The 1,153,433-nt window shown below is 43.9% G+C and overlaps 3 protein-coding genes and 1 pseudogene across 13 annotated transcripts; 2 read left to right on the forward strand and 2 right to left on the reverse strand.

Annotated features, from left to right (window-relative positions):
• The first annotated feature begins 34,402 nt into the window (after positions 1-34,402).
• On the forward strand, positions 34,403-534,522 carry ARID1B (AT-rich interaction domain 1B). 9 transcript variants are annotated; one of them, XM_064292621.1, is made up of 22 exons: positions 34,403-36,013; positions 97,511-97,705; positions 178,454-178,603; positions 220,139-220,249; positions 338,997-339,038; positions 388,644-388,887; positions 419,666-419,755; positions 448,388-448,567; positions 468,809-469,136; positions 490,240-490,385; positions 499,017-499,120; positions 499,862-500,020; positions 506,063-506,272; positions 508,776-508,980; positions 512,493-512,567; positions 515,656-515,794; positions 516,050-516,222; positions 520,571-520,721; positions 524,648-524,744; positions 526,759-527,542; positions 529,731-529,861; positions 532,313-534,522. In XM_064292621.1, exons 1-22 carry the CDS (start codon positions 34,418-34,420, stop codon positions 534,035-534,037), a joined length of 7,035 nt encoding a protein of 2,344 aa, XP_064148691.1. In that variant the 5' UTR covers positions 34,403-34,417; the 3' UTR covers positions 534,038-534,522. The 9 variants fall into 9 exon arrangements, with proteins under 9 accessions (XP_064148691.1, XP_064148697.1, XP_064148708.1 ...); XM_064292627.1 differs by lacking the exon at positions 512,493-512,567; XM_064292638.1 differs by lacking the exon at positions 499,862-500,020.
• Positions 534,523-644,198: 109,676 nt separating this feature from the next.
• On the reverse strand, positions 644,199-685,093 carry TMEM242 (transmembrane protein 242). 2 transcript variants are annotated; one of them, XR_002787978.2, is made up of 5 exons: positions 684,964-685,093; positions 684,463-684,563; positions 675,925-676,062; positions 669,113-669,239; positions 649,081-649,192 (listed from the first exon to the last, which is right to left on the reverse strand). XR_002787978.2 is itself a non-coding variant. In XM_003419198.4 (4 exons), exons 1-4 carry the CDS (start codon positions 685,049-685,051, stop codon positions 649,094-649,096), a joined length of 426 nt encoding a protein of 141 aa, XP_003419246.2. In that variant the 5' UTR covers positions 685,052-685,093; the 3' UTR covers positions 644,199-649,093. The 2 variants fall into 2 exon arrangements, 1 of the variants encoding a protein (XP_003419246.2); XM_003419198.4 differs by lacking the exon at positions 669,113-669,239 and having other exon boundaries at positions 644,199-649,192.
• Positions 685,094-739,733: 54,640 nt separating this feature from the next.
• Positions 739,734-1,090,469, forward strand: ZDHHC14 (zinc finger DHHC-type palmitoyltransferase 14). Of its 2 annotated transcripts, none has more exons than XM_064292695.1 (9): positions 739,734-739,998; positions 940,332-940,492; positions 996,380-996,538; positions 1,029,059-1,029,196; positions 1,032,821-1,032,869; positions 1,056,217-1,056,319; positions 1,057,433-1,057,542; positions 1,064,893-1,064,995; positions 1,084,227-1,090,469. In XM_064292695.1, exons 1-9 carry the CDS (start codon positions 739,754-739,756, stop codon positions 1,084,626-1,084,628), a joined length of 1,470 nt encoding a protein of 489 aa, XP_064148765.1. In that variant the 5' UTR covers positions 739,734-739,753; the 3' UTR covers positions 1,084,629-1,090,469. The 2 variants fall into 2 exon arrangements, with proteins under 2 accessions (XP_064148765.1, XP_064148769.1); XM_064292699.1 differs by having other exon boundaries at positions 1,084,272-1,090,469.
• A 48,905-nt stretch (positions 1,090,470-1,139,374) lies between these two features.
• Positions 1,139,375-1,142,471, reverse strand: LOC100660328 (proteasome subunit beta type-5-like; annotated as a pseudogene).
• Between the last annotated feature and the right edge of the window lie 10,962 nt (positions 1,142,472-1,153,433).

The raw sequence follows: 1,153,433 nt of genomic DNA on the forward strand, positions 1-1,153,433 counted from the left end.
TAATCTAAGATGCATCAATTGGTCTCAACCCACCTGGATCAAAGGAGAATGAAGAACACCAAGGTCGCAAGATAATTATGAGCCCAAGAGACAGAAAGGGCCACATGAACTAAAGACTTACATCATCCTGAGACCAGAAGAACTAGATGGTGCCCGGCCACAACCAATGACTGCCCTGACAGGGAGCACAACAGAGAACCCCTGAGGGAGCAGAACGGTGGGATGCAGACCCCAAATTCTCAGAAAAAAGACCAGACTTAATGGTCTGACTGAGACTGGAAGAATCCCGGCGGTCATGGTCCCTAAACCTTCTGTTGGCCCAGAACAGGAACCATTCCCGAAGACAACTCATCAGACGTGGAAGGGACTGGTCAATGGGTTGGAGAGAGATGCTGATGAGGAGTGAGCTATTTGTATCAGGTGGACCCTTGAGACTGTGTTGGCATCTCTTGTCTGGAGGGGAGATGGGAGGGTAGAGAGGGTTAGAAACTGGCAAAACGGTCACGAAAGGAGAGACTGGAAGGAGGGAGCAGGCTGACTCATTAGGCAGAGAGTAAATGGGAGTGTGTCGTAAGGTGCATATAAGTTTATATGTGAGAGACTGGCTTGATTTGTAAACTTTTGCTTAAAGTGCAATAAAAATTATTTAAAAAAAAAAAAGATGGAAGAAGGAAAAGGCCAAAACGGCTATCAGAAGAGATCTGAAACTTGTGCATAAGCACAGAATATTACATATTAGCTACTAATCGTAATGACCTACTCCCTTATGGTTGCCATTGGCCTTTGCCATTTTTACATGCCAACTATTGAAGTAGTTTGGAATAAATCACATTTCCTGTAAAAAAAAAAAAAAAAAAAGGTGGCTAAATGAATTATGGTGGTTTACTGGGTAAATAAATTATGGTGCATTCAAACAATATTATACAGTTGTTAAAATGGTGATATAGACTTGCAGTTATTAACAGGGAAAGATATGCACAATATATTAGTAAGTGAAAAAAGCCGTTCATGAGATTGTTTTCATAGTATGAACCTACATCTCTTATTTGACTATCTACTTGCTCTTTCATATCCTTCATCTGTCTCTCTTTCTATTACCTGTTTGGAAGTGTTTTTTAATTTCTAAAATGACAGAATTTCTAAATTATCTTTCTGGTATTTAAAAAAAAATTCTGACTATATCGTTCAATGAACATACGCTCTGTATGTAATGGATACTTTTGATATTTGTTGTGGCTAAATTGTGGTCACTGTAATGAATCACGAGCACCTGAATGTATCTGTTTTCTTTAATTACTGGGGGCAGGATTCTGTACATGTCCATTACAAGCTTATTAATTGTGATGTTGAAGACATTTTAACTTTCCGAGTTGTATCTCGCTGTATTAGTTTCTAAGAGATGTATGTTAAAATTCTTACTGTGACTGGAGGATTTAAGAATTTATTTTAATATCTCTATCATTTTTTATCTTTATATAATTTTGGGGCTATGGTGTTCGCTGTATGCAAGCTCAGGATCATTATATTGTCTTGGTAAGTGTTCTTTTTGTCATTAAATAATGACCCTTTTTATACCTAGTGTCACTGCCTTAAGTGCTATCTCATATAATTAATATTGTCTTACCACTTTTATTTGTTTAGTATTTACCTGGAACATTTTTTCCATAAATTTACCTCAAAACTTTGGGGCTGTCATGGATTGAATTCTGTCCCCCCAAAAATGTATGCATTAACTTGGTTAGGCCGTGATTCTCAGTATTCAGTGGTTGTCCTCCATTTTGTGATTGTAATTTTACGTTAAGAGGATTAGGGTGGGACTGTAACACCACTCTTACCCAGGTCACCTCCCTGATCCAATGTAAAGGAAGTTTCCCTGCGGTGTGGCCTGCACCACTTTTTATCTCTCAAGAGATGGAAAGGGAAGTAAGCAGAGAGTTGGGGGCCTTATGCCACCAACAAAGCAGCACCAGGAGCAGAGCATGCCCTTTGGACCCAGGATTCCTGCACCTGAGAAGCTCCTCGACCAGGGGAAGATTGAGGACAAGAATCTTCCTCCAGAGCTGACAGAGAGAGAAAGCCTTCCCCTGGAGCCGACACCCAGAATTTGGACTTGTAACCTACTAGACTGTGAGAGAATAAATTTCTCTTTGTTAAAGCCATCCACTTGTGGTATTTCTGTTATAGCAAAGTGGTACTAGATGACTAAGACAGGCTATTGTGTTTTATGCTTGTAAAGAACATACAGATAGAATTTGTATTCCAATTCAGATAGTCTCTGCTTTGTAACAGGTAAATTTTATGTTTAAATTTATGAAGATGGCTGATGGTTAGATTTATTTCTATCATTTTACTTTATATTTTCTATTTTTATTTACAATGTATTTTTTTTCCTGCTCTCTCAGTTGAGTTTTTCTTCCTTTTTCCCCTTCAGTGTTATAGAAGGTACCTACTGTATTTCTTTTAGAGGTTAGAGCACTTTGCATGGACACTCCCAAAACTCTGATTTCAGGAGGAAGCAGTAGCCCCAGGAGAGTTGGAGGCATGGAATCCTGCCAGCCTGGAGGTCACTCTCCATGTCCTGAGGTGATCCTGGACCTGTGGGCTGCCAGCTCTACCTCCATGCCCACGCAGTCCCAGGTGACAACGTGCACTTGGTGGACCTCATTGAGCATCAGCATCTTCCCCAAGGAGTGGCTGAGACACTTCTCCACTCACAGCTTGAGAGCCATGTGGCTTGGCTTCTTGGTTACCTTAGCACAACCCTCTGCTGACAACAAACAGCTCTGCCAAGGAGACTAAGTGTGGTGAAACCCCACAGACTTCCAGATCACCCTGTGACAGTGAGATCAAAAGACTACAGATATCTGAAAACTGCCCCATTACCAATAATGATTATAAAGCTGAAATTAACTTTTCTAAACTATGATTAAAAAAAAAGAACAAATTTTGACCAACTGTGTTAAAAGACTGATTCCTCCTTGTATTTTCTTGGTAGAAGATGGTATTAAAAAGTCATAATCACATTAAGAAGTGATCAAAACATATGCAGACAAAATATAAGGATAAAGTGTGTATCAATTACAGTATAAATAATTAAACCTTATATTCATGGATTTTGTAGCATTTAACTACAACTCAAATTCTTATTTGTTGTAATTCTTATTCTCTTCTAAGAAAATGTAAACTTTTATACCTAATTTTCCTTTAATAATGTGGTATTCTTTTCTTAAAAAGATTCCCCCAAATTATAAAAGCTTTAGGTCCCACAAAATGTGGATCCTTCCCTGCTTTTTTTTTTAGCGTTACAAAACGTTTGCTAATTTCTTTGCTTACTGTCTTAGTTGCATAGTGCTGCCACAACAAAAAAATACCACAAGTGGGTGGCTTTAAAGAATAGAAATTTATTTTCTCACAGTTAAGGAGGCTAGAAGTCCAAATTCAGTGCATGGCTCCAGGGGAAAGTCCTTCCCTATTGGTAGCCCCATGAGGCTCTTGGCATCCCTGGGCATTCCTTGGTGTCTGTCCTTGGTGTATGTGTGTCTGTGTCTATTCTGCTTTTTATAAGACACCTCTCAGAAGTGATTAGGGTTAGGACCCATCCCACTGTGATATGACCTCATTAACATAACAAAATCCTATTTCCAAATGGGGTCATATTTATAGGTACGGGGCTAGGGCTTCAACACATATTTTGGGGACACAATTCAATTCATAGCACTTACCTTGCTTTTTGTACCCCATATCCTTCTTTTTGGAAACCCTGGTGGTGTAGTGGTTAAGAGTTCAGCTGCCAACCAAAAAGTTGGCAGGTCACATCTACCAGGCACTCCTTGGAAACCCTGTGGGGCAGTTCTACTCTGTCCTGTAGGGTTGCTATGAGTCAGAATCAACTCAATGGCAATGGGTTTGGTTTTTGGTATCCCTCTTATTGGTTCAATTTTCTTCTTAATAAAGTATATCTTTTAGTAACTACTTCACTTCCAGTGAAGGTCTGTTAATCATAAACTGATAGGGTCATTATTTAGTCCTCACTCTTCAATGAAAACTTAGCTGGGTGAAGAGTTGTATCCAGGTGTTTTTCCCCTTCAGCACTTAGAGTTATTTCACCTTTGGAGTATGTTATGGTTGTGGAGAAGTTTACTCACTCTTTTGGGGGCAATCTGCCTTTTCTCTGGGTCTTCTCTCTCTGTCTTTTGTGCTTCATGGTTTTGCTGTCATGTGTCTAGGTTTGAATTTGTTTCTGCTTATCCTGCGAGAGCCTAGGTATACTTCTACCATCTGAGGACTTAGGTCGTGTCTCGGTGTTGAGAAAGCCTCATTGTTAAGCACTCTATTTTTAAAATTGCCTTTAATAAATACTGTTGTTGTTGTTGTTAGGTCCCGTCTAGTTGGTTCCGACTCATGGCGACCCTGTGCACAACAGAATGAAACACTGCCCGGTCCTGCGCCATCCTTACAATCATTGTTACACTTGAGCTCATTGCTGCAGCCAATAAATACTGAGCAGATACAAAACTACAATTTAAAAAATATATAAGGTAATAAACAATAATCATTTAATAACAATAGTTTTTTTTAAATGCTTAAAAAAAAATAACGTACTCACCATCCAATGTAGGGAAAAGAGCAGCACTACTTTTGAATTCCCCTTGCCTTTCCCTAACTCCAACTATTTCTTCTCCCTTCAGAGGCCACCGTTATCCTGAACTTAATATCCATCATTTCTTTGCTTTTTGTAGTTTCACACAAAAAAAACACTGCTATGCATGTTTTTTCTAACTTTATGTAAATGAACTAATGTTTATAAGCTCTTCAATTTGTTTTTTCCATTCAAAATTATGACTATATAATTTATTTACACTCACTTATATATAATGTTCCATTGTATGATTGCCCACATTTTATCTACTCATTCTACTATAGGTGAACATTGGTTTGGTTCCAATTTTTTTTTTGCCAGTAGGAATAGTGTTGCTTTAACCATGCCTGTATATGCCTCCAGGAACAGGAGAGTGTCTCTAGATTTTACACCTAGGAATGCAAGTGCTAGGTCATAGGGTATAGACACCTTCATAAAACAAACTTAGTTTGCAAAGTGATTGACTAATTTACATTCCCTTCAGAGGTATGTGAGAGATTGCCTCGTTCCATATCCTCGCCAATACACAATAGTGTCAGGTTTTTTAATTTTTCTCAATCTGTGGGTATGTGACGGTATTTCAGCGAGAGAAAGAAGTGGAAGTCAGCTTCCAAGAAGATTTACAGCCTTGGAAACCCTGTGGGGCAGTTTTACTCTGTCGTATAGGTTTGCTATGAGTCCTAATCAGTGAGCTTTTATTGTTGTTGTTTTTAAATGGTACCTCATAGTAAAATTAATTTGTATTTTCATGATTGCTAATGATATTGAGGAAACTGGTAGCATAGTGGCTAAGACTTACAGCTGCTAACCAAAAGGTTAGCAGTTCAAATCCACAAGGCGCTCCTTGGAAACCCTGTGGGGCAGACATTGAGTGACTTTTTGTATATTTATTGGCAGTTTATGTTTTCTTTTCCACAAAATGCTTGTGCAAATCTTTTGCCTGTATTTTACTGGCTTGTCATTTTCTTATTGCTTTATTAGAATTTTTACCATATTCATCAATTTCTGTATGTACAATTCAGTAACATTTGTTACATTCTTCACTTTGTGTTGCCATTCTCGCTATCTCTACCCGTATTGTTTCACCAACTTTGACTTAGACTCACTACCCCTGAACTTCTCATCTCTGCTTTAGGGGTACTGTTGACAATTTGATCTTATATAGATAATTCTTTAAAAGAGTGCAATGCCCATGGTGAACATTCTTTACTAATTTAGCTATACAGTTGTTTACAGATGACTTCAGGGAATAATTCCCATTCATGGTTAAAGATTTGTCTCAGAGTAATAGATTCAGGTGCAGATATTCACCTCGAGTGGACCCAAGACCATGCCTTCTTTCTCCATCTTAGCTTACACTCCAGCCCCAATCTCTAGGGACTCGGTCTATCAGCCCAGCCCCATAACTCTGGGTACCTAAGGATTTCTTTTTCTTCATTCTTGGCTCAATTATCTGCTTTTATAAACACAATTTATTTGTGCATTAATAATTTTTGTTATATTTTATCTGAACTATGTGTTTATTGCAGGGGAGTGTCTGCTTTAGTCCACCTTGTTGCTGGACCAGAATTTCTAGAAAAAATCTTTATTTGAACCCAAATTTACATCCATATTTAAATAAATATTTTCCACTGGGTGGGATTACAGCTGATATTGATTTTCTGTTTACTATATTTTTACACAAATAGCTTGCACCTTCTACATTTGTTTGCCACCCATTCCCTCCCTCCTTGAGGTATTTTTGTAAGGGCCATTACATTTGCATATGTTGCTGTAGAAAATAATTAGCATAGCACACTTATGATAATACTTCTCAGGGAGAGGGAGCAGTTGACAAACAAACAGAAGGTGTCATGGATTGAATTGTGTCCCCCAAAAATATGTGTATCAATTTTGCTCTGCCATGATTCCCAGTATTGTGTGATCATCCACCCTTTTGTCATTTGATGTAATTTTCCTATGTGTTGTGAATCCTGACCTCTTCCTGTGGTTAATGAGGCAAGATTAGGTTATGTTAAAGAGGATTAGGATGGGATGTAACACCCTTGCTCAGGTCACATCCCTGATCCAATGTAAAGGGAGTTTCCCTGGGGTGTGATCTGAATCACCTTTTATCTTTCAAGAGATAAAAGGAACAGGAAGTGAGCAGAGGGGACCTTGTACCACCAACAAAGCAGTGCCAGGGGCAGAGCGCGTTCTTTGGACCCAAGGTTCCTGCCCGGAGAAGCTCCTAGTCCAGGGAAAGATTGATGACAAGGACCTTCCTCCAGAGGTGTCAGAGAAAGCCTTCCCCTAGAGCCAATTCTCTGAATTGGACTTCTAGCCTACAGGCTGTGAAAGAATAAACTTCTGTTTGTTAAAGCCATCCACTTGTAATATTTCTGTTATAATAGCGCTAGATAACCAAGACAGAAAGCATGCGTTATTTGTGTAAAAATGGTCATGCTTTACTTTCTTGTTTGGACTTTATGTAATGAATATGTAATATTTTCATTATTTGAAATGCTGTAAAAATTATTTTAATATTGAAAAGAAAATTTAATGAAAACTGGACTAGCATATTATATATTATCACCTAGTTCATGAATTAATTTACTCTTGATTATCTATGGTTAAGCAGTGGAGAGGTCAGGCAAAGTTCTAAAATTATTTTGTATTTGACTTTAGGAGGTATTGCTGTGAAACATCACCAGTTCAGACTAAATGAGGAAAATGACTCTAAGTTATTCTAAAGCCTGAATATTTGTAGTGGCTTTTTATTTCTTCAAGTAAATCCAATAATTGGAATGGCAAATGCTATCAACTAGGAAAGGTCCCTCATTCTATAATAAACAAATAGAACATATCGTTTTACGCTTCTAAATAGAGATAGTTGGACTGTTACATTATCTGATGTCTACTGTTGCAGTCTCCTAATGATATTTGGTATGTTGTTCCTGGGTGTATCCGAGGATCTGGGGTGTGTCTGAGGGAGGCTATGTATGTGTGTTTCAAGGGGGCTGGGAGCATCTGTGCCTAATAAGTTTTAGTTCTCTTCCATTCTTTCATTTAATGCATTTACTTGTAGCCTTGTCATTATTCAAATGATCATTACTTCTAAGTATTGGGGCTCAAATTAATAATGTGTTTTTCTAAATGATCTGCCAATGGGTATATTCCAGATTTTTTTTTTTTTAATTCAAGGATTTTAAAAAATCTAACCCTAGAGGAGGAGAAAAATATTCCCCAAAAATATCACACCAAAATATTGGCCAGTATATTATCTGAATATTTCCCTCATGGTCCCTGCTTCCCTCAAAAAGCCTTTACCATAAATTATTTTAAAACAAACTTTGTATATAACAAAAGATTGCCAGTATTCCACAGTTTCTGACAATAGCATTTGGATGGCATATAAACATCTCATTTCTAGATGATATAGCTTTCCTAAGACCTGAAGAGAATTTTTTTTTTTTTTTTTTAGTTTTTCTTATAGAAGAAAAGAGAAAGAAATTTAAAAAGGAAGAAATGGAGGAAAGAAGGAGGAGAGGGAGGGAGGGAGGAAGGAGGAAAAGGGAGGGAAGAATGAAACCTGATAAAGTCTTACCAAATATATTTCTTTACATATGTTCTTCGTATCTAGCATTTTTCATTCCAAATTATTGATAGTCCCTAGCTAGGAGAAGGATGGAGATTGTTCCTATGTGGTGGTTTGGGTGTGCGTGAAAGGACTAACTACAGTAGACTGGAACAGTTGGCCGGTGTCTGACCCTGGATATCTACCCATCTACTGAGTTGGGAAGAGCCCTGGTGGCGCAGCGGTTAAGAGCTCAGCTGTTAACCAAAAGGTCGGCAGTTCAAATCCACCAGCCACTCCTTGGAAACCCTATGGAGCAGTTCTACTCTGTCCTAAACGGTCACTGTGAGTCTGAATCGACTGGACAGCAACTGGTATTGAGTTGGGAAGATATACAAAGATTTCATTTTACTTGGATCCACAGTCAACACCCATGGAAACAACAGTCAAGAAATCAACGACATATTGCATTGGGCAAATTTGCTGCAAAAGACCTCTTCAATGTTTCCAAAAGCAAAGTTGTCACTTTCAGGACTAAGGTGTGCCTGACCCAAGCCATGGTATTTTCAGTTGCCTCATATGCATGCAAAAGCTGGACAATGAATAAGGAAGACTGAAGAAGAATTGATGCATTTGAATTATGGTGTTAATGAAGAATATTAAATGTACCATGGACTGCCAGAAGAATAAAATCATCTGTCTTGGAAGAAATACAGCCAGAATGCTCCTTAGAAGGGAGGATGGCGAGACTTCGTTTCAGGTACCTTGGACATATTATCAGGAATGACCAGTCCCCGGAAAAGGACATCATGCTTGGTGAAGTAGAGGGTCTGCAAAAAAGTGGAAGACCCTCAACGAGATGAATCGACACAGTGGCTTCATCAGTGGGCTCAAACATGGCAACAATTGTGAGGATGGTGTAGGACCAGGCAGAGTTTTGTTCTGTCATACACTGACGTCAGAACCGACTCAACAGCACCTAACAACAACAACATTGAGTTCAGAAGGAGCCCTCGTGGCACAACGGTTAAGAACTTGGTTGCTAACTGAAATGTTGGTGGTTCGAATTCATCCAGCGGCTCAAGAGGAGAAAGAGCTGGTGATTTGCTTCAGTAAAGGTTACAGCCTAGAAAACCCTAAGGGGCAATTCTACTCTCTCTCGCGGTCACTACAAGTCAGAATCAACCTGAGGGCACCCAACAAGAACAACATCGAGTTGGGGCAGAAACTACAGTAGCAATGGGGAGAGGTCTGGCAACACAGGCTTCACCTAGGGTCTGGAGAGTATGGCTGCTCGCCACAGGACTTCCCTGGCATGTGAACTATCTGGAGACTCTTCTGGCTTTGGAGTCAGACATACATGTGTCCAATTCCAGATTCTCAACACTAGTTGTGTGCCCTTGAGCAAGCTATTTTACTTGACATTTTTCAGTGTTCTTATCTGTCGCTGGGTGGTGCAAATGGTTAAGCGCTCAGCTGCTAACTGAAAGGTTGGCAATTCAAGTCCACTAGAGAAAGGCACCTCTGAAGAAAGACCTGGAGATCAACTTCTGAAAGTTCAGCCATTGAAAACCCTAGGGAGCACAGTTCTACTCTGACATACTTGGAGTTGCCATGAGTTGGGGGCCAACTCAACAGCAATTTATTATTTTTTTTAAATATCTGTAAAATAGATACCACCTACCACATAGGTTGTCCTGAAGGTCAAATGAGAAGGTGCACGTGGAGCCCTTTGCACCAGGCCCAGTCTCACAGCGTGCACTCAATAAACATGAATTCTCTGTTTTTAAAATCACTGTAGACAGTGAATACCAGGGATGTTCCACAAGGGGGAAGCTGATATTTGGAAATCCAGGCAGGCAGACCGGTAGTATCAAATACAGTCGGCAGTTGGTAACAATAGGCCAAAGCTATGATTCAAGAGTCGAGGGACCAAGCCCCAATCCCAAAGGATGGTGGAAGGATAAAACTGACATACCAGTAAGGGCAAAGCAGAGCCCCAGTCTTAGGAGGATCCAGGAATGTGCAGGATTCAAAGACCGGGAATCCATCCCAGGAAATAAGATAAGGATATTGTTAGCAAAACTGCTGGGCAAGACTGAGCCTCAACTTTAGGGCACAGCATGGAATTGGACAACTAGCAGCAAGGGAGTGATGTCCAGTCTCAAAGTGTCTGTCTGTAGCTTCAGAAACTCAGTGCACCCACACCACCGCACCCCAGTTAGCTGATGATTGGTCCTTGAGCCAGACAGGGCTAGTCCTGCTGGGGAAGATGAATGGAATTTTTTAGTTTTAGTCATTTTTTTAAATGTATATTTACATGATTCAAAAGTCAAGATGATATAGAAAAGTGTTGTGGATTGAATATGCCCCCCCCCCCCCCCCCCCCGGAAAATGAAGAAGTCCTAACTCCTGTACCTGTCAATATGACCCTGTTCGGAAATACAGGTTTCTTTTGCTACGTTTATGAGGTCATACCAGAGTAAGGTGGGTCCTAAACCTAATCACTTTTGAGGTGGTATCCTATAAAAAGAGTAGAATAGACACACAGACACACATCCAGGGGGATGGTGGGTGGAGGCAAATGAACCTACAATCCCAGAATTACTGACAGTTTCCAGAAACTAAGAGAGAGGCCCATGGAAAGAATCATCATGGCCAAGACCTTGATTTGGATTTTAGCCTCCGGAACTGTGAGAAAATAAATTTCTATTCCTTAAAGCCACCCACTTGTTGTGTGTGTGTGTTTTTTTTTTAACTGCAGCACTAGTTATTTAAGACAAAAGATTTACCCAGATCAAGTGACTAACAGACACATGAGGAAGTGCTCATGATCACTAGCAATTGGAGAACCACAAATCAAAACCACAATGAGATACCATCTCACCCCAGCATTACTGGCACTAATTAAAAAACAGAAAATAGCAAATGTTGGAGAGGTTGCGGGAAGATTGGAATTCTTATGCACTGCTGGTGGGAATGCAAAATGGTACAACCATTTTGGAAAATGATACAGCGCTTCCATAGAAAGCTAGAAATAGAAATACCATATGATCCAGCAATCCTACTCCTAGGAATATATTCTAGAGAAATAAGAGCCATCACATGATTAGACATATGCACACCCATGTTCATTGCACCATTTTTCACGCTAACAAAAAGATGGAAACAACCTAGATGCCCATCAACAGAAGAATGGATAAACAAACTATGGTACATACACACAATAGAGTAGTACACAGCAATAAAGAACAATGATGAGTCTGTGAAGCATCTCACAACATGGATGAATCTGGAGGACATTATGCTGAGTGAACTGAGTCAATCACAAAAGGACAAATATTGTAGGAGGCCAGTACTATAAAAAGTCATGAAAAGGTTTACACACAAAAAGAAACAATCTCTGCTGGTTATGAGGGAGGAGAGAGGTGGGGATGGAAAAACACTAAATAGACAATAGATAAGTGGTAACTCTGGTTGAAGGGTAAGACAGTACACAATACTAGGGAAGCCAGCACGACTCATCCAAGGCAAGCTCATGGAAGCTCTGTGGACACATCCAAACTCCCTGAGGGACTGAATTACTGAGCTGAGAGCTCAGGGAACATCTAGTTCAATTGGCATAACAGTTTATAAAGAAAATGTTCTACATTCTACTTTGGTGAGTAGCATCTGGGGTCTTACAAGCTTGTGAGCAGCCATCTAAGAAGCTCTACTGGTCTTGCCAAGTCTGGAGCAAAGGAGAATGAAGAAAACCAAAGACACAAGGGAAAGACTAGTCCAAAGGACTAATGGACAAGCACCACAGCCTTCACCAGACTGAGTCCAGCACAACTAGATGGTGCGTGGCTACCACCACTAACTGTTCTGACATGGATCACAGTAGAGGGTCCCAGACAGAGCTGGAGAAAAATGTAGAACAAAATTCTAACTTACAAAAACAGACCAGACTTACTGGCCTCACAGAGGCTGGAGAAACCCCAAGAGTATGGCCCCTGGACACCCTTTTAGCTCAGTAATGAAATCACTCCTGAGGCTTACCCTTCAGCCAAAGATTAGACAGGCCCATAAAGCAAAACGAGACTAAAGGGGTGCACCAGCACAGGGGCAAGGACTAAAAGGCAGGAAGGACAGGAAAGCTGGTAATAGGGAACCCACGGTCAAGAAGGGAGAGTGTTAACTTGTCATGCCGTTGGTAACCAATGTTACAAAACAATATGTATACTATTTGTTTAATGAGACGCTAGTTTGTTCTGTAAATGTTCATCTAAAGTACAACAATAAAAATAAAAAAATATACCCAGAAAGTCTTGCTTCCCCATCCTATCCATTCTGTTCTCCTCCATCTCCTAAACACATTTATCTGTTCAGTGTTTCTTTTTTAAAAAATAAGCAGATATGTACATATATTTTTGCTACCTGCTTGTTATACAAGAGATAGCATACTATATATGCCTTGATTTTTTTTTTTTACTTGACAATGTAGCTTGGCGATTTCTCCACATTAATAGATAGTTGTTAGGTGCCATGGAGTTGGTTCTGACTCTTAGAGACCCCATGTACAACAGAATGAAACTGCCTGGTCCTGTGCCCTAGATAGAAATCTTTTTTTTTTTTTATGGCTGTGTAGTGCTCCTTTGTGTGTGTGTGTGTGTGTATATATATCATGTAATTTTTAATAAGCTTCCTATTGCTGAACGCCTGAGTCGTTTCTTCTTTTGTTGTCACAAATAATGTCACATGGCATGGCATGTGTAATGGATTGAATTGTGTCTCAAAAATATACATCAATTTGTCTGGGACATGATTCCCAGAATTCTGTGGTTGTCCTTCATTTTGTGATTGTAATTTTATATTAAAAAGGATTAGGGTGGGATCATAACACCACCCTTACTCAGGTCACCTCCCTGATCCAAAGTAAAGGGAGTTTCCCTGGGGTGTGGCCTGCACCACCTTTTATCTCTCAAGAGATAAAAGGAAGGGAAGCAAGCAGAGAGTTGGGGACCTCATACCACCAAGAAAGCAGCACCAAGAGCAGAGCATGTCCTTTGGACACCGGGTCCCTGTGGCTGAGAAGCTCCTTGACCAAGGGAAGATTGAGGACAAGGACCTTCTTCAAGAGCTGACAGAGAGAGAAAGCCTTCCCCTGGAGCCGACGCTCTGAATTTAGACTTACAACCTACTAGACTGTGAAAAAATAAATTTCTCTTTGTTAAAGCCATCCACTTGTGGTATCTCTGTTATGGCAGCTCTAGATGACTAAGACAGCATGACCTTGGTTGTATGTCGTTTTGTACTTTCACAAGGCCTTGGTAGGATAGATGCATAGAAGTGGAGTGGCTGGGTCAAAGAATAAGTTTACTGGTAGTTTTATTTTCACCAAATCCCTCTCTGTAGGAACTGCATCATGTTTCACTTCCTTTAACAATATATGAAGGTGCGTATTTCCCACAGGCCCACCAACAAAGGTGTTGTCAGACTTTAAGATTGTTGCCAGCCTGATAAAAAGAAAAAAAATTTTTTTTTTCTTTTTAAATAGGAAGGTGATAATTTTGAAGTCTAAAAAAAGATGAGTTGTATTTTCTAAAAGCCCCTACTAAGTAATGCTTTATTATTTGGAATGGTCCTTTTTCCTTCCTCTTTTTCTTTTTAAACAGTATTATCGTTATTAGTTGCCTTCAAGTCCAGCTCCAACTCATGGGGACTCCCTGAGTGTCGTGAACGGTTAAGCTCTCAACTACTAACCGAAAGGTTGTCAGTTCAAACCCACCCACCAGCGCCTCAGAAGACAGGCATGACACTCTGCTTCTGAAGGGTCACAGCCTTGAAAGCCCTGTGGAGTGCAGATCTGCTGTGCACATATGGGGGTTGCTGTGAGTTCAGTGCCACAGCCCTACTTCCTGTTTAGTGATTTAGGCTTAGTTAATATCCCAGTTCTTGCCTTCCATGTGGGAGACCCAGGTTCATTCCGGCCACTGCGCCTCATATGCAGCCACCACCTGTCTGTTGTGGAGACGTGTGTTGCTATGACGCTGAACAGGTTTCACTGGACCTTCCAGACTAAGACTGACATCGAAGTAAGGCCTGGTGATTTATTTCCAAAAACCAGCCAGTGAAAACCCAATCACAACGGTCTGATCATCAGCTGATTACGAGGGTGTTGCAGGACCATGCGGCATTTCATTTTATTGCCTGGGGTTCCCGTTAGTAGGGGGCTGACTTGATGGCAGCTAACAACAATAATAACATGTATTCCAAAAGCTGAAGTGCTCTGGACACGAGGAATTAGACAGGCTGGGGTTGCCTGGCTGGTGCAGGTGAGAAAGAGGAGGTATTTAAAATCCTGACTGATGTCCTGGACCCTGAAAACAGCATGGACTTCTCCCTTCCCTTGGGATATCCTGATAAGGTTATGGCCCCTGGTCACCCTCCAGCTCTGGGTTACCAAAACGTGTTGGGTCCCCAGAGCACCAGGCTGACCTCCTGACCGTGACAGTCAACATCTTCCCCTCCACTCTCAGCAGCCTTCGCCACCTCACAGATACTTACCTAGGACATGTAGGATGTGATGGGGAGAATTTTTAAAGATAGAAGGAAGTACAATTAGCAGACTAAGATGAGAAAAGCCATGAGAGAGAGTTATTCAGGAGTCTTAGCCAGGGTGACTTAGGTCTCAAGAGAAGTGGCCCAGGTGCCTTATAATGAACCTATTAGTATTTGCACCTTAGATGGTGTTTGTGTTACCTGCCACAAGCTCAGAGAAATCTCTAAATCACATAATAGTAATAAAATATGCTCTTTTGCGGGGGGGGGGGTCATCACTCTACAGGAACTTGATTGCCAGAGAGATGTGTTTGGTTGATATCTTTATCAAGAGCTAGGAAATCCATACATTGAAGGTAAAATATTGTGATCTTCAAGGACTTTTTTTTTTGATAGTGGGGGGAATTTGGTGGAAGACATCTACAGGAGGGGAATTTGTATTTCCACTGATTGTTTTATCATGGAAGAGAATCATCACCTCTCTTAGTCTGTCCTCCAGTTAAGAGGATGGAATTCTAATACCTGCTAGACCCTGCTGTGTTTCTTATCTATGTTGTAGGTGTGTCGTGATTAAAACAATGCCATTGTTTCTCTAAAGCACTTCCTATGTTAAGCGTCTACATGCTTATTTTCAATAAATGTTAATATAAGCTCTGTCTTTTTATATTTCATTTGTACTCAGATCATTAAAAATGGCTTTGAGTCTAACCCCAGAGGAGCCATATAATGTGTTTATGAATAAACTGACATTCGCAGCCCTCCACATCATCTGTAGAAGAGTAGATTACATCAGAGAATCCTGGGTGTGCTGGGACTCCTGCCTCTCCACACTGGAGAGAACATTCTCGTTCACCACAAGCCTCTTGATGCTGGAATATGGACCACCTTCACAGTGGACTTTTCACGTGGAGGACACCAGAAGGCAAATTAACAAAAACATCCCTGAGAATATTAAAGATATACATTAAAAAAATTTTTTTTAATTAGGAAAAAAAAAAAAAAACCTGACAGATCCTGACAGAATAATACAATGCAAAGATTGCACGTCACGAAATAGCATCTTATGCTAGAAAAAAAAAAATTAAAGGAAAATACATCCGTACTCAGCTATGATTAATCTATTTTTAGATCAATCATGCTAATAATTTCATTTCTTTATAGTGCACAAAAGTACCTAATATCTAGATTTACTAACTGTAATAACCTGAAGCTCTTTGGACATGCAGTGAGAAACCTTTTGCAACAGCACCCTTCAGTTATAGCACCTTTGGGAAAAAAAATCCTAGCTGTATAAGGTAGCTGCAAAGTTATTTTGCATGCTAGTTCAATGCTACATATATGCTCCCCTCCACAAACATCTTAATTTCCCCCATGTTGTTCCAGACATTGTCCCCTAATCGGAGAGTGGGAAATCATTCAAGCAACCCATGAGAGGTGTTTTCAGGTGTTTGACTCTATGACATGGAGTAGAGAAATTTTCTTTTATAATGTCCCATGGCAAAATTTCACTTTGGTTGCAGGGGAGGCCTTGCTGTATGGGATGTTCTTATAACCCAAAGGGCAGACTGCTGGGCCACTTGCTACAGGAGAGCAGCTGTCCAGTTCTTAGTCCTGCACAAACCACGGTGGAGCATGCTCAGGTGAGCAGAGGGGCTGGCACAGGTCCTGCAAAAATATGGTGCTATCAAGTGATCTTGTGAAGTCACTGCTTGTGGCGTGGCATGAAAAGGATTCTGCTCAATTTCCCTATGATAATAGAGTAGTTACTAAGGACATATTCTCATGCATAGGCACCTTGTGGCCACACAGGATGTTCTGAGAAGTTCAAATATATCAGGCACATTGGTACCTCAGGGGAGGGGAGGGCAGGCCTAGAGGGGCTGTTGCTCTATTAGCACCTGGATTGGTTGCTGAGGTTATTTATTCATTCGACAAACACTAATGGAAAACCAGGCTCTACATCATTGTGGTTAGCTACCTTGCAGTTGGCCTTGACTCACGACAGTGCTATGCACAACAGAAGGAAAAGCTGCCTGGTCCCATGCCATTCTGTGATGTGTTGCATATCAGACGATTGTGCTCCATAGAGTTTTCACTGGCTGATTATTGGAAGTAGATTGCCAGGCCTTTCTTCCTAGTCTGTGTTAGTCTGGGCGCTCCACTGAAACCTGTTCAGCACCATAGCAACATACAAGCCTCCCCTGACAGATGGGTGGTGGCTGCACAAAAGGCGCCTTGGCGGGGAATCGAACCAGGTCTATCTAAATATACACCCCGTCTTTAATAAGCAGGCATAGAATTTTAAAAATCACCGAACACTATGCTTCAAATATCAATAAGTATTTCCAAAAGGTTGAAGCAGGGAAAGCCAAGAAAAGATAAGTTGGTTTCTCCTAGAAGAAAGAAGATGATTAGAAATCATAGTTGAAATTTTTCAGTGACCAGGTGAAGTTAGAAATCCAAATATGGCTGAGATTTTGAAATAAAACACAGGCTGGTAGACCCATTGTTCAAGGCATTTATCTATAGAAGGTCAGCAAGAAAGGCTATTCTGAAGCTTTAACCTTGAACTTAAAAATCTTCTTGCCTTCCAAGAATTACCTCATATTAGGAAGGTCTTGCCTAGTTAATGATAAGTGTATCAGAGAATGCGCTGTAATTTGCAACATTGTTTTTTTCTAGACTCCTTGAAGTTTAGTAACTGTGTGTCTGGCTGGCTGTCTGCAAATCTCCCCTCTTCTATTCCTCCCTCTTCTCCTCCCCCTTCCTCTTCCCTTCCACTTTCTCTCTTCCTTCCTTGTTTTCTCCTCAGCACCTCCCCTGGGTGAGGGGAATTCTCATCTCTGTGTACCAGTCTTTGTCAGTGCAGTGAAAGGACAGCAGGGCGCCCCACAGCAGGTTGGGGGCTCCAGAGGCCCCCCGGGAGCCACTTGCTCAGTGCGGGCATTCGATGGGTACAGGATTCACGGTGCTCCCTTATTACCCCCAAAGGAAAAATGCCCCACATCACCCACTGTCCTGTGGAGCCACAGAATTCACCTCAATCTGGAGAAGACCCCTAGACTGCACCCCTCCCTCTCCCTGGTCAGTCCCTATCCCGTCTACCAAGTTTCACCTGAAACACAGTTAAACCAATTGCCGAGGCCTTGACTCCGACTCCTGGCAACCCATGTGTGTCAGAGTAGAACTGTGCTGCACAGGGTTTTCAATGGCTGTAAGCTTTCAGAGGTAGATTGCCAAGTATTTCTTCTGAGGTGCCCCTGGATGGACTCCAACCCCTAACCTTTTGGTTAACAGCTGAGCGTATTAACTGTCTGCACCACCCGGGGACTCCAAAAAGTGATTAGCAGTGACAAATTCTAGGATCCCTGACTTTAGGAAATGGGTTGAGGATTCAGAAGACAGCACTGTTTGAATGGAGAGAAAAACATTTTCAACATGTAGGTATGCATTCCTTTTCGTAACTTCAGCCCATTAGTATAGGGCTGTTTCTGAGGGGACATTTTACAGCCGTGGGGTTTTCCCCAGCACCGCAGCTGCCCCACTCACTTCTGGTGACCCACTCCTTCTTCGAATGAATCTTCTCTCTGGTGCCCACACCCTCTTTCTCTCCTCTTCTTCGGCATCAAAGCAGGCCTTAGGGAATGGATCAGAAATATATATATATATTTTAAATTTTTATTGTGCTTTAAGTGAAAGTTTACAAATCAAGTCAGTCTGTCACATATAAGCTTATATACTTCCATTTACTCTCCCCCTAATGAGTCAGCCCGTTCCCTCCTTCCAGTCTCTCCTTTCGTGACCATTTTGCCAGCTTCTACGGCTCTGGGTTTTTTTTTTAAACCCTCTCTACCCTCCCATATCCCCTCCAGACAGGAGATGCCAACACCGTCTCAAGGGTCCACCTGATACACTTAGCTAACTCTTCATCAGCATCTCTCTCCAACTCATTGTCCAGTCCCTTCCACGTCTGATGAGTTGTCTTCGGGAATGGTTCCTGTCCTGGGCCAACAGAAGGTTTGGGGACCGTGACTGCTGGGATTCCTCTAGTCTCAGTCAGACCATTAAGTCTGGTCTTTTTAATGAGAATTTGGGGTCTGCATCCCACTGTTCCGCTCCCTCAGGGGTTCTCTGTTGTGCTCCCTGTCAGGGCAGTCATTGGTTGTGGCCAGGCACTATCTAGTTCTTCTGGCCTCAGGATGATGTAAGTCTTTAGTTCATGTGGCCCTTTCTGTCTTGGGCTCATAATTATCGTGTGACCTTGGTGTTCTTCATTCTCCTTTGATCCAGGTGGGTTGAGACCAATTGATGCATCTTAGATGGCCACTTGTTAGCATTTAAGACCCCAGATGCCACACTTCAAAGTGGGATGCAGAATGTTTTCATAATAGAATTTATTTTGCCAATTGACTTAGAAGTCCCCTTAAGCCATAGTCCCCAAACCCCCACCCTTGCTCTGCTGACCTTCAAAGCATTCAGTTTATCCCAGAAACTTCTTTGCTTTTGGTCCAGTCCAGTTGAGCTGACCTTCCCTGTATTGAGTATTGTCCTTCCCTTCACCTAAAGTAGTTCTTATCTACTAACTAATCAGTGAATAGCCCTCTCCCACCCACAGGTTGTTAATGAGTCTTCCTCCAATCCTGATGCCCTGTTCTTATAGTCCAGCTTCTCGGATTATTTGTTCAGCATACAGATTATATAAGTATGGTGAAAGAATACAACCCTGACGCACACCTTTCCTGACTTTAAACCAGCCAGTATCCCCTTGTTCTGTCCGAACAACTGCCTCTTGATCTAAGTAAAGGTTCCTCATGAGCACAATTAAGTGTTCTGGAATTCTCATCCTTCACAGTGTTATCCATAGTTTGTTATGATCCACACAGTCAAATGCCTTTGCATAGTCAATAAAACACAGATAAACATCCTTCTGGTATTCTCTGCTTTTAGCCAGGATCCATCTGACATCAGCAATGATATCCCTGGTTCCACGTCCTCTTCTGAAACCGGCCTGAATTTCTGGCAGTTCCCTGTCGATATACTGCTACAGCCGTTTTGAATGATCTTTGGCAAAATTTTGCTTGTGTGTGATATTAATGATATTGTTCTATAATTTCCACATTTGGTTGGATCACCTTTCGTGGGAATTGGCATAAATATGGATCTCTTCCAGTCAGTTGGCCAGGAAGCTGTCTTCCATATTTATTGGCATAGACAGACCAGTAAGCACCTCCGGCGCTGCATCTGTTTGTTGAAACATCTCAATTGATATTCCATCAATTCCTGGAGACTTGTTTTTCTCCAATGCCTTCAGAGCAGCTTGGACTTCTTCCTTCAGTACCATTGGTTCCTGATCATATGCCACCTCTTGAAATGGTTGAATGTCGACTAATTCTTTTTGGTATAATGACTCTGTGTATTCCTTCCATCTTTTTTTTGATGCTTCCTGCATCGTTTAATATTTTCCCCATGGAATCCTTCACTATTGCAACTCAAGGCTTGAATTTTTTCTTCAGTTCTTTCAGTGTGAGAAACGCCGAGCATGTTCTTCCCTTTTGGTTTTCCATCTCCAGCTCTCCGCACGTGTCATTATAGTACTTTACTTTGTCTTCTCGAGAGGCCCTTTGAAATCTTCTGTCCAGTTCTTTTACTTCATGAATTCTTCCTTTTGCTTTAGCTGCTTGATGCTCAAGAGCAAGTTTCAGAGTGTCCTCTGACATCCATCTTGGTCTTTTCTTTCTTTGCTGTCTTTTCAGTGACCTCTTGCTTTCTACATGGATGATGTCCTTGATGTCATTCCACAACTCGTCTGGTCTTCGGTCACTAGTGTCAATGTGTCAAATCTATTCTTGAGATGGTCTCTAAATTCAGGTGGGATATACTCAAGGTCATATTTTGGTTCTCATGGACTTGCTCTGATTTTCTACAGTTTTAGCTTGAACTTGCATATGAGCAATTGATGGTCTGTTCCACAGTCGGCCCCTGGCGTTGTTCTGACTGATGATATTGAGCTTTTCCATCATCTGTTTCCACAGATGTAGTCAGTTTGATTTCTGTGTGTTCCATCTGGTGAGGTCCATAGTTGCCGTTTATGTTGGTGAAAGAAGGTATTTGCAATGAAGAAGTCGTTGGTCTTGCAAAATTCTATCATTCGGTCTCCGGCATTGTTTCTATCACCAAGGCCATATTTCCAACTACTGATCCTTCTTTGTTTCCAGCTTTCGCATTCCCCCACGTGTCTGTCAGTTTGTCCTACTGTGGGGGCTTGTGTGTTGCTGTGATGCTGGAAGCTATGCCACCGGTATTCAGATACCAGCAGGGTCACCCATGGAGGACAGGTTTCAGCTGAGCTTCCAGACGAGGAAGAAGGACCCGGCAGTCTACTTCTGAAAAGCATTAGCCAGTGAAAACCTTATGAATAGCAGCGGAACATTGTCTGATATAGTGCTGGAAGATGAGCCCCCCAGGTTGGAAGGCACTCAAAAGATGACTGGGGAAGAGCTGCCTCCTCAAAGTAGAGTCAACCTTAATGATGTGGATAGAGTAAAGCTTTTGGGACCTTCATTTGCTGATGTGGCACAACTCAAAATGAGAAGAAACAGCTGCAAACATCCATTAATAATTGGAACCTGGAAAGTAGGAAGTATGAATCTAGGAAAATTGGAAATCATCGAAAATGAAATGGAACGCATAAACATTGATATCCTAGGCATTAGTGAGCTGAAATGGACTGGTAGTGGCCATTTTGAATCGGACAATCACATAGTCTGCTATGCTGGGAATGACAACTTGAAGAGGAATGGTGTTGCATTCATCGTCAAAAAGAACGTTTTAAGATCTATCCTGAAGTACGACGCTGTCAGTGATAGGATAATATCTATACGCCTACAAGGAAGACCAGTTAATACGACTCTTATTCAAATTTATGAACCAAACACCAGGGCCAAAGATGAAGAAATAGAAGGTTTTTATCAGCTGCTGCAGTCTGAGGCAGGATTAGAGGCAGTTATATTAAAGAGGCAGGACTCAATCTACAAGATTAGGTTGTACCTCGAGTCAGTCTCCTTTGAGATATAAAAGAGAAGTGAGTAGAGAAACAGAGAGGTCTGCCTACCACCAAGAAAGAAGAGCCAGGAGTGGAGCATGTACTTTGGACCCTGAGTCCCTGCGTTGAGAAGCTCCTAGACCAGGGGAAGACTGATGACAAGGACCTTCCCCCAGAGCTGACAGAGAGAGAAAGCCTTCCCCTGGAGCTGGTGCCTGGACTTCTAGCCTCTTAAACTGTGGGAGAATACATTTCTGTTTGTTAAAGCCATCTACTTGCGGTATTTCTGTTATAGCAGTACTAGCTAAGACAGTGTTTCATGTACATCCTGGTAGAAAACAAGGTTAACTAAATTGTCAAAACTTTCGCAGCCTGTAGGCATGGAGTTGGCATGTGAACCCAACTTCTCACCATCGTGATGCCACCGGTGGCAATGCTTTCCTCGTGTGGTGGGAAGCAGGTTTCCTGCTTACCTCCCAGGCTGCATAGTTAAGCAACATACAGAGCTTTAAAAATCTTTTCTCAGAATCCATCCTAGAAAGTCCCCTTAACCACCTTTGTTTTTTCTCTAATTCCCCAGAGTTTGTGTATGCCATCCTTGTAATGACATGCCCCAAATGAAACACAGTGTCCTGGTCTATTTTCATTTTTTGGTCTGTGTAGGCTGCAATAAATAAATAAATAAAATAAACAGCATATGGTGAAAAGTTAATGAGATTAAAAAAGTATAAATTCACTTAAAATAGTCCATGGGCTTCTACATGTGTTCCTGGCCTGGTTTCAGAAACCACAGGAGTTTTACTATGCTTTAGAAAAGGGTAGCTATTTTGCATTGTTTCTGTTGTGGTCAGTGGGAAACTAATCTTAACAGCAGTGATAATCATGTTGTTTATAAACAAGGGCCACACTAGACTAGTACACACCAAGACTTACTGTGAGGTGCTCGAGCATTAAACATGTTCAAAACAACTGCACAGCACTCTCCATAGGTACATGTCTCATGTGCACACGATGCTCCCACAGCTAGCAGAGATAATGAAGCGTCTCCCCTAAAGGGGCAATGAGAACTGACGTTTGAACGTACCTAGGAGCCCCTGCACGTACCTGAGAGTTTATCTTAGCATAATAGGTTGTTGTCGTTGCCGTCCAGTTGGCTCTGACTCATGATGACCTTATATATAATAGGACAAAATGTTGCCTGTTCCTGCACCATCCTCACTGGGTTTCCCTGTTTTTGCTGACCCTCTGCTTTACCAACTGTGATTCATAATAAGAAACTCTGGTGGCATAGTGGTTAAGAGTTAGGCTGCTAACCAAAAGGTCAGCAGTTCGAATCCACCAAGCACTCCTTGGAAACCCTATGGGGCAGTTCTACTCTGTCTTATAGGGTCACTAGGAGTCAGCATCGACTCAATGGCAATGGGTGGGTGCATAATAAGTTGGCGTGGTTGTCTTGTATGATCAGGTCGGTTCCGAGTCGTGGTGATCCCATGTGTTACAGAGTACAACTGCTCCAGAGGTTTTTTTTTTTTTGGTTGTAATCTTTACAGAGCAGGTTGCCAGGCCTTTTCTTCTGAGGTGCCATTGGACGGGTTGGAACCACCAACTTTTCAGTTAGGAACCTAGAGCAAACCATTTGAGTCACCCAGGTAGGCCTGACTTTTTAAAAAATTTCCTCCATTTTTTTGTAAATAATAGACTTTATTGTTTTTGGAATAGTTTTAGGTTAAAAAAAAATTGTGCAGAAGATACAGAGAATTCCCCTCAGCCCCCTTCTCCCTGCACATTCTTTCTTCTCTTTCTCCACCTTTTAAGTAAATAGAAACAAGTCAAGAATCCTGACTTTGCATTAAATGAGTAGTCTCAGGAAAATCATTGTTGCTGAAGTTACATTAGTTCTCCGCGTCTAAAGAAACAATTAATTTGAAAATACCTGTAATACTTTTGTGTGCATGTTTGTGTTCACCCACAAAGTTCTACCAACACTGAAGTGCTACACCGTGGGTCCAGGCCTGCTCTTGGTACTGTGCAAGACAAAAGAGAAATTAAAGAAAGGGACTGTGTCCTCAAGGAACTGATAATCCAGCTAGAGAGATGTAATGAAATAAAGGGGAGCTATAGGGAGCCCTGGTGGTACAGCGGTTAAGCACTCAGCTGTTAACCAAAAGGTTGTTGGTTGGAACCCACCAGCCGCTCCAGGGGAAGAAGATGTCGCAGTCTGCTTCCTTAATGATTTACAGCCTTGGAAACCCTATGGGGCAGTTCTTCTCTGTCCTGTAGGGTCACTAGGAGCTGGAATTGACTCAATGGCAATGGGTTACGTTTCTTTGGTTTACTGAACACTTCCTGTGTGCCAGGCACTGTGTTCAGAGCTTTACAGGGATTATGTCATTGAATCCTCAGAAGACTGGTCAGGTAAGTACTGTTATTTTCTGCATTTTATACAGGAGGAAATCAAGGCCTGAGAAGTTTACCTAATTCTCAAAGGGCTGTTGTGCGGATCATATGAAAATCATAATATACTTCAGTGAAACACGCGAGAGCCAGAACTTGATGGGAAAGCCCTGTTTTTCCAGGTCTCACAAGTTTTCCACCTTTGACAGGGTGTAGCCTTGCCACTTTTTGTTCACTCATTTTAGTGGAAAATATTTGAGTTTTCCTTAAGTTTCTGCCTTACACAGCTTCCAACTTTCACAGGTTTTATTGTGTATCAGTCAGGCTTAGATTTGATTTCATGCTAAAACAAAACAGAAAAAAAAAAGTCACTAGCTTAAACAACATAGAAGTTTACTTTTCTCTCTCATAAATGAAGTCCAGAGGCAGGCAGTAACCGAGCTGTCCACCCCAGATCCGCTGAAGCTCACGGACACATCTTCCTCCACGAGAATCTGGGAAATGTAGACTTTTTTTCTTTTTTCCCAGGTGGTCATGTTCCTTGCTAAAATTGGATGGCTGAACTGTCTAAGGTGCTGCATTCAGGTCGCAGTTCTCCCTGGAGGCGTAGGTTCGAATCCCACTTCTGAGAGCCCCTTGTTTGGAAACCCTGGTAGTGTAGTGGTTAAGAGTTTGGCTGCTTACTAAAAGGTCAGCAGTTCGAATCCACCAGGTGCTCCTTGGAAACCCTATGGGGCAGTTCTACTCTGTCCTATAGGGTCACTATGAGTCAGAATTGACTCGATGGCAATGGGTTAATGGGTTATTACTAAAGGTGAGGAGAACAGATGCTGGCTTAGGCAACCTGCTTCTCTGCCTTGTATATGCAAAGTGCTTGGCACAGGAAAGTCACAATAAATGTTAAGTAATAATCGTAAGTAATAATAAAGCTCAAGCAGGAAAGAAGTGCCTGAGTTTATTGATTAAATACAACTATTTCTGCCTGAGATTTCCCTTTTTCTAGACTTGTACCTAATCCCAGAGTAGGAAAGCAAGGGAAGTAAGAAGCAGGTTGCTGGGGCTAAGTGCCCCAAACACTGCACCCTGGGAGCATTGCCACCAGAGCTGGCCTCTCCTTTCCTTCTCCAGAGATGTGAGGTGCTTTGCTCCTCACCAAGGTTTTCCATGTGTGGAAAGGTGGCAGGAAGTCAGGTGATGGTGAAGAACAAGGATACTGCTCAGGTATGGGCACTTCCCAACCTGGGCTACTGCTTTCTTCCCAGGCCCCTTTCTGGGGCTGCAGGTGACAACTCTGCCTCTGCCAAATGGGGAAGGAACAGGGCAAGGCACATTGCCTAACTCCTGGGGACAAGCAGTCACACTGGGACAGAGTTGTCCTTTATATAAGTGACAACAAGCCTGATGGCCCTTGGAAGTTGGAGTAGTTGTAGCTCCCGGGCTGGGTGTCTTGACTCATTTATTTTGAAGGGCTTTCCATGGCATCACCCTTTCCATCTCAATCTTAAAATTCCTAGATAAGACAGAAGACTCTCAGGCCAAAAATATTTTCAGTGTAAGGATTTGAGGAGTGTATGTATGGACTCACCCTCAGCTTCTCAAACTTCTAAGGATTCTTTAGGTCTAAGGTTCTACCTTGAGCAGAGGTGGCTAATCATAGCTGTGTGTGTGTGGAGCGGGGCGCAATTAGAGGAAAACGAGCTGGACAGATGGATAAGGTGGAGAAAAAAAAAAAAGATAAAAGCTGCTTCGTACATTGGTTTGGGCCAGGGAGGGGTGGGGCGGTAAAGGAAGTGAGATGTAAGACCTTGATTTCCATTCCCTCACCTCTATATCTAATTTGTTAACCAGTTCTTCAATATTAGCTCCCAGTATCTACCCCATTCAGGGTCACTTCAAGCATACATAGTGCTTTATATAATTGGAAAAAGACATCCCACCCTCCCAGGGGACTCTGTCCTCCCCCAGGACTCAGTGAAAGTGGCAAGAAAGCTCTGGCTGAATGGAAGCCCCCACTGTCTCCTTGGCTGGGTGTACTCGAGCAGTGAATAGCCTGCATTATTCTTAAGAGGTGACCCTTTGGAGTCAGGTCACTTTTCTCCATCTTCCCTCCCTCCCCTCTCAAACTCTACCGTCATTCACTTGGATTCTGCCCTATCCTGACAGATAACCAGGAGAGCCATTTACAAATAGTCTTCAATTTAGACTTTGGTGTTGTTGTCAAGTAAGATTATACGTTTAGTCCTATATTAAAAGATGTTCATCATATTATTATTTTTTAAAACCTGTGATCTATTACCAGACTGCACTGTCTGCAGCAATTAAAAATAAGTTTTATTCTGTGAAAAGCACAATCATATTGAATTGTATTTTTGAGGTTGAATACATTGTTTTGTGAATGTAAGCATTAAAATAAATTAATTTCTATGATCCTCTTATTATTTCTTCATATTGTAACATCCTGGTTGTTGTTGGTTGCTGTTGAGTCGGCTCTGACTCATGGTGACGTTATGTATAACAGAACAAATTATTGCCCGGTCCTGTGCCCTCTTTGTGACCGCTGGTATGTTTGAGTCCAAACATACTGGGAGCCTCAATAAATGTAGGTGGCCAGGACTCCCTTGCTGGGACTCTGGGGACATGACCCCCATTCTAACTCCAATCCGATCTGGCTTCACCTCCAACGTGTTCTTCTCCCAGCAACCAGAGGGTTCTTTCCATAACCCCAATCTGATCACGTCAGCTCTCTGCTGAAATGCTCCAGTTACTTCCTACTGCTCTTAGATACCAGTAACCCATTGCTATCGAGTCAATTCTGACTCATGGCAACCCCGTGTGTTACAGAGTAGAGCTGCTCCATGGGGTTTTCTTGGCTGTAATTTTTATGGAAACAGATCGTCAGACCTTCCTTCCATGGTGCTACTGGGTGGGTCTGAAATGCCAACCTTTAGATCAGTACCTGATCGCAAACTGTTCATGCCCTCTAGAGACCTTGGGATACAAGCCCTGATTTAATGGGGCTGCTGGGCCCACATGATGGCCCCCAGGTCAGCAGCTGCTTCCTGCATGCCCACCCCACACTGCTGTCCAGCCCACTGGCCTTCTGCTGTCCAGGATGCTCTTTCCCTTCTGTACCTGGTTGACTTCTTGTTTCCATTTTCAGCTCAGATGTCATCTGCTCTGGGAATTCTTCCCAAAGGCCCGTTCTACGTCAGATTCCTTCATTATTCCCTCCATAGAGCCCTGCATCTTCCCTTCAGAGCATGTTATCACTGTGCTATTATACATTTAAGGAGCCCTGGTGGTGCAGTGGTTAAGCACTCGGCAGCTCCGTGGGAGAAAGATGTGGTGGTCTGCTCCCTTAAAGATTTTGTTTGGTAGATGCTGTCGAGTTGGGTTCCAACTCACAGCCACCCTATGTGCAACAGAACGAAACACTACCCAATCTTGTACTACCCTCACAATTGTTATCTGTGAGCCCATTGTTGCAGCCACTGTGTCAGTCCAGCTCAAGGGTCCTTCCTCTTTTTCGATGACCCTCTGCTTTATCAACCATGATGTCCTTCTCTAGAAACTGGTCCCTTCTGATAACATGTCCAAAGTAAGCAAAACCAAGTCTCAGTATTCTAGCTCTAAGGAGCATTCTGGCTGTACGTCTTCCAAGACACACTGAAAAGATAAAGATTACAGCCTTGGAAACCCTATGGGACAGTTCTGCTCCGTCCTATAGGGTTGCTATGAGTTGGAATCGATTCAATGGCAATGGTTCCCCCTCCCCTCTGCATTTGGTATTATACACGTATTAGTGTGATTATTTGATTAATGTTTAGCGAGTACACTCAATGGGTGAATTCTTTTTTTGCTCACTGTGGTGATTGTGGAGCCCAAGGCAGTGCCAAAAACAAAAACAAAAAACCCGTTGCCATTGAGTCAATTCTGACTCATAGTGACTCTAAAGGATAGAGTCATGCTGCCCTATAGGCAGCGCCTGGTGGATTGGAACTGTCGACCTTTTGGCTAGCAGCCATAGCTCTTAACCACTATGCCACCGGGTTTTCCAGTGCAGTGCCAGGTGCCGTTATTTGCTGAATAAATGAATGAAAGGGGTTGAACCAAGAGGTCACCTCCCTAACTGATTCTTGTGGGTTACGCTTTGGGAAGGAAATCTTGTAGCATGCGTGGACCTCCAGAAAACAGGTCACCAGCACCAGAGAGATGCAGCTTGTCAGAGTAGACATCTGAGTTGTCAGACTGTCAGGAGTAGCCTACTGAGCATTCAGCCTTACAGTAACACGTTTCCATGTGGAACATTTAAGTTAGGAGGAGAAAAACTTCACTTATGTTGAACGACCTGAACATTTTTGGGGGAATGCACTACTAAGCAAATTCCTCAATGAAGCTGTTGTGTAAGAAAAGCATATAACCAAGTTCTCGGGCTCTTAGCAGAGCAATTGATGACTCCTGGTGATGTACACTGAGAGGTGCCCACCGACTCTCCTAATAAGTTAGGGGTGAGGTACTTGAGTATAATGGGGTGAAATAAAAATCAGGAATGCATTGTTACATGTGTTATAGCTTTTTGGGATTTACTGTGCTTGAAGAGTAGTCTTATTCTAAAAGTCTACATGTACTATGAGACAATGAATCATATGTGTGAGAGACTCCCAAGTCCTTCAGGTAAGGCAGTGAAATATTCCAGAAAACTGAGGTGATCAGCACTCCAAATGACTTCCCTTTGGATACGTGATAATTTGTTGTTGTTGTTGTCAGCTGTCCCATGCACAACAGAACGAAATGTTGTCTTGTCCTGCTCTGTCTTCATGATGATTGGCTTTGGATCCCACATCCTGGCTAGTATACGATGTAATATCAAATATGTTTTGTTGTTCTCGTTAGCTGCCATCAAGTCATTTCCAACTCATGGTAAACTTATATACAACATAAAGAGACATTGCCTGGTCTTGGGTCATCCTCACAATCACCAACATGTTCAAGTCCATTGTTACAGCCACTACATCAATCCACCTTACTGAGGGTCTCCCTCACCCGCCTTGGCCTTCTATTTCACCAAACACTGTGTTTTCCTCTGCAATTGATCTCTCTTGATGTGTCCAAGGTCATTGAGTTGGACATTCAAATATGTTTACTATCCAAGTATTTATTTTTTAGAAGCTAGAGTGGAACTCTCTCTAAATGCCTTTATCCAAGCTTTAGATTATCACAGATAGGAGCTACTTACATGATGTATGACATGATCCAATATAGAACAGAATATTGAAAGGCACGAGTAGGTGCTCGATAAGTGACTTTTGATGATGGCAACACGAATGAGGACAATACTGGGAGTAAAATGAAAGAAATGTGATTGGACATACGATTCTAAAAGTTATAGAACATTTCTAAACATTCTAGGTTGTAGTGAAAAATATTTATTACCTGTCGTTCAAAATGTGGACAGTCCAGTAAAGATAAAATGTACAATGTTTTAAAATGTAATAAGGTATTTCTGCATTTATGTCAATGGTGTTACTATGAACCCACCAGTGGCTCCATGGGAGAAAAGACCTAGCGATCTGCTCCCATAAAGATTACAGCTTAGGGAAGAAACCCTATGAGACAGTTCTACTCTGTCCTATAGGGTCCCTGTGAGTCGGAATTGACTTGAGGGCACATAACGTTAAATTTAAGGTTTTGGAAGTCTACATCCAACACTTGGTAATACTCTGAATATACTTGGAATTGGCCCAATTGCTGGTGCTGACTAGCCTCATCAGGATCCAGTGGTGGGTTCCTGGCATCAAGTCTGGGATGTGCCAGATGCAGTCGGATTAGGCTGATGGCAGTCAACAGCAAGGCTCAGTTACAGGGATTGCTGACCTATGGGGAAGTCTGAGCTTGCTCTAAATTGGCCAAATCCTCCATGAGGTTCAAGGGCAGCCCTTAGTATATTTTAGTGCAATTGTTAATTGTTTATCTCCTTTATTAGACTCTGACGCCCTTCAAGACAGGAACCAGGTAATATTTATCTTTTTATTTTCAGGGCATGACAAAGCAGATTCTAAAGAAATTTGTTGAATGAGTAAGTGCTAGTTTATCCCCATCCAAGTTTACCGTCCTCATTATCATATTCTTAGTAAATATAATGATGCAACTGGTTTTCCTGGTTCCCAAATTTGTTAAAATTATTTTTTGCCTAGACTTTTCTCAAATGCTACAATTGCTTTGCATACTGAATTTATGGGCCCCTGTTAATTTGCATCGTTGTTCCAAATCAAAGGCTATATCCCATATCTTGCAATTACTCAGTGTTATTCACTGCTAATGTCTAAATCGGGGAAGTGAAAGGGACAATTGTTTAGTACTTTTTTAAGTCCGTGACCAAGATCAGTAGGGAAATCCCATCAGCTCCATTCATTGCATGTCTCATAAATCTAAAAGGGAAGCAAGTATCCAAAGCCTTATTCTTTAATAGTTCTTATTTGTAAATCTTGACAGGGCTTTATTCTAAATTGCTTCCAAATTATGCAAAGAATACTGAGAAATATGATGGGTAGTGAGTCGTGATAGTTTCAGTCACCGAAGAAATAAGTCGAACAGTAAAAGGGGGCTAATCTGAAAGCAAACAGCGTAGGATGGGCAACGAAGAGGTAAAAAGAATGGAATTGTGGAATTCTTAAACTACCATCTGGCTCAATCCTCTTTAAGTGGCCACGCTGAAGTGTCTTTTATTCATTGCCCCAAAACTTATTCACAAGGAGCAGTTATTTGAATATTAATATTTCCATATAATAAAAAACCCTTTTTGTAACCAAGAAGGAATGTTTAGCAAAATAATGGGTAATCCTCAGGCTAAACACGAAGGCGTGGGGAGCAATCTGTAGTTGGGAGGTTGCTGGAGGCGAGGCCTGGCCACTCGGCAGCTTTTGGGCCTGTACCACCGCGGGTCTTTGTGGTTAGAGTAACTTATTAAAGTTGTCATTATGGTTTGAAATTTAGGCAAGAGGTGTAAAAATAAGAAATTCACTGGGAAAAATGAACTCAGTGATTGCTAGTACCTTATTTCTTCCCAAAGAAACCCAAACAAACCAAAACCAAAGCCATTGCCTTCGAGTCAGTTCCGACTCCTAACGACAATATAGGACTGAGTAGAACTGCCCCATAGGGTTTCCAAGGCTGTAAATCTTTACAGAAGCGGAACGCCACATCTTTCTCCCAAGGGACAGCTGGTGGGTTCCAGCTGCCGACCTTTCGGTTAATAGCTGAGCACTTAACCACTGCACCACCAGGGCTCCTTCCAAAAGAAACAATAATGTAGAGTTGTCATATAGGATAATTGAGGCAAGTGACACCATACGAATGCTCATCACTAGCTGAAAGTGTGCTTTTGTGAGATCTGAAAGTATTTCATTACTTGATAGCAGACCTCTGACAAGCGCTGTTTTGTTTCTTAAGCCCTGTTTTTATTTTTATTAATGAAACTGTAAGAGGCTTTTATTTTGTCTTCCTGGAAAGGTGTTTGAAAAGTGTCAGTTGAGTAAAATATAAGGCCACTACTTATCTTCAGCAAAGATGCTAAAAAAGAGGTATTGGAACATTTTTCTGTGGTTTCAAAGACAAAACCCAGTCCTGCTGGCTTTGTGTTGTGCTTCTCTTCCAGGCTGCAGTGCCTTCTGTCTGCTTCAGGGCGTGGCATCTGCCACTGGGGAGGAAAAGCTGGCATGCGCTGCCTTTTATAGCAGACTGAGTTCATTGTGCTGAGGGCCTCTGTTTCAGAGCCTCTTGGTTCCAGTCTTCTAGTTGACTTGCTGGAGCAAATGGAATGAAAAGACACTTACCGACTTACATACCTAAATTTTTTTTCATTATTTTTGTACATAAAAAAATTTTTTCATGAAAAGGGTCAAAGCTGAACTTGTTGACTCATTTTCCCTTTTAAGATCAGTTGTGAAAACAAGCCACAAAATATGAATTGACTTTGATATATTTTATCAGTTGGAAGAAATGCAATTTTATGATTATATGTATATATTCAGTTTGATGATGAATGTCTAAAAGCATAAATATGTAACTGACTTTATAGGAATATACAAACACAAAACAGACATGCAGTTATATTTGCATATGAAAAACTTTCAAAATTCAACTTATGTGTATAATTAGTATGTATTTGAATGTATAAAAGGAGAAAATCCAGGAGAAAATGTCAAAAAGGCACACTAACAAAGATGTAGTAGTCTCCTGGCAAAACTGATGAATGGTTTGGCATGAATTCATCTTACAGTTCTGTTATCCTCTCTTACACACGATGATGTGACCCTGGTTTTCCAGCTGTTTGCGGAGAATTGCAATTTGTCGTTTCCATGCTGGATAATGACCCTTGGGTGTGCACCTGATCTCCCCCTCCCACCCACAATTAGCCCCCAGTTTTTTCCAGTCTATCCCTTTTTTTTAGGCATGTAACATATTTACTTACACTTGGTGAGGCAAACAAAAATAACCAGGGCAGTTGAAACAAACTAACCTACTTCTGACAAAAGTTGGAGAATGAAATGATTTCGCAAAACTACATTCTACCAAAATCATACAGATTATTTCAGCCAGCTTGACCTCTTGAAAGCTCTGGTTTCAAATGCTTTCTCTTGATGAAAACAGAGTGCACACCAGTAAAAGGTAACCACTGCTTGGGTTAAGAGGTCCTGCTGTCAAAGATATGTAAACTAGTACAGTGATAAATCGGCAAAACATTTAAAACATTGTGAAGTGATAATAGATATTTTTTAAAGAACAAAATATGAAAGGTTTCTACTTTAGGATTTGATGGGACCATTTTATATTATTGATCTTATATTTATATTTATTAAAGACAATGTCTACTATTTATTTTCGTTTTGTTTCCCATTACTCAACAATGAGCTCCTATCAGGAAGGTTGTTTACATTAACCTGTGAAACATGACGAAAGGTGCCACACGGATTTATGAAGACATGAGCTAAACATTAGCTGTTACTACGACGGCACTAGGAGTTAAGCTTTCGTCGGAAAGTTGTTTGGAGCATAACATACCACTCGACGTCTTTGAGGCTTTTTCCCTTTAAACAGAGGACATACACTTGTGGAGCAATTTTCATTGATAAGCCTAGAGGCAAATGCGAGGTGCCTTGAAAACTAGTTATATCAACAGTATCTTTGGGGCAGGTACAGCACAAGGAAAGCATTTATTGAGTACCTGCTGTGTACAGGGCACAGCGCTCCTGGAATTCACCGGAAACGTTTCCTCATTTTGCCGTTTGAAAAAGTTGTGGGAACTACGTGGAGGGACCAAAATCAAATCAGAGGGGCTAAGATTCTGAAAAATGACAGAACTACTGGAAGACACAGTGCTTTTGCACAGATTACCCAAATATTTTTCTTTTTTCCGTCGGTTCTTCGTAACCTTTGAGTTCGACAGACAACTTTGTTCCCGAGCCCTTTTCTCTCTTTTGTCTGCTCGTCAGACTCGTTTTCCACCTTTGTACCGTGCCTTCTCGATGGGAAAACAAACCGGCGAACGCCCGGTTGGCAAGGAGACCGAGGCCCGGGGAGCGTGCAGCCGCCCTCGGCCCGGCCGGCCAGCCCGGTGCCCGGCGACGAGCGCCCGGCGGGCGGCTGGTGGCGGCGGCGGCGCTGGCTGAGTCCAGTCCGCGTTTTGCGAGTGCGCGGAGTAATCAGAAGTGGATAATAGTTGCTCGGGCTCGCGCGGCTCCCTCGCGTGCCATGCTGGGCCCGATAGGCTCCGGCAGCCGTGTGTGTACCCATATCCGGGTTAGGGAGGAAAGGAGAAAAGTTTCATTTAAACCTGAACTCAAAACTTTCACCATGAGAGCCCACAGCAGGAACAGGCCCAGACCGTGAGGCTCGACCCGCAGCTCGTAAGGCGCCCGGCCGGGGGGGCTCGCCGGAGTCGGCGCGGGCGTGGGATGCGCGCAGGAGGGGCCGCGGCCTGAAGTCGGGTCCCCCCGCCCCGCCGCCAGCCTCGCGCGCCTCGCCGGCGATCATGGCCGCGCGGGCAGCGGCGGCGGCTCGGGCGCGGGCGGGCAGCAGCGAGCGGCGGGCGCCCCCCGGGCCGCGGCCGGCGGCGCTCGGGGCCCGGGACCCGGAGGCGGGCGCGCGCGGCGTGGCGGCGCCCGGGCCCATGCTGGGGGGCGGCGACGGCGGCGGCCTGAATAATGTGCACCACCACCCCCTGCACCCCCATAATGAACTGAACATGGCCCACAGCGCGAGCGCCGCCGCCGCCGCCGGCAGTAACGCCAAGAGCGGCGGCTCCGAGGCGGCTCTCAAGGAGAGTGCAAGCGCCGCCGCGCTGTCCTCCTCCTCCTCGGCGGCGGCGGCGTCCTCCTCTTCCTCCGCCTCGGTCCCGGGCTCAGCCATGGAGACGGGGCTGCTCCCCAACCACAAACTGAAAGCCGTTGGCGAGGCCCCCGCTGCACCGCCCCACCAGCAGCACCACCACCATCACCATGCCCACCACCACCACCACCACCATGCCCACCACCTCCACCACCACCACGCACTCCAGCAGCAGCTAAACCAGTTCCAGCAGCAGCAGCAGCAGCAGCAGCAGCAGCAACATCCCATTTCCAACAACAACAGCCTCGGCGGCGGCGGCGGCGGCGGCCACCACGGCGCGGGCGGCGGCGGCGCGGCTCAGCCGGGTCCCGACATGGAGCAGCCGCAACATGGAGGCGGCGGCGGCGGCAAGGACAGTGTCGTGGGCAGCCAGGCCGAAGCCCCGGGCCAGCCTCTGCTGAGCAAGCCGGGCGACGAGGACGACGCACCGCCCAAGATGGGGGAGCCGGCGGGCGGCCGCTACGAGCACCCGGGCCTGGGCGCCCTGGGCGCGCAGCCGCCGCCGCCGAGCGCCGTGTCCGGGGGCGCCGTGCCCGGGGGCGCCGTGTCCGGCGGCGCCGTGCCCGGGGGCGCCGGCGGCGGCGGCCCGGCGGCCGTCCCGGAGTTTAATAATTACTACGGCAGCGCTGCCCCTGCCAGCGGCGGCCCCGGCGGCCGCGCTGGGCCTTGCTTTGATCAACATGGCGGACAACAAAGCCCCGGGATGGGCATGATGCGCTCTGCCTCAGCCGCCGCCGGGGCCCCCAGCAGCATGGAGCCCCTGCAGAACTCGCACGAAGGGTACCCTAACAGCCAGTACAACCATTATCCGGGCTACAGCCGGCCCAGCGCGGGAGGCGGCGGCGGCGGCGGCGGAGGAGGAGGAGGCAGCGGAGGAGGAGGAGGAGGAGGAGGAGGAGCGGGAGCTGTGGCGGCGGCGGCCGCGGCGGCGGCGGCAGCAGCAGCAGGAGGCGGCGGCAGCGGCGGCGGCTATGGGGGCTCGGCCGCGGGGTACGGGGCGCTGAGCTCCCCCCGGCAGCAGGGCGGCGGCATGATGATGGGCCCCGGGGGCGGCGGGGCCGCGAGCCTCAGCAAGGCGGCCGCCGGCGCGGCGGCGGGGGGCTTCCAGCGCTTCGCCGGGCAGAACCAGCACCCGTCGGGGGCCACCCCGACCCTTAACCAGCTGCTCACCTCGCCCAGCCCCATGATGAGGAGCTACGGCGGCAGCTACCCCGACTACAGCAGCCCCAGCGCGCCGCCGCCGCCGCCGCCGCCGTCGCAGCCCCAGTCCCAGGCGGCGGCGGCGGCGGGGGCGGCGGCGGCGGGAGGCCAGCAGGCGGCCGCGGGCATGGGCTTGGGCAAGGACCTGGGCGCCCAGTACGCCGCCGCCAGCCCGGCCTGGGCGGCCGCGCAACAAAGGAGCCACCCGGCGATGAGCCCCGGCCACCCCGGACAGCCCATGGGCCGACCCCAGGTAACGCGCCGGCCGGGCCTGCTTCCGCCCGGCGGCCTCGCGCGCTCGCGGCCCTAGTTTCTTTCTTTCGGGTTTACTTTTTTTCCGTCTCCTCTCGGGGGGAGGTGGGGGCGAGATTCCGGAGCCATTTCGCTCGCGGCCGCCTCGCCCGGGAGGCCGGGGCGCGCACAATGTCCGCCTCGCGGTCCGGCGCTCGGCGGGGACGCGCGGGCGGGCCGGCGGCACCATGGAGGCGGCGCACCCCGCCCCAGCCCCCAGGCCTGCGCTCGGCCGCGGGGAGGCAGTTGGGGCGGCGGGGCCGGCTCGGGCGCTTTGGTGGGGCAGCCTGCCCCTCGCCAGTGGGTCCGAGGGGAACGGGGACCAGATTCCCTCGTTAGCGCTAGCGCTGCGCTTTAACTAGAAGGACGGAGAACTTTCTCCACCTCCAACCACGTCGCGTGGAACGGCAGGGGAGGTGAGCTAGCTTCCTGACCAGCCGAGTGTGCGGCTCCTGGTTGTGGAGAACCGCCTCTAACTAGAGCACTCGCGGATGTTCGGTGCGGCCTGCCGGCCTGAACGTTGAGGAGCGAAAATAATACCGAAACGTGCAACTGCGTGGAGGCAAAATACTCTAAAATATATCGATTCCTTCCTAAGGACAGCCAGTGAGATCCATCTTTCGGCTCAGGGGCAGCCCGAAAGGAGTCACCTTCACAGAGGCTGTGTTCAAGGACCACATTCCGAATAAATCGAACTTGTTTTGGTCGAGGATCCTGCAAACCTTTTATTAGGCAAATCCAGTAACATGCCAGACCCGTGGCAGTGAGCTATTTGGGTCGTATTTATTTGGATTTTCTGTGTTCCGCTGTCACCCCAGCCCCACGACGTTATTGGGAAGTGTCCTGCACTCTGGCTGTTTCTTGCTGGTAGGCTGAGCCTAAAGACTGACTCGATCTCCTTTGCGAGGTTTGGAATTTGAATTGTGGAGGTAAACTGGCTGTAAGAGTCTCCAGACAGCTGCCTCGGAGTTGACATCTAATCCGCCATCTGATTGGCTCCCCTCTCACCATTGGGCATTTAGCGCTGCTGATGTAAATAGACGTGCTCGGCAGTACAGTCACAAAAATCCTTGCCACAAATAATAACCCAGCTCTATTGCAAGCAGATGTAAGGTTGAATATGATTTAAAGCTTCATTTATTATGAGTCGGAGTTATTAATAAGAAGATTAAGTATATAAAAACATTATGCTGGTGTCTAGCGTTGAGCATTTGCAAAATTAAGTTCTTTGATGACAACCTTTCAGTATGAACATTGCATAGATCACGGACTTTAATTGTAGGGTGAGGATATGTTAATTGAAACATAAGGAAACCAGGAATTTTTAACCAATTTTTGGATTCAGAAAGCTTTTATGGGATTCGTAAAGCTTTTCTAAAAGCCTGCCCTTTACAGATTTGACCATGGGGGGGGGGGAACAATTGAGCCGTATTAGAACACATATTTAATATAAAATTAAAAATTTCAAGCTTCTGATAACGCAGCAGTATCATTTGGTGATGTTTATTTAGTTTTATAACAAGGTTAAAGTTATATTTCTATTGATTTGTGTTTTAACGTTTCTGACCATTTGTAGATGAAGAATATTAGTTAGAATTGACATTATATTTTAAAAAAATGAAATGAGAAAGCTAAGTAAATTTTGCAGTCGAAAGGAAAAGCGGATATTCCTTTGAAATACTAAAAATCATTTTTTGTTTGCCTCTGATTCGAAATGCCTCAAGAATCTGGTTTTTTTTCCTCTTGATTATTTTGTTAGATTAGGTAATGTGAGCCTCATTTGAATTGCTTATACAATGAATTAGGAAAAGCTCGATTAATAGCAAGTTGTACTGGGTATGTTTTTTCCAAATAATTTTTTTATTATTTATTATTTATAGCTATCTTAATGCTGTGGAAGTGTTAAGATGCTAATCTGTTAGAAGTAAATTTCAGTGGTTGTGTATATGTTTTTACCCAACCCATTTATTTTAGGAAGGTGTATTTTAATTATAATCATGTATTACAGGATAGTGAACATATCTTAAAGGAGAGACTTGTCAGAGAGAATCAAAGACTGAATTTAACAAATGCTGTGTGAATCCTAAGCTGAATATTTTTGTTCACTGTTTTCAAATCTTTAGTTATTGGAGTTTTACTTTTAACAATAATGTATTTTCCTATTCTTGGTAGAAAACTTGCAATTTCAATTTTCATTGTTGATTTGCCCAAGTGAAAACGTTATAGAGAGGGCTCATGTAAGGAAACTCCTGTAATAGATTTAAAAAAGATTTGTTTTCTCAACTGCTTTTAAAGGTGCAGTTTAAAAACTCATATCTTTGTAAACCAGAGACGAATGAAGTTAGAGGCAGATGTCAGTCTGTGTTACTTTGGAGTATTATTTTTTCGTGGTAGAAATCATTTCAGGTATTTTATTTTCTTGGAATGAGAGTAGATCCATTATATCTGCAGTGTGACCCTTGAGAATATTTTTTTTGTTGTTGTTTTTTGGGGTGGATAAAGTGATGGACATATGACCTAGATTCACAGATTTCTTCTGTGTATCGTATAACATGTGGGATGTGTCTTTTTCATACTTTTTTTTTTGAAGGCTAGTATTATTTAATATTCTTTATGATACCTATGCTAAGAAACAGTCACTTGTCCAAAATATTAAATCACTGCATAACTATAGGTCATAACAGACCATTAAATCACGCTGTTAAATGATGAAATTTTCTTGTGGCTTTTAATAGATGTTTTGGTTTCATTTTTGATTTTAGGAAATGGCTTATACTGGGTAGGAAATGTTTTTGTAATTGGGAACAAAACATACATTGTAGGAAGAGGGTCTTTTTTAAAAGTGAAATAAGGGAAATAAGCCAAACAAAACGATAGTTTCTTGGCGGATTTTTGTGAGATAAGGATTTGTATAGAGCAGTCTCAGAAGGAATGCTGAGGTCTGCTCCCGTAGATTTTGTAACGTCCACATTTGTACTGAATTCCGTTCATGCTATTTTAAACTTAGTTTCATAGAGTACATACAATGTAATGATAAAAAAAATTTAAATCACTTAGAAATAAATTATTGAAAGAAGAGTAATTTAATTGGCTTACAAAGCAGGCAGCTACACATTGGTTCCTGATTGTCTTAAAGCATGTATACAATACATTATACCACGGCTCCTCTCTGCCTCTCCCAGTGAACTCTTAGGCTATCTGATACTTTGAATTTTGTAAAGAAAAATTTGTGGCCTAAATTTATATATTTGCTAAGGTATAGAGATGGTTATTATGTAGTCAGATTGGTGGGCTTAGTAACTGGCTCATAGAAAAGGCCTATTGTTTAAAAAACATCAACAAAAAAGAAAACATAACAAAAATGTAATTTTCTGTTGTTCTAGGTTATATAGGAAGAAATGCGCGGTTTAAAATTGCTTGCGTTGGGGATCCTTATTTCTCTGCTACTTACTTTCGGCATTTAAAAAAAAATAGTAATCACTCTTTAAGACAGATATACTATAATGTATGCTTGTATTTACATAAAATTGATAAGAATATTCCATAGAACAACAGTCTTACCTTGGGTGTGTAGTGAGAAACGTTGATGCCTCTTTTTTCTGTGGTTTTGCTATTTATAAACATTTAGGAATGAACTTGGTAAGGCTTTTTATATGTGTTCCGTTTTCCCCAATGTCATGTGGTATCAAAAGTATCAGCAGTGTGCTGTGGATGTGGGAAAAACTCAGATCACACTTGAACACCTCCCCTCTGAATATGGTGTTCCTTTTTTAGAATCGAAGAGCGTAAGAATAGCATGAATTTTGGTTTGAGACACGATTTTAAAAATTTAAGACAACGTAGAATAAGACTCAATATAAACTCGTTTGACAGTTTCAGTAGACATAGGCACGCTTTAAAGAATATAGGTGTAATAGAATGGGGTTGAGTTTTCAGTTCTATTTCTTATTATTGGACTTTATCTCTTTATGATTTAGGGGAGGAGGTAGTCTGAAAAGATGACTTCTGATGTAATAGGAGCGTACTTATTTCCCTGGAATAAATACCAATTTATGACAGGCAGCCCGGAAAGATGGCGATTTATTTATTTAACCCTGTCGTCTCCTAGGAAGAGAGTAGTTTGATTTAAAATTTGTTAGGGTCTGTACAGTTCTGCTGCTTATCTTGAAGACTGATTTGGGAATGTAAATTTCAGATGTATTGGGATAGGAAACCGTCTTAGCTTTTTGCCCGGTGACCTAGATCTGGAGGCTTGTGTCGCTGCACTAGACTTTGACACTCCTGAGTTAATGCAGCTCTGTGCTTTGATCCATATTTGTGCAAAAGGGAACTAATACTTCACTCATGTCATTTTCATTTTGGGATGTGCATAGATTTATAAATTCAAGGTTGATATTTATGTTTTATAGAACTGGTGTGTTACTTAAAACAGCAGATTTATGGAGGCTAAAAATGAATATTAATAAAACTCGAGTTCCATGAACTTTTTTTTTGCACAATATTTAGATTTTTAAGATGACTGTTACAAAATCTTCATGGCATTTTGTAATGCTGTTTATGCGTCATCGTCACATCGTGGCCTCGGCCTTTTTGGAATTGGGTAGTGTTAAATCGTTTGCCTTGTCCGAGATGTCCTTTTATCAGGGGGTTTTTGCAGGTTCTGTGTGGCTCTGTGAAGTGGTGCTGCGCCCTGGCCGTGTCTGCTTGCTGCTAAGGGATTCTGGTCCTCATTCCCTGTGGTGTGGGGAGAAGTACCAGGCAAAACCGTATATATATAAATGTATCAGAGATGTCAGACTGCTCTAAAATACTGCTTTTTCCAACTAGAGGCTGTTTATACAAGACTAAGAGAACCTTTTTGTTTAATTGGGTGATTGAGTGGCTTAATTCTAATTTAAAACCTGGTATATACAGTAGTGACTTTTCCTTTTAGAAATCTTATCAAAGGAAAATGACTTGGGTTTCACTTTGGTGTCATTATCTAGATATTATTAAGTATCCACTTGTTTGGCCTTATGCTAACATCTGAATGAATGAAATCATTACTATACAGATACTGTGGTTTTAACTTAACAGTTCACTTTGAGTGACCCAGTGAATTTAACAAAATAGAGTATGTGTTTCCAAAGTAACTTTTTATCAAACATGTTCTATTTTCCAAGTCTTTAACTTGGGTTAATTGTAAGAAAACTATTTCCATAGATTTACTTACTTGAATTGGGTCTAGCAGGCAGTGTTCAAACCCATTTTTGTATGGATCAATGCCAAAAATATTAGAAAACTTGTGAGTTTGACAGATGAACTAATGATGAAATTAATTTGTTTCTCGAATGGTATTTATTGCTAGGAAAGAAAGCCCTGAAATCTTAATCGTATCCAGTTTACCAATTGCCAAAACCAAACCCACTGTAATCAAGTTGATTCTGACTCATAGCGACCCTATAGGACAGAGTATAACTGCCCGGTAGGGTTTCCAAGGCTGTAAATCTTTAGGGAAGCTACCACATCATTTTCTCCTGCGGAGCGGCTGGTGGATTCTAAATGCTGACCTTTGAGTTAGCCGACCTCTGGGTTAGCAACCTAGCGCTTAACCACTGCCCCATCAGGACTCTTAGTTTTCTCTTAGACCCTCCAGTTTTCATGATTAAAATTAGATGAAGGTAGATGACAGCAGAATTTGGAATAGATATGTCACAGCAAGACCAAAAACGAAACCTGTTGCTATCCAGTTGAGTCTGACTCATAGTGATCCTATGTAGCCTTTCCAGAGCTGTAATCGTTAGAAAGTGGAGTGGCTGGTGGGTTTGCACCGCCAGATTTTCGGTTAGCAGCCCAGTGTTTAACCACTGTGACACCAGGACTCTACCACAGCAAGAAAGTCCTTTTGAATTAAACTAGACGCCACTTCTGCTGACCATCTTCTGCAGAGTACACTTCTTATCGCCTCCTTTGGGCCTTGATGGCAGATGCATCTTGAGAACTAGACAGGAAGCCATTCCTTGTTAGGTGGCTCTGGAAGGGAAGCCGTATTTGATGAAATCTAGAAGAGAATCCTAGAGCATAATAATAATAATAAAAAGAAAAAACCAAGCCCGTTGCCATAGAGTCAATTCTGACTCATAGCGACCCTGTAGGACAGAGTAGAACTGTTCCACAGGGTTCCCAAGGATGTGAACTGCCAACTTTTCGATTAGCAGCTAAGCTGTTAACCACTGTGCCACCAGGGCACCAGAGCGTAATAGTACCACGTTATTTTTTTTGTAATGGCATGCTAAAAAAATGTACTTTTTCTTCATGTGAGACTTTAAAATTCAGTTATTTATGTATATTGTAAGCAAAATAACCTTAGTTTTATAACCACTTATCTTGCCACTTTGTGTATTAGTAAGTTCTCCCTCAAATGCTCCATAGGAATGTGAATGGCTTTTTGTTGTTTTTAAAGTCTGTAACTTCCAGTTTTAACTTTGGAGTAGTTGTCCCAGATTTCGCCTATTTGGAAATGTATATTGTGTTAGGTCAGTTGTTTCGTGGTCAGCTGCTATTAAAAGGTCAGAAGCAGGATTTTGGAGCCTTTCCCCTTAGCTGTTTGGAGTATGTTGATGTGGGGAACTTTGAACTTCCCTCTTCTTATTTCTTTCACCTTTTATGTTTTTAACTTCTTTTTTTTTAAATTGGTTTTATCTTTTTACTATTAGTGAAAATCATTTACAGTGGTAATTTTTTTCTGGTTTTCCTGTTTTTAAGTTGGGCACCTCCATCCCTACCATAACGCAGCCAGCCAATCCAGGTGATGCTGTTTGCTTTTTCGTAGTGCCCTCTGCCCCAGAATTTGTGCACCCCTCTCATGTTTTTAATATTTAATCTTCTGCAAAACTCCAGAAATTCCTTGTATGTGGAAAAATTAGTAAATTGAGATGACTGGCCTTTTAATGAGATTTTAGAGGGGGCTGCAAAAGGGACTTCTTAGATCCTAGTTAGTCTTCCTCAGAACAGGCTTTTTTGTGTAAAATATTGGAATTGTATTTTAGTCGCTATTGATGCTGGTATGTAGTCCCATCTTTACACCATCAGTTATATGCTTTAACCTTATCGCTGGATTCCACGGAGGGCCCAGAGAAAATGGACTGCTATCTAAGAGCTTGTACTGGGAAGCAATAATTATTTCCTTGAGGTGTAAACATTTAACGTGTGTGTGCTGAGAGGTTTATGCTGGATACATACCTACTCGAGACGATCAGCTGGCAAATATTTATCAAGCACCCCTTTTCTTAATCAGCCCGGTGCCGGATGCAGATGAGAGCTGGGGTTGGGATCGCTCTGCTCTGGGCGGCTGCACGTAGAGATCCCGCCAGCTGTTCTTCCCACTGTACCTGGGTCACGGTATTTTTGGCATCATTTGCTTAGAACGGGCTCATTTTAACACAGTGTAAATAGCAACCGTGTGGGTCAGCAGTCTGTTTGCATGCCTTTTTTGGGTGGGGGAGTAGATTTTGGCAAAACAAGTAATTGTAGATTGTTGTGATCCAGTTGATGTGATCCAGTGACTCTTTGCCATTTCTACAACTCAGTTACTGGCTTTGTGCCGGAGCAGAGGATAGATCCACTGCAGAGAGTAATAACTAAAAGAATGGAAATATAATCACTTTAAATTTATATACAACAGCTCTTTTCCCTTTTCTCAGTTTTCTACATTACATAGGCTCTTGGAAAAAAAGTTTAAACAGTCTGCTCAGATTTAGGAAGATACTTAGATGGCTGGAGTATTTTTGGTAACTGTTTAGATAATGTATGCTGGCTGAGGAGTAAATTCAGCTACTGCTTCTGGGTCCTGAAATAAACCTTTCAGAAAGCGAGGCATTGGTGATTAGTGGAGGCTGTTCCAGAATTCTCAGCATCGTCTGTTTCGCTCTCCACAGAGAAGTTAAACCACTCACCGTACTTCATAACCTTATTTTGAAATGATAGGTAAATCTAAATTTCATTGAGAATCTGGCATCTAATTTCTGAAAATTGAAGAACCAAACTTTAAGATTTGGTGAATCTGTATTTACACACATCAAGCGATAAACCTACCTTAACGTCCTTTAAATTTTCTGCTTCTAGTTTGTAGTTTTTATAATAAATTCCCTTACCAGCGAATTCACTTTACTGGATGAATTATAAATGAACTTGGAAACAAATGTAAAACATTGTTGCTTGCTGAGCAAGTATCTTTCTGAAGAAGCAAATGTATTTCTCAGGGAACCTGGTATGTTTGCTGTATACTAGTTTATTTCTGTAATTAGGAGGGTGAGGGTTTGTGTGAGGGTAAGAATGTATCACAAGGCATCCTGACCCTTGGGAAGGGCATGGGCTCGGCATTGGTCAGCTCTTGTTGGTTTGTAGACTTCTGCGCCCATTTTCTTTCTGCGGGTGGGCAGAGCCTCAGTTTCCTGACCTGTAATGTTGCTTGTGGGCAGTGTTGTGGAAAACATTCCATGAGGCAAGAGGTGAAAACCATGTGGTGTTTGACCATGGCACCTCTTTCTCCTCTCTCCTTCTGACTCTGGTCTCGTGAAGGGGCGTAGGCACTTGTTCTCTCCTGGCCCTGCCATCCTTCCTCCATCTAGAGATGATACCTAGGCCCTCCCAACTTCAAAATTCTGTGTTCCTTTGAAGCTTTTCTTTTGTATTTTTGAAATATATAGTGCCTAACCAGCTATGAAGCCCTGGTGGCGCAGTGGTTAAGAGCTACGGCTGCTAACCAAAAGGTTGGCAGTTTGAATCCACCAGCTGCTCCTTAGAGATTCTATGGGGCGGTTCTACCCTGTCTTTAGGGTCGCTGTGTTTCGGAATCCATGCGATGGGAACAAGCTTTTTTTTTTTAAACCAGCTATGAAGAGCCCTGGGGGTGTAGTGGTTAAGCTCTCGTCTGCTAACGGAAAGGTCCGCCATTCGAACCTACCAGCCGCTCTGCGAGAAAAAGATCTGGCAGTTTGCTTCCATAAAGATTTACAGCCTTGGAAACCCTATGGGGCAGTTCTGTTCTGCTCTCCAGGGTCGTTATGAGTGGAATTGACCCCATGGCAGTGGGTTTGGTTTGGAATCAGCTATGTACCATGCAGCAGCTTATTGAATTGCACTAGGTTCTGGATGGGTTCAGTGAATACAAAGTGAGACCTAGGCAAATATTATATAAGTTTTGTGATTTCCACTTTAATTTCCCTTACAAAATGCATTTTGGTATTGATTGGGACTTGATTCGGATTAAGTCACATGAGTTGGCTTTGGCTCACTTGGAGAGCATACGGTGAACTGATGTCATTGGACCCAAGCCACTGCCCAGTTCAGTATTCCATTCTTAATATTAATTAAGTGAATTCTGTTCTCCGGCCAAGAATCATTCTACTTCCATGATCTGCAATAATGACTGGCTTTTTAGGGGGACTACATTTTGCAAAGGAACAAAGTTTCAGAAATTTAAAAATAAGCTGCTTTGAGATTTTGGGCAGTGATTTTGGCTTCTCCCTAGCTAAGTGTCTTCCTCTGTGTGTTCTTCAACTTCACTGAATACATGATCAGATTGGTCCTTAGCAAGATTGTACTGTGGTACAATATCAGAGAGATTTTAGGGCTACTTTTACGTAGTCAAAACAGAATGTTAAACCTGAAAATTCTAAGAGCTTGCCTCAGATATGTAGAGAATAGTTTCTTTCTTTACATGTACTGAGATTTATAAACGCATCAGGGACAAAATTTAATTTTATTATGAACAAATTCTTACTGAGCACCACTTGGTGCTTAAGATACAGAAATATAACATGATTCATAATTTTCCCTGGTGAATTATCATAGACTCCTGGTGTTTTACAAAGTAGAAATTAAATGGTTACATTATTCTTCTGCAGTTCTTACGCAGAAAGACTGTCTCCCTCAAAGTGCATCATCTAAGAAGTACTTGAAGGGTAGTTGATAATGTGTCCAAATTGAAATTTTCCAGATGAATGTGTTACACGTTTCCAGTACTAATGTCAAGGAACCTTGCTCAGTCTGTGTTTCTTTCTTTCGTGTGGAAGGTCGGTGTATTTGAAGATTGACTGTAGGTGCTATGGCACTGATGAGGAAGTGATCCTAATTTGGATTTTATTTTTGGTGTTATACATAAGGTGATTTTTCTGCTAGAGAAGTGACTTTATTGTGTTATTAGCTTGAAGGATTTAATATTCAGTTCTTTTAACTTCACTGTATTGAATAGGCTTCTTTATGCCAGAGCTTTGGGACTGTAGATTTGTATCACTGTAGCAAGAGCTTGGGCATCAGGCTATCATGGGCACTGACGGGCACCAGGCAGATGATTATAGAGGGTGCTGTGTTGGATGGTGGGTACCTCGGTGACCTGGGCTTGGATAAGCTGACAGCTCAGTGACTAAGCACAGGTAAACAGGCTACGCAGTACAGAGCACAGGGGGTCAGGATGGGGTAGGGTTTGCAGCCACAGGAACACATAGGAGGGGCGCCTCGCGTTGACCAGATTGGGGGTCGGCAGGAATGGGAAGGCTCCTTGGAGTGAATGAGGTCTAGTAAGTTAAGCCTGATCCGTGAGCAGAAGTTAACTTGGTGAAGAGGAGTGGGGTGGGGATGGAAGCAGGGGTAAGGGTAAGAGGCAGTGGTGGATGGGTGGGAGAGCCCAGGAAGATTGGATAGTTACTAGCTGTGTGACCTCAGGCAAGTTACTTCACCTCTCATGAGGTTTGTACTTTGCTCATTTCTAAAGTGGTGGGAAAGAATAACCGACCCATGGAATTGTTGTGAGAAATAGACTTTATAAAGAAACCCTGGTGGTGTAGTGGCTAAGTGCTACAGCTGCTAACCAAAAGGTCGGCAGTTCAAATCCACCAGGTGCTCCTCGGAAATTCTATGGGGGCAGTTCTACTCTGTACTGTAGGGTTGCTGTGAGTTGGAATGGACTCGACGACAAGGGGTTTGGTTTTGTTTTGGTTTGCTGTGCTGCCTGGCAATGAAAGGGACATTTTAATAGAGTGATAAGGAGCCAGATGCACTAGTTAATTTAACAGTCTTTCATCTTAAATAGTTAATATTTGAAGCTTATTTATAATGTAGATAGCTTCAGTTTTTTATTGCCCTGTATGCCTACACCTTGCCAAGTGTTTGGGAAAAGTAAGTTATTGATCAATTGATCATATTTCTAAAATGACTGCTGTAGTTTTTCTACTTTTTTTTGAAATTGGTAAGGGAAAATAAATTCAGATCAGTATTTGGAGAATTTAATTTCACCCCCATTAACAAAGACTTACTGACTGGACGTAGGGACGTTACACTAGATAGAAAGATAGGGAAGATTTGTGAGCTGTTAAAAATTGTATTGCTCACTGTTTAGCGTAGAGCAGTGTCCTTAGATTATTTCTGTGATTAAAACAAGTAAGATGGTCTGTGGAATAATTTTATTTTACTTACTATTTTGTTTAATTAGAAATATGGCTTGAATAACTCTGGCCTTATAAGCAATCCTAAATTTTGATTTGAGACAAGCTGATGGTATATAGACAACTTTCCAATTGGTGAAATAGATCTTTTGGTTTGACTTGATTTCTCTATGTGTTAAAAGTAGTTTATGTATTGCTAACTGTCTGAGGTACACCTGACCCAGGCCACGGTGTTTTCAGTCACCCCATATGCATGCAAAAGCTGACAGTGAATAAGGAAGATGGAAGAATAATCGATACATTTGAATTGAATTGTGGTGTTGGTGAAGAATATCGAATATATCATGGACTGGAAGAGGTACAGCCAGAGTGCTTCTTAGAAGCAAGCACGGTGAGACTTCGTCTCATGTATTTTTGGACATGTTATCAGGAGGGATCAGTCCCTGGAGAAGGACATCATGCTTGGTGGTGAAGTAGAGGGTGAGTGAAAAAGAGGAAGACCCTCCATGAGATGGATTGACACAGTGGCTGCAATAATGGGCTCAAATACAGTAGCGATTGTGAGGATGGCACAGGACCAGGCAGTGTTTTGTTCTGTTGTGCGTAGGGTCGCTGTGGGTCAGAACCGACTGGACAGCACCTAACAACTGTCTAAACCGCCAACTTCCTGTATTCATTTGGCCAATAGAGAAAACACTTAGGCAGAGGCCTGCTTTGTGAAAGCCTGACTCTCCGTTTCGCCCGGTGTGCCTCGTGTGTGGCCGACTTGTCCTCCTTCTCCATTGTGACGTTCGTCAAGATATGAGCGCTTTAAAGCAGCAGTGGTTTACTTTTATTCTACAATTTGTGAAGATAGGACAGAAAGGCAGCCTTGTGTTTGGTATTTTATCATGCATTAAGTTCCTGTTATTTACCAGATTGCTATATTACTAATGAAGAGAGTGAGAAGAATGGAAGGAAATGGAGAAGGTGAAATTTTATATCAAAAAAGTGTGTTCAGACACCTTAAAAGAACATGCTTTTTGAGTCTAAATACCTTTTCTTGGTCTAAGTAGTTTCATGCTTCATTGAAAAACTAATGCAAAGAATTTGTAATCAGCTGTTAAGATATTTGTGCCAACTGGCTGTCAGTATGTTAAAGCTTTTCTTGGTGCATCTAGAAATTCTGTAGAAATGCATTTTATTAAGAAGGAGGTGTCCTAGCACTGGTTGAACTTGGTAAAGTGGAAATCTGGATTTGATTTGCATATGTAGTATTTTTTAGGGACTCTCAGAGTTTCGCACATGAAGTCAACTAGGTAGTGTGCACGGCATCACATGATCAAAATATTTTTCCCCTCGCTGCTGCCAGAAGCTATCTATTGCTTTTCAACAATCTTACTTGTTGGGCATCATGCCAAGATGTTTAAGACAACCCCTTACGTGAGCTGTTCCATTCTTAACCTCTTTGACTGAAGTGCCGTGACCTTCACATATGTAGATTAGCCATGTGCTCTGTGAATTGAAACTTGCTGCCTCAGGAAGAAAGGGTTTTTCTTTTTATTCTGCTGGGAATTTGACAGCCATTCATCCCTGACCTGGGCAGAGGTAATGCAAGGAAATTGGATTCAAATGGAACGCAGGCAGATAACATAGGGAAGCAGCGGGAACGGGGGGGGGGGGGGGGGTGCTTCCACTGCGCTGGGGATGAAAAGACTCCGTGGTGTGATACTGCGCTGATTTGAAGGACTTGAAAAGCAACGATGGATGAATGGATGAATTTTGAAACAGTGTCTTAAAAAAAACAAAATAAAATTCTTTAACAAGATTGTCATTTTGGGCATTTCTACTTAGTTTTGACTTGAATCTTTCTCTTCCTTTCCATGCTAGATTTTTTTAAATTTTTATTTATTAATACTACTACTTGAGAATTAAATAATTTTAATATCATGGGCAATCATGGGCTTGAATACATTTCATTTAGACGAGCCTGTCAGAGGTACAAGTTGTTAGTTGGAGAGGAATGCATGACCTGTATCTGGAAGGATCAGCATATTTCGCTGTCTTTGTTCTAATTTTGGCATGAAGTGATAGATTTTTTTTTTCATCATGTGTTCGTTCTTACTCAGTTTTAGAATGATTAATAAAAATAATTAACAAACCGAGCTTTGGGATTTTTGTTAGACAAGACTAGTTTTAAAGAATGTTTCTCTTTGCCTTGTTCATAAACATCATGTGTGAAATTAAAGTAAAAACTCACATATAAATAATTGTCATGATGCTTGACTAGGTTGACAGGACAGATTATTAAGAAGGAAAGTTCTCACTATGAGGGTGATGGGTCTGAAGTGGTGCTCCAACTAATTTCATAGGAAAAGGCGGGGCCGTGAGAGCAGTCAGAATTCATGAGCACTTTTTTGTGCTTTCCCTCGTACCTTAGGGTTTATGGAGTATTGTGGGTCACAGCACAGGCGCTGCGGAGGCACTGTAGATACCTAGCTCGCTCTGTGGGGTGCAAAGAGGTATTCCTCAGGACGTGTATGAGGGAACGTGTGCGGTAGATTAAGCAGGAAGTAAGATTATCCCCTGACTTGAAGACTTGTGTCCTTCCCACATGAGGACTAGTATCAAAGTTAGTATCAGACTAGTATCTGATCGTGACCGTGCAGAGAGGGGGGCTTTCCTGGGTTTCTGTTAACATGGCAGACATAAGGGGTATTGTCCCACAGATGACAGGGCTACTGTGTTGCCATCATCTTTATATGTAACTGGGAGCCGACAAAATTAAGGTAGTGAAAGGGTGGCAGCGAGGGGGCGTGGCCAGTGCCTGAGAAGACTGGACTGTAAATTCTGAGATTGGAGAAGTGGCTAAGCAGGCATGTAATGAAGGTCTGAATGGACGAGTGCAGGGTGGTCCTCCTGGGGGAAGAGGGTGTGCAGAGTGAAGAAGGGAGCACCTGTGTGTGCAGACAGGTAGGAAAACTGGCGGGGGCGGGGGGGAGCGAGTCAGCCCTGGACCTGATGTGATTTTTTTTTTTTGGTTTTTTAAAGGGTGGCCTGTATAGACCAGAAGGAGCTGTGGTGATGCAGTGGTTAAAAGTAGTGCTAGCCAAAAGGTCGATGATTTCAACCCACCAGCCACTCCGCAGGAGAAAGATGTGGCAGTCTGCTTCTGTAAAGATTACAGCCTCAGAAACCCTATGAGGAAGTTCTACTCTGTCCTGTAGGGTTCCTATGACTCGGAATTGACTTGACAGCAGTGGGTTTTGTTTTTGGCTTTATGTAGACCAGGATCCCTGAATGGTGCAGATGGTTAAGTGCTCGCCTGCTAACTGAAAGGTGGAGGTTTGAGTCCACCCAAAGGTGCCTCGGAAGAAAGGTGTGGTTATCTACTTCCCCAAAATCAGCCATTGAAAACCCTATGGAGCACAGTTGTATTCTGACATACATGGGGTCGCCATGAGTTGAAGCCAGCTTGAGGGCAACTGGTTTTATTGGTGTATAGGACATCATGTAGGAAGACATGAAATATTCTTCTGATTCGAGTGAGGAGTGATGGGCAAGACTTATAAACACACCTCTTCCCACTCTTGGGCTCTTAAATAAAGAAATGCGGGTCTAGATAGAGATTTTTAGAAGAGTCATAAATAATAGTGCTATAATAAAAAACAATAATGGTGATAGTTGCTTGTGTAATGAGCACCCGCTATGTGTGCCAGGCATACTGTGCACGCCAATTGCAAGCCCTTCAGCAGCCTTACAAGGCAGTCTTCACTATCCATTTTATAGATGAGTGAACTCGTAGAAGTGAGAAGTTTGTTTGAGGTTACTCAGGTTTGTCTGAGCTAAAAGCCTATTCTCTGCATTCAACTAGTGGTTCACAAACCTGGTTATACTTCAGACCCCCCTTCACCCCTCCCCCCCGCAAAAAAATAAAATGAAATAAAAGAACAGTTACTGTTAACTCCCGACTTTTCTCCATAGAGTTTCTGATGTGTTGATATTTGAGAGAAGTAGATTACGAGGCCTTTTTTTCTGAGGTACCTCTGGGAGGATTAGCTGCCATGTGCGTTGAACATTTGAACCACCTAAACCCAGTGCTGTCCATTCAATTCTGAAGGGGTTCCCAAAATCACCCACAGAGTTAGAAAGGTTCCCAAACCCCTCCCCCAGGGATTCTGATGGTGGTTTGTGCCTCACACTGAGATAATCGAAGAAGAGCTAGAGACAATATTTCTGGTCTGATTTTTATTACTTCCTTTCTTCTGGTGCCCATGGGCTTCTCTTGCTGCTCTCTTTCTATTTGTTCAAGTTGTAGGGTTAATATTTTGATTTTGGCCCTTTCTTTCCTTTGGATATGTGCATTTATTGCTATAAATTGACCTCTGAGCACTGCTTTTGCTGTGTCCCCAAGGTTCTGGTAGGATGTGTTTTCACTCTCATTTGATTCTGTGAATTTCTTTATTCTGTCCTTGATTTCTTTTAGAACTCAGTTGTTTTTGAGCAAGGTGTTGTTCAGTTTCCATGTCTTTTATTTATTTATTTTTTCCATGCCTATTCTGTTATTGATTTCTACTTTTAATGCCTTTATGGTCAGAAAAGATGCTTTGTAATATTTCAGTGTTTTGGATTCTTTTAAGGCTTGCTTTGTGGCCTAATATGTGGTCTATTCTGGAGAATGTTCCATGTGTGTTGGAAAAGAAAGTATACTTAGCTGCTGTTGGGTAGAGTGTTCTGTATATGTCTGTGAGCTCAAGTTGGCTGATTGTGACATTTAGATCTTCCACGTCTTTATTGAGGTTGTTTCTGGATGTTCTGTCCTTCATTGAAAGTGGTATGTTGAAGTCCCCTTCTATTATTGTGGAGCTGCTTCTCTTTTCAATGCTATTAGAGTTTATGTATTTTGGAGCCCTGTCGTTCGGTTCGTAAATATTATGGTTATGTCCTCCTAGTGTATTGACCCTTTAATCTTTATGTAGTGTCCTTCCTTATCCTTTGTGGTGGATTTTGCTTTAAAGTTTTTTTTTTTGTCAGAGATTAATATTGCTACTCCTGCTCTTTTTTGATTGATAATACTTTTTGCCACCCTTTGAGTTCTAGTTTGTGTCATTGAGTCTAAGGTGTGTGGCAGCATATAGACGGGTCATGTTTTTTTTAAATCTATTCTGCCATTCTCTGTCTCTTTATTGGTGCATTTAGTTCATTTACATTCAGCATAATTATTTTTTTATGAGCTTAGTGCTGTCATTTCGATGTCTTTTTTTTTGTGTGTGCTGTTGACAGTTTCTTTGTTCCACTTAATTTCTGTGCTGAGTTGTTTTTCTTTATGTATTTTCATTGTTGTTGATTTTGTATTTGCTGAGCCTTTATGTTTTTCTTGTTTTTTATTTTGATGTGTAGGATCGTTAGTTTCCTTGGTGATTACCTTAACATTTACCTCTATTTTTCTAAGTTTAAACCAGTCTTTTATTTCTTGATATCACCTTGACTTCCTCTCCATATGAAAGTTCTATGACTTCATTTTTTAGCCCCTCTTTTTTGTTTTAATGTTATCATCTTTTCATATGGATATTTCCCTTTCCCTATTTTCAGTGTTTTAGTTTGGTTTATTTTTGTGACTTCCCTATCTGGGTTGATATCTGGTTGTTCAGCCTGTGTTCTAGTCTTGGGTTGTTATTGGATGTTACCGATTTTCTAACCAGAGGACTCACTTTAATATGTCTTGTAATTCTGGTTTGGTTTTTGCAAATTCCTTTGATTTCTGTTTATCTGGAAATGCCTTAATTTCGTTATCGTATTTGAGAGACAGTTTTGCTGGATATGTAATTCTTGACTGGCAAGTTCTTTTTTTCCTTCCAGGCTTTGTATATGCCATCCCATTGCCTTTTTGCCTGCATGGTTTCTGCTGAGTAGTCAGAGTTTAGTCTTACTGACTTTCCTTTGTAGATGACTTTTTGTTTATCCCTAGCTACTCTTAAAATTCTCTCTTTATCTTTGGTCTTAGCAAGTTTGATTATGTCTCCGTGACTTTCTTTTGGGATCTACTCTATGTGGGGTTCAGTGAGCATCTTGGATAGATATCGTCTTGTCTTTCACGATATCAGGGAAGTTTTCAGCCAACAAATCTTCAACAATTCCCTTTGTATTTTCTGTTATTCCCCCCTGTTCTGGTACTCCAATCACTTGTAGGTTATTCCTCTTGATAGAGGCCCACATAATTCTTGTGATTTCTTTATTGTTTTAAATTCTTTTATCTGATTTTTCCTCAGATAAATTGCTGTCAAGTACTTTATCTTCAGTCTCACTAATTCTGTCTTCCATTGTCTCAATTCTGCTCCTATGACTTTCTATTGAGTTGTCTAGTTCTGAAATTTTATTGTTAACCTTTGGGATTTCTGTTTGCTGTCTCTCTCTGTCTCTCTGGATTCTTGCAGCCTGTTGAATTTGTCATTATGGTCTTGGATAACCTTCTTAAGTTCCTCCATTGTTTTGTCTGTGTGTTCCTTGGCTTGGTCTGCATTTTGCCTGATCTCCTTCCTGATCTCTTGAAGAGCACTGTATATTAATCTTTTGAGTTCTATGTCTGGTAATTCCAAGACCTTATCTTCCTCTGGGAGGTTTCTTTGTTCTTTGTTTTGGTCACTTGTTGAAGCTATCATGGTCTCCCTCTTTATGTGATTTGATACTGACTTTTGTCTCTGAGCCATCAATACCGAAAAACCAAACCCGTTGCCATCGAATCGATTCCGACTCATAGCAACCCTGTAGTGACCCTATAGGACAGAGTAGAACTGCCCCAGAGAGTTTCCGAGGAGGGTGTGGTGGATTCGAACCGCCGACCTTTTGGTTAGCAGCTGTAGCTCTAAACCACTATGCCACCGGTGTTTCCTGAGCCATCAATAAGTTGTTGTATTTATTTATTTTATGTTTGCTTACTTTGTCATAGCTTTTTGTTTCGATATGCCCAAATAGGCTGGTTGTGTGAGTTACTTTGATTGTTGACATCTTTGAAGCTCTCACATTATGTCACCAGGTGGTTAGAGCTGTTACTAGCTATGTGAGCCAAGGAATCTGTTTACTTTTCTTGTGTGGACTCAGTTCAGGTGTCCAAGTTGTTGGTCACTGTGTGGTGCAAGCTCTCACCTACAGTCCTAGATGGGCAGGGCTACATAGGGGTGATTGGAGTAGGCACAGGTGTCTGGCTGCAGTAGGGGGTTATGCGCTGAGCAAGGTAGGAGGCTGACCACTGCCCCTGAATGCCTGGGTGGGAGGCGTGTCCCTATTCCCTCGTGCATGGAGGTGGTGGGTTTTGTTAGCCAGACTTTGGGTACCTAATGCTGTCGGCTCTAAGAACTGGGAGGCACCACTTATTCTCAGGCCCTTGTCCTAGGTGGCTAAGTGGAGTAGTTGGAGCCACCACTCCTCAGGCCCCTGATGTGGGTAGGTGAGAACCCTGCCTAATTGGTAGGGCAGTGTCAAAGGTCACAAATATGCCACTTCCCCTTAGCTGTTACAGTTGAAAATAGGCTTCAGGTATATACCCTGTTGTGCTGTGCAAATGAGGGAGTAAGCTGTTGAAATGGACCCACACAAGTCTAGGTAGGGGTGAAAGGCATTCAGAGTCCACGGATCCCTTATGCCTGTGCCTAGGCAAAGGAGCTGTGCCTGCCCTGAGTTCCCGGCTTAGGGGAGCTGGCAGATTATTTTTTTCCTTTTTTTAACTTGTTCCCTCTCCAAAGTTGAGAGAATGGCTTGGGATGCATGACGGATCCCGCTTCTGGCCCAGGGGGCATGGCACTCTCGGAAGCCAGACCAGACCAGAGCAGAGCGGGAAGGGCGCGGGTAGATGAGGGAGAGTACTTCCCAGAGTGGGGAAGGGTTTTTTTTTTTTTTTTTTTTTTTGGGTCCCGTGTGGTAGGTTACATGCTTGCACATAACTTTTGCAGATTCAAGGCTGCTTTTCCCTGATTCTGGGGGCTTGAGCAGACTCTCCACGACTTGGTTTCTCCTGGTGTGAAAAATGTGTCCGGAGTGCTACTGCTTGCCTCAGTCTGCGTGCGCTGGCAGGTCCGGCCTGTAGGGTCCCGGCCAGGTCAGGCCCGGCAAATCCTGGCTGCTTCTGAGCTGTCTCTCCCTCCCCCTCCTTCTCAGTCTGATTCTTCAACTTTTCCTTTGATGTTCAGGGCTCTTAGGTTGTCATATATAATGATTTCACTTGTTTTTTTGGTTCTTTGTTTTAAGAGGGACCGCAGGAAGCCTCTGACTACTCTGCCATCTTGGCCTCCCTCCTGGAAACAATATATAAAGTTTTTTTTTTGTTGTTATTGTTAAGACTTGTACAAAAATTATGCTCTTATAATTGGGGAGCTCTTAGTGTACTTTGACCCTGTAGTCATTGCCAGACAGAGGCAGGAGTCTGTGCTACAAGGACATAGGGATTGTTCTGCTTTTTTTAGATGCCATTGAGTCGGTTCTGACCCATGGGATCCTATGTACAACAGAACGAAACATTGCCCGATCCTGCGCGATCCTCACAGTCACTGCTATGTTTGAGCCCATTGTTGGAGCCACTGTGTCAATCCATGTCGTTGAGGGTCTTCCTCTTTTTCATTCACCTTCTATTTTCCCAAGCATGATATCCTTCTCCAGGGACTGGTCCCTCCTGATAACGTGTCCAAAGTACACGAGACGAAGTCTTGCCATCCTTGCTTCTAAGGAGCATTCTGGCGGTTCTTCTTCCAAGACAAATTTGTTTGTTCTTCTGGCAGTCCATGGTATATTCAATATTCTTCGCCAACATCATAATTCAAATGTATCAATAATTCTTCCATCTTGCTTATTCACTGTCCAGCTTTCTCACGCATATGAGGCAAATGAAAATACCCTGGCTTGGATCAGGCGTACCTTAGTCCTCAAAGTGCTTTTCAACACTTTGGAGAGGTCTTTTGCAGCAGATTTGCCCAGTACAATACGTTGTTTGATTTCTTGACTCCTGGTTCCATGGGTGTTGATTGTGGATCCAAGTAAAATGAAATCTTGACAAGGTTAGTCTTTCCTTCGTTTATTATGATGTTGTTTGTTGATCCAGTTGTGAGAATTTTTGTTTTCTTTATTTTGAGGTATAATCCATACTGAAGGCTGTAGTCTTTGATCTTCATCAGTAAGTGCTTCAAGTCGTGTTCACTTTCAGCAGGCGAGGTTGTATCATCTGCATATTGTGGGTTGTTAATGAGTCTTCCTCCAATCCTGATGCCCCATTCTTCATATAGTCCAGCTTCTCAGATTTTTTGCTCAGCTTGCAGATTGAGCAGGTATGGCAAAAGGATACAACCCTGACACACACCTTTCCTGATTTTAAATCACGCGATAGTCCCTTGTTCTGTTTAAAGGACTGCCTCTTGGTCCAGGTACAGGTTTCACGTGATCACAATTAAGTGTTCTGGAATTCCTATTCTTCACAGGGTTATCCGTAGTTTGTTACGATCCACACAGTTGAATGCCTTTGGATAGTTAATAAAACACAAGTAAACATCTTTTTGGTATTCTCTGCCTTCTACCAAGATCCATCTGACATCAGCAATGATACCCCTTGTTCCACGTCCTCTTCCGAATCCAGCTTGAGTTTCTGGCGATTTCCTGTCAGTATACTGTTGCAGCCACTTTGATAATTTCCACATTCGGTGGGATCAACTTTCTTGGGAATAGGCATAAATATGGATCTCTTCCGGTTGGTTGGCCAGGTAGCTGTCTTCTAGATTTCTTGCATTGATGAGTGAGTACTTCCAGTGCTGCATCCTGGCACATAAGGGGCGCTTGATAAATGTTTTTGGATGAGCGAAACTAAATGAACGGACCAGACAGCATCTCGCAATCATTTGGTGTTTCGTGAGTCTCGAAATTTACAGTCAGAGGATAGATGAAGAGAGGATGAGGGAGGAAAGTACAGGGAGCCAACCAGGGGCTAGAAGATGGGAAAGGAGGACGAATATGGGTGTCCAAAGGAGAGAGTTGTAGAGTAAGAATGAACAAAATAAAAGGTGATGTTCATTTTATGCCCACAGTGAACTATTTGGTGGCAGAGGTTGTAATCTGCACACCAAAATGAGCATATATTGAATAATCAAGATATTAACGTATAGTTAAAAGAACAAACGGAAGGCAGAAAAATGCTCCAATTCTTGACGAGGTTGTTTTGTGACGTGCAGTCATGGTAATTTCTGTCTTCACTGTTGCCTTCTTGAAGCCAGGATTCAGTGACGTTTGGGAAGATACTGGAAGCACTAAATAACTGTATTAATGCCTTTTTTCACTTTCCTTCTTCCCCAGATGGGGACTTGAGAGGCAGATAGGCTTTGGGATGGGCCCTGAAACCCTTCAGTCTTTCTCTTCCTTGTTCTGTCTTATGGCTGAGATACAGTACTGGGGAAAAATGTCCCTCCACATCCTCCATTCTTCCCTCTTTTTTCTTTTTTAAAAATTGTCAATAAAACCAAATCTCACAGCTTAAAAAATCAATTTGGCTGATAACCTTGTCTTAGACAAGTAATGTAAGTTAAATTCCACTTAGCCAATACCACAGAAGTGTCTGAGCAGTCTGGGAGATCCGAATGTTGACTCTGTTCATGTCTCTTTTCTGGTGTCTCAGCTTGTGTTTTCCTCACTCTTGCTCGCCCCTTAATTTGAGGCTGAGAATATTTCCAAATGACGTGCCTCTACAGTGCTGTTTTTAGCTTAGAATTAAATGAAGGCTTCCCTGTCTCTTGTTTCCCATTTTATAAGAATATTTAATTTTGCTTTGTTATGTATAATAAAACATCACTACTAGAGTAATCATGGACTTACAGGTTTTGAAGTTAATGCTGACTACACCTCACCCGTCTCAGGCAAATGAGCTGACAAATCTATTTTTAAGAACCCACAGGAAGGAAAAAATAAACTCGTAACCTGTTTTTTAGGCCACTGCAGTGTGACGCAGGCCCCTTTCTCTAAGACGGGGCCTGTAATTTTGTTTGGTTGTTCCAGCTTGTGAAGGTAATGGGGATCTCCAGTTTCTTAGCCACATTTTAATCTTTTCCATAATAATAACAGGTATCTTTTGCCTAGAAAGCTAACACCTGTCTACCTGTGTTATTCCTTTCAGAGAATTTCTGTAGTAAGATATCAGTCATCTAGTGGTGAGATTTTTTTTCAGCAGTTTTAGCATTCTGAAACAGTGAGAAAGCCCTAAGAAAGTAATTGTCACAGTGCTCCTGAGCTTCACTTTGTTGGGTGACTAAAGCTATCCCCTCCCTTTCAGGCATTGATTGTGGTTATTTGGGTCCCCCTGATAGCTTTCTTTTTTTGCTGCATTCCAAGTCGACGTGGGGAAGTCAGTGGAAGAGCTGGGGCAGCAGGTCAGAGTGAGGGTTCGTAGGAGCAGACGGATGCTAGGATGCGGCGCACTCTGCTAAGCCACAGGGAAGATGAGGGGCAGTGCCATCCAGACTCCCATGGCCTTCTGAAGGAAGTTAGCGAGGTGCAAGGTAAGCCTTCCGAGCCTCAGCACCCCTGAGAGCCTGTCCACCTGGTAGAAACAGCAACATGGTACATTTTGATGGATACCTCCCATCCTCTGAAGACCCTGGGAGAGAAGAATAGGAAGCCAGGGTTCGGGATAGATGAGAGCCCTAATGGTTGCCAGCAATCGCCAGATACTGTATGGCTTTCTGTGCACACTTCAGTTATTCAGCACATAGCCCCTCTGCGCCTGCCGTGTGACACATAGTGTCCTAGGCACTGGAGCTATAGCAGTGAAGTCAAACCAAGTCCCTGCTTTCACAGTGCTTCCCTTCCAGGGCAGTTTAATCACTGAAATAGCAGAACTGCCCACCCACACGGGGTGGTACTTTTTGTTGTAGGGACAGAGAGCAGGACAGGGGGATTCAAAAGAATTGAACACTTTGACAAATGGGTTATTTAGGAATGGGGTTATATATAAATGTATGATAAAAATTAGTATGTAAAGGAACCATCACGGTTATTCCTGTAATCTCTCAGATGCGCAGTGTGTACCTCTTGTGTCACCAAACCTGGAGTCAGTTACCATCCCAGGTCCTGTCGTGGTTGAAATGGCAAATGGGAGCATGGTGCCCCCTTCCTTTCCTCAAGGCTGCGGGGAGGAGGTGGTATATGCACAGCGTTCTTGGTCTGTCACCACAGGAAAAAACCAAGTACTGTAGTACCTTTGTGAAGGTGTTCGTTGCTTTTCAGTCATCCTGTATCTTTAGTAACAGGCTGTGGTTTTGGACGTGTTGCGTTTGAGGTGTGTTGCAGACAGCTAAATGGAGATGCTCAAGGTGGCCTATAGGAAATAGGACCTGGAGTAGAGGAGAGTGATTTGGGCTCAGAATGTCCATTTGTGGTATTGGTATGAGGTGTTACTTGAAAACGTGGGGTTTATGAGAGTGCCCTTGGGGGCATGTATGTGAAGAAGATGGGTGCTGAGGGATCTTTGGGTACACCACCATTTAAGGGGTTGGAAGATAAACTAGACAAAGAGCCAGAAAAGGAGGTGGAAAGCCTGGGGATAATTTCACAGAAACCGTGGAGGACGGAAGTTTCTGCAAGGAAGACGTGGAACACTGTGATGAGCACCGAGGGAAGGTCCAGTACAAAGTGGGAGCTGACCTCTTGGTCATTGATGCCCTTTGGAAGAGTGGTCAGGAGCAAGGCCAGTTGCAATAGGCTGAGGAATAAATGGGAAACAAAAAAGAGGCTTTCAAGATGTTTGGAAAAGCAGCATTTTTTGTTTTTACTTTTTTGTGTAATTGAAAGAGGGATAGAAAACTGGCACTTACTTTGCTGCTGTCTTTGTACCCAGGTGCTATGCTATCTGCTTCATGTCACAGCCCCCTAAATGTCAGTTGACCTTTTCTTCCTCTCCTAATGGGCTGGGAGCTGGTTAGGTGGCGTTGGAGGAGTCCTTTTACTACTTCTTTGTACCCCCAGTGCCCGGTGTGTCATCTGGTACATACTGGGATTCAGTGCATGTTATGAGAGACCCACATACGTTATGTGAGTTCTCTTATTTAAACCTTGCAAAAATCCTGTGTGACAGGTTTTGCTATCCCCATTTTATAGATGCCAAGGACACATTGGACCAGGGACACGTGTGCTTTCTTTCACCAGGGTCGTGAAGTTATGGCACCAGGATGCAAACCTGGGTCTGAGTAACACCAGAGCCCATGCTGCCTTTTTTCTTGGTTGAGGATAGAGGATATTGCAGGAGAATTGTAGGCTCAGGGGAAGGAGCCACATCCACGTAAAGATGGTATACAAACATTTCCAGAAAATAAACTTTGTAATATATTGAACTACCAGTATATTTTAGGTGCTCATGATATTTTTGGTATGCTGATTGTCAATGTGAATTAGTGAATCAGCCGGTTTGGGGATGGAGGTGTCTCTGAATGTCTGGAGAAACCTCTTAAAAATGAGATTATTGCATTTGGGGCATCAGTTTTGATTATTGCCACATTGTGGCAACAGCTGTAGGCTAAGTCAGTGGTCAGAGGATGGAAGTTGCTCTTGTACATTTTCTCATTTTTTCTTCTGAAAACTTGTGTTTGAGACTAAAAACATGGCAGTGCTGAAACAGTTTATTCTGTGTATATAGGTTATTCTTTGATGTTAACTATTAATGTAAAATGGGTGTGTGTTTTCTACCATGTATTTATAATACCATTCTTTAAATTGCTGTATTTTTACACAAATAACGTGTGCGTTATATGTGTTTTGTTTACCATGCAACCCCCTCACACATTAATTTCCTATGTGCACTATGCATGTTATATGTGCGGGTGTGTTATTTGTGAAAAATATGGTTTAACTCACATACATGTCCCTGTTCAGGAATTACAGATCGTGGTCAGATTCTTTCATGGTACCAGGAGCCTCAAAAGGAAATCAATTGCTTCACCATTTTATTGGAATATTAAGTAATGAATAGTTAATAATGTAAAAGAATTTATTGAATGTTTACTAAGTGTCAAGCGCTGTGCTAAGCACTGTATATGCATTATCTATGAGGTAGGTACGAGTACTGTACCCATTTTACAAATGAGTAAGTGAAGGCATAGTCTAGATAAGCCCAAGACACATGTGTAGGAAGTGGCATTGGCACCGTATGAACCCTGGCACTCTGACTCCATGTTGTTGTTGTTAGGTGCCATCAAGTCGGCTCCGACTCATAGCGACCCTATGCACAGCAGAACGAAACACTGCCTGGTCCTGCGTCATCCTTAGAATCATTGTTATGCTTGAGCCCATTGTCGGAGCCACTGTGTCAATTCACCTCTTTTCCGCTGACCCTGTACTCTGCCAAGCATGATGTCCTTCTCCAGGGACTGATCCCGCCTGACAACATGTCCAAAGTATGTAAGACGCAGTCTCGCCATCCTTGCTTCTAAGGAGCATTCTGGTTGTACTTCTTCCAAGACAGATTTATTCGTTCTTCTGGCAGTCCATGGTATATTCAATATTCTTCGCCAACACCACAATTCAAAGCTGTCAGCTCTTCTTCGGTCTTCCTCATTCATTGTCCAGCTTTCACGTGCATCGGAGGCCATTGAAAAGACCATGGCTTGGGTCAGGCACACCTTAGTCTTCAGGGTGACATCTTTGCTCTTCAACACTTTGAAGAAGTCCTTTGCAGCAGATTTGCCCAGTGCAATACGTCTTTTGATTTCTTGACTGCTGCTTCCATGGCTATTGATTGTGGATCCAAGTAAAATGAAATCCTCGACAATTTCAGTCTTTTCTCCATTTATCATGGTGTTGCTCATTGTTCCAGTTGTGAGGATTTTTGTTTTCTTTATGTTGAGGTGAAATCTATACTGAAGGCTGTTGTCTTTGTTCTTCATTAATAAGACTCCATAGCCTTCTCAAATATTATGCTGTATTTTCTCTTAGGAGTGATTGGAATGAATAGAGTTAGACCAGTGTTTTGAGTTTTTAATATGAAAGTTGTCATTATAGAATTTTCTTTTCTTTTTTTGCTTACATTCACTTCATTTGATACTGTACGGGGCTGTTGGAAAGGTTGATGAAAAGTGATATTCCCCTCTCACCGTGAGGATGTCATTTGGTTTGAGAGAGATAGAAAACAGGATCATCTAAGAAGCTGTGGAGTAGTAAGACTCCTGGCCAACAGGTGAAAAAACAGGAGAGTGGTTTTCTTTGTTTCAGGGTCCTATGAGACATATGAGGAGCCCTGGTGGTGCAGTGGCTGAGTGCTCGGCTGTAACTGGAAGGTTGGTGGTTCAAACCCACCAGCTGCTCCACAGGAGAAGGATGTGGAAGTCTGCTCCCATAAAGGTTACAGCCTAGGAAACCCTATGGGACAGTTCTGCTGTCTACAGTGTCACTATGAGTTGGAATCTACTTGATGACAGTGGGTCTGGTTTTGGTTTTATGAAACATGTCTCTAAGATGCCACTGGGATGCCTGCTTCCCCATTGCCAACATCTTCATTACATATGTCCCTCCTCCCCTCACCAGTCAGGAAGCAGATTTGAACTAAAGTGTATTTCTTTATTTGTGAGAATGTGAAGGGGACCTTTATAATTGGTGTAGTTTTCATGACCGTTCCCCTTCCCTAAAGAAAGAGCTCAGCATTAGGACGGATGTAATGTGACTGGAGGATCTATTTTTAGCAGAAAGCCTTCTTAATATTAAGAGTACTCCCTAGAACTGCGCTGTCCAGGATGGTAGCCACCCAACACATGTGGCTATTTAAATTTAAGTTAATTAAAATGGAGTAAATTAAAAGTTCAGCTCCCCAGTTGTACTAGCCACGTTTTAGTGCTCAGTAGACCAGATAGAGCACAGATGGAGAACATTCCCATTGTTGCAGAAACTTCTCTTGGACAAGTGCGGCTCTGCAGACTCTTTGGTTGCATCTTGAAATATTTAAAACAATTAAAACATACTATTACAGAACACTGTTCTTATTAAGTGCAGAATGTGAGTTAATTTTGGGTGGAATAGGATCTTAATAATTATTATTTTTCCTTTTTTAATTTTATTGTGGTGAAAATACACACAACAAAACATGTCATCTCAACAATTTGTACATGTCCAATTCAGTGACATTGATTACATTCTTCAAGTTGTGCGACCACTCTCACCAGCCTTTTCCAAATCCATCTACCACCGTTAACATAACCTCAGTGATCCCTAAGCAGAGACTCCCCTTCTCCTCCTCCTTTCCACCCCTGGCGACCACTAATCATCTTTGGTTTACATATACTTGCTTGTGTTTATATAAATGAGATCATACAGTATTTGTCCTTTTGTGACTGACTCATTTCACTCAGCATGATGTTTTCAAGGTCCATCCATGTTGTGGCGTTCACCAGGATTTCATTTCTCTTCTTGGCTGAGTAGTGTTCCATTGTGTGTGTGTAGCACATTTTGCTTATCCATTCATCTGTTGATGGACATTTGGGTTGTTTCCACTTTTTGGCTATCTGAAAAGTGCTGCAGTGAACATTGGTGTACAGGTTTCTGTTTGTGTCCCGGCCTTCACCTCTTCAAGGTATACACATGGATTTCTGGGTCATACGGTGGTTCTATGTTCAGCTTTTTGAGGAACCGCCAAATTGTTCTCCACAGTGGCCGCACCATTTTACAGTCCCGTCAGCAGTGGTTGAGGGTTCTTAGAAATTATTTTTGACTTGAGCTTTGATGTTATCAATAGTACACAGGTATTGTGACAATCCAAAATAAAGAAAAGATCAAAAAAAATAATAAAACCGTATCATATGATGTGATTTCTCTATTTTAGGTGTTCTCTCCAAGGTTCTGTCAGGTTGTCTAAGGACAGTAGGAACAGGGTATCTGTGTTTGATGTTGTCTGGTGTTTGGAACCAAGCATGTGGAAGACTGTTTTCCTTGGTTTTGTTTTACATCCACGGAGAATAAATGTATGACTGGTTAGTATTTTTATTTTCTTCTCTGACATTTGAAGGAAAGTACTTGACTTCTCTCTGTGTCACAATCTGAACTTTAACCAGTGGCCTGGTAGTTGGAATAGGTTATGCATTTTGCCGTGGAAAAAATGAAATTGCTTTCTCAAGGTTGACCAAAATGTTTTACCTCTTCATAGCAAATGAGGCATGAAACAAGTTGACAAAAGGATGGAGACAAAATGACTGCAGCACCAAATGTTTAAACTGGCTGGTGTCCTACCAGAGGTGTGAGCCTCGCAGGTACATGTGTGAACGGCACCTTTCTCCTCTCTTAACCAGTTTTTCACAGCTTGTCTTCACTAGAGGACCAAAATCTCTGTCAGAAACATCATGCTGTCCTTCTCGGAGGGTTAGATTATAGTGTTGCTCAGAGGAGTAATTAAGAAGTACTGTAGGCTGTGGATTAGAAGAAATAAACTTCCTGTTTGCAAACATTTTGCTTCACATCATCACTAGATGAAACAAAAATAAATTTTTAGCGTTTTCTGAGAGCTTGATTATGTGTAAATATGTCATCGGCTCTTTATGCCCATGTCCCATTGCCGTCGAGTCTATTCCAACTCATAGCGACCCTACAGGACAGAGTAGAGCTGCGCCATAGTTTCCAAGGAGTGCCTGATGGATTCGAACTGCTGACCTCTTGGTTAGCAGCTGTAGCTCTTAACCACTATGCCACCAGGGTTTCCTATGCCTGTATACTTTTCTTTAATTCATTGTACATAGTTCCATCCAGAATAACATCTAGCGTTTTAGAGTTTAATAGTTTGAATAATAATGCTTGAACTGAAAGATAATGAACCATTTGAATCAAGGACTTTTAAATATCAAACATTAATTTAAAGAAAGGCTAGAGATTTAATAGGTGGCGCTTTGTATTTCTGGCTGCTTGTCCTTCACGTTTTATTTCGAAGCTTTTTTTATTTAGGTTCTTAGGTTAGAATTTATTAAGATGTTGCAAATAGATGGTTACAGTGCTCCTAGCCCACTGGGGCTTTTAATGTCAAACATAGGCCATAAAATGGCTAAAACTAGTGTTTCATGCAGAGTGTGAGGGGAGAAGTTTTAAATAAAGAGAAAGATTATATATTGGTCTTGTTTGTCAAGTATAAATTACGGGTTATTTTTGTATTTTTAAGTAATTTTAGCATCTAATAAGCAAAAAGATATACGAATGTGTGTACATATGTGTACATGTGTTTGAGCCTATATCTTGTGTGTATGTATATGTGTGCACATGTTTAATATAACTACAAATATGGGAAATAGAGAAAAGCATAACCCTGTTCCTATAGGGTCGCTATGAGTCGGAATCGACTCGACGGCACTGGGTTTTTTTTTTTTTAATCATTGTACTAATACAGCCTGGTTGTCTAGTTTCATTACTTTTGCACCTTTTTTCATCTAGTTTTTAACCCCTTGTGGGTGTATATATGTGAACGAACACTTTTTTTATCCTGCTTTTTTCACTTACTGCTGCAGTGGCAGGTATATGGAAGGAGGATATGTTGATTAGACAGCAACAGGGTTTTGTTTTTTTTTTTTAATACAGCTTCTGAGCAACTGTGTTTCCATTTTATTGTAGTGACTTACTCATTTTGTACATTTGTTAATAAGCCTTTTCAATGACGATGTAAGGGCGAGCATTTTGTTTATGAAAAGCAATGCACGTTTATAAAGTTATGTAGCAGCAATGCGTGGGTATTTCCTGTGAATTTTCCTGTTTAAAGGAGTAATGGGTCTTGCAAGGATTGTAGTGAGTGCTACTTAACATGCCTTTTTAAGAGGAAGCCGCAGTATTTTCCTTTCCTTCCCTTTTGATTTACTCTCATCTTCCAGTTACCTTTCTGTCTGTCTGTCTGTCGTCTTCCCTATGTGCGCATACCTGTCTCATATTTACCCGGAGTCCTGTTTATTTTTGTTTCTGTAATTACATACAATGTTTTAATTTTTAACTTTTCAAGTGAATTTTCTTTTTGCTTTCAAGGTATGCTCTTTTCTTGCTTTCGTTTTGTCTCTCCTTTTTCTTTCCTCGATCCCATTCTTTATGTCTCCTTAGCTGCTCACATTTAGTGAATCAGTTTGTGAGCTTCAAAGTCCATATCCTGCCCTGGGTGGATAGCCCTAGAAAGCCTTTTCTGTTTCTTTTGTTACCTTTTGCCAATACATGGTAAAAATCTAGCTCTTTTTATTTCTTAATGTCCCTGTTCTTTTCTCCTAAAACTGTAAGATGTAAATTTTAGGCAGTACTACTAATTGCCGGTATTTAGAAAGGTGACATATAATTAAAACAAGAGCTTAACAAACATCTTGCTAAAATTCAGTACTTTATTCACCAATCCTTGACTGTTTAACCAGTTATTGCTTATTAGAACTACATATTTTTTCGCCTCGACTACTCAGACTGGAACAAACCTCTCAGTCTAGCCCGAATCTTAATATCCTGCTTTGTCCTTGTTTGGTCGTGGCTCCTTTGGTTTGACTCTCAAGGCAAATTTATCATAAGTGCTTTGCTTCCACTCACCTCTTGCCAGGCAGTCTGCTGAGCAAGCATGGTGTGACGAGTAAAGGCTTCCCTTTACTGCCCGGTTCTGCCACTTACTCTTGGTAAAATGGGCATAATTATAGTTGCCTAAGTTCTGGGGTTGTTTTGAGGATTAAAAGAAGTGGTTTACGTAAAGCATAGAGAGTGTTACATAAGTGTCAGCTAGCATCGTCATCATTATCTTGAGCATTATTATTATTGAGGAAACTTCACAGGCTTAGCCTTGTATCAAGGGCAGGTGTTGGTTTGCAGATAGGACACCCATGCTGCTTTTAGAGCTTCTGCCAGAAACATTTTTTCTACTCCAGTGCTGCCTCTGCTTTATTTTCTTTCCCTTCCATACTGTGGATGGAAGAAAAAAGAAATAGAAAAAAAGTTATATACATTTTGCAACTTTAAAACCTTGTGCTCAAAAGACTAGCTTTTCCCCAATTAACTGACACTGGGCCTTTGTCAGATATCAGCTGCTCATATGTGGATGGGTTTATATCTGGGTTCTCAATTCTGTTCCATTGGTCTATGTGCCTGTTGTACCAGTACCAGGCTGTTTTGACTACTGTGGCTGTATAACAGGTTCTAAAATCAGGTGGAGTGAGGCCTCCCACTTTCTTCTTCTTTTTCAGTAATGCTTTACTTATCCGGGGCTCCTTTCCCTTCCATATGAAGTTGGTGATTTGTTTCTCCATCACATTAAAAAATGTTGTTGGAATTTGGATCGGAAGTGCATTGTATATATAGATGGCTTTTGGTAGAATAGACATTTTTACTATGTTAAGTCTTCCTATCCATGAGCAAGGTATGTTTTTCCACTTATGTAGGTCCCTTTTAGTTTCTTGCACTAGAACTTTGTAGTTTTCTTTGTATAGATCTTTTACATCTTTGGTGAGGAGTGAGCTACTTGGATCAGGTGGACACTTGAGACTATGTTGGCATCTCCTGTCTAGGGGGGAGATGGGAGGGTAGAGGGGATTAGAAACTGGCAAAACGTTCACGAAAGGAGAAACTGGAAGGGGGGAGCAGGCTGACTCATTAGGGGGGAGTACTTAGGGGGGAGTAAGTGGGAGTATGTAGTAAGGTATATGTAAGTTTATATGTGAGAGACTGACTTGATTTATAAACTTTCACTTAAAGCACAATAAAATTATTTAAAACAAAAAAAAAACCTTGTGATGTGTCTTTTTTTTTTTCCCCCACTTAAAACCAAAAACCCAGTGCCGTTGAGTCAGTTCTGACTCATAGCGACCCTATAGGACAGAGTAGAACTGCCCCATAGAGTTTCCAAGAAGCGCCTGGTGGATTCAAACTGCCAAACCTTTGGTTAGCAGCTGTAGCACTTAGCCACTACGCCACCAAGGTTTCCCCCCAGTTAAAAGAGAACCCTTATTCCTAATTTATGTCATAGTCACTTTGCCGCAATTAACTGTACAAAATTAGATTCAATCCTGAGCCCCCAAATCTTAACCATACACCTTGTTGAGCCCCTTCATTTATAAAACGAAGATAAATGAGCTGTCTTGGGGGTACGCTGCTTAGGTCCTCCATAAACTCACATGTGGCACCTTTAAACAAGCTATGAGACGGCGTTGAACTGATGGCAACGAATTTCTTTTTTTTTTTTTAAAGAAACTTTATAAACAAAGGTTTCTGGTCTTCAGAAAGTACTTTTAGTTTCTAAAGTTGGAAAACTACCTTAATATGTACCTCAGTTTTGACCTGTGGCTTTAATAATTTCATCAGAGCTGGTTGGAGGTGGAGCCTTTGGGTGGTGCAAACGGTTAAGCGCTCAGCTGTTAACTGAAAAGTTGGCAGTTCCAGTCACCCAGAGGCACCTCAGAAGAAAGGCCTGGTGATCTAATTCTGGAAAATCAGCTGTTGACAACCCTGCGGAGCGCAGTTCTGTGTTGCCACACCTGAGGGCCCGTGGCAGCTCCTGCTGGTTTGGTTGGGAGGTGTTCCTGCTCCTCGTATCCTTTCGCCTAAAACTACATTTCACACAAAAATACATTTCCCATGTGTTACCACAAAGGAGCACATTTTCAAACAAAGCGTAAATGTGGAGTGTGTGCTTTTACTTAGTAATAGTACTTTACAGTCATTTAGTAGTTTCCAGAGTGCTTTTCTCATGTTTCCTCACAATAATCTCGTGAGGTTTGGTTCAGATCCCTATTGTATATGTAGAAACTGAAACACTTGTTTAAAGACATGGTGTGGGGCTAAAGCAGGTCTTGGGATCAGAATCTGCTAAGATAGTTCTTCAACTTAGAGACGAGGTAGGCGTTTAGATCAGGGCTCAGCAAACTTTTTCGTAAAGGGCCAGAGAGTAGTTTAGGCTTTAGAGGCTAGATGGTCTCTGTTGCAGCTACTCAGCTCTGCCATTGTGTCACGAAAACAGCCAGACAATCCACATAATGAATGGGTGAGGCTGCGTCATGAAATATTCATGTGTCATGAAATGTTCTTCTTTTGATTCCCCCCCCCAACCATTGAAATATGTGAAACACATTCTTAGCTCCCCAGTTAAACCAGTTGCCATCGAGTCAACTACAAAAACATGTGGTAGACCAGATTAGGCTTGTGGGCCGTAGTTGCCAGACCTTGGTTTAGATCCTTGTATGGTGGATATGCAGACTCCCTGGGTGGCACAAACTGTTTAGCACTCGACTGCTAACTGAAAGATTGGCAGTTTGAAGCCACCCAGTGACTCCACGGGAGAAAAGACCTGGTGATCTGTTCCCATAAAGATTACAGGCTAGGAAACCTTATGGGGCAGTTCTGCTCTGTCCCTGGGGTCACTGTGAGTCGAAATTGACTTGACACCACCATCACCATGGAGGGGATATGGAGTCCTTGGATGGCGCACACTGTTTAGCGTTCAGCTACCAATGGAAAAGTTGGTGGTTTGAATTCACCCAGAAGCGCCTTTGGAAGAAAGTTCTCGTGATCTGCTTCCAAAAGATCCCAGCCGTTGAAAACCCTGTGGGTGCAGTTCTGCTCTGAAACAGGTGGGATCGCCGTAAACCCCATGGGGTGCAGTTCTGCTCTGAAACAGGTGGGATCGCCGTAAACCCCGTGGGGTGCAGTTCTGCCCTGAAACAGGTGGCATCGCCGTAAACCCCGTGGGGTGCAGTTCTGCCCTGAAACAGGTGGGATCGCCGTAAACCCCGTGGGGTGCAGTTCTGCCCTGAAACAGGTGGGATCGCCGTAAACCCCGTGGGGTGCAGTTCTGCTCTGAAACAGGTGGGATCGCCGTAAACCCCGTGGGGTGCAGTTCTGCCCTGAAACAGGTGGGACCGCCGTAAACCCCGTGGGGTGCAGTTCTGCTCTGAAACAGGTGGGATCGCCGTAAACCCCGTGGGGTGCAGTTCTGCCCTGAAACAGGTGGGATCGCCGTAAACCCCGTGGGGTGCAGTTCTGCCCTGAAACAGGTGGGATCGCCGTAAACCCCGTGGGGTGCAGTTCTGCCCTGAAACAGGTGGCATCGCCGTAAACCCCGTGGGGTGCAGTTCTGCCCTGAAACAGGTGGCATCGCCGTAAACCCCGTGGGGTGCAGTTCTGCCCTGAAACAGGTGGCATCGCCGTAAACCCCGTGGGGTGCAGTTCTGCCCTGAAACAGGTGGCATCGCCGTAAACCCCGTGGGGTGCAGTTCTGCCCTGAAACAGGTGGCATCGCCGTAAACCCCGTGGGGTGCAGTTCTGCCCTGAAACAGGTGGCATCGCCGTAAACCCCGTGGGGTGCAGTTCTGCCCTGAAACAGGTGGGATCGCCGTAAACCCCGTGGGGTGCAGTTCTGCCCTGAAACAGGTGGCATCGCCGTAAACCCCGTGGGGTGCAGTTCTACTCTGAAACAGGTGGGATCGCCGTAAACCCCGTGGGGTGCAGTTCTACTCTGAAACACGTGGGGTCGCCATGAGTCGGAATGCAGTCAATGGCAACTGGCCTGGATTTTTTTTTTTTTTTAATGGAGGGCATATACTTGTACATTTCAAGTTCCGCCTGTACCTTGTATCCTTGCCCCAGTTAGGCATATTTGTTTACACAATTCCATGTTTCTCTGGAAGGGAGCTGGGGGTGTTTTAGATCCATCAGGTGATGCACCTGGGGTTTAGATGGGTAAGTGAATTGCCCAAGGTTGAAAATCCCATAATAGAGCTTGTGCATATTAAACCAAGCTCTTTGTTTCTCTGTGCAGTGGTCTATTTTATTTTATTCTTTAATGGCTTCAGTTTATTTGAGTTTCTTCACATTCCAGGCAGCCTGTCAGTGCCTTTATTTTTTTTTTCTCCACAGTTTTGAGTTTTATTCTTAAACTTTCTTTTTTAATTACAGAGTGTAGTACACGAATACATTCTCACTATATAAAAGATTCAAACACTGGCAGAAACATGTACGTTGAATATTTAAACTCTACTGTGTCTGCTTCCCAGAAGCATCCTCTCTTAAGTGAATGTATTTTTTCCTAGTTTATTTTTTATTTTGAAATACTACGTATGAACATATACAATTAAATAGCCATTAAAACCCGTAAGTAAGATCATACTAGACATCCTCTTCAACTTACTTTTGCCCACTGAAGCCACTTTTGGCTAGATCATACTGGTTCTGTGTTTTTTTCCCCTTTGGGTAATTTTTTTTTCAGTGTGTGGGGAGGAGGGTTTCTCTTATTGTTGGGACATTCACCAAACAAACAAAGCAAAACACAAAAACAGTGCCATTTCTGAGTGGAGCATTGAACCCTTGCCGGGCATGCCACCCTCTGCTGAGCCACAGGGCAGGAGGAGTTGCCTGGGGGTTCATTTAAAAAAAAAAAAAAAAACCCAAAACAAAACAAACCAATTGCTGTCTGATTCACCGTGAGCTTATAGGACAGAGTAGAACTGCCTCATTGGGTTTCCAAGGCTGTAAATCTTCACTGAAGTAGACTGCCACATCTTTCTCCTGAGGAGCGGCTGTGGGGTTTAAACTGCCCACCTTTTAGTTGGCAGCCGAGCACTTAACCACTGCGCCACCAGGGCTCCTTCAGAAGGTTCGCTAGTAGGGTCTTCAGGCAGGAGCCGTGCATCACTTCCTTTTCAGATGCCCTCAGATGCACGCCCCGCTGTTGTGTGCTAGTCACAACGTTTCTTCCTGTGGAGTGTGTAATAAAAGTACAACATCCTCGTTGTGAAGATGTGTTACTGTTGACGCCTTAACCCGATTGTATCCCAGAGCAGAAGGAAAGGTGTACATTTCAAAGTCACTGACTTCAGTAATTGAAATTTTCAGAGTAAATGAGGGAAGGTCAGAGCATTTCCTCTTTGGAAGGCACCTGCTGAATTTTCTCCCTGAGGTTATATTTTCATTAACTTCAGAAATAAGAATGGAAAGAAGAGAAAGGAGAACATGTTGTGGTCTAATGTAGATCCTGAAGTGCTTCTTGAGGTCTCATTCTTCCTTAGGTGTGGTACTAAATAGGTATCATAGTCCAGCGCAGACTATAACTTTGTAAATAAAACCTCTTGGGGAAAAACAGGTACCTTAGCGCATTATTGGTGACGTCATGTGGCACTCCTGTGAGTGTGGGTCCTGGTTGACCATGAACCCAAACAGCCCACTTGCTTAAGTCAGTGCCTGTGAGCCTGTTATATTATCCATACCGTAGATGTCCTTGACGTCATACCCTTTCATTCTCTTTTATACCTGCATTTTTTTTTTCAGTTTCAGCTGGAAAACAAAAATTGAAATACATTCACTGCTTTCCATAGTTAAAGAAAAAAAACAAAAAACTCTTTTTCTAATTTGTGTGCCAAATATAATGAGCCCTGGTGGCTCAGTGGTTAAGCTCTCAGTTGATAACCAAAAGGTCATTGGTTTGAGCCCACCACCCACTCCATGGGTGAAAGACCTGGCAGTCTGCTTCCATAAAGATTACAGCCTGAGAAATTCGATGGGGGCAGTTCTACTCTGTCCTGTAGTCAGAATTGACTCGATAGCAATGAGTTTTTGTGCCAAACATGAAAACTGAAAATAAAAGCACTATCTACATTGCTTGTTGAGAAGAATTTCTTCATTACTTGTGTACATTATATGTCAGGCTGATTTTTCAATGTAAATACTTGTTCTCTTCTGCTCTTGTTTTTGTATGAAGAAAAGAAATTTAAAAAAGTAAACATTTAGAGGCACTAAAACCTTTAATTAAAAACAGCGTTAAGGATTTTTATTTCAAAGGGCTTTGGGGAGAAATAGCTTAAAGTTTGTACATATGAGTTTATCTGTGTGAGTCTAATTAAAGTTAATCAAAATCACATGGCTAAGTAAATTGCTGAAATACTATTTTTTGGAGATTTTTATTTCTGTTTTACTCAAGTGATTTGCTGCTGTTCTTTTAAAACACCAATAACTGAATTTAATAAACTATCAGCCGTCTTATTTTTGGTTTCCTTCATGTTGCTTATTTTGTGCATCCAGGCTGGCATATCAAGGCTAAATCTGTTTTAGCCCCAGGACTGTTGAGCGGCATCCTTCCCTGACTGACCTCCTGATTAAAACGGAATCAGCACGTGATGCCCACACCGAGCCTTCCGGCCTTTGCTCCATTCGCTTTGTGAATGATGGGGTCACTTTCTACACACGCTGTGATAATGGGATGTTGACATTTTACTCATCCAGAAACCTGTGTATAAATTAAGCAGCCTCTCTTTTCAGAAAGAAATTTTACAGTTGTAGGAATTTTAGTCCTATTTTAATTTTGAAACCTAAATGAGACATCATCCCCGGGGTGCTCTTTCACTGTTGCAGTATAATCTCTTCATATGATACCTGAGTTAGTTGGAAACAGATTAGTAGCTATGCATGCTTAAAGGAAGCAATCTCATAAACAGGATTTTAGAGAAACCTAATCAGAATTGTAAAATGATGCTAGTGAATCAATTGCATTATACGGAATTACTAGGTTAGATATAGCTTTTAGATAAGCAGGGCAGATCTGAGGCTTCTGTGCCCCCATTGTGCAGAGAACAGGAAGATTTGCCTTTCTCACTTAAAAAAAAGTGGAGTGGGGATGTGGGAACTCCTTGTCCGCTTCAATTTATTGGTTTGTTAAAAAGTGATTAAAATATAAACCAAAACCAGACCCGCTGCCATCCAGTTGATTCTAACTCATAGCGACTGAATAGGACCAAATAGGACAGGGTAGGACTTTCCCATAGGGTTTCCAAGGAGTGGCTGGTGGATTCAAACTCCTGACCTTTTGGTTGGCAGCTGAGCTCTTAACCACTGCGCCCCCAGGGCTCCTGTTTAAAAGTAGCCTTCTCAAATCACTTGGGCTGGGGACATGCAGTAAAGCTGGTGAAGCTGATATGGCCATGACCTGGTCTCTAAAGTGAAGTTCACCACTCCAGGCTAGGCCAGCCTTTGGGGATGAGCGGGTTTATGTTCAAGTAGGATGAAAAGGGCAAAGAGCACTCACCTAGGAGACCTTTAGGGCAGGTAGGATCCAAGAGTGCGATGAAGACTGGTAGGTACAACAGGCCAAGACTCCTCCTAGACCTTTTGTTGCCTTTGCAAGTGGAGGATATACTTATCTTTATGGAAGCAAAGAAGGCAGAGGAAAACAACTCCTATCTGAAATCCTTGGAATCCCTTGTCAGCATATGTGCATGTATTATTAAATAGTTGCAGTTAGTTTTAACCAGTTATTTTCAGTTCACAATTTTATACACATTTTCCTATGTGGCAGGGGGTGGGCGGTTGGGCAGCCCTGGTGGCACAAACTGCGCTTGACGATGAACCTAAAAGTTGGTGGTTCGAACATACCCAGTGGTACCACAGAAGAAAAGGCTTCTGTTAAGATTACAGACAAGAAAACCCTATGGAGAGGTTCTGTTCTGTAACGCGTGGGGACGCCGTGAGTTGGGATTGACTCTCGCAGTGGGTTTGCTTTTTTTGATTTTTCTTATGTTGGTTTCGTTGCTAGTACTCCTGCTGTTTTTATGAGTGAGAACTTAGGTTGACCTCACAAGGATATTTTAATTGTCACATTTATTCAATCTATAGACATATATTGTGCTAGGTTCTTGGTATAAAAAATAAATGGTAGTAACCGCCATGCCCACCTGAAAACTATGAGGAAATTGAGGCCTAGAGAAGTTGAGTAACTTGTCTCAGTGGGGGAGTGGTAAAGTTAGAATTGGATTCCTACCCCTGTTTTATTTCCATTACAAAGCACGGGGTGTTTTATCTTTTTAAAGTACATCTTGCTGTTCACCTTGGCTTCTGCTGTCAAGGGGAAAAGCGAACAGAAAATTATAACCAAACCTTCTAAATATTATAGCACAAGTTTCCTCAAAGGTATCTGAGACCATGGAAAAACCAAAAAATCAAACTTGTTGCTGTCGAGTTGATTCTGACTCATAGCGATCCTATAGGACAGAGCAGAACTGCCCCGTAGAGTTTCCAAGGAGCATCTGGTGGATTTAAACTGCAGACCTTTTGGTTAGCAGCCATAGCATTTAACTACTATGCCACCAGCTTTTCCGTGGAGGAGGTGATTTTTATTCTCTCTGGTGGTGTCAAGACAAAAAGGGTAGGTGAGTCAGGGTATGAAGGATGAGTACGGGTTTGCCAGGAAATGGGAAGAGTGCAGAACCCCCAATAACTCCTGGGTTTACGCCTTAAGGCTTCCTGCAGGTGGAAGTGTTTGGAAGTATCAGAGCACCAACACCAATATTTTGAGGAGTAGTAGGTCCTAAATGGGAGGTGGTCAGCAGCAGCAGTCTGGTTGGATGTGGGACTTGGAAAGCAGACTGTAACTTAAGTTGTTGATTAGTTTTCTTTTTTGCTGTAACAAATTACCACAAATTTAGTGGTTGAAAACAACACTCTTTTTGAAAATCTCAGTTTCTATGTGTCAAGAGTCCAGGCACAGCTGAGCTGGGTCCTCTGCTCGGGGCTTATAAGGCCGCACAGTCAAAAGGCCGGCCAGGCTGCGTTGTCATCTGGGGGCTTGACTAGGGAAGGGCTCCCTCAGGGTATGGGCAGAATTAATTTCCTTGTGGCTGTAGAATTTATAGCAGCTTGCTTCTTCAGTGCCACCAGTGGGTAAGGGTGAGGGGGTGAGAGACAGACAGAGACACAGACTCTGCTCTTTGGAGTCTCTAACTTCTGGGAAGATATGGCCCTCTTCTGAAGGACCCACGTGATTAGCTCAGGCCCACCCAGGTTAATCTCCATTTTGGTTAACTCGGCCAACTGATTAGTGACCTTAATTACATTTGTAGGATCCCTTTGCCATATTTTCTTGGCTAGATGCAACTCATTGGTCTTGGCCCCACTCAAGCGAAGGGGATTACACACAGGCATGGATACCAGGAGCAGGAATCACAGGGAGCCATCATAGAATTCTGCCTGCCACAGATTGTATGTATGTCACAAGTCAGTAAAAACAGCAGTGATTAAGAGAGTCTTCTATTGATATTTTTTGCACATCAGGGATATTTGTTGTAGATGTCTTCCTTAAAAAGCGTGGACTTTGGCATAAGTCGGAACTGTAGAAACCCTGACTCTACCATATCGTAGTACGAGTTTGGGCAAGTTACTTACTCTCTGTGAGATAGTTTCCTTTGGCGAGAATAAGAAATGGATACAAATAATACAAAATATAAATCAGCTTATAAATGCTGTTGTTAGGTGCTGTCGAGTTGGTTCTGACTCATAGCAGTCCTGTGTACAACAGAACCAAACACTGCCCTGTCCTACACCATCCTCACAGTCGTGCCTATGCTTAAACCCATTATTGCAGCCACTGTGTCCACCCGTCTCGTTGAGGGGCTCTCTCTTTTTCGCTGACTGTCTACTGAGCATGTTGTCCTTCTCCAGGGACTAGTCCCTCCTGGTCCAAAGTACAAGAGACAAAGTCTCCCCATCCTCGCTTCTAAGAAGCATTATGGCTGTACTTCTTCCACGGCAGATTTGTTTGTTCTTTAGGCAAACAAAACAAAACAAAAAAAACCAAACCTGTTGCTGTCAAGTTGATTTCAACCCATAGCTGCCCTGTAGGACAGAGTAGAACTGCCCCATAGAGTTTCCAAGGAGCGACTGGTAGATTCGAACTGCTGACCTTTTGGTTAGCAGCCACAGCTCTTATGCAGTCCATAGTATATTCAATATTCTTTGCCAACACCATGATTCAAAGGCCTCAATTCTTCTTTGGTCTTCTTATTCGTTGTCCAGCTTTTGCATGCGTATAAGGCAATTGAAAATACCATGGCTTGGGTCAGGTGCGCCTTAATCCTCAAAGTGACTTCTTTGCTTTTTAACACTTGAAAAGAGGCCTCTTGAAGCAGATTTGCCCAGTGCAATAAATCATTTGATTTCTTGACTGCCGCTTCCATGGACATTGATTGTGGATCCAAGGAAAATGAAATCCAAGTTAAGTGAAGTGCCATTGGGCAGAGGGAGGAAAATAAAGTCCTATGAGAACGATGACTTCTATTTGGAACACATGGAAGGATTCATGGGGAATTTGTCCTTTGCCATTTAAGGTGGATAATCAGAGATGAAAAAGATACACAGAAATATCAAGGATAATCAGAGATGAAAAAGATACACAGAAATATCAAAGCACAAACATAAAAATAACAGCCACCATTTAATGAGCGTCCCCAGTGAGTGTTGTGCTGGGGGCTTTACAAATGGCATGTCTAATCCTGACAAGAATCCTGCAAGCTCTACTTTCATGTGGTAGGTTTTTATAAACAACAGTTGCCCTACTTTTCCAAATAGAAAATTATAATTCTGAATATACATTTTTCAGCTGTACCCGCACACCACATCCCCATTTATATAACACCCTTCAATTTTAGCCTCTGGGAATTACTGCTCTGCACAAATTTCTGATGTCGTATAGAATTCTTTTATAGGTAGTAGTGAAGCTAGTGTTAAGTGTTAGGTCAAGTATTGGCTCTCCATCCCCCTTTGCAAAAGTATAAGAGAATTCTCTCTCTTCCCTTTATTAAGGTTATTTTGTGATGAAAGGTGTTAAATGGATACACGTTTGAATTTGTGAACCATTTTCTTTGAGCTGTCTGCAGAACTCAAAGCACTTTGTAGACAAACATTACCTTGTCAGTACTTCAGGCATCCCCATGAGCCACATATTGGGGACCATTTCTCCTACTAGGGAGTGTTTAACCTGGCAGAGAGGGTGGGCTTGCCCTCCAGAGCCCCCAAGAGGATGTGTGTGAGAGAGACTGCACCTTTGGGTTCACTTAACAACCATGAATTTGCCATGTTGGCTACGGTGTACCAATTAGTTCCCTTTACCGAGCTAGCAAACAAAACACCTTCGGTCTGAAAATAATAGAGCAAATTTATAAGATGATCTTTCTTTTAAAAGGAATTTTATGGCTGTACATCCCCAAAAAAACCTCATTGCCATCAAGTCAATTCTGACTCAGAGCGACCCTATAGGAATCAGAATTCAGTTCCCTGAAAGGAAGCCCAATTACATCTGTTCTCCAGAGGATGCTGCTTTTCGGTTCAAAGTGACCCATTTAAGAGAGGCCTTATTTGGAGTTGGAGTCCCTGGGTGGTGCACATGGTTAATGTGCTGTTCGCAGAAAGGCCGGAGGTTCTAGTCCACCCTTGAAGAAAGGCTTGGTGATCTTCTGAAAAATCATTTATTGTCACAGTTCTACTCTGACACACACAGGGTCGCCATTAGTTGAAATTGACTTGATGGCAGTGGGTTTTTTATTTGGAATTGGATTGTATTGTAAGAGGTTGTTTCCCCTGTACTCTGGAAATGGTTTTGAACCTTTGAAAACACCTTGGCTTTGTGTGGTCAACCTTTTTTTGGAATGTTGGGGATAGACCTTTTATAGAATTGGGCATCCTTTCTAAAAAGACAAATTAATGGTAAAGAAAAATGTAATCTTTGGCTGGTTTGATGCTTATGTGGGTCCATTTGAGCTACAATCATTTAGGTAATGCAGTCCCAGTTTTGGGAGAATGATACTCAATAACCTTAAAAAATCCCCTCTTTCCTCTCTTGTTCTGTACTCGTATTATTTTCTCTTACGTGAAAAGTACTTTTTAGCCTCATGTCTGTTAATTGATTGTTAATAATATTTTTTTAGGTGAAGGTGCATCAATTATCAAATGATTAAACCCAACCCACTGCCATCGAGTCGATTCCGACTCATAGCGACCCTAAGGACAAAGGAGAACTGCCCCATAGAGTTTCTAAGGAGTGCCTGGTGGATTTGAACTGCCGACCCTTTGGTTAGCACCCGTAGCACTTAACCACTACCCCACCAGGGTTTCTGTCAAATGACTGCTAAATGTTAAATAGTGAGCAAGAAATAAAATGTGAAAGTGTGTATATCTGGTAACAGCAGGTAGTAAAATATTTTTGAAAGGTGGAATGAATGCATGCTTATGTGTGCTTTGGGCATACTTTAAATGGATATTTTCAACTTCTAAAATAAACGTCTAACATTTCTGGCTATGAAGGGAGGAGCATGGGAAATGGAAATGGTTGGCAGCGGATGACTGGCCCACGAGTCTAGTACAGAGCTGCTCTTTATCCGATAAACTTTCTGTAACATAGGTTAAAATTTAACTCTGGTGGTAAATCTGTGCTTTTACATTCTAGACATTAGTTTAGATAGTAAAAATCCTGTACCCTGGATTTGTACATTGATTAAAAATTTAGTAGAACATTATTGCTATCAGAGTGTAATCAGCACGAAACACTTCCAACTTTCTATCAGACTGAAGGGGGTAATGTAACTCACTTGGCTTCCCTCCTTTCTTCCTTTCTTCTCTCACCCATTTTTAAAATAGCAGTGCCTTTCACACTGTCAGAATTTCATGTTGTGACACCCTGCTCAGAAGGTATGACAGCAGGGTAATGACAGCAACTGCCTCATGAGAATCAATCAGGCAATTAATTTTGTAAATGAAATGCTGATTATACAAAGCTTCACATGAGAGGCCCAGTGATTAAAATCAATTTAACAAATTGTTTCAGGTGGGACTTGATTAATAATTTGCTATAAGTGCTAAGGATATATGACCAGCATACTTTGTTGTTGCTGCTACTATCCAGCTATATTTAAAAATCTACAGGTGAGATGTGTGTGTGTGTGTACATACACACACACGTGTGCACAAACACACACGTTAGGTGGTGTTGAATCAGTTCTGACTCACAGCAGCCCTATGTACAATAGAATGAAACTCCGCCTAGTTCTGTGCCATTCTCACAGTCGTTGCTATTGTTGCAGCCACCATGTCAATCCATATCATTGAGGGCCTTCCTCTTTTTTGCTGACCCTCTACCTTACCAAGCATGATGTCCTTCTCCAGGGACTGGTCCCTCCTGATAATATGTCCAAAGTACGTGAGACGAAGTCTCGCCATTCTCACTTCCAAGGAGCACCCTGGCTGTACTTCTTCCAAGTCAGACTTGTTTGTTCTTCTGGCAGTCTGTGGTGTGTTCAGTATTCTTCACCAGGACCATAAATCAAAGGCATCAATTCTTCTTTGGTCTTCCTTACTCATTGTCCAGCTTTCACATGCATATAAGGCAATTGAAGATACCATGGCTTGGGTCAGGTGCACCTTAGTCCCCAAGATGACATCTTTGCTTTCCGAGGCTTTAAAGAGGTCTTTTGGAATGTATCTTATCTTTACAGATGTAAAAGGAGCCCTGGTGGTGCAGTAGTTAAGTACTGGGCTACTAACTGAGAGGTCTGTGGTTTGAACCCACGCAGTGCCTCTGAGGAAGAAATACCTGGCAGTCTGCTTCTGTAAAATTAAACCTTAGGAAACCCGATGGGGCAGTTCTGCTGTGTTACACGGGGCTGCTATGAGTTGAAAATCGACTCGACGGCACCTAGAAACAATAGCAGACATATGTGGGTGATCTTATATGTACAAATGTATGTGCGTGTGTCCCAGTTAGTGTGAGCGTGTGACTGCCTGTTTTTAAAGAGTCACACCACTCACTCTTTGGTTGTTTGTCTACCCAAATAGACATACTTAACAATGAAAATGGACTGCATCGTTACATTTTTATAACATCTGTGTTCATATTTTCCTGTGTTCTGCTTAAAAAAGAAAAAGAAAAGCTCCCCAGTTAGGTTTGGGTACAACCAAGATGAAGTCCCCCCCCCCATGCAGGATGGCCTTAGGAGCCTTGGTGGCGCAGTGGTGAAGCACTTAGCTGCTAACCAAAAGATTGGCTGTTTGAACCCACCAGCTGCTCCGTGCGAGAAAGACGTGGCAGTCTCCTTCCATAAAGATTTACAACCTTGGAAACCCTAGGAGTAGTTCTACCCTGACCCATGGGGCCATGATGAGTCAGAATGGACTTGTTGGCTATGGGTTTGGTTTGGGGTTACGCAGGATGCTTTAGACTTCTGTTATGCTAACACGTATTATGTGTCATCTTGAAGAGCGGAGTGCGGTTTACAGACATTTCTCATTCTTAATTACAATAACATCTATAAACATAGTTTGAGAAATGTTGCTTTAAGAATACTAGAAATAGCGACATTATAGCGTGGAAATCACAGATGCCTGTGTTTGGAGCATTATAATTTGAATCCAGGAGAGGATCCACTTGAGTTAGGAGACACAGCTGGATGTCTTGCTAGTCTGGGAATATTCGTATACCAGACATTAAATGCCTGGGACAAGTCAGACAATGTATCAGATGTCATCATCTTTGTCACTTATAATTGGCACATCTAGGGAAGTAGTGCAGTGTTATTTATAAGAGGACGGCTTGGAGAGGTAAGGGCTAAGGTGCACTTGGGTTTCTTTGATTCTGGTTTTTATGAAAGAACTAATCACAATAATAATTGTTCATGGTGTGTCAGAAGCTGGAGATACAAGGAAAAATAGGGTGAGAAACACACCATTCCTGCTGGAAAGGAACTCACTCTCTGATGACAGAGGCAGACGTATAAACAGAGCTGCAGTTGGTTGTGGTAAATGTTTAATATCTTTATTAAATGAGAGAATCAAGGTATATAGAAGTCTTGAGAAGGCAGAATCTTTTATGAGATTGGTACTTCGTAGGGTTAGGAAGAGTGTCATCAGTTCACAGGGTAGGTTTGTTGTGTGCAAGGGCATTATGGAATGGCGGTGCCATGGACAGTGGCCCAAAGGTGTGCAGGAGGGCTGCCCAGGTTCAGCTTGGTTTAATGCTTGGAGGGTGGGGCCAAGTGTGTCTCCTTAAGGTCAGCCTTCATTATTGGATGCCACACTTCTGGATTTTGAGTTCTTTCAACCCCTTTAGAGCCCACTCCCTACCTTTTGGCCTTCAGGACAGTTCATTGATAAGATTTCTGGTCAAAGAATGAGGCATAAAAGAGAAATATCTCTAACAGTTCACATTCCCTTTGATACTTGCCATGACACTTGGAAGGTCTGCTGGGGACGAGGAGTGATTCTAGAATTATAGACTGTTAGAACAGGTAGGGACATTAGAGTTCAGTTCATCTCTCCTAACCCCCTTGTCTTACGGATGCAGGAACATGCAAGGCTCAGAGGGGTAACATTACACAATCATAATATTGACTCCACAGCAACTGGCTTAATACGCTGTAATACTAGTTGAGCACCTACTATGTGCCAGACACTGTTCTAAGTGTTTTGTGTCTTCTATCTTAATAGTTTTTAACAATGTATGCGGTAGGGACTGCTATTATCCTGACTTTACAGAGGAGAAAACTTAAGTTAATGTGATCTGCCCAAGACCACATAGTTAGTGGCGAGCAAGGTGTGCGCTAGGCAGCCTTAATTCCACATGTCATGTGCTTAGGGCATTCTCTGTGCCAAAGCTGCGTGAGGTCATATGGCCACATAGTTGGAGAGTTAGGCCTGAAGGTCCCCTCGCTGTTAGCTCAGAGCTCCATCTACCATACCAGGCACCTAAACTGTCCATTTGTTGACAGATGGGTTCGCCATGAGTCAGAGTTGACTCGTTGGCAGCTGGGTTTTTAGTTTTTTTTAAATCTCTGAATTATCCCAGAGCTACTAACTTCCTCCAGCTGAAGTTTTGTGAACCAAAGCTTTGGGATAATTCACTTTTTTATTTATGTTGGGTTTTAAAAATCCTGGATACATTTCCATACGTATGGGTCATCACTTATGTTACTAAAACCAAAGAGGGGCACAGACCACCCCCGGTGCCATCACTGAAAGGTGTTTGTGTCCCGCACTTTCTATATACTGAAGGAGCAGGAAGCAGGGCCATGTGTGGAAAGGACTGGCGGTTATAAAAGTGTTTTTTTCAGACTTAAGAAAACAAATCGCGGAGAATTCTGAGTTAAATGATGGCCTATCTCACATTCTTAAGGGGTGGTTTGAGATTTTTTAAACAGCAAAGCAAAAAACCTTGAAAGTCTCGTCAGATCTTGACTCTGAGAACCTTAAAAAGGTGGTTTGTGGGAAAGGAGATGTGTTAGAGCAGAGGTGGAACCTTACTGGGGGGATATATATCTTGGTGGAAGTGGGAGCTTCCTCGGAACTGGAAAAAATGTATGACGGTGGGTATTCAGTACGTGTCTGACCAGCTGCGGGCCTACTTTAGGAAATGCTGCAACCTCCACCCTCCACCCCAGTCATACCTTCTCACGTGCATTCCTTTTTTCTGCCTGTGCTCTCTTGCCTCTAATTATTTGACTCTTCTCATTCTCTGTGTTACTTTTTCTGTTTTCTTCCATCCTCCCTTCTGTTTTAAACCTGCCAGAGGCACCTTTGAATGCTGCTCAGTCATCAGTGGCTCTCAGCTCTGAAGAAGTGTGAATGATTTGGTTTCCAGTTTATCCACGTCTTTCCTCTTTCTCCCTGTCTCTCCTTCCTTCCTTCCTCCCTCCTCCCTCCCTCTGTTTCTTTTTTACTGTACTTTAGGTCAACTCAAGTTAATTTCTCATACAAATACCTTTTTATTTTGAAATAAGTTCAAACCAACAGGACAGTTCCAAGAATGGTGTAGAGAGATCCAATATATTTTTTATTCTGCTACACCAGTTTTTGACATTTTTGCTACATTTGCTTAATTATCTCTATATATATCCATCATCTGTTCATCTCCCTGCCTACCATGTATTTTCTGTCCTGTTACTCTTTAATACTTAAAAGTGTATTTCCTAAGAGCACGAATATTCAGCGTAATTATCATTGTCAGGAAATTTAACTTTGATACCATACTTTAATCTCCAGTCCGTATTCTAATTTTGTTCATTGTCCTAATAATGTCCATCAGCCATTTTCTTTCCTTTAGCACAGATCCTGTCTAGGATTATACATGACACTTTGTGCCTTGTCTGTCTCAGTATATAAGATTGGACTTTTGTCGTGTTAACTTTTTTTTCTTTGAATGGCCAGATTACACTAAGAGTCAGTACATACTTTCACTTAATTATGGCTCCAGTAAAATAGAAGTTTAGTAGGGCCATGTCTCTGACAAGTCTTTTTGAACCAGGGGACAGTCACCTTGTATCAGCACAGCACACACTCTTTGTCCAAAGAAAGGCAAGTCAACTGGTAGTACTGTTTATGATTTTTTACTGGCATTTTTTAATGTAGTTTTAAAGTTGTTAATTAAAAATATTAATAAAGTGGTTTGAAAGAAGCTTGATGGCAACCTTGGAGACTACTGTTTTGTCTTTAGGCACTTCTCTGATAGATCTTTGGAATTATTGATTCCTGCACATCACACACACAGTGTCTTTAGAATGATTTTCTCTTTGAGAAAGGTATTAATAGCTTCACTTTAGCCACAGGGAAACTGAGCACTTGAATAACTTACCCAACATTTCACGGCTAGTCAGAAGCAGGAGAGGGCTATGAACCTAGGTCTACCTAATGACAGACTTCATGCTCTTTTCGTTGTACTACCAACCAAACCAACCAACCACTGCTGTCAAGTCCATTCTGATTCATAGTGACCCTATAGGACAGAGTAGAACTGCCCCATAGAGTTTCCAAGGATCGCCTGGTGGTTTCTCACTGCCGACTTTTTTTGGTTAGCAGCCGTAGCTGTTAACCACTATGCCATCAGGGTTTCCGTTTCCGTTGTACTAGACACAGCAAATTGGTTTCTGCTTGTTTTGTAAAATGTGGCTGTTGGTAGTGGCTGCCTGGAACTCCACAGGGTGAAAGATTGGCAGCTTACTGGACTTGTGGAAAACTGTAACAGTAGAATGGGTTAGCAGCCTCTGCTTTCAGTGCAGTGGTGCAGGGGCGGGGAGAATCCATGCCCCTGTTGATGATTCAGGAGATGTACCTCCATATAATGACAATAATAAAATCCACCCTTATTAAAAGCTGTTATGTGCCGAGAACATGAAATATCTTCTGTAGCTCAGTGACACCTCTGTAACGATCATGGTGGCGCTCTCAGTGCGTGGGCACAGAGAAGCTAAGTGGTGACTTGTTCACAGCTCAAAATGGTGGGGCTGAAACTTGAGATAATTCTCACAAAAGCTTCCTTTCTTAATATAAATCTGTATTTATATATGAAAAATACCATATTATTTTTCTTAAATAAGAGCCTGCTACTAGGCTGTCAGTAGTGACACGTGAATAGGAACAATATTGCATACTTGGAGGCGTAAATTTTAGAAAATGCTAAAGCCATGATGAAAGCTTTACAGTGTTTTTGGGTGGTGAGAATACCAAGTTTGAGGGAAGTATGTTCCATTACTATTTTGATTTTCCTTTTAGATCTGATTTACTCTAGGAATTGTGTGTATGTGTGTGTGTGTGTAGATACCCATGTACATATATACACTTTAGTTTGCTCATAAAATTACTACATTTGCTGAATTAAGTTTAAGAGTATAGTTGAGTCAGATAGTAAATTACTCATTAAATTGGTTTATAAACTGCTGAACTTTGGGGGATTAAGCAAATATTAGTTGTAGCAAATGTATAAAAACCAGGTAAGAGCTGGGGAACTAAAACAGTCTTATTCTCTGGACATATATCATATCACCCAGATGATAGCCTCAACTGGATCTTTCTAAACTTTGGACTATTTATCTTATATATTAGAAAAGATGGAGGAATTTGAAGCAAGACGCTGCCCTGCCCCTCAGAGGCCGACACCATTTTGTGGACGGAAGGGTGCTGTGGACCAGTGATAAGAATTTTCCTAAGGTCCTTAATAAAGATCTTCGTCCAAGAATGTTGATGTCTGGGTTTGTGTCAGCCTCTCTGGACATCTGTAGTGCTTAGCCTGAGGCTGTCTCCTCTGCCTTGACCTCATCCACATTTTTATCAGTGATAGGGAGGAAAGCATGAATGAAATGGTATGCTGATTTAATTGGTGGTTGACATCAAGTTAGGAGATGTCGTTAATATATTAGGTGTCAGAATCAGGGTCTGGAAGAAAATCTCACCAGACTACAATGGTGGCTTGAAATAAGCAAAATGAAAATAAGCAGAGATACACTTCTGCCCCAGGGTCAACTCACCGGCTGTAATGGGGGCTGGGGGAGGTGTGGTTTAATCACAGCTCATGTGGAGAGGAATCCGAAGCGGGATGTGGCTGCCCAAAAAGCAAATAGTTCTGAGGCTGCGTTAGTACTCACGTAGGTTCTGGTGGAAAAGAAGGAAGCACCTCACAGCATTACCTTTTGTGTTAAGGAGATTAAGAAGGGGCGTATTTCGTTCAGGAAGTGAAATTAAATGTAACGATCTTCAACAATTCTGCAAAAGAACAGAGGTGAAACCAATGGGTGTAAATGACAGGGAACAGATTTTTGTTAGGTAGGAGGAAGAAATTTGTAACATTCATGGTTGGAACCACTTTTAGGGAATTCGTACATACATCAGGTATGGACCTGTGAGGCTCTTTTCAGTTCTAAGACTCTGTGTTTCCTTGATGAACCCTTGATTCTGAATCCTTCATCACGGTTTCTTAAGACTTATGATCAAAGGAGAATCTTTCCAAGTGCTTTGGGTGTGCGTGGTGGATGGTGGTCATTATTTGATAATGCAGGTCACGGTCTTTGGATGCTTTCTAGAGGGTATTCCATGAACCCCTGATCCTATATGCTGTATTTGGGATATATATCAGGATCCTTCTCTCTTTTTGAGAGCATCCCAAACAGTTAAGAACAACTGCTCTAAGTTGTTAATTTTTATTGATAGTTTATGGAAGTTACTTAATACATATTATTGGACGCTGTCAAGTTGATTCCGACTCATAGCAACCCCACGTGACAGAGTAGAACTGTCCCATGGAGTTTTCTTGGCTGTAATCTTTACAGAAGCAGAATGCAGAATGCCAGGTCTTTCTCCACAGAGCTGCTGGGTGGGTTCAAACTGAGTGCTTAACTATTGCGCCACCAGGGGTCCTTACTTTATATATAACCAGGGGGGAAAAAAAAAAGAACGATTGCCATCGAGTCTATTCCCACTTCTACCAACCCTATAGGACAGAGTAGAACTGCCTCATAGGGTTTCCAAGGAGCAGCTGGTGGATTCGAACTGCTGACCTTTTGGCTAGCAGCTGAGCTCTTAACCAGTGCACCACCAGGGATCCATTTTAGACATAGGCAGCGACATGTTGATATTCAATGACTAATACTAATAATTCTGAAAAATTATCCCCCCCCCTTTTTTTTTTTTAAGATTTGGGATAAAAAGTAAAATGTAGTTAGGAAAGAATATTACCTGTCTTCTACTCCTGACCTGCTTAGTGATAATATATATGTGAAAAATAAGCAAACAGACATCTTTATATAAAATTACACATCAAAACATATTTATTTCAGATAAAATCTACACAAGGAAAATTTTGTATAATGCTGCCATTTTTAACAAAAAAGAATAAAAAGTAAGTCTTACCTTCTTCATGGTTCTTAGAACCATCCACACAAGAGCCTTCCCTGCTTTGTCTAATGTAGTACTCCGTTCCCTGAGCCTTCCTAGACCATTTATAGAATGTGGCATCTAGTCCTCGGTTGACAGAGGAAGAGTTTCTTACAGGGTGTTGATACCCAGATTTGAAGTTCCAGTGTTTTAATCCAACTCTTTACAGACAGGTAGTATTTTGTTATTAGTACAAGTAGAAAACACAATGGCTTTAGGTGTTGATTGCATTTTTTTCTTACCTCAGCCTGGTGACTCGAGAGGCAGTAGGAGGGACTGTGGCCACGAGTCAGACTCCGTTTCTAGCCTCAGCCCTGCCGCCAGCACTGTTACCCTGGGCGGGTCCCTGCCACTCTGAGCCTTCATGTGTCACTGTGATGAGAGAGAGCTTCTTTGATCATTGGGTTTGGTAGTAGGGATGACAGTGAGTGGTAACTGAGAATTTTGATATTTTCTGGCTTGAAAAGAATATGTTCTCTGTGTGAAATCAGGGAAGAATCTTTGATGCCCTGCTCATTTTTGACCCAAAACTGATGTTAATGCCATTAGGAGAAGAACTTGGCAAAAATGAGGCATTACATATTATCATCAACTTCACCTGTGTCTTCTGTTCGAATCCTCCAGGCGCTCCTTGGAAACTCTATGGGCCAGTTCTACTCTGTCCCGTAGGGTCACTGTGAGTCAGAATCAACTCGACGGCACTGGGTTTGGTTTTTTGTTTTTTTCTGCATGTATGTACAGAATCAATGTAGAAATCGATTGTTAATTTTTATCATCAGGAATGTTTTACTTTGTGTGGTCATTCAGCATTCCAGGAAATTACTGAGTGACCATAGTCACCCAGGTCGTTGTGCCGTATGCCATGTGAGACCTAAAAAAGTGTAAAGAAAGCATGAACGTTCCCGCCTTAGTCTCCTTGGGGGAGTAAGAAGTAACACACACAAAAAATGAAACAGTAGTGAAAACCAGTTGCTGTTGAGTCGATGGAGACTCCTGGTGACCTCGTGTGTCAGAGTAGAACTGTGCTCCACAGGGTTTCAGTGACTGGTTTTCAGTAGGCAGATTGCCAGGGCTTTCTTCCGAGGCACCTCTTTGTGGACTCAAACCTCCAACCTCTTGGTTAGCAGCAGACAGCACTACCATTGGTACCATCCAGGGACAAAGCAATAGTACAGGAGTTCAGGAACAATGCAAAACAACTTAGCAGTGTGTCACAAGACGCCCGTGAGGGGTTCTGGCGGAGCCCGTGGACAGCAGGTGCTGCTGGGGTGTGGTGAAGGGGGAAGCCCTGCAGTGATTACAGCAGGCCTTGAGAGCTTCGGCTGCAGGCAGGCAGAGGAGGGCTGGGAGCAGCTGCAGAAGGGGAGGAGCAGAAGATGAAGCCCTGGATCTTCCCTGCTTCTCTCGGTGCGTGCAGGGTTGTGTGGGTGCAGGGGTAGAGGAAGACGGTGCTGGACAGCTGCGCCCCAGCCACTCCTCCCCTCTGCATAAGCCCCAGTAGGAATCTTGGGGGAAAAAGGCACTTTAGAGCTATATTTAGACATCATCACAGGAAAGTAAACACAGATAGCTTCACAATACAACAGCAGTTATCTGCCGGTCCCTGTGGCTGCCCTGATCAATGTCACGTAGTTCTCACGTAGGCACAACTGGTGTGCATCACTGTTTTAAACATTTCATCTTATTTTGCATGTACTTTATGTATTTCACTGTGTTGATATGTTATGGCTTGTTCACATATTCCATACTTGTTGAATAGTTGAGTTGTTCCTATTTTTCTTCTTAGAACAATTAATAAGGGGCAGTTGTATTCTGTGTTATAGGGTCGCTCTGAGTGGGAATTGACTAGACGGCAACGGGTTTGGTTTTTTTTTTTTGGTACTGTGCTCCAGGTAGCAAGGTAGCTCCTTTGACTTCAGAGATCCCTTATAGTTCTAATTTAATTTTCACAATAATTGTGAGATGGGTATTCTGTCTCTCATTTAGTGAATGAGAAAAGTAAGATTTAGGGATAAGCAGCCTATTCCAGGTCACACGGTAGTAAGTGGTAGAAGAAAGACTTGAAGCCCTGAGTCACAAGCCCGTCTCTGTCCACTGTGCTTTCTAAATCACAGAGCTGTAGACAATTTTGAATCAATTACCCCCACCAGCCCCCCTCCTCCGTTTGCGATAGAGTATTACGGTTGGAACAAGGATTTTATAATTTTTAATACTTTTGTTTAAAGCTTAGTTTTTCCTTCAGAAAGAGTTTATACCACTGTTTTATTCCAGCACGGGCAACTAGTTTAAATACTCATTTACTCACACTGGGCTTGATTATTTTTTGCCAATTTTATAGGTATGAAGTATTACTGCAAAAGTTTACTTTAATTACTGGTAAGATGGAATATTTTCCCAAATAATAATTCAAAAGGGAAGGAATTATTTCCTTCTGTGAACTCCTGCTTAGTCCAGATGGATAGCTATGATTATAGATCCAGAGGGGGTGACAGTTCGTTCTGTGGGTTTTTGTAGAACCTTTCTCCAATTTGTGCTTTAAGGAGTTAGGCTGAAAAAAAAAATGCAGAATATTGTATTCAGAAATAACCCTTTAATAAATTATCTCCTTAACTTGACATTTAGGAGCCAATACAATTACAGAGATATTTTTACTATAAATACACGTACAGGTATACTGTAAGAGTGATGAGGAAGGAGTGTCTAAGGAAACCTGTTGCCGTCAAGTTGATTCCGACTCATAGCGACCTGGTCGGGTAGAGTAGAACTGCCCCATAGGGTTTCCAAGGAGCGGCTGGTGGATTTGAACTGCAGACCTTTTGGTTAGTAGCTGTAGCATACCATAGCTCTTAACCACTGCTCTACAAGGGTCTAAAGTACATGAAGAGTGGGAGTTCACTTGACAGCAACTGCTGCTGATAAAGTATATTAAAAGCTTGTAAGTTGTTTAACTTGGATAATCCTATAAAGGGTGGTTGGGTTCCTAGGCTGGCCTCTGGAAGTCTGTTTAACCCATATGACAATAGAGCCAAACTGTGCTATCTTAAATGTGTGGATTTACACACACACACAAACACACACACACACACACACACACACACACACAAAATATGTAGAGCCCCTTGCTGCTGCTGCCCAAAAGGAGATCCAGGAAAGGGGTGAGATGTAGAACTCATGCATACATATATGTCCAGAAACTTAGTTGAATAAGGAGAAATTACAAGAAAGTCTTAATCAGGTGATAAACTTGCATTACAAGTAGCATGGTTAAGCCTAGGCTAGTTAAGAGCTCTGTTGAAAGTAGTGGTATGTACTGTGGTCTTGAAGGCACTTGCTTTATTTTACAGAATCGAAACTCAAACTTCAGTTATGGAAGGCTGTCTAGGAAGGAAAAACATGCTTTGGAGTAACTCGATAAGAGAATTATTCTTAACGTGGATGGTATCTCTGATACAGTATAATTTCTGTATGAGAAATGAAAATGATGATGCTCTGGGATATATCAATAGAATGATGTTTGTTAGTTGTTGTTGAGTTGATTCTGACCCATGGTGGCTCCATCAGTTTGTTCAGCTTAATTAGCTGCAAAGAATGAATTACGTATAAGCAAAAACCGAAAAAAGCTACAGTGTCCCAAAGGCTTGGGCTTAAAAATATTAGAGATCTAGATTTTTTATCAGATCCATAAACAAAATAATTTTAAGAAGCAATCATAATATACAATAGCAGCTCCAAGTGACTTCTTCAGGTTTTATCTTCAGAAGTTGGCTCAAATCCATTTGGCTCACTCTTGGACGTCTCATCAAAATTCTCTCCACGAGGTCTGGAACTTCACCATCATCATCCTCTCCAGCAGCAAGTGGTGCTTTTCCATCCTCAGATTGTTCGGGCAGAGCTTCAGCCAGCCTTCTTAAGCTAGTCGGACTGTCTGCGCCAGGCTGGTTCAAGGTGCTGGGTAGCGTTTCTGTCAGAGCAGAACTGCCCCGTAGGGTTTTCAAGGCTGTGGCCTCTCGGGAGCACATCACTAGTCCTGTGTTCTGAGGACCTCCGGGAGGGTTTGAACAGCCAACCTTTCAGCCAGTAGGTGAGCGCTTAACTGTGTGGCCATCCAGGGACTCCCAGTAGAAGGGTTGTTACTGTTATTAGTTGTTGTACAGTGGATTCTGACTTATGGCGACCCCACGTGTGCAGAGTAGAACTGTTTCATAGGGTTTTAAAGAGCGTGACCTTTGGGAAGCACATCGCCAGGCCTTACTCCAAGGCATCTCTGGGGGCGGTGGGGGGAGCTTGAGTTAAAAACAACTTGGCCTTCATGTTTTCTGAAAAAATGTTAGATTCGATTTGGTCTTTAGTTTCTTTAAGGAGATAGTAGTAAAAAGCAGGGGTTGAGTTAGTGCAGTTGTAGATGTTTAATGTTAAAAATAGGAAGAGTACACAGTGGGAGGAATTTGGATTGTGGGTGAATATTTAATAATAGGCCATAAGGAGTTGTGCTGTTGCTGTTCTTAGGTGCCATAAGGTCAGTTTCAACTCATAGTGACCCTGTGTACAATAGAGTGAAACACTGCCCGGTCCTGCACCATCCTCATGATTGCTGTTACGCTTGAGCTCATGGTTCCAGCCACTGTGTAAGTCCATCTCATTGAAAGTCATCCTCTTTTTTGCTGACCCTCTACTTTACCAACCCTGACATCCTTCCCCAGAGATTGGTCCTTCCGGATAACATGTCCAAAGTACACGAGACAAGTCTCGCCGTCCTCACTTCTAAGGAACATTGTGGCTGTACTTTTTCCAAGGCAGACTTGTTTGTTCTTCTGGCAATCCATGGTATAGTCAGTATTTTTCGCCAGCACCGTGATTCAAATGCATTAATTCTTCTTAGGTCTCATTTTTTGTCCAGCTTTCGCATGCATATGAGCTGATTGAAAATACCATGGCGTGGGTCAGGCCCACCTTAGTCCTCAGAGTAACATCTTTGCTTTTGAACACTTTAAAGAGGTCTTTTACAGCAGATTTGTGCAATGCAATACATGGACAGAATTCAGAGAAGCTTCCAGACTGAGACAGACTAGGAAGAAGGACCTGGCAGTCTGCTTCTGAAAAACTGGCCAGTGAAAACCTTATGAATAGCAGTCCTAAGGAGAAAAGGTTAAAATTAAATAGTTGGCATTTTATAAGTATCTGTTTTCACATCTGAAGTCTCATTGGAAGGTATCTGATGCATTTTGAGAGGTACAGATACTCTGTGTGTTTCATGCTTTGATTTCCAGAAATCTCAGGGTTGAGCTAACGTTTTTGACATGGGTGCAAATGAACTGAATTTTAAGTAGGACTGTGAGAATTTATAGCAGTGATGAGGCAGATATTAGAAAACAGTTTTAGTCCCTGGTAAAATGAATTTGCTGCACTGTTATCTATTGTTATCTATAGCATTAAAATATAGACATTCCAGGCATTTTCCAATTTACAATTGCTGCCTTAATTAAGCCAGTTTTGGTAGTGCACTATTTAAAGAGAAGTAACTAGACCTTTCCTGTGCCCAGGGCTAATCCAGATTGAATGTAAAGATAGGGCTGCCTCAGGGCCTGTGTTGGGAATTTAGCCTGTAACCTGATTTACTCAGCCTGGGCCTCTGTGGGCCATGTACTCACTTTGGGGGATTCTGAAGTCACCCCCTCAGCCTTGATTTCCACACTTCCATAGAAAGTTTTGTTTTATCTTTTTTAAGAAAGCGTGGGCGGTAATTATGTTTTACTTTTCTCAGGCATAATTTCTAATTTAAATAATGCTCTGGAAACTATTTAATTCTTAGTCTTCGGTTTTAGGTTTATTACGGTCTATCAAGTGTTTATATGCTGAATTGGTATGACAGCACAGGTTCGTGTAACATCTGTATCGTTTGAACAAAACTCCATTTCTGTCACTGTAAGCCCAAATGCTTTCTTGGTTGGTTGAAGTAATATGGTTGTTAAAATTCCATGAGATTGTGAGTTTTGAGCACACCTGTTCTCTGGGGGGTGTGGGACCTGGGGCAAGCCCTCTCTTTCCTCCTGTAACACCTTGTTTCTCTTCACCTGACATCAGTTCCTGGCAGATTCCTAGGACTCCTTCCAGACCAAGCCTTTGTCACAGCCCCTCCAGGCCCAGGGAGATGCTGCCCCCCCGAAGATGCCTTGTCTGTCCACTCCTTGCAGTGTTGGCGTCCTTGTCTTGTGATACTCATTCAGTCTCCTTCCGTGATCTTTACATTTCTGCTGGACAGCCAGTGCCTGGCCCAGTGGGTGCTCAGAAAATGCAGACGAACGGAGTCGTTAAAATGGACACCAGGGTAGCTCTAAGAAGGAAGAGGGGGAAAAGACCACATGCACCTTGGGGTGGGAGTGATGTGGAAGGCAGACCTTGGTTCTCCCTAGGTTCCCCAGCTTGGACTGTGGGTCTGCACTCCTTGCTCCCTCCCTTTTCTTACCTCCCATCCAGGCCTCACTTCCTTGTTATTCCAGTTTCCGCCCTTGCCTCTGCTCAGCATTGACCTAGTCTCAAGGACAGCAGAAATGGTTATCCCTTATCTTAGTTATCTAGTGCTGCTATAACAGAAATACGACAAGTGGAAGGCTTTAATAAACAGAGATTTATTTTCTCACAGTTTAGGAAGCTAGCAGTCTGAATTCAGAGTGTCAGCTCAAAGGGAAGGCTTTCTTTCTGTCAGCTCTGGGGGAAGGTCCTTGTTTTTTGGTTACTTGGTGACCTTCATGTGGTGTGGCATCTATCTTCCCTCATCTCTGCTTGCTCTTCTTAATTAATCTGCTCTTTCTAAATCTCAAAGGTGATCTGCTTAAGACACACCCTACACTGTTATGGCCTCTTAACATAACAAAGAAAGTCCATTCCCAGGTGGGATTATAACCATAGGTATATCAAACCAAAACCAAATCCATTGCCTTTGATTCTGACTCATAGTGACCCTATAGGACAGAGTAAAACTGCCCTATAGCATTTCCAAGGAGCAGCTGGTGGGTTTGAACTGCTGAACTCCTAACCACTGTGCTACCAGTACCCCAACCACAGATTTACAGCTTATTTTGGGGGGACACAGTACAGTCAATGACAGCCCTTACCCTGTCGCGTGGTCATTCCTGTTTTTTTGGTACCCTTGACTCCCTTTTTCTCCAAAGCCCCATAGTTTCCAGAACCTCTAAGTACGTGGTCCGACCATCCTTTTGGCCTCCACGGTGGGCTCCTTTTTTCCTCTCCTTTAAGTGGTGGTGGTATCTCAGATTTTTTCTTTACCTTTTCATACGTTCTTCTTGGCTAGAGTTCGGGGGTTTCACTTGCTCCCTGTTGACGAATTCATAGTTATTGAGCACTTATTGTGTGCCAGGTGCACTGTTTGATTTATGCCCTGGGAGTGTAGTAGTGCTTCAGACAGAGTGCATGTGCTCTCTCTGTGCTGATGACTCCCTGTTTATTTTTCCAGGTCAGACTTTACTCCCCAAGCTGGCAAACTCAGTGTCCCCCTGTCTTCTGGAGGGTTTTTCTTCGTTTCCTATAGGAACCTACCATTTAGTCTAGAGCACTCACCGCTCCACCCTGGGCGGAGGGCTGCTTCTCCGCTGTGCTCTGCCTAGGTCAGTGCCTTGTGGTTGGCTGAGACCCCCGACTCCTGTCTTCGTCATTCAGTTGGGCCCAAGCCATGCTGCATTTCCACCTGACGTGTTTCTTGAGCCTGGGCCTCCCTTCTCCACCACGTTGGCCAGTTCAGGATTCCATCCAGCTGCCCAAGTGCTCAGTCCGTCTGAAAGGTGACAGCTCTCCCCTGTGAAAAGACCCACCCAGTTGTTCATCCACAAGACCACATCTTCAGCCTTTGAAATGAGCAGATGAGGCTACTCCTGTTCCGGCTTCCTTCGGCTTCCGTGTCTCTGCAGATTCCTGCTACGCACTCAGGTTCTCACACACACCAGGCAGTTCCTCTCCCTTGAGCCTTTGCTTTATGCTGTTTGTTTTGCCTTGTAATTCTCTACTTTCTGTCTCTCCCCCCTGAACCTGCTTGCCCCCATTCATCCCTGGTGATCCTCAGGCCTTCCTGGGAGCCCCATATACTTACCTCAGTGTTGACACGGAGCCTGGCACGTGGGAGGGATCAGGATGGAGCTCTGAGGGAAGGAAGGATGGGTCTGTTGAGTTGAGGCATTTGTAATGCCGCCAGGAGGACCTTTCTACTGTTCTGCTCTGCCCTGAGAAGCCCCGGGGCACGAAGACTCAGGCAGGTACCATTTCTGGCTTTGGAGATGGCGTTGGTCCTGAGGCACATGGGCTGATTCATGGAACCAAAAATAAAATTCAGAGTCTGGTTTTGAACTAGTTGTGTTTGGTAAGACGCTTACTTACGTAGGAAGGTGGCTTGAGACTCTAGTCGGGGTGCTTATTCGTGTGCACTGGTGCTCGGGAAAATTTCACCCTAGACTATCTGTCTTACCTGAGGTCTATCCTGTCACTTTCTAACGAGCACAAATGTTTGATCAGGACTTGCAGACTCAGGTTGACGATAAAGCAGTTGTTCTAAGAATACTTTGAAGTCAGAAAGTGTTGCTAATCTCCCTGCGTACTTTGCCCTTATTACTAGGAAGCTGAACGGAGCTCATTTTCTGTGTACATCAGAGAATTTTACATGCAAATGTTTTCTCTTTCTTTTTTTTCTAGCTTTTTAGTTTTATCGTGTTTTAGGTGAAAGCTTACAGTGCAAATGAGTTTCTCATTCAAAAATTGATACACAAATTGTTATTGTAACATTGGTTGCAATCCCCACAATGGGGACTTCCCCTTTCCACCCTGGGTTCTCTGTGTCCATTCATCCTGTTTTCCTGTCCCTTCCTGTCTTCTCATCTTTGCTTTTGGGCAGATGTTGCCCATTTGGTCTTGTATACTTGATTGAACTAAGAAGCAGTTCTTCATGTGTGCTACTGTTTGTTTTCTAGGCCTGTCTGATCTTTGGCTGAAAGGTGGACTTTGGGAGTGGCTTCAGTTCTCAGTTAGCGGGGTATCTGGGGGCCAGAGTCTTTGGGGTTCCACCAGTCTCTGTCAGACCAGTAAGTCTGGTATTTTTTTTGTGTGTATTTGAAATCCTGGTGGCGTAGTGGTTAAGTGCTATGGCTGCTAACCAAGGGGTTGGCAGTTTGAATCCACCAGGCGCTCATTGGAAACTCTGTGGGGCAGTTCTACTCTGTCCTATAGGGTTGCTATGAGTCAGAATCGACTCGACGGCACTGGGTTGGGTTTGGTTTTCTTCGTATTTGAGTTTTGTTCTACATTTTTCTCCCACTCTGTCTGGGACCCTCTATTGTGATCCCTGTCAGAGTGGTCAGTGGCGGTAGCCAGGCACTAGCTAGTTCTTCTGGGCTTTCTTTCTATCATTTACTCTGATCCTCTTAGTTGCTAAAACCTTCCTGAAAGCAGAAAGTAAAATGTCTTGTATCCATTCAGGTGTTTTACTTATGTTCTTCTGGGTTTTTGTCAGGTCGTTTGTGATTTTCGTAATTAAGGATAGTTGTGCTTTTAACGCATGTATACTTTTAATGCATATAAAAATGTAGTAAATACTGACATAATGAACCTGCTTCCTCTTTGTTTCTTCCCAGGGCAGTCCGATGGATCCAATGGTGATGAAGAGGCCGCAGTTGTATGGGATGGGCAGTAACCCTCACTCACAGCCCCAGCAGAGCAGCCCCTATCCTGGGGGGTCCTACGGCCCTCCCGGCCCCCAGCGGTATCCGATAAGCATCCAGGGTCGTACCCCAGGGGCTATGGCAGGAATGCAGTACCCTCAGCAGCAGGTTTGTGGAAGCTTTTACTTGCCTTTTTTGGGGTGATAGTTTCATCTTTGTCTTTTGTTTTACACCTAAGGTTGCTATTGAGAGAACGAGGGGGAATTTCACTCATTTTCTGCTTTCCTTTAATTTTCATTGCTTGCTAAAATAATCACAGTTATTTTTTAGTACAATTTTTCCCCCTTCTTTTAAAGAGGGGTAGACAAACATCTTAGAACAAAGTGAAAAAAATACTTGTTCGATAGAAGGCCAGTATTACTAGCCATATCTGAAAGATGCTGCTATAACTCTGCAGCAAATTATATGAATAAGCTATATAAGCTATGAAATAAACTTGGCTTTCTACCACTGCTGATGGCAGGCTGTGTCAGATCTGGGCTGGGAATAGCCTCTCTTAGAGGAAGAGTTCAAGTCATTTAAAGTTCTTGCCATGAAGAAGGCATCAACTTTTTTAAAGAGTTAATTTGCTTTCATTTCTTAATATGTTCTCGTGTACATTTTGAAAAAGGTTTAAAGGTTTCTGTATTTCATATCAGAGGATTTGCTATGTATCTGTTTTCTCAGATCTTGATGGATTTTGTGTTTTTATGTAAAACTAACAAAAAATGAGTTTTTGTATTCTTAAAAAGCAAAAAAAAAGACCCAATAATTTCCTACTGTTTCTCTAGAATCCAATAGTTGGAGTTAGCATGAATGACCGTTTACCTCCTGGCATTAGTAATCTGCAGGCTCCCAGATACTTGAGAGTATGTCCTTGTTATGGTGGCCTGAGGAAGCATGAAATTTGGAAAGACTAAATTGAATTCAGACTTGTCAAGTTAATAGGAATACCAGAAAGGCTTATTAATAAATGCTCATACTGTGTCTTAAACCCCACGGGTTTGCATCAGGCCAGTGTTGGTGTACGTTTTACTGTCTCCAAAATAGGCTATCACATAATACCGCCATGAACCCACCCCAGGGCTTAACAGTCCTTCCTGGATCGAACTTTTGTTCTCTTTAAAGTGGATATGGAAAATGGTTTATTGTACTTTACATGATGCTGCATAGCTGTGCACTAAACTTCATTAATAAGTTGCCTCTGAGCCTTTTCTTTTAGAAACTGAATAGTATCCTTCCTCTTCATCTTTGGCTCTATTTTTTGAAATTTTTATTTCAGGGTAGTTGTGGGAAAAGCTAGAAGTCGCTTGACCTTTGAATCCTAGCTGCTGTTTGCTTAGACAGCCCTCATTACTGTCAGAAGTTCCCACCCCTTACTCATTACAGATTGGCCACTCAGAATTTTGGCAGGCAGTTGCATAATTATTTGTGCTCCTATTTTTTTTTTCAACATTGCCTTTTCAATATTTTGCCACCATGACTGGAAATCTTTATTTGGGGATGCTAAATTGTAAATGAGAGAGGGAAATAATTTGTAAATGAATGAAAAGTAAGGTGAGAGTTATGAGTCATCCTCATTCATATATTCTCTCTCTCTTTCTTGTTTTTAGTTTTAGGGCAAATTCACCCTCACTTGAGGGCAAGAAGGCCCAGGGACCTAGGCGCTATAGCCCTGTCCCCCTGTCTAGTTGATTTAATCTGGAGGCTAAGAGCTCTGTACAATCCTCTGGCCCCAGGAAGAGAGCAGAAGGCAGAAAGTAGTCAGAAGTAGCAGGACCAGCGTAGAGAAGTGGATGCTGAGCACTCCTTGTCTCCCACCCTCCTTTCCACCACTTTTCTCTGATGGGAAATTTGAAAATCCTTTTCAAAAAGTCCTGTTCGTGGCAAACAACTGGATGCTCCTTTGATCTAGTTTTTCTCTGAATGGGCTAAAATCTTATTAGAAGTTTGAAACAGATGGAGAAGGTATGGGAAGAATTATTATGTAGGGAAAAATCTGTTCGTTATTTTCTCCCCAAAATATGTAAGGCCCAAAAGTGTAAGACATATACAGATACATTCAGTAATCTGTTTTCTTAGCTCCTGGGTTTTATTTAGTCCCTGTGGCCTCATAGATGTTAGAAATCCAGTAACTCCTAGATTTCTTTGAAGGGACCTTGTTGAAGAACACCTAACAATTATTTCAGCAAATTTTTAATGAAGGTGTCAGATAAAGTATTTTGCTGCTCATCAAAAGAAATGCCCAGTTCTTATTAAGCACAGGTCTTTCTGATAATGAAAACAAAATGGTTTATCTGCTAAAAAGGCTGAAAGCCCTGGCTATAAAAATGTCAAACTTTTGTACCAAGTTCATCGTAATCAAGGGTTCTAAATAATCTGTATTGCTTTTTTACCTTTCATTTAGTTATAATACTGCTTTGAGAAATACAGTATTTTGTTCTGAAATTTAAAAGGCTAAAAATAGTTGTGAATGTGTTTGAATATGTGTAATGTTGGTGTAGGTTAGTTGATACAGTTTTGAAGTGGGAAAAAAAGATAGTTAAGGTTCTGAGTAAAGGTTATTACAGCACATACATTTATTTTGTTAGCTTTAGTCTGTGTTCTTTGGTGGCTTTGTTTGCTAATTTTTGGATAATTATATATCTGCCCAGAGACAAAGCTCTGGCCCAGTGATTGGCTGCTAGCCCTGTCCGTCATCTCTTGGTACTAATGTGATTGGCTGAGCGTTGTAGTTACGGCTGCTAACGTTCTTCAGGGAAGAAGTTGGAAGATAATTATGACGTTGGGTTTCTATTGAGTGGACATCATCACCTAGGCGTGACTTTGCCTTGGGCGGCCTCCAAAGCTTTCTGTGTTTGGTTTGTGAACCTCTAATGAGCTGAATCCAGTTCGTTTAATATTGCTCATATATTTCAGCAAAGGATTAAAATGCAGGAATTCAAGTTTGTAAATTGAGTTGCCCACTTACCAGCTGAGTGGTAAGTTGTCTTTGGCTCAGAGGTCACAGTTTGATTCCTGGCTGGCATTCCACTCCTGTGACATGAATTTTAAATGAGCATTCTGTCCGCAGGAACTGCAGCGCTTGTAGGAAATTGCCAGGGGGAGTGTTACTGCTGACTTTTTGTCTCTGACAGTCAGAAGGAACTAGCTAGCCATTGAGTGTTTGATTTTAGTATTAGCCTGGTGATTCTTGCTTTGGATGGTGATAATTTTATTTTTGAAATATACTCATGGCTGGGTCTTTGAAGCATGACGTGATAATAGTACATCATTTCGGTATTTATTAACTGGAACAAGATTTGTGGTCTTTCACTTGATGATTCTCCCACGTCATCAGGCAAATACATGGCTAAACAGATTAGTTTTGCACGGTGCCCTAAAAACTAGTCTACTTGAGTTTCTATTGAACTGAGAGGGGAAATGAGTTTTCTATGCCTCTGTGGAGAATGTTCTGCCCCAGGCTCCTAGAATTCAGACCTGGGCATGTGAACAGAAGTGCCTTGGTTGATTTCATCTAGCACAGTGCTACACACAGGTTGCATAGTCTTTAAGGGTACTGGACTCTGACTCTTGAGTTTTTCGCTTTGTTTAAAACTTAAAGACACCAGGGTATCTCTTCCTGTGTCAGGGCCGTGGGTGAGCAAATGTGTTGTTTCATTTTTCCTGCCCTTTATGATCGTAAATGTACAGTGGACCTGTGCCAACTTGCTTAAAACAAGATTTTCATATAAAAGAAAGCTCACCCAGGGGAAAGAGGCTCTGGAAGCTAAGGTTATTTACTTGTGTCAGGCAGATTTCAGCTGTGTAGTCTGAAGTTTTTCCTGAGTTACTGGGTTATGGGGCTGATATTTTAACTTTCCTTGACGCAGATGTTTGTGTAATCTCATGCCTGTTGGCATTATAAAACTGGGGAAAGGGAAAGAAGGCAGAACGAGAGATTTGTAAGTTCATGGGTGCTTTACAACGGCAGTGCCTTCCTTTGTTAGATTTTAAAAATGCATCTGTATTACGAAGATCTTTACAACAAGAACAGGAAATGCTATCCTTGTTTTGAAAGATTCTGTGGCGTAAGTAGACAAAAGTTAGTTGTGTTAATGTGATCCATTTGGACTTATCGCTTTAGATCTAAGTAAACCAATTAAAAGCTGAGATTCTTTTGAAGAGGACTTTAAAAATCCACCGGTATTCTCATTCATGTCTTTAGTTTGTCTTTGGTACTCTTTTGACTGTGCCTATTTTGCTGTGTGCGTTTTGAGTTAAAATATTTATTTCAGAACATGAGCATTGTATTTGGTACCATCTTAGCAGCCAGAACACTTCTTCCAATGCAAATGTTTATTTTGGCAGCAGGTGTTTCTGAAAGGAGACAAACATTACAGTTGTTTGGCTAAAATAAATGTTTTCTTTGGGGTTATTAAGACACCAAGCAATTTCTAGGATTCCCACCTGTATTATCTTATATTGTCTGTCTATTCTGGAGAAAATATTTATTTCTTTTCAAAGTAGTTAAAATGCCATTTTGATATAGTTGAACAATACCTCTGAAAAGTAAGAGTAAGTGGGGGAGGGGGAAGGACTGGCTAAAGCTTAAAAATTCCGGAGTTCTCAGACATCAAGTGTGCCTGTTTAGACTCCACCTCTGAGCCTTAGGTGTGACTGCGTTAGTTAGGGCTTAAATTTGGTTTTATCCAAAAAGAACATGGATCTCCTATTTTTAAGGAGTATAATAGCATGTGGCGGGATGAGAAAGGAAAGCGAGGCTTCATGGAGAGAAATGATGGAGTCCTGGTGGTGCAGTGGTTAAGAGCTTGCCTGCTAACCAAAAGGTTGCCAGTTCAAATCTACCAGCCGCTCCTTGGAATCCCCATGGAGGTAGTTCTACTCTGTCCTATAGGGTCGCTATGAATTGGAATTGACTCACTGGCAACGGCTTTGGTTTTTTGGTTTTTATGACAGGATGTGACGGGATGAGAAAGGAAAGCATGAGACAAATGGGAGCCTAAGATCTGCTTTTCATTCAGACTCTTAATTTTTTAATAGTCTGTATGTTCACTCAGAGACACCCCCACAATACCTGTGTGTGTGCAAGTGCAGGCATGTGCGAATTTAAAGCCACATTTGTGTGCCAGTGGCATCCTAGTGTGATGTAACATATATCTGTATAACTCTGTGGGTCACTGTGGTCTGATCCCATCGTGCGTGGGGTTGCCGTAACCTGGGGCCAACTCAACAGCAGCTAACGACAACAAATAGATACTTAAAACACATTTAATGTGTATTTTATATATAGATAGAAATACATACAGAAAAATAAAATGAACATTTTTGTTAGTAAAATTGTGAAATGCTGTGTGATTTCTTTAAATATGTTATTTGCAGCATTTTCAAAGATTCATGTGTTCTGTACTAAGAGACCCAGAGCCAAGCTGCTTTGCCCGTACACCTGAAATGCTTGGAGTCCTTTTAGCAGATTGCAGATTTGTGTAAATAATAGCCTTTTGTTAGCCACATTTTGTCTTGAATTCTGCAGTTGTTCTCCATCAGTGAACACGAAGGTATTTAAGGTTTACTAACAGAATACATTTACGCCTCACATTTCTGCCTCCAAGTAGACAGCAGATGCTACTGGCTTTGATGCCAAAGTTCCCTGTAGGTGGAATTTTGTACCAAGAAAATATTTTTGAAAAGATTTGTAGATACGGTAATTTCTATTTGCTCCTTAAAATTTAAATTTCTGGAATACTTAACAGGCTTTACTTGCTTTTTATATTGTAGTTGGATTTAAACATCTTCTGACACATTCAGTGTGACATTCTTAGTCGTGTATTTCACATTAAATATAGATTTTTAATCTTTAGCCTTTTTCCTAAAAGTGAGATAAGACCAGATATGAAACTTGAAAGATTAATGTAAAAAGGTAAGATGCTTTCTCTTTTAATTTGGAGAGCTACTTTTACATTGATACATTGTTTTCTGTCTGAAGTTTACATTGTTCTAGGTATTCTAAAGATGATGTACCGTTTACAGTGCCTGTTCCCTGCTGGTAGCTTATACTGCTTTGTCACGCCCATGTGAATTCTATGTATTTCACATATACAGACTTTCAACATAACTGTTAAGCTTTTCTACTGTATTTTTATTTTTCAGATATACATCATTCATGTAAAACATTAGAATTCCTTGAGCATATTTTAAATAAATTTGGTTTATTTGCTTAAACCAAAGAAACATTAAGTGTAGCATTCACTTAACGTTTTTAATAATTCAAGTAAAGCTAACAGTTGACATCAGTAAAATCATTCAGCCACATTCCTTCAGTGATCCCTGAAAACAGACAGACAGACAAACGCTAGACACCATCACCACCAATAACAACAGCAGATATCCAATAAGATACATTGAAAGTTAAAGCGACAATGTGGCACATACCAGTGGTTCTCAAACTTTGCTGAATGTTAGAATCTGCTAAAACCAAAATGCTGTCAAGTCGATTCTGACTCATAGCAACCCTGTAGGACAGAGTAGAACTGCTCCACAGGGTTTTCTAGGCTGTAACCTTTCTCCAGTGGAACCGTGGACCTTTCGGTTACCAGTGAAATGCTTAACCACTGTGCTGCTAAGGTTCCTTAGAATCTCCTGAGATGCTTTAAAATCCCCAGTGAATGCCCAGGGATGCCCAAATCAATGCTAATATCTGAATCTAAAGGCTTTGGTCTTTTCCAGAGCTCCACAGGTGACTCCCCTGTGTAGCCAGGTGAAGACCAGCATGTTAGAGTTAGACCTCAGAGGTTCACCCCAGTCAATCAGAAACTCACCACTGCTCCCAAGGAATGAAATGTGCCTGGGACCAGGAGTTGGGAGAGTTTGGTCCTTGCTGATTAGTCTGTGTGATACTGGAATACCTGGACCTCACTGTGCTCGTCTGCCAAAGGAGAGCGTTTGACTATAAGACCTCCCGGTTTGATTTTTCATGCTGGGATTTGTTCCCTTTAAAGTTATAGTATGTTAATATCCTTTCTTTTCAATATTAGATTCTAGAGTTTTGTCATTGCAGAAGTCTTCTGAAATTTATAGGTTGATGTTTGACAAATTGCATTTCTTTCACCACTAATACAAATCCTTTAAAATTCTTTCTAAAGAGGAAAGAGCTGTTTCTTCTTCAGAGATTAACAAATTGTTGGGATGAGTACAATAAATTATTTTGTAATTTTAAATGGAATTAAATAGGTCCCTGTGTGGTGCAAATGATTACGTGCTTGACTACTAGCCAAAAAGCTGGTGGTTTGAACCCACCTGGAGGCACCTGGGAAGAGAGCCCGGGTGACCTGCTTCTGAAAGCTCACAGCCTTGAACACCCTGCAGTTCTACGCTGCACACACAGGGTTGCCGTGAGTTGGAATCCGCTCCACAGCAAATGACAGCAACAACAAATTTTTAAAATGGAAATTTGTCAGATAACATCTTTTCTTTCTGAATACCTGGCCTGTGCGGAATGTAGTCCCTCCCTGTTTTGTACATAGTAAATCTCAAGGTTGAGATGCAGCTTTACTTGGAGTCAAAAGAGAAAACAGAGAGATCCAATTATTACTCTTAAACACAATATTGCTTTCTAAATAGTTCTGAAAGTATGTACTGCATGACACTGGGATAAATTGTGTAAAATGAAGTTTGAATAGAAATAAAAAGTTTCAGAATTTACATTCAAAGCTGTCACCTCTGCTCCTCTTTAGCCTCTCCGGGGAGCTAGTCGGCTGTGCTAGTTTTGTGTGTTAAAACAGGTTTTTTCCTGAGGGTAGAAGAAAGTTTTTATTTTACGTTAATAGCTGATAGTTAAATTCTTTATGGTGGTTTGATTGTTTTTATGTGTAACAAATGTTTATTAAGGCAATTTGCTTTTAGAGCTTTGAAAATACAACTTCAAGAGTTAAATTTGTAATTGTGAATGAAATTAAGGAAATGCATTAGCAGAGAGGGGAAGGGAAGGAAGATGAGTGAGAGTGTGAAGGGAAGAAGGGAACCGTCAGTCATGGGAAGATGAAGACAAGGCAGCCCTGGCTTCGCTGGAATGACAGTGGAGCTCTCAGAGGAGCCTTGCTTGATTCCAGCTCCCTCAGGAGAAACTCCCCACGTGAGCCAGGTGCTAGAAGGCTCCCGGCAATTCTGGAGCTGAGATCTGAGTGAGGTGAGTATGTATGTCTAACATAGACACCTCTTGCCTACTGTGATGGTTAAGGTTGTATGTCAACTTGGCTAGATCATGATTCTCATGGTTTGGCAGTTGTACTGATATAGTCTGATGGTTCAGTAATGATGTAGTTGCCTTCCATTTTGTGATACAATGTAATCACCTCCATTATGTGATCTGATGTGACCAGCCAGTCAGTTGTAAGGGGAGTTTCCTTGGGGGTGTGGCCTGCATCTGGTATGTATGGATGTTCTGGTAAAGCTTGCTGGCTTTTGCTCACTCTGTATCCTGCAGCTGGCTTATCATCATCTGACCTCCAGTTCTTGGGAGTTGAGCCAGTGGCCAATCGCTCGTATTACCTGCCAATCTTGGGTTTGTCAGCCTCTGCAGCCTGTGAGCCAGAGGCCTGCCATGTGACCTGCACATCTTGGGTTCGTCAGCCCCTGCAGCTACCCACGGACTTGGGACTAGCCCACCTCTACAACTGTGTGAGCCATTTCATTGAGATAAATCTCTCTCACACTCTGTGTATATACACATACATATATGCTTCACTGGTTTTGCTTCTCTAGAGAACCCAGCCTAAGACACCCACTAAAATAGCCCTAAACCAAAATTTTGGTCACCAGGTTATTTTTTACAACAGCAGGAGTTACCCAGCTTCCTAATTCTTACAGAGAGGTGTGTGTTTAATTAATCCAGAAAGCTAACTGTATCCAAAGAAATTAACTAAATTAGCCTCCCTTTTTGATAGCCAATAAGAGATACCTTTTTTTTTTTAAACTAACCAATGAGCCGGAATTGGCTCTTCAGCCTTAGTCACAGGTCAAGTTGCACAAAAGATCAAGTATTTAGAAAAAAGACTAAAACGAGTACAGTGAAACCTGTGAGAGCTGGAACTCAACAGAACTGCCTTGTTTTTCTGTGTTTTACAAGTTTTCCGCCTTTGACACTGCCTCATTTTAGTGTTGGGTTTTCTGTCTCTGACAGTTTCTGCTTTGCACACGTTCTGGCTTTTGCAGGTATTATTGCATTCAAGAACAAAAAATTGCAATTTACTGCATTCAAGAACAAAAAATTGCAAGTATTGGAATTAAAATGCAGAATGTGTGATTCTCATGTCATTACAGTTTACTCAGTGGTCTGGAGATTAAGAAAAACTAGCTCCACCTGGACAGTCACAGTAGCTGATCCCAAGGGGGGCCAGGGAGGAAGGTCTGGTGGGAAGGGACTGCCAACCCCAGACGTAGCACAGAAAATGACCAGACAGGGACAGTTTCCCAGAGGGAGCCACTAAGGATAGCGAGAGCAAATCTGAGAACAATAGCTCCTAAGAGACTAAAGGATATTCCTTTATAATCAATATCGTCATTATCCTTGGATGTAGAGAGAACTGGGAAAAGGAAAGGGTGAGGATAATTGTTGGCCTATGGGCTCTATGACCTCAGGAATGCTTCCTTGCAAAAGCCAACCGAAAAGGGAATTTCACTTTTCTTTAATAAATATTCTTGTTGATGTTGTTATTATTGCCATTGAGTCAATTCTGACTCATTACTTTAAAATTTCCAATAAGAATTTCAGATATCCCAGTAATCAAGGAGAAATAAAGCCGTCTTTCTCTACTTTCTGTGAGACCTATGCCATTTGTTAAGGGTCAGGTGATGAGAGGATCTTACTGCCCACAGGTCGGTCATATTTCGATAATTGGGGAGAAAAGGAAAGACCAGAATTTCCTTCCATATTCAGCTGGGCTGCTGAGAGCAGTCTCTTCCTTCTCCACCAGCTGCCTGTGGTGGAGTTCTTCCCCATATATTCTTTGGCTTCAAAATTAATGTCTGGGAAGAGGGGTGACCTGGTGACATCAGTGGCCCTTAGTCTTCACAGCGTTTGATGCACCACAGTGCACCTCCAGTGAAGCACCCGTGTAAACTGTTGTGGTCCTTAACTTTAAGTGATGAACTTCACAGCTCTTGAAACCTTAAGCATTTTAATTTGTAATTATGTGCATTTGAACCTGGGAGCAATTTTTAAAGCTAAGGAAAAAAAAAAAAATCCCAAGGAATGTAACAGTTCTAATGGAAACTGTGTCAACCAGAATTCTAGGTGCCCCAGTATGATTATCTCATTTAGGAGAAGGAATGTAATAGGATATAATATACCCATTGCCATTGAGTCGATTCTGATTCATAGAGACCCTATAGGATAGAGTAGAACTGCCCCATACGGTTTCCAAGGAGCAGCTCATGGATTCAAACTGCCAACTTCTTGGTTAACAGCCAAGCTCTTAACCACTGTACCACCAGGGCTCCAGGATATAATATGTTGTTATTGTTGTCAGGTGCCATCCATTTGGTTCCAACTCATATCGATCCTAAGTACTACAGAATGAAACACTGCCTGGTCCTGTGCCATGCTCACAATCATTGTTATCCTTAAGCCCATTGTTCAAGTCTCTGGGTCAGTCCCTCTCATTGAGGGTCTTCCTCTTTTTCACCGACTCGGTACTTTACCAAGCCTGATGTTCTTCTCCAGGGACTGATCCCTCTTGATAACATGTTCAAAGTATGTGAGACGTAGTCTTGTCATCCTTGCTTCTAAGGAGCATTCTGGTTGTACTTCCTCGAAGACAGATTTGTTTGTTCTTTTGGCAGACCATGGTATATTCAATATTCTTTGCCAACACCACAGTTCAAAGGCATCAATTCTTTTTTGATCTTCCTTATTCATTGTCTAGCTTTCACATGCTATTTTCACATGAAAATACCATGGCTTTGGTTAGGTGCACCTTAGTCTTCAAGGTGACACCTTTGCTTTCTAACACTTTTAAGAGGTCTTTTGGAGCAGATTTGCCGAACGCAGTGCGTCTCTTGATTTCTCGAGCGCTGCTTCAATGGGTGTTGATTGTGGATCCAAGTAAAATGAAATCCTTGACAACTTCAATCTTTTCTCTGTTTATCATGATGTGGCTTATTGGTTCAGCTGTAAGGATTTTTGTTTTCTTTATGTTGAGGTGCAATCCATACTGAAGACTATGGTCCTTGATTTTCATCAGTAAGTGCTTCGCTTTCAGCAAGCAGGGTTGTGTCATCTGCATAACGCAGGTTGTTAATGAGTCTTCCTTGAATTCTGATGCCCCGTTCTTCTTCGTACAGTCCAGCCTCTTGGATTATCTACTCAGCATACAGATTGAACAGGTATGGCGAAAGGATACAACCCTGACACACACCTTTCCTGCCTTTAAATCACACAGCATCCCCTTGTTCTGTCCGAACGATTGCCTCTTGTATCTATGTACAGGTTCCTCATGAACGCAATTAAGTGTTCTGAAATTCCCATTGTTCACAGTATTATCCGTAATTTGTTATGATCTACACAATCGAATGCTTTTGGATATAATATAGTGCTCAAAAAAACAGTTGACCCTCGACTTGGTAGGTAGGTTCCCCAAGCTGTTAAGAGTGTTGTACAAGCTTGGTTATGTTCTTGCTCACACTTATATACTGCTTGTTCTCTCTTCTTCCACACATGTGCAAAACCCTCAAAATCTGTTTGATTCAGCAAAATTGAAGATGAGCAAGACTTTGTTTTTTGGGGAGGTGGGGACAGGGAGGGATAGTTTTAGATTTACAGAAGAGTTGCACAGATAATACAGAGAGTTCCTGTATACTCCTCACCTAGTTTCCCCCATTTAACATCTTACGTTACCATTGTGCATTGGTCAAAACTAAGAGACTGACATTGGTACATTGCAATTAACTGAACTCCAGGCTTTATTTGGATTTCCCCAGTTTTTTCCATCAGTGTCCTCCTTCTGTTCCAGGAGCCAACCCGGGCTGCCAGGTTGCATTTAGTTGTCATGGCACCCCAGTCTCTTCTGGTTTGTGACAGGTTTCCAGTCTTACCTTGTTTTTCATGACTGTGGCAGTCTTGAGCCAGGCATCCTGTAGCATGTCCCCCAGTTTGGGCTTGTTTTTCTTGTGATGAGACTGAAGGTATGGGCTTTTGGAAAAAATACGACAGAGGTGAAGTACCTTCTCTTCACAGCATATTGAGGGTACTTATATCCATATGACGTTACTGGTGATGGTAACCTTCTTCACGTGGTTGCCAAGTTTCTGCGATATAAAGTTACTACTATTTTTCTCTTTCCTTACTCTGTTTTTTGGAAATAAGTCACTAAGCAAGACTTAAAGAGTTTATGCATAAGTACAAAGAAAGCTAGTTAAGGGGAAGATAACGGTAGATAGACATAGATGCACACACACAGACACAAGTATTTTTATTTGTACAGCTCTTTTGCCTTTCATTCACTGTGACTAGATTGATGTTTTCACTTTGATTTTGTTTCTTTTGGAAGGGAATGAATCAGTCTTAGAAGAAACACAACCAGAATTCTCCTTGGAAGCAAGGATGGTGAGACTTTGCCTTGCTTACTTTGAACACATCATCAGAAAGACCAGTTGCTAGAAAAGGACATAATGCTTGGTAAAGTAGAGGGTCAGCAAAAATGAGGGAAGCCCTCTATGAGATGGATTGACACAGTAGCCAGGATGATGGTCTCAGACATCAATTATAACAAAGGTGTTCAGGGCCAGGTTAGATTTTGCTCTGTTACACATAAGGTTGCCACGAGTCAGTGCCGACTTGACAGCAACGGACAATAACAACAGCCGGCATAACATTTATAATTTTAATCAAGGAAATACCCAAGTCCAAGTAACCATTTAGGATTACTGTTATGAGAATTATAATAGCCAGTCTTCATGGCTAGCACCTGAGTTTTTTGTTACTAAGTCTTTGTAGAGAACACAGAATTATTCTTGACAATTCCAAAGTTTCTCTTGTCTCCCCTTTCCCCCTCAAACTTCTCTTCCTGCAGTCTTCCCTGTCTCAGTAAATGCAGTTCCATTCTCCTGGTTGCCTGGGCCAGAACCTCATAGCCATCCTTGACTCTTCTTTTTCTCATTGTTGCAGTCTGTCAGATAATCCTGTTGAATCTTTCTTCATAATATATCCAGAAACTCACTGCTTCACACCACCTTCCCTGCTACCACCCTGGCCAGGCCACTGCCCTCTTGTTTGGGTTAACACCATGGACTCTTATTGGTCTCCTTGCTGCACCCTGACCACCCCTCAACACAGCAGGCAGATGGGCTTTTTAAAGGGTGTGAGTTAGTCATGTTGCTCATCTTGTGGGACCCCCCTCCCCATTTCCCTCAGTCGAGACCAAAGCTCTGAGAGCCTCCCCCCTGGTGCCACCCTGTTCCTTCACGTCCTGTGTGCTCTGCCTGAGAGGCTCTCCCCAGGCCTCTGCTCAGCTGCGCTGTCATGTCTTTTCGGTTTCTGTTCAAATGCTGGTTTAGCAGAGATACCTTCTCTGACTGAGTTAAGTAAAGTCACACTGCCCTCCCACCCCCTTGCCCGGTTTTAATTTTTCCATATCACACACCACCAGCTGAGGCGTCTTTGTTGCTCCCATCAGAACATAAAGTCTGTGATGGCAGGAGCTTTGTTTTGGACCCTCTGTAGGCACGTCATGTAGAGCACATGTGGCACTGCACAAACATTTCAGACAAACAGTGGAAGAATTTGGTGAATTGTAGATGTGGGCAGTGAGATCTGTCCAGCCCAACAGGCGACGGTGCTTTAGCAGAGCACCTACCACCTGGGGTCAGCTGAGCAGTGGACGCCTTCATCGTGCTCTCGTGGTCTCCCCCTGGAATCTTCATCCTGTTCTACGGTGAACCACGTGGCCTGCTGACTGGCCACTGGGCAACTTGCTTAACCCTGCTCGTACATTCCTAAAGGAGCCCCAGTGGCACAGTGGTTAAAGTGCTCAGCTGCTGACCAGAGGTTGGAGGTTTGAACCCACTAGCTGCTCCGTGGGAGAAAGATGCGGCAGCCTGTCCGTAAAGATTACAGCCTTGGAAGCCCTCTGGGGCTGCTGTGCTCTGTTCTGTAAGGCGTGAGTCAGAATTGACTTGATGGCAATGCATTTAGATTCCTAAGGAGTTTTTATACCTGAGATTGTTACCGCAGAGTGGTTTCCTGTTGTTGCTTATTTATCTCCTTGTGCGCAATGTTTGTTGTTGTTAGGTGCTGTCAAGTTGATTCTGACTCATAGTGACCCCATGTGATAGAATAGAACAGCCTCATAGGGTTTCCTTGGCTGTAATCTTTACGGGAGCAGATTGCCAGGTCTTTCTCCTGCGGAGCCGTGGGTGGGTCTGAACTGCCAGGCTTTGGGTTCGCAGCCTAGAACTTAACCGTTGCTCCACCGGGGCTCTTTGTACAATATTTAGTGGCCTGTATTTCTTTCTCTCTGATACTAACTACCATGAAGTAGATTGAAGATGGCTTCTACTTTAATTCCTGGACAGTTATGTCTCTCAGAATTATCCCTCGCATTGAGTATAACACACTAGGTGTAGGAGAGGAGAGCAAAGATTTTAAGGAATAGCAGAACCAGGTTTGCTTTAAGTTAGGTGGTAGCTCAGATCATCTTAACTCTGGTCATGTGACAGTGCTTGTTATGGAAAATCCCCAAACCAGTTAGGATGACTTACTGTACAAAACAGACATTTTGCCAGTAGTCATCTGTTGCCAGAGGGAACCCTGGAGGCAGAGCTTTGCCGCATGTGGTGGAAGTATGGGGCTGTAAAGAGGGTTTAAAGCCCCCTGTGATGCGGGAGAGGAGCCCTGGTGGCACAGCAGTTAAAGTACCAGGCTGCTAGTCAAAAGGTCGGCAGTTCAAACCCATCACCTGCTCCGTGGGAAAAAGATGTGGCAGTCGGCTTCTGTGAAGATTTACAGCCTTGGAAACCCTATAGGGGCAGTTCTACTCTGTCCTATAGGGTCGCTATGGTTCAGAATCGATTCTACACCCAAGGCCATATGACCAGTAAGTGGAGACTCTACTTTTCTATTAGGTGTTGTTGTTAGGTGTCGCCTTGACTCATAGCGACCCCATGTGCCAGAATAGAACTGCCCAATAGGGTTTTCTAGACTGTAACCTTTATAGGAGCAGATTGCCAGGTCTTACTCCTGTGGAGCTGCTGAGTAGGTTCAAACCACTAACCTTTTGGCTGGGAACACTCAGCCTTAAAGATTACCCAGCTCAGTTTTTCTCGTGTGTGCGACACATTCGATTGTAGTAGACAAGATAGTTTGGGTGGCACCTAGGTACAGCGTTAGATAACAGCTCATTCTATGGTAAGAAAGTTATTGTCTCTTAAATAGTGTCTTTCTTACTAATTGAAGAATAAAGCCTCATTGATGTCAGTGCTCTCTGACCCTTCGGAGCCCCACTCCCGCTTTGACCTCCTTTGTTTCCCTAAAGAACAGCCCTCAGTCTGGGAGCCTTGGGCAAGCATCTGTATCCCCTTAGAATGTAATCACATTGTATTGTCTTCGTGGTGTCTATTTTTGTGATTACCTTCTATTTATGGCAAATGATAATGATTTTCTAGTTATAGTAGTAAATGCAAAGATTTCTTTTAAAACACAATTCTTTGAATTTATTCAATTTAGAGAAAAACAGTTCATGCTGTATGTTGAACTTATGTTTCGTTTAACTCCACACACTTGTGTTGAATGTCTGCTGTGTGTTCTCTAATGTAGCAGGCACTGGGGAATGTAAAGGTGGCTGTAACCAGCTCTTTCTTCCCAAGGACTTCGGAGAGACGGTCTGCAGAGAGATAAGGCGAGTAGTACATAGTGAGTTGTGTACTGTCGAGTTGATTCTGACTGTATTACAGAGTAGAACCGCCCAGGTGGCAACGTGAAGGGACAGACACAGGAAAGGGCCAGTGCGGGAAGGTGTTGGGCGGTGTGTGTGAATACAGAATGATTCTAATTATAAAAAGTTCCTACTGAATTAAAAAAATTGATCTTTTGGTTTCAGATAAATACCATTATCTTATACATCCATTTGATTTGCTATTATCTTTGGTTTATTGAATTCAGAGGCTATTGTTAAGGTCTTTAATGGTTTGTTCACTCAGTTGACATCAGAAGTTTATAGAGAGCCCTAAGGGAACAGGTACATTGGGGGAGCAGACGTGTAGGGGGTCCTTGGAATGTGGTGTGCTGGTGCTGTGGTAGAGAACTGTAGAACCTGCTCTGGGAACAGCTGACACTACCCGGGCCTTCCTGGGGTAGGTGACTTCAGACCTGGATCTCGGAGCCAGCATTTGCTGGGTCAGGGAGAGTGTGTCCCCCTGGGAGTGCTTCCAAGTTGGATTAGCCTTTCAAGGATTTTTGTGAATTTTACAGATTTTTTCACAGTTTAAGTTTGTGCAAGATTATTAGCATAGAATCTAGCCCTCCTCCCTCCTTGTGCCTCCGACTTTTCCTTTCTTCTTCCCCGTTCTGGTGCCTTGATGGGCCAGGTCAGGAAGTGACAGGGCTGCTGCCTAAAGGCGATGGGTCTGGTGTGGTGTTTCAGAGGCGAAACTATCTCTGCATCCGCAAAGCTGAGGTTTCCAGAATAGAGAAAGGTTGCTCTGTTCGTGTATCAAGAGAGGACAGAGATGGAGTGTGTTTAAAAGATCTGTTTTAATAAGTAGACTGTTTTTTTTTAATGGTATTAACCTTGTTTTCTTCTATCTGGATTATCAGTGTACAAAACTATGGCTGCATCATAAAATTAACGGTTAAGTTTATACATAAAGAATTAATTATTTGGCATTGTGGTCTAGATTGCTGGTGAGTTTTGCTTTTAGAAACAGAAATCTGTCAAAAATCTAAATTACTATTCAGGCAATATTATCAGTGCTCTAAATTTTTATTTTGGTGTGTTTAAGTAGGTCAATGGTGATGTGGAAATACATAAGGAAGCCACATTTTTAAAAAAAAAATAATTTTTATTGTGCTTTAAGTGAAAGTTTACAAATCAAGTCAGTCTGTCACATATAAGCTTATATACACCTTACTCCATACTCCCATTTACTCTCCCCCTAATGAGTCAGCCCGCTCCCTCCTTCCAGTCTCTCCTTTCGTGACCGTTTTGCCAGTTTCTAACCCTCTCTGCCCTCCCATCTCCCCTCCAGACAGGAGATGCCAACACAGTCTCAAGTGTCCACCTGATAAAAGTAGCTCACTCCTCATCAGCATCTCTCTCCAGCCCATTGTCCAGTCCCTTCCATGTCTGATGAGTTGTCTTCAGGAATGGTTCCTGTCCTGGGCCAACAGAAGGTTTGGGGACCATGACCGCCGGGATTCTTTTAGTCTCAGTCAGACCATTAAGTCTGGTCTTTTTCTGAGAATTTGGGGTCTTTATCCCACTGTTCTCCTGCTCCCTCAGGGGTTCTCTGTTGTGGAAGCCACATTTGGAATAAAACTTAAATGGGGTTTTCCTCCTTGTGTTGAGCTTCCTAGCTGATTTTTGTACTCCACCCTCTGATCTCAGCTTTTATAAACAGCAACGTAAAACAGTGGGGCTCTCATCGGTTTTTCTCATTGTTGCCACATTTATCTGTTATTGTTGTTGTTGATGACATGTTTCAGGGAATTTTTTTAATATACAAATTTGCATATCTTTCAAATTAAAAGGGAAAAATTAGTGTTAGAGTACTCCGTCATTTCTGTTAATCAGACCTGGGAAGTTGACTGTATGTGAATAAGATGTTTCTCTTTCCTTCACCATGCTTTTTTCTCTTGCATTATTTCATTTGTCCAAGCATTTATTACTATTTATTACATTGCTCTTACATTAAAGGCCAGATGGAAGATTGGCATGAATATCAGGGTTAAAAATTTCTTTGTTGAAATCCAGAACTGCACATGAGTCAGGTCAAATGATTTCTTTTAGAGTTGACCGGGTGAGGGGTAACTTGCCTTGTTTCAAGGTCTGCATTCACTTGTTATCCCAGTTCTGATATGAGAAAGTGAGGCTACAAATCCTGGTGAACCCAGAGGCTCACCAGCCTTTTGGAAAATGGAATATGAACTTATGTTTTAATTGCCTTACCAAAATATACACACTTTAAATACCTTTACAGGTCATGTTTTTGGGCAGTGGTAGAATTCTCGCTTTTCATGGGGAAACCCAGGTTTGATTCCCAGCCAGTGAACTTCCACCCATCTCATTAGAGGCCTGTGTGGTGCTGTGATGATGAACAGGTTTCAGTGGAGCTCCCAGATGAAGAGTAGGAAGAAAGGCCTGGTGTCCTACTTCTGAAACTCAGCCAGTGGAAACCCTGTGGACCACAATAATCCAACTGCTACCAATTATGGGGATTCTGCATGACCAGGCAGCATTTTATTCTGCTGTGCCTGGGGTCACCATGAGTCAGGGGCCTACACCATGGCAGCTAACTGCGCCAGCCCTGCTACGGTAAATTGCAATATTCATGAAATTAACTATAAAGATATATTTAAAAGGATGCCAGTGCTAAGTACTGTCATGTTTTCCCTTGTTGCTGTTGCTGTTACATACTTCGCTTCTTTTGGTACCGGTGCACATACTGTGGGGTCAGCCTGATTGCCTGGGCAGGGCAGTTTAGCCCAACAGTCTCTTTTCTTCTTGGTGAAATGTTACCTGATTCATCCTAAGGGATCTGTTGTTTTCCTGTTAAAAAAAGAAAAGAGTATATGTTTTAAGAAGTAATGTCTCATATATTTACTGTTGGTTGGACATTTGGCTACAGATGACCAGTGTTAAAGAGGATCCGTTGTATGTCCCTCACTCAGTACACAGGTTTTGCCACTGGGGAGCCTAGAGTCCATGGAAGGAGACACATGCATTCAGAAAGTTTTTAGAAAATAGTTTCCTATATAATTATGTGTCCTAGTTTAAAAAAAAAAAAAGTATTTCATTATAATGAAAAATTTTGATCCCTATCCCTTCTCTCCTTACCCATGAGTTCATTCCTTAGAGATACTCTTTTTCAACTCTTAATGGTTTATTCTAGGAGCACTGGTGGCACACTGGCTAAAGCGCTTGGCTCCTAACCGAAAGGCTGGCAGTTTGCACCCACTGTCTGCTCTGCGGGAGAAGAGACTGGGTGATCTGCTCCCATAGAGATTAGGAAACCCAATGGGGCAGTTCTACTCTGTCACATGGTGTCGCCATGAGTCGGGATTGACTTGATGGCAATGGGAGTGTTTTTTTCTGGTACTTAAATCCGTATTTCTAAATGATACACCTACGGTGCTATTGTTCTTATTTTTCAAGTTCAGCCTGTATCTATTGACTCCGCTATGTAAAAGTAGGCGCTTTCACACTGCCCCACCCTACAATTCCTTTCATTTCCTCAATCCTCCCATTATATCATAGCTTTCAGGTAAATCAACAGTCGGTGTTTACATTATCAGTATGACCCTGTAAAATAGCTGTCTGCAGTTGAGCCGTGAACTGTGAATGTGTTTCCTTAACATCCAACTTTATGTTATTCTGGAGTTGATCGTTGCCTCATTGTTTTACTTTCTATAAAATGTATGCATCGTTAATGTATCCGCAAACTCTGATTAAAAAAAAAAAAAAAACAGTTTCCACAGAGTTGAGTCTGACTCATGAGATCCCGTGTGTGTCAGAGTAGAACCGTACTCCATAGGGTTTTCAGAAGTACTTGACCAGGCCTTTCTTCTGAGATATCTCTGGATGGAACTGCCAACCTTTTGGTTAGCAGCCAAGCGTGTAAACCATTTATACTACCCATAGAACTGTGCACTTTTCTCAGAACGGTGGAACCCATCATTAATCAGTATAGTGAACATTTTCCATGTTTGTTGGTGCCCATTGTCTGGGTTTCTGTTCATATGTAACAGGTACTAAAAGTAATAGAAGGTACTGCGTCCACTGGTAGGCCTAGATGAGGAGGAGGATAGAAAGTACTGTGTCCACTGGTAGGCCTAGATGAGGAGGAGGGGACCAGACCATTTAGTTTCAGAACTCTCAAATGTTGGTGTCTATTACTCCACCGCAACAGCTCATCATTAACACTCGGAGAGCACAGAACGTTACCTGGAGGCCTGGAAGCTGAGTGGAGGGGAGGGGTCTGTTCAGAATATCGGCTTTCCTTTGATCTCCCCCTTTCTGTTGGCTGCTCTCTCATTCAACCTCTCATGATGGTAATCCTTGACTTCTGACAGGATTGAGGTGAGAATCAGGCAGAAGGACCCTGAACTACTCATTATGCATTTCCAACCAGCGCAACACTGTCTTCAGGGTGACCTGGTACCTCAGCTTCCTGATCCTTTGGGGTCCAGTGCTTTGATTGCTTGCTTCTTACCTGCTCACCTAGAATCATGTTGAAACTTTAATCCTCACTTGCTTTCACCTTCCAGAATTTTGTTGACCTCTCTTATCTGCTATCATCTCATACTCTCTTTGTCCTTGTGGGCTTATGCTTTTTTTTTCTCCTAATTCCTTTGCTATCATTTTAACGGGGTTCCATGAGGGAGTAATGAGCTATTTTTTTTATTTACTCTGCCCGACGTGCTTTACTGGAAAGCTGCATGAAGACAGCTTTAATAAAGCAGTTTTTTCTTACCAACCTCTTGTCTACTTCTGAGGTTATTACAGTGTACAGCCTAAAGGGTCACTATGAGTTTGGAATGGACTCGACAGCAATGGTTTGATTTTGGTTTGACCTGGTAATAAGCTAGACCTCTCAGTGGCCCAAGGAATTTGTCCACCAAGAATAAACCAAGAATGGACCAGCAAAACTGGAGTGTCCTCTGCTTGGCAGGGAGCCCGGCCTGAGCAATCTGCATGCAGGGGGTTGGGGGCCTTTGTTTAGATGAGCCAGGAAGAGCCTCATGGAACTCAGGAAGTGCTGCTGGGGAAAATGCTCTTGCCAGCTGTGTTTAGGGCAGAGTGAGGAGAGAGCTGAAGGAGGAATGCCATGGAGTCTCTTGCCATGCTGAGGAGAAGTCTGGCCAGCGTCTGCCCCAAGTTCCCAGTGAGGGGAAACTGAAAGTAGATTTCAGCTGAGAGAGAAGATAGGGAGGGAAGAATGTTTTGGAGGTTAATTGGATGTGAAAGCAGGTATTTTAAAGAAGTCATAGATGATTCTAGAGTTTTAAACTTTAAAGATATATCGGATGTGGATGCATTTTATAATAAAATAATTACTGCAAATTTGCAGGTAGATAATCTTTTCCTCTTTCCCCTGTGCTTTTAGGAGGGAAAAAAAGAGACTAAGTGAAATATTTTAAACTTATATGTAGTCAAAAAATTTTCTGGGTGTAGTCGTGGGCCTGTACAGATGTCTGCATGTTCTCTACAAATGGATTTAGAAATGCTAAGACTACCAGTCTTCCCCCCGCCACCCCCCAACACCTCTGCCCTGGAAGCCTCTGAAAGAATTCAGTAAATAAAATAGTAAAAGAGAAGTTGTGAAGAAACTCCACCTACTTGCCCTCCCCCTCGTCCCTTCTTTGGACAGTTCTGTTTTCACAACTGATCTTGAGGCTCACGACAGACTGCACGAATCTGTAGTCCTCAAAGAAAGATGAAACGAAAAAACCAAACTGGTTGCTGTCAGGTCGGTTCTGACTCATGGTGTTGTTCATTTAAAGTTGGAAATTTTTACTAGTATGTCTGTGTTAAAATGTAGTTTTTAACATTGACGAGTGAAACTAGAAGACCTTTCTGATTAATACGCCTTTACCCAGAAGTTCAGATTACGGCAGCACCCCTTGGAGCTTCCAGCGTTCAGGGGTGGCCGTCCTGTTTGAGCTACAGGAACAGCCTAACCGTATCTGTTGTGTGGCCCAGTGCCAAGACCAGTGTGAAACTAGAAACAACAGCAGCAAACTGTTAGCGTAATTATAACAAAAGTCAAGTCTGTAGCCTTATGTGTCAGGAATAAAAAATAAGAGTCCAATTTGTTTGGCCAGTGTTTGCTGTTCACATTGCTGTTTACATAACTCTGCATATGGTCTTTAAAAGTGATCGCACTCTTTGAAAATGCAGTATCTATCCACTCTTAGGCGCTTTTAATGTGTTCATCACTATCAGAATACCAGTTGGTGATGAGGACACCTCAAAAAGAAATCCTCTATGAAGACTCCTGATGTCAGATCAGAGGTGAATGGGAACCACTGCCTGGTTGGAGGTTACTCTTCTCTGCACTTCTGGGTGTCCTGGTGTTGCCCTGATCTTCAAGCCCCTTAAGTTAAAAATACCCAGTGTGTGGTCGTGCCAGCTGGCAAGAGGCCAGGCTTTTTATAGCTACGTCTGGCCTGGGAATGGAGCTTAGTCCTAGGGGGAGGTGCAGGCCAGGGTGGTGCTGGGAGGGTCCTCCCTGGCCTGGTAGACCCGCCTCCCCTGGAAGTCTTAGCACTGTCATCATAAATAAAACACAAGAGTGATCTGATGTCGACCCCTTCTCTAATATCCTTGGTAAGATGTTTGTTAAAATAACCACGGAGACAACTTTAAATCATTTTTCCCCATTATTTTTGAAGCCTGTTACACCATCTGCTAGGGAGAAACTTCGCTGCCTGAACACATATACTTTAGCTAATTAATTGAGCACCGGGCTCCTGGAGAAACATATTTATTAAATGTCAACAATTTGGGGACATTTCGTCTTCCTTTTTGGTCTTCTGTGTCCAGTAGCAGTTTTTCTGAAATGATGTCCAGAATTTCCTTGTGATTATGCACTCTACTTTTTATTTTTCTCAATTGTTGATAATTGCTTAGTTTCTTCCTAAGGCTGTGTTGCCGTTGATCTTCCCCTTGTACTCCAGCCACAACCTGGAACACAGTTCTTGTCTCCTGTTCTCCCTGCCCTCTCCCTGGATACTGTTTTGTATATGAAGACCTGTAGGGTTAAAGTCAAATTCTGTTGACACATTGTTTTGTTATTAAACGTTGTCAAGGAATTTGGTTAAATGAAGGGTGATGATACAGACTAATCTTTGCAAATAATTTTCAGGCTGTAGCCTTCAGTCAAGATGTGTGACCCGGTGCTAAGACTTGAGAGTATTAAATAGGAGAATATCAATTAACAGAGAGAAGCTACTGCTTGTATGTCACTGAAAAGAGTCAAAATTTAAACACCTCTCTGTGGAAACTGTTACCATCTTTGCATGCTTTTCTGTTCTGAAGAGTAGACAATGGCATTAATTTCTTCCCTCCTCTTTTACTCACCACTTGATCGACAGGGGAAAAATAAGAAAAGGACAAATATTCGTGGGTTTATTTTGTGGGAGGCAGGTTGTTTTGTTTATTTAAAAGCTCTTAAGGAGCATAGTTGCTAAGCCAATTGTAACAGCTTTATGTAGACCCCGAGGAAGGGAGACCGTGTCATCGGCCCTGACACTGATTATCGAAGGAAGGGTTGTTCACTTTCTCTTGTGGATTAAAAATGCAGGATATGCGCGCCTTTTCTGACACAGGTTTGCTGAAACATCACTGCTGTCATTTTTGAAATCCTTTTGTGAATGGTTTTGCACAAAGTGGTATCTGCTAGGGCTTGAAATATTCTTGCATGGCTCTCTTTGAACAGGTAGCACTGGACAAATTTTAGCAGAGTTACTTGACAGGGGGCCGCCTACCCCTGGGAGGGGCCGTCTTGCTTACATAGATCTGAGTTGATGGGCAAAGACTGTACCTGTTTACAAACTGCCCTGTAAACAATTGCCATACTTCCATTTTGAATCATGGCCTCCTTTTTTGAGAACAGAAAAGTTGGGACCCAGCGGTGGAGACCTTAAGAGTGCTGGAATCAATTTATGTTTAGATTGGAGACCTTTTTTTACCTGTCAGTATGAATCAGTGTATTTTTATTGTAGCATTTCTGGTGATTTTGGCCTCCAGCATTCTTGTTCAGGACTGCAGTCTCACAAGAAATTGCATAGTTTTCGCTGGGAGGGAATGTTTGTATAATTTAAGTGGCTTTTGTAAATATATATTGTGAACTCCTGATTTTGTAGCATGGTAAAACCTCAAAAAGTATTGTGTTTTGTAGGATTTTCCTTTAAATTCATGAGGAGTCTAATAGACTGCATGCTAATAGACTGCATGAATAGGGACTATTTTCAAATCTTGCTGCAAACGGTGTTTTTTAATAAATGAGGTGCAGCCTCAGACGATCTGTTTTATTTCCAAGTAAATGATAACATCACATTTTAGAGGTTTGGGAGGTAGTTCTAGTCCTCCCTCCCATTTTCTGAATCGGCAGTACTACTTGTAAGAGAATAAAAAATATTGAAATGTTCACTGCAGAAAGTGAAAGGCCAAAACCTCTGATATCCTGCTTCTCGGAGATTTACAGATCCGGGATATGTTCTTCTAATTTAAGTTTTAAAATGGTGTAATGTTACACATATTCTTTTATAACTGGTTTTTCTTAATATGTCTTAGGCATCTTTCTACCTTTCCACCATTTTACATTATCCATATTTTGCTAATGTGTGGCTGTATCATCATTTATTTAACCACATTTCTGATTAAGGGATATTTGGGTTGATTCTAAGACTTAACTGCTACAGATGAGCCTACAAAGAACCTTCTTGCACTATTGTACCCTCGTGAGAGTATTTCTTTAAGGTAAATTCCTAGAAGTAAAGTCGAAGGGTCACAAAGTCCAGATGACTTTTTTCATAATAGGAAAACAATAAAAGACCAAGAATTCAATTTTGGCTGGTTTTCTGCCTTTTAAAAAGTATGCTTTTCTTGTATCATCAAAAAATGTGAGTATAGGTAAACTGCAATTTTGAGGAAAATCTCTTGGGATTAATTTTTGTTTGGAAATAAAATGTTTGTCATTTAACTTTCTCGTTTAGCCTTTGATCTGCAGTTGAAAAGTCTTCCTTTATACACAAAAGGAGTTTTAAATTTTAATATGTCCTTGGATTTTGTGGTAGATGACTGATAAGCATGACCCGTTTGGTGTGAACATCATTGCCTCCTGACTTACAATCTGTGTTGTGTGCTGGAAATGTGAGAAAACTCCTTTCAGCTTGTTCTTTGCCTCTCAGAGTTCTTTTTGATTTTGCAGTCAAAACTGTGGCGAAGTTAAAATTTAGGAAGTGGATAAGATGCATCGGTCATTCATTTGTTATGTGCAAAGTGCTCAACAAAGTGTGAGGTCTCAGCCTTCAGGCAATGGTGGTTTGATTGGGAGTCGCCAAACACAGGTGTCTGAAAGGCAGAGCTGTGATAGGTAACATATGGTAGCACGAAGAAAGCGGGAGCCCTGGTGGTGCAGTGGTTAAGAGCTCCAGCTGTTAACCAAAAGGGCGGCAGTTCAAATCCACCAGCATCTCCTTGGAAATCCTATGGGGCAGTTCTACTCTTTCCTCTGAGGTCACTATGAGCCGAAATCGACTCAACAGCAACTGGTTTGTTTTGGTTTGATAATAATCTCTCACGCCAGGCTTAGAGTATAAAACGTACTGCCATCGAGTCCATTCTGACTCATAGCTACCCTATCCCAGTAAAAACAAAAAAATAGTGACCCTACAGAGTATAAAAACCTAAAACTGAACCCATTGCCATCCAGTCGATTCTGACTCATAGCCACCGTATAGGACAGAGTAGAACTGCTCCATAGGATTTCTAAGGAGTGCCTGGTGGATTTGAACTGCTGACCTTTTGGTTAGCAGCTGTAGCTCTTAATCACTATGCTACCAGGGTTTCCAACCTAGAGTACAGTGATTTTTAATCATCACAAAGTGGCTTCTCATTGTAATTAGTATCATTCCACAGATAAATATTTAATGCACAGGTAGTTTAAGTATTATTTCTCCTGAAAATTGAAATTATGCCTTATCCATTTCAGATTTTCTGCTGGATAGAAGAAATTAGATCCGTGAATTTTGCCAAGGTTACCTTTTTAAGGCGTGTGGTAGTTTTGCTGTGGTCATTGCAGCTGTTCTTTCTCTCTCTCTTTTTTTTTTTTAATGACCTAAAGCAAACAGGTCTGTTTGAAAGCCACCAAGCTGGTTAAAGATCATAAACTTATGTATCAACCTTCTTTGAAACCACATTGAATTAAAAAAAAAAGAAAGAAAACACTTAATTTTTTTTCCCCTGACAGGAGAAATAATAGGTGCTTTTTTTTTTTACTGTAAAATGCCCAAACAATATATAAAAGTTTAAAGATATAAAAATTCCCCTAAATCCCGCCACCCTGAGATAGCAATTGGTTAACAAGATGTATGAATCTCCAGAACTTGGCATATTTGTTGAACAAATTGTAAACAGTATCAGGCACTGTTTCATACACATTGTTTGTGGTCATTTATTGCCATGTTGGCTTGCACACAGAAAAGACATAAATGAAGAGGAGCCAGTAAGGCTGGGAGATATCTGTTACCTGGGATCTCTTGGGTGGGCTGGACTCCCCGTCAGCACTCAGGGCTGTTCCCAGGTCTTCACTAAGCCTGGGAAAGGGGTCCAACACCCCTGCGTTGAAGAAGGAAAGATGCCCTCTTTGTTTTCCCATCTTCCACTGTACCACCCAGCCACAATGGCTTTAACTCATTTCTTGTTATTTACCTTGCAGCTTCCCTTTTCTGGCTTGGGGAGTCCCTGTGTGGTACAAACAATTAATGTGCTTGGCTGCTAACCAAAAGTTTGGAGGTTTGAGTACACCCAGAGGTGCCTAGAAGGCTTGACAATCTACTTCTGAAAATTCAGTTGAAAACCTTACAGAACACTGTTCTACTCTGATGCACATGGGGTCGCCATGAGTTGAAATTGACTTGATGACAACTTTTTTTTTCCTGATTTTCTCCTGACACTCTGGTATTTACTCTATATTTAACCAAAAAAAAAAAAAAAAAACCAAACCCGTTGTCCTCAGGTCAAGTCTGACTCACAGCGACCCTACAGGACAGAATAGAACTGCCCCACAGAGTTTCCAAGAAGCGCCTGGTGGATTCAAACTGCTGACCTTTTGGTTAGCAGCTGTGGCACTTAACCACTACACCACCAGGGTTTCCTTACTCTGTATTTAGGAAATGATAATAGAGAATCTATTTTTTAAAGAAGAGCGTTTTTTGGGAGGGACTTTTTTCTCTTTTTGACCGTAAATTAGACTACTTCTGGAAGCCCTGGATGCAGGTTATTACTGGGCTCACCTTCCCAAAGCTGGAACTGTCCAACCGTTAGGCTATTTCAGAACCGGCCTCTTTCACTTTCAAGTGCCAGGGATAATTTATAGCTCTAAGGTGTCGGGAGTCGAACTGGGCCTGCAAAATGTAACATGGAATTTTGCAGTGATTGTTAAAAATTACTACTATAGCATTCAAATGACTAAGTACAGTAAACTTCTTACTGGCACAGTTAATTTATTTGAATATTAATTGGTGGTGTGCTTCACACAGAAGACTAAAAGAATGAAAAAGCCCAGCACGTGTTCAGAGCTGAATTTTGGCTTTTTAAAAAAAGTCTAGGCTGACATATAGCTAGTAAACAGTCTTCCTGCAAAATTGATGGGTGGTAATGGATCCCTGTGGACTGCCTTGACTCAGCCTCTTATTCGTTAAAGGTATTTTGGTGGCATTGTTATCTCTTAGTGTTAGCTTGGTCTAAAAAAGCAACACTTTTCAGTTTGCAAATGTGTGTTATTTATATATTTCCTTCCTAATTGGGGAAAATTATATTTCCACTCTGTATGTCTGGCATAAGCATATGGGGACTTTGGATTAAAATATTTTGTTCATTCAGTTTGCAGTAGCTTTCATAAATTTAGTTTGTTTCTTTGTTTAAGGTTCTTTTAACTTAAAAAAAAAAAAAAAACCCAAAAAACCAAGAGTCAGTGATTGTACCTTTATTAATATGATGTTTTTGCAAAAAGTAGTTTCTTGCTAATTTTCTTTTCCAACCAGAAGCATGCAATTTTAACCCCTCGGAACAAAAAAAAAAGTTACCGTTAGCAGATGTTTTTTCCAAAACTGACTACAAGGAAGCACGTATGTCAAGACTAACTCAGGATTATGCGGAAGATTAAACTATGACTTAATTACAACAATTGACTCTCTGGCTCTATTAATAGCTGATGACTTGTGTTGTGTTTTCCTGTGCCTGTGAGCTGTGCTGCGCTGTATCTTAGACCTTTCAGATGTAATCATTAGCTTTCTGAGAGACAAGACCGGGAGTGGTATCCTATCTTTCACTTATAGTGTAGTTTTTACAGTTAACGTTCCTCCGTCTCCATGTAATTGAGGGAGCAAAGGAAGAGAGATTTACTAGATAAAACTTAGGTTTGAAACCCCAAACTTTGTTACGCCTTTACAAGTTTGCCCCAAAATGCAGTAGAATCCTGTTAGAGTGCTGGCCAGAGGAATAACGCCCAGAAACTTCTAGTGTTACCTTGAGGCCTGCATCATCTGTGCAAAAGGCTCTCTGTTTGACTGACTGACTGACTGACTGACTGACTGCATTACCAGAACCATGGTATAGGGTGGTACTTTCTAATCTTGTAGTGTTTAAGAGGTCTGGATTAGGAATTAGAATTTCAGAATTGAAGGCTTAGCCCTCCGCTTAGATCTTAATTAACACATTGGGCTAATAGCGCTTAAGTTGGCCTGGGTGGTAATGTGTTCTGCAACTAGATGAAAGTCTTTGTGAAGGTGGTTTGAATTATTTTGATATGTTCTTTTAAAAAATCTTGCATTTTTTATTCAGAGTCCTAGGATTGTCCAAGGAATGAGATTTATTTCCTCTTGGGTACGAGAATGATTCGTCATGGTTGTACTGGAACCCCTGGGGTGTGCAAATGGTTAATGTGGTTGGCCGCTAACTGAAAGGTTGGAGGTTCGAGTGTACCCAGGGGTGCCTTGGAAGAAAGGCTTGATTTAATTCCAAAAAACCAGCCATTGAAAACCCTTGGGAGTACAGTTCTACTCTGACAGTGGAGAAGCTGGAATTGAACCCAGGCAGTGTGGCTCCAAACCTGTTATCCTAACCACTATGCTATGTTGCCTCCCCACCATTAAACATTTTATCTTGTTCTTATAAGAACACTCACATTTGTCTGATTTGCTTATATATGCTTGTGTATATATACCATGGCCTACTTAGTGTACTGTATGTGTATGTATATGTGTGTGTATGAACTTTCATACGCAAACATAGAAATGATTCCCACTTTAAATGCTTAGCTCTAGTAAACCTTATTGTTGACAAACACTTTGTTCTTGCCTAATTCTAAAATGCGTTAATTGTATTTTGTTGAAAGTCTAGCATGAAATATAAGGGGAAGAAACTTGGGGAAAAAGCTAGAGTAACGATCGATGCAGTATCTAAACTGTATAGTTGAGAGTACTGGTAATTAGAGGTTAGGTGGGGTCACTGAGACTTCACCAATGCGCTCCAAGGTTTTAATGGCCCAGAAAGGCCTATGGTTGGATTTATGCGTGTCCCTTGGTTGCGTCTGTGATTGAGTGAAATTTATCTTTCCTGCTGTGACTTGCTTGGAATATCACAACCGCTAGAACTTCAGCATAGTCAGATTTGTACAGTTTGCTAAGTGCTTTTCCATCAGCAATCTCAGGCGACCCTCATAACAGACCTGTTAAACAGAACCGGGAGTATACCGTTTTCCAGAAGAGGCTTAGGTTAAATGTCATTCCCAAGGTCATACAGTTTTGAAGTACCAACGCTGGACCTAGGTTTTCTGATGGCAATACCCACTTTCTTCCTGTTTACCACAGTTTTAGGCTTGTATGAGAACCCTCGGCTCCTCCCCACTTAGAGGCAGCATTTAGCCCCCGTGAAACTTAAATACTAGGCATAAGCCACTTGAAATTAAAGGACAGGTGTCCTAGTGGGTTGAGGCAGAGGCCGCGGTGTGGCCTTTGCCTGGGTCCAAGCTTTTGGTGCCAGGGTTCTGCCAAGCATGTTTCCTTGATCATGTTGGTATTTGTTGCTGTGAAGAAGGTTTTGCTGTTCTGAAACTTCTATTTGGATTGAAAATTCAAGATGGAGCTGGGTTGCGAGAGGGGCCATGGCCACCATGGCCAAAATGCTGGCCACCTGTCTTGGAATTGCTTTCATTTTTCTTTTTTAGTTTGGCTTGAGGAGACAAAGAGGCAGTAGCTTTCTATTCCTTCTGCAGTATAGTAGCTAGTCAGTTTTGAATATGAAATATACATGAATCAGAGTGTCTAATTTATTCTTTACCGTTATTCTGCAAAAACCAAAAGGGAAAAACCTGCTTGGCATTTCTCAAGCTGAAAGAACTGAAGAAAAAATTCAAGCCTCGAGTTACATTATTGAAGGGTTCTATGGGCAAAATGTTGAATGATGCAGGAAGCATCAAAAGAAGATTGAAGGAATACATAGAGTTACTGTACCAAAAAGGATTGGTCAGCGTTCAATCATTTTAGGAGGTAGCATATGATCAGGAACTGATGGTATTGAAAGAAGAAGTCCAAGCTGCACTGAAGGCATTGGCAAAAACAAGGCACCAGGAATTGACAGATCAAAAAACAGATGCAACACTGGAAGTGCTCACTTATCTATGCCAAGAAATTTGGAAGACAGCTACCTGGCCAACCGAATGGAAGAGATCCATATTTGTGCCCGTTTCAAAGAAAGGTGATTGAACAGAATGTGCGAATTATTGAACAATATCATTAATATCACATACAAGTAAAATTTTGCAGGAGATAATTCAAAAGCAGTTGTAGCAGTACATCAACAGGGAACTGCCAGAAGTTCAAGCCAGATTTAGAAGAGGATGTGGAATGAGGGATATCATCGCTGATGTCAGATGGATCTTGGCTGAAAGCAGAAAATACCAGGAAGATGTTTACCTGTGTTTTATTGACTATACAAAGGCGTTCGACTGTGTGGATCATAGCCAATTATTCATAACATTGTGAAGAATGGGAATTCCAGAACACCTAATTGTGCTCAGGCAAAACCTATACATACACCAAGAAGCAGTTGTTTGAACAGAACAAAGGGATACTGCATGGTTTAAAATCAGGAAAAGTGTGTGTCAGGATTGTATCCTTTCATGATACTTAGATTCAGTTCATATGCTGAATGTCATAGATTGAATTGTGTCCCCCTGAAAATATGTGTCAACTTGGTTAGGCCATGATTTCCAGTATTGTATGATTATCCACCATTTTGTCATCTGATGCAATTTCCCTATGTGTTGTAAATCCTTTCACTATGAGGTAATGAGATGGATTAGTGGCGGTTATATTGATGAGATCTACAAGATTAGATAATGTCTTAAGCCAATCACTTTTGAGATATAAAAGAGGCGAGCAGAGAGACATGGGGACATCATACACCGAAGAGAGCAGTGCAAGGAGCAGAGCGTGTCCTTTGGACCTGAGGTTCCTGGGAAGAGAAGCTCCTAGTCCAAGGGAAGATTGATGATATGGACCTTTCTCCAGAGCTGACAGAGAAAGCCTTCCCCTGGAGCTGACCACCTGAATTTGGACTTGTAGCCTACTAGACTGTAAAAGAATAAATTTCTCTTTGTTGAAGCCATCCACTTGTGGTATTTCTTTTATAGCAGCACTAGATGACTATGACACTGAGCAAATAATCTGAGAACCTGGACTATATGAAGAAGAATGGGGTATCAGGATTGCAGGAAGGCTCATTAACAACCTGAGTTATGCAGATGACACAACCTTGCTTGATGAACGTGAAGTGGACTTGAAGCAATTCCTGATGAAGATCAAAAACTACAGCCTTCAGTATGGATTACACCTCAATATAAAGAAAACAAAAATCCTCACAACTGGACCAGTGAGCAACATCATGATAACAGAGGAAAGATTGAAGTTGTCAAGGATTTCCTTTTGCTTAGATCCACAGTCAACGCCCCTGGAAGCAGCAGTCGCGAAATCAGATGATACATTACATTGGCGAAGTCTGCTGCAAAACACCTCTTTAAAGTGTTAAAAAGCAAAAATGTCACTTTGAGGACTAAGGTGCACCTGCCCAAGCCGTGGTATTTTCAGCTGCCTCATAATGCATGCAAAAGCTGGTTGGTGACTAAAGGAGACTGAAGAAGAATTGATGCATTTGAATTATAGCGTTGGCGAAGAATATTGAGTAAATCATGGACTGCCAAAAGAACGAACACATCTGTGTTGGAAGAAGTACAGCCAGAATAATCCTCAGAAGCGAGGATGGTGAGACCTTGTCTCATGTACATTGGACGTGTTATCAGGAGGGCCCAATCCCTGGAGAAGGGCATCATGCTTGGTAAGGTAGAGGGTCGGTGAAAAACAGGAAGACCCTCAATGAGGTGTATTGACACCATGGCTGCAGAACTGGGTTCAAACATAGCAATGACTGTGAGGGTGGTGCAGGACCGGGCAGTGTTTCATTCATAGGGTCACTATGAGTCAGAACTGACTTGACACACCTAGCAGCAATATTATCTTCTGAATTTTTGGCCCTAAACCTGATGTGATATTCTGGGAAGTAACACTGTATTGATGCCGTTGACATTGCCGCCCGTCAACCTGGTTTTGGGCCATAAAGGAATTGAAAATAGGGAGAGCTTTCCCTCCCTTATGAGTTAGTGTTCCTAGTTTGGTGACTTGAATAATATATATATATTTTTCCCAGCATTCCAATGTTTACTGGCATACAGTAGTGCAAATGTGAAAAGGAAACTGTTAAAAATGTAATTATTTTTATGGTTTATAAACTGACATTTTATATGGAGTGACGCTTATGGGAGCTTTTCCATTCGGGTTAACCATTTCTAGATTAAAACTGTAGGTTGCAAAACATGTGGTTTTGTGCATGTGCAGTTATTTCTTTATCACGGAGTTGTCCTTCCAAGCCTGGTCTAAATGTGCTCGAAAATTACCATCTGCTCCCTGCAGTTTGGAGAGGGCGCAGAAACACGAAGGTGAAAAGCTGTCACTTCTAATATTTTCATTCAAACTTTCACACCCTTCTTGTCTAGTTACATAATTGCGTGCAGCAGGAGTTATTTCAGCCATTTGGTCTTGTCCTTATTTTTAAAGAGAGCAAGAGAGAGAGAGAGAGAGAGCCAGCCTGTTTAATTTTAAGAGCTAGGGCACAGTACTGATGCAAATTTGAGAATCTGATAAACCGTGAAAGTGCTTAGAATTGAACCTTTCTGCTCAGGGAGTTAGTAGCTAAGTCTATCACGTAAGTGAGGTGAATAGGAATAAAGGCATGTATACCTAGGATATCCATTGCCTTTTGCAGAAATTGCTTTCATACAAACTTCTTAATACTTCAGTATTTAAAAGTTCGTTTTCTGAAGTTCGTATGACACAGATTAAATGATTGAATAGTTCCTTACAATTTCATTTGATGTTCAGAAATAATATCAGATGGGTTTTGAATTGCTTGATTTTTTTAGTGTCCCTTTTTTTTAACTTTAAAATTGACCGATTTTGGTTTCGATTGGAATGAGTGGCTACAGTACGATTGGAAATGAAACACGACGGAAACCTGTTAGTGTCAACTGCCAATAATTCCTGATAGTCAGGAACAAGAAGACCATTAAAAAGTGGAATTTATGCCAATAAAAAGGTAGTAAGATAAAATGATAGTATTGCTTTAGTCCAGAGCTGTAAATTTTGATCTTCCTGCAAGATAATTATCTAACACCCGTAACAAGCTGAAGAGAGCAGTCTTACCCTTTCATTTATGCTCTGATGATTGCAAGAGACGAAAAGACGTCAGTCTTCGCTTTTGTGCTGAGGTTGTTGAGTATCAAAACAACAACTTGAGTGCTTTTTTAAATAGCAAGTGACTTTCCCACTATTTAGGTAAAGTATAGAGTCATTTTCTTGGCAACTTTTCCATTAATGACTGAATAATAACATATCTAACTGAAAGTAGAATGAGTACAAACAAGGAATTTGAGTTAGAGATTCATGCTTATATTCATAATTAAGGGTAGTTAAAAAAATGAAAAACTTGTTCAGAAACATTCTGTTGAAAATTTAGAGATGTCATTTGCTTTGACAGTGTACGAAGAAGTTTTGCTGGGCCCGCCAAAGTTGAAGATTCATGCAGTTATATGAAGATGTGTTTTGGTTTTGCAGCTAGTAATGGCAGAATGACGACTCTGACTTCCGTTTGACCGGGACTTTAGTAAAACCCACAGAAGATTATTTCATTATGATGTCAATAATTGATTTTTGAGGAACGGCATCCTATACTTTCATAATTAGAACATAGAACTTAAGACAGAAGTATTCCGGTTTCAGTATTCCTTTTCTAGCCTGTGAACGTTTGGGTCTCTTTAGAAAAGTGTTTAGTCTATTTAAGCACCCCCTGTGGGTACTTGACTCTTGTTCAACCAACATTTTTAGAATTTCTCGAATATTAACAAAAACTTGGGTTAGAAAAAGATACGTTTTCTAGGCCCTCAGAGAACAATAGTAGAGCCAGGGAGCAGGTATGTCAACAACTGCACATAGTGTGGTAATTAGCTATGAGGACACAGGCGAGGGAGATCCTGATTCCACAAAAAGGCCAGTGGGAAGACGTTACGGGAGGGATAGGTAACACGTGAAGTGGGTTTTAATGAGGGAATAACAGAGCTCTGTGTGTGTGTGTGTGTGAGAGACAGAGACAGAGACAGACATAGAAACGTATTCCTGACACGGGAAACAGCATAGCCAGTGTTTTATAATCCTAAACTTGTATGATATGTCGATGAAGAGTTAGTAATCTGATGCTTATAGGGCCAACAGTGTTGGAGACTGTTGGGTAATGATGGAAGTTTGCATTAGGAAACTAAGCTGGGGAGAGGTTGTGAATGATAAATGACCCTATATACCATTTCAAGAAATTAGAACATTACCATGTCTAAATAGGAGCCATTTTGGTTTTTTTAAAAAAAGGTTTTTTTTTTCTCTTAAGTTGACTTAGTTTAAATAAAAGTTTTAAGCAGGAGAATAAGGATAAATGTGTGCTCTAGAAAGGTCATTTTGGGCAGGGCAGAGAGTAGACTGGCAGGGAGACACGAAGGAGTATAGCTGATAAAGCAGAAGCAGTGGGACCAGCCAGGAGGTGGACACTGATCTAAGGGGCATTTCATGGGCTCTCAATACACTGATCTCAGCAGCCAGCCAAGTATGAGGCAAGGCAGGGGAGAACTTGCAAGGCGCTTTTCAAGTGTTTACCTTGGGCACCTGGGTAGATGTCATTACAGAGATAACACGATACAAGAGGAAAGATAGGGACTTGACTTTTGAATTAATTTGTTTTATGGTGGAAACCTCTAGAAAATAGAAGTGTTCAGAGGGCAGTTGGAAATATGGGTTAGGGGAGTTGTGTGTGTTAGAGATAGAAATTTGAGGTTCTGTTCTAAAGTTGGAAACCCTGGTAGCGTAGTGGTTAAGAGCTATAGCTGCTAACCAAAAGGTTTGCAGTTTGAATCTACCAGATACTCCTTGGAAACTGTATGGGGGCAGTTCTTCTCTGTCCTGTAGGGCCGCTATGAGTCAGAATTGACTCAATGGCAATGGGTTTTTTTTTGTGTGTGTGGGGGTGGGTATTTGTCACGGATTGAATTATGTTCCCCCCCACCCCCCGAACGGGTGTATCAATTTGGTTAGGCCATGATTCCCAGTAGTCTGTGATTGTCCTCCATTTTGTGATTGTAATTTTATGTTAGAGAGGATTAGGGTGGGACTCTAACACCCTTATCAGGTCACATCCCTGATCCAGCGTAAAGGGAGTTTCTCTGGGGTGTGGCCTGCACCACCTTTTATCTCTCAAGAGATAGAAGGAAAGGGAAACAAACACAGAGTTGGGGGCCTCATACCACCAAGAAAGCACCTGGAGCAGAGCACCTCCTTTGGACCTGAGGTTCCTGCACTGAGATGAGATGCTCCCAGACCAAGGGAAGACTGATGCATCACAAGGACCTTCCTCAAGAGCCCAGAGAGGGAGAAAGCCTTCCTCTGGAGTTGGTGCCCTGAACTTGGACTTTTAGCCTACTGGATTGTGAGAGAATAAACTCTTTGTGAAAGCCATCCACTTGTGGTATTTCTGTTACAGCAGCACTAGGTGACTAAGACAGTATTCTGAAGTTATTGTGCAGTCCAGTGCTTCTGAGCCCTGGCTGCACTTTGGAAACTTGGGGAGCTTGAACAGGGGTCCATGGCATATCCTATTCCAAGAGTTTTTGTTTTAATTGATCTGGGGTGGGTCCTGGACATAAATTTTGTTTAAACTGCCTAGGTAATTCTCAGAAACCCTGGTGGTGTAGTGCTTAAGAGCTATGGCCGCTAATCAAAAGGTCAGCAGTTTGAATCCACCAGATGCTCCTTGGAAACCCTATGGGGCAGTTTTACTCTGTCCTTTAGGGTCACTATGAGTTAGAGTCAACTAGACGGCAGTGGGTCTGGGAGGTAATTCTCATGTGTAACTGGGGTTGAGAATCACAATCCTGGGTGTATAGTAAGAAGCCATGAGAAAGGATGCGCGTTGCCCAAGGAGTAGAAGAGAGAAGAATGCTGAGAACAAACCTCGGAACCCAGCACTTAAGGGGTGATGGGCAGAAGAGGAGACAGCGAGGAAGTGAGATAAAGAAAGCAGAGCGGTAAGGGGAGAATCAGGAAGGAGTTGGGTCCTGAGAGTTGAGTCTGGAGAGTGGCCAGTAATGACATATGCTGCAGACTGGGGAAGAAGAAATAAAGACTAAGAAATGGCCAGAGAGGCTTTTTGATGTGATTGAATAGTAAAAGCCAAATTGCAGTGGCTTGAGGAGTGAGCGAGAGAAGGAAAGGAAGTCAGTGAATATAGACTGTTTTCTGAGTCTGCGTGTTTTAATCTGTATTATTGAATGCTGGGAATGTTTTATTCTGCATTATTGAATGCCTGCTCTGTGCCTGGCTTGCTGTTGGCCTGGACAGTGTGAGGTTTTCACTGAATCACTGTCCCTGCCCTCAAGGAGCTTACGGTCTTGTGAGGAGACACACAGGTGACTGGGTGATGACTTTGTTCAACCTGATCTGAGTTTCATAAGATTAATACAAGTCATTAAAAAAAAAAAAGTGGAACTTGTGTTCTAGGCAGAAAGAATAGTGTGGGCAGGGGGTTGGGGGTGGCTGTGAGTCACCTTAAGTGTTTATAGGCACCTGCACTTAGTTGCATGAGGATGGCTCCTGACACAGTACTGGGGGAGGTGCCAGGTCATGGAGAACTGTGAACGCAGTGTTGGGAGTTTGGCTCCTGTAAGCAGTATGGAACCTTTATAGTTCTAACAAGAGAGGCGGTAGCCTTTTAAAACGAGCATTTTAGCTAGGTCACTTTCTGCTGGAGGAAGAAGGATTTAAAGGGAAAGAATGTGGAGACAGAGGAACACCTGGTCTGAGTGTAGGCAGAGACCAGAGTAAAGTAGGACGCTATCGTTGTAATCGATGGTATATTTAGTATTCTTCACCGACACCATAATTAGGCAGAGACCCCAGTGGATTAATGTAGTGACGTTGTTGTTGTTGTAATCCGTGGTACATCCAGTTTTCTTCACCAGCACCATAATTAGGGATGAAAAGGAAAGGGCCTGGCGATTTATTGGATCAGGGTAAGAAGGTGCAGGGTGGGAGTAGGAATCTTGGATTGCTCCCAGTTATCTGGTTTAGATGGTTGAGAAGATCATGCGTCTTTTAACCAAGAGCATGTTACGGATACGGAAAGAGGCAAGTTTGGAGGAAGATGGTGTTGACTTTGATTTGGATATATTGAGTTTCAGGTGATGGTGTTAGTTCTGTGTACTTGAGAATAATATTTTGTTATTTCTTTTTCCCTTTAAGAATCTGAGAGGAGCTTATTCACTCCATTCTCATCAAGTTTTCTGTGAGATATAGGATAGTTGCCTCTTTATTTTACAGATGGGGAATGGAAGCAAGTGAAATATTAAGTGAGTTACCTGAAGTATAGAACAGGAAGTGGAACGCAGGTTTATGAATACCCTAGCTTCATATTCTCATTACAAATCATAATTGCCCAAAACTGTGTTTTCACTTGTCGAATGGGTGATAAATGAGTTTTCTGATCTCCACGATGCTGCCCACAGCTCCTGAGCTTTTTGGTTGAGCACAGGATCTTTATGGGCCCAGTTTCTTCATCTGCAAAGTTGGAGGTGTGGGCACGTGCAGAGGGAAGGATAGATTCCATTACTTCTGTGGTCCTTTCCAGCTCAGACATTCTGTATCTAGACCTTCAGTGTCATCATCTTGAAATTGTTCTTTTAAGTAACTAAAAAATAGTGTTCAACCCCTAACAGATGATTTATTTGGTATGCCTTTTTTCTTCAAGTAAAAAATGGAAAAATTAAGTCTGTAGTACACAGTAGGCTGGAAATGGCTTGTGAGAACCGAGCAATTTTCTTAAAACTAATCTTCTCCCTCATAGCAAAGCCTCATGTACTTAAAATAATTGAATGGGCTGCAGGGTATACTGGGAATTGTAGTTTTCCACTTCATTGTGTTCTGAAGATTAATAATCTTTAAGCCCTCTGAGGGAGATAAGGAGAGGAGCTGTCTGACAAATTGTTATCTTGTCTTTCAGAAGTGTGCTCGGAGCAGTGAGTAGACCCTCAGCGCCTCCCTTGGGCTTTTACCTTGGCTCTAAGTAATGGTAGTATATAAAGTATGGCTTTAAAATTCTTTTTGGCCTATGATACTGTATTTCCTTTCCACTGGGCCATCTTGAATCTTTTCTTTTGGCCTATTTTTTAAAAAGTTTTAATTTGTTATCAAGGTTATATGTGTAAATGGTTTGCAAAGTCAGTGGTGCAACAAGGTTTGCAATAAAAAATGCTAGTTGCTGCCCTCCTTCCCCGCCAGCCTTTCTCAAGACATGACCACTTTCAATGCTTCAGCTTATACTTCGAGTAAATCCTCATATTTTTGAATACCATGTATTGCTACGTTCACTTTTGGCATTATCTCTTGATTTTCCCTCTGGAAGGTGATGATTTTCTTCTTCTTTCTCACCCTGACCTCATAACAAGCATAATCCCTCATCCTCCCTATCCTCCCAGTGTAAATTTGTTATAATTTTGGTTTGATCACTGTTCTGTTCACATTATTGTGACTGGGGAAATTCTGTTCGGAAATGAGCCATACAGAAAATTGTTATTTTCCTTTCTTACGTGACTGTTTTTCCTGGAGTCAGTAATTGATTAGTTTTTTCTTTGGTTTTCTGTATACACTTAAAACAATTTAGCCTTCATCAGTTGTAACAGCCTGTCTCTCCTTGTAAGATGTTCAGATGTGTCAGGTATGTTATCAGTCTGGGAGAAATTGCTCTTAGATCTCCCTTTACCAAAATCTTGGGAGTTTCCCTCCACCATTTTCTAGTATTGGATCTTTAGTTTCCTGGAGTCTATGTCTTTCTTCTTTCTCATTTTGGTGGAGCTCACCTTCCAGTAGTTTTCTCAGGAATGGTGCAGGGAAGTAAATTTTTAAAAATCTTACGTGTCTGGAAATATCTTTATTCTACCCTCATACATGATATGTACACTAATTGGGAATAGAATTCTAGAAATCATTTCCCTTCAGAATTTTGGAGCAGTTGCTCAACTGTCTTTTAGCCACCAGTGTTGCTGTTATGAAAAAGGATCCCTAGTGGCACAGTGGTTAAAGCACTCAACTGCCAACCAAACGGTTGGTGGTTCAAACCCACCAGCTGCTCCTGGGGAGAAAGATGGGGCAGTCTGCTTCCATAAGGATTATCAACCCTGTAGGGTGACAGTCGGAATGGACTCCAGGGCAATGGCTTGGGTTGCTGTTATGTAGTCTGAAGCCATTCTTGCTTCTTGCTTCTTCTCTCTAGATACCACCCCTTTCCTAAATGTTTGTAGGAGCTTCTTCTTTTCCCCAGTGTCCTTAAATTTCATCTTGGTCCATTTTTGTCCATTGCCCTGTGCCTGAATGTTTCTTTGATCTTTATCCTTGCCTCCCTCCATTTTTACTGTTCTTTCTTTCTAGAACACCTGTCTTCTGATATTGGACTTACTGGACTTTCTAATCTTTTCTACTATTTCCATGTCTTATTTTTAATTTCCAAGAGATTTTTCTGGTCCCCTGAAATTTTATCCCATTCTTCCTCCGTCTCTCCTTTTCTCCCTCACTCTTTCCCTTCTTTTTCCTTAATTCTTCTTTTTTTTTAAATTTGTTTAAGCAGAATCCTGTTTTATTTTGGGCTAGACCATTTTCTCTTACCTCTGAGGTATTAATGATTTTACTCCTTTTTGCTTAGCTTCCTTATGTTCTAATGTGCCCTTTTCTCTTTGTTTTGGTCTCTGTTTGCACATCTATCAGCTGCCTAGTAATCCTTGGTTGTCTGCTCTTACTTGAGAGTTCTGAGAGCCTGGGCAGGATGTGAAGGCCACAAAGTCAACTGGAGGATTTCCGGGTGGGCCCTTTATTGAGAGAATTTGTCCCTCCCCGCCCCCAGTATGTATTTAGATTTCTCCTGTCATGCTGGCCTGAGATTTAGCAGGCAAAGAGGGCTGTCAGCACCGCACAGGGGATCTCAGCATTTAGTATATATTGCTCTAGTACTTTGGCCCCCCTGGCCCCCCTGCAGCCTGGAGAACCACTGTCCCTCCACAGGGAGTAAATCCTCAGTCTTCTGCCAGGATGAGGGAGAGACTGCTTCTCAGTCCACTTAGTCAGCTTTTAACCAGTCTGCTGCAAGAGACCTCGTTAAAGTTAAAAAGCAAAGATGTCACCTTGAAGACTAAGGTGCGCCTGACCCAAGCCATGGTGTTTTCAGTCGCCTCCTATGCATGTGAAAGTTGGACAGTGAATAAGAAAGACCAAAGAAGAATTGACGCCTTTGAATTGTGGTGTTCGCAAAGAATATTGAATATACCATGGACTGCCAGAAGAATGAACAAAACTGTCTTGGAAGAAGTATAGCCAGAATGCTCCTTAGAAGCAAGGATGACGAGACTTCGTCTCACATGCTTTGGCCATGTTATCAGGAGGGATCAGTCCCTGAAGAAGGACATCATGCTTGGTAAAGTAGAGGGCCAGCGAAAAAGAAGACCCTCAACCTGATGGATTGACAGAGTGGCCACAACAGTGGGCTCAAGCAAAATAATGATTGTGAGGATGACACAGGACCAGGCAGCGTTTCTTTCTGTTGTACATGGGGTCGCTATGAGTTGGAACCAACTGGATGGAACCGACTGGATGGCACCTAACAACAACAGCAACACTTGGTGTAGGGAGCCCTGGCGGTGCAGTGGTTAAGTGCTCAGCTGCTAACCAAAAGGTCAGTAGTTTGAATCCACCAGCTGCATCTTGGAAACCCTATGGGGCAGGGTTCTGTTCTGTTCTATAGGGTTGCTATGAGTAGGAATTGACTCAACAGCAATGGGCTTGGTTTTTTGGCACTTGGGGTAGGATGGAGCCCTGGTGGTGCAGTGGTTAAGCTCTTGGCTGCTAACGGAAAGGTTGCTTTTTGAACCCACCAGCTGCTCTGTGGGAGAAAGATGTGGCAGTCTGCCTAGATTACAGCCTTAGAAATTCTAGGGGCAATTCTACTCTGCCCTGTAGGGTTGCCATGAGCTGGAATTGCTCAACAACAATGCGTTTGGTTTTGGTTCCTTGATGTAGGCACCTCTTCTCGCCCTCCTACCCTGCATACCCCCAACACATAAATCGCACCATTACCTCTGCTCTCACAAAACAAAACAAACCGAAACGAACTGAACCGAACCTGTTGCTGTTGAGTCGATTCTGACTCATAGCGACCCTATAGGTCATAGTAGAACTGCCCCATAGAGTTTCCAAGGAGCACCTGGTATATTCAAACTGCTGACCTTTTGGTTAGCCATAGCTCTTAACCACTATGCCACTGGGGTTTCTGCATGGGATATAGGACCTAGTCTTTTCAGGTCTGCTAAGTCAGCCACTAGTTCCTGGTGGTACAGTTGATTAACACACTTGGTGAACGTGGCACGCTGCTAACCTAAAGGTTGGAGGTTTAAGTCCACCCAGGAGCACCTTGAAAGAAAGGCCTGGTGGTCTGCTTCTGAAAAATCACCCATTGAAAATCCTAGGGAGCACAATTCTACTCTGACCCTCCTGGGGTCACTGTGAGTTGAAATAGACTCTACAGGAACTGGTTAAAACAATCTGTTACTACATGTCCATCTGTTTCTAGCTTCCAAAATTTTGTTGCTGATGTCTCCTCTGTTTTTTACTGTTCTCCTGGGTTTGTTTTACAAAAATAAACAAACAAAAAATCAAGCAAACTATCATTTAGTTTTTAGGAGGGAAATGAAACTCTAGAGGTAAGTGTTGAATCTACAGCCTTTATTCTGAAGTCTCTCTGGTTTAATTTTGAAAACTATAGGTTATAAATAATGCAAGTCATAAAATGGAAAACATTTGGCTACATTTGCATTGTAAGTCCAACCGATGTTGTGTGTTAATTTATAAATACCTTAGTACTTTCTGTGAGATGTATACAACTGTGGGTTATAGTATGTCCAGTGCATAAACGGAATTGTCACAGACATTAAAATGTACCTAATGGCTGCAAGAACTGTCTACACTCTGTAATTTCGTCTGAGTGGTATATGTTATTTGCAGCACTTTGAAATTCAGTCGATTTTGCAAGCATCATGGAAGTTTCTTCACTTAAATGGGATTTAGTGTGTTTTCCTTTCTGTTCAGGGATCTGAAAACTACTTGGCCAGTATGTCCTTGTATGTAAATACCTCATTTAACACTCACAGTGCTGATTTGTTAGAATGCTATTTGTTTCAGAAATATTTTCCCTGAAAAATGTGTACTCATGCATATTGTATATGTGCGCATATACATAGCAATCCAACTTGGTACTCAGGATGCTATTTTCCTTGCTCTGAGGGCCAAACATGCTCTTAGCTCATGAGAGGAGTGTCTCCCTCTACCCTACACTCTTCAGCAGCAAGCCCAGCCCACCGTCCTACAGATGTTCCCAGCCACCATGCGGTGATATCTTTTACACGCTTGGTAGAGTCCTCTGTGGCTTCTCTTTCAGCCATTTGTGCAGATTCTGATGAACAGCTTTGATCCTTGGTGGCTGACAAAAGGTATACAAATGGCATTTCTGGGCCTTCTACAGACTAACAAAGGTGATCATTTTGCTAGATGCAAGTTTTAAGGTGGTCTGAAGGGCCTTCGAGGAAAAATTGGGAAACTCAGTGTAATGATCAGTTGGCATTTAAGGCGTGCCCTGGTAGTTCTGTGGTAGAATTCTCACCTTCCTCTGGGAGACCCAGGTTTGATCCCTGGCGAGTGCATCTCATGTGCGGCCAGTACCTGTCTGTCCGTGGAGGCTTGTGTGTTGCTGTGATGCTGAACAGGTTTCAGTGGAGTTTCCAGACTAAAACAGACTAGGAAGAAAGGCCTGGTGATTTACGTCTGAAAATCAGTGAAGAAAGCCCTATGGGTCGAAGTAGTCCAATCCCATTGTGTATGGGGTTGCAATGGGTAGGGGGCTAACTTGACAACAGACAACAACAGGCAGGTAGGGACTGGCAGTTGTTTTCTACTGTACTAACAAGCCCTGCTGCCTGGAGTGACAGACCAGATAACCCCCAGGGTTGCCTCCTTGCTCGAGGTTGCTCTATGGGACTGGAAGAACATCAGTTGATTTTGCAAGCATCATGGAAGTTACTTCATTTAAATGGGATTTGTGCGTTTTCTTTTCTGTAAAGGCAGCTGAAAATTACTTGTTACCAGCCTGTCTCTGTATGCCCCATTTAACACTGCCTGGGTGTGGACTCTCCATAGGTGTGGACTAAGCGGCGAAGCACCTAAGCTTCCTCACCTAAATGGTGCAAGACGTATGAACACATTGCTTCCTGTGGAAAGCTGATCTACCTATTTTAGTAGAATATTTGATTCTTTAATTGAATATAATAAAATGTTACTGGGTGAGGTCCTTATTAGAAATATCATCTGATTAATAATTTTTTTTTTCATTTTGGTTATAAGGTATGAAAAGCATTTGAAAATGTTATTTTGAAGTTTTAAAATAATTCTTTGAAATTTTTTTCTTTAGGCCTTCTAAATATCTGTCTTTTTGGGTTAAAAATGAGAAAAGAGAATCTACTTTTGACATGACTTCTTATAAATAGCCTCTCATCTCCGGAGTATCCAGCAAATCTCCAACTCTTTTTTACATGCCCTCCCTTTAAATGACACTCTGTTCACTGAAAAGACAGATGGGAAAAACAAATGTTTGTTTCAGGAATTAATTATAGTAGTAGATAAACTGTTTACTTTTAATGTTGAGCATTGCTACTGGAGTTCCGAATTTTCACAGTATTTTACAGTCATAAGTATTCTTCGTAATAATTCAGGTTGATAAATCATTTTAATCCTAAGTCTCTTAGAAAATTATTGTAGAAAGCTGCCAAGTTGAATGGTTCTATCAACATCAAACAGTGTAATAATAGCTACTTTATTTTGCATCAGTTATTCTCAGGAATCAGTTATCCATGTTCTGTTCTCAAGAATGGAGATTATTCTATTCTCAAGAAAGGTCTGACACATTGAGCACTAATGACTGAAGACCAGACGAGTTATTGGATGACATCAAGGACATCATACACGAAGAAAGCAAAAGGTCATTAAAAAGACAGGAAAGAAAGGAAAGACCAAAATGATGTCAAAAGAGACTCTGGAACTTGCTTTAGAACATAGAGCAGCTAAAGCAGATGAAGTAAAAGGGCTGAACAGAAGATTTCACAGGGCGGCTCAAGAAGGCATTGACGGAATACCAGTTGAGATCTTTCAACAAATGGATGCAACCCTGAAGTGCTCACTTGGCTATGTCAAGAAATTTGCAAGACAGCTGCTTGGCCAGTTGACTGGAAGAGATCCATATTTGTGCCCATTCCAAAGAAGGGTGATCCAACAGAATGCAGAAGTTATTGAGCAATGTCATTAATATCACACACAGGCAAAATTTTGCTGAAGATCATTTAAAAACAGTTGCAGCAGTACATGGACAGGGAACTGCCAGAAATTCAAGCTGGATTCAGAAGAGGATGTAGAACGAGGGATGTCATTGCTCATGTCAGATGGATCCGGGCTGAAAGCAGAGAATACCGGAAAGATGTTTAACCAAAACCAAAACAAACCTGTTGCCGTCCCATCAGTTTGGACTCATAGCTACCGTATGGGACAGGGTAGAACTCTTCCATGGGGTTTCCAAGGAGTGGCTGGTATATTTGAACGGCTGACCATTTTTAGCAGCTGAACTGTTAACCATTGCACCACCAGGACTCCAGAAAGATGTTTACCTGTGTTTTAGTGACTCTGCAGAAGCATTTGACTGAGTGGATCATAACGAATTATGGATCACGTTGTGAAGAATGGGAATTCCAGAGAGCTTACTTGTGCTCATGAGGACCCTGTACATAGATCAAGAGGCAGTCTTTTGAACAGAGCAAGTGGATACTACCTGTTTTAAAGTCAGGAAAGGTGTGCGTCAGGGTTGTATTCTTTTACCATACTTATTCAATCTGTATGCTAAGCAAATACTCCAAGAAGGTGGACTGTATGAAGAAGAACGGGGCATCAGGTTTGGAGGAAGATTCATTAACAACCTGTGATAGCAGATGATACAACTTTACTTGCTAAAAGTGAGGAGGACTTGAAGCACTTACTGATGAAAGTCAGAAACCACAGCCTTCAGTATGGATTACATCTCAACGTAAAGAAAACAAAAATCCTCACAGCTGGACCAATAAAAAAAAAATAGTAAGTGATAAACAGAGAAAAGATTGATGTTGTGGAAGAATTCATTTTACTTGGCTCCACAATCAGTGTCTATGGAAGCAGCAGTCAAGAAATCAAATGATTTATTGCCTTGGGGAAATCTGCTGCAAAAGACCTCTTTCAGGTGTTCAAAAGCAAAGATGTCACTTTCAGGATTGTCAGGGATTGAATTGTGTCCCCCAAGATATGTGTCAACTTGGTTAGGCCATGATTTCCAGTACTGTGTGGTTGTCCTCCATTTTGTGATTGATATAATTTTCCTATGTGTTGTAAATCCTAATCCTAATCTCTGCCCGTGTTTAATGAGGCAAGATTAGATTGTGTTAAAGTGGATTAGGGTGGGATGTTACACCTTTGCTCAGGTCACATCCCTGATCCAGTGTAAAGGGACTTGCCCTGGGGTGTAGCCTGCATCACCTTTTATATTACGAGAGATGAAAGGGAAGGGCAGGGGGGCTCATACCACCAAGAAACCCATGCCAGGAGGAGAGTGTGTCCTTTGGACCTGAGGTTCCTACACAGAGAAAGAAACTCTTAGAGCAGGGCAAGATTGTTGACAAGGGCCTTTTTCCAAAACTGAGAGAGAGAAAAGTTGGGCAAAGAATAAGGAAGACCGAAGAATTGACACCTTTGAATTATGGTGGACTTCCAGAAGCAGGAGCAAGTCTGCCTTGGAGGAAGTACAGCCAGAGTGCTCCTTGGAAATGAGGATGATGAGACTTCGCCTCGCATACTTTGGACATGTTATCAGGAGGGACCAGTTCCTGGAGAAGGACATCATGCTTGGTAAAGTTGAATGAAGATGAGCAAAAAAGAGGAAGAGCCTCAGCCAGATGGATTGACACAGTGACTGCAACAATGGGCTCAAGCGTAGCAATGATTGTGAGAATGGCGCGGGACTGGGTAGCGTTTTTTTCTATCGTACATAGGGTTGCTAGGAGTTGGAACCGACTAGACGGCACAGTACAACAACAATATCCACATGGTCTTCACAATTTGTTGGATTACTTGGGTTAGCTGTTACTTAAAAAAAGTACTCAGACATTCTTCTCCCTCTCTGGAAGGAGAAGCTTTGGTAAGCTTTTTTTGTCATTCATGTACTTGGGTGCTTCTGTTGTATCATAACATTAGGATAAATGTTAAGGATCTAAATATGATAAAGAAATGGTGTTAGAAAACAGAGAGGCTGAAGGATTTAAGATAAAACGCAACAACTCTCCCCACCAAAAACTTCAACTAGAAACAAAACCACTCAGAAATGTAAATTGTGTTTCTTTAGAAATAGGAGGTAGAGATCATTCTGGTCAGTTTTTAATAACCTTTAATATATGGTATTTTCTGCTTTATGAATGTGAAATGGAAAGATTTTGAGGAGGAATTTGGCAACATTATTATAAAACAAAAGAAGGCAAGAGTGATGAGCAGAGGTGATCACTGGGGTGTCTGTAATTTCAGTGGTTGAGGGAAGGAGACATTCAGTGGTTTGCAAGACTTCTGGTATTTTAAGAAATATATTTAGTCTCTTTATTTCTAATATATTAAATTTGCTCCATTATCAATCGAAACTTGCTATTTTGTTTTAATTGGTATACCGTATGTGTATTTTTTTTTTAAGAGTAATTTAAAGATTTGGAAGTCTGTGTTTAAATTTCTGTATCAAAAGTGGCCAAATTCCCAGATTTAATAATTTTATTTGTTTTTCTTAATGGTAATTCTTTGGAATTCTTCCAAAGAATTACCATCACAAGAGACTTTTTTTTTTTGGTGTAGTTCACTCATCTTCCATTGCCTCAGCATCTGGCTGTAAAAAGTGAATAATAGTATTATTGGAAATTTTTACCTTTAAATTTTTGTATGAAAAAAATATTATTTGAATATTGACATTTGAAGAGTACATCTGTCTTATAAATATTACTAAAATTTCATATTCAGATTAATGAATTTATAAGCTATGAGTCTGTACAAATTTGATTTACCTGAAAATTGGGGATTAAAGAAGGAAAGTCTCAGTGATCTGTAGTAAGTATTCTGTCTAAGGGGTTGTGACATGTAAAGACTTAATTTTATTCTATTTTTCTTCACATGAATTTGGTAGGCATGCAGGTGTGCAGGACACCCCATTCAAGTAGTGGTTAAGTGCTATGGCTGCTAAGCAAAAGGTTGGGCATTTCAAATCTACCAGGCACTCCTTAGAAACCCTGTGGGGCAGCTCTACAGTGTCCTGTAGGGTCGCTGTAAGTGGGAATTGACAGCAGCAGGTTTGGTTTGGATTTTTTTTTTGGCAGGTGTACAAGTGAAAGGAGCCACCAAGAGTTAATACAGATGTCAGATAATATATGAAAAGATGGATTTGTCTAGAGTGAGCTATAATGTGAATTTTTTCAGTGCCCATTGAGAGTGTTTTAAAAAAACAAGAAAAGCAGATGCATCCCTATGGGAGAATTTGGTTCTGAGAGCTAAGAGTAGAATCACACTTAAAAAACCTAGACATCCCTTGAAAATGCATATTTAAAGATATCTTTTCCAATAACATTTTAATATTCATAGTAACAAGGCAGAGCAATTTGATAATTACATGGATTATTTCCATGGGAGCATGCTCCCTCTCGAGCAGGGAGTAATGCAGCAGGGGCTAGTACCTCTCTTGTCCCTTGAACTTGCTCCCTTCATTGCAGACAATTTTAGCTCTGTAACACCCTAATTCAAGCCCAATTCAGGAGAGGATGTGGAACCAGGGATATCATTGCTGATGCCACATGGATCCTGGCTGAAAGCAGAGAATACTAGAAAGATGTTTACCTGTGTTTTATTGACTATGCAAAGGCATTTGACTGTGTGGATCATAACAAATTATGGACAACATTGCAAAGAATGGGAATTCCAGAACACTTAATTGTGCTCAAGAGGAGCTCATAAGTAGATCAAGAGGCAGTCATTCAAACAGAACAAGGGGATACTGCATGGTTTAGTCAGAAAAGGTATGCATCAGGGTTGTATCCTTTCACCATACCCATTCAGCCTGTATGCTGAGCAAATAATTGGAGAAGATGGATTATATGAAGAAGAATGAGGCATCAGGATTGGAGGAAGAGTCGTTAACAACCTGGGTTATACAGATGACATAACCTTGCTTGCTGTATGTAAAGAGGACTTGAAGCACTTACTGATGAAGCTTGAAGACTACAGCCTTCAGTATGGATTATACCTCAACATAAAGAAAACAGAAATCCTCACAACTGAACCAGTAAGCAACATCATGATAAACAGAGAAAAGATTGAAGTTGTCAAGGATTTAATTTTACTTGGATCCACAACCAGCACCCATGGAAACAGCAGTCAAGAAATCATAAGACTCGCTGATTAGGCAAATCTGCTGCAAAAGACCTCTTTAAAAAAGCAAAGCTGTCACTTTGAAGACTGAGGTGCACCTGACCCAAGCCATGGTATTTCCAGTTGCCTCATATGCAGGTAAAACTGGATGATGAATAAGGAAGACTGAAGAAGGATTTACGCCTTTGAATCGTGGTGTTGGCAAAGAATATTGAGCATACCATGGACTGCCAAAAGAACGAACAAATCTGTCTTGGAAGAAGTACAGCCAGAGTGCTCATTAGAAGCAAGGATGGCGAGACTTCGTCTCACGTACTTTTGACATGTTGTCAGTAGGGATCAGTACCTGGAGAAGGACATCGTGCTTGGTAGAGGGTCATCAAAAAGAGGAATACCCTCAACGAGATGGATTGACACAGTGGCTGCAGCAACAGGTGCGAGCATAGCAATGATTGTGAGGATGGTGCAGGATCGGGCAGTGTTTTGTTATTTTGCACATAGGATTGCTATGAGTCGGAATTGACTTGATGGCACCTAACAACAATAACAGCACCATAGTTCAGTGTCTTTGAAAGCAAACCCAACAACTAAAAAGGCCCACTCCTGTCTCGGCCTTGTAATGGAAGTGGTCATCCTTTGTTCCTTTGGGTGACAACAGGAGAAGGTGGAGAAAGTTGCCCGTTTTGTTGGGAATTTCAGTAAATCTCTGCTGCCCCTCATCTGAGAGAGAGCTGCATTTGTAGCAAGTCCCACTTCTCAGCCCACTCCAGCTTCATTCTTTTGCCTGGGAAATTCAGTTTTCCCAGTACTATTTATTAAAGAAACTCTACTTTCCCCATTGAATGGACTTAACACCCGTTTCAAAATTATCTGACTATGGATGTATGGGTTTATTTCTAGACTCTCAATTTCATTCCACTGGCCTATATGTCCATCATTGTACTAGTACCAGGCTGTTTTGATTACTGTACCTTTATTACATGTTTTCAAATCAGGAAGCATGAGTCCTCTTGCTTTGTTCTTCTCTTTTCAAGGTTACTTTGGCTTTTGGGGCCCCTTGTCATTCCATATAAATTTGAGGATTGGCTTTTCCATTTCTGCCATGAAGGCTATTGGGATTTTGATGAGGATTGCATTGAATCTATAGATCGGGGAGTATTGACATGTTAGCAATATTAAGTCTTTCAGTCCATGAGCAATGAATGTCCTTCCATTTATTTAGGTCTTCTTTAATTTATTTTAGTAAAGGTTTATAGTTTTCAGTGTGCAAGTCTTTTGCCTTCCTGGTTAAATTTGTTCTTAGATATTTTTTTAGATGCGAATGTAAATGGAATCATTTCCTTAATTATAGGTCCTCTTTTGACAATCTCAGGCATTTGGTTAACTTTAGCTCTCTCCTTTAGGCCAGCCCTTCCTGGGTCTCCATCTCCACCCCAGCCTACCTCCCAGCTCCAGGCTCACCTTGTCAGCTGCCTGCTAAAGAATTTTTCACGTATCCAAAGCCTCCTCAGAAACATCTTGTCCTCCATTTATTTCTCCATGTCTCTTATTGGAACCACAGCACCCCCGTCCCATGGCCGCAGTGCCAGAGTGTCATATTTGATTTACCATCTTTTCCTGTATTGATTATCTTCTCTAATTTAGTTCATTTTATTGTGGTAGAATAGGGGTCCTGGACTCAAGTATTTCTGACTTCCATTCTGACTTATTTATTAGCTATGTGATGTGGAAATGACTTAACCAGGCAGCCTTGCCACCCACTCTCTAAAGTGAGGGTGATACTGCCTACTTCATGGAATTGTTGAGAAGACTCAGTGAAACACCAGGGTTCAAGGGTCCATTCTAGTGCAACATATGAAATAGAACAAAGACCAAACCTGTTGTTGTCAATTCCCACTTGTAGTGACCCTGTCAGACTAGAACTGCCTCGTAGAGTTCCCAAGGCTGTAATCTTTATGGAAGCACACTCCCGCAGAGTGGCTGATGAGTTCAAACCCTGATCTTCTGGTTAGCAGCTGAGCACTTAACCACCATGCCACCAGGGCTCCTTGTAGTAGACCTTATAAAAGGAGCTCTGGTGGCACAATGTTTAAGCACGTGGCTGCTGACTGAAAGGTTGGCGGTTCAGACCTACCCAGCGGCTCCGCAGGAGAAAAGACCTGGCGATCTGCTCCTGTAAAGATCACAGCCTAGGAAACCCTTATAGGGCAGTTAACTGTCACATGGGGTTGCTATGAGTCGAAATCAACTTGGTGGCACAAAAACAACAAACCTTCAAATTTAAATTCCATCTTCCCCCTCACCAAATATTAGGTAATTCTTTTAAAATTATAGTGCTCTGGTATTACACATTTCCCCCAACTAAGAATCCACAAGTAACCTTCCAGTGCCCTGTTCAGTGCCTCGTCTCCCTTGCATACGACCTCTTTGTGCTGGCCAGCCCTCCCCACCCTCCCTTCTATCCTTCTTGCTCTTTCCTTTGTTACATTTCTCTGCCTTCTTAAATATGTCCCGCATTTTTTTTTTTTTTTTTTTTATTGTACTGTTATGTGTGACTCAGAAGCCCTGATCTCTTTACCCAGTTCTCTCTGTCTGCTGACACCCCAGCCCCTCCTCACAGCTCAGCCTCATTTTCCTCCTTGGAGTGGCTTGTCTTGAGAGCTCTTCACTTGTGACCATGGCATTTAACCTTGACTTCCGGCACGTTGCACACTGGTTCTTGCTGCTTTGAAGTCCCTAAATTTTGACTTCATTGTGTGGCATAAAGTAGAACAGCCTGCCCATAGTCACGGACAGTTAACTATTTGAGTTTAATTGGCATATGATATCTACTTTACCTGCTAAAATTTGCAATATCGTTTGAAAGACCATCTTCAAGTCGCCTATTTGGGTATACCAAGGGCAGTGCCTAGAAAAATATTTCAGGCTGATGACTGCTGATATATTCAGTATTCACTCATTCCTTCTTTCAACTGGTGTTAAGTATCAATGCGTTACAGTATATGACCTGGCAGGAAACCACTGTGTGGAAGAAAGGCCTGTTCTGTAGTTTCTGAGGAAATGGTGGTGAGCATGGCCTGGATGAGTCAGGTGTCAGAGTTTTACAAATTGTTAATCTGCACTGTGAGCTTTCTTAGTATCTGTGTCCCTCTTTCAGTCCAGTCAGTTAGTGACATCTGTATTTCATTCCTAGGAAAGCATAGGGAAGCCTACCATTTATATAAAATTAATTACATCCATAATGCTCAATGATAAAAGCTGAGTGAGGTGAAAAAAAGATATACGACTGACTGAATTAGCTTCTGGTGGATGTTTTTTGTTATTTTTTTTTTATGCTAGATATTAAAAAAATTAGCATGAGTAAAATAGCATAATTGTTACAGTCTTTCTCCCTGCCAACTTCTCCTTACGAAGTAAAGGTGGCAGACTCTGCTCAGAGTTAAACGGTGTCATGCATTTGCCAGTGAGCTGTTGTTTAAAATGAGTTCCTTAGGAAAAAAAGTCACAAAGAGAGCTGTCCGTCAGTACGTTGTCTTTGTTTTCTTTTTCTTTTTTAAAATAGCGCGATGGCTTACTGCCATGTTCTGTTGTTGTTTAATATTATAGAGGTTTTACTGCAGCTCTGTTGGTGATTACAAGACTGCTACATTTTTGGCTAACGAATGTAGTAAATGTGATGAAAATCCCCTATGTTGTACATTTCTCTGAATAACATGTTTATATAACATGCTAAATACTTCTGTTGAAAGAATTGCTTTCCCGAAAGGAGGATGCAAATTTCCTTCTAGATTTTTAGTGTTACCAAACTGTTAAATAATTCCAAATTATATGGGTATTTTGAAAGCATCCTTAAAAATTTTATCTGCACAAACCAGCCTTTTTGATGTGAGGACTCTGAAAAGATTTAGGATTGTATCTCTGGATCAGACCTTTGGTTTTTTTTATTGTACCTCTTAGGGACAAAATGGAGTTGATTTGAAGAAACTTCCTAGGTTTTATGCTCCGGAGGAGATTGCACCGATGTACCATGCACAGACTAGTCCGTTTGTATTTGTATTTATAGCACGATGCTGTGGTTTTGTTCTGACTTTTTTGGCCTTGTTACGTCAGTGTCACCCCTTCTTCTGGCCCTGGGGACTTTATGTTGAGTCGTGGCTTTCTCTTTGTGGCCTTGGACCTGGATTGTGTCTTCTCAGCCCCAGATGTGTCTAGATGCCCTCTGCAGCCTCTACTGTTCCATCGTGGGTCCTATGCCTCCGCCCTGGACTGTGGCCTGCTCAGCCTGAGACCAATTTCTGCCTGCCCGCTGGGCGTCTCCACCTTGACGTGTTCCTGGACACTCAATTCTGAGCTGACCATTGGTTTTTCTTTCCCCCAGTCCATCATTTGCCCCATAAATTCATGGTGCTGCTGGGTCACTCAGGTCATCCATCTGGAAGTCATCCTTGGTGTTCCCTTCTCTTTACCCATGTCTGCCTGGTCACTAACTCCTGCAAATTTATGTCAGACATTTTCTGTTTTCTCCTTTTTCATAGCCTTTGCCTTAGTTTAGGCCCTTGCCGTTTCTGGTGTGGGCAGTTGCTGTGACCTCCCAACAAGTGTCTTTGATGGTCGTTTTTCTCCTATTTCTAGATCCTTCTCACTTTGAGGTCCACGGGCCCCTGAGTGTCCATGGATGAACTGCAGGGGGATATGAGCCCTTTGGAATTAAATATTAAGGTTTCTCTCGTATGTGCGAAGTACATTTTTCTGGCCATTTTATTCTCAAGGGTTGTATGCATCCTCAGCAGTTAAGAACCAGTTATTGTTTGATTATTCCTTCACATAGAGCTTTCATGGAAACCTTGCTGAAATGCAAATTGGATGCTGCTTTCCTGCTTAAATCTTTTGCTGAATTCCTACAGGAAAATAAAATGCAAACTTGTTAACCTGAGGGACCAGACCTTCTGAAATGACTCCTCTTTCTTTTCATCTGTATTTCCTCTACCTGGATCTTTCCTGAACCACCGCAGTCTGAGAATACACCATGTGTTTTTTCTCTCCATATTTTGCTAACTATTCCTTCTGTCTGAAATTCTCCACCACCCGCCCCCACCGCCCTCTGCCCTTACCTGTCCACTACCTGTTTGTGTCAGCTGTGACTTTGTGAAAGCTTCCTTGTCCACTGGCCACCACCTACCAGCAGTCAGCTTCTACCGCAGGTAGCATTTATGTCTCTATATTAAAATGACTTGTTTATAGTGAATGTGTCCCCTCCTCACCTTGCGATCTTCTTTCACCGTTGGCTTCAGTGAAGTTTAGGTCCAGGAAAGGAAGACTCCATTAGAACCGCCTGTCCCTGAAGTCTGGTTGCATACGCCCTGTGGACCTTCTCATAGAACCATGGTTATTCTTGATTTTTGATTGTTGGTATTTTGAGTTGCTGTTGAGTCAGTTTTCATTCATGGCGACCCATGTGTGTCAGAGTGGAACTGCCCTGTAGGGTTTTCAAGGCTGTGATCTTTCGGAAGCAGATTGCCAGGCCTGTCTTTGGAGGTGCCTCTGGGTAGGTTTGAACCCCCAACTTTTTGGCTGGTAGTTGAGACCTTAACCATTTGCGCCATCCAGGGAGGATTTGGCTCTTGTTTTCCCCTTCATCATGCCTCTGTTGTGGTGTACTGTCTTCTGTCTCCTGCTTTCACCACTCTGCAGTATGCACTTTAAAGTTCACCCGTAGTTTCTCTGCTTATTCCTCCCATTTCAGAAACTGCTTGTCTTAGCCAGGATTCTTTGTCACAAGCAATGAAAACCAGGCGTGGATAATTTAAGCTGAAGATGAATTACCGACAGGATACTGGGAAGCTCATAGACCTGCCAGGAAGGCTACCTACCTAGGCCAGCAAGAAGGGCAAGAAAGCACACTGACTGGGAGGGTGATGCCAGAACCGTGGCCCAGAGCAAGTGCTGCAGCTCGTTTCTCCATCGTGGCCCCTGCTGGCATCCTGGCCACATGGACGTGTGCACACACCTGAAGCTGGGTGTTACCGTTTGAACCACCAGGAACAGGTCCGCCTGTCCTTGTTGTGCTGTGTTGCTAGCTAGTGAGTCAAAGACCAGGGCTTCTGCATCTGATCGGCCCATTTTCCTAGGTCACTTGCCAATGCCCCAGTTGCCAGTGGGTTTGGGAAAACAAGTGTCTGGCATTTCAGCCTTGATGGTGGAGCACAGAGCCTACTTCCCATAAGACATGTATGGTGAGGAGTTACCCAAATAAAGGACGTGAGTTCATAGCCTGGGTGGCCAGACAGATTGCCAGATGTTCACCCCACTTCCTGTTTTATACTTGGGCTGAATGTGTTTTAGGAAGTTTTTATTGGTGAGAGATTAGTCTTATTATTGTGTGATTATTTGCATAGTGGTTGGCATGTAGGAAAGGTTTTCACATCAGTGTGTGCACTGCTGGTGTGCACTGTGGTGTGTGTGCACTGTGGTGTGTACTGCTATAGTGTGGACTGGTGTGTGCATTGCTGTAGTGTGTGGACTGCTATGGTGTGCACTGTGGCGTGTGCACTGCTGTGGTATGCACTGTGGTGTGTACTGCTGTAGTGTGCACTGGTGTGTGTGCACTGCCGTTGCGTGTGCACTGCCGTGTGTGCACTTCTGTGGTGCGTGCACTGGTGTGGGGTGCACTGGTATGTATGTACTGCTGTGGTGTGTGCACTGCTGTGGAGTGTGCACTGTCGTGGTATGTGCGCTACATGGTGTGTGCACTGCTGCGGTGCGGCCCCACAAGGGGTGGAGAGATTGTGTTCACAGCATACGCATTCACACAGACCCACTTCCAAAAGGACTTCCATGAACACTGGCTTATCTAGTTCTGTGTGTGTGCTAATTTGGCATTTTGTATTCTTGTTCGGTCTCCTTGTGTTGCTTAATGTTGTAACATCTCTCTGGCTGACTGAAACCATATGTCATTCAAATGGAACCTGTACTTTGGCACTGGCCTGACAATCACTCAGCTGTGGAGTAGAGCAATAAAAATTATGAAAACCGTGTCTGTTCATTAGACCAGTGGAATTTACAAGCCTTTTGGTAGCTGTGCTCCACGACTCTTCTATGCTCTGCCATCTGAGGGTTCAGTGGGTTAAGCCTTTCCCCTCTTCCCCCTCTGCGAATTGTCTGTTTGCTTCACACTTGCGGATTGCCCTGGAAACCAGGTAGGTGAGCACTTGAAAAGGTTATAACAGTGGGAGATGTGTTTGGGGAGTGAACTGGCTTAAAACGAGTAGTGTAAGAGGTGTCATAGTGGGTTCTTTTTTGTATCACAGTAAACACTTCTGCACACTCTTTCAGAATTTTATTTGAAGAATATTGAGTAGTTTTCCTGTCAGGGGGACAGAAAAGTATCACATCAACTTTTGACATGAATTAATTTAGATGGCCACACGTGATGCATGCATGCACACGTGCGTAGGAACGTGTGTGTGTGTGTGTGTGTACATGTGTAAAGCTAGTGTTTCTGTGTTTCAGACCAGTATCTCTGCATCTAGCAGGAAAAGTAAGAGCCAACTCTTTCATAATGGTGGCGGAAAAACAAAGCCAAAACCCCAACAACAAAAATCTCAAGCCCTTTCTGCAGCAGCAGATGGCAAACTGTAATCCGAGAAGAACCCTTCCAACGTTAGAAGATCGCAGAAGCCTGTTCAGTGGGGGCTGTAGGCTTCTGGCAGCTGAGCTGCTCCCCTGACAGTGAATTTGAGCTGTGAGGTGGGAGCCAGGTGGTCAGAGCATGCAGGTTAATGTCACGGAAAGGGCAGGAGAGGTGAGCAAGGGACGAGGCTGAGGGAAAGACGAGAAAGGTCTAACGTGGAAAGAGGTGTATTTTCTGGGGAAGGGAGATATCTTAGCAAGATTGGAGGCCTATTATTTGTGGGGATCCTCAAAAGGGACGAGGGTTGTGACGGGAGTGAGAAGGGAGATGGTGGAAATGGAATAGTGGTCGTGCACAGGGGAAACAAACCTGGGAGCGTGCCATACGACTGTGCCAGGCACTACAAGCATCTGTGGGGTAGTAGCTTAGTTGGTGTAGTAAAGTGTTGGACATATCACTTTAGCTAAAGTAAGATGTTTTATAATTATTTGAAAAAATTTTTGCATAAGGCTCGCATAAGGAAAAGATAGTTATAATTGAACGTTGATGGCTTTGGTGGATGGTAGTTATTAAGCTTTTATGATTTTAGAAAATGCTTGTTAAATTTGTATAGAAAAGAACAACTCACAAAAATTTTGAGTTGGAAGTAGTTTGCATAGTTATTTTCTCATGGTTCATAAGGTAGAGAAAGAGTAGGCTAAAGACAAGGGTTTAGAAGTATGCACTGCTCTTTTATGGTGGTATGTTAAGTGCTATGGCTGCTAACCAAAAGGTCGGCAGTTCGAATCCACTAGGCGCTCCTTGGAAACTCTGTCCTCTAGGGTCGCTGTGAGTCAGAATCAACTTGATGGCATTTTTTTTTTTTTACTGCTCTTGTAACTTGATAGTAGGTAAAAAGGGGATGTAACAAAGCAGTAGTCCTGGTGTCTACATGGTGTAATAAATTAGTATGTATTATTTTAAAACACAAACATATGGTGCACAGTTCTACTCTGATTGCCAGGGCTTTCTTCCGAGGTGCCTCTGGTTAGATTTGAACTGCTAACCTTCCGGTTAGTAGCCATGCTCTTAACCATTTGTACCACCCATGGATTCCTTCATATATTCAGGTTCTTTCTTACTATCTGCCAACACGGTGTGTTGTGTCCAGTTCTGCACGATTCACTTTTCAGGGAGTCTGAGTCTGCATGGGTTCCTGTACCACAGGACTTGTCTAGTTTCAACACCCATTACTGGAATTTTAGTCGAAGTGATACACAGAATTAGTATGCTCAATGTTTGTTTCTGTTCACAGGGGGAAACAATTGTATCAGTAATTCCAAATAGTAGGCATTCCTTAAAAAGTACCATATGGTTTTGATGTGCAGAGTTTGCCTTAAGGGGGCAGTTTGTTTACCTCCCTATTGTTAGTTGCCATCAAGTCGATCCTGACTCATGGGTGGCACAAATGGTGAAGCGCTCAACAATGAGATGAAGCCTTGGTGTTTGACCCCCCCCCCCAGAGGCACCCCTGAAGACCAGCCTGGTGATCTGCTGCTGAAAGGCCACAACCTTCAGCACCCTGTGCAGCAGTTCTACTCTGTATACATGGGGTCTCCATGAGTTACCTCCCTACGTATAACTTACTTGGGTTAATGTGAAAAAGATGTGCTCTTGGCCAGTAAAGTTAGGGGACATCTGAAGTGCGTTTGGTAGCGGGGAAAGCCCTAACGGTCTCAACGTTTTTCCATGGACAATCCATGGTTGACAGTTGAGAATTAACTATAACTTATCAACTTGGGTGTTAACTCATATGTTTGTGTTTTAAAATAATATATACTAATTTATTACAGAGTCAAACATTCACACAGCCAGTAGTTCTTTTTCAAGTGTCTGTTGTATGCAGAGTATGGCCTCTGGGACTGTATCAGCATTCTTCTCCACCAGTGCCTCCTTTCCTTATTGTGCCCCTTTCCTCCCGGAGTGGGTTGCCATAGCTTCATTGCGATTCTTCTTTCTCCCTTCTCTGCCAGCAGCAAGTCCAGTCCTGGCTCCATGTCTGGGTCCAACACTTCTCATCCTAGCAGCATTCTCCAATGTTCTAGGAGGCATTCCCCCAACTCTCCAAGCAGAATTTGCTGGTTCCGTTCTCTGCCTTGCTTCTCTCTCCCTCATCAGAATCCCCCCATGTTACTCAGAGTTGTAAACGTGCATTTGCTCTCTCTTGCTCGTAAGCTGCCAAAGGGCAAGGACTTGGTCTCATTCACATTTGTATCTTCTTAGGGCCTAGCATGATCCTGTTGACAATAACTATTGCTCAATAAATACATGTGATCTAATGGCAAATAGAGAGGCGTTTGAAAACCAAGCCTAGATGTAGATCCCAAATATAAATACTGTGGTCTGATTGAATCAGGGACCAGCCTGAGCACTGATTCGACACTAAAGGGCCACAGAATCTTAGATGATTAATGTTCTCTCTGAAATGGCACTCATTCTCTCCCCATTTGTACACTTACCATGGGATTTAGATCATCTGTGTGAAAGTGGTTTAGAAAGTTTAAAATCACTGTACAAATATAGAGTATTATTGTTGTCATGAATATTATTTTGGAGGGGGGCTGCTATCAGTGAAAACATTTTATTTTGAGGTCTGCCTGGTGGTTACTGTAATCTATCTTTTTGTAGAAGCGTGAGAGGTGATTGGCCTTATACTGCATTTTGGGGTGCAGGGGATTTAATTTTGAGGCCTCTGGACAGAGAGAAAAGTAAGGCAATGATAAAATAAATGTCCCGTGCTTTCAGCATCTCACCAAGTGGCTCTCTGGCTGTAGCGTTCTTTCTCATAAGCATTTAATTTCCCGATTATATATTAGCTGTCATTAAGCTTCTTAGTAGCATTATTGAGAATTTCAGGTAGTAGCTGTTACAATTTTTTTCCAAGTATTTCTCCCAGAGTGGTTATTTGCCTGAGTGCTCCTGTAAACCTGGCAAAGAACTCATCGCTAGGGAGACTGAGAATTACCCCGGGGACTTGGTGACCAGAATTTCTACAGAATGGGGTCCTCTGAACAACCCCCCTAGAAAAAATAGGTTGCCTTGTCCCTTAATGTTTTACTTTTCTCCTTCCTTTGGGACCATGTGGAAAATAAAAAAGCCATCACAGCCCATCCTTTTCACCCTGTTTTATTATTTCACTTCCACCCACTTTGCCTGGCTTCACCTCTTCTGGCACAGAGTTCACTCCCGGCTTGCGTTTCCCTCCTGGAGGGCTGATGCGCACCCTCCCTGGCCCGGGCTTCTTGCACAGCAGAGCCTGACCTCGCTCTTCCGGATTCTCAGCTCGAAGCCACCACCTGCCCCCACTCCGGTTCACCTTCCTCCTTCCCTCTTCCTTTCTTGCTCTGGTTCTTGATTCCTTCCGGGAGTTGCTGTCACCTATCTGACAGTTTATAGTGGGTCTGGGGGTGCCTTGCTACCCTGGTCACTTGGGGGAGTTTGCCTTCCCTCAGTTAGCTGGGCCTGTATCCTGTAGGACCGCCCCAGCTGCTGTTGCTCAAACCAGCAGGGGCTCAGCTTCGCTGGGGATGGCCTCCAGTATCAGCAGCAGCTGTAGGCCAGGAGAGAGGAATTTCCGGGACCAGAATCCATGGACCCTAGTTTATTCTGACAACAGTATCACTTGGAGCAGTTCTCGCTGAGATTCTCTGAAAGAATTATAATCTGATATGTTTTTTAAAATGTTGCTTCTGACCCATTAGTGGGATCATGAAAACAATGCATCAGGCTGCAGCCAGAAATTAAAAAAAAAAAAGAGAGAGAGAAGGAGTTTGAGTAGAACAGTAGAAAAATACGAATGTCTCACATGTAGTAAGGGTGTGTAGATGTATAACCCACAGGTATGCTCAGGGCTGTGATAGAAAATATATTTCTTCTTTTGAGCTGAAGTCAAAAAGTTTGAATGCTATTGCTCTAATTAACCTTCAGTATTTTTAATTGTTTAAACCATGCTTTTTTATTAGAATGATCATCATACATCTTAGATAAGCTGTTCTAGAATGGTTTTTTAAAATAATTTATTTTTGTTGTTCTTGAGTCCACAGGGGAACATACACCAATTCAACGGTTTCTACGTGTACAATTCAGTGACATTGATTTAACATTCTTTGAGTTACGCGGCCATTCTTACCCTCCTTTTCCTAATTGTTCCTCCTCCATTCACGTAAACTCACTGCCTTCTAATTTGATCCCATATAGATAGATCTTAAAAGAGCACAATGCTCAAGGCAGACATTGTTTACTGGTTAAGCTAAAGTGGTTTTAAGAAGACTTCAGGGGATAACCTTCAGTATTTTTAAGCTTATTTGACACCCCCTCCTTTTCCTCCTAGTGGTAATATGAGAAATTGTTTTCTTAGAATTAAGATAAAGTCGAATTACAATATGGTTTATTTTCAGGGCAACCTGATGGAACATTGAAACTACAGTTAAATGATTGACCAGTTGCAGGACAGGTTTCCTATATATTCCACGTTAGGACTTTGCCACCTAAACAGCGCTGCTTCCCAGCCAAGCTCCAGGAGGAGCCCGTAGCATGGCAGCCACCTGGAGGTTGGTGCAGGAGAAAGGCATCAAGGTCTTTCTGGAGACTATGAGCTCGAGCTGGGAGCTCCACCTGCAGGGATGGAACACCAAAATCCAAGCAGTTGGTGCGTCCTGGACTGGATACAGACACCACGGGCGGAATGACCATACTATGCTAAGGGGGTGGTGGGGCAGTCATTTCTTGTTTTCATTAGGCTATCACCAGTATAGGGCATGGAGCCATTGGAAAGAGGTTTTGAACTTTAACAACTGGGAAATGGCCAGATACAATGTTGCTAATATTTTTTTCTAGCAGGAGCTACTGGATGGTGAAATGATTAATCCCTCAACTACTAGCCAAAAGCTTGGCGGTTTGAACTGATTCAGAACCACCTTGGGAGACAGGCCTAGTGATCTGCTTCTGAAAACCTTATGGAGCAATTCTTCTCTACACGTATGGGGTCGCCTTGAGTCGGAATTGTCGCCTTGAGTCGGAATCGACTCATTGGTAACTAACAACAACAAAGAAATAGCTGAAGGTTTTAAGTAATTGTGGTCATTGACTGTAGTATCTCTGGTTAGAAAACATTATGATTCTTCAATTCATTATACCTTATCTTGAGCCCCGAGAAACTCTTCCTGACCTGTGTTATTTTAATCCCATCACTGCTCTGATAGGCTTTCTCCGTCCTTGAACAAAACATCTTGGAAAGAAAACTAAGTGAAATAAATAGTGGGAAACTAGGCTTCACCCTAACCCCAGTAACATGTACAAGTATCTTTAAAATTTAAAGGATTTATTAAAGTGAAAAATTTTGTGGGATGTTGTTTGAAACCTGGTCTTTTCCTTCTAATGGCAATAAATTGTCTTCTTATAGTTAAGATAAAGTGGAATTATAATATGGTCTAGTTTCAGGACTGACAAAAAATTTGGTCCATTTATCCTTATTTGTCATTGGATTGGAGGGCTGTGTCTTTGGACAGTTATTTTATATTTTTAACATACTAGCAAACGGTCAAATGGATTTGTATTTCACTAAGTCTATTGGCTTACCTGCTGATACGCTTAGAATGCATGAGATTGCGTCCATGGTGAAGTATAGAGTTGAGGGGGATAATTATGATTTTATGATTTTCAAAATGCCTTGTTTAGAATGCGTAATTTTAATGATTTGTTAATATAGAGGAGAGAGTGGAAACATTTAATTTATTGAAAATTTTACATTAAGTAAATCCTTCTCCCCATCCTTAGTTTCTTTCTGTTAATGGTTTTAAAATGCCAAGATCCTATATTTTTTCCTGACCCATCTTTTGAGAATATTTGGAACATGTTATTCCACCTGATGAAATAAGAAAAAATTACAATCCTCTTTCTGCAGGGAAATAATTACATTCCCTTTTTATATAAACATTTACTTTGAAATATATTTCAAGGACTTTGCTATTTTATCCAGAGTACTTTATATGGCCTCAATCTCAAAATGGAACAACTCCTGTTTAAACTATTACCAAATATCCCGAGTTTATCCTATGAATTACCTTTATGTACTAAATGACTCAAAGTGAAGAGGCACCTCCCTTCTTTTGTCTTGAGTGTATGCTGTATGTGTTGGTAGAAATTTCCTTCCCAATACTTTCTAAATTAATCTAAACCACACAGAATTCTAAAATATCAGTTTTTGAGACTGAAACATATTTGTGTTCATTTTTCATTATTAGCCTTGGTCCTTTTTACTCACCTGCCTCCAGGGATGGATTACCCAATAAGCTGGTGCATGTCGTGTTTACTGGGTAATCGTCCCTGCCTGTCTCCCTTTTCCAACCCTTCTTCTCCCTTGCTTCCCCCTGTGTTCTCTAGAACCCAGCACCACCGCATAGACCTCACGAGTTGCTGTCTAGTTGACGCTGGCTCAGGTGACCCCTGCATGTCAGAGTAGAACCGCACTTCACAGGGTCTCCAGTGGCTCAGGTGACCCCCTGCACGTCAGAGTAGAACCGCACTTCACAGGGTCTCCAGTGGCTCAGGTGACCCCTGCGTGTCAGAGGAGAACCGCACTTCCCAGGGTCTCCAGTGGCTCAGGTGACCTCTGCGTGTCAGAGGAGAACCGCACTTCCCAGGGTCTCCAGTGGCTCAGGTGACCCCTGTGTGTCAGAGGAGAACCGCACTTCCCAGGGTCTCCAGTGGCTGATCACACGAGTTGCCGTCTAGTTGACCTGGCTCAGGTGACCCCTGCGTGTCAGAGGAGAACCGCACTTCCCAGGGTCTCCAGTGGCTCAGGTGACCCCTGTGTGTCAGAGGAGAACCGCACTTCCCAGGGTCTCCAGTGGCTCAGGTGACCCCTGCGTGTCAGAGGAGAACCGCACTTCCCAGGGTCTCCAGTGGCTGATTTTTCCCAAGTAAATCATGAGGACTTTGTTTTGAGGCTCCTCTGGGTGGACCCAAACTTCCAACCTTTCAGTTAGCAGCCGAGCGCGTTAACTGTTTGCACTGGGATACCAGAGCTGAGCAACCCAAAAACCCAGACCCATTGCCGTCAATTCTGACTCACAGTGACAGAATGGCACAGAACAGAACTGCTCCATCAAGTTGCCAAGGCTTCAGTCTCTGTGGAAGCAGACTGCCACATCATTCCCTCGGAGGGCGGCTTGTAGGGTGGAGCCACTGACCTTTCGGTTAGCATCTCAGCGCTTAACCACTGTACCGCCAGGGCTCCAGAGCCAAGCAGGGTCTCCAGAATGTCCTTCCCTGTTGCTGCCCCAGCTGAAACGCCCATTTACCTTTTCCCCTCCATGCTTCCCCTGAGCTCCGATTCCTGAGTCCTCCAGGTAATGGCAGGGTCTGGTGGGGAGTGTGTGGGCCAGTGACTCGAGTTCCATTTGTGACTTTAGCCAGGTGGAAGGAAGCCTGTGGGTGTCCTCACCCTTCGCCCTAGTTGTTCCATCTTAAAGAGAGGGCTGCACAGACGCCTCTGAAGTCGCCACAGTCCCAGCGTCTGTGGTGGAGTCACCCCAGTGAGATGAGTTAGGCTTGGTCTTTTGAGGATGAGGGAAAGGATGTGTCTTTTCAGCTTAAAACAATCGCTTACTGATCCAAATGGTATGTGAACTGTGTATGCTGAGTGTTGGGTGCTCCCCCAACACGTATACATACCCCTCAAACTGTGATAAACAGAGAATAAAATGGCAGGAATCAGTTTTTCAACCACCAGTGTGAAGATGCATTTCCCCTGGCCTCGCCTTTGCATGTGGGATTCAGGGGAGGAATCACAGCTTAGTGCAAGAGGGTTGGTTTATGGTAGAAAAATCTATTATAAAAAGAGTCTTATTTATAAAATCACTCCTTCTCATTTGTTATAAGTACATTCTGGAAGTCAGGAGTCCCTGGGTGGTACAGATGGGTAAGCGCTTGGCCACTAGTCAAAAGGCTGGCAGTTGGAACCCACCTGGAGGCACCTTGGAAGACAAGCCTGGTGATCTGCTTTCCAGAGGTCACAGCCCTGAAGCCCCTGTGGAGCAGTTCTACTCTGCACGCATGGGGTCGCCACGAGCTGGAATCGACTCAGCGGCAGCTAACAACGAGAGCCGTCGTGGTTAATCTCTAGGTAGTGCAGGCGCTGCCTCTGCGGCCTCTCTCCTCTCTGAGTCCCTGTAATTGCCTCCACTCTGGGGGAGGCCTCCCCACCTCCAGGGATGAGGCCGGTAGGATGCCAGTACAAGGTCCTCTTACTAGTTTTCCCTGGGGACTGTCTATCCTTAGATCCTACGTTCTGCTGACTTCTTAGAGTCTCAGAGGAGGAGAGGAAGGGCCAGGTTTGGGTCTAGGCCGTAGTACCTGGAGAGGACCAGCCTGACTGGTGCTGCTGTTTTTCTGCTTTTTTACATGTTTCTCCATATTCGTCGTTTAAATTTACTGGTGGATAGATTAATGAGTACATGGCTCTTGTTTAAAAAAAATCATAAGGAACACTCAGACTGTATATTTTTGAGGGACATTTTAAAACTATATATTTTTTGAAATTTCCGTTTTTCAGGATGGTTGATGATTTTGTACTCTCGTTCTCATCAGCTCAGTTACCAAAATAATTTTTGTTTGCTTCTTTTATTTGTTTTTGGATGGGAGAGAAAAAAGATACAGAAGCAGCTACCCCCTCACCTTCAAAGGGTGAGTTTAAACTGTTGGTAGCAATAGCATTGTTTCCCCTTTAAATCTTTCATTAAAAAACAAAAACAGTTCCAAAGGCTGTATCTCACACATGCACGCGCGCGCGCACACGCACACACACGTAATTTACATACAGAGGAGGAATCAAATCTCCAAGGTGGAAAAAGGCCTTCAGGAACAGCCCTCCCCCGCCCCTCCACGGATGATGACACCAGTTGCTTGTCTGTCATTAGCTGTTTTAACATTCTAGTCTTGTTCTGGCAACCCCTGTTTCTCTGTTTCCCCCACTCTATAGTCCTCTAAATAGAACAGCCTTTCCAGTCTAGCATTCACTCCACACGTTCCCCTCACGTGGCTACAAAGTTGACATTGCAGCCTCAGCAAAGGTTATCTCTTTAAAATTCTCTGAAATTCCCCTTTGGCACATCCATTTTGGCAGCTGGGTTTATGTAGCAAAGTGGTAAAGCTCTTCCATCCTCTTACTGTGCTTTATAAAAATAGAAATCTCTGGCCAGCAGGGCAGGGAGGCAAGCAGCTCCTTCTAACTGCCCATCCGTCCCCCGTTCCTGTTTCCTCTCCACACTGTTCTTGGTGGTGTCCTCACCGTGTGCCGTGGACCAGGTGGGTGGTTTTTCAAACGTGAGCACACTGTAGCCAGACACTTCTTTAAAGTCTCATTAGAAAACTCTGCTGTCCTAACACCTGTGCGGAGTTCTGCCGTACTGTTTTGGCTTTTGATTTTGTAATCTTTTTATATGAATTTTTTTTCATTGAAACAACTCAGCGGTTATATTCACTGATTCAAAATTACCTGTTGTAGTTTGGGCAACAATGTAACAAGAAAGATGGAAATCCAAATGTCTTTTCAGTGAGAAGGCCTTGTTACTAAGTAAATGTCATCATGTGTGTGTTTCTTGGGAGGGCACTTTCTTGGATGGAGACAACTAGGTTCCTGCTAGGCAACACAGACCCTTTTTATTTCAAGTATCCTTCTATGAGTTGGAATCGACTTGACGGCACTGGATTTTGTTTTTATTTTTTTTCTGGGAAAATATTGCTTCTGTTAACAGAGCGGACCTAACTACTTATTAGCTACAGCTCGCCTCCTGAGCTCCGAGTTTCTTTTCTGTCCGTACTGTGACCTCCACGGCAGGGAGCCTTTGTGTATGTCATGTTGGTGCAGTTCCAGTCTTGCAAGTCTTGAGTTTAGAAATGACTGTGTATGCTTCGTGTGGAAAATACTTATTTCTGATTTTGTTTTTAAATGTAAATGCTGCTAACCTAGATATCATAGCTTCCATATCAGAAATGAGCATGGTGTCCTCAACCATCAAAATTTTTTCATGCTTAAATTATTACGGAAATAAAGCATTGTGAAAGCTCATAGATGAGTTTTTCTCCCCTGAGATGGTTTATGAAAAGATTGTAGACCATTTGTTTTTTGATGCTGGTTCTCTTGTCTTCAGGAATAAACCCAAACCAAACTAAAGCCGTTGCCATGGAGTCGACTCCGACTCATAGCGACCTTACAGGACTCAGTAGAACTGCCCCACAGGGTTTCTGAGGGTGTAAATCTTTATGGAAGCAGCCTGCCAGATCTTTTTCCTGCAGAGCGACTGGTAGGTTCAAACCACCAACCTTTCCTTTAGCAGGCGAGTGCTTAACCACGGTGCCGCCAGGGCTCCTTTTTTCAAGAATCACAACAATGAAACCCAAATGCATTGCCATTTAGTCAAGCCTGACTCATAGCAACCGTGTAGGACAGAATAGAACCACCCTGTAGGGTTTCCAGCGAGTACCTGGTGGATTCCAGCTGCCGACCCTTTGGTTAGCAGCCTGAGGTTTTAACCACTGTGCCGCCAGGGCTTCTCTTCAAGGATAGGCATTATGAATTAATAGTCTTTTTGTCTTTGGCACGCCCTCACCTACCCTCCGCCATACCAAATTTGTATACATCAGAAATACGCTATCTTTTTTTAGCTAAACATTTTAGAATCAGATTTATCACCTTGTGTGTTACACACATTTCTCTCTGAAGCTGCGAATTTTTTCCTGTTACGCTTCCGTTTTGTCAAAAAGCACACTGTAGAGTTTATAGGTCTATGGTATTGGATGCCCTCGATGGAGCCCAGGGAAGAAAGTGCTCTAAAGTGTGTAATGAGGGCACTTGAGCATAAAACTACAATTATACACTTGTGTGTTAATTTTGTGTACGGTAAGACTTTCGTTCAACACTGGTTGTAAATGAGAGGGATCATTTTACTGCCAGTGAATGCCTTCATTTTATGAATACTTAAACAAAGCCTCCTCTAATGGGCTGACCTGGAAAGAAAGGTGAGAACGTTTGTAGCTAGGTGGTAGAGGAGAATACAAAAAGTAACAAGAAAAATAATTTTACTGTTGTGTACAGCCTTGCTTGATGGGCTCTTGCAGTTGTTCATGCTATTTTGGCTGCTCTTAGCACAATAAAGTGAATGCAGTTTAGATAAGCCAGTGAAAATAACCAAGGGCAGAGTGGCGTATGAATAGCAGGTGGTAAGGAATCTTTGATCTGGTAGAATGAGGGCTTCGGGCTGATGTGATGAGCCTGCATTGGTTGACCATACACTCGTTAGCCTGTACTTTCGTTAATCAAATTCTACATACTACAGTTACGGGACACTCCTTGAAGCTTGAAGGAGTTACTTTATGACAACTGAAGAATGTACCACTTATAAAATGGATAATAATATTTTAGAACTTGTTAGCCTCAAGAGGTACTATGGGCTGCAAATATAAATTAATTTAAAAAGAATATAAATAAATGCATGGATAATAGATTCATAATGCTTCTTAAGAGGAAATAAAGGCTGTCCAGGACATAGCCCTGACTTTTAGAAATTGAGGTCACGAGAGGCACTACCATTTAGCTCTGCCTGCCATATAGAACATTCTCTCTGCAGAACATTGGTCTGACCTAATATTCTCTTAAGCTCTGATTTGCTAAATATAGAATGCTTGCATTTACTGTGAACTTAAATAAGCAGTAAAATTTTGTAGGCAATTACTAATTGCAGAGAAATCCAAGAGGTTATATGTGTATGATTTTGCTCTGTTACGTCTTTACGATCTTATATCATGTGTACCTATTAAAGAAGTTTTAGAAAACAAATTTGTCATGAAAAAGACTTATTACTGATGACAAGTGGGAACTTTTCAACATTGTTTTCACAAATCCAAAATAGTAAATTTATTTTCCAATGTGAATTAAAAAAAGATTTTTTTTTAATTAAAAGGAGAGGTTTAAATTAGCCGAGATATGCCTGCTAGTGGTTAGTCTATCAAGAAACAGCAGTGAGTCATTGCTTAGGGGGCACCGAGGTTCTGTTAAGGGCAGTGGAATAATTTGGGAGCAGATCTGGTGATGGTTGCACATGATGCTTACAACCGATATCACTGAATTGTGTAGGTGAAAAAGTTGAATCGGCAAATGTTTTGTTATATATATGTTTACCACAATAAGCCAGTTAAAAAAAAAAAGAAAGAAGTGGCGCAAAAGTTATATTATAAATGAGGGTGTGGAAAAAAATGGAAGTAGCCTCCATAGCCGCATGAGCTCCATGTATCTGGCTTGTTTGTGTAGCTACTCACCAAGCCTGTTCCTGAGTTGATGACACTCTTCTTAAATCTACTAGCTGCTGCTTGGGCAGTTTTCTGTCCTGCAGGGTTGCTGTGAGTTGGGGTGGGGTTTTTTTGTTGTTGTTCTTGATCCTGGAACGCTTTGCCAACTCCTTCTTCAACCTGGGTTGTTTTTTGCTGTTACTGAAGGGAAACTGATCAGACCCTGAAGGAACTTAGCTTCGGTGTACAATACATATAATAAGCACTCAATGTAAATTTGTTGACTGTTTCTCAACAAGGAGGAGTAATTTTAGGAAATTGTGGAGTATTTTGTTCCTTAGACAAGCCTAAGGACAAGATTTATTTTTCTTTTTAAAATAAAGTAGGAAAAAAAAAGTCCTAAATTGTTTGGAGTTCTCAATTGGGAACTTAGCTTAAAGGGATAATGTGGAGTGGTTGTAGGACCTCAACCTTATAAACTTTATTTATTACTTCCTAGTATATTATTTTTGACTGGACATGTTGACATAATAAAATTTCCTCACACAGTTGGTTCAACCAAGCATTGGCTTAGCATCTGAATTCCTTGCTGTGGGGCGTTTTCGGTCTGTCTCTTACACAAGAAAAATAAGTGTTTGATCTTGCTGTGAAATCGGAAGCCAGTAAATTTGCCACTGTGACAACTAAAATGTAGCTCTTGTGATCTTATGATTTTTCCAATCCTTTTTGCCTTCCCATTTTGTAGAATTTACCTGGAGGGGCTCAGATCTAGGATGAAAAACAAACAAAAATTAGGCAGCTTTCTGCTTGTGATTGCCATAATATACTTTCGGATGACTCTTAGAAAAACAGAAATAAATATTCCAAAATCAGTTGCATTGTGTTCTAGCTTCATGAAAAGCGCTGTGTTGTTTTAAAGAATACTAACATTTTGGTATATATTCTTGTAGGTTGTTAACTTTTTATACATGTACAAATTTTCATGTTAGAAATAGCATTATAGGGTATATATTCTTTTATAACCTGCTCCCCCTTGCTCCCCCACTTAGTAATCATTGGGCAGAACTTCTTGCTGTTAAATATATATTATCTATAACGAGGAGCCTTTTTAATGGTTATATAGTATTTATTGAATCTCCCCTTTACCAGTCTCCTCTTGATGAATATGTAGAATTTTAGGCTGTTTCCATATTTTTCAGTGTGAGTTCTATCATCGGGCTGCAGTGGATGCCTTGCTATGTTTATGTGGGTGTACTTGTTTGATATTTTTTCTTAAAATAAGTTTCCAAAAGTAGAATTCTGGGTTAAAGGAATGTTGTTTTATGTGTATATTATGACTTGCCTTTTTAAAAGTTCTTTGAATTTACACACTCACCATGATTATTTCAATATATCCAACCTCTTTGTAATATTTTGGGTTATGTAAAATGATGACTGTCTAGTTTACAAAGCATGACGTCCTTTTCCAAGGACTGGTCCCTCCTGATAACATGTCCAAAGTACATAAGACAAAGTCTTGCCATCCTCCCTTCTAAGAAACCTGGCTGTACTTCTTCCAAGATAGATTTGTTCATTCTTCTGGCAGCCCATGGTATATTCAGTATTCTTCACCAACACTATAACTCAAAAGCATCAGTTCTTCTTCTGTCTTCCTTATTCATTGTCCAGCTTTCGCATACATATGAGGCGATGGAACACACCGTGGCTTGGATCAAAAAAATAAATAAAACCCAAAACCAACCCCGTTGCTGTTGAGTCAATTCCTACTCATAGCAACACTTTAGGACACAGTAGAACCGTTCCATAGTTTCCAAGAAGCACCTGGTGGATTTGAACTGTTGACTTTCGGTTAGTAACCATAGCTCTTGACCACTATGCCACCAGAGTTTCCATGGCTTGGGTCAGATGCACCCTAATCCCCAAAGTGACATCTTCGCTCTTTAACAATTTAAAGAGGTCTTTTGCAGCAGATTTGCCCAATGCAATATGTCATTTGATATCTTGACTGCTGCTTCCGTGGGTATTGATTTTGGATCCAAGTAAAATGAATTCCTTGACAACCTCAATCTTCTGTTTATCATGATATTGCTTATTGGTCCAGTTGTGAGGATTTTTGTTTTTCTTTATGTTGAGCTATAATCCATACTGAAAGCTGTAGTCTCTGATCTTCATCAGTAAGTGCTTCACGTCCTGTTCACTTTCAGCAAGCAAGGTTGTGTCGTCTGCATATTGCAGGTTGTTAATGAGTCTTCCTCCAATCCTGATGCCTCATTCTTCTTTGTGTAGTCTAGCTTCTCATATCATATGCTCAGCATACAGATTGAGGAAGTGTGGTAAAAGGATAAAACCCTGATGCACACCTTTCCTGATTTTAAACCATGCAGTATCCCCTTGTTCTGTTTGAGTGACTGTACAGTTTTCTCATGAGCACAATTAAGTCTTCTGGAATTCCCATTCTCTGCAGTGTTATCCGTAATTTGTTATGATCCACACAGTTGAATGCCTTTGCATAGTCAGTAAAACTCAGGTAAACATCTTTGTGGTATTCTCTGTTTCCAGTCAAGATCTGTCTGATGTTAGCAATGATACCCCTTGTTCCATGTTCTCTTCTGAATCTGGCTTGAACTTCTGGCAGTTCCCTGTTCATGTACTGCTGCATCTGTTTTTGATTTATCTTCAGGAGAGTTTCACTTGTGTGTGATATTAATGATATTGTTCAACGATGTCCACATTCGTTTGAATACTTTTAACAACAAGAAAAAGTTTAGATACTTCCTTCTGTGTTAAATGTGTATATATGTTTTCTACCAGTATTTTTAAAGGTATGATTTGTATACAGTAAAATGCCCAGCTCTTATACAGTTTGAGGAGTTTTGACAAATATGTACATCCATGTAACCACTACCCTGATTCACATGTAGATGTCCGTCAACCCCAGGACATGCGCCAGGTCCTTTTCCAGCCAGTCCCCACCTGCATGACCATGGTTCTGATTTCTAGCACTGTAAATTCGTTCTGCCTGTTCTTGAACTTCAAATAAACAGAATCATACAGTATGTTGAATGTGTATACATTTATTATAGTTCTTGAGGGGTGGTGTAGATAGACACCTAAGCAAACTACTTCTTAGAACAAAAAAGGGCCTGAAGTTGATGGGAAAATTACGTAGAGTAAGAAAATAGGTCTTAAACCTGGAAAGTTGAAGATAATGGAGAAAAGTGCTCATTCTATAACATATCACAAAATTAGCATGCTAGAAATTCAAAAGTGGGGAGTTTTTTCCTCTACATTAAAGATATCTATGGTAGGTTTACGGGGCAGTGGTGGTTAAACAGTAGAACTGCCCCTTCCCTGTGGGAGGACCGGCTTTGGTGTCCGGCTGGTGCAGCTCCTGCACAGCCGCCACCGTCTGTCAATGATGGCTCGCTTGTTGCTGTGATGCTATGTGGGTTTCAGTGGAGCTCCCAGACTAAGACGGGCTAGGAAGAAAGGCCTGGTGATATTCTTCTGAAAATCAGCCAAAGAAAACCCAGTGGACCATCACAACTATCTAATTGACAACTGATCCTGGGGATGGCTCAGGACCATTCAGTGTTTCCTGTACATGGGGTCTCTGTGAGTTGGGGCAGCTAACAACATAGGTTTTGGATAATGCAAAGTATTCTTTTGTTCATGAGTGAGTTCCCTTCAGATGGAGGGACAAACTGATGTCTTATACAGATTTGGGTAATGCGTGGGAAACAGACCCATGATAGACACCAGGGTGTGTCTTAATATCATAACTTCAAAACTCTCATGAAAGACAGGTATAATATCTGTGCCAAGTGTGTTTCTGAGCTGTTGCAGAAAAGAACATTGGCCTGGACCATTGTGTAGCTCAAGGCGGAAGCTCTTATATTTAAATTGTCAGTAGACTGATTTATTGCATGTGATTTATTTACTCATTCCAGGAGGTCCAGTCAACAAATATTCATAGAGCTCTTGCTGTAGTTCAGGCACTCTGAATACGGTGATAAACTCAACTGACAAGGCCCTGTCTTCCATGGAATTTAATTCCAGTGGGTGTGGTGGTGTGTTTGTGGCCAGGTAAATTTGAGAAATCCCGGATTTCATGGTAGACAGATGTCTTAACTTTTTAAGGGTTTCACAAATGCTTTGATATGTTAATTTAAAAAAATCCATTGCTGTCCAGTTGATTCTGACTCATAGCAACCCTACAGGACAGAGTAGAACTGCCCCATAGGGTTTCCAGGGTGATCAGCTGGTGGATTCGAACTGCCAACCTTTTGGCTACCAGCCAAGCTCTTAACCACAGTGCCACCAGGGTTCATATGTGCCAATATATTGTGTTTTCTTTCTCAAATGTTGGAACTCACATCTGTAAGAAATCCTGCAGGTTAGTGTCCCGTGTAGGAGTCACAGGGAGGTACTGGTATAAGGTTGTTCCTGTCACATACTTACAGTCTGCCTGACAAAATCTGTCCCTTGGGAGGAAGGCTGTAATGAGTATTCTGCCTTATCCTGTCCTAGGTGAAAGACCTGGAAAAGATTAGGCCACCTGGCACAGTAGGCCAGGATTGGTTCTCAGAAGCAGAACTTTAGCTGGGCCCATTTGATTAAGTCCACAGGGGTGCTTTTCTCTCAGGCTCCTCTCAGGTGGCTTCTACTTACTTTGGGTGTATCCTTGAGCTCCTCCCCTGCCCTCTTCCTTTTTAGGGGGTGGGGTGGAAGTAAGATCTTTATTTTATAGTTTTCAATTATGAAATAATTTAGGCATACAGAAAAGTACAGAACATAACAGACAGATGTGTAGCTACACCAAGGTTGTAGGTGCTAGCATTTTGTTACATTCGTTCCCTATTTCTTTTCCCACCTTCTCCTCTCACTTCTCTCCAGAGAGTCAAGTATATCCCTGTAATTTGTGTTTTTGTGCTTTTAATGTTGTTGTTGGGTGCCATCGAGTAGGTTCCGACACATAGTGATCCTGTGTACAATACAACGAAACACTGCCCTATCCTCACAATCGTTGCTGTGCCTGAGCCCATTGTAGTGACTGTGTCAATCCCATCTTGCTGAGGTTGTTACCCTTTTTCGCTGACCCTCTACTTTACCAAGCATGATGTCCCTCTCCAGGGACTGGTCTCTCCTGATAACATGAACAAAGTATGAGACAAAGTCTCGTCATCCTCACTTCTGAGGCGTATTCTGGCTGTACTTCTTCCAAGACAGATTTTTTTAGTATATATGTATTCAAAAACAATATACACTACCATTTTATATATTAAAAGTTTATATAAATAATACCTCTCTACACTAGCCTTCTGTTATTTTCCTTTTTGACATACCATTGTATTTTTTTATATTTGACCCATTTTGTTATGAGGATCTTACGCGTTCCTTTTTATTGCTCTGGCTGAAGTGTACTTATTCATTTACCTGCTGTGCCAGAGTTACCCTGTGCCCTCTTTCTGACTATTGTAAGCAGTATTGTCGTGAATTTCCTTCCTGGTGCACATGTCACCGTCCCGTGGGTATATACTCACAAGTGGAATTGCTGGGTCATTGGGTCAATGCATCTTTAAACTTAATGGGGGAAACTGCTCTCTAAAACGTCTTTAGAAAGAAAAAGGAGATGAAGATAAACCTTGATCAGTTCATCAATTCTAGGGTGTGAGCAAAAAATTGAGGGTACGGTGAAAAAGGTGTCTAGAATTCTGTGCATGTAACATGGCACAGACGGGTAAGAGTTAATGTTCATGCCCTCTGCTGGGGTAGCTTCCTAAACAAAATGCTTAAAGCAAGAGAATCATTTTTAGCCATACTTTCCCTCTCTGGGAATGTTTGGAAGCATTCACATTTCTTAGAAAATTGGAAGAAATTTTCTGTGATTGTGTGTGCTCATGCTCCACGTTAAGGTCCTCTTTATTTAGAAACAAGTGAAATAAATTCTTGTTTTTCTTGTCCTTAAATAACAAACAGAGACGCTCTGATCCCAGACATTTTCTGCAGATTTCCATTTAGTTTAGCAGCTGTAGCTCTTAACCACAACACCACCAGGGTTTCCTAGTTTAGTTTGGTTGCATGATATTATTCTTTTTATTTATACTGTGTTCTAGAGGCACAGTCCAGTGCTTGGTTTATTGGGTTAAGCTGAACATTTGTGAATCAAAGATTTGGATGGTGCTAGTGATTTCAGTTTTACAAAGGGTTCCATAAGGAGTTTTAAAATTGTACATAATACATAGCCCACTTCAGTAATCCATTGACCACTCATTCACTCAGTAAATACTTGTGGAGGGCCAGGCCCTCTTCCGGAGGCACACGGTGACTGGGGGCTCACAGTCTGGTGATGAGAGACGGCAGTAAGCACATGGACACGTAATGAAGGGGCTAAATAACTACTGTTGGTGGGAAGGTAGGGTAATGGCTTGAGAATGCTGGCTGGGGCTGTACAGCTGTAGTTAGAAGGGCCAGCACTCAGCAGAGGCTCCTGGTGCTCAGTAATCACTGGATATGTTTTACTTGTAGTGAGTGTTGTTGCATGCTGTTGAGTCCGTTCTGACTCATAGTGACCCCATGTGACAGAGTAGAACTGCCCCATAGGGCTTTCTAGGCTGAAATCTTTATGGGAGCAAATTGCCAGGTCTTTCTCCTGAGAAGCCTCTAGGCGGGTTTAAACTGCCACCCTGTCTGTTAGCGGGTGAGTGCTTAAGTGTTGCACCACCATGGGTCGTTGTACCCAGTAAAAAACCAAAACCAAACCCAAACCCAGTGCCGTTGAGTCGATTCCGACTCATAGCGACCCTATAGGACAGAGTAGAAATGTCCCATAGTTTCCAGGGAGTGCCTGGCGGATTCAAACTGCTGACCCTTTGGTTAGCAGCTGTGGCACTTAACCACAACTACACCAGGGTTTCCTTGTACCCAATACCCCCACTCAAAAAACAAGAAAACCCAAACCCATTGCCCTTGAGTGGATTCAGACTCATAGCAACTCTGTAGAACAGAGTGGAACTGCCCCTTAGTGTTTCCAAGGAGTGGCTATGGGTTCAAACTGCTGACCTGTTTGGTTAGCAGCCGAGCTCTTAACCACTGCACCACCAGTCTAGTAATACTATTTATCCCAGTAGTCTAATAATATTATTTATCCCTGATATGATTAAGAACTAAGAGATGAACAAAAAGACATCTCAGTAGCCAAAATAGGCTTCACAAAGCTTGAGATAGTAAAGCCCGTGGGTGGGGCCAGGGGTTGAGGCAAGAGTGATGGGTAAAGGCCGAGTGATTGGATGGCCTGTGAGAAGATGGCAGGGCTAGACCAGGCAGGCGCAAGAACTCATAAAAGGTCATAGGAGCGATCTAGGGTTTGTGCAGTCTGCTTTCTGCAGAGAACTCTGAGGCCGTCAGTGATTGTGGCTCACCCTGTCGATTTATCATTTCACAGTAATCGTCATTTGGTTTAAGAAGTCAGAAAAGCATATATCCCTGACAGCCATGCATCTAAATTGATTAAAACAAAACCAGTATTGATCACTAGAGAACTAGGCTTCAGTTCCAGACAGCTGAGGTATTATATTTAGAAATTGAGTTTTAAAGACAAGAAATGATTAATATTTTAGAGTAGTACCACAACTTGTAGTGTAATGAGTTATAGTAGCATCTGTGCATAATTCCAGCCAGGATTATTGTATATCTGGTCATATTATTCATACGAAATTAATAGAGAAAGCAGCCCAGTTTTACAGATGGAGATGTAAGGCAAATAGAGTTATGTGGTTGACCATATTCACACAACTAAAGTATAATACCCGTTGGCATCGAGTTGATTGTGACTCATAGCGACCCTATAGGACAGAGTGGAACTGCCCCATAGGGTTTCCAAGGAGCAGCTGGTGGATTCGAACTGCTGACCTTTTGGTTAGCAGCCGAGCTCTTAACCACTGCGCCACCAGGGCTCCAAGTCACAATAGGACCTGGATTTACATTTCATACATGTCCAACCCAGCCAGTCTTTAGCTACACTAGACTTTAGTGGTCCGCTCTCTCTGTGGCTCCCGTGTGAGGACAGCAGACCAGATCCAGTGAGCGGCACTAGGCCCAGGCCTAACTGATGACCCAGCTGTCCTGTGGGAGAGGGGTCCCTATCCCAGGCTCACCGAGGGGGAGGTGCCAGTTAAGCTAGTCCCAAATCGGTGGTTTACACCGTGTGTCTAAATGGAGAGCAAATAGATTTCCCCCCCCTTCATTGTGGGCTGTTTTTAATTTTTTTTTAATCTTTTTTGTGGTAAAATATGTAAAACATAAACTTAACTTTTTTTGCTTTTTTTCCCCCCAAAGGAGTGGTATTGCTGGACGTTATGGTAGGTGTGTGTTTGGCTTTAGAAGAAGCTGCCAACTGTTTCACAAAGTGCCAGTACCATTTTCTATTTTTAAGTGTAAATTCAGTGGCGTTAATTATGTTCACGGTGTTGTGCAACCATCGCCACTGTCTGTTCCAGAACTTTTCGTCACCCCAAACAGAAACTGTACCCATTAAGCAATAACTCCCCATTCCCTTCTTCCCCAGCCTTTGGTGACCTTTAATCCACTTTTCCTTCTCTATGAGTTTGTTTTTCTGGCTCTTTCATATAAATAGGAAACCCTGGTGGCTTAGCGGTTAAGTGCTACAGCTGCTAACCAGAAGGTCGGCAGTTGGAATCCACCAGGGGCTCCTTGGAAACTCTACGTGGCAGTTCTGCTTTGTCCTTTAGGGTCGCTATGAGTCGGAATCGATTCGACGGCACTGGGTTTTGGGTTTTTTGTTTCATATAGATAGAACCATACAGTATTTGTCCTCTTGTGTCTGGCTTATTTCACTCAGCATAATATGGTCAAGGTCCGTCCATGTCGTAGCATGAACTTCATCCCTCTTTATGGGTGAATGATATCCCATTGCACAGAAACTTCGGAGCCCTCGTGGTGCAGTGCTTGAGAGCGTGGCTGCTAAGTGAAAGGTCAGCAGCTTGAATCTACCAGCCACTCCTTGGAAAACCTATGGGGGCAGTTCTACTCTGTCCTATAGGGTCACTGGGAGTCAGAATTGACTTGATGGCAATGGGTTCGGTTTGGTTTTGGGGTATGGAGATATCACATTTTGTTGATGCATTCATTTGTTGATGGACACTTGTTTCCACCTTGTGACTTGTGAATAATGCTGCAGTGAACATCGGTGTACAAGTATCTATATGAGTCATTGCTTTTAATCCTTTTGGGCATATATCTTGGAGTAGAATTGCTGGATCACATGGTAATAATCCGTGTTTAACTTTTTGAGGAACTGCCAAACTGTTTTCCGCAACGGCCGCACCACTTCACATTCTCACCAGCAACGCACGAGGGTTCTGGAAATGAATTGTGGAAAATGGTGATAAACTCGCCTAAGCAGATGTTTTTGGTAGTTTCCCCTCTGCAGTTTGCCTTGTTCTGCAGATTGTAAATATGACTCCACTGCAGATTTGCTTATGCGTAGCACCTCCCTGACCCCCACGGCTTGCTCCCAGACTTTTCAGAGCTGGAATATTACAGTACAGGACTCTTATGGCTGCTCCATGTTTATAGGTTCCTGCAATATGTCTTGTTGTCTTGCCTAGAAAATTGAGCCCCAATCCCCAAACAACACTTCCATATTGTGTGTAAGGGTTTATGTAAACCAAAAAGTCAACATATTAAAGTGCAACTCATAGGGGGATTGCTGGCTCTGTTGACTGAGCTTTACAGTGATTTTAACACTGGTAAAAGTGTTATCCTAACTGCTTCAAATCAGACTGCAGAGATGCTGGTGTGAAATATAGTATTAGATATCAGATCAAACATATGGGTGTTGGACGGGAAGGATATGTGTTGTGGTACTCTGTGGTATTCTAGCATGTGGAGTTGTATTTTATGGAAATTCTTTGGCTTGGCTTAAGGCAGGGACATACATTCATTATGAGATATCAAGCTGTAAAATAAATAAAAGCAAAGAATTCAACTGTGCTGTTAAATGGTTTTCAGTTGAGGCAGTGTGGGATGAGAGGTGTTTGTGAGCCATTGGGGCCTATTTTCTTCTGATCGTCACTAACAGATTTGGTCAAAAGGAATATGAATGTGAGTTTTGCATTTTTTCCTTTTACTCCGTTGTGTATGTTATGAATTAATGTGTGAATTCGTCTCAGAGGCAAAGTGTTTTCATGTTTTCCTCTTTTTACTGTTCCTTCTCTTCTCTATTCTGATTCAGTAGCCTATAGTGAATTTGATTTTTAAGTGTTTATCTGGAGTTGATCTCTGATTTCTTAGGTGTGTGGGTTTATGGGGCTGGTGTTCTCTGAGTTCCCGTGCAGACCATATTGTGGTATTAATAGAGTGAGGTCACTGTTCTCTCTTGAGTGCCTTTTGCTGCCCTGTTGTCTTGCTTTTTTCTTTCTCTCACTCTCTCTCCCAATTATAGAAAGCATCAGTAGATTTCTCATTAAAAATAAATAAATAAAAGTATTATTAATGTCACATATATTGTTTGAGGAAAGATTTTGCTTTGAACAATGATTTCAAGGATTTTTAAGATCATGTAAATTAGAAATGGAGAAAATGGATTTAGGTCATTTTTATCTAGTTTTCCCTGGTATTTGCAGCCCTGGTGGCTCAGTGGTTAAGTGCTGAGTTGCTAAATGCAAGGTCAAAGGTTCAAACCTCCCAGTAGCTCCATGAGAGAAGAGACCTGGCAATCTACTTCCTGTAAAGATTTCAGCGTAGGAAACCCTACGGGAGGCGGTTCTACTCTGTCATGTAGAGTCACTGTGTGTTGGAATTGACTTGACGGTACACAACAACAACAACAATGGCACTTTGCTTTACAGCATTACTGGTTTTATCAACTAGGACAGAACTGTCCTTCAGTAGATATGATGGATATCTTTCCTTCAAGAGCTCACACTGATGATTATATGATGTGATGCCCTTTTTTTCCTAAAAGGGTTTCACCTGGTTGTACAGGAATGTATTTCCCTTTTAGCAAAAATAATTACTAAATGGAGCTGCTGATGGAACTGGTGCGTATCTGCTACCAATGTGATTGGAAAGTTCTAGCTTAAACTGCTGTGTGAAATGAGAAGCAAACATGCACTGTTGTGTGCGCCCAAACTGCAAGCTTTCTGCAAAATGAAACCAAACCAAACCCGTTGCCAGTGAGTGGATTCCGACTCCCAGCGACCCTACAGGACAGAGCAGAACTGCCCCATAGGGTTTCCAAGGAGCGGCTGGTGGATTCGAACTGCTGACCTTTTGGTGAGCAGCCGAGCTCTTCCACACAGGAGACTGTTGAGGTTCATTTTAATTTTCAGTCCTGCACAAGAATGGGTTTAACGTAATGCTTCTTTGACCTCCTTAACGGAGGCTTTTTTTAAATGTCAGTATTAGGAGCTCTGTTTTTTTTTTTTTTTAATTCCACTGGATTTTTAAGACGTCATCAATGTTTAATATCTGATAAATATGTTGTGTTTTCAAGGCAAGGTCAGATTATCTTTTGCCTTTGTTGATAGTATGTGAATAGAAGGCAATATGTCGATTATCTAACAAAGAAAGGATTAAACGTACTGAATTCAGCTGCTTAGATGAGAACCCACTTCTCTTCACGTTGCTGAATTGAAACCATATTTAATTTCTTTCAGTTGTGTGTTTTGACTTTAGCTTGCTCTGCTTGACTTTTTGACAGATGCCACCTCAGTATGGACAGCAAGGTGTCAGTGGTTACTGCCAACAAGGCCAACAGCCATATTACAACCAGCAGCCGCAGCCTCCGCACCTCCCACCGCAGGCCCAGTATCTGCCGTCCCAGTCCCAGCAGAGGTACCAGCCGCAGCAGGTGAGTGCCCCAGCTCTCTGGGCTTCCTCCACATCGTGTTCAAGGATAGACAGAACTGCCTGAGAGACCTGCCTGTTCCGCTTTCAAAATCATGCTCTCAGGGGAACAAAATGTGGTTCTGGGAAAATGCAAAACTATACCCTAATCTCAATTTTTATTTAGTTATCTATTTTTGGATGTTTCAGATTGAAGGGTGAGAAGAATGACTAGTTTCATAGTTGCTTGCATTACTGGTTAGTGAGAGCAGAAAATGTCAGTCATTTCATGCTCAGTGTAATTTGTGTTTGAAATCTTGCAAGAAAGTGCCCTGCCATTTTATTGAGGCATATTTGGGAGAATGGTTTTATCGATCATTTCATCTTGCTAGTTGGCACATGCATGGTATTTATATCTTGAGCTTTTTTGGTTGTTTGTGTTTTAATGGCAAGTGCTGTTACATGAAACCATCATCATTGCCGTTGGCAGTGTTATTCTTCTTAAAGTACCTTGTAAACAGATAATCACTTCAATTACAATATATTAAAATACTAAAAAGAATCATGTACTTTAAGTATATTAAGCAGTTTCGGGTTTTTTTAGTTTAAATTAGCCTCATTAAATACTCTTTTAGGTTATTGGGCTATATATTTCAAGCTTACGTGATCTGTAGAGAAACAGTGCATATATGTACTTTGTGCAAGGATTCAGCTCCATCTTCTGTTTAAGGGACCCATTGATGAATGACGTTAAAAGGAGTCATGAGCGAGGGATTCTCACCCTGAATCCAGATAAAATTTTCATAGTGCTTCCCAACATCAGCATCAAAATGTAACTTCCCATTTTATGTTTTCCTTTCTCCTTTCTGTTTTGTGGGGGTGGCAGTCATAAGAAGAGGAAGAAGGTGACGTGACATTGGCTGCTCAGTTTTTAAAGTGCTTCTTATACATCTTGAATAGGTCGTGGGTGCTAAGCAAAATATATAAATACAGGGAGCTTAATTTTAATCAGTTCATCTGGTTCCTTAGGTATTTGCTCGGGCTTGTTGGAGTCTTGTGCCTTGAGACTTTTATTTAAGAGTCCTGAAAAGAGTTTATGACTTTAAATAAAACACGTTAAAACAACGGCTGAGATTTAGGATCCTGTAGAGCCTAGTTTTTGCATGTGTGTCTTCAGAATTTTGGTAATATATCTGGGGTTTGTTGAGGTAGGGATGTGCTTTGTTTTGGAGTTACCTAGTCTAGCCTGTTATTAAAATGTGGTGAATTTAAAAAGTTTCATATCAGTGTTTTTGAAGTAAGAGAGAGTGGTATCTGGGTTTTTAAGATATAAAATTATGGGCTTTTTCAGGGGCTTTCAGAACCTTGTTGAACTTCTCTGTACACACAGAATGGCTTGTCACGTCATCAAAATTTAGGACTCAATAGAGAGATTACATTACTCATTTTACTTCAGTGTGCTAAAATGAATCCCTGAATATAAAAACTGCTTGATCTAGGATTCTGGGTGTCTGTTATTTCCATCAGGACCAAGCTCAGACTTTCCTTCCTTTTTACAGGAAGTGGCCAGGGCATTCCCAGTCTTGACTGTTCCCTGTAAGAGATTTGGCAAGTTTCTTTCGGAAATGAGATCTAGGGTAGCATCCTGGTTCAGAGCTTGGCTGCTAACCTAAAAGGTCAGTGGTTTGAATCCACGAGCTGCTCCTTGCAAACTCTGTAGGGCAGTTTTACTCTGTCCTATAGCGTTGCTATGAGTTGGAGTTGACGGCAATGGGTTTGATTTTTTTTTGGTTATTCTTGCACCTTTGAAAGCAAAATAATCTCCCCAAATCCATCTCCAAACAAAGCAAAATTTACAAATAGAATATTTTCAAAATCAAGGCAAATTTTCGTAAGAATATGTAATACTGAATTCATAAAACCCAGAATTCATAGATATTCAAAAACCAAAAAGGCTCAACAGTATTAGATGGATTAAGCTAGTACTTTTTAGGAGCTCAAACATGCCCTTCTGCATACTCTCCTTTTATATCCAAAATAGCAAACATAATCTACTGATTTTATGTAAAAACCAAAACAACAACAACAAAAAAAAAACCAACCCCGTTGCCCTCAAGTCGATTCAGATTCACAGCAACCCTATAGAAACCCTATAGGACAGAGTAGAACTGCCCCCTAGGGTTGATTTTATATAAGGGAACCAGTAAATAATACTTTGTGTCTTTTGTTGATGTGATCGATACAAAAGATAATTCCAAGTTTCCATTAAGATACCTTACTTAGTGTCTTTAACTGTTTTTTTTTTTCAGTTACGTTTAATGTTTTGAATAATCAATACATTCATATATTTCAAAAATTAAAAAGTATAAGGAAAGAATAAGGAAAATCTGGCTCCTACCCTAGTCTTCCCTACTCAGTTCACCACCTCCCCCTCCTTTGCCAGGCAACCACTTTATTAGTTTATTTTATGTCTTTTTAGAGTTTATATATATGCATACAAAATACCGTATTTTAATTTTTACTGTTTTAAGGAAAATGATGGCATGTTTTAACATACTCTACACACTCTTCTTTGTCAAGCCTCCTTTCCGTTTCTGCCACTTAACCATATTGTCTGAAGAATTTTCCAAAGAAGTATGTAGAGAGATCCCTGATTATTTTTTTATAGCTTCATTCCATTTTACCCATTCTCTTTTGATGGGCATTTGGATTATTTCTAAACTTAAGCACTATAAAGGAACACTCTCCTTTTATTGTATAGTGTTTTTATAGATTCATTTTTACATTTAATTTATCCCAATCTGTGGAGAGAGGTATGATCTAAAAAAATTTTTTTTCCCTTCTAGATGGCTACGTATTTATTTAACACCTTTTCTTGTGTAGGCTGTCTTCCATACATTTTAGATACCACTTTTATCCCTTAAGTATAATACTTGGGGTTATTTCTGAGATTTTTTTTTTTCCTATTAGTCCTTAATGTATTAGTGCCATACTATTTTTTTTTTTTTTTATGTTTTAGTATCTGGTAAGGTTAGTATATACTCACAACTCTTCTTTTTCAGAGTTTTCTTGGGTACTTTTGTTTGCCTATTTTTTCATATAAATTTTCTTGTTTGTTTCTTACCATTGCTTTTTTCCTAATAATTTTGTCTTTTTTTTTTTTTTTTGTATGGAATCTTTTCTTTCATTCTTTCTTTTTCTGTGAAGTAGATGATACTTGCAAAAGAATAACGGTAAGACAAACAGAAGTAACTTACTTGAACAATTTTTGCCTCGTTGAGGCCTACTGAACAAATACCAGGAATGCACGTGTAGTAATAGCATCAGTAGAGGTAAGAGTCATAATAATAATAACTGGGTCTATTTAGCTTAGGTTCCTGCAGGCCAGGGAGAACGTACTCCTGGAACCTTGGGAGCATCGTGAACTGGGAAAGATAGGAGGGGGCCTCTTACGGGGCTGGGCCATGTGCTGGATGATTCCAGAAGGATTGGGGGAAGTGAGGTTCATTTCTAGATTGGTGGTTATCAAGAAGCTAGGGATGCTTTGTTGATTAATTGTTTTGGAGGATTCGAGTGGGGACAAGGAATGTCATTGGTAAAGAAGCCCTTTAGAGAAAGACAGAGTTAGGAGAAGGGCTGTTGAGTCATTTTCGTGGTCAGAAGTGGGCTTGTCCAGTCTTGTTTCGGACACTGTTGATATTCTGTGGGGGATGTTACAGTGCAGTTGTTCTCAGGACCATTTTTCATTTTCTGAATGTCTCACTGTCCAGCAGTTCCTTCTCTCCTCCTAATTGACAGATTTCTCTACTTTCTTCATTTGTTTAGGTAGTTTTAATCTCTTTTTATAACATTCTTTATAAAGAGCTACTGTATATTTTTTTGTTAGAATTATTTTTATATGCCTTATTTTTTGTTGCTATTGTAAATTATACCCTTTTAAAAATTACATTTTCCGATTGTTATTGCTATATCCAAAATGCATATTGTTTTTAACTCTTGTTAATTCTAATAGTTTGTAGATCCCCTTAGGTTTTCTTAGGTAAAAAAAGTATCTGCAATTAATATCAGTTTTCCTTAAAAAAAAAAAAAAAAAATACCCTCTACCCTCTTTCTGTCTTTTGGCAGACTAGCTTCTGCAAGGCAGTGTTTAAAAGGACTTACCATTCTTATATTATCCTTGATTAAAACGAATGCTTTTAGCGTTTCCTTATTAAATACTTACCACCTTCCACTGGTTGCTGTTGAGTTGACTCTGACTTAGGGGCCACCCCCACACATCAGAGCAGAGCTGTGCTCCGTAGGGGGTTTCACTGGCTGATTTTATTGGAAACAGATCTCCAGGCCTTTATTTTGAGGCGCCTCTGGGTGGACCTAAACCTCCAACCTTTGGTTAGTGACTGAGCACATTACCATTTATACCACTCAGGGACTCCTTACTAAATATAATGGCTATTTATTACTATTATTTTTGTAGCTGCCCTCTATTCAGTTCAGGAAGTTTCCCTCTGTTTCTAGTTTTCCAAGAGGTTTTATCATTAATAGATGCTGACTTATGTGTGTTTTGCATCTATCGAGACCATCACTTTCTTTTGTTCTTGTCATTGTGATAAAATATATTTTTTAAAAAAGTTTTAAAACCACGCTTGGATTCTGTAACAAACCACGCTGCATGTTATATTACTTTTTGATTAACATCATTGGATTTCTCTTACTAACCTTTGTTTAGGTTTCTTGAATTAATATTCATGAATGAAACTGGACTGACTAATGATGTGGACCATCTTTTCATGTGTTTTTTTAGCCATTCACATATTTTCTTTGGTGAAATGTCTATTCAGTCTTCTTCCCGCTTTTAACTGGATTTTTGGTTCCCTTATTATCGCAGTGTAAGAGTTCTTTTAAGAAGTGTAAATTCTGGACAAGCCCTTTATCAGATACATGATTTTCAAATGTTTTCTCCCAGTTCGTGGCTTATCTTTTCCTAATGTTGTCTATTGAATGGCAAAGGTTTTTTAATTTTGATGAAGTCCAGTTTATCAGCTTATTCTTTTATGGACCCTGCCTCTCATATATTACCTAAGAACTCCGCCCAAGCAGAGATCACGATGATTTTCTTCTAGCAGTTTTATAGTATTATCTTTTACATGTAGGTCTATGAATAGTGTTTTGTGTATGGTATGAGATAAGGGCCTATGTTCATCTCTTCCATGTAGCTGTACCCCAGCACCATTTGTTGAAAAGACTATCCTTTCCCCAATTCAGTGACTTGGCACCTTTGTTGAAAATCAGTTCTACTGATTTATATGCCCATCCTGTGCCAGTACCATACTGTCTTGAATTTTGTGGCCTTACGGTATGTTTTGAAATCAGGTAGTATATATTCTACCCCTATGTGTTCTACACCTTTGTCCTTCCTTTTCAAAATTATTTTGGCTATTCTAATAGGCCCATTACATTTCAATATAAATTGTAGAGTCAGCTTATCAATTTCTACAAAAAAGTGTGCTGAGGTTTGTTTCGTTTTAGGTTTTCATAGGGATTATGTTGATTTTATCGGTCTTTTGAGGGAGACTTGCCATCCTGACAAGAGGGAGCCTTCCAATTTGCTTGTTAGTCCCAGTAGGTTTTTGTGGGTTGCTTGGGATTTTCTACATACAGGTTCATGTCATCTGCGAATATAGACAGTTTTTCTCTTTCCAGTCTGGATGCCTTTAATGTCTTTCTTTTCTTTTACTTTTTCTCAGTGGTACATTCTAGACAGTTTTAGGTAGGGCTCTTTTCCAGTTTATTTTACCTGTGCTAATATGCTGTGAAATCTGTTTGTTGCGTTTTTGATTTGAATTACTTTATTTTTTAAAAGTGCTCTACAGTCATTTTGTTATCTTTTTTATATTTTGATTAACCTTTTTTCTATCTTTTGTAGTTTTTTTAAATTATATTTTCTGATTATTCTAATAGCTGATGATTTTGTGGGTTTTTTTTAAGCTCTCATTTTTTCTAGTTCTCAGTATTTTAAGATTTTTGTCTGTGAGTTGCTCATTTTTTGAAGTTTGATTGGTGCACATTTTTGGGGCCCAGGAGTAAGTTCGTTCCCTTCCCTCAGAAGGCTTGGTGTTTGCTTTTGCCCGTTGCTTCTGGGCACTAATCACTTGGAGTTACTTTTGTATTTTATTTTTTTAACTTCGTATTATAAAAACTCCTAATGTGTAGATAAGCAATGATATAATGAGCCCTCATATGCCATAACCTAGATTTAGTATTATTAATGTTTTGCCATATTTGCTTCCCTCCCTTCTTCTTTGTCTCCCTCCCTCCCTTTCTTCAAAATGTTTTAAGTAAGTCGCAGACGTAACATTTCACTGCTAAATAGTTTGATATATGTCTATAAAAAATAAGGGTATTTCTTGCATAATCACAGTTCTATCATGACATCTTACTAAATTAAGTATGATTTCTTTCATTTACTACCCCAGCCATATTCAGATATCCTCAGTTGGCCTCAGAATGTCTTCAGAGTTCCTTTGTCTCCAGCAGGATTCAAACAAGGTTATTAAATTGATTTGGTCATGAGGTCCTTTTATATAGAACAGTTCTCTCTTTCCACACCCCAGTTCGTGCCTTTGACATGTTGAAAAAACTGGGTCAGTTGTCCTGTGGAATGGCTTTGTCTGGTGGTTTTCTCTCCATGGGGTTTAACTTATTCACCTAGCCCCTCTCTATTTTCCTGCAAATTGCAAGTTAGTCCCAAAGGCTTAAACGTAAATATTTTTGTTTGTGATCATTAAAAATCATGTCCCCAACATTTCTGGCACTTCTTCTGTGCAAAGGTGGAGTCAGTGACTCTCCCCTGCATCTGGACAGGCTTGTGACTGCTTCAGAAATACATCACGATAGAAGGGACCTAGCAAAGTCCCAGACTTCATCAGAAAAGGCCAACAGCTTCTGCCAGCTTCTCTTGGAACATTCCATGATGGGACTCTCCCCGTTGGAACCCAGCTGCTGTGGCACGCGAAGCCCACACCGTGCGGTGAGATCCTGTGTCAGGGTTTTGGTCGACGTTTCCAGCAAACTCTGCCTTGGAGTCATCCCGGCCCAGGCCCTAGACGTGGGAGTGAAGAGCCCCCAGGTGATCCTGACCCCAGCTTTCCAGTCCCCTTGGCATTTGTCTTCCGAGCTGAGATGTCATGGTGTGGAGACAAGCCGTCCCCTTTCTTCCCTATCTGAATTCCTCAGCTGCAACATCTGAAAACCTGATAAGTGGTGGTGATTTTATGTCACTTAAGTGTCGGTGGTTTCTTACATACATCATTACTAATTGGCATGGTGTGTAATAGGTGACGCTGGGGCTGATCACCTCAGGTTGAACGGATCGTCTGGTTGGCCCACCAGTAGTGATGCCGAGATTGATTAGTGGGTTCAGGTGGTGATGGCCACTGGGACCACTTTAAATGAAATTCTCTTCTTGAGGTTTTGCAGACCACACTGGTAAGTGTTAATTTTGACCAGAAAGTCTGGTGATGGTTAGCTTGTGGTTACTAATTCGCAAGGGAGGCATTTTTTTTTCCTTCCACCTACCTTTTAGTGTCAGGTTCAGGAGAGGTAAAGTATTTCTCTCTCTTTAGTGGGTTTATACACCTCTAAATGAAAGAGATAGCCCTTCTTAGTGCCTAATTTATTTGAGAAACATTGTTTCAAAATTTGTTTCTTTTTGGCAGGCCCTAGGCTTTCTCTCCTGTTCCCTGTTTGCTTTATATTCATCAAATGGAAACTTAAAGTCTGTAACGAAAGTCAGTTTGTATTGCTCTCTTCCTGTGTTTTTTTTTTTTTTTTAATTTTTATTGTGCTTTAAGTGAAAGTTTACAAATCAGGTCAGTCTCTCATACAAAAATTTATATACACCTTGCTACATACTACTAGTTGCTCTCCCCCTAATGAGACAGCACACTCCTTCCCTCCACTCTCTATTTTCCTTTCCTTTTGGCCAGCTTCTGACCCACTCCATCCTCTCATCTCCCCTCCAGACAGGAGATGCCAACATAGTCTCATGTGTCTACTTGATCCAAGAAGCTCACTCTTCACCAGTATCATTTTCTGTCCCATAGTCCAGTCTAATCTCTGACTGAGGCTTTGGGAACGGTTGCTGTATTGGGCTAACAGAAGGTCTAGGGACCATGACCTCCGGGGTCCTTCTAGCCTTAGTCAGACCATAAAGTCTGGTATTTTTGTGAGAATTTGGAGTCTGCATCCTACTGCTCTCCTGTTCCCTCAGGAGTTCTCTGTTGTGTTTCCTGTCAGGGCAGTCATTGGTTGTAAGCCAGGCACCATCTAGTTCTTCCAGTCTCAGGCTGATATAGTCTCTGGTTTATGTTGTCCTTTCTGTCTCTTGGGCTCATAATTACCTTGTGTCTTTGGTGTTCTTCATTCTCCCTTGATCCAGGTGGGTTGAAACCAATTGATGCATCTTAGGTGACCGCTTGATAGCGTTTAAGACCCCACAAGCCACTCTCCAAAGTGGGTTGCAGAATGTTTTCATAGTAGGTTTTATTATGCCAGTTGACTTAGATGTCCCCTAAAACTGTGGTCCCCAAACCCCCGCCCCTGCTACGCTGGCCTTCAAAGCATTCAGTTTATTCAGGAAACGTCTTTGCTTTTTAGTTTAGTCTATTTGTGCTGACCTCGCATGTATTGTGTACTGTCTTTCCCTTCACCTAAAATAATTCTTACCTACTATATGATTAGTGAAAACCCCTCTCCTTCCTTCCCTCCCTCCCCCTTCTCGTAACCATCAAAGAATATTTTCTGCTCTGTTTAAACTATTTCTCAAGTTATTATAATAGTGGTCTTATACAATATTTTGTCCTTGCAGCTGACTAATTTCACTCAGTATAATGCCTTCCAGGTTCCTCCATGTTATCAAATGTTTCACGGATTCATCATTGTTCTTTATCGATGCATGGTATTCCATTGTGTGAATATACCATAGTTTATTTATCCATTCATCTGTTGATGGGCACCTTGGTTACTTCCATCTTTTTGCTCTTGTAAACACTGCTGCAGTGAACATGGGTGTGCATATATCTGTTCATATAAAGGCTCTTATTTCTCTAGGATATATTCCAAGGAGTGGGATTGCTGGATCATATGGTAGTTCTATTTCTAGCTTTTTAAGGAAGCGCCAAATCAATTTCCAAAGTGGTTGTACCATTTGACATTCCTACCCGCAGTGTATAAGTGTTCCAGTCTCTCCACAACTTCTCCAGCATTCATACATTCATTGTTTTGTGTTTTTTTGGATTAATGCCAGCTTTGCTGGAATGAGATGTAATCTCACTGTAGTTTTGATTTGCATTTCTCTAATGGCTAATGATCCTGAGCATTTCCTCATGTATCTGTTAGCTACCTGAATGCTTCTTTAGTGAAGTACCTGTTCATATCCTTTCCCCATTTGTTAAATGGGTTATTTGTCTTTTTGTTGTTGACTTTTTGCAGTATCATGTAGATATTAGAGATCAGACGCTGATCGGAAATGTCATAGCTAAAAACTTTTTCCCAGTCTGTAGGTAATCTTTTTACTCCTTTGGTGAAGTCTTTGGATGAGCATAGCTGTTTGATTTTTAGGAGCTCCCAGTTATCTAGTTTCTGTTCTGCATTGTTAGTAATGTTTTGTGTACTGTTTATACCATGTATTAGGGCTCCTAACATTGTCCCAATTTTTTCTTCCATGATCTTTATCATTTTAGGTTTTATATTTAGGTCTTTGATCCCATTTTGAGTGAGTTATTGTGCATGGTATGAGGTATGGGTCCTGTTTCATTTTTTTGCAGATGGATATCCAGCTATGCCAGCACCCTTTGTTAAAGAGACTGTCTTTTCCCTATTTAACTGACCTTGGGCCCTTGTCAAATATCAGCTGCTCATATGTGGATGGATTTATGTCTGGATTCTCAATTCTGTTCTGTTGGCCTGTATCTCTGTTGTTGTGCCAGTACCAGGCTGTTTTGACTACTGTGGCAGTATAATAAGTTCTAAAATCAGGTAGAGAGAGGCCTCCCACCTTGTTCTTCTTTTTCAGTAATGCTTTACTAATCTGGGGCCTCTTTCCCTTCCCTATGAAGTTGGTGATTTGTTTCTCCATCTCATTAAAAAATGTTGTTGGAATTTGGATTGGAATTGCATTGAATCTATAGATCACTTTTGGCAGAATAGACATTTTTACAATGTTGTCTTCCTATCCATGGGCAAGGTATGTTTTTCCCCTTATGTAGGTCTCTTTTGGTTTCTTACAGTAGTGTCTCGTAGTTTTCTTTGTATAGGTCTTTTACATCTCTGGTAAGATTTATTCCTAAGTATTTTATCTTCTTGGGGGCTACTGTAAGTGGCATTGATTTGGTGATTTCCTCCTCGATTTTCTTTTTGTTGGTGTAGAGGAACCCAACTGATTTTTGTATGTTTATCTTGTATCCTGACACTCTGCTGAACTCTTCTATTAGTTTCAGTCATTTTCTTGAGGATTCTTTAGGGTTTTCCATGTATAAGATCATGTCATCTACATATGGAGATACTTTTACTTCTTTCCTACCAATCTGGATGCCCTTTATTTCTTTATCTAGCCTAATCACTCTGGCTAGGACTTCCAGCACAGTGTTGAATAAGAGTGGTGATAAAGAGTATCCTTGTCTAGTTCTCCATCTCAAGGGGAATTCTTTCAGACTCTCTTCATTTAGGATAATGTTGGCTGTTGGCTTTGTAAAAATGCCCTTTATTATGTTGAGTAATTTTCCTTCTATTCCTATTTTGCTGAAAGTTTTCCTGAATGGGTGTTGAACCTTTTCAAATGCCTTTTCTGCATCAGTGGATAAGATGTGGTTTTTGTCTTTTGTTTCATTTATGTGGTGGATTACGTCAATTGTTTTTCTAATGTTGAATCATCCCTGGTAAGTTATTTTTTTTGATATGTTGTTGAATTTTATTGGCTAGAATTTTATTGAGGATTTTTGCATCTAATTTCATGAGGGATATAGGTCTGTAATTTTCTTTTTTTCTGGTGTCTTTACCTGGTTTTGGTATCAAGGATATGGTGGTTTCATAGAATGAGTTTTGTAGTATTCCATCCTTTTCTATGCTCTGAAATACCTTTAGTAGTAGTGGTATTAATTCTTCTCTGAAAGTTTGGTAGAACTCCGCAGTGAAGCCCTCTGGACCAGGGCTTTTTTGTTGTTGTTGTTGGGAGTTTTTTGATTACCTTTTCAATCTCTTCTTTTGTTGTGGGTCTTTTTAGTTGTTCTACCTCTGTTTGTGTTAGTTTACCTAGGTATTGTGTTTCTAGAATTAATCTGTTTCTTCTAAGTTTTCACATTTGTTAGAGTGCAATTTCTCGTAGTAATCTGATGTGATTCTTTTAATTTCAGTTGAGTCTGTTGTAGTATTGCCCATCTCATGTCTTCTTTGGGTTATTTGCTTCCTCACCTGTTTTTCCTTTGTCAGTTTGGCCAATGGTTTATCAATTTTATTAATTTTTTCAAGGAACCAGCTTTTGGTCTTGGTAACTCTTTTTTTTTTATTATTTCATTTAATTCTACTCTAATTTTTATTATTTGCTTCTGGTGCCTGAGGGTTTCTTTTGTTGCTCTCTTTCTATTTGTTCAAGTTGTAGGGATAATTCTTTGATTTTGGCCTTTCTTTTTGTATGCGTGCATTTATTGATATAAACTGACCTCTGAGCACTGCTTTTGCTGTGTTCCAAGGGCTCTGATAGGAAGTGTTTTCATTCTTATTGGATTCTATGAATTTCTTTATTCTGTCCTTAATGTCTTCTATGAGCCAGTCATTTTTGAGCAGGGTATTGCTCAGTTTCCAAGTGTTTGATTTCTTTTCCCTGGTTTTTGTTTTAGTGATTTCTACTTTTATGGCCTTCTGGTCAGAGAAGATGCTTTGTAATATTTCAGTGTTTTGGATTCTGCTAAGGTTTGTGTTATGACCTAATCTGTGGTTTATTCTAGAGAATGTTCCATATGCACTAGACAAGAAAGTATACTTGGCTGCTATTAGATGGAGTGTTCTGCGTATGTCTGTGAGGTCAACTTGGTTGATTGTGGCATTTAGATCTTCTGTATCTTCATTGAGCTTCTTTCTGGATGTCTGTGCTTCACTGAAAGTGGTGTGTTGAAGTCTCCTAATGTAATTGTGGAGCTGTCTGTCTCACTTTTCAGTGCTGTTAGCGTTTGTTTTATGTATCTTGCAGCCCTGTCACTGGGTGCATAAATATTTAACGTGTGATTCCGACTCATAGCGACCCTATACCTCCTGGTATATTGCCCCTTTAATCAGTATATAGTGTCCTTCCTTGTCCTTTGTGGTGGATTTAACTTTAAAGTGTGTTTTGCCAGAAATTAATACTACCTACTTCTGCCCTTTTTTATTGTTGTTTGCTTGATATATTTTTTTTTACCATCCTTTGAGTTTTAGTTTTTTTGTGTCTCTAAGACTAAGGTATGTCTCTTGTAGGCAGCATATAGACGGATCGTGTTTTTTAATGCATTCCACCAGTCTCTGTCTCTTTATTGGTGCATTTAGTCCATTTGCATTCAGCGTAATTATGGATAGGTATTTAAAAAAAATTCTTTTTAATGAGTTTAGTGCTGTCATTTTGATGTCTTTTTTTTTTTGTATGTTGTTCACAGTTTCTTTTTCCCACTTAATTTTTTGTGCTGAGTAGATTATATATTGTCTTTTCCTCTTCTTCATGGTTGTTGATTTTGTTTCTGCTGAGTCTCTGTTTTTTTCTTGTATTTTATCTTGCGTGTTGCTGTGATGCTGGAAGCTATGCCACCGGTATTCAGATACCAGCAGGGTCACCCATGGAGGACAGATTTCAGCTGAGCTTCCAGACTAAGACAGACTAGGAAGAAGGACCTGGCAGTCTACTTCTGAAAAGCATTAGCCAGTGAAAACCTTATGAATAGCAGCGGGACATTGTCTGATACAGTACTGGAAGATGAGCCCCCCAGGTTGGAAGGCACTCAAAAGATGACTGGGGAAGAGCTGCCTCCTCAAAGTAGAGTCGACCTTAAGGACATGGATGGAGTACAGCTTTCCAGACCTTCATTTGCTGATGTGGCACAACTTAAAATGAGAAGAAACAGCAGCAAACATCCATTAATAATCAGAACCTGGAATGTATGAAGTATGAATCTAGGAAAATTGGAAATCGTCAAAAATGAAATGGAACGGATAAACATCGATATCCTAGGCATTAGTGAGCTGAAATGGACTGGTATTGGCCATTTTGAATCGGACAATTGTATAGTCTACTATGCTGGGAATGACAACTCAAAGAGGAATGCTGTTGCATTCATCGTCAAAAAGAACGTTTCGAGATCAATCCTGAAGTACAGCACTGTCAGTGTTAGGATAATATCCATATGCGTACAAGGAAGACCAGTTTATACGACTGTTGTTCAAATTTACGCACCAACCACATGGGCCAAAGATGAAGAAATAGAAGATTTTTATCAGCTGCTACAGTCTGAAATCAAGATGCGTTGATAATTACTGGTGATTGGAATGCAAAAGTTGGAAACGAAGGATCAGTAGTTGGAAACTATGGCCTTGGTGGTAGAAACAATGCCAGAGATCGAATGATAGAATTTTGCAAGACCAAATACTTCTTCATTGCAAATACCTTCTTTCAGCAATATAAACAGAAACTATACACATAGACCTCGCCAGAAGGAACACACAGAAATCAAATTAACTACATCTGTGGAAAGAGACGATGGAAAAGCTCAATATCATCAGTCAGAACAAGGCCAGGGGCAGACTGTGGAAAAAAACAGACCATCAATTGCTCATATGCAAGTTCAAGCTAAAACTGAAGAAAATCAAAGCAAGTCCACGAGAGCCAAAATTTGACCTTGAGTATATCCCATCTGAATTTAGAGACCATCTGAAGAATAGATTTGACTCATTGAACACTAGTGACCGAAGACCAGACAGGTTGTGGAATGACATTAAGGTCATCATCCGTGAAGAAAGTAAGAGGTCATTGAAAAGACAGGAAAGAAAGAAAAGACCAAGGTGGATGTCAGAGGAGACTCTGAAACTTGCTCTTGAACGTCAAGCAGTTAAAGCAAAAGGAAGAATTGATGAAGTAAAAGAACTGAAGAGAAGTTTTGAAAGGGCGGCTCGAGAAGACAAAGTAAAGTATTATAATGACATGAGCAAAGAGCTGGAGATGGAAAACGAAAAGGGAAGAACACGCCCATGTTTCTCTAGCTGAAAGAACTGAAGACAAAATTCAAGCCTCGAGTTGGAATAGTGAAGGATTCTATGGAGAAAATATTAAATGACGTAGGAAGCATCAAAAGAAGATGGAAGGAATACACAGAGTCAGTATACCAAAAAGAATTAGTTGATGTCCAGCCATTTCAAGAGGTGGCATATGATCAGAAACCGATGGTACTGAAGGAAGAAGTCCAAGGGTCTATGAAGTCACTGGCGAAAAACAAGGCTCCAGGAATTGATGGACTGTCAACTGAGATGTTTCAACAAACAGATGCAGCCCTGGAGGTGCTTACTCGTCTGTCTATTCCAAGAAATACGGAAGACAGTTTCCTGGTTAACTGACTGGAAGAGATCCATATTTATGCCTATTCCCAAGAAAGGTGATCCAACCAAATGTGGAAATTACAGAATAATATCATTAATATCACACGCAAGCAAAATTTTGCTGAAGATCATTCAAAAACGGCTGCAGCAGTGTATCGACAGAGAACTGCCATTAATTCAGGCTGGTTCGTGAAGAGGGCACGGAACCAGAGATATCGTTGCTGATGTCAGATGGATCCTGGCTGAAAGCAGAGAATAACAGAAGTATTTTTACCTGTGTTTTATTGAATATGCAACAGCATTCCACTGTGTGGATCAACAGATTATGGATAACATTGCAAAGAATGGGAATTCCAGAACACTTAATTGTTCTCATGAGGAACCTTTACATAGATCAAGAGGCAGTTGTACGGACAGAACAAGGGGATACTGATTGGTTTAAAGTCAGGAAAGCTGTGCGTCAGGATTGTATTCTTTCACCATACTATTCAGTCTGTATGCTGAGCAAATAACCAGAGAAGCTGGACTATATGAAGAAGAACAGGGCATCAGCATTGGAGGAAGAGTCATGAACAACCTGCATTATGCAGATGACACAACCTTGCTTGCTGAAAGTGAAGAGGACTTGAAGCACTTACTAATGAAGATCAAAGACCACAGCCTTCAGTATGGATTACACCTCAACATAAAAAAAAAAAAAAATCGTCACAAATGGAGAAAAGATTGAAGATGTCAAGGATTTCATTTTACTTGGATCCACAATCAACAGCCATGGAAGCAGCAGTCAGGAAATTAAAAGACGCATTGTATTGGGCAAATCTGCTGCAAAGGACCTCTTCAAAGTGTTGAAGATCAAAGATGTCACCTTGAGGACTAAGGTGTGCCTGACCCAAGCCATGATATTTTCAATCACGTCATATGCATGTGAAAGCTGGACAATGAATAAGGAAGACCGAAGAAGAATGGATGCGTTTGAATTGTGGTATTGGCGAAGAACATTGAATATACCATGGACTGCCAAAAGAATAAACAGATATGTCTTGGAAGAAGTTCAACCAGTATGCTCCTTAGGAGCATGGATGGCGAGACCATGTCTTACATACTTTGGACATGTTGTCAGGAGAGATCAGTCCCTGGAGAAGGACATGATGGCAGAGTACAGGGTCAGCGGAAAAGAGGAAGACCCTCAACGAGGTGGATTGACACAGTGGCTGCAACAATGGGCTGAAGCATAACAACTATTGTAAGGATAGCTCAGGACCGGGCAGTGGCTTGTTCTGTTTTGCATAGGGTCGCAATGAGTCGGACCGAACTCTGCGACACCTAATAAGAACAACTAAGAACATTTTATCTTGATGAGTAGGATAGTTAATCTCTTTTGTGGTTACCTTAATATTTACCCCTATTTTTCTAAGTTTAAACCTAACTTTTGTTTCTTTATATTGTCTTTTCTTGCTCTCCACATGAATGATCTATGACTACATTTCTTAACATTTCTTAGTCCCTCTTTATTGTTTTAATATTGTCTTCTTTTACATAATGACATCACCATTTCCCTGTTTTGAGCACTTTTTTATCTTGATTTATTTTTGTGATTTCCCTATCTGTGTTTACATCTGATTGCTCTCTCTGTCCGGTGTTCGAGTCTTGGGTCGATACCTGGAATTATTGGTCTTTTAACCAAAGAACTCCCTTTAGCATTGCTTGTAGTTTTGGTTTGGTTTTCATGAATTCCCTAAACTTCTGTTTGTGTGGAAATGTCCTAATTTAACCATCATATTTGAGAGAGAGTTTTGCTGGGTGTATGATTCTTGGCTGGCTTCTTTTTTCCTTCAGGGCTTTATAAAAGTCCTCCCATTGCCTTCTTGCCGGCATGGTTTCTGTTGAGTAGTCCGAACTCATTCTTATTGACTCTCCTTTTTAGGTGACTTTTGTTTATCCCTAGCTGCTCTTAAAATTCTCTTTTTTCTTTGGTTTTGCCAAGTGTGATTATAATATGTCTTGGTGACTTTCTTTTAGAATCCACCTTACATGGAGTTTGATGAGCAACTTGGATAGGTATCTTTTCATCTTTCATGATATCAGGGAAGTTTTCTGCAGCAAATCTTCAACAATTCTCTCTGTATTTTCTGTTGTCCCTCCCTGCTTTGGTGCTGCAGTCACTTATAGCTTGTTTCCCTTGATATAGTTCCATTTGATTCTTAAGGTTTCTTCATTTTTTTTAAATCCTTTTATCTGGTTTTTCTTCAGATATATTGGTTCAAGTGCTTTATCTTCAAGGTCACCAATTCTGTCTTCCACTTGCTCAGTTCTCTTCCTCCTATCGCGGTGTCTAATACTGTAATTTTATTGTTAATCTTCTGAATTTCTGATTGCTGTCTCTGTATGGATTCTTGCACTTATTAAATTTTTCGTTATGTTCTTGAATAAGCTGTTTAATTTCTTTAACTATTTTATATGCGTGTTCCTTAGCCTGTTCTGCATATTGCCTGATTTCCTTCCTAATTTTGTTCCCGATGTCTTGAAAAGTTCTGTATATCAGTCATTTGAATTCTGGATCTAGTAATTCCAGTAAGGCACCTTCATCCAGAAGATTCATCGATTCTTTGTTTTGAGAGCTTGTTGAGGCAATCATGGTCTGTTTCTTTGGGTGATGTAATATTGACTGTTGTCTCTCAGCCATCTCTAAGTTATTGTATTAGTTTATGTTTGCTTAGTGTAGCCTAGCATCTCACTTTGTTTTGTTTTGATATGCCCAAATGGGTCGTTTGAGTGAGCTAGCTTGATTATTTTTCTTTTTGAGGCTCTGACGTCCTGTCCCCCGATAAAAAAAAAAGCTAGAGCTTTTATTAGGTATATGAGTCTTGGAGTCCATTCTCTTTTCTTGCATGAATTCAGCTCATTTTCCCAGGTAGCTGATCATCAAGTGTGTGGTACAGGCTCTATCCTACAGTCTTAGAGGGGCAGGGGTTATTGGTATAGGTCCCAGTATCTGGTTGCAGCAGGACCTGGTCATGCTCTGAATGAGTCAGAGGGCTGAGAACTGTCCCCAGAATGTCTGTGAGGAAAGCATGTCCCTGTTGCCTAAAGTTTGCAGGTGCGTGGGTGCTGTAGTCAGACCCTGGGCACCCAGTACTTTTGTTTGTAAGGACTGGGTGTTACCAGTTATCATTTGACCCATTGCAGATGGCTGGGTGACCCAAGTGGAGCCACCAGTCCTTATGCCCCTGATGTGGGTAGGTGAGGACCCTGTTTAATAGGCAAAGTGGTGTCAAATATCAAACACCCACCTCTTCACTGCACAGCTGGAAAGGCTGTAGTCTGCCAACAAGGGCCTATTTTTCAGAAATAGGCCCACAGAGGTCCATGCAGGGGAGAAAGTTATTCAAAGTCCATGGACCGTTTATGCCTGGACAGGAACTGCTTCTGTCCTGAGCTCTCCTGGTTTGTGGAGCTTCCAAATTATCTTTTTCCCCAATTGTGAATTTATTCCCACTCCAAGGCTGGGAGGATGGCTCCAGGTGCTCAGTGTAGACTATCTCAGCCCCAGGGAAATAACTGCCACCGAAGCCGGCTTCGGGGCTGGGTGCGCCGTAAAATACAGGCAAGTACTTAGCTTTTGCCGAGAGCACCATTCTTCTTTGGTTCCAGAGGTGTGATTAGGCTGTGCGGCTGGCTGCTTCTTCCTGTGGAATCTGCAGCCAAATGCTATCACTGGCCTGCCGTAGTCGCTTCCGGGAATGGTGCCTGAGGGATCCCAGCAATTCAGGTCTGGTAACTCCTCTTCACTTCTGAACCGTCTCTCCCTCCCCCTGCCACTCAGTCCATTTTCTGACTTTGCCTTTGATGTTCATGGCTCCTAGCTTGTCGTAAATATAATCATTTCCCTTGTTTTTTACGGGTCTTTGTTGTAGGAGGGATCGCTGGTAGCGTCTGGCTAGTCTGCCTCCTTGGCCCCTCCTCCTGTCTGTGTTCTTGATTTATGTTCTGCATGTTCTCGGTCTCACTGACATTCACAGCAAATAGTGATCCATTTGAAAAGGAATAAGAAAGATATTCATTATTACAGGTATTTCACTACATTCTGCCATACTGCTGGAAGTGGTAATTCCTTATATTTTCTAGTTGTTTATTTGATATCCTGTAAATGAGTTGCTATCTCGTTGAATCTTACTCATGGCGACCCCATGTGTGCCAGAGTAGAACCATGCTCCATGGAGGTTTCAATGGCCTTTCTTCCAGAACACCTCTGGGTGGACTTGAACCTCCAACCTTTTGGTTAGCTGCCAAGTGAGTTAACTTTTTGCACCACTCAGGGACTCCTGATATCCTTCACACAATTTCAAAATCTGTTGTAAACATTCTGTGTTCATAATAGGTTATTGAGAGCATATGGATATTTTTTTATAATGAAACTTTTCCTATGCCTACTTTATTCGTTTGAAATAAAATTCATAGATAATATGAGCTATTTATATAAAACTTCAAATGTATCAGTATAATGTACTAATTATATATGGAAAATGGAGAATAGCCTGTATTAGTGAAGTAATGCTCAGGCATGACCACATTAGAAGACTTGTGAATTAGACGCTTGCATGTGTATGTGGAATCACCGTGAACTTGACAGGTACAAAATGAAACTGATACGGGCGTGTCCTACACAGGGTTGTCAGTGGTTCTTGGTTAAAGCTCTGGACAAAACAGTATAACTGCCCTCATTATACATAGTTTTACCCTGGTAAAATCAGTATGTAATAAAATGATTTTATGAATTCTTTTTCCTTGTATGTAAAATGGAGCTGGGTTTTAGGCTCAGATAATTATTAACTTTTTGTGTTGTTTTTAAATCCACATGAATGTTGGGACTTTTGAAATTCAAACGGATGTGAGACAACTGTTTGTTGGGTCAGCCTGTCTCATACATCGAAGGGCAGTCTGGCATTCCTGCCCTCTACCCTAGTATCATTGTTTTTCCTTGTACTTGTGGTAACTAACCATCCCTTTGGTATCTTGTCATTACATATAACTTATATGCCTCTGTAATTTTGGTGAAATAAAATTTATACATAATATAAGCTGCCTTACAAATAAAATTTCAAACATCAGTATAGTGCCATAAGTATAATAGAAAGGAAACAAAGGAATTTATGATTAAAATATTGTGTTTTCCTCAATGAATGCTTAGGCAGGTCCACAGTAGAAGACTTCTTAAGTAGGTGTTGCTCTTATGTGTGGAATAACCAGGAACTCCACAGTCATTTCTTGAGAGCAGTGTGACTGGGTGGAATTAATTGCCGTATCAAACCACTGCCATCAAGTCGATTCTGACTCATAGCTACCCTATAGGACAGAGTAGAACTGCCCCATAGGGTTTCCAAGGAGCGGCTGGCGGATTCAAATTGCTAACCATTTGGTTAGCAGCCAAGCTCTTAACTCGTGCGCTGCCAGGGCTCCAATTACCATACAGCGGATATTGAATAAAATGGTAACGTAGAAGAACATTTTTAATAGTGGACCCATGTAGTCGTTAAACAGAAAATGTAAGTTACGCCAAAGCGTGAATGTATCCTAAATTTGTAAATAATATACAGACACATGTTAAAAACCAGTAAGAATGTTATCTGAAATATTAAGTCTTTCTTTTCTTTTGCCTTATTTATGTTTTCTAAATTACAATATAAACACGTAGTATGTATATTATTTTTTAAGTATTGTGTGAAGAATACCACACTCGTTAGAAAATATACGAGATTATCAGTTCTGTACTCTCAGAATACTGTCTTCTGTAGTAGGGAGAGCCTCCTTTAATGCCATGTATTTCATTTGTTTTGAAGTTTCCACCTGTCTTCCATGTCCTCACTTCTGGATCATAAGGATTGTGGGCAGGTTTGTTTCTTGGTTCCCTTTCCCTTCTCAGCTAACTCACATTGCCTTCCTCTGTCTGCCTAGTACCTTTACCTCTAATTCCTGCTCACTTCACGTGCACTCTGAGGAGATGTTGGAAGATAGGTCTCGTTGTCCAGTGGCACACACTTCTCAGGGACCTTCTGTCCACCGCACCCTAACATGTGCTTGTGAGGGACCCAGGGCACTGTTCCAGGGCTCGGGGAGCCTGAGGGAGGCGCCCTGTATGGAAAGCAGCTGCCTGCAGGCCTTCCTGTGACAGCCCTGTCTGCTGACTCAGCTCCACTCCTGGGACTTGACAGCCTGCAGCCACACAGAACCGGTGCTTTGTCTCCACGGCTTAAACCACGCCATTGCTTTAAGAGCCAGAGAAATATCCTTTCCCTTAGACCAGAAATGTAGATAGTAACTCCACTCAAGAAAGTCCCAATGTATTTAAAGACGATACATCAAGATGAATCTTTTATAAAAACCCTAGTGTAAAGTGAGGAGAGAATTTCACGTCCTGCTCTTTTTAGTGTAGTTTTTCTCCAGCTGTTGGAATCACCTCACATTCTTAGAGAAACATTGGCCACTATGAATGCATATTTCTCAAGGTATAGCTATATTTTCTGAGCCTCAGGTTTTTGGAAAAATTGCAGAAGACACTACCGTTACTAAAAGGAAAATAGGAACCATTTCTTGCATCCCCTTTGTGCTTGGGACTGTTTTGTGTGCTGGGAATCATTGATTCACAGGACATCGTGTCTGACCTGAAGGAGCTTCCAGTGGACTAGAAGGGTTGACATGGACAGATACGGACAGATAGGGGTGGTGCAGTGGGAGAGGGGTGTCCTTTAGAGGCCTGACCCCAGTGCAGTGGGCACAGGGAGAGAATGTGGGTAAGTCTCAGAGGAGGTCCTGAAGAACCAGTAAGTATTTCCCGGTGAAAGAAGAATCAGTGATCTGGATGTAGGACCAATTCTTTGTTAGACTGTGGGTATGCCCATCCCTGAATGATATTGAGCCAGACTAAAACTAAAAACCATTTGCCATTCAGTCGATTCTGACTCATGGTGACCCTGTGTGTTAGAACTCTACTCCATTGGGTTTTCATGGCTGTGATCTTATGGAAGCCGATTGCCAGGACTTTCTTCCAGGGTGCCTCTGGGTGAGTTTGCAACTAGACTATAGGTTAAATAGTCAAGGTCATTTAGAAGGAACCTATTAATTATACTTGGAACTAGTGACTTATATCGCTTTTTACTCAGTGATTAAAAGTAGAATAAAAGGTTGTTATTGCTCAGTAATTAAAAAAAAAAAACAAAATAATACTGGCTCAGCAGTTCACTTGTAACAGTGGATGGAACCAAGTGGTAGCCCAAGTCTACTTATATGAGTAGGTAGACAAAAGTTTTTAACTGTATTTGCTAAAATATCACTTTATTTCAATGTCTTGATGACCAGCATTTTTTCGGAGAAAGATACAGTGAATGTAAGATATTTGGCAAATGGACATCGTTTGGGAAAGGAGATATCATTGCAGCCCAAGGATAAAGTATTTTAGAATTGTTTAACATAAAGGGTCCATAATAAGCAACATAAATATGCAAAATTGGGTAAGGGATTAGTGAGTATAAATTAGAAAGAATACATCTTTACAAGCTGAAAATGCAGTGAAATATACATTTGAATTGAAACTTGTAACAACTTGTCACTCAAAATAAGTCACTAAAGAAGTTGAGAAGTTACATTAAACATATTGACTGTGAGCCAGTTTGATGTAAACATGTCTTTAATATTCTGAGTATTTATCGTAAACTATGTTTCTTATTATTTATATGACAAAAGGCTAATTTATAAACTGCTCCCTATTCTCCAGCTTTTGGGGAAAATTAACCTTTGAAGGCCTGTGTTAAATCGCTGAAGTGGTGATTTCCCTTGTTTTACAAGATTTTGCTTAGAGCAAAAATAAGTCATTTCTAGTTTGTTGCTATTAATTGCTTAGCATTTAGATATTAACACGGGAGTCTATTAATTAACTTGATAATAAGAACTATTGGAGTGTAGGTTGATAAAAGTAATTCTTTGTTTTAAGAGAGATAACCAGTACAGCCTTGGGTTGTGTTTGCATTTACAATCTCCTCTCTTCTTTCTGGCTTTATTTGTAGCTGCAGTGGGCCTTGAACCATCACTGGGGGAATGTTGTTTTACGTTTAAAGAGCTTGTGAGGAGCTAAGAAGAAAACTGTTACGTTAGTTTCAGGTCTGAGCAAGGACCACTTCTGGACTGATTCTGATTGTTTACTAGGTAACCATTTGACCGCCTCACAGGCTTTTCTCCAGTCAGTTCTGGGCACGCAGAGGTGTGTTCTAGGGTGTGTTGGAGCCATTGGCCTACCTGGCACTAGCCCTTGGCGGAAAGTGGCTGAAGGTCAGGAGGGGAATGAGGCAGGCTGCCTCTCCTCTCTGCTCCTTCTTTCTCCCATGGGAGACAGGCCAGTATTTTAAAGCTCAGGACTAATATTTGAATATAGTTATAATTTGGTGCCTTAACAGTTTCAGTTCATGTAGAACGGTCAGTCGTGTGTGTGTCTGTGTGTGGTGTACGTTGATTGTTATTCTGAAAGCTTGTGTTAACCTTTTTTTATTCCCTCTGTAGTTTCATTGTTTTTGTTAGTTGTCTTCGAGTAGATTCTGACTCATGGTAACCCCATGTGCTCAGAGTGGAGCTGTTTCATAGGGTTTTCAAGGCTGTGACCTTTCAGAAGCAGATTGCCAGGCCTATGTTTTGAGGTGCCTCTGGGTGGGCTTAAACCACCAGCCTTTTGGCTAGTAGTGGAGTGCAAACCATTTGTGCCACCCAGGGAACCTTCCTGAAAGCTCTTAAATAAGAAAATAGAAGGGGGGGTGGGGGGAACAAAAACAAAACTATTGAAGGATGAAGCAAGCAACATTTTGAGAATGTTAGGATGTCATGTCACGTGTGTACGTGTTTGTTGTGCTCTTTTTAATTGCGGTGGCAGCCGTCCTCCTGGGCCTTTCCATCCGCTTTAGAGCAGTGGAGAAGAGAAAAGAGTTTAGGTTTTATATAGATTTCTTCTAATATTGAAGCATTTTTGGCTCTTTCATAGAAATCTTTCAGTAGTTATTCTTTTTATGTTTTTTTTTTTGGATTATAGCTGGGAATCTAATTGCACTGGCTTGTAATTTGGTAATGCTATTCGTCTTCATGTTTAACATTTTTAGAATAATTTTTTCTTTCAAGTACCAGAATCAAAGAGAAGCAAAGCTGAGAAGTGAGGCATTCTGCAGTAGGACAGTGTTTTCAGTACTTAGTTCAGAAAGGTGATGGGCGTCTCTCCTGAGAGGAGCACCCTGGAGCAGCCGGCATGGCCCAGTCCAGGTTCCCACCAGCCTAGCGGAGGCCCAGGCGTGCTTAGAAATGTCCTGGGATCAGATCAGCTGGTCACACCCTCTACCCTGGTGACAGAAAAGGAGACTCTTACATTGTTTATGATATATTTTATTAAAGGCTGAAGAAAAACTTCAAACACACTGAGGTGGTGCAGGGTGTTGTCTAAAATTCAGTTAAGCTCTCCATGCTCACCTTGTTTCCAACAGCCATGATGGGGGAGGGGGCTTTAAAGTTCTCTCGCTTTTCCCCACCCCTTTCTCCCTCTCCCCCTCGTTCCTCCCCCTACCCCTCTCTCCTCTCCCCTACCTCTCTCTCCCCTCCCTCTTAACCCCCTCTACCTACCTGGTACTCCCTCCCTGTACCCTTCTCTCCTCTTCCTCATCCCTCTCTCCTTCCTCCCACCTCTCTCCCCTCCCCACTAACCCTTTCTCCCTCTACCCCTCCCCTCCACACTAACCCTCTCTCCCTCTCCCCGACCTCTCTCTCCCCTCCCCACTAACCCTCTCTCCCTCTACCCCTTACCCTCCACACTAACCCTCTCTCCCCCCCACCTTTTTATCCCTCCGCCAACCCTCTCTCCCTCCCCCCTCTTTCCCATACCTCTTTCTTCCTACCCCCAGCCCTCTCTCCCTCCTCCAACCCTCTCTCCCTTCCCCCGCCTCTCTCTCCCCTTCCCACAAACCCTCTCTCCCTTCCCCCCACCTCTTTCTCCCCCCCACTAACCCTCTCTCCCTCTACCCCCACCTTTTTCTCCCTCCCACCAACCCTCTCTCCCTTTCCCCCCACCTCTCTCTCCCCTCCCCACTAACCCTCTCCCTCTCTCCCCAACCTCTCTCTCCTCCCCCCAACCCTCTCTCCCTTCCCCCCAAACCCTCTCTCCCTTCCCACCACTTCTCTCTTCACTCCCCACTAACCCTCCCGCTCTCCCCCACCTCTCTCCCCTCCCCACTAACCCTCTCCCCCACCTCTCCCCTCTCTACTAGCCCCCCCTCTCCCCCACCCCTCTCCCCTCCCCACTAACCCTCTCTCCCTCTCCCCCACCTCTCGCCCCTCCCCCCAGCCCTTTCTCCCTCCGCCCTACCTGTCATGTCTCTCCCCATCTCCATCTCCACTCCACCAGTGGAGATGGATTTCTGGGCTGGAAGCAGATGCCCTGACACATGGGTGGACTTGTGGCTTGTTCTCTAGGTCCTAGTCCTGGTCCCCCAGGTGTAAGTGCTGGATGAAGAAGCCTCTCCCTTCCTCCACGGGCAGGTGTAGAAGTGGTGCTGTTACCTGACTGTGGTTCCCTTTGCACCCCTTTAATTCCTGTGCAGGCCTGGCCAGCTTGTCCGCTCTCCTCTTCTCCCCTCCTCCCCAGGGGTACTGAGGGTTGAAGGGGAGGAGAAAAGGGGCTATGCAATGAGAAGGGTCACCTAGGGGCATTGTATTTACTCCTAAATTCTCTCCTTTTTCCTTGATACATGTATTCCGACACAAGAGAGACTAGGCTAGGGGATTATTTTTTCCTGGATTGTTTTTTGGTACTCTCAACTGCCTTCATTTGTCTTTAAATTCCTCGCTTTGATTTGTTATGGGAAATAAAATGAAACAGTTTATACATACATTTAAGTTCTTCCATCAGTTCTTTTGATTTTAGAAAATTCTTGGAACAACAAATGATGTATATTGTATTCCAGACCTGCAGGTGTTTGAAGCGTAGCGTCACCTTTAGGGTTTGCACCTGTGGGCAATGACCGTGTTTTTTCCTGGAATCAGGAGGTCTTGGAGGCAGAAGCAGCTTCAATTCACTAACTGATTTTCTCCAGTACTGGGCTTTTGGGGAGAGCAGTGGGTTCATGTCTCTTGCATTAGCCTTGGGAGGTGGACGAGGGCTAGAGATCAAGGAATAAGAGAACATGAGCCACTGGATAAGTGTAGAACCTTGTTTTTCTTTAAAAAGGGGGAGGGTGCTAACTGCTCATATTCACCTGGGGTATTTGTCTAAGCAGCTTCCCTTACCCACCCCAAAACTGTTCTGGGGTCGGAGAGGGGAGCCTCGAGAATCTGCATTTAACTCTACAGGCTAGTCTGATCTCTACCAAAGTGTGAGAGCCAGTGGTGTGCAGAAATACTAGCCAAGGCTTTCCAAACTTTCATTCTAGCATGGTGCTCGTGCCTGTTGGCGTGTTCATTATGAATAATGCTGGAAGGTCATAGGGCAAGTAATACCTGAATGTGGTGGGTCTGGGTTAGATCCCAACTCTGTTAATCTGAAGGATTTGCTGTCATCCGTATTACTGTTTACAGTAGGATGCGTTTTGCTCCAGAGATGGTTGATTGTACAAGGCTTAAGGCCACGGGCATGGACCTTCTCATTGTCAGTTTGCTGAGTGTTTTTCAAACTTTAGGGTACACTAGAATCACGGAAAGCTGGACTCCTCTCCCAGTGTCTGATTCAGTAGTTGAGCGGGTGGCCCGATAGCTTTCATTTCTAACAAGTCCCCAGGCGATGTCAATGTTGCTGCTGGTGACCCTGGAACCATCCTTGATGTTAAACTATCCGGTGGTTTCACAGTTGTTCGGCAAATCACCCTGGCCCCAGCGCACTCAGAAGGCATCCAGAGAGGACTTCTTTCTCTCCTGGGACCCCCAGGGTTCTACAACAAGATGGTTAATGTCCTGCACAGCAGGGTACTCCAGAGCCCTGAGCCTTACTACTTGTCAAATATTTGGACTGTTATCCTTGCTTTACAGCAGTGGTTTTCAACCTTGCCTTTCCCCATACAAAAGCAGTGGGACGATTAATCTCAGAATGAATATACAGCTCACTGTCTGGAAACTTTGAGGTGTTCGTTTTAATATAAAATGGCTAAAGAATCTTTTTTAAAATAAATATATTATGCCTTATGGTGTTGTTGATGGTAACTCAAGTTTCTGGAATCTTCTTTTTTTTCCCAAATAGAAATTTAATTGACTCTTTAAGGGAAAACTTCTTCCTGTAACCATTGCAGCACTTAGCTGAAATAATATTTCTGAAAACTGTAAGGGAATCCCTGAAAAAGTCAGATTTTATGCTGTTTTCAAGAGAAGGGATGTGTATGGCCTGTGTACCTCCATTGGAGATTAGTAAAGGTGATTAGTAATTGTATGCTAGGAGTCTGGGTAACAGTTCAAATAATAAGAATTCCAGAACATGGAATTGTGCCCATGAAGAACCTGTACATAGATCAAGAGGCAGTCATCCAAACAGAACAAGGGGATACTGCATGGTTTCAAGTCAGGAAAGGTGTACGTCGCGGCTGTATCCTTTCACCATCCCTCTTCAATCTGTATGCTAAGCAAAGAATCCAAGAAGCTGGACTGACTGTATGAAGAAGAATGGAGCATCAGGATTTGGAGGAAGACTCAATAACAACCTGCTTTATGCAGATGACACAATCTTACTTTATTAGTACAGTGCAGAATAACGACAAAACTATAGCTCTAAAAAAAAAAATAGCTCTAGCCACTGTTTATTGTTTTTTGTTGTATTTCTTCTGTTACAGTTTTCTTCCATTTCTTTAGCTTTCACTCTATCAGCATTTCATGGAGAAATGAGACAACTTTTAAAAGTGATTCCCTCTCCCGCTTTAGGGATGAGCTGGCAAGAGAGGCTTGAGGCAGGATCTTTTTGGCACCTTCCTTCACTCTCTTTGGCAAAAACAAGCTCTGTACCTGTTTATGCAGCATATGGGTTTCATAAATTCCGTTTCAGCAGGGTGCTATCATGCCCCTTGCGTCCCTCTTGCTAGTCCTCTAATTAAAATGTGTATAATAAGGCAAGGTGTTCTGTTTAGATAACTTTTAGACTAGACTCACTTAGCCAGCCTGAGCTTTTATTGCTTATTTAATTCGGACAGTAACAGTGTATTTGGAAATTCTTCAGTAGTGCTGTCTTTATGTCAGTTATTTTTAAAAGGATGATAATGTTGAATGCAGTTATTTGTAGCAAATCTGATGTTTAAAATCTGAATAAAATTACTATTTTTTTAGTCCTGGTGAATCCCATTGTTGATATTTCCTCTGTTAAATTTTACCCTTGAGCCTTTTTGTGTCCTTGAGAATTTGGTGAAAGCTGTGGATCCTTGTCCAGAAAAGATATGTACACAAAGTTTGCCTATAATTTCAGGGGATTTCTCCAAGACCTCCCACTCTCAGTCAGGCACTCAGGCCCTCACTGTGAGTTCCAGCCCCAAGGATGGTAAGAAGAGTGGGTGGTTGGTTTCCCTGGTTATCAACCTGCCCTGTGCCTCCAGCTCTCTGGCCGGTGTACCTGCAGTGGTTGACTTCTTGGTCTAGGGAGTGAGGGGATTGGGTTTTGGCAGCAAGATCCAGCCCTCTGAGAGTGTGAGATTCCAGTGTTGGCATTAAGCTGCTGCTGCAACCCAGGTGGCAAAAAGAGGACCATCCCTGGCCTTAGTAGGAGAAATAAGGGTTGGCAGACTCATGTCTACCTACCTGTTTTACCACCATAAAAAAACCAAACCAAGCCCATTGCCATCGAGTCGATTCCAACCCATAGTGACCCTGTAGGACAGAATAGAACAGCCCCATAGGGTTTCCAAGGGGAGGCTGGTGGATTTGAACTGCATGTCTTTTGGTCAGCAGCTGAGGTCTTACTTAACCACTGTGGCACAGGTCCCCTTTACCACCTTAAAGGACCTTGTTAACGGTATAGCGTAGTTATACACTATGGGTACTAGTTAGTAGCATCGTATCAGAAGTCCCATGTTGTACCGATCTCTTTGTTGTCACACCTTAATGAAAATACTCCACTCTCTTTAGCCAACAATTCTCAAACTTTATAAGCAAATTTGGAGGATTTGTTAAAATTCAGACCCTGGACCCCAGCCCCAAGTCGAAATTTATCAACTCTGGGGTAGGTTCCAGAAATTAGTTCTTGTCTGGTGGGAGGCACAGCGGGAAGGTCGTTAGGTGCACAGACCCTGGAGCGAGGATATCTTGCCACAGCCAGCCTAGCCCCACCACTTGCTAGTGAGGGACCTGGGGCAAGTTACTCAACCTTTGTGCCTCAGTTTCTTCACCTGTAAAATAGTACTTATGTCCTGGGGTTGATGTGAAGATCAAGAGAGTTTATTAAATGAATAAAGCACTTAGAAAAGTACCTGACAAATAGTAAATGTGATGTAATTGTTCAGGACCCCTGGTGGTGCAGTGGTTAAGTGCTTGGCTGCTAATGGAAAGGTCAACAGTTTCAAATCCACCAGCCACTCCACAGAAGAAGGGTGTGGCAGTCTGCTTCTGTAAAGATTTACAGCCTTGGAAATCCTGTGGAGCAGTTCTGCTGTATCCTATAGGGTCACTATGAGTTCACTATGAGTTGGAATCAACTCGTCTGCAGTGGGTTTATATAATTGTAGCTGCCCTTGTCGTCGTCGTCATCATCATCGTCACCATTATTGCTGCAGAATTGAGTCCTAGTAGTTCAGCTAAAGTTTGAATTCTCATTCTAAATAACAATATTAATAATAAAGCTGGCATTTATTAAACACTTAAATTGTGCTAGGCACAGTGCTAATTGCTTAAAGGCAGGTCTCTGTGTCTTCGTTTTATGGAGGAGGAAAGTAATTCTTTTGGTAATAAGGCATGGAATTGAGATTCTTTTATGTTGTACAGTTATAGTTTTTTTTTTCTTTTTTTAACAAAAAAATTTTATTACGCATACCACTTTTTCCCTACAGAAGCAAAGATAGCTTTTTACCTCTGGCTCATTTAGCTTGGTGAATTTATTAAAATAAATCTGTTTACAATCTTAATTACCTTAGCCCATAGCTCTTAACTATCTTCATAATTTCTCTCTGGTATTTTAGGAGATGTGTTTTAGACAACGCTGTGGCTTCCCTTCTCACTACAGATCCACTGTTAGTTTAGGAAGGTGTTATTGCAAAAGCGGAAAGAGAACAAAATGAAAAGCTTTTCTCAAGTCTTCAGTGCCAAAGTAGCCGCCTCCAGGAACCAACCTTGATTAGCTGAGGGGAGACCACTGCACTTGGTGCTGTTCTTCTCTACTCTGGTCTCCCCTCAGGGTGAATCGTTACTGCAGGCCTGGGGTTACTGCCGCAGTCTCATTTATGCTAAGTCCTATGCTGTAGCAGTACTCTTGTTGATAGTAGACATTTTGTAGTGAGAAATCTGCTGTTGTTATTACTGAGATTCATCAGTAAGGAAATACCATAAATGAGCTTGCATAAGCCTGTTCTTTTTCTAGAATGGTTTAAAGAAATCTGGAAATAATTATCTCTTTGGATTGGTAGAAAATCAACAGTATTCTGAGTTTAGCCTCATCAGTATACATAGGGTATTGGAGGGAATATGGCCTTAATTTGAGCTTGGAGTCAGCCTAAGGGATTAGTAGCAGAAAAAGATTTGCATTTATTCATGTGATTTTTATCTACAATATAAGACTTTAAAGCAGGAGTAAAGAAAGGTGTGGGGAAGTGAAGATTATGATCTTGGGAGAATTAAAGTCATTTATCATTGTCCAAGGAAATCCTGGTGGTGTAGTGGTTAAGTGCTACAGCTGCTAACCAAAGGGTTGGCGGTTCGAATCCGCCAGGTGCATCTTGGAAACTCTGTGGGGCAGTTCTGCTCTGTCCTATATGGTCGCTATGAGTTGGAATCAACTTGACGGCACTGGGTTTGGTTTTTTGGTATCATTGTCCAAAATAGATAATGAGCAGCATTGTATTAGTTACGTAGTGCAGCTATAACAAAAAATACCACAGGTGGTGGGCTTTAAAGAACAGATGTTTATTGTCTTACAGTTTGGAAGGTAGAAGTCAAAATTGGGACATTGGTTCTAGGGGAGGGTCTTCCTTGTCGGTAGCTCGTGGGTGTTCCTGGATGTTCTTGGCTGCTTGTAGATAAGTCTTTACATGGTTTCTGTCCTTCTCCTGTGCATGTATCTCTGTGTCTAATCTGTACTTTTTGTAAGGTACCACTCAGAAATGATTAGGTTTAGGACCCACCCTGCTCCAGTATGACTTCATTAACCTAAAAAAGAAAACTCCATTTCCCAAGCAGGGTCACATTCACAGGTACAGGGGTTAGGACTTCAACATGTATTTTTAGGGGATACGGTTTGATCCATAACAAGTACTAATCATGATATATACAAAATACCTACCAGCTCCCTGTTCACTGAACATCATGTGCCCATGATACAACAGCGTAGAGGTAAAGGAGGGCATCATGTACTTTGCCTTCACAGGCTATCTCAACCAGACTTGGCTTCTGGGGTAGGGTGCTGAACTCAAGAAATTTGTCACATCGCTAATGAAGGGTGAGGTTGGAATCTGAGCCTGGGATTGTGTGATGAGAAGGTTCATGGTCTTCAAAGGGCTCTGTGGACAGAAAAGGCTTCTTGGAATCAGTGAAGCATGGAACTGGACCTTTATGAGGCTGGACTCAGATGAAGGTTAAAGTGTCAAATTTAGTCAAGGAGGACAGCTTGAGCTGAGATCAAGACAACTTGACCAATAGATGAGATTGAAAAAGGATCAGTGAGTCAGCAGTGAGGGGAAGTTTTTACTTTGGGGATCTAGGGAATAAGTGAAATTTGCAAGGATGATTTGGTTAAGACTCTTTAGTTATGGTTACTGTTGGTTTAACTGTAAACCAACCAGTTTTTATGCCTCTGAACCTCACAGGTAGTACCTTATTTTGGTTCTAGTGAATTTAGCATCAAGATGGGTCCCTTTGAAATGCGTGCAGCTCAGCAGACCTGAGCGGGAATCTCGTTGTTGCATAGGTTGAGCATTCTATTAGGTGAACCTGTTGTGTTGTAGTGGACTCTGACTCATAGCGACCCTATAACATTAGGTGATGCTTCCTGAATGTGTTTGTTTTGTAAACTTTAAGCCTTTTTTGCCTTTATTTCTGTGAGATAAGCCTTGCAAGCATAATTATGGCTTTCCTGTGTGAGAGTTGGGGAGCCCTAATGGGTTTGTTTTGGTTTTTCTGTATCATATTTAGAAAACCAGAAGTTCTCCATATAACCTAATGGAAGGGTGCCTGCAATAAATTATCTATTTAATTCTTATTGGTATAGTGTCATACCACAGATTGGTGGTACCAGACTGCTACTTGCCTTATTAGTGGCTTATATTCCAAAAACCCATTGCCTTCGAGTTGATTCTGACTCAGAGCAACCCTACAGGGCAGAGTAGAACTGCCCCAAAGGGTTTTCAAGGAGCTTTTAGTTAGCAGCTGCAGCTCTTAACCACTGTACCGCCAAGCTTGCATTACCAGATTGTATTTCTCAAAGTCCATATTATCAAAAATTTAAACACATTCTATTAGTAAGCATGTGTTGTGGTGCGGAAAACACATGCCAACAAATTAAAAAAATAAAAAATTGGTAACGAAAGAACTATACGAACACCTAAACATAAGACTTAAATAATGCAGCATACACTTTTGGTCTTCTCTTTCTTTCCTGTCTTTTAAATGACCTTTTGTTTTCTTCCTGTATGATGTCCTTGATGTTTTCCCACAGTTCGTCTGGTCTTTGGCCATTAGTGTTAAATGCATCAAATCTGTTCATGAGATGATCTCCAAATTCAGGTGGAATATAGTCAAGGTTGTATTTTGGCTCTCGTAAACTTGTTTTGGAAACCCTGTGGCATAGTGGTCAAGAGCTACGTCTGCTAACCAAAAGGTCGGTAGTTGGAATCCACCAGGCAATCCTTGGAAACTGTATGGGGCAGTTCTGTTCTCTCCTGTAAAATCACTATGAGTTGGAATCGACTTGATGACAGTGGATTTGGTTTTTGGTTTGGACTTGTTTTAATTTTTTCAGCCTTAGCTTGAACTTGCACATGAGTAATTGATGGTCTGTTCTGCAGCTGGCCCTGGCCTTGTTCTGACTGATGGTATTCAGCCTTTTCATCGTCTCTTGCCATAGATGTAGTTGATTTGATTTCTCTGTTTTCCATCCGGTGAGGTCCACATGTATAGTCGCAGTTTATGTTGTTGGAAAGGGTATTTGCAGTGAGTAAGTCATTGGTCTTGCAAAATTCTATTGCCAGCATCGTTTCTATCACCAAGGCCATATTTTCCAGCTACTGATCCTTCGTCTTTGTTTCCAACTTTCACATTCCAATCACCAATAATTTATCAGTGCATCTTGATTGTATGTTTGAACGATTTCAGACTGTAGAAGTTGGTAAAAATCTTCAATTTCCTCATCTTTGGCCTTAGTGGTTGGTGCGTACTTTTGAATAATAGTTCTATTTACTGGTCTTCTTCTCAGCATATGGATATTATTCTATCACTGATAGCATTGTACTTCAGGATTGATCTTGAAATGTTCTTTTTGATAATGAACGTGACACCATTCCTCTTCAGTTTGATATTCCCAGCATAGCAGACCATATGTTGTCTGATTCAAGATGGCCAGTACCAGTCCGTTTCAGCTCACTAATGCCTGGGATATTGATCTTCGTGCATTGTTTCATTTCTGATGACTTCCAGTTTTCCCAGATTCATGATTCATACATTCCACATTCAGATTATTAATGGATATTTGCAGCTGTTTTTTGTCATTGAGTTGTGTCACGTCAGGAAATGAAGCTCCTGAAAGCTTTAGTCCATCTACATTATTAAGGTTGACTCTGCTTTAAAGAGGCAGCTCTTCCCCAGTTTCATTTTGAGTGCCTTCTGACCTGAGGGGTCGTCTTCCGGCACTATATCAGACAGTGTTGCCCTGCTGTTCATAAGGTTTTCACTGGCCAATTTTTTCAGAAGTAGACTGCTAAGTCCTTCTTCCTAATCTGTCTTAGTCTGGGAGCTCTCTGAAGCTTGTCCACCAAGGGTGACTCTGCTGGTATTTGAAATGCTGGTGGCAAATCTTCCAGTATCCTAGCAACAGGCAAGCCATCACGGTAAGATAAACTGACAGGCGGGTGGTGGACTCCTGGTATTACTTTGAATCAAATCACAGACATCCTGTCCTTTCATCTGTAAATATCCCAGTGTGTATCTCTAAAGATCAAGGGCTTTTTTAAAGGAAACGGTAAGATTGTCATATTTAAATATAATTTTTTCATATCATTATATATCCAGTCTTCAAATTTCCAGGAGTCTCATAAATGGAATAATGTTTTGTTTGATTTACATTTTGGGATAATTTGAATCCAGGTCCAAATAAAGTCCACACATTACAATTGCTTAATCATCTTGTTAAATCTCCAGGATGGTCCTCCATCTCCTTTCTCTCTTTTCATTCATTTCTTCTTCTTCTTTTTTTTTTTGCAATTTATTTGTTGAAGAAACTAGGTCATTCTTCTAGTATAGATTTGTACAGTCTGGGTTTTAGTGATTGCTTCACTATTTTTTTTTTTTTTCACTATGGTTAAATACAGGTAGTTCTCGATTTTTACAATGTTCTGATGACTCTACCTTATATCTCTTCTATTGCAAGTCTAATACTTTTTTTTCCTATTATTATCGACTTTTATTATCAGTATCTTTGTAAGTCCAATCTTTGAACATCTGCAAATGAACATCTGAGAATGTTAACACCAGCAAATTGCACACTGCAACATTGTACGGAGTCTGTATTACTAAGGATAAAATGTACCAAAAAAAAAAAACACTGGAGACAGCCTTAAATGTGGTTCATTGTAATTTAGACGTGTCGTTTGTCAGAGACTACCTCGTATGTCCCTAGGCTCTTTTTATTTCCTGTAAATCGGTAGTGTGATCTGCCAATTGTTTGTTTTTGGCAACAATGTTTCATTACTGGCATGTGCTTGTTCCTTAGGACCTACAGAATGCCTTCATTGCCTCCCTTGGTGTTAGAACCGCGGATTCTCTCCATAGTCTCTTACCTCCCTCTTAATTTCTAGTAGAGTTTTTACTACGTTCTTCTGCAGTCACCTTTTTGCCTTAAGACTGCCAGTAACAAACAGGAACACGTGTTTTGTAGCACATCTCTGGTAGGCAGTGGAGCTGTTAACACGATAAATTGTCTTGGACATGAGCCCAAGTTTTGTTCAGTTTTAGGCTTTTGTCCTCATACATCTATTTTTGTGTTGCTGTGCCTAATTCTAAGTGTAAGCTTTTAGAAGGCATCCAGTCAGTCATTTGTCAGGCCTTGATTGAGAAGCTGTTGTGTACCAGGCTCTGGGAATCCACTTGTGAACAGTACAGGATCCTTCCCCTTAGAGCAGCCGAAAACTAGTTTGGGAGCTACACAAAGAGTTAAAATACAGCATCCTAAATTCTTTAAAAGGAGTACCTATGAATCATGAAGCTAAAAAGAGTGAGAACCATCCTGGTTTGAGGTAGTTGTGGAAGGCAGTTACTCTGGGGGATGGTGGAGTTAGTGGCTAGCAAGATCTTGAGGACAACTCCATGTTTTGCAGAGCCAGGAGAAGGAAGGGATCCATTCCTGACAGAGAGACGTGGGTGCAGTGCCTGTGTGGCCTGTGTGGGATATGTGAGGAGGCGCGGTGCTGAGGCTGAGAACTGAGGCGGGCTTTAGGGAACGGCCAGAGAGAAGCTGCAGTGACAGTTGGAGGGCATTCTAGGAGCTCTTAGGCACCAAACCAAGGATTGTGGACTTGATTCTTCAGGCACTGAGAGGCATCGTCTGAGCACCGTGACCAGTGTGTTTTGGAAAGCCTGTACTGGTGATATAGTGGTGATAGCTTCATTAAAGTAGCCCCAGAAAAGGCACTGGCAGTAAGCTAAAGAGGAAGCGGGTAGATCTTACAGTAATTTTGGATTTGGTGAGGGGTCAGGTCAGATTGTGAAAGAGAAAGGTGTCTTCTCAGGTGGCCGTGAGAAGTTTCATGGGGTTAGAGAGGCCTTTGACCAGGTGAGGACATGAAGAAGAAGGAGCAGGTGTGAGGAGGATGGTAGGGGAGTCATTTCCTGAGGCAATGACGCTGGGGGACTCCAGGGCCTACAGGTAGAGATATGGTAATAATGCAGTTCAGACTGTGGGCGTGAAGACTTAGGAATCATAGAGCACGTGGGTGCGTGTGCGCGCGCGTGTGTGTTGGGGGTGAGAGATAAAGATCTGAGGCATATTAATGGTTCAGAGGCAGGCAGCAGAGGGGAACCAGTAGAGGGGCCTTCAAAGGACGTGATCCGAGGGGCAGGATGGCCCTGTTCATCACGCTTGGCATCAGCCGGTAGACTTTAAGTAACTACTCTTTGATGCTAAGGAGAGTTGTCTGTATTCAACTTTGTGGAAGGGAATGTATTTTAGTATTTCTTACTTATTCATAAAAATAGAATTGAATGTTTCGGAAGCATCCACATGTAAAATACTTAAGTTAGTGATTTTTGAAAAGGGAGTTTAGGGGAATACATGGAAGGCTAGGATAATACCTAAAAAAGTTAATATTGCACTAACTCCCTTGTTTTGTAATAGTGCAGTTACATTAGAAATGAGGGTTTGTCTGTGCAGAGGCCCTACGGTAGCTCTGCAGCTTCTTGGCACGCCCCTCACGTTTTCATGTCCTCCTAAGTGTGACCCTCGTGGTAACGACAGGAGCTACTTCTCGGGTTTGTTGTAAGATGAGCTGCACACTGTGTCAGGGTCCGTGCTTGCAAATGTCAGCGCCCTTGTTGGTGATGTTTCTGCTGGGGCTTTCCTGAGATACCCAGGGGGTGATGATCCAGCCGTTTTCAAAGTGGATATATTGTAGATGGATAGGTACTGCTTTCCTTTTGGGAGGGATAGGTTAAGTTTATTTAGCTACAAACTAAAAGGAAGAGTAAACATAAAGCAGAGTAAACATCACACTGCGTTTCTCCAGCTTAGTGATGATTTCACGAGACCGTGACAGCTCTGTACGGCTACCAGCCATTTTCTCTGCAAAGGTGATTGCTCCACCTTCTCTCCCACTAAAATGCTTTATTGCCAGGATCATCGAACTGCTGGCCTTTTGCTTAGCTGCTGAGCTCTTAATCACTGCACCACCAGGGCTCCATTTTCCCCTTAGTAGTTAGAAACGATGATAACCAATTGTCGTCAAAGTTGACACCAACTCATGGCAAACCCCTGTGTGTCAGAGTAGAACTGTGTTCCATAGGATTTTCAGTGGCTGATTTTTTGGAAGTATATCACCAGGCCTTTCTGCCAGGGTGCCTCTGGGTGGACTTGAACCGCCAACCTTCAGTTAACAGCCAAGCACGTTAACCGTTTGTGCCTCCCAGGGACTGCTGAATTGTTGATGGATTTTCCAAAGCAAGGAGAGAAAAGGAGCAAGAAGTGATTCTGACCTACATAATGGCAGGGTTTATAAAATTACTCAAGTCCGCGTTATCTGGCTCTGGAGTATTGCAGTAATAATAAATGAGTAAATTTACTCTCTTGTTAGCACATCAGTACTTCACACAGTTGTTGGAAACACTTTCTTCAATAACATGTGAATCATCACGTTTTCTGGGTCCAGAAACCATGTGGGTCCCTGTTGCTTTTTGTTTCACACCTGAAGCTCTCTGCTGGAACATAAAAAACATCAGCTTTTGGTAGCTTCTGGACTTATTCTAACTGGACTCCTACTCAGTCTTATTGCCATTTCTTTGTCATGGACGGAGGTGTTCCTTCCCCTGTCTCTGCCTCCGTCTTCCTTTAATTTATATCCCATATGCTCTTAAATGATTTTTTCTTCTTGGTACTATCTGCCCAGTCTTCCCACCCTTCCCTCGCTCTAGGTTTTCTGCTTTTTAATGTGGTCAATAGTTTTTTGGTATTAACGTAAACATCTTTAGTAAAGCGCGTTCTTTTACAGATGTCTGGCCGGGAGTGTAAGTTGATGCTTCCTTCCTGAGAGCACTTTGCTAGAACCTGTCACAATTTTAAATGTACCAGCCCTTTGTGGTAGTAATTCCACTTGTAGAGCTTGATGCTACAGAAATATTTCACGTGAAGATACATGGTCAAGAGTGTTTATTATGGGGCTGTATGAGGTAGCGAAAGTCTAGAAACAACCTATGTATGTGTCCCTCAATAAGGGACTGGGGAAATAAGTTATAGCACAGCCAAATAATGACATATGTAGCGGTAAAGAAAGGATAAGTAGCCGTTTAAGTACGGATATGGAATGAGCTCTGAGGTACAGTATTAGGAGACAAACAAATCAAAAGAGAAAAACAATTTACAGAAAATGTGCTCCAGATGTGTTTAAAAGATAAAGGATTTAAATTGACACTTACAGTTGGTGACAGATTTAAAAATCTGGAAAGATAAAATACTATTTGCAGTTAGGAACCTTTATGGAAGGGGTCCTGAAGTGTCCTTGATGTTTTAGTTAATCCCCTTGCTTCAAAGTTTTATGCTGCCATTATCGTTTGATTCATTTTGTAAAGAAAAGAAAATGGAGTCATTTATACTCTTGGCCTTTTTACTAAGATCCATATCGTAGTTTTGATCTTATCTGTTCTTAAAATCTAAGTGGGACACTGGTGTCGTCTCCCTTGGTCACATTTCATACTGTAACATGTGGAAGTGCCCAGCAAAGAGCGTAGTACTTAGGCATCCTGTGAGTGTTCACTGCATTTGTTAAAAGAAATATCTAAGTGCAGACTTCTGAAATGAAGGCGTGCAGACTTCTGAAACGAAGGCATGCAGCCACGGCCCTAAGCTCTTTTCCCACTTCGCTTGTTTTTTGCATTTCTCACCTTCGACTCCTAACAGAAAGCAGAGTTAAAGCACAAACATTTGCGGATGAGATGAAGAGAAATAACACTGATAGAGTATTCTGAAGGGGCAAACCACATTTCCTGACGCTTGGTTCTTTTGCATTGAGGTATTATAACAACATTTGTATATGTGTGTCAGAAAAATGCAGTAGTTATTTGTGTGTACCAGTTTACGTACTAGTAGGTACTAGTTTATACCGTATGTATAACCAGAGGTGGCATCGCTGTTGTAAAATGCAAAACTATGCTTATTTGTTTATAAATGTGATGCCGAACATATTCTTTATTTTTGGATGCTGACATTGCCCTTGAATTATATATTGAATTACTTGTTCCTGTTTCCCTTCTTGAGACAAAAATACCAGAAAACACATACAGCTCTGAAGGTGAAAGGGCTCAAGTTAGTTATGGCATGTAACTTTTATGTCTTTATTGAAGTAGCTAAACACAGGCTTTATGGGCCCGCCGCGAGTTGCATAAGATGATGCTGTAGGCTGAACTTCGGTTCCTTTTCCATATGCCCTGGTAGTCAAGTTAATCCTGACATTCAGACTGCTTACATTGAGGCAGAACAAGTGACATTTTCAGAGCTTCTCACTAAATTTTGTTTTCGTTTTCATTCCAAATAAATATTTGGACTCGTGTTTTAGTAGTTGAAAGCCTCCCGAGGTTAGCAGTAGTGTTTGCAACTTTGGCGGAATCTAATTATTTTGAACTTTTAAAGCCTCGGGAAGTGAATGTGAAGCCGTAGTAAATTCTTCTGATGGTTTTCATAGTCTGTTAGTTCAGTGTTGCTTGTTTTAGAGGGGATGTTTCTAAACTGAAATGTGTATTCACTGTAGTTGTAATGGTCTTTTTCAACTCTTTAAAAAAGCAGCTTATTTGGCTACATAGAGAAAATAAAAAGAAATTTAAAAGGCTAATAAGCATAGGGCATGCCAGTTACTGTTTCCTAACTAAACTAAAGTTTACTAAAAAAGTGCCTGCGCCCCCCTGCGAGGTCTGTGTGCACACACGCGCGTCTGGAGGAGCGGCCTGCTCGTTTGTTTGCCATTGTGAAGCTGTCCTGCACCTTTGTGGGGTTTTGTTACAGGGTGAAGGCCACTGAATGGAGGCCTTGTGCCCTACTTGATGGGAAGTCCTTGCTGTTAATCTGTAGGGACCAGCAGGCCCGCAGCGGGAGTCCCCGTGACAACCCTGGGATCAGGAAGAAACGTACCGCTGGGGGGCAGACTGGGGTGGGGGAGTGTGCTCAGGATCATCCAGCCTCAGCTTTTGTCCCACCTCAGCCTGATTGTTGGAGCCCTGGTGGTGCTGGTGGTGTTCGGCTGCTAATCAAACCTCATGGGGCATTTCTCCTCTGCCCTGTAGGGTCGCTGTGAGTCGGAATCTACTCCACAGCAATGGGTTTTTTTTTCAGCCCGATTGTTACCCTCTGCTGGCAGCCAGATCGAAGTGCTCCCCTTTCAAGATGCCTTGATTCCATGTGCTTGGCGATGCCTCACCTTGTCATTTTAACAGAATTAAACCAGGACGACTGGGATGCCATTTTGTCACCAGAATCCAGTAGTGGTCATTAAACACTGCTATGAGATATTGTCTCCTGATTAATTATTTTGGAGGCGTGTTTAAAGGAAAGAAGGGCTGCTGGATTGTTGCCTTCCCTTTCCTCCAAGCCTGCTGACAGGCGCCCTGACGCTCGGCTGGTTACATCTAGTTTGCGCAGCCTGCGAGCTTTGCAGCACCTGCTCAGGTCCAAAGTTTCTTGGCATCGGAAGCAGTACAATTTTAAGTGTATACTGTGTGAGAAAGGGGTGGGGCAGGAGGAGCTTTTTATAGGGCTTCAACTAATAAACATTAATTTTTAAAATAATATTTTAGGGATTTTGCAGAAGAAGTAGCACTTGTATATAATGTTTCTTTAATCCAACACATATTTGAATGAGTGACAGGGAAAGCATTTTATTTTAAAGTGTATTTTCCATTCACTTTTTTTCTCTATAATCAGAAACTGGTTCTTCAACTTTCAGTGCCAGTTAGATGCTGTAATAGGCCTTTCACATTCTGTCCTGCTGCTCGACTTGGGGTGGCAGTGGGGGTAGAGCGTTAGTAGCTGGGCGGACGAAGTTCACCAGCTAGAGATCTGCATCGGGCAGGTTCTTGCTAGTATTCAGTGAGGTTGGTGTGGGGTAGCGTGTGAATTATGTAATATTTCAGCATAATACTGAAACCGCGGAGAATACTTTCAGAAACGGCGTGCGATAGATGTCAGAAAAACCCTGTTGTTATCAGTCTCCTGTACCTCAGCAGGGTTTGGGGTGTCTTTTGTTCCCCACTGTTGTTTTATTCTTTATCGTGGTTCTTTGCAAATGGTGCCATGTGGACAGATGGAGTTCCAGACATGAGTTTTCATGGTTTGGTAAAAACCCCAGGACACCGTGAGCTTCAGAACTATTTATGTTGTTTTGTGGGTTATTGAGAGGGCATATTAAAAATCAGTTGATAATAAAGTTTTGGTTAATCATTCTCATGTAATTAACATAGTATTTATCGTAATATTAAAGGCCGTTCAACCAAAATCAGGATTAAATAATAAAATGAGCTTTTGGTTTGTTCTGGTTAAAATGAAAGTTTGGCTGCAGTCAGGCTTCCTCCTCACCTTTTATTGACTTTATCTTTCTGCAGTACTAACACATATGATATGTAGTTTGTATGATCTTATAATAAATTCAGTTGTTAATTATACGAATCTTTGCTATTGATGATTCACTGCTTTGTTGTTTATGCTTTCGATGAAATGTTAAATGATAACTAAAACATTTATATGTCTGCTTAAATATAACCGTAGTTGATAGTTTGTGATGTCTTTGCTTCTTTTTGGCTACTGAAGAAGCTTCTAACTCATTGAAATATTGATGAAGTACTTTTTGTATTTGTGTTTGTGCAGGACATGTCTCAGGAAGGCTATGGAACTAGGTCTCAACCTCCTCTGGCTCCCGGAAAACCTAACCATGAAGACTTGAACTTAATACAACAAGAAAGACCATCAAGCTTACCAGTAAGACATTAACATGCTGCTTTGGAAATGGAATGAGTTAAATAATTTTTTAAGGAGTTCTTGTTTTTGTTTGTTCTATTTTGTATTAAGACTTGAGGGAGAGGTTTCCAGATTTCAGATATATTTGTGATTTGTTAATTTTTTAGGGCATAATTCTTGGGAGCAATACTACCCTAAGTCGGCGACTTCATTTGTAGGTGCTCTGTTTCAGAGTCCAGACACCAATGGAAAGCTTTTACTGGGCTGGTTGGTTTTGTGAGCAGGCAGTTATTGCTCTTATACAATTGAGCTTTCTTTAGCCGGTTGCTTTCTGGTAATGACACAGAGCAGAGGTGTCTGTATCAGAGTTGGAATTTAAAAGAAATTCCCACTTGGCAAAGGATATAAATGATGAGATTCAGCATCTGATAGTAGCTTGACTTTCTTTTGGGACATTATATTTAAGTAATGAGAAATCACCCAAGCTTTTGTCACCTAAAAGAAAATGTTTGAATTTAAAATTCAATAAGGCAGCTTGCAAAGTATTTTCACCAGCAAATAGTGTATGGTGTCTGGGGTATATATTGATAAGAGTAGTAGTTACATTATAGGGTATCAGGTTGATACTCAAATACTTCAGCTGTACTTAATTTGTATCTTATAGGGAACCTGGTGGCATAGTGGTTAAGTGCTATGGCTGCTAACCAAGTGGTTGGCAGTTGGAATTCGCCAGACGCCCCTTGGAAACTATCGGGCAGTTCTGCTCTGTCCTATAGGGTCACTATGAGTCGGAATCGACTCGACGGCATTGGGTTTAGGGAACCTAATTTAAATGAGATTTTCCTTATAAACTAAAAAAAAAAAAAAGAAAAATTAAATCATGCAAGTAGATATTTTTACATTTCTTGTTGAAATATTCTGACTTAAAGAATTGTTAATATTTAATCTCTATTACAAAGGTTTGTTTAAGATGAGAGTTCAGACTAAGCAAGATTTTAACATGAATTTTAAATATGGTTATGTTAAGATTTATGGTATTAGTTGTGAACATTTAAGAGCAAGCATTTGTAATGAATGTCATACATGACATTTGGCTTGCGCGCCGTACCCGTGTTTGGTGACATGTAGCCTTAGAGGGAAGGTATATGATGGCTACAGGATATACACTGTCTTTGAATCTAAAGTACTTTTTTTTTCCCTCGAAACCCTAATGTTTACAGCTTTTATTTCTTGGTGGAAGGGGGTAAACTTTTATTGTAGTCATTCAGTAGTCATACTGGAGTATTTATGACCTAGCTATTTGATTTTTGAAGACATGAAAAAGGTAACGATTCTGTGTTTTATGCTCAGAGTTTTTTTTCTTCAGTAGATAATTCACAGGTGGGTGAGCGTACACTGTGTGGGAATGTGTGTGTGCTGTTGATAAATGCAGCATTTGTGGAGTGTTTAGAAAGTGGCTTGCGGTGTTACGGAAAGCAGGTGGAGAGTGAATTTCACTTCTTTTTCACCAGCTATTTGTATTGTGGCCATACTGTTTTTTAGTGTTTTTAGAGAAACCCAGCTTTGTAGGTTTGTCACTGGCAGGTGATTTGTACTGTGATCCAGATTGGAAGAGTTGTCTCTGTGGATACAGATACTCTGTGTAGCTCTAAGAGTAGCTCGAAGTATACTGATTTCTTGGTCTCCACTGGAGACCTGTGGAGCGACTCACTGCTTGTATGCTTGTGTGCAGGTTGGGAGGATGGCTGACTTTCAGCTCACTCCACAGCATGATTAGTGATGGAAGGAACTGTTGTAGGCCCAGAAAGTTGACTGAAGCCTTCTGTTGTGGGTTGGGTGCTTTCTAAGTTGATTACTGAAAAAGAGAGTAGAAATATTTGGGAACATGAGCCACTATACTCATCAGTAGTTTAAATTTTTTCTGAATTGTTCTATTTGTATATGTATAATAACTTGCCACCTTCCTTAGTCTTTACCTTGCCTACTTTCCTAGAGAATTTTTAAGATTTCTTGTGGTGGTGTTTAAAAAAAAAAAAAATTCTTAATGGGTATTTTCTTTCTGTTTTTGTAACTTACAGATGAATGGGAGGCTGATTGACTCAATAATACTTTAAGCACATTTCAGTAGCCTCTTACAGAGCAAAATTTCTAGGTTTTATGGTGAGTATATAGAAGTGCCAGTTACTGGATAAAGGGCAAAGCAAAGCAAAGACCAGCCGGTGTACCTGAAACCCAGCCGTATGTTATTACGATGAAAACTGGCTTTATGTAAGTGTACTTTTTGCACAGGGCCTGGTATGCATGAGAAGTTTCTGCGTTGGGCTTACAGATACATTTATGTGGGTGCTGCATCGAGAAGTCGTTATACAAAATTAGGGTGATTACGGTTTTGTGGAAAGATTTGTTGCTATTCTGTTATCACGTTATTATCGTGTGTTTTCACAGCATTACTTTTATTAAATATTTTTGTTCTCTAAGTTGCCTAAGTTGACACCATAGGTACCATAAAGCTGTGTTTGTCGTCGCGTCTGAATTTGCTTGTGGATCCCTTATAGACTTACTTTATAGACTTTGTAGACTTACTCATGTTATGCTCTTCAAGTGTTGGTGAGGTAAATTTTGTCTTTTTATTTAACATTAGAGAAAATCTCTCATATTTGTAATTTCTAGTTTCATAATTTTGAAACTAAATAAATGGTGGCTCTTACGATTTGCAGCATCAGAAAAATGTGACATAGTGATTCTAATGTATAATTTATTATATAACAAAAATGCTTCTCCAGTAATTTCTTATATCTTATAAGAAATTATTGTAATTATTTTTATAACGTATCTCTTTGCTTATATTGAGATAGATTTTGTAATATTTTTCTGCATGTGTGATGTTTTCTTAAGCATATGCTTATTACATAGTTAACAACTTCCCATTACAAGAAATGAAGACATTTCCAGTATTCTCACGCTAGATCTATAATTTGAGCTCAGTAAGTTGTCCTCTCACCGTTGTTGGAAGTTATATTTGTCTGTATTTTCATGTCATTAAATTCCTGGTGATCTTCAGTAGCTAATGCAGGTATGCTTTCCAGCTGACTGGTGTAGATTGTCCAGTCATTCACACAAAGCAATGACTGATGAATTAATACTTGTCCTCTGTTGTCTTGGGGCCATGACCAGTCATATTTACTTTTTTGCTTAATGAACTCAGATGTAAGCTAAATGAGAGAGGACTAACCAAATCTTCCTCAGTAATGTTCGTGTATTCCTATACCTCTTAACCATGCTGCTTTCTCCCTGTTGAGATAAATTAGCTTATGTATCATTCATATTACCACTGTTAGTAAATCTTAGCATATAGCATATGATTCAAAAATTACCTCAAAGAGCTCTACTCCCTTAGAATATTATCACTTAAAGTTTTAACACATTCCGTAGATTTTACTACCTCTCATATTGGTATGAAATGAAGCCAGCATTCAAGCAAAAGACCCGGTGGAAGGCCTAAAGGGTGCCGTGGTTTATTAACTCCTTTACTTCATAAACAAGAAGCCCTGGTGACGCAGTGGTTAAGCGCCCTGCTGCTAAGTAAAAGGTTGGTGGCTTGAACCCACCCAGTGGTTCTGCGGAAGAAGGACCTGGAGATCTGCTTCCGTAAAGATTGCAGCCTGGAAAACCCTGTCGGGGTGGCTCTAGTCTGTCACGCGAGGTCTCTGTGAGTCGGACCTGACTGCACGGAACCTAACAACAACAACAAAACTGCTTCATAAACAGTGAGCGCACCTCATTTATGTTCTTTGATAACTATCCAAAATACGATTGACACATTTTTTGTTGGATCTTTTGTTACATTGACATCTGTTGTAGCATTTCCTGTTCCTTCTCTTATTACAGTTATTTGTATGATAACTGTCTTGCCTCCCCTGTTCAAGTAGGATCTTTTCAGAGTGTGTATTATGTTTTACTCAGTAAACATTTGTCAAATACAACTTATATAAAAACCTGTTTTTAAATACCTGTATCTCCCAGTTTTAGAACATTTTTTAAATTGTTGGAGCTGTTGACTTCAGGAGGCCCTGTGTTCTCCACGGGCTAGTGGTCAGGCTGGACTGGATGAGTGCCCTGTCTGTGTGGGCAGGCCACTGTTGTTCTGCTGGCCATTTTCTCTTACTGTACAGTGGCATTCGGGTTTTACCTGTGCAACCTTAAGCTTCAAGAAAAGAAGTAGCACTTTTAGATGATTAAGCAAAAATACTAAAAATAGTATGAAAGCAATCTTTTCTTGGTAACATATAGTTTTTAATTTTAAAGGTAAATAAATTGACAGTAATGGTTATTCAGAATTTCAGTAATTGTAGTACACAGATAGAATGTTGCTAATAAAATATTGATAAACATGTACGGAAGGATGTAAACAAAACAAAAAAGGTTTGATTTTTCTTCCTCATTCTAAGCGAAGTACTGCCTTTCCCTCCAGGGATCTGAAGAGTTGTTAATATTACTCAGTTTAGAAATTACTAACTTGGTGTGTTCTTCTGAGTAGCCAGCTCCTAGTTTTGTATTTGAGATAGCCAGGCCCATTGTTCTGTTTACCTAAGAATTGGAATTCCAGTGACTTGTGGTCACAGTCTAACAGCATTTGAGAATAGACTACTTTGTTTTGACTTTGTAGAAAATGTCTATAAATATTGGCTGTTCTGGAAAGCCCATCAGGTAATAAAAAACCTTTCTGCCCCTTTTTGCCTTAAATAGTAAATATCTAAAGAGGTTGACATGAAAAGAATTTGATCTTTTGAGTTAACTAAAATCCTAAATGTTGTGTGCAATGGTGCTTACGGCACTTTGGTTGAGTTTGCAATTAGAAGGAAATACTGGGCTTTAGACAAAACATATGTTTTTTGGTCCTTTGTGAAAGGAAGGAGGTAGTAAATGCTGGTTGTTCTTTGAAATAGCGGGTGTTAAACAGGATATTGGCAGCCTAGAAGAGAATGGCTGGAGAACTGTCATTACCAAGAATATTCTTTTGGGGGTTAGGTATTGGCAACAGGGCACATAGTGTTCTGCCTTTATTGAAAGAATATGCTTATTTGTTTGTTTACTTTTGTCTTTGTGTTTTTAATCTTTAATGACATTTATGTTGGCAAGGGGTAAAAGGTCATGTGTTTTTAAAGCATATATGAATATTGATGATACAGTTCCTGTGATTTATTGGAAAAAGCTAGGTAAAACAGCTTTTAAACTGGATTCTGCTTTCTATCAAGTCTTCAACCCAACTAGAAATGTAAGTTATGAAGACTGTCTTAACATGTTAGTTGGCAAGTTTTTGCAGAAGTTAAAATCTACCATGTAAGAATTAGGTGTATGGCTGCTGAATGAATTCTTCCCAAATTTTTTATTGTATCTTGGACTCAAGTGATTGTCACTGAAAGGTTAAGGATATGGCTGTCTTTCATGGATTGATCCTTCTCAAATTATAAGTTCATAATTATAAGTTAATGAAAGAGAAACCTAATCTACTCTCACCCTGAACTCTGTGCTCAGGCATGGATTATCCCTGTGTGCAACTGAACGTAGAGGCTGTTTATTGTTGGTATTGTCTAAACGTTATTGGTGTACGTTCAGTTTTGGAGTTTCAAAAGAAACATTTTGAAATATAAAACGGAAGCCATTAAACGCCAGCATCCTGTGTAAGGGAGGGTGGGAATAGACTCTCTGAGGATGGCGCCTTGTCTGGTAGACCATCTGCAGGTACATGGAATCACTCGCATGCTCTTATAATAAAGGCACAAAAACACTGTGAAACTGGTGGATTTTTAAAGGGAAGGTGCAGTGCTTCAGATACTTGCCCGGGATTTATCATGCTCTCTAATGGAATTTTAGTCACTGGCCCATTCTATACGGAGACACCAGTTCTTTTTGGATCCAGGCTGAGGGCAGCATGTGAGGGCCTTACTTGAAAGTCTTAATTTATAAAAAATGATAATGACTATCGGAAAGGTTTGTTTTCCAACATGGGTTATTTCTTTAAAATGTGATGTTCTGTGTTTTTATCCTCCAGTTTTTCTTCATTGTATTGGTAGTCATTTTGAAAACTGGATAATACTTGAACAAAGTAGGAAATAGGAGGAAGTGGGAAGGTTTGTTTCTCTGTCTTTCAAAACAATCTTCCGCTTAAGTATTTGTTCTGTGAATCGATATCCAGTAAAACCTCACCAGATTGGAATTCTTCAAGGTAAAACCGGACTAATTACATGGAAAGTCTGAGTAAGTTAAGTATTTAAAGAGAACTGAGTTTGCTTTTAAATAACTCATGTCTTTGTGTACAAAATGTTTCTAAATTGACGGTCTCTTATAATAAATGGATAATTGTAAATTCATTGTAGCCAGGATGTTTGCTTGGTGGCAATGTGTTGTTTTTAACAATTTGTTTATAGACACCATAAGCATGTCTCCTGCAAACTTTTGGATGCAGTTATCTGAAAAATTCCCTTTAAAATATAGGGGAAATGAATTCCAGCCCATTTTATATGACTGTCAGTTCCAAAAAATTAATGAAAGAGTAAAAGAAAAAAAACTAGACAAAATTAGAGAGTAAGAAAGGCCGGAACATAAGTGATTTGCAGGATATTGGTTTTGATAGTAGAAGGATAACTATGATCTATAGTTGATAAATGAGGCTCATTAACTAAGGGATGATGAATGTAGATATTCCCAGCTAATAGAAAAGGCAATGTCCAATTTTGCCCTAACAAATAGAGGACTGGACGGCTTTGACATAACTTGTGGCTCTTAAGATGACCCGTGTGAGGTCATGAAGCCCTTACTGCAGCCTCACTTGCTTGGCTGCTCGGAACTCCCAGGGCCACCTAAAAATAGCTGCAGAACCACGCCTGGGTCATAAGCCTTCAACCGGAGGTGTTATCTGTGCAGAAGGAGGAAGAGTAACGGGCGTTGAGCTCTTAGTATATTTCAAAAAGAACAAAAAGCAGTGTATGTTAGGAATGTGATGGGTACGGGGCTGGGGGAGCTCAGGGAGGAGAGTAGCTTAAAGTTTTTGTTTACTTAGATTTTAAAGTAGAAAGAAAGATTCAGTGATGTTCAGAGGTACCATTTCTCACCATATCCTTCCGTTTCTGTTTCTACCAACTGCAATGCCTGGCACAGAAAGCCTTCCTCCTTTCTTCTCACGCTCCCTAGAATGGGCAGCCTAACCTCTCCAGATTATGCAGGTATTGGCCATTGTAATGCGTGGACTATGTTTGACTTTCTGTTTTCTAAGTCAGGTGGGAAATAGATTTTAATTTACAGATTTTTCCTGTTGCAAGTAACTCTGGAGGAGCACATGTATGTGATATAATAAGGGATACATAACTGACAGGAGCTCATGGTAGCCTTTGTGGACTGGTGATTGGCTTTTATACCTTCTTTTGGACTGGAAGTAACTTTTTAATATTAACTGTCGGTTTAGGAGAGAAAGTAAATATACGGAGAGAAGGTCCTTCCCTGAGTGAAATTTTCTTTTCTTCCCCCAGAATGTAGGATTTGAGAGGTGTCTCTCTCTTCCTCATCTTTTCTTTTGCCTTCTCTAAATTGTTGTAAAATAACTGAATGGTCTTGTTTTCCTTTGTTTGGGTCAAGAAATTTTAGCTGAAAATTGTTACTGTGTGAAAGAAGATTATTGACTCAACAAGCCTTCAATTTTCCGTGAATAACATTCCCACCCTCCAGCTTCAGGAACACGCTGTGCAGCCTTCTATTTTAAAATACAGACTGTAATTTAAAACAGGCAGCTTGATGCCCCACTGAACTTTGTTTAAGCCTGGAATAAAAGAGGGAAAAAAAGCTTTAAGCCACAAAAAAGTGACTAAGCTTTCTCAACCACTTTTCTTCATAATGCATTCTGTTTGAAAAAAATTAAAAAAGCTTCCAGGTACTATTGTTGTCTCTTTCCACAGAACCTAAAATCCACCCACTTTTAGACTGTGGCTTATGCATCTTTTCATGTTGTTCCACGAGCGGGCTATCATTTGAGAGACTTGGTTTTCAGGTGCTCAGAGGAGTACTTGCTGTGGAATCTGTGCCTGTGTTTGTACGTGTTGTCCGGGTTCAGTGGCTGTGAGAACATTCTAAAATTAAATACGTGTTTTGTCACAGTCCTTTCCTGATAGCTAATTTTCTGGAGTTCTCTAGATTTAAATAGTACCTGATTATTTGACTGGAATGATATAAATGTTTAACTGCGATATTGTTTACTCTCTGATCACGGTAAAAATGATGTGAGTTGAAAGTGGTTTATCTCACTTGCCTTTTTTTCCTTTTCACAAAAAGGAAAATAAACAGCTCACAGTGATAATGTATGGAAGGAACAGTGACTTTATGTTTTGGTAAAATCACATTTTGGCAGGGAGCTCGGCTCCCCTGATGATCTGTGTGTCGCTAAAGCTCTGGTTGTGAGCAACTCGGGTCACCTCTCAGGTCCTCAGCTTCCTCCTCTGAAAAATAAGTTAGATTTAGGAATCTCCGGGCACCTTCCCAACTCCAGAATGTTATGTGGCAGGCCTTCTTTGTTAGTTTAAAACAACGATCACTGATAATAAGGAACCCTCTTCTCTCCTTTCAGGGAAGAGTTGTATGAACTGAGGGACCTGCAAGCTAACCAACCAACCTGTTGCCGTCCAGTTGATTTCAACTCACAGCAACCCTATAGGACAGAGCAGAACTACTCCATAGGGTTTCCAAGGAGCAGCTGGTGGGTTCGAACTGCCGACCTTTTGGTTAGCTGAGCTCTTAACCGCTGTGCCATCAGGGCACTCCAGGGATGTGCAGCCCCTTGAAATCTTCAGGCACAGCTCATGGGTGCCCCTTGATGGTCTTCTTCCCATTCTAGGATGCCATTTGTTTTTGTAGCATGAAAATTGAACAGATTTAGAGATTTGGGGGCTGTCTGACTGAGTTGTTGTTGTTGGTTGCCGTCAAATTGATTCTGACTCATAGCGACCCTATGTGACAGGATAGAAGTGCCCAGTGGGTTTTCTTGGCTATTATCTTTACGGAAGCAGGCCTTTCTCCCAAACTGAGTAGCCTTGTTGTGCAGATCATGGGAGAACCATGGACCTTGTCTGTGGAACTCTTTCTCCATCCCTAACATCTCAGAGATTGCAGAGGTCTCCCTGTTCCACCCTTCTGTGTTCAGTCTGCCCGTCTTGATGTGTTTGAGTATAGGGAAGTACAGGGAAAAGGAGAAAAACTCATATAAAAAAGTTGAAAATTGAGTACATGTACCAGGTCTACATGTCTTTATGACTGCTTGGTAAAGTGGTTGGTAGAAAAAATGTACAAAGAAGGAAGCTAAAGGAGAGGGAAGTCTTTACTTTGTAATGCAGAGCCTAATACCTTTTTCCGCTGGGCCCGAACCCACTAGAGACAGTCTCCTGAATAAGAGGGCCACATGGTGTTCAGTTCTAATTTCATGGTGGAGGAAAGAAGGCCTCTGAGGGTATGTACCTGAAGGTCTCCATTCATTTCTATACACTCCGGGTTTACACTTGTATACTACAAAGCGATTGGGTAAGCACTTTATGATTTTTAAACTGAGATCTAGCTAGAATGGAAACATTAGCAACCCACTGACATGAAAACCACGGTTTGTCCTTAATAGAACACAAGCCAGTTTCCTGGATAATGCCCCCTGCATTTCTAAGTTTTGTGTGTTTGTTTTACCTTTTTTTTTTTTTTTTCTTTCTTTTTGAGTTTTTGGAGCTCTGTGCTTCAACTTGGGTAGGGTGGTGTGGAACAAGTCTTATTTTTACTTTTTATCTTACTCCTCTTTCTTTCAAAGTACAAAATATGCAAAAGTACCCAATGGTATACATTGAGGCAGTGGTATAAGCTCCACAGGTAAACAGTGCCTTGAAAAGTAGGCCAGAAGGAATGAACCGGGTCACCGCTGGTGGCCAGGACTGCACAGCAGCGTCCTGCCCCATCTGGAATTTGTGCCCCGGTACTCTTGTTTTTCAAAAATTTCTGATGTGAGAGGAGATCTTTTTTTTTTTTTTTGGTTTCTTAATGGGCTTGGGTGGTTGAGGAGTGCAGTGTGAGGCAGTTAACACCTTCCAATGACCCTAAAAATACATGATTTATCTTTTCAGTTACCCTGTTATCTAGAGAAAAATTGTCTTAGAAATACTAGTATAATAACAGCTAATTGTAAAATGTTTTATTTTCTACAAAGGAAGATTTCAGTTAATTTAGCACTGGAAACTATTAGCAAAAGTCAGCTGTGCTCAGAGTGAGGGTCTTAGCAGATCCGCTGGCGTCAGGTGTGTGAGGTTGAAAGCCGGGGTCTCCTGATGGCTGTTTTGCCTGCTCAGAGCCAGGTAGCACCCCGTATTTCTATATTTTGGAAGTCTGGGGCTTTCAGGTGAGCAAGATAAGTGAGGTGTGCCTTTTATTTATACAAAGCTTTGATTTTCAAGATGCCTTTATTACGCTGGAGGCAACAAGACAACGTAGAGGCTGTTCAGTTGTCTCCGCATTGAGGTGGAAACGAACTGGTAAAAGTGGCCGCGATGAGAATGCGGGGGAAGAAAATTGTTGACACAAAGTGATGGGGAATGATAGATGCTTTTGAGGTTTTTAAGCTGAGTGACTAGGAGGCATGGTGGCAGTGTTGAAAAAGCAGGGAAATTGTGGTGGGGAGTTGGTTTAGAGGAAGAAAAGAATACCCAGGGATTTTATAAGATTAAAGCAAGTCTTGAATGACTTTGCTTGAATTCTAGAACTCCTAAAAGGAAGCAGTTCCTCTTTGTTCCTGAAGCCTTATTTTTTTTTTTTTATAATAGTTCCTTTATAAAGGAGGGTAAAACATTGTCATAAATAGGAATTGATGCTGAAAGAATGATAGCATTGGCTATAACTTTACATCGCATTTAAATTCTTGAAATGACTTGAAAATGGATGGAGGGATTTAAATATTTTTGTATCAGATTGTTTATAAACAACAGGGCTTACCGGAGTTGTTTCTAACCCTGCTTGGACTAAGACAAGAGCACAGTCTCAAGAAACAAATGAAACTAGTTGTTCAGTTGAGATTCATGGTTTTCTTTGCTTAGAGGATAGTACAGTAAGTTTATGTCCTAATACGCTCCTTGGGTGGATTTGGTAAACTTTTGAATGATCTAGACTATGTTTTATTGTACTAATTCATTTTGAAAGAACATTCCCTAGTTTAATTGATTTCATTATAATTTCTCCTTCTCTGAACCTTTTTAAGGTATGTGTATGTGTTTGTGAGCCTAGTATACAAATTTAGTGCCTTTACTTCTTTGTTTTTTTGAGGGTCTGTGAATATGTGGGGGTGGGAGGACCTGGTTTTAACAAGCTATTTTTGGAAAGACTATGCTGTCTTTTATTTTGTAAAAATGGTTAATCTTTTGACCACTTTAAGTTTCTCTGTGGTACAGTTGAATCCCCGCAGAAGAAATGGGCCCTCAGCAAGATTACTCTGGACTGTGTTGGAGCCCTGGTGGTATAGTGGTTAAGAGCTGTGGCCACCAACTCCTCGGAAATCCTATGGGGCAGTTCTGCTTTCCTTTAGGGTTGCTATTAGTCGGAATGGACTCGTTGGCAACAGATTTTTTTTTTCCCTTGTGAAGGGGTACTCTTTTTTTTTTTTAAATCAAGCCTCTCCCCGCTTTTTTCCTTTTAAACTTAATTTGTTAAATTAAACCCTTCTTTCTAGCTAAAGATAGAACATACCGTAGTATGGAAGGACAGTTAATAAAACAAGATAAAATTAATATTAATGAGTTTTTTTTAATGTGTATATTTTTACAGATTTAATTTGATCCGCTATCAAACTCAGATTTTTTAAAGCTCTAATTCCCAGATGTGAACATGGAGAGTCAGAACGGCAGGATACTTGCCTAAAAGTTGTAAAGTGGCGGAGTTGTGCTGGATCTGTAGCTCCTTCAAGGTTAGCAACTGCATTGACGCACCTGCCCCCACCTAGTACACGCACCTTCACACCCTGGTGAGCTTTGATTGTTGAAGCTAAGACTGCTCACCTTTTAAATAAAACTGCTTTTGCCAGTTTTACTTAAAACCGTGAGTGTTCTTGAATAAGTGGGAAAGTGTTCAGATTCCATCCAGTGTTTCTGCTCTTCATAGTGACTGCATTTTAGGTTTCTTTAGCCTAAATGTTGACATCCTCAATTCAGGTGCAAGATTTCACTTTACACAGAAAAAATTCAATCACATTTAATGGTTATTTATTGACTGCTTCCTGTGTCTGAGATGTTACATGACATGTAGGAAAAATAAACATTTTAATAATTTCACTAGCCTATTAGCGTTTGTCCTTTTCTGTAACACATTCAGCAAAAAGAAAGGAAGTCAGCAACAAAAAACCTATTTTTCAGGATTCCTGTTATTTAAAACTCTTTAGCATATTTTTTCATTTTATCCTCAGAGAACCGTCTACATATAGTTGCAGAATTTATACTTCAAACATATAATTTCACTGAAATATATTGCTGTTTTGTGGAAGTCGTGAATACTTGAAGGTATAAGAACAGCGGTGACTGTATCAAAATGTTTTGCTTAGCCTTTTGTGTGAGCTGCTCAGATCATGTCGAGTCTTGTTTCGGTGCTAGTGGTCTTAGGGGCAGGAGAACACCGCTTCCTGACACTTCCGTGAACATCTGGTGTGGTAGAGTAACAGTTGTGCTGGCTGTCTTGATTGGCTTCACGAGGGTTTTATTATTTTTACTGTTTTTTACATGGACTGGATTTCCATTTTATTTTTTTATAGGAATAAAAACAGAATATTAAAGTTCTAGCCATCTTTGATAAAATTCTGGCCTGTTTTTGGGTGTCAGATTTTAAAACCTGTATCTCAATAAGCCCGTTACGTTGATGAAACACATCCCCACGTTCCGTAAGTTTATGGTCTAGATACTTCGCCTTTAACCCTTTACATTTACATGGGAGCAACATATATGTGAAACCTCCCGTGTAGTGCTTGCCAGACATGTAGGTGCTCAATAAATGTCGATTTCTAACCCTTCCTTTGTCCTCCTTCCCTTTCTAAATTTGGTGTAGCTGCCAGGCCTGTTAAGGTTGCTAACCCGCCAATTTCAGAGACTCAGCACTCCCTGTCTGTGACTGAGGAGACGTGACAGAGAAGGACATCACAGTCAGGGAGGGTAAGCAGCTGACGCTTGGCTAGCACTTCACCTCGTTGACTGTTACTACATTGTTGAACCCCAACACTGAGGACCTCTGTGGACACAGGGTGTGCTGGTTGGAATGCCTCCAGGATTGTCCTGCATTCACTTTGATTTTATATTCTTCACTTTTTATTTACCATATAAACAGAGTAACATGAAAATGAGAAAAACACATTAACATAAATTGTAATTAAAAAAAAAATTCCCTATATCGTGCTACCATTTTTGGTTTCTTTTAAGCACCTCAGACTGAATTCTTGTGACAGGGTGGGAGTTGCTGGGATGAAGAGGCAAAATCCTCTAGCGTTTACCTTATGGTTAGCTAGTTGTGAATAATTATGGACATAGAGTTTAGATAATTGAAATACATTGACAGTTCAAAAATTTACCACTAGCCACTGGTTTTACACTTATTTACATCCGAATATAAAGAGCCCTAGTGGTGCAGTGGTTAAAGGTGCTCAGCTGCTAACCCTAAAGGTCGTGGTTTGAACCCACCAGCCGATCTGTGGGAGAAGGCAGTCTGCTTCCATAACAGTTAAACCAAAACCAAGCTCATTGTCGTTGAGTCGATTCTGACTCATGGCGACCCTACAGGATAGGTAGGGTGCTTGGTGGATTTGAACTGCCAACCCCTATTGGCAGTTCTGTCCTCTGGTGCTCGCTGTGTGTCTGAATTGACTCGAAGGCAAAAGGTTTACATGCCAATATTATTATCAGCGCTGCATGGGTAACAGAGTAGCAGGAGTGATTTGAGTGTACGTTTTCCTTTGCCCTTTCCAACTTGTGGTATTATCAATAAGTAGTAAAATCACCAAAAAGAAGACAGGGAGGGGAAAAAAAAAGGGCCCAAGCAAAAAGCTTGGATAGAAATCTGCTTTGTTTGCAGTGCCACTTTAGATAAACTTCTTTGATTTCTGTAAGGGTTTTCAGATTTCTGAGACAGATAACCATACAAACCATAGTTGTCTAGAGACAACCAAATGTGATTGATAACAAATGTTTAGTGGAAGACAGAAGGTGGTGAATTGGGTAATATAATTTAAGATATCCTTTGAGTCAAATCACTAATGTTTTTTATAAATCTAAAGATACAATATTATATATATTTAAAGATACAGTGGAAACCCTGGTGGCGTAGTGGTTAAGTGCTACAGCTGCTAACCAACGGGTCGTCAGTTCGAATCTGCCAGGCGCTCCTTGGAAACTCTTTGGGGCAGTTCTGCTCTGTCCTGTAGGGTCGCTATGAGTCGGAATCGACTCGACGGCACTGGGTTTGGTTTTGGGTAAAGATACCATATTATATATACATGTAAATCTAAAGATAGACAATATTTTGTATGTATATTTAACAAAACAAAAACCCTGTTGCTGCGGAGTTGATTCTCATTCAGAGTTTTCCAAGGAGCAGCTGGTGGTTTTGAACTGCCGGCCTTTTGGTTAGCAGCAGAGCTCCTCTGCGTGTGTGTGTGTGTGTGTGTGTGTGTATTAAAGAGAGAGGGCCGTGGTGGCACAGTGGTTAAATGCTCAGCTGCTAACCACGAGGTTGGTGGTTCACACCCACCAGGTGCTCCTCAGGAGAAAGACGGAGCAGTCTGCTCCTGTAAAGATTACAACCTTGGAAATCTCATAGGGTCGCCATGAGTTGGGATCAACTCGACGGCAACAGGGTTTTATGTACACACACGTGTGTGTGTATGGAGAGACATGCTTAAATAATTAAGACAGGGCATAACCTTTTTGAATTCTGCCTTTTTTATCCCAATTTGATTAGATGACATTAAGTAAAATATGTTGTGGGAATCAGGAGGTGTTCTGCACAGGAGAAAACACCTTGAAAGGTTCTTGTGCTGGGTTTTTTAATGTTGCTTTTTCAGTCAGGCCGTTGTATTTATTAATAATTAAATGATTCGTCAGAAGGCAGGTAGGAAACTTTTGCAAATGATTATTTAATAAGTGAACTGTGTAGCAAAAGTGGTAGCTCGTGAAGAGGTACCTGGGCAAACTCTGCAGGAGATGAGTGGGACTTCACAGTTGTAAATAGATTCATATATTTTACTTTTCCAACATTTTATTGCCTGTGCTATCATGTCTTTGTATAATCACACTCACCATCACCAGTTTCATCTTTCGAATGTGCCCACAAACCTAATTTCTCCTTAAAACAATAAAAACAAAACAAAAAAAGGCCCAAGCAGAAGCTTGGATAGAAATCTACTTTGTTTGCAGTGCCACTTTAGATAAACTTCTTTGATTTCTGTAAGGGTTTTCAGATTTCTGAAACAGATAACCATACAAACCATAATGTCTAGGGACAACCAAACGTGATTGATAACAAATCTTTGGTGGAAGACAGAAGGTGGTGAATTGGGTAATATAATTTAAGATATCCTTTGAGTCAAATCACTAATGTGGACCCTTTAGATACAATACTATGTAGGTATCTGAAGATATACTATTATTATTTTTATATATAAATCTAAAGATACGATATTATATATATCTAAAGAAAAAAAATTTTTTTTTAAAGATACAATGGAAACCCTGGTGGCGTAGTGGTTAAGTGCTACGGCTGCTAACCAAGAGGGTGGCAGTTCAGATCTACCAGGCGCTCCTTGGAAACCCTATGGGGCAGTTCTACTCTGTCCTGTAGGGTCGCTATGAGTCAGAATTGACCCGGCGGCAGTGGGTTTGGTTTTTGGTTTATATATGTATAAAGATACAATGTTATGTATTCGTAAATATACATCAGTATAATTAATGAATTTCTTAGCCTCCCTGACTAATTTTGTTTTATAGTGTGGCATTCTAAAGAAAAAAGAAAAAAAAAAAGTTTTTTTCTTTTTTTTTAATGTAAGTATGACCCAGATAGTCTATAACTTAATGATAAAAATTTAAGAATATCAGTTTTTTATCGGCAAAAAGGGAATTTACAAGTATGTTTATAAACAGCTTGGATGAGGTATTCATTGAGAATTATAAATAAGTGTGTTATTTTTAAGTATACCAATGGCCACTTTTAACTGAAGGTCCTATTGTGACAACATTTTTATATCGTATGACGTTTTTATATAGGATATATAACCCCTGGATTTCTAAAAAAGGATTTGAACTGGCTTACAGTAAAACATTTATATACACTAAGGTTCCGAAAAATAGAAGACATATATATATATATTTTTAAGTTTGAAAAGGGAGAAGCAAACAAGCCATGATAATGAAATTACAAGAATACCTATTAAAACTGAGGCTGTGTTCCTGACTACAAAGTCAAAGGGGGAAAATCGAGGTTGTGCAATTATCAATAGAAAACAAAACACATCCTTCCTTAAGGAAGGAATGTCACTTTTCTTCTTTTGTTTTGTAAAAGGAAATACTCTGTAAAGGAACATATGAAATGCCCCTGTGAAAATGATAAATTTGATGCCAAAGTCTATGATTCTGGTTTTTTCTCATGTTAGAGAAATTGTCCCGTGTCGTTTGGGATGATAATCCAGGACCTAAATTAGTCATCCTGTAACATGAGTGAATGAATGATTTTTTTTCTGTAACTTGTTTAACTGCCTTTTCAAAATTGTAAATCCAGCAGCTCTGTACACAGGAGTAGCTTATTGAGCCCTTTTTATTTCACAGTAATAATAAAAAATTTTATAAGCATAAAATATATAGCAGGATGAAAACTCATTTAGTGAAAAAAAAGTTGAATTATGAAAAGAGTATTGTTCATAAACTTATGTTTCTTTGTTTTGAGGGTTAGGTTGTAGGTAATGTTATATAATTTCATACTTTTCTATTTGTACCTTTTTACCAGAGAAGATTGCTAATCCTTGGGTCATAAAATTTGGGTTCAAGATTAATTGGTGAGGCAGGTGATAGTCTAAATTTTGTAATGCAGACATTCTACTGATCAGTTAATAGTTTGTAACCTTTCCATTTTATAGCAAAATCTATGTGATTTATTTCTCTTGAACTCCTTGACTCGAGTACATTATGTAATTGGAGATGTATTCCTGGGGAGAAAAAGAGAAATTCATAATTGATCCGTAGAGCTTGTCCAGCTCCTTCAGGATTTCAGTGGTGAGGACAGGAGAGTTGGCATGTCACCACCCAGGACTGGCCAGGTGACACAATTTTTAATTTCTGTGTTATCTACTTTACTAAGAGGGGGCTGTGGGCAGCAGGCTGGTGACCCAGCAGTGGGCAAGGTCCTTCATACCAGCTTGGGATCTGCAACTGTCTTTCCCTGTGGTAGCCTTTTAGCCATTCACCAACTTTTCAGGGGAGGGGGGTGGTTCTATATTGTGTTGCTTTTATTGTAAGGGAAAGAGTCTGTTTTTGAGCCCAGATTCTGTGACAGAATTCAAAAGAAAATTTAATATATGTTTAATTATCCTTACGAAAAATTAACATAGTAAAACTGCCTCAGCTCATTTGTAGGGAGTCTAGTCATTTCTGACTTCCTTCAAGTAAAAGAAAATTCTAGTAGTTTGAAAATTCTTCCTTATAGAGACTCTCGAAAAGAGATCTAACACCACTGTTGATGCTTTTGTGTGCTCTTACTGCTAGGAAGAATACCTGCTGGGGATTTGGTGGCTCCCCCTCAGCTAGGGGTGGCGCTTTTTTACAAACCCATCAGCCACAGAAGCATGGATGGCAACTGTCCGAATCGGCTTTATTTTTTCCATTTATGGTTGTTGTATTTTTGTTTGTTTTTAAGACACAAAAACTTGTAAACAGGCAAACTTAAAGGTTGGTGGTAAGCAACCACACTGGTTTTCAGCGTTTTCCCTTTGGAGCATTTAAAAAATATATATCTTATGGGTGTCGAGATGAGCTTGTGTGATTGGACAAAAAAGCTCCAGGACTTGGAATAACTCTCTCCTGTCGCTTCAGTGCACAAATCGGTTTTGCTCTCTTCGCTGGCTACTTGTGCTTAAAACAGTTTTTGACAAATACTGAAGTTTCACAAATACAGAAGTAGCAGTTAGAGAGGTGGCTTTGCAAGTCCCCTGAAACATTCATGCCCGTCCTCAGTCACTCTTAATTTGAATGAGAAAGAGGACGGCAGAAGCTGTTTTTATTTTTGCCTGGGAGGGAGAGAAAAGGGAGGCAGAACATTGTACTGTGTAATTTAAAAAAAAAAAAAAATTCAGATTCCATTGAGATTCTTTCTTGTTTACTTTCTGTTTTACTCTTGTTGTCTGTCCATGAGCTTGACGAATGTAAGCCTTCCCCCAGGAATGTGGAGAGATGTGGTACAGGCCGCCTTATAACCTTCCTGGATATTTTTATAATTTATCATCAGCTGACACTGCCTGGGTAGAATATTCTTACCACTCCCTCTGGCTGCTGGAAGTCTGAAATTACATCTTTGTCTTTGAAGTCAGGCATACTGTTAGCGTTGCCATGGCAACAGGGCGGGTAATGGCCTCCACAGACAGGAGATTGGTATTTAGCGTTTAAACGCTGCTGTACACAAGGCCTTGATTTTTAGAGTGGTTACCGAACTATCCCCTTTTAGTAAATGTTTAAAAATTACATTTTTACATGGTCTTACTAGATTAATAGTCATGGTTTATTTTGTTTTAACTGCAAGGATAAAAGCATTATTCCATTAAATGGGTAGCTTTTTTTCTCTTTTGGTTTATGCATTATTAACACAAGCTTTCCTGTTTTGCTTGTAACATTTTATAGGCTTTTTCAAACGTGAAGTCAGATTTGCTCTGTTGCTCCTTTATTTTTTGGACTTAACCCATTATCTGCCTGATCTTGCATGGTTTCAGAGGAGACAAAGTTCTAAAGTGCTGAGCTTAAAAGTATTAAAGGTGAATTTTTTTTAAAACTATGCATGTGATGATGTTAATCAGTTTTCCTCTGTGAATTTTGCTGCAGTAACTTTATTTTTAAAATTCTTCTTCTGTTTCCAGTTTCTGTGCAGCCCCTTTCTTGTACCCTCTCACCCGGTATAAAAGGAAAGCCTGTCTGCATTTGTGGGAAACGGGGACATTTTGAAAAGGTGTCAGTTGGTGGGATTTTTAGAAACAATATTCTCTCATTTAGTTAAATCAGTTTGGTCTGAGGCCAGTCATGTATGTATATACGTGGTTTTGCTTCTTGATTGTTTTTTCATTAGAATAGTGATGAGTCTTAGAAGTTCAGGTAGTATATACAGGTCCCTCCCTACCTGATGTAGGACGGCTTCTAAAATGTCTTTCTGAATGCCTCACCACTTCATGTAGTATTTTATTTCTGGTAATTTAAATGGTTAGTACATTCTTCCTTATATTAACTTGAAATGTTTTCTTAGTTCTGGGTTTTACTTCCACTTTCTTAAACCACACAAAACCACACCAAACCCGTTGCTCTCAACTCTATTCCAACTCATAACAATTATAAGACAGAGTAGAATTGCCCCATAGAGTTTCCAAGGAGTGGCTGATGGATTTGAACTGCTGACGTTTTGGTTAGCAGTCAAGCTCTTAACCACTCCGTCTTGCATATGGTGGCTGTTCATATACTTGAAGACAGTTTTTATTTTACCTGAGTTTTCTCTGGGTTAACAGTTTCTTGTTCCTTTAATTGTGGAGTCCTGGTAGGGCAGTGGTTAAGAATTTGGTTGTTAACCAAACGGTTGCGTAGCTCAAACTCACCAGCCGGTCCGTGGAAACCGAATGGGGCAGTTATACTCTGTTCCACAGGGTTGCTGTGAGTCAAAATTGACTCTGTAGCAGCGGATTTGTGTTTCATTTTTTTTGGAGGTTTAGTTGCTTTAATTACTCTTCCACCTGCTTGGTTTGAAGTGCCCGTCAGTCTTTCCGTACTTCTTAGCTAAACCCCCTATTTGCATATGCAGCTCCAGATGTGATCTCCACAGCAAACTGAGTCCTCCACAGGTATGGCTGGCATGGGGCCAGCCCGCCACCCCCCCCCCCCCCCCGTCCCGGGCTGTCGTGATGCCATTGTTAATGTAGTCAGGGAGCCTGCTGGGCTTGACAGCAACTGTATGACGCTCTGAGGGGAACTGCGTCTGTAGTGGATGTCGCATCCGTCCTGTACCTGTGGGGTTGGACCTGACCCCACATACAATTTTCATGTTTGTCCTTGTTGAATGCTGTTTTACTTGAAGCCGGCTAATACGTATTTGGATCCTGAATCTAATATCCAGTGTATTTAGTGTCATCCCTAGCTTTGTGACATCTGTGAATTTAAATCTCACAGTGGTTTTTAATTTAATGCAAAAAATTCGGTAGACCAAATGCAGAACTTTTTGACATTCTGGTTATTGCTGTTCATCCAGGTGTAATAAAGCTAGAGCAGCTGCATCTTCTAGACCATATATTACATGTTACCCACAACACTATCCTAAGAGACTTTGTCAGATGCTGCTGGGTGGGAATCCAGAATTAGAGCAATAGCCCTATTCTCTGGGTTATACTGCTTGTTTTCAAAATTATGCATTCTGGATTATACATCACTTTTCCAATGAAATAAAACATATAAAGGCTATATAACAACAGCTATGGAATTTTTTTTTTTTTTTTTTAATGGAAGCAGCAGTCAAGAAATCAAAAGACGCATTGCATTGGGTAAATCTGCTGCAAAGGACCTCTTCAAAGTGTTGAAGAGCAAAGATGTCACCTTGAAGACTAAGGTGCGCCTGACCCAAGTTGTGGTATTTTCAATCACATCATATGCATGTGAACGCTGGACAATGAATATGCCTTTGAACTGTGGTGTTGGCAAAGAATATTAAATATACCACGGACTGCCAGAAGAGCAAACAAATCTGTCTTGGAAGAAGTGCAGCCAGAATGCTCCTTAGAGGCAAGGATGGCGAGACTGCATCTTACATACTTTGGACATGTTGCCAGGGGGATCAGTCCCTGGAGAAGGACATCATGCTTGGCAGAGTACAGGGTCAGCGGAAAAGAGGAAGACCCTCAATGACGTGGATTGACACAGTGGCTTCAACAATGAGCTCAAGCATATCAAGGATTTTAAGGATGGCTCAGGACCGGGCATTGTTTCGTTCTGTTGTGCATGGGGTCGCTGTGAGTCGGAACCGACTTGACGGCACCCAACAACAACAGCAACAACAATTGAAAGTTACACATAATTTACTCCTAAGATACTTTTATCTTCAAGAAACTTAAGTTTTCTATACTAAGGGAAAAAAAAAATCTATTTTTTAAGCCAGTTTAAATTGTTGTGTCCAGTGATCAGCGTCGACTTCTTCCCTATATCCAGGAGGAATAGCCAAGGTGAACGTCAAGAAAAGGCTAAAGAAACTGCCTGGGAATAGCCAAGATAAACGTCAAGAAAAGGCTAAAGAAACTGTGCCCAACCCCAGAAGTGCGTTAGAAGTAGACCCTGAATGTCACGGGTTCAAAGCAGAGGGCATTCCCCTGCGGTCTTGGGATTCTAGAAGGAAGCAGTGCCATTTGTGGGGCCTGCGATTCCAGGGAAGGGGCCTGTTGGTCACAGAAGCCTGTGGCCTCTGCCACAGCAGGATGGTTAACTGAGATGGTAGGCGGTGGAGCCAAGGGCTCCTCTGTTCTTGCTGTGTCTCACCTTCATGTGGGCAACCGACAGATGCCCTAGCTTTTCTTCCCTTCACCACTGCCATGACAGCTGCCAGGACCGACGGTCCAAACCCAGGGAAGATGTGTACTGAGGCCTTGCACTGGGGGAAGGACAGTGCAGTGGCTTCTGCAACTCAGTGGGCTCTATCTGCTCACAGATAACCCTGGCGGAGGGGATGCAAACATGGGAGGAAACGGGAGGGTGAGCCAGGTGGGCGGGCCACTCACTAGAGGCATTCTTTCTTGAATGGTTCATGGGTCCTTTCCTGTATTTCTGCTGGAACCTCTAATAGGCTCTCTCTCCCCTCCCCTTTCACTCTGCAGAAGCCAAGGCTCTGGTTGTAGAGATAGGAACCTGGGAGTCAGAGTTGTTAACAAATAAAAAATTTGGCAATAAGGTTTATAAAAAACCTATTAAAGCTTAAAGCAGGGGAAAAAAAAAAAGCTTGTTCATGGAGTGGTAGGTGGGAAATTATCCTCTAGAGCTGGTCTCTGGGGTCAGGAGTCATTTCCTGGTTGATCATTTGGCCCTGTACAGTTCGTGACCGTGTGTTGTTGTTGCTGTCAGGTCGGCTCTGACCCCTGGTGACCTTGCGTATAACGGGAGGAGAGGCTGCCCGGTGCTGCGCCATCTTCACCATCTTTCATATATTTGAGTCCATTGTTGTGGTTATTTTGTGAGTCCATCTCATTGAGGGTTTCCCTCATGTTCACTGACCCTTTACTTTACCAAACATGACATTCTTTTCTAGTGATTGATTTTTCCCGTGACTTCCTGATGATGTGTCCAAAATAAGCAAGATGAAGCCTTACCTTCCTCGCCTCTAAGGAGCATTCCCGTTGTGTTTCTTCTAAGACGAATTTGACTATTGAAGATTCTCTAATTGACCCACAGCTTTGGGGTGGGGGTGGGCAGAGTCTCACCCCACTGAAACTCTTAATGGGATTTTCATTAAGTGAGCTTGTGTCCTCGTCCAAGGAGGGAAAATATATGAGTGAATTTAATTGCTGAGTATTGTCGTGTTTATAGCAGTTGGAGCAGAAAGTATGCTGCAGAGACTTTTGGATATTCTAGATTAGTCCTGTCCAGTTGAGCTTTCTGCAGCGATGGAAACATTCTATACCTGTGCCGTCTCGTATGTTAACCACAAAACTAAACCCATTGCCTTCGAGTCGATTCTGACTTATAGCGATAGAGCACTTAAAATACGGCTAGTGTAACCAAATAAATGGAATTTTAATTAATTTAAATTTAAGTAGTCACACATGGCTAATGGCTACAATATTCTATAGCGCAATTCTGGGTTATGGATCCTCTGCAGTCATTTTTTGTTTTTACAAAAAGTGGACTTTGGTGAAAACAGCGTTATGTTTTCCTTAAGGCCCTTCAGGTTGTTGGCATATAAATCACTGATTTGCAGAGCATTCTCTGAATGAGTATTTTAAACTTCATGTCATTCACACATGTGCACAGGAGATGGAAGGGACAAATGTATTTTAGACGTTGAGTTTCTTTGTTGCAGGGTTTTGGTGTATAAACCAAAAACCAGGATTTCAGGAATGTGAATAATTGCTCACTTGATCAATGCATGTTGAGTACAATTAAAGGTGAGAAGGCTAAAGTGTCTTTCTCCTTGGGTGTTCATCTGAATTTTCAGTTATCAGTTTTTTTTTTTTAGATAGTCTTTTGAAGTACTATGTGTAGCACAGTTAATGTTTGAAGGAGATGGTCCCAAACAGCTTCCCCCTCTGGGCACCTCTTTGCCTTATGTTGCTGCTGTTGTTGGGTACCATTGAGTCAGTTCCAACTCATGGTGACAGCATGTGTTAGAGTAGAACTGCTTCATCAGTTTTTCTAGGCTGTAATCTTTACGGAAGCACATCACCAGGCTTTTCTTCTGTGACACCCTTGGTTGGGTTCGAACTGCCAATCTTTAGGTTAGTAGACAAGTACAAGCCATTTATGCCAACTGGGGACCTACATAACCAGTTAGTGCAGTAGAAGCTGACCCTGCTATGGGCTTAGGTTAGAGCTGTGTGTTAAGTAAAAGAAAGTAGGCCTGGGGGAAGGGCAGAGGGTCTCTTTCATGCGTGGTGCTTGGTGCAGATACATTTCTTTCTCCAGTGCTGTTTTCAGTAACTTGCATGGACGCTGCTACAGGGTGGCTCACAGATGAGATGGTGCTATAATGTTAGTAAAAGAAAAAACAAACAAACAAACTCATTGCTGTTAAGTTGATTCTGACACATAGCAACCCTACAGGACAGAGCAGAAATGCCCCCTAGGATTTCCAGGGAGCAGCTGGTGGATTCAAACTGCTGATGTTTTGGTTAGCAGCTCTTAACAACTGTGCCACCAGGGCTCCATAATGTTAGTAGTAACAATTACTTTGCAGAGGTCACGTGTCATCTCAGACCGTTAGTCAGAAATGTGTACATCTTTAGAAAAAATTAGGAAAACAGAAGAAATAGTCGTTGGTTCTGTGTGCCCTAAATAAGATATAAATATCGAGAAGCCTGCTGTCATACTCTCTGCTCTCCCTAGCCCAGGAAAGCCACTTATTCTATGCCACTGTGGTACTTCGTAATTAAAAAAAAAAAAAAAAAGTAACATTTAACAAACAACTTATATACTTTCCCAATAAAATTATGATAAAGAGTAAATCAGGTGAAGAGTCAATGGCAGAAAGGAATGCAGTTTTTCCCGGCAGATACCGGACAAGAGACCAGGTTTATCACAGCCTTTAAAAGGAGGTGCTGCTTTGTTTGGTACCACTTGGTAATGAGGGGTAAATCATAGAATCACCCCATCTCCCCCCAAACCAAGCTCTATGCTATGTTCAGTGAAATATTTATCAGTCTGAAACACTGTGTGACTCATTGCTCTGTGAGGGTGCTCTGTTTTGCTGGCTTTACTTCTCACAGGCATCGCATCGAATGTCACAGCTGTTATGGCTCAGTGTTTGCCCTTGGTCCACAGAGGTACCACAGGGCACACGCAGCATACCGCATTGCACAGAATTCCGGAGCAGCGTAGGAATTTGCATGTCACTGACCTTTCCAGGTCGGTTTCCTCCTGTGCCAGACGAGGAGGGATCCTGCTGAGGGTCATGCTGATGCCAAGAAGACTCTGGGTGGTGTCCCTTTCGCTGCCCTTTCCAAATCCCCAACACCCGGAGTTCTGTGTTCTGCTAGGGCACCAGACGTGGCGCTGCCTTCCCTTAGGTTGTATGTAAGAGCAGCCACTTCATTCCCCCTTCAGTGCTCTGCGTGCTTAGAATTCTCATAAGAACTGTATCTGGATTCATAATAATGTAATTGGGTAGTTGGAATAATATGTTCCAGGATTTCCTGTTCAGTTGTCACCTGCCTTCAGAACTCAACTTTTGTTCGTTGTCTCCATTCACTTCACTAAATACCACGTTTTAACATTCATAGCACGGTTTGTTATTCTGTTGCCTGGTATCAAAGGGTTAATGAATACTGACTTATTTTTTTTTGTGGGCCCTGTCCCACACTTGGGAACGTAAAGCTGTTTATCTTATCATCACCACCACCCCCTCACCCCTTAAAGAGAAAGAAAGCACTAGAAATGAGTGATAATAGTTTCTCAATAGTTGTTTGATTCTGTGGCATACTGTACACTTCAGTATGAAAGCAGATGGCTGAGTTATTATTGCTGGTGGTTCTTACTCATTCAGTCTATAAACCTAATTCATTTTATTTATGATGGAAGAAGGGGAATTTATGAATTCATTTTGCTAAGCAATTTTTGAGCTTTGTAGTGTGCTATTATGATGGATACATTCCTTGTTTGAAGAAAGAAGTAGAGTCCCTGAGATCGTGAAGCACTTTTCGGCAAATACATTTTATTGTATGTTTACCCTGGTTAACATTCAGGAAGGGTGTGCATCAGGGTTGTATCCTTTCACCATACTTATTTAGCCTGTGTGCTGAGCAAATAATCTGTGTAGCCGGACTGTATGAAGAAGAAGACACATCAAAATTGGAGGAAGACTCACTAACAACCTGTGTTATGCAGATGACACAACCTTGCTTGCTGAAAGTGAAGAAGACTTGAAGCACTTATTGATGAAGATCAAAGACTACAACCCTTCAGTATGGATTACACCTCAACATAAAGAAAACAAAAATCCTTACAACTGGACCAGTGAGCAACATCATGATAAATAGAGAAAAGATTGAAGTTGTCAAGGATTTCATTTTACTTGGTTCCACAATCAACGCCCATGGAAGCAGCAGTCAAGAAATCAAATAATGTATTGCATTGGGCAAAATCTGCAACAAAAGACCTCTTTTAAGAGTTAAAAAGCAAAGCTACCACTTTAAGGACTAAGGTGTGCCTGACCCAGGCCATGGTGTTTTCAGTCCCCTCAAAACTTGTACAAAAGCTTAACAATGAATAAGGAAGAACTGAAGGAGAATTGATTCCTTTGAATTATGGTATTGGAAAAGAATATTGAGTATACCATGGATTGCCAGAAGAACAAACAAATCTGTCTTGGAAGAAGTACAGCCAGAATGTTCCTTAGAAGCAAGGATGGTGAGACTTCATCTCAAGTAGTTTGGGCATTTTATCAGGAGGGACCAGCCCTTGGAGAAGGACATCCTATTTGGGAAAGTAAATGGTCAGCAAAAAAGAAAAAGACCCTCAACAAGATGGATTGACACAGTGGTTGCGACAACAGGCTCAAGCATAACGATTGTGAGGATGGCGCAGGGCTAGGCAGCATTTCGTTCTGTTGTATATAATAGGGTCACAATGAGTCAGAACTGAGTCTACGGCACCTGACAACAACAACGTGTTTACTCATCTTGTTGAGGGATATTTACGTGTTCTCCAAATGTTTTCGGTATTTCTTTTGAATAATCATTTTTAACTACAGTCTGAATTTCTCTTTACTCTTTTTTTCTTACATAATAGATACCCTTCAGCCTCATTTTTTTTTTTTTTTTAGGAAAAGTCAGTAATCTGAGTAATTTCTGTTTAAAAAAAAAAAAGAGGCTCTGGTAAAACCAAGCAGTGATTATAGTCCAGTTAATGAAGCACAGCTCAGAAGAGGACAAGAGCGAATTACAGGCCTTAGTTCACTAATGAAGCTGAGTAGTTTTATAGGTAAAGGGGTGAAAAAAGCCTCCTGTCCGTTTCCTCCAACTCGATCATTTTCTGGGATTATCAGTCAAGTAAAATCATTAACTACTTACGTATGCCTCAACCTATACACCAAATCCTCAGGACTGTTTGATTATCATACTTTTGTTAATAACGTTATAGGGAAATTATTAAATGAGCCTATGGAACTTGTGTAGGAAAGATGCTATGGAAAAATGGGATTTCTTCTCTCAAAGTAAGAACGCTTGGCTTGTTTTCCTTTTGAATGGTTGAGTGTATCGTTCTGCTTTTTAGTCTGCATCTGTGAGGGGCGAAAGCGAGAAAATGACCCTTAATTCACTCTGCTGGAAAGATCTTGCTCAGCTTGAGTGGTTTGTTGTTACAGCGCGTAGTGTTTTGTTCTTGAAACCGCTTAGAAGCGTGGATGTAGTATCTCATTATCAGGTATTTTCAATAAAATTTTAGCAGTTTACTTAAAATTTTATGAGTTGTGTTTAGAAAGTGCAATGATTATAGAGTTGAATTTGTCTGACTACATCCTTTGACTTACCAAATCCTTTTTTTTTTTTAACACATCAGTAAATAAATAAGTAAAATAAAATAAAAAGCTTTAGATGTCTCCTACTATAGTTTTCTTTGTATTTAGTTGAGTGAAATTTGTAAGAGCACTGCTAGGCGAGGGAAGTGATTTGAGGCTTTTGGTCCTGAAGGTTTTGTTTCTGGCGAGGCAGAGCCTCAGGTATGAGCTCAGGAAGGGCTGGGGGAGGAGGGGGTCCAGTAATACTTTCTGTGATCTCAAAGGGCGTTTCAAGAGAGTTAGATCACTTAGCGTGGTTTTATGAAGAAACGAAGTTGTTTTCTCAATCTGATCGAAGTATTATACGGTAATACTTTTTTTTTCTGAATTGAGCTGAAATACCTTTCTTGCCCTCCCCCCACCCGCAGCCCTTCTTTAGTCCGTTTCTGGCAGATGAGAGAGAGGTCCGTACACCACAAATCTTTCTCTGATTTGCTGTGTGGCTACCCCGATTTCCTGGTTAAATTTTCATTCAGAATTGTCTTTGAAGATTGCCCACTTCTTGCTTTAGCCTTGTCTTGCTCCTGGGTACCTCCAGGGACCAAGGATGTTTTCTGCCCAGGAAGGTTTATTGGGAAGCTGCTGTACCAATGAGTGTGTGCTGCCGTGAGGCAGGGGCCTTTATGAAAGTTTGAAACCAAAGAAATGGGTGTGTGCTGCAATTTACTGTTTTTATAGGGTATGGTATGAGGTACCTGCATTTTGGGTAGGAAAATAGAAATTTTGAAAATTTTTATTTGTCATACCTAACAGCCCGGTAGGGACTCTGGGGGTATAATTAGTGATACTTCATATGTACAACGAAACACTTAACGTAGGCATTCAGACACACTCAATGGTTCAGCATGCTTCCATTAGCGAAAACACATGGTATCAACAAAAATTCAAAGCAGAAAATCATTTGTTCCCAAAAGGGTTAAACCAGAACCTTCCAAGCTGTATTTCATTTTCCTGTACAGTTCCTAAGTGTCTTTTCTTAAAAAACGAGACAACAGAAACTCCTGTTTGCTGATGGAGAACTGGGCTTTGTACACGTGTGATGTGGCATCTGTTTGTGTGACAGATGTCCTTGATTTGGCTCAGAGTCAGAGTCATGGTTGGTTCTTAAAACTGCTTACCCTAATTTATCGTAAACTAAAATTACATTTTTCGTTTGGTAATCTTGTTATTTCAACCAGCAAGAAATAATGTGCAGAACTTGGTTTATCGACAAAGCACTGCCTGTGTTTTTATTTACAAACAAGTGTCTTTAGTGAGCATGAGTTTGGATATGCCTTCCTTTGAGTCAGTTTTCATAGTGCAGTTACCTGCTAAAGCTTTAAAAATTACTGCAACCATTTTATTACTAGTCTTTACGTGTTGTTCAGGCAGTTGTCAAATGGGGAGAATCTCAAATCATTCTCTGGGGGGGAAAAACTGGTAAACTAGAATAGGATTTGGATTTAGCAAAATCGCAGGGTTTTACAATCATGGGCACTTCACACTTCCCTGTAATTTTTTAGGCATGAATTTAGATGATTTTGTTCAGTAAAGAGGCAGAATTATTCCCTGAAAATTTTATGAATTAGAGCGCCAAGAAGTAGAGTGAAGAGCTTGGCTGTGTTTTCCTATCTAGTTGAGTGCCAGTAAAAAAAAAAAAAAAAGCCAATTGCAACGTGTTCCACCTTTTTACTTCGTTAAAAAGGAAAAAAAGTAGTTATAAAACGGAATGTTGATCTCTAAACTTCAAGTTTTATGCGTTCTTGCAGAAAAGGAAAGAAATCACCCGCTCAGAAAACAAGCAAGCTAACAGAATGCCTCAGCTTTTATGGATCCATCTTTTCCTCACCACACTGAGAAAGTTGCAGCCCAGCATACTTAAATATCCTCTGTGCCTGGCTGGATGCCTGTACAGTGGGGCTACTTAATGGAAACCAAATACCGAAGTAATTTTTACATTTAATTGACTTTCTTTAATGTCCAGACAGCAACAGGCCTGCGCTGAAATCTTTCAGACTATATTTTGAAAAATGTGATGCTATGCCACATTTTCTGGGATGGGGACTTAGACTGTTGGGTATGGAGCTGGGTGGTGTTCCTGGGAACAGGACTTGGCCTGCCCATTGCTGCTTACCGGTTGGTAAGTTTTTAACCTCTCTGAGCCTCCTTTGCCCTCTGGGCCTTGCTGGTTAGCACCTGCATGGAGCTGTGAGCAGGTCATGTGCCTGGCTCTTCTCCATATCTCAGTCCCAACCTCAGAGTTACCACTTGGTGATCTCCTGGTAGAAGCCTGCCATGTAGTGCTACTAGGAACATTGGAACGTTAGGTGGGAAGGCCTTGTCTGGGTCATGGGCTATGGCTTTGATCTACACAGGCAGTCTGTGCTGACTTTTGCTGGAAATAGAAATAAATGGGTACGGGAGGCCGAGGAATAATTGTCTGATCTTATTTATGACAGCAACAGTGAGCTCAAGCATAACAATGATTGTAAGGATGGCACAGGACCGGGCAGTGTTTCGTTCTGTTGTGCATGGGGTCACTATGAGTCGGGACCGACTCGATGGCACCTAACAACAACAACAGTTTATGACTGAGGTTTTGTTTGCTGAGGAATATACAGTATTAAAACACTTCTGCATTTCCCTAATAGAGTAAAAAAAAATAGGAAACCTCATTTTGGAAATAGGAAGGGAGAGCAGTCTGCTAATTCTTCCTTCTTATAAACGATAAATAATCAATTCTGTCATACTCCTAGGTGTGTGTTCCTGGGGGTGCAGATGGTTAAGTACTGGGCTACTAACCAAAAGATTGGTAGTTCAGACACACTCAGAGGCACCTCGGAAGTAAGACCTGGTGATCTGCTTCTGAAAAGTCACAGCCTTGAAGAACCCTGTGGAGCAGTTCTGCTCTGCACACATGTGGTCCCCGTGAACCATCAGCTGGAACGGACTCGACAGCGACTGAACACAGCCGACCCCATCCTAAGGAGCCCGTAGTGACTGGGAAGAATGGCTGTACTGATGTATTTTATAGGATAATCTTGCATGTACAGATGTACTCTTTTAAAAATACTACAAAAGGGTACATGATAATTCAGCAATAAATTCAAATCTCCACTTTTGCCTTAATAATCATCTTTTATGCCATTGTTTCTGAAATTTCAAAATAAAACCAGAGAAAATGTATCTCTGTTTTTAAATTTTGTTGTAGTTTTTCATTTTAGAAGAGTTGTTTTCAGAAATCTCTTCCTATGCCTGCTCTTGGAGACCTATAATTGTCATAATTTATTTTGATAGGTTCTGTTTGTTTTAGTGGATTAAAAAAGTCGCTCTTCATTTTAACTACACTGTATTTAACTGTTTTGTGTTCTTGCATCAAATAAGGATTTTTTTTTTTTAATCAAATAAGGAATGTGGACTTAGATGAGGAAATAGGAAAGAAGTCCGCTGCTCAGTGAAAAAACTTTAATCTTTTTAAAATAGTTTTATTGATTATTCTAATGACATAAGAAATATATATTCATTGTGAAATTGAGAGGATTATCATTTTCTATATCTTAGATTTTTCTTCTCTGCACATGTTCATTGATAATCCACTTCTTTTAGAAAAACAGAATCATACCCTATGTCCTGTTTTAGAAGCTGGTTAGAAAACTTAACATAATCTCTTGTGAAATGTAGATATATACCATCATTTTAAATGATTGCGTAGCATACATGTAGAATAAGGCTGTTAAATTAATCTTTAGAGTTCAAAATTATACTTAGACATTAAAAAAAAACTCTGAGTAGTGCAGACAATGATCAAATGCTACTTAAAAAAGAAAAAACCATGCAAGAATTTGTAAGTTTGTTTATAAACAAACAGATCTCCTCAACGCAAAACAAATTTTTTTCACAGTATGTTTGTTTACAGAAATTGCATAATGTTTGTCTTGCAAAACAGAAATTTTTAATGTGCTTCTGAGGTAGAGCGGGGGCAGTGAGTACAATGGTCGCTAGCATGAACTCCGCATGGCCTGAGTCTGGGTTCCATCGGTTCTCTGCTCCCTTTTTCTTTAGCACAAATAAATGCTTGCCAGTCACAGGAGGAAGCTGGTTGATAGCACTTAAGGGAGAAACCCTTCCACACCACCCTTTTGTTTCAGTTTCACAGTCTCTTCTGTCCCTCTTGGAAGCAGGATTCTGCACCTTGCCCTACTTTGGGGGGATAGTGGCCCCAGCCTTCCCCACAGCCTGGTGTTGCCGTGAGCTCACCCCAAAGCCTGGTGTTGCCGTGAACTCAGCTGCATGCCTTATTAACTCATCTCGTGACCTTTGGCTCTCACGACTCGGAACTGTCAAGGCTTCCCGTGACATCAGAGTGGTTTGTGACTTGAATGGACCTACCACAGATGCTGAATCAGCTGTTCTTATCCCTTTCGACATCAGAAAAGCAGGTGCCAAGTCTCATTTTGAGAATTTATTGGTATCTGTTGGTGACACTTTAGAGGCCGCTCTGCTCATCCAACTAATAGCCAAGTGGAAGCCAATAGTCTGTTTTCGCCATTGAAGCCTAAAATCCTGCTAATTTCTTCCCCTGACAAAACGTCCCTTCATGATATGCGCCAAGACTACGACCAGGTTAATTTGATACTGTGTAGGGAAAATTAGGGTAGGATTATTTGAAAGATTTGTGGTTTAAAGTTCTTATTTAGCATAATTTTATGTGTATGCTCAAGCCATAGAATGTTGTGTGTGTGTGTGAAAATTGTAAAGTTTGGAATTATTATTGATTTTACAAGAAGGGATACGTTCTAAGCTGTCTCCCTTTTTACTTCTTTTTGACAATTTAACCTCTGTTGAAGTATGGATTCTCTTAATTGAAAAGGTTGTATTTTTCGTAAATATTTTAGGAAGATTTAATAAGATCGTATTTAAGTCTTGTGTATATGGTCTGTGAAGGTTTCGTTTCAGATAATTGGGGAGGATCATCTTTGATTTGTTTTTATTTTTGCTTGTAGGGAATGGGAAAATATATAAACAATCTAAGTATCAGTGTAGACAAGGTGCTAAATAAATTGTAATAAGCACCAGAGGACATAAGAATGTGTTAATCTCAGGGTTGCATGGTGATTTTCTATTGTGAAAGGTTAGCTTTTCAATTACAAGACTTAATTACTTTTCAAATGAATATTTCATAACAGTTGTTTTTCCATTGACTATACAGCTACATACTTATTCTATTCCCAATGTGGGTAGACATTGGTTATCAGCAGACTGAAATTCACTTATTTCTCCCGGGTTTTTTTTTTTTTTTTTTCCTTTTGCATAGAGCAGCTGGGATCAAGAGTTTCTTACTTTGATTAAAAAAAAATTTTTTTTATTTTTCCAGGTTCAAAGCAATAACATAACTACTTTGTTGATTCTCCTATTGAATGTGAATGCACGATTTATTTTATTTTCTAAATTTTATCTATGTTTGCAAGTGTTAAAAATACAAAACAGGTGTCCTTCACTTCTTTTCATCTAGATGTATGGAAAATCTGATGGCCCAGTGGTTAAGAGCTACGGCTACTAACCAAAAGGTTGGCAGTTCAAATCCATCAGGTTCTCCTTGGAAACTCTATGGGGCAGCTCTATTATGCCCTGTAGGCTCACTATGAGTCGGAATCAACTCCATGGCAATGGGTTTTTTTTTTTTGGTCATCTAGATGAGACTCCCCCTGGCCCCCTAAGCAGCTCCTTCTTGCTCAGTTTCCCTCTGCTTTGTCTTAACAGTATAGAAATGTAAGGATGTGGCATTTAAGAAAAATTACTGTTGGTTATTCTGTAGCTGTTACTCCCAGTTTAGCCAGGGTTAATGCAATAGGCTAAAAAGAAAAAAATTAAACTTATACTTAAATTCACAAATATGTATTAGAAGTTGTAGAAAGCTTAGAATAAACACATACTAAGTTTAAAATAAAAACTGAGTGGTTTCAATTTAGGGGAAAAGCTACCGTAGTGTAAAAATATAGGAGTCCCTGGATGGCGAAGAAGGTTAAGTGCTTGGCTATTAGCTGAAAGGTTGGTGGTTTGAACCCACCCAGAGCGGCCTTGGAAGACAAACCTGGCTATCTGCTTCTGAAAGGTCATGGCCTTGAAAACTCTATGGAGTGCAAGTGTAGGGTTGCCATGAGTCGGAATTGACTCGACAGCAACAAACAACAGTAATACAAATATAGATAACCTTTAATAGCCTTTTCTTCCAGTTTGGCAGTTTTGGAACTAAATGTAGAATTGTAGTTGGTAATTTTTTTTGGGGGGGGGGTGCTTTGTGAACAATAAAAAATTTTTGTTAGCTTGATTATCCAAAAGCCATGTTTGAGTATACATTATTGCAGATCCTAAAAATTATCTACTAATCTTTATTAAGTTCTGTAAATTTTCTTATCAGACTGATATAATTTTGTCTTTATGTTTAGGCACTGTATATGTTTGTTGTTTTAATTTCTAGGACGTTTTGTTTTACTTAACTGTTGCTACAGCCTCAGCTGACTGGATGAGCTTCCTCGTTGGCAGTCAGCACAGACGCCACCACTTCTCAAAGTATCTCTTAAGAAATTTGGGATGCACTGCTTCTTTTCTTTCCAGTAGTGTAAATGCTTGGAAGCAGTGGCTTCAATTTGGGGGAAAAGTTATTATAATGCAAACTGATAACTTTTAATAGACTCTTTTTCTAGCTACTTTAATAAACCAAAAACCAAACCCAGTGCCGTCAAGTCAATTCCGACTCATAGCGACCCTATAGGACAGAGTAGAACTGCCCACATAGAGTTTCCAAGGAGCGCCTGGTGGATTCGAACTGCCGACCCTTTGGTTAGCAGCTGTAACAGTTAACCACCATGCCATCAGGGTTTCCAGCTACTTTATAGGTTAGTTCATTTCCTTTTCATCTCTTTTGCCCTTTGTTACTGTGATAATGTTGTCTCATTTTTAATTACCTTTTAAGTAGAAATTATTTCTCAATCATCATTAGAGATATACAAACACAGTTTTGGGGGGGATTTTTAAGGGGCCATGGTATACTTACTAGCTCTCAAAAAATGTATCTTACGTTTGAACACGTGAAGATAGGTGTTTCTAGACACTAATTAGTTTTTTATACACACAAATGCGCGTGTGCGCGCGCCTCTACCTATCTGATTTCAAATTGGCTGCTAACCTGTAGGTTGGCAGTTCGTACCCACCCATTGGCTCCAGGGAAGAAAGACCTGGTAAACTGCTTTCGTATAGCTTACAGCCAAGAAAACCCTATGGAGCAATTCTGTTCTGTCATATGGGTTCACCACGAGTTGGGGTCCGAATCGACAACGGCTAGCAATAATAACACATATACACGCACACATGTATACACACGTGCACGCACACGTTCCCTTTAGATAACAGTATACACTAGTATTAAGACATGAATCGCCACACAAAATGCTATTAAATAAATATGAAAAAGTACTGAAGGTAAATCACCTGTCACCCATCAATTTAATGATTCATTTGGAAATGAGGTTTTCTCTCCTGATGCACCCCTCTTTTGACTGAGTCACTGCTACGTGAGTGATAAGAAAGAAAAAGAGAGAGAGGAGGGAGAAAATGTGTGCGTATTTGTGCATGTGGTACATAAAATCTGTTTCAGTGCTTTTAAAATATAGTAATCTTAATTTCTTGTTGTTGTTGTTAAGTGCTGTCAAGTCAGTTCTGACTCATAATGACCCTATGCACAGCAGAACGAAACACTGCTCAGTCCTGAGCTATCCTTACAATCCTTGTTATGCTTGAGCTCATTGTTGCAGCAACTGTGTCAGTCCATCTCGTTGAGGGTCTTCCTCTTTTCTGCTGACCTTGTACTCTGCCAAGCATATGTCCTTCACCAGGGACTGATGCCTCCTGACAGCATGTCCAAAGTACGTAAGATGCAGTCTCACCGTCCATGCTTCTAAGGAACATTCTGGTTGTACTTCTTCCAAGACAGATTTGTTCGTTCTTTTGGCAGTCCATGGTGTATTCAATGTTCTTCGTCAACACCACAATTCAAAGGCGTCAGTCCTTTTTCGGTCCTCCTTATTCATTGTCCAGCTTTCACTTGCATATGATGCGACTGAAAATACCATGGCTTGGGTCAGGCGCACCTTAGTCTTCAAGGTGACATCTTTGCTCTTCAACACTTTGAAGAGGTCCTTTGCAGCAGATTTACCCAATGCAACGCGTCTTTTGATTTCTTAACTGCTGCTTCCATGGCTATTGATTGTGGATCCAAGTAAAATGAAATCCTTGACAACTTCAATCTTTTCTCTGATTATCATGATGTTGCTCATTGGTCCAGTTGTGAGGATTTTTGTTTTCATTATGTTGAGGTGTAATCCATACTGAAGGCTGTGGTCTTTGATCTTCATTAGTAAGTGCTTCAAGTCCTCTTCACTTTCAGCAAGCAAGGTTGTGTCATCTGCATAACGCAGGTTGTTAATGAGTCTTCCTCCAATCCTGATGCCCTGTTCTTCTTCATATAGTCCAGCTCCTCGGATTATTTGCTCAGCATACAGATTGAATAGGTATGGTGAAACAATACAACCCTGATGCACACCTTTCCTGACTTAAAACCACTCAGTATCCCCGTGTTCTGTCCGAACAACTGCTTCTTAATCTATGTAAAGGTTCCTCATGAGCACAATTAAGTGTTCTGGAATTCCCATTCTTTACAATGTTATCCATAATTTGTTATTATCCACACAGTTGAATGCCTTTGCACAGTCAATAAAACACAGGTAAACATCCTTCTGGTATTCTTTGCTTTCAGCCAGAATCCATCTGATATCAGCAATGATATCATGTCCTCTTCTGAAACCAGCCTGAATTTCTGGCAGTTCCCTGTCGATATACTGCTGCAGCCATTTCTGAATGATCTTCAGCAAAATTTTGCTTGCATGTGATATTAATGGTATTGTTCTATAATTTCCACATTTGGTTGGATCACCTTTCTTGGGAATAGGCATAAATATGGATCTCTTCCAGTCAGTTGGCCAGGAAGCTGTCTTCCATATTTCTTGGCATAGACGAGCGAGCACCCCCAGCGCTGCATCTGTTTGTTGAAACATCTCAATTGATATTCCATCAATTCCTGGAGCCTTGTTTTTTGCCAATGCCTTCAGAGCAGCTTGGACTTTTTCCTTCAGTACCATCGATTCCTGATCATATGTCACCTCTTGAAATGGTTGAATATCGACTAATTCTTTTTGGTATAATGACTCTGTGTATTCATTCCATCTTCTTTTGATGCGTCCTGCATCATTTAATATTTTCCCCATAGAATCCTTCACTATTGCAACTTGAGGCTTGAATTTTTTTACAGTTCTTTCAGTTTGAGAAATGCTGAGCTTGTTCTTCCTTTTTGGTTTTCCATCTCCAGCTCTTTGCACATGTCATTATAATACTTTACTTTGTCTTCTTGAGATACCCTTTGAAATCTTCTGTTCAGTTCTTTTACTTCATCGATTCTTCCTTTTGATCTAGCTGCTCGATGTTCTAGAGTAAGTTCCAGAGTCTCCTCTGACATCCGTCTTGGTCTTTTCTCTTTCTTGTCTTTCCAATGACTTCTTTGCTTTCTTCATGTATGATGTCCTTCCACAACTCATCTGGTCTTCGGTCACTAGTGTTCAGTGCGTCAAATCTATTCTTCAGATGGTCTCTAAATTCAGGTGGGATATACTCAAGGTCAAATTTTGGCTCTCGTGGACTTGCTTTGATTTTCTTCAGTTTTAGCTTGAACTTGCATATGAGCAATTTATGGTCTGTTCCACAGTCGGCCCCTGGCCTTGTTCTGACTAATGATACTAAGCTTTTCCATCATCTCTTTCCACAGATGTAGTCAATCTGATTTCTGTGTGTTCCACCTGGCGAGGTCCATGTGTATAAAAAAAAAAAATTTTTTTTTTTTTTTTTTGTGTTTATAGTCGCCATTTATGTTGGAGAAAGAAGGTATTTGCAATGAAGAAGTCTTTGGTTAAGCAAAATTTTATCATTTGATTTCCAGCATTGTATCTATCACCAAGGCCATAGTTTCCAACTACTGATCCTTCTTCTTTGTTTCCAACTTTCGAATTCCAATTGCCATTAATTATCAATACATCTTGATTGCATGTTCGATCAATTTCAGACTGCAGCAGCTGATAAAAATCTTCTGTTTCTTCCTCTTTGGCCCTAGTGGCTGGTGCATAAATTTGAACAATAGTCATATTAACTGGTCTTCCTTGCAGGCGTATGGATATTATCCTATCACTGACAGCATTGTACTTCAGGATCGATCTTGAAACGTTCTTTTTGACGATGAATGCAACACCATTCCTCTTCAAGTTGTCATTCCCAGCATAGTAGACTATATGACTGTCGTATTCAAACTGGCCAATACCAGTCCATTTCAGCTCACTAATGCCTAGGATATCAATGTTTTGCATTCCATTTCATTTTTGATGATTGCCAATTTTCCTAGATTCATACTTTGTACATTCCAGGTTCTGATTATTAATGGATGTTTGCAGCTGTTTCTTCTCATTTTGAGTTGTGCCACATCAGCAAATGAAGGTCTGGAAAGCTTTACTCTATCCGTGTCATTAAGGCCGACTCTACTCTGAGGAGGCAGCTCTTCCCCAGTCATCTTTTGAGTGCCTTCCAACCTGGGGGACTCATCTTCCAGCACCATATCAGACAGTGTTCTGCTGCTATTCATGAGGTTTTCACTGGCTAATGTTTTTCAGAAGTGGACTGCTGGGTCCTTGTTCCTAGTCTGTCTTAGTCTGGAAACCAGCTGAAACCTGTCCTCCATGGGTGACCCTGCTGGTATCTGAATACCAGTGGCATAGCTTCCGTCATCACAGCAACGCGCAAGCCCCCACAGTACGACAGTATGACAGACACGTGGGGGAATCTTAATTTACCTTGTATATTTCTTTTGAAGTAAGAATCTCCAGTTGAGTGTTAACGGATTTAAGTGTAGGTCATTTTCATTATTACTATCATAGTGAAATTTTAATTTTTAGATTGTTATGAATGCATTCAACATTGTTTGAATTGAGAGGTGAGTTGAAGTCACTCTTTCTAATAACATTGTCTTATAACTGTTTTTGGAAACATAAATACTGTGTGAACCAGTTTGGGGGGTTGTGATTCTTTTGCAAGTGGAGATAAGATTCACAAGGAAATTCGATTCACCCAGCAGGAATCTAGATTACAGAGTGTATTACGACTTTTTTTAGTTTAGTAAACCTTTGAGTAGGTGTCTGTCAAGTTCAGATTTCCGTAGTGTTTTGGGCACTGAGTTTGTGGGCTGTTCATTATTTTCTGGGAAAAGGTTGGGCTTTTTGTCACCTTAGCTGGGCAGTGCCCTCCTCACGTCTGTGTCGTCTCCCTGTCTCTGTGCTGCTGGAATGGGGCGCAGGACATCCGGGACGGCAGAGGCACGCCTGCAGTTGCTCCTCTCTCCTCTCTTCCACTCAGCCAGCTTCTTTGTGTTGTTGGCTTAAACACCCGTCAACACCTTGTTTGACTTTCGCACAGTTGTAATCACTGGGAGAAGTGGGTATTTATTTTAACCTATTGTTCGGTAATGCTGCTTGGTAGGTAGTATTTTAATATTAGTTCTGACAACGGTAATTTTGCATATTTGAATATTTTTATTCATTTTGCATTTATTTTACAAAAGTGAGAGGAAATGGGTGTTCAAGAGTGACAGTGCTAGTGATGAGAAATCTGCGACTGAAAAATGTAGTACAAAGATGTGAAACAGTTGGGGAAGATGAATATAGAGAATCTTTTGCTTTAATTAGTTATTCATTGTCTTTTAGTAAAAAGTAAATCTTCACTGGAGATTATGTCTTAGAAAGCAGGATGTAAATTGTCTCTTCTCCTTTTCCTTCACCATCAGCATCATTGGCTTAGGCTGGGTTCTCTAGAGAAGCAAAACCAGTGAATTGTGTATATATACATATAGTGAAGTGGTTAAACATTCGACTGCTAACCAAAAGGTCGGCAGTTCAAATCCACCAGCCACACCTTGAAAACTCTTTGGGGCAGTTCTACTCTGTCCTGTGGGGTTGCTTGAATCAGAATTGACTCAACAGCAATGGGTTTGGTTTTGTGGTTTTTGAGAGAGAGATTGAGAGAGTGGTTGATTGATTTACCTATCTCAAGGAAATGGCTCACCTGACTGTAGAGGCTGGCAAGTCCCAAGTCTGTGGGTAAGGCATCAGGCTGGAGACTTCTCCTGACTCATGTACCTGGAGGGGCTGATGAACCCAAGAACGGCAGGTAAGACAGCAGGCTGTTGGCTTACAGGCTGTGGAGGGTCACGAATCCCAAGGTCAGCAGGCAGTATGGCAGGCCACTGGCTCAAGTTTAAAGAACTGGAGGTCAGATGCTGACGAGCCATTGCAGGACCCAGAGCGAGCAAAAGCCAGCAAGCTTTTCCAGAATGTCCGTATATATTGGATGCAGGTCATAGCCCCGAGGAAACCCCCTCACAACCAGCTGGCTGATCACATCAGATCACGTCATGGAGGTGATTACACAGTGATCACAAAATGGAGGACAACCACGTCATTACGTAACTGCCAAGCCACTGAGAATCATGGCCCAGCCCATCTGACACACAACCCTAGTCATCACAGTCATCCTCTCTGGTGGTTGTGTCGGTGTTAGGTGCCGTTGAGTTGATTTTTATGCATAGTGACCCTATGTGACAGAGTAGAACTGCCCCGTAGGACTTTCTAGAATTGTCTTTCGCTTTTGCTAATTTGGCTCTTGTACGTATTTTTAGGCTATCCTGTGTGAGACCGTCTTTTCTCAAAATTCTCACCACCTCTTTTGTTTCTAAGAAAATAGCCCACTGGGCTAGTTGGATCTGGGTTTGAATCCTAGCACCACCACTTCCTAGCTCTGTCACTAAGCAATTTATTTGACTTTTCTTTTCTCCTGTTTGCTTTGCTGAAAGTAGAAACAAAGGTTTCTTCCTCACAGGGCTATTGTCAGGACAACTTGAAGCCATGCCCATACTACAGCACCTCAGTGACTGGTGGGTCGTGCTCTGTAACAGTTGTGCTGGCTGGGGCGTCTGTGCTGGCTGCTTGGAGCTGAAGGGGTGGGGGCACGTCAGAGCTGATTTCTTACTGCTTATGAGTGAAGCCCGATTTCTGGGTACTCGAGATGGGGCTCGGTGCCTTTTGCTACTCGAGGGGAGCACTATTATAAAGGATAGTTTATTAGTGTCTGGTAGTATTAATTCTCTTTATGGGTTAAAATTTTTGTAGGATGAGAATTTAACCTCAGTTTAGTATAGTCTAGAAAATGCATTCTGAGTCCCGAACACAGATGAACTTGAGTAGTGTAACTTAATTTCTAAATTATTTCAAGAACGGACATATCCTTTTGTTTCCATCTCAGTGGATACTATTTGTGTGTCTGTGTGTGTGAATAAGATTATCCAGAAAATATTCAAGATGAATGCAAATCCCTATTCAGAATAAGTCCGTTAGTCTAGGCTAAAATCGTATCCCTTTCCAGCCTAAGGTGGTGGTGGGTGTTTCCTACCCACTTGATGTTAATGAATTTGTACTGTTGGTCCTCCCTATGTGTGCTGGTGTATGTTTTAAGACAACCAGGGAGAGAAATGAGTGTAGTCTGGCTTCAGAACATCCGGCAAAATTAACTTTATTTGAGCTACGGAACTCACATGGCAGGCATGGCAAGCTAGTTTTCTGCTGCATTTATTGAAAAGAGATGTCATGAAAAAATGTAAGGCTCAGAATTATAATAGAAGAATTGCATTACGTATAATAATTCAAAAAAATTCAAGCCAAGTTAATTAACCTTATTCAAATTTCATAATGGTACTGCTTATTTTATAACTATATTTATAGATGTGTGATTTAGTATATGCGAGCTTTTTGTGGCCTGGGGAATTCAACTCTAGAACATTTATTAAAATAGAACTTTAAACATACACTTCAGTATTATATTCTGATTTCCTAAAGAAAAGACACCGTCTAGGAACTTAGAAGGCTCAATAATTTCAGTTTAGTTTTATCCTGTCTTGTTTCTTTTTATACGATAATAACTTTTTGTGTTGACTGGTATCAGATAAACCAATTCCAGGGTAAAGCAGTTGAAACTTTGTAAAGAAAATTAATGTTCACCTTTTTGGTATCAATTAGTGAATTATAGAATATAGACATTATATGGAATTTAGTATTGTTAGAAATAAAAGCTTAGAATTTTCAGAACATTTTTTATTTAAAAAAAAATTGACATTTTACTCTAACACTTGAAATATGTTTTAACTGTTTTACTTAAGATTGCTCAGTAAGTCTGCTATGATGTTTTACATTTTGGAATATTAAACACAATTTGTTCTACACTATTTTAATCCTCTTTCATCATACAGCCAGTTTTTTTGTGATTAGTAAACAGCACTGAAAACAGATATCCTTTTAGGTTATACAACAGTTGTTTCCAGCTTATGGTAAAAATTTGCGGTGTCCAACATTCCTCCTATATTGTGATACCCCTCTCCTAGCCCCTATGTGCACCCACTGATCCATGGAATGCTTTGGGTGCCTTTTGCTTGCAGCTGCCTTGGTGGATTTTCCCTTCATCCCTGTCAAGTTGCACAGTGTGTTTGTGTCTTACTGAAGCTGAACTGTGGCGGTTGGTGTTTGTGGCTGGAGCGGGTGCCTGTCATCTGCTGAACCTGATTCTCATTCAGCCTTGCTTTGATCCACTCCTGCATCTCTGGGGGAGGAATGTACTTTTGCTGCTCATTTGTACTTTGTGTGAAAGTGTCGTTGTTGCTGTTAGGTGACGTTGAGTCAGTTCTGACACATAGCGACCCTGTGTACGACAGAACAAAACACTGCCAGGTCTGCGCCATCCTCACAGTCGTTGCTATGTTTGAGCCCAGTGTGGCAGCCACTGTGTCAGTCCATCTCATCGAGGGTCTTTTTCTTTTTTGCTGACCCTCTATTTTACTAAGCATGATGTCCTTCTCCAGGGACTGATCCTTCCTGATAACAAGTCCAAAGTATGTGAGACAAAGTCTTACCATCTTCACTTCTGAGGAGCATTCTGGCTGTACTTCTTCTAAGAGAGATTTGTTCATTCTTCTGGCAGTCCATGGTACATTCAATAATCTTTGCTGACACCGTAATTCAGAGACGTCAGTTCTTCTTCGGTCTTCCTTAGTGTAGCTTTCTGATTTTCCTTGGGTCTGATCTTTCTCTCTGCCACTGGCTCCCTTAACCGTGGAGCTCTCCTGCTAGGCGTACCTGTAAGAGGCAGGCTTCCTGGCTGCTTCCTGAAGATCCTCACCTGTTATGAAATGCAGTGTGAACGGAACCTTTGGAAAATTCTTTCTAATTGCAAGTACTTATCAGGAAATAAAACTTCAAAGATTGTTGGGTTGGAAAGAGTTTGGGCTTTGGTTTAGAACCAGGGCTTTGAACTGATTCATTCCAGTTTGACCGCCTGCGGAGATTTTGCCTTTCTACCCTGGATACATTGAGTCAGAATCTCAGTTTAACCAGATCCCCAGGTGATTTTCATGTATCCGTAAGAATTTTTACAAGATCCCCAGGTGATTCTTATGTATACACTGTAGATTCAGATTTAGTATATCTGGGGTGGAAATGTAAATTATCAGTAAGGAGTCAAACCGGAATGAACCAGTTCGAAGCCCTGATTAGAACAGACTCGAGTTCAACCATTCCTGTTTCTGCTATTTACTTGTTTGTGATCTTATAAAAATTATGTGACTTTTTTTAAATTGCAATGTTACCAGTAAAATGAGCCTCCTCTCCTTTATATTAATAGAAGTTTTACTTGAGCTAACTAATGCCAGGAGCTTAGCATAGTGCTTGACTGTAGTCAGTTTTTCTCCCGTACTATTTAGCCTTAACTTCCATGTCTTTGGAAATCCTGGTGGCGTGGCAGTTAAGAGCTATAGCTGCTAACCAAAAAGTGAGCAGTTCAAATCCACCAGGTGCTCACTGGAAACCATATGGGGCAGTCCTGCCCTGTCCTGTAGGGCTGCTATGAGTCGGAATCGACTTGACAGCATCATCTTTAAGATGGGGAGTATGTAACATGATGTAACAGGGAGTTTTTGAGAGACTGTGTGTGTTCAGAGTAAATATGTGAATGAGATATGTGAAATAGTAAACAGTGGATAAGTCTGGGAATGTCTTAGTTTTCTGTTGGTCATATAACAAGTTACTCCTTAATGTAACGGCTTAAAACAATACCCATTTCATAGGTCAGGAGTCTGAGCACAGCTTAGGTGGATCCTCTGCCCAGGTTCTCATAGGTTGAAATCAGGGTGGCAGCTGGGACTGTGGTCTCATCGCAGGCTTGGGGTTGTCTTCCAAGCTCATGTGGTTGTTGGCCTAATTAATTTCCTTGCCACTGTTGTACTCACGGCTGCTTGCTTTTGAAGGCCAGGGGGAGAGAGTGTCCTCTTTTGTAAGCTCTCCTGATTAGGCCCGGCCCACCCAGGACAATCTCCCTTTTGATTAATTCAACGCGGGCTGATAGGGACCTTGATGATACCTCCAGAATCCTTTGACCTTTGCCATATACTGTCACTTAATCATGGGCATGATATCTCATCATATCTATAGGTCCTGCCTATGCTCCATGGGAGGGGAGCGTGGGATCTTGGAGTCATCTTAGAACCCTTACCACTACAAAGTGGGAATGCGATAGGAAGGACTTACGTTCCTTAGTTCGTATAATAGGGTACACAAAAAGTCTATAATGCAGGGGTCATGGTAGCAGCTTGGTAAATATTGTATTCTTTCCTTTCTCTGTTGCCTTACCAGTGTGGATCTTATCTTACTGGTTTCAGAGAGAAAAGCTGTATAAATCCTCCACGCCCTGGTCTGCTGGAAAAACAGTAACCAGAAAGTGCTTACAAAAACTCTGGTAAAACCTGCTTTCCAGTAGGAGGGTTAGACTGCCCTGGTGTGCTTTGAAAGTTAATTTTCTGTGAGATTTATCTGTAAAATAGAAGTAATACCTTCTATGCCTTAAATAGGGTGACACTTTAAAACAAACCAAAGAAATAGTTTTACCTACATTATTTATAAAAAGCCTCTTAGAGTATGAAATTCATATTGCATTTTCAAAAAAATAGGTACTTATTTTATTCTCTTGATGTGAAGTTTCCCCCAGAATTCCTGAATAGAGAAAGTATAATAAGATCTAAATTCTAGAAGAAATTTTAGATACTCTATCTAGTGAACGATGACAGTTTTCAAATGGTTACTGAGCATTTACAATGTGCCAGAGGCTGACAGTCAGAAATAGGAAGCAAATGGCCTAGGCTGATCATTTTAATGGCATGTGGGGGTAGCAACTAGCAGCCCCTGGGGAAGTCTGGTGGTTTGCTTGATGTCCCCACACAGTGATGAGGGGTAGGGACAAGTGTCCCCTTCACACTCGTCCCTACCCCTCATCACCCGCTGCCTCAGCCTTTGCCTTCCCGGGTATAAAATTGTTCAAAACGTTTTTATTAAGGAGTATTTATTTTAATGAATTCACGTAGCCTCGATGAAGGCATTTTCCTCAGTAACCAAGGGCAGATTAACATTTTCAGTAGGCGTGCCAGCGTAAATTTGGATGTATTTTCAAATCAGCGCTCTAAGCAGGTGGTGCTGCTCTTGCCCATTATTCTTTAGGAAAAGAAGAGGCTCGCTCTTTAAAAATTCGCGTTGCGCATTAGGTGAAAGTTTACAGAGCAAATGAGCTTCCCATTCGATAGTTGGTACATAAAGTGTCCCATGACAATGAATTCATCTCCCCCAGTGTGCCAGCATGGCTCCCACCTCCCTGTTGCCATCCTAAGTTCCCCATTTCCTTTTGTTTTTTTCTCATCTTTGCTTTTGGACAGATGTTGCCCTCTTGATCTTGTATAATTGCTTGTTCTAAGGAGCACATTCCTCTCAGGCGTTACCGTTTATTTTATGGGCTTGTCTGTGTTTGGCTGAAAGGTGGTCTCTGGGAATGGCTTCAGTTCCAGGTCAGAAGGGGTGTCTTAGGGCCATAGCCTTAGGGGTTCTTCCAGTCCGTGCCAGACCATTAAGTCTGGTCTTTTCTGTGAATTTGATTTTTTGTTCTACATTTTTCTTCTGCTTGGTTCAGGGCCCTCTGTTGTGATCCCAGTCATAGTGGTTGGTAGTGGTTGCCAGGTACCATGTAGTCCTTCTGGTTCTCTCTCTCACCTTCTCAGTTAAACCCTCACTGTGTCTCTGGTAATATGTTGGGATTCATGTGGCTGCATTAATTACAGCAATTTCCTGCCGTGAACTGGATCTTGCCAGAGAAACTTGTAGAAATTGAAAGAGCGCTGGTTAAAATTCAGACGTTCTTATTTTTAAAACAAAAAACATCTTCTGACACACCACTCACAAAAAAGGTTAGTGTGGGAATCCTGGTAACAAATTTTCCATTAAAAAGGCATTTTAAACTTTCTGGAATTTCTTTGTGTTTTGATACACTTGAAAGGTATAAATAGAAAAATCATAGAAATAAATGATAACTGTATTTGTACTGCTATTGAGAATGAGTTATCAGTGGCACGTTATAAGCGAGAGGCGTTCGGCTAAGACTTGGCTGCGTCCTGTATGGGTGCTGCTAGCTACATGTGGTTGTTGGTCACTTGGACGTGCTCAGTAGCGCGATTGAGAAACTGCGTTTCAAATTTTATTTAATTTTAATTATTTAAATAGCTACTCGAAGCTATTGACAGAGTGGACAGAGCAAATTGTACCATATGTCTGTTGTCATAGCTAGTTCTTTGGTGTTTTGTAAGTTTTAGAAGTTCACGTAATCAAAAGCCAAAAGTTGAACTGAATGGTCTTTAAACATCCCTTCTGGTTCTCAGGCTCTGTGTTTTGTTGTTTACATGCATATTGCTGTCAACTGCTTTCAAATATATTCCGGTAGAATACGTACAATTATTTTATTAGTGAGTTTATAAGTTGCTCATCTTCCTGCATGTATCTTCTCACTTTCGTGCAGTGACAACAAGTTTTTTGATTGTTGTCTTGAAAGGAACTTAATTTTTTAAGCATCACAGAATTCCTACTACTAAGTGGAGTCAAGAAACACATGCAATTAATAGACAACTCCGCTCTAGTTCTATTTTTAACCCTCCCAAATTATTGCCACTGTCAGGAGAAGATCAGTTTATTTGTCTTGAATGATCATCTCCCATCCCCCCGTCTCTCCCAACACTTATGTTTAGCAATTCATTGACATGTTTTACGATTATGAATTAAAAAACAGAGGACATGTTGAGATAGACGTTTGTGATTGTGATGGAAGGTGTGTTGTGGTTTGTGTCTTCTGCTGTTTTTCCGACCCCGAAACTTCTTGAGTGTTCTAATAGTTTTTATATGACCCCAACAGAGGTTCTCTCTGTATCTGAGAGAAGCTTGTCCTTATGGAATTTTTTTTTTTTTTTAACAACATTTTGCTGGCCTAATTTAGATGTGATTTCCCAAAAGACACCTTACTTGAAAAACCATTTTATTGGGTTGACAAAGCTGAGCATTTTAGGAGAGAGAAAAAGAGATAATATTGGGGGAAAGGGGTTGAAAGCTATAATATAGTTTTTGTTTTTACTGCATATATATTTTAATTATATCTATGTTTTTTTTAAATAATCTGAATAATGATGCATAATATAAACAGATTGACCACAGTCCAGGATTTCAAAACATGTAAAATTTTCTGGGAGCTTTAAGTTTGTAAACCTTGTAATAACAAAGCCATGAGTCCTAGAATTACTATTCACACATCTTGGTTCCTCATGAGAAGTATTACAGACTCTTCTTTTTCCATTGTGCCTTGTTTTAAAACACAAATAGTTTTATAGTAAATAATCTTTTTTGGGTGATGTACACGGAAAGTTAATTGTGTGGCGGTAGAGAGGAAAGTGTTGTAATTTTGCCTGAGATTGCAGAGGAGAAAGGTTAAAATGTGCCCGGAAAACGTAACAATGCAGAACAAAAAACAACCCCAAATGCTGTTCACAGAAGGCACATGATTACTTCAGTGAAATTCAGATAATTAAAAAACCAAGTAAAACACATGTCAGATCGCCCATCCTGTAGCTTACCTTTTATTAGATATTGGGAGATTTGATTTCACTCAGCGGGTGGCATCTCCTGGAAAAATCGATGTTGTTTGTTGTGGTGTTTTAGCTTATCACAGTCTACCTTCAAATTTTATTATACCGCTTATATATTATGAGGCACATACATATGTGGTGTGTGTACCACACATATGTACAACATACACCACAAATATAAAATAATGTATATATTATCACCTCTATATATGTAGTGTAGATACACCACTTTATATTTAAAGTACATTTTTTAAATTGAATTGCATGTATATATGTGTGTGTATAGAAACACTGGTGACATAGTGGTTAAGTGCTACGGCAGACAACCAAAAGATCGCCAGTTCAAATCCACCAGGTGCTCCTTGGAAACTATGGGGGCAGTTCGGCTCTGTCCTATAGGGTTGCTATAAGTCGGAATCAACTCGATGGCAGCAGATTTGTTTTTTTTTTGGTTTGTGTGTGTGTGTGTGTGTGTGTACCACTTACACAAGTAATATAATAACTTTACCATTACCCATCGCCTTGAAGTCTATTCCAACTCATAGTGACCCTATAGGACAGAGTAGAACTGCCCCATAGGGTTTCCATGGAGCGGCTGGTGAATTTGAACTGCCGACCTTTTGGTTAGCAGCGGAGCTCTTAACCACTGTGCCACTGGGACTCCATATGAATTTTAGAGCAGTTTATTTCCATTTCTCAGTATATTATAAATCTCAGTCTGTAGAGTCGCCATGAGTCGGAATTGACTCAATGGCAGTGGGTTTGGTGTTTTATACATTGTTTTTATTTGTGTTTAAACGGCAATTGTCTTTCCAAAAGAAACAGTATTTTTCTTTTAGTACTTGAAAAATATTACTCTACCGTTAACAAAACAAGTTCTGTATATGTACTCATGTAGTTAGCATTTTTGCAACCTGTTAGAAGTCTAAAAAAGTGTTTTGTCTTCTATGTTTTTTAAACAAACTGACAGATGCATGCTGTTAGGTGCAGTTGAGTCGGCTCCGACTCATAGCGACCCTTACCACCACAGAAGGAAACACTGCCTGGTCCTGCGCCATGCAAGCATTCATTGTTATGCTTGAGCCCATTGTTGCAGCCACTGTGTCCACCCATCTTGCTGAGGGTCTTCCTCTTTTCTGCTGACCCTGAATGGGGAGGTGTAGTTTACATAACCATAAAACCCACTAATTTTATGTGTATCCTTCAGTTTTTTTAGTAAATTTATGGAGCTGTGCAGTCATCATCATAACTAGCTTCAGAATGCTTAGGGCCTCCTGCCTATTTGCTGTCATTCTCAGTTCCCATCCCCAACTCCAGGCAAGAACTAAACTACATTCTGTCTCTATACATTTGCCTTTCTGGACATTTTGTGGAGCCATGGTGGCTCAGTGGTTGAGAGTGCAACTGCCAACCAAAAGGTCGGCTGTTCGAATCTAGCAACTGCTCCTTGGAAACCCTGTGGGACAGTCCTCTGTCCTATAGGGTCGCTATGAATGTAAATGAAATCACACAATATGTGGTCTGTTGTGTATGACTTCTTTCACTTGGCAAGTTTTTGTAGTTTATCCATGTTCTAGCATGTATCCACCCAGTGCATTCTGTACTTCTTTTTTTTTCTGAGTAACATTCCACTGAATACGTACACCACATTTTGTTTATCTAATGATGGACATTTGTGTTGTTTCCACTTTTTGGCTGTTATAAATGTATCTGTCATTTACAGTTCTGTACAAGTCTTGTGTAGGCACATGTTTTAATTTCTGTTGGGTAGATAGCTAGGGAGTAGAATTGCTGGGTCATGTAGTAAAATTACGTCTTGTATTTTAAGTAACTGCTAAGTTGTTATCCAAATGGGCTGTACCATTTCACATTCCCACTAACAGTGAATGAGGATTTCATCCTCCCCACGTCCTCACTAACACTTACCTTCTTTTTTGTTACAACCATTCTTGTGGGTGTGGTTGAGATTTTAATTTGTGTTTCTCCAATAAGTTATACTGTTGAGCATCTTTTCATGTGTCTATTGGCTATTTGTGTATCTTCTTTGGTGAAATGTCTATTCAGATCTTTTGCCCATTTTTAAATTAGATTATTTGTCTTCTTATCATTTAAGAGGTTTTTTTTTTTTTTTCCCCTTTTTGTATGTATATATCCTGGATACAAGTTCTTCATCAGATACATGGTTTGCAGATATTTTCTCCCAGTCTGTGACTTATCTTTTCATTTTCTTGAAGGTGTGTTTTGAAGGCCAAAAGTTTCTAGTCTTTCTGAAGCCAGTTTGTCATTTTTTAAATCACTTGTACTTTTGGGGTGAAATACATGATCACTTTACTTTTGAAAGATATTTTCACTGGATATAGAATTTTAGAATGACAGCATTTTTCTTTCACTGCTTTAAAGGTATTGCTCCACTGTCTTCTAGCTTTCATTGTTTCTGACAAGAAGTCTGTCTTATTTTTGTTGTTCTTTATGTATACATCTTTTTTTTCTGGCTCCTTTTAAGATTTTTCTCTTTATCATTGGTTCTAAGAAATTTTGTTATGATATGCCTTGGTATAGTTTTCTTTATGTCTTTTACTTGAGTTTTTTTTGACCTTTTGGGATCCATGAATTTATCATTTTCATAAAATTTGGAAAATTTTCATCCACCTTCAAGTATTTTTCACGTCTAACCTTTCCTTTTTTCCTGCAATTCCAATTGCGTATATGCTAGACCTCTTGAAGTCTTTTTTTTTTTTTTTTTCTGTTTTCTTTCTGTGCTGTGTCATCAAATTCAGGTTTACAGTCTTCCTCATTGTTCATTTTGCTATTAATTCCATCCAGTATTTTTTTGCTAATAAATTATAGTTTGCATCTCTAGAAGTTCAATTTGGGTTATTTCATACAATTTCTGTATCTCTACTTAAGATGCTCATTCCTTTACCTTCTTGAACGTATAGGATACAGTTATAAAACACTTTTAATACGGTTGTCTACTAGTTACATCATCTTTGACATTTCTGTGTTTCTATTGATTGGTTTTTCTCTTTATTTTAGGTTATACTTTCCTACTTCTTTGCATGCCTGGTAATTTTCGATTGGGTGCCAGACATTGTAAATTTTGCTTTGTTGAGTGTTGGATACTTTGTATGCCTGTAAATAGCCTTGAGTTTTGTTATGGGACTTGGTTATGTTACTTGGAGAGAACGTGATCCTTTGGGTCTTGCTGCTGAGCTTTGTTCGGTGACACCAGGGCAGAGTTTAGTGTAAAGCTAACTTTGTCCCTCTTTTTAGGCAAAGTCCTTCTGAGTGCTCAGTGTAGTTTTCTCTCTGACTGGTGGGAACAAGAGCTCTTCTGTGTGAGTCCTGAGGATTACTCCCTCCAATTCTTTCAGGTGGTTCTTTACTGTCCCAACCCCTAACCCCCATACACAAATTATTTTCTCACACCTTTGGGCTGATTGTCACTCTTCTGAGTACTCAAAGGGGGGACCTCTACTAAACTTCGAATTGTTCTCTTTATGCAGCTTTCTCCCCTATTTTACTCTGCCCTGAGAACGCTGGCTGTCTTGGCCTCTTTGGACTCCCAGGTCCATCTCCTCAACTTAGATCTTCAGATGCCACCTGGTTTTCCCCTTCCTACACTGCAGCCTAGAAACTCACTTTAGGCAGTAAGCAATCATAGAGTTCATCTTAGCTGTTTCTTGTCTCCCAGGGTCCTTGTTGCCTGATGTTCAGTGTCTTGAAAATTGTTGTATTATATACTTAGTCTAAAAAAAAACTTAGTCTAGTTTCTTCTTTTTTTTAATTTAGGCTGGAGTAAATGCAGTCACTGTGACTTTCTCTTAGCCAGAAGTAAACATTGGAACAATAGATTTTAAAGATAATGAAGAGTGTAGATTTTTTAAATTATTGGTGTTGGGAGAACGTTGAGAGACTGATTCTCTTCTGTAAGTTTTGTTAATGCCTTTCAGTTTTATTGTGTAAACATGGTACTAGACATTGTTTAAGTGTAGCTTTTTACTAAGGAAATATGGGTGCCCAGTATATGGTATAGAATCCAGGTCATCCCCATGAAAAACCTTTGTTCTGTGTGATACAGATTATTAGAGGTTGTTGCATGTTACTGAGTAACAAGTTATTTTTACTGTTTTGGTTGTGTAGGCTTTCACTTAAAATTCCATTTAGTTCCATGGTAGCGGCATCTTCATTATTATACAAAACAGAATTTAATTTTTGGACTTTATTAATTAAAAAAAAAAACATCTCTTTTGGAGAATCATATCTTTTACCGTCCAGTAGAATATATTTAAATGTGATAGATTACTTTCTCTAGCTACATTTTTTCATACTTCCTTCTGCTGGCAGACACACACTGCTATTCTGTTTATACAAAATTTCTATCCAAATGGCAGAATTCTTAATTCTGACCTAATTCTACATGATCAAATACACTTAGACTTTTTTTTAAGTTAAAAGTAATTAACCCCTTTTAATGCTATTGAATTTTGAAATGAACGCAAGATGATTTAAATGTGCCTTCGGTGCTTATGTCTCAATTTGTGAAGTGAATAACCCTTAAAACAACAATAGTGTTGACGGTGTTAACTGATTGTGATTTTAAAATTTTACTCTTTTTTATATTGTAGTTTTGTCATTACTGTTTCCGTATTTATCAGTTGACAGAATCATAATAACATCGTCATTTGAAAATTCTCAATTTATATAAAAAAAAAAAATCCCAAATTTTGCAAAGACAATATGCATTGTTATCACATGGTAACAAAATACGAATCTGAAGCAACTGCTGAGCTGCCGAGTTGGAAACTTTTATCCTTTCTCGGTCAGGTTTGCCTGAATCTGTGTGCCTTATACGGGACCAGCAGCTCAGCACACTGACTCAACTTATAAACCCTCCATTTCCTCCGTGGGGAGAATTCACCTACCCCGATGACAGGTGCGGGAAGCTGGGAGGACAAGACGATGCTGCTCATTTTCTTTGCTGCCGAGGTATTGGAGATTAATACTTGTTCTGCCCGAATTGGAGCTTGGCAGTTGTCTAGCAACATCAGGGATTTGTATGGAATACATGCTTGGATTATCCCTCTTTGCCACGGTTTTGCAAAAGTTGTATTTTGTATGGTGTGAAGAAACAAGCTTTGATAAGGCTTTCTATACTTTTTTTCTTCATAGATAATTTTAAGCCAGTTGGGCCTTTTAAACATTGATTGCAGCATGGCTTTTCTTTTGTACCACCTAAGTTAAAAGACCCTAAAGGAAGTTTCTCTTAAGTTGGGTATTTCCCATTAAACATTCATCAACATTTTTTGTAATGCTTAGATCCATAATCATAGTGTTGTTACAATTTTTACATTTGGAAAAGAATTATGGGGACCCTTTGTGTGTACCATGCAGTGTGCTAGTTATTGGAGAAACCGGGATGAAGTACATGGTCCTTTCCTTTATGAGAGGTCTGATTAGTGGCAAAGGCAAACTACGAAAGAGTACGCTGGAGTAAGTGCTCTGCTCTCTTAGCTAAGATGCTGTAGGAGCCCCAGTGAGGATCACTGTGTTAAGGGAGAGGCCTTCAGGGCAGTGGAGATGGCACACACAGCCCCGGGGGGCCTGGCACATTGGAGAGAAGCAATGTTTTCAATGTACCAGCTTAGCATTTAGCAAGAAGCAGTGACGAGCCCTTGGCATATATGGGAATACAAAGACCATGGTTTAAGTTCTTAGAGAAAACCCTTTAGGGTGGATCTCAAAAATTAGATCATTTTCATTCATTGGAAGAAACAATTTTCATAGTAAGTCTTTTTAGTATTTATTTTGATACTTACATTTCGTGTTGACATCTGTGTCATCCTGGTAGCTAAGTGAAATTGCCGTTTTTGTTTGCTTGTTTTTGTTCATGACTTAGCATAAAACTGGAAAGGTACCTAGTTTCTTGAGCCTTCTAGCAAGCACCCTCCCTGTCTAATGTTGTGGGTGATGGCAGTGCTGTTCTTTTAGAAAGCCCTGAGTTAGTCTCCAGCTCTTAGATTGCCAACAGGTAGACATTACCTGGGCCATGACAGGTGTTTTTTGTTTTGTGGGTTTGTTTTTGAGGGGTGGTAATAAAGCATGAAATTGGGGGAGCATTTGAGGCCTAGTTAGCTGAATCAGTGAATGAACAAAGAGTCTCTGCCTTTCTTCATGTCTGGTATATGGAATCAAGCATTAGAAAACGAAATAGGAGTTGAAGGTGTATATGTTCTGTTTCTCCTAGGATAAATTGTAACCCAGATAATCTACCAGAAAAAAATTTGTAGAATTCTTTTATTTCTCAAGTTTTCAAAAATAAGCAAATGTAGAAACCTATACTAACTTCTAGGGGAACATAAAAGAATCAGTGCACTCATGCCAGTGACTGTGAAGAAGACGGCACGAGACCAGGCAGCGGTACTACAGAAGGTCGCCGTGAGTCAGCCAGCTCAGTGGCAGCTGACAACAACAGATTCAAAGGAAATCGTCTCCTTTTTATCCCTGTGTTTCTTTTGTAAATGTAGGTGCATGTAGATACAATCATCAGTGTACATTATCCTTAAATTCTTCAATTTGGCATCATTAGTGAGAATTACAGCTTTCTTTATATATATTTTATTGTTTTCATTATTGTGTCTTTTTAAGTATTGTTCACTACTAAGCTAAGTGGTGGACTGTATTTTTATGCAAAGAACGTGGTTGTTTGCCAGCCACCCCTCCCCACTGGGAGGTATTTTCATAAGCTCCGCTATGCTAATGGAGCCTTCTTGCCTGAGCCTTCTAGCAAGCATCCTCCCCTGTCTGATGTCGTGGTGCTGGTAGTGCTTTGTGTTAGAAAGCACCATTAAAAAAATGGCATGATGATGCTTATGTACCTTGAGGGGGGAGGGAGTGGTTGGCAAACAAAGGTAGAAGGCATGTGTTATTTGTGTAAAAATATGGTACTGTACTATAATTACATTTACTTTCTTGTATAACTTTTAGTTTTGCTTGGAGTTAATAATTGCCTCTTTTTTTTTTTTTTTTAAACATGCTTTGCTTTCTTTGAACATCTGACTGGGTCTTCCTATACCTTCCAGTAGTTTGGTGATACAGGTTTTCATACTGTCATAGTACTCAGGTTTTTTTGTTTTTTTTCTTAGTCCTCCCTCTCCCCCCTTTAAAACAATTTTTTTTTTTCTTGAGAGACATCCTTTCTGGATGTTCACATTTTCCTGCCCTAACTTGAAGTGGGTTGTTTCATTTACATCTGTACAGCTGTCTTCTGGGATACCCCTCCATTCTTTTTCTGGCTCTTCCCTTTACCTCTCATATACGAATGTCCTCTTTCCTAAATCACTTGTCATTTTGGTAACACACAGCCTTTACTAGCTTGCTGAGAAAATGTGAATGGGAGCCATTTTTCTGTGACTTTGTGTTTTTTTTTTAAATAATTTTTATTGTGCTTTAAGTGGAAGTTTACAAATCAAGTCAGTCTGTCACATATAAGCTTATATACACCGTACTACATACTCCCACTTACTCTCCCCCTAATGAGTCAGCCCTTCCAGTCTCTCCTTTCATGACAATTTTGCCAGCTTCCAACCCTCTCTACCCTCCCATCTCCCCTCCAGACAGGAGATGCCAACACAGTCTCAAGTGTCCACCTGATACAAATAGCTCACTCTTCATCAGCATCTCTCTCCTACCCACTGTCCAGTCCCTTCCATGTCTGATGAGTTGTCTTCGGGAATGGTTCCTGTCCTGGGCCACCAGAAGGTTTGGGGACCATGACTGCTGGGATTCTTCTAGTCTCAGTCAGACCATTAAGTCTGGTCTTTTTCTGAGAATTTGGGGTCTGCATCCCACTGTTCTGCTCCCTCAGGGGTTCTCTGTTGTGCTCCCTGTCAGGGCAGTCATCGGTTGTGGCCAGGCACCATCTAGTTCTTCTGGTCTCAGGATGATGTAAGTCTCTGGTTCATGTGGCCCTTTCTGTCTCTTGGGCTCATAGTTATCGTGTGACCTTGGTGTTCTTCATTCTCCTTTGATCCAGGTGGGTTGAGACCAATTGATAGACTTTGTGTTTTTAATAACACCTTTACTATACTGTCACATTTTAATTGATTGTTTGGCTAGATATAGGAATCTAGAATGGAAATAATTTTCCCTAAGAATTCTCAAAATAAAACTTCCTTACTTCTAAAGTTCCTGTCTTCAAGCATTTAATGTTGCTTTTGATATGTTAGATGCCACTTTTATGATTGACCTTTTTTTTTTTAATATGTGACCTACACCCCCATTCCCCCCGCTGGGAGCTCTTAGGATTTTCATCAGTGATGTTCTAAAATAATGATATGTCTTTCTGTGGATCTTTTTGCCCTTTGTTGTGCTAAACTTAAGTTTATACGGTTCTTCTATTCATGGCCAATTATCCTGTAATATTATTTGATACTTATTTTCTCTCCCTTTATCTCCTCACTCTAGAACTCCTATTGGTTGAACATTGGTTATACTGGATTGGTTGGTCTTTTCTTTACTAATTTTTCTATCCCTTTGTTGTTTTATGCCGCCTAGGAAATATCCTCAACTTTATCTTCCAACCTGGACTGTTATTTTATTTTTCCTTTTTATATTTTTTTACTTCCGAGTGTTTTTCTTTATACTTTGTTCCCTTTTATGACATCCTTTGTTTTATGGACTCAATATCTTCCTTTTTTTTTCCTCTCTGAAATGGAAAGTTATATTTTTTTAAAATGTTTCTTCTATTCCTTGCATTGTCTCTCTTTCATCAAAATTACTCTTTTTTGTGTTTATAATCTCTTGTATGTCTGAGGTTTACTTGGATGCGTGAGATTCTTATGAGTTTGCGCGTATTTAAGGCAGAGGGACTAACAGGTAGGCTGGAAGCTCTGAGTGAGGCAGGGTAGGATGGAGTAGGCACCTCTTTAGATTTGCCATGTCATCAGTAGGCTTTTTATCTGGGACTTCCATGTGTGGCTATGTGGAAGTCTTTTCTTTGGAGAAGTTTACCTTTTCTAGAGAAAGCACCTGTTGTCTTCAGCTTGGAGTGATGGTGGGTAAAGCTTAGGCCTGGTGCTACTAGCATTCTGAGCTGGACTGGGGAAGAGGGGGTTGAAGGTCTCAACATTTAGTACTGACAGCATGCCAGTTCAGCAAGCCCCCACCCTTGTGAGTCTCTGAGCATTCTGGTTCCTTGTCTACAGAGCCTCCCTCACGTGATAGGGAGAGGTGGGCGGTCTGATGCTTTGGTCCACAGACTTTCAGCTAATTCCTGTGTGTTTAGTCTGGTGATTCCAGGTTACACAGGCCATGTCGATGTGGGAGTGAGCCAGGGAGATGAGCCCATTGATAATCTTTGGAACTAATTTTCTTTTGGAAGGTCCCTTGGATCTTTTCAAATTTCAACTTAAATCTCATATCAAAATATAATTTCCAGATCCCTATTTTTGTGCTCTTCTACCTGTTTTTTTAAGGTCGCTGAAAACATTGCTGGAGAAAAAATGACATTCTGGTTAAGTGAGAGATGCCCCAAAGCAGCTGTTTTCTAAATGGGATTTGGATCTCCTTGAGACCTGTTTGGTGCCTACTGGTTTATTAGGAATTGAAGGTGACTTTTTTTTCTTTTTTTGGAATTTGGGGAAACCCTGGTGGCGTAGTGGTTAAGTGCTACGGCTGCTACCTAAAAAAAAAAGAGGTCGGCAATTCGAATCCACCAGGCGCTTCTTGGAAACTCTATGGGGCAGCTCTACTCTGTCCTACAGGGGCGCTATGAGTCGGAATCGACTCAACAGCAGTGGGTTTAGTTTTGGAATTTGGAGGGCTGTGTGGCAATGACTCGATGTTACTAGAAAACAAAAGTGAGGAAAAGCAGGTATACATGTAGACATGCCGTGGAAGAAAGCTGCAGGGTGTGAGGCGCAGTGGGTGCCAGCTGGGGCGGAGGCTCAGTAGAGGTCTGCAGACGAAGCTTCAGTATAGCCTTGAAAGAAATCAGGACTAAAAGGAGTGTGTTTCAGAAAGAGACCGTTTTCTTGCAAGTGAAGACTTTCTTTTCCTGTGTTGATGACACTCGATACTATTAAATACAGCTTTATTTATTTTTTAAAAGTTGCTTGTGGAAAGAAAGTTTCCATATGTTTTAGAACATTTTTTGAATTCTTTGGGGCTGTGGCTCTTAGGAGCAGCCCATAACATACATTTTTGTTTGTTTGTTTTTCCCTCCCACTCCTCCTCTCTCTTGTAACCATCAAAGATGGTTTCTTTTTTTGTGTAAACCTTTTCGTGAGTTTTTATGGTAGTGGTCTCATACAATATTTGTCCTTTTGCAACTGAGCAATTTCACTCAGCTTAATGCCCTCCAGATTGATCCATGCTGTAAAATGCTTTGCAGATTCATCATTGTTCTTTATTGTTCTGTAGTATTGCATTGTTGTGTGTGCGCCATAGTTTACCCATTCAGCTGTTGATGGGCGCTTTGGTTGTTTCCATCTCTTTGCTGCTGTGAACGGTGCTGCAGTGAAGATGGTCAGGCATATATCTATTCGTGTGATGGCTCTAATTTCTCTAGGATATATTCCTAGGAGTAGGATTGCTGGATCATTTGGTATTTCTATTTCTAGCTTTTTAAGGAAGCGCCATATCATTTTCCAAAAAGGTTGTACCATTTTGTATTCCCACCAGCAGTGCACAAGAGTTCAGTCTCTGCAGCCTCTCTGACTTTTACTATTTTCTGTTTTGATTCATGCCAGTAATGTCAGGGTAAGATGGTGTCTCATTGTGGCCATAACATGGATTTTTGACAGCAGGCCTTGAAGGGAAGAGAGAGGTCAAGAGCAGGAAGAACAATGGGGGTGTAGTTCTATAAAAATCACTCAAAGGATTTGAAAGTGATAATACTTTTTAGATTGTCCCTTTCTAAAATTAATCTTTGTATTTAGTATAAAAGTTTATAAAGAGAGTGTAAAGGAAAAGATTTAAATTCAGAGGAAGTATCTGTGTTTCGGAGATAATGTATGAACCTCGAAGAAGTAAATCTTTAAACTCTAATTGCAAGGCTGTCTGCCCGTATTTAATTGACACACTTTTAAACATTGGCTGTAATGGATCATTTGCCATTTAACTGACATTAACAACCTCAGTTAACTCATGTTTTTATATTGCTTTGGCTGTTTGTTTTTTGTTAATTTCCCTTTAGTATTTGGCATCCCATACCTTAAAAGTTTTTCTTTTCGTAGACATAAACAACTACCGTATCTTGAGTCTGTCTCTCTTTTTATTATTGACACTTTCACAGACATATTGGGTTTAATTGGATATACTTTTTATAGCCTAAAATGTGAACCATATTGATAATAAAACTTAAGCATCTGCACGTTGTGACAAAACTTAGTCCTATAAGAGGGCTCACACCGAAGTATCATGACACTGTTCAGATCATCTGCAGAGATTTGAGCCCTGCTTAGACCTCCCTGGGTGTCCAGATGACTAACACTCTTGGCTGCTAACCCAAAGGTTGGAAGTTGGAGTCCACCTAGAGGTGCCTGGGAAGAAAGTCCTGGTCCTCTACTTCCGAAAACCTAGCCACTGAAAATCTCCTAGCGCGTGGTTTTACCCCACCACACACAGGAGGGCACCCTAGAGCACGGTTTTACCCCACCACACACATGAGGGCGCCCTAGAGCACGGTTTTACCCCACCACACACAGGAGGGCGCCCTAGAGCACGGTTTTACCCCGGCACACACACAGGAGGGCGCCCTAGAGCACGGTTTTACCCCACCACACACACAGGAGGGCGCCACGAGTCAGGACTGACCTCACTGCAGCCGTCCTAGTTCACCTCGGATCTGACGGAGGCAACTGATAACAGTGTGGTTCACATTTTAGGCAAGTCATAAACGAAGCCTGAACGGCACCCCCACCACCTTAATTTTCAGATGAGATGTCCTGGTGCATTGGGCAGTTTTCAGAATTAGTATTCTTCCTATTTTTCTGTCATTTGAGGGGCCAGTTACTGCCATTTTTGTTTGTTGAATTGGGAGGCTTTTGTCTTTGATGTGTCAGGATTCATAGGAGAGGGGAGGAAATCTAGGGAAACTCTTCCCCTTCACTTAGGGACTTGCAGAATTTGAATTAGAATTGTTTATCAGTCTTCTCCTGGCAGGGCTTAAGGACTTGTTTTGTTGGTCACCCTGACCCCCCCGGCAGCCCCTGGACATGTTAAGTGTGTCACATCCATGTGGGGCAGTGCTGAGCAGGCCTCTAATCATTTGAGGGGCCTTGCCCTCCTCTCAGACAGGTTCATGACTAATTTTTATTAAATGCAAAATTTAATTTTAATTTAATAAAAATATTTTAAGTCTCCAAAGCTTGGTTGACTATTTCTAAGGATATTCAAAGCTTAAAACTCCTGTAGTGTAAAATCATCAACATAAGAGACAATGAAGACTGCTGGTTAAGTTCTTAGGCTCTGGAGTCACTTTACGTGGGTTCAAATCCTGGCTGTACCATTCACCTGTGCTTCAGTTTACTGGCCTGTAAAAGGGGACAATGATAATCTGTGTCTTAGGCTAAGAGTAACATGTAATGTGCTTAGGAGCATTGCCTGGCACGTGCCAATTACTCAGTAAACGCTAGCTGTTGGTGTTGCCCGTAAAAATGTTATTAATAGTCAAATCTTTTTACACAGACTACAGTATACTCACCTGAACCTAAGTTTTGTAAAGCCAGTCCTACCATTTTTTGAAGGAAATTCACTCTCAGCATATAATAACAGTACTAAAAAGGGATTAAACATGATTAAAACACAAACTGCCTACTCATTAAAGGAATTTGTAGACACTAAAAAGTATAAAGTGGGAAATACCTCCCTTTTTTCCATTCCAGAGAGACAGTCACAGCTAATATTTTTTATCTATTTCCTTCTAGCCAGTTTTCTAGATGTATGTGATAGTTTTGTGTATGTTTTTTGCTTTTTTTCACTTCATGTTATTTGTAAGCATTTCCTCAGCCTGAGAAATCTTAAGGTTTTCCTGTAAACTGAATAGTTTTCTCGTATTTGATAGAGTACTACACAGCGCTTCAGTCATTGAAAAGGCTCACGTTACCCTTCACTTACCCTTCAGACTACCTACCTGGAATCTAGAATTGTTTCCTGTTATAACGTCATCCCTTTGGGTTGAGTAATATCTGTTTTACTTTCTCTGATACAAGCTTTAAGCGCGCACACACACACACGCACAGTCAGTGTTCCTAGTTAATCTGTAGCAGATAATGAATGCCTGTATACGATGGTAGGGATGGGTTAATAAGATATTCCAGTAATTGGGTAAGAAATGGGAAATTTGCATAATCTGTCTGTTTATATGAACAGCCCTGTATAAGAAAATCTGACGTGTGGAAGATCCGGTCGTAGAAGGCTGGTAGGAGCTGATGGTGGGGGTGCGATTGCCCGAGGATTTAGGTGCGGATGCACTGGGTACAAACTGGGGGCCTGAGGAGCGAGAAGGGACCCTAGAGGGGAGGATAAAGGACTAACCAGCAGTATGCCAAATAATGACACTGTTGGGCCCTGAGTTAATTTACATATACCCTAATACTTCCTAGGCACCCTCTGCATTGAGTGAGGCACCACATGGATGCTGGCTTTGTGGCTGCATACCTGGCGTTGCCCAAATGCTCACTGGCTGCTGGGCGCTCTGCTCAGGGCATGTGGTCCACTGCAAACAGCAGAGGGGAGGAGGTGGGAGAACTGCAGACTCACCTGGGAGGCTCTCCTGGCCGCCCCCTGGCCTTTCATCCCTCTTATCTCCACCAGAAAGTGAGGAGCCACACCAGCAAGTCCTGGGTGCTGCCAGGGGAGCTCTCTGGCCCTCCTGCCCTGGGTGCTGCCAGGGGAGCTCTCTGGCCCTCCTGCCCTGGTGTTTCGGTCTCACCGGGGCCTGAATGCATTTGCAGGCTTGACAACTAGCTCCTGCGTCCAGTGCAACTGGTTTGTCTTTGTCTCAGTAGATTGGAGAAGCGGGCTTCGCGCACTCTTCATACATTTCAGCCTGCTGAGCCATCCGATGGGGGTGTATCTTGGTCACCTAGTGCTGCTATGACAGAAATACCACAAGTGAATGGCTTTAACAAACAAATTTATTTCGCACAGTCTAGTAGGCTGAAGTCTAGCTTCAGGGTGTCAGCTCCAGGGGAAAGCTTTCCCTCTGTGTCAGCTTTGGAAGAAGGTCCTTGTCATCAATCTTGCCCTGATCTAAGAGCTTCTCTGCGCAGGAACCCTGGGTCCAAAGGATGCACTCTGCTCCTAGAGCTGCTTTCTTGTTGGTATGAGGTCTCCCACTCTCTGCTTGCTTTCTTTTCCTTTTAACTTTTGTAAGACAAAAGATGATGTGGGCCTCTCCCCAGGGACACTCCCTTTACACTGGATCAGGGGTGTGATCTGAGTGAGGGTGTTACATCCTGCCCTAATCCTCTTTAACATAATCTAATCTTGTTCATTAACCACAGGCAGAGATCAGGATTTACAACACATAGAAAAATTGCATCATTCACAAAATGGAGGACAACCACACAGTACCAGGAATCATGGCTTAGCCAAGTTGAGACACACTTTTGGGGGACACAATTCAATCCACGACACTGGGTGAGCCTTTGCTACTGGACTCCTATGCCTTTGAAGCTGCTGTTACATTATCCTTCATGGACGGCGCTCAGACCTCACTCCACTAGAAAACAGCAGTCCATATTGAGGGCAGTTCCGCCTGTGCATTCTTGCAACCAGAGAAGAGCATGCCCTAGGAGGAGGGGGAACGTCTTCTTTTGGCGCTCACCTCTTCGGTCCCGCTCGCCAGGCCCTGCATGCCCTTCCAAGCTGTCGCAGCCATCTGCATATTTACTCTGTTCGCTCTCTCCTGCCACTGTGACGTGGGGACCTCTGCAGTGTTGCAGCCCCCTAACCCCGTTCTTCCAGCTCCCTTTGGGGTTTAGCTTCTTGGTCCTGGTTTATCATAATTTTTTTTTTTTTTTTTTTTTATCATCATTGCTCTTGGTTCTTTTATCCCTGAATCTGTCGCCCCCACTTGCTCTGCAAAGCCCTCTGAGTCAGGTCGGCCATTCTGTTCCTGTTCCTGCATGTCCTCTACTAAACACTGCTCGGCAAAATCCCACAGCTGTGGCCCTTTCTGCCACAGAGCACCATCCTTTGTCCTGGAGGTCATGGTCAAGTTCAGACTGAGTTTTTTTTTTTAAATAGTTATGAAGATCCCAAGCAAGAGAAAAGATAATGATGTGTTTTGACAGCCTCCAGATAATGCATGTTAATCCCGTTAATATTCACTGATGGAAAGTTGTGGGAGGCTATCATAGCCACACTGCACAACGCTGGTGCAGAAATTGAAGAAATTTTAAAGTTTTGCTCTTCGTAGATTAGCGTTAAGTAAGGACTCTGAGGTCACACACAGTTGAGTTTTCATCCCAGTTGGGCCACTTAATAGCTATGTGGCTATTGACAAATTAATTAACAACTCTAAACCTCTGTTTTCTCACCTGTAAAATGGGGATGATAACCCATTTCACAGAGCTGCTCAATGAGATAATGTTTTCTAATCCCTTATTAGCATGCTTACGGAATAAATACTCAGGAAAGGGTGGTGGAGGTAATAATAGTCTTTACGTTATTTCCCACGTGATGGGAATCTTCCCTGTTGCGACTCTGTAGGGTGATGATAAGGAACATCTAAATGTGTGGTTTATCCCTTTGGTATGATTCTTGCTGATTAAGTTGATTTTTAACCTTTACAATGAGTACTGTAGAATTTCTCCTACAAGAAGTATTTTCCCTATAGCTCACAGACTTGATGAGCTCCTGCTTGCTGTCTGCCTGCGCTGGGTTGCTGGTCTGAGAGTACAGGGGTGGATAGGGCGTGGTGTCTGTCCTTGGGGAACCTAGTGAATTCCCTCGTAGAGTCAAGAACTGGTTAGAGACCCAAGTGGATATTCTTAACTTTTTGTTTCATGTTTTTGCTCAATTGCACTTACAAACATAATCAGTTATCAGAAATATCTTTTCCTGGTTATAGGTGTGTTTCATAGCCAGGGTGATGAATAATGACAACTATCATGGTGATGACAACGGACATTGATTGAGGGCTTGCTTATGAGCCAGGCACTATAGCAAGCATTTTACATGTATTAACTCATTTAATTTTCACAACATTCCTATGAGGACTGTTGGCCCTATTTTATTATTAGGATGGAAACTTGCTTGCTCAAGGTTGCTCAGCTGATATAAATAGCAGAGACAGAATTTGGACCTTGGCAGTCTGGCCTTGCACAAGTTATACTAGCCTGTGATATGTATTAGAAAGCAGGGCTTGATCTGTATATTAATTTTGGATTGTTTACAGTACTGCACCAATTTAGAATCAGAGATGTGTTTTAGGGGAACAGTTCATTCTTGTGTATTTTTGAATTCCTTCTTGAGTTTCAAAAATGTAAAGGACATTTTTCATGAATACATTGTGAGGTTACTGTTTTTAAATTTATTTTAATTGGATGGGAATTTAACATGTTTTTATGAACATAGAACACAAATTATTTGAAATTTCCTGATTTTTTTTTCATGCATTTTCAGTACTTAGAAAGTTCTATTGGAATTAGATGCAGTATTTGTAAACTCCTCTTTATTTTGTAGCTTATTTTGATACTCAAGAGTATATTTGTTCGAGTACATACTTTTAAATTCTTAATCTTGAATACTGTCGAAAGATATGTAATGAATAAAACTTAATGCTAATTTAATAACAAAGAAAACAATGCTTTAAAAGCAGTCAAAGTTATAAAGATCTATCTCTTGTTATGAACAGTCACCTTGAACATAGACACTTGTTTTAAAGTTTAATTTTCTTTCCAGAATAGAAATATTTTATGGCCAAGATATAAATTGCAGTAAGCTTACACTGTGGCCTCTGGGTTTTTGTATTTTCCAATATAAATAATTAGTTACAGACACAAGCGTGCTTGTGTGTGTGGGTTTGTATAGTCCTTCATGTGGGAAAGCTGTTTGGTTCAATGGTAGTTCTGTTGTTACTTTGTAAGTTTGCAGGTTCACAAGAGAAACACACATGAGAAAAGTAAGCCAAGGTGAGACCTGTGAAAGCCGAAATTTGACGGGACTGCCTAGGTTTTCTAGGTCTCACAAGTTTTCCGTCTGTTGCTCCTTTTAGTGGAAAATATTTGCGTTTTCCTTCTCTGATAGGTCTCCACCATACCCAGGTTCCAGCTTTCACAGGTTTTCCCGTATTAGTGTCTCATCATGGCTTGAATGCCACTTCCAAGTTGTTGTTATTCATAACAGCCATTACTTGTATGTTATTTTTCACAGCCGTTCAGTTTATCGGATGGTTCACTTACTTGTTTTCAGTGATTCTCCAGTTGTTCTGGACTGGCTGTTTTCCATTTTCGTGTGCCCCTGGAGAGTTCTGTTTGTTTTCCTTATCAGAAAAGGAGCCCAGTGATCAGAAGACCCGCAACAGGGACTTTCCTCTGGAGCAGGTGTTCAAAATGGGCTCCCGTTGGTTGGGCCTGGGCGCTGATAAAATGTGAGACAGCCATCTTGGTTTCTAGATCCGAAGGTGGCCTGTTTCTGTTCAGAAGGCATTGGACCTTGGCGGGTTGACCTAGCTGTAGAAGGACTCGTTAGACTTCAAGCACTTACTGATGTGGTGGCTGAGAGGTAGAGACCAGGTGTAGGTCTTGAGCCCTCAGGTACAGAAAGTAATGTGAGAGCAGCCAAAAAGTATCATTCTGGTGGTGGCTAGGTTTATATTTTGGATTTAAAAATTTCAACTGTGATTATGAAAATAGTATTCAGTGAATTAAAAAGACCTTCAACTGGCATAATAAAAACTATTAAGAAAACATTCTGCATCCCAGTTTGGAGAGTGGTGTCTGGGGTCTTAACGCTAGCAAGCAGCTATCTAAGATGCATCAATTCGTCTCAACCCACCTGGAGCAAAGGTGAATGAAGAACATCAAAGACACAAGGTAAGTATGAGCCCAAGAGTCAGAATGGGCCACATAAATCAAAGACTACATCAGCCTGAGACCAGAAGAACTAGATGGTGCCCAGCTACAACCGATGACTGCCATGACAGGGAGCACACAGAGAACCCCTGAAGGAGCAGGAGAGCAGTGGGATGCAGACCCCAAATTCTAGTAAAAAGACCAGACTTACTGGTCTGACTGAGACCAGAGGGACCCCGGAGGTCATGGTCCCCAGACCTGTTAGCCCAAGATGGGAACCATTCTTGAAGCCAACTCTTCAGACAGGGGTTGGACTGGACTACAAGACAGAAAATGATACTGGTGAGGAGTGGGCTTCTTGGATCAAGTAGACACATGAAACCGTGTGGGCAGCTCCTGTCTGGAGGGGAGATATGAAGGCTGAGGGGGACAGAAGCTGGCTGAATGAATGTGGAAACACAGGGCACAGAGAAGGAATGTGCTGTCTCCCTGGGGGGACAGCAGCTAGGAGTATATAGCAAGGTGTACATAAGGTTTTGTATGGGAGATTGACTTGATTTGGAAACTTTCACTTAAAACACAATTAAAAAAAAAAAAAGACCTTTATTAATAGGTCTAAAATTCGAATGCTTATTTTCTAGAATAGAATCTTAGTGATTTAAGTTTAATGATTTTCGGTCACGGGATGACGGTGTAATGAGATATACTCAATGGTGGCTCTTCTCACTGTAATAAAAGTTAGGGAACATTTCTTCCTTGGTGGGGTTTTCAGCAGAAATATCATTTCACAGTCAATGTGATACTTCTGGTGCAGTAACAGGGGCCCTGGTGGGGCAGTGGTTAAGCATTTGGCTACTAATCATAAGGTCAGCAATTCAAATCCACCACCCTCTCCTTGGAAACCGTATGGGGCAGCTCTGCTCTGTCCTATAGGATTGCCATGGGTTGGAATCGACTCGACGGCAGTGGGTTTGGTTTGGTTTGATGCATTAACGGTTATTTCCTATTTTGCTAGATGTTTGTTTAAACTTTATTTTTTATTAGATTGCAGATAGCCATGATGCTTGGGTGTAAAATATTATAGATCTTTAAGACCCTAATAACATATTTTTAAAAAATTCTCTAAAATATTGATTCTTCAGAGTGGCTTCATGAAGTCATAACTTAAGGACAGGGCCAGAGCCACTTTAACATGAATTTCCCAACTTGGAAAACTTCCCGAATGCAATAGAATTTATTCTCTTAGCAAGCATAGCTGGGACCACTGCTTTTTAAGAAAACCCAGAAACAGAATAGACACATTTCTTTTTGAAATGGCCTGTTGACTTGTGACTGTTAACTATTGATATTCCCAGGCTGACCAGAGTCCATAGTCCCATAACAAAGAGGGCTGTGTAGGAACTTGACTTTTGTCGGGTAGACAGACGCTGAGATGCACTTGCTTTTGTTTTGGGGGATTTTTGTTTGTGGATTTGTGTATGTGCCTTTTCCAGAAGTATTTGACAATATTTGACACACTGACAGTGGAAGTACCGACTTTTAAAAAATATTATTTTTTCCCTTCACGAGTCTGTTGATGGACTGGACCATTCATTTGTAGTGATTGTTGACACCTCAGCTCTGCTCATTAAGTCTGTCCATCTATCTACTCTTTTTGTAGGAGGCTAACTTCAGTCAGATATGACTCAATGCGTACATAATAGGTAATCTTTTTTTATTGTGCCTTAGACAAACATATGTATTCATAAAATGGTATTCCCAAGTAAAAACCAGTCATCATTCACGCTGGAAGTGCTCACTCATCTGTGCAAAGAAATTTGGAAGTCAGCTTCCTGGCCAACCAGCTGGAAGAGATCCATATTTATGCCTATTCTGAACAAAGGTGATCCAACCGAATGTGGAAATTATTGCAAAATTTCATTGATATCACACGCAAGTAAAATTTTGCTGAAAATCATTCAAAAGCGGCTGCAACAGTATATCAACAGGGAACTGCCAGAAATTGAAACCGGATTCAGAAGAGAACGTGGAACCAGGGATATAATTGTTGCTATCAGATGGATCCTGGCTGAAAGCAGAGAATACAAGAAAGATGTTCACTTGTGTTGTATTGACTACACAAAGGCATTTGACTGTGAAGATCATAACATATTATGGATAACATAGTGAAGAATGGGAATTCCAGAACACTTAACCATGCTCATGAGGAACCTGTACTTAGACCAAGAGGCAGTTGTTCAGGTGGAACAAGGGGATACTGCGTGGCTTAAAGTCAGAAAAGATGTGCGTCAGGGTTGTATCCTCTCACCATACTTATTCAACCTGTATGCTGAGCAAATAATCCAAGGAACTGGGCTATGTGAAGGAGAACAGAGCATCAGATTGGAGGAAGACTCAATAACAACCTGCGTTATGCAGATGACGCAACTTTGCTTGCTGAAAATGAAGAGGGCTTGTAGCACTTACTGATGAAGCTCAAAGACCACAGCCTTCAGTATGGATTATACCTCAACATAAAACAAAAATCCTCGCTACTGGACTGATAAGCATTATCATGATAAACAGAGAAAAGATTGATGTTGTCAAGGATTTAATTTTACTTGGATCCACGTTCAACACCCATGGAAGCAGCAGTCAGGAATTCAAATGACACATTGCATTGGGCAAATCTGCTGCAAAAGACCTCTGAAGTGTGAAAAAGCAAAGATGTTACCTTGAGGACTAGGGTGCACCTGACCCAAGCCATGGTGTTTTCAATCACCTCATATGCATGTGAAAGCTAGACCATGAATGAGGAAGACTGAAGAAGAATTGATGCCTTTGAATTGTGGTGTTGGCAAAGAATATTGTATATACCATTAAAAAAAAAATTTTTTTTTTTTTTTACTGCCAAAAAAACAAATCTGTCTTGGAAGAAGTACAACCACAATGTTCCTTAGAAGCAAGGATGTTGAGATGACCTCTCACATACTTTGGACATGTTACCAGGAGAGATCAGTCCCTGGAGAAGGACATCATGCTAGGTAAAGTAGAGGGTCAGTGAAAAAGAAGACGACCCTGATGAGATGGATTGACAGTGGCTGCAACAATGGTCTCAAGCATAACAAGGATTGGAGGACTGGGCTGTGTTTTGGTCTGTTGTACATACGGTCACCATGAGTTGGAACCAACTCCACAGCACCTAACAACAACAACAACAACAACAACAACAACAACATTCTTGGACAGTCAGAAGCAGCTTTCTTTCTTTTTTTTTTCCTTTTTTAAATGTGAGCGGTAAGTACAAGGGATAGTTACATGCCCATTGCTTGTAACATCGGCCTTTAGTGGGTGCCACGTGGCGTGCTGTCTCTAATCTTCAAATCAGACCCTCAGGCTCAGTGACGGCTAGTAACTTGCCTGAGACCCCACAGCTTTGAAAAGGCAGAAGATTCCAGGCCAGGGCTGCATATGCTTTGTCCTCCACCTACTTCTCCCTGCCCTCCATCTCTGAGGTCCTGGTTTTTCTCTCTGTTGGCGAGCTTGTGGGGAGGTCCCTCTCCCAGTAGCCCGGAGGCCCTGCCTTTCCTGGTAGTGTAAGGTGCCTCCCAGCAGTGAGGTCTGGAGTTGTTCTAACTGCGCAGACCCTTTGTGGGAACACACCTGGTGACCAGAGAGGAGGGAAGTCGGGGTTCAACCCACAACTTAAGTGTCCTGGATGCAGTCAGCTGTGACCCTCCCTGTGTGGCCCTCAGCTCTGGAAGATTGTGGGCAGAGGGGGACCCTGGCCTTTCTCAATCGACTCCTTGTCTAAAGAGAATCATTTTTGGGAGCCCGAGAATTAAGGTCAGGAAGTACAGGGTGGGCCTCAGGGGCCCCACACTCCATTGATGAATGACGTATAGGAAACCTCCGTGGCTTGCAGGATGGGCTGAGGCGATTTACAAACAAGTGCCTGAAAAAGGAATTTCATTTTCCTTTCTCCATTACTTTCTTATCAAGAACAACCCTGGTTGCTTGTAAGGTACAAAAGGAGCCAAGGAAAAAGAAGAGATTTGACATGGCTGACCTGTACCTTGTTTACAACGTGACCTGTGCTGTGCCTACCTTAGGAACTAGCTGTTTTGCTTTTTGTGAGCGGAGCGGCCTCAGAGAGTTGCAGAGTGGAGGTGAGTGTTCAGAGCAGGCTGTGTGACAAGGACAAGGAGTCGTGTGTGAGAACTCCGTGGCACTGCGGTGTTGTGTACCAGCTTGAAGCCAAGCAGGTGGCCATGTACTAGGAAGTGAAAGACCTGAGTTGAAGTCCTCGAACCTGCCATTTCACGGTTCCTGAGCCGCGGTTCCCACAGATGTGGATAGTGCAACATGTGTGAAGATGTGCTCAGTGAGAGAGTGCCAGAGAATTGAATCACCCTTAATGCTGTGCTAGCTCCAATGAAGCGGTTGTTACTTGGCGTCAGTCGATTCTGAAGCATGGCGACCCCATGTGTTACAGAGTAGAACTGCTCTGTGCGGTTTTATTGGCTGTGATCTTAAAAAAGTAGATCGCCAGGCCTTTAATTCCATGGTGGAGGCCTGGTGGCACAGTGGTTAAGAGCTTGATTGCTAAGCAAAAGGTTGGCAGTTCAAATCCACCAGCCGTTCCTTGGAAATCCTATGGGGGCAGTTCTACACTGTCCTATAGGGTTGCTATGAGTCGGAATCAACTGGACAGCAATGGGTTTCATTCAGTGGTACCACTGGGTGTGTAGTCTGACTGTCGTCCTTGATGTTAGCAATTGAGCAGAGTTTGCGCCAATTATTCGGAGAATCTGCTTGCAGCCTACTAATGTGTTGCGGTGTCATTCGTGTGGAATAGAGTTGCTAGGTGAAATACACAATGCCTGGTTATATTTGAATTTCAAATAAATAATTTTTTTAGTATAAGTATGACCCAAATATTGTGTGAGACATACTGCATAGAACTTATGACTAAATCTGGCAATCCTGTATTGAAGAGAAGTTCACTTTGGCAGTGAGAAGAGGCTTCTCTCCCTATGAGATAAGCTGTGGGACTCCACATCCTATTGAAATTCTCATTTTTTCACTCCTCTACATCTTTCACTCCTCTTTAAAAGTCAGGGCTAAACCCCTTCACCCTGCAGCAAAGTCAAAAAAAAAAAAAAGGCACTGTGTAATTAATAGGAGTAGCTCTCATCCACAGAATCTTAATTTCCGTTGACTGTGTCGAGATGACGAGGTGTAATCTAAGCTGCAGTCTGGAGCTTTTACTGCCACCGCCGCAGGCGGTGCACAAACCAGCAGGGATACCTACAGAGCTGAGCTCTAGGCCGTCGGGGGATTTGTTTTCTCCCAGTAAGAGGGTATCTTCATGAGACCAGGGGCAACCAGAAGGGACTGTGTGTTCTAAGATTTCCCCAAAGTGCCTGAGGGGGAATCCTGCAAACCCCATCACCACAACCCACTGCCTTCGTGGTTCTTGTAGAAGCAGGATGATAAAATTGAGGGAAAGAGCCGAATTCACTCATTCACTGTGAGATCCAAGACTTCACTTTTCATTTCTCTGGACCTTAACATGTCTCTCTGTAAAATGGAGATAATATTTACCCTCAAAGGGTTGTTTTCGAAATCAAAATAAGTAGATAAAATATGTGTACAGTATTTTGTAAATTATGATGTATTTTAGAGATAGAAGATACCTTATAGGGTTACCAGTATCACTGCCCTTATGTTGCACCTTGCTTATTGAAAGTTTAATCAAGGTTGTTTTTTTGTTTGTTTTTAGCAACTGTGAATTTTAAGGCTCACCAGTGCCTCATACTAAATTAGATTTTTGCCTCTTGGCCGTTAATAAATTTTGGGACTTGGAATTGCGGTTTCACAATTACATTAATGTCCAAATCAAATCAGCCTCCTGATTGAGTGTAGTTTTTTTTTTCTTAATCACACTTTTGCTTGGAGTGGCCACATTAATAGACAACACTGGTAATCTATTACAGTGACTTGAAAATATGGTGATATACGATGTGGGAGAAAGAAAAGGAGAAGCATGTGTTATTAATAAAGACTATCTATTGCATGTGGTGAAGTTGTCCTGGTGGACTTGATTTTAACATTCCTTCAGACAGATGACGTCTCAGTAATCTCTGTCCCTGTGGAATTATTTGCGATCTGTTGTTTTCACAAGTGCACGTGAATTATGTAGTCTGTGAGAAACACCAGCACTGGCATCTACATTTGGCCCTCCATATCCACGGGTTGCACAGAACTCAACCTCAAATCGTAAATATTTGGGGGGGAAATAAGAAAGTTCCAAAAAGCAAAACTTGAATTCGCCCCGCAAGGAGCACCGCACTGAGTCCCTGGGAATGCAGTGACGTGTGTCATCCCCAGCTGTAGCCCCCGCCAGTGCACAGGTCTCTCTCCACTACTCAGTGTTGGAGCCTTGTTCGCCTTGCATCTTGTTTGTTCGCTACTTGTGTTGTGTACACTCTTTGTTTCTGTGAAAAAGTGGCTCCTGAACAGCAATGAAGTGGTCAAAGCAATCCCTCAAAGGCTAAGAGGGTGAAGTGTAAAGGGCCATCTCTCGGAGAAAATAAAAATCTTAGATCTTTTGAAAAGTGACATGTCACTTGCCAAAGTGGGCCATAAGCTCGGTAAGAACGAATCAAGTCAAGCATTCACACGACAAAGCAGAAAGAAGCTGAAATGCATGGAAGTGTTAGTCTTGCCCCTACAATGGCAAAAATGGTCTCTCTGGTTCCTGATAAGTGCTTGCAAAGACTGAGTGTTAAGTGTAAGCATGAACAACTATTTACATAGCATTTACATACATTATAAATAATCTAGAGATGATTTAAAGTACACGGGAGGATGTTCCTAGGTTGTATGCAAATACTACACCATTTAGTGTAAGGGACTTGAGCTTCTGGGGATTTTGGTGTCCACGTGGGTCCTGAAACCAGTCCCTCTTGGGTACAGAGGGACAACTGTAAAGTAAAACTGATGTTCTTAAAAGTTATGATTTACCATGCTTATTACACTTTCCCTCTTTGAGAAAACTGAGGGATTGAATCCTAGGTGCAACTAAAAACCACGGAGGTGTATGTTGGTGTTACACATTCCTCTTACATATGTCTGTTCTGCACGGGGGCCCTGCAGCCTGTGTCACAGCTCTCTGTCTCTTTCCTCTTCTGCACATCTCTAGGGGCCGCCATGCATTCCTTTGGCATGTCTTTGACTTTAGTGTCGAGATCCAATTCCTTATCATCACCATCGTCTAAGTCTTACTGTCAAATAGCACTTTAGAGCTTTGAGAACGTTTGCCTCATTGTCTTATTAAATATTTAACAATTACCATGAGATGAACGTGGCAGGCGTTTTTTATCATTATTCTATAGAAAACGTTACAGATGTAGAGAAATTCTTATTTACAAAGTTGAGGTGGCAAGTAATAGAGTTGAGATTTAAATGTGTATTTTAACTCCTTTTTCACTGGTGTTTTCAGTGTACCGCACTGCTTCCCACAGCTCCCCCCCATCACTTCTAAACCCCATCACTTCTAGAACTTTATATTTCAGTTTACATTAACATAAAGGAACACATTTGAATGTCTAAGAATTCTCTTATTGAAAATTGGTTTGAAGTTACTTTCCTCTAAATATACTGTTTCTGGGAGATTTAGTAGAAAACTGCAATTATACAAAATAAACCATAAATATAAAGACATTATTATGGCAGGAAACCATTTATCTGAAAATGTGAATACTGGGAAAGTCTTCATAAGTTTTAGTATAATGTGCGGGAATAAGTTCGTATTGGAAAATATTTTTGCGTACAGTCCTGCCCCTTTCAGTTTCGTGCCTAAGATTGGCCATGCCACCTTGGAGATGGTCACTTTGGTGGTCCTGTTGGTCACAGCATATTAGCGAGTGTGGACTGTGGACCCCAGTGCAGTGTGGTGATTTTTACCACCCTGCTTCTGGGTCACGGGCAGAAAACAGCGCTGAATATGCTTGTACTGTCAAAGTGTCATTTCCCCGATCTAGTGTGTCTGATTTATCACTCTCCCAACTTTCTCTTTTGAAGGAAGTTGAGAAAAGCTGGAGGAGTTGGAAGGGAGAGGGATGGTAGCTGTGTGAGGAGTGTGGGTGGCCAGCCGTCTCCGACCACGGTCAACCCTCACACCCGGCTTTACCGCATCCTTAGCTCAGGGTTCTCAGTTTTTGAATCAGGAACCATGACAGAAGCAACCCTCACTTGCTCCATTTGCATTCTTTATTCCTGTCTGAACTGGTCTGTTTAACGCTAGTAGGACAAGAACCATCTGCTGCATTTTCTCTGGTCTTCTGTTCTCTGATAAAATAGTAACTCACTGTATTTACTGGCCTGAAGCCAACTGTGGTGGACTATTGCTCCTGAGGAAGGATTGCTGTGGTACTCTATGAAGGCCTGAGCGGCGTGAGGGTGCGTTCCAAGCCATTGGATGGAGCAGTCGGGAGGGATTCGGGGTAGAAGAAGGGAGAATTTTTATATGTTCCTCTCTTCCGTGATGCTTTTAGCCCCTTGTGACATGTCCTGAAGTTCTCAGGCCAGTAACTTTCAACCCAGGGAGTCTCAGAGCACATACGTGTCTGGAGATAAAAGCATAATGAAAATGAACTGTGTCTTTAAATGTCCTGTGTGTTACCACTGTTCAAGTGTAGGTAGCTACTGTAATGATCAGTACATTAGGATTTAATTTAAAAGTGTCATATTAACCACATAGCCTTGGGATAATGTTAATAAAGAGCATATAATTTGTAGTCAGATAAATTATGTGACATTGGAGAAAGATTCCTAACTTCTCTGAGTCATAGTTTCCTCATCGATAAAATAAAGATAACCATAGCTCTCTGCTAGTGTTCTTGTGAGGGGCAGAGGAGCCTGGCTCCCAGGTGCTCAAGTGTTTTTTGTTATGTTGTGATTGTCATTGTCATCATCACTGTTGTCTCAATTGGCAAATACTAAAGAGAGTTGTCCTCGTGTGGAGGCTTCAAGACCTTGTTACTCTTTTTTACTCCTGCCTCTGGTTTCACCCTCTGATGCTAGAAAAGTTCAAGGACCGTAGACGGCAGGATTTTGGTTATGATGATGTCTGTGTATTTGTGGGAAGCCCTGGTGGTGTAGTGGTTAAGTGCTACGGCTGCTGACCAAAAGTTCATATCTACCAGGTGCTCCTTGGAAACTCTGGGGGGCGGTTCTGCTGTGTCCTATAGGGTCACTCCGAGCCAGATGACAACGGGAACGGGTGTATTTATATGTTTGTATTTCTCTCTCATTGTCTGTGTATGTGAGCATCCAAATGCCACTGGGGTATACCAGTGTCAACTCTTCTCAGCAAATATTTTGAAATTGCCTCCTAAGTGCCAGGCACACTTGAGGCTCAGGGAGCACAATGAAAAGACAGTCAGTCACAGCTCCTGCTCTCAGGAAGCTTATGTTCTAGGGAGGAAACCTGTGGAAGAACAAACAATAAAATGTCAGAAAGTGATCATTACCACGCATAGAATTAGATATGCCAGTGGGACAGTGAGTTACTGGTAAGTTATGTTGGGAGACCAGGGAAGACCTCTTAGGAAGTAACCTTTAAGCCAAAATCTGAAAGACAAGGAGTGCCTATGCAGAGGTCAGAGGTGAGAGCATTCTGGGCAGAGGTTAGAGCTAAGGAAAGGGCCTGACACTGGCAGGAGTGAATATACCCGGAGCCAGGTGCTCAGAGGCTGCAAAGAGAGGCAGCTACTTCTTCAGCAGTTTGAGAGTTTCTGAACGTTGTTGTCGAGTGCCATCCGTTCGATTCCAGCTCATAGCGACCCAATGTGACAGAGTAGAACTTACAGCGACCCCCATGTGACAGAGTAGAACTGCCCCATAGGGTTTTCTTGGCTGTAGTCTTTATGAAAGCACATTGCAAGGTCTTTATCCCTCGGAGCCTCTAGGTGGGTCCAAACCACCAACCTTTCAGTTAGCAGCTGAGCACTTAACTGTCTGCACCACCAGTGCTCCTTATGTTTCTTAATAGTACTCCAGAAAAATCACCGTGAACCAGATGCCAACGGTGGACTGCTTTGCCGCCTCTGGGGACCTTTCTTTTCCTAGTTATCAAACGGAGATTTTTTTTTTATCTCTTTATTTGTGATGGTGCTATGAGAACAGTAAAATGTGGGTATGAAAGTCCTGGACGTGTGAACAAAAGACACACTGAAAACAAGTACTTTATAACTTTCATAAGGTTAATGGAGCCTTGAGGATACAGTGGTTAAGAGCTCAGCTGCTAACCAAAAGGTCAGCAGTTCAAATCAACCAGCCGCTCCTTGGAAACCTTGTGGGGTGTTCTACTCTGTTCTAAAGGGTTGCTGTGAGTCGGAATTGACTCAGTGGCAACGGGTTTGCCTTTTTTTTTTTTTTTGTATAAGGTTAATAGTCATAAAATAATTTTAGGGGTTTTTTTTTTTTTTGGTCCTAATTTTCCTTTTACCTGTGCTTATTTGCTTGGTATTTAGCACACTGTGTAGATGTTGAATAATGGTCTTAAGTTTCCCCACCTTTAGAGCGTTATCTGTGAGTGGTTTCTGTCAGTAATGACCATGGAGTTGTGCCCTTTTCCTGCATCCACTCTAACAAGGCAGCAGGGGAAGAAGCCTCACGACAAGGTCCCATTGCATTTTAGATGCTCAAAAACACATCTTCATAGCTGTCTTTATGGGCCCTCACAACTTAGTACATGTTTACCCTCTGAAACTGTTTTCTTAATGCCATGAAACAAGAAAACAGAGGACAGAGTTTAAAACAATATGGCTTAGCACCTCCTGTGTTCCAGGTTCTTTTTTATAGGGTATCTTTGCAACAACCCAGCAAAGCAGACTGAAGCTGTCTCACTTTACAAATGAAGAAGCTTGCTCACACAGGCCGAGTGGCCTGGGCACACAGTTCCTTAGTAGCCGAGTCAGGGCTAACGCTCAGCTGTCTGAATTCAGACTCCAGGGTCTCTCTGTAGGCCCCTCCCAGTCTCCCAAACTGTACATCTGTAGAAGAGCAGGGCTTCGCCAGGTTGCAGTTGACCTTAACCGGTTGCAGGTGACTTTTTATCTCAGGTTACTGTGCTTCTCTAGAAAGAACGGGCCTCCTTTCTGGGGTGAACAGCCTGAGACACTGATTGAGAACTGGCTACTTCGTGATCACTTTGTTCTAAGTTCCAGAAGGCCCACGAAGAAGGCTGTTGAAATTTGAACTCCAGAGTATTTAAAATGCTACAGAACCTTTTTTGAGATTTTATGCAGTATTACATCTAAATTATTCCTGGGACTTCGTTTACATTGACCAAAACAAACCAACCAGGGAAAGTAGGAGTATTGTAATCCCAGGCTTTTCCTCAGCCCTTAAGAAGCCAGCTGTGAAAAGGGGGGTTTCCTCTGTCCCTGACTGGTTGACTCATTATTACTTTGGCTCTTATATTCTCAGACAGGTGAGATGACTGTTGGCTCCTATTGTCTCCCCGGAATGCTGTTTCAATGATAGCCCACGTACCCCGGGAACCTTGCCAGCTGTCTCCCATGATGTTGCAGGCTGCTGAACCGTTCGGGGGTGTTTGGGAAGGAGGGAGGCATTCCCCATAGCGTCTTTGGGGTGTTCATATGAGTGAGAATGTGTCCACATTGCTCCTACCCTGTCTGTCCCACGGGGTTGCTGTGTATTAAGGTGATGGTAGATTTCAAAGTATTGTAGAAATACTCACTTTTATTTAGTAACTGGATCTTAGAAACATTTCATTTTAGCTTCCTGACTCCCAAGTGAGGAGGAGAATTAGATTTTGTAACTTCATACCTTGAAGTGAATGTTTTACTTTGAAAGTTCAAAAAATGTTAACATGTGACTTTTTAAAATTTTCCGTTTTTAATATTTATTTTGTATATCTCTATATAATTTTTAAAAACAATTTCAGCCAAAACATTGTCATAGTAATCTAGTGCTGCTATAACAGAAATGCCACAAGTGTATAGCTCTAAAAAACAGAAAATTAATTTTCTCACAGTTTAGGAGGCTACAAGTCTGAATTTAGGGCATCGGCTCTAGGGGAAGGCTTTCTCTGTGTTGACTCTGGGGGAAGGTCCTTGTCCCTTTTCAGCTTCTGTGTCTTGGTTCCTTGGAGATCTCATGTGACTTGGCATCTGTCTTCCACCATCTCTGCTTGCTTACTTAGTTATTTGCTCAATCTGCTCTTTTTATATCTCAAAAGAGAATGATCTGTGATTTGAGGTATGCCCTATACTCACACTGCCTCATTTACATGATAAAGAAAGCCCATTCCCCAATGAGATTGTAGCCACAGGTAGAGGGTTTAGGATTTAATGCACCTTTTTGGGGGCAGGGCGGGCGGGGGGGCACAACTGAATCAGTAACAGGTATCTATGTATTCTTTAATCGGAAACCCTGGTGGCGTAGTGGTTAAGTGCTATGGCTGCTAACCACAAAGGGTCAGCAGTTCAAATCTGCTGGGTGCTCCTTGGAAACTCTATGGGGCAGTTCTACTCTGTCCTATAGGGTCGCTATGAGTCGGAATCGACTCAACAGCACTGGGTTTGGTTTGGTTTTATATATTCTTTATTGTAGTTTTTTTTTTTAATTAATGTTTTTAGGCTTTTCCTTTATCTTGTTGATTCTGAAAACCTTCTAATTTCTAAGAGGGTTAAAAAATTCCCTGTGTTAATTTTGTTGTTATAAATGTTGATCCTTCTAATACAAAAACAACTCACTTTACTTTTACAGGAAGAGTATAGACTTAACTGTGTATGTCCCCTGTATTGCTTTTCAAAAACACACTTTCTGCTAGCTCCTGAAGCCTCACCCTTGATGATACAATTTATGATTGTGTTAAATTCCTCTTTTGGAAATGCTTGAAAAATATTAAAATAGTTTCTTAAAATTGTTAAATACTGGCTAGAGTATTTTAATTTGGTCTGCATGGAATTAATCATTCATTCAGCTAATTTTTATTGCACACCGGCTGCGTGTAAGGTGGAGAAGCCAGAATAATGAACAAAAAGGATCTGCCCTGATGTTACTTTGTAATCTAGTGGAGGAGAGCATCTTGCAAGTAAAATACAGATTGATACAGTGTTATACTTGGGATACGGTATAGGTTTTTATGGAAGAAGGCTTTGATCTTAAATTGGAGAAAGCATGTAAGTGAGGTCTGAGACCTGAAGGACCAAGTCCCCAGGCACGACAGGGTAAGGGGCCTGTTAGGTGGAGGGCACAGCTGAGAACAGAAACAAGAGGGAGCATGGTATATTCCAGGAACTGCAAATACAGCCATGTCTACTGGGGAAAGACGCCTAGGAATTTAAGGGCCGGGAGGATGGTGGTGAGAAGGCTGGGGAAATGAGAGGGCCAGATCCCAAAGGGTCTTCTAAGGTATAGTGAGGAGTTTGATCTTGAGCCTGAGAGCAGTGGTGAGCCACTGAAGACAGATTTTATTTTAATCTGGAAAGTGACCGGAGTGCGCCTGAATTTAGAAGGATCCTTTAGACTGCAGTGTGGAGAATGGAAAGGAGGAAACAAGACAGGAGCCAGAGCTGCTCTTGGTAGGACAGCTGGTCTGGCCATTGGCCATGCAGGTTGTACATGGTAGGACTTGGTGAGCATCACATTAGTGTCGTGTTAATGTGTGTAGTGCGCAGCCTGGCAGTGTTACATGACAGCTCTGCCAGAAGTTGTATAAATTCAGCAGTCTGGATTTAGGCAGTGACAGTGAGGTTTGAGAAAAATAGCCAGGCTTCTTCTTTAGGAAGAAAAACCATAGGACTTTGGATGGATTGGGTGTAGAGAATGAGGGAAAGGAAAAATCAGGAAGATATCCAGTTTTCCACCTTGGGCTATCTGAGTGGATATGGTATCCAGGGAAGGAGCAAGTCCATTTTTTGTTTCTGCCTCTGTTCACTAAGGATTTGGCCGTCCTATGGTGAAGTGATAATTAATGGCTGTGAAATTAGGCAACATATTATGACTTCTCCTTTGACTCTACCTTTCGTCCATCCAAATCTAAGAGCTGTTGATCAACATTCGGTTGCATCCGTGATGTTTTCCATTGAAATGTCTCAAACGTTAGAAACTAGATACATACTGCAAAAAAGCTTGACCTCTAATAAAAAATACTGCCTTTAAATTACGTGTTTGCTAAATGCTTAGCAAGTGTGGTTATATTGCAGCTCCTAACATGTTAAACGAGCCCTTCTGTTACTCCTGTGAACACATATTAGAAACAGGTCTTAGTGATAAGGTCAGATACCATATTTCTGCTTGATTTTATGAAGTGCGATTTCCTGACAGAAAGGCTCGAATGAACACTCAGACCAAGTGAGAAGGAGATGAACTAAAGCCAAACCCATAGCTGACAAGTCGATTCTAACTTATAGCGACCCTATAAGACAGAGTAGAATTGCCCCGTAGGGTTTCAAAGGAGCAGTTGGTGGATTGGAACTGCCAACTTTTTGGTTAGCAGCTCTAACTAGCCGTAGCTCTTAATCACTGAGCCAGAAGGAGATGAAGGAGGTTAAATTTTCACTTCATTTCACAGATTTTGAGATTTTCAAACATAAATTACAATGTAGAAGATAAAAATATTCCCTTTTATAAACCTTAGAAAAATGATGGTTACCTTAATTTTAGAAATGTATTTTAAAAGAGTTGTGAAGTTGAGTCTGGCTTTGTGTACCAGGCACCTTTGTATTGATGAGACAGGACTTCTAGGTGGTTGAGATAAAAGCTCCTGAATACCTGAGTCTTGAGAAAGCACGCGCTTCTGTACTATCCTGTTAGTGATTCTGTTCGTTTCAGTGATGGGCATTAGGAAGAATCTAATTGGCTCTCAGAATGAAAGAACGATATCTATGAAACAATGAAATTATTCTTAACCATTTTTGTGTGTGTTTTAAAAATCTAGCAGTGCTTCTGACACAAAAGATTTGTTTTCACCAAATATTACAAGGACAAGTTTTTTATCCTCTTTGATACTCAGTTGCAAAGAATAATCGATAATTAGGTAACTTAAGGGAACAGAATTGGTAAAAATTATTTCTCCAGCTGACCTTTCATTACCAACTTATTCATAAACTCCAAAAGGGAGCAGTGTTTTCCCCCATTCTCTCTCTCTCCCTCCTCCTTCCTCTTATTTCCTCTGCCACCTCCATCCCGGCCCCACCATGGAAAGATCCAGAGAAAACAGAATTCCGTGCCCCTGGTATTCAATGGGCAGTTTCAGGGGTCTCTCGCCTTACTGCTGAAGAAACGCACAGCACATCGTAACTCAAAAAAGACCCTCAGCGTGGAGGACTGATTTTAAGGACGTATGACACTGTCTCTGGGCTCTACCATTGATGTCTCAAGGAGCAGCTCATTCAGGATGTCATATAAGAACCTCAGGGCATTGTAAGCTACTTGATTAAAACGCTGGTGGGGACAGTAACTCAGATGTCTTGTGGCTACTGTGGAATATTGTATAATATCCCCACCACCACGGGCATTAAAATTGCCATTCTGAAGATAAAAATATATTTAAAGAGCTGTAACCGGAGGCCAACATTATATTATTTTGTAAAAATACCACCATAGTACAGAGATACCATGTCATTGGAAAATACCAGTTTCAGGTCTAATCAAGCAGTCACGCTTTGGATATGCCTGGGGAAAACTAACTAGTAGCTAAACTAACTAAACAAAACGAACAGAAGCCCAAACCTGTTGTCTTCAAGTCGATCCCAACTCATAGCGATCCTGTAGATCAGAGGAGAACTGCCTATATGTTTTCCAAGGCTGTAATCTTCATGACAGGGCAAGGTTTCGTTCTGTCGTACGGAGGGTCAATATGAGTTGGAACCCACTCGGCAGCACCTAACAATACCAAATTATTATGGAAGCAGACTGTCACGTCTTTATTCTCTGGAGTGGCTGGTGAGTTCAAACAGCAGACCTTTCGGTTAGCAGTTGAGTGCTTAACCACTGTACCACCTGGGCTCCTCTGCCAAGCTAATTATTACCCAGTAAATACGCAGATTTTATTTCAGTTGTTGATGGTCAGGAAACTACTTTAGGTTTCTTCAGCATTGCAAGACGTCAACAAGAGATGTGCAGTCAGAAGGCGAGATGTTTGACTGTGTTCAGGTGACTCAGAGCTGTGTAGAGTATATAGACCAGCAAGGAGCCTGTGCTGTTAACTGCTTTCAGGCAGAGGCTTTCAGCACACATCTGCGGTTTCTAGATTGAATATTTTTATTTCAAAATGGAAAAAGAAGACAATTCACAAGAAAGTCTACTGACCAGAATTTTTGTTTGTTTATGTTGAATTGTCTTGGTGTGTGCCATTGAGTTGATTCCGACTTACAGCGACTCCATGTGACAGAGCAGAACTACCCCATAGGGTCTCCTAGGCTGTAATCTTTATGGAACAAATCGCTAGGTCTTTCCTTCCTCAGAGCTGCTGGGTGGGTTCAAGCTGCAGACCTTTCAGTTAGCAGGCAAGTGCTTAACCATTGTGCAACCAGGGCTCCTTATGTTGAAATAATCCTAAATTATTATTGCTTACAAGAAAATGTCATTAGTTATTTAAAAAATATGCTGTGCATTTTAGCTGCATGTGTGTGTACACAACTCACACACAAACACAGCATTCATCAGGCCTCATAGCAATGGCCATGTCCTTTAGCCTTGCAGTTCCACTGCTTTAGGGATAAGCCAAATGGGAGGATGGTTGGGGAGAGCTACGTGCATAAAAAGCTTACTTGGCATCTAATTTGGAGCCCTGGTGGCACAGTGGTTAAGAGCTCAACTGCTAACCAAAAGGCTGGCAGTTCAGATTCACCAGCCACTCCTTGGAAACCCTCTGGGGCAGTTCTCTTCTGTCCTGTAGGGTCACTGTGAGTTGGAATCAACTCAACGGCAGTGGGTTTGGTTTTTTTGTTTGTTTTGGTATCTGATTTAGACTAGAGAACTATAGGAGGGGCTGAGTTAAAGAATTTTTCACACATTCCCACAGGTGGAAATTTTGTATGACTAAAGATAATGGTTATTAAAATTTCAGGAACATGGAAAAATGTTTACCAATATTTAATGTTAAATTTAAGGTTGTAGTAATTTCACTCAGCTTTCTAAATTTTCTGTAATTGCTCTTATAACTTTCATAACAAAGAAAAGAGAATTCCAAAGTGTTTTTTTCTGCTTTAAAAATATTTATGTAAATATCGAAGATTACTGCTAGACTAATTAGGGTGAATGACTTTAGGCACCCTCATGCTTTTATTTTCTTTAAACACATCAGTGGTTTCAATACATCCTGGAAAATAGTTTGTTAATTTGAAATGAACTATTAAATTCTGTTAGAGATTTGGCACGTTGTGTGTGTGTGTGTATACACACTTTTTTTTTTTTTTTTTTTAGAGCTAGACAGGATCCCTAGAATGAAGTATAAAAATTTTAAAAAGAAGAGAATTATAAGGAATGAGTAATGGAGTTATTTTAAGTAGAGAAGTGCCAAGAAGAATTTCCGGAACATCAGTATTTTAGAAGTTCCAAAAGAATTGTTGCAACAATAGTTAAAGAGGCCCTATGTGGAGAGAGAGAATTTTGTTAAAGTTTTAATTAAGCAGAGAGCTCATAAGATTGAAATTTGGGAAATACGTTTTAGTAATAAGAGATTCGATACTTTCCTTCCTTTAAAAAACCAAACCCTGGTTTATGGTACAGGTGAATGGGTGGACACTCCAGTCACTTCCATGAGCCAAGGAGAACAGTCTTGTCCCTGGTCCATTTAGGAGGCTTCAGAACCTGGGTTTGCACCCTGATCTGTTGAGCTCAGATGGATTTTGCTGACTAGGTTGCCCAGTCATTGTGAGTGGGGTTTTTCATCACTGCAATTCCTAGTAGCTGGCAGGATTTTAAGGCTCGTGACTTTGGAATTGGGTGGTGGACTGTTCAAGGCCTCACGCTTACCTTGCTCAGCAGTGAGGGTGCCTCTTTCCCCGTGGAGGGTACCACAGCCACACGGAGGTGAGCATGTGGGCCCCTCGCTGTTATGCCTTAAGTGACTCACGAAGGCGCATGGAGTGCTGGAGCCCACTGGCTTCAGTTCCACTCTGGCCTCACCTTCCTGCTAAACTGCTCTTTACTGCTTCTAGGGTTAAGATGTTTGGGCATCCTCTGTTGTGTTGTGAAAACAGTTTAGTTACAGACTGTCTAGAAGAAGGTCAGGAATTCACTGAACAGGGTAATGATGAATTCAGGTTTATTTAGCTTTTAGGCTGACCTCACATATGATCAACTTACTACTGGTCACTCCTCTTTACGTGGGCTGGTAGTTGTTCTTCACACAGGGCTTATGAGGGAAACACACACCTGCTACTGAACTGAAGTAGCCGCTACATGCAGAGACTCTTAGGAAGCTACGGTGGTTATAAAGTAGGCAAGATTTGGTCGGCGACACAGGAGTTCTGTTTTGGCAGAAATAAAGGGAGCCTCATGGGGAGTAAAGGAGGATGGGTCAAGTAGATGGAGTGCCACTGAGTGTCTCTGAGCAGAGAGGTGGCGTGTACGGGATTGTGAGGTGTTAACAGTTGCCGTCAGGTCCACTCCATGTATGTCAGAGTAGAGCTGCACTCCACAGAGTTTTCAGTGTCTGTGACTTTTCAGAAGTAAATCACCAGGCCTTTCTTCCGAAGTGTGCCTGGGTGGATTTGAACCAATTAGTAGCTGAGCGTATAACTGTTGGCACCACCCAGGTGCTCCTTTTAGGTATTGGGAAATCTTATAATACCTAATAACATAAACTGGAATTAGATGGTTAGAGGCAGGGAGGCCAGTTAGGAAACAGATGCAGTAGCTAAAAAAATCGGTCCTAAAGTAGGTGATGGCAGTGGGTATGGGAAGTAGGTTTCCCTTAGGGGAAATAACTAATCAGAGACAATGTCGTTTCTAGAGTGGATTTTGTATATAGTCTCATCCAATAATTTATTGTGTACTACTACTTTGGGTATAGGAGCTTGGAGTTGGCCCTGCAAAATCTCAAACTTTTGGCTGTTAATAACAAACTGAAATGCTCATCACTTCAGATGTTAATTTTAATCGTTAATGATAGCATTGATGTTAACGTACTTTAAAAAAAGATTTTTTTTTCTTTTTGCATGTATTTGTTTAATCCTCATAACAGCTGTGTGATGTAGATACTTGTTCTATTAAATCTGCTTAAAACCAGCTGTTGTCCAGATGACTCAACTCGTGGCGACCCCATGTGTGTCAGAGAACTGTGCTCCACAGGGTTTTCAATGGCTGATTTTTTTTTTTTTTTTCAAAATTGCCAGGTTTTTCTTCTGAGGCACTTCTGGGTAGACTCGAACCTCCAGCCTTTCTGTTAGCAGCCGAGGGCATTAACCCTTTGCACTGTCCAGAGACTCCATCTCTAGGTGCTTTTGAATAGGGCAGAGCTATCTGTTAGCATTGACAAGTGTGGATTCTAGGCTTATAATTTCATAAATACTTATGTGCGTCAGCCTCCTTGGCTGTAAACATAACTGTATTTGTAGTACAGCAGGGCTTCCTGTCGATTTAGGCAAAGGAACCTGTGTAAATTTATCTAAACTGAGATAGTGCAAGTGTGGAAGTGAAAAATCTTTCCTCAGGATGTTTAATCCTTCATTATAAAGAAGTAGGTGGGACTTTTGTTTTTAGCAATGGAATTGCTATTTATTTTTGGTTCTGCAGGAAATCCATAGATTATGATCAGTAATATTGATGCCCTAGGGGATTTATTGGTTTATTAAAAAAAAAAAAGAAGAGGGAAGAGCCAGTGTGGTTAGTTGTACCTTGTTGCGTGACAGCCTGCAGCAAGCCTTAATGCCAGAACGCTTTCTCTGAGAGTACCAGAAATTCTTTTTCTGCATTGTGTGTTTATTTATTTTTTGGTTTTGCTTTGGGGGAGGGGTACATTGGGCAAAAGTGAATCAAGAAACCATTCCCCACTTTTTTTCACTCGTTCCCCCTTCCCTTACACCTTTTGTTTTTAGTGCAGATACAGTTAACTCTTGGCGACTTAGCAGAGTGGGAGATTTTGGTATTCTTACCGTTGAAGCTCGTAGTGACTCATGTCGCTATGAGTTGGAATCCACTTGACGGCAACAGGTTTGTGCGTGTGTGTGTGTGTGTTTTTTTTGTATCATTGAAGCATGTATATATTATTGATATTTAAAGAATTGAAATGAACATAAGTGTAGAGTGATTACATTGGTATTTGACTATTTTGCAATTCCTTAAACTCTGATTAACTGTGCAAAAATACTGTAGTTCTATCATAAATTTCCCTTCATATGAATTTTACACTTCTAAATTTTTTTTTTTTTTAGTTAGTAGCTAGAGCCAAGAAAAATTATGTCGTGGTTGTGATTTGACTAGTCGAGATGAACTAAGTAGAAAAAATTGAAGAGAAAGCTTAATAGGTGTGAAGGATTGCATTATTTTATGATATGAGAACTTTTACATGAAATTCATTTTGAGGTCTTTGAGGAAAGAATTCTCTGTCTTCAGAAAGTCCTGTAGCTTTTATGAACTGTGGTCCATGAACAACCATATCACAGTAGACACACAGTGGCCGTAGCTTAATTGTATATAGTTTAATTGTGTATCTGTTCTATTTATTTTTGTGTGACGTTAATATGGATGCTATCAGAAGATTTGGCTTTTATTACAAATGAATTTAAATGTGTAAGTACCACAAAATCTGTTACCGTTGTCTTTCTCTACTACCCTGCCTTGGTTGATACACGTGTTGCATTTTTCAAACGGTATGGTTATTTCCCAGAATACATGAAAGTGAGGAATCCACAGACCCAGGAAGCATAATGTGTTCCAAGTTTAAATAAGAAATCTATGCCTAGACTTAACTGTAGAACATCAAAGATACAGATACAGCCTTGAAAGCAGCCAGAGAAAAAGAACATGTGACTTCTAAAGAAATAGTATAACAGGAAACTTCTGTAGTACTATGGAATCCAGAAAACAGCAGAAAAATACCTTCAAAGTGTGGATTTAGCAAAACTATTTTCATATACTATCCTAGTATTAAGATAAAAACATTTAGAGAGAAACAAAATCTAAGAGAGTTTATCACTGAAAGACCTCTAAAGTTCCTCCAAAGGAACTTCTATAGGTTGCAGTACAAGAGAAAGACAAATGACCCAGCAGGAATGCCTGAGATGTAGGATGGAACTGGGAACAGAATGGCACAGATCAGTAAAGCCAAGCAAACATGGCAGAAAGTAATAATTGTACCTAATTAGTGGGATTCAAAGAAAAAGAACTGAAATATTATTCAAGAAGAGAATGTAAGCTGGAAGAGGGGAGATTGCAACTAAAGTCCCTGTACGGTCCAGAAAGGGAGATTTTGTTTAGTTAAATACGTATAATTAAAATTTCAAGGGGAATCAATGAAACCATTAAAAAGCAAAAAAATTCCAAACAGTAAAGAAGGGAGTAAGAAGACAATAGGGTGGGTCCTGCTAGTCTGATAGTAATCTTACAAATATCTCAACTGGAGTATCTCAGGGCTTTATTTATGGCATTAGACCTATTCTTAATTATGAAAACCTACAAATATAAATAATGCAGTCAAGTTTTTAATGTTAAGTAGGCTAACAAACTCTCTAAATTTAAATACAATATTGATTGGCTTAGGAAACCAATCTTTTGTGGGTAGTACAAAAGTAAGCATCTATCCAAGTTGCTGAGCCTTTACTATTCTATATGGGATTTATGGTTCTATGAGTCGGAATCGACTCGATCGCAGTGGGTTTTTATGGGTTAAAGGAATACCTGACATCCATGGGAGTGTTTGGTGCTCATCTTCTGAACTGGGTATTTTAGATGAAAATAGGCGTGTAGGCAGCATCTGTGTTACGGCACTGTCAGGGATGATGGTCACTGCAGGTGCGGCTTCTTCCCTTTCGCCCCCATCTCATTCTGTCCCCTGCTTTGAACATTTAATCGTGGCCATCATTTCTTATGCACTACTTTGGTCTGGGCATTTTGCTAGTTGTTTTACTTAAATTGTTGATAGTTCTCACAACAACTCTGCAAAGATAAGTGTTGCTTTGCCTATTTCATATATTAGCAAAAGATGTTGCTAGAGGTTAGCCTGACCAAGGTTCCGCAGCTGGCAAATGGCAGAGGCAGAATTCAAATCCATGTTTGCTTCACTTTAAAGTCACGGACTTTTTCTGCCACAGCAGGTGGTAGTGAAGAGCTCTTCAGCTCTTCCGGGTATTCTTTTTAAAAATGAATAGTAGGAATTTTTATTGTTGTTGTTAACCTATGGGCTGTCCATGTTTCTGAGAGGCAGTTTCTTTGTTGAAAAGAGAAATAGTTGAATGCCCTAAGGAGAGGTGTTTATTTTATGGCAGAACAGCCAAATAGTCTGAGAGCCACCAGAAATGGTGGCCCAGGTATCTTTCCATCAACGCCACTTGTGTTCAGATCTGAAGCATTTGTGAGATGCAGATACACCCCTGTAAATACAAGAAGGAGCTTTTACTCTGCCTCAGAAATACCCATGCAGGATTGGTTCTTCATCTAGGAGATGAAAACCTTGGGCGTCTGTATCCACTGCATCGCTATATTTGAAGGGGGACATTACTCACCAGAGTACTGGTTCACAAAGAGCTGGGATTCTTGTGGGGTTTGCATCTGGAATGTGGAAGTCCTGTAATCCAATCTGCTAAGTCTGAGGACATGGCAGTGTAAAGTCTGTGGCCTCAGAGTGCTCCTGGTTGCCCCTGGAGCCAGTCCTCCACTCAGAATGGACTGCTTTCCCTCCCCAAATATTTTTCTTTACTGATGCTCACACACATCCACCTTTCCTGGGAGGTTTAATTTCTTTTTTAAGAGCTCTCAGTAATTATAGGTCTGGGGATAGCATATAGGTAGGAAAAAAAGAATATAAAATATCACCTTAAACATATTGTTTATGCTGATTACATGTTGAAATGATATTTTGTGTATGTTGATTCAAATAAAATATATTATTAAAATTAATGTCACCTGTTTTCTTTTTACCCTTCTTAATGTGGCAACTAGAAAATATAAAATTACCTATGGTGGATTGTATTTATGGCTTAATGTTTCTATTGGATAGTGCAGGTCTAGAAACTTTGCCACCCAAAAATCTTTACTTTTGGCAGTATTTCCCTCCCTTAGTTGAAAATTATAAGTACCTGGGGAACTTTGAAAACCCCTGATACCCAAGTCACACCCCAGATTAATTACATTGGAATCTCTGAAGAGGGGACCCAGACATCAGGAAACAGACCGTGTGACTTTTAAGGCTCCTATAAAGCCATGTTCCCTCCCACAGATTTTTAGCTCCCTTACTTAGTTAAATTCGTTAATTAAACAACCCTTGCTGTTCTCATACTTACCCTAGCTTCCCTTTGTTGCAGTGTAACCTCATTCCTTTTTAGTGACACATTCTATAGAGTAATAATTAATGTATTCAAAAGAAATGAAGTATTTAATTTTCAGATGTGAAAGCTGAGGGGAGAGCCAGGATTTCAAATTATTCAGCGTCACATAGTTTGCAGGGAAAGGGTCGCAAGCTGAGCTACATCAGAGAGGAGGCCAGGGTAGTTAATTTAGCTTAGAGTTGGTCCCCCAAAATGATAATCCAGAAGTAAAATTTGAGTTTCCAAGAATGTGGGTGATTCCATGTTGTTGGGTGGGGTGTGCTACCAGCACTGTCTAGGCAGTGGTTTTCCTTGTCACCAGCTGGGACAATGTTTTGATTCCCAGGGTGAGTTGGTTCCGGTTGAAAACTGGAAATACTGGAGTGGCACACAAGGCAAGATGACCAGGGCTCTGTTCTAAGCAGACAAGTGGAGGAGAAACCAGCAACAGAGTCGCTTAGAGTGAGAACACATGATAGGGATTATGAATACTTGGTAGCACTACCGTTTGGTGGATTTGTAGCTGTACTGGAGGCTAACCAAGGACATCCTGGATGGACAGACTGCTGATAAACAACTGGCCTGGATTGTCACTGGTTGACTGTAACCTAACGAATCTTCAGTTTGTAGCCGGGCCTCGCCAGGCAAAGGTAGAGGATATTGGGATGGCATAATACAGTGCAGAGCAGAGACCTGCATTTTAGTGTCATTCTCTTGAATAACTATCTGCGTGACCTTAGACAAGTTATTTAACCTATTTGGCTTTCATTTTCCTCAACAATGGAATAAGAGGTCATACTCTTGTAACATCAAGTATTCCTTTTGGACCTGTGAATATCACTGCAAAATTACAGTGAAACCAATAAACGTACTCAGGTAACATATACGGTATAAAACCTTCAAGGATTGTGAGTATTTTTAACTGGGGTGTGACTTTTGAGCTGGTCCCCTTGTGTTCTAATACTGCACATGGCATACTGTAACACTGTAGAGGTAGTCAGTGTCTCCAAAGTGTGAGCTCAGCTTAAGTTACTTGTCTTCTGAGATGATCACAGGAGCCAGCAGCTCCATTCCCTAATATTTAGACCCAGTACTTTGTGGTGTATATTGACCCAGTATTATTCATTTGATACAGAACGGTGGCAGGAAAAGAATTCAGTATCAGAACTGTTGCACTGTGAAGTTGAGGTCTCCGTGGACCCTAATGATAAATACTAGGACCACTGTTACCGCTTCACATCTCCTTCATCTGGTTGGTCAAAAGGTATTTACCAGATTATGTAACTACCAGAGAAGGCCAGATCTGTCATGAGCCAACAATTTCAGCATGGTTTTTTCTCAGAGTTGCAGCCTGGTGTCAAATATTTATATTAAATACCGTAGGCAGGTTTGGGTGGAGTGTGTATTGAGAGTGCTTACACATAGTCTCATGAACTTATTTATTTTCTGTACTGACTAGCAACTGATTGCACCACAGCCAAATGAGATGTCAGCAAAGAGGGAACTCAGTGGCGGATGTGAACAAAAAGAAGTGACAAGCAAAAATCGGTTAAAGGTCTCAGCCACGTGGGTGTATTTGTAGCGCAGGCTAGTGCTGTAAGAATCTTATATTGACTGCCTTGCTTGAAAGCAGTGCCTTGACTTTGTGCATTGCTAACGTCCACACGTACAACCTTTGGGCATCATTACTGTTTTTGATGACAGTTTTGAATATTTGAATATTTGCTGGCCTTCTGCTTTTATTTGGTTTTTGTTTTTGGTGGCTGAGCATATAAGCGTGGTTTTTTTTGTGGGGGCATTCCACCAAATTATGGGACCTGGTCAAAGACAGTGTTGTAGTTTCCATTGCTGAATCCGTAGATATCAGATCTTAGAATTTAGAGCGCATGTAACTTGTGCTTGGCCAGTCTTAACCTCTTGCTTGATTAAACCACACGGACATTGGGAGTTTAGCAATATTGGCAGCATTGTGTGTCCATTATTGGAAATGCTTGTGGTAGACATTCTTGCCAATTTTTTTGTGTTGACACATCTTACCTCTTTTCCAATTCTGGATCTCCAGTACTTGTTCTATGAAGTAACCCAGTATTCTTTCATGAAATTTCCTTCCTAGGTAATTTAGCTAAACTCAAGTTTCTATTCTAAGAACTCTGAGTAGTACAGTAGTGAATTATATACAGTATGAGCTGTAAAGAGCCCTGGTAGCTTAGTGGTTAAGAGCTCAGCTGCTAACCAAAAGGTCGGCAGTTCAGATCCACCATCTGCTCCATGGAAACCCTATGGGGCAGTTCTGCTCTGCCCTATATAGGGTCACTATTAGTTGGAACCAACTTGACAGCACCTAACAACAGCAACATGAGTTGCAAAGTAAAGGGAGGTATGTAACTTGGGTCCTGCTATGTAAGAGATAAGAGATGGGTATCTTTCTCGACTTACATGGCTTAAAACTTATTTGTAATTACGTTGCTATAGAATATTTTTCAATAGACTCATTTTTCAATATCATCCAGTCTTACAACTGCTAGGCTTTATAGATTATAAACTTTCATATGAGTTTCTGGGTTTCTGATATAGTTACCATTTGTAGTATAATATGGGATAATATTATCAACTGTATTCAGTCAATTAGCATTTTGATAAAAGTGATCACCTGAATTCCAGCTTAGTCTTCAGTTAAATATGAACCTTCAGGTAGTCTGAGTATCACAACTGGAACAGTTAGTCCCTTTTGTAAACTTTTCAAGGGTAGTAAGCCAAATGTACATTTCATTTCATTTATTCAATAGAATTTATTGATTACCTTCTGTGCACCAAATACTGTTTTAGTCTCTGTATTATGCCAGGGATAAAAAGATGAATAGCAAGGCCTCATTCTCTATCTTCTGGGAACTTGAAGGCTAAAGTAGAAAACTATCAGATCATTATAATTAAGTATTGTGAGGAGGAGCTGGCTAACCTGACTGAGGTATTGGGTTGTGAAAGAGGTGACATTTGATACCATATTCATCTTTTGTATCCAGCATATTTTACACAATGCCTGGCACATGATAGACACTTAAAAAATGTTTGCAGAGTAAGCTTCAACTGTTCTTGAAGACTGCAGAGTTGATGAGGGCCTGAACTAAAGCAGAAGGAACGGAGATGCTGGGAAAGTGGTATTTCAGATTGGTGAATGCGAACAATAAAATTAGACGTGAATACATTCCAGCCTGCTCAGGCAGATTGGTAGGTAGTTTGTGATTAACTGACAAAGAGAGCACAGAAGTCTGTTTCAGATCTGTGGGACCTTGTTAAATGCAAGGTTTTTGAGGAACATCCTTTTGGACATATGCTCCCTATGAAGTTGGAGAAGTCTGGTCATTCCTAGAGTTCAGATGGAGGAAATGGAGATACAGATTTAAGAGTCATGACAACACCTGGTATTTGCAGCTGTAGGAACGAAGGAGATTGAGATTGTTCAAGAAAAGTGGTAAGAATGTCTAAGGCAGATCCATGGAAAAATCATTTTTTAAATTGAAATTCCCAGAGCTGATTAGATTCATTCTAAAGGGGCCCACCCTAGTTAGAACCAAGCACTTAGACAGCCTGTTCCTGTTGGAAGCAATTGGTTCTCCTGACTTACAGTTTAGCAAGTTCTGACTGTGTAACACTGTTTGCTGTCATTCTGTCTCCCCTTTGCTGTGCTCATCCCTGGCCTGGTAATAAAATTGTTGGAAGCGTTCGCCTGTCCTTATCGTGCCAATCACAGCATTATTCTCATCCCACTACCACACACAGCAGCCTCTCAGAAAGAACGACAAAACCACCATGTGAGTCTTGCATCTTCATTGCCTTTAAGAGAGCAAAAAATTATTTCAGACTGATTCAGAGCCTCTTGATACCGCTGTAAAAGATTGCCACTGGAGACATCTTCTCTCCAATGGAAATACTTCCAACCAATCCAGAAAAGGCCTGGTAGAAATAATTCTTTCACTTCTGTCAGAACACATCTGACTAACTTAAGTAAATTGCAGACAATGTCCATCAAATTACAGTTGGCTGCTATTTTTGCATAACTAGAAACATTTCAGTGTTCATCCTTTTAGATCCTCCTTAATGCCGTGATTATTACATCAATACTGTATCACTGACAGACCCTTATTCTCAATGAAAAAAAAAGAAGTCTCCCTTAGTACAAATTTAAACTTCCTTACCCAACCCCCAATTTCTTTTGTTTTTTTCTTTAGCTATCTAGACCTTTCCAACATGGGCTATTGAGCACTTGAACTGTGGATCACCCATATTGAAATGTACTGAAAGTAATAATATCTTGGGTATACTGGATCAAATGAAATGTTAAAATTAATTTCACCTGTTTCCTTTTACTTAATGTGGCTATTAAAAAGCTTTACATTACATATGTGGTTACATTATATTTCTGTTGGGTAGATAAATTCACACCCAAATACAACCCCTCCCCACATGCCCCTGCAAATGGGTTGCCCCTGCTTGTGGATTTGTAAGTGATCTATCTTATTTCTAACATCACTGCACAGTGTCTAAGCTTATTATAATGCATCAGCAAGTCAGGTGTTTTTTAAAAGCTACCTTTGTTGATTATAGAGATTTTTGCAAAGGGCAGATTGGAGGAATAATTCAACTTGATTGAGCTGCTCAAAAGTAGTACTCTCAACCAGTAAAACATTTACTGAGGACCACTGGAAGATGTTCTGTCTTTTAGCTGTACTTTGAATACAAATAACTATTAGGTTTTATAAAATATATGGTGCCCTAGTGGTATAGTGGTTGAGCACTCAGTTGCCAACCAAAAGGTGGGCAGTTCAACCCACCAGCTGCTCCGCTCTGTGGGAGAAAGATGTAGCAATTTGCTTCTATAAAGATTATAGTCTTGGAAACACAATGGGCCAGTTCTGCCCTGTCCTGTAGGGTGCTATGAGTCAGAGTTGACTCAGTGACAGTCGTTTTTTATTTTTTGTTTACCTTCTACCTCATTCCAAAAGGAATTTAAAGTAGCTAACTTTATAATGTAAGTAACCAGTTAGTATCTTTTTAGGAATTCTTCAATAGTAAGGCAGTATCTTATTTTAGGGCATGAGTGGGACTAGTCAAAATTCCAGTAAAATAAAAATTCATGTTCTTTAGATAACGGCTTCTATCCTTTTTTTGGTCTCTCTCTTGAGAGCAGACCTTATCCGTTCTGAAACAAAGCTCCTCAGTCTGTTTGAAGGACAGTCCATGAGTAAAGAGGACCTCACATTTAGAATGCCATCCCTTCTTAAATTATTCCTCAACGTGAAAAGTCAGCATACCCTCAGCTCCTTCTGCTGTGGTGTGAATGCCTAGAGCCTAAACATATTCTAAAATGGAAACTGACCTTCAAAAATAAGTTGTAAATTTTTAAATAACTGCCTGCTTTTTATGATGATAAAGAAAATTCTCTACTTCCTACAGGTACTTATCAAAATGCAGCTATTAAGTGATTGCCTCTCCACATGTGAGCAAGTCACCTTCAGGCCTCAGCTGTACTCTGTTTACTAATGCTGAGAGTTTTTATTGCTGAAATAGGAATATTTCAGGCTTCTCACATTTCTTTAAAAATTTCAATTCAGTTTACTCAGTGCCTACTATGTGCAGAACAGTTTCTAGGGGTTTTGTGGGTGGGAGCATATACATAAATACTAGACAGCGGATGGGCCTTGCCTTAAAAGATCTGGTGAAGGAAATAGGCATATGATATATGGTCACATACAAAATAATAGAATGATACCAATCCAGTCCAGAAGTGTACAGAGTGCAGTATGATCAGAGAAGTTTTCTTGGACGGAAACATGGAGATTTCAAAAGGGCAGAATTACGGGGAAGTGTAGAATCTGCATGAGTAAAGGGCAGAAAAAATAGTATCTGGTAGGTTCGGCACACAAGCTTCCGAGAGAGGGTGATTAATGGAATGAATGAGTGCAGGGATGAAACCAGACAGACAGATTAGGACTGCCTAGATTGTCCATGGCCCTTTGTCTCAAGATCAAGAGTCTAGACTAAATTCTCTTGGTATTGGGAAGGATTGTAAGCAGAGTGACATACCCAAGTCTGTGTTGGCTGAAAACAGTTGGAGCAGCTTGAAAGGTAATGGGTGGGGAATAGAAGAGCTGGTGTTAGGAGAACCAGTTTCATGGCATTCTAGATTGAGATAAAGGCCTCAGCTAAGGCAGCGGTAACGGAAATAGATGCTAGGGTGGATTTGACAAACAGGAAATAAGGAGTGGTTGGTTGATGATCACAGCTAGCATTTAGTAAATGCTCATTTAATTATTGTAACAGCCATCTGAGGTGTCATTATTTTTTCTTTTTATTGTACTTTAGGTGAAAGTTTTCAAAGCAAGTCAGTCTCTCATACAAAAATTTATATACACTTTGCTATGTACTCCTAGTTGCTCTCCCCCTGATAAGACAGCAGTAGTTGTCATTATGACACCCATTTTATATATGAGGAAGCTGAGGCACAGCAATGCTAAGAAACTTGCCTAAAGTCACAAGCCAGCGCTTGATGAAGCTAAATTTATACCAGGGTAGTCTTGCCTCTTAAATCCTAGTTCTTCCTAGATATGCAGAAACAACCTCAAGGGGAGGTTAAAATTTGTTTGCATAGTGGCTGTTGTGTACAATAAGCAGAGGGAGTAACCTGTCCTTCAAATGCTAGTGCTCATGAAGGTTTTGTTTTAGTCTCATCTCATTCTGTATGCTTTTCTATGATAAGCTTTCACCCACTCCCATGAACTCAGTTGTCATCTAATGCCTATGACTCTAGTTCTTTAGTCTTCTGTTGGCCATCTCCACCTTGAGTGTACCACACCAAGCATGTCAAATTACACAGCCCCAAACCAAACTCATTAGTTGTTAGTGACATGACCATGCTACTGTTCAGCCCACCAAGTTGCCAACTTGGGTGTCATCTTGACTACTTACCCCTCCTATGAAACCATTATCTCACTAGACCTGAAATCTGAAATCTCATTAAGTCCCTTTGTTCTGGTTTTGTTTTGTTTTGCAGCCTTTGTCTTCTGGCAAAAACAAAACAAAAAACTGAAAGCCTTTCACCAACCCCAATACTTTGGCACAGTTTGGACGACTAGGATCCTAGCAGCAAAAGACTGAAAAGTAGCTGCCTGAGGGGTAACAGGGAAGAGTAGATAATTTCAAGAGGGAAGGAAGAGTACATAATTAGCAAGAGAAATTTGCTCTTAGGGAAATGTCAGCTGTCTGTGGTTTTAAAAAAATTATTTTCTGTGAAATAAAAGTGAAAAACATTTAGTAAAATATGGTTTAGGGAATAATTTAGTAATGTTTAAAAAATAAATGAGATGAATGTTGGTCTTTTTTACACCTTGATACAGTACAAGCTCAGCATTTTATAAGGGATAGGAGTTAAACAGAAAATGAGCAAATCTGCTTATTGGAAAAATGTTATATAACCAGGTAATTGTAAACTGGGACCCCCCCCAAAAAAGATAATCTAGAATAAATTTAATAAGTATATATTTTTTAACTCAAACGTTTTTTATGAGGGTTTGTAAATGGCTGGATTCTTAGCGTGCGGGCCAACGTGCATGTTCTCCTGTTACTAATATTGTTAACTGGATGAGGAGAGGTATCATGTAAACAAGTAAGCTTAATCTTGTCCATTTCTCCTACTAAAATTGAGATTGAAAATACTAAACCGTGGTTTAAAACTTATTTAACATTTTCCTCAAAATTATTTTTGCTTCTCTTTTTTTTCCTCATAACATTGTCATTTCCCCTGTATACCTCTTGGTTATCACTAACTGAAGACCTTGTTTTAATGAGCGGTGAGTTTATGCTTTATTTTCTTTTGCTGGTTTACCGGATTTCTTATTTTTCTTCCAAAAAGGAATGATGTGGGATTTCTGGCTATACATCATACACCTCACCTTAAAGGGTGACAGAATGTTGCTTATTTGTAAAAACTGATAAACTAGTTACATATTTTGGGAAACCCAAACTTTAAACATTTGCCCTAAAAGCAATGCTAAGAGCGGCTGCTGAGACAGAGCCCATTGCTGGCGAGTTGCTGAGCTGGAGCCTCCCTGAAGGGCCCCTTTCTTGAGGCTGGAGCGTCTTGATGTGTCTTTTCGCTTGCTCTCCTCCTCCTCCTCCTCTCCCCTTGCTTGCCTGCACGTCAGCTTCTGAGTTAATCATTCCTCATCCTGACAATTTACCTGTTTTTACTGGTTGCCAGAGACTGGTTTTAAAGAGAAGACCCCTTTCTCGCCACCAGCCTGAATATTGCTGGTTTTTGTTTTTCTGCACGTTTAAAACATCTCTTGGTTTTTGTCCCTTTTTTTTTTTTTTTTTAATGACCAAGACATGTTTAACAATTTGCCCATCCAGTGATTTGATTTGGCACTTGAGGAGGAAGAAACAGAAAAATGTTTCTGAAGAAAGTATTTAAAAAAAAAAAAAAAAAAGAAAGCAGAAGAGAGAAGTGACTGATGAAGCAAATTCAGAAATTCCCCTCGCGTCTTGAACCCCAGATCTAGGGATTAGGAGCCAACTCGTGCTCTGAGGTGCGCGAGCAGGAGAGGGTTGTGCGTGGTGAGGAGATTGTGCAACACACAAAGCTGTGGAGAAAGCAAGCCGGAGAGCTCCCGGCAGGCAGCGCTTCCGCCCCCGCGGTTTTCGGGGCCGGGTTCCGCCCCGCCCCGCCCCTCTCCGCCCCGCCCCCTCCCTTCACCGCCCCGCCCCCGCACGGAGGCGGTCGGGGGCTTCCAGCCTGACTAGGAATCAGGCCTGTTTCCTCAGAAACCGCAGCGGCCGCTCGCGAGGGCCGCCCGGCGCACAGACGCGCCTTTGTGGCCCGCGAGGCCCGGGGGCGGCGCGCCGGGCTTCTCCCCTGCCCGGGGCCGTCCCGGCTCTCCTGCCTGTTTCCTTCGCCCCTCACACGTTGTTCGCGGCCGACCGGGTCGCGCCGATAAAGTGCTGCCGCCCCGGGGGAAACTTAGGAGCGCTCTTCCCAGCCGCCCGCCCAGCTCTCCCCACGCCGGTGCCATCTTGGGGTGAAGGGTCAGGCCCGCGAGCCTGTGAGGCGAGCGTGTGGAGCGTGAGGAAAAGCTGGAAAACGTGGCCCCGAGATACCGGGCGCTTGCTGCGCGCGAACCACCTCCTTCTGTAAAGTTTCTGCGGACACAGCTTAGCGTGTCACAGAGACGCCAGAGCTGGAGTCTCAACGGCAGAGCTCTTTCCCTGTGCCATCACGCCACAGCTCCACCCGAACTTGATGTGGCCCCTGACCTGTATTACCCGTTTGGCGTCCCAAACTCTTGTTTTTAAGGCTTTATTTTGTCCCTACTTCTTTGGGAGCGTCTGTCTTCCTGTCGCCCTCCTCTAGGATTCCCCCCAAACCATCCAACTTCCAGTTGCAACTCGTTTTGCGTAATTACAACGGGCGCCCGACGCTAGAAAAGAGGAAAGCAGCCGGGAGGAAGCGGACTCGCGGCCGAGCGGAAGCCGGCGGGCGGGCGGGGCGGGGTGGGGCCTATGGGCGGGGCCGGCGGGGCGGGGTTGGCCGGCAGGGGTGGGGTCGGGGAGGCCGCCTGTCATTGGCTGCTTCCGGGCTCGGAAGCGGGCGGGGCCGGATGCCCGGAGACCCGGACGCCCTGCGTCCTGCGCGCTCAGGACGGCGCTAGTGTCCGTTTCTCGGTAGCTGCTTCTCGGAGCCAAGTGTTCGCTTACCGTCCGTGACTGGCGGGAATACCGGTTCAGGGCTTTTTTTAAAGCCTACAGCTGGCTGCTTTCTCCCCCGCCTGACTGTGCCTTCTGCCCTTATTTAAATTCTGAAGAGCCTTTTCGGAATTCTCCCTTTTGGTTTTTCTTTTCAGCCTTTCTCTGTCGATGACCTCGGGGTCATTGAGTGCTGTCGTTGGTCACTTGAGGTCGTTTTAAGTGGAATGTTGCGATCCAGAGACGTTTGACTACAATTTCAAGTAAACAATACATCAAAAACTCTAGGTTAATCAAGATTTGCCTTTAATCTGACCAGTCCTGTGGTAACCGACGATGGCCACTTGGGTTTTTAAAGCTTCTCGGGTCCCACTCTAATGTTTTGTAACGTCTTTTACCCTGTTGTAAATATTGCTTGTGCAGTTAGCTTACGATTTGCTACACGTGTCTTCTTTTTTCTATCACAATTTCAGTTTAATTTAGGAATTCTGGGAATTTCATTGATAATCGATTATAGGGATATAATTTTCAGCTAATCAGTATTGATGCAGAGGAAGAATGTAAGAAATGAGTGCTGTGAAGCATGTAAGAAATGGCCTGACTACTCAAGTTCTCTTTGCTTTTTTATACCTTACAGTTTTTACTGTGAATGTGAATATGCATAGTATTGTCCATTAGCTGTTTCTGTATTTGTGATGTGTATACAAACAAGAAATTTATATAGTGAATGTAAGATGCCCCCTCCCAGGATTATCGGAGAACCTTGGAGTAAATGATATATTTAAGTGCAATTGCAAGCACATGTGTGATTTGACCAGTTTTGCGTTTATGATGTAGATAGGACTACAGTACACGGACTCCAGCATGCATACACACACGTAATCATATTGGAAAAAATATTGACAGGCATTATCTCAACCATTATTTTTACCTTTATTGATTTGTCTCATTTTTAATATGTGTATTAATTATAATTGGTGATAACCCTTCTGTGTTTTTTAAATGAACTGTAAAATATTCATAATTTAATGAACTATAAAAACTGAGTTCACATTTCATACAAGTGAGGACACTGCTTGTGCAGAGCTGTCAGTGAACTCAAGGGCTTCTCTGTGGAGGAGAGATGTGTTTCACAACGCTTATGTCAGCAGTACTGAAACCCGCTTTGTGGAACATGCACGCCTTGGCCCTCCCTACCAGCAACACAATATGCAGTTTAACTGTTTCAGGAACTGACCTGGTACATTATTACTTTATTACGCGTTACGTTATTAAATGTTAGTGAAATTAATTGGATCAAGATCTTTCCATGCATATGCTTTTGAATAGCAGTTGCTGGGAGTTCCCATGTCTAGACCAGTTTTTCTGACCTCGGCACTGTTGGCATTTGAGGCCGATAATCTGTAGTTGTAAAGGAGCTTTCTTGTGCATTGTAGAATATACCCACTAGATGCCAGTAGCAGCCCCCACCCCCAGTGTGACAATCAAAAATGTTTTCAAAGAACCCCACAAACTACTTGCTTTTGGGTCAATTCTGACTCACGGTGACCTCCCATATGTTACAGAGTAGAATTTGCTCCATAGGGTTTTCTTGGCTGTAATCTTTTTGTAAACAGCTTGCCAGGCCTTTCTTCCACAGTACTGCTGGGTGGTTCAGACCACCAGCCTTTCTGTTAGTAAAACCAAACCCACTGCCATTGAGTTGATTCTGACTCATAGCCACCCTACAGGACAGAGTAGAACCGCCCCATAGAATTTCCAAGGAGCGCCTGATGGGTTCAAACTGCTGACCTTGTAGCACTTAACCACTACGCCATCAGGGTTTCCTTTTCTGTTAGTAAAACCCTTCTGTTAGTAGCCTCCCAATAATGTCTCCAGACATTGCCAAATGCTCTTAGGAGTGGGGATGTGGGACAAAATCACCCCTGGTTGGGAACCACTGGTCTAGACAAAAATTAAATCCACTGGAGATGCTTGAAACAGTTGTTTATAAATTCTTGGTAAAACACGATGTAAATGAATGTTACTGCCCGAGTGGCTAGCAACTGGTTTCTTTTTTAAGTTTGGACGTGTACTGTTTATTTGAGAAGCCTCCTTTTTGTTTAAAAAGCTGTAAAGCATTTGCGTGAACAAAACTGAGTCGACGTAATATAAACATGTTGAAAGGGTCTACTGGGAGTAGATGTTTCAGATTTTTAAAATCTGGCTTTTCAACTGTGAGACTTTGTTCAAGCCTCTTGCTAGTTTCTAAGCGATCTTTAAGGTACAAGCTCAGTGCTCAGAATTTTCTGGCCCAACTCCGTGAACTATAGGACCTGACTTAACAAACAAATGGGTATCTACGGCCCTTTTAAGAACTTTTTTTTTTTTTTTAGCTTTGAATTTTAAAAATAAGATTTTACAATTTATGAGCATGTTTCATGTCTGAAGGTTGTATAATATTTTCATGTCCGAACTTGTATATGCCACTGTAGTGTTGTGTTTGTAGTTTTAATTTTAAGTTGATTTCCTGATTTTCAGGTTAAAGTTGAAGTTTATATGCGTTTGCATTAAATAACAAATCATCCCTCACTAGCGTCAAAGAACAACCTTCAGTTGTTTCTACCTGAGCAAAGAAATTCAGAACCCAGGAACTTCCCCCCTTCCAGAAGAAGAATCTAGCTATCCCCACATCATGCAGAAATCTCTAGACATTATCAACTGAAAATTTCACCTCTATTTTCTGAAGCACTTCACCCCCTCCCCCTGCCAAAAACAAAGAAAGAAAGTACGTCAAGGTGTACCATACGGTGAAAGTCAAAAACACTTTGAAGAGAATCTGTGGGATATTGTTTTAATGCTTGTTTCCATGTTGAAAAAAGGTAACATTTTCTGAGCACTGGGGATGGTCTTGCAGGTCGTAGGCTGTGTTTCTGAATTGTCATGAAATGCGATGATATACGTAGAATAGTGTTGTGTGGAATCTGGGTCAGGTCCTTTTCTTCCCCCACACAGATTTAATATAGAGAGTTCTATAGGTTTTGATAAACACATCCAGTTGTGTACTAATCACTACCGTGATTAACATGTAGAACATTTCAGTCACCCCAAAAAATATTCCCTCACCCTTTGTAGTCAACCCTTGTTTCCACTTGCAGCTCCTTGGCAAGCCCTGATCTGTATACTTTCTTTGTAGTTTGACTTTACCAGAATGCCATGTAAATGGAATCATACAGTAGGTAGCCTTTTGACTCTGGCTGCTTTTACTTAGCATGATACGTTCGAGATCTTTCCATATCAGTAGTTAATTCCTTTTATTGGTGAGTAGGGATCGGTTATGGATGTTCCATAGTTTGTTTATCTAGCCATTAATTGAAGGACATTTGGATTTTTCCCAGTTTTTGGCAATTATAAACAAAACAAAACCCATTGGCTTTGAGTCGATTCCGACTCCTAGTGACCCTATAGGACAGAATAGAGCTGCCCCGTAGAGCACCTGGTGGATTTGTAGCACTTAACCACTACGCCACCAGGGTTTCGTGTTGTACAGGTTTTCCTGTGAACATATGTTTGGGTAAATACCTAGAAATGGGATTGCTGGATTGTATGGTAGGAATATATTTACTGCTATTAAGAAACTGCCAGAGTGTTCTCCAAAGTGGTTACCCTATTTTGCTGGAGTAGGTTTTTTTAAAAAAAAATTTAAACCAGTTCTCTTCTTTGACTCCCATGTTTTTATCATGGAAATAGACAAATTATTCATATTTTCTTTGCCCAAGAAGAATCACTCATCTTTTGCATGTTCAGGTGTTCTTCAAGGAAGCACTGTAATCAGGTCACTGGTACTTTACAAAGGGACTTTATCGTTTAATGTTAAGGCGTATCTCTTGATATGGAATCATTTTTCTTAATAAGGCAGTTCTAGATGAAGAGCACTTGCTGGTTTAATGAGCATCACTAACAAGTGTGGCTGCCTTCTCCCAGTGCCAGCCTTGGTCCCATGGCTGTGTGGCTTTCAGGCCTCTGTCCACTGCTTCCTGTCCAACCTTAGCCTCAGGTGTACTCATACATCCAGTTCTTAGGTGAACAGATAAATGTTTATAATTATCTCCCAGACCTTTCTCTGTGCTGAAATGTCCATTTCTTGATTTATCAGTATTTCTACAATGGTCAAGACTAGAGATTCTTTAGAGACAGGACATTTAAGACCCTTTAGGAGTCCCTGGGTGACAGAGTGGTTAAGAGCTTGGCTGCTTAACCAAAAGGTCCACAGTTCAAATCTACCAGCCATTCCTTGGAAACTGTATTGGGCAATTCTGCTCTGCCATACAGGATTGCTATAAGCCAAAATTGACTCAGTGGCAACGGGTTTGGTTTTTTTGGTTGTGTAGTGTAAACAGGGAAACCCTGGTGGCATAGTGGTTAAGTGCTGTGGGTGCTAACCAAAAGGTCAGCAGTTTGAATCCACCAGGTGCTCCTTGGAAGCTCTATGGGGCAGTTCTGCTCTGTCCGATAGGGTTGCTGTGAGTCAGAATTGACTCGACGGCAACGGGTTTGGTTTGGTTGAGTGGAAACAGTTAATGTTGTTAGCTGCTAACTAAAAGGTTGGAGGCTCAAGACCACCCAGAGGCACCTCAGAAGAAAGGTGTGACAGTCTACTTCAGAAAAATCAGCCGTTAAAAACGCGATGGAGCACAGTTCTACTCCAACACACATGAAGTCACCATGAGTCAGTCAACTGGACGGCAACTGATTTTATTCTAGAAGATTAATATTGATCAACTTTTGAACCGAAAGTAATGTTAAAGTAAAGTGGGTAGCGAAGCACTTTTCCACAACTAACCCCCAGTTTTGAAGATGCCCACGTTTTTCCTGTGTGTATGTTTTATTAAGATGTGCTGATTTGGGAGAGGTGAAAGGGCAGAGGTCATTCATCCTTTGATGTGCTGACAGTTGCCTTGAAAACTTTGCTCCTGTTTCTAAATTTGCCTCTTGTAGAACTTCTCTACTGTTCTCAGTTTCCTTCACATACTTAAAACACTTTTTTTTTTTTTTTTTTTTTTGATATTGCCATTAGCAGGTAAAGCTGTATTAAGCAGTTTATCATGAGAGAATAACTGAGGTGACATGGTTAGTTAAGGTTCTTTGAATGATAGCACATTAGAAAATCAGGAAAGAAATTAAAACATGGTTGTCTTCCCTGGAGACATCTTTCTTAGCTTAATTAAATAGGTAGGTTCTTCAGAATAAGTCCCAACCAATAGAAGAATCCATTTTAATGTAAAAGCTAAAGTTTTGCGGTTAAATTTTAGCATGCCCAAGCTTACGTTCTCTCATTGAGTTGCTTTTCTTTCCTAATTTGATAATCAAGATGGTCCTAGACAATATAGTTTAAGGGTAGAAAGATATATGCCTTAAACATACCTGTAATAGAAGTCTTTGATTGTAACCATTATTCCAGTGTTTTTAAAACCAATCTGTTTTGGTAGAAGTACTTTAGGATAAGAAGCTTTTCTCTCTCTCTTTTTTTTTTTTTTTAACATCCAGACCCAGATGGTGACAGAGTGGGGGGGGCCTGGGACATTTGGATTGGGGAAAGGGCAACAGAAAGGAAAACCATTGACCCCCGATCAAAATAATGTACCAAAAAACATTTTCTGACAATAATAGAAGTTTAATTTGTTGATCTAAAAATGAATTTGTTTTTAAAACACCTTTTCATTTTCATCTTTGCACCTCATACCCTAGAGATAGAGCGATTCACGTTTTCGTAGCCTTTACCTGTTTGGTCACCAAAGGGTTAGTGTCTGCGGTGTCTCTGACATAATCATTTTATCACAACTGCTAACTTACTCTTCTGCGGCATCCTTAATGCTGGGATGGGGCCAGGAGAGGGAGGTGAATATGGTCAAGAGTACTTAGCTGATTTCTCAATTTTTAGTGTCTTAGTCATCTAGTGCTGTTATAATAGAAATACCACAAGTGGATGGCTTTAACAAAGAGAAATTTATATTCTCTCACAGTCTAGTAGGCTACAAGTCCAAATTCAGGGTGTCGGCTCCAGGGGAAGGCTTTCTCTCATGTCGACATTCTCATCAGTCCTTCCCTGGATTAGGAGCTACTCTGCACGGAGACCCCAGGTCCAAAGGACACACTCGCTCTGCTCCTGGCACTGCTTTCTTGGTAGTATGAGGTCCCCAACTGCCTGCTTCCCTTTCCTTTTTATCTCTTGAGAGATAAAAGGTGAAAAAGGCCACATCTCAGGGAAACTTCCTTTATATTGGATCAGGAATGTGGCCTGGTAAGAGTGTTACAATCCCACTCTAATCCTCTTTAGCGTTGAAATTACGATCGCAGAATGGAGGACAACCACAGAATACTAGGAATCATGGCCTAACCAAGTTAATACACACATTTTTGGGGGGACATAGTTCAATCCATGACAGTTGATTTACCTGTGTGCTGTTAAAATAAAAAAAAATTTTTTTTATTTAAACTTTTTTCTTTAAATCTTGGTTTAAAAATTGCAATTTTTTAATGAAATATAGAACATTTGAATTTATCATACTGTAATTTTTTTTTTTAATATAGTAAGATTGATTAATAGACTTGGTTTAGTGATATCAGAATGAGTAAGTACTGAGTAAAAGGGGAGGTATTGCTTAAAATAGCATTAAATTGTGACAACACAAGCGAAGATCAGTATTTAGAAAATGATTAAATATTATCTTAATTTTTATAATGTTCTGATAAACTGCCACCTACTTAGTGTTCAAAAAACTTTTAACAGTCCCTCACCACCTGGACACCTGTAGCTTTTATTTTCTTTCATGAAGCCTCCTAGAACTTATGAATAATTATAGAAAATCTTGCTAAGAAATAAATGTTAACTTGAGTTATCCAGAGAAGGCAAACATAGACAAATAATATAATAAATAAATATTAGTGTTTTACTGTACACATATTTTTTACTTTAATAAAATATGATTTTCAAAAGGTAAATACAAAAATATTTATAGTAAGTATTGCTTTTATTTAAACTATGATTCTTTCAAGTTTTGTTTATAAATTTGCATTATTTATATACACTTGTAGCATTGTAAAAGTCAAATGAAATCATGAATAAATACATATATTTTGCCTATATTTTTCATGGTTCTGTAGCCATATTTCTTGTTAGGCAGTGACACTATAGAAATGGTCAACTTTGTACATGCCACCAGGTCTACAAATCAGGTGCTGATGTGACTGATGGGGATATAGTTGGTGGGTCCTATTCCACTTTGTCTCTAGGAGGTCACCTGTACAGCAGGTATGATGCCATGTGGCAGTGTTCTGTGCAGCGTAGGCCTTCATCTCCTTCCCAGTGGAACGGGCAGGGTATTCTTACATTTGCTGCGTGTGGTCACCCAGCCTAAACGCAGAGCTCAAATTTTAGTGAAATTTACTTTTAAAAATTAAGTTTGGAAGGACTGTATGTGGTTTTTTTTAAATAAAATATTTACTGTAGTCTAATGGGTCACTTGGTGCAGTTGTTAAAGAATATCACACTGTAATTTGGAATGGGTAGAAAAGTTCTACTTTTGAACAACAACAAGTCTTTATTGTCATCAATTTGAAAAACCTAACCCTTTTAAAGGAATTCACAGGAGGATTTGGTGGCAGAGTGTTCCATTGGAGGGAACAGTAGGTAAAAAAGCCCGAGGTGAGAGGGGCTATTCTGAGGAACAGAAAGTAATCTACTACAGCTGAAGTCTGTGAATGGGCGAAGAGGGGTAAGACTTGGGATCAGTGAGGTAAGCCGGGACCATGTCGTTTAGCTTCTTGTAGACCCTTGTCTGCAAAAATTGAGATTTGTCTTGTAGGATTGAGATTTGATTTTATGGTCTGGGAAGCCTTTGGAGAGTTTAGAGTAGGGAATGGAGTTGGAGGAGAGTTGGACTGTTTTGAAGGTACAGGTGCTTTCTGAACTGCCTTTAGTATTATGGTGTCCTCGTCTGGAACCTTGTTGGTAAAGTACCTAGAGCTCCTTCATTTAGAGTTGTACAATGCATCACTTGTCTTGCTGTGTAACATACCAACCCCATAGCTTAGGGCTGAGAACAACAACCATGTGTATAGCTCATGAGTCTACGGTTTGACCCGTTGGCCTGGGCTCGGCTGGGTAGTTCTTTTTGTTTCTGCCAGGCTCATTTTCCCTTCTTCAGTCAGCTGCTGATCAGTTAAGTGGCTCTGCTTCTGGGGGTTGCCTGGTTCTTGGCCTGGACAATGTGGTGGCTGCCATGTATCTCTTGTCATCTAACAGACTAGTCTGGGATTGTTCACAGGGCAGCTGGGTGAGTTTGAGGGGAATGATTATAAGTATGCATTGCCTTGTGAGTCTCTATACTTGGAAGTGCCCCATCCTGATTTCTTCTGCTGTATTCTCTTGATCCCTGCAAATCACAAATCCAACACAGATTGAAGGGGTAGAGAAATAGACCCCAACTTTTGATGCAAACGTAGGGGTGGCTGTTTGCATAGTCACATAGGGGTGGCTGTTTTTGCTCGTACACCACTTGGGGTCTCTCTTTCTTCGAACCAGACCAGGAGTCCAGGACAGGTATCCTCTCATCACATCATGAATCGACTGCCAAGTCCAGGTACCCTCAGTCAGGTAGAGAGCATAATTAGAAAGAAGGAATGTGACCACAGTGCTTACAGTCTGTGCTTCAGAATGAACGGACTGGGACGTGAGACACAATGAACATTTTGGTACAGGAGATAACGTGAACACGGTGCTTGTGATGAAAAGCATAATTAAAGCAACATACAGATGATTTGTCTTGAAACCGTGTTAAACGGTGTATTAAGTGTAACAAATATTTTTGGTTGCATAGATACATTTTGCCATTGGTGTCAATATTTATTGAGGCCCTCTAGAGAGACAAGTTTTCAGTTAATTTTAAATGCATTCGGAGAATGGCTGTTGTACTCAGCAGCCTTAACAGCGTGTGGCATCATCATGTGTGCTCTCTGTTACCAGCTCGCCAAACACGGAGCAGCTTCAGCAAGCTGTGTCCTTGAGCTGTCATGTTGTCTGCACATGCTAATGAGGAGAATTAATAAGAGAGGAATGCTGGCAAGGTTTTATATATGTTTTTTAAGCTTTCAGGTTTTTATAGATTACAAAAATTAAAAGGTAAGTACAATAATAATTTTTAAAAAAGACAAACCAACTTTCTTGCTTGCTAGAATTATAACTTTGCAGCCCACTTTGAGCTGTGTGCATGTGTGTGCATGAGTGCATGCATGTGTGTACATGAGGGAGGAAGGTGCTTGTCTTCCAGTTTAAATTGTTATAAATTCTGGCGCATGGTTTTCAGAGCTGTTTGTTTATTAACGTCTGCTTTTCCTGCTTACTAGAGGTAAAAGTATGCTTAATGGAATAGGTTCTAGTTAGTATGTTGGTCTTTTTGACCCAACCAACGCAGGCACAGCAAATGTTGTAGGTACGATAATAATTCCATTCCTTGGATATCAGTATAAGACATTTTTTTTTTTTCTTCCTCCAGTAGCATCTAAATTTTTAGGAGTTTACTTGTGGAGAATTTTTATTGTGACTGCAAATTCAGTCAGGTTCTTGTTGATAATTACTAACCTCCCTTCATCTTACCCTCCTTTGGGGTAAATACGTCACTTGGGGTAATTTTGCCTTTCCCATCCCTGCCTGGAATTGGAGGCAAAACTGATACCATTTTAATTATGGTAAAGGTTTGGAATCTCTAATCACTGGAGAAAATAATAGTTTTTCATCATCGTTATTCAAATGGAAAATGAAAACTGAATCATCTCCTTTTCTTGTTATTTCAAAATAAATTACAGATGGATCAAATATTTAAGCGTAAATAAAGTCAGATGTATTACACAGAAAACATGAATGAATATTTTAAAATCTTGGAGTAGTGGTGAAGACGTTTCGCAGCATGGCACAGATTCTAGAAGGCATAAAGAAAAAAATGGATAAATCTAAATTTTTAAAATGCCATTTCTGTTTCTTACCCTGGTGGCATAGTGGTTAAGTGCTACAGCTGCTAACCAAAGGGTCGGCAGCTCGAATTTGCCAGGCACCCCTTGGATGGAAACTCTATGGGGCAGTTCTACTCTGTCCTGTAGGGTTGCTGTGAGTCGGAATTGACTCGATGGCACTGGGTTTGGTTTTTAACATGTTAGAGGCATTTTCCCATGTTACATGGTATTTTTTAAAAAAGGAGTTACCTATGATAGTGTAATGGTCTCCCATATGAACAAACCAAAAAAACCCAAACCAAACCCACTACATTCAAGTCAATTCTGACTCATAATGACCCTGTAGCACAGAGTAGAACTGTCCCATAGGGTTTCCAAGGCTGTGATCTTTATGTAAGCACATCTTTCTCCCACGGAGCAGCTGGTGAGTTCGAACTGCAGACCTCTCAGGTACTACCTGAGCGCTAACCACTGAACAATGAGGGGTCCTCCATATGAATATACCATACTTATTTATCCATCCTCTATTTTGCAAGACCAATGACTTCTTCTTTGCAAACACCTTCTTTCACCAGCATAAATGGTGACTATACACATGGACCTCGCCAGATGGAAAACACAGAAATCAAATTGACTACATCTATGAAAAGAGATGATGGAAAAGCTCAATATCATCAGTCAGAACAAGGCCAGGGACTGACTGTGGAACAGACCATCAATTGCTCATATGTAGGTTCAAGCTGAAACTGAAGAAAATCAGAGCAAGTCCACGAGAGCCAGAATATGGCCTTGAGTATATCCCACCTGAATTTAGAGACCATCTCAAGAATAGATTAGACACATTGAACACTAGTGACTGAAGACCAGACAAGTTGTGGAATGACATCGAGGACATCATACATGAAGAAAGCAAAGAGGTCATTGAAAAGACAATAAAGAAAAGACCAAGATGGGTGTCAGAGGAGACTCTGAAACTTGCTCTCGAACGTCGAGCAGCTAAAGCAAAAGAAAGAATTGAGGAAGTAAAAGAACTGAACAGAAGATTTCAAAGGGTGTCTCGAGAAGACAAAGTGAAGTATTATAATGGCATGTACAAAGAGCTGGAGATGGAAAAACAAAAGGGAAGAACATGCTCAGCGTTTCTCAAGCTGAAAGAACTGAAGAAAAAATTCAAGCCCCGAGTTGCAATAGTGAAGGATTCCATGGGGAAAATATTAAACGATGCAGGAAACATCAAAAGAAGATGGAAGGAATACACAGAGTCATTATACCAAAAAGAATTAGTCGATGTTCAACCATTTCAAGAGGTGGCATATGATGAGGAACCGATGGTACTGAAGGAAGAAGTCCAAGCTGCTCTGAAGGCAGAAAACAAGGCTCCAGGAATTGATGGAATATCAATTCAGATGTTTTAACAAACGGATGCAGCACTGGAGTTGCTCACTCATCTATGCCAAGAAATATGAAAGACAGCTTCCTGGCCAACTGACTAGAAGAGAGCCATATTTATGCCTATTCCCAAAAAAGGCAATCCAACCGAATGTGGAAATTATAGAACAATATCATTAATATCACACACAAGAAAAATTCTGCTCAAGATCATTCAAAAACGGCTGCAGCAGTATATCCACAGGGAACTGCCAGAAATTCAGGCCGGTTTCAGAAGAGGATATGGAACCAGGGATATCATTGCTGATGTCAGATGGATTCTGGCTGAAAGCAGAGAATACCAGAAGGGTGTTTACCTGTGTTTTATTGACTATGCAAAGGCATTCGACTGTGTGGATCATAACAAATTATGGATAATATTGCAAAGAATGGGAATTCCAGAACACTTAATTGTGCTCATGAAGAACCTTTATATAGATCAAGAGGCAGTTGTTCAGACGGAACAAGGGGATGCTGATTGGTTTAAAGTCAGGAGACGTGTGCATCAGAGTTGTGTTCTTCATCATACCTATTCAATCTGTATGCTGAGCAAATAATCCGAGAAGCTGGACTATATGAAGAAGAACGGGGCATCAGGATTGGAGGAAGACTCATTAACAACCTGTGTTATGCAGATGACACAACCGTGCTTGCTGAAAGTGAAGAGGACTTGAAACACTTACTAATGAAGATCAAAGACCACAGCCTTCAGTATGGATTGCACCTCAACATAAAGAAAACAAGAATCCTCACAACTGGACCAATGAGCAACATCATGATAAACAGAGAAAAGATTTAAGTTGTCAAGGATTTCATTTTACTTGGATCCACAATCAATAGCCATGGAAGCAGCAGTTAAGAAATCAAAAGACCCGTTGCATTGGGTAAAGCTGCTGCAAAGGATCTCTTTAAAGTGTTGAAGAGCAAAGATGTCACCTTGAGGACTGAGGCGCGCCTGACCCAAGCCATGGTATTTCCAATCGCATCCATATGCATGTGAAAGCTGGACCATGAGTAAGGAAGACGGAAGAAGAGCTGACGCCTTTGAATTGTGGGGTGCTGGCGAAGAATATTGAATATGCCATGGACTGCCAAAAGAACTAACAAATCTGTCTTAGAAAAAGTACAGCCAGAAAGCTCCTTAGAAGCAAGGATGGCGAGACTGCATCTTACATACTTTGGACATGTTGTCAGGAGGGATCAGTCCCTGGAGAAGGACATATGCTTGGCAGAGTACAGGGTCAGCGGAAAAGAGGAAAACCCTCAACGAGGTGGATTGACACAGTGGCTGCAACGATGAGCTCAAGCATAACAATGATTTTAAGGATGGCTCAGGGTTGGTCTGTGTTTCGTTCTGTTGTGTGTAGGGTCACTATGAGTCGGTACCGACTCGACGGCACCTAACAACAACAACAACGAGTTTTTTGCTAATTTGTCATTATTTCAAATACGATGTAGTACAAGGAGCCCTGGTGGCACAGTGTTTAAAGTGCTCAGCTGCTAACCAAAAAGGCCGTAAGTGGTTTGAACCCACCAGCCGCTCTGCGGGAGAAAGGTTTAGTTGTCTGCTTCCACAAAGAATTACAGCCTTGGAAACCCTAGGAGCAGTTCTACTCTGTCCTGCTGGGTCCCTATGAGTTGGAAATGATTCTATGGCAGTGGGTACGATTTGATTGGAGGTAGTACACTTGCTTAACATACAAGTGGTAGACTACAAATTATTTTCTTCACATTTCCCTAAGAGGCAGGTTGCTATGAAAATGGGCATGAACATGTGTGAGGCTACTGATGACAGCTTGTTTTCTGGGGAGGCCATTCCCTCATTTATATACCCCATTGCAAACGTGGGAGAGTGGGGGTGTGCACGGGAGTGTTGAATACCATGCTTTTTTGCCAGCTTGAAAGATAGAACATTTATTTACATTTCTATGATATTGACGTTTAGCATTTTTTATGTAATTATTGGTTTACTTTGGTAACTGTTTACTTTTAATTGAACACAAGATAAATGTACTTGACGAGAAAAGATCTTAACATTGTGAGAAAAAATACAGTGAAAAATAAGTTTCTCTCCCTTGTGGCAATCACTGATGTGTTTCTTCTGTATCTTTCCAGAGATGTTCTAAGTGTGTCAAACATATGACCCACCCCCTGCTTTTTTTTTTTAACGTAAATCTTAGCTCACTCTGCAGCTGTTCTCGTTCTTTTTACTTAATATGACATCATAGAAACCTTTCCTGTCTGCACATATAAAACCACCTTGTTCTTTTTAATAACAGCATTGACAGTACGAACTCATCCAGAGGTGCCATGGAAGAAAGGCCTGGCAGTCTGCTTCTGTTAAGATTACAGCCAGGGAAATCCTATGGAGCAGTTGTACTCTCTAACACATGGGGTCGCCGAGCCTGAATCATCTCAATGGCAACTAACAAGACCAACGTTTCAGTGTATGGGTGTAAATCGATTTATTGAACACTGTCTTGTTGATGGATATTTGGGTTGTTTTTAGCTTTTTACTATACCCACTCCTCACTTATTGACATAGTTAGGTTCCAAAGACCAGGTCATTATGTGAAAATCGGTGTTATGCAGAAATAAAGGATGACCACCTCAGATGACAAAATGGAGAGTGACTACATCATTATATAACTGCCAAACCGCTGAGAATCATGGCCCAGCCAAGTCGATACATAACCTTAACCATCACAGCCAGCGTTACTCTCACCTCACACATCTCGGCTTCATTATTGCCAGGTGTACATCATTAATGTGTACAACAGTCATATGGTCGATTTTTTACCATTGTCAAAAAGCGAAATGTTGGGTAATGAAAGTGAGGAGGTTTACTACAAACAATTCCAATAAATATGTTCATAAGTCTTTATTTTTGCATTTGAGTATCAGTGGAATTGTGGGGTTAATACTTCTTTAATCATGACATTTGGATAGCTCCAAAATGCACTTAATTCTAGTACAGGCAGTCCCTGGATCACAAATGAGTTCCATTGTTCGGCCTGTCTTTAAGTCAAATTTGTACATTAGTTAAAACAGTTAGGTACAGTTTGTGTCTAACGTCAGTTAGATGTTTGTCTTAGTTTATAGCATACCTTTCTATGTATAAAAAAAACATTAAACACTTGCAGATACACTAAAACCTCTTTAACATAATACCAAAAGACTCATTGCCGTCGAGTAGATTTTGACTCACAGTGACCCTATAGGACAGAGTAGAACTGCCCCATAGGGTTTCCAAGGAGCACCTGGTGAATCTGAACCTCAAGCGTTTCAAGCATTTTTTGGTTAGTAGCCGTGGTTCTTAACCACACTGCCAGGGTTTCCTTTACCATAATAATACAGTAACAACGTTCTGGTGCACGGCATAAAGTAGTACCCGTCTGTTAAGGCAGTCCCTAGGTTCTGAGCAAGATCCATTCCTGCGTCTTTTAAGTCCTTAAGTAGAATTTGTAGGTAAGTCCGAACAGGTGCCTATGGTCTTATTTAGCCTTACTTCTATGGTGCAGTTCTACTCTGTCCTACAGGGTCGCTATGAGTCGGAATCAACTCGACGGCAGTGGGTTTTAGTGCAAGAAAAGGCTTGTAGCCTTTTCAAAGATTTAAAAGCCTCACAGGCAGCAAGTGAAGGTGACTGTGATGAATTTGTTTTTGAGTGAGGGTTGGTTCAGTCGTTTCAAAGTGAGGGCAAACTTACGTAACATAAAAGGACAGGTACAGGTTGTCGTAAATCAAGTCTAACATTCGTAACTTCGGGACTGCCTCTATTGCAAACCATTGTATTGTATGTACCTTGAATGTTTAATACAGTACACTTTACAGGGGTTGGTTTAGGTTGTAGGGACGTTCCTAACTCCGATAGGCCTGTGTGTGTTGTCTTCAGTAATGCAGGAAGTGCCTCGTTCTCCACACCTTCGTCAATACTGTAACCAATCAAAGCTCTTCATCTCTGGTACTCTGTCGTGAGAAAATGGAATAAAGCTGTAGTTTTAATTGGTGTTTCTTTAATGAAGAGTAAGGTTAAAATCTTTACATGTGATTATGAACGGGCGTCTTTTGTCACCTCAGACCCTCTTTTGTGATAGTATGACCTTGATTTTAGAATTTTTTTTATTAAAATGAGGCATAGTTTTGGCGTTGTTTTAGTTAAATGAAAATGTTGCTGAATATTAGTATTCTCTGTACTTTCAGTGGAAACCCTGGTGGCGTAGTGGTTAACGATTTGGCTGCTAACCAGAAGGCTGGCAGTTCTAATCTACCAGGCGCTCCTTGGAAACCCTGTGGGGCAGTTCTACTCTGTCCTATAGGAATTGACTCGAGGACGATGGGTTATGAGTGCTTTCAATGTGTGAAAAGGAACTTGAAAAGTGATTGGGGAAGTACAGCCAGTTTTACTTCGAAATTCGTGAATTCATATTTTCCTAGTTTTCTTAATATAGAATGATTGGAAATTACGGTGATTTGTTTTCATTTTTGGCAGAGGTGACGTTTGGGGTAATTGAGAGAGAGAAGCCAGTTAAAGGCTACTGCTGCTTGAACAGAGCAAAAGAACTGTGAACGGTTTAATAACTGAAGGGTTCTCTGCAAATGGAATCCACTTAGGCCCTTGTGTTCCAAGGTGTTGATTGTAGCATCATTTGAGGTAAGGGTGATTTAATGGGAATATACCTTGTGTTTGGAATTAGGATATCTCTGCCTTGCTATCCTAAATGTGCCCCATCACACCTCAGTGCCTCAGTAGCTGCCTGGAAAGTTTGATGTTCTCTCCCCCATTGATGTCAAGTATTGTTTCTCATCTGGGTATTCAAATTTATCTTTGCATTTGTTGCAGCATCTGTGTGGAAAAGGAAAAGATTAGGTATTATGTCCTAATTTACGTTTGATAAAATCTGTGTTTTTGGTTTTTTTTTAAGTCTCCTCAAACTAAAGTTAAAAGAGGAGGGGCACCATGAATAATCTCACCTGTTCCTTTCAGAGTTTGAGTTTATTTTTTTAAATGAACATATAATAAATGCTTAAGTACGTTTAACTCTGATACTAGTATCTTAGTGAAACTCTTCACTTTTTATCTCCTCCAACATTAAGCATAATTCCTTGCATGCAGTAATATCCAGAGAGTATTTATTGATGAATGAGTGGGGAGCTTCTTTTAGATCAGGTTAATGCTGAGTATATTGTCGGCGAATAATGAATCATTCCACTGAAAATGTACTAATTCTTTCCGGTTGTGTGTTCTCATTTTGACTTCCAATTGTGATTGATTACTTTATAAAAAATTAGCCAAGCTAAATTTGATGATGATGTTTGGCTAATAACTATAATCTCAGCCTATTAATATAAATCTATTTCTAGTTTATATGTAGAAATTTCTCAACTAAATGTTATTATTTTCACTTGTGAAATATAAAATAATGTCTTCTTTAAAGAAAAAAAAGCATTCAAATTTATGGCAAAAGAAGCTGAGCTGGTTTCTATGGCTGGTTAAGTTTAATGACTAAAAAAAAAACCTGAAAATCAACTTGACAGCACATGACAACCTGAAAATTATGTGCGAAGGTTGAAATACTCTCTTACTCCCACTAGAGGGGGGATTCCTTACAATTTAGGTCAGAATACTCTTAGACCAACATGAAAACTGTTTTATGACATTGATCTTTCCCGAATATTAAATTGAAGCCAATTTCATGTTTTCAATGTCTGCTGTTTTTCTGCAGATAATGAAAATAAAATCTTACAGAAAGAGAATATAAAGGGTACTGATAGCGTGCATAGGTATTTAAAAAATAGTGCTTCGAACAAAACAAATATTTTTTAAAGTTGCTTTAATTTTGTTCAAAATATAATACTAGGAATTTCAAAATACCTCTCTGAACTCGGCTTGAAATAGAATTTGAGGTGCAGAGTGAGGGTGAAGATGATGACATGTTGAGAGCCACCTCCCTCCTCCCATTTTGCATATATGATAGCTACACTGTCCTTCTTAGGTGCCATCAAGTAAGTTCCAACTTATAGTGACCTGATATACAACAGAGCAAAACACTTTCTAGTTCTGCACCGTCCCCACGATTATTGTTATGCTTGAGCCCATTGTTGCAGCCATTGTATCAATCCATCTTGTTGAGGGTCTTCGTCTTTTTTGTTGACCCTCTACTTTTCTAAGCATGATGTCCTTCCCCAGGGACTGGTCCCTCCGGGTAACTTGTCCAAAGTACCTGAGATGAAGTCTTGTCGTCCTTGCTTCCGAGGAACACTCTGGCTGCACTTCTCCCAAAACAGATTCGTTCTTTCCTCCTGCAGTCCATGGTATTTTCCGTATTCTTAACCAACACCGTAATTCAAAGGTGTCAATTCTTCTTCGGTCCTCCTTATTCATTTTTCAGCTTTCGCATGTATATGAGGTGATTGAAAACACCATAGCTTAGTTCTGGGAGTGACATCTTTACTTTTTAACACTTCAAAGAGGTCTTTTGCGGCAGATTTGCCCGATGCAATGCATCCTTTGATTTCTTGACTGCTGCTTCCATGGGCGTTGATTGTGGATCCAAGTAGAATGAAATCTTTGACAACTTCAGTCTTTTCTCTGTTTATCATGCAGCTGCTTGTTGGTCCAGTTGTGAGTGAGTTCCCAAATTCCCCTGGAGCGCTTTGGCTTGCTGTCATGTCATGTTGTCAAATATATTAAAACCATATCTTTAAATAGATTTTTAGTATTCTTGCTACTTTGACTTTTTACAATGTTAATGAATGCAGAACTAACTCTGGCAATGATTTCTGCAGATTGAAAGTATATATACTTTCATATATATTGAAAATAACCTTATGTATATTAAAATCCTACATCAGGGTGCATGTACCTAAGACTGAGATGCGCAGATACGCTTTATGTGTCTAGTTAAAGACCAGATGTCATGTCATGGTCACAGTAGTTTAGATTCAGTAAATGTTTGTGCTTTCCTTTTAACAAGCGATCTTGATTAGAGGTTTTAATGTAAAAATATTTGAGGCTGGTAACCTCATGTTGTGAAATTCAAACATATATAAAATAGCTTTTTTTCCCCCTTCTTTTCTTAAACTAAAAGTCTATAATAAGACCGTGTTTCTAAATCTGACGGTTAACTTTGGAAAATGAAGTGTACACAGAAATGCTGCCAGAGAATTTTAATAATGATTTTCTGCTATTATAGTTGAGCCAACATTTCAGTCATTAACCTGAAACCACGTTTGGTATGTCATCAGAACGACTCTGCCCCTCTTCTCCGTCCCTCATCTCACGCTCCTGCTTTGGTCCAGTCTCTCTGGGGTGCCAGGCGGTGGTGGTGCGCCTCATTCAGAAAAGCAGTTGGAGAACACAGTTTGTTTCCTCATTTCTTTTTTGATCCCTTTACTTTCATACTGGATGACAGTCTTACTGGAGTAATCTTCCTTCTGTGTTTCCTTTCCCCAAGGGAAGCATCCAGCTTCGTTTGATAGCAATAAACATTGGGTAGATCTGTGTGTCTTCCGCTTACACACTGACCACAAACACTGTAGAAGGCTGAAAACTCACAGCGAAGCCAGCTAGAGTCCAAGTGTTATTGCCCCGCCGCATTGTCTTCCCCAGGAACTTTTAAGACATTCATATTCTGTTGCTTTCTTTCCTTGCTCTTTTCCACCATGTGTTGGTAGTCAAAGTTAAAAGCTTTATATACCAGACTGAATAATTATGTTTTAAAAAACAGTAATTACCAATACAGTATGTGTCTTGTTCCACACAGCTTTTTAAAATCACATAAATGAGCTGCGTCTTCTAAAGCGTAAGACTGACAGGCAGTTGGGAAGTTTTGCCATCGCTGCACAGCCTGTTGCTCAGACTCTCTGCCTGCCTTTTCCTGAGTGTTGCTCTCAGGAGCTCCTGCTCTGCGGCATTCCAGAGAGCCGGGACTATCCACTCTGATCTGAGCAGGACAAGAAACTACTAGTAGCTTACAAGCTCGATGAGATTGCTTTATGAAGCATAACTTTTCCCTTCACTGTCTGTCAGGAAAAGATCAAAGAGTATATGCAGCAGCTTGTAATTTAAGCGGGAAGGATGATTCGACCGGCTTCCTAGATTATTCTGAGAGACGGAGACCACCACTTCACGTGATGGTGGATAGACTCAGACACAGGACAGGAGTTCACCCTGTGATAACACTGAAGCCAGGGCAGTGGCCTACATTCATACCCAACTCTTGACGAGCCTCGTGGATACCTTTCTTGATAGCTGCCCTACGTTGAACGTCTGAACTTTGGTAGACTGTATTCCTTTTGCCAGTTTTCTCGGAAATTCTAGTTCCAGGCCAGGACTGAACTCTGGTTTTCTGTGGCTAGACTCAGAAGAGGCTTTTGGTAGTTGCTAAATTATCTTTTCCTTATGATTTCAGGTTGAAGTCTTGGCCTCGGAGGATGCAGCCTTTGGACTCAAGGTGTGTGGTCTGATGCAGCTTCTCATGTAGGCTTTCAGTTCGCCATGCTGGGCTTGAAGGATCAACAGAGAGGACTTGTTTTTTAAATCAAACACTGAGGTTCTAAAATCTTCAAAAATTTAAAATTTCTTTGTGTCGTGATTGAGAGTAGACTGTTGTAGTATTTTCTTTACCTGCTTTCTTTGCCGCGGAGGATATGAGAAATGGGGCAGGAAACCAAGTTTCGTTGGCTTTTAAATTTGAATTAGCCATGGAGCAGGACTGGATGAAATTTCCCCCAGTTTAGGGGTGCTGAAATGTTACCAGAGTGCTGCGTTTAATTCATAACTCTAGCTTTATTAGTTGGTTTATTCATCATTCCTTCTTTAAATATGTATTGAATCTTTATGTTTTAGTCAGGAGGCCCTGGGTGGTACCAACAGTTAATTTGCTCGGCTGCTAACCAAAAGGTTGGGAGTTCAAGTCCATCCAGAGGTGCCTTGGAAGAAAGGCCTGGTGATCTACATCTGAAAAACCAGCCTTTGTAAACCCTGTGGAACACAGTTCTACCCTGATACTCACGGGGTGCCTTGAGTCAGAATTGTGTTGACTCAACAGAAATGGATTAAAACCAGCTCCTGCCCTTAAGGAGCACACAGTCAGTTGGCAAGCAATAAGCTCATAAATCGTCCTGCAGTACGATAGTGTCCATGCTAGGAACACTGAGGACAGGGAGCTGAGAAGAGTGAGAGTAGGAAGGCATTCCAGGAGGTTGGTTCCTGGGCTGAGTTTTGAGGGTTTGTATTATATTTAGGCAAGAGAGGAGAGCAGGAGAAATAAGAGCTATTTCTGGTAGGAAGTCACCATGAAAACAGTCAGAGGGAAGTAGAAGTACAAGTCGTCCTTGAGTTATGACCAACCAAACTTACGTGGAACCAAATTTACGACCATGCTTCTTTTTGTACGTTTTATCATTAGTGTGGCATAGTGGTTAAGTGCTATGGCTGCTAACCAAAAGGTCGGCAGTTGGAATCCACCAGGCGCTCCTTAGAAACTCTGTGGGTCAGTTCTGCCCTGTCCCGTAGGGTCACTATGAGTCTGAATTGACTCGATGGCAACGGGTTTGTTTTTGTTTTTTATCATTGGTGATATGTACTACGTACAGTGTTGCAGCACGTAATTTGCTTGTGTTAATCACATCAGAAAGTTTATTTGTAATGTTTCCAACTTCCAAAGCCAAAGATCGGATTTATAAAAATGCTGGTAATAAAAGACAATAATAATGGAAACTTAAAAAATAAATAAATAAAAAGAGGTATTCGATTTACATCAAACGATGGAGTCATTGGAACGGAACCCTGTCGTAAGTCGGAGACTACCTGTGGTTTAGTTTTGCCTATGTGGCAAGATCTGAGGTTGGAGAGGCTGAGGATTTAAGTTTTGTTCTGTAGAAAATGGGAAGCTATTAAAGGAGTTTAAGTCCAATAGTGATCAGGTTTGCAACTGAGACAGGTGCTTCTGGCCATTTGTGGAGGGTGGATTTGGGAGTAACTCAGGGCACTTGAGTGGACCAAGTAAAAGATGGCAAGGGCCGGGCGAACTAGTAGTGACAGAGATTAGGAGGAAAGGAAGGCTTTGGAAGAGAAGTCGGCCAGACGTGGTGATTGCTAGGGTCTGCAGGGGAGGAGGCAGGGTGAAGATGAGACCAAGGAGTATGCGGCGTGCTGCTGGGAACACGGAGGGAGGGGTTGCAGGTGTTTACAGAATGATAGCCATCTAGCCCTGTATTCTTTATTACACTGTTTGCCTTTTGCACTATATGGTGGTTATTTTTAAACAACATAAGTAAATCGGAAGAAGACACTTACCAGGGAAGTCCAATTTCATTATCGTATCAAGGTGTCATCAGTCACATTGAAAGTCACAAGTTAAGGAGAACAGGGAGATTGATGGAAACTTTAAATTCAGCACCTGTCTCCTAATGTGTGCTAATCTTAAACTTAAAACTAAAAATCGATTATTTATAATGTTTCCAGATTATATTCTACTTTTCTATTCTAGGTGTTAGACATTTTGGAAACACAGTCTAGTATTTGTGCTATAATTACATGTGAGATGGCATTGCAATACTACCAAAATCAAAACTATTCTGAGGTTAGAAACTTTCCAAGGTTTTACATCCTAAGTAAAATATAAATTAAAAGAAACAAGATAAATGAATATTTGATATACTAACTCAAATTTACACTGTTTTTTAATATTTCTGTATTTGTCAAAAATTACTAAAATTATTAAACATAAATAGAGCTAATTCAGTATTATTTGCAGTATTTAACATATGATCATCTTCTGAATTTTGCGTTTTTTCTTTCATGCCCGGCATGCATACTGAATATTTAATAAACCTGGAGGGTCAGCTTTTGTGTACTCACCTCCATAATCCTTCACACTTTCTGAGTGTCCAGCAGTATTACAGGTGGTTAGCGCAGCCAGCAGCTCTCATGGCCTGCCCCACTGTGGAAGGGCTTTGTGTTTGTTTTATGCTTAAATTAGCAGATTGTTTTCCTTGCCTTAAATTCAGTTTGTTGGAAGAACAATTTGAAACTTTTTCCCAATAATTTTGTGACTTTCAAAATGTTAGATGCTTTTCACTTTGCCAGGCCTATACCTAAGTGTTTTTACATAATATGTAATTAAAAATGAGATTTTAGAGTCTTCTTTCTGCTTCGTTATCATGAAGACCACAAATATTGCTCCCATATTTAAAAAAAAATCATAAATATATATGTAAGACAAATATATTTATGAATTCCGAACATTATCTTGTTTCTTGAAAGTTCTGGCTGGATATTCACCATTGGTCAGGTTTCGGAACACTTAATCACACACAGCTGGCTCTTTTTCAAGCCCAGTGGAGTGTATGAGCCCCATTAGGCCTCTGATCCTTTAATGATCTTTAATGAGCCTTTGAGCTTTCCTTAACTTCTTGGCCACTATCAGATTCTTGGCCACTTGTTTGCTTCCCTTTCTAAACCAAACTAAAGACTACGACCTTCGTATTTACTTAGTATTGAAGCATGAACTTGTCAGTCTTGTTGGAAAATGACTTTAGCATGTTGGGACTCATAGATACAAACAGCTTATTTTGGATATCGGCGTGGTGAAACTCTAAGCCAGGGAAATAATTTTGCAGTCATTAAAACTAGTTGAGGGGTGTCGTGAGATTAATTCTTCTAACGCTAATCCAATGGGAAATATTTTTGGTCTTTTTGTGATTCTCCAGTCTGAATTTCACACCAATACAGATTCATTGTTTTTCTAAGGCTTATCTCAAGTCAAACAGAATTTACAATTTGAAATGCCAATCACTGTGTCACAGTGAATTGAACACTTCAGCTGTTTTCCAGTGTTTCTAAACTTTTTTTTCTCTGACTTAATAAGTAAATTTGATTTTCTTGAGTTTGTGTCTGTGTGAGTCTACTAAGGTACTTAGAGTTTTATGAGTCCTTACTAAGATACGTCAAGTTACGTGTCCTTAGTGACACGTAACTTTAAGTTAATGGGTTGCGTGGTCCTTACTGAGATACTTAGTTACGTGTCCTTACAAAACAAGACTTCTGAATAGAAGAGGGTTCAAAGTAAAAAGTGGGCAAATACATATCTTTCTTTAAAAAAGGGAAGCAAAGTTCTACAAACCACAGACAACTGTTCTTGGTTTCAGTTTTGATCAAGCCTTGAAAATATTAAAAAGGTTATACAGTTCTATAGAAAAATAAATCAGGAGGTCCAGAGGAAGCCAACTTGGGTTGGTTCTTACCACAAGACAGTGTACCTTCAGTATCATAATGCATGAGATGGAGCTGCTTGTGGTAATAAGGTGATAAATCAGCTGGCAAATACATGTAAGTTTATATTGTAAAACAAAAGATTAAAAATTTGTCTCTGTTGCTTATGAAATTTATAGTTGGGAACTGAAAGCAAGAGGAGTGAATAAAATATTCCTGGGTTATTAAATCAAAAGACTATGTAAACGTAACTTTGTCGTAAGTTTCTAAAGAGGTTTTGTCAAAATCTAAATAAATCACTTCAAAGTTTTATGACGGTGAATGTCCTTTGCCTTCTCATTTGTTGTAGATAACTAAGTCAAGAATTATAAAGAAAGAAAATTTTTATTTAATCCACTCCCCTATGAGGTAGAAAACCAACAAAACAAAACCGGTTACTGTTGAATTGATTTTGACTCGTAGCGACCCCATGTGTTGCAGAGTAGAATTGCTCCACAGGGTTTTCAAAAGCTGTGACCTTTCAGATGTATATCACAGGCCTCTCTTCTGAGGCACCTCAGAGTGGATTCAAACTGCCAACTTTTCGGTTAGTGGTTGAGCACTTCGTCGTTTCACCACCCAGTTGTTATGCCCATTATTAGATGAGGAAATTGCAGCTCAGAGTTTCAGTAGCTTGTTAAAGTTCACACATGAATCATTGGCAGAACTGGCTTGTGGACAAGGAGGGCAACCCCACAGCCTATTCTCTTTTCTGAATGTCCTAAGAAGTGATGAGGTGTGCACAGCTTCTGTCTCTCCTTCCTCACATCCCACCTTCATCTTAACCACCCTCCCCCTCCGTCCCCACTCTACTCTCTTGCTGAGGCCCCTAACGACATCCCTGGCCCTAAATCTAGGGGAACTCTTCGGTCCCTGCATTGTACCTGCTTCTTTGCAGCATCTGACAGTATTCTTCCTTGGAGCACTCTTCTTTTGACTTCTCCAGCGTTGCTTTGCTAGTTTTCTCCTATTAGGCAGCCTTTGGTTTCTCAGACTTCTCTCCACTGCCGTTCAGTACACTCCATCAGGGCCCTGTCTTCAAGTCTTTGTCTTCTCGCTGTGTCAGGACCACCCGAAGTCGCATGTCTCTCTCCTACCCCAGGGTTTAGTCTTAAATATTTTACTAAATGAATGCATATGCATAAAGCCACAACTAAGTTTAAAAAAATACACCTCTTTTGATACAACGTATTCCTGAGGTAAATTCTTAGTTCTTACTTGTTTTGATGATAATATAATTTGGTTACAATTTTTTTTTTTTTTTTTAAGATTTTTCCTTTTGGAAAGTAGCGGACAGAAATATGTATGTTATATATCACCTGTTCATTTATTTTTCATGTCTGTCTTCTGATTCTAAATGGGCATTAAAATTCCATAAATCCAAAAGTATTTTGGTGCACTCTTTTGACTGGTGTGTTCTTTGGAAGAAGAGTACTCTGAATTTTATGTCCCTTTTTGTAATTTTTGAAAGAAACAATTAAAAAAAGTATGTGGGGATGTCAATTTAAAATGAATTGTGAGGAAAATTAAGGGATATGCATACTGTGTTGTTCAAAAGCAGAAGAGAAAAAAGGAAAATGGTATGATTTAGGTCATCGTAAGTGCCCTATATGGTCGCTATGAGGCGGAATCGACTCAACAGCCATGGGTTTGGTTTTTTTTTTTTTTTTAGGTGCCCACAGCTGACAGGAGCTGTTCACTCCTGGGCCCCCTTGAGCTCCCGCTATTCCTAGATCACCAGCCCCTGGTGGAAAGGGAAAGCTCCAAACTACTCCCATCCCACACTTTTTAAACCCTAAGGAGCCCTGGTGGTATAGTGGTTAGGCACTTGGCTGCTAACCAAGAAGGTCGGCGGTTCAAATCCACTAGCTGCTCCTCGGAAGAAAGATGTGGCAGTCTGCCTCCGAAAAGATTATAGCCTGGGAAACTCTATGGGGCAGTTTTACTGTGTCCCACAGGGTTGCTGTGAGTCAGAACCGACTCCATGGCAATGGCACTGGGTTTCTAGGAGGGGAATATCAAACTCAGGTAAGGCATTTTCTCTAAAACTCTACCTCAGGGCCCTCTGTTCATTTTGTCCCTTTCCATTCTGCGTTTTTCCTCTTTCTCTCTTTTCTTAACATTTTATCCCTGTACAATCTACCCTTCCTCCATGTTAGAGAAGAGGAAGCCAAGGACCAAAGGTTTACATGCTTCCAAGGTCACGTAGCTCATCACGGGCAGTGTGGGATTAGAGTAAAGAATTTTAGTAGCTTGTTGTGTTTCCTCTTAATATTTCAAGTTCTGGATACAGTTTCTATTTCTGCTTTTAAATTTATACATTCTATTTCTTTTTCTCTATTCTTTTTTCCTCTTTTGGCAATAATTTTTAGTATTTGTCACCTAAAATTTATTGCTATTTTTGAGAAAAGCTTAGCTAAGCTTTAAAGTATCAAAAAATAAGAGTTTAATGTAAATCCTAAATTTGTTTACTCATATGTATTGTTTTTTGTCAAGTCTTGTTTGAGTAGAAATCTTAAAGAAAAATAACATCAAACTGGTCCTCTTACCCCTAACACAAAATTCACTGAGCCCTTAACCTCCCTCAGGGCCTAATTTGATTCCTGGCGTTTCCCCCTGTCTGCGTTTCAAAAGAGGACCTACCTCCAGAGGCAGTTCACACCACCCTCTTGTGTGACGTCCTCTCCCACTGTGGCAGCTTTGTGGCTCTCACAGTCCTTAGCTTACCCACCACTCACTGCCTAGACAACTCCCTGGGAATGTCTCTCCTCCCAACTTGTGTCTTTTTCCTTTTTATATGGGAGACAGCATGGTATGGCCCAGCCCAGCTCCATTATGTGGCATTTTTCCCAGCAAAAGTGTAAGCTTATAGACTCCACGTTGTTCATCTTTGTATGTCCTTATTGCTTTGCACACGGTAGCAATAAATAAGTATTGCTGACAATTTAGAATTCTCCTGATGGTGTAACAGTTGTGATTGCTAAGAGCAAAACAACAAGTGATATCAACACACTGCTTTCTTTTTCTAATCTGAGATGTTCTCACTGATTCTCCCATTATCTGGGTTAATAAGTTAGCTTGGCATCTTATTTTGATTCTCTGTAGAGCCTACCTGAGGGAAGACATCTTCATTGTTACTGCTGTAGCTTGTTGAAGCTGTTGAATGGGTACGGTGGACATTGAAAACCAGTTGGTGCCAGTTTTCTCACTGTTCACTTACATATGTTTGTTAATGAAGCTCTGCTGTTACGGTCATTGATTCCATTCAGATTCATCCACAGCAATCCATGCAAACACACCTGTAGGGTACTTGTTAGGTGCCAGGCACTGGGAATGCACAGGTGAGAACAAGAGACCATTGCTTCCCTGGACCTTGCATTCTAGATGTAGCTTTTGGAATGATTATATGCCAGGCAGAAGTCTAAGAAGAGATGCAAATTTGTACTTTCCTCTTGGGTATAATTGTATGCTCCTCTGTGGTAAAATTAGAGCCCCTGAGTGGTGCAAACGTTCATGCCGGGCTACTAACCAAAAGGTTGGCAGTTTGAAACCATCCAGAGCTGCCTTGGAAGAAAGGTCCGGCAATCTGCTTCTGAAAGGTCACAACCATGAAAACCCTACAGAGCATGCTTTTATTCTGAAACACATGGAATCGCCCTAAGTCAGAAGTGACTTCGAAGCAACTGTTTTTTGCTTGTTTTTCCTGTGGTAGCTGCCTTAATTGCATCTACTTGTATTCTACAAAATGGAGTAAGATTCCAATTTGACTTATAAAATGTATAAATAAGAAAGGGTTGACCCATTAATCCATTGCCATCGAGTCGATTCCAGCTCATAGCGATCCTATAGGATGGAATAGAACTGCCCTATAGAATTTACAAGGAATGGCTGGTGGATTCGAACTACTGGCCTTCTGGTTAGCAGCCTGAGCTCTTAACCACTGCACTACCAAGGCGCCAACAAAGAGTTAGTCACCTATAAATATAATTTCAAGTAAAATCAAAGGGAAATTTATCTTTTTGTTTTTTCTTTTTATAAGGTACTTGTAATTTTGGAAAAAATGTATAGTCCTTGGCGATCATAGTTGGCAGCAACATAAGTCACATTTGGGCTTATTACTGCCTTCTGAAATCTGACCCTCGTGGAAATTACCTACATTTCCGTCTTTCCCACCTTCATATAAAAACAAAACGTTATGATATGATTTCTAACTATTTGTTGTAACGTCACGGATGAGCACTTGTGTGGCTGAGGAAAGACTAGAGCAAAACAGTGGCAGCGTATCTCTGAATAGGCCACTTAGCTAAATTACAAAAAAAAAACTGGACCTTGAGAAAAATGGCGGAGGTTCATTTGCTAATTGTTTTTTTCTGACGGGTCTACCTTAGAGGGTTCCAACTTGAATTGTGTTAAAAGTCCGTTTCTTTATTCAGTTTTGTGTCTGAGGTGTTGTCTGAAAGATTTTTCTGCTTTTAAAAGCGGTCCTCACTGCACATTTTGGTCATCAGGAACTGTGCTGTTTACTGTAATAGTTACCAGCTGCATGTGGCTGTTTAAATGTAAATTAATTAAATTAGAAACATTTCTTCTGTGGAACTAGCCACATTTCGGTAGCTACGTGTGGCTACTGGCTACTGGATTGCATCAGTGCACATATACAGCAGTGCCATCATTGCAGAAAGTTCTGTTGGACGGCACTGGTCTAGAAAACAAAGGCGCCAAGCATGACACAGACGTTTTAACATAATGCATTTCACCGTTGGAACAGCCACAGTTTTATGGATGAGGAAACAGGATTAGAGCAGGCAAGTAGAGAACAGAAGAAATTTGCAGAATGCGGTAAATCAGAGGGAATGTTCTCTTCAGTAAAAACATAGAGTAATGATGACATTTCTCATTAGATTTTGAGAGTAGAGTACTTTGAACAGAGGCATGAAATTAAGCATCCTTCTAGTAGTGACTCTTATAAAGGACCATTGATTCATTGATTTGCCTGGGATGATGCCTGGGGGCTACCAGGTAATATTTCAGTTTTAGAATGTTTAGTTTGGCATAGTGAGATGCTACCTATTAAAACGTTTGTCCCATTATTAACATAACCACGTAAGAGCATACATTAATCTTCTTTTTCAAAACACTTCTTATGTTGTTTTTTTCCTATAAAGTTACCTTAACTCTGGTTCTCTTTCCATCTTCTTAACCAGGTGTCATTTAGTGAATTTGCTTGGCTAACTCTCTAAGTGGCTAGGAACATAACTTGGGTGAAAGTATATTTAAGGTACTATTTCGTTGGGTCCTGGTGGCTCAGTGGTTAAGAGCTCAACTGCAAACCAAAAGGTTGGCAGTTTGGACCTCCCAGTTACTCCTTGAAAACCCTGCGGGTGGTTCTGCCCTGTCCTATACGGTCACAACAACAACGGGTTTGGTTTGGTTCTGGGTCTCATTGAAATGAAAATAGCAAACATTTTCTTTTTGGAGTTCATAATCTCATGAACTCGTTACTTTTCGTAGTATGTAGGGTTTATTTTTGCATTAAAATTTTTTTAATCTAATTAAAATCTGTTAGGCATTCTTAAAGAGACAGAGGACTAAGTTTATTGTTTTAGTGACTAACTCTAAAAATTATAGAATAGGTATTGGTACAGCAAAAATAATTGCTTTTTCTCCTTAAAAGAAAGACCTGAGGAGGAAAAAAAAAACCCTACAGGAGTTCTGAAGCGGTGATTTGGGAATCCACAGAGTTCTTTTGTTAGAGAATTTCCCAGCCTCTGCTTCTGCCATCTGCTGGTGATTCAAATGCTTACATTCTTGATTTTAGAAGAAATTTGTTTTATTCTATTTAGGAAACATTTTGTGAAAATGTCCTATTTATAGTCACCTATTTTTTTCATAATATTTGGATAGTGTTTGGCTTGTTATGTTTAATGATCTTTTTAAAGGGTATGTTAGTTTCTCTTCCAACTCTGCGTTTGGAGGAATACATGAATATAAAACCTAGGAAAGACAGGAGAATGTGAAGGCCAAAGGACATGCAAGTAAGAGATAAAGAGCAAGACTTATTAGTGAAGGGTCTTGAATGCTGTGATGAGGAGTTATTTGAGAGCTGCTGGGGTCTTGCCTAATTTCTGACTTTATTAAACGTGGAACAGACTTCGGTCCTGCTGTTTTGTAACTAAGATGACTTGACTGGGAGTGAACAGACCCACAGGAAGTAAGTAAGGCTTACTCTACAGTAACCCCCAGGGTGTGAAGTCTCTTAGATGTGCTGAGTCATAATTTTCCTTCTGTAAAGTTGGAAAATTGATTTCTGGATATCGCTAAGGTTCTTTTCAGTCCTAAAACTGGACAGGCCTGTAATTCTGTCGGGTTTCCTGTATTCATTAGGTCAGGTCTTCCGTGTGTCCCCATCTGTCACTCTTCTCACTCTTCCTACTCCTGTTCATTACTGTAAGCCATTCTCATCTTCTTAGGACAAAGACAATTTTTTTTTTTTTGTCCGTAAGTAAATCCTCCCACTAAATAAAGCCCGGCAAAAAACTTTAAAAGAGACAAAATACAGGGATTTTATTTTCTGCCACCTGCCCTCTCCTTTCGCAGTTGTCTTCAGAGCTACGTTGACTAATTTTAAGGCCATGGATGTATGGGCCAGAGATTCTTCCATCATTTTTTCAAAGAGGAAAAAAACAACCAGTTACCGTCGAGTCGATTCCTACTCAGGAACCCTAAAATATTAATCTCAATTTTCTCACAGTGAAGAAGGCCGAGGGAACTAAACCAACTTGTTTCAGGCACAGTTTAGTGGCAAAATAGAACAACCATCCAAGTTCCTGCCTCCTAGGCCAGTATTCTTTATGCAGACTTGCGCGCAATGCCTGTTATTGATTCTCCCCAGTTCGGGAACTATATATTAGTTTGAGCCTTACAGAATTGTCATTTTTACAGCTGAAAAATGGTCCAGTGTTTGACATTTTCATATGGTTCAACTCAATTTATGAGAATTTTATTTATATCACTTTATATCCATAGTGAAAACTGTTTTTCCCCTTGAAAGTTGTTTGTTCTGATTGGAATATGTGTGTGCATACTGTTTGAAGTATTAGGGGATCTCAAGGTGCTTTTGTGTGGTTTAATTGGCATGAAGGTACCTACTAGGCAACATAACCCAATAAAGAATGTGTTATGTTTTCAGAACGTGCTTAGATGTTATATGAAAATCACAAATATTTTCTCACGACCAAGTGGGTTCTTAGTGGGATAGGATCTCCGGTTCTGGACAAAAGATTCTGCCAGTTGATATGGATGGCTGGCCCTTTAGATGAATGTGCTGACTGCCTGCTGTCTGTCCCTACATCTAGTGAGTGCATCTGCATGAAAGTGTTTGCCGTGATGGTGGGGAAGATAGCAAAAAGTGAGTTGTTGTTGTTAAGTGTCATGCAGTAGGTTCTGACTCGCAGCGACCCCATATACAACAGAACAAGACACTGCCTGGTCTTGGGCCATCCTCACAATCATTGCTGTGTTTGAGACCAGTGTTGCAGCCACTGTGTCACTCCATCTTGTTGAGGGTCTTCTGCTTTTCCATTGACCCTCTACTTTACCGAACATGATATCCATCTACAGGGACTGGTCCCCCTAATAATATGTCCAAAGTATGTGAGATGCAGCCTCGCCATCTTAGCTTCCACGGAGCACTCTGGCTGTACTTCCTCCAAGACAGATTTGTTTGTTCTTTTGACAGTCCATGGTGTCTTCAATATTGTTCGCCAACACCGTAATTCAAATGCATTGATTTTTCTTTGGTCTTCCATATTCACTGTCTAGCTTTTGCATGCATATGAGGCCATTAAAAACACCATGGCTTGGGTCAGGCTCACCTTAGTCCTCAGAGTGACGTCTTTACTTTTTAACACTTTAAAGAGGTCTTTTGCGGCAGATTTGACCAACGCAATATGTTGTCTGATCTCTTGACTGCTGCTTCAATGGACGTTGATTGTGGATCCAAGTAAAATGAAATCTTTGACAACTTCAGTCTTTTCTCTGTTTATCATGGTCTTGCTTATCAGTCTAGTTGTGAGGATTTTTGTTTTCTTGATATTGAGACGTAATTCATACCGAAGGCTGTAGTCATTCATCTTCATCAGTAAGTGCTTCAAGTTCTCTTTCCTTTCAGCAAGCAAGGTTGTGTCATCCGCGTATTGCAGGTTGTTAATGAGTCTTCTTGCAGTCTTGATGTTGTGTTCTTCGTATAGGCCAGCTTCTGTGGATTATGTGCTCAGTATACAGATTGAATAGGTATGGTGAGTAGAGGGGAGCATAATGCAATAGGATTCTTGATTGTTTTTGTCAGACTTCTGTTCCTTTTTAAAAAGCATTAGGGATTAAACATGGCCTCCGGTGCTATGGATATCAAAAGTGGGCTTTTGAAGTGAGGGAGGGGTATGCTGAAAGAAAGCTTATTTACTTACATATTCTAGAGTTTGATTGACTCCATTTTTCTCTTGGGACATGATTTTGGCGCTATTTTTTGAGGAGTTTATTTCCTAGTAATAATAAGAATGCATATATTCTCCTTATCCGCACCTTCAAACACCTGCTCATTTGGGATGTGCACATATAATTAGAGGCAAGTTTTAGGTCTGGGCTGTAAAATTCCTTAGCGTAGAGTTACTGTGGCCATATTACCAATCATCAAGCTGGTGAAGAATTTGTTGAGAAGAAGCACAGAAAATATTCCTGGAGCAGGGAATGGGAATTTTGATTGTGTGTGTTTTAGATTCTCTACAGTGCCAAGTTCTAAAGCCAGTTTTGTTTCTTCAGATGGTGAAAGCCTTCCTTCTCCCCTCCTCCTGCCTTAAATCTGGCATCTTCCCAAGACACGTCAATTTTTGCAAGTCAGTTGAGAATGTCAAATGGCTGGTGTTGAAAGAGCCAGTATGTTGGAAGAAGCTTAAAGCCAAGTAGAACATTTATATAAATTAAAAAATATATATTAGGAGATTATTACTAAAAATCAGATTAGGGAAAGGAAAAAAAAACCTGTTGAACCTCACATAGCAGATGTATCGCCGATAAATACTTGTAAAAGATATTCCCCAATAAGCAATAAAATTACCATTTTAGAACAGAGGTAATGTATCCTGTGGGTACGTTTGCAAAGATATGCCAACAAAAATTACATGCGGCGTTCTTGGAGTAATAATGCAAATAAAACATTTCATATTCTAACTTAAGTATAACCATATTTGGAAGCAAGAAAATGTCTGGGAGGCTATTTGTTGTATCTAAATTCTGATTTTACTTTGGTCTCTTAGCAGTTGGCTTTTTTATGGCCTTCGTTTCTTCGTGTGTATTGAAGAGGACCGAACTATCTGACAGAGTCATGGTTGAAAATCTCATAAATTCTAAATAATAGAAGTAATATATATCATTTCTTGCTTGCTTTGTTGCAGTAATAGCCTATTCTCACCATTTCTTGAATTCATTTGGTATCTTAACTAATGTTGAATTTTGCTGTGTATAATTGATTCATTTGTGCCCAGCTACTTTTCACATTGTCCACGCAGCTTGAAATAGCGTAAGTCCTCATGTGCCAGGACTGGGACTTGGTGCTGTGACTCACTGGCCACTTTCTTTGAGGAGGACATTCAGCCTGTGTGGTGGCGGAGCTGGGCTGACGGGTGTGGCCCTCTTCCCTGGGCCCAAGCACACCCCAGGTGCTGGTTTCCTTGGGTTGCTGAGCACCTTTCTGCTTGCAGCAGGTGTCATCACGGATAGGTATGTGACAAGGAGTGATGAATATGACCAAGTACCGGGATGTATAGCACTGTGCCCTATGTGATAGAGATAAAGCAAGTTACAGCCTACAGAAAATTCGACTTTTTCCTAGCTACTTACGTTAGTTTAAAACAGTTAACGGGCTCCTTCCTGAGAAGCCACCTACATTTTTATAAGAAATTACTCTTAACCTCCCCTACTCTTCCCCAAATTAAATTTTCATTTCATTTCAGAATGACTATTTGTGTATCTCACGGGGGAGCAGGTGGAGCTGAAGAATGGAGTACCACATGAATACATATGATTTTAAACAGGAATTGGCTATAGGCCTAGATTGGATATTACACATGAACTATCATGACAAACTCAATAAGTTTATATACAAAGTAGTCTAAAAATAATCCCAAGCCAGTTTCCTGAACATTTCTCCGATTTTTAAAAGAATTTTTGTGTCTTAAGTTAACTCCCTTCTTCCAAGTTTCTCACATTATATTCCTGTTTTTGTCTAGTTTAATTTTTTGTCCCCTGATAAAAGTATAAGCTGATTCTCTTCAGTCATCTTAATTTATGAACCTTGACTTCACATACAGTATTTTAAAACTTTGATAATGTGCATTTTTGGCATAAGAACGACAATGGGTGTTCAGTTTGACAACATCATCTGCGGTAAGTGGGCAATTTGGGAAACAGCTGGGAAGCCCCTGATTTTTAAGATTCAGAAGAAGCTTCTTCACCATGTGGATTTTCCAGGGGAATCAGGTTTGATAGTGAATAAGTACCTTTTACTTCCCTCCGAGTAAATATGGCTAATGTAGACAAGGTAGCGTTTTATTTCACCTTCCTGTGGGCCATGAGATGGAACTTGTGTCGACTGCATATTCATGAAATGACTTTGCATGCTTTCTGATGGTCAGCGGGGTTTTTTGTCGTGTGCTTTTTAACAGTATGTGCAACATCCAGCAGCCCAAACATTACAAACACAAGTGTGTGTGCTGTGCAGCGAATGGTTTCCACCCGTACCTGCATCCGTTGTTTTCTCTTACATAGGATGTATGGAGAAGCTGACCTCCCCAAAGGTGAGTTTTAAAAGGAAGCCAGTAGACTTCTGCCAGGTTTGTCGGCTGGAGGCACGGGCAAGAGCAAGGCCTGTCTGAACTGCCACTCAGTTTTTATTCTGCGAGTTTGCAGGGTTGGTGATTAGAGTGGCTTTGGCCCAATTATGCTGTGATTATTCTGCTGCACTGTAATTGACTGGGGAGATATGCTAATACCTGTCATTTGGGATGATAAAAGATGAGCGGGGGCCGCAATGCATTATTTAGCTGGCTGTGTGATAGATGAGGGATGGGGAGAGTGCTTTAATTGCTGAGAGGAGAGGTTAAGCTGAACGAACGGATGAATTAGAAATGAGTTTTTTTATGGCTTGTGGAAAAGCGAAATAAAGGAAAATGTGCCTTAAACTGAAGCAGCAGATAGAAATGAGCACAACAAAGCTAGATCCTCCAGGCAGCAGGCCGTATCCATTTCAATATCAACGAAGAACGCAGTTTAGTCTTCAGTAAACAATAATAATAGCAAGGAGAATATACAATAGATTCTCGTATTAGCAAAAAAAAAAAAAAAAATTTAAGGCGTTGTTTTCATTGGAGATGACAATATTTGTGATTTGTAGTCTCTTAAATTCGAGCTGTATCTTAGGCTGCGTTGAAATGGGCAGTGAGTCTGGATTTCCCGCTGTGTGCCTTCTGAGTGTTAGCTGAGAGGGATCTTGATTTCTTATGCCTGTGTGTCTTTCAATAAATGCAGGCAGAGGAGGGGAAGAAAAAATGAATATTTATAATACTCTGAGAATCTAATAATATAATTAGTGAGAGAGGGTTACAGAAAATTCTTGAGTGACAGGATCAAAGCTGTTCCGCGGTACAGTCCTCAGACACCACACACTTAGGTGCTGGTATTTTTATGGGAAAATATTGTGGAAAGAGCATTCTTTTCCTTTTCATATTGTTTCTTTTTTCCCTACCCCTATGTAATCTTGGCTCCATATTTCACAGAAGTATTTTAAAATCTTCGCTGTAATCTGCATGGTTGCCTGTGTGATTTAACGTTAGGGTTTTTTTGTAGTTCAGTTTTTTTGTGCAGTCAGTAGGTAATGATTTTGAGAATGCAGTCAGAACAGCAATTTGCAGAAACGGGCTGTAAGACCTGAAGGTTGAGACCTTGCCTGCATCCTCGGCTTCCAGGCACATAAAGATGTAGAAGCAGGCTCTCCTGGCTCTACTGTTCTGTCGTGCAGATGAGGCCATGGGAAGGCAGGTTGGATAGCGGTGGTTGTATTTTTTGTAAAATGAAGAAAATCACCCTTATATATTGTTGAATTATCTCCAGACAGTGAAGCTTCTCAGAGCCTGTGCGACTCATCCCAGGTAGCAGAATTTATCGGGGAATAGCTATCAGCCAGGTTATTGAATGGTAATGGATCTGTCTGGAACGAAGCATACCTATCGGAATGGATGTCAGGTGTAGACAGATGAGGCGCTCTGCTACTCAAATAGGTTCTGTTAGAACTGATTCCAAACCCCTCCACCCCCCATGTATAATTGGCACTTCTTTACTCATTCCTTTTGAAATAAAGTGAAGTTTTCTTATGGATATTTTTCATCAGTGTCTTTCTTGGAACTCCCAGGTAGACTCTCGTAGTTACATAACTTCCTGAGGCAGATTTAATATGAAGGGCTGCTTATATAGAGCATCTTGTAAAGTAAAGTAGAAGTTATAGAGAAAAAGATGCAGTTAGCTTCCAAGAACTAAATGGACAAAGATAGGACCAACATAGCAACCTGTAAGCAGACAACAGAGCCTGAGAGCAGTTTTTACAGGCTTTATTACACAAATCTGAAGTGTCCTGTTTCAGAACGGAAGTGCTAGCTCCATAATGAAAGATGGTGGGTAGAACCTTGGCTATGTGATAGCCTGACTTTTTTTTTCTTATCAATAGTATAAAAAGAGCTCTATGTAAACCTATTTACTTTCATACATCATTATTTTTTATTTGTGTATTAGCAGTTTATAATTTTTTCATCCTGTTAGGCAGTTATTCTATCCTGAGCCTGACTCTGTGACTGAGCCTTAGCTGTAATTATTATCATTTGAATGAGAAAATGATTCTCTTCTAAAAGTCCTTAGTTTGGAAGGTTTCTTTTTGTTTAATATAGTCAGAAAAAAATTGGTGTCTGTTGGCTTTTCATTGCTTAAATGCTGTAATATGTCTTGCTGTAAATTTGATTTATGATACCATGAAATTGTTCGTTTACACTATTGGGTGGCCATAACTGTGTGATGTCACCATTTGTGTGAGATTAAGTTCTTCCTCTTGGAAACGTTGTATCTCAAAACTGAAGTTTGTAGTACGAAGCAATGTAAAACCAACTTCCTTAAATTTCCTTAGCGTCTTTAAATGTCTCTGGTGGCCCATACTTATACTAAAAAATGATTCATTGTTTCTCTGAACCACGTATTTAATTGGGTGCCTTGTATTTTATCAGGCAACTCTATAATCTGTCCTATGGGGCACCTACTGTGTGTCAAGCTGGGTGCCAGTCCTTAAGTGATAGACTAAAAATAAAAGAGAAGGTAACTGAGTAAACTATTTCTGTACTTTTTTTACAACATATAAAGCCTATTATTGTTCTTCAAATGACCCAATTAAACTGAAGTGTCCACGCTAAAAGTCTTTCCAAACACGCCCACTGTTGTAGAGGAGAAATATGGCACCACAGTAGAATTTTTCCAGCAGCTAATAAACACTCGTTTGCAAGGGGGAAGGGAGCCCTAGTGGTGCAGTGATTAAGCACTCGGCTACTAACTGATAGGTTGGTAGTTTGAACCCACCAGAGCTCTGCAGGAGAAGGATCTGGCGATTGAATTCTGTAAAGATTATAGCCTAGAAAATCGTATGGGGCACTTCTGCTTTTTCACATGGGATTGCTGTAAGTCAGAATCTGCTGGATGGCACACAACAGGAACAGGAAAGTGAGACAGCAAATATGAAAGGAGCTAACGATAACCCAAGTGTCTGTCACGTTTGGAGATACCACGGTGTTTGACAAAACAGTCATGATCATCCAAATGTACTTTATCGAGTACAAATGTGGGAATAGGCTCAGAGGGTAGAAAGCTGACTATAAAAAAAAAAAATAGCATAGATGGTTAATAATAAAACACACCAGTGCTTTTTCCTCTTTACCAAGATGCTGTCCATAATTTTATTTAATAGTTGGTTATGTATGGAATTACAGTCAATAGGTAGACCTAACAATCTGTTCCTTCTAGAACTTCCAAATGGCCAGGGCGTTGCCAGGGAGAATTTTAGTTCTTCATGATTCACCACAGGGTGACATTACTTTAGCAAATGAGCTTACATGCAGGGTCTGGTTCTCTATTCTGTAAGGCTCAGAAAGCAGTTTTACCAGGAGAAGACCGAGAGATGGAGGAACTGTCTCCCTTGAGAGGACTCACTATCCAGCCTGCTTGGCAAGGCAGTTCTCTGCTTGGAGGCAGACCTACAGAGGAGGAGGTTGCTTTGTAAGTTTGGCATCAGAATACGGGATGGTTAATTGAAAAATTTGAAGGTTGTGATACCCCTTTCTCCATAGTAGGGGTGCCTTGCTAGTGTGTGATAATCTTTGATGTCCTTCAGCCTGGGTTCCTTCTCCTGTTTGGGCTTTGTCATGTGGAACCTCTGTGATTCTTTTTCCATGCTTCTGTGGCTGATCAGGCCCTTGTTTGATTAGTATAGTCTTCCTTGAGAGAGATCAGTACTTCTGGTTTGGTTATAGGTAGGTCTTGCTAGCCTAGGAGTTGGTCTTGCTCTTTAAGTTAACTTTACATATATATCTGCCCAACTGTAACAAATAGTAGTCCTAACTGTGTTTCACAAATTTCTGTATACATAAATATGTCATTTATTTTTATGTAATTTTTATATTTTTCATAAAAGAGGAACCTTTTTTTTTTCACGCATTTATAAACATTGCGTGGTAAAGTAGAGGGTCAGTGAAAAAGAGGAAGACCCTCAACAGGATGGATTGACACAGTGGCTTCAAAAATGGGCTCAAACATAGCAACAAGGATGGCGTAGGACCTGGGCAGTGTTTCATTCTGTTGTACATGGGGTCGCTATGAGTTGGAACTGACCTGATGTCACCTAACGACAACATAAACATTGAGAATCTAAAGCCCCTGTCTGTAGAAAGCTGGTTTAGCTGTGCCCACATAAAACATTTAGAGGCTGTACTGTTTTTCTAATGATACAGAAATGTTCTTCTTAGCATTCTTCTGTTTTGAGTAAATTGTTGTTCACAGTAAACAGTGAAGATTTGTATTTGTTTTCGTCTTTATTCTTCCAATTCTTCTCATTCATGAATACTTGTAACCCAATCCAAAGTCAGTCAAATGGAAAAGGCATAATGCTGGCCGAACTCATAGAAAAGACGTCCAAGTGCTCACTTTGCTGCCAGTGGCCTGAAGTGTGTCAGTCTCCACTGCTCCCACATCTTCTTCTAAACAAGTCTGGATGAAATGCACTTTGCATGTTATGATTTAGGCGTCAGCTCGTTTCTCCCGTTCTGTTCCTGGCTTGTCATGGTCACTCAGCACCTTCTGAGTGTAAGGACAGTGCTTTCACCAGACCTTGTCTCCCCCCCGCCCCCCGCCCTTGTTTTTCTTCCATCATGAGTTCTCACTCCTTCCTTCTCCTCTTTTTGTCTTGGTAGCCTCCTCCTTCCTTTCCTCTTCTATGCAAATAAACAGGAGAGGAAATTAATGTCTTATCTTCTCTTATTAGGAGCTGTGTACAATTCTGAAAAATGCTCTCCCAGTCCAAAATAAAGCTTTTGCACCAACTTCAGCTCACACTCGGGCTTGTTAGGTGTCGTCAAGTTGGCCCTGGCTTATAGCAACCTGTTTACAGCAGAACAAAGCACTGCCTGGCCCTGTGCCATCCTCCTAACCATCGCTGTGTTTGACCCCATTGTTGTAGCTGCCGTGTCAGTCTGTCTCTTTGAGAGTTGTCCTTCTTTTCTCTGACCCTCTACTTTTCCAAACATACGCCCTCTTCCAGGGATTGATCCCTCCTGATAACATTTCCAAAGTATATGAAAGTCTTGACATCCTCGCTCCTAAGGAGCACTCTGGCTGTACTTCTCTCAGGACAGTTTGTTCGTTGTTCTGGCAGTCCATGATATATTCCGTATTCTTCACCAACACCGCAATTCAAATGCGTCAGTTCTGCAGTGTTCCGTTTTCATTGTCCAGCTTTCGCATGCGTATGAGGTAACTGAAAACCATGGCTTGGGTCAAGCGCATCTTAGTCATCGAAGGTCACTTTGTTTTTTAGCACTTTGAAGAGGCCTTTTATGGCAGATTTATCCAGTGCAATACCTCATTTGATTTCTTGACTACTGCTTCCTTGGGCGTTGATTGTTGATGCAAGAAGAATGAAATCCTTGACAACTTCAATTCCTTCGCCATTTATCTTGATGTGGTTTACTGGTCCAGTTGTAAGGATTTTTGTTTTCTGTTGGGGTAGTTTGTTTAAACTACCAAACCCCCTCCCCCCATAAAATCCTTATTTGCAAGTAGTTCTTTTATGTATGTAAAAAGAATAAAGTTATATTTAGGTAAAAAGATTATTTTAGCAGCATTTGATCATATTTCGGAAAGTTTACTCTCTCAATCCCTATGTACCCCATAACCATGTTGGTGAAACTCATAAGGAATGTAAGTTAAAAGAACTACAAATTAATAGAAACTTAAATGAAATACTAAGAAACCACTGCAAAATGCTCCGAAATACAATACTTTTGAAGGTAATAAAGTCTTTCTGTCTCTGTCATTTTAAAAAAACAACTATTTTAGCTCTGGATATTATTTGGTTCTATACCACAGTCAGGCTGTATCATTCCATATGTATATACCTAAGAATTTGTTAATGTAAATGATGATGATATTGTGGTTTGAAGTTCCTTTTATTTTAAATTCAGAGAGCATCTCTAATTGATGAAAGCTGCCTTTATGGTACAGTTAGTTCAAATACATCAAGCACTGCTTGTGTCGACCCTGGACTTCATGGGCGTGTTGGTCTTTGACCCAGAATTGGTAAATGAACCCTGCAGGGAAATCATGAGAGAATCGGAACAGTTGCGGTAGTGGGGTTAGGGGTCAAGCCATTACCTACCCATGGGAACTTCTGTGTAGATTGAACTTGCTGTCCTGAAAACAGGTCATATATTCAGGGGGAATACTGACGAGTTTAGCACAGGTTAGTGCTAACCAGATGGGATGAAATCTCTCAGATTTTAAGGGCTGTAAGGACTTGAAGGATGGTTTTCTTTTACTTGCTTGTTTCTCCTATGTCATGCCAAATGACTATGCCATCATTGTCTAGAAGTCGAATTTTTAAGTATAAATGTGCAAATTATAAGCATATAGCTAGATACATGTTCTCAGAGTTACTTGTGTAATCAGTACCCAGTTCAGAAAACATTACCAGAACCCTGAAAGCTCTCTTGGACCCTTTTGAATAGTTACCCATCCACCCCCCATGTCTTGACCTCCGCCAGGGGAACCACTGTCCTAAGTAAAAGCCAGAAGTATTTGATATAGGCGAGAGCCACGACTGGTAAGCCATTCTGTATTTAGCCATGCTGCAGGAAAGAAACTGTCTTCTTTCTCCACTTCAGAATGTTCAAGAGTTTTGCACAAAGAAAACAGAAAACTTATTTAAGGGACTTATACACAACGGCAGTTTTTATTCTTTCATATAGGTATTAAAAGAGATGCTAGAAATAATAGATGCCGCAGAAGAAATTGCTTTTGTTTTTGTTTTGTTTTTCCTTTGCTTTGAAAATCAATTACTCAGGAGTTGCTCTCTAGGAATTTCAGACAGGAAGGGAAGTTATAGTTCAGTTCCTTTCAATTTTGTTTTTATTGTTCTTCTGTAATTTCTATTTTCTGATGTCTATATATAATCTCAGAATTTTAAAGTGCTGACAATTAAATATAAATACAAAGCACATTAGTTTTAAAATATCATTAAATATCTAAATGAAGAAGCCTTAATGACATTTTTAGGCTAAAACACCGTCCTGTTTGTGTGACAGCATCGTGGCCTTTATAGGTTTCTTGTATCTGGGTTTGTGGTGGTCTTTTATCCAGGGATTGAATCACATCCAGTCCATTTGTTAGCACACTGCTGGTGGTGGTTTGCCTCTTCGTGTTCCAGCCGAGAATGTGGAAGCCAATTCAGTAGAAAGATTTTCATTTTCTATCAAAGTAAAGGAAACCCTGGTGGCGTAGTGGTTAAGTGCTACGGCTGCTAACCAAAGGGTCGGCAGTTTAAATCCACCAGGCACTCCTTGGAAACTCTGTGGAGCAGTTCTAGTCTGTCCTATAGGGTCACCATGAGTTGGAATCAACTCGACGGCACTGGGTTTACTGGGATCAAAGTAAAACTAAGAATTTTTTTTTTTCTGCTGGGAGGAAAAAGAGATGCACTTGGATTGTTAACTGATTTTTCTTCTAGAAAGACACTGAACCTTTCGGTAAGAAAACATTAGCATAGTACAGTTTTTTTGTTTCTTATCCTTTCTTTGGCATGGCAGTAGGAATAGTGGCAATTAGGAGAAAAGCCTGTGTTAGAGCAGTGGAAATGATGTGGCTTTGAAATCTGAGAGCTGGCCTGGAATTGCAGTCCAGCCTCCTCCCACTCTGAACCTGCTTCCTTCTGTGTTAAACCGGGTTGACATAAAAAATGGCTTGGATAAATAGGTAATAACAACAGCTATCATTTATTGTATTCTCACTAAGTGCCAAGCACTATTCTAAGTGCTTTCTCTTATAATAAGCGAAAATTTAAAAACACTTTTTACCAGTTAGTCAATGGAGAAATTGAGGCCTCAAAGAGTTTCAGCAACTTGGATAAGATGCAGTGACTAGTAATTGGTGAAATATGAGGTGAACTAAGTTCAAACCACAAAGCCCATGGACTTCACCACTAAGCTGCTATTAGCTCCTCACTCACCAGATGAGAAGCCACGTCCAAAGGGCAAGGCAGGGTCTGGTGTTAGTGCAGGCTCTGAGGTGTAGGTCTCTGCTGAGAGAACACCTGGGGCTCCAAACCCAGCCTGGTAAGGTGGAGTCTCCCTGCCCCATCCCAGTCCTGAGAAAGGGGGTACAGATGTCTTCCCACATAGGCACTATGGCTCTGTGAGATCACATCTGCCCGGGCCTGGGGGCACCTTTTCTACCCCTCACAAAGGTGCTTCCTGCCCAAAATGTGCTCAAGAGTTTTCCATGCTGTTCTGCTTACCAGTGTTAGGCTAAAATCTTAGGTAATATTCATCGTACACTGAACCTGCTCTTGTCTACTTTTCTTGCTTCATTTCCCAACTGTAGCCACTGAATCATTCATTCATTCATCCAGAAGGTATTTAAATGCTTATATAATGCATATTATACAATGCTTTTTTTTTTTTCATATATGCTACTCTTTTGTTCCCTTCCTACGTTTTCTTTCTGACCCTTCCTTTTCCCCTTTTTGTTTCTGACTTTGTGTCCTACTCTATGTAATTGGGGGTCACAAATGTTCCATAGGTACAGTTAATTCTATCTTCAACTGTTCCAGGAGTTTTAAATTCAGTTTGTGCTGTACCCCATATGTTTAAGACCTAAAACAATTACAGCTACTTCAGAAACTCAGATCTCTATAAAATAAACTATTTATCATATCTAATTGCACCAGGGATTCATTGTCGGCTGAGAACTGTGCTAGATCACAGATGGTATACTTCATGGATTATGATTTCACAAAGCAGCCTGCCTTCACAATTTGCTTCTCTACTATTTCATTCTTGTGGATCCTGGGGGGTAGTCAGCAGACAGAGTGAACAAATCCGATGCTTTATCGGCTTAAACAAAATTATTAGCACTCTTTATACGATATATTTAACTTATTGCTGTTTGGGTTCCATCTGAATTTGATTGTGAATCCCTTGGCTGCATTGGAGGCGGCTTCCCCACCCAATCAGGTGGCTTTGTTTAGAGGATGTGTGTGTCTGTGGCTGTGTGAGCTGGTTGTCCTCCAGTGCGTCTGTTTATGGTCTCTTGGTTGATGGACCTGCGCATGACAGCTGTTGTGACTCACCCACAAGGAGATGGAGTGATTATGTTTGCAAGTCTAAGAAATTGAAGAACTGGAGATAAAACATTGTGTGCAAACTACCAAAGGGTAGGGATGTTGAAAGTGAAAGATCCATTTTTAGTCACCGAAGGCTCTATTACACTGTGTCCTGCCCCCCTACATAGTTTAACGTCTCTCCTTCAAAGTTTTATATTTTGTTCCCCCACTTACAAAGCCATGTCCTTATTTATTATCTAAAACAAGAGGTTTCAAGATAGAGGCATGTACCTAGATTTAAAAAAAAAATTTTTTTTTTTTTTTAGATACATACTGTGAAATAATAGCTAGAAAGTAGAAATAGAAAATATGTTTAACACGCACGCATGTGCACGTGCTGTCTCTTACACACCCTTTGTCCTTTGAAGTCTTGGATGAAGCTACCAATGTCATTACTAATGGTGTTAATACATGTACCTAGAAACTGCTTTCTAATGTATCTTGTGTCCATAGAACCTGTGCATGGTTCTGATATAAATTATTTAGCCTTTATCTGGACCTCACTTTAACGTTTAAAAAACATGGGATCGGAGTACATGTCTACCGTTGACTTTGGTGATTACAGGTTGCTCTTTCAATGGCGTTGAATTTAGCCTCTACCCTCGTTTTAATGTTTGCCTTCTAACACGTGTTTTTCTTCTGTACTTGAACGTGAGCCCCTTTAACATCTGCTAAACAGCTCTAAGAATTAATGAAGTCTATTTTAGTTTACTAGGGTGGATTAAAAAACCGAAACCAAACCCGTGGCCATTGAGTCGATTTCGACTTACAGTAACCCTGTAGGACAGAATAGATCTGCCTCATAGAGTTTCCAAGGAGCACCTGGTGGATTCTAACTGCTGAGCCTTTGGTTAGCAGCTGCAGCACTTAACTACACTACCAGGGTTTGGTCAGCTCGTTTTATTTTTTGTAAACTGTACATATTCCTGACGTGTCAGATATGGGAACCTTGTTTTTCTGACTTCTTACAGTCGACACAATCAGTGTTCAATAGCCAGTTCCTGAGGGCTGCTTATGGCCTAATGTTGACCACCGTGGGCTACCTGGCTGTCAAGCTACAAATCAAATAAAAGTTAATATGATATTTTTGGAATATTGCGAATTGGACACCACTTATTTCCTGTGTAGGCTACAGTTACTGCAGTTCCTTAGCTGCTTCAGAAATGTTCTCTACAAAACCCTCTTCTCCCACCGAGGTGAAGTGAGGCCTGTCTCGGTTTCAGACTGCTCTTGAGCATTTAAGTTTGCCCCTTCACCATTTATTCAGGATTCTTGTACCAGTGATGCAGTGTTGTTTAAGGGCAATCCTGTTTGAATGCCGAGAACATAGACCAATTGCCAGTGTCTGAAGCAAACATGGAGAGCTTTCTCTGTGAAGAATTCAACATCAGCTTGACACTAATGATCATGAGTGGTAGGTAATGAGAGGCTGCAGGCCAGTGCAGAGTAATTCTGCAAACATACCTTTCCTGGTAACACATCAGCGCTTTACAGCTCAGCGTCTGTGGCTGACTTAACTACACAGAACGGTACTGCGGCCTCCTCGCCCACGAGAACATTCCCCTGAGGATCTTCATCACCCTCTTAAAGGCGGATGGTGTGAACAACTTATTATAACTTGGAAAATTTACAGTGACATTAAAAAATGGCACAAATTATGAAACTCAAAATGTTCATTTTTTTGATAGAGGATGGCAAGTAGGCAAGCTAGGGGCTCATTTATTGTTGCATACGTATTGTGTTTACAGATACGCTCTTTGCTATCTAGCCTTAAGAAAAAAGACTGGAAGGAAGTATGACAGAATGTTAGAATGTGGTTGACACTCCACACAGTGGCACTAGCAATGATTTTTATTTTCTATTTTGTTTTTTGGTGTGTGTGTTTTGCATATTTTTAAGAATAATGAGCTATATAACGTTTAAATTTAAATTTTTTCCTTTTTGAAAGAAAATAGATGACACCATCTTGTACAAGAAAAATACAGTTTTGCTTTGTGTTAATAGTAAATGAAATAAAGCATCAGATCTTTTCTCCTTTGAGTTAATATCTGTATTGGGATTATTTTTAATATTCTCCACTCTTCTTAGAATACAAGGACATAAAATTGAGAAATAATTGAGATTTATGACTTATTTTTTAATTATTACAAATCTAAATCTTCTGTTCCATTGAAAGGCGTTGGTCAGAACTCAAAGATGTTTATTCTTGCCTTATGCAAAGGTGGTGTCCATCTTTAAAGATAGTAACACATTCCTTTCCTTTAATTGCCAAAAACCAACATCCTTCCTATCACTAATGTCCTTTTTATTTCTTTTTTTTGTTGTTGTTACTAGTTAAAAATCTTCAACAAAATAAAGTTAACACTAAATGTCATTTCATAATTGCAGTAATGATCACACAGCTGTGCTTTCCCCGTTTTATAACACATGTCAGGATCGGTTTAGGATCTCAGCTTCATTTCCTGCCCAGATACAGTTCTGCAGCCTGTTACTGTGGTGAGAAGTAGAGCCTCTCCCTGGTCACTGCCAAGTGTGATAAGGCCAGGGGCTCAAGGTCTCCAATCCCAGGAAATGCAAAACCCGGCTCTGCCACTGGCCGGCCTTCTCCCCTTTATCTATTTATATACTTACTTATTTTCTTACTTACTTTTCAAGTATTTTTCTTTGCCAGATGAAGAGCCACTTTATTCATGAGTATGTGGATTTCTGATGAGGAGCTGTTACACTTACATGAACCTGTGAGAGGCCCACAGCAAAGCAAGTGCCTGCAGCGCTAATAATGAGAACTGACAAGGCAGTCCTGCTGGGTTTATTTATGACCTTCTGCCTTCGTTAGCTCTTGTGAGAAATTCCTTTCTAACCATAACAATATTGTTGGAGTTTGGCACCGTACAGAGAAATCCCGCCGAGCTCCAAGGCCCACAAACTAGCCCGCATTCAGCTCACAACAGATTGGTGGGCTTGTTGTATTTTTACATTTTTCTTTACTCTTTTATTTAATTCATAACTAGGTTTCACCAGTCTCTCTTTAAGTGCTTTAAAAAACATATTGCTTTTATTCTGAGAGCCAAAATCCTTTTTTTTCTGTGTCATAATGTCTTACCTACTTAGCAGAAAATCCAGAAGAGGACCAGATACAGAAAGGCGGGAAAAGGCAGTTGTATTCTATACAAGGGCAAATCCACCTAACATCATACCACATTCTAAAATCGGATTTTTTAAAAGTTCTTCTCAGCCATCTTGTACAAGTATGCACAAACTTGCTACTGGAAACCATGAGAAAATTTTTATTAAAAAATCGCCGCATGATAAAATATGCAAACGGTGCATATGAGCATAATTTTTTCTTTGTCCAACTTTATGGCTTCATTAGTTTTAACATATTCTAGAAATACTAATATGATTTGATGCTCACTGTTATTCACCTATTTTCCATCTTTTAAATGTGCTCAGTTGATACCTCTTAGGCATAAAATATATGTGTATGTGAATATATGTATATACATGTATGTATGTATCTATGTGTATTTATGTATACATATATACCAAAACCCATTGCCGTTGAGTCGATTCTGTCTCATAGCAACCCTATAGGACAGAGTAGAGCTGCCCCATAGGGTTTCCAAGGAGCAACTGGTGGATTCGAACTGCTGACATTTTGGTAAACAGGAATGCTTAACCACTGGGACACCAGGGCTCCATACATATATATATACACACACACACACACACACACACACATGTTGTATATATACATGGACATATGTATGTCTATGCCAGGAAATTTGGAAGACAGCTACCTGGACAACTGGCTGGAAGAGATCCATGTTTGTGCCCATTCCAAAAATAGGTGATCCAAGAGAATGCAAAATTATCAAACAATACTATTAATATCACACACACAAATAATACTTTGCTGAAGATAATTCAAAAATGGTTGGGATATGCAGATGGTACAACCTTGCCTGCTGAAAGTGAAGAGGACTTGAAGCACTTACTGATGAAGATCAAAGACTACAGTCTTCAGTATGGATTACACTTTAACATGAACAAAACAAAAATCTTCAAAACTGGAGCAATAAGCAACATCATGATAAGCGGAGAAAAGATTGAAGTTGTCAAGGATTTTATTTTCCTTGGATCCACAATTGACACCCATGGAAGCAGCAGTCAGGAATTCACATGACGTATTGCATTGGACAAACCTGCTCCAAAAGACCTCTTTAAAGTGTTCAAAAGCAAAGATATCACTTTGAGGACTAAGATGTGCCTGACCCAAGCCATGGTGTTTTCAATCTCATATATGCATGTGAAAGCTGGACAGTGAATAAGAAAGATCGAAGAAGAATTGATGCCTTTGAATTATGATGTTGGCGAAAAATATTGAATATACCATGGACTGCCAGGGAATGAACAAATCTGTCTTGGAAGTCTAGCCAGAATGCTCCTTAGAAGCAAGGATGGCAAGACTTCATCTCATGTACTTGGACATGTTACCAGGAGGGACCAGTCCCTGGAGGACATCATGTTTAGTAAGATAGAGGGTCTGTGAAAAAGAGGACAACCCTCAATGAGACGGATTGACACAGTGGCTGTGAGACAATGGGCCCAAACGTAGCAACAATTGTGAGGGTTGCACAGGACGGGCCATTTTTTTTTTTTCTATTGTTCATAGGGCCTGTATGAGTCAGAACCATCTCACTGGCTCCTAACAACAACGTATGTATAAAATGTGTAGATGTGTGTATATATGTAGATAAATGATCTCTCTTGTATATAATAAAAATCAGAATCATTATGGCTGTTATTTAATGGGTTCTCTGTTAGCTCATTTAGTTCTGTCAGCCACTTTGAGGCATAGGTCCGTTTTATAGGTGAGAAAACTGAGCTTAGGGATGTTAAATTACTTGCCTAATTTCACATCGTTAGGAAGGGATGGAGAAGGATTGAGCCCAGGGCAGTGGCTTGACACCCTGAGCTGATTCCCTTGTCCACCTGTGGCATCTCTGGCGTGCAGTATTTATTTGTGGGTTTTATTCTATGTAATCAAATTTTATGCCTGCATTTTAAAGAAGCACCCAAAGCCATTTGGTTGGTATAATATTGTTGACATACTAAAGAAATATTTGTCTAACATAATTATTTGATAAATACAATGAATGCATTTGTGCCACTACTATATAACCTTTTAAGTGAGATATTTTCCCCAAAGTTCATTTGCAGTTTCCTTTATCCTGTACTCAAAATGTATTTTATACCATAAGTGGAGTTAAAACAACAAAGTTGTGTCTGAACTCTATGTTCATATGAGTATGTATACGTTTGTATACCTAGCTCCCGTTCATTGAGCTCTTTCTGTGTCCTTAATACTCCTTATTCATATTATTATCCTCACCATGGTGGTTTATTTTCCCCGTTACATGTTTGGAGATATTGAAGCCCAGTGAAGTTAACTTGCCCCCCGATTACGTGAAGAAATGTGATGGGTCCAGGACTTGATGTCAGACTGATCTTACTCCAGAATTCATGCTCTTAACTGCTGTGTCATTACTGTAAAACTCATATTACAATAAATATTTAACAAACACTTTACCGTGGTGCCAGGCATCATGCATAGTGCTTCATGTACAGCAGCTCTGGTAACTCTCCCTGCACCACCGAGAGAGAATTGCTTTTATTCTCCCCATTCTACGTACAGAGGAGGAGATGGCAGCTTCTGGGGTTGAATAATTTGCCTGAGTCCTGAGTTAGTGAGTAGGAGCTGGGTTTGGAAAACAGCCGTTTTGTTCCAGAGCCCAGGTTCTTTTCTAAACCCTCCTCCTCCTAAAAAAAATATAGGAAGAACACTTATGATATGAAACGAATGTTCTAAAAAAAGCCAGAATTTAGAGAATGTTTTTTGAAAAGCAGAGCCGTGGTGGTACAGTGGTTAAGAACTTGGCTGCTAAGCGGAAGATCAGTAGTGCAGATCTACCAGCTGCTTCTTGAAAACCCTATAGGGCAGTTCTACTCTGCCTTACAGGGTTGCTATGAATCTGAATAGACGTGACGGCAATGGGTTTAGTTTTGTTTGGTTGAAAAGCGGGTTTAATTCGAGGAGGAGAATGTTGATGGGTGTGCTGAGTTGATTCCGACTCCTAGGGACCCTATAGGACAGAGTAGCACTGCCCCATAGAGTTTCCTAGGCTGTAACCTTTACGGGAGCAAATTGCCAGGTCTTTTCTCCCATGGAGCTGCTGGTGGGTTTGAACTGCCCCCGTTAGTAACTGAGCACTCATCCTTGTGCCACCAGCTCCTGAAGAAGAGAGTAAGATAATGTGTATTTGGAAGGGGGCGTCACAGCACTTTTCAGGGATGTACAGATTGATGAACAGAGTTCAAATCCAGTTTTACTTCAGAACTCATGATCTCCCAGGAGACAGACAAAGTAGTCAATATGATAGGCTTATGAGCCAAGACACTTAGGTCTCACCCCGTTCAAAGATCTTAGATGGCAAAGGAAACTGAATTTTTCCCTTCCATCTTTGGGAGTCCTTTGTGTTAATTTGCTTATACTGTCTTTGAGACTATGCCAATGCAGAGTAAAGTGGTCATCAGAGAAGACTACTCTAGGGCCTGGGTGTATACTCCAGGGACAGGATGCTCATTGTTAAGTCGGAGGGGCCCAAATACCATTGCGTGCTATGGGAATGGCTTGGTGGAGACGCTGTGTGGTTGAATGTGAAGCATGCTGAGCTCAAAGTCCTAATTCAGGCCCTTAGTGATTTAGTATTACCATTGTCATCATGGTTATTATTGGTATTGGAAGTTCTCTCTATCTGAAACCCTGAATATGTTTATGACCACCTTCGTTTGAGAAGCCGTTGTGAAGTAATATAAAACGGTTAGATGCTAGTAGGAAAAATTATGTAAAATTCCACTTGATTGCTAGCACCCGAGGTGTTAAGTGACCACCTGCCCTGCACGAAGACTGAAAACAACTCATTTTAGAACCCTCTGATCTTAGTGAATCTGTGAATCAGGACTGAAAATAAGAAAAATGCATAGTTTTGAGCTTGACTTTTGGAGAGTACTACATGGGTTGAATCTCTTTTTTTTTTCTTAAAAAAAGGGTCTTTACAAAACATTTCCATCTGTAATCTAGTAATATTTTAAAAACTCTGGATTCTCTGTGTTTTTCTAAAGAACTGAAAAGGTATTAAAGATGATTTCCATCAAAATGGAAAACTTAAACTTTCTGTTGCATTGCAGCCACTAGACTTTTGCGTTGATTTTCTAGCTTATTTTAATCAACTCTGAATCATTAAATACTGAAGAACTCAAGTGAATCTTACTCTAGATTTTTTGGCATTGTAATTATAAAGAGATACACATTTGTGGAAAGGAGTTTGGATTCAAATTGATGTGATATTATTTATCTCATTGTTTTTCTATTCTCAATTTTTGAAACAGAAGCAATTTGAATCCTACGTCTAATACATAATTTAGCATCAGGAAATCATATACTTACTTTAAAAGTGACGCTCTTCACAATTACCATATCATTTGCTTTGTTCACTATATTGACCCATTGACAGAATAAGCATTACAATCCTCATTTTACAGCTGAGTAAAATATTAGATTGTCTTGCCCAGGGCTGATCAATGGTGGTGCCCAGCTTCAGACTCCTCTTAGTCCCATAGTCTTTCTGTTACAGCATGATACTCTAACTTGGTAACATTATTTGTTAACCTTAAATAACGAGTCCTCTGGATGTATTTTTCTTATCATTCTACTGTTAGCCAGTTTTTAGGACTAGAATATTTGCCGTAACCTTTTTGATAGAAATATTGTTGAAAATCTGCATTTATTAGCAGAGCGCAGACAGTTTTTTTCCTTACTCATTAGAGAGTTGATGAATACCTAACCCAGCTAGGCCACCTTACAAAGTAAAAGAACCATCTCTTTCTAGTGGAATTTCCCTCCTCTTTTTGGTTGCTGCTGTCTGGAGTGCCGTCTTTTTAAGCCCAGTTCCCACCTCTTGCTCATCTTGGCTCTGATAGGGTTCATAGAGTCTCTGTCTGTACCCACTGAGCCTGGAAAAGGGGGAGGGGATATGCTTTCCTTTTTCTTCTCCACTCTCTCAGCACTCCCTGTTGGTATCAGTGCTATCTTGGACTACACTCCCAGTGTTATGGATTGAATTGTGTCCCCAAAAATGCGTGTCAACTTAGCTAGGCCATGATTCCCAGTATTGTGTGGTTGGCCTCCGTTTTGTGATCTGATGGAATTATCTAATGTGTTGTAAATTCTAATCTCTATGATGTTAAGGGGACCCTGGTGGCACAGTGGTTAAGAGCTCAGGTGCTGACGAAAAGGTCAGCAGTTTGAATCCACCATCTGCTCCTTGGAAACCCTATGGGGCAGTTCTCCTCTGTCCTGTAGGATCACTATGAGTTGGAATTGACCCAGCGGCAGTGGGTTCGGTTTTTTTGGTTTAGTGTTCCCACCCCCACTCCCCGTTTTATAGATTATGGAAGTGAAGCACAGAAAGGATAAGTTCCTTGTCTGTGGTCAAGCAGTTAATACGTGGAAAGCCGGGACTGGAATTTAGTCTTACCCCTGTATGCACTGTGACAGATGTTCGTTCATTCCTACTCTGCTCGTGGCTACTCCTCTAGCTGTTTTGAATCTCCACTACTTGTTTTTGGCCCACTGCTTGCCTCTATCTTTTTTCCTGTATTAGTTGCATATTACTAGGTTTTTATTTTCCTGTCAACATTGTTTGTGAGATTCGTGTTAATGTTCTCAGCTCTAGTTTGTTACATTTCACTACTGTATAATACTCTATCTTCTGAATACACCTCAATTTGTTTGTCTTAGAGTGTTAGAAAATTAGATTGTCTCCATTTTGTGCTATTACAGTGCCGAAACAATGCTTCTGTGCTTGTATGTCTTCTTACATACATGTGACAGAGGGCAAACCTGGACTGGACTGGGCGCGCCACAGGGTACATGCATTTTCAGCTTTACACATGTTGACGTGTTGTTGTCTGAAGTGGCTATACGGATTTAAATGCCTGTCAACTGTGTATGGAAAGGCATACTGTACATGTTTTTCTCCATTGTTTTATAATCCTGAATATCAGTTGGAAGTATTACTATCTTTTAGTAATAAGCGTATCTCCTAATCATCTGATAAGGGAACTCAGGTTGCATACACACACAAAAAAAATTATACATAAAGGAAATATTTGTCTTCTTTTAACTTCATCAGAGAAAGGACAGCTCTTCCTTACAGAAAAATCCCAAATAATAAATGTAGAAGGAATGAGGGAATTAGGACAACAAAGTAATAATTATTGCAGGCAAAATGCACTGATGAATGCTAAAATTAATGGGCCAGACTTTCAGGAGAAATGGGATACTTGCGCAGCTTCAAAGTATCTGCCCCCCAAATATTTTTTAATTACTGTATGGCTTTAACATAGGCCCTCAAATCCTTCGATACTCTGCTCAGGAAGATAGAACTTAATTCCCCTCTCTGAGTGTGGGCTGAACTTGGGACTCTCTTCCAATCAATGTTGTTGTTGTTAGGTGCTGTCAAGCTGGTCCCAACGCACGGCGACTGTGTGCACAGCAGAAGGAAACACTGCCCGGTCCTGTGTCATCCTCACAATCGTTGTGCTTGAGGCTGTTGTTGCAGCCCCTGCGTCAACCCGCCTTGTTGAGTGAGGGTCTTCCTATTTTTCGCGGGCCCTCTACTTTACCAAGCATGACATCCTTCGCCAGGGACTGATCCCTCCCAATGACACGTCCAGAGTATGTGAGACATAGCCTCACCATTCTTCCTTCTAAGGAGGATTCTGGTTGTACTTCTTCCAAAACAGACTTATTTGTTCTTTTGGTAGCCCATGGTATATTCAATATTCTTCCCCGACACTTCCAATGAGTAGAATATGGAAAGGGAAAAAGAGTAACCTTCCAGTGAAGACACCTGGTAGACACCACTTTAACCAAGTGATCAAGGCGAGCATCAATCTGATATCATATCCCCGCTGATATGATGCAGGGAGAAGAAACTTCACTTCTGTGGTGTTCTTCCCAAAAATCTATAACTCCAGTCTAATCATGAGAAAATACCAAACAAACTCAATTTGGAGGACGTTTTACAAAATACCTTGCAAGTGCTCTTCAAAAGTGTCACAATCTAGAAAAACAAGAAATGGTTGAGAGACAATCACAGACTGACTAATTCGACATGGACTGGATCCTGGAACAGATAAGGGACATGAGTGGAGAAGCTGGTAAAATATGAATTAGGGCTCTAGTTTAGTTAATAGCATAGTGCCAGCGATAATTCCTAGTTCTGATACTTGTGGTTACATACAGTGTTAACATTAGTGGAACAGAGTCAAGGGTATGCAGGAGCTCTCCATGCTGTCTTTGCAGCTTTTCTGTAAGTCTAAAATCATTTCAGAGTAAAAAAATTTTTTAAATTGCATGAGGGAATATTCATATGGTTGAACTGTGAAAGGGGAAAATGTCAAAATAACTAAGTTTTAGTATTGTTCTACAAATAAAACTTCCCTTTATTCCATGTAGATTCAGTGCAGTTTGTGAGTTGTGTGGGTTTTGTTGTTGTTGTTGTACTTTTTAAGTTGCTAGTTTATTTGCAGTTCCTAGAGGTCTTGCTGTTTTAAAATATTTCATTGCTACACCACTGAAGAAATAAATGTCTCCTGAGGGTTCATGCCTTTTTGTTTTTAAGTTTTATTTTCAGAATTTGTACGTGCTAGGCATTGTAGTCCTAAGATAAACAGTAAAGTTTTTTATCATGAGAGATACAAGGGGTGGCATTGATTGCTTTTCTGTTCTAAAGATTTATGATAGCTTTCTGTGATAAAAACTGGGATCTGTAGGCAAACTCTAAATCTTACATACTTACAGATCTTGTTAGTTTGTCAATTTATTTTCAAAGCACACGGGTCATTAATATTTATAAGTTCATACCTGGCATTGATATTTGCAAAGCACCAACCCATAAACCCATATCCCTCCTCCTCTGAGTCATTAGGTGATTTCCCCCTTTATAACTAAATGCCTTGGGAGTCATCACCAGTAGTTTTAGAGTAGAAAATATAGTTAAGAGAATAGAATCACTTAAAGACACATGTTACTTATTCCTAGTTTAAGGTATATAGCTTTCAATTCATTTTATGTATTCATTCTTAGACATGTAACTGAAAGTAGTAGAACGACTATGTGGACTCAACATTAGTGCAATCTAGAAAACATTAAGGCAATTTCTGAACGCTATTATTTAACTTGAACTGTGTTGAGACACTTTTTGTTGTTCATTTAGCTTTATACAATGCTAAAAATATATCATTTTTTTAATTTACAAATTTACTCTTCAGTGGAACCCACAGTTTTAATCATGCTGCAGTATTCTTTGTTGATAAACACTTGAAAATATACTTTTTTTCCTGAATAGTTTAGAAGTTGTTTTAGTACCCCATTGCATTTTTTCCCTCTTTTCTGATGATACTGGAACTCACTTTGTGCAGCCTCTTGTTGACTCCCTAGCCCCAAAAAATTTAAGTCCATGTTCCTTGGCAGAGGCTTATGAGGCCATTCACACCTGCCCTCTGGTGGGCTGGTCAGCCGGGTTCTCCACACACTCAGCCCTTTTGCAGCTGCCCAAAACACCTCACTGTTCCTGATTGAACATGCCTCCTGGGGTTCGTCTTGCCCTTGGTGCCCTTGATATATTGCTTTTACACTGCTTCAGGTTCTCAAACCCACACTCAGGTGCCCCACCTTTCCACCACTTGTCCAAAGGGCACATCTTCCCTCCTAGTCTGCACCTGTCTCTGACAACAGCTCTTGGACAAAGTGTTCCCTGACCCAAGGCATGCCATTGTGTGTCCTACAGCACTGACTAACTCGCTCCTCCAGCGTAGATTTCTCTGCTTTTGATTATGTTATCTGTTGTCTGTCCCTCTTCATTGATACCCCACGATAGAGGGAAATTTAAGTGTACATGCCTGTATATTCCAGGCTGACTTAAATATAAAACATCTCAAAGTAAGTAAGACGCAGTCTCGCCGTCCTTGCCTCTAAGGAGCATTCTGGCTGTACTTCTTAGACAGATTTGTTCATTCTTTTGGCAGTCCGTGGTATATTCAATATTCCTCATCAACACCACAATTCAAAGGCATCAGCTCTTCTTCTGTCTTCCTTATTCATTGTCCAGCTTTCACATGCATATGAGGCCATTGAAAATACCATGGCTTGGGTCAGGCGCACCTTAGTCTTCAAGGTGACGTCTTTGCTTTACAACACTTTAAAGAGGTCCTTTGCAGCAGATTTACCCAAAGCAATGCGTCTTTTGATTTCTTGACTGCTGCTTCCATGGCTGTTGATTGTGGATCCAAGTAAAATGAAATCCTTGACAGCTTCAGTCTTTTCTCTGTTTATCATGATGTTGCTCTTTGGTCCAGTTATGAGGATTTCTGTTTCCTTTATGTTGAGGTGCAATCCATACTGAAGGCTGTGGTCTTAGATCTTCCTTAGTAAGTGCTTCAAGTCCTCTTCACGTTCAGCAGACAAGGTTGTGTTATCTGCATAACGCAGATTGTTAATGAGTCTTTCTCCAATCCTGATGCCCTGTTCTTCTTCACATAGTCCAGCTTCTCGGATTATTTGCTCAGCGTACACATTGAATAGGTATGGTAAAAGAATACAACCCTGACGCACACCTTTCCTGCCTTTAAACCAATCAGTATCTCCTTGTTCTGTCCGAACACCTCCCTCTTGATCTATGTAAAGTTTCCTCATGAGCATGATTAAGTGTTCTGCAATTCCCATTCTTCACAATGTTATCCATAATTTCTTATGATCCACACAGTCGAATGCCTTTGCATAGTCAATAAAACACAGGTAAACATCCTTCTGGTATTCTCTGCTTCCAACCAGGATCCATCTGATGTCAGCAATGATATCCCTGGTTCCACGTGCTCTTCTGAAACCGGCTTTAATTTCTGGCAGTTCCTGTCGATATACTGCTGCAGCCGTTTTTGAATGATCTTCAGCAAAATATTAATGATACTGTTCTATAATTTCCACATTCGGTTGGATCACCTTTCTTGGGAATAGGCATAAATATGGATCCCTTCCACTCAGTTGGCCAGGAAGCTGTCTCCCATATTTCTTGGCATAGACAAGTGAGCACCTCCAGCGCTGCATCTGTTTGTTGAAACATCTGAATTGATATTCCATCAATTCCTGGAGCCTTGTTTTTTGCATTCAGAGCAGCTTGGACTTCTTCCTTCATTACCATTGGTTCCTGATCATATGCCACCTCTTGAAATGCTTGAACATCGACTAATTCTTTTTTGGTATAATGACGCTGTGTATTCCTTCCATCTTCTTTTGATGCTTCCTGCATCGTTTAATATTTTCCCCATAGAATCCTTCACTATTGCGACTTGAGGCTTGAATTTTTTCTTCAGTTCTTTCAGCTTGAGAAACTCCGAGCGTGCTCTTCCCTTTTGGTTTTCCATCTCTAGTTCTTTGCACATGTCATTATAATACTTTACTTTGTCTTCTCGAGAGGCCCTTTGAAATCTTCTGTTCAGTTCTTTCACTTCATCAATTCTTTCTTTTGATTTAGCTGCTCAACGTTCAAGAGCAAGTTTATGAGTCTCCTCTGACATCCATCTTGGTCTTTTTCTTTCCTGTCTTTTCAGTGACCTCTTGATTTCTTCATGGATTATGTCCTCGATATCATTCCACAACTCGTCTGGTCTTCGGTCACTAGCGTTCAGTGGGTCAACTCTATTCTTCAGATGGTCTCTAAATTCAGGTGGGATATACTCAAGGTCGTATTTTGGCTCTCGTGGACTTGCTTTGATTTTCTTCAGTTTCAGCTTGAACTTGCATACAAGCAATTGATGGTCTGTTCCACAGTCAGCCCTTGGTCTTGTTCTGACTGATGAGATTGAGCTTTTCCATCGTCTCTTTCCATAGATGTAGTCAATTTGATTTCTGTGTGTTCCATCTGGTGAGGTCCATGTGTATAGTCGCCGTTTATATTGGTGAAAGAAGGTATTTGCAATGAAGAAGTCATTGGTCTTGCAAAATTCTATCATTTGATCTCCGGCATCGTTTCTATCACCAAGGCCATAGTTTCCAACTACTGATCCTTCTTCTTTGTTTCCAACTTTCGCATTCCAATTGCCAGTAATTATCAATGCATCTTGATTGCATGTTCCATCAACTTCAGACTTCAGCAGCTGATAAAAATCTTCTATTTCTTCATCTTAGGCCCTAGTGGTTGGTGCTTAAATTTGAATAATAGTCGTATTAACTGGTCTTCCTTTTAACGTATGGATATTATCCTATCACTGACAGCATTGTACTTCGGGATAGATCTTGAAACATTCTTTTTGATGATGAGTGCGACACCATTCCTCTTCAAGTTGTCATTCCCAGCATAGTAGGATTGTCCAATTCAAAATGGCCAATACCAGTCCATTTCAGCTCACTACTGCCTAGAATGTCGATGTTTGTGTGTCCCATTTCATTTTTGATGATTTCCAATTTTCCTAGATTCATACTTCTTACATTCCAGGTTCCGATTATTAATGGATGTTTGCAGCTGTTTCTTCTCATTTTGAGTCATGCCACATCAGCAAATGAAGGTCCCGAAAGCTTTACTCCATCCACGTCATTAAGGTCGACTCTACTTTGAGGAGGCAGCTCTTCCCCAGTCATCTTTTGAGTGCCTTTCAAGCTGGGGGGCTCATCTTCCAGCGCTATATCAGACAATGTTCTGCTGCTATTCATAAGGTTTTCACTGGCTAATGCTTTTCAGAAGTAGACTGCTGGGTCCTTCTTCCTAGTCTGTCTTCGTCTGGAAGCTCAGCTGAAACCTGTCCTCCATGGGTGACCCAGCTGGTATCTGAATACCACTGGCATAGCTTCTGGCATCACAGCAACACGCAAGCCCCCACAGTACGACAAACTGACAGACACGTGGGGGTTCACTTTATCATACAACTCTAATTGCAGGAGTATGCTGTCATTTGTCGTTGTAAGTATATTCTTTAAAATGCTGGTGCTCTTGGTGTAATAAAGAGTAGTAGTCATTTACCTGTGTGTCTTTTCTCATGTTTTTGCAACCGACACGGGCCTTGACTTGAGGTCAGGAAGAGTCATAACTAAGTTGGACAATGAAATCAGATGAAAAAGTCTCTTGCCTGGTTGGAACAATGGACTGAAAGTAGCCAGATGCTGTAGTTCCCTCATCTAAGAAAATGTACATAATACCTCTGGCCCTTAGAAGGTGCTGGGTAGATGACAGTAGTAGTAGTTGTCATCGCTAACATCGTCATTATCATGATTAACATCATTGTCATTCTGGGAGTCTGACCGAGAAAGGTAGTATCATTTTCAGATGAAGTTCATCCCAGATTCCATACCACCTAAACATAACTATCAGCAACGTTTTCTCACCAAGTAATTTTTAAAATCAAGGCTGCCCATACTGTGTTTCAGAGTCTATTTGTTGGTTTGCCTAGTCTGTGTAACTTCTCCCAGCTGTTGTTAATGGGCAAGAACAGAGAATCTCCCTGGGCATAGTTCAAAAACGGAGAATATTTTAGGAAATCCCTGAGGCCTGTGCAGTGGGAAAAAAATCCCTTACATGATACATATTTCATACAGATATTGTTTACCATTTCTAAATTTAGAACGACAGCATGTTTCACATCAGGAGTTCTAGCCCAAGAACCTTTTGTTTTTAGGTACTGGTTTTAAAAAATCAAAGAAAACACAACCATTATAATGATGTTTATCCAAAGAAGTCTGCTTAACTCTGAATCCTGATTTTGGAAAATAGCCGTTGAGCTGATTATTCTGTAAAAACCAAACTCAGTGCCGTCGAGTTGATTCCGACTCATAGCGACCCTATAGGACAGAGTAAAACCACCCCACAGAGTTTCCAAGGAGCGCCTCACAGATTCGAACTGCCGACCCTTTGGTTAACAGCCATAGCACTTAACCACTACGCCACCAGGGTTTCCTATTCTGTAAGTGTTCCCTTAAAATGAGTTATCCATAATGGAATCTTTTCTTGAGAAGGAATGCTAATGAATCAGGTGGCGGTCATTTCCTTAAAAAGTGGTTCTTGGCTACCTCTCATAAAATGAATTTGCCTCATTAAATCTTTGTGTTATCCCTGGCTTTGGACATGGGTTTGTCATTTGTGGAACTTGTGACTAGTTTTCAATTAATGTCAAACTTTTTTTTTTCCAGTTGACCTCATGGATCTTAAGGCTATGCATTGTATATATTGTCACATGCAATGAAGGGACAAATATTTGTGATTTGGTCATGTTTAAATAGGAAGTAAGATGTATACAACTTGGAAAGAAGATGCTATTAAACAGACTAAAAATTGGTGCTTCGAAGGATTTTCTTCATGGATTCTGTCTTTCTGGTGCCTTTGCATTTTTTCATTTAGACAAGAAGTCTACATTTTTACCTCATTTGCTGTCTAGACAAATGAGAGCAACAGGGACTTCGGTAGGTGCCTTGAAGTATACTATTACATACAGGTTTATGCTTAAAAGAAGCCTGTAAGCATCATGGGAATTTAACAGAGTCACTGTGAGGTTTTTTCTTTTGTCTGTATATTTGTCACTCAAATTATTGGCTCAATTCTGATATCAATTTCAAGGTGTATTTGTATCATCACATGTCCAAAAAGAGAGTTCCCAAATAAGGTTGGAAGGCATGAAGTAATTTTACAGTGTGTTTTTAAAGAACTAAGACATTAATGAGATTGGGTACTTGACCTCGGGGTGTTAATTGGAAACAGAGGGCTGAGAATGCACTCCTAAATTTTATAAGCAAGTCAGTAGTTTTCAGTAGAGCATCTTTGATAAATTTTTAGAACTACTTATATGTGCTGGGTTACTTTCTATAAGTGCTTGCAGCAGTATTTTAATATACATTGTTAGTCGCCGTCAAGTCAGTTCCGACTCCTGGCAATCCCATGAGTGCAGAGTAGAACTGCCCCATAGTTTTCAAGGCTGTGACCTTTTGGAAGCATATCTCTAGACCTTACTTCCAAAGCACCTGTGGGTGGGTTTGAACCAACAACCTTCAGTTAGTAGTCTAGCACTTAACCATTTGTACCACCTAGTGAACAGCCAGAGCCCTGGTGGCGCAGTGGTTAAGAGCTATGGCTATACCAAAAGGTCGGCAGTTCAAATCCATCAGCCACTCCTTGGAAACCCATATGGGGCAGTTCTACTGTCCTGTAGGGTCGCTGCGGCTGGAATCTACTCAACAACATCGGGTTAGTGAACAGCCGAATCCATCCTCTCTATAGCATGGCACCTGGCACATGAAGTCATTACCCTGAAGAAATTGGGGTCAGTTGGAGAGAGAAAAACAAAAACTGCACACCTGAATTTCATACTTAATATTCTGGAAAGGAGACGAGACACTTTCTGCTTTGGAAGGCACCTGAGAGATGAAGGTTCGTTTTAGACCATTGAACTGGCATTTTAACCTCTGCCTTAAACCCCTGGGAAGTCACAGGGAGAAATCATTAACCGTATCCTATTAAAATCCTTAAACAAGAGACCTGAACTAGTCTCACTGATTGAAATATCTTCTGTTTCTAGTTCAGTGTTTATCCTCTTGCTCCCAGGGGACACTTCTCTGCAAGAAATGCCCACAAGTTTGCCGTGCTGTGCAGTTCTCTGTCAGTGACTGATCTTATACCATCAACTAATGGTATCGAGAACCACAGCTTAGAGTCCTTGCAAGTTGACCTGCTTCGTAAAAAAAAGTGTAATTAAGCAAGGGAGTAAAGTTTTTCTCATTTATTCCCTGCCTTTTGAGACAGTAAAACACCACTGGTATTGACTGAATTTCTACTTTAGTAAGCTAACTTAGGATAAATTGAATACCATCCAAACCAAAGAGGTCTTTTAATAATGTTGTTGTTCGTTGCCGGTGAGTTGATTTCCACTCACGGTGACCCCATGTGTTACAGAGGAGAACTGCTCCATAGGGTTTTCTAGGCTGCTGTCTTGTCTTCACAGAAACAGATCGCCAGGCCTTTTCTTCTGCGGTATCGCAGGGTGGGTTAGCAGTCGAGCATAAACCACATTTTGATATAACAAGTCATAATATGTTAATATATTCAGGGAAGATCATATATAATATAGAGCTGTAAGAGAATGCTTATATTTTATGGCGTATGTGTATTTTCTGTATATGTAGATCTTTAAAAATTCTACATCTGTACCTTCTTGGTAGTAATATACATTCCTTCTCTCATTGCCCTCCCCCACCCAGCCCCAGCTTGTAGAACCGGCAACATATTTGTGCTGTGTGTTAATTCATAAGTGTTTCTCTTGTCAAAGTGGGGATTGCTCTTCCACCCTGATGACGTTTCATTCCAGGCACAGTGAAACCTCTTGTACTTACCACTTGGGCTAGAATGAAAATTTTACATACACAGAGGGCAATGGAAGGTGGTTACAGAGGGAAATTCTTTGCAAGGAACTTCCATTTAAGTTTTAAAGTAAAACAAGCCTTTTTTTTTTTTTTTTTTTTAAGGCAGTGAATTTTAAAAAAAGAAATGAACCATTGATAGTAGGAATTATATTATTTTTGGTGTGCTGGAAAGTATTCAGTATTCTGAGTGGTGTCAGATTTTGGAAACTCAACTGTATAACAAGATTTTACCAAATCAAACTATAATGACAAAATGGTGAGTTTATTGTGCATGAGCCCATGAAGCCATTCTTTGCCTTCCCAATCACTCCATCAGAAAAGAGGACGGATTTAAGGAATGCCTTGGGGTATGGGGCCCTTACGAGAGTCCTCCTTGCAATTCCCTCACCTGCCAGCTTTGCAGCAAGATAAATGGAAGCACTGTAGCTTGAAGGTGCCTTGGTTAGAATGAGATGCAGTAGGGCCTCTCAGTTCTTTACAGGCATCATAGATCTGCTAGTACTTATAAAAGAAGAATAGAGTTGGTGCCCTGCTGACTGAATTGTCCTCCAGAGGAGTATTAGTTACAGAGCTTCTTTGTTAACTGGGCTGAATGCTTAAACCACTGTTGAACTTCTTTTATTAATGTGTTTTAAGGTAGCTCTACATATGGATACCCTAAGTATCTACAGGGCGGGAATATTTCTATATAATTTACATATAAAAATTACGTGTGTGTATAACAGTAATATAGAAATTATATCCTTTTTTATCACTCTTCTGTTACGCTGAGGTCTTGTCGGCACTGAAATGCTGATGACATGTGAACAGTAAGACGACCACCGTTTCTATATTTTTCTCTTGATATTTCCTTGATCAGCTTGTTGAATAACAGAAATGTTTTTGATGCCTTTGCAGCTTGAAGGAAGCTCTCTTAACACTCCTCCATGGCACTTTTTTCAACCACAACATGGAATTTTAAGGGAGTACAGGGAAGGGAAGGGATTTGTAGGTCATGCAGAGAATTATAAGAATTTCAAAGTAACAATTTGTTTTCCATGAAGATTTACATAAAATTATTTAACTACAGTTAATGATTTTTAAAAAACTGATTCTGCGGTGTCTTTTCTATGTTTAATTCCTATGTAGTAATGGGTTATAGTAGAAGAAAATGGTTTTATATCTAGTTATCTACCAATTTCTTTTTTCTTTGAAGAGACATGAAAAGCATATTTCCTTCCAACTAATTCTTCTCTAATAGCCCTGGTGGCACAGTGGTTAAGAGCTCTGCTGCTAACTGAAAGCTCAGCAGTTCGAATCCTCCAGCTGCTACTTGGGAACCCTGTGAGGCAGTTCTACTGTCCTGTAGGGTTGCCATGAGTTGAATCGACTAGATGGCAACTATTTTTGGTTTATTTAGTGCATCTAACACAAAGAGCCCACCACCTATCTTTACAGTAGAGTTCCTAAGTTATTATGATACCTTCAAAAAGAGTAAAATTATACCTGGTTCTAAATCCATATTTTTCAGGCGGCTGTGGAAATGGAGTGTCCTGGTTATCTAGTGCTGCTATAACAGAAATACCACAAGCAGATGGCTTTAACAAAGAGAAATTTATTTTCTCACAGTTTAGTAGGCTAGAAGTCCAAATTCAGGGTGTCAGCTCCAGGGGAAAGCTTTTTCTCTGTGTTGGCTCTGGAGGAAGGTACTTCTCATTAATCTTTCCCTGGACTAAAAGCTTCTCCAGGCAGGAACCTCGGGTCCAAAGAATGCACTCAGATCCCAAGGCTGCTTTCTTGGTGGTATGAGATTTCTCACTCTCTGCTCCCTTCCCTTTTATCTCTTGTAAGATAGAAGGTAATGCAGGCCACGCCCCAGGGAAACTCTCTTTACCTTGGATAAGGGATGTGACTTCAGTAAGGGTATTACATCTCACCATAATCCTCTTGAACATAATCTTGCCTCATCAACCACAGGCAGAGATTAGGATTTACAACACATAGGAAAATAACATCCATCGTAAAACGGAAGACAACCACACAATACTGGGAATCACGGCCTAGCCAAGTTGACAGATATTTTCGGGGGGACACAATTCAATCCATGACATGGAGTGAATTCCAACACTCATTAAAGCTTGTATAAATTAGGATGTATATAGCAGTCATTGTGCAGTTCAGCTGAGACCTGTCTGATTCTTGTTTTTCCCCCAGGGAAGAGGCAAAGGCAATAGAGACTGCCCTAGAACTGGTACGCCTTGGTTTGTTAAAGCAGAAGTTGGCAAACTTTTTTTCTCTAAGGGCCAGATAGTAAATACTGCAAGCTTTGTGAATGTATGGCCTCTGTCATAGCTGCTCTACTTTAGTAGCCCCAAAGCACCGTAGACAATTCCTGAAGGAATGGGTGTCTGCATTCCAGTGTGCATGAACACCAAAATGGGAATTTCTTATATTTTTTACATGTCACGAGCTAATTGTTTTTCCCAGTCATTTAAAAATGTACAGTTCCTGGGATGAACAAAAACAGCGGGCCGATTTTGGCGGTAAGTTTGCAATCCCTTGCTTTAAGGAATGCCTACGGGTATGTCCCTTTGCACTGTTATTAATTGGTGACATCAGGTTAGCATATAGTGAGTATATGGAGGCGTGTCCTTAAAGGATTATCTGCAATCTGTCCAGTACCACTCCCTACCCCACCCTACCCCACTTGAGAAAGTGAGAAGCGACAAGTGAGCTTTCAGCCTGGGGTGGGCGAGGAGTGGACCGCAGCCCCATCCTGCCTCTCCTGCTGCTCATCAGTCTGTGTGCCTGCATACATCTGTCAGCTCAAGTCTCGTTTTGAGGAACTAGATAATTGCCTTGATTGTTGAAGTGTGACTCCTCTCTGCATTGTGTGTAGCATGTTCTTTGCTTGATAACCTGCTTCTGTTTCTACCTGGCTTCACAGAAGTTGTGTTCAATTTGGAAAGTCTGAATAGATTTATTGTGGACCCTCAGTAACAGGGTTAAATGTAAGGTTTTACCAGCTGTATGTGTGCAAAAGCCTGCATCTCGGGTGCTCTGAGCAGAAATGTTTATCTCTTAATTCCGATTTTATCTCTGGATTTGACCAGTTGTATCTGGGAGATTTGATGATACTGTTTCTAGGGGTGGTATTTTCAGTCTGCTCTGCTTCTGTTAGTTGTTATTTATAAGCACAATTATTTGATTGTGGAAGGTTATATTTTACTTAGAAAAAAAAGTTGTTTTGTTTTGTTTTCTTTTTTTGGCATAAGACATTCTTGTTTTTCTGTAATACTCTTGTTTCTGTGAGGTTTTCCAGCTATACTTTGTTTAGGAAGAGGGCAGTGGTGGTTCAGTGGTAGAATTCGCTCTCCTTCCATGCAGACCTGGGTTCGATTCTTGGCCAGTGCACCGCATGCTCAGCCAATACCTGTCACTGGAGGCTTGCGCGTTGCTATGATTCTGAACAAGTTTCAGCAGAGCTTCCAGAATTAGACGTGTTAGGAAGAAGCTACTTCCAAAAATCAGCCAGTGAAAATTCTGTGGATCACAACAGTCCGGTTCCATTGTGTATGGGGTCACCATGAGTCGGGGGTCAGACAACAGCTGCTAACAGCAACAAGATACTTTAGAATGTATTTTTTAATCATTGATAATTTTGCTGTTAAAAAAGAGAAGTTAATTATGATATACAACAGCTCATCAACAGATAAACTGTTGACGGAGCTAGGGTGCTAACCCTGAGTTTGCTTTCTGACTTTTTCAGTGCCCAGGGAACTATAACCAGAGCTCTGCCTTGCCTGTTTTGTACGTCTAGTCTAGATTCATACTCTGATTCTTAGGTGTCTTCCTTCTGCCAGTTGTCAGAGCCCTCATTTCAGACGTCCCAGTAGTGAACAACATACTTGATCCCATTCTGCAATGTTTAGTCCTTGATCGCCAATACAAAAACTTCTCAACTGCAGCTCCACCTTTAGAACTTGTTCAATGTCTAGCCCTCAGCTTCCACTGGGTTTGCAGACTTGGTCACCTCGGGGTCCTGTTTTACTTACATGCAGCCCCTGCAGGTGGACGGCCTCCTTCTAGGCCCTGGGGACACAGCAGTGAAGAAGCCAGGAGTCTCTGCTCGCCTCACATCCTGGCGAAGGCGGGGCAGGCAGTCCCTCCATCCTGTGCGTCACCATTAGCAGCCGCTTTCTGCCCTCAGAGATAACCTGACTTTCTGAGCTTCAGTTTCTGTATCTGCCAAATGGGGATTGGAAGAACTGCCTCAGAGGTATCCTGATCAAATTAGATGGCATCAAGAAATTCTTTGTTTAGCACAAAGTAAAGTGTAACATTAGGACTCATTTCTGCCAACATAACTGCAAAGGGATTTATTTCTGCAATTATTGTTGCTGTTGTTAGGTGCCGTCGAGTCGGTTCCAACTCATAGCGATCCTATGCACAACAGAACGAAACACTGCCAGGTCCTGAGCCATCCTTACTATCATTGTTATGCTTGAGCTCATTGTTGCAGCCACTGTGTCAATCCACCTCATTGAGGGTCTTCCTCTTTTCCACTGACCCTATACTCTACCAAGCATGGTGTCCTTCTCCAGGGACTGATCCCTCCTGACAGCATGTCCAAAGTATGTAAGATGCAGTCTTGCCATCCTTGCTTCTAAGGAGTATTCTGGTTGTACTTCTTCCAAGACGGATTTGTTCGTTCTTTTGGCAGTCCATGGTATATTCAATATTCTTGTCCAACACCACAATTCAAAGGCGTCAGCTCTTCTTTGGTCTTCCTTATTCATCGTTCAGCTTTCACATGCATATGATGCGATTGAAAATACCATGGCTTGGGTCAGGCGCACCTTAGTCTTCAAGGTGACATCTTTGCTCTTCAACACTTTAAAGAGGTCCTTTGCAGCAGATTTACCCAATGCAATGAGTCTTTTGATTTCTTGACTGCTGCTTCCATGGCTGTTGATTGTGGATCCAAATAAAATGAAATCCTTGACAACTTCAATCTTTTCTCCGTTTATCATGATGTTGCTCATCGGTCCAGTTGTGAGGATTTTTGTTTTCTTTATGTTGAGGTGCAACGCATACTGAAGGCTGTGGTCTTTGATCTTCATTAGTAAGTGTTTCAAGTCCTCTTCACTTTCAGCAGGCAAGGTTGTATCATCTGCATAACGCAGGTTGTTACTGAGTCTTCCTCCAATCCTGATTCTCCATTCTTCATATAGTCCAGCTTCTCGGATTATTTGTTCAGCATACAGATTGAATAGGTATGGTAAAAGAATACAACCCTGACGCACACCTTTCCTGACTTTAAACCACTCAGTATCCCCTTGTTCTGTCCAAACAACTGCCTCTTGATCTATGTAAAGGTTCCTCATGAGCACAATTGAGTGTTCTGGAATCCCCATTCTTCACAATGTTATCCATAATTTGTTATGATTCACACAGTCAAATGCCTTTGCATAGTCAATAAAACACAGGTAAACATCCTTCTGGTATTCTCTGCTTTCAGCCAAGATCCATCTGACATCAGCAATGGTATCCTGGGTTCTACATCCTCTTCTGAAACTGGCCTGAATTTCTGGTAGTTCCCTGTCATTATACTGCTGCAGCCATTTTTGAATGATCTTCAGCAGAATTTTGCTTGCGTGTGATATTAACGATACTGTTCTATAATTTCCACATTTGGTTGGATCACCTTTCTTGGGAACAGGCATAAATATGGATCTCTTCCAGTCAGTTGGCCAGGAAGCTGTCTTCCATATTTCTTGGCATAGACGAGTGAGCACCTCTAGCGCTGTATCTGTTTGTTGAAACATCTCAACTGATATTCCATCAATTCCTGGAGCCTTGTTTTTTGCCAATGCCTTCAGAGCAGCTTGGACTTCTTCCTTCATTACCATTGGTTCCTGATCATATGCCACCTCTTAAAATGGTTACAACATCGACTGATTCTTTTTGGTATAATGACGCTGTGTATTCCTTCCATCTTCTTTTGATGCTTCCTGCATTGTTTAATATTTTCCCCCATAGAATCCTTCACTATTGCAACTCAAGGCTTGAATTTTTTCTTCAGTTCTTTCAGCTTGAGAAACCCTGAGCATGTTCTTCCCTTTTGGTTTTCCATCTCCAGCAGAGCCCTGGTGGCACAGTGATTAAGAGCTCGGCTGCTAACCAAAGGTTGGCAGTTCAGATCCACCAGCCACTTCTTTGAAGCCCCGTGGAGCAGCTCTACTTTGTCCTGTAGGGTTGCTATGAGTCAGAATCGACTCTACGACAGTGGGATTTCTGCAATATCAAAAAAATCTATCACTCCTTTACTATAATGGTAGTCTTATAGATAGCTTAAAAAAAAAAAAAATTTGCACCACCACATCTGGTTAAAATTGTGACTGCCAGTTTTGACATTAGAATCTCCTAGTTTGAAATTCAAACAGTCCCCAGTGTCAGCTCCTAAATAAAAAGACCCACATCGCCTGTAGCTATTTAGTGTCTAGACGTTCTTATTTAGGAACCAGTCACGGCATGCAAATGGCGAATGACCACGGAAAGTTGTCCGTTGTGTGTGGTACTCGGAGCAGGTTCGTTAGACTAGGTGCTGAGCCCGGGAGGAAAGCTGCTCAGAGATGGTTTTATGAAGAAAAAGTGGGCTTTATTCATTTTTTGGGAAGTAGCCATGTTGTTAGGAGGGCACCTTCATGCAGGAGACCCTGGGTTCAAACCTTAGCCAGTGCACCTCATCCACAGCCACCACCCGTCTGTCAGTGAGGCTCGTGTGTAGCTATGATGCTGAACAGGCTTCACGGAGCTGTCAGACTAAGACAGACTGGGAAGAAAGGCCTGGCAATGACTTCTCAAGATCAGCCAGTGAAAACCCTACAGTCATGACAGTCTGATCCACGAGTCGGGGGCCCACTGGCCCGCAGCTAACCATACCAAGCCGTATCATGTTCGTGTGGCTTCAGCCTGTGAGAGACCCACTTAGTCTCCCATGACAGGCAGCATCCTCTGAGTGTTTTGGATGTCATCCAGAAGCACTTCATCCTCTGAAGGGCCATTGTTAGGATTTTTAAATAGTCTTTTGATCGGGTATTGATCCAAATATTTTTTTTTCATTTTTTATTGTATTTTTGGTGAAAGTTTACACAGCAAATTAGTTACCCATTTAACAATTTCTATACATCTTCTTCAGTGACATTGGTTTTTCACAGCGCGTCAGCATTCTCATTATTTCCCCAAGTACGTTTTACTCACACACCTTTTCTTTCTTTCTTTCTCAGGACCTGTCTGGCTCCATTGATGACCTCCCTACAGGAACCGAAGCAACCTTGAGCTCGGCAGTTAGTGCCTCCGGGTCCACGAGCAGCCAGGGGGATCAGAGCAACCCAGCGCAGTCACCCTTCTCCCCGCACGCATCCCCGCACCTCTCCAGCATCCCCGGGGGCCCATCACCTTCTCCCGTCGGCTCTCCTGTCGGGAGCAACCAGTCAAGGTCTGGCCCAATCTCTCCTGCGAGTATTCCAGGTATTCCATTTCTTAATAATTTTATATCTTCCTTTGTAATGAAGCCAGACCTAAGGTTAATCAGCCGCATACACGCCATTTCTTTATTTGACCAGCAGAAACCTGGCTAGGAGTACAACTTTGTGGATTGTCACCAGAGCGTGGGAGAGTCCCAGTTCCTAAAGATGCCCGACCAGTGGGCATCGCCGCCGATGAATCAAATCACCAGCTCCTTGGATGTTTTCAGTTTGCACTTTTACCTTAATTTATGCCAGAACCGCAAAATTATTTATTTTGCTAGCATGTCTATTTGTAATGACTCTGCCAAAAAAGATCATCTGTTGATAAAAACCACTAAATTAATTTATCAAAGAGATTGTTGACTAGTTTTGACCTTTTTTTTTTTAATGGTTCTATTTTTATCCTAATATATATACCATAGTTGTTATTCTCGATTATAGTTGTTGTTACTCAAACGGAGGCCTAGAGACTTGCCCATGGTCATTACTGTCCATAGTCGTACAGTTCATTTCAGCAGCAAGGCTTCTGATTCTTCATCCAGTGGGCTTCTTGTATAGTTCAGGATACATGTATGTAAAGTTTCCAGTGATGACTGGCAGTGTTTACTAAAGAGACTCAGTAGGCCCACTAGAGCTAGCCAGAAAAGCATATTTTCAGAAGATAACCGGACTGAACTAGTTGCCGTCAGTCAGCTCTGACTCATGACAACCCCATGTGTTGCAGAGTAAAACTGCATTCCAAAGGATTTTTAGGGTTGTGATTTTCCTGAAGCAGATTGCCAGGCTTTTCTTCTGAGGCACCTCTGGGTTAGTAATTGAGCATGTAACCATTTGCACCACCCCGGGACTCCATTTTCATAAGGTCGAACCCGTTTTTCTTCCAACTTGAAAAAAAGGATAAGCCAGCCGTTGCTATTCCTGAGGGTTTGGCCTAAATTAAGGAGACAGAAGACAAGATTGTACCCCAGAGATTGACAGAATCTCAGCTGTTGTCTCCACACATAAACATTTTAGCTGGATAGTGAACCCCCGCTTCACTCTGTCATAGGGAAACTGATTTCCATGTGATTGGCAGGAGTCTAGCATAAGAGGGAACAACAGGTGAAGTTCAAGGACCTGGATTGTTTCTTACCCTTTTTATATGTATTGAGACCCCATCAACTAAATGTGACCAGTGCTATTCCCTCTCAGTTTTCCCTTTTCCTCTCTCCATGGCCATGGACGGGGCTGCCACATGGAGTGAGCAGGCTGTTCATCACGCAGGGCATGGGTGCTGAGGGGCCGCTGAGAGCTGACATCCAGCTGCTCTCCCCAGCGAGGGGCACCCTTTCCTGATTCACACAGAAGAGCCAGGGAGCTGTCAGCAACCTGGCCTAGCCCTCATGGAGTAGTTTGTGGTTTGAATGTCTCCACTTTCTGTTCCCACAGCTAAACCTAGAGATGCAAATAGAAGGCTTTGATATATGTTCAAATCAGAATTTTTTTATAAAATTCAAAGCAGAATTTTTATATGGCACTTTTTAAGGGGATTTGTTAAAAAAAATGTGTGTCAGATTTTTGTTGAAAAAAATATGTATATGCTCTTCTGTTTCCCTTTCCTAGCCTCTCTGACCTTCCTTCTTTTTTTTTTTCAAATCACTATTCCCTAAGATCCATATCTTTAAACTCTGGAAAGTATTGAACATGTTTATGTTATATACTTGTGTGAATTTGATCACGGGTAATAAAACCACATGGTAGACATCATCATGAAGCTGTTATTTGTTTTTTTATTATTTACTTTTAACTAAATTCCAGAACCCCTGCCTTTAGAGAATAATTAGGCCCGTTCAGTAATCTTACCTCCTTTTCTCATCTCTGGTCCTTATTAGAGAGTCCCTGGGTGGTGCAAACAGTGAAACACTCTACTGCTAGCCAAGAGGTTGGTGGTTTAAACCCACCCAGAGGTGCCTGGGAAGATAGGCCTGGTGATCAGCTTCTGAAAAGCTACTGCCTTGAAAACCCAATGGAGCAGTCCTGCTCTGCACACGTGGGGAGGCCATGAGTCAAAATCACCTCGACTACAGCTAACAGTAGCAACAAAGCCCTTATGTTCACATTTTTTGTAGATCAGTATGTTAGATCCTAAGGTAATTTATACTCCGCTTTTATTTGGTTCTTAGTCTGCACCAATGAAATATGTCGTGTAGAGATTGCGTGTTTCTCAAGGGCAGGAAACTTAAGCTGTTGCTTCACAAACATCCACTTGGAATTTCCTTCTTATTTTCCTACGTGGAGCCTTCTGCCTCCCGCCCCCCTACCCTCCCAGCACACCTTGCTCTTTCTGACCTCACTTCTCTCCTGTTAGCGCCTGCTCTAGCTTGCCGCCGCCTTGCCATTGTCTCCCCAGCAAGCCACGGTAAAATGAGTAGCTGTTGGGTCACTGATAGCTGGGGTGAGGCAAAGCCACGACATTGTGGGAGGTTCTTCCCGGTATTGCTTTCCCGGGGTCTGTGGAAGAAAAGCAGCCGTTTTTCTCCACTTCTGCCCTTGTAAATGAAATGGACAGCTGATGAGAAGTGTCACAGACATGGGAAAACAAAGCACACTATAGCATCCAGAATGGCTGACTCTGGGTCTTGCCCATGAAACCCGTTCTCCACCTACCATGGATCTGCCCTCCCATCACACTGCCTGACCAACGTCGTGTCATGGGAACCAGTCCTGTGGGGCACGGGCGCTGCGTTGCCCTGGCAGAGTCCTCTTGCAGCGGGGCTCGCCTCCCTGCCTTTCTGAGAATCAGAGTAGGGGTTTTCCGTGGTGAGTAGCCACAAGGACTCCTGCCTTGGTTCGCACAGGACTGGGCTTCGGTCACGCAGCCATCTGCACTTGGAAGGCACAGACTTCAGCCCTGGCTGTTAACCCAAACAGGCCTTTGAGAACAGAGATGTGTGCGCTCCCCCAGTGCCATTACATATGTTCTTGTTTTGTACTTACTGTCTTCATTGCTCTCTCTTATTCATAAAGATAAATTTATGTACTTGGGGATAGAAATGAAGTACCCCATCTTTCCAATTGGTCACTGACATAGATATTAGGCGCTCGTGCATATACACGCTTAACTTAAGCAAATCTAATGGCGGGTGCAGTTGACTCTGGATTTATGAGATCAAACGTTCAGTTTCCCTTCTACTACCTGATGCCACCACAGGTGCTTTTGCAGCTTCTTGGGCTGCATCCTGGAGTTTCTAACTTCTGTTTAAGGAGCATGAGCTACGCGGTCTTGAACGTATTGTATAGGTCTCTCTTACGCCGTGCGGAGTCCAGGCTCACGCAGTCCTGGAGGCTGACACAGCACCACGTCAAAGTGCCTCGCTGTTGCCAGGAGATTTAGGGGATGCGAATTCCACTTGTCTTGCCTCCAGAGCCAGCCATTCCAGTTTACTAACAAAGCAAAAATGTAAATAAGCCGAGCTTCTTTTTTATTTTATTGGCCAAAGGCTTTTGTCAGCTCTTTCCTCCTTGGGCTATGAGCAGCAACAGTGTTTAAATATTAAGGAGGGCGAACGTGCCATGGGAGGCAGAAAGGGGAAGGCAGATAGTAACGGTTCATAGCCCGATAAACATTTCTGCTTCTAAAAACTTTGAAGGTCCAGACTGCTGATGGTAGCTCATTGATTCTGTGAAAGAAGAGCTAAGAATAGCAACCATAGACTCTTGAATCTTTTTTTCCTTCATTCTTTTTTTAGCATTTGGCATTTGTACCACATTCGGTTTTACACAGAGTTAAGTCACTTTCATCTGACGGGAGAATAGCCATTGATTATAGTAGATCAGGACCAGACTTGGCCATTCACATTAGCACCCTGACAAATCGGCATCTACTTCTTAGCCATTCTTTTTCTTGCCTGGTCCTAGGCATTTATTGTAAGAGGACTCATCAAAGGTAGCATCTTCCCAGCCATCACAGACAAAAACAAAATGTAACGTCAACTGTCAAAGTAGACCCTGCTCAGTTTTTAAGTTGTACGCGCTTTGCTGTTTAAGGCGTCTAATCTTGCCCCCTCTCCCCAGACTGAAGCTGGCTGTAGGAGGTGAGAAAGAGGGAGGCTGGGGCTCAGGGTAGCTGAAGAGCCGAGAAATTGCAGAAGGAGGAAGGAAGCTGCAGGTGGACTCAAAGAGGACCGGGTGGAGAAAATCATGCTTTCTGTCATGAGTCTTTCAGAAGCTGCACTATTGCTCAGTCCTTCTCTATTTCTGCCTCCTTCACCCAGCCGCCTTCCTTTCCTCACTCCACAGCCCCCTGTCCCCCCACCCCCCGTGCCGTGGGTACCTCCGTGCATGTACCCCCTGGAGGGAGCTGCCTCCAGGAAGCCTCCCCACAGCAACCCCCCACGCACCCACACCCACACCCACGTCCCCACACACACATGCACACCCACACACACACCCCCATACACCCCCCCACACCTCCCCACACACCCTCCCACACACACACACCCCCACACACATACCCACACACCGCCCACACACACAAACACACAGTTATTAATCTATGTCTATGCAGATTATGTCTGTGCAGATTAATAACTGGCAGGTGACTTCAGTTGCCCTCCTTTGAAAAGGATCACAGGGTTTAAGGGCCTGCAGAAACAGAGACAGCCCTTCCTCTGTTGTAAAGCACCAGCTACTTTATAGAGGAGCCTGATGCTCTGGAGCTTTAGCTCAGGTCAGTCCTTAATGGGGAGAGATGTGCCCAGCATACCAGCCACCGTGAGGGGGAGAGATGGGCCCAGCATACCAGCTACCATGAGGGATTTGCATCCCTCGGGGGAGCCTCAAGCACTAAGAGCATGGAGTCCAAAAGAGGGAGGCACACATTAGATGAAATACGGCAGCACCGTGGTTTATTTAGAGCTCCTCCGTGCGCTCACCGGGTTCCTCTTAGCAAGCCAGAGCATGGTAGATTTCCTATGGGCCCATCTAGCCGCAGATGCAAACGAGAAGATATTCTGGTCAAAAAAATTCATTTTCTTGCCTAATTTGACACTGAGACAAGCAGATTCTGGAAGGACACCTTAATGGGAAAGAGAAAAATGAATCTCAGTTCAGAGGTAGTCATAGGCCAGGGTGAGCAGGAAGGGTTTCAGTGAGAGGAAATGATAGTTCCAGGTCTAATTTGTCAAGATTAGTGCCTAAGAAAGGAACCAAGGGGAACTCACGCCCGGGCCTCTCTCTCTTAATCTACCCTCCCTGGGGTTTAGATCTCTTGAGGCTCAAGCCTAAATAAAGAAATTTTCCACTTCTTAATTTATCCTTGCTTAATAAAACTCAGGCTAATATTATAAGTTTATTTCTATAGGTAAATGGCTCTAAGCCAGTTTCCTTCATTATAACATTAGTAGAATCTCTGAAACGGCACTGCATGTAATGACATTATTGTGTTTTTGGTTTTTTGGAAAGTCTGCACAGTTACCCTACCTGGGAGCCTTAGTTTAAAGCACCCACCGAGTGTTCCTCGTTGGCTTCTCTAGAGGTAGAAGCCCCTGCAACAGCTTGTTGCCAGGAAGACGCATGCTGCTTACTGGCAAGCTGAGCAGGGGGAAAAATTAAACACGAAACGCCGTTGATAGATCCACGTTTTTAATCTGTGGCAACACAGAAAACATCAATTCAGCAGTTCTACAAACCAAGGCAAACTTTAAGCCAGTGTTTTTTCCCTTACAAAGTAAAATATTTGTATGTTACAGAAAACAGTGATTTCAGATCCTTTCCAAACGATGCTTAGCCACAGTTAGGAAAGCAACGATGTATGTTGTCTTCTGGAGAGATGAGGCTGCAATTCTGTAAGGCTTAGTCCTTAGTAGTATGATACAGAGCCTGCTCTCCTTCAGATGCTGAGTTAAAATCCAGACCCAGATCCCATTCTAGGAACTAGGTGCTTTGGTTAGGGGTACTCCCAGCCTCGTTGCTGGAGGGCGGGTCCCCGTTTCTGACCCAGCCAGATCCTAGCATTTGAAGCCAGTGCAGCACCCCATGTGCAGAACTACTGTCCCCCGGCCACCTGAGGTGTCCTGCTAACTGGGGAATGAGTATTTCTTCATCACTTCAATACCATTGACTGTCCATTTTCTTCAGTTCTTCCATTCCAAATTTAGCCTTTTCCCTGCTCTTCCTCCCACATTCAGAAATAAGAGACTACTAGGATTTTCTCCAACTATACATTTTCTGCTGGTTTAATTAATACCGGTTGATTTAAATCTCCGTTTATTTTCTATCCCCTTTTTTTCCTCTGGTGCTCTGTGCTGTTAGCAGTGGCTAAGACTTCCCCGTGGTTGATCCGTCAGGCCACTCCCACTTCTTGGCTGTTTGTGTCCTGTTTGCTGCAGAAATCCTTCAAGCACCTTGTTTTCGTGTTTGGAACTGAGGAGACTGCTCTGAACTTGTGCTTAAGTTGAGTGTTTTCGCTTCTTTGGGATCACCAGTGTGCAGCCCCTGTTGAAATGCTGTTGGCGTTGACCTGCTATGTTTTACATCTTCACTGGAAATAAGGAATAAGAATGGAAGTCACAAAAGCTTCCGTGAGCTAATTTTAGCCAAAAAAGAAAAAAGTTTCAAAAGTCATTTTGTTGTATTTTGGAAAATGGTGGTGAATGAATGGTGCTTACAGTCAAGATGTTCCTCAAGTTGATTTCATAAACTTCTGATCTGTGTTACTGTGTTTTCTAAAGGAATAAGTGACTGTTGTGGAAGGAAGAAAACCATTTTACCGAGGGTGTTTGTGTTTGTTTCCCTATCTTCTGTTAACCCTGGAGCCAAGACTATGATGATGTGTTGATTGATTATAGCCGTTAAGCCTCTTACTAATCAGTTTCATCACTTATTCTCAATTCACACACTTGCACCTTTGATTTCTCTTCCATAACAGGGTGATCTGGGTTGTCATTGACTAATGAAGAACAGAATTGGTTTGGGCATGAGACAAACGGAATGCCCACACCAATCCTAAAAGGCATTAATCTTTAATAATCCACATCTGCATGTTTATAAATGATAGAACCAGGGACTTTTAATGTTGATATTCTCCCTTCCAAACAGAAAGTGACATAGGAGTTTGTACTTGCAAACTACATTAGATGTACGCAGCTGAATGCCAAGAGTATGACCTTGCCTGGGTTGCCAAATGTATTAATGCAGTGAGTGGCTTTTAAAAGTCCCATGTTGCACTTTTGCTGCTGGGTAAATTAGGTGACACCCCAGGAAGGGCAACTAGCCCATCACTCACTTCTCTTCCTTCCTTAATTTACTGTTCCCTTCTTTCATTCGTTTCTTCAGCAAACAAGTACTACGTGCCTACTGTGCCACTACCTACCATCCGTTTCTAGGAACTGGGGGAAATGCATTTCGGCATAGAAGACTGAGGACCCAGTACCCATGGAACAGAAATCCTAGTGAGAAAGACAAGGGATGGGTACATAAGTACATAATTTATTATCAGGTGTTGTCAGGCTAAGAGCATGGGGGTGGGGTGGAGTAGTGCATCTTTACTGAGCAATTGTTAGGGAAGGTGTTTCTTAGACACTGGTACTTCAACAAGACATCTGAAAGAAGTACAGGAGCAAGCCATGTGAATGGCTGGGGAAGGGGTATCCGGGCAGAGGAAACAGCAGCACAAAGGACCTGAATCAGTTGTGTGCATCGTGTTGGTGGGCCAGGGACCCCAAGGAAGTCATGTAGCTGGATCATCCTGGGGGGTGGGAGTTGGAGCAGAATGGGTAGGCAGCTAGCATAGGCAAGCCAAGGGCCAGCTTGTAGGTCATGATGTTATGTTGTTAATTGCCATCAATTCTGACTCAGGGTGACCCTAAGTGTGCAGAGTACAGCTGCTTCAGAAGGTTTCAGTGGCTTGACCTTTCAGAAGCAGATCTCCAGGCCTTTCTTTTGAGGTGCCTGTGGGTGGGTTCAGGCTGCCAACCTTTTGCTAGTAGTCGAGCGCTTCACTGTGCCACCCAGGGACTCCTAGGTCATAATTAGGACTCAGGAATTTATTTGAAGTGTGACAGGAAACCACTGGGAAGGCTGAGAGGCAGGGAATGGTGTGATCCAGTGTAAGTTTTCAGAGGATCATTCCTGCCACAGCGTGGGGCGTGTCCTATGGGGCATTCCAGCTGCAGAGGGGCGCGTGTCCTGTGGGGGCGGGCAGGCTGCAGTGTGGGGCATGTCCTGTGGGGGCGGGCAGGCTGGAAGCAGGGAGATTAGTCAGCAGGGGGCTGAGAAGCCTCTTGCAGAGATTGGTGATGGCTGGGGGTGCACAGAGCTAGTGCTGGGGGGGTTGTGGCCTAAGAGATCAACAAATAGTGATGCCGTTTACTGAGTTGGGGAGATTCAGGAAGGAGCAAGTTTTTGATGGGGAATCAAGAGTTTGGTTTTGAGCATGTTACATTTGAGATGCCTACTAAGGGTTTAGGGGAGAGAGGCTGGAGAAGTACATTTGTGAGTTATTAGGGTTTTAGATGAGCTCACCAGGGCACCTAGCCTGCATCAGGATCACGGATTGCTGGGTCCCATACCCAGCTTCAGATTTAGTAGGCTTGGGAGCGGGGGAGCTGAGCGTTTTCAACCCGTTCCAGTCGATGTTGACGCTGCTGATCTGGGGACTGACTGTTGGCCTAGTGATGCGTGAAAGTCAGTGGTTCTCACCGCTGGCTGTACATAGAACATCCTGGGAAGCTTACAGAAAAGGACTGATTCCCCGAACAACCTCCAGAGATGCTGGTTTAATTGGTCTGAGGCGGGGGGTACTCCATCAGTATTTTGCCCTGGTGGTGCGGTGGTTGAGAGCTGGGCCGCTAACCAAAAAATTGGCAGTTCAAATCCACCAGCTGCTCCTTGGAAACCCTACGGGGCAGCTCTACACTTCTATAACGTCACTGTGAGCCAGAATCGACTCAAAAGCAATGGATTTTTTGGGTTTGGGGTGATTATTGTGCACAGGTTGAGAAACCCGGAGAGAAGAATTCTGGGGCCTGAACCTAGGGCTACTCAAAGGTGCAGAGACCATGAACAGGTAAAGGGAACAGAGACGGAATCACCAGTGACACCAGGTGCTCCTGGGGAAAAAGCCAGGAGAACATGATGTTCTAGAAGCCACACAAAGAAAGCAGAAGAGGCTGACTGTGCCCAGTGTAGCCTAACACCTCCCTGCAAGCGTTCCATGGGCATGTTTTACGGAATAGGAAGCTAGTATTCACAGTTACGATCGTGTATGTGATGGTCATGGAAAAGCTTAGGGCTATATAGTTCTTTTTCTTTTTTTTTTAAAGGAAGCATGTTGTCATTTTGTTCTGACCTTTCCAGAAATAGGTTGTAGCTCAATTGGGAGTAACGTCACAGGGAAGATTCTTGTGATAAAACAGTTATAGCCTCGAGCCAAATTCAGTTTTAATAATAAAATTCCTTATTTTCACAATTGTTACTTTAAAAGTTACAAAATCCAATAATCGTGTAATTTAAAATTCTATTTGAAAAAGACAAAAATGTTGGCCAAATTAAAGAACAGATAGCTCTCTTGGAATAGTGCAAGAAAAGAAAGCTCGAAAGTCAGTCACGTTGCTCATATAACCTTTCCCGCTAGATGCTTGAGGCCATCTTTCCACTATAGGATTTTAAAATTTTTGTTACCAGATAGAAACCCCAGGTTCTTACTAGGCGTGGTTCATGTTGGCCGATAAACGAGAGACTGAAGTGGAAGAACAAAAAAGGCACCTTTACTCGGTTGTACAATGAAATGGAGTCAGTCGGTGCTTACTGCCAGGACTGCTCACTCAGGGCGTGCAGACAGGTTACTTTTAAAGGGGTTTACAAGTAGAGAGTTCATACAAGTTACGTCAGCAACAGCCTTAATCATACTATGCAGATACAATGGGGTTTACGTATAACATCCAAGCAAAAGCCGGATTCAAATGCAAAGCTGATGGCAGGGGGGCCCAGCAAAGGAAACGATTTTGCCATAAAACACTGTAGGGGAGGAAGCCAGGTAAAGAGTACAGCACTGTGGGGGTTCCGTCTCACTCCTCCCATCTTTTTGGACATTGGTCATTCAAGACCAGTGTCCATCTTGAACTATAACCCAGCTTGGAATTGTGTGGCATATTTTTGGAGAGGGGCAAATATTGGACCTCGGGCTTTCATTATGGCTACTGACCTCTTGTTGGTTTATAACTATTTACTAAATATTGAAAGAAAAAGAGCGACTGTTACGCCCTGTTTATATGAATGTCTCTCTAAAAGGCTCTTTTTCTTTTTTTCAGGTTGTCTTTATATCTGAGAGGCCAGTTGATGTGTCTTTATAAGAGTCTTTGTGAGTCCAGCTCACATTCTCTATGCTCAAGGACAGGAAATAATGATTTCAATATTATTTTCCAACTCATTCCCTCCCGTTGATCGGAGATTGGAGATAACACATCAATGATCAGTATCTGGACTTAGTCGAGCTCCTAAATGGCAGCCATTGCAGGCTCCTTAAACTCAGGGTGCTGGTTTTCCACCAGATACCATTTGGTTCTTCACCAGGATATTAAGTAAGAGCGATGTTCTCAATCACATTGCCAGCGTGAGCAGGCTCAGTGTACATCAACGTCTTAGCCCGAGGCCTTCTTTTGTCCTTTTAGGTGTGGAAGACAATGGAAGATAAATTTTATTATGCCTAATATTGTCAGGATGCAGACTGAGAATATCACTGTCCCTTTCAGTAGTGATCTAGCCCATGTACTTATTGGTAACCAACCAAATAAATCTGGTGTTTGTAAGGGCGTTACAGTATGTAACCAAGCAGCTTGCCATCTAATTCTATGTATATCCTTTTCTATTTCTCCTTTGTTATTTATCCAAATGCAACAAGAGGTATTTGCTACAGCATAGACTACACTTCCTCAGGCTGATTAAAAAAAAATCTTAAGGCTGTTTTGTTATCTCATGTCACTTTGGATAATGAGGTCAGAGATTATCGTTGTGTCTCTATCTCATTAGCAACTTGGTCTATGATTTATCTGCGTAATGACTGATAAATTTCTTAAAGATTTTTCTAATACAACTATACCATAACTATGAACTAAAGCTACCAACCATACCCTGAGTGTTGGACCAGTGGATTTCTTTTTGACTCTCATTTTTGGTGTATAACAATTTAACATTACCTTTTCAATATTTACTAGTATCATTACAATGAATATCTAAAGGTAATCTTAAAATTCTCAAAGTGTGTTACCCTTGCATTCACCAGGAATCTAAATACGAAATTGCCCACGTAAACCCATTGTTGGTTGGAAAGGGATCATTTAAAACCAGTATAGTTGGATCCACCACACAAAAAGTTTGTCTAGAGGAAACCGAAGGTATAGAAAACGCTAAAGAGGTTGACCCTAACCCTCAGCAACCTCCCAAGACCAGCAGGCTTAAAAGGAATTAGACTGTTGGTTAAACAAGGCTTCATTGTGCAACTTCTCTCTGGAAAAGGCATTTATCTGAATACCCAAATGTATGTCATAGTGTGTACTGTGACATCAAAGCAGGTTAAACAGGTACTTATTACCTTTAAAAATAAATAATAAAGTCAAGCGTTGGTTAATACACCTTCATAATGGAGATTTCAGTCAGATGCCTTGCATTTTTGTGTTTGTCTTTCAGCAGATTACAGTGCTTTAATTTTCTGTCTCTTTACTTTTAAAACAGTGTTATATCAAGGGTTTAGAAGTATTTTTATCACAGAAGTAAGCTCTCATTATTTAGTGTAATTGTAAATACAATAAAATTTTTAAAGCCTATTAGATGATAGTATATCACTTTAGTACATAAATTGACTCTTAATTCTGTATTTAAATAGGAAGTATATAGACATCCTGTTGCCTGAATGCCAGTGTTTTATCTTTTGGTTCCAATTTTGTGTATCATGTGCAATTACATTCTAATATCTAATTTCCATATGGTTTATCTTTTCGTACCACACCTCACACCCAGAAGCGGCATAAAAATTCACGAGGACTGGCCACGGGTGTCATAGTTTGGTCTGGAAAGCACGGTCACTTGTGCATATAGGCACACCCAGCGCCCACGTCTGCGTTGGCTATTTTTGGTACAGAAACAACTCCAAGTCCATGTGGTGCTTCTCATAGCGACCGTGTTTATAGGCAGAGTTGCCACCGAGTGTTGGAGCCCAGAGTGAGAGATTTGTGACAAGGGAGGACGGAGCAAGGGAAACTTTTATTAAAGCAAAGGAAGTGCCTTGGCTTTCAAAAGGCCTGTCTCTATCAGGCAGCACAGAGCAGCGATCAAGTGGAAAAAAGAGAGCAGGCAGGCGCCTCATCTAATCTTCCTCCTGGGGGCCCAGGTGGACAAATTGGCAACCCTGTTCACAGCTTTCTTCCGTCTCCCCTTTGTACGTAAGAACTGCTAATCGGATCCATGCTGCTGCAACTGTGGTTAGTTATTAACAGAATAAAAGCCGATTTCTTCAAAAGAACGGGTGGAGAAAACGACTATACAAAATTGCAAGGTTGTTAGAATCTTAAATGCACAGCAGTCGATTTTTCCCCTTATTCTGAATTATACGATGAATACAAGTCTTTCATCTGTCACTATACCCATTTCTTCAGAAGGCAGCCAAATATTAAGCTCCTCAAACAAAAAAGGAATCTTAGAAAGAGGAAAAATATTGAGGAGGAATAAGAATGGGTAAGAGAGGGGAAAAATTAGGTTTTGTTTTTATTAATTTGTCCTGGTGGGAGAAATACAAACTACCTGCTCCGTTTGGTTCCCCTCCCCTACCTCTCACCATACATCAAAGCAAGGATTAGAACAGATTTCTCTGGTAAGCCCTTCTGCATTCTGTGTCTCGCTTCCTGTGTGAGTAAACTGCAGAACCTACCACTTTTCTTTAACAGAGCACTATGGATCTAGACTTCTTGGTAAAAGGCAGGTGAGTGGTCATATCGAGATACACATACACACCCCACCTCCACCCAGTGGATTTTTCATACCCAAGACCTTTGAATTGTATGCCTGAGCTTTAAAGCTACTGAAACAAACAAAAAGCCAGTTGTCATCAAGTCAATTCCAACTCATGGTGACCCCATGTGTTACAGAGTGAAACTGCTCCGTGGTGTTTTCTTGAAAAGAGTGTGCTTTTATGAGAATGCTGGGTACAGGCGGTGAGCAGATTTTCAAAAGGCCAGTTTATAAATGTCTGCGCTCTTTGACATTCACAAAGGGATACCTCCCAACATCCTCAAGATTCCCAGAGATAGACATACTTATACTGCATCCTGCTTTCAGCTGAATCACATTTTTGTTCCTGTTACCTATTGCCTATTCAAGTCATCACACCCAAGTTTAACTGAAGTTTATAAGCTTTGCGTAAAGTTTTATGTCTGTCTTAATACCCATTTTTCCACAAAGAAACAAAGTTTTTATTCACTTAGCCAGAGCTCTTGGGGGAGTAAGGAAAATAGAAGCTGAGTGGAGCCAGGATGAGAGTGGTCAGCCAGGTTAAGGCACGTCACTCACACCCATCAACAGCTGTTGGGCAGAACTGAAAATTATGCCTCGGTAAAATCAGAAACTACGCCTTTCGTGGGTGGACCGTCCTGGTCACAGAGGAATAGTGGAAGCTAAGAATGTCATACAGCCCATCCTTACTATCACAGATTCTGTGTTTGAGAATTTGCCTACTTGCTAAAATTGACTTATAAATCAGTACTCACAGTCCTTCTTCAAAGAGTGGCAAAAAATTTCATTTGCCTGACACCCGTGTTTCCCACAGAGGTTGAGCAAGGCAGTGTTCTGTCTTCTTGTTTCAGCTCTTCTACTGTAAACAAGTGTCCTTTGTAGTGCCGCTTTTTGTGTGTGTGTATTTTTTTGTGCTTTTTGTTGGTGGTATCGCTTTTTAAAACTGGCCCCCAAGCGTAGTGCTAAAGTGCTGTCTAGTGTTCCTAAGTGTAAAACCCATTGCCATCAAGTCAGTTCTGACCCTAAAGTGACAGAGTAGACCCAATAGGACAGAGTAGAACTGCCCCATAGGGTTTCCAAGGAGCAGCTGATGATTCTAACTGCTGACCTTTTCTGAACACTTAACTACTGCGCCACCAGGGCTCCTAAGCACAATAAGGCTGTAATATGTTAGGTAAGCTTCATTCAGGCACGTGTTATAGTGCTGTTGGTCCTGAGTTCAATGTTAACAAGTCAACAGTATCTATTAAAAAAAAGTGTCTTTAAACAGTTTGGTTGATGAAGATCTTGCGACCAGAGGCTCACAAGAACCCAACCCTGCATCTTCCCTAGGAGCAACAGCTCAGTATTTGCTAATTCAGTATCCACAGTAACTTTTAGACTGAACTGCGAGTAATGAGAATTGCGTCCCCTGACTTAACTTATAGTGTGCCTTGTAAGAGCCCTTTTAGTTTCTGTGCCTCAAGATCTCTGTAGAGAAGTGTCTACCCAAAAAGGCTTTCAAGCTTGTCACGTGGTCAGACTGTTAGGCTGACTCCTAGTTGAAAGACATCTTGTAATCATGGCGTGCTTCGTTACCAAACCGAAGAGGGCGATTGGGAAGATTCTGGCTTGGATCTAGTGACTAGATGAATGGTAGTGTACTATAGCTATAGTCTCCCTATGAGTTGGTAGCAGTGGCTGAGAGCTTGGATGCTAACCTAAAGGTTGGCAGTTCGGATCCAACAGCCACTACTTGGAAACCCTGTGGGACAGTTCTACTTTGTCCTGTAGGGGTGCTGAGTCAGAATCTATCTGACGGCTACAGGTTTATAATGAGTTGGTCTTTGTAATTAAAAATCAAAAGCACAAAGTATTGGTAGTATGACCCCTGTATGAGCAAAATTTGCGCATAGAATATATCATTAAAAACCTACTGCCCAGTGTTTTGTTCTGTTGTACAGAGGGTCACTATGAGTCAGAACCGACTCAATGGCACCTAACAGCAACATTTAATAATGTTTAAGGTAGTCAAAATAGCAAACCCTCCTATTCACCTAAGATTTTGAATACTTGTGTCTCTTGTGTTGTTTCGTTACTGGTCAGAGGTGAACCAGATGATTTCGCTCTCAGTGAAATTAAAGCACTCTGGCCATTTGTTTTCTCAAGAAATCCTAATTAAGCGAAAGATAAGGATAAATTTTTTTTTTTTAAAGGATAAATACGAGTAATACTACCAAGTCTATCAAATGTTCCTGCTGTTTTACACATTTTGAGACACTTTTGTTAATACCACAGTTAAGGTTGTAACTAAAGATTGTTACACTTCAGTAAATTCTTAATCTTTCCATTTTGAATTTTTTGGAATAGATTGGAAAACATGTTCAAACACCCTTAGTCATTTTTCTTTTTTACTTGGATTGCCCATTGTTCTCTTTAAAAAACAGTCTTTTAAAGGATTTTTTTTTTTTTTTAAAGATTAAGCTCTCTGACAATTCTTGGTGTAGTACAAATATGGTCGCCGAGTTTACAAAAACTATCAGCTATTCATGTGTGACCACTGGGGGACTAAACAGTCCACATGTCCATGGTTGGTTTATTCTTAAAACAGTAAGTGGGTTTTAAGCAATTTGAAAACTTTATGTTCAAGATACAAAAAGATACTTCTGTTACGTATTACCTCTGACAGAAAATGTTATTTCGTGGTAGAGGAGAAAAGTTAGGTCACATGGAAAAACCTAACTTTCGTGTACTTAAGTGAATATAGAATTTAAAACAAAATTTATGCTCAATAAGGAAGTCTAAACAAACTTAATCAGATGCTTTAATTTTCTGCAAGATACTTTTTTTACTAGAAAAATTTTCAGAATTACAGATGACTGGAATTTGATTTCAACTAGCTCATCTAGTTGAGTGTCTGGTCACATTCTAGTCCCTTGTGAACTGCTTTTTTCTGTTTGGGACTCTCGTTTGTAGAGAAAGGAATTAATTTCAGTTTGTGTACATACATATATATTTCTTTGTGTAATATAAAGCAGAACAATTATGAGCAAAATTTTAGTTCTACTTTCAAGTTTTAAATGGCTAGACGTCACAGAAATTCGTATATTTAAGAATTTATTATAAAGTCCCTCTACAACCTTTAAAGCTGAGGGTCTATTATGATTTTTTATAAAACCAAGTAGCATAATTTAGAATGTCAGGCTTCTACTTAATATGTGTCTATATTAATGGTTTTTCCATTCAATGTAGAGAATATGGTAAGGATAACAGGTACTAACAACTAATGGTTCACTTTTAGCAGTCTACCAGAACACCGCTTAAAATGGCTTCAGTGACGTTAGACAAATATCTGAAGGTTTATGGTTGCATCAAATTGAAAAATTCCTAATACCTAAGATCTGCTCTTATGTTCCCTCTTTACCCTTTAGTATTACCATTCTAAGGTAGGGTCACACCAGCAAACTGAGACAGATCTTGGTGTAAATATAGAATTTTTACTAACATTATTCGTCCATTTAACAGTATTTTAGAAATAAATTTCTGCCATGTATGTCTACTAGTAATGTGATGTTTAAGGTATGATCCAGTCTTCATGGGTGCAGTTAGTTACAAGTGTTATGCTTATGTTTGCATACTTCATATCAAGCTTTGTACTTTACAAGATGGTAAATTGCTTTTTAACTTTTGGTTCTAAAAAATAGGTAAACCTCAGTTCTATAGTATTGCTTACCTGAAATAGATTTTCTTCTTTCACCGGCCAAAAGTTAAGTCATTCACATATCACCCGTTTCTAATATAGTGACAGAATCGCTTGTTAATATCAAACCGTAAGAAGGGTTCAGCATCCGTATCATCCTAAATGATTGTGTCATTTCCAAGGAACTAGCCTGTCTTTTCCTAAGTATATCTGTAGGTGTTTTATAAATTTCTACTTAGAAAAGAGGTTACCTTAATTCAGAATAGCAAGTCTTACTGGAGTACTTGTTTGTTTTCTTTTTTTTTTTTTTCAAGTTTAAAAGTAGTAATTAAACCTATGTTTTGTGATTGTTTAAAAAAAAAACACTGCCGTTAAGTCGATTCCACAACTCTATAGAACAGAGTAGAACTGCCTCAAAAGGGTTTCCAAAACTGTAAATCTTTACGGAAGCAGACTGCCACATGTTTCTCCCACAGAGAGGCTGATGGGTTTGAACTGCTGACCTTTTGGTTAGCAGCCGAGCGCTTTAACCGCTGCACCACCAGGGCACATACTCTTTTTTTATTTTTACTTGTCAGCTGATAGGCCTGCGTAGCTACTCTCTCTTGGACTGTTGCCAGGATAGGTTAATAAAGAGACTCATAACCCTCAAGCCACTGGAGGGGGAATAGTTGAAAAGCCACATCCAGCAGGGTTTTGACTGTTGGTTTAGAAAAAAGAACCGTGGCTCCTGTTAAGGACACCTCAAGGGAAACCTCTTGATCTGTCAGGTTCAGGGAATCTGGGACCTTCCTCAGCCCTTTCATGGCTCACTAGTACAGCAGTGAGGTGTGCCTCCCAAGTTGTGATGCAGCTGGGTTTCTGGACCTGAGGGCACATCAGCAGCTTGCAGTGTCTTAGGAGCGGATTCAGGCAAATCTCAGCCCTATTTTGAATGAACTTTCGAGTATAAGACATGAAAGGGTTTGTTTTCCAAGACTCAGGCTAAACTTTTTCAAGTTGCTGTGGTTTAGTGTTCCCGTTTGGAGGGTAGATATAGGCGAGAGCTCTAATTTGAGGTTGGGTTAGTTCACGATGGAACTGGTGGCGTAGTTGTTGAGTACTACAGCTGCTAACCAAGAGGTCGACAGTTCGAATCCACCAGGTGCTCCTTCGAAACTCTATGGAGCGGTTCTACTCTGTCCTATAGCGTCACTATGAGTCAGAATTGACAGCAGTGGGTTTGGTTGGTTTGGTAGTTCACAATAAAGAATTGTGTTGAGTTCACAACCCTTCCCCACCCTCCATCCCTGAATAAATAATCTTCTAGTAAGGGTGAGAGGTTGAGATCCTATTTAAAACACACAAAGAGCCCCATGCACATACACCTCTCTGCAAGTCCACGTTTGGGCACTTCAGGTGAAATGTTAATATGACCACTAAGCTGGACCTGAGCAGATCCTGTATTTAAATGTCTGCGTTGGAGCACATTGAATTGGTGTCAGTCAACCTGCTTCATGGATTCTGTGAGTAAGAGAGTTTTTTTTGTCTTTCTTAAAGCAAATGAAATAGAAGAGACTGAACAGAAAGATACTGTGCTCAAAATAATTTGTGGATTTTCTAACTCATATGAATAAATGCTTAGGACATTTGGTAAGTTGTGGGTTATCGAAAACTCATTTTTCACCCACACAATTAGCCATGATGCAGGTATTTAAAGCTCACTAAAGAGTCCCTAGCTGGTGTAAATGGTTAATATGCTCAGCTGCTAACCAAAACGTTTTAGTCCACCCACATGCACCTTGGAAGAAAGGCCCGGTGATCTATGTCCAAAAAATCAGCCATTGAAAACCCTGTGGAGCACAGTTCTACTCTGACACACGTGGGTCACTGTGAGTTGGAATTGACTCCGTGGGAACTAGTATGAAGAAACGACCAGTGAACCCTTGTTAGCGCTGCGGAGCTCCACCACCACACCACACCACACTCTGGCTTGGGGGCACTCTTAATTCAGCAATGTTAAGTGGTTCCCACAGATGTGGGGTCCACGGTGCAGCCCACCAATGCCATCCCTTAACAAAATCACATTTGTTATTTACTGTGGCAGAAGAAAAGATTCTAACCAGTGCTTCCTTATTAAATGAATAGTAAACCAAAGGAATAACTGAAAGGAAATTAAAGGAGTAACTTCTGCTTTGAGTACTGCTCCATAGTGAGAAGCTGGTAGGGTTGGCAGAATATAAGAAATACACCCGGAAAATCGGTAAAGGCAGACTGTGGTGGGAGAGACCCATATTTGAGTCCAAAGATTCAAGAGAGAATCATACATTCTGGTTCCATCATGTAAACCAAGAACGAGGATGTGTTAGAATAAAGCAAGCCACTGTCTTGGATTAAATAATGGAGGGAAGCGCAAGGTGAAACCTGATCTTGAGCACGATGGGATCAGTAATGGGTAAGAGTGATTTCTATAATGTGTTTTTTTTTAAGTCCTTGCTAAAGTTTGTGACACCACCAAGAATTCTCGAAGACTAGAGGAATAAATTCAGTTGGTAAAAATGGCTGGAAATTATGAAGTACATACTGGTTTTATGGCACCACTTCAGGGAAGGAACTTGATCACATAGAATTAGTTGCAAAGTGAGTGGAAGTATTCCCATTTCTTCTCAAACTTCTGCAACAACTACCAACTGCCATCGAGTTGATTCCAACTCATAACAACCCTATAGGACAGAGTAGAACTGCCCCATAGGGTTTCTAAGGAGCAGCTGGTGGATTTGAACTGCTGACCTTTTGGTTAGCAGGCGTAGCTCTTAACCACTGTGCGGCCAGGGCTCTGCAACAACTGCAGCCAATAATTTAATTCAAGTAAATTATCATACCCTACTTTTTTTTACAATAGGCCTGTCTTACCCCTATTAATTTTAAGGAACTTATGGATAGGATTCAAGTCAGTTTTGTCACTAATACCTCGTGATCCCCGTGTACTGTGTGGATTCTTACTAAGGGACACTGGCCAACAAATTGTTCACATTTCTTGTGATTTAACATATCATTTAATGTTGGTTATGAGAAGCCAATTCTCTTGAATTACTAATGGAAGAATATCATTTAGGAAATTGTGTTACACATAGTAAGTGCCCAGTAGTTTTTTACTTCATTTTGCACATCCAACTAGCTATTCCCAGTTTATCTGAGAATTTACAAGATAAATAAATATGTATTCTGGGTGTTGCCCTCTCTTTACTCACTTCTTTATTCGCTTTTGCCCAGAGTTAGCTCATGTAGTAAAACTGGACGGCGAAATGGACGCAGGCATTAAAATTGTGATCCAGGTGTACCTGTCATTCATACCCCAGGCTTGCCGTGTTACTTAATTAGATCAACATTCTACCTGGGAAACGAAATCCATTCCAGGTGGTTTTTTGTTTTGTTTTGTTCTAGCTAGGCTAGCCGCAACAGCAGGAAAGGAAGGAAGGCATCTTCTCTGGCAACTAACTATAACTTCTGAAAAATGAAAATGCTTGGTATTTCTATGCCTGTTAGTGTGGTATGGAGACATCACAGTGTTACTTAAAAGGGGATGAATGGTTTGTTTGCAGAGACTGTTGTAGCTTAGTGGCGGTTTTTGTTCTTTTGGAGTCCCCGTGGCTGTATGCCATAGTAACTTAGAAAGGAATTAATCCAGGGAAGTTTTAGCCTGAATAAAGGATTACTGTGGAAATCCTATTCCTCTCCTGCTTATCGTCTGCCACCCAGCACATCACTGGTAGAGTATGACTTGTGTAATTGTATCTGATATACAGTTTTGATTTGTTTTGTTTTCTTGTTTTGGTCTGACCTAAGGAAAAAAAAGTTGGGAAAATAAAGCTGCAAGTAGTCACTTACCTAAGACTCTACCTGCCAAAAGCACTTGCCATTGAAGTCCTAGAACTGTGCTTGTATGACGTGCGAGGACCCGATGCACCCCTGCACGAGATCTGGTTTGGACAGGACATAAACCAGACTCTTTAATTGACATTTATCTCTTCGAGCTTCCATATTACGTGTGGGGGAGTATGTCGGGTTTATGCGTCATTGCTTGTTTCTATTAGGTACCATTTGATGTTCACTGACTTTTCGAGCAGGTGATCCTGAATGTTTCTTTATTGATATTATCATTTAGAATAGGGGTCAGCAAACTAGGGCCTGTGGGCCAAATTCAGCCAACCACCTGTTTTTGTGAACGAGGTTTTATTTACGCTGTTCCGTTTGTGTATTGTCTTTGTCTGTTTTTGCACTGCACCAGCTGAGTAGAGTAGCTTCGACAGAAAACATATGGTCTGCAAAACCTAAAATATTTACTGTTTTGGTAAAATTTACAGAAAAGGTTTGCCTACTCTTGATCTAGTATCATAAGATAAAACTACATGATTACTGATAACTTGTAAAGACCCAAATAACTGTTAGTCTTAGCTTGTTATTTATTCATCGTGTATTCCTGAATGCTTGCTGTGTGTCTGGTTCATGTGTATAAACTCACAGCCATCAAGTCGATTCCAACTCATAGTGACCCTGTAGGACAGAATAGAGCTGCCCCATAGGGTTTCCAAGGCTGTGATCTTTATGGGCAGAATCAGACTGCCACATCTTCCTGGTGGGTTTGAACCACCGACCTTCCAGTTAGCACCCAAGCACTTAACCACTGTGCCACCAGGGCTCCTTTTATGTGATATACCCAGAAACCAAATCCATTGCCTTCGAGTCGATTCCGACTCATAGTGACCCTATAGCAACCCTAGAGGACAGAGTAAAACTGCCCCCATAGAGTTTCCAAGGAGCGCCTGGTAAATTCAAACGGCCAATCTTTTGGTTAGCAGCTGAACTCTTAAGTATCATGCCACCAAGTTTTCCTTTATAGTGGGGGACAAAACAGACAATTCTCTGCCCTCTCGAACTTACGTTTTAGTGAGAGAAGACAAACGACAAACGCAGAAGTAAAATAAGAGCTATGGGGAGTATTAGCACTGTGTCTGCCTGTAAGGAACATAGAAATTACTGCTGGTTAATCCCGACTGTTCCACCATCTTGCCCTCAGAGGTAAACTGAGCTATAATACATCATGGCTAAGTCCGCCAACTGAAAGTTATACATTACTGGATTCTGCCAATTTGCCAAAAATATACATAGTAGCAGGCCTTCTCCCCATTCTGATACATATTAAAATCCCGGTATTTTGTCCCTAAAAATGTTTAATTTAGGTTGGTGATTATCTTCACCCAGCTCTTAATGGGTAATTTTAATTAGAAAAATTTCCCTCAAAACTCATGCTAGTATAAAAATTATTAAAAAAAAAAAAAAAAAAAACATTTTTACAAACAAAATTCAACAGCACATTAAGAAAGTGATGCACCATAATTAAGTGGGATTTACTCCAGTAATGCAAGGTTGGTTCAGTTTTAACAACTCCATTAATATTATACACTGTGTTAATAAACCTAAGGAAAAAATTGTCTCCGTAGATGCTGAGAGATCCTCTCATAAAATTCAACATGATAAAAACTCTCAAGGAAATAGGAATTGAGGCATTCTTTCTAAACATGGTTTTATACACACACCTTAGCTTTAAAGCTGGTGTCTTATGTAATGAGGAAAGACTAGATGCGTTTCTACCAAGTTTACAAACAAGGCAAGAATGCCCACTGTCTCCACTGTTATTCAGTAATGTGCTGGATGTGTTAGCCAATGCAGTTCGACAGGAGAACTCAGTTAAAGGTGTAGGAACGGGTTTATAAGAAATGAAACTGTCTGTATGTGTAGACGATGTAATAGTATACCTGGAAAACCCCAGAGAATCCGCGATAAATTAACTCAAACAGCAGAAGAATTCAGAGCAGTAACAATGTAAAATCAACAAACAAAAAGCAATAGCCTTACTATACACAAACAATGAACAAGTAAAAGACAGGAGGGTAGAGAAAATTTCGTTTACAATAGCAACAAACAAGATTAAATGCTTAGGAATAAATTTAGCATAAAATGGGCCAAACCTCTATGTTTCTGAATGAAACTAAAGAAGACTTAAAGAAGTGTGAAGACATCTCCCATTCCTAAAGTCAGCAGGCATCAATGCTCCTGAAGTTAATTTATAATTTTTCAATGCAATCCCATTAAAAATATCGATAAGCTATTTTATGTAGTTAGACAAGTTGATACTGAAGTTCATATAGAAAAATAAATGTGAGAAAACCTGGAACACACTGAAAAAGAAAGCTTTTTTACAGCTTACACTAGACCTCGTATTAGGTCTAGCGCAGTAGTAGACATTTATAACCTGTTGCCTTCGAGTCGATTCCAACTCACAGCAACCCTATAGGACAGAGTAGAACTGCCCCATAGTAGGGTTTTCAAGTAGGTGGTGGATTTGAACTGCTGACCTTTGGGTTAGCAGCCGAGCTCTTAACCACTGCGCCACCAGTGCTCCGCCACTAGACGTTTATAGTAGACATTAAAGCATGCTATGAGGCCGCTCTAATTAAAAACCTTATGTACTGGCACATGAGCAGACAAACAGACCAGTGGAATAGAACAGACACTCCATAATTGTACCTTAAATACCTACGAAAATTTAGCATGTGACAAAGGTGGCATCTGAGATCACTGGGCAAAGAATGGATTTTTTTTATAAGCAGTCTTGGAACAACCAGGGAGCCATATGGAAAACAATAAAATTAGATCCTTACCTCACACCATACATAAGGATAAACTCCAAAAAAAAAAAAAAAAAAAAAAACTCCAGATACATTAAAATGAAACCAAGGAAGTACTTGAACAAGTATGAATTTCTACTCAGCACTGGTGTAAGAAAAAACTTTCTAATTATAATGCAAATTCAGGGACAATGAAAATACAGTTTGATAAAATTGACATTTTTAATTGCGTTACAAAAGACAGCATAAATCTAAAGACAACGAATACACTGACAGTATTCACAGTTTACACCACAGAAAAAGGGCAAATACCGCTAATAAATAAACAACTCTTAAAAATTACAAAACAAAGGAAGACCAAAAACCCAAATAGAAAAAATGGAGAGAAGACATTAACAAATAATTCACAAGAAAAAATATAAACTTAACGAAAAAAATGCTTAAACTCACTCAGAATTAGAGAAATGCAAATTCAAAAATCTCTGAGATGCCATTTCTCACATTTGTTGTTGTTAGGTGCTGTTGAGTGAGTTCTGACTCATAACGACCCTATGCACAACAGATCAAAACACTGCCCAGTCCTGCGCCATGCTCACAGTCGTTATGCATGAGCCCATTTTTGCAGCCACTGTGCCAATCCATCTCCTGGAGGATTTTCCTCTTTTTCGCTGACTGTGTACATATAAGACTGGTAAAAAGTTTTTAAAGCACCACACATGCTATGGGTGAAGCTATGGAGAAACAGACCCTTCATGCATTGCTGATGAAAATGCAAATTCTTACAGAGCTTCTAAAGGAAAATTTGGAAATGAGTAAACTTTTTGACGCAGCAATCCCACTTCAAGGAATTTACCCTGAAGGTAGACCTCAAACAGTACAGAAATGCGTATAAAAAAGATTGGAAATGGCCTAAATGCCCACATACAGGAGAGTGGTTGAACATGCTGTAGAGTACTCCCACAAAGGAATATGCTGTAACTGTGTTTAAGAAAAAAAAAAGAGAGAGAGAACAATCTTGTAAACTGATAGGGGGTAATTTCCCAGACATACTATTAGTGAAAAAAGCAAAACTCAAAAGATATCTAGGGTATTTTGTGTAAGAAAAAAGAGGATATAAGAAAATATGCAGGTGTGTTCTCATTTATACAAAAGATTTGGGAAAGATAAGCCAGAAAGTAAAGGGATTTGGGTATCTACAGGGAGCAGTTCGGAAAGGGAGAAACGGGAGTAAAATAGCAGGGATGAGGAGGAAGCAATACTTGTACGTAAATCTTTCTGTATAACTCTTGACTATTAGAACCATAGAAATATTTCACATACTCCCAAAATATCAAAATAAGTAAATCCACCTAGAGTGGGGCGGGGGGGGACGACCCAAAATTGGATTGTAAACATTACCAAATCGCCCTGTGTTTTTCGCAGTAAAAAAAAAAAAAAATCAATTCCAAAACTACCTTAAATGTATAGTAGAATTGAACAAATAAGTAAATACGTTTAGATAATGAGTGCCGAGTCTCTCACTGTTGGCGAATGAAGTTATAAATAAGGAAAGAGGGGAGGCTAAAATGAACCATTTTATATTGCATTGGAATTAGAAGTATTTGTATAAATTCATGGTTTTGTGCATGTGCAAATAAATGAAAAAAATATGTTATTAGGTTCCATTGTCTCAATTCCAACTCTTCGAGACCATATGTACAACAGAATGAGACACTGCCAGGTCCCATACCATCCTCAAAATCATTTCTATGTTTGAGCCCTTTTGTTGCACCCACTGTGTCAGTCCATCTCATTGAGGGTCTGCCTCTTTTTTTGCTGACCCTCTACTTTTCCAAGCATGATGTCCTTCTCCAGGAACTGGTCCCTGCATCCTGGCTTCTGAGGAGCATTCTGACTGCACTTCTTCCAAGACAGATTTGTTCGTTCTTCTGGCAGTCCTGGTATACTCAATATTCTTCGCCAACAGCATAATTCAGAAGCATCAATTCTTCTTTGGTCTTCCTTATTCATTGTCCAGCTTTCACATGCTTATGAGACAGTTGAAAATAACATGGCTTGGGTCAGGTGCACTTTAGTCCTTGAAGTGACATCTTTGCTTTTTAACACTTTAAAGGTCTATTGCAGCAGATTGGCCGAGTGCACAGCTTAGCTCAGTCTTCTGCATAGAGTCTCATAAGGCTGCTGTCAAGGCGTCAGCTGGGCTGCATTCTCATCTGGAAGCTCAAGTGGAGGAGAGTCTGCTTCCAAGCTCATTCAGTGGGCAGATTTCAGTTCCTTGTGGTTGTAGGAGTGCAGCCCTCAGGTTCTAGAGGCCGCCTGTCCCTGTTCACATCAGAGACACTTACTTCTTCTAGGCCAATAGGAGAATCTTTCAGCTCGAGGAAGGGCTAAGCCCACTTTTAAAGTTAGGCCCATCCAGGATAATCTCTCCTTTGATTAGTTAAAAGTAGCTGATTAGGGACCCAATTATATTTACAAAATCACCTCACCATTGCCAGGAAACATAATCACGGGAGTGATATCCCATCACTGTCATCTTCTATTTGTTAGAAGCTAAATCGCAGGTTCTGTCCCCATTCAAGAGGGGGGATTACACAGCGTGTCACTCGTGGCGTGGGGCGAGGTCATCGTAGGGTACACATGTGTGCCACAGTATGCTCCTGGTGGTAGAAATTGCCTGGTAGATAAAAAAGCAAGTGAGAAAGAAGAATTAGTTTTCCTGACAGTAGGATTTCGAATAATAAATGTGGAAGGAAAGAGGGAGCTAGAGGATCACCATTTGGCAGGCTCCACAGTAATAAATGTTACAGACAAGATTCTCCAGTGGATGCCATAATTAGTGGCTGGAAGTTTGAGGAGACACAGGATTTTATGTAATCTCAAGGTATCTCCCCAAGATACTTCACTACAAAGGGGGAAATGGTAACTTTATCCTTTACCAAGTCATCAAGGTAAATATCACCAGAAATAAGGCATGTTTGCACATGAAGTCCTTGATGGACTACGAAGGGTGTGGCATTTTGGGGGTACGCTTCCCCAAATATGTAACTTCACTTCCATCATGAGAAAATAGCTGAAAAAGCCAAATTGAGGAACATTCTACAAAGTAACAGATCAGTAATCTTTAAAGTGTCAAGGTCATAAAATATAAAAAAAGATTGAGGAACTTTTATAGAATGGAGGAGATCAAGGAGAAATAACTGGATGCAGTGTGGAATTCTAGAATCGAGAAAAGATACTAAGTGGAAAAACTGGTGAAACACAAATAACATCTTTAGTTAGTAACAGTGTAGCGTGTTAACTTTTTTCCCTCTGTAATTATAGTTAGGTAAGACATCACCTTAGAGGAAGTGGGCTAAGGGACTTGAGAGAATGCTATACTACTTTTGCAACTCTTCTCTAAAATTAATGTAAAATAAAGTTCTTTTTAAAGTAATAATATAGACTTACCGAGATTTTTCAGTCAACAAAAGAGAAAATTCAGGTGACTTACTGATCCTTCAGGATTTCTGGTGGCACAGTGATTAAGCGCTCAGCTGATAACTGAAAAGTCAGCAGCTGTATTCTAGGGTTGCTGTGAGTCAGAATCGACTCGATGGTGATGGGTTTGGTTTTTTTGTTTGTTTGTTTACTGACCCTTCATTTTAGTTTGTTGCACCAAAATCTTGCACAACATTGTGTACGTGGTCATCAGAAAATAAGTATATCCGTGCAACATAGTGGAATTTATCCTAACTCATGGCATAGTTTTTTTTCCTGTTGTAGTTTTTCCATTGTTCTTGCATCATTATAGACATAAAAAATATATATATATATAAAATTATATATTATATTATATAAAATATAATATAAATATAAAATATTTTTATGGTTTATTTATAAACATAGGCAAGGGAAAAACAGACTTTCCTTTAAAAAATTCCACTTTACTGTTAAAGTTTCTTCATGAAGTTTATTTTTTCACTCACTATGCTTGGCAATATTCTCTTTAAAATAATTACTAAATGTTGCCTGTAAGTTTTTACTTAGGACTAACATTTGTCATATACAAATCCATGGCTTTGTAGATGCTTACTAAATTTGGTTGCTTCAGAGGGCTCTGGATTTTCTCCTTTATATGGACCATGGGCACACATGAGTTTTCTCTGTTACGTTTCTCAGATGCATTCCTATTCGTCATCCGCCGTGACTATGCCTACCCTTGTGCCTGTGGAGGACGAAACGCCTTGTTAGTAACTGTGAAACTATGAACTACGCGTGGAAAAGAGATAAAAGAAAATGAAGAATTTAAAATGGTTTGGGCAAATCTGTCTTTACCATGAAACGTCCCGTTTGTTTTAACAGGATGGCTTTACCAAATGAATTTCCTAATTGCTGTAACGGGATCTCTGTCTTCATTGAATCACACCAGGCAACCAGTAGTGCTGTGTGGTTGTGGCGGTGTTTTATAAATTCACAGGCTGATTTTCATGCAGCCTTTTTTATTTTTCCTTGCAGTGTTTTATCTAGGAGCAGTGCCTCAGGCATGTGGTGGAAGGCGCGGTGTCCTGTGTTAACACAGAGTCACTGTTTGTTTTTACTATCAGGAGGCTATGAATTCAGCCTGTCATGCAGAAGTGATATCCTTATAATGTACGCAGTTACTGCCTTACTGCAGCTGATTCCCCAGTGACATTTGGCTGCAGTGTGCTTCAAGTTTCTAAATGGACTGTCAGTCGAGGGCCTTAGGGTGTTTCGTACGAAGCGCGTGACCCCACAGTGGACACACAGCAACGTTGCTATATCTGTGACTGGTAGTTACCCTTGAAATCATTTTGATCCAGAACATTAAGTGTTTTTTACTTTGCATTTAATTATTTGGTACTAATGTTAATTTGGAAACCCTGGTGGTATAGTGGTTAAGAGCTATGGCTGCTAACCAAAAGCTTGGCAATTCGAATCCACCACGTGCTCCTTAGAAACCCTATGGGGCAGTTCTACTCTGTTCTTTGGGGTTGCTATGAATCAGAATCCACTCTAGGGCAACAGGTTTTTTTTGTTTTTTTTTTTTAAATGTTAATTTACTACAAGTGTCTAGGACTGAATGAATGCCTGAAGGAGTTCTGTGCTGTTTGTCTGGGTCTTTCAAACGTCTACCTACTGCTCTAACGTTAGGGAGGCTCCTAGTGGTCTCTCAGCACAACGTTCTTCCATGTTGATAAACTCAGCCTTTGGTTTTCACTTTCTCTGGAGAGGAGAGAGGAGCTGACCCCAGAAGCACTCAGAAACACATTCAGAAGTTTTACATTCTTCTCTAAAAGTGAGGAGCTCAATGCCAGAAAATAATTTGAGTATTATTTCATAGTAGTTATTTTGAAGAACTGTTTATACCTGTTATCTGAACTGAAAACTGTCTTCTTGCCTCTCTGGCTGTTACAGGGGCACCTGTTTGTTAGAGCAGTAACGAGTGACAGTCCCGAGGGCCTCTGGACAAGGATCCCTTCCATATCTGCCCTCGGGCAGACTGACAGCCGGGCATGGCAGAAACACCATCTTGTAGAAACATGGGAGAATGTCATTCATCCGTAAACGCCAGCTCTGTGCCGGGGGTGTCATGACCCTCACCGGTGGATTGGAGAGGGCATTAATTTCCTTCTCTGCTTAATTCTGAATCCTGTTAATAAACCTAACTATGGCAGAGTGGGTCCTATGGGGTCAAAGCGGTTAGCTTGATCTAGCATGATCACAAGGCTACCATATGAGAAGGTCACCCAGGGAAGTGTGTGTATGGGCACGCATGCGTGCACCATGGACTGCTAGAAAAATGAACAAATCAGTCTTAGAAGAAATGCAACCAGAATGTTCCTTAGAAGCTAGGATGACAAGACTTTGACTCACTTACTTTAGAAACATCGTCAGGAGAGACCAGTCCCTGGAAGAGAACAGCATGTTTGGTAAAGTAAAGGGTCAGTGAAAATGAGGGAAACCCTCAGTGAGATGGACTGACATATTAGCTGCAACAATGGACTCAGACCTACTCAGATCCCGAAGATGGGGCAGGACCAGGAAACGTTTTGTTCTGTTACACATAAGGTCACCATGAGTCAGAGGTGACTCGACAGCAGCTAACACAAACACACGTATGTACACCTATTTCTTTATGATCTGTCGTTTCCGTTTATCGCAGTGAATGGGAAGGGTAGAAGATAAAATAGCGTGGCTCTCGGGCCTTGAGAGCTGGGGTTGTGCTAAATTCAGCTGCCTTTTTTTATTCTCTAATATTTTTTCAACTTAGAAACACATCTAAACTTCTGAGCCAGGAAGTGACTTGAAATGGAAATACCACCGATGATACTTAAATATCAAAATCCAGTCTCCTACTTTATATGACTCATTGTCTCTCCTTTATCAATTAAATGATAAGTATCTGTTCCTTTAATTCATATTCTCAGATTAAGGGTCATTAAATGACAAAGACTTATTCAGCATCGGTTAGGCTAATAGAAGGATAAAAGGAAGTGAAAGACATGGTTCCTGCCTCAGGAGCTTACAGTATACAGGCAGTATACAAATGTTCGTCTACGTATACAGCATATAGTATACCATTCTGTGCATAAAACACAAACACTTCCAGATACACTAAAACATCTTTAGCATAATAATACAGTAATAATAATAACAGTCCAATGTGCTTCGCAAAGTAGTGCCGATTTGTATTACCGACCGTTGTATGCACCTCGAATTTTTAACGTAATAGACTTTACAGGGGTTGGTTTGTAACTATGAGTTACATGTAAGTCAGTCGTTCAAAGCCTGGGAACTGCCTGTAGTTGGAAAGACAAACCGAGCAAACATTAAACAAGGGAAAATCAAACATGGGAAGTGTGGGATATGAGCAATAAATATTGAAAAGAAATGCCAAGTAGCGCTCCCTTCTTTGGTGACCACAGGCACTGCATTTTATAGTAGTGTATTTTGTGTTTTTAATGAGGGCCTTCTCCTGTTTATGTTAAATTCTGTAATTGACTAATTACAAAGAATTTTTAAAAATCTGTTGATCTGACTGTATTGATTGAATATTGCTAGTGAAAAATCATTGGCAGCTATGCACGCCTGCCTGCTTGGAGGCTACTTTAAAACTCTGAGGGGAGGAGGGTGTGTTTGGTTCAGCAGTTTTGCATTTTGTTAAATTCACGGAAGGAGCATGTCAGGAGATTTCAGCTACGAAATTGATTCATGTCTGTGTTTGGGGACTCATTCAGTAAGAAATAAACTTTTCAGGAGGTCTTTTGCTAAATATTTTTATGCATGTTTCCTCTTCGTTTAAAAAAAAAAGTGAGATATCACATTTTGAGAATTATGTCTTTTTCTGTGAGGGGCTGTACCTTTTGTGATCAGAAAGGTATACTTAGTGTAGCTGTGTCTGGGCTGTGCACCGTTGCAGTATTAATGCAAACCCCCGTGTTTTACAGGCAGTCAGATGCCGCCGCAGCCTCCCGGCAGCCAGTCAGAATCCAGCGTCCACCCTGCCATGAGCCAGTCTCCAATGCCGCAGGAAAGAGGTCAGTCTTCAGTTCCTAGCTACAGACTGCTTGGGTCTTGAGTGTATAAGGCTTCTATGGATTTGCTTACCTGTGCATCTTCTTAGGTTTTTTTTTTTTTAAAGCATGTATTTCCTTATCACATGGAAGAAATAAACAAGACCCTACCTGTAACAACAAATATGGAAAAGAAGGACTCTTTCTTGCAGATTTGGTGACATTTTATGACGGCGTGGTTCAAAGTCCACATGACACCCTGAAGCAGAGTTTATACCCCAGCCCTGGTGGCATGATGGTTAAAATGCTTGCCCACTAACCAAAAAGGTTGGCAGTTCGAACCCATCTGCCAGTCCTCAGGAGAAAAGACCTGGCAATCTGCTCCCATAAAGATTTCCACCTAAGAAACCCTGTGGGGTAGTTTTACTGTGTCCTATAAGGTCACTGTGAGTCGGACTTGACTCTACAGCACACAACAACATACACTCTAACATAGGTTTAGCTGTATAAGATAACGGAATGATTTAATTTGTACACAGTCAGCCCTCCGTATCTGTGGGTTCTGCATTCACAGATTCAACCAACTATGGATCGAAAATATTTGAGGGGAAAAAAAGATTTTTTTTTCTTGTCATTATTCCCTAAACAATACGGTATAACAACCATTTACACAGCATTTACATGTGTTAGGTATTATAAGTAATCAAGAGGTGATTTACAATATACGGGAGAACATGTGTAGGTTATATGCAAGTACTGCACCATTTTATAAGGGACTTGAGTGTCTTCAGATTTCGGTATCCACGGGGGTCCTGGAACCAATCGCCTGCAGATGTTGAGGGATGACTGTATTGGTCCTTCAGATTTTGGTATCCACGGGGGTCCTGGAACCAACCCCCTGCGGATGTTGAGGGATGACTGTATTGGTCCTAATGAAGTGAAATGTTTTAGTTTGTGTGTGTGTGTTCAGATGTTTCAATCAGTTACTTGTCCCGTGATATTTCATAGTCAAATTTTAAACACACAGTAAGCCCTCGTATTATGAAATCGTAGGATCGTAGACCTGGAGCAGACCTAGAAGATCATATTGTATAGTCACCTCAGTTTTCAAATAGAGAAACTGAGGACCATAATGGTTATCTATGATTTGCTCATTCTCAGAAACTAGTTAGTGCAAGAGCCAGAAAAAACAACCTGGGCCTTCCAGCTCCCAATTCAGTGCTGTTTACTTATGCAAAAAGGGAGGGCTGTCCCACGTCTGCACGGACCTTTGGCTCAGCTCTGCATGTCTCCCCTTAAAACGCACTTACCATTGCCTTGCTGGATTCCCTGGTCTTCATTTGTTTACCTCTGCCCTCTTCCCTTCCCTGGTAAAGCTGTTTTTGTTGGTGGTGGTAGTGGTGGTGATTCTAATCCAGATTAGTGTAGACCAGGGGTTACAGACCTACTGTACCAGTTGGTGCTGTGCCAGTCTCTTGCCCAATGTCTGTGAGTCGAGGCCCCCGACCTCCCACCCCACGAGACTGGCCACTCTTCCTCACTCCCTCTCTCTCCTACCCCAGCCCAGGAGACCAAAGTTGCCACCTTGGTAGCTGATGTTTAAAGGGCTCCTGATGTTTGTAATTATTTCTGCATGACTTGTAGAGATGATGACTTGCATCTAGTTAGAATTATAAGGTTTAAGCTATTTTACATGGTAAAAATTCAGCCCCAAGTTGATTTGGAAAGTCATGCGGATGAAAAGATGAATTAGCCGCATTTTTACACATCAGTTACAGTGAAGGGAATGATGAGGAGGGGTAAAATGAAATTTTCGTCTTCTAATTATACCTTTGCACATTTAACTTTGTTCTTGTAATTCGAGGTACAGTTAATACCTGATTCCCTTATAGAGATACTATAATATGTTTTAGTAATGGAATAGTTACTGGTTCTTAGGCTTTAGGGTATATCAGAATCACCTGGAGGACTTGTGAAACTAGATCGCTAGGCCCCACCCAGAAGTTTCCGATTCAGTAGGTCTGGGGTGGGTGGGGCCAGAGGGGAGCCCTAGTGGTGTGGTGGTTAAGAGTTCAGCTGCTAACCAAGAGGTCAGTAGTTCAAATCCACAAGCCACTCCTTGGAAACCCTGCGGGACAGTTCTACCCCGTCCTATAGGGTCGCTATGAGTCAGAATCAACTCGCCAGCAACAGATTGGGGTGAGGCTGAAAACCTGTATGTCTGACAAGTTCCCAGGTGATGCTGCCAATCAAGGACCACTGCCTTATAACTCTTTCATGGACTTTGGGACATATACACCCATGTTATATTTCCCGCTCTTGGAGGTTTTTTGGCAGGAATTTGAGCCAGTCTAGTATGTTCTGGCATTGTGGTGGATACTGGTGCAACTGCCTGAAAACAAGGAAGTTGGTCTGCGCCACCTTTGAGCATGGAGAGCAGTTGATGTGAGGGGATGCTTCCTGGAGAAGTGGTTGTGTGAAACTCGTGTGTCTTTTGGGTTCTGTACAGTGAGATAAGGCTAGCAAGTGTGTTTACTGTTTCCTTCATGTCACTGGGAAGGCACAGTTACCGGCATTTGGAAATATTCAAGTAAATGAGTTATTTTTGGTGTGAAAACAGTTGGTGATGCACTTCCTGGGCTGGAGCTACGTTACCGATGTATACGTTGTGTGTGGTGTACTTCATGGAACGTGGGACCGATGTGGCCCACTTGTATTAGTCACTTCCCTGATGACATCTTTTATGTACCTCCTGGGCCATGGGACCAATATGTATGCATTTGTGATGTGCTACATGGAACATGGGACGGATGTGGCCTGCTTTCAGTTGGCACCCCATTTTTTCATATAATAAAAAGCCAGCAAATGGTGATTCAGCATCCACTCCATAGTGAAAACACATAACATCATTAAAATTTTTTTTTTTTAATTTATCCTTGAAAGGGATAAAGCCAACCAAACCAAACCTGTTGATTCCGGGCCATCGTGACCCTGTAAGGATACTGTAATATGTGTTAATAATTGTATGAATGTTGTCATTTATTTCTCTGAACTCCCCTCCGTGGCCTCCTGTAATCACTCCTATCTCTCTCATGCCCCTCTGTAAATGGCTTGTTCTCTGTTAACTCCTCATGTGGCTCTGGCCATCGTGAAGACATCACAGAAGTTAATGGCAGGCACACCAGTACCAAGCAAAAGGCAGGTCTCACCCAGCTCCTTTCCTTTGGCCTTGGCTTGTACCAACATTGCATTGCTGGGTCAGGAAAGTGGGGCGGGGTGGGGGGTGGGGACAAGAAATTACACTGCAACGCAGGCCAGACCTGGAGTTAGTGCCTTCTTATTCCTTCTTTCATTTCTGTTTCACCAGAACCCTGCTACCTCACTCCCTCTGGTAGAATTCTGTTCATTTTCACAAGTGCTAAAGGATTTTTTTTATTTGGAAATCCTACAATTTTAACTTCTGTTACTAAGAACAAGAAAAGAGAAATTCCCCCAGATCCTCCAGCATTGCCTCCCCCACCCTTTCCAATTGGTATGTGTTTAAGAAATTTGAAAATGCAGAAAACCTAAATGGGAGGGAAGGAAGAACAATGAAGAAGCCTAGTTAACTTAAACTTTTAACTTAAATTGATACCATTTCAAGGCAGAGTCTAGACTTCTCCACTTGGGGTGTCACTGATGGATAATACTACTATGTAGGTATGTGAGCTGTTGTTTGCTGTATGTACTGTGGTTTTGGTAATTGACAGTGGATCCATAATACTTTGGGTGGTTATAAATGACTATTTCCTTCAAATAATGCCCCCCCCCCAAAAAAAAAATCCAAACCCATTGTAGTCAACTCGATTCTGACTCATAGCAAGCCTGTGGAACAGTAGAACTTGCCCCATAGGGTTTACATGGAGTGGCTGGTAGATTCGAACTGTTGACCTTTAGGTTACCAGCCGAGCTGTCAACCACTGTGCCACCAGATATAAGTTTTATAAGTTGCTAAATTGGAATTGATTTTTATGAATATGTCCCCAGCCCGCCTCTGAGAGACTGTGCTAGAGACTTACATATGTGTTCCCTTTTGTGCCTTTTATCGTTTGGACAGCCCCCTTAAAAGGAAAACTTCGTATTTTAAAGTGGCTCTTCTAATGGATGATGTGTTCCCATGCATTAATTAAATCCTCTAAAATTAGGTAGCATGGTTCCAGAGAAAGTGGCTTTATTGTTTGTTAAAATCTTCGAGGAAACGTTGGCTCTTAATGACATTTGATCAACTGTTTTAATGGCAAATAAAGCAGTCATTTTAGAGCTTCAGTGCAATAATAGAAGTGTTTTTTCTTGTTTGTTTGTTTCACTGTCATTTGGTGTGTACCAACAGTGTACACGGGACTCAGTACTAAGTAGGTCTGAGAAACCACTTGCTGGAAAATTCCCCATCATTGACTCTCATGAGCCGAAAAGTAGTTTAACTTCATTTATGTCTTTACAATTGATATATAGTTCCCCCTTATTTAAGGAAGTGATAAAAGAAGCAGGTACAAGGGAAAATGATGAGTCAGCATCTTTAAAAAAAAACGTGTTCTTCTCGGAAACCATGGACCTTGATAAAGAAGATCTTTGTTTCTGTACTGCTGAGTGCTAAAATAACCAAGCAGAACGGTTCTTTCTACACTTGTCTTGTGTTCTTCGAGGGGCTTCTGTAATTTATTCTTCGTTTATTTGGTGGCCTGTTCCTATACGCATGTGCTTTACTACAGGTACCCGCACTTGCCCGATGTTACCAGAAGGACAGTGACGGTAAGACTCCACGGGCAGACACGTTTTCTCTAATGTATCCACAGGAGATCCGTTTGCTTTCATGTCAGAGAGTCTAGAAACACCCGTACCTTCACTGCGACAGCGACATCTGCGCAAAGCAGGAGACGATGCAGCCATTTCCTGTAGTGCACTTCCCAGCTTGTCCGCACGGGTTCTCAGAGGTCCTGCCTGACCTCACTGCCCTGGTCGTCCTCCCCTCCAGCCCGGGAAGCTGAGTTCTTGCTCTGCTTTCGGCCCTTCAGGCTTGGTCCTTGTATCCCCTCTGAGGAATTGCTGAGATAAATAAACGGTGCACTCTGTTTAAGAAAATGGGGTCTGCGCCAAACTGGCCGTGCAGAGCCCTGTCCTCGTGCCATGGTAGGCAGCAGTAGGTGCGCTGCCCAGATGTCACTGAGCAGGGGTGCTTCTTGTCCCTGTGTACGCAGCCTGTCTCTGGTCAGCACCCTTATTATCTGGTGGCGCCGGTCAGAGGACCTCAGCCACAAACCCATTTCCCTGCATTGTACGTAGATGAGAAAAGCCGTGCGCTTCTTCTGCAGTTTTATAATTTCTTTCTATAAAAGGTGTGCACATAAATAGGTTATGGCATCACAGGTTACAGGGAGGAAGGGAAGCACTTCAGGTGTCTGCTGGCCTGTTTATTCTCTTGGGTAGTCTCGTCGCTCTGCGTTGTCGTCTATTTTCCAGTGTAAAACTTGGTTTAGCAGTCTCTCCTTTGTGTATTGTGTGCTGCTGGAGCTTCTTAATAACTGAATAAAGAAAGTTCAGATTCTTTGGTCTTAACGCCTTCAGAACCTGATACAAGTTTTGTTAAAGGGGGAGGGTTAAAACCTCAGTATTCTGCAGCACACTTACGTTGGTTTTCACTTGAAACCGGATCTGCTACCTACAGTGTTCATGTAACAACATGTAGAATTGCTATTTTAGTGCCTTACCCCCTCCCAAAAACAGGGAGAATAAGTTATGCTACCTAGGACATTGAAGGAAACATTAAGATAGCTCTAAAATACTGAAATAAATTTTACAAGAAAATTGTAGCCAACAAGTTTAGATTTGTCTTATCCTTTTTTAAAAATATCTTTAACATCTATGTCTTAAAATTTGCAAAGAACAATAGGAAATGGCTTAATTAATGTATTGGCCTCTTTTCCAAGAGGGCTGGTCGGGGGGGCGAACGGGAGGGGGTTGACGGAATAGTCATGTGAGTAGATAAATAAGTATAATTATTATTAACATTAAAATGATCGCATTTTTAACCCCTATGAAATGTTCAACTTAATGAAACTAGAAAATGCCCTTCTAGTTTATTGGATTAGCAATTAGGTGAAAACATTTAAAGAAGGCTTATTTATTTGGACAGATGTAGAGAGGTCAGAATTAATTTTTTGAAAACCTTTTTAATTGAATTCCTTTTTAATTTTCACAGTGGTGTCTAGTTAAATATTCATGTTAATGCTGATGGTTTTCTGAAGGTCTTAACTAGGTCTGGATTCTCAAAATCAACAGAGGTTATTTAACCCTTTTCATCTAGCACGCCAGCAGGGACTTCCTTGGTGCAATCCCATAGTGTTTGAATAATTAGAAGGTGATAATGAGGGTTTAATTAGTCCTTGAGATATGCTGAGACAGCCCTACTCAGAACTTTGCCTTTTGAATGTGGATGGCACGTAGAATTGATGCCGCTCCAGGCCTGTGATGTGCTGGGAAATATATTCTGTTGCTGGAGGCAGTTCTTTGGCACCATTCTGTGCCATCAGATCTGGACGGAAGGCATCCTGGGTGAAATCTTGCAGAATCATTGACTAGCAGCCACACTAACCTTCACTCTCGGCTACCTTGCTGACCTACACGCCACCTTTTATTTCTCCCTGCTGTTTACAAAGGGGCAGTATAGTCACCACGAGCCAGCTCACTCTACCTGTTTCAGTGGTACCCAAGTGAGAAGCTGGGCGAGTCCTGAATTTACTCTACAGGGGCAGGGCAAGGAGAAAAGAGATAAGAAAATTTTGCAGTTTTGTAAGTCTTCAATAGTTTGCCCAGCCAAACCTGGAGTTCTTGACAGCTGTATGTCAGCAGTCTCTCGAAAATCTCATTTCTGGACTCCAGTCTCCACAGAGTGATATTTATCAGTAGCTGCATTTTTATAAATATAAATAGAGCTGCTATCCAGAAAAAGTATGTAGCAGATGGGGCATGATCAGGCATTTAGATGTTCTTTTTGTGTGCCACCACAAAAGGTGAGTCAGAATTTATGTACTTAAAAAGTCTAAGATTTCAGACTTACACATTTTATTTAGAGTGACCGAATAGAAACGTTTTCATTCTTTTTTTTCTTTCTTTCTTTCCTATTATTAACCCCAAATGTTAAATGCCGTGGTGTATTTTTGCTTGTTTTCAAAGTCTGAATAGAATTCCTTGTCAAATTCTAATCACATTCTATTTGTCAAGGGCAAATCTTCTTTTCAATACTGGGTGGCGGGGGGGTAAGGTCTCTTAAAATAAGTCCACAATCTTACTATGGGTTAGACTGAGCTTCCTGAGGCCAGAACTGAATCTTGCTTAAACTCTGCATCCCTACATCTACAACACAACTTAGCTAATAATAGAGTTTGACAGAGATTGAGCTTGACGACCGAAAATAAGCTTTAACACCCATCACCCACCCATTCAATGATGTCACATCCTTCCAAACCATGCCCATTGCCACTAAGTCTATTCCGACCCATAGCGACACCATAGGACAGAGTAGAACTGCCCCATACAGTTTCCAAGGAGCGGCTGGTGGATTTGAACTGCCAGCCTTTTGGTTAGCAGCCAAGCTCTTAGCCACTGCGCCACCAGGGTTTCCTTTCCAAACCATGGAACACTCAAACAATAAAATAGTTCCAGTTCTTAAATTTCATAAGCTTACCATGTAATAAGTAACAATCTAGGTCATTTTCGATAGCATAGAGTGTTTCTCTCTTAAAACACTGTAAGCATTTTGATCCTGTGCCGAATTAATGCTACACTTCTGCCCTTCATTCTTCCCAGACATTTCTACCACTGCCCCTTCATGGTGCAAGTCTGAGAGCCAGGCGCTAACTGAATTTTTAGAAGACTTCTCTGCCCCCCCCAAACAATCTCTGGTTTTAAAAATATTGTGTTTTTAGTAAAAGTTTACATGGGAGATTAAGTTCTCATTTAACAATTTCTATACATATCGCTCAGTGACATTCGTTACATTTTTCACAATATATCAGCATTCTTGTTATTTCCGTTTTGGTTGTTCTGTTCCCATTAATCTAGCTTCCCTGTCCCATCCCGTCCCCCTCCCCCGCCCCGCCCCATGTTTGGTCTAGGGTAAATGTTAACCATTTGGTTTCATCTAGACATTACATTGAGGAGCACAGTACTTACGGGTGATATTATTTATTTTATGGGCCAGTCTGGCATTTGGCTGAAAGGTGACCTCTGGAAGTGGTTTGAGTTCCAAGTTCAAAGAGTATCTCAGTGCGGTAGTCTCAGGGATTCATCTAGTCTCTACTGGTCCACTAAATCTGGCCTTTTTTTAGGAATTTGAGTTTTGTTCTATATTCTTCTCCCATTTTATCTGGAACCATCTATTGAGTCCCTGGTTGGAACGGTGCATAGTGGTAGCCGGGCACCATGTAGTTCTTCTGGTCTTAAGGTAGGTGATGTCAGTGTTTGCATTCTGTTGGATCACCTTTCTTTAGAATGGGTACAAATATGGATCTCTTCCAGGCAGTTGGCCAAGTAGCTGTCTTCCAGATTTCTTGGCACTAGATGAGTAAGTGCTTCTAGCATTGCATCCATTTGTTGAAACATCTCAATTGGTATTCCGTCAATTCCTGGAGCCTTGTTTTTCACCAATGCCTTTAGTGCAGCTTGGACTTCTTCCTTCATTACCATCAGTTCTTGATCATATGCTATCTCATGAAATGGTCGAATGTTGACCAGTTCTTTTTGGTACAGCGACTTGACCTTGTGTATTCTTTCCATTCTCTTTCGATGCTTTCTGTGTTGTTTAATATTTTCCCCCTAGAATCCTTCAGTATTGCAACTCAAGGCTTGAAGTTCTTCTTTGGTTCTTCCAGCTTGAGAAATGCCGAATGTATCCTTCCCTTTTGGTTTTTTAACTCCAAGTCTTTGGACATTTCATTATAATGTGTTATGTTGTCTTCTTAAGCCGCCCTTTGAAATCTTCTGTTGAGCACTTTTACTTCATTATTTCTTCCATTCCTTTTTACTGCTCTACGTTCAAGAGCAAGTTTTAGAATCTCTTACATCCATTTTGGCCTTTCTGTCTTTCCTGTTTTTTTATGACATTTTGCTTTCTTTGTGTTTGATGTTCCTGATGCCATCCCACAACTCATCTAGTCTTCAGTCATTAGTGTTCAATGTGTCAAATCTGTTCTTGAGATGGTCTCAAAATTCAGGTGGGATGTACTCAAGGTTGTACTTTTGCTCTCATGGACTTGTTTTAATTTTCTTCAGCTTCATCTTGAACTTTCATGTAAGCAGTTGATGGTCTGTTCCTCAGTCACCCCCGGCCTTGTTCTGACTGATGATATTGAGCTTCTCCATAGTGTCTTTCCACAGATGTCGTCAACAAACTGACAGACAAGAGGGATATTAGCTGGAAGTAAATAAAAACTTTGTGAAAAGTTTTTAATGGTACCAGTTGGTTTCATAATGATGCTTGCACCAAAAATCAGTTTTGAAATTTTAAAAATTATTTTTGAATATCTAATTGACATAATTCCTTAATTGTCAAGGACAGATTAACAAATTAACCCAGAAATGAAAGGGAACACCAAGATCATTGTTAAGGAGTTAAAAGTGGGGTTGTTATATATATATATGTATATATATTTTTTCCCCCTGCTTTTGCAAACTGCAGAAACTGTTTTTTTCCTCTTCGTTGGATTCTCAATCTCACTTTGTCAGTAAATCTTCAGATCTGAGATGTGACTAAGGGCAGTCTGAGCTGCAGAAAATGTTCTCGTAGTCTACCTGTCTGATTACCTTTGTATGTAAAGGTGTTCTCAGGGCTTGTGCTGTAAGCATACTAAACAAAAATTGATGTTCCTTTTGGCCAGAGGGCATTGTCAAGAAGATGCAGCACTTTGCTAATGGATGCCAAGTAAGCACAGGAGATCAGCAAGTTAAGGCATCGATGCTAGTCTGCCCCCAGCCCAGGTACAGTTGATTTAGCTTCTCTTAATTGAGGGTCCTTTTTTATGATCTGTGAAAGATGAACGTAAACTTGGATGGAAAATTGCAGACATTAGAGAATATGTAGGCTTCACTCTAGAAAGCCGTTACTGATTTCTTCAGCCTCTGAATTTTGCCTCTGGGCTGTGACCATGGCAAAGCCGGTCATTAATGAAGGGAATCCTGGTATAGTGGGCTTATATTAGGTTTGGTGTTAAGTTCCTCTAAGCCTACTATCCAGAGATGTGTTCATCAAAAAACTGGGAAGACAAATATCTGACATAATAAAGATCTATTTATAGTCCCTGAGGGATGGACAGTCTACATTTTGGAATTATTTTAGAAGAAGTGTAGTCTTGTTAAAGTAATATCCGCGAAAGCCAGTACCTCTGTCAGGTGGAGACTTGCCAGAGAAGGAAAACTCAAATATTTTCCACCAATAGAGAACAATAGAAAAGCGGTAAGACTGTACCCTGTCAAAGGCAGAAAACTTGGGAGACCAGGAAAAACAAGGCAGTCGTGTCGAGTTCCAGCTCTCATGGGTTTCACTGTATATGAATTTTTTTTTTTAATTGCCAAGTAAAGCTTACTTTTAATAGTTAAGACTAATTTGTACTGAGCTCATTATTGTTAAGTGAAAGTATTTGAGGACATCTGGATCATAGGTAAATTAAACACTATATGTTGCATGCACTCATTTATAGCAACATATTTTTCTCCAGTTCCTTTTGTATTCCCTACCTCAGTCAAGGAGCCCTGGTGAGCAGTGGGTAATCGCTTCGCGCTAACTGAAAGGTAGGCGGTTTGAACACACCAGCAGCACCACAGGAGAAAAGACATGGCAATCTGCTCCAGTAAAGATTCTAAAAAAACCAAGCCCATTGACATCTAGTTGATTCCAACTCATAGTGACGCTGTAGGACAGAATAGAACTGACCCGTAGGGTTTCCAAGGAGCAGCTGGTGGATTCGAACTGCCGACCTTTTGGATAGCAGCCAATCTCTTAACCACTGCCTAAGAAACCCTAGGGGACAGCTGTACTCTGTCCTATAGAATCTCTATGAGTCGAAATTGACTCAGCAGCAAACAGCACCACCTCAGTGAAAGGAGTCCCTGGGTGGTGGAGATGGTTAAGTGCTCAACTACTAGCCGAGAGGTTGGCGGTTAGAACCCACCCAGAGGTGCCTCAAGAGCCAGGCTTGGCAATCTGCTTCCAAAAGGTCAGCCTTGAAAACCGTACGGAGCAGTTACACTGTGAAACACATGGGGACGCCATGAGTCAAAATCAACTGGATGGCAACTAACAACAACAAGCTCAGTGAAAGAGCATCATCTCCAGATTTTCCCAAGCCAGAAAACTAGACGGCCTTGTTGGTGGCTTTTTCTCCCTTACCTGCCTTCCCCCAAACTCCAGTCCCCAGGTTCTGCTAGCTGTGCCCCGGCAGTAGCTCCTACTTGTCCTCCTTTCTCAGTGTCCACTGTCACCACCCTAATCCAGGCCACCTAGGTCACTTCTGCAACCTCCCGACTGTTCTTCCCACCCCAAGCCTTGTTCCTTCCAGTCCATTTCCCCTGCTTCATTCAGAATGACCTTTCCAGAATACCAGATAGACCATGTCATTCCCTCATGGCCTTTGGATCAAGGCTGCACTGATTTTCTTGGTTTTGAGGCCCTTTCTTATGCAACCCAACCTCCCTTTCTGGTCTCCTGCCACACTGAACCTCTTTTGGGATCTTCATGTAAGCTCTTTTCTCCAACTGGAAACCTTTTGCCACCCCCACTCCCACCCCACCACATATGCGGTTTCCTTGCCTGACTGTTGCTGTTGTTGTTCTTGGTTGCCGTGGAGTTGATTCTGACTCGTGGTGACCCCATGTGTGCAAAATAGAACTGCTCCATTGGGTTCTCAAAGCCGTGGTCTTTTGGAAGCAGATTGCCAGGCCTTTCTTCCTAGGCACCTCTGGATGGGTTCCAACCACCAATCTTTCAGCTAGTAGTGGAGCACTTAACCATTTGCACCACCCAGGGACTCCTCTTGCCTAACTAACCCAACCGGAGTCGTGCTAATCCTTCAAGTCCCAGATAGCCCAGCAGTATTAGGCACTTAAGTTAATGTTTGCTTAGTAAATAAACAAATGAAGCCCTACACGTCATGGTGCTGCCCCCTATAGGCCAGGCATCCTCTGCGTGCAGTCTGGTAATACAGTACACACGACCCCATCCGTTGCTGGTGTTAACAGACTAACTCTCTGGCCCACTAGAGCTCCGTGTTAACAGACTAACTCTCTGGCCCACTAGAGCTCCGTGTTAACAGACTAACTCTCTGGCCCACTAGAGCTCCGTGTTAACAGACTAACTCTCTGGCCCACTAGAGCTCCGTGTTAACAGACTAACTCTCTGGCCCACTAGAGCTCCGTGTTAACAGACTAACTCTCTGGCCCACTAGAGCTCCGTGTTAACAGACTAACTCTCTGGCCCACTAGAGCTCCGTAACAGCAAGGACCACGCAGCCTTGTTCAGTTTCCTACCAGCTCCAGTGCCTAGTATTTTATACGCTCACGTTTATATTTTAATCTGCGGGGACTTTGCAACCAGAGGGTCTAGGTTTAGTTGCAGGCTTTACCACTGACTAGTTTTGTGACCTTGAACAATTAATTAAGCCTCTGCTTCTTCTTACATAAAGCGAGCATCAGAGTGTCCCATGGATTTCTTGTGCAGATCAAATGAGATCCTGTATCTGAAAGTTACAAATTTTAAAGCACTGTACAAATATTAATAATACATTTAAGTATCAGATACAATGTACTCAGGTGAGACCTGGGTTTAAAGCCTTAAAAAATAGTGTCTTCTATATACAGAATGACGTAAATGCAGCTGTCTTTGCCCTTAGCACTGAAGCTGACATTTGCAACTAAAACTTAAAAGATTTGTATAAAGAGAGGCTGGAAATTTTGTCCGCGTCTACCATCTGGATAATCCGTCAGACCCCTCCCGATTCTCATTTAGCCAATGATAGCAAGTGTAAATTTCAAGACTGCTCAGTAGCTGAAAGGGTTTTATGGGGATGGATGGGGAAAACGTTTCCATGCTGTTGTATGTGTCTCCGTAGATAGGGTGCTGTAGTACCAGAGAAAGGAGGGGAGCGAGTCTGCCAGTTAAGCTAATAGTACAGCTGGTGGAAGTGGAGGGGCCTGGGTGAAGCCTTGAACGGGTCATTAGTTTCTGTCTTCCTGGAAGCAATTCATGTTGTGAGGAGAAGCAGACAGGCAAATAAACACTGAAGATATTAAAATGTAACAAGAATATTTTTTAAAAAACTATTTTTCTCTCTAAGTAGGAGTCTGACACCTCTTTGTGAAGAGAAATAGCTCTGCCTTCCGCTCAGGTTGTGCAGCAGGTGACCAGTAATTCACACATGTGGCCAAACATCTTTTATTGAACAGGCTTGAAGAAACAAGGCAGTTCTTCTGTGAATTTTTAACAAGTGCCAACATGAAAATAAACTGTCCGTGTGCCCGTGGGAAAACGTGCTTTGCCTTTTGGTGGCTCCTAGAACCCTGGAGATGTTATTGGTACCCTGACACTGCCATAGCTCTCTGCTATCTGAAGAGGCGCCTTTGATGAAGAAGTTCCAGACTTTGTATGACTGGTCCTGTGTTCCCCTGCTTTCACCCATACACCTGGGCGCGCTCGCTCTCTCTTTGCCTTTTTCTCTCTCGTGGGTAGGATGAGCCATGATTGGAGCTTTGTGCTGAACCCTGTTTTTTCCAACAGGATTTAAATCTCTAATACTTAGGTCGCAAAAATTGTGTTACGTGAAAAGGAAAAGGATACACAGTTGGAGGCTAGGATTCAAGTTAAAATTCCTTCCAGTTTAGCGTTCTGAAATTTCCTAGTTTTGCCTTCATATCTGTTTGACGTGGTTTCTTGGTGTTCCTTTGTAACACCCTTCAACCTGGGGATACGCCCACTGGATGGGCCTTTACTTGAACCCACTGTAGTCAGTTTGGGGTTGTGACAGCCTGTCGTTGACTGCTGGGGTTCCTGGAACTTGCCGTTCTATTGCCTGTGCATCACCTTCCCTGGTAGACTCTAGGGCATAAGCATACTTCTTAGGAAGCGCAGGTTCAGCTGTCCCGAGTTTGTTTGTTTTACTTTGAATTGTTTATATTTGCTTTTTGTTGTCGTTATTAGGTGCCTGCGAGTCGGTTCTAGCTCACAGGGATCCCGTGCAGCAGAGTAGAACCGCCCCGTAGGGTTTCCCAGGCTGTAATCATTACAGGAGCAGATGGCTGGGTCTCCTGCAGAGCCACTGGGCAGGTTCAACCGAGTCAAAGTGGGTAGGTTAGTAGCTGACTATGTAACCATTGTGCCACCAAAACAAAAACCCTATTGCCATCAAGTCGATTCCGACTCATAGCGACCCTATAGGACAGAGTGGAACTTCCCCCACAGAGCTTCCAAGGCTGCGGTCTTTACGGAAGCAGGCTGCCACATCTTTCTCCCGTGGAGTGGCCAGTGGGTTCGAAATGCTGGCATTTCTGTTAGCAGCTGGGCACTTAGCCACTGCACCACCAGGGCTCCTATAGGCTTACTTTATAATTAAATATAACTTCTTTTTATGTTTCAGAACTTTGTAGTACCTCTAAATAAAGATCAGTGGATCCCCCCTCTTATCCCATAAACTATTTTTCCCCATTCCCATAGCATAAAAATATTCTGCACTCAGTTTCATGTCTTATGTGGAAAATGTGATTTATTTATAATTACTACATAAATGAGCTGGTTTTTCTTTTCCTTTTATCTGCTAAAGCTTAGCGAGTTAAATCGTTTCTATACGAATTTTCTTTTTTACAATTAAGAAAATCATGTATAGCAGGGTTTTTTTTTTTTTTTTCAAAACCTGAAAATCCACTTAACAAACCATAAATAGTACAGTGCTGAAGAAGACATCTGAAAGGTCTTGAAAACTTACTTTAGATACTAATATGGATAGGCATTTTAGAAATGGTCATTTTTTGTTGGACCAATTTCCCAAGATTGCAATGAAGGGATTAAAACAACAACTTGAGAAAAGAAAAAATATCTCTTGGACTTAGTTTTTAATACGAAGTTTCTCTAATAGTGGTTGAAATAGTGTGTTTCCAGACCTATACTTTTTACTTACACTACCATATGACAAGAATAGATTAGATCTGTCTAGAAATTTGCCGTTGATATTAATATAGGCATCCTTTGGAGAATGACCCTGAATAAAACAGTCCAAGTGCAGAGTGAAAGACTCCAGATAAGACCCTGGGAGCCCAATCCTGTCTGTAGCTATTAGATACATAGACTGTAGAACTCAAGAAGTTATCGAATCGGAATCAGATATTTAAATTAATACTATATGCCTTTAGAATAAATCTCAGGGCAAAGAAAGCATGAGCCTCTTCTAAGGCGGTGGAAGCAGATGTAGACAAGATCCGGCTTTTATGGCATGAGCCTCAGAGCTCAGCGGCAAGGCCTCAGCAGGGGGGCAGCGCACGCATATCCTCTGCCCCAGTCCTGGGTGGCTTTCCTTAGGGCTAGGATGAGGGTAGTCTTCCTGTCTTAGAGTCTGGTCTGCCTTTTAAACCCCTCCAGAAAAATGAATGGATTGCTTATCCATTGCACAAATGTTTATCAAACTAGTCTTTGCTGTAGGTGCTTGAGACCTAGTAACGAACAAAAGTCACAGTCCCTGCTCTTTACAATGACAGTCTATCCAGGCACTTGATAGGAATCATGATTTTTTTTTTTTAATTTAAATAGGCACACGGAGTCGGAGGGGGGGCGGAATCTGCCAGATCAGGAAGGCTGTACAGGGAGTGCTGTGCTCCTCAGAGCGAGTCAGTACTGTAGCTATTGGTCCAGTGGCCTGAAGCTGACACACTTGGCTTTTTTGAACTAAATAACACGGCTGGCAAGTTATTTCTGGAAGTAGCGATCTGGAAAGGAGCAATGCTTTCTGGCTATTTAACTAAGTGTGGAAAGATACTCATCAAGTATAACTGGTTCACATCCAGGAGGTGTAGAATAGGTGGCCCAGCCCGTCCTCCTAGGGAGGGCCAGCAGCCCGTCTGCCAGGCGGCCTCACAGGGTGAATGGACAGATGGAATTCCAGAGAAGTGACTGATGGAATTCGGGAGAGACCAGAGAGAGGATTTCTCCCAGCTTTTCGTTTGGATGGCACTTCCATTCACTGAGATGGCTAATAATGAGTTAAGTGAGATTCAGCAGGGAAGAAGAGTTCATATTTGGACCAGTTGAGTGTGAGATGCCTGCGTGACATCCAGCTGGAGACCCTTAGTCAGTCGGTCAATACAAGAGTCTGAAACTCAGGAGAGGTCGGAACTAGATAGGAACACCCACTTATTTCAGATTCTTTGGTCACAGTTCCTTTTTTCTTCTCAGTCCTTCTTGCTTTAATTTCCTTTTCCTAAGGTAATTCTTCAGACTTTATTTTAGTTAGGACCTGGTGGTGGTACACTCTCTGAGTTTAGTTTGTGTAAAAAATGTCTTTGTTTTTTCTTCTTTAGTGATCGTTTTCTGTCAGCTCTGTGGTTGTTGAGGAGATGTCCGTTTCTGTCTACATATCATTTCTTTATAAGTTATCTGTATTCTTTTACTGTTTTTCAAATCTTTGTCCTTGGTTTGTTTCATCATCTTGTGCCTTAATATGAATTTGGTTTTATGTATGCTGTTTCTGACTTCTATACTTTCTGAATCTGAGGACTCATGTCTTTCATTAATTCTGGAGAATTATCAAATATTATCTCTTTGACTGTTGCCTCTCTCTTTCCCATTCTCTCTGTTCTTTCTTGGACTGACTCCTCTCTCTCTTTACCTGTGTTCTGCCTAATTTTTTCAGACTTATCTACCAATTTCCTAATCATCTCTTCTGTATCTAATCGCTGGTTCAACCTGACTGTTGAGTTTAAATTCTAATAACTATGTTTTTACTTTTAAAAGTATTGACTTTTTTTTCTTTTAATAGGTACTTATTTCTGCCTGCTGTGTGCAAGGCACTGTTTTAAGTGTTTGAGAAATGTCAGAAACAAAACAAAGATCCCAGCCGTTTGTTCCTGCTGATTCTCATTCATGGTGACTTACATCCACATGGGTCTTAACTTGGGTTATGAGGGCATGTTAAAACAGGACGTTTTTGCTGGCAGGATTGAGGTATGTTCCTCCAGAGAGCATTTACATTGGTTGCCATCTGTCTCTCAGGCCTGTTACCAGCCAGGATTGTTTGAATATGTTTATGTCTCAACATAGAGATGTACAACAGCATTTATGTTATAACTCAGACGCTGAATTTTTTTTGCAAGCTCATCTATATGTTTAAAATATCATTTGTTATATCTTATCTGGCCTTTCTAGGCATTTTATAATGAGAAGGTTTTCAGACTTCAGATAATGTGGTCTGTGGTATTTCAGGAAACGAAAGTCCTGTGAAATGGAGGGGAAGTTATCAGTGCATAAATTGTCCTTGAGGCCTTGGGACTGGGGAAACTGCCTAGGGATTACATGTGGGTGGTAGAAGATATTGGTATAGCACTCTGCTGACAGCAACATTTAAGAGGGGGCAGAGGAGGACCCAAAGTAGACTGAGGGGTCAATAAGGTTTCCTTGAGTTCCCTGGTTAAGGTTTGTTAGGGATTTCAACTTCCAGAGCATAGGCAGTCTTTTGAAAGGATTCAATGTGTTAGCCGTCAGGCCAGCTTCAACGGAGAAACCTTACCACCTCTCTAAATTTGTGTGTGTGTGTGTGTGTGCATGTGTGTTTAATAAGGTTGAAAACCAGAAAAACCAAACCCGTTGCCATCAAGTCAATTCCAACTCAAAGCGACTCTATAGGGCAGAGTAGAACTGCCCCATACAGTTTCCAAGGAGCACCTGGTGGATTCAAACTACTGACCTTTTGTTAGCAGCCATAGCTCTTAACTACTACCCCACCAGGTTTCCAGTAGGGTTAAAATGGGACTAAAAGGAAGCATGCAAAAGGATAGATGAGAATCTGAGAAGTAAAATTAAAAGGATGAAATCGGAAGGTGTTAGTACTTTATTGAGCTAGCATAACTTTATTGTTAAGATGCATGAATTAACACTAATAAAGTTGAAAATATAAAAAGCATAAAAGCAGTTAAAATAGACAAAGTGAAAAGCAAACATTTAAATAACTTAAAAGCAGTGAGATTCAAAAAGTACGAAACTGTATTAAGACATGTACAAATACCAAGCAACGTAAGAGACTTGAGTGTTAGAAATAAAATTGCAGCCAGTTCTGAGAGGGAAAGATTGTGGAAGCGCCCGTTCCTGGCAGGATTCTGCTGACAACGACTCTCCAGTTTACTGAGTGTGCGGGTCACCTGGGGAGCTAGTGTACGTTCCTGGAGCCTGGCTTTGCCTGTTACAGACTCCTCGGCCTGGGTGAGGCTGATGCAGGCCGGAGGGATAGATTGAGACACGGGGTGAGAGCCTCCCACCTGAGCCTGAGGACTCCAGCCTGGAGGCCGGCACAGCCGCCTGGCTCTCTGTGCGTAGAGCATGAGAGCTGCACCCCCTGCCAGCCCACCCCCTCCTCCGCTTGGTAAATACGGATCTGTCTTTGGAGGTGGCATCCCTTTGGCAATCTCCGGAACGTGGGGGCTGACTTCACTTCTTGGGGTGGTTTCTTGCTCGTCTGTGACCCACAGAGTTGAGCCTAGCCCTTCCTGGCACACTCGGTCCTTCATTAATAAATACTTGCTGGATGCATAGTACCTGCCAGACATAGAGCAACAGTGAAAAACAGGAAAGGCATAGTTCCTGCCTTCGGAGGGCTCACCGTTTTCTGAGAGGTTTCAACTTAGTAGATGTTAGCAGTTTCCGTTACTGAAACCTTGAGCCATTAGAAAATTTTAACTGGGGCTGGGTTTGGAGGTGTTGATGTGTTCACTTAATGCAATTCATATTTTAGAAAGCGCCTTCTGACTTCACTGTGGTGGCCTGTTGGGGAGTCTGGCAGCGGAGGCTGGCTTGGAGACTTGGGGTCATTCAGACAGGACGTAGATGGTGGACTGTATTGACAACAGCAATAATGATAACAGCTGTCATTACAGAGCCCTGCTCTGTGTGCCCAGCGCTGAGCCATGTGCTCACGTACACTCTTTACAAGGTTCTCACGCACATTCTTCAGAAAAGGAAACTGAGGCTTGAATAGAAGCGACCTTGCCTGAAGCCACAGTGTGACCTGGCAGTTTTCTGCCGAGTCCGCCTTCTCCCCAAATTTGCCGTGCTGAGGAGAGGGACCAAGCAAAACCAAAGACAGGTGTTTTGGTGGTAGAAGTAATGGTGCTGGATGCCAGTGAGACCGCCCTTCTCCCCCTTCCCCCCTGTCAGCTGTCAGTTCACACCCAGAAGGCCCTTCCTTGAATAGCTGGCTTCCTTTCCCCAAGAATGATTCTTTGACTCTACTATGAAATGAGGACCCAGATAGTCAAATTCATTAAACTTTTTTTGTAGAGTAAAAGCAAGTAGATTCTGCATGGAGACTCTTTACCATTCTTTGAAATTGCATGCAGTTGGCTCCAGCCGCAGCAGCCACCGTGCTGGGTCTGGAGTCACAGGTGTGGAGGGAGCGTGGTCGGAGCCGCAGGTGCTCACAGTTGGGGTGGGACAATCCCCAGACACACGGTGCAGCAGCGTGATGACTGCCCAGTGCGGCTTGCACGATAGGGCTTGTCGGGCAGGGGAGAATGTCTGCTTTCCTGGAAGGCGGCTTGAGGGATAGCGACACAGTATCCAGAAGGAAATGGCACTGTCCGCACACTACAAAAGCAGCGTGTTCAGTGGAGCACACAGCTGAGCACTTTGTTGTACAACCTGTACCTCCCATTACTGGATTGTGATCAGTTTAGAAAGTTGTCGCCCAGATCTTTTTTGTCATTGATAAGTATCAGAATGCATGCACTCAATGAGGGTGAAAATTTTTTGTGAAGCATAGTGGGGGGATGTGTGTGTAGACAGTATGTGAATATAGATACATATGCTCATATACCATTGGATCATGATATAAAATTTTTTTATGGATTGTAGAATTAGCTTTCAAATACTCAAGCCAGATCACGTCACTTTGCTACTAAGACATGGCCTATGCTCGTGTTCCTCAAACTGAAAGTCAAGCCATAAGAAAACCAAATTCGTTGCCAACAAGTTGATTCCTGTTCTTGGCATCCCCATGTGTTACAAGGTAGAACTGCTCCGTAGGGTTTTCTTGGCTGTACTCTTTATGAAAGCAGACTGCCAGGTCTTTCTTCCATAGGGTCACTGGGTGGGTTCAGACCATCAACCTTTAGGATAGTAATCGAGTGTAAACCATTTGTGCCACCCAGAGAGCTTCGACCACATTCCACAGACTTGCAGATGCAGGAGCTTCTGCGAGCCATGTAACTGTTGGGCAGTGGGAGCCGTGTCTGCAAGATGACGGAACACTTCATAGTGAGGAGGCAGGCTGGCCAACAGAAAAACGGTCAAAGGACATAAACAGCTCTAGAAAAGGAACTAAAACCAGCTATTAAATAAACAATGTCCAACTTTACTCATGATTAGAGAAATACAGACTAAAACTTTATGAGGTTCCATTTTTCCCCTTTTAAAAATTGTTAACAGTTGGAGTTGGCCCGAGCACACGAAGCAGACCCTCCCCATACACTGCTGGAGGGAGTCCAAATCGGTACAACCCCTACTTGGTAGAAATGGCAACATTTAATGCATATAACCTTTGTTTAAGGCAATTCTACTTCTAAAATTTTATCCTGAAAATCTAACTTCCTAGGCGCACAAGTATGTTCTGTACACGCATGTTCTCCACACTAGGTAGGACGCAGTCTAAATGTCCATCTCTACGGGACTAATAAGTGATGGCTCATCCAGACAGTGGGAAACTCTGCAGCATTAAAGAGTGACACGAGATAATAATAATCTTCTAGATATATTTTTCCAGGAAAACAAGTGAATTTTTTTTTTAATTCCCCAAGGTGAATAATGTATCACAATTGGTATTTAGCTAAGATTACAAAAGAGAAAAAAAATATATCTGTATATTCACAAATTGTAAACTATCTCTGCAAGGGTACATTAAAAAAAAAAACTATTTGCCTTAGGGAGGGGCACTGGGTGGGAGGAGTTAGCAGAGGGAAGGTGACTTCCCATAGTATAATCTTTTTAACCTTTTGGAATTTCCACATTTAACAAATCCTGGAGTCACCTGGGATCCACATATTTAAATAAAAAACAAATATAGTGTCATGGATTGAACTGCATCCCCCAGAAATATCTGTCAACTCAGCTGGGTCCTGAGTCCCGGTATTGTGTGATTGTCCACCATTTTGTGTGACTTTCCTATGTGTTGTAGATCCTCTCACTATGATGAAGTGAGATGGATTGGCGACAGTTATATTGATGAGATCTACAAGATTAGATAGTGTCTTAAGCCAGGCTCTTTGAGATATAAAAAGAGAAGCGAGCAGAGAGACGGGGGGACCTCATAAGGCCAGCGCCAGGAGCGGAGCATGTCCTTTGGACCTTAGGTTCCTACACTGAGATGGTCCCAGACCGGGGGAAGATTGATGACAGGGACCTTCCTCCAGGGCCGACAGAGAGGGGAGGCCTTCCCCTGGAGCTGAGGACCTGAATTTGGACTTGCAGCCTACTGGACAATGAGAAAATAAATTTCTCTTTGTTGAAGCCATCCACTTGTGGTGATTCTGTTATAGCAGCACTAGATGACTAAAACATATAGAAATAAAACTAGTTATTCTAGCTGGGACCGATCCTGAATATTTAGGGCATTAAGGAGTTAAAAGATATTCACGTTAGTTTATAAATACAATAATCATCATCATAATCTCTTTATATCACATTATAGATTCTAGAACGTTTTCACGTTACCCCAGTTGATCCTTACAACAACCGCATCCTCATTTTAAGATGAGGAAACGGGTTTGGATGAGTTCTATGGTTTGCCTAAGGTAACACAGCTAGTTCCATTCAGCACACACTGTAGTATATTTATTTATGTGTCCGTCTCCCCTATTAGATTCTAGCTGATGACACAAACAAGACTGTAATCTAGGTCTTCTGGCCCCCAGGCTACTGCTGTTAGATGATAAGAGCTCAAAAGGGAGGCAGGGAAATTTTGTCGCCTCCCCATGTCATTGTCTTGGAGGTACACAAAAAGGGGTGAGCCTCACAGAAAATATAAAACAAGATTACAAGCTCTTGTGTATGATGCCATTGGAAAAGTATACAGAGGAAAAAATTAGCTTTTCCATTTTAATTTCTTTGGGAAGAGGTGCTTTCCCCACCCCATGGAACCTTGTCGCCAAGTTGTGGAGAGTGATGCTGTGACACGCTGTTTGTATTAGCTTTGTTAATACTCCACCTCCGTCTGGAATCTTTCCATGAACTTGATCTACAAAATGCCAGTGATGATCGAGATAGTTTAAGTGGAACATGACATGTATTTTTTGAGAACTGAGCAAATAGTCAGAAATAAAGAAATAACTTGCCCACATAACATTGCTTAGAAAGAACTCACTGGAACAAATGTTAAACCTATAGTAAGAGGCCCAGAGGCCTCAGGGTAGACTATATTTATCAGCGTTTCTAAATCTTTCAGTCTGGACACCATGGATGAAGTGAAATGTAATGCTAATTAAAGGACCGGCCTTATTTTCCTGAACTATTGAAGTGGAAAGCAGCCATTCTCCTCCCCCAAAAAAGAATCTGTACAGAATTGAAACACGCTTTTTATTAAATAGGATTCTCTCTGAAACTCTTGAGAATTTTACATAAAGCTTAGATAAATATTTCATGTAACATCTTAAGATGCAATCATTTATAGTAATTTAGTGCTCTGATTTCTGTTTGTTTTCAGATTTGAAAAAGCAAACATTTTCTATAATGGTTTATATCTGGGAACTGCCAATTCAGCCCAATCTTATAAGGCTGATCTTTATAAATAAATTAAGTAGGATAATAAGAGCTTTACTTACTGTTGTTTTATGTAGATCCTTTTATATGGAAACCCCGGTGGCATAGGGGTTAAGAGCTACGGCTGCTGGTCAGCAGGTTCGAATCCACCAGGCACTCCTTGGAAACCCTGTGGAGCAGTTCTACTCTGTCCTGTGGGGTCATTATTAGTCAGAATTGACTCAACAGCAAAGGGTTTGGTTTTTTTCGGGTTTTTTAGATGGAGGCTATGTTGAAAGATTTTTTTTTCCCCCCTTACTGAAATGTAAACAGTGGTCTTTGTAAATACCATATACCATTTAACCTCTAGGCATTATCTTACCCTCTGGCTGCCTCAGTAGACTTTCTTTGGAAGCCACCACTCTTGGTTCTCCTCCTGGGCAGGCAGAAATCTGTCACCCTTCTGCTTTCTCTAGAAATCTGTCAACCTTCTGCTTTCTCTAGAAATCTGTCAACCCTCTGCTTCCTCCACTTGATGATGTGTCAACTCTCTGACCAACTTAAACTGTTGGGTTTTGAAGAGCTCTTTTTTAAACTGCCCTAGCTGAGTTTCATATTGTTAGCTTTTTCTTAGATATATGTCTTGATTTGGGGTTGTTGTTGTTGTTAGGTGCTGTAGAGTCGATTCCGACTCATACCGACCCGATGCACAACAGAACAAAACCCTGCCTGGTCCTGAGCCATCCTTACCATCCTTGTTATGCTTGAGCTCATTGTTGAAGCCACCGTGTCAGTCCACCTCATTGAAGGTCTTCCTCTTTTCCACTGGCCCTGTACTCTGCCAAGCATGATGTCCTTCTCCAAGGACTCATCCCTCCTGACAACATGTCCAAAGTATGTAAGACGCAGTCTCGCCATCCTTGCTTCTAAGGAGCATTCTGGTTGTACTTCTTCCAAGACAGATCTTTCGTTCTTTTGACAGTCCATGGTGTATTCAATATTCTTCACCAAAGCCACAATTCAAAGGCGTCAACTCTTCTTCGGGCTTCCTTACTCATTGTCCAGCTTTCACATGCATATGATGTGATTGAAAATACCATGACTTGGGTCAGGCGCACCTTAGTCTTCGAGGTGACATCTTTGCTCTTCAACACTTTAAAGAGGTCCTTTGCAGCAGATTTACCCAATGCAACGCATCTTTTGATTTCTTGACTGCTGCTTCCATGGCTGTTGATTGTGGATCCAAGTAAAATGAAATCCTTGACAACTTCAATCTTTTCTCCATTTATCATGATGTTGCTTATTGGTCCATTTGTGAGGGTTTTTGTTTTCTTTATGTTGAGGTGCAATCCATACTGAAGGCTGTGGTCTTTGATTTTCATTAGTAAGTGCTTCAAGTCCTCTTCACTTTAGCAAGCAAGGTTGTGTCATTGGCATAACACAGGTTGTTAATAAGGCTTCTTCCAATCTTGATGCCCCTTTCTTCTTCATATAGTCCAGCTTCTCGTATTATTTGCTCAGCATACAGATTGAATAGGTATGGTGAAAGAATATAACCCTGATGCACACCTTTCCTGACTTTAAACCAACCAGTATCCCCTTGTTCTGTCCAAACAACTGCCTCTTGATCTATGTAAAGGTTCCTCATGAGCACAATTAAGTGTTCTGGAATTCCCATTCTTCACAACATTATCCATAATTTGTTATGATCCACACAGTCAAATGCCTTTGCATAGTCAGTAAAACACAGGTAAACATCCTTCTGGTATTCTCTGCTTTCAGCCAGGATCCATCTGACATCAGCAATGATATTCCTGGTTCCACGTCCTCTTCTGAAACCAGCCTGAATTTCTGGCAGTTCCCTGTCGATATACTGCTGCAGCCATTTTTGAATGATCTTCAGCAAAATTTTGCTTGTGTGTGATATTAATGATATTGTTCTATAATTTCCACATTCAGTTGGATCGCCTTTCTTGGGAATAGGCATAAATATGGATCTCTTCCAGTCAGTTGGCCAGGAAGCTGTCTTCCATATTTCTTGGCATAGACGAGTGAGCACCTCCAGTGCTGCATCAGTTTGTTGAAACATCTGAATTGATATTCCATCAATTCCTGGAGCCTTGTTTTTCGCCAATGCCTTCAGAACAGCTTGGACTTCTTCCTTCAGTATCATCGCTTCCTGATCATATGCCACCCCTTAAAATGGCTGAACATCGACTAGTTCTTTTTTGGTACAATGACTCTGTATATTCCTTCCATCTTCTTTTGATAACTTCCTGCATCGTTTAATATTTTCCCCATAGAATCCTTCACTATTGCAACTCGAGGCTCGAATTTTTTCTTCAGTTCTTTCAGCTTGAGAAACGCCGAGCATTTTCTTCCCTTTTGGTTTTCCATCTCCTGCTCTTTGCACATGTCATTATAATGCTTTTCTTTGTCTTCTTGAGCCGCCCTTTGAAATCTTCTGTTCAGTTCTTTTACTTCATCAATTCTTCCTTTTGCTTTAACTGCTCGACGTTCGAGAGCAAGTTTCAGAGTCTCTTCTGATGTCCATCTTGTTCTCTTCTTTCTTTCCTGTCTTTTCAGTGACCTCTTGCTTTCTTCATGGATGATGTCCTTGATGTCGTTCCACAACTCATCTGGTCTTCGCACAACGCATCTGGTCTTTGATTACTAGTGTTCAGTGTGTCAAATCTATTCTTCAGATGGTCTCTAAATTTAGGTGGGATATATTCAAGGTCACATTTTGGGTCTTGTGGACTTGGTCTGATTTTCTTCAGTTTCAGCTTGAACTTGGATATGAGCAATTGATGGTCTGTTCCACAGTCGGCCCCTGGCCTTGTGCTGACTGATGATGTTGAGCTTTTCCATCGTCTCTTTCCACAGATATAGTCAATTTGATTTCTGTGTGTTCCATCTGGCGAGGTCCATGTGTATAGTCGCCGTTTATACTGGTGAAAGAATGCAATGAAGAAGTCATTGGTCTTGCAAAATTCTATCAGTCGATCTCCGGCATTGTTTCTATCACCAACTAGTGATCCTTCTTTGTTTCCAACTTTCACATTCCAATCGCCAGTAATTATTAATGCATCTTGATTGCATGTTTGATCAATTTCAGACTGTAGCAGCTGATAAAAATCTTCTATTTCTTCATCTTAGGCCCTAGTGGTTGGTGCTTAAATTTCAATAATAATCGTATTAACTGGTCTTCCTTGTAGGCATATGGATATCATCCTATCACTGACAGCGTTGTACTTCAGGATAGATCTTGAAACATTCTTTTTGATGATGAATGCAACACCATTCCTCTTCAAGTTATCATTCCCAGCATAGTAGACTATATGATTGTCCAGTTCAAAATGGCCAATACCAGTCCATTTCAGCTCACTAATGCCTAGGATATCAATGTTTATGTGTTCTACTTCATTTTCGACGATTTCCAGTTTTCCTAGATTCATACTTCGTACATTCCAGGTTCTGATTATTAGTGGATGTTTGCAGCTGTTTCTTCTCATTTTGAGTCATGCCACATCAGGAAATGAAGGTCCCTAAAGCTTTACTCCATCCACGTCATTAAGGTCAACTCTACTTTGAGGAGGCAGCTCTTCCCCAGTCATCTTTTGAGTGCCTTCTAACCTGGGGGGCTCATCTTCCAGCACTATATCAGACAGTGTTCCGCTGCTATTCATAAGGTTTTCACTGGCTAATCCTTTTCAGAAGTAGACTGCTGGGTCCTTCCTAGTCTGTCTTAGTCTGGAAGCTCAGCTGAAACCTGTCCTCCGTGGATGACCCTGCTGGTATCTGAATACCGGTGGCATAGCTTTCAGCATTACAGTAGCACACAAGCCCCCACAGTACGACAAACTGACAGACACATGGGGATGATTTGGGGTAGACTCTTTGAAATGATTATTTCTTAGCCTGTTTTACATTCTCACTTATATTTGCCTGAACTACTGACCTGTGGGTGCACTTGGCGTTGTAATTCTGGATAATTTAAAGAGGTTTTTCTTTATCTGTTTGGAAGAATAGCCACCAAGCACCTACTGTGTACTCAGCACTCTGTTGGGTGTATGAGGAATTTGGCTCATTCAAAAAATAGTTGTTGATACCTACCAAGAGCCAGATGCTCTGCTGGGCACTCATGGTGAAGTGGTGAACACAGACATGGTCCTTGTCCTCTTGCATCTTAATATTTTAGTGGAGAAGAAAGACAGTAAGTGATTCAAAAAATAAAATAAAATGAATACAGGCTATGAAAAGTTCTCTGATAGAAGGTAAGTGAGAAACGGAAGGGGTTTCATGGGATTGGTGCTACTTTAGGTTGGGTGGTCAGAGAAGTCTGACCTGAGGATGAGAGGATCTGGCTCTATGAAGAGCAGGTAAAAGGGAACAGGAGCAGGCCAAGCCTTGTTGAGGGAAAGAGCTTGCTGCTATCATCTAGGAACTCTCAGAAGGCCGTGGATGTACAGGGTATTAAGAGGGAGGGAAGATTGTAAGAAATAGGGTGAAAGTAAGAAAAGCAACTGCCAGGCCACATGAGATCTCACCGGCCATGGTAAAATGCTTAAATTGTAGACCCAGATTCAATGGGAAGCCTTGACGGGTTTTATGCAGAGGAGAGATATATGGTCTGATGTCCTGTTTTCTTCCTGAAAGAGAATTCTGGCAGCTTTGTGGGAAAATGAACCAAAAGGAGCAAGACAAGAGAGAGGGAAGATAAAAGATCATTCGGGACACCACTGCAGCTACGTTGGCAGGAAAGGTGGTAGCTTGGACACTTTTGTTGTCCACGCAGAAGTAGACGGGAGGAATGGCTCAAGGTCTTTTTCAGAAGCAGAGACAACAGGACTTGCTGATGGACTGGGTGCACACAGAGGAAAGAAGAAAAAGGAGGACATGGGTACCAGCTGTTTCTGACATGAGCACCTGGGTGCGCAGTGGTGCCATTTACAGAGGTGGGGAAGACCACAGGCAGACCAGGTTTGAGGGAGAAAGCCAGAATACAGCTCAGACCCTCAAGATTGGTTTACAGTGTACCTGTGAGCAATAATGTGGATCAGGTCTTCATAGGTCTGCACTGCTATTTAGGGGTCAAGTTGAGTAATTACTGCTATAGGACACCAGAGGAGTGAAAAACAGCTGAGTGGAAGGACGAGCTAGGGGTTGCCCTGGGCTCCAGAGAGTTCTAGGATGGATCTTTTAGGATCCGGAAGCATGCATTCCAGTGAGCAACGGCTCTGAGGTGACGTGCACACTATATCCAGCCTGGCAAGAATGGAGAGTTTGCAGTAACAGGGTCCTAGCTCTTCCTGTTGCTTTTTGTAGGGCCTCATCTGTGAGAGAGGTTAAGGTTACTTGCTCTTTTGCCTCGTCATGCTGTTTCCCTTTTTCAAGTCCATGATCATGGGTCCTGGGAACTCTAATGAGAGTTTAGGGTTAGGACCAAGGTAGACCATGAGGTCCTCTGGCCTTCCAGATCCTCCACACTGGGTTTGAGATGTCCTTAGAGGTTTCTTTAGTTCAGGGGACCCTCACAGTGCAAACCGCCTCCTCCCCAGCTGCCTTCCAGGCAATACCATGTCCGTGTTTATGCTTACAGAGATCATGAAGCACTTGTACTCACATGTTTCCATTGCTTTCTCACACAGGTTTTATGGCAGGCTCACAAAGAAACCCTCAGATGTCCCAGTATGGACCTCAGCAGACAGGACCATCCATGTCGCCGCACCCATCTCCTGGGGGCCAGATGCATCCTGGAATCAGTAGCTTTCAGCAGAGCAACTCAAGTGGGACTTACGGTCCGCAGATGAGCCAGTATGGACCACAAGGTAAAAAAAAAAAAAAAAATTCTGCAAATCCATCGTGGTAGATTGTAGAAATTTTGTTAGCGTGCTAGTTCTTCAAGATCTTAATTTATGAACATCTTTAAGATTCCCTTATTTGTTACCTGACAGATCTGTGAGGCAGACGTAAACCTACATCCATAATGGCCCCTAATGTTGGGAAGAGTAATGACAGCAGCAGTGTTCACTGAGCTCTGAGGCTCGGATGCTGTGGGAGGTACTTTTCTCACATGTGTAACTCATAAAGGAGTAAACCCTGCTGGTGAAGAAGACAACAAGCCTTGTTCTCAAAAAGCTTCCCAATTTAAAAGTTGGTTTTCATTCTGCTGAATTGTGGTCATGGCCCTCCCTCGGAGTTATGGATTGAATTGCGTCCCCCCAAAATATGTGTCCTAATTCCTAACTCCTGTACCTATGGATGTAATCCTGTTTGAGAATAGGAGTTTCCTTGTTATGTTAATGAGGCCCTGTCAGTGTATGTTATGTTTTAAGCCAGTCACTTTTAAGATAAAAGAGATTAGGCACAGAAGAAAACAGACAAAGGGAAGACCGACCCTATCTGAAGAAGACTGAGGCAAACCAGTCGACAAGCCCAGGAACTCCAAGAACTGGCTGGCTAGAGACGCTGAGACAAGGACCTTCCCCCACGGTCCACAGAGAGAAAGCCTTCCTCTAGAGCCGGCTCCCTGAATTCAGACTTCTAGCCTCCTAAGCTGTGAGAAAATAAATTTCTGCTTGTTACAACCACCCACTTGTGGTATCTCTGTTACAGCAGCGCCAAGAAACTCAGCTTGCTCACTACTCAGAGGATGTTGAACCAGGAGCATCCCAGCCTATCTGCGAGTGCTGTGTTGGGTAAACGCGAGTTCCATTCTTCCTGCTCGCTCATCCTTCTCTTAGAAGACAGTGGGCTGAGCTGGAAATGGGCATGCCTTTCATAGAGGACACTCGGGGAGAGTGGGAAAATTAGTGGAACTGTGCCCAAAAAGGCACTGCTTGTATGCTGCCTTCCAGAGGGTTTGGTATGTTTTGTCAGACACACGTAGAATCCTTCCATCAAGGTTCCTAACCTGATATATGTATACGTATGTTTTTTTTCCTAAGTCACATTTGGCAATAAACCCACAAAAACCACATTTGGCAATAAGGTATTTGAATTTAGCACCTTCTTTATTTTTTGTTTATTTAAATTAGACATTAATGGGCAATTTAGAGAGAATGAGATAACCTGGCTCATATCCCAGAGCTTCCTCACTTCTGAAAGAAATCAGGAACATTTCCAGTGAAGACAACCTGAGCCTAGTAGTAAACTGTGGCAAAGTGTTTTCTACTTCCACAACACAGTCAGGTCTTCCTGCAGTAAAACTATGTTGTTTTCTGGAGGCACTGGAGTCTGCTTAGCAAACTGTGTCCTATTGGACCTTGTTGACCCATCCTAGTCCCTAAGTGCCCCCAAGGAACCTGATCACGGATTGAAGCCCAGGTACCTTCTAGGCTTTCACCAGTGTGTTTCTCAAAAGTTCTACCTTTCTGTCTATTGCACCTTGCATTTTGAAAATTACGTTATCCATGTATGTATTGTCTTGCTTTTTGAAGATCTTTCAGGAGGGTTTTAACCCCTTTCAATGGTGCCAGCATAACATCGTTTTCTTGCCTTACATGGCTTTGTTATATTACATTCTAATTATTTCTCCAGCTATGAAAACTGTATTAGAACACCCAAAACATAAAACATTTTATTGAGTCTCTTCCTGCCTTGGTCCATACACCCAGAGTGGGAATCAGAGTGGACGTGGACTTCTGTAGCCTGCTTTATGCCCTCTTTACCATGTCATAAACAATTTCGCGTGTTATTAATTCCAGTAAGCCCCTGGAATTTAACAGCCCCAGGCGACTGTAACAGTCTGCACTGTTCCCTGTCAGCCCCAGGGAATTGTGATGGGTAACCTGGTAGCTGAGCTGAGGCAGGGTGGGACTTACTCAGCTGGGGAGGAGCTGGCCTGAGAACTACCTCCTCACTGCACAGAGAAGGCATCTTCAAATGGCATTTCTTTGGCTGTCACAGAAAGAAGAAAACTTTAGTAAAAGTTGGGAAAGTAGGTCATAAGTTAAAACACAAAGATATCACTTTCATGACTAAGATATACCTGACCCAACCCATGGTCTTTTCAGTTGCCTCATATGCATGTGAAAGCTGGACAATGAAACAGAAAGGTCTAAGGAAGATTGATGCCTTTGAATTTTGGTGTTGGCAAAGGATGTTGAATATACCATGGACTGCCAGAAGAATGAACAAATCTGTCTTAGGAGAAATACAATCAGAATGTTCCTTGGAAGCAAGGATGGAGAGAAAGTCTTGCATACTTTGGGCATGTCATCAGGAAAGACTAACTGCTAGAAAGGGACGTCCTGGTTGGTGAAGTGGAGGGCCAGCAAAAATGAGGGAAACCCTCCATGAGATAGATTGACACAATAGCCTCAACAATGGGCTCAAACATAGCAGTGATCATGAGGATGGCGCAGGACCGGGCAAAGTTTCATTCTGTTATATGTAAGGTCACCATGAGTCATCCCACTCAATGGCAACTAGCAACAATAACAAGTTGCACATAAAACGTAGACTTTTGCTAAGAATGTGGTCAGAGACAAGTCTAGGACTTGACCCTTGAAAAAAATCGCAAGGACTTTGTATAATCTTAGAAATTGGCCTGTATCAATGGTTAAGCACTCGGCTGCTTACCCAGAGGTCAGCCTTTTGAACCCACCAGCCACTCCAAAGGAGAAAAGACCTGGTGATCTGCTCCTGTGAAAATTACAGCCTAGGAAGCCCTATGGGGTAATTCTACACTGTCCTATAGGGTCTCTCTGAGTTGGCATCGACTCGAAAGCACACACAAGAGAAGTCTTAAATAATTAAATTTGCAACCTACTCTTCTACTGTTCCTCATAATGAGTGAAGACTAAGCCTTGGAGTGTCTGAAGAGGCTTTGTGAACAACTAAGAAAGAGCACTTATGCTGAAGGAGTTAACAGCAGGGAAGAGCATTTTTGTAGAATGGACATATCTTTTGGATAAAGCCCTCAGTTCCCCAGAATCATTGACCATTCTGACTCTTAATTAAGAGCCGTGAACCTGGAATGGCTCTCATCCAAACTGCTACCTTGGGTGAGAATTGAAGTTCTTCCGGTTCTAATGTTCTGAGTCTAAATTTTGCTTCAACTCCAGGGCCTTTTTTGTTAACACAGCCCACTGGAACCCCTGCCTACATTTTGGTATATTCAAGAAGGTTCTTTGTTTTGGGTTGTATATGTATGTGAGGGCATAAATAACCAAGTTAAGGTTGATATTAGAAACCATTCGAAGAAAGATGATGTCTTTCATACTTGGCGCTTTCTAATGTTTGACAAATGGAAATGTCCTTCGGTCCTCGTACCTGCGTGTCTACTCTCTCTACTGCTTTCTCCCTCCCCAAGTGACATCTCCCACCACACCGCACCCTGTGGTATGTGCGCTCCTGGGTTCCTGGGCCGGCTCTCACAGTTGCATGCTTAAAATCAACGTCCCGGCACTCTGTGTCCACGTCAAAACCGTTCACCCTTCCCTGCTTGCATTCTCCTTCCCTCAGCAAGCACGGTGTGACAGAAAATTACCCTTGTAGCATGTATTGTTCAGTCCAATAAATGTTCCTCCGTTTGCATCTCTTCTTTGTTGATCTTTTAAACAGGGGCCCAAATGAAGGATTTTTTTTTCTTTTATTATTCCTCCTCTTAGTTAACTACTGAAGTTATTAGTAAAACATTCACGTCACCTCTCCATGGCGTAAGTTTAAATGTCTCTGGAGAGAATCAGAAGCATGATGACCCCCAGAGGTCACTGGTCTCGTCCTTCCGTTTTTGTTCCAAACCAGATGAATTTCTTCTGTTTCCTTAGAGATCTCAAGGAAAAGTATTTTACAGCTTCTTATTGCTAACCATTTTATTGTCAGGAGCAGCATCTCCAAAATTGTTGTTACTGGTAATAATAACCTAACGTTTATTAAACATGTTACTATGTCATAGAGGTAGGTCTTGTTCTAAGGGTTTTTTCACATAGGAATTCATTTCACCCTCACAGCATGCTATGTGATAGGTACTTCATGACTCCACTGAGGCACGGGACAGGTAAACCACGTCCCCAGGAGGCACCATGACTGAGTGGTCAGGCCAGGAGTCCTGTCTGGCAATCGAGCTCATTCTCTTAATGTAAAGCCTGTGAGGTTATGCCCACTTTGTGAGTGAGAAACCCGATGCCATGGAGGTTTCCATCACACAGCTAGTCAGTGGTAGAGCCAGCGTTCAAACCAAGGGAGGCCGACCTCAGACAGGACTGTGCTGGCTCCTTCTTTCTCTTCTTCTCTTCTTTCCCTTCCTCTTCTCTCTAGTTCTGTGAGCCACTAGACAAACCCAAAGCCAAAAGACAAACTACTTGCCTTCAAAGAGCAAGGAACATTTTAGGAACACAGGCATGAACATATATCAGAAATCCTAAAGAAAGGAGGGAGAAAAAATTCCCTATGGAGTTGAGAAGGGGGAAGTTTTAGAAATGCATATTAATGCTGTAAAGTCTAAATTATTAACTCTACCGATGGGATGGCATCTAATTTTAGGGAATATACCTTTAAATCCTTCTGAAAAACACCCGTACCAAGTAATTTAGAAGTAAAAGACTCCTCGTCTGCTTGGAAGTCCCCTGCTTCCTGAGATACGTTATAAAAACAAGGGCATGAAACCAAGGCTGCGTCTAAATGTGCGAAGATGTTTAACTACAGTGTATTTTATGAAATGGTACTTTTCTACCTTCAGACAAGCGCAAATCATAACTACCCTTGCAATGCATCCGCATGTGGAGGAGGGCCGTAGGGACTTGCTTTAATAAATAGAAAGGAATTCTCTAATTAACGTGTTAATTATTAATAAATGAATTTGTGTGAGAAAAAAAAGAACTGAAATTAATTTCATCCTCATAATCTTTACATTTCTTAAGGGCACAGACTCCGCCTTACTGTTTTTACGTTCTCCAGAATGGCGTCTGTGACACTGACTACCCACAAGTATTTTTTGCACGCTTGCCACTAATTGCAAAAAACAGGGCTCTAGCCTTAGTTTTGTTCTGAATAAGCAGCATAATCTCAGGAAGATCATAAGAATTCTGAGGCTCGATTTCCCCCCAGCTATCACCCACTGTTGTGGTAGCACCTGGGGCCCTTGCAGGGCGACCACATGCAGCTGCTCAGGTTGTTGACTGATGCAGCCCTGGTTTCATGCCCTCATTTTTACAGCGTGTGTCTTACGGAGCAGGGGACTCATAAGTAGGCGAGTCTGACAAGTACTCTGTTTCTAATTATTTGGTAAAGGTGTTTTTCACAAGGATTTGAAGGTTTGTTCTCTAACATTTAGATGCCATCTGAATTCTTCCTTTTCATTCATTAAAATCTGTTTGTCACAATTGGCGGCAAACTGAATGATACCCCGTTGAACTGGATGCAGTCCCAAAAGGCTGAATTACACACTAATCATTTTACAACACAACCGTTTCTGCTTAAGAGGAGCAGGGTATGAATATCACAGATTGTCAGCCCGCTCGCTGGCTTCTTAAGCAAGTACCCTACAGGCTCGTGACAGCCTCGGGATCACCATGACCCAGAATTTTCGTCTCGGCTCTTGCGAGTCCGGAGCCACACTCTCGTTATTGAATTAAGCTAAGTGGCTCGTCTCTTCTGTACAGTGAGGTCTGTAAGCTGCCCGGACTGAGCTGGTCAGAACACTTGCCCCTGGTCAGCACTTGTTCCTTGGCTTCCCCAAGGCAGGCCTCTGCAGACCACCTACTCCCTTTAGTTTGCTCACGTTTTTTCTTTTCTTACTTTTTTTCCTTCCCCATTATTGTGTACTGTCTTACCCTTCACCAAAGTTACCACTTGTTGTTGTTGTCGTTGTTGTTAGGTGCCGTTGAGTCGGTTCCGACTCATAGCAACCCTACGCCCAACAGAATGAAAAACTGCCCAGTCCTGAGCCATCCTTACAATCCTTGTTATGCTTGAGCTCATTATTGCAGCCACTGTGTCAATCCACCTCGTTGAGGGCCTTCCTCTTTTCCTCTGACCCTGTACTCTGCCAAGCCTGATGTCCTTCTCCAGGGACTCATCCCTCCTGACAACATGTCCAAAGTATGTAAGACGCAGTCTCACCATCCTTGCTTCTAAGGAGCATTCTGGTTGCACTTCTACTAAGACAGATTTGTTTCTTCTTTTGACAGTCCATGGTATATTCAATATTCTTCGCCAACACCACAATTCAAAGGCGTCAATCCTTCTTCGGTCTTCCTTATTCACTGTCCAGCTTTCATATGCATATGATGCGATTGAAAATACCATGGCTTAGGTCAGGCTCACCTTAGTCTTCAAGGTGACATCTTTGCTCTTCAACACTTTAAAGAGGTCCTTTGCAGCAGATTTGCCCAATGCAATGCGTCTTTTGATTTCTTGACTGCTGCTTCCATGGCTGTTGATTGCGGATCCAAGTAAAATGAAATCCTTGACAACTTCAGTCTTTTCTCCATTTATCATGATGTTGCTCATTGGTCCAGTTGTGAGGATTTTTGTTTTCTTTATGTTGAGTTGGAATCCATACTGAAGGCTGTGGTCTTTGATCTTCATTACTAAGTGCTTCAAGTCCTCTTCACTTTCAGCAAGCAAGGTTGTATCATCTGCATAACGCAGGTTGTTAATGAGGCTTCCTCCAATCCTGATGCCCCATTCTTCTTCATTTAGTCCAGCTTCTCGTACTATTTGCTCAGCATACAGATTGAATAGGTATGGTGAAAGAATACAACCCTGACGCACACCTTTCCTGACTTTAAAAGTTACCACCTACCTATTGTCTATTTAGTGTTTTTCCATCCTCACCCCTCCCCTCCCTGGTACCCATTAAAGATGGTTTCTCTTTATATGTAAACCTTTTTATGAGCTTTTATAACAGTGGCCTCCTACAAAATGTGTCGTTTTGTGATTGACTTATTTCATTCAGCACAGTGTCCTCCAGATTCATCCGTGTTGTATTCATTTTTTTCCGTAAAACAGGATGTAACACACTTAATGAAGGTACTACTTCTGTAACCCTGTCGTTGTTCAGTGTCACACAGTTGTGGACGTGCAGCTTCACTGGTGCCTTTTCCGTGGCTTCACAGGTCTGTCATTTAGTCAAATCTTTGCAAAAAAAAAAAAAAAAGGAAATTGCATTTTGGAATGGCTCCTCTGACTACAGTATCCTCCTGGCCCTCAGGGAAGCAGATCAGGGCTCTTCCTGGCCCACCTCCGGGGGGTGCATCCCCCCCCCCCCCGCAATCTGTGTGGTTAGGGTGCTGTCCAGTGGATTCAGATTCACAGCAACTATGTGACGGAGTAGAACTGCCCCCAGGGTTTCCTGAGGCTGAGATCTTTATGGAACGGATCACCAGGGAGACTGTGGAGGGGTGTGTGATGTCCAGCCGCCCTGAGCCCGGAGGGGACACACGTGCTGCATGCTATGTGACTTCAGACTCTTAGATTCCTGTTTCTTACTGTAGAGGTCTTAGTGTTTTGTACAAATTTGGCTCTTAGGTTGAGATAATACCATTTTATACTTTTTTGTCAGTGCTTACTCTTTCTTATACTTTCCTCTGTTTGAGGAATAAATTTGAATATCTGTGCATGATGCAAGTAAGATGAGACGCATAATGCAGTATGATAATGTAAGGATAAACTTCTTTCCACTGATTTACAAGTGATCTTATTATTAACATTGCTGCAATTTCTGTCTGCTCCTTGACACATTTGTCCAACAGTAGTTACTGTCGTTACAATTTCTCTCCCTTGGCAACCACGTGCAGTAGGTACTCTTTAATTGTGCCCATTTTACAGATGAGGGCACTGAACGTTACAGTGACACGTAGCTTCCAATGGGTCATATGCTCAGTCAGTGGTTAGGGGAAGTCCTGTGTGCTCTTCTTCATCAGTCTCTGCCCTGCAGGCAGGTGAGGCACATATCCTCTGTGCCTGAGAGAGAGAGTGTGTGCGTGTGTGTGTGAGAGAGAGAGAGAGAGGCAGAGACCTTAGCCCTTCGGTGACGGCTGCTCCTCTCCCAGGGTGGCCTGCACAAGTCCACACAGCCCCCTTGCTCCTGTGGTGGTGCTCCTCGTCATCCCTTCAGAGAAACCTTCTCTCCAGTGGCGTCACTAGGGTTGGTGCCACCCAGTTTGGTAACTCATGGTGTCCCTCCCCCAACTGCCGTGGACCTTCTGCCATACCACACCATACAGAATCCTTAGTAATGTTTATTGTCTATTTTAATCGTAGAATAAAAAAAAAAAAATCGTAGACTAGTATGTGATAAATACATATTAAATTGCTTAAATGTATTTTTAAGCAATTTACTATGTAAATGCTTAGAAGTAATATTTCTTAGATTGTATGAATACTAACCACAAAATTGTATAATCTTTTTACATTGAATTACAATGTTATTAGTTACAACATTGGTAACTGAGCAGAAGCCTTTTTTAATTATTCTCCTTGTTTTCCTTTAATTACTGCTTCATTCCCAAAGAAGTTATTGATGTTGTTGTTAGATGCCATCGAGTTGGTTCCAACTCATAGTGACCTTATGCACAACAGAATGAAACACTGCCCGGTCCTGAGCCATCCTTACAATCGTTGTTATGCTTGAGCTCATTGTTGCAGCCACTGTGTCACTCCACCTCATTGAGGGTCTTCCTCTTTTCCGCTGACCCTGTACCTTGCCAAGCATGATATCCTTCTCCAGAGACTGATCCCGCCTGACAACATGTCCAAAGTATGTAAGATGCAGTCTCACCATCCTTGCTTCTAAGGAGCATTCTGGTTGTATTTCTTCCAAGACAGATTTGTTCATTCTTTTGGCAGTCCATGGTATATTCAATGTTCTTCGCCAACACCACAATTCAGAGGCGTCAATTCTTCTTCGGTCTCCCTTATTCATTGTCCACTGTTCACATGCATATGATGTGGTTGAAAATGCCATGACTTGGGTCAGGCGCATCTTAGTCTTCAAGGTGACATCTTTGCTCTTCAACACTTTGAAGAGGTCCTTTGCAGCAGATTTGCCCAATGCAATGCGTCTTTTGATTTCTTGACTGCTGCTTTCATGGCTGTTGATTGTGGATCCAAGTAAGATGAAGTCCTTGACAACTTCAATCTTTTCTCCATTTATCATGATGTTGCTCATTGGTCCAGTTGTGAGGATTTTTGTTTTCTTTATGTTGAGGTGCAATGCATACTGAAGGCTGTGGTCTTTGATCTTCATCAGTAAGTGCTTCAAGTCCTCTTCACTTTCAGCAAGCAAGGTTGTGTCATCTGCATAACGCAGGTTGTTAATGAGTCTTCCTCCAATCCTGATGCCCTGTTCTTCTTCATATAGTCCAGCTTCTCCTATTATTTGCTCAGCATACAGATTGAATAGGTATGGTGAAAGAATACAAACCTGACGCACACCTTTCCGGACTTTAAACCAGTCAGTATCCCCTTTTCTGTCCGAACAACTGCCTCTTGATCTATGTAAAGGTTCCTCATGAGCACAATTAAGTGTTCTGGAATTCCCATTCTTTGCAGTGTTATCCATAACTAGTTATGATCCCCACAGTCGAATGCCAAGTTATTGATATAGGTCCGCAAATACTGATTAACATAATATTATAGTTAAAACGCCAGAAAATTTGACAAAATCAGCAACCATAAAAATACTGGGAGCAACAGATGAAACAGAGCATGCTTGTATCGCGTACAGACAAAACCACGTGATTTGAAGCATCATTGTAATTGGGTGATAAATCAGAGTTGTCTGATCAGAGGGCATTAGAAGGTTCAAAAAGTAAGTTAGCATAGGGTTTTAATCTTGTAGGTATATTGATACATGTAAGCTGGGCTTATGAAAAGTGCTTTGTTGTTATAGCTAGCTACAGGGATATTTTTATAAAAAATAATCAATTTCTGCTGAAATACAACACAAAAATTTTATAGACAGTCATTTTGGTCACCCCCTCTGGTAGCGTCACCCAGTGCAGCATGCCCCCCTCTGTTGACTGCTTCCCTCCCCGCTCTGTACAAATTCTCACGCACTGCTTTATTCAGAGCCCTTATCACTACGTGGTGATGTCTGTAGTGATGTATTTGCCTGTCTCCTGCTCCCAGGACTGTAAGCCCCGTATCTTCGTTCTCTGCGGGATCCCAGCACTTATCGCAGAGCCTGGCCCCTGAGAGGCCCTTGATAAGCATTTCTGGAATGAATGAATTTTGCTAAAACAGAGAGCAATCCAGAGACACGGATACACCTCTCAGCCTGGTCTTGATGAGGGTTGGGTTGGCTCCTCAGTGCTTAAGAGTAACCTCGTCTATGGTATGTTCTCTTTAGGACGGGAAGCTAGCATGGTTCCTGTTTCTCTCTGTCTGACTGTATTTCTGCATTGAACTTGTATTACTTTGTAATTAATTTTTTAAAGGAACTAACTTTGGTCATAAAAGTGTGGAAAAAACTACACAAAAGTGCAACACTGAATGATACAAGCAGGTAAGAAGATGAGTCTTTCCCCCTCCTTCACACACTTTGTTAATATTGTTACTACTTGTACATATTGAAGTTTTTTTTTTTTTTGGATGTATGTTGACCTAGAAAATATATTGTGCCTTAAATATCAGTTCAAAAAACAAAACAAATAGTGAGGTGTCATGCAACACGGGGGAGGTCAGCTTTGCTTTTGAGCCTGTGTCAGTGGCTTGTGTACTGGCTTGTTCACTGTCCCTCTGAAGGCGCTGCCTGAAGGACAAGCAGGTATGATAGCTCTGAGTAAACAGGTCGATTTGGAAGAAGTTTTTTTGAAATACAACTATTAATTTTTTTTTTTTTTTTTTTTTACTGAGAAAGCATCTCATTTAAGTATGGTAACCAGCAAATAAGTACATAAAAACGCTCAAAATCATTTGTCACTAGGGAGTGAAAATTAAAGCCACAGGGATACCCATTGCATACCTATTAGCAGGGCTCAGGGTTTTTTAAAATTTGGCGACACCAAGTGCTCGGTGAGGATGTGGGGCCATTAGGATGGTCACATTTGTTGGCAGGAATGCAAAACAGCACAGCGCAGTTTGGTATTTTCTGAAAGGTAAACGTACACTCACCATACAGCGCAGCAGCCCCACTCCTAGGCTTTCACTGGGAGGACTGGAAGCGTCTGTCCACACAAAAGATCTGTAGCAGATATTTTTAGCAGCTTTGTTCCTAATTGTCAAAAACTGGGAAAAACCCAAATGTCCAGAGTGGAACCTGACCGGGCAGTGAAAGGGGACCAACTCTTTTTTTTTTTTTTATTGTGCTTTAAGTGAAAGTTTACAAATCATTCTTTCATATAAAAACTTACATACACCTTGCTATATACTCCTAGTTGCTCTTCCCCGAATAGACAGCACACTCCTTCTTTGCTCTCTCTATTTTCGGGTCCATTCGGCCAGCTTTTGTCCCCCTCTGCCCTCTCATCTGCCATCCAGACAGGAGCCGCCCACGTAGTCTCATGTGTCTACTTGATCCAAGAAGCTTACTCCTCACCAGTATCGTTTTCTATCTTATAGTCCAGTCCAATCCCTGTCTGAAGAGTTGGCTGTGGGAATGGGGAACGAACTCTTGATCCATGGAGCAGAATGGATGGGTTTCACAAGCTTGATGCTGGGTGAAAGGAGCCAGACAGAACAGAAAAGGGTACACACCGTGTGACTAGATTTCTGCAACATCCTGGAGAAGGCAGAACTCCAGGGACAACCCGCGTCAGTGGTTGCCAGGCATTGGGGTGCGGGGATGGCATTGACCAAAAAGGCCAAGAGGGACCTTCTTGTCGTGACAGAAATATTCTCTCTTGATTGTGGTGGGGGTTACAAGGCTGTTGTTTTTGTTGGGTGTCATTGAGTCAGTTCCACATCACAGCAGCTCTGTAACGGCGTGTAGCTGCCTCACGGGGTTTTCTAGGCTACAGTCTTTGCAAAGCAGATCACCGGGCCTTTCTCCCATGGAGCCACTGGGTGGGCTGGAACCGCCAGCCTGTCAGTTAGCAGCCAAGTGCTTACTGGTTGCACCAGCAGAGCAGCTTAGTGTTATATGTGAATTATATCTCAATAACCATGACTTAAAAATAATGTTACATAGTATGCTGCTATAAAAAATGATAAACTTCATTGGCTAAAAAAGATAAATGTGTATTTGGCCCTAATTCACCAATGTACTTGTAGTACGTAACTAATTATGCACTTCTTTTCTTCCACCCAGGGTGTGACAGCTGGTCTCTGCTGTGCACCTCCTTTTTATTCCCTAAGCCTGGGGGACTGTGGAGCCGTAGTGGTCGGTCCTAAATAATTGTTGAATGATTCAGAAGGTGAAGCAAAATTGCATATGTCAATGGAAACATGTAATCGCTCAATAAAAGCAGCAAGCTTAGAATACAATTTAAGTATTCTGGAATCAGGTACGCAGTTACCTGTGATCCTCCTGAAATGGAAAATGCTGACTGGGATAAAGGCTGGCTCCTGCCTCCTCTGCCTGGACCTTGAATATAACTCCTGGTGGGTTGAAATTTGAATCCACTTGGTCACAGATTTCCCAGGGCTAGAGTGCCAGGCTGAACACCCTTGAAGACTGTGGGCCCTTGGACTTGGCTGCTAGACCCGTCCAGCTGAGGTGGGCTGGCCCAGCATCTGCTGTCTACATTGTGCTTAATGCTGGCTCCATCTGCTTTCTGTCAAAGCTGGTGCCAACAAATTACTAATCTATTCGAGAAACATGGAAATAAGATTGCATTTCTCATTCCTGGCTTTTCCCCTCATATTTGCTTGGCTTACGTATTTGGTTCTTATTTATTTTGGGGAGAAAGATACTCAGTTGTCTTAGGTAAAGGGTGGCGGGTGGCACGAGCCATTCTCCACTCCCCATCGACACATATTTTTTAAGAAGGGTATTGGGGAAAAGAGGATATTAAGGTTGTTGTAGTTATTGTGAGCCCTTGTGGCATAATGGGTGAGTGATCAGCTGCTAACTGAAAGGTCGGTAGTTCAAACCCACCAGCCTCTCTGTGGGAGGAAGACGTGGCAGTCTGCTTCTGTAAAGATCACAGCCTTGGGAATCCTCTGGGGCAGCTCTGCTCTGTCCTACCGGATTGCTGTAAGTCAGAATTGACTCGACAGCATTGGGTTTTTGGTTTACGGGTAGTTATTGTTGATTGTTGCTGTCCTTGATGATGATAGCAGCGACCATTTATCAGGCCGGGCACTGAACTAGTCACTTTAAATATAGTCCCCCTTGTTATCCCTTTACCAGTGACAAAGCTGATGTTCAGAAAGATGAAATAACTTGTCCAAGGTCGTGCCACCAGCAAATGCCAGATCCAGTGTTCAAACCCACGGCTGCCTCTTAAGCCATCGTAAGCCTTTAGGAACCATTTGTATCCAAGCATATGTGTTTAATGAGGAGAGTCTTTAAAGTTTCAAGGAGAAGAAAAGGGGACTTTGTATTTCTTCTCCTGAATAATAATTAGGACGTATTCCCTTAACATGTGCTTTTGAGTGCCAGTTCGTGGCGTCAGCCCAGCTGACTGAAGAAGCTAGGTTGGGAGCCCAGTGTTCAGTACAAGTGCTTGCATGCATGTGTGATGGGCACGGTTGTTCTGCTCAGATGGATGCTCCATGCATTTACAGAGTGCATCCCCGCCGCAAGACCGAGGCCAGCTGCAAAGCTGACGAAACATAGCTCTTCTCTCTGTAGTACATACCGTGGATGAGAAAGATTGCAATGGGGTACAGGGCAACTAAATCTCTCAGCCATCCTTTCCTTTGTGTTCATTCGAGTACCAACCCTGACTGCCATCTCAGCCCCAGGTGCAACAACTCAGAGTCTAAGCAGAGTGCAACCATACAGGCCCTGGTGACACAATGGTTAAGAGCTTGGCTGCTAACGGAAAGGTCACAGTTTGAATCCAGCAGCCACTCCTTGGAAATCCTATGGGGCAGTTCTACTCTGTCCTATAGGGTCACCGTGAGTCGGAATCGACTTGATGGCAGTGGGTTTGGTTTGGTTTCTGGGCAGGATGCTTGTTTTCTAAAACAAGATTAAAGTGTTATTTCATTTCCTTCGAAAGCAAAGGGCACATATGTTTCCACTGCAAAAGGCTTCTTAGCAAATGAGTCACTTATCAAGGGTTGGTGGCGGGTGGAAAGTAGCCACAGAGTAGCAGCACCAGTATGTGAATGAATTACATCTGCGTTTGAACTGTGAATGAGTATATTTATCTCTAATAAAACGAGTGGGGTAGGAGCGCCCTGTTCCTCTGATCCTATCAGATGGTCCAGCAGTGAGGGGATGTGGGGTCAGGGAAGAGGGGACGAGTTATGACAGCTGTGCTCTGAGCGTGGGAAGAGGGAGAACACGGCATCCCTTCCCATTCCTCAGTGTCCCTCCCACCAGGGCAGACAAGAGGGGGTTCTATGTGGTCCTACAGAGGGGGAAGCTCAGAAATGACTCAGGAGCTTTTGTAAAGAGCTTTGGAGATGATACACAGTGACCATTGCTACTTTCACACAATACCTGTATGATCATTTTGAACACTGGTCCTGCACAGGCCCTGGGCTTCTTGAAGACCCAGTTTAATGGAGGGCTAGCCAGAGCTGCTGGCCCCACACAGCTTGGGGGCACCCCAGGCAATTTATGGGGGACTTGCCCGATTCTTTTATTCCCTTGGTATTCTGATTTTCCAGTTCCTTAGATTGGCCGATGCCTCACCTTGCCAATCCCTTTAAACCTTTCTTTAACCTCCCAGCAGATATTCAGGGTTAAAGAAGTCGCACTTTCCATTGCTCTTACCATGACTTATTAGCCTCACTCAAGCTTGGTCTGTAGCAGGGGTCAGCAAACTATGGCCCACTTTGGTCTGCCACCTGTTTTTGTAAATAAAGTTTTATTGGAACATTGCCACTGTCATTTGTTAGCATACTATGTGTGGCTGCTTTGGAGATGCAAGAGCAGTGTTTAGTAGTTGGCCCATGAAGCCTAAAATATTTATTCTCTGGACCTTTACAGAAAAAATGTGCCAACCCATGGCCTATATGAACAATGGCCTTTGCATCATCTGTAATTAACAACACATACCTCATGGACAGTTAAGATAATGTACCTAATACAGAGTATAATATGAAAAAGAACGCAGCATCAGGATTGGAGAAAGACTCATTAACAACCGGCGATATGTGGATAACAGAACCTTGCTTGCTAAAAAGCAAAGTCAACCTAAAGTACTTACTGACGAAGATCAGAATCTACAGCGTTCAGTATGGATTACACCTCAACGTGAAACAAAAAACCTCAGAACTGGACCAATAAGCAACCTCAGGATAAACGGAGAAAAGATTGAGGTTGTCCAAAGAAGACATTCAAGCAGCCAACAGACACATGAGGAAATGCTCACGATCTCTAGCCATCAGAGAAATGCAAATCAAAACCACAATGAGATACCATCTCACCCTGGCATTAACTGGCACGAATCAATAAAACAGGAAATAACAAATGTTGGAGAGGATGCAGGGAGATCAGAACTCTTATGCACTGCTGGTGGGAATGCAAAATGACACAACCTTTTTGAAAAACGAGATGGCGCTTCCTTGGAAAGCTAGAAATAGAAATACCATTTGATCCACCAATCCCACTCCTAGGAATATATCCTAGAGAAATAAGAGTTGTCACGCAAATAGATGTATGTATACCCATGTTCATTGCAGCATTGTTCACAGTAGCAAAAAGATGGAAACAACCTAGAGACCCATCAGCAGACGAATGGATAAACAAACCGTGGTACATACACACAATGGAGTATTATGCAACACTAAAGAACAATGATAATCTGTGAAGCATCTTCTAACATGGATGAATCTGGAGGGCATTATGCTGAGCAAAATAAGTCAGTCACAAAAGGACAGATATTATACGAGACCACTATTGTAAAAGCTTGTGAAAAGGTTTACATACAAAAAGAAACAATATTTGATGGTTACGAGGGAGGTGGGGGGGATGGAAAATCACCTAATAGACAATAGATAAGTGCTAACTTTTGTGACTTTGGTGAAGGGTAATACAGTATACAATATTGGGGAAGCTAGCGCAACCTGTACAAGGCAAGCCCATGGTAGCTCTATAGACACATGGACCTGAGGGACCGAATTGCTGGGTTGAGGGCTATGGGGACCATGGTCTCAGAAAACCTCTAGCTCAGTTGGCATACAGGGTTTACAAAGAATATGTTTTACATTCTACTTTGGTGAGTAGCGTCTGGGGTCTTAAAAGCCTGTGAGTGGCCATCTAGGATACTCCATTGGCCTCACCCCTCTGGGAGCAAGGAAGAATAAAGAAAACTAAAGACATCAAGGAAAAATTAGTCCAAAGGACTAACAGACCACATCTATGATGGCCTCCGCCAGACTGAGTCCAGTACAACTAGATGGTGCCCAGCTACCACCACTGACTGCTCTGACAGGGATCACAATAGAGGGTCCCAGACAGAGCTGGAGAAAAATATAGAACAAAATTCCAACTCAGAAAGAAAGACCAGACTTGCCAGCTTGACAGAGACTGGAGAAACCCTGAGAGTATGGTCCCCGGACACCTTTACAGCTCAGTAATGAGGCCACTCCTGAGGTTCACCCTTCAGCCAAAGATTGAACAGTCCCATGGAACAAAACAAGACTAAAGGGGCGTACCAGCCATGGGGCAGGGACTGGAAGGTAGGAGGGAGCAGGACAGCTGGTAACAGGGAACCCAGGGTTGAGAAGAAAGAGTGTTGACATGTCGTGGGTTGTTAACCAGAGTCATACAACAATGTGTGTACTGTTTGATGAGAAACTAGTTTGTTCTGGAAACCTTCATCTAAAGTTCAGCAAAGAAAAAAAAAAAACATATATAAAAGATTGAGGTTGTCAAGTATTTCATTTTACTTGGATACACAGTCAACAGCCGTGAAAGCAGCAGTCAAAAAATCAAATCAAACAACCTATTGTATTGGGCAGATCTGCTGCAAAAGACCTCTTTAAAGTGTTAAAAAGCAAAGATGTTACTTTGAATACTAAGGTATTCCTAACCCAAGCCATAGTATTTCCAGTTGCCTCATACTCGTGTGAAAGCTGGATAATGAATAAGGAAGACCAAAGAAGAATTGAGGCCATTGAATTATGGTGTTGACAAAGAATATTGAATATACCGTGGACTGCCAGTGGAACGAACAAATCTGTCTCGGAAGAAGTATAGCCAGAATGCTCCTTAGAAGCGAAGATAGCGGGACTTCATCTCACGTATTTTAGACACGTTATAAGGAGGGACCAGTCCCTGGAGAAGGACATCATGCTTGGTAAAGTGAGGGTCAACGAAAAAGAGGAAGACCCTGGATGAGATGCATTGACACAATGGCTGCAACAACAGGCTCAAACATAGCAATGACCGTGAGGATGGCACAGGACCAGGCAGTGTTTGGTTCTGTTGTACATGGGGTCGCTATGACTTGGAACAGACTCAATGGCACCTAACAACAACAACAATAAAGAGTAAGCACTCAGTAAATGTTGAAAAGGCTAGTGAGTTCCTTGCAAATTTGTTGGTATACAGTTTTTACTCTTACTGTAACACCGCTACGTAAGTATGCTTTCTCTTAAACATTGGCTAGGCAGAGGCAGCATGTGGAGAGGTTATGTGCTTGGACATGGCCTGTACCCTAGCAGATGGCCTGTGTTCAAGGTGTGACCCTTCCACTTACTGGCTGTGTGTACCCTTGGGACAAGTTCCCTGTGCTTCCTGTTCCTTGCCTCTAAAGTGAGCATTATAATAATGTGTCCCTCATAGGGTTGACGTAAGGATGAAGTGAGTACCATAAATACAAGGAAATGGGAACTGAGCTGAGCACACAGTAAATATTTAAGGGTTTGCTTTTGTTGTTATTATTAATCCAATCCAATGTCTGCTGAGAATCTTTTTGCAAATTCTCCTTGTCTTCAGTATAAACCCCAAATTTGTGAGCCTGGTACTGGGCCCTGCCAGGTCTGGCATCTCCCCTCTGCTCTCACCTCACAGCAGTGATGGGGTCTGGATTCGCCTGCCCTTGCCATCAGCGCCATTGCCTGGGGGCTCTCTTCCATGAGCCACAAGAGGCCTTCACTCATCATCCAACCATGCTTATGCCCAGCTTGAGATAGTTTGCATGCATTGTATCGTTTAACCCTAAAAACAACTCAAGTGGACAGACTTTGTCTCATGTACTTTGGACATGTTATCAGGAGGGATCAGGCCCTGGAGAAGGACATCGTGCTTGGTAAAGTAGAGAGAGGGTCAGCGAAAAAGAGAAAGACCATCAAGGAGTTGGATTGACACAGTGGCTGCAACAATGGGCTCAAGCATAACAAGGATTGTGAGGATGGTGCAGGACCGGGCAGTGTTTCATTCTGTTGTACATAGAGTTGCTATGAGTTGGAACGGACCTGATGGCACCTAACAACAACAACATCCATAAGGTTTCTATGAATGGACTCCACAACCCGCAACAACACCTTTGTTTTACAGATAAGTCAGTGAAACAAAGAAAGATTAAAACCACTTACCTCAGTTCATACAAGAAGTGCAGAACCTTCCTTCAGCTCCTGGTCTCCCAGATCCCAGAGCCTGTCCCAGATGGTCTCCTGAGGTTTCAGCTAAACGATTACTTACTCAAAGAAATCCCTCTTAGACTCCCTGTACTACGTAAGACCGTCTTGCCCTCCACCACAGTCAGATTTACTCTTTCTCGCTTGCACTTTTCGCAGAGCATTATCTTCTTGATTGGGGTTTTTGTATTTTTTCTTGTCGGTACCCCTGCTACTTCATTACTTCGTATCACACACCACGCACGCGTGCGCTTAGATGCTGAGTGTCTTGAGCATAGGAATTTGAGTGTGTTCAACTTTATGTCTCCTGTACCCAGAACAGTTCTGGCATATAATGAGTGTGCAGGTATGTTAGACGGGTGGGAGGACTATTCCAGAAAGTAGTAAGGATTGTGACTGAGAAACGCTACTCCATATTCTACAAACACCCATCTTTTTAATATTTATGTTACCTAACAGGACTTTGTTGGGAGGCAGCCCGTTATGCTGGTTAAATACATGGGTTCCAGAGCCAGTTTGCCTGAGCTTGAATCCTCGTTTACTAGCTGTCAGTTTTTCTCATCTGCAAATGGAGTGATGGTGGTATCTGTATCGCATGTGGTTATGGGGAGGAATGAACAGAATCATATACGGAAAGCACTTCAGCTTTGTTGAATTTAGCTTATATACACTCAATTAAAATGACAGATATGGAGGAGACGGAACACAAGACTCTGTGACCGCCAGGCCATTCCAGCTGCCAGGTCCTCCGTGAGCCTGGACCCTGCTGTTCACAGAGGCGGGGGTAGCTGGCAGGTCCTCATTCTGCTTCAGGCCCATCTACCTCCTGTGGTTCGTCCAACTTGCTGGGTGAAAGTGTCGTACTAGTGCTTGAAACTCTTAAGACATGGCACCAAGCACAAGCTGGCCACTTTGTTGCTCAAGCGAGAAAAAGGTCATCCCAACACCAGAAACACTGGAGAAAAACTGGCTTGTTGGGCTTCTCTCAGGCTTCCATGAAGGCTTCTTTTGCCACGTGTGAATTTTGCCTTACGTGTTATCTTTTGGAAACCTGGGTCATAACTGTGGAGCGCTGTAGTGATGTAGTCGTGCCATCTCAGCAAGGTGGGCTGGACTGGGAGTGGAAATCACTGTTTTGGTTGAGAAGTTTTCAATGTATTGAAGCAACACTGAGTACTAGAGTCCTTACCTGTTGATAGATCTTTCTAACGGTTACCCTGAATTTCCCCTAATACTGCAGCGATCCTGTGTGGTTCTTTGTCTTTGGATTTGACATCTTATGGCCTTTGGAATGTGCACAGATAGCGTATTTTGAGGCTGCCGGCTGCATCAGTGCCAACAGAGTAAGGGTTCACAAGATAATGACTGATACTGTGCTTCGATCCCATTGTTGGACACAAAGTAATTCCAGTTAATGTTTTCACAAGTTTAAAGATGAAGTGAAAGGCCTTAATCTGTGTCTGCTTTTCATTTAGGTAACTACTCCAGACCCCCCACATATAGTGGGGTACCCAGTGCAAGCTACAGCGGCCCAGGGCCCGGCATGGGCATCAATGCCAACAGCCAGATGCATGGACAAGGGCCCAGCCAGCCATGTGGTGCTATGCCGCTGGGACGGATGCCATCGGCCGGGATGCAGAGCAGACCGTTTCCTGGAAACATGAGCAGCATGACCCCCAGCTCTCCCGGCATGCCACAGCAGGGAGGGCCAGGAATGGGGCCGCCCATGCCCACTGTGAACCGTAAGGCACAGGAGGCAGCCGCGGCAGTGATGCAGGCCGCTGCAAACTCAGCACAAAGCAGGTACGGCTCCCAGGACCAGCGCCAGGGCGGGCACTCGGGGCATCCACATGTGAGCGAGCGCACAGCCAAGCACAGAGCCGCCATGCCCCTGGGCGGCAGGAGAGAGTAGAACATGGTTCCTCTCGGCAGTTCTTTTTGTGCTAAATTTGCTCCATACTGTAAAGGTTAGAGAACTGAATGACGGACTGTACCGTAGGATAAGTGGAGGAAGGAAACAGAGTGGTGGGCAAGTCTGTTTGAAATGTCCATGAAGAGCTATCTCAACCAGCACCCAGGAAGCCAGGTCCAATTATGTAAGGAAAGATCTTTGATGTTCCATTTAAAATAGTGACTTTCAAGCACTATTTAAATTCCATAAAATTAAAAAAAGAAAGCCCATCCTTTTTTTTTTTAATCCCACCACAAAAATCCTTATAAAATAGAAACTGTGTGTGTATGTGTGTGTGTACATATGTGTGTTGCATCTGTGTGTTCATGTGAAATTTATATACTTCATATTCTTATATTTTCTTTTTCCAGGTATACTTACTATCCAAACCAAAATGTGGCAAATACAACAAAGATAATATTTTAGAAAGTTTTAAGTTATTAGAGCAAGGCTTTATCCTCAATTACTTCCTTCTTTTAATGCTGACGTTTAATCCTGAGGTAAATACTCCACCTGTATAAATAGCATAGTTAAGTCAACATTTATGAGGCACAGGTGGATATGTCTTTTTAAAAGTACACGTAAATATGTTTTTTTTAATATGTTCTAAAACAAAGTGCCCTGAAAAATATGTATCTTAACAATGTCTTCAGAAGAGAAGATAGAAGACCCTGACTTTTGTCAAGGGGAAATGAAAGCGAATGTATGTGTGTATGTGTGTGTGTTTCAGTGTGTCCCTGTGTCACTTGTCCTCTGAAGCTGCTATTTTGGGAAAGTAGGGACCTCCCCCACCCCAGTCTCACTGTTTGCTGAAACCGATCATAGATTTCCCTTGAGGGATTAAAATAAAAATCAGTCTCTCTCTCTCTCTCATCCACTTTATGATTACTTAAGATCTACCGGACCCCCCGCAGCACACCTCTAAACCCAGCTTCCGTAGACTTGAGGGGACGTTTTCATACACCTGTCTATGAAGGCTGGCTTGGCTGGTCCAACTGAAGCTCTAATTTAGGGTTAAATGAATTGTCCATTGGTGCAGCTCGTAAAGCACGAGTCGTTTTCTCTCTTCTCAGTAGAAAGTGTTTGACTGCAGTTGGCAGGAAGCCTTTGACAGTGATTTGGAAAGACGGCCACAGACATTAAGGCATAACTCTGCTTGATTAAAAAGTCTTGACCCCCTTGTCCCTTTCTGAATCCATTTATTTAAATTAATGTGTAAATACACGTTTGTGCCTCTTCATTTCCTATTTCTAATCAGTAGACCATTCCAAAGCCTCGCCTTCATGAACTGCCCGTGGTAGCTCTCCACGACTGTAAATGAGGACTGTAGATTTTATTTTGGGCTTTTACCAAAGTCAAAGCTATACTTGGAAAGCTGTAAACTGAGATTCAGCCTGAGCATCTTCCTCTTCTCCCCTTTGTGCCCTGGCCACCACCCTTTTCCTTTCTAAGGAATCATGCCCAGTTCTGCCTGAGGCAGCTGCTTGACACAGAGTAGGACACCCACCTCCCACCTCTGTCACCCTCCACACCTCTGGGTGTGCACATGAGATGAACGGGGGGTTCGTACTTGTGCTGCAGAACCAATCCAAAGAAGCTGTTCTCTGTTCTACTTTAGGCCACCATACATTAGGTCGCCTGCTTATCCCAGCCAGTCTGGGGCTGGCGGACGCCCCATGTTTTCTTCCCAGCACCCCAACTATGGCAACTCTCAGGCTCCCCTGCTGCACCAGCCTGACCAGTACGGGTAGGTAGCACCACCCTGGATTGCCGCGGGGCCTTGGTATCCCTTTGAAACTGTTCATGAGTGCGCCCCCTGGCTGCTGGAGGAACTCCCACACCAGAAAAGTGAAAGACCCCCAAAGAAAACCCATGCCAGAGGGGGGGTGTCTTTTTGTTCATCTCTGTTTGTTTCGGGTTTTCGTTTGTTTTGTTTGTTTCATTTCTCACTCTTATTAACTGTTCTGTGATGGTTTGGTAGAAACCTGCATGCTGTCCCCACAGGCCCCATCTTTGCATGGCTTTGGCATGGCTTCTTCCCCTCATGCCTGAGAGGGAAAAACGACTTGTATCTCTGTAACATGACGAGGCCCCCTACTCGGCGTCATTGCCCCCTTGTCGTCAGAGTCGTTCTGTGTGGAAACCTGTGTGTGCACCACTGTCATGTGTTGTGACCGTCCCCGCCTCTGCCGTGAACTGCTCCAGCACTCACCCTGAGCTCAGAGGCCACGGTCTCGTTTGACAAGAGACTCGCTGCAATAGGGATGACACAGGTTACTAAGAGGACTTAAGAGGGGTTTCATTATCTCACCGCTGAGCAAGCGTCTATTCCAAAGATTCCCGTTGTTCCCTTCTTCCAAGGAGTTTTAGGATGTGGAAGGCACCAGGGTAATACAACACAACAACCCAGCTCAGAATTTTCTTCCACAACATGGAGTTGTCATATTATTACCCATTTTGACACAGGAATTACATAGAGCAACAAAAAGCGTCTCTTCTTTGCTGCTACAAAACTATCAAATATCAAGCTCTGGTATCATTTTTAAGCTAGTAAATGCTCTTAAGCTATGTTGTTACTGGATAATTCACTAAGCAAAAATAATTATTCTTGATGCCGTTTTGCATAGGTTCGCAATAAGATTATCGTACACAAATTTAATCATGTTCAGTAGTCGTTACAGGAGAGACATAACCACAACTTTGGTCAAGATAAAATACAGAACAGTCAGTGATTCGTAGAAAACCTGGTGTAACTAGCTGTGTATAAAGACTCTGCTTGCAGAACTGTGCCATCACTGCTCATTAGGAATGCAGGACACGGAAAACTTTTTAATAGTTTTATATTCAGTATGTATTTATTTAAGGAGCCCTGGCGACGAAGTGGTTAAGCGCTTGGCTGCTAACCAGAAGGTTGGTGGTTTGAACCCACCAGCCACTCCATGGGAGAAAGATGTGGCAGTTGGCTTCCATAAAGGTTACAGCCCTCGAAACCCTATGGGGCAGTTCTACTCTGTCCTACAGGGTCACTATGAGTCAAAATTGACTCGACGGCAGTGAGTTTGGGTTTATGTATTTATTTAGACAGCAAGAACAAAAGATAATTCTGCAACTGAGAGTTCTAAATTCTATAGACATGGTCCTAAGTGAGGACCAACAGGTGCAGAATTCTGTAAGCATAACCCTAAAAGTGATTGCAAATACAGAATGAGGTACACATACCTGTTCTCACAGACAATTGTCTTTTCCTCTTTTTTACTTTCTCGTAGTACCTTCAAGGACAGTTCAGGAGTCAGTGGGAAGATAACAGTGGGGGCAGGAGAGCATTTATCATGGGCTCTAATCCATAGGCTCTGTCCTTTACCAGCTCCAGAGTCCTTTTTTAGACCCACAATGCTGCTTTGGCTGTGCCTTGCCAAGTCACATTAAGCAGCTGTGTGAAATGAATTTAAATGGCATGCATTGGAGTACAGTCTCTTCCACTGGGGCAGAAAATCAACGTTGGCTAACCAGCACGAGGAGATCAAATCTGCTTCGCAGCCAGCAGTGTCCAGATAGCATCCTCAGAACACACTGCTCCTCCATAATTAAAAGAAGGGGAACCGTGGACTTACTCTGTAAATCTGACAAAGCACACTTGGCAAAAGGCTCTATCGTTGTAGCCCTGTCTCTCGTAGCTGTGAATTTTACCTTTTATGTCTACAGTATTCTTTCTAAAAAAGAAAGAGAAGAGCATTTTATTTCTATTTTAAATCTTCCTTTCTACTTTGCAGTATAGATACAACTTGTTGCGCCTTTGTTTAAAAGCAGAAGCTTGAATATGAGAGAACGCATATGTTACATGTCTCAGCGCTGTGGTTTAAGGAACCTGCATTTTCAACGTGCTTTTGCTTCACTTACTTAACAGCTCGTTGCCGCAAACTCCTGTTTTTGTTTTTGATTTCCTCCCTGACTGAGGGCTCTGTCAGGTTAAAGTCAGGCAGGTGACTTGAAAAGCCAGTTGGCTAATTGTCGCTTTCTCTCTTGGAAAGGAAGACATGGCTCAGGCCTTAGAGGAACAGTGTTCCCAGATTTTTGACTTCCTTCTCAAGTCAGAATTCCAAAGGGCCGAGAACCTAAGAAGAATCAGAAAAAGACAATTTAATGACAAATATGGAGAGACAGAGAGTGTGTGTGCGTGTGTGTGTGTCTGTCTGTCTGTCTAATTAGATGGAAACAAAAAGCTGTCTGTGAAAATGAAGTACTTTGACAATTATGGAGCCCTGGTGGCGCAGTGGATAAGAGCTCAGCTGCCAACCAAAAGGTTAGCAGTTCAAATCCACCAGCCACCTCTTGGAAATTCTGTGGGGCAGTTCTGCTCTGTCCTATAGGGTCGAGATGAGTCGGAATTGACTCAATGGCAACAGCTTTGGTTTTATGGCAGTTACACTTCCAACTTTCTTAGCTAGTTGACTATAAGGTAGTATAGAGAAAAAAATACAGGCATGTAACTGGTTAGAAGGTTCTTTACTAATTCCTTTTTTTTGATATATTATTTTCTGTGTTTTTGGTGAAAGTTTACACAGCAAACTAGGTTCCCGTTTAACAATTTCTATACGTACTGTTCAGTGACATTGGCTACATTTTTCACAATGTGTCAGCATTCTCATTATTTCCATTCTGGTTGCTCCGTTTCTATTAATCGAGTTCCCCTGCCCCTCTCCTTACTTTCGCATCTTTGCCTTAAGGTAAATGTTGACTGATTGGTCTCGTATAGATGATTATTTAAAGGAAAACAGTACTTTCGGGTGATAATGTTTATTTTATGAGCTAGTCTGTTATTTGGCTGAAAGGTGACCTCCAGGAGTGGCTTCGGTTCTAAGTTTAAAGGGTGTCTCAGGGCAATAGTCTCGGGGATTCCTCTAGTCTCTACTGGTCCAGTAAGTCTGGCTTTTTTTAGGAATTTGAGTTTTGTTCTACAAAACTAATTCCTTTTTTAAGAGAGGCAGTATATGGGTAAAATTCACCTGATGCATTGAATAAGTTAAGGAATGTAGAGATGAATTGCTTTTTCTATTTCACCTTTTGAGCAAAGGAAGTTCTCATCCAAGTATCAGAGGACTTAAGATAGGATGTAGTGAACCATACCGCACAGATACTGGGTTAGCTGGGCAGTAATATCCCAGCATATGAAATTAAGGATCTATAGTCTATCTGCAGAAGGCCCCACCACCACCACACACACACACGCACACACACGCTTTTTACTCAGAAAATGCGGAAGTGTCTTCAGTTTAAAGCATTGTTGTTTGGTGTAGGGTTCTCTTGGAGTGATGAGAAAGGGAGAGTTGGAAATCCGCACTCAGGGATGGCGAATGGCTTTCATCTTTGGTCCATTTATGGTGGCTGTCAGCAGCATCGAATCCGCCAGGTGATCCTTGGAAACTCTATCGGGCAGTTCTACTCTGTCCTATAAGGTTGCTATGAGTCGGAACCGACTCGATGGCAGTGGGTTTTTGGTTTTTGGTCAGCAGCATTGTGATGAGAAGGATTTTGAGGTTTGTGTGAGCCTAGGAGAGTCACAGTTAGCCATAAGGTTGGGAAAAACCCTGGCCTGCTGTTTCCTAAACAAGCATTGCCATGAATCCCAGGCTCCGGCAGAGACTTCACTCGTTTTTGAATGACTGAATCCATCAGCAGTAACCTTTTGCTCAAAACGCATACACATAAACACACGCAAAATAAGCTTTCTCTTAGTTATCCAGTGTGTTTTTCACCCATTCACTAACTGAGGTGGCACTGGTGGTGCCCGCAGTTGACATCTCTGCCAGCTACCGCCAACTTATAGAATTGGATATTTCAGAACTATCCAGATTTCTTTCTTGGAAATGAACTCCAAGGAGGATGCATGACTTCCATTAGTCTACAAAAAGGCTAGCAAACCCTGCATGTATAAGCCAGGGCAGATGGACAGATTTTGATTTCCTAAGGTCCACCACCCCTAGCGCTTCATAGAAAAAAAAAAAAAAAAAACAACCAGACTGTTGCATCCAGTAAATTCTGACTCGTGGCAACCCTATAGGACAGAGAAGAACTGCCCCATAGGATTTCCAAGGCTATAATCACTACAGAAGCAAACTGCCACACCTTTCCCATGGAGCTGCTGTTGGGTTCGAACTGCTGACCTTTTGGTTAGCAATCAGGAGCTTAACTACTGCACCACCAGGGTTCACAGACTTCCCAGGTAATATTGTTTTTATAAGAATGGGGTCCAAGAAGGTACAGAGTTTCAGTTATAGAAGGATAGACCCTTAGAGCTGATGAGAGGGTCCCAGAAGCCATCCAGTCTCCACTCCTTGATTATCTGGTTTAGGGAACTAAGACCCATCTGGTGGCCCATTCAGGCCCGTTCCGTGAGTTCCAGACAAGGCAGAGCAGAGCTAGTCCTTCTGCCCGGCAGCTCTTCCTTCTACAGAGTGCCATCTTTACACTCGTTCCCTTTTTTTTTTTTTCCATCTCTTCCTTTTTCTTCTCACTCATGTCTACAGGCAATCCTATTAGAAGCCACATGTTAATCAGTGTCTTAGTCTAGATTCCACCTCTTAAGCTGATGGTCTGGATTTTCTTCTTCTGTCTTACTCAGTTGCCCTTGGTGGCCCTAAAGGAAATGGCTGCTGTGCACATTCCTGGTTGGACTTCATGTACAGCATAGGTAGCTGGTTTCTGGAACTAAACACCTTGTGAGATGAAGCAAGAGTTTACTTACTGCCACATGGATGGATTTGAATTTCTGGCCCTTTTTACCCTTTGATTGTCCGTACCAATATAGCTTTAGCATTTTCCATCCTTGTGAATGGAGTGTCACTGTTAAAGTAAGAATTCTGAGCCATAGAAAAGTGAAAATGGAAGTTGACGTTATTTACACGGGTAAATGCGTACACATAGGCAGTACCAAGACAAGAGATACCATTCTTTTGCTGTCCCCAAAACACTCCCCAAAGCCTAACTGAATGTCTGAAGAAGGATAACTCTCTGACTTCTTAGTTCTAAAAATATTGGGAAAAGTAAGTCCATTTGAAAAGTCTTATTCCTTTCGCCCAGAAGGGAGTTTTTATACCGAATATCACAAACATGCGTCTGTAGACCTACGTGTTAGTATTTATGTCATACCATAAACTAGAGTCACTGAAATTAGGGTAAAAATGTTTTTTAGTCTAAGCCCCTCTCTTCAGGTGGATGGATTCCGTGAAGTGTTAGCCATAAGGTAGGTTGATTGGTAGAGCCCAACTAGACTGTTATTGACATAGTTGAATGCTTCCTAAGACAATATGGAAGGAGCCCTGGGGGCACAATGGTTAGAGTACTCGGCTGCTAACCCAAAGGTCGGCAGTTCGAACCTACCAGCTGCTTCATGGGAGAAAGATGTGGCAATCTGCTTCCATAAAGATTTACAGCCTTGGAAACCCTACGGAGCAGTTCTACTCTGACCTTTAGGGTTGCTATGAGTCAGAATCAACTCAATGGCGGTGGGTTTTTTGGTTAAGACCATATGAGCAGCAGACTTCCCTTGCTCGGAAACAACTAGATTCATTTACAGATACAAATGAATTTGTCTTTCTGGCTAAACGGAGTTCCTCATACCTACGCCTCACATGCATATCCCATACACACACACCTCCCAGCAACTGTTCCTGAGTGAGGTGTATTTATAATTCATATCCCGTGTTGCCGTTTGCCAGCAAGGCACTTTTTCTGTATTATTTTCTTCCCGAGCCTGTATGACGCAACCCCGCTGATGGTCTGGAAGCCACTGGTGTGGAAATGGAGACAATGCGTTAAAATGTCAGGGCAGGGGCAGGAAATGTCCGCGTGTGCCGGCCCCAGTCACAGTGCGTCCACAGGCCTGCAGAGCCCCGAGTGCTTGGTACAGACTGAGAACCTAGCCCTCTGGATTTTGGACAATTAGGTTTTAAAATAAGAGCTATGATTTGAAAAGTCATGTTGCTGAAAGACAAAGAGAAAAGATTTCAAAAGCTTAAACAGATTTTTTATTTCAGAAGTTATATGTAAGCCTTTGTATTATCATCTAAATACTGTGCTCTAATTTTTAACCCCCTTTTCTCTTCAAAATGTAGAATTTTTTTTATTATGTTGGTCTTTTAAGGTTATGATTTCATTTCAATCAAACATCTCAGAGTTATAGAATTATTACAGAAGCCATACAGTACATTTATGAGTCTCCAAATCAAAAACTAGTAAAACACTAATTTTAAAAAGACCAAGAGAGATTTTTTTAATTTTCATGAGACCAAGAAGTCCAAGTATGAAATGTGCAGCAAATCTTTAATGGGCTGGAGTCTATGAAGTTCCCTAAATGCCAGAGGGTTATCGGCTAGGGAGATTCTTAAACATGCGCAGACCTTCCCCAGGCCGCAGGAGGGGTGGGCTCCTGAGCCTGTGTCATCGTACATCGCAGGTGGTTCTGATGGCAAAGCCAGCGTGCGTGGGATTGGCTTGGGAGTTCCTCCCACTGAAGGGTCCTAATGAAAGCCCAGAGGGAGAGCCAGGGAAGTGCATATTCAGATACCTGGTGTTTACACCTGCTTCCTGGTGGACAGAGCTGGGGCTGCGGGATAGAAGTAGGAGACACTGATGTTTGTGCACGCCTGATTGGTCTAGACATCAGTATCCTCCTCAGACTCTGAGATGTCTCATGTGGCCCCACCACACCTACACCTGCCTCCTTAACACAGAATCTCCTTGCCCCTGTTCCAGTCAGAGCCTCTCACAGCTGGATGCTGCCGCCACGGCAACTCACAGTGAGATGTACATTGGGTTAAGGTTCTTGTTAACCAGATGAACCTGCCATCAGTGGAGCGTGTGCCCCTGGTTACTTGTCCAGGCCCCTTGCCGCACTTCTAACCTCGCTGACCGCGTATACCCAAACATTCACACCAGGCAAACTGAGAGATCAATCTAGAACCAGCAACACAGCACAGCAAATCCCAATTATGCCAAGTTCCAACATCTGGGATTATTGGCATCCCGTATCTTCTGGGTTATGGCATTCGCCTGCATTGTCCACCAAACAGACTCTTAGGCTGTCAAGTTTCTCTCAGCCCTGAAACCTGGTGACCTTAGCAGAGTTTGGGCCGGAAGGCAGCAGGAAAGGTGTACCAGTGGTAATGATGATATGGTCCCTGTCTTGGTGTACCCCAGTTGGGGTTTAGAAATACCATGGGTAAGCTTGTAAAGATCATAGGTAAGAAGCTCTATTCTTTTCAACCGCTCACACAGCGTCTTGGTTTGTGTGATAGGAAGGACTATGGGAAGCAGGTCTCTAAGTTTCCTCTTCAGTATTGGTCTTCATTCTTATTTTGAACTCCACTTCTGCCATTATACGTGTGTGTAAAAAAAAAAAAAGCAAAGCTGTCAACCTGTAAGGTGTTGTCCCTCTCTTTTTGGAAGTTACCTCTGACTAGATTACCTTTGGTTGATAAAATACCTGCCAGGTAAGAACTTGTCTGAATCCTCTCCCTGCCTACGCAAGGCTTTCTGACTTCTCAGGGGCAGAGCAGCTGGTGAACACAGAAAGAATTAGACTTTGGCTCAGCTTCCAGGCCTTCCCTGCAACATTTTGTACCCTAATTTTGAAAACTGTTTTGCTTTAACAAATTAAATAGCTTTGTGGCCCAGGCCTTTTAGCTCAGGAGAGTTGTAAGAATTTAAAACCCAAACCAGTTGACATCCCATATGTGTTGCAGAGTAGAAGGGTTTTTTAAAAATTAGAAATGACTGCATTGACATGGCCCCTGTCGCCCTAGGCGTGTTTAACTGCATCCTTTGTAGGAGGGTTTTTCAAGACACTGCTGTGGCAAAGTGCATGGGGTAAGAGCCCAGGACCCAAATTAATTTATTTTTAAGCGAACAGACTGGCGCGTGGAGGTACAAGAGATATGTGAATTCTTATGAGATGTAGGCACTCTTAACAATCTCACTCCAAAATACCACTCAGATTACGTGTCATGATTGTTATTTAACTCCTCAGAATCTGTCAGGCCAGTGTGCTCTCACTGCCCAAGACTGTGCGGTCCCCTTGCCATACTCCCCTTGCTGTGCTTTGGTACCTGCTAAGCAGCACACCACGTTCAGATGATCTGTTCATGCTCTCTTATACTGCCTATCCAAGATGGACATGTCCCAGGTAAAAGGTGGTCACTGAAAAGGAATCGCCCTCACTGAACATTGATTGAAGTCTTTTGTTAATGGTGTTATGATCTCCAGATAAGCTTTTAAAGTAAAGATCTTTAAAACATACAGTGCAGTTAGGAAGGGCCACTTCTCTTCCTTGAGATCATCGGGGCAATTAATTTTTCTTTTCATGAGGCCCTGCTGGTCTCCTTTGTACCAGAGCCAGGACCCGTGCTGTCTGCACCTTGACAGACCAGTGTGGTGCTCCACACCAGCACTCACAGGCCCTGGAGCCCCTCCCGCGGGAAAGGCAGGGCTTGAGAGCACTGCTGCCCCCTCTGGGTGCCACCAGCACCTACACTGAGGGAGCCTGTGAGCTGGAAATCTAAGGGAAGGAAGGGCCAAAAGGGAGGTCTTTGAGTTGTATCTCTTTAGGAAGGAGATCTTTGGTTCATTTTTGTATGTTTGCCAGTGAACAGTACATATTAGTAGGATAGGCTTACCAAACCAACATCAACGTTGAGAGCGAAGAGAACATTCTTCATTATCAATTACCAAAATTCTAGCAGCCAGATGCTGTTTTTACACTATCTTCACACCCTGACAAGAAAGGCTCTCGCTTCAAAACCCTTGAGCTCTATTTGTTCTCCTGGTTGCTTTGAGAGGGACGGTAAGGCTCAGCAGGCCGCTTTGGGAACAACTAAAACCAGGTATCTGTGTTGAGGCCCAAAGGAGGAAGTGAATCTTTAAATTGCACAGTGGGTGCTGTTTTAGTAGAGACTGCCAGAACCAGAGCTGCTAACGGGTTGGAACCCTCAGAGAAAAATGGAAAAAATGTTTCTGAAGCCAGAGCCTTTTCTGAAATCCAGGATGGAATATGCAGTGTGGAAGGATTATCACGAAGACGCACAGGTAGAAAGACAGCTCTTTGAAGAAAAGTGGAAACAAATGGGAGAGAGGCTTTGGAAACAGAGGCTGTATGGGTGGTACACGTTACAAAGGCCCAAAGACATGCCCACATGGCGGAGACCTGCCAGGAGAGATCCCCTCTGACGAGTGAAGGTGAAGCCAATGAAGAGACCGTCCTCAAGAATATGCTAACAGTTACGTACTGCTACTTCTCCGCTGAAAGGGTCTCTATCCTAGCACTGTGGAGAAATAACATCCTCCTTTGCCCATGCTTAAAGGAACAAAACAAAGCAAATGTTTATTAGTTACCAGAGGGCTTAGGGGTTATTTTTTTATAGCCGGAAAAGAACTCTTGGTTGACCCTCCAGCTTTTCTGTTGGAGTTATACACATTTAAGCTTTCCCTTACTGACCAGGCTGCCTTGAAAAGAGATCACGTCCACTAGCAAGGGACGATCTTAGAGAAGAGACTGGCCAGCCCTCTGCCCAAGAGGTGTTGTAAAGAAAGGGCCTTCTTGCTTAGGGACAAAAGAGGAATGAAATGACTCAAACACTCTCCTCTCCAGATTTGTGTACCCAGCTGCCTGGGACACACGGTCTCTTGGATGTCTCACAGACATGTCAAACTCAACATGTCCAAAGCAAAACTCATGAGCTCCACTGGTGTTTTCCAGTCCAGTGATGAGCCCATCCATCCTCAGTCCTCTTGTGCAGGCAACACCTAGGAGACATCTCAGCACTACCTGTCCTTCTAGATGAAATCCCTAACTCATCACAAAGTCAGTTTAACTCCAAGATATTGCTCAGCTCTCTTTCTTGCTTCTGACCACCTTGTTCCAAGGCTCACCATCTCTTAACCTGGTGAAATGTGCATCTCTTTATGCCATTCCTGCTGCTTAAAAACCATTTGTCTTATTCCTGTTTCTTTGTGGATAAAGACAACACCTTCTAGAACACTAAGCCTTGCACAACCTGACCCTAACCTCCCTCTCCACCCCCTTTTCTCACAGTGTCCACCTTGCTTTCTACCAGCGCCCCTGTTCTTGCAGGGCCCTTGTGATTGCCGTCTGTCTGTCCTCTCCCCTTCACCTAATTCATTCTCATGTGACCCATTAGAGGGAATCCACACTGTGCTCAGGGGACTTTCCCTGACCTCCCCCCCCCCGCCCCCAGACCAGGGCATTTTCCCTTGTCACGCAGTCATACCACCCAGATACCGCTTCTTCATGCCACGTGGCGTGGCTGCAGTTCTGCACATGCCTGTCTGCTTACTTGATGTTTGTTTATTTATTTTGCCCTATTATTGTGCTCTTCCTTCCCTTTTCCCCTCCCATACTCCATATGTATCTTAAAGCACCAGATGTTTCTAACTATCAAATGAATGGAAGGAATTTCTGATTGTTTAGTTGTTTCTAGAAGGTCCCCCTAAGTAAAAACCCTATAGCGAAGTTCTACTCTGTCCTCTAGGGCCGCTATGAAAACCCACAGCCGTCAAGTCGATTCTGAGTCATTGCGACTGTATAGAACAGAGTAGAACTGCCCCATAGGGTTTCCAAGGAGCGCCTAGAGGATTCGAACTGCTGACCTCTTGGCTAGCAGCCGTAGCACTTAACCACTACGCCACCAGAGTTTCCTGGTCGCTACGAGTTGAAATCAATTTGACAGCAATGGGGTTTTTTTAGCCTTTTTAAATCAGTGGCACTTCTGTTTGTTCTTTGTCTTTGGTTTAATAATACAAATGCCACTTTCCCATCCTGGGGTGGATTCCTAGCAAGATCACTGGCTTCTTGAAATTATAACGTTATTTTGCCATGAGGATTGCTGATGGAGTTGCTGTTAGAAGCACGGTGATTGATTAGTCATGCCAAAAAATTGACCTGGGCTTGGGCATCTTTGTATTCTGTTTTGATTTTGTTGTTTTGGGGGAGAGAGAACGTTTTCTCCTCTTCAGATATTAGATTTCAAGAACCTAGACATGATTTCTCCTCCTTGGTACTCCCATGGAAGAGTTTCCTCAACATTATTGGATACACATGTGAAAATAGTTTCTGTTTATAAAACATTTCAACCTGGGCATTCTGTGTGATGTTTTATACACAATTTGAGCACCGAGGAAAGGAAGTAACACACTGACAAGGAAATTCTGCTGTAATCGGGGCTTTTCAAGGTTTCGAGTCCCTGATTCTGAAAACTGTTGGGTTTAAGTGATAAACTGCCCCAGTTTCAGTGTTAAGCAATCTTTTCTGGCTTAATAACTCAAACTACATCAAAGCGACAGTCCATATAAAGAGATGTTATTTGCTGTTGTGCTCAGTTTCCCATGAAGCATTGCCAACAAGTTCATTCTGAACATTACTCAAGAATGCATTATGCAGATGACACAACCTTGCTTGCTGACAGTGAAGAGGACTTAATGCACTTACTGATAAAAATCAAAGACCACAGGCTTCTGTATAGATTACACGTCAACATAAAGAAAACAAAAATTCTCACAACTGGACCAATACGCAACATCATGATAAACAGAGAAAAGATCAAGGTTGTCAAGAATTTCAAATTACTTGGAACCACAGTCAACACCATGGAAGCAGCAGTCAAGAAATCAAGAAATCAGAAGACGCATTGCATTGGGCAAATCAGCTGCAAAAGACCAAGGGGATGTCACCTTGAGGACTAAGGTGCGCCTGACCCAAGCCGTGGTGTTTTCAGTCACCTCATATGCATGCGAAAGCTGGACAATGAATAAGGAAGACCAAAGAAGAATTGACGCCTTTGAATTATGGTGTCGGCGAAAAATATTGACTATACCATGGACTCCCAAAACTATGAACAAATCTGTCTTGGAAGAAGTACAACCAGAATGCCCCTTAAAAGCAAGGTTGGCGAGACTATGTCTCACATACTTTGGACATGTTATCAAGAGGGATCAGTCCCTGGAGAAGGACATCATGCTTGGTAAAGTAGAAGGTCAGCAAAAAAGAGGAAGACCCTCAATGAAATGGAGTGGCACAGTGGCTGCAACAGAGGGCTCAACCATAGCAACAATTGCGAGGCTGCCGCAGGATCGGACAGTGTTTCATTCTGTTGTACATGGGGTCCCTATGAGTCGGAGCCAATTTGACAGCACCTAACAACAATAAGAATGGTATTTGCTGGGGCTGTGATGGAAATCTTCGGAGTAGAACCTCTGTCTATGTATCTGTGCTGCTAGGACTTCGTCAGGTGGCTTCACTCATGTGGTCTCTACCCCCCAGCACTTCTTCTGTCTGTCCGTACCCTTCTCCAAAGAGCTGTATCAGAAACCCATTTATTTTCAAGATGCGTATCTTCCACTTCCCCATCTAGCACTGTTGAGAAAAAATAGTGTAGTTTGCTAAAACAGTAAGGCCTAACTACTCTTCATTAAAGCACCAAAATCATACAGGGACTTTATTTTAAATTTTACTGTAGTTGATTTAAAAGCAAGATATTTAGAAATGTGTGGGTATGCCATAGGATTTCATACTAATGTTTTTAACTGCCAAATTCAAACTGTAACAGAAAGCCCTGGTTCCCTTTCTGCTTTCACATCAAACCGTTGGAGATGATAGCTTTAAAATTGGTATTTGCCTCTCTTTGTTTGTCCAAAGCCAGCCCTATGTTAGCAAGTAAGTGTGTAGTTGTTAGGCGCCATCGAGTCGGTTCCAACTCCTAGTGACCCTGTGTACAACAGAATGAAACACTGCCTGGTCATGTGCCATCTTCACAATCATTGCTATGCTTGAGCCCATCGTTGCAGCCACTATGTGAATCTATCTCGTCGTTGAGGGTCTTCCTCTTTTTTCTCTGATCCTGTACTTAAACAAGCACCATGTCCTTCTCCAGGAACTGATCCCTTCTGCCAACATGTCCAAAGTACAGGGGGCAAAGTCTCACCATCCTCGCTTCTAAGACCATTGTGGCTATACTTCTTACAAGACAGATTTTTTTTCGTTCTTCTGGCAGACCATGTTACATTCAGTGTTCTTCGCCAACATCATAATTCAAAGGTATCAATTCTTCTTCTGTCTTCCTTATTCATTATCCACCTTCACATGCATCAGACTTTGAAAACACCATGGTTTGGGTCAAGTGCACCTTATTCCTTAAAGTGACATCTTTGCTTTTCAACACTTTAAAGAGGTCTTTTGCAGCAGATTTGCCCGTTGCAATGCATTCTTTGATTTCTTGACTGTTGCTTCCATGGCTGTTGATTGTAGATCCAAGTGAAATGAAATCCTTGGTAACTTCAGTATTTCCTCCATTTATCATGATGTCACTTATTGGTCAGTTGTGACAGTTTTTGTTTTCTTTATATAGAGGCGTAATCAGTACTGAAGGCTGCAGTCTTTCATCTTCATCAGTAAGTGCTTCATGTCCTTTCTGCTTTCAGCAAACAAGGTTGTGTCATCTGCATATAGCAGCTTGTTAACGAGTCTTCCTCCAATCCTAATTCCTCTTCACATAGTCCAGCCTCTCAGATTATTTGCTCAGCATGCAGACTGAATAAGTATGGTGAAATGATACAACCCTGAGGCGCACCTTTCCTTGACTTTAAACCACGCAGTATCCCCTTGTTCTGGTTGAATGACTGCCTCTTGGTCTATGTACTGCTGGTTGCTCATGAGCACACTTAAGTGTTCTGGAATTCCCACTCTTCACAGTGTTATCCATAATTTGGTATGATCCACGCAGTCCAATGCCTTTACATAGTTAATAAAACACAGGTAAACATCTCTCTGGTATCCTCAGCTTTCAGCCAAGATCCATCTGACATCAGCAGTGATGTTCTCTCTGAATCCATCTTGAATTTCTGGCAGTTCCCTGTGGATGTACTGCTGCAACCATTTTTGAATTATCTTCAGGAAAAGTTTACTTGTGTGTGATATTAATATTGCTCTGCATTCCATTGGATCACTTTCCTTTGGAATGGGCACAAATATGAATCTCTTCCAGCTGGTTGGCCAGGTAGTTGTCCTCCGAATTTCTTTGCATAGATAAGTGAGCACCTCCAGTGCTGCATCCGTTTGTTGAAACATCTCAATTGGTATTCCATCAATTCCTGGAGCCTTGTTTTTTGCCGATACCTTCAAGTGCAGCTTGGACTTCTTCCTTCAGTACCATCGGTTCCTGATCATATGCTGCCTCCTGAAGTGGTTGAATGTTGACCAATTCTTTTTGGTACAGTGACTCTGTATTCTTCTATCTTCTTTTGATGCTTCCTGCATGATTCAATAAGTTGCCCATAGAATCCTTCAGTATTGCAACTCAAGGCCTGAATTTTTTCTTCAGTTTTTTCAGCTTGAGAAATACCCAGTGTGTTCTTTCCTTTTGGTTTTCTAATTCCGGGTCTTTGCACATTTCATTATGAAAATAATTATAATTAAAGACCAATATACATTCATAGAAAAGGTACGTTTATATAAAAAGGTAAATTCTCTTGGATATCCTGTGGGTCAGTGTGTTTAAGTGACAAATCCCAGGTCACACTCTGATGTGTGACAGGCACAGGAAGTGCTGCCCTGCTGTGGATGTGGCGCAGATGAGTGCAGGCAGTGTCGTCAGTGCCCTGGGGTTTGTGATGCAGTTGGCTTCATCATTTCACAGTGTGCGGTCCAGTGGCCACCTCAGCAGTATGTCAGCATAACAACAAGAAAACATTATTCTAAAATGTTCATCAGATTACCCCCGAGAGGAGCCTGGGCATTCGTTGCCGTAGCCATTGTAGAAATCAGGTCATAATTTGTAACAAAAACTGCCTCAGCCTGTAGGCCCATTAGGAGTGATAGCCCAGTGATTCACAGAGCCAAGGTCAAGGTAGGACACTGCTTTTCCAGGTGCACCTTGTGTTTTGGTAGGTTTTACATTTTAAATGTTCCCGTCATTTCAGTGTGCCTTTGCCAGTTTTGCTTTTTGTTTTGTTGTGGTTTCCTTTTGAAAAAAAGAAAATGGTGATTTACGTCTTCACTTTCCTGGCTCCGTCTGGATCATTCCGAGTGCTGCTGTGGTCAGAAGGGGACTTGGCGGCCAGTGGGTGCTGCCTCTGAGAGTTCACCAACCTTTGCGAAGGGACTCGGCCCTTCACCTCCAGTGTAGGTGGCTGGTCCTAGCCATGTAAGCAGCCCAGACAAATAAATGTGCACCTCAGTGATCCTCTTACATTAGCGATACCAGGAGAAGCCTTCATGTGCTTGGGTGGGTCAGAGAGGTGGCTGTCTTATGTTTCTGTCCAGAAGGCAAATTGTCTCAATTTCCAAAAGGCAGCAGAGTGCACTGAAAGCCCTTTATTATGATGATGATGATGATGATGGTGGTGCTGCCCATCTTGCTTGCTCAAAATGATGATAGACTTGGTAGTACTTTCCAAAGCAGTAATTAATAAGAGTTTCTTCTTTGATGATGAAAAAGTTGGGGAAAGTCTCTTCCCCATTTAGGCAGGTGGCCAGCTACTACATGACTGCTGGCCACATGTCTCCTGCGTTCCTGGGAAGACTTCTGTCCCTTTCTGCTGCTTCTCTCCTTGCATCCTCAGGAGGCCTACAGCATGCAGGGTAAAACCCCTTCCTGGAAGCAAGTGTCCCTGACTTTTATTCTCTCCCACCGCCACCATGCCCACTCCTCCCCCTGCTGCCACCTCAAGGAAGCCCCACCAGGATGCTGAGCAAAGCAGACTCTGATTGGTCAGCTTTTGACAACTGAAGATTCATACACTAGCCACACAGAAAGGTATCATATAATAACACTGCCCTATGCCGTTATACTCTGTCTCATCAGATGTCAGCAGTGAAAAAAGTAGTATCCTAGACCGAAAGCAGCTTTGGGGAATTCTGGTTCTGCCACTTACTAGCTGTGTGACTTCAGGCAAGTTACTTAACCTCTCTGAGCCTTATTTTCTTTATTTGTATAAGAACATTATTCTACCTACCTTTCTCTGGGAATTTTAAAAATTAACTGTGAAGTGCCTAGAAATCACACTGGGCATATTTGTACATACTTAATAAATTACTAATGTTATTAGCGTTATCAGCCCCTCCACGTTTAGAGGTAAAAACTGAGGCCTCGAGAGCAGAAGTGACTTGCTCCTGGACCCCCAGAGACAGTAGAATATGTGGCTGGTGGCAGAGTCAAGACCAGAACAGAGGTCTCCTGACTGCCTGGCTTTTTACCCAGACTTTTAAAACTACCCCAAAACAAAACCCATTACCATCGAGTCAAATCCTATTCATAGCGACCCGATAGGACAGGGTAGAACTGCCCCATAGGGCTTCCAAGGAGCGGCTGGTGGATTCGAACTGCTGACCTTTTGATTAGCAGCCATAGCTCACCATAGTTTAATTGAGGACCACTGTAACGCAGGACCTTTCAGTGCCGTCTATCTTTAATGTGTTGTTATGCGAAGGGCACTTTGTAAACCTCTGTAATGCACACCTACATCATCTTACAGTGGTTGGAGAGGGACAGTGCTGACTTGGGGAAAATCATACATGAAGGTTGAGTGGGCCCTTTAAGGTCATTTCATTTAATCATCTGCCTGGTGTGTTTTTATATCTTGGTTCTCTTTTTGCCTTAGTATAAACAGTGTGTTTGAGGAACTGTGAGTTTCATGTACATGTTAGTTACTCTGCATGTGAAACTCAATTTAGTAGACAATTGAAATGGTGGCTCTCCTTCATATTGCCTTTTTACAATGATGAAAATGTTCTCTATTCATTTATCTAATGGATCGTTTCTACTAATTCATGTCCAAGGCACTTGCAGAGACACAAGGCTTGATTAGGCTCAGACCCTCCTCTCAGGAGGCTTGCACACCTACCAGAGCCAAGGTACACACATGCATTATTTCAGTACACAAGAGACACTGTCGTGAAGGGGAGAAGGTGGGGGAGCAGAAAAGCCTTCCCAGAGCAGGGGGCATCATCCAAACTGGATCTGCCTGAATGGGTGGAGGCTGGCTGTGAGTTCCCATTCACTGACAGAAGCAGGCTTCCAGAAAACACAGACCGTCCCTAAGTTAAGGCTGCTCTCGTGTGGTTTATCTGCGAAGAAGATAGGAGAACAGCTCCAACACATGCCACTTGCTTTCTTCTGAGACAGTTCCATAAATCCTAGAGTGCTGTGTGAATGAAAGCACTTCAGAAGGAAACCTAGGATATTTGAGTCAACGCCAGCACTCTCCATGATGATGCTAAGACCCTAAGCATATAGGAATATGTTTCTAGGTACCGTGCAACACGTTTTTAAGTGTTTGGTGACGTAGAGGTTAATCGGAAAGAAGCCCTTGGAGGACTCAGCTCCATCCTTAATGAACTGCAGTGGTGGCTGTGATCCTGGTGCTGTGGCTGCCCAGAGAGAAGTCTGGGTTGGCCGAGAATTGAAGTCTGAAGTAGCACTTGTTTCTCCCAGAGTCAGCCTCACACCGTTACCCTCTCAGCCTCTGAGAGAAAGTTCTCCAAGCCATCGCTGAGCGTTCCTTTGTACAGAATTTTTTTTAATGGCTTGTCTTAAATAAAATAAATACTCAAACCTTTGATACTTTGATTTTTCAAATGGTCCGTGTTTGAACTTTTTCTACAGTCCAGCAACTTAAGTCCACTGAAAATAACTACACAAAAGGAACAGTGTATTGTTGTCTCATTTTGTTTTTTAATGATTTTTGTTCATCTTTCAAAGAATCTTTCCATTTTTTTGCTGTCATTGTTAAACTGTGCACTAAGAGTCAGCAAGGGATAGTTTAACGGTAGGAGAGAGGGTTGAAATCATAATGAATTTGTAACAGATAAGCCAATTATCTGTGGATTTCCACCTCTCTCATTAGCTTAACTCCTAAGATAAAACATTACTAGCCCAAACTTTGAAAAGTGTTTTTAAAGGTATGCTATTTACATAAGAAAAGCTCGAGTACGATGCTAGAATCTTTGAAAGTTTTTACCTCATTGTCATCATCTTTCTTTTTGCTTCGTAACCCTCCCATACCCTCCCCCCGAGAATTAAAGCACTCTGCAGCTTAAATCCCTCGTCCCTCCCCAGCCTCATTACCAGAGGTTAGAGAAATGACATTGCCTGACAGCTGTCTCCTTCAGATCAAAGAGTTCCCTTTTCTTCTTTGTAAGAATGAGGAAAAGTATGTCTTTCACAAAGCGCAGGACGAAACTAACTTGGCGCCAAAAGATGACTTTATGAGCCTGTACCCTTAGAACCAGTCTGGGGGCTTTGGGGGAGCGGACGCCTCAGAGCATATTAGGGACATGTACAAGATAATCTAAAGTAACCTTCTCCTGCAACAGAAAATCCCTCCCTGAAACGAGCACAGTTCTGATGTTTATTTTGTCATTTTGAAATAGGGAAATCAGCTGTATTTTTTGGAAATACTTTCTTTTGTATTTATCATATCAGAAAATTTAGGCTTTTTTAAAAATAGCGTTCCCACTCTGCCCATTTGTTTTCCATTTCTTGACTTCCGGTTTTTTTGGGGGGGGGGTTGGACACAAGGATACTACAAAATGTTAATAGTCAGATCTTATTAAACATTAGAAAATTAACTTTCCTTGCTTTTGTAATTCCTGTTCTTATTTCAAGTTCCTCCTTTCTTCTGTTGCTCTATATAAATAATGACCTGGAACACTTAGCATGATTAAAAACGTGTAATTTATTTGTGGAACTTGGATTATCTGGAATTTTTAAACAAGGTATTAAATAACTACCTAGCAATAGAATCCAGCCTCTCTCTCCAGGAAATAACTTATTCTCAGCAAACATAAGTAGAAGCCCCGTCCCTTGCATTAATGAATGTCTAGAATAATGGCCAGGGACACGGCTGTGTGCGCGGTCAGTATACGTGTGCCTTTGCTTCCTCTCCCCACAGGCAAGGCAGTTTTCCCAGCATGAATCAGAGTGGACTGATGGCTTCCAGTTCTCCCTACAACCAGCCAATGAACAACAGCTCGGGACTGATGAACACCCAGGCCCCGCCCTACAGCATGGCACCCAACATGGTGAACAGTTCCACAGGTAACCTGTGCTTCCCAGGGCTGCCCGCTCTCCCCCGTTCTCCTTGTAGGGTTTCACCAGGGAACGTGCAGAAACAACTCGAGGAACCGGATTATTGGGCAAAAGAGAAAAAAAGACTATATTTCTGCTTCTTGGAAACTGGCTCAATCTATTTTACTGTTTTAAGACCTGAGAATAACATTTTATGTAACTTATTTTTATTCATTCTGTTTTTGTATGTTATGTAGACATATTTCAGTTGTCATTGGAGATTATTTGCTAAGTATACACACATCTTTGGGCATTATTAGGAGTATTGAAAGATCCCAAGGCAAAATCGATACTTGTCCATTTTTAAAGTGGTGGAGATAAACATTTAAAATTTACATTTCAGAGGAAATGATTGAAAGGCAGAACAAAAGGGGTGTCTTAGGCTGGGTTCTCTAGAGGAACAAAACCAGTGAAACCTATACACAAATATATAGAGATTTATTTTAAAGAAATGGCTCACGTAATTGTGGAGAGTTGGAAGTCTAAAATCCGTGGATCAGGCGTCAGGCTGGAGCCTTCTCCTGACTCACGTGGTTGCAGGGCTTGATGAACCCAAAATCTACAGGCCAGAGAACAGGTTGCTGGCTCACGGGATTGCGGGGGCTGGTGAATCCCAATCTGTAGGTCAAGTGGCAGGCTGCTGGCTCGTGTCCCAAGAACTGGAGGTCAGGACGATGAGACAAGGCAGGATCAAGAAAGAGAGAGAGAGAGCATGATCTTTGCCAGAACACCCATATATATTGAATGCAGGCCACACCCCCAAGGAAACTCTGCTTCCATCTGATTGGCTGCTCACATCAAATCACAAAATGGAGGATGATTACATAATGTCTCCCAAACCACTGAGAATCATGGCCTAGCCAAGTTGACACATAACTGTCGCAGGGCATTTGAAGTACTTTTTTTCATTTAGGAAAAGACCTTTAAATATATACATGGAAGTAGTTGCTTCATAAGTACTATTTGTAGATTGTCTCTATTGAGAAATTATGTGGTTTTTTTTTAATGAACCGTTTTAAATTTTTCATTATGCTTAGTTCTTTCAATCCACTTTATAATCTCAAAATATTTCTTAGAAAATCACATCTGATTAGTGCAGTAAGAGTATTCTGTCAGTTTCTGGGAAATAGCAAGAATGTCTAAAACTATGCAGATGTTCTTAGAGCCACCTCCTCAAGTTCCCTATCTGGAGACAAGGAGCATTGCTTTCTAAATGAGAAAAAGCTGTGTGTTTCAATTAGCTATGGCTTTATATCCAACATTAGAATAGCAGGTACCCCTTTGGGTAGGATTCTCTCCTGTAGTTAGTACCGAGCTTTGCTTCGCTGTTTGGGTGCCCTACAGTGCTTCATGACGCGTTAGAAAAACACTGTGGTGTTAGAGGTGGGTTCTCTCTTGTAACCGTTTTCCATTTCCTCACCTTCTGCTGCCTTTCTGGACTCTCCACCATCAAGGATTGCCCCAACGGCCCCTCCTTCCTTGTCAGGCCAAGAACAATAGTGAGATGGCCACCTTGTGTCCACCCTACTGAGCTTCTGGGGTCCAACTAATAGTGACATTCCCTGGTACTTTTGAGGTTTGTGAAAGAGAAGAAATAGGAACTACTGATGAAAGTGAAGGTTTTTATGTAAATGAGAGACCTACCTGATGTTAAGCAGGTGGTCACTTACCCCATGAGTTGGATGTTGTGCCTTTGAGATGAAAAGTTGAAAGCCCATCAATAGCCTGCAAGCTAGAAGCTTCCTCTTCCCCTGGCTAGCGTGTTTGGGTTGTAACATTATGTGTTTTGTCTGGCTTACTGAAATAAAATTACTTCAGAGCATTGAAACTACACAATAAATTTTCACCTACTATTAGCAGTATTCATTTTTCTCCTTTTCTTTTGGACCCCACAGCCGTAAACATAACCAACAACAAACAGATGGCACAGTGCCCTGCCTGGGAAGATCTATGTGTTCCTAAGGAATAACCAGTTTAATGGATATTCACAGAGAGGGATTTTTTATCATTATTATTATTCAGATAATTCAGCTATTCGTTATTGCATACAGAGGAAATCTGTTCAATGAAAGGCCATTTATCCTTGCGGTCTTTTGCATGGGATGGTTGTATATTTTTTATGGCATTCTGCATTTTGAAATATTGGAGTTTTAATAATTTAAGCATTTATCAAATTTTGCTTTACACACTTACATGATTTTATTCCGGCTTTATTAAGTCAAATGCTACCTGACAGAAAGCAGTCATCCAGAGCAGGCAAGGAGCTGTGATGACGCAGGGTTTGCGGTTCCGTCGATAGGTCCGTGTGGCTCCTGCCCCAGCCGTGTTAGCCATCTCTGAAGGAGACAGGGCTGGCTGAGGAAGTTAGAGCATCGCAGTGTAGCTCCTGGCAAGAGGTCTGGCCTGGAGACAGTCCGTGACTTTACTAGATGTGCCAGAAAGGGCTTGCACCCCCACCCACTGTCTACACGTGCTGGGGCCCTGGAGATAAATCAGCAGTGATGCCAGCAAAGCATTTTCTCCCTCAAAGTGCCCTTGGGAAGAAAGTGAAGGTAGTAAGGTGCTGGCCGGGGCTGCCCTGGGCCTTCCTGAGCCTCAGCGAGCAGCCCAGGTCACTGGCATTACAGGTTTCCTTTGCAGAGCTCAGACAAATATGTTACAGACAGTGCACAGAGCCAGAAAATCCTCATGTGTACTGACAAATCGTTACAGGCTTCAGTGAGCAAGTGATTATTTAAATGGAGTCAGTGTGAGTGCGAATGTGACAACTATTTCTTCAGGGAAGATGCCAGGGGTTGTAGGATGGTGGCAGTGGGATTTTTTTTTTTTTTTTTTTAACCCCTCTAAAGGAGTTTTTTGTTGTTTTTTAAATTATTTGGAATAAAAGGTTAGGATCATTTAATACTATGGGCAGAATTACAATTACTTGTTAAACAGACAATGCTTGCACTGCTAATTCGATTTTTTTCGTTTGTGCTTGGTTTTATAATGTTCATTTGCTTTATACTTGTCTCCTTATACACCGTCATCTTAAAATAGAAATCTAAATTCCAAAAATTACATAGCCACCGTCTGGGGTGCTCAGTCTGCCTCAGCGGAAGTCACTCTGCAAAACGCGGGCATTCCTGGGAGCCTGACCTACAGTCAGTGGCCAGCCACGTGCCGCTGGAGCCGCGCGGCCTCCGGGACAGCCCTGGGCAGATTCTAGCAGAGATCTTCCTGTTCACAAGCAGTGCTTAGTCCCAGATGCAGAGCATCTTATTAATGTCTTACCAACCCAGGGCAGACCAGTCCCAACAGCCCTGTACAAGAGAAAAAGTGTCACTGGCACTAGCGCGGTACCCACGGCTTCCTCCAGGCTCCAGACAACTAAGACCCACCTGGAGCGCTTGTTAAAACACAGCCTCCTGGCCACCCTCCCTTCGGGACTTCGGAGTGTGGGTCCAGAGAGCTGCATTTTTAACAAACTCCTCCAGTCATTTTTGTATTTGCATGCTGAAGTTTGAGAACCAACAATTAAAAGTATTTTCATTTCCAACCCACCAGCTGCTCCTTGGAAACCCTATGGAGCAGTTTTACTCTGTCCCGTAGGGTCGCTGTGAGTCGGAATGGGTAACTGGTGGTAACAGGTCATCTCCTGGCAGACTGCCGCTACCTTCGTGTGGCATTAACTGTTGACCAGCTAACTTGCTGTATCTTAGAATTAAAAAATGGATTTACAAAGCTCTGACTAGAATAGCAATCTCAAGATGGATGGCTGTTTTCTGTCCTGGGACTCTAGGGCCCTTCACAAAGGAAGTCTGAGGTCTTTTGCACCATTTCTTATGCCTAATTAGTTTATTCTCTGTCCTATAGGGTCTCTATGAGTCGGAATCGACTCGACGGCACTGGGTTTGTTTCTGGGTTAATTAGTTTATAAAGGTCATTGCTTTGTGTGCTTGCTTTAAGTTAAGCTTTTAGGTCAGTTACTGCCCCCACCCACCCAGCCCCACACACACAAAAAGGACTTGATGAATTATGAAACCTAAGTCCCTTAAATTGTGTGAAGATGTATTCTGAGATTATCCAGAGTCTACGGGCAGCTCCAGGCTGTCGAGGTGGGTCTTTCCTGGAAGCATCAGTCTGATGAGAAGGTTAGGGAGCTCACCTGGGCACAGTGCTGCCTAGCAAGGGTGCTGTTGGATTCCAACTGCGTGTGCCCTGAGGCGCCTTAATGGGGAGGGGGCGCTGATGAAATTGTGGGCCATGCACAGTGCCCCCAGCCCCGGCCCACACTGCCACGGTGCAGGCTCGGCAGAGCAGAGCAGTTGCAAGGAGCACTTCCAGGGCCTTGCTGATCCAGGGAGAGAGAAACCTATCTTCTCAGTTTTGCTCGTAGTCTTGCAAGTATTACGTTAACAGTGGACTTTATCTCCTTGCCACCTATAAAAATAGTTGTTGACATATGCAGATTTGCACACACACACAGGCCCTTTTGTGTTTCCACAAATAAGGAATAAAATATTCTGCAGAATGTGGTATGTTTTATAGTATTTCCCATGAAAAGAAAAGAACTGTACATTTCCGACCCTGCTTTAGCATCATCTGGGAACGGTTTCTCAGCCTTGTAGCAAAGGAGGGAGCTGGGAGAGCAAGTAGGAATTGATGTGGAACTTCAGTTTTACTCACGCCGTATGCTCTTTATGTGCTCTGTGAATATATTAAATCTGGCGTGCAATAGCCGCCTCAGGACCTTGACCCACACTTACTTTAAGAAATCATTCCAGCTCTTAAATTTCAATGGGCAAGCCAGAGGTTGGTGCTTGAAATGTATTTACAGGACTTGCGCAGCACGCGCTGCCATCACACGTGTTTTACTGCCCCGTTTTATGTCTGAACTTTACATACTGGATTACTGATGTTAACAGCAGAGAGAACAGTGCCCTGATTTAACACAGCCTTGTAATCGTGGTGGTCTTTCTCTTCAGGGAAAGGAGAGAAAATAGTGCCCCTGAAGTCCCATTGCCCGAGGAGGCATATGGCTCTTTGCAGTGATTCATTGAGAACTCTGGGAAGGAGGCAAAAGGAAGCATTTCAACAAAGGGAATAGTAGAAGCCACAGCTAGGACAGACATTACGATCCATTTAGTAAAATAAAATTTCCATTGTAAGGCAGTAGTGCCAAATAAAACGGTTACTCCAGATTCTATTCACTCTCAAAATAATAAAGCAATCAACTTTCAACAGCTCTTATGTTTGCACACCCAAAATAAATACGTAAAAGAAAATGAAGAAATTTGGGGGATTTCAAACCAACATATATGCTTCTTTTAATCCAAGTCTAATTTTTAAATCAGTGTAAATCAGTCTCTTTAACTCCTATAATACATATTGGTCTTTATGGTTAAAAATTGCTATTGTATACATTAAAGCATTTAATGTATGAAGTAGGGCATTATTACTATTCTTATTTTTCAAAATTAATAGGTATAATTTACATAAACACTGGCAAAACCGGGAGTCCCTGAGTGGTGCAAATGGCGAAGTGTGCAGCTACTAACTGAAAGGTTAGCAGTTTGGATTTACCCAGAGGCAACTCGGGAGAAAGGCCTGGTGGCCTGCTTCCCAAAAACCAGCCATTGAGAACTTTGTGGGGTGCAGTTCCACTCTGACATACATGAGGTCGCCATGAGTCAGACTCGACTCAGTGGTAACTAGTCACCTGGTTTACTGTCAAAATGGTTAGAGGTGACCTTTGAGAGGTAGGACTTCTCAGAGGCCACGTGACCATGACTGCCACATTCTTCAAGATCCTATTTGCTGCCATTCCCTCAAATCCACTCTGAACAACTAGCAAGGACATGTGGATTTCATCAGTAAGCCCCTTTTTCACGCTTGTCCTGCCTTTTTTTTTTTTTTCTTCTGTTCTTTTAAAAAAGGGTGTTTCTTAGTGTACAGATTCACTAATTCACATCTTGCTAGACCCCAGAGATAAAACCACACGAAAGCAATCGCTCCTTTGAACGAGGCAGTCTTCTCAGTGTAAACTCTCTCAGCTGCTTTTTTGAGGTTTCACACATTCACAAAAATAACAGCATTTTTAGCTGATCCCAATAGATTTTTCTCTGCAGCTGCATCACTTGAAAAAGCTTTTTGTTCCAGTTCTTAAAGTCTAAGTATTGAAAGTAATTTGAAAAAAAAAAAGAAAAACATCTCAATTATGATTTGTGTGTGTTGCGCTGACTTTAAGCACTGCCTGGGCTACAAATGAGCTTGGAGAGCCAAGCCAGGGCACCCATGGAAAACACAGGCATTTCAGAGCGCGGCACGAAGCGTGCCCATAGAAACGCACGGCACGTGGCCATGGGGGGCTTTCTTGGCAGGACCTGTGGTCTCAACCTGCAGTGAAGCTAAAGATATTAGCAAATTAGCACCACAAAGCTTGCCAGCTTGTTCGCCAGAGCCCTGCTTACTCTCTCCCTGCTGTAATTAAAACTAATTATTTTCTAAAACATAGTAATACATGAATATGTGCATAATCATTTTGTGGTGGGCAATCTGTGAAGCCTTTTTTAAAGCTTTCTTTTCCCCCTGGCACACTGTGCCCCATGTGTATTGCCGTGGTCAATCCAGCACTCTCATTTCCAGGGTGTAAAATGGGCCCTGTTCACAGGCCCTCCGGTTTATTTTATTTTGAAATAGGAAGATTTTCTGTTTGCTGTTCTCTTCTAGGCTCAGGGCTCTAGAGCTCCACTCTCTGTTCTCCACATCCACCTCTTCCTCACGCTGGTTTCTGGTTCCATGCACACCTGTTTGGTTATTCCCTCACAGCCCAGCCCCCAAGCATCCCGTGCTTGGCAGGTGGCCTTCTCAGTGGGGTTCTGTTGAAACTGAGCTGCTGTTCCCTGGATGTCTACACTGACTCCTGCCTGTCACCTTGTTCTTCCTTTGAAAAGAAATCTAAACCTATATTTTTAACCTGAAGATGTCCGTTCGTGTTTGCAGTTGTTGTTTTTACATGCTGCGAGTCAGCTCAGAGTCATTTCGGCCTTACATATAACAGAACGAGACATTGCCTGTTCCTGCACCAGTAAAACCAAAAACCAAACCCTTGGCTGTCGAGTCGATTCCCACTCGTAGCGATCCTATGGAACAGAGTAGGACTGCCCGCATAGGGCTTCCAAGGCAGTATCTTTACAGAAGCAGACTGCCACATCCTTCTTCTGCAGAGGGGCTGGTGGGTCCTAACTGCTGACCTTTTGGTTAGCAGCTGAGCGCTTAACCACTGCACCACCAGGGCTCCTTATCCACCTCAATGAATATGTCTGAATCAGCTGCTTTTTGGTAAATAACCACCCTTCACTCTAAGGCCTAGAAGGAGTGGTTTGAGTGTCTGAGCCCTGAGGTAGAGCACAGGTTTTGCCTGGGACCGTGGTGCTGCCTCTGGGGCTGGCCTAGGGAGCTGAGCAGCTGCTGAGGGTTGGTAACTAAGAATACAGTTCCAACATAAAATCATCAGAAGTCCTTTTCTTTGAAAACTTCAACTATTGATTTTGAAATCATTCGCCCAGATTGTCTTCCCCTTATCGTAGACAAGACCACACACGATAGATAAGATTTTTGAATGATGGGCTAGACGATGATGCTGGTGAGGAATGAGCTTCTTGGATCAAGTGGACACATGAGACTATGTTGGCATCTCCTGTCTGAAGAGGAGACGAGAGGGCAGAGGGGGTCAGAGGCCGGCCGAATGGACACAAAAAAATAGAGGAGGGAGAGAGTGTGCTGTCTCATTGGGGGAGAGCAATTAGGAGTGTATAGCAAGGTGTTTATAAATTTTTGTACGAGAGTCTGAAAAAAAAGGTTTTTGAATGAAACAATATAAAATGTCAGATGATCTTGCAAACCATCAATTATGTGGATTTAGGAAATTAAGAAGGTACAGGCAGTCCCGGGTTAGAAAAGAGATCTGTTCCTAACTGTGCCTTTAAGTTGGATTTATAGGTTAGTTGATTCTTATTCAGCCTTTAGTACAAGAAAAGGCTCGAAGCCTTTTCAATGATTTAAAAAGCTGCCCGTGCAGCAAGTAAAGGTGATTGTGATGAATTTGTTTTGAGCAGTTGTTGGCTCGGTCATTTCAAAGTGAGGGTAGCTATCCGTAACGTTAAAGGGCAAGCGAGCTGTCCGTATGTCTGACATTCGTAACCCAGGGACTGCCTCTACTAAATCCTCTAGTCCCTGCGCTAAAAAACAAAAATTCTCCAGCATTTGCTTCCTATACCTGGTGAGCAATTTAAGCATTTGGTGTATTTCCAGTTGTCACCTGCACTTCCGAAAGCCATAGTAACTTTGAAAACGCAATATTGATGTAAATCGACCCTTAGTGGTTTGGGTCTTGAGTATACAGAATGATTATTTTTTTCTTTTAAGATAGAAAAGGATTTCCAGAATGTGGTCCTGTCGAGATTTCAGAAACGTGTATGCTCTAAGTTCCGATTCTCTTTTTCCTCTTCCTTCAAGGGGAATCCCAGTGCCCCATGCAACAGGCGGCACTTGTGTTAGTGGGAGCCGTCTGACAAACCACGTATATAACTGTCTACTCTTTCTCCTGTTTTCGATTAGCATCTATGGGTCTTGCAGATATGATGTCTCCTGGTGAGTCCAAATTGCCCCTCAAAACCGACGGCAAAGAAGAAGGTCCCCCGCAGCCCGAGAGCAAGTCAAAGGTACTTCCCCCTCCGCACGTGGTGTCGGGCCTGCCAAAGCTGCCATGCCGTCTCTCTCACTGGTGTTGGCCTACACTTCCTTTATTTCCTTTGGTTTCCTCTCTTCTGCATGCTTTCATTCCTTGCAACATGTTTGTAGTCTTTTTTTCTTTCCCCACCCCCATCATGGTGTGGAGCTGAAAGTTACTAGTTCTTATGGCATTGAACTCATGGTTGGGGGTGGGGGTGGAGGGACAAGACCAACCTAAGAAATACGCTGTGGGGGTGGGGACAGGTAAGGGGTCTTGCCTGGTTTTGACACTTGCAGCCATTCTCTGCCTCAGTTTATAGCTTCCTGTTTTGGCCGCCTCAGCAACAACGACATACTTAATATTTTGCTTTATTGCCTTATTTGATAAATAAGGTGTACAGCTTTTTTCTTTTTTTTTTTTTTTTCTTTTCTTTTCTTTCTTTCATAAGGGGTAACCCATGCTTAGCATTCCATGTCAGCTTCCAGTAAGCATGGTGGCTTATTGCCTTATCCAGCATCCAGCAAACTGACCAAAGTATACTAATTAAGAATGCCGTTTCAATACTTTTATCCGTGTGTGTGTTTGTGTGTTTGTTTGTACATGTCTTTATATATATATAATATATAAAAAAAAAAAAGTCTGTTAAACTGGATGTGCTTTTTGTTATTTTAAATGAAGTTTGCCCTACCTTTGTCATTTTTTTTTTTTTTTTTTTATTCCTCTACCACAGGATAGCTACAGCTCTCAGGGTATTTCTCAGCCCCCAACCCCAGGCAACCTGCCAGTCCCTTCCCCAATGTCCCCCAGCTCTGCTAGCATCTCCTCATTTCATGGAGATGAAAGTGATAGCATTAGCAGTCCAGGCTGGCCAAAGACTCCATCAAGCCCTGTAAGTGGCTCTGGTTTTTCGTTTTTGTTTTTTTTTTGGGGTTTTTTGGTAAATAATGAATTCTGCTTTAATGCTTGCTTGTTGGTTTGTTTGATAAGACTTTTCCTTCATTATCTATCCATGAGAGGATTTTCTTTATTTATGATGATATTAGTAATAAAATGAGTCACGTTCGCGTGCCTCACGGAAGGTTGATTTCTGGGAATGTAACAGCACCTCTGTACAGAGCATGTGGAGTGTGCGACTGGGTCCAAACGCCTTCGCACAAGTGGCCTTGTTTATATGTCTTACCCATTGTGCGCTTATAGGAGATTATAAGAACGAGTTACTTCTCCATGTACATGGGAACAAATAGCAGCCCTGAAGGAAAGGCCAAGTTTGGCCCCTGAGCTAAACCTTTTCATAGGCAGTTCTATCTGAAACATCTTATTTCAAAACTACCTACCTGAAAACAGAAATATCACAATCTGGGCACAGTTTAGTGTAACATCAGCCCGGCTTTGTTTCAATCCGTTTGTCTGAAGTTACCAGAAGAACTTTTAGAAGTGTTAATGCCTGTGAATATTTAGAATGCTACCTTAGATCAGCAGTGTGTACCTACATTAGAATCAGCTGAGATAGAAAAATTGTCTCCTGCACAATACTGCTGATAATCTTAAAATTAACCATTGATTCACCTATGACGTATATTTAAAAAATGGTAATGTAAGTAAAAAGGTATTTTTTAGCTTTAATGTTCTTCTGATTATAGAGCTAGGCTTTTTTTTTTTTTTCTCTACTAAAGAAATTAATTCTGTGCCATAAAAAAAAGAGAGTAATGATTCTGTAGTAACCTTTATTTTACGTTCATATAGGGAATCAAAAGATCTTAAAAAAAAACTTAACATGCAATTACTCGCCAAGAAGGCTTAATTAACAACCTAATTTTTATAAGACGAGGTATTGAGAGCACAGCTCAGAAAAGCAAGTTGGAGGGAAGAAGAACTTGACTGTGTGGATTCTGGCAATCTAGTCAAAACCCAAAAATGAGGCTGCTATTAATTACCATTAACTGCTTTAAACAGATAGAGTTGAAGGCTCGAAGAGTTGATTGTCCCAGTAAATGTTTGTAAAATTCACCTGGAGAGCTAGCGTAACCTGCATTTTCCTTTTCAGAGGAAAAGGGGGCGGCGTTCAGTTACCTTCTCTGTAGATGTATGTTTCGCTTTTGCAACAACTGAAAAATGAAATATAAAATGTACACCGCCTCTTGGACGGGTTCAGCAAAACTAATAGGAAGGACCATGCAACTCCTTAATTCTGATGTCTTTGTGTTACTGGCTTTGAGTCTCAGAAGGCAGCCAACATTGCGCTTTGGTTTTCCATAAGGTACCCTGGGTTTTCTGGCTATCTTTTTTTATAATCATGGGAAAAGCATTTTCGAATCAGTCATACTCTCAGACTAGCAGGTAGAACTTAGATTTAACTTTCAAAAACCTTCATTGGCTCAAAGGGAGCATTTCCGAGGCTGAAATATCTTTAAAACCTTAAAATAGTCATTAATAATAATTTATTAAATAAGTATTACATCTTTTAAAACCCCACTTTGCTGATCTCTGAATTATAAAGAACAAGGAGATACTATATTTTAGCTTAGTGGTCACGCTATCTGTGCATTGAGCTCAGAAGGAAATGATTATCAAAATCCCATTTTCTACTTAAATTTAAGAAAGAAGCCAAACTGAATTGTTGACTTCATTTTCTGACTATAGCACAATTATACTTGAAATTATAAATTACTTTTTTCTAAATATTTCTCTTTACATTATCTCTTCCTATACCATAAATTGTTCTGTGTTTAAGAACTTACAGGCAAACTCCATCTCCAGTGGTAGATAAGGCAAGAGAAGCTATGATTAGAAATAGCGGAAAATGCTAGACTATTGCCTTGCTCTGAGAAAATGGCCTCTCTTTGGAATGAGATGCTAATCAAGAGGAGAGCCAAAGGAGATTGTAAATGAAGGGCTCAGATTATCTCTGCCACCGAAGACCACAAATACATGCAATTCGGGAATATTTAACTGCTCTTTCTCAGATACAACTTGAATTTGATACTTAAAATTGCTCTTAACAGTTTTCCTAATCAAGCCTGTCTAACAGCAGGTCTGAAACGGCCTAAATCTAGAGACTTTCCACGCTTTGTGTATTACAGACTAACGTTGTTTTGTTACACAACACTTGAAAATAAAAATAAACATTTGCATACACACACACATATACATATTACCAGGCATATGGTAAAGACTGCTGAAATGTAAATCTGCCCAAAAGAACTGGGGGAAAAATGTACTTATAGACTGAATTAAATCACATGCAAGGAAAACATTTGTGGCACCATAATAAGGTCTTGCTGTAACGTTTCAGCGATTTCCATTCCGCCGACTTGCCCACTCATAGACAGTAACGGTTTCAGACAGCACTGAAGCAATACAGGGTGGGCCTTAGCCACCTGGAAAAAGTTAACTGTTCTTTGGGAAGGCCCGGTTGGTTTGCCATTTGTCAGTGGGTGGAGAGTGTAATAATGACATTGACCCAAACGTTACATTGGGGCTGATGCCTGTGAATGAGAGAGGCATGCGTTGAGCCTGTTAACTGGTAAAAATGATAAAGTGTATACTCTTATTTCCTAAGGCTTCTGTTTCTTACAATGTCCTGTTTCTCTGTTGAGACAGACACCCAGATAATAACTTTGGTAATCAGTTAATAAACAGGCTTTAAGGTTGGAGGTAGAAAGGAGGAAGGCCTGCCATGGACATGCTGTGTTCCCTTTCCCAGCTCAGCTCAGCCTCATTGGACTGTGGTATACCTTCACTCAGCACCTTGATCCGTTAAACCCTTTTCAGAGGACATTTTAATCAGCTGTGACTCTTATCACGGTGCTGCCAGACCTTCCCTGCCTTTCGGCTATTTGAGCCTCACTCCCAGAACAACCAGCTGGGCACTGCACTAAGTGTTGCTGATTCAAAGTGGACCGAACCCGTCCTTGGACAACCTAAAGTCTGTTCAGAAGAGTGGACAGGAGACAGACAGTCACACATAAAACGTACTCGCCCACATTGTGTGACAGAGTGCTGTGAAGGAGAGGCTGGGCTGATTCAGATAGGGCAGTTGGCACAGAGGGGCTCTTCAAGGTCTTCACACAGAACTGGGGCCTGACAGGGTGTTTACATGGGTGCATTTTCCTACATTATGGTGTCATGAAAATGTTTTAGACCATCCAAAAACTACAAAAAATTAAACTATTAAAACGTATTATCTTCATTACATTTTTCTAATTTTAAAAGAGAACCATTGGAGACATACAGAAGTTGAGTTCATTTAGCAAAGAAAAGTGAGAAAAGTTAAAACATAAATGTACAAAAAAAAAACCATCAATTTTAAGCCTGTTTCAGGTTACAGAAATCCAGTCCTTTGCCAAGTTGGAGCAGATACTTCCTCGGGCTGGTTGCTCTTCCCCAGATCCACTGCCTATTTTGGGTTTAGAGACAAGACCAGAAATGGCAGGTGGAACGGGTGTTCAGGATGTTGGCGGAGCGAGTCAGAGAAGTTTCATTTGAAAATGATTGCTTTTATTTCTCTTATCCTTAAATTAAATCTCAGACTTTTACCTCGCAATTTTTTACAAATGAAATGCAAGAGGAAACTTTTTTAAATCTTTCACTGCTTTTTTCCTTACATTATTTCAATTTTTCGTTTTTTAAAAACATTAGACCCATTTTTTTTTTAGTGTATTTTCCCCAAATGAAAAAAAAAAAAAAGTTGAATACTTTTGTATTTGGAAACCTCCTGATAGTAATTACCCCCTTAATGATGGCAAAGCTTTTAGAAATGTTACCAGTGTGAGATTCTGGTATAAAGTGCAGTAGGACGTTTCCTTCCCGATTGAAATATTCCTTAGGTATAGAAAAGAAATTTTCAAAACTTACCATTTCCATATAGAGTGCTTTCCATATTCCTAGCATGAATATGGATGTATAGACATATGCGAATGAACGCATGTGTGTGTGTGTATATATATATACACACACACGTCTATACTTAAGTTCTTACATAAAGTCATTTTTTAGGTGATTTGCAGTTTCACCTCAGAACCAAAGTGAATCCTAAAAGATCACACTATTTTGTATCTACATTGACTACCACCCATTTTTATATATTTATCTTCAGATTCTCTAGAGAAGCAGAACAGTAAGCTGTCTATGCAGAGAGAGCTATTAATGATTTTAAGGAATTGGCTCACATGATTGTGGGTGACAGATCCCCACAGCAAGTCCAAAATCTGTAGGTCAAGGGACAGGCTAGAGACTCCTGCAGGCCTGTGTCCCAAAATCCGTAGGTCAGAGAGCAGGAAGAGTGAGTTTTGGCAAGATATCCATTTATAGTCTGGAGGTAAAATACACCCTAGGGAAACCTCTCTCGCTTTCTCTTTTTTTGCTCTTAAGGCCTTCAGCTGACTGGATGAGGCCCACCCACATCATGGAGGGTCATCTTCTTTACTTAAGGCCTGCTGATTTAATCACATGTTTTTTTTTAACTACATCATAACAGCAACTAGACAAGTGTGTGACCAAACAATTGGGCTCCATAGCCCAGCCAAGCTGACACATAAAATTCACCATCACAATATTTGACGTAAAGATCTTCAGTAATTCTACAGCCAAGGCTTAAAATTTCAGCGAAAATACCTTACGAGATTCACACATCCCTCGGGGTGAGCTGCCACATGACAACTCAGTCTGTCTCGTCTTCAGGCATCAGGCCCCCTGCTGCTCCCCGGGAGTCTTTTGCTGAACAAGGTGACATCTAACCTCAGTGGCAATCATATTTAAACCCCCCCTCCAAAATCAGCAATATGTTTGAAATTGTTTTAATCTAAATAATAACCTAGTAAATAAAGCATGTGTAAATATAAGGAATTATTCTTCCCAGGAATTCTCTATTGAGAACTGAGAAGTCATTTTGCACAATAAGCTGGCATAGCAAATATTACAGATACGCAAATACTGTTACATCCAGACAAAAGAAAAAGAAAAAAGACACAGTTGGGCTATGTAGGGCTAAAGGTGTTATCTGCCTAGAAGGTGTGCTTCACGTGTGTAGAAACAGCAGCTTTTGACATTTTAGTGTAATACATAAAGGTGTAAGTAGATCCATAAAAGACCAAGAATTAGAGCATCAGTATAAACCCCAGGACAGCATAAACACATGCATAAAAGCCAGCGTATAAGTTTATCCATAGATACGCTGGGGATATGAGCTAGCATGCTATTTCATGATTAAAGCATGCTTGCTTGAGAAATGTATTAAAATAATTCTTGAAGAGCCCCTTCCCTTGACAGAGAAGTTCAGGAATCTTAAATAGGGAAAGTTGGTTAGCGCGAGTGAATGCCAAAGCTTTAACTGGCCACGAGTTTATAAAATCTCCCAAACTAACGCGGCGCCCCTACCGCTGGTTCCTGTGGTTTGTGTCCGAGCTTGTATTTTTCATCAAGTCCCATGGGTTTGCTCTTCCTCCACATGGTTTAGAGTTTTAATGGAAGACGTGCGCAGTCACTCTTGTTTTCACAAGGAGAAGTAGGAGCCCATGTCATCTTGGGGGCTCTGCTATTACGTGTGAGTTTCTGTTCCCTGTGACAGGACTATTGGATAGTGTTCTTTTAGTTTTAAAATGCTGTGAGGCGTCATTGAAAGCTTGCCTTCTGGGATTCAACGCTTAGATCAATAAAGTAAAAAAAGGGGAGGGGGGTTGTTTCTTTGTTTTTGCTTTTTAAGTGTATAAAAGGGGGAGTTTGGACCCTTCATTTAAAGTCGAAGTAAATTCTTAATTAAGAAACTGTATTGTTTTGCCTGAACTAGTAGCCTTCATTCCTAACTGTTGTGTGATAGCGGTAGCTTTTAATTCCTTCTCTTCTTGTACGTGCTAGTTCATTCCTTTTCTCTCACCTTCCTCCCTTGCCCTCTGTCTGCCCCTGCTCATCTCCGGATGCTCCTCCTGGGCACCAGAAGTCCAGCTCATCTACCACCACTGGGGAGAAGATCACAAAGCTGTATGAGCTGGGGAATGAGCCAGAGAGAAAGCTGTGGGTGGACCGATACCTCACCTTCATGGAAGAGAGAGGCTCCCCTGTGTCCAGTCTGCCTGCAGTGGGCAAGAAGCCTTTGGATTTGTTCCGGCTCTACGTATGCGTCAAAGAGATCGGAGGCTTGGCGCAGGTAAGAACTTGTGAACAGGTGAGTGAGTGAGTGGGTATGGAGACAGTAGCTACCTTTGAATATATGGGCTCAAGTTTTTTCTCACAAAGAGAACGCTATGGACAAGTCTATGTACCATAGGGGAGACGGGCTAGGAGCCCTGCCTGTCCCTGCCCCCTCCCCGCCCCCCCTGCCCTGCAACTCATAGTGCGACCTCGGCAGGTCATTTATACAGACCTCCATTTCCTCACTGTAAACTGAGCCACTTGGACCAGACTTTAAAGCCGCTGCAGCTCTAGAATTCTATGGAAGCAGCCAGGGGTTCATAGTAAATACTCCAGAAATGTTTTGCAAATGACTGAATTAGATCAGATATAAATCAAATTCATTGTTTCCTTCTATTCAGAAAATTAAGTCATACTTTTAAAACCAGGTCCACACACACAGGTCAGCGTTGTTATTTTTTAGCAGGGCCGAGCCTGGTTTGGGACAGGAGAGGCAGCTGGGCAGGGGAAATTTAAGAAGGCCCGCACTTTCAGGGTTGCGCCAGTGCCAACCCTGAGCTTGCTGACACTGAGAGGGAGCGCCTCCTTAAAGCTTGTACCCTGGTTGCCACACCATCCTGACCCTGGGTTTTACTCTCATTTGTATGGACACCTCCCAAAATGGATGTGGGGAAACTACGGAGCTTCACACCTGTCACTGCAGCAGCACTGGCCTGGCCAGGTGGAGCTCTTGAGGCCGCAGCCCAAGGGCTGCCCATCTGATTCACAGGATCGCTGTGCTGCCCAGGCTTAGTGCCCTGTGGGACTCTGTGGGTCAGGGGGCCTTTGTCCTCGCCTTGCCCTTCTGTGGTCAGTCCCTTTGGGGAAGTGAGACCTGTACAGGAGACAGAGCTTGAGTCAAGGCGTATTCAAATGCCGAATTGTGTGATGCAGACCAAGTCTGCGTGGTGGGCAGTGAAGGAAGAGATCAGCACGAACCCCTCCCTCTGCTCCCAGATGCCCCTCACCCTTCTCTCTACTCCCAGAGGCACTGGCTCCTCCCTCTGCTCCCAGACACCCCTCACTCCTCACCTCTGCTACCAGGCTCTCTGACATAGACTTTTTAGAATCTCCAAAACTGCTGAAACAGTGGAATTTTGCTGATCAAATAAGTGTAGAGATTGTCAAGGTACCTTACTTTGGCTACTTCAACAGTCTTGGGTTCAGTCAGCAAATGAGAATCCTTGCTGGCTGCTAAAGAGGATTGCATCCATCTGGCTGGTGGCCCGACGGGGAGAAAGAAGCTGGCTCACACGGCCACTCACACCTTTGTGGCCTCTACCCAGTGGGCATCGGGTGGGGTTGGGCACAGGTGCCACAGCCACAGGTGGAGCAGGACCCAGCCTTGCCCCAAGGACATCCCGAGCAGTGCTCTGCTTACCATTCTGAGGCAGTCCTGGGCCTCCTGTTTGCAGCCTTCATTAAATCCCAAAAGACTAGACAGGCACCGGGCACTTCCAAGAGCATTCAGCACTTTTTTTATTGTGTGCCGTTGAGTACTAAGTAAATGGACCTCAAAAGCCTTACTAGAGAATCTGAATCCAAAAACTCAGTATTTTATTAAAAACCACTCCCGCCCTTCCCATGCTACTCAACCCAGGATGTCAGCAGGCGGAATGTTCCCCAAAGCATTCGCAAATCTTCATGTTCCATTCACATGTTTAATCTTTCATAATTCTGTTCCCAAGCCGTAACCAAAAGGTTAAGCTAATGCCCCAAATCTTTGTGTAACACCTCAAGATTTCTGCCTTTACCATCCCTTCATCTCCCTTTGCAGTGCTCCTCTCCCTGCCGGACTAGGAGTGGGACCCGGAGAGTCCTGTGACACCTGGGACAGGAAGGGCTGCCCACATGCCAGGCTTGCGGCTCGGATAGAGCGCATCAGCCAACTGCATGGCAGTGTGTTGAGTTCTAGAGTCGGACTGTTTGGCCAAGGCCTCGTTTGACTTTACTCCCCATCGCACATCCCCTCTCCCCCACCACCAGTGCCACCAGAACCCTGGCAGGGAGGGCAGAGCGTGGAACTGCAGGCTAACCCCTCATTGGTTTTCATGTCGATGCTCAAACACTTACATTGCAAAATAGTGCTGTTACAGCTTTTTAAATTCGGTTTTAGCCGCCTTATTTGTTCATTTATTTTTTAATTGGAGGTGGGGTGGGGCAGAGAGAGCAAGAGCACACCTTGGCACGGAGATGAATGGTGAGCGGGCGATGCCCAGCTCCGGGAGAGGGGCAGGCAGGGGAGATGCAAGCAGGCAGGAGCCCCACCAGCAAGGCTTTTATGTCGCTATCAGCAGGTTCCTTAATGGTCTCCTAACTGTAAGTGCTGTCTGTGCACTACTGAGCGGGAGTCATAAGCATTAGTTAAAAGAGGCAAATGAAAAAAAAAAGTAAACCAAGACATTAAGCGCTTTTTTGTCTCCTGGTTTTAAACAAGCCACTTCGCTGCACACTAACGATCCTGCCATTTTTCTTGCTAGGTTAATAAAAACAAGAAGTGGCGCGAGCTGGCAACCAACCTCAATGTTGGCACCTCGAGCAGTGCAGCCAGCTCGCTGAAGAAGCAGTACATCCAGTACCTGTTTGCCTTCGAGTGCAAGATCGAGAGAGGCGAGGAGCCCCCTCCCGAAGTCTTCAGCACGGGGGACACCAAAAAGCAGCCCAAGCTCCAGCCGCCCTCTCCTGGTGAGTGGGAGAACTGCAGTTGTTTGCCAGGACGCCACCAGGGCCCCAGCATCCACCACCACCCACCTGGGTTCTGAGAAGGTCACCTTACAGTAACCAAGCAGAGCGCCTTGATCTTGGAGAGGAAGGTTTTTGTTCTGTGTTGTTTTGAGGTTTTTATCATTTAATTGAACCTCCATCGGCAGCAGTTAAGGGAAGAGAGAATAAAATTAGGGATATTGCCATTTTTGTTTGGCATTTTGGATGCACTATTCTCTTTGCCTTATTTACTCACAATAGACTTTGAAATTCTAAGCTCTCTACCTTTATTCCGTATACAAGTATTTCAAAATACTCCCCCAAATCTGTACAAAATAAATGTCCCCGCTAATACCTTTAGTACTTTTGCACAGCTGGACAATGACCTCTGCAGGGTGGACAGTGAGCTTGTACCAGCTCTGCCTGTCAGGGACACTCAGTGTGCCCCTAAAAACCCATTGCCGTCGAGTTAATTCTGACTCATAGTGACCCAATAGCACAGAGTAGAACTGCCCAACTGGATATCCAGGGAGTGGCTGATGGAATTGAACTGCCAACCTTTTGGTTAACACCCAAGCTCTTAACCACTACACCACCAGGGAAATGAAAATTGGGCCTAGTTTGGTGTTCAAGTTCTCACTTTAGGGGGTTCAGCAAACTGTCGTGACAGATGTCCATAAAGCCCTATGTCTGAAACCAGTTGTCACTGAGTCCATCCCAACTCCTGGTGACCCCATGTGCGTCAGAAGAGAACTGTGCTCCGTAGGGTTTGCAATGGCTGACTTGTCAGAAGTAGATCACCAGGTTATTCTTCTGGGGCACCTCTGGGTAGATCCGAACCTCCAGCCTGTCAGTTAGCAGCTGAGCGCATAGCCATTTGCACAACCCAGGGGCCCCATTGCTGAAACAGCTTAATCCATTTTGACTCCCAGGTGTCAGGAGGCTTAGGAATACTACTTGGGTGCAATAGTGGTTCAGTGGGGTTCTCGTGAGCACAAGCAAATGAACGAGACCCGTCCTCTCTGCTATCTCTCCCTCAGCTACTGTGGGCCTGCCATTCTTCAGGGCTCCTGCTGTCCTCTGTTCTACATGTTAGGGTTTCAACTTGGAAATTATAAAATTGTCATGTTCTGATAAATATAACATGAGGCCGGAAGAAATGTGTCATTCTTAGCTCTTGGTGGTGACCTCACTCAAGTAAATTTTCTTACCTGTTTCTGGCCATCTGTCATTACAGAGTGCACTTCCAACTCTTGTCATCTTGAGCACTTAGTTACGTGCTTCTTGGATCCCTAACATAGGAGCTGGCAGTGACTGTCCCTTCTGCTTTCCCACACACAGGCCTGTTGTGAAGATCCAATGACAACAGCTAAGAGCACTTACAGTGGGCCAGGCACTTCTCTAAGCACTGTGCCATTTAATCCTCACAGCAGCCCTATGGTGTAGATTGTTTCAGGGTGCCGTTGAGTCGGCTCCGACTCATAGCCACCCTGTGTACAACAGAAACAAAACACTGCCTGGTCCTACACAATCCTCATAATCATTGCTATGTTTGAGCCCATTGTTGCAGCCACTGTGTCAGTCCATCTCCTTGAGGGTCTTCCTCTTTTTTGCTGACCCTCTATTGCATCAAGCATGATGTCCTTCTCCAGGGACTGGCCCCTCCTAATAACATGTCCAAAGTATGTAAGATGCAGTCTCACCATCCTTGCTTCCATGGAGCACTCTGGCTGCACTTTTTCCGAGACAGATTTGTTTGTTCTTCTGGCAGTCCATGGTATAGTCAGTATTCTTCACCAACATCATAATCCAAAAGCATCAATTCTCCATCTTCCTTATTCATAGTCCAGCTTTTGCATGCATATGAGGCAACTGAAAATATGGCTCAGGTCAGGTGCACCGCAGTCCTCAGAGGGACGTCTTTGCTGTTTAACCATTTAAAGAGGTCCTTGGCAGCAGATTTGCTGAATGCGGTACATCATTTGACTTCCTGACCGCTGCTTCCATGGTGTTGACTGTGGATCCAAGGAAAATGAAATCCTTGACAACTTCAGTCTTTTCTCCGTTTATCATGATGTTACTTATTGGTCCAGTTGTGAGGATTTTTGTTTTATGTTGAGATGTAATCCATACTGAAGGCTGTGGTCTTTGATCTTCATCAGTAAGTGCTTTCTGACGTAGATACTGTTTTAAAATCCATGAGGAAAGTAAGGTACATAGAATCTAATTTGCCCAGAGTCACATACCTAGTGTAAGGGCGGGCTTGCTCCCAGGGAGTCTAGCTGTCGAGTGTATCTAGAGTGTCCCCTGAACCCACTCACTCCCCTGCCTGCATGAGAAGCAGCTGTGTAACAGAACAGTCACACATACAAGTGGTGTCTGTGAGCCAGAGAAAGACCTGTTTCCCTCTTCACCATCTCCTCTAGCCACTGTTGGGAAGGCACTGAGAATCTAAGGTTGCCAACCGACCAGTCTCACAGGAATACTTTTTAGGCCCAGTGTGCACTTGTAGGGAATATACCAAGATTTTGATCTCCATTAAGTAGAAAGCCCCTTCCGTAGCCCCCACCCAGGAAGATCTGAAGCCTTGGCCAGCTGTGGTGCACCTTAAAAAACTGTGAAGTCTAATTTAGAAATCTTCACAGCATTGCATTCCTTTCACAGAGTAAAACAAGCTGGCTCTGAACAGGTCTGAAACTGCTTTTCCAAAATAAAACCCAGTGGGGTGTAGGGACCAAAGTGGCGATGTCTACAAAGATCTAAAGGCAGGTTTTATTTGCCAGGAAAGAGTGCTTGTCCCTGACTGGGCTGCACTTCTCTGTGGAGAATGGCACTTCCCGTGAACAGCGGCTGCAGTACAAGCAGTCTGTCTGAGGTGCAGACACTTCAGGGAGCACAGGCCTGTTCTCTTACCAGTCAGCTCTTTCCCTCTTGCCTTTTTTTAAACTGCAGTTTTTATGGCGACATTATAGTTTTAACTGCACAAAAGAGCTGGGGTTGCAGATGCGGCTCTGATTATCCATTCCTCTCCTTCGTCCAAATGGAGCCCAAGTCCAGTGAAACGGGGAGTTGTGAAAGGGAAGCTTCCCATCGTAACCATGAGGTCCATACACGCCCAGAACGCATCACCCATGGGCTCACGGGGCCAGTTTAATTGTCTGAAGACAGTTACTCCGGAGACCCAGCTCCGAAGGACCTGCGGCTAGGCTGGTGAGATGTTGGTACCATCGTCAAAAGCACAGCGTCCATGACTTGGGCCTCTCTGATTCCACAGCTGCCGTCAAGGAACGTCTCTCTGAAACATTTTTATTCTCATTGGATGGAAAGCATGATACCCAGCCACTGACCACTCCAGGGTCTTGTTTAGTACAGCTTTTATTATGGTAAAAACATATAAAAAACGTTTTGCTCTTTCAGCGTTTTTCCTCGTACAATTCAGTAACGTGAATTACATTTATCGTGTTATGCAGCTTTTCACCATTGTCTGTTTCCAGATTTTTCCATCACCCTGAACAGAAGCTCAGTGCCCCTAAGCAGTGACACCCCACTTCTTTTCTGTCCTGCCCCTGGTAAATATTACACTCTTTTTAAAAATTTAATTTTTAGCAAAAATTTGTGTTCTTTGAAGTGAGTGTTTTCCCAAGAGAACGGTAATTGTAGTTGATCCCTTACGGGCACGTACAAGCAGGCTAAACTCAGTGATTCCTAAGAAACATTCTAGATTTGTTTTCAACAGTCTCTATGAACCAGCTAATCCCATGGCTATGTTCAGGGAGTGTTCTGAGTCATCCACCTCGTTCCCAGGTCTGGTTTGGCTACTCTGGATCTAGAGCCCCTGGGTGGTGCGAACGGGTAAGTGCTCGACTACTAACTGAAAGGTTGGCATTCAAACCCATCCCGAGGTGCCTTGAAAGGAAGGCCTGGTGATCTGCTCCCATGAAGGTCATAGCCTCGAGAACCCTACACAGCAGTTTTACTGGGCACACATGGGGTCCCCATGAGTCAAAATCAACTCTATGGCACCTGGTTTGGGGTCCCCCCCCAACTAGATCTAAAAATAAATTCTGTGCCCTCCAGGGAAGAGTTACCCCCGAGTTCCAGGTCACCGTCTTTCAGTGAGGAGGGTACTTCAGTCAGCCAGCTAGGCTACGGCTCCCAGAGGCAGCCCAGGCCTGGCCTTGGGTGCAGTCTGCATCGTAGGGGCCACCTGTAAGGTCTGTGGAAGAGTGTTCAGGAGCCAGGCAGGCCTGGACTCTCAAGTCGCCTAGGCAGCAGGTGGGGAGGGGCATTCAGTTAGTATGTCTGTAACCAAAAACCCACCAGTCTTTGCTGGCAGGTGGCTGACTGGATTCTATTTTTAGCTGACAAGTGATGTCACAAAACTTGTCAGGGACTTAGCCAGGGAATCCTTCATGGAAGATAAATGAGAAAGGGCATCAGATTGTGAACAGAGGTGCCCTCAGATCAACCTCTGGTCGCTGGAGCCCGGGGACATGCCAGGCCATGCCCCCACCACCTTCCAAAACCCCAGCCAGAACCCGGGCACCAGGTCCACTGTGGTAAATCCTCTTCCCAGCAGGGAATCTGGCTGCCCGTCTGAAGTGTGTGAATGTGCTTAACCTCGGGAACCTTCCATTGTTTACGGTACAGCATTCATGTGTGGCTTCTGGCAGAAGCTGGGGCTATCCCAGCGAGTGCCAGCACCTCTCTGAATAGACTTCCCAGAGGCTGAGCTCGTTTTTTTCCTGAAAGGAAAAGAAGAAATACTGACACGGAAAAACTTCTCCCATTTCGTTTATTAGCTGTCAATGTGAATGCTTGTAAATGCGGGTCATTCTGAAACCCCTGCCTGAGAGCCAGGCCTCCTGCGGAGTAGGGCCTTTGGGTGGAGTCCGTTACATTGTAGGACCTGGTAAACCAGTTGTCCCCCTTCTGCCAGCTCTGGGGCAGTCTTGTTTGCAGGCTTATTTTTCTACAGCTATAGAAGACATTTAGTTTGTAAGTATGAGTTAATAAGTTTTTCTACAAGGTCTTTGCCTTCAAAGTTTGTCTTCAGCATCTCTGAGGACATTCCTGAATCGATTTGGGCCTGGGCGCAGGCTCAGATATGGCACTGAGCCCTCAGCTTTGTGGGCCAGACGGTCCAACATCTGGTCCCCACCAGCCAGGCGTGGGCAAGCCGAATCTCTCAGGAAGACCTGTGTGTAGCTGAAGCTCTCTGAGTAGAAGTGATGCATTCCTTTCAATGTCTGACTCCTTCCTAGCTCACTCTGTAATCTCTAGTGATTTTTTTACCCTTAGCTTCCTCTAAAGTAAAATGTGGATAATGGCAATTGTCGCCAGCCTTGCAAACTTCGTGTGAAAGGCACTCTAAGTGTAAAATGTTATATGTTATTACTTACAAGTAGCCAGTAATTCCTCTGCTCCTTATAGTTTGGAAGGTATTTTATTGTAAACCCCATGAGGACAGGGATTTTTGTCTTGTCAGTTTAGTATACTGAAGCATTGAGGCATAGAAAAGAGCCTAGACTCTGGTAGACTCATTATTCATCCCATATTTACCTAATTAATTCATCAATGAAACCAGTACTATTGAACACCTGATATGCTAACGACTGTGATAGATGATGGAGCCCTGGTGGCAGTAGTTAAGAGCTTAGCTCCTAACCAAAAGGTCGGCAGTTTGAATCCACCAGCTGCTCCTTGGAAACCCTATGGGGCAGTTCTGTTCTGTCCTATAGTGTCATTGAGTCAGAATCGACTCTGCCGCAAGGGGTTTGGGTTTTGTTTTTTGTTTTTTTGGTTTATGATGGATGATAAAGCAGAAACCCTTAAAAAAAAAAATTTCCGTATGAGATAAGATTAATTGATTTTTGTCAGGATTCCCACTTAAGCTTTGAAAATACCTGCTCGATTTGGAGCTCTGTTACTCTGTGTAATTATAGTTAAAGCCAAATCTTAGAACTCTGATAACAGCATTAAAGAACACCATATCAGTATGACCTGTGTATTTTTAATGACAAGTCTGATTTCACAACTCCCCAAATGACCATGTCATCAATGACAGAATGTAGGCACCTGCAGACACGGACGCTGTGTTGAGATGACATAAGGCTCGTTGTTAGTTTGTATCATTGCTTCGCAACTAGCATTTCTCATTGCCAAGGACTCAGAACTAGTTTTTCTAATTTGTTTTGTTTTTCTAAAATAGCATAATAGTTCATCAAATTGATATGCCAAGATTTTTATCCCATTTTTCTTTACTCTCAGACATCTAGCTTATCTCCAATATCTATACTACAGAACAAACATCATTCTGCCTCTAGACTTCTTTTTATTAGGTTATCTTCTTGGAATAAATACCCAGGAAAGCAATTGCCCAGTCAAAGATATACATGTGTTTTATGGTCCACAAATGAATTGTGCTGCCAAATAGTTTTCTTAAAAAAAAAAAAAAAGCTGTTACTAATTTTCACTATAAACAATGTAAGACCAACTAATATTACTACGTTGTTATCAGCAATGCATACTATTACTATTTCTAAGAAGGTACTGTCTTATTTTCTTTTTTTTTCCATCAACTAGCAAGGATGAGCTAGCTCCATTGGTAACCTGCAGCTTTCTGTCCTCCCCTGCCCCCCTTTTTTCGGTTATCAGCTAACTCAGGATCCTTGCAAGGTCCACAGACCCCGCAATCAACTGGCAGCAACTCGATGGCTGAGGTTCCAGGTGATCTGAAGCCACCGACGCCAGCCTCCACCCCCCACGGACAGATGACCCCGATGCAAGGTGGAAGGTATGTTAGGGGAATGTGGGAGCAGCACAAAGCCAGCTGAGCGTACAGCGTAATTTCCTGGAGCAGACTTTATGGAGAGGGGAAATGGCGTTCCTTAGTGAGCTTTTAAGTGCTGATTGCCACTGCTGTGTATGTGTCATTGACGTTGGGTGATTTCTGCGTTTACGAAGCTCAGGGCTGGCTTACCTTCTGCGCACAGCGTTGGGAGGTAACTCCTGCCTTTATCATTAAGCTTTCACCGTTGCATCCCTTCAGAAGCAGTACAATCAGTGTGCACGACCCCTTCTCAGACGTGAGCGACTCGTCGTTCCCAAAACGGAACTCCATGACTCCGAACGCTCCATACCAACAGGGCATGAGCATGCCAGACATGATGGGCAGGGTGCCCTATGAGCCCAACAAGGACCCCTTTGGTGGAATGAGAAAAGGTATGCACAGAAGGACCCCAGGGTTGGTCCAGGGGGCATCCTTCCTCCACCTTTCCACAACCAGCTCACTCAGAACACATTTGCGTGCCTCAGCTTGAGTCGCAGCTCCCAACTACTAAACTTCCGGCCTTGGGAAAATTACTTACCATCTCTGTGCCTCAGTTTCCTCATCTGTAAATTGGGATAATAATAGGACCTGCTTGAAAGGGTGCTGTGAGTTTTAAGTGGGTACACATGAGGCTCCTGGAAGGGAGGCAGGCACGGACAGCTAGTCGGCTGCTCGCAGTGCCAGTGGCTGTCAGCTCTGTCCTGTCAGCCTGGATCAGGCACGGTGCTAGTGCTAGCTAGTACATCGGCAAGTCAGACACACTCCCCACCCTTATGGAGTTGACAGTCTCTTGGGGAGAAAACAAAGAAAAGTAAGTTAAACCACAAATATATAATTAAATATTGTGGTTAGAGGAAGAAAGAAAATAAGTAGAAGCCAATAGAAGGGAAACAGATGGCAATGATATTGAGCGGGGAGCAATGGGAGGAAGGAAAAGCTACTAAGGGGGCAGTCAGGAGGGAGGGGCTCTGAGGAGGTAGTAGTTACCCGCAGAGACCTAAAGAGGGAGGAGCTGGCTGTGGGAGGGAGGCAGGTTTGGGGGAGAACGCACCGAGTTTGAGAAATTGAAAAGTGGCTGGAGCTTAATAAGCAAGAGTGAGACCGGGTGGGGTCACCTGGCAGTTGGGCCAGGGCCTTGTGACCTTTCTAAGGTGTTGATGAGTTTGGGGTTTACCCTAGGTGAAAGGTGCTTTGCAGGGCTAATTGTTTTGTAAAAAAATAACTGGCCACCTGTGGAGAATGTATTGGAGAGAAGTAAGAGGAGAACTGGGGAGACAGTGAGATGACCGTTGCAGTAGGCTAGGAGAGCGAGGCCAGGTTGGAGTAGGACCCCAGCAGGGAAAGAAGTGAAACCGTTCACCGTGTATGCTAGAGGCAGAAACAGCAGGACTTGCTATGGATTGAAGATGGGGTGAAGGGAGAAGAAAACATGATGGTGACTGAGAGGATGAAGATGTTCCTACCTGCAGTGTGGACGTTGGGAAAGACACAGGTGGAGAGGGAAAGCAAGAGTGAACTTTGGGCTCTATCAGGGTGTGGAGTAGTTGGTAGACTGTGTGTCTGGAGCAGAGCCCAGGGCTGGAATTAGATCTGACTTTGGAGTACTGAGCTAGAGATAGTATTTGCAGCCCTGGGATGGATAAGATCTCCAAGAGAGTCCAGGAGAGTTTCTTATTGAGGCTAGGAAACACACGCCAATATCATTGCCATCTGTTTTTTCACCTTTATGCTTATTAATACCCAACATTTAGTTAGCGTGAGGTTTTACCTATGTAAAACACTGCCCAGGACCTACAAGCTCCAAGCAGAAACTTAGTTTTTATGCCTTTTAACATTTTGATGTGTAGTTGAGTCCTGCAGAATTGAGACTTGATATAAATATTATTGAACAAAAAATACAGACAAATAGTGAATAGTATTTTTATGGAAATATTTTTACTAGGATCTCTTAAATAACTGCCTGTGTTATATTTAGGTATTTGGGGTCTGTGAATTTCTTGGTATATTGGCTGAACAGAGAGAAGCATAAAGCCCAAAACCTTGCTTTCCACCCATGTTATGGACCAACGAAAAATAAAAATGAATAATCTCAAAAATTTATATATTGGTAATATACCATTTATGAATTAGATTTGTAATATTTCAATATATCTGTTGCATAAAGCAAGATAGTCTATATTTGTCCTTTCAAAGTTTCCAAGTATCCTGCAGGAAATGTAGTAAACACCTGAGCTCAGTCCAAAAGGTGCAAGTGCTTATCAAGTTTTCCATTGGTCAAAGCTAGTTCCATAAAATGCCTCCTTTGCAATGAGACCAGAAGAACTAGGTGGTGCCCAGCTACCATTACTGAACATTTTGATTGAAGATTCTGTAGAAGAATCTTCGATCAAAAGGGGAAAAATTACAGAACAGAATTTCAAATTCTCACAGAAGCCAGACTTTCTGGAGCAATTAAGGCTGGATGAACTCCGGAAACTATTGCCCTGAGATAATCTTTAGACCTTAAACCAAAATATTCCCTGAAGTCTTCTTTAAACCAAACAGTAGGCTAGCTTAATTAGTAAAGAGTGTTTGCCTTGAGCATCATGTTCTTTTGAAGAACTACATGGGATCAAATTGACAACAGCAACTCAAAAGGGTAGATGACACTTAGGGGGGCAAAGAGTTTATGTTAATGAGAGAAGAACAATTCAGAAAAAGAGGGTTAAATGGTTGTACAACTTGAAGAATGCAGTCAGTGTCACTGAATTGTACCTATAGAAATTGTTGAATTCTATGTATTTTGGTGTGTATATTTTCAACAACAACAAAATTTGTTTCTTAAAAAAAGCTAGTCCCATGACCACACCCAAAGTCACTGTGAGAGGGGACTTCACGGGGGTATGCATATCGGCAGGTGTGTGTCTTTGGGGATTGCCAAAGTTTAGTCAGCCATTGTAGGCATTGCCACAAGTCGTACCAAGTCTGAACAATAGTACGTAAGAGTGCATGGTTCCTCACCTCCTTAGAAATAACAAGTATGAATCATTTTAATATTTGCTAGTCAGATTAGCAAAAAAAAAAAAAATTTTTTTTTTTTTTTTTTTAAAGCTTCGTGATTATTTCAACTTGGATTTCCTTAATTGTTAGTGAGGTCACCCATCTTTTCATATGTTGATTGGCCATTTATTTTTCTTCTGTAAATGTCCATTTATGTGTTTGCCCATTTTCTAATTTGTCCCTTTTCCTGTTGATTTTTAAGAACTCTTTGTATATCAGGGAATTAAGCTATTTAACTGTACCCCTTAATTTCTGTCTCTGTTTTCACCTCTTTTAAATGAAAATTTACATCAGAACTGACTCTACCTGAGGTTGATATAAGGTTGATAAGGTAAAATATGTGAAAGCACATTGAAAAGAAAAACACCTTTTACCCATATTTGGCTTTGTTGTTGACACTTCTGTCAGCCAAACAAGTTTTATCAGCTCACAGAACTTCAATCAGCTTTGGCCTCATATAACATAAAAGTGACCATTGTAGAATGTGGATAGGTAGTGGTACTGTATATCAATTAGAATTTACATTAAAATGTTTAATTTGCCTACAGGCTAGTTTCTGGGCTTGACCCAATTTCCTTTGAGCTGATGCAAATTTGCATATCTGACCTAATTGGCTTTCTACTCTGCTAGAAATAGTTGTGTCTCATCCCATCTTGAGCTATTCTTACTCCCTAGTTATTTTCTCTACTGTGATTGTGGAGTGAGGCAGTGGGTAGATGTTTGTGTTAAGGTTGTCACTCTTCTCTGAGGGGAAGAACTAACTTTATACACCGTGTTTGTTTCTTCCTCACAAATACCCATGAAATGGTATCACTGACCTCCTTTTAGGCAAGGAGTTAAGCTCAGACATTGAGTAGCTTCCCCAAGTAAGTAATGGATATGGGCCCGTGTTAGCCTTCTATGTGACTGCATAACAAATCATCACAAACTTAGCAGCTTAAAACAACATAAATTTATTCTCTCACAGTTTCTGTGGGTCAGTGGCTGGGTCCTCTGCTCAGGGTCTCAAAAAGCTGAAGTCAGGGTGTCACCTGGGGCTGTGGTTCTCTTCTGGGACTCACGGTCCTCTTCCAAGCTCATTGAGGTTGTTGGTAAGACTCACTTCCTCATGGTTGTAGGACTGAGGCTCCTGTTTCTTTGTTGCCTGTTGTCTGGGTCCATCCACAGCATCTAGAGGCTGCCTGCCCTTCCTGACATCAGGCCCTCTCCACAACATGGCAGCAGCAGGGGAATGTCTCTGACTTACTCCGTCTCTAACCTCTAGATCCAGATTTAAGGGACTCATGCTTAGGCCAGGCCCACCCAGAGAACCTGCCTTTTGGTTAACCCAGAGTCAACTGATTAATAACCTGAAGCATATCTGCAGAATCCCTTTTGCCATGTAACCTAACATACTCGTGGGGGTGGTATCCCATCATACACACAGGCTCTGGCCACTCTCAAGGGAAGGAGCTCATACCAGGCATGTACACCTGGGTGGGTTGGAGGGGTACACCAGAAATCGTAGGGCCCCCTTAGAACTCTGCCTACCACAGGACCCGTCTTGACACCAGAGCTGTGCTGTTTCATTAGTACTATTGTCTGTCATATTAAGGATTTGATACAGGTTTTAAAAAACCACAGAAATGACTAGAAGGAATCTTTGGGTCCTTTGACTTTTGAAAACACTTAATTTTACATTTTTTATTTAAAATACTGCAGTGCCTGGGAGTAGTGAGCCCTTCATGACGCAAGGACAGATGCCCAACAGCGGCATGCAGGACATGTATAACCAGAGTCCTTCTGGAGCCATGTCCAACCTGGGCATGGGCCAGCGGCAACAGTTTCCCTACGGAGCCAGTTACGACCGGAGGTGAGTGGCTTTGATGTGGTGGGGAGATGATGTCATAAGAAGTCCGCTTTCCTCACACACACGTTTCTGAGCCCTGGTAGCTGGGCCTCCGGGGGTCACCTCACATCTGCTTTCCTGCTGGCACAATAAGAGGTGGTTGCTGTTCGTGAACAAGTACGAGCTAGAGGTGGGAACAGGGTGGGAGGGGCCTTGTCCTGGGCAGTCAGGTGCATCTGTGTTCTATAAGCGACTACCCAAAAGCACAAGTTAAAGGTAGGCTGGGGCTGGCTGAGCCAGGCCGGCAGGAGGCATCTCCCCGTGAGAGATGTCCTCACCGCACTAGACTTCCCTCTGCAGTGCCAGCAGTGAGTCAGTGAGCTCCACGGTCCAGGTTTCTCGTTCTGTGAGCTACCAAGAATTCTTCATCTTTGCAGTTTCTTTCTCAGGGGTGTGTGTGCAGTGGTAGCTGCGCCCAGCTCTCAGCAGACTCGAGGTGCAGAGAGCCCCTACAAGGGTCTTCCAAGCCTTGCTTTGTAAGGTGTCCCCACTCTTCCCGTTCAACTTCGTGTCTCCTAACAAATTACAGATAACTTTGGCGAAGAATGGGAATAACAGAACACTTAGTTGTGCTTATGAGGAACATGGACATAGATCAAGCGCCAGTTGTTCAGACAGAACAAGGGAATACGGTGTGGTTTAAAGTCAGGAAGGGTGTGTGTCAGGGTTGTATTCTTTCACCATACCTATTCATTCTGTATGCTGAGCAAATAATCTGAGAAGCAGGACTATATGAAGAAGAATGGGGCATCAGAATTGGTGGAAAACTCATTGACAACCTCCGTTACGCAGATGACACAATCTTGTTTGCTGAAAGTGAAGAGGACTTGAAGCACTTACTGATGAAGATCAAAGACCACGGCCTTCAATATGGATTGCACCTCAACATAAAGAAAACAAAAGTCCTCACAACTGGACCAATGAGCAACATCATGATAAACGGAGAAAAGATTGAAATTGTCAAGGATTTCATTTTACTTGGATCCACAGTCAGCGTTCATGGAAGAGGCAGTCAAGAAATAAAAAGAGGTATTGCATTGGGCAAATCTGCTGCAAAGGACCTCTTTAAAGTGTTGAAGAGCAAAGATGTCACCTTGAAGACTAAGGTGCGCCTGACCCCAGCCATGGTATTTTTAATAGCATCATATGCAATATGCATGTGAAAGCTGGACAATGAATAAAGAAGACTGAAGAAGAACTGACGACTTTGAATTGTGGTGTTGGTGAAGAATATTGAATGTACCATGGACTGCCAAAAGAACGAACAAATCTGTCTTGGAAGAAGAACAACCAGAATGCTCCTTAGGAGCAAGGATGGCGAGACTTTATCTCACATACTTTGGACATGTTGTCAGGGGAGATCAGTCCCTGGAGAAGGACATCATGCTTGGTAAAGTACAGGGTCAATGAAGAAGAGGAAGACCCTCAAGGGGATGGATTGACACAGTGGCTGCAACAATGGGCTCAAGCATAGCAATGATTCTGGGCATGGTGCAGGATCAGGCAGTATTTCTTTCTGCTGTACACGGGTCATTATGAGTCAGAACCAGCTCTACGGCACCTAAAACAGCAACAACACTCTTCCCTGTGAACAATTTATACAGAGAGAGAACACTTGGCTCCTTAATACACACCAAGGAACGGAACAGCTCAGGCTCCCTAGAATGGCTGGCAGGGAAATCATCCCAACAACTATATTGGCAAGAAGGCTGCTGTACTGACACCATTTATTCTGATTCAGTAAAAGAGAAGTCACTGAAATGTCACCGAGAGATAGTAAAAAAAACTGCTTCCTGCAATAGTGCCTTGGGGTGGATTCTTTCTGTGAAGAAGGCCCCTGGCCTATGGCTCTAGCTCTAATACTGCAAAAACCCCTCTCCTCTGTCCGTGTGTTCTTTATCTCCCTGGAAGAGATGCTTAGAACCAAAAGCCTTTAATACAGTGTTTGTGGCTTTTAAAGAAAAATAAATGGAGGCATAATAGAGGCTCCTCTCTTAACTGGCCACACTTGGCATGCCTCAGCACAGGGCTAGTTTGGGGGTCATGTCCTTCCAAATCCAGGCTGCAATGGTGCTACCTCGGAGCTGCCTCAGTCAGGGCCCCTCCCCTCATCCGTCTGCCGTGCCGGGTCACGGGAGGATTTTATTAAGGAAAAGATTTCACTGGGTTAATACAGATGAGAAAAAAGTGTGAAAAGTCACTGTTTTACCTTATTTAGGTTTCTTTCTAGCATTTTCTGTGAGCCTGGTTTTTGAGAATATACAGCCACCCCATGCTCGAGGTGATATGATGTCTTCTAGTGGTGACGTGGAGTCCCTGGTTGGTACTGTTAACATGCTCAACTACTAATGAAACGGTTAGCGGTTCAAGCCCCATGGAAGAAAGACCTGGCAATCTATTCTGAAAAATCAGCCATTGAAAATCCTGTGGAGCACAGTTCTGTATACTGACACATGTACACACGCACACACACACGGGGTCTGTATGAGTTGGACTCAGTTCAACAGCAATTAGTTACTAGTGACTTAAGACTTTATTCTTCTAATTCTTAACCTGGCCATAGTTGTTGTGAGTATTTACCTGTTATCTGACTTAACTACTTAACCATTAAGTAGTGTTTAGTGCACTTAGTTTAGTGTACTTAGATTTGGTTGTTTTTGAGGGTCCAGTAAAAGTACTGATTTTTTTGTTTGTTCTTTTTTGGCTGAAAGATTAGGAACACACTTGTACTAGAATGTGTGTTCTGAAAGGAGCCCAAGCAGATACACTTTTCTGTTCCTTCCGGTATGCTGTCTAGACCTTTGTGTGACCTAGCTTTAAAAGTTCTTTTGACTCTATCACATGAGAAAGAGAGGTTTACCTCATGGTTAAGTTTTCTCTTCTGAGAAATACTGCCTTTTATTCATTTATTTAAATTTCATTCATGTCAAGTATATGCCTTTCCTCCTAAGTGTAAACTTCTTTCTAGATATCAGTGTAGTCGGTGAAAACTTCCCCTGTGTCTGCTTCACACGGGATATTCTAAAAAGTCATTTGTTCTTATTCTCATTCCTTGATCAGTTGAAGAATGTATTCAGGCCAGCTGTGTTCCTTCTTAAAAGATTCTAAATAAATTTTTGAAAATTGCAAATCTATCACCCTTCTAAACATGCTAATTTTCATGGTATTTGCAACTTCTCAGTGGAGTAGCAGTTGAAAGATGTGTTGTTCGTTCCTGTTTTCCCAGGTGTAAAAGAAAAAAAAATTTTTTTTTTTTTTTAATAGCACACTTAAATCACCCCTGTTACTCTTTCCTGTAGCCCTTTAGAGTCATAGGACTTGGAAATTTTCTGTGTGTATCTATACCACTATTAGCTAACTTTTTTATTAGCTAACTCAGTGTCATTTGAATTAATTTGAAGTATAGCTTTTAAAAAGTAGATACTTGACATTCAGGTTGAGGCAGTGAGAAGGGAGATCACTTCCTGTGATTACATGTCCACTCTCTGGTGCTGCTTCTAGAGACAATGCCCTGGTCTTGCTTTCCCTAACACCTCACATCAGAATATTCTAGAACGCTTCCTAATGGGAACTCAGTGGGATGGGCCGGGCTTCTGCCTCAAAGGCAGAGATCTGACGAGTGTTAGCAGGTTGCCTGCCTGTTCAACCGGTATTCCTCCGACTCCTGTTAACCAGCAGCCCAAACTGTGGGCCTGGCAGTGTTCCCTGAAATGGGTGTTCCCATCCCTTTTGCTAAAGTGTTGCTGCTTCTGCTCCGCATGTCTTGGTTAGAAAGTGTGCATCGCAGAAGAAAGGGAAGTTTAGGGGTGTGGGGGTTCCAGAAATGGTTTGTTTCTCCGCTGGCCCGAAGCACTTCATCACTAAAGTTTTCTTCGAATGCCTCGTTCTAGGCATGAACCTTACGGGCAGCAGTATCCAGGCCAAGGCCCTCCCTCAGGACAACCCCCATATGGAGGCCACCAGCCTGGACTGTATCCACAGCAGCCGGTGAGTGGGCAGGGGGTGGGGATCCCTTCATTGTTTGCTTTTCTCCTGGAGGCTAAAATCCAAACTTATTTTACTTCTGAAGATTTGCGGAAGTGTAACAAAAACGATTAGCATTTATTGAACATTCAGGATATATTTGTTTAGTGCTAGAAAATATTCCTAGGATTTTGAAGTCAGCAAATTAAAAAGCATTTTTGACATGCTGTATCCTGAATCAAATGTAACACGTTATCAGCAGTCTCTAAACTCAGCACATTCATCCTTGTGAATAATAAGGCCTAGCAGGCGCCCCTTGGAAACTCTACGGGGCAGTTCTACTCTGTCCTGTAGGGTCGCTATGAGTTGGATTCGACTCGACGGCACTGGGTTTGGTTTTGGTTTTATGTTCAGTTTGTTTTATGTTCAGTCTGTTGTGTATATTGTTGTTATCAAGTATGTTTTAAAGAGGACATGTAGAAAAAGCAACTTGAAGTGTTATATACTAATAGCTAACATTGATTGGATTTTTAAAAATAAAATACTAAAAACGGCATATTTTGACCCTGGGTGGCACAAATGGTTAAGTGTCCAACTACTAACCAAAAGGTTGGAGGTTCTGGTCCACCAAGAGGCACCTTGGAAGAAAGGCCTGGTTATCTACTTCTGACAAATTCAGTTCTTGAAAACCCTATGGAGCACAGTTCTGCTCTGACACACATGGGGTCGCCATGAGTTGGAACTGACTCCATGGCAACTGGTTGCAGTTTTGTTGTTGTTTTGTCTTTTTTAAACTAATGAGGGCAAATTGTTGCTGTTCACAGGCAGCTCTCCAGTATGTTGTTGTGCCAGGCCCCTGCCTTCCTGTTATGGGTCCTGGTGGGGAGAGTGACCCCTGTAGCTGTGGCTTTTCAGGCACAGAGGATTTCACTATTTCTAGACTTTTCAGGAGACCGCTTGTAAATGGATTTTTTTAAAGATTTTTTAAGCCACAAAACGGTTTTAAACATTTATTTAATTTCGAGGGAGCATATAAGTACTATCAATTGTAACTGATTTTAAACAAGGTTTAGGTGGAGTGACAGGATAGTAATGAAAACGTAAGCACCTCCGTCCCTCCCCTCTGTCCCTCCCTCCCTCCCCTCTGTCCCTCCCTCCCTCCCCTCTGTCCCTCCCTCCCTCCCCTCTGTCCCTCCCCCCCTCCCCTCTGTCCCTCCCCTTCTTTTTTCCCTCCCCTTCTCCGTCCCTCCCCCGTCTCCCTCCTCCCTGACCCTCCCCCTTTCCTCTTCCTCCCTGGACCCTCCCTCTCCCTCTCCGTATCCCTCCCGGTCACTCCCCCGGCGCTCTTCCTGTCCCTCCCCCCTCTCTCTCCCATCCCTCCCCCCAACCCTCCCCAGTCCCTTGGGTCAGGAGAGCCCCACCCCCTGATTATGTGCCGGTGCCCAGAGCGCCACCAGGAGGCGAGGCAGTGACACGTGCTGCACCCAGCCTGTCCCCAGAAGCCCGGACCAGCGCATGGCATTGTGGGAGAGGCTGACCTGAACCGAGATAGAAATGGGGGGTGGGGCGCCCCGAAATGTTGGACGTCAGGGAACACCGGTCCAGTTTGAGGAGCCAAATCCATTTCCTCCAGGAACCTCTCCGCTTACCTCCAGAGTCCCTAGTCCTTTCCTGAGAGGTGGCCCCCCGCCCTTACTGAGCCCACCCCAGGGCCGCCCTAGCCTTGGCCCGACATCCGCCTGTGGGTGGCCACAAAGCAGTGCCATCCCAACACTGCAGCCCTGGAAAGGCCGAAGGGAAGGAGGGCTTGCTTTCCACAGAGTTTGAGGCCTAGGAAAGCCGGGCTCTGAAGTCCTCTCAGCACGAGGCGCGGTGTCACCTGACCCCGAAGCACGTAGCTGATTAGTCCTTAGCTCTCGGGGAGCTTCCGGACGCTCGCTGTGAGGCTGCTGCCAGCTAGTCCCCGCCTGCGTCACTGGAGCCTGCGGGCTTCTGCCTGTAGGCCCGTCAGTGTGATCTGTCTTTATGTGGATTTCAGAATTACAAACGCCACATGGACGGCATGTACGGGCCGCCGGCGAAGCGCCACGAGGGCGACGTCTACAACATGCAGTATGGCGGCCAGCAGCAGGAGATGTACAGCCAGTACGGCAGCTCCTACTCGGGGCCCGAGCGGAGGCCCCTGCAGGGCCAGTACCCGTACCCCTACAACCGGGAGCGGCTGCAGGGCCCCGGGCAGCTGCAGCCGCACGGCCTCCCGCCGCAGATGATGGGCGGCCCCCTGCAGGCGGCGTCGGGCGACGGGCCCCAGCAGAACATGTGGGCGGCGCGCAACGATATGCCTTATCCCTACCAGAACCGCCAGGGCCCCGGCGGCCCCGCGCAGGCGCCTCCCTACCCCGGCGTCAGCCGCACGGAGGAGATGATGGTACCGGAGCAGAGGATCAATCACGAGAGCCAGTGGCCTTCCCACGTCAGCCAGCGTCAGCCTTACATGCCGTCTTCAGCCTCCATGCAGCCCATCACGCGACCGCCTCAGTCGTCCTACCAGACGCCCCCGTCACTGCCAAACCACATCTCCAGGGCGCCCAGCCCGGCGTCCTTCCCGCGCTCCCTCGAGAACCGCATGTCACCGAGCAAGTCTCCCTTCCTGCCCTCGATGAAGATGCAGAAGGTCATGCCCTCGGTCCCCCCCTCACAGGTCACGGGGCCACCGCCCCAGCCGCCCCCCATCCGAAGGGAGATCACTTTTCCTCCTGGTTCGGTAGAAGCATCACAGCCAGTCTTGAAACAAAGGCGAAAGATTACCTCAAAAGACATTGGTAAGCATTCCAAAAAGTTTATTCCTGAGGTGAATTCCAGATGCGATCTAGAATTTTAATTTCAGGCTAGAGGTAAAACCTTCCCGTTAATCCCAAAGAGATGAAATTCTTAGGACTGCAAACTAGACGGACGTGTTCTGAGGTAGGAAAAATCGTTGGGAACCGCTAATCTGAGTGAAGGGCTTGAAATGAAATGGTGTTTTTCTGTGTGGGTGTTACCTGCGTGAGGGATCAGGGCCGCGGGTGGGAGTCTGGAAGTTAGACCTCAGTGATTATATGCTACCTTTGGGTATAAAGAGTTGACCTTAACCTCTGCGATACGTGTTCAACAGAAGGCTAATGAGACTCTAAAGCTGACCTAAGAAAATTCGGAGGCAAGCCCCTCTGTCATTTTGGTAACAACACACAGACAGTGAGTCTCTCTGGGAAAAAAGTAGGAGCTGAATATGACAGAGTTGCTGTAATCTGGACAGCACTGTTAGATTTAGAAAAAGAACTATTTCAGTTGAATGCTAATATGGCTCCTCCATCCTATATAGAATATTCTGAATACTAATTAGAGATTTAGGATGCTGGAAGTACACACAGTTTTTCTGCATTTTTTAAAAATTATTATTGTACTTAAGATGAAGGTTTACAAAACAAACTAACTTATCACTAAATAATTAGTACACATATTGTTTTGTGGCATTGGTTACCAACCCCATGACATGTCAAAACTCTCCCTTCTCGACCGTGGGTTCTCTAGTACCAGCTTTCCTGTCCCCTCCTGCCTTCTATTTTCTGCATTATTTCTGAAGTACCTTTATTGCAGCCAAGGAAATCATAGAGCTCGGTTGTGTAAGAAGAAATGTTCTGAAAATCTCAAAATCACTTAAAATCATTTGCACTGACTAGGAAGTTAAAGATATTAAAGATGTTTTCAATCATTGGATATAATTAATACCCCAAGTTGGGAGAAGTAAATATGTATCTGTATGTGTATATAGAAAAATATGGACATATGTAGAGAAGGAAAAATACAAACACTGCCCCCCTTTTATATGTGGAGATATATATATATGTTGAAAATGCATGTGTATTTGTGTGTACCTATGAAGTATTTTAAAAAAATTTTTTATGAAGTATATATATACGTGTGTGTATTTAAATAAATTATATTGTAAGTTTTTTTTAATTGCTTAAACCAAAAAGACCCAAATTGCTTAGTGCATGATATATCAGTATTTGTCTTCAAGCCAGAGAAATGTATACTCTTTATTTTAAAAAGAAAGTTCACTTTTCTATTATATAAGTAATGTGCCTAACTTAGAAAATTTGAAAAATAGATTGAATCAAAATAAAGGTGGAAGAACCCACAGTCCTGAAACCATGTTACAGCGGCGTCCTGGTGGAGCTCCTTGCAGACCATTTGGTTGGTTGTGGTTAGAGGCCCCTGCTCTGCCCAGCTAATATTGTACGCCACTTGCCAGGGTTCTTGAGACACCATCCACTAAAAATTCAGATATATGACAGGTCTATTCCCCTAGCCCTAGCTTATGAAAGCCTTAAAAACTTTTCATTTAATTATTTTGTTTTCTTCAGTATCAGGAATGGCAGAGGGGAAGAGCAACCCTTCCATTTCCCATTCCTTGGCTCAGACCAAGATCTTGAAAAACCAAAACTGGAACAGCATGGGAAACCATGGTTTTACATCTAAGGATGTGCTGGTTTGAAATTAAACTTTGCTTAGATTCTAAAAATTAGGTTCTGCATACGTGCCAGCCCTCCACAGACACCCCTCGAGATATATGTGAATGGAGAAGGCAAAGGGACAAATGCCACTTTGGGGTTTGACTTAGTTATTAAAAACTCTGATATATCACTGCAGACTTTATTAGGAGGCAAAAAGAGACAACCTGAAGATTTGTGCTGACCATCCCACTTCTAGAAGCCCTTTTGGCATATGCTTCACCAACAAAGCAAAAGATCTTAACAGCTGAAGTTTCATAGCACAGTTTATCACCTCTATAGAAAATCTGAAAAGGATCCCGCTCAACTGTTCCTCAGAGCGTTTGCTTAAAATCAGTATTTCACTCAATGCAATGCTCTAGTTCTTTTTATTATTATTATTCTTTTTGTTATTTTCTGTTCTTTTGTACATAGAGTTAATCATAATTATATCCTCATTTCTTTTCCCTATTTTTAGTAACTCCTGAGGCATGGCGTGTGATGATGTCCCTTAAATCAGGTCTCTTGGCTGAAAGTACTTGGGCTTTGGACACTATTAATATTCTCCTCTATGACGACAGCACTGTTGCCACCTTCAATCTCTCTCAGGTAAATTAGCCCCAATCCAAATGAGGACCAAAGTAGAACATCAGAAATTGAAGTTGTGCATAATGCCTGCACTGACACCTAACTTAATTGTCACTGATGTGTCTGAAATTTTAGTCTAAGGGTAGTATTAACTTGAGTCTTTGGTATATATACCCATATATCTATATGCGTGTTGTTTTCTCATCAGAAAACAATGGCCTTATCTATATACAGACTGGAATAGATGACAGCAGCAAGGTTAAATTGTTGTTTAGTAATGAAGATTAGCAGGCCGATGGGAATCAATCAGAATGTAACAAAGCTCTGACTGTATACAGTGTTGGAAATGGAGTAAGTTGCAATAGGACATTACCCTACTTTCCTGGGGACCTGACATGTTTCTTTAATTGAAAATAAATTTTGTATTATAGGAAATGTGTAGCATATATAAAAGTAGAACAGTTTAATGAACCCCCCTGTACTTGTCAGTCCAGCTAAAACAGGTATCAGCTCATAGCCAGACTTGTGTTTTGGTCTCCTTTGGTCTCCTCCTCTCCCCATGTCTGCCTCTCTCCAGGTTACTTTGAAACCCTCATTGAAAAGCCAGCTACTTTGAAATGCGTTTAAAATCCTCCTTTGTTCAGAGCTGGGCTTCCTATAGCTTCCAACATAACAGCTAGAAGAGAGAAGGGGAAGTGAGACTTAGGGAAAATGCCCAAGGGGCAACTGGGCTGCAGACTTGTAAAGAAATATTTAAAAACAAAATGAGAAAAAGTAGCTTTCCCTACTGCTTATGAGTAACTCTGCTTGGCGAGGCAGGGTACAAAAAACCTAATTTCCTTGCTTCGGTGGAAACGAGACCAACATTTCCTGTTTCCTCTTCCTTCTCTCATTTAAGTCCTCGCTATAGCCCTGAAAGGCAATTTTTCAGTTGATAGGAAGTATATTAATAAGGTCATAAACATGGCATGAAGTGTTTTCATGGAAAATAAGTACTGAAGAAATTTACTCTGCCTTTGCTAGAGTAATTAACTTGAATCCTTTTGTTTAGGGGCACTGCTAACCAAAAGGTCGGCAGTTCGAATCCACCAGCCACTCCTTGAAAACTCTACGGGGCAGTTCTGTTCTGTCCTATAGGGTCACTGTTTGAGTTGGAATTGACTCAACAGCTCTGGGTTTGGTTTGTTTTTTTGGTTGTTGATCACACATTTTCATAATTAAAAGTGCTTTGTCAATTTCTCCTTTTCACCTGGGAAAAAAGTAAACTTGAGGGGGAAAGAAACAACCAAACGTCCTTTTCAGAAATGATACCCTCGGTATCTTAAAAGCGAGTGCTTTATAGTTGATGCTTGGGTTTCCTCTTACTTCTTAGTGATTATTTTAAACCCACGTTTAAGACTCTGACAGCAGGCTATAAAAGTGAGGTTGATTTCCGCAGCACTTACCGTTAAAGAATCCTTTTTATTACTTATTCTCCATCCTCCCTACATGTGGTGGTGTTTGTGTTCGGGAAAGGGACTGAGTAGTTGCTGATCATAGAGAATATTGTTTTCTTCTTGATATAAGCATTTCCTTAAAAAGAACCAAAACCGGCTCTCAGAGCCCATCACTTTCTCTGAGTGCCTTTTGCCTTTCAACTGAAGTTGTGAATAACTGAAATGAAAAATTACATTCTGTGAAATGTTCTGATTCATTTGTCAGGGACTAAATTGATTTATTTTTAACTTTCAGTGTTTATGAGCTACTGTGTTGCCAAAATTATCTTCTCTAAAAGATATATGGAGAACGTAAATTAGGGTAACCTATTTTTTTTTATGGCACCTGAGACAAAAATAACCATAAAATCCTAAGAATAATAACCATAAAAATCCAGGCAAGCAAGTGTTGGGCAAATAATAGAAGAGAATCACTTTGGGTGAACAAGTCTATAAAATTTACACCCCCCACTCTTCTAGTAATGCACGCGTTGTGTCTGACTCACAAAAAAAGGTGAAGAAAACCACCAAGGGCTCCTTGTCTACAGCATTAGAAATAAGAAAATAGAGTAATACAGTGAAACCTGTGAGAGCCAGGTCTTGCAAGTTTGCTGCCTCTGACAAGGTGCACTCTTAACCGCTTTTCTGTCTCTCTTTTTAAAAGTGGAAAATATTTGCGTTTTCCTTCTCTGAGGGTTTTCCTTCTCTGAGGGTTCCAGCTTTCCCAGGCTTTACTGTAGAAAGTGAATCTGCATAGTGCAGGGAAGTGAATGGCAAATAGGAAACAGGGTGACTGTTGGTTTAGTCAGTAATGTGAAATGCAGGGAGCTAGTTCTAACTGATACAGACTTGATCTTTCTTAGCCTAGCCAAAAGGAATTAAAACAATGAGACAAATCATAAAATGCACTGATAGCTGTCAGGAATTGCTCCTTCCTCAGCCCTAGACAATGTTGTGACAGCCTGTCTATTCTTGTGCTTCTCCTTCTCCTCTCTAGCTGTCTGGATTTCTCGAGCTTTTGGTAGAGTACTTTAGAAAATGCCTCATCGACATCTTTGGAATTCTCATGGAATATGAAGTGGGAGACCCCAGCCAAAAAGCCCTTGATCACGCTGCAGTGAGGAGGGATGAGAGCCAGGCCTTGGCCGATGATCCTGGGAGAGAGGAGGAAGATGCTGAATGTCTCGATGACGAGGACGACGAGGAAGATGAGGAAGAGGAGGACAGCGAGAAGGCAGAAACCGACGACCAGAGCAGCATGGCTTTCCCCTCTCCCGACGCCACTGCGGCTCCAAAGGAGAAGCCCAAGCAAGCGAGCAGGTTTGACAAGCTGCCCATAAAGCTGGTCAAGAAGAACAGCCTGTTTGTGGTGGACCGCTCCGACAGGCTGGGCCGCGTGCAGGAGTTCAGCAGTGGTCTCCTGCACTGGCAGCTGGGCGGCGGGGACACCACCGAGCACATCCAGACGCACTTCGAGAGCAAGATGGAGATTCCGCCCCGCAGGCGTCCACCTCCCCCTCTGAGCTCGGCGGGTAGAAAGAGAGAGCAGGAAGGGAAAGGGGATGCTGAGGGGCAGCAGGAGAAAAGCATCGTCGCCACCATTGATGACGTGCTGTCAGCCCGTCCAGGGGCACTGCCTGAGGACGCCCACCCCGGGAACCAGGCCGAGAGCAGCAAGTTTCCCTTCGGCATCCATCAGGCCAAGAGCCATCGGAACATCAGGCTGCTGGAGGACGAGCCCCGGAGCCGTGACGAGACGCCCCTGTGCACCGTCGCGCATTGGCAGGACTCTCTGGCCAAGCGCTGCATCTGCGTGTCCAACATCGTCCGGAGTTTGTCCTTTGTGCCTGGCAACGACGCCGAGATGTCCAAACATCCGGGCTTGGTGCTGATCCTGGGGAAGCTGATCCTCCTTCACCACGAACACCCTGAGAGGAAGCGAGCCCCGCAGACCTATGAGAAGGAGGAAGATGAGGACAAGGGGGTGGCCTGCAGCAAGGATGAGTGGTGGTGGGACTGCCTCGAGGTGCTGAGGGACAACACACTGGTCACACTGGCCAACATTTCCGGGCAGCTAGACTTGTCGGCTTACACGGAAAGCATCTGCTTGCCAATCTTGGATGGCTTGCTGCACTGGATGGTGTGCCCGTCCGCAGAGGCGCAAGACCCCTTTCCGACCGTGGGGCCCAACTCGGTCCTGTCGCCTCAGAGACTTGTGCTGGAGACCCTCTGTAAACTCAGCATCCAGGACAACAACGTGGACCTCATCCTGGCCACGCCCCCATTCAGTCGCCAGGAGAAATTCTATGCTACGTTAGTTAGGTACGTTGGGGATCGCAAGAACCCAGTCTGTCGAGAAATGTCCATGGCGCTTCTATCGAACCTCGCCCAAGGGGACGCGTTAGCAGCCAGGGCGATAGCTGTGCAGAAGGGAAGCATTGGAAACTTGATAAGCTTCCTGGAGGACGGGGTCACGATGGCCCAGTACCAGCAGAGCCAGCACAGCCTCATGCACTTGCAGACCCCGCCCCTGGAGCCACCTAGCGTGGACATGATGTGCAGGGCAGCCAAGGCGTTGCTGGCCATGGCCAGAGTGGACGAAAACCGCTCCGAGTTCCTCTTGCACGAGGGTCGGTTGCTGGATATCTCGATATCAGCGGTCCTGAACTCTCTGGTTGCGTCTGTCGTCTGTGATGTACTATTTCAGATTGGTCAGTTATGACACAAGTGAGAAGGCACGCATGTGTGAGTGAAGATTAGAGGGTCACATAGAACTGGCTGTTTTCTGTTCTTGTTTATCCAGTGTAGGAAGAAGGAAAAGAAAATCTTTGCTCCTCTGCCCCGTTCACTATTTACCAATTGGGAATTAAAGAAATAATTAATTTGAACAGTTACAAAATTAATATTTGCTGTCTGTGTGTATAAGTACATTTTTTTTTTTTTTTTAACCAAAGTTGCTGTCTAGTGCATTCAAAGGTCACTTTTTGTTTTTCATAGATTTTCTTTTTTAGTGTTCTTTTCCATGTTGTATTGCATTTTTGGGGGGAAGCAAATTGACTCTAGAGAAAAAATATTGTGGTAACACATGCTAAGATGGGAAAATTTCACCACGCTGAGGCAAAAAGGGTGCAAAATGATCAATTTCCTATACGTTTTATTTTTCAGATCAGGAAAAAAAAAAAAAACCTGTATCCAATCACCCAAAGCTCTGTGCAATAGAAACTTCTAGAGATGTAGGTATAGGGGCTCAAAGAGGTATGTCAGTCAGACTATGGAATGATACTGGTCTCTCCACAGGAAAATGGTTACATTAGGCTAGGAGCAAAAATGACATTTTCTAAGTTACGATTGAAAATACATACCTGGCAACGATCAACACAAACTGCTTCCTCACCACTACGGTCATGTCGCTTTCTGTCCTCTGACCTTCCACATGACAGTTCTTCACAATTCCTTTCATCATTTTTTAAATTTTTTTTTTTTTTTTTTTTTACTGCCTGTGGGCTGTGATGTATATAGAAGTTGTACATTAAACATACCCTCATTTTTTCTTTTCTTTTTTCTTTTTTTTTTTTTTTTTTAGTACAGAGTTTTTAGTTTTTTTTTCATGATGTGGTAACTACGAAGTGATGGTAGATTTAAATAATTTTTTATTTTTATTTTATATATTTTTTCATTAGGGCCATATCTCCAAAAAAGAAAAAGAAAAAAAAAAAGGAAGAAAAAAGAGAAAAAAAAAAAGAAAAAATACAAAAAACAAAAACAAAAAAACGACAAAAAAAAAAAAGAGGGTGATGTACAAGTTTCTGTATGTATAAAGTCATGCTCTATTTCGGGAGAGCAGCTGATCACAATTTGCTTCATGAATCAAGGTGTGGAAATGGTTGCATATGGATTGATTTAGGAAATGGTTACCAGGACAGACAAAAAAGAGAAAAAAATACAACTAAAAGGAAGAAACACAACTTCAAAGATTTTTCAGTGATGAGAATCCACATTTGTATTTCAAGATGATGTAGTTTAAAAAAAGGAAAAAAACTTGATGTAAATTCCTCCTTTTCCTCTGGCTTAATGAATATCATTTATTCAGTATAAAATCTTTATATGTCCCACATGTTAAGAATAAATGTACATTAAATCTTGTTAAGCACTGTGACGGGTGTTCTTGAATACTGTTCTAGTCTCCTTACGGTGGTTTCATAGCAACCAAGCTGTTTACAAGAAATAGGGAAACACGACAGTGTGCTAAACGGTCCCTTATTGTGAAACCTTAAGGTCAGAAGGGACCCTTAGAGGTTACCTACTTTACAGAGCAACAGTTTGGCTTTCTCAATTTAGCTAATTAGTCTTTCTTTGAAGCAATTAACTCTAACGACATTGAGGTATGATCATTTTCAGACTCTGTGGGAGATGGCCACCAACATAGCTAAGGTGAACTCTCCAACAAGCTCCCGAGCCTGAAAATGTAACATCGTGCCTTTTACTAACCCCATCTCAATTTTAATCAAAGCTCAGCCTTTTCCGTGTTTCGTCTGTGTGCCTCAGAGTTATTTTGCTTTTCATTTCCTCCACTTTGTATGATATTTATTGTGCAATGTTAAAAAAAAAAATGTTACATTGTATGTGGGGTACATAGTGCAAAGTGATGATTTCTATTTCAGGGCATATTCTCATATTCCTTCCAAACTGGTGCACGGGGGCTTTTAATGCTATTCACCTCTAATTTAAACTTCCTGTTCCTGGGTCATTGACTGTTACTGTGTAAAGATCTCTTTGGAACTGCTGCGTAATTACACTGTTAGTGGACTCCCTTCTTATTCTGACCCTACCTCTTCATACCACCCTACCACTCACAAGATACGCACTCACCAGCCCCTTCGGCATACCTGTTCTCTTGGTTCACATCACTCACAGTAATGTATGGAGGGGTTAGACAGGAACATGCAGTTCCAATCAGTGCAAAACATAATTCTTTAATGCCACGAGAAAAACTTTTTTTTCTGCAAGCAGCCTCATCATCTCTCAGCTCCCACCTTACTTATTCAAACAGTCATCTTAGATAACAATGCAGCCAAATACATGTTGAATTAAAAACCCATTTATAATTCTACTTTAAATACATCTGCTTGCAAAGAACAGATTTCAGTGCTTCGAGCTTAAGATACGGAGTTGTGTAAGAGGACATTCAATATTCTAATTTCTCGCTTACAGAGTGTGAATAAAAGGTGTATACAAACTCTGAAGCTATCTAATACCCCAATTTTTTTGGTCAATCAAAAGAGTAAACTCATTATGGAGACTGTTGTTGTCGTGGTTTGAGTTGTAATCACTATCTAGAGTCTGACCCTTGAACATCAGGTTCTTAGACACCGCGCAGTCCCTCACCTAATCCAGGAAGACATAGGTATCCTTTTTCCACCGTCACCCAGAATCAGGGCTTATGAAACCTGTGAAGACCTTCCAGCCTGCTTGAGATCACCTTGCCTACAAACTGAGTTACTGTTCTGTCTTAAAAACTAGTTTTTTCTTTTTTCCTATGAGGCTTTTCAGAAATTTACAGGATGCCCATACTTCAAATGTGTACAAAAAAAAAGATAAAAATAAAGGTGCAAAGAAAGTTTAGTATTTTGGAACCGTGCTATATGGTTGAATCTGTTGGTATTTGAGTGGATTTGTTTAATGTCACAAAAGAGATCTGATGGGTGCCATCTGCTTAGAAGAAGTTATCTAACATGTTTTGTTCGAGGTTGAGAATGATAGAGAATCAGTTTTCATGATGCATGTAGCCTATCCAAAGACAAGTTAAGTTCGTTTGTTTTTGAGTTATGTTGTTGTTGTTGTTAGGTGCCGTCGAGTCGGTTCCGACTCCCAGCAACCCTGTGTACAACAGAACGAAACACTGCCCGGTCCTGCGCCATCCTTACAATCGTTATTATGCTTGAGCTCATTGTTGCAGCCACTGTGTCAATCCACCTTGTTGAGGGTCTTACTCTTTCCACTGAAAAGAATAATTTTTTTAAGGGGGTACAGGCAGTCTTATAATACAATGCAAGCTATTAACTACCTCTTTTATGAAAAGAAGCCCGCCTCTGCCCTGAAATGTATCCATTTAATCTGTTGGAAGTCTGTCTTTCCAAATCAGCCTATCAAACCACACGTACCATTTCCCATGTTTGTTCTTCTGCAAGGAAGCAAAGAAGGCATTGTAAATGAACCAGAATGAATCCAAATAGCGCATTTTCTTCCTGCTGAGTTTTGTTTTACTTCTTTACCTGGAGAGCCACAGCTCAGCCACCTTCCAGCTCCTGCTCCTCCCCCGAGCACACACTTCAGCCCTTACCTGCAAGGGCTCAGACACACAGGCCTGCCCCAGGATGGTCACTGGGCTTTGCTGTGTGTGACTTCTCTTTGGCTCTCCTATAAATCTTAACCTCATAATCAGGTGAGCTTTTAGAAATGTAAATGACAGTATAATCTGCTAAGATGCCCATCATTTGTTAAGTCAGCAGGGATGTATCAACGTGTACCAGGCTCTGTGCTAGGCTCTGGGGACCCATCAACAAACCAGCAAAGGCCCTGTTTCAATTACATCCTGGTCTTTCCTGTCAAACAATTACAGAAATAAGCGCATCTTGCAAATAGAGTGTTTTATGCATTGAAAACCTGCAGTACGTTTTTTCAAATAAAATGTGGCCCTACCTATTGTGAAGCAGGGTATGGTGGACTGAAAATCAAGAGAATCCTGTCACGTCTCAGCTGTAGCATGACCTGTGAACTTAGATGTGTGTGTCTACACAAAGTAGTAGGATGAATGGCTCTCTGAGGGCCCGTCCAGCTCTAGAATGCTTTCCTAAAGCACCTGGGGGCCTTTCTGCTCGTTCACATGCTGGTGCTTAGGAGTTCCGAAGTGGAGGAAGCATGAAGTCAGCAGCCTGGCCCCAGTGGTTCCCAGGCTACAAGCGAAGCCCTTGGAAATCCAGGAGGTGACTGAAATTGAAAAAGAAGACATTGTTTTAGGCCATCCATGCTCTTCAGTCCCCAGCCTCCAGCTGCTCCCTATACCCCCCCATCTCTGTGCTCTGCCCCTTGGTGTCCAGCCCTGGTTTTGCTTTGTGATAAGCCAAGTGCTGTAATCTCTTCAAGGACCAAAGTCAAATTACTAAACCCATTCACTTTGCATTTGAGGGTGAGTTGGGGGAGGACCATCAAATGTGTCCAAAAGGTATGAGACTTAATTTTCTATTACCTGAATGTGACTTTAGGGACTTAACAGCTTTTGCACAACTTTTTCCGATGTGTATTCTAAAAAGCAAGACATCTCAAAAAAGATCTCCTCACATATTCTCCTCTTGGCGACCTCTAATCCAATATTACCATATTAAAGGCTCAGACAAATCCTGCAGAAAAGAAACTGGTTCTCCCAAGCATTTCCTGACTGAATTAACCTTGGAACTTTTTTTTTTTTTTTAATCCTATAAACATGCTACAGAGCTTTGGGAGATACCTGCCTTAACCAAAGACCATGCCTGACTTTTCTCCTCAACTTTTATAGTCTTCCTTTATCCACAGTGCATTCTTATTCCTTACACTGAAATTGAGATGTCCTCATAGAAGGAGAGAGTGTAGTGTCTTACTCTCTGTGTGACCTCGAGCAAAGTATTGCGCTGGCCATGGGCTACTGGTGCCACTGAGCAGTCTCTGTTAACCAGGTAGGGTCCAATGTCCTTCAGGCACTGTAATGTGCTACTTAAAAGATTAAGGAGCTTGACTTGCCCTGGTGGCACAGTGGGTAAGAGCTTGCTGCTAACCAAAAGGTTGACAGTTCGAATCCATGAGCTGCTCCTTAGAAATCCTGTGGGGCAGTTCTGCTCCATCCCATAGGGTTGCTAGGAGTCAGAATTGACTCAGCGGCAGCGGGTTTTTGGAATTATGGTAAGGTTATCTCTAAAAGAAGGGTGTCAGATGTTTGGACAAGGCCACAGTTTTCCGCAGATACACCGCTGACCATCCTGGGTTAATAGAAACTGCTCAGTGGCACCATACGCCAGGGCCAATGAAATACTTGCCATACCCTAGTTATGCCTCTGCCATTTCCTTACCTGTAATATGGAGGTAACACAGCTTTCGTGAAGAGTAAACTAGATAATACCGTACAAAGACCCTGTAATGTAAGTAATCAGTATGTATTAATTCTAAACATATTTTGTATCTCCACCCTCCATTTGGTGAACGCCCTGAAGAATGCTTCACATAATTTTAAGACAACACCTAAGAGAATATCTTCCCATTTTCATAGCTAGTACCTCAGCCCCTTTGTGGCTATTTTTGGTTTTCTAGTAAAAGCCATAAAGGCTTAGCCTACTGATTGCCTGTGATCAGTGCCAAGAGTGATTCTGTATCATTTCCCAGTTGAGTGGCAGTTTTGGATGTCAAATATGGAGAGGCAGGGGAAGCCCCCAGCTTTACTTGTACAGACCTGGGGGGAGCATCTCTCAGAATACAGCCAGATGCATAAGCTTGCCATGCCTTGACCTTCTAGTAACATAACTCAGGTCAGTGATGGCAGGTGGCCGAGCACAGTCTTATCTGATGGTTCCCTTTCATCTGACGCATGGAGCAGAGCTTCCTCCCTAGAGAAAACGAGCTACTGTGGTCATACTTCTCTGGATGTGGGCCACGTTTCTGTGAGCTGTCGAGGTGAAATTCAGGATGCCGTTCACTTCCGTGTAAGCCTAGGTCAGGTAAATAAATGGAGCCTGAGCTTTGAGCTTCTGCGTACATTTGGTCTTTAGCTGGCCCCAGATCTGTATACTCAATATAGATTTCCCTGAAGAATTCTGGGCCCTAATCCTGGATTCAGCCTCTTGAAGATATTCTTGACCCAACAAAGCGGTTCCTTGAAGCAGGAACCGGCCACATATATAATACTGCTTCCTGGTAAGTGGTGGTTATTTCACATTTGGATGTTTTCTGCACTTGAAAGAACTTCATAACTCTGAGCCGTTCTTCACAGGAGCCTGGGTGTAGAACCTTATCACACCCATCCTCCAAAACAAGCCACAGAAGCGTAGGCGGACAGTGTGGCGTACTGACTTGGGACCAAACTGAGACCCCATTTCCAAGAACGTGTATATGCCTAAGAAATTTTTTCAGCTTCACACAAAATCCAGAGAAGACCAGGGACTTGTAAACACCAGCCAAGATGTACGCTGGCCACAGATCAGAGAGGCAGAGGGTCCTTTGCACTGTCTGATTATGGAGATGTAATATGCCAACTTTACACCCATGCCTCTGTTAAAATGAACATAATTAAAATTTAAACTAAAATCAGGAAAGCCTAAGCCATGCTCTCTGCATGCATGGCAGATCCCTCCAAGAGACTTTCCCTATTGGTATCCTTTTCATAACCCACAAGGCTTCATCTGTATGTTTTGTGTTGCTGTGATGTAACTATCCTGGGTGGTGCCAACAGTTAAGCACTGGGCTACTACTAACTGAAAGGTTGGTGCTTCAAACCCACCTCAGAGGCTCCTCAAAAGACAGGCCTGACAGTCTGTTTCCAAAAGGTCACAGCCTTGAAAACCCTACGGGGTAGTTCTGCTTTGCACACCTGGGGTCGCCATGAGTCAAGATCATCTTAGTGGCAACTGGGGTGGTGATCTGGGGTAGTGAGCAGCTGGTGACAGGCCATGTGCCTGTGAGCCTTCCTCAGGCTCCCTGCTCCTTCTCAGGCCCCAGGTATGGAGTGCTCCTGGGAGCCGCTCATTTTGTTAGTCCAACATTTGAGTCCCAACTGGACACCAGATACTCTACCAAGGACAAGGACTCCCAAGACATGTCAGACAAATCTTTCTGCCAACAGGAGCTTGATAGACACAAAACTTTTATTGGAATTTAAATTTCTTCAGAGTACTTTGGGGCCCATGGGCTTTCATAGATGGTAGTTGGTGATAATTAGAATTCTGCTGACAGTGTTAACCAAATGCTAGCTAACTTTTAAAATTGAAATTCACAGTCATCTAGGGAGTGTGCCTGGCCAGGAGGGATTGGTGAGATGCTTGGCCCTGTTTTCACTTAGCTTCCGGAGGCTTCACCGACATGGGGCTATTAGAATGTCCTAGTCCCTGGATGGATGGACACAGTGGATGCCTCAGTGGGCTGAAGCATAACCATGATTGTGAGGATGGCGCAGGACCGGGCAGTGTTTCGTTCTGTTGTGCATAGGGTCGCTATGAGTCGGAACCGACTCGACGGCACCTGACAGCAACAATAGTCCCTGGGTGATGCAGACATTTAAAAGCTCAACTACTAGCCAGAAGGTTGGTGATTCAAACCCACCCAGAGGTGCCTGAGAAGACAGACCTGGTGATCTGATTCCGAGAGCTCACAGCCTTGAAAACACTATGGAGGTGGTCTACTCTGCACACTTGGGGCGCCATGAATTGGCATCGACTCAGTGGCACTAATAACAACAACAGCAGCTAATAAATGGCCTCTTGGGTGCTCCTGTAGAACAACAGTTAGGGTTTTCATTTCATAACATATTTTTTTTTCCTGTGTCACTATTTGATTATCCATGGTGACGCGAAAGAAGACACCTGAGGAATGAAAAGTGACAAGGGGCACAGGGAGGGCGCCGGTTGCTTCTGTTTGGAGCATGGCTTTAAAAATGGTGGTCAAACACCGGCGGTTATTCGTTCCCACAGGGAAGAAAACGGCATGATATATTTTACACGTTGAAGGTGACGCGCGTCCAGCGTGATAAAAAACACGCGGGTGGGCGGAATGCTTGTTGTGTTGCTTCGGTGTCTGTTTCACTGAGTGGTGTGAGCCTATGACCCACCTCCTCTCCCGGCCCTAAGGCCTGAAGGGAGAAGACGGCCGTGGCGCAGGGCCGTGGGGACTGACCGAGACGAGCCTCCACTCCAAGGGAGAGCGCGGAGCGAAGGCCTGGTCTCCGCTGGCGGTTATGTGCCGCCCCGTCCCCACGTGCAGCGCTCGGTGTCCGCCGTGGTGGAGGGGAAGACTGGAATGCACCTGGAAGAAAAGTCCAGTTTTGTTAATTAGTGGAGTTTCATCTCAGTGGGCCATGTTTTCAGAAAATTTAATTTGATGTACGGCTTCGGAGACTCAGAGGGCTGAGCAATCAAATCTGGATACGAACTGGCATCTCTTCCCACCTTCCCAGATCCGTCCTCAGGGCCCGGTCAGGTGTGAGGTGGGTGAGTGCCCGTCAGGTGTTGGCGCGGTGTGGTGCTGGTGCGGGAACTGAGCTTCTGTTCTGGAGAATACTTGCCTGGAAGCCTCTCGCCCGGCTTCCTTTCCGGATAGAGGTGAGGAGCCTGAGAGCTCTGGAGGAGCCCCATTCGGGGATCTCACGGACTTCCCGTCATCCTTGGGTGCTGGGTGCGTTTTCTTCCATGTCCACATGCCGATCCCCCTCACCTCCAGGCCAGAGCTCACAGCCCCCACCCAGGGGTTCTACAGCGGGGCGAGGGCTAAGGGGCTGTGTCTGACACCCCTGCGGCGGGCATCCGCACCCCGGCTCAACCTTCTCCCTCCACTTTCCAGGAGGTGGACCCCGATTCACCGCTCCGCTCTGCTCCAAGCCTGTGTACATGTCCTCCCCTTTAGCATAACTGAGTGGCCAAGCCTGAGCTGAGCCTGGGTCTGCCATGTCGAGGCTGTGCTATCAGCCTCTCTGTAAAAAGGTACTGGTAACGCGGCCCTTGCAACAGTACAGGGACATTAAATGGTTAACATATTTAAAGCATGCTGTCTAGCCTACACAAGGCACTGAATAAACTGCAGCACTTTTTCATTCAGAAAATGTACTGACCACCTCATGAGCGTCCCTGGCTGCTGACCGAAAGGTTGAAGGTTCAAGTCCACCCGGAGGCACCTTGGAAGAAAGGCCTGGCGATCTGCTTTCAAAAAATCAGCCATTGAAAACCTTGGAGCACAGTTCTACTCTGACACGCATGGGGTCACCATATTCAACAGCAACTGGCTATGTTGAGTAAGAAGATCTGAGGGCTGAGAGTAAAACTCAGAACATTAAAGGGAGGGCGGGGGAAGGAGAGGAAGAGAATGGAATTGTGGGAGAAGCAGAATCCCGAAAAGTGGAAGGAAAACCAGGAGTGTGTGATGGCGTGGAGCGAAGGGGGGCGAGAGCTCCAAGGCCCTAGGAGGGTGCAGGGCTGCGGACGTCTGTCAGGATACTGCATGGCGCCCCATTGAGTCAGTGACCAAGAGGTCATGCCCCGTGGAGAGGGCAGTGTCCGTGGAATTGTGGGGTGGGGAGGTGGGAACACTGTCCTTTTTCAAGACCTGGAGCAAAAGACTCTTCCTCTGCCGGGGGTTCCATGGAACACTTCCTATAAGACACCACTCAGAAAAAAAGTGTGGGGATCAGATTTCCGCCTTGGGGATTCCCAGTGCCCATAGCTACTAGTGCTCTCGGAAGGTGCCGTATGACCGGCAAATCGCTCACAAACGGCTCAGGAAAACCTTGCCTCTTCTCATGCATAAAAAAAAAAATTCTGCTTTGCTTTTCCAAAATTGTTGAATCAAGAAAATGACATTCAACGATGTTTATGGTGTTTTCTCTTTCTTAACCTTGGACGTTGGTGTCTGGTGGTGGGCTTATTTCTGCATTTGGACAGTTACGTCAGCTGCCATGAATCTTGAAGCTTGCAGAACTGGCTGGGGCTTGAGGGTGAGACTGAGGACTGTGTGACGGTCCCCCTGGCTATGGCATGAGAGATGGAGAGCATGGACCCCACTCCTCCTGGACATCCACCCCCAGACGAGGAAACGAGGCCTGAAATCCAGGGCTCTGTCACAGCTGTTTCAAGCCTAGAAGTCGGAGGGTGTTAGACGGGCCCACAGTGGTTTGCCCAGCACCTGGAGCCCCAGGACTTTGAGGTACAGGTTTGGTATCCAGATGAAGGGCAGACGGCAAGTTCTTCACACAGGTGGGCTCCTAGCCCTGGAATCCCCAGGTGAGAAAGAACCCTATAGCATGCACACCCCTCTTGACTGCGGCGGCCTCTTCTGTCGGTCCTCATCTCCGGCCACCAGTGCCTCAAGACCAGCTTTTCCAAGCAACCAGAATATTCCAAGGTAAGCACCTAAGGTTTATAGTGCCCCTCTTTTCCTCCATATGCAACACAGCCACCCGTCGGTTGGGGGTGCGGCAGGGAATTGGTGGATGGCCTGCAGACAACTCACAAGTGGGCCACGGCCTGGTGCCCCCCTTGATACCCCTGTGAGCCCAGAAAGAACGCCATGGCAGTCCCTACTTCAGTCATTTTCCAAGGGCCTAGTGGTCTGGGATTCGTGTCATCCAGAGTCCATATGATGGTGGGCATCACTAACTTTTCCTGTCCTGAAGCTATTCCCTGATATCAAAAGATGGACGTAACATACTTGTTATTGTTAGGTGCTGTTGAGTCGGTTCTGACTCAAGCAACCCTAAGTACGACAGAACAAAACACGGCCCGGTCCTGCATCATCCTCACAATCATTGTTGTGCTTGAGCCCATTGTTGCAGCCATTGTGTCAATCCATCTCGTTGAGAGTCTTCCTCTTCTTCATTGGCCTCTACTTTACCAAGCATGATGTCTTGCTCCAGGAACTGGCCTCTACTGACAACATGTCCAAAGCATGTAAGACGTAGTCTTGTCATCCTTGCTTCTAAGGAGCATTCTGGTTGTACTTCTTCCAAGACAGATTTGTTCGTTCTTTTGGCAGTCCATGGTATATTCAATATTCTTCGCCAACACCACAATTCAAAGGCATCAATTTTTCTTTGTTCTTCCTTATTCATCGTTAAGCTTTTGGATGCATATCAGGCAATTGAAAACACCATGGCTCAGGTCAGGCACACCGTAGTCTTCAAGGTGACATCTTTGCTTTTCAACGCTTTAAAGAGGTGTTTTGCAGATTTGCCTAATGCAATGTGTCTTTTGTTTTTTTTTTTTTTTCTTTTTTTATTGTGATTTAGGTGAAAGTTTACAGTTCAAGTTAGTGTCTCATATGAAAATTTATACACACATTGTTACGTGACCCTAGTCGCTCTCCCTGTAGCGTCTTTTGATTTCTTGACTGCTACTTCCATGGGTGTTGATTGTGGATCCAAGTAAAATGAAATCCTTAACAACTCAATCTTTTCTCTGTTTATCATAATGTGGCTTATTAGTCCATTTGTGAGGATTTTTGTTTTCTTTATGTTGAGGTATAATCCATACTGAAGGCTGTGGCCTTTGATCTTCATCAGTAAGTACTTCAAGTCCTCTTCACTTTCAGCAAGCAAGGTTGTGTCATCTGCATATCGCAGGTTGTTCATGAGTGGTCTCCAGTCCTGATGCCCCATTCTTCTTCATATAGTCCAGGTTTTTGGATTATTTGCTCAGCAGACAGACTGAATAGGTATAGTGAAAGGATACAACCCTGACACACACCTTTCCTGACTTTAAACCATGCAGTATACCCTTGTTCTGTTCAAACAACTGCCTCTTGATCTATGTCCAATTTCCTCATGAGCACAATTAAGTGTTCTGGAATTCCCGTTCTTCCCAATATTATCCATAATTTGTTATAATGCACACAGTCAAATGCCTTTGCGTAATCAATGAAACACAGGTAAACATCTTTCTGGTACTCTCTGCTTTCAGCCAAGATCTATCTGACATCAGCAGTGATATCCCTGGTTCCACATCCTCTTCTGAATCCAGCTTGATTTTCTGGAAGTCCCCAGTAGATATACTGCGGCAGCCACTTTTGAATGATCTTCAGCAGAATTTTACTTCCCTGTGATATTAATGATCTTGTTCAATAATTTCTGCATTCAATTGGGTCACCTTTCACGGGAATAGGCATAAATATGGATCTCTTCCAGTCCGTTGGCCAGTTAGCTGTCTTCCAAATTTCTTGGCATAGACAAGTGAGCACTTCAGTGCTGCATCCGTTTGTTGAAACATCTCAGTTGGTATTCCGTCATTTCCTGGAGCCTTGTTTTTCGCCAGTGCCTTCACTGCAGCTTGGACTTCTTCCTTCAGTACCATTGGTTCCCGATCATGTGCTACCTCTAGAAATGGTTGAACGTCGACTAATTCTTTTGGTATAATGACTCTGTGTATTCTTTCCATCTTCTTTTAATGATTCCTGCTTCGTTTAATATTTTCTCCGTGGAATCCTTCAATATTGCAACTTGGGGCTTTAGTTTTTTCTTTAGTTCTTTCAACTTGAGAAAATGCGGAGCGTGTTCTTCCCTTTTGGTTTCTATCTCCAGGTCTTTGCACATGTCCTTGTATTACTTTACTTTATCTTCTCAAGCCACCCTTTGAAATCTTCTATTCAGCCCTTTTACTTCATCATTTCTTTCTTTTGCTTTTAGCTACTCAAGATTCAAGAGCAAGTTTCAGAGTCTCTTCTGACATCCAGTTTGGTCTTTTCTTTCTTTCCTGTCTTTTCAATGACCTCTTGCTTTCTTCATGTATGATGTCCTTGATGTCATTCCACAACTTGTCTGGTCTTTGGTCATTAGCGCTCAGTGCATCACATCTATTCTTGACATGGTCTCTAAATTCAGGTGGGATATGCTCAAGGTCATACTTTGGCTCTTGTGGACTTTTTCTAATTTTCTTCAGTTTCAGCTTGAACTTGTTTATGAGCAATTGTTGGCCTGTTTCACAGTCGACCCCTGGCCTTGTTCTGACTGACAATATTGAGTTTTTCCATCATCTCTTCCCACAGATGTAGTCGATTTGATTCCTGTGCATTCTACCTGGTGAGGTCCACATGTGTAGCCGCCGTTTATGCTGGTGAAAAAAGATATTTGCAATGAAGAAGTCATTGGTCTTGCAAAATTCTATCACGCTATCTCTGGCTTTGTTTCTGTCACCAAGGCGTGTACTTTCCAACTACCGATCCTTCTTCTTTGTCTCTAACTTCCCCATTCCAGTCACCAGTAATTATCAGTGCATCCTGATTGCATGTTTGATCAATTTTAGACTGTCAGAAGTTGGTTAAAATCTTCAATTTCTTCAGCTTTGGCCTAGTGGTTGGTGTGTAAATTTGAATAATAGTCATATTAACTGGTCTTCCTTGTAGGTGTGTGGATATTATCCTATCACTGACAGCGTTGTACTTCAGGATAGATCTTGAAATGTTCTTTTAGATGATGAATGCAACACCATTCCTCTTCAAGTTGTCATTCCCAGCGTAGTAGACCATATGATTGTCCAATTCAAAACTGCCAATAACCCGTCCATTTCAGATCACTAATGCCTAGGATGTCAGTGTTTATGCATTCCATTTCATTTTTGATGATTTCCAATTTTCCTAGATTCGTACATTCCACATTCTGATTATTAATAGATGTTTGCAGCTGTTTCTTCTCATTTTGAGTCGTGCCACATCAGCGAATGAAGGTCCCAAAAGTTTTACTCCACCCGTGTCATTAAGGTCAACTCTACTTTGAGGAGGCAGCTTTTCTCCAGTCCTCTTTTGTGTCGCTTCCAACCTGAAAGGCTCGTCCTCTGACCAGAGTGTTCCGCTGCTATTCATAAGGTTTTCACTGGCTAATTCTTTTCAGAAGTAGACCTCTAGGTTCTTCTTCCTAGTCTTAGTCTGGAAGCTCAGCTGAAACCTGTCCGCCATGGGTGACCCTGCTGGTATTTGAATACTGGTGGCATAACTTCCATCGTCACAGCAACTCACAAGCCCCCACAGTACGACAAACTGACAGATGCGTAGGGGGACATGACATGTGTTGCTATGGAACCAGACCCCCGCTGTGCCCTTCAGTGGCCACACCTTGTTCTTTGTGTCTCCCTAATCTACTGCCAGGAGGCCCTGGGTGGTGCAAGCCATTAAGTGCTTAACTGCTAGCCAAAAGGTTAGCAGTTTGAACCCACCCAGAGGCAGTTCGGAGGATAGGCCTGGTGATCTGCTCCCAAATGGTCACAGCCTTGAAAACCCTATGGAGCAGTTCTACTCTGCACACATGGGGTAGCCATGAGTTGAAATTGACTTGAAGGCAACTAACAACAATTTTCTCCCAGGCAGTACCCTTCTCTCGGAGCCCCACACAGAGGCCTGCCTGGCCTCTCATTTGTAGTCCTCCCTCTTCCCATTACTAATGTTGTACATGTGGGTTTGCTTTTTCTTCCTTGGTCAGCCTTACCAGAGATGTGCCTATTTTAGGGACCCGCTCAGACAACTGTTGGAGCCCTGGTGGGGTAGTAGTTTAGAGCTGAGCTGCTAACCAAAAGGTCAGCCATTTGAATCCACCAGCCGCTCCTTGGAAATCCTATGGGGCAGTTCATCTCTGTCATATAGGGTCGCTATGAGTCAGAATCAACTCGACAGAACAGGTTTTCTCAGACAACTGGCTCTCAGGAAAATTTATTCTACTAGTTGCTAAATCTACTTAAGGCTGAATTTTGGGGCTTATCCTTTCTTCTATTTCCCTCCAGTTTATTTTGTTCTTTATTTTCCTGCTTCTTTGATTGGATATTTACTTTCATTTCTATTTAATTTTTAAAACACAGTCATGTTAATAATTTTCCTCTGAGAACAGTTTGTCCATGTGCTGGTGGTGTTGTCATTGTTGTTTCCCAAAACCCTACAAGGGCTCTGTTCTTGTCCTCTGTCCCCATGAATTGTTTTGGAGACTCTCTTTTAGTTTGAAAATGATTGCCCTTTTTTTTTTTTCTTCCTGTTCTTCCCTTTGCTACTGATTTTTAATTTTATTGCATTATTTTCACTGAACATAGCTTTTATAATTTCATATATGATACTCTTTCTTCTGTTATTTCTTCTCGTCTATTCCATTATTTCCTTCTAGAACCCCTGTTGCACAGACCTTCTCAATAGATACTCTGTGTTCTTGCCATTTTCTTATCTTCCTTGTCATTCATAATCTTCATCTCTTTGCATTTTCTTCTGGGTACTCAGAGAATTTCTTGAGGCATTGGTTTTGTTTTCTGCAATATCCAATATGCTGTTCCCGGCATCTGTTGAACTGGGGGGAAAAAAAACCCACACACAGAGAACAATTAATGTGTTAGTTCTAAAAACAAGATTTTAAAAAATACCATGGTTCTCTTTTCATAGGCATAATTTTCTCCCAGATACCTTCCCCATTTCACCAATCAGATCATGCCCGGGCAACAAACAGGTCCCCCTTCCACAGACTGAGGTAGAAAACAATGTCCCATCTCTTATTTTCCCCTTCAGAATTTGTTGGAACTTCCTTTTGTGACCTAGGACATAACCAGGTTTTTATTATGAAAAAATTTATCCCATATCTTTTTTAAGATTTTTTATTTGGAAATAATTCTAGATCCACAGGAAGTGGCAAGAATAGTACGGAGAGGTCTGGGATATCCTTCATCCAGTTTCCCCAGTGGTTACGTCTGAGGTAACTATGGTACCCTGTCACAACCAGAAAACAGACACTGGGACAATGTGTGTGTACCACACTTCAAATATTCACATTTAACGAAAATATTCCCTCCTCCCCAGCTCCCTCGCCCTGAGCTGTCTGCAGAGGCTTATTCAGTCCGAGGGGCTGTCCTGAGGCTCTCTGGTCGCCGCCAGAGCTGGAACTCATACTCATCCCTGGGAACCTGACACCTCTATTCTTTGGTGATAAATGTTTATGCCTGGGTCCCTGGCTCCATGTCATTACAGGTCTGTACTTCCCACATCACCACACACCACCAGCATGCCACACACGCCACACACAACACACACACATACACCACACGCACACACCACATGCATTGCACACACACCACACACCCCTATACACATGCACACCACGCATACCACACATGCACACCACGCATACCACACACCCACCCATGCACATACACCACACACACACACCACACGCACACACCACATGCATTCCACACACACCACACACCCCCATACACATACACTACACATCCATACCCCATACACCACACCCCACACACACCCACCCATGCACACACACCACACACAAACCACACGCACACACCACATGCATTGCACACACACCACACACCCCCATGCACATACACTACACATGCATACCACATGGTACACCACATGCATTGCATACACACCACACATGCACACCCTCCACCCCATGCACGCACACCACACACACACAAAGGTCCAGGGTAGCTGGCCCCTCAGGAGATCCAGATGCGGAGCCAGCACACGGCAGCAACCCCCCTGTCTCAGTGCTCACTCCTCCCCGCACCACAAGGCCAGCTTTAGGAGGCTGCCTCAATCTCTCCTCCCTCCCTCTCACAAGGCCAGCTTCAGGAGGCCGCCTCAGCCTCTCCTCCCTCCCTCTCACAAGGCCAGCTTTAGGAGGCCGCCTCAGCCTCTCCTCCCTCCCTCTCAACAAGGCCAGCTTCAGGAGGCCGCCTCAGCCTCTCCTCCCTCCCTCTCACAAGGCCAGCTTTAGGAGGCCGCCTCAGCCTCTCCTCCCTCCCTCTCAACAAGGCCAGCTTTAGGAGGCCGCCTCAGCCTCTCCTCCCTCCCTCTCACAAGGCCAGCTTCAGGAGGCCGCCTCAGGCTCTCCTCCCTCCCTCTCACAAGGCCAGCTTTAGGAGGCCGCCTCAGCCTCTCCTCCCTCCCTCTCAACAAGGCCAGCTTTAGGAGGCCGCCTCAGCCTCTCCTCCTTCCCTCTCACAAGGCCAGCTTTAGGAGGCCGCCTCAGTCTCTCCTCCCTCCCTCTCACAAGGCCAGCTTTAGGAGGCCGCCTCAGTCTCTCCTCCCTCCCTCTCACAAGGCCAGCTTTAGGAGGCCGCCTCAGTCTTTCCTCCCCCACTTCATAAGACCAGCTTTAGGAGGCTGCCTCAGCCTTTCCTCCCCTCTACCCACAAGGCCAGCTTTAGGAGGCCGCCTCAGTCTTTCCTCCCCTCTCTCACAAGGCCAGCTTTAGGAGGCCGCCTCAGTCTTTCCTCCCCCCTACCCACAAGGCCAGCTTTTTTTACCCACAAGGCCAGCTTTAGGAGGCCGCCTCAGTCTTTCCTCCCCCACTCTCACAAGGCCAGCTTTAGGAGGCCTCCTCAGTCTTTCCTCCCTCCCTCTCACAAAGCCAGCTTTAGAGGCCACTTCATTCTTTCCTCATAAATGACCTCAGACCATCAGAGAAGTCTTAGTCATTTGAAACCTAAGAGAGAGAACACCCCAGGGTACTGGTTTCTCTTCTCAATAGGCACCTTGGCCTCTCTCCCCAGCACCCTCCATGCACCATGACATAAGGCAAGCTCTGTCACACTGGAGTAGGGTACGAGGGCTCTGTGAGACCTTTCCCTACAGAGATGACCAACCAGTCCCAGCACCCAGAAAAAAAAATTTTTTTTTTATCACTGAAAATCCCCCATTCAGGGAACCCCTCAGTCCCAGACAAAGGGGGTGGTTGGCACCCACACCCCATACCAGGCCTTCCTCCTGCACATCAGAAAGGAGCCACCTGTGGGTTCTCCCCAGGACAGAGGCCTTGGCTACGAGGCCACTTGGTGACTCTGCTGCTGGAGGAAGAGGAATCTATTGGCAACTTCAGGCAGCAGCTGCTCTCCAGAACAATTCAATTCTTCCCACCAGGAGCCCTCTGACCCTAATCCCAGCCCTGCTGCTCCTCGTGTGGGGTCCCTGGGGTTCTCTGGGGCCCCCAGCAGGGTCTTCACCACCCACATTGAACAGCAGGCCGCTGGCCAGTCCTGGCTACGTCACAGCTCCCAGGAAGGAACAAAGTTTCTAACTTGCGATGGCATCCTCCTCTCATTTCCCATCTCTCTTCATGCGACTACAGGCATTTTTGCATTGTGACAGGGTTTCTGCGGAACAAACATGTGGGCTCCGATCACCCTCGTCTTACCTTCAGCTCCCACTCAAGGCCAACCATAGCGTCTATGACAGTGATTCTCCTGCTTGGAGCTTTGGCTGCTATTTAGAAGGTTGTTACCTAGACAATTTTTCCAACCTGACCCTGGCGTTGTCCACTCACAGAATTGGAGTGGGGAGCTTGGTGAGGCCCTAGGCTCACATTGCTTCCCCCAGGCAAGACTGCAGCAATGCCGGGGCCCAGAGGCTCTGGTTCCCCACACTTAACCCAATCTCGCCTCTGCCCTGGGCCCCACGTTTTCTTGTTCTGTCCTCAGTAGGAAAGAGAGAACACATTCTGTGGGAACCCACAGCTGCAGAGCAGCTGGGCAAAGTCACCTGTTTCTGTGCCTGTCGTCTGCCTACACTTGACCCCCAAGGGCAGGAGTTTCGAGTCTGTCAGCTCTGCACCTCCAGCCCAGCGGGGAGTGGGCAGAGAGGTGTGACACAGAGCTGCTCCACCAAAATCACTAACAAGGGGCTGGGATACAGGGACGCCAGTTCGTAGTTGTATGTTTTCTCATTTGCTGATTGTTCATTTACTGATTCTACCGTTGAAAAGAAAAAAAGCAGTGTTTCCTCATCCCCCTGTTCCCGCAGGCATCTTGTGGCCTTGATGAGCTGCGGTTCCCTCATACCCCTCTTTCCAGCCCCTTGAGTGGAGCAGGAGCCATCTGTGCGGGAAGGGTCATTCTCGGGCCCAGACACACAGGAGGTGTGGGACCCCGTGCAGGCCACTCGGCCAGGCCCTGCTCAGATGGGGGGACACAGCATGGGCAAATCCAAATGGTCACCAGGGGAGGACTCTATAGAGGGTCAAGTCCCTCCAGGTCACAGACGATCCCTAGTCTGTCCCAAGGAGGCCTGTATAAATAACACCACTGTCACATGGTGGCGTAGGGGTAAGAGCTACAGCTGCGAACCCAAAGGTTGGCAGTTCGAATCCACCAGCCGCTTCTCGGAAACTATGGGGCAGCTCTACTCTGTCCTACAGGGTTGCTATGAGTCAGAATCGACTAGGTGACAGTAGGTTTGGTTTTTTGTTTGTTTGTTTGTTTTGCCATATGGAGGGTATGCCTGGTGCAACCGTGCAAAGTAAAGAGAACCCTTTGTCATTGTCAGGTGCCTCTAGATTCCCACTCATGGTGACCCCACATGTGGCAGAGCACAAATGTTACCCACAGCATTTTCAAGGCTATGACCTTTTGAAAGTAGATTGCCAGGCCTGTCTTCCGAAGCAACTCTGGGTGAGTTTGAACCGCCAACCTTTCAGCTAGTAGTCAAGCGCTCAGCCATTTGCACCACCCAGAGAATCCCATTAGCATTCCACAACTGGTAAGTCCTTAGGAACCCAAACAAAACAGGGCGTTCACAGTACCCCAAGAGCAGGAAAGCCTCGGTAGGAAACCTGGAACTAGCAGAGCTTCCCCAAGACTGGAGAGGGGCAGGGGCCGGGTCAGCGGCAGGACCCCTTCCAGCATCTAAGCACTCTGCCCAGCAGGCGATGAGGCCCCCAGTGGCCCTCCTCAGGGGTGCTGCTGCTGGACAGGGCTCTTGGTTTCCAGCAACAGAAACCAGCTTGGGTTAATTCAAACAGAAAGAGGTTTGTTAGAAGGACATCAGGTAGCTCACAGAATAGACTGAAAACCAGGCTCAGAAAATAGGCAGGGACCAGGGAGGTGGCAGCTGAGAGCACCGTGGCCAGGGCCCAGGACCATCGCCACCAGCCTCTCTCTCCTCAGATGCTTCCACCCTCCCCGCACCTACTGCTCTGCAGGTTCCCTGTGGGCTCGGAGCCTCACTGCTCCCTGTCCTGGGAAATCTTGTGGCACCTGCCGTCCATGAGGCCCCAGTGGTTCCGCGGATGGTGAGGGCACATGTTTTGCTAAAAGTACATTGGGCCAGCAGTCATTGTTTCTCAGTTTTTCGGACAGCTCCTCGTTTCGATAACGGCTCTGAAATGGCTGATGCCTCCCCTGGGGTCCAGCCATTCTGGAGGCATGATGGTCCATGTGGGGCCTCAGGTCTTCATGGCGGGTGGGAAGTGCATGGATGACACAAAAAATGTGAGTTCCTTAACAGGTGTCATGGTTTGAATTGTGTCCCTCAAAAAGATATGTTCAAGTCCTAAGCCCTGGTACCCGTGAATGTGACCTTGTTTGGAAATAACGTCTTTGAAGATGTTATCAGTTAACGTGAGGTCACACAGGAGGAGGGTTGGCTCTAATCCATCTGCGTGCTGTCTTTGTAAGAGAGGGAAGAGACTCAGAAGGAGGAAGGACGAAGGCCGTGAAGATGCATCTACATGCCAAGGAACGCCCGGGGCCATGAGAGCCCAGGGCAGACAGAGAACTTCCCCGAGAGCCTTCAGAGGGAGCATGGCCCTGCTGACACCCTGAGTTCAGCTTCTAGCCTCCAGAACCTCTAGAGAAGAGATCTCTGTTGTTTACCCCAGACAGCCCCAGGAGACTTGTACGAGAAAGCAGGGTGTTTGGGGAAGACACCAGGGGCCCTCCAGAATAGAACACATCTGCCTGGGTGACAGTGAATGAGATATCCCTTCTGCAGGTGGCGTGGGGACAGACAGGTATGTGTGGTGCAGAGATGACAGTGTAATTTTTTAAAAATGAAGGGACGTGTCCAACTGTCGTTAGCGAGCACAGTAATGGGCTTGTCACTTGTGCTCAGTGACAGCCCTGGTGGCTCCTAATTTCTCCTGCTCCTCAGATGCCCCGTCAGGAGCCAGCATGTCCTCACGGCCGAGCTTCTCCAGCCAGCGGAGCTGAGTGGGGAGGAAGACCTGGGTTGCAGGTGCTGCTCTGAGAGAGATTGGGAAGCAGTGAGAAGCCCCCTGAATCACCTGGAGAAGACAGGCCAGCTGGGACAGAGGATGAGGAAGGAGGGCCAGGTGATAACGGCTGTCACCTTGCAGAGTATGCTGAGGACAGACGCGGAAGAAAAGGCACCCTTTGTGCAGCGAGGACTTCCACTAGGCTTGGAAAAGTCTTTCACTGCCCAGCTTTCTGGGAGGCTTGGGGCCATTGCTCTGCAAGATGGTGGAGCTGCGGTGTCTCAGGGCCGCACAGAGGGGAGGGGACCCTGCAGGTCCCCTGGGCCCTTCCAGCCTGTCTCTGGAGCCCTGCATGTGTGTTAGCCTGGCACAGCCCAGTGCCTGGACTGGCTGAGGCTGTGACCCCTAGGGGTCCTGGGCTCTTCCCCAGAGCAATGATGAGGACTTTCATCCCCACAGCTCAGAAAGCAGCAGCCTTAGAGTTGGGATAGATGAGCAGTGCCAGGACCACTTTCTGAGGGAGACCAGAAGGCCTGTTAGCAGCTGAGCAGGCTGAAGAGTATACCTTTGGCCATCAGAGCTAGGAGGGGGAGGATGGGATATGGCTGCTGGGATCAGAGCTGGGGTGGGTGCAGGTGCTGGGATGTGGCTGTGGCCGTCAGAGCTGGGGGGAGGGATGGGACGTGGCTGTGGCCATCAGAAAGTTCAGCCCTTGTGTGGGGTGAGGTACTAAGACTCGCATACTTCCTTCCTTTAAGAACCGGAACTGGTAAACAGTTCACCTGACAGCAGAGCAAAGAGGCCCGTGTTTTAAAGGCAAGGAGGAGAGACCGAAGCCCTGAGCACGGGGCATATGGCATTTGTCAGTCAATCACAGTGCGACCTTCACGAAGCCATTAGCAGCAGCCGCGTGCCAACTCCACCTGCCGTTTGTGCTGCTGACAGACCCCCCACCCACAGACCCCGCAGACTCTGCATTTCTGGGACTCATTAGCCTTCCAGAAGGCAACCAAGGGCCTCTGCTGGAACTGGCCTAGGGACCGAGCCAGAGATGGCTTCAAGTGAACTCCACTGGAAATGGCACAATCCAGTGAATCGGTGGCACCCTCCCAGAGTCCAGCCGGGGCTGCTGCTTCCGTCTGCAGCCGCCTGTCTCATCCCTGAGCCCCAGGACATGCCACCACCACCCCCCCAGGTGGATTTTCTCCCCCCTCCCATGCTTCCTCTCTGAAAACATTCCCTTCTGATGTGCACCCCATATTCTTTACCACGTTCATCATGAGCTTCATCAGCCCTTCAGGGGGCACAGCCTGCCTGTCCTGTGCCCCGGGGTCCTCTGGCCAAAAGGGTACCTGACACGTGGGGAGGTAAGTCTTCCGTTACTGTGACCACAGGTGGGAGCTTGGTCCCCAGCTGAATAATCCCTTAGGGTTTTCAGAAGTAGATTGCCAGGCCTTTCTTCCTAGCCCATCTTAGTCTGGAAGCTCCACTGAAACTTGTTCAACCTCATAACAACAGGCAAGCTCCCACTGACAGATGGGTAGTGGCTTAGCATGAGATATACTGGCTAGGAATCGAACCTGGGTCTCCTGCACGGAAGGCAAGAATTCTACCACTGAACCACCACTGTCCTGCCTTCCAGTAGGGGAGCAAGCCGGTGGCCCATGGCTCCCCTTGGCCTGCAGCGCCATTTTTTTCCCCTGCAGGGTCCACTGGTGCCCACCACCCGCTGGACTCCAGCCCAGGCCCTGGGGCCCCGGTGCACTGAGCACCGCCGGGCTCGGGAGTGTGAAGGCCAGCCTTCACTAGGACCTGCCCCTGTGGCTGACAGGCTGAAGGAGAGGTGGCTGCCTGCAAATAACCTAGCAAATACCTCTTTCCTTCACTCCCTGTGCTCTCCCTTACCTCTTCCATCCTCCCTTCTTTGTCATTTTCTTAAAATAAAATGCTAAAAATATGTCCATGTTAGAAATACTGAAAAGCACAGGAACATAGAGATAAAAATTAAAAACAATTACCCATGATTCTAGCACCCATGAATATCCACTTGAATGAAGTGTTAATTTTATAAGCAGATTTTAAGGTTTATTATGTCATGAGCATTTTCCTGTAACACAAGTTTTCTAAAATTTGATTCTTAGTGGCTGCTAAGGCCCCATTTATTTTTCCAGTCCCCTACCCTACTGTTGAACAGTTAGTTGATTTTCACATCTTCACCATCATAAAAAACACTGCAATGAACATCCTAGAAGGTAAATCTTTGTAATTATCTCTAAGTAATTCAAGTAAACTCCTAAAAGTAAAAACAGTGTATCCGATGGTACGACTATTTTTAAAGATTAAATGTAGACACGTAGCCAGTTACCCTCCCGAGAACCTCATGTCATTTATGACCTCTGAGGACGTAGATGAAAGGGTCTATCTCCTTGAACTCTAGCTGGCACTGGGTGTCTCTTTTATCATTAAGTTTAATACACACACAAAAAGAAATTTTATTGTTTGGTTTTCATTTATTTGTCAGCAAGATTGAACATCTTTTTTAATGTTCTTAGCTGATCTATATTTTGTCTTTGGGAAGCTTTCTATTTGTATCCTTTGTCAGTTTCCCCACCAGAATATCAATCTTTTATAAAAATGGATTCTGCATGAGTTATTTTCATAAACAACTCTCTGTCCCTTTTTTCCCTTAGTTTTGTGTTTCGGGCCTCAGTCTCTACAAAAGGAAACCATTGGACCAAAGGTTCTTCACCCCAAAGGTCCCTTCTAAGAGCTGGAATCTGCAGTGTTCTGTTACCGCCTCACCTCGTTTGCAGCCTGCTCAACTCCCCAAACCATTAGCATTTGTTGTTGTCGTTGTTGTTGGAGCCATTGTAACTCTAAGAAAACCCGTGTCTCAAACGTCTGCCTGGGTTGAGTGCCCTGCATGAGTCATCCAGTCAAGCTCTGTCTTGGACTCAGGCTTACAGGTGGGCTGGCTGCCAGTCCTGCAGCCGGGGAGGGTCAGGCTGAGGGGTTCTGGGTCTCACCTCACACAGGAACCTCCCCGAGGCTTTGCAAGGCAGCATGGGATGGCTGTCACACAGAGATTTCGAGAGAAATGCATGAGGAAACGAGGGCATAACCACACAATGAGCTTGGAAGTAGATCAATGTTTTTTGACATGATAAAAATTATTATTAAATAAGAAAAGTCAATTTTAGAACAGTGAAAACCCTTTTATACACACACATACATACACACACAGAGAACAATCTGGAAGCACATTCTTCAATATTTTAACAGTTTCCATGCTCTGAGGTAGGATTGCCAATTTTTGTTTAGTTCTTTTTACTTGTATTTTTCTATAACAAATGTAAATTGGTGTTCAATAATCAATGTTCTTCTCTCTTTCACACCCACACACTCTCTCACATATGCTCACATACTCTCTCACACATATACCCTTACACACACTAACACACACATACTCTGTCTCTCTCTCTCACACACACACACACACACACACACACACACACACACACACTATTTTCCTCTTCAGAAGTTGCCTCCACATGGATCGCTCCCAGGGCCGTTGCCCACAGAAGTCACCCATGTTGCCTGCGCTGTCATTGGCTCACACAGCTCTGGTGTAGCCTCATTAAGCTCTCTGGTAAGTCATATCAGTCTCTGTCAGCACTGGGCGGTGAGACCACAGAGGCCCCAGTCACGTATGTGAGAGAGGGGTTTCTTCAGGAAGAATTTTCGCTCATTGGCCACATTGTGGATGTCTGGGCCTGGGGTTGGGATGGGGCCCAGTCTCCTAAAATGGGTTCTCAAGGGCAGGACTCACTGCTGCTTTTTCAAATCACACGTATCTAGTTCGCCAGGGCCAACAGGAAAACGTGTCATAGGAACCAACCACTTGGCCTGCCCTCATGCACTCACGCCCCCCATGCACGCACATGTGCTCACACACACACACCTCTAGTTGCAGATCAAGGCGCCGGCTTGAGCTTGGGAAATCTGCTGGTTCCCCCAGGCCTTAGTGTCCTCCAAGGACAGGGCACAGCTGTTCTGTTGTAACAGGTGGTGTTAAAGGCTGCAGCACGGGGCTGGGAGGTTGCTAGTGAAAGGAAAAACTTGAACCTGTTTGTGGCACTGCAGTTTGTCCTAAGCACCTGGAACTGTAGAGGTGAACTGGTAAGAAGTCTGCAGCTTTGTGCTGGTTTCAGCAGAAGCAGTGGGGCTCTGAGGCCTTGTAATCACGGGCGTCCTAGCTCACGTATATGGGCCTGCTAAGAAGGCCCTCGGTGGCTAGCTGGAAACTGCTGCCTGGGGTTGACCCCAGAGGCGCCTCCTGAACACAGGACCCCAAGATGGGATTCCCAGGTCAGCCTCAGGGTCATAGCAGACAAAATCCCTCTTCTAGATGCCAAGAGGCAGTTCCCTGAATTTCAGAGTGAGGTGGCACTGAGCGTGGAGACAGACGTTCCTACAGAGAGAGCCGTGGCCTCTCCAGGGAAGAGGGGAAATGGGGTGCATGTGGGGGTGGGGTTCTCCTGGAAGAGCAGATATTTTTAGAAACACGCATTAGCATTAAAATTCAGAATTTTCAACCCTGAGACTCTTGTCTCCACACATATCGCTAATCTTTTCAATAATTCTTTAACCTTAAGAAAACTCAAATCGTATTTTTCCAGGTTTACATAGGGATAAGTTGGGGGAAAAGAAAGTGGGGGACTTTGGAGCCAGACAACCCTTGAACAAATTTGTTAAACACTGACTTCTGGTTCCTCACTGGTGAAGTGGGAACCGTAAAGCCCCTGGCTCTCGGGCTAAATGAGGCAGGTTTGTCGGGTGTTTGGCACAGTGGTTACTCAGTGAAGAGTCACTCAGTGAAGAGTCTGCCTGTGAACCATGAATTAGAACCAGGAGAAAGCCAAAGCAGACCCAGAGTCTAGTGCTGGTCACCAGGACACAACTGAGCCCCTACAGAGGGGCCATTCCCCAGAGAGACCATTCTGTGTGTCAGGAAATGAACTTCTAGATCTATCTCAGATGTCAGGTACAACCTGACATTGGCCTTGGACTTTCTTAACCCATCCTACCCGTTTGAGTCACAGCTGCTGGCCTCCTGACACAGGGTCCCTCTTCCCTAGTGCACAGCTCCCTGAAGAAATTTGGCTCATTATCCGCAACCCCTTAGTCTCTATTCAGCAGCATAAGGCATATTTAATTCTCTGGCTCTCCTTGTACATCGTCCCTACAGCCCCTCATACCTGCCTCCCGAGGCCAGCTTGACCACTGGTCTGGTCTCCATGGAGATGAGGCACCCCTAACGGATGTGCTGCCCCTGTCTGGAGGTTTGTCACCTCCCTGTGTGTGCCACCCCAATCCCACAGCCTCCTCTTCCCCTGATCTGCAGTGCACACGGATGGTCTAGTTCTGTCTCCTCAGGTTTATCTTGGGGTCCCTGGCTGATGTAAATGCCTAAAGTGCTTGTCCACTCACCAAAAGTTTGGAGGTTCGAGTGCAACCAGAGGTGGCTTGGAAGAAAGGTCCGGCAATCTACTTTTGAAAATCAGCCACTGAAAACCCCTGTAGAGCGCAGTTCTGCTCTGGCACAGGGGTCACTGTGAGTCAGGATTGACCCCATGGCACAGGGGTCACTGTGAGTCAGGATTGACCCCGTGGCACAGGGGTCACTGTGAGTCAGGATTGACCCCGTGGCACAGGGGTCACTGTGAGTCAGGATTGACCCCGTGGCACAGGGGTCACTGTGAGTCAGGATTGACTCCGTGGCACATGGGGTCACTGTGAGTCAGGATTGACCCCGTGGCACATGGGTCACTGTGAGTCAGGATTGACTCCATGGCACAGGGGGTTACTGTGAGTCAGGATTGACTCCGTGGCACATGGGGTCACTGTTAGTCAGGATTGACCCCGTGGCACATGGGGTCACTGTTAGTCAGGATTGACCCCGTGGCACAGGGGTCACTGTGAGTCAGGATTGACTCCATGGCACACGGGGTCACTGTGAGTCAGGATTGACCCCGTGGCACAGGGGTCACTGTGAGTCAGGATTGACCCCGTGGCACAGGGGTCACTGTGAGTCAGGATTGACTCCATGGCACATGGGGTCACTGTGAGTCAGGATTGACTCCATGGCACATGGGGTCACTGTGAGTCAGGATTGACTCCATGGCACATGGGGTCACTGTGAGTCAGGATTGACTCCATGGCACATGGGGTCACTGTGAGTCAGGATTGACTCCATGGCACAGGGGGTCACTGTGAGTCAGGATTGACCACGTGGCACATGGGTCACTGTGAGTCAGGATTGACCACGTGGCACATGGGTCACTGTGAGTCAGGATTGACCACGTGGCACATGGGTCACTGTGAGTCAGGATTGACCACGTGGCACATGGGTCACTGTGGGTCAGGATTGACTCCGTGGCACAGGGGGTCACTGTGAGTCAGGATTGACTCCGTGGCACATGGGGTCACTGTGAGTCAGGATTGACCCCGTGGCACAGGGGTCACTGTGAGTCAGGATTGACTCCATGGCACATGGGGTCACTGTGAGTCAGGATTGACTCCATGGCACATGGGGTCACTGTGAGTCAGGATTGACTCCATGGCACATGGGGTCACTGTGAGTCAGGATTGACTCCATGGCACATGGGGTCACTGTGAGTCAGGATTGACTCCATGGCACAGGGGGTCACTGTGAGTCAGGATTGACCACGTGGCACATGGGTCACTGTGAGTCAGGATTGACCACGTGGCACATGGGTCACTGTGAGTCAGGATTGACCACGTGGCACATGGGTCACTGTGAGTCAGGATTGACCACGTGGCACATGGGTCACTGTGGGTCAGGATTGACTCCGTGGCACAGGGGGTCACTGTGAGTCAGGATTGACTCCGTGGCACATGGGGTCACTGTGAGTCAGGATTGACTCCGTGGCACAGGGGGTCACTGTGAGTCAGGATTGACTCCGTGGCACAGGGGGTCACTGTGAGTCAGGATTGACTCCGTGGCACAGGGGGTCACTGTGAGTCAGGATGGACTCCATGGCACCGGGGGTCACTGTGGGTCAGGACTGACCCCATGGCACAGGGGGTCACTGTGGGTCAGGACTGACCCCATGGCACAGGGGGTCACTGTGGGTCAGGACTGACCCCATGGCACAGGGGGTCACTGTGAGTCAGGATTTACCCCATGGCACAGGGGGTCACTGTGAGTCAGGATTGACTCCATGGCACAGGGGGTCACTGTGAGTCAGGATTGACTCCATGGCACAGGGGTCACTGTGAGTCAGGATTGACTCCATGGCACAGGAGTCACTGTGAGTCAGGATTGACTTCATGGCACAGGAGTCACTGTGAGTCAGGATTGACCCCATGGCAACCGCTTTAGAGTCCCTGGGTGGTGCAAATTGTTAACACACCCGGCTGCTAACTAAAAGGTTAGAGGTGCAAGCCCACCCAAAGGTGCCTTGGAAGAAATGCCTGGTGATTCACTTCCAAAAACAGGCCCCTGAAACCCCGTAGAGCGCGGTTCTGCTCTGGCACACGCGGGCCTGCCGCGGGCGTGGTTCTGCTCCGGCACACGTGGGCCTGCCGGGAGCCCAAACTGACTCCGTGGAAACTGGGCTGGTTAGGGTCTGTCTTTCCCTCAGGTCTTGCGTTTTCTTCCCGGCTTTAAATACTTCCAAGACGGCCTACTCCAACCTTGGCTGGCCTGCTGTGAACTTCTGTCTCTTGACAGATATGCTGTGTAGGCATTCAGGACACAGTGGCCTGAGCGTGACACTTCTGCTCTCTATGGCGTCTGGCCCATCTGCCTGTGGGGGAAGGGACACGGGCTGTGGTGTCAGCTCAGCTGTGTTGGAGTCTCCTCTCAGCCACTTGTTAGATGTGTTTAGTAAATATTTGCTTAGCACCTGCTGTGTGCTGGGCCCAGGGGTACATCGTTGGGCCGAAGAGTCTATTTCTTCATGTAGCATTTGGACTAGTGGGAATAGGATTGCCACATTTCGCAGATAAAACTACAGGACACCCAGTTAAATTTGAATTTCAGATAAATGATGGATAATTTTTTAGTGTAAGTATCAATATTTGTTGTTTATCTGAAATTTCAAATCTAACTCACATCATGTATTTTATCAGGCAGCCCTAAGTGAGAAAGAAAGAAAACAAAAAGACAGAAATAACGTAATCCAAGGATTCTGGTGTATGCGAGGAAGAAGAAGCCAGTGTTAGTGAGAGCTTCCTTAGGGGCCGACCAGAGTTCGGGGCAGCTTCCCTGAGTCCTACAGCATGGGGAGGAGCCTGGACGTGCAAAGCCCAGGGGATAACATTCCAGATAGATGGAATAGCACGTGCAAAGGTCCTGAGGCAGAGAAGAGTGACACGGTCCTCAGACAAACAGACCAGTGGAGCTGGATAGTGAGGCCACAAGCAGGAGTGTGTGAACTTGATGATGCAAGTGACATGGCCACCATGAATAAGTACTTAACAAGTTTTATCTATTATATATTGTTAACAATTATAATTTTAGAAGTAAGGTCAAGTATGAATTCCAGACATTTAAGCACTAAACTGCCATATTTAACTTTATAGAAAGAGTCCATCTTGGTACATGTGGCCCTGAATATCATCCAGACAGTCATAACACATTTTGCCTGTACATTGAAAAATCCTCTTAAAAAATTAAGATATGGAACATTACCTGAAATCCCCATTTTCCATCATAAGGAGTTAAAAAGTCAACTAGGACCTTCACCTCATACATGTGATTAGGAAAGTTGGGGGGAAAAAAAAAAAGGTATAGGGGTATATAGGCCAGTGTCTTACTTTCCTGGGGCAGTCAAAGCAAAATACCACACAGTGGGTGGCTTTAAAGAACAGAAGTGTATTGTCTAACAGTTCTGGAGGCTAGAAGTCCAAATTCCAGTCAGTAGGTCTTGCAATCTGTTGGCTCTTGGAGAAGATCCTTTCTTGTCTCTTTCATTTTCTATAGCCCTGGGCATTTCTTGGCGTTTCTTGGGTTGTAGTCAGATCCTCACGTGCTGTCTCCTTCTGTTTGCGAGTCTGTTTTCATGTCTGTTCTCCCGTTTTATAAAACACCACTCAAAAGGGATTAGGACGAGGACCCACCCTACTCGGGTATGACTTAACTGATAATATCTTCAAAGAAAAACCCTGCTTCCCCAAACGAGGTCACGTGCACAGGTACAGAGGTTAGGACTCCAACATCTCTTTTTGGGGTATGTGGTTGAGTCCATCAGAGTCAGCAAGGGTGTAGGGCAGCATGTACCCAGGTAGTGGAGAACTTGGCCTCCTGCCTCGCTCTTCTGCACGCCCCAGACATCACCACACCTGCTGCGTGATTTGAGAATTCGAGTCCTCGTCTGTAGAACAAGGATAAAAATAACCACTCCATCTTTAGGATTATCATGAGGTGCCAATGAAATAATGTCTTTCCAGTGTCTGGAAAGCCTTGAGGGCCCCATAAATGAAGGGTGGTGTCACTTCTGATACCACCATAATCATCCAAACTGTCACCTCCTTCCCCTGAAAGATAAGCTGGGGAAGTGGGCTTAGTGACATGCCCAAGGCTTCTGAGCAGCCTTGTGGAGCTCACCTTCCTGCCTCACTCTTCTGGGCGGGCTGCCTTCCACCTGCTGAAGCGAGGTCAAAGAAGATTGACCCAACGGCTCGTAAGCATTAAAGTTCACATGTAGTGGCCGGGATGGGTGTATAATGGGGGTTCCCTTTGGAAGGCTAACTCTTAGTGGATGTTGTTGAGGGAGGCTAGAACTTACCCTCTTCTCAGCGGAGACCATGACTGAAATTGTATTGCCTTCTTATTTAGCTTCGAAGCCCTAGTTTACTTCTTGTGAAGGATGTCTCACTACCCCGATAACCCCGGGGATTGGGGGTCTGTCTCCAGCAGAACCTGCTTTTGGTTGGACATGGTAGTCAGGAGAGCTTCGCAGCCTGCCTTCAAATCTGAATTCCCTCGCCCACTACCGGTGATTCTCAGTTCTTCCTCTGAAACAAAGGGGTAGGGATCACACCATCTACCTCGCAGCGTCATGGCGAAGAGTAAATGAGATGACACGTGTTTAACATGCTTAGTGCAGTGCCTGGAACATAGGAACCCCACGGAGGAAGCCAAGGGGCAGGGTCCACACCACCTTCAGCTGCCGGCCATGTTATTGGTCCGTGAGTGTTATGGATTGACTTGTGTCCCCCAAAAATATGTGCGGCCAAGCCTAACCCCTATACCTGTGGATGTAACCAACCCCATTTGGGAATAGGATTTTCTTTGGTATGTTCATGAGGCTGTATCAGTGTAGGGTGTGTCTTAAGCCAATAATTTTTGAGACATAAAAGGAGCAGATCAGGCACAGAAGCAAGCAAGCACAGATGGGGGCAGAGAGATGCCACACCACATGAAGATTGCTAAGGAACCAAGGAAAAGAAGCCGAAAAGAGACAAGGGGCTTGCCCCAGAGCTGACAAAGGGAGGGAAAGCCTTCCCCGAGAGCCGGTGCCCTGAATTTGGACTGCCAGCCCCCTGAACTGTGAGATAATAATTTCTGTTCATGAAAGCCACTCACTTGTGATATTTCTGTTATAGCAGCACTAGGAAACTAAGATGAGTGTGTGTGCACGTGTGCGTGAGTGTGTTCATTTGTGTGTAAGTGTACACGTGTGCACGTGTGTGTGTGGATGGCGTGTACCACAGTCAAGCCCCCATATCTAAATCACACCACAGTGATTCCATACCCCACATGTCCCCCTACCACCATACTCAGCTCCGACTCAGCAACCCCGTGTGTGTCAGAGTAGAACTGTGCTCCGCGGGGTTTCCAGTGGCTTGTTTTTCAGAAGTAGATCACCAGGCCTTTCTCCTGAGGGGCCTCTGGGTAGATTGGAACCTCTAACCTTTTAGTTTGCAGCCAAGCAAGTTCATTAACTCTTCGTGTCACCCAGATGTCCCCTGGCCCCTGAAATCCTTTCCTTTCCAGCCACTGATGCCACGCCAATGTCAGCTGTTTCTCCTCTGGTTTGGGGCTTTGAACCCCATATTAAAATGTTATCTCCGGTCCTGTAAACTTGGTGTGAACAGCGGACTCCACCCGCTGGGTGGCTGGGTGGGGGAGACTGGGGGGCAGAACCTGTAGGCACCACCTCCAGAAGTGGGTGGGGAATGGGGGCGCAGGGGCTTCTACTGAGAATTCAAGGCGCAGGCACTTTGTAGGGAAGTTAGCAGCACTCGCGGAAGAGTGGAACCTTATATTTTTGCTGCCCCTCAGAAGAAAAGTTTACATTTGAAATTAACAGCATGTCCACTGCAAGTATTTGTGGTTACTCGCTGGGCCATAAATCTCTTTTAGAGATGTGTATGAACAGCATACATAATGAAATATCAACACGAAACTTGATTTAAAGTGCCTTTTCATTAATATAACAAATGAAGTGTACCAAAATTTGAAAGTATGTTCCTTTGGGCCTAATTAAAATACTGAACAAAATACATGTATATGTATATTTTAAATGAAGACGTTCAGTAGCTAGAATGAGCTACCAAAATTAATTCAAATTGAAAGGTACATTATGAGTTCGCTGTTATTATTAACAGGTCCAATACGCTTCCTTTGAGATAGCTCAAGTAATGTGCATCTGATTTAGTGCCTGCATGAGGTGGCAGGTAGGCTTTGCTTTAAAAATACTGTACAATTAAAAAATAAAAAAAAAGAATAGGTACCCCAGGTATCACGCGGGTCCCCACAGGAAACAGAATTCTCCCCAGATGGTTCAGTGGAGAGCCCGTGGACAGTGGTGGGCAGGGTTTTCCAGGCATCCATAAGCGGGTGAGGCTTTAGAACAACAGGAATGACAGCAGGAAGCCATTATCCCCCCAAAACCTAAAGTGGTGGGTGGGGGCAGGGCGGCTTTGCCAGAGCTGGAGGGGTGGAGGGGGCTACTCCACAAGAACCCTAGTCACAGAGGGAAGGAGCCATTCAGAGACACAGCAGGTGGAAGCAGGGAAGACATACCCCAGCCTTTCTCCCCTCCCACCCCCCATCTCGTTCTGGGGCCTTCTGTTGGTCAAACCCAGGTGGCAACCAGAGGCATCAGCAGCCCCTAGAGGTCATCTTGTGGGGCACAGAGCAGGGCAGAGAAGGCAGGAGTTTTGCAGGACAAAAGCTGAGGGTGGGGGTCAAACAATATCCAGCTCTTCCACCCACCACCACCACCCTCTGGGATGCCCTGGCTGCATGAGGTGGAGACCTGGGTTCAAGCCCCATCTCTGCCACAAACACACTGGGTGAAGTCAGGCACTCACCTTCCCTCTCCAGGCCTTGGTTTCCTCATCTGTACACTAGTTGTCCTGGGCTACCTCATCCAGTACTGACCTGGGACACCTGTCTGCCTTTTCAGAGGTTAGAGCCCTGCTCAACGGGAGAAGGGACTTGGAGAAAAGGGAAGCTGCAGCACGGAAGGCAGCATTATAATGCAGGGGCAGAGCCCGGAACCTAGTGACGAACAGGGAAGGAACAGAATTGGGGGGCCTGGGGCTATGGAAAGGGGCCTTGGTGATACAGTGGTTAAAGCGCACGGCTACTGACCAAAAGGTCAGCACTTCGAACCCACCAGCTGTTCCTCAGGAGAAAGATATGGCAGTCTGCTTCCATAAAGATTACAGCCTTGGGAGCCCTATGGGGCAGTTCTACTCTGTCCTGTAGGGTCGCTATGAGTCGGAATCAACTTCATGGCAGTGGGTTTGGTTTTGGGGGCTATGGAGAGGAGTCCTAGTGGCTCAGTGGTGAAGCACTTGGCTGCTAACCTAAAGTTTGGCAGCTCCAACCCACCCGCCACTCAGCAGGAGAAAGACGTAGCAGTCAGCTTCCGTAAAGATTACAGCCTTGGAAACCCTATGGGGCAGTTTTACTCTGTCCTATAGGGTCACTATGAGTTGGAATTGACTCAATGGCAGTGGGTTTGGTTTTGGTTTGGGGGCTATGGAATCACCATAATGTGGTTTATATACAGGGGGTTGATTGTGGCTCACGCTACACACACACACACACACACACACACCATCATACACAATGGAAAATCACTTCCAGTGATAAGGAGCGCAGGCTGTTATTTGTGATGTATAACTTATTCTTTGTGTGAAACATGCACTCTGAGCACACCGTTGAGTGGCAAGAAAACCGGAACTAAAGAAAGAAAACATACTGTGCGTGCTGAAATTGGCATCGTGGTGTGCCTCTGGAGGTTCAGTGGAGCCACCTCTGGGCAGGAAAGACACTCACCGGTGTGGGAAAGGGTCCAGTAACCCTGCTGAATTGAGGCCAGGAGGAGATGTGTCATCTGCGACTGCCCCTCACCCCAGCCTCAGTGGCAGTAACTAGGGGAGTGTGCCAGAAAGGATGCTGCCACCCGCCCCCAAAGTCTGGCCCACAGGGGACTCCAGGAGTCCAGATTCTGAAGGCTTACAGGCAGTGATGGCTCCCTGGTGACAATTTTGGTCCATGTAGGAGAAGATGTCCAGACACCAGGCCATCTGGCCAGAGAGATGCCCTTGTCCACCTACATGTCCCCCCAACCACTTGGGACAGGCCCTGATTCTAGGCCATGGAGCAGGACTTCTTACACGACCCTCTGGCACAGAGGCTTGCCTCTCCAAGTGGCAGGTAGTCCCTCCCCACCTGGCATGGCAAGGTCCCCAGGAGCAAGAGACGCCAAGGGAGGGGATGGAGAATGTTCGCGCATGCTAAGCTCTGGAAGGAGAGCGGTGTTTGCTCTCCACGGAGTGGTGAGTGTGAGGACTCAGCTCTGAAAAGATGGACTCCCTCCAAACAGTGATGGGATTCCTCCACAAGCTGCCTGGAAACCTGTCATTCCTACGACCTGCACGTCATTTAACCTCTCTCTCCTTACCTGCAAAATGGAGATGATAATAGTATCTATCCCCTTAGGGACAATGTGAGGATTAAATGAAAGAGTTCATATATTCTTCCTCACAGTAGTAAGTACTTCATAACTGTTAGTCATTATTCTTGTTATTCTATAAGTTACTGGTTCATGTTCCGGTCCTTGGGGACTGTTGGGAAGTCAAGTGGCACAGTAATAATTGATATTTGTACAGTGCTTTGTAATTCTCAAATCGATTTCACATACTTTATCTCCTTTAACCACCTGGCAATGTAGTTCAGGCACTGAGGCTATTATTCCCACCTTCACTGAGGAACTTGAGGCTCAGAGGTTACAACAGTTGCTAACCTCTGTTGCAACCAGTTGCCATCAAGTCGATTCCAACTCATGGTGACCCCACGTGTGTCAGAGCAGCAATGTGCTCCATAGGGTTTTCAGTGGCTCATTTTTTGGAAGGCCTTTATTCTAAGGCGCCTCTGAGTGTACTCGAACCTCCAGCCTTTCCATTAGCAGCTAAGTGTGTTAACTGCACCAGCCAGGGCTTTAGTGGTTCATGGCGGAATTCTCGCCTTCCGTGAGGGAGCCCCAGGTTTGATTGCTGACCAACGCACGTCACGCACAGCCACCACCCCTGTCAGGGGAGGCTTGTGTGCTGCTGTGATGCTGAACAGGCTTCAGCGGAGCTTCCAGACTAAGACAGACCAGGAGGAAACACCTGGCAATCCCCTTCTGAAAATCAGCCAATCAGAACCCTATGGAGCACAAAGACGGAGATCCTCAACCAATCATCGGGGTGGCTCAGGACCGGACAGCATTTCATTCTGTTGTTCATGGGATCACCACGAGTCCACCCCATGAGTCGGGGGCTGACTTAACGGCAGCTAACAACAACAACGACCATTTCTATCACTAATACCTTGTTCCTTCTCCTATACCTCTGAACTTGGGGTTGGGGGAAGAAACCTCTGGGAGCCCCCAGAGAAAGCCTGGTGGATATGGCCCTTTAATCTCATAGGCTGGGTGAAGAGGAGACTAAGCCTGGCAGGTCATGGGCAGACTGGTAGGGTGAGCCTGACCGGGTACCATCTCCCCCAGAACACTTGGATCTGGTCAACAACTGGCTTTATTTCTCTGCAGTCGCAACACCAGTTTCCATGGTGATGGGAGGACCCAGGGAGCCAGGTTCAGCCTCTCCATTTCCTGGGTGATCTGTTGGAAAGCTGGTTTGGTGGCTGCTACCAGAACCTCTAACTGGAAACATATGAACAGGCACGTGGTAAAGGATTCTGGGCTATGGGAATTCTCAGCTCCAGTTGTCACAATGCAGCCTTTTGCATTTGGAGAGTCCATGTTGTTTCCCACGAACACAGGCCTGGATAACAAGATACTCCCCCCACTCCCCGGCCTCTTTTCCATGATGGCCCTAAGGACAGGGGGCCGCAGAGCTTGTGCACCTAGCATGACTGCCGTTATTTCATTAAACTAACGTCAATGTTTGCCTTGAGTAGGCCAAAACACCTTTCCTTTCCTTCCTGGTCATCATCTCCCTTCCAGCTCAGCAACCCTACAGTTACACCCCAGTTACTCCACAAACAGAAGCTCCAGGAGGCAAAGTTTGAATGGTGGAGGGCAATGCCTTCATATCTCAGGAGAGGCTGGGGTGGGAAAGCTGGGCTGGGCCTCTTGTCATGAAAGGCAGTGGCCTGATCCCAGTCTTCACAGGTAAAGAGGGACGGTCTTGCTTACCAAGGAGGAAAGCAATCAGATACGGGAGAATGAGACTTCCTTCAGGTCGGTGCAAAGAAGTCTGCTCACACCTGGGTGATAAATTTAGGATGCTCATTGCTCCAGGGAGAAGTGATGAAGAAAACAGAAATGGATTCCAAGGGCCCTCGGATGGACTGGAGAACCAACAAGGGGAGGAAGGTTCTGGAGGGTGAAGGACTAGAAGGGGTATGTCAGCTACAAAAGTGCTGAAGCAGACCAGGCACCCAGTGAGCCCTCCAGAGCCGATGTCCAAGGCACGCTGCCCTGACTATGCCTGGAAAGAAAACCCTTCCCCTCAAATCTTGACCTTCAGGATTCAACCGTAGTTGAACATGGTGTCGATCCAAGTGCGGTTTCAGGGAGAGAACTGGCAGCATTCTGTATCAGAATCTGGAGTTGGGAGGAGCCAGGGAGATGTCAAAAGATGTCAAAAGAGGTCAAATGCTCTGATGTTGGTGATCGAGGGGGTTGTAGAGATTCCAAGTAGTGGGGAACCTGGAAAGGGGGTCCGTGGGTTGGGGGAGATGCCGTCTTTCCTCTTGGACAGGGTGAGTTTCCATGTCACTGACACATCACTAAAGGTGGCTAGAAGTCCCCAGGATAGGTGAGGACTCGAGCCTGAGGGTGGATATCTGGAGTTGGTGATCAGAAATGGGCCTGAGGGAGAAGCTCTCAGGGTCAGAGGTGCTGCGGATGGGGGGAGTGTGCAGGGGGGGGAAGGCGGGGATGCGGGGTGGCAGAGTGGAGGGATGGTGTGGAGCAGGCAGGAGAGAGCGGTCATGTGCAGGGCACCCTCTCCTCTGGCAATTTTAACCTGGTTAATCCGTTTTGGTTTCCTTCCTTGTTAGTTACCACTGAACTGCTTCAGGCTCATGGTGACCCATGTGTGCAGAGTAGGATTGCTCCATAGGGTTTTCAACGTTGTGCCCTTTTGGAAGCAGACTGCCAGGCCTTTCTTCAAAGGTGCCTCTGGATACATTTCTTTACTGCTCTGCATTTGCTACCCTACTTCCCAGAGGAAAGGGGCTCAAGGCCCCAGGACCTTAAATCTTATGCTTCTGTTCAAGTATATTTTTCTTTTTTTAAAAAAAGCATTCCTTAGCCTTTGAAAGTTGCTAGCTAAGGGCTTTGAGTAGAGCCCCAGAGGGTTCTGGGATGGACAGGTCGCCACAGGCAGCTGCTGTGGAGAGGCCAGCCTCAGCCCCTGGCCCTAGGTTACCAGATAGAACAGGCTTCTGCCAAGAACCCGGAGCCATGTGTCCCGGGGTGCTGCCCCTGGTTGCTTTGGGCCGCCGTCTACTCTCCCAGCCAGGCCGCGTCCTCGCGAAGCTCGTTAACCTGGAAAGCGGCTGCCTCTGGCGGGGTGAAGAGCGGCTGAACGGCCGGAATAAACGGCCACCTTCCCGGCGGCGAGGGCTGGCGGCCCTCCCAGGGCCGGAGGCGGGGAGCTGAGCCTGGGACCGGCCTGCCCGCCTCCGGGGAGCGGGTGGCTCCCTCCGGGCACAGCGGGACGCGCGCAGAGTCGCCCGCAGCCGGCGACCGGGGTGGCCGGCGTGTCCCCGAGGCTAGCGTTGCGAGGCGCTGCCCTCCGAGCCGTCGGGGCCGCAAATGCAGAGGGCAGCCCAATCGCTGTGGCCGCGTCCCACAGGCCGGGGCCAGCCCGTCCCCTCCGCCAGGAGCTCTCGGGCAGTGCCGGCCCCGGCGGGGAGGCGAGGCGGAGCTGGGCCGGGGACAGGACGGCTCGGACTGACGGACGACAACGCCCGGGACGGGGCTCCTCCCGCGTGTCCACCCGCCTGTGGGTGCGGCCGAGGCCAGGCAGAGCGTCCCCGGGACGTCGCCTCCCCTAGGGCGGGCGCACCATCCAGACCTTCCCCGAAGCTGGAAGTGTGGGTCAGCCCCACCGCCTGCAGTATCCACGCGGAGACGCGCGGGGGGACTGGGTGCGACCCCGCGCCCCAGGGACGGTCCCCCAGCGCGACAGCCCCTGCGGGTGGCACCTCTCCGCCGAGATCAACGACGACTGAGGCCCCCCGCGCAGCCCCGCCTCGGCTCCACCGGGACCCCCACCACCGGGACCCCCACCACCGGGACCCCCACCACCGGGACCCCCACCACCGGGACCCCCCACCGGGACCCGCACCGAGGGCCCCACACAGGCCCTCGCCCATCCCGCTGAGGTCTCTTGCCCCGCCTCCCCAGGCACCTCCCCGGATCCCCACCTAAGCCCCGAGGCCCGCCCGCCCCGACGACTCCCTGGGTCCCCGCCGAGACCCCAAGCGCTGGGCAGGAGCGCCCTGGGGCCCGGAGCCAGGGAGGATGACGCGGGGAGCTGGGCAGGACCTGGGCGGTGGGGTTCCCAAACCTGCGCAGGCTCAGATATCACTGAGAGATACGTGTGGTCAAGGCGCACGTTCGGGGTCCGCCCAGCCCACGGACTCAGCTGCTCTGGATACCCGGCCCGGGAACCCGCATTTTACACCAGTTCCTGGGCAGGAAGTTTGCGACTGGTCCAGGCTAGCGCGGTCTCCCAGGCGCCCCCTGCTGGCGGGCCAGTCCCGCTGCACCCGGGGTGAGCCTCATCCAGGGAAAGCACGTGGGTGCCGTCCAGTCGGGCTATTAGCGCGTCTCTGGGCACGGAGGGGCTCCTTGGCTGGCCCTCCAAGCTGAGGTGGGAGAATCCCACGCCAGCCTGCATCTGTGGCTGTGCCTGTTAGAGATGAGCAAACTCCGTCTTGTAAAGTGAAATGTCACGGATTTAGCGTCTCAAACCCACCCCTGGCCCTTTGGTATTTGACTATCTTTATCCTTGGCGGTGTGTGATTCCCACGTTTCAGAGAAAGAACTTTAAAGGTTCATAAAGCTCCAAAGATTTCAAATAGCTCTTTTAAAAGCACTTTGATGGTTTAAAAGCAGGCACATGAATTACGTAGCTCTTAAATTACACAGGGTTTTAAATGTCTTTGGCAAGACGGATCTGGGTTTTGTCTTGTGTGGGTAGTTTTTGTTTTTCTAAGTGCGTGAATGTATTCAGGTGGATGGAGGGAGGAGGTGAGGAGAGAGGAGGCCCTGGGTGAAGGGTGCCAAGGGTCACCTGGGGCCATGGACGCTCTCGGAGCAGAGAAGAGACTGCAGTGCCGGCGCCTGCGTGTCCCTCCCAGGCAGAGGCAGGAGCAGAGATGTGGTCACATTTGTCCCTGATGGGCCGTGGGTGAGCTCCTCCCAGAGAGGCACCATCTCCACCCAGAGCAATGGTGGATGAATGAATGATGCGAAGAACAAATGGATGTAGCAACCACATCTCCACCTTTGCTTTGCTTGCAGCTTGCCCAGGACTTAAAGTTGTCAATCTCATCAAACTCCCCAGGCCAGACCTTAAAGAAACCAGAAGCAGCCAGAGCCCCCAGCCTGGGGGCAGCGGGAGGTGCATGGACATACAGGAACTGCTCAGGCTTTGTGGCCAGGCCACAAGGCTTCAATTCCTGCTCTGCCACTATTAGCTGGGTGCTCAGTGCCCTCATCTATAAAATGGGATCATGGCAGTCCTTCAGTCGGTGGGTTGTTGTGAGGATTAATCTAGATACAGGTAAAGCCCCTAGTGAAGGGCCTGGCCCACACACACCCGCAAGAATAAACACTGATGGTGGGGAGAGTGGTTGTCTTAGTCCTCTAGTGCTGCTATAACAGAAATACCACAAGTGAGTGGCTATAATGAACAGAATTTAATTTTCTCACAGCTTAGGAGGCTAGAAGTCTGAGTTCAGGCCACTGGCTCTAGGGGAAGGCTTTCTCTCTGCCAGTTCTGGAGGAAGGTCCTTGTCTTTTCAGCTTCTGCTTCCTGGTTCACTGGAGATCTCCATGTGCCTTGGCATCTATCTTACCCCATCTCTGCTCTGCTTGCTTGTCTAATCTCTTATACCCTACACTAATCTTGCCTCATTAACATAACAAAGACAACCCATCACCAAATGGGATTATAACCACAGGCATAGAGGTTAGGATTTAAAACACTTATTTTTGAGGGATGCAATTCAACCCATAACAGTGGTGACAATGGTGATGGTAATAATGGTGGGGAGATGATGTGGAGATGGTAATAGTGATGCGTTGCCAGTGATAGTGATGATGGTGGTAATGGTGGAGGTGATGATAGTGACGGTGATGATGGTGATGGTAGTAAGGATGGTGGTGATGGTGCTGATGGCAGTGGTGGCGATGGTGATTATGGCGACAGTGGTGGTGGTGATGATAGTGATGGTGACGGTAGTAGGGATAGTGGTGATGGTGGTGGTAGTAGGGATGGTGATGGCAGTGATAGTGACGATGGTGTTGATGGTGGTGGTGGTGATGGCAGTGATGACGGTCACAGCGGTCACCCCCAGGTTCTCTTTCAACAACTGAATCCAGCTGTTATCTACAGACTCCCCTGTTTATTGCCCCTACAGTCCACGCCATGTGCTTCAGTGCACAGCAGTTTTCATCATCCTACACTGTGGGTCACCCCAAGGGCAGGGGTCCTGTCTCTCACCCATGTCAGCTCTATGGGGCCAGGAAATCAGTCCTGGATGGCAGCTGGTAGTCTCCCAAGAGCCTCCGTTCCTCTCAGGTCTGAGTCCTCTGTTGATGAAATGGGTGCCCAGATAGGCAGCTCTCCTGCCCAGCATGGGCACAGCAGGCTTTGCTGGAGTGTTTCTAGAGCTGCCAAAGGTCCTTAAACACTCCTGGCCTTGTGCATGTGCAACAGATGGAAGAAAAGAGGAGAGTTTCCTAAACTACTTCTTAGAACAATATATTTGAGAATGAGATTTCCCTAGAAGAGCAGGATTTTGGATACAGCTTTTGGATACAGAAAACACTGGTGAGAAGACTCTGTGGATGGGCCATGTCCAGCCAGACAGCTCCTGATATCCCAGCTCTCCTCAGACTCCCGTCCCATCCCCAGGACGTCTCTCTGTCACCCTCCCATGCCTACATTCATTCACCCCCTGACTTAGCATGATGCCAGTTCTTGTTTTGGTGGTCTGTATTCTTGTTCCATATTTATTCATTCATTGTTCCCTGCAGCATACTGTGCTCAGCTCCAGCGCGGATTCTAAGATTCAGAGGGCAGCCCCTTCAATTGCTTCCTATAAAAAACCAAAACCAAACCCATTGCCATCAAATCAATTCCAGCTCCTAACGATTCTGTAGGACAGAGTAGAGCTGCCTCATAGAGTTTCCACGGAGTGACTGGTGAATTTGAACTGCCAACCTTTTGGTTAGCAGCCAAGCTCTCAACCACTGCGCCACCAGGGCTCTTCACTTCCTAGAATGCCACATAAAGCACTTAGTAGACAGCAGGGGGCATGGCACGTGTGGCATCTCCCAGGTGCCTAGCATGGTGCTTTGTGCACACTGTGGCTGATTGTTACCATAGAGTCGGTTCCAACCCAGGGGGGCCTCATATGTGCTGAGTAGAACTGCTCCAGAGTGTTTTCCAGGCTACGACCCTTCGGAAGCAGATCACCAGCCCTATCTTCCCAGACACCTCTGGGTGGGTTTGAGCTGTCACTCTTTCAGCTAGTAGTCGAGCACTTAACTGTCTGCACCACTAATGTCTACTGAACAAACAAGTGACCCATGACAGAGGTAAAGGGTGAATATCATGTTCTCAAGGCAGCCTTTGTCGGCTCCCTGAGATCAGCTCTGTCCTTCACCTTCCCAGCCCAGGCAGCCCCAGATGCCAGGTGCACAGGGCCATAGTTATGCACCATAGTTATGCACTGACAGACACTTTGTGCAGTTGCCTCTGGAGGTGAGTCACCAACTGCCCAAACATGCACCTCACATGTCACACAGCCCGAGGGGTTCCTCACTGGGAACGTTCTGTGATTTTAAGCAATCAGTACAACCGGTTTTAAGAAAACAACTTCCTCATCCAGCCTCTTTTTATTCCAACCTCAGAGATGATTCAAAGCTCAAAACCCTCCGTGTCAGAATTGTCTGGTTAAAAGTGCAAACTCGTGATTTCACGGCATGATTCACGGTGGGCTTGGGGGCTGCTGGGGGCGGGGACTGAGCCGGAAAACCCAACAAAACACCACTGCCGTCCTAATCTCTCTCTATTACTGAAATGGATGGCAAGACGGGGATTACCGCAGCCATAAATCAGCCTTGGGTTTTGGATAATCTAATACATTTTTCAAGTGTTGTTCTCGCTGCCCGACACGCAGGGAAGTGCTCAGTTGGCACAAAGTTTGCAATCAATCTCCCCGTTCACTGCCCGCCTGCGCCACCTCCTGCGAACCTTCCTAATACTTTACACAGAAACCGGTTTGGGTTTGCAGGCGTTCCAGCTGGTCAGCGCCGTGCAGATCCATCTTTATGGACTTGCAGCCCAGCTTTGCAGGAGTCCCGGCTTCTTAAGATTAAAAGGGATTTTATTTGGCGTGTTTTTTTTTTTTTTTTTTTATTTGGCGTGTTAGGCCGCGAGGGGCGTGGCTGCTGTGGTCCACTGTTACTACGTGCGTTCTTCCCCCAGGAGGACGCCAGGCCCCAGAGAAGGCCTCGGGGGTGGGGCCCTCTGAAAAACGACCCTCTTCATTTCCCTTCTAGTTCCAAGACCCCCGGCAGTGTGTCCTGGGTCCTTGGAGGCTCTCTGAGGCCCGAGAGAATGGGGGTGGCGAGTTTTCAACAGCCAGGCGTGCTCGGTGGGTGCCCTCAGCGGGCCCCATGGGCAGGGGGACCAGGAATCAAGTGCATGGAGACGACTGGTGGGGGAGGGCTCGGCCCTGCCGAAGGAAATGAAAATAGTAGCGGTTTCATTTGCTTTAAAAAAGCCCGGCCTGGGTAATAAATGCGCCCAGCAAATGTGCTGAGCCAACACCTCGGCATTCATCAATATGCGGGGCTGTTTATTGCCTCATAAACTTGGAAGCCAGTGATATTGTCTCCTAAATCAACGGCTGCGTGGACAGCATCAGGTCCGCAGGAGCACAGCACATCCCGGCCGCGCCAGAGCTGCGATTAATGGCTGGAGCGGTGACTGAAGGTGCTTAGTCACCGCCTGGGGGATTAGGGGCCTCTGGAGCCGTCCTGCCGGACCAGGCGCATCCGTGCCTGTATTCATCGCAGGAGGATGGCCCGGAACAGGTGTACCTGCGATGCTGCCCGGGCATCCTCACCTGCGCCCCACGTCTGTCTGTCTGTCTGCCTCTCTAGATTGTGGGCTCCTCAAGGGCCGATTCCCCAACTGCGGGTCACCAGCCCCTGGCATCAGGCCTGGCACCTGGTCAGTGCTGGAGGAAGAGGACAGAAGGGCAGGAAGCCAGGCAGCCAGGTTTCAAAAGGTGATCAGGGAAGTGTTGTGGGGGGCAGAGACAGGCAGTGGAGGTGTTTCCCAAAAGGCCTCCTGCTCCTGAGGATAATATACCTCTCATGGATTGAATTGTGTCCCTCCAAAATATGTGTCAACTTGGTTAGGCCATGATTCCCAGTATTGTCTGGTGGTCCTCCATTTTATAATTGTAATTTTATGTTAAAGAGGATTTGGGTTGGATTGTAACACTCTTACTCAGGTCACATCCTGATCCAATAATGGGAGTTTCCCTGGGGTGTGGCCTGCCCCACCTTTTATCTTACAAGAGTTAAAAGGAAGCGAAAGCAAGCAAAGCGTGGGGACCTTACCCCCCCAAGAAAGAAGCACCGGGAGCAGAGCATGTCATTTGGACCCGGGGTTCCTGTGCGGAGAGCCTCCTAGTCCAGGGAAAGATTGACAAAAGGACCTTCCTCCAGAGCTGACAGAGAGAGAAAGGCTTCCCCTGGAGCTGACACCCTGAAATTGGACCTGTAGCCTACTAGACCGTGAGAAAATAAATTCCTCTTTGTTGAAGCCATCCACCTGTGGCATTTCTATTAAAGCAACACTAGATGATTAAGACAATCCCTTACAGTGGAGAATGCTATTGTTGCTAGTTTCTGTCAAGTCGACTCCAACTCATGGAGAGCAGACGTACAGCAGAATGGCACATGGCCTGGTCCTGCCAAGGCCTGTACACGGAGAATGGTGCTGAGGGCAATTAGTGTCGAGCTGCTGGATGGTCTCTCACAGCTGGCCACGGAAACTGTGATGGCCAGTAGAAACTGCTCGTTGGCATCCCACCTCAAGAAGCGCTCAGGACAGGCACCCTACCTTTGCCTCCCCCCTACTCCCATAGGCCTCTGGGTCCTGCACCATCCTTACAATCAATCGTTGATATGCTCAAGTCCATTTTTTCTACTACTGTGTATTTTGAGTGCCTTCCAACCTAGAGAGCTCATCTTCTGGCACCATAGTGGACAATATTCTGTTTTGTGATCCATAGGGTTTTCATTGGCTAACTTTCAGTAGATCAACAGGCCTTTCTTCCTAGTCTGTTTTAGCCAAAAATCTCTGCTGAAATTTGTCCGCCATAGGTGACCCTGCTGGTATTTGAAATACCGGTGGTGTAGCTTCCAGCACCATAGCAACATTCAAGCCACCACAGTATAACAAAGTGACAGATGGGTGGTGAGAGAAGCCATAGTGTTTACAAAGTACCAACTGTTTGAGAGACTTTCAGCAGGCCACTAGTGAAGGGCCTGGGCAGGGAGGCAGTCGGAAGTGAGCCGGGCTCCTCCCCCACAGCCCTGCAGTGGACTGAATGGTGGCCCCCACAAGAGATGTCCATATCCTAGTCCTCAGAACCTGTGAGCATGACCTTATTTGGAAAAAAGAATCTTTGCAGATATAATTGTTAAGGATCTTGAGATGAGATCAGACTGGATTATCCAGGTGGGCCCAAAGTCAATGACAAGGGTCTTTATAAGAGAAGGGCAAAGGGAGACTTGAGAAGAAGACACAGAAGACAGGAGGAGGCAATGAGAAGATGGGGGCAGAGGTCAGAGTGATGAGGCTACAGACCAAGGAATGCCCAGGACTGTCCACAGCCACAAGAAGCTAGGAGAACATGAGGGGAGGGATTCTCCTCCAGAGTGAGTATGGCCCTGCCAAAGCCGTGACTTCAGACTCTGGCCTCCAAAACTGTGAAAGAATAGATTTCTGCATTGTAAGCCCCCAGATTATGGTAATTTGTTATAGCAGCCACAGGAAGCCAATACCCTTCCCCTCTGTAAACCTGTCTCTGAAAGGTACATGCTAACCCAGGTCCCCAGCAGCTGTTCCAATATTCTTGAAGATAACGTTGAGGCCGAAAATGCCTAGACTGGCAGGAGGAGCCAGGCCTGGGGGGTTGGCATGGAGAAACTCCAGGTCCTGCTTCCCTCTCTTGGCCTCAGCAATTGCTGTTGTAACAGCACCATTCAAAACGCAGGTGGTTTGCATGCCTGGCTTGTTGACCCTCAGGAGCTCCACAACTCCAGACAGGTAAAAATGTCCACTAAAGTAGCCATCGCCAGGAGAACTTTACTGAGGTCGAAATTAGGCCTGCGACCAGGAACCTGTTATACTGGAGGGTGGTTTGCATCAGATTAGTGGATGTTGCCCTAGGTGGCTTCCTTGTCTGGCTCCAGCCACCTGCAAGGTAAATGTTTATTCTCCACTCCCTACCCCAGGTAGTTGTGTCATGAGTTCTCTCACTTGTTTACTCTTCACGTACCCACCATCATGGACCTGATTCCTTCTACCTGGGGTTGAGCACGGGCAGCACCTACACTTGAGTAACATCTATACCTGGCTAGCACCTCACCCGGGCAGCACCTCACCTAGGCAGCACCTATACCCTTGCAGCCCCTACACCTGGGCAGCCCCTACACCTGGGCAGCACCTACACCCAGGCAGCACCTACATCCTTGCAGCCCCTACACCTGGCAGCACCTACACCTAGGCAGTACCTACACCCGGGCAGCATATACACCCAGGCAGCACCTACACCCTTGCAGCCCCTACACCTGGTCAGCCTCTACATCTGGGTAGCACCTACACCCTTGCACCTGGGTAGCACCTACATCTGGGCAGTACCTACACCTGGGCAGCACCTACACTCTTGTAGCCCCTACACCTGGGCAGCACCTACACCTGGGCAGCACCTACACCTAGGCAGTACCTACACCCAGGCAGCATATACACCCAGGCAGCACCTACACCCTTGCAGCCCCTACACCTGGTCAGCCTCTACATCTGGGTAGCACCTACACCCTTGCACCTGGGTAGCACCTACATCTGGGCAGTACCTACACCTGGGCAGCACCTACACTCTTGTAGCCCCTACACCTGGGCAGCACCTACACCTGGGCAGCACCTACACCTAGGCAGCACCTACACCTAGGCAGTACCTACACCCGGGCAGCATATACACCCAGGCAGCACCTACACCCTTGCAGCCCCTACACCTGGTCAGCCTCTACATCTGGGTAGCACCTACACCCTTGCACCTGGGTAGCACCTACATCTGGGCAGTACCTACACCTGGGCAGCACCTACACTCTTGTAGCCCCTACACCTGGGCAGCACCTACACCTGGGCAGCACCTACACCTGGGCAGCACCTACACCTGGGCAACACCTACATCCCTGCAGCTCCTACACCCTTGCATCTACACCTGGGCAGCACCACACTTGGCAGCACCTAAACTTTGGCAGCACCTCACCTGAGCATCATCACACCTGGCAGCACCACCCCTGGACATCATCACACCTAGCAGCACCAAAACCTGGGAAGCACCTACACCTGCACAGCACTTACACCTGGGTAACATCACACTTGGCAGCACCTACACCTGGGCAGCACCTACGCCTGGGAAGCACCTATACCTGGGAAGCAACTATACCTGGGAAGAACCATATCTGGCAGTACCTACACCTGAGCAGCACCTACACCTGGGAAGCACCTATACCTGGGAAACACTACACCTGGGAAACACCTACACCTGGAAAAAATCACACTTTAGTCACCCATTTCACAGGTTGCTGAGTTAGTTGACTTCCTGACGTGGCTAGAGTTTGTAATAGAGGCAGATTTCCCTGATAAATTAAAAAGGTGTTGCCAGGGAAAATTCTCATAATCTCTCAAAAGCCTCACATTACCTGGATAATCGTGAGCATGGTATAAGGTTAAATTCACTGCCATAAAGGCTCAGAAACCCTAGATCGTTCACACACAGAGACAGTCCTCCCTCCCACAGTGGGTTCACAGGGAATAGTCGTGGGCTCCAGAACAACAGTTGATTAACCTCCAGTGAGAATATTTAGGTGCAACTGCACGGAATTCCCGATATCCAGATGCATTCAGCATACAAAGGTGGCGATTTCATATGGTGCCACATCATAGGAGCACATGGGTCTGGAATACTCAGATCAGCGGGACCACAATTGTCCCCTGCAGGCCCCATAGGAAGAAGCCCAATGATAACCAGAGAGGGGCTCAGTGAGAGGTGACCCCAAGCTAGGACTCTAGGGTTTGATGGTGAGAAACAAAGGGCAGCCGACAGCTGTCAGCTGGGAGCTGGCCTGGTCTCACAGCCAGCCCTGCCTTCTCTTGTTGAACAAACATAATTTCAACGAACACCCACATTGAACAAAACCACTCTGTGACAGGGGTGGAGACAAAAAAAAAAAAAAAGACCACGTCATAATCATGTTTGAACATAGACAAAAAGAAGGACCCTGTTCAAACCACAAAATGACCAAATGTCCCTCTCTCCCAGGTGATGTCAACAACTGTTGCTTCTTTACCAATTACAGCTTAACCTTGCTCCATTCCTCCCCGCTCCTAGATAAAGATCACCAACACCCAAGCATACCTAATTTCAGTGTTAGATATTGCCTCCGTAAGCATCTAACACAAGCCCAGATCCTGTGACAAGTTCTCCTGAAGCCTCTTTCTGAGACGCCCACAGATCTCCATGGTGTGTGATCTCCCTGTGGTACGAGTGCCAGCAATCCCAACTTTGTTCGACTGCATGTGTGTTCTTGGAGTTCTTTGGTTTGTGGGCATCAAGAATGGCATCCGGCTTTGCTAGCCTGACCTGGCCATCTCTGCATTGAAGATAGGCCCACCACTATTACTACCACCACCACCACCTCCACCATCACCGTAACAACAACAATTATCACCATCAATACCACGACCATCACTACCATTACAACCACTGCTGTTACCATCACCACCACAATCACTGCCACCATTACTATGACCACCATCATCACCACTACTACCATCACCATCACCACTGTTACCACCACAATCACCACCATCAATACCACCACAATCACCACCATCAATACCACCACCACCACAACAATCACCACCATCAATACTACCACCACCACCACAACCACAATCACCACCATCAGTACTACCACCAACACCATGACAATCACCATCATCAATAATACCACAACAATCACCACCATCAATACCACCACCACCACAACAATCACCACCATCAATACTACCACCACCAACACCATAACAATCACCACCATCAATACTAACACAACCACCACCACAACAGTCACCACTATCAATACGACCACCAACACCAACACCATAACAATCACTACCATCAATACTAACACAACCACCACAACCACAATCACCACCATCAATACTACCACCACCACCACCACAATAACAATCACCACCATCAATACCACCACCGCCACCACCAACACCATAATAATCACCACTATCAATGTGGCCACCAACACTACCATTACCATCACTACCATTACAACCACTGCTTCTACCATCACCACGACCACTATCACTGCCACCATTACTATGATCACCATCATCACCAGTAATACCATCATCATCACTGCCACCACGTCACCACCATCAATACTACCACCATGACCTCCACCACAACAAAAATCATCACCATCAAAACTACCGCCACCACCAGCACAGTCACCACCATCAATACTATCACCAACGCTACCACCACCATCACTACCACTACAATCACTACTGCCACTACCAGCACCACAGTCACTGCCATCAATACTACCACCACCACCATCAATACTACCACCGCCGTCGCTACCACTACATCTACAACTACTACCACCACCACCACCAGAGTCGCTGCCTCCATTACTACCACCACATCACCACCACTACTACTCTGCTCAGCGATACATACAGGTTCTCCTTTTATCCTCCCCTGCTCCATAGGGTAAGTACTGCTATTTCCATTGGCCCAAATGAGGCTCATGCAGCTGGTAAGTAGCAGAGCAAGGGCTTGAACTCCCGCTCTCTGCTTCCCACAGAGAACGCCCTAGTCCTTACTCTGGGCTTGAACGTGAACTGCCAGCCGCTGCCTCTGTGACTCTCCCTGTTTTCCGGGCAGACCTAGCTGACTTGAAGGTTGTTGAGTTTCTTTAAGGCAGCTTTGCACATGTCTGTTCTGTGTGGGTTTCATAATTTGACTTTCACATGATGATCTTATTTCCTTCATACCCAAGTTCTTGAGTCGATCTCCCTGTTGCCTCCATGTGCCAGATACAGTGAATACATAAATTCTTTCCAGAGTCAAGAATAGAAAGTAAGATTTATGGGCCTCAATCTATTACTGTAACCAGCAGGATCACTTACTCCCCATATCCTTTATTTCAGGACTATATTTTCCTTCATAAATGGCACGTCTTTAAGGTGCTACATAAAGAGACCCAATTCAAAGCTTTAAATTCACATTATTTGGGCTATCGGAGAACACAATGAGCAGCTGAGCTATGGGTGGGAAAATACCCTTTTTACATGCTTGAATAAGTCCAAAACAGCTTAAAGGATTTTGTTCGAGTTTTCACCCAAAAAAAAAAAAAAAAAGTAATAATTCACTTCTGGACTGAGGAAAAAATATAATAATTTTCCACACAAAAGCCATGCCTTGAGAGAGAAATCGCTTCTGTAGTTGTGAAAATCAGAGGCTTTGTAGGAAATGCAGCCCAGCTGCAAAGCTCCCAGGGGCTCCCAGTGTGGGTATCTAGGGTGTTTTCCAGAGAACTGGAGCTCAACTCAGGCTACAGAGGTGTCTGAACTCTGAGATTTCTTCTTCGTGTGGGTGTGCGTGTGCGTTGAACACTGAGAACAAAGATTCAAACTGTAACCAGGCTTGCCATAAAGGGTTTAAGTCGTTTTTGATGTCAGTGAACACCAAGTGGGGGCTTTTCAGGGAGGGGAAGTAGAGTGACAGGCCAGCCTTCGCACAGGAATCAAGGGGCCACCCAGATGGCTAGAGGGAATTTTTTCTTCTTTCTGGTAAGGCTCTAGTGTGGTCTGGAAGCGGCTTCCAAAACCCCTCAACGGAGATGAGGGCTTCCAAAACCCCTCAACCCCTAGACATGGTGGCGGTTCCCTCACTAACATTCCAACTGCAGCTGGGAAACCGAGATGTCCCGTTTGCATTCTGCCCTCCCGGGCTGGGGTCTGCCAGTGGCTTTGTCACCAGCTCCTGGGTCAGCTCCTGAGAGGACCCAGGAGGCCAAAGCTCTGGGTCCCCTCCTGCCCACAGACAGGAGGGATCGCCCAATGTACAAACTTCTGGACCCCAGGGGAAGCCATGCTGTTGTTTTTCGAGAAAAAAACTTTAAAAAACTTTCCAGGATTCTCTAGAGGGTGTGTATCCAGTTCCTTTTCTTTCCCACAAGGGAAAAAAGGCCTCATAGAATGTTTGTCTCATCTACTTTGCTCATAGAAGCCCCCCTTGCCAAAAAATAGGCAAAAACAAACCAACCAGCAACCCCATGTCCCCAATGTCCCCATGTCCCCAGGTTGAGTAGGTTGCCAGCAGGTGAAGAGACAGGTTTTCATCAGAACCAAGAAGTCGATGGTCTGTTCCTTTAGCTTCCATATCTCACAACGGTGCTTCTGTCCAGAAATACTAGCATTAAAGGATCTTTCTCACCAACTGTCTGCTCGGCTCTGCCATGTCTCGGGAACTTGTCACCCCTGATCTGGGGTCTGGACCCCTCACAAAGTGACGACACTCAGCAGGGGTCAGCCTCTCCACAAAACATCAGAGCCTCAGAGTTGAGGCTGAGGGTATAATGTTCACCTGTTCTGATGTCCCATGTCCCTGTGTCCCTCAGAGCCTATCCCCAGCCCTGTTCTGCCAGGCTGTCTGGTGGTTCTGCTCCCCAGGCCACCCAAGGCCCTGGGCCACTCTGCGCCACCACCACCCCGCCCGCCCCCCGCCACCAGAGCCCAGGTCCTTCAGCCGCCCAGGAGCTGCAGGGCCAAGACGGATCAGTACATCATAAGGACATTGGTTTTTGTTACAGCCACGAGGCCCATCCAATTAAAACTAATCACTGGCGTGTTCCAAGTCTCCATTCATGCCAAGCGCGTTGCCTGCCGCTTGCCCAGAACAATGCTATTTGTTAAACATGGCCTTGTTTCCACAGCTGGTCAGAGAAGGGCTATGGAAGCACCCCACCCTCCAAGCTGGACGGTTTGGAGGTTTGCTGAGACCATATTAACACACACTTGGGCCTTGAAGGGGCTCGGAGTGGGCAGCTTTCCTTGTCTGGAGGCTGGAGTTGTCGCTAATGTTTTTTAGGTATCTACCCACAGCTGGTGACACAGGCCCCAAGGTCCTATGGAGAGAGACAGGAAGGAGAACTTGGGGGTTATAACTCCTGCCTTGGAAGTGTTTATGAACTGTGGGGGCGGGGGGGGCCAGGGCCTGGGGGAAGGGAGACAGGCTACATTTGGAATGACGGCAAACTATAAACACAATCTCTCACCACTACATAAACACAGAGAATGGGAGACAGATAGGATAGATCAGGGCCCATACCTGCCCAAGTAGGAACATTTGTGTGGGTGTCCAAGTGTAAGACTAATTCATTAGCGGTGGCCGTGAATGCAGAGAAAAACACAGGCCCTGGCATCAGACACATTGGGTCTGGAGCCTGCCTCTGCCACTTACTAGCTGTGTGATGTCAGGCAAGTTACTTAACCTTTCTGAAGGCCTGTTCAGTCATCTTTACCATCTGGATAATCACGCCTTCCTGCAAAAATTAAATGGCACTGTCATGTACAAAACCTCTAGAAGACAACCTGGCAAATAGTAAGTGATCGATGAGCGGAGTTTTAATTATACTTTGCAGTTTTCTGTAACTTTCAATGATCTTTCTAACATCTATTTGCCCAAGTCTAGAGATATCTCAAGAGTCTAAACTTTTTCCTTTCTGGTTTAGGGTAGCAAGGAAAGAGAAGTTATACACAGAGAACTCTTCACTGCCAGGTCTGCTTTTCTTCCTAGAGGTATTCTTCATGTTTCCAAATTTTCAAGGTTTCATTTTTAACCCAAATTTCTGTACAAGGCTTGCACTGATGCAAGGTGGTGGCTGTGTGTCTGGGGGAAATTAATCTTCCTCTCTGTGTTTGCTGACATGGCATGAGCTCCTGTGTGGTCTTCACGTTGTTGTAGCTGGAAGGTGAGGCGTGTGGTGCAGTGGTTAGGCAGTGGGCTCAGAAACTGGCAGGCCTGCTTTGAATCTTTAACACTAACTCATTTCCTGCTTGAAGTTCTCTGGGTCTCAGTTTACTTGTCTGATAAATGGGGATGATAAGACTAATAATACTTTCTGCCTGGAATTGTTGACCCAGGACACTGAAGTGTAGACTCCTGGCATCAAGCAATTATTACAGCAAAACCTACAAAAACCAGAACCTGTGTAAGGCGGAAACCTGTCAGAAAAGGAAAACTCAAATATTTTCCACAAATAGAGAGTGATAGCCCTGTCAAAGACAGAAAACTTGTGAGACCCAGAAAAACGCGGCAGTCCCGTGGAGTTCCAGCTCTCACAGGTCTCATTGTGCTTTGTAATATTGCGCTCCTCTGAAACAAGGTTTTCTTAACCAAATCGTATCTGACTCAGATTTGAGGTCTAGTTGCTCCACATCCTCGTCAGAATTTGGTATGGTCTGTCTTTTTAATTTTAGCTACTGTAATAGGTTTGGAAAGTTTCCTCCTTGTGGTTTTTATTCGCATTTTCCTAGTGGCTAATGAATTTGAGCCTCTTTTCATGTGCTTATTTGTCATCCATATATCTTCTCTGGCAAATTGTTCAAATATTTTATCCAGTTTGTAATTAGTTGTTTGTTTTTTTTTATTGGGTTTTAAGATTGAAAAAATATATATTGTGGGTAGTTAAAAAAAAAAAGACACCATTAACAAAACCAATTGGTAAGACACAGACTTAAAGAAATTATTTGCAAACTACATATGTGACAAAGAATTGGTATCCAGGATGTACAAAGAATTCCAGAAACTCAATGATAAAAAAGAAAAATAATCCAAGAAAAGTGTGCATAGTTTGGGTACAGTTTTTTTTTTTTATATCAAATATACATTTTGTCAATATTTTCTCCCAGTTTTGGCATGTCTTTTCTGTCTCTTAAAATGTGTATTGAAGAAATTTTTAATCTTAATGAAGTCCAACTTACCTCTTTTTTTTTTTTCTTTTAATGGATAGTGCTTTTGGTGTCATAGCAAAAAAATCTTTGCCTAAGCTGACGTCAAAATTTTCTTCTAGAAATTTTGTAGTTTTAGGTTTTACCTTGAGGTCCATGATTCGTTTTGAGTTAGGTTCTGTGTATAGTGTGAGGTGTGGATCCGGGTTCACTTTTTCGCATATTGATGTCTAGTAGTTCCAGCACCATTTGTTGAAAAGAACATCCTTTCTCTCATTGAATTGCCTTTGCACCTTTGTTGAAAATCAGTTTACCACACCTGTGGGGATCTAGTCCAGATAGCCTCTCAGTTTTCATTTTATCATCCTATATTGAAGTTCTCTGCTTCGGGCCATCATCCCTTGAATTCCTCCCCAGACAGGGTTCCTCTCACCAAGGGCAGAGCTCTCGGTGCTTGGTCCCACCACAACGGCCACTGCCTACTCCTTCTGTACCCTTGAAGTCCCATAGGCCCTGTGGAGTTTATATGTGGAGCCCTTGTGGAGATAAATGCACAGATCTCTGAGATGGGGAGGTTGAGGGGAAGAAATCTATAATGCAAAAGAGCACTTCCCACTCTGGACCACAGCTCCGGATACCCAAGATGCTCTGGAATCACGGCCAAGTAGGAGTTCTCACGGCTCCACTTCCTCCCACCCCAAGCTCCCATCCTCCAGCCCTGCCTCCCCTTAAACTCCAATCAGGCTGGAGAGCCTTCGAGAGAAAGGTTGATTAGAAGACGCCGTCTGCCTTTTGAACACATGGAAGCAGGGGCGGATTACCCAATAAGCAAGGTAAGCACGGGCTTACTTGTGCTTACTTACTAATTTGTAGTGAACAGTTTCACATATTTTTCACATCTGTAGTGAAGTTTCACATCGGTAACATGTGAAACTGTTCACTACAGACTAGTAAGCATAAGCAAGGCCATGCTTACCTTGCTTACTGGGTCATCCATTCCTGTCAGGGATTGTCAATTTGAAAAGAGGCTTTGATTCTGTAGGAAGGTGCTGTGCGGTTAGGAAAGAGAAATGCGCCAGCCACACCCAGAAGCAGAATCTTTAATGTAGTAAAAAAAAAAAAAAAATGTGAAATTCTTTATTACAAATGATCTGGTAATCAAGCTAAGCACTGTGCTTACCTTGCCTACTGGATAATAAAAAATAGGGAAGGTTAACTCCGGCAGCCACTCGGGTGGCCTCTCCCCCTGCAGCTTCTGGGGCAGCCGCACAAACGGAGAGGGAACGTTGGAGGACTGGAGCACTTGTTTTCCCAGCAGTTAGGAATTAGATGAAGCCATAACCAGCTCTGCACTTGGCAAAGCACCTGGACACAATAGAATGCTTAATGAAATGATTAAAAGTCTCTGCAGTAGAGCCCCATTTCATTTATTTAACTTTTACTGACCTCCGATGAATGTCGGCCAAAATCCTAGCACGGCTTGGAAAGGCGGGAGGGCAGGATGGGACTGGCCTCCTTCTTCCCCCACCACGGAGAGCACCATCGTTTCATTCCTTAAGCCACGTCCTCTGTAGATAATTAAATGGGCATCGAACTGGAAACGAATAATAAAAATGTTTCCTTATTCAAGAAAATTGGTCTTGGCAAGGCAGGCATGGAGGGGGCTGTGTTCCTAAACCTTCCATCTGCTGTCTTAAGGGTGAGGGCAGGCGAGATTACCTGTTAAGCAAAGTAAACACAGGCTTACTCGTGCTTACTTACTAATCTGTAGTGAACAGTTTCACTTAATTTGGTGAAAAACGTGAAAATTTTCACTTCAGATTAGTAAGTAAGCACAAGCAAGCCCATGCTTACCTTGCTTACTGGGTCATCCATCCCTGTCAGGGATTTTCAATTTGAAAAGAGGCTTTGGTTCTGCGGGAAGGTGCTGTGGAGTTGAGAGAGAGACGATGCCAGCCATACCTAGAAGCAGAACCTTTGATGTGATGAAAAAGTGTTAAATTTTTCACTACAGATGATCTGGTAAGCAAAGTAAGCACTGTGCTTACCTTGCGTATTGGATAATTCATCCCTGGGTGAGGTACTGGATTTAGTAAATTCAACTGACTGAAAATTACATCATTTGTATCCAGGAGAAAACCATATTTCCAGAGAGTCCCACCAAGATATCCAAAAAAAGGGACGGGGATGTTTACTGATAAAGCACGCTTGTGAACAGCTACTTGGCCCCTGTGGGGTTCATAGGCATTTTACTGTATTGAAGGCATGAAAAGTCCTGAAGCAAAGTTAAAAAAAAAAGTTTGCTTAGCTAAATTCAACTGTTCCTCAGACTTGCTTAAGCTTAGAATTCTTTGTTCACTTAACACTTATTAACAGGGAGCTCGCTTGGGAAATGGTGTTCCAGAAAATTCCATAAGAAGTTCTGATTTCTTCCAAAGCCGCATTCGTTGCTCTATTCTCAACTGAAATCTTAGAACCTGTGAAGGATGAGACAATGAAGAAGCTGGGGGCTGCCCCGGGCACCCCCCCATTTCTCCAGGCATGCCCTGCCTGGGGGGTGTGGAAAGCAACGGCATCTTCCAGCCACACTCCCCATGTCTGGAGTGGCAAGAGTGGGGGGCGGAAGCACCAGCCAGAGCTTTGTGATGAAGCAGGTGGTTAAGACTGCTTGGAAACCCCAAGATCAGAAAACGCCTGTCTCCCCAAAAGTACCACGGCATACATTGTTAGCTGCCATCCAGTCAGCCGCGACTCATGGGGACCCCAAGCCCAATGGGATTAGACAGTTCTGCTCCATACGGTTTTCACTGGCTGGTTTTCAGAAGTAGATCCCCAGGCCTTTCTTCCTAGCCACAGAAACCTGTTCAGCGTCACAGCAACTTGCCTGCCTCCACTGACCGACGGTGGAGGTTGCGCTTGAGGTGAATTGGCTGGGGACTGAACCCAGGTCTCCCGCATGGAAGGCGAGAAATCTATCACTGAGCCACCAGTGCCCCCACCAACCTATTATTACACAGTTAGTTTGTAGCAGGGAGCAATTTTTCTTTCCTCCCATGCCAATTTTCCAAAGAGATTCATTTTCTCCAAATGTCAGGACTGAATTTAAAAACAAAACCCAACTCCCTTCCACTCTGCTTTTCTGCCCTCTCCAGACGCATGTTTGAGACTAAGGATCCACTTTGGGAAACTTCCAAGCTGTCCTTTAAGAGGTATCAGTCAGGAAGAAATCAGAAAGCTACAACAGAAGCTGCTTCCTGTAGTCCGGAGACTCCACTGCGCCGCGTGCAGAATTCCATTACGCACGACTGTCCCTGTGAAATAAGCTCGCCCACGTCAGGCCACAGAGGACAGCGCAGCGTCAGCAGATCTGGGCCCAGCTCTTCTCCCGGGCCCAGCCGCCACACGACGCGCCTCGTGGTCATCGGGGCACAGGGCTTTGGTTCCTTCTGCCTGGTTACTCCCTCCTTTCTTCATCTGTTGATGCGGACTTTAGTGTGATTTTTAGTGTGATTGCAAAACCCGAAACTGCCTCGATTGTTTTCTGAAAACGGCCCTGGCCAATCATCATGCCACCTGAATAAATCACGCCAGCCCCGGGCAGTGCCCAGGAGTCCTTAGCAGCTGTCTAGTTAGTGTAGGCTGTGGTCAATTCCTACCTCAGGGGGCCTGGCGTGGCCTGAGAAGAGGGAGGCAGCAAGGACGGCCCTGTCAGGTGTAGATGAACACCACGGGGCTTGCTAAAAATCTTCCTGCTTCCCCTTTTGGAGAATTTCTTCAAAAACAGTCATAAATTTCCACCCCCTTCCTGTCTTCTGTCGGCAGGCTATATAAAATGCAAATGATCCAGAAACTAATGAATTTTTAGAAGGTCACAGCTGTTTTGCTGCATTCACAGGGCAGGTGGGGACATTCAGGGCGTGTGTCTGAGGATGGGCGCACATGTGGACCGCAGCTGAAGGCTTATCACCCAGCATCATACTCCAGCCCGTGGCCAGGCCAACAGGTCATTTCCAACTGCATTCCTCATCCGGAGAGTGAGACACTGCTCACAAAGGGCCATAGAGGCAAGGAGACAAGCGGGAATGTATTTCCAGCAACTCAATGAAAAGTGTCACTTTTTCCTTCCTCAATCAAACCTGTCCTTCCAGTCACCATCCACGTGAGGGCTCTGATGTCTTAACACTGGCAACTTTGAGGGTCCCTGCTGTAGGCCCCACTGGGGGACCTTGGTTAGACTTGGAGCATGTTTCTCTTAAATGTCAAATGGCATTTCTGCAAGAGAGCTCTTGTCAGTCTTTCTCCTGCCTTCTATTACACTCACTTTATACTTTTCATGGCCCACCCCAGAGCTGTTCCCCTCTTTTTCCATTCTTCCCAGCTACCCTTGTTGTTAGGTGCCATCAAATAGGTTCTGACTCATAGCAACCCTATGTACAACGGAACAAAACACTGCCCAGTCCTGTGCCATCTTCACAATTGTTGTTATGCTTGAGCCCATCATTGCCGCCACTGCATCAAGCCATCTCCTTGAGGGTCTTCCCCTCTTTTCCTGACCTGCTTTACCAAGCAGGACATCCTTCTCTAGGGACTGGTCCCTCTTGACAATATGTCCAAAGTATGTAAGACGTAGTCTCTCCATCCTTGCCTCTAAGGAGCATTCTGGTTGTACTTCTTCCAAGGCAGATTTGTTCATTCTTTTGGCAGTCCATAATATATTCAGTATTCTTTGCCAACACCATAACTCAAAGGCATCAATTCTTCTTCGGTCTTCCTTATTCATTGTCCAGCCTTCTCATGCGTATGAGATGACTGACCCATGGCTTGGGCCAGATGCACCTTAGTCCTTAAAGTAACATCTTTGCTTTTTAACACTTTAAAGAGGTCTTTTGCAGCAAATTTGTCCAATGCAATACGTTGTTTGATTTCCTGACTGCTGCTTCCATGGGCGTTGATTGTGGATCCAAGTAAAATGAAATCCTTGACAACTTCAGTCTTTTCTCCATTTATCATGATGTTGCTTATTGCCCCAGTTGTGAGGATTTTTGTTTTCTTTATGTTGAGGTGTAATCCATACTGAAGGCTGTGGTCTTTGATCTTCATTAGTAAGTGGTTCAGGTCCTTTTCACTTTCAGCAAGCAAGTTTGTGTCATCTGCATAACGGAGGTTGTTAATGAGTCTTCCTCCAATCCTGATCCCCCGTTCTTCTTCATATAGTCCAGCTTCTTGGATTATTTGTTCAGCATACAGATGGAATAAGTACGGTGAAAGGATACAACCCTGACACACACCTTTCCTGACTTTAAACCACGTGGTATCCCCTTGTTCTGTCCATACAGCTGCCTCTTGGTCTATGTACAGGTTCCACATGAGCACAATTAAGTGTTCCGAAAGTCCCATTCTTTGCAATGTATCCATAATTTGTTAGGATCCACACAGTTAAATGCCTTAGCATAGTCAACAAAACACAGGCAAACATCTTTCTGGTATTTCTGCTTTCAGCCACGATCCATCTGATATCAGTAACGATATCCCTTGTTCCACATCCTCTTCTGAATTGGGCTTGAATTTCTGGCAGTTCTCTATCAATGCTCCGCTGCAACTGTTTCAGAATTATCTTCAGCAAAATAATCGTGTTAATACAGCCTGGCTTTTGTTAAGGTTGAGGGATAGGATTCCATGATGTCTACCCCAGAAGATAAATGACTCCTGATCTAAGCCAATCACTGCAATCCTGTGATCGGTCCAAGATGGACAGGTGGCCCAGCTGTGGCCAATGAGATGAAGGGGAAATCTGCTGGGGCTTCTGGGAAAGTTTTTTTTTTTTCCCCAATCGAAAGACAAATACTCTTGAGAGAAAAGACTTTTTGCACCTTCCCCTCCTTCCTGCCTGAATGCTTTGGCATAATGATGTGATACTTGGAGATTGGCAACATTGTGTGACCATGAGGTGGTAAGCTAAGGTGGACAGAACAGGAAGCTGGAGAGAGCCTGGCCGTGGGGCCAATGGCCCAGCACCTGTGCCAGGCCTGGCCTGCTGCCTCCAGACTTCTTGTCACGGGAGAGAATTATCTTCTTTATTGCTTAGCTCCTGTTTGTCACTTGTGATCAAAAGCATTCCTGACTGATTCCAGACTGGTTGGGTTGGAGGAGACCTTACAGCTAGGTCACCTAGAAGTACTGTCACTGGACGCTTGCATCCCTTCTCTAACATTTGCACTCGGTGATCTTAGATCACAGAGAAATAGGCACTCGTGTCCGCCTGCAGCAGCCCACGGTGGGTTTGAGTATGCTGCTGGGACGTCTTCCCTGTGTGGTGAGAGAACTCAGCTCTGGGCAATCTGGAGGGAGGGTGCTGGAGAGGGTGGACCCGAGCGGGGGCTGCTCCCCACAGGGATGCCTGGGGAGCGGCTGAACACCCTCTCAGAGGCCCGTGAAGGGCAGAGGCGTCAGGGCCAGGATGTAGGGGTGCTGCGGGTGAGACTGGCCGTTGGCGAGATGTGACCCCTTTTCTGCTTCCTCCTGTGAATTGTCGTGAGGGTTTGCCTTAGTTGCCTAATGCTGCTGTAACACAAAATACCACAAGTGAGTGGCTTTAAAGAACAGGAATTAATTTTCTCACAGTTCTAGAGGCTGAAAGTTCAAATCAGGGTGTCAGCCGTGTAGATTCCTTCTTGTCGGTAGCCCCGGCTTTCCTTAGTTCCTTGGTTTGTAGGCAGTCCACACATGATGTCTGTCTTCCCCAGATGTGCCACCTCTGTGTCTAATCTTCTCTTTTTAGAACTCAGAAGGATTGGGTTTACACTCATATGGGCTCATTAATACAATAAAGAAAACCCTATTTTCAAGCAAGATTACATCCACAGCTGTAAGGGTTAGGGTTCCAGGACCTATTTGGAGTGACACAATTCAATTCATAACAGGGCTATTTTTTAACAGCTTTATTGAGATGTAGTTCACATACCATAAGATTCACCCATTTATAGTGTACAATTCAGTGTCTTTTAGTATTTTTCACAGATAGGTGCAACCATTGCCACAATCAATTTTAGAACATTGTCATCACCTCAAAAAGAAACTCTGTAAAAATGAGCCCAAGAGACAGAAAGGGCCACATAAACCAGAGACTACATCAACCTGAGACTGGAAGAACTAGATGGTGCCCGGCTACCACTGATGACTTCCCTGACAAGGAACACAACAGAGAATCCCCGATAAAGCAAGAGAACAGTGGGATGTAGACCTCATATTCTTTTAAAAAGGCCAGACTTAATGGTCTGACTGAGACTAGAAGGACCCCAGAGATCAAGGTCCCCGGACCCTCTTTGTTAGCCCAATACTGGACCCATTCCCGAAGCCAACTCTTCAGACAGGATTGGACTAGATTTTAAAAAGATAGGTAGTGATACTGGCGAGGAGTGAGCTTATTGGCTTAAGTAGACACATGAGACTATGTGGGCAGCTTCTCCTGTCTGGTGGGGAGATGAGAAGGCAGAAGGGGTCAGAAGCTGGCTGAATGCACATGGGGAACACAGGGTGGAGAGGAGGAGTGTGCTGTCCCATTAGGGGGAGAGCAGCTAGGAGTACATAGCAAAGTGTGTATAAGTTTTTGTGTGAGAGACTGACTTGATTTGTAAACTCTCACTTAAAGCACAATAAAAAAAGAAACTATCCTTTAGCTATCAACCTTCTTCCACGCCACCCATTCCCCCACCCTTAAGCAATCACTAATCTATTTTCTGTGTATAGATATGCCCATTCACCTTCATGTGAATTCAGCCATACAATATGTGACCTTTTGTGTCTGGCTTCTTTCACTTAGCATAACGTCTTCGAGGCTCATCTACGTTGTAGCATGTATCAAAACTTCATTCCTTTTTATGACCAAATAACATTCCACTGTGTAGATACACCACATTCAGTTGATTCATTTGTCAGCTGATGGACATTTGGGTTGTTTCCACCTTTTAGCTGTTGTGAATAACGCTGCTATGAACATTCACGTATAAGCCTTTGTGTGGGCATGTTTTCCTTTCTCTTGGGTTTATACCTAGGAGCGGAATTGCTGGGTTGTATGTATTGGGTGATGGTTCCAGGCTTCACCTCTGTCATGTTCCTTCAAGGACAGCATAGGTCTGTGTGGCAGGAACCCAATCCTCCATTTCGGGGTGCTGGGGAGGGTTAAAAAAAGGATGTGCAGAAGATAAAAGTAAAAATAGAATATTTCAAGATATGAATCTCCTCTCATATGGCCTGGAAACCCTGAGATGGCAATGTTAGCAAAAGTCAGCGCTACTAAGATGGATACTTTAATACACTAAGTATTAAAAAAACTTAGCTCTTTTTTTTCTTTTTAAGGACTCTTTGTTTTTGATTTTTGTTTTTGGTTTGTGACTTTGGAGACCCCAAGTGCTACGGAGTACAACTTCTCCACAGGGTCTTCTTGGCTGTAATCTTTATGGAAGCAGCTCACCAGGCCTATTTCTTCTGTGGTGCCACTGGGTGGGTTAAGCTGCCAACCTTCTGCTTACCAGCTCTGTGTAAACCATTTGTGTCGCCCAGTGTGTTAGTCATCTAGTGCTGCTGTAACAGAAATACCGCAAGTGGATGGCTTTAACAAAGAGAAATTTATTCTCTCACAGTCTAGTAGGCTACAAGTCCAAATTCAGCGTATCAGCTCCAGGGGAAGGCTTTCTCTCTCACCTCTGGAGGAAGGTCCTTGTCATCAATCTTCCCCTGGACTAGGAGCTTCTCTGCACAGGAACCCGGATCCAAAGGACATGGTCTGCTCCCTGTGCTTCTTTCTTGGTGATGTGATCACCCCTTCTCTGCTCGTTTCCCTTTCGTTTTATCTCTTAAGATAAAAGGTGGTGCAGGCCACAACTCCAGGAAAACTCCCTTTACGTTGGGTCAGGGATGTGACCTTAGTAAGGGTGTTACAATCCCACCCTAACCCTCTTTAACATAAAAATAATCACAAAATGGAGGACAACTACACATACTGGGAATCATGGCCTAATCAAGGTGACACATATTTTGGGGGAAACAATTCAATCCATGACACCCAGGGGACTTTTTTTTTAAGGACTTTTATTAGGTCTTGGTCTTTGGATCCAAGTAACAGTCACCAGGGAAGGCTGCACAGCCCAACGGTGAAGAGGGTCAGTGCTACAGTCAGGTGGCCAGGGGTTTAAAAAGTGTGCACTGATCTTCTCAACTGGTACTGTCTGCCTGCGGTCTGTTTCGAGAAGAATTTGAAGACCTGTCCAGGCTCAGAGGGAAAGAGGGTCATGACTGGTTAGTGATGTCTTCTGTGGGCAAAGAATGAGAGATCTGGAGTGTTTTCTTCTACCAACTGAAACTCAGCTATTCTGAGGACGCTGATCCCCTGAAGTCCTCTCAAGTGGAAGGTACTTTCCCCCAAGTGGCCTGTACCCCTTTGCTCCTTCTTACCTTTTCTGTACCTTGTCTGTGGTTCTCTTCTTAATCCCAGCTCGTTGGAACTGGATGCCATCAGATACATGCCAACCACTGTTCCTCCTGTTGTGATTATCTCTCAGCTTCCCAGCCGCTCATCTTCATCCACTGAAAGTTTTGGCAGCTGGGCCACTGTGTTCTTCTCTCCTTAAATGAGCCTTGTCAGTTCTCGGCAATGTCACCATCCTCCTAGGTGATCCATCAAACCTCCTGGACTCCCAGTTCCTGCACTTCCTTCCTTCCAGTGAATGAGCTTATCCTCCATCCAGCCTCACCAACACACTCCCATGGTTATATCCAAGACCTGTCATTACCCATAACAGTGCTACCCTCCGGAATTTCTCTTTCCAGCATCTCTGTCTATGGCTACCACCTTCCATCTTTCTGCTAGAACTGGACTCCCTGTAGTACCCTGAACCCCAACCACCCATGGATCCCACTGCTCTTTCGTTCACTCTTCATGGCCTTCACATACTCACGTCACTCCTTTCTTTGCTTGCATCCCATGCTCCCTCAGTGCAATCCTGCCCTCACCCCCAGGCCATCCATCTTGCATTCAGCTTGGCCCATTCCAGTGCCTCACCACTCTGTGCCCACCCCAGTGCTGAGCAGAGCTCAGGAAAACCACAGCTATGCTGACTGGTCTCGCCTGACAGCCAGGGACCTCGAGCGGTCCCCAAATGCCAGCAACTTGCCAGGTTTTCTGGGCAGTACGCCCCCTCTCCTGCGGCCCTATTTCACATCTTCTCCTCTCCCCTCAACCTCCAACACCCTTACCTTCAGCTAAGGATCTTGTTTCTTCAATTGGAAGGGTGTGTCTCCTCATCTCCACATGAACAAATCTCCCACCTTACCTGCATCCATGTCCTTCCCCCCGTCAGCAGATGGCCCCCTGATGCTGCCCACCTGGGCCAGCCTCCTACCTGCTGAAGTACTTGGCTGCCCCATCCCCCTCTCCAGCGCCAGCAGCTCTTCTCTCTCTATTGGATCGTTTCCCTCCACAGACAAGCAGTATAATTTTTCCCATTCTGTTAACTTTGTTAGGTGTGATAATGGTGTTGTAGTTGTTTTTAAAAAGTATCTTTATCAGTTGGAGATGAATACTAAAGTAATTATGGGTGAAATGACATTTGCTTTGAATATTCTATTGAAAGGAGAGAGAGAGGGAGGGAGGACAGGGAACAGAGGGAGAGGAGGAGGGGAGAGGAGAGAGATGGGGAGGGGAAAGGAGACAGGGAGAAAGAAAATGCGAGAATTCAAAATGACAAAATGTTGATAATGGTTAAACTGGAGGATGAGTGAATGGGTGCCCACAAGGAACCAGTTTTATTATCTCTCCGTTTGTGTACATTGGAAAAAATCCCATAATATAAAAATACTGCCCCCTTCTCTAATCTCCTTGACGAGAACCTTTTCATTGTCTACTAGAAATCTTTACTTGGAAGGCTAAATGGCATCCCAAACTTCACAGGTCCAAAGTAGAATTCTTTTTATTCCACCCTTTCACTCCCTTCCAGCAACCCATCTGTAATCTTCCCCATCTTGGGAGGCGACAGTTCCCCCAGCTGCTGGGGGGAAGCTCTTGGTCATTCATTTTTATTTAGCTTTTTATTATGGATCATTTCAGATATATAAAAAGTAAAGAGATTCATATTTTGAACCCCTGTACCCATCACACAGTGGCTTTAGGGGTTCACTTCGTCCCTGCAGCCAGGGATAGCAAGCCCACGAGGAAGACGCTCACTCAAATCCTGCATCCGGCTACTTCTCACTACTCCCCCCCCGCCCCCCGCGCCCCGTTCTCTCAAAGCAGCAAGATTCCCACCTGGGGTTTGTGGTGGCCTCCTGACGGGCCTCTCTGTGGTCACACTCGCCCCTGCACCAACTCTCCACACAGTGGACCACCACCTGGACGTTATATCAGATCTCGCTGCACTGCCCCAAACCCTCCTGTGACCCTTGGAAAAAGACCCTTGCCCCTTGTTTGACCGACATGCCACACCAGCCTTTCCAGCCCACCTCCTTCCTTCCCACCCTGCTTCCTCTGTCCCAACTCACCAGCCCCCTGCTGGCCCCTGACCTCAGGGCCTTTGCACTTGCCCCTGCTCAGTCTTCAGTGTGCTTCCCATCGTTCGGGCCTCCATCTTCCTTGATTGCCCCTGTTCCCACCTTAACACTCTCGTACTTTTTTCCCGACTTTATTATCCTTTAAAGCATTTATTAGTACCCAAATCACTTCCTTCGCGTGCTCAGTATCTGTCTGTCCCACAGGAACAGGGATATTCTCTGCATCTTCAGCCCCTGGGCCACAGCATGGCACAGTTGTGTAGCAAGTGAGAGAACAGGTGACGAATGAACCCCTGGGTTAGGGTTTTTACCCACTTCCAGCCGTTTCTCTGTCATGGTGCACCCTGGCCCCCTCTTCTGGCAACAGCCCCAGACCATTGCTGTCTAGTCAGTTCTGACTCACAGCCACCCTACGTGTGTCAGAGTAGAACTGTGCTCCATAGGGTTTTCAATGGCTGACTTTTCAGAAGTACACTGCCAGGCCTTTCTTCTGAGGTGTCTCTGGGTGGACTCAAACCCCCACCTTTTTGGTTAACAGCCCAGTGCGCTAATCATTTGCACCTTCTAGAGACCCTCTGGGGCAGCAGCCCCCCTTTTTCTGGGGGGGTTGGTGATGGGCCATGTGATGGTCACCAGGGAAACTGGCAGTGACGTGGAGGCAGGGATGGATTACTTAGGTTTTCACCATATCCAGGTGAAATTGCACACTACAGATTAGTAAGTAAGCACAATTAAGTCCGTGCGTACTGTGCTTACTGGTGACTCAGCCTCTGCACAGAGGGGAGGCCTGAGCCGCTCCCAGAAGCCCAGGAGGTCACAGACAGAAGACGCCTTCTATCAGAAACGATGAGAGGAAGAAGTCCATCCTGTCAGTTCCTGTTTAACCCACATTCCTCTGCAAGGCTTTCCCTAACAATCTTGCTAATTGTTTTGAAGTGTTACCTCCATGTTTATTAGCCAAAACGCCAGGAGCAGGTAAATACCATTAGAGAGGGCCAGCGGCTGGGTAATTGGGTGGATATTAAGGAGGTGCAATTTGAGCGGTGAGTCCCAGGCTCTTTGTTGCACTCAGCCCTCTGGAAAGGAGGTTCTCCTTTGGGGCCTGAGGAGCAGCCAGGGCTCGACCCCATGCTTCACAGAACCGTCGTCATCATCATCATCGCTCCGTGTACCAGTGTCCACCATATACCATGTCCTCTATCCAGTGCTTTACCCATGAGAGCTCTAGAAACAGCACTCTAAGGCCAAAACATTTCTCTAGTCAAAGATGTGTCAACTGTCACGGGCCATGAAAGTACAGGTGCAAACAGAGGGCACGTGACAATGAAGAGCCCTGGTGATACATGGTAAGCATATCCCGCATGGACCGGAACCAGCTGACGTGGGTCAGGCGGCTGAGGGGCAGGAGTCAGTGTGGATGACCAGGGACACTCCCACCTGGCGTGCCCATGCTGGGCCGGGCTGCAGGGGCCGCGGCTACTCTGTGAAGCTTTTTCTCATAGACATGGCAGACGCCAGAAATCAAGTTCCCCGAGGCCTAGGAACGGGGAGTGCCCGTGGCTGTGCCATTCTCCTGATTCAATTCAGAGCCCAGGGAGCCCCCCAGAACGGGAGTTCTCAGGGTATTGAGGGGAACGGCCCCTTCTGATGAAGGCAAGACCACAAGGGAACTCTTGGGCTAAATGCCTGGGTCTAGAGCCATGGCCCTCTATCTGGAGGTTAACCCCAGAAGGTGGGCCAAGGTCCCCATGGACAGCTGGCAGCAGAGGTCAGACCCAGAGGAAGCTGGATGGCCCTTAGACCTGGCGGCTCCGTGTCCCAGCTGGCACAGGAACCCCTGGTTGTTTGACTCATTTGTAAATCGGGCAGAATAGCCCTGTGAGTGTGGCTGCGTCCATTTGTAGGGACTACAAGCCTCCCCAGAAACACCAGAGTCAGCAAGTCCCCCTGCAGGTGAATTCTTGCTGCACAAACATTTTCTAGCATGTTCACGCCAGACTTCCCACACAATTTCCTGTAGCCCTTGATGAGGGTAACCCCTGGAGGGCTGTGTGTGTGTGTTAACATATATAACACAAAGTTTGCCATCTTAACCATTTTTAAGTGTACAGCTCAGTGACAAAAAATTACATTCATCATGTTGTGCTACCGTCAGTCAGCACTATTCATTTCCCAAAGTTTCTCATCACCCCAAACAGAAATTCGGTGCCCTGAAGCAATAGCTCCCACTCTTCCTGTCAACCCCTGTTAACCATTAATAAGCTTTGGTTTCTGTGCATTTCTAGATATTTCTTATAAGTGGGATCATACAATATTTGTCCTTCCGTGTCTGGCTTCTCTTTCACTCGGCATTAGGTTTTCAAGGTACATCCATGTTGTATCATGCATCAGAACTTATACGATCCCACTTATATGACATATCTAGAGTAGGCAAATGCATAGAGTTTCCCTAGGGAAACTCCCTTTTTGTTCTTAAGGCTTTCAGCTGACTGGATGAGGCCCGCCCATGTTGTGGAGGGTCATCTGCTTTACTTGAGGCCAACTGACTTAATCACGTGTAACGACTTCGTAACAGCAACCAGACTGGTGTTTGGCCCAATAGCTGGGCACTGTAGCCTAGCCAAATTGACACACAAAATTCACCATCACATGCCCGACAGAGGCAACATGCTTATGTTGCTTTGAAAATGGGAAAACACAGACTCTCTCCAGGACAGAGCTTTGTGAAATGGTTTTGTCTTGAGATCAGTTGCTCAGACTGAGTCTGTCAGTCCGTTCTGTGGCATTTGAATCCCACCTTGTTCACCTCAGAGCTGGCCCAGGCCCAGGCTCTTCCATGTGCTTTGGATACTTTGTGGAGATTACTGAGAAGGAACATCTGGCACATGGAACTACATCAAATGTTCGTACATAGAGTTAAACAGGGTCCCTGCGAGTCCCTTACGGAACCACCTGTCATTTAACTGATTATGCCCTAGTACTGTTTTAATGGTGAGAACATTAGTCATTCAACAGCAAGTAATTGAGCATTATTTTTCTGCCTTGACGCAGGCCAATCCTCTAGCCAGGCAGGTGGTATTTTACATTTGACACAATTACTGTCGTAATTACAGAAACGTCTGTCACTGGCAAGGTGATGCTGTAGGAAGGGTGTCAAGGGCTCCTGGACTCTTTGCTCCAGAATATACAGTTGTAACCCAAACAGAAAGTTTTAAACCATCTCCTCACCTCTCCGTTTGCTTTTTGAAAGTAAAACCATGTCAGCTTTGGAGTTCGTTCCCTGGTTTGCTTGAGGTCTCAGGAGACCAGCTTCTGTAGTATTTAAGGTGACTTATTTTTTTTTTATTGATAGCTCTGGTGATTTCAAACCTTTGGCTTAAGGAATTTAGAGGATAAAATTTCCTGAGCAAATTTTATTTTTCCACATCAAACTTCATTTTTATTCTGATTCCCACTTCTGTCTAATGGCAGAAAACCTAGTCTAGGCAATTACAGGTAAACTCAGATGCTTTCATGAACCGGCCACCATTTTGTGCTTCAGCTCAGTCGAAGTCAAGATATTCTCCCTTTTCCTTTGATGGCATCTCATTTCGGGGGTGGTTGGGGAACGAGGTGACTTAAATGGTGTGAGGTGGCAGATTGCAAGCATGGCCCACTTCTCTGCCCATCACCCCAGATCTGTATCCTTGGACTTGTAAGTCTCTAGTACCTTCTTACTCTGACTCTGGCCTCAGCTGTGTGACTTGCTTTGGCCAATGGAATTGCATGCTTGAAAAGCATTGGCAACACATAGCTTGCTTGATCCTACCGAGAGAAAGACCTGTCCAGGCCAGCCCAGCTGAGGCCATCCTACATCAGCCTACTACCAACCAGCAAACTGAGACCTGGGAAAGAGCCCTGCCAAGATCAGCAGAGCCCCCTAGCCAGCCCGCAATGGCTACAGGCACAGGGGTGAGCCCATTTCAGGTGAGCTGAACCCTGCAGACTCATGAGCTAAAGAGGTGTTACGGGTATACACCCTGAGGCTTTGGGGATGTTTGTCCTGTAGCCTTATGGGGGCAGTAGGTGATACACGTGGTGGTGTTCTACCTAGGAGCAGCGTCTGCCCTTCTCGCACTAGCATTTACCAAGATGTAAAGTCTTCTTCTCATATTTCATTATTGACATCGATCCCTAAAGAGATCCACCAGCCAGAACTGCCCTCATTTCTGTGTGGCCTTGGCCTTGTGTAGTTCACTGGGACATCTGTGGCTCTGCCTTTCCTTGTGTGCCATCTGAGCTACCAGTTCTCTCCCTCAGCCAATGCCCATGACTTCTCGGAGCACTAGGAATGTTGACTGCCCTCTAGAACCTTCCTGGGGCTGTGGGAGATTCAGGAATGTCAGCCATCCCTCTTTCCTGGTCCCCCAAGAAAACATCTTGATGCTATTTCTCCCTGGTCCACAGCAGCATGGATTCTCTCTGCTCAGTGTGCTGCCCACCCTGAACTCCAGACAGGAAGCAGAACCCCACCCTCTGTCTTAAGATTCCGAAAGCCCGTCTTGGTATCCCACTGTCTACTGTCCCACTCCCCCAAGAAGAGCTCTGACTCGCCTCCTTAAGCCTGGCGGGTGTCTTATTGTCCACCCTTATTGTCCTTCCTGGACGCCAGTCCCCTGTTGAGAGACCTCCAGCACCTGCTGCTGTTAGTTGCCGTTGAGTTGATTCTGACTCATGGGGACCCTGTGTGTGCACAGTAGAACTGCTCCACGGGGTTTTCAAGGCTGTGACCTTTGGGAAGCACATCGCCAGGCCTATCTTCCAAGGCGCCTCTGGGTGAGTTCGAACCACCAGGCTTTTGGCTAGTAGCACAGCACTTAACCGTTTGCGCCACCCAAGGACTCTTCCCTAGCACCTAAGCTCCCTTTTTTTCTAGCCTGGACAGTCTCCAGTAACTCCTTGGGGTGAGGTGGTCTGAGCTTCCCTCTCCTCTCTTCCCAGTTTCTTGCTCATGGTACACACTTCTGATGATCTCTTCAGGCTTAGTCTCTTGATTTTTAAACCCTCAGAACTTGCTTTTAAGACAATTGTCTCTGTGCTGAGATTCAAGAGTTGATTTCAATCTCAAAAGCCAAGAACTTGACCCCCTGTCCCTGGGTTCTTTCTATCCCCTGGGGCAGTGATGCTGCTGAGTTTATTGGAGGAGGGTGATAACTGGACACACGGAAAGGTGTGAGAAAGAACTCTCAGCTAATGGCACCTGATTCTGTCCTGTCACAACAACCAAACAACCAGCTAGTCGCCTTGGAGTCGACTCAACTCAACCCCATGTATGTCAGAGTAGAACTGTACTCCATACGGCTTTCAGTGGCTGTGACCTTTTGGAGGTAGATCACCAGGCCTTCCTTTCAAGGTACCTGTGGATGGACTCAAACCTCCAACATTTTTGGTTAGCAGCCTGCCATAAGAATATGATTAAATTGAGAATCTCTTTTTGGCTTAGGATGAAGTCAACAAAGAGTTTGAGTGGGAAGCAAGGGAAAGATCAGTTGGCTGAGGCCAACTAGGAGAGTTGAATTCCAGTCTTGGCGCTGATGCTGCCTTGGTCCTTTGGGCACGTCACTTAGCCTCTTGAATCCTCAGCTTCCTCATCTATATACCATCTGGTTGGACCACATAATTGTTTTGAATCTCTGCAATGCTGGAATTTATTCCAAGAACACTTAAGGCTAGAATCAGATTTCTGATCTTTCTGAATTGACCTCTCTCCTTGTTTCATCTGACAGCTCTCTTGCCCGTTTCTAAATCTGATTGTCTATTTCAATAACTGCTGACATTAGGTTGACAATGGATATCAGATGAGAGCTGGACCCTCCCGCAAACATCAGAATCTAACAGGAAAAAGAGCATAGGCTTTGAAGTCAGACCAACCTGGGATGTATGTTAGGTGTTCAGCTAAAGTAATTTATGAATACTTAACCAACAGTAGCTTAAACCATGAGGGCATTTGCTGCTTACCCAACAAGAAGTCTGGAAGAGGTGGTCCTAAGCTTGGTTTGACTGTTCAGTGATCTCGCCCTCGACCTGGACACAGCTCAAGCTTCCATTTTGCATCTTTGACTTGATGGCTTTGTCCTTGTCACCTGATAGGTCTAAGAAGGGTGCCACAGGCCAAACATGGTACTCTCCCACATGTCCCACAGGCAGGAAGGAAAGATGGAGGGTTAAAAGCTTTTTTTTTGCTTTGAACTGTCCTTCCCTTCTTACCAAAGAGAAAAATCCTTCCCAGAAGCCTCTCCTCCAACGGCTTTCTATTCCTTCTCATTGGCCAGAATTGCTCACATGCTCTATCCCATGCCAGTCACTGCAAAGGGGAACAGTGTTTTTGTGACTATGACCAAGCATAATTCATCCCTGTGGCTAACTAGATTGCCATAAAAAATTAGTAATGTCAGCAAGGAAAAGGTGGACTGGCAGTTGGTAGGCAGCTAACAGGATCTGCCACTCTGGTTTTTAATTTGGGATTTATTTAATTGTCTGTGGGATCCTGAACAAATCACTCAGCTTCCCTGCACATCTGAAAAACAGGGATAATAAGATCAACTTCAAAGGGTTTTTGGGAGGACAAAGTCCAATGATGTGTTTAAGACTATCAGGATATTTGCCCATTCCACATGTATGCCGTGCCCTCAAGAAGTGGTAACTATGGAAACAATCTAACTGCCCATCAACAGATGAATGGATAGACAAACTGTGGTACATACACACAATGGAATACTATGCAGCCATAACGAATAAGGATGAGTTCTCAAAATATATTACAACATGGATGGAAGACATTCTGCTGACTGAAATAAGTCAATCACAAAAGGATGAATACTGTAGGATCTCACTATTACAAAAAGATAAGAATAGGTACACGTACATAAAGCAACATTCTGTGATGGTTTCCAGGGATGGGAGAGAGAGGGTGGGAGAATCACTTGTAAGTTTTGGTGATGGGTAAGGCAATACCAAATAAGGGTGAAGTCAGCATAACTTGACCAAGGTAAAAGATGACCCCAAGAAGTACACAAGAATAAAGGTCGATTTTGGTAAAAGCCATGACATATACAATTTTGCAACAACAGTAATAACAACCCTAAAATACATGTGTGGTTACATAGGTAGATATGTGTGCTTATATAGGTGTAGGTAAGCACATATGAATACGCAGGTACACACATATGGGGTTTCTGCTGGCAAATGTATATACATGTTTGTATGTGCTGCATATATATTCACATATAAAATAAAGTACATAGAGGGCACAGTTATGAATACTTTTTATACATAACCAAATACCTTGCAGTGATTTGACATAACATAGCTCATAAAGATAATGTTCTACGTCCTAGGTTGGTGAGCCTTAAAAGCTTTTGCGTGGCTATCTAAGAAACAACTATTGGCCTCTATGCACCTGGAGCAAAGGAGAAAGAAGGAAACCAAAGACTCAGAGAAGAAACTAGTCTATAGGACTAATAGTCTACATGAGCCAAGGCCTCACCTACCTTGAGACCAGAACTAGATGGCACCCAGCTACCACTACCTACTGTTCTGATGCTACAGATGGTCCTGGATAGAATGGGAGAAAAAATGTAGAACAAAACTTTTCTAAAAAGGCCAGACTTGCAGGATCAGTAGAGATTAGAGGAACCCCCGAGATTATTGTCCTGGGATACCCTTTAAACTTGGGGCTCAAACCACTCCAAGCAGTCACCTATCAGCAAAAAGACAGATGGCTCATAAAATAAATAATATCACCCATGAGTACTGTGCTTCTCTGAACAATCATTTAAACAAGACCTAACAGTCAACATTTACCCAAGAGAAGGTAAGGGGAACAAGGAAGCTAGATTAATGGAAACAGAACAACCAGAATGGAAATAATGAGAATGCTGACACATTGTGAAAAGTATCACCAATGGCACTGAATAATATGTACAGAAATTGTTAAATGGGAACCTAATTTGTTATGTAAATTTTCTCAAAAACATAATAAAATATAAAAAAATAAAAAGCAGCGGTAATTATCACATTTCTAACGTTGAAGTCCCTGTGTATTGTAAACAGTTAATGCACTCGGCCACTAACCAAAAGGTTGGAAGTTCAAGTCCACCCAGAAGTGCTTTGGAAGAAAGGCCTGGCAATCTACTTTCAAAAAATCAGCGCTTGAAAACCCTATGGAGCACAGTTCTACTCTGACATACCTGGGATTGCCATGAGTCAGAGCTGAACCAATGGCAACTGCTCTCCTAATGTTACTTTGGATCACAGTCAGAGGGAACAGCCTTGTCTATTCCCAGTTTCAAGTCTCGACAAACTGTACTTCCATGACAAGACACACACAAGTGTTGCCAAAGTCAACACACTGGGCTCCAGTGTTTACCATGGTGACACCTGCTGCTCTCACCGGGCTCTGTGCTGCCTGGTACATATTGGCTTTGGACAGTAGCTGCTGTGGATTTTGTCTTCAGCTGTCTTATGGGGAAGATTTAGCGTCTGGCAAAGTGGCCTCTAACTCTGAGGAGTCTCCTAACAAGGACTGTTAAAAATCAGACTTCTGTAAGGAGGGAGCAGGGATATCTGCTTCAAAAAGAGTTTCTTCAATAGGAGAGGTGGGTCAGTGCCACAGTCCTACCTGGTTGTCTAAGGGGCATCTCAAAGTTGCCAATACCAAGAGGAGCTCTACAGCTTCCTGTCCTCTCACCCGCCACAGCCTGTCTCTCTCTCTACAGGGGACCCCAAACGCAACCACTTCTCACTATCTCTGCCCCGCACCCCAGTCCAAACCATCATCCACGCGCACACACAACAGCCCCACCTGGTCGCCCTGCTTCCACACTCGCCTCCCCAACCCGGGCTCCTAACAGCGGCCAGGGAATCACTGACAAACAGAGACCATGTCATGGATGAGACTGGGGGACTTCCCGATACTACTGCCCTAAGACACTCTTCAAACCTTGAACTGAAACTAACCCCTGAGGTCACCTGGTAGCTAAATAACAGGTTGGCTCATAAAACAATGAATATCACCTGCAAGTACTATGCTCCTTTAAAAAATCGTCTACATGAGGAGCCCTGGTGGCACAGTGGTTAAGTGCTCAGCTGCTAACTGAAAGGTTAGTGCTTCGAACCCACCAGCTGCTCTGTGGAAGATGTGGCAGTCTGCTTCCATAAGGAGTACAGCCTTGGGAAACCTATGGGGCAGCTCTACCCTGTCCTATAGGGTCGCTATGAGTCAGAATCGACCCTACATCACACAACAACAACAATATCAGATCAAATCGTCAACAATTACTTTGAAACAAAGATGAGAATATAAGGGAGCAGAGAAACTAGATTAACGGAAACAGAACAGCCAGAACGGGAGTAATGAGAATGTTCACACATGGTGAAGAATGTAATTAATGTCACTGAACAATTTGTGTAGAAATTGTTGAATGGAAACCTAAACTGCTGTGTAAACCTTCACCAAAAACACAATAAAATATTATTTAAAATCAAACAAACAAACGTAAAAACAGGCCATGTCCTATCTCTCTGCTGCTTGTACCCTCCTATGGCTTCCCATTCAAGGGGAGGAAAGCCCAGATCTTTCCCTTGGCCTGAGGCCTCGTGATCTGATGCCCCCTACCTGTCTGTCAACCCCTCTCCTCACCGAGGACTGGCCTCATGGGCGTGCGACCTCAGCAATCACACCGAGCCCTGAGGTTATGACACCTTACTTGGTTTAATACTGTGATATTGCTGTCTTGAAGTTCCCAATGAGTTGTTTTTGTTCTTTTTTCTGGTGAAAACGTCGTTGTTAGGTGCTGTCAAGTTGATTCTGACTCATAGTGACCCCATTTGATATAGTAGAACTGCCCTCTAAAGTTTTCTAGGCTATAATCTTAAGAGAGCAGATGGCCAGGCCTTTTTCCCACTGAGTGACTGGTTGGGTTAAGTACTTGGTTAGCAGCTGAGTACTTCACTGTTGTGCCACCAGGGCTCCTTGTGGTGAAAATACATACCATGAAACATTTGCCAATTTCTACATGCGTAGTTCAGTGACATTTGTTACATTTTTCATGTTGTGTAACCATTTAATAAGTTTTCAACAAGGGACCCCACAGTTTCATTTTGCACGGGGTCCCTCAAGTTATGTCCTGTCCTCATGCTCTCCCACCCTTCTCACACTCCAGCGCCTGTGGTCTGTTGAAGACCCAAGCTTCCTCATTCTTCTCAGGGCATTGGCTGTTTCCTCTGGATTCAGGATGATTTTCCTGGATCTTTGCTTTTTGATGCTGCCTTCTCAGCCTGCTGGCCCAGAGAGGACATCCCGGCCCAGGGCTCCCCTCCCTCAAGCCACACAAACGCCAGTACCTCATCACCCTGTTGTTTTCCTCACAGCACTTATTCTTTCATTAACCGGCTCCTGTACTGTGGCGTCTGATTCTTCCCACTACACTGTAAGCCACTTGTGAGCAGAGTGACCTTGTCTATTGTATATCGAGAGTCCCCATGCTGAAGACAGGGCCTGGCATGGAAGGTGTGCTCTGGAAGCTTCCATTAAATGAATGAATGGAGAGCATAAAGCAACCACCATCCAATTTCAGAATTTAGATTCAGTTTTTGGCTTGGAGGAGGTAATTAAGGGAGTTAAAAAGTGTTGTTCGCAGAAGGAGTTGAATGTTCTGTGAATTTGATTTGGGATGAGCGTCATCTGGAGGAGGGAAATTGTTACAACTTGTCTCTGGTGGTACTGGCACTGGCTTCTGAAGAGATGCGACTATATGAGTATCCCAAATATTCCCTGCACGGCTCTCCTGCTTTAATAAAATTAGAAACTGTGGTAACAGATGGGGCACAGAGGAAGAACAGCCCCCCTATACACACACACACACACACACTCACACAACTCCCTCTCATCTTTTAAGTTTGCGTCCTTCCCTTCTGCACAGCGGCAGGGTGGTCTGCAGGCAGCTGGGAGTCTGGACACGGGCCAAGATTTGAGGGTCCAACAGGGCTCCCTGCACACAGGCTCCTCCACCAGGCCGGGAGTTCCTGCCTCCTCTGTCCTCAGACCCACCAGCTCCAGGCTGAGGACAGAGGAGGCAGACTCCAGATGCCCAGGAAGTTCCCGTTGCCCCACAAAGCGTCTTGGAGATCCTGGGTGAGCTCCAATGCCCATTTCAGTGTTCCCAGCTCTTCTAGAGAAGGTCTAAAGTAGTCTAATGAAGACAGAAAAATGACTGACCCCAGAAGAGGCCTAACCCTTAGCACTGGCTCCCTGGTCAGCCTGGCCTGAGAGACATGAGGAGCTTGAGTCTCTGAAGCCAGTGGTTCCTGTTTCGAGGCTGCTGTGAGAATGAATGAGGAGGTACGGTAAAGCCTAAGCGGGCTGAGGAGTGGAGAGTTGGCACTTGGGGGTGCTCAGGACATGGCGGCTCACCAGCCAGCTGTCTTGGCTGGGAACAATGGAATGCACCTGACGAGCTTAAGCAGAAAGGGCATTATTCACATGCATGAGGGGCTTGCAGAATCTTGCGGGGCTGGAGAAATAGACCGAGGCTGGCCCTCCAGGGTCAGCACCTACAGTCAAACACCAGATGTCAGAAGCTCAATGCCCCAGCTACTTACCCGGCTGCCCCTGCCACTGTCACCAACAGGGACCAAACAGACACTGTTGTTACACCTGTGCCAGCACAATGGAAGCCCCACCTGAGCCGGTCCTCAGCCACTGCTCACCCCTGGATCGATGTCTTGCCCGGTCACGTCTGATCGATGCAGCCTGCATCCGAGCTGCAAGGGAAGCTGGAACCTGAATCCCGAATTCTACTTTGGGGAGCCAAAACTCAAATAGAGAAGGGTGATTCAAAACCGAGGAGTAGCTGCAACTGGGACAGCTATGTACTACAGGGAGCATAAGAGCAAGAAAGGAGAAGGAAAGGAAAAGGAAAGAAGAAAGGACAAGAAAAGGAAGCTTTAAAGGTAGTCTTCACCGACTTGAGGAACACGTGGTTGGCTGGGAAGGCTAAGGCTTGGTCTGCCTGTACAAGGCCCATGTGGCCTCAGTCTTGGTGGAGGTGGTGACGTGGCGCTCTCATGGGGAAGGATGTTGTGGAACTGATGACATTTGACTGGGTGTGTGTAAAATGGGCACAGCCAGAGCTGGACAGCCCCTGCAGGGCAGTGACGTCTGGGCATGAGGTCCCACAGGTGAACTTCCTGGTTACCGTGTGTTGTGGCTTCTAACAGTCCCTGATCAAAGGGCCAATGGTGCGTTTTTTTCAACAGCCTATCAGGCCAATGCCCAAGGTAATAATAATAATAAAACGATCATTATCATGAGTTGTGTTGTGCCTGGGATAGAACTTTAAACCTCTGTAAATCCCTTATCTCTAAATACAACAACCATGTTGGGTGGGTTTATCACCATCCTCATTTTACCAGCACCAGATGCTGTAGAGTTGATTCTGACTCATGGCGACCCTATATGTGTCAGAGTAGAACTGTGCCCCACAGAGCTTTCATGGCTATGACCACTCAAAACAGGTCACCAGGCCTGTCTTCCAGTGTACCTCTGGGTGGATTCAAACCACCAAGCTTTCAGTTAGCAGCCAAGCGTGTTAACTGTTTGCACCACCCAGGGTCTTCTATACTCACTTTTTGGGTGAGAAAACAATGCACAGAGAGGCTCAGTAAACCACACAACCAGTAAGAGGAGGAGCCAGGATTTGAACTCAGGCAGCCTGGCTTCAGGACCTGTGCCTCAGTCAGTGTAGCCTCCTGCTGCTTTACGGTCTGCGAATATGAATTCTCAGTCTCACTCCCAACTTAGCCACATATAACACAAAATGAAGGCCATAGTGCATCACATAAATTAACCATAAGAGCCAGTGTGACAAGTGGGGTTTGTAGGGGAAATGATTATCTCCCAAAGATAGGGACACCCACTAAAGATCCCGCCAAAGGTCCACCCACAGTGGAGCCCTGCTGTGCCCTGGGGAGGCCTCTCTGCAGCTCCTCAAGTTTGCAAAACTGCAGAAATATAGAAGCCCTGTGAGACCTGAACAGGGCCAGAAAGCTAGTCTCTCCATCCTACGCAACAACCGGGAAGCCCAGAGCCTGACATAAAATGTGCAAGGCTCCTGTGACATGGGGCAGTTTTCCAGAGAGAGGGCAACGCCACCCCACCAGGTTCTGGATTTAAAGAAAGGCTGGGCTTGCAGCTTTCCAGAGCTCAACCCCCAACATCATCTTCCTAGTTAATTTGGTTAGCGCACCATGCAAGGTCAGAGTGTCCAGTACTCTGTTCCTTTATGCATTCACACTGTCCCGCTTGTAAAAAAAGAATTTGCATACACAAACATACAGAAATTAAGCAACAAATGATTAAACTACCAATGGGTCAAGGAAGAAATCACAACTTTCTTAGAGTCAAATAAAAATGAAAGCACAGCACACGAAAACGTATGGGATACAGCAAAGGTAGTACTCAGAGGGAAACTTATAGCAATACATGTCTATATGAAAAAAGAAGAAAGATCTCAAATCAACTGCCTAACTCAGCAACTCCAGGAACTAGGAAGAGAAGAGAAAGCTAAGCCGAAATCTACCCGAAGTAAGGAAATAACAAAGATCAGAACATGAATAAATAAAATCGAAAACAGAGAATCAATAAAAGTTGGTTCTTTGAAAAGATCACAAAAATTGTCAAACCTTTAGCTACTGACAAAGAAAAAAAGCCAAAAGATGCAAATAACCAAAATAAGAAACATAAGAGAGAACATTACAACTGACCCAATAGAAATAAAGAGAACTATGATAGAATATTATGAACAACTATATGACAACAAACTGGATAACCTAGATGAAATGGACAAGTTCTTAGATGCACATAACCTACCCAAACTGACTCAAGAGGAAATAGAGTGGGTAAACAAGATGTCATACATACATACAACGGAACAGTACTCAACCAGTAAGAGAGATGAAGTCTTGACACATGCTACATTATGGATGGAGCTTGAAGACATTATGCTAAGCAAAATAAGCCGATCACAAAAGGACAAATATTGTATGACCTTACTTACATAAAAAGAAAAGACGAATATATAGAGGCCAAAGTTTATTAGTGGTTACCAGAGGCAGGAGGAAGAGAGAAAGGTGGGCTTAATGATGATGGAAAAATCATATTGATTTAGGGTAGGGTTGCACAGCTGGTTACTGTAATTGGTGTCAATAAGTTGTATACCTGTAAAAAGTTGAATTGGCAAAAGTTGTGTGTAGATATATTTACAACAAGGACAAGAAAAAATAAATGAAGAGTAGCTGCAGAGGCCGCTTACGTACAACCAAATAACTCATAGGGTTTGGTTCCTTGGTTTGGAGGTTTGGGGTCATGGTTTCATGGTCACCCCTGTTAATTGGCCTTATAACATGTTCAGTGCTTCCGTTCTACCTCCTAGTTTGTTGCATAGTACCTGGGGTCTTAAAAGCTTTCAAGGACCTATCCGAGGCACAATTGGTCTCTATTTACTGGGGGCAACACAGGAAGAAACAGAGTCAGGAACAGGAGGAGAAAAAGGAATATGTGGCTAATTGCCTCTATGAAACAGCTGCCTCCTTTGCCATGAGACCAGAAGAACTGAATGGTGCCTGAGTACTATTACTGAACGTTTTGATCAAAGATTCTATAGAAGAATCCTGATCAAAAGGGGAAAAATGCAGAACAGAATTTCAAATTCTCATAGACTCCTGACTTTCTGGAGCCATGGAGGTTGGATGAACTCTTGAAACTACTGCCTTGAGTTAATCTTTAAACCTTAAACCAAAAATATCCCCTGAAGTCATCTTAAAACCAAACAATAGCTTAGCTTAACTAGTAAAAAATGTCTGCCTTGAGCATTATGCTCTTTTAAGATCTACCTATATGGGATCAGGAGACCCTGGTGGCACAGTGGTTAAGTGCTACAACTGCTAACCAAAGGGTCAGCAGTTCAAATCCCCCAGACGCTCCTTGGAAACTCTATTGGGCAGTTCTACTCTGTCCTATAGGGTTGCTATGAGTCGAAATCGACTCGACGGCACTGGGTTTGGTTTTTGGTTTATATGGGATCAAATTGACAACAGCAACCTGAAATATTAAAGAGGAACCTTAGGGGGCAGTGAGTTTATGTTAATGAGGGAGAAAAAACTCAGAAAAGGAGGGTGATAATCATTGCACAGCTTGAAGAATGTAATCAATGTCACTGAATTGTACATGTAGAAACTGTTGAATTGGTGTATGTTTTGCCATGTGTATTTTCAACAACAACAACAAAAGATATAAAATTCAGGGAAAAAAAGAATTTGCAGTAGAATATAAGAAACCAACACACACACACACACACAATTCAATGCATTTAATATCCAGGAGAGTCATTTAAAAAATTAAAAAGTAAAAAAGACTAAGCTAAGGATAAAATTAGAATGCAAATATTGCCCTGACATAACCTGTAAACCTTAAGCCAAAAATATCCCCTGAAGTCACCTAAAAACCAAAAATAATTTAGCTTAACTAGTAAAAATGTCTAAGTACCATAGTTGATGTCAGATGGACCCTGGCTGAAAGCAGAGAATACCAGAAAGATGTTTGCGTTTTATTGACTATACAAAGGCATTTGACTGTGTGGATTATAACAAACTACGGTTAACATTTGGAAGAATGAGAATTCCAGAACACTTAACTGTGCTCATGAGGAACATATGCATGGATCAAGAGGCAGTTGTTCAGATAGAACAAGGGGATACTCTGTGGTTTAAGGTCAGAAAAGGTGTGCCTCAGGGTTGTATCCTTTCACCATACCTATTCAGTCTGTAAACTGAGTAAATAATCCAAGAAACTGGACTATATGGAGAAGAATGGGGCATCAGGATTAGAGGAAGACAACAACCTGTGTTATGCAGATGACACAATCTTGCTTGCTGAAAACGAAGAGGACTTGAAGCACTTACTGATGAAGATCAAACACCACAGCCTTCTGTATGGATTATACCTGAATATAAAGAAAACAAAAATCCTCACAACTGGACTAATAAGCAACATCATAATAAAAGGAGAAAAAATTAAAGTTGTCAAGGATTTTATTTTACTTGGATCCACAATCAACACCCATGGAAGAAGCAGTCAAGAAATCAAAAGACTCATTGCATTGGGCAAATTTGCTGCAAAAGACCTCTTTAGAGTGTTGAAAAGCAAAGATGTCACCTTGAGGACTAAGGTGTGCCTGACCCGAGCCATGGTGTTTTCAGTCATCTCATATGTATGCAAAAGCCGGACAATGAATAAGCAAGACCGAAGAAGAATTGATGCCTTTGAATTATGGTGTTGGCAAAGAATATTGAATATACCATGGAGTGCCAAAAGAATGAACAAATCTGTCTTGGAAGAAGTTCAGCCAGAATGCTCCTTAGAACCAAGGATGGCGAGACTACGTCTCACATACTTTGGACATGTTATCAGGAGGGATCAGTCCCTGGAGAAGGACATCACGCTTGGTAAAGTAGAGGGTCAGCAAAGAAGAGGAAGACCCTCAATGAAATGGATCGACACAGTGGCGCCAACAATGGCCTCAAGCATAATAATTGCGAGGATGGTGCAGGACCAGGCAGTGCTTCATTCTGTGGTACCTGGGGTCGCTATGAGTCAGTACCAATTCGACAGCACCTAACAACAACAACAAAGCCACAGTTGATCTGCAATTTTCGTTTTGAGATTCCTGATTGCCAGAGTGAAAAGAGAAATCCAACCAGCTACATGATAGGGAAACTTCAGCTGGCTTACTTTGGACACAATAGCAGGAAAGATCAACCACTAGAAAAGGTCATCGTGTATAGTCAGTCAAGCAGAGGGCCAGCAAACACAAGGCAAACGCTTCATGAGACGGATTGACACAACAGCTGCAGCAACGGAGTCAAACATATCAGTGATCGTGAAGATGGCACAGGACTGGCAACACTTCATTCTGTTGATACGTAAGGTTGTCACGAGTTGGATCTGACTCAGTGGCAACTAACAACAACTGACAGCTGTTTCTCCTACATCTTCCAGCCGCTGGCTCTAGGATTGCCTCTACCAGCCCTGGTCAGCGGTGGTTGCTGAATTCGGGGCCTGTTTCGGCCGGTGTGTCTTTCCAGCCTGGAAGTCTCTTTGTAGTCTCTTCTTAAAGGGAACACCCCTCCTGCTGGCTCTCCCTTCCTGTCCCCATTTTCCTCGCCCTTCTCTGGGCTTGTTTTAGGCAGCCTTTTGTTTCTGAAGTTACAGGGACTACATGAAGAGTTCACATTCCAGCACTCCTGCCTGGGCTGGGCAGATCACCCTGTGGCCTTCCTCCCCCAGGTAAACAAGGCTAGGCTCCGTGCTCCTCCAGCCTATCTTCCTGTCTGGGTGAGGGACAGCCAGGTTTGGAGGCCAGCACGGATGGAGACCTGGCCTTGAAGCAGCCAGCATCAGACAGAGCAGATTGTTGGCTTCTCGATCCGAGTTAAGGGACTATTGTGACCTCCCCCGTGACTCCTGGCTCATTTATAATCAGCTTTTCCATTATCTTGCAGCAAAGCCCTCCCAGAATCTCACTAATTGCCTATAGTTACAGCTGGGTGGTTCATTTATTCTTTCTAATTTGGAGGATACAAATGGTTTAACCCCTACCTTCATTTTAAAAGCTTTCGAGGTTTTGTAAACTGGAGGAGCTAAAGTCAAAGTGGTCAGACACATATACACGCCCATGTACATGTACACCATGGCACAAATCATGACACATATAGGGCAGATGTGTGGGGTTTGGAATGGGGGAGGTAGGTAATGTGATTTGAGGAACTGGTATATATACAGCAGCGGCAGCACCATCGCCACCAATAACGTCACTACCACCACCTCCACTACCATCATCACTAACAGTAGCGTCACCAACACCAACACCCTCCTCACCAACACCATCACTACTACCACCTCCATCATCACCACCAACACCCTTACCAACAATACCAATACCACCGTCACTACCGTCACCTCCACTTCCTTCACCACCACTGCCAACACCCTTACCAACAATACCAATACCACCATCACTATCATCACCTCCACTTCCCTCACCACCATCACCACCAACAACAACCTTAACACCAACACCATCATCAACACCACCCCCTCCATCTCCATCACTTCCACTACCACCATCATCACCACTATCAACACCATCATCTCCGCCAACACCATCACTCATCTCCCCATCCCCCCACTATGTTGCCATTAAGTTGATTCCGACTCACAGCCACCCTATAAGACAGAGTAGAACTGCCCCGTAGAGTTTCTAAGTTACGGCTGGTAGGCTAAGCTCTTAACCACTGTGCCCCCAGGGCTCTGTCATTCTTCTAGGTGCCTAAAATTCCACCATTGCAACTTTACGCCTTTGGCTTAATCGTTGCATTCTTCAGCCATTCTCCTTGGAGACGTTACCTTGGTATGAATTAGTGGGACTCAGCACTGCTTTTCTCAATGATTAAATGTCCCTAGGAGTAAGAGAGCCAGATGGTGAGCGGAGGCCTCTCAGAGTGGGAGCAGGGTTGGAAGATGAGTTGTGTGTGCAGGCGCGTTTGCACATGTGTGTTTTATAGATTAAAACATGAATGAACACTAATTAGACAGTAGACAAGAACTATTTTAGGTGAAGGGAAAGACAACACACAGTACAGGAGAGGTCAGCACAATTGGACTAAACCAAAAGCAAAGAAGTTTTCTGACTAAACCAAATGCTTCAAAGGCCAGGGTAGCAGGGGTGGGGGTTTGGGGACCATGGTTTCAGGTGACACCTAAGTCAATTGGCATAATAAAATCTATTAAGAAAACATTCTGCATCTCACTTTGCAGAGTGGCATCTGGGGTCTTAAACACCAGCAAGCGTCCTTCTAAGATGCATCAATTAGTCTCAATCCACCTGGAGCAAAGGAGAATGAAGAACACCAAAGACACAAGGTAAGTATGAGCCCAAGAGTCAAAAAAGGCCACATAAACCAGAGACTACATCAGCCTAAGACCAGAAGAACTAGATGGTGCCAGGCTACAACTAATGACTGTCCTGACAGGGAACACAACAGAAAATCCCTGATGGAGCAGGAGAGCAGTGGGATAAAAAAAAACAAATTCTCATAAAAAGACCAGACATAATGGTCTGACTGAAACTAGAAGGACCCCAGTGGTCATGGCCCCCAGACCTTCTGTTAGCCTAAGACAGGAACCATTCCCAAAGCCAACTCTTCAGACAGGGATTGGACTGGACTATAGGATAGAAAGTGATACTGGTGAGGAGTGAGCTTCTTGGATCAAGTAGATGCATGAGACTATGTGGGCAGCTCCTGTCTGGAGGGGAGATGAGAAGGCACAGGGGGAGAGAAGCTGGCCGAGTGGACATGGAAATAGAGGGTGGAGAGAAGGAGTGTGCTGTCTCATTGGGAGGAGACAGACTAGGAGTATATGAGCAAGGCATATATAAATTTTTGTATGAGAGGCTGATTTTATTTGTAGACTTTCACTTAAAGCACAATAAAAATTAAAAAAAAAAAAACATGAATGAAGAAATTTGGAGGAAAAAAAAAAGTCAGCAGCCATGTCAAGGCTGTTACTGTTCACAGGTTTCTATCTTAACAAAGTCACAGAGTCCCTTTTCCCCCGGTGAAGAACAAATCGTGAACACTGGTTTATACCAAAGGTCAGTGGTTCTTTTTATCAGGCAGCAGAATCACCCAGAGGGCTTCTTAAAGCTCAGATTGCTAGGTCCCATCCCAGAATTTCTGCTTCAGTAGGGGCAGGGCTTGATCACTGGCATTTCTAACATGTTCCCAGGGGTGTTGCTGCTGCTTGAGAATCACTACAGTAGGTTCGCACACACACACACACACACACACACACACACTCACACATGCAGAACACATACTCACACATACAATTCACACATGCTGTCACGTACACACTCACATACACACACTCACCAAATAGGTACTCACATGAACACCCACAGAAGGGATCAAACCTTTTTTGTGTAAAGATTCCTGTCAAAGCAGAGTTTGAAGGATGTAAAGAAATTAAAATAAAATAAAATACAGAGATAAAGTCACTTTAAAATCATTTAAGCAGCTGAGGAAAGTAGTGTAATATGATGGAACCCCTCCAAAAAAATCCATTGCCATCTAGTCCATTCTGATTCATAGCAACTTTGTGGGACAGAGCAGGGCTGCCCCCATAGGGTTTCTGAGGCTGTAAATCTTATAGACTGCCACGTCTTTCTCCCGTGGAGCCGCTGGTGGGTTCGAACTGCTGACCTTTCAGTTAGCAGCCAAACTCTTAACGAACACACCACCAGGGCTCCCTTACGATTGGCCCAGAGCCGTGAATTTGGGGGACTTAATTAGAATGGGGCATGTAGATTGGAGGAAGACTCAGTAACAACCTACGTTATACAGATGACACAACCTTGCTTGTTGAAAGTGAAGAGAACTTGAGGCACTTACTGACGAAAATCAAAGACCACAGCCTTCAGTATGGATCACACCTCAACATAAAGAAAATAAAAATCCTCACAACTGGACCAATAGGCAACATGATGATGAACGGAGAAAAGATTGAAGTTGTCAAGGATTTCATTTTGCTTGGATCCACAATCAACGCCCATGGAAGCAGCAGTCAAGGAATCAAAAGATGCATTGCACTGGGCAAATCTGCTCTAAAAGACCTCTTTAAAGTGTTAAAAAGCAAAGGTGTCCCCTTGAAGACTAAGGTGTACCTGATCCAAGCCGTGGTGTTTTCAATCACCTCATATGCCTGTGAAAGCTGGACAATGAATAGGAAAACTAAAGAAAAATTCATGCCTTTAAATTATGGTGTTGGCGAGGAATATTGAATATACCATGGACTGCCAAAAGAACACACAAATCTGTCTTGGAAGAAGTACAGCCGGAAAGCTCCTTAGAAGCCTGAGTGGTGAGACTACATCTCCCCTACTTGGGACATGGAATCGGGAGGGATCAGTCCCTGGAGAAGGACGTCATGCTTGGTGAAGTAGAGGGTCATCGGAAAAGAGGAAGATCTTCAACAGATGGATTGATGCAGTGGCTGCAACAACGGGCTCGCGCATAACAACGACTCTGCGCAGGACTGGGCAGTGTTTTCGTTCTGTTGTACATACGGTCTCTGTGCGTCGGATCTACTCAATGGCACCTAACATCAATTAGAAAATCAGACACACAACGACCCTAGGAGTCAGAATCGACTAGATGGCAACAGGTTTTTTGGTTGGTAGCACAATGGTTAAGCACTTGGCTGTTAACTGAAAGATTAGCAGTTCGAACCCATCAGCAACTTGGCAAGAGAAAAGACCTGGCGATCTGCTCCCATAAAGATTACAGCCTAGAAAACCCTGTGAGTGTGCTGGCATTGACTTGCCAGCACACAAGGACATACAGAAAACATGGAGCTTTGAGGTTAAAGCTCAAAGCTCAACGTACGCTAAGCAGGGGAAGGAGCACTTCAAGAAGAGCTGGAATTGGAGGCTGCATTTGTCCCCTTGGTTTTCTGTGACTGCTGGAACAAAGTACCACAAACTGGAAACGCTCACATTTCTGGAGGCCAGAAGTCCCAACAAGGTGTTGGCAGGGCCATGTTCTGTCTGAAGGTTCTAGAGGAGGATCCTCCCTTGCCTTCCAGCTTCAGGTGGTTCCTGACAACGCTCAGCTTCAGGCTGCATCACTACGGTCTCTGCCGCCGTCTTCACGTGGCCATCTTCCTCAACTCTCTGAGTGTGTCTCTTGTCTTCTACAAGGACACCAGTCATATTGGATTAGGACCCGCCTACCAGTATGACCTCAAGTTACCTATAACATCTTCAAAGACCCTATTTCAGAACAAGCTCATGTTCACAGGTGAGGCGGTTAGGGCTTCAACATATCTTTTGGGGGGCCACAATTCAGCCCATGACAGAGGCCAGACCATGAAAGACCTGACCATGGAGGAGCGGGCAGTGAGGCTAAGTCCTGTGGCAGGGCGGGGAGTGTCTTTGCTCCAGGAAAGGGGCCGTGAGGGATGGAGAGCCAGACTAAGTTGCATTGATGCAGCCCACACCTGTTTTCAAGCGAAACAAATCCCCCAAGCATGTGGTGAAACCCATGTGAAGTTGTTCACTACAGATTAATAAGTAAGCACAAGTAAGCCTGTGCTTACCTTGTTTACTGGGTCATCCGCCCCTGTCAGGGACTGTAGATTTCAAAAGAGGCTTTGATTCTGTAGAAGGGTGCTGTGGGGTTGGGAGAGAGACAGATGCCAGGCATACCTAGAAGCAGGATCTTCGATGTGGTGAAAAAATGTGCAATTTTTCACTACAGGTGACCTGGTAAACAGGGTAAGCACTGTGCTTACCTTGCCTATTGGATCATCTGCCCCTGCCCCCAAGGAACAATGTCACCCATGGAACGAGGCTGCTGAGACGTGGAATAAATCGAGGTCCCCAAGGCCGAAACCCAGGACCTACTGTCCACCAGCCACTGGCAAGCAGCTGAGCCACTCTGAGATCCCAGCGGCCTTGTCTACGCCATGCTGATACCTGTAGACACGGGGAGGACTGTGGTGAGGACTTCATGAGATGACACCCGTCCACTGCTTTCTTTGGCACAGAGTACCCTCATCACTCAAAGTTAGAACAAAGCGCAGACATTACAGCAACTCGAGATAAGAATAGGCTGGGTAAAGTTTTATGGAATGTTCGTCCCTTGGCTTCAGACCTGAGACTCGTTTTTAAGGGAATGAACAGGTAACCTGGAAAAGAGAAGGTGTTGGGAGGGATGTGTAGCTGAAGCACAGGGGTCAGGTGTAAAGGTCCAGCTCCGCTCCTGCCCCCCACCCCGCCGTGGGGCCTGAAATTCCACCTTCCAAATTTTTTTTTTTTATCTGAAGGACTTTCCATTTCCCAGGGCTTCTGCTTCAAATGCAAATCTCTCTGGGAGAAGGGGCACCTTAGTCCTCAGACCTGGGCCATGGCTCCCAGGCCCACTCCCTCCCTGCCACACACAGGGATCTGGGAAGTTGGAGCTAAGTCCTCACCCCACAGCCCACAGGTATATATATATATATATTTTTTTTAATAATTTTTATTGTGCTTTAAGTGAAAGTTTACAAATCAAGTCAGTCTCTCACACAAAAACCCATATATACCTTGCTACACACTCCCAATTACTCTCCCCGTAATGAGACAGCCTGCTCCCTCCCTCCACTCTCTCTTTTCGCGACCATTTCGCCAGCTTCTAACCCCCTCCACCCTCTCATCTCCCCTCCAGGCAGGAGATGCCAACATAGTCTCAAGTGTCCGCCTGATCCAAGAAGCTCACTCCTCACCAGCATCCCTCTCCAACCCACTGTCCGGTCCAATCCCTGTCTGAAGAGTTGGCTTCAGGAATGGTTCCTGTCCTGGGCCAACAGAAGGTCTGGGGGCCATGACCACTGGGGTCCTTCTAGTCTCAGTCAGACCATTAAGTCTGGTCTTATGAGAATTTGGGGTCTGCATCCCACTGCTCTCCTGCTCCCCCAGGGGTTCTCTGCCCCGCAGGTATATTTTAAGCTGGTATCTCAACACTCCAAAAACCCAGAGAGGAAAGAAAGCAGCTAGAAAATAACCCCAGAACCCAACTGCCATCAACTCAACTCCCACTCAGGCAACCCCATGCGTGTCAGAGTACAACTGTGCTCTGCAGGATCTTCGATGGCTGATTTTTCAGCAGTAATCTCTAGGCCTTTCTTCCGAGGTGTCTCTGGTGGACTTGAACCTCCAACTTTTCAGTTAGCTGAGTGCTTACCCATTTGCACTACCCAGGGACTCCCTGCTAGAAAATATAGGTCTAAAATTGACCAGGTCAATATTGATCTCAATATTTGGATGGAAAGAAAGCTCATATGAAGCCAATACTGATGATTCCAGACCCCAAAATATGTGCTTGTTACCAAGATGATATTCAAGGTCTCAAGATTTCTTAAACAGACTCTTCAGTGCCCTGACATCACATCTGTGATGTTATCTGAGCGAGCGGTATAGGCAGGAGTTCCCAAACTCTGTGGCAATCAGGCTCTTGGGGAGCTTGGAAAACCTGAATATCCAGGCTGCACCTGGACCAGTGAAATCAGAATCTCTGGGGGTGGGACCCAGGCACCAAGATTTTTAAAACTCCTCAGGGGATTCCAATGGTACCACGTTTGGAAACCAAGGTCTGATCTTGTCTTAGGGTTAGAGAAGTCTGGGGTTGACTTCCTACTCCACCACCTGCTAGCTGGGTAGCTTCAGGTAAGTTCCAGGGAGTCTGAATGCCTCAGTGTCTTCACCTGTAAAATGGGATGAGTAACTCCAACTTCACAGGGTTATTATGAGAATTACATCTAATGTGTGAGAAAGGGCCTGAAGCGCAGGAGGTGCCTGGCACAAGGGGGTGTGATTACATGTAATTTTACTGATTAAGAAACTGAGGCACCAAGGCTTTGAATAAACCTCAGTCTGGGCTCTGTCTCCCATTTGGGAAACGAGATGGCAGGAGGAGAAAACATCTAAGGTCCCTTTGAGCTGGAGCAATCCGGGATTCTGCAGTCAAAGGGCAATCCTGAATGACCCTAGAAGAAAGGACTCATGAACGAGCCACAGCTTCTCCCCTAGTGCCTCAGGACACCACCGGAATCCACACCAATGAAACAAAATCAAACTCACTGCTAGCTGCTCCTTGGTGGCCCCGGCCCCTTGTTCCCATCTCTCATCCCCTGACCCTCCGTCACTGCCCACGGTAACCCTGTTGCTGTCAAGTTGATTCCAACTCATAACGATCCTACAGGACAGAGTAGAACTGCCCCATAGGGTTTCCAAGGAAACCCTGGTGGTGTAGTTGTTGAGAGCTACGGCTGCTAACCAGAAGGTCGGCAGTTCAAATCCACCACACGCTCCTTGGAAGCTCTGTGGGGCAGTTCTATTCTGTCCTGTGAAGTTGCTATGAGTTGGGATCAACTCGACGGCAGTGGGTCTGGTTTTTGGCTTAGAATCTTTATAGGAGCAAATCACCAGGTCTTTGTTCTATGGGGCCACTGGTGGGTTGGAACGGCCGACCTTTTGGCTAGCAGCCAAGCTCTCACCACTGTGCCACCAGGACTCCTTCCTCACTGCCCAGGTCTGTCTGTTTCAGCAGGGGCATACCTTCCTTTGTCACAGACCTTTCCTGCCTGGAATGGTGGACGTGACCTTGGAGTGCTTGGTTAAGGCCATAGCCCCTGGCACGCCTACAGGTGGATTAAGGCTCCTCAGAGGCTCCTGGGCCCCAAGGGAGGGCTTTGAGGACACCCACTAGCCAGAGCAGGGTTCTCATCTTTGTCCTGACAACACTAGGACTGGGTGACTCTGTTGTGGGGGTTGCTTTGGACATTGCAGGGTGCTTAGCAGGAGCCCCTGGGTTGCACAATGGTTAAGTGCTAGACTACTAGGTGCCCACCCAGAGGTGCCTTGGAAAACAGGTCTGGCAATCTGCTTCCCAAAGCTCACAGCCTTGAAAACTCTATGGAGCAGTTCTACTCTACTCGGACACATGGGGGTGCCATGAGTCAGATTTGATGTGACAACAACTAACAACACCACATGGTGTTTAGCAGCACCCCTGGCCTCTACCCACTAGATGCCAGTAGCACCCCTCCCCCGAGTCATGACAACCAAAACATCTCCAGACATGGACAATGTCCCTGGGGGGCAGGTTCCCTCTCCCTGCACTGAGAACCACTGACCTGGAGCCTCTCCTTCTCGTCCCAGAGGCAGAAAGGGAGTACGTTCCGGTGTGTGTGTGGTGCAGATTTATTTTGTATTTCTTAGATTTAAATTCACCCAAGAAAGAAGGGCCTCTGCAAAGGGCGGAGTTGTGTCAACTCACAGATGGGCCCGTGAGGACTGGAGGAACGGAACAGAACAGGATTTTCCTCTTCAAAATGCTCTTGAACTTGACAGACGGAAGGCCTCGGAGCTGTGGTCAGGGTTAGACGGGACCACTGAGGGACAGGGGGGCGGGCAGAGCCGGGCTTGGGTCCCGCTCCCCAGGAGGTGCCCATCCGTGTCCTTGGTAGAAGGTAAGCCAGAGCTTCAGGCTTACCCACCTGGTAGCTCACCTTGTCTCCTTCTGAGGCCTCTCAGGTCCCACGTCACCTTCCAGAGAGTAGCTGTCAGTGCCCTAAGGTGGCTGGGTGGGTGTACACACACACCCACACACACACATAAGGAAAAATTCTGGAAATAGAAACACCAAAATGGTAATATGGTTAGTTACAGAAGCTGGGATTTTAGGTGACTTTTTTGTTTTTAATTCATTTGGTTATCTGTTTTCTCATTTTTTCCACCTTGAATGTGTAGTTACTCATAGGGGGGGAAAGTCATTTGAAAAAGTAAACATTTAGGCATTTAAAATAGACATTTAGAATTCAAATTGCCAGAAACATCACTTTGGCCACCCAGAGGGAATAAGGAAAGATAAGGAAAGCGGGCCACGCTTTGGGCGCTGACCTGGGGGAGGCTGTCGCACTGAGCATTGGTAGACCAGTGCCTGTCTCCAGAGGGCGGAGCTGAGAAAGTGACAGATGTGCAAATAAATAATTCAGGTCCTGTGCGGTTGGCAGAGACACTGCCCGGTGGCGCCCAGCGGCAGGAGGGGGTGGGTCCTTCCCCAAGCCTCAGAGAGGCCTGGGGGCCAGGAGTGGGAGAGGGCCCGGCTGGGTCAGGGAGACCACGAGACACCAGGAGGGAGGCAGAGGGCCTGGCAGTGCACAGTCCAGCCTGTGAGGAAGCCCAGCGGGTCGGCCACATTGTCCAGGGAGGGGTGTGCAAGCCCTGACACCTGGGAGGACCTTTGCTGGGGATTGTGCAGCCTCTGGGGCCTGGGGTGGCAGCCAGGGGAGAAGCCAAGGACGCTGGGGACAGCTCAGGCACAGGGTCCTGCCGTGCTCCCTGGTGAAGCAGACTAGCAGGGCCCAGGACTTCTGATCAGGGGTTTATGACACATGGAGGGACCGGCTGGGTGTTCCCGTGTGGGTGCCAAAGGGAACCCTCCGAGAGGTGCCATGGGTGTTTCCAGAACCCTCTCATGGCTGAGGGTCCAGGGGATTGAGCCCAACAAACCAAACAGGCAGGACCAAAGAGAAGGGTCTCTAGTTTGCTCAGAGTCCTTGCGTGGTGCAAACGGTTAACGTGCCCTAACAGAAAGGTTGGAGGTTCAAATTCACCCAGAGGCACCTGTAAAGAACGGCCTGGCCTTTCTTCGGAAAAATCAGCCACTGAAAACCCACGGAGCACAGCTCTACTCCAACCCGCACGGGGTCGCCATGAGTCACAGTCAAAGGCAACTGGTGTGAGTTTGCTCCCTGTCACAAACGCTGGGCCCCGAGGACAGAAAGCCTAGGCAGGAGGCCGCGTCCGCGGCCATGCTGCCACAGGTAGGGGGCCCCACAGGTGCGGGAGCGCGGGACAGTGGGCCTTCCTCCGGGCGGCCTGGTCACCCGCCAGGGGCCGGGGCTGCACGCGGGGCTCCCTCCCGGGGCCTGCGCGGCTCCGACAGCCGCTCTTCGCAGTGCCTGCCCGGCCAGCGGTCCTCGGGCGCCCTCTGCTGGCCAAAGCGCAAATGACGGGGAGCCGCGGCCCGCTTTCAGTCCAGGCTCGACTGTGCTGGATGGACGGACATCGGTGTCTCCTCCAGCGTGGACGTCACACGTTTGTTACTGAGAAAGGAGAAGCTGGGGGGCAAGGGGGTGGAGATCGTGAAAAGGGGAGCGTGGCGGGTTAGACCTGTCAGGAGAAAAGGCATCCGTGGGCGTGTCCGCGGGGAAGGGAGAGGCTGAGCTCTGCGGGACCCAGTTTCCCACCCACCCTGTGTTGGGGAGACATGTGTGATCACCGACTGTATGCAGAGTGCTGAATGCATTGTGGGGGGGGGGAGGACGCAAGGTGTGAACCCAACTCCTCAATGAGGTGGCACGTTATGACAGGGACAGCAGGCAGACAGATATGCCCTTGAAGCCTGGCGGGGTGGGCCAGTAGCCTGGAAGGCTTCTTAGAGGAGGTGGCAATCAGCAAGTGACAGTCACTGGGCAGGATGTGGGTAAGCAGAGGGTATCTCAGAAGGGATGACCAGCAGTGGGGTGTGGAAGAAACAAGGCCAAGTTCAGGGTAGCCAGAGGGTCCAGAGGACGGCGTTGGACTATTCAAGGCTGAGAGAAAATTGATCTTTTTTTTTTTTCTGGAAAAGAACCATAAAATAATTAATTTTTTAAATAATATTTTATTGTGTTTAAGGCGAAAGTTTACACAACAAATCAGGTTCTCTTTTAAAATTTTCTACATAAATTGTTCAGTGTTATTGGCTACCTTTTTCACAATATGTAAGCATTCTCATTCATTCCGCTCTGGTTGTACCATTTCCGGTATTCTAGTTTCCCTGCCCCCTTATCTTCTCATCTTTGCTTTGGAGTAATTTTTGACCTTTGGGTCTCATACAGACAATTCTTTAAAGGAGCTCATTACTCACGGGTGATGTTGTTTACTTTATGAGCCAATCTGTCATTTAGCTAAAAGGTGACCTCGGGATAATTTCAGTTCAAAGTTTGTGGAGTATCTCAGGGTGATAATCTCGGGGAGTCCTCTAGTCTCAACTGGACCAGTGAGTCTGGACATTTTAAGAGTTCTTTTCCACATTTTTCTCCCGTTCTATCAGAATTTATCGGTTGTGGCTCTGGTCAGAAGATTTTTTCTTGACTTAAAAGGGAGTGTGGCCTGGCAGACAGGAGTCTGGAGGCTCCCAGCAAGGAGGCCAGTGGAGGCGTTGGGCTTTTCCCCTGGGCCAGGGGGACTGGGACTTGGGAGCTGCCTGGAGCTTTAATTAACCAAAATACTGCGGGCAACGATGTTGTTATTCTCAAAAAATGAAGACAAGCAACTCCATCTTTTTTTTTTTAGTCAGAAGAGGAAGCCATGCTCACAAGGTAAAAGAAATCAGCTACAACAGTAAAGCATAAAGACGGGTTTCAAAATCTCCCTGAACCCCGAACCCAGTGATAACTGCCTGTAAACAGGGGCATCTATGTACATAAATTATTTTGATGACACCGTTCACATTGAAAATAATGTCGCACAGCCAACCCTTCTGGGGCTATGACTTCGGCTGTCACTTTATAAATCCAATTTTCTACACTCCTTATTAGACATTTATGGGTCCCTGAAAATCTGACCTGCAATTACGATCCAGTGACTTTAAAAGTAGCAGGTGCTTTGGTCATGTGACCTGGAGACAGGGAGGTCCAGAGCTCCCTAGATGAGCCCAGGTGAGCATGGTGGGAGGGTGGTGGCTACGGGTTAGGCGGTGTCCTCCAAAAAGATAAGCTGAAGTCCTAAGCCCTGGTACTTGGGAATGTGACCTTGTTTGGAAATAGGGTCTTTGCAGGTGTAATTAGTCAACATGAGGTCATACTGGGGCCAGACGGATCTTAATCCAATATGACTGGTTTCCTTATAAAAGAAGAGACCCAGAGGCAGAGACACACAGGGGCAAGACGGCCACGTGAAGACAGAGGTGGAAACTGGAGTGATGCAGCTGTGAGCCAATTCCAGGAACCACCAGAAGCTGGACGGGGCAAGGAAGGTTCCTTCCCTAGAGCCTTCAAAGAGGGCACGGGACTGCTGACATCACAATTTGGACTTCTAGCCTCTAGAACTGTGAGAGAATAAATTACTATTGTTTTAAGCCGCTCAGTTTGTGGCACTGTTACAGCAGCCACAGAAAATTCTTCGAGCTAGGCAGCAGCCGTGTCCATCTGAGGAGACAGCCAGGGCAGGAGAACCAAGGCAGTAGCTGGGGGAAGGGGGCCGAGTGTCAAGCACAAACAGTGCAGAGGGGATGGGAACAGACAAAGAGACACCAGGGTCTGTAGGTGAGAAGCAGGGCTGAATCGGATGTAGAGAAGGAGTAGAGGTGAGAAGACCAGAACAATCCTCCTGAAGACCCATCAACACCAAGCCCCCTCTTGGGTATTCTGTGCACAATATGGCGTTGCTGTGGGGCTGAAAGGGGCCAGACAAGATCGAGAAGGTTTTGTTGTGTTTTTACTGCTTCTTTTGAACAAGACAGAGTTATCAGTTACAACTGCTCAGTACCAATAGCATTAAATGGTAAAATAGCTAATCTCATTGGACAAGATTTCAGGAAATAAACACAGGTAACCAAGGTGCCCCTTGACGCCCCCCTCACTGTGTCTCCTCCCAATCCTAGGTTAGACAGTTCCTTGGGCCTGACCCTGGGTGGCTCCCTTTAGAATTAAACCAACTCCAGGGGTAGCCTTAATTTACCTTTCCTGCACTCCCAACCCCACCCATCTGCCAGTTTTTCTGACTAGGGTAGCTTGCACATTGCTGTGAGGCTGGGAGCTATGCCACCGGTATTCCAAACACCACCAAGGGTCACTCATGGCGGACAGGTTTCAGCATAGCTTCCTTACTAAGAGATACTAGGAAGAAAGGCCTGGCAATCTACTTCAGCCAATCAAAACCTATGAATCACAACAGAATATTGTCCCGTGTAGTGCTGGAAGACGAGCCCCCGAGGCTGGAAGGCACTATGCAATAGTCACAATGATGGACTCAAACATACCAACAATCATGAAGGTGACGCAGGACCAGGCAACGTTTCTTTCTGTTACACAGAGTCGCCATGAATTGGAGCCAACTTGAAAATAACTAACAACAACTGCCTTCCAAATCATCAAGGTCATCCTCCCTTCTCTGAGTATAAATTCCCCAAGACTGTTTTTCTCCAGCCAGAAGGTGACTCTGCATTGCTTTTCCCAGCCTCCCACTCCAGTTATTCCCAGGCAGCTAAGTATAATCCCCAGATTTTAAACAATACTTGTTTAAGACTAAAGCTGGGTGTTGCAAACAGCCACTGCTTGAGGCAACGATGCTGACAAACTGCTTTCCCTTGAAAAGTTTTCAGCTCTGAGTCCGGGATTATGGCAACCCAAGATCTTTTACAGAAACAAATTTTTTAAAAAAAATTGCTGGAGCATATGTTGCTTTGTAAACACATTGATGGCACTGGGTTTTGGGTTGGATGTTGCTTTGTGTCAAATTTCTCCTAAAATGCCAACTAAGTATTGCAGATACCACCGGAAATAAGGATGCTACAAAGGGAAGATTTCAGTGGTATTTATTTTTATTTATAATTTATACCTTGTCAGCTTCTAAAAAAGGATTTGAGGCAGCTCCCAATAAAAGATGTGTGTACAGTAAGGTTGCTAAAATGGGAATAGAAAATTAGAAATCATGTAGAAGGAGAAAGCGAAGAAGGTAATAAAATTGCCATGACTCAAGATTAAATTTAGCTCTGAGTTTTTGGGCAGCTACGGCAAAGACGGAAACACGAAGGCTTGCCTACATCTCCCTGTTTGAGTCAAAAGATGAAGTTGCAAGCAGTGTCTTAGGTCTCCAAGAGGTGTCACTGCGTCCCATGCTCTCCACTTGGAGGCTCCCCCGAGGGCTCCCGATGGGAGGGTCCAGCTCACAGTGCCTGGTAGCGGGGTCAGGGAGCGGTAGAGGCAGGACGAGGGAGCTTTGTAGCAGCAGGCAGTGCAGGGTGGGAGAAGCCTGGGCTTTGGAGTAGGGCTGGTGCCGTCACTGCGTCTAAGCCCCTCGCTGCAGAGGGCCCTGCTTCTCCGGCTGGCCCTCCCCATGGGATGAAAAATCCACTAGCCACTGCCACCCTCCAAAAACAAATAATAATAATTGTCCAATCAATTTGGACTCATAGCGACCCCAGTGGTGAAGCGGTTTGCTCTGGGCTGCTAACTTAAATTTTGGTGGTTTGAACCCACCCAGGTGGTCCCACAGAGGAAAAGCCTGGTGATCTGTTTCTGTAAAGGTTGCAGCCAAGAAAACCCTATGGAGCTGGGGGAGGGAGGAGGAAGGGCAGGGGCAAAGTCACCCTATACCATGGAGTCCTGGGTAGACCCTTGAGGGACTGAGCATTCCAAATTTGAAGCTGGCCTCCAGGCTGCTATGGAGCTGGATTTGTCAAAGAAAGGCTAAACAAACAAAAAGGAAAAGGAACAAACGTTGGTGAGGATGTGGGGAAATTGGAACCCTCATCTATCGCTGGTAAGAACACAAAATGGTACAGCCACTGCGGAAAACAGTATGAAAGTTCCCCCCAAAACTAAAAATAGAACTACCATATGACCGAGCAATCCCACTCCTAGCTATATACACAAGGGACTTTAAAGCAGAGATGCAAACGGACATGTATACCCCAATGTTCATTGCAGCACTAGTCACAATAGCCAAAAGATGGAAACAGCCTAAATGTCCATCAACAGATAAATGGATAAATAAAATGTGGTACATACATACAATGGAATACTACTCAGCCATGAAGAGAAATGAAGTCCTGATACATGCTACAACATGGATGAACCTTGGAAATATTATGCTGAGTGAATAAGTCAGTCACAAAAGGACAAATATTGTATGATCCCATTTACACAAAATAGCAAGAATAGGCCAAAGTTTATTAGTGGTTACCAGGGGTGGGAGGGAGGGCCGGAGAGGGGGGTGGTAATTGTTTGGGAAGCTTCGAGTTTCTGTTTATGGTGATGAGAAATTTGGCATCCATTAAGGGTAACGATTGCCCAGTGTGATTAAGGTAAGTGATATCACTGAGTTAGTTGTACACCTGAAAAGACTGAATTGGCAAATGTTGTGTTATATATATTTTAACAACAACAAAAAAAAGCAGCTGCTGAGGCTGCTTAGGTACAACCAAACACCTTGTGGGATTTAGTTCTTTGGTTCAGAGATTTAGGATCATGGTTTTGTGGGACATCCCAGTCAATTGGTCTAATATTGTTTTCAGTGTTTCTGTTCTGAACACTAGTTCATTGTGTAGTGCCTGGGGTCTTAAAAGCTTGCAAGTGACCTTCCAAGGCACAACAATTGGTCTCTATTTGCCTGGAGCAGCAGAGGAAGAAGGAGAGTTGGGATTGGAGGAGGAACTGGAATATGCATGTCTAATTGCCTCCATGAACAACTGCCTCCTTTGCCATGAGACCAGAAGAACTAGATGGTGCCCAGCTACCATTACTGAATGTTTTGACCAAAGATTCTATAGAAGACTCCTGGTTAAAAGGGGGGCGGGGGGGATTTGGAACAAAATCTGAAATCCTCACAGAATCTAGACTTTCTGAAGCCATTGAGGCTGGATGATCCCCTCAAGCTATTGCACTGAGGTAATCCTTAAATCTTAAACCAAAAATATTCCCTGAAATCATCTTTAAACCAAACAAAGCCCATTGCTGTCGAGTCGATTCTGACTCACAGCCCCTCTATAGGACAGAGCAGAACTGCCCCATATGGTTTCCAAAGAACGCCTGGTGGGTTCGAACTGCCAAACTTTTGGTTAGCAGCCATAGCTCTTAACCACTGCGCCACCAGAGTTTCCAAACCAAACAATAGTTTTGCTTAATTTTAAAGAATGTTTGCCTTGAACATTTTGCTCTTTGAAGGATTATCTGTATGTGATAAACTGACAACAGCATTTCAAAGGGTTAGATGAGAAGCTTAGAGGACAGTGAGCTTAGGTTAATGGTGGTGAAATAATTTGGAAAATGTTAGCAAGGATGGTTGCACAATTTGAAGAATGTAATTTGCGTCACCGAATTGTACATGTGGAAACTGTTGAACTGCTGTATGTTTTGCTGTAGTCCCTGACATACGACAGGGCTCCATTCCGACAACTCCATCATAGAGCAGTTCTGATGTCAGTCGAATATATTTTCTTTTTTTAGGTTTCATTATTACTGCCTTTTATTATCAGTATCTTTATAAATCTGATCTTTATTTGTCTTTGAGGGTTGGAAACATTATATATAAACTTACAGATACATCCTAATACATACATACATAAAAAAATACACAAATCCCAAAAATGTACTCCAACGATGAAGATGAGTTAGATGACTCTGGCATTTTGTCAGCTGCAGTAATAGCTCCACTTGTGGAAGTTTCTGGATCATCTGGATTGTCCCTGGGATTGGGAATGGCATTTCTAGTGAGAAAATTAGTGAGAGTTGTCTGTATGGTCCTTCTCTTTTTTTCTTCATGTATTTCGTGGTAACATCTCACTGTTTCCTGAATCTGCCTGTCGACTTTAGCCAAGCGACCAGCATTTGGGTCCATGTTTTCAAGCAACTGAAGCCCCTGATTTAGTTTAGAAAAAACTCCAGCTAATCCTATCACTAAAATTTTTTTGACAACTTCTCTCCTTCCTCTTCATCTTGTGTTATTTTGTCCATCTCATCCCTGAATTTTTCGGCAGCTTCGACATTGGTGCTTCCTGCTTCTCCAGTTGCATACAAGTTATGTATCCAAATGTGCATTTGAAGCAAAGAAACTAGGCCTTGTTGCTGGCATTAAAGTGCTCGAGGTAGTCTTCTCCTTGCTGTTCCTTCAGGTTTTCAGAAAACCTATGTGCTTGTGTTTGAATCATCAGTAACTCGCAGAAATTCTCTTCTGGATTTGGTCTTTACCCAAATCATCAACAGCTTCTCCATCTTGTGGATTGGCCCTTGCCTCTGTTTTGTTAAAACTGTCAATTCTATGCCAATCACTCCTTTAATTTTTTTCCTGCTCCATCAGGGATTCTCTGTTGTGTTCCCCATCAGGGCAGTCATTGGTGGTAGCTGGGCACCATCTATTTCTTCTGGTCTCAGGCTGATGGAGTCTTTGGTTTACGTGGCCCTTTCTTTCTTTTTTTTAAAAATAATTGTTAACGTTTTTTGCTTAGTATTATTATCTGGGTCACTGGCTGTTTCTCTAACTCTCCTCAGTGGGGACCCCAGGGTTTGGATCAGACCCTTCGCTGACACCTCCCTTGCTCTGCTGGCCAGAAGCACCAGCCCTGGAACCCAAGCAGATTCCCGTGTCACCAGTGAGTTAAGCGGAAGGGCCACAGAGGTCAGCGAATACTTAACCATCACATCGCGGTTGGGAATGGTCCCCACGGATACTCGTCCTCATCCACGGAGAACCTCTCGCCGGCCAGCAGCTTAAAGCAACACCTCATTGCAGAGGCAGTGCAGGGGCCTGCTCGGTACAGCTCAGGTGTCCGCTCTCGTCTTCTCTTTTTAAAAAGAACAGGAGAAAAGCTAATGCCACCGAAGCCTGACAGTGCAATCCATACACGCCCTCGTGTTCCCTGGCCCTTCTGGCTTGCTTGGCCGCCCCCTGCTAGCCATCCGGGGTAGGGGCCTCGCTCTCATCCCCGTGGCCTCCTTTCTTTCCAGCCTTTACTCCACACTGAGTCCAAACAGCCCGCCCTCCCGACCCTCACTAACCTGCGAGCTCGCAGGGCGGGTGTCTGATCAGTCTGCAGCCCCACCCAGCACCTGCTGTCGTCAGGGCCGGCCAGTGGACTCTGACTCGTGGCGCCCCCATGTGTGTCAGGACAGAACTGTGCTCCACAGGGCTTTCAGTGGCTGAGTTTCTGGAAGTAAATCAGCAGGCCTTTCTTCTGAGGCACCTCTGGGTGGATTTCAACTGCCAACCTTTCTGTTAGTAGCTGAGCATATTCAATGTTTGTACTACCCGGGAATTCCCACCTAGCACCTACTAGGCACTTAATAATTGCGTTTTAAATAGTGAATGAATGAGCAAAAATACCAATTCCATCATGTCCCTCAGGCTGGGAAACCTTTAGGGACTGCCGAGTGCTCACAGGCAAAATCACACTTCTCATTTTGCCAGTCAAGGCCTTTTACAAACTGCCCCCCACTGACCCGTCCAGATCCCCTCCCCTTCTCCAGCCAGGCCCACCACCACAGCCACCCTGGCCTCCACCAGCCTCCTCTCGTCCCACCTCCACCTTTAAGGCCAGCATCTAGGCAGGGTCTGCAGGGGAAGGACCCTCCCCCTGCCCATGTGGTCCCCTCTGCTCCACATTGCCAGCTCCTTAACTGACACTTATCGAGACCTCATCTCGCTCCCCCATTTTATGGTCAGCAACTTGTGGCCCTAGCCGTGTGTTACTAGGTGCTGACTAAGCAAGTCTGCAGGCCGCTGGAGTGGTCCGTAGGGCTTTTGTGGATTGTGTGTCTGGCCCTCCAGGGGCGCTCTTGGGGCAGGCAGTGGGTGTCGCTCATCAGACACTGGGTGAAAGGCAGACTCCTCCCCAGCGTGCAGGGCTGATGAGAGGGAGCTGGCCTGCTGTGTCATAGGGCTTGGAGGGGCCCAGCAAGTCGATGGGGTTTCCGCCCAGCGAGCCCAGCTGTTTCTGATTAGTGAGTCGGAAGTGCCCCTTTAGCGAGTCACGGAAGCCTGAGAACAGTATTTGTGGGACAAGTGAACCATTAGCAAGAAAGACGCTTTCCTGTAACACATGTCATCCCAGAGGCCGCCGTCAGAGGTAGAAACAGAATAGGGCCATGGTTCTCAAACTATGGTCCCCAACCATCACCCCCGGAATTTATTAGAAATGCAAATTCTTGGACCCCCTCCCAGGCCCAGGAAGGAGTGGGGTCCACCCGTCTGTATTAACAAGCCTGGGGTGATTCTGATTCAGGCTGAAGTTTGAGAACCCCGATCTAGGCAGGGTAATAGGGGTGCCTAAGCCCCTGCCTTTCCCCACTTGAGTGAACCCATGGGCCCTGTTTACCCCAGAATGTGGGCACCTGAGCCTCCCCTCTACCCCCCATTAGATGCCAGTGAACCCTGAGAGCTCAGGCATGTCCTAGGGTGGGGCTGGTGGCCAGCTCACCAGCAGGTATGGCCTCTGAAGCTCAGGTCAGAGGGGCCTCCCACCTGGTAGGTGCAGGTCGGGGATGGGGGCGGGTATAGGGAGGGAGGAGCTGGCAGGTAGGAGGCTCCAGCAGTCCTCCGTCCCAGAAGCCTGCCCTGAGGGGTGCATAGGAATGTGCTCTAAGAAGGAGTGCTTGGTGTGTTATCCAGTGCTAACTAGCACGCGCACGCACACACACACAATCCAGCACACCAGCAAACACAGGCAGGTCTTCCAGGAGCTGGACAGGACACTGATCACAAGCATGAGCTCATGTGACCCCGCCAACCACACTGGGACAGAGGCGTTCTTATACCCATTTTAGAGATAAAGACAGTGGGGTCATTTGCCCAAAGGCATACTGGCTATGCAGCCCTGGTGGTGCACTGGTTAAGCACGCAGCTTCTAACTGAAAGCTTGGCAGCTCGAATCCATCAGCTGCTCCTTGGAAACCCTATGGGGCAGTTCTACTCTGTCCTATAGGGTCGCTATAAGTTGGAGTTGACTGGACGGCAATGGTTTTTTTTGCTATAGTAGCTATATGTGTGTGCCTTTGGATGTAAGGCGGCTTGGTTCGGGGTTAAGGTTGGGGGCGCCGGAGGACACTGGGAGGATGAGGTCAGGTAGGGAGGAGCTGGAACTGAAGGACTCAACTTTCCCTTCCACCTGTGGCTGTAGGAACACTCCTTCAGGGCTACCACTGCCTGGATACAGGGCGCTGCATGACTGTGAAGATTTTAGAAAATGTTTGTAGTGGTGGATTGTCATGAAGGAGTTTCAGCTGCAGGAGAAATGTTTATTGGCACATCGCAGTACTGTGTACATGCTCAGTGACTGATCGTGAACATGGATGGGGTTCGGGAAATCACTCCTCCAGGTCCATAAAGGACGCTCCTGGCCAAGGAGAGGCCACCGGGCAGGAGAAATGCGGCTGGCAGATTGTTGGCACAGGGGAAGAATAGGTAACAAAGCTTAATTGGACACATTGCATTGCTAAATCAGGGATCAACATGTCCTTGTTCTGTGAGACAAAGAAACAAAACCTGAGGCTAATTTAAGCTGCCAATGCACTGTTTATTTCCCTTAGAGTTAAGCCCTGGTGCCATAGCAGTTAAGAGCTATGGCTGCTAACCAAAAGGTTGGCAGTTCAAATCCACCAGCTACTCCTTGGAAACCCTATGGGGCAGTTCTGTCCTGTAGGGTCTCTATGAATCAGAATTAACTCAAGAGCAATGGGTTTTGTTTTGTTTTGTTTTAGGGCTGGTCCTTCGGAGGATTCATCTAGGCACTCCTGGGTAACATGTGAAGGAGGTTTCTGGAAGGAGGGGGATGTGGACACCCAGAAAAACACAAGCGTCCCTTGATCTTCCAGCTAAGAGATAGGGCAGATTTTCCCTGAGAGAGAGTGAATGTACTTAGGAATCGGTATCCCTGGCCGGCTCAAACATTAAGCATTTCGCTGCTAACCACAAGGGTGGTTCTTTGTCTTCCCAGAGGTGCCTCAGGAGAAAGGCCTGGCTATCTACTTCTGAAAAATCAGCCATTAAAAACTCTATGGCGTGCAGTTCTACTCTGACACACATGGGGTCGCCATGAATCAGAATCGACTCCACAGCAACTGGTTTACATATGAATAGAAGCAAATTCATGCCTTGCTTTTCCAAACCTTTTGTGGAGGAAGCGTAAGACTAGAATGGGATGGAAAAAGTGTAGGTGAGCCAAAAGGTGGTGTGAAGAGACTGAGACCACAAGGGAAGCACGGTCGTCTTCTGGCACCTGAGGAATAAAACAAGACGGAAACAGGGAGGAAAGAGTGGACAGCCCCATGAGGAATAAGTAAACCACAGACAGCAGTGACGCTGTGACTCAACTGAAGATAACTTGCCTTTAGCGAGTGTGGGCTTTATCCAAAGAACTTGGTCTTTGTCCTTGGCTCCTGAGAGAAAACCTCTAAAACCTTGGAATTTCTCCAGTAATTGAAGTCTTTGGTACCCGTGAGGGCTCCAGATCACACCTGAGGGTTTATGCCAATGAAGGGATTCTTGGGTGAGAGTGGCCAGGCCAGAAAGATCCACCACATGACATTAGCCCAACTTCAGGGAGGAGGAGTAGAGGTTGAGGTCAACCATGTGGGCAATTATTCAATCACACATACGTAATGAGATCCCAATATAAAAAGTCTGGACACGGAAGCTCCATGAGCTCCCTGGTTGGTGACAGGCATCAGTGCATGGGGGAAGGGTAGCATGTCCTTTGGAACACTGAAACTCTGCATAGAGAACACTCCCAGACCTCACCTACGTATCACTTCATTTGTATCTTTTTTGCTATAATAAAATCGTAACCGTACGTATACCACTTTCCTGGGTTATTGTGAGTTGTTCTAGAAAATTATTAAACTCAAGGGGGTAATGGAAATCCCTGAATTTGTAGCCAGTGGGCCAGATGTGAGGCGGTCCCTGGGGACTCCTGAGTTTATGGCTGGCATCCTGAATGACTGGTGGGAAACCCCAAGTTCATAGCCCCAGAGAAGTGTGGGTGTCATGGGGACCCCCAAGTTTTCAGCTGGCATCTGAAGTCTTTGGTAGATGTGGGAGGACTGAGATGTACCCTAACTCTGGTGGTCTGGGTCACAGGAGGAGGTGCTGCATGGGCAGCTGGTGCCAGAGAGGACGTTTAGAGTTAGGGTTGTCCTCAGAGAAGGCAGAGGAAGGGGCACCCTTCATAGTCGGTATCCACATGAAGTTACCGTCTTACGAATGTTCTCTGGGGCAGACCAAACACACACAGGCACTCTGAACAGCAGTTTCTGAGGAACAGGACTCAGCTCCTCGAATTGAGCACTGTCCTCACCGGCAATGCTGCTGTCTTAGAGAAGGCCTCTGCCCCACTTTGGCCAGCCCTGTAATTGGCCAATCCAGGATATCACCCCTGAAGCGGAGCCAGTGGGCTCCCAGCCCAGGCCTTGCTCTTGAGCCTCTGAGCAGACAATTCAGAAGTCTGGAAAAACAGGGAATAAAGTCATTGCGCCCAGCCAGGATGGCTCAGGGCCCCGAAGACTCCCAGCCTGACATGTGTTTGAGGGAACTGCTTTTAATTTTAGTATTTAAGACCCAAGCATGGAGCGTAGCATCACAGGCTGGTACTGGAGGGGATGATATTGACCTGCCAGCCCCGGCTTTCCTAACAGCCCCTGCTGCCTCCCAGGAGACACAACCCAGGAACAGCTGACCTGGGGCTTGTCATGCTCGGTAATCAGTGTGTGATGGCACTCGGCTCAGAATCATTTAGTGACTAGTGAGAAAGTGAGAAATGATGCGGACGCTCACATCAACGGCACAAATTGGGTAGATTAGGTGGAATTATTGGACTTCTTTCTAGAGCATACTGGGTTTACAACCTTGTGATCACACAACCTTGCTTGCTGAAAGTAAAGAGGACCTGAAGCACTTATTGATGAAGACCAAAGACTTTCAGTATGCATTGCATCTCAACGTTAAGGAAACAAAAATCCTCATAGCACGACCAATAAGCAACATCACGATAAATGGAGAAAAGACTGAAGTTGTCAAGGATTTCATTTTACTTGGATCCACAATCAACACCCGTGGAAGCAGCAGTCAAGAAATCAAAAGATGCATTGCATTGGGTGTATCTGCTGCAAAAGGCCTCTTTAAAGTGTTAAAAAGCAAAGATGTCCCTTTAAGGACTAACGTGCACCGTCTGACCCAAGCCATGGTGTTTTCAGTTGCCTCATACGCTTGTGAAAGCTGGACAAGGAATAATGAAGACTGGAGAAGAATTGATGCCTTTGAATTACGGTGTTGGCAAAGAATATTGAATATACAATGGACCGCCAGGAGAAGGAACGACTGTTTTGGAAGCCAGAATGCTCCTTAGAAGCAAGGATGGCAAGACTTCGTCTCAGATACTTTGGACATGTTATCAGGAGGGACCAGTTCCTGGAAAAGGACATCATGCTCGGTAGAGGGTCAGCGAAAAAGAGAAAGACCCTCAGTGAGATGGATTGACACAGCGACCGTAACAATGGGCTCAAGCGTAACAACTGTGAGGATGGCTCCGGACCAGGCAGTGTTTCCTTCTATCGTACGGAGTGTCGCTACGAGTCAAACTAACTCGACAGCACCTAACTAACAACGGATGGTGGGTGGGCTGGTTTCTAATTTCTTCCGCGAACAGCTCTGTGCCCAGGCGACCCGGCCAACGTGCCCCCGTGTGCCTTTCCTAAACCCAGGCCCACTCAGAGTAAAACTTCAGCTCTCGTTCTCTGGCAACAAAATAGAAGTCTCCACCCCCGGAGGTGAGTTGTTGTCGGTGGAGGCTGTTGCTGTGGGGTCAACTGTGACACATGGCGACCCGCACGTTAGCGGAGCAGAGCTGCTCCATAAGGCTTTCCTGGCTGCAATCTTAACGGAAGCAGATCACCAGTTCTTTCGTCTGTGGTACAGCTGGGTGGATTCTAACGCGGGGTGGATTAACCAGTAAGCAAGGCACCTGACTAGGGCGTCTGCTGCGTCCCACAAGGTGAAACCACTACTTCTCCTTGGCAAACGCAAGGTTCTTCTGAATAGTATTTGTTGTGCGAATCGTTACTTACCTGGTTCTTCCTACCTGGTAGGTCAGAACTGGTGAAACATATTAGGATCTTGTCAGCTGGCTTTTAGTTTTTTATCTTTAAAGACCTGGTCATAGGACTAGGAGATAGAGACCCGTCACTCTTGCACCCTTTGGCTCTAAGAGCCCAGGACCTACCTCAAGCTAATTTTTCATCTGTCTTTTTATTGTGTTTCAGAGAAGGTTTACAGAGCAAATTAGTTTCTCATTGAACAATTTATACACATACTTAATTTTTCATCATCTTCATGTGAATTTCATTTCCTTGGGTCTTGGTGGCTAAACTAGATATGGTCAGCCATGAGTGAGAAGGCAACTTTCCTTTTCACCAGGAGCTGGCTGGGTGGTCTTGCACACATGCATCCTCTTCCCAGCGAGGAACACTCAAGGGAGCCAAACGGAGAGTCTCAAAACCATCCCTTCCTTTCCTACCGCCCTCCTCCCCTCCCCAGTTCACAGCAATCCCACGCACTACAGGACAAAACACTGCCTGGTCAGTTGCAGGCTGGATGGTTGTGCTCCCGGGGTTTTCACCGGCTGATCTTCGGAAGTAGATCGCCAGTCCTTTCTTCCTAGTTTGTCTGAATCTGGAAGCTCTGCTGAAACCTGTTCAGCATCACGGCAACACACAAGCCTCCGCTGACGAATGGGTGGTGGCTGCGCACGAGGTGCACTAGCTGGGACTCAAACCTCCGTCTCCTGCATGGAAGGCGAGAATTCTACCACTGAACCACCACGGCCTGGTGTTGCATATTTACTAAGGGCTCATTACTGGCCTAGTCCTGAACCTAAAGAAACTCTCTGAGGATGAATGCCCACTTCTCTGAGGGGCTCACAGGGGTTTCTCTCAAGTCTCACCTGATTCTTTGGTTCTTAACCCAGCCCTTCACTTCAGCTCTTTCAGTAATATTTGCAATACTGAGATGAAAGCTAATGTACCCCTGCAAAGAATAGGGATTCCATCCCCAGCTCACTGAGTAGGGGACATATCAGAGATGTTCAATTCCCACGGGGACACTATTGTAGGCGAGAAATGTTTGGATAGACACAGGGAAAAGTGGGATGCAAGTTCATTTGCTGAACAGAGCGACATCTTGGCAGTCAAGAGCTGTGTTACCTCCAGCTCTGGACAAACCTGAATCAGGTGTCGTGCGAGTCCACCTGGAAGCATTCTTGGCGGCTGTAGTTGAGCCTCCCTGATTCTGCAGTTCGGTGCACAGAAAAGCTCCAGCCTTCCTCTCGACAGGGGTGGGTAGGCTGGCTAACGTGCTGCCGCCATAGCTACTTACCACGCTCGTTTGTAATAAAAATCCGAGAAAGCCCGTCAGAGCAGCCCACGGGCAAGCTGGGAGCAAAGGGTCCCCGCAGTCCTTCTGATCTGTGGATGAGGTCTTCTTTCAGCCCTGCATGAGTCCTGCTGCACGAGAATTCTTTTACCTTTGTAACCTCTAGTCCCACAGAAGGATCTATAGCCATGGCCACCGTGCATGTGCAGGGAGATGGAAGGACGCAGGCAAAGGTGGCCGCTGCAGTGATGATCCGCCTGTAGGCGGCTGTGACGCCCATGAGATTTCCACATGGTGATGCTACTGCTCAGGCAGAATCTCTGGGTGGTGCAAACAGTTAACATGCTCAGCTGCTGACGGAAAGGTTGGAGATTTGAGTCCACCCAGAGGTGCCTTGGAAGGAAGGCCTGGTGATCTACTTCCAAATGGTCAGTCACAGAAAGCTCTGCAGAGCACTGTCCTACTCGGATACACGTGGGGGTGCCACGACTTAGGGTCAACTCTAGGGGCAACTGGTTTTTCACTGTTTAGGCTTTGCTGAGATTAGGAAACAGAGGGGTTCAGACCCTACAACAGGAAAAAACTGCAGAAGACAGTTTAGGGGCTTCTGGGAGATGAGAGGGCAGTACAAGGCAGTAGGTCACCACTGGTGTGCATTAACTGAAGCGGGAGGCTCAGACTTGGACCAGTCGCCATGACAAAAACCACAGCCCCATCACTCAGCGTGGCAAAGGGGCAAACTGCAGAGTTGGTACAACTCCTTGAGGACTGCTAAATCCAAACCTGTTGTAAAATCAGTTCTGCCAGCTTGCTCCTTTAAGACAGTCGGTTCGTGGTACAGGAGAACTGGAGTCCAGGGCCCATAGCCTCGTGATCAGGACATCCAGTTGGATGTTATCTCAGGGATTTGTCAGGCTTCAAGCCTGGAGTAAGACTCAACCTGGGATCTAAGGGGAGCGTGAAGATTAACTTTCTGAGTGTTTTCAGATGAGCAGAAAATGTTGTTGTGTGCCATCTAGTTGATTTTAACTCATAGTGACCCTATAAGACAGAGGAGAACTGCAACATAGGGTTTCCAAGGCTGTAAATTTTTTTTTATTCTCCAGTTTTATGACTTTATTTATTCTTTTCCTTCCTATCAGTATAATGTCCAAAAAAAAAGAAAGAAAAACCCATTGCTGTCGAGTGGATTCCAACTCATCCCTATAGGAGAGAGTAAAACTGCCCTCAAGGATTTCTATGGAGCAGCTGGTAGATTTGAACTGCCGACCTTTTGGTTAGCAGCCAAGCTCATAACCACTGAACCACCACGGCTCCAGTATGATAACATATAACTGCTTTTTCCATAATCTTTATGGAAGCAGATCATGAGTTCGAACCCTTGACCTTTTCCCACTTAGCACCCAAGCACTTAACCACTGTACCACCCGGGCTCCTTGAGTAGATAATAAAAACAACCAGCCAACCAAACCCATTGCCATCAAGTTGACTTGCACCCATAGCGAACCTGTAAGACAGAACAGAACTGCTCCTCCATAGGGTTTTCAAGGCTGTAATCTTTAGGGAAGCAGATTACCAGGTCTTTTCTCCCACGGAGCAGCTGGTGGGTTTGAACCGCTGACCTTTCGGTTAGCAGACAATAGGTCTTAGAGTTGCACCCTGTTGTCTCAGTTTGCCTGATCTAGCTTCTCAGGAAAGTCCATTAGGAACGTCCTTATGTCTCTAAGGGCATCTGTACACTCTCTTGCCTCTTAAGTCTGTTGGCCACTTTTTAGTAAGTGGTTTTTCTTTTTTTTTTTGGACATTATACTGATAGGAAGGAAAAGAATAAATAAAGTCATAAAACTGCCTCATCCAATGAAAATGGGCCAGGGGCCTGACCTGGCTTATGTAGGAAATACAAGGTCCTAGCTCACTTCCCTTGGAACTTGGGCAGAAAAGTTGAAACCGTGTGTGCTTCTTGGTCAGCACCGTTGTGATTTTCTCCACGACTGAGTATCTGCCACCCAGAACCAGTTTGCTAACAGCCTCACTCGCTGCAACAGATCAGTGTCGCCGCTAGCAACAGGTGCTTGCTTTCCTCTTCCGTGACGCTCACAAAACCCCCACCGCCTTTGATAATTAACCGGAGACACCAACACAAGACCCCAATGGTGGCTCCGTCACTGTAGGGCTCTTCAGGCAGAGAGGAAAAGCCCCTCACTTGAACAGGATAAAATGCTACCAAAATGTATACTTTACTCACTTTCAGGAGAAACTTCTATTTGAAAAAAATAATTCTGTATTCCACCTGCTGATATTCATTTGTACTTGACTATGTGTTTTACTCTTTAAAGAAGACATGAAAATGAGATGAAAAACAACATTCTCCATAAACCAAACCTAGCATTTTGCCCCAAGGGAAATAACTAAATTTAATGGACTTTAATGACTCTTGTCCCCATGGGTGTCCCCATCCCTTAATTTCTTATATTTCCTCCTTAGGTTGCAATGATTAATTTCCAAGTTTTGTCCTGTACTGCCCATGAAACCGGACACAAGATGTGACTGACAAGGTGACCTGGTGTCCCTTCCAACCCAGCACCGACGGAAGGTTGTAGTTGGATGGACGTCAGCCTGCGTTCACACACTGGAATGGGGTCACCCGCGGACACGTCCCTCCCGGGCCTCTGCAGCCACTCCCTCCCACGTTTCATGATAACCCACTTCGTCTCGTGAGAGGCTGCCAGGCCCTGTTTTTCTTTCCCAGGTTGTTCAGAAGCCACGTTTTTCTCACTCTGAAATTAACAGCAGCCCACGGATACATTTTTACTGAGCAGCAATAACCCACCAATGTGGCCTTTTTTCTTGAATGGAACCTTAGGCCCTGGCAGCCTCCCCTCTCTGCCCGTGGCGTTTTCTCGATACTACTTTCCCTAATAGCTCTTCTGCGTGGTGAGAGCCTAACGCAGAGCTTAACGCTCAGGCAGTGTAAGCAACATCCTCGTGAAGGCCTCCTTAACGTCGGCTTGGACATGACAGGGAAAGGGCTTGTGCTATCCTAGCCTTTAAAAAATTTCTAGTGCTCAGCCTCCATAAAATGGATTGCTTATGGGAAGATAATGTCTGTTCTATTCCTTTTTAAGTCTGTGAAAAAATGTCATCCTGGTTAATAGGGTGATTAAAACTCTTTATGCTCCAGGAGATAAATGTGATTATGTTTGTCATACACTCCCCAAGACGAAGACAGCAAAGAAGGCAAACTTGAAATTCCTACCATTCTCTCTCTTCCAAGGCAGGCACATTCAGAGCTCAATCCACAGATGGTACTTCCCATAAAGGATAACAGTATCTGTTAAACACTTTTCCTTTCCATTAACCAGTTTAACAATATGCCTCTGGTATAAAAGGAATAGACGAATGACTAAGTCTTCTGGTATCAGGATTCTGATGGCAGAAAAATACCATTTTGGTCATACAGCTTGTTTTTTTTTTTTTTTTTCATCTTGGTTACATCATTTTTGCTTTTAAACTGTAACTAGAGTCTGATCTGGTTCTATTCTAGGGACTGTGTCTGTCAACACTTGAGGACAGTAACGTACACAGGAAGGGTCCAGCAAGCACTACACATACCACACACATATGCATTCAGACGCTCGCTCCCCCGCACACATTTATTTAGGCTTCCCACGAGCTGGGCCTGAGGGGCCAGCGCACCCACCTGGTGTGTGGCTCGGGTGCTGGGAACCCGGTGGGCAGGGGCACACAGGGCACGGCAGCCCGCCATCACTACCGTCTCTTTCGTGAATGGCCGTCCTCACCTGTCCGCTAATTACTGTGAGTGCCCATGAAGCAGCACTTATTTTCCCTGGAAATTTTAGGTTTAACTTGCATTTCTTCATATTTCAGAAAATGAAACTAAAATAGATCCAAAACCAGGGGAAATGACCTAATAGAGCATAAAAAGTTACTGTTTTCCCTTCCCTAAGAAACACGGCGGTGCACGTCACTTAGTCAACCAGTGAAAACTACGGAAGTTGGGGTGTTACCGTAAGCTCGCCTTCATGCAGCTATGTGAAAGCAACCGCTAAAACCACTTGCTGTGGGGTCGTTTCTGAGTCACAGTGACCCCGTGCGTGTCAGGGTAGAACTGTGCTCCACAGGGTTTACAGTGGCTGGTTTTTCAGGAGTAGATTGCCAGGCCTTCCCCCTGAGGTGCCCCTGGGTAGGTCTGAACCGCCAACCTTTTGGTTTTGCTAACCGTCTGCATCACCCAGAGACTCCAGCACTACGAGAAACATGGCTTTTCCAGGTGTGATGCCAGGTTAGCATCAACTCCAAGTGCCCTTCACACAGGTAGCTAGTGTCCTCTTTGGTTTTTGCCAGTTTGTTTTAGTTATCAAAATGCTTTGCCTATTGTGTGGACTCTCCCCCAGCCCCCACCCCCAGGGTCCTGGGTCTGCAGCACCTGCAGCAGGTGCCATCACAAATTCACCAGGCCCTGAGGAGTCCCTGCTGCCCTCAAGGAGCTTCCAGGGCAGGAGTCTGTTAAATAGAATCACAGTTGTTCCTAATGTCTCTTTCACCACTCCAGGAGAGCCACCACTCACTTTCTCCTACCAAGCCAAAAAACCAAACACATTGCTGCTGACTCAATTCTGACTCATAGTGACCTTATAGGACAGCGTACAACTGCCCCATAGGGCTTCCAGGGAGCAGCTGGTGGATTCAAACTGCTGACCTTTCAGTTAGCAGCTGTAGCATAAGCAGCTCTTTAAAAACCAGTAGGCATCCTCCACTGAAGGAAAAGCTCCATCTGAATCCTGGTTGCGAAGGGTTTTAGGTGGCACCTGTTCCGTCTACGACGGGCATCCGGGACTCAGGCTGATGATGCAGACAAGGACCTGCTCAGTTTGGCTCCAGCCTTTTCTTCCTTTGTTTCATTCAAAGGCTTGAAACCTTTCCTTAGTGAAGATTTGGTTAAGAGAATAAAACATGCGTGAAGAGTTCTCTGCTATCTCACAGGCCCCAATCAATTTCACAATCCTTTGCCTTTTCGTCTTGGATTCCCAACAGGTTACATATGAATCGCAGGTGCTGATTACACCTGTTTAATTAACCATACAGCGATGCTAACAGGGTAACATGGTCTAGAGAAAAATGTTACATTATGCACCTGACATTTCATTTAAAATTTTTCTTTAGAACTTAAAGGTTTCATTATAAGAGATAAATTTCAAATGTACTTTATTAAACCTGATTCCTGACTAATTAGAACCTAAGCAATTATAAAGAAATTGTACAATTGATAATTCAAACAGAGGTTATTTCTCTGGACATACTGACATATTAAAATAGTTCTCTTCTTCAAAAATTTTTAATCTCCTGCTGATGAAGAGTGAGCTAATTAAATCAGGTGGACACGGGAGAGTGTGTTGGCAACTCTTGACTGGAGGGGGGATGGGAAGATAGAGAGAGAGGGAAGATGGCAAAATTGGCACGAAACGAGAAGCTGAAAGGGCTGACTCAATAGGGGGAGAGCAAGTGGGAGAAGGGAGTAAGATGTATGTAAACCTACATGTGACAGACTGATTGGAATGGTAAATGTTCACTTGAAGCTTAATAAAAATTAATTAAAAAAAAAAAATTTTAATCTCCACTAAAAATAATTGCATGTGGGCATTGTTCTCCATCTGTTTCTTTGTAAGCGATCCTGGAGGACACGCAAGGCTTGAGTGTGTATGTAAGAACCCAATGGCTGCAGTCTCAGTAAGGGGGCAGGACTAAACACAGAATATTTAGACTCAATACTCAGGTGACTTTGTGTTTAAACAAATGTACTAAGATAGGTGGCAACGGGGCTATTTTTACTTTGACAGCTGAGTCAGAACTACAAATTGTCAGTCAATGTTCAGGGACCCAGAGCCAACTTCTTTAAAAAGTACATTTTATACCCACGCCATCATCATCATCTTTAGCTCAACTGCACCTTTTCAAGTTATCAGGATCTGTCACTGGCTTCATGTCCTAAGTGTAGGAATTCACAGGCTGTAGGTGAGGCCAGCAGGTGACCAGCAGGTGCTAGCTACAAAGTGAAGACTGCAGCCACACAGTGGAGCCCCTCCCACTTCCTGGTGTCCAGGATTTGCCTGTCCATCTGTCTCTTCAGTCTACTAACAGGAAGGAGTCCATCAAACTCTGATGGTCACACGCTTACAAGAATAGCTCTTGAAACTCACGTAATTGGACATGCGGCAATATCGGAGTCTGTTCATATAAAAACTTTCATCACGTATTGATTATAAAAAATTTTTTTCAAGGTAGGAACTTGGTTACAAAGGTTACAGCCATAAACAGAAGTTTTACCCCGGGTCTCCTCACACAGGAACGTCCTATCATTATGATTTTTAAATAATCTTCCTCACTTTGGGAAAACTTACCCCCCCATCACCACCCCCCCCATCCTGCTCAAATCCGTTTTAAAGTGAAGCACACAGGAACGTGGTTGGTCACCAGGCCTCTGGCAAGGAAGCTGAGGCGAAGCCGGGGTTCCGCATGTCCCTAAGGAGCAGCCCATCCGAGTCCCTCTGCTGCGATGCCTTGTCCACACCTGCCCTTTCTGGAACATTTGCTGTAGAACTCGCCCATGCTCACCTTATTTGGATTTCAACACTTCCTCCCACTCAACAGCTGATTTGGAGTTCTTGGGAATTGTTGGAAATATTGATTGCATTTTACTTCGAAATTCTTTCATCTAAAAGAAGAAAAAAAGATTAGGCATCAAATGTTAAAAGAAGGGGAAAATAGCCAAAGCTATTAGAGACTGACACCAGTGCTGACTGGGTAATATTTCACTGCTCACAGCGTGGAGCAGAGTATCACCTGAATACTGATACACAGGACGGACTACACGGCAGCTACCTTGGAAGAAAAATGAAACATGTCTCTTTTCTTCTTCCAAGTATAAATCTATCCGGTCTTAAACATACAGCTCCACTCTGAATCTGGAAGGCAATGTGCCCTAAACCATCAACCCTCCATGATACTTGTTCCTTCCCATCAGAGGGACAGGAACTGGCTTTCATATTTAAGGATGCAGCTGGCTATCTGAAGAAATGAATATGATCAGGTCATTCACAGTAAGCAGAACCTCAGAGCCAGAGGGAAGGGGTGGGGAGAAGAAACTTAGTACGGTTACATCAATCTGTTGAAAGAATGAATCAATGAAAGGCAGCTAAGCCACAGTGTCCTATGTGCTGGGCGTGTTGAAAACTCTGTGTAGGGGTTTATTACTAACAGAAGGTTGCTTCGGGGCCCGAGAGGCAGAGCAGAGGAGTTGGAATGTCTTAATACGGTGTGTTCACTTGGTCTCGCAGTTCGCCTGGGGAGCCTGCTCTAGGTGCACACCCTCAAGATTTATGGGAGCAGGGTAATCTTTCCATTAGACAGTACTGGCTGCACGCTCTCTAGTGCGTCCTTTTGACCGGTCCTGTTACGCTGGCACCATTTCAGAGGAACCACAGCACTGGGCTTCAGCTTTCTTCTCCCAACCCTGGCCCAGCCATACTTTCCTGAGGATGTCAAGCTCCTGACTGGAGCTGTGAGCCTCCTCGGTCTCGTCAGCAACATGCTAGTCATTTCCCCGCACGGTTAGTTTGAGAATCAGCTCATCTCTTTTTTATGTAGATGTTTATTTAACCTGAGGTTGACTCTGTTTCTTGTTTGGGACTTGTCGCTTCCTAGACATTGATTCCACTCCTTGCAGCACCGTTAGAAGCCCATCCTCCGGCATTAGACAGGTCTCTGTGTGATCCCAGCTCCACCACTGGAGACTGACCGAATCTCTCTACTCGAGGTGTCCACCGTAGGGTGGGGTGAGGAGGACCTGTGGAGAGCTGTGAAGAGTAACTGAGATGTTGCACATGAGGCACTCCACCTAACATGGGGAATGCTCGTATGTCCACCGTCGTCGACACAGCCTCATGGAAACGCGTGTGCCGTGTGCCGAGCAGGAGGCTCACACAGGCTAGATGTCACGGCATGTTGTTGAAGAACCACTTTAGAGTTACGCGCCATCTTGGCTTCAATGTGCCGACTCTGGAAGATCCATCAGGACGTCCATCCCGTCGTCTGTGTGAGGCCTGTGCCAGCCGCCCTGTGGAAACGGGGGTGTTTTTGGCTGTGACAAGCCCTGTAGCCTACTGTGTGCTGGTGGGGGTGGAAGAGGTGGGGAGGATAAACACCCACGATGCCCCACAAAAACAATCATTTCACCCAAACACCAACAGCACCTCACTGAGGAACTCTGCGTGGACTTTCTCTATGAAAAGAAGACATCTTCCCAGCCAGGGTTTACAACATGCTGTCTGGCTCCTTCTCTCCGTCTTTCTGGTTGAGCCTCTGTTACAACTCTGCCCAATGACAGTTTTCAAGGGGCATCAGGTAGCCTGGCCTCGAGTAGAGCCACTCGTGAAACATGGTCGGGGAGAGGGGCTAGGGGGTTGGGGGCCGCGGACAAGGCAGGGGCATGAAGGACGGCTGCTTTGCGTCAGGCCACAGTGCGCCCTTGCCCTCCTCCTGTTCACCTTCTTAGCCCCTCTCATTCCCCAAGTCTTCTGCTACTGACCTGCTCCCACGTCAGAAAGGAGAAACTGAGCCACTGGATGAACTTACGTCTGAAAAACTCAACTAGGAAACAACAGGCTTCACCTGTCAGTAAAGGAGAGAGGCAGTGGGATGAGAATGCCGTGTGGCCCCATCCTTTAACTGTATGCGTATGGAGATGGAAACAAACCCAGAGCCTCCAAGTAAGTTATCAACAGGCCTTAAGCTCCTTTAGCCAGTGGGGCTCCACAGAAGGCTTTGTTGTTGTTGTCATTGTTAGGTGCTGTCAAGTCAGTTCTGACTCATACCGACCCTACGTGTAACAAAACAAAACACTGTCTGGTCCTGTGCCATCCTCATAATTGCTGTTATGCTTGAGCCCATTATTGCAGCCGCTGTGCCAGTCCATCTCGTTGAGGATCTTTCTCTTTTTTGCTGACCCTCTACTTTACCAAGCATGATGTCCTTCTCCAGGGACTGATTCCTCTTGATAACATGTCCAAAGTATGTGAGACGTAGTCTTGCCATCCTTGCTTCTAAGGAGCATTCTGGCTGTACTTCTTCCTTCTTTTGGCAATTCATGGTATATTCAATATTCTTTGCCAACACCACAACTCAAAGGCATTAATTCTTTGGTCTTATAGGTTTGCACTCTTTCCATGACATGAATCATCAGTGAAGACCTTCACGTTTTCCCACCTGTATCAATTTCTGACATGTAGTTCAAAAAAGGTGTTGGTCTCATCAGTGATACTCTATACCCAGGAGCAGAATATTCTCCTGCTTAAAAACGTGCTGGAAAAGATTTAGGGACTGAATGCATTTAAGCAAATTTGGGTGTAACGTAAATATGCTGAATTCCATGATAACAATCACAGCTATTTCCACAGACGTGCCCCCCCAACCCATACCCCAAAAGTTTGGTGAAGATGGGGCGCAGTGGGACTCGAGTCCCCATCCAACAACTCAGTTTTACTCTTGACACATTTTCCAATTCGTGGGGCCGCTTCCCTGTGGTTCTCTCCCCCCTCTGACCATGAGACCTTTTTCACGGCTCTGGATCCTAGGCTGCCTGTGTTCCCCACAAAGACTGAGGCGTGGCGGGTGCTCCCCAGTGTGGAGCTGACCACTGCCAGCACCGCTCCCTCAAGTCCCAAAGCCTTAATGTTTGGCGGTGCTGGGCTGTGATGTGACCAGAAACCACGACTGTCTAAGGCAGCGGTCTCACACGGAGTGTCATGATCACTGCGAAATGTGTTACAAGTGATTTGCCATGACATAGACATCTGAAGGCTGGACATGACTGACTTTTCAGATATTAGAGCAGGTACCAGATGGCCTCTAGTAGCATTTTTCTGGTTCACATTCCAGTAGCTTCCTGAAGGGACAGAATGGAGCCACCACGCCCCAGGAGTGAGGCCTAGAGGAAACCAAGCACAGACACCACTCAGAGAGCCCTGACTGGATGCTAGGCACCTGTCTCACTCAGCCCTCACAACGACCAGGCGGGACACATGCTGTCCCCACTTCGCAGAGACCCACGGCTACTACATCTCACAACTGGTCAAGCCAGGCCTGACCCCTGCCTGGCGTTGCTGTGTGTGTTGCTGATCCATAACCCTGCCAAGAAGAGCTGCACATGGCTGGTCCTACCAATGGCTTCCTGCACTGTTTCCCGCATCCACAGGAGAACAGGACGGTGTGTTACGTGGTCTCTATCTGGAAGAAGCCACTGCTTCATTCCCCTGTGACTGTGACCGACAGCTGTGGAGAAAGTCAGCAGGGGCCTGGCACCACAGCAGGGCCGACTGGGACTCAGTCCAGTGCTGAATGCTCATATGGGGAGGCTGCTGCTTCTTTCTAAAGGCTTGCCATTGTGAGCCCCACTTAAAAATGACTTCTCAAATAGGAAGGTGGTGATGTACCGTCTAACTAAAATGAAGATATATCGTAAGTGACCTTAAAATGGCAGTTTTTAACAAATGCTCAAATCAGGTTATTGACTAAAGTAGCAAAAGAAAAGACTAGTGAGCTAGTCCAGCATGGCGTAAACACGTCTGGCCTTCCTCTGTGTCCCTCTGGCCAGTCCTACAAAGCTGCTATGGAGGGAGATAGAAACTTTATATCTGATGAAATACATACTCCAACACATTAAACTACAGAGGCCCAAACAGAAAGAGGTGGCATCTTCTCCCCACTTTGAAATGGAAGCCAGACCCTGGAATGGCCCCTCCAAGCGCACTCTTGTCCTGAGACGACACGCTCTCCTCTTGTGGGGCCCGCACACAAGCAGCCCCTCAGTCCGCAAAAAGAGAACTCAGTCTTAGAATACTGCATCCTGACAGAATGATGAATTGATATTCAGGACTTGAAAAGGTATTCTCCTTCTTCCTGCCACCAAACTGCAGTCCGGGAAAAGAGGAACGTGAGAAGGAGTTGGTGAGCTGGTGGAGGGAGAGCAGAGTATGGCCGTCAGCAAGCACTACACGCCTGTCTCAGTGTGGCCTGCTGGTGGCACTGGCTCCTGTCCCATGACTGAGGGACGGAGGAACATGCTCAGTGACACACTAACCACGAGGGCACCACATATATTAATTCTCTCAGCACTGGCAGTCAGATCTATGGCAACCACTTGTCAAATTCCAAACTGGAATTTAAAAATAATCTTTATTTAATAGTGGCCAACATTTCCAACAAAGGAAAGAGGAATCCTTTCAAAGGGCTGACTTTTGATAATTACAGTTTCTTTGATCCCCACATAACCTAAAATGTCTTAACCTGAAGCCTGTTCCCACCTTCTTTCTCTAGGGTCCCTTTGACCCGTCAAGCCACGTTTCAGGATAAGTGCTGTGGAGGGTGAAATTCAAGACTCTTAGCTGGATGGTTTCTTTCTGTTGTAATCTTCTCTGTAGAGTTTGAAACTCTTCAGAAGTACCTAATAGCTGCCTCTTCAGTTTTCTCTCTTAGCCACAAATAAATCAATTTTGAAGGAAAAAAAAAAAAGTAATAATAATCTCCAAAATAAAAACACCCCAAACGAAGCAACTTTTTATTTACAGTAAGTCTCAAGACAAGAAAGAGAGCGCTAAGGAAGACGAAGAGACACACATTCCTCCCAGCTAATCTACGTCTACTCAAGGCGCAGAACGCCCAACACAGCAGACAGCTCCCTGATGGCTTTCTATCTGAGAAGGCTCATTAATCCTTTTGAGTAGAAAACCTACCTCAAGTTATCTGCTCAAAATGCAGTGTAACATTATAGCTAATGACAGGAATAAGACTTGCTACATTGGTTACACCATTTAGGAGGAAGGAGAAGGAAATGAAGACCACAAGCCTGCCTCTAGGCCAAGGACGGTCACAACTAAGTCCTGCTATTCCTTCCACCTGGAATCTTACCCCAGCTCTACCTCCCTCCTTGTTCTATCCAGGAGTCCAGTTCAGGAAGTTTGTCCTTGGTCAAGTCTTCTCCAATCCCCCAGGCCAAATTAACTTTTAAAATCCTATCTCACCACTGTACTTTGTACCTCCGTCCATTGGAGGATTTATCATGCATACCAAAACCCAACTGACCACCGTCCAGTCCATTCAGACTCAGAGTGACCCTATAGGATAAAGTGGAACTGCCCCTTGGGGTTTCTAAGGCTGTAGTCTTTAAGGAAGCAGACTGCCACATCTTTTTCCCAGGGAGTGGCTTGTGGGTTCAAACCACCAGCCTTCGGGTTAGCAGCTAAACGTTTAACCACTGCACCACCAGGGCTCCTTTTATCATGCATAATTAAGTATAATTACTTATGACTTTGTCACTGCAAGAAGGACTCTTTGATTCACCAGCACATCCCCGTCCCCTAGAACAGAGCGTGGCACATGAATAGGGAATTCAGTAAATGTTTTGTAGTAGGAAAGAAAGAGTAAATAGCTATAGAAATCGTGAAGCTGGAGGGCTAAAAGGCCCTTGGGTGGCACAAGCGGTTTGCGACTGGCCCCTCAAACTTACCCAGTTGCACTGCAGAAGAAAGCCCTGTAGATCTGCTTCCATAAAATTATAGCCAAGAAGACACTATGGAGCAGGTCTGCTCTGTAACACAACGGGCCACCACGGCTCAGAATCAACTCGACAGCAATGCGTTTGGAGGACTAAAACGTGTGAGAGCTACGGGAAGGCAGGGCTAGAGCGCCCACCTGGTGAGAGATTTCCGGATAAAGAGGTAAGGAAAATGGATAGGTGCCCGTTTGGGGTGTCTTGGCAAGGATGATGCAAGAATTTCAAATAAAACCGTGAATAAGCTAAATGATTTAACTATTTTCAAAGCCTATACCTAGCTTTACCAAGTAAAAACACAAAGGCATGCTTTTTAAATCTGGTCACATACAAAAATAATTCTACAGTGTGAGAAACACAACAGAACAAATATGTAATGGCAGAGAGAATATTTTTATCCTTTAAAGCATTTAAGACATTTTGTTCTTTGGAAAGCTTAAAAAAAAATAATAATAATCAGGGCATGAAACCCCTGATTTGCCCAAAAATAAAAGGCTGAAATGAAAGCAGTGTTAATTAATAGTATGAGCTGATTTGAAATAGGCTATAAACCCATAAGCATGCAAGCAGAGCATTATATGAATACAATTATTTAAAGAGTCTTCTTTATGATTTGAAAAATCATAAAATATAAATTGTAGTTTTAAAACAAATTAATGGGCTGTAATTCACTTGCTCATAAAGACTAACGACTATATAGCTTTCAGATCCTCATGTGGGGTCTTTGCAGTCCCAGTGCCTCCGAGGATTTTCCTTTGTCGGCAATACTAGGGATGCTGGGAGAAGCAGGACTGCACCGCTTTGCCTTCCAAGTAGGATAAAGGTAGAATGTCCATCCAAAAAGCAACACTGGGGTCAACGTCCTATGGATGGCGTTTAAATGTTATAAAATGAATTGGCGAGCTATTTTAGTAAATTAAAGGAGTTAACCAAACCTCATTTTTGTTCTTTAATGGCATTATCTTACTCATAATTTCTGATGCAATGTGAAAAAACCACTTGTACTAATCATTAAAAAGGAAGAAAAGCAAATATTTTTATGTGGCACAAAATATAAAAAAAAATTAAAATTCATTAGTATGTATTTAATATCTTACATCATATTTAAAAACTGAGAAAGTTTAACTTTATGGCTATAATTTCTAATTGCACAGGTGCCATTTTATTAATTCACCCCATTTTTTTCTCTGCGATTGGCTAAGCAAAAGAAATCATATTGTAGTCCTCCATAACAGCTTTATTCATCTAAAAAAATGAATGAAGAAAACATTTTATATGGAAGTTACTTTCAATTTGAGGTGGAAACTTCAGTTACTCTTATAAACTCTTTTAACTACCAAAATAAACGAACTTCATTTTGTAAAGGTTAATAATTAAGTTGCCCAAAGACTATCTGGACAAAGAACAGTGTGCAGAGGGGAGTGATGGGGGGAGGAAGGAGGGAGTGGTCCAGGTGGAGGACTAGCAAGGACAAGGCTCAGAGGCAGAGAGAACATGGTCTTTCAGTACGGCTAGAAGTTTGTGTGTGACAGAAGGATCATGAAAGACACAGCTAGACTCTCGACCGCAGCAATGCTGGCGTGTTATTTATTTTTTCCTGCTTTGGTCCAGTTGTACTGACTTCTCTACACTATTGGCATTTTAGACCAGACAATTCTTTGTGGTGGGTCTGTCCTTGCACTGCAGGATGTTTAGCAGCATCCCTGGCCTCTACCTACTAGATGCCACTAGCATCACCCTAGTTACGGCAATCAAAACTGTCTCCAGATGTTGCCAAAGGTCTTCTGGGGGTAAATGTGCCCCAGTTAAGAATAGCTGAGCTGGAGAACAAGCAGGCGCCAGGTCAGGGAGGGACTTACATACTGTTTCCAGGAACCCGGACTTTATTCTCAAGGGAAGAGGGAGCCACTGAAATGGTAGAAGCAACGTGAGCAGATTTCATTCAACAACTATTTACTAAACGCCTATTATGTGCCAGGCACTGTTATGGGTGCTGAGGATACACCAATGAACAAGATAAATAAGGTCTCCATTCACTCAGAATTTACGTTCTTTCTGGATGACAGATGAAACAAGAAAACCGATGATCTAATTTCATTTTGCAGCAAGTGCTGTGAAGAAAATGAAGCAGGCTAATGTCCGAGAGGACCTGAGTGGTAGGAGTGAAGAAGCTGTTGTACTTTAGGTTAGATGGTCCGGGAATTCTTCTCTGAGGAGGTGAAATCAATTTGAGATCGTGAATGGTAAAAAAAAGTAGTAGCTGTGCAGACCTGGGGACTGCTCCCTGGGCACGGCCAGTACAAAGGCCCAGAGAAGGAACAAGCCTGGTGTTTTGAAGAAGGCCAGCATGGCTGGAGTACAGCAGCTGGGTGGGAGGTTGTGGGGGTTCAAGACGGGGTCAGAAGGTGGGTGGGTGGGGGGGCATTATGTAAGGCTCCTGGGTCAGAAATCTGGATTTTATTCCAGGTTCAATGGGAAGCCACAGTAGGGTTTTATACTCTGGCTGCTGTGTGTGACAACATTCAAGAGGTGGTAAAGAAGAGGCCAGGAGACTAGACATAAAGCATTTCAGTACACTGGGCAAAGAATGAACGGGAGTGGGGAAAAATGAAAGGGTCAAGCTGTGTCTGGCTGCGGAACTCAGGAGAACTTGCTCCATGGATTAGATGAAGGCAATGAAGAAAGGAGAGCATCTAAGACGACACCTAGGTTTTGGTTTGAGCAAGTCAGGGGATGGTCACCGCATTCACTGAAACAGGGACGGCTAAGGGAGCAGGTAAGAGAGCTGACTTCTGTGTCGGATGTGGGCTGTTGGAAACGCCCTGAGACAGGCAATGAATCTGGAAATACGAAGCTAGTGGCAAAGGCCAGGCCTGGACCTCTGAATCTGGGCTTCATGAACATACAGACTACTAAAACGCCGGGCGCAAAGGAGAGCGGGAGGCAATGAGTGCAGACAGGGACCAGGGAAGTCTCAGTACAAAGCCACAGGGCACTCAGGTTTAGAAGGTGGCCAGGGGAGGAGCTGGCAAAGGAGACCCCAGAAACGGCCGGGGGCGGGTGGGCAGGCGGTGGTGGAAGGTGTCTCAGAAACCAAGAGATGGTATTGCATGGAAGATAGACTGTGCAGCTGAGAGATGAGGTAACAGAATGGCAAAGATGAGACTGAACTGGCAACAAGGAGAGCACTGGTGGCCCTGACAAAAGCAGTGTCCCTGAGTGCTGATGAAAAGGCTGAATGAGGTGAGGACGGTGTCCCTGAATGCTGAGAAAGAGGCTGAACGAGGTGAGGACAGTGGCCCTGAGTGCTGAGAAAAGAGGCTGAATGAGGTGAGGACAGTGTCCCTGAGTGCTGAGAAAGAAGCTAGTGAGGTGAGGACGGTGTCCCTGAATGCTAAGAGGCTAGTGAGGTGAGGACTGTGTCCCTGAGCGCTGACAAAGAGGCTGAGTAAGGTGAGGACTGGGTCCCTAAGTGCTGAGAAAGAGGCTGAGTGAGGTGAGGACGGTGTCCCTGAATGCTGAGAAAGAGGCTAGTGAGGTGAGGACGGTGTCCCCGAGTGCTGAATAAGAAGCTGAGTGAGGTGAGGACCGTGTCCCTGAGTGCTGAGAAAGAGGCTGAGTGAGGTGAGGATGGTGTCCCTGAGTGCTGAGGAGGAGGCTGACTGAGGTGAGGACGGTGTCCCTGAGTGCTGAGTAAAAAGCTGAGTGAGGTGAGGACCGTGTCCCTGAGTGCTGAGAAAGAGTTGAATGAGGTAAGAATTGTGAGGAAGCAGAGACAGAGACCAGAGACAACCCCTTCAACACATTTTCTTCTGTGAAAGGGGGCAGACAAATGGGCTGGCAGCTGGAGGGAGGTACGAAATATCAAGACAGAGAAGGTTTAGATGTGGGAGGAACTCGAGCACGTCTGCACTCAGCTGCTGCAGAGGGAAAGCAGACAACCAGAGAGGCCTTGGGTGACATGGGACTAAGGTCCTGGGAGGTGAGAAGGGGTGGCCTGAGGTGGCAGCATGGACATTTTGTCCAAGGTAACAGAAAGGCAGTGTGTGGTAGAGGTACAGGTAGAAGTTTGGGAAGATGAAGAGCAGGGCTTTCAGGCAGTAGTGTGGAGCAGGGTTATAAAGAGGCAGGAGGGAGGCTGGGAGAACACAGAAAGCCACCATGATCACCTCGGGATAAGATGGTGCCCCACTACAGTGGCCATGAGGGGTGGTGACTGATGCGATAGAGGGGTAAGAGAATGTAATCATGAATGCCATACACTGAGAAGGTGACCCAGGAGCAGGTAGGTGGATTAAGATGGGGGGTGGTACATGGCAGTTTAGCTGGGAACCCGTGTGATGCCTGCAGGACACCCACGCCCCAGTGTCCAGGAGGCAAGTGGTCTTGTGTGCCTGGAGCTCCAAGGTCTGGGCGGAGATGAGAGCTGGCAGCCTCCACAAGCAGGTGATGTTGAGCCACGGGAGCGGACGGATCTGCTAAGGAGAGTGGGCAGAGGAAGGCACCTGAAGCATAACTGTGTAAAGTAAAATTAAGCAGCAACACCTCAGGAGTAAGTGAGACAGTTGGAAGGGAAGCTAGGGCCAAACTAGAGTTGAGAGAAAGTATAAAAAGTAAAAGAAAGAACTGTAAAAGCCCAGAATCTGTTAACACAGGAAGCAAGTAACTGATATATCTTGAGTTATCAAGAAAAAGTTAAATTATGTTCAGCACAATTTACATAGTGGAAAAAACATAGCATATTAGATTTCTCCCAAAGATCGCTAAAAAATGTTTCAGTCAGGAAAATTCAATTGGAGAGAACACTTCATTTTCTGATACACTGATAAATGAATAATAAAATACATGTATGTTAATATACCAACATACCCATGGAAACAGCAGTCAAGAAATCAAACAATGTATTGCACTGGACAAACCCACTGCAAAAGATCTCTTTAAAGTGTTAAATAGCAAAGATGTCGCCTTGAGAACTAAGGTGCCCCTGACTCAAACCATGGTGTTTTTAATCACCTCATATGCATGCAAGCTGGACAATGAATAAGGAAAACCGAAGAAGAATCGATGTCTTTGAGTGGTGTGGAGAATATTGAATATACCATGGACCGCCAGGAGAATGAACAAATCTGTCTCGGAAGAAGTACACCCAGAATGCTCATTAGAAGAAAGGATGGCAAGACCTCAACTCAAGTACTTTGGACATGTTATCATGAAGGACCTGTCCCTGGAGGACATCATGCTTGGTAAAGTAGAGGCTCAGTGCAAGAGGAAGACGCTCAGTGAGATGGACTGACACAGTGGTTACAACAATGGGCCCAAAGGTACCAACGCCTGTGAAGATGGCACGGGACTGGGCAGTGTTTCATTCTGTTGTACACCGGGTCGTTATGACTTGGAACGGACTCAACAGCACTTAACAGCAGCAATATACCAACATAGACCATATAGAAATAGAATCTTTTTTCAGGGAGTTTTAGATGTTTGTAACTGTCTAACCATTAATAGGCCCCTTTTAAAACAAACCTCAGGGAAAACACACCTTTGAAGACACACATTCTCTGGACTTCCTCCCACCATGCTTTATTTAGTGAGATCAGCATTTGTGGGTATGATTTTTTGTTGTTGTTCTTAAACTTTTTGTTATGAAAACGATGGGTATGATTTTTTATGCTCAGTTACCAAAAAAAAAAAAAAATGGACAAAGAAAAAGAAAACCCAACTGAAATTAAGACCCTTTCCTCCAGTGGAACAAGGACCTTCTTGAGGTGAACACTGTTGAGGTGACTAAGCCTGATTTATGTCAGGCCTCAGAACAAATGGCTTTCACAGCAGAGTTTACCTTTCCTGCTAATTGCTGCACATTCCTACTTTAAAAACTGTCTGGGGCTTGATTTTACCTATAAAAGGATACTGGCGGAGTTTTTAAACAGGTATCATGGAAACATGCCAAAACAGCTGATTTCCCCCTGCTACCCTTGGGTTAAAAAAAAAAAAAAAACACAATGGTCATCATCTCCAGATTTAGAAGGAGCACATGCCTTTGATTCAGTCTCTCTGTCCAAGCTGCCCTTCCGCATCCACATCGGTGCCCCGCCCTGAGTGATGTTAGCCCAGCAGAGCCACGCTGGAGGGGAAGGTAGAGGCTACAGAGATGCTCTCATCACCTCAGCCCTCAGTTTAATAACAGGGCACAGTGCCACTTTAAATAATCAAAAAATGATTCAGGAAAATATTCCTCAATCCTTACACTTTTTAAAGTCCCCAGCGCTTGACAGATAGAACTCTCCCTGCAAGATCATGACGACTCTGCTCGGGGAGTTGTGGTGAGTACTAACCTGGAGAGGAAGCTTGGCTGAGTGTGCTAACAGGCCGGAATCAGTCAGAAACTCAAGCTTGCTTCCTAGGGGCAGACGCTGGTGGAGACCTCTGGAAGCACTGATTCGATCAGGCAAGGGTGCAGAGGGAAGCCGTTCAGACTTCCCTTGCAGACCAGGCAGAAGTGGCTGCCATTAAGCAGTCTGCCAGGAGACTTACACCTAAAACACCAAGAACACTTCCCTCCCTTCTTAGATGTCTTCAAAGTTAAAAACGTCTAAGCTTTTCCACAGTTTTGTTTACATATGGGGCTCTAGCATTCACTCTACAATGCTGCTTCATTTGAGACAAGGATGTAAAAATGTCTTTCTTTTGACTTTTTGCTAATCTCAAATTTTACCAACATCCTGGTGTATCTCCTATTAGTAGTTATTCCTGTACTAATAAAAAATCATTTACTCTTCTACTAATTAGTTCACCTATTAGTTATTCCTACACTAATTCCTGTACTTATTAATTTCTGTTCTAATAAGAGATGAGTACCTGTGGTGGCATGAAATGACAGGAACCAGGAGACCAGCACGTGTGTGGTAGGGCTTGTCAACCCAGAGAGCTAAAAGGTGAACCGCTTGCCCAAAAGGCCCCAGCAGGACCCAGTGACAAGTGGCAAGGAAAAGCTGCCCTGATCAAGGAACTGCATCCTGAGTTGTTGTTTCTGTTACTTCCAAGTTGATCCTGATCCCAAGCTGTACCCCGTTACCTCCCTAATAAACCACTTATTGTAAGTATGGTTTTTGAGTTCTGTGAAATGTCGCAGTGAATTACCGAAGCCAAAGATGGGAGGGAGAGAGTTCTGAGGAGGGGAACAGCTGATGTTAGCGATGATGGGCTGACAGAGAGTATGGAAAAGTCAGACATGTGGGACGTCTTTAACCTCCACCTCATAGGAACCAGCTTTGTGCTGATCCTTATAAAAGAAATTATTCATTTAGACAAGTAGAGTCAACCTTAAGGACGCGGATGGAGCAAAGCTTTAAGGACCTTCCTTTGCTATGTGGCACGACTCAAAATGAGAAGAAACAGCTGCAAACATCCATTAATGATTGGAATGTGGAAGGCACAAAGTATGAATCTAGGAAAACTGGAAGGCATCAAAAATGGAATGGAACACAATCACATCAATATCCTAGGCATTAGTGAGCTGAAATGGACTGGTATTGTCAGACAATCACATGGTCCACTGTGCCAGGAATGACTACGTGAAAAGGAATGGCATTGCATTCATCGTCAAAAAGAACATTTCAAGATCCATCCTGAAGTACAACGCTGTCAGAGATATAATACCCATACACCCACAAGGAAGACCAGTTAATACGACTATTATTCAAATTTACACACCAACCACTAGGGCCAAAGATAAAGAAATTGGAAGGTTTCTACCAACTTATGCAGTGTGAAATTGATCAAACATGTAATCAGGATGCACTGATAATTACTAGTGATTGGAATGCAAAAGTTAGAAACAAAGAAGAAGGACCAGTAGTTGGAAAATACGGCCTCGGTGACAGAAACGATGCTGGAGATGACATGACAGATTTTTGCAAGGCCAACGACTTCTACATTGCAAATATCTTTCTTCACCAACATGAACAGTGACTATACACGTGGACCTCACCAGATGGAATACACAGGAATCAAATCGACTACATCTGTGGGAAGAGATGACAGAAAAGCTCAGTGTCTTCAGTCAGAACAAGGCCAGGGACTGACTGTGGAACGGGCCATCAATTGTGCACATGCAAGTTCAAGTTAAACCTGAACAAAATTAAACCAAGTCTACAAGAGCTAAAGTATGGCTGTAAATATATCCCACCTGAATTTAGAGACCATCTCAAAAATAGATTTGACGAGCTGAACACTAATGACCGAAGATCAGACAAGTTATAGAACGACATCAAGGATATCATATGTGATGAAAGCATGAGGTCATTAAAAAGACAGGAAAGAAAGAAAAGACCAAAATGGACATCAGAAGGGACTCTGAAAATAGCTCTTAAACATAGAGTAGCTAAAGCGAATGGAAGAAATGATGAAGTAAAAGAGTTGAAGGGAAGATTTCAAAGAATGGCTCGAGAAGACAAAGTAAAGAAATGTGCAAAGACCTGGAATCAGAGCCAAAAGTGAAGAATATGCTTGGCATTAGCTCAAACTCAAAGAAATACGCAAGCCTCGAGTTGTAATACTGAAGAATTCTATGGGCAAATCTCTTCCAATCAACTGACTGGAAGAGATCCATATTTATGCCTATTCCAGAGACAGGTGACCAAACAGAACCCAGAAATTATCGAACTACATCATTAATATCACACACAAGACAAATTTTGCTGAAGATCACTCAAAAGCAGATGTCCAGTACATCAACAGGGAACTGCCAGAAATTAAAGCAAGATTCAGAAGAGGACGTGGAATAACGGATATCACTGTAATGTGAGATGGATCCTGGCTGAAAGCTGAGAATACCAGAAAGATGCTTATCTGTGTCTCATTGATTATGCAACAAAGGCATTTGACTGTGTGGATCATAACAAATTATGGATAACACTGCAAAGAATGGGAATTTCAGAACACTTGATTGTGCTCATGTAGAATCTCAACATAGATCAAGAGGCAGTCAAGGGGATATCGCATGGTTTAAAGCTAGGAAAGGTGTGCGTCAGAGCTGTATCCTTACCATACTTACTCAATCTGTGTGTTGAGCAAATAAGCTGAGAAGCTGGACTATATGAAGAAGGATTGGATGAAGACTCATTAACAGCCTGCATTATGCAGATGACACAATCTTGCTTGATGAAAGTGAAGACAACTTGAAGCTCTTACTAATGAAGATCAAAGACTACAGCCTTCAGTATGGATTACACCTCAACATAAAGAAAACAAAATCCTCACAACTGGACCAATGAGCAACATCATGATAAATGGAGAAAAGACTGAAATTGTCAAGGATTTCATTTTACTTGGATCTACAATCAACACCTATGGAAGTAGTAGTCAAGAAATTAAAAGACACACTGCACTGGGCAAATTTGCTGCAAAAGACCTTTTTAAAGTGTTGAAGAGCAAAGATGTCACCTTGAAGACTAAGGTATGCCTGACCGAAGCCATGGTACTTTCAATCACCTCATATGCATGTGAAAGCTGGGCAATGAATAAGGAAGACCAAAGAAGAACTGATGCCTTTGAATTGTGGTGTCGGCTAAGAATATTGAACATGCCATGGACTGCCAAAAGAACAAACAAGTCTGTCTTGGAAGAGGTATAGCCAGAGTGCTTCTTGGAGGCAAGGGTGGCGAGACTGTGTCTCACATACTTTAGATGTGTTGTCAGGAGGGATCAGTCGCTGGAGAAGGACATCATGTTTGGTAAAGTGCAGGGTCAGCGAAAAAGAGGAAAATCCTCAAAGAGATGGACTGACACAGTGGCTGCAACAGTGGGGTCGAGCATAACAAGGATTGTGAGGATGACGCAAGACCGGACAGTGTTTTGTTCTGTTTTATGTAGGGTCGCTATGAGTTGGATTAACTCGACGGCACCTAACAATAACGACAGCATACCGAAAAGGTCGATATTCAACCATTTCAGGAGGTAGCATATATTCCAGGATCCATGGCACTGCAAAAGTTCAAGCTGCACTGAAGGCACTGGTGAAAAATGAGGCTCCAAGAACTGAAGGAATACCAACTGAGATGTTCTGACAAATGGATACAATGTTGGAAGTACTCCCATGTCCAGGCCAAGAAATCTGGGAGACGGCTCTCTGGATAACCAACTGGAAGAGATCCGTATCTGTGACCATTCCAAAGAAAGGTGATCCAAGGGAGTGAAGAAATTATCAAACAGTATCATTAATACCACACACAAGTAAAATTTTGCTGAAGATAATTCAAAAATGGTTGCAGCAGTACATGGACAGGGAACTGCCAGAAATCCAAGCTGGATTCACAAGAGGATGTGCAACGAGGGACGCCACTGCTGATGTCAGATGGATGTTTGCTGAAAGCACAAAATGCCAGAAAGATGTTTTCACCTGTGTTTGACTATGCAAAGACATCCAACTGTGTGGGTCGTAACGAGCTATGGATAACATTGCGAAGAATGGGAATTACAGAACACTCATTGTGTTCATGAGGAACCTGTATACAAACTAAGAGGCAGTCGTTGAAACAGAACAAGGGGATACTGTGTGGTTTAAAATAACGAAGGTGTGCATCAGGGTTGTATCCTTTCACTATAGTTTTTCAATCTGTATGCTGAGCAAATAATGCAAGAAGCTGGACTATACGAAGAACGGGGCATCAGGACTGGAGGAAGACTCATTAACAGCCTGCGTTATGCAGATGACACAACCTTGCCTGCTCAAAGTGAAGAGAGCTTGAAGCACTTACTGATAAAGATCAAAGATTACAGCCTTCACTCTGGATTACACCTCAACACAAAGAAAACAAAAATCCTCACAACTGGGCCAATAAGCAACATCATGGTAAATGCTGAAAATACTGAAGTTGTCAAGGATTTCATTTTACTTTGATCTATAATCAACGCCCATGGAAGCAGCAGTCAAGAAGTCAAACTATGCTCTGTATCGGGCAACTGTGCTACAAAAGACCTCTTTAAAGTGCTGAAAAGCGAAGACGTCAGTTTGAGAGTCAAAGTGTACCTGACTCAAGGCATGATACTTTCAACTGCCTCATATGGATGTGAAAGCAAGACATAGAAGAGGGAAGACTGAAGACTTGATGCCTCTGAATTATGGTGCTGGCAAAGACTGTGAAATATACTATGGACTGCCAGAAGAACGAACATGTCTGTCTCGGAAGATGTACAGCCAGAGTGCTATTTGGAAGTGAAAATGGCAAGACTTCATCTCTTTGGACCAGTCCCTGGAGACGGGCATCATGCTTGGTAAAGTAGAGGGTCAGTGAAAAAGAGGAAGACCCTGAACAATATTGACTGACACAGTGGCTACAACAATGGGCTCAAACATAGCCATGATTGTGAGGATGGAGCAGGACTGGGCAGTGTTTCTGTCTGTTGTACACAGGGTTGCTATGAGTTGGAACCAACTGGATGGCACCTAACAACAACAATAAGAGAGATACACCAGTATTTTGATAAAATTTGAGATTAGCAAAAAAAAAAGTCAAAAGGAAGATATTTGAGAATAATTAGCAAATACCCTTAGGTTGGCTATAATGTAATTAGAAAATAAGCCTAAATATTAACATAAAAATTCTACTTAATTTAGAGCAGCGAAGAAAAGAGGTGGAGAGAACAGACTACATTAGGGTGCATCCCGTTCTGTCCCAGAGAGGCATGATGCTGCTTCTCTTAAAGGGGCTCTCTCAGAATAGGAAAGACAAATGCCCATTTTTAGGGAAACATTAAAATATCTGTGTTTTATTTACATGTTTTACCTTTTGTTTTTTAAAGAAAAGGAGGCCTGGAGGGGTCTCCAGGACTCCAAGCACAAATTATTTCCATGATGGCCTTTTCAGCAGCAGGGACTTCAGAGATATGCAGTCAGGGGAGAAAGATGATTTCCATCTGTCAGGCTGGCAAAAATTCCCATGGCAGAAGCCAGTGACCGCCAGGGTGCTAGGAAGCCCGTCTGCACTGCTGATATTCCCTAACAGTGTGAACTTCTCTGGAAGGCTGTTCACCAACAGGTATCAAACACTTCTAAAATGCACTTTGACTCAACAATAACATCTTTTGTCTTTAGGACAAATTTCTTGACCGCGAAATGTGAAAAAAAAAATGTCCGCCTACTGAGGTTCGCTGTGATGTTTAATAGAGAAATATGACCATCTAAAAGTGCACTGGCAGAGGCTGACTTGGTAAATGATAATATACAATACTATATAGTCATTAAAAATGATGAAGATTTACATACTCTGCCTCACGAAGGGCCCAGAGCAGCGCCTTTAGTGAAACTGTGACTCTGTGAGAGCCGGAACTCACAGGACTGCCCCATTTTCCTTCTCTGACAGGGTACAGTCTTACCTCTTTCCTATTGCTTGTTTTATTGAAAACTATTTGCGTTTTCCTTCTCTGACAGGTTTCCATCTTACACAGGTTCTGGCTTTCGAAGGTTTTACTGTACAATTATGGAAATATGCCTAAAGAAGAAGATTTGAAGGATGTTCCTGCTATAAAATTGTAACTCAATGGGATTTCGAGTGATTTGTGTTTTCTTTGTTTTTCTACATTGTTTTTTTAAATGATGAGAGCTTATTTTTACTAAAACAAACAAAAAACACCCAAAATTATCTTCGTTTTAAAAAAGATAGGCCTAGATATGTTTTCTTTAAACATATATACCAAAATAAGTAAAGACGAATACTTCTTATTCCATGGTAAAAAGGTAAAAAAGAGGTCCATTTATACGTTAATCTTTGAATTTAAATCTCTGGACAATGTAAAGTATTTCACAATAAGAATGTTTTCATTCATGATTTTATTATTAATTTTATCTCTCTGTTACTATTGAGGTTTTAGTGCCTGTGAGGGCAAGAGCTGTAAATTATCTCTAATTGTAATTACACCAAGTATCATGAACATATTGTACACGAGACACAGGATAACGTTAGTGATGGGAGACAGTCACCTCATCTCGGACAAACACAGGACACGGTCTACAGCCAGCTACTAAAATCGCATACTCCCTTAACGCTTCACACATGTCAGTCAGGGATTGTGTATATACTGACTGTCTCTCTTTCTGGGGAGAAAAAAAGATAAGGTAGTCTAACAATAAATATGCACGACTCTTCCCGAAATCCTTTCAAGTATCAATAATAAAAGGTAAACAAGTTAAGAAGTCACTGCTCTTGAACTACATGTAAGTAAGTGTGAGGGATATGGTTTCCTCTTCTTTTGATAGTTAGGGCATTACCAGTTAGTATCACATTCCTGCCATATTTACTGGGTGAAGAGCATTTACCTCGAGTGTTCTCCAAACAGATCTCTGCCCTGATAAGACAATGTAATCACGCTGCGACCATGTGTACCCACCTGGACTGCACACGCAGTCACCACTACGTCACCAGGGTTTCCAAATCACAGTAAATGTTCATAAATTTTTTTCACAATTAAGTTACTGTGATAAAATTAAATGCAACCTCAGTCATAATCAAATGATAAAATTCCACAGTTCCACGTAATTAATGAACGCACACTGAGTGATCCAGCCATGCTCGCGGGCCCACCGGCTGGCCAGGGCAGGCAGTGTACAGCTGAGGAGGACAGGTGCCAAGAAGCCACACTGATCCCCACACAAGGCAGGGAGGTCTCACCTTAAATCCTGGGCACACTAATCTGCTTTGATCAGCTGACAAGATGGCTCCACTAGCTCTCTTTCCTGGAACCTCTGATTAAATGGTATAACACTGTGTAAAATACAAATTTATATTCAACGTACTAGGTATAACGTTAAATGAAATTCCATAATTATTATGAATGAGCAAAGAGTAAATCCTAAATATCTTTAAGAAACTAGGGAGGGTTTAAGGAGTCCTGCGTGGTGCAAACAGTTAAGCGCTCAACTACTAGCCAAAGAGCTGAGGTGTGAACCCACCCAGAGGGACCTCGGAAGACAGGTCTGGAAATCGGCTTTCAAAAGGTCACAGCTTTGAAAACTCTACGGAGAAGTTTTACCTGCACACATGGCGTTGCTATGAGTCAGAAGCTATGCGCTGGAATCAACTTGACAGCAACTGACAACATCAGGGAGGGTTTCTCTTTCAGCATATTGACATGTTCCCCTTCAGGCCAGCAGAGGTAGCTGTGAATTCAAACAGGGAATGCAAGCATCATCCTCACTCTGCTCCAGGTCAGCCACTAGGTGGCACCCTGTATTTTGAGCTGAGAAAGCAACTGAAGGTAACCAAAAAAAAAAAAAAAACCCAGTGCTGTCCAGTTGATTCTGACTCCTAACGACCCTACAGCACAGAGCAGAACTGCCTCATAGAGTTTCCAAGGAGCGCCTGGTGGATTCAAACTGCCAAGCCTTTGGTTCGCAGCCGTAGCACTTAACCACTACGCCACCAGGGTTTCCCAACTCAAGGCAGCGACCAACAATCATTTGACAAAGGAATGGATTTCAGTTTCCCTGCATGTATCCGGAATGGTATCAAGCATTTATTCAGTGTGTCGACCTGGGCCACTTCTGCTCCACACTTTCTGACTAAGACTGTTTTCCTTAGTCAAAGAAAGATGACTAAATGGTGATAAAAATTTGTCACTTGACTGCACAAAACCTCATAATTTATTATCAAAACTCTCCAAATATAAAGCTAAATACACCACATTGCTCTCTGCAAGCCTCAGAGCAGGGTCGTATAATAAAAATTTCCTTAGAAAGTCAGATCTTAGCAGTCTACTGGGGAACGCCTGTCTCAGCACAGCACTTCAGGGTAGGCCCACAGTATCTTTTGAATGAACAAATGAATTAGCAAAAGCCACTGCCTTAAATGGCATCAGCAGGTTCACTGTTCTGTGAGACTTCTCAGGCATGAAGAAGAACTGACAGGCCTCACGACCTATTTGTAGGAAGAGAGCAATCTGCATTCTCTCCTTTTAGTTAAAGACGAAGACAAGAAGATGCAATACCAAAGGGTTCCAAGTATCCTTATGCTCAACAGTGCCAGTCAGAAAAATCTTCCTTCCCAAAATATTTTATTGAGACAATAATCCTCTTACTAGTCCCATAATAAAATAAAGAAGCTCATGTTCCAGAAACTAAAATATCACAGTCTGGCCTATAAAGCGTAAGTTCTCAAGTGTATAATCTGATTTAAATAACCTAATTTTACTGATCTGTGAAAACATGGATTGATTCATTCTTATAACTCTTCTACATCAAAGACTATTCTTATTTTCAAATACCTTAAAATTTTACTACTCAGTTTATGACCTACAATACTAAATAAACACTGAAAACATCACCCATCCATTCCACGTAGCTGACACACAGTGCTAACAGTCATTTTTATAGAAACCAAAAGCTTAATAACTTTATTACTGAATATTTGCATGCTTCCCCCCCATAGATACCATATACAGTCAAGGAAGTTTTGTGTACTAGGCAGTTGTGCTTTATTTATCAGTACAAATTAAATCAGTATAAACTAGTAAAGATAAAATAAAATCTAGCACAATTTTTTAAAAAATAGTATTTTTATCATTAAAGTAGTAATATGTAAGAAACACATGGAAAAGTATAAGAAATAAATCACCAGTAAGTTCCTAATTCATTCATACATTTCTACCATATGTATTTCTTCCCAGTTTTTTTTTCACTTGTGTTTTCAAATAACTGCTACCATATTATCCAGAAACGAATCCTATTTTTTACTCACCATTATATCCCAGGAGCCCTGGTGGCACAGCGGTTAAGAGCTTGCTGCTAACCAAAAGGTCGGCAGTCCAAATCTACCAGCCGCTCCTTAGAAACCCTACGGAGCAGTTCTACTCTATCCTACAGAGTCCCTGTGAGTCGGAATTGACCTATGGCAACACGTTTGGTTTTAGCATATCCAAAGCATTTTTTCTGCTAAACATGAGATGAGGTCTCTTTTAATAAGAAAAGAACGGCCAGGCATATGCCCAAGTGATGTTGATAATGATGTTGGGAGATGAGCTCTACGCTCAGGACATCCAGAAAATTGTCAAGATCCTAGAGTTTTCAAGAACTATGGGATTGGGCCCAATCCAAACCAAGTTCACTTCCACTTCCCCTTCACCCTGGCCCCTTGCCTCTAACTCCTTTAGTTCATGTCTAGCTAAGGGAGATAAAGTTGGATAAAACCTAGGTTTTGAAGACTATCAAACCTGGTTATAGTCTTGACTCTGCCATTACACACTCTGTGATCTTGGGCAAATAATTTAACCTTTCTGAGCCCCAACTCCCTCATTTATCAACTGTAGTATATTAATATCTGCTTTGTAGCTATTGTGAAGATTAAATAGCCTGCTATGTCTAACATGTCTGGTACAGTGCTTGAAAAGCAAAAAGAGATTTTGTTTTGGTCAAAAACAAAACTGGGGAAACCACAAAAACTTTAGTCACAGGTTTTCTAACCTTTCTGACTAGTCCCTACTTTATCATTACAAACAAGTAGCCAGTAAAATCACTTTAAAATTAAAGGTTATTCACACCAAAAGAAAAACACCATCTATTTGACTGGAAGTACATTTTGTATGAGAAGTACAAGAATGTCTATGTCTAATTATGATGAGCTAAGTGTGAAAAGCTCACTAAGGTCACGGATGTCGCTCCAGGAAGTCCCCCTGCTCACTCTTGCACCCCCAAACCCCCCCTCCTGGACCCCTCCCAGCAGCACACTTAGAATACAAAACCTTCTCTTCACCCCATTCTAGCAAGGACCACGTTTCTTTCTGTCACTTTACAGTAAAAGTCAAGCCTTGTCTACACATATGGCCTCCCGTCTCTCTCCTTCCATTCACTTCAATCCACTCCACTCAGACCTTGCTCTGCCATTTCAACAATGGCCGTCACACTGCTAAACACAACGAACAGTCAGCCCTCATCTCATGTGACTGTCCCTGGCAGAGGACACCACCCATCTGTGTTCCCCCTCTATCTTTTGAGAGGGAGACCCCTTTACTCTTTTGTCCTCATGCCCTAACCTCTGTACCTCAGGAGTCCCCCAGAGCTCCTGCCTCAGGCCTCTCCTCTTTTCTCTCTATACTCACTGCCTTGGTGAGCACATCTGGTCTCATGGCCTTGAATTCTGCGTATTGATGAGCCTCATGTTTATAGCTTCACCTAGTACCTCTCCTTGGAATTTCAAACTTCTCAATCTAACTGCTTAACTTGAATGTCCACTCTAACAGACATCTCAAATTCACAAGTCCACACTGAGCCTCAACAATTGCTCATCTTGCATTGGTCCCAACCATTTTCCAGTCGTCGGGCCAAAAGCCTTGGCGATATTCTTGATTCTACCTTTTCTCTCACATCCCGCATTCAATCTATATCAAATCCTTGTTGACTCTACCTTCAAAATGCATCCAGAACCACTCTACCGACTCCACTGCTACCATGCATTCCAACCACCATCATTTCTAACCCGTCATACATACATGCACGCATATATACATTCATACATATGCACACATATACTTCTTCAATTTTCCCAATAATGTATAAATACATTCATAATTTAAATAATCTTAAAATGCTTTAAATATTTTACGAAGATATTTATATACATGCCCATCAAACAGCATACGATGTTGATACAAATTAAATAATTTTATTAAATAAGTTGTTGTTGTTAGGTGCTGTGAGTCAGTTCTGACTCATAGCGATCCTATAGGACAGAGTAGAGCTGCCCCAAAGGGCTTCTAAGGAGCACATGGTGGATTTGAACTGCTGACCTTTCGGTTAGCATCCAAGCTCTTAACCACTACACCACCAGGGGAGCCAACGTCAATTTATATAGAGTTAAGAGTCACTGTGAGTTTCAGAATTGACTTGACATCAAACAACATTACCTATGAATTAAAAAAAGAAACCCACTGGTGTTGAGTTGATTCCAGTTCATGGCACCCCCATGTGTTACAGGGTAGAACTGCTCCATGGGGTTTTCTTGGCTGGAATCTTAATGGAAGCAGATCTCCAGGCCTTTCTTCCACAGAGCTGCTGGGTAAGTTCAAACCACAAATCTTTAGGTTAACAGTCAAGTGCAAGTTGTTGTGCCACCCACAGACTTACCTATGAATTGTCATTAGGTGTCGAGTCGATTCCGGCTCATAGCGACCCCATGTACAACAGAAGGAAACACTACTCAGTCCTGTGCCATCCTCACAATCCTTGCCATATCTGAGCCCATTTTTGCAGTCACTGTGTCAATCCATCTCGTCGAGGATCTTCATCGTTTTCTCTGAACTTCTACCACACCTTACCTCTAACATATGCATTAGTCCTTACATGTTTTAAGTTTCAGTACCTTAGATCAGAAGATAGAATTTTATAAGACCAATGACTTCATTGCAAATACCTTTTTCGCCAACACGAATGGCGACTATACAGGTGGACCTACCTCGCCAGATGGAACACACAGGAATCAAATCGACTACATCTGTGGAAAGAGATGATGGAAAAGCTCAATATCATCGGTCAGAAGAAGGCCAGCGGCCAACTGTGGAAAAGACTGTCAATTGTTCATACTCAAGTTCAAGTTGAAACTGAAGAAAATCAGAGCAAGTCCACAAAAGCCAAAATACGACCTTGAGTATATCCCACCTGAATTTAGAGACCATCTCAAGAAGAGATTTGAGGCGCTGAACACTAATGACTGAAGACCAGATGAGCTGTGGAATGATATCAAGGACATCATACATGAAGAAAGCAGGAGATCATCGAAAAGACAGGAAAGAAAGAAAAGACCGAGATGGATGTCAGAGGAGACTCTGAAACTTGCTCTCCAATGTTAAGCAGCTAAGGCAAAAGGAAGAAATGTTGACGTAAAAGAACTGAACTCAAGATTCCAAAAGGCAGCCCGAGAAGACAAAATAAAGTATTATAATAACATGTGCAAAGAGCTGCAGACAGAAAACCAAAAGGGAAGAACACACTCGGCGTTTCTCAGGCTGAAAGAGGTGAAGAAAAAATTCAAGCCTCGAGTTGCAATAGTGAAGGATTCTATCGGGAAAATATTAAACGATGCAGGAGACATCAAAAGAAGATTGAAGGAATGCACAGAGTCATTATATGAACGATTTCAAGAGATAGCATATGATCAGGAACCGGTAATGATGAAAGAAGAAGCCTAAGCTGCACTGAAGGCACTGGTGAAAAGCAAGGCTCCAGGAATTGACAGAATATTACTCGAGATGTTTCAACAAATGGATGCAGCGCTGGAAGTGCTCACTCGTCTATGCCAAGAAATTTGGAAGACAGCTACCTGGCCAACCCACTGGAAGAGATCCATATTTATTTATGGCTATTCCCAAGAAAGGTGATCCAACCGAATGTGGAAATTATAGAACAATATCATTAATATCACACGCGAGCAAAATTTTGCTGAAGATCATTCAAAAGCGGCTGCAGCAGTATATTGACAAGGAACTGCCAGAAATCCAGCCCGGATTCAGAAACGGATGTGGAACCAGGGATATCATTGCTGATGTCAGATGGATCCTGGCTGAAGACAGAGAATACCAGAAGGATGTTTACCCGTGTTTTATTGACTACACAAAGGCATTCGACTGTGTGGATCATAACAAATTATGGGTAACACTGAGAAGAATGGGAATTCCAGAACACTTAATTGTGCTCATGAGGAACCTGTAAACAGATCAAGAGGCAGTTGTTCGGACAGAACAAGTGGATACCGCATGTTTTAAAGTCAGGAAAGGTGTGCATCAGGGTTGTATCCTTTCACCATACTTATTCAATCTGTATGCTGAGCAAATAATCCAAGAAGCTGGACAATATGAAGAAGAACAGGGCATCAGGATTAGAGAAAGACTCATTAACAACCCATGTTATGCAGATGACACAATCTTGCTTTCTGAAAGTGAAGGAGACTTGAAGCACTTACTGATGGAGATCAAAGACCACAGCCTTCGGTATGGAATACACTTCAACATAAAGAAAACAAAAATCCTCACAACTGGACCAAAAAACTGTATCATGATAAGCAGAGAAAAGATTGAAGGTGTCAAGGATTTCATTTCACTTGGATCCAGAACCAACACCCATGGAAGCAGCAGTCAAGAAATCAAAAGACACATTGCATTGGGCAAATATGCTGCAAAGGACCTCTCTAAAGTGTTGAAGAGCAAAGATGACGCCTTGAAGACTGAGGTATGCCTGACCCAAGCCATGGTGTTTTCAATCGCTTTATATGCATGTGAAAGCTGGAAGATGAATACGGAAGACCAAAGGAGAATTGGTGCCTTTGAATTGTGGTGCTGGCAAAGAATACTGAATATTCCATGGACTCCCAAAAGAACTAACAAATTTGTCTTGGAAGAAGTATAACCAGAATGCTCCTTAGAAGCAAGGATGGTGAGACTACATCTCACATACTTTGGACATGTTATCAGGAGAGATCAGTCCCTGGAGAAGGACATCACGCTTCGTAAAGTAGAGGGTCAGCAAAAAAGAGGAAAACCCTCAACGAGACGGACTGACAAGATGCCTGCAAAAATGGGCTCAAGCACAGCAACAATTGTGAGGATGGTGCAGGACTTGGCAGTGTATCATTCTGATGTACACAGGGCCGCCATGAGTTGGAACTAAGGCAACAGCAGCTAACGAGAACAACAAAGTTATGAGATCTTGCCTAGTTATTACTAAAAAAAATTCAAATTCACTGTCAACATTTTCTAAGACAGTGACCAAACTGTATCCAAATCTGAAAATAAGGAAGATGTAGACGGCAGTAAGTAGAAGGCACACTCCAGATACACATCACGGGATTGTCATTACTCACACTGTGAACTCCTAAAGCTTTCCAGACTGCGAAGCTGATCACACCAACTCCACACCAAGCATAAAGAGAGCCCCAGCCCAGTGCTCGCAAGGCTAGGGCAGACCCGCTCTCCGGTAAGGCGGCCGTGGCCATGCTTCCCTGAGACAAAGACAGAAAGCTTAGGGTTAGAATAATCCATCCAGAAAAAAATAAGTATTTTGAGAGTGTTTGAAATTAATTACTCTTTGTCTGCTCTTGTTGTTGGTAGGGGCCGTCGAGTTGGTTCCGAGTCATAGAGACACTATGTACAACAGAACCAAACACTGCCGGTTCCTGCACCATCCTTACAATTGTTATGCTTGAACCCACTGTTGCAGCCACTGTGTCAATCCACCTCGTTAAGGGTCTTCCTCTTTTTTGCTGACCCTCTGCTAAGCAGGATATCCTTCTCCAAGGACTGGTCTCTCCTGATAATATGTCCAAAGTATGTGAGATGAAGACTTTGTGAAAGCAGCATGTTAGCAGGATTCTGAAGTTCTCCTATTGTTCAGAATACTAGCTTTGCACGGCTTTAATCAAGTCAGAATGAAGCCCTGGTGGTACAATGGCTAAGCACTCAGCTACTAACCAAAAGGTTGCTGGCTCCAACCCATGCAGGGGCTCCACAGAAGACCTGACAATCTGCTCCATAAACACCACAACCTAGGAAATCCTATGGGGCAGTTCTACTCTATCACATGGGGTCGCTATGAGTCAGAACCGATTCGATGGCACCCAACAACAGTCAAGTCCCAGCTTCTCTGACTGACGTACCATTGAGCATGCAAGCCACTGTGCCTGGAGCTGTGCCAGGTACTGGGGAGACAAGGGTACGGAGAGTGACTGCTTTCTCAAAAAATATTCCAGATCAATAAATAAAAAAAAAAAAGATCAATAAAGTTCACCTTTTAAAAAGGTAAATCAAACTGGAGGAATACATACGGCTAATAGTCTATAGGGTCGCTATGAATTGAAATTGACTCGATGGCACCGGTTTTTTTTTTTTTTTTTAAATAGGCACGGGGCCGGGGAACACTCGCATCCACAGAGAATTCACAAATAAACTTTAAATGGGCAAATAACGTGGACAACTCTAAAGGTGGAAAACATTTGGCTCATAGCTTGAAAAAAATGTTTTCTCATTCACAAGAGAAATGCAAATTATAGTTTTATATGAATGTCAAAAGTTTTTTGTTTTTAAATGAGGTCATCTAATGACGGCTGATGTGAAATGAGCCTTATGGAGCCTAGCAGCAGTGGAACCTATCACAACCTTTCAAAAAGCGCTCTGTAGTACGCATCAGCATATAAAACGTTCATGTGTCTCCACTCACTTTCTACTTTGAGGAACTTTTCCTGAGGAAGCAAACAAATGCAGACGGATGTTAATGCACAAAGGAGTTTCTAACAGAAAAAATACTGAAACTAGTGTATCTTAGTAACGAATGGCTAAGGAAATTATGATACATCACTTCAGTATAACCATTAAAAATATTTTAAGTCTTAACGGTATAAGAGGATAAGTGGTGAAAATGTGAATTGCGTTAAATATGAGTTTTAAAAATGGCCACCAACAATAACAAGGGGAGAGAATATGTCAAAACGCTAACAGTGGGCTGAGTAATTCAAGTGTGTGCTTTTTTACTCAACTTTATGCCTTTTCATACTTACCACATTCTTCACAATTTGTTTTAGAATCAGAAAATGTTATGACTACAGCTTTTGTAAAGTAAAATTCTTCATTTTCTCTGAGCATTTTAGCAGAAAGGCTGACGGGGAAAATGGTAAATTCCTAATATTCCTTAAATTCTACAGTCCTTTTTTTAAAGGATAAATTACATCTCAAGTTTAGGTCAAACCGTGGAGATTAAACGAATGTCTCATAATTGGTTTTCTGGTAAGTTCAAAATTTCAAGTTGGCTCTTAAATGTTGTTCACTTCTTCCTTAGCTTCCAGTAAGGTATGTATTTGAACTATCCCAAGAAATGATTGTTTTTAATCTAATTTACACTATGCACTTGTTTCTATTTAAAAAGATACTTCCATGGTTTACGGTGATAAAAAAATTGCACCGATTAAGATGTGGTTGCATAGACGATTAATGTAATTGCTACCAATAAGCCTGTCATCTGAAAAAGCTGAACTGACAAAAATTGAGTAACAGATGTATTTATAACGACAAACAAAAAAAAGAGTAGCTGCTGAGGCTGCTTATGTACTACCAAACACCTCGCGGCCTTTGGTTCCTTGGAGGTTTGCGGTCGTGGTTTCATGGGACATTCCAGTTAATTGGCCTAATAACATGTTCAGCACTTCTGTTCTGCCTCCTAGTTTGTAGTGCAGTGCCTGGGGTCTGAAAAACTTGAAAGCAGCCATTCAAGGCTCAACAACTGGTCTCTACTCACCTGGAGCAACAGAGGAAGGAGAGTCAGTAAGAGCAGGAGGAAATGGAATGCACGTCTGCCTCCATGGACAACTGCCCCCTTGTTTATGAGACCAGAAGAACTGGATGGTGCCCAGCTACCATTACTGAACATTTAATCAAAGATTCTAAAGAATTCTGATTAAAAGGGGGAAAATGCAAAAGAGAATTTAAAATTCTCATGGAATCCAGATTTTCTGGAGTCATGAAAGGTGGGTGAACCCCTGAAACTATTGCCCCGAGATAATCTTTAAACCTTAAACCAAAAATACTCCCTGAAGTCCTCTTAAAACGAAACAAGTTTAGCTTAACTACTGAAAAATGTCCGCCTTTAGCACTGTGCTCTTGCAAGATCTATCTAAAGGGGATCAAACTGAGAACAGCACTGTGAGATATCAGACAGGAACCTTAGAGGGCAGTGAGTATACATTAATGGAGGAGCAACAACTCAGAAAAGGAGGATGAGAATGGTTTCACAACTTGAAGAATGTAATTAATGCCACTGAGTTTGTATGTAGAAACTGCTGAATTGGTGTATGCTCTGCTGTGTATATGCTCAGCAACAAAATTTAAAAAAGATACTTCCATCCATTTTTATTGTGTTGCATTTACAATAAGACGTGGTAAACGGCTGAATGGCATATTCCCTTCAGTCTTAATGCCAGGCTGTTCAAGTGTTCCTGCTTTTACGAGCTGTGAAACCTTTCCACCTGTGCAATTTTATTCATTAAACAGTAGAAATGGACATATTATATAAGGAGGGACCAGTCCCTGGAGAAGGACATCATGCTTGGTAGAGAGTCGGCGAAATGGGGAAGACTTTCAACGAGATGGACTGACACAGCGGCTGCAGCAATGGGCGAAGGCATAATGATTGTGGGGATGATGCAGGACAAGGCAGTGTACCGCTTGGGTTGTGTACAGGGTCACTGTGAGTCGGAACTGACATGATGGCACCTAACACTACCACTAAAAAAAACCTTAAATACCTTAAAGCTCAGTGTAGCGAGGGTCGCTTTTTTATATTTTCTAGTTTCTCACTCACAGCTGCCATTCATTAAATTTCTACCATGCGCCAGGCATTCTGTACATACATTTAAAGTCCTTGCCGTGACTTGTATCACACATCTTTCTCAAATTTAGATTCAGCTCACTTCTTCCAAGTAAGACCTCCTTGAATCTTCCCCCTCCTTTTAGAAATTGGGTGTTTTTCTTTGCTGTGCCCATAACGTCCTGTGTATATCATTACACTTTCCATTTAGCTCATAATTAAGTTTTATGTGTTTGCAGGGTATTTCAATGAGTTTTGACATATTTACACAAGTGTAACCACCACCACAATCAAAATACACACTTCTACCACTTCCCAAAAGTTCCTTGTGCCCCTTTTCCATCAATCCCTGCCCTCTCTCTCTGCCCCAAGCAACCAGTGTTCTATTTTGTCATATACGTTAGACGTTCCCCCGTGTGCACTCTTTGTGTCTGGCCTCTCCACTCAGCACAACGTTTGAGTCTTTCACGTTGCTGCCGGCCACTGAGCATGTGCTGCAGCCAGCTTGTGCAGGCTGCACATCTCTTCCCAATCCAGTGTTCAGTGACATTGTGCTCATAGCTTGGAATTGGCCACGTGGGCAGATTTACACCACAGAAATCGGCAAATGCTATGAATCAGAGCTTCCTTTCTCCTGGAGAGCTTGTTGTTAGACAGCTACCAGCATACCACTAGCCACCTCTTTCTTTCTCTTTTTTAAATTAATAATTTCTTGAGGTGAAATTCGCATAGCATAAAATTAACCATTTTAAAGCGAACAACCCCATGGCATTTACTCCATTCCCAACGCTGTGTAACCACCACCTCTATCTAGTTCCAAAACATTCCCATCACTCTGAAGTACAACCCATTGTCCATACACAGTTCTCCTCACTTCCCGCCCCCAGTTCCTGGAAACCACCGACCTCCGTTCCGTCTCTACGGGTTTATCTATTCTGGATATCTCATATACATGGAATCATACAATATGTGACTTTTTGTGTCTGGCTTCTTCCACTTAACAAAATGCTTTGGAGGTTCACCCACAACGTGGCATGTTATTTACTTCATTTTTATGGTTGAATATTATTCCACTGCATGTATGCACCGTAAAACCTGCAAAAGCTGGAACCAGCCTAAGGCAGAAACCTGTCATAGAAGACAACTCAAGTATTTTCCACTAAAATGAGCAACAGGAAAGTGGTTAGGCTATACTCTGTCCAAGGCAGAAAACTTCCAAGGCCCAGAAAAGCAAGGCAGTCCAGTCGAGTTCCGGCTCTCATAGGTTTCACTGTACACAATTTGTTCATCCATTCATCTGCTAATGGACATCTGGGCTGTGAGCAGTGCTACTCTGAAAAGGTGCGTACATGTACTTATTTGAATAGTGGAATTGTGGAGTCATGTGGTAAATTTCTTTACTTTTTGAGGAACTCCATTTCACTCACTTTTAATTCCTTTTATTTATTCACTTTTGGTCAAAGATGTCTTCTAACGCTTTTAAGCTTACTAAAACTTTCCCCATCCAAAAGTCATGGTCATTTCCATTTTCTTCCAGCTGTATTTGTTTTGTTTTAAAATGTCCCTTCTTCTCACCCCTAACTCTTTAGGTCGTCTAGTATTTATTTAGGTTTTGATGGGAGCTGATGACCTAAAGGGAATTTATTTCCCAAATGGCTTCGCATTTGCCCCAGCCCACCCTGACAAATCCTTCCCTTCCCAATTTGAGAAACTTGTTACATACAGAAAGGTGTGTCTCTGGGCTATTTTTGTACCACCAATTTATTATCTACTTTTATGCTAGAATCACAAAGGCACAGAGTCATAAAAAGTTTTAATATCCACAAGGTGCATCTCTCATTTTTCTCTTTTTAAAAAATGTATTTGCTGTTTTGGCCATTAATCTTCCAGGAAAAAAAAAAAAAAAATTCTGTTAAGATTTCCCCCAACCTCCACTCATTGGCATTTTCATTATAATAACATGAATCATCTAATCTGATAACCAAAAAAAAATTTAAAAAAAACCAAAAACCCTTTGCCATTGAGTTGATTCCGATTCATAGCGACCCTATAGGACAAAGCAGAACTGCCCCATAGAGTTTCCAAGGAGCAGCTAGTGGATTTGAACTGCCCACCTTTTGGTTGGCAATTGAGCTCTTAACCACTACCACTACCAGGGCTCCGCAGCTAACCTGATAAAAAAAAAAAAAAAAAACCTGCTAAGAGAGAGCAAATCTGTAACATCCATCTGGAACTGTATTTCTACTAACTCAAGTCTTTTTCTCTTTTAGAATAATTTTCTTGGTATTGTTGAGTCCTTTCTTTAATGTATGACTTGTGATGGTGGATGTTATTGACAGACAGCACATAGAAAGCCACTGCCTTCCGGATCCCCACACCTAGCACTATGACTGGGCCTAGGAGGGACTCCGTATTTGCTGGCTCATGTTTTTAGTAGCTATAACCAGTCAGATTTTTAAGAGATTTTTCTCTAGCCCTTTTCTATGATTAAAAACAATATACTCTCTCATCCTATTCCTTTTCCAGTGCTATGAACCGGTTTGTTCCAATCTGAATCCCTGATGAGAATTTGCATTTCCACCACAGATATACTGAATCAGAGTCTACAGTTTAACAAGACTCTCAGGTCATTCTTATGTATGATAAATGTTGAAAACCTCTACTAGTTGTTCTCAGAACTGGTCCCAACCAGCAGCAGTAGCATTGCCTGGGAACTTGTTAGAAATGCAAATTCTCAGCAGGGGTTTGAACCAGAATCAAAAGGTTCAAAGCCCTGTTCTTTTCCCATGGTGCTATAATTTCAGAGTGGTTCCCTAGATACCACAGATCTCACAGAAATACTCTAACATACTTAATTGGCCTGAATTTTCATCCAGAAATAGTATAGCATTAAGCCAGGGCAGGTTAAAATGCTCTGGCCTAAATTTTATTTTAGAATCATAGGTTAAAAACCATTATTCCCTGGGAAGAACAAAAATTAGCCCCTATTAATATGTATAATTTACATAAAACCATGTTCATTTTGCTAAATCAAGTAAAGAATAACTATGCATAAAAATAATCTTTAGTGACTTCACAACAATTAAAATCTTATTTTTGCCTTTTAGATGGAAAAAACTGGCACATTTTGTATTTGTTCAGCATCGGACTCATGAAAAGATGGTGAGATTAAATAAGTCATTATTATTTTTCCACATAGTTCCAAAAATAACTTTTAGTGGAAACTTGATGGTGAAAATAGATAGCCACAAACTTTTTCCTCTGGGGGAGAACTCTGTAGTTGACTAAAAAGTAAAAATCATACAACATTCATATACCCTGCTCAATTTTTTCAAAATGAATGCTGGCTGACTTGCTACAGGAAAAGATTGACTTGCTAAAAATTAATATGAGATAAAAGATCTCTAGATACAGCTACACATACCAGTGTCACATATGTAACAAGAGCTGCATTTTTCCTTACTCCATATTATTTTTCCAATTTAAATCAAAATTAAGGCATACAAAATTTGAGTTTAACAAATCACACTGCAGTTAGGGTATTTAGTATCCCCGAAATAAAACAATTATTTCCTGAATGAAAACTCTATATTTACAATGCCCTTTTGTGTCTGAAGGCCTGGACACACCCTTTCTTCAAACATTTACCAGTAGCCTTTGAGAAAGCAGGTGACAAGATTTAAGTTGTTGTTCAGGTATAAAAACTAACAAGACCAAATTGTGCAAAGCTTGCCACAAAGTCAACTGCATTACCTAAGAATCAGGGTCATGTTTTTAGCTTTTATTCAGTTTAATTCTGGAATGAATTTGATATAAATCAAACTGATTTTTAAAAAAGAATGTTCAATCTAGTTACTCTCCTACAGAGCATTCCTATTTGATGCAACATTTTGATGCATTCTCTTTTTTGATGTATTCTTTATGTCACAGAAATAGCTAGTTATATATTTAACATACACATGGTATGTAGTTTTAAAGATTTATTCTGACAATATCTTAGAAGCTGTAGCCGTATTAGAAAGATGACTGATGACTTGCCTTTTTTACTCATTACATAAATGGGTCTTGAAATAACACATAGCTATTTGAAGGTTCTTGCAATGCTATCATATTAAGTAAAAAAAAATCTCCAACTATTTGACTAGATTACCCAAAGAAACTCAAGACTGGATTATTTGGCAACGTTAGCTTGTACCTTCCTTTTTCTTTATTCAAAGAATGGCAAAGAAAAGTACTTATTTAGCATCTTACTATTGCTTTTCAACTCCCAGTTTTCTAGCACGAGACTCAGCCAAGACAATGAAAATATGACATCATGGCCATGGTTATCAACTTCCTGAAATAACAGCGGTGCAGGCAGTCCCCAGTTGAAAAGCTGGTCATTTTAAAGTCCTTTTGGGTTGCAATTTGAGTCTGTAGTATAATTAATACCTAGGTTCACAGACTGGTGGACCAAAGTCTACTTAAAAGCAATGTTACTAAAAATAATATCATTTACTACTCAGAAGTACCCAAAGATGGAGAGTGCCACGTTGGGCACGTTACTTAATCCATCCATGCCTCAGTTTCCTATCTGTAAGTGGGGAAAATACCAAAAAAAAAAAAAAAAAAAACCCGATGCCGCTGAGTGGATTCTGACTCAGAGCAACTTTATAGGACAAAGGAGAACTGAACCACAGGGTTTCCAAGGAGTGGCTGGGGGATTCAAACTGCCAACCTTTGGGTCAGCAGCCGAGTTCTGAACCACTGCACCACCAGGGCTCCGCATTAATCACGGCAGTTCGAATGGGCCAGGTGCTCCTTGGCAACTCTGTGGGGCAGTTCTACTCTGTCCTATAGAATCACTACGAGTCGGAATCGCCTCGACGGCACTGGGGTTTTCATGTTGGTTAATGCGTACACCTGTGGACTCTCTAAGGTATGTAAAGGTTTACTTCTTCGAGCAATACGGAAGGCCATCAACCTTTTCTTTGTTTCTCTTCTGCTAAACAGCAACCGTTTCCCGGAAACAATAACGACGCTAAGAATGGAGTTCAGTGTCACAAACCTTACTGAACCACTCGGGGCTTTTCTTTTTCGCCAGCGATAATGTTGTGAGAAATCCAGCCAGCATTCCCGCGGCAGCAACAGTCCCGAGGAAAATTCCACCTGCCGAGAGTGTGGGGGACGGAAGAGCATGCATGGGGGAAAGAAAACAACCTGAAGTTAAAAAGTGGTTGTGCTGTGAGGACAGCGACTAGGGAAGCCGCGAGCCCTGAACAGCTCAGGCTCCTGGGGTCCCCCCGGGACGCCGTTCCCACGTGCACGGGCCCCTCCACTCCTCCCCCGGACACCGGCCCGAGGTGTCTCCCGGGGAAAGGTAAACAGCGGGGCAGAACTGGGGGGACGGCACGAGGCAGGCTGCACAGACGGGGAAACTGAGGCACCGACAGGGACAGAGCTCGCCCTCGGGGGGCCTCCGCCCGCACCGGGGGGGGGGTGTGGAACTGCCCGCTGCAGCGCAGACCAGGCCCCGGTGAGCTCTCTCTGTCACCCGACCACATCACACCTTTAACCAGGAAAAGCCGGTCCTCCAAGGGCTCGGGAGCCTCCAGCCGGGAAGCCGTGGCCCCGGCACCAGCGCCCGCCGCCTCCATGTTTAAGTCTCGGCTACTGCGACCTGCGCCAAGTGGGCCCGGATGGGTGCGCGTGAGAGGCCGAAAGAAAGGTTCCGCTCCCTCCTCCTTGTGTAACCTGAGTACGGGTCCGTGCAACGACCGCAGCCCTCGCTTTCCCTGGCCCGCACCTGTCGCACCGCCGAGGGGCAGGAAAGACGCCGGGCTGCACACCGTGTCCCCAGCCCAGCGCCAGGAGCCGGCTCTTCCGAGCCGGCCCTCGGGAAGGCTCATTTGCCTGCTCCAAGGTGGTGATCCTAAAAATCATATGTCCCTGACTCCAGAAGGCAGATTGCTGCAGGGTCCCGGGCCCAGGCCGCTGTGAGACCCCGGAGCTCAGGTCCCCGATCAGCCTCACACTGTGTGCAAACACCTGGCCAGGGCTCACACTCACGACTCGGAACAGCAGGCCCCAGCCTTTCCCCCGTGCTTTCCCGGGAAATGCGTGGCAGCCGTGGCTTCGGGCATTATCCCTAAAGCTATCCAGCCACCAGCTCTGTGGGGTGCGCCTGCTCCCACAGTGTCGCTGGGCGGCCTGCTAAGGGGGCCTGCTAAGGGGGCCTGGGCGGCCAGGATGGACTGCAGGGACTTGTCCAACCTCGGGGGAAGCGCAGAGGGCCCCCCAGGCTGGCTAACCCTGGGCTGCCCGGAGCTGCTCCTGCTGGGGGCTGGTTTGCAAACCGTGATGGGCTCTGTGAGCGGCCCTGAGGAGGGAGAGGCTGGCGGCATCTGAAATCCACCCTTTAAAATCAGGCCATCTGTCTACCATTTGTTCTTCCTGATAACTTCGGGCCAGGAGCTCGAGGCCCTGAGCTCTGGAGGGTGCGGAGGGGGGATCTTGATTTATTTCCATTTTCCCTGGCGCTCAGCTTCCTACCTGTGTCACGCACGGTAAGTGCATGTTGGACAAGTAAGTAACTGAACGCCAGGTTCAATGCAGGTGTCGGAGGGCCCCTTCCTCGGTGGAACCCACCCGGGTTCGTGTCGCCCCATTGAGACGACTGAGACAGCCTGGGGTCACACAAGCGAATTTACTTTGCCAGCAGCGAGCAAAAGGAGACGGTAAGGGCTCGAACCTTCGGAGAGGCTGTCTCACGTATTTGCCTAGGAGCCAAGTTTTGAAGGGTTTCAACAAGGAGGGGAAGAGGGATTTTGATGTTTATTCATGAGGTGGGGGGAGGGGGGAGATTTCTGAGAAGGTTATGCAAATTCAGTGCACTCGGAGGATTTCTTCAAGATGGAAGTCCTTTGGTTCCTCTTGACGTGACTCATTATGGGATGTGACGCAGGCACACCGTGTCCCTTGGTCACTATCGCCGCACCCCCACCCCACCCCGCAGGCACGGGAAAGACGAGCAGCGGTCCCTTTTACCTCTTTTGCGCAGTCCCGTGAGAACTACAGTACCAGTTTATTTGCAACATTTCAGTTAGTACCACCCCTCACCCCCGCGTTTTGTCACAGGGCTTGTGTGTTCTGTTTCGATCTCCAGGGGGTGGGCCAGGTTGTTTATTCCACTCTCCGTCCTGCTTGTCTTTTTCTCGGCCCAAGTGCGAGGGGTTGGGGATGGGGCCCAAGCGGCCATGCTCTAACCTGGTCGTGTCTCGCTGTCTCACAGCAAATAGCTCAAACCTGGATTCAGGTTGTAAACCACGTCTCAGCTGTGTGACCCTGCCTGGATTATTTAACCTCTCACTAACTCAGTGAAAGGAGCCCTAGTGGTGCAGTGGTTAAGCGCTTGGCTGCTAACAAAAAGGCTGGCAGTTGGAACCCACTCAGTGGCTCCACTGGACCAAAGACCTGACAATCTGCACCTGTAAAGATTACAGTCTAGGCAACCCTATAGAGTTCTACTCTGTCACATGGGGTCCCTATGGGGAGAAATCCACCAGACAGCACCCAACAACCACAACATACCTCGGTTGTGCAGTCCCTGGGTGGCACAAACTGTTAAGCAGCACTCAGCTACTGATAGAAGGCTAGGGTTTGCATCCACCCAGATGCACGTTGGAAGAAAGACCTGGCAATCTGCTTTGAAAGATCACTCCCACTGAAGACCCTATGGCTCACAGTTCTACTCTGAAACACATGAGGTCACTAAGTGTTGGAATTAACTGATGGCAACTGGTAAATAATATCTCAGTCTTCTCATCTGTAAAATAAATGAAGTGTCTAAAATAAAGAAAAACATCAGTATCAATTGATAGTCCATCAGTTACTGGAGCCTTGTTTTTCACCAATGCCTTCAGAGCAGCTTGGACTTCTTCCTTCAGTACCATCGGTTCCTGATCATATGCTACCTCTTGAAATGGTTGGACATCGACTAATTCTTTTTGGTATAATGACTCTGTGTATTCCTTCCATCTTCTTTTTATGTTTCCCACATCGTTTAATTTTTCCCCATAGAATCCTTCACTATTGCAACTCGGGGCTTGAATTTTTTCTTCAGTTCTTTCAGCTTCAGAAACTCCAAGTATGTTCTTCCCTTTTGGTTTTCTATCTCCAGCTTTTTGCACATGTCATTATAATACTTTGTCTTCTCGAGCTGCCCTTTGAAATCTTCTGTTCAGTTGTTTTATTTCATCATTTCTTCTTTTAGCTTTAGCTGCTCCATGTTTGTGAGCAAGTTTCATTGTCTCCTCTGACATCCATCTTGGTCTTCTCTTTCTTTCTTGTCTTCTCAATGACCTCTTGCTTTCTTCAAGAAATATGGAAGACAGCTTCCTGACCAGCTGACTGGAAGAGATCCATATTTATGCCTATCCCCAAGAAAGGTGATCCAACTGAATGTGGAAATCATAGAACAGTATCATTAATATCACATGCAAGCAGAATTTTGCTGAAGATCATTCAAAAGCGGCTGCAGCAGCACATTGTCAGCAAACTGCCAGAAATTCAGGCCGGTTTCAGAAGAGGATGTTGAACCAGAGATATTGCTGATGTCAGATGGATCCTGGCTGAAAGCAGAGAGTACCAGAAGGATGTTTACCTGTGTTTTATTGACTGTGTGGATCCTAACAAATTGTGGATAACATGGCGAAGAATGGGAATTCCAGAACACTTGATTGTGCTCATGAGGAACCTTTACATAGATCAAGAGGGAGTTGTTTGGACAGAACAAGGAGATACTGATTGGTTTAAAGTTGGGAAAGGTATGCGTCAGGGTTGTATTCTTTCACCATACCTATTTAATCTGTATGCTGAACAAATAATACGAGAAGCTGGACTATATGAAGGAGAACGGGGCATCAGGATTGGAGGAAGACTCATTAACAACCTGCGTTGCTGGAAGTGAAAAGGACTTGAAGCACTTACTAATGAAGTCAAACACCACAGCCTTCAGTATGGCTTACACCTCAACATAAAACAAAAATCCTCACAACTAGCCCAATAAGAAACATCATGATAAACGGAGAAAAGATTGAAATTAAGGATTTCATTTTACTTGGATCCACAATCAACAGCCATGGAAGCAGCAGTCAAGAAATCAAATGATGCATTGTATTGGGTGAATCTGCTGCAAAAGACCTCTTTAAAGTGCTGAAAAGCAAAGATGTCACCTTGAAGACTAAGGTGCACCTGACCCAAGCCATGATATTTTCAATCACATCATATGCATGTGAAAGCTGGACAATGAATAAGGAAGACTGAAGAAGAATTGACGCCTTTGAATTGTGGTGTTGGCAAAGAATATTGAGTATACCATGGACTGCCAAAAGAACGAACAAATCGTCTTGGAAGAAGTACAACCAGAAAGCTCCTCAGAAGCAAGGATGGCGAGACTGCGTCTTACATACTTTGGACATGTTGTCACGAGGGACCGGTCCCTGGAGAAGGACATCATGCTTGGCACAGCACAGGGTCAGCAGAAAAGAGGAAAACCCTCAACGAGGTGGATTGACACAGTGGCTGCAAAAGTGAGCTCAAGCATAACAGTTGTAAGGTTGGTGCAGGACCGGGCAGTGTTTCGTTCTGTTGTGCACAGGGTTGCTATGACTCGGAACCGATTCAATGGCACCTAACAATAACAAACAAACAAAGAAACTGGTCGTTGGGCTCCTACCTCATAAGGTTGCCGTGAGAATTAAATAAAGCAATGTATGTAAAGAAGTGAGCACAGTGCTGGGCACCAGTAAATACTCAATGGTTAGCTCTAATGATCTGAGATTTTAACACTCCTAGCTGCCCAGGGTCTACCCCTGGAGACAATGACTTGAAGGTTCAGGGCAGGGCCTGGGCAACAGTAAGTTTGAAATCTCCGTGGGCGATTCTCAAGGCTAGCCAGGATTGAGAACCACCGCTCTCTGTGCTTCTGTGCGAATGAAATCACGCAGAGTTTACCTGAACTTCAGATTCCTTGGGAGCACGATGTCAGTTCTGAAGGGCCTTTTCCTAACGAGCACGCCATGCTAGTTTATTGATGGTCTTAGGACTTAACCCTTTTTCCTTTCCTTCGTACGTAATGGTGACGAAACAAAACAAAACAAAAAACTAGCCGCTGCTGAGTTGGTTCTGACTCGTGGCAAACACCTGTGTTGCAGAGTAGACCGACTCAGTAGGGTTTCAAAGCTTTTTGGAAGCCTTGGAAGCAGATTGCCAGGGCTTTCTTCTGAGGCACCGGGGGGGGGTTCAAACTGTCAACCTTTCTGTTAGTAGTCCAGCATCTAACCGTTCTCGAATCCTAGTGATGATAATAGCAGCTAATTTTTATTGAGCGGTTTCGGTGTGTCTGGCACCATGCTAAGGGATTTATCTCACTTAATCCTCTCCATAGACTCGGAGAGCCTAACTAATTTGTTCAAGCTCACAGAGCTGTTAAGTGGGAGAGCCAGGATTTAAAACAGGCCTGTTCAAGTCATTATCCCTAGGCCAGTGGTTCTCAAGCTTGAGCCTGTATATAAATCACCTGGAAGGGCTTGTTAAACACAGGTTGCTAGGCCCCATCCCAGAGTTTCTGATTTAGTAGGGCTAGGGTAGGGTAGGGCTGAAGACTTTGCCTGTGAAACAAGTTCCCAAGGAGTGACAGTTAAGCACTGGGCTGCTAACTGAAACGCTGGTCATTTGAACCCATTAGCTCTCCATGGGAGAAAGACCTGGCAGTCTGCTTCCGTAAAGATTACAGTCAAAAAAGCCCTACAGGGCAGTTTTACTCTGTCACATGGGGTCACTGTGAGTGGGAATCAACTCGGCACCCAACAACAAGTTCCCAGGCGATGCTGATGTTGCCAATTCCATTTTGGGGATACTTCTCTGTGCCTTATTCTCCATGTTTACACTTCTTGAAACCCACACCAGCTACTTTAACACTTGGAATTCTGTTCTCCCCAGACTGCCTAGAGAGAGAAAAATGCACCCTCTTCAGGCCTCCCCATTCTTCCGTCCTCCCCAAAAAGCCCAGGAACTTTTTATTTTAAGGGTTGTATTACTATTTACTTGAACGAGTTCAGTCATGGCCAAGGAAGGGAAATTGGAACAGACCCAAATTTTATTAATTTGGGTGAAGCCGAAGGATAACTGGAAAAGGAAAAGTTATGGGTCAAAGCCCTGGAAAGGGAGACTCCCAGACTGATGCGAGAGATTAGATTATTGGCAGGCCCGTGGAGAGCAACACACTTTCAAAGCGGTGCAGTAGGTCGCCATCTTTGAGCCTGGGTCCCGCTGTTCTCGACTGGCTGGTCCAGAGTTGGTTGCTATGCAACGCGAACGCTGACCCTGTCTTCTAAGAGAGAGGTTAAGTTTCTAGCAGGGTTTCGACCTGTAATTTTTCCCTTTCCGGTTCAACCACATTTTAAAAATTCAGGTCTGTTCAGGTTTTGCTTCATCAGCTGTGACTCAACCGGGCAGAGTCAGTTGGAAGCCTGAACTCTTAAGGAACAGAAGGAGGATAATAAATCTTTAAATCTAGGGAAATTTGTTGTTGTCGTTGTTGTTAGGTGCCGTCGGGTCGGTTCCCATTAATAGCAACAAAATATTCCTTCTTCCTGCACTCTCCCCAGGATCGATGCTGTGCTTGAGCGCATTGTTGCAGTCTGTGTCAATCCATCTTGCTGAGGCTCTTCCTCTTTTTTGCTGACCGGCTACCTTACCAAGCATGATGTCCTTCTCCAGGGACTGGTCCCTCCTGATCACATGTCCGAAATACCTGAGAGGAAGTGTCACCATCCTCATTTCTAAGGAGCATTCTGGCTGTACTTCTTCAAAGACAGGTTTGTTCGTTCTTCTGGCAGTCCGTGGTATATTCAATCTTCTTGGCCAACAGCATAATTCAAACTGTCAGTTCTTCTTCATTGTTGATAATGGATCCAAGTAAAATGAAATATTTGACAACTTCAGTCTTTTCTCCATTTATCATGACATTGGTCCCATTGTGAGGATTTTTGTTTTCTTTATGTTGAGATGTAATCCATACTGAAGGCTATAGTCTTTGAGCTCCATCAGTAAGTGCTTCAAGTCCTCTTCACTTTCAGCAAGCAAGGTTGTGACATCTGCATAATGCAGGTTGTTAATGAGTCTTCCTCTAATCCTGATGCCCTGTTCTTCTTCATACAGTCCAGCTTCTCAGATTATTTGCTCAGCATACAGATTGAGTAAGTATGGTAAAAGGATACAACCCTGACGTACATCTTTCCTGATTTTAAATCACACACTATCCCCTTGTTCTGTACGAACGACTGCCTCTTGATCTATGTACAGGCTCCTCATGAACACACTTAAGTGTTCTGGAATTCCCATTCTTTGCAATGTTACCCATAATCTGTTGTGATCCACAAGTCGAATGCCTTTCTGGTGATTCCCTGTTGATGTACTGCTGCAACCGCTTTTGAATTATCTTCAGCAAACTTTTACTTGCAAGTGATATTAATGATACTGTTTGATAATTTCCACATTTGGTTGGATCACCTTCCTTTGGAATGGGCATCAATATTACAGAGACTATACCCTAGAGCCTGTCTCCATTTTGAGACCGTAATGACAGATCCTGTGGGACCCCATCTGCTTTTATTCCTAAGGATTTGGTTCACAAACTTCTATCCTTTTTCCAGCTCCTGAAAGTAAGGGACAATTTTCCTCCTTTCTACAGGAAAGCTCATTTTCCCAATACACGTATAGGTGAAGAGGCAATTGAGGTAAACCAATAGGTAATCTGCAGCCCTCGGTGAGCACTTTGTGTTTTGAGCATCCTTGTTGGGCACATAGCATGGAAAGGAGGGGCTGAGAGCTCCTTGGACAAGGCGTGCATGTTGGGGGAGCCACAGCCCTCCTCCTGCCCGGCGGCTCCTCTGTCCCAAATCATGAGAGACGGTATTTCCAGGGCCTCTTGAACCTGAGCAGAACAATGACAGGGAGTCACCAGCCCTGAGATTAGGACCACATTCCACATCTCAAGTCAGAAAGCTGAAAAAAAATTTTTTTAAAAGGAGTGTTACCCAACGTCTTATATTTCTACAGTGCACACAGCTAAGTACTTCAGGTGCAATCTGATTAACTGGGCTGCTCTAGGGACCCCCAGATTCCAACTGGACTTAGTTCTGTGGGCAGGCATGGAGACAAGCTCCAAAGAGCTGACTTGCAAACATTTGGAGCACAGTTTCTTTGCAAGACAGGGACCCTAGTTGTGAAGGGGCAAGACAGGCATTCACCAGTGTGGAAACCGCTGGTTAGGAAGCTGCCGGAGCTCCAGGGTTTGTGCAGTGCGTGCAGGGCTGTCGTGTCAGTGGAAGCCTGATTCCCTTTCGGGGAAATGTAACAGAAATGACTGGCAAGCAAAGGAGGCTGCTGAGAAGGCAAGTTCATCTGAGCCAGTCTTGGTTGCTATTTTGGCGTTTGTTTTCTTCAGCTGCAAGTCCATCCCGGCAGGACATCTGACCACATTCTTATTTCAAACCTTTTGGCGTCTGTAAATGCTATTTCAAAATTCGACCTAGAAACTTGTGAGCATTTATCGTGAATTGAATTGTGTCCCCCTAAAATATCTGTCAACTTAGCTGGGCCGTGATTCTAAGTGTTGTGTGATTATCCACCATTTTATGTGATTTTCTTAAATGTTGTAAATCCTATCACCATGATGTAATAAGATGGATTAGCAGCACTTATATTGAGGAGGTCTCCAAGATTAGATAGTGTCTTAAGCCAATCTCTTTTGAAATATAAAAGAGAGAAGCAAGCAGAGAGACATGGGAACCTCATACCACCAAGAAAGCAGCACCAGGAGCAGAGCGAGTCCTTTGGACCCGAGGTTCCTGCGCTGAGATGCTCCCAGACCAAGGGAAGACTGAGGACAAGGGCTTGCCTCTAGAACCAACAAAGAAAGAAAGCCTTCCTCTGGAGCCGATGCCCTGAATTTGGACTTGTAGTCTACCAGCCTGTGAGAGAATAAATTTCTTTTTCTTAAAGCCATCCACTTGTGGTATTTCTGTTATAGCAGCACTAGATGATCAAGACAGCATTATAGTTCCCAGAATTTTGGGGAGCTGTAGCTGTAGCTAATGTAGCTAACCCTGATGAGTTGGTTTTGCCTCTATTTTTGAAACATTTCTTTGAAGCCTCGGTTTCTCCCTGTTTAAAGAATGAGGCTGAATTATTTTTTTAAATCTGACAAAGGTTATATATTGGCCATTCATTTTTCTCACTGCTGTTTGATAAAAGTTTGTCATGGATTGGATTGTGTCCCCCCAAAAATATGTGTATCAATTTGGCTGGGCCATGATTTCCAGCATTGTGTGGTTATCCTCCATTTTGTGACCATAATTTTAAGTTAAAAGGATTAGGGTGGGATTGTTAACACCACCTTACCCAGGTCACATGCTGATCCAATGTAAAGGGAGCTTCCCTGGGGTATGGCATGCACCACTCTTTATCTCTTAAGAGATTAAAGGAAAGGGAAGCAAGCAGAGAGTTGGGGACCTCATACCACCAAGAAAGCAGCACCAGGAGCAAAGCACGTCCTTTGGACACGGGGTCCCTGTGCCTGAGAAGCTCCTCTACCAGGGGAAAATTGAGGACAAGGACCTTCCTCCGGAGCCGAGAGAGAGAGAGAGAGAGAAAGCCTTCCCCTGGAGCTGATGCTATGAATTTTGGACATCTAGTGACTGTGAGAAAATAAATTTCTCTATGTTAAAGCCATCCACTTGTGGTATTTCTGTTATGGCAGCACTAATCATCAAATAATACAGTGCAGGGATCCTCCAAAGCTGTTTCCTAATTGAGTGGATACATAGAAGAAAAGATCTGGTGGGCTTCGCACTATCTTGTTACCGGAGGTTACCTTGGGGGAACGCAGAGGTGAAACTCTCTGTCTTTCCTCCACTTTCTGCTATAACGCACAAAATACTAACCAAAGTAACATATTTTAAATACGTTTTTATAACGTCTTAAAATTTTTTTAACACATAATATGTATTACTTTTTTGAGAAAGAAAAAAAGAGCAAGGAAAAACAACAAAAATACTTTAAAAAATCACCTTATTTAAAAGATGGATTTTTCTGTTCAAATAGAAATATTACGTAGGTTTCCAGGGTAACTCCCCCAATGCTCCAGCAGGAACTCTGGTAACAACATTCTTGGAAAGTCAGGAAACAAGAGCAGGAACCATTATGTCTCCAGCAGAGACTTCTGGGCTGCCCCGAGAGCCCAGTGTGTGCCTCCCCCAGGGTACTGTTCCAGGGGACCTCTTGAATCCTTCCCAATATCTCCCTGGATCCCGAGAGCTATAGCTACGGGGAAATGCACTCCAATCAATACAGTGCAATATAAATGGTAAGTATGGCAATAATTCCTCTCCAGTGAGCTGGAAGTAGACTCCAACGCCTGAGGCTCATCACTCACTTCTGGCCCCTCATTACTTATCTTTGAGCATCATCCTATTCTGTCACTGTCTCAGGCTGAATAAAGTAAGTTGGTCTTTACCACAGTAAATGAAAGTTGCTGTTATAGGTTCTTCCTTTTAATTTTTCTTTATAGCAGAGTGTATCTTTCCAACCTCTCTCTCTGCTGTGGGTTGAATTGTTCCCATTAATGATAAACCAGAAATCTTTTTGAAAGCTGTTCTGTCTCATAGCCACTGGCTGTTTTCTTGTAAAAGAATGATGAATATAATTTCCTTTAATTATGTTCCTCTGTCTTCTTGTGAGGATCAAATCCGATTGCATATGTTCAAGCATTTTGTAAATGGTCGATTCTGGCAATATAAAGCCTTATTAATTTAAGGCCTATGTCCCTCCCAATCATAGAAAAAACCCTTTAACATTGCCAAAAGTAAAATATATTTCCATCTATGCATTATCTTTTTGCTGCTATCTCACACACAGGCGCGTATATTCAATTCACGTTAATTGTCTTTGTTTTTGTTAGGTGCCATCAATTCTGGCTCATAGCAACCCCACGTACCGGAGCAGAACTACCCCATAGGGTTTTCTATGCTGTAATCTTTACAGGAGCAGATCGCCAGGTCTTTTCTCCTGCGGAGCCACTGGGTGGGTTCGAACTGCCAACCTTTTGATTAGCAGCTGGGCTCTTAACCATTGCACGACTGTTAAGATCTGTGATTTAACTTGTGTCGTCAATGCCTATTATGTTTATTGAGCTTATTTCTTATTAATGATCCCCTCTTATGATGCATTAAAAGTTATCAACTACAACAATGATTAAAAAACAGGCTGTGTATGATGGAAGAGTGACTACATGAACTACTGGAGCCTTTCTTCACCAAATGTGTGTTCATACTGATTTTACTTGTCGTTCATTCAGCAAGTATTTGCTGAGCGCTTACGGTCTCAGGCGCTGGGCTTACCGTGGTGACGTGAAGGAATAGCACTTGCCTTGTTAGAGCTTATATTCCATGACCCTTAATTTCCTAAGTAAGTATTTCATCAAAGCATCTTTTCGTTTCCACCTTTGTGGTTCGGATCTTTCTAACTATGTTTCTTCTACTCTCTGCCTTAATAAGTAAACTACTGACTAAAGCAACATTTTTTCTTCTTGTTTAAGAACTCTGTAATGCTTCAGGTCACTTCTCTGAGTGTCAGCTGTTATTGTCTGTGTGGATACAGAGGCCCCTAGGAGATGGGTTGGCATGCAGCTAAATGGGACTGTCAGACCTTGGAATTCAGAGGGGGCCTGAGAAGCAGTAGGCTCAGTTACTAAGGTCCGGATAAATGACTCAGAAGCAAGGAGGCTTGTCCGTGGGGACAAATCACAAGTCCAGAGGGTGAGGGCAAGAACGGTTTTCAGCCCAGGTGGGCTGGGTGTAAGAGGAAATAATAGGATTTCTAAATGGGTAACATGGGGTTTTGGGCAAGGGAGGGAATTTAGAATTTCAGGAAAGAAGGCTGGTGTCACTGAGAGATGCGCCCACGGGTAGCGAGGTCCAGACCCTAGGCAGAACCACTGACCTTGAGACGGCAACTGGTAACCGCAAGACACAAACCCAGTTACAATAGCAAGGGGACTAAAAGAGACCCCAGGCCAAGAGCCCAGTTCTCAGGCCTGGGGCACTGGGACAGAGCCAGTCCAACTCAACATGTATGCTGATAGGCCCAGGGTCCTTAAACACATCCTGGTTCAGATCAGGATGGGGGCTCGTTCTGCCGATGGGGAGCAGTCCCAGCTCCACAGGGTGGAAGCCTGGGGAGTGGAGGGGAACAGACAGGGTCCCTGCCTTGACTTGTGCAACTTGTTCATTTGCTCAAGAACCTTCATTTGGGAGGGCAGGTGGGGGCTGAACCGAGCCTGCATTCTGCCCTGGAGCAAGACTTCCCACAGAAGTGGTACCTTATTTGGGCCATAAAAGGCACCATATGGGCCAGTAATTGGCTTTGGAAACATGCGAGCGAACTTGGCATTCAGAGGCTAGAAACCAACCACAAACTCCCCAGTTGATGGGGAATGCACCTCATAACTCCAGTGGGTTAAGTCAGCAAAAAAACCTTTTATAAGGGCTGGAATCTCAAACACAATTTTACGATGAAAAAAGTGCTGAAGTGCACATAGACTCGAAGTGCCTTTGGGATTCAGAGAATAAGATCAGAAAAGTGTTGCTTCCAAAGAGTGCCAGCGTGCTCACCAACTTGAATTTCCATGATTTGAAAACATATGTATATAGTCTTCGGACACATTTTTATAACTTTGGCTCCATCCCTGTATCTCTCTCCAAGAGATGTGTCGGTGGTTACTTCTCACTGGGCAGTTTACTTACATTTTAGTCACATGTCTTACTGAGCTTTGAGCGCTTTGATTTACTCTTCCTTATAAAAGTAATGACCTCTTTCTTAGACTGTGATTATATAGCTTGATAAAATATTTCATTATATAGTGAATTACATGTCATTTGAGAGACAGCATTTGATTTAGGTCAACTGCACAGGGCCCGATGCTCTTTTTAAAACATTCAAAGCATTTGATGGATTCATTGCTGAGTGCACTATAAATAAGCACAGACTCAAATTCCAGACAATGAAAATGTGCTAGGGGACACATCAAAGTTACCACCATTAATGAAGCCTTTCTCAGGATGATACAAAGAGCCTGGATGAGTTGTCTGGAAACGACGGTCAAGTTCTCAGCCTGCCAGTATTGGGGATATGATTGTTTCCACATCTCTTAACGTGGGCTTTATCTCCCTCTTCTGAAAATGGAGGTAGGATGGAATAGATTAGCACTCTCCAACATACATAGAGCCTGGAGACAACTCGATGGCAACCACCACCACCACCACCAACTCCAACGTATGTTTTATAGATTGCCAGTTCCAGAAGGTGTTATTAGGTGCTACTTGGAAAGAGAACTGTTTTGTGATCAAATAAGTTTGGTAAACAAATATACACCAGGCTTCTTTGCTGCAGGGCTTCTCAGGGTCTTAAAGAGGAGGACATAGGCAGTGATTCTCTAATTTACTTGACCATGGAACCCTTGGCATAGGAGCGTCTCATAGGCTGATGCACCTCAGGATGTAGTTTGAGAAATGTGCAACTAATTGGCCAGCAGGATTTTTTCTAGTTCTCCAAACTCTATGAGTCTAGTTAAGTTCAGAGACGAGAGAATACTCCATTTAGAGGACAGAGACCAATGCTTCTCCTTCCCTCTTGAAGTTCATAGTCAAATCTAAAATGGAATGATGTGTCCACTCTGCAGTTTGTCTGAACCAGATGAGTGGTCAGAATAGTGGCGACCCGATTCACTAAGGAACCAAAGCTTTAATTCTACTTAAGCCTTAGAGCTATTCTTCATATTCTAAGGAAGGGAGCAATTTGCTGGGGGGGGGGGGGAGCTAAAATGCCCACTGAATAATCCTCTTCATTCTGATTAATTAGAAGAAAAATGCAGTCCCCAAAGCACATTTTGAGTTGGTTTAGTTGAGAAACCAAAATAGACTGGCTCACAGTAGAATTGGAGTTACTATTTCAAACCCTGCTATATATTTATCCTTATTTGGTTGCCTTTCATGGAGCTGCATGACTATGGAGATGAGAGGGACCTTCAGAGGTCATGGAGCTGATCATCCTGCATCCCGGAAGCTCTCCTAATTAAGGAGTCAGCAGCAGGTTCGTCTTGACTTCTGATTTTAAAAAACCTACTTGGCTTAGGCACATTCTACCTTATCCATGACTACTCTTACAGTAACACACCATGCTGTGGTTATGGAATGAGCAGGTACTGGAGTGACGTGATGACGTGTTGTGTGCTGATCACACCCTCACCTGAGAAAAATGGCTACAGGAAGTTCCACAAGCAGAAGTTTCTATGTTTTGTGTCACATGACCCAGTTACCATAGCCAAAGCCAAGTTGATCAGGATGTCCACCAGACCTTAAGACAGCATCTGTAGGCCAGCAACTCTGCCCAGTAGGAATCCCCATTTACTACATGGACTACCCAGTCTTGCAATATCTTGGCTCCTCCCTCTCGCTAGAAACTCTCTGCTGTTCTCACTCCTAATGCTCCTGTTGCTGTCCTTCGAGGTCTCCTACTCAGCCCCCCTCCCTCTGGCTGCCACACTATCACTAGAGTAATCTCTCATGGAGCTGCGACAGCCCTTATGGCATCTTTGCTAGAATTGGAAAAACGCATCCCTCTCTCAGGTACAATTGTTTTATGTTAGTTGAGCATTGCATACCTGTACACTTGGTGGCCCTGTGACATCAGACAGAGTCTCGGTGGTATGAACACATGTGACACACTTACCCATTCACATACCCTCCTGGAACTCAAGGCCCACACAGGTGCCATGAGCTGAGTGACTGGCTCTACGTCCTATGATTCCTTGTGGTTGATTCCAACAGCCCTGGCCCACTGTGTATTCATACCTTACTCCAGACCCCAGCTTCCCCCTGCACTCATAACTGAGCATGTCATGAGATGGGTGTATTTCAGTACACTATTGACAAAGTCCTTCCTTCCATGACTTTATCAATAAGATTGGTGTATTTGAAGCTGGCTGGACAACTATGCCCAAAGAGTATTGACTTATGTATCACCTGGAGGGAGACCTCTAGCGTTATACTGCAGGTCTCTCTCCTTGGCCCTGTCCTTTTCAACATATTTATAGATATTTTGGACCTAGGCCTAGAATGCATGCCTATTACATTTTACACAGGGGGAAAAAAATTATTGTTGTTAGGTGCTGTTGAGTTGGTTTCGATTCGTAGTGACCCCACGTACAACAGAATGAAGTGCTACCTGGTCCTGCACCATCCTCACAATCCTATGTTTGAGCTCACTGTTGCAGCCACTGTATCAATCCATCTCGTTGAGTGTTTTCCTCTTTTTTGCTAGCCCTCTAACAGCCGGCTAAGTTATTTAATGAATGAGATGAAAGGCAGAAATATTTCCAAATTACTTGAATAGACTAGAACAAAAGTAAAAAACAGATACAATGAACTTCAACGGGGATAAATGGATTTTTCAGAAAATGCACAAGTACCGGGTAGGAGAGATTTGGCTTAAGCACCTCCTGTGGAAAAGACACGGAAGATTTAGTGGGCAACAATGCTGAAACAGCGACGGTGATTGTGTGCTGGGCTGCCTGTGACCTGCCTGAGAGAAATCTCCCTGTCAGCTCCACCACTTCTGGTTCCACATTTGAGGAAGCATCCAAAGAGGCCAGGGTAGCATAGGGGAGGGCGACCAGGATGGTGGGAAATCTTCGCCATGTAATCTAACAAGAAATACTTGAGGGAAAGAGAGATATTTAGGCTGCAGGAAGAACTGGGAGGCTGTCTTGAAAGAAAGAATAGAATCTTCCAGAAAGTATACGGAGAAGTTATAGTAGGTAGATTTTTGTCTCTATGGAGCCCTGGTGGCACAGTGGTTAAGAGCTCAGCTGTTGACTAAAAGGTGAGCTGTTGGAATCCACCAACCGCTCCTTGGAAACCCCATGGGGCTGTTCTACTCTGTCCCATAGGGTCGCTATGAGTTGGAATTGACTTGACAGCAATGGGTTTGTTTTGTTTGTTTTTCTGGTTTGTCTCTACAAATAACAGCCTTTTGAAAATTTGAAATGTTCCCCAAAATGGAATTAGATACCTTAACGCATAGAGTTTCTTATCACTAGGACTTTCTGAGCAGAAGTTGGGCTTATATCTGTGGGAGATGATGCAGAAGAAATTCCTGCCCGGAGTGACAGGCTAGAACTTCTAAGGTAGCTTTTGTCACAGAACATGGGTCAGTTTGGCTCTGCTGTCTCTGAAACTTTGTTTTGTCAGCAGAGCAAGAGCAAATTTATCTCTCAGGAAAGAATCACATTAACCAGGCTCATGAGTCTGCATGCCAATTTTAAGAGAACCATAACGGGAAAGCCAGATAACAATCAGAAAGCTGCTGTGACCACCCTCTCCCAGGCTCTGGAAGATTAAGCACACAAATAATAAGTAAGGAGAATTTTTAGAATGAATTGAGGGTTCAGAAGGTGACTGGCTGTAAAAGAAACCTATAAAAAATTTTTTAGCTTGCCTAGATATCAGCTAAAACTAACTAAAATACAAAATGGAGAAAAAAGATGCTGCTACATGAAGACGATGACAAAGCTTTCAGGCACGTAAAAGAAGACTTGTCCATACCAGGTCCCTGGTTCAGAAGACTTAATTGCATAAGTTATCAATTCTTCTCACTTAGTTTCTAAATCTAATTCCCATAAAAATCCAAATAGGGTCATTTAAAAAAACTTGACAGAATGATTCAAAATTCATCTGAATAAGGATTCAAGAAAGGTAAGAGGTTTTTGACAAAGAGGCATCACAATGGAGGACGTGCTCTCCAATGTGAAAATGTGGGATAACCAAACCCATTGCTGTTGAGTAACTCCTGACTCATAGCGACCCTATTGGATAGAGTAGAACTGCCTCATATGGTTTCCAAGAAGTGACCGGTGCATTTGAACTGCCGACCTTTTTGTTAGCATCTGAGCTCTTAACCACTGCACCACCAGGGTTCCAAAAATGCATGCCATGTGGTGTTAATTAAAGCACCATCCTTAGGGATAGGAATAGGAAACTAGATCCATGGAAAAGAACAGTCAGTTCCAAAGCTGACTTAAGTGTATACCATAGTCTAATAAACAATTAAGATATTTCAATCAGCGGCTGAAGTTTAAAAATGATATTGAGACAACTGGTCAATCATCTGGGGGAAAAAGCTTGATTTCTACCTCCTGTTAAAATAAACCATAAAAGTAGCTGAAGAAAACATAGAGGAATATCTACTGGAATACATCCTTGAGTTGAAGAAGAACTTTCTAAACTTGAAATCGAGGACATAAATACAGACCAATTTGACTATACTGAAAAACCAAATCCACCGCCATCGAGTCAATTCCGACTCATAGAAAAATCTTAAATCTGCTCTTCGGCAGACACTGCGTGTTTGCTCACTTAATCCCATTCCCCCTTCGCCCTTGCCTGCCTGTCCCTTACAACCACAAGCAGCCAAGAGGCCAGTTCTGGCCAGTGGGCCATTAGCAGGAGCCTGTTGCTGTGGTCTCTTCCTTGGGCTCCCTTCTTCCTCTAGCCTGGAACACAAATGTGATGGCTAGTGCTGCATCAGCCACGTAATGACCATAAGGTGACAGGCAAGAGAAGGCCGCAAGAGGACAGAGATGTTAGCCCTCTCATTAGCAACCCTCTGAACAAGTTCTAGCATCTTCCTCCCTATGGGGTGCTTGCTACATGAAATAATAAATCCTCTTTGCTTAAGGCACTGGAGTTGGGTTTTCTGTTACTCAAAGTCATTCTTAACTGATTCCAAGCTTAAGGCAAAAACATATTGCTTTAAAAAGAAAACAACAAACTGAGAAAGTTATTTGCGAAACCTATCATAAAAGTTAATATCTCTATTAACATAAAGATCTCTATTGATAAATAGGAGCCCTGGCAGCACAGTGGTTAAGAGCTAGGCTGCTAACCAAAAGGTCGGCAGTTCAAATTCACCAGTTCTGCACTGTCCTATAGGGTCTCTATGAATCAGAATCTACTCGAAGGCAACTGGTTTTGTTTGGTTTTTATTCATATTCTTTGCCCATTTTTCTATCACTGTACTACCTCTTTCTGATCTATAAATAAATCAAAAAACCCAAACCTGTTGTCTTCGAGTCTGTTCCAACTCATAGTGACCCTATAAGACAGAGTAGAACTGCCCCATAGTGTTCCCAAGGAGTGGCTCGTAGATTCGAACTGTTGACCATTTGGTTAACAGCCAAACACTTAACCACTGCGCCACCAGAACTCCAAGAATATGAATAGGAAGATCGAAAAAACAAGAATTCACATGTCTAATAAACTCATGACAAAATTTCCGCTTCACTAGTAACCCTGAAGATTAAAATTAAAACAATAGCCCAATGATTTATCACCTACAAAACCTGACAAACACTAGAACAATTATGATAATATTTTCTGGAAAGCAATTTGGCAAAATGTATCAAAAGCCTTGGCAATGTCCACGTCCTTCGGGAATCTGTGCACAGAAATGGCTAATGACCTGTGAAGCTTTGCTGCAAGGCTGTCTCCTGCAGTGCTGGTCGTAATGGCAAAATGATGGAAATGACAGAGAGCTGCAATAATCGAGACACCTTTGGTTAAATAAATTATAGGTTTGCCTCACATACAAAAATATCTATCCATTAACCCGCTGTGATAGGGGTGTATTCATTGATACACAAAGATGTTCATATGTATTCATTATCAAGTGCAGAGCAGGTTGAAGGACATCTCAGTAAGGATGAAACATTTCTATTCCTGTTAATATGTAGGGTTGTATATTTATGTGCATGAAAATTGGCATGGGAGAAGTATACTTAGAAAGTTCTAAATGATTAACATCGTCCCTGAGTTTGCCTATATTTTCTGATTATTTCTGTAATAAATATGTTTTGCTCGTGAAATAAAATCATTACTATAAAGATATATCTTATTGATCGCAGAGTTGAAATTAGAAGAATTGATGATTTATGGAATCAGGCTGAGATAAGCTGAGATGCTTGCCTCATGATGAGGGTCTGGAATGTTCCAAGTCAGGTTTTCAGACTTGTTCCTCAACAAGGTGATTCAATGGCCATGGTTGAGGTCTGCCTTGCTGATTCTCCTTCGGCTGGCGCCTTCTGATGGGCAGTTTTGCTTTAGATAATTTAGTATATTCTGTTCTGCTAGAGCCAAATCTTGCAGTTCTAAGCCTCCTTCTGCTTATAAGGTGACTTTGCATTTGTCCTGATTCAGTATGCATGATTTAAAGTTAACTCTCAGAAGGTAATCTTATTTCCCTTATTTCCAAGATATTTGGAGGAGGTTGAGGGTATGCCTGATGGTGTTGTTGTTAGGTGCCGTCAAGTCGATTTTTGACTCATAGCGACCCCATGTGATAGAGTAGAGGTGCCCCATAGGGTTTCCAAGGCAGTAATCTTTACAGAAGCAGACTGCCGGGCCTGTCTTCCAAGGTGTCTCTGGGTGGATTTGAGCCACCAACCTTTCTTCAACCAGTTGAGTACTTACCTGTTGTGCCATCAGGGTTCCTTATGCCCAATACCAGCAATCCAGTTGCTGTGGACTCAATTCCAACTCATAACAACCCTACAGGACAGAGTAGAACTGCCCCAAAGAGCTTCCAAGGAGCAGCTGGTGGATTCAAACTGCTGACCTCTTGGTTAGCAGCTGAGCTCTTAACCACTGTGCTACTAGGGTTTTCTTATGCCTAGTGGTAGCCCCTAAATATTGCCTGAGGGCTAAGTGTTGGGTTCCTGTAGAAAGATAGTCTTAAGGGAGTGATGAGTGAGAAGGCAAATGGCTGATAACAAACTGATCCTTATGATAGCTTGATTTTACTACTTCTAACTGACTGATTTCCATGTTTTTAATACACCAAACCATGAGCAAGGGTTATGTTTCCTTTTACTGCATTTCTCAATGTCACTTCCATATAATTCTAAAAATGGCAATTTCCCTGAAGGCCGTTGTCATCATGACCTTGCAAAAGCCACATGTGCCAACTGGAAATTCTCCAGAATTTCTTTTTCAATTAAAATATATGTATAGTATTAAGCTAAGAGCTTGACTGATGGGAAAATAGGCTACATGGAAAAATATTGAAATTTGTTATAATTACATGGAGCAACCAGGGCCCCAGCAGGAAATGGAAACCCCCCTCAGACAGTTCACAGGCGTCTTAATGAAAGGGCACTTAAAAAAAAGTGTGGGCAGGGGGCAGGGAGCCAACAAGAGAGGCCTAGGCCAGCCTGGTGAGCTGTTGTAGACCTAGACAGGGAGGGAGATGGGAAGGAGCCGGTGAGATGCAGAACCAGCGGAGAAGGCAGGAGGTGTAGCTGAGGAAGGACGTGGCCACTGCGTGGAGGGAACAGGGAACAGTTGCCCTGCCTCCTGCCCTCTGGTGCCCCCAGCGCCTCCCATTGGCCACATCCTAGCAGAAATCAGAGGCAAGTGACCCCGCCCCCAGGCAGAGGCGTGATTAGGGTATGGCAGGTATTACACAGGCCCGAGGTGCCTGGCACAGCTAAGCAGTTTCTGCTAACCCAGCACGAGCAGTGGCCTATCTACGGAACACGGGGTCTATGGAAAGCAGTGAAATTGTGTCCCTGTCCCAACATCCGACGCCTCTCTTTTAGATAACTTTGCCATAATATCAGCTCAAAAATACAAGTCAAGCTTGTTAATCTTTTAACAAACACATTACTGTGCTTAAGGAAGAACGTTGGCGTATGCCGGCTCAATAGAAACTGCTCAGTGGCGCCGTGTACCCAGGGCTGGTGCAAGACCCTAGATGGGCCACTGGCAGCAAGAGCCCTTCAGAACTCGGAGAAAGGCAGAGAGGGTGGGAGCAGATCTGAGGGCACAAGTGAGGAACCGCCAGCTCATGACCCGAAGGAATGTTTTGTTTTTGAAAATTAGGTAACCCATAGATTGTATAAAACTTCGGCAATGCTTAGCTGTGTTTCCTCAAGTTTTGGCTATGCAGGGTTTTGTTGTTGTTGTTAGGTGCCATCGAGTCAGTTCCAACTCATAGCAACCCTATGTACGACAGAACAAAGCACTGCCTGGCTGGGTTTTTTATGCTTAAGCCCATTGTTGCAGCCACTGTGTCAACCCATTTCAAGGAGGGTCTTCCTCTTTTTCGCTGACCCTGTGCTTTACCAAGCATGATGTCCTTCTCCAGGGACTGATCCTTCCTGACACCATGTCCAAATTATGTGAGACACATTCTCACCATCCTTGCTTCTAACGATGGCAGTCCCTAGTGTATTCAACATCCTTTCCCAACACCATAACTCGAAGGTGTCAATTCTTCAGTCTTCCTTATTCATCGTCCAGCTTTCACGTGCATAGGAGGCCATTGAAAATACCATGGCTTGGGTCAGGTGCACCTTAGTCTTCAAGGTAACATCTTTGCTTTTCAACACTTTAAAGAGGTCTCTTGCAGCAGATTTGCCCAATAAAATGCGTCTTTTGATTTCTCGACTGCTGCATCCATGAGTGTAGATTGAGGCTTCAAGTAAAAGGAAATCCTTAACAACTTCAATCTTTTCTCTGTTTATCATGATGTTACTTATTAGTCCAGTTCTGAGGATTTTTGTTTTCTTTATATTGAGGTGTAATCCATACTGAAGGCTGTGGTCTTTGATCTTCATCAGTAAATGCTTCAAGTCCTCTTCACTTTCAGCAAGCAAGGTTGTGCCATCTGTATAACGCAGGTTGTTAGTGAATCTTCCTTCAATCCTGATGCCTGGTTCTTCTTCATATAGTCCAGCTTCTCAGATTATTTGCTCAGCGCACAGATTGAGTAAATATGGTGAAAGGATACAACATTGACGCACACCTTTCCTGACTTTAAACCACGCAGTATCTCCTTGTTCTGTTCAAATGATTGCCTTTTGATCAATGTACAGTTTCCTCGTGAGCCCAATTAAGTGTTCCAGAATTCCCATTCATTGTAATGTTATCCATAATTTGTTATGATCCACATAGTCGAATGCCTTTGCATAGTAGGAATGCAGAATTTTCAAGAGATGGTAAAAAAATGAAGCCCAGCTGAATCTTGGGGAAACATATCTAAAATTTAAAATGTACACATTGAAGACACTGCTAGCTATCATGTATCAGATGTATGCAGGATACCGGGCACTGTGCCGAGCGCTTTAGCCGAATGTGGTTGGTTAATCCCCACACCTAGGTGGTAGGTACTCTCACTAGTTTCCCGAGACCTCCCTAACAAAGTACCACAAAGTGGGTGGCTAGTGAGAAGGGAAACTTACTGTTTTACAGTTCTGGAGGCTAGAAGTCCTTATCAATGTGTCAACAGGGCAAGGGCTTAGCGAGGGTAACGAGCACCCAGGGGCAATCTCTAAGTCAAAGGGGGGTTGGGGGTAGGAAGTGGGGTGGGAAGGGGAGTATCAATGTGACCGTATCTGGTACTCCCTTGGACTTTCGCCGAGGGGCAGATACCCACCTCTAACCTCCGCTTGGGATGCCTGTGCAACAAGGTCATGCTTCCTCTGAAGGCTCCATCGCAAGACCCTTCCTTGTCTCTCCAAGCTTCTGGTAGCCCCAGGCATTCCTTGGCTTGTGCACACATCTTCACATGACTATCCTTCCTTCTGTTTCTCTGTCTCTTATAAGAACACCACTCTGCTTAGATTAGGACCCACACCGGTATGGGAGCCCTGGTGGCGCGGTGGTTAAGAGCTCCACTGCTAACAAAAAAAAAAAAAGCCAAACCTGTTGCTGTCAAGTTGATTCTGTCTCATAGCGACCCTATAGGACAGAGTAGAGCTGCCCCATAGAGTTTCCAAGGAGTGCCTGGTGGATTCGAACTGCTAACCTTTTGATTAGCAGCTGTAGCTCTTAACCACTACACCACCAGGGTTTCCTAACCAAAAATGCAACAGTTCAAATCTACCAGCCTCTCCTCGGAAACCCTATGGGACAGTTCTACTGTGTTCTGTAGGGTTGCAATGGGTCAGAATTGACTCAACAGCAATGGGATTTTTGGTTGGACTCTGATAGGGCCTCATGTTAACTTAATTGATAACATCTTCAAAGACCCTATTTCCAAACAAAGTCACGTTCACAGATACAGAGGTTAGAACTTCAATATATCTTTTGGTGGACATAATTCAATACACAACAGTGCTATTATCTCCATTTGACATAAGAGAACACTGTTGTCCAAGGAATTGTTCACCCCTTGTCCAAGGTCATGTGGCTAGCCAGGGTAGAAGCCTCCATCTCTGGAGGCAGGTGCTGCCACAAACCGGGCCTCACCGTGCAAACGTCCAGAGTGGAGAGGGCAGTCTCTGGGGCCCTCAGCTGCAGAGGGCCATGCAGATGGCAGAGATGACCATGTGGCGAGGCAGGCTGCCAGTTTACTGTCTGGCTTCTTCCACCAGGAATCTGGTTGGTCTTGTTCATCACTATATCCATAGTACTCAGGCTATAGTGAGTGCTCAATAATGTTTGTGAAGTGAAGACCTGACTGACATCTGATAGGATCAATGTTTGTAACTCACATTCCTTTCACCTGATCACTTGGTGGCCATGCAAAAATGGCCCTCAGCAAGGAGAAACATACTTCATTGTTTTTCAAATCAGTGGTTTGAGGTGTCTTTGAACTCAAGACGTGGGTGCCACTTCTGGTCTAGATGTCTAAGGTGAGCAGCCACCTAGAGCAGGCTCTGCTAGTGCAGTGGGAAGGGACACTGGTGCTGTGGGGTCGCATCATCAGCAGGATTACAAAGCCAGACAGAGCATGACATTGTATAGAATCCAATCATTTGTCATTGGGAGTTGAGGCCTGGTTGTACAGGAGACTATGAAAAGAATTCTAATTCAAATGGGAAATAAGAGATTAAACCTGCTGCCATCAAGTAGATTCTGATTTATGACAAACATATAGGGCAGAGTAGAACTGCCCCATAGGATTTCCAAGGCTGTAATCTTTTCAGAAGTAGACTGCCAGCCACATCTTCCTCCCGCAGAGCTACCAGTAGGTTTGAACTGCCAACCTTTTGATTAGCAACTGAGCACTTAACCACTGTGCCGCTGGGCCCCTTAGTAAGAAATTAGAGAAGGTTTAACTGAGACCTTCATGAGGGTCCAGGGTCCGTGGTCCCACCATGAGCAGTGATGTTGAAAGCAGTTTTGGAAGATGAGCTAATGCTCTCACTTGACCCAGGCGACAAGGGCTTCAAGATTAACACTCTCGGCAAGGTAAGGATTTGGAGTCCCTTCATGTGTGTCATGGATTGAATTGTGTCCCCAAAAAATATGTGTCAACTTGACTAGGCCATGATTTCCAGTATTGTGTGATTATCCACCATTTTGTCATCTGATGTGACTTTCCTATGTGTTGTAAATCCTACCTCTATGATGTTAATGAGGCAGGATTAGAGGTAGTTATGTTAATGAAGCAGGACTCAATCTACAAGATTAGACTGTGTTTTAAGCCATTCTGTTTTAAGATATAAAAGAGAGAAGCAAGTAGAGAAACCTCATACCAGGAAGAAACCAGAGCCAGGAGAATAGTGCTTCCTTTGAACCTGGGGTCCCTGTGCTGAGAAGCTCCTCCATCAGGGGAGATTGATGACAAGGACCTTCCTCCAGAGCCGACAGAGAGAGAAAGGGTTCCCCTGGAGCTAGCACCCTGAATTCAGACTTCTAGCCCAGCAGACTGTGAGAGAAAATAAATTTCTCTTTGTTAAGCCATCTGCTAGTGGTATTTCTGCTATAGCAGCACTAGACAGCTAAGACATTTTGAGTCTACAAGAAAGGCTTATTGGTCAATCACCGCTGCAGGTAGGATGGCTCGGGACAAAAGCAAACTCAAGCCTGGTGTCTCATAAAAGACTCAGTTGCAGGGCCAGTTATTGTTGTTGTTAGGCGTCGTCAAGTTGGCTCCAACTAATAGTGACCCTGTGTACAGTAGAATGAAACACGGCCCAGTTCTGCGCCTTCCTCACAGTCATTACCGTGTTTGAGCCCATTGTTTCAGTCACTGTGTCAATCCATCTCCTTGAGGATCTTCCTCTTTTTCACTGACCTGCCACCTTACAAAGCATGATGTCCTTCTCCAGGACTGGTCCCTCCTGATACATGGCCAAAGTATATGTTCTTCAGTCTCCCTTATTCATAGTTCAGCTTTCACATGCATTGAAGATAATCAAAAATATGGCTTGGGTTAGGAGCACCTTAGTCCTCAAAACGACACCTTTGCTCTTCAACACTTTAAGAGGTCTTTTGCAGCAGATTTGCCCAATGCAATACATTGTTTGATTTCTTGACTGCTGCTTCCATGGGCATTGATTGTGGATCCAAGTAAAATGAAATCTTTGATAACTTCAATCTATCGTGATGTTGCTTACTGGTCCAGTTGTGAGGATTTTTGTTTTCTTTTATGCTGAGGTCCAATCCATACTGAAAGCCATAGTCTTTGATCTTTATCAGTAAGTGCTTCAAGTCGTCTTTGCTTTCAGCAAGCAAGGTTGTGCCATCTGCATATTGCAGGTTGCTATTGAGTCTTTCTCCAGTCCTGATGCCATGTTCTTCTTCTTATAGTCCATTTTCTTGAATTATTTGCTCAGCATATAGATTGAATAAGTATGGTGAAAGGATACAACCCTGACATATATCCTTCTTTATTTTAAACCGCACAATATCCCCTTGTTCTGTTAGAATGAGTACATCTTGGTCTATGTACAGGTTCCACATGAGCACAATTAAGTGCTCTGGAATTCCCATTGTTTGCAATGTTATCCATAACTTGTTATGACATACCAGTCAAGTGCCTTTGCATAGTCAATAAAACATAGGTAAACATCTTTCTGGTATTGTCTACTTTCAGCCAAGATCCATATGACATCAGCAGTCATAGCCTTCATCCCACATCCTCTTCGGAATCTGGCTGGAATATCTGGCAGTTTCCTGTTGATGTACTGCTGCAATTGCTTTTGAATGATCTTAAGCAACATTTTACTTGAGAGTGATATTAATGATATAGTTCAATAATTTCCACATTCTGTTGGATCACCTTTCTTTGAAATGGTCACAAACATGGATCTCTTACAGTCTGTTGGCCAGATAGTTGTCTTCCAAATTTCTTGGCACAGACGAGTGAGCACCTCTTGTGCTGCATTCATTTGTTGAAACATGTCAATTGGTATTCCGTCAATTCCTGGAGTTTTGTTCTTTGCCAATGTCATAAGTACAGTTTGGGTTTCTTCCTTCAATACTACCGGTTCTTGATCATATGCTACCTCCTGAAATGGCTGAACGTTGACCAATTCTTTCTAGTACAGTGACTCTGTGTATTCCTTCCATCTGCTTTTGATGCTTCCTGTGTCGTTCAATATTTTGCCCATAGCACCCTTCAAAATTACAACCGGAGCCTGGAATTTTTTCTTCAGTTCTTTCAGCTTGAGAAATGCCAAATGTGTTCTTCCTTTTTGGTTTTCTATCCCCAGGTCTTTGCACATTTCATTATAATACTTTACTTTGTCTTCTGGAGCTGCCCTTTGAAATCTTTTGTTCAGCTCTTTTATGTCATCTTTTCTTCCATTCACTTTAGCTACTCTACTTTGAAGAGCAAGTTTCAGTGTCTCTTCTGGCATCCATTTTGGTCTTTTCTTTCTTTCCTGTCTTTTTAATGACCTTTTGCTTTCTTCATGTATGATATCCTTGATGTCATCGCACAACGTCATCTGGTCTTCGGTCATTAGTGTTCTTTGTATCAGATCTCTTCTTGAGATGGTCTCTAAGTTCAGGTGGGATATACTTAAGGCTGTACTTTGGCGGTCGTGGACTTGTTTTACTTTTTTGCAGGTTCTACTTGAACTTGCATATGAGCAATTGATGGTCTGTTGCCATTAATGCTGTTGAAAAAGGTATCTGCAATGAAGAAGTCGTGGGTCTTGCAAAATTCTACCATGCAATCTCTGGCGTCGTTTCTATCACCAAGGCCATATTTTGCAGCTGCAGATCCTTCTTCTTTGTTTCTAACTTTTGCATTCCAATCACCAGTAATTATCAATGCATCTTGATTCTAAGTTTGATCAATTTTAGACTATAGAAGTTTGTAAAAAATCTTCAAATTCCTCATTTTGGCATTAGCTGTTGGTTCATAAATTTGAATAATAGTTGTATTAACTGGCCTTCCTTGTAGGCGTATGGATGTTATCCTATCACTGACAGCATTGTACTTCAGGATAGATCTTGAAATGTTCATAATGAATGCAACGCCATTCCTCTTCAATTTGTCATTCCTGGCATAGTAGACCATATGATTGTCAGATTCAGAATGGCCAGTAACAGCCCGTTTCAGCTCAGTAATGACTAGGATATGATATTTATGCCTTCAATTTCATTTTTGAAGACTTCCAGTTTTCCTAGATTCATACTTCGTACATTCCATGTTCCAATTATTAACGGATGTTCATAGTTGCTTCTTCTTATTTTGAGTCGTGCCTCTACTTTGAGGAGGCTGCTCTTCCCCAGTCATATTTTGAATGCATTCCAACCTGAGGGACTCATCTTTCGGCACTTCTTCAGAGAATGTCCCGCTGCTATTCATAAGGTTTCCACTGATCTAGACTTCCCCTAGAGCTGGTGCCCTGAATTTGGACTTCCAGCCTCCTAGACTGTGAGAGAATAAATTTCTTTGTTTAAGCCATCCACTTGCCGTATTTCTCTTACAGCAGCACTAGATAACTAAGACAGCAGTCCCTGAAACGTTGCTGTTGTGTCAATTCCGACTCACAGTGACTCTAAAGGACAGACTAGATCTTTCCCATAGTAGCTGGTGGATTTGTTGGCAGTGTACGGTATATTCAACAGTTTTTTGCCAACACCACAGTTCAAATGCATCAATGCATCAATTCTTTTTATATCTGCACAATGAAAAAGGAAGACAGAAGAAGACTATTGTTGTTGTTAGGTGCTGTTGAGTCATTCCGACTCATAGAGACCCTATGTACGACAGAATGAAACACTGCCTGATCCTGCGCCATCCTCAAAATGGTTGTTATGCTTGAGCCCATTGTTGCAGCCACTGTGTCAATCCATCTCATTGAAGGTCTTCTTCTTTTTTGATGACCCCTTACTTTACCAAGCATGATGTCCTTCTCCAGAGATTGGTCCTGCCTGTTAACACGTCCAAAGTACTGAGACAAATCTTGCTGTCCTTGCTTCTAATGAGCATTCTGGCTGTACTTCTCCCAAGACAGATTTGTTCGTTCTTCTGGGAGTCCATGGTATATTCAATATTCTCCTCTAATGCCATAATTCAAAGGCATCAATTCTTCTTTGGTCTTCCTTATTTGTTGTCCAGCTTTCACATGCACATGAGGTCATTAAAAATACCATGGCTTGGGTCAGGTGGACCTTAGTCCTCAAGATGACATCTTTGCCTTTTACCACTTTAAAGAGCTCTTTTGCACCAGATTTGCCCAATGCAATGTGTCATTTGATTTCCTGACTGCTGCTTCCATAGGCTTTGATTGTGGATCCAAATAAAATGAAATCCTTGACGACTTCGATCTTTTCCCAATTTATTACAACGTTGCTTATTGGTCCAGTTTTGAGAATTTTTGTTTTCTTTATGTTGAGGTGTAAGCCATACTGAAGGCTACCGTCTTTGGTCTTCATCAGTAAGTGCTTCAAGCCCTCTTCACTTTCAGCAAGCAAGGTGTGTCATCTCATAACACAGGTTGTTACTGAGCCTTCCTCCAATCCTGATGCTGCGTTCTTCTTCACATAGTCCAGCTTCTCAAATTATTTGCTCAGCAAACAGATTGAATAAGTATGGCAAAAGGATACAACCCTGACGCACACCTTTCTTGAATGTTAGCTATTAGAAGGATATTAGCTATTACCATTTGTCAAGTGCTTCACAGACACCCTTACAACTTAAGTCTGCGTCTATTTCATACGGTAACTTGTCTAAAGGAACCATAATTCTTATTCTAAAGATGTTGAGTGTTACTCAGTTTTAAATAATACATAGATCTGGGGGCTGCCAAGAAATAACAGAAGGTGCAGTTTTCTGGCTGGCAGCAATTAGAAGTGGAGGAAAGGAATTAAGCAGCCCTCAAAGGGAACAGTCAGTGCCATAGCAATGACAAACCAACTATGTCACAGGCCCCTGGCTACGTCTGTTACCCACTGGAATCCTCAGCTATACTCACACATGAATACATAAACTACAAACAGCATCTCCAAACAAAGACCCACCACAAGCCAGAGAAGGACAAGCATCACCTAGATATGGCAGGTATTCAGTAAGAAACTGTTGACTTGCATAGCCGTGAAGGGCCTACACCCAGAGTCTCAGAGCTGACAAGTGACGAAGCAAGCACAAGGACCTACGTTTCCAAATCTTTAGTGTCCTATATACAAAAAAAAAAAAAAAAAAAGTGAGCAAAGCAAAACCTAAATTGTATAGATTCCAATCAGATGGGACAGGAACTGGGTATAAGATGCCATGAATAGTATAATTTATTCTAAGCCTTTGTGTAAACAAAATTGGAGTGGAATAATTAATATGCATATGCACTGACTTACCAAACACACTCATCCTTTAGAAGCTGACCATTCCATCTTCTTTAAGTTTAGTGCTTTTTGTGTCCTGTTTAAGAACTCTTTGCCTACCCCAAGCTGATGAAGATATTGTCCTTTGTGATCTTCTAAAAATAGACAACCGTACATATGTGGGTGTTTTTCTGAACTCTCTGCCATATTCCTGTGATCTACTTGATTTTTCTTTCACCAATATACAGTTATTTAATTTAGCTTTAGAATAAATCTTCATATTTGATAGTATAAGCCCTCCAACTTTTTTTCTTCATTAAAAATGATTTCAGTTTTCTTGCTCTTTGAATTTCCAAATACATTTTAGAACTAGCTTGTCAGTTTCCACAACAATAACTACAGGCATCCTTAAAATTGGGATTGCATTGAATATATTGATTGATTTGGACAAAACTGATCTTTAAAATATTGAGTCTTCCAATCCATGAACATAGTGTATGCTTTCATTTATTAAGTCTTTGAATTCTCTTGGGAATATTTTGTAGTGTTCAGCATGGAGGCATTACATGTCTTCTATTAGATTTATTCCTATATATTTGACGAATTTTGCTGTTATTGTAAATTTAAATTTCATTTTCCATTTTTTCTAGCATATGGAAATATAATGTTTTCCTCAGAGTTGTCATATCTTCTTTGAAGGTAATATACATTTTTTCTCTATTTACTATTAAGGTTATTTTTCCTTTAAATGTGGTTTTCAGCAGTCTTACTACAATGTGTCTAGGTGTTGTTTACTTTTTTTTTTTTTCTCCCTTGGACTTCGTAGAACTTCTTAAATCTGTGGCTTGATGTCTTTTGTCAGTTTTGGGAAATGGTTTCTGCCCTATTCTCTCTCCTCTCCTGGAATTCTAATCACACACATGTAATTAGATCTTTCCGCCGTGTCCCAAATACTTCTTTCGTTCTTTTCTCTACTTTTTCTCTCTATCAATTTGGATCTTTTGAACTGACTCATCTTCTAGTTTGCTAATTCTCTCTTCTGATTTTAGTGTATGATTAAACCCCTTTTTTGAATACCGAATTCTGTTATTGTATTTTTCAATTCTTGAATTGCCGTTTAATACTTTTTTAAAAATAGAGTTCAGTCCTTGGCAAAATTCTCCATTTTTTAGTCTACATTTACGGCCATTTCAGTTAGTTATTTTAAATTCTGAGTCTGGTAGCTTTAATATCTGGATTGTATGTACTTATCTTTCTATTGTCTTGTCTTTTTTTGTTTGTTTTTCCTTTTGAATTTTGACCGTTGGTCGTATTTTCTGACATATCTGCTAATTTTGGACTGAATGCTTGAAATTGTGTATAAAAAATTATAGAGGCTTTAGATGATGATTACCTTCCCACTGACAGGATTTAATTTTATTTTGGCAAGCAGATCACATTGATCCAAGCAGGGATTAAGTTGACTGGAGCTGAGTTTCAGGCTTTATAAATGTTATTTTATCTCTGATTTTCCCTTACTGCTAAGATGTAGTGCTTTGGAGGTCTCAGTTGAAAATCCAGAGTGCTTGCCAGTAGCCTTCTTTTTTGTGAGGCACTGAACTCCAAGTTTTGTCTTCCTAGAACCATGAGACCACTGACTTCTCTGCTTAAACTTATAGTTTGGAAGTTGCTTGTTGTGTGGTTGCTGGGTGTCTTATGCAGGGAATGTTGAGCTCATTTTTCTAGTATCATCCACCCAAAATTGGTTCCTAATATTCTCTCTTTTTGATTGTTCTGAATTCTAATTTTGTTTCTCCAGCTCAAAGAAATTTCTGTAGCACTAGATCATGTTATTTATTTACTTAACCTCTATGCCCTTCAACGCTTGAATTAGCAGTTGTTCTTGGGGAAAAAACCGGTGACAACTATCTGGCTCACATCAATGAATTTTATTTCTCTCCAGATCTTGACCTCTTAAGTCCTGGCTACTTTGGTTACTGTCTGTTGTTTCAACAGCTCTTTTATTCAAAGGAGTGTTCTATCCTGCCTTTATAGTTGTTTTTGAGGGGAGAGTTTGTCTGAGAGTAGCTACTCATTCATAGGTAGAAGTTCTTCATTTCTTCTTTTGTAAATGAGGATAATATTTTTAGAGAAATCTGCGTTATACAAAGGGAATATACTGTCTCTTCTGCTCAAGGATGAAAGGCGTTTTGCAATGCCTGTGTATCTTCTGAGCCTCACAGCTTTATTTGACATTTGACCTCAAGCAGATTGGGAGCATTCTGACAAAATGGGTGCAGCTTCTGTAGCTCTCCATCGGTCCTTGAGGACCTGAAGCTCCTCAAACTGATCTCCAGGGAACAGAATGGTTCTCTTTGGCTGTTTAGAGCTGGGAGTGTGGTACCAAACAAAATTAGATGATTCTCCAGCAGAGGGCAGGGACTAATCTTGAAGAACCCACTGGGATAAAATATAGATTGTGTCATCCAAAGCTCAGTGAAGGAAACTGGCTCAAATAAATAATTCCCTCTGCGAAGATATAGCAGTTGCCATGCCTAGGGAAATGGTCTGCACAGGAAACAATAGTAAAAATAGCACTGTTTTTTAAATGGGAAGAAATGACACATTAGTTAGCTAGATTTCAAAATAATATAACAGGGAAAATGTTTGAAAATTCAGCTGGTTTGGTTTTGCAGCAACCATTGCTGCATCCTTTAGATTGCATTACCTGGGACCACAGAGTGGAGTGTGCCTCCTGCATCTACTTAATCCATTCTGTGAGGGTTGGAACCAAGGGTTGTGGCTGGGTGGTGGTCTGTCCGAGTCTTAGGAACAGTTAAAGCAACAGTCCCTTCAGTATCTTATTTTCTAATCATAATCCTACAGATAAGGAGTGTTCTCCCCTTAAAAAATATGTATATATTTTAAACCGATCTTTAAACTCCTCTTCTGAGGAGATAAGAAGACGTAGTTCCTCATATAATAACCCAGATGTTCTTGAAAGAGTTGAAACACTTGTGGCCTTTTCTGTAGGTCACAATGTGGTACTCTGGCCCTGCAGCCTGGTATTTGAGGCTTTTTTTCTTCCTATTGAAAGCTTTTCTTTTTGTAAGTAGTTGAGGCTACTTTTGGCAGACTGAGTTATCAGCCAGCTAGCACGAGCTTTTCTTCCTGTAAAAAATAACATGGCTTTGATAAGAACCAATGATTCTTTCCAATTTTTCTGCAAAATCATCAGCTTGTTTTCTATAGGTGTCTAGAAATGACTCTCTGTTTAACTAAAAAAACTTTCTAAAAGCCTGTCCCATCCCTTCAGATACCGGCACCATCTAGATCACTAAGATACAGACATCTGATCAACAGCAATGAGAGAAAGGTTTCTAATATTTAAAAAATGAATTCATTTTACACTTACTTTCTGCTTTTTGGTGGAGAAATTTGGCCAATTAGAGGCAAAAAGGTCAAATATGTGGTGCTAGAGAGGGCTGCGAGGGTGTCCAGTCAAATGGACCCTCATGTCAATGCTTAGGCCAGAGGGAGAACGGGGCCACCAGGTCACTCAATCCTTCCGTCTTCAAACTTTAAAGAGACGAAGAGTTTTATTTAACAGACAATGATTAAAGATAAATTCATATAACATCCCCATCATGGGACAGAACTCTGCTTAGAAATGCCTCCAGGTGACTTTTGGTTGCTTAATATGATAAAGGTGTACCTGACCCAAGCCGCGGTCTTTTCAGTCGCCTCATATACATGCAAAAACTAGACAATGAAAAAGGAAGGTAGAAGAACTGACGAATTTGGATTGGGGTGCTGGTGAAGAATGTTGAATATACTGTAGACTGCCAGAAGAGTGAATAAATTGCTCTTGGAAGAAATACAGCCAGAACGCTCCTTCAAAGTGAGGATAGCAAGACTTCGGCTCACTTACTTTGGACACGTCATCAGGAAAGACCAATCACCAGAAAAAGACTTCATGTTCGGTAAAGTAGAGGGTCAGTAAAAATGAAGGAAACCCTCCACGAGATGGATTAACACAATAGCAACTAACAACAACAATATGATGTGGAGCCCCTCCTAGAAGCTGGTCCACATGGCACTCAAGATACCTCCCCAAGGGAAGATAGTCATTGTCCTCTAACGAAGTCACTGTACCCGGGCTTTTCTTTGCCACAGCTGTTTTGCAGCTAAAGCCTGAGCTGGCCTCTGAGCATACCCAGCTCTGCCTGCGATGGCTGAGGAATTTCAAGGTCCTGGAAGAAACAAAAGAAGATGGGAATAAAGAGATGGTGGCGATAGTGATTCCTTGCTAGTTAGAGACTGCGTCGTGAAGATGGCACAGCACCAGGCAGTGTTTCATCCTGCTGTGCACGGGGTCGCCAAGAGTCAGAGCTGACTCGATGGCAACTCACAGCCACCACCAGCTAACTGGATGGTGTAAAGATTAAACAAAACAGTTCAAGTAATGTGTGTAATGTGGTGCTTGCCCAGTCAACCACGTGTGGGTAAACACAGAGTAGGCATACCAAAACCAAACCTGTTGCGGTAGAGTCGATTCTGACTCATAGCGACCCTGCAGGACAGATTAGGGTTTCCAGGGTTGTAATCTTTACAGAAGCCACATCTTTCTTCAGAGGAGTGGCTGGTGGGTTTGAACTGTGACCTTTCGGTTAGCAACTGAGCACTTTAACCATTGTGCCAGCAATAATGATGCTGTATTACCCCAGGGTTTTCTTGCTGAGATGGTGGATGGACAAGCAGTGCCTGGCACGCACAGGGAACGCGCTCTTTCCTTTCTTTCTGACACTTTCTCTGTTTTTTCTTTTTTCCCCTGTGTCCTCATCCCAAGTCAACCTGGGAAAGATGCAGGGAAATGAAATAAAGCATGCTCTGCAGTAATAAAATAAGTTTCTGAAGGCTTTCTTGTTACATTAGGGAACCTCTCTAATAGCAAATTATGCTGGTTGCTGCCGGGATCTTTGTTGTTGTAATGGGATTGCTAAGTGATTTCATGGTCAAGGTCTTTGGTTTAGAGAAATATCTTTCCCATTCAGCAAAGACTACAAGCTGATTGACAGATTACAGTAGAATAGGTCCAAGAAGAGTTTAGGTACAGTACAAAATAGAGCAGCTTGGTATATGCTGCTAAGGTACTCCTCCTTGGGTTTCTAGGGTAACTGTCATCTCAGCAGCCTTGTGTTTGTATTCAGGCTGTTCCTACTGTGATTATGACAGTCTGCTTGCATACCTGAAGATTTCTAGTTCTTGCCACTATTTATGGCTTTGCTCCTTCCTTTTCACTTCCTATCCTTTCCATTAACCCTAGGAACTGGCTCCTCTGCTCTTTCAACCTGCTATCTCAGAGGACAGCAGTGACCTCCTAGTTTCCCAGTGCAATTTCTCCCTGCCAGTCCTGCATGCAGCTCTCTCTGTAGCGTTTAACACACTGTTCCTTTTAAAACCTCACCATGTGTTGGCATTGTTGGAATTGTTATATTTGTTAGTTGCCATCCTGTTGGCTCTGACTCATGCTGACCTTCTGTGTAATAGAACGAAACGTTGCCTGGTCCTGCTTAGTATGTATGAGTCCACTGTTATGGCATCTTCCAGCATTACATCTGACAATATTCTGTGATGGTCCACAAAGTTTTCATTGGCTAATTTTCAGAAGTAGATTTCCAGGCTTTCGTCCTGGTCTTTCTTAGTCTGGAAGCTCTGCCGAAACCTGTCTACCACAGGTGACCCAACTGGTATTTGAAATATTGGTGTCATAGCTTCCAGCATTATAACAACATGCAAGCCACCACAGTATGATAAACTGACTGACAGGTGGTGGGTTGCAATTATATTCTTAGTTTTTTTTCTCCTCTTTGACTGATCTTTCTTTGTTGACTTTGCTAGTTCCTACCTGTCCCTTAAATATAAGCATTCCCCAAGTTTCTGTCCTTAGCTACATTCTTTTCTTGCTCTATATTATCTATTCCCGCTTGAATTCATCCAATCATGTGCTTATAAAAATAATTGGCCAATACAGAAAAATTTTATGAAGAAAATAAAAATCACATAAAATTCCAGAAATAAACACTATGTCACCTTTCTATCTATATTTGTGTGTACAGTTGCATACTTTTATAAAATTAGATTATTCTATACATGTGCTTGATACCCTGCTTATTTTTATTCAATAATATGGTTTGAATATATTTATAGGTCCATTAGAATGTTTCCCATTATTTTAAGTGTATACCATATGTTCTTTTTTTTTTCCACCACATGTCTGTCCGTTTGTTGTACTGTGGCAGCTTGAGTCTTGCTGTGATACTGGAAGCTTTGCCACCGTATTTAAAATACCAACAGGGTCACCCTTGGTAGACAGGTTTCAGCTGAGCTTCCAGACTAAGACAAGCTAGGAAGAAGGACTTGGGTGTCTACTTCTGAAAAAACTGGCGAGTGAAAATCTTATGAATAGCGGAACATTGTCTGATATAGTGCCAGACGATGAGCCCCTCAGGTTGACAGGCACTCAAAATATGACTGAGGAAGAGCTGCTTTCTCAAAGTAGAGTTGACCTTAATGACATGGATGGAGTCAAGCTTTCGGGACCTTGATTTGCTCATGTGCCATGACTCAAAATGAGAAGAAGCAGCTGTAAACATCCATTAATATTCAGAATGTGAAATGTACGAAGTATGAAGCTAGGAAAATTTGAAGTCATCAAAAATGAGAAGGAATGCATAAACATCAATATCCTAGGCATTAGTGAGCTGAAACTGACTGGTATTGGCCATTTGGAATCAGAAAATCATATAGTCTACTATGTTGGGAATAACAACTTGAAGAGGAATGGTGTTGCATTCATCATCAAAAAGAACATTTCAAGATCTATCCTGAAGTACAACGCTGTCAGTGATAGAATAGTATCCATATGCCTACAAGGAAGACCAGTTAATACGACTATTATTCAAATTTACACAATAACCACTAAGGCCAAAGATGAAGAAGTTGAAGACTTTTACCAACTTCTCAGTCCGAAATTGATCAAACATGCAATTAGGATGCATTGATAATTACTGGTGATTGGAATGTGAAAGTTGGAAATAAAGAAGAAGGATAGGTAGTTGGAAAATAAGGCCTTGGTGATAGAAAAGATGCCGGAGATCACGTGATAAAATTTTGTAAGACCAATGACTTCTTCATTGCAAACACCTTTTTTCACCACCATAAATGGCGACTATACATGTGGGCTTCACCAGATGGAATACACAGGAATCAAATTGATTATATCTATGGAAGGAGATGATGAAACAGCTCAATATCATCAGTCAGAACAAGGCTGGGGGTTGACTGTGGAACAGACCATCAATTGCTCATGTGCAAGTTCAAGTTGAAACTGAAGAAAAGTAAAACAAGTCTACAAGAGCCAAAGTACAACCTTGAGTACATTCCACCTGAACCATCTCAAGAAGAGATTTGACACATTGAACACTAATGACCGAAGACCACATGAATTGTGGAACGATGTCAAGGACATCATACATGAAAAAAGCAAGAGGTCATTAAAAAGACAGGAAGGAAAGAAAAGACCAAAATGGATGTCAGCAGAGGCTCTGAAAGTTGCTCTTGAACTTAGAGTGGCTAAAGTGAAAGGAAGAAATGGTGAAGTAAAATTGCTGAACAGAAAATTTCAAAGGGTGGCTCAAGAAGACAAACTAAAGTATTATAATGAAATGTGCAAAGACCTGGAGATAGAAAACCAAAAGGGAAAAACACACTTGGCATTTCTCAAGTTGAAAGAACTGAAGGAAAAATTCAAGCCTCAAGTTGCAGTATTGAAGGATTCCATGGGAAAATTATTTAACAACACAGGAAGCATCAAAAGCAGATGGAGGGAATACACAGAGTCATTGTACCAGAATGAATTCGTCCACATTCAAACATTTTGGGAGATCAAGAAACAATGGTACTGAAGGAAGAGGTCCAAGCTGCACTGAAGTCATTGGTGAAAAACGAGGCTCCAGGAATTGATGGAATACCAATTGAGATGTTTCAACAAATGGATGCAGCTCTGGATGTGCTCACTCGTCTACGACAAGAAAATTGGAAGACAGCTATCTGGCCAACCAACTGGAAGAGACCCATATTTGTACTCATTCCAAAGAAAGGAGAGTCAACAGAAGCAGAAATTATAGAAACAATATCATTAATACCACATGCAAGTAAAATTTTGCTAAAGATCATTCAAAATTGGCTGCAGCAGTATATCAACAGGGAACTGCCAGAAATCCAAGCCAGATTTAGAAGAGGACATGGAACCAGGGATATCATTGCTTATGTCAGATGGATCCTGGCTGAAAGCAGAGAATACCAGAAAAATGTTGTGTTTTATTGACTATGCTAAGGCATTTGACTGTGTGGATCATAACAAATTATGGATAACATTGCTAAGAACGGGAACTCCAGAACACTTAACTGTGCTCATGAGGAACCTGTACTTACACTAAGAGGCAGTGGTTAGAATAGAACAAGGGGATACTGCCTGGTTTAAAGTTGGAAAAGACGTGTGTCAGGTTTGTATCCTTTCACCATATCTATTCAATCTGCATGCTAAGCAAATAATTTGAGAAGCTGGACTATATGAACAAGAATGGGGCACCAGGAGTGAAGGAAGACTCATTAACAACCTCCAATATGCAGATGACACAATATTGCTTGCTGAAACCAAAGAGGACTTGTAGTACTTACTGATGAAGATGGAAGACCACAGCCTTCAGTATGGATTACACCTCAACATATAGAAAATGAAAATCCTCACAACTGGATCAATAAGCAACATCATGATAAAAGAGAAAAGATTGAAGTTGTCAAGGATTTCATTTTACTTGGACCCACAATCAACGCCCATGGAAGCAGCAGTCGAAAAAGCAAAGGACACATTGCATTGGGCAAATCTGCTGCAAAAGATTTTTTGAAGTGCTAAAAGGCAAAAAGATGTCCCTTTAATGACTAAGGTGTGCCTGACCCAAGCCATGGTGTTTTCAATCACATCATATGCATGTGAAAGCTGGACCATGAATAAGGGAGACTGAGGAAGAATTGATGTCTTTGAATTACAGTGTTGGCAAATAATATTGAATATACCATGAATGGCCAGAAGAATGAACAAATCTGTCTTGGAAGAAGGATAACCAGAATGCTCCCTAGGAGTGAGGATGCCGAGGCTTTGTCTCACATACTTTGGACATGTTATTAGGAACCACCAGTCCCTGGTGAAGAACATCATGCTTGGTAAAGTAGAGGGTCAGCAAAAAAGAGGAAGACCTTCAACAAGATGTATTGACAGGGTGGCTGTAACGATGGGCTCAAAACATAGCAAGGACTGTGAGGATCACATAGGATCCGGCAGTGTTTCATTCTGTTGTACACAGGGGTGCTATGAGTCCAAATGGACTCGATGTCACTTAACAACAACATATGTTTTTTAAAAATAATTTTTCATTGTAGCAACTCATATCATTTTTCAAATATTTAGACAACACCATGATAGTGATCTTTCATCCTTAATTTTGGAATTTTCTTTTCGTCCCTTTGACTAAGGATGAGGACAGTTTCAGTAAGAATTCAGAACAAATGCCAACTTCCCTGTGAAACAGTCTACAATTAGCTGTGACCGCGTGCTCCATGGTGTGCACCACCATCATTCTACTCTGCCCTGTGGGACAGTCCTCACGTTTTGTTCTGCTCTTAGTGTCAGAGATTGTTTCTCCCCGACCCTTGCATCCTCTTGGTCTACAGCACAGGCTGGGACTCTGTGAATGGGTGGGTGAGCAATAGTTCACCAACATCATTCACATATACTCTGGGTACTCAGCTCTTCTAAGGAGCCCTGGTGGTGCAACAGTTAAGCATTCAGCTGGCTCCACTGCTAACTGAAAGATTGGTGCTTTGAACCCACCCAGCAGCTCCGTAAAGATTAAAACCAATAACCAAACCCATTGCTGTGAAGTCAATTCAGACTCATGGTCCCCCTACAGGACACAGTAGAACTACCCCAGAGGGTTTCCAAGGCTGTAATCTTCAAGGACGGAAACCCTGGTGGCGTAGTGGTTAAGTGCTACGGTTGCTAACCAAGAGGTTGGCAGTTCAAATCCACCAGCTTCTACTCTGTCCTATAGGGTCTCTATGAGTAAGAATCAACTTAATGGCAGTGGGAGTGGGGAATCTTCAAGGAATCAGACTGCCACATCTTTCTCTCAGGGAGCCATTGATGTGTTCGAACTGCCCATCTTTCCGTTAGCAGTAGAATGCTGCTTAATTATTGGCCACCAGGGATCCTTCCATAAAGATTACAGCCCAGAAAACCATGGGGAGCAGTTCTACTCAGTTACATGAGCTGCTATGAGCTGAAAATCAACTCAATGGCACCTAACAACGTAACACCACCATCCAATTTTTCTAAAGTTTAAACCTTACATTTTTCTTGTGGTTTCAACTCCTTTTGTCTCCTTTTTTCTTCCCAGTTCGCCTTTTATTCGTGCTCTTTATTTTTTAGCTTGCACAAGATTTTTCAAAGCTCTTGCCTCAAGCTCACTGAAATTCTGTGTTAATCTAGGTAGTTAGATTTGTTTCACTGTTAAGACACCAAAGCTAAGAAAATGGAACTTTTATTACCCATTTTCCTTTTTGGCAGGGGGATAATGAATATTTAGCAGGGAGAAGCTGATTGAGACCAAGTAGCATGATATGTTTTTCTTTTGGTGATGGTTTTACACTGGACAGAGCCATGATGAGGGGCTGGCATTGTAATGTAGCATTTCACCCTATTTACACTTTTCCAGTGAATTAAACGTATATTTCTTCTTTTCCAGGCATTCCGTCAAGCCTGTGTTTGAGAGCACCCATATTTTGTTTAAATCTCAATGATCAATGCTGCTAATAAAATGCCATTGTGTGCTTTAGTACAGGGAATGGAGACCTCATTCCTGAGTACTGAACCAGACCAGAAAACCTCACAAAATAGGAAAATAGGACATGCCAAGAGGGAAAGTTCTTTACATTTGGTGGTTTCCTGAGGCTAGATTTTCATCTGAGAAAACGTATCGTGTATAAAACCTTTTTATTCATTTCTAATAAAAATAGGATATGGAAGAGATAAGTAACCCTGTTCTTAGAAAATTAAGAAATATTTCAGGAATACAAAAAACATTCAGATAATAATATAATAAAAACATAATAATTTTCTCTGTACCTACACTACAACTTAAGAAATAAAATATCATGTATTCATTGAAATACCTGATTCTTTGTATTCTTTTCTCCTTCTTTTCCTTTCAGTGTTAACAAATATCCTGAGTTTTGTGTTTAGCGTTCTTAGGGTTTGGATATTTAAAAAACGTTTACTGTACATGTATATATCCATAAACAGTACTTTGCTGTTGGTGTTAGGTGCCATAGAGTCAGCTCCAGCTAATAGTGACCCTGCGTACAACAAACCCAAATGCTGCCCAGGCCTGGGCCATTCTCGTAACAGTGCTATGTTTGAGCCCATTGTTGCAGCCACTGTGTCAATCCATCCTGTTGAGGGTCTTCCCCCTTTTCACTGACCCTCCGCTTTACCAAGCATGATGTCCTTTTCCAGGGACTGGTCTCTTCTGATTACATGTCCAAAGGAAGTTAGAGGTCTCACCATCCTTGCTTCTAAGGAGAATTCTGGCTGTACTTCTTTCAAGACAGATTTGTTTATTCTTCTGGCAGTCCACGGTATATTCAATATTCTTCATCAACACCATAGTTCAAATGCATCAATTCTTCTTCACTGCTGTTCCAAGGGAGAAAGATGTGGCAATCTGCTTGCATAAAGATTACAGCCTTGGAAACCCTCTAGGGGTAACTCTACTCTGTCCAATAGGGTCACTATGAGTCAGAATCAACTCAAGGGCAAATGGATAAACAATATGTGATGTTATAATCCACATAGGAGAAGCCATAATATATGTATCCTTCAGCAAGTTTCTCTTTTCATTCAACGTCATACTTTTTTGAAATTCATGTTTATTCTTGTACCTCTAATTATTTTATTTTCACTCATATAATATTCTATTGTATGAATATTCCATAATTTATTTATCTAGCCTCCTACTAATGGACATATAGGTTATTTCTAGCTTTTGTTTCTTACTATTAAAAACAATGATTCAATGAACGTTCTTGCACATGTCTGCTTCTGCATAGTACTGATGACCTAGATGAAGGCAGAGCGTGAGAGTTCCATTGTTTCCCCTCTTCACCGCATTTGGGATTTTTTCAAATGTTTTTTATCATCATCTACATTTACTGCTGGATGTTGTGCTAAGCAATGCGATGGGGATGTTGTTGTTATTGTTAGGCTCATCCAGTCGGTTCCGACTCATAGCGACCCTATGCACAACAGAAGGAAACACTGCCCAGTCCTGCACCATCCTCATAATCGTTGTTATGCTCGAGCCCATTGTTGCAGCCTCTGTGTCAGTCTGTCTCATTGAAGGTCTTCCTCTTTTTCGCTGACCCTCTACTTTACCTAGCATGTCGTCCTTCTCCAGGTACTGGTTCCTTCTCGTTATATATCCGAAGTACGTGAGATAGAGCCTCGCCGTCCTTGCTTCTAAGGAGCATTCTGTACTTCTTCCAATACAGATTTGTTCATTCTTCTGGCAGCCCATGGTACATTCAATATTCTTTACCAACATCATAATTCAAAAGCATGAATTCTTCCTTAGTCTTCCTTATTTATTGCCCATTTTTTGCATGCATATGTGGCAATTGAAAACATTATGGGTTGGGTCAGGCACACCTCAGTCCTTAAAGTGACATCTTTGCTTTTCAACACTACAGTGCAATATGTCTTTTGATTTCTTGACTGCTGTTTCCATGGGCACTGATTGTGGATCCAAGTAAAATGAAATCCTTGACAACTTCCATCTTTTCCCCATTTGTCATGAAGTTGCTTATTGGTCCAGTTGTGAGGATTTTTGTTTTCTTTATGTTGAGGTATAATCCACAGTGAAGGCTGTAGTCTTTGATCTTCATCAGTAAGTGCTTCAAGTCCTCTTCACTTTCAGCAAGCAAAGTTGTCATCTGCATATTGCAGATTGTTAATAAGTCATTCACCAATCCTGATGCCTCATTCTTCTTCGTGTAGTCCATCTTCTCAGATTATTTGCTTGGTGTACAGATTGACTAAGTATGGTGAAGGAATACAATAGTATCCCCTTGTTCTGTTCTAACGACTGCCTCTTGGTCTAAGTACAGGTTCGTCATGAGCACAACTAAGTGTTCTGAAATTCCCATTCTTCACAACGTTATCCGTAATTTGTTATGATCCACACAGTTGAATGCCTTTGTGTAATCAATAAAACACAGTTAAACATCTTTGTGGAATTCTCTGCTTTCAGCCAGGATCCATCTGATATCAGCAATGGTATCTCTATTTCCACATCCACTTCTAAATCTGTCTTGAATTTTTGGCAGTTCCCTGTTGATTTACTGCTGAAAGCATTTTTGAATTATCTTCAGAAACATTTTACTTGTGTGTGGTTGCATCTGTTTGTCGAAACATCTCAATTGGTATTCCATCAATTCCTGGAATCTTGTTTTTCATCAATGCCTTCAATGCAGCTTGGACTTATTCCTTCAATACCACCAGTTTTTGCTCATATGCTACCTCATGAAATGGTTGAATGTCGACCAAATCTTTTTGTTACAGTGACTCTGTGTATTTCTTCCATCCTCTTTTAATGTTCCCTGTGTCGTTACAGTATTTTGCCCATATAAACCTTTGGTATCGCAACTTGGGGCTTGAATTTTTTCTTTAGTTCCTTCAACTTGAGAAATGCTGATGGGGACAAGAATACACTAACCTAAACCCCAAACAGCTCAAATTTCATCTTCCAATAGACGTATTGGAACTTTCAAATGTTTGATAAAAGGTTTATATAGGAAAAGGAATCTTGACTAGAAATTTTATTTGAATGAGCATTGAACAAAAAATATGAAGAATTAATTTTCTGTATTAAAGTGTGCTCAACAAGGAATTAACAACAAAGAAAGAGACTCTCTCCTGTTTATCCACAGAGAGATTGTAATCAAGTTGAGTTTGAGAAGAAAATGGCAATATGAGTAAGTCTATAGGGTCTCTATGAGTCGGAATCGACTTGACAGCAACGGGTTTATATGGCCTTTCTGAATTTCAATTTTACTGTCAACTACTACTGCTGATCTGAGGACAGTAAGCTGCTAGGACTCATGGGGATGAGTTAGCCTCATACCCTGCTAGCATCCAGAGAGACAGGCATCCTAAGGTTCTTCCCCCTGGGTGGGAGAGTCAGAGGAGTAGAGGTGGAAAGCCGTGGGTGAGGACTTCCTGGAAAGGGTGTGGCATGAGGAATCCTGTGGATTCATGAGAAAAAAGGCAGGTCTGTACTGCATTAGTTTCCCTGATAGGACACAAATGAGCAATAGCTATAGGACATTTACAAAACTCTGTTGGGATTTCCACTGTAGGCCATGGGAGAGCAACTGTCACCTGACTGTCCCTCCATAAATAATTAGAAAACTGAACAAAGTGTATGAGTCAGCTGTTTTCAGATGGTGAACAAGAGACAGAAAATTGGGTGAGTACCATGATCACCTCAGCTTTTTGCCTGAGGGCTTTTTCTGGGGCATGGTACTGGGAGAAGTAGCTGGGCTCCTTTAGTGGTCTCACTCATATATGGAGGCAGAGATCAGAGTACACTGCTCTTAAGGCAGCTGGAGTTTGTGGGAACAAAGTACCAGTATAAAGGAGCTCCAAAAATCTGCTTAGGAGTTTCCTTACCTCTTCGGCCATATGCTAAGCTATGAATGCAAGGGCAAGACTCCACTGGGCTTGGTAGAGACAGCTTCTGGGAGCAATTAACTGAACACAGATTCCAGAGGTTACACAGTGCTGAAAGACATAGCAAGTCCAACCATCCGGAGTGAAGAGACTTCACTGAACTCACTGGCACTCAACACACACACACATACACACACACACATGCACAAAAAGGCAACATTTTAAGGGTAGAGTAATCCTAAAAAAGAAAAATTTTCTTTCTTTTTTTTCTTTCCTAGACCTAGAACAATCTATACCTACATTGCAAAGCTTAAAAACAAGCCTTGAAAGGCTCAAGCTGCTCTGCAGTAAATTAACTGCCTGGAAAAAAACCAAAGCAAGATAATAAAATCTGTACTCTCGATAATGTAGCATACACTGTCCAGCATACAATAAAAAATTACTAGACAAGCAAAGAAACAAGAAAATGTGTCCCATAAAAAAAAGAAAGAAAGAAATTAGCCCTGAGGTAACTCAGATGTTGGAATTAGCAGACAAGTGCTTTAAAACAGTCTTTATAAATATGTTCAAGGACTTACAGGAAAATATGATAAAATAGTAAATGGAATGGGAAACTCTCACAGGGAACCAAATGGAAATTTAAGAACCAAAAAATAAAGTATGTGAAATGAAAAATTCATTGGGAGTGTTTAATGGCAGATTGGTGATGGTAGAAGGGTCAGTTACCTTGAAGACAGATCAATAGAATTTATCCAATCTGAAGAACGTAGAGAAAAATGAATTAAAAAAAAAAGGTAAATACACAGAGCTTCAATAACCTGTGGGACATTATCAAGCCTTTTAACATTTGTGGTATTAGAGTGCCAGAATGACAGGAGAGAGAGGATTTGACACAAATGTTTCAAAAATTAATAGTCAAAGATTTCACAAATTTTGTGAAGAACATAAACTTACAGATTCAAGACGCTCAGTGAAACTTAAGCAAGATAAATAAAAAGAAAACCACAACTAGGCACATTGCAGTCAAACAGGAAAACAAAGATAAAATCTTCCCAGTATCTACCCCCCTCTTTTTTATGACGTATCACCCGCTGATAAACAATAGTACAGGTGACAGCTTGCTTCTTATCAGAAACAATGGATATTAGAAGACAATGGACTAAGGCCTCTAAAATACTAGGCATGGAGGTAGAGGGGAATGATACCATTTACATCTGTGTTGTTTCAGAAAATATTTAAGACAGCGGAACTGTAAGTTAGAACGTTATGACCTGAAACAATTTTAAACCTAGAAATGTTAGCACTAGAACAAATTAAAATGTCTCTTAAGAGGAAATATTATTAGAAAACAATAGAAAGTTACGAAATGGAAAATTTTTGTAAAGTGTATATTTGTACTGTGTACCTTATTGAATCATCTATAATCAAGAATATAGTTATTTTTGCAGTCAAAATAGGAATAATTTTCAGATTTTACTAATACATAGTTACGAAGATGTTTGTGAGAGAACAAGGACACATGTTTTTTCTGAATTAGCAATGAGGCTACCGACTCCCAGAAGAAATCTCACTATGAGTAGACACTCTCATAAAGGTCTCAATTTCCTTTTGAAAGAAAACGATATAAATAGTGAAAACCACTAACTCAGTGGAGGGAAAGTAACAAGAATACCATGTAATATCTGCTTATGAATTTAATATTTATAAGGCACTTTTACACCCATATATATTTTATTTTGGGGAAACCCTGGTGACGTAGTGATTAAGAGGTTGGCTGCTAACAAAAAGGTCAGCAGCACGAATTCACCAGGTGTTCCCTGGAAACCCTATGGATTTTTTGGGGGGGCGTGTGTGTGTGTGTGTGTGTGTGTGTGAGATCTCACAACCAACTTTTGACGTAGGTAGGTTTCCGTTATTTATTCATATGACACTATTTTCCCCCAGGAATGCCAAGAAGATTGTCAAGCAAAGTTTGTTAGCCAGCTCTTCGGACAGTGACTGGACTGGACTCGAGACAAGTTTTTTCTTGTTTGTTTTGCTCACATTCTTTGAGGAGCAAATGAATGTGAACTGTCCTGCTGTAAGCATTTGGAAATTCCACGCTGGGCCCTTGCCTTTGGCACCAGATTTGCAGAACTCAGGCTTTCTCTCTGGTGTCTTCCTGTGAGGTTTAATCTCACCAAAACCAAACCCGCTGCTGTTGAGTGTGACTCATAGTGACCCTACAGGACAGGGTAGAACCGCCCTATAGGGTTTCCAAGGCGCAGCTGCTGGATTTGAATGGCCAACCTTTTGGTTAGCAGGCCAGCTCTTAACCACTGTGCCACCAGAGCTCCTGGGTTTAATCTTAAAAAAACAAACAAAAAAACAAAACTGTTGCCAACGAGTCAATTACAGAGTAGAACTGCCCCATAGGGTTTCCAAGTAGCTGCTGTTAGGTTTGAACTGCCGACCTCTTGGTTAGCAGTGGCTCTCTTAACCACTGCGCCACCAGGGCCCTGCGTTTAATCTTAGGAGTGGTAAAATTCCTTCCCATTACTTATAGGAAGCTACTACTTTTACCACTGTGTGTACCTGTTCAGTTGCATGTTTTTCAAGTAATCAGCAAAACAGTTTTGGAATCTTTGTACCTCTTGACAATTTTTGTTCTTTAAATTACAGCACATAATTTTTTGCTTATTGATCAAGAAGTTTCTGGAGTTGGGGTGTCAGTTTTGGCTGAGGCTTGAGGCACACTTGAGGGTTATCTAGCACCAGCAGCTGGAACCAGTATGGACACGCTGCTTCTAAAGAGCTCTTACACTGTGCGAAGAACTCCAGGTCCCAAAGCGGCAGGCCTGACGGGCAGGGATCTTGTAGTTTCAGCACTGTAGCCTCCAGGTAGTGCTTCTGGCTCCATAAAGCCAAAGCCTGGTGAGTGCCATATCCCAGATTTTATTATAAAGTAACGTCAGACAAACCCAAATAGACTTTCCACAAAATCACAAACACGTAGTCTTCTCCATAAGAGCCCCTGGGTAGTGCAAAGAGTTAATGCACGTGGCTGCTAACTGAAGGGCTGGAGGTTCAAGTCCACCCAGAGGCACCTTGGAAGAAAGCTCTGGCAATCTACTTTCGAAAAATCAGCCGTTGAAAACTTTCCGGGGCACAGTTCTACCCTAACACCTGTGGGGTCGCCATGAGTTGCAGCTGATTCAATGGCAATTGGCTTTAGTCTTCAAAAATGTTGTGGTCAAGAAATTAAAAAGAAAGGGACTATTCCATATTAAAGGAGACTAAAAAAGGGAGCCCAGGTGGCACAATGGTTAAGCACTCGGCTGCTAACCAAAAGGTTGACTGTATGAACCCACCAGTGGCTCCATGGAAGAAAGGACCTGGTGACCTGCTTCCGTAAAGATTACAGCCTAGGGAACCCTATAGGGCAGTTCTACTTTGTCCTACAGGGTTGCTATGAGTCAAAATTGACTCAACAGTACATAACACAACAACAACAACAAAAAGATGTAACAGCCAAGGGCAACACATAATCCTGGGTTGGATCCAGAACTGGGAAAAGATTGACTACATAGGACATTATTATGACAGCTGATGAGTTTAGAAGGTGGACCTCATATATGTATACATGTTTGTCTTAATTATTTGAGACTAGATGCAATTATACGAGTCCAAGTTTTAAAATGGGTTACCCAGGAGGACTGGGAGTGGGGTGGGTTAAGGGAAAAGATATTTCAATTAAAAAAAAAAAAAAAGCATACAGGATGAAAACAGCATGCATGGTACGATTCCATTTTTGTCAACCGAAACCAAAAACCAAACCCATTGCCGTTGAGTCGATTTCGACTCATAGTGACCCTATACGACAGAGTAGAACTGCCTCGTAGGTTTTCCAAGGGGTGGCTGGTGGATTGGAACTGCTGACCTTTTGGTTAGCAGCTGAGCTCTTAACCACTACGCCACCAGGGCTCCGAAATCAAGATACTCCTGTATTCTGCTTTGTTGGCAGTTAATCAGACACGGCGTACTCTTTCCATTGTGTAGTGGTGGGCCAGTGTAGAAAAATTGGAATCAGACATAAACTCTGGTCTTGAGTCCTGACTCCATCACTTACTAGCTGTAAAAACGTGGGCAGATCCCTAGCTTCTCGGGCCTTCAGTTTCCTCCTCTGAGAAGGAAAGATAGTAATTCCTTGTCTCAGAGGGTTGTCCTGAGGATTTAACATGTTAAACATATAAAGAACCAAAAACCAAACCAAACCAAACCCACTGCCATTGTGTTGATTCTGACTGATAGTGACCCTATAGGACAGAGTAAAACTGCCCCATAGAGTTTCCAGGGAGTGTCTGGTGGATTCAAACTGCCGACCTCTTGGTTTGCAGCCTTAGCACTTAAGCACTATGCCACCAGAGTATCCATAAAGAGCCAAGACATTGCCAAATATAAGAAGATACTTGGGAAAAGAGTTATTTTTATTATACTATTTTCTTTCATTATTTAATTTCTCGTGTGTCTCCACCTTGTTTCTTGGATGAGGTTGTAGCTTCTCTGCCACCTTCGACTACTTTCATTATCCTACTGCCTCGCACATTGTTGTGTTGTTGGTTGGCATCAAGTCCATTCCAACTCATGGCGACCCCACGTGCTGCAAAGTAGAGCTCCTCCATAGAATCTCCTTGGCTTTAATCTTAAAGGAAGCAGATTGCCAGGCCTTTCTTCCAAGGCACTGATGAATGGGTTCAAACTGCCAACCTTTAGGCTAGCAGCTGAGCCCAAGGATTTCCTCCACCCAGGGACCTTAAAAAAAAAACTTAGCAGACACTAAATAATGATTTGTTGTTGATTTTCTAAAATTTCGATCGGAGGAGTCACCCTTTCAATTCAATAACCATTTACAGACTATTTGTCATTTGTGAGGCATTCTCTCGGAACCGTTAGTAGGTTCCTTGACTTTTCTAGTGTTCTCAAACACATTGGTTCAAACACAAAATAAACGTTTTTGTCTATAATGCTAGAAGTATGGGAGTCCTTCTGGCATAAACTTTTGGCATCTATGTATTTCTTGAGGGGAAGTACCATACATGGCTCTTCTTTCTGACACCTCAATACAAGCCATAGAATAAGTGACTTCCCAGGGGGGTGCAGAGCCAATTACAGGTGCTTCCCCAGTCCTGTCACCTCCCAGCCTTACCTCTGACTGTTCTCCCTGTCCCTCATCCCACTCTAGCCAGGCTGTTTTTCTAGAATTTCCTAAGCTTGTTCTTCCTTGAGGCCTTTGCTGTCTCTCCCCATCTGCTCAAATGCCTCCTTCACAGAGGACCCTAACTCCACCCTGCTTTGTTTTCTTCATTCTTGTGATCAGTCTCTGAAATTGTCTTCTTATTTAGTCATTCACTTGTTTATTGCTTGTTCTTCCAACTGCCCCCTGTGATGGTTAATTTTACCTGGCAGCTTGGCTAGGCCATGGTGCCCAGTTGTTTGTTCAAATACTGGTCTAGGTATTGCTGTGAAGGTATTTTATAGATGTAATTAACATTTACCATCAGTTGAAAGAAGATTATTCTCTATAATGTGGGTGGGCCTCATTCAAGCGGTTGAAGGCCTTCAGGACTAAAACAGATTTCCCTGAGAGAAGGAAATTTGTCTCAAGATTGTGACATAGAAATCCTGCTGGAGTCTCCAGCCTGTTCCCTGACCTCTGGATTTTGGACTTGCCAGCTCCCATAATCATGTGAGTCAATTCCTTAAAATAAATTTCTGTATCTATATCTATGTCCCCTCTTAGCTCTGTTTCTCCTGGAGAACCCTGATTAATATATGCCCACTAGTCTCCAAATGTAAACTAGAGAAAGACAACTGTGAACAATCACATCAGCTGATCTAGACATTTATTTGCTACAAAAAAATGTACACTCATCAGACTTTTAATAAAAACAATACAAGTAGCCCCCGACTTATACGACCAGGTTCCTTTCCAATGACTCCATTGTATGTTGGTTCTGACATAAGTCGAGTACCTCTTTTTTGTTTTTGGTTTTCATTGTTCATTGTTACTGCCTTTTATTATCAGTATCTTTACAAATTCGATCTTTGAACATCTTCGAGTGAACATCTGAGAATGATGACATCAGCAAATTGTGTGCTGAAACACAGTAATATGTAGTACATACTACTGATCAGATGTACAAAACAAAACATAAAAAAGTCCTAAATGCAGTTTATGGCATTGTGGCTGTGCTTGTCTGGGCCTACCTGTAATTCATTTGTTTTTTACAATGGAAAATTTCAAACATAAACCTAAGTAGAGAGGAGAACATAAGGGACATAATGTGGTCAACAGACTCTAGGGCATTGCCCCTCATCTGATCCTCAACTTCTGGTGTTCACACTCTTGTGTAATTCCCTCCCCTTGAGTGTGTGCAGAACTCGTGACTTGCTTCTACCAACATCGCACATTTGATGTCACCCCTGTGTGATTACATTATGTGATTTTGTCTTGCTAGCAGACTCACTCTAGGGGTTCTCCTTGCCAGCTTAATGCAGTTAGTGGCCATGTTAGGAAAGCCCATGTGACAAGGAGGCCTCTAGGAACTGCAGGCCCCCTCTAGCTGAGGGCAGCCTCCATTCCACAGCCAGCAAGAAGTCAGGGCCTTCAGTCTCACAGCTGCAAGGAAATGAGTTCTCCCAACAATTGATTAGAACATGGAAGCTGATTCTTCTCCAGCTGAACCTCCAGAAGAGAATGCAGCCTGGCCAACACCTTGATGGCAGGTGTGAGACCCTAAGCAGAGGAACTAGTAAGCCTGGACAGCAGACCCACAGAAACTGTGAGATGATAAATCGGGGTTGTTTTAAGCCGCTACATTGGTGGTAATTTGCAGTAATAATTGACCAATACAGATACATTACCCAACTTCAACAAGTGTCAACAGTTTGTCAATATTGTTTCATCTGTACTCCCATGTTTTTTGGGGATGGGTGGGCTGGAGTGTTTTAAGGCACATTCCAGATTTTGTATCATTCCACTTACAAATACTTTTTAAAAACATAGCCACAATGCTGTAACATTTGCCAGAAGTGTTTGGTTTTAATTGAGAATGACAGTAGGAGTCTTTTTCAAAGCCATTAAGTCAATGGGTTTAGTACTGTACCTTGGATGACCAGAGGAAAGGTGCTTGCAATAAACAGAAAAATACTCCTGAACCCACTGGCTAAAGAAGGATAAAGAAAGCATATGAGAGCTTTCACTTGAAATGTTTGAGGCTTGCCAGTTGGTTTTCAAAAATAGTGCAGCCACAAAGTACTTGGGTAGAGTGCTGTAGAGTTGACTCCAACTCATGGTGACCTTATGTATGACAGAACAAACTGCTGCTTGGTCCCGCATCATTCTCACCATATTCAGCATGTTCGAGCCCATCTTTGGGGCTACTGTGCCAATCCATCTCACTAAGGGCCTCCCCCACTCTCGTTGGCCCTTTACTTCACCAAACAGTGTTCTCCTCTAGTGATTGATCCCTCCCAATAGCTTGTCCAAAGCAAGTGAGTTGGGAAATGTTCTCTTGTGATCTGTAAACTTTCCACTGGCTAATTTTTGGAAGTAGATTACCAGGCCTTTCTTCCTGGTCTAAGTCTGGAAGCTCCACTGAAACCTGTCTACCGTGGGTGATCCTGCTGGTATTTGAAATACGGGTGGTATAGCTTCTAGCATTATAGCAGCCTGCAGGCCACCACAGTACCACAAACTGACAGATGGGTGGTGGACAAACTACTTAGTTATCCTCATAACATGCTCTTCCATCATACAATACCTAAAAATCATCCAGACCCAATTCTGATTATGTGTTTAAGATCCTACCCATTCCCCCATGACTCTAACCTGCTTTGGAATGAATTCTTGTAAATTCCATACTTATTCACCAAAAATAACAACAAAAAACGAAAAACCACAGCTGTGGATTCTGACTCAGGGCAACCACATGCATTACGGAGCAGCGAAGCTCCGCAGCGTTTTCTTGACCTGGAGCCCTGGTGGCCCAATAGCTAAGCCCTGGCCTGCTAACTGAAAGGTTGTCACATGGAACTGATCCAGCAACCTCGGGGGAGAAAGACCGGGAGATCTGCGTCCATAAAGATTAAAAAAAAAAAAAAAAACCAGCCTAAAAAAACCCTACAGGCAGTTCTAGTCTGTCCGTGGGGTCGCTCTGAGTAGAAATGGACTCCGAGGCACCTGACAGCACCACGATCTCTATCGAAGGGCCTCAGCTACTAACCATCAAGTTGGCTACTAACTAGAAAGGAGGCGGTTGGGATCCACCCAGCAGCTCTGTGGAAGCCTGGTGGTCTGCGTCGGTAAGACTACAGCCAAGAAAGCCTTGCGGAGTGCAGTTCTACTTTGAGCCACATGGGGTCGCCATGAGTACCAATTTACTGAAAGCAACTTAAAAAAATCTTTATGGAAGCAGACCGCCAGGCCTTTCTTCGGAGGCGCCGCCGGAAGGGTTCAAATGCCAAGCAGTAGGTTAGCGGTCCAGCCTGGGGTTAATAGTCGAGTGGAGACCATTTGCATTCACAACGCCTTATAATTTCATGGCATAATCTAACCGGCCTCGTTTCTTTTTCTCTCTCGATGATCTGATTTTATCTCCCTTTGACACAGCTCACTGAGGCAGTGCTTTGTACTCTGGGCTCTGGGCTGAATCCCATCTCTGCCAAGGGGGAGCTTTGTGATCTCTGGCAAGTAGTTAAGCTTTCTCTAAACTGGCCTCAATCGTGGCTCGCAGGGTTGTAGAAATTAGACAAAGAACATGTGTACCATGTAACGTGCCCAGCACAAAAAAAGAAACGGCCGCTCCCCACCATCCTCTTTGTTAGTTCCCATCTCCAACCACCGCGCGCAGAGCGCCCACCTCCATCCCTCTCCCGCCCTCGTCGCGGGGGATGCCGGGATTTGTAGTTTTGTGGTCCACGAATAGCGTTTCCCCTCGGAGCTGGACCGCTAGCGGAGAACTACACATCCCAGTGGGGGCGTGAATGGAGAGCCGGGCTCGGAAAACCGAGCGCCCCCGCCCCTACTCCCACACGTTCCGCTGCCCTCCCGCTTGCCCGCGGCTCCGGGGCTCCGACTCGGGCGCGTCGGGGAGGGAGCGCACCGGCGCGCAGGCGCTTCGGCTCGGCCATCCCGCCGCGGCTGTCGGCAGGGAAGAAGGGGGGCGGGAGAAAAGCAGCGAGTGTTCCCTTTGGCTGCCGTGGGGGCTCCACGGAGAAAGGGGCGCGAAATAAAGCGGGCGGATTGTGAGCGCTCGTGCCGGAGAAGTGGAAAAAGAAAGCCCAGGAGGGGCCCCCAAACAGGCTGCCGCCTCGGGCTGGTGTCCGGGAGCGAAGTAGGGCGGCGACCCGAGGGACCCGGACCTCGCGCTCGTCTTCCCTCTCCTCGCTCGCTGCTCGCGGGGCCTGGACCCCAGCCCGGCGGCGAGGACTTGGCTCCAGCCCCGGTCCCCGAGCCAGGCCCGCCTCGTCCTCCGTCCAGTTCCCTGGCGGCCCACAGAGCCCCGCAACTCGGTCCCCATCCCCGAGCTAGGCCCGCCTCGCGCCGTCCTCCGCCCTGTTTCCGGGCGGCCCCTGCCCGCACCCTGCGTCCACAGAGCCCCGCAACTCGGCCCCGCGCCCAGCTAGTAGGCAGGGAGGGTCCCCGCTCCACCGGTGGGTTCCTCTGGTCCCGGGATTCGGCGCACGGGTGTGCGGGGCGGTGTGTGGCTGCGCGTCCCCGAGCGGCAGCTGCCGCCCGTGATGAACCCGCTGGAGAGTGCGGGAGACGACAGCAGGCAGCCGGGCGCACGCCGCGGAGGTTGCGGAGGTGGTGGCCATGGCCCCACACGCGGCCGCCTGAGCCAGCCTCTCCCTGGGCCATGCCCTCTCGGGACCGTGCGGAGAGGGAGCGGGTGGGGACTGTAGTGGGCCCGGGCCGGGGCGCCGTGCTCCGGGGGGTCGCCGGTGAGAGGAGGAGAAAGAGGAGGAGCCGGCGGGCGGGCGGAGCGGTATCGTTGGAGCCGCGCGCGCGCCGGGCTGAGCCTTTGCAAACAAGTGTCTGTCGCCGGCTGCCCGCGGCCCTGAGACGCGCGCCTGCCCAACCCCCGGCTCCCCGCTCGCACTGGCCGGCTCCTGTGGGCAGGAGGAAGCCGGGAGCCCCTCGCTCCCGCGCCCCCGGCCCCCACTAGGCGCAGTCCCTGCTCGGGGCTGGAGCGCCGCCGCGGGGTCGCCTCTCGAGCCGCGGCCGGGCGCTCGCCGAGGTGGCTCCTGACAGAGCCCACGGGTTCGCCTGTCCCCACCCCTGGGAGGGGTTGCCGGGCCGCGAGCGGCCTCCCAGTCTCCATCGCTCTCTCCCGGGGAGGCTCCGGCGGCGCGAGGACGGCCCCTGAGCAACCTGGCCGAGGCGCAGCGGTGGCGCCCGCGGAAGCCGGCGCCCGGGCCGCCGCCGCGTCCCCCGTAGCAGCGCAGCGCGCGCGGGTGGCCCGCCGGAGCGGGGGCACGGGCGGCGGGCCGGGGGCGCGCGCCGGGCGGCAGACCCTGGCCAGGAGGCTCCCGGCGCTTTTTGGAGCCGCGAAGCCCCGGGGCGCGGGCTGGCCGGGCTCGCGGGGCGCGCCGGGGGGCCGCCGGCCAGCGCTTTCCCCCTAGGAGCGCGTTTTTGCTATGACAGTCTGGACCTGCCAGGGGCTAACCTGGGTGTTCTCGGCAAAGTTGTCGCCGAGCCGGGCGCGCGTGTAGGGACCGCGGCGCCGCGGCCCGAGGCTCGGCTCGGCGGCGCCCGCGCCCCAGCGGCGCTCCTGGGGGCGTGTGCCCCTGGCCAGCTGCCCTCGTGGATGCCTCCCGGCGGCGGCGGGCCCATGACAGACTGCGAGTACAGCCAGATCAGCACCCACAGCTCCTCCCCCATGGAGTCGCCCCATAAGAAGAAGAAAATCGCAGCCCGCAGAAAATGGGAGGTTTTCCCGGGCCGAAACAAGTTCTTTTGCAACGGGAGGATCATGATGGCCCGGCAGACCGGCGTCTTCTATCTGACGCTCGTCCTCATCCTGGTCACCAGCGGACTCTTCTTCGCCTTCGAGTAAGTGGCGGCGATACTGCTCCGCCTTTCCCTCCCCCGACCCCTGCCCCTCCACACGCTACTTTCGTTTTCTAGAATCCTTACCTCCTCTAAGTTGTTATATAATTTCACCCCGCGCTCCTGTTTTTTCTTTGAGAGATCTGTTTGCTTTCCGGACCCTAAAGATAATGCTGTTCTGGGTCACGTTTCTGGGAGTGGACGGGAGAGGGAAGTGGGCAGACACCTGTCAGGTGTGCCCGGCCTGGTTGCTCACAACAGTGGGGTGGACTCGCCAGGTGGGGCGCCGGCGACTGACCCTTGACGCCCCCTTTGCTGAGTTTGGGGAATTAGCAAACCAGCCTTCTAGGGTGGAGGTGGGGTGGATTTCTACATTAGGAATAAGTAAAATTGGCTCTGGTAACAAGAGGTAGGGTATCTTGTTAAACCCAGTTTACTAAATATATATGTCTTTTTAGTTAGTGTATGTTTAAAATTGTGGGACACCCAATGTCTCGTGGATGAGTAACTTCACTTTTCATTCTCTTTAGCTGTTCACCCTTGATGAACAATTTTGATTTACCATGTTGTTGTTGTTAGGTGCCACGGAATTAGTTCGGACTTCTAGCGACCCTGTGTACAGCAGAAGGAAACACTGCCCTGTCCTGCACCATCTTCACAGTCATTGCTGTGTTTGAGCCCATTGTTGCAGCCATTGTGTGAATCCATCTTGTTGAGGGTCTTCCTCTTTTTCACTGACTCTACCTTACCAAACATGATGTCCTTCTCCAAGAACTGGCCCCTTCTGATAACATGTCCAAAGTACTGAGACAAAGTCTTACTATCCTCACTTCTGAGAGTGGCTGTACTTCTTCCAAGACAGATTTGTTCCTTCTTCTGGCAGTCCGTGGCATATTCAGTATTCTTTCCAACACCATATTTCAAAGGCATCAGTTCTTCTGTCTTCCTTATTCATTGTCCAGCTTTCATATGCAAACGAGGCAATTGAAAATATCATGGCTTGGTTCAGGCGCACCTTAGTCCTCAAGGTGACATTTTTTTTTTTTTTTAACACTTTTAAGAAGTATTTTGCAGCAGGTTTGTCCAATGCAATATGTATTTTGATTTCTTGATTGCAGTTTCCATGTGCATTGATTGTGAATCCAAGTAAAATGAAATCCTTGACAACTTCAGTCTTTTTTCCTTTTTCATGCTCTTGCTTATTGGTCCAGTTGTGAGAACTTTTGTTTTCTTTATGTTCAGGTGTAATCCATACTGAAAGCTGTAGTTCTTGATCTTCACCAGTAAGTGCTTCAAGTCCTCTTTACTTTCAGCAAGCAAGCTTGTGTTATGTGCATATTGCAGGTTGTTAAAGAGTCTTTCTCCAATCCTGATGCCGTATTCTTCATACAGTCCAGCTTCTGTGATTATCTGCTCTGCATGCAGATTGAATAAATATGGTAGAAGGATACAACCTTGACACATGGCTTTGTTGACCTCAAATCATGCAGCATCCCTTGTTCCGTTTGAACGACTGTCTCTCGGTCTGTACAGGTTTCACATGAGCACAATTAAAGTGTTCTGGAATTCGCATTCTTCCCAGTGTTACCCATAATTTGTTATGATCCACACAGTCGAATGCCTTTGTATAGTTAATAAAACACAGGCAAACATCTTTCTGGTGTTCTCTGCTTTCAGAAAAGATCCATCTGACACAGCAGTGATATCCCTGGTTCCACATCCTCTTCTGAATCTGGCTTGAATTTCTGGCAGTTCCCTGTCAATGTACTGCTACAATCGTTTTTGAATTATTTTCAGCATAATTTTACTTGCATGTGATGTTAATGATATTGTTTGATAATTTCCTCATTTTGTTGGATCACCTTTCTTTGGAACGGGTATATGTATATATATATCTATCTTGCAGTTGGCTGCCCAGGGACTGTCTTCCAGATTTTTTGGCATAGCTGAGTGAGTGCTTCCACCATTGCATCTGTTTGTTGAAACATCTCAATTGGTATTCTTGCAGTTCCTAAAGCCTTGTTTTTTGCCAGTGCCTTTAGTGCAGCTTGGACTTCTTCCTTCAGTGTCATTGGTTCCTGATCCTATGGTACCCCCTGAAACGTTTGAAGGTTGATCAGTTCCTTTTAGTACAGCGGCTCTATCCCTTCCGTCTTCTTTTGATGCTTTCTCTGTCGTTCAGTGTTTTGCCGACAGAATCCTTCAGAATTGCAACTTGAGGCTTGAATTTTTTCTTCAATTCTTTCCACTTGAGAAATGCCAAATATGTTCTTCCCTTTTGGTTTTCTAACTGCAGTTCTTGGCACATTTCATTGTAATGCTTTAGTTTGTCTTCTCGACTGCCCTTTGAAATCTTTTGTCTAGCTCTTTTACTTTGTCATTTCTTCCTTTTGATTTAGCTGCTCTCATTCAAGAGCAGGTTTCAGAGTCTCTTCTTACATCCATTTTGGTCTTTTTTTTTTCTTTTCTGTCTTTTTAATGACCTTTTAATTTCTGCATGTATGATGTCCTTGAGTAACTCATCTGGTCTTCGGTCTTTAGTGTTCAATATGTTAAATCTATTCCTGAGGTGGTCTCTAAATTCAGGTGAGATGTACTCAAGGTTATACTTTGGCTCTCATGGACTTGTTCTAATTTTCTTCAGCTTCAACTTGAGCTTGTACGTGAGCAATTGATGGTCTGTTCTGCAGCTGGCCCCTGGCTTCGTTTTGACTGATGATATTGAAGTTCCTATCGTTTCTTTCCACAGATGCAGTTGATTTGATTCCTGTGTATTCCATCGGGGCGGGTGGAGGGGGGTATGTATAGTTGCAGTTTTATGTTGTTGAAAAAAAGGTATTTGCCGTGAATGAGTCGTTGGTCTTGCAGAGTTCTGTCATGCAATCCCCTGTGTCGTTTCTATCACTGAGGCCGTATTTCCAACTACTGTGTTTTATGTTGTTGGAAAAGGTATTTGGAATGAATAAGTCGTTGGTCTTGCAGAATTGTATCATGCGATTTCCTGTGTCATTTCTATCACCAAGTACATATTTTCCAACTACTGATCCTTCTTCTTTCCAACTTTTCACATTCCAATTGTCAGTAATTTTCAGTGCACCTCGATTGCATGTTTAATCGATTTCAGACTGCAGAAGTTCATAAAAATCTTCAATTCTTCATATTTGGCCTTAGTGTTTGTTATGTAAATTTGAATAATTGTTGTATTAACTGGTCTTCCTTTTAGGCATATGGATATTATTCTATCACTGACAGTGTTGTATTTCAGGATAGATTTTGAAACGTTCTTTTAGAAGATGAAATAGACACCGTTCCTTTTCAATTTGCCATTCTCGTCTTAGTAGCCCATATGAATGTCCAAGTCAGAATAGCCAATACCAGTCCACTTCAGCTCACTAATGTCTGAGATGTCGATCTCCACCACTCATCTGTCAGTTTGCCGTACTGTGGTGACTTGCGTGTTGCTGTGATGCAGGAAGCTATGCCACTGGTGTTTCGAATACCAGCAGGGTCACCTATGGTGGACAGGTTTCAGCGGAGGTTTCAGACTAAGACAGACTAGGAAGAAGGACGTGGCTGTCTACTTCTGAAAAAATTGGCCAGTGAAAACTTTATGGATGGCAGCAGAACACTGTCTGATACGGTGCCGTAAAATGAGCGCTTCGGGTTAGAAGGCACTCAAAATACGACTGGGGAAGAGCTGCCTCCTCAAAGTAGCCCGTTGCCTTCGAGTCGATTTTGACTCATAGTGACCCTATAGGACAGAGTAAAACTGCCCCATAGGGTTTCTAAGGAGTGACTAGTGGATTTGGACTGCTGACCTTTTGGTCAGCAGCCAAACGCTTAACCATGGCACCACCGGGCCCCATCCCTCAAAGTAGAGTCTACCTAAATGAGGTGGATGAAGTAAAGCTTTTGGGACCTTCATTTGCTGATATGACTTGGCTCAGTATGAGAAGAAACAGCTGCAAATATCTGTTAGTAATTGGAATGTGGAATATGTGAAGTATTGAAGATTTACCGTAAAAAAATAAGTTTTCTAAATTCTTCACTTAAAAAGTTGAAACAAACATGTTCCCCTCCCCTTTCCTAGTACTGAGGAACAGGTGAAAGGAGACCCAGGACTTTGAAGGACCAGTGCCACACTGTACGACAACTTCTTATTTCAGAAACAATACTTTGGACTTTAGGGATTTTGTCTGAAAAAAGTGCATGCCGGTTGTCCTGTTTTCAAGAAAATCAGATGGGTACCTATCCTGGTGCCAACTAATGAAAGATCTTACTTATTAACAGTCATTAGGTAGGCAGAGCAGTTTAACCACATTGCAGAATCAGTTTCAATTGGTGTTATTGAATGCAACTTCTTAAGTAATTCCTATGTTTAATGAAAGTCAGAGTAATGTTTTTTTTCCAGAATTAAAAAAAGCAATATATTTATAGAGGATTCTTCTCTGAGCTTCCCGTATCCTGGCTATTATGGGGCCTGACACTCTTTCAGCCTGCACCTCCTTCTGTTGGATAGGGCTAATTAAACCTTTTTTGTTTATTTACTTTTGTCTCTGATAGTATCAATAACTCTGGTACATGTCCGGTGTCTGCTGTTCCAAATGCTGTCTCTGTCGGAAACGAATGCTGTCTTGACTGTGTAATACCTTTCACACAAAGCTTCCTGACTCTCCAAGAGGAAATGCTTTGTATCTGAACGTTGTGTTTTGAGGAACACTTTTAACAGGATTGAATTAGAGCAGGCGAGGAGGGAGACCTCAGATATAAGCTACCTGTCCCCCCCACAGTCATTCTCACACATGGCCCCCCCTCCCGGCCCCGATTCACACTGTGTAAATTGCCCAGGTCTCTCCTTGAAGTTTCACCTGTGTGCGTGTTTTGAGATCGGTTGTTGGGGTCTGTTGGGGGGCCTGGGGAGTGGGCATGGATGAGCTTTTGGAATGGGGAGGCAGAATTCTTTTCCTTCTGTTGCAGACCCGTGGGAAAGGGGGGAAGAGGCAGAGAGGGTCCTGGTGAGCTTGTACTCTCCGTCATAAGCACAGGGCGTTGGAATGATGGCGCCGTGAGGTTTGACAGACACGCCATCTTTCTCGTTAATGGCGGCTTTCATTGCAAGTGGTCCTTAAGTACAGCAACAAGTTTTAAGCTATCTGTGTTGGTATCTTTGCTCTTTTTCACAGTTTCAGGAGTACAGAGCTCGTGTTAATTTGCGATGGTGTTACAGAGCTGCAGCCACAAGTGTGTTCCCTGTAGGGCCATGGACATTTCATTTTCTCTGGGCACTCCAGTCCCCTCTGTATGGCCAGGACCTCTCCCTCAGTTATGACTTACCACCTTGTCTTTTCTTTGTTCAAACAGAGCTGCTAACCAGACTCAATTACATTCATGTTCATTTCTTCAGCTGTGTATGTCTTTTCCAAGAGTTCCCAAAAGCCCTCAGGAGCAGGTTGGTAGGGACCTTTTTCTGCATCAGTGTTGACTTAATTGATGGCTAACTCAGATAACTGTTAGATAACTGTGGGGAGAATGTATACACTGGGATTTTATTAGCCACTGTTTGCAGCATCTTTTTTATATCAGTTCTGTGGGCGTGTATGTGTTTGGTCTCTACGGGAGTTTCTTCAACCAGGCAATTTGAAATTTCAGGAAAATAAGAGACCCATCCTGGTATGATGCCTCAGCTGAGAAAAATCATGGGGCTGTTCAAGCTATAGAATTTTGTGGTTTGGCTGAGAATGTTTCTCACTCTGCTGCTTTTAAATTCTTTATTCATTGATAATGGTAGAGTGAAATTAAATAACTTAAAATTAATTTGCTAGAGACTGAAAGAACCAATTAGCTGCGTGCATAGGAAATAAAATACCAACAGGTAATCACTGAGCAATCACGAGGCAGTGCCAGTCCTGTCCACTCACTGCATGCCTGCGTTCCACCCTTCCTCTAGTATTTATTGAGCACTTACTACGTGATCCTCATTCTGATGGTTGTATTTCCTGTCTGGATGGCGTTTATATTAGTAGAATTCATCTTCAGCACTAGAGGCCAGGCTTCCCCAGACAGTTACACAAAGGCCAATATAAAATTTGGAAAGAAAGATAAGCATGTAACTTTGAAATTGAATTTTAGACCTCTTTTTTCTGCAGCTCTTCTCCCCCCCCCACTTCTCAGCCCTGACCTTGAAGAGGTGGACGGGGATGTGTGTCCAAGAGAGATGGACTTATTGGAACTCAGCAACAGGTGTTGATATTGTCACCAACCCTGGGATAAAGGCAGTGGGGAAATGATTATCCTCCCGTTGAAGACGGAGTGACAGAGGCTTGGGGAGGTTAAATAACCACCTAAGATCACACAACGAGTCAGTGATGGGGCTTGTGCCTACACAGCCAGTGCCCCTTCTGTCCCATTGTGCTGCTGCTTCTCCAACTATAGAATAGTGGCTAAAGGCATGGGTTTTGGAAGGACAGGCCAGGATGCTTACCAGCAGTATCACCCTGGGCAAATTCTTTACTGTTCCTAAGCCTCAGTTTTCCAATCTATAAAATGGGATTGACAATATCTACATTTAAATGTTGTGAAGATTAAATGAAAAATATATATTTAGTACAGTGTCTGCTGCATGGCGACGCCTCTAGAAACAGTCCAGATTATTAGAGAGATTACTTCCCAAGGACTGTGGTCATCCTTTCCGAGAGGCTTTATAAGCAAGTGTGACAGTGATAGCATATCAGGGCTGAAAAAATGCAGAACTGTGTTGTTGTTATTGTTGTTAGCTGCCGTCACGTTGCCCCCAACTCATGGCAACCCCATGCACACCAGAATGAGACGCTGCCTGGTCCTGTGCTGTCCCCATCGTAGGCTGCAGATCAGACCGATCAGGTTTTCATGGGCTGTTTTTAGAAATAGATCACCAGGACATTCTTGTTAGTCTGTCTTGGCCTGGAAGCTCTGCCGAAACCTTTTCAGCATCACAGCAGCATGCAAGCCTCCCCTGATAGGTGGTGGCTGTGCATGACGTGCATTGGCCAGGAATTGAACTCAGGTCTCCCACATGGAAGGCGAGAACTCTACTGCCGGACCACCCAGGCCTGCAGAACTGTGTGATCTGCCCTTATGGTAAAGACTTTTGTATGAGTCTAGGAGCCTGTGTGAGGCCAGGGCTTTACTCCTGCCTCTTCAGAATGGGAGTCCTGTGGAGTTGCCTGGGGGGATCGCCTTATCCAGACCCTGGGGAGGACCACCAAGGATACCTACCATGAAGAGTGTCTGGACTTCATTCCCATTTCTGAAGCAGCACCATCCCAGAACCTTGAAGACAGAAGGGAACCTACTGGAAGCAGCCAGATGCAAAACGGTAGTCCTTCTCAAGTAGGGAGGGGCTGTTTATCTTCTGATATCTTTTACTCAACATATGGAGTACTGATGAGAAGTGACAGCCTTTCAGAGCTGTATTTGCAAGGGAAGGGGAGGCAGCTGACTGCAGTGCTACCAGGCATGCCAGTGCTCCTGGTTGTTACTGAGTCTCATCAACCAGTCTCTATGCCAAGCCGTCCTTCTCAGATCCCCAGAATTGTAATTTGAAAAGGTCGGCGAACGTTTATCAATTCCTCTTCCTCTTTTTGTCTGACATACACGCGTATAGCCTGCTTTTTATTTATAGTTGAAAATTTGGAAAGAAAAAGTCCTGGGTGCTGAAACATTGACATTTTATTGTTTCTTGATCACAGTGCAGAAGGAAGGAAACCACTGGGAGGCCGGGGAAGTCCTTGTTTTCCCGGGCTCACAGGAAGTGAGGGCAGCCCGCCTGGACTTAGGCCTTCACTGTGTCTCCCAGTTCTAGGCTGTCAGCACAGACCATTTGGGGGTTACTGGGGTTCAAACTTTAGGAATCCTGGGAACATTCTCACGTTTTCTTATGATTATAAGTCTATTGATGACTTTCTAAAAAAGCTGTACATTTTCTTCTCTTTCCTTCTCTCTCTCTCCTTCCTTCTCTCTCTCCCTTTCTTTCTCCTTCCCTCCCTCCCTTTCTTCTTCTCCTTCTCCTCCTTTTTCTTTCTACATTTCGCTAATCTCCCCTGAAACGAGTGATGAACAGTTGGCAGTCAATGGAACCGCAGTCATGTTTGCTTTGAAGATGGGACTTGAGGGCTGTCCTCAGTAAACAAAAGTGCCATTTCCAGTAAAAATTTCTCTCTCATGGATTGGAAATTCTTTATTTTCTAGTAGAAGGTGCTACCCTGATGACATAAACACCCCTTTCCCTCCCCCCCCCGAAAAAAACCAAACCCATTGCTGTTGAGTCCATTCTGACTCACAGCTACCCTATAGGACAGAGTAGAATTGCCCCACAGGGTTTCCAGGGAGCAGGTGGTGGATTCAAACAGCTGACGTTTTGGTTAGCAGCTGTAGCTCTTAACCACTGTGCCACCAGGGCTCCATAACATATAAAGACCCCCTCTTTTCTCAGCCCTTCTGTGCAGATCTGTATCAAGTTCTCCACCATCTTAGGAAACACCTGCAAAATGTCCCATCTTCTTTTGGCCAAATGCTGATGACCCAGTACAGCGTAGAACACCATGGGGTTGGCACTAGAGGACTTTGCTACCCTCAGGATGTTACCAGTAATCACAGTAGATGGTGTCCGGGACGTGTCATAAGCCACTGTGGTTCCTCAGGAACTTTAGGTGGCTTCAAAACTGTATTAGTTGGTTAAAGCCAATTGCCATGAATGCATTAACCCTTTCATTTGTGTACATGATCCACACATGTAAGTTCCATGAGGTTAGGGAGCCCGTTTGTTTTGTCCATTACGGTATCCCCAGTACCTGCAATGTTGTTACTGTTGTGTGCCATCGATTCCAACTCATAGAATAGTACCTGGTAATAGCAGGCTCTCGTAAATATTTGTTGTGTAATGATTAATGGTAATGAACACTTAAAAAAATAATTTCCTTGTGCTTCAGTTTTTTCATTTTGTGAAGTTGTGTACATTAAGAAAATTTATAATCAATAACGTCTTATGGGACATTTGTCTTAGAAACTTTATTGTTGTTGTGTTGTTAGGCGCTGAGTCAATTTCAACTCAGCTATTCCATGTGACAGAGTGAAACTGCCCTATAGGGTTTTCTAGGCTGTAATCTTTACAGGAACAGGTCACTAGGTCTTTCTCCTGCAGAGCCATTGGGTGGGTTTGAACTGCCAGTCTTTCAGTTAGCAGTCGAGCGCTTGAACGTTGCTGTAGAATCTAGTATCATCCCTTTTCAAAAGTGTTAATTGAAGCAGAGAAAATAAAAGTTTTTAGTTACTTAGTGTCACGGATTGAATTATGTCTCCCCCAAAATGTGTCAACTTGGTTGGGCCATAATGCCCGGTAGTCTATGGTTATCCTCCATTTTGTGATTGTAATTTTATGTTAAAGAGGATTAGGGTGGGATGGTAACACCCTTACCTGGTCACATCCCTGATCTAATGTAAAAAGATTTTTCCCTGGGGTGTGGCCTGCAACACCTTTTATCTCTCAAGAGATAAAAGGAGAGAGGAGCAAGCAGAGAGTTGGGGACCTCATACCACCAAGAAAGCAGTGCCGGGAGCAGAGCATGTCCTTTGGACGTGAGGTTCCTGCGATGAGATACTCCCAGAGCAGGGGAAGATTGATGGCAAGGACCTTCCTCCAGAGCTGACAGGGAGAGAAAGCCTTTCCCTGGAGCCAGTGCCATGAGTTCGGACTTCTGGCCTACTGGACTGTGGGAGAATAAACTTCTCTTTGTTGAAGCCATCCACTTGTGGTATTTCTGTTACAGCAGCAGTAGATGGCTAAGACATTTAGCAGACTAGTGATAGAGTTGGGTGTTCTTTTGGCTGACCAATACTTCTTTCTAGTATTTCTCTATTTTTGAATTAAAAGCCCTAAGCAAATACAGCACACTGTGGTATATGTAAACGTTACCTAACAACCACCAGCACCAAGAGTAATTTCCCATTTTATAGATTCTAGACTTTAGATAATAAAACTCTTAAGGATATTATTGACTCCCATAAGCCCATTGTTGACTACTTATGTTTTATTGTGTTCTCTCTCAGCTAGTGGGAAGGGTTGCCAAACTATGCGGACAGGACTCCTGTGGGTTCCTATAGTAGGGTAGTGATGGTCAGTTATTTAATGGGCCATAGCCCCATAACCTGGAGATGTTTGTTTGTTTGTTTGTTTTTTCTGTTGCACAGAATTTACTCATGGCAGGGTTGTTATGTCTTAGCAAGATCACTTTGATTAAGGGTTTCAAGGTAATGAGTTCATTGTTTTATAACTGAGGTTTCTAGGGAAGGGAAGACAATCGTAGGCAGTAGATACTTATAATTAGTTACACCCAGGAATTTGGATCTAATAAAATGTCAGTTGGTTCAGGTAAGGCTCAGAAACCATCTTAGTGCTTTGGTTTATGTTTGGTTCCAGCTCAAATTTATTTTTACAAACTATATTATCCCCTGTCTCCTCTGTTCTTCCTTTTTTTTAAAAAAAAAAATGTAACATTACCTTTGTACGGAAGAATGTATGTAATACACCTGCAGGTTTGAAATAAAATAAGAAGAAGCCACCACCCAACTCAAGAAGCACGTCAGTACCAACGCCTTGGGATCTACGCGCTTATACACACACGGGGTCACCGTGAGTTAGAACTGACTAGATAGCAGTGAGTTTTTTTTTCCTTTTTAATATCCTCTGTGCTTCTGCCCCGTCCCAAATTTCTGCCTCCTCCCTGAGTCACCACCATCTGAACTTTGTCATTATCAACGTCTTGCCTTTTTTTCCCCCCTCGAGGTTTTTGAATGTATGCATCCCCACACAATAGGTTGTTTAGCTTATTTTTGTTTACAAATATGGTTTCATATCGTACGTGGTCTTTTTTAAAATTATAAAATGGATTTAATATGTGTTTAACATAAGATAAGGAGTCTTGGTGGTACAGTGGTTAAAGTACTTGGCTGCTAACTGAATGGTCAGCGGTTCGAACCCACCAGCTGCTCTGCAGGAGAAAAATGTGGCAGTCTGCTTCCGTAAATATTTACAGCCTTGGAAGCCCTGTGGGTCAGTTCAACTCCGTCTTACAAGGTCGCTGTCAGTTGGAATCAACTTGACGGCTGTGAGTTCAACATAATACCACAGAGTAGCATTTAAGGCATTCTTCATGAATACATTTAATTTTACAGATGCCGTATCTTTTTATTTTGGAATGATTTCAAAGTTCAAGAAGAGTTGCAAGAATAATTCAGAGAACTCCTGCGTACCCTTATACAGATTCATCTATTGTTAACATATTTCCGTGATTATTGCTTGCACTCTTTCTTTTTCTGTGTGTGCATATATTTATATATGGTGCCATTGGAGAGTAAGTTGTGGACATCATACTCCTTTACATCCAAATAGCTCAGCTTGTAATTCTTGTGAATAGGACATTCTTTTAGAGAAACACAGTAGCAGTACCGATTTCAGAAAATTTAACATGGATATAACAGTCCATATACAGATTTTGCCATTCGTCCCAATATTCTTCTATATTTGTAGTTTTTGGGTGTTTGTTATGTGGACATTGTTTTCACTTTGTCTCATCTACATTTTCTTTCTCTTTTCGTCCCTCCTGTCATCTTTTAGGTGAATCATACATCTTCAGTATTTCATTTTATCTCCTTTTTTTGATTTTTCTTACGTTTCTTTGTGTTATTTTTAGCACTTGTGTTAAAGATTATTATGTACACCTTTAACTTACTACAAAAAAAAACAACAGTATAGCTCCATATAATGATATTTGTACTTCACAAATAATGTAAGAAACCTAAAACATTATAAGTCCACTTACCTCTCCTACTCTTTGTGCCTTTATTTTATATCTTGTGTGTGTTTTATATTTACGTATGCTATAAGCCCCAGAATAAGAAATTATTTTAAGCAGTCAATAGTATTTAAAAGAAAGACAAATATATACACATATAACAAAGATACTTTAAAATAAAACATATATAAAAGTATAAAACGCATGCGCGCGTATATGTATTATACATGTAAGTATATATATATATAAAACCAAAACCAAACCTGTTGCCGTCGAGTCGATTCAGACTCATAGCAAATCTATAGGACAGAGTAGAACTGCCCCACAGAGTTTCCAAGGAGCGCCTGGTGGGTTCAAACTGCTGACCTTTTGGTTAGCAGCCATAGATAACTCTTAACCTGTATGCCACCAGGGTTTCCATACACACATACACACGTGTATATATACACACACGTGTATATATATATACATATAAATACCCATTGCTATTGAGTCGATTCCAACTCGTAACGACCCAATGGGACAAAATAGAACTGCCCTATAAGGTTTTCAAGGAATGGCTGGTGGATTCGAACTGCTGACCTTTTGGTTAGCAGCTGTAGCACTTAACCACTGTGCCACTAGGGCTCCACATATATACATAATAGAGATCATTTAAAATGATCTTTCATATTTACACTCTCTTGCTCTTGTCTTGATCTGTATTATTTTCCTTTAGTTTAAAGTACTCATTTTAGCACTTCTTGTGTGCAAGTCTGCTGGTGATAAATTCTCTTAGTTTTTACATTTTCTGAAAAAATTTTTTTTTCTTCACCTCCATTTTAAAGGATATTTCACTGAATATAGAATTCTAGGTTGACAGCTTTATTCTTTAGGAACTTCGAAGATGCTGTTCCATTGTCTTCTGATGAGGACTTATCTGTGTGTTCTTTTTTTTTTTTGAGCATTTTTCCCCTGTATGTAATGTGTGATTTTTCTCCAGTTGATTTTTTCTTTATCTTTTGTTTTCAACAGTTAAACTGCGGCAAGACTGGGCATAATTTTCTTCATATTTATTCCTCTTGGGGTTTGCTGACCTTCTTGGATCTGTAGATTGATACTTTTCAACAATTTTGGAAATTTTTCATCCATTATTTCTTCCAGTGTTTATTCTGACCTTTTCTCCTTTTGGAACTGTAATTATTTTTATTTGTATATTACATTTTATGTTATCCCACAGATCTTGGATGCTTTATTCCATGATTTTTTTTACTCTATTTTTTTCTGCTTTGTGTTTCAATTTGGATAATTTCTATTGATAGGTTTTCAAGTTCACTGATCCTTACCTCTGCTGTATTCTATGTTAAGCCATTTCAGATATTTTATTTTTGATTTTGAGCGTTTCTACCCTCCCCCCCTTTTTTTATAGTTTCCATCCCTCTGCTGAAATTCTCCATCTATTCATGTCCATATTTTCCACTAGATCTGTAACTTTTTTTTTTTGTAGTTATTTTAAAGTCCTTTCTTAGCGATTCCGACATCTGTGTCATCTCTGGGTGTGCTACTTTTGGCTATTTCTTCTCTTGCCTGTGGGTTATATTTTCTTGCTTTTTTGTCAACCTCATAATTTTTCATTGCATGCCAGATATTTTGTGTAAAAGAATTGTAAGGCTTAAGTAATTTAAAAGGACATGTCCTTTCTTTAGGACACTAACTAATGTGTGGGCCGAATGAATCTAATTTGTAACTGAAATGGGTATGGGGTTTGGTGCAGGTTTAGGTAGATTCATTTCATTGCTGGCTTCAAGTGTTTTGAGGGAAGAACTAGGACTTTCCCTTTAGCAGGCTTTGGGATCTGAGCCCTGAAGATTCTTTATGCTTTACAGCCTAGTACCAGTTTACTGAACTATGGAAGAGTTCTGTCTGTTTTTCAACCTGGCTGCCAGCTTTTTTGTTTTCCATCCTGACTCCTGTCTCGGCTTTCTATGTCTCAGAACAGCTCTTTCTGTCCTGCTGCCCTGTCCCAGCCTTTGGAGGGCCCCTGCAGTGCTCTGGGTAGAATCTTGGGGTGCCTCAGAGGAATTTCACTCAGTTTTTATGTTTTGACCCGTTCCTTGCCCTTCGAAGCTCCCATGGGCCTCAGGGAAGATGTCTCACAACTCCTCTGCCCTGCACTAGCCTGTGGTGAATGCTGACTCTGTGCTTGATGAAGATCCATGTCAAAGAGTTGACTTGTGGGTGCAGACTTACTCTGTGGCTGCAACCACTTGGAATTCCAGTCCATCATGGCATTCCACATGTGGCCACTAAAAGCTGGGTAAAAATTTAACTAGTTTCTCCTTACTGCTGTCCATGGTGTATTCCTTGCTTCCACTGCTTTGCTAGGAATGAGAGGACCTGTTGGTCTTTTTCACTTTGGAAAGGGCTTGGCACATTTAGGCTTCTTTGCATCCTCTGCTTCCCTGTGGGTTTTAAAAATCATGATTTTGTAGCTAATCTGGCTTGTTCTGATTGTTAGGGTGGGAGTGGTAGCTCTTGCAACTTTCAGCTTGTGATTTTTTTAACTTAGTATTGTTTCTCAGATTCATCTGTGTTGTTGCATGTGTATGTAATTCCCTTTTACTGCTCTAATATCCCATTTGTGTCAGTATGCTCAGCTCATTCCTCAGGCTCTTTCTGATCATTCGTTCTTTGACTCCTGATTAATTTTTGGCATTTGACATCATTTTATGGGGTAGAATATGAAGCCTGCATTTTCATAAGTTTTTAATTTCTTTTTACTTGTGGCCTAGCCTGGTCATGACTGTGACATCTAGACCCAAAGGCTTAGAAAAGGTTTATCATGAGATTCAGTCTGTACTGCTTTTACATGGTGATAAAATATTTGCCAAAATGATAAATCATAACCGTCAGCTATTTATGGAATTATATATGTTTAGGAGCAGGGTTTAAAGAAATATATATCCTTCTAGGAAACCCTGGTGGCATAGTGGTTAAGAGCTATGTCTGCTAACCAAAGGGTTGGCAGTTCAAATCTGCCAGGCATTTCTTGGAAACTCTATGAGGCAGTTCTATTCTGTCCTATAGGGTTGCTCTGAGTCGAAATCAACTTGACGGCAATGGTTTTTTTTTTTTGGATTATATCCTTCCGGTGAGTGAGGTACTTTATCAGAAATTCTTTTCACTTATAGTACTTTGGGTTGAGAAGCCCTTCCCCGATCTCATGCTCAGCTTATATACAGCTCCTCAGAGTATTTGTAATTAAAGCGCTGTTACCAACCTCTTGTGTGGCTGGCTTTAGTCGACAGCCCTGATGAGAGGGGTCTTCGATTCAACCAGCCAGCCCCCTCAGTTCTTGTAGACTCCTCAGAATCTCTGATGCTGCACACCAGAAAATTGCTTTCCTCTTCTGTGGTCAGAACCCAGAATGAAGAGAAAGATGATAGCTGTGTATGTATGTGTGTGTATTCCCTTGACTCCATTCCTCCAACCTGTAGAAGTTGCATTATCCCAAATTTAGGCCTAGTTTTCCCTGTATCTCCCTACCCCTTCAGACCTGGAAGCTAACATACCGTTAGAATAGACTTCCCTGTACCCTCTAGAGATTGTTGAGGTAGACTTGCTTTCAACTGTATTAAAAAAAAAAAAAAAAAAAAACACAGTGCCGTCAAGTCGATTCCGACTCATAGCGACCCTATAGGACAGAGTAGAACTGCCCCATAGAGTTTCCATGGAGTGCCTGGCAGATTCTAACTGCCGACCCTTCGGTTAGCAGCCATAGCTCTTAACCACTATGCCACCAGGATTTCCTATGCATAGAAACCAAACCAAACCTGTTGCTGTCGAGTCGATTCCGACTCATAGCGACCCTATAGATAGTAGAAATAAAATGGGTCCCCAAATTATACATTCCTGGCTATTTCCATGACAGAATCTGTTTACTCAGTTTTTATTTTCCTCTTCCTCTTAGTGATATAAGACACTGTGGCTACTTTCTCTTTCTCGCCCTTTTTTTTGAAACTTTTTCTTGGTTTAGCTTCTAGGATGTTCATCTTCTACTTAGTTTTAGTTACTTCTTTTTTTCCTGTTTACATCTGTTCTTCACCTCTTTCCCTCAGTGAACTTCGTTCATTCTCTTTGGCCATTCCTACTTTCTCAGTTGCTCTCGCCTTTCAATTGGGACTTTCATCACGGTCTCCCTCTTGAAGCACCTGCCCTCTCTTCTTGTACTTCCTCTTGCCTGTGGAGATCTCCACCCAGGTGTTCTCTGGCTCCTGGAAAGCAAGTCACACAAGCTGGCTGTATGGTGGTGTTTCTGAACAGGCATACCTCGTGGCCCCACCACGCTGGGCACAGATAACGCTCTCCCAGTGCCCAGAACTGCATCCTGGAAATGCCTTTGCTCTGCACCCTCTCATGCATCCCTTCAGTCATCACACTCTACTCAACCTTGTCTTTAATATCTCCTAGACTGTATTCTTCCTTTCTGTTTCTTAAACTGAATGCATGATTTCAAACATTCACAAATTCTCTGACACTTCTCCCATAAGAGTGTTGTTGTTGTTGTTAGGTGCCGTTGAGTCGTTTCCAATTTGTAGCGACCCTGTGTACAACAGAACAAAAACACTGCCCAGTCCTGTGCCATCCTCACAATTGTTGTTATGCTCGAGCCCATAATTGCAGCCACAGTGTCAATCTCGGTGAAGGTCTTCCTCTTTTTTGCTGACCCTCTCCTTTACCAAGCATGATGTCTTTCTCCAGGGACTGGTCCCTCCTGATAACATGTCCAAAGTCTTGCTATCCTTGCTCCTAAGGAGCATTCTGGCTGTTGTTCAAGACAGATTTGTTCATTCTTTAGGCAGTCCATGTTATATTCAGTATTCTTCACCAACACCATAATTCAAAGGCTTCAATTCTTCTTTGGTCTTTCTTTTTCATTGTCCAGCTTTTGAGTGCATGTACAAAAATACCATGATTGAGAATACCATGGTTTGGGTCACCTTAGTCCTCAAAGTCCCCGTAAAAAGTCAAGGTCTAATTTTCCTCCCCTTGAACACGAGGCAGCCTTAGTGACTCAATTCTAAAGAGCAGGAGGTGGCAGAAATGATGCTGTGTGATTTCTGAGATGCGATTAGAAAACATGGAAAAGCTTCTGCCTCGGGCATCCCTTTCTGTTTCTCTCTCTCTCCATGCACCTTTGGAGCCCTGAGGTGCTTTGTTAGAAGTCTGGCTGCTCTGAAGCCCCCATAATACAGAGACCATCTGAAGAGAGTCTAGACCACAAAGACATAGAGGTGCCCACGGAGTCCACAGCTGCTCTAGCCCCCAGCTGTTTGAAGGAGCGACCCTTCACAGGACCCACTCCCACCTCTGCCCTACCGTGTCTTTTGAGCCATCCCAATTGCAGCCGAATGGAGTAGACGTGAGCTACCCCTGTTGAGTTCTGTCCAAACTGCAAGTTCATGAATAAAATAATGTTGTCGTTTTTAAGCCACCATGTTTGGGGAGGTTTACCGTACAACCCTGAGTCACTGGGTGGCGCAGACAGTTGCGTGCTTGACTATTGGCTGGAAGGTTGGCAGTTTGAACCCACCGAGAGGTGCCTTGGAAGACAGGCCTGGGGACCTGCTTCCGAAAGGTCACAGCCTTAAAAACCCTGTGAAGCAGTTCTGCTCTGCACACATGGAGTCACCGTGACTCAGAGTCAACTTGACGGCTACTAACAGCACTACACAGCCATAGTAACTAGAACACTGAAACTACCAGGAATTCTCAGATGAAGGGTTGAGACTGGCTTGGGGTGTGCAGCAGTTAATGTGTGACCAGCAACACTAAAGTTATAGCCCTGAAGCTTGAGAGTTCTTTCACGTTAATTATGGTAAGTTCAGGGTTAGCTCTGTAATAGCTTTTACTCACTTCCGTCTCAGTATGGTTTCCTGAGCAGGAGAGAAAGGACTTGCAGCTGGTTAAGGCACCATAATTGTGTCTAATCCGAGTTACTTCTCTCATGGGAAACATTCTCCTTCATCACGTGTATCCTGGTGGGAAAATAGGTGAGTTCCAGTGGTTTATGTCCTCATCACCCCATGCCTGCACCACAGCCTCAGTTTCCTTTCTGGCTCCCTGTCTCTATTATTCCCTTGCTCAAGCCTTAAAAATTCCTAATTCCCTTCCACGTTGTGTTTATGACAGTCATAGGGATAGACTCGTACACCTATTGTGTGGAAAGCTAAATTCATTTGAAACTTTAAATTTTGTATTCAAGGCCTTTTGATATTCTTACAATTTATTAGGAGTGATAGGTTTTTTCCTTAAGATCCTTGTGAATAGTAGTCCCGTTGTTGGTTTTGAAGGGGGTTGAACGTAGGGAGCCCTTTTGACGTGGTGTATATTAGGACGTCCACTCTTCCTTGGTGTATTGGTTGCCCAGGACTGCTGTAACAGAATATGACAAACTGGGTGACTTGAAACATCAGACATTCATTCTCTCACAATTCTGGAGGCCAGAAGTCTGAGATTAAGGTGTGGGTAGGGTTGGTTCCTCCTGGAGGCTCAGAGGAAGACTTTGTTCCATGTCTCTGTTCTAGCTTCCAGTGATTTCCTCCAATCTTGGGGGTCTCTGGCTTGTAGATGCATTACTCCTATCTCTGCCTCCGTTGTTACATGGCGTTTTCCCTGTCTCTCTCTCTGTCTCTGTGTCTCTTCCCCTCTTCTTATAAGGACTTTGGTCATCGTGGATAAGGACCCACCCTACTCCAGTATGACCTTATGTTAACTGATTCCATCTGCAAAGCCTCTGTTTTCAAATAAGATCACATTCACAGGTACCACGGATTAGGACTTGAATATATCCTTTTTTTTTTTGGGTCGGGGCACAAATCAACCCGTAAGTCCTGAGTTATTGAAAAGGCCAGAGGCTTGGGTTTCTCTACCCACCATGCTTTTGACCCAGAGAGTCCTTTCCTCTGTGGTCCTTTGTGGGAGGTTGGAAAAGCAATAGTAGAGAACTGTGCTGCCCTAGAAATGGGCACCAAGGCCATTAATGACTCCCTGTGATTTGTATCTTATGAGTGGGGCTTTGATTTATATAATTTATATAATCAAAGCAATTTATCGTCTTCAACGGAACTATTTTGGGGTCTTTTAATGACACAAATTTCCAATACAGACATTCTTGATGGCAGATAAGGGCATTTTTGAGCCAAAGTCAAGTTAAACTCTGCAGCTGTATGTAGTCTATTTGTCTTTATAACCAGGAAGAAGAATTTCTTCCTTAGATTATCTCACACTAACTTGATATAAATTTTCCGGCTTCTTTTTAAGATCACTAACCATGCAAATTAAATTCTAGAATAGTCCCAACACGCACTTTCAAATGGTGATTACTACTCTATTTAGGAGACATGTCGAGTTTGTGTTGCGTTTCTGTCCTAGTAACTATAAGCTGTATTTTGCAGGGATATTTCAAAAGGTGTGTCTTTGAAGGTATATAGATACTGAAATTAGAGAAGCGTACTCTTTCCATAATACAATAATTATTTAGCCATGATCATTGTTTTATACAGAAACCATGTTTCTTTGTAGGCTATAAATTAAAAATAAGGAAGAAGTATCTAAAAGAAAAAAAAATTCTTTTTTTTTTCTTTTATATGCTTTTTTGAGCTAGTTTTGAGCTAGGAAAGTATTAATACTCTTTTTTTAATAGAAGGTGAAGTACAGCAAAGCAGAGTGTCCCACTCATATGTGACCAGACTCTTCTGCCTCTTGTCCTGTTGGTTACAATGAGCCAAGGACTAATCTATGAGGAGTTTCTGTCTCCTTGAATATGAGATGAAGATCCTTCTTCACTCTAAAAAAAAAAAAGAAGGGGTGAAATTGTTGGTTTTAGAATGTAGTATGGGTTTGTCCATATCACCCAAAGTTCACCCTAGTAAGTGTTGTCAACAAAGATCTCAAGCTTTCTTCCCTAATGGAAACCCCAGCCAAGCATTAAAGGGAGACTTAAAGTTTGGAAATAAATGAAGATTTAGGAAAATCCCTCCTCATTCTCTCTTCTCTCCTTATTAGTGTTCCTATTGCGGCCACAACAAATTGCCATAAATCTGTAGCTCCTTAGAACAACACAGATTTATTACCTGTGGGTCAGAGGTCCGATAGCGGTCTCTCTGGGCTACACCCACGGAGTCGGCAGGGCTGGAGGCTCTAGGGGAGCATCTGTTTACCGCCTTTTTCAGCTTCCACAGCTGGCTCGTGGCCCCCTCCTCCATCCTCCATGCCAGCAGTGTTGCATCTCTGTGCCTTTCTTCTGGACTCACATTACCTTCTGCCAGGATCTCCTGTTTCCCTCTGTAGCTTACAGGGACCCTCGTGGTAACATGGGACCCACCTGGATAGCCCAGGTGGAACATCTCCCTCCCCATCTCAAATGCCCTAATTTAATCACATCTGCAAAGCCCCTTGGACGTGTAAAGTAACACATTCACAGGTTCCACATCTTTGAGGGACCATTGTTCTGCCTGCCACACCCCCAGTTCTTGTTTCTGGTGTTAAACTAGACTTGAAATTCTGAAGACTTTTTCTTACGACCCTCTAAGAAGGGCTTGTTAATGTTAAATGGATGCACCGAATGGACCCGTTGGTTAACTGCAGAATTCCAAGGTGTTCAGGGTGAGATGAGGCGGAGTGTCTCAGGGACTGGCTGGGCTCAGTTGCCTGGTTAGTATTATGGGTTGGGTCTCTGGGAAGCTGACTCTGAGACAGAGATTTGCCTGTAGGGAATTTATGGGGCGTGCTTTGGGATCCACACCTGGGGTGAGTGAAGGGTACAGGATTGGGAGATGCCATCACAACAACGTCTCCTGCCAATCCTGTAGGGCCAGGGACGAGGCCTTTATACCTCTGCTTTTACCAATCATTTGTGGCTGCCCCGGAAAGGGGCCGGACTCGGGCAAGGGGCCTCTCCTCAGTGGCAGGCAGTTTCCTGAGAGGGACACAGCTAGTGTTAGAGGTCAACATTCCCAGCAGCTGAGGAATGACTGTTTCAGTCCTCAAAGAGTGTAAGATGGGGGCAGTCACCTGGCTGGCTGACCACAGTGTCCACTACAGTTAACCACAATGGAATGGTGTAGATGGTTTGGCTGTCCAGTGGGGTGACACAGGCTTTGGGGAAAGAAGCCCAAATTCAGGGGAGGAGAGGAAATCTAGGTCAGTGACCAATAGGTGGAATTAGGGTAGCCCAGGTGGCACCAGGTAGGCAGAGCCTGGGGACAGAAGAGGCAGGAATGGACGGTGACTTAATTTGGACAATGACGTTTGGAGTTGGAAGTGTACCAGTAGGGAGCAGGGTCCCAGGCCCAAGACTGAGGTTCAGCGAGAAGTTCTGTGCCCAAAGGGCTTTGGGGGGCTGGAAAGTGCCAGGCCAGGCTCCACTCTGGAGGATTCCAGAATAGGGCCTTGAGCAGGGACCATGACAAGGTCAGTGCGGAAACGTGATTACGAGGACTGGGGCATAGTGTCTGCACGGAGCAGCAGCCTGGTGACGTGGGAAAGAGTCCCTGGTGGTAGGGCCATTGCTGCTCCATCCCTCTGGGCTAAATCAGAGTGGGGCCTGCTGGGCCAGCCTTCACCTGGAGAGAGGAGGGAAGCTGAGGCTGGAGGACGAGCGGAATCTGACATATAACTAGAGTATGACAGACCTGTCTCCCCAGAAGAAGAGTTTGAAATGCCCTTTGTTTTCCTCCCCTGTCGCCACGAGAGGCAGAATAATGGGATTACTGATGCTAGGGAAAGCTTGAAGAAGTTCTCTTTCTTCTGAGTCAGGAAGACTGCAGAGGTGTGTTGTAGGAACATGGTCGATGGTATCAAATTAAAATATTTCTTCTTTATGTTAGGACAAAGATTGCAATTCTCATTTTCCTTTTTTTTTTTGGTTAGAGAAGGGAATTCTGTATTTATAAGGATTCCTCTGCAGATAAGGGTGTTCTCAGCATCCACGCTGAGCAGCACAAGGGATCGGGAGAAGTTTCTGAATCTGTGCCTGTACAATTAACCACAGTGCAGGCATGACAGATAGCCTGCTAATTTCCCCACTATTTACAGCCCATTGGGTTAATTCAGCCTCCCAAGAAGAATGGTTTTACTTGAAGTATCTGATCTAATACAGTGATCAAAATAAGACATTGACGAACCCATATGGTTTTCTGGAAGGGACCAGACTGGCAGAATGGACCTTGCTTTTCTGGTGAACAGCATGTATTCAGATTTGTGAAGCCATCCCTTCTGGACAGGATGGTCAGTCCTATTTCTTCAGGACACCTGTTTCTTCCGTGTCTTCCTTTGTCAATTTTTCACTCTTCCTTTGCTTTGTGTTGCTTGGCCTCTTCAGTCATGAAATATTTGTAGAGCTCTTACTACATGAGAAACACAAGGTACTAGGTACTGGCGATACCATATGTAAAGGACACCTCGCCGTGAGGTAAATACGGTGCTATTTTCTCTTGTCAGGGTCAAAGTTCGTACAGTCCTTTCTCGTTATTGGCGGTAGTTACGTGCCTGAAAGTGCCCATGAACACTGAATTCGCCGAGGCCAAACCAGCCTTGTTCAACCTCAGCTGGGAATTTTTCCCTGCTCTGTGCTTGTGGATGTCCGTGAGTGCCTGGGAAAGAGCAAATAGGTGAATTCACTACGGCAGAAGCCTCGAATAGTGAGGGTCGACTGTAATTTCTGCGTCTTGGAATAAGCACCATGCCATGAGATAAGCAGTACAGGTGGTTGCATCGTTTACCGTGTATAGGAGCCCTGGTGGCGCAACAGTTAGGTGCTCGGTTGCTAACCAAAAGGCCACTGTTTCAAACCCACCCAGCAGCTCCATGGGAGAAAGACATGGCAATCTGCTCTCGTAAAGATTAAAAAACTAGGAAATCCTGCGGGGCCGTTCTCTTCTGTCTCTTGGTGTAGCTATGAGTCGAAAATCGGCTTGATGACACCCGAGAGCGACGTTTGTCTGTTTATGCCCTTTCTTCAGGCAGGCTAAGATCGTGTGTTATAATTTGTGCCTTTTTCCTCGTATGATCCTTGTCTGAAAGGTAGGAAGGCAACTGCTATTGTCCCATATATGAAGAAAACAGGACCCCCAGAAAGATAAAGGGATCGTGAAGGAGAAGGAACCAGGGTCTCTTATCTTCTGCGTGCTTTCTACCCCGGAGCTACCCCAGGTCTGCAGACGGGGGCTCTCTGCGTGCATATTCCTTTGCAGGTCAAGCTTGTGAGGCCAGGCTGACCTCCCCATTGTCAGTGGAGCCCCCCTGAGAGCCGGGCCGGATGGTCCTCATCCTGGTGCCCAGCGTGGAGCCGGTTGCAAATGTAGGTCTGAGTAGGCTGAAACAAAGACCGGTCAGGTGCTTTTGGAAGGCGACAGTGCCGTTGGGGGTGAGGAGAGTTTTGCTTAGAATGAATTCTGTTGTTACCACCGGGACTGGACTACAGCCTTTTTAAAAAGCCACAAATGCTGAGAAGTTTATCTGGCCAGCCAACCCCTGCCCTACCACCAAATGTGATTTGGTTACTAAAATAAACTGTGAAACACAAAACTTAACTTTTTCCAAATTCTGAGTAAGTTCATTGAAGCCGAACTTTCTCCTTTTCCACAAACCTGCGTGTGTCTGGCCACGGGGCCATTGGGTGGAGGTCTCCCTGGTGGAGAGTCAGGCTTTGCTGTGACCTCCCTAGGACCTGGTCCTCCCCCAGTTCGCGGTACGCTGCTGCAGCCTTAGGGCTGCTATTCTGCTATGTGACCACCACTGTGCCATGTGCCCTGAACAGTGGTGACAATGACTAACAGCCCCTTCAGACTTTTAGGGGCTTTAGGATTTGGTTTGGTTTTAGGGGTTTGGTTTGTGTTTGGACACTAGGCACTGCTTCACTGAGGTCCGGACACCTGTATACACACACAGAAGTGAACATTTCATGGAGCACCGCCTGCTCTAAGTAGGTGCAGTCAACTCTCCTCTGCTGTCTTTTCTGTGATAAACATACAATAAAACCAAACCCACTGCTGATTTCTGTGATATTTCACTTAAAAAATGTTTCTTGACTCACTGTTATGGATTGTATTGTGTGCCCCCAAAATATGTGTCAAGTTGACTAGGCCAAGATTCCCAGTTGTGTGATTGTCCACCATTTTGTGATCTGATGTGGTTACCCTAAAAAAAACAAAAAACCCTTTGCTGTTGAATCAGTTCTGACTCATAGTGACCATGTAGGACAGAGCAGAACAGCCCCACAGGGTTTCCAAGGAGTGCCTGGTAGATTTGAACCTCTGACCTTTTGGTTAACAGCCATAGCTCTTAACTACTATGCCACCAGAGTTTCGGTGGTTATCCTAGGTGTTGTAAATCCTAACCTCTGTGATGTTAATGAAGCAGGATTAGAGGCAGTTATGTTAATGAGGCAGGACACAATCTGCAGGATTAGGTTGTATCCTGAGTCAGTCTCTTGAGATGTACAAGAGGAAAGCAAGTAGAGAGGAGGGGACCTCCCATCACCAAGCAAGGAGAACTGGAAACAGAGTGCATCCTTTGGACCTGGGGTCCCTGTGCTGAGAAGCTCCTACATCAAGGGAAAATTGATGACAAGGACCTTCCCTGAGAGCTGGTAGAGAGAGAAAGCCTTCCCCGGGAGCTGGTACCCTGAGTTGGGATGTCTAGCCTCCTAGACTGTGAGAGAATAAATATCTCCTTGTTAAAGCCATCCCCTTGTGGTATTTCTGTTACAGCAGCACTAGATGACTAAGACACTCACCATGTTGAATTCATAAGCCCCAGCCTGCAACTGGAAAACACAGCCCTGTACCCTGGCAGCCTCTGGCTCCCTGACACTGCACATTCTTGCACAGGCCTTCTGTCTTCAGTCCTACTGTGTGCTCTGCTCTGGACTAGTTCTCCCCTCTTCCAGCCCCACTTCCCACCGTGACTCTCTGAGTTGCAGACACAACGCATCCTCCCTGGTCTTACTTGAGCGTGCATTGTTTTATAAAGCCTTCCCTGACACCCTTAGGCACTAACCCCGACATGTTCCTCTGGCGCTGTCTTCCTGTGACCCTGGCTTTTCCCAAGCTGTGCCAGCGTTAGCTGTGCATGACTTTCTCACCCACCGGCCTGCACGTTCACTGAGCCTGGGGCCCTGTCTTGTTGAGCTTTGTCTCCTAAGCATCTGACTAGTGTGTGGCACATTAAAAATCCAGCTGTTGTCGAGTTGATTCTGACTCACGGTGACCCCATGCGTGTCAGAGTAAAATTGTGCTCCATAGGGTTTTCAGCGGCTTGTTTTTTGGACGTAGATCACCAGGCCTTTCTCCTGAGGTTCTTATGGGTGGACTCAAACCTCCAACCTTCCTATTAGCAGCTGAGTGTATACCGTCTGGGGACTCTGTGTGGCATACAGTAAGCACTAAAAAAATGTTTCTGGAATTGCATTAAAACAATAGTGCCCTTGAGTGGAGGAACCAAATAAAACTTACCTTTGAATGCAGTCACACCGATGTCAAGGCTTCTAGCCATGGAGTGTTTGGATTAGCCTCATTCATTATTTATTTGTCAGAGGTCTTTCCACAAGAAGCTTTGAAATAACTATTATTAGTAACCCAATGTTTAAACATAGAGTTCAAGAATATTGATGTGTCAAATAATGGGCTGCTAAAAACTTTTTTAAAAGCTTAGAAATAAGGTGTTTTTCAAAATAACTTTTTTTTCCATCTTTGGTATTGACTGTAGTCAATCTCTTGGCAAATTACATTCTAAACTCTTGCCAGCTGTCTTCAGGAATCCATTTCTTTTACTTGTGAACATGCAATGGTAGAATTGGTAAAAATCCCCCCATTTCACGGATGAAACTGAGGCCCAGGAAGCCGCATGACTTATGACATGAAAATATGTTACACAAGGTCTGACAGCTGCCAGACAGCAAAGGCAGGGTGAGAATGCGTGTCTTCTGATGGTTAGTCTGGGGCTTTTCCCACCAAATCACTCGCCTTCATTGTGGGGGCCAAGAGGACTGGAATGGTCTATCCTAACTGCTAACAAAACTTGTCTTCAGCGTGAAATTGTTCTGATGATTTCTTGTTTTATGCTTATAATTCTTTCAGGGGAAAAGGGATAGACAGGCCACTATTTCACCTCTCATTTGAAGATGCTGATATTCTCAGGCTAGCAATATTTCTGCTTCCTGAACTGGCCGTTTTGCATTGAACAACAAAAAAATTGCGCTCATTTTCACCTGAGTCCATAGATCTCTCTTGAAATTAGCCCATGGGCTCTCATTAAGGATCTCAGCATATGAAAGAAAATGTAAATAGAATTCCTAAGAAGCACTTTGCATGGGGGAGGGATTTTAACAAAATGTCTTTGTTTTATCCCTCTCAGCAGTTTCCATCCTGATGTGCCACAAGCTGTAATGAGAGTAAATAACATACTAGGTCATGAAGCAAAGCATACATTTTGTGAAATTTGTGGTCATTTAGTTGGTTAGGATGGCATAGTCACCGATGTTATTTTCTCTTTCATTTTTTGAAAATATGTTATTGTGTTTTAGGTGAAAGTTTACGCAGCAAATGAGGTCCCCACGGAACAATTTTCATACAAATTGTTCCGTGACATTAGTTACCATTTCCACAGTGGGTCTTGATTCTCATTATTTCCATTCTGTTTGTTCTGTTTCCATTGATCTAGCTTCTCTGCCCTTCCCTACCCTCTCATCTTTGCTTTTGGGTAAATGTCGCTTTCGTTTTTAACCCTTACCCAGCCAGTGCACCTGGAAAAGGGACAATTTCTCCTGTATTCCCCAGTCCCACAGCTGCTAGGACTCAGAACTCTCAGACAGTTGTCCTCTTCCTTTGGGATTAAGAAGAGTTTGGGGCTCCCTTGGTAACTCTGCCTTCATTTGCCATATCGTTTCTGTGGGAAAACACATCCCAGTTTCAAACAACCAGTCTATGAATTAACTTTGGGGGCTGCCTATTCACCAAAAAGGAAGCTGTTTCTTGCAAGCTGATTAGCTAAGCTGAGCTCATTAGCTTAGCTTAGTTTAGCAGGTATGAGCTCATTAGCTAATGTGACACATAACACATAGACTTCCAACCACTAGCGTCAGGAAGCATGAAAAGCAGTGAAGAGGGTGACAGGCCCCCTGGACCCACAGGAGTGCTGAGGAGACACCTCCACAAGCCTCGCCAGGTCCAGGCATGGAGTGGGCATAGGAGGAATGGCTCCAGAAAGAATGGCGGGAGGGTGTGGGCCTACGTGTGTTGTTCCCCGTGCCTGCTGGGATGTTAATAGGGGCAGCTGTGATAAAGCCGGGGCTAGTGTTTTCCCTGCCTGCAGTGCCAGGTGCCTGCTTTTATGTGTTACCTTATTTAATCCTCACACAACCCCGAGAGGTAGCTGCTATCCTTAGCCCCATTTTACAGGTGGGAAAACGGATTAAGTCATAGATCATTAGAGCCTGTTGTGCAAAGAAAGTATTTGTTGAACGTGACAAAAATTATTATTATTTTTTAAAGTTTATGTTCCCCAAAACAATTAGTAGGGACATGGTTAAATATTCTTTGCTTTAAGACTCTCAGGGCTGACAGAAGCCGTAGTGGGTAATTGTAAGTAGAAAAGGTCTTCCCATTTCCCTCAGAAGTGAGGCCGCTTTGCCTCAGTTTTCTTCTCTAAAAATGGGATAATAATAGCTCCCGAGAGACTCGCAGCAGTGATTTACGGAGAGAACATTCCTGGAACACTTGGCTCTGTGCTTGGCTCATTTTTTGATGTTCGCTGTTGTTGAGTAGGTCCTGACTCCTGGCGCCCCATACACAACAGGATAAGACCGCTGTGATTCATAAGGTTTTCAGTGACTGGCTGTCGAAAATAGATCATCAGGCCTTTCTTCCTAGCCTGTCTTAGTCTGGAAGCTCCGTTGAAACTTGTTCAGCATCGTGCAAGCCTCCAGTAACAGACGGGTGGTGGCTGCGTCTGAGGTGTGTTGGCGGGAAATGGAATTCAGGTCTCCTGCACAGAGGTGAGAATTCTACCCCGAACCACCCTGAGCCACCACTGACCCCTGTGCTTGGCTCACAGACACTGAAAGGAAGTAGATCTTTCTCTTTAAGTAAAACTTAAAAAAAATGCACTGTTCATTTTAGATTTACAGAAAAAAAAAAAAATAGGAAGATAGATAACTTTTTGGTTTGGTTGTTCATATTTCGGCTCTTTCTGAAATGCTCTTTAGCCATTGATAGATTTTCTCATCAGGAGTTGGGGTTAAGAGTGGATCCGTATGCCTTACTGACATTTCAGAAAAAGATACGCAAGTAGATAGGAGCGGTGGGTGATAAAAGCAAGTCCCTCAAATCACTCCATGCAGAGCGTGTCCCGTAGGCCTGTGAAGGTGGCGGCTTTCACATAGGTGTGCCAGGAGCTGTGGAGCTAAATTTTCTCTGTTTTGTTTTATTTTTTGCTCATTAAAAAAAAAAAATCTGAGTAGCTGAGAAATATTTTATGTTACAGTCTGAATCTAGAGACAGGAAAAAGGAGAGATGCCTACCTGGGAACTTTTACACCACCAAGATCCAGTGCAAAATCTTCCCCAAACAGATTCAGGGTTTTTTTTTTTTCTTAAACGTTCTTTCCTCTCTTGAGTGTAGAAATGTTGGTCAGAAAACCTCTCCAAGAGTCTATGTTAATAACGATAATGATGTGGAAAGTATATTGTGTTCATGATAACTACAGGGCATATTTGCATAAGGAACTGAATTTTGAGCAAAGAGCTTCTCAAAATTAAATGCTACTTTATGATATCTCCCTGGCAATGCTTGCCACTTTACAAGTGGGACCGTAGTTTAGCGCTTCGATTTAATGACGGGCCTTAAAATAAGGCGTTATATGAGCATTGTGCTCATTTAAGAACTATCTATGGAATCAGAGTGACAACAGCAACTCAAAAGATTAGGTAGGAACCTTAGGGGGCCGTGAGTTTATGTTAATAGGGGAGGAACAACTCAGAAAAGGAGGGTGAGAATGGTTGTACAACTAGAAGAATGTAATCTGTGTCACCGAATGGTACATGTAGAAACAGTTGAATTGGTGTTTGTTTTGCTGTATATATTCTCAACAACCACCACCACAAAATAAGGCACTATAAAAGCAAAGACACGTTGTCATGGTTTTGTAACAATTCAGAGTGGTAGAGAGGGATGGGCAGTGCTACCTAAGGGTTAGATCAGGGATGGTTTCCCATGGGGTATAAATGGAAAATTTGGGATAATTGTTCCCCAGCTTCTAACCTCATTCTGACCACTGAAATCTTTTCCTCTTTGTTCCCTCTTCCAATGGGGACAGTGCTACCATTGGTGATCATGTTTGAGTTCAGCCTTGCCCTTTCCAGGGCATGCTATTTAAATATTAATTCCCACGGGAGAAGTCATATGCTAAGCTTGTGTCATACCAACTCCAGAGTTTGGAGTCCCTTATTGCTTTCTTGTCAGGCCTGAGGCCGGAAACAGGAGCCGCTGTTGGGAAGGGGAGGGTGGTGCAGAGATTGGCATGGGGAAGGGGTGCTGAGAGGGGCCCAGGAGGGAGGGTTAAAGGTTAAAGTCAGAGGCTGTTCCTGAACCTGTGATGGTTCCTCAAATATTGCCCTACGGAGGGTCGTAATTATGAGGCTGAATTTATGGTGCTGACAGAGTAGGACATTGACTTAACATGCCTTTGGTTAAATACGATTTCAGAAATATTTAGCTTAACGAGTTGGATGGAATTTGGCTTGCCGAGGTAGTGGAGGGAAGACTCCCAGCCTCAGAATAATGTCTGTCAAAGCCAGAAATTCCCCAGCACAGTCCTGTTTTCTCCATCACTAGCTTAGATGGCACCTTCCTGCAAATCTGAAAAAGTCGCTCCTTCAAAATGTCTTGTTTCTAGCTGTCAGAAAATTATCATTACATAAATATTTTTATTAAAACAAGACATTATATTCTCTGCTGTAAAATTGTCTGAGTAAGTATACACTTTTGTCATGTTTATCGGAGCCCTGGTGGTGCAGACGTTAAGTGCTGGGCTGATAACTGAAAGGTTGGTGGTTCGAACCCACCAGCTGCTCCTCGGGAGAAAGATGTGGCAATCTGCTTCCATAAAGATTATAGCCTTGGAAACCTTAGGGGGCATGTCTTAGTTATCTAGTGCTGCTTTAACAGAAATATCACAAGTGGATGGCTTTAACAAAGAGAAATTTATTCTTTCGCAGCCTAGTAGGCTACAAGTCCAAATTCAGGGCATCAGCTCCAGGGAAATGCTTTCTCTCTCTGTCGGCTCTGAGGGAAGGCCCGCGTCACCAATCTTGCCCTTGTCTAGGAGCTTCTCTGTGCAGGAACCCTGCGTCCAAAGGATGTGCTCTGCTCCCAGTGCTGTTTTCTTGGTGGTATGAGGTCCCCCATCTCTCTGCTTGATTCTCTTTCCTTTTATCTCTTACAAGATAAAAGGTGGTACAGGCCACACCCCAGGGAAACTCCCTTTACATTGGATCAGGGATGGGACCTGAGTGAGGGGTTACATCCCACCCTAATCCTCTTTAACATAATCTAATCATGCCTCATTAACCACAGGTAGAGATTAGGATTTACAATACATAGGAAAATTACATTAGTCACAAAATGGAGGACAACCACACAATAGTGGGAATCATGGCCTAACCAAATTGACACATATTTTTGGGGGACCCAGTTCAATCCATGACTTTCCAGCCTTTGGTCCCCAAAACTTATGTCCTTGCCACATGTAAAACATATTCACCCCATCATATCATAGTATAAGTCTTAAATCAACTCCAAGTCCAAAACCCAAAAATTCCTCTAAAATACGAGTTATCTGCTTCCGAAGTAGAATGGTGGAACAGGCACAAGCTAGACATTTCCATTACAAATGGAAGAAATTGCAGGGAAAGAAGGGAAAACAGGCACCAAACAAGTCAGCAGAACACATTACGTTAACCCTCAAGGCTTGAAAATAATTCTCTGTTTAATAAGACCATTTACACAAGAGCCCTGACCTTCAGGCACTAGGTATTGGCCACACCCTCTGGATTCTGAGTGGAGGGCCTGGGCTTCAGCTCTGCCTTCCAGGCCAACTGGGACTGCAACTCTGCTCTCGGCTTTAGGCGCACCATTCTCCTAGTACATCTGAGTGGAGACTCCACCCTTAGAAACACCAGAGGCCATGGCTCCACCCCTTGAAACCCCAGAGGTCTAGGCCATACCTTTTGAGACCGAGGTAGCTCAGCTTCTTATGTTTCTTATCTCCTCAGCTTTTGCTTCCTGGTTCCTCGGCCACTCGGCGACTCAGGCCTCACACCCGCATCTGCCCTGCTGGGACCAGTGTTCCAAAGCTCTGTAGCTCCACAGTTAAGTGCCTGGAGGCACCCCACTCTGCCAGTAAACTTCAGCTGGAAGGCACTTACCTCTCTTACTCCATGGGTCAGCAAGCCTAGCTCCATCGTTAAGTGCACAGAGGCACTCCACTCTGCGAGGAAGCCTCTTGCACAAAGACATTCACCTCTCTTGCCCCGTGGGTTGGCTCCAGCACTGTCTCACGCTGGCCTCCTGGTTCTGCTGCTGCTGGTCCTCTGTTGCTTCCGATCCTCTGCTGCTGATTCTCACCATCTGCGCCTTCTCTGGTATTAACAGTTCTCTTCACTTCCTTCTGAGTCCTCTATCCATTTATGGTTTCAAAACTACTTCTACATTTTAGGTATCTGTTAGAGCAGCACCCCACTCTCAGTACCAAATTCTGTCTTAGTCATCTAGTGCCACTATAATAGAAATGCTACAAGTGGATGGCTTTGACAAACAGAAGTTTATTCTCTCACAGTTTAGTAGGCTAACCCAAAACCTATTCCTGTCGAGTCGATTCCAACTCATAGTGACCCTATAGGGCAGGGTAGAAATGCCCCATAGAGTTTCCAGGGAGTACCTGGTGGATTCGAACTGCCAACCTACCAGAGTTTCCTCTAGTAGGCTAGAAGTCCAAATTCAGGGCGTCAGCCCCAGGGGAAGGCTTTCTTTGTCGGCTCTGAAGTAAGGTCCTTGTCATTAATCTTCGCCTGGACTAGCAGCTTCTCTGTGCAGAAACCCCCATCCTTTGGACCCACGTCCTTTGCATAGGCAGCACCAGAGAGGTGGGCTGTGCGTAGGGGCCCCTCTGTCTTAGGTTCATTGTTGTTAGTTGCCATCAAGTTGACTCCTGCTCACGGCAACCTTATGTACAACAGAACGAAATGTTGCCCAGTGCTGTGCCATTTTCACTATGATTGGTATGTCTGAGTCCATTGTTGTGGCTGTGGTATCAATCCATCTCATTGAGGATTTCCCTCATTTTCACTGACCCTCCGCTTTACCAAACATGATGTCTTTTTCCAGTGATTGGCCTTTTGTGATGACGTTTCCAAAGTAAGCAAGCTGAAGTCTCACCATCCTTGCTTCTATGGAGCGTGCTGATTGTATTACTTCCGTCTCTGTCTCATAGGATTGAGTGCTCATTGGGAATAGAGGCCTCAGCCGTTTTATTTTCTCCCTACGTTTTACTCAACTGATTCCCTCTGTTAAATCAAAATTTATTGGATGCAAGAAAGCTTCCAAGCTTGCCTAGAAGAAAAATAAACTCTTAATGTTTTTCTTATTATGAAATTAAATTCACTAAATAATTTTTTTAGAGTTCCCAGGCCAACACCAACAACTGTCTCAGCTCTTAAGCAAAGAAAAAAAAAAAAGGTGGATTCCACTGGAAATTACCGTTGGTGCTGCTTTGGCCACGTGATTGTAATGAGATTGGTACACCCTCATCTTCAAGAAGAGCAGGGCTGGATGCTTCTATGTTCATTTAATTATACTTTGGTGAGACAGACACTTTTCAGTGGCCCATCCCCATGTTCCGTATTTATTCCAGGTTGATTAGGATGACGTGTGAACTTAGAACTAAATGAACTTTGGTTGGGTGGGCCACCTGGCTAAATAAACTCATCATTTACTTCTCAGCAATCAGATAATCAGGAAGCAGGTTGTTTTTAAATGAACCCTGTGTGCTCCTGTAACTACAGCTATATTGCTTGGAAACATGAAACTCTTTGCCCCCAAGAAACAATAAAGGCCAAATATAGAAATAGGTTCAGAACAATGCAAATATATTAATGATGATAACAAAAGTCATTTTGTTGGCAGGATGTGATATGCAGTGTATATCTGTTCTATATATTAGTTTCAACTAGGACTAAGCTTTGCTTGTAGATAATAGAAAAATCTCAAATAATAGTGGCTTAATGAAGGTAAAAGTTGATTTTTCTCTCACAGAAAACATCATATGTAGTCAGTCCGGTCTGGCTTGGTGACTTTGTCCCACAGGGTCCTCAGAGACCAAGGCTCCCCCCTTCTTATGGTTTATGTATTCCCCAGGATGTCACTCTTTCTCTTGTGGTCCAAAATGGCAGCTAGAGCTCCAGCAGTCACACCTGAGTTCCAGGTAGCAGGATGGAAAAGAGAAGAAGCAGCAGCAAAGTGGAGCCTGCTGCAGCATCTCCACTTGCATCCTATTTGTCATATTTTAGTTACCTGGCCTAACTAGCTGCAAGGGCAACTGGGAAACGTAGTCTCTGTTCTGTGCATCCATGTGCCCAGCTTGACCTTCCATGGCCATGAAAGCAGAGTCAAGCAGATATTAAGGAATAACTAGCACTTCCTGTCCTTGTGTCACAGAGGGAAGAAGTGTGTTGCCTTAGCCATGCCTGCGGGTGCTACCATCTGAGGCTGCGCTGGTGGAACATTGGGTGGACCCTCTGTAGCATTTACGTGTGGCCCATCAGGTTTTGGTTTTGGAAGATCTGATTGGACCCTGATCTCCAGAGGCCACCGTAACCCCATATCTCACGTGTGGCACTCCTGCAGCCAGCATTGCCTCCCCACACTCTGGCTCTTCTCCTTGGTAGAAGCGATGTAGGTGGTGCTCTCTTAGGGACCCTCTGGTGAGGTGTTTGGCATGTGGCCTGCTCACACCCTGAGACTCAGATACTACTTGTATCGATTGAGTATCAACTGTAAGTCAAGCCCTAGAATACAGTGGAGGAGTCCCTGGGTGGTGCAGATGGTTAACGTACTCAGCTGCTGACCGTGAGGTTGGAAGTTCAAGTCCAGCCAGAGGCACCTTGGAAGAAAGGCCTGGCAATCTATTTCTGAAAAATCAGCGATCGAAAACCCCATGGAGCACAGTTCTACTGTGTCACACATGGGTTGCCATGAGTTGGAATCGACTCAACGGCAGTTGGTAGTTAGAATATTAAAAAACCAAAACGAAACAAAAAACAAATCTGTTGCCGTTGAGTCTGACTCATAGTGACGGTACAGGACAGAGTAGAACTGCCTGTAGGGTTTCCAAGGAGCACCTGGTAGATTCGAACTTCTGACCTTCTGGTTAACAACCAAACGCTTAAACACTGTGCCACCAGGGTCCTGGTTGGAGTATACCCCAAACCAAACCCATTGCTGTTGAGTGAATCCCGACACACAGCAACCCTAGAGGACAGAGTAGAACTGCCTCCGTAAGTTTTCCCAGGATTCAAACAGCTGATCTTTTGGTTAGGAGCCAAACACTTTAACCACTTTGCCACCAGGGCTCGGTTAGAGTATTGTTGTTGTTGTTAGGTGCTGTCGAGTCGGCTCCGACTCATAGCGACCTTACGCACAACAGAACAAAACACTGCCCAGTCCTGTGCCATCCTTACAATCGTTGTCACGCTTGAGCCCATCGTTGCAGCCACTGTGTCAGTCCACCTCGTTGAGGGTCTTCCTCTTTCCGCTGACCCTGTACTTTGCCAAGCATGATGTCCTTCTCCAGAGACTGATCCCTCCTGACAGCATGTCCAAAGTTTGTAAGAAGCAGGCTTGCCATTCCTGCTTCCAAGGAGCATTCTGGTTGTACTTTTTCCAAGACAGATCTGTTGATTCTTTTTGCAGTCCATGGTATATTCAGTATTCTTCGCCAACACCACAATTCAAAGCCGTCAATTCTTCTTCGGTCTTCTTTATTCATTGTCCACCTTTCATATGCATGTGATGCGATTAAAAATACCATGGCTTGGGTCAGGCGCACCTTAGTCTTCAAGGTGACATCTTTGCTCTTCAACACTTTAAAGAGGTCCTTCGCAGCAGATTTACCCAATGCAATGCATCTTTTGGTTTCTTGACTGCTGCTTCCATGGCTATTGATTGTGGATCCAAGTAAAATAAAATCCTTGACAACTTCAGTCTTTTCTCCGTTTATCATGATGTTGCTCGTTGGTCCAGTTGTGAGGATTTTTGTTTTCTTTATGTTGAAGTGTAATCCATACTAAAGGCTGCGGTCTTTGATCTTCATCAGAAAGTGCTTCAAGTCCTCTTCACTTTCAGAAAGCAAGGTTGTGTCATCTGCATAATGCAGGTTGTTAACGAGTCTTCCTCCAAACCTCATGCCCCGTTATTCTTTATATAGTCCAGCTTCTCATATTATTTACACGGCATTGAATAGGTATGGTGGGGGACAAAACACACCAACCTCCTCCATCATGGAGCTAATCTAGTGGGGATTTGATATTTATTGAATGAAAGAATGAATGAGTGACTTGCTGTCACCCTTCCCATTTCCCTTTTCTCCCTTTCTTTCACCTTCACTGTCATCCCGTGAAGGTGCTTCTCCATAGTTTCTCATTTCCTCCGTGGCCGTGCTGTCAGCCCCCTGGTGAGAGGTTTGCCATGGGCCTCTCTGACAGATGTTCTCAGGGGCTTCTGGTTCCCTGTGATGGGGGAGGGAAGCTCATCAGTGTCCCCCAAACTGCACTTTACTGGGGGCCTCTGTGTGTGACTGGGACCCTGCCCACTCCTGGTGGCATTTGTGTATCATTGACCCTGCATGTCCCAAAGGCTAGCCAGCTGCACTCAACAGTGTATGGTACTGACTTTGGCCTTCCCTCCCATTGAAAGTCGGAGAACAGAGAAGGCTGGATGGGCTCTGCCATCTTAGTGCTATTTGGGTATAGGAGGTTGTGCCTAGTAAGATCAGCTGGATTTATTGCAGTGTGTGTTGTTGAAAAAATGATTTATGAATGAAAAAGCAAGAATTTATGTGTAAAGGCACGCAGGCCTCTGAGCCAGAAGTAATTTGGAAAAAAACTCATCCCAAACCTGGTTATCAGGCACGTTAGTAATAACAGTCTGGGAGGTAAGAGTGAGTGCAATTTTGTAAGGAAGTAGTCATGTCAGACGTATCCTCGGCCCCTGGAAGGCTGTCGGATGTGGCAGGTGACGGAGGCGAGAGATGCGATGTCACCTGCATTTAGCAGGATCTTTAGTTCAGTCTTTAACACTACAGTCATCCATTAGCCAGGAGGAGGTGGTCCAGGCACCTGCGAAGCTTTTTATAAATGCTGTCTTCTGGGTCCCTCCTCACATCTACTGAGTCAGAATCCTGGGGCTTGGGTGAGGTGGTGGGAGGCAGTGATAAAAGCTCAGGAAATGTTAGTTATTAAAAGCTTTTCAAGATGAAAAAAAAAAAAAAACCCAACCAATCTCCAAAGGTTATATACTGTATGATGCCATTTACATAACCTTCTCAGCATGACAACATGATAGAGATGGAACTGGACCAGGGGAGGGAGGGCGTGACTCTGAGGGAGCTCCTTGTGTTGATGGACAGTTCTGGATCTGGACTATAATAGTGGTTATAAGAATCTAAAGGAACCTAAGCACTCAGCTGTTAACCAAAAGGTTGCCAGTTTGAGTTCAGCCAGAGCCGCTTCGAAAGAAATTCTTGCAGTCTGCTTTCAAAAACCAGCCCTTGAAAACCCTATGGAGCACAGTTCTACCCTGACGCATATGGGGCCACCAGGGAGCAGAGGTTGGCAGTTTGAACCCACCCGGTGAGTCTGCGGGAGAAAGACCTGATGGTCTGCTTCTGTAAAGATTACACCCAAGAAGACCCTTATGGGGAAGTTCTGCCCTGTCGCTTGGGGTTATTATGAGTCAGAATCACCTAGATGGCACTGAACAACAAGATGATTCTTCTTTTTTTTTTTAAATAAGAATCTATGGAAAAACTAAACAGCCCCCTCCCCCCCAAAACAAAAAACTAACCTGTTGCTGTAGAGTTGATTCCGACTCATGGTGACCCCACGTGTTACAGAGTAGAACTGAGCTCTGGGGGGGTTTTCTTGGCTGCGGCCTTTACAGAAGCGGATCGCCAGAGCGTTCTTCCGCGGGACCACTGGGTGGGTTTGAACCACCAACCGTTCAGCTAGTAGATGAGTGCAAATCGTTTGCGCCACCCAGGGACCTATTAAGAATCTATACATGTGACAAAATGTCATAAAATTAGACACAAAGATACAGCGAATAAATGAGTGCATGCAAAAAATGGGGCAATCTAAGCAAGTCGAGAGCCTAATTCATTGTCCTATGCCCATGGATTTTTCACAGCTACTTAAGATGTCACTATTGGGGGAAGCTGGGTGTTGGCTACTCTCTTACAAAGGAAATACAATTGGTGAAAAAAAGGCTAAGGTTAAGAAAAGGAAGAAAGAGATAAATTAAAAGATTAAGTATTGTCGGTGCTATTTTTGTAACTTCTGAATCTGTCATTATTTCAAAATAAAAAGTTAAAAAAAAAAAAGCTTTCTGGTACCTGTGATGTTTGACCCACTGGCTTAGTGGATTGTCAGATACGTGTGCAGTTGGTGTGAAACTGGGGAAGGTGATAAGGGGACAACGTCTTGGGTTTGACGTTTCTTGAACGTGTTGTCAATGGCTGGGCAATGGACTGCAGCTTACCACGAACTTGTCTGAGTTTGGAGTGGTCAGTACCTTCAGAATTCAGATGAAGATGGTGATATAACTAAAGTGACTTTGGTGACCTGGAGAATGAAGAGGAACAAGACAGTTCACCTGTGGAGGACAGAATCTAGCCAGGTACAGGGCACACGTTAGAATCAGAGCAAAATAGTGGTCACATTTTGGACATGAAGGTCTGGGAATAAGTGTGAAAGGAAAGCACCAGTGAGCAGAAAGGGTTGGAAAATAAGGTCTATGGAAAAAAAAAAAAGAAAAGATAAGAAAATTAGTAATTCTTGCCCCAGAGGTTTACAGATCTAACAGTCTTCGAGCCTGTATGTTTTAGAGACACAGTGGGTTAGCTGTTGGGGATCTTTAGCGCAGTGAGAGGAGGGAGCTCACGCTACTGAAAGGCAGATTGAGATAAGATTTCAGGGATAAAGTCTTGGAGGTGTGGAAGGAAGTCATCGAGGGAAGGAGTGTAGTCTCTCCTTGCAGAAGTGTTTAAAGTGCCTGGCATAGAATAGACACTCGGTACATACATGTTGAAGCAAATGAGAGGAGGGAGTCCTGGGTGGTGCAAACAGCTAAGCACTAGCCTGCTAACTGAAAGGTCGGCAATTCTAGTCCACTCAGAGGTGCCTCAGAAGAAAGGCCTGGCAATCTACTTCCCAAAAAATCGGCTGTGGAAAACCCTGTGGAGCACAGTTCTCCGTGGGGTCACCGTAGGCGAAGTTGACTTGACGACAGCTGGTAGGTTGGCTGGTACTGGAAGGTGAGGGGAACCAGACCCTTCTCCTGGTTCTCTTTATCTCGTAACACCAGACATCTGGGGACAAATCTCTGAGTTATGAAGTTTGCTTATGACCTGCCACCAAAGGTTTATGCGTATAGATGACTGATGAACAAGTTCTCATCTCGGTCATCTGCTGTCTTTTGGGTGGGTACAGTTTCCCTGATCCTGTTTTACCCACACTCTTTGGTGTAATATCAGTGTCTTAGACAGTTTGCCTCAGGTAGGTAAGGAGAATTTCTTATTTCATAGTTTTAAGCTACCTGAAATGGCAGGTAATGTTCTGCCAGAATGAGATATATTTTTTTCTTTTTCTAGGTATCTGTCTTTTAAAGCACTTTTTTTTTTTTTAAGTCAGAAGGCAGCCAAAAAGTTCTCACATTCAGATACTCCGTGGGAAGGATGCGTGGGTGCTGAGAAGCTTTCTACACTGCATTTTCTAAAATGTCTTTTTCCGTCCAAAGCATTTCTTCATGGAACCGCAGAAGTCTTCTCTCTCTACCCACAAATGATTTTTTTCTTTCTCCAGAATTTCTGTGCCTGCGCATAGAGCTCCGTCCATGCTGGCTTTTCGTGGACACTCGCTATGGGCTGCAAGTTTTCTGTCTGCTTAAATGCTGCTGTAGTTCTTCTTCTGAAGGACAGAGGAGTCAGGGCAGTGTGGGGCCACACCACACATGATGACCCACTGCATTTCCGTCTGAGCTTATTGATGGTTCCTAGAAACTGATGCATCACTCACTTCTCAGTGTGACATGTGGATTGGGTTCTATTGTGACTTGTGCCCATTCCTTGGGAACATGCCCTAGCTCGGTGACTGCCTGACGGGTTTACTCAGTGTTTCAGGAAGATACACGGGGCACCAAGTTAAGGGTGCAAAATTAACAAGAGATGTTGGGTGTTTGCATTTTGCTGTTCCCTCGAAAATAACGATAGCTGATTCGTTCATTAATTCCGCAAATACATGTTGGGTGTTGCTGCTTTGTGAGACGCTGGGAATTAACTGGGAACAAAAAAAGACAAGGCTCTTGCCCTCGTAGGGTTCCTAGTTGGTGGGTGTGTTAGTGTGAGTCCTCAGAGAATCAGTTTCGAGGGGATTAAATGTGCAAGGATTTTATTAGGGGGTGTTCTCTAATAGGGGAGAAAGTGGGGAGGGAGCCGGGAACACTGGGAGAGGCTTCAGACTGTGATGCAAATCTGACTCCAGGTGGAGGAGAGAGGGAAAGAAGGTTGTGTGGAAGCATCTCGATGGCTGTGCAGTCTAAGAAGGCTTGGCAGTGCCTTTGGGGAGTCCATGAGTCAGAGTTAGAGGACAGAGGGGTCTCAGGTCTCCCGGGGGAAGAGTCTGTCTTGATATTTATTCCCTGTGGGAGGTGAGGGCTCACACAAACACGTGGCGATGGGTTCCAGAGGGTCCCTTACCCGCTCTGTAGTAGAGCCTAGAAGTGCATTCTCCCAGCTGCCCGAGGAGTGGGGATGGGCAAAGATTGTAATAAAATCACATGCAGACATGGAATTAGAGCTGTCATGAGGATTCTGAAAGTGAAGCACACAGTCTTAGGAGAAGTAGGGGGAGCTAGTGGAGCCGTCCAGCCTAGGGGTGGAGGTGGGGCAGGTCAGGGAAGCCCCATGAACAGGGAGGAGTTAACAAGGCAAAGTTAGGAAGGAGATAGAGCTCTCCAGGCAGAGGTTTCCGTTGTGGCATTTTTGAGGAACAGAAAGAGGTCTGGACCATGTAGGCCTTTTAGCTGTTCAACCAAAGAGCAACAGGAGACTGTGGGGTGGGGGATAGACTCCCTATCAAAAGTGTGCTTTGTAGCGACAGCTCTACTTACATGTGGGGAGCAGATTAGAGGGATCAGGATGGAGGGGAGATCGTTAGGAGGCTGTTGAGGACATCCAGGTGGGATGTGGACCAGGTGTGGCCAAGGCGATGGAGAGACATGTTGGAGAAGGTATAATTGATGGTACTTAGGTTGCATATAGGAAGCCCTGGTGGCGTAGTGGTTAAGTGCTACAGCTGCCAACCCAAGGGTTGACTGTTCAAATCTGCCATGCACTCCTTGGAAACTCTACGGGGCAGTTCTACTCTGTCCTATAGGGTCACTATGAGTTGGAATCGACTCGACGGCACTGGGCTCTGGGTTTAGGTTGCATATGAGTATGGAGTGAAGGAGAGCCCTGGTGGTGCAGTGGTTAAGAGCTACGGCTGCTAACCAAAAGGTCTGCAGTTCGAAATCCTCCAACTGCTCCTTGGGACAGTTCTACTGTGTCCTATAGGGTTGCTATGAGTCGGAGGTGACTTGATGGCACCTAACAACAACAACAACGTGGGGTGAAGGGGAGAGAGGGACCAAGGATGATGCCCAGGTTCTTGGCTTTCTGCGTTCAGTGGATGGTGGTGGCATTGAGAGAGAGGGGAGAGAGAGGGGAGAGAGAGGGGAGAGAGAGGGGAGAGAGAGGGGAGAGAGAGGGGAGAGAGAGGGGAGAGAGAGGGGAGAGAGAGGGGAGAGAGAGGGGAGAGAGAGGGGAGAGAGAGGGGAGAGAGAGGGGAGAGAGAGGGGAGAGAGAGGGGAGAGAGAATATGCTGAGAGGGTACCTGGTTTGGGGAGAAATATGGTGAGTTTGGTTTTGAACTTGTTGAGCCCAGGTTCTTGGCTTTCTGCGTTCAGTGGATGGTGGTGGCATGGAGAGAGAGAGAGAATATGCTGAGAGGAGGCCTGGTTTGGGGAGGAATATGGTGAGTTTGGTTTTGAACTTATTGAGTTGGAGGTGTTTTTCAGATATAGTAGAGATGTCAAGCAGACCTTTGGATACCTGAGTCTGGAGTTCAGAAGAGAGACCAAAGCTGGGGGTCTGACTTTGGGAGTTATCTCTGTACTGTAGGTAGTGATTGCATGTAAGGAAGAAATTAGAATGAGGGGAGAGGCTTCTTGGGCCACGCAGAGGTTGGACAGAGGGGGATGCAAGGGATACTGAAAAGTGGCAGTGACTGACAGGGGATGGGGAGGAGAATGAGAGGCTGTTGTCTCTTGGGGGTGTGAAAAAGGGAAGAGAGGGCTTCAAGAAGTTGGGCGTGGTCAACAGAATTGAAGGCTGTTGCTAAAAATGCCTGCCAGATTCAGTGACATGGAGGTCACTGGTGACCTTCACAAGAGCTGTTTTGGTAGGATGATGGGGTGGACACCAGATTGGAGTGGGCGGAGGAATTAGTGGGAGGCAGGAAGCAACAACTCTTTGAAAGTTTGGCTGCGAAGCGGAGAATTGAGTTCGGCGAGCAGCTGGAAGGGAGATTTGAGGTTGAGAAACTTTTCATTAGGATCCGGTTGACTCTAGAAGAAAGAATAAGTTGATTAGACAGTGTGGTGTTCTGAGAAGGCAGGACTGGGTGGAGACATTGGCCTTGGGAAGAGGACTGGCTTCTCTGTGGAACCTGAAAGTCCAGAGTGTTCCTTGAAGCGGTCAAAAAGTTTCTTTGCTTTAAAATCCTGATGACATTCTTAGTTTGTCCTCTCTGACAGTACATTTGCCTCTGTTTTTAGCTCTGGCTGATGGTAACAGAGTTTTGTATTTAGCACTGTAGACTCGCCGCTGTATATCAGGAAATTATCCTATTTTTTGAGGACTTCTGTAAATAAATAGCATTTTTTGAAGCATATAACATTGGTGATGCTGCAGGGGACAAAGTTAAACCCTGTATCTATGTCTGTGTGTATATCTGGAGCCCTGGTGGTGCAGTGGTTAAGAGCTTGGCAGTTCAAACCCACCAGCTGCAATTTGGAAACCCTATGGGGCAGTTCTCCTCTGTCCTACAGGGTCTCTGAGTCAGAATCGACTCAACGGCAACAGCTAACGGGTATGTCTCTATCTAAACGCTAAATGCTAATAGTGTTTGCCAAGGAGGAGCATATGAAAAAGGAGAAAAAAGGAATTTGGCCAATTATGTCAGATGACTGAGCGGAGCCAAAAAAAAATTAAAAAAATTAAATGTCCATTTTCACATAATTTCTCTCCTGCCCACGAGCTGGATTTCAGAGACCAGAGCCCGCAGGTGTGTGACTGTTGGATTTAATGAAGCTGGGGCCGAGGAGGCCGTTTCCCTTGCACCTGCTGGAGGCTTTTACCGTGAATTCCCTGCAGGCTTTGCAGACTGGCAGCTGGTGTCATCACCTGGCTTTGGCCAGTCACCTTCTTTTTTTTTTTTTTTTTTATTGTACTGTGTTGTTAGGTGCCACCGATTCAATTCTGGCTCATACCGAACATATAGGATAGAGTAGAACTATCCCATAGGAGATTTCTGAGGAGCGGCTGGTGAATTCAAACTGCTGACCTTTTGGTTAGCAGCCAAACTGTTAAGACTACACCACCAGGGCTCCTCATTGTACTTTAGATGGAGGTTTACAGAACTGGCTTCTCGTTAAACAATTAGTACACATATTGTTTCATGGCATTCGTCGGCCAGTCGCCTTCTTGATGAGCCCTGTGCAGGCACCCTCCTGGACTAGGCTGGCCCGAATGCATGAGTGAAGTCATCGTCTTTGATAGGAACCCCCAGCTACCGCCGTTGAGCCCCAAGAACTGAAGAGCTGGGACCATCAACATCACAGAGCTCTGAGCTCTACTGCTTGCCCTTTTCAAAGGTCAGCCAGAAGGTCCTGGGATTATCGGACAAGTTGGACATTTATGGTTAGCTTGTTTCTTTACGAATAAAATGTAAAGCACCTTTAGACACTGGGTCCTTGTAAACCAAAGTAGGTCACTGGAAAGAGCACTGAGTTCTAGTCCCAACCCCTGCTGTCCAGCTGTGTGACTGTGCCACCTCCATTTGCCTTTTCGGGCTTTACTTTCGCCATCTGTAGAATACACTGAGTGGCCTCTCAGCCCTCCTCCAGCCCCGCTGCTCTGAGTATGCTTCTGGGCTGGCAGGCATCCTCTCACCTTTAAAGTAAAACCGGGACTTATATTCTGCGCTGGCTCGGGCAGCCTGGGGAGGGAGGGCACCTGCAGGAACGGTGGTGGTCTAGTTTGAGGTTGCAGGAGGACAGTGTCTGACTGTGATACGATGACCACCTCAGGTGGGCTGAGGCTGTGACCAGAGGCTTCTGTCCAGGGTGGGAGACCTGTGGGCTGCGTGTGCAGCATAGTTCTGTGCAAACCACTGAGGGACACATGGACCCTTTATAGTATCCGTGACATTAGCAAATACTCAAAGTTCATACCACACAGTTGGAGTTGTCTTTTTCCAAGTTCATGTGACAGCCTTATGACATTCTTTCACTACCCCAATTTGCGATGCAACACTAAAGGTAGACTAGATTCTGCACCCTCAACTCCAGGTTTGCAGCTTTCTTCACAAACCTCTTTGCTGCCGGATTGAATTCTGAATTTTTTTCATTCTCCCTGTCTGGCCGAGCCATGATTTCCAAGATACTTTAATGACTCTTGATTGGATTCCCATATCAGTCAGACCTTTGTTTGGCTCTGTATTTACAACTCTAAAGCCTCACTTACAGATTCCAGAGGTTAATGGGTCAGATTTTATAGAGAGGATAATGGAAGGATGTCGGCAAGAAGGTGGGGTGCAGGGCTGCCTCCACTTGTTACAGAGATCTATAATGATAGTGGTTTTGACTCTGCCAGCTTTTCAATCAATGCATCATCGATAAATCAATAAATTCTACTTTTTTTCCTTTAAAGTTTCTTCTGTGTTCTGAGCTATGATACGCTCTAAATAGATACTACGTGATATTAGTGGCTAATATTATTGTAACAGTTATAGATACTGTCTTTACTGACAGTTTATCACAAAGTTCATAAAAGATTGAGATAGATAGATAGCTGCTGTCAGGTTGCCTCCAAACTCATGGGGACCCTAAGTATAATAGAACAAAACATTGCCCGCTCCTGCGTTACCATCAGGACCGCTGTCATGTTCAAGTCCATCATTGAGGCTCTGTGCCAGTCCATCTCACAGAAGGTCTCCTTCACCCTCACGGGCCCTCCACTTCACCAAACGTGTTGTCTTCTTCCAGCAGTTGTTCCCACCTGATGAGGTGTCCAAAGCAGGCAAGTTGGACACTGTTCTGTTGTGACTCATAAGGGTTTCATTGGCTAATTTTCAGATGTAGATTGCCAGGCCTTTCTTCCTAGTCTGTCTTAGCCTGGAAGCTCTACTGAAACATGTCCATCATGGATGACCCTGCTGGCATTTGAAATACTGGTAGCATCTCAGCAACATGTAAGCCACCACAGTATGACAAACTGACAGAAGGGCGATAGTTGCAAAAGATAGGAAAGTGTATTAAAAAAAAAAAATCACCGCTCTCAGATTAATTGATAGAGGCAGGAAGGACAAGAGAGTGTTATTTAAAGAATGAACAGAACCATTTAATGTGCTTATTGAATAAAGAATGGTAATCGGGTAATATTGGGGCTTTCTAGAACAGGTAGTACAAGCTTCAGAGATAAAAGCTTATCAGAAAAGAACTTGTCAGAAATAAGGTATTGTCCCATTTTTTCTTCTACCCTGAAATGCTTTAGGAAGACAAGTTAAAAGTTGGTATAATTTTCTAGCCTGAAAAAATAGCAAAGACCACAGTTCATTCATTCATATTCATTCACTTAGCAATTCCGATTTTGTGCCAGGCTGTGCTCTGCCCTGGGACCCAGCGGTGAGAATGACGTGGTCCTTCTCCTCAGGGAGCTTGTGGATGATAAGACATGACGCCATGGCGTGGGGTCTGAAATTTTAGGCTCTGCCAAAGCAGGCAGCATTGAGGGTATTTTTTAAATAACTCATTTTGTTTTTTGCTGTTGTTGAGAATGTACACAGCAGAACACACACCAGTTCAAAAGTTTCTACATGTACAATTCAATGGCATTGATTGCAGTTTTTGCGTTGTGCAACCATACGCACCCTCCTTTTCTGAGGTGTTCCTCCCCCACTAACATGAACTCACTGCCCCCTAAGATTCCTTTCCAATCTTTAGAGTTGGCATTGAGGTTTAAAAAAAGCATATTTTGCTATTTCTTTTCACTCTTTCCAATTTCTGTTCTCTTTAACATCCAAAACAGAATTGTTTCCTTGGAAGATTTTTTTTTTCCTTTGAATATATTTGGTCACACATCTTCAGTTTTTCAAATCTGTTTATTCTTTCTGGATCACTCAAAGAGCGTTGCCAGGAGCCAGGTCAGCACTTGGTACAGTGGACCTATATAAAAAGCCCTAAAGTAGGTCACGTTCGAAATCTCGGGTACAGCCCTGCCTGCCTTTTCTCAGTTATGGAAATAATTGATCCAGAAGGACCCAAGAGGATTGTTAAGGATTGTTCCTTCTATTTTGAAAGATCCTATAAATTAAACGTTGTGTGCCATCAAGTCGATTCTGACTCACAGCGACCCTATAGGACAGAGTAGAACTGCCCCATAGGCTTTCCAAGGCTGTACATCTTCACAGGTGCAGATTGTCACACCTTTCCCCTGCAGAGCAGCTGGTGGGTGTGGACTGCTGACCTTTTGATTGGCAGCTGAGTGTTTTAACCACTGCGCTATCAGGGCTCCTTATAAATGAAATAATCTCCCTTACATGGCAATTGGAGATGGTGTGATGGGGGAGGAGAAGGATTTGGGAAAAGGACGTTTTCTTGTTTGAAATGAGCTATCTTCAAGGCCCGTGCACAATTTTCTGACTGATGCTAGAGTAAGTTTTTCGCTGCCAGGGTTTTAGCTACAGACCCATGAAAGAAAAAAGCTGTTCTGAGCCACATGCAAAGCTGGATGTAGTGAAAGCTCCCCAGAGGACTTGGGTCTCTGAGCAGTTACCTTCGACCCTGTCTGCAGAGCTCTCTGAGGCCTGCGAAGTGAAGCTGCCTCAGAGAGCTGATATTAGGACCGTCTATATATTTTTTTTTTATGTGGATACACTTGTAAGAGAAGCTGGGTTATGCAGAGCTTAGCCCCTTCAGCACTTATGAGAAGTGATTAGTTTACCTTATCTGACTTTATTTCATATGTCCAGCAACTTTTGTTAGGAGTCTTCAGACTGAATTACATGTTTACATGATGGTACTCCCTGGGTGGTACAAACAGTTAAGGCGCTCAGCTGCTAACATAAGGTTGGAGGTTCGAGTCCACCCAAAGACACCTCAAAAGAAAAGCCTGGTGATCTACATCCAAAAAGTCAGCTATTGAAAAACCCTATGAGCACCGTTCTGCTCTGACACATATGAGGTTGCCATGAGTTGGAAAGGACAACTGGTTACCATTTGCTAAAATGAGATAGTTGAACCCAACTGTATTAGATATCAAATTCAGTTCAGACTAATGTATTCATTGAATATTTATTTAGCTTATTATTACCTTCACCATGACCACTACCATCAGTATTAACTGTAAATAATGTATGAATAGCTCCATCTGACAAGTAAGCCACAGGCTCAGAGAGTACCTCGGTGGCTTTTCCAAAGTTCCTTAGTACCATAAGGGGTGGAGTCAGGATTGCATTGCAGATTATCTCCCTCCGAAAAACCAGACACTGTGCAGCCTCCAGGGATGCCCTGCCCTCCATCAGGCAGGGTGGAGTTCAGGGCTGCTGAGGGAGAGAGGGATGCAGACTCGAGGTTGTGATACTGGAGAGAGCTCTAATGAGGTGGGCCCTGGGGAGAAGCCTTGGGAGGAGGCAATGGCTGGCAGGGAGAAAAATTCTAGGAACTAGGGAACGACATCAAAGGCTTCCCAGAGGTGAGAGCAATCCTCCTGATCCAAGAGGCTGATAGGAAAGTCTAAGGGAGGGAATTCCCTACATCATGGGGGCCACAGCCCCTGATACCGTGGCATGTCTGAGATGTCATTGCACACTGGGATGGGTGACCCCTTTTTTGGTAGTGTTCCATGCTGATCACTGCACTGGAACATAGTTCAAGATTGGTGTCTGTACTGCGTGAAGGCTCTTAGAAGTGCCTGTCCCAAGCAGGGCTCCAAACCGAAACCTGGAAAACCAAGTGAAACCTGGATTTTCCTCCAGCTATTTTTAAAACCTGGTAGGCAGGTGCCTTTTCATGGTGGGTAGCAGTGGTGTGTACTGGGAAAAGGTACATGTGGCTTTGGAGTATACCTGTGTGCGTTGGACTGTACCTTCTAAGTTTTATCTTTCTTGTCGTTAGCTGCCGTTGGCGTGAGCCACGACTCCTGGTGACCCCGTGCACAACAGGATCGGGCTATTGTGAGCCATTGGGTTTTCACTGGCTGATTTTTGGAAACAGATTGCCAGGCCTTTATTTTGCTTAGGATATGTTAAAATTAGTTGGTATGTAGGTAATTCATACTGACTGCAGGTAGCTAGAAAGATTATGAGGTTATAGAGGAAAAAGACTAAAAAGACAAAAAAAAAAAAAAAAAAAGCCAAAAAAACTAACATTTTTCTCTGGCTAACCTTAGCATAGAGTCTGATTTGAATGAATTTCTAGGCAGTAATTTTTTATATGTATATTTGCTGCTTGAATTTCCACGATTTGTGCCATTGAGTCCTTTGACCATTTTGAAAGTATTTTTAATCTTGATTTAAGAAATTATAAAAATGGTAAAAAAATTCAAACATTACCAAAACCCAAAACCAAACCTTTTGCTGTCAAGCCGATCCTGACTCATAGCAACCCTACAGGACAGAGTAGAACTGCCCCATAGAGTTTCCAAGGCTATAATCTTTACAGAAGCAGACTGTCACGTCTTCTTCCTGAGGAGCGGCTCCTGGATTTGAACCGCTGGCCTTTTAGTTAGCAGCCAAGCACTAACTACTTCACCACCAGGGCTCCTCTTAAACAACAGAGGGGGATATAAAATAAAGACGGGTTCACCTCCGCTTCCTGATTCCTTCCCACCCATAGCTATTGTTAGCAGTTTTATAATTCCTTCCAGAAATGTCTATGTACCGTATTTTTACGCAGAAAATGCGCGCTGTGTTTGTTTGCCAACTCCCCCTCCCCGCTGAGAGGTGTCTTCGTAAGCACTGCTGGGCCAAATTTTTTATAAATGTTGCAATTTTTTTTAATGCTTTTACGCAAATGAAATCATGCTGTGTATATGTGCTGTTCTGTCTGTAGGTTTTTGTCAGTTAATCACGTCGTGGGTGTCTTTCCATATCAGCACATAGAGGTCCCTGTCTCTTTTTAGTGGCGTGGATGTACCAGAGTTTACTTAGTCACGATGGACTTTGAGGTTTCCACTTTTTAGCTATTATTGGTTAAAACCAAAACCCATTGCTGTCGAGTCGATTCTGACTCATAGCAACCCCAAAGGACAGACTAGAACTGCCCCATAGGATTTCCAAGGAGTGGCTGGTGGATTCAAACTGCTCACCTTTTGGTTAGCAGCCAAGCTCTTAATCACTGCGCCACGAGGTCTCCTAGGCTGCAGTAAACGTTCTTGTGCATGTGTGTTATCACACATGTGTGACTTTGTCTGTAGGGTTATATCAGATTGCTTTTACTGCAAGTTACAAAAAGTGATAATTTGCGTTGGTTTCTGTCTTAGATCTCTAGTACTTCTATAGCAGAAATCCCAGAAGAGAAATTTATTCTCTCACAGTCTAGGAGGTTAGAAGTCCGAATTCAGGGTGTCATCTCCAGGGGAAGGCCCTCTCTCTCTGTTGGCTCTGGAGGAAGGCCTTTGTCACCAGTCTTCCCCTGGACTAGGAGCTTCTCAGCTCAGGAACCCCAGGTCCAAAGGAAGTGCTCCCATCCTGGTTTATCATTCTTGGTGGTAGGAGGTCCCTCTCCTCTCTGCTCACTTCTCTCTTTTTTATCTCAAAAGAGATTGACTCAAGATAACAACCTAATCCTGTAGATTGTGTCCTGCCTAATAACGTAACAGAGGTTAGGATTTACAGCACAGGATAAATACATGAGATTACAAAATGGACGACAACCATGCAATACTGGGAATCGTGGCCTAGCCAAGTTGACACATGTTTTTGGGGGGACACGATTCAATCCATAACAGCTTCTGTGATAAAGACATTTATTATCTCAATAGGAAGAAGCCCAAGGTCAGGCAGGCTCCGGGGTGCATGACTCCATCAACTCAGTGATGTCTCCAGGGCCCAGGTTCTTTCCCCCCTCTCCTGTTACCCTCTAGTGGTCCCAGGATGGCTGCATTTACTCCAGGTGACAGTGATCCGACTTGACAACCTGCAGGGAAAAGTGAGACCATTGCTTCCAGCATCTTCTCCCCAGGAGTGAGGAGCCCAGCCTGTCACAGCAGCCTTTCTTGAATCAGTCACTGGCCAGGGGCAGAAAGTGTGTTGACAGGTCAGCTGTCGTACTTGCTCAAAGGATACATGCCCACAAGTGGGATTGCTGGGTGAGCGATTTCAAACCTAAGTTTTAAGTTTTGCGGGATAGTCCCAAATTGACTTACGGAGATGTGGCACCGTTTATACTTCTATAGACATGAAATAGAGGGTTATGCAGTTGTTCAAGAAGTGATTTATAGAGATGAGTGGGCTTTTTATTCAACTGTTTCCATCAGATGTGTGTGTCCTTTGCATTATCTAGAAAGATGACTAAAAAGCAGTGGGAGAAATGTAGGTGGAAACAACCCAAGTTGTCCATCAGTAGATGAATGGGTAAACAAAATGTGCTCTATCCATACAGTGGCATATTTCCACTGCCGTCAAGTCGATTCCGACTCATAGCAACCCTATAGAACAAATGGAATATTATTCAACCATACAAAGGGATGAAGTTCTGATACAGGCTAGGACGTGGGTGAACCTTGAAAACATTATGCTGAGTGAAAGAAACCGGATACAAAGGGCCACAGACCGTATGACCCCACTTACATAAAGTATCTAGGATAGGCACATCCATCAAGACAAAAGATGATTCATGGTTACCAAGGGCTGGGGTGGGGGAAAAGGGGAATGAGGAGTTAAAAAAAGAAACGTAGACCTGGAAACATGGCTGGACATATTTTGAGGGCAGAAAGAGGCCTTTAAATTACTAAATCGCTTCATGCCTTTGAGCGCCTTTTTATTCTATAACAAAAACGAGGTAACTACTTCCTGCTTTTCACACTCCATTCCCTCATCTCCCAGCAGATGAACAGTTTAGTATTCCGGAGACATTTTCGTGAGTGGATATACTGCCTGCAGTATATGGTGAATTACTTAGTAGGGCCTTTCTCACCATGCTCTTGTAACTCCCACCCAGGTGGTTGGGCGGGCCGTGCAAGTAAGACAATTGTGGCCCACCAAGGGGATTGGTCGGAAGCCTGTAGTGTTTAAGAGCTATGGCTGCTAACCAAAAGGTCAGTGGTTCAAATCCACCAGGCGCTCCTTGGAAACCCTGTGGGGCAGTTCTGTGTCTTATAGGGTCACTATGAGTCGGAATTGACTCTATGGCAACAGGTTGAAGGGGATTGGTCATTTTTGCCTTAAAAGAGAGCCAATTTCAGAGCAGAAAAGGAGCCCACCACGACCAAGGAAGAAGAAGCCAGCAGGAGAGACATGGCAGCAGAGACCCAGCAGCAGGAGATGTCACGGTGGGCTTCCCTCCCAGCCCACGGAGGGAGAAAGCTGAGTGCCTTTGAGCGGGGACTGAGGGCCCGGGAGAGGTGTGCCTGCCAGCACGGCGGGGAAGAGGCTATCTGATGGAAGACCTGTATTCTGAGTGTTCTCGAGCTTGAATTGTAACTGTTACTTCTCTAATAAACCCTGTAATGGTGAGTATGGTCTGTGAGTTCTATGTGGCCATTGCAGTTAATTATTGAACCCAGTAGAGAGTGCTGTGGGAGGGACGGTTGGTGTCAGAATTGGTCGAGATGGTGGAGAGAGGAGGCATGTCTGACCTTCACCTCCTAGGAGTCAGCCTTGAGCTGTTGATCTTGGTCCTCCTGGATGGTTGGTGTCAGAATTGGTAGAGATGGCGGAGAGAGGAGGCATGTCTGACCTTCACCTCCTAGGAGTCAGCCTTGAGCTATTGATCTTGGTTCTCCTTCCTCCTTGCAGGGTTGGAGGAGGTCAGACACTGCCCCCAAGCTGTTTCTACACTGCCAAAGTTATTCTACAAAGATACCTATTTCTGAATAATCCACCAGGTGTGTCCCTCCTTGCCAGTTAGCGCCCCACACATGTGGCCCAAGATGGCGGCTGTTTGAACAGAGCTTGACTAAACCCAGCAGAGAGTGCAGGGGGACCTGCAGGGACTGGGTTGTTGTATTGGATGTTGGAGAACGTGAATAATTGATTATAAAAGGCTGCAGTGGTCTAAGCAGTGTAGTCCCTGTGACGCATTTGAAACTCAGTCGTGGATGTGGAGGCCATTTTGAGGACAGGCTTGGAATTGGGCTGGAAAATTGAAGTGCTACTCTACTGTAGTTGCTGCAGGCTCCTCATGTGGGCAAAATAAGGAGCTTCAGTTTTCTGGCTTCTTTATCCTCAACTGCCGTTTCAATCTTTGGCCACCGTGATCGTGTGTAGTATTGAACGCAGCCCCGAGTTATCTTTAGGTCTCCAGTGGTGCAAACCAAAACCAAGCGGTTCAAACGCACCCAGCAGTGGCACAGAAGAAGGGCCTGGCGATTTGCTTCCGTAAAGATTGTAGCCATGAAAACCCTGCGGAGCAGTTCTCATCTGTAACACATGGGGTTACCGTGAGTTGGAATCGATTTGCTGGCACGGGGTTTAGTGATGCAAACGGTTAGTGTGCTCTGCTGCTAACCCAAATGTTGGAGGTTTGAGTCCTCCCAGAGATACCTTGGAAGAAAGGCCTGGTGACCTATTTCCAAAACAATCAGCCTTTGAAAACCGTATGGTGCATAGCTCTGCTCCGATGCACATGGGGTCACCACAAGTCAGAAGCGACTCCACGACAACCGATGCTAGTAACATAGCAAGAAAACTCTGCCCTAGGAGAGCAACATGGAGAACCTAGTAAGGAAGAGAGGCTCCAGCTGTTCAAGCAGTGGGCTGGTGTAGTGAGAGCACGATTCACTGCCAACTTAACTGAGCAGTCGCTCAGTTTTGAGCACGTCGTGATAATCACTTCCTTTCTTCACTTTATGGCAGCAGCCTACTGTACAAGTTCTGTAAGTCACAATGTGGTCACATTTCACTTGAGTAGGAGTGAATGATTCAAATTGGGAGCCAACCCCATGGAGGAGGGAGCCATCACTTGAGTGGATGAATGTGCCGTTGGGTCCCCAGAGTGGGCCTTGTTAGGTGTTGCTCTTGGTGACAGAGCCACATGAGAGCACATCTCAGGGAAGCTGGCCTGGCTCTGCCCACTGGTTAAGCAGGTATGACATTGCAGCAGAAAACATCCTGATATATGATCCCGTTCTTAGTAAAGCCTATCTCTTTCTTCTGTATTGATTCCTCAGTGTTATTAGACAAGGGCCTTGTCAGTCAAGGGGGTGCCATTGTTATTGCTGCTGTTATTTCAGAGCCCAGAATAGAAACGAAGAAGACGTTACACCAAGAACTTGGAGTCTCCAAGTTTTCTATACACCGAGATATGCACATGGTGCAGTATATAAATATTATGTGCTTTGAGAACCTTCATGGAAAAGTAGTAAAAGAGTGATAGCAAATAACATTTGGATTGTGTATTTCCCATAATTATCTTGTCTGAAAATTCATGCATTCATCCAGCATTTTCTGGATTTCAGGGGCCTCATTAGAACTGTCTGGGGCCGCTGATTTGTCTCCAGCTTGCAGCTGAGAGCACTGATGGGGGCGTGGAATAACTTGAACCCATGTCTTCCAGTTCTCAGTGCCGAGCCCTTTCCAGTGGGCCACACTGCAGCCTTGTATAAGAATGTTTTCCGGGCATCTGAAAGCTCTCCTGATATTGTAAGTTTGTTGTTGTTGTTAACTGCCATCCAGTTGGCTCCCGACTCATGGTGACCCTATGCACAATGAAGCAAAACATTGCCTGGTCCTGTGCCATCTCTAGGATCGGTTGCGGATCAGATCGTTGGTGATCCATAGGGTTTATAGGGGCTGATGTTTGAAAGTAGATTGCCAGGCCTTTCTTCCTAGTCTGTTTTAGTCTGGCTGCTGCATAGAAACCTGTTCGGCATCATAGCAACACTGCAAGCCTCTACTGATAGATGAGTGGTGGCTGTGCTTAAGGTGCATTGGCTGGGAGCCCGGTCTCTAAGGGAGGCGAGGATTCTACCATTGAACCAGCAATGCCTCGTTGTTAGTTTAGGTTTGTTAATTAACGAGATAACAGCACTATGGAAAGGTGGACTTGAGGCCGGACCATCAGAAAACTCTGTGTTGTTAAAATAAATGGGAACATAGTGCCAGCGTTACTCTCTGCGAAGCAATGCAAACTCCCTAACTCCATCTCCATTTCTGGATTCTGCACCTCCATTTTGCCCACCCCAGATTAAACAAATGGAAGGGGACCAGTCAGCTGCTGTGAAGCCAACTTCCTTAGCCTCTGGCATGGTGTTACCCAGGGAAGCAATGAACTATGACAGTCTGGCGAGAATGATTAATAGAAGGTTCTTAGACTTGATGGAGCCCAGGAAAACTTCTCCTGGTTCATGGCTGTGTGGCCATACTGTGTACTCCATTTTCATAAAAAGATTTTTTAAAGTTCCGTGTTTTTAGGGTCTTCTCCCCATTATCAGGCTGGGTAGGAGTCCCTGGGTGGTGCAAATCATTAAACACTCAGCTACTAACCAAGAGGATGGAGGTTCAAGTCCACCAGAGGCACCTCAGAAGAAAGGCCTGGCGTTCTGTGTCCAAAGGTCACAGCCTCGAAAACTCTATGGAGCAGCTACTCTGCACACGTGGGTGGCCTTGAGTCGGCATTGACTCACCGGCAACTAGTTTGGTTTTGTTTGTTTGTTGATAAGGCTGGGCAGGGTGAGCCTTCTTCATAGTGACAAGGAGGAAGAAACCGTAGTAATTGTATACTTACGGTCTTCGCGTAGGTCTAGTCAGTGCTTGGAAACCCTGGTGGTGTAGTGGTTGAGTGCTATGGCTGCTATCCAAAGGGTCGGCAGTTCAAATCCACCAGGTGCTCCTTGGAAGCTCTATGGGGCAGTTCTACTCTGTCCTATAGGGTCACTGTGAGTCGGAATCAACTCGACGGCACAGGGTTTGGTCTTTGGTTTTGGTTTAGTCAGTGCTTTGATTTTTATTTTGTATTTTGCATATTTGTGTGCAAAACAAAGTAGACTTTCCCCACCATGTAACTATCTTGATGGCCTTTCATGGCAGGAGCCGAAATCTCAGTTATAAACCAGCCTAAATGTTTACTGACTTTCCTTCCCCTGGTTTGAAAAAGCAGTTCTCAGGCTCTTTTTATGCGTGTCCTTTGCGTCGATAAGGAAAATGCTTTCCAAGGCCAAACAGACTGGAGATTAATGTGTTTGCTGGGAGACACATACCTTCCCTGGAGGCAGCTGGTGCTTGAGTGGGTAACATTCGCTGGGGCCGACATTCCTTAGCTTAATAAGGTCTGAGAATGGCACTGACCTGGAGTTGTACCGTCTTTCATGCGTCTTTGGTCCTTAGTTTTTCCACCTCAAAAATAGGCTAAATGAAGCCCCGCTGATAGGAAGAGGGACTGCTGGAGGAGCAGACCTAGATATTGGCAGTTTCAGAGGCTCTTCCTTTTAAATGCAGGAGGACCTTTAAAATTCAGTTCCTTTTATTTGGAATTTGTGATAATTCATGTAGGGACTGAGCAGAGCCTGACTTTTTTTTTTTTTTTTCATAGTGTGAATGAATAAATGTTACCCAAAGGGAAGACTATGAAGGCAGTGGTGGTTCCTTGGTAGAATTCTTGCTTTCATGCAGGAGACCTGGGTTCGCTCACAGCCAGCGTACCCCAGGCATAGCTACCACCCGTCTGTCAGGGGAGGCTTGTGTGTTGCTGTGATGCTGAACAGGTTTCAGCAGAGCTTCCAGACTAAGGTGGAGTAGAAGGAAAGGCCTGGCGATCTAGTTCTGAAAATCAGCCAATGGAAACCCTGTGGAGCACAACGGTCTGGTCCACAACCAGTCGGGATGGTGCAGGACCAGGCGGCATTTCACTCTGTTGTGAACGGGGTCACCATGAGTTGGGGACGACTCGAGGGTAACTAACATCAATGACACTGGAAAGGTTGGTTAGCCTGTGAAATTGAAAGGCTTAAACCTGATCCTATCTTTTTTTAATTCCATAATTAGAACTTCCCTTTCATTTAATTCAAATTGGTGAGACTTTACTAAATATTGCAGGATTTTCTAGCAGCTGTAATACTTAGGGCGGACTGGGGTAGGGTTCTCTGACTTCCAGATACTAGCCTCATTCTGAAGAGACTTGAAAGCACTCACTTGGCATAGCTGAGGTTCTTTGACATAAGATCGTAGCAAAGTCTCTTCAGTAAGTAAAGAGAACCAGGTCCCAGTCCGCAGGTGAATTCTTCAGGCATGTGGCTTCTACATTGGGTGAGCCCATCTACACTCTTGCTCTTCCAAGTGCCACCTGTGGATTTATAGGATGGCACCACCTGGGATCTCGTTAGTGATGCAGGATATTGGGCTGTCCTAGAGTTACGACTCAGAGTCTGCATTTAACAAGACCCCCAGGCTATTCTGCACACAGTGCTGAGTCAGACACCTCATAGGTGCTTTGCGTAGCCCCTGAAGAAAGCCTGACCTGGCAGACAGTTGAGTTAAGGTGGGTCTACACCTGTCTACCTGTCTATACCTGTCTACCCAGTCCCTGGGTGGTGTAAACAGTTAACATACTCGGCTGCTATCAGAAAAGTTGGAGATTTGAGTCTGCCCAGAGGTGCCTTGGAAGAAAGGCCTGGTGATCTTCTGAAAAATCAGCCATTGAGTCCCTTATGGAGCACAGTTCTACTCTGACACACACGGGTTGCCATGAGTTGGAATTGACAGCAACTGGTTTACACCTGTCTCACCTAAAGCATTGGCTTATTTCACCTGAGTTCTATCAGACACATGCCTTGTGGAAAAGTCTGTACTGAAAACAAAGACACTTCTTTTTCATCTCAAACAACACATTCACTGAAATAATTTCTGTCGAAGTTGGAGAGGCAACCACTGTGTGATATATTTAAACTCACTTTGTTCTGTTTAAAAATGTCTTGAAAAGAGTTCTGAACAGGGAAAAAAAAAATCAAACCTTAAAGGGACTGCAGCTGTGGAATGACGGCCGGTGGCAGTGAGAATTTTTATTAGGCATTAAGGATTTATTTATGTGTTACAAAAGCAGAGTAAAATATTGCTGAGATGTTGTCCAAGTGCAGCTAAAGTAAACATTGGGTCTGATTAGGTTAAACTCAGACAGAATCACTGTCCTATTTTTTTTTTTTTCTTAGCATAATTTTGAATCACAAGGGAAAAAATGCAGAGAGAGGAAGAGAACAGGAGACAGCAAGCTTTCTGAGGCTGAAACCGTTCTGTTCATGAAAAGGTCTGTGCTGAAAATCGTAATTACTGGAGCCAGACAGCAAAAATGGATGCTTTGCTTTGCTGTGAGCAAACAACTAGTTAACAAGTCCTGTTGGAGGGGCTTGCTAAATCTGCCAGTAGACCCAGAAACACTGCCACTCGCAGGGATTGCAGGAAAGAAGGGTCACATTTGGGGGAATTTGATTAATTATTAAATATAGAAACCTGAAACCTGGAGTCATAATTTGACATCTGTCTCGTCTCACGTCCAGTCCATCACCGTGACCTGTGAAATTCACCACACGAATATCTCCCAAATCCATCCATTCTCTGTATCTGCACTGCTCCTTGGCCAGGCCCAGACCCCAACCCCAGGCTCTCACTGGGACCTCTGCAAGGGCTCCTAGCTTACCCCCAGCCCCCAGGCGACTTTTACTCTTCAATCTATGGCCACATTGTCGCCAAAGAGATATTTTCATATAAACTCTAAAATCAGATTGTTCTAATTAAAAAAAAAAAAAAATCCTGTTGGTATTTTTATCGGGATTGCATTATGTTTATAGATTAATTTAGGAAGAACTGACATCGTTACGCTTTTAATCATCCTGTCCAGGAATAGGGTCTGACTGTTTAACTCTTCTGCATCGTTCGGCTTAATTTAAATTCTCTTCATATGGATCTTGAACGATTCTTGTTGTGTTTAGTCTTGAGAGTTGTGTTCTGTTGTTCCTATTATAAATGGAGGCCTTGCCTTCCAATACATCTTCTAATTGGTTATTCTTGGACCGTTGCTGTTGAGGTTAGCTGTCACTGAGTTGGACCCTGACTTGTGGGGACCCCACATACAATGGGACTGGTCCATTGTGATCCATGGTGTTTTCACTGGCTAATTTTCAGAGGTAGATCACCAGGCTTTTCCTGTCTACTCCATCTTAGTCTGGAAGCTCCACTGAAACCTGCTTAGCATCATAGCAACATCCAAGCCTCCACTGACATGAGTGGTGGCTATGCTCGAGGTGCACTGGCCAGGAATCCAACCTGGGTCTTCTGCGTGGTGGTGGGAATTCTACTGCTGAACTACTGCTGCCCTCATTATTTGAGACAGACAAGTTATTGATTTCTGTATATTAATTTGTACCTTACCTTCATACTGTTTTCTTTTATGGTTTGAATGAATTCTTAGTGCATTCTTCCGAGGCTTTTAGTTATGTGACTGTTGTTGTTAGGTGCCCTCGAGTTGGTTCCAACTTATAGCGACCGCGTGCACAACAGAACAAAACACTGCCCGGTCCTGCGCCATCCTTACAATCGTTATGCTTGAGCTCTTTGTTGCAGCCGCTGTGTCAATCCACCCCGTTGACGGTCTTCCTCTTTTCTCCTGAGCCTGTACTCTGCCAAGCATGATGTCCTTCTCCAGAGACTGATCCTTCCTGACAACATGTCCAAAGTATGTAAGACGCAGTCTCGCCATCCTTGCTTTGAAGGAGCATTCTGGTTGTACTTCGTCCAAGACAGATTTATTCGTTCTTCTGGCAGTCCATGGTATATTCAATATTCCTTACCAACGCCACAATTCAAAGGCATCAATTCTTCTTTGATCTTCCTTATTCATTGTCCAGCTTTCACATGCATATAATGTGATTGAAAATACCATGGCTTGGGTCAGGCGCACCTTAGTCTTCAGGGTGACATCTTTGTTTTTCAAAACCTTAAAGAGGTCCTTTGCAGCAGATTTACCCAATGCAACGCGTCTTTTGATTTCTTGACTGCTGCTTCCATGGCTGTTGATTGTGGATCCAAGTAAAATGAAATCCTCGACAACTTCAGTCTTTTCTTCATTTATCATGATGTTGCTCATTGGTCCAGTTGTGAGGATTTTTGTTTTCTTTATGTTGACGTGTAATCCATACTGAAGGCTGTGGTCTTTTATCTTCATTAATAAGTGCTTCAAGTCCTCTTCACTTTCAGCAAGCAAGGTGGTGTCATCTGCATAACGCAGGTTGTTAATGAGTCTTCCTCCAAACCTGATGCCCTGTTCTTCTTCATATAGTCCAGCTTCTCGTATTATTTGCTCAGCATACAGATTGAGTAGGTATGTTGAAAGAATACAACCCTGGCGCACACCTTTCCTGACTTTAAACCAATCAGTATCCCCTTGTTCTGTCTGAACAACTGCCTCTTGATCTATTGCTCCCATAGAATCCTTCACTAGTGCAACTCGAGGCTTGAATTTTTCTTCAGTTCTTTCAGTTTGAGAAATGCTAAGTGTGTTCTTCCCTTTTGGTTTTCCATTTCCAGCTCTTTGCACATGTCTTTATAATACTTTACTTTGCCTTCTTGAGCCCCCCTTTGAAATCTTCTGTTCAGTTCTTTTACTTCATCAATTCTTCCTTTTGCTTTAGCTGCGCGACGTTCGACAGCAAGCTTCAGGGTCTCCTCCGACATCCATCTTGGTCTTTTCCTTCTTTCCTGTCTTTTCAATGACCTCTTGCTTTCTTCATGGATGATGTCCTTGATGTCATTCCACAACTTGTCCGGTCTTCGGTCACCAGTGTTCAAAGTGTCAAATCTGTTCTTGAGATGGTCTCTAAATTCAGGTGGGATATACTCAAGGTCGTATTGTGGCTCTCGTGGACTTGGTCTGATTTTCTTCAGTTTCAGCTTGAACTTGCATATGACCAATTGATGGTCTGTTCCACAGTCGGCCCCTGGCCTTGTTCTGAGTGATGATATTGAACTTTTCCATCGTCTCTTTCCACAGATGTAGTCAATTTGATTTCTGTGTGTTCCATCTGGCGAGGTCCATGTGTATAGTCGCCGTTTATGTTGGTGAAAGAAGGTATTTGCAATGAAGAAGTCGTCGGTCTTGCAAAATTCTATCATTCAATCTCTGGCATTGTTTCTATCACCAAGGCCATATTTTCCAACTACTGATCCTTCTTCGTTTCCAACTTTTGCATTAAAATCACCAGTAATTACCAGTGCATCTGGATGGCATGTTTGATCAATTTCAGACTTCAGCAGCTGATAAAAATCTTCTATTTCTTTATCTTTGGCCCTAGTGGTTGATGCGTAAATTTGAATAATAGTCGCATTAACTGGTTTTCCTTGTAGGCTTATGTACTGCAGGATAGATCTCAAGATGTTCTTTTTAACGATGAATGCAATACCATTCCTCTTCAAGTTGTCATTCCCAGCATAGTAGGATTGTCCAATTCAAAATGGCCGATCCCAGTCCATTTCAGCTCACTAATGCCTAGGATATTGATGTTTATGCATCCCATTTCATTTCTGACGATTTTCAGTTTTCCTAGATTCATACTTTGTACCTTCCAGGTTCCGATTATTAATGGATGTTTGCAGCTGTTTCTTCTCATTTTGAGTCATGCCACATCAGCAAATGAAGGTCCCAAAAGTTTTACTCCATCCACGTCGTTAAGGTCAACTCTACTTTGAGGAGGCAGCTCTTCCCCAGTCATCCTTTGAGTGCCTTCCAACCTGGGGGGCTCATCTTCCAGCACTGTATCAGACAATGTTCCGCTGCTATTCATAAGGTTTTCACTGGCTAATGCTTTTCAGAAGTAGACTGCTGGGTCCTTCTTCCTAGTCTCTCTTAGTCTGGAAGCTCAGCTGAAACCTGTCCTCCAAGGGTGACCCTGCTGGTATCTGAATAGTGGTGGCAGAGCTTCCAGCATCACAGCAGCACCCAAGCCCCTACAGTATGACAAACTGATAGACACGTGGGGGAATGTGACTGTACCATATGCAAATCATGATAATGCCACTTTTTTTTTGTCCAATTTATAAATCTCTTAATTTCTTTTTCTCACCCAAACGTGTTGACTGGCTCCTCAAGAGCAATGCTCGGTGGTGGCGGTCGTAGTGGACATTTCGTCTTCTTCCTGATGGAAGGGAGCTGGTGGTCCTCTTCCACGCCGAGGTTGAGGTTGGGCTAGGTGTGTTTTCTCACGTTAGCAAAGTGTCAGTGTTGGTTTCCTAGAGCCACTGTAACAAAATAGCACAAACTGAGTGGGTTGTAAGAACAGAGATTCATTGTCTCACAGTCCTGGAGGCTGGGGTTCCAAGGTCAGGGTGCCGGCCTTGTGGAGGCTTTGAGGGAGAGTCTGTCCTGTGCGTCTCTGGTAGCTGCAGATGTCCCTTGGCTTGCAGGTGCAGTAGCACATGGTGTCGTTCCTCTGTCTCCTGCCTCCTCTCCTCCTTTATAAGTATGGCAGTTATATAGCATCAGAACTCACCCTACTCCATTACAACCTCGTCATAACTGACTGATAACATCTTCAAAGACCCTATTTCCAAACAAGGTCCCATTCGCAGGTACAGGCATTAGGACGTCAGCGTCTCTTTTTCGAGGACATAATTTAATCCACGACAATATCTATCTGTTCTTCATTAATTGCTTTACAGGAGGAGCTTTTCAAAATGCAGACTGATTATGTCGCTCCCCTGTGCCGCAGTGCTCTGAAGAGGAAATGCAGTCCTCCCCTGCATCACCTGGCCCCTGTCCCCAACAGCCTCATCTAGCCACACTCTCCATTTCGGTCTTTGGGGTCCAGCCACATTGGCTGCCTCATAGCTTCTAGAGCGTGGCATTTGCCTACCAACCGTAGGACCCCAGGATACCAGTTCCTTCTGTGTGTGTTGCTCATCACCCTGCCTCCTTCCAATTGTTTGCCTGGTCAGCTCCTCAAAAGCCTTATCTCAGTAGTCACTTCCTCATGGAAGCTTCCTTGGCCCCCACAACTACACCAGATCCTGCCTAGTGCCCTTCATTCTTCTTAGAGAGACAGGGTCAGATCATGAGGTGTCTGGGTTGGGGAATCCGTGGTGGCCAGGCCAGAAGCAGGAGGTCTGAAGGAGGCCATCATGATGGTTCAAGTCCAAATGGTGAGAACCTGGCATAAGGTGATGGTCCTGGGGGTGAAAAGAAGGGAGCATACATAAGAGACGTTATGGAGACTGGGACCACTACATGGATGTGAGGAGTGAGTGGGCAAGGCTACAACTAGGATTACCTGAGATCTCTTCTTGGGTGACTCAATGGTGCCATTAGCTGAGACGGTGGTTTCAAGAAGAGGAGCAGGTTTGAGGGGAAGAGTATTGACTTTGGTTTGGGATTTTCATTCAGTCATTCAGCAGTCATTTGTTGAATGCATCCCCACTCTCCCAGGGCTGACTTGTTCAGTTTAGGTGTCTTTAGGATATCCAAGGGGAGAAGAGCACCAGGCAGCTGGTTAGAAGGATCTGGAGCTCGGGAGAGAGTCTGACCAGGGGCTTTTTTTTTTTTTAATTTATTGTGTTTTAAGAGAAAATTTACAAATCCAGTCAGTCTCTCATACAAAAACTTATACACACCTTGCTATGTAACCCTGGTTGCTCTCCCTGCAATATGACAGCACACTCCTCCTCTCCACCCTGTATTTCCTGTGTCCGTTCAGCCAGCTCCTGTCCCCCTCTGCCTCCTCATCTCCCCTCCAGACGGGAGCTGCCCACACAGTCTCATGTGTCTGCTTGAGCCAAGAAGCTCACGCCTCACCAGTATCATTTTCTGTCTTACAGTCCAGTCCAATCCCTGTCTGCAGAGTTGGCTTTGGGAATGATTCCAGTCTTGGGCAAACAGAGGTCTGGGGGCCATGACCTCTGGGATCCCTCCAGTCTCAGGCCGACCATTAAGTCTGGTCTTTTTATGAGAATTTGACCTGGGGCTTTAGGTAGGAGACTCGTCAGCTGTGAGTTTGGATGAGGAGAATCAGGGAGAGTGTAGGAGAGTCAGTCAAAAGAGAATTCTGGAGGAAAACCACACTTAGGGTGAGGGTGGAGGAGCAGAGCCTGCTCTGAGACTGGGAAGGAATGGCGAAGAGAGAGGAGGAAGGCAAAGACGATGATCGCGGAAACCATGATAGGAGGGAGTTTCAGGAAACAGGGAGTGGAAACCAGTGTCAGGTACTGCGGGGCAGGTGGAAAAGGAGGAAAGTGCGTTGTTGAGTTAGCTGCTGTTGAGGCAGCCCTGACTCCTGGCTGCCTTTCGTATAACAGAATGGATGTTGCCTGGTCTCGTACCATCTTCAGGGTCATTGGTGTGTCTGAATCCGTTGTTTTGGCTGTAGTGTCGGTTTGTCTCCTGGAGGATTTCCCTTGTTTTTGCTGACCCTCTACCAACCATGATGTCATCTTCTAGGGATTAGTCTTCTCTGAGGACATGTCCAAAGTGAGGAAGATAAAGTTTCACCATCCTTGCTTCTAAAGAACATTCTGGTTGTATTTCTTCTAAAATGAATCTCTTCATTCTTCTGGAAGCCCATTGGTAACCTTAGCGGGAACATATTCTGTGGAAATGGAGTCTTCGTTATAGTTGGTTGAGGAGTAAAAGCTGGGGGACCGAGGGGTACGGAGGTTGTGGTATCCATTGTAAACTATTTTTATCATAGGAGGAGAAATTTAAGACAACCGCTGGATAAGGGAAGAGTAACTTCCAGAGAAAAAGGTAGAAAACAAAAGGCAAGATTAGGGTTAGCTAGAGAGAAAGTGTCCCGGAAAAGGGAGGGAGAGGTCTTGAAGGCCTACAAGAAGAGTTTCACCTTACACTGGAGACGGGACATCCCTATATTAAGGCAAGAGGACAGGAAGAAAGGAGTCAGGACAGAGGGAAGGGCCAGCTGAGGGAGTTTTCACCCAAAGTTCTTAATTTGCTCAGTGTCTTCAGAGGCCCAGCGAACCAAGATGCGAGAGTTGGGGGTTTGAAGTGTCACTCAGGAAATGGAGGGGACTTGCCTACAGATATGTGGCAGGATGCCTGAGCCCCTACAATTGGGGACCATTTGTGTTATAGGGACCCTGCCCCCCGCTCCAGTTTTCCCCAATGAGGCGTAGGAGGTTGGTGTGAAGATGGGGATGGTTGGCTTGATCCATTCAGGGCTGGAATTTAGCAGAGAAAAGGCAGAACTAGAAGCCTGGAAAGTTAAAGTCAATGGCAAGAGAGAGGAAAGGGGTGACCCATGGGGTCAGGCGGGCAGAAGGGGTGAGGAGACTGAGTGACCACAGGCAGTGCCACGTATGTGGATTGGGCACCAGAGTGAGCACCAAGTTGGACTTGGTTTTGGAGACAGCAGTTGTCCTGGGGTCATGAGTTGTTCTGGAATGAACATCGGAAGTATGGTAGGAAATGGAACCACGTTCCATTAGGACGGGAACGTCGTCTGATCAGGAGCCTGTGTGTGGTGTTACGGCCCCTGAGGATAGTGGAATGGCGGGCTCTGATCTTCATCTTTTCTCAGGAATAGCAGGAAGCGGTGGGCCTAATAAAGTACTCCTCTGGGGGTGCCTTGTGATTGGGGAGACAGCCAGTTCCGGGAGGGTTGCACCAGCCATGCGCACTGTCCTCGGCACCATCCTCAACCTCAGTGCTGTCTGACCACGCCGCCGTGGAGACGCCCGAGACCTCCATAAAGGCAGAGTTGTAATTGTAACCAGACACAACATGGTCACTTTGCGGTTTGTTCCCGTCCCCCGGTACAGGAGCCACAACACAGAGCAGGGCTGGGGGAGGGCTGCACCCCATCCCACAAGGCGCTACCAAACCCTTGGGTGCCTCTGGCCTTGCCTGCTCTTCTGTCATAGAAATCTTTTAGGGAGACTGGACTGGATTAGCCAAGCAGGGGAACGTTTTCCTAAATCAGTCATCTGTGAACTGGTATCAGTCTAAAATTAGCCCGTGAAAAAATAAACTTTAATATATGTCAGTAGGTGGAAAGACAAGTAATTGAGAGTGAAAAATCCCATTTTTAAAAATCTCTTTGGAAACAAGGCGCTCTTACATAAAAGGGTGCCGGGACTTCTTCAGCGGTTTTTTGCCCTCGGAAACTGGATGGCCACTGAGTGTGGATGAGCCCGAGGAGAGGCCCCCGTCCTGCTTGGCTTGTCCCCTCCAGGCCCAGACCTGCTGAGGACACAGACCATGTCCTTTGCATACACACCAGCCACCTTCCTGGTGTACATTCCTAGAGTGAGTCGGAGCACATGTGCAGGCATTTGGTGTCTGTGCAGATAAGCGTGCTGCGTGTTCGTCCTTCGGTGAAGTTGATTCCCCTTACCTTGGTCAGATCTGCTCCATCAGGGGTCTCTGCTCCTGGCTTGCTCTCGGTCCCTGTTCTGCCTGCTGTGAGCCCCATGGTGTGGTGCCACTTGAGTGACATTTAAAGCATGTACCTGCCTGGGTGACAGGAACAGCGAGTCACAGTTTCCCACGTTTAGTACCTTTAATTCCTTCCCTTCGAGGGATGATGAGATTTACGTGTGGGAGGAGGTGGGTGGTTGTCATGATGAAAATGGCTGGAATCTGGAGTCTGAGTCATCCTGCCCTGCATGGATGGTGGGGGTGCGGTGGGGGAGGAATGGGCTGGGACTGACTAATAATTTGACTAAGCCTGTGAGGGGTATCTTTGGACCTCGATAGTCATCAAGTAGGCACAGGTATCAAGACGTCTAAGCCAGTGTTTTTCCAACTGAGAGATATGATCCATGACTGGGTCATGAAATCAATTTAGTAGGTTGCTGGCTAACATTCCTTTTTAAGTGGAGGATATTGGTAGTCCCTGACTTAATGACGGAGTTCCTTTAGATGACTCTGTCCTCAAGTCTGTTCTGATGTAAGTTGAATATGTCATTTTTTTTTTTGTAGTTTCCATTTGTTGTTGCGTGTCGTCCCATTGATTCTGACTCATAGCAACCCTGTAATTGTTGCCTTTTATTATCAGTATCTTACAAAGTTGATCCAGCAGAATGCAGAAATTATTGGGCAATATAATTAACATTACATGCAAGTAAAGTTTTGCTGAAGATAATAAAAAAATGGCTGAGGAAGTACATCAACAGGGAAGTGCCAGAAATTCAAGCCGGATTCAGAAGAGGAAGTGGAATCAGGGATATCATTGCTGATGTCAGATGGATCCTGGCTGAAAGCAGAGAATACCAGAAAGATGTTTACCAGTGTTCCCTTGACTCTGCAAAGGCATTCAACTGCGTGGATCATAACAAATTATGGATAACATTGCGAAGAATGGAAATTCCAGAACATAAAATTGTGCTCATGAGGAACCTGTTCGTAGACCAATTGTGGTTTAAAATCAGGAAGGGTATGTGTCAGGGTTGTATCCTTTCACCATACTTGCTCAGTCTGTATGCTGAGCAAATAATCAGAGATGCTGGACTATATGAAGAAGAATGCATCAGGATTGGAGGAAGACTCATTAACAACCTGTGTTATGCAGGTGACAGAACCTTGCTTGCTGAAAGTGAATCGGACGTGAAGCACTTACTGACGAAGATCAAAGACCACAGCCTTCGGTATGAATTACATCTCAACGTAAAGAAAAGCAAAAATTCTCACAACTGGACCAATAAGCAACATCATGATAAATGGGGAAAAGATTGAAGTTGTCAGGGATTTCGTTTTACTTAGATGCACAGTCAATGCCCATGGAAGCAGCAGTCAGGAAATCAAATGCATATTGCATCGGGCAAATTTGCTGCAAAAGACCTCTTTAAAGTATTGAAAAGCAGAGGTGTCACCCTGAGGACTAAGGTGCACGTGACCCAAGTCATGGTGTTTTCAGTTGCCTCATATGTATGTGAAAGCTGGACAATGAATAAGGATGACTGAAGAAGAGTTGATGCCTTCGAATTATGTACAGTGTTGGCAAAGAATATTGAATAGACCATGGACTGCTGGAAGAATGAACAAATTTGTTTTGGAAAAGTACAACAGAAAGCTCCTTAGGAGCACAGATAGTGAGACTTCATCTCATGTACTTTGGACATGTTACCAGGAAGGACCAGTCCCTGGAAAGTGGAGGGTCAGCTAAAAAGGGGAAAACCCTCAACGAGATGAATTGACACAGTGGCTGCAATGAGGGACTCAAACGTAGCAATGATTGTGAGGATGGCGCAGGACCAGGCAGTGTTTCGTTCTGTTGTAGGGTCACTATGAGTTGGAACCAACTCGAGGGCACCTGACAGCAACAACAACATCTCTCTAGACCCAATCTTTGTTTGTCTTTGGGGGTTAGCATGAGAATGATAACACCAGCAAATTATGGCCTGCAACATTGCGTGCAGTACACACGACTAACTGTAAGATGAACCGGGGGAAAAAAAAAGGAAGCTCCTAAGTGCTGTTTGTTGTAACTCAAATATGTTGTAAGTTGGGGGCTACCTGTAGAATAGAACAGAATAGAAAATAGAGTACATATTTTCCATTAAGGGTAAATGTTTTGTGAACTTTCTGTTGCAGTTTTATGTGTCTGTGTTTATTAGGCCGTAATGTGAAATGCATTTGTTGCTGCAGTTAATGGCCAAAAAGATTGAAAATCGCTGCTTTAGGTGATTGGTAAGGCTTGGAAGAGTGAGCTCTTTGGATACAGATTGAGGTTTATTTATTTATCTTTGTCTTCCTTGCCCATGGAAGTACCTAGGTATTTAATAGCTAGGAGGCGGTGATGGTTCAGTGGTAGAATTCTCACCCTCCATGCGGGAGACCTAGGTTTGATTCCTGGCCGGTGTATGTCGTGTGCAGTCACCACTCGTCTGTCAGTGGAAGTTCATGTGTTGTTATGGTGCTGAACAGGTTTCAGGGGAGCTTCCAGACGAAGACAGACTAAGAAGAAAGACCTGGCGATCTGCTTCTGAAAATTAGCCAGCGATACCCTGTGAATCCAAACAGTCCAATCCCGTTATGCGTGGGGTCCCCAGGAGTCAGGGGCTGACTTGATGGCACCTACAACAGACAATAGCTAATAGCTCTTTGTGGCTGTTAGCCTTCTGCTTGTAGAAGGAAGGAAGGCTTCTCTGATTTCATGGACTCAAAGGGCTGGCTGGGATAAGGAAGACCTGGGGCTCACACTTCATTCCTTGGTATCATCCCAGGATCACAGCAACCCTCTCTGTTCTCTTCCATTTTCAAAGCCGCTTTCTGATTGATCTGTAAAGTGACTCAAGGAAGCTACCCACGGTGATGGGTAGAGGTCACCCGCTCCAAACCAACAAGCCAAATTTCAGAATAGTAGATAGTCCACAAGAGTAAAGAAGGGTGCCTGAGAAAATTGCCCTCACTGAAGATCGCTGGGGAATCTCTGCTCACGGGGTCTCGATTGGGTAATAAGACGTATTAGTTTCTTATGCTGCTGTAACAAATTACCACAACGGTGGTGGCTTAAAACAACGCAGATTTATTATTTTACAGTTCTGGAGATCAGAAGTCCAAAATGGCTCTCATTGGGCTAAATCAAGATGCCAGCAGGGCCGTGCTTCTTTCTGAGGACCTAGGGGAGAATCTGTTTGCTTGCCCTTTCTAGCTGCTGGAGGCTACCCACATTTCTTGGCTTGTAGCCACACCCTCCACCATCTTCAAAACCAGCCAGATTGGCCGAGGCCTTCTCACACCACCATCCCCTGGTTCTTGCTTCCATTTCCTTCTTCTACTTTTAAGAACCCATGTGACAGATTTGGTTTGGTTTTGTGGTTACACTGGACCTACCCATATAATCCAGTATCACTTCCCTGCTTAAGGTTAGCCAATTATCAACCTTAATTCTGTCTGTAACCTTAAGTCCCCTTTGCTGTGTAACCTAACTTAGTCACAGGTCCCAGGGATTAGGACACAGACATCTTTGTGGGGCCATTATTCTGCCAACCACAGATGGTTTATTTTAAGATTGCCAGTCATTGGTGGCCCCTGCCAAGGCCTTTCTGTTTGCATGTCAGACGGTTGGGCTGGTTATGTGTGCTGTGAACCTCTCATGGATGAGTAGCCCCATTCACACAGAGCTGGGTAGTTGTGCCAGGGGAAAGACTGATTTGACAACTGTTTTGTCTGGGTTCCACTACCTGCCTGTCAGTTTGTTGTAATGTGGTGGCTTGCATGATACAGTGATACTGGAAGCCATGCTACTGGTATTTGAAATACCAGCAGGGTCACCTATGGTGGACAGGCTTCAGCAGAGCTTCCAGACTAAGACAGATTAGGAAGAAAGGCCTGACAGTCTACTTCTGAAATCTACCCAGTGAAAACCTTATGGATCACAACAGAACATTGTCTGACTGGCTTGATTTGGACACATCATCAGGGGGAATCAGTTGCTGGAGGAGGGCATCATGTTTGATGAAGTAAAGGGCCAGTGAGGGTGTGGCAGACCCTCGGTGAGATGGATTGGCATAGTAGCTGAAACAATGGACCCAGACATGCCGGCGATCGTGAGGATGAGGCAGGACTGGGTAGCATTTTGTTCTCTTATGCATAATGTAAGGAGCCTGGTGGTGCAATGTTTAAGCACTTGGTTGCTAACCAGAGGGCGACAGTATAAATCCACTAGGGGCTCCACGGGAGGAGAGACCTGGCAATCTGCTCCCATACAGGTTACAGCCTAGGAAACCCTACGTGGCATTTTCGGTCTGTCCTACAGTGTCGCTATGAGTTGGATTTGACTCGATGGCACACAACAACAACAACATACATAAGGTTGCCATGACTTGGCGTCGACTTGACGGCAGCTCTCTGTCTATCTTGGCTGGGTTAACTGCACGACAAGGTTGCAGTATGCTCTTGTCTTATACTCTCGCAGAGCTGTTATGGTGTTGCTGATCCCATTGATGAAGTTGTCTGTAAATAGCAGCTGTCTTCATCTGGATCACCTCCTCCATCTGCCAGCTTGTGTGCAGAACACGGGGTGAAAGGGATGACAGCGTGAATAGGATAACTGAGCGCCCACCTCGGGCCTGTGCAGTTTTACCTGCATTGAATCTTCAGAGCCCTGTATGCACTGGATGCTATACTGTGCCTGTTTAGAGATGAGATCAGGGTACAGAAGACTAGTAATTCATTCAGATGTATCACTCTGCTAGTCCAGGCAGCAGGGCCTGCATTCAAACCCCGAGTCCTCTCCTCATAGCACCACACAAAGAGACAGGATCAGTGCTGGGTGGCTAGCACTGGATAGGAATCTTTGTTGAGTCAGCCGTGCACTCAGGTCACACCCCTCTGTACCAGCGACCTTCATCCAATGCAAAGAAATGCACCAGGGTGGGGAATATGGCCCAGGGACAGGCTCTGAGCTACTCCATGGACATAGGTTCTGTCTGATGACTGAGGATTGACGGCTGGAGATGGTGGAGCCACTTTCAGCATCATTACTCACATGGGTTGTGTTGAAATCTCTAAACTGGTGAGGGTATCCAGGCCTTCCTCAACTCCTCAGGAAATCTGGTCTGAGCTAGTGGTCACAATTAATTTAAAAAAAAAAAAAATTTTTTTTTTTTTATTAATTAATAAGCTGCCTGATATTTTCCCTTTGGCTTTTTAGAGAAATACTGCTTTGATTTTCTTTTTCCTCCTAGGCCTTTGGAAATGCTCAGGCAGTTAAGAATTCCCTCAAGTAAAGGACCTCAGAGTCTGTCCCCTAGAAGGCAAACTAGAAGGCCTGGGAAGGAACAGGAAGTTCACTTGCGGTTTTCTCTGTGTTTGCAGTGAACTTTGTGTAAGGCAGTTTGAGGCCTCCTGTGTTGTTTCTGGGGCCTTGGTGGCACAGTGGTTAAGCATGTGGCTGCTAACCAAAAGGTTGGCAGTTTGAATCCACCAGCCGTTCCTTGGAAGCCCTATGGGGCAGTTCTACTCTGGCCTATAGGGTCACGATGAGTCGGAATCGATTAGATGGCAACAGGCTTTTTGGTTATGTTGTATCTATTTGATTTTTTAAATAAATAGAAAACATTTCAGGCAAAAAAAAAAAAAAAAAAAATGGGGCCAGCCTGTCTTCCTCATTTTTGTCTCTCCAGCACTTGGCAGAGTGCATGCTCAGTACTGTGTTGAATGAATAATTCCATCATTCATTCATTCATTAATATCACTTGAGTAGGAGGCTGTGTGGGATACGACTGTGGAAGCAGGGTAGAAGCCTTACTCCCAGGGCTTCTTCTAAGGGTAGAAGCCTTACTCCCAGGGCTTCTTCTAAGGGTAGAAGCCTTAGTCCCAGGCGGTTCCTGCCTAGCAGAAGAAACATGCAGTTCCCCAATGCCTTTTCTCAGGGCGTCAGCGGTTGGTACATAACCAGTTGCTGTCGAGTCGTTTCCAACTCACAGCAATGCCTTAGGGGCACGGTGGGAGCGCCCTGTCGGGTGTCCGAGGCGGTGGTCTTCCCAGAAGCAGGCTGCCACATCTTTCCCCATGCAGCAGCTGGTGAGTGTGAACCGCTGACCTTTCAGTTGCAGCTGAGCACTTGACCCCTCTGCCAGGGTGGTGCATAGATGCTTTAAAGCCTATGGCAAATTTCCTAAGTCACCTGGGAGTCGCCTGCACCACTGTTTCCTGAGACATTTATTTTCTTTGGCTGGTTGTCTTCCAGGAGGAGGTGGTTTCTCGGGTCATTTCCATTGTAATTTAATTTAAAATCTGCCTTCCTGTGAGATAGAATAAAAGGTGTTAAGACTGCCGAGAGGCAGACCTGCTTTGTACTAGAAATCTAATTATGGCCATTTCCAGCTGATTTTATGAATGGCAAAATGGCTGTCGTGTCATTTAACCCACTGACACCAGCCACCTGTTTCAACTTAGACTGCAGTCCTAAGAAAAATGCAGTCAGCAAAGCCACTTTTCCCTGCTTCCTGATGCTGCCGTACACTGTTGACATTTAAACATGTGCGCTTTTGGGGACCATTTTTTTGCTTTTGAGTCCAGATGGCTGTTCTGAAGGGAGTACGGTCCCTGGTGATCAAGTGGGAAGTCAGAAAAGCATTTCTGAGTTCATTCCACCTTGCAGGGCTGGGCTCAGCTCTCCTGGGCAGTAGCATCTTGCTTCCCTAGAGGTGGGGTTTCTGTTCCTAGTGAAGGCTTTAAAATGACCCGAAGTTACTCTGCTTTGAAAGCACTGTCGTGTGCTTCAGTAGATGGCAAGTTTGCATTTTGGCATGGAACCTAACAGGTTGTTGGCACAAGTGCTCTATTTCTTGGGACTGATTTCGGTAATAAAACCAGAAAAACAAACTTGCTGCTGTTGAGTCGATGCTGACTCATAGCGACCCTATAGGACAGAGTAGAACTGCCCCCTAGGGTTTCCAAGTCTGTGCATCTTTGTGAAAGCAGATTGCCACCTCTTTCTCCCAAGGAGCAGCTAGTGAGTTTGAACCCCCGACCTTGTGGTTAGCAGCCAAGTGCTTTTACCATTGTGCCACCACGGCTCCCCACCTGAATTTCTGCATTTAGGCAAATGAAATGTGTTATTCAAGAGGGAGCTAAGATTATTCTAGGAAAAACCACCAGGTGCTGGTAAGTTGATTCCGACTCATGGTGACCCCATATGTGTCAGGGTAGAATTGTGCTCCTTAGGGCTTTCAATGGATGATTTCTCAGAAGCAGGTCACCAGGCTTTTCTTCCAAGGTGCCTGTGGGTAGACTCGAACCACGAACCTTTTGGTTAGCAGCCAAATGCGTTAGCCGTTTGCACAACCCAGAGATTCCATTCAAAGAAAACTACCCTCGTTCCACTATTAGAAAAACACACAATGGTATTTGGAATTTAACTTGCAAACGTGGGCCCACGTGATCAAAATTTAAGCAATTAGCTGGAAGGGCCAACTTAATTACCCACATAGGAATTTATAATTGAATTTGGTTAATGCACTTGGCTGCTAACCAAAAGGTTGGTGGTTTGAGTTCACTCATAGGCACCTTGGAAGAAAGGCCTGGCAATCTACTTCTGAAAAATCAGCCATTGAAACTCCTATGGAGCACAGTTCTACTCTAACACACGTGGGGTCGCCATGAGTCAGAATTGACAGCGCCTGGTGGTCTTTCCTTGAGTAATCTTAGCCCCGTCTTGGATAACACTTTTCATTTGCCTAAATGCGGAAACCCATAGGTGTTCACTAAGCACAGGAAGAAAAAGCCTGCAGAAGTATTGACCAAGACGTAGCAGGGGCTGAGGGCTTCTGCGAGGCTGGCCTGGGTGGAGATGGTCAGGCCCAGCTTCTTCCTGCAGACTCTGAGGTCAGCCACTTCAGCACCGTGGGATGATTTTGGCCTACTTAAAATGGGGGGAGTGGACCTGGTAGTCTGCAGGGTCCCCCCAAACTCTGAAAACGCTCTGGCTGCGTGACTATGAGCGTCTGAAGGGTAGCCTTGGCCAGGGCAAAGGGCAGTGTGTGTGTGCCCAGATGCATCGCTCGTGATCCAGAGCACAGCTGGGGGCCCTGGCTGACCCTGACAAGTGTCCTTCCCAAGTGGGGATATTAACACGGTGACAGGACATGTGCCATGAGATGGTTAGTGCTTTGAGGTCTTCCAGTTGGCTGGCTTACATCTTTCCTGAGGGAGCCCCGGGCTTTGGGTAAAGGAGACGACAGTGGCTGGGAAAAATGGACTGTCCCCACCCTTCATTCCTGGTGATTACATCAGTGTGTGAGTGAGCCAAGTGTGCGCATCACAGATACCTGGGAGCCCAGGTGATGCCAGAGACAGGGCGTGCTGTGTCGTTTGGCACACTTCCAAGAAAAATGAGAAAGAATTTTACAAAAATTGAGCTCTAGGATTAGACAAACTCCCACAACAACCACCACCAAAAGACATAGAAAGGAAAAACAGTATCAGACCTGATAGATAATTAATTGCCAATAAGATTTAAAAAAACGGGGGGGGGAAGAATGTGCCCTCATTCTCCTTTGTTGGGGTCCCTAAGTCCCTGGGAGGACTTTATCTGACAAAGCCGTTTCAGCTGGGGGGCCACTTCCCACTAGTTCCTCTGGTAATCCTCCTATGTGCTCGTAAATGTTTTATTTGGGTCATTGAGAACACAGCCCTATGAATCATTTAGACCACAGTCTTAACTGCAAAAGGGCTTTTTTTTAATATCCCTTGGGTGCTTTCAGAATGGATCTTTTGCCCCAGTTTTGTTCAGTTTACCAAATTTTGTCAGTGTGCATTGGGCCACATGAAGAGGAGAGGTCCACGGGCATGGCCTCGTAGGGAAGAGCCAGGTTTTTTAAAAGAGAGTGACATGGAGCCGTTTGCTTAATGAAACTGGGCCACCTCCATGGCGGGGGAGCCCTTGCGTGACATGGTTCAGGAGCATCCTTGTCTCTGCTGCTGTAGTCTTGGAAGAGGGGACCTGCCCTCATTGGGGAATGTGAGCAGAGCCTTCTGAGAAGGATCTTCCTGGAGAGGCTCATTTGTTTTGACCTTTGCACAGTGACGTGGGGAAAGTTGTTCACACCGTCACTGAACACAGCGGGTCTCCACCATGGTGTTCTCAAAAGCTTGTTTTTCACACAGGCAGAAATTGCCATATGCGTTAGTCTCCGTAGACTAATTAGACTGCGGTAACAAAATGCCACCAATTGGGTGGTTTATAAGAACAGAACTTCATTGTCCCCAAGTTTCTGGAGGCTAGGAGTCCAGACCAACATCTTGGCCAGGCCATGATCCTTCTGAAATCTCTAAGGGAAGACCGCCTTGTCTCTCCAGGCTTCTGGTAGCCGCAGGCATTTTTGGCATTGTCTGGTGGCTCAGTGATTAAGCATTCAGCTGTTAATGGAAAGATCAACGGTTCGAACCCAACAGTAGCTCCTTGGGAGAAAGACCTGGTGATCTGCTCCCGTAAAGATTACCCAAAACCAAACCCATTGCCGTCGAGTTGATTCTGACACATACTGACCCCACAGAGTTTCCAAGGAGTGCCAGGAAGACTGGAACTGCAGCCTTTTGGTTAGCAGCCGTACCTTTAACCACTTTGCCCCCAAAGATCACAGGTTAGGAAAACCCATGGGGCAGCTCTGCTCTATCCTGTAGGGTTGCTGTGAGTTGAAATTGACTTGACAGCACCAACAGATACATCTTCACGTGGCCATCTTCCCTCTGTCTCTCTCTGTGTCTCTCTTCCTCTTTTAGAAGGACACCATTCAGATGGGATGAGGACCCACCCTACCCCAATATGACCTCATCCTAGGTGGTAACATCTTCAAAGACCCTATTTCCAAACAAGGTCACATTGACAGATACCAGGGATTAGGACTTCAACATATCTTTTGGGGGAACACTATTTACTTTATAACACCTTGGCAGGTGCTTGGGAGTTCTTTATATACATTTATGGAACTTACAAGCTTTCTAAAACCAACTGCTGTTGAGTCAGTTCCACCTCATAGCAACCCTACAGGACAGAGTAGAACTGCCTCATAGGGTTTCCAAGGTTGTAAATCCTTACAGGAATAGACTGTCAAATCTTTCTTCTGCCGAGCAGCTGGTGGGTTCAAGCCACCAACCTTTTGGTTAGCAGCCCAGTGTTTAACCACTTGAAGTAGGAATGTAATGGTGGGTGTGGATGCCAGAGACCTCATGGAGGCTAGGTCTGCAGGACTGTCAGCTAACTAAAGGTGAGGGGAGAAGGTTTGGATTTGAGTCCCTCAGGGAGTAATGGTCCCATTTTGTGGGAAGAGGGAAGGCAGGCAGTCTGGCTTTGGGAAGATCATGAGTTCAGCTCGGGCCCTATTGATTCCACAGTGCCTGTGGAGTTTCCAGATGGAGCCATCTCCAGAGAGTTCGGAAATGCCATCCTAGAACTCTGGAAGGACTCTGAGGGAGTGAGTACAGAGAGGGGGCTAAGGTCCCAAGAAGGGGCTGAAGCCATAGGCAGTGGGCAGCAGAGGAGGCCTTCGCCTGAGGAGACTGATAACGAGACTCGGGCTGTGGTTGTGCTTGTAACGAGCCCTGGTTCCCTGGCCCGACTTCATCACCTTCCCAGTGCAGCCTTCCCAGTAAAACCCAGGTTGTTCGCATAATCAGTACGGCTGGTGGGCTGAGGGAGTACCGCCAAACGTCTTTCCCGAAGTCTCATTGTTTTCCAATAACCTGAAGGTTTTTACTGGACAGCAGGCCTTTGTTTTTAGAGGGCATGCATGGAGGCTGTGTGAGAATACCAAATTAGGTTAATGGACATTGCCTTCCATAAGGAGGCCATTTCCTCTCCAGAGGATACCTAGATTCTCTTTATAGTGCTGCAGTGAAACGGTGGTGCGTGCTGAGCTGTGCTCGTGAGTGCCCTGGGCAGGCCTTCATTCCATTCTCTCTCAACCTTGAACAGGTTTGGCTTTGTAGTCAGGTTTAGCTTCTCAGTCTTTTAAAGAGGAAGTAATAAGCCTTCTTCCCAGAAAAATTCCAGCATGTGCATTTGTACAACATTTGGGTCAATGCAGTGGGTTCATGGATCCCCTGAAAACCCCAGTTTAAGATTCTTTCCCTTAAAATTCGCACTCAGCATTTTCTTATTACTAATAAAATAACCTATGTCAGAGTCAAATATATTAGGAATTTATTATTGAAGACCACTAGCTCTTCTGTGCAGTTATATTGGTTGAATGCTGTGGGCTAATAGGATTTGTGTATTTAAAATTAGGAAAAATCAGCCTTCGTAGGCTCTGAGTCATCCTTCCCCACATTACGTTATGTGACCATGCAGGTCAGCTACATTTTTGCAGAAGTGAAAACATAAGTTGGTTAAATTTACAGATAGTATTTCTATGGGATGATGGAATAACATGAAAAAATACATCCAGGTCTGCTTTCTCTTTATTTGATTTTCTAAATAGGGATCAAGCTAAAGTTATGTGTGCTGAGCTACCATATGGAAAAAAAAAAAAAATTTTTTTTAATATAGTTGTAATTAATCCTATTGTGAAAAAATTCTAAATCTTCAAAAAAATAAGGAAGTGGGAAAGAGTGTATGAAAGTATTTACCTAGAAAAATATATTTCTTGAACTCAGTGCTAAGGTGTTACAGATTTGGCTTTCCTGGGCAAGAAGGAGGAGCCTTGGTGGTGCAGTGGTTAACGTGCTTCGCTGCTAACTGAAAGGTTGGAGGTTCAAACCCACCAGCTGCGCTTTGGGAGAAAGATACGGCAGTCTGCTCCTATAAAGACTGTTGTTGTTGTTAGGTGCTGTCGAGTCGGTTCCAACTCATAGTGACCCTATGTACAACAGAACTAAACACTGCCCAGTCCTGTGCCATCCTCACAATCATTGTTATGCTTGAGCCCATTGTTGCAGCCACTGTGTCAATCCATCTCCTTGAGGGCCTTCCTCTTTTTTGCTGACTTAACTTTACCAAGCATGATGCCCTTCTCCAGGGACTGATCCCTCCTAATAACATGACCAAAGTAAGTGAGCTGGAGTCTTGCCATCTTTGCTTCTAAGGAGCATCCTGGTTGTAATTCTTCCAACACAGATTTGTTTGTTCTTCTGGCAAGCCATGGTATATTTAATATTCTTCACCAACACCATAATTCAAAGGCATCAATTTTTCTTTGGTCTTCTTTATTCATTGTCTAGCTTTTGCATGCATATGTGATGGTTAAAAATACCATGGCTTGGGTCAGGCGCACTTTAATCCTCAAGGTAACATCAAAAGAGATCTTTTGCAGCAGATTTGCCCAAAGCAATATGTTGTTTGATTTCTTGACTCCTGCTTCGTGGGTGTTGATTGTGGACCCAAGTAAAACGAAATCCTTGGCAACTTCAAACTTTTCTCCATTTATCATGATGTTGCTTATTGGTCCAGTTGTGAAGATTTTTGTTTTCTTTTTTTAAATGTCTACTAGTGATTTTATTTTCAATTAATGCGCAGAAATGCTTAACGATTTATAATTGGTTTCATCAGCCCAGGAGAGCTTTTATGTTTGTATGTACATATGTATGTATGTTGGTGTTGTCGTCGTTGCTGTAATCTGGTCTTCCCTTCAAGAATTTCAACGATCTGGCCCCTATTTTTGCTCTTTCAACTCTCTATTATTTCTTTCATATATTCTATATATTTTTATTGTGCTTTAAGTGAAAGTTTACAAATCAAGTCAGTCTCTCACACAAAAACCCATATACACCTTGCTACACACTCCCAATTACTATCCCCCTAATGAGACAGTCCGCTCTCTCCCTCCACTCTTCTCTCTTCGTGTCCATTTCCCCAGCTTCTAACCCCCTCCACCCTCTCATCTCCCCTCCAGGCAGGAGATGCCAACATAGTCTCAAGTGTCCACCTGATCCAAGAAGCTCACTCCTCACCAGCATCCCTCTCCAACCCATTGTCCAGTCCAATCCATGTCTGAAGAGTTGGCTCCGGGAATGGTTCCTGTCCTGGGCCAACAGAAGGTCTGGGGGCCATGACCACCGGGGTCCTTCTAGTCTTAGTTAGACATTAAGTCTGGTCTTATGAGAATTTGGGGTCTGCATCCCACTGCTCTCCTGCTCCCTCAGGGATTCTCTGTTGTGTTCCCTGTCAGGTCAGTCATCGGTTGTAGCCAGGCACCATCTAGTTCTTCTGGTGTCAGGATGATGTAGTCTCTGGTTCATGTGGCCCTTTCTGTCTCTTGGGCTCATTATCGCCTTCTTTTTGTTTTGTTTATGTTGAGGTGTAATCCATATGGAAGGCTGTGGTCCTTGATCTTTATCAGTAAGGACTTCAAGTCCTCTTCACTTTTAGTGAGCAAGACTGTATTACCTGCATATCACAGGTTGTTAATATTTCAAATACCAGCAGGGTCACCCGTAAAGATTACAGCCTTGGAAATGCTGTGGGACAGTTCTGTTTGGTCCTATAGGGTCTCTATGAGTCAGAATTGACTCTGTGGCAATGGGTTTGGGTTTGGACAAGAAGAGGAGTCCCTGGGTGGTGCAAACAGCTAACGCACTAGACTGATAACCGAAAAGTTGGCAGTTGGAGTCTATCCAGATGCACCTTGGAAGAAAGACCTGGAAATCTACTTCTGAAAAATCAATCACCGAAAACCCTATGGAACACAGTTCTACTCTGACACACATGGGGTCACCATGAGTCAGAATTGACTCCATGGCAACTGGTTTTGGGAGCAAGGAGAAAGAGAACATTTAAGATAAGAATGCTTCATGGAAAGTTCTTACAGATTCTAGAAACAGGATTGTTTTTAAAAATGGAGTGATTATTTTTATTTTGCCAAGGGAGCTAGGAGATCTCTATAAAGTAGCCAAATTAAGAGAATTTTAGAGATCGTAAGATTAAAACCTGGGTTTTGAGTTGCATTTGGCATAACCAGAAAGTCAGCAAGACTCTTGAAAACAAATGTCATGTGTAGATCTCACTCTCTGTTTTTATTTTGCTTGGAAAATATGCTTTACTTTAAATCTCAAAGTCACTTTAAATACTTGACATAAAATTTAATACCTAAAAATACTCTGGCTATATTATTTGATAATTCAACATGTTTCATACAACAGCTTTCAATTAATCCTGAAAAAAAATCACTTGATAATTTTAAGCACAATTAACGATTGACTGATTAATGGATTAACAGTTTATTTAGTAACATAGGTGGCTGTCTTAGTCGTCTAGTGCTGCTATAACAGGAATACCACAGGTGGATGACTTTAACAAAGAGAAGTTTATTCTCTCACAGTCCAGTAGGCTGGAAGTCCAAATTCAGGGTGTCAGTTCCAGGGGAAGGCTTTCTTTCTCTGTCGGCTCTGGAGGAAGGTCCTTGTCATCAATCTTCCCTTGGTCTGGGAGCATCTCAGCATAGGAACCTCAGGTCCAAAGGATGCTCTCTGCTCCCTGCACTGCTTTCTTTGGTGGTATGAGGTCTCCCTGTCTATCTGCTTGATTCTTCCTTTTATATCTCAAAAGAGATTGGATTAAGACACTACCTAATCCTGTAGACCTCATCAATGTAATTGCCGCTAATCCATTTTATTACATCACAGTGATAGGATTTACAACACCTAGGGAAATCACATCAGAATATAAAATGGTGGGCAATCATACAATCACGCAAAGGAATCGTGACCTAGCCAAGTTGACAGGTGTTTTTGGGGGACACAGTTCAATCCATGACAGTAGCATTGACAGTAATGGCAATAATTTTATAATTGCTCACTGTGCAGTTCTGCCCATTAGGAATACCAAGTCAAGGGTTTGGTACATATTCCACTCATTTGCATTGCATGTTTCTGTATGTTACTTGGTCAACAAGAAAACATGTACAAACTGCCAAGCTTTTTTCCTCTCCTTTTCTGTCTTTATTTTAAAGCAGCTCAGTGATTTGGGGGAAATCTTTGTATTTTTCATCAGCTGAAGTTAACAAATTATCTTTACAGTTATCTCAAAGTACAGTAAAAATAAAAAAAAAAAAAATTTTTCTTAATGCTAAAATCGCCCTGAGAATTGACAAATGTGAAGATCACCATAGTAACACCTATATTAAACTTTACATCTTAACATTGTTAGCAAAAGAGATGGGTGCTTCCGAAGGAGTTTCTCAGGAAATGAAGAGATATTTTTCCTTTCATCATATCTGTGAGATATTTCCTCCTCATCCCAGGCATTGCTTTTGAAATCCAAAAGTCTGGATGTCATTTTAAAAGCAGCCAGAAGGTTAACGTTGGTGTCAGGATGTTAGAATACTATTTCCAATAGCAGCTGGAGCCAAATCTCTGGAATTTATGGATGTATTTGGCTATGGGAGATAGCAGGAAAAGTACTGAGCAAATACATTTGATAAATGATAAATTCAGGGCATTGTCCAGACTCTGGTATGTCCCAAGAGCTGAATTCTTCTAGAACTGAACATTCGTGCTGAGTTCGCTGCTTCACCGATTGAGGAATCATACTGCCAACAAAGAGCCTTTTATTGCAGAGACTGTGAGGGTCATTGAGTGACATTTTGTTTAACACCCTGTCACTTAGGTTTGGAATAGTTGCCCATCCAATGAAACGTTTCCTTATGTAATGTACTCATTTATTTCCCTTATTTCCTGTAAATATTTTCTTTCTTCATTCTCAAAACATCTCAGGGCCGTTAAGAAGATAACTGACTACCATTGCAGAGTGCTGAAAATCATTTTTAAGAGTTTGTAGAAGATACGGGAAGTTTCTGAAGACCGGAGAAGGACTGTTTGTAAGATGGCTCTTACTAAAAAGAAAAGGAGAAGCTCTGTTAAATATGGATTTATAGCTTCACTTTTTTTTAGCAAGAAACCAAATTAGGCAAATAAGCCATTTGCACGCAGGCGCTAAGAGGTCTCTAGGAGCACCAATGTCACTCTAAGAAGAGTGGAAGGAGGCCATTTAACAGCATCGTCAGCCCGGAGTGGTTTCACCCCTCAGAAAACGGGTGTCGATGGATTAAGGCCTGTGGAGGAAACAGGAAAAAGAGAAGCAGGATCCCTTCCTCGTTGACCCAAGAAGCCATTTTAGAAGACAAAGTTCAAGTTCACGCACAAGCAAAAAATTTAAGAAACAAAATAATGAAAGCTGTAGGGTTGGAACTATGTCCCCCCAAAGATATGCTGAAGTCCTAGCCCCTGAAACTGTGAACGTGACCTTGTTTGGAAATAGGGTCTTTGCAGGTGTTATCAGTTGACATGAGGTTATACTGGAGTAGGTGAGTCCTGATCCAGGATGACTGGTGTCCTTATGAAAGAGGAGAAGAGACACAGAGACAGATGCAGAGGGAAGACTGTCACATGACAATGGAGTCAGAGATTGGAGTGATGTACCTGTGAGCCTAGGAATGCAAGGATCGCCAGTAACCACCAGAAACTGGAAGAGGCAAGGAAGGCTCTCCTCCTAAAGCCTTCAAAGACAGCAGGACCCTCCCAACACCTTGATTTTGGACTTCTAGTCTCCACAGTTGTGAGAGAATACTTTCTGTTCTTACAAGCCATCCACTTTGTGATACTTGGTTACGGCAGCCCTGGAAAGCTGCTACAAAAGGTAACCTCTATGGAATAGATCAAGGCTGTGTGGGGAGGGGGAAGCTGTACTGTACTCTGAGTTTACTAGGTTTTTTTGTCTTCAGAGGGTGCAGTGTAAGTAGAGGTTAGGAACATGCCGGGGGTCAAACCCTGGCTCTGCCACTTGCCAGCTGTGTGACCTCGGGCAGCCTACATAACCTCTCCTGCCTCAATTTCTCATCTTTAAAATAGGGGTAACGATGTTGTTGTGTGCCATAAGCCGATTCCAGCTCATAGGGACACAGTAGAATGTGATCTGCTACCGTAAAGATTACGGCCTAGGGATAATGATAAAACCAAAAACCCGCTGCCGTTGAGTCCATTCCGACTCGTAGCGACCCTATAGAACCTGTAGAAGGAATAGATTAGGTAATACATGTAAAGCATCTGGCCCGCCTCAACATAAAACAAAAATCCTCACAACTGCACCAATAGACAACATCATGATAAATGGAGAGAAGATTGAGGTTGTCAGGGATTTCATTTTACTTGGATCCACAATCAACACCTATGGAAGCAGCAGTCAAGAAGTCAAAAGACTCATTGCATTGGGGAAATATGCTGCAAAAGACCTTTTCAAAGTGTCGAAAAGCAAAGATGTCACCTTGAGGATTAAGGTGTGCCTGACCCAAGCCATTTTCAATTGTCTCATATGCATGCAAAAGCTGCTCAATGAATAAGGAAGATGGAAGAAGAATTGACGTTGGAGAAGAATATTGAATATACCATGGACTGCCGAAAGAATGAATAGATCTGTATTGGAAGAAGTACAACCACAATGCTTCTTAGAAGCAAAGATGCCGAGACTTTGTCCCACATACTTTAGACATGTTATATTAGGAGGAATCAGTCCCCAGAGAAGGATGTCATGTTTGGTAAAGTAGAGGGTCAGCAAAAAACAGGAAGACACTCAAGGAGATGGATTGACACAGTGCCTGCAACAGTGGGCTCAAGCATAGCAACAATTGTGAGGTTGGCAGGACTGGGTAGTGTTTTGTTCTGTTGTGCATAGGGTCACTATGAGTTGGAGCTGACTCTGCGGCACCTAACAATAGCATCTGGCTCACAGTAGGTGGTACACAAATGTTTGTTGTAATTATAATTATTCTGTAACGTTATCATGATTATCAAGAAATCCCGACTACCTGTGTAAGAGCCCCTACTGCTATGGGAGTGTATTTAGCTTGCTGGGCATTCTCCTGGACTTTGAGGATGAGTAGTTACTACCAGGGAACCTCTGAAAAGCTTGATGCCAGTGAATTGAGGGGGCCCTAAGACACTTTTTTTTTTTTTTTAAGACACTAGTAAAGAGCCCTGGTTGCTCAGTGGTTAAGCACTTGGCTGCTAACCAAAAGGTCAGCAGTTCAAATCTATCAGCTGCTCCTTAGAAACCCTATGGGGCAGTTCTGCTGTGCTCTATGGTCATTATCTTCCCTTATCAGAATGCTTGGGCCTGCTTTGTTACTCAGTTTCCAAAGCCATATGGACATTGTCTGGAGATAGCAGTAAGCATGATCGAGGCTATTGTTCCACCGTCACAGCTGAGAAGAACTCATGGCCCTGTTGGTGGCGACAGACCTGCTCTGACTCTAGGTGTGGGAGGAGTTCTTTGTTTTATTTTTTCCATCAGTGGCCCCAGTGGCCCTTTTCTTCACAGGGCACCTTATTGTAGGCAGCACTGCCTGTTGAGTTGCAGTCATCTTGAAGCCTGTGCTCAGAAAGTGCCCCCTTGTTCCTCACAGCTGTTTATTAGGGTGCGGTGTCTGTGTGGAGCCTGAACAGTCTTCAGGAGTTCTTTCTGGCATCCTCTGCTCGGGTGGCCTTCACGGCTGCCGCGGTCACTATCGCTATCATTGTTACGCTGACCTGAGAGGTAGGAGGTCCTGCTGTCATTGTCCCTGTTTTATAAATAGAGGAACGACTCTCTTGTCCGCTCCAGGGCTTCCCTACTACTCCATGCTGCCTCTCCAGTGATCAAATCCTGGAAAGAATCCATGGCATTCCCAACGCCGGAGAGTAATGAAAACAAAAACAAAACCAAACCAGCTGCTGTTGAGTCAGTTCCAACTCATTGTGACCCCATGTGTGTCCCAGTAGAACTTTGCTCTATAGAGTTTTCAGTGGCTGATTTTTTGGAAGTAAATTGCCAGTTCTTTTTCTTCCCAGGTGCCTCTGGGTAGTCTTGAACTTCCGACCTTTCAGTTAGCAGCTGAGCTCATTAACCGTTTGCATTTGATAACCATTATTACTCCCTGAGAGTGATACCAAAACCAAAAACCAAACCCATTGCCTTCGAGTCGATTCTAATTCATAGCAACCCTATAGGACAGAGTAGAACTGCCCCATAGGGTTTCCAAGGAGTAGCTGGTAGATTCAAACTGCTAATCTTTTGGCTAGCAGCCTGAGCTCTTAACCACTGTGCCGCCAGGGCTCCCCAGAAAGTGATAGCACTGGGTAATTCCTTTAATGCATTCATCGTATTTCACTTATTTTATGGAAAACATACTCGAATGTATGCCGCCACACTAGCCCCAGCCACCGTTGTCCAGCACCTGGATTACAGCAATAGTCTCCTAACTGGTCTCTCTGCTCCACCTCCACCACTCCTCCAAGTCCGTTCTCAATACTTTGACAAGAGGGATCTTTTAAAACAGAAATCAGATCATGTCACTGTGTAACTCTTCTGCTCAGAGTCGTCAAGAGTTTTGAAAAGCTACCTGGGAATCCAGTTGTGAGCTTACCTAGAAGGCCTGTGTGAGCTTACCTGGGAGGCCCTGTGTGAGTGTGCCTGGGAGGCCCTCTGTGAGCTTACCTGGGAGGCCCTCTGTAAGCTTACCTGGGAGGCCATCTGTGAGTATACCTGGGAAACCCTCTGTGAACTTACCTGGGAGGCCCTCTGTGAGCATACCTGGGAGGCCCTGTGTGAGCTTACCTGGGAGGCCCTGTGTGATCTTACCTGGGAGGCCCGGTGTGTGAGCACACCTGAGAGGCCCAGTGTGAGCTTACCTGGAGGCCCTGTGTGATCTTACCTGGGAGGCCCTGTGTGTGAGCATACCTGGGAGGCCCTGTGTGTGACCATACCTGGGAGGCCCTGTGTGATCTTACCTGGGAGGCCCCGTGTGAGCTTCCCTGGGAGGCCCTGTGTGAGCATACCTGGGAGGCCCTGTGTGAGTTTACACGTTTACCTCTATTAATCAACATTCGCCCCCACCCACACCTCTCGTCCATTGGCTTCAGCCCCCTGCCTTCCCAGCTGCTCTACCAACACCCACACACTCTCCCATTTGGTCTTGACATTTGCCATTTCCTCTGCTGGGAATTCTTTTTCCCTATATAGACACGTGGCTTATTTTCAACTTTTAATCCAATGCCATCTTCTCTGTTGAGCCCCCAGTGGCCGACCTGTCTTAAGTGGAACCCCCACTTCTTATCCCCTTTCCATGTTTTATGTTTATCCTTTATTCTGATCATGATCTAATCTGATATATATCTCTCTTATTAGCCTTGTTTATTACCTCTTTCTTTTCACTAGAATGTAAGCTTCTCAAGGGCAGAATTTTTAAATGTTTATTCTCTACTGAATTCCCAGTATCAGTAATGGGCCAGGATATAGTAGGTGCTCAATAAATATTTGTCGAATGACTGAATGAACAAATGATTATTAATCATGTTCATGATTAGTGTAAGTTCCTTGAAAGCAGTTTCATGAGTGTGTGCTTGTTTGGTTTCCCTGCAGAACATGGCACAATACCCGGTACATCGTGGTGGTGTCAGCCGCTGTCGAGTTGGCTCTGACTCATGGCGACCCCGTGCACAACAGAATGAAACATTGCCCAATCCTGCACCATCTTCATGATCATTGGTTTGCTCAAGTCTATTGTTGCAACAACTGTGTTTTGAGTACCTTTCAACCGAGGAAGCTCGTTGTCCAGCACTGTTTTGGACAATGCTCTGTTCTGAGCCAGAAGATTTTCATTAGCTTATTTTTGGATGTACATTGCCAGGTCTTTTTTCCTAGCCTGTCTTAGTCTGAAAGGTCCACTGAAACCTGTCCACCCTGGGGAGCCCTGCTGGTATTTGAAATACCAATGGCACGATGGCATAGCTTCCAGTGTCACAGCAGCACACAGACCACCACAGTATGACAAACTGACAGATGGGTGGTGGTGGTACATGGTAAGTCCCCAATAAATATTTATTGCTCTCAGCCTACGAACAGGATAGCGGACCCCTTATTTTAGAAGTAGAGCTCTTTGCAGGGAGAGAATTGGGCCATGTGACTTCCTGCGGTCTTTGCTGGATCTAGGGCCTTCAACCCTTCCAGAACTAACACAAAGTGAACTTACGAAGTCCCTGGATTTCTATTTCTGGTACTTCTGCCCTCTTTAGGTGGCTGTAGTAGGTTTGTGGCTGTACGTAAGTCACTGGTGAAAACTGAAAATGGGGTGTAGCACACCTTCAGGAGCTGGGGATCCTGGCAGAGAGGGAAGATAGATGTAGCACCTTGTCTGCAGGAATCTCTTCTGGCTCAGAACAGCCCCAGCAGGTTTCTGTCCATTTGAGAAGAGAGCTCTTCAGCTGGAGGTTGTTTTCAGGCAGACCCCAAGTACTTGTTCTTATTTTCAAATCCCTGTTAATTTGGTTATTTGTTCTCTGATGCTGTAGCCTCCTCAGCCTTATTGCTTCTGCAACTGCTAGATTGGCAGATGTGCTATGTGGGAGGAAGGGAGGACAATTTCCGATGTTAATTTCTTTCTGACAAGCACATGTGCAAACCTAGACATAGTCTCTTGTATAAAAAGAAAAGGATCCAAGGAGAGGAAAGAAAGAAGTTTCCATTCTTGAGTATAAGTGTGTATTATTTCCATACAGAAAAGATCCTGTGTTTTGTTGGATCCTGTATTCAAAACACGTATGGACGTCATTTGCTCTCTTCTCCTGTGTGTAGGATTTAATTAGGAGAGTTGTTGTACTCCAGTGCTCACTGCAGCGTTATTCACAGTAGCCAGAAGGTGGAAACAACCCCAGTAGGCATCAGTGGATGAGTGGATAAACAAAATGGGGTACATGCATACGATGCAATATTGTTGTTGTTGGTAGGTGCTGTAGAGGTGGTTCCGACTCACAGCCACCCTGTGTACAACAGAACAAAGCACTGCCTGGTCCTGCGCCATGCTCACAATCATTGCGATGTTTGAGCCCATCATTACAGCCACTGTGCCAATCCATCTTGCTGAGGGTCTTCCTCTTTTTTGCTGACCCTCTACTTTACCAAGCATGATGTCCTTCTCCAGGGACTGACCCATCCTGATAAAATGTCCAAAGTATGTGAGATGAAGTCTTGCCATCCTCCCGTCTAAGGAGTGAGGGTTAGGAGAGAAGACCTCTCAATATCTCAACTAAAATAGCTTGTTTGTTAGTGGAGAAGACTGGGAGGAGAAGTGAGATTGCTGAATGAAAAATAAGGAAGAAGCACCTCTATTTGGTGGTCCTGGATACAGAAGTAGTAATATCCAATAATATATACTGATTTCTTACTCTACTCTATGCCAGAGTCTGTGCCTGCAGCTTTATGTGCGTTTTCTCATATATTCCTCACAACAAGCTGGTGGGCTCGGTGCTATTACAGATACAGAAACTAAGCTCAGCGAGGCCTCTGCTTAAGGTCATGCATCCACGAAGTTGTAGAGCTAGAATTTTAGAGCTGGGAGTCTGACTGCAGAGGCTGTGTCCTTCCTTGCTATACTACAGTGCCGTACCAGGAAATGGGAGAAGGACCCTCCATGATGGAGAATGTCATCTGTGTTTATACCTCCCTCCTCCCTGGCCCCATTCTCTACATGAGGGAGCACATAGTCATAGCACCAATTACTTGGGAAAAAATAAAAATAGTTTTTGATTATGGTGAAATTTCAGTGGCTTGCAGTAACATTCCTGCTTAACAGGTGGCACGTGGTAAATACGTGGATTTTCGAATGAACAAAGTTATATATTGACGAATACCAGGAGGACCAGATTAAACTAGATAGAGAGCTCAGGTCTACTTAGCACAAATTGGCCAGAACAATCCAGCAGTACACCTGTCTGAAGACTAGTTCCATTCCAGGTGTGCATCGATTATTGACAATTATTAGTCTTGATCTAATTAGTCTAATTAGTCAATAGCCCTGATGGCGCAGTGGCTAAGAGCTTGGCTTCTAACCAAAAAGGTCAGCAGTTGGAATCCACCAGTTGCTCCTTGGAGTCCCTGGGGGGCAGTTCTACTCTGTCCTGTAGTGTTACTATGAGCTGGAATCGAATCGATGGCAATGAGTTTTTTTCATTAGTCTTGATGATGGTTGAACTCTATATGACTGAAAATAGCTCAGACGTGTTGAGTGCCAGTGATGGTGCCCCTGAGTCCTTCCAAAAGCTGCAGCAGGGCTACAGTGATGCAAGTGCCAGGAAGTCAAAGATCAGTCCCAGTCGTGTGGCTCAGGTGACTTACAGGAACACATTAGTCAGCCTTGCTACTGCCATAGACAGCTCCAGAAGTTCAGTGGCTTACAACAATGGATGCTTATTTCTCGGACTGCTCTTCGTGAAGAAACCCACATGGGTTTTCTGGCTCCAGAAGACCTGAGCTGAAGGGGCAGCATTTATCTGGACGTGCTGTTTGCAAGGCAGAGGGTAGACACAAGATGCTGTACTGAATCACAGCACTGAATTTGTTTTTATATTGTGCTTTAGGTGAAAGTTTACAGCTCAAGTTAGTTTCTCATACAAAACTTTACACACATATTGTTATGTGACCCTAGCGGCAATCCCTATAATGCGACAGCATACTCCCCTGTTCCATCCCGGGTTTCCCACAACGTTGAATTTAAAGCTTCTCCTCAGATGTGGGTGTCATGTTTGCGCACGTTCTGCTGGCCAAAGCAGGTCATGTGTCGGGTTGGACAGTGGGGCTGCAGGGTGTATTCAGCCTGCCAGGAGGCATTGCATGTCACCTGGCCAAGGTATGGTGTGGGGGTGGGATTGGTGGATAGTGTGACTCTGTCCCCAGGGAGCACTGATCACGGGGATCTGCTAGCAGGGGCAGTCTGTGCCTTACTCTTGCCAGTGAAACAGGCTTCGGAAACCCAGGCTGGTGCAAATGATCAGTGCCCTTGTCTGCTGACTGAAAGTTGGAGGTTCGAGTCTACCCAGAGGTGCCTTGGGAGAAAGGCCTAGTGATCTACTTCTGAAAAATCAGCCAATGTAAACCCTGTGGAGCACAGTTCTCTCTGGCACACATGGGGTCACCATGGGTGAGAGTTGACTCAGCGGTGCCTGGCAGTTGTGTAACAGAGAGCTCTGTACTGATACTTCCCCAGGATTCCATCTCGATTTCCTTACGTATACTCTGGGCAGCGAAGTTCACAGTTCCTTCCTCTCACTTCAAATACTTGAACTCTCTTTGGGAAACTGCTTTAGGCTGATTATCCAAGCTCTTGTATAAGAAGCCCTGAGAACTGTCTTGAGACGGCAACTGGGCTTTCAGAATACCTGGCGCCCGTGTGTCTTGAAAAGTGTGTTCTCAGACTCGGACTGAGCCATCTTGTGGCACTGTTCTGAGGGACAGGGCAGACCCTGGGCTAAGGGGAGGCAGCGGGTGGGCTGGGCAGGCATCTCACTGGGCGCTTGGGCGGAGGAGGGTGGTGGCTGCTGAGCAAGCCCAGGAGCTATGACTTGTAGCCCTGCGAGTCACAGCCAGGGCCCTGGAGTTCGTCAGGTAAGCTGGTAGCCACAGGATTAAGCAGGACAGCGGAAGTGAGCCTAGCCTGGAGGTCACAGCCCTGTTTGTTGATCTTGGACACCAACTTTTGGAATAAAGCCGCAAGGCACATTACTCTTTAACTTCAGATAAAATGTTCAGAGACAGCCAGCTGAAGGCAAACTTTTTTGTTTTAGTTTAAACTGCAGTATTTATTCATTTATTCAATAGGCAATGCATTGACTATTTCAAAATTCAAAAGGCACAAAAGAATTTTCAGTGAAGTCTCCATTCTGTTCTTGTCTTTCAGGGCCACTCATGGGACCAGGGTTAGTTTCTCGTGTGTCTGTCCTTCCAAACATCCTTCATGAATATATTGTTAAAAGGCTCATTGCTGTCAAGTTGATTCCAACTCATAGCTACCCCATAGGGCAGAGTAGAACTGCCTCACGGGGTTTCCAAGGAGTGGCTGGTAGATTTGAGCTGCCAACCTTTAGGTTAGCAGCTGAGCTCTTAATCACTGCGCCCCCAGGGTGCCATCAGATCGATTCCGACTCATGACAACCCCAAGTGTGCGGAGTAGAATTGCTCTGTAGGGTTTTCAAGGCCGTGACCTTTCAGAAGCAGGTCTCCAGGCCTGTCTCCTGAGGTGCGTCTGGGTGGGTCCAAACCTCCAGCCTTTTGTCTAGTAGCTGAGCACTTAACTATTTGCGCTACCCAGGTACTCCTCTTAATGTGTGTGCAGTGAATATGTATTTATTTCTGGGAAACTTCCTATAGAAAAACGTTTACATTAAAAATTAACTGTGCTGCAAACTTTATTTGATCCTTCCAGCTGGTGTTAATATTTGAACCTATTGGCTTCTTGGCACAAAGATTTTATTATTCAGTATACTATTTGAATAGTATTTTGTGTCAGTCCAGATAGGCCTTTGCTCTCAAATTGAATAGTGTTAGAAGAGGAAAGGGATAAAAAGAGGCACTGAGTATTTAAAATTTTAGCTTCAGCATTACAGTGAACTCATGACTCAAATCTTTTATCTTCTTGGTGCCTCAGTTTTAGCAACTGTAAAATGAGTATAGTAATGTTTGGTATCCGGCCTCAAATTGGTAGATCCTGGCTCTGTTGATGGTATAAGTAATGTTCATAAAGTTACTTGAAAGCTTCCAAGTGCCACATTGATTACTGAAGCAGGTCTGTGGCTGCTATGATAGAATTAGTTTGGCGAGAGAAAGACAAGTAGATTAGGAATGGAATACAAGACCTTTTTCTCCCCTGGCTTTCATAGGTTTCTAAGCTCCTTTCTCCTGGTGTGGCTATTTGTCAAGGGCAAAGTAAATATTATTTCCATTAACTAAAAAGAAAAAAAAAAGTTTGCAATATGTTGTTTCCCTGGCGTTTTGCCTAGGGCTCTTTCATGCTGATGTAGAAAGCATTCCCTGGGGAGTACCAAATAATACGCCCTGCTTGTCACTGCAGAAGAACCTAAAGGGACCCAAGCCCAAAGCTGTTCCTGTCAGACGCCTCCGGAAGAATCATTTGCTCTTCTCGTTCTGGCTTTTACTCAGCAGGTGCACCCATAGAGGCATCACCTGCAGCGTTCCCAGTGTGTGTATGTGCATGTGTGTCTGTGCATGTGTGTCTGTGCTTGTGTGCATGCACGTGTGTGTGTATGTTTGTGCATACCTGTGTGTTTAAGCCGCAATCCTAAGACTTTCTGAAGGAAGGTTTATCTAGGACTTGGTCAAAGAGTGTCATGGGGCATTAGTGAGGTCATCTTTTCCTCTGTTATTAGTTTGAAACCAGCGTAAGTGACTGTGCATTATGGATCAAACTGTGCCCCCCCAAGAGATATGTTGAAGTCTCACCCCGGAACTGGTGAAGGTGGCCTTGTTTGGGGAGACAGGGTCTTGCTTTGAAGACGTGACCCGTGAAGTTAGTGAGATCATGCTGGGGTAGGGACGGTCCTAATCCCTCTGAGGGGGGTTTCAAAAGGGGAGAACAGACAGGGAGCAGGGTCACACAGGGGGAAGACACCGTGTCAAGATACAGCTACAAGCCAGGGAAAGACCTGGAGCCTCCCAAACCTGGAAGAGACAAGGAATGTCTTCCCCGAGAGCGGGCAGAGAGAACGTGGCCCTGCGGCATGTTGATTTGGTCTCCAGGCTCTGGAACTGGAGATGGTACATTTCTGTTCTTTAAAGCTACACACTTGTGTTGTTAGGGCAGCCCCTGGAGACAGAGACATTATGTCTGTACAAGTCACACAGATTAGGGCCCCACCTGTGGGCCAGAGGGAAGAGGGAGCATGGGGGCCTCGTCCAGGACCACTCAGCACCCTGACCCCATTCCCTATGCTGCGCTGCACGCCCGTGCCTAAGCTGCGGCACCCGTTTGAGCGAGAGTGGCTCAGTGGTTAAGTGTTTAGCTGCTAACCAAAAGGTTTCCAGTTCGAATCCACCAGCCACCCCACAGGAGAAAGATGTGGCAGTCTGCTTCTGTAAAGATACTTCCTTAGAAACCCTGTGGGGCAGTTCTAGTCTGTCCTGTAGGGTCACTATGAGTCAGAATCAACTTGACAGCAATGTTTTTGGTTTGGGTTTTTGGAACCTGTCTCTAGAGAAGGCAGACTGTGAACTTTTAACAAAACCCCAAACATCAGCCTGAGCACCCCAGAACAGCTCTTTCAGTACCCACTGGGCTGCCTTCAGTGATGGCAGGGCTGATCAACGGGGAGAGAATTAGCACAGGCCTAGTTTAACCAGAAAGCTAAAATGAGCTAGCTTTGTTTGTTTATGGTTTCTAGTGATCTGATGGAACCCTGGTGGCATAGTGGTTAAAAGCTTGGCTGCTAACCAAGTGGGCAGCAGTTCATATCCACCAGCTGCTCCTTGAAAACCCTGTGGGGAGTACTACGCTGTCCCGTAAGATTGTTTTGACTCAGAATCGACTCCATGGCAATGGGCAATGGGTTAGTGCTCTGATAACACTCAGGCCACATTGCTTGGGTTGAACCCCAGTTCTACCTCTTACTAGCTGTGTGACTTTGAGTAATATCTTGACCTCACTGGGCTTCAGTTTTCTTCTTCTGTAAAGTGGAGATGCCTGCCTTTTAGGGCTATGTTTAGAATTAAATGTTTAAATACAGGTTAAGTATTTAGAGTAGTGCCTGGCCTATTGTAGTGCCTAGCCCTTATTCAATGCTAGCTATTATTGTAATTGGAAACCCTCATGGCATAGTGGTTAAGTGCTACAGCTGCTAACCAAAAGGTCAGAAGTTCAAATCCACCAGGCACTCCTTGGAAACTCTATGGGGCAGTTCTACCGTGTCCTATAGGGTCGGTATGAGTCAGAATTGACTCGACGGCAGCGGTTTTGGTTTTTTTTTTAATTATTATTGGTATTAGTATTCTATTATCTTTCAAAGTCAACTAACATTTATTCGGTGCTGTCAGTATGCTAAGCTTTAGGATAAGTCTGTATATAATATTTCATTTATTCTTCATAAATCTCATGGCCTGGATATTATATAAATGAAGAAAAGAGGGTGGGAGGTCAAGGAGCTTGTACAAAGTTACATGGTTAATAAGTGGCAGAGTGAAAATTGTAATTTAAGTCACTGTCTTAGTCATCTAGTGCTGCTATAACAGAAATACCACAAGTAGATGGCTTTAACAAAGAGAAGTTTATTTTCTCATAGTCTAGTAGGCCAGTAGTCCAAATTCAGGGTGTCAGCTCTAGACGAAGTCTTTCTCTTTCTGTCGGCTCTGGGTGAAGGTCCATCTTATCAATCTTCCCCTAGACTAGGAGCTTCTCCATGCAGGAACCCTGGGTCCAAAGGATACGCTGTCCACCCGGTGTTTCTTTCTTGGTGATATGAAGTCCCCACTCTCTGCTTATTTCCTTTTCCTTTTATCTCTTGTAAGACAAAAGGTGGTACAGGCCACACTCCGGGGAAACTCCCTTTACAATGAATCAGGGATGTCACCTTAGTAAGAGTCCCATACACAATACTGGGAATCATGGCCTAACAAAGTTGACACGTATTTTGGGGGGACACAATTCAATCCATGACAGTTATTCTGACTCCAAAGTCCATTCTTTCAAGATACTATTACCCATAGTCTATATGTCCATAAGGTAACCCACAGTTGCCAAGTCAAGCCATTTGCCATCGCGTTTACTCCAACTCAAGGCAACCCCATGTGTGCCATAGTAGAACTGTGCACAGAGTTTTCATGGAAGTAGCTCTCCAGTCCTTTCTTCCAAGTTGCCTCTGGGTGGATTTGGACCATCAGCCTTTCAGTTAGTAGCCAAGAGCTTAACCATTTGTGTTCTCCAGGGGCTCACAGCAAGCATATGAGAGCCAATGGCAGAATCCCAGGGTAGAAATTTGAATTTCCAGCTTCTGTAATCAGATGGAATTCTTGGTCAAGGGTATCAGGAAACACCTCAGGAGTCACAGAGCTCTAAGAAGGAGAAAGGCCCATGATAGCACTCCAGTAAGAGGTCATACTTTGTCCTGTCTGAATCCATGAAAATTCCACCCCTCTCTGTTGCAGAAGACATCTTATGGGCAGTTCTCGGTAAAAAGGCATTCAGAGCCCATCATTTCCCCATTGAGAAGCTGGACAGAGGTGTCTTCCATGGCGTAGTCAGTCATTCAAGGGTGAGGGCAAAGCAGGTGGGGGAGGGCTCCATGAGGGTCAAGGAAGGGTCAGGCAGGAGGACCAGTGCAGTGACCAAGGCCGAATCCAGAGGCAAACCTGTGACCAGAAGAAGCAGGGTTCAACACAGAGGGAACCAGGATCCCAGTGGGCAGTGTCCCAATGGCAGCCAGAGCTGTGGGCAGCGATTCTGTGTGAGGACAAGGTAGATAGAAATGGGGGCTGGGAAAGGATATAGGCATGCTCCAGTGAGTCCTAGCAAGGGGGTCCCCACTGCCATCCTGTGAGACGTTGGCTGTTAAAACCAGAACCAGACACAAACCAAAAAGACCCATTGCAATTGAGTTGATTCCAACTCATAGCGACCCTATAGGACAGAGTAGAACTGCCCCATAGAGTTTCCGGGGAGTGCCTGGTGGGTTTGAACTGCTGACCTTCAGGTTAGCAGGTGTAACTCTTAACTACTATGCCACCAGCGTTTCCTGAACCAGATACAGGGAGCAGGAACTAAGGGGTGGAGACAGTAAAGATAATTCTTTCTAGAAGCTTGACTGGGATGGAAAAGAGAGAGAGAGAGGGAAGTAACTTGAAAAGGACATTATGTGAACTGTGATCTTTTTAAAAGATTTTTTAATGATGGGAGAGATTTTGACTCGATTTCACGTTAAGGGTAAAGACGAAGAGGGAAAGATTAAAGAGATGGAAGACAGGAGAAAATGTATACAGTAGTGCAGTGCGGTGAATTACTTAATATGGCCCTTCTAGCTGTGCATGGTCTTGTGATTCTCATAAATTGATTGGGTGGGAATATGCAAATAAGGTGCTTGTGGCCTGCTAATAATGCCAGTAAGGCACATGGAACCCTTGTGGAAGTAGGGCCATACAAACAGAGTGTATGGAACCCTAATGAGGGGATTGGTCAGTTTTGCCATCTCGCTAGGCTTAAAATGAGCCATCCCAGAGAAGGGAAGAGGAGACCTCAAGGAAGAAGAGCCAGAAATAGAGTGCATCCTTTGGACCCGAGGTCCCTGTGCTGAGAACCTCCTAGACCCAGGAGACAAAGAGAGAGCTGTAACACCAGAGGTGGTGTGAGATGACAAGAAGCGGCAGCAGAGAAACAGCAGCAGAAGCAGGAGACTGGGCCAGATGGCACAGTGGGCTTCCCAGCCCATGGAGCAAGGTGGCTACAGTGGACTTGCCAGCCCATGAAGCAAGAGAGCTGAGAGTCTTTGGGCAGGAAGCTTCATGGTGGAGTAGAGTGCCTCTGGGTGGGCACTCATCGGTGGAGCTAGGCCTGCTGACCCACAGAGTGAGACAGCTGAGCGCCTTCGGGCAGGAGGCTTACTGGTGGAACGTGCTGCCTCCAGGCACTGATTGGCAGACCTAAAGAGCTTTGTAACACTCGCCTGAGCAGGGCAGGGGCTGAGAGGTCAAAGACTGAGAGGCTGAGGGCTGAGAGCCAGAGAGAGGCCTGCCTGTGGGCACGGCTGAGAAGAAGATGTGCTGATCAAAAAACTGTATTCTGAGTTGTTCCTGGTCCTGAATTGCAACCTGTTACTTCCCTAGTAAACTGCATTATCGTGAGTATTATCTTTGAGTTCTCTGTGGCCGTGCAATGAATTAACGAACCCAGCAGAGAAGTAGAAAATGCCGTGGGAGGAATGGCTGGTGTCAGAATTGGTAAAGAGATGGGGGGTGGGGGGTAGAGGTATGTTTGACCTCCACCTCAAAGGAGTCATCAACCTTGGGCTGATGTTGGTCTTGATTTTTTCTCCTCCCCCTTGTGAAGTTAGATGAGGATGTCTGAGGCTGCCACCACACCATTTTTACAAGTAGGGCTTAGAGTAGGTGGATCAGGAAGGGATTCAGGGAACAGGCGAGAGGATTTGCCTTGGACAGGAGGGACATCGCCACCTGAATTTGTGTGAGTGTGTACGAGGGGCAGGGTGGAGAAGATGAAGTTGAGTTTAACCTTTTATGTGTCAAACAGTTGGAACCATTCACACTTTTGAGCAGAGAAACAGCAAGGTGGGTAGTTGTAAGGGGTCTAGATAGGAATGGCTGAGAATGGGAAACAGCTCGGAGGCAGAGTGAAAGGAGCTGGACAAAATCTAGATCCTCAGGTGGGATGAAATTAAAACTAACAATTGCGTAACTGCTGCACGGCTCTCAGAGCACATTCCCATGCGTTATACTACTAGCTACTTACACAACCCTGGGAGTCACGCTTTTGTTGTTGTTGTTTGCTGTCCTAGAGTCGGCTCTGACTCATGGCGACCTTATGTATAACAGAAGAAAATGTCGCCTGGTCCTGCACCATCATCATGATCGTTGGTGTGTTTGAGCCCATCGTTGTGGCAGTTGTGTCAATGCATCTCATGGAAGGGTTCCTTCATTTTCACTGACCCTCTACTTTACCAAGCTTGATGTCCTTTTCTAGTGACTGGTCTTCCCTATGATGTGTCCAGAGTAAGTGAGTCAGAGTCTCTCCATCTTTGCTGCTAAGGAACATTCCGGTTGTATTTCTCCTGAGACTGATTTGTTCGTTCTTCTGGCAGTCCACGGCATATTCGGTATTCCTCACCAACACAACAATTTGCAAGCATCAGTTCTTCTCTCATCCTTTTTCCCTCTCCAGCTGTCACATGCATATGAGGTGATTGAAAAGCCTCTGGATTTCTGTCCTCCTGATGCAGATGTGGACCTAAGGGCGCAGATAGCTCACCCAAGGTTACGTGACCAGTGAACAGGGAGATGAAACTAGAACCCGGATTTTCTGGTTTTCGTCCTTTGGAGATAATATCCCTGAATTACTAGAGACAGTTTAACGTTACCCAAAGGGGTAGAAGGGTGCTAGGGGTCGCTTTCACCTCTGCCTTCTACCGACTTCTTGCATTTTTGATTACGCCAGGGACATCCTAGTTTATTAAAAATAAACAGAAGACCAACTTGGGCTAGAAATAGATGAAACGTTGCTTCATTTGTCTTCCTTCTGTCTTCTTCCTTTTAAGTCTCCATCTCATGTGGTTGTTTGGCCAAAAATTTCTATTTTTAAAGCAACAGAAGATGCTTTTCGTGCTTTGGGTAGGGAGGGCTAGAGCTGGAGTGTCAAGGGTATAGGGTTTCCCCTTGGACCTATAGTCTTCTCACTGAGTCATCACCATCCTGGGATGATGATGGGGCTACAAAAATGGTGGACATTATGGGTGGAATGGAGAGGTCTTTTGAGCCTAATAACCTGTAGAAATTATCTGGGAAATCTATTAAAATTGAGTCTGGTCTGAAAGTGAAACATCCCCCTTCCACTTTTATGTCGTTGTAGCTCGCTTCTAGTGAGCCCCCAACCAATGATGACAACCCCACACACAACAGAACGAAATGCTGCCTGGCCCTGTGCCAAACCCATGATTGGTTGTGGATCAGGCCGTTGTCATCCGTAGGGTTTTCAGTGGCTGGTTTTAGGAAGTCTGTATTAGTCTGGAAGCTCCATTGAAACCTGTTTTCAGTATCAGAGCTACGTGCAAGCCTCCAGTGACAGGTCATGGTGGCCCACGGTGCACTGGCCGGGAATTGAACCCAGATCTTCTGCATGGAAGATGAGAATTCTACCACTGAACCATCACGGGCCTTTAATTTTTTTTTAAACTATATTTAGATGCAGAAAGCAATATAACTGAGGCAAAATGTTTGGAAAATGCCTGAGAGAAAGGGGGGGGGGTGTAACACTAAGTGCTTCCAAATGCCTTCATTTCATAGTTATGAAAACAAGACATCAGACTTAATATCCTTCTCCCAGCAAATGCTCAAGCACAAAGCCATCTGTGAGGCCAGCATCTTTTCAGCAGGTCGAGCCCTGTTCAGTGTGGATGCTAAAGAGGGAGTGAGCAGGTGACGTTGGAGCATGTTAGGGTGATGGCAGGTTTTGGCTGTTGTCCTCTATCTTAGTCTGATTATAAACTTCTCTGTTTATACCCCATATTCCAAAAAAGACTTGAGGTGGCCATGCCTCTCTTTTACTTCCTGCAGTGAGTTCTATTTTGGGTGATAATGACTATGTTGAGGACAATCGGTGTCTGTCTTAGTACTCACCTGGGTCTGGATATTCTGTCGTCTGGATGCTGTCTCCAGGAGCTGATCTTTTTATCACCCAATGATAGGCTGTGTGCACACTCTTCTCTTTGTAGCTGCCCAGGCGTTTGTCCCTCTCAAGCCCTCTCCACATCACCACATCCTGTCCATTCCTACAAAACCTCCAAAACCAAACCCATTGTCATCGGGTTGATTCCAACTCATAGTGACCCTGTAGGACAGAGTAGAACTGCCCGACAGAGGCTGTAATCTTTATGGAAGCAGACTGCCCTATCTTTCTCCCACAGGCAGCTGGTGGGTTTGAACCGCTGATCTTTCAGTTAGCAGCTGAGCACTTTAACCACTGTGCCAACAGGGCCCCTACACATCTACCTCAATTCCTACCTCATCCCTAATGTTTTTCTTGACCCTTCAGTTGGTATGTATTGCTTCATTCTCTAACTTCCTGACATATTTATTATCTTTATCATCTACCTGGTTACTTGCTATGTCAGAATTATATATGCTGTGTAGGGATGAAGGAGCCCTGGTGGTGCAACAGTTAAGCGCTTGGCTGCTAACCGAAAGGATGTCGGTTCAAATCCATTCAGCAGCTCTGCGGGAGAAAGACCTGTTGATCTGCTCCTGTAAAGATTACAGCCAAGAAAACCCTATGGGGCACGGGGGCATAGGGAGGGTAACGTGTCCCCAGGGGCAATCTCTTAAGTTGTGTCCTTTCCCCAGTTTGAGCACCCAGGGGCAGACTTTAAGTAGTCCTTCCTCCTCCCCAATTTTGAGGTGAATGGACTTTGACAGCAGTGACACGTCAGCAGAAAGACCTTCCTCCCTCTTGTCTGCCTCAGTCAGGCACCTTTCATATTTGTGGTGCTTCGCAATGTCATTCCGTGCCTTGTCTGGTGCCCCTTGGACGTGCGCCCAGGGGCAGGTGCCCCGATACTCTCTCCCCTACACCTCAGATGGCGCAGTTCTGCTCCGTCAGATAGCGTTGCTATGAGTCAAAATCAACTTGACAGCACTCAACAACATACATGTATGTATGGACACACGTATGTACATGTATAAATATATATGCTCTGAATATAATACTGTTGTCTGGGTGGCACAAATGGTTAAGCGCTGGGCTACTAACCGAAAGGTTGGCAGTTCCAGTTTACCCAGAGGAACTTGAAAGAAAGGCCTGGGGATCTCCTGAAAGATCACAGCCATTGAAAACCCTGTCCTATAGAGCACAGTTCTACTCTGACATATGCGAGGTCTCCATGAGTTGGAATTGATTTGATGGCAGTTTTTTTTTTTTTAACTGTGGAAGGTTTTGTTTGTGGGTATTTAGTCTCTGGTATGTGCAATAGAAGCATGTGTTCTGTATTATAGAGGGCCTCACTCAGGGCCTTCTGTTCTGGACTGTGGAGGGCCTCGCCCGGGGCCTTCTCTTCTGGACTGTGGAGGGCCTCACTCAGGGCCTTCTGTTCTGGACTGTGGAGGGCCTCGCTCAGGGCCTTCTGTTCTGGACTTTAGAGGGGCTTGCCTGGGCCCTTCTGTTCTGGATGTTAGAGGGCCTCCCTCAGGGCCGTCTGTGCTGGACTTTAGAGGGCCTTGCCCAGGGCCTTCTGTTCTGGACTGTGGAGGGCCTCGCCCAGGGCCTTCTGCTCTGGACTGTGGAGGGCCTCGCTCAGGTTCTTCTGTTGCTCTGTGTCCCCCATGGGACAGGGAATCCAAGGGGCCAAATGGACACCTCTACCCCTTCTTATAGACCATGCTCTGGGTACCTGGCACTGGAATGCCTTGTCCAGATGACTCTGAAGCCACTTTCAGAGCCTTGTAGGCCTCTCTGTCTTTGCAAGTGCTGGCTGTCTGCTTGGGTGTGTGTACCCCTAGGATTGAAGGGGGCAGGGGTGGCTGCTGGAGAAGGTGGGGCAGGGGAAGTGGGACTTGGAGTGCAGGCTGGAGACTCCACTTAAACACCAGAGCCAGGGGTGAGAACAGGAGGTGAGAAAGGCCAGGGCTGGCGGCTGGGCGAGAAATTCTGAGGAGTCCAAGAATTCTACATTAGAACCTGGCCTTCCAGGTCGCTGAGAAGCATGTTTGTCAAGGAAGGAGGCTAGAACTGATTTCACTGAGCACTTTCTTTGCTCGGTTCAAAATGTTGCCACACTTAGGCATATAGGAAGGAGCCTCTTTTATGCTCTTGTCCTAGACTTCAAAAATGTCAGGCTTTTCTCCCCGATGAAACACTGGTATTTAAAAAATATTTTTTATTTGATTTCTTTGTAGCCATGGTGTTTAAGATTTGACTTCAAGTAATTGAAAGGATCTATTTGGGATAATTGCAGAGTAAAACCTTGCTGTACCGTTGACCCTATCCCTCCCCCAGGGGAATATTTTTCCTGTCTAGATGGTGAGGGTGGGATGGAGATAAAAGCCACTGTGTCTATTAAGTAACTACATTTAATGTGACAGCCATACAGATAATCATAAAAATTATTTTCCTCAATATTTAGTTGATTTCAGTGAATGGTATTTTTTTCCATCTATGTTGCTTTGACCTTTACACACATGTACTAAAACAACTCGTTTTCCCTCCTATTATCATTGTCTATTTTTAATCACCCTGAAATCATTGTTAAGTGTCCTGAGTCTGCGATTAGGCATCCTCACTCAGGACCTACTTTTGTGCGTGGAGCAATGAGAGAGCTAATAAGGAATGAGGTGCATTGGCCAGAAATTGAACCTTTGGACCAGTCCCTGGAGAAGGACATCATGCTTGGTAAAGTAGAGGGTCAGTGGAAGAGGGTAAGACCCTCAGTGAAATGGACTGACACAGTAGCTGCAACCATAGGATCAAACAGAGCAATGACTGTGAGGTTGGCGCAGGACAGGGCAGTGTTTTGTCCTGTTGTAGGTAGGGTTGCTGTGAATTAGAACTGACTTGACAGCACCTAGCAACAATAACAACCTTTTAAGCTTGCTTTAAAAAAAAACAGATTTATTGAGGTATAATTTACATAAAATGAGTTTTAGCAATTTTAAGTGTACAGTTGGATGAGTTTTAGTCATGTAAGCAACACCACAGTTGTCACCGAGATTCCGTTGTTCCAGGATGTTCTCTTGTGCCCTTTGAAGTCAGTCCTTTCCCCCCACCCCTGGCTTCTGGCAACCACCCATCTGCTTTCTGTCACTGTGGATTTACCCTTTCTAGAATTTCATAGGAATGGAGTCATATGACTCCATTTTTTTGTGTGTAGCTTCTTTCACTCACTTTAAGCCCGCTTTTAGGTATTGTAATTTTTATTCTTTCAGTCTTTGGGACACATGAACAAGGATTCACTCTCAAAGGGAGATCAGACATCGTTGCTCCTGACTGATGGTTGATGGAAGATCCCCTCCAGGAGTTAGTAGCCTCAGACAAACCACTACTGGGAATTTCCCTAGGACGTTGATGGGCTTTGACTGCGGATGAATTTATGGTGTGAATCGTGGCTTTTCCACTTTCTATCATGTGATCTTGAGCAGGTTTACTTTCTCTGAGTCCTGGTGTTTTCATCTTAGAGGTGAAATCCCCATAGTGTATACCTCCTAGGATTGTCTTAAGATTTAAATGAGAGTTTACATGTAAAACACTTAGCTGTATCTAACATTTGTTGCTGCTGTTAGCTGCCGTCCAGTGGCCCCTGACTCATGACCACCCCATGCACAACAGAACAATATGCTGCATGGTTCTATGCCATTCCCATGGTCAGTTTCAGATCAGATCTATAGGGTGTTTATTGGCTGAATTTTGGAAGTGATCACCAGGCCTTTCTTTCTAGTCTGTCTCAGTATAGAAACTCTGCTAAAACCTGTTCAGCATCATAACACAGGAGCCTGCACTGACAGAAGGGTGGTGGCTGGGCTTGAGGCGCATTGGCTGGGAAATGAACCCAGGTCAACTGCATGGAAGGTAAAAATTCTACCTGAACCACCAATGCCCCTGGCAAAAAGTAAGAGATTATTATTATTATTTAGATATAGCCATTACATCTGCTTTCTATCCAGTTAGAGGAATGTTCTAGGGACTGACAAGATGTGATTAAGGAAATGATCCATTCATGGTATTTCTCAAGCCAAACCAGTTTCCTGGTTTTTTTCCTTAATGGCTCATGTACCCTATCTTATGGTGCTTTTGAAACATCTAGTAACAACTTGGAGAAATATTTATAAATGTTAGCCAACAAATGCATGCAAAGAGGGATAGTTCTGGGCCCATGACGTATACTGAGTGAAGAGTTAGAGAAAGAAGTTGGGCACCAGATTTCTAAATTTGAACTTGAGAAACTCCTGGACACTCAGTATTCTTCCCCTTTCACTTTTGTTTGGAATATTTTCTTTGTAGACGGAAGGGTCTGGAACTAACTAGCCCATGAATAGAACAGCTCTGTTATGGCGCAGTGGTTAAGCATTTGGCTGCCAGCCAAAAAGATCAGCAGTTCGAATCCATCATCCACTTCTTGGAAACCCTATGGGGCAGTTCTACTCTGACCTGTAGTGTCGGTGTGAGTCAGAATTGACTCAATGGCAACAGTTTTTTTGAATTTCTTCAAAAAATAAATAAAAAGCAAACCGGTTTCTAGAAAAGTCCTCTGTTTACTGCAAGCCTGTTTATGCTTTTTGACAGTTGGATTTCAGCACCGTGCCCCACATGTAAGAAGAACTCACATCTGCTGTGGGTACTCAGCAGCTAAGGCGGGTGTACAAAGAGAAATAAAGTGTAAGTAACGTGTGTTTCCCATAAATATTATAGGGAGATTCTTGAGTCTAATTTCCTTAAGAATATGCAGAATTGGTGTTTTATCTTACCCCAATTTTAAATTCTTGCTGTATCGTGGATCTCCACATGCAAAACATTTGAGTGTTTTTATTTAATAATAATTGTCAGTTGTGGGGGAAAGTTTAACGTCAGAAATATGGTCTCGTGTTTGTGCGTGTTGATGGCGGTTGGTTATGTCCTTTGCAGTGAGATCTGATGGCGGGTCAGGGTGGAACGTTGAGATGAACTAAAATGCATATGCCACGCTTATGATTCCAGGGAAACCAATTAACCTTTGCTGTGATCTTGGCCTTCATCAGAGCTTACAAATGCTAATCCTTGATGCATCTTCCTTTGATGAATATAGTTCAAATTGATAACAGAAACAATGACAATTTTTGAAGTATTTGGAAAAGTAGCAAATGGCAGAATATGACCTTGTCCATTTTCCGTGTTGCATGTCACTGAGACAGAGAAAGGTGAAGGCTCTGCCTGCTCCTTAGCAGACACATTGCATGAGCTGGACTGTGAGCTCCAGCGGGTCCTAGCACAGTGCCTGGCAGGCGCTGTACTCAGCACACATTGATAGAATAGGTAAATGCTAATTTATTTAGTCAATTTATGCAATGAATAAAGACATTAAATGGCTAAATATTAGATTAGTTAATTGGTTGCTGGACTACGGAAAGAAGAATGATTTAAGTGGGCATTTCTTACAGGTAAACCAAACTCATTTCTTTAGGGTCATGGGAGAAGCATTTTACGGAAATTATAAAACAAAAAACCACATACTCAGATTATTTTCTGGAGGCCTTGATTTCTTGAATATTAGTTATTGAAGATGGCATACACTTTGCAGGGAGAGCAAGAAAGCAGAGGCAAGGGAACAAGTAGCTGCCGAGGTCCTGAGGGATGAGTGATGCTCCTGGAACTGTGGGTGCTGGCAGAGAATGCCGACAGTCTGAGTACTGGTGAACATTCCAGAAGACAGAACTGGCCCTAGCATAGTATTTATACCTGATGGACATTCCAGAAGACTGAACTGACCGTAACACAGTATTTATACCTGATGGACATTCCAGAAGACTGAACTGACCTTAACACAGTATTTATACCTGATGGACATTCCAGAAAACTGAACTGGCCCTAACATAGTATTTATACCTGATGGACATTCCAGAAAACTGAACTGACCTTAACACAGTATTTATACCTGATGGACATTCCAGAAAACTGAGTTGGCCTTGTCTTTCCTAGGTGCCGTTGTGTTGTTTCGACTCACAGCGACCCTGTGTACAACAGAAGGACACACTGGCTGGTCCTGCGCCATCCTCATGATCATTTTATGTTTGAGTCCATTGTTGCAGCCGCTGTATGGATTGGCCTTAACACAGTATTTATACCTGGTGAACATTCCAGAAAATTGAATTGTCCCTGGTAGTGCTAGATGGACTTAGAGTGACCTTTGTCCGTGGTCAGTCAGTGAGTTCTGAGTCAGGAGTGATGGTTCCCCATGAGCCCCTTCCTTCCACTCAAACTTGACCTTGGACTGGGTAAGATTTACCGTCTCTGACTTAAGTTTAATCAGCATTTCCAAACTACTTGACACCTGTACTACTAATTTCTTAATGTACTATTTTCCTATAAATGGACTCTCTTGAAAGAATATGAGATTAAAAAAAGAAAGTTTATATTACTACCATAAATAAAAACCCAGTGTCCTTTGCTATGAATAAAAGATATAAACAAATACCTTACGCATACCAATAAAAATGTTTGTTCGTGTACCACTGAAATCATCTGCTTTGAGCCTCCCCCTGGGAATCACTGGTCACCCATCCCTGGACACATCAAAGGGGTTTCATTCTAAGGCTCAGTTTCACGTAAATTTGAGGTTTTCATATTTTATTATTTTCCTCTGTTTGAAAAAGGACCTTCTAATATTGAGACCTCTGGGCTTAGATTGACTACCTATCTTTGACTTCCACTTCATTCATTCACAGTTATTGAACATCCTTGACTTTTGCGTTATTCATTCACTGTTTATTGAGCGTCTTTGACTTCCACTTCATTCGTTCACTGTTTATTAAACATTCTTGACTTCTACTTCATTCATTCAATGAATATTTATTGAGCATCCTTGACCTCTACATTCATTCCCTATTTATTGAACATCCTTGACTTCTACTTCATTCATTCACTATTGAACATCCTTGACTTCTACTTCATTCATTCACTATTTATTGAACATCCTTGACTTCTACTTCATTCATTTACTATTTATTGAACATCCTTGACTTCTACTTCATTCATTCACTATTAAACATCTGGGCTTCTGCTTCATTCATTCACTGTTTATTGAGCATCCTTGACTTCTACTATATTCACTATTTATTGGGCATTCTTGACCTTCACTTCATTAATTCAGTATTTATTGAATATTGTTGACTTCCACTTCATTCATTCAGTAGATATTTATTGAACAAACATGAGTTCTACTCCATTTGTTCAGTAAGTATTTAGTGAGCATCTGTGCTGTTTCTGACACAGTGCTATGTGCTATGGGGCAGCATCTTTCCTTTAAAGACCAGATGGGCGACCAGCTGGTTTACCTAAACTTCTATTAGATTTCATTCATTCTGAGGCCATTGTTTTTCTTGGACCACGGGATACCCCACATATATACTTGTGAGTGCCTTCCTTCTGGTGGCCAGTGCATTTTCAATTCTGGCTCTGAAAATAACCCTACTTGCTAGTTGGCAGCTGTTGATCCAAACCTTATGCTTATTTCATGAGCTTTTGGTATGTGGTGTGTAACTTGGATTTAGATTTGTCTGTGAACAATAGGAAAAATATCAGTTGCTTAGACAGAACAGGCATTTCTCTCTCACAGAAAGCTATATGATAGGCAGACTAGGATTACTGTGACAGTTCTGCACCATGAAGTCCTCAAGGCCACAGATTCCTTCTTGTTGCCTAGTTGTGGCTGGGCTACATTCCCAAGGCTGCCTCATAGTACAAGGTGGCTGCTCCAGCACCAACCATCATATTTGCATTTCAGCCACCTAAAAGACTAAAAGACAAAGAAATAAAGTCAAAAGATATGCATCAGCTGTCTTTTTCCTGTCATAGCCTTGATCTTTGATGTGATTCACAAATATCAAATGCACTTGTCTTCTGATATCAAAGAAGAATTCCCTGTCACCATTCTAAATACTTTATAGTAATGTGTCACGCTTTTTAATTCGAGAAGATCCGTGTCTGTGAAATGTGTCTAGCCATAGAAGAAGTTAGGAAAATGCAATGTAATATTACTGGTTTTAAAAATGTTTCTAATACATCTTCAAACTTGCAGTAACAAAACTAAAAGCAAATAGAGCTGATGCTCCTGTTTGTCTTGCAGCTCATTTAAAAGTATGAAAAATTTAATAGTTTCCTTTATATTACTGAAAGAGTTATTCGATAGAACCTGTAGGCTGAGCCAATATTTTCTTTTGTTAATGTTGTATTCCACCAGCCGTCTTGTCAGTTTGTTGTACTGCGGTGGCTTTCGTCTTGCTGATGCTGGAAGCTATGCCACTAGTATTTCAAAACTAGCAGGGTCACAACAGAACATTGTCTGATACAGAATTGTGATCTGAGCACCCGTGGGTTGGAAGGCACTCAAAACACAAGGGAAAAGCCGTCTTCTCAAAGTAGAGTGGACCTTAATGATGCGGATGGAGGAAAGCCTTCAGGACCTTCATTTGCTGATGTGACATGACTCAAAATGAGAAGTAACAGCAGCAAACATCCATTAGTGCCAGTGATCATGAAGATGGTACAGGACCAGACAACGTTTCGTTCTCTTGTACATGAGGTCAATCACCATGAGTTGGACCGACTTGCCAGCAACTAACAACAACAGTGCTGTATTTAATGCTGACATGTTTAAATGCTCTGTAGCTGACAGTATCAGCACAACATCGATCTCCACCAGTCTAGAAAGTGTCCTTTCGTAAGTTTATTAAACAGACTTGGGACCGGCACCTTTGGTTACTTTGGCTTGTAAGTAACACATTTTAACAGGCTTCTTTATCACAAATTGAAGGGCTGTGGCCTTGACATTTTTCTAGCTGCAAGTTTGCGGCCTAATATTTCCAGGGAGGTGCTGCCAGGCCACTTTTCATGGCAGTAAAAAGCCTTTAAATGTGGATTGAGGAACCTCCATCTATTGCTGGTGGGAATGCAAGATGGTATAGCCACTGGGGGATGAAGTTTAGTGGTTCCTCCAAAAGCTGAACATAAAACTGCCATAACCAGAAAAACAAACCCATTGCTGTCAATTCTGTTCCAACTCATAGCAACCCTATAGAACAGAGTAGAACTGCCCTTTAAGGTTTCCAAGGAGCAGCTGGTGGATTTGAACTGCTGACCTTTTGATTAGCACCTGAGCTCTTTACTGCTGTGCCAGTATGGCTTGGAGAACTACCACATGACCCAGAAATCTCAGTCCTAGGCAGATACGTGGGTGAATTGAAAGCAGGAACCCAAGCAGAAACAGAAACCAGGTTACTGCCTCATTATTCACAGTAGCCAAAAGATAGAAACAACCTGAATATCTATCAACAAATGAGTGGAGAAACAAAATGTGGTATACAGGGGTGGATTATCCAATAGGCAAGGTAAGCGGAGTGTTTACCTTGCTTATCAGATCATCTGTAGTGAACAATTTCACATTTTTTCACTATATCAAAGATCCTGTTTCTAGGTATGGCTGGCATCTGTCTCTCTCCCAACCCCACAGAACCTTTCCACAGAATCAAAGGCTCTTTTCAAATTTACAGTCCCTGATGGGCAGATGACCCAGTAAACAAGGTAAGCACGGGTGTACTTGTGCTTACTTACTAATCTGTAGTGAACAATTTCACATGGGTTTAACCACATCTTTTTGGTCCTGCGCCATTCTCACAATCATTGTTATGTTTGAGCCCATTGTTACACCTACTGTGTCAGTCTATCTAGGTGAGGGTCTTCATCTTTTTCACTGTCTACTTTACCTTCTCCAGGGACTGATTCCTTCCGATAACATGTCCAAAGTACATAAGGCAAAGTCTTGTCATCCTCCCTTCTAAGGAACATTGTAGCCGTACTTCTTCCGGGACAGATTTGTTCATTGTTCTGGCTGCTGCTGTTAGGTGTCATTGAGTTGGCTCCAACTAATAGTGACCCTGTGTACCACGGAATAAAACACTGCCCAGTCCTTTGCCATGCTCATAGTCATTGTTATGCTTGAACTCATTGTTACAGCCACTATGCCAGTCCATCTCCTTGAGGGTCTTCCTCTTTTTCACTGACCCTCTACATTACTAACTTTGCCTTCTTGAGCCACCCTTTGAAATCCTCTGTTCAGTTCTTTTACTTCATCAATTCTTCCTTTTGCTTTAGCTGCTCAACCTTCTAGAGCAAGTTTCAGAGTCTCCTTTGACATCCATCTTGGTCTTTTCTTTCTTTCCTGTCTTTTCAATGACTTCTTCCTTTCTTCATGTATGATGTCCTTGATGTCATTCCACAACTCGTCCGGTCTTCGGTCACCAGTGTTCAGTGTGTCAAAGCTATTCTTCAGATGGCCTCTAAATTCAAGTGGGATATACTCAAGGTCATACTTTGGCTCTTGTGGACTTGGTCTGATTTTCTTCAGTTTCAGCTTAAACTTGCATGTGAGCAATTGATGGTCTGTTTCACAGTCAACCCCCAGCCTTGTTCTGAGTGATGATATTGAGCTTTTCCATCGTCTCTTTCCACAGATGTAGTCAATTTGATTTCTGTGTGTTCCATCTGGTGAGGTCCATGTGTATAGTTGCCATTTATGTTGATGGAAGAAGGTATTTGCAATGAAGAAGTCGTTGGTCTTGCAAAATTCTATCATTCAATCTCCGGCATTGTTTCTATCACCAAGGCCATATTTTACCACTACTGTTCCTTCTTCTTTGTTTCCAGCTTTCACATTCCAATCACCAGTAATTATCAATGCATCTGGATGGCATGTTTGATCAATTTCAGACTTCAGCAGCTGATAAAAATCTTCTATTTCTTCATCTTTGGCCTTAGTGGTTGGTGTGTAAATTTGAATAATAGTCGTATTAACTGGTCATCCTTGTGGGCGTATGGATATTATCCTATCACTGACAGCATTGTACTTCAGGATAGGTCTTGAAATGTTCTTTTTGATGATGAATGCAACACCATTCCTCTTCAAGTTGTCATTCCCAGCATAGTAGACTATATGATTGTCCAATTCAAAATGGCCAACACCAGTCCATTTCAGCTCACTAATGCCTAGGATATTGATGTTTATGCGTTCCATTTCATTTCTGACGATTTCCAATTTTCCTAGATTCATACATTGTACATTCCAAGTTCTGATTATTAATGGATGTTTGCAGCTGTTTTTTCTCATTTTGAGTCGTGCCACATCAGCAAATGAAGGTCCCGAAAGCTTTACTCCATCCACGTCATTAAGGTCAACTCTACTTTGAGGAGGCAGCTCTTCCCCAGTCATCTTTTGAGTGCCTTCCAACCTGGGGGGCTCATCTTCCAGCACTGTATCAGACAGTGTTCTGCTGCTATTCATAAGGTTTTCACTGGCTAATGGTTTTCAGAAGTAGACTGCCAGGTCCTTCTTCCTAGTTTGTCTTAGTCTGGAAGCTCAGCCGAAGTACAGGGTCAGCGGAAAAGAGGAAGACCCTCAATGAGGTGGATTGACACAGTGGCTTCAACAATGGGCTCAAGCATAACAACTATTGTAAGGATGGCCCGGGACCAGGCAGTATTTTGTTCTGGGGTGCATAGGGTCGCTATGAGTTGGAACCAATTTGACGGCACCTAACAACAGCAACTACTTTACCAAGCATGATGTCCTTCTCCAGGAACTGATCTCTCCTGATAAAATGTCCAAAGTATATAAGGCATAGCCTTGCCATCCTTGCTTCTAAGGAGCATCCTGGTTGTACTTCTTCCAAGACAGATTTGTTTGTTCTTTTGGCAGTCCATACATAGTATATTCAATATTCTTCGCCAATAGCATGATTCAAAGGTGTCAATTCTTCTTTGGTCTTCCTTACTCATTGTCCAGCTTTCGTATGCATATGATGAGACTGAAAATACCATGGCTTGGGTCAGGCACACCTTAGTCTTTAAGATGACATTTTTGCTTTTCAACACTTTAAAGAGGTCTTTTGCAGCGACTTGCCCAGCGCAACGGGTCTTTTGATTTCTTGACTAATGCTTCCGTGGGTGCTGATTGTGGATCCGAGTAAAATGAAATCCTTGACAACTTCAGTCTTTTCTCTTTTTATCATGATGTTGCTTATTGGTCCAGTTGTGAGGATTTTTGTTTTCTGTATGTGAGGTGTGATCCATACTGAAAGCTGTGGCCTTTGATCTTCATTAGTAAGTGTTTCAAGTCCTCTTCACTTTCAGAAAGCAAGGGTGTGTCATCTGCATAACACAGGTTGCTAATGAGTCTACCTCCAATCCTGATGCCCTGTTCTTCTTCATATAGTCCAGCTTCAGATTATTTGCTCAGCATACAGATTGAATAGGTATGGTAAAAGAATACAACCCTGACGCATATTCTTACTGACTTTAACCCTAGCAGTATCCTCTTTTTCTGTTCGAACAACTGCCTCTTGATCTGTGTATAGGTTCCTCATGAGCACAACTGGCTATCCATGGTATATTCTATTGTTCACCTACACCATAATTCAAATGCACCAATTCTTCTTCAGTCTTTCTTATTCACAGTCCAGCTTTCACATGCTTATGAGGGAATTGAAAATACCCTAGCATGGTCACCACAGTATGATAAACTGACAGATGAGTGGTGGCAATGGAATGTTACTCAGCCATCAAGAGAAATGAAGTCCTGACACATGCCGCAACATGGATGAACCTTGAAAACATTATGCTGAGTGAAATAGTCCATCGCAAAAGGACAAATATTGTATGATCCCACCTATATAAAATAGATGAATGTATAGAGACCGAAGTTTTTTAGTGGTTACCATGGGGAGTGAGAAGGGGGAAAGGGAGTCATTGCTTAGGGGGCATTGAGTGTCTGCTAATGGCGATGGAGTAGTTGGAAAAGGATAGTGGACAACATGGAAACTGTAATCAATGTCACTGAATTACACATGTGAAAATTGTTGAATTGGCAAAAGTTTTATTACTTATCTTTTTACCACAGTAACCAAAAGTAATTTTTAAAAAGTGAAGTGAACAGAGTGTTTATTGCAATCTCATTTCCTGGGAAGTTCTCAGAGCTTGGGTGGGGTCCAGGAGTACCACAGGGTTTCCGACGGCTGCCTCACATAGACAGCTTTCATCTTCCTCAAGAGATACCATCTGTGTGGCAGCAAGAGTGTCCCCGACGCATTGATCATTGATCGCCATGTCTTGTGGTGGAAGGGCATAGGTACTGACACAGGACAAAAGGAAGGGAGAAAGAGTTGGGCCTGGGAGGGTTGTGTTGGTTTGGAGGCTTCATGTTGAGCTCATTCCTTTCATCAGAACGCTCATATCCTACATGAGGCAGGAAAATGAAATGGAAATTCTACATGGGCTTCTTGCTGTTGGTTGCCCTCAAGTTAGCTCCAATTCATGGTGTCCTTATGCATAACAGAACAAGATGCTGCCCAGTCCTGTGTGGTCTTCATGATCGTTGCTATGTTTGGACTCATCTTCCAGCACTATATCGAACAATATTCTGTTGTGATTCATAGGGTTTCCACAGGTTAATTTTCAGAAGTAGATTGCCAGGCCTTTCTTCCTAGTCTGTCTTAGTTGGAAAGCTCCTCTGAAACCTGTCCATCATGGGTGACCTTTCTGGTATGTGAAATAGTGGTGATATAGCTTCCAGTATCACAGCAACACACAAGCCACCATAGTACGATATACCGATAGATGGTGGAGGGTTTTTGGGAGAGTGATTTTTCTTCAGGGACTTTTCTGAAGTCTGGAGGCCTGATGGTACAGGGCTTTTTGTTTTTGTTTTGGCTCCTAGCATTACAATGAACTTGGCTGGTCCTGCCACAGGGGTGGTGTCAGAACGCTCTGCCTTCCTCAGGACTCAGGCCATCTAGTGACCATTGCCGTTCTCTCCACGAGGAACATAATGTAATCTTTCTTTCAGTCAGCTGGAGATACAAACGGCTCTTGTTAGGAAAAAAAAAAAAAAAACAAAAGTGAGTGTTGAGCACAATGTTTCCCTCAGATAAAGTTTTTGAAAGGGAGCTAAAGAAAGAAACACCTTGTCCCATTGTGTGTCTGAGCATGGCTGTCCAGTGTCACTCAAGTCCATATCAAATGACATCTTTGAGAGCGGCCACGTACAGTCCACACCCCTCAATCTGACCCGTGGGTGAAGGATGAGAATTAACTGTTGGTATCAGAGTGAGAACAGAGGAGATGGAGGTTAGCTTCTTTGGTGATGGTTTTGGCTTCATTGGTGTTCGCTTACGTTTGCAGATCGCCACCCGGCTCTGAAAATACGTTCCCACCTTCTGCTGGGGAAGGAAGTCTGCTGCTGGACGGGGAGGGGGAAGGGAAGAGGGGTGGCTTTGCTGGACCTCGGCTTCCGGGGGAAGCCTGGGAGGTGTGTGCCCCCCAACTCCGGATAGAGGTGCTGGGTTAGGAGCTGAGCAGAGATAGTTCCAGTAGTGTGCCCTGTTAACCCATTTTTGTAATCAGTCATAAGGACTTAAATCTACCGTTCTGGTGTTTTTAGTTGATTTGCTTTAAGGAGGGAGCTGATTATGTGTTGTTGTTGTTAACTGCCGTGAAGTTGCTTCGACTCATGGTGACCCCATGTATAACAGAGCGAAACGTTGCCCGGCCTGTTTCATTTCCATGATTGTTGGTATGGTTGAGTCCGTTGTTGCAGCCATTGCTTCAGTCCATCTCATTGTGGGTTTCCTTCGCCTTGACTGGCCTTCCACTTTACCAAATATAATGTCCTTTTTTAGCTATCGGTCTGTCCTTATGACACATCTAAAGTAAGTGAGTTGAAATCTCAGATAATATTCCATGATCCATAGGGTTTTCATCGGCTGATTTTTGGAAGTAGATTGCCAGGGTTTTCTTCCTAGCCTGTCTTAGTCTGGACACTCCATTGAAACCTGTTCACTATGGGTGACACAGCTTCCAGTATCACAGCTACATGCAAGCCATCACCATACAACAAACTGGTTAGGTAGTTGTGGTTTAATTGGTCTCCCCTTGTGCATCTGTAGTTGGAAAGTACTGAATGAGTTGTCAAGCGCTGGCCTTGAGCCCTGGCTCCGCCCTGAGTTGGTATCCTGAGTGAGTGAGTCACCTGCTCCATGGAGCCTTGGTTTTCTCAAAGTGGGGACATCTGCCCAAGGGAGCACCTGGAGTTGTTAGGGTGTGAAATGGCATGATTTATATGAGGGCAATTGTAAAACTGTCAGAAGTCAAACAAGGGCAAAGCATTGTCATTCCTCCCATGGGCAATGTGTACCTCTTCAGGGTACTGGTATTGGTTGAGAAAGGAACTGATCCACGTCGGCTTACTCTTTTAATCATTTTTTTTTTTTTTTTTAAGTTTGGAAATTTGAGAAGGGAGGAAGAGGTTTAAGAAGAGTTTCACAGTTATTCGAAGAATTCCTTTAATTGTTTTGTCTCTGTCCACCTCTACTTTAAATTATGGTGATTCTGTTATAGGTGCTGGTGGCAAGACTGCATTGTGATTGGCACTTTGTGGGTTCCTGAGTGGCCCCAGTTTGGGACTGAGCTGTTGTGGTGTTCATCCGGGAGACAGGCTAAGTGGTCAGTGCCTGGTTTGTCTGGTCAAAACAACACAAGTGGATTCTAGGCCACCCTGAAGTTTGGGGATGGAAATAGTCGTTGGTATCGTACAGCATGCTTGTGGGTTGGGCTGGGTCCAAGGTCACTTGATAATGATATATTTTCTGGAACTGAAACAGGAAGTTGGCAATGTGCTATAAGAATTTTAGAGGGGAACTAATCTATAATGTTTTAAAATGGACAGTAAAAATTGCACAATTCTCCCTTTCTCAGTGAGTAAGAATACGTAAAAATGAAGATAATCACGGTATTCACAGGAATTTTTGGCAATCATTTAGATGTTAAATCATTGTTTTTCCCATAAACCTGAAATGAGAGAAATGTGATTTTAATGTCACTTCCTAGTAGGTAATATTCCCGTCAGATATTATGTCAGCTACCATATGACCCAGAAATCCCAGTCCTAGGTACATACCCAGAAGATGTGAAGGCAGGAACGTAAAGAAGAGCCTGTGCACCAGTGTTCACTGCAGCACTGTTCACAGTAGACAAAGTGTGGGAACAATCAAGTGTCCATCAACAACTCAGTGGGTAAACAAAATGTGGTACACGCACACAGCGGAACACTACTCAGCTCTAAAGAGAAATGAAGTCCTGATGCATGCCAACATGCTGAGCGAAGTAAGTCGGCCTCAAAAGGACAAGTACTGCAAGATCTTATTTATATGAAATAAGCAAATACATGTTTGTTGTTATTAGGTGTTGGTGAGTTGATTTCCACCCACAGTGACCCTGTAGGACAGAGTAGAACTGCCCCACAGGGTATCCTAGGCTGTCATCCTTAATGGGAGCAGATTGCCAGGTCTTTTTCTCATGAAACCATTGGGTGGGTTTGAACTGCCAATCCTTTGGTTAGCAGCTGAGCACTTAATTACACCACTGCTCCTTAAGCAAATATATAGAAACCAAAGATTATTAGTGGCGACCAGGGGAGAGGAGGAGGGGGGCGGGGGGAGGTTTGCTTAGGGGCACTGAGTTTATGTTCATGGTGGTGAAATAATTTGGAAAACAGATAGCGAGAATGGTTGCACAATACGATGAATGTAATCGGTGTCACTGAATTGTACGTGTAGAAGTTGTTGAACTGGCAAATGTTTTGTTTCTATTTTTACCACAATAAAGAAGATGATAAGGGAAAAGGCAGTGGAGAGTAATTCAAAGACCTGCATAAAAAGAAAGCTCCCTCATAAAGGGAAATGCAGGGACAAGTACAAGGGCTGGTCATAAGGTATTTGTGGCAGAGGGGAGAGGAATGGTATGGTATCCAATGTCTTGTTGTTGAGTTCTGTTGGTACCAACGTATCTTAGGATGTTATAAATACAGGATTTAAATGTAATATTCATGGTAGCCACTGAGAAAATGTCTTCAAACCAAACAGTAATCTAGCTTAAGTAGTAAAAAATGTCTGCCTTGAGCATTACGCTCTTTTAAGAACTATCTATATGGGGAAACCCTGGTGGTGTAGCGTTTAAAAGCTACAGCTGCTAACCATAAAGGTTGGCAGTTCAAATCCACCAGGTGCTCCTTGGAAACACCATGTGGCAGTTCTGCTCTGTCCTATAGGGTCGCTATGAGTTGGAATCGACTCAAAGGCAGAGGGTTTGGGTTTTTTTAAATATGGGATCAAGGAGCCCTGGTGGCTCAGTGGTTGAGACTGTCTGGTAACCAAAAGGTCAGCAGTTCAAATTCACCAGCTACTCCTTGGAAACCCTATGGGGCAATTCCACTCTGTCTTATGGGGTCAGTATGAGTCAGAATCGACCAGATGGTAAATGGTATCAAAGTGACAACAGCAAATGGAAAGGTAAGATAGGGAGCAGTGAGTTTATGTTAACGAGGAGGAAAAACTCCGAGAAGGGGGGTAAGAATGGTTGCACAGCTCAAAAGATGTAATCGATGTCCTGAATGGTACACACAGAAGCAACTGAGTTGGTGTGTGTCTTGCTGGGTATATTCTCAACAACAAAATGTAAAAATAAAAATAAAATGATAAAAAAATCATTTCTGGGAGTAAGTAGCCCACAGCACTGGCATTGCATTGGGATCTGACGTATGAAAACGCCGTAGATGCTGTGCTCTTGGTTCCATTGTCCTGAGGCGTCACGTCCAGTGCCCCCTGCCTGGCCCCTCCTGTCCCTCCCCTTCACACCGAGGGAGCACGGCCAGGTGATGGTGTTCTGGCCACCACGCTGCAGCTTCACAGTTGTGATGCTGAAGTTGTCTCTGTCCCAGTGACAAAAAGAGCACATTTGGACAAATTGAAACACAGAACAAAATAAAACCAACTCCTAAACACTCAGTATACCTGCTTAGACTGGCTTTGCAAGAAAGATGAATAAATGAAGTAGCAGGTCGTGGGCCCTCCCCCATACCTGTGGGCCCACGTTTCCCTTTTTGCTGCAGTCAGTAAGCATATTTAAGAATCTGTTTATGGGAATCTATTTATTTTTAAGCCTAGGGGGGTGTTTTGTGGAGGGGTAGGAGGAGGTAGGATTGTTCAGGGTAATTTCATGTGATTGCTAACACAAGTCTTTCTTCCCTCTAAGTTCCCATGGTGATTTTTTTGCACTTGGTGTATCACCGATCCTGTGGGTTTTAATTAGCCTCTAATAGTTCCCAGGAGCAGTGCATGTTGTGATTCGTTAGTGGGTTTTTTTTTCCCCCCTTTCTTTTTTAGTTAATGTTTGCTGATGGTTAGACAGCATAAAATGGTAGAAAACCCATTTTGTTTCTATGTGTTATGTTGCTCAGTATCATAACAGGGATATAAGGAGAGCATGAAAGGAAAAAAAGTTAATAGGTGATTTTGCTTTTTTTTTTTTTGTCTTGAAAATGTCAATTCAAAATCCCTTTGGGATGACCCAGTAAAATTTCGGATTTTAGAATTCTCAAAAGGGGGATAGATCACAGAGGTTCCCAGTCTGTTGGCCTTGGGCTGGGTCTGGGTGGGGGCTGTGGGGTCCCTTTGGGGGTCTGGAACACAGAAGTGTCAGTAAGCGGTACATGAATATCTAGTATACATTGTCGTCATCGTTAGCAGCTGTTGAGTTGGCTCCACTCATGGGGAGCCCAAACACAACGGAACAAAATGCAGCCTGGGCCTGTGCTCTCCCCATGATGGGTTGCAGGTTGGACCATTGTGATCCAAAGTGTTTTTGCTGGCCGATTTTTGGACATAGATTGCCAGGCCTTTCTTCCGTCTCACGTATATATGTGTGCTGTTGCTTTTTTCAAGTGGACGTAGTTGCTGTTGTGATTAATAAAACATAAATGCATTTAAAAGTATTGCTGACTTCACAACGCCTTCTGTAATTATGCATTTTCACAACCATCTAAAGATATAACTGCCGTATGGGATGTATGTTATTTTTTTTTTTAACATTAAAAAATAGTTCTTATACTTGAAGTGGTCAGAAACCACTATTCTTAACTATCTCCCAGAGCTGGGTTGATCTATGTTAATCTAGAGACATACAGAATAGAAGCATTTCTCCAAAGGGAGAACTTTCTAGAAAACAAATTGTTGATGCTTCTTATAATGTAGGAAGTGTGTACTGTAGCTCCTGCTCTTTGTCGAAACTTTCTGTCTGATCTCCGAGGCACCATGTGACGGTTGCGGCAAGCCTTTTAAACAGAATAAATTAGCCTCTCCTGATCTCTCCATCCCCTTCTCTACCAGCCTTTAAGATTTTCCAAAGTGATAGGAGGGAGACAGATTCTTTGATTCTGTGGTAGGGGTTGGAAGGTTGGAGATTTTGTTGGAGGGGTGGTCTGACATCCTGGTCCACTGTCCAGCCGCCCATGAGACCCAAGGGTAGGGGCAGGATCTTCCGTTCTGTGATGGTGAAGCCTATGACCAAGCTTTTACTGTGTATGTTGTTGTTAGCTGCCATCGATTCGGCACCTGACTCTTTCTTGGTGACCCTGTGCACAACTGAAGGAAATGCCACCTGGTCTTGTGCCATCCCCGTGATCTGTTGCAGACTGGACAGTTGTGATCCGTTTTCACTGGCTAATTTTCAGAAGTAGATTGCCAGGCATTTCTTCCTAGTCTGTCTTAGTCTGGAAGTGCTGCTGAAACCTATTCAATATCATAGCAAACAGGCAAGCCTCCACTGACGTAAAATGATGGCTGCACATGAGGTGTATTGGTTGGGAATCAAACCTGAGTCTCCCACATGGAAGGCGAGAATTCTACCGCTGAACCACCACTGTGCCCACTTACTATGTATAGATGTCTCTTACTTATGAAAGCTGCCCGTAAACTGGGAAGGGTTGGAATTTCTGGGTAGCTTGGGAATAGAGGAAGCTGGAGAGGGCCTGGGCCTTGAAATCTCCCAAATGAGTGAGCTTGGGGGATCTGGCCCTGGGGAGATGGCCTTTGCCCCTAAGTGGGGTGCAGAGGTAGCTAGAAAGGGCAACAGTCAGTGGGCCAGGCGTCCGCTCCATCTTTTGAGTAGATCTGTCAACACAGAACTGTTTAAGTCCCGCCTGTGTTGTGAATATCTTCCTGGGTCCGTTCTCCAAAGATCACCGTTGATACCCACAGAGCCATTCTTGAATTCCTATGCCAAGGAGTTGTGAAGAAACCTACTGCTCAAGGAATAAAATGAGAAAATCTCAGAGTCGGAAAGGAGTCATTTAGACATTGTCTGGTCCAGTTTCCCGCCCAGTGCAGGAATTCTGTGGAAAGCTGGGATATGCATTATTTTAATCAAGAGCTCCAGTTCTCAGCTGCCCTCTCGAGTAGATAGATGCAGGCAGAAAATAACTGGGCCTGTGTGTAAACATATCCCATTTGCTTATGATTGGGGACGCCTCAGGACAACAAACGCTGTGGGGCCTCAAAGCAGAAAGCCAGATGTGTGGACCGCCGCTTGGATGGTCTGGCTGCCCCACTCACTCTGCCCGGCTGCTGCCTGTTGAGGAGTTGGCAACAATAGGAGGCAGGCGAATCATTCCTTTATCTATTTTTTCCTGTTTGGGATAATGAACAAACTGTACGGGTGACCCCGGAGGCTGCTTTTCCTGTCTGTTAGCCACAGGGACTGGCTTAGCAAGGAGCGAACGCAGGCTGGTTAAACGCCTGTGGTTTAAGAGTGGAGGCTCTGACGTCATGGCTGTGTTGCCTTTGTTCTTTGAGATAACACAGGCATTCCAGGGGCCTGGGAAATTCCCAGGTGGCCCCTGCCATCAACACTGCCTCACTGACAATGGTAGGCGTTCCGGGCTTCTAACCACTGCTGGCGTGAGGGGTCAGGGGTCTCTGTGGGGAAGATGCCTTCAAAAGACAGTGTAATTTATGGGCAGACTCCAGAGCCTCCATGACTGTATTTGATGTAAATTCCTGTTCCTCCTGATTGAATGATGACTGTCAGTAAAAATCACTTTAAAAGGGACATCAGGATACAGCTGTCGCTAGACACAGGAAGCGGGCAGGTCGCTGTGAGTTTTGGAACTTTGCCTTCCTGAGTACATCATGTGTATACGGTTTATTCTGAACCCAAGCTCCAATGCTGTGTCATTCTCAAAGGCAAAGGTCTGGTCTTTCTCCTGTTTTGTTAACCGCAGCAACATTGGGAGTTAAACCAGTAAACCGGTTGCCATTGAGTCGATTCCGACTCACGGCAACCCCATGAGTGTCAGAGTAGAACTGTGCTCCGTAGGGTTTTTCTTCTTCTTCTTTTTATTTTTTTTTTAAATCTTGTTTTTTTGTGTTTTCAGTGAAGGTTTATACAGCAGTTTAGGTTCTCATTCAACGATTTCTATACAAGTTGTTCAGTGACATTGGTCACGTTCTTCACAATGTGTGAACATTCTCATTACTTCCGTTCTGGTTGTTCTGTTTCCATTAATCTAGTTTCCCTGTCCCCTTACATTCTCATCTTTGTTTTAATTGTTAACTCTTTGGTGTCATGTAGGTGATTTTTTTAAAGGAGCATAGTACTTACAGGTGATAATCACTTTTTTTGAGCCAATTTGTTATTTAGCTATGAGGTGACCTCAGTGGTTAGTTGCAGGTTTGAAGACTATCTCAGGGCAAGTAGCCTTGGGGAGTCCTCCAGGCTCACCCAGTACAGTAGGTTAGATTTTTTTTCCTTAGGAATTTGAGGTTCTGTCCCACATTTTTCTGCTATTCTATCAGAGGCTATTATAGCCCCAGTTAGGATGGTCGGTAGTGGTAGCTGGGCCCCATTTGTTCTTCTGGTTTAGAACAGACGAGGCTGTGGTTCCTGAGGACTGTTTGTCCTGGAGGCTAGTATCTTCTTTCAGTCTTTGGTTTCCTTCTTTCTCTTTTGCTCTGAACGAGTGGAGACTCCATAGGGTTCTCAGTGACTGTGGTTTTGAAGTAGATTGCCAGGCCTTTTTTCCACGGTGCCTCTGAGTGGACTTGAACCTCCAATTTTTTTGGTTAGTTGCTGAGAACATTAACCATTTATGCCACCCAGGAACTCACATTTCGTGTAAGGGTCTTTAAATTAGAAGCCCTCCCCCTGCATCCCTTACAGATACATTCTCCTCCTGGATATGAAATAAAAACACAAGGCGATCTGGTATGGTTTGGGCATGTCCTTGCCAACAGCAGTGCTTATCAAGCGCCTACAGTCCTCTCTTTCCAAGGCCTCAGGGTGGGGCAGGGGATACTGACCACAGCTGGACACCTCCCCACCATGCGGGATGGATAAGGAGGGCAGGGGCAGAAAACAGAAAGGGACCGAGGTCGGTGGATGGGCCAGCCACCTAGTGACACCCTTTCCCACCTTGTCAGGGGGCCGTCAGGGAGGGCAGTTCCACCACTTGTAGCCAGCTGCTGTGTGCTCTGACAGTCGAAGCTTCCAGTGCTCTGAAGTGCCCACCCAAGCACCTGCCCCCAGAGCTAGAGCGGGCCTGGGTGCAGAGCAGGCCTGGGTGTTGAGTGAGCCCAGGGCTAGGGTGGATCCAGGTCTAGAGCGGGCCTGGGTGCAGAGCAGGCCTGGGTGTTGAGTGAGCCCAGGGCTAGGGTGGATCCAGGTCTAGAGTGGGCCTGGGTCTAGGGTGGGTCTGCGCCTGGGTCTAAGGTGGGCCCAGGTCTAGGGTTGGTCTGGGTCTAGGGTGTGTCTGGGTCTAAAAAAACAAAACCATACCCATTGCTGCCGAGTCGATTCCTCAAATATTAAGAGCCTCCCCTTTGTTGTTGTGGCTGTTATCTGCTGCCAAGTCAGCTCTGACTCCTGGGGACCTACTAATTTAGGATAATTTTCATATTTAGGAATTAAAAAAATCCTTGTTGGGTCAGATGCTGATCTAGCCTGGGTCACTGGCACCAAGGGATACTTTGCGGGTGGGTGCTGGGCACCTTCGGTTCCCTTGTTACAACTCTCTGTAGACCCACAACTTCACTGAGCGTCTTTATAGTGTACGCCTGTTCAATCTCCTATGTGATGAGGTCCATGAATTTTTGGCCACCGTGTGCAACTTGGAACCCTGGTGGCGTAGTGGTTAAATGTTGAGCTGCTAACCAAAAGGTTGATGATTGAAACCCACCAGCTGCTTCTCGGGACAAAGATGCAGCAGTCTGATTCTGTAAAGATTCACAGCCTTGGAAATGCTATGGAGCAGTTCTGCTCAGTCCTGTAGGGTCGCTATGAGTAGGAATGGACTCAACGGCGATGTTTTTTTTTTTTATGTGCAATTAGCTCTTCCTTTTATGGATCCTGCATTTACCTCCAGTTCAAGTGGTCTCCATAGTTGCGTTATTTCAGGGCTTGTGGACAGCCCTGCCCGCCCCTCCCATGTCCTTTCTTATGTATTTTCTAGTATGGTGGCCACCACACGATGACCAGTAGGTGTTTGGTGTGGATCCTTTGAGAATTTCAACACAAAATTGCCTCAAAAACCATAAGCTTGTATTATGTTCTGACTTCCAAGAAAGACTTAATTTTTTCTTTTCGTCCTTGTCAAGCTGTCTACTATCACATCCGGGATAAATGCAGTGTGATCCTGTGTTCAGAGTTTTTATGGACAAGGCGAGGATTCCCGAGACTTTTTATAATGCCTGGTTCTTTTTGTTGAGGGAAAGAAATTTCTATTCTCTGGCTTCTGAAGATCTTTCAGAGACCTCTTTGGAGGATTAAGTGTATCCTTGCTTTGCTTTGCATTACGATTCTCAGAAACAAAAATGAAGGTGTTTATAAATCTTCCCCCAGAGGTCTGCCTTCCAGATCTGCTCCTCACCAAGTAAAAAAAGAAAACAAAATGCTCATTAAATTGTCCGGCGTAGAGCACTCCAGCCCTGCCTGAGCTGGGGTCTTCCTTCTGCCCCCCAGGGCCTTCTCAGTGGCTCTAACCTGCCGTAGGTTCAAGCAGAACTCCCCCATCACGAGGTGCTTGATGTTTGTATCTGCAGTATAGGTTCGGTTGATGCTGTTTTTGTTGCTTAACTGTGAGCCCGACAGAATTATTAATAAAATGATTTCATTTTATTACTAATGAAACTTCCTGAAAGCCCATAAGATAATGGCTGCTAGGTAGCAGTTCCTTTTCCAGAGGTGCTCTTATGTCATGAGTCCAAGTAGGTGTATTATAAACATATATCTATATATATGTGTATATATTGTATGTGTGTATTTATTATATGAAGAGCCCTGGTGGTGCAGTGGTGATAGCACTTGGCTGCTAATCAAAAGGTTAGTACTTCGAACCCACCAGCTACTCCATGGGAGAAAGATGTGGCTTCTGTAAAGATTACAGCCTTAGAAACCCTATGGGGCAGCTCTACTCTGTCCTATAGGGTCACTATGAGTTGGAATGGACTCAGTGGCAGTGGCTTACTTTGTATAACTAACTGCAGCATCTTTCTTCTCTGGAGTGGCTGGTGGGTTCGAACCACCAACCTTTCGGTTACTGGCCAAGCTCTTTAACCACTGTGCCACCAGGCCTCCTTTACATACATATTAAATATGCATATATAGTATTATAAAAGCTTTATTTGTTATATATGCGGTAGAGCAAATAATATGAGAAGCTGGACTATATGAAGAAGAACGGGGCATCAGGATTGGAGGAAGACTCGTTAACAACTTGCGTTCTGCAGATGACACAACCGTGCTTGCTGAAAGTGAAGAGGACTTGAAGCACTTACTAATGAAGATCAAAGACCACAGCCTTCAGTGTGGATTACACCTCAACATAAAGAAAACAAAATCCTCACAACTGGACCAATGAGCAACATCATGATAAATGGAGAAAAGATTGAAGTTGTCAAGGGCTTCATTTTACTTGGATCCACAATCAACAGCCATGGAAGCAGCAGTCAAGAAATCAAAAGATGCATTGCACTGGGCAAATCTGCTGCAAAGGACCTCTTCAAAGTGTTGAAGAGCAAAGATGTCACCCTGAAGACTAAGGTGCGCCTGACCCAAGCCATGGTATTTTCAATCGCCTCATATGCATGTGAAAGCTGGACAATGAATAAGGAAGACTGAAGAAGAGTTGATGCCTTTGAATTGTGGTGCTGGCGAAGAATACTGAGTATACCATGGACTGCCGAAAGAACGAACAAATCTGTCTTGGAAGAAGTGCGGCCAGAATGCTCCTTAGAGGCAAGGACGGTGAAACTGCGTCTTACATACTTTGGACATGTTGTCAGGAGGGATCGGTCCCTGGAGAAGGACATCATGCTTGGCAGAGTACAGGGTCAGCAGAAAAGAGGAAGACCTTCAATGAGGTGGCTTGACACAGTGGCTGCAGCAATGAGCTCAAGCATAACAACGATTGTAAGGATGGAGCAGGACTGGGCAGTGTTTTGTTCTGTTGTGCGTAGAGTTGCTATGAGTCGGAACCGACTCGACAGCACCTAACAACAATAACAACATGTGATAGATGCAAGAGTACATGAGAGCGCCAGAAACTAGAGCCTCTGGAGGGAAATGCTAAGTTTGGAAATTGAAGATCTGAGAGCATAAGAGAAGAGCAAACGCCACGGCTTCTGCTTCTGTTGTCTCCTCGGTGTTTGGAACATGGCATAGGTGGGGACATTGACTAGTGAAAACTGTCTCTGGAGCCCATAGCCTTGCCCTTATACATTTATGTACTGAGAGTAGTGTTGTGCTAAACTCCACTTGCCCCTCTCAGCTCCTCACAAAGAGGCAACAGTTGTTGGCCTTAAAGGGACAGTCATCCAAAAGGAAAAGAATCCATGGATTTGTCCCAAGTTAAGATGGTTATTTGGATTAATGTGCTCTCCAGTGTAAAATCATTGTCAAATCGGGCAGATGTTGCTGGCACTTTGTCCCCATCTCTACACCCCCATACACTTTATTGGCCAGATCTAAAAATAACACTGAAGTTAAAAAAAAAAAAAGTAATAGAATTTTAGTCCATGTTTAAATATTGTTAGAGCTGCAAATATGTCTTGAAAACCCTTCTCTAAGCAAGCATTTCTGAGGGTTCTAGAGATAGGATAGAATTGTCCCCTGATCTTGAGAGGAATACTACCTGGAATATTTACTTTGTGTATATATTTTAACACATGTACACTCATAACTTTGTTCCTAATTACATGCTGAATCATTCTGTTCATGTCTTTATCCTTTTCTGCTCCTATCTCTAAATACATTTCATAGTTCATTCAGCCCAGGAACTATTAAATTGTTCTTCCGATTAGATATTCCATTTCTTAGTTTTATATGTAGTGGGTGTTCAAAAAATATTATTTGACTGGTTTGGTGATGACTTCTACTCTTCAAATTATATCTGCTTATAACTTACGAAGTGGATTTCAGGGTGAATACATTTGCAAATGTCATGTCTGTCCAGATTTGCTGGTTTGTTCCTTCTTACTGTAAATGACAGTCAACAAATAATAGCTGTGTTCTCTTTTCCTGCCTATTCCAATTATTTATTGCTGGAGAACAACCACTTGAGAATTTAGTGGCTCAAAATAAATCTTGTTATAATATCTCTTGGTTCTTTGGGTTGACTTGGATTCAGCTGGGTGGTTCTTGGTAGGGATATTTCGTGTAGTTGCGGTTTGATATTGGCTGGGCTGGGGTCTTCTGAAGGCTTGAATCGGCTTGAAATCATGGCTTCTTCTCTCATGTGTTTCACTCTTGTCCTCAGGTGACTGGGACAGCTGGAGGCTCCTTCTCTACGGCCTCTTCATGTGACTAACTTAGGCTTCATGGTGGTCTTGGGTAGCCAGACTTCAGGGTGAGCATTCCAAGAAACCAAGGCAGAAGCTTCAAGACTTCTCATGAGCAAGCCATGGAAGTCCTAGAATATCACTTCTGCTGCATTCTGTTGGTCAAGCAAGTCACTAAGGCTGGCTCACATTCAAAGGGAGGGGAATTCAATTTTATCTCTCGATGGGAGAAGTGGCAAAGAATTTGTAGCCATCTGTAATCTACCATATGACATACTAAAAAGTAGCTTTTTTTTTCACACCTTAATGATTGTTCATTGGGTTGGACCAATAAACAAGGAAAGACTTGGTTTTGTTTCAGAAAAGCACAAATGTGTTTGGGTCTCCCATTGTGTCATGAGATTTTAGATTATAGTAGTTTTATTAAATTCTACCTGATTTTCCATGAACCTGAGCAGAGTACACCTTGATGCCCACTTTGATACCAACAGCAGCCTCTCAGTTTTGAGGTCCTGAGTCTGTTACTCTTGAGAACCTTTCTGAGAAGTGTCTCCTTGAAAACAGACTTCTAGAGGACAGAAAATCACATTAAAGGCAGTGAAAATGCTCAAGCCCATTGAAACAATAACCGCCCCCATAACAACACGTTTTCCCCAGGACCTGAGAAAGTTGTGAAATGGAAGAAAACAGGTGAAATTGGCTATTTAGAGCTCTTCTTTCTGGGAGGAGCTGCTTTTGGAACAGTGGCACCTGGGTAGTTGGCGTCGTTCCATTCTGCAAGAGAGAGTAGGAAAAACAGAAACTTCCAAAGGTTAGTCATTCATGAACTGCCAGGAAGCTCTTGATAGAATGGGATGTACTGGGATATTCTGTCCCTGAAGGCAGGTTGGCCTCCATCCCTCAGGCTTTCTGCACGGGTCTGGACTGGGGTGGGCATTTAGAGAGAGATGGGAAGAGAAGCATCTAGCACCGAATACAGCCTGAGGATTTGTTCTGTCCTTGCCTGAGCTACAGCCACCTCTTAGGGAGAACTGGGGATGGGTAGCATCCCAACAATGGACGGTCCTTTGTGGCCTGCTAGTCTGCCAGCTCCCTTCTACCTGTTGTTGTGTGCCATCGAGTCAGTTCCGACTCCTAGAGACCCTATAGGACAGAGCAGAACTGCCCAATAGGGTTCCCAAGGCTGCAGTCTTTTTTTTTTTCTTCTTATTGTGCTTTAGGTGAAAGTTTACGACTAAAGTTAGTTTCTCATACAAAAATTTATACACACATTGTTATGTGGCCCTAGTTGCTATCCCTGCAATGTGACCACACATTTCTCCTTTCCACCACGGATTTCCTGTGTCCATTCAACCAGCTCCTGTCCCTTTCTGCCTTCTCCAAGGCTGTAATCTTTAGAGGAGCAGATCACCAAGCCTTTCTCCTTTGGAGTGGCTAGTGGGTTCGAACCACTGACCTTCTGGTTAGCAGTCGAACACCCAACCACTGCATCACCAGGACTCCTCCCTCTTCCTGTGTGAATGCATATGCATACTGGTTCCCATGGCAACTCGGTGCCTCCGCTTGCCACACTCTTGGCACAGCTCAGCAGTACCGCACATGTACGTGTCTGTTCTATCACGTACCATCCCTGTGGGAAGCATGAGAGCCCATCCCTTGACGCCCTGCTCTGTGCTGCATTCCCAGGGCTTAGAGCTGTGTTTGGCACACAGCAGGCACTCAGGGAATATTTGTTGACTGAGCAGTAAAAGGCAGAAGTCGCATATGCGTTTTTGAAAACAAAATTGAATTTGTTACAAACACCAAAATTGGACACTTTCAACAAAAACGCAAACATTTTCCCACAGGACTATACAGCATAAAGAGTGAGCCCTAATGTAAACTGTGGACTTTAATTATTAATAATGGATCCACCAGTGATAACAAATGTCCCACAGTGATGCAAGATGTCAGTCACTGGAGAACGTGTGTGCAGGGGCCAAGGGGCAAACAGGAATGCTGTGTACTTTCTGCATAGTTTTTCAAATTTTAAAATGTTATCTATACATTTGAAAAACTGGAAGGAACCAAATTTCAATTCCCAACACTAGAGAATGATTAAGTGAATTATGATATATTGACTTCATGAAATATTCTGTGGCCATAAAAATAATAAGATTATGTAACAACAGGCAAAAAACGTTCATGGTATTATATGGAGTGACAATGTATACAAAGTTATAGCCAGTCATTGACTGTAAACATTTAGAAATAAATGCAGATGAAAAGAGATTGGAAATGAAAATACAAAAAAAGACGGTTGTGTTAGAGTGCTAGACTTACGAAGTTCTGTGATATGTTATTGAAACAGTTTAAAAAACTATTAAGATACTTGTACTCTTATGCCCATTGCAGCATTATTCACAATAGCCAAAAGCTGGAAACAACCCACGTGTCCGTGAACAGATGAATGGGTAAACAAAATGTGGTATATACATAAAATGCAATATTGTTGTCGTTAGGTGCCATCAAGCTGGCTCTGACTCAGCGACCCTATGTACAACAGAAACACTGCCCGGTCCTGCACCATCCTTACAATCACTGCTGTGTTTGAGCCCATTATTGCAGCCACTGTGTCAGTCCATCTCGTTGAAGATCTTCCTCTAAAGGACATGAGATGGAGTCTCAGCATCCTCACTTCTACACTCAACCATAAAGAGAGTGAAGTCCTGATACGTGGTATAACAGATGTACCTTGAAAACGTTGTAAATAAGTCAAACAAAAAAGGACAAATATGACTCTACTTATATCAAATACCTAGAATAGGAAACTGCTTAAAGACAAAAGTAGGTTAATGGTTAGCAGGAGCTAGGGGGAGGGGAGAATGAGGGACTTACTGCTTAATGGGTTAAGGAAAAAAATCAATTATTTTACCAATAGGAAAACTTCAAAAAAATCCTACATGCATTTGTTGATACTCTCAGAAACTAATGAGACATTTTAAAATTAGATACATTAATACCATGGTGGGCTAGTATTACGTGGATTATCTCTTGGTCACGAACCCAGTGAAAGACATTGGGCCAGAGATGAAATAAAAGGTTTTAGAAAGCAAAAAGAATAGAGTGTAGTCTTTGGGCAGCACAGTGTACAGACATACATATTATGATGACTTCCAAATGTGGGTAGGGCCAGTCAAGTTTTGCAACCTGCAGCATTCTTCTAGGGTAGAAGGATCTTCAGAGCTTGACTGGAGGGCTGATTTAGCAGCCCATCAGTCGCCTTTGGTGGTTGCTGACGGGCTGTCAAGTCAGGCTCCCCCAGAGACACAGCCCCTTGAGTGTGAGAGGCATGTCTTTTTTGTTCCTGTTATTCTAGGGTCTAGTCCACAGTCTGATTCAGAGTTGTCCCCCCAACCCCCCTCAGTAGCTGTTGTGTTGATTCTGACTCATGGCGACCCCCTCCCTGTGTGTCAGAGTAGAACTGTGCTCCATGTGGTTTTCAGTGGCTGATTTTCCGAAGTAGATCACCAGGCTTTTCTTCTGAAGTGCCTCTGGGTGCCCCCAAACCTCCAGCCTTTCGGTTTGCAGCCGAGTGCTCAGGCACTTGCACAACAGGGACGTTCCGACTCAGAGGAAATGCCTGGTTTTCAGAATCTCCCAGGATCTCCTGGACAACTCGATTCTTGAATCGCCACTCCCCCACCCCCCAGATTCTGATTCAGCAGGTCTGGAGTGGGGTCCAGGGATCTGTACTTTTCAAGCCCTCTCCAGGTGTTTCTGAGGCAGGTGGTCTGTGGACAAGGCTTTGTCCAAAGCAGGAAGGGGTCAACTCTGTGTTCGATAAACAAACAAAGAAGGTTCGTAAGAGGCTTAGGTCTAGTGTGGCCCACAGGTCTGTAATTCTCACACTTCCGGGTGATCGCTGTGTCTGGTGGACCTTTAGCCTCCAAGCTTCCTCCTCTCTTGGATCCTACACTTCTCCTCTGTTGTGATCTGAATTGTGTCCCCTCAAAATGTGTGTGGTAAATCCTAACCCTGTGAATGTAATCCCATCTGGGAATGGGGTTTCCACTCTTGTCTTAATGAGGCCATATCAGTGTAGGGAGTGTTTTAAGCCAGTCACTTTTGAGATATAAAAGGAGCGGATTAGGCACAGAGAAGGAAGGAAGCACAAATGGGGGAAGATTGGTGCCACGTGAAGATCACCAAGAAGCTGAAAGGGACAAGGACCTTCCTCCAGAGCCAATAGAGAGAGAGTGAGAGCCCTCCTCTAGAGCTGGCGCCGTGAATTCAGACTTGTAGCCTCCTCGACTGTGACAAAATAAATTTCTGTTCCCTAAAGCTACCTACTTGTGGTATTTCTGTTATAGCAGCACTAAGAAACTAAGACTCCCCAACGTGCACGCACGCACACACACGCACACACCTGTTCTCACAGGGGCTCCCCAAACCAGCAGGGTTTACATTGCACAACTGGTCGTCACAGGGAAATTCCAGCGTATGTTCAGAAGTGCTATCACTTTGGTTAATACCATCTTCTGTGAGAAGGAAGAAATTATCTCAGAGGGAGCTATCTAAAATTAAGACGTTGAGGGCTGGAAATAGCTGGGAAAATGGCCGTCTTTGTGAAGAAAACCGAGCCTGTTTTGCTGAATACAGTGGTTATAAAACACCCAGGGGGAAAAGACTCTTGTGGAAGCAGGAAAAGAGGGAATGAAACAAAAGTTGAATAATTTCTGCGTTTGGAAATGCCCCCCGGTGCCCAACATGCCAGTGTTTTCTGGCCAGATCCAGGCGAGCTGATCTTTGTAAGAGGTGCGAGAACCTTAAGTCTCGCTGCCTCATCTGTAAAATGGGGTTGTAATGGTACCTCCCTCATCCTTACATCCTAAAGATCTAATGAAATGGTGCATATAACGTACCTAGCTAGCACAGTGCCTGTCACTGGCAGAAGCCCGGGCATGTTTGCCACTATCCCTCTGTTCAGAGAACGCATGTGGCTTCCTGCTGGTGGGTGGGCTCCACCTGGAGTACCTGCTCGCTCTGCTGCAGGGAGAGGGCCTGGTGGAGGTGCTTCTTGCTGGGTTCTGCCCAGGGTGGGGCTGGCATGAGGGAAATGCTGATCCTTGGACCTGTCTACCTTCCAGTGGGCTGCAGCCCTGAGCACTCCAGTACCCCCCTGACTGGGTGTGGCTGCAGGGTCCAGCAGTGGGACAGAAACACGTGCCCCAAGGCTGCTGGCCCCTCAGCCTGGGGTGGAGACCCAGACTCAATGTGTGGCCGTGATGGACCTACATGTAGTGATACATATGTGTTAATGAAGGCACCTGTCTCCATGGCCAGGTGCTGTGGGTCCAGTTATGACTTCAGACTATACTGTTTGCCCTAGCCAATAAGCTCCCAGGAGTGGAGGCTTGCTTTGGGCAGTAGGCTGAGAAGACTCTACCTTAATGCAGTATTGTTGAACTGGAGCCCTAGTGGTGCAGTAGTTAAGAGCTTGGCTGCTAACCAAAAGGTCGGCAGTTCAAATCCACCAGCTGTTCCTTGGATACCCTGTGGGGCAGCTCTACCCTGTCCTATAGGGTTGCTATGAGTCAGAATTGACTTGATGGTAATGGGTTTGCTTTCTGACTATTAAGCCAGAATCCACGTTTACTGTTTGTTACGAATTGAATTGTGTCCCCCCAAAAGATATGTTGACTTCCTAACCCCTGTGCCTGTGAACATGACCTTTGTTTGGAAATAGGTTGTTTGCAGATGGTATCGGTTAACATGAGGTCATACAGGAGAAGGTAAACAGAGGAAGGAGGGGCCGGTGAAGATGCAGCTGGAAACCAAGGAACGCCTGGGGCTGCCAGAGCTGGGAGAGACAGGGAAGGATCTTCCCCGATAGTCCTGGAGAGAGCGGGGCCCTGCCAACGCTCTGATTTCTGACTTTGGTCTGCAGCACTGTGAGAGAAAACATTTCTGTTCCCCTAAGCCACACAGTTTTGTGGTGCTTTGGTATGGCAGACCTAGGAAACTAAGACGCTGTGTCAATTGTTTTTAATCCGTCTAGAGGGCATTTTCTCCTGCTGCCAGCGCTGGTTGAAGGGTTCTTTGCTAGGAGATAGTCCTTTTTCTGTGAAAGGCAGTGGAAAGAGCATGTTCTCCAAGCAGTGCACTTCATAAATGCATTACAGAATCGAAGGGTCCCGTTGCAGAGGCATCTCCATGCTCCCTAAGTTTATAAAACGGCAGCTTTTAAGGGACCTCTGGAGGTTTCCAGCTGTTTGGGACCAGGTGCCCAGTATCTACTGGACAGCTCCTCTTGGAGGTGGGGGCCAGTGGTGCCAGGTGGACCGTGTGGCCTTTGTGTCACTTTTCTGAATAAAACTAAGGTTCTGTAGGCACTGTGCTTTGAAAAGCAAAGATAACGAGGTAATTAATGCTTTTGAAAATCTGTGATTCATCTTAAGAGTTGTATTCACTACTGATTTCTGCATACATTCCCCTGAATCCGTAAATGCAGAAATGCTCTAAAACAGTCTGAGTTTCATTTTCCTTGGCCTGTACTGGGGAAATTTTTTTCTTTCCCTTTTTAAAAAAAATAAAAATACATACCCGTTTTTTCTTTTAAACTTATCCTGATTATAAACAAAGGAAAACAAAACGGATTTGGCTAAATGGGCCTTATTCATTCGGCCAAGAGAGGTTACAATAAGGATACATTTCCAAATAATTATTTGAGGTTTTTCCGTATGTCGGGCCTGTGATGTGTGGGCCTGCGATGTGTGGGACCCCAGCGTAGTGCTAGATCTCATGGCAGCTCTAATACTTCATTTGCATTTAGAGAGTTGTAATACTGTCTTTTCTCTCTAGGAACCTTGTTATTTATTTAAGTTACTAGAATAAAATCTGCTGCAAAATACCTCTTTAAAGGGTTAAAAAGCAAAGATGTCACTTTAAGGACTAAGGTGCACCTGACCCAAAAAAAAAAAAAGCCATGGTATTTTCAGTCGCATGATATGCATGCGAAAGGTGGACAGTAAATAAGGAAGACTGAAAAAGAATTGACACTTTTGAATTATGTTGTTGGTGAAGAATATTGAATATACCCTGGACTGCCAGAAGAACAAACAAAACTGTCTTAGAAGAAGTACAGCGAGAATGTTCCTTAGAAGCAAGGATGGCGGGATTTTGTCCCACATACTTTGGACATGTTATCAGGAGGGACCGGTCCCTGAAGAAGGACACCACGTTTGGTAACGTAGAGGGTTGCGAAGAAGAGGAAGACCCTCAAGGAGATGGATTGACACAGTGGCTGCCACAGTGAGCTTAAGCATAACAACAGTTGTGAGGGTGGTGCAGCACTGGGCAATGTTTTGTTCTGTTGTATATAGGGGCGCTGTGAGTCAGAACCAACTGGATGGTACCTAACGACAACAGAACAAAAAAGGAAGGATTTTCCCGCTCTTTTCATTAATATGAGTCCCTGGGTGGTGCACATGGTTAATGTACTCAGCTGCTAACAGGAAAGGCAGAGGCTCGAGTCCACCCAAAGGCACCTCGGAAGAAAAGCCTGGTGATCTACTTCCGAAAATCAGCCACCGAAAACCCTACGGAGCACAGTTCTACCCTGGCACACGTGACACACGTGTTGTTGAGTCGACTTTTTTTGTTTGTTTCATTAATACATTAGGAGTTTTATCATGTTGTTCAAAGGACATACGCAGAATAATTAACCATCTTCTATTGTGTGTGCTGCTGTGATTTGCATCCTAAAATAATTAAATACTGTTTGTCGTTCAGTTAATAAAGCTGTCTATTTAAATCATCTTGATTTTAACACAGACCTGCTGGGCAATTCACAGAGCTCCACGCCACATCCTGGCCCTGATTTAGGACCGTCGGAGAGCTTTGCATAGAACACGCGGTCAGAAGTTTGCCATGCGTTAAGTCTTCAGTGACCTCCGCCTGGGAACAGTCATGATTAAGAAAAGCTGGACTATGATGGTTAGAGTTTTTGATTATGTATACTTGATAACGAGGGGCCCTGGTGATGCAGTGGTTGAAGCACTCGGCTGCTAACTGAAAGGTCGGCAGTTCGAACCCACCAGCTGCTCCACAGGAGAAAGATGTGGCAGTCTGCTTCCTTAAAGATTTACAGCCTTGGAAACTTTATGGGGCAATTCCACTTTATCCTATAGGGTCGCTGTGAGTCGGAATCGACTCGACGGCAGTGGGTTTGGCTTTTGGGTTTTTATACTTGGTAACACGTGTAAGTTATGAAGCATAGTAAGCACCTGAGCACCTGTAGGCCCGCCATCTAATCTGTGGACTAGAGCCTCCCCCAGGGCTGTGCTCGGCTCACAGCAACTCTTACCTTCCCCTGGAGTTAACCGCTATGCTGATTTTGTGGTTATTTTCTTAAAAAGGAAGATAATTATAGATGCCGATTTAAAGACTTCTGTTTTCAGATTTCACCATTTTTACCTCCGCCCAGTCGTTTTGCCGGAAGTGACTTTCCAGGAAGTGAAATTTCCTTATTTTTTTCTGACTGGTTTTTAAGTAGCCTCGTCCACACAGATGGACAAGTGGTACCTTAACTATTTCTAGAAAAGAGTCACGAAGTAAACTGTTGTCCTGATTGTAGCGATGTCCCTGTTTACTAAGCTCTGCTGTTAAGTGTATCAGAACCACAGGAAGGTGTATCTTTGAATCCCTGTGACCCAGCATCCTGGGACAAGTCATATCCAAACCTTTCCAACCCAGTGGCACCAAGGAATGGTCTGTGGGGAGACATAATGTTGCTAAGTTCATAGAGTTGTAGAGCCCTTTCCCCCGCAATCCTGCAAGTCCCCCTATAACCCATCGATCAGAAAGATAGTGTGGCATCATGGTTTAGAGTGTAACCCTGGAGCCCACCTTCCTGAGTTCAAGTCCTGGCTGTGCCACTAACCAGCTGCATGATGTTGGGCAAGTTACTCAACCTCTCTGTGCCCCAGTTTTTTCTTATGTGTGATGAGGACACAGTACCTGCCTCATAGGGGTGTTTTGAGAATTGCATGAGTATAGATATGTAAAGCTAGTACTGTGGTCAGCACATCGTAAGTGAAGTGTAAACTTTGGCTATTATTTTCATGTCTCTGAAGTATTTTTTTACTGTGTTCACATTTTCAGTCAGGTATCACCTGCCTTGGGGAGATGAGTTCCTCACTTTGACTGCAGCGGGGTAGTGGGCGAGAACTTTCTGTCAGAAGCCAGGTTACCTCTTGCAGGCTCTGGGGAGGCCCTCCTGCGGGATCCAAGGTTTGGAATGTGCCCACCTCGCCCTTGTACCTTCTGAGATGCCTACCCCTTTCCCACAGCCATTTTGCTCTCAGTGATTAAATTGACTTTTAGCCACTACTTGCCTAAGGCTTCTCAGCTCAGAGGCAGTGGTTTCTGCATCTTGAAGGTATAAACAGAAGGGGAGAGGAGATGTTTACCTTTAGACCTGAGCACGTTGTTATCAGGGCAAACCTGTCTGGCTCCACTCAGGGTCAGAGGAGAGACTGTGCTCAGTTCCAAATGTGTCCTAAAGAGGGTTGGGTGCAAAAGTAAATGCCATTGTGCCTCACTGGGCACTTAACCCCTCCTTTCCAGGCCTGGAGGACAGTGGGAATCTCAGTGGTGGTGTGATGATGGAGTGATTTCTGTGATTTCAACACCAGCCTGACTAAGCAGGGCTTTCCACCTCTGGGGAGTCCCTGGGTGATGCAGATGGTTAACACCCTTGGCTGATAACCCAGAGGTTGGAGGTTCTAGTCCCCCCAGAGGTGCCTCAGAAGAAAGGCCTGGTGATTTACTTCCAAAAAATCAGCCATTGAGAATCCTATGCAGCACAGTTCTACTCTGACACACACAGGGCTGCCATGAGTCAGGGTTGTCTTGATGGCAACTGGTTTTCACCTCCATGTCAAGTCAGACTGTGCTCATGACAAGAAGAGACAGAAAAGGAGCGCTCCATATTTTCAAGGGGGGTAAGGGAGCTTGGTTTACTGACAGGAGGGGCTGTCTGGCTTCTGGGGGATGAGAAGCCATGAGCAGTGGCCCTGGGAAGGGTGACCTGCCTGCCCAATGTGCTGGCCTCACACACTGGCTGAGCTGGACACATGAGTGCTTCTTCCTGGGTCCCAAAGAGAGTAAGTGTCGCAGTTGACGTCAGAGGGAGGTGTGGTGAAATCACACAGGTCAGAAGATGCGTCTTCAGACCCTCGCTCACCTGCGTGCCTGCTTTGTGATTTGGAGGTAGCCTTTTGTAGGTCAGGCTTCATCAGTACAGTGAGGCTAATACTGCTCATTGTTTCTCCACCTGTGTCACAGGTTGCCGTTAAGGGCAAATGAAATATTTTTCAAGTGATGTAAATTTTGGATTGGGTGGTGGACCCAGGGAGGGGCATTGGAGGGGTGCTGGTGGAAGGGGAGTATTTTATCACCAATGTTGTTTCCGATGACTGCACATGGAGAGGCTGAACAGCAAATAGACTATAGGCCGGGTTTATGATTGATTTTGGGGACATTGGTGGTTCAGCGGTAGAATTCTTTCCTTCTGTGCAGGAGACCTGGGTTCAGTTCCCAGCCAGTGCTCCTCGCGAGCAGCCACCACCCCTCTGTCAACGGAGGCTGTGTGTTGCTAGGATGCTGAACCTGTTTCAGGGGAGCTTCCAGACTAAGATAGACTAGGAAGAAAGGCCTGGCAATCTACCTCTGAAAATCCACCAGTGAAAACTCAGTGGATCACAATAGTCAGATCCTGTTGTGCACTGGGTCACCATGAGTCAGGGGTCAGCTCGATAGCAGCTACCAACAACTACTTTCCAATCACATTATAACCAGTGTTCCTGAATTGGCAGTTCATGTATGTGTGGATAGAGAAGATTTGAGCTCATCACGTGAATTTCAATGAGTTGATTAAGCAAGACAAACTTTTTTTTTCATAACTTGATCAATTCTTGGCATGTGACGTTCCGGCTGATGCTACTCCACATAAAGAAAGCTCACAAAGACGTGATTGTGTACGTGACCTTCAAGTTCTGGGTGTTGAAGCTTCCTGATAAATTATGCCAAAATACACACCTGGCCTCTGATAGTAGTCAGTTGAAGTGTTTGGTTCAAATGCCTGCAGCAGAGTGGAGGCACCTCACAAGAATGTAGAACGTTGTAATGTCTGTGTTTAATTTTTGTCTCTCCCTTAAAATAATCTACTTGACGTTCAAGCTGATCGTCACTCGCTTTATGGCCCTTCATCGCCCCAGCTTAATTGGCCTGAATTGTTGTTCTCGGTGTGAATATTTTGCTCTGTTCTCAACTCTGGCTTTGATAACATCTAATAATCTTATGATCTTAGGAGCGAGGATGGTGAGACTTCATCTCATGTATTTTGGACACGTTATCAGGAGGGACCAGTCCCTGGAGAAGGACATCATGCTTGGTAAAGTGGAGGGCCAGCGAAAGACAGGAAGACCCTCAGTGAGATGGATTACATAGTGGCTGCAACAGTGGGCTCAAACATAGCGGTGATTGTGAGGATGGCACAGGACCAGGCAGCATTTCATCTATTGTGCGAAGGGTCTCTATGAGTCAGAACGGACTCGACGGCACCTGCCAACAACAATCATCAAAGCGAATCCAGGCAAGATGTGATGATTGGGAGTGGAAGTGGAAGGCCTTAGCCCGCTGCCATGAGCAGGCTGACTGCATTTCCAGTCCTGATTTTCTCTCCGGGCAGCGTGGTCAGTGTGATTCTCTGGTGGGGTGGAGCAAAGTGTACTGAAGTGCGGTGTGTTATTGCCATCTCAACCCTTCTCTAATCAACTCTTCCTTTAGAAATACTGGCTTTCTTCCTGTTGACGCTCTGGAAGCATTTCGGCGCAGGTCTTGTTCTTTGCAGGGGGTTGCAATGCCTGCAGAAAAAACCCAGCAGTTTCAATCTGTGTTGTCTGATGGAAAGCCTCAGGCGCTACCTTATTTGTCCAGGAGAGTTCATCTTCTTAAAAGACATACCCTTGAAATTGGATGAAATATGCTTTTCAGACTTTTTTTTTCTGAACGGTTGGCTAGTTTTATATAAAATCGCAGTGGGAAAATGTCACGGTAAAAGTAAGTGCATAGTAATAACCGTGACGACGAGCCCCCACAAACAGGTGGGGCCAGCCCGCGAAGTCGTTTCATGACCGTTACAAGCTGATTCTCCAACCCCGTCTGGCAAAGGGTGATTATGATTGTAATGTGTTCGGAAACCATGGCTCCTGCCAAAATCACACGTGAGCAGCGTGGCTAGGGAAGCTTGACTGGGACAGGCCCTTTGCCTCTCGTGTAGCTTCCATGTTGTATGTGTGTGCACGTGTGTGTGCCACACGAGGAGGGCACACTTGCTCTTTATTTTGGAGGACTTCAAGATGCACAATTGGGAATTCTTTTTATTGATTTCTATTTGTCATCTGCTAAAATCTTTCTGTAGAGTGAGAAATACTAAGAAATCAGTCTTTTCTGGGTTCACTAGAGAAACAGAACCAGTAAGATAGATATATACCAGCAAGAGTAGAACTGTGCTCCACAAGGTTGTCAAGGGCTGATTTTTTGGAAGTAGATTGCCAGGCCTTTCTTCTGAGGTACCTCTGGGTAGACTCAAACCTCCAACCCTTCAGTTAGCAGCCAAGCTACATCAACCATTAGCACCACTCAAGGATTCCGTAGATATAGATTCTTGAACCTAGAAATGAACTTGAGGCTCTAACCCCTGGTCGAACTCCTGGTGCTGGAACGTTCAGGCCTGGGGGAGCCGGTGGGGTCTGGGGGAGACCACGGGGTTTGGGGAAGACCACAGGGCCTGGGGGAAACCTCGAGGTTTGGGGGAGACCGTGGGCCTGGGATCTGAGCCATTCATCTTCTCTGTGTGGGAGACCCACCCCTGGAGGTGGTTTTGTTTGTGGAAAGGTTCCCATGGGGAAGTATAAGAGTGAGAGAGTTTGGAACAGCAATTCCCTTGTTCTGTGGGTGTCCTTGTTGCTATTTGAAATTTTCCTTTCTGAGCTTTGGCCAAAATGCCATTTCTTAGATTTTGCCTGTCTGTTTATGTGCCTAGGTATTTGCTTTTGTTCTGGCTTTAGGTCTCTCCCTGGCCTGTCCTGCTCTGAAAAGCGTACTTTTCCCACATTGATTTTGTGTCTCTGGCAGAGATGCGGAGAGCCCCAGGGACTGAATCTTGAAAGACTAATAAACCTTTTTAAAAATTATAATTTAAAATCCACACCTGTATCTCCCCTATTTCTGATTTTTGTTTTTTGAAGGGCAGACATCTATATGGGGATGTTCTTAAGGTGGGTGGCCTTGTGGTCTTCCACTTTGGTACTTACAAAATGGGATGACTGTAATATTGTCTACGCGGAGGTATCGTTGTTAGTGAAGTCAGTGGCCCTGGGTCCCGAAGGACTGATTACTGGGTGTGTTCTTAGTCACTGAGAGACAAAACTCTTTCATGTCTAGGAGAGTCATCATATTGTCATGTCCAGTCACATCACTGGGCTTATGCCCCTAAACAGCCACATCGTAGATGCCTGAGTATTCCGACTCTGTTCCAGACTTGCCAGGCCAGGCATTGCCTATAAGGTCACTATTAGCTGGAATTGACTCGACAGCAGCAGTCTTTGGTTTACTATCTTGGGCAGTTGACAAATCTCTCCTTGACAAATCTCCACAGAAAATGAAGGCACTGGGCAAGATGAATGTGTGTATTTCTTCCAGCTCTGACGTTCTATGAATCTGATATTGCTTCTGTGTGTGTGTGTATGTTGTAATTCTCCAAGTTCAATATTAAGTCGCTGTACGTGTATTTCCATTTTCCCTTCGGCAGGCCCTTAGAGGGTACCTACCAAATGCTGCAAACTGGGGTACAGAGATGGAAGGGGTACATACTGCGTCATCAGCAGCATGGTCTTAGGGGAGGAGATAAGAACAGCAGAAACCTCTTCCCGCAGAGTGGCTGGCGGGTTCGAACTGCCGACCTTTTGGTTAGCAGCTAAGCACTTAACCATTGTGCCAGCAGGGCTCCAAGGCACTGCAGTCTGTCTTCAGATAGCAGCAAGCAGTGAGTGGCCCAGGAAAGCCTTGCCACAGGAGGTCCTGCCCCAGGGGAGTCTTAAAGAGACAGTTATCTATCCAGGCAGAGAACTAGGGTGGGCCAGGGATGGAGGGAACCCTGTGGCCGAGGAAAGAATATGTTTAAAGGGAAGAAGACAGGAAGCAGCTTGGTGTACTGGGGAGCTGAGCAGCTTCTCAGAGCGAGGGTAGCTGAACGGCAGAAGGTGAGGCCGGGCAGGTGAGTTTGCAGGGACTGCTGTTTACTGCATACCTGTGTTGAGTCAGCTCCGGCTCGTAATGACCTCATGCACAATGGAACAAAACGTTGCCAGGTCCTGCACCTCACAATCACTGGACACTCGAGTCCACTGTTGCGGCCACTGTGTACTTTGAGTGCCTTCCAACCTAAGGGGCTCATTTTCCAGCAGTACATCAGGCAGTGTTCTGCGGTGATCCATCAGGTTTTCACTGGCTAATTTTCAGAAGTAGATCCTTCTTCCTGTCTTAGTCTGGAAGCTCTGCTGACACCTGTTGACCCTGCTAGCATCTGAAATACCGGTGGCATAGCTTCCAGCGTCGCAGCAACACGCCAGCCCCCACAGTATGGCAAACTGACAGCACCGCCATTGGCCTGGACTGCCGATCTGGCAGGCTCCGGGCAGCCCCCACTCTTGGCGTGGAGACGCCTGAGTGTTGCTGGTGCATCATGCCACCGATTGAATTTCCATAAATTAATTGAAGATGTGTGTTTTGGGAGCAGAAGAGTTGTTATTCCTTGTGTAATGGATTTACAAGGTAACCTGACACTGCGTGGCGTCTGTTTATGGAGCAGGTTTATGGCGTTTTGCACACGTAAATCGACTTGGTGTCAGCGAAACTCGTCTGGAATAGTAAAGAAGTGTATAAATCGGGGATGTAAATAGCCTGTCTCATCGAATTCACCACTGTTCCTGAAAACCTGGAGGAAATCTCAGGGCTGCTCATTTTCATTTTCTTCTCACTCTTTGCAAATGGGAATATTTACAACGGAAATTTTCAGACAAACAAGAAGATGTTACTGAAGAATTAAATGGTAACATTAACCTGATACATAAAACAGGTTTCTTTTCAAAAGATGGAATAGCATAAAGATGCAGCAAAGAAAAACCCCTGACAGGAAGTGCTGGTTTTTTTAATTTGCAAGAAAAAAGTGGGCTAAAGGGAGGCAGGCCCTGGTGAGGGGCAGTGGGCATCCAGGTGTGCCCCTGAGAGCCCTAATGAGTGGAAGCAGTGTCCAGGTATGCCCCTGAGTGTCTTGGTGTGGGACCGAGGGCCTCTAGGTGTGCCCCTGATCATCCTGGTGAGGGAAGGTGGGGTCCAGGTGTACCCCTGAACATCCTGGTGAGGGGAGGCAGCATCCAGATGTGCCCCCTGAGCGTCCTGGTAGAGGAGGTGGGCGTTCAGGTGTGCCCCTGAGCATCCTGGTGAATGAGGGGCTGCTACATGCACTTCACACTCCACACGTGGTCACCTCTCATAGGTACATCAGACGTCCCTCGTTTTTCACTGCGTCCTGCACTGCCCTGGTCAGTGTGCCCATCTCATGGGGACACATGAAGATACAGGAGAGGGATGTGTGTTCAGCAGGTGGGGCACACAGAAGTGCTTAGATGCCTGAGTCCCCTCCCCTTGGGGTTTCATCATTTGGTGAGGTCCAAGGTGGTGCTGTGAGCTTTCCCGTGTCCTTCTCAGAGTCATGTGGGAACCGGGGTCCCTCTGTGCTCCCTGCAGCCCTGGTATACTGGGGCTGCACTGAGTGGGCCTCCAGTAAATAATCATGGAGTGATGGATTGGACCAGGCTATGTCCCTGGATATGGAAAGAAAGGAAAGGAATTTGAGAGACTTTGCATGTGGAAGAGCGGCAGGGCTTGATGAATATGACTGTAATGAGATCGTATAGGTTTTCCCTTTTACTTTCTTATCAACTGTGAGTAAGCTGATTGTGAATTTCCACATTAAAATCTAATCTGTTAAACTTGGAGATCAGAGGCTCCCATCAGTCATTTTGGTGGGAGAACCTGGCCTGGGGCCCCTTCCTGTGGTTCCAGGTCACCACCCCATGCTCTGGGGACACCTGGTCTTGACTCCATCATCTGGCAGGTAAAGGGAACTGGAGTGGGCCCAGGTGGGTGGAGAGTGACTGAGATGACAGAACTCTAAGTGACAGGAGTCTTGCCAAGCCCTAAGGATTCTTTGTTTTGATTATTTAGTTTACTATTATGCTGAGGGGCTGTGTTCAGAAGTGCTCAGGCCTACCCACTCAGCACCACCCACTCAGTACCCCCCCACTTAGTACCCCCCACTCAGTACCAGCTATTCAGTACCCACCCACTGAGTACCCACCTACTCAGCACCAGCTATTTAGTATGTACCTGCTCAGCACCACCCAGTCAGTACCCACCTACTCAGCACCAGCTATTCAGTATGTACCCGCTCAGCACCACCCACTCAGTACCCACCTACTTAGCACTTGCCACTCAGTAGACACCTACTCAGGACCACCCACTCAGTACCCACCTACTCAGCACCACCCACTCGGTACCCCCCAACTCAGTACCCCCCCACTGAGCACCAGCTATTCAGTACCCACCCACTCAGTACCCACCTACTCAGCACCAGCTATTCAGTACCCACCCACTCAGCACCAGCCACTCAGTACACACCCACTCAGGACCACCCACTCAGTACCCACCCACTCAGTAACTGCCCACTCAGTACCCACCTACTCAGCACCACCCACTCGGTACCCACCCACTCAGCACCACCCACTCAGTACCCACCTACTCAGCACCACCCACTCAGTACCCACCTACTCAGCACCTCCCACTCAGTACCCACCCACTCAGCACCTCCCACTCAGTACCCACCCACTCAGCACCACCCACTCAGTACCTACCCACTCAGCACCTCCCACTCAGCACCCACCTACTCAGCACCAGCTATTCAGTACCCACCCACTCAGCACCACCCACTCAGTACCCACCTACTTAGCACCAGTGCTCAGTACACACCCACTCAGCAGCACCCATTCAGCACTTCCCACTCAGTACCCACCCACTCAGCACCACCTGCTCAGTACCCACCCACTCAGCACACACAGAGGCTTCCTCCTCCTACCACAGGGCCTGGGTCAAAGAAGCCAAGTGCTCCCCCTGCCAGAGGCCTCCTGCACCTTCCCCCAGTTATAACATCAGCAGCCCACGATGATTGAGCACCAGGCTGTGTCACCTCATTCATACTTCATACCACAGCCCTTGCAAGGAGACCTGGTAGCAGAGTGGCTAAAGCACTCAGCTGCTAAGCCACCACTGGAAAAAGACCTGGCCATCTGCTCCTGTAAAGATTACAGTCTAGGACACCCTGTAGGCAGTCCTTCTCTGTCACATGGGGTCGCTATGAGTTGGAATTGACTCAATGGCACGCAACAACAGCAGCCCTGCAGGGAGGTGCTGCTCCTGCCCCACCTCACATGTGAACACCAACCCTCTCATCACCTCTGCCATCACCTTCATCTGAGCCACTAGCACCTTCTTTTTAATTGCGAGTCCCTCACATCCACTATGGAGCCTGATGGAGACCTACCGTATTCAAGCCTGAGCTGTCCCCTCCCTGCCCAGATCCAGCAGTGGCTCCTTCATGTGGCCCCGGGTCCTGCCTGAACATCTCCCGCCTCGTCCTGCCTGGCCCACTCTCTTCTACTGTCCACTGCAGCCACCTGCCCTAGGGTGACCTCCAGGGAAGACCTCCATGACCCAGGGGAACAGCCACTTCTAGAACTGGGGGAGTGAGCCCGGGGGCAGATTCTGCTTCAGCGTCGGTGGCTCATAAAAAGAAGCACTATTCTTTAGCTACATAATTAATTTGCTGGGTGTCCATTATGTGTCAGGTTCCAGCCGTGGGACTGTGGCAGTGAACTAGGCAAAGTCCCTGCTCTCAGGCACTTTACAGTCTAGGACAAGGAATAAAGAAGTTTACAACAGGACAGGTAGGTGCTAGGAGCTGCGAAGGAAGGGAAAGCCTGGTAAGGTGGAAAAAAAAAATTTTTTTTTTTTTTGAGGAGGGGGTTATTTTAAACAAGATAGCGTGATGGCCTTTGGGAGGCTGCAGGGATTGATTACCCAATAAGCAAGGTATGTTGTTGTTGTTGTTAGGTGCCGTCGAGTTGGTTTCGACTCATAGCGAGCCTATGCACAACAGAACGAAACACTGCCTGGTCCTGCGCCATCCTTACAATCGTTGTTATGCTTGAGCTCATTGTTGAAGCCACTGTGTCAGTCCACCTCATTGAGGGTTTTCCTCTTTTCCACTGACCCTGTACTCTGCCAAGCATGATGTCCTTCTCCAGGGACTGATCCCTCCTGACAACATGTCCAAAGTATGTAAGACGCAGTCTCGCCATCCTTGCTTCTGAGGAGCATTCTGGTTGTACTTGTTCTAAGACAGATTTGTTTGTTCTTTTGTCAGTCGATGGTATATTCAATATTCTTTGCCAACCCCACAATTCAAAGGCATCAGTTCTTCTTTGATCTTCCTTATTCATTGTCCAGCTTTCACATGCATATGATGTGATTGAAAATACCATGGCTTGGGTCAGGCGCACCTTAGTCTTCAAGGTGACATTTTTGCTCTTCAACACTTTAAAGAAGTCCTTTGCAGCAGATTTACCCAATGCAACGCGTCTTTTGAATTCTTGACTGAAAAGATTGAAGTTGTCAAGGATTTCATTTTGCTTGGATCCACAATCAACAGCCATGGAAGCAGCAGTCAAGTAAAGTATGCATGGGCTTAATGGTGCTTATTTACTAATCAGTAGTGCATGTTCACTACAGATTAGTAAGTAGACACAGTTAAACCTGTGTGTACTTAGATTATTCTAAGCTGGTGCATACAGTATTGGCTGGTTAATCGGCCCCTGGGAGGCTGCCTTGGGTCAGGACATGCGTGGAGTGAGGGATGCTCTGGGTAAGACTAACAGGGTGCACCCCTGTAAGAGCCCAGGCCAGGCATATCCTAGGAGGGGGAGGAAGGCCGCAGGAGGTGGGGGGAAGTGGAGGAGACACAGCACAGAGGCAGGATGATGGGCAGGTCACGTGGGCACCCTGATTCAGAGGGACACTTTGGCATCACATCCTTAGTGGGTTTTAAGCAGAGGTACCCCCTTTAGGCTTTACAAGGTCCCCCTGGTACTCATGAGGGGCAGAAGCAGGGGGACTGAGTGGGACGCTATTGCAGTGACCTAGGCAAAGATGGGGGCGGTGGTGGGAAAGTGGTCAGGTCTGAGATTGTGCTTCCAGGTAGCTCTGTTGGGATGGCGGCCGGATTGGATGTGGGTGTGAGGGAAAGCAAGGAGAAGGGTGAGAGGGATGATGACACCGGGATCTCTGACAGTTCCGTAGGGGCTTCCATCACCTCTTTTCGTTGCCATCTTTCATCTGTGAAAATGTGTCTCTTGAGCATGTGCCCAGCCCCTGTGCCCAGAGCCTTGGGTCTGGCTCACCCTCTTGGTTACACACCCTGAAAGAAGCATGCCTTTCCTCCTTCACGTTCGATTATTCAGCAGTTAGTGTGGTTGCTTATCCTCTGTGTCTCTCGCCCAGCTCTAAGCTCCATGGGAGGGGGCTCCTCCTCCTCTCCCCTCTCCTCGTCTTCCTCCTCCTTCATAACCCGCCATTATATTATATCCCTAGTACCTCACAAGGAGCTCTGGTGGCACAGTGGTTAAAAGTACTCAGCTGCTAACTGAAAGGTCAGGGATTCAAACCCACCAGCTGCTCTGTGGGAGAAAGATGTGGCAGCCTGCCTCCATAAGGATTCCACCCTTGGAAACCCTATGGGCCAGTTTTGCCCTGTCCTACGGGGTTGCTATGAGTTGTAATCAACTTGACAACAACAGTTTTTTTTGTTGTTGTTAGTACCTCACAGGCATCTGGCACATTGTAGGTACACAACAAAAACTTTGAGTGAATGAATTAATGAATGAGGCTTAGAGAGGTTAAGAAACTTGCCTAACATGATAAAACCTATTAAGAAAACGTTCAGCATCCCACTTTGGTGAGTGGCATCTGGGGTCTTAAATGCTACCAAGCAGTCATCTAAGGTGCATCAATTGGTCTCAACCCACCTGGATCAAAGGAGAATGAAGAACACCAAAGATACAAGGCAATTATGAGCCCAAGAGACAGAAGGGGCCACATGAATCAGAGGCTACATCATCCGGAGACCAGAAGAACTAGATGGTGCCCTGCTACAACCGATGACTGCCCTGACAGGGAACACAACAGAGAACCCCTGCAGTGGGATGCAGACCTCAAATTCTCATAAAAGGACCAGACTTAATGTTCTGACTGAGACTAGAAGGACCCCAGAGGTCATGGTTCCCAGACCTTCTGTTAGACCAAGACAGGAACCACTCCCGAAACCAACTCTTCAGACGGGGATTAGATTGAACTATAAGATAGAAAATGATACTGGTGAGGAGTGAGCTCCTTGGATCAAGTGGAAACATGAGACTGTGTGGGCAGCTCATGCCTGGAGAGGAGATGAGAAGGCACAGGGGGACAGAAGCTGGCTGAAAGGACACGGGAATACAGGGTGAAGAGAAGGAGTGTGCTGTCTCATTAGGGGGAGAGGAACTGGGAGTATATAGCAAGGTATATATAAATTTTTGTATGCGAGACTGACTTGATTTATAAACTTTCACTTAAAGCACAATAAAAAAAATTTTTTTTTTTAAAGAAACTGGCCTAAGTCACACGGGGTAAAGCAGCTTTTGGCCCCACTCTGGGCCCCGAGGAGCCTCATTCGCTTGGGCAGCCCACCCACTGGTGGCTCAGGGGCAGCATCAGCCATGGGATTTCCACAGCAGCCGTTCGCTGTTGCCCGTCAGCTCAGCTCTCTCACAGTGGGGTCCCTCTCCAAGTGTTGTTTTCTGGAACTGTGGAAACATGCTGGTGACAGCATTTGCTGTCACATGTCTTCCTGTGACATACGACCGCCGTGTCCTTTAGGAAGTCTGTGGTGTGCTTTCTGTGCCCCTGTCGAGGTTGTAGCCTAAAATTAGACCTTCCAGCTGTGTTTGGGTTTTGGGGCATTCTCATGGAAGGTTCCATTCCCTCTGCTCCCTTCTCTGTGCTCCTGGGCTGCTGCTGTTAGGGAAGGGAGTTCTGCTTTTCCAACACTGCCTTGGTGTGCGGACCTTTCTTTTCTCCTCCTCCTCCTCCTCTGAGGGCAGGATCAACAACCCTTTAGGGAAAATGACTCCTGTTTCTTGATGAAGGTTCAACAGGAGGCTGGAAGGAGCTCTGTTTCAGGGTGGGGGTGGTCACATGGTCCCACAGTGTGGATGACGCAGTGGGAGATGAGAGGCAGGGACCCATGACCTGTGGTGACCAGTCTGCAGGTAGATAAACGTCCACCACAGGGCAAGGGAAGGACAGTCCGGGGGTGACACTTCACCCTGTCCTGATGGGGTCTACTCAGGGGGAAGAGAGATGTGTTGCCCCCAGGAGGGGAGAGTGGCTCTGCAGAGGCCAAGACTCAAGAAAAGCGGGCACTTTCTTCTGAGTGCTGTAAGATCCCATTTTCTTCTGGCAGCTCATTGTTTGAAAAATCCCTGAAGACGAAACCATGTAATACAGATATACTTTCTGGGGAAAACGGTCAGCTTACGAAAGCCCTCCTGACCCATAGACCCATGGCTGTTAGAGACGACCAGAGAAACTGGTCTCTGAACATGACATTGGGCCAGAGGATATGGTCTGGATGCTTCTGTGTGGGGATGGCTCTTGGGAATCATGGAGTTTTGTTCAGGAAATTCACTTCCAACTCAGGGATGCCGGCCTGTGGGTCTGCAGCGTGTTGGGGTGGAGAAGCCTTTTCTGGGACGCAGCCACTGAAAATCTGCCTAACTGCAGCTGCAGGCCCCATCATCTTGTCTGGGCAATAGAACAGCACCAAAAGGTGTCGTAAGCCTGTTCTCGGGCTGGTTGGGGGATTTGAAAGTTGTCCTTGTCCGTGGTCACTGCATCTTTGCTACTTCATTGGCTTTTCAGTTCACATCGTCAGTCCCTACAAGGCCATACTTAGATATCAGAGTCCTAATGGAGTGTGTTTTCATATGGTTTGGCAGTGCCCTCGTTTGTCAATGAATATGATCCCCTGAAGGAGCCCTGCAGGGTCCTGGCAGTGCCACTGATCAGCTCAGTAGCCTTGGTCATTTTACTTCCTCACACTGAGCCTCAGATCCATCAACTGCACAATGAATGGGTTGGACTTGATCATCTCTCACGTAGCTGTAAAGTACCTGTGTCTGGTGTCCATGGGAGGTCACTCACCCACTATGTGACACTGTGAAGTGCTGTGCTCTGCCTGTGAGCTGTTGGGCCCAAAGATGGCAGAACCTTTGTCCTTCAAAGCCTGTCCCTCCCCTAATATCTCCGTGTGCCCTCCTAACCTTCCCCTCTTCCGTCACCTTTCTTGGGGTGTCCACAGATCTTCTACCTGATATCTTAGTACTAATGTATCATAGTTTAATATGAATCATAATACTCAATGATGATCACAGCGCTACTAGGAATGCATTGTGTCCTCTGAATCTCTCAGTCTGGAGTGTTATTCTTCCATTGGAAGATGGTGGACCTGAGGCTTGGAAAGGGCAGATTCCTTGCCCAGACCTCTGCAGCCAGGAAACAACAAAATAGAGCCTGGACTCTGGGTCTCCTGACATTCTCTCCAAATCCATGCAAGCAGCCACGCCTGCAGGTGGATTTTAGAAGGAGGGACATAACTCACTCTCCTTGAGAATCGCGGCCTCCCTGTACACATTATTCTTGTAAACTCTTTTGTTCCAGTACACTTGGTCTCATTAAGGAAATGTAAAAGTAAATAACTTTTTAAAAACCTAATAAATAGAGGGAGAAAATGTAAAATTGCGTTTTGTAGACTCAGAGGTCTCAAATCCATTTCATATCCTGAATGCATGATCTCAAGTCCATTTCATATCCTGGATAAAAATAAAAATAATGGATACATATCCTAAATTCAAGAAATGCCAGGGACAGACAAACCAACGGACAAGTGATAAAATGTCTTTCAACAACATGTCAGTTTCTCCTTGTCTTGTGGGTCATAGAAAGATTGTATTTTCCTGTCTCATGTTTCCCTAGAAATAATGGGACTTAGTCCCTGAGCTTTTCTCTATGGCTGTATTACATCTATTAAATGAGATTGGAGCATCCAATAGTGTCTCCTTGGGTTTGTTTTTCTTGCCATTTAAAATGTATATAGAAAAAGTATACACCAAGAAGATATAAGGTTTTATGCAAACTTTCCTTCCCCAAAGCTTCCATGTGTAGATTCTTTGCCAGGCACTGAAGACGTGTAAATGTCTCTTCTTAGATCATTTAAATAAGCTGTAATTTTGTTGTCCTGTGTAACTGAGGTTTTTTTTTAAGCAGCCTAAAAATGAAATAGAATGCAAGTTTTTTGCATTTCCTGTTTCATTCATTGAGCACACGTTTATGATGTACAAGGAGCCCTGGTGGTGTAGTGGTTAAGGGCTCGGCTGTTAACTGAAAGGTCGGCAGTTTGAATCCACCAGCCTCTCTTCGGGAGAAAGATGTGGCAGTATGCTCCCGTAAGGATTACAGCCTTGGAAACCCTATGGGGAGTTCTGCGCTGTCCTGTAGGGTTCTGTGAGTCGGAATCGACTCGTCGGCAATGAGTTTTATGACGTATGTGCACCGGGCAAGCAGTGTGGGTAATAAAAGCATTCACTAGACTTATTTCTGCCTCGTGTTCCTTGCAAGCAGAAAGGAGGTCATGTGCCAAGGTATAATACAAGCCAGCAGGCCATCGCTGTGCAGGAGGGCAGCATCAACAAAGCGTTACAAGAAAGCTGAGGAGGAGAGGATCATATTTTGTTGAGGAGTCCAGGGGAGGAGGCTCATAGGAACTGCACTCAGAGGATGCATAGGATTTTATCAGGAGGAGAGGGTAGAAAAGTCTAGCATTAATATAGGTACCCACCACCCGTCTGTCAGTTTATCATACTGTGGTGGCTTGCATGTTGCTATGATGCTGGAAGCTATGCCACCAGTATTTCAAGTACCAGCAGGGTCACCCATCGTGGATAGGTTTTATTGAAGTTTTCAGACTAAGACAGACTAGGAAGAAAGCCCTGACTGTCTACTTCAAAAAATTAGCCAGTGAAAACTCTGTGGCTGACAACAGAATATTTTCCCATATAGTGCTGGAAGATGAGCCTCCTAGGTTGGAAGGCACTCAAAATACACAGTGGCCACAACAATAGACTCCAGTATACCTATGATCCTGAAGGTGGCCCAGGAGCAGGCAGTGTTTCCTTCTGTTGTACGTGAATCAGAGCTGATTGATGACGGCTGACTAACAACAATGATAGAGGCACAAAAGCAGTGGCCACAACAATAGATTCCAGCATACCAGTGATCGTGAAGATGGCGCAGGACCGGGCAACATTTTGTTCTTCTGTACATGAGTCAGAGCCAACTTGATGACAGCTGACTAACAAAAATGATAGAGGTACAAAAGCAGGGCAGGGCAAAGCATTTTGGGGAAATGATGAGAAGTCTACTTTAATGATTACACCTTAAATAAATATGGCAGAGAATACTGGAAAGTGTGTTGGGGGTGTAAGGAGGCCCAGGGGGCTGCCCTTTATCTGGTAGTTGGGAGCTATTGGAGGCTTTTGAGCAGGGGAATAACAGCCAACATGGGGCTTTGATGAGATTAATCTAACCCTGCACTAGACCCAAGGGAAGGCATCCAGAGGATTCCAGGGGGGGAGGGCCTCTCCGGAACCAGATCTAAGGGGCTGCTGAGGCTAAAGAGCCAGAAATGTGGTTAAGAAGAGAACAGACACCGGCTGGGGAATGTTGCCAAATGTTGGATCCAAAGAACAGGCTCGGGAGGGGAATGGGGTGGGAGGCACAGCAGAAGCGAGGAACAGGTTAGGTAGAGAATTCAGATCCAGACTGTAAACTGCAGATGTGTTCAGTGAACTGTGGACCTCCTGGGACAGGGACCACGTCTTTAGACCTCTAGCCCCTACTTCAGTGCTTGCTCTTGAGTGGCACTCAGTATATACTTGTATCCTGCCCTCCTTGGATTGGATGCTGGAGTGTCTGCAGTGTGTGGTGGGGTTGCGTGCAAACAAGGTCTAGAGGACCACACAGAGCTGGAGAGGGAGCACCTCCCAGGTGCTGTCCTCTGGCTCAGTCCTTGGTACGGTCCTTGTTACGTGAGACAGTGGGTAAGCTTATGGATTGCTAAGCTAAAAATAGCTTTCTATAACTTCAAGTGTTTTTTTATTAGGAAAAAAAACAAAGCAAAGGAGGTCTCACCTTGAAACACTGGCAAAAGAGAAGCCTGAACTCTTGCTGTTTGTCCTGAATCATGTGTTCAAAAATATATCTAATTATGACCAGCTAACTTTTATATTTTCATATTGTAAACCTCAAAAATGTCATCATTTGCCATTGAATTGGCTTGACTCATGGTGACCTTATGTATAACAGAACAAAATGGTGCCCGGTCCTGCATCATCTTCACAGTCGTTGACATGTTTGAGTCCATTGTTGTGGCTGTTGTCAGTCCATCTCACTGAGGGGCTCCCTCGTTTTCGATGACCCCCTTGCTTTAGCAAACATGATGTCCTTTTCTACTGATTGGCCTCTGCTGATGGTATGTCCAAAGTTAAGTGAGTCAGAGTCTCTGGATCCTCACTTCTAAGGAACATTCTGGTTGTACTTCTTCTAAGACTGATTTGTTGTCCTTCCGGCAGTCCACGGTACATTTCGTATTCTTTGCCAACACCACAATTCTAGCACATCAATGCTTCTGTCTCCCCTTCACACCGTCCAACTTTCACGTGCATGTGAGGTGATCGAAAAGCCCGTGGCTGGGGTCAGATGCACCTTAGTCATAAAAGTGATATTTTAGCTTTTTAAAGCTTTAAAGAGGTCTTTGGCAGCACATTTGCCCAGTGCAACATGTCATTTGACTTCATGACTCCTACTTCCATGGATGTTGATCATTGATCTGAGTAGAATGAAATCTCAAAATACAGCTTGTGAGTTAAGTTTAAGATGCTCTAATTCTCACCAATCAGTTTTGTAGACATGTTTGCAGTGAGTCAGCATTTGGTGGGTAATGGCTGTGGATAGAGCTCTGTAATGGCTTTAGATAACTGTAAGCTAGCATTCCTTCCTTTTTTCTTTTTCTATAGGAGGGTCAGGCAACCTTAAAAATGTTTCGCTTAGGGTGAGCTCCCAGTTTGCATTGTTGTTATAAACTTACCTTAGTGAATCCCAGAGCTATGTTTACCCCCCTAAAAAGCCCAGACCTATTGCTGTCGAGTTGATTCCGACTGATAGTGACCCTATAGGACAGACTAGAACTGCCCCATAGAGTTTTCAAGGGACTCCTGGTGGATTCGAACTGCCGACCTTTTGGTTAGCAGCCATAGCACTTAACCACTGCACTACCAGGATTTCCAAGCTGTGTTTAGTGCTTCATTTTGCTTTAGTATGGTACGTGGGTGCTCAGCAACTGTTTGCTGAATGGCTTAAAATGAAGAAAAAAAAAAATTAAAAAAAAAAAAAAAAACAGATTATACTTATTGGCATTATTTTGCAAACCTGCCTGAGCACAAAAATAAATAACATTCTCATTATTTAGTATCCATACGGTTCTTATGCCAGTAAAGCCTGCACTTGGAGAAGCCAAAATGAACCTCGGGCTTTCTTTTTGCCTCTTTCCCTCCAGCCCCTCTTTCAGAAAGAGATAAAAGAATGAAACGCCATTTTGGTGGTTCCCCAGCAGCTCGGCAATGTGTGGGTGGGGGATGCTTTAAACATTCCCACTGGCAGCCGGCATTGGTGGTGAAAGGCACCTCACAGATCGCCGTGAAGCCCACTGAGTTGGAACGGCTGGTTTGGCCACCACAGGACTGCCACTGTAAGGGAGATGACCAGACGCTCTACCAGGCCAAAGATGGCAGCACATCAAAAAGCACTTGGGGTCTTTTGTGCTTAAAGCAAGTTTCGTTATATGTATTGTACCCAATTCCACACCTTCATGGCCAGGAAGGTGTGTTCTCCCAATAAAGCAGATTCCTCTTTCACTTCTGCCATATTCTCTCTTGGAGCCAAGAATCACAGCCAGTAGCCAGCACCCCCTTCCCCGTGACTGCCAGCTCTATCTCCCTAGTGCATCTCTGAGGAGGAAGGGTCAAGTCGAGCACAGTGGCCATGCTGGTTCACCCAGGACTATCTCTGGAGTCTGTGTGCAAAATCTTGTGTGGCTCGTAGGGTGTGTGGGTGCAGAGTAAGTCACACCAACTTACACGACTCCCACACCAACTTGCTCAAGCCTTCAAAGGACTTCCTTCCACACAAGCCACAGAGCCAGACTTCTTATGTTCTTCACCACTTCCTCTTTATCTCCCCTTCTTATCTGCTCTTCCTGTGAACACAATGCCACAGAACATTTTGTGGGGGGTCAAAGATAGGGCAGTGTACCAAGCAAAGATCTGGAGGTTATGTGATCCTCTGTGAGTAGGGTGGGTTAGGAAAAGAAGGTGAGAGGTGCTGGGAGGCCAGCAGGAAACCTGTTGCCGTGGCACTGGGAGGCCTCTGACCAGAGGTGGAGGTGGATTGGAAGGAGTGTCAGAGTTGGCCAATACAGGAGAAGAGGGTGAAATAAAAAATAACTTCATGATTTTGAACTTTAGGGCTCTCTGATTATGAGAGTTACTGCTTGGTTTTGGGAGTGATTATGATGACTCTAATGAGAAAAGTAGGAATGAATTTCCATTTTAAGAACAATTGTGGGTTCCATTGTCAACATGATTAGCTTCAGGAATTGGAGAGTTTTTAGGGGTCCATAGAACTTCAGTAGCTGGCAGGGTGCTTGAAAGGCATAGACTTGAACTGATGGTGGAACTTTCACATTCGCGGATTAGGACTAGAGTTTTCACTATCTGTGAGTGTTCCCAAAGGGCCACGATCTATACTAAGTGGTAATGGGTCTAATGACACAACCTCATGGGGTGTGGTCAGGATTATATAAGGTCATGTGTGTAATGTGCGTACCACGAATATGAATCCAATGAGCAAAGAGTTACAAGGATTAGGTTCCAGTGGGCCCGTGGCCGCCCAGTGCTTCCATCACGTCTATAGGAGTTCTTGAAGTTGGGAATTTTACAACTTGAGATTTGTGAAGAACTCATGTTGGTACTCTCAGAAGCAATTGACCCATTAGAACCTCATAACTCCTTTCTAATGGGGTTCATATTTATCTGTTACCATATTGTTCATGAATTATAGGACCAGAGTTGGTGGCAGCCTTCAACCCAAACCCCTCATTTTCAACAAATAAGGAATCTGAGTTTCAGTGACAGTGCGGCAAATCCTGCCACTAAAGATAGTGGGTCAAAACCCAGTTTTCTAGGGCTATTCCAACTATCTCGATCAGTAAACTTTTTAAATTAATTGCTATGTGGCCAGTACTGTAAGATATTACTTTCTCTCTTCTCATAGCCTATGACCTAATCAAGGAGAAACAACCAATAACCAAGCATTGTTTGATGAAGACAGTGAGGGCAATAGAAGGCAGCAGAGACTTCCAGTAAGCCCTTAACCCAGAAGACAATCCTTTTCTCCACTTATAATAACATAGAGTAATCATATTTGTCTTGTCTCCTGGACTTGTTATGTGAAAATGCTTTGAAAACTGTAAAATGCCTGTGAAGAACCAAAACCAATGGCTGCTGAGTCCATTCCAACTCACAGTGACCCTGTGTGTGTCAGAGTAGAACTGTGCTCCACAGGGTTTTCAATGGCTGGTTTTTTTGGACATAGATCACCAGGCCTTTTTTCCGAGGCATCTCTGAGTAAACTCAAACTGCCAGCCTTTTGGTTAGCAGCCAAGTGCCTAACTGTTTGCGGCATCCTGGAACCTTATGCACGTGAATTAAAGTCTTATTACCAATAAAGAGTTCAGAGAAGTGAGAGACAGGTATGGACTTGGATAGTTAGAGGTCAAGTATAGCCCCTGCAGTGGGCATAATCTTGACAGAAGATATTTGTGGTTGAGGAGGTCTAGGAAGGACAAATTATGAACAGAGGTGGGAAAGTGTAAATTGGTGGGGAGAATATTGAACAGATAGACCAGTTTGGCTTGGGCAGAAAGTCACTGTGCATCTTCCAGCCAGTATTTTGGGTCAAGTCCAAATCTGAGTGACTTGAGGGATTTGGTGCAGAAAATAAGTACAATTAGAGATATCATCATTGCATAGATTTTTTTTTTTATTTATAGAAGGTCTTTAAGGCACTTTATCTCTGGAATCTCTTAGCAAATATCTGTCCCATTGAGCGGGGAGGAAAAAAAAAATCGTACTGAAGCAGATGTTAGAGCTTGAGTCATAGTCCCTGTTGTCCTACTTTGTTCCTTTTGCACACACAGAAGGTAAAATAAGAACTAGCGAGTACAGATAAAGGTGGCAGCATGGCCAAAGCCTAGTGCAAAAACATCTGTTAATTTACACATGGGGACTTACTAACAGACGAAGCCACCCTAGCTTTTATCTGTGTTTACCTTGCATTGAATCCAATGGCTGTCATACAGGGGTAGCTGAGCAGATTTTGGCCTCTACGCTTGACATTAATTTGATTCATATGGGTTCTTAATAGCTTTGGGAAAGCAGAACGTATTTCACACTCTTTTTACTTGTGGTTAGATGATATATTCAGTTCTGAAAACTAAAAAAAAAAAACAAAACCCCAGAAAATGTTGACAGCCTGCCTAGTTTGAATCCCGTTTGTCCTCTGCAGCTCATCGAACTCGTGTCTAAACTTCCACTGGGGATCTGCGGGCTCTTTCGGTGTATGGACCCTGCTGTGGGTCTGATACTGCCGCCTTCTGGAAAGTTCCCCCAAAGACTTCGTTACAAGGCAGGACAACGGAATGAGGGCTGCATTAGGTGGTGTGCCGTATCACACCGTATAGTGTTTGTTGCTACTTGGATCGTCCTAAGCATACAAGCTTTTAATGATGGTCTGAAGCATTTCATCTGATGAAGTCGGGATTTGTTTGGATTTTGTAACTCTTAGATCTTAGATCTTAAGAGACCAGCAGATGTTTTCATTCGTTCATTCCACAAATATTTATTGAGGACCAGACATTATTCTAGGCACTCAAGAATTTAACAACGAACAAGACAAAGTCCCTGCTTTCAGGAAAAGTTATATTCTAGTAGGGTAACAGAAGATAAGCCAGTTCACCATACATGGGTGACATAATATCAGACCATTGTAACTGTCAGAAGAAAGATTGAAAAGGGTGAGGAGATAGACCATGACTTGGGGAGATTAGGCTGTTGTAGATGGAGCAGTCAAGAAGGCATCTTGGAAGAGGTGATGCTCAGCAGAAAGAAAGAAAGAAGGGAGGGTTTGAGACTTCTGAATATCTGAGGGAAGAGCAATCCAGGAAGAGGAAACAGCAAGTGCTAAGGCCCTGAGGTAGGGAGGAACGTGGCATATTTGAGGAACCGTGAGAAGGTCAGTGTGACTGGAATGCAGTGAGCAAGGGGAAGAGTGGTAGAACATGAGGCCAGAGAGGTAGCTGGGGACCACATCACATAGGGCCTTGTGGACCATGGAGAGGATGTTAGACTTCGTTCTAAGTATGATACTCGACCCATGGTGACAAGGGATTACTGTAGCTGCTGTATGCAGAGTAGGACATAGGGGAACAAGAGAGGAGGTAGGAAATGCAGAGGCTCGTGTGAGATTCCAGTCGAGACCTGAGATGGACTTGACCTGGGACCGGTGATAGGGGTGATAGGAAGTAAATGGAACCAGGCGTCTTTCGAAGGCTGACATGATTTGCTGCTTCTGTTGGTTTCCTAGCTGTCATGACAAATTATCACAAACTCTGTGGCTTAAAGCAACAGAAATGTCTTCTCTCACAGTTCTGGAAGTTAGAAGTCCAAAGCCAAGGTGTCAGTAGGACCATGCTCTCTCCGAAGGCTCTAGGGGAAGATCCTTCCTTGTCTTTCCCAGCTTCTGGTGGCCCCAGATGTTCCTTGGCTTGTGGATACATCATCCTAGCTTCTGTCTCCATTGTCACATGGCCGTCTTCCCTCTTTGTCTGTCTGTGTCTCTTCTCTTCTTTTCATAAGGACACCAGTCATATTGTTAGAGGGCCCACCCTACTCCAGCATGACACTATATTAACTGATAACCTCTTCAAAGACCCTATTTCCAAGTGAGGTGACATTCACAGGTACCAGGATTAGGACTTCAACATATATTTTTGGGGGACACAGTTCAGCCAGTGACACTGATGGTGTGAATGTGGGGTCAGCAATGCCCAGGGACTGCAGTTACTAACTCCCCATCACCCAAGAGTGAACATGATCTAGGCAGTGAAACAACCTTTTAGTGAAGATGAAGAATGGTCAGAGCCTTAAATGGCTTTCATAATTTAAACTTTAAATTTTAAATGTGATATGCTTTCAGTGAAGACTAGAATAGAGATTTTGCTTGCTTTGTATCACCTTTTTAAAACCTTTCCTTAGCAACCTTTCAGAGCCACAGCAGATGTTCTTGGGTGAGAGAAATAAAGTAAATTGCAATTTCCAGGAAGAAGAGCCCCATTACGGTGGGCTCATTACCGAGTTCGTTATTTAGTGTGATTGGAAAGATTGGGTTTCGTTTACAGTTTCTTCTGCTTGTGTAGTAATCCTAGACATAGGACAGCTAATGGTGAAAAGGAGGTAAATAAGGAAAATTCAGATTTTTTTCTAACCAGTTCTGGCATTTGAGACTTCTAAGTAATTTTTCTTGTAGAAACAGTACTCCGTGTTGGCTGGACTCCTTTTGAATTTCCTGTGTCCTTTCCTTTTGTTCCTTTATTATTCCTTCCTCCAAGTCTGCTTATCAAGTTTCTCCCCCTGTAAAAAATAATTTCAATACTTTGTATGATTTCTAAATTTTTCTGAGAATGTGTTGCTTCAGATGCTTTTGTAAAAATATGCAAAATTGAAATAATGTGACTTTTTTTGTGGGGGTGTCAACCGACTCCTTAGGACAAAGGCCTCTATGTTCTAGGCTGGAATGAGTGTAAGGCTAAGACCTGGATGTCCGGCACTCGGGCGTTCACACAGCAGCATTCATTGACAACATGGCTGCCATTCATTGAGCTCCTAAGACGAGTGGTCGTAATGCTATTCTTGTAACAAAGAGAAATTTGGGGCCCACTGGGGTAACCAGCAGGAGTTCCTGTTTTGGTTCTTTGTCCTTTTCATATTTGGGGGATACTTTTCAACAAGAAAGGATATGGATAAAATCTGACAGGTTTCCCAGCCCTTCCTGCTCTTCAAAGGGGTACAAAGTCCCGAAGGCTCTCGGCCAGTATATACACAAAAGCTTGTATGTGCTGTGTTAGCTTTCTATTGCTGCTGTGACAAATTACCACAACCTTCACGACTCAAAGTAACACAGATTTATTACCTGTTATGGATTGAATTGTGGCCCCTCAAAATATGTGTCAACTTGGTTAGGCCGTGATTCCTAGTACTGTGTGGTTGTCCTCCATTTTGTGATCTGACGTAATAATCTATATGTTGTAAATCCTAACCTCTGTGATGTAATGAGGAAGGATTAGAGGCTGTTATGTTACGGAGGCAGGATACAGTCTACAGGATTGCATTGTGTCTCTCTTTTGAGCTATAAAAGAGAGAAGCAAACAGAGAGAGAGAGAGGGACCACATACTGCCAAGAAAGAAGAGCCAGGAGCAGAATGTATCATTTGGACTCGGGGTTCCTATGCTAAGAATCACCTAGACCCAAGGGAAGATTGATGACAAGGACCTTCCCCCAGAACCAACAGAGGGAGTAAGCCTTTCCCTGGAGCTGGTACCGTGAATTCAGACTTCTACCTTTCTAGATTGTGAGAGAATAAGTTTCTGTTTGTTAAAGCCACCCTGCTTGTGGTACTTCTGTTATAGCAGCACTAGGTAACTAAGACATTAACTCACAGTATCTGTGGGTCAGAAGTTCAGGTGCAGTGTGGCTCAGCTGGTTCTTGTTTAGTTAGAGTCAAAATCAGGGTGTCCACTGGGCTATAATTCTTTCTGGAGGCTCGAGATGGGAATCCATTTCCAAGATCATTCAGGTTGTAAGCAGATTTCAACTTCATACGTTGTAGTACTAGGTTTTCTGTTTTCTTGCTGACTGTGGGCCAAGGGTCATTGTCAACTTGTAGAGGCCCCTGCGTTCCTTGGCTCATGGCCTCCATCACTGCCAGTCACAGTGGATTGAGTCTTTCTCACACTTCGAATCTCTCTGACTCTTCTCTCCCTGACACAATATTTCTCACGCATCTCCTCTGGCATCCCGTTCCGCTTCTAGAGACTCTTTATTACATTGAGCCCACCTGGATAACCCAGGAAAGTTTCCTCTCTTAAGGTAAGCTGATTGTTGTTGTTAGGTGCTGTCAAGTCAGTTCACTCATAGCAACCCTATGTACAACAGAATGAAACACTGCCCGGTCCTATGCTATCCTCACAGTCGTTGCTGTGTTTCAGCCCATTGTTGAAGCCACTGTGTCAATCTGTCTCATTGAGGGTCTTCCTCTTTTTCTCTGACTTTACCTGGCATTATGTCCGTCCCCAGGGCCTGGTCCCTCCTGATAATATATGTGTCCAGAGTAAATGAAATGAAGTCTCACCATCCTTGCTGCTAAGGACCATTCTGACTGTAATTCTTCCAAAACAGATTGTTTGTTCTTCTGGTACCTGTTGCCGTCGAGTCAATTCAGACCCACAGAGACCCTGTAGGACAGAGTAGAACTGCCCCATAGAGTTTCCAGGGAGCACCTGGTAGATTCAAACTGTCAGCCTTTTGTTAGAAGCCATAGCTCTTAACCACTGTGCCACCAGGGTTTCTGTTCTTCTGGTAAAATATTCAATATTCTTGGCCAACACCATAATCCAAAATGCACCAGTTCTTTTTCTGTCTTCCTTATTCATCTCCCAGGACTATTAAGACAATATTTCTCTGCTACCCATAAGGTTTTCACTGGCTAATTTTTTTTTTTTGGAAGTAGATTAGCAGGTCCTTCTTCCTAGTGTGTCTTAGTCTGGAAGCTCCACTGAAACCTGTCCACCGTGGGTACAGTATTTGAAATACTGGTGGTACAGCTTCTAGCATTACAGCAACATGCAGGCCACCACAGTGTGACACACTGACAGACAAATGGTGGGTTAGCTTATTAGTGACCTTAATTACGTCTGCAAAGTCCCTTCACAGTAGTGCCTAGATTAGTGTTTGATCGAGTCAGCAAGGAACAGGCATCTGGGGGAACCTCTTTAGAATTTACCTACTACATATGTAAATATGTACACACACATAATCATTTAAGTCTTAGAACAACTTTATGAGGTAGATAGCGTTTTTATCTCCATTTTAAAAACAAGAAAACTGAGGCCCAGATATGTTAAATGACTTTCCAAGGTCATACAGCTAGTAAGTGGCAGAGCTAGGATTTGAACCCAGCAGTGTGCCTCCAGAGTTCATGCCCACAACCACTAAGCTGCATCTCCCCTCTATGACTAGCTAAAATGCTATGCAATTCATATGCCATCTGAAACACTGGTGGAAGGTGTGTTAATACTCTGAACTTAGTAAAGTGTTAGAGGTAGGAGAGTTGCATATGAAAAGTGCAAAGCTGCCTATCTAAGCACTTTCGGTTTTCTGGCTATGGAGTGCTTTGCTTTTTTGTTTATTTTCATGGGGTTTCTTCATAATCTTTCTGTTTTTTAAATCTAACGTTTGCAAACCTTATAAAATGGATTGAAAAAGAAAGCATTTAAACACTTGGCATGTAGCATTATTTCTAGTTTACAGGTGAAGAAACGGGGGTGAGAAGTGACCTACCCATGGTGACTTCTCAAACTCGAGGGGGATCTTGGTGCTCACCCTCCCATCCTCTTCAGAGGCTGCTCCAAACCCAAGGGCAGACCCTTCTCCACAACCCCTCTCACAGAAGACCTTGCCTCCTGCTTCCTGGAGTAGAACCCTTCTCACCCAAGGAGTGCGGACCCCTCCTTACCGCCATCTCCTTTCCTGCAGCCCACACTCCACCTGTGTTAGTTATCTAGTGCTGCTATAACGGAAATACCACAAGTGGATGGCTTTAACAAAGGGAAGTTTATTCTCTCACAGTCCAGGAGGCTAGAAATTCAAATTCAGGGTGCCAGCTGTAGGGGAAAACTCTTTCTTTCAGTTCTGGGGGAAGTTCCTTGTCATCAGTTTTCCTCTGGTCTAGGAGGGTCTCAGTGCAGTGATCTCAGGTCCAAAGCACATGCTCCCTTCCTGGCTCTTCATTCTTGGTGATAAAAGGTCCCCTTGTCTCTCTGCTGCTTCTTTTACATCTCAAAAGAGATTGATTTAAAATACATCCTAATCTTGTAGATTGAGCCCGCCTCATTAACATAACTACCTCTAATCTTGCCTCATTAACATCATAGAGGGAGGATTTACAACACATAGGAAAATCACATCAGATGACAAGATGGTGGACAATCACACAGTACTGGGAATCATAGCCTAGCCAAGTTGACACACATTTTGGGGGGGACACAGTTCAATCCATAACACCACCCTCAATTCTCTTCCTCAGTTCTGTTTCTGCCTTTAAAATTCTTGCTTCAGCTATTGATCTTCTCTTGCTGCCACCGCCTATCTTAACTCCTTTCCCTCACAACCCAAACCTTGGAAAGAATATTTTATACTCTGGTTCGCACTCTCACTCCCCACTGGATCCGCTGCAGGCAGGTGTCTGTGCTCATGTGGTCACCACTGAAATTGCTTTGCTTTTACCAGGATACTCACCAGGCCACATCCCACTTAACCCCCTCAGTATTTGACCAGATGACCACTGCCTCCTTCCAGAACTTTCTCTGCTGCTTTTCTCTTTGGTTTTCCTCCTAGTTTCTGACCATTTTTTCTCAGATAAATACTGAAAGATTATTTTTGCTAATCTTTCTCTCTCCTAAAAAAAAAAATACCCAGTGCCATTGAGTCAATTCCAACTATAGCAACCTTATAGGACAGAGTAGAACTCCCCCACAGAGTTTCCAAGGAGCGCCTGGTGGATTCGAACTGCTGTCCCTTTGGTTGGCAGCTGTAGCACTTAACCACTGTGCCACCAGGGTTTCCTCTCTCTTCCTACCCTCTAAATTTTCTTCTTTCAGAGTCTGCCATCAGCCCCCTTTGCAGTCCACAGAGGACAGCAAATACAGATGCCCTTACTGGCCAAGCAGGAATCATCCGTGAGTGAGGCAGCAGGGTCACGGGGAATGAGGGGCCGTGCAGAGGGAGCAGCCAGCCCCAGCTCCAGGCAGACAGTCTCTGCCAGGCAAGCCAAGCGCACTCGAGAGCCACATCCGGCCGCCTGGCCTTGCTTTCCGGCTGCCCTGTTCTCCTCAGAAACCTTCCGCCCTTCAGTGGTTTCAGGCCCATGCCAAGGCTGCTTGGTGCCAAAGTTTTTGCCATTTCCTCTTTAATTTTTTCTCTTTTTAGTATTAAAAAAAATAAATGATATACATGTCTATTTTCATCAAAGTTTACCTTTGTGATTTAGAAATCGAACAATGGAAAGCAACTGTCCTCAACTCCACCTTGGCCGACCCCAGTCTCCACCTCAGAGCCAAGACCTCTGAACTCTGTTTACCCAGTGATGTCTGAGTGTACTTCTAAAGTTCCATCTGTGGGCGTGTTGGGTGAGTTCCACAGCCACTCTGTGGAGGCAGAGAGGACCAGATTACTTACCAGACCTTTCCACCTGGATGGTGGTTCTGATGACTGGTGGAGTCAGACAAAATTGTAAGGTGTGAGGCAGGAAGAGGAATCACCTTGTGTTCAGTATTTATCTGTGTGTACATTTGCTCTTGGGTTCATTGTCTGTAAAAACACAGCTGATCGTGCTGCTCGGAGTGGAGAGGTAGTGGGGAGTGGTATTTGATGGCCAGAGTGCACATGAGGAAAAAATTTGTTATGGGATAGCACATTCACTTGTAAATATTGTAAACGCTTAGAATCTTTACTGTTTATGTTTGATTAATGTGTGTGCCGAGTGGTATGTTTGTCATTACTGCTCCTTGAAGTGCTAGGAATTTCCTGAGGACTCAGTGTCTGTGTCTCACGCGGCACCTCACGCAATGTCATAAACGAGAAGGCGTTAGCTGTGCGTCTTAGGAGTTTAGATGTATGAGAAACAGATGCCATTGTTGACATGCTCTGTGTAGGGAAGTGATGGGCTGGAACACGTAGAAAGGTAATCATAAGCTGCATTGAGTCAGATTGTGATGGGCACTCTCTGAAATGCTTCCTGGGTACTGTTTGATTCTCAACGTTCCCTCCTGAGTTAGGTCCAATTAGTATCCTCATTTTAGAGTTGAGGGAACTCAAGCAGAGGGAGGTGAGGAAACTTGCTAAGACACATAGCAGTTAATTCGGCAGCCAGGATTTTAACCTCGTCACTTTGACTCAGGACCTATGCTCCTGACCTTGGGGCCTCCCCTGCCAAGCTGAGTGGCCCATCTGAGAAGCCCCTTCCTTAACTCATGGCCACTCATCTTGCCAGCATCCTCGTCACCAGCTCGTCTGTTAATTTGGCCATTTTCTTCCTTCAGATTTAGTGACCCATCGTGGCCTTCGATGGGGACTTACAGGTTAACCCAAGATGAAATGTTTTTCCTCCCTGTAAAACACAGATCAAGGCTCGCTGTTGTTGTTAGGTGCCATCGAATCGGTTCTCACTCATAGTGACCCTGTGTACAACGGAATGAAACACTGCTCAGTCCTGTGCTATCCTCACAGTTTTTGCTATGTTTGAGCCCACTGTTGCAGCCACTGTATCAGTCCATCTTGTTGAGGGTCTTCCTTTCCTTCAGTGACCTTCTACTTTACCAAGCATGATGTCCTTCTCCAGGGACTGGTCCCTTCTGATAACATGTCCAATACCTGAGATGAAGTCTTGCTGTCCTCCCTTTTAAGGAGCATTCTGGCTGTACTTATTCCAAGACAGATTTGTTTGTTCTTCTGGCTGTCCATGGTATATTCAATATTTCTTTGCCCAACACCGTAATTCAAAGGTATCAGTTCTTCTTTGGTCTTCCTTATTCATTATCCAACTTTTTCATGCATATGAGGCAACTGAAAATACCATGGCTTGGGTCAGGCACACCTTAGTCCTCAAGGTGACATCTGTGCTTTTGAACACCTTAAACAGGTCTTTTGCAGCAGATTTGCCTAATGCAATACGTTCCTGGACTTCTTGACTGCTGCTTTCATGGGCATTGATTGTGGATCCAAGTACAATGAACTCCTCGACAGATTCAGTCTTTTCTCTGTTTATCATGATGTTGCTTATTGTTCCAGGCTTATAACACACTCAAATACATGCATTGGGCTTCTCTGGGGAAGGAAAGTAGTAAGAAATAAATTTTACTTAGAAATGGGTGAACTTTTTGAAACAAATCAAAATATACCCCTTTTTCAGTATCTATAAGTTCTCATGAGGATGCACATGAGAATTTAAAATTAGACTACCCAAAATACTCTTAACGTGTTATCATTGTTGAGAAATTATATTATTTACATATTCCAGTTAAATGTTTTTCTTAATGTCAGGAAAAGCATGTGTTTCCACCTTTGTATACAGTCAGTATGGCATTATCAGTGATTAAAAAAAAAAAAGAACTGAGAAATGGCAATAAATCCTATTATTTTGGAACACAGAGCAGGGCGTGTGTGTAGCTGTCAGATCAGTATTCCAGAGTAAATAGTTGATACAGCACTTCATTAAAGAATGCAGCCTTTCTAAACACAGGCATAGTTGATGCTGTTGTTTTCATGGGGATTCTTTAGCTGGGGGCACCTGGAGAGATGGCCCCGGCTTGTTCACTGAGTCTTGCTGTTAAGCGCAGATTGCTCTTAATAGCTTACCATTCTCAGTGAGATGAAAGCAAAATTGGCTGCTCGGCACCCTTCTCCTTCTCCTGGTGTCATTAACCTCCATAATGCGCACTAAAATCGCAGGCGCTGCCATTGATGGGGCTATAAAAAGATGTTTGCAGCCGTCAGTGAAGTGGTGGCCCCCCAGCGCCAGGCTGGAAAGCCAGGGCTGAGAGATGGAAAGGGTCAGGGTCAGAGCCGAGGGGAATCCCTCCATCGCTGACCATTCCACGTCATTTCCTGGGCTGCTATTTCTCCCTGACTTTTTACCTGATTGCAGGCTTTGTCCCATCAACGCTGACATGAGTCTCAGAAGTATAGACTCACAGCTCTTTTACCTTTTGCTATTTTTTCTTCACACTTGTTGGGCTCTTTGCTAAATGCCATTCGTACATTTATTTCATCCAAGCCTCATTGCTGCTCTGGAGGCGTGATTATTACTACCTTCATTTTACAGTTTAAGAAACTGAGTTTCAGGGAATGTCTTCGTTTCCTAAAGCTGCCATAATGAAATACCACAAGGTGGGTGGCTTTAAAGAACAAAAATTTGTGGTCTCACGGTTCTGGAGGCCAGGAATCTGAATGCAGGGTGTCAGCAGAGCTCTGATCTCTCTCCCTGTGAGCTCTAGGGCAAGACCCTTTCTTGCCTCTTTCAGTTTCTGGTAGCCTTTGGCGTTTCTTGGTGTTCCTTGACTTGGAGACAGAACCTCACGTGGTGTCTTCCCCTCTGTGTGACTGTTTCTAGGTCTGTTCTCCCCTCTTATAAAACACCACTCAGAAGAGATTAGGACTAGGATCCCCCCTAATCTGGTATGACCTTGTTTAATTTAACTGATAACGAAAGAAAGACTCCGTTCCCAAACAAGGTCCCATTCACAGGTACAGGGGTTAGACTTTTGGGGGGACACACTTCAGTCCATAACAGAGAGGCTGGGTAGCTTTCCCAGGTCACACAGCTGCTGATGGACTCAAAGATCAGAACCTAGGCCCTCTCTGACTGAAGACAAGGCTCTCTACTATCCATTATGGAATTAGAAGGTGACTTAGAAATCACTGATTTCCAGTCCCTCATCTTGCAGATGAGCAAATCACAGCTCAGAGAAGAAGAGTGGCTTGCCAGGGCCACGCCCCTAGTCAGAGGCAAAGATTCCCACCCAGGTCTACAGACTCCATCCCACGTGCTCCCTCTGTGACAGGCGATCTGTAGCATACTCCAATCTTCCTGAATGCGTTTGCTTCGCCAGAATTGGCTCCCTCTATAGAAACAAAACGAGTTGAGTTTTCGTTAGCAAGTGTGGAAAATGTGGATTCAGAGATTCAAAGAAAAAAGCAGCTGGTATATGACATATTGAAAGCAAGTGGGTATATGTAGGTTCTAGGGCTCTCAGACTCTTTTCAGAACAAGGCCTGGTGTGTGTGTGTAAAGAAGCAAAGGAGCCAGCTCACTGCTGCTGGGCCAGCACCGACTGCCACTGTCACCCGCCCTCCCCGCCACCAGAATCCAGCGTAGAATTGCTGCCTCCTGGGCAGGTGGATCCCCCACCCCTGAGATCTGCACTCTAGAGATTGCCGTTTTCATCTTCAGAACATGTGCATTCCTGGACTTTTCCTTTCTTTCCACTCCCAGGGCCACTTTCACCTGTGCTTAGACACCGTCTGTTGTGTAAACAGCAAACCCTGGGTGCCTCCTGTGGCTGCTGTGACTTAACGGCTTCCCTAAGGGAGCAGGGTTCGGAGCATTGGTGCTTCAGTGGTAGAAGTCTCCTCTTCCATGTTGGAGACCCAGGAACCCAGCCAGTGCACCTTACGTGTAGCCACCACCTGTCTGTCCATGGAGGGCTACATGTTGCTATGATGCTGAACAGGTTTCAGGGGAGTTTCCAGACTAAGACAGACTAGGAAGAAAGGCCTGACGATCTACTTTTGAAAACCTCGTGGATCACAATAGCCTTTCCCAAGACTGATCATGGGGATGGTGCAGGACAGGGCAGCATTTCATTCCGTCGTGCATGGGGTCATCCTGAGTTGGGGGGGTGCTGACTCACAGCAGCTGACAATACCACCAATGGAGTGGGGGTGGGGGCTCTACTTCAGAGAACAATAAAGCGGAAAGACCTTCCCATGGATACTTGTTGCATACTCTGACCTCACTGAGCAGTCAGATTGGAAAGGCTCTGGGGATCAAGGACTTCCATTGAGTATCGTGGACACGGGGACAAGAGAGAATCGTGTCTTAGGGCAAATGTCCTACAATTCAAATCAACTCCAGAGGCAAGGGATGGACCCCTGATTCTGGCTCTTCGAGCCTCCGGACCGTGGAAAGCCCCACTGGACTGACCCAGCCTCTCTTCCCTGCTAGGCACTGTGGGTAGGTGGCGCTCTAGCCACCAATGGCATAGGCAGTAAAACAAGCCTATGAGTAACCCATTCCAAGGATCTCGAAAGGTTTGGGGTCCTAAAACTCATGCAACGCATGCATTTCTAAAGGTCTTGGGGAGCTGGGCTTCAGTGGAGTCTCCATAGTCCAGGACCTGATTCTTGTCTTGGCAGGTTGTCGCAGTGTCTTTACAGTCAGTTGTTTACACTCAGGGGCCTCACAGGTGTCTGTGCTCTCCACCAGTAAACCAGATGCCATCCAGTTGACTCCATCTCCTGGCAATCGTGTGCATGTCGGGGTAGCATTATCCTCCAGAGTAGAATTGGCTGATTTTTTGGATGTAGATTACCAGGCCCTTCTTCCAAGGCACCTCTGGGTGGACTTGGATCTAACCTTTCAGTTGGCAGCTGAGTGTGTTCACCATTTGTACCCCCCAGGGACTCCTGATACCTGAAGAATACCAATTTATTTAGTGCCGCCATTTTATAGGGGGCAGAATATTTTCAATTTTCCAGTGTGTCATGGGTGGAGGAAATGGAATCTGCAGTTGGAAGGTTGTGTGGTGAGTGAGGATGAGAAGGAAGGGAGCTAGATGACCCTGGTGTCATAGCACCAGGCCAGTGAGGCCTGATGAGTTATCCCTGCCCACCATTGAGCATATCTCCGGTGACCAGGACATTCCTGCCTTCTCGGTGGAGCATCTCTGCTGGGCCCTGAGAGATGAACACGGCTAAATTCTCCCTTTCCAGATCTTTTTCACTGTCTTTTGAGGGAGCACAGGGTCACTACATGATTGTCCCCACATTTTGTTGTTGTTGTTAGATGCTATCCAGTCAGTTCCAACTCATAGCGACCCTATGCACAACAGAACGAAACACTGCCCGGTCCTGCACAATCCTTACAATCATTGTTATACTTGAGCTTACTGTTACAGCCACTGTGTCAATCCACCTCATTGAGGGTCTTCCTCTTTTCTGCTGACCCTGTGCTTTACCAAGCATGATGTCCTTCTCCAGGGACTGATCCCTCCTGATAACATGTCCAAAGTATGTAAGACGCAGTCTCGCCATCCTTGCTTCTAAGGAGCATTCTGGTTGTATTTCTTCCAAGACAGATTTGTTCATTCTTTTGACAGTCCTTGGTGTATTCTTCGCCAACACCACAATTCAAAGGCGTCAATTCTTCTTCGGTCTTCCTTATTCATTGTCCAGCTTTCACATGCATATGATGCGATTGAAAATACCATGGCTTGGGTCAGGGCACCTTAGCGTTCAAGGTGACATCTTTGCTTTTCAACACTTTGAAGAGGTCCTTTGCAGCAGATTTACCCAATACAATGCGTCTTTTGATTTCTTAACTGCTGCTTCCATGACTGTTGATTGTGGATCCAAGTAAAATGAAATCCTTGACAACTTCCCTTACATTTTAGGCTTCCTTAGAGGAGTCCTGGTGGTGCAGTGGGTAAAGCGATTGACAGCTAAACAAAAGGTTGGTGATTCAAAATCACCAGTGGCTCTGTGGGAGAAAGATGTGGCAGTCTGCTTCCATAGAGATTTACAGCCTTAGAAACCCTATAGGTTCGGTAGGAGTCAGAATCGACACAGCAGCAGTGGGTTTCTGAGCTTATTACACACCACAAACTGAGAGCAGCCCAGTCCTCTTTAGCCGCAAGTTTCCAGACAATCTCTTGGGTTACACAGCTGCCTCTTAGCTCCAGCTATGTGTATTTTAAGTAAATATTTTATTGGTTGGTATATGATATACATCCAGAAGAATGCAGGAACTATAAGAGTTCAGTTTGATCAATGTTCACACAGTGATCGGACTCCTGGAGCAGCACTCAGATCAAGGAATAGGACATTCTCAGCACCCGCCTCTAAGCCACTGCCCCACCAAGGGTGACCCCGAGCCTACCCTCTAACATCATAGGTTACTTTTGCCTGTTTTTTGAACTGTGTAGAAATGAAACCCATAGTTGTACTCTTTTTGCTCAACATGACGTCTGTAAGATGGATCCCTGTTGCTGCTTGCAGCAAATCGTTCCTTGGTGTCCTTGTTATAAAGTGCTCCATTATAAACCAAAAGCCAAACCTGCCGCCGTCCAGTCAGTTCCGACTCATAGCAGCCCTACAGGACAGAGCGGAACTGCCCCATATGGTTTCCAAAGAGCAGCTGGTAGATTTGAACTGCCAACCATTTGGTTAGCAGCCCTAGGTCTTCGCCACTGCACCACAAATATTAACATAAAATTTATTAATCTTTTCTACTTTTGGTGGACATTTGAGTTGTTTTCAATTTTGGGGTGTTGGGAATAGTGTTACTGTGAACACTATTGCATCTATTTCATTGGGGTGAGTGAGCTGTATTTTCAGCCTGTCTAAGTTTGTCCTCTGAAGGTAACCATATCTCAGAGCTCTGGGAGTGTGTGATTGTCCCTCCCATGAGCAGGTGCAGGACCCCATGTGCCCAGGCAGTGCTGTCTCTGCCACACCATGATGCTGTTTGTGTACCTGGCCTGTCTCCTCCTGCCAGACCGTAAGTCCATGAGCATCTCTCCTGGCACATAACAAGTGATCCATAATTCTTAGTCGAATGAATGTTTGCATGAGGGAATGGAACCCAGAATATTGGGTTGCAGTGGAAAATGAAATGAAGCTTGCTTGTTTCCATTTTACCATTGCAGTATCCCGCGATGCTACAGTAATGCAAGGAAGGGCAAGTCAAGGAGAAGGAAGTTAGAGACGCAATAAGGCATGAGAATAGTACTAGTGAACAGGGACGCTCCCTGGGCCTTTCTGGAGTACTAGTGAACAGGGACCCTCCCTGGGCCTTTCTGGAGTACTAGTGAACAGTGACACTCCCTGGGCCTTTCTGGAGTACTAGTGAACAGGGACGCTCCCTGGGCCTTTCTGGAGTACTAGTGAACAGGGACCCTCCCTGGGCCTTTCTGGAGTACTAGCGAACAGGGACACTCCCTGGGGCTTTCTAGGGGTATGTTAGCCCCTAGAAATAATGAGATGCATGAGGTTAATAAATGTTAGCCCTTGGGGTGTGACTGTCATCCTCCAGGTGTTTCTGTCCTGTCCCATCTGTATGGCACAAACTCAAAACTGTGGTGGTGCCTTTGGGGGTGCGGGGCAGGATTTTCCCCCCTTACAGAAAGCTCTAGGAACATAGTGAGAGTGAGGCGGAGGACCCCAGTACTGAGCATTCTAAGTGCATGGTGAAGGGGTCTATTATACCGTGGTTGGACCAGGAAGCCGACAGCACGGGCATCTGGCAGTGAGGTGAGTGTCGGGCCCAGGTGCGGCCTCGCTCTTCTCCTCAGGATCTTTGTTGCCTTGAGTAATACTTCACTGACCATTCCTCAGGAAACTGAGAGCAGAGCAGTTCCCCCCACTTTGGGGAACTGTGTATGTGTTGTGAGGGTGTGTGTGTGTGTGTGTGGTGTATGTGAAGTGTGTGTGGTGTGTGTGTGTGGAGTGTGTGTATGGGGTGTGTGTGGGGTGTGTGTGTGGTGTATGTGGAGTGAGGGTGTATATGTGTATGTGATGTGTTTGGTGCGTATGTGGTGTGTGTGGCGTGTGTATGTGGAGTGAGGGTGTGTGTGTGGATGTGTATGTGATGTGTGTGGTGTGTGTGTATGTAGTTTGGGGGTAATGTGTGTAGTGTGTGGTGGGAAGGTGTTATGTGTGGATGTGGGTGTGTGTGGTGTGTGTGTGTGTGGTGGGGGGTATGTGTATAGTGTGTAGTGTGAGGGTGTGTGTGTGGATGTGTGTATGTAGTGTGTGGGTGGTGTGTGTCATGTATGTGGTGTGACGGTGTGTGTGAATGTGTGTGTGATGTGTGTGTATGTGGGGGGTGTGTGTGTGTCGTGTATGTGGCGTGAGGGTGTGTGTGGATGTGTACACACAGTCGACAGGAGCTTGGAGGGGCCATGAACTGAACCCCGATGGCTTCCTTGCACACAGCAGGCTGCCTGCAGCGTTGTTTATTTTCCTGGTGTTTGAGGTTCCGTCCCTACGCGGGAGGCCTGATAGAACAAAGATCCCCCACCTGCCTTGCTTTTCTTTGCTTTTTCATTTCCACATAGCCCAGAGCATAGTGCTGCCATGTTAGAGAACTGGCTTTTGCTCGGTCCTCCTCAAGACATGTCATGAATTCACCTCCGGTTACATCTGGGATTGAAACAAGTGATCCCCAACTGGCAGTCACTTACGGGCATGGACCAAGGTGTCAGGAGAGCAATGTGTGCGGTGACTGTGCTTTTGGGGGCAATAGGTTGGGGAGTGGTATTTTCCAGACAACCTAAAACAAGTTGTTGCTGAACTTTGTGCTTGGAAAATAAAGGGCAGAAAAGCTAATACGAGGAATGAGTTATAATTTACAGGAGACCTAAAAGGAATTAAACACCACCTAGTTGCTCAAGAGTCTGCTTGGATCTGTCCGTGACATCCAGCCACCCTGCTGCACTAGCTAATACAGCTCCGCAGACCTGTTCCCGGACTCTCCCGACTACCCCAAACTCCATCCCTCCTCGAAAAACGTTTGCCCGTTCCTCACCATCTTTTCATGTGTCTGCTTTCGGTTTTTAGAATCCACATCAAAATTTGCACATGTGCACACACACACATACAAAGGAATTGGCTGATGCAGTTGTAGGGGCTGGCAAGTCCAAAATCTGTAGGTCTTCTGCCGGACTGGAAACTCAGGCAGGATTTCCATGTTACAGTCTTGAGGCAGAGTTCTTTCTTCGGGAAACCTCAGATTTTCCTCTTGATGCCTTCAGCTGACTGGATGAAACCCAGCACATTATGAGGGTGTTACAGTCGACCGGTCGTAGATGGCAGTCATATCTACAAAATGCCTTCACAGCAACATCTGGGCTAGTGTTGGGCCACACAACTGGGTATCGTAGCCTTGCCAAGCTGATGCATGAAATTCACCATCTCATTCGGCCTCCATGATTCTTTCTAGCCCGTGAGTTTCTGGCAGATTCTCTGTGATCAGTGCAGTCTTTACATATGCTGCGTTAAGGTGCAGTGGTGAAGAGCTCGGCTGCTAACCAAAAGGCTGGCAGTTCGAATCCACCAGCTGCTCCTTGGAAACCCTATGATGCAGTTTTGCTCTGTCCTATGGATCACTATGGGTTGGAATCGACTCAGCAGCAGTGGGTTTGGTTTTGGTTTTTGTTCTTTCCCTTCCACATGGGAGGGGGGGTTCAGCCACACAACAGCCCGTGTGATGAGTTTGTTCACAATTGTGACAGTGGCGATACCTGCATGTTGCTTCTGTATCCCTCGACATGTCTGTCTCCAGCATCCATTTCTGCTCTGGTGGCTGCAGTGTTTTACTGGCTGAGTCATGACTGGATAGCTTTGGTAGGCAACGGGAACATTAGTGATCTCAGAAGCTCAGGGCGAGATGGAGCTTTTTCCTCCTTGAAGTATGAGAAGCCAACCTCAGCAACTTAGTAGCAGCTGAGTTTAAGTTTTATTTTTTACATTGCATTTTTCAAATCCTAATATTAAAACTGCAATATTTATTTCAAAGTGGAAGTAGAGAGGTGAAGTTTGAGATTTATTTTTATCCTTTTTTTTAAATTTATTTTGCTAAGAAGCAACTGTAGGGGATCCTATCAGATTTTAATAAACACCAAGGTAAGTTCAGTGTTGTAGAGAATAAAGAGATGCTTTCCTTACTTGTGAGTCTCTGGGTAGTGCAAATGTTTAACATGTTTGGCTGCTAACCAAAAGGTTGGAGGTTTGAGTCCACTCAGAGGCACCTTGAAAGAAAGGCCTGGCAACCTAATTCCAAAAAATCAGCCATTGAAAATCCTACAGAGCACAGTTCTACCCTGACACACGTGGGATTGCCACGAGTCTGAGTCAGCTTGATGGCAGCTGGTTTTCCTATTTTGAGGAAACCCTGGTGGTGTAGTGGTTAAGAGTTTGGCTGCTAAGCAAAAGGTCAGCAGTTTGAATTCACCAGACACTCCTTGGGAACCCTATGGGGCACTTCTACTCTGTCCTCTAGGGTCTCTATGAGTTGGCAGTTGTCTCGATGGCAACAGGTTGTTTTTTTTTAAGTTTATGATAAGGTAAGTGTGTAGTGAGCAGCTTTCACCTACCTGCCCAGAGAGATGAGCTCCTGGGGCCAAGGGAACAACTGCTAATTTCCTAAAAGGCACTGGCTTGGTTGTTCTAGAAACATTGGTCACCTTTATGTGGATTCTGGAAGCAATTTAAACTGATCTTCCAAAGGTTTGGAAGCATCGGTATCCCAGATCGCCAGAGGGCGAAGGCCATGGAGCGGGAGACTTGAATCCTAGTCTTAGCTCTGCCACTCATGAGCTGTGTGGTCTTGGGCAAGTCTCTTTCCCGCCAAGTACTTGGAAGGACTCAGCTGGTTTGCTTCATCGAACAAGCACCCACTGATCACCCACTGGGAGCCTGCCACTTTGCTCAGTTCTGTAGATAAAAAGCCCCAGGGAACTCACGGAGCCTAGATAGGAGAGAGAAACCAGAAAGTCAGCAATGGCCGTGCAGTGGGGAAAGAGAAGCCTACTCCCTTGGTGCATTGGCGGCATGAGGTGAGCACTCATGGGGCTGGAGTTTCACTCAGGGAAGACTTCTTGGTGGAGGTGGTACTTTGGCTGAGTTTGAGAGTTGAGCTGGAGGTCACCATGTGGACAGGGATGGAAAGGGTGCTTCAGGCCAAGGGATGATTTCCAGGGTCCCTTCCAGATCTGGTGTTGACTCTTTTCTTGGGGTACATGGACTCTAGGCAGATGGGCTTCACTGGGTTCCATCCCAGCCTTGTCCCAGTTGGGACGGTGGCCCTTGAGATAGTCCCTTCCCCATTCTGACTGGAATGAAGGCTCCTGCAGGAAGACTTTGGACGCCCCCCCACACCCCCGCCCCGCACTGCTCCCCAGAACCTGTTTTTCACTACCCCTGCTTCTGGTGTTTCTTTTCCCAACCATCATGGCAGTAAGTCTCATTGGAGCATAATTACAGAGTCTGTGGTCGTCCTTTGTGGCACAGAAGGAGACCTGGTGGTTGAGTGGTTAAACACTTGGCTGCCTACTGAAAGGTTGGCAGTTCAAACCCACCCATTGGCTTTATGGGAGAAAAACCTGGCTACCTGCCCCCATAAAGATTATAGTCTGGAAAACCCTATGGGGCATTTCTACTGTGTCACCTGGGGTTGCTACGAGTCAAAAATCGACTTTATGACACCTAACAACAACATAACAGCAGTCTAAGTTTGTTGAGGAGTTGAGTTCTGGAAGTTCTCACATTATTTAAAACTCACATAATTTGAGACTAACTGTGCCACAGAAATGAGTTTATGGACGGGGCCCTGTGGTCTTCAAAGGCATAAATCTACAGCCCCGGAAGGATATTTTTGCTTGTTTGGAGCACAATAAAAAATGCATAACATATGCATCACAATTGTGTTTTATAATCTCTAACTTTCTTTCCAAAGCTGTTGATTTTCTGCCGTGTTTTGGCCACCTCTTAAATAAATGAATGCATAGATGACATTTCTATAGAATGTTCTTACGGGCCTTTCAATTACAGTAGCAATACGCACTTAAACACCAGCAGTCACCACAGTCACCTTCCTGTGTTCTGAGGTCACAGGGTGCTGATACGAACCGAGGAGGCTGGTTTTTCTGTTTACCTGTGAAAGCAGCGCTGAATATCAGTACCTGTTGTCGTCGAGGTGATCCTGATTCATGGTGACCCCATGAGTGTCAGAGTAGAACTGTGCCCCACAGGGTTTCCAGTGGCTGTGATCTTTTAGAGGTAGTTCGCCAAATTTCCCTTCCGAGGAGCCTCTGGGTGGACTTGAACTGCCAACGTTTCCATAGCAGCCAAGCGCAGTAACTGTTTGCACCACCCAGGGACTAGCCCAGAATACTGGTACTTAAATGGAAGGGGGCAATATTGTGACGTTGTTGATGGTTTACTTCCTGCCAACTTTGCAATTCTTGATTTTTTTTAATTTAGGGGGATTGCAATTTTTACACATTAAAAGAGGCTTTATTAACACTTTTCTATAAGACTATTTGTTTCACATAAATTCAAATCCACAGAGAATGCTCCTGTGCTCTCTGTTTACCAGAGAATTGGAGGAGGACGGGGAGGCAGGGTGCATGTGCAGAGATACATGTTTAGAGCCAATCGAATGTTAAAACTGGAAGTACCCATAGAGACAGTGGGTCCAGTCTCTCCAAGTACGGACTTACAGATGAGGAGGGGGGGACCCAGGGAGGGCGAGTCAAGAGGACAGTGAGGTAGACCTGTTTCCGGTTTCTGGTTTGGAGTCCGGCCTCACAGCTAAGCCATGGTGGGTCTGTTCTGACACCGACCGCAGTGTCTGTCACATAACATGGGCTCAGAAAGTTCCGGAGCGCAGCCTTGAGCGGTGTCCACGCTGAAGCTTCACTTCAGAGCAGAGCTTCTGAGTGTGAGGAGAGGCTCCTGTGTTTCCTGGAAGCCAGGACTCGGGAGTGACAGGAGGCTGGCCTGACTGTGACGTCTAGGGTTGGGCCAGTGACTTCCAGTCACCCTCTCCTCCTCCTGGGAAGGCCTGGAGCAGCTGGGATTCCTGGATTGGCCAGAGCAGGTCTCCCAATCAGTAGTTTCGGAGTGCTTGCTTTAGAAACTCGGAGGCGGTGAAATAAAGATGGAATATTTGCAACAGTTCTGTTATCTGAATTAACCTAGAAATTGCTAGAGCTAGTAAGGCTGGGCTGCACAAAGATACCCAACTGTGATAGGAGGTGGTCTTGGATTTGCCCTTGTCACTTGCTTATATGACCTTCGACAAGTTGGTTAGTGACACTGTTGTGTCATTTTTAACAATACCTACTTAACAAAATCGTTAGGAAGAATAAATGAGTATTTGTTTAAGATGCTTGGACCTGTTTCATTCAATGAGTTAGTTCCTGCCTGTTAGGGTTCTCTAGCGAAACCAAGTCAGTGATGTGTGTGTGTGTTTGAAAGAGAGAGAGATTACTTCAAGGAATTGGCTCATGCAATTGGGGAGGGCTGGCAAGTCCAAGACCCATAGGTCAGGCAACAGTCTGCTGACTCCTATAGGTTTTTGTCCCAAACTCTCTAAGTCAGGTGACAAGAATAGTGAAGAGTGACAGACTTAGGACAAAATCTATTTATAGTCTGGAGGCAGAACACAGCTTTTTGCTCTTAAGACTTCCAACTGATTAATTAAGGCCCACCCATGGTATGGAGGGTGATCTGCTTTACTTGAGACCGACTGGTTTACTCACATGTATTTATAACAGTAACTAGACTGGTGTTTGACCAAACACCATAGCCTAGCCAAGTTGACGCACAAAATTAACCATCACACCGCCTTTATAAAATATTATGTCAAAAGCCAAACTTGGATAAAAATGACTTTCACAACTGGAAATGAGAAATTCTACCGTCAGCTCGTTAGAGGTTGGACTTGCTAGATAACCTCCAATTAAGTTTAAATGTTAATGAGACACCGGTAGATCTGTGTTCACAAACAGTAATGGATTGGCGAGGTGTTAGGGTTTTCACATCTGCTCTCAGTAAGTGTGGAGATATGACTTTGCCGTGGGCCCTGCTATCTTTTCCCTTTTCTGTGTCTGTGATCATAGAGGAATAACTAACATAGGAAATACGGGCTTAGAAAAGAAAGTACAGTCGTCCAAGTTTTGGTGCTATGGATTTTAAGGAAATTATTTTATTTTCTGGTTTCAAAAAGCTACCAAAGCCATTTTCTATAAATTTTTATGACTTTAAAACTAATTTAAAACTAATTTAAAAAATAATTTTAAAAAGCTAACTCGCTGTAAACGTGTTTCTTTGTTTTTCCTGGTCTCCCTCCCCTCCCTTCCTTGCCCTCCCCTTCCTTCTTTCTTCCTTTTCACACTTTGCCAGGCTTTGGTACTTATTTCAGACTGACTTGTAGAAAGACTGGATGGCTCTCTGTACTCCCACCAGCAAAGAGAGAGGATTTTTCTCTCTGTCACCTTAGGGGCATTTGTCTATGTGAATCCCCAGATGTTCTTTTTAATTTGTCTTACTTTGATTACTAGTGAAGTGGATGGCCATTTTTATTTCTTCTTCTGTGTTGAGGTCCTTTCCTTCCCTTTGCGGGGACAGCTGCTCTGTTCTGTTTCATGGTATATGGAATATATGATCCAAAAACGTGTTTCTCAGTTCATGCCCATCAACAGCGTATTAATGGAAAATTCCCTGGACTTTGTCCTGTGGCCTTCTCTTATCTTCGCCTTTCATTGCTGTTGACGTTTTTTCTTCTTGTGGGTGCTGGAAGCACGGGTACGAGACATGTTCAGTTAGCTGCTCTGCAAACCCCACTGCCAGGACTTGCGATGTTTTTTTTTCTCTTGAGCTGTTCACAATAAGATCAAACCATAAGGGTATAAAAGTTGGCCTAGCCTGATTCCAGGAAAAAATAAAACCTTTAACTTATTTAAAAAACAAAAACTCACTGGTACATGTTTGTCTCTTACAGTTTTGTATAAAGATAGCAATATTTTCTCAAGAACATGAAGGGAGAGGAAATCAAATGGTTGGTGGTAGCTAGCAGTGGATTAAAGAAATGAGGGGATGAATAAAGAGCTGTCAGAGGCCCTTCAGGAAATGTGCTCACTTTCCTAGCTTCCTTCTCCTTACTTCTAGCCTTAATAGGGAGCACCTGTCAACTCCCTGGTTCACTTTTAAGTCTCTTCCGTGGAGTGTGGCTGTGCAGAAACACATGTTTTCTTTTTCCATATTAGTCCTTTGAATGTCTTTGTTTACATAGGAAGGAGTCACATTTTCTTGGTCATGCTTTCTGTGAAATTTTTACAACATTCCCTTGAACATAGTCATGCAGACAGTAGAGAGACAACTCAAGCTCCCGTTAATTAGTGGGAGAGCCCAATGAATCAGTTCTAAGTTTTCCTTATATCCAGGAGGAAGTCTGTAAACCACTTGGCTCAGCAGAAGTTGCAGGGCAAAAGGATGTTCTGGCTTATGCCCTTCCCCTGTTTCATTCGCTATAGGAAGAAGAGTATTCCATCTCATTCTGCATAATGTGGTATGTCTTTACTGTGTGCCTGATAGAGCTATGTGTCTTAGTTATTGATTGCTGCGTAACAAATTACCCCAAGACTCAGTGTCTGAAAACAGCAAACATTTACTATCTCGTTTCCGGGAGCCAGAAATCCAGGTGCAGCTTAGCTGTGTCCTCTGGCTCAGGGTCTCGCACGGATTGCAATCAGGATATTGGCTGCGGTCCTCTCCAGGCTCAACTTGGGAGGATCTGCTTTGAAGCTCACATGGCTGTTGGCAGGCCTCAGCTCCTCACTGGCTGTTGGACAGAGGCCGCCCTCAGCCCCTTGCCACATGAGCCTCTCCATAGGGCAGCTCACAAAATTACAGTGGGCTTTGCTCAGAGAGAGCCAGAGAGTAAGTGAAAGTAAGCACGATGAAATCACAGCCTTTTCTATAATCTAATCGCGGAAGCAGGGGCAGTGGTGGTTCAGTGGTAGGATTCTCACCCCCCATGCAAGAGACCTGGGTTAGATTCCTGGCCAACGTACGTCATGCACAGCCACCACCTGTCTGTCAGTGGAGGCTTGGGTGTTGCTAAGATGCGGAATGGATGTCAGCGGGTTTTATAATTTAAGAGGGACTAGGAAGAAGAAAGGTCTGGATCTACTTCCAAAAATCAGCCAGTGAAAGCCCTATAGATCATGACAGTCTGATCCATTGTATGTGGGGTCACCATGAGTAAGAGGTGACTTGATGGCAGCTAACAATGACAACAGTCTTGGCCGTGACATCCATCAGTTTTGCCATATTTTGGAAGCAAGTCACTAGGTTCAGCCTCCACTCAGGTGAGTGCGAGTGCCAGGAAGGAACCATCTAATAGGCTGCCCCCTGCACCATGTAAGGCCTGCTCTCCATAGCATTCCATTTAAAATGATTCTGGGCTTCAGAAGGCCTGAAAACATGGCTCCCACTCCTCCCACTGCTGCTTGGTGGCTGTGAAGGAATGAGTTCCCTGCCAGTGAAACCCTCAGGGCCCGTTACTGCTTTCTTCCCTTCCTCTACCACACTTCTCTCTTTCACAGACTTTTCGGGAACTGGCTCACTCGCCCTCTTTTCCAGCGGTACCGATCACCTTTCTGCCTGAGTTCCTCTCTGAGCTTTGAGGCCAGACCTCTTCTCATCCCTGCTGATCTCAGAAACAAACGCAGACTCTCATAGGCTTTGACAGGCCCTTCCTTAAATGTGCAGGAAACCTACTGGACTAAGCCAAAATAAGGAACGACAGAGAAGTGTGCACGATTACCAGACATCCACCTGAGTGGAATATAAGCTCTGCCCGAGGAAGGAGATCTTATTTATAGAGTGAACAGAGGCTCTGCTAGGGTGTTCCAAACATTAACCCATCCATTCGCTAACCAAAACTACAAAAGAGCTACCGTTACCTACCTATCATTTACATTAACCCACTGCTGTGGCGTTGATTCCTACTCATAGTGACCCCATAGGGTTTCCAAGACGTCTGTAAATCTCTGCAGAAGTAGATTGGCACATCTGTCTCCCATAGAGATCCTGGTGGTTTCAGACTGCCAACCTTTTGGTTATCAATCGATTGCTTTAACCACTGTCCCACAAGGACACTAAGACACTCAGAGAGAAGAAGCACCCTTACCAAGCTTATAGAGTAAGGGCTGGAGTTAAGGATGGAAGCCAGACAGTCTGATTCCAACACCGAAGGCCTTACCACTGTGCCAAGGAACGTCTTATGGTGGCCTTTGCGACCCATCTGGGATGGAAGGGAGTCAGTTGGGTTCTTGTCTTGATCAGTCTACTCCTTGGTCTTGCCAAGGGAAAGTTCTCAGCCTCTACACAAGGCTGGGGATGGGATGGTAGCCCCTCCTCAGCCTCTTCTGGAAGCTGCTTTGCACTCTCCGTTTGGCCTAGTTTTCTCTTTCACCCAGGAGTTGCTTCAGCTTTTGATGTCTTGCCCACTCCCAGGCCCACAAATGAACAAGGGGCTTCCCTACCTGCTTCCTAGCTTCCCACAGCCTTTAAGGAGCCGCCTTTCCTCCTCTCTCTTTCAGTGACTGGGAGCTCCCCTCCTGCCCTGATGCCTTTTTCTCTTAATACCTAAGAGCAGAGATGAATCCCTAAATATTTTACAACTGCTGGAGGCTTCGTCTAAGGCAGACTGTTAACCTTTATTTGGCGCATGGAAAAGTCCCAGAGGTGTGGGGAGAGGGGCAAAGGGCAGGCAGTGGTGGCTGGGGAACACTTGAGTGACTTGGGGCTGTATATTTAATAAGTGGCTATGAAATGCATTTCTGTATACGTACATAGGTGCATACCTCCTTTCCTAAGGGTTTTTGTTGTTGCTGGTTGCCCTCCAGTTGGCTCCGTCTGATGATGACCTTATGTAAAACAGAATGAAGCATTGCATGGTCCTGGGCCATCTTTGCAATCAAGTCGATTGTTGCGGCCAGTGTGTATTTTGAGTGACTTCTAACCTACCGGGCTCATCTTTCAGTGCTATACCAGACAGTCTTCCGTGGCGATCCATAAGGTTTTCATTGGCTAAATTTTTGGAAGTAGATCACCAGGCTTTTCCTCCTACTGTGTCTTAGTCTGGAAGCTCTGCTGAAACCTGTCCTCCATGGTTGCCCATACTGGTATTTGAAATATTGGCAGCATAGTTTCTGGCATCACAGAAACACACAAACCACCACGGCACAACAAACTCACAGATAGGTGGTGGTTCCTAAAGGTGGCATTTCATAATATTTTGGGGGTCACAAACTTCTTTGAGAATCTTTGAGTCTTCTCCCCACAAAATGTGAAGCTCATAACCTCCAGGTGAAGAATCCGGCCTTAGGTAGGGCTCAGCCTGTTCTCCTATTGCTGCAAGCCCCTCGTAGCCTAACCTGAGCCCCAGCAACAGCTGGGCAACCTGAACGCAGGTGGTCATCAGCCTGGGGGCTGGCTGTGGCAGTGCCCCCACCTCCTTTTAGACTTGTCTCTTCCTGTCAACTATGGGAGCTCCCTAGCTCCTGTTTCTACTTTGAAAGAGAGGTTGAGTTCTCAGCTCGTTTGTAGAACAGGAACAAGTGATGTTCCTTGGCTCACTTTACCCATTTTCCTAGGTCCCCACTCAGATGTCCCACTCAAGAGCTCCTCTCTTCAAAAAAAGCATTTTTGCAAAGTTTGCTGTCATGTTTTGACAACGTTAAGATCTTTTAATTTTACACCAGGCAGTAATATGCATACTTGCTACTGAGGGAGGAAAAGGCATCAAAACCCAAACCGATGGAAACTTCTGGTTGAAAAAATCTTTGAGAACTGTCCAGGAGAAGGGCTACATTCACGAGAAGTTGCCACTGAGAACGTAGGCACAGCTTGCAGAGCATTTTCAAGCCATTGATTCCACAGGCCTTGCTTGGTGACTTCTGCTGTTCTACCTCATTACACTTCACAAGTGCGAAGGTTGTCGGCAGCCACCTGACAAGCCTCTCAGGCAGTTGTCTCTAGAAATGTAAGGCTGTCTGAACGTGACTGTTCCTTTAAAAATCCCACTAATTCTATTGACTAAATGGACACTGTATGGTGCAGCTCAGGTGTGAGGATAATAACCAGCATAAACCCAAATCCCCACTTTTTACTTCCCTGTTCAGTTCTGACACCAGCCACACGTGCAGCACCTCCTTCTCTGACGGTAGCCACCTGGAGCGAGGTCAGATCTTACAAGTTGAAAGGACACCATTCTTCAGACTGCAAAAATAGGCGGACACCAGTCACAGGCTTGGGAATCCCCCCGGGCTCCCTCACATCTGACCTACTGGCTCCACTACTGGCTCCCACAACTCCTTTGGGTTTGATAATTTGGAAGGACTCACAGAACTCATGGGAAGTGTGATACTCTTACAATTACAGCTTTATTGTAGGGAAAAAGGATACAAATGAAGAGACACATAGGGTGAGGTCTGGGAGGGCTCCCAGGCAAAGCTTCTGTGTCTCAAAAGGGAGGCGCTGCCCCCTCATGTGCCTGGACGTCTTTCACCAACCAGGAAGTCCATGGAGCTTTCGTGTTCAGAGCTTTTATTGGGGGTCTCACTACATAATACAAACTCCAGCCCCTCTCCCCTAAGGTTGGCTGATATAACAAGGTGATCATGAAGTATTACGTGGTGGGTCTTTGGGTCACCTCATCACCTCACCTAAACCTGTTAGTTAGGTATGGTCTGGAGCTCTTATCAAAGATACCTACATTTTGTCATTGTTTTTCTTTTGTTTGTTTATTTATATTTCATAGATTACCTCTCAGGAAACAAGGGCAAAGAATACCTTACTTTCAGCAAAGCTGAATTCTTTACCCCACATGGGGATAAAAACAGGGATGAAGCCCTGTAGCACTGAGCCCTGTGTGAGAGTCTATCCAGGCATATAGCCTACCAACCCAGGAGATGCCTTTCTGATATTTTTCTCTCATCATTGTATCATCTCCAGCTTCCCAGTTGATTCTCCAGCTTTGCCATCTGCTTGGCAAAATCCAAAGAATGCGTCAGGCATTTAATTTATTGTACCTTTCGTGGCAGTAATATCTTCCAAAAATTCCATCAGGAAGGCCAGGCATGGTTTCCTTGGCCTGAATCCCTGTTGCTCTCTAATTAAATATATTCCCAGAGATTCTTCCATTGTATCCCTTAGGTTGTTGGCGAGATTCTACCCCAGAACTAATTTTTTGTTATTTTGCCTTCTGATCCCTTCCTTTAAAAAAGTAATTAATAGTCATGTTTGCCACCAGGCAGCCCTCAGGAACCCTTCTGTGCTATTTAAAAATGAACTGAAAAGATTTTGATCTCAGAAGTGTGGGGCTTACAGGAAAACTCCGGTAAAGAGATGCTATGAGTTTAGCAGCATCAGATTATATGTGGAAAAACACAGTGAGATGAGGACAGGGAGGGGGCACTGTTAAGGCTTTTATTAATCAATAACACATGATATCTTTATGGTTTTTTGCAGAGAGTTCAAAAAGTTTCTGAAAAACCGTATCTTTATAGCTCCTTTTTCCTGTTGCCGTAAAGTCAGTTCGCACTGATGATGACCCCATGTGTGTCACAGTAGAACTGTGGTCCATAGGGTTTTCAGTTGCTGTGATGTTTCAGAAGTCGATTGCCCAGCCTCTCTTCCCAAGCACCTCTGGGTGGATTCGAACCTCTAACCTTTTGGTTAGCAGCTGAGTGCGTTAACTGTCTGCACCCTCAGAAACTTTTTATACTTCCTAGTATTTGGTAAAAAATACTCAGACTCTAAGTTTTACCCCACCATCTACCAGCCATACTCTTCCAAGGCTCTTTGTCTCCCCTGCTTGATCTGAGCGTGTACCTGAGCACCAGATACACAGGTCCTTCTTGGAAATGCGGCCTTCTGCCCACCTGTCCTCTCACAGTGAACAAGTTACCCCTTGGGGGTAATCTGGGGATTTTAGAACATTTTTGTTTTTTCATAAATGAAAGTTTCCCTTTAGCATGATACCCATCAGAATCCAGCCAGCATTAAGGCCAAACTAACCGGTTCTGTCTTTGGCATAAATGTATTTTGAAATAACAGAACAGCCTTTACCATTGAGCATAAAGCTTGGTTAACAAGGACTCAGGGAATCCAAGCACTGTTTTATGTAGAGATCGGGGAGCTAGTTATCTATCAAATTGAATTGGGAAAGAACCACTCTGTCACGAAAGCAATAACCACGAGAAATGTTCTTGACCTTCAGCCGCAAAGGTGTTGCTCCCTCATTACTCTTAACCACAGCTCAGTGCTTGTCCTAAGTGGTTTAATACCCTGTGTGTCAGTGGAGGTGTGGAAACCAAAATGTGACCTGCGCTCCTTTCCTGGCTCCCGTATGCCAGGCACCCCCTCGTTAGTGGCTGTGGCTGCCCCGCCATAGGTGGAAGAAGCCTACGGCTCTCCTTCCCTCCTTCCCCTCAGCAGCTTCCCAATGCCTTTCCTTGGACTAAGCCCCACCATCTATCATGGCTCCGCCTCCCATGTTTTGGGCTCTCGCTGGCACTACCAGTAGTCAGGACCGCTGTGCTTAGCTGACTTTTTGGCAGGTCCGATGCTGTTTCTTTTTCTGCCCATCTGCTGGTGATCCGTCATTGACAGGCACCATCACCCCTGACTCCTGGGCTGCCTTCTCCCCAGACGGGGCAAGGCACTTTCAAGCTAAATCAAGGTTCAGCTTTTCAAGGTGTACTTCTTTACGTTTAATGAGTATAATTGAGACCTTTATAAAAAAGGCAGAAACAGCTACAACTGTCAGTGTATACTCCCAAGAAAATGTCTAGGGTACAGATGAGAAACACAGACCTCACTGGGGTGTCGTGGAAAGAATGAGCCATGGGCTCATGGGCTGTGAAGAAGCCACGTCTGGTTTGAATTCTGGTTCTGAAATTTACTACATAGTGGCCTCAGGCAGGAAACCCTGGTGGCATAGTGGTTAAGTGCTACGGCTGCTAACCAAAAGGTCGGCAGTTTGAATCCACCGGAGGCACCTTGGAAACTCTATGGGGAAGGTCTACTCTGTCCTATAAGGTCGCTATGAGTCAGAATTGACTCGATGGCAATGGGTTTGGTTTTTTGGGTTCGGCCTCAGTCAAGTTAGTTAAACTTTAGGACTCAGTTTCCTCATCAGTAAGATGGTCTCAATCATACCAATGTTATAGCGTTCTTGTAGTGATTACATGAATATTATATGCAAAACTCCTCAAAATACATGCAATCTCTGTAGTACAAACGAGTTTCATTCCTAAATCTGTCTTTAAGTTGAATTTGTATGTAAGTTAGAACAGTTAGGTATGGTTCATATCTAATGTCAGTTAGTCAAATGTTTGTCTTAGTATACAGTATTTAGTGTACCTTTCTATGCATAAAAAAATTAAACACTTCCAGATACATTAAAATACCTTTAACACAATAATACAGTAATAATAATATTTTGATGCATGTTGCCAAGTGTACACCCATTTGGTATTATGAATCACACTGTATGTACCTTGAATTTTTAATATAATAGGCTTTACAGGGTTGGTTCATAACTATGAGTTGTATGTAAATCGGACGTTCCTAACCCAGGAACTTCCTATACAGATACTCAATAAAAAAATGCAAATACTTTTCCTTTCCCCACAAGCCCCCCATCTGGCTGCCTGCCACTTTGAAAATTGTATGTAACCACATCTATGTGTCTAACAAGGGACAGGACTTTCCATCTGTCTCTGCTTGTTCTGACCTCATCTTCTAATAAAAAAGGGCTGGATAATTACACAGTAGGAGATCTTACCACCACCAAACCAAAAAGCCAAACCCACTGCTGTCGAGTCTATTCCGACTCATAGCAACCCTACAGAACAGAGTAGAACCACGGAGCGCCTGGTGGATTCAAACTGCTCACCTTTTGGTTAGCTGCCATAGCTCTTAACCACTACACCACCAGGGTTTCCTCGCCACCACGAGAAAAGAGAAATGCCTTCACCATTTTTTATTGCAAGGGCACCTCACAAAGGATAATAGTCAATATCATGGGCAGTGTTTTCGGTGGGGAAAAGGGATCATCTGTGAATGAATGCTAAGTGCTGCCCCTGAATAGCAACCCAGTATCCAACAAACTGTCAAGAGGCAGTTGTTCGGACAGAACAAGGGGATACTGATTGGTTTAAAGTCAGGAAAGGTGTGCGTCAGGGTTGTATTCTTTCACCATACCTATTTAATCTGTATGCTGAGCAAATAATATGAGAAGCTGGACTATATGAAGAAGAACAGGGCATCAGGATTGGAGGAAGACTCATTAACAACCTGCGTTATGCAGATGGCACAACCTTGCTTGCTGAAAGTGAAGAGGACTTGTAGCACTTACTAATGAAGATCAAAGACCACAGCCTTCAGTATGGATTGCACCTCAACATAAAGGAAACAAAAATCCTCACAACTGGACCAATGAGCAACATCATGATAAACGGAGAAAAGATTGAAGTTGTCAAGGATTCACTTTACTTGGATCCACAATCAACAGCCACGGCAGCAGCAGACAGGAAATCAAAAGACGCATTGCATTGGGCAAATCTGCTGCAAAGGACCTCTTCAAAGTGTTGAGGAGCAAAGATGTCACCCTGAAGACTAAAGTGCGCCTGACCCAAGCCATGGTATTTTCAATCACATCATATGCATGTGAAAGCTGGACCATGAATAAGGAAGACTGAAGAAGAGTTGACGCTTTTGAATTGTGGTGTTGGCAAAGAATATTGAATATACCATGGACTGCCAGAAGAACAAACAAATCTGTCTTGGAAGAAGTGCTGCCAGAATGCTCCTTAGAGGCAAGGATGGCAAAACTGCGTGTTACATACTTTGGACATGTTGTCAGGAGGGATCAGTCCCTGGAGGACATCATGCTTGGCAGAGTACAGGGTCACGGGAAAAGAGGAAGACCCTCAACGAGGTGGATTGACACAGCGGCTGCAACAATGAGCTCAAGCATAACAATGATTGTAAGGATGGCACAGGACCAGGCAGTGTTTCGTTCTGTTGTGCATAGGCTTGCTATGAGTCGGAACCGACTCGACGGCACCTAACAACAACAACAACAATCCGAAAACTCTTAGCGAATTTAATTTTGTTCACTCTTCTGCCAATATACACTATTGAGGCCATCTTCACCATACAGCCTCCAGCTTGGTATCAAAGGGCTCATGGACTTGTTGTTGTTAGCTGCCATTGAGTTGGCCCCCAATTCACGATGACCTCAGGCACAACGGAACAAAACTCTGTCAGCCCTGTGCCATCCCCATGATTGGTTGCGGGTAGGACCATTGGGATTCATAGGGTTGCCATTGGCTGATCTTTGGAAGTAGATTGCCAGGCCTTTCTTCCTAGCCTGTCTTAGTCTGGAAGCTTTGCTGAAACCTGTTCAGCGTCACAGCAACACACAAGCCTCCACTGATGACAGACTGGTGGTGGCTGTGCACGAGATTCACTGGCTGTGAACAGAACCAGGCTCTCCCTCACGGAAGGTGAGAACTCTACCACTGAGCCACCCCTGCTTACTTTGTTTCTATTTCCTTTATTTTGGGAAATAGAACTTTTTTTTTTTATCTTAAGCACACGTGTAGCCTTTTTCCTTCCCAGGCAAAAGCATGATGTTTCCATTTTTTATAAATAGTGTTGTGCTCCTTTGCAAAGAATGGTGCCTCTGCTATTGGAAACTACGTTGTTTTGTGAGTTTGCTTGAAAACAGCATAGCCTTCAGAACTCACATGCGTCTCTGTCCAAACGATTGGCGTTTTCTGGCCTGTATTTATCCTCCATTACCTACTTCTAAGAGGTTGATGATGATGAGTATGTTTGAAACCAAACCCTCAACTCGCCTTCAATCTTAGGGAAATATTATAAAGGAAAATCTACGTGCTGATTCTTCTTCCTTTTCAAAAAGGAAGGTGGTGGCCCTTTTCTCCCCCAGGAGTGGGGGAGATGAACATGATGTATGAGTAAGGAGAGCCTAGCCGAGTAGGTAGAGGGTCACAGAAGCGGGGAACCCACCAGCAGCTCCTTGGGAGAAAGATGTGGCAGTCTGCTTCTGTAAAGATTACAGCCTTAGAAACCCTATGGGGTGGTTCTACTCTGTCCTGTAGGGTTGCTATGTGTCAGAATTGACTCGATGGCAACAGATTTGGGGTTTTTTTGGTCCAACCTAGGGGTATCAACTTCTAGCACTGTATCAGACAATCTTCTGTGATCCATAGGGTTTTCTTTGGCTAATTTTTGGAAGTAGATCATCAGGCCTTTTTTCCAGGTCTGTCTTAGTCTGGAAGCTCTACAGAAACCTGTGCACCATGGGTGACCATGCTGGTATTTGAAATATTGGTGACAGCCTCCAGCATCATGGCATCACGCAGGCCACCCCAGTACTGTTTTTTTGAGGCCCCAGCAAATCCCAGGTCTCTTCCTTGGGCGCTGTGCTCATGACGGCCTCTCTCAGTGCGCGTTCCCAGAATGCCCGAAGTGGAGGACTCCAGGCCGGGCCCTGCCTGCCCACCACTCCTCTGTGCTTCCAGGGGGCACTGAAATCAAGCTCGGGGAGTCACCACAGCCAGTCAGTTCAGTGACTGCTAAAAATCACAACCAGACCTGCTGCTAGTGAGTCGGTTCTGACTCACGGCGACCCCATGTGTGTCACAGTAGAAGTGGGCTCCATAAGGTCTTCAGTGACTGATCTTTCAGAAGTAGATTGCCAGGCCTTTCTTCTGAGGTGTTTCTGATGGGATTTGAACTCTCCAGTTAGTAGCTTAACCACAGGCTCCACCCAGAGACTCTCCAGTTAGTAGCTTAACCACAGGCTCCACCCAGAGACTCTGTCAGTGGCCACACGTGATCCAAAAATGACACAGAACATCCTTTGATGGCAGGGCTCTGGGGAAAATCTAGGATGTGTGGCTGTCATGTTGCCATGCCTTTGTAATCATGTTAACTCCCCTCCCAAAAAAACCATTGCCATCGAGTCAATTCCGACTCATAGTGACCCTATAGGACAGAGCAGAACTGCCCCATACATAGAGTTCCCAAGGCTGTAATCTTTACGGGAGCATATTGCCACTTCTTTCTCCCGCAGAGCACTGGGGAGTTCAAATGACTGACCCTTTGGTTAGGAGCTGAGAGCTTAACCACTGCACCACCAGGGCTCCTTGTAATCATGTTAGGCCACCAAAAAGCCACTTTAGGGCAGAAATATGTTGATGTCCTTCCTGTGATTTGCACACTCCCCACAAGCCTCTTAGCATTTTTAATGAAATTCGAAATCACTTGGCAGTAACTTTGAAACACCACAGTTCTCACTAACAAGCCCTTGCACGTTGTCCAGAGTAGAGGGGTGAACTGGGCTGTTTACGCGCTGTAATTCTGAAGCCTGTATTTTTAACTACAGATTCCCAGGCTCTGCCCCCACTCATGGATCTGCCTCGGCGGTCTGGGAGACCCCACCTTAAGATGGGAATGTGTGTGGACCATCCACCTGGGAGGGAAAGGGTCTCCCCATCCCTCCCCAGCTCCCCACTGGGCAAGTTACAGGAGGCCTGAAGCTCCTCACCCTACATAGGGGCTCTGCAGGCTGAAGGCAGACTGGGCTATGTTTGGAGACTTCCCTGTCCTAACTCATCTGGTTGGGGGCAGTGAGGGGCGGTCTGCAGGGAGAAACCAGATTTCTTAGAGACTTTTCTTCCTTTGGGAGGGTGAGGTTCACCTTGCTTCTTCCTTTCTGCTGCTGTTGTTGAGTGTTGGGTGCCCTTGAGTTGATTTTGACTCATAGGAACCTTCATGTGGTAGAGTAGAACTAGCCTATCGGGTTTTCTAGGCTGTAATCTTTACGAAAGCAGATTGCCAGGTTGTTCCTCCCTTGAAGGTGCTGGGTGGGTTTGAACCATCAGCCTTTTCGTTTGCAGCATGCACTTACTCACTGTGCCACCAGGGCTCCCTGAAAGCTACAGTTCTCAAATAGGAAAGCTCAGAGGAGGCTGGCATAGAGAGGAGCCTGTCGAGCCTTTGACAGGTTTGCGAGTTATCTTTATGGTCTACATGTTTATCTGTGGAGTGCTGTCTCTCCCATCCCATCACTCTGCCGTTGAGCTTTTTCTTCCAGTTTTCCTTTGTCGCGTTTTCCCTTCAGTCTGTGGGTCTGTTTATTTAAATTCCCATCTTCAGTGCAAGTGTGGGTAGACGCATCATTATATGCGCCTGGGGCAGTTAATGCCATTAGTAAGAAGGGGTTTTCCAAACACTGGGTACTGCAGGGCTGGGGGATCCCATGGGGTGTTTGTAGGGAGAACAACACTCTTGGGAGTTTTGGGAAATCATTTATTTGTTTGATTTGTGAGTGGATGGTAATTTTTAACCCCCTCTCCCCTTTTTTTTCTCTATCTCTGTCTGTCTCCAGGAAATATATGCTAGTCTTTGCCCTGTGGTGGTACGTTTATTTCTAGGTATGTGATTAAGGAACAAATGGTACTCATGTCCCTGACTAGAAGTGAAAAACGCATTTGTTTTACAGTGACTCATATGAAAGGACGAAGATGGTTTTTATCACAACCCTCAAAACCTCTATCCCTCACACTGCTGCCCTGTTATGATTTCAGATATGTGAGTCATTGGCTCAGATTATTTTATTTTATAATCATTTGCCTTAACTAGTTCTTATCAAAACTGTATTACAATCAAGGTTCTAAAATGTTCAAAAATAGGATATTTTGGAATTTCTAAAACATAGACACTTCCTTAGAGTACAGCGTTAGTGCAGCAAAGCCCCTGCCCGTTTCTGTACATTCTGTATAAATTTGAAGTGCCTGCCTTTTTTTTTTTTTTTTGCAGAGGTAGGTGGCCTTTTGGGTCTGGCTAGTCCCCGCTACTTCTTTTTATGTATGAAGTTTGAATAGCTATATATAGAAAAGCGTAAACGGAAGGATGACTGTTCTTTATATAAACTTTGAATAGTTATACATAGAAAAGCATAAACAGAAGAGCTAATCTTTATATATAAAAATAAGGGGCAGGGGGAATAGCCAGACCCAAAAGAAACCTATATATGTAATGGCGGTGCTGTGGTTAAATGCTTGTCTGCTAACCAAAAGGTCGGCAGTTTGAATCCACCATCTGCTCCTTGGAAACCCTATGGGGCAGTTCTACTCTGTCCTATAGGTTCGCTGCTATGAGTCAGAATCGACTCAATGGCAACTGGTTTGGGTTTTTTTTTTTGCAGGGGGATATATATATATATATATATATATATATATATATACGCATCTACTTATACCGGAAGCCCTGGTGGCACAGTGGTTAAGCAGTTTGAACCCACCAGCTGCTCTGCAGGAGAAAGATGTGACAGTCCACTTCTGTAAAGATTATAGTCTTGGAAACTACCTTAGTTATCTCGTGCTGCTATAACAGAAATGCCACAAGTGGAAGGCTTCAACAAACAAATTTATTCTCACAGTCTAGTGGGCTAGAAGTCCAGATTCAGGGCATCAGCCCCAGGGGAAGGCTTTCTCTCTCTGTTGGCTCTGGAGGAAGGTCCTTGTCATCAATCCTCCCCTGGACTAGGAGATTGTCAGTGCAGGGACCTTGGGTCCAAAGGACACACTATGCTCCTGGCACTACTTTCTTGGTAGTATGAAGTCCCCCTGTCTCTCTGCTGGTTTCTCTCTTTTATATCTTGAAAGAGATTGATTTAAGACACTACCTAATCTTGTAGATTGAGTCCTGCCTCATTAACATAACTATCACTAATCCTACCTCATCAACGTCTTGGAAATAGGATTCACAACACACGGGAAAATCACATCAGATGACAAAATGATGGCCAGTCACACAATAGTGGAAATCATGGACTAGCCAAGTTGACACTTTTTGGGGGGACACAATTCAATCCATGATGGAAACCCTATGGGGCAGTTCTACTCTGTTCTGTAGGGTCACTATGAGACACAGTCAACTTGATGGCAGTGGGTTTTATACCTGTACCAACACCTATACTGATACACATATGTATTTATTTGTGTATGTCTGTATTTGTATATTGGTATAGGTATCGAGATACATATGGCAGAACAAAAATATCAAAATACAGGCCTTGTAGTTAGCAAACATGAGCTACCACTAATAGGAAAGTTTTTGTATATGCATCAATTGGCAGACAAAAAATTAAAAGGTGACCAGCGTTGTTTTTTCTTAGTGTTTGTAAATATATATATATATATATATGTATAGTATAACACAACAGTTGCTAAGTTAACGTTTTCCATGTAGAGAATGTAGTGACGTCAGTTACACTGAGAAGATGGCTTGAATGGTTTTGATATGGAAAAGATTCTCTACTTTTTGCTCCAAAGGCCACTTGGGTTTAAAGTTTCTGCTGCATCTTGTTAATACTGTTTTTTGGTTCTGTTTTTGTAAAGTCCATCTTCCCTCAAAGAATGTCCTGTGGAAAAACAGAAACCTCGCCACCCAATAATGAAATCCAGGCTTCCCATCTGAAATGTTTAATAATTTAGTCCCAGGGTTTTCATCCAAGGAATCAGCTTATGTCACAGTCTAACCTGGGAGCCAGTTTGTAACTGTGAATGCAGAAGTAATGACAGGATTGATTCTGGGATGATGGGTTCTATTTTATGGTAAAATAGTGATATATGTATTTTATTTTTAAATGACAGGATACACTAGTTGCATGGTTTCAGGTAATGCAACAACCAGAAAGGAGTTTCACTCTTCATGTGTAAACATCAAATCACAATTTTTTTCCCTACGGATTTGAGCAAGTTGCTATTAGAACCAAAAAAAAAAATTCCTTATAATCTTTTGACAGTGCTGTTTTTTCCAATTATTGCCTGGAATGGCCTTTCTTTACCTCCAGGGTACAGAGTCAATGCTTTGCACACATGTATTTAATCATCCTGTCCGCAGTCAAACAGCTCACAATGATGGAAATGATAGAGGAAAATTAGCTTATTTATGTTATGAAAACACAGGCGTTCAGGTTCTTATTTTCTCCCCACTGTCACTTTCTGACTGAGATTTATGAAGACTGAGAAGCTTGTCACCTGTTTTCCTCACTGTCCTGGGCTGTATGTAGGTCACAGTTTTTCAGACAGAAATAGGACTCCATTTGGTGTTGATATCTTTGGCATCTGCACCACCATCTTGTATCAAATCCAGGCCCTCAGGAATGTAGTCTTCCTCACACAGATGGCACTCAGGAGTGGAGATCCCGTCCACTGTTACACAGAAACCTGAAGAAGCCATTTTCAAGTTGTATGAGTTCAGGCAAAGAATTTTCTTTGCTGCTTATGGCGTTTTAGCTATTAAGCCATGCTGGTGACTGTGTATTGGCCATTTTCCATTACTTCCTTCCCTTCCTGAGGCCTGGTGATTGCTAACATGGACTGTTTTGGTGTTGTTGTTAGGTACCGTCAAGTCAGTTCCCACCCATAGCTACACTATGCACAACAGAACGAAACACTGCCCTGTCCTGAGCCATCCGCACAGTTGTTGCTGTGTTTGAGCCCATTGTTTCAGCCACTGTGTCAGTTTGTCTCATTGAGGGTCTTCTTCTTTTTTGCCGACCCTCTACTTTACCAAGCATGATGTTCTTCTCCAGGAACTGGTCCCTTCTGATAACATGTCCAAAGTAAGTGAGACAAAGTCTCACCATCCTTGCCTCTAAGGAGCATTCTGGCTGCACTTCTTCCAAGACAGATTTGTCCGTTCTTCTGGCAGTCCATGGTATATGCAGTATTCTTCGCCAACACCATAGCTCACATGCATCAGTTCTTCCTCAGTCTTCCTTATTCATTGTCCAGCTTTTGAATGCATATGCAGTGATTGAAAATACCATGACTTGGGCCAAGCACACCTTAGTCCTCAGGGCCACATAAAGGAACTCATTTCATCATAGTGGCACACAACAACAACTAACCAAAAGGTTCCTGGGTGGCACAAATGGTTTGCTCTTGTCTGCAAAACTAAAGTTGGCCGTTCCAACCTACCCGATGGCACCATGGAAGAAAGGCCTGGCAGTCTCACAAGAGAGATCTGCAGTTCTCCCCAAATGTAAAATACCATGGCAAATGTCAGATGGATCATGGCTGAAAGCAAAGAATACCAGAAAGATGATTACCTGTGTTTTATCGACTATGCAAAGGCATTCAACCATGCGGATCATAACAAATTATGAATAACATTGCAAAGAATGGGAATTCCAGAACACTTAATTGTGCTCATGTGGAAACCGTACGTAGACCAAGAGGCAGTTGCTTGAATAGAACAAGGGGATACTAACCCAGAAAACCCAAAGGGGATACTGCATGTTTTAAAATCGGCATTCAACCATGCGGATCATAACAAATTATGAATAACATTGCAAAGAATGGGAATTCCAGAACACTTAATTGTGCTCATGTGGAAACCGTACGTAGACCAAGAGGCAGTTGCTTGAATAGAACAAGGGGATACTAACCCAGAAAACCCAAAGGGGATACTGCATGTTTTAAAATCAGGAAAGGTGTGCATTAGGGTTGTATCCTTTCTCCATACTTATTCAATCTGCATGCTGAGCAGATAATCTGAGAAGCTGGACTGTATGAAGAAGAATGCAGCATAAAGATTGGAGGAAGGCTCATTAACAACTTGTGATATGCAGATGACACAACTTGGCTTGCTTACATGGGCAGGATCTGCATATTGACTTTTAAGTGTGTGTAAGTGTGCATCTCATTGTGTGTTTAGTGGCATGCATTCTGCTGCTTTTGTGAAGGGAGTTGTTAAGGGTTTCAAAAAGGAGCTCAACAGGTAGTTTACTTTAGAAAGGCAGCCATCATTATCTTCTCTATCTCCCCACAATGTTGTTTGTCACAGCAGAGGCTGGTAGGATGGGGGACTCTCACAGAGCAGTTGTTATCGTTGTTAGTTGCCATGAAGTTGATCCGCATTCATGGCAACCCTGTGTATGTCTGAGTACAACTGTGTTTCATAGGGTTTTCAAGACTGTGACGTTTCGGAAGCAGATCACCAGGCCCATCTTCTGCGGTGCCTCTGGTTGGGTTTGAACTGCCAGCCTTTCTGCTAGTAGTCAGGTGCTAAACCATTTGCACTACCCAGTAACTCCCTCACAAAGCACCTCGCATTATACAAAGTTGTACCAACATAAGGTGCTTCACCGGTAAGAACTTTAGTGCCTGAAGGGGTGTTTGAGGTTCTGGTTAATGCTTACAGCATGTGTCCATATTGCACGCTTAACAAACCTAATGACAGTTCCCTCTCCTCAGCCAGGGGAGCCTCATGGAAGGGCGGATCTGCAGCATCTGTGTGAAGGAAACTACAGGACTTAGCAAGCTTAGACCAGTAGAGAAGTGAGTTCTAGACGGAAGGTACATTGTGGATGTAGAGGGTGTGGCTGATATGACTATCTTTTCTGAATTGCAGTCAAATTCATTGAACGAATTCCATTCATTCAGTTGCCCAACAAGTATTTTTCAAGTCCTCCAAAAAAACAAATTAAAAAAAAAATTTTTTTTTACCATGTGTACAGAGCCCCTGGGTGATGCAAATGGCCAGTGCACTTGGCTGCTAAACAGAAGATTGGAGATTTCAGTCCACTCAGAGGTGACTCAGAAGAAAAGGCCTGGCAATCTACTTCTCTGAAAAATCAGCCATTGAAATTCTATGGAGCACAATTCTACTCTGATACACAAGGGGTCGCCAGGAGTTGGAATTGACTCAACCCCAACTGGTTTCATTTATTTTGGTGAATTCCCTTAATCCTTTCCAGAAACCAGCCAGCAAATTCATTAACCTCTTTTGCATAGATGAACCCGTTGCTGTCAAGTCGATTCCGACTGATAGTGACCCTATAGGACAGTAGAACTGCCCCATAGAGTTTCCACGGAACACCTGGTGGATTCAAACTGCCAGCCTTTTGGTTAGCAGCCGTAGTTCTTAACCACTATACCACCAGAGTTTCCTATAAGATCGCTATGAGTTGCAATCCACCCGATGGCAACAGGTTTGCATAGATTAACTCTAAAATATCGAAAACTGTTTTCTGGCTTTTTGAGGGTGAATGTTTGGTCCTCGGTGTTTGGTGCCAGCTGAAAGTTCTTGAGTAGCTTGGCCCAGGGAAGGAAGGCTGGGTCTGATGAAGATAATTCTAAATCTGTGTCTTCCTATTTTTTGCAGTCCCAGGGGTGGGGTGGGGAGACGACATGGACTCATGGGCTGTGTTTACAGTGCAGAGGGTACGTGTATATTTATACAAGCTCTGCACAGCTTAGATTTATTACTCAAGCAGGATGATTTTCATTCTTCTGCCAGCCTGGATTCTGCCGTGGGAGTGGAGGGGAGAGAGCTTCAACTATTGGACAGGGGTTGTTGTTGTTGGGTGCCCTTGAGTCGATTTCCACTCCTAGTGACCTAGAGCTACCCCATAGGGTTTTCTAGGCTGTAATCTTTACAGGGACAGATTGCCAGATCTTTCTCCTTTGGAGTCACTGGGTGGGTTTGAACTGCTAACCTTCCAGTTAGCGGATGAATGCTTAACTGTTGCGTCACCAGGGCTCTTTTTATTGGGCAGGGGAAGGAAGGTTAAATTGTCCACAAGAGAGATCTGCAGTTCTCAAATGTAAATTCTTAATGTAGATGAATTCCAGTGTCACCCCTCCAAATAAGCCTTTGGAGCCTTAGAAAATACAAACTGCTCATGGTTGACTATCAGGTCCCTGGGTGGTGCAGACAGTTTGAGTTTGCACCCAGCTATTAAGGCTATCTCGTCCTGTAAAGATGAAACCAGAAACCAAACCTGTTGCCGTCAAGCCGATTCCGACTCATAGCCACCCTATAGGACAGAGTAGAACTGCCCAATAGTGTTTCCAGGGAGCTGCTGGTGGATTCCAACTACCTTTTGGTTAGCAGCTGAGCTCTTAAGCACTGTGCCACCAGGGCTGCCCTGTAAAGATTACAGCCTTGGAAACCCTGTGGGGCAGCTCTAATCTGCCCTATAGGGTCGCTATGAGTCAGGGTCCACTCAACGGCCATAAAATCTAGGTAGTATTATAGTAGTAGTAATAGAAACGTCACCATCTGAACCTTTCTAACTTCAGGGGGATAATGGCTAGGATCAACCCAAGACTGATCACTGTGAGGTGGAGGTCAGACATACCTCCATTCTCCAGCCTTTTTATCAGTTCTGATACCAGCATCACTCTCTCGGCACTCTCTGCTTCTCTGCTGGGTTCAAAATCTGTTGCAGTGGCCACAGAGAACTCACAGACCATACTAACAGTTAAGTGGTTTGTTAAGGTACAGGGTACAACCCAGGATCAGGAAGCTTGTGGTGAAGTCTCCATTCTTCATGAGGACAGCTCTCTCAGCGCCTCTAGGCCCTGTAGGCCTCTTTTTGGCCCTGTGAGGTCAGGCTCCTCACAGACCCCTGAGGACAAGCTCCTCTCAGCCCCATGAGGACAGGCTCCTCTCAGGGCCCCCCTCAGGACAAGCTTCTCTTGGGCTGGCCACCTGTCGCTGCTGCCGGGCCTCTTCTGGGCCTGTTGCTGCTGACGCCTCTCACTGTCTTCAGCATTACAGCCCTTGACCAGTGTTACAGCTCTTTCAGGCAGTACCTTGCCTCCTCTCTCTCTCTGCTGCTTCTTCCTCCTGCTTCTCTTCTGGCTTCTTTATGTCTGCCAAACCTCTGTGGGACTGCATACACACACACACACACACACACACACACACACCTCCTTGTCTGTTGTTTGGCTGGAAGGTGGTCTCTAGGAATGGCTTCAGTTCCAGGTCAAAAGGGTATCTTAGGGCTGTAGTCTCAAGGGTTCCTCCCTTCTTTGTCAGATCAGTAATTCTGGTCTTTTCTGTGAATTTGATTTTTTGTTCTACATTTTTTTCTCCCACACTGTCCAGGACCCTCTGTTGTGATCCCAGTCAGAGCAGTTGGTAGTAGTAGCCAGCCACCATCTAGTTCTTCTGGTCTCGGGTTGTGTAGGCTATGGTTCATATGGTCCATTAGTCCTTTGGACTAATTGCTCCCATGAATCTTTGTTTTTTTTCCCCTACTCTTCTTTGCTCTGGACTGGAAGAGATCAATAGTTGTATCTTACTTAGATGGCTGCTTGCAAGCTTTTAAGACCCCAGACACTACTCACCAAAGTAGGATGCAGAACTTTGTCTTTATGAGCTGCGTTGTACCCATTGACATAGATGTCCCCAGAGTCTATGGTCCTTTGCCTTCGAGTCTAGGAACTTTACCTTTGAGCCTAGGAACTTCATCCACGAAGTGTTTGGTTATGTCTAAGAGATTTCCCTGACTGTGCCACTAGTGTGCTGTATTGTCTGTGTTAATACATGAGGAGCACCTGTAGTCATGTATTTAGAGATATCCACCACCAAACCTGTACCTGCCAGTGGGCGAGCTCCCTACACCCTCCTACACATCTTGGTATATCAATCTATCTATGTATCCATTTTAAAATTATTGTTTGTTAATACTACTGTTGCAGGGTTGCCTATGGTACAGTAATTACCGTAGTTGCCCTTTATTCCTGTCTTCCTCTCAGTGTCCTCTCTTGCCTTGGTCATGCTGTGCCGACTTCTCCCATATTGTGTATTGCCTTTCTCTTCACCAATATTAACACATGTCTACTATCTATTTGCTAATTTTCCCACCCTCCCCCTCCCATCCCGTCAAAGATTTTTTTTTTCTGTGTGTAAACGTTTTGTTACTTTATAATAGTGGTCTCATACAATATTTGTCCTTTTGTGACTGACTTATTTCACTCAGCATAATGTCCTCCAAATTCATCCATGTTGTGAGAGGTTTCACAGATGAATTGTTGTTCTTTATCATTGCCTAATACTCCACTGTGTGTATATACCACAGATGGTTAATTCATTCATCTCTTGACAGGCACTTAGGTTGTTTCCACCTTTTTGCTATTGTGAACAGTGCTGCAATGAACATGGGGGTGTGTATGTTTATTCCTGTCACAGTTCTTATTTCTTAGGGTATATACATAGAAGTGAGATTGCTGGATCATATGGTATTCGTATTTCTAGCTTTTTGAGGAAGCGCCATATCATTTTCCACCATGGTTGTACCATTTTGCACTTCCACCAGCGGTGTCTAAGAGTTCCAATCTCCCCACAACCTTGGCAACATTTGTTATTTTCTGTTTTTTTGATTAGTGCCAGTAATGTCGGGGTGAGATGGCATCTCATTGCAGTTTTGTTTTGCATCTCTCTAATTGCTAATGATTCTGAGCATTTCTTCATATGTTTGTTAGCAGCCTGAATAGCTTCTTTGGTGAAGTGTCTGTTCATGTCCTTGGCCCATTTTTTAATTAGATTGTTTGCCTTTTTTGTTGTAGTTGAGATGTTGAAGCATTCTATAAATTTTAGAGATTAGACCCTTGTCAGATATGTCATAGGCAAAAATGTTTTCTCAATCTGTAGATTCTCTTTTTACTCTTTTGGAGAAGTCTTTTGTTGAGCATAAGTGTTTAATTTTTAGGCAGTCCCATTTACCTATTTCGTCTTCTGTGTGTGCATTTTTAGTTATGTTTGGTATTGTATTTATGCCGTGTAGTAGGGCCCATAGTGTTGTCCCTATTTTTCCTCCATGATATTTACAGTTTCAGGTTTTATATTTAATAAGGTCACTATGAGTTGGAATCGACTTCACGGCAGTGAGTTATTTAGGTCTTGGATCCATTTTGAGTTAGCTTTTGTGTATGCTGTGAGGTATGGATCCTGTTTCATTTTTCAACGGATAGATATCCAGTTTTCCCAGCACCATTTGTTGAAGAGACAGTCTCTTCCCTGTTTAATAGACTTTGGTCCTTTGTTGAAGATCAGCTGTCCATAGGTGGATGGATTTATGTCTGGGTTATCAATTCTGTTCCATTGGTCTATGTGTCTGTCATTGGATCAGTCCTAGACCATTTTGACTATCATGGCTGTATGGTAAGTTCACAGATCAGGTAGTGTGAAGCCTCCTACTTTGTTCTTCTTCTTTAATAAAGCCTTACTTATTTGGGGTATCTTTTTCTTCCATATAAAGCTAGTGATTAGTTTTTCCATCTTGTTGAAGAATGCTGTTGGAATTTGGATCAAGATTACATTATATCTGTGTATCACTTTGGGTACTATTGACATTTGCACAAGGTTAAGTCTTCCTATGCAAGAGCATGGTATGTTTTTCCATTTATGCAGGGCTCTTTTGGTTTCTTGAAGTAGTGTTTTTTTTTTTTTTGCATAAAAGTCTTTTACATCCCTGGTTAGATTTATTCCTAAGTATTTGTAGGGGGAGGGGTTCTATTATAAATGGTATTGTTTTCTTGATTTCCTTTCCAAAGCTCCCTTTGTTGATGTAGAGGAATCCAACTGATTTTTGTATGTTGATCTTGTATCATGCAACTTTGTTGAATCCTTCTATTAATTCCAGTAGCTTTCTTGTGGAATCTTTGGAATTTTCTACGTATAGGATCATAGCATCTGCGAATAGGGATGGTTTTACTTCTTCCTTACCAATTTGGATGTCCTCTATTTGGTTTTCTTGCTTTTTCATTCTCCCTAGGACTTCCAATACAATGTTGAATAAGAGTGGTAATAAAGGGCATCCTTGTCTAGTTCCAGTTCTCAAGGGGAATGCTTTCAGTCTCTCTCCATTGAAGATAATGTTGGCTGTTGGTTTTGTATAAAATTCCCTTTGTTAGGGGAGAAATTTCTCTTCTATTCCTATTTTGCTGAGAGTTTTTTTTTTTGAATGGGTGTTGGACTTTATCAAATGCCTTTTCTATATTGGTTGAGTTAATCACGCAATTCTTTTCCTTTGTTTTATTTATGTGATAGATTATATTGATCGATTTTCTAATGTTGAACCATCCTTGCATGCCTGGTATAAATCCCACTTGTTTGGATGTATTATTTTTTTTATATGCTGTTTAATTGTATTGGCTAGAATTTTGTTGAAAAGTTTTATGTCTATATTCATGATGGGTATTAGTCTGTAGTTTTCTTTTTTAGTGATGTCTTTGCTTGGCTTTGGTACCAGGGTTATGCTAGCAGCAGGTTTGGTTTTTGTTTTTTCGTGGATCACTAACATCTCTTTCCTTTCTTTCCCCCACAAACCGTGCCTTCCCTACCTGTTGGCAGCTGTCCATATCTGGCCGTGAAGATCACGCCTGCAATCCCTGTGGTGGGTGGTATCCTGTTCTTCTTTGTGATGGGGACCCTGCTCCGCACCAGCTTCAGTGACCCCGGCGTCCTTCCAAGAGCCACACCCGATGAAGCCGCTGACCTGGAAAGGCAAATAGGTAACCCTGGAGTCTATCCTTAGGCCTTGGTCACCTCCCACCTGCGCTGGACCTCAGTGTGGAAGGACCAGCCGAGTGCCTGTGCAGGAGGGCAAGATGGCTGACCCTGAAGAGTGGAGGGAAAGGAGTCCCCTGAGGTCTTCACTCAGTCAGGCAGCAGGAGGGCCTGAGTAGGAGGTGGGATGTAAGGTGTCTGAGGTAAGGCAGAGGGACGGCAAGCTGGAGGGGGGCAGGCCCCATGCACGGGAAGGCACCTCCAGGGAGCCCTGCTTCTGGAAGTCTCTTTGAAGCCTAACCCAGTGCCCCACTGTGCTCTGAGAGTGAGTCCCCACCATGAGAGAGCCAAAGTTGTAGGTCTCTGCTCCCTTGCTCCCTTTTGTCATCACTGTAGCTCAGCTCTTTCTTCCATAAGAGAAAACTCGCAACTGTGACATCTTAGGCTGCACTCTGATTTGTCTAGCGGGATTCAGAATTTCCTTTATGAAGGTGGGGCAGAAATCTATATTTGTGAGACAAATAGTTTTGTTTTTTCCTTAACATCAAAGTCCTAGGATAAAGAGTTGACTGAAATCTGTTTTGAAGATATTAAAACATGTCCTGATGCCTTAGATGACAATTTTGAAGTCTTTTTAAAATTTTAATTAAAAAGAGAGCTATGGTTTTTTCTTGCTCTTAAATGTTCTTAAACCTTTGCACTGGTGAATGTGTGGCTTTGCCGTAGTGCATTGGTAAAATAAATGGGTGGGCTTTTTTTTCCCTAAATTTTCTTTTTTTGATTGTTGTAAAAATACAGATAACACAACATTTGCCAGCTCAGCATTTTTCACATGTACGATTCAGTGAGACCAGCTACATCATTCATGTCGTGCAGCCATCACCAGTATGTGTTCCCAAACTTCCTATCACCATAAACAGGAACTCACTGCTTCCCAAACAGTGATTCCCATTTTCCCTTCCCTCTCATCCCTCGCTGTTGCCATTGAGTCCCCCTGGCCCGATTCGCCGACGCCCCACGCGTTACATGATAGAATTGCTCCATAAGGTTTTCTTGGCAGTAATCTTTATGGTAACCACTAATAAATTCTGATCTCTATACATTTGCCTGTTCTAGGTATTTTATATCAGCGAGACTATACAGTATTTGCCCTGTGATAAACTTATTTCACCCAGCATCATGTTTAAGGCTGGTAAATTTGACGAGAGTGGCGGAGGGAGGGAGATGACTCAGTGTGAGCATGAATTTAGGCAGACCTAAAGTTCAGCGGTTCGAACCCACCAGCTGCTCCGAGGGAGAAAGATGTGGCATTCTGCTCCTGTAAAGATTACAGCCTTGGAAACCCTATGGGGCAGTTCTACTCTGTCCTACAGGGTCGCTGTGAGTCGGAATTGACTCGATAGCAACAGGGTTTTTTGGTATTCTTCCTGCTCTATATGCTCCCCTTCCCCGCCCCCACTAAAGCTAGAGAGATCACCCTAAGCCACAGAGCAAGTGGGTGCAGGTGTGGATCTTGATAGTAAGTGTCTTCTCAGGGCTTACTATTCCCCAGGCGCTGAAGTTCAACTGTGTTCTGCTCCCAGTATCTGCCAAGCCCTTCACCTCTGTGGCCTGGGAGGGGAGCAGCAAAGACACTGATAGAGGGAGTTTGTCATGAATGGTCCGTTAGGCCACAGCCTTCTTGTGCCCTGAAGAAGGGAAGATGGGGAAAGGAAGAAGCAACACTGAGGGAGACAATCCCTTTCTGAGTCACAATATCTTGGGATTCCAGGACCCACCTCTTTGGTGTCAAGTCGATTCCAACTCACAGCGACCTTTCGGACAGAGGAGAACTGCCCCATAGGGTTTCCGAGGCTGTAAGCTTTACTGGAGTAGACTGCCACATCTTTCTCCCACAGAGCAACTGGTGGGTTCGAATCATTGACCTTTTAGTCAGCAGCTGAGTGCTTAACCACTGCGCCACTATTGGCTTTTTTAGGGATTCCAGGACAGGGCATGCTAATTCATAATTCTTTAAATCCTTGCATTTTAGAGCACTTTAACAATTTTTAAAAGCACATCCATGACGCTCTCTGTATTTTATCCCATCCGAGCAACCTCGTGAGGAATATTTTACCATTCTTCTCATCTTACAGATTAGGAGACCAAGTCCCAAAGAAGCTCACTGGGAGAAGGTGGCAGAGCTGAAGCCTAGAACTCAGGTCTCCTGGATCCTAGCCCTTTTTCTCCCAGGACATTGTGCCATGGGGAGAGGGAGAGAGGTTGGCCCAATTTCCTCCACTGAATAGAGCTGGGTTTATAGCGAGTGCATACTCGTTGCCGTCGAGTGGATTCTGACTCACAGCGACCCTCTGGGACAGAGTAGAACTGCCCTGTAGGTCTTCCAAGGAGCGGTCGGTGGATTTAAACAGCCAGCCTTTTGGTTAGCAGCCCTATCTTTTAACCACTGCGCCACCAGGGCTCCAGAGAGTGCACAGTCTATGGAAAATCCTCTACTCAAGCAGTGTGCACGGGACCCAGTCCCCACACTAGGGGTTACACAGTTCCCTGCATATTAATATGGAGGAAGTTGGGTGAGGAGGAATTTGCTGCAGTGCATTTTTTGTTTGTTTTTGTCAAAGTGGATATTTTTCAGAGGAAGTATTTATTTTAAAATCAGCTCTGTCCCTTATCCCCTGGGACCAGGGGCATAGATTCCATGAGAGCACTGGGTTGGGTAAAGGATGAAACCAGCTCTTTGCTTCCTGTGAAGGAAAGAAGGGCTTTCAAGGCAGAACTCCTGGCACAGCAGAAAAAAAGTAGCTCAGCTCATCCCCTCCCCAAAAACAACAGTAAAACTGGATAAAATTGTTAAAAACAACCATTTCATAGTTGTTGAATTTAGGCCAATTTGTGAAATGCTACTGAACTTTGGGTAAAAATAGTGGAAGCCTCTGGCATTCTTAGAGTCCCTGGGTAGGGCAAACGGTTAACACGCTTGGTTGCTAACTGAAGGTTGGAGGTTCCAGTCCACCCAGATGTGCCTCGGAAGAAAGGCCTGGTGGTCTGCTTCCAAAAAACTCAGCCATTGAAAGCCCTGTGGAGCACAGTCCTACTCTGACGTGCGTGGGGTTGCTATGAGTTGGAATTGACTTGATGGCACCTGGTTTTAACTGGTGGCCTTCTTGCCTGGGGCTGCTCCCATCCCAACCTGAATTCCACAGGTGAGATGGTTCTAGCAGGACAGACAAGCTGTGAGACAACCATTCATGATAAAGGGCATCTATGAAAAGCTTCAGCTAACATCATACTTAATGTTGAAGGATTGAATGCTTTCCCCTTACAATCAGGAACAAGGCAAGGGTGTTTGCTTTCACACTTCTATTCAACATTGTCCTGGAGGCTCTAGCCAGTGCAATGAGGGAAAAAGAGGTGGGGGGAGGCTTGAGGTAGGAAAAGAAGATGTAAGACTGTCTTCATTCACAGAACCCCTGTGGGGCCTGACTTGATTTGGAGTGGAGCATGGAAAAAAAATTATAAAATAAGCTTTTACCTTAAGAAACTAGAAAGAGAGCAAATTACACTCCAAGTAAGCAGTAGTAAGGAAATAATAAAGATTAGAGTGGAATTCAGTAGGATACAGAAAGACAATAGAGAAAACCAATGAGACCAAAAGTTAGCTCTTTGAAAAGATCAGCAAAATGGACCAACCTTTATCTGTACCTACCAAAAAGAGACAGAGAGAGAAAAGGCACAAATTACCAAAATCAGAAATGAAAGCAAGGACATCACCATTGACCCTACAGAAATGAAAACTATTAAAGGGCCCAACTATAAACAACTTTATGCCAACAAATGAGACAACTTTGGTGAAATGGACAAATTCTTAGAAAAACACAAATTACCAAAAAATGATTCATAAAGAATTCAAAATCTGAAGAGACCGTAACAAAGACATTTTTGTCCATATATAAAAGGGTACATTTTAAACCCTTATCTCACACCATACACAAAAAATTATTCAAAGTAGATCATAGATCTAAATATTAGAACAAAAACTATAAAGTTTCTGAAGAAAATGTAGCAGAAAATCTTCATGATGTTCCATTAGGCAGAGTTCTTAGATATAACACAAAAAAACATGGTCTATAAAAGAAAAAATTGAGGAATTGAACTTCATCAAACTAAAAATGTTTGCACTTCAAAAGACACCACTAAGAAAATTAAAAGGCGAGCCACAGACTGGAAGAAGATATTTACAAATCATGTATCTGATAAATGACTTGTATCTAGAATATATAAATATCTCTTATAGCTCAATAATAAGACGAACAACCCAATTGAAAATGGGCAAAGAATTTGAACAGATATTTTTCCAAAGAGGATATATGAATGGCCAGTGAGCACATGAAAAGATGCCTGTCTTCAGCTGGGCTCTCTAGAAAAGCAAAACCAGTAAAGCCTATAAATATGTATAGAGATTTACGTCAAAGCAATGGCTCATGCGATGGTAGAGGCTGGGACATCTCAAGTCAGTGGATTAGGATAGAGGCTCCTCCTGATTCTTATAGGTGCAGGGGCTGGTGAATCAGGACCCTCGCTCACAGTCCGTGAATACTGAGGAATCCAAGATCGGTGGGCCAGACCACAAGGCTTCTCCTGATTCAAGTAGCTGCAGGGGCTGGTGAACCCAAGATCAGCAAGTCGGACAGCACGGCTCTGCTCATAGGCTGTGAAGATGAATGAATTCCTAGATCGGCAGATTAGCTGACAGCTCAAGTCCCAAGAACCAGAGGTCAGATAAACAGGAGGCAGTGCAGGATCCAGAGCGAGCAAAAAGCCAGAACGTCTGCTTATATTCAGATGCAGGCCACACCCCCAAGGAAAACTCTCTTCCAACTGATTGGCTGCTCACAGCAGATCCCCTCATGGGGGTGATTACATACAAACACTGAGAATCATGGCCCAACCCAGATGATACAGTCTTAACCATCACAATGCCCAACATCTTTATTCATTAGGGAAATATAAATCAAAACTACAGTGAGGTACCAATTCACACCCACTAGGAAACCCTGGTGGTGTAGTGCTTAAGTGCTACGGCTGCTAACCAAAGGGTCGGCAGTTCGAATCCTCCATGCGCTCCTTGGAAACTCTATGGGGCAGTTCTACTCTGTCCTGTAGGGTCGCTATGAGTCGGGATTGACTCGACGGCACTGGGTTCTGGGCTTACACGCCCACTAGAATGGCTGTAATCAAAAAGACAGACAATGAATGTTGGCAAGGGTGGGGACCCTCATACATTACTGATGGGGATGTAAACTGGTCCAGGCACTCTGGAAAACAGTTCCTCAAAATTCTTCAAAAGTTAAAACGGAGTTACCTTAGGACCCAGCAGTTCCACTCCTAGGTATGTCTCCAAAAGAAATGAAAACATAGTTTACTCAGAGACTTGTACGTGAATGTTCATAGCGGCGTTATACCTAGTAGCCCCAAACTGGAAAACACCTGACTGTCCATCAGTGGGTGAACTGACGAACAACGTGTGTTGTATCCACACAACAGAACACCGTTAAGCAATGAAATGGGGCAAGGTACTGATACAAGCTACAACATAGATGAACCTCAAAAACATTAAGGTAAATGAAAGAAGCCAGATGTAAAAGACTCCCTATTGCGTGGTTCCATTTATCTCAAACGTGCAGAAAGGGCAAATCTTTGGAGAGAGATCAATGATTGCCTGGATCTGCGGGTAGGAGTGGCAGTTAACTGCAGACAGGCACAAACAAACTTGTTGAGGTGATAGAAATGGTCTCAAATGAGATTGTGGTTATAGTTGCACAATGCAATAAATTTACTAAAAATCACTTCAATTGTACACTTACAAAGTGTGTGTTTTATGGTGTGTAAATTATTACCAATTATATCTGTAAAATTTGTTTAAAAAATTAAAAAAGGAGAGGAAGGGAGAGAAGAAGAGGAAGAAGAAGGAGGAAGAAGGGCTTTGGAGTCATTTGAATGTGGGTTTGAATCCTGGCCCCCCAGTGGTTTGGCTCTAGAATAGTTGTACACTTTTCTAAACCTCATCCGTTCATGTTCCCTACCTGTAAGATGGGAGGAGTGACACATATCTTGCAAGGTTCTTGTCAGGATTAGAGATTATAGGGAACGTGCCTGACATGTTGTAGGTGCTCAAAATGGTAGTATTTTTAAATTTTCCTCTTTTCCCACCCAGTTCTCTCTTCACCTTCTGCAAACATCTGTTGTTGTTGTCGTTGGGTGCCATGGAGTCCATTTAGACGCATAGTGACCCCATGTGACAGAGGAGAACTGTGGCGCCATAGAGTTTTCCAGGCCATAATCTTTATGGGAGCAGATGGCCAGGTCTTTCTTCCACAGAGCCACTGGGTGGGTTCAAACCCCCAACCTTCCATTTGGTGCTTAACCATTGCGCAGACATTGGTTCTGATGAAAACGCAATGTGAAATGTGACAGGAATGCAGGGTAGAGCTGGGACAACGTCTATGAGGACTATTAAGGGACTGTCTTTAGGTGTACCGCCTCAAGGTTGAGGAAGAGGTGCCAGGCTATGCAGGCAGGAATTAATTCTCATTGCAGGTCTAATTCTCCATCACAGGGTCCTCCCATACATTACTGGCTTTGGAAAATAAGATCGTTTCCATGAAATCTTAGCACATTTGTTTTGTGTTATCTAGCTAATGAAGGAAAAATGAATAATTAGCTTTGCAAACATTTTAGTATTGGGGTTATTTGTTCTAATTATCCATCGTATATCTCTTACTTTAGAGGCCCAGATAGCCATTTGGAACCAGCCATCTGAGTAATTTCTTGGACATTTACCAAAGATTTAAACAGCTTCTCCCTGCCTCAGACTTCTGAGGACAAGTAGGCTGAGTTTGTTACAGCCCTTTGAAATGCCTTACGCTTCTTTTCTCTGAAGGAACTTTCCTAATAACCTACGTTGCCACTAAAAAGACATCAAAGAACAGCAGCAGGGAGGCCTCCATGGGGCCACTGGGGATCTGCTTTGAAACGTCCCTGTTTCAGAAACTGAATTTTTTCTGTTCACCCAGAGGTGATCAGATACTAAGCGACTGACATGGTAATAGAGAAAAATTACAAGATACTGTATGATAAATCACAGTATGAAAGTATATAACTTCAGTCAGGGGTGTACCTTTCCAGTGGTCAAAATAAGGAAGAGTGGGGGGCCTGACTCTGGTTTCCATCCCCCATACGTTCACCCTTCACATCCTCTCCACCGTCCTAAGGACACTGAGTCCCAGGAGTCAGCACAGAGAGAAGGTGACAAGGTGAAATTTGAACTTGGTGCTGATTCTCTCCAAAACCAGTGCCAGTTATCTGGGAAACTCCCTCCCAGTACGGCAGTAACCGGGAGACCAAACGAGCGATCAAGTGGCTATTTGGTGAGGGCGGAATCAGGTCAAAGGAAGCTGCGCTGGGGCGGAATCTGAAGAATTATGGCCTCTCCACTCTGTACCTTTCAGTGACTAGGATTTCATTTCTCCAGACGCAGTGTGGAGTCCCTGGGTGATGCAGACGGTTAACGTGATTGGCTGCTAACCCAAGGGGTGGTGGTTCAAGTCCACCCAGAGGTGCTTTAGAAGGAAGGCCTGGTGATCTAAAAAATCAGCCATTGAGAACCCCGTGGAGCACAGTTCTACTCTGGCGCACGGGGTCGCCATGGGGTGGAGCTGACTGACGGTAACCGGTGGACGGAGGGGCGGGTCTCTCTCCTCCTCCTTCTCCCCCCCACCTCCTTTGGTCAAATATTTCTCACCTGTTTATTTTTTCTTGTAGTGGGTGGACCCAGTTGCCATTTCTAGGATTAAAGTTTATCTTTTGTTATTTGCCAAATTATTCCTTGAAGCCGGTATCTTCTAGATGAGATTTTCAGGTATCATGGTACAGCACTTTTCCTGATACTGAGGAGGCACTAGACTTACCCACAAAAGTCTACACCATTCTAAAAAACAAACCATTGCCATTGAGTCAATTCCAACTCATAGCGACCCTATAGGACAGAGTAGAACTGCCCCGTAGGGTTTCCAAGGAGTGGCTGGTGGATTCGAACAGCTGACCGTTTGGTTAGCAGCCAAGCTCTTAACCACTGCACCATCCTAGATAGTACAATTCCCAGGAAGATTTCCATGGGAACAGGATGTTTTGACCCACCGATTTGATTTGCTGGAGTTTTTTTTTTTTTTTTTTACCCCAAAGACATCTTGATTCTGTTTAAGAGTTGTTGTTAGGTGCCGTCAAGTAGGTTCAGATTCATAGCGATGCTATATACAACAGAAGAAGCACTGCCCGGTCCTGCATAATTCTCACAATTGTTTTCACTGGCTAATTTTTTTCAGAAGTAGACCGCCAAGTCCTTCTTCCTAGTCTCTCTTAGTCTGGAAGCCCCACTGAAATGCATCCACCATGGTTGACCTTGCTGGTATCTGAAATACCGTTGGCATGGTACCGGATCAGAGCAACCGCAGTACAACAAAGTAAATTGGAATTGTAACCACACTGATGGATTTTTGTTGAATAAAATACTTTCTGAGTAAAACACCATTAAGCCAATTTAAGACCTTCATCCGTTTACTGTACTGTACAGTTAAACTGTTTCCAATATTTTTCCATTTCCATTTACTAAAATTATTTTCATTGGGGTAATTTCAGCATAAAATGTTTAACTGGGATTTGTTTTGATAAACAGTTTTTTTCTGTATATTGTGAAAGTTGTCTTTCTGAATTTTCTTACAGAACTAATTTCTACAAAGGCAGATTTTCCTGATAATTTTTTTTAATGTGTGAAGTTTTTTTAGCCATTGGTTTGATTTTGTATTATTTCCCTCAGTAATGTTCACTATAAAATTGCTTTGAAATTTGATGGTTTTATTTATTCTTTGCCTACTGATGAGTCTTTTGGCAGTAATTGATCTGTGGTATTACCGATTCAAGCCTGCCACACCTTGCAGTCACTTTGTGTTGTCGTTGTTAGGTGTCATTGAGTCAGTTCTGACCCACGGTGACCCCATACACAACAGAACTAAATGCTGCCCAGTCCTGCACCATTCTCACAATTGTTGCTATGCTGGAGTCCATATCAATGTGTCAGTCCAACTCATTGAGGATCTTCCTCTTTTTTTCTCTGTCCCTCTACTTTACCAAGCATGATCTTCTCCAGGGACTAGTGCCTCCTGATAACGTGTCCAAAGTATGCGAGACAGAGTCTCACCATCCTCGCTTCTAAGCAGCATTCAGGTTGGACTTCTTCCAGGACAGATTTGTTTGTTCTTCTGGCAGCCCGTGGTATATTCAGTATACTTTACCAACACCGTAATTCGAAGACATCAATTCTTCTTTGATTTTCCTTATTCATTGTCTAGCTTTCACATGCATATGAGGTGGTTGAAAACACCACAGCTTCAGTCAGGCCCACCTCAGTCTTCAAAGTGACATTTTTGCTTTTTAACACTTTAAAGAGATCACTTTGTGTACCACTCACCAATTGTCCACTGGCAGAACCAACATGGCAGGCGCCATAGACAGCTAATTGCATTGAGTTTTACCAGTTTTCATTTTAGAAGGTGACTTTTCTGACCACTTCCCCCAGTTCTTATTTGTATATCCCTACTCCCTTACACCTAAACACCACAACTTACCCATTGTGTTCACCACCTGTCAGTTTGTTGTACTGTGGTGATGCACATATTGCTGTGAAGCTCTGCCACCGGTATTTCAAATACCAGCAGGGTCACACATTGTGAACAGGTTTCAGTGAAGCTTCCAGGCTAAGACAGACTAGGAACAAAGGCCTGGTGATCTTATTAGTCATTGAAAACCCTATGGATCACAATAGAATATTGTCCAATGTAGTGCTGGAAGATGAGCCCCCTAGGTTAGAAGGCACTCAGTGGCCACAACAATGAGAAGATGGTTGGCCAAGGTTTCCTTCAGTTGTGCATGGGGTCACCACGAGACCAAGCCAACTTACGGGCAACTAACAACAACAACAACATCCTTTGTGTAATTTTGATTTGCAGCAATCATTTCAGTGTCTCAGGAGCTAGACTCTGGAACTCTGCTCAGAATTGAGTTACACCTGCCTGTGTGAGGTTCCTTCTGCCTTCACCTTCCTCTCCCCCTGGGTGCGTTCTGCTCTGTTCTTGCCAGTTACCAGGATGCCACCTCATTATCTTTTGCACTTTTTCTTTCACTCATCGACTTAACCATTTACTGTGTCCCTGAAATAAAATATTCTCTGGGCATCTCCTGTGTCTTTTGAGTAATTGGCTCATTGGTCTACGGTGAAGAAGTTGAATAATATTAATATCTATTTTTCATCCAGTTCTTCTCCTGTGCCAGGCATCATGCTAAGCTCTTTGCAAGTATTATCTCATTTAATACTCACGACAGTCACCCCTGATTTTTATGCATTGTCGTTATTGTTGTTAGTTGTTGTGGAGTCAGCTCCAACTCGTGGTGACCTTATGTATAATAGAATGAAATGTTGCCCGGTCCTCACCATCTCCATGATCTTTGATAAGTTTGAGCCCATTGTTGTGGCTGTTATGTCAATCGAATTCATTGGGGGTTTCCCTTGTTTTCGCTGATGTCTACTTTATCAAACATGATGTCTTTTCCTAGCAATTGGTCTTTCCTGATGACATGTCCAAAGTAAGCGTGTCAAAGTTTCACTATCCTTGCTTCTAAGGAACATTCTGGTTGTAGTTCTTCTAAGAATGTTAGTATCCCTGTTTTATTTTTGAGAAAGCCAGTGCTCAGAGAAGAGGGTGTTGCCAGAGGTCATATGGCCAGAACTGGAGTCAGATGCAGGTCAATCTGACCCCACGCCTCGGACTCTGCCTTTGGGGAGCCAGACGCTGAGCAGCAGTGTGTTCCTAAGAGCACGTAGGGTTCCTGTAGGCCATGAACTAGATTCTCTCCCCCACCTCAGACTGTCTGCATTATCCATCTTCCTGTCCATTGGCTGCCTCTCCCCATTGCATCCACTGGCTCAGAGATAGGAAGCTGAGTCCAGCATGCCTTGGTTAGAGGACCTGGTTCCGAAATCCTGGTCCAAGTGGGTGGAGATGGAAGGAACTGCAGGGAAATTCCAGACAGTCTAACACCCTGGTGGAGCTGCAGGAAGACATAGGGGCCTTTTGTCTAGTGGGGTCTCACTGAGGTCCAGCTGTGCTGTGATGTTTGTGAAGGAGCTAAGGAAGCTCCTTCTGGAAGACACAAAGGCTTTTTGGAGAAAATGGAAACCTAGAAATTAAAAAAAAAAAAAGTAGATTTCTTGTTTGGGAGAATGTGCTAGAATCTAGTGTGCGCTGATGTCAGGAAGGGTAGGCAGTGTGTCTCCCACAGGAATGCAGGCTGAGCATGTCAGAATTCCTGACTGTCTCTTTAAAAAAAAAAAAAAACTCGCAGGATGAGCGAGTTGGAAACCAGATGTCACATTCAAAATTATGGTATTTGGGGAAACATCAGAAGGTTTTGAAGGGTTTAGTTTTTGAGGGCAGGAAGGGACTGGAGTTTAGTTTTTACTGCAGGATTTGGAAGAATGGGATGTTTTTTCATCTAGGGCACTCATCGAAGCCTATATTATTTCTTCTTCCTCTATAAACCCAGACTTGTGGGAATGTATCATATGCTGGAAGCCAGTTTCTAATGCAAGCGTGTTTCCTTGTTTTTGAGGTTAGGGCATTTTCTGTGAAATGATTGAGGGGAGAATTAGAATAATAGCTGTAAAAAAGGTGCCCTGCTGCTCCTCCCTTTTAGCAGATATCCTTTGCAGACTTGTCTTCATGGTTCTCCAGACAGCTTTGTGAGGCAGGTGGCCACACATGGAGGCAAGAGGAGTTATTCCACTTGATGAGGTCATGTTTTTGTGCTGACTCCACCCTGAGCCTTGGAACCTGAATCCTAAATCCACATAAATATTTTTAGGCACCACCGTATTTCCCATCCTGAGCCCGCTAGCTGCAGATTTTGCTTACGTTTATGTGTGGATACAAATCTGAAGTCCTTCCTATAAAACTGATGAGCTCCCCCCTAAAAACAATGGCATCGCTTCATGCCTGATAAAGGGAAGTCTGTCTCCCGCTCTTGCCACACCCACATCACATTTTTTAAAGAGTTCATGTTGAATCAGCAAAACGACGCCATAGAGCAATCTTGAAAGCTTTGCTAAAAAATAGAAAAGTACTATAATTATAATCAGTTCTCGTATACAAAAGCGTGAAAGGGGGAGTATGATGAAATAACCAGGGTGAGGAAAAGGTCAACGAGAGAAAGCGGGGAGGACAGAGACTGCAGGGAGGGAGGGCAGGGAACAAGTGGCATGAAAAGGCCAGAAGAACCGGGACCAATTAGCCAGGAATATGGTCAAAGGAAAGGGCAAGTGATCTGGAGCATGGTAATGAAAATGAGAGAACCCCTCCCCTGTCACCCACCGGGCACCGAGAGCTGAGAGCTGCTGGTGCCAGGACCCATGGATCCACTAAAACAGCTTTTGGTACTGTCTTAGGTTCCTAGTGCTGCTATAATAGAAATGCCACAAATGGGTGGCTGTAAGAAACAGAAATTGATTTTCTCTTGGCGTAGGAGGCTAGAAGTCTGAATTCAGGACACCAGCTCTAGCAGGAGTCTCTCTCCTTCTGCTCTAGGGGAAGGTCCTTGTGTCAGCATCTCTAGCTGGCCATCTTTGGAGTTCCTGGCCTTGTAGACTAGTCTGCTTGCATCGTCTTCAGATAGTGTCAGTCTTCCCCCTGGGTCTGATTTCTTCTATGCCTAATCTGATTTTTTATATCTCAAAAGTGGTTGGTTTTAGAGATCCAAAGGAAAGATTAGTTCAAAGGACTAATGGACCATGACTACCACAGCCTCCACCAGACTGAGTCCAGTACAACTGGGTGGTTCCTGGCTACCACCACTGACTGCTCTGATAGGGATCACAATAGAGGGTCCCAGACAGAGCTGGAGCAACACGTAGAACAAAATTCTATGTCACAAAAAATGACCAGACTTACTGACCTGACAGAGACTGGAGGAACCTGGAGAGTGTTGGCCCCCTGACACTTTTTTAGCTCAGTAATGAAGTCACTTCTGAGGTTCACCCTTCAGCCAAAGATTAGATAGGCCCATAAAACAAAATGAGACTAAAGGGGTATACCAGCCCAGGTTCAAGGGCTAGAAGGCAGGAGGGGAGAGGGAAGCTGCTAATAAGGAACCCAAGGTTGAGAAGGGAGAGTGTTGACATGTTGTGGGGTTGTTAACCAGTGTCATAGAACAATATGTGTACTGTTTAATGAGAAGCTAGTTCTGTAAACCTTCATCTAAAGTACAATTTAAAAAAAACATAAAAAAGAGTAGTTGCTTTAAGACACACACTACACTTATATGGCCTTGTTAACATAACAAAGAAAACCCTATTCCCAAATGAGGTTACATCCACAGGTATAGGGGTTAGGATTTACAATACTTATTTGGAGGGGACACAATTCAGTCCATAACGGGTACCCGCCTCCATTACTCCAGGGATGCTGGTCCCTTGCAGGGCTCCACTCACAGAATATTCCAGCATAAAGTGACCTCAGCAATCATGGGAATCATCCCGGACGACTCCCTTCATTTAGAGATGAGTAAACTCAGCCTCAGAGAGAGAGGTACAAATGTGCCCACCCTTAGACAGAGCTAATCAATGAGAAGGCTGGGACTGAGCCCTGGGATCCTGACACAAAGTCCACCTCTGCTTTGATCTTTTTTACTTCTGAAACTGACCCCCTAACCCTTGCTATTCTAAGTGGAGTCTGTGGACAAGCCACATCAGCATCACCAGGAGCCTCTTAGAAATGCAGACTCTCAGGGCCCTGTGCAACATACTGAATCAGAACCTGCATTTTTTAACAAGATGGCCAGTGAGTCACCAGAAAGCTAGAGGCGCTGTCGTGTGCCATGCCACTTGCCACCTGATTCAGGGGACCGTCCTCTCCACACCAACAGTGCCTGCTTCCTCTCCTCCATTCTCAGGGCTCTTCTGTTTTCAGAAGTTTGGCTAACTACAAAGTCATTTATTTTGAGCATTCATTGTAATAACTTCCCTGCAGTGCTTATGAGAAAAGTGGTATCTTATTCTTTATTATTACTAAAAATAATTGTGAGTAATATTATTAATAAAGCTAAAGCCAATGGAAGAAATTATGAAGTAAAAGAGCTGAACAGAAGATTTAAAAGGGCAGCTTGAGAAGACAAAGTAAAGTATTATAATGAAATGTGCAAAGACCTGGAGTCAGAAAACCAAAAGGGAAGAACATGCTTGGCATTTCTTAAGCTGAAAGAATTAAGAAAAAAATTCAAGCCTGGAGTTGCAATATTGAAGGATTCTATGGGCAAAATATTGAATGACCCAGGAAGCATCGAAAGAAGATGGAAGGAATACATAAAGTCACTGTACCAAAAATAACTGGTTGATGTTCAACCATTTCAGTATTAGCATATGATCAAGAATTGATGTTATGTAAGGAAGAAGTCCAAGCGGTACTGAAGGCACTGGCGAAAAACAAGCCTCTAGGAATTGACAGAATACCAACTGAGATGTTTCAACAAACAGATGCAACGCTGGAAGTGCTCACTCGTCTATGCCAAAAAATTTGGAAGACAACTACCTGGCCAGTCAAATGGAAGAGATCCATATTTGTGTCCATTCTAAACAAAGATGATCCAACAGAATATGGAAGTTATCAAACAGTATCATTAATATGACTTGGAAGTAAAATTTTGTGGAAGATAATTAAAAAATGGTCACAGCTGTACAGAGAACTGCCAGAAATTCAAGCTGGATTCAGAAGAGGGTGTAGAATGAGGTATATCATTGCTGATATCAGATGGATCTTGGCTGAAAACAGAATATCAGAAAGATGTTTACCTATGTTTTATAGACTGTGCAAAGGCATTCAACTGTGTGGATCATAACAAATTATGGATAACATTGCAAAAAATGGGAATTCCAGAACACTTAATTGTGCTCATGAGGAGCCTGTACTTAGACCAAGAGGCAGTGGTTCAAACAGAACAAGGGGATACTGGGTGGCTTAAAATCAGGAAAGGTGTGTGTCAGGGCTGTATCATTTTTTCATACTTATTCAGTCCGTATACTGAGCAAATAATCCGAGAAGCGGGCCTGTATTAAGAAGAATGGGGCATCAGGATTGGAGGAAGACTCATTTAACAACCTGTGTTACGCAGATGACACAACCTTGCTTGCTGAAAGTGAAGAGGACTTGAAGCACTTACTGATGACCACAGCCTTCAGTATGGATTACACCTCAACAAAAAGAAAAAAATCCTCACAACTGGACCAATAAATAACATCATGATAAATGGAGAAAGTATTGAAGTTCTCAAGGATTTCATTTTACTTGAATCCACAAACCAACACCCACAGAAGCAGTAGTCAAGAAATCAAATGACGTATTGCATTGGGCAAATATGCTGCAAAAGACCTCATTAAAGTGTTAAAAAGCAAAGATGTCATTTTGAGGACTAAGGTAGGCTTGACCTAAGCCATGGTATTTTCAGTTGTCTCATATCATGTGCAAGCTGGACAATGAATAAGGAAGACCGAAGAAGAATTGATTTCTTTGAATTATGGTATTGTTGAAGAATATTGAATATACCATGGACTGCCAGAAGAATGAACAAACCTGTCTTGTAAGGATTACAGCCAGAATGCTCCTTAGAAGCGAGGATGGTGAGACTTTGCCTCACGTACTTTGGACATCTTATCAGGAGGAATCAGTCCCTGGAGAAGGACATCATGCTTGGTAAAGTAGAGGGTGAGTGGAGAAAAAGGAAGACCCTTAACAAGATGGACTGACACAATGGCTGCAGTGATGGGTTTAAGCATAGCAGTAATTGTGAGGATGGTGCAGGATCAGGCAATGTTTTGTTCTACTGTATATAGGGTCACTATGAGTCTGAACTGACTCTACGGCACCTAACAACAATAATTATGGAGTCCCTGAGTAGTGCAAACAATTAACGCTATCAGCTGCTAACCGAAACGTTGGCAGTTTGAGTCTACCCAGAGGTATCTTGGAAGAAAGACCTGGTGATTCGCTTCTGAAAAATCAACCACTGAAAACCCTGTGGAGCACAGTTCTACTTTGTGGGGTCGCCTTCAGTTGGAATCGACTCGACGGCAATGGATTTTGGTTTTTAAATGATTTTTGTATTAATAAAGACCTTTATAATGTGCTTTACAGGTTACAAAGTCCATCTACTTTTAATCATCAGTAAAGTATATGGTTACAGACACAGGCTCTGTAGCTAAATTGACTGAACCTGAATCCCAGCTCCTCCATTAACTGTGTGACTTCAAGCAAGTTTGTTAACTTCTCTGTGCCTCAACTTCAGTGTCTGTAAAGCAGATCCACTGAGCACAAAGATCCATTTCAGCTGTATCTTTCTATAGTTCTAGAAAGAAGTCCTTTTTCCTCGTTTGCCTGACTCTGCAAACCCAGGAATTTAAATACTTTAGGTTATCTAGCCTGTTCAGTTGTTTACACAGGAGGAATGACTGTTCTATTAATTCTGGAATCCAGACCTACGTGCACTCTCATGGAATTCAGGAAGTCATCTCTAGGTGCTGCAAACAAGTGAGATGTCTCCGTGACTCACAGGAATATTACTGTCGTTATTACTTACTGTCTCGGCTGTGCTCAGGAGGGAGGGCAAGGAACAATGGCCCTTCTGAGCCAGATGAGTCAGGCAGTTGATGAGGCTTCAGGTAAGCCAGCAATAAGGTTTTCCTTCTAGGAATGGGCAGGATGAGTCGGGCAGATGGGTAGGCTGAGAAACACGGATCCAGCTACTTAGCTAAGTGCATGGGCATCCAAGGAGGGGAGCCAAGACTGGCTTTTCAGGAGAAAACCCCCTGGGAAAAGGTTCATCAGGAGACTGGGCAGGCTCTTTGTGCTTAGGAGGTGGGCGGCCTTTTTTATTACGAGTGTAGAGGTAGCGTGAAAGGCAGCTCAGGAAGGAAGGCAACAGAGGGCTCAGTGGGGAGAGGGGACGTGGACCAGGGCTGGGGTGTGTGGCAGGGGCTCAGCTGGGAGGGGACAGAGCAGCCGGAGCAGGTACAGTGTCCGGGCAGGTGAGTGGCCCTGCCAAGCAAAGAGGTGAGTTAGAAAACAGCTGAGTTAGTTAAAGAGCAATAGACGTTCCCTAAAGATGCTCTCAGACATACCAATGATTGAGAGGGTGGCGCAGGACCGGGCAGTGTTTGGTTCTGTTATACAGAAGGTTGCCATGAGTCAGAGCCGATTCGATGGCAACTAGCAGCAACAAAGGTTCTCTTCTGCCCCCAACCCCCCCACCCCCCAAAAAATTGCTGTTAAGTCAGTTTCAACTCATGGCTGTCGGAATAGAACTGTGCACGGTAATGGCTGTAATCTTTCAGAAGTAGATTGCCAGGCCTTCCTTCTGAGGCTCCTCTGGGTGCATTCAAACCACTAACTTTTCAGTTAGTAGCTGAGTGCCTAGGCGTTTGCACCACCAAACCAAACCCATTGCCATCGAGTTGATTGCGACTCATAGCAACCCTACTGGACAGAGTAGAACTTCCCCATAGGGTTTCCAAGGCCGTAGTCTTTACAGAAGCAAACTGCCACTTCTTTCTCCCACAGAGTGGCTGGTGGGTTCAAACCACCGACCTTTCAGTAGCAGCCGAGCATTTAGCCACCGCACCACTAGGTCTGCTTTTGCACCACGCAACCAAACAACTAAACCCATCGCCATCGAGTCAATTCTGACTCAGTGATCTTATAGGACAGACTAGAATTGCCCCATAGGGTTTCCAAGGAACGGCAGGTGAATTCGAACTGCCGACCTTTTGGTTAGCAGCCGAGCTGTTAACTACCGTGCCACTTCTTGCACCACCCAGGGACTCCTAAACATTTTCTTAGGAAGAGCTTCCTTCCGTAACAGACTGGGGAGCCATTCCACACTCCGCTTCATAATGAACACCTACCTGTTGTCATGGCTGTAGCCTGGGCCAGGATCTGATTGAACCGAGAGCCACTTGCCATCTGCACACCGGTAGTGCCCCTTATCTTATCTGTCATCGATGCCTTTATGACATTTGTGTATTCTCTGTGTTCTGTGAACTGAGAGCTTGTTCAGATGTCTTCTTTGGAGTCCACATTACAAGCTCGTCGTATCATTGAAACTATGCCACGGTAGTCATCCTCCGATGCTTTGTGATAATCAAACCAATCCACTCTTTACTTCTCAAGCGACCTTTCTCCCTGCTGTAGCATTTTATGCTGCAGAATAGAGGTCTACGGCCAATTTTGTGGTGACTGTATCTCCCTTTCCTTCTCTGCCCTACAAAACTCTAAGGTATGGGAGGGAGATTATTCATTTTGTCTTTCTGGTAGCTGTAAAGTTCTGAGGTTTAGAACCATTGCTCAAGAACACAAGAACGTCAATAGCTGCTGTGCAGCGCAGAGTTTGAGGTGGGGGCATTGGGAATCACTTATAGCCAGCACTCAGTCTAGAAGGTGCATGTGAGCCAGGACGGAGAAAGACATCAGGCAGTGCCACCTGGGAGGATGCTGGGTCATACAGTGAGGGTTCTCCCTGCCACCGTGTTTGTTAAAGAAAAAGTCTTCTCATTGTTCACTTACCAAGTTGACTTTCCCAGGCTCCTCGAGGAAAATTTGGTTTACGTGGGTGGATAAAAGTGAAGACCATTTATTTTGGAAACTAGATTAACACCTTCTTGGAGAGAAACAGAAGTCCAAGTGGGTGAAAGTTGTAGTACAATTTGGAATGTGCAGTTTTTAAAAAATCTGTTTTCCTTTTAAGGATGGAAACGTGAAGCCCAAGGGTCCTTGAGTAAGTGAACGGGGTGGCTTGCTCCTCACGCTCAATAGAAGACAGTAGATTAGCTCCCGTGGCCCTCTCAAAAATAACTTGTAACACACTTGGAAGGGTAGAGAGCAGCGCCGTCAAATAGAAACATAATGCAAGCCACGTGCATAATTCTAAATTTTAGAGTAGTGACATTTAAAAAACAGTAAAAAGCAACAGGTGAACTTAACTTTAATAATATATTTTATTTAACCCTGTATAGGGTTGTTATGAGTCAGAATCAACTTGACACAGATTTGGTTTTTTTTTATATAGCCAGGTTATTACCATTTACAGTGCGTGTTCAATATAAAACTATACACACGAGATATTTTATATTCTGTTTTTTGTACTAGGTCTTTGAAATTCCGTGTGCATTTCACCCTTATAAAAAAAATTTTTTAAGCATATCTCAGTTCAGACCGGCCACATTTCCAGTGCTCAGTAGACACATGTGGCCGCCATGTTGATCAGCACTAAGTTAGAGCACAGAGATGGGTCTAAATAGTTACTGGAATCTCTCAGACTTGTCAGCATTATTCATCTTGTTTTGGATCATTTGAAAGAAATGCTGAGAGAATAGTTTTTAAGCTCATTTTTTAATTTTGAAGGAGTGCTTATTTCACACATTCATTCATTCACTCATTGAACATATTTATTAAGTGCTTACCGTGTATTTAGCACTGTGATAATGGCAAAGTATATGCTTAACAAGTTTTTCTTTTAGTTTTTGTTTCTATCAATTTAATTCTGAAATTATAAAAAATGGAATTATCTGAAACATCTAATCATGTTCATTGTTATCTGTTAATTAAGATGGTCACATCCCATGCTGTTTGATTAAACCAGTCCAAACCAAACCCACTGCCACTGAGTGAATTCTGACTCATAGTGACCTTATAGGACAGGGTAGAACTGCCCAGAGACTTTCCAAGGCTATAAATCTTTACAGAAGCAGACCGTCATACCTATCTCCCTCAGAGCGGCTGGTGGGTTCGAACTGCTGCCCATTTGTTAGCAGCCAACCGTTTAGCCACTGTGCCACCAGGGCTCCTCTTGATGATACCAGAGCCCCAAAACCAAACCCACTGCCATTGACTTGATTCCGACTCTCATCTACCGTATAGGACAGAGTGGAACTGCCCCATAGAGTTTCCAAGGAGCACCTGGTGGATTCGAACTGCCGACCTTTTGGTTAGCAGCCTTAGCTCTTCCCCACTACAACTTGAGCATGCATTAGAACCACCTGAAGGACCAGTTAAAACACAGATTGCTGCGCCCTACCCTCAGAGTTTCAGATTGAGTAGGTCTGGGATGGGGCCTGAGAATTTGCAGTTCTAACAGGTTTCCAGGTGATGCTGACGCTGCTGGTGCGGGGACCATGCTTTGAGAACCACTAGATTAGACACATGGTTTCTCCTTTAAGGCCCCTTACTCTTATGTCTGCCACATACTTGAAGGCAAAACCAAGCGTCTCTGAAGAGCTGAACCGCTGCAAGATTCATGGATCTCAGAGGGATTCCTAGAGAAATGGCTGGATCACCTACTTACCTGTGTTGTTTTCTAAAATACAGATGTAACGATCCCAGTGGGAAATGGCTTGTGAAACTCACTTGGGAATAATGCTCTGTAACTGAACAGTATGCTGAGGAATAATCTAAGGGGAGATTCACAGGATATCCCTTAGGGGACCAGCATTGCAGATTATGGCCTAGCTAACCCCTCTCTGGATAAATCCTCAGGATGAATATTCTAGACTGAGTGATTTCCGTACTTGGGCTGGGCTGAGAAGGAGCTGAGAAGAGGATCCCAGAGCTTTCAAAATCTTTGGGTACCAAGTACTAGCAGAGAAATATTTAAAACTTGACTTCCCACGCTTCATAGGAGAAGTTTCGCTTTTCACCTTAAGTCGAAGGATGGCTGATACCTTAAAACCAGTTGTAGCTGTTGTCTGTCCCTGCCAACATGGAACCTGCCCTCCTTGTGCCTGTTTGGTTGAGGGCTGCTCTATGGCCAAACATTCTAGCAGGAGGACAAGTGGGATGTTGTTATTTTGTTGTTGTTGTTAGGTGCCATTGAGTTGGTTCTGACTCACAGTGACCCTGTGCACAATGGAACGAAACACTGCCTGGTCCTACACCATCCCCACGATCATCGCTATGTTTGTGCCTATGGTTGCAGCCACTGTGTCAATCCATCTCATCAAGGGTCTTCCTCTTTTTCACTGACCCTCTACCAAGCATAATGTCCTTCTCTAGGGATTGGTCCCTCCTGATAGCATGTCCAAAGTACATGAGACAAAGTCTCATCTCTACCATTTCCAAGGAGCATTCTGGCTATACTCCTTCCAAGACAGATTTGTTAGTTCTTCTGGCAGTCCATGGTATATTCGGTGTTCTTTGCCAACACTCTAATTCAAAGGCATCGGTTCTTTTTCGGTCTTCCTTCTTCATTGTTCAGCTTCACATGTGTATGAGGCAATGGAAAATACCATGGCTTGGGTTAGGTGCACCTTAGCCCTCAAGGCGACATCTTACTTTTTAACACCTTAAAGAAGTCTTTTGTAGCAGATTTGCCCAATGCAGTACGTTGTTTGATTTTTCGGCTGCTGCTTCCATGGGCATTGATTGTGGATCCAAGTAAAATGAAATCCTTTACAACTTCAATATTTTCTCTGTTTATCATAATGTTGTTATTGGTCCATTTGTGAGGATTTTTGTTTTTTTTATGTTGAGGTATAATCTATACTGAAGGCTGTGGTCTTTGGTCTTCATCAGTAGGTGAGAAAGAAGAAGGATCAGTAGTTGGAAAATATGGCCGATGCCAGAGATCACATGATAGAATTTTGCAAGGCCAATGACTTATTCATTGGAAATTCAGTTTTTCAACAACATAAATGGCAACTGTACACATGGACCTCACCGGATGGAATACACAGGAATCAAATCAACTGTATCTGTGGAAGAGAAGATGGAGAAGCTCAGTATCATCAGTCAGAACAGGGCCAGGGGCCGACTGCAGAACAGACCATCAACTGCTCGTATGCAAGTTTAAGTTGAAGCTGAAGAAAATTAAAACAAGTCCATGAGAGCCAAAGTGCGTCCTTGAGTATATCCCACCTGAATTTAGAGACCATTTCTAGAACAGATTTGACATGTTGAACACTAATGACTGAAGACCAGATGAGTTGTGGGATGACATCAAGGACATCACACATGAAGAAAGCAGGTCAGTAAAAAGATAAGAAAGAAAGAAAAGACCAAAATGGATGTCAGGAGGGACTCTGAAACTTGCTCTTGAACATAGCGTAGCTAGAGCAAACGGAAGAAGTGTAGAAGTCAAAGAGCTGAACGGAAGATTGCTGTTTTACAAAATTTGATCTTACTGTGACTACAATCTCCTAGACGTAACCGATCCATTTGGAAGGGTCAGAGTTTGGTGATCCCCACGGTCAGCACGGCCAGAACCTTTTGACCGGACCTTGGTAGCCCTCCCTTACGTCATACAGTTTATTAGAATTTTGAAAGCCCCCAGGGAAGATTTTCTGTCTTCAGAACTGTCCCGTGCCCACTCCGAAAGGTGGCCTCTGGTCCTTAGTTTGTTTTTAATGCATAACATTTTATTAGGGATCTACCCCACCTGACTGAACTCAGAATGTCATCTGAGCATTGTCAAAAGGGACACCGCATACTCTCTCTGAGGCAGAGACCTTTTATCTCGTCAGTATTAGAAATGTCTGCAGGTTTTCTTAGTAGATTCTAATTCTGGGCTGTTTCTCCAGCGAGTGAAGCAGGGGCATTTGGGCTGGGGCTGCTCTGATCAGTATAAACCCCCACCCACCTATGGGTGCTTCACAAAAACTGCAAGTTAACACTGCCACGAGAGGTGCAGTATTTTAGTTATTATTATTTTAGGATAGACCTTTAGACAGACTAGGTAAGAGTTGCTGTGGGTTCTGTTTGCCTGTTCTTTTTCACCTGTGTCTTAAATGACTTGACGTCAGTTTTAGATCATTTGGGTGCACCATCCTCAACGCCACTTCCGTTCTAGAGAAAAAAAGCACGTTCTTGCTTAGATGTGGATGACAAGGTTCTGCTGCCCTATATGCTGATATAGGTGATGACCCAGGGAAACTGAAAGATCAGAGTCTCAGAAAAGAAAACAGAAGGGAAACTGGCCACGACCTGTTTGCCCTTGTAAATCATGGCTAGATGGTCACAGGTACACGTCTGACCTCCCATCCCTCTGCCCCAGACCCCTTTTCAGCCACCCAGCCTGTCTTTGGACAAACTTGGGGTTGGTGACTGCGTAGAGACGTCTATACTTTGCTCTTCATGAACACCAAATGTTTCAAACATATCTTGCAGTGTCGTATTTCAGACATTTAATGAAAATTATTTCTGGCTGGCTGCTGAGTTAGAAAATCAGTCACGATCAGCTGATCAATCTATTTGAAGCAGTTTCTGTGTCCACAGCCTGTCTTAAGTGCCATGGAAGAACGAAAAGAAACCTAGCTGGGGATGGCACACACAGGTAAAGTCACTCAGGACTGTTTTCACAACAGAGAAACATCAACAAGGACAGATTATTGTAACGTGGGGTTTCTCAGCCTCGGCACTACTGACTGTGCTGGATAATTCTCTGTTGTAGGGGGCTGTCCTATGCGTTGAGGAGCCCTGGTAGCACAGGGGCTAAGCACCCAGCTGCTAATGGAAAGGTCGGCAGTTCGAACCCACCAGCCATTCCTCAGGGATAAAGATACGGCAGTCTGCTTCCATACAGATTTACAGCCTTAGAAACCCCATGGGGTAGTTCTACCCTGTCTTATAGGATCTCTATGACTCGGAATCGATTTAATGGAAATGGGTTTGTAATGGGTCCTGTTCATTGCGAGGATGTTTGTAGCAGCATCCCTGGCCTCTTCCCACTAAATGGGGTGACCAGTGTGGAACCAGTGTAAGCAGACCTCGGCAGAGTACTGGGTGCTGCCCTCTCCATCACCACCCTAACAAATAATGCATGAATAGTGGATGTGGTCCTACTGATCTCCAGGGAATGTTTTTGACTGCCTAAACCAGCGCTGTCCAGCAGAAATAGAATGTAAGCCACAAACGCAAGCCACGCATGTAATTGTAACTTTTCTAGTAGCCACTTTACAGTAGTAAAAAGAAATGAGTGAAATTAATTTTCATAATATATTTTCATTAACCCAGTTATTCAAAACATTACCAATTGAACAAGTAATCAATAATTAAAGAGTATTGAGGCATTTTGCATTCTCCTTTTTGTGTTAAATCTTTGAAATGCTGGTATGTAGTTTACACTTACACAGCATTGTGATTGGGACTAGCTGGATTTTGAGGGCTCAAGACCCCCCCTGTGGCTACCATATTGGATAGCCTGGGTCTAACCTTCCCAACTGAGTGGCTGCCACTCCAAAACAAGGTTGACAGTTATTCTGAGCTTGAGGGCACCCATGTCACCCTGATGCCTATTTGGCTGATGCATGGCGTATGAGAGTCAAGCTGGTGGTCCATTTCCCTCTACGAGTCATTCGTGTTACCAGAGGAAACTGTCTAAAGGCCGTCGATCACCCAGCGAGCCCCCCGACGGGCCATTTAGTGATTAGACAGGCCATTTGAGAGGGCTGGCATCCAGCCTTTACCAAGTATAGAGAAAAACAAAACTAGTAACTTTGGTACAGAAATGGAGTCCAAGTTTGTGGGGAGTAGGAATTTCTAACATAAGAAAAGCAATAGCCCATCCATAATGGAAGGTTGGATTCTGGCTAAAGCAATGAGAGATTCTGAATTGTTTCTGGTTTTATTTCTCCCACACAGGATCCTCATTTCAGGCCCTTCTGATTCCATTTTTCCAGTTGACACACAGGCAGGGTGGTTGGAGCCAGCCACTACTAAAGTAGGAATTATTGGTATGGCATTTTGCAAAAATCACAGTATAACAGAGTTGAAGTAGCATAGAGTGGAGGTTTCTCTTCCCTGTCAGACGCTCCCTTTCTTCCCCAGCCAAGCAGGAGGGAGCGCAGGCTGCCCTGCTGGAGGAGGAAACACCTGGAAATATGACCTGCAACAGGCCTGCCCAGCTCTTGGCTCCTCCACGACTGGATTCTCTCTCCAGCTCTCCAACACAAATGACAGTGAGCACTTCTCATTCCAGTCATACTTCAGCAGCATTATTGCTCAGAGCACACAAACAATGTGATGACTGAGAGGCTTTTCGGGCTCCCCACAAAGCTCTCCTGAGATAAAAGCAGTTAACAACCACTCTTCGATGATGATAAATGGTTGTTGGTTTTCTTTCATCAATATTTTAATAACTATTTGCACATTTTGGCAATTATGGATCTAGATGGTGCCGAAAGTGATTATAGAAGCAAATTGCAGAGGTGATTCATGAGCACAGTTGGCCGTCAGAGGCAACGCCATCTCTCTGTGACAAGTGGGTCTTGTTTTCGGCATCTGCCTCCTGGCAGCCTTCTCAGGCAGGTGTACTGACAAGTACAGAGGGTTGATGCGCAGTATTCAGTCCGCCTTCCCTCTGATGCCTTCTTCTCCAGACAGCTTTGCTCCCAGCACAGGCATTGACAACCTTACTCCAAAATCAGCCACTTGCCTCTTTGTGTAGGTATGATTGGCCGTTGAGTTCAGAGGTGTGTTGGCAGCTGTTCCATGCCTGCTTGGTGGAATCTGGTAAAGTGAGGACTGCCGCATGTCTATTGGTATCTTAGTCTTCTAGGACTGCCACAGCAAAGTACCACAAACTGGGTGACCTCTAAGAACAGAAGTTTGTTGTCTCGCAGTTCTGGAGGCTAGGAGTCCGAGATCAGGGTGTCAGTGATGTTGATTCCTTCTGAGCTCTAAGGAAGAATCTGTACCATACCTGTCTCCTAGCTTCTGGTGATGACTGGAGATCCTTGGCGTTCCTTGGCTTGTTGACCAGTCTCTGCTCCATCTTCCCATGGGCGTCTTCCCTCTTTGTGTCTGAGGCTCTTCTCTTGTTCTATAAAGACATCGCTCGTGTTGGATTAGGACCACCTACTCTAGTATGACCTCAGTTTAACTGATAACATCTTCAAAGACCCTATTTCCAAGCAAGGCCACATTCGAGGTACAGGAGTTAGGACTTCAGCATGCCTTTTGGGGAGCAATAAATCAATCCCTAACAGTTGGGGAAAGCCTAACCCACTCTGCCATCACCTTCTTGGAAGAAAAGTGCCATTCATGTTCCATAGACACACCCTCATTTCTTAGTTAAAGTCGTACTCAAATCATGTATTTCACTGCACTCCCCACCCTGCATTTCAAGCTCCAGGTTGTCTTTTTGGAGCATACCAGTGACAAATGTTTTACCTAAGAATAGTCTGGAAGAGAAGCTTTTTAAGACCTAGAATTTGTAGAGAGAGAAAAAGAGAACTAAGAGTTGTCTTTGCATGTTGTATCAAGTTTTAGAAATGAATGTGAAAAACCAGAAAACAAAACGTCTGAACAAGTCCAGTATTAAAGGAAATTTAAATAGGCACCGTCTTACATTGCTTCAGGGAACAAGATGGAACAAATACCCAGCAAAACTGAACATGAAGATGTTCATTGTAGCGTTAGTTATAACATACGGAAGCAACTTAAATGTACAACAGTAGAGAAATGGATAAACCCAATATGGCGTACCTCTGTGATGCCTATTTGGAAACCCTGGCAGTGTAATGGTTAAGAGCTATGGCTGCTAACCGAGAGGTGGGTAGTTCGAATCCACCAGGTGCTCCTTGGAAACTCTATGGGGCGGTTCTACTGTGTCCTATAGGGTCGCTCTGAGTAGGAATCAACTCAGTGGCAATGAGTTTGGTTTTTGGTTTTGGTTTATGATGCCTATTATGAAGAAAGTCATTAAAATTTGGATTTCAAAAGTATTTAATGGCTTATGAAAATTTTCTTGAAACAGTGTCATATGGAAATATGCAAAATCCAAAATCCTAGGTACGTTGTGATCTTAATACATGCATGAGTGTAGAAAAATGAATAGGAAGAAATAAAGTTTTTTTTTTTTTTTTTTTTTGCTTGTTGAACTGGCGAGTGATTTTAATTCTTTGTATGTTTCTGATGCTCCCATTCTCTGTGATGAGCGCGTATTACTTTCATAGTCAGGAAGAACAGTGAATGTCATCGCATAAACTCTGGCCCATATCCACTCAACAAACATTACTAAGCATTTTCCACTCCCTGATTGACTGCTCTTGGCAAACCACCCGTCCTCTCTTGGGCATCACTCCTTATCAGGAGAATGGGAACAAATGCCTGGCTACCGGGAGTGTTATGACGAACACCCCGAAGAAGTGGAAAACTACAAACCGCCTATGCCAGCGTGACGTGTAGACATTAGGAGGCATTGTGTCTGCTACTGGGTGTCTTTGCAAACCCACTAGAGCTCAAAGAATAAGAACCTGAGCATGGCTATGATGAGCTGTTTAGAATCAAAGCCCAAGAGGACAAACTAAAACTGAAGTCCCATGCTTAGAACAGATTGCAGAAAGACGTGTTTGGGAAGCCCAGGCTCCTCGGAGGTTAGATGTGTTAGCTGCACCGAGCAAGGACTGTCCTTTCCCTCAGAGCTCCTTACATACCATGGCTCTTGCAACTACCCCTGAGATGGATATTTTCTCTGCTTCACCCAAAACAGAATGCTTTGTGAGTGCAAGAAGCAAGTCCTAGCTGCATGGGGCTGGGTGGAAGAAGGCAAAGTTTGGAAAGGTTTAGTAAGGAATTGAGTTATCATCAAATACCTTCTGAGCAGCTATCAAGTGGTGCCATGGTTAAGTGCTCAGCCGCTAACCAAAAGGGTGGCAGTTGGAACCTTCCCAGTGGCTCCTCAGGACAAAGACCTGACAATCTGCTCCCATAAAGATTACAGCCAAGAAAACCCCATGGGGCAGTTGTACTCTGTCACATGGGGTTGCTATGTGTCGAAAATTGACTGGATGGTACCCAACAACAACAAGCTATCAAGTGCCAGAAGTTGTCCTCGGCCAAAGGTTCCTATCAGTGAGTGCAAAACCTCCTGTGTAGGGTTTAACATTTATATATGCCATTGCTTTTTTTTTTTTCCTCTGTGTTTGCATTACTTCCCAACAATAAAATACAAGCATGTATGTGAGCCCCTTACCCTGGAAATTCTGACTCTGTAAATGGATTCCCCCCGCTTGATGTTGTTGTTAGGTACTGTAGAGTCGGTTCCAACTCATACCGACCTTATACGCAACAGAATGAAACACTGCCCAGTCCTGTGCCATCCTTTCAATCCTTGTTATGCTTGAGCCCATTGTTGCAGCCACCGTGTCAGTCCACCTCGTTGGGGGTCTTCCTCTTTTCTGCTGACCCCGTACTTTGCCAAGCATGATGTCCTTCTCCAGGGACTGATCCCTCCTAACAATATGTCCAAAGTATGTAAGATGCAGTCTTGCCATCCTTGCCTCTAAGGAGCATTCTGGTTGTACTTCTTCTAAGACAGATTTGTTCGTTCTTTTGGCAGTCTGTGGTATATTCAATATCCATTGCCAACACCGCAATTCAGAGGCATCAGCTCTTCTTCGGTCTTCCTTATTCGTTATGCAGCTTTCACATGCATATGATGTGATTGAAAATACCATGGCTTGGGTCAGGTGCACCTTAGTCTTCAAGGTGACATCTTTGCTCTTCAACACTTTAAAGAGGTCCTTTGCAGCAGATTTACCCAGTGCAGTGCGTCTTTTGATTTCTTGACTGCTGCTTCCATGGCTGTTGATTGTGGATCCAAGTAAAATGAAATCCTTGACAACTTCAGTCTTTTCTCCATTTATCATGATGTTGCTCATTGGTCCAGTTGTGAGGATTTTTGTTTTCTTTATGTTGCGGTGCAATCCATACTGAAGTCTGTGGTCTCTGATCTTTATTAGTAAGTGCTTCAAGTCCTCTTCACTTTTAGCAAACAAGGTTGTGTCACCTGCATAACACAGGTTGTTAATGAGTCTTCCTCCAATCCTGATGCCCCTTTCTTCTTCATATAGTCCAGCTTCTCGTATTATTTGCTCAGCATACAGATTGAATAGGTATGGTGAAAGAATACAACCCTGATGCACACCTTTCCTGACTTTAAACCACTCAGTATCCCCTTGTTCTGTCTGAACAACTGCCTCTTGATCTATGTAAATGTTCTTCATGACCACAAGCAAGTTTTCTGGAATTCCCATTCTTCGCAATGTTATCCATAATTTGTTATGATCCACACAGTCAAATGCCTTAGTAGAGTCAGTAAAACACAGGTAAACATCCTTCTGGTATTCTCTGCAGGCACATGCATTTTAGAACCCCAAAAAGTAACACCCACTGTCCTAGGCACTGGGATCCATATGGATCCGTTTATAATCTGAGGACACAAACTCGACACACACGCCTGGCACTGAGGAGGTGCTTTCAGACCTAGCTCTTGACTTGTTGAGTTGAATTGAAAAGTTAAATGCGTGATGTGTAGACAGGCTTGGGGTCTGAGATACTTTTCTCTTCTAGTATCTGAGGGTTTTGTGGGCTAAGGGGGAAACATGGGTGTTTCTAATTTGTCAAACAAAATAATTTCACTTCCTCAGATCAGAGAGTGTTTTGCAGGCAAGGGCCAGAAGGTTCCATGTGAAGGTGCCCAGAAATGGCATGTGGGGGAAATGAGCCTGTACAGCTGCAGCCTGGGGCCGTGGAGCCTGAAGCAGGCGTCTGGCCTGGGGGAGGTCTGCCAGTGACCATTGACCTTGAAACCTCAGCGTCTGGGGCAGAGAGGGAAGGAAGTAGGGACCAGGATACCCTAAAAAACACTAAACCCATTGCCGTTGAGTTGTCTCTGACCCATGGCCACCCCGTGTGTGTCAGAGTAGAACTCTACTCCACAGTGTGCTCTTGGGTGTAACCTTTACAGAAACACATCACTGGGCCTTTCTTCCACGGTGCCACTGGATGGGTCCAAACTGCCAACCTTTCCATTGGTAAACCATTTGCTCCAACTGGGGCCTAACTGGGGAAGCACCAGCGCAGCTTCAGTTCCAGAGGCTAGAAGGGCGGGCCCCAGTAACTCTCGGGCCAAAGCTCTGTGAGGGAGGTTCGTGCCTTATTCCACTCCACATGTGCTGGCCCTTCATCACCTGTAGTGGGGCAGGGAGAGGGGAGAGCATGCAGGAGCTCCTCCTGGGCTCTCCTCAAGGCCTCTCTAGGGAGATTTGGGGTGGGTTCTCCCACAGGAGGGTCTGTGAACACTGTACCCCTCATCCATTCATCAACTTTGTGCTTGCCCAGGAGACCTTGGTCATTTCTTTCATGGGATGCAAAACGATCGGGTGACTGAGCCCAGCAGGGATGTGCCGGCCAGTACTGTCAGAGACCTTGTGGTATCGAGGACCCAGAGGCACTGGACAGACTGCTGCTGTCCACACCTGCAGGATGGGGCATGGCGGGGGGCAGGGTGATGTTTACCGCTTCTGGGTTAGTACAGGTTGTTGGTCAAGGTAGATGGGGCTGCCTCGCAATTCTAGGGCTGTTATGGATTAAATTGTGTCCCCTAGAAAGGTATGTTGAAATCCTAACCCCGGTACCTGTGAATGTGACCCTGTTTGGAAATAGGTTTTCTTTTGTTATGTTAATGAGATCATACCATGGTAGGGTGGGTCCTAAAGCTGATCACTTCTGAGAGGCGACATGGACACACACACACACACACACACACACACACACACACGGAGAAGAGAGACGCCATGTGAAGATACATCTACAAGCAGCCGAGGACTGTCAAGAAATGCCGTGGGATACAGAGGCTGAGAGACAAACAAGGGGATGGGGGGAGCATGTCAAGGCCTGAATTCGGACTTCTAGCCTACAGAACACTGAGAAAATACATGTCTGTTCCTTAAAGCCACCCTCCTGTGGTGTTTTCGTTACAGTAGCACTAGGAAAATGAGACGGACTTTTCTAGAAGCCTGAATGAAAGTGAAACTCAGTGTCCTCTCTGGGTGGCTAAGGGGCTGCAGGCATTTAGTCCTCCCTGAATCAGCTGTCCCAAGTGGCCACGTCAGCTGCTGGGGGAATCAGCCAGGTCTGCAGGCTAACCCAGGGGCTGAGAAAGAGTGTGAGGATGGCGCAGGACTGGGCAGTGTTTTGTTCTGCTGTACGGAGGGTCGCTATGAGTCAGAACCAACTTGATGGCCCCTAACAACAACAACATCACGTATACGTATTTTAAGAGAAAACACATGTAGAAATTGATGAACGTTACATACGAATCCCGAGAGCTAGAAACTCAGTTTTCTTTTCATTCGATCCAGTGCAGCAGATATTTATTGACTTGTTGACTCTAACTGCAAGTCACTGTAGTAAGCATTATAAAGAATGCAAAGATAAACGACATAGGTTTTTGTTTTTTTTTTTTTTGCCAAAATCTAGACTATGCTGCTATTGATTACAAGGTGCTTGCTAATAAATAATTTCATCTTCATTCTGCCAGCCCTTTTACAGTGCTTATGGTTTTGTATTAAAGTACCAGGGAGTGCCAGGAAAGGAATACACAATCACCTGGGTGGGTGGCACAGACAGTTTGCTCTTGGCTGCTAACTGAAAGGTTGGTGGTTCAAATTCACCCAGTGGTGGCGTGGAAGAAAGGCCTGGCAACCTGCTCCAATAAGATTAAAAACAAAAACAGCCCACTGCTGTTGAGTCAATTTTGACTGATAGCAACCCTACAGGACAGAGTAGAACTGCCTCATAGGGTTTCCAAGGCTGTAATCTTTACAGAAGCAGCTGCTGCATCTTTCTCCCACGGAGCAGCTGGTGGGTTCAAACCGCTGACCTTTTGATTAGCTGCCAAGTGCCTTAACCGCTGAGCCACCAGGCTCCTTTTGTAAGACTACAGCCATTGAAAACCCTGTGGAGCACAGTCCTAGTCTGACACACACGGGGTCACCATGAATCGGAATTGACAGCGACAGGTTTCTGCTGGCACTCTTAGGATCAAGTTTAGATAAAACTCATTCTTGCCTGATTTTTCTTACGCTTGGTCTTCTCAAACCCGGCACCTGAGAACCCAGAGATTTGGCCTGGCAGGGCGCTGTGGGTCGGCCAAGGCAAGTGTGGGGCTTTAGGGGCAAAGTGATAGGGAGAGGTGGTGGTGAGCACTCCAATGCTGCTTTTGTTAGTAAAAAAGCAATCCAAGATAAAAGTATTTGAAATTTTTCTTAATTCATTTTAAGTGGAGAAGTGTTGAAGTTATTGGTTTAGTGGTAGACTGCATTTAGCTTACCAAAACCCAAACCCATTGCCATCAAGTAGATTCCAACTCAGAGTGACCCCATAGGACAGAGTAGAAGTGCCCACAGGGTTCCCAAAGCTGTAATCTTTATGGAAGCAGACTGCCACATCCTTCTCCTGTGGAGCAACTGGTGGGTTTGAACCACCAACCTTCCGGTTAACAGTCGAGCAGCTGTAACCACTGTGCTATTAGAGCTCTTTGGATTTAGGCTAAACTAACGTTTATTAAATGCTTACCAGCTGTGCTTCAACGCATGTACCATCACTGGAAATAAGGCAGAAACCTAAGCAACGGGCTCATGGAGAACGTGGGCACACTTATCCTAGTGTAGTCACACATACGTTAAGGAGCACAAAGCAAGGCCACGATGAGTGGAGTTAGAAAGCTGCGAAACAGCAGCCCTATGGAGAATCCTAGACTCAAAAACAGTTAGGAACCTCACTGATCATCCACCCCACCCCCCAAAAAACAGAAAAAGTTCTAAGATTAACTTAGTCTTCTTCCTTGAAATGATTAGCTGTGTTCATCCCAGGATCATTTATTGAAAAACCCATGCTTTCCCTCATTGATTGAAATGCATATGTGTCACGTACTCAATTTTATAAAATGTGCATCTGGGGATTTTCTACTTTGTTTCATTTACTCCTGAATCAGTTATTTCCCTTTGTTTTCTTACTTTTCCAAATATTTTCATCTGTTTGTTGTTCCAGGTGAACCTGCGAATCATTTTTCAGGTTTGTCACATTTTCCCCACCTTCTGTTGAGATTTTGATTAGGGTTGTGAAAGACAGATACAGTAACTTGGGAAGAACTGACATATGTAAAACACCGAAACTTCCACTCCAGGATATAGAATGCCCTTCCATGTTTTTCAAGTCTGGTTGTTGTTAACTGCCGCCCCGTTGCCTCCCAGTCATGGCAACCCCGTGCACAGGATCGGACTGCTGTGACCCACAGGGTTTTCATTGGCCGATTTTCAGAAGTAGGTCACCAGGCCTTTCTTCCCAGTCTGTCTTAGTCTGGAAGCTCCACTGAAACCTGTCCAGCATCGTAGCAACACACAAGCTTCCCCTAACAGACTGGTGGTGGCTGTCTTCAGGTGCATTGCCCTGAAATCGAACCTTGGTCTCCCTCATGGAAGGTAGGAATTCTGCCATGGAACCACCACTGCCCCTACCACCAAGTCTTCTTCAAGTCTCTTTGTTGTTTTGTAGTTTTCTTCATATGGTCTCTACCACTTTTTTCTTGGTTTATTCCTAGTGGTTTGTGATTGTTTTTTCTGGCTGTATATGGGATGTTACCCCCTTTAGTTTCTCACAAGGAGTCCTGGTGTCGTAGTGATATCATAGCACTTAAGCCCGGAGCTAACCGAAAGGTTCAAACCCACCATCGGCTCCTCGGGAAAAAGATGTGGCAGTCTGCTTTTGTAAAGATTTATAGCCTTGGGAACCCTATGGGGCAGTTCTACTCTGTCCTATAGGGTCATTGTGAGGTGGAATCGATTCAATGGCAACAGGTTTTGTTTTTTTTTTTTATAGTTTCTCACTGGTTATTGCTAACAGTACATATAAAAAAGCTTTCAAAATATGTGTAGGTATTGATTTACAACTAGCCCACTTACTGAAGATTCTTATTCATTTTAACCAATCTGTGTTAATTAGAAGGAGCCCTGGTGGCTCAGTGGTTAAAGCACTCAACTGTGAACCGAAAGGTCAGCGATTGGAAACCACCAGTGACTCCTTAGGAGGAAGACGTGGCAGTCTCCTTCTGTAAAGATTACGGCCTTGGAAACCTGCGAGGTCCCTGTGAGTCAGAAGCAGCTTGACGGTAGTGGTGGGTTTGGTGTTAGAGGAAAAAGAGAATACAGCCTAGGACCTTAATCCGTGGCTTCTTTTTTTTTAAAGTCGTTGTTGACCGCCATCAAGTCACCCCCAGCTCATGGCACCCCATGCAGAACAGAACTGAGCCGTTGTGATCCAGTTTTCATTGGCTGATGTTCAGAAGTAGATTGCCAGGCCGATGTTCAGAAGTAGATTGCCAGGCCTTTCTTCCTAGTCTGCCTTAGCCTGGAAGTGCCAGTGAAATCTGTTCAGGATCAGAGCAACCCACAAGCCTCCATTGACAGATGGGTGGTGGCCGCACATGAGGCGTATTGGCCAGGAATCAAACCCAGGTCTCCCACATGAGAGGCGAAAATTCTACCACTGAACCCCCAGTGCCTTCCTTCTTTAGAGTAGGATGTATTTATAAATAGCATCTCCTTGTTCTTTCGGTACTGGTGTCCTTAATTCTCCTCACAACCGTACTCTACGGAGTGGGATATAAGCCGGCCCTGCTCTTCAGGTCCCTGCTAAAGGCCTTTTACTAATGCCACTCACACCTCAGTAAAAACAGAGCCGATTTTCCTGGTGAGAACGGTGAAGTTCGACACCACCACGGCACGTTTGCAACACTCAGTGTTTAACTTCGCTCTCACTTGTCATGTACCAGTGCAAACACTGACGGGCCACACTGGTCTCTGTTTACCGGCTGCACAATAGTTAGTAGTTGCTGACAGTGCAGAAATTGTGCCATGTGGAGTAGAAACACGCACACGTGTGTCTGGCTTTGGCCTTCACTACCTGGTTTTCACTCCTGCAGCAGAGCGGTTTTGTGTGTGCACGCAGAGAACCTGGACAGAATCGGAGGGAAATTAACACTTCATGAGGACAAAGCCACCTTTCTTTGCTTTGTTTGCCTTTAAGGGTAAGGCTTCAGCATCGTGTGGAAGAATAGAAGGGCGGAAAATAAGATCGTCCTCAATTTTCAGTTTCCTAAGCGCGTGTATTGGATTAATTCAGTTAGTTACACTGAAAAGGTCCTAGCTACTAAGCACTTTCTTTTTCTTCTTCTCTAATTGCATTAATTAGTGCTGTATATATTGCCCTGCAGGATCTGAGCAGGCCCCCAAAAAAGAGCTTTTGAGAGCTGTGAGCATCATTGCATCTGACAGTTCAAGGTCCTGCCGTGAATTACAATGTCCCCGAATTACAGGAGCGTGAGACATCATAGCTGACATGTTGAGAAGCTGGGCTCTGTTTTCTCCACCAGATCAAAAATCACGCTCTTCACAGATGCCATTCCATGTTCCCATTATCTGGACTTCACCATGTTTTCAGGAATAGCTGGGTTTATACTCATGGAGTTATATCGCAACAGCGTGAACATTGATGTTACCACTCCATCATCACAATTAAACACCGTACCCTTGGCCGTCTGCTTAACTTTATAAGAACACAGATGTGCATACAATTTCTCTTCTTTAAATCTATTGCCATTGAGTCAATTCCAACTCATAGCAATCCTATAGAGTAGAACTGCCTCATAGGGTTTCCAAGGCTGTAATCTTCTGTTGTTTTTGTTTTCTTTATTGTACTTTAGATGAAGGTTTACAGAACAAACTGTTTCTCTTTAAATGGCTAGTACGCATATTGTTTTGTGACACTGGTTAACAATCCCATGACATGTCAGCACTCTCTGGTCATGCTTGTGTTTCCAGCTTTCCCGTCCCCTCCTGTCCTCTAGTCCCTAGCTCTGGGCTGGTGTGCCCCTTCAGTCCCATTTTGTTTTATGGGCCTATATAATCTTTGGCTGAAGGGTGAACCTCAGGAGTGGCCTCATAACTGAGCTGAAGGGGTGTCTGGGGGCCATACTTTCAGGGTTTCTCCAGTCTCTGTCAGGCCAGTAAGTCTGTTCTTTCTTTTTGAGTTAGAATTTTGTTCTGAGTTTTTCTCCAGCTCTGTCCAGGAGCCTCCGTTGTGATCCCTGTCAGAGCAGTCAGTGGTGGTAGCTGGGCACCATCTAGTTGTACTGGACTCAGCCTGGTGGAGCCCATGGTAGATGTGGTCCATTAGTCCTTTGGACAAATCTTTCCCTCGTGTCTTTAGTTTTCTTCATTCTTCCTTGCTCCTGAAGGCGTGAGACAGTGCACTATCCTAGACGGCCGCTCACAGGCTTTTAAGACCCCAGACGCTACTCACCAAAGTAGAATGTAGAACATTTTCTTTATAAACTCTGTTATACCACTTGAGCTAGATGTTCCCTGAGACCATGGTCCCCACAGCCCTCAGCCCATCAATTCAGTCTCTCAAGGAGTTTGGATGTGTCTATGGAGTTCCCGTGATAAAGGCTGTAATTTACAGAAGGAGACTGCCACATCTTTCCCATGGAGCGGCTGGTGGGTTCGAACAGCTGACCTTTCGGTTAGCAGCCAAGTGCTTAGCCACTGTGTCATATGGACTCCTTTTCTCTTCTTTAGTGATGCTTAATTTTGTACAGTACAGCTTGCCTAAAATTGGCGTCCATTCTAGGCAGCAAGTCCCTGAATGGTACAAATGGATAATGCTCTTGGCTGCTAACTGAAAGGTTGGTAGTTCAAGTCCACCCAGGGGTGCCTTGGAAGAAAGGCCTGGTAATCTAATTCTAAAAAATCAGCCATCGAAAATTCTATGGAGCACAGTTCTACTGTGACACACGTGGGGTCGCCATGAGTCGAAATCACCTTGACAGCAGCTGGGTCTAGGCCCTAGCTGCTGTCGGTCATTACTGATAATTTTTAAACTCTGTACCCTAAAGCCAGGACAGGATCAAGCAGGGCTGCTGCCCAATTAAACTAGAGCTGCTTCACTTTTATCTGTTTTGTGTGTTGAGGTTCTTTGTAAGGTTTTCTTTGAACAAAAAAGTATACTGCTATAAATAACGAAAGAAAACCATCTAAAAACCTATAAAATAAACAATAACATCCATGAAAAATGTGCTTCTTAGAACAATCAACTGTATGAGACCAAAAGGGCAACATTTGCCCAGAACCAAAGATGAGAAGACAGGGAAACTGGACTAATGGAAACAGGGAAGCCTTGGAAGAAACGGGGAGAGTGCTGACACGTTGCGGGAATTGCAATTCATGTCACGGAACAATTTGTGTAAGAATCATTGATTGGAAAATTAACTAGCTATGTAAACTTTCACCTAAAGCACAATAACATGTTAAAACAGATAAATAAAAACCTGGCCTGACTGTTTTATTAGGCAGACTTTCCATAACTAACTGGATAATATCCGTTTTTTGAGTAACGTTAGCATCTTTGTGAAGCACACACGTGTTTCCCTCTAGCTTCTCCATTCCTAGCCAGCCACATAGAGGGATTCTCCAGCTAAAGATACTAAAACTCAGTCTCGGGGTTTCGCTGTTACTTGTATAGCATCTGCCATCACCTCCAGACCTGTCTTTTCTTGGGCCCTGCCACAGATAAGAAACTCCAGGACTAAGGTCGATGAGGAGTCCCTGGATAGTACAAATGGTTAACACGCTTGGCTGCTGCCCAAGAGGTTGGCATTTCAAGTCCACTCGGAGGTGCCTTGGAAGAAAGGCTTGGCGAACTACTGCCCCAAAATCAGCCATTGAAAACTCTATGGAGCACAGTTCTACTCTGACACACATAGGGTCACCATGAGTCAGAAGGGACCCTACGGCAGCTGGTTTTACTGGTGTTCTTAGTTATCTAGTGCTGCTATAAGAGAAATGTCACAGTGGGTGGCTTTAATGAACAGAAATGTTATTTTCTCATAGTTAGGAGGCTAGAAGTCCGAATTCAGGGCACTGGCTTTAGGGGAAGACTTTCTTTCTGGGGAGAACCCTGGGGGAAGAGCTTTTTCTCTTTTAAGCTTCTGTTCTTTGGTTCCTTAGCCATTTTCATGTGACATAGCATCTTTTTTTCTCATCACTGTGTCACTTGGACTCCTTTTTTGCTTAATTCAGTACAGTGCAGCTTCTCTAAAATTGGCATCCATTCTAGGTGGCAAGTCCCCAGGGGGTGCAAATGGTTAACATGCTTGACTGTTAACTGAAAGGTTGGTGGTTCGAGTCCACCCAGAGTACCCTGGAAGAAAGCCCCAGGAATCTAATTCTGAAGAATCAGCCATTGAAAATTTTATGAAGCACAGTTCCTTGCTTTTGTGCCCTATAAATGCACCTTTTATATCACAAAAGTGATTGACTTAAGGCACGCCCTGCTTTGATACAGCCTCATTAACATAAAAAAGAAAACACTGTTCCCAGGGGGGATACATCCACAGGTATAGAGGTTAAGATTCACCGCACATATTTTTAGCAGTCGAGAAATTCAATCCATAACACTGGTTAAGGTCTGTTGTCATTGTTGTTAGGTGCCATGAGTCCGTTCTGACTCATAGAGACTGTAGGTACAATAGGACAAAACACTGCCTGGTCCTGCGCCATCCTCACAATCATTGTTACGCTGCAGCCCATTGTTGCCACCACTGTGTCAGTCCGTCTTATTGAGGGTCTTCCTCTTTTTCGCTGACCCTCTACTTTACCAAGCATGATGTCCTTCTCCACGGTCTAGTCCCTCCTGATAACATGTCGAAAGTACATTAAGACGAAGTCTCCCCATTCTCGCTTCTCAGGAGCATTCTGGCTGTACTTCTTCCAGGACAGATTTGTTCGTTCCTCTGGCAATCCATGGTATATTGACCATTCTTCCCCGACACCACAGTTCAGAGGCGTCCATTGTTCTTCGGTTTTCCTTATTCACTGCCCAGCTTTTGCATGCATATGAGGCAATTGAACATACCGTGGCTTGTATCAGGTGCACCTTAGTCCTCAAAGTGACATCTTTGCTTCTGAACACTTTAAAGAGGTCTTTTGCAGCAGATTTGCCCAATGCAGTCGGTCTTTTAATTTCTCAACTGCTGTTTCCATGAGAATTGATTGTGGATCCAAGTAAAAAGAAATCCTTGACAACTTCAGTCCTTTCTCCCTTTATCATCATGTTGCTTATTGGTCCAGTTGTGAGGATTTTTGTTTTCTTTATGTTGAGGTGTAGTCCATACTGAAGGCTGTGGTCTTTGATCTTCATCAGTAAGTGTTTCAATTTGTCTTCACTTTCAGCAAGCAAGGTTGTGTCATGTGCATATGGCTGGTTGTTAATGAGTCTTCCTCCAATCCTGATGCCCCGTTCTTCATATAGTCCAGCTTCTTGAGTTATTTGCCCAGCATACAGATTGAATAAGTATGGTGAAAGGACACAACCCAGACACACACCTTTCCTGACTTTAAACCACACAGTATCCCCTTGTTCTGTTCAAACGATTGCCTCTTGATCCATGTACAGGTTCCTCAGGAGCACGATTAAGTGTTCTGGAATTCCCACTACCCATATATCAGTTTGTCGTACTGTGGTGGGTTGTGTGTTGCTGTGATGCCAAAAATGTTGGCAGTGTGAACTCACCTAGAGGCACCTCAGAAGACAGGCCTGGAAATCTGGTTCCAAAAGGTCACAGCCTTGAGAAACCTATGAGCAGTTCTGCTCTGCACACATGGGGTTGTCACAAGTCAGAATCAGCCCCACAGCAGTTAACAGCAGGCTCCTCAGTGATGCTGAAACTGCTGGTCCGTGGACCACACTTTGAGTAGCAAGAGCTTGGTCAGAGTTTCTCACCCTCAGCACTGTTGACATCTTGGGTGGATAACTCTTTGTCGTGAGGGCTATCCTGTGCCTTGTAGGATGTTTAGCAGTATCTGTGGCCTCTGCCCACTAGATGCCAGTAGTAGCACCCCTGCAAGTCCCCCAGCTTTGACAATCAAAATATCTCCAGACGTTTGCAAATGTCTCCGGGGCCAAATCACCTCTGGCTGAGAAACACTGTTCTGGGTGTTGGTGACCAACAGCCAAGCTTAAGATCTACTATGAAATGTGATTTGTTTGAATACTTAAATAATCAACTATCCGTACTCTGGACTTACCTGCCCTCCCAAGAGTGGGAGCCACAGAAGGACAGAAAACTTGTCTACCCTGTCCACCACTGTTTCCCTGGCACCTGGAAGACTGTTTGGCACATAGGTGCATAAGAAGTATTTGAATGAATGAATGCAATGTGACTAGCACTGAGTAGCTCATGAGGCTCATTCCTTGAGGCTGCCTAGACATCTTCTTCTATTAAGTAGACAGAAAAAGGTTGTTTTGCTCATTTCTTTACATTTTCATGTTTTTTTCTCAATTTCTTGTTAAAACCCTGAGTAGTCAGGTTCCCGTAGGGCTAAAAAAATGCCTATGAAAAGTTCTTATCTGAAAAAAAAAAAAATTATTATTATTATTGTTTTTTGTTAACATGGTTCTCTCCTACCACCACCACCACCACCCTTGCCGTCGAGTCGATTCCGACTCATAGTTCTCTCCTAAAGGAGATCAGTTCCACAACCCCTTTGATGACCAAATCTGGTAAAGAATACGCCCAAATCGGAAACAGTTTGTGGTTTCTAAACCAAATTATCTTCTACAACTCAAAATCAGTTTCATTATCCATAATTTGTTATGATCCACACAGTCAAATGCTTTTGCATAGTCAAGTAAACAAAGATAAACTTCTTTCTGGTATTCTCTGCTTTCAGCCGGGATCCACCTGACATCAGCAATGACATCTCTGGTCCCACGTCCTCTTCTGAATCTGGTTTGAATTTCTGGCAGTTCCCTGTCGATACACTGCTTCAGCAAAATTTTACTTGTGTGTGATACTAATGAAGTTGCACAATAATTTCTGCATTCTGTTGGATCACCTTTCTTTGGAATAGGCATAGATACAGATCTCTTCCAGTTGGTTAGCCAGGTAGCTGTCTTCCAAATCCCTTGGCAGAGACCAGTGAATATTTCCAGCACTGCATCTGTTTGTTAAAACGTTTCAGTAGGTATTCCGTAAACCCCTGGAGCCTCGTTTTTCCCCAGTGCCCTCAGTGCAGCTTGGACTTCTTCCCTCAGTACCACCAGTTCCTGATCATATGGTACCTCCTGAAATGGATGAACGTTGACTAGTTCTTTCTGGTATAGTGATTCTGTGAATTCCTTCCATCTTTTTTTGATACTTCTTGCATTATTTGATATATTCCCGTAGAATCCTTCAATATTGCAACCCAAGGCTTGAGTTTTTTTCTTCAGTTCTTTCAGCTTGAGAAATGTCAAGCGTGTTCTTCCCTTTTGGTTTTCTATCTCCAGCTCTTTGCACATGTCATTATAATACTTTACATTGTCTTCTCAAACCGCCCTTTGAAATCTTCTGTCCACCTCTTTGACTTCATCATTTCTTCCTTTTGCTTTAGCTACTCAATGTTCAAGAGCAAGTTTCGTAGTCTCTTCTGACATCCATTTTGGTCTTTTCTTTCTTTCTTGTCTTTTTAATGATCTCTTGCTTTCTTCATGTGTGATGTCCTTGATGTCATTCCACAACTTGTCTGGTCTTTGGTCAATGCGTCAAGACTATTCTTGAGATGGTCTCAAAATTTAGGTGGGATATACTACTCAAGGCCATACTTTGGCTCTCTTGGACTTGTTCTAGTTTTCTTCATCTTCACATTGAACTTGCATATGAGCGATTAATGGTCTGTTCCACAGTCAGTCTCTGGCCTTGTTCTGACTGATCTCTTTCCACAGATTTGATTCCTGTGTATTCCATCTGGCGAGGTCCATGTGTATAGTTGCCATTTATGTTGTTGAAAAAAGGTATTTGCAATGAAGGAGTCGTGGTCTTGCAAAATTCTGTCAGGTAGTCTCCGGCATCATTTCTATCACCAAGGTCATGTTTTCTGACTTTTGCATTCCAATTACCAGTAATTATCAATGTATCCTGATTGCATGTTCAATCAATTTTCAGACTGAAGAAGCTGGTAAAAATCTTCAATTTCTTCATCTTTGGTCTTAGTGGTTAGTGTGTGAATTTGAATAATAGTCATATTAACTGGTCTTCATTGTTGTTGTTGTTGTTATGTGTCCTCAAGTCAGTTCAGACTCATAGTGACCCTACGTATAACAGAAGGAAACACTACTCAGCCATGCTCCATCCTCACAATTGTTATGCTTCAGCCCATTGTTGCAGCCACTGTGTTGATCCATCTTGTTGAGGGTCTTCCTTTCAGGCATATGGATATTAGGAGGCTAGAAGTCTGAATTCAAGGCACCAGCTCTTGGGGAAGGCTCTCTCTGTCCACTCGGGGAAAATCCTTGTCCCTTTCAGCTTCTCTTCCTAAGCTCCTTGGTGACCTCCACGTGGCATCAGTCTTTGTCCATTCGTGCTTCCTTGCTGCTGTGCCCAATCTGCTCCTTTTATATCTCAAGAGTGATTGGCTTAAGACCCACCCTACACTGATATGGCCTCATCAACTGTTATGGATTGAATTTTGACCCCCCGCCCCCAGAAAATGTGTGTCAACTTGGCTAGGCCCATGATTCCCAGTACTGCGTGACTGTCCACCATTTTGTCATCTGATGTAATTTTCCTGTGTACTATAAATCTTTTTTTTAATGATGTTAACGAAGTGGGATTATCGGCAGTTACGTTAATGAGCAGGACTCAGTCTGTAATATTTGGTTGTGTCTTGGGTCAGTCTCTTGAAATATAAAAGAGAGAGGCAAGCAGAGAGACATGGGGACCTGACTATCACCAAGAAAGGAGAGCCAGGAGCACATCTGTCCTTCAGACCTGGAGTCCTTGTGCTGAGACAGCCCTAGACCGGGAGAAGATTGATGACAAGGACCTTCTTCCAAAACCGACACACAGAGAGAAAGCCTTCCCGTGGAGCTGGCTACTGAATTTGGATTTCTAGCCTACTAGACTGTGAGACAATAAACTTCTGTTTGTTGAAGGCATCCACTTGTGCTGTTTCTGTTACCACAGCACTGGATAGCTAAGACATCAACATAAAAAGACACTCCTATTCCCAGATGGGATTACATCCACACGAATGGGGTTAGGATTCCGACACATATTTTGGGGGTACACAATTCCATCCATAGCAGTAGGTGTTCTCTGTCTTCCCTGCCCAGCCAAGGAGACACCCAGGCTCTGCCTGCTGTGTGCCCATAGGCAGCGCCACCTCGGGTATCCGTGCCGGAAGATCTTTACGATAAACCAATAATAAAGCTTTTAATTGGGGAAGGGGACTGGGTGCCCTCACCACTGCACAACCCTCATATGCGTTTTCTTCTATAAGCCTTTATAAAGACCAAGCTGCTGCTGTCTGGGGACTTCTTTTGCATCCAATATTAGAAAATATTCACATTTTTGCATCTGGAAAGGAAACCTAACCAATGTCTACAGACTGATCAAAATTTGCTCATAGGAGTTGACTTGTCTGGTATCTAATCGTGGCTAATATTCTCCTGTAAGCTTGGAAGTCTGCAAACTGTGAGCTAAGGGCTCTTGTTAAATTGCTTTTCAGGTAACCTATCTTCCTTCACTTCATATCAGAGCAGCCGTTCTAAGATTGATGGTTTAAGTCCTAAATGCTGCAGAGCACGAACAAAATGAGCCGTATGAACGTTTAAGATGTGTTAGATCCAACAACCGTATGTCGGCGGCATCAAACAGCTGCACCCCGGCAAACACCGTAGATAGGCGTATAGTCCTCAACTTACACCGAGGTTCCGAGGTTCCATTCCGACGATCATTGTAAGTCGGTTTTGACTTAAGTCGAATACCTCCTTTTTTTTTTTCTTTTTTAGTTTTCATAATTATTGTTTTTTATTTTCAGTATCTTTATAAATTCGATCTTTATTGTCTTTGGGGGTTGGAAACATTACATATAAACATCTGCAAATGATAATATCAGCAAGTTACATGCTGCAACATTGTATGTAGTACAAATATATATTTTTTTATTGTGCTTTTTTTTTTCTAAGTGAAAGTTTACAGTTCAAGTTAGTTTCTCATGCAAAAATTTGTATGTGACCCTAGTTGCTCTTCCTATAATGTGACAGCACACTCCTCCTTTCCACCCCGGATTTCCCGTGTCCATTCAACCAGCTCCTGTCCCTTTCTGCCTTTTCATCTCGCCTCCAGACAGGAGCTGCCCGTTTAGTCTCATGTAATTTTTTTTTTTTTAATCTACTTGAGCTAAGAAGCCGTCTCTTCAGGAGTATCATTTTAGATCTTATAGTCCAATCTAACCTTTGTCTGAAGCATTGGCTTCAGGCATGGTTTCAGTTCTGGGCTAACAGAGAGTCTGGAGGCCATGTCTTCCGGGGTCCCTCTAGTCTCAGACCATTAAGTGTGATCTTTTTTGTATGTAGTACATATTACTAACTCTAATATGCACATAAACAAATGGTCTTAAATGAGGTTTGTAGTAACTCGAATAGGTCGTAAATCGGGGACTACCTGTAGTCAAGAAGATTTGCGTATAAAGCAAATCACGTTTTCGTTTTGACCCATTTCATGATGCTGAAGTGCTTTATCATCATACCTACTATTCTCAGAGGTTCCCACCCCTCTGGTGGTTCCTCCATCACCTGGTTAACAGTCGATGACACTTAACCCTTTCATGTTGACAGTTACCTCTAGGGACCACGCACTTTTTCTGCCTCTGATGGTTTATTGGGAAGCCTCCGCACCAGTGACGGTGCGTGCTGCCACAAGGCAGGGGCCTTTATGACTCCTTGAAACTGAAGAAATGGGTGTGTGCTGCAAATTGGTGTTTTTACAGGGCCATTGTATGAGGTGTCTGAATTTTGGGTAGGAAAAATAGAAATTTTGAAAATTTTTACTTGTTACATGTATATACCCATAGACCCACTAAACATTTAGGGTAGGCTTGTGGGAGGAGGCAAGAAAAAAAAAATCCACACACCCTACCAAAAATTCATACTCATTGATTCAGCATGCTTCCATTAATGAAAACATGTGGTAGCAACAAAAAATTCAGAGCAGGAAATGATTGGTTCATGAAAGGATTAAAGGCAGCAAGGAGCGCCACTGTTCCCAATCCTCTTGGTAAAGGAACGAGTCTGAATCTGCACCTTTTATGAACTGTGATTTTTTTTTCCCTTAGCATTTTTTTTAGTTTTATTGTGGCAAAAATATACATACAAGAACATATATTTTCTTAACAATTTTTGCCTGTACAATTCAGTGACATTGATAACATTCTTCAAGTTGTACAGCCATCCTCATTACCCTTTTCCAAATTATTCTACCACCATTGACATAAACTCAGTGCCCCCAAGCCAAAACTCCCTGTGTTCCTCACCCTCCCATCACAGGTAATCACTAATAATCTTTGGCTTCTATATATTTGCTTGTTTCATATACGTGAGATCATACAGTATTTATCCTTTTGTGATTGACAGGAGCCCTGGTGGCACAGTGGTTAAAGCACTCAGCTGCAAACTGAAAGGTTGGCAGTTCAAAACCACCGTCCACTCCAAGGGAGAAAGGTATAGCAGTCTGCTTCCATAAAGATTACAACCTTGGAAACCCTATGCAACAGTTTTATTCTGTCGTATATGGTCGCTGTGAGTCGGAATCGACTCTACAGCAATGAATTTGATTTTTTGGTTAGCGACTGACTTATTTTGCTCAGCGTGATGTTTTCAAGGTTCACCCATGTGGCAGCATGCATCAAGAGTTCATTTCTCTTTATAGCTGAGTAGTAGTCCATAGTGTGTACATACCACGTTTTGTTTACCCAGTCATCTTTTAATGGGCATTTTGGTTGTTTCCACCTCTTGGCTGTTGTGAAAAGTGCTGCAGTGATCCCTTTGCATTTTAAAAAAGCAGAACCCAGTTATCTTGGACGATAAAATGTAGTTAGCAATTTGGCCCCTGAATTTGGGGTAGAAATCAGTAAGTCAGGAGAGGGGTCTCTCAGGATGTGAACACCCTGCTGCTATTCCTTTGAGAAAAGATGACTTGTATTTTGGAAAGTGAGTTTGGAATAGTAGGCATATAACCAACAACCTATAGGGTCGCTATGAGTTGGAATCAACTCGAAGACAACGGTACGGGTACCAACCACCTACTTACGGAGACATTGGGCAAGCCCAGGGCTTCTCTTGGAGTGCAGTAGCATCCACGGGAAGTTTCTTGTCCCCGAGTTCACACTGAACAACCTTCCCTTCCTTTGCCCTGGGTCTCCTAATTCTCTGTACGTAGGTCTGATTGTGAGGTTGGCACTGGACAAAGGTGCTGTTATTATTTCTGCCTCAGAGCCAACAACTCCCAACAATTTGGGGTGGGGAAACCTTTAAGAAGGAAAAGATTGTTTCAAGCTTTTAAGTTTTCTTTCAAAACACTTGTGTCTAAAAATGCCCTTTCAGAGATACTGACTCACAGAAACTTATAGAATACTAGAGGTTTGTCCCCAAATTCTAGTGTTCTTTAACCATTAGCTATTTGCAGACTGAGATTATTCTTTTTCAAGAGCTATATTTAAACCACAAAAAGCAGCCCTAGGAAGCAGAGGCACAATTGTTGCCAACAGTAAAAACAAAAACAAGCAGAATAATGGAGGGTTAGAGCAGGATCAAGGAGCCCTGGTGGCACAGTGGTTAAATGCTCGACTGTTAACCAGAAGTCAGTGGTTTGAACCTACCAGCCACTCCAATGGAGGAAAGATGTGGCTGTCTGCTTCCATAAAGATTACAATCTTGGGACCCTACGGGGCAGTTCTACTCTGTCCTATAGGGTTACCATGAGTTGGAGTCAACAGCACACAACAACAGTAGTAAGAGCCGGAACACCACCATTTACTTCGCCCGTCATGCCATGGGTATTTCATAACGTCCATGGATGAGAGAAAGCTTAAATAATCGCCATTGGCATCAGCCTGAACATTGAACAGAAACATCTTTTTTTCCTAAGGTGGGTATTTGAGGCCCTTGGTTTCAAGGCCCGGTTACTCACCTCTGGCCCTGGATGCAGGTACAGCTGAAAGCTCTAGGTCTGGGATAGGGGTTGAATCTGTCAAGTGAAAGAAACAGAAGCCTCAGGTAAGCCTTGGTAGACATTGACCACATAACCCAGCACCCCTCAGGCGGCACGGACTGGCTGGGGGAGACCAGTGCTGGGTCAGCAGCTACTTCTCCACAGTGGAGGAGGAGTAGGAGAATGGCCTGTGAGAGGCGTTCCCTTTGAGGGAGGCGTCATGGCACAGAGAATGGCCTGGAGGCCACCAGGCGTGGGAGCAGATGAGGGCCCTGCATTAGTTTCCTGGGTCTGCCCTAATAAACTGGGGGACTTATAAGAACAGGAGTGTGCTGCCTCACTGTTCTGGAGGCTGGGAGTCCCAGATCAGGATGTCAGCCTTGTTGGTTCCTTCAGAGCCTTTAAGGGAAAATCTGTCCCGTGCTTCTCTCCTAGATTCTGGTAGCTCTGAGCATCCCTTGGTTTGCAGCTACAGCATCACGTGGTGTCCTTCCTCCATCTGTCTGTCTCCCTTCTGTTTTACAGTAAAACCTGTGAAAGCCGGAACCTGTGTAAGGTGGAAATCTGTCAGAGAAGGGAAACTCAAATATTTTCCACTAAAACGAGTGATAGAAAAGACTGCACCTTGTCAAAGGCAGAAAACTTGAGAGACTCAGAAAAGCAAGGCAGTCCCATCGAGTTCCGGCTTCCCAGGTTTCATTATACAAGGACAGCACGCTGATGGGATTAGGACCCACCCTAGTCAGGTATGACCTCATGTTAACTGAAAACATCTTCAAAGATGCTGTTCCCAAACAAGGTCAGGTTCACAGGTACCAAGGGTTAGAACTTTAACATGTCTTTCTTGGGGGACACAATTCAGTCCCCAGCAGGCAGGGACTCACGGGTGGGTGCGGAGGTGTAGAACACAGCAGTCCTGTGGATCCCAGCATCTTTCCTCCCTACCTGCCGGAGCAATTGGTCATTCATGCAGCAGCAGCAGGTATTTCTTGAGTACCTACTGTGTGTGGGACCCTCTGCTGGTCAGTGGGAACATGAAGATGAGGTAGCATCTAGGGGAGCCATGTAAACAAACCCGTGACAGGTGTACTATCAGGTACGGGGTCTTCCTCCCACCTGCAGACAACATGTGGCAGAGACAGCCTGGCTCGTTCCTGCTGTGTCCCCAGCTCGCAGCACAGAGCCCTGCACGTCGTAGCAGCACAGTAAACATAGACTGACTGAATAAGTAGATGAACTGAATCAGCAAGAGCCCAGAGGAGGAAATGAGCAATGCAGCTCGGGGAGTGGGCCTCAGACACCGGAATTATCTAGGCAGATGGCAGGAAAGGGAAGCCCAGGCAGAGACGTCACGTGCAATGCCGGGATGCGGGAAGCAGCATCGCCCCTCAGCGAAGTGCAAGGAGTCAGCTCTGTTTTGAGCATGACTCCGTAAGGTCATGCATAGGGAGAGAAGAGGAGCACCTGGGGTGCCTTGGGAGAGGCCCAGGTCTCCTCATCATCAGGTTGCACGTGGAAAGCTGACCCCAAGGGCCATGAGAATAGACCGGAATGGCCCAGGTGGCAAGATGGTGGCTAGGAGGCACCCTGTCCTTGTCAAGAAGCCTCAGCAGACTCCTCCTGGGCCCTTCCCCAGACTAGAGCCACGCCTGGCTCATCTGTGGGTCCTCCTTAGCATCTGACACAGTGTTTTGCTTTAAAAAAAAAAAACCGTTGCCATCAAGTTGCTTCCAACTCCTGGTGACCTAGGTCCCTGGGTGGTGCAAATAGTTTGTGCTCCATTCCTAAAGGTTGCTGGTTCCAACCCACCCAGCAGCGCCACAGAAGAAAGGTTTGGCAACCTGCTTTCATAAAGATCACAGCCAGGAAAACCCTGTGGAGCAGCTCTGCTCTGTAATACACAGGCCACCATGATTTTGCTTATAGTAGGCACTTAAGAGTGGCCACGGTCCGTGGGGGCTTGCATGTTGCTACAGTGCTGAACAGGTTTCAGTGGCGCTTCCAGACTGAGACAGACCAGGGAGAAACGTCTGGTGACCAGCCTCTGAAAATCAACCAATGAAGCCTTATGGATAAACCCCAAAAACTATTACCCAAAGATAATCTTTAAACTTTAAATGAAAAATACGCCCTGAAGTCTTCTTAAAACCAAACAGTAAGTTAGCTTAACTAGTAAAGAATGTCTGCCCTTAGCATTATGATATTTTAAGATCTAACTGTATGGGATCAAACTGACAATAGCAACTTGAAGGATTAGATAGAAACCTTAGGAGGCAGTGAGTTTATGTTAATGAGGGAGGAACAACTCAGAAAAGGAGGGTGAGAATGGCTGCACAACTCGAAGAATGTTGTCAGTCACTGAATCGTACCTGTAGAAACTTGAATTGCTGTATGTTTTTGCTGTGTGTATTCTCAACAACAGCAAATTAAATAAAGTATTTAAAAAAAAGAAAAAGAAAACCCTATGGTCACTACCATCTGAACAGCTGCTGATAATGGGAAAGGCGCAGGACCAGGCTCTGTTTCATTTCACTGGGCATGGGGTCGCCATGAGTCAGGGGCCAACTCGATGGCAACTAATAACAAGTACTTAATAAATATTAGTTGACTTTATTTTTTTTTTTTTTCTTAGTTCTGTGGCCCCACAGTTACTTAATGGCATATCTGTGTCTAGAATCCCAGCCTTCTGATTCTTGCATTTCTTTTACATAAAGAGACTTCCAAATATTTAATCAAAGAGCTTTTGTTTTCTTGATGTTTTTATTTTAATGCCTCAGCTTCCGTTTTCTGTGTCTGTGGAGTTCCAGCCTTCAGGACACTTCGTATCAACCCTTTAATCTTTCAGAACTGTGCTTTGGAACTTCAGGATCCAGGAGTTTGACAGAAGGAGTGCTAGCAAACAACTTTTCCCAGTCATGGCTGCTCAGAACTAGGCTTGTTCAGTACCTGTTCTTGTGTTATTAAGTTTGCCGTTCCTACTTTTTTTTAAATATTTGCTTTGACTATTTAGTTTTCAAACTTTTCTGACACAAATTTTACTGACTGGATTAATTTAAAAAAAAAGAAAAGAAAAATCTCTATCTGACTTTCTTGTTTTTCTACTCATGTTTGCAGGAGCTGAATAGAGCAGATTCAAAGCTGGCCTAAGGCCAGGGAAGCACCAAATTATTCACTGAGGCCTGAGTGGCACCCAGTTGGCCCCCACAGAGCCCTGACCTTATCTTTGATGTGTTCACAGCAGCCATTTCCACCCTTACGTTTAGAGGAATGCACAGCTGTGTCGTCTCTCCTGTCTTCTCCTTATTCCAGAATCAGTTGAGACGCTCCCTCTTCTCAGTGTAGATGCTGTTGGAGCCTGGCTGCCTCTCCCAGTGTAGCTATATTTAGCACCATTAGAAAGGCCAGCACCTGGGGTGCCAGGCAGGGGGCACACTCCAAGAAAGGGTCTCCTGCTGTGCCAGGCCACCCAGAGTCCTTGGGGCAGCCCCACAGCTGATTAGGTAGAAGGGCTGGTCCTCAGGGAGGATGGAGTAGAAGTGGCATCTGACTCTGCCGGGATTCTGCCTTCTCCTCTCTTTTGCATGTTCTAGAACTCCGTGTCTTCTCCTTTTACAGCCTGCTTGTGGAACTTCCCTTTTCTCTGAAAAGTAAATGGCTGGTTGCAGCTCACATTGTTTGCCCTGCCACTGGGATTAGTATTTTAATAAACAGCAAAGCCTTGGGCCAGTGGGAGGTTTGCAGGCCTCTGATAGTCTCTTCTGGAAGACTGGGGTGGCCTGTGAGCTGTGGATTCTGTCAGGAGGGAGGGCAGCCCTGATGAGGGCGGAGGGTGCAGTTCTCAGATCCACCCGCTGTGCTCAGTCACCGTGGGATCAGCATGAGAATGCCTGGGTGACCGGCTGTTTTGTCACGGGGCCCCTTCATCTGAGTGAATCTGTGTTCTCTTTGTTCTATTTCACACAAGTGAGTGTATTTGGGTGCATAATCAAGAGGGGTGTGAGGGTGAGAGGTGTGTATGAATGATGTATGGATGAGGGAGCATTTCTGGGTACTGTAGAGCATGCAGGGAACCCGGCTTCTTTCCCAGCCAGCACACCTCGTGTGCAGCCACCACCGTCTGTCCGTGGAGGCTTGCGTGTTGCCATGATGCTGCACAGGTTTCAGTGGAGCTTCCAGACTAAGATGGACTAGGAAGAAAGGCCTGGCTATCTACTTCTGAAAATCAGCCAATGAAACCCTGTGGGTCACAGCAATTCAATCCCATTGTACATGGGGTTGCCATGAGTTGGGGGCCGACTCAGTGGCAGCTAACAAGAAGAAGCAGTAGTTCTTAGAGTTTAAAGGGCAGGAGTCACTGGGGCATCTTGGTATAGTGCTGACCCCGAGTCAGCAGGGTGGGCTGGGGCCCAACAGTCTGCATTTCTCACAAGCTTCCAGGGATGCAGATGCCGCTGGGCCACTCGGAGTGACCAGGACCTGAAGCAGGGGCTCTCAGCTTTGGCTGTGGATTAGAATACCTGGGGAGCTTTTAAAGATCCTGAAATCTTCGAGGGCAGGCCCAAGCTATCAGGGATTTTAAAGATCTCACCTAATTCCCTGCCAAGGTTGAGAACCTCTTTCCTGAAGGAAGAGCTTGTGGGAGGGGCCTGAGTAGACAAGAGGATTCACTCCAACTGAAGCCGTCAACTAATAGGTTCTTGTCAAGCAGACTAGCGAATTCCAGCCAGCCAGACACAAGGTTGGAAGAATAGAAAGGTTTATTCACAGTCTGCAAACTGGGAGACAGGCTGGGCCTCATGACCTAAGGCTGCCAGCTCCCAGAACCAGGACAGATTTGCTCCTTATATAGGGAGTGACATACATATGCATGACCAGCGAGGGGAGGATCTTCGGTCTCGTGATGCACCCAGAGGCTGCATAATTTTAGTGAATGAGTGTCTGCGCACAGCTCTAAAAATACTGGCACAGGGCCCTAAAAAAAAGCCGCTGGCTCGCTACCGCCACCCCGGGAAGGTCATATAGTGGGTTGATTCAGAGTCAGTGCACCTGCCACTCGGCCTCCTGCCAGGAGAAGAGAACAAACCTGGGGATTCCACTGATCATGGTTAAGTGCAGTAAAAGTTGTAACCAAAACATAGCAAGAGTAGACTTTGCTGAAAAACAACTATTATGGGATGGTTAATAACCCTTTCATGACTGCCTGCTTCACAAAAAAAAAAAAAAGCTTCACTACCACCTTGGAAATCTACAGACGTTAGTTGTAACTGTGGCTATCTCATACCCAGGGCTGGATTAAGGCATGTGAGGACCCTAAACACTGATAACTGTGGTGCCCCCCTGCTTACTCATGCATTCAAACAGGATATGTGAGTTATATGTATATACGTGTATATATGTATGTGTGTGTGTTTGCTATTCATCATGCAACTTCTTTTTAAATGCAGCTAGTATTATACTGGAAACCCTGGTGGCGTAGTGGTTAAGTGCTACAGCTGCTTGCTAACCAAGAAGTCGGCAGTTCAAATCCACCAGGCGCTCCTTGGAAACTCTATGGGGCAGTTCTACTCTGTCCTATAGGGTCGCCATGAGTTGGAATCGACTCGACGGCAGTGGGTTTAGTATTATACTGGAAACCCTGGTAGCATAGTGGTTAAGATCTATAGCCAAAAGGTCAGCAGTTCGAATCCACCAGGCGCTCCTTGGAAACCGCATGGGGCAGTTCTACTCTATCCCATAGGGTCGCTATGAGTCGGAATCTACTTGACGGCACGGGGTTTGGTTTTTGGTTGGATGGTAGATTGCATCTGCATGTGTTCCAAACAAATTTAAATTTGGAATTATAAATATTGTTGTTTGTAACACTTATGACATAACTCTGTATGTAAATGCTATACTGTTAAACAGTAACTTGATTGAATTCACTGCAGTGGTTGAGTTACTTGAGTTCCCTCACTTTGTGCATCATCTGAGACTGGAGTTCCCACTGGTTGTTTACCAGGATGTGCACAAGAGCATACCGTTGTGTTTATATCGTGGCAAAGAGCAGTGCTGGCCCTCCTGGCTGGAGTTGCTGGATCAGCAGACGTGGATGTACAAGACAGTTCTCTCAGAATGGATCAGAGACCTGTTATTATATACAACATATTAATATATAGTATGGCATTAATATAATGTGTCATGTTGGATCAGTTGCATATTGGGTGGACGCACCAAGAGGTAGACTCAACAGCCCGCCCCCACCTCTTGTTTATCAGAAAGAAATAGTGTACTCCCAAGAGAACCACCAAGATAGGGGTTTCAATTACACAGGAGGGGACTGTAGGAGACAGATGTCAGCAAAGGTGTTGAAGTGGTAGGGTCCTCATAGCCTAAACAACCTTGCCCGGGGGTGCCCTCGTGAACTTTATTTCCAGCCACACAGCCTGACACACTGGAACTGGTATCAGTTGCTTTTAGTGCCCTGCCAGTTCCTGCCCACTGTGGCACTCACTTTTCCTTATGTCCTGCTTGGCAACTGTGGGTCATTGGTTTAGACAACTGTTCCCCTGTTTTGCTGATGCCTTATGCATAAGCTTACCTTGCTTATTGGTTAAACCATCCGTGCTGATACTTAACTGCAGTTGAGTCAATTTTGACTCATAGAGACCCTATAGAACAGAGTAGAGCTGCACTATAGGGCTTTCTAGGCTGTAATCTATATGGGAGCAGACCACCAGGTCTTTTCTCCCATAAAACGGCTAGTGAATTTGAACCACCAACCTTTCAGTTAGCAGGTGAGCGCTTAACTGCTGCGCTACCAGAGCTCCTTCTCTGTGTGTTCTTTTAAATGTATACTAACCAACCTGAACAGCTGCCTTTGATATTATCAGCTCTGTTTTGGGAGAAAGACTATAAACAGTTCCCCAGGAATGCCATCAGATACCAGAGCCTGCTCCCCTGTATTTATCAGCCTGTGAAGTCTCAGCTAAGGCCCTCACTAGTATTCTTGTTATTTTCCATCTACCTGTGGCCTCCTGTTCTTAATTGGACAACTAGCTGCCTCACATTCTTTTTTGGCAAGCCTAATAGGGCTCTCCCTGGATGTTGCAAATGGTTAACACACTTGGCTGCTAACTGAAAGGTTGGGGGTTTGACTCTACCCAGAGGTGCCTTGGAAGAAAGCCCCGGCAATGTGCTTCAGAAAAGTCATCCACTGACAACCTTATGGAGCACAGTTCTACCCTGACACACATGAGGTCACCGAGTCAGAGTCAACTTGAGGACAGCTAGTTTGATTTGGTTTCAGTAGGGCTGTTGGGGGTCCAGCTGAGAATAAAACTGGATGTTTTATCTTCCTGTAGAGCAGGGATTCTCAACCCTGCAGCACATTAGAAATTGCCACAAGGGACTCTGACTTAATTGGTCAGGGACAGGGTATAGTGTTAGGGGAGTTATGAAAACTCCACTGGCGATTCTAATGTGAAATCGGGGATGAGCACCAGGATATAGGATAAAATGAAAAAAATTTAAATATACATGTTGGTGTTTTCTTTAACATGTTTAAAACTGGTTCTCTAAAATTCAATGTAAAAGATGCTAGTCAAGCAATAAAATCATCAAACAAGAAGCAAAATAGTAAATGGTTTTTTAAATATACATTTAATGATTTTTAAAAATATACATTTAATGATTTTTTAAGAACATATTTTAAAAAATATATATTTCCCTCACCCCATACCTAGCATTTTTGAGGAGGCCACCATCAAATGAAGAGATGCCTGGCCTGGATTTGGGGTACACCATCAGAGAGGAACATGTTGTTGTTAGCTGCCCTGGAGGTGGCCTGAACCCATGGCAACCCCATGCACAACAGAAGGAAATGCTGCCCACTCCTGCCCCGTTCCCACAGTCAGTTGCAGATCAGACCTCTGTGATCCACAGGGTTTTCATTGACTGATTTGTAGAAGCAGATTGCCAGGCCTTTCTTCCTAGTCTGCCTTAGTCTGGAAACTCCACTGAAACCTGTGCAGCATCACAGCGACACTCAAGCTTCCGCTGACAGATGAGTGGTGGCTGTGCATGAGGTACGTTGGCCAGGAATCGAACCCAGGTCTCCCGCATGAAGGGTAAGAATTCTACCACTGCGCCTGATCCTGCTGTAAACCTTAGCCAGGGCATTGTAGGGAGACGCTAACTACTGAAACAAATAAGACCCGACACTTGAGAGACTCAACACAATAGAGGTTTGATAAGGAGCCCTGGTGGTCCAGTGGTTAAAACTCAGCTGCTAACTGAAAAGCCGGCGTTTGGAACCCACCAGCCGCTCTAGGGGAGAAGAGACCTAGCAATTTGCTCACTTAAAGATTACAGCCTAGGAAACCTGTGGGGCAGTTTATCTCTGTCATCTGGGGCCGCTGCGAGTTGGCACACAACAACAGTAGTTTATGGAACAGGATGGCCTCTGAACAGGTCAGGGGGTCTGCCCTCCTCAGCCCTTCATTCAGGGATCCCAGGTGAGAAAGGCGCCACCAAGCTAGGTGGGTGGCTTCCAAGGTCGCTCTGGAGGGTCTGGAGGGGAGCAAAGGAGAGTGGGTGGGGCTGGGGGGAGGGCACCTGTGCTGGCTCCCAGTGGCTGGAGCTGTCACGTGACTGTGCCCACCTGTTCAGAAATAGCAAAGCCTGAGTCCTGGCTGCACAGCCCCTTCTGGATGAAGGCCCCAAACCTTGTTGAGGAGCATGAATTTGGCGGGCCACCAGCCACCTGTGCCCCACCCCATTGGTCTGTCCCTGGGGCATCGTGTGCCCGCTTCACTGACACACATGGACTCTGCAGTGACAGTGAGGAGAGCCCTGAGGTCAAGTGATCATTTTAAGGGTGTGTGCTCTTCTCTCCTCTGCAGATATCGCAAACGGCACCAGTTCAGGGGGGTACCGCCCACCTCCCAGAACCAAAGAAGTCATCATCAACGGCCAGACCGTGAAACTTAAGTATTGTTTCACCTGCAAGATTTTCCGGCCCCCTCGTGCCTCCCATTGTAGCCTTTGTGATAACTGCGTAGGTGAGTAGAAGGGCAGGGCCTGTCTTGCGCCCGGAATGCTCACATTCTAACCCTCTTCTCTAAATAGAGTCTTTGTGCTGAAGAAAGCCAGCATGCAGTTCTCTCTCATCCTTAGAGAGGGACACGTTCGATCGTGGTTAATATTTCCATGAGTTTGCTCTTGCCACTGATCCTGTTCTCTAGGCCTAGACTTGTCAACCCTCCCCTTTTATTTCTTTTCTTTTTACGTCCTGCCACTCCCCTTGCACCAGTACACCATCTTCTCCTCCCCAAAACAGACAGCACATAGACCAGTGTGGGGCCTTGTTCTCTGAGCTCCCAGGTCAGCGGGCATCTGAAATAAACCAGATCATCTGTAGGCCCTTTGTTGTCTGAGGGATTGGCTACACTGTAGCTGGGTGTTCCTTGGACAGTTCTCTCCAGACAACCCTTCTCCTCAGAGGGGTGTTTGGCAAAGAGAGCTGGTAATGTTGGAAACCCAAGGAGCAGGAGTCTTCCTCTTTTGAGGCTGACAGTTAAGACGTGGACTCTTCCCAGAGACCATCATGGCCTTCTGCTCTGTTAGCTTACCTTCTCCAGCATAAACTAGGAAGCAGGCAGAGGGTAAGTGCCTACTTAGAGGTCCTCAGCTATAAAACTGGACCCAGCTGTAGGCCCCACTGACCCACTACGTCTCCAACAGATAAAGGTGACAGCCCTTTGGTCAGAACCTCCTGTCACTTCAGGCTGAGAGCTCCTAACCACAACCACAGACCATCTTTCCTGGACAGGAGCTCATTAGAGATGAGATGGGCAAGGAGGTGATGGGAGACCCAAGTTACAGGAAGCATAGCAGGAAAGGGACCAAGGCTTCGCCACACTCAGGAAGACTGTGGTTTGCCTCTAGTAGGAGTTACCAAGGATATTCCTGGGAGAGTAGGTGTGGAAATCCTGTTACCTCACACCCAAAAGGATAGGAAGACACCTCAGAGCAAACCTGGTTTCTTGCCACAGCATGTGATTGACTGCCAGCATCCTTCTTGAGTCCGTAGAAGTTTTAGCCTCAGTTCTTCTTTTAAAAATACATTTAACAATGCAGTCTTCCTTGTATTTGTCTCATATTTACTTTATCTTAATGTTAATAACCTACAGTTTGGTACAAAGTCCATGTTTTCCCTGTCAGACCTTGTCTTGGCTTTACAAACAAAGATAAACCGCATGTAGCATTTGCCACCCCCAAATGGAATAGTGTAGAATTTTGTTCAGTCTTCCTCCTGTGTAAGTAGCCTGTAGTGGAGAGCCTGGGATCTGGTAAACTAAAAAAAAAAACACTTGTTGCCTTCAACTTGATTCAGACTCATAGTATCCTTATAGGACAGAGTAGAACTGCCCCATAGGGTTTCCAAGGCTGTAAATGTTTACAGAAGCAGACTGCCGCACCCTTCTTCAGAGCAGCTGGTGGATTGGAACCACTGACCTTTTGGTTAGCAGCCGAGTGCTTAACCACTGTGCAACAGGGCTCCTATGGGATCTGGTACCAGGTCCAAATTTTGGTTCTGTCTTATTAGCTGTGTGACTTAGACAAGCTGCTTAAACTCTCTATTCCTTGGTTTTCTCATCTCTACAATGGGTTTGATAACAGTACCTACCTCATGGTGTGGTTGAGAGATTGAGTTAACACATGTAAAGCACTTAGGATAGTGCCTGGCATATAGCAAATACTCTTTAATTGTTAGCTGCTATGGCTATTACTGGAGCCCTGGTGGCAAAGTGGTTAAGAGCTAGACAGCCAACCAAAAGGTTGGCAGTTCCAATTCACCAGCTGCTCCTTGGAAACCCTATGGCTAGTTCTACTCTGTCCTGTAGAGTCGCTATGAGTTTGGAATTGACTTGATGGCAGTGGGTTAGGTTTGGATTTTGGTATGGCTATTACTGTTTCTGGAAACCCTGGTGGCTTAGTGGTTAAGTGCTACGGCTGCTAACCAAAGGGTTGGCAGTTCGAATCCACCAGGTGCTCCTTGGAAACTCTATGGGGGCAGTTCTACTCTGTCCTATAGGGTCACTATGAGTCGGAATCGACTCAATGGCACTGGGTTTATTACTATTTCTGTGGAAACCCTGGTGGCATAGTGGTTAAAAGCTATGGCTGCTAACCAAAAGATCAGCAGTTCGAATCTAACAGGCGCACCTTGGAAACCCTATGGGGCAGTTCTGCTCCGTCCTTTAGGGTTGCTATGAGTCAGAATCAACTCAGTGGCAATAGGCTTGGTTTTTTTTTAATATTACTACTTCTACTCCCTTGATATTTTTGGTTGGCTTTCTCTGGACAATTTCTGGATCTACTCTAGCCCTCTGCACGGATGGTGACCAAGACTATACCCAGTGTCCCATGTGGGGACATACCAGGTTTTGTATGAGGACACATGACAGCCTGTTGATTTCTGATACCCTTCCGGGAGACCCCGGCCCCAGTGGCCATACATGCCTATACTGGGGACGCTTTTAGCCAGAGTAGGATAGTAGCTTAAATATCTTCAGGGGAACTATGTAGAGATTCTCAGAACCCTTTCTTGGGTTGTGATCTTGATCTCAGGGCCTATAATGTGATGGAATATGTGCACCTTACACTTTTTCAAGTAAATTTGTTACTTTGCATGTCCTTCCCCAGGAGGTCTAATGTTGATTCCAGTCAGCATTCCGATAGGCAGGGTGTTATCTGAAAACCTAAAGAGTTTACTGGGCATGTCCTTGTCTTTATCTTTTATAAAAATGCTGATTTTTATTGGCAGTTTTAGATACCTGTTTCCTTTTGTCCCTACAAAGATATTCTCCTGGGTCTCAATTATCTGCTTCCTGTCTCTAGGCTAGATTTCTAATCTTGATAAAACTTCCTTCTCCATCACATAGGGACTTGTTTTTTCAAATACCCTTTGGTGCATTATTGTTGAACACTTTTAAAAAGTGTACATAATTACTCTCATGTGTTCCTGCTGTCACCCATCGGTGTATGTGTCCCTTAAAGAACCCCAAAATTATATATGCCTTTTTTTTTTTTTCCCTCAACTAATGGTGGACTTCTCCCATGGTATAACTGTTTAAGATAGTATCCTTTCTAATAGAGTCTGCCAGCTCTGAAAATAAGGGTCATCAGCCTGTAATGTCGAGGAGCCCTTCTGCAACCTCTCTGATAAATAGAAGTTCTAATGGCAATCTAGCAGCCCTCAAGCAAGCATGGTGATATCTTAAAAGTGGGAGACACAGACTGGCAAAAGAAAGGAAAAGGAATGCAGGCAAGTTTGGGGCGGGGTCAAAAGGAAGGAAACTGGAGGCCAATAGCACATTGCCAACCAAAAAAAAAAAAAACAAAACTCAAACCCATTGCCATAAAGTCCATTCCGACTCCTAGTGACCCTATGGGACAGAGTAGAACTGCCCCATAGGGTTTCCAAGGAGTGGCTGGTGAATTCAAACGATCAACTGTTTCTTGCTTAGCAGACAAGCTCTTAACCACTGTGCTACGAGGGCTCCACAGTGCCAACAGTTGCCTCTAAATATTATTTCATGGTCCTGGGGTTGGATCTTGGCAAACCCTGCTTAAGGCCAGATTGTAAGTAGGATGGGATCCCTGGGTAGTGCAGTTAACATTCTTGGCTGCAAACCAAAAGGTTGGAGGTTCAGGTCCACCCAGAGGTGCCTCGGAAGGAAGGTCTGGCAATCTACTTCCAAAAAATCAGCCATCGAAAACCCTGTGGAGCATAGTTCTCTGACACACACGGGGGTGCCATGAGTTGGAACTGACTTGACGGCAACTGGTTTATGAGGAGGACAGCTGAGATAAGGTGTATATGGTTGATTTTAAAATAAAGCTACTCCCAGCACTCCTAGATAACCAGTTAGTCCACTGGACATAGCTTTGGCTTTCCCGCTAATTACGCTGCATTTGGGATTGTGTCGTGACTGACGGGCAGACCAGTGGATGGGTCTTCACACCTGGGAAAATAGAGTGAAAAGCAGATGTATCCAACTAAGACGTATAAGTGCAGAGTTTGGTGCCACTTTATTTTTAGACAGAAAGTTTTTGTTGAAAGAATTCTACTTCCTGCAGCAAGGGAAAAAATACGACAGCACGCCGAAAGCCAAGAGGATGCGGCTTCCTTCCCTTATAATGAGTGGGTTTGGTTGGTACTTCCTTGGTACGATATGTACCATCGCTTTGCACTGGGAGAGGACAGTGGAAAAATGCAGTTTCCCAGGTGGTTCAGAAAGAGTATTTTATTTTTTAAACAAGTTTGCAATAAGAGCCGAGTCGCTGGGCTCTGCATTGTCCATTGAGGATGGAAGGTGAAGCTTTCTGGGGGCACGCACCTTGGTACAGACGTGGAGCTGGTGAGCAGAGCCCAGTGGTTGGGGACGTGCAGGATAGACAGACCAGGGCTGAGTCCTGCGACTGTTGTGAGGTCATATTGGGAACCTGGGTGAGTTATCTGACCCTCCCCAGCTGTTCACGTCTGTGTCTTGGATTAAATTATGTCCCCCCAAAAATGTGTTTATCAGTTTGGCTAGGCCATGATTCTCAGTAGTCTGTGGTTGTCCTCCATTTTGTGATTGTAATTTTATGTTAAAGAGGATTAGGGGGGGATTCACATCACTGATCCAGTGTAAAGGAAGTTTTCCTGAGGTGTGGTCTGCACCACCTTTTACTTCTCAAGAGATGAAAGTGAAGCAAGCAAAGAGTTGGGGACCTCACACCACCAAGAAAGCAGCACTGGGAGCAGAGCGCATCTTTTGGACCCGCGGTCCTTGCACCTGCAAAGCTCCTCAACCAGGGGAAGATTGAGGACAAGGACCTTCCTCCAGAGCAGACAGAGACAGAAAGGCTTCCCCTGGAGCCGACGCCTTGAATTTGGACTTTAGCTTACTTTACTGTGAGGAAATAAATTTCTCTTTGTTAAATCCGTCCACTCGTGGTATTTCTCTTACAGCAGCACTAGAGGACTGAGACAATCTGTAAAATGAGTGATTCTAGCACCTGCCTCATAGGTTTCTTTTAAGGACTGAGATAGTACTCGCAGCCCCCAGAACAGACCTGGCTCACACTAAGTGGTCAGTAAGGGCTTGCCATCAGTGTCATTGTCATCAGCAGTGACAAGAGAAACGCTGAAGCTGTCGGTGCCAAGTAATGCATAGAAGATCTGTCTTCATGAAGCTGAAGCTGTCGGTGCCAAGTAATGCATAGAAGATCTGTTTTCATGAAGCAGCAGGGTCGCCTGGTATTTCCTGGACCTGGTAGGACTTAAGTGACCTGCAGTGATATAAGTGACTATCTTCTCTCTCTCAGACTCTGTCTCTGCGTGTTCATCTCTGTCTGTCTCTTTCTCGGAGCCTTGCTTTCTCTCTGTCTCTCTAATGTTCTCTGTGTTGCCATCAAGCTGTGGTTGCGCATCAGAGCAGAGTATTTTGGGTTATTTGTTCAGCCAGGCTATCTTTGAAGTTAAAAATATTTTTAAACAACAAACAGCTGTGCCCTGGTGCTTCTCTTCTCTCCCCTTAGATCGTCAGATCACTCGGATCATTAAAGTAACGTTGGCTGAAGGAGCCAAAAAGCAGACTTTGAGCTGTGAGCTCCTCTCCAGCATGGCTGCGTATGTTCTAAAGCCCCAGGTGATAGCCTCCGCGTTTTCCTTGACCAGGGTGGACCCCGTTGGGAAATCCGTCATTCAGCAAGCCCTAGTCCAGGGATGGAAGAGCCAGCAGCTTTCCTGAAATGAATATTTTAAATATAACCCAAACCTGTCAAAAAACAGGACTCACTTGAAACTGGGCCAATAAACAACATCATGATAAATGGCAGAAAAATTGAAGCTGTCAAGGATTTCATTCTACTTGGGTCAACTGTTAATGCCCATGGAAGCAGCATCTGAGAAATCAAACAATTTATTGTATTGGGAAAATCTGCTGCAAAAGACCTCTTCAGAGCGTTGCGGGGCGGGGAGTCACCTTGCAGAAAGCAGTTTGACAGGCAAACTCACAGGGAGTCCGGGTTCAGTTACTATTGCTTTTCGCAGGGCTTCACCACCTTCTTTACAAAGGCACATAAACCCTGTTCTCATTCCCCTGCATCTTTCTTTCTTTTCTGTTCTTTTAAATTTTATTGTGGTGACACTGAAGTTTGCCATTTTAACCGTTTTTAAGTGTACACTTCAGTGGCGTTAATTACATTCATCACGCTGTGCAACCATCACCTCTAAATATTTCCAAAACATTTTCATCACCCCAAACAGAAACTCTGTGCCCCTCCAGTAACAAGCCCCACTCTCCCTTCCCTCCAGCCCCTGGTAACCACTAATGAACCGTGGTCTCCACCCATTTGCCTGTATAAGGTATTTTATATAAGTGGGATCATACAAGGTTTTTCCTTTTGCAATTGACTTATTTCAACCAGCATAATGTCTTCACAGTTCAGCCATGTGTGACATGTATCCGAAGTTCACTTCTCTTTATGGTGAAGTAATATTCCATGGTATGGATTTACCACGTCTTGTTGTCCCATTCATCTGTTGGTGGACACGCGGGCTGTCCCCACCTTTTGGTGTTGTGGATAGAGCTGCCCCTGCATCTTTGCTGTGCTCTCTCTCTCCCGGCTCTTAACCGCGTTTCACCACACACTCTGCCTTCTGCCCCACAGCATCCCGTCCATCTTGCCACGTGTTCTGTGATGTGGCTCTCTGAGCTCAACCACAGACATCCCATCTGTCCTGTACATCCTGCTGTGTGTGTTGCTGTCACCGTCCACCGGAGCCCGCTCACTGCCCCGTGGCCCTACCCCATATCCTAGCCACTTCTGAGATTTGCAGTTAAAGCTGCCCTCTGCTGTGGGGTAGAGTTCTGGAATGTCCTTTCTAACTATTTCCATATTTCCTATCTCCGTAGGAAGGCATGCCATTGGAGGGAGGGGAAGGGAGTAGAATATGTATCTTCCCAGGAAAGAAACCAAACAGGACTTGACTTTACTTCCTGGTTTCAGTTTTTGCTCGTTACCAACATTTAATAAGCCTGTGTGTCAGGCATTGTGCTAACACTTGTCATTATTGCTGTGTGCTATCGAGTCTATACGGACTCATAGCGACCCTACAGGACAGAATAGAACTGTCCCGTAGGGTTTTCTAGGTTGTGATCTTTACATGATCAGATCAACAGGTCATTTCTCCTGTAGAGCCACTAGTGGGTCAGCAACTGAGCACTTTAACCACTGTACCACCAGGGCTTCTTATACTAATGATAGATACATCAAAATAAAAGTCTTGGGGGCCATTATTAAGAGAATTAAAAGCAGAAAGCATTGTATTTGTCATTTTACATGTGTCAAAGAGAATAATTTTAAATTAATAAGGGTGCAATTACAAATGAAATCAACATTTATGCACCAAATAACATTAATCAAAATATTTAAAGTAAAATTGTTAGCAAACGTGAGGATAATTTGTCATTAGAGACAATGCCCATCAGAAGCAATGGCGTAGCTGATTTTGATGGCTCAAGTAAGCAAAATACGAGTGAGTAAATAGAGGGTACCACAATGTAGCCAGTAATGTATGACCAACTTTGTTTCTACAGAGTGGACTTAAACCTCTTTCAGCTGTCCTTGGAACACTTACAGAATTGATCACACCAGGTCACAAAATACTCCTCACTTCCTAAAGGCAGGTCGTGTACAGACCGTGTTATCTGATGGCCAGACAATAAAACTAGTACTCAATCACATAAATAAACAAACCTACCAGTTACCAGTTGGATTTTTTTTTTTTTTAAGTTTCTCATTGTAATTCTTAGGTGACAGAAATGTCAAAACTTTGATTATATAATATTTAGGGAATGACAATAAGAACAAGGAAAGAGAAAACTGTGTACGCCATTCAGAATTCTGTGTATTTTTTTCATTGAGGTAAAATTTGCATAGCATAAAATTCAAGAGTTCTAACGTTCAAACACGAAAACAATTAACCTAAGCGGAAAAGGGATCAACTGCAAGGCTGTGAGATAGCTCATAGCCTCAACTACAAGGCTGGAGAACCCAGCTGGGAAACCTGGAAGAGCCAGGGGTCTGGGTGGCCAGGCACGGCCAGTCACACCTGCAATAGGACTCTGCGGGCTGCAGGAGCCAGGTGACATTGGTCTACCACCACTGAGTTCTAAGTCAGCTGCTGCCATCAGCTGAAAACCGAGTCTCTCTGCTTCTGAGGACCTCAGGTCCAGGTCTGGGTAGGAATATCGTTCCCTTCCGCTTCCGCACCCGAGCAGCCACGGAATGGACAGTGGTAACTGCCCTCATGAGCTTCTGCAATGGGACGAGGCCCTGCCTCCCACCTACTTTAGGCTTCTTCCCAAACAGGAAGTTTACTTGGGTAGTAGATGACCAATAAAGGAAACATTTTTTACAGTCTAGTACAAAAAACAAAGCTAAGCTTAAAAACAAATGAACAAAGCATTCATCTCAAGAAGATAGAAGAAAGGATAGGCAAACAAACAAAGAAAACAATTAAGGACCTATAAAACAAAGAACTATAAATATGATACTAGGTCTAATTCTTTGGAAAATAAACTTCAAAAGATAAACCTCTCGTTAAGACTGAACGAGAAAATAACAAGGAAGTGCAAGTAACAAATTCAAATGAGACACAAATCTAGGTGCGATTCTCTTTAATTACTGGAGAATAATTATATTACTGGGTATGCTGTATAACTCTATGCCAATCAATCTGAAAATCTCAGTGAAGCATGATTCTATAGAAAACTGACCAAAGAATGAGTAGAAAGCTTGAATAGACTACTAACCATGAAAAACTGACAAGTTTGTTGAAGAATTCTCCTAGAAAGGTGCTAGACCCAGACAATTTTACTTTCTCTGTTCTCAATAATGTTCCAGAGCTTAGAGAAGGTTGGAAAACTGTCCAGTTAGTTTCACCAAAGTAGCATAACCCTAATACCTAAACATGATGAAAATAACATGCAAAAAAAAAAAAACTCGTTTATAAATATGTAAAAAGTCAGCAAAAAGATATAGCAAATTAATGTAGCAATGTAGTTAAAGAATGACTCGCTATAACATTGAAGGGTTTATTTCAGATTCAGTTATTTTTAATATTAATAAATCTATTAATGTATCAATAGGTCAAAGGAGAAAAGACATATGATTATGATCATTGATACTAACAAGGAATTTAATAAAATTTGACATCCATTTCTAACTCTAAGACTTGGCAAACCAAAATTAGTAGATGTGGTAGGCAAATTTTTCCACTCCATGGTTACCTTAGGTTACCTGGCAAAAAGGACTTTTGAGATGTCAATAATGTGATTTATCAGCTAACCAGGAGTCCCTGGGTGGCAAAAATAGTTAAGCACTGGCTACTAACTGAAAGGTTGGCAGTTAAAACCCACCTGGAGGCTCCTCAGAAGACAGGCCTGGCAGTCTGCTTCCCAAAGGTCACAGTCTTGAAAACCCGATGGAGCAGTTCTACTCTGCACAGTGGGGTCACCATGAGTCGAAATCAAGTGAACAGCAACTGGTTTGGTTTGGGGTTTTTTCTTTTTTTTAATCAGCTAACCTCGAATTAGGGAGATCATCCTAGATTATCCAGGTGGCCCCAGTGTAAGCACATGAGCCCCTTAAGAGCAGAAGAGGAAGGAGAGAGATTTCAGATGTGAGAAGGACTCGATGTGCTTGAAGATGGAGGGGCCCCTGTGGAAAGGTGAGGAGGAAATGACTCCCGCCAGCAACACTGAGCTCGGAGAAGACCCAGAGCCCCAGATGAGAACTGCAGCTCCGGCCGACACCTTGATTTTAGCCACTGAGACCGTGAACGGAGAACCCAGCCACCATGCTGGCCTCTCGCCCTGCGGAAGCCGGGTCAGAGTCGGGTGGCCGCCTTGACTGTAAGATGCCATTCTTCCTGGAAGCTCTTTGTCTACACTTGGGTCACATTACTGCCGTGCTTCACTCGTTAAGATGCCCTGTGTTCTGCTACCAAGGGTTCCTTCCGAAAGAATGACAACTGAGAAAGGGTTTAGAGGTGCTTTTGAGGCAATAAGCAAAATAAAAATAAACTCCAGAAAACATTTTATCTTTCAGATGAGTGGACTCCACAAAGTGTTTGTTACAGGTTTAGGTACATGTTGTTAGCTGCCGTCCAGTCAACCCCTGACTCACGGCGACCCCATGCACAACAGAAAGAAGCACTGCCCAGTCCTGCCCCATCCCCACGATCAGCTGCAGCTCAGACCATCGTGATCCTTAGGGTTGTCATTGGCTGATTTTCAGAAGCAGATCAGGCCTTTCTTCCTAGTCTACCTCAGTCTGAAAGCTACACTGAAACCCGTTCAGCATCACAGCAACATGCAAGCCTCCCCTGACAGACGGATGGCGGCTGCGCGTGAGGTGCATTGGCTGGGAACAGAACCCATAGGAGGTGTGAATTCTATCACTGAACCACCAGTGCCGTATCATAAGTACATATAAAACCAAAAAACAAACGCGGTGCCGTCGAGTCGGTTCCGAATCGTAGTGATCCTATAGGACAGAGTAGAACTGCCCCACAGAGTTTCCAAGGATTCAAACTGCCGACCTTTTGGTTAGCAGCCATAGCACTTAACCATTACTCCACCAGGGTTTCCAGGTACATAAGTAGATATGAATTCCTTAAAATGGGATAACTGGGGCCTGGGAGTCTGCATTTTAGCGCGCTTCCCAGCTGATTCTTATTCCATCGAGGTTGGCAGCAGACCTGCTCTGCCCCTCCCCTGGTCCCACCCTCCAGGTCAGCCTTCTCAACGTGTTGGAAATGGCTCATCCCTCAGGAAGACAGTGGCCAGCGGTGAGGCTTCCTAAAGAAGATGGCCTTTGACAAGAGTGTCGCTAAGGTGATTTGCAGCCTTAAAAAATTAATACTAATAAACAGCTACCATTTCCGAGGGCCTGTTGGAAGACATGCATTATAAATACCGCATTATCTTATTTTTTCTCCATGACAACTCTGTTAGAAAGTATTGTTTTCCCAGGTTTATAGATGTGAATTCAGCCAGTAAGGCTCTGTTTCTCCTTGGACTCACCTCAGGGCCATCATCCCTTTGGGTGTCTGAGTGGACAGTGACAGGGTTTGCCAGCAGGGTACGAGTCCACAGCACTGCGTGGCCACGCCAGGGCACAGGGCTAGACTGGAGAGTTAGCATGAGGAAATAGGCCACATTGGTAGCGTGCCTCGTCGGGAAGCATTTACAGTTCACCCCAAAGTGATGATTGACTGGCCCTTCAGGAGAGTGCAAGGAAATAGAAGACACAGTTCCTGCCCTTGGACAGTTTTCAGCCTCATCACGAGAGGTTAGCTAACATAAAGAAATATTTGGCAAGGTTCTAGTCGGAACTCAGGATGGTCACTTTAGACCAATTTCCATAAAGGGCATAAAGCTGGAAATATTAGAGGGCAGCCACAGAGAGGACTTTGGTGCCTCTAATGGATTAAATTATGTCCATTTCCCCCCAAAATATCTGTTGGCACCCTAACCCCTATACCTGTGGCTGTAATCCAGTTTGTGAATAATGTTTTCCTTGTTACTGTAATGAGGCCATATCGGTGTAGGGTGGATCCTAGACCTAATCACTTCCAAGTTATAAGAAGACCAGAGCAGACACAGAGACACATAGTAGGGAAATACAGATGGCATGTGAGGGCCTGTCTACAAGCAAAGAAATGCCAAGGATAATCAGCAGACACCAGACACTAGGGGAGAGGCTCATAGAAGGAATCAATGTAGCAGAGACCTGACTTTGGACTTTTTGCTTCCAGACTGAGAAATTTCTGCTCTTTAAAGCCACCCATTTGGGGTATTTGTGTTACAGCAGCACTAGGGAACTAAAACAGTGCCTATCCAGGAGATGGACTTGACCCGGCCAGGAGTGCACAGTGCTTGAGCAGGAAACCAGGATGACCCAAACTCTGCCTTAGGAAGGCCAGCTGGACACCTGAGGACGTGAACAAGTGAGATGTATTAATCAGCTGTTGTTCACTGACACTGGGTGATAAGCAACCTCAGCAATCTCAGTGCTTTTCAACAAACAGCATTGCTTTTTCTTATGTGCCTCTGGGTCACCTGGGGCAGCTCTAGGGACTTGGCTGGCCTTGGCTGCCCACATTGGTTCAGGTTCAGGTCTTCACCTCAGATTTTATTCTGGGACCAGGCTGAAGGAGAAGATTTAGGGGTCACTAGAGCACAAGATGGGGAACTGAAACCACACTGTCTCTCAAGGCCTCTGATTATGGCACATCTGCCCACATTCCGCTGGCTGAACAAGGCCGTGACCGTGCCAGACATCAGCAGGGCACGGAAGTGGATATTTGCTAAAAATAATGCTGTTGCATAGGGGAGATTTAAGAACCAAAGATGTGTTGCTTTCTAAGAAGCAGTTCTGTGTGTAATCCATCCTTTGAGACACTGAGTACCCTGTAGTATTGTTGCTGTTTTTCCTTGCTGTTGAGTCGGCTCTGACTCGTGGTGACATACATATAACAGATGGAATGCTGCCCAGTCCTGCGCCATCTTCACGATCGTTGGTATGTTTGAGTCTGGTCTTTTGGCTATTGTGTCCATCTCATTGAGGTTTTCCTTCTTTTTCACTAACCCTTTACTAAATGTGATGTCCTTTTCCAGTGATTCGTCTTTCCTCATGACATTTCCAAAATAAGCAAGTCAGGGTCTTGCCATCCTCACTTCTAAGGAGCATTCTGGTTGTATTTCCTCATTCTTCATTCTTTTTGCAGTCCATGGTATAGACAATATTCGGTATAGGGACAGGGATCACAACAGAGTATTACCTAGCAGCAGGTGTCCGGTAACCAGTCAATTACTTGAGTTGCCTGGAATTGAAATAAGCTTCCAGCAATGGATTTGGGAGTTAGGATAAAACATAGTTTTCCAGCCCTCAAGTTCCTTCTTCCAAGACGTTGTAGATGTATCGGCTGATCCAGCTGCTCTGTGTTGGGAGTTAAGCAATAAATGTTTCACAGAGTTCCACCCACTCTCAGCAGGAGCTGGGCCCAACCGAGCTGCTGAAGACTGGAAACTTTGATGTGAACAATAATAACCTGTGCGCTTTCCTTTTGAAAGCTTAATACAAGTTTGTACACTTTTAAAGAAAAGAGCTGTGACAATAATTTGGTTTGTCGGTATAGGCTAAGTTATATTTTATTTTAAAAAGGTCGAAAAGTGTTTTAAATACAGTACTAATTAGAGTGGAAAAATTGTATCTGGGGAAAAGGAAGAAGAATGTGTATGTTAACAGAAGCATCCTCCCTCTACAGGCTCAATTCAAACCCATTGCTGTGGAGTGGATTCCGACTCACGGCGACCCTGCCGGACAGAGTAGAACTGCCTCATAGGGTTTTCAAGGCTGTAATCTTTACGGGAGCTGACTACCACATCTTTTTCACACAGAGTGGCTAGTGTGTGTGAACTGCTGACCTTTCAATTAGCAGCCAAGGGCTTAACCACTGTGCCACCAGGCTCCAGGAAGAAGAATATTTTATTTAAAAATCTATTAACAGGAGCATTCTGATTGTATTTCCTTGAAGGCTGATTTTTTTTTTCATTCTTTTTGCAGTCCATGGTATACACAGTATTCAGAATAGGAATATGGGTCACAACAGAACGTTACCTACCAGTAGGTGTCCAATAGTCAGTCAGTTACTTGACTCGCCTGGAATTGAAATCGGCTACCAGCAATGGGTTTGGGAGTTAGGAGGCCAAGGATAAAACATACAAGGATAAAAAAAGGACAAAAACATAAATGTAATTATTATCTCTTTTGATTAAAGAAGTGAGATGACTAAATAGAAATAGCTTATACTAAAATAACTAATTTTTGCCATACCATCATATATTTATGTGTGGCTTTTTACTTTTTTACTTTTGGAGATAGTTGAATGTACATTATCTTACCTGCTCCTCACTGCCAGCCTGAGCACTCTTCAGAGCAGAAAGTTGGACCCCCCATTTGACAGATGAGGAAACTGAGGTTCAGAGAGGGAAGAAGTTGCCGATGATCAGATAGCAAGTTTCTAACAGCTGTGTGGAAGTTCGTGAACCCTAGACTCAGAGTAGAGCGACGCTCCCCTGGGCCTGCAAGTTACCACAGGAGGACAAGGAAGGTTTTAACGCATGAGGAAGGTAAATAAATCCTACCCCAGTCTGGTAGTAAGACTTCTGTCGTTTATCCAGCAGTCGGTGCCGAGCACGAGGGAGCCCGTGCACTGGCCCAGGACAGGGACGGGGCAGGGCGTACAGGGAGCGAGTGTGGAGATCAATCACACGTGGCCGCCAGCCCTAAAAGCTTATGAAGATTCCACAATGACTGGAGGAGCTAAGTATCCCCAGTGTGACCTACTTGGGCCCATGCAAAGTCATGAATAAGCTCAACTTGCTAGTTCTTCCCCCAGGATGATTGAGAAGTTAGAAAGATAAGCTATACATAGAAGTACTCTAAATTTATGGAGTTGTGGTGGTTCATTGTAGAAATCTCGCCTTCCATGCAAGAGACCGGAGTTCGATTCCTGGCCAGTGCACGTCGTGCGCAGCCACCACCCGTCTGCGGGTGGAGGCTTGTGTGTTGGTATGATGCTAGCAACAACTTTAAATGTTTTTCAATTCTCTCCTATATGTATATGAAGATTGTGTTCGTTGTTGTTAGTTGCATTTGAGTTGGCTCTGACTTGTGGAGACCCCACGTACAACAGAACGAAACTCTGCCCAGTCCTGTCATATTCATGATCATTGGTATGCTCGAGTCCGTTGTTGCGGCCACTGTGTATTTTGAGTGCCTTCCAACCTAGGGGGCTCGTCTTCCAGCGCTGTATCAGACAATATTCTGTTGCAACACATAGAGTTTTCATTGGTTGATTTTTGGAAGTAGATTGCCAGGCCTTCTTCCTAGTCCATCTTAGTCTGGAAGTTCCATTGAAATGTCCACCAGGGGTAACCTTGCTAGTATTTGAAATACCAGGGGCATAGCTTCAAGCATCATAAAAACAGACGAACAATAGAACAGACTGACAGATGGGTGGTAGGAAGACCGCATTACCCCCTGAAATGATTCGGTATAGCAGAGGCTCTCTTGGTATCACTGGGATCGGACCTTGTCCTTCTCGGGATTCCCGATAGTCTTGTAAGTTCTGAGGGGAGAGTTTAATGAGGTGAGCTGTATATGTGGACCAGAAGGTACCAGAAATTTGATGGAACACAGCAACTTGAATGGAAGCAGTGACCCCCAAACATGAAGAGTGCTGAATGATCTCCCGTGTGGTTCAAAGCAAGGCCCTGGGTGGGAGCTCAGTCACCTCGAAGACAGATGACAGACCATGGCCCTACTGTGGAAGTGCAGCTTACCCCGTGGGACTGACGCACACCCAAGGGCAGGGCCTGGCCGGGGCCTTGAGCCTTGCTTCTAGGGCTTGTTTGGAGCAGGGCTTCCTAACGTGGGCTCTGGTTGGAATTCAGAGGGTCCCTGAGCTTGGATGGGAAATGCAGTTACATTGTTTTCTCACTAGCCTCTAAATGAGTAGTGTTTGTCCCCAGTAGAAACTACAGATGTTTTCACGTGACCTGACAATGATTGCGGAAACTTCAGAATAGCATTTACACTTACTAAAAAAAATACCTAGAAATTTGGGTAGTTGATAGACCTAGTGGTAAAAAAACTAAATGGTAGACCTTGTTATTTACGATATTGATAGTACGTGTATTCTACTTTATCATGCTGCTGAAATTATTTTGAAAACATTATTTCTTTATTATTGTTTTCATTTGTCATATCATGTATTTTATTTTATTTATGTATTTTTTTTTTATTTGAAAGATTTAGCCTGGAAAAGCATCCACAGTCTTTACCAAACTGCTGAAGGAACTTGTGCAACACAAAAAAGCTAAGAGCCCCTGGGTAAAGCTTGTTTAGACTCTTACATTGTTGGAACATAGGCTCCTTACAGCGACAGTTAACATCTCTCTACCCCATCAGAGCATTTGTGCTTAATATATGATAACACTTCTTTCAAGACTGTCATTTTTGAAAGGTGGTTTTTTTTTTTTAAAGCAGAAAACAAACTACACTGGGCTCATTCTTCTCCCTTCCTCTCTTTCTTCCTATTTCTCTCTCAGCCCAAATGCAGGTGCACACACACACTCACACTTCACACACACCATACACACACTATACACATACCACGCACACACCACACACACTCACACTTCACACACACTATACACATACCATGTACACACCACACACATTTACACTTCACACACACCATACACACACTATACACATACCATGCACACACCACACACATTTACACTTCACACACACCATACACATGCTATACGCATACCACACACATCACACACACTCGCACTTCACGCACACCATACACAGTATGTACATAGCACACACATCACACACTCACACTTCACACACACCGTACACACACTATACACATAGCACACACACACCACACAGACTTACACTTCACACACACTGTACACACACTATACATATAGCACACACACCACACACACACTTCACACACACTGTATACACACTATAAACATAGCACATACACCACACATGCTCACACTTCACACACACCACATATCACACTCAAAGACACACACCACACACTCATTCACACACATCACACCTTCATACACACATTCACACACTCATACATACACCAACCACACACACCACATACTGCACTCGTACACCACACACACTCATACACACACACACACCACACACATTAACACATACACCAACCACACACACTTAAACCCAAAGACCATACTCACACTTCACACACACTCATACCCACACTCGCACACACTCTCATACCCACCCCGCCCCATGCACACACACAGGGTCTTCAGACGATGGGAGGGTCTCCCCAGCAGGCCCTGTACCATCCACTGATGTGGCTAGCTGAGCCCACATGTTCAACCCCACTCTGGATGCCATCTTTGTCGGGCTCTCTGGTTACTTGTTTTCTAGGGGCATTAGTTTATGTCCTTCATTACAAAGAAGGAAAACTGTGAGCGCTTTGGCAGAATTAAGGCTTGTACATCACAGCATTCTGCCTCGTTTCCCTGACAGCCTTACTCTCCCCACCTCTCCCTGTCGGGGGGTAAATATAACCCATCTTAACAGCTGTTTAAAAATAAGCTGTGGATTCACTCGCTCCCACTGTTCTTGTCTCAGTACCTTTATGCTACGGAGAAATATTAAGAAGAACCCTCAGTGCAGCTAAAGAAATTAAACTCTCCCTACAAAAGATAGCACAATATTGTCTTCAACTTGAAGCAACCATTGTTTCTAAGCCCCAATCGGGGTTTCATCGTGGTCTGTGTCACGAAACTTTCCACCGAAGGCTGGCAAAGATAAGATGCGATTACGGAGTATATCCTTGGCTTTTACAGGTTAAATTCACAACAGAACCTTAATGGAGTGATGTGTTGCTTGTCGTATGATAAAAGTAATCAGTTTTCTGTGAAGCAGTTTGTACCTGAAAATACCACTGCCTACTATTAACTGATTTATGGGTTTGTTTTTCAATTCACTGAACTGAAAAAAAAAAGAAAGAAAAACATTTTCCATCTTCGATCATTGCTGAAGCTTTGCTGTAGGACAGGAAGTTGTCGGTGTGTGTGCATAAGATTATGATAACCCTGTGTCCCTGGGTGGTACAAACAGTTGAGGTGCTCAGCTGCTAATCGAAAGGTTGGCGGTTCGAGTCCACCCAGAGGCACCTCAGAAGGAAGGCCTGGTGATCTGCTTCCGAAAAATCAGCGACTGGAAACCTTACAGGGCACCGTTCTGCTCTGACACACACGATGTCGCCATGAGTTGGAATCGACTCGACAGCAACTGGTTGGCTCTGCACAGGGGGGTGGAGTGCTTCAAACCTAAAGTCCCCTCGGGCTATGCATGTAGCGCGTAAGCACCTCATTCACCTGTCTGTATAAGAGACACCTGCTGCCTGCTGGTTGTGGGTCAGGGCCTGTGCTAGGCAGGCCCTGGGTGGGGGGGTGGGGACTGTGGCCAGCATAGTCCTGGCCACCAGGAGCTGACAGCTTCCAGAGGACACGGTGAGGCAGGTGACACTTTGGGAAGTAGAGGGCATGTGAGACCCCACGGAGATACCCAATGCAGAGGAGGCAGCCTCCAGTCAGGCCTACAGGGTGCGTTCCTGTCAGTCAGGCATCAAGAGGCAATGGAGGAGAGATATGCTGGATGGGTGAGAGGGCCAGTAGCCAGAGGAGGCAGGTCGGCCTGTGGGACCAGAGGACGTGGCTGACATGGAGACTCAAGGAGAAACGGGACAGGAGGTACACAGATTCTTTACAAGCCCTGCCTGGGAGTTCAGCTCTCATCCTGAGAGCCAGGCCACAAGAGCGGCCTTCCAACGTGTGCCTCAGAAAGAGCCCCCTGTCCAGCACGAAGAGTGCCTGGAGGAGGCAAGGTGGGCTAAGGAGGCAACGGGGCAGGGGTGGGGAGGGCTGTTGCCGCAGGGCGGGGACAGGGACTGAGCCCAGGCTCAGCAGTAGCCGTGGAGATGGAAAGACGTGGATGGACTCCAGAACCATTTCAGAGGAAGGACCAGCATAGCTCAGGGCTTCTGTGAGTCCCTGGCACTGGGGCAAAGATGAGTGAGTGTCTGATCCTCGTCTCCTGAGGCTGTGGTTGTTGCCCCCATTTCAAAAACTAACGTTTTAAAGGGGAAGTGGAGTTCATACGTTTTAAGAGAATCAGGACGTGGTGACTGGAGTCTATGAAGTATGTAATCCAGCTTGCCTTCCTGGGACCCTCTGGCTCTAGGTCCAGAATTAAGTTACAAGAGTTGGAGGCAGCTTACAACAAGCCTGTGCCCTAGAAACAGTGAGACCAGCCTCAGGAGCCAGAACTGAGCACTGGATACAAACCTAGGGATGCGCCGGGCAGCATCTAGGAAGTCAGACGCACAGAGGAAAAAGGGAAGTGCCAGAAAGGCAACAGGAAAAGAAATGAAGGCGAACACCAAGGTTAAGTGAGGGATTAAGGTGGACGCAGCAGCAGGGACACCGGGAAGAGGCTGACTCTAAAGGGAGAAGCTCATCACAGGTAGGGGTGGGGACACCCCATGATGTCAGCCATGCCTAAAGAGCGGACCCCACAGCAATTCAGAGAGCTCCCTTAATCCAGGAGGTCGCCCCACAGCCAACACCATGGAAGGACACGCCCCACTCTTCAGTTTACACCATGAGGTCATAAGGAGCATCCATGGTCTCGCGGGAGTGGGGTGGGAGGTTTCAGGCCAAGAATGAGGCCCCTCTCCTGTGGCCACGGAGTAGAGAATGAAGAGGTGGACAGGCACAGAGGTTAGGGACATGCCAGAGAAGGAAGCAAACCCCTCCAGAGACCCATGGCCATCTGGGGAACAGGCAGAGGCAGGGCCCTGCGCAATGCTGAGCAGACCCAGGCAGCATGAGACCCAACTCACAACACCACAGGGACAAGCAGTGGCATATTCCCTCCCAGGCCTTCTGGCTCCCAGTCGTCCGCAGTTCCTAGGGAGAAAGAACTGGGGAGGAACACTGAACCACACTGTTAGAACCTTGGCCACAGCTCTGCAGGGTGAACCACCACAAGTCTCCTCCCAGGCGGGCTGCAGACCTCCCCAGGAGGGCCTTTTGTTGGCTGTAATGCACAGACACCCACGTGGGCAATCTACCTGTATGAGAATCTGGAGCCGAGATTGGGGACAGGTAATAGCCCCCCTCCCCACCCAGTTCCATCGTCAGCTGCCTCAAGTCGGCTCCCAACTCTTGGTACAATTCGCTGTCTGGTCGTGCACCATCAGACCTGTCCTCAGAGCTCCAGGCTTGTACACTCAACCGCCTGCCTGGCGCCCCCACCTGGAGACTCAAAAACACCCCATCCCGCTCAGTGCCAACGGCATTCAGCACACAAGGCAAACACCCAAGAGTCATGCCTGGTTCTTCCTCTCCCCACCTTCCTGACCTGCTTCATCAAGAAGTCTGAATTCAGGGTGCTGGCTCTAGGGTAAGGCCCTCTTTCTCTGTCGGCTCTGGGGGAAAGTCCTTGTCTCTTTTCATCTTCTGTTTCTTGGCTCCTTGGTGATCTTTATGTGTCCTGGCATCTCTCTTCCCACATCTCTGCTTGCTTGCTTAATCTTTTATGTTCAAAAGAGATTGAGTCAAGACACATTCTACACTAATATTGCCTCGTTAATGTAAAGAAAACCCATTCCCAGATGGGATTATAATCACAGGTAGAGGGGTTAGGATTTATAACACATATTTTGGGCGGGACACAATTCAATCCATAACACCCTGTGTCCAAGAGTGCTGGACAACAAGGGTGCTGTTTGTCCCCACATCTCAGATTGCAGAATGTTAGAACAGAAAGGAGCTAGGGGTCTTCTGGCCAGTGCTCACCTATTACAGATGAGAAGCCAAGGACAATCTCTATCATTATAAACATGAACAGCAGTCCCCTACTGGAGAAGGGTTAGAGGAGAGCTCTAACTCGTCTTGCTTGCCAGCCTCACACATGCCCACCAGTCTCACACCTGTCCATCAGTCTCACATCTGCCCACCAGTCTCACACCTGTCCACCAGTCTCACACCTGCCTACCAGCCTCACACCTGCCCACCAGCCTCACACCTGCCCACCAGCCTCACACCTGCCCACCAGCCTCACACCTGCCCACCAGCCTCACACCTGCCCACCAGTCTCACCTGCCCACCAGTCTCATACCTGTCAACATAATCAATGTTAAACACGTATTAGCAATAGCCACAAGATACCACATATGTATAAAACTTTGTTGCTAGATGAGATATGTGAAAGTGCTCAGAAACCCTAAATCCCAGTCCATATTTGTGGTTCTTTTCTCAAGCTGGTCTTATATTCTAATGCTTACTCATAATGAAGTTAAGCCTACAGTTTCAACCCAGAACAATCAGATGTCTCAGAACTTCTGTGAAGAGGCAGGCCTCATTCTTTCTGGATAAATATCTATATATATATGTATTTGCGGGGTGGGGGGCTTTAAAAGGTTCTGCCTGGGCAGAGGAGCGCTGGTGGTGCAACAGTTAAGCACGCAGCTGCTAACCAACAGGTCAGTGGCTCAAACCCACCCAGCAGCTCTTCAGGAAAAAGACTTGGCAGTCTGCTTCCATAAAGGCCACAGCCTAGAAAACTCCATGGGGCAGTTCTGCCCTGTCACATGGGGTCAGTATGAGTCAAAATCGACTCAACAGTGTAACAACAACTACGTGGGCACATCACAGTCTGCCGTTAAAGGGAATCAATTCCAGTGGGCCTGTTCCTGCTCCCTGTGCTTTGGAGGCTGTAGATTCTTTGCCGCAAGGCCCAGAAGCACGATGACTTTGGCAGAGCACATCTAGTGAGGGTGTAACTCTCCAGCTGTTTGAAAGAGACTTCAGTAGCAGGCTTCGCGTGTGTAACACACCCATGAGATAACTCGGTTCTTAAGCCTTTATTTTGTGGATAACCAAACCAAACCAAACTCATTGCTGTCTAGTCGATTCTGACTCGTACCAACCCTGTAGGACAGAGTAGAACTGCCCCATAGGGTTTCCAGGTAAATCTTTACGGAAGCAGACTGCCAAATCTTTCTCCCTCGGAGCAGCTGATGGGTTTGAAACGCCCACCTTTTGGTTAGCAGCCAAGCGCTTAACCAGCCCTACAAGTGTTGAAGCCATTCTGATGTAAGGTAGTGTTGTTACTGATTCCAAGGCCAGTACAACAATTTCTAGAGAGGAGCCCTGGTGGTGCAACAGTTAAGCGCTCAGCTGCTAACCAAAGGGTTGGTGGTTCAAACCCACCCAGGAGCTCTGCAGGAGAAAGACCTGATGATTCGCTTCCGTAAGGATTACAGCCACCAAAACCCTACGAGGTAGTTCTACTCTGTCACACAGGGTCACAATCAGCACCTAATAACAACGCATTCCCAGAGAGGTGTTGAAAAGTTTCTGAAGGGTGTTGGTTGATACCACAAGCTTGTTTTTCAAACTTGTTAAGATGATTGTTTTATTCTGTAGAGAATTCAGGATAACTCCCAGACATAGTTTCTGGCCCTGCAAACGGAAAAACGGCGTGAGGCCAGTACTGAGAGGAGCCTGAGTGGGGCCCCAGAAGACTCACTGAACATTCTAGAACTTGTTTATAGTAGAGTTTACTTCAGTGTTTCACCACATAATGAATTACAGCTGGAGAATTACTAGGGCACCGTTAAGGTACAAAGACTGGTTGATACACAAATTCGAGTTTGTTACTGATTCTATCATGAGGCAGTGCCCTGATCCAGCTCCTGGACTCCGGGAAACTCAAAGGTCTCTACAACAGGGCTCTGATCCTGATTGTTATGAAAAGGGAGAGTAGTGGGGTGGGTGGAGGAGAGAAGGGAACTCACTTCCTCCTGCCTGGTCAAAATTTACTACTTCCTGTGACAGCCCTCTCCCATCTTGAATTTGGAAACTGTGAGATTTCCTTCTGGGTTGCCACTGACCAGTTTGCTTTTTCAAATAATCTAATTTCTATTCACTTTCTCACATGTCCTTGCAAAAACTACTTACATTACAAACTAAATAATCCTTTCTCCCTTCTTCCTCACACTCTCTGGCAGTTATTTTCTTCACTTCTCCATAAAGGCCCTTTCTCTCTCTTTTTAACACCTTCATAACCATCTTTGTTTCTCGTCAGCGGATCTGACTCAGGGGATAATCGACTTCGAAAGGCTTACATCTCCAGCCATGCTTGTACCCCCTCCTAGAAGCTCAGTATTTCCCCAGAATTGGATACTAAAGTTAAAAACAAAAGTTAGCCAAGCCTGGATAAAAACAAAAGTTAGCCAAGCCTGGGAAACTGGAGAAAAAGAAATATGTAAAATCACCCATTTGGGGGGCTGAAGAGACCTTAGTGGTCCATTAGTCAAGCTTCCTCATTTTGTGCCCAAAGTGACTCAACAGCACACCAGGTAGTGGCAAAGCCAGCAAAGGTGACCCTGTGTGGGGACGCTAGGATAGAGTCGGCCACATTGCTGTCCAGTGTCAAATTGTGACATAGAGGACAGAACAGTTCTACACCTATGTTAGGGATTGAATTGCGTCCCTCAAAAATAGGTGTTGTAAATCCTAACCTCTATGCCTGTGGTTTGCTGGAGCCCTGCTGGCCCAGTTGTTAAGTGTCTGGTTGCTAACAAAAAGGCTGGCAGTTCAAATCCACCAGCTGCTCCTTGGAAACCGTATGGGGCATTTCTGCTCTGTCCTATGAGTTGGAATTGACTCCACAGCAACGGGTTTGGGTCTTTTTTTTTTTTTTTTTTGGTATGCCAGTGATTATGATCCCATTTGGGAATAGCTTGTCTTTTTGAGGTTAATGAACAAGATTAGTATAAAATACCCAACTAGGATGTGTTTTAAGTCACTCTCTTTTGAGATACAAAAGAGATTAAACAAGCAAGCTAGAAGCAGAGACAAGGGAAGAGAGATGCCAAGCACATGAAGATCACCCAGGAGCAGAAGTTCGAAAGGAGACAAGGACCTTCCTCCAGAGCTGACAGAGAGAGAAAGCCCGCCCCTAGAGCCCGCACCCTGAACTCGGACTTCTAGCCTCCTAAACTGTGAGGGTCGCTGTGAGTCAGAATCAACTGTGAGAAAATTAATTTCTCTTTGTTAAAGTCACCCACTTGTGGTGTTTCTGTTATAGCAGCACTAGTTGACTAAAGCAACATACTAACCGGATTTACACTGAAAGGCTTTTAACAAACGGGACTGAAAGCTGCAGAATCTTAGTTAATGAGGCACGGGCAGGGGCTCAAGAACAGAAAAACCTGTGGAGGCACTAATAAAACACAGAAGGCCGTGACTGCCTTCAAAGGGAACTTGGAGCTTATCAAATCGAAATTTTTTCGGACGAGGAAACTAAGTTGTGATGTGGAAACCAGTCAGTTGCCATTGAGTTGACTGCACGCCATGGTGACATCGTGTGTGTCAGAGTAGACCTCTTCTCCATAGGGTTTTCATTGGCTGATTTTTTGTAAGTAAATCACCAGACCTTTCTTCCAAGGTGCCTCTGAGTGGACTCGAACTTCTGGCCTTTCGGTTAGCAGCCAAGCACTTAACCGCTTGCACCACCCCGGACTCCTCCCTTGTCGAAGTGCTGTGTGAATACGTAGAGGCCACAGAGTCAGTGGATATGATTTCTTGATGGTGTTTGTCCATACAGTAAGGCAGGTAGAAGAACTCATTCAGAAAAAGACCTGAGAAGAGAGAGTAAGGGAAGAAACCTTCCTGACACATCCCTTTCGCCCCAGATAACCCCCAAATCCAACAGTCACATTAATTAACCTTTACATCACCACTTTATCAAATCCGTAATTTCTCCCTAAGAAGTGTCTGTTGCTTCTGATCGTTTTGCTGCGTGCTGCAAAGGAAGCCATCCTTTTGCACGTTGGCGTACTTCTTGACGGAGGGCGGGTGTCCCCAGACCTGGCGGGGGGTTTCCACATGCTGCAGACCAGAGACTGAACCAGAGGAGGCACAAGGGGCCACCATGGCAAATGCCAGTCGGACCACAGCGTTCCGTCTGGCTCCCACTCCTGCCTGTGGCATTTGGAAGACCCTCCCAGCAGCATATCCAGGGGGGAAGGGCTGAGTCCTCAGGGCCCACCGAGCACAGTGACCAGCAGAGTTGGCACAGGAGGCCAACAGGTGGTAGTTGAGAATTCAGATTAAGACCTGGGCTCAAATGCCAGGTCCTCCATTTGCAGTTTCCTTATCTGTAAAATGGGAATAACAGCACCAACCTCATCTGATTTTATAGAACAAAGTGGCACAGTTCATGGAAGGTGCTGGAACACAGTGCCTGGTACACAGTGAGGACTCAGTACAGGCTAAAGACAGTAGGAGGAGGCCAGTAACATGTGAGGCTGCTTTTCAGAAATCTAATCCGTCTCTGAACACACTAGCCAGGCTGCTATAATTTAGATTTTAGGACAGATTTAGAACAGCGTGAATTCTTCAGTGTCTGAGAACTTGATCGTCTAGGACTTCAGCTAACTGAAAGTTTAAATGTTCCTGTTGTATGAATTATGCGGAGCCATAAAAGTCAGGTAACAATATATACCACTGTATCTCAACACTCATCAACCTTAAAAAAAACAACAAAACACAACACACAAAGTACCTCACGATAAAAAATTTTTCTAAATTGGGAGGTAAAAAAGTCCTAGGTTTACAGAAAAAGTTATTGTTTATACCTTTAAAAAGTGTTTCACTGAACTTTAAAAGGTAAAAGGTTTATAGGATCTGAAGAGAAACCGGAGTATTAGCTGAATTTAAATGTGATTAAATTAATTGCATTTAAATAAGTTTTACATTTCAGTTGCACGTTTGCGTCCATGAGCTCACATGATCCTCAAGACGCTCTTGGAGAAAGTCTAGGGTTATTGTCGCCCTTTTACTACTGCCCAGGAGTCCCTGGGCAGTGTAAACAGTTAACACACTTGGCTGCTACCTGAAAGGTTGGAGGTTTGAGTCCACCCAGAGGAAAAGCCTGGTGATCTGCTTCCGAAAAATCAGCCACTGAGAACCCTGTGGAGCACAGTTCTGCTGTGACGCACACCGGGTTGCCAGGAGTTGAATCGACTCAGCGGCAGCTGGTTTTGTTTTTCTTTTTACCGCTCTAGCTGAGGTGCAATCTGCTCAGAGGCCCTTGCCGGCTGCCTGTGAAATGCAGGTTTGGCTCTGGCCACCTGGCGTGGTCTTCAGACACGATCTTTATCTGTCCTTGGACCCCACTTTTGAGGCCTCTATTACAGCCGATTTTGGGAGATTTCAGGTTCTTCACATTTTCAAACATGTCATTTGTGCTGGCAGCCTTCAGACGCAACTCGTGCGAATACTTTTCCTTCCCTGTTTCGGTGGATTTTCCTGCCGCTGTCCAGTTTTAATCAGTCTCCATTTCTCCCTGTTTTATGGCTGCTTCTTCATATGCAATCTCCTCCAGGTATTAAATATCCTTTTAATCAGAGGGGAGCCCTGGTGGCGCAGTGGTAAGAACTACAGCTGCTAACTGAAAGGTTGGCAGTTCAAATCCACCAGCTGCTTCTTGGAAACGAAGAAGCTCTGTGGGGCAGCTCTGCTCTGTCCTGTAGGGTCGCTATGAGTCATAATCGACTCGATGGCAATGGGTTTGGTTTGGGGGGTTTTTTTCATCAGAGGAGAGGCAGTAGTCTCTCAGCTCAGGTTCCAGTGCTGATGTGGCCCCTGCAGCTCCCAGGGTCCAGCTTCCTAACCCATCCCAGTTGCTTCCTCACCTGTGAGGTGTGGACAGTGGCACCTGCCTGGTGGTAAAGGTTAAAGGAAATAATGCATGCAGAACGCCTGGGCTGTAACAGGCCTCCAAAGAGATGGTAACTTAAATCATTAGTGATACGTTATTATTTAAAGTTTTACCTTAGCAAAATAGGACCATAACTCTTCTTAAACTGCTGTCCCACTGGGCATTTAAGTGAAACCTTTCCCTACACAGGGCTGGGTGACTTTTCCAAGTTGCTGCCTCCAACCTGGATTTTACCACAGCCTCGGGGTCTCCCAAGCCACCCCAGGACCTTCTAATGAAACCACCTCTGCTTCCATGTTAGCAAGACAGGCCGCAGGCCACTGCTCCCCCTTAGCTTATGTATAATAGCAACCACCCAGTCAGTTGCTAGTCAGCACCTTCTGGCATCTTCCCTGCCTTAATCTGGCCTTCTCTGAACATACTCAGGTGTCATTGCTATTGTTAGTTGCTGCTGAGTGGACTCCAACTCCTGGTGACCTTCGTTTAGGTATAACAGAGGGAAACATCATCTGGTCCTGTGCCGTCTTCATGATCACTGGTATGTTTGAGTCCTTTGTTGTGGCTGTTGGGTCAGTCCATCTCATTGAGGGTTTCCTTTACTTTTTCTGATGCTCTTCTTTACCAGCTGTCTTCGTTATCTAGTGCTGCAAGTGGATAGCTTTAACAAAGAGAAACGTATTCTCTCACAGTCTAGGGGGCTAGAACTCCGAATTCAGGGCTAGAAGTCAGAATTCAGGGCACCAGCTTCAGGGAAAGGCTCTCAATCTCTGTCTGCTTTGGAGGAAAGTCCTTGTCATTAATCTTCCCCTGGACTAGGAGCTTCTCAGGCTCAGGGACTTTGAGTCCAAAGGACACGCTCTGCTGCCGGCGCTGCCTTCTTGGTGGTATGAGGTCCCCTGTCTCTCTGCTCACTTCTCTCTTTTATATCTCAAAAGAGATTGGCTTAAGACACAACCTGATCTTGTAGATGAGTCCTGCCTCATTAACATAACTTCCACTAATCCCACCTCATTACATCATAGAGGCAAGATTTATAACACACAGGAAAAATACATCAAAGGACAAAATGGTGCACAATCATACAATACAAGGAATCATGGCCTAAACAAGTTGGCGGACATTTTTGGGGACACAATTCAATCCATGACACCAACCATGGTGTCCTTTTCTAGCTATTGGTCTTTCCTGATGGTGTATCCAAAGTAATGGAGCTGAAGTCTTAACCATCCTCGCTGCTGTACCTGGCAGCTGGGAGGAGTGGTCACTTGTAAACCAACTAAAGGACTTTCCTTCCTTTCGTTAACAGACATTTATTGAGCACCTACCACCTGCCAGGCATTGATAGATGGCAGGGCCATCAAGGCATCTAGAAATGTTCCCAGGCCCCAGGGAGTCTTCTGGGAGACAGAAAGGAAAGTAAATCCACAAACCATCCACAAAGGCAGTGTGGTGTGAACTGAGGTGAGGACAGGTTCCCCAGCCAGGTAACTCAGGTCTCATTATTTCAGAGAACTCACTTATCTGGTAAACCTGGAAGGTTAACCACCACCATTACCCCCCTCCCCACACAAACACACGTACACACACAGTGTTCCCTTACCGCTAGGGCTGAGCACAGACCCACAACGGCCCTCACTTAGGGAGTAGATCCACACTCTGTTTACGGGAAACCACCAGAGATGTTGCCAAATAGAGCCCTCTCCCTTCTGAAAGGATCCCAACTTCATAATCAAGGGATCGTGGCAACAACTCCAAAGGGCTTCTTCCAAGGGCCTCCTCTCACACATGCACGCCACACCCCTGCCTCTGCCATCCCTCATACACTGGAAACTCCATTCAGTCTTCTACACAGAAAATGTACCAACTAACCTCTAACAATAGTTGTTGGAAACTTCTCAGATGTTGTGGTTTCATGCAGCCAGCTTTGCCAGCTGTGGAGTTCCGTCTCCTCACCCAGATACCCACCGTCCCAGCCAATCACTGCCGCACTGCACCCTTGGGAGCTATGGTGTGTCAGCTCCAGCCTCCTCACCCTCCTTCTGAGCTCACCTGGTGCCTAACTGCGCATCTACTACCCTGGAAACTGAGGGACGCAAGTCAAGTAACACAACCCGCTTTACTCCTTTCTGTTCAAAACTCCCTAGCCAGCTTCTTGGCTTCCTACTTTCCTCTCAGCGAGAGCGAGCATGGTCAGAACGGAGGGTAACTCCTCTCCGTGTGGCCAAGCAGGGTGGCGAACGTGTGACGGCTCCACTGTGTTCCCTACCCCGTTTTTATCCTTGACCCTAAGGGCCGAATGTTGTCCGTAGCCAACAGTGGTGATAGAACAGTCTGATACAGATCCTAAATTAGCTTTGCCTCTTCTAGGAGGTCATTCTTTGGGACTGAGGAATATTTTGGAGTCTGGAAATAAAATGCCCTCACCAGAGAAGATAAGGAACTCATGGGAAGCATGGAGTCTTGTGTTGTTGTTCTCCTTCTTGGTATTCCTGCACTCATGCAGTGCTGGGTACACAGGAAATACTTGGTGAAGGCAGTGTGGTACTTAGTGGTTGAGAGCTCAGATTCTGGAGGCAGGTAGAGCTGGGCCCAATCCCAGCCTTGCTACTTGTCATCTGTGTGGCCTTGAGCAACATACTTACTTCCGTGGATGTTCTTTTAGTAGTATGAGGATCTACTCACTCATGTGACAAATGTTTATCACACGTTTAGAGTAGGATCGGCAGACAAAAGCAAATAGAAAACAAGATGCTTTCAGATAGAGGTGGATATAGTGGCAGTAGGATTGCTGATGGACTGGATGTGGGTAGGGGAAAGAATGGAGTCAAAGATGGTACCTGGTTAGATGGGAAGTCCTAGGAGGAACACGTTTGGAGAGGGTTACCGGGAGTTCTCTTTCAAACATGGAACACGTTTAGAGGGAGGGGTACCAGAAGTTCTCCTTTGGACATGGAAGACATTTGGGGAAGTTCTTCTTCGGACATGTCAAGTTTGAGACGTCTGCTAGGCGTTCCAGCCTGAGCCTGTGCTGAAGCTGGAGGCAGCCACATTGGCTTCATCAGTGTGGTGCTGGCATTTAAAGACTCGGGATGAAAAGAGATTCCCAATGAGAGAGTCTGTGGAGAAGAAAAGAGGGCCCAGCTGAGCCCCAGAGCACCCCTTGTAGGACGTCAAGCAGAGAGGAAAGCACAGCAAGGGAGATGAAGAAACATAGTGCGCTGGAGGGTGAAAGTTTACCAGGGTCAGGGGAGCAAGCAAGTGTCCGAAACGTGGCAACTAGACAGTGAGCAGCTTCCTTGTTCCTCAGAGATGGCCGTGGAGAGTCTCTCAGACTCTTTACCAACATTTGTTCAACAAGCCCGAAGGAGAACATGAAGAAAAATAAAAGAATTCCTCAGTGAGCCTATATTTGTAGTGGGATTTTTATCAGCCAAGAAAACATTTTCAATAAGACAAGTTTCTAGATAGAATCTCTGTTCAGCTCAGAGTCACTAGGGAGCCAGGGAGCCACGCCCTTGGAAGCCACCCGGACCTCCAAGGCATCACCTGTAGTTGTTCCGCCTCCGTCAGCAAAGTCCAGCATCACAGCTTAGCTATTCCTCAGCTTGCTAAGCTGAAAGCAAAATGACTACCTCTCCCTGTAGAAGTTACCTGCAAGGGGCTAAAGACTTCCAGTGAGGGTGTCTCACGATGTTCATTTCACCTCCCAAGCCCTCGTGCCTTCTTTGCTGGTGGGGGATTTTTACTGCACTTCAGAAGCTCAGCCCACACACACTCTGGAGATGTAGAGATCAGCCTTCATGATCGGCATCAGAGATCCCTAGCTAACATGCACTTTGTTAACCCTACCACCCATCTCTTTCCCAAGTTCTGTAGTCAGATATAACGAAGAGAGGGTTCTCAAAATGGTAGTCTCAAAGTTTTAGGAAAGTGTAGCTGATTCCAATTTTGTTTCTCATTTTGCATTTCTTTGTATAGTCCTCTCCATGGTACAGACTTTGTAGCTCCATGACCTGGGTAAATTAGGTGGTTTTTATGCGGGGATGAACCCTTCCAATTTTGTGGGGTTGGCGGCACCTGTCAGCAGAGTGAGTTACGCTGGTACACTTTTATTTGACTTTCAGCATCTTGTAGGCTATTGGGTTGTCACTAGGCCAGTGAGCTCTGACACTTCTCTCTGGGTCCCCTGCTCAGGCTGGTTGTTTCTTGTTAATGTCACATGCAAACAGTGGTCACTCGCTTACAGCTTCTCTGCCACCACTGCCCTCCAGTTGTCCTCATGCCCTTTTCCCAAAACATGCCTGCCTTATGCACAGAAAATGAGATAAGCAATTTATGATACGTGACCAGCAAGTCATGAAACCAACTAACTTGTGTTGTTTTATTTATATAGTCACACCTCATATATGCTTTTTATGCTCTGTATGCTTTTTTAATGGAGCCCTGGTGCAGTGGTTAAAGCAATCAACTGCTAACTGAAAGGTCAGCGGTTCAAAACCACCAGCGGCTCTGCAGGATAAAGATGTGGCTGTTGGCTTTCATAGAGATTTATAGCCTTGGAAACCCTGTGGGTTTGCTATGAGTCAGAATCAACTCAATGCCAGTTGTTTTGGTTTTTTGGTATGCTTTTTAAATACATATAGCATATAAAAAACTGGGTGGAAACTAGCGTGGAAAAGAGCCTAAGGGAGAAGCTAAACCGTATGATAACATTTTCCTCCAGTCCACAAGGCAGGCAATCTGATGAGAATGGGAGCGTTGGGATGGCTTCCTGAATAGTCACTCTGAATGGAAGATCAGCTGAGTAATAGAGGAAAGAGAAGTGTTTTGCCACTGCTTGCAAGGGCAAGAACAAATCACAAATGCATTACAGGCTTTGTGTGAAATTCTCAAGAGGGAGAAGACATGGGTTGGACCTTATGGTTCCGTGGGGGTAACAGCCTAATAACATCTCTTTCCCAACACTCTGTCGACTACAAAGCACAAGAGGCATCCTGTGCTGTAGAAAGATGGAAGCATCAGCCTGGAAAGACCTGATCTCAAGTTCTAGTTCCACTGCTTATGAGCTCTAATAGCTCCAGGCAAATAGTCGTCCGTCTCTCTATGCTTCACTCTCCTCATCTGCAAAATAGGGACTACACCATTATTTTCTTCCTAGGAATGTTTGGTGGCCAAATGTATTCGTGTATGTGACTCCTCTTGACAAACCATAAAGCACTGGATCCATTTTTAAAATGCTTTCCCAGACATGACCTTATTTAACCCCATGAAAACTGAAATATCCCTGTTTTACAGATGAGGGTGCTGAGAATTGTGGGCTGGGAGACTTCGTGGGTTACACTGACACTTTAACAGCATAGTTCACCCAAAAAAATGATAGCAGTGGGACAACCAGCATGCAATTGAAGAGAACATTAACACATGGTGAAAAATGTAACTAATGTCCCTGAATAATTTGTGTAGAAATTGTCAAATGGGAACCTAATTTTCTATGTAAACTTTACTGAAAAAAAAATAAAATATTATAATTAAAAATGATAGCAATTCTACTACTGCTATGAAATAAAGGAGGCATTCTTAGGGAATAGTTGTAACTGGGATGAGAGAACCTGGGATTGTTCTCTGTCCTGTCCCTGTTCCACCTCTCTGTGACCACTTACTGAGAAAGGGAGATGGTGCTTCAGCCCAGGACGTAACATCAGATGGTGTCAATGCCGTCTTCAAGGAAGATTGTTCTGTGAACTCAAAGAGGTTTCTTTTACGAAAGAGGGAAATATTTACTATTCTAATTGCAATGAGAATTTGTACTCCTGTTTCTTTACGTTGCAATTTGAGAACAGTGCATACTCTGTTTTGTTTTGTTTTTTTAACACCTAAGTTCTGTTGAAAGAATAATGTTCTTGAACTGTCTTAATGTTAAAAGTTCTCTAAGGGCTAATTTGCAAATACTGTGATATCATTTTGTTACATCATTCAGAGTATTTGGTGGTGGGAGGGGGAGTAGTAGTCCCTCAAGTAAAAAAACATTAATTGATTTTTTTTTTTTCTTTTTTCTTTTCTGCCTCTCATTTCAGAACGATTTGATCACCACTGTCCCTGGGTAGGCAACTGTGTGGGGAAAAGAAACTACAGATTTTTTTATATGTTTATTTTATCTCTGTCTTTTCTGACAGTCTTTATATTTGCATTCGTTATCACCCACGTCATTCTTCGTAAGTATGCTGGCGGAATCAGATTATGTATGTAACCACTGGCCTGACTTTAGTTTTATGATTTGATTTTGATTTAATATTTTGATCATTTCGGGCTTTCTCTTTCTTCTCTTTCCCCTTCTCCCTTTTCCTTTTCTCACCTTCCTCCATCCTTTTCTGTCCCTCCCTCTCTCCCTTCTCACTCCCCACCCCCACCCCACCCTTCCAGTAGCAGTTTCCAGGGTCACAACTGGAGCGGGTTTTTCTTTCACTAACAAGACCTTTTCCCGCGCACACTCTTCCCTATTCAAATCTTCATGGCTTCACTTTCCCTTCTGCTGAAGGATCTCCTGGAAGAATAATCCCCACAGATTGCACAGAAGATAATGTGCTGCAATGATACGCATTGAATAATGGAACTTTTTTTTTTTTAATGTCATATGTACTTAAGCAGGAACAGTCACCCTCCCTGGAAGAAAAAATGTCAAGGGTTAAAGACTGAGTTTTCTTACATGCAAGTCTGTATCTGTTACAGACAGGCATTAATTTTTCCATTATTTGCTAGAACATGAGTAAACTACTCCTGGCATGTAAAGGAAGCAATTTAAAAATTAGACTGGACGTAAATGATTTAAATATATAATTGCCTAAGCAAGTGGCATTTTTCATTCCCTATTCTGAAGGTCGTAACTTTGAATTTCTTTCCTGTCTGGCCATTTGCTTCCCTACTACAGGGAGCGATGAGGAGGGAGTGAAGTGGCTTTCAACTATAAATGTAACCCTTCAAACCTCCATTCAGTGCCCTTAGCAACGTTAAAGGCCAGCATTGCTGCTTGTCCCTACTCCTGAAGTGTAGCTGCCCGTTAGCAAGTGCAGAGCCTCTTTCTAGAACATTTCCGGGAGTCTCTGACAACATGACTCATTTTCCTCCTGCGTGGTGGTGCTAAAACCACAGATGAGGTTTGCTAAGGCTGAAGTTAGGCCTGCGGGTTTCCCTTCCCTTCTCCTCCAGCGGGGTTGGTATTGCGGGCCGGGGGAAGCGGGAGGTGTGGAACACTTCACGTTAGTTCTTTTTGAATATGAGTCAAACCTGGACGTTAAATGGAGTATCCCAAATTTTCATGTGCATTTTGAATCCTGGTTCCCATTCTTTCTCACTGCAGTCCTTTTAAGTGAGTCTGACAGAAACCTGCAGTACCTGGCCTGACAGCCCTAGCTGAGTGGGTTAGCAAGAAGCTGACTCTCGCTTGTCAGAGACCTTTTCCAGTGTGTCGGGGATTGATGCCTGTGGCAGTCCTACAGGGGCACCTTTTCTCTCTGTTTTCAGAACCACAAAGAGGGGGAAACATAGCCAAGTCCTGTCTGTGTATTGATAGGCAAAACAAGCGGAGAGACAGCCTAGGGCAATAAATTTTAGTGTTCAAAGAAGCAATTATTTTTCACAACTAAAGAAGAATAAGTGCTGATACTCCTACGTACCTGTGGGTATTAAAAATTGGTGTACACACACAGGGTCACCATGAGTCAGAATTGACTCCGTGGCAACTAACAACAACAACATATTACATCTTTATATCACCTTTAACTGTTTCCAAATGCTTTCTTATGTATGACCTCACTGTGTTTACGGCCTTGTCAGTACGTTCTGGAAGTCCTGGGCCCACTTGCACCTGCTCAGTCATGGACACAAACACTAGGGACACGCACACTCACACCTGGGAGCCTGCCTGGCCACCTCCGCTGGGTTGTGATGTACATTGTACCTTCATCTTCCCTGAGGTGTCGCTTACCCTGGCTCCAGCATAGTCCCTAGATGTCTGTACTTACATAGTGTTAATCCAGGCTTCTTCCAAAAAAAGTGTTAAGAATTTATCTGCCTGCAAGTTACATTTTGGACAGAAAATTTTGAATATTTTGACATATGCAGATATTTGAATATTTCAAACGAAAGCAAATAAAGATTTTCCTTTCCTCTTGTTCTGTCCCCATAAGACAACCTCACCATCCCCACTGGGCTTGTTCTGTCCCCATAAGACAACCCCACCATCCCCACTGGGCTTGCTCTGTCCCCATAAGACAACCCCACCATCCCCACTGGGCTTGTTCTGTCCGCATAAGACAACCTGACCATCCCCGCTGGATTTGGCAGAGGTTTTTACATGGTTCCTCTCATCCCCCTGAGATTCAGAAAATACCAGCCAAGGCCAGAGCTGTTTGAGAACACCTGGAGAATGGTTACCTGGGTTCTCCCTGCCGGGTAACGGCTCTGAGTGGGGAAGGTATGACAAGGAGGAGAGCCTGGGGAGAGAATTCAGTTACTTTAAAGATACCCCCAAACCCCCAAACCTGTTGCCTTCAAGTCGATTTCCACTCATAGCGGCCCTGTAGGACAGAGTAGAACTGCCCTGTAGGGTTTCCAAGGAGCAGCTGGTAGATTCAAACTGATGACCTTTTAGTTAGCCGCCAAGCTCTCCTGGGAAGAAGTCTGAATTTTCTTGTAGAGGAAGGAGAGTTGAAGAAAGCAATGCAGTTTGGGTCCGGTAGGGAAGAAAACATTTCTTTAGTGTCCAGTTTTGCCTCTCAGAGCTCAGCCCATGTGCTCACTGGTTTTGCCCCCCTGGCCTGGCAGGGACGGGAGAGAACTTTGAACACGTGCCTCCCCTTATTCGTTTTCCGCAGGGTTCCTTTGCCGTCACCTCCCGGAGCTTCATCCCACCCCAGGGCAAGTCTGTGTGCCTCGGTGGTGGATGTGGGCACAGACGGACAGGGGAACTCAAGGGGGAAATGGAGCCAACCTTATAGTCTGCCCCTGTGTCAGTTAACATGGAGGGCCTGGGACCCGGCTGGTGGCTCCCACGTTGCAGCCAAACCAACAATACCACACCGCGGAGGTGCAGCAGAGCCATCGCGCTCTACGTGCTCCTTGTGCGTTGAGTTGCTGAACAAGGGCGGTGCCTGTCCCCTGGAGCAGGCCAGCCTCACAGCACAGCAGGGACATGTGGGATGCTCCCACGATGGCACCTTTAAGAGTCCTCCGTACTGGCTCTCACTTCTAAAAAGCATAACACCAACACACAAAATGCAAGCCTCTTCTTGTCAGACGCATTTTTACCCAAACCCCTGCAGAAATGTTTTCTTGCCCAGAGAGCTTGTGTTAAAATGACGTCGGCCCAAGAGGAGCTTGCTTACTCTGGGAGCACAGAAAGAAGCCTTTTCTGTGTAGCGTTCATAGCACTGCCAGGGTCAAAAGTTAACAAACTTTGGGAAAACAGTCTTTCATGAAAGAGGGGGAGTGGGGGAAAAATAGCATCCAGTGTTTTGTTTTCCTATTAAAACGAGGAAAACAAAGGGGTAATCAGAACGATAATTCATGGGAAAGTATGCAGACACTCATCTGCCTTTATTGAAAACATATCCTGCAGATGTTGGGCCTAATTATGAATCTGCATTTTCTTGTTGAAATAACTTGTGTGGAGTCCCAATCTCCGACCAGTCAACTGGGTGCCGTAGCATTTACAAAATATGGTTATTTAATTGATCTTTAGACACCTATTGTCTTTGTGTAGATGAGGGCGCTTTCAGCACGCACGCTGTTGATTCTGGAGGTGAATGTTCGAATACTAAATTTCCGTTTCATTCCCACAGGTTCGCAACAAACAGGATTCCTAAATGCTCTAAAGGACAGTCCTGCAAGATATCCTTTCTGGGGGTGCTGTGTTCGCCAGGGTCACATGCTGAGTGTCTCAGTGCTGTCTCCTCCCTTCGCTCTCTGACCTCCTCACCTCCCTGGGCTTTTCTCCTCATAAATCATACTCTTTTGAGTTCTGTAAAGCATCCAGAGGGCTCCCTAGTATTCACTTGTATGAGTAACAGCGTCTGAATACTTGAGCCCTGCTATGTGGCTCATTTTGTTTTGTTTAAGTTGAAGTGCTCTTTAGCTCAAAACTCAAGTATGAGTTCTCTCCCCGCCGCCCCCCCGCCCCCCCGCCCCAAGAACCCAGCACTGATTTGTGTGAAGTCAGGTTGGTTTGGGGAGAAGTACAGCTATGAGAGGAACCCAGGGGTGGTAAAAGTGGTTAATTGCTAGGCTACTAACCAGAAGGTTGGCTGTTCAGGTCAACCCAGAGGCACCTCAGAAGAAAGGCCTGGCTTTCTACTTGAGAAACACCAACGATTGAAAACCCCGTGGAGCGCAGTTCGACTCTGAAACACATGGGGTTCCCACAAGTAGGAACTGAATTGACTCCACGGCAACTGGTTTTTGGTTGTGGTTGTGGCTGTGAGTACTGTCTGATGTCATTTTGATCAGCAGGAGTTCCATGTGGAATGTTTATGGGCTGCCATGTTCTCTTCTTGGTCTGCACTCACCAGGTGGGAACTCAGCTGACCCCTCTGTGTGGGTTCTGTCAGGGGTTGCAGTTGGGACTTCCTTTGTGTGTTCGTATAACCTCTGTTATTTCCAGCTAGGGACTAAAGGCGACTCAATCTCAGGTCATTTGGGCTAATGAGGACTTTTTCCCATTCTCTTAAACAATATATATGGGCATGGCCATTGTATTTTGAACTTCTTGAAAGGAAAACATTCATGCCTTAAGTACTTAAGGACTCCCACCCCTTCATCACCCCCCACCACCCCAGCTTTTCCTCTAACTGCTGTAGAGTCAGCCAGCTGGACCCACTGACCCAGTTCCACTGGGGTCTGTGATCCAGCTCTTGTTCTTCATGTCAGGTAGACTGGACTCGAAGTCCACGTTGCTCCGAGGAGTAATTCTCATCTGTGGTAAAGAATTTTTAAACAATGAAGAACTTTAATAAGATGTATATATTATGCACTTATTAATAAACCAAGCCCATGGTTTCTGGGAGCCAGTGTGGGGTAGGGTATGGAATACATAGGTTTAAAAATAAATTTGGCCCTACCTATCTATCCACATATAGGTACGTATATGTAGGAGCCCTGGTGGCTCAGTGGTTAAACTCTTGGCTGCTAACTGGAAGATCTGTGATTGGAACCCACCAGCCGCACTCTACGGGAGAAAGATGTGGCACTGTGCTTCATAAAGATGACAGGCTTGGAAACCCTATGCGGCAGTTCTGCTGTGTCCCATAGGGCTGCTGTGAGTGAGAACTGACTCAACAGCAATGGGTATGCATATATGCAGGTACCTACTTACCCATCGGTATGTATGTGCAGGGTACCGTCCTGGTACCTGTGTGTTTATGGGCAGCATAGACTGGTGTTGAAGAGTGCAGATTCTAAGTTGTTGGTGTTAGCTGCCATCTAGTCGATTGTGGTTCCTGGTGACCTCATTGTGCAGATTCTAAGTTGTTGGTGTTAGCTGCCATCTAGTCGATCGTGCTTCCTGGTGACCTCATTGTGCAGATTCTAAGTTGTTGGTGTTAGCCTCCATCTAGTCGATCGTGGTTCCTGGTGACCTCATTGTGTCAGATTCTAAGTTGTTGGTGTTCGCTGCCATCTAGTCGATCGTGGTTCCTGGTGACCTCCTTGTGTCAGATTCTAAGTTGTTGGTGTTAGCCTCCATCTAGTCGATCGTGGTTCCTGGTGACCTCATTGTGTCAGATTCTAAGTTGTTGGTGTTCGCTGCCATCTAGTCGATCGTGGTTCCTGGTGACCTCATTGTGTCAGATTCTAAGTTGTTGGTGTTAGCTGCCATCTAGTCGATCGTGCTTCCTGGTGACCTCATTGTGCAGATTCTAAGTTGTTGGTGTTAGCTGCCATCTAGTCGATCGTGGTTCCTGGTGACCTCATTGTGCAGATTCTAAGTTGTTGGTGTTAGCTGCCATCTAGTCGATCGTGGTTCCTGGTGACCTCAGTGTGCAGATTCTAAGTTGTTGGTGTTAGCTGCCATCTGGTCGATCGTGCTTCCTGGTGACCTCATTGTGCAGATTCTAAGTTGTTGGTGTTCGCTGCCATCTAGTCGATCGTGGTTCCTGGTGACCTCGTTGTGTCAGATTCTAAGTTGTTGGTGTTAGCTGCCATCTAGTCGATCGTGGTTCCTGGTGACCTCATTGTGTCAGATTCTAAGTTGTTGGTGTTCGCTGCCATCTAGTCGATCGTGGTTCCTGGTGACCTCGTTGTGTCAGATTCTAAGTTGTTGGTGTTCGCTGCCATCTAGTCGATCGTGGTTCCTGGTGACCTCGTTGTGTCAGATTCTAAGTTGTTGGTGTTAGCTGCCATCTGGTCGATCGTGGTTCCTGGTGACCTCAGTGTGCAGATTCTAAGTTGTTGGTGTTAGCTGCCATCTGGTCGATCGTGCTTCCTGGTGACCTCATTGTGCAGATTCTAAGTTGTTGGTGTTAGCTGCCATCTAGTCGATCGTGGTTCCTGGTGACCTCATTGTGCAGATTCTAAGTTGTTGGTGTTAGCTGCCATCTAGTCGATCGTGGTTCCTGGTGACCTCAGTGTGCAGATTCTAAGTTGTTGGTGTTAGCTGCCATCTGGTCGATCGTGCTTCCTGGTGACCTCATTGTGCAGATTCTAAGTTGTTGGTGTTCGCTGCCATCTAGTCGATCGTGGTTCCTGGTGACCTCATTGTGCAGATTCTAAGTTGTTGGTGTGAGCTGCCATCTAGTCGATCATGGTTCCTGGTGACCTCATTGTGTCAGATTCTAAGTTGTTGGTGTTCGCTGCCATCTAGTCGATCGTGGTTCCTGGTGACCTCATTGTGTCAGATTCTAAGTTGTTGGTGTTAGCTGCCATCTAGTCGATCGTGGTTCCTGGTGACCTCATTGTGCAGATTCTAAGTTGTTGGTGTTAGCTGCCATCTAGTCGATCGTGGTTCCTGGTGACCTCATTGTGTCAGATTCTAAGTTGTTGGTGTTCGCTGCCATCTAGTCGATCGTGGTTCCTGGTGACCTCGTTGTGTCAGATTCTAAGTTGTTGGTGTTCGCTGCCATCTGGTCGATCGTGGTTCCTGGTGACCTCAGTGTGCAGATTCTAAGTTGTTGGTGTTAGCTGCCATCTGGTCGATCGTGGTTCCTGGTGACCTCATTGTGCAGATTCTAAGTTGTTGGTGTTAGCTGCCATCTAGTCAATCGCGGTTCCTGGTGACCTCATTGTGTCAGAGTAGAACTGGGCACTGTAGGGTTTTCAGTGGCTGGTTTTTTGAGAGTAGATTGCCAGGTCTTTTTTCCAAGGCACCTCTGGGTGGGTTCAAACCACCAACCTTTCAGCTAGTTCAAGGGCTTAACCGTTCGCACCACCCAAGGAGTCCACAGATTCTGTGGTCTGCTAATATCTTTTTCACACAAATCTGTATTGTGGAAGAGGGCAGGGGCCGTATGGGAGAAGTACAAAGGGGACTGGAAGAATGAATTCTGTGGGTACATCTTGTCTTCTATTAATGCGAAGGGAAGCTAGAGTTAGCTAGAAGGGAAAGGTGCCATAGGAATGAATTCTCATCTGTGGCTGCTAAGAAAGGCTGGTGGGAAATGCCTCTGCCCCCCGTAGTCCCTCCTCCCCGACCTTCCTGGGTGTCACCCTCCCAGCCCCATTGCCTCTCTGTAATTTTCCAGGAATTTAATTTGGCATCATCTTATGGCCAAGACTTGTCTTTTTTTTTTTTTTTTTCTGAAGAAAGTCTTGTCTAATCCTTTCAGGAAATTGGTTGCATCATGAAAACATGCTGGTCATATTAAGTTTTATAAATATACCTCAGAACCCAACTTGTGTTCTGGGTGGCCAACTGGAATGTTTTCTGAAGCTGAAAAGATGTAGCATGGAGGCTGCCTCCCCCTCCTCTGTCCCTGGCATCTGTGTGCCCTGTGCTGGAGGCCGCCCAGCCCTCAGACAGCAGGCGCCAATGGCCATGAGCCTCTGGAGGCTGATGACAAAGGCTTCCTCCAAGCTGGGTGATTTCAGCTGCCTTGCATCCCTGGGGCCTGAGGACATCTGCTGCTCTGGGCGTCTCCCCTGGGCGTCACTGTCAGGCACAGCCCTTGCACCGGGGCAGGAGAAGCTGTGTGGTAGTTGGTTCAGAGGCTGCCGGCCTTCGTGATACCTCACTCCAGACCTCCTGGGTCTTGGATCTAACAATGTCCTAACCCCAGAGGGGTTCTCAAGGAAGGACCAGCTGGTAAGTCCTGGCCTGGGGTAGTCTTCTTAGGCCTGTTCCACCATGATTAATTATGAGGTCCAGGGCCAGTGCTTAACCCTTTTTGTGTCTCAATTTTTTGATCCACAATAGCCAACCACTCCGTACTTGACAGTGATACGCTGACAAAACCAATTCTGTGGGACGTGTGTGAGAGCACCTGACTCCAAAGCGTTGCCTAAACGCCTGGCAGGGGTGGTTTCAGAGATGTTGCTTTTTGGACAGTGTATGTGACAGGCGGCCTCTTCCAGGACCTTCCTAAGCTTAGAACACCCTGTCTGCCCGTTGTCATGGTTTAGCTGTGCTGATAGTCTGCCTAGCCGTCAGCCTTGTGTTCCTTCCCTTAGAACACCCTGTCTGCTCGTTCTCGTGGTTTAGCTGTCTGGTAGTCTGCGTAGCCATCAACACTGTGTTCCCCAGTAGGGTGAATAGACAAAGTTGCCCATTTAAAGAAGTAGACTGGCAGCGTATTCTATGTAGCCTGCTGATTTTGCTAGAGAAACTACTCATGTGGAAAGGGGAGGAAAGAAGAGAAATGCTTCTATTTATTTAGTCCAGAGCAAATTTTAGTATATTTTAAAAAAATCATTCCCAGGTAAGGAGTTTTCCCTCTGGCCCAGTTTTTGAAAACTCATAAAAACCTCAGTCACCGCCTTTCCAAATAGTATTGACACATCTGGGTGCTGGCCCTTGTCATCAATAGGCAGATTCTCCGCGCCCTTGCTAACGTTCCCCAGCATCTCCTCCACCCGCTCACGGGCTCAGGGGCCACATGTCCCCAGTCCACCCCACCTGCACGGTGGATACCTGGTGCCTACAGATGCCCCACCCACCCAGGGCCTCCAGACCAAGGCCTTTTGGAGGCAGCTCACTCCGGCGTGTGCCCAGCTGCATTAGCTTCCCGTTGCTGTTGTAACAACCACAAACTTATCCGTTACTGTCAAGTCGGTTCGGACTCATAGCGACCCTATAGGTCAGACTAGACCTGCCCCATAGGGTTTCTAAGGAGCGCCTGGTGGATTTGAACTGCCAACCTTTTGCTTAGCAACCGAGCTCTTAACCACTGAGCCACCAGGCTCCAACCACAAACTTAGTGGCTTAAAGTAACGCACATGTATGATCACACTGTTCTGTCAGTCAAAGCCCAGCAGGCTCAGGTGGTTTCTCTGCTCCAGGTCCCACAAAGCCAGGACCAAGGTGTTGGTGGCCTAGGACCTTACCTGAAGGCTCTAGGGGAGAATCCTCTTCCAGGCTTGTTCAGGTTTGGGCTGAATTCTGTTCCAAGGGATGTAGGTCCTCGTTGCCTTGCTGGCTATGGGCTGGGGTTGTTGGGCTGGGGTGTTCTCAGCTGCTTGAGGCTCCCTGACTCATATGCCTTTCATCTTCAAAGCCAGCGATGAGCATCAAGCCCCTCTCAGGTTTGAATCTCTCTTGCTTCTCCTTCCTCCACTCTCCCTGACTCCACCAGAAGGTTCCCCACTTTTAAAGACTCAGTGATGGCATTGGCCCACCTGGATAATCCAGAATCATCTCCCATCTCAAGGTCTATAACCTTAATTACGTCTACAAATCCCTTTTGCCGTGTGAGGCCGTGTATTCACAGGGGCCAGAGGGTAGGGCGTGGACATCTTTGGGGCTCATTATTCTGCCCACCACACAAGCCTTCAGGTGGGGGTATGAGCATCAGACTCAAGTGCAGTGGGTTTAGAGGATTTCTGCCTAAGCCCATCAACCTGCAAGGCCCATCTGCAGGCCAGGCCCCTTCCGAGCCTGTGTCTGTCCTCGCTTCCCTTTTCTGCCTTTTCTGTTAAAGCTAGACAGGGAGGGTGGACGACAAGCGCTGGTGATTAAAAATACACTCACATGCATGCACATACGTGTGTGTATGTATATCCTTACATACGTGTGTGTCTGTATATATATGTGCTTACATATGTATATAGACATGTGTGTGTGTGTGTTCTCCCAGAGTTCAGGATGAAAATGATAATAAGACATCCCATGAGGCCCTTGTTGAAACAGCCAGCTCTTCCCAGTGGTCAGGGAAGGTTGCCAGTGTGCTGGTTTAGTCACCTCGTTTGAACTGCTGCTATGCAGGGCTCTGGCCTGGAAGCAAGGCAACCTGCAGCTGAGGCCGAAATACCCCCGGGCCACTGCCCCAGCCAAAGAAAAGACCCCTTGGACGCAACCACCCATTTCTCTCCTGGAGAAATCAGAGAGCTGAGAGAAAGTTCAGGAAAGATTCTGAGGGCAAAGCTGTCCGTTCCCAGGAGTGAGGAGACAGGCAGAGAGGTGAACAACAGCAGTCTGGGCGGTGCCACCACACTGGGTCTTTATTGTTTTTGGAAGTAGTGGGGAACTTTGGGAATATCAGAAATCTCCATATCAAAAGTAGGGTGCTGCGTGTGTGTGTGTGTCTGTGTGTGTGTCTGTGTGTTGTAATTACAAAGCATGTACACATTTTTTATGTGTGCCACTAACTTCCCCCCTCCACCACCGGAATGAGCGGTGTGGCTCCCTAAGGCTGTCTGTTGTGAAGTCGTTTTTTCTGTTTGAAATGCGTGTTTTCGAGAAGAACTTCTCCTTCGGTGAATGGATTAAGAAGCATTGGGTTCCGATGAGTTATCGTAAACTTGAATTCCAGAAGAAAAACTGTATCTTAGGTGCCACTGGGCTGGGATGTGTTATACAGTGCTGGTTATCCCAGGCCAGTGTGGCAAGCGAAGCTGGGTCCTGTCTCCATACCTGTTCACTGTCAGTGGCACCTCCCTTTCCTCCAGGCACCTGTGTGGCTTTGGAGGTGGCATGGGGATGGCTGAATGGAAGCTTACGAGGGACAGCTTTCAGCTCCTTGAGGAAGAGTGTGGAGCTGCTCAGAAATGGCCTGGCCTGGAGGAGCAACACAGTCACAGTGACTGGGGTGCTCAGAAAGAGGATGGGTCCTGCTTGTCAGCGTGGTAGGAGGTGCTGCCGTTAGACTGGGGCCACACTCAATACCAGGTCCGGGCTGTGTTTCATTCTGTTACGCATAATGTCGTCGTGAATCGGAGCCGACTCAACGGCAGCTAACAGCAGCAACAAACTCAACTCCCGTAAGCTCCCTTCCACTGCAGAGACACGGAGAGTTCGGAAGTCTCCTTTGGTGTTGTTGCTGTTTTTTAATTGTGCTTTGAGTGAAAGTTTACAATTCAAGTGAGTTTCTCATACAAAATCTTATACACACATTGCTATGTGACCCTAGTTGCTCTCCGTACAATGTGACAGCACACTCCTCCTCTCCACCCTGTATTTCCCGTGTCCATTCAGCCAGCTTCTCTCCACCTCTGCCTTCTCATCCCTCCTCCAGGCAGGAGCTGCCCACATAGTCTCATGTGTCTACTTGAGCCAAGAAACACACCCCTCACCAGTATCATTTTATGTCTTACAGTCTAGTCTTTGTCTGAAGCGTTGGCTTTGGAAATGGTTTTAGTTTTGGGCCAACAGAGAGCCCAGGGACCATGACCTCTGGAGTCCCTCCAGTCTCACTCAGACCATTAAGTCGGGTCTTTTTATGAGAATTTGAGGTCTTTATCCCACTTTTCTCCTGGTCTACGAGGGGTTCTCTGTTGTGTTCCCTGTCATGGCAGTCATCACTTATAACCAGGCACCATCTAGTTCTTCTGGCTTCAGGCTGATGGAGTCTCTGGCTTATGTGGCCCTTTCTGTCCATTGGGCCATATTTTCCTTGTGTCTTTGGTGTTCTTCATTCTCTTTTGCTCCAGGCTGGTTGAGACCAGTGGGAGTCTCTTTGGAGTGCCTGATTTATGGTGGCTGAGACTGGCTTATGACGCACACACTGCACACCCGTGAAAGCTGCCCTTCGATTTATGGCAGTGCCACCAAACTCATCCCCTCCTGACCTGCAGTCTGTCCCAAACAAGAATCTGTAAAATGCTGAGTTCTTAAAACTACAAGTGGTTTTCCGGCTGAATTACCTGAGCACAGGGCTTGACCATGAACATGAAGCCTAATGTCACCTTGGCACTTAACCTCTGCAGAATCTCCTCCGGCCAGAAGATGGCTGTGTTTAAGAATTCTCAGTGGCCTCAGATCTGATCCCTTGACCATGATGTCAGAATATTTTGATGAGAAATGGGGCCCAGACAAAGGGTTCTCCCAGCAGATTTGCTCTGCAAAATGTCCCATCAGTATCATCGGTGAAGGGAGAGAGATTAGAAACAATGGCTGATTGACAACCAACCAAGACACGTTTGCAGAAATATAGACGTGAATGATGGAAAACTCTTCCTCAAGTTCACGTAAAACCCAACAGCAGGACTTTAGGATGAGAGACTCACCCAGCTCATCCTGTAAGTAAGCCTAGAGTGGAGGGTGTCTAGTACCAGAGCCAAGCCTGGTAAAAGAAGAGAGGAACAGAGGGAAAAGAAGACAGGCTAAGCAGGAGGAGGACGAATGGAGGGAAGGACGGAGGGGATGATGCAAATGCCCTGGCTCACTCACAGGTGCTCAGCAGGCCCTTCCCAATTGGTGAGGGCTGGATGCTGGGCACACCTGGAGGGAGCACTCCGGCCTCATCGCCTGTGGCCAGTCCTCCTCACTTCCTCCTCTTCTTCTTTCCTTCCCACGGCCCACTGTCTCTTCTCCTGCAGCCTGTGACCATGTCCTCCCTTTCCTCCTTGGGTCAGAGAGGCAGTGGGGTGGGGGCCTTTTGGGGGCCTGTGATAAGTGGGGTAGCTGCCCTGTACTATAGGCTTTCAAGAACTCCCTGGCCAGCCTTGGGGAAAGGGACCGTTTTCTTCAAAAAGACCAGGCAGTTTTGAACCAAGGAGCTCCAATGGTTATCTATTTCCTGTTAAAAAAAATATATATATATACTTATAAAACACCCACTGTGTGCAAAACCTGCTGGGGTTACAAAATCCAGAGCAGTCCTCCCCGACCGTCAGATTACATTCAGTGGGAAGGGGCAGAGTGCAGTGCAGGACAGCGATGAAGTAAGACACAAATGTGAGATCCCTCCCTCTCTCTAAGCAATGTCTGCTGAGGCCAGGGACTGGCTGTAACTGTGAGTTTTTTTAAGGCAGAATATGTTTTAAATGCCATAAAAAGACATGAGGTGCACCTGGGGGGTGCAGAGTCAAAGAAGGGAGACACATATCCTGTGGGCATTTAGGATTCAAAGGTGACATTTGCACCAGGCTTTGAGAGACAGGTGGCTTTTTAATGGGAGAAGTGTTGGGGAAAGATCCCAGAGTGACCAGCTGAGCCAGGGTCACAGGGGCACACAGGGTGTGCAGGGAAGAGCAGGCAGTCTGATGGGCTAGCCCAGGACTGGGAGTCCATTCGGCCACAAAGGCAGCAAGTGTGCCAGGCACCCGGAGCACAGCCATGCTCCAAGTCAACCCTCCAGTCAGCCCCAGGGGAACAAAATGCAGGGCCACAAAGGTCCTGTGACATCCCCATGATCAGTTGCAGATCCAGCCATTGTGATCCATAGGGTTTTCATTGGCTGATTTTTGGAAAGAGATTGCCGGGCCTTTCTTCCTAGTCTGTCTTAATCTGGAAGCTCTGCTGAGACCTGCTTAGCATCACAGCAACACACAAGCCTCCAGTGACAAAGGGTCTGTGGCCGCACATGAGGTGCATTGGCCAAGAGTCAAACCCAGGCCTCCCTCATGGAAGGCGAGACGTCAACAGGGGGTCTGCCCTTAATCGCATGAGTGCACATAAAAAAAAAAAAAAATTTTTTTTTTTTTTATATGCACTTACAAACTCAGGTGCTGTGGAAAAAGAGGTCAGTGCTGCGACAGCTAAACACTGAGGGGTGGGGGCTGTGGGGTGAGGTGCTCAGGAAGTACTGCTCCCAGGACGAGCTGTGGCTGGAGGAATTGGGCTCGGAGTTGCGCCGCCTGCTTTCCTGGGCTCTGGGGAGCCGGTAGGGCTTTTGGCCCGTGAATGACATCATCGGAGCAGGGTTTGTAGAATATTCAGCTTACAGCAGGGAGCAGAGCGCAGTGAAGTCCTGAGGAGATGAGGGCAGCAAGCAGAGGAGGATCCAAAAGTGGTGCCCGTGGGCAGCCGGGCCGGGGGAGTCCCGCATGCAGGCGGGAGAGCTGAGGCGGAGCCAGACCAACTCTGAGGGGGGGGTGACAGGCACAGCGGGAAAAAGGGAGAGCCCACACTAGTTCGGGGGTGTAATGCATTCCATTTGAAATATATTTAAGAAAAGCATCTAAAATATCATACATGTGTGAGCCTCCACATGGGCCTTGAGTAGCTTTAGGATCCTCTTTGCAACTGGTTTGATTTTTGGTCCCAATTACTTGCATATAATATAGAAAGAGAGGAAAAAATTACATGCTTGGCAATGACAGTATTACAACTCGAGGGAGCATTACTGGTCGGTCACTTGTCAGGGAGTGATGCATCAGGGCATCCACGTGGCCGTGCAGCCTTGGCCACTTCTCGGCTGGAAGCTGGCACAGGCTTGGGGAACATGCGCAGAAATGCCCCAGGGTCATCAGCGGCACCAGAGGAAGACTCTGTTGGGGAAGCCCTGCCGATAAACAGTCATTCTGGTGTAACTCCACATTAGCAGCCAATTAAAAGGATCACAGTCATTTCTCATCACGACTTATTGTGCACCTCTCCCAAAATGAAAGGGTTTCCAGTGGTTGGTGAATCAAAGGGTAATTGATTCTATGTTAGTGGAGGCTTTTGACAGAAAGCCCTTTTTATCCCCCATTTGCTTTTATCGCAAGGCACATCCATTGGAAAGGCAGGGATGGCCTAATGTGAGCCGTTCTGTTTGAATGGAATTTGGAGATGGCTGGAGTTGGCAGAGCACTCACAGAAAGGAAGTGCATCATAAAGCAGGTTGGAAAAATGGCCAAGGCAGTCAGGTCTCCACTGACGCTCGGCTTCAGGGCTCTTCCATCCTGATACGTGTCGATCCTCAGAAGAACCCCGGAAAATCAGTAGGACAGGAGCTGTTACCTCTGCTTACAACTGGCCTTCCCCTGACAGGGTACGTGACCTCCCCGGTTTATGCTCCGCACTGTCGCCAGGACTAGAGGCTGGTTCTCCTAACGGCCAGCCCTCCCTCCACCCAGAAGATCCAGAGCTAGGTTCTCCCACTACCCCAGCCATTCTGGCTGAGGAAGTCTTATGGAAAATGAGCACCTGATTGTATCTCCTAAGATTAGATTGGGAGGGGGGGTGTTGTTTGGTTTTTAAAATCCCCCAAGTGATACAAGAACATACTGTCATTGTGAAAAAATTTCAAATTGCCAGAAATGTAAAGGTCAAAAAGGAGGAGTTGCCCTTTACGCTGCCTCCATGATTTCATGATAGTCCTTATGGACAGTCTGTGCGCCCTTCCAGATGGCCTTCTAAGACTTTGAATACATAAGTGTGCATATGTTGTTGTTAGTAGGTGCCGTTGAATCAGTTCCAACTCATAGCAACCCCATATACAACAGAACAAAATGCTTACCAGTCCTGCACCGTCCTCAGAGTAGTAGGTATGTTTGAGCCTGTTGTTGCAACCCCTGTGTCAGTCCGTCTCATTGAGGGTCTTCCTTTACAACAGGAGGGAATGAGAGTGACGTTAATGTTATTTGTACATACGTACACATCTACAAATACGTGATTGGGGGATCGTCGGTACCTACAAAGGATCCTACTGAATGTATCATTCCACAATTTGATTTTTAAATATTTCCTGGAGGTATTTCCATGTCAGTATATGTTGTTGTTAGACGCCGTTGGTTCTGACCCATAGCAACCCTACGTACAACAGTATGAAACACTGTCCAGTCCTTGCCATCTTCACAGTTGTTGCTATGCTTGAGCCCATTGCTGCAGCCACTGTGTCAGTCCATCTCATTGAGGGTCTTCCTCTTTTTCACTGACCCTCCACCAAGCATGGTGTTCTTCTCCAGGGACTGGTCCCTCCTGATAACATGTCCAAAGTATGTAAGATGAAGCCTCACTATCCTTGCTTTCAAGGAGCATTCCAGCTGTACTTCTTCCAAGATAGATTTGTTCGTTTTTTTGGCAGTCCATGGTATATTCAGTATTCTTCACCAACACTGTAGTTCAAAGGCATCAATTCTTCCCAGGTCTTCCTTATTCATTGTCCAGCTTTCACAGGCATATGATGCGATTGAAAATACCGTGGCTTGGGTCAGGCGCGCCTTAGTCTTCAAAGTGACATCCTCGCTTTTCAACACTTTGAAGAGGTCCTTTGCCGCAGATTTACCCAGTGCAATGCGTCTTTTGATTTCTTCACTGCTGCGTCCATGAGTATTGATTGTGGATCCAAGTAAAATGAAATCCTTGACAACTTCAATCTTTTCTCCTTTTATCATGATGTTGCTTATTGGTCCAGTTACACCAATTTTTGTTTTCTTTATGTTCAATATGGCTTATACCTGAACATAATTTTTTTTTTTTTTATGTTCAGGTATAATCCATATTGAAAGCTGTGGCTTTTCATCTTCATCAGTAAATGCTTCAAATCCTCTTCACTTTCAGCAACCAAGGTTGTGCCATCTGCATATTGTAGGTTGTATCGTAGGTTGTCAATATATAGAGCTACCTCATTCTTTGTAGAAATGTTTCATAGAACTCCAGAGTATAGCTGAACCATAGTTTAACTCTTCTCCTATTGATGAATATTTAGATTTTTTTAATTTTTTACTGCTCAGAAAATGAGAAAGTGAATTTTCTTGTAGGTATCACTTTGTGCACAAATGGTAGTATTTCTCGAGGATTGGCAAGGAGATATGGCTTCACTGAGTTGAATGTTAAGCCCATTTTAAATATTGATCAACATGTCAAATTGTCCTCTAAAGAGATTATACCAGTTTATTTTCCCATGTCTCCAACACTAGGCATTGTCAGTCTTGTCTTTTTGCCAGCTAGATGGGGAGGAACATTTCATTTTTTGAATTTCCATTTTCTGGGTAATAACCAGGTTGCTCTTATTTCATCAGTTCTTCCTTTTGCTTTAGCTGCTCAGTGTTCAAGAGCAAGTTTCAGAGTCTCCTCTGACATCCATCTCAGTCTTTTCTTTCCTGTCTTTTCAGTGACCTCTTGCTTTCTTCATGTATGATATCCTTGATCTCATTCCACAACTTGTCAGGTCTTCAGTCACTAGCGTTCAGTGCGTCAAATCTATTCTTCAGATGGTCTCTGAATTCAGGTGGGATATACTCAAGGTCATATTTTGGCTCTCGTGGACTTGCTCTGATTTTCTTCAGTTTCAGCTTGAACTTGCATATGAGCAATTGATAGTCTGTTCCACAGTCGGCCCCGGCCTCGTTCTGACTGATGATATTGAGCTTTTCCATCATCTCTTTCCACAGATATAGTCAGTTTGATTTCTGTGTGTTCCATCTGGCGAGGTCCATGTGTATAGTCGCCGTTTGTGTTGGTGAAAGAAGGTATTTGCAGTGAAGAAGTTGTTGGTCTTGCAAAATTCTATCATTCGATCTCCAGCATTGTTTCTATCACCAAGGCCATATTTTCCAACTACTGATCCTTCTTTGTTTCAATCTGTATGCTGAGCAGATAATACAAGAAGCTGGACTATATGCAGAAAAATCAGGCATCAAGATTGGAGGAAGACTCATTAACAACCTGTGTTATGCAGATGACACAACCTTCCTTGCTGGAAGTGAAAAGGACTTGAAGCACTTACTGATGAGATCAAAGACCACAGCCTTCAGTATGGATTACACCTCAACATAAACAAAAATCCTTACAACTGGACCAATGAGCAAAAAATCATGATAAACAGAGAAAAGATTGAAGTTGTCAAGGATTTCATTTTACTTGGATCCACAATCAACAGCCATGGAAGCAGCAGTGAAGAAATCAGAAGATGCATTGCATTGGGTAAATCTGCTGCAAAGGACCTCTTCAAAGTGTTGAAGAGCTAAGATGTCACCTTGAAGACTGAGGTGCGCCTGACCCAAGCCATGGTGTTTTCAATCGCATCATATGCATGTGAAAGCTGGACAATGACTAAGGAAGACCAAAGAAGAATTGACGCCTTTGAATTGTGGTGTTGGTGAGGAATATTGAATATACCATGGACTGCCAAAAGAACAAACAAATATGTCTTAGAAGAAGTACAACCAGAATGCTCCTTAGAAGCAAGCATGGCAAGACCACATCTTACATAATTCAGACATGTTGTCAGGGGGATCAGTCCCTGGAGAAGGACATCATGCTTGGCAGAGTACAGGGTCAGCAGAAAAGAGGAAGACTGTCAATGCGGTGGATTGACACAGTGGCTGCAACAATGAGCTCAAGCGTAACAACGATTTTAAGGATGGTGCAGGACCGGGCAATGTTTCGTTCTGTTGTGCATAGAGTCGCTATGAGTCAGAACCAACTTGACAGCACCTAACAACAACAACAGGTTGCACATCTTTTCCTGTTTGTTGGCCGCTTTTTTTTTTTTGCCTTCATCACAGGGTGCCAATTCATGCTTTTTGTCTGCTTTTTAAATGAGTTTTCTTTTCCTTTTAATTTATAGGAGTTCTTTATGTATTCTCAACAGTAATCTTTTAATATCTTTTGCCAATATTTTCTCCCAGTCTTTCACTTTTAAGTTTATATATATATACACACACACACACACAAAAAAAAAATGTTTAAAACATGGCTCCAGGGTTGTGTTTTATATCCTTACCCCCAAATTATGCAATTTTTAAAAAATCTTTCTCGCCTTATGTTTTGTTTCTCAAACTTGGCTCGTAAATTATCTGTAATGTATTTTTTGTGTACGGTGTGAGCTAAAGTTCCAACTTTATCTCCCCAGTGATTAGGGAAGTGTCCCAATACCACTTACTGTTGTACTCCAGCAGTTCTCACACTTTTTGGTCTCAGGACCCTTTTACACGCCTAAAAATTACTGAGGACCTCAGAAAGCTTTTGTTGCTGGAGAATATATCTATTGATATTTATCATGTCCGGTGTCAAATGTGAATCGATGTCATCAAAAGCACAAGAAAGCGCTAGCCTGCCTTCCGACAGCGTCAGAGAGACACCTTTCTCACACACCCTGTGGCCCCTACACATCAGCAGAGAATGCAAGTGACATTAATGTGATAAACCGTGTTTTGGTATTGATATGAAAATAGTTTTACTCTGGAGGATCCCCCGAAAGGGTCTTGGGAACCATGAGGGTGCACCGGCCGCACTTTGAGAACCACTGGTCTCTCTTTCACCACTAATCTGCAATGCCTGCCCTATCCCATGTCCCACGTGTCTGTTCTGGACTCTGTTCTGTTCCATTGCTGCTCTGGACTCTGTTCTGTTCCATTGCTGTTCCAATGCTGTGGTCACAGCGCTTCATTTACTAGAAAAGTTTTCTCCTACCCCCACCCTCAGCTCCCCCGCTAGTGTTTCTTTTCCAAAATGCCCTCGCCTGTTCTGGTACATTTTCTCTTCCAGATGAATTTTAGAGCCCGTTTGTCAAATCCCATTTTAAAATTTTTGCTGGGATCTTGATTGGAATTATCGTGGCTTCTTAGACTAATTTGGGGCAAGTACACCCCAGTATTGCCTACTGGAAAAAACTGTAGAAGAAAAGGATGTATGACCCCCCAAAAAACCAAACTCTTTGCTGTTGGATCAATTTAGACTTATGGTGACCCCATGGTTACAGAGTAGAACTAAGCTTCATAGGGTTTTGTTCAGTAGGATCCCTAGGTGGCTCAGATGGTTTGCACTTGATTGCTAACCTAAAGGTTGGTGATTTGAACCCACCCAGCGGCATCACGGAAGAAGGGCCTGGTGATCTTCTATAAAAAGTCATGGCCCAAAACCCCTGTGGAGCACAGTTCTACTTTGTAATACACGGAGTCACCGTGAGTTGGAATCGACTCAGTGGCAATGGGTTTTTTGTTTGTTTGGTTGCTAGTTTTTAATCTTTACAGAAGCAGGTCACTGGGCCTTTCTTTCACAGTGCTGCTGGGAGGGTTCAAATCGCCAACCTTTTAAGTTAGTAACCGAACACTTAAATGCGCCGCCAGGGACCTAGAGCCAGAAAAAATGATGGTCAAATGATCCTGTCTAGGTGGCCTCGGGTGACTTTCCTCTTTGAAAGTGTCTGTCATGTCTTGTCAGCAGGAAGTCAGCAGCCCTACCCTAGACAGTGCAGGGCGCCCAGGTGACAAGTCTGTGTGCTTCTCCATCTCTGTCCAGGGATTGCGGGTTCACCTAGTTAAAGAGGAAGATGTGCTGACAAGTTCCTGAACACAGATATCTTAAAAGATTAAATCTGGCTGCAGTCACTCCATCTAGAGCCCAAAGAAGGAGGTCACTGACATCTGCACATCCTGGAAGTGAGCAGCACCTACGTTACCGTCGTTTTTAGAAAGAAAGAAATGGTTGCCAACAACGTATATTTTTCTTACGTTGTAAGCATCAGGATGTCTCACACCCAGCTGTCTCCTAGGAGAGAGCTTGGAGCAGAATACGAATGTGTTAAGACTGACTCACAGACGCAGCGCTTGGGAAGGAGCTTGACTGCCATAGACCCCTGGATTTCAGTGTACTTTGCCCATTTTGGAATCCAGGGAGTCCTGGCCACTGAGGGAGGAAGCACACCCGAAACACACATGCAAACATACAAAAATTTTAAGATAAAATATTATCTGGCATGGCACTTGGCCAAAAGTACCGTGCCCAGCCTGGGTGCTGGAAGGTGGAGAGGTGGGTTGTGATGTGTGCAGAGATAGGCTGTTCACGCAGCAGTGGCTCTGAGGCCGTAGGACTGACTAACAAGGTTTGGCCTCACAGGCAACCTCAACCTTGCTGCCATGAACCCACAGGTGAGACACTGAGGCATAAATGTCTCGCCAGGCTGTGGCCATAGCTTGGGGACTTGGAAGGGTTCTATTCCAGACATCTGGGGACCAGGGCTGTAGTTCTTTTCTGCCATGATCCACTGTGTCAACCTGTATAAGTGGCTTAACCTCTCTGGGCCTCAGCTTCCTAGGTGTAAAAATGAAGGGGTCGGAATAAATCAGGACATATTAACTTGGGGTCTGTGTAAATCCATGGAGGAGCCTAAGGGAAGTCTTTTGTTGTTTGTATGTATAAGAGAACAAAACGGTACCTGGTCCTGCACCATCTTCGTCATTCCTCTACCTAAAAAAAACCTAGGGGGGCTCATTTTCTAGCACTATATCAGAAACATAGGGTTCTGTTGTGAACCATAGGGTTTTTATTGACTAATTTTCAGAAGTAGATTGCCAGACCTTTCTTCCTAGTCTGTCTGAGTGTGGAAGCTCCACTGAAACCTGTCCACCTGCTGGTGTTTGAATTACTGGTGGCGTAGCTTCCTGCATCATTAGCAACACTCAGACCACCACAGCAAGACAAACTGACAGATGGGAGCTGGAGGGAAGCCTTTAAACCTCCTGAAATAGAAGAAAAGTGCGTTTTGCTGAGAAAAGTGTGGGAACTTAAAAAGTTACAAACCTTTGGTTCCATGATCTCTAGGCCTTCCTGGTTCTCCAATATCAAGGTAGCCTAGCCATTCTGCCTAACCCTGTCTCCACATCTCTGCCGGCCTTCCCCGCTTGCCAAGGAGCCTTCCTGCCTTGTTCTCTAACCGTTTGCATTTTAATTCTTGCTCTGAAAGCAGACCTTGGTTCCCATCAGGCAGGGGTCTTATCCTTCCCCACTGTTACTGTCCCGAGTGCAGGTGGGGTGCACAGAAAGGCCCAGAGCAAGCACTTGAGGGGTCGCTTGGAGAACCGATGGAGAGGGTCTGCAAGTAAACTTTCTTCAAAGTCTTTTCCGATTCCATACACTTTTTGTGAGTACTTCTGTGTGCTACTTCTTGGGCTAGGGGCAGTGGGAAGCTAACAGCCATCTGCCCACCCCCACGGGGGGACTCGCGGTCTACAGGGGGCGGGCAGACAGAAGTTGGCACTGGGAGCTGCTCAGGCAAATCGCATCCCTGATCCAGTAAACTTCCAGCTGCTAGGAGATCGACTCCCAGTGGAGTTGGCAGATTTCTCTCTTTAAAAGTCAGTCAGTGGGTTTTGATACATTTAAGAGAGGTTTCTCTTTCTTAGGAAACCCTGGTGGTGTAGTGGTTAAGTGCTACAGCTGCTAACCAAGAGGTCGGCAGTTCAAATCCGCCAGGCACTCCTTAGAAACTCTATGCGACGGTTCTACTCTGTCCTTTAGGGTCGCTATGAGTCGGAATCAAGTCGAAGGCAGTGGGTTTGGGTTTTTTTGTTGTTGTTGTTCTCTTTCTTAATCTTATTACGGCGTGGATATTTTCAACACCTAGCCATTGGGCCAGCGAGACCTACTGGGGAATGTCTGTACCTTCTCAGTCTGAGAATGAGCACCATTGGCTCATGACAGCAAGTGTCCCCATCCCCCACAACTCCCAGCAGGGATGGGGGTCAGCCGAGGGCCATCTGTCCCTCAATAAGGATCAGGGAAAGAACCGGCCCAAGGTGTTTCTGCCGCACAGGAAGAGACAGATTCCAGGGTTCAAATCCTAGCTCTGCTAGTGCTCGAGGAAGCTGCTGCTTGGCTTCTGCCTCAGTTCCCCCATCTGTGAAGCGGGTATCATGATAGTTCCCTCTCACTGGTTCACTGTGAGGATTAAATGAGTTTGTTCACAGGAAACCTTTGAAATAGGACCCGATGCAGAGCCGGGGATGCCAGCCATTGTCATTACCGCAAAAGCCAATTCCTGCAGACCCCGTGTGAGAGAAGTGTCAGCTGGGGGCGGGGGATGCAGGTGGGCCCCGTCTGAATCTACCCTGATTCCATGTCGTTTTCGACGCAGCTATGAGCTAACAGTGGCCCTGCATTCTGCTATTTATAAACTTCTAAAGCACATGAGAAATCAATATAAAAAGCTACGGTTTTCCTTGTTACTAGCAACCTTTAAAAGGCCCTGCCCATTGGTAACCATGCCTGCTTCTCAAGTAACAATTGCAGGTGACAGTGGAGAAGGAACAGCAGCTAGAAAATGGGCAGTAGTCGCTTTAAATGCTGCGATTTTCCTCCACTTTTACCTGCCAATTTTTCCATGGTCCCTACATACAAACGTTATGTGTAATTCAACTCATCATCATTCTACCTGGATTGGAAACTTCTGGTGACCTGTGTTTCTGAGATTGAATTTTGGTTCTGCACGCTCTATTCAGGAACAGAGTCCTTTGGTTCTGTTCTTTATTCTTTCTTGTCTGCCCTTGGCCATTTCTTGTTTTTGCTTCATTTGTCACCTGCCTCCGCTTCGATCTTTCGCACGTCTTGCCCAGGGCTTCGAACCGGTTCTTCCCGGTTCAGTCATGTCAAAGGAAGCTAAACCAGAACAGACCTGAATTTTTAAAATTTAGGTGAACCAGAATGATAACCGGAACAGGAAAAATTATAGGTTGAAGCCCTGCTAGAAACCTAATCTCCCTCTTAGAAAACAAGGGCAACACATGCGTTGCATAGTAACCAAATCTCCCTTGCCTGAGCAGAGTCGGAAATAGCAATCCCTTTCTCGAAGATGGCAGCCAACTGAGCCGCTTTGAATGTGTATCGCTCTTCTCAGTCCTGGCAGTAATTCAGTTTCATGCATCAGGCTCCTGAAAGGGCTCACTATGCCTCTTCTGAGTCTCCCGTTCCAGGGCTTTGAACCATAACTTTTCCCATTCTGGTTATGGTTCTGGATCACCCAAATTGTAATAATTTAGGTCCATTCCAGTTTCACTTCATCAACCATGACTGAACCAGTTTGAAGAGGCTTAAAGCCCTTCCACCCTGTGCAAATTCATATTACTAATGTCCTTTGCCTGTACAGAGCCCAGTTTTCCTTGTCTCAGTCTTCCCACTGGTGACCTTATAACTTGCCCTGGAATCCTCTCCACCTCTGCTTTCAAACTAGAGGGTGATATGGATCCTACCCATCCCTGTTGTTGTTAGTTTCTGTTGAGCCGGCTCTTACTCACGGTGACCCCATGTACCACATAACAAAATGCTGCGCCATTCTGTACCATCTTCGTGATCATTGGTGGGTTCAAGTCCATTGTTGTGGCCACTGGGTAATTTGAGTGCATTCAAACCAAGGGGGCTCGTCTTCCAGCACTGTATCAGACTATCTTATGTTGTGATCCATAAGGTCTTCATTGGATGATTTTTTAAGTGGATCACTAGGCCTTTCTTCCTAATCTTAGTCTGGAAGCTCCACTGAAACCTGTCCACCATGGGTGACCCTGCTAGTATTTGAAATACGAGGGAAATAGCTTTCAGCATCACAGCGACATGTAAGCCATCACAGTACAACACACTGACAGACGGATGGCGGCACCCATTCCTACTTAGCCGCTTTCCCAAAACAGCACCTTAGTTTTTCTCTTCACAAGAGATATAGCTACTCATTCCTTTCACTTCCTTCCTTCCTCCTTGAGGAGTGGACAGGCCACAGACAAGGCACTTCGAGCAGTGTGGACAGGCTGAGGGAGCACCATGAGGTGGAGATCCTAATGACTCCACTAAAAAAAACCAAAACCAAGTCCAGTGCCATCGAGTCGATTCCGACTCATAGCAACCCTATAGGACAGAGTAGAACTGCCCTATAGAGCTTCCAAGGAGAGCCTGGCGGATTCGAACTGCCGACCCTTTGGTTAGCAGCCGTAACACTTAACCACTACGCCACCAGCGACTCCACTGCTCAGAACATTTTCGTCCTGGTTCCCTGGCAGAGGAGCATTCTTCTCCTCCAGAGGTATCTTTTAATTTCAGGGTCGTCTTAGTTATCTAGGGCTGCCATAACAGAAATACCACAAGTGGGAGACTTTAACAAACAGAAATTCATTTTCTCACAGTTTGGGAGGCTAGAAGTCTGAATTTAGGGCACTGGCTCTAGGGGAAGGCTCTTTCTCTGTCAGCTCTGGGAGAAGATCCTTGTCTCTTAGCTTCTATTCTTTGGCTCCTTGGTGATCTCTGTGTGGCATGCCATCTGTCTTCCCCCATCTCTGCTTGCTTGCTTGCTCAATTTGCCCTTTTAATCTTAGAAGAGATTGACTTAAAATGCACCCTACACTAATACTGCCTCATTAACAAAGAAAACCTCTCCCCAAATGAGATTATAACTACAGGTATAAACCCATTGCCTTCAACCCTATAGGAAAGAGTAGAACTGCCCCATAAAGTTTCCAAGGAGCGGCTGGTGGATTCAAACTGCTGTCCTTTTGGTTAACAGCCGAGCTCTTTACCACTGTACCACCAGGGCACCAACCATCGGTATAGAGGTTAGAATTTTACAACATATTTTAGGGGGGGATACAGTTCAGTCCATAACAAGAGTGGTGCTTTTTTTGAGGACTGGCAATTTCTGGGAGTTTAAGCTTTAGACATGGAAAGCATTTTTCTTCTTCTCTGAGAGCAGACCACGTGGTTTATCCTGGTGTTGAAAGTAAGTAGACAGGCAAGGGCCCATCATTCCTCCGACTTTCCGTGCAGCCTCATGCCCCCGGACAATGTCATCAATTAATAGTGATGTAGCAGAATATGGCATTGCATGGGGTCATTTATTCAGTGCTCCACTCTAAAGATGAATTATCTCCAATCGTGAAGAAAATCAGTGGTGGCATGTTACCGCATGATCTATGGCTTCCACCCTTGGAAGCTTTAGGAAAGTGTGAGCATTTACTTCCTCCGTCCTGAAATTTATTGATGGGGGTACATGATGTGTATTTAAACTCCCAGAGCCGTGATGAATTTTTTTTCCCTGAGAAACATCTGTATCTTGTAAACAGAATTTTATAAACATTCATGGGTCAGAAAAATGCTCTGATCTTTCCAGTTGCCATACTCTGGGTTGATTTACCTCATCTGTTGAGGAACGCCAAGCTTTTTCTCCTTTGGTCTTCAGGACTGAAGACGTGGAAATTTAGGCTTCCTCTCACTGGAGGTCCTGTGAGAATCCAGGTGTCTCAGTTGCCTGTCCAACAGCCAAGAACTCCCAGAGATGTCGGGGGCTGGCTGAGAGACTGGGACTAGGTCCCCTAAGTAAAAGGGCCCCTCATCTTGATGCCACGCTGAGCAAGGCCACCACTGGTTCCAACTAGTCTCCCACCCCTCCTCCACAGGTCTGGTATGGATAGTCCATTAAAATAGAGGGCTTTCCTGATTCAGAAGCCATCTCTTAAGGAGAGGCTGGTGAGGTCAGTGCACAGGGTGCTCCTAGGTTGGGGTGAGTGGTCACTGGTGGGTGAGGTGACCATCAAGGCAGAGATAAAAGCCATGAAGATAAACTCTCTCCAGGCCACCACCACCTGGGGTCACCCCTGCCCACGAAGGTCAACTCTTAATAGCATGACTATCTCGTTAGTGTCACACTTTGGGGGAGGGGAGCTGTTGATCTTATAGTATTCAGGATTCGGAAGCCAAGATTGGAGTCTGTGATTGAAGTGATATCCAATATTTAGTCCTTTCATGGAAGGCCCTGAACTGTTGTCAGCTCAAACCAGTACACTTCCTGAGTTTGATGTCACAGTCATTGATGACCAGATAAGTCACAGGAAAAGCTGAAGATTGCATAAGAAAGACAGTCAGAGGAGCTGACTGTCAGAATCAACACTAAAAAAATAATAAGTAACGTTCATGGAGCCAACCAGTCATTTACTGAGTCGCGAATGCTGCTCTGTGCTGGGAAGATGACTTGGAATATGACTTTGTCAGTGTCCTGGAGTTTTCCACTGATCAGAGAGAACACTAGGTAGATGAAAGCATAGAAAATGACAAAAGGTTAGAGGGAGGCCAGGAGTCCACATAACGTGCCTGTGGGTGTTGCATTTCCAAAGTCCAAGTCCCTCCTGACTCTTCAGCATACCCCTTGGAAGGCAATCCCCTTCTCCGAGTTACCTCCTTGACTTCCCTCACTGTGCTGGAGGCCGTGGTGTGCTTCTTCTCCGTCTGGTCTATTGTTGGTCTCTCAGGTTTCCACACGTACTTGATCAGCTCCAACCAGACAACAAATGAAGATGTAAGTTCCTGACACCATGGGACATGGGCATGTTCTTTTGTGTTCAGCCATCGAGAGGCCAAGGGGAGAAGAGGTTTGGGGTCAACAACTTCCCATTCCCAAGGTGACCTTTGGGAGCAAAGAATGTGCAGTAGCATTTCTATTTGCCATTCTGTGTATTTCTCCATTTGGAATCTCTGAATTCTCTTGTTCTTTTCTGACAGTGTCACGTAAATGCTAAGATCAGCCAGGTGACCCCCAATTTCAAGCCCCAGGAGAAGGTTCTCTTCCTTTTAAATAGTTTTGTAAGCAGCTTGTCACACCTTCCCTAATAAAGAGACACCACCGCAGGCTGACATCCCAGAATGGATGTATGAGTCTACCACTCACATTTAATATCTCTAGTTTTTTGGAGGAGATTGCCCTAACCCAAAATTTAACTTTTTTACCCAAATATATCTGCCTACATTTAATGCCAATGGAGAAAAAGTATAAAAACATGGAACATAACATTGGAAAACATTTCTTAATAAGCATAGTCCTCTCTGCTCTTCATATGTAGATTTTGGCAGAGATCTCTGTCAGTCCATGAATTACGTGTCTCAGAATCAGTCAGCTTACCTTAAATGAGGGCTGGAGAAATCAAGGGCGGTGAGACACACGAAATAAGATAACATTAATACTGCTGCCTATATTAGGTAATGGTGGATGTTAGAATCTACAAAATCAACCATTTTGGCAACCCTGTGCGCTGAATTCTGACAGCCTGTGAACTACTTTTTGACAGTTAAAGGGGCCGTGTTAACATTTCAGCTACCAGTCATTTAATTACTATTTAGAGCACTAAATGTGAGTGTGAAAAACTCTCCCCTGGTTGATGTGAGATGGTCTTTTCATACCATGTGGTAGAAATAAGACAGCATCTTACTTTCTCCCTAATCTTTGGGACTGAGTATTTCTGAGTTTGGGATAAATGCCAATTTTCCCTAAAAAAAGGTGCCTCTTCAAGGCTCCTGCTGAAGACAGGGGTCAAGATTATTTGCCTTCTGTGTGGACTTCTCATGGCCCAGTTATCCTACCTGGCGACTTTGGGAAGGAGGATGTTGTGTGTTAATTACTCTCCTTTTCTTTCAGATTAAAGGATCTTGGTCAAATAAAAGAGGTAAAGAAAATTACAATCCCTACAGCTACGGAAATATCTTTACAAATTGCTGTGCCGCCCTGTGTGGGCCCATCTCTCCCAGGTAAGACCCAGGAGGCTGGGTGCTCTTGAGGGGCTGGGCTGAGTTACAGCAAGCCTTATAGGTCAGGGGCTGGCCACTGCCTGGGGACGGATGGGTCCCACCAGCCTGCCAGGCAGTTCTGCACTCAGTGTCTCGTGGTCACGGCCTTCAGGAAACAGACCTTGGCTGGGCCGCTGTGTTAGACACAGATGCTTTTGTGTTTTTCAACCAAGTTAGTGTCAGGTTTGGAAAAATCTCCTAAAGGAAACTGAAGCTTGTGACCCCATTAATCATTGACTGATGTGAAGGGGCTGTGATGAGCATGGGGGCCATGGTTAGCATAGTTAGGGAGCCAGGACAACAGGAATGAAGCGATCAGAAAACCTACAGAAGCAAGTCACCTTGAAGACTAAGGTGCGCCTGACCTAAGCCATGGTATTTTCAATTGCATCGTATGCACATGAAAGTTGGACAATGAATAAGGAAGACCAGAGAAGAATTGACGCCTTTGAATTGTGGTGTTGGTGAAGAATATCGAATATACCATGGACTGCCAAAAGAATGAACAAATCTGCCTTGGAAAAAGTGCAGCCAGAATGCTCCTTAGAAGCAAGGATGTGAGACTGCGTCTTACATACATTGGACATGTTGCCAGGGGGGATTAGTCTCTGGAGAAGGGCATCATGCTTGGCAAAGTACAGGGTCAGCGGAAAAGAGGAAGGCCCTCAACAAGGTGGATTGACACAGTGGCTGCAACAATGAGCTCAAGCATAACAACGATTGTGAGGATGGTGCAGGACCAGGCAGTGTTTCGTTCTGTGATATGTTAGGGTCGCCATGAGTCAGAACTGACTCAGTGGCACCTAACAACAACAACAACATAGAAGCAACTGCTAACAGCTGGTGGTCCTGAATGTACACGCTCAAGGCCACAGAAAGAGAGAGACCCACGTGGGCTGAAGTAGCCGAGATTATAGTGATGACGATAATAATAATGGTAACATGAATAATAACAATACCAGAAACCAAACCCATTGCTGGGGAGTCGATTCCAACTCGTGGCAACCACAGGTGCTAGAGAGTAGAAGTGGTGGACGTTTATTGTGCTAGTGTATCAGGCTCTGTCTTAGCCTCCTGGGCCTGCTGTCACAAAGTACCACAAACTGGGTAGCTGAAAACAACAGAAATTTATTCTCTCACAATTCGGGAAGTCAGAAGTCTGAAATCAAGGTGTCAGCAGGCCCAGGCTCTTTCTGAAGTCTCTGGGGGCAGATCCTTTCTTGCTTTTTCCAGCTTCTGGTGGTTTCTGGAAATCCTTGGCGTTCTTCAGCTCATAGATACGTCACCCCAGTCTCTGCCTCCGTCGTCACGTGGCCACCTTCCCTCTGTCTCTGTCTCTGTGTTTCTCCTTTATAGGGACGCTGGTTTTATTAGATTAGGACCCACCCTACACCAGTATGACCTTGTGTTAATTTAACTAATTACATCTGCAAAGGTGCTATTTCCAAATAAGGTTATGTTCACAGGTTCTTGGGGTTAGGTTTTGACTTTTGGGCGGACACAAATCAGCCCATAACAGGCATCGTTCTAAGTGTATTACTTGTATTAACTTTTTAAAAACCTCAGTCTGTGCCTATGAGACAGGTATTGTTATATCCCTTTTTACAGGTAAGGAAATTGAGGCACAGAGGGGTTAAAAAACATCCCCAAGATCACACAGCTAATAAATGCTGGCTAGTGAGGATTCAAACCTAGGCAATCTGGCTTCAGAGCCTAAGTGCACCCAGACCCCCACAGCGACACTATTGCACACCCGGGTGCCCATGGCGGTCCCACTGCACACTCAGACCCCTGTGGAGGCCCCAGTGTGCCCCCAGATCCCCATAGAGGGCCCACTGCACACCCAGGCCCCTGTGGAGGTCCCGCTGTACACCCAGACCCCCATGGAGGTCCTGCTGTGCACCCAGACCCCTGTGGCAGGTCATCAGTAGTGTGTTGGCACAGACTGCAGACTTAATTCTGTCATCAGCCTCAGTCGAACGCCGTTGTTGTTGTTGGGTGCTGTCCAGCCGATTCTGACTCATGGCGACCCCATGTGACAGAGTAGAACTGCCCCATAGAATTTCCTAGGCTGTAACTTCTATAGGAGCAGATGGTCAGTTCTTTCTTCCATGGACCGCTGGGGGATTCCAACCACGGACCTGTTAGCTAGCAGCCAAGCGCTTAACTGTTGCAATACCAGGGTTCCTTAAAACATCATTAGGGAAGGAAAGTGATACTGACAAAAACCCAAAAACTATATCCTGATGAGTTTATTACCTGTTGCTAGATCGTTGTTTCCCTGAATCATTGTGGCGCTGTTCCTTCTGGGGCCAAATAGTCGGAAACTGACCATTTTCCAGTTTTGGTTTAGAAAGCTGGGAGCCCAGCGTGCCACTGCTCTCGTGAATCGTGGCGGGCTCAGGCACCCCTGATGTGCCCCTCAGCAGCCTCCTCCTGGTGGCCTGACAGGAGGGACAGGTGAGGACCCTAGTGATGGGAAGCTCAAGCTGGGCAGTCAGGGATGCTGGACAGGCGTCTCGAAGAGGCTCCAGGCCACCAGGGCATCCTCGTGGGGGCTCTGTGGGCCAGAACATCTCTCAGGAAGCACCTGACTTCTCACCACTTAGGTTGTATTTCCTATTGATGTGTGTTTAATTGTGGCAAGTGGGTCAGGGGTCAGGGAACATAGGCTGGAGGGCTCAGAGGGTGTAAGGGGCAAAAAGACCTCAACAGGCATTGCCTTCTCCCACATCTAAGATGTGCGTTTCAATCTGGGAAAGGAGTTTAAAATCTCACAATTCTGTACAAATCTCTTTTCTTGCTTCTTCATCCTCGGTTTGTACTCAGTGCTGCTGTGTATTGTTGATAGATCGGCTCTTGTCACAGCAGAGTGACAGGAAGAAGTATTGCTTCCACCACTGGATTACATTGCTGTTTGGGACGGACTCTTTATAAAATTGAAATCCCTTTGGATGGGGCATTTCTTGAGTGGGGCCCTCCCCTCAGAACTGCTGAAAGCACCCCATATTTTCTCCAGGGAAATGGGCCCCACAGGTCCCTCCCTCTGCTGGGCAGGCTCCCGGAGCTGCCCCCCTCAGCTGCCCCAGGCAGACATGAGGGTTGCCCTCCAGAGTTGCCCCAGGCAGACATGAGAGCCCCCCAACCCCAGCTGCCCCAGGCCAACCCGAAAGGCAGGATGTTCTCTTCGCTCCACCCTCCTGTTACCTCTTTGCTTCTCCTCCCCCTGCCACCCTCTGTCACCCCAGCCCAGGCTCTCAGTGGGCCAGGACCCTCCAGGAGGCCTCCCAGCTAGGCCTGAGCAGTGTCCCAGGCCCCAGACCCGGCCAAAAACAGCCTGTGCACCCCGAGTTGCGTGTGCAAATGGCCTTAGAGCACGCTTCTGCAAGAGAGAGTATGCGATTCCATGTTTCCACGTGAGATCCTTTGTACCGAGAGGGCAGAGACCCCAGACTTAGTTCCCTGCATGGTGTCACCAGAGGTGTGGGTGACAGCAGGTGGACAAGGCCAGGTCTGGGGTGAGGGGTCCTAATGCAAGTCTGGCAGGAGGGAAGGATATTGGAAGGACCGGAAGTCCCACCCACAACATGGTCAGGGCAGGCCGTACGTGGGCTGGTTCCGTGGGTCAGAGCAGCCGTGAGGATTAATAGTGTCCTGAGCCTCTGCTTACTCACATCAGCCCCCGATTCATGGTGACCCCACACACAACGAATGCAACAAATGGCTGCCAGGTCATCCGCTATCCCCATGATCATAGGTTTCCACTGGCTGATTTTAGGAAGCAGATTGCCGGACCTTTCTTCCTAGTCCATCTCAGTCGGGAGGCTCTGCTGAAACCTGTCCAGCATCACAGCAACACACAAGCCTCCCCCGACAGATGGGTGGTGGCCACGCGTGACGTGCGCTGGCTGGGAATCAAACCCGGGTCTCCCACATGGAAGGCGAGAATTCTGCCAGTGAACCACCACTGCCTCTGTCTCACGGGGTATAGACCCATAAATGGACAGGGGTTGTACAGAGAGTCGGGGCTTGATGGGGCAACGCAGGCTTCACGGGCCACTCGGGCTTCCCAGAGGGCCTGGGTCCGAGATGTGACCTATCCTAAGGGATGAGCAGGACCTGGAGGGAGGGGGCATGGGGAGGGAAGGAATCATGGGGAGGGGATGTGGTGACAGACAGAGGAAGGGCAAGTGCTGGACCAGACCTGAGGAGACAGCCTGTCATTGGAGCTGAGAGAAGTCAGTGTGGGGAGTGAGCGGGCTCGGGGTGGGCACAGCCAGGTCAGCGAGCACCTGGTGAGCATTGCGGCCTAGAACAGACTTAGGTCAGAGTAGCTATGTGAGGCCAGCCTGTCCAGTGTACCCAGTGTGTCATGGGTCTTGGGTGTGTGACTGTTGAGCCAACAGGTTGACAAGATGGGGTGCAAGCTGAGGACACTGTATTTGTCCTCACTGCCATCCCTTCAGACTCTCTGGATGGCCTCGTCCTTTCTCTGCCTCTGCATCTCTGCCTCTGCATCTCTGATGAGTTCCCCTAACGTCTCCTGTCACTTAAGGAAAAGAAGGACTCAGGGCACCCAACAACAACAGGGCACTTCCAGTCCCCTGAGGGGTATTATGGCAGGTCACCAGAACTCCATTTTCACTGAAAGTGAAAGCTTTCCACCCCTCACCCCTCCCTGGTCAGGCTTCGCTGCAGGACAGGAGGCCCTGGGGGCCCTGCTGCTATTCCAACCCCAGCTGGTCCTGTGTCCTTGCAGGGAGGGCATCAGAAAGGACTGCTGGTCCCGCATTACTGCCCCATGACCCTGGTGGCGTTTGAAGCCGCCTAGTCCCTGGGTGAGGAAACCCTGGTGGCATAGTGGTTAAGTGCTACGGCTGCTAACCAAAAAGGTCAGCAGTTCAAATCCACCAGGCGCTCCTTGGAAACTCTATGGGGCAGTTCTACTCTGACTTATAGGGTCTCTATGAGTCGAAATCGACTTGCTAGCAACAGGTTTGGTTTTTTTAGTCCCTGGATGGAGCAAACAGTTTGCACTTGGCTACTAACCAAAAGGTTGAAGATTCAAACCTGGCCAGAGGTGCTGCAGAAGAGAAGCCTGGCAACCTGCTTCCTTAAAGATTACAGCCAAGAAAACCCTAAAGGGCAGTTCTACTCTGTAACACGTGAGTTGGACTCAATCCCACGGCAACAGGTTTGGTTTGGTTTTTTGGAGTCCTCCCTGAGAGTCTTCCTACGGGAACTTCTAATTGCAGTTCTCTGCTGTGGGCAGGGCTTTTCACCAATCGGTCACTTGTATCTGCCGCCTTCAGCCCAGGGTCTCTAGCTACTGACCCTGCACCAGCAAGCATCCGTCCCTCTCAAGGCGACTCCACCCTGATCTCCCACCTTACCACGCTGATTTTCCAGTTCTCTGCAGCAGGTGGCGCCTTTCTCCAAAGAGGCCCTTCTTCATTCCTTGCCCTTTAGCCCTTTATACCCTGGAAGTGCTTGCATACCTGGAAGCACTCATTGACTACAGCTTCCTCTAAGCCTCTAAGAATTCAGCTGACTCTGAGGCAGAGAGGCCCGTTGTACCATCCCGTCAGTGGCATCCATCATGGCTCGCTACTCTGTCTCCAGAAGACCACACCCTGAAAGGCAGCTACGGCAGTCACTCCTACCTCTCGAAAGCCGAGATGATAAGTAGGAAGCATCCTGGCCCTCAGCCCTCAGGAGTATTTGAGCGTTTGTGTGTGTGGACGCAAGTCGGCATCTTAGAGAGGCCACCAGGCCATCATGCAGGCTCGGAGCAGTGACTGGGGCCCGACAGCCCACACCCACGGGCTCTTCACGTGGAAGGGTGCTGGGACAGCTGCTCATCACCCAGCCCCCTGTGCCTCTGGGTGCCTCTGGCTCCTGTCAGTTGGCAGGAGCCACCACTCAGGGAGAAAGGAAAGGCTGTCCTTGAGATGGCAGGTGTCTTAGTCATCTAGTGCTGCTATAACAGAAATACCACAGTGGATGGCTTTATCAAACACAAGTCTGTTCTCTCACAGTCTAGTAGGCTAGAAGTCCGAATTCAGGGCACCAGCTCTAGAGGGGAAGGCTTTCTCTCTCTTGCCTTGCTCCTGGCACTACTTTCTTGGTGGTATGAGGTCCCCCGTCTCTCTTCTCACTTCTGTCTTTTATATCTCAAAAGAGATTGACTTAAGACACATCTGATCTTGTAAATTGAGTCCTACCTCGTTAACATAACTGTAATCCTGCCTCACTGACATCATAGAGGTAGTATTTATAACACATAGGAAAATCACATCAGATGACAAAATGGTGGACGATGACACAATATTGGGAATCATGGCCTAGCCAAGTTGACACATATTTTGGGGGACCCAATTCAATCCATGACAACAGGTAAAGCCTCACCCAGATCTTCGTCCTGGGCGCTAGCATTGTAGAATCTGGAAAAGATGTCTCAGAAATACCACATGGGAGACAAAGAAGTGCTTTCATTCAGTCAGTCAACAAGCATTCACTCAGCACCTGTTGTACGTGAGGAGTCCCTGCATGGCACAGTGTTCACGGTAGGCTGCTCGTTTCGGGAAAAAAGCCTGGTGATCTAATTCTGAAAATGAGTCGTTGAAAACCATGGAGCACAGTTTTACTCTGACACCCATGGGGTCGCCATGAGTCGGAACCACCTCCATGGGAACTGGTTTGGCTCTCATGCACCAGGCGCTGAAATACAATGACTGAGAAAACCCAGTCCCTGCCCTCCAGGAGCATACACTCCCGGGATAGATATAAACATGGGTACGTGGGATGCCCATGTGATGGGATACGTGTGCCCAGGTGCTCCAAGGCCCCAACAAGGGCACCTAAACCCCTGGTGCTATGGGTCAGGCCAGGGCTGGGTGCTAAGGGGAAGAGAAGATGAAGACTCTGCCCCTGGGAGGTTGCAGGCTGGAGAAGAACATTGGGACAGATTGTGTGAGGCCTGAGGGCCCAGCATGGGAGTTGCACTTTGTTCAGAGGGGATGGGACACCTGGAGCTGCTCACACAGGAGGGGTGGGAGATCCCAAGTGGGGGTGATGGGGAGGAGAGAGGCCGGTGGAGGGGAGACCACCTGGAAGGTCCTGCAGGCAGCAGACCAGGTAAGGACGTTGGGATCTGCAGAGGTGGCCTGATGGCACGCTGAGGGTAGTAGAGGTGTTCTCCACAATGCCATTCACGGGAGGAGGGAGCCTAGAGATGGGAATTCACGTAGCTCTGAGGGCGTCTTTGGCTTTTCATTCACTCTTCCTCCTGTGTTTTCTTTCCTCCTGTAGCCTGATTGACAGACGAGGGTACATCCAGCCAGACACGCCGCAGCCAGCAGCGCCCTCAAATGGCATCACCATGTATGGGGCCACCCAGTCGCAGAGCAACATGGTAGGGCGCCTGCAGGGGGTGCAGCTCCCACTGAGGCTTCTCTCCCGCTTGTGTGGGCACTAACCAGTAACACGCCTGTGCACTTGGAAAACCCACCCTGGGAGGAGGAGACACCCACTGGCACCCAGTGGACCAAAGGGCTCAAAGGAGGGAAATGAAGTGTTAAATTAAGGCACCATCCAACTAAGGAATTTGGCACTGAGTTTTATTTGCTCACAGTGGTGTAGGGAGAACCACACACATGCACACAATCTTTTTGATGGAACGGCTTGTAACAAAGTGTGATGGAAAGTCACGTTTTTAGAACCAGGATAATATTTTGGGGATGAGCTTTGACTGCCCTAGGCAGGTCCAGGCTGTCTCAGCATTCCTGGTTTCCTATTCCATCCCTTTGCCTTAATCTGAACTAACACCCCTCTTCTTTGAGGGTTCAGAGAATAACACAGCCAGTTCTCCCTACTTTCAACCAGAATCATAGATATTCATGTACACGTTAGTACGAATAATCAGACAAGGTTTCATCCATTCAAACACTGCTGGAGTGCCTCTCCAAAGAGGAGTCCCGCGGAGTGTGGAAGGGCATGCTTTCCTTTCAGTTTGCAGGTGGGGAGGCTTGGGGAGGGGCGTTGGAGTCTTTCCATGGGCACTGGAGATCACAGCATGGCCTATCTCTGATGATCAGGGTAAGGTAATGGTCTCTTTTTCTTTGGAACAAACTTCCCTAACCAAGTTCGGTGTTTCTGGAAAGGACCAGTCTTGTGGCTCTCCAGTACTGTGTGTTCTTTGTAAAGCTGTCACCTGCATCAGAGTTGCAGTGACAAAAGGTCAAAGACTCGACTGTAAGTGTTGTTGTTGTTATTACCTACCATCGACTCGACTCTGACTCATGGCGATCCTATGCACCTGGGGGCTGGACCGTTGTGATCTGTCAGGTTTTCAGTGGCTGCTCTGTGGAAGCAGATCGCCAGGCCTTTGCATCTGGGGGCTGGACCGTTGTGATCTGTCGGGTTTTCAGTGGCTGATCTGTGGAAGCAGATCGCCAGGCCTTTGCACCTGGGGGCTGGACCGTTTTGATCTGTCGGGTTTTCAGTGGCTGATCTGTGGAAGCAGATCGCCAGGCCTTTGCACCTGGGGGCTGGACCGTTTTGATCTGTCGGGTTTTCAGTGGCTGATCTGTGGAAGCAGATCGCCAGGACTTTGCACCTGGGGGCTGGACCGTTGTGATCTGTCGGGTTTTCAGTGGCTGATCTGTGGAAGCAGATCCCCAGGCCTTTGCACCTGGGGGCTGGACCGTTTTGATCTGTCGGGTTTTCAGTGGCTGATCTGTGGAAGCAGATCCCCAGGCCTTTGCACCTGGGGGCTGGACCGTTTTGATCTGTCGGGTTTTCAGTGGCTGATCTGTGGAAGCAGATCCCCAGGCCTTTGCACCTGGGGGCTGGACCGTTGTGATCTGTCGGGTTTTCAGTGGCTGATCTGTGGAAGCAGATCCCCAGGCCTTTGCACCTGGGGGCTGGACCGTTTTGATCTGTCGGGTTTTCAGTGGCTGATCTGTGGAAGCAGATCGCCAGGCCTTTGCACCTGGGGGCTGGACCGTTTTGATCTGTCGGGTTTTCAGTGGCTGATCTGTGGAAGCAGATCGCCAGGCCTTTGCACCTGGGGGCTGGACCGTTTTGATCTGTCGGGTTTTCAGTGGCTGATCTGTGGAAGCAGATCCCCAGGCCTTTGCACCTGGGGGCTGGACCGTTGTGATCTGTCGGGTTTTCAGTGGCTGATCTATGGAAGCAGATCCCCAGGCCTTTGCACCTGGGGGCTGGACCGTTTTGATCTGTCGGGTTTTCAGTGGCTGATCTGTGGAAGCAGATCGCCAGGCCTTTGCACCTGGGGGCTGGACCGTTTTGATCTGTCGGGTTTTCAGTGGCTGATCTGTGGAAGCAGATCCCCAGGCCTTTGCACCTGGGGGCTGGACCGTTGTGATCTGTCGGGTTTTCAGTGGCTGATCTATGGAAGCAGATCCCCAGGCCTTTGCACCTGGGGGCTGGACCGTTTTGATCTGTCGGGTTTTCAGTGGCTGATCTATGGAAGCAGATCGCCAGGCCTTTGCACCTGGGGGCTGGACCGTTTTGATCTGTCGGGTTTTCAGTGGCTGATCTATGGAAGCAGATCGCCAGGCCTTTGCACCTGGGGGCTGGACCGTTTTGATCTGTCGGGTTTTCAGTGGCTGATCTATGGAAGCAGATCGCCAGGCCTTTGCACCTGGGGGCTGGACCGTTTTGATCTGTCGGGTTTTCAGTGGCTGATCTGTGGAAGCAGATCCCCAGGCCTTTGCACCTGGGGGCTGGACCGTTGTGATCTGTCGGGTTTTCAGTGGCTGATCTGTGGAAGCAGATCCCCAGGCCTTTGCACCTGGGGGCTGGACCGTTTTGATCTGTCGGGTTTTCAGTGGCTGATCTGTGGAAGCAGATCGCCAGGCCTTTGCACCTGGGGGCTGGACCGTTTTGATCTGTCGGGTTTTCAGTGGCTGATCTGTGGAAGCAGATCGCCAGGCCTTTGCACCTGGGGGCTGGACCGTTTTGATCTGTCGGGTTTTCAGTGGCTGATCTGTGGAAGCAGATCCCCAGGCCTTTGCACCTGGGGGCTGGACCGTTGTGATCTGTCGGGTTTTCAGTGGCTGATCTATGGAAGCAGATCCCCAGGCCTTTGCACCTGGGGGCTGGACCGTTTTGATCTGTCGGGTTTTCAGTGGCTGATCTGTGGAAGCAGATCGCCAGGCCTTTGCACCTGGGGGCTGGACCGTTTTGATCTGTCGGGTTTTCAGTGGCTGATCTGTGGAAGCAGATCGCCAGGCCTTTGCACCTGGGGGCTGGACCGTTGTGATCTGTCGGGTTTTCAGTGGCTGATCTATGGAAGCAGATCCCCAGGCCTTTGCACCTGGGGGCTGGACCGTTTTGATCTGTCGGGTTTTCAGTGGCTGATCTATGGAAGCAGATCGCCAGGCCTTTGCACCTGGGGGCTGGACCGTTTTGATCTGTCGGGTTTTCAGTGGCTGATCTATGGAAGCAGATCGCCAGGCCTTTGCACCTGGGGGCTGGACCGTTTTGATCTGTCGGGTTTTCAGTGGCTGATCTATGGAAGCAGATCGCCAGGCCTTTGCACCTGGGGGCTGGACCGTTTTGATCTGTCGGGTTTTCAGTGGCTGATCTATGGAAGCAGATCGCCAGGCCTTTGCACCTGGGGGCTGGACCGTTGTGATCTGTCGGGTTTTCAGTGGTTGCTCTGTGGAAGCAGATCGCCAGGCCTTTGCACCTGGGGGCTGGACCATTGTGATGTCGGGTTTTCAGTGGCTGATCTATGGAAGCAGATCCCCAGGCCTTTGCACCTGGGGGCTGGACCGTTTTGATCTGTCAGGTTTTCAGTGGCTGATCTGTGGAAGCAAATCGCCAGGACTTTGCACCTGGGGGCTGGACCGTTGTGATCTGTCGGGTTTTCAGTGGCTGATCTATGGAAGCAGATCGCCAGGCTTTCCGAATCTGTCTTAGTCTGGAAGCTCCACTGAGCATCAAACTCGAGTCGCCCTCATGGAAGGCGAGAATTTCACCATTGAACCACCACTGCCCTTGTGATTTTAAGGGTGGACTGGGGGAAATCGCAGCATCGTGGCACTTTGTCTCTGCATATAAGGAACTTCAGGTGAAAGTCAGCAGACCCGAGGCTGCCTCTCCAAAAGGTTGGGGCTCAGGGAGAACTTGAACCCCACTGTGGTGACTACTGGTCGGCCCTGACAGCTGCATTTACAGCCACAAATTGTGAGGCTCCAGCCCCAAACAGAAGTCTTCCTGGATTTCTTTGTTGGTAGTGGCGGCCTCTTGTTTGTAGCTTGCTTGGGTATTAGGAGCACATATGTATACATCGCATCCTGTCCTTCCACTCTGAGTGCTCACAGAACAGCCTGTCCACACTCACCCACACAAACAACCCGCTTCATGGACTGTTGAGCTGGAAGGGATTCATGGCTCACCCTCCCCCTTGTTTCTCAGAGGTGGTAAATGAGGACAGATGATTCCGAGACTGGCCCACAGGAAAGGGGGTGGTATGTATCCTTGCCCTCCCATTTTCCCGGTACCTGGAGATAAGACACAGGTACGAGGCAGTGAGGGAAGAGCTGGGTGTGACATCGTGCCCTGAGTCCCAGTAGACCCTGATTCCAGGGCTCCTTCGGTCCTGACCAAGGGAGCCAATGCTGTACTGAGTCATGACAGGAATCAAGTGAAGACCTGGGGGCCTTAAGGACCTGCCAAGGCTAACAGTGCACACTCAGCTTCCTGCCCTCTCAGCCCGCACACCCGCTGCCTCCCACAGCACTGCCTCCGTCTATACACATGAAGTGGAAAGGGCTCCATCATTCCTTCATTCATGCATGTAAATCGTATTTTATGAAGTGTGTCCAGGTAGAAGGCACATCAGCACCAGGGGAGGTGAAGGAATGAGCCAGGCACAGGGTGTGCGCTGAGGAGCCTCACAGGAGGGTAGCATTCAGGGGCCACACCCTAATGGAATCTGTGAACCTGTAAGTTCAAGTAGGGCATTTCGGAAACAATTGCAGGATCAAGGTTTCCCCCTAAAGCCCCTGGACCCCCAGGTAAAGAAGTCCTACATCAGTGAGTACCATGGTCTACCTTCTCCCTATCAGAGAGAAACTCTTAAGAAATCTAAAACTCCTGGGAATTCATACGAATATGAACTCTGCTCGATTTGGGAGATAGCACGGTCTTGGAGCCAAGTCCCTGGCCCGGAGTTCTCCATCCAATGGTAAAAGCTGTAAGGAAACCTTTCTTCCATGTGGTAAGCACTTATAGAGTGTGCCACCAGGCTTTCAAGAGGGCTACCCTAATAGAGTCCTCTTGAAGAGGAAAAAGGGGGTTGGGATTAAGGATCCAAAAAGCCAAACGGTCACCATTTACTAGATTGGTGGCCTTAACAAGTTGTTTAACCACTCTCTGCCTCAGTGTTTTCATCTGTAAAATGGGGACTTTGATGTCCTTACCTTGTAGGGTTTCTATGAGGATTAAATGAGGTAACATATTTAAAAAAAAAAAAAACCGTTGCTGTCAACTCATGGCAACCCCATGTGTAAAAAAGGCACTTAAAATCATGTCTGGTACAATTTATTATATAAGTGTTAACTATTGTTTTTGCTGTTATAATTATTATTTCCATGATATTCATGGGTGGCATGATCAGGTCAGTTGTATCTTCTGTGAGCCATAGACATGACTGGGGTGAGTGAAATGTCCCAGATGGGAACCGGGAAACCAGCACTCCAGTCCTGGCTCCCACTAGCTAACTCCCTTTTAGCAAGTCACTCTGCCTCTCTGGTTCTCTTTTCCTCATCTGCAAAATGGGAGCTTGACTAGTTTGTATCTAAAGCCCCTTCCAACTCTAAGCAGTTTGTGAATCTCTGATCTTTGCAGCTCAACCCATAGATCAGAAGGTTGGAGAACAGCATCTTAGTCCCCACACACAGGGGTGAGCCCTTTCCTCTTCCTAGAAGAGGTGGACACCAAGACCCTCGGCCCCCCTCACCCCACCCACCCGAGACCGTGTAACCCAGCACCTAATGCAGGATCAAGGGGTACACTGCAGTCTGGTTGTCATACCCAAACCTCCCAGAAGGTAGCCTTGTGCTTTGTTTGCTTTTTTGTCTCATATTTCTTGTATTTCTGGGATAAATCCATTTTCTTATGGTATATAATCCTTTTTATATGTTGCTGGATTTGGTTTGGCTACATTTTGTTGAGGATTTTTGCTTTTTTTATATTACTTTATCTCATTTTTTGAGATTAGTCTAGAGTTTTCTTGTGACATTTTTCTCTGGTTTTGATATCTGAGCAGCATAGGCCTGAAAGAATGAATTGAGAAATGTTTCTTTCTCTTCTGTATTTTGGAAAAGTTTGTGAAGAACTGGTAGTAATTCTTTATATGTTTGGTAGAATTTACTAGTGAATTCATCTGGTCCTGGCTTTTCTTTGGGGGTAGTTTTTTAAATTGCTAATTCAGTCTTTACTTATTATAGGTCTATTTACATTTTCTGTTTCTTCTTGAGTCAGTGTTAGTAGTTTGTCTTTCTAGGAATTTGTCCATTTTATCTAAGTTATCTAATTTGCTGTCATTGTCTCATACATCAAAGAGGAAAATCTAAGAACTGAAAAAGTAAAAACAAATATAAAATTAAGGTAATTTGTAAAACTGAGAGGAAAGGGAAGAAGTAGCCAATGACCTTAATGAGAGTAAGGAAGCAGACGAATAAGCCTTGAACGGGAAAGATTGGTATTTTTGTTTTTTTTAATGTTCTCTAAAATGTATGTCACTCTGGGAACTCTAACAGAGTGACTTCTAGCATGGGTCACGGCTCCTGCACTGTTTGCTTTGCTTTATTCCCTTTTGAGTTGTACTAGGGCGCAGAGAAAGACACATACCAGTTTTCAAGAATCATCAAAATATGGAAAATGTCAAAACATTTCAACACTGACAACGAAACTAATTCTGTGGGGCAAATTGTAACATTCATTTCCTTTGGCTTGCTTACTTTGCTCATAACAGACATCCCAACCAAGGACTAATCCATCACAAACTGAGCCAGGACATTGTGACCAGTGCCTGGCCAAAGGAACTGGAAGCCCTTCAGGTTTTCTAGTCTCTGATGCAGCAGTAGACACCCAGGGCACCTCCCCACTGCTCCTCTGAAAGCCTGGTATCATCACTGAGAGAGCAGTTGGTCCAGCAGCTTGCCAAGCAGTCCTTTTCAGTTACTTAACTTTATGATTTAAATGTAGCTCGAACTCCCAATCAATAAGAAAGTTCTTGTGTTCCTATGTCCAGTTAGACAGATGTGAAAATTAATGTACAAATCCTTTACTGTTGAATTGGTCAGAATCACAAGGTGAATTTAAGGAACTCTACTGTGGTCAGATGGGTTTCCACAGTAGAGTATCACTCTTTACAACTGGCAGAGTCGATAATAACAATAACTACCATTTTTTTAGTGTTCTCTACATGCTATGTCATAGGATCAGCCTTGTACAGGGAGTTCGGAGCCAGACTGTCTGGGTTCAAATCCAGACTGTGTCACTACCTACCTGTTGCCGTCAATTCCAACTCATGGCGATCCTATAGGACACAGTAGAACTGCCCCCATGTGGTTTCCAAGGAGTTGCTGGTTGATTCTAATTCCCAACCTTTTGGTTAGCAGCCTAGCTCTTAACCATAGCGCCACCAGGGCTCCTGTGTCACTAACTAGCTGTTATTTAATCTCCCTGGGGTGCAGTTTCCTCATTTGTAGGCTTTATCATTGTTGTTCCATGCCGTTGAGCCGGTTCCAACTCAAAGCAACCTTGTTGTGTACAACAGAACAAAACACTGCCCAGTCCTGCACCTTCCTCACAGTCACTGCTGTGTTCGAGCCTACTGTTGCAGCCGCGTGTCAATCTGTCTCACTGAGGGTCTTCTTTTTCGCTGACCCTCTGGTTTACCAAGCATGATGTCCTTCTCCAGGACTGGTCCCTCCTGATAACATGCCCAAAGTACATGAGACGAAGTCTCGCCATCCTTGCTTCTAAGAAGCATTCTGGCTGTACTTCTTCTAAGACAAATTTGTTCCTTCTGATAGTCCATGGTATCTTCAATATTTTCAACAGCACCATGATTCAAGGCATCAATTCTTCTTTGATCTTCCTTATTCACTGTCCAGCTTTCTTATGGGTATGAGGCAGTTGAAAACACCATGGCTTGGATCAGGCTCACCTTAGTTCTCAAAATGACATCTTTGCTTTTTAACGTTTTACAGGGGTCTTTTGCAGCAGATTTAGCCAATGCAATGTGTCATTTGATTTCTTGACTACTGCTTCCATGGGTGTTGACTGTAGATCCAAGTAAAATGAAATCCTTGACTTTAGTCTTTTCTTCATGTATCAGGGTGTTGCTTATTGGTCCATTTTCTAGGATTTTTGTTTTCTCTAGGTTGAGGTGTAATCCATACTGAAGGCTGTAGTCTTTATCTTCATCAGTAAGTACTTCAAATCATCTTCACTTTCAGCAAACAAGGTTGTGCCATCTGCATAGTGCAGACTATCAGCCTTTCTTCATTCCTGATGCCGTATTCTTCACGTAGTCCAGCTTCTTTGATTGTTTGCTCAGCATGCAGATTGAATAAATATGGTGAAAGGATACAACCCTGACACATACCTTTCCTGACTCTAAACTACACAGCATCCCCTTGTTCTGTTTGAACGACTGTCTCTTGGTCTAGGTACAGGTTCCTCATGAGCACAATTAAGTGTTCTGAAATTTCTGTTGTTTGCAGTGTTATCTGTAATTTATTATGATCCACACAGTTGAATGCCTTTGTATAGTCAATAAAACACAGGTTAACACCTTCCTGGTAATCTCTGCTTTCAGCCAAGATCCATCTAACATCAGCAATGATATCCCTCATTCTATGTCCTCTTCTGAATCTGGCTTGAATTTCTGGCAGTGCCGTGTGTCAATGTACTGCTGCAACCGCTTTTGAATGATCTTCAGCAAAATTTACTTGTGTGTAATATTAATGATATTGTTCGATAATTTCCACATTTGGTTGGATTACCTTTCTTTGGAATGGGCACAAATATGGATCGCTTCCGGTTGGTTGACCAGGTAGCTGTCTTCCAAGTTTCTCCCTGTAGACCAGCGAGCATTTCCAGTGCTGCATTCATTTGCTGAAACATCTCAGTTGGTATTCCAGCAGCTCCTGGAGCCTTGTTTTTCGCCAGTGCCTTCAGTGAAGCTTGGGCTTCTTCCTTCAATACCGCTGGTTCCTGATCATATGGTACCTCCAGAAATGGTTGAATGTGATCTCATTCTTTTTGATATGGTAACTCTGTATTCTTTCCATCTTCTTTTGATGCTTCCTGCATCGTTCAATATTTTGCCCCATAGAATCCTTCAGTATTACAATTCGAGGCTTGAATTTTTTCTTCAGTTCTTTCAGCTTGAGAAATGCTGAGCATGTTCTTCCCGTTTGGTTTTCTATCTCCAGATCTTTGCACGTTTCATTACGCAAAGCTGGGAGGTTGTGGAAACTGCAAAAATCAGCACTTGGGTTTCAGGCAGAGCCCTGGTGGCACAGTAGTTAAGAACTCGGCTGCTAACCAAAAAGTCAGCAGTTCAAATCCACTAGCTGCTCCCTGGAAACCCTATGGGGTAGTTCTACTGTGTCCTATAGGGTCACTTGGAATCAGAATCAACTCACCGGCAACGGGATTGGTTTTTTGAGTTTCAGGCAAATCTTCCTGGAGGAGATGACATCTGAGCAGAATGTTAAGGAGAAGTTACAATGAATCAGTCACCCACACGTGGGAGGGTGTTCCAGGCAGAGCACGCACAGAAGCACAGGCAGACGTGGGTGAAACAGCTTGGGGTGGGCAGGGAGGAAGGACCTCAGTGTTACTAGGGTGTATATAGGGGGAGCTAAGGTCAGAAACCCTGGTGGTGTAGTGGTTAAGAGCTATATGGCTGGTAACCAAAAGATCGGCAGTGCGAATCCACCAGGTGCTCCTTGGAAACCCTATGGGGCAGTTCTACTCTGTCCTACAGGGTCACTGAGTCGGAATTGATTTGACAGCAATGGGGTGTGGTAGGAGAGGTGTGCATGAACGGCCTTGAGTGCCTTCTAACCAGCCAGGATTTTGTCGTGTAAATGGAGAGCCTTGAGTAGAGAGTGATCAGGCTGGCTGCAGTGGAGGAGGCCTGGGGGTCATGGGGGCGGGGAGGCAGGGAGATCAGAGTAAGACCAGGTAACAGAGGGGCTGGCCAGGACAGCAGAGGCAGGTTTAGAAAAAAGACAACAGTGCCAGACTGATGGCGCAATGGGTAAGCCCTTGGTTTCTAACCAAAATTTGGTGGTTCAAACCCACCCAGTGGCTCCGCAGGAAAAAGACCTGGCGATTTGCTCGCATAAAGATTACAGCCAACAAAACCCTGTAGGGCAGTTCTACCCTGTCACGTGAGGTTGCTGTGAGTTGAAAATCTTCTTGACAGGACCTGACCACAACAGCAGCAGACGTGGGGTGTGGGGAGAGGGAGAAGCCTGGACTGCCTTTCAGCTGGTGACAGGATGAGGACGGGAAGTAGAAGTGGAGGCACAGGGGAGGGGAAGCTGATTTCCACTTCGGACGTGCGGAATTTGAGTGCTAGTGGATACCTGGGGACGGTGGGGCGGGGTGCCCAGCAGGTAGCTGGATCCAAAGTCGAGGAGTGTCTGCTTCCTCACGTTTATGAAGGAATGGCACAGTTTATAGAAGTCACTTTGAAGTAGCAGAGATGCGAATCCATTTCCCTGGTCTAATTGGACACAGTGAGGATAATAGAATATGATGATTCTCAAAAGCAATTGAAGGAAAAACTTTGCAAATAGACAGATTTAAGTATTCAACACCGTGGGGAACGGTAGAGAGAGAGCAGGACTGGGGATCGGAGGACCTGGGATCGAGTACCAGCGGGGCCCCTTCTGGGCTGTGTGACCTTAGCCTCTACTACCGTTAGTCGTTGACTTGATTCCAGCTCATGGTGCCCCCATGTGTGTCAGAGCAGAACTGTGCTCCACAGGGGTGATTTCAGTGACTTCAGAAGAGATCACCGGGCCTTTCTCCTGAGCTGCCTCTGGGTGGGTTCCAGCCTCCAACCTTTCGGTTAGCAGCCGAGCGCATTGTCCGTTTGTACCACCCCAGGACTCCCGCTTAACTTTACATGCCTTAACTTCCTACACTGTAAAATGAAGATGGAGCTACCTGTGTCCACCTCCCTGGACTGTGGTTGGAATTGACTGAAATCTTGTCCGTTTCATCTTCTCATCACCAGTTTTTAACATCCACCCACTGCCATCGAGTCGATTCCAACTCATACCGACCCTATAGGACAGAGTAGAACGGCCCCATAGAGTTTCCAAGGAGCGCCTGGCAGATTCGAACTGCTGACCTTCTGGTTAGCAGCCATAGCACTTAACCACTGTGCCACCAGGGTTTCCGTTTATAACATAGGGCCTGGCATGTAGTAGGTGTTTCGTGGGGGTCACGTAGTAAAACTACAGAGAGAGGAAATGGTGGTTCAGCTGAGTATCTGTGAAGGTTCTCCTCATGGGGACACACTCACGGAAGGTTCTTAACCAATATTTGTCCCTTTCTTCCTTTCTGCATTCCTTCCTTCTTCCAATTTTGTCACATTTTAAAAAGGCTCCACTCTGAATGTGGAAGTAGGATCTGGAAGGAAGGAGTTTCTCTTGGGTACAGTGACACGGCAAAGTGGCTTCATGCAGCAATTGGCTTGGTAGGATAAAATTAGCCCACGAGCCAAAAGATCAGAGATCGGAGATGTTTTCTCCATGAGACACAATAGGCGAAGGGTCACTGAGCTTTCCCAAGGACTATGAAAAATTCCCAGACCTGAGGAGGGAATTACAGACTCTAAAACGTGAAAAGAAATCTGCAAAATCAAAATCAACAAATGTTTAATGTGTATGAAACGCACGGCTCTGTCAACAGCATTAATTGCTAAATTCAGCCTTCATGAAAATTCCATTACATCTTAGAAATGATTTGTAGATGAGTTTTTCCCCACTTCGTAAGAATTCCCAAGTACACATGTGATTACATAGACATCATTACCAGTTATAGCGTAAATGAGTTACTCATGAAGAGTTTGAAAAGCAAAATTATAAAGTCTAATTGACTTGAAATCCCCAGTCCTTTCTGTCTCACCGTGATGCTTTTGTTATGAGGAACTCACGTTTATATCCTGGGTCGAGTGGGGAGAAACCTTTTTGGTCCCAAGGCTCCCATCCACTGCTTGGGAGTGCCCCAAATTCACCCAGATTAGAACATCTTCAGGAGAGGCAAGACCTAAAAGCTCTCCTGGGGTAAAGGATGAGATGCGCACTGAGTGGCCCACAGGACAGAACCAGGACCACAGGATGGCCCAGGGAGACAGAGCCTCCCCAGTCCAAGAAGGAACTCAGGGTGCATGGTGGACAGAGAAGTCCAGGCTGGGGAGTCGAGCATAATGTTCTCCGTTGGTGGGAGGGGCTGACTGTTGACCCTTAGGGTCCTTTCCAGTCCGACCCCATCTGGCAGACTCTGCTGTATCATCCAGGGCGGCTGCCGTCCCCCTGTTCGCTCTTGTCACTGGGCCAATATAACGTGCCAGATAATGTTTCATTCTGCCGTGCTTCAGTGCTGTTTGTTCAACACGATATCCTCAGTGTCTAGAATAGTTCCTGTGGTAGTTTGTTTCATTAAATGAGAGATCAGTTGATCAATCGATTGATTGATTGATTATGGGCTAAGTGCTTTACATACATTATTATCTCATTTAACCCTCATAAAACCATCTGCTGTGGGTGTTCTAATTGCCCCTCTGAGGAGACCGAGGCACAGGGATGTTGACATAGCTCATCAGTTGGTGAGCTGAGATTTCATCGCTGGCAGTGTGACTCCTAGGAGAGTGCCCTTCTCAGCACTATCCCAGTTGTCTCCCAGGCAGGAAGGTCTTCAGGTAGAGTAGAGTGCTACGAAGGATCTTCCCAGGGCTGAGGAAGTCACACCACACAGGCTTTCTTTGCAGAGGGATCCACGGGTAGTCACAGAACAAGCAGCCCCAGTGGCGTAGCAGTTAATCGCTCGACTGCTAACTGAGAGATTGGCAGTTGAAACCCACCCAGCAGCTCCACAGGACAAAGACCTAGTGATCTACTCGCATAAAGATTACAGCCTAGAAAAACCTATGGTGGCAACCCAACTCTGTCACATGGGGTCACTACGAGTCGAAAGTGACTTGACAGCACCTAACAACAACAGCAAATCACAAAACCAGGCTTGGGAACTTCTAACCTGCAGCTTGATCTGCTCTGATACAAATCACAGTGTTAATCAAATGAGTTAACTTGTTTTTTTTTTTTTTAATCTCCACCTGCTCCCCACCTCAAAACCGTGTTGCAGCCCTTCAGCGCAGTCTAGAAGAGATCAGGCAGATAGGAGATCAGGCAAGGATTTGTTGGGTGGGAATACATCAGCATCCAAGTGAGTCATTGATCTGGTCCCAGGATGATCTCCACTATTACACTGCTTGGAGGGCATTCAGCTTCTAGTTACCATTTTCCATCAAATGGGGACATTTTTGACCATTAACCAAAAAACCAAACCCAATGCCATCAAGTCAATTCCAAACTCATAGTGACCTTATAGGACAGAGTAGAACTGCACCATAGGATTTCCAAGGAGTGGCTGGTGGATTCGAACTGCCATCCCTTTGGTTAGCAGCTGTAGCTGTCAACCACTGCGCCACCAGGGCTCCATGGGACATGATTACTCTGACCTAAAACCATTTCCAGTGCTTACCTTGAAGGAGGAGAACACAGATTTAGCAGCAGACTCAACATGTTCATTTGGAGAAGAAAGAAAAGCTGGAGGGAAAGCAGTTCTAGAAGTCTGTGGTCACATTTGTTGCCATCATTTATGTTAGGACCAGTGTCCAGATCAGAAAGGGACTTCCTGAACGATAGGAAAAGTAGTCCTAGGGAAATATGCAGTATTTTAGAAATTGGAGGTAAAGGCTTCATAAGTCTTAGTTAAACACCCTGCTATTTCAGGACAGCAAAATTCGCCAACTATTGGTAGACAACTGGCATCAAAGTACCCCCTGAGGGTATTTATTATCTCACGAATAGGAAAACTCACTGCTGATTTACTAGGTTAGGGTGCTGGTGGCTACGTAGCACCCGTGTAATCTTCCCTCTACTACGGAGGGAGAAGTAACGAAGTGGCATTGAAAGCACTAAAATGGCGCACGTGACCCCACGCACAGCTTTTGTAACCTGTACTCCTGTGAGATTCTGAGAGGCCAGACTCGGATTACAGGCAGATCCTCCCACTATCACTGAGGAGTGTATTGCATCATTCCTGTTCCCTGTTATGACCTAGCATTGACGTTCTTTTCACGGAGCACGGTCATGCCACCCAGTCAAGGTCCAGTTTTGTGTGTGTATCTCATTATATTATCAAATGGGTGGTGGTGGTGGTGGTTGTGTGTTTCTGTCAAGTCCATTCCAACTCATGGTGACCCCTTTTGTGTCCAAGTAGAATTGTGCTCCAAAGGGTTTTCAGTGCCTGGTTTTTCAGAACTAGAACGCCAGGCCTTTCTTCTGAGGCACCTCTAGATGAACTCAAATCGCCAGCCCTCCATTAGCAGATGAGCACGTTAACCGTTTGCACCACCAAATGACTGAAGTTGATGTAAATAGCTGGTACTTCTAGCTGCAGAGATCCTTCGGGATTATGGTTCTAAATGCAAAGATAGTAACACACCATGTAGTCGTTGGAATTTTTTTTTTAGAACATGGTTTACTCTGTTTGCTTAACCTAATACTTTAAATCCCTCTTAATCTAGTATCTATCATGAGAAGACTAAACCTAGCAGCTACATGACCGATTCAAGTAGTCTTACAGAAAAATCTGGTACAGTAAAAAAAAAAAAAAAAACACCTTAGCAAACTTAAATGATAATGCTAAATAAAAGGACGCTCTGGCGTCCCCTGGCTCTCCACTTTGAGCAGGCTTTAGAAGTTCACGATGCTTTCATAAGCACAGGTGAGCACTGGTAAACTCACAGGAAGGGCCTCATCGCCAGACAGAAAGAAACAATCCCCAATGTGAATACTTGTGACAGAATTGGAGCAAAATAACCATTTCATTCACTCCTAACTTGTATACAGACCACCTAGAAAATTCATAGCTTTGCATTTTGCAGCATCGAATCTGTACACTAGGTTTATTCCAGACAAGAAGTCAGCTAGGTCAAGTAAAATGTTTTCCAGCACAAGCCGTGCCACTTGAAAATCTGCAGAGACAAAAACACAGTTGTCTGTGCCATTGTTTGGATGTTAACAGTAAGTGGTAATGTGTGTGACATCACAGCTTCCGGAGCCATAAACTGCTTTGCAAGTGAGATGCCGGAGGCTTCATTTGAGCCGTAAATCAGCCGTCACAGCGACTTACCACAACTACGGCAAACGCCTCAGCACTCCTGACACTCAGATTTTTACGCTGGCAGCTCAGCTCTGACTGGGCATCAAGCTTCTATTCTATTACTATTGACTAGTTGGCCCATTTTTTACCTGAAAAAAATAATTTCGTATGGTTTAACCAAATGTTGGACAAATACAAACTTCTGAAGAGTTATTCTGGAATGAAAACGTGAGAGACTTTCTCAAGTGCTGTTTGTAGTCGATGGACTGTCCCTGTCAAATATCTGGGTGCTTATTTGTTATTCCTGAAGATTATAGAACTGACTAGATCAATTAAATGTGCCACAGGGCTTTGCAGCCATGGTGACACAGTGGCTAAGAGCTCAGCCGCTAACCAAAAGGTGGGCAGTTCGAATCCACCAGTTGCTCCTTGGAAAGCCTATGGGGCAATTCTACTGTGTCCTGCAGGGTTACTATGAGTCGGAATTGACTCGATGGCAGTGGGTTTGGTTTTTCTGGTTTACCTAGTGGCAAGAGAGGAGCGTGAGCAGTAAGGTCTCCCTCTACTGGTCTTCATGGGAAAAGCCAGGAATGGGGAGGTCGTGGAGGGAAAAAGGGCTCAAGGGAGGAGAAAAAAAGGAGGGAGAGAGGAAGGAGAAGAAGGAAAAAAAGAGAAGAGGAGGGAAAAAGTAGAAATGGGAGGGAAACATGAAAGGAAAGGATGGGGAGGGGAGAGGGAAGGAGAACCAGTGAGGCCTGACAGAAAGAAAACTAAGACAAATCAAGAAATGAGCAAATAAGAGTCAGAAGAAAAGGTTGAAAGAAGTGGCGTAAAAATGCTGCTTGTAGGTCACCTTCACCAAACCAAAAGCCAAACCCATTGCCATTGAGTCCATTCCAACTCATAGCGACCCTATAGGACAGAGTAGAATTGCCCCATAGGGTTTCCAAGGCTGCAGATCTTTATGGAAGGAGACTTCCACACCTTTCTCTCGCAAAGCGGCTAATGTGTTTGAACCGCAGACCTTCCAGTCAGTGGCTGAGAGCTTAACCACTGTGCTACCAGGGCTCCCCTGTCATCTCCACAGTCACCCTGAAATAGTGGCCATTTCTCCCATGAGGGTCTCAAATGGGACTGGCAGCCATGAAGGTTTAGCAGACACCCTTGTTGAAATTTTGGAGAGTGGGAACTGAGGAAAAGCGCTGACCCTTCTTTTTTTCTTTTTTCGTATTGGAATCTCCCCACGTCGTTTGACATTTGTCTGTTTTGTTTTTTTTTTTTTTTTCCAAGGAGGAGTTGTTTAAACAGGCAACGTTAATACTATGGGAAGCATAAATTCCAGTGGATGGTCATTGCCTTGTCCTTGGTTGGAATTTGATAGAATACTGTAGTCTTCCATTTCAATGTCCCGTGTGAGCCAATAGGAGATTTATATGGGAGATTCCCTGTGGAAAAAAGGCTGCTCTCTGGGTACCACAGATGGGCTTGTCCTTCTAGATGGAAATCCATTTGTATGTGACAGACTGCTGCCAAAGTTATGAGATAAAAGCAGGATTGAGACACACAGGTTGATGGTCCCAGTAACTGTCCTCACTCGTGTCCCTGCCACAAGGTAAACTGTGAGCACAAGAGGAGCAGAGAGTTATTATATGAAATAATATAGATATGTGAATATTTAACAAGTAAGCAGCCCCCATAACAGGGGAAGTATTATAATGGTATTGGAGGGACAGCCATTTTTTAAGATGTTTAAACAAATCAAATGTAGAAGAGGGACTTAAAGTCAGATAATACAAGTCAGGGTTGGATACAGGGTTGGACTTCTGGATTTTTGTTTTTTTAATAGTAGCTCAGGCTAAATTTTTTTCTTTCTCATAATTTAGTCCTTAAGCTTTACACCTGACAAACTAGAAGGGCGTTTTCCACAGGATTCTGGCCACTGAGGCTGCGCACAGGGTCTGTTCCAGGTTTAACATGTCCTAAATCTGGCCGTGGTAAAGCCAATAAACGTGTACAGGAGCGGATCCAGGTGGGAGGGGCCTAAGCCATATATAATGGGGGGGTCATCTTTAAGAGAAAAAAAAAAAAGGAGTATGCAAAGAACAAGGTCTGGGAAGGGCCATGCAAATGAGAGGCCCTGAGGCTTAAGCTTCATTGTTGTTGTTATTTACCACTGAGCTGGCCCCGACTCAGGGTGACTTCACCTACAGCTACAGCGGAGCAAAACACTGCTCTTTCCATCTTCCTGCTCATTAGTATGCATGAGTCCATTGCTGCAGCCACCTTGCATTTCGGGTGCCTTCCAGCCTGGGGGCTCATCTCCCAGTACTATATCAAACAATGTTGTGTTGTGATCCATAGGATTTTCACTGGCTAGTTTTTGGAAGGAGATCACCAGGCCTTTCTTCCTAGTCTGTCTTAGCCTAGACGCTCCACTGAAGCCTGTCCACCATGGGCGACCCTGCTGGTATTTGGCATCACCTCCAGCATCATCGCAACATGCAAGTGGCCATAGTATGACAAACTGACAGAGGGGTGGTGGAAGCTCCATTAGCTTCATAGTAAATCCATCTCTAGGTACATGTTATCTTTGCTTTAAGTCAGCAGAGTGATGTTAATAGCCTAAAGCCTCTCACTGCACATCAAACTCTACATCTACCCAGTGCACATGAGCCGTAAGGAACTTAACTGACCGATATTGGCAGCTACTTCGTTCCAGGCAAGAGAAAAGGGGGAATTAGGGGAGTGAGAGCAAAGGAGAGTCTGGTCAAAAGAGGAAAGGAGAGAGAGAGAGTGGTGGGCAGAGCCCACCTCATTCCCTCATGGCTTGCACCACATGCCCCGAAATACCCTTCCAGCTCCTTCACCAGCTGCTGTCCAGTTGATCCCAGTTAACACACTCAGCTGCTAACTGAGGTTCAGCTCTACACAGAGGCTCCTCAGAAGAGAGGCCTGGCAATCTACTTCTGAAAAACCAGCCATCGAAAACCCTATGAGGCACAGTTCTACTCCGACACACACAGGCACCATGAGTCGGGATCACATTTCTCCAAGTTGTCAGGCCCCCCAGCTCTTCTGAAACCTACCCACCGCTCCAGGAAGGGTTTGCAGAACTGTAAGAGATCCATGGTCAGTGGTCAGAAATGTGGTTTTTTTGCCACGTGAGTAAAATGAAACAAAGGACACAAGATGTAATATGATATAAGAACCTTTAGAAGGAAAGGAAATACCTTCTAAAACGTTGGCATTCTCTTCCGTAGTTAGAAGCACACCATGGGAGCTCACTGGGTATTGAGTTAAGAAGCTCCAGTGGTTATTGAAACAATGAAAAACTAGCACTAGGAGGCTGGTCCTGGGGCGTCTATGCAGCCGTCTGATCCGCCCCTCGCAGGCTTCTGTTATTTCTGTATTTTTAAAACAACGTGATAAAAAAAGGGTTTTCTGCACATAAGAAACAGCCACCTGAGACATCACGATGTGGGTAGTGCGAGCCTCTGGCTGTCCACATGATTGTTTTCAAATCACGTCCTTTCTGCAGACAAGGGCCAGGAGCGTTCTATCCTGTGCTAGCCTGTTGGTCCCTGGCGACATATTAGTCTGCGCGGGTTACGTAAGTGCTGCTTAGTTGCCATCAGGTCAGTTCTGACTCGTGGCGACCCCGTATGTGCGGAGTAGAACTGCTCCATAAGGTGTTCAAGGCTGTGACCTTTAGGAAGCAGATCTGTCTTCTGAGGCACCTCTGGGTAGGTTTCAACCACCCACTTTTAGACTAGTTTATGGAGCCCTAGTGGTGCAGTGGTTAAGAGCTATGGCTGCTAACCAAAAGGCTAGCAGTTTGAATCCACCAGCCGCCCCTTGGAAACCCTCTGGGGCAGCTCTACTCTGTCCTGTAGGGTTGCTATGAGTCGGAATGACTCAATGGCAGTGTTGTTTGTTTGTTTTAGTCGCATGCTTAACTGTCTGTGCCACCCAGGGGCTCCGTATGTAAGGGCCAGGTGCCGCTATTTACCGGGTGCTGGATTTACCTCCAGCCGAAACCAGCTTCTTGTGCATGCTCATGGCCACCTGTCTGACTAGATAAGCACTAACGAGTCTTTCTCTTCTCACCTTCCGCCCTCCCCTCCCCACCCTGCCCCTTCCCACCTCCTCTCCTCTTCTCTCTGCTGGCTCCCGCCGCCCTCCAGTGTGACCAAGACCAGTGCATTCAGAGCACCAAATTCGTTTTACAGGCCGCAGCCACTCCCTTGCTGCAGAGCGAGCCCAGCCTCACCAGCGACGAGCTGCACCTGCCGGGGAAGGCCAGCCTGGGCACACCCTGCACCAGCCTGACACTGGGCCAGCCCACACCGCCCTCCTCCATGCCCAACCTCTCCTCGGAGGCCGCGCTCACCGGCGTGCTGCCGCTGAAGGAGGAGCCCGTGGGCCACCAGTTCCTGACGCCCGAGGAGGCGCCCTCTCCGCCCCGGATGCTGGCGGCAGGCAGCCCCCTGGCCCACAGCCGTACCATGCACACGCTGGGCCTGGCCAGCCAGGACTCTCTGCACGAGGACTCCGTGCGTGGCCTGGTCAAGCTCAGCTCCGTGTGACCCTCCCTCGCCTCCGCTCCGGAGTGACAGGTGGAGGACGCCAGCAGAGGGATGGCGTGCCAGTGACCTTGCCGTGACTACAAGCTAAGACTCCCACCTGCCAGGTGCAGGCGACAACTCCAGGTCCAGGGCTGATAGTGACCACTTCAAGAGTAAAAGGATCTAGGCCTGATGGCGGGGGACAAAGAGGGGAGGACCCAGATGCTTCTTACTGGTTTGTTGGATTGGAATTTTCTTCCCCACCCTGACCACTTTGATGAGAATGAAAATAGAGAAGGAGCTATTTTCAGACGTTTTGGATATGAAGGGTGGGCAGAGGGAGGGCGGTGCCTCCGGCCGGCAGAATCCCCATCTGGAAGTTTAGCTGTTCGCTTCCTTTGTGACATAGCACGTGAGGTTTATGACACGTGTAGCCAGATGGAAATGCACGTAAGTGTTATGCTACTAATACTTGCAATAGACAATTGCCATTCCATTTGTTAATTAAAAAAAAAAAAGCCTAAAGGGAAAAAAGAGACCAGCTGGGGGTTTGCATGCCACACCGCGGTGTGTGCTACAGTGGTGTTGGTATTCAAAAGGAAATGCTGCTGTTGTCTTTCTCATTTTGTGATTATCCAAGTGCTGTTTTATTGGAAGACAGTGCAACGTACCGAGACTAATGAACGAAGCCATCGTTTGTCAACTCATTCAGGTTAATGATTCTTGGAGAGGTAGTGCCTGGGCTCCCCAGGGCCACTGGGCGTTGGTCATATTTAGTCTCATTTAACCTTCTGTTTAGATAAGGTATTGTGTTGTGCCATACCCACCACGGAGTCTTCACCTCCTTGTGTGTGGAACTTCCTGTGGACGTCCAATAAAATGACCTCCTCTGTGATTCTGTATCTGCGTACAGTTCTCCTTAACAGCTTAAATGAAAACAATCTGGATGGCCTGCTAAGAGTTTATTTTTAGTAAAGTGTCTTGAGCAAGGAATGACGTCCCTGGGTGGCACAGGCAGCTTCAGATTGACTGCTAACCTAAAGGTTGGCAGTTCGAACCCACCCAGCATTGCCACAGAACAAAGTTCTCGTGATCTACTTCCCTAAAGATTACAGCCAAGAAAACCCTGTGGAGCTCGGTTCTGCTCTGTAATGCATGGGGTCTCACCATGAGTCTGAACCTACTCGGTGGCAACAGGTTTCAGCAAGAGATGAGCTGAGAACAACCAAAACTCAAATCTTTGAATTGTGGGATATCTAAGGGATGAGTTCTAGAGAAGAGAGGAGCTTTCCGTCAGTCGTTTCTTCAGCCATCTCTTTTGGATGCAGTCTTACAGGAATTTCGTGGAGTCCTGGTGACGAAGAGGTTAAGAGCTCAGGCTGCTAACCAAGAGGTCAGCAGTTTGAGTCCACCAGCCACTCCTTAGAAACCCTGTGGGGCAGCTCTGCTCAGTCCTAGGAGCTCCTATGAGTCAGAATCGACTCGACAGTAAAATGGGTTTAGTTTTTGGTTTGGGGGTGGTGCAAATGGTTAACATGCTCAGCCGCTAACTGAAAAGTGAAGTTCAAGTCCACCCAGGGGCACCTCAGAGGAAAGGCCTGGCAATCTATTCTGAAAAAATCATCCATTGACAACCCTGTGGAGCACAGTTCTATTCTGACACACATGGGGTCGCCTTGAGTCAGGGTTGACTCAACCGCAACTTGTTTTGTTTTCAAGGAATTTGCCTTACCCGTACTGATTGCCGCACAGGTAGTGGGAGAGGATGCTCGGGGAGAAGGGGCACTGTTAAGGCCCCTCTGCCTGTGTTAATGGGTCACCAGATCTCAGGAGGGCCACACGAGGTCCTGGTAAAGGTACCAGAGGAGGAGAAACCAACTTAAGATTTGAGCTGAGACCATAGGGGTCAGCATTCGTAGCTAGGCACTAATCAGAATAGAATTAGGAAAATTACCTCTTCATTCTTCTGAATTTATCATCTAGAAGGGAACCGGCTTTTAGGGAGTAAGTCATTTTGGAGGCAGCTGCAGGGGGCTTAGCAGGTCCTTAGATGATAAATGCAGCCGCTAAATCCACTCAAGTGCAAGAGAACGCACTTGCTCCTTCCTTCCCTGTGAAGGACAAGGTGCATTGAGCAGGAAGCCTCAGATGAGTGCATTTATGGAAAAAGACTTTCTCCTGAGAAAGAGATGCAGTTTTATATAAAAGGAAAGGAGGAAAAAGGAGGGGGAGGGAAAAGCACAGTTTCAAGTTTTATTTGGAATAAAGCCAGCTCTTTGCAGGTCAAAAAACCTGTGCTGAAAAAAACTGCAGAATTCTTGCATCATGATATCGCTGAGCCGTCTTTATTTTCCACGCTGCATACGTGTCTAGAAAATGGAACAGGCAACTTGTGAGTGGCCGGGTTTTATTTTTTGGACCTCCTCAAAACTTGTACCCAATTGTAACATCCCACTGAGGGACACAGCCCCTCCTTCCCCCCCACGCACACACACACTCAGGCCCTCAGACACCAACTCCCAGTGACACCTAGTACAGATAGCCTGAGGGCAAAAGTAACAGACCCTAACTCATTGCTGTACAGACTCACCATGTGTCTTCCACAACTTCCCAACCCCCTCTGTGCCTTCCCTACTTCCACCTGCCCCCTAGAGAGGCCCCAAGAGAGGGGTGACTCAGTGGGGTGACCCAAGCCAGGCTCAGTCCTGACTCTGCCATCATTCCCAGTTTCTCACCTGGAAAACCAGGACTGTGGGCGTTAAGGGCTTCCATTTCCAGGAGCTTCTAATTCAGTGGTTGCTGGCTTCCCATGGCCAGCCCTTCTTCCGTCTCACTGTGAAAAAAATCCAAGAAGCAAGGACCATTAGTCCCTTGTCTTTGCAGAATGAATATTTAATATTTATTATCGACCCTCACCCCACCCCCAACCTGTGACCCCTGCATGTATTTGAAACCATTTATCCAAGAGGAAATTGGGAATTTTGGTGAAATGAAGAGAGGCTGTTTAGGGTCAAGAGGGAGATTAAATTGAATGGGCCAATTTGCTAAGACAGTTAACTGCCAAGACAATTAAGAACCCAAACCAGAGAGAGGCCCACAGCCCATGACTGGCTCGGAGAAGAACCAAGAGTCTGAGGAATGAAGATCAATGTGTTCCGGTAGCTTCCTCCTTCCTGTTGTCGGGGGAGAGCTGACCTTGGGGGCACTTGGTGGCAATGGTTCTGCATTTCCCATTAACTGATGGATTTTTTAAAATGTTGAGTGGTCACGTCTAGCTGTGGCGGAGCAGACTTTGATATTTCTATGTCGTGTCCATGTGCTGCCGGTTGATTGCACACGGGCTCTAAAGAGTAAGATAAATATTTTACCATGCTATTAAATCCTGGGCCATTACCAAACACACTCACTCATTCTGTTGTTTAAAAATTCATCTGCTCTCCTGCTCCCAGAACGCTCAAGGGCGCTGGAAGGCTGAGCTCTGTCTGAATCCCCTGCCGTGAGGACGTAGGCGCAGCCCTGCTTCTGGGGGACACGATGACAAGTCACTCTGTGCCCTGCATTTGTGCTGTTTGAGGGGGGACAATGTTCTTTCAGCTTTCAAGGGCGAGGATTTCAGCCTGTGAGGTCGATGCCGTTTCCCCCTGGGCAGAAAAATGCCAAGGATCAGTTGTGGTCCTCACACAGCATAAAGGCAGCGGCTTTCCATACTTCCCACCTGGGGCCGGCCGTCCGCTCTGTTGTATGTAGGATTGCTGCCTGGGGGCCCACGAGAGGCAGACACCATCTCGTGTGCTGCCTCTGAAGCCCCTTAGTTCTCCATGCCCAGTGCCTTGGCCACCTCTTCAGCGTCAACAGCAAGAAAGATGAATTTGCCAGGAGTGGCCATAGGTGTCCTGGGCACTGTGGCTTGTGGTGACACCTCCAGGGCCCTTGGCACAGCCTTCCCTGGGGTCCCCAGCCTGCCCACCAAGCAAACACTTCTCTGTAACTTGACTGCCCCCTACTGGAGAGCCTCCTGTAAACCACCCTCTTCATGCCTGGAACCAATTGTTTATCAGCCGGGCTCCTGCTTTCTGAGTTGGTTGAAGGTAGCAGCGGCTCCAGGAAATCACTATCGGGAATATTTCCAAAGTCGTTTGTCTTTCCTTTATCCAACTTTAGTCCGGGTGCTTCTTAATCAGCTAAGAGAAGGGGAAGAAATATCAAACATACTTTTCTGTTTAATGCCTCACAACTCCTTTGAAGCTGAGCCTAAATCAAATCGATGTTTACATTTTTTATTAAATGCGTATAAGTTGTGGGAGTCTAGTATATTCTTGTCCACGGAAGAGAGACCTTCAAATGTATTCTTATTCCTTCAGGTCCCCGCCACTGCTCTGGATGTCTGTGTACAGCCTTGTACGTTGTTCTCCACGTGACCGCATAAAAAACTCCCTCTCATTATTTCCCTTAAAGCTGTCACTGTCTTACAAGTTATCATTGAAATATTAAATGAGCTGAGCGTCGTTTTCGTTTCAATAAATGTCGAAGATGCTTATAGTTTTGTACATCAGCAAACCCTCCGTCAGCTTGCCCCTTGTACAGGGTCCTGCTAATATAGCTGAGGTGGATTTTCAAATCCAAGTGCTTAGTACATTAATCCAGCCATGAAAAATAATTGGGAGATAGAAGATTAGACTGTTTTCTGGGTCAACTGAATTTGCAGCTGCCACAAAACTGGATAAATGGCCTCAGCTGGAATTATGTTTTGATCTCAGAAACCCCAGGAATTACGTACAGAAGGGATTGGAAAGCAGACGGTGTCTGGTGCTGTTGCCAAGTATTTTCCTTCCATCAAGTGCTGAGTTTTTAAAAGACACTTGGTATTGGTTATGAAGCTAGGAATGAACAATTCTCTTAATTGCCCTTGCTGCTTTAAAATGCATAAACTCAGAGACCATCTGGCACAGCCAAGGGGGCAGGTTCACTGGGTTCCATATGTACAGAGGTAGCTTTAGCCTGTAGTAAGACATGACTTTGCAACCTTGCTAACCTTTTTCCCAGGGCATCCTGGATTGGTATGTCAATAGCCAAACATTTTGGCATAGAAGAAAAAAAAAAAAGGATTTGAAATTCCAAGTGGATCCAGATCCCTAAGTCTGAAGAATGGCGAACGTGTGTACATAAGAATGCATGTTTGCAGAGATATGTGTGCTTCTTTAAGTGCCTTTCATGTTGTAATCAATGTTTGCAGGATTGATTTTAAACCTGAAATGAATGAAGAACGCCTTTTCCCCCTTCAATAAACACTGCTAACGGTGGCAAGTGTAAATCTCAGTCTTTATGAGACGGGCACTGTGTAGGTGAGCAAGGTGTGGGGGTGGACAGAATTGACGTGCACTCAATGCTTTTGTACTACGGAGACACCCGTGTGGAAGGCGATGTGGGTTTTCTGACCCCAGATACCCAGACTCCTTCCCTACAGCTGTGGTTCTCAAGTTTTCAATTCACAGATTGCTTTATGGTGATGCAGAACTTCAGACCCTTTAATCCACTGATTTTATATTCCACCTCCTAACTCACACCCCATCCGCATCAAGTGGGGATTGGGTTTGGCTACTGTTAATAAAATCCTCAGATAACAGTAGCTTAGACAAAAACGTTGTGCAAAATAAGTCCAGAGGTAGGCAATGCAGGGTCAGTGTGGTGGCTCCACAATGTCACCACTCTCCTGGCCTCCTTTCTGCTTTCTGCTCTGCCATTCTTAGCACTGTTTTTCACCCTCGAGTTTACCTCACGGTCACAGATAGCTACTGCAGCTCCAGCCATCAAATCTGTATTCCAGGAAGGAAAAGGAGAAGAAAGGGGGAGGAGCAAAATGAGCACATGACACTTAAGACTGATCCCTTTAAAGACCTTTCTCAGAAACCCCACTCTGTGATTTCTCCATGGACAAAATTGATGCACATGACCACCCCTACCTGCAAAAGAAGCTGGAAAATATGGTTTAGCTGGGCACATCGTAGCCCCAAATAAAATTTGAATTCAAAGTCCTCCTCTCCTCCAAAAAAAAGCATAAGGAAGGTTATTTCATGGTCACAAGATAGCTGCTGCAGCTCCAGCCATCAAATTTATATTCCAGAAGGGGAGAAAAGAAAGGAGGAGGAGCAAAATGGGCACATGACACTTAAGATTGCTCCCTTTAAAGAAAAGCTTTCCCAGAAGCCTCGTGGCTCCTACTCTCACCTGTGCTGTGGACTCCAAACTCTCACCTCCCATCAGACCTCCCTCCCAAGCACTAGACCCACACCTGAGCCAGCTGCCTGTGGAGAGAAAGAGCTCCAGACAGGATGCTGGCCCAGCTTGCCTACTCCCCAGCCCTGTAAACTTGAGCAAGTTTTACAGCCTTGGACCTTAGTTCCTTAGTTTTTTAGGGAGACTGCCTCTGTGGTCACTATGTTCTTATTGACTAGATGTTTCTATTTAGATGTCCCATCATTACCCTAAACTCAAAATGCCAAAAATTGAAGTCATCATCTTTCCCTAAACCAGCCCTTATTTCAGCCAATGCTTCCCTAGGGTTCTAGGCTTAAAACTCTGAGATAGTTTGTGACTCTTCTTTACTCTGGCGTAGTGGTTAAGAACTACTGCTGTTAACCAAAAGGTCAGCAGTTCGAATCCACCAGGCGGTCCTTGAAAACCTTATGGAGCAGTTCTACTCTGTCCTATAGGGTCGCTATGAGTTGGAATCAACTCAACAGCAATGGTTTTTGTTTTTTTTGCTTTACTCTCTAAGGAGCCCTGGTGGCTCAGTGGTTAAGAGTTCGGCTGCTAACCAAAAGGTTGGCAGTTCAAATCCACCAGCGGCTCCTTGGAAATCCTATGAGGCAGTTCTGCTCTGTCCTGTAGGGTCGCTATGAGTCGGAATGGCAATGGATTTGGTCTGTTTTTGGGTTTTACTCTCAAGATCCGACCTGATGTCTAGTCCTGTCGATTCTGCCCTGAAAACATCCCTCAGACCTGCTTCCCATTTTACTGCCACCATCACGTCTACCAGAGACCATTATGACCACTACCAAGAGGCCGTCTCCCAAATCTTTCCCTGTGCCTAGCCACGGGACAGATTACCCAGCAAGTAAGGCAAGCATGGGTTTACTTGTGCTCAATTACTAATCTGTAGTGAACATTTTAAATTGTTCACTACAGATTACTAAGTAAGCACAAGGAAGCCCATGCTTACTTATCTTGCTTACTGCATAATCTGTCCCTGTCAGGGATTATCAATTTGCAAAGAGGCTTTGATTCTGTAGGAAGGTGCTTTGGGGTTGAGAGAGACAATGCCAGCCATACTTAGAAGCAGAATCTTTGATGTGGTGAAAAAATGTGAAATTGTTCAGTACAGATGATCTGGTAAGCAAGGTAAGCACTATGCTTACCTCATCTATAGAATAACCTGCCCCTGCCTATAAATCCTATATTTGTTGTTGTTACATGCCGTCAAGTCAGTTCCGACTCATAGTGGCCCTGTGTGCGACAAAACGGAACACTGCCCGGTCCTGCGCCATCCTCACAATCCTTATTATGCTTAAGCCCATTGTTGTAGCCACTGTGTCAGTCCATCTCATTGAGGGCCTTGCTCTTTTTCGCTGATCCTCTACTCTACTAAGCATCATGTCCTTCTCTAGGGACTGATCCCTCCTGATAACATGTTGGGAGTACATGAGACAAAGTCTCGCCATCACTTCTCCCAAGACAGATTTGTTTGTTCTTCTGGCAGTCCATGGTATATTCAATATTCTTCACCAACACCACAATTCAAAGGTGTCAATTCTACTTCAGCCTTCCTTACTCATTGTCCAGCTTTCATATGCATATGAGGTAATTAAAAATACCATGGTTTAGGCCAGGCATACCTTAGTCCCCAAAGTGACATCTTTGTTTTTTAACACTTTAAAGAGGTCTTTTGCAGCAGATTTGCCCAACGTAATATGTCGTTTGATTTCCTGATGGCTGATTCCATGGGTATTGATTGTGGATCCAAATAAAATGAAATCCTTGACAATATCAATCTTTACTCCATTTATCATGATGCTGCTTAATGATCTAGTTGTGAGGATTTTTGTTTTCTTTAGGTTAACTTGTAATCCATGCTGAAGGCTGTGGTCTTTGGTCTTCATCAGTAAGTGCTTCAAGTCCTCTTTGCTTTCCAGAAGCAAGATTGTGTCATCTGCATAACACAGGCTGTTAATTAATCTGCCTCCAATCCTGATGCCACAGTCTTCTTTATATTATCCACTTTCTCAGATTATTTGCTCAGCATACAGATTGAATAGGTATGGTGAAAGGATACAACCCTGACACTCACCTTTCCTGACTTTAACCGCTCAGTATCCCCTTGTTCTGTCTGAACAACTGCCACTTCATCTACGTACAGGTTCCTCATGAGCACAATTAAGTGTTCTGGAATTCCCATTCCCATTCTTCACGTTATCCATAATTTGTTATGATCCACACAGTCAAATGCCTTCGCGTAGTCAATAAACACAGGTAAACATCCTTCTGGTATTCTCTGCTTTCAGCCAGGATCTTACATAACCCTAGCAAATTAATCTTCCCCAGCCATTGCTAGTACATGTTGGATCACAGCTGTAAAACCGTCAAAGGTATTTTCTTTCCCGTGTACTCCTTGGCCCAATACCCAAAGCCTCCATAATATGGCCCCAAATGGTATTTCCACCCTTCCTTCCCTCTCCCTCCTGTGCTTCATCTCTGACAGCCCGGCAACTGCCGACTGCTTCTGGTCCTCTACACCTCTGCTCTGCCGTCCCCGACTCTCTCCTCTTGGCTAAGCCCTACCTATCTGCCAAGGTCTTGATCAAGTACCAACACTGCCAGGACATCTTCTCGGACAGCTGAAGGACTCCCTCCCTCTGAATTCCCGAAGCACTCGATCTGGCACGCATCACTTCGACCAGCTGCCATCCAGCCAGCTCCAGCCCGTGGAGACCCCGTGTGTGTCAGAGTAGACCTGTGCTCCATAGGGTGCTCGAGGGCTGATTTTTCAGAAGTAGGTCACCAGGCCTTCCTTCTGAGGCGCCTCTGGGTGGACTGAACCTCTACCGTTTTAGTTAGCCACCAAATGTATTAACCATTTGTACCACCCAGGGACTCCACACATTGTATCATTGACATACAAGTCACGTATCCTGAAATTCACCCCTTAAAGTGTACAACTCAGTGCTTCTTCGTATACTCACGAGGCTGTGCAACCATCACCGCTATGTGGTACCTTGACTACACAACCTGCTGTTGTCATTTATATTCTCGTGAGTGTCCTGTTTCCCAGTAAAACATGGCTGTCAGGCAGGGTTCCTTATTGCAGCTGACAATAAATGCTCGGAAAGGTGGCGGGGAGTGATTAGGATAACGGTGACAACATTTCAAAAAACCAGGACCCAACTCTCTGCGGGGGTCTCATCCGGAGACCTGTGGCCTCTGAAAAAAGCCACCTTCCGTTTTACCTCATTGTGTCCTAATTGTAAGGAGCGGAAGTCATTGAGCTGCAAGCCCTTGGACGAGGACCCCAGTCCTGCTCTGTGCGGAGGTCCTCTGGCTCAGCTCCCGTGAGAGCTTCTAAGGAGAACCTCTAGATATCTGCCCGGGTTTCCCTCTGCACTTTGTGTGGCAAGGCAAGCATTCCAGTCTGGGATAAAACTGGGGCCCTAAGTCACTTACATAATTCCGACAGAAAGAAATGTGGTAGAACTTTTTAAAAATATAATTTGTGATCAGCAATAAGATAACTACTTGGATAACCTGGGGATTGCGTGCTTTAAAAATATTTTTTTAAGATAAATCTATTAACCAATTCCATCAGTATGGACACTTGCTGGACACTTGACACAGTGTTAGCCATTCTCCAGTATGCATTGCACTGTATGCGGTAATCTACTACAGACTACTCCTGGTGGTGCTGTCGTTAAGCGCTCGGCTGCTAACCAAAAAAGTTGGCAATTCAAACCCACCAGCTCCTCCTTGGGAGAAAGATGTGGCAATCTGCTTCCGTAAAGATTCTGACTCGTACCGACCCTATAGGACAGAGTAGAACTGCCCCATAGAATTTCCAAGGAGCACCAGGTGGATTCAAACCGTTGACCTTTCGGTTAGCAGCCGTAAGCTCTTAACTACTACATCACCAGGGTTTCCTGCACAAGGATTACAGCCTTGGAAACCCTATGGGGCAGTTTTCCTTTGTCCTGTAGGGTCACTATGAGTCGAAATCCACTCGTCAGCAGCGGATTTGGATTGGTTTTATCATGTATATCCTTTATATTTGCTTGGTAAAGTAGAGGATCAGCAAAAAAGAGGAAGACTCTGAACGAGATGAATTGATACGATGGCTACAACGATGGGCTCAAGCATAACTGTGAGGATGGCGCAGGACTGGGCAGTGCTTCGTTCTGTTGTACACAGGGTCGCCGTGAGTCGGAACCTGCTGGAATGCACCTAACAACAACAACACACTATATATTAGCACCTACCACTTTTATATAGTAATATGTATTGTATATACTTTTTAGAAACAGATCCTATTCCATAAATCAGCTCAGAACTTGGAATATATTTTCCCGTGAGAACAAAATCACAAATAGTATTTAGACCCCAGGCCAGCCCACAAAATAGTCCATAATTTGCTGAGATAACACTAATCATAATCTAAGACCTAAACGCCCTTAAGCTTTCCTGGACCCCTAAACATCTTTAAGTTCTGAGCCCTGAGCCCGGTTTTAAGAGTCCTTGAACCCCGTGCCCCTTAGAAAATGGACTCCCCAGCTCCTGCTATTTCTACCTGACTTCCAGTTAGATTGAATCCATCTAAAGAAACCCAGGGAAAGCAGCTGATTTCTTCAAAATCTCTGTTAGAAGGGAACTGAAGGAAATCCTTAAAATTTCTATTTCCAGATATTTCAAAACAGTTCAATTCTCCTGTGCAACACGTTTCAGGTCTCTGTTGAAAACATGCTTTTCCTCCTTCTTCAGAATCCTCAGGGGTTTCAGCTGACATGATCTCCTGGCAGAAATTCAAGATGACTCAGCATCTAAGTCCAACTTGACCAAACACGGCCAGCTCACTGGGGACGCAGGATTTATCTCTTGGTGACTCTCCTGAATCAACACACGCCTTGAGGCATGTCTGGTGCACGTTGTGTTCCTGATGAGAGAAACAGTGTTTATTTTGTAAAGCCACCTGGTCAGCACACTCTAGAAAGGTACAAGAGAAAGGACAGCGCACAAAAGTTCTTCCTGTCTTTTCTGGAGAAATCCGGACAGCAAACAGATCTGTTTGCAGCATCTGGATTTTCTGACTGAGATCTAGTCTGAGGGTGGAAATTCAGTTAGTGTGTTGGGTCAGTCTGGAAGCTGCAGTAGAAAATAGTCTTCCGGGGGAGAGTGAGGACAGATAGATTCAGAGGCCGGAAAGGCCTGCTCCAAACCCACTGTTCTCGTGGAAACACCAGACAGGCTTCCCCATATCGCAGAGTGACAGCTGTGGGTCAGCCGTGCGGCAGCCGTGCCAAGGCCCTACCAACTGACGCTCGTGACCTAACCTGGACACCTGGGTGTCTTGCCTTTTGCAGCTGTGTTCCTAAAATCTAGGTGAAAATTGACTTTCTATAAGAAATCCTGATTGAAAATGTGAATGTGAAGAGCCCTTTTATGAAGGAAATCACCATCTCCAATTTACCTGTTATGTGGCTCGGATCTCTTATGTGTCCATGCTCTTTACAAGGAACAGCCCCTCCCTTCTGTGATTTTGTTGTTGTTGTTGTTAGTTGCCGTCAAGTCAGCTCTGACTCACCAAAACGCTGCCCAGCCTGTGCCGCCTTCACAGTTGTTGGTACACTTGGACCTACTGTGATAGCCACTGTGTATTTTGAGTGCTTCCAACCTGGAGGGCTCATCTCCCAGCACTACACTGGATGATACTCTGTTGTGATCCGTGAGATTTTCATTGGCTAATTTTTGGAAGTAGATCACCAGGCCTTTCTTGCTAGTCTGACTTAGTCTGGAAGCTCTGCTGAAACTGTCTATCATGGGTGACACTGCTGGTATTTGAAATGCCAGTGGCACAGCTCCCAGCATCACAGCAACGTGCGAGCCACCACAGCACAATTAACTGTAATGTACAGGATATAAACGAGGGACCCTGTGAAAGACCGGGCCGCATACACCCACTCTAAGAGCAGCGTGCTCACAGACATCTAGAATGGTCTGCTTCCCTGAGATTTGGCAGTTCCTTGTGACCAAAGGCTCCTACATATTTTTAGGAATTGACACATGTGAGCTTCCAACTGATGTGAGTGATTTATTTGAATTCTCTGTCATCAGAGGAAAGGCTGGCATTTGTTTCTGCCCAACACCAGTTCATCATCAGCTGGTAATGTTGGTGAGAAGAATTCCTTAGACTCCCTCCACTGCCCCCTCACCTGTCCCGAAGGAGATGAGTCACTTGAGCTGTGTAGGAGGGCCGTGCTTTATCTAAGGGGGGAAGCAGAAGACGTTTTCCTCTCTTTCTTTTTTTTAAACAGCATCTACTTCCTTTTTTGTAACCCATGATAACCAGCCGAACTATGTTCAATTCTCAGTGTTTTATGTAAAAGCCAATGAGTATACATAAAATCCCCAAGAAGACATCCGAAATTCTTTGACTGTAGACAGGATTCTAAGATGGCTTGCAGCAGTAAGCACGGATTATAATGCATTTGAGAGAAGGTAGGTTATGCACAATGGGGCCAGCCATGGTTCAGTGGTACAATTCTCACCTTCCATGCTGAAGACCGAGGTTCGATTCCCAACCAGTGCAGCTCTTGCACAGCCACCACCCATCTGTCCATGGAGGCTTGTGTGTGGCTGTGATGCCGAACAGGTTTCAGTGGAGCTTCCAGACTAAGATGAACTAGGAAGAGAGACCTGGTGACCTACTTCTGAAAATCAGCCATTGAAAACCCTATAGTGCCCGATGGTCCAACCTGCAACTGATCACGGAGATGGCGCAGGACTGGGCGGCATTCTGTTTCATTGGGGGTGGGGTCACCATGAGTTGGGGACCAGATAACAGCAAAATAACAACAGGTATTCCACAAAGCTAGGAATATGCCTTCGGGGAATCCCAAATTCAATTCCTGGTTGAATTCTGCAATGCCATAGATCCCTTTTGTGTAGCCTTTCTAACCATGATCCTGTAACTTCCACCCAAGTGATTGGGCGGGACTGTGTGATAGGGTCATTGTGGCCCACCAAGGGGACTGGTCAGTTTTGGCATCCCACTGGGTTTGAAATAAGCCACCCCAGAGGCAGGAAAGAGAAGACTCCACCACCACCAAGGACGAATAGCCAGGAGCCAGCACATCCTTTGGACCTGAAATCCCAGCACTCAGAAATTCTTGTAAGCAGAAGACTGAGAGAGAGAGAGAGACTGAACTGTAACCCTGAAGACAGTAAGAAGCAGTGACTAGAGAGACTCAGCAGGAGAGGCCCAGCAACAGAGACACAGCAGCAGGAGGTGGCAGGATGGGTTTCCCAGCCCATGGAGAAAGCTGAGTGCCTTTGGACAGAGGCCTAGGGCCAGGGGGAAGTGTGCCTGTGAGCATGGAGGTGAAAAGGTTGTCCTGATGCAAGAACTCTGTCCTGAGTGTTCCTGAGCCTGAATTGTAACCTCTTACTTCCCTAATAAACCCCATAATCGTGAATATGGTCTGTGAGTTCTCTGTGGCCACTGCAATGAATTATTGAACCCTGCTGAGAAGTAGAGAGTGCTGTGGGAGGGACGGTTGGCGTCAGAGTTGGTAAAGATGGCGGAGAGGGGAGGCATGTCTGACCCCTGCCTCACAGGAATCAGCCTTGGGCTGTTGAGCCTGGTTCTCCTTCCCCTTTGTGAAGTTAGAGGAGGTCAGACACTGCCCTCAAGCCGCTTTTACAAACTCTGAGTGAGACTCATGCACACCCTGAGAGAAAATCAGGTGTTGTTGTTGTGTGCCATCAAGTTGATTCCAACTAACAGCAACCCTGTATGACAAAGTAGGACTGCCCCATATGGTTTCCTAGGTTGTAATCTTTACAGGAGCAAATCACCAAGTCTTTTCTCCCATGGAGCCACTGGTGAGTTCAAACCACAGACCTTTTGGATCGCAGCCAAGAGCTTAACCATTGCACCACCAGGGCTTCTTTAAGTGTTGATCCAAAAAAAACCCGCTGCCATCGAGTCGATTCTGACTCATAGCGACCATATAGGACAAAGTAGAACTGCCCCATAGAGTTTCCAAGGAGCACCTGGTGGATTTGAACTGCCGACCTCTTAGTTAGCAGCCATAGCACTTAACCACTACACCACCAGGGTTTCCATAGTTCTGACTGATTCACACACCAGTGACATCCTTGGCACAGATACAGTGATGATGAGCACTAGAGATCTCAAATGAGTATCTTGGTTTGTTGTTTTTAATGTTTAGAAATAAAAGAAGACTCCCTGCTTGTTATGCTTAGTTATGAGCTAGTTAGTAATCTGTGGCACTCAACCCCAGTCAGCCCCTGGAAATCATTTGAGTTTCTTGGCTCACCCTGGCCCTACAGTCAGACACACAGGACTCTTGTTCAAGGCCCCTCTAGTGGCAGGAACTCACTCAGTGATTCCCACCTCGGGCCGGGACCTATTGGTGGGTCATGAGATCAATTTAGTGGATCTACCAAAACCCATTGCCATTGAGTCAATTCTGACTCATAGCAACCCTATAAGACAGAGGAGAACTGCCCCATTGGGTTTCCAAGGAGCGGCTAGTAGATTCGAGCTGCTGACCTTTTGGTTAGCAACCGAGCTCTCAAGCACTGCATCAGAGCTTCACTTTTCTTTTTTAGATGGAATGGAAGAGAATAAAAGAGTTAGAATAGGAAATATCAAATTGGTTTTCTAATAACAAGAATAAGCAATGTACTGGGTCATGACATAAATATATTTTCTTCTGTGGTTCAAAAGAAAGTTTGAATAAATACTGATCTAGCCCACCCACACCCACCCCTGTCTTACCAAAAAAAAAAAAAAAACTGAAAGCCAGAAAGTTGAAATGCCACGTCCATCACCATAGAACTCATTTGTGACAAAGCTGGAACTAAACTGTGAGACCAGTGCTTCTCAAACCATCATTGATAAAAAACAGTTCTCACTTTAAAAAAAATTTCCCTACCCATTGCAGACTAATACTTCTGTAAAAAATGATAAAAAGTTATTATTAGAAAAATAAAATTAAAGATAAAAAACAAACTTGTTGCCATTGAATCAATTCCAACTATAACAACCCTATAAGACAATAGAACTGCCCCATAGGGTTTCCAAGGAGCAGCTGGTGGGTTCGAACCACTGACCTTTTGGTTAACAGTCAAGCTTTTAGCCACTGTACCACCAGGGCGCCTATTGTAGTTCTTAGGTGTCACTGAGTTGGTTCCACTCATAGTGACCCCATAGGACAGAGTAGACCTGCCCCATAGGGTTTCCAAGGAGCAGCTAGTGGATTTGAACTGCCAACCTTTTGGTTAGCAGCTGAGCTCTTAACCACTGAGTGACCAGGGCTCCCCAGGGCTTCTACATGAACTAATTGCTCAACCACAATCAGCGGATTCAGTGTCAGAATCTGGTGGGGACGCACATCAGAACACCTCTGTGGACATCTGTGTGGACCCGCTTGCATAGGGAATTGTTTCTAATTCAGGGGGAACTGAAAGTACAACTGTGAAGTTCACGTGCCAACAAGAAGAAATTAGTGCCAACTGAAGGTAATGGGCAGGTAGGGCAGGAATGCATGGGGCACTTTCAGAACTCCCTATAATGGAAAGTGAGAGCCAAAGTACGACCCTGAGTATATCCCACCTAAATTTAGAGACCATCTCAAGAATAAATTTGACGTGTTGAACACACTAATGACTGAAGACCAGACAAGATGTGCAAGGACATCATACATGAAGAAAGCAAGAGGTCATTAAAAAGACAGGAAAGACAGAAAAGACCAAAATGGATATCAAAAGAGACTCTAAAAGTTGTTCCTGAATATTGAGTAGCTAGAGCAAAAGGAAGAAATGATGAAGTAAAAGAGCTGAGCAGAAGATTTCAAAAGGCGGCTCGAGAAGACAAAGTAAATATTATAATGACATGTGCAAAGACGTTGAGGTAGAAAACCAGAAGGGAAGAACACGCACAGCATTTCTCAAGCTGAAAGAACTGAAGAAAAAATTCAAGCTTCAAGTTGCAGTATTGAAGAATTCTACGGGGAAAATATTAAATGACACAGGAAACATGGAAAGAAGATAGAAGGAATACAGAGTCACTATACCAAAGAGAATTGGATGATGTTCAACCATTTCAGGAGATTACATATGGTCAGGAACCAATGGCACTGAAGAAAGAGGGCCAAGCTGCACTGAAGGCATTGGCGAAAAACAAGGCTTCAGGAATTGACAGAATACCAATTGAGATGTTTCAACAGACAGACGCAGCGCTGGAAGTACTCACTCATCTATGCCAAGAAATTTGAAAGACAGCTACCTGGCCAACTGACTGGAAGAGATCCATATTTATGCCTATTCCCAAGAAAGGTGATCCAACCAAATGTGGAAATTATCAAACAATATCATTAATACCATAAATTAATACCATACGCAAGTAAAATTTTGCTGAAGATGATTCAAAAGTGGCTGTAGCAGTACATCCCCAGGGAACTGCCAGAAACTCAAGCTGGATTCAGAAGAGAAAATGGAGCCAGGAATATCATTGTTGATGTCAGATGGATCCTGGCTCAAAGCAGAGAATGCCACAAAGATGTTTACCTGTGTTTTGTTGACTATGCTAACGCATTCAACTTTGTGGATCATAACAAAGTATGGATAACATTAGGACAAATGGGAATTCCGGAACACTTAATTGTACTCATGAAGAACCCGTACATAGATCAAGAGGCAGTCGTTCGAACAGAATAAGGGGATACTGCATAGTTTAAAGTCAGGAAAGGTGTGCGTCAGGGTTGTATCCTTTCACCATACCTATTCAATCTGTATGCTGAGCAGATAATCCAAGAAGCTGGACTATATGAAGAAAACAGGGCATCACGATTGGAGGAAGACTCATTAACAACCTGCGTTACGCAGATGACACAACCTTGCTTGCTGAAAGTGAAGAGGACTCGAAGCACTTACTGATGAAGTCACTGGCCTTGCAAAGTTCAATCATGTGATCTTCGGCATCACTTCTATCACCGAGGCCATATCTTCCAACTACTGACTCTTCTTCTTTGTTTCAAACTTTTGCATTCCAATCACCAGTAATTATCAGTGCATCCTGACTGCATGTTCAGTCAATTTCAGACTGCAGAAGTTGATAAAAATCTTCAATTTCTTTATCTTTGGCCTTAGTGGTTGGTGTGTAAATTTGAATAATATTCATATTAACTGGTCTTCCTTGTAGGCGTATGGATATTATCCTATCACTGACAGTGTTGTACTTCAGGATAGATCTTGAAATGCTCTTTTTGACACCATTCCTCTTCAAGTTGTCATTCCCAGCATAATAGACTATATGATTGTCTGACTCAAAATGACCAATATCAGTCCATTTCAGCTCACTAATGCCTAGGATATTGATGTTTATGCATTCCACTTTTGACGATTTCCAATTTTCCTAGATTTATACTTTGTACCTTCCAGGTTCCGATTATTAATGGATGTTTGCCTCTGTTTATTCTCATTTTGGGTCGCGCCACATCAGCCAATGAAGGTCCCAAAAGCTTACTCCATCCACATCATTAAGGTCGACTCTACTTTGAGGAGGCAGCTCTTCCCCAGTCATATTTTGAGCGCCTTCCAACCTGGGGGACTCATCTTCCAGCACCATATCAGACAATGTTCCGCTGCTATTCATAAGGTTTTCACTGGCTAATGCTTTTCAGAAGTAGACTGCCGGGTCCTTCTTCCTAGTCTGTCTTAGTCTGGAAGCTCAGCTGAACCCTGTCCTCCACAGGTGACCCTGCTGGTATTTGAATACCAGTGGCATAGCTTCCAGCATCACAGCAACACGCAAGCCCCCACAGTACAACAAACTGACAGACATGTAGGGGATCAACATCGTAGAGATAGGCTTACAACACATAGGAAAATCACATCAGATGACAAAATGTTGGACAATCGTGTAATACTGGGAATCATGGCCCAGTCATGTTGACGGATATTTTGGGGGAATACAATTCAATTCATGACACAGGGTGTTAAGGATTGAATTGTACTTCCTTAAAATATATATTGAAGTCTGTCTCCATCATCTAGTGCTGCTATAACAGAAATACCACAAGTGGACAGCTTTAACATAGAGAAATTAATTTCCTTACAGTCTAGTAGGCTACCAGGAAACCCTGGTGGTGTAGTGGTTAAATGCTACGGCTGCTAACCAAAATGTCGGCAGTTCAAATCCACCAGGCGCTCCTTGGAAACTCTATAGGGTAGTTCTACTCTGACCTATAGGGTAGCTGAGTTGGAATAGACTTGATGGCAATGGGTTTTTTGGGTTTAGTAGGCTACCAGTCCAAATTCAGGGTGTCATCTCCAGGGGAAGGCTTTCTCTCTCTGTCGGCTCGGGGGGAAGGTCCTTGTCATCAATTTTCCCTTGGTCTAGGAGCTTTTCTGTGCAGGAACCCTGGGTCCAAAGGATGCGCTCTGCTACCAGCTCTGCTTTCTTGGTGACATGAGGTCCTCCACTCTCTTCTTGCTTCCCTTTCCTTTTATCCTTTGTAAAATAAAAAGCAATGCAGCCCATACCCCGGAAACCCTGGTGACGTACTGGTTAAGTGCTGCAGCTGCTAACCAAACGGTCGGAAGTTTGAATCCGCCAGGCACTCCTTGGAAACTCTATGGGGCAGTTCTACTCTGTCCTATAGGGTCGCTATGAGTCGGAATCGACTCAATGGCCCTGGGTTGGGTTTTGGGGCCATACCCCAGGGAAATTTCCTTTACATTGGATCAGGGGTATGTACTGAGTAAGGGTGTTACATCCCACCCTAATCCTCTTTAACGTAATCTAATCTTGCTTCGTTAACCACAGGCAGAGATTAGGATTTACAACACACAGGAAAATTACATTACTCACAAAATGGAGGACAACCACACAATACTGGGAATCATGGCCTAACCAAGTTGACACATATTTTGGGGGGACACAATTCAATCCATGACTAAGTTCTAACCCATACACCTGTGAAAGTGATGCTGTTTGGAAATAAGGTTTTTCTTTTGTTATGTTAATACCAGAGGTTGTATGGAGTAGGGTGGATCCTCGACCTAGTCTCTTCCGAGTGGCATCTTATATAGGGGCGTACAGAGACACAGAGGTACAGACACACAGGGGGAAGAGACCCTGTGAGGATCCACCCACGAGCCAGGGAATACCAAGGAATGTCCAGGGCCCCAGAAGCTGAGAAAGACGAGCATCTTCCACTACAGCCGACAGAGAGTGGGTGGGTCTTGTGCCCGGAACTCAACATCACAAAGAGCAAAGCCTCTGTGGGGCTCACACGCACCCCAACACCTATCCTTTGAGGGCTGAATTGGCTGTGTTTGTCCTGCTGTCCTTGGCTCTGACTTCAGGAAGCCCACCTGTGTACAGTTTCTCCGCTGGTCTCTGTGCAGTTTGAGGAATACCAATATTCTGGACTCATAGGAAAGAGCTTACATTTTTCTAGTTTATGGGTTTTTAGCACAGTCATCATAACTGCTTAGGCTTAATGGTGTGTAAATGCTGCTAGTTCCAGTCAAGGGGGAACGAAAAGAAATTGCAGCCTTCGGCTCTAGAGCAGGATGAGATGGCGGTCACCGCTGCCTCCAGGAAATGGCTGATGGGCCTGGGGACCAGACTCTGAGCTACTGGGGCTGAGAGCGGGACCTTGACCTCCAGTCGGCAGCACGCCCCGGGCTCCCCCTCTCCCTGACTTCCCCGCCTGCTTAAGGCCATTTCACGTCTCACTGACCCTCCACCAGAGGGAGAGTCAAGGAGAGGAAAATAAATTGCCTTAAGTTAGCCTTCTAAAATTGGTTTGTCAGCAGCTGCAATCCCAGCTCAGAATTGTGCCTGAAGAGGGATTTGGGCGAATCCACTGCGGGGCCAGAAGCTCTCCGAGGGCAGAGGCTGTCTGTCTAGCTGATGTGGCCCTGGGAGTGCACACCCCAGGGCCGGCTTCTTAGGGCTCTGTGAACGTTTGCAGGAGGGGGGACCGAATCAGCCCACTGGCCTGCAGACTGCGCTTCCACACAGCCAGTTCCCGCCTCCGCGGTCTCCTCCAGCCCAGCCTCCCCTCTCTGGCCCGAGGTCCTCCAGAAAGCAAGCCAAATCCCGTCACTTCCTTGTCTGAATCCCTGACTCCTGGTCCTCAAACCCTACATTCCCAGTACCGGTTGCCATGGAGTCAGTTCTGACTCACGGCGACCCCACGTTCATCCGAGCAGAACTGTGCTCCAGGGGGCTTTCAGGGGCTGATTTTTTGGAAGCAGATCACCAGGCCTTTCTCCCAAGGTGCCTCTGGGTGAACTCAAACCTCCAACCTCCTGGTTAGCAGCCAAGGGTGTTAGTCACTTGATTCGCCCAAGGCCCTGAAATACAGCTTCCAGAATGGCCCGTGCCACTCATCTCTCTGTGCTTGTTCCCCTCCCTGCCCGCCTCTATGTCCCCCCAGCCTTTGACTGTTCACGCAGCCTTTAACCTCCCCTCACAGCCTCATGGTCCTCTCCTGGGACCCTGTCTGTCCAGCCCCTCTTCTGCCTAGGCTCGGGGCCCCTCCTAAAGCTTCCCGAGCACCCAGACATGGCCCTCTCCTACACATACCGCCTGGTGTGCTGATTCCTGTCTTTCTCCCCCACGAGGCTATGAGCTCTTTAGGGCAGAGAGAGCATCTGTTATCTTAGAATCTTCAGCATCTGCCACATAGAAGCCACTCAAAAAATATTTGATTCAGAAATGAATGATGGAAGCATGAACTGGTTGTTGCACTTTTCTTTTATGCCAGATGAACCAAGTGCAGCATCCAAGTGAGTACCATATTTTTCACAAATAGCATGGCCACGCAAATAACGTGCGGAAATGACGGTGTTGTGTTTAACTGGCATAGCCTGCCCATCATATACAGCACATGTCTCCTGCCGTTTCCAGAGGAGCATCTCGGCCTCACTGGCCCTCATTAAATAGTTTGAAAATGTTACTTTTGATCATATTTATAAGCTATGGTCAAGGAGTCATAGATCAAGTTCAATAGTACCCTGGTAATCAGAAAATAATTGAAACTGCGCCTTTATTCCGGGGCAGTTCTCAGCCAGGCCTGAGAGCCATGGAGTTCCTTGTAGCCCATCTGCACCCAGGTACATTGCACCAGAGATGGGAGAAGGGCCTGGCGGAGGGCTGCACAGGGGGCTGTCACAGCCCGAGTGGCAGCTGGTCTTGTGTGGTCCTGCAGCAGGTGGGGGCATTGGCCATGCACACCCAGGTCCCGACGTGCTGGCCCTACATGAAGTGAGCGGCAGGATGGGGCAGGCTCTCACTGCCCCAGCTGAACAGGGTCCCCGGGTGGCCAGTCGGACCTGTCTAGTTCCAGCAAGGGATGCCTGACCCCTCTGCACTTGACGCCCTCACCCCACACCCCTCTGGGGTGTCCCTGGCAAGGCTGTTTCCAGGGCAGAGAAAGTGATTCCTTCCTGCAGTGGAGAAAACGGTTTGCAGAGCAGGGAAGGAATCCTGCTGGGAAAGGGTCTGCTTCAGAAACTCGAGGGTAGGCTGGTGGGGGTCTCCTGCTAAGAACCAAACGTCTGCATGGACAGGAACCAGATGAAGATTTAATGTTAAGTCCACTGGACAGGGAAAAAAATTGAAATTGAAGTCAGCAACATGTAAAAATACTGGTATACCGCGCTTATGAGAATAACATGTGGAGGTTGTGTGGTATGCAAAATCTTATAACATCCCTATTATTTTTGTAAAAACGCCGTACTTGAAATATTGTCCGAAGTATAGTTACAAAGAAACACCGGCCACATCTTCCTGAAGTTAATGATAGGACTTACGCAATCACAGCAAATACACTCCCACAGTGGGAGGGGTCATGGAACCCACCCAAGACTTTTCCCAGTTCTCTCCATGAAAATCACAGCAGGTGTGAACGCCCACCAGGTGGCCTGGACTTTTCCGGGTACCGAGTCTGGACCTGGGGCAGCTCTTGCAGGCTCCTCCCCCAAGGACTACGCTGCCCTTGTTAGCACCCCAGTGCCCAGGGTGGTGCAAAGGGTTAATGTGCTTGGCTGCTAATCGAAAGATGGGAGGTTTGAGTCTACCGCAGGCATCTCGGAAGAAAGGCCTGGCAATCTACTTCCAAAAAATCAGCCCTTGAAAACCCTAGGGAGCACAGTTCTACTCTGACACACATGGGGTTGCCAGGAGTCAGAGCTGACACGGCAGCAACAGGTTTGCTTTTTGAGTGTTGGTATCCCGGTCCTATCTGAAGACAGGGTGCTGGTAAGTGAACTGAAAGTCCCCGCATATCTCTGGGGGGTCTGTGAATGTGTGCAAGTCTAAGCTGGCAGTCAGGACAATGGTTCAGGATTCCCTGGGTTAGGGCTACTTTAGGCTGTCAGTGGTTTAGTTTCCTTTACAGAGTAAAAGCCCTATTTAGGCTCGCACACATCCAACTCCTGATTTAGAGTGACTTCAGGGCATCTTAAGAGGAAATGTGTTTGAAAAATACACTCTCTGCTGCTTCAAGCGTGAGAAGTAAATAAGCACCCAGGCTTACAGCCCTGTGATTACCGCAGGAGACGGGCAATGAAAAAAGACCTTCTTGCCCCTTGTCAATGAGCACTACTTAAAACAGCTGTTCTAGAACTTTGTAGTTACCAAACACATTCTCTTCTACAAATGACTGGATCTTCTGAAATCCCTAGCTAGAGTCGTAATTACTATGCTCCTGGGTTTCCTCATGGAAGGCCCTGCCCATCAGAGGGTGTTACAAAGTGAAAAGAACACTTCTCTGAAGGACTGGAGGTCATGACCACCCAGCAAGTGTTGAGGGATATTGCTCTGTGTGCCTCCACCTCCAACTCAGTATCTGTAATAGCGGTAGAATTCTCGCCTTCCATGTGGGAGACCCGGGCTCAGTTCCCAGCCAACGCATGTCACGCACCGCAGCTACCACCTCTCTGTCAGTGAAGGCTTGCGTGTCGTTATGATGCTGAACAGGTTTCAGCGGAGCTTCCAGACTAAGACAGACTAGGAAGAAAGGCTTGGCGATCTACTTCCGAAAATCAGCCAGTGAAAACCCTACGGATCACAAGAGTCCAATCCCATTGTGCCTGGGGTCACCATGAGTCAGGGCCGAATCAATGGCAGCTAACAACACAACAACAATAACTAAAAGCAGAAAAAATGGTTGTGTGAAGTAGCAGAAAAATCATGGTGAAGAAACTAGGCCTTCAAAAGGTGAACCATGATTCCAGCAAATTCCTCTGGGCTTACCGCACCCCAAGGCTCTGCAGAAGACAACCATAGGAACGGAAAAGAAACCAGAAGAGTGGTGCTGAGCCCCACATCCCATGACATTTGAGATTCCTCTCTCCAATGAATTATTAGCACAGAAAGTTACCCAGCAAAGCCAATGTTTAGTCGGGACTTCAGTCAAGACTGTTTAGTAGCAAGTGACAGAAACCCAACTAAAACTGGCTTAAGCAAACTAAGAGGGTGCATTATCTCACCAGCTTGAACCAAAGGCTCATATTATGTCCTGAGGACTTGATACCTCCATCCCTCTCTCTCATTGCATCTCTCAGCTCTGGTTGCTTCAGTCTTAGATAGACCGGCCCTCAGAATGACAACATAGTCACTGGCAGCTCCAGGTTTACAACCTGTCAGGTAAGCAACCCCAGTGAGGGAGAGTCCAAGCCAAGTCCTGGAACACGACCTCATGAGACGAACTAGGGCCAGGTGCCCAGTCCTGAACCCATCACAGGAGCACAGGGAGGCCTTGCTCTGGTACCCAGACCCAAGTCATGGCCCCACCCCTGAGGAGGGCAGAGAGCCAGCCCAACTTAAACCACAAGGCCTGGGAGTGGGGCAAGAGTGCTTCACCAAAGGAGAATCAGGGTGGGATGGCTGCAGGGCAAAAAAACAAGAGCCTGCTGTACTTCCCTCCTGTGCAGCCGCCTCTGATACCGGGAGGTAGAAGAATTGGGCACCACCACAGCTGAGCCAATCTAACAAGGGCTGGCAGAGCCTCACTCTGTGCCTGAAACAAGCAAAAACCAGAAACCTGCAGAGCAGTTGGCTGTGGCTAGGTGGTACAGTTAACACACTGGGCTGTTAACCGGAAGTTAGAGGTTCGAGTCCACTCAGAGGTGCCTCATAAGAAAAGCCTGTCAATCTACTTCTAAAAAATCAACCACTGAAAACTTTATGGAGCACTGTTCTACTCTGACACACATGAACCGATGACAGCTTGTGAGTTATAATATGCAACACCTCTTCTGTATTAGTTTCCTAGGCTGCTGTAACAAAGTACCACAAACTGGGTGGCTTAAAACTAAAGAAGGTTATTCTCTCACACTTTTGGAGACTATCTGAAATCAAGATATCAGCAGGGTCATGCTCTCCCTGAAGGCTCTGGGTGAGACCCTTCCTTGTCTCTTCCAACTCCTGGTGGCCCAGGCATTCCTTGGCTTGTGGCTGTATCACTCCCATCTCTGCCCCCATCTTCACATGACAACAGGTTTACAGAGCAGCTCCCAAGCCAGAAACCTGTGTTGGGGTCCTGCGCTCCTCTCTTATCCTCACTGCTCACATCATTCAGCCCCCAAGTTCTTTCGGCCTCTGAGAAGACTCCGCAGCCTGTCCTGCTCCTCCATGGCACCACCACGCCTGAGTCAACCCACGATCCCCTCCTGTGTAAGCCCTGGGCGGCAGCCTCCTCACGGTCCTCCCTGCTTCCAGTCTTGTTCACTCCAGTCTGTTCTCCAAACCGCGGCCGGGGCGTTTTTCCTAGAATACAAATCTGACCATGCTTCTCCCTTTCTTAAACCCTTCAGTGGCTCCCCGTATCATCTGTAGGACAAGATCCAAGTTCCTTAGGATGACGTGTGTGGATTACCCGCAAACAGGGCACTCGCAACTTCTCCGCTGTGTTCACAGGCGCAGCTCCGCGCATAAGAGGTGGAGCCTCCCTTCCCTCCTCCCCTGAACCCTGACTGGCCCTGTGACTTGCTTTGACCCATACAGTGCAGCTAAGGGGATGCTCTGCCAGTTCCAAACATCAACCTTACTAGGCTTGAAGCTTCTGCTTTTGTTCCCTTTAAGCCCTAGACCACCAGGTGAGAAGCCTGGCTTCCCTGATGGAGAAGGAAACCAGCCAGCCCGAGCCAGTCCAGCCACCCATCTAAGGCACCAGACTGTGGTAAGGTCATCTTACACATTCCAATTCCAACTGAGATCCCAGCTGAAGGCAGCCACCTGAGGGACTCCAGCCAACTCCCCATGGAGCAGAAGAACCTCCCCTATGAGCCGAGCCAACCCACGGAATTTTGAGATGTAATAAATGGTAACTACTTCACTTTACTGATTGGTTTAAAGTCAGGAAAGGTGTGTGTCAGGGTTGTATCCTTTCATCATACCTATTCAATCTGTATGCTGAGCAAATAACCCAAGAAGCTGGACTATATGAAGAAGAACGCGGCATTAGGATTGGAGGAAGACTCATTAACAACCTGCGTTATGCAGATGACACAACCTTGCTTGCTGAAAGTGAAGAGGACTTGCAGCACTTACTAATGAAGATCAAAGACCACAGCCTTCAGTATGGATTGCACCTCAACATAAAGAAAACAAAAACCCTCACAACTGGACCAATGAGCAACATCATGATAAACGGAGAAAAGACTGAAGTTGTCAAGGATTTCATTTTATTTGGATCCACAATCAACATCCATGGAAGTGGCAGTCAGGAAATAAAAAGACGCACTGCATTGGGCAAATCTGCTGCAAAGGACCTCTTTAAAAAGTGTTGAAAAGCGGGGATGTCACCTTGAAGACTAAGGTGTGCCTGACCCAAAGCCATGGTATTTTCAATCTCATCATATGCATGTGAAAGCTGGACCATGAATAAGGAAGACCGAAGAAGTATTGACGCCTTTGAATTGTGGTGTTGGCGAAGGATATTGAATGTACATACCATGGACTGCCAAAAGAACAAACAAATCTGTCCTGGAAGAAGTATAACCAGAATCCTCCTTAGAAGCAAGGATGGCGAGACTGCGTCTTACATATTTTGGACATGTTGTCAGAAGGGATCAGTCCCTGGAGAAGGACATCATGCTTGGTAAAGTACAGGGTCAGCGGAAAAGAGGAAGGTCCTCAACGAGATAGACTGACACAGTAGCTAGAGCAATGAGCTCAACCATAACAACAATTGTAAGGATGGTGCAGGACCGGGCAGTGTTTCATTCTGTTGTGCATAGGGTCACTATGAGTTGGAACTGACTCAGCGGTACCTAACAACAACATAGCACCAGATTTTGGGATAGTTTGTTACGTAGAAATAGAAACTGAAATGATATCTAAATCCTACTTCTCCAGACTTGTCCACTTCCTTGTACTCCAAACATTCTGCTCCGTCTCTCTCAATCTACTCCTTGAGCGTGGAATACTTCCTCAGGGCTCCATCCACGTCCCCTGGAATGCCTCCCCTACCCGCCATGTGCCTGAGAAACTCCTACTCATCCTTTAAGACTGGGATAAGCCTTCCCACCACTAGAAACCCCCCAGCTACTCCCCTTATCCCCTCCAATCCCTTCTTTTACCCCTTCTCTTGCACCTTCCTCTGCAAGGTCCCTATTCTTTGTTTTTTCTTGCTTGCTTGTATAATGGTCACCTCCACCAACTGGCCCATGAGAGGAGAGAGAGCTCTGCGCCCAGCAGAATTCCTGGCACAGAATAGACACTCAACAAATAGGTGAGCCAATGGATGAATACACACACCAAGGAAAATGCACGAATACAAAATGCATCCTTGTTTTTCGTGTCAGTCCTCATCTAATTCTAGGTGGAGGCGCTGAAGGAGAGTCTTGAAATGTGGCTCCACCCTCGTTTATGTCTCCTGTTGAGGGTCCTCGAGTCCCATTCATCTGCAGGCCTGGCAACCTGCATGATCATGAGCACCCTTCAGCTGGATTGTGGGCAGCACACCTCCCAGGCACTGCTGCTGCTTCCAGAACTGTCCTCGGGGCCCTGAGTCTACAAGCAGAGCTGGTTGTAACCCTCAGTAGCCTGGCCAGCCTGTCCGAGCTGATCTTCATCTCCTGTGTTCTGTGACCCTGTGGGCAAGAGTCCTCAGCCTGTGTGTTCTGGACTATGGTTTGAAGATAGCTACCCCTTTCATGTCTGTGTCATGAAGTGATGCACGCAGCCTGGTCAGAGACTTTCCTGGGTCCATTAAATGTACCAAATCAGGCTGGTCAAGAGGTTCTACCAGAGAACCTTCAGCAGGTACTCCAGGTAAAAGGCAACCCAGCAACCCGTCACTGAAGGAATGCCAGCCCTCGTGTCATGTCTACTGTTAGCACCCTATAGTACAAGGAGCGATTCTTCACCAGGGCTCATCCCAGGTGTGAATGCACAGTGACAGGGAATGAGGAGTGCCTTCAAGGAATCACAGGTTCCTTATATGCCTTGGGTTAGGTGGTCATATCAGCGTAACAAAGGGATGCTAGATACTTAAACCACGCGTCATTATTCAAGGGCAAGGAGGCCTTCAACACAAGAGGATATTACTGCTATAAAATTTCTGGGAGAAAAAAATACCCAAAACTACCGCAGCAAGGGGTCCTGACCTTTTCACCCTTTCAGACTTCTTTTCTTTATTTTCTCCCTATGGCCCTTGTGGGAACGCCTATAGGGTCCAGGGTAAGATAATAATTATTCCAGGCTCCTATTTTTTTTTTTTAAATAAATCTATTGGTCTCAAGTGCTGGTCATTTAGAGATAAGCAGTGTTTCTTTCCGTGGTGAGTTTAATTCTAGCCAAAAGCGAAGAATCATGGTGTTTTAATTAACTGATGTAGTATCCTTGCAAGCACATGGGTGACTTCCCACACACTGTGATGTGCTGAAAATAGGCCATGAAGTCCTGTGGACTTACCCCAATGACACTGCCTGGGAACCACTGGACTCCAGCTGAAAAGACCCAAGAGCAATGGAATCCACGTATCACTTGACCCATAAAAACATACTGCCTGCCAGCTCCTTCATCAGGAGGAGAGTCTCAGAAGGACAGTAACAATATCTTTGTATGTTCTACACTTCATGAAAAGCGTTTTTTATGCAGTACCCATCAAAGTCCATTGCCGTCGATTCCGATGCATAGCGACCCTATATGCAGTACCTCAGGTAATTCTTACAATAATCTTATGAAACAGGCTCATAGAAGTACAGCAAAGCCCAAGGTCCCCTGTTAAATGGGAAGCCAGTATTGAATCTTGGCCTCCTGACTTCAAGGCCTGTGCTCTAACCCATGGGCTAGGTTGGAATGTGGGCCTTGAGGCAGTGGCATCACTAGGGTTGGTGTCACCCAGTGCAGTAAGTCATGGTGTCATCCTCCCCGCCCCCACCCATGAACGTTCTCCCATACCAGACCATACATAATCCTTAGTAATATTTTTTTTGTACTGTTACTTGTAAATCATAATTCCCACGTATCACTCCTTCTTTTCCTTTAGTTACTACTTCATTCTCAAAAAAGTTATTGATATAGGCTCACAAATACTAATTACCATACCATAATATAGTAGCTAAAAAAGCTAAGGCCATTGCCATCAATTCGACTCATAGTGACCCTATAGGACAGAGTAGAACTGCCCCATAGGGTTTCCAAGGAGCAGCTGGTGGATTCAAATTGCCTTCCTTTTGGTTAGCAGGCAAGCTCTTAACCACCGCACCACCAGGGCTCCATTAAAACATCAGACAATTTGACAAAATTGGCTACTATGAAAACACCAGCAGCAAGGAAAACAACAGCTCTGGCTTGTAGCCCCTGCAAACCAACTGTGTGATTTGAAGCCTCATTGTAACTGGGTAATGATGACAGCTCTGACCAGAGAACATTAGAAGGTTCAAACAGTAAATTAGCATAGTGCTTTTAGCCTTGTAGGTATATCAATATATGTGTGCTGGGCTTACAAGAAATGTTTTTGTTGTTATAACTAACTACAGGGATCTTTTTATAGGCAGTCATTTTGGCGTCAACCTCCCCTGGCAGTGTCGCCCAGTGCAGTCGCACCCCCAACACCCCTCTAGTGACACTACTGCCTTGAAAGTCTCTAAAGAAAATAATTGACTTTTTGTGGACCCGCCTGAGATGCACCACCTTGTTCTCCATGGATGCTGGTCCCGGGGGAGCAGGTGAGGTAGCCAGACTGCGTGTGTCTCCATTCAGGTGGACCCCACTTCCGGGTGGAGCCAGACGCCCCTCATAGGGCCGGGGGACCTGATTCCCAGGCTTCTCAATATGCATAAAGCAGGCAGACACAACGTTTTTCTCTTCTGCAACCAGCATGCTTCCGTTCCTCTCCCTTCCTTGATGCCCTAACTGGAGACAAAGCAGCTATGTATGAGGTAACGGGGAAGCGGGAGACTGGGAAAATCACCCTGAACATTAAAAAGGTTCTAAAAGAACCTCGGAGACCTTGAGGCTGGATTTTCAGGTAGGGCAGGGCCTGGCCACAACAGGTCAACACAATCAGGCCATTTCTGGCTCATCTGTGGAGGGGAAGAGGAAGGCAAAGTGAGGACGAAGCATCATGGGGAAACTCTGCTCAAAAACATCTCTCCACCAATCACCTCCAGTCACAGTATCAGCTAACCAGAAAGGTGTGCCCTGATTGGCTGAGCCTGAATCTGTGAGCCAATCACGGACCGGAGCGTGGGGTTACAGTGGCTGGTTTGGCCCTATGGGAATCTTCCTTTGAGACTGGCGATGAAGGGAATAGCCAATCCAAATCAGGGCTGTCAGGGAGGAGGGAGTGAGCAGGTTGTTGTGTAGGCCTACGCGGTGCCAGCTCGCTACACAACCACAGAGACCACCTTAAGGCTGAAGAGAGTTGCTCTCCGCTTAGCTGCAGAGCTGGAGGCTGTGGGGTGTCGTCTGTACCCAGGAGAAGGACAGCCAGGTCTGAATACAGGCCGTCCCTGACTTACGATGGGGTTCCGTTCCAACAACTCTGTCATAAGTCAGTTCTAACATAAGTCAAATACCTCTTTTTTTTTCTTTTAGTTTTCATAGCCTGCTATAAAGCAGTGTTTCAATCAAGTAAATCGTAACATTGAATGTCTGGGAGTGAACACCTGAGAATGATAACAATAGCAGATTTAATGCTGCAACCTGCAGTACATGTTACTAACCATAAGATGTCCAAAACAAAACAAAAAAACCCAGAAGGTTATAAGTGTGGTTCATCGTATTTGTCATAAGTCAGGGACTCCCTGTATTTGCACAGGAAATGCAAAGTCGAGGCGGGTAAATGAATAACTTCTTTTACAAGGATCAGCCCAGAGCTGGTTCCTATGAGGCTGAAGTTAAAGTTGCCCCAAACGTTCAGCTTTTCCAAACTGCTGTACAACTCCATCATCTCTAACACCAATACCCTTCTTCCCCTCTGTACTCTCCCTCCCAGCTTTGAGTCCCGTAATTCACTGCAATGGCTCACAGAGCTCATGAACTGTGTTTAAGTGGTTTATTAGGGAAGTAACACGGTGCACCTCAGGATCGAGATCAACTTGCAAGTAACAGAAACAACTCAGGAAGCAGTTCCTCAATCAGGACAGCTTCGTTTGCCCTCCGCTGCCAAGCCCTGCTGGGGGCCTTCTCGGGCAAGTGTTCCTGCTGTCTCCAGCTGCTATGGCTCTTGCTACTGCTGTGCCACCATCTCTGTCTTCTGTGTTACAGCTCCTCTCTCTTTCTCGCTCTGTGTCTCCAATTAAGCCTGGTGGAATGGCAAAACTGACCAATCCCCCCGTTAGGGCTCCATACACCTTATTTGCATGGTCCCACCCCCACACAGCATACTTGGTAAAGCAGAGAGTCAGCAAAAAAGACAAATACACTCAACAAGATGGATTGACACAGTGCCTGCAACAATGGGCTCAAGCATAACAACAATTTTGAGGATGGTGCAGGACCGGCTGTGTTTTGTTCCATTGTACATAGAGTCACTATGAGTTGGAACCAACTCAAAGGCACCTAACGATAACAACACCCCCACAAGGGTGCCATGCGCCTTATTTATATCATTAACACGCTACTCAACCCCTTTGGTGGCCCACAAGCACCTCATTTGTATAGTCCCACCCAGTCATTTGGTGAGAGTTACAAAGACTGTGGCCAGAAGGGCCATAAGAAATTCACTGCACAACAGTCAGGGTGGTCTGGCAGGCTCTTGGAATTAAGCCTGTTATCATCACCCACGTCCCTGCTCTGCCAGGAGGAGCGGGGAGTCGGCTGTGTCCTGTCCCACTCCCACTTCTGGTCTCTGATTTTCTAGTGTCATTCACCCTTCCCTCCATCCCTGATTGCTTATGAAATCTCAGCTCTTAGAAGTTCTGCCTGCCAGGGGCTCCATCAGATCCTCCTCAATCTGAAAGATGTATCTGGCCATAGGCCAGAGGACAAAGGGATCCCCCAGAAGGGGCCCTCTGACAACCATCATCTCAATGACAACAGATGCCCTTCCTGCCAAACGAGCTTTGCTTTGCTCAGAAGTGCAATACCTCCCTAACCTGTATTACCTTGGGAGTTACAGTTCCTTAACTAATTGGGAGCTCTGGTAGCATAGCAGTTAAGAGCTCAGCTGCTAACCAAAAGGTTGGCAGTGCAAATCCACCAGCTGCTCCTTGGAAACCCTATGGGGCAGTTCTACAATGTGCTATACGGTCGCTATGAGTCAGAACTGACTCAATGGCACCTAACAACAACTAATTGAAAATGCAGGATTTCAGCAAGCAAACCAATTTTTAGTCAGCTCCTCTCTAAACCAATTCTCTGGGTCAACTACTGTGTAAGAAGCAACTTATGGCTTGTGTTTTAGGAGAAGCAGGTCCCTTTCTACCTGAAGGTAGATGACCGTGTCCTCGTAACTATAGGTTCACACAACAGTCTGACCTTTGGGATGGTCGGTAAAATCCATCCCTTATGAAATTATTTATGGAAACCCTGCTGGCGTAGTGGCTAAGTGCTACAGCTGCTAACCAAAGGGTCAGCAGTTCGAATCCACCAGGAGCTCCTTGGAAACTCTATGGGGCAGTTCTACTCTGTCCTATAGGTTCGCTATGAGTCAGAATCGACTAGACGGCACTGGGTACTGGATGGATTGCTGGTGACTATCAGAAAATTGAGTGGAGAAGGGTTCTGAGGTTGCACCAGAAAGAGCCCCATGTGCCATTCTCAGTGTCTCCCATGAGGAAAGCCTTGGAATGATGACTATCCTGTGAGCTTAATGTCCGCAGGCTAACCTCACCCCAGGTAAGGAAAATAGGTGCTCGTCTCCCAGGACATAGGCTTCCATAAGGACCGAACCTTTGCCGGGACTGAAGGATAAGAAGCAACAAATAAATGTTCTCCTTTCCTTATGCTTTCTCCACGTCCAACATCAAGAGTGCTTTTCTGAATTTGGCCTCTTTCTAAGCCACTGGGTAGTACTGGCATAAAGACCCCAGGCTTATCTGTATCTGTTTCTATGATTCTCCTTCCTAAAGACAGGGAGATAAATAATTTGTTAAAAAAAAAAATTTTTTTTTTTTTTTTTTACAAAAAACAGGAAAAAAAAAATCCAGATGAAGTCTAAAAAATAGAAGTCCTGGCTGTGTTTGGTCAACTCTTTTGTGTACTCGCCATGTGATTCATCTCTCAGAGAAACTCAAATTATATTACACTTCTGAGTAACTTGATGGTGTACAAACCAAGGGATGAAGAAATCTTGCAACATTTATACAGTTTTGTTTTCCAAGGCTGAATTTTCCCACCAGCAAGTGAGAGAAGTCCTCGTGACCAAACTGGCAGGTGCTAGGTCTCAGAACACGGCAGGGAGCAGCCAGGTCTCAGACAGCCTCAAAAGCAGACCCGCCCAGTCAAAGAAGTAGCCAGCCATTCCCCAGAAAGGAGCCTGGGATGCTGGGGCCTCTCACCCGTCAGAGCTTAACTAAAACCAGGGCTGGGTGGACCCCGCCCACAAGAAGTATCTCCTATAATGACGTAAGTTCACCGTGTGTTTTGCTGTTTATGAAAGCAGAGAAGCTCCTTCCTGGATTTTTGTCCCCCTTATAGGCAGAAGTAGGAATCAACACAGAGGCAGTGGTTTTCTCACAGGTAGAAAGGTGGGAAGGAGAGGGAAGGGAAGATTCAGCAACTGTGGATGTATCTGTTCTCCAGCCCAGAAATGGGGAAGTGGTGGGGAAGGGGCAGGGAAGCTAATTTAAAGATAACCTTCATGCTGGCAACCGGGTTTTAAGCAACTGTTATAGGGTCGCTTTGCGTCAGCATGGACTCGACGGCACTGGGCTTGGCTTGGGCTTGGGCTACCGGAGAGAATCAGTCAGGTTTTTATCTCTTTTCTGAAAAAGAATAGCCAGGAGAGATGGGCCAGTTTTTCCACTCAGGTGAAGGTTTATTATAGGAGGCTTGCAGGCGGAGACGAGGACGGCCTAGGCAACGCTTACCCCCGTCTCCCTGAACACAGGCTGGGTTAGGGTTTATAAAGGTTATGGGGCTGGAAAAAGGCATTATCTTTATTCATGAAATGGATGGAGATTTCCAAGAGAAGGGGAGGGATTATGAAAATCAAATGCACGCCCAGCAGATTTCCCCGCAAAGCTTGTCGGAACAAAGATGGGGTCTGTCGCGCTGACTGCTGGCGTGTAGAACAGGACTTATTCTGGGATGTTGCGCATGCGTGATGTCTCTGGATCCTGGTTTTAAGTCCTGGCAAGGAATCCCTGCTCATGATTTTCTTATGTGAAAGGTCATTCATAGGCTACGTTGTTTTTTACTGCGCATGCTCTGTACCTGGTGGGGGACTTAAAGAACAACTCAGGAGGGTTATCAGTAATTTATAGCAGGTCAAGCATGCAGGGATAGGAAATATGGACCCTTATCTTGCCGAAGCACCTGGTTTGTTAATTACACACAGTTCTCTGGTGCCACCAGCAAGAGATACATGGTGGTCTGCACGTAGGTTTAGGTTCCAAGAATACTGAGTCACAGGCTATTTAATTCAGCCAGCCTGATCTCCTGCCTATCTCACAACTGTGATTGTTGTTGTTGGTTGGTGTCAAGTTGGTTCTGACTTACAGCAACCTTATATTTAAAAGAGCCAAGAGTTGCTCAGTACTGTGCCCTCTTTGTGACCTTTGATATGTTTGAGTCCATTGCTGAGGCTATTGTGTCAATCCATCTCATTAAGCTTTTTCCTCATTTTCACTGACCCTCTGCTTTACCAACCATGATGTCCTTTCCTAGTGATTGGTATTTCCTGATAACATGTCCAAAGTAAGCAAAATGACATTTCGCCATCCTCGCTTCTAAGGAGCATTCCAGTTGTACTGCTATGACTGATTCGCTCATTCTTCTGGCAGCCCCGGTGTAGTCGATATTCCTCACCCACACCACAATTTAAATGCGTAAATTCTTCTACTATCTTCTTTTTTCATTGTTCAGCTTTCTCATGCATATGAATCGATTGAAAAGACCTTAGATTGGGTCAGGCGCCCCTTAGTCATCCAAGTTTCATTTTTGCTTTCTAGAATTTTAAAGAGTTCTTTTGGAGCAGATTTGCCCAATGTGATAATGTCGTTTGATTTCTTGACTGCTGCTTTCAACGACTATAAGGCAAAGTCCTTCTTAAGGACTTTATAACCTGTTCTCATTTATAATCACAATAGCCCTATGTCCATCATATGAATGAGAAAACTATGGCTGAAAGCCCGATGTTACTTGCCCAGGGCCTCACGGCTGGAGTGGCAGAGCGGAGGTTCATGTCCATGGCAGCCCAGGATCTTTCGTGATGGAGAGGCCAGCAAGCTAAGAAGTGATCAGGACCTTGTAACAAAGAGGAAGGAAAGCTTTGAGCTTGAGGGATTTTACGGCAAAAACGTTCAAGCTTGTGTGGTTTGCTGAAGGGTTTTTTTTTTTTTTTTCCCGTAATGCATTACATTCTAAATTCAATGCCATGGAAGATATTAAATAGACAGGACAAAATCCATTAGGCCTGTTGATTTATAGCTTTTTGGCATTTAGAAGGAGCAGCTCTCGATGTGAAATTGGTTGCATGCTGCAGCCCATTTCAGAAATGTGTCTCACTTTGCCAGTAAGTGATTTATGCCACACTTGCATTATCGTCACTTTTTGGAAGGAGGGAAAAAATTTATCAACACAAAGCAAATCCAGTGTCCAATGTTTTTGTGAATCCCTGCTCAACACTCCACAGCCTATCCCTGCCCCTCCATATTCACCATTTTATTGATGAGTAATAGCTGTAGAAGGAGCACTGGGGGCACACTGGTTAAGCACCTGGCTGCTACCTGAAAGGTCAGTAGTTCGAACCTACCACCAGCCACTTCACGGGAAAAAGAAGTGGCATTCTGCCTCCATAAAGATTATAGCCTTGGAAGCCCTATGGGATAGTTCTGCCTTGTCACTATGAGTCAGGATCAACTCGATGACAATGGTTTTGTTTTTGTTTTTGAGAGCTGTGGCATCTGGCACACAGTCAACCAGAGGGCTCTAGATGGGGTACATCCATTGGTGTTAACAAGAGGAGAGCTGTTGGGATTAAACAGGGGTTAGCTAGGAGTCCCTGGGTGGTGCAAAGGTTGAAGCGCTTGGCTGCTAACCAAAAGATTGGTAGTTCAAATCCACCCAGAGGCACCTGGATGGAGCACCATTCTACTGTGACACACGTGGGGTTGCCGTGAGTCTACTCGTTGGCTACTGGTTTGTTTGTTTTTTGGGGGGTTTTAACTAGCATTACTCTTTATTATTCCTACTCATTTGATGAAAGAAGCTTTTGCTCCACTGGTGCGCTTTCCTTGAGTTAGCCTCCATGTCCTCTCTTCTCTCTCCTCACTCTGGGCAACGAGAAACCTCCCTCTCCTACCCTCCATCCTACCTCACCCCCTCCTGTTTCTCTGAGTGGTTGCTCCATCCTTGCATTATGGCTCTATTGGAGCATCTAGAAGGCAGCAAGTTTGTAATGAATAACTTTGCCTCTCCAACTCCTAACAGAGGGCCTTGCACAAAGTGGGTACCCGGTAAATGTTTTGTGTAAATCATAAGTCACATCTAGGTAACTGATGCTGAATAGGGTGTGATTAAGGATAGGACCTTATGCCATAACTATAATGATGCCCCTTGGGCTTGTCACAAGCCTCTTTGGACTCAAACTCTATATCCACATCTATGTATTCTAAAAAGATACTATGGCATCAAGGATATAAAAGGCAAGGAGCCCTGGTGGTGCAAAGGTTAGGAGCTTGGCTACTAGCCAAAAGGTTGGCAGTTCAAACCCACCCAGCAGCTTCATGGAAGAAAGACCTAACGATCTGCTCTCATAAAGATTATAGCCTAGAAAAATTTATGGGGCAGTTCTACTCTGTCACGTGGGGTTGCTATGAGTTGAAATCAACTTGATGGCACCTAACAACAACAAGTTCACTGCAACATTGGTATTACAAGAAATAAAAAGGAGCTGAAGAGCAAGGATGTAACAGACTTTTCAGAATAAAGAAACTCTACCTCTATGGCTTTAGCAGGAGCCCTGGTGGCACAGTGGTTAAGAGCTCAGCTGCTAACCAAAAGGTCAGCAGTTTGAATCCACCAGCCACTCCTTGGAAAACCTGTGGGGCAGTTCTACTCTGTCCAAAAGGTCGCCGTGAGTTGGAATCGACTCAACAGCAATGAGTTTTTATGGGTTTAGTAGTCCTGTATTAAAAAAATAAAAGCTAGGCTGGCTTGGCCTATGGTCGATTCTCATTCATGGCAGTTACATCCTATAAAGCCCCCGGAACACTGAACTCACGTCTACTGAACGAGCCTTGTTCACCTGGCTGGGGACAGCACACTCTTGCACACATGCAGGTCCACAAATGACCATGAAGGTGCCCGGAGAATTAATTTTGAAGTTACAAATACATTTTAGTGAGCAGGTGAATTACAAATACGGAATCTGCAAATAATGAGGAGCGACTGTAATTCATACTAACATGTGTAACTTTTTTATTGAACAAGCTAAAGTTGGTATTGAACTGCTAAACAAATATGAAATTGCTTTATTTTTCTCATAACATTTCCAGTCCTTTCATGATTCTATTTGGATTCTTTATCTCTTTGATGACACAGGGTTTTGTTTTGGTTTTTAAGTTTCATCCAATCCATTTTATGAAATTTTATTGTGGTAACATATATATAAGCCCTATTAGTGTTTACTGGAGCTCCCAGCAAAGATTGAGAGGCCAAGGAGACACCCATGGAGGAGAGAAAGAGGAGAAGAAACACAGCTTTCTCTCCCTGAAGACTCCAGTGGTCCTGCTTAATTTCTCTATTCTTCTTCAGCAGACGGATCAGGGGTAAGGGGTGGTAGCAGGAGGGTCAGTTCTGATGCTTGTTGGTAAGTCCTTCAAGGTTGTGTCCACAGCCCCCCTTGCCCTTTGAAGATGAGGGAACACAGACCAATTGTGTTTAGCTTTGGGGTTAGCTGCAATTCCACAAAATCAGTAGAAGTCCCATTCTATATACAGTGGCCTGAGCTTTATTACCTGCCATCCCTGCAATCCCTTGAAGGGGCAAAATTAGTAAGCGGAAGAAGCCCTTGAGAAGGAGAGAGAAAGATGTAGCAGATGTATAGGAGTGGCATAAATGAACAGGCAGAGAGGGTCCCGGTTCTCAACCTTCTAATTCCAGCCCCCGTGAGAAATATCTAGAATATGTATAAGAAGTCTCAGAAGTCAGTAATAAGAAAACAAACTGTCTGATTTTTAACATTGGCAGAATCACGTGAATGACAATTAAGGACACTAAACGATGCTCAACGTCATTAGTTATCAAGAAAATGCAAATGAAAACTACTGTATGATACCACTACACACCTGTTAGAATAGCTACAATTAAGAAGACTGGCCGTACCAGATGTTAGCAAATAGGCAGAGCAACTCAAACTCTCATACACTGCCCGTGGGAATATAAAATGGTACAACCACTCTGGAAAGCAGCTTGACAGTTTCTTGAAATGTCAAAGAGACACCTACCATGCGATCCAGCCATCTCACTCCTAGTTATCTACTTAAAAGAAATGAAAACATATGTTCCTACAAAGACAAATATTCACAGCAGCTTTATTTGCAATAGTCAGAAGCTGGAAACAGCCCCAGTGTCCATCCACAGGTAAATGGATAAACAAATTGTGGTATATCTATACAAAGGAATACTACTCAGCAATAAAAAGAAGTGAATTATGGACACACTCCACTACGTGGATGAATCTCAAAATAATCATGTTGAGTAAAAAGGGCTAAGCACAAAAGAGTACATACCGTATGCTACCATTTATATTAAACGCTAGCAATGCAAGGAACCCTGGTGCCACAGTGGTTAAGAGCTGGGCCGTAAAACAAGAGGTCGGTAGCTTGAATCCACCAGCTGCTCCTTGGAAACCCTATGGGGCAGTTTTACTCTGTCCTATAGGGTCATATGAGTTGGAATTGACTTGACAGCAATGAGTTTCATTTTTTTGTTTTTCTGAGCCATGCAAGCTAATGGACAGCAACAGAAAGCAAATCGATGGTTGCTTGGGGGTTGGGTCGTGATGAGAAGGAGGCATTACAGATGGGTACAAGAAAATTTTGAGGGGTGATGGATACATTTCTCAGGTGTATACATATGTAAAAACTTATACTGTACTGTCTTAGTCATCTAGTGCTGCCATATCAGGAGTACCCCCAAGTGGACGGCTTTAACAAGAGAAATTTATTTCCTCACAGTAAGGTAGGCTAGAAGTCCAAATTCAAGGTGTCAGCTCCAGGGAAAGGCTTTCTGTCTCTGTCGGCTCTGGAAGAAGGTCCTTGTCCTCAATCTTCCCCTGGTCGAGGAGCTTCTCAGGCGCAGGGACACCGTGTCTAAAGGAAGCGCTCTGCTCCTGGTGCTGCTTTCTTGGTGGTATGAAATCCCCTGTCTCTCTGCTTGCTTCTCTCTTTTGTATCTCAAGAGATTGCCTCAAGACACAATCCAATCCTGTAGATTGAGTCCTACCTTACTAACACAACTGCTGCCCATCCTCCATCATTAACATCATAGAGGCAGAATTTACAACATACAGGAAAATCACATATAGGAATCATGGCCCAGTCCAATTGATACACACATTTTCGGGGGGACATAATTCAATCCATGACATGTACACTCTAAATAAGTGCAGTTTATTATATATCAATTATTACCTGCCTTCCCTTTCTCATTCTCAAAGGGCTTCTTCCACTTACTAATTTTGTCCCATCAAGGGCTTGTGGGGAAGGCAGTTTATTATACTCAATTATAAAGTAGCTTCAGGAGCCCTAGTGGCACGGTGGTTAAAGCAATTGACTGATAACCAAAAGGTCAGTGGTTTGAAACCACCAGCACCTCTTCAGGAGAAAGATGTGGCAGTCTGCTTCCACAGAGATATACATCCTTGGAAACCCCATGGGGTCACTATGACCTGAAATCAACTTGACATCAGTGGGTTTTAAAATTAGCTTTAAAAATGACGTCTCTGACAGAAAGGGCCACATGAACCAGAGACTATATCATCCTGACACCAGAAGAACTAGATGGTGCCCGGCTACAACCGATGACTGCCCTGATGGGAAACACAACAGAGAACCCCTGAGGGAGTAGGAGAGCAGTGGGATGCAGACCCCAAATTCTCATAAGACCAGACTTAATGGTCTAACTAAGACTAGAAGGACCCCAGTGGTCACGGCCCCCAGACCTTCTGTTGGCCCAGGGCAGGAACCATTCCGGAGCCAACTCTTCAGACATGGATTGGACTGGACAATGGGTTGGAGAGGGATGCTGGTGAGGAGTGAGCTTCTCGGATCAGGTGAACACTTGAGACTACGTTGGCATCTCCTGCGTGGAGGGGAGATGAGAGGGTGGAGGGGGTTAGAAGCTAGTGAAATGGACACGAAAAGAGAGAGTGGAGGGAGAGAGCGGGCTGTCTCATTAGGGAGAGAGTAATTAGGAGTGTGTAGCAAGGTGTATATGGGTTAACAATAAAAATTATTAAAAAAAAAAATGACGTCTCTGTCAAAGCCGTGAGATCACAAGTCATGTCATGTGAACACATCTGGAATGATAATAAGACAGTGTTTTCCAGAGGGGCTCCTGGGTCAAGAAGACACGCCTCTGCTCTTCTTCAAGCTCAGGGTAAAATCATCCTTATTTCCTTCATGAAAATTATAAGGTTAGCTCTTACATTAATGGAGGAGAGCCAAGCATCTCAAAATACAAGATAATGGCCAACCCTAAAGCACTTACACTTGATGTTGGAATTAAGCCAAGGATCCAAAGATAGAACCTGACACATTTAGACCCTAAGGCACAACCCACGTCTTTTTCTGACTCAGTCTCTGTCTCTCCTGGAACTGAGTGGGATGTTCGAAGATACCAAATCCCAAGAATTGTTGTGAAAGCACACCCATTATTAGGGGAATATAATATGTATATTTAACCTAAAAGAAATGAAAGCATATGTGCGTACAGAGACAATATTCACAGCAGCTTTATTTGCAGTAGTCAAAACCTGGAACCAGACCCAATGTCCACCCACAGGTGAATGGATAAACAAATGGTGGCATTTCCGTACAAAGGAGTACTACTCAGCGGTAAAAGGAAGTGAATTATTGATACACTCAACTACGTGGATGAATCTCAAAATAACGATATTGAATGAAAGGGGCTAAGTACAAAAGGGTACGTACTGCATGCTACGATTTACATTAACTACTAGCAGTGCAAATTCACCCACAGCAAGAGAAAGCAAACCGGTGCTTGCCTGGGGGTGGGTAAGGATGGGAAGGAGGGATTACACAGGGGTACAAGAAAATTTTGGGGATTGATGGATATGCACATCTTAAAAATAGTGATGGTTTCTCGGGTGTATACATGTCAAAACTTATACACTTTAAATAAGTGCTGTTTAATATATATATATATTATATATATAAAATCTAAGAGAAACAAAAGCATACGTCCAAAGACATGAATATTCATAGCAGCTTTATTTGCAGTAGTCAAAAGCTGACTTACAATCATGTGTGTGTGTGTGTGTATGTCAGGAGCTCAGTGATGCCAAAATAATTGAAAAATGTAGAGTAAATTTGAGCTTACAAATAAATCTGAAAGGGTCAGTCAAGAATTAACTCTCCACATCTTTGGATGTTCTTGAATTTTTTAAAGTGTCTGGTCACAAAGATTGGTTGTATGAAATATTAGTATTGAGGCATTTTGTTCTCCTTTAAAGAGCTCTCCCCTTCCAAATCCTACATCCCAAAACTCACAAATGTTGTTGTTAGGTGCCATCGAGTCAGTTCCAACTCATAGGGACCCTAAGTACAACAGAACGGAACACTGCCCGGTCCTGCACCATCCTCATGATCGTTGTGCTTGAGCCCATTGTTGAAACCACTGTGTCAATCCATCTCATTGAGGGTCTTGCTCTTTTTCATTGACCATCTACTTTACTAAGCGTGATGCCTTCTCCAAGAAGTGATCCCTCCTGATAACGTGTCCAAAGTATGTGAGATGAAGTCTTGCCATCTGTCATGGATTGAATTGTGACCCCAAAAATATGTGTATCAATTTGGCTAGGCCATGATTTCCAGTATTGTATGATTGTCCACCATTTTTTCATCTGGTGTGTTTTTCCTATGTGTTATAAATCTTATCACTACACGTTAATGAGATGGATTATCAGCAGTTGTGTTGATGAGATCTACAAGATTAGGTTGTGTCTTAAGCCAATCTCTTTTGAGATATAAAAGAAAGAAACAAGCAGAGAGACGTGGAGACCTCATACCACCAATAAAGCAGCACCGGAAGCAGAGCACATGCTTTCGACTCAGGGATCTGCGAAGCTCCTTGACAAGGGGAAGATCAATGACAAGGACCTTCCTCCAGAGCCAAAAGAGAGAGAAAGCCTTCCCCTGGAGCTGATGCCCTGAATTTGGACTTATAGCCTACTAGACTGTGAAAGAATAAACTTCTCTTTATTAAAGACATCCACTTGTGGTATTTTTGTTGTAGCAGCACTAGATGACTAAGACACCATCCTTGCTTCTAAGGAGCATTCTGACTGTATTTCTTCCAAGACAGATTTGTTCATTTTCTGGCAGTCCACGATATATTCAATATTCTTCACCAACACCATAATTCAAAGGCATCAATTATTCTTTGATCTTCCTTATTCATTGTCCAGCTTTCACATGCATGAGGTGATTGAAAACACCAAGGCTTGGGTCAGGTACATCTCAGTCTTCAAGGTGACATCTTTGCTTTTCAATACTTTAAAGAGGTCTTTTGCAGCAGATTTGCCCAATGCAATGCATCATTTGATATCTGACTTCTACTTCCGTGTGTTGATTGTGGATCCAAGTAAAACGAAATCCTTGACAACTTCAATCTTTTCTCCATTTATCGTGATGTTACTTATTGGTCCAGTTGTGAGAATTTTTGTTTTCTTTATATTGAGGTGTAATCCATACTGAAGGCTGTACTCTTTGATCTTCATCAGTAAGTGCTTCAAGTCTTCTTCACTTTCAGCAAGGAAGGTTGTGTCATCTGCATAACACAGGTTGTTAATGAGTCTTCCTCCAATCCTGATGCCCCATTCTTCTTCATATAGACCAGCTTCTCAGATTATTTGCTCGGCATACAGATTGAATAAGTATGGTGAAAGGGTACAACCCTGATCTACACCTTTTCTGATTTTAAACCATGCAGTATCCCCTTGTTCTGTTTGAACAACTGCTTCTTGGTCTATGTACAGGTTCCACAAGAGCACGAATAATGTTCTGGAATTCCTACTCTTGGCAAGGTTATCCAGATTTTGTTATCGTCTACATAGTCCAATTCCTTTGCATAGTTTCTAGTATTCTCTGCTTTCAGCCAAGATCCATCTGACATCAGTAATGATATCCCTCGTTCCATGTCTTCTTCTGAATCCAGCTTGAATTCCTGGCAGCTCCCTGTCAATGTATTGCTGCAGCCACTTTTGAATGATCTTCAGCAAAATTTCACTTGCATGCGATACTGATATCATTTGATAATTTCTGCATTTGGTTGGATCACCTTTCTTGGGAATAGGCATAAATATAGATCTCTTCCAGTTGGCTGGCCAGGTAGCTGTCTCCCAAATTTCTTGAATTGGTCAACTTTCAATCATTTCAGGGGACAGTATCTGATCAAGAGCTGATGGCACTGAAGAAAGAAGTCCAAGCTGCACTGAAAGCATTGGCGAAAAACAGGGCTCCAGAAATTGATGGAATACCAATTGAGATGTTCCAACAAATGGGTACAGCACTGGAAGTTCTCACTCATCTATACCAAAAAATTTGGAAGACAGCTACCTGGTCAATCAACTGGAAGAGATCATCACTGTCTTAGGCTGGGTTCTTTAGAGAAGTAAAGCATATAAGTACATATACAGAGAGAGATTTATATCAAGGAAATGGCTCACACAATTGTAGAGGCTGGAATGTCCCAAGTCCATGGATCAGGATAGAAGCTTCTTCTGATTCAGGTAGCTGCAGGGGCTGGCGAACCCCAGGTTGGCAGGTCAGAGTGCAGGGCTCTTGCTCACAGGCTGTGAATATCAACAAACTCCATGACTGGCAGGCAAGACCGCAAGAATTCTCCAGATTCACATAGCTGCAGGGGCTGGCAAAACCAAGATCAGCAGGTTGGAGAGCAGGAGCCAGCCACAGGATCTAGCATATGCAAAAGGCAGACCACCCACTTATATTTGGATGCAAGCCACACACCCAAGGAAACACCCTTTCAACTGATTGGCTACTCACAGCAGATCCCATCATGGGGGTGATCACATATAAACACTGAGAACCATGGCCCAGCCAAGTTGACACACAATCTTAACCATCACACTCACAAATAGAAGAACCTTAATGTTTTAACATCCTCTGTTGTGTACCTTTATTGATTGCATCTAGAATCCATCTTCCCCCTTTTCCTTTCCTACGAGAACTCAGGTTTTCATCCGAGGAGACACCCCTGCCTATGCAGCCCATGGACCTTGGGAGAGGCTTTCCTATCTGTCCAGAGGGTCTCGATCCATCTAAAACAGTGAATGGGGTGATTCTATCCCACTTCTACAATGGTGGGTCAGGTACCAAACATGGCATTTAGGCAATCACAGGGTCTGTTCAGCAATGGCTTATGACACAGTTGGAGCTAATGAGACACAAACAAAGATTTGCTGGAAGAGACAGTATTTCCAGCTCTGGATGGTATGTTGTACACATACAAACCCTGAGATGGCTGGGACAGTTTGTCACCATGAGAGAAAACAGGTTAAGTGTGAAGTGGACGCTCTGGAAGACAGAAGAGAGAAACGAGAAGAATGCAGGGTCTTGAAGACACCACTGAGTTGGTTAATCATCCAGCCCTGAAGCTGCCCTAACTGGTCTGTTTGGTGTCCTAGAATAGTATTTTAAAATTCCCTAACTAGAGGAATCATATAATTCATTGCCCAAACCCAGCCACACTGAGAGTGAAAGGGGGCATTATTAATGATTACAACAGGACCACACATATAAACCAGGACTGCCCCAGGCAAACCAGGGTAGCTGGTCCTTCTCATCTTCCCTGATAGAAACCGTGGCATTTATTCAAATTAATCACATTAGGTTTGAAGAAAAAGTAAAATCAGAGTTATCCAACGGAATAAAAATAACCTGATTTAGGCCACTCTCTAATTCAAATGTGCGGTCAAAGTGATCTTTTCAAAACACAGATCTGATCTCACCTTCCCTTGCTTAAAACACATTGTCTTAGTCTTCTAGAGCTCCTGAAACAAAATACCACAAAGTGGGTGGCTTATAAAAACAAAAATTTACTGTCTCACAGTTCTGGAGGCTGGAAGTCCAAATCAGGGTGTCAGCTGTGTTGATTCCTTCTGAGGCTCTGAGAGAGGAACGGTTCCACACCTCTCTCCTAGGCTGTAGTAGCTGCCAGCAGTCCTCGAGGTTAGTTTGCTACTTACTGATGTATCTTCATATGTGACTAGGTCTTTTCCCCCCTTTTGTAAGATGTCACTCAGAAGGGATTAGGATCCACAGTACTCAGGTATGACATTGTTGACTCATAACACAAGAAAAACCCTATTCCCCAAACAAGACCACATTCACAGGTACAAAAAAAATTGGAATTCAACTTATCTTTGTGGAGGACACAATCCAATCCATAACACATATCAATAGTGTCCCATACCTCTTAGGATAAAGCCTAAGAACTTTTCCATGCCCTACAACCTCTCCTCCTTCCCCCTACTGCTCTAGGCTCTCACAAGGTCTTTGCGAACAGTCTTCAGAAAGTGCTCTTCCCTGCCCCTCACTCACCTCCCTCTGACTTAACAGCTACCCATCTACTCTGGTGTCTCATCTTCAGGGAAGCTTTCCTTTGGCCCCTCCAGCCTGGACCTGCACCTGGTCTGGGTCAGGCTCCTCTGTTATAGAATCTCATAAACCCCGTTCTTCCCCTTCTTAGCCCTTCTCTTGGCCTGTGTGCTCTTCAGAGTGATTACAAGTATTCCCTGGGTGGTACAAATGGTTGGTGGTTCTAACTCACCCAGAGGCTCCTTGGAAGGAAAGTCTGGTGATCTGCTTTTGAAAATCAGTCATTGAAAACCCTAGGAAACACAGGTCTACTATGGTACACATGGGGTCGCCATGAGTTGGAATTGTTTTTTGGTTTAGGGTGTGTCCGTTCCTGTTTTTGTGGTGTTCTTACCTTACACACTGCCTGGCTACATATAGATACTCAAAACATATGTGTCTGTTGAATGAATGAATCCTAGGGGTGCAAGGATTAAGGCTGCAACCCAAGTCCTGGAAGACCCATTTTCAGAGTCCTGCTCTGTTAAGTGGCGTCTTTCCAAGTTCTGCAAGAAGGATGGAATAGTTCTCTAATTACCTCTTTGACAGCTCAGCCACTGAGATTTGCAGCACCTTTCCCAAGAAGCCAATTACCACTGAGCACTTCTTTCAAAGGCTCACTGGAGAGGAGGAGGGTAGCTGGCAGATGGCCCCTAAAATCACTGACTCCAATGGTCTTGGCTCAAGTAATGTGTTTTGATAATTTCTTTCTGAGCCCTAAGCTGGGAAGGGAGTCATTTTTTCTCATACTTTTAGTCATTCAAAGGTCAAATTTGTTTCTCAATAATTAAATGCCTTTTTTTTTTTTTTTTGACTGGTGTCGGGGAAGGTGGAAATTGTTTCTTTTGTTATCACAGGCTGATCATGAGCTCCCTAACCACAACTCCTTTAGTAATGTGTGTTTAAGTGCTCTCTGACAAATGCTCCGAGTAACATGCTTGTTAAGTCTTCCCTGGCTCTGCAGTCACAATGATCTTAGATCTGTATTCTGGTAGTAACAGGACATCACAACCTCCATAATTACTTTTGCTCTAATTTGCTCTTCTTCCATATTCTCTTAAATTCATCTCCAGCAATTACTGCCAGACCCTCTTGCAGCTGTTTTTGCTCTGTTATACAGCCCCTTTAGCAAAGCGTTTCTCTCTGCCTTTACTTTTGAGACAGGCAGGAGGTGAAGGAATAGAAGCTCAGAGAAGGTGCAAGACTCAGGTCATCCTGAAAGCGAAAAATAATGTTGGCTCAAATTGTCGTAGTCTGTTTCTTTCTTCCTTTTTTTTTTTTTTTTTGAAGTTTTTCTGTCTTCTACAAAATCACTGCAAAGTCATTGTTCAGGGAACTACTCAATGCTTCTCATAGGAGGACACACACACACAAATACCTCATAAAATTCAGTACCTGGAAAATATTCATGTCTCTAACAGGTTTCTTTCATCAGGTGACATGAACTGTATTGTCTGTCACAACCACCTTTCTGTCCTGAATTAGTTACTCCCAGAATGAGCACTCGCTTTATCCATCTCACCCTGGGTCCCTGACTTCTGATCTCCTTCTTAGCTCCATTTTAACTGTCCTACTTTATATCTGTTTTAATGTTTAAAGCCACCTCAAAAGCCTTTTGAAAGTAGACCAGGCATAAATGAAAAAAAAAAAAAAAAAAGTTCTTTTTCCTAATATTAAAAAGTTTCCTTAATCTTATGAAACCACATTCTCTTCAAAGAGTAGTTCAAAATCACATTAAAAAAAAAAAAAAAAAAAAATCCCTGAGACTGAGAGAAGCAGATTCTCACTGTGAACTAGTAACTTCAGGTCTGTTATACAGTAAACTCGATTTCTTGTCATTTTATTTGCTTATACTCTGGATTTGTTCCTCCTCGTGCCAAATCCATCATGCAGGCTCAGTCAGTCCTCAGCGGCTTTCTGCAGGCACCAAGAAAACAGTTCACAAAAGCTGCTGAGAGCCTGGATGAATATTTTATATAAAACATCTGAATATCCTCCAAAAAACTGAGCCCAAGGACTCAAAGTCAAGGGACAGAGGAGATTTGGCTCCCAGAGACAACCAAATAACAAGGCCATCTGTAGCTGTGGAAAGCTTCAAACCACTACAAGGACAAGAGCCTGGTTTGACACCTCCCTCCCTTGGGGACAGAGCCTAGGGCTCCCGCTCCCTGATCATAGCCTGGTGACTGAGGCCTTCCAGCTGGTTGGGCTGTCTCCAGCTGATTGGAGACGCCACACTCATTATGTCCCATCAGTTCTCAAGAGTATTCCCTTTGATCAAAAAGAGGAAAATGTGGAACAGAACTTCTAATTCTCATGGAATCCAGACTTTCTGGAGCCATTGAGACTAGATGATTCCCAGAAATCATTGCCCTGAGGAAATCTTTAAACCTTAAACCAAAACCCCCTGAAGTCACCTTTAGACCAAATAATAGTTTAGATTAATTAGAAAAGAATGTCTACCTTGAAATTGTGTTCTTTTAAAGAATTATTCTATAAAACATCAAATTGACAACAGCAACTGAAAAGTTTAGATGAAAAGCTTAGGGGGCAGAGAGTTTGTGCTGAGGATGGTGAAACAATTTGGAAAAGGATATCGAGAAAGGTGGTACACCTTGAAGAATGTCACTGAATTGTACATAAGGAAATTGTTGAATTGATGTACATTTTGCCGTGTGTAGCTTCACTAAAAATTTTTTAGAAAAGAGTATTCCGTCTGATTTTTTAAGTAATGAGTGGATAACAATGCCACAGGGGCAAAAGAATATGGAAAACATTTAACCAGTTTACTGTTGTAATCAAAACTTTAAGTTAAACTGAATTATACATACAGAAATTTTTGAATTGGTGTATGTTTTGCTGTGTGGATTCCCAACAACAAAAAGAAATAAATTATTTTTTAAAACCTTTAAATTAATGACACATTGACGTCGTGTATAATCATTATCATGCATTCAGTCCTACCAGACTGTAAACTTCATGAAGACAAGATTAATCTTTTTTTTCATTCATCGCAATGTCCATGGCACCTTGCAAATTTGTTCGATATGTGTCCACTGGAAAAGTAATCATGGTAATCAATGGAAAGAGTCTTCAGTTCTCATATATAACTATCATGGGTGTTGCTTTTCTGTGGTGAAACCAAGTTTTTAGTTTGTATATATGTTTTTTTTTTCATTTCTATATCTATAAGGGTTACCAGTATTGATGGATTTCCTGATGCTGATTACAGTCTGATCCTACCCACTGCCCTAAGCACACACATACACTGACTCAATAAAAGATAAACATCTTTGGGAGGACAGTGGTGGCTCAGTGGTAGAATTCTTACCTTCCATGAGAAAGACTCAGGTTTGATTCCTGGCCAATGCACCTCATAGAGAGCCACCACCTGCCTGTCAGTGGAGGTTTGTGCATTGCTATGATGCTGAACAGGCTTCAGTGAAGCTTCCAGAATAAGAGAAACTAGGAAGAAAAGCCTGGCGATCTACTTCTGAAAATCAGCCAATAAAAACCCTGTGAATCACTATGGTCTGAACATGGGGATGGTGCAGAACCAGGCAATGTTTTATTCCATTCTACATGGGATAGCCATGAGTCAGATGAGCGGTGAGCTGGGGGACAGTTTCATTCACCTTAATATGTGGTAATTTAAATCCACTAAAGAGAAGAAAGATGGAATAAATTTTTAAGAAATAATGGTTGTCCCACAACTAACTGGTGGCCTGCTCATTTTTAAATTTCTCTCAGTGTTTCTTTTGTATAGTTTCCGTGTCTTTAAGCTTACTAAGCTTTTTTCTGTAATGTCTACTATTTATCCCATCCATTGTATTTTTCATCTCAGAGAGTGTAGCAGTTATCTCTAGAAGTTTGATTTGGGTCTTTCTTATATCTTCAAGATATCTTAACTTTTTTAACATATGAAATAAAGATATCATTATTGTTTTAATAGCCTTGTCTGCTAATCCTAACATCTGTGTCAGTTCTGGGTTGGATTTGATTTATTTAATTTTCTACACATTTCAGGTTGTATTTTTCTGCTTCTTTGCATGCCTGGTAATTTTTGATTGGATGCCAGACATTGTGAACTTTACCTTGTTGGATGCTGGATGTTTTTGTATTTAAATAAATATTCTTAAAACAGTTAAGTTACTTGGAAAGATATTGATTCTTTTGTCCTGCTTTCAAGATTTGTTAGGTGGGACCAGAGTCATGCTTAATTCAGAATTAGTTATTCACTACTACTGAGACAAGACCCATCTGAGTACCCTACAGAATGCTCCATGAATCATGAGGTCTGGCTGGCAGGAACAAGGGTTATTCCTAGTTCCATCACATTTTTTAACTAAAATACTAAAAAATAACATAGAAGTTCAATAACAACTCAATCAAGGTTTCTATCAACAGGAATTGTATGTGTTGCATGAAAGAAAAAGCAAATGTTGTTGTATCAGATAACACTAGAGCTCCGCTCAGAAAGAGAATTGCCTTGGTTTTCAAAAATGCCTTGATAGATCACTCTAGTTGAAAGGTGAGACTTTAGAAGTCTTTCTGGAAGAACAGCAGTGAAAACAAGAAAACCAAAGTTCTTTGCTTAAAAGGTTAGGAGAATTTGGCTATGGTGGTAGAAGTGAATTAAATAATGCTGGGGGCTGAGGGTGGGGCTCAGAGAAGGGAGAGAGGAGAACAGACAGCATGTAAACTGGAAGAACATGGTCAGTGAAACAGAAAACTCTTGGTGAAATTGTCAAAGGACCAAAGTAGGGATGCCTGATATTCGATTTGAGATTTAATTCCAATGATTTCAGACTTAGGTTTAGATGCTATGATATAAACCTCTCCATGGCTTCAAACTGTCAGTGAAGGTCTGCTACATACACATTTGGTCAACAGCATTTGGGAAATGAAGTTATCAAAATCATGGCCAGTTACAACAGTGAGTGCAGCTGGGTTGAAGAGATGTCCCATAAACTGAACTGATTTTGTGGAATCAGGATTTTAGAGCTGGAGATGACCAGGGGAAATGTAACACATACTGCCCTATAAATCTCCAAAAAATTTTGAAAAAATATATTAGGTCCCCAATTACACAGGGGATGGAGGTACCAGTCGATTTCACTCAAAACCTGAAGTGTGAGGTCACTTCCAGTTGACATATAGGCCAAACATGATTAACACTCAAACTTTTGAGACTGACAATGAGTGGTGAGTGTTCAGAGGAGGGAATGTGTTCATACAACATGGTTTAGCTGCCTTCAACAATGTATCTCAGATATTTCTACCTTTGCCTTTGCATCTACCCTTGGAAAAATGGTATCTATCACTGCAGTGCATAAATTCACGATGTTATCTGTTCAGCAGATACGACATTATCGCATAGCCCAGGAGCAATAGTACCTTTATCTCCCCTCAAGGTTAGATCGTGTATATGATTCCCTGCTTCAGGCTCAGAATCATGCATCTATGAGGTTTGCTTCCAAAACCAGAAAAACCCATTGCTGTAGAGTTGATTTCTACTCATAGCGACCCTATAGGACAGAGTAGAACTGCCCCATGAGGTTTCCAAGGAGCTCCTGGTGGATTTGAACTGCCGACCCTTTGGTTAGCAGCCATAGCGCTTAACCACTCCACGACCAGCATTTCTTAGAATGTTGTAATTGCTATTTACAGAAGGCAGGACTGTTTCTCCTCAAAAGGAACCTCCACTCTCTCCCTCAGCGCCTCTTAGAGTATTAAGGAAACTCACAACTGATGCTGGGTTTCAAGCAGGGTTTAAATACCTCCCTGCCTATTAATCAGTAAACCCAGGAACCCATTTTCAACTTTGCCCTGGGGTAATGTTCCTGATGAAAATGAAGGATGGTGAAATTTCCTCTTGCCTACTGGTCTTCAGACCTGCTCCAGATGCAATTTCTTGAAACTGTTCCATAGGAACATGAAATTAGAACATTCCGTTACTCCAGTTCTCACTGAGCCTTGAGCAATCTACGTTTGAAGTCAAGGATGGTTGTGCCTCCTACCACCACCAGGATGAAGGTTCAAATTCCAGAAATCCTCCCTACCCAGCCACAGGAGACACTATGTAAAATACCCCCGCCCCCGCTTTACCTTTCCAATTTTAAATTGAAAACTTTCTTAAAGAGGTTATACTCACTGCCATCAAGTCAATTCTGACTCATAGCAACCCTATAGGACAAGGTAGAACTAGCCCACAGAGTTTCCAAGAAGTGCCTGGTGGATTGAACTGCTGACCTTTTGGTTAGCAGCTGTAGCTCTTTACCACTACGCCACCAGGGTGTCTAAGAGGTTGTATAAATAAGGTTGTATAGACTGTGAAATATATATACATGTGTGTGTATATAACCAAACCCTATATACACTGAAATTTAGAATGTGATAACGATAGAATTTTATATCAGTGGAGAATAAAAGGCACTAGGAAAATTGGTTGTGATTTGGAACAAAACAAGGTTGCATTCCTAAGTCAATTCATACCTAACTCAAGATAAAAATTCAAATCAACGAAATGTTTAAGCATAAAAAATGATTCATTTTGAGTTAATTTCTGTATAGGGTGTGAGGTTTAGGTCAAAGTTCGTTTTTTTACCTGTGGATGTCCAGTTATTCCAGCATCATTTGTTGAAAAGGCTACCCTTCCTCCATTGAATTGCTTTTGTATGTTCATCAAAAATCATTTGGGGACCTGAAACTACTGCCCTGAGATAATCTTTAAACCTTAAACCAAAGAAAAAAAAAGAAGATGAAAGAGGAGGTGGCGAGAAGGAGACGGGGAAAGAAGGAGAAAAGCAGCCCCAAAGTAAATACCCTTAAGGGAGGAAATCATTGAATAAATTTCGGTAAATTAAAAAAAAAAAATTGAGCACATTTGTATAAGCCTGCTTCTGGGTTCCCCGTTCTGCTCCACTGATCTATGTCTCCGTCCCTCTACCAATATCATGTAGACTTGATTAATGTAGCTAAATAATAAACCTTGAAATCAAGTAGACAGATTCCTCCCACATTATTCTTCTTTTTCAAATTTGTTTTGACTATTTTAATTCCTTTGTCTAAAATTAGAATATTTTAATTGCATGTTTCTGAATAATTTTAGAAGAATCTTGCCTATGCCTACCCCCAAAAAATCTTGTTGGGATTTTGAGAGGAATTGTGTTAAACATGTATATCAATTTGTGGAGAACTGACGTTTTTACTGTGTTCAGTCTTTCAGTCCGTGAACACAGTATGTTTCCCCCTCTATTTAGATCTTTGATGTCTTTCATTAGAGTTTTGCAGGTTTTAGCATACAAGTCCTATACAGGTTTTATTAGATTTATACCTAAGATGTTATATTTTTTGAACAATTGTATTTGATACCATATTTTTATTAGAAGGCATAGTAGGACATAGACTAAAATATTAAGGGTCGCCTCTCTTTTGATTTTTTATTTTCTTTATTTTTTCACTGTTTTTCTAATTTTATACAGTGAACCTGTATCACTTTTGTGCCAGGAAAATTATCAACTAAATTTTTAAAAATTTTATTGACATTTAACACACTAAAAGAAAAGTATACAAATCAAAGCTCAGTAAATTATCACAAAGTGAATTCACCCCATAAGGTCAACAAAAACAGCACTACCAACATACCCAGAATGCCACTCATAAGTTTCTCCCCACCCACTATCCCTTCCCTGACCCCTTTCCTGAAGTCTCGCACCATAGATTCATATTGTCTGTTTTTGAACAGTGTGTATTCTTTCGTGCCTGGCTACTTTCACTTAATACTATGCTTATGTCAGCTATCCACAATTATTGCATGTAACAGTAGTTTGTCAATATTCATTGCTATATGGCATTCCATTGTGTGAACATAGCACAATTTATTTACCCATTCTATTGCCCAGATTTTTGTCTATTATAAGTAGTACTGCTATGATATCCATGGACATGTCTTTGGTTAATCGTATACACATTTCCACTGAGTGTATACTAGGAGCGGAATTGCTGAGACACAGAACACACACATGTTAGGCTCACTAAAAAAACCAAAAACCAAACCCTATGGAGCAGTTCTACTCTGAAATACATGAGGTCGCCATGAGCCACAATTGACTTGACAGCAATGGGTTTGGGTTTGGGTTTGGCCTTCTCTGACTGGTCTCTGGGGTTAGAGGGCTGGACCTGCCCAAACTCCGGTGGCAAAGCAGAGGAAGAGGCAGAGGCAGGTCAGGCATCTGGTACCTTGGTTCCAGGCCACCATTCACGCAGTGAATATTGATTATTATCAGTGGGTCACTCTACCAGGCTCTGTGCAGTACCCAAGGGTTAAGAGGATCCCTTCCTCCAGGAGGCTTACAATCGAGTAGAGCAGAGGAGGAAAGAGAAAAGATGATTCCACAACAAACCTTAGGTAGGATGAAAAAAGTATCGTAACCTTGTTTCATCCATTTTACAATGGATGGGTTTTTGTGTTTGTTTTTTTTGTGTGTGTTTTTTAAACCTGTATTTACAATGCCTTATTTTTAATTGGCTTAAACCTGTCGCCTTCTGAATGCTTGTCTTGCACCAGGCACTGGGGATAGAGTCCAGTAAGAATGATCCCTATCCCCAGGAGCTCCCAGCGTGGTGGAGAGGCATGGACACACAGGCAGTGGGCTGGGGAGGCGGGATCCCAGTCACCTGGGACCACATGTGCCCAAGTGAACACGAGGACTTTATCCTTTGTCAACAGGGCAAAGAAGGGCCATTGTGCAGGGCTTCATGCAGAGAAGTCCTGTTTACATTTGAAAAGACCACCCTGACTACTAGAGATGTGGATTGGTGAGGGGGAGGAGTCTGGAGGCAGGGAGGGTGGGCACTTAGAAGCTTCAACACTGAGGTCAGATACAGGCTGGCAGGAAGACACTGCATATACAACAACAGATGTTAAGTCCACAATTCATTTCACCCAGAATACAAGACTTCACAAAGAAGTTTTTGCGGGGGGGTGGGGGGGGGGATCCTTGGTGGTGTAGTGACTAAGAGCTCAGTTGCTAACCATAAAGGTTGGCACTTTGAATCCACCAGCTGCTCCATGGAAACCCTATGGAACAGTTCTACTCCGTCCTATAGAGCCCCTATGAGTTGGGATCGACTCGATGATGATGGTTTTTTGTTTTGTTTTGTTTTTGAGCAAATACAGTGGAGCCCTAGTGGCGCATGGGTAAGAGGTATGACTGCTAACCAAAAGGTCAGCAGTTCAAATCCACCACCTGCTCCTTAGAAACCCTGTAGGGCAGTTCTACTCTGCCCTACAGGATCACTATGAATCAGGATAGGCTTGACGGCAATGGGTTTGGTTTTTTTCTAGTGTAATGTTAACAGCAAAGAAAGTAAAACAAATATGTAGTTTCTTCAGCATGAGCTGAAAAAAAAAAGATGAATACAATTAGGGACCCTTCCACTATATAATGGGGTGCTACGCTCTTATTACCAATGACAGTTACCCAAGGAAATGCAAACACCCACATCCACCCTCCTTCAGGGAGTAGATCCACTATACTTGTCACGTAGATCAGTTACATTGTCACTGGAGACTCGGATCCAGCCATTCTCCTAGACATGGTAGAGGTTGACCACAGCTCCTGAGTAGGCATCTCTGTAAGTGGCTTGGTAAATGGCTCCACTGGGTAGATCATGGGCTTGTTACGTTTCCAAGTCATAGGAGTAGCCCCTACCCGTGACTCCATAGGCATAGACAGAGCCACAGCCTACAGAGAAGATGGCTCCTGAGATCTGGTTTCCTTCGCTGCCTGTATAGTAGAGGCCAGGGCCTCTCTTATCCCGATCATAGATCATGGTGCCCATGGACAGCCCCATGCCTTCATACTGATATACCATGTTGGCGAGCAGCTTGGATGCAGCTGCTACCGAGGTGTGTTCCTTGTTGCGAAGTTCATAAATTGACATTGCCTAGCCAACAGCCTCTTCCAGAAGCTACAATGTGCTGTGCCTCCAGCCATGCTGCCCAGCAAGTAGGGGTTGATCTCGATCACCTTCTTCACAGTCTGGGCAGCATTGTAGGCACCCGCCATAGCCCGGGAGTACAATGATGATTCTATGGTGAAACCTGAAGGCCAGGGTGGTGGTTCCATGAAGCATGTCAATTCCCGGCTCCTCTGAGACACCCCATTTGGGCCACCAGACTCAGTCCATCACTAGAACCCCTGAGACCCAGGTCCAGCAGCTCCAGGAACCCTGGAGTCCGAAAAACCTGCGCTGGTTCACCGGTAGTGATCTCAGCAGCACGCTGGCCAGCACAGATCTACTGGGTTTTTGTGTTTGTGTTTGTTTTGTTTTTTAAACCTGTATTTACAATGCCTTAATTGGCTTAAACCTGTCACCTGCTCGACCCTGTAGTTCTGGTAAAGCCCTGTCTGAGGCACCTACTCTGAGAGTGAGAGAGGAATCTACCGCTCAGAAAGAAATCAGGGTGCCGTTTCTAAAAGACGGGGCAATTGTTGCTGATTAAACTCTCTCCCCCAATAAAATATCCACTATGGACGGTATAAGAAACTACTCTTCTGTTCTCCAACGATAACCGCGGTTACCTCCAGGTGCCGGGATTACATTTTTGGAGATTTTTAGTGTGCGCGCTCTTTGATGACCCCCTCAGTCTCTGCGTTGAGCTTGCACAGTTTCACTAATTGGAAAGCAAATTTACGTTTTTAAAAACCATGTTATATCCTTCGCTTTTATGTTCTTAGGAAAACCAGCAACACCTTTAAGAAGCATTTCTAAGCTGGAGGCAGGCCCAGACACCACAGCCGCGCGGAGCAGGCCTGCAGGACGTGTCATCGTGGACTGCTGGGTGGCCGGGGTTGGAAGCTCCTCCTGCAAGTGGAGTCACGAGGAAGAGCTGGCGCAGAGACTCCCGGAGTTCCCCCTGATCAACGAACCGACAGAACCGTGCCAGAGGAGGAAGTAGGCTCTTAAAGAGGAGCAGCTGGAGGAAGTTGACACTTGAAGGCCAAGGGGAAAGGAAGAAAGCTGAGACTCGGGGCTTTTCAAGTCTGAGGCAGAAGCCGGAGCTAGGCAGAGGTACATTCAGCCCAGGGCCCTGGGCCATCCCTCTGAGGTCTGCGTGACCCAGGACTATTCAGTCAAAGCTACCAAAGACTAAACAAATCTCAGGCAGCCAAGACCCCGCCTGACACTTCCGCAATTCCAAATTGAAGATGTTTATCCTCTTGGGTTTGGGCTTATCCTCTCTTGAAAGCTTCAGAGTAAACTCTGATGTCAGGGGACTCCAGGATTTGCTTTCATTTATAGGGAGCAATGCAGTTTACCAGAGCGCCTGATGTGCCTAGACACTTCCGCTTTTGAAATTCTTCTTTCAAATGACATTAGCCCGGGTGTGAGCATGTCAACTGTGGGGTTGGAAATGCCAGGCTCAAGTTCCAGTGGATGGATGTCAGCTCTCTCCCTACACTATTGTTGCCCGACTCCAGGGGGCGCCACTCACCCTGCTTTCTGTATGAGTAGTGTCCCTTGTCCAGCTCCAAGGGACCCAGTCCACATAGAATGCATTGATGCACTCTAGGGTTGTGTGACATTTTAGCCCCCCTTTTTCTCCTATAGAAAAGCTTGAATGCCTCCTTATAAGAAAGGAATCCCTCTCAGAAATCTCCCAGCTGGCTTTCTCTCACATCTCATTGACAAGAATTGGGCCATTTGCCCATTGCTGAATCTGTCATTGGCAAGCAGAATGGAGTTCCCATTATTAATTTAGCTCATCAAGATCCACACACCGAGGGCCATAGTGGGATCCATCCCCTTCACCCCTCCTCCACCTTCCAAGCACCATACCCATTGCTGTGGAGTCGATTCCAACTCATAGTGACCCTATAGGACAGAGTAGAACTGCCCCATAGAGTTTCTAAGGAGTGTCTGGTGGATTCGAACTTCCAACCTTTTGGGTAGTAGCCGTAGCTCTAACCACTATGCCACTAGGGCTTCCCCCTCCAAGCACACAACTACCCAATTTTGGGAAGGGAACAAATTAGTGTTGGTTAGGTTCCCAACAGCATCTGCCACACTTTGCTTTTAATTACCAGGGTTTCCCAATAGATGGGCGTCCAGGATCAGCTGAAGCACCCAATTAAAGTCGGGAGCCTTTAATCAGCTCTTAGGAACTGAGGCCCCACAACCGTAAGGGGAGTGGACACAGCATTTGTCAGAGAGTTCACAGCAGCCACTGCGTTCCTACAAAGCTGGGATTCCTACAAAGCCAGAGTTCCTACGAAGCCAAAGGCCTCTGCCAGGGGCTCCTCAGTGTGGTCTGGGTCCCAACAAACATCACAGGCTGCTTCAGTGGCCAGGCAGACGTGAAGCTCTGTGCGAATGTGGGGGAAATTCAGAAAGGGCTCAGGCTTTAGAATCCCACGGGCCTGTGCTTGAATCCTGGCTTTGCTATTGACCAGCTGGGTGACCTTAGAAATGTTTAACTTCTCTAGGCTTCCATTTAAAAATGGAGGTAACGATAGCTACTTTCTAAGATTGTTGTAAAAGATTTGTCAAAATCAGATAAATAAAGTCTCTAGCACATAACAGGTACACGCGCAATCGGCGATGCTAAAACGTTGGTGTTCTTAAGAGATCACCCGAGATGCTCGACGGCACTGGGTTGCACTGGGTACTACTTGACGTGCAGATTCCTGGGCCTCACACCCCCAGAGATTCTGACTCCTTGAGTCTGAGCCCAGGAGTCTGCATTTTTAACAGGCACCCCAGGTGATTGTGATATAAATGGGTCACTGGCCCCCCACTGGGGAACACTGAGAGCATTGCTGCTGCTACTGCTAAGAGAAATCGGAGCATGACAAATCTCATGCAACAAGAAAACTTCCCTTAATTTTTATTATTTATAATAGGTCCATGCCATTAAAAAAAGTTAAATCTGCAGTTTTTGAGGGATGCCATGGGCCTGTTGGTAAATTCTGAATAATTCCAGTGGTATTTTCCTTGCACAAATCCACTAAGCATGCAGTCCTCAAGGCGGAAGACCTTCCCCAGGGAATGAAGGCAGTCACCTCTGCGTTTGCAGCCAAAATAACACTCTTACTAAAATTACCTCCGAGTCACATTTTGAGTAGTCAACTACCCTCCAACCTCAGGCCTGGATTAGTGCTGACTGTGCCCCTCCTGTCCACCCAGTTGACTTCCTACCCAAGTAAAGGTAAGAAGCCCAGAAGGGCAGAGGTTAGTATCTCTCCACACACACACCCCTGTCCCTGCTCCTACCCAGCAACCCTGACTCTTTGATGGTCTCAGAAACACATGACACTGTTTATTTCCATCTCCAGCCTCTTGGCAGCCAGCAATGACAGCTTTGCTAGCCCTGAAATCTCTGCTACTGCCAGTTGATGCAAAATTGAAAGAGAAAACCTTTTGCAGAATCTACGACACGGAACAAAAGAGCAGGGAAGAGAAAAGAATTTCCAGGCAGCAACTGAGAGCTGAGGAGGAGACTTAAGTCTAGAGCAAAGGATGCGAAAGGGGAGAAGGTGTGCTGGGAAGTAAGTTATTATGGGTTGGGAGAGGTTTGAGAAAAAAAAGGGCTAGAGACAAAGCCGCGTTTGACTCTGTTATGAACAGTGTTGGGCTCACACTGCTTGGCTAAGAAAGAAATGTGGTCCAGATGAGCGCAATCAGCTTTTCTCTTCCAAAAGAGCAACCAAGGGCAGAAAGTGGAACGGGAGGGCCTTCGGTTACAGCCCAGTGGTCCCCAAGCCCGGCTGGTTGTCAGAAGCTCCTGGAAGGCTGTTAAAGTCCCGACTCCCAGGTTCCACCTTGACACCCTTCCCCAGCGATTTGGAAGATCGGGCACGTTTGGGAACAACTTGTTTAGTGATTCCCTGGGGTTCCTGGCTGGTGGCCTTTTGGGGTAGTGTAGTTTTTTCAGAGTAGATAATGCATTTTTCCACAGTTTGGTAGTCACACTTGTAAAGCCCTCCCTTAGTTCCTCAAGCCAGGGCCATTCTAAGATCTCCATAGACTGAATTTCGGGGTCTCCGCATCACAGCAAACATACTGAAATGACCCGCAACTACTTTAAATAGACTTTTTATTGTAAAAATGTTTGGGAAAGATTTTTATTATATGACTTCGAAAAAAATTGTTTTTTTTATTTTGCTATAAAACCAGTTGTCGTTGAGTCAATTTTGCTGTAGGTAACATTTAATTTAGGATCAGCAATCATTTCTTGAAGGTCATCTAGATACTGAGGAGTTTTTGCAAAGTTGAAAAAAAAAAAAAAATGAATCCACAAATCATTTTCTCATGTAATAAAAACCAAACACTAAATGTAACAATTTAAGGAGTGGACCAAAACTTACGCTTTTCTGACATTTTGTTAAATTCTTATTAATTTTGATTTTGAAGGCTTATTTGTACATTTGGGTTTAATTACGTTTTTTCGGTCTCCGGAATTTTGGGGGCCTCTGCAAGTCCACCACCTGCCTGTCAGTTTGTCATGCTGTGGTAGCTTGCATGTTGCTATAATGCTGGAAGTTATGCCACTGGTATTTCAAATACCCTGGTGGATAGGTTTCAGCAGCACTTTCAGGCTAAGACAGACAAGGAAGAAAGGCCTGATGATCTTCTGAAAATTAGCTAATGAAAACCCCATAGATCACAGCAGAATATTGTCCTATATAGTACTGGAAGGTACTTAAAATACACAGCGGCTGCAACAATGAACTCAAGCATACCAACAATTGTGAAGATGGAGTAGGACCCGGCAACGTTTTGTTCTATAGTACATGGGGTCACCATGAGTCACACTGACTTGATAGCAAATAATAACACTACACAAATCCTACACACTGTGCTAGTAGTATCTAATGGATCAAACAGCCCTGCCCACAAAAACTTTATGAGGTAATATTAGTTTAAACCAAACCAAACCCATTGCCGTTGAGTTGATTCCAACTTATAGTGACTCTATAGGACAGAGTAGAACTGCCCCATAGAGTTTCCAGGGTGGTGAATTCAAACTGCTGACCTTTTGGTTAGCAGCTGAAGCACTTAACCACTATATTACCAGGGTTTCTAATATTAGCTTAGAGATGAAATAAATTGCCCGCCATTTAAGTGATTTCTCTACAATCATGTAGCTATTAAGAGGCAGAGCCAGGACAGAAACTAATTCTCCTAATTTTCAATGCTGTACTCTTTCTGCTAGCAAAAATGAATGGACCGATGGCTTTCTGAGCAAACTCACCTCCATCGATATCTATTATCCCATGTACCACACAAGGCTCATTGGAGTTGGTTTTAGAGCCCAAACGCCTATGCAAAAATCTTGAAAATCAAGAGGCATCAAAGACCCAGTGTAATAAAAATTATAACAGATGAGCTCAGCAGTCACTGGCCAAGTGATTTTAGCCAAATACCTACCGGTTCATTATATTTTCAAAGCAAGTCATACCTTGTTCACAATAGGAATTGATTTAGTTGGATTTGCACCTGAAGGGTTGCACAGCTGGACGTTTGTTAGAAACAGAAAAGTTATCATCTAACCAAGACACCCAAGTAAAATAAGATTAAAACCAAAGGGAAACCCAGCTTGAAGGGCACAGTGTACATTTTTTAGATAGGGATAGAAATTTGGAAAGGAGCCCAGGTGGCGTGACGGTTAAGTGCTTGGATTCTAACCAACACCTGGCCATCTGCTACCATAAAGATTACAGCCTAGAAAACCCTTTGGGGAACAACCAGAACAGAATTAATGAGAATGTTCACCCATTGTGAAGAATGTTACCAATGTTACCGAACAACTTGTGTAGAAATTGCTGAATGAGAACCTAAACTGCTGTGTAAACCTTCACCCAGAACACAATAAACTACTATTAAAAAAAAAAAAGAAAAACCTCTGTGGGGCAGTTCTACTCTGTCACATTGGGTCACTATAAGTCGAAACTGACTTGGCGACAGCTAACAACAACAGGGACTTGGACGTAGGAATATGTACGGGAGGACAGCGTGAGAAGATAAAGGAGAGAAAGGTCAGATTCTCCTGAGGGGGTCAGGAGAAGCTTTGGAGTGAAGTGGCCGCTGGTGAAGCTGAGTCTTCACCGGTGTGAGTTCTTTCCCAGGCAGGCAGGCAGAAGGGGACACCAGATGAGGGGGCAGCGTGAGTTCTGGACAGGCTGACCTGAGGTACCTGAGAGCCATCTCTGTGGAGATGTCCAGTAGGCGGGAGGTAGTATGACCATGACCACAGCTGGGACCCCCCTCCGTGGTCAAGGACTCTCGCTCTGTCTGTATCACGGAGAACCTCAGTGTGTGTAGGAGTTGAGGTTGATGGGACATGTTTATAAAATATATTCCACACAGTAAGCAGAATTCTGTCTACTTTTGCAGCTGTCTGAGAACAATGCCTCCAAACATCATTTCTCTGTCCTTTGTAATGACCGAGCGAAAACTAATGTTTACCAAATTTTCCTCTCCGCCTCCAGCCTGTCCTTTCCCAGCCTCTCAGTTACAGAGGGAAAGGATCCAATGTCCTGGACGACTGACTGTACACTAACTGCCATTTGTTTTTTCCTAACATTTTGTTAGGAAAAATGCCAAACATATGGAAAAGTTGAAAGAATTTTACATTGGACACCATAAACCCACCATCTAGATTCTACAAATACCATTTTACTGTACTTGATTTATCACACATTCATCCATTAATCCATCTTTTTGTTTTTTATGTATTTTGAAATAAAGGAGCATTTTTTTCCTAGCCATTTGTCATGATATGTAAATCCTCAATCCTCATGAAAAGAACGTCAGGCATCATTAAGCAAATGTGGAGAAAGGTCAGTGGTGAGCCAAAGGACCCTGCACAGCTCTTGCCATAAGAGGGTGTTTGGTAAATATTTGTTGAGTGAATACAACTCCGTTAGTCCTATTCGATTGGCCTTGAAGGTAACTTGAGCATGCCTTTTTTTGTTATTGTGGTAAAATTTCTATAACATAAAATTTACCATTTTAATCACTTTATACAAAAACCAAAAACGAAACCCATTGCCGACACATAGCCATCCTATAGGACAGAGTAGAACTGCCCTGTAGGGTTTCCAAGGAGCACCTGGTGGATTTGAACTGCCAACTTTTTGGTTAGCAGCCGAGCTCTTAACCACTGCGCCACCAGGGCTCCTTAAGGTATACAATTTGGTGGCATTAATTACATTCACAGTGTTGTACAACCACTGTCTACTTCCAGAACCTTTTCCTCAGCCCAAAGGCGAACCCCATCTATTAAGCAATCACTTTCCATTCTCCCCTTCGCCCAGCTTCTGGCAACCACTAATCAACTTTCTGTCTCTAGGGATTTGCCTACTCTGAATATTTATATAAATGGAGTCATACAATATGTGGTCTTTTGTTTCTGGCTTCTTTCACTCAGCAAAATGTTGAGGTTCATCCACATTGTAGACTATATCAGTACATTCTTCCTTTATATGACCAAATAATATCCTATTGTATGGTTAGACCACACTTTGTTTACCCATTCATCAGTTGATGGACATTTGGGTTGTTTCCAATTTGGGGCTATTATGAATAATATGAATATTCATACACGTAGATATACATGAATAATATTACATGTATAATAATACATGTATATGAATATTTGTGTGTAAGTTTTTGTATGGGTGTATGTCTTCAGCTCTCTTGGGCGTGATACATAGAAGTGAAATTAAGTCCTATAGAAACTCTGTGTTTAACATTTTGAGGAATTGTCAAACAGTTTTCAAAGTGGCTATACCATTTTATAATCCCACCAACAATGTATGAGGATTCCCATTTCTCCACATTCTTACCAGCACTTGTTATTGTCTGTTTTGATGATGTTAGCCATCCTAATAGGTGTGTGGTATTACATTCTGAGCTTTGATTTGCATTTCTCTAATGACCAATAAGGAAACCCTGGTGGCATAGTGGTTAAGTGCTACGGCTGCTAACCAAAAGGAATCTACCAGGCAGTCCCTGGAAACTCTATGGGGCAGTTCTACTCTGTCCTATATAATCTCTATGAGTGGAATCCACTCAATGGCAACAGGTTTTTTTTTTTTTCTTTTAATGACTAATAATGTTCAGTGTCTTTTCATGTGTTCATTGGTCACTTGTATATCTTCTAAGAAGTTCTATTCAAATCTTTTGCCCATATTTTATTTGTTATTTATCTTTTTGTTGTTGAGCTGCTCAGTTAGCGTAGTGGTTAACTAATGATTGGGTAGAGATTTACTTAACTTCCTTGAATCAGAGTCTCCCAGACCTCGCCAAAGGGCCTATGTGTGTGTTGGGGTGCACCTTCAATTCTCGGGCAGGCAGTTTACAACTCAGCCTTAGCCTTCACTTCCTGCTTGCACAGTACCTCAAGATCAGCCAAAGGTGAGATACTAGAACCTTCTTAGGTCTTCCCTGGGCACGCACACAATCCTGCAATGTGTGTGTGACCTTTCACATTCACATTTCCAGGACCATGCTGGAGCTTTTCAAAGTTCCCCGTTGACATCTCATTCCTCAGCTTTTCCTTTTAAGTTTTTTTTTGTCAGCCTCTTATTAGCCCTATCTGGTATCAGCACCTGTGATATTAAACAATTGCTGTTGGTTCTTTTCAACAAACACCCAATGATACAGCTGTTCACACAGAGTGAGCTCTGGGTCAGGTTGAATAAAGATAAGCCCTGAGAATGGAGCATTTCAGAGAGCTGCCAGAGAGGTCAAATCATGAGAACTGTCTGTAGATGGGAATTTTAGGATGCCCCAAGTTCTTTCTGGCCCCACCAGGACTACTAGACTGCCAGTTTTCACAGCTATTGCAGTCACTAGGCTGTTAGTTTTCAAGGCTACTGAAGAGATGAGAAGATGTTGTTGCGCTGTGCCATTGAGTCGATTCTGACTCATAGTGACCCTACATGACAGAGTAGAACTGCCTGGTCTGCCCCACAGAGGGGATAGGAATTAAAAAAAAAGGACAAGTTAAAAATACCACAAAACTCACAGTTCTTACTGAGAGTCAGTTTTTTTTTTTTTTTTTTTTTTTAATAAATGCTCCTGGTATTGTTGCAAGCCTTTGGTTAATTTCCAGAGTTCTGAAAATACTGATTTTGACAATTTTTGGCAGAGGTCTTGTCATTTTTAGGAACGGAATTGTGGAGGTTCTTACTCTGGCATTCTGAAGTTCTTCTCTGAATTACCTATTTTAATCTCAGATAAATCTTTTTTCTTTTAAGTGCAAACTAAATGAGATACCGTATATAAAATAAATAATCTAATACCTGAAATATGGTCAGGGCTCAGTCATGGAAACAGTGGCTGTTCCTTTTGCGTTGTTGTCATTTTTCCTGGCTGGCCCCATGTGTTTGGGTACAGAGTGGGGACTAGACCACACGTCTTCTGACTCCCACTCAATGCTCGTGCATAAACCACCTACCTCTCCTACCTTCCCATGCATGACTATGTACTTAAGAGGCCCTTAAAAAGAAAACCAAACCCACTGTCGTCGCACTGATTCCAAATCATAGTGACCCTGTAGGGCATAGTAGAGCTGCCCCATATGGTTTCCAACGTCATAACCTTTACAGAAGCAAATTGCTGCATCTTTCCCCCACAGAGCAGCTGGTGGGTTTGAACCTCTTAAATATATCAGCACAATCTCCACGTATAGTCCCCAATATAATTTTTCAGACATGACTCATGGAATGTGCAGTAAAATATGTAATAAAATGTAATTCCAGTGATCACGTGCAGATTAACAGAGAGCAGAGTCTGCAGAAAGCACATTCGCCTTCTCTCGCATCCACCAGTCACTCAAATGCAGTTACCACCCTGATTCCTCGCCCAGCCTTCCTGAGCCGTGGGACAGGCATCAACCTCCAGGCTGCATCTCCCCACTAATTAGGACCCATTGGTCTGGACTGCACTCCTCACCACCCCATTCCCTGGGTCCTCACTACGGTCTTTACAGGGTCATAGTGACACTTTCCTGCTCCACTCTCCCTGCCCTGAGATCAACTGGACTTTGTCCTTCTTTATATCTTTAAGGAGGATGAGGGCCTCAAGCTCAGCAAAGGTGGAGTGGTGGATAGAGAATAAGATTTAGAGTCAAGCAAAGCTAAGTTCAAAGCTTTGTGATTTGGACAGGTTACGAACCTCTCTGAGCGTCTGTTCCCTCATCTACAAATTAAGGAGAGCATTACCTCCTTTGCCGGATTACTGTGAGGAGCAGAAATCATAAATGTCAAGTTCCTGCATACAGTAGGTGCCCAACTAAGGGCAGCAATGATTATAGCTGTAGCCATGCTACAGCACAGGCTGCGGCACTGTGGGGTAGAGAAGCTACATGTCTGGGCCTGGTTTTGTCAATTTTGCTTCAGAAACTTTTTCTTCTCCCTTATCCAAACCTAATAAACATCGCTGCAGGCACAGACCATTTCCTGTGTATTCACTGGCATGGTCGCTGCACCTTCTGGGATTTGTGAAGCCGAGAAAGGAGACTTGTTCCTTCACAGCCCGTTTGGTTTTAACTCAGGAAAGGTTGACTTGGAAAGTTTGACATTTCCATTCAGCCTGAGGTGGTTTTAGCCTTAAATTCCACTTTCCTGAGACAGGGAGGGGCAAACCACAGCAAGATCACATGCTTTTCTTCTGTCATGGGTCCAAGGGCAAGAATATGAAACGTTTACTTATAAGGGGGAAAGTGGGGAGAACAAGCAAACAGCAAAGCATGTCGTGGTTAGAGACCTATCCTGGGGGTGTGCTTGCATGGCGGGAGGGGTGCTCAGAGAGACTTCTTAAACCACGATCTGCTCCAGACTCAGCACTTCCTCCAGGTACTGCCTTCATCCAAAATTGCCCTTTTTTCCTTCTCCAACTATGCGTGTGAAAGCATAGAAACAAAAGCATAGAAACTATGCGTGTGAAAGCATAGGAAGAAAAAATGCCTTTAGAGACTAATTTTCAGTCTTGCTGCTTAAACATGTGACATAAGTACTTGGAGGTTCTTTATCAAAACTCACTGCCCTGGAATTTTGGCTCTCCTCTGAGGATGAGCACAAAAAGACAGCTCTGGAATCCAAAACAGAGTCAGTGAAAAATGCACAGAATATTGAGATTAATAAATGGCATCCTGCCAGTAGAGCTCCAAGATTCCCATGTACTAGAAGTCACTTTTTAATTTATATTTAATTTTCAATTTTTACATAATTCCTCTGTGAAACCCTGAAACATGGGAGGAGCATTTGCCTAAAGGTTGAACTGCTCTAAGATCGAGTGCGCATATAACACGTTGTTTCTCTTTAAAAAAAAAAAAAAAACCATTAAAAATGGGAACTTACAAACCTGGTAGGTTGTGATAGTTGTGTAGCCTACAGGTTGCTGGTTATAAAGCAGTGAATAAGGAACATCCCTGAGCTTCTATGGCCAGGCGGGACGCTTACTAGCGTCCTTAAATATTAAGTGTCAAGGGGCCATGTTTCTGCCCAGTGGGGTCATCTGTTTTCAGGAAGTTACTCTTCCTGGCAAATGGAAACAACAAAAGAACCCCCCATCCTAAACCAGGGCAAGACGGAGTGAGGAGGCCCTGGCAGTAAGAAAGGGTGGGCATATAATCCGTGGCAGACATTTCTGCAGAATTTTTTGAAGGCAGCCGAAGACTCCTTGGCAATTAAATGAAGGAAGACTGTTATTTGAAATATAAACTCTTGAGAAAGTAGATTCTCCAAGACACAGAATAAGAACGAGCCTACAGGAAAGTAATGTCCCAGCACAGAGTAGCACGGGGCAAGAACAGGAGAGGGTCACAAGGACTTGGGCAAAATGTGAGCTTGTGCACACGCTAGTGCACACACACACATGCATTCACAAAGGACATTTTACTGAACAAAACAGTCTATTCTCTTAGCCATACTTGACAAAACAATGCCTTAGAGTAATTACAAAAAAAAAAAAACCGATTACCTTAGATTCGATTCCGACTGATAGTGACCCTATAGGACAGAGTAGAATTACCCCGTAGGGCTCCCAAGGCTGTAATCTTTACAGAAACAGGCTGCTGCACGTTTCTACTGAGGAGCAGCTGGTGGGTTTGAACCACTGCCTTTTAGTTAGCAACCCAGTGCTTAACCGCCATGACGCCAAGACTCCTTCTTACAGCAATAGTTCCAATTTTTTTTAAGACGCAGTACAAGAATGGAGACTCAACAAGACACAGAGTAGAATTTGATGACCAGGAATACAGCCCGTGCTGAGTCAGAATAGACTGTACGGCAGCAGGTTTGGTTTGGTTTGGTTGGGAGGAATTGATTGTGGCTCCATCTCCATTCTGATCAGCTAGCAATAAGAGCAAGAGTAAACATGTAATAAAAACTTATCCTCTCATTGATTCCAGCAATAATTGTATTAAATACTCATTTAAGGCAAATTTCAATATGGCCTCAAACTTACGCGTATCTCCAAGTGACAGGCACCTTTATACTGGTATTAAGTGGCATCGACATTTGCTGTCAAGGGTTGTTTACTTACTGAGTTTGGTTAAATATAAAGTTGGATCATCCTGAATTTGAAAACAAAGCATTGAAATTATTAATCTCAAATAAATCCCACACTAATGGAAAATAGGAATTCTCTTCATTGGTATTAATGAAGTAAAACAAATAATATTATGAATAACAGCTAACGTTTATTATGCCCTAGTATGTACTAGGCGCAGTGTTCATTGACAGGTGTTGCCATATTTAATCCTTACCAGAGCTCTTTGAGAAGAATGCTGTTATTATCTCCATTTCTAATCAGGAAATGGAGTCTCGGGGAGTAAGTAACTTGCTCGTGGTCACACAGTTGGTAAGAGACAGAGTTGGGATTTGAACCCAAGCAATCTAGAGCCAGCACTCTTAAACATACAGAACCAAACAAGAGTTTTGATCTTCCTACTGTTAAAGTTAACTTTTTTTATTTTAACAAGACAACGTCATCCATCATATTCAATGAATGCAGTTAGTCTGAATTTTATTGGTTTTG

Source organism: Loxodonta africana, chromosome 1, assembly GCF_030014295.1.
Source record: "Loxodonta africana isolate mLoxAfr1 chromosome 1, mLoxAfr1.hap2, whole genome shotgun sequence".
NCBI classification, from domain to species: domain Eukaryota; kingdom Metazoa; phylum Chordata; class Mammalia; order Proboscidea; family Elephantidae; genus Loxodonta; species Loxodonta africana.

Bases quoted from the DNA above. Each gene is read 5' to 3' on its own strand.
- ZDHHC14 (XM_064292695.1), top strand. From the start codon at position 739,754: ATGCCTCCCGGCGGCGGCGGGCCCATGACAGACTGCGAGTACAGCCAG. The intron at 739,999-940,331 runs GTAAGTGGCGGC...ACCTGTTGGCAG, and splicing joins GGACTCTTCTTCGCCTTCGA to CTGTCCATATCTGGCCGTGA. The intron at 1,056,320-1,057,432 runs GTAAGTTCCTGA...CTTTTCTTTCAG, and splicing joins ACCAGACAACAAATGAAGAT to ATTAAAGGATCTTGGTCAAA.
- ARID1B (XM_064292621.1), top strand. From the start codon at position 34,418: ATGGCCCACAGCGCGAGCGCCGCCGCCGCCGCCGGCAGTAACGCCAAG. The intron at 220,250-338,996 runs GTAAGACATTAA...TTATGATTTCAG, and splicing joins AAAGACCATCAAGCTTACCA to GTTGAAGTCTTGGCCTCGGA. The intron at 469,137-490,239 runs GTACGGCTCCCA...CTCTCCCCACAG, and splicing joins GCAAACTCAGCACAAAGCAG to GCAAGGCAGTTTTCCCAGCA.
- TMEM242 (XM_003419198.4), bottom strand. From the start codon at position 685,051: ATGGAGGCGGCGGGCGCTGGTGCCGGGGCCACGGCTTCCCGGCTGGAG. The intron at 684,564-684,963 runs GTGTGATGTGGT...CACTCTCGGCAG, and splicing joins CCGGCTTTTCCTGGTTAAAG to GTGGAATTTTCCTCGGGACT. The intron at 649,193-675,924 runs GTGAGTAATGAC...TTCTTCTTTTAG, and splicing joins AAGCTTTAGGAGTTCACAGT to ATGAAAGAATTTCGAAGTAA.